Source organism: Kogia breviceps, chromosome 19, assembly GCF_026419965.1.
Source record: "Kogia breviceps isolate mKogBre1 chromosome 19, mKogBre1 haplotype 1, whole genome shotgun sequence".
Taxonomy (NCBI): domain Eukaryota; kingdom Metazoa; phylum Chordata; class Mammalia; order Artiodactyla; family Physeteridae; genus Kogia; species Kogia breviceps.
Window position 1 is genome coordinate 56,573,983 of NC_081328.1, and position 1,066,674 is coordinate 57,640,656.

Here is a 1,066,674-nt window from a genome sequence, read left to right on the forward strand (position 1 = left end):
ATTGATCTATGGATTCAACTCAGTCCCAATCAAAATCCCAGAGCCTCTGGTCAGAAATTGACAAGCTGATTATAAAATGTGTACAGAAATGTAAAGGACCTAAACTAGTCAAAAATATTTGAGGGCTTCCCTGGTGGCGCAGTGGTTGAGAGTCCACCTGCCGATGCAGGAGACACGGGTTCGTGCCCCGGTCCGGGAGGATCCCACTTGCCGCGGAGCGGCTGGGCCCGTGAGCCGTGGCCGCTGAGCCTGCGCGTCCGGAGCCTGTGCTCCGAGACGGGAGAGGCCACGACAGTGAGAGGCCCGCGTACCGGAAAAAAAAAAACAACAACAAACAAAGACCCTGAACACTACCTTGAAATGCTTTTCTGTTGTTCTCATGCACCAGGTCACTAAAAACGCATGGTTCTAAGCGTAAAGTACCCTGAGCAATCTCTTAGGACTGAAGATACCCCTCCTATCCTACAAAACGGAACCTACGTTTCCTAACTAGGATTTGAGGAGGGTGAAACCAGGAGGGGGGCAAGAACAAAGACGTCTGTGCTCGATCGATCGCGTTGTGATATTCGATGATTACACACACACATAGATGCGGATACGGACACACACACACATCCATTTCCACAAATGCCGTGTGCGTGGTGCCCGACAGCAGGAAAATATGTAATGTGTTAATAGCCTTCGCTGCAACCCCACTTTCTTTATGCTTTGATCTCTCCACCCATGGATGTTTTCATAAAGCCAAAAGACGCTTTAACCTTTTGGTGAGGGTGCAGGCTTTGGGAATGCAGGCGGGTGAGGAGAAAGCAGTTCTATGAGGATCATCTCAGAAACGATCATTTTGGAGCCCTTTTCCGTGGTGTCCTGGGACCAGCTCACACAGGCCTGTGAAAGCTGACCTCAGGTTTCAGTCTCAAAGCAACCGTGGTGGGAGCGTTTACACCATGGAAACTGGCAGATGCCACCAACCAGGGTTTACTCTCTGGAGAGCTGGTTGTTACATGTCTGCCGGCGCCACTGCCTCTGCCTCACAAAGAAATGAAACTCATCCCAGAAAGAGGGCGCCCGTGGGGTGTGAACATGGACATCGCGGTCTGGACGTTTTTGCCTCTTAGGTCATAAAGACAGTTGCAACCGCGCTGAAGATCCATCTTCCTGTGAGGCAGAGGGCGGGAGTGGGAGGGAGGGAGGAGCCGGGACCACATGCCACGCAGGCGTCGAAGTGACAATTGTACTTTTGGTAGCATGAGGGCTTCTGGTTAGGCAGAACACCGTGTTTATTTTAAAAACCTGGTCTTTGTATTGCACTGAAGCTGGATGCGGCGGAGTTGGGTGGGATCTCGGCCGCGACCTCGACGCGAGGGCACAGAAGCCCTCATGTAGGGAGGGTCCCATCACAGCCTCTGCTCACTGTGCTTTCCGGCCGTTCGCGATCCTGCAATGAGCCCAAGGAGACAGGACTGCTCGAGGGGCCACGCGGCGAGCCCCAGGCAGAGCTGAGGCGTCCTGCGGGGCTTCCGGGGCCTGACCCACTCACTGTCCGCTTTTCCACGCCAGTAAGGCCAGGAAGGAGAGAGCATCCCCAGGGAGCAGCTTCTGGAGACTGTGGCTTTGCCCCGTGCTGCCTCTGGCTTTCTGGGTGCCAGCCTGGCCCACGCGGAGAAGTTCACTTCTTCCTGGTGCGTGCGGGGAGTAGCGAGATGACCAGATGAGATCCCAAGTCCGTGCCGTCAGCAGCAGCAGAACGGAGGCCTTGGGGGCAGGACCCATGCAGTCCTGTGGCTTGAGGGCCCTCCTAGCATGTATTTAAATCACCTTGAAAACGTGACCTCTCTTTTTTTCCCATCAAGGAGCAGTTTGGGGTCCCGGCAAGATACTGGCCCACGTCCCTGGGCTTGGAAATCAGACCCGGTAAGCTGAAGACCTTCCCGCCCTTCTGGGGGCAGATGCCAGTGCCAGGTCCCTTCCCTCACGCTGGGACACAAGGAGGAGTGGAGGGGGGCAGAGACGCCCACCACCAGCGGCCCTGTTGGGCCACCAGAGCTGGGCACAGAGTCTAGGCTGCCCCCCTGGCCTCCTAAAGGACCCTCGGCTACTTGGGCTCCCGTGGGACCTGGGGTGGGGGGTGGGGAGTCTTCGGCTCCGTCTCCACCCTCCCAGCAGAACAGGACGGCAGGGCAACCTGCTCTCCAGGGTGAAACTGTGGGAGGAGACCCCCAACCTCTCTGCCGCTGTCTCCCTCTGATAGCGGGATTTTAAAAACTTGATAAAAAAAAAAAAAGCAAGCAAGCAAGCATAAAGGATTGCAGGGGGGCAAGGGAGGCGGTTTGAGGAGTGGGGAGACCCTAGGTAGAAATCAATGCAGCCTTGAAATCTTCTGCACCGAGAAAGGCCGCACTTCTCTGTTGTCTTTGGGAAGCCGCGGATGGCTGGGAAACTGTTTTTAATAAACAAGAGTTCAAACGCTGAGGCTCCGTCACCAACAGTCACGTCTTAAACTCTAAACTTTACATGAAACTCTCCCAGTCCCTTTGAACTGGCCTCCCCTCTCCGGCGGCGAGCATTCCAGTGTTTATGCATGTTTCGAGATTGCTGGCAGGACGGTGGGGCTTGGAGTACTTTCTCTCTCTTTAGCAATCGCCTGCTTTCACAACCCATTAAGGCTCCTCTCAGCAACATCAAGGTATTGCTTTGAAGTCCCTTCTGGCTACAGGCCTCTCACACGCTGGTTACTGGGCAATCAGATAATTAAATGGATTCTCGGGGAAAAAAAAAAATCATTCTTTTCCTTGGTAATTAAACACTCTGGGCTGGCCGGGAGTGCCGGCTTGCCAAGGAAGTGAGGCTCTATAAAGCCTCGGAGCCCTGCAGTCTTTTCTCGCGGTCCCCGGGGAGAAAAGTAATCACAAGCACTCAGCTCGGTTCTCACTTCCCTGCTGCACAAGCAGCTTCCCTGGGCTCCGGGCTCTCGGTCTCAGGACCTCCCTTCCAGGGTTGGGGGCGAGGGGATCCCCCGCCGGGAGGGTCCCTTTGGGTGTGGGGGAGGGCCGGGGTTGTGGGAGGGGCCTCTCGAGGCCAAAATGGGCCTGTGAGAGATGGTAGGTGCAGGAGGGCAGGGACGGGGGCTGCCCGGACCCCACTGTGAGTACTGGGAGGGGGAGACAGAAAGAGGAAGGGGAGGGGGAGGGGAGAGGAGGGAGGAGAAAGAAGGGGAAAACGAAAGATGAGGAGGAGCTCAAAAGAGGGGAGGGAAGACGGAAGGGGGAGGGGGAAGGGAGGGGCGAGAAGGGGGAGGGGAAGCGGGGCACGGGGTCAGAAGGAAGCTGATGCCACCGGTTCCGTGTCTCCATCTTCCGTGCCTTCCAGCCTCCACCAGGGTTAGCTTCTCCCAGAACCGTCGACCCCCCACCTTTGATGGGGGTAGAGCCCCAACCCCGAAGACCCCAAGCTCCGCTTCATCACCCGCTCCACCTCTAGACCCTCCATTCTCACTTCTGTCCCACCTTCTGGCCCTGGCCAAGGTGGGGTCCCCTCTCCCATGACCACCCTCCCACTCTCTCCCGGGTCAATTCCTAGACCCCAGGAAGTCTCAGCCCCGAGGTGACCTTCCTCTGGGGAGGCCAAGCCGAGGTGCCCTCCTCGGCGTCTCCAGACAAGCTTCGTTCAGGCGACCCCTCACCCTGAATTACATCAGAACCAGCCCCTGCTCTAGGGCAGGGACCATGTCTTCACTGTCTGGGTTCCCCCACCCCAGTACAGGCACGGAGTGGTTCTCCTTAGGTGCTGGTAATGCTGGCGATGAGGAGGTCCAGCAGAGAAGAGCCAGCGTGGGCTTAGGTCCCAAGAGTCACTTTAAAAAAAGGCCATTACATACCCTAAGCCTCTGGTTGCTATAGCATCTAAACGCGGCATCCTCTAGACCTTGAACTTGAGACATCTCTTCATCACTCCATCCTGTTTCTCAAAGTGGCAAGTGTCCCCCCCTCCAACCTCTCTCTCCCCATTTCGGACCATGTGGTGTGTGTTCTTGGTCTGGAGAACACATCCGCCCACTCCAGGGACAGGAGCTGTACTATCAGTCAGAAGTCTTCTGGTTGAGTAAAACAAAACCCAAGTCAAATTGAGTTAAGACAGAAAAGGGAAGACAGGATTTATTGGCTCACAAGGCCAAGTTCTGGGGCCGTTGAATCTGAGGATCCAAGTGATGTCATGGAAGCTGCTCCGTCTGTCTCTCTGCCCCCCACCCCTTCCTCTGCGGCTCTGAGTTCTTCTTTGTTGGTTTCAACCCTGGGGGTGGGGCTGGGGGTGGGTCACCCTGCACACTGCGGTCTCCAGGAGCTCAAGGGTTCTGCGCCCTTTGCAGAAGCCCCAGCAGAAGGAGAGCATTCTCTGAATTCCTGGCACGAGCCCCGTGTCTGACTCTCGCCGGATCCACATTAGTCACGTGTCCGGCCTCGAACCCGTCATGATAGCTAGACGGAATGTAGTACTGGGCCAGATCCTGTGCTGTCGGTATAGCTGAGGGGTGTTCCCCAAAGGACAGCCAAGGTGCTATTATCAGAAGACAAAAACATGCACGCAGAGCCAGCTACAATAACGGCGGGGACAAATGCAAGAAAAACATCTCACCGGCGTCATTTATGGAGATTCTCCCAAGGAGTGGGGCCCAAAGGGTGGAAGTCAACCGGGATCAGAAACAAGACGTCATCAGATGTGGTACAAAGTGGGAGACGCAGAGCAGCGGAGCCAGGCAAGCAGCTGACGGATCAAGCAGGTGTGATCCAGAAGAAGGACCTCCCGACGGGTAAGGGGTGAGGCGAGGCAGGCAGGAACCGCCAGCCATCCCTGCCCCGTCCAAAAGTGAATTCCACAATTCCTGGGGAGTCAGGGGCCTCTGCTGGGCTTAGCCTGCCGCCTGCCCCCAAGCAGGAGAGGCTGTGCGATGGGCTCTCGTTGGAAGAGGAGGTACAGGTTGGTCTTCACAGGGACCAGGGCGCTCTGCAGAATGGCCACAAAGTTTGCTTGTAACAATACAAGCCTGCACACGTGAAGGGATTTATCCTCAAAGACTGGGAGACGCTCGGAATAATACTGAGCAGGAGAGCGCCACGTATTGGAAGGAAATGCACCCAAATGTTATCAATTGGCATCTATGTGTAGTGGAATTACAGACGGATTTGGAGGGTCTTTTTTTGTCATTCTACGTATTTTTCAAAATTTCTACCATGACTATTTATTTCTGTGGTTAGCAAAAAAAAAAAAAAAATGAAAGGAAAAATCTCTAAGTAACTCATATCAAATGTTCTCTAAGCCAGACTTTGACTATCCTAATCCACTCTCCCATTTAATTCATTTTCTCACCATCTCTCTGTCCCCTGCCCTGGGCCCGGCTATCCCTCAGTCTGGATCATTGGCCTCTGGCTGACAGGGAAGCAGGTGGTCCAAGCAGCCCTGCCCCCTGAAGCAAGGCTGGCAGGCGGCTCTGCTCCTCCGGGTGGCCGGGCGCTGCCGAGGGGCCAGGGCTCAGATGCGCAGCAGCTGCGCCCCTCCCCCAGCTCGCGCCCCTGCCCGTTCCCTCGCCCCCTGGGCGTTTTTGGGCACGGGCAGTGGGCAGCTAAGGCCCGCGGCCGTCTCATGTCTGCCAAGCACTGGGTGTCATCTGGCGGCCCTTCCGCCCAGACCTTTTATGTTGACAAGCCGTGTCCATCAGAGGACTAATCGCGCCTTGCCGTCTCCGGCCCGGCCAAGCGCTCCACAGTGACTCACGAACCATCTACACGACTGACGATCGCAAAAGACTTCGCCTCCGTGGAAACGGACGCCCGAGCACCCACTGCCTGGTTGAGGGTGGGAGCTGAGGCTCGTTTTACCGATGCAGGTCCCCCTGCCGGGACAGAAACCTTCCCCTAGAAGTCAGTAAGACTCTCCTGCCACCGGCTCTTGCTACCCCCTCCCAGCTGCCCCCCCCAAACAGGGAGCCCACCGTTTCCCTTGGGAAAAATACAGTCACCCAGGCCCGTGCCCGACTCAGAATCCCAGGGAGGAAGAGACTTGGAAGCCCATCTAGTCTAGGGCACAGCCTTCGGGCCTAAAGGTGACCATCGGCTTGGTCCTCTGGCAAAAATCTGTGGAGACAGAAATTCCGTCATTTCTCCCAAGGGTTTTATATCCTGGTAGCCAAGATGGTTTTCTGGAAAGATGGTGGCATATCCGGCTTTTCGTCCTGTTGTGCCTTCCAGGAGAACCGAGGGAAAACGCCCAGATCCTGGCTTCATTTTCAGATGGTCAAAGATCCAGACAACCTGGATTTTCCAGCTTGGCCCAGGCTGAGTGGAGATGCAAATCGGGCGGGGGTGGTGGTGGTGGAGGTCTTTCACGTGGTCAGAGGAAGTTCCCCCTTAAGAGGATGCTTCAGGTTTTTCTCTTTGAAAGATTTGGTGCTTTTCTTTTTCTGTTATAGGACAAAATGGTCGGTGTCCCCGTTCTGTCGGTCGGGAGGCAGCCGTCACTCTAGGTGTTTGTTATGGGTTGAAGCGCGTCCCCCTACAAAAGTTACGGGGAGGTCCTAACACACGGTACCTCAGGATGGCATCTCATTTGGAAATAGGGTCTTTGCAAATGCAGCCAGGTTAAGCTGCGGTAACTTACGAAGGTGGGCCCCAACCTAAAATGACGGGTGTCCTTATAAAAAGGGGACAGTTGGGCTTAGTCACAGACAAGGACGGAGGAAGGGCTGTGTGAAAAGACACAGGGAGATCGCCACGTGCAGACGGGTCACGCGGCCACCGGTCCGGAGCGCCTGGGGCCACCAGAAGCCGGGACAGGCAAGGAAGTCCACCGCCCTCCAGGTTTCAAAGGGGTCCGGCGCTGCTGCCACCTTGATGTGGGACTTCCAGCCTCCAGAACTGGGACAGGATACACTCTGTTGTTCTCGACTACCCAGTTTGTGGCATTCTGTTACCGCGCCCCAGACCAATGGAGCGTTTTAACATAAGGTAAACTGGTACAGGGTAGGAGGTGCTTAGAAATTTGGTGAAGATGTGTCAGCCACAGGCCAGGCTGAGCCTCTGGTCACGAGTTCCAACACTCCGCAGAGCTCAGCTGCCCGGGCAGCGTTCCTGGGTCCACTGCCACGATCCTACACGTCCTACATGTACCGCACACCCGTGAGCTGGTGGCCGGAGCCACCAAGGGGAGTCGGGCATCTCTCCCAGCTCCAAGCCCCTCGGGGACCAGGGAGCCGAGAACGGGCGCCCACGAGGCTGCAACAAGCCCTGTGTCTCCACTGCGTCGTGGTCAGCCGACGAGCCAGAGGGAAGACACGTCTGCCTCCTACCGAGAGAGACAAAGTGGTGAAGCCCACGTCACGTCCAGACACAGAGGGGCTGGCAGGATGCGGCGCTCAGCTTTCCAGCCTCTGCCACACAAGAGAGCACGTCAGCGGCAAAACGGGAGGAAGGCCAGGTGGGAAATTCACAGCACCCGTCACGGCTGGCCTTGCCAGGTTAAAACGCCCGACGCCCCGTTTAAGCATATCCCGACTATTGTGTGAGCTATACTTACACCAAAAAGTTATTCACTGTTTCTCTGAGATTTAACTGGCGTCCTCTACTTTTATTTGCTAAATCCGGCAACCCCGAACACAGCACCGTCGGGAGCTGTCCCCCGGCTTCCTCTTGGTGGTGAGGTCACTTGGAGAGGGCGGGAAAGAAAGCCAACCCTCAGCTTCCTGACCGTCGGAGTGTCCTCTGATCCTCTCCGTGCGCGCACCACGTCTGACACGTCTGGGCCTCCCGATGACATAATTTGGGCCAGAGCCGAGTTTGGGAAAATGGAGCGAAGTCCGATATGGGGTTCAGGAGGGTGGTGTGGTCGTGGGATGTCTGGATGAACTTGACCTCGCACTTTCTCCATCACTCCGGGTGACCTTCTATGTGTAAAGTTCTTCCACGTTGAGGTCTGAGCCACAGGCCTTGCTCTCCAAGTGGCTTATAGCTCAGGGGAGGAAAAAGAAAACAACAGCCGACGTGAGCACAGGCTGAGCGAGTTCTGGGGTTCTGAGAGGGAAGGCTGGGGAAGGGGGGAGCGACGGCAGGGGGACAGGGCCTCATGACAGGGAAGAGGAAGAAGGAAGAGGGCTGAGCAGAGTCAGGCCTGAACCCAGGCGGCAGGGGACAACAGCGGCTGACGTGTATGAGACCCTTATCGTGGACCAGACTCTCTCCTGAACGCCGTGCACACCTTAGCAACTGTCATCGGCACCCGAAGGACGTTCGTGACTCTCGTTTCACCAAGAGGCAAAGCCAAGCAGAGGGAAATTCATTGCTCAAGACTCTACCCAGCTCGCAAGCGGAAATCGCAGCAGAGGGACAGGCCGGGCTCAGATTAAGGCGAGCCTCGACTATCCAGGCTCGAGAGGGAAATGGAAGCCACAAACCCGGCTTGGGGGCCACCCGTGAACCAGTCACTGGGGAGTCACAGTCAGGGATGCACAGACAGGATGAGGCCAAAGCCTGAAAAACGACTTTCCTTCGAGTGATCCTCCATGAAAAACCTTCATCCTAATCACTGAAGACTGTTTAGCCCAGACTGCTAATCTACTGTGAAGATTTCATTACAATGTGGCTTCTAATTGCATCACTTGGAAACTAGATAAATGTCCAACCATAAGTGATGAGTTAAATAAGGTATAGTTCAGCCATACATTTATGTCACGTTGTAGAAGAATAGAGAAAAATATTTATTGATATGGATATATGCCAAAGACGTTATTGAGTGAAAAATGCAGATTACAAACTTGTATGTACTAGAATGTCCTATGCGTGTGTGTGTGTGTGTGTGTGTGTGTGTGTGTGTATTCTAACCTGGAAGGACAGTGCAAAGTGTAATAGCGGTTATATCTGAATCTTAGGTAGTCCTACTATAGATAATTTTTATTTTCTCCTTCTCCTTCGTTGCCTCAAATATTGAGGGCCCGCTAGGTGCCAAGCTCTATGCTGGGGTGATTCTGGTAACAGCCAGCATTGACCTAAACGCATTTTTTGTTTGTTCTGGTTCTGGTGGTGGTGGTGGGTGTGTATGTATGTGTTGTAACCATATCACTACTGCTACCCACTTCCTGGGACAAATACAGCAGAGGCTCTCACTCGCATGTCAGATTTTTAGAAAATCCGGTTGATAAAGTGAGACAATTGCTAAGAAAGATGTAAACCACTTTTTTGAAGCTTCTATGCAATTTCGGCAGTTTCTGTACAACCAAATTATTTATTAAAGGTAAAAAAAGAGGAACTTTTTTTTTTTTCCACAAAAGAAAGAAACCAAACAAACCAACAACCGCAAAAAACCCAGTCTCACTTGGTTATCCAGATACACTGCACTGCTTTCCTTGGGGGTGATTTCCAATTTCCTTCCTTTTGACAAGACGAGCACAGTCCCTGAGGTTGGGGGAGAAGAAGACAGGATCCTTTTCCCCAAACCCCACATCTCCACATGAACCGTCCCCCTAGGTGAGGGTCCACACAGATTTTCCAGGTACCGTGTAAGGTCAGACTTGATAAAGAAAAATTCAAAGATGCGCTGGGGCCGCAGCAAGGCTCAGGCTGAAAAGTCTCAGTTTCCAACTCCAGCAGCCTGCCAGTGCCTTGGCCCCCACTTCTAGGTTCTGTGCCAGGGCAGGAGAAGCTGGACGCCCGAGGGGGAGGGCTGGAGTTTCCACTCGAGGAGAACGATCACCGGGGGAGCGAGGACGGAGCTGTCAATGCCCCAACAGGCGCAAGCCCAGAGTGCACTCAGCCCCGTGGTCTGTGCCGCCCCTCTGACGAGCTGGGCCGCAATTCATCAGGAAAATGAGGCCCGAGCGCCTAGGAAATGAAGATGAGGTTGGTGAGCCCGATTTACAGCTGGGGGATCGAGAGGGAAGGTGGAAGAGGACCGGAGCAGTGAGGCTGCATCGCGGCCAGGCCTCCCCGGGGCGTGGAGGGGGCTGGGGGCGGGTCTGGGAGTGGGGGCGACTGCGTCTCACCAGCTCCCCGCTGAGACCCGAGGGCCTGGAGGAGGGATGGCTTGCGTTTTAGCTTTTTCTTTCGAATAGTCTAGTAAAGCCATGGACCCTCTCGTCAGAGGAAGGCACAGGTGATTCTGCAGACAATGTCAAGCGTTCAGGGACCCCAGAAGCCCGTCCCCGCCAGGTGAGGAGCCCCAGGCGGTGCGAACGAGCAGCAGAGATACGGGCCCCCCGCGAAGAGGTACAAGCACGGGTGGTCACCTCATCTGGCTTCTGTCCCACAGATGCTGCTGGGAAGGGGCCCACGGTCCCCCAGGAGGTGGTGGCACCCGCGTTAGACCTCGTTATTCTCATGGGATGAACCCAAAGGCCTGAAGACGGAAAGCCCTAACCCCCCACGCCCCCCAGGCACAACGGCTTGAGCCTCTCCACCCTTCCGGATTGGAAGGAGCCTTACGATTCTGGGAGTGGGTCTGGGCTACCCCGCTATGAGACCCCATTCCAGCAGGAGGGGAAGGGTGCAGCCGCCTGCATCCTGAGGAGCAAGAACCCTGCAGCCCGGACTCCCTCGGACTCTCGCCAGCCACGCGGGGGCTGCACAGTGCAAGCCGGCCCCGCCCGCATCCCCGCGCGGCCCCCCCCCCTTCCTCGGCCTCGTCGGCCCTGAACCAGATTACGGAGAAACAAAACGTCAACCGGATCCGCCGCAGACCCCGCTCCTGAGAAGTCAGGTCCAACTGCCGTCACAGACACTTCTTCCTAAATTTTATTGTAGTTGATTTTCAATGTTGTGTTAATTTCTGCTGTACAGCAAAGTGATTCAGTTGTACACATATCTACATTCTTTTAATATAGTCTTTTCCACTGTGGTTTAGCAGAGGATACTGAATATAGTTCCCTGTGCTCTACTGTAGGAGCTTGTTGTTTCTCCATCCTGTATATAACAGTTTGCACCTGTCGACCCCAAACCTCCCACTCCGTCCCTCCCCCACCCCCTCCCCCTTGGCAACTGCAAGTCTGTCCTCTGTCTGTGAGTCTGTTTCTGTGAGTTCATCGTGTCGTATTTTAGATTCCACATATAAGTGATATCATATGGTATTTGCCTTTCTGAGTTACTTCACTTAGTATGACAATCTCTAGGCCCATCCATGTTGCTGCAAATGGCATTCTTTCATTCTTTTTTATGGCTGAGTAGTATTCCATCGTATAGATCTATACCACATCTTCTTTGTCCATTCATCTGTCGACGGACGTTTAGGTTGTTTCCATGTCTTGGCTATTGTGAACAGTGCTGCTATGAACATAGGGGTGCATGTATCTTTTTTTTTTTTTTTCATGTATCTTTTTGAATTAGAGTTTTGTTCAGGTATATGCCCAGGAGTGGCATTGCTGGATCATATGGCAACTCTATTCTTAAGTTTTCTGAGGAACCTCCATACTGTTCTGCATAATGGTTGCACCAATTTACATTCCCACCAACAGTGCAGGAGGGTTCCCTTTTCTCCACACCCTCTCCAGCATTTATTATTTGTAGACTTTTTAAAATTAAAGAGCAAAAATTTTTTTTATTTTGAAGTATAGTTGATTTACAGTGTTGCATTTCAGATGTACAGCAAAGTGACTGTCATATATCCTTTTTCAGATTCTTTCACATTACAGGTTATTACAAGACATTGAGCAGGGCTCCCCTGTGCCATACAGTAGGTCCTTTTTGTTGTTTATCTATCTTATATATAGTCGTGTGTATCTGCTAACCCCAAACTCCTCATTTATCCCTCCCTCCCCCACCTTTTCCTCTTTGGACATTTATTTCAAAAGGGGTTCAACGGGCTTCCCTGGTGGCGCAGTGGTTGAGAGTCCGCCTGCCGATGCAGGGGACACGGGTTCGTGCCCCGGTCCGGGAAGATCCCACATGCCGCGGAGCGGCTGGGCCCGTGAGCCATGGCCGCTGAGCCTGCGCATCCGGAGCCTGCGCTCCGCAGCGGGAGAGGCCACAACAGTGAGAGGCCCGCGTACCGCAAAAAAAAAAAAAAAAAAAGGGGGTTCATCACAGGACTCCTTTACAGGGCCTTGCTCTCCGGGATCTGAAATGCAGCCCAGTGCTGAGTGCTCTGCGCACGGGGACAGGACGTGTGTTTGTTCATGAACGATGGCCACACGAAGCAAACTGTCGGTGAACAGTGCACCCTTCTCACTGAACCATCTGGTCGACCCCAGCCATTGGGAGGATGGCTGAGTAGCGCCGAGATCAAGGTTCACTGACCCCACTGCGCATTCACGACCTGCACACCACTTTCAGTGGCTTTTCAGCCCCGAGACACCTAATAAAACACAAGTAGTCCTGGGAGGACCCCATCCCAGCTCCTCATCACCTGTACCTACCTGGCCAGAGGGCGGGCATCTGCCTGGGAGGAAGAGGCTGAATCCAGGTGGTAGACGTGGGGGGGGGGGGGACATCAGAGGAAACGCTGTCCACACCTGCTCCACGACAAGAAAATCCTCAGCCGCTCAGCAGCCAGGTGATTTTGAAGAAATCGTTTTTCGAAACACCAGTAGGGTAAGAAGAGGTCCAGGTCAGAGAGAAATGGGCTCGAGCAAAGTGGGAAAAATCAAGTGAGGAACGTTCACATACAAAAGGGTGCCTCTAACCCACTTCCACCCCCGGGGGACTCAAAGACGAGGCCGATATTTTGAAAAATATAAAATTTTAATAAAGGCTACATCTCTTAATTACAATAATTATTGTACCAAGTAATTTTCCTTAAATGAACTCTTTATAATGCATAATTTACAGTATAGGTAGAACAAAATGCCATGGCAAAAGTCATTGAGTACAAGACTTGTAATAAAAAGGCATAAAATCTATTTATACATAAACCCCTTTCAAAAAGCAAGGGAAAGCTGGAGCCCTCAATATAGGGCAACACACGGTGTGGACGCCGTGCAGGTACAGGTACTGTACTGATTCAAGGTCAAGCACTAGAGATAGTGGAGTAATACTCTCTTCCGTACAATATACACAGACACATGGTACAAGGAACGATGGCAGACAGGATGCACAGATTAAGTTAATGTAAAAACCCGAACGTCACGATGAAGGTGTCTGGAGGAAAAAGGTGCTGCTAGGTCTTCCCACAACTGTCTGCTTCTTTGCCGGGCGGGGCGCAAGGGGAAGGGGGTAGTTTCCGGAATGGCTGGGGTCCAAAGACTAATTTTAAAAGACTCCTAAGGAGTTGTCATCTCACGAAAAGCACAAGTCGAACCACATGGGTCCAGAAGGCCTCAGCCGTCGGGTGCTGGGCCCTGGTGGGGAGCTCCAGGAAGTCACAGGGTGGCCCTGGGGCCCCGGGGAGGATCCCCCTCCTCCACAATGAACCATCCTGTCCGACAGGAGCGCCCCCAGATCAAACCTCAAGACCCTTATGACAAAAGAGAGCAGCGCTGGGGAAAAAAAGATGCACCAATTTCTGCGTGTGTCGACGGTAGGACACCGTTTCTTAAGAAGTCTGTGTTCACCTGGAGGAACGCACGGCACAGCTTCAATCCTCTTTCAGTGAAACGGAACCACGAAAACGTCCTCTCTCCCCCTTCCGTGTTTAAAGCAGCATATCCACAAACTGGGGGCGGGGGAGGCGACTGTCCAATAAATAGCAGGAAGGATTCCTGTCCAGGGGAGCTACAGTTTCTCCTGGCTGATGGACTTGGCCCCAGCAAGGAAGTCATCGGTTATGCGCGGCGGTCTCTCCAGTCCCGTCAGCGGCTGCAAGAGCCAAGGGGCGTCCTGGCCGCGGCCGCAGCCGCCGAGGCTCAGTCGATCCTCTCCACCTTCCCCAGGATCCGGCCCTCGTACGTGGGCAGCACCACGTCGTCGTCCCAGACCTCCTCAAACACGGCTCCGCACGCGAACTCGTTGCTCGCTTTTTTGAAGTAATACCTTAAAAGGAAAACCCGACACGCGGCTCGGTCAAGCTGCATTTTCTCCTCGGCTTGAGAGGAGAGAGTGTCAGCGCTGGGGGCCAAGGGGTGTGAGATACCGCGGGCCGCACGCGAGTCTCCGCCCGGGGCCGCTTCGTGCGGCTGGCTGGGGGGCAAAGCCGGGCAGGGACCCCGGAGGCAGCGGCCGGGCACCCCCGGCTGCCGGCAACGCTGCGGCCCAGCACTGCCACCCGACACACACGGCGAGGGGCACCCTTTGCAGAGGACGGCTGCTCCTTTCTCCCCGCTTTATTTTTTGGGGGGAGGGGCGGGTCCCTCAAAAGAGACCCCCGACTCAGCCCCCGACCCGGGAGGAGTCCGCGGAAGGCTGGCGCCTCTCAGGCTCCCCGCCCTCCAGCGCCCAAGGGCCAGTCCTCCCGGCTGCTGTCGGGCACAGCTTGGGCCGGGGGGGCCGGGACAGGCTGCTTCCCCTGCGCTCAGCCCGCCGCTTGCCGGGGTTGCAGCCACCGGGACCCCCCGCTACTCTCCCCTCTGCCCGCACCCCTTCCCTGCCCTCCTCCCGGGCAACCGCTAAAGGCCCCTATTCTGTCCGCTGACTTAAAAAGCTCCTTCCGTCCCACCCCGGCTTCTCGCTTGAAGCCCGTTTAGCTGTAAGGACGCAAACGACCAGCCTGTCCCAGGAGAGTCATGTCTGAAAACTGCTGTCCCGCCCGGCCGGGCCCACCCGAGCCCACCCGAGCCCCTTCCCAGGACACGAAGCCAAGGCCTATCTCTCCCCGTCCCAGGCCAGGGTGACCCCTCAGACGCTTTAAACTCGCCCCTGCAAGCTGCCGTCTTCAGCCAATAAAGGCCACGCGTGGAGGGAGGGTCACGGTCCCCTGGGGGGAGGGTAACAGCTTCTCACACACACACACACACACACACACAAAGTAATTGCATCTCAGGGTTACAGTGGTTTTGTTTTTGTCTTTTCTCTTTAAAAAGTTTTTTAAAATTCCCCTTGGTTAGAGCTAAATTTCTTTCCTCTTTAATGAAGGCCAGCCAAGTACTTTCATAGGAGATAAGGCTAAACCCAGCGAAACAGCTGCATTTAGTCAAGGGTCTGGGTTTCTGGCGTTCCTGGCCGCGCTAAGGCATCGAGGTGACCGCCCAGCTCGAGGGGGTCAGCGGCGAGGACGCTCTGGCGCGAGGGGGGCAGAGTCCCCGGGGGCCCGATGAGAGCTGGGGGAGGGGCGCTGTGCACAGGAGACCCCGGGCAGCGGGGGGAGTTCTTTTCAAGTGAGAGGCTCCAATGCCTACACCACCCCGGCAGGCCTCGGGTCCGGCACGGGGGCTCTCCTGGCCCCTCCGAGCAGAGACACGCAGCGAGTGACCTTGGCCCTGACTGAGACCTCGTCCCCGGCCCGCCCCCCCGGCCCGCCCCAGGCCTCAAAGGCACTGCGCTGCCCTCAGCTTCTCCTCCACTGCGACCTGCTTTGTGTGGCAAAGTCTGCTTCCTTCTGCCATGTGGCACGTCTGCAGGGGCTGCTCTGAAGCTCTGCCATGTTGAGATTGCTCAGCGCAGCCCAGGGCCCCGCTCCCCGCCCCGTCCTCGCTGGGCTTCGGATGGCGGGCGGCGGTGAGGGGTGCGAGGCAAGTGTTGCAGTGCCACCCCGCCGGCCGGGAGGACGAGGCGCGGCGCCCAGTGCCCCCCCGCCCCCGACCCAGCGGGCAGAGGGTCCAGCTCCGGCCCGGGGAGCGGGTGGGGCCGCATAAGGCGGCTGGGAAGGGCCGCGGCCTGATCCAATCAGCAAAGAATCTGCGAGTCGCCCGTTTGTGCGAGTCTGTGTGCATTAAAGGGGAGGCCGGGGCTTCAAAGCCAGGCTTGCTGAGTGTGCCTTAGAAAAATCTCCGGGCCACACGGGGCTCGGGGGGCTGCGTGTGGAGCCGTCCCTGCAGCCTCTGCTCAGCGCCCCCTCGGCCCTGCTCCCCTGAAGGTCACCTGCGGTTCCACTCAAAGTCCGGGCGAGCCAAAGCTGAGATCAAAATGAGTCCCTGGAGGGGCACACTTGTGTAATTAGTTTCACCTTGTGTCTGTTCAAGATTAAAAAAAGAAGAAGAAGAAGAAGCCAGGCCCGTTCCCCAGTCCTCTGGTTCGTTTCCAGAACTGTCTCTGCCCAGGTGTAAAAGGGAAAGATCTCAACCCAGCTCCAGGCCCCGCCGTCGGTCACCTGCAGGGTCCCGGCCCTGAGCCTCGTCCCTGCCCTGCAAACAGAGTCACTCTGGGCCGCTGCCCAAATCAGCGCCCCCCCCCGCCCCACCAGCCCCGGTGGAAGTGGCTGCTCTGGAAGGGCTGGGGTCACGGGCCCCAGGGATGGGCTTGCCGGGGCTCCAGCGCAGCGTGCGTCCAGCAGGTGGCGAAGTGTGTTACAGCTCTCCTCGCCATCCCTGCTCAGGGCAGCAGCAGGGGGGCACCTTCCGGGCCTGGGCTGTGTCCTCTCTAACCTCCCACCTCTCCTGTCCCGGCCCTGCACACGGCACCCGGGACACAGCGGGATGGAACCCACGGGTTCCCTTGGGACGACAGCCGCCGAGAACGGGCAGGCAGGACTCTGGTCATCACCTGCCCCACGTTGAGGGGAAAGTGACCGAGAGATGCCCAGGGCCAGGCGCCGGCTCTCGAATCCCCTCCAGGCTCCGGCAGGCCAGGGTGAGCATCTGGACCGTGTAGAGGGGAGAGGACGCCCGGAGGGAGGGTGGGTTCCCGTCCCGAGGCCCCAGCAGGAGGAGCGGCCAGCCCTGACCCTGCCCGCCCCGTGCCCGCCCACAGGTCCTGCCCTTCCTCTGCCACAGGCAACCCTGTCCCACATGACCTGGGACACGGAGGCTGGGGGAAGAGGACAGCCACAGCGCAGGGAGTGGTCTCTGCCCGCCCCTGAGCCTTCGGTGAGGACGGCCTCTCCCAGACATGCCAGGAGGGCAGCCTTTCAGCCTCCCCGTCAGGCAGTCTCTCCGTCCGTCTATTCTCTCCCTAGCTTTCCCCCGCATCCCTCGCCCCTTTCAGGCAGAGCCTCCATGAGATGGCCCCAGCCCAGCTCTCCTTCCGGCAAAGCCAGCCGACCCCCTGCTCCTAGCCCTAACCCTGAGCCTCGTCCACCTGGCAAAAAAAGAGCCCGCCCAGGTGCCCACGGGGCCGTCCCTGCCGCCACTGCTGCCGTGTCGTCTCGGGGCGGGGTGCGGGGGCAGCGTCAGTGAGACGGAGTGAAGCATCGCGCAGCCCCTCCAGTGGCCCCTCCAGGTCTGGCCCGGCCAGGAAGTGACCCTGGTTCTTGGTTCTGAGCAAACCAAGTCTGGAGCAGAAAGAAGCCATGGGACGCTTACCTATAATTTCCCTTTTTGCTGAGCTGCTCTTTAAAGTGGCCCAGGGTCAGGCTCTGGGCCTTCAGCATCCTCCGGTACGGGATCTCTTCCCCGCAGAAAAAGTAGGTGACCACCAGCTCGCTGGCCTGGAGAGCGTGCACCCCTGCCAGCTTCTTTGGCTCTCTGTGACTGAAAACAAGATGGAAAAGCAACAAGTCCCCCATCTGAAGGCAGCAAGCACGTGGGCACATACGTGCACATACACGCCCAGGGGTGCCGTCTTTGGAGACAGAGTCGGGCCGCAGCTGCACGCCACGAGGGGGCGGCTCCCGTATCGCACAGGCAGCCACCTCCGGTGGACACACGGTCCTCCCTCGGGTCACCTGTGTGGGGCAGCCGGGAAGGGACCATCTCCTTCCACCCGCTGGGAGGACAGAGTAGTGCCCTTCGGGGGGCACCAATGGGGTGCTTGCCAAGGAAGATGAGAAAGAAGAAGCCCACCCGGGGCCACAGGGACACTCGCTCCGAGCAGCGTCTGCTGGAGGGACAAACCCAGGAGTGTCATGAGCCTGGAAAGCCAGAGCCCACTGGTGGGGGGTGGGGTCAGCCCTCAGTCGTCTCAACTTCTGAGTTTCAGTGGAGTGGCTTAAAAAAAAAAAAAAAGGCTGCAGAGGCCCGGACAGCTGGTCAACTTAAGGTCCGCCAATTGTTAACAGGGTGGAGGTCTTCTCACTTCGAACACTGTTCATTGCTCACAAGGAAGAAGCTAACAAAAAAAACTTTAATGCTTTAGGCTACTTTAGATGTCCGCAACCTAACGCTTTTCCAACGCACCACCCTGGAATGAAACGAAGCCTGGCTTCCCCGCCCAGTTTACCCAGTGTCGGTTTAGGACAGGAATCATGGGACCCGCGGGGAAGATGTGCTGCCCGCCCCCCCCACCGGCAAAACAGCACAGATGGTCCCCTCTCCGTCTCTGCAGTGGTGGAGACGCAACCTCCTGCTCAGCGTGACACAAAGATGGTCTTCCAACTCGCTAACCTTCTGGGCTAATGGGGACAACTTTTCCATCTGGGTTTGGGGTCCCTCTCTAGCCATCAGCTAAAGCCTTCCCGCCTGAGCTTGAGTCCAGGAGCCCTGAGCCATCCACCGCTTCAGGAAGGAACGCTTGTGTACAGTCGCGATGCGTTTCTTGGTACAGGTGGGGTTTTTCGAGATCCTAATTTATGGCAACATCTGGGCTTACTGTTCCTTGCTGCTAATATAAACACGAAGGTGATTTTATAGACTAAAAAATTTTTTTCACAAACCACAGCCCCCGATAGAGGACACCCTGAAGACGTAAAGCCTCTGGGTGGATGTCAGCAACACCAGGTAAAGACACTCACTCTTCCAAAGCCAGGCTTGGGCTGGAGGCGGGCATGGCTCCTGGCTGACCAGTGGCCGAGTGGTGTCTGTCCCTCTGCTGACTGGCCGTGCAGCACCTGAGGACACCAAGGTCTTAGACGGAAGCCTGCCGTCCCCGGGGCCAACGGGAAGCGGTCGGAGAAGCGCTCTCCCGGGCCTCCGACTTCCATGCCCGCGGAGACCCAGCGGAGGCCTTGTGTTGACAGCGGCCCCTGGAGACCTGGCAGAGCTGTGCTAAGCCCCCCAGGAGCCCAGCACTGGACGCTGCAGCCCAGGCAGGGGGCTGAAGGCTCTAGAAGCCCCGTCGGTCACGGCTCCTCGTGAGCTCACCTCACCGGCCTTAACCCGTCGGGACCTTCCCAGGGGAAGGGGAGCCGTGAGGGCTTCCTCCTCCCGTGCCTCGCCAGGCCCCCGTCAGCCCTTCGGAACGACTGGCGCTCAGGGGAGGCGTCCCTCGAGGCCGGCGAGGGGACCCGCCGCCGGCCGCCCCGTCCACTCACCGCTGCTTCGGGGGCTTGGACGCCTCCGCCAGCCGGCGGCAGGCCTCCTCCAGCTGCGCCAGGGTGTCGGGTGGGCTCAGGGGAGGCACCGCAGGGTCCTGGGTGGACGGGTGGGCGCGGGGGGCGGCGCGGGGGTGCCCGCTGCTGCCCGCCCACAGGTGGTGACGGCCGGCTGGGGGCGCTCGGGCACACTCCACGGGGTAGGCCCGCTTGGTGCTTTGGGCACTGAACGGGCAAGGGCGAGAGAGAGCCGTGGGGGAGAAACGGGATTAGGGGCCGGAAAGCGCCACTTCAGAGAAATCAGAGGCAAGGGGAGAAGGGAAAACGCGCCGGTGACGCGGCCGGGTGCGGCCCTGCTCACCTGTACGGCTGGGGCTTGCCCGGCCGCTCGCTCGCTCTCCAGCACCCCCCCGCCCCGGGCGGCGAGCCGGCCCTGCTCTCACCTGTCCGCCCTGCTCACCTGCGCGGCTTGCCCGGCCGCTCGCTCTCCAGCACCCACTGCCACACGTCCTGCGCCCGGTCTCCCTCCTCGCCGGGCGGCTGCAGCGGCCCCGCTCCGCCGGGGGCCCCTCCTTCCCGGGCTGGCCCGGCCGGGCCCGGCTCCGGGCCTCGTCCGCTCCGTCGGGGTGGGACGGCGCCTCGGCCGCGGCCGCTGCGGGGAACGGGGAGCGCATCCATGCCAGGGACCCTGGCCGCCTCCGCCCCCCACTCCGGGGCCCCTCCGAGCCGGCGGGCAAGGGGCCCCTGCGGCCCAGCGCCCACGACCCCCGACCCTCCGACCGCGAGACACCTACCCAGCCTGCGCGGCCGCCGCGGGCTCCGGCACCCCGGGGTGGCTCTTGCACTTGGCGCAGCAGGGGTAGTCGGCGCCCCCGGGGACGGGGACGGGGCAGGGGCAGGGGCAGCGCGCGCGCGGGGCGGCCTCGGCCTCCACCTCCTCCCGGGTCCGGGGGCCGGCGTGGTGGTGGATGTAGTGGTGGTGGACGTGCTTCGTCGTCTGCCTGCTCACGAAGCCCCGGGCCCCGAGGAGGGGGCAGCCGGCCGGGGCGGCGGCGGGGCCTCCGGGGGGCGGGGGCGCGCGGTGCTGCAGGAGGTGGTGGCGGCGATGCTGGTCCGGGGAGCGCGCGCGGGGGCTGTAGCGGCCCACGCCCGGGGACTGGCAGCCGGGGGTCTTGAGGACCCTGGACAGGTGGTCGTCCAGGATGGTCTGCGGGTCCTCCTCGTAGCTGCCCGATGGCAGGAGGGAGAGGGGGTGCTGGGCGGGCCCCGCTTCGCGGGCGCCCAGCGCCAGCTCGGAGCCCTCCTTCTCCTCATCCTGGAAGGCAAGGCAGGGTCAGGGGGCGCCGGGGTCAGCAGGAGGGCCCCCCGCCACCCCGGGCGGGGGGCGGGGCGGCGCCCACCTCTCGGATCTGCTGCAGGCGCTCCTCTAGGCTGTGCCGCGTCTCCAGCTCCAGCTTCAGCTTCTCCAGCCGGGAGATGAGCTCGGCCGCGAAGGCGGCGGGCTCCACGGGGGTCATCTCCTTGGGCAGGCGGTGGGTTCTCTGCGGGGCGCGGGGAGCACACGGGGCGGACGCAGTCAGGGGGCTGCCCGGGCCTGGGCACGGGCACCGCGGCGCGTCCACGGCCGCGCAGAGAGCGGGCGGCGCGGGGCCCGGGCTGCTCGGGCGCTTTATGTGCCGGGGCCGCGGCCTCTCGGAGAGTCATGGTCCCGGCAGCGCGCGCCGCGGCCGGAGCAGGTGGTGGCCGTGCGAGGGGCCCCGCTTGCTCTGCCTCTGGAGTACAACCAGCCCATCGACGCTACTCTGAACTAGAAAATCTTCAAAGGCTGTTGTCAAACATCAAAAACAAAGGCAGTTCTCTGAGATGCGGAGGGGAGAGAGCCCACCTCAAGGAATAAAAAGTAGAGCCTAAACAGAAAGGGAGCTGGAAATGTAAAAAATAAGACTGCAAGGGAGGTGGGCGGGGGGGAGGAAAAAGGGAAAAAAGGGGGAGGGGGGAAAAGAGGAGTCACAGGGCCCAGATGAGACGCAGCGGTAACGTCGCTCCTGGCCGCACACTGTGCGCCTTTGAGGCGGCGTCGTCTACCGCGGCCCCGACCCCCTCGTGCTCCCCGCCCTCCTCCCGCCTCTTTGTACAGAAAATGAAGCAAGCCGCTGCCGCCTAATAGCAGAACGCTGCTGCGCTCAGCTGCCTGAAGCGGATCCACCGAGGGAAAAGGGCACATCTCCAAACCGGGTATGGAACATAAACAGGCACGAGCACGCCGGCCCACGCAGCCCACAGAGGGGACCCCCGGGGCCGTCGTCTGGTGCCCGCAGCCCCAGACCCTCATGGTTCTGTCTCCTACCCCTCGTTTGCCTCCTGCTTCGGCCCTTTTCTTTGGGAGGGGGCGGGATGGGGGCAGCAGAGAGCCAACCTGCAGAGGCCAGCATCTCCCCACCCGAGCCGCAGATGAGAAAACGATTGCACACCCCAGGACAGAATCACCTAATTCACAATCCTGGGGGGCCGTACAGCTTTCCTTAAACACACATACTTCCTCCCAGTGCCCCCACCAAGTGAGATATATATATATATACATATTATACACACACACACACACACATATTATAGGTATACATCATCGATACTGCTGTACGGGTGGGGGGGATGTTATTGAGGAAGGGATGCTGGAGGCCCCCAGAAGAGCAAACTTGGTAGCCTAATTTTACAAATTTAAGTCTGCCCCGGACTGTCCGAGGGGCTTCGGAGAGAAGTCGCAACAGTCTGCATACTAACGCAGGGTGGGATTAGCAACTCGGTGTGTCCACTTCCGACGTGTGACGTCACCGACGGACAAATCGGATTCTCTGAAGCTGACAGGAAGGACTCTAAGCAGAGACGCTGCTCTAAGCTGGGCGCTCTCTTCCCCTCCCTAAGAAGCAGCTGGACCTCCGGGTACCGCAAGAAGCACAGCTCCGGAGACGCAGACGGGGCAGCTCTCTGTGTGTGCGGGGGCCACGGGCTGGCTGCCCCCCGGGACCTGGAAACCGTAGGGGAGGAGCCGGAGAAGCCCTCCAGGCCACGCTGGCCTCTCATCTCAGTCGCAGGAACGTGCTGCTCGTGGGGCGCTCAGACCCTGGGAGCAGATTCAACGAGCAGGCGCTGCGCCACGTGCTGGGCTTGGAAACAGACAGAGGGACAGCCGACCCCCGGGGCTTCGGAGGAGGAGCGGCCGGGCACACGGTGACCGAAACGACACCGCCGCGCGGGCGGCACAAGGAGAACATCCCGGGACGCGACCCTCAGGAGGCAGGTCCCTCCAGCCTCATCCTCTCTTCCCTTCATTCAGTCGACCAGCACGTGTTCAGCGGGCACCCACGACGTGCCACAGTGCCCCCGTGGTGGGACGGACTTGACGGGATAGCCCAACGCAGAGCGCCGTTCCCTCCCACCCTCCCACCCTCCGCTGCTTCACTTCTTTCTCATGGAGTTTCCTTTTTTGAATCGAGGACACGGAAAAGGCCGATGAGGGCATCGTGGCGTCCCTGCTCTGGGTTACACCCCGGTGAACCGCAGATCGCCCCTTGCGTGGCCCTCCCCTGCCCTCCCTCCCTCCCCCCAGGTCCCAGGCGCGCCGGCCCCCAAACCCCCACTCTTCCTCCCAGAAAAGAGCTGCCGACCGACGTACTCACCGGGAAATGAGGTAGGCACACCTGGCCATTGGCCTTCACGCTGCGATGCATTTCTCTCTGGAGCTGTTTCTTACTCCCCCCGAGGTAAGGAGGGATCCCATCTCTAAGGGAAAGGAAAGGGCAGAACCCACCGGCTCACGAGGAGGCCTTAGCGCAGGGGCCGACCCACGCGCGCCCGCCTGAGACCCCGCCAACAGACGGGGCCGCGCACCTCCTGGAGCTGGGAGTGCCCCCCAGTGCCCGGGCGCTGCGGCCGTCCTTGCAGGGAAAGTCAAACCAAGGCCCGACCGCCACAGGTCCTGCCCCTCAAGCCTCTCTGGAAACGGCCCCCGCTCGGATGCAGGAGTATCAGCTTGGGAAGAGCTCGTGTCTCGGCTCTTGTCTTAGAACTGGGCCCACCGCAGAGTGAAGGCCCCCCTACTTTACAGGTGCCCCAAGCAGGAGACTAAGACCCCTTTGGTCCCTGCGACGGTCCGTTGCCAGGGCAATCAGGGACCCGACCCACAGAAGACTGAGCCAGGCACCGGCGGAGGTGTGTGCTACCCTCCAACAGTCACGCTCTCCCCGCCGTTCCCAAACGTCTCCTTTTTATCAGGGTCACCAGCAGGCATCTTTGGGCTCCTTCCTTCCCTCGGCTCCAAACCCTACTACCCCCCCCAACCAGTGGATTCTCAGATCCGTGACCAGGCGGGCATAAAGAGAAAGCCCCTACTCCGCGGTATTCTGTGCAATTCATCCAAATATTTGAGTACCTACTATGTGCCAGACCTTGTTCTAGGCTCCGGGCAAGAGAGCAGAGAAGGAAGGGGATAAAAATGCAGACGGCTGCCCCGAGGAAGCTTGTGTTCTAACGGAGCGGAGCACGTAACACGCAAAAACTAAAAAGCAAGATCTGTGGTAAGTCAGAAGGTGGTAAAAGCACCGTGATGAAACACGCTGCAGGAAATGGGGAGAGAGGACGGCTGGGGCGTGGAGCGGCATTCCCAAAGGGAGGTGGCGGTCACTGAAGTCCTCTCCGTGAAGGTGATTCCTGAGCAAAGACCAGAGGGCAGAAGGGCCCCTTATGTCTTGTTCATCACTATATTTTTAAAAAGCAAATGGAAGAAGTTTAAAAACAACTCTACCACTACCACCTCCACTCCAGCTAGTCTGCACTAAAAACAGGACCTGGAGTTGCTATGATTTTTTTTTTTTAAACTTTTGTTCTTGAAAGCAGTCGGACGGTCAAGGTGTGATTATTTTCCCATTGCTGTTCCTTCCAGAAGCCACTTATTTACAAAAGCCTCAGGGTTCAAACATTTCCATACTGAATCATCCTTCGAGGCTATAAAAGTTGAAGTTAGCTGTTTGGCCGTTTCCCTTTCCCTGGTGTTTCGTTCATCAACGGGTGGGTGACAATCAACTGTGCCTAAAAAAGCCAGGAGCAGCCTGGGCCAACTGGTCGACCTCCAGCTCCTCTGTATGTCCGCGGATTCCGGAAGGCTGCCGACCTGGGCAGGAGAAAAGGGCTGCCGCCTCAGGGATGCAGTACAGATACAGATGACCTGACCTGTGAGCCAAACCTCGGAAGAGAAGCACATAAAGTCCGGTCGTACTGAGGGTGCAGGCGGAGAGGACAGATCAACATAGAGCAAGGACTTACTCACGCGCGTGAGTCCTGTCCCAGGGAAAGGCTGAGGGGGTCAGACAGCAAGCACTGTGGAAATGGTCAGCCCGTTGACCAGCGAGGTCAAGTCTCCTAGGCAGCCTCCTACTCACTAAGGCCTGGGACGGAACTGGGCCCGTGAAGGTCAAGTAGGAGAAAAGGTTCTAAGTCCAGAAACTTCCTGAACCACACCTGGAGCTTCGTTACAGCTTTTCACCCCAGGATCATTCACAAGACGTGGGCCGGTCGCAAGCAGGCCTGCTTGACCAGCAGCTAAGGGCCATGTCCGCCGACTCCACCCCAAGGCTGCCGGCCCCCCATGGACTGAGTGATGTGTAATCCAACCGCACCCTCACAAAGCCCCGAAAGCACCACATTTTATGGATGACCAGAGATGCTCCAAAGCTCTCCTGGAATCAGTCACTAGGTCAGATCCAGGCTTCTAATCCAAGCCACTGGTGGACTCCAGAACAGGCATCCTTAACTCAAACACGTACAGCCCAGGCCCAGCCGGAGGAGACAAGCCTCCCAGTGGTCTGAATGCGGGGGGCACCATCTCCTATGCCCCACGGGGTCACCTGACATTCTGAAGGGTTGAATGGGGGGTTTGGGGAACATCCTGGAAAGTCCTCCTGACCACTGAGTGCTTGCTGGCTATGGGGCATGCGGGCCCCCCATCTCCCACCTAAAGTCCCTTGTGGGGTGTGGGTCACGGCAGGGGACCAACAGACTGGATCTCACGATGGTCTGAGCAACAGCTTCTGCTGCCCCGGGGCTGCAAGACAAGGTCCATGTCCCAACCAGCAACGCTTCCGGGGCCGTAATAAGAGGATGGCTCTCTGCTCCAGGCCTCTTCCAGAGGCAATCCCGGGGGTGGGAGTCAAGCACCCCGTGGATCCCACCGTGACACACGCGGGGCTGCACGAGTCCCAGGAGGCCCCCGCCCGTCCCCTCCAAGACTCTGACCTTGAGTGTCCCCCAGAAGCCTTTGCTCCTCCCCCTTGCCTCCCAAGACGAAACGAGCGGTAAGGCTTTCACCGCCCCCACCCCCCCACCCCGTATAAAGCAGGAGAAAGAAAAGCGAACTGGGAGAGGAAAAGAGGGAGCAGGTCCCTGGCCACCTGAAGGCAAGAGGAACAAATGCGTTTTTAAACCACTCCTCCAACCAAGAACATGCCCAGCACAGCCAGGGCAGGTGCAGGGTCCAGCTGCCAGCTGTAGGCAAGGGAACGCGAGAGAGCACAGAAAAGGGAGACCGACTCGCAAACGCTCAGAGGCTCAACAGGCGCCTTCAAGGAAATGTGCCTTTAATTCCCCCCCAACCCCGAACCCCCAGCCAAGACTCTTCTTCCAAAACAGCCCCTTGTTCCAGAATGGGGCCTCTCTTCCTTTTATCCAGGCTCTGAAAGCCTGTGATCAGTTTCCTGGCTTCTCAGGACCATGGGCTCAGCCGTGCCTGCGTCTCGGTCCCTGGACGGCCTCCTTTAACTATAAACATTTTGGCTAACGCGCCCGCGGCCGGGCCCAGCTGTTTTTTGGGGGGGTGCTGGTTTCGAAGTGTGGACTCCGCCTAGTTGCCATTTAAGCCGAGCCAGTCAGTTTAGCCTTTGGACTCGGCCGTGCCCGTCCTAACCCGAACGCCACTTTCCGGTGGCTTGGGAATAGCGGGGCTCACGTACACACGCGTCCACTCGCATTTTCGTTGGGCCACCACTCCGAAGGCGGCCTCTGATCACAGCCAACATCGAAAGGCCGGTTTGTAAGATAAGGCACGATTTGAAGTTCACTCAGATGCTTTCCCCGGGGTCCAAAGTAAACCCACAAATAAGATATAAGGAAGTAAAAATAAATATTATAAAATAACCTGGGCCACCCTCTGTGTGAAAGGCGACAAGAAGGTCTCGGCCTGATTCTGTGACACCCTCCGGATGGAGCGGACGCTGATTTCAGGAGCAGCTCTGCGCAGGGAGCCACCTCCATGCTGTCCTCCTAGCTTTCACTTCCTAACAGAGGCCACACCTGGGCTCCAGGAACCTGCTGCTTCTGATGTTTCTAGCGTGCCCCCCACCCCACCCCGCCACTGCAATCCTCCTACAGCCCCCGCAGTCCTGCCCAAGGGCTGGGGCTGAGGGCTTGGCTGGGAGTCTAACTTTCCAAAAACAACAACAAAAAAACCTAAAAAAGCCATTTTTTCTGAGAATGTAGGTTTCAGAGCAACGGGCTCGTAAGACGGCCTCCTCAGAGGCCTTGTACGAAGACTCAACTCCCCAGCCATCTTAGACGGGGCTTTCTGCGTCGCGGGGAACCAGAAGTCGGCAGCGGAGCCCCGGACTCGCCAAGGACAAGGCCCCCTGCCCAGCTTCTCCAGGGCCTCGTGCAAAGGCCCTGGGACTTAACTGCTTCCCTAGCAAATGAGACGACTGCTTGTGTCGGATGAACTCCAACCTTCTGGAGTCTACTGAAGGCGGCCCGTGAGCCCTGCGCCTCCCGCCCCCCGCCCAGCTGTGCCCCTTCCCCAGCCCCTAGCAGGGCAGCCAGCCCCGCCCCCACGGCCTCTGTGCCCACGAGAAACGGCCAGGGCTCCTTTCATGCCTTACGGGAGGCGGGGGGGGGGGGGGCGCTCCTACTCACCAGCACGAGGAGGTTTCAAAGGGGCCTGCTGCCCTCTCACCCCGCTGAGCTTCCCCGACGGACAGGGCGCCGAAAGCGACTCGGTTCAGCTTCGCGCCCCCCTTGCACTCCATCGCTCGCTGGGGCTCTGCTCTGCGCTGGGCCCCAGACCGGCCGAGCCGAAGGGGGCTCTAATCCCGGCCCAGGATCCCGGGGACCTGCCCGATGGGCCAGCCAGCCAGGAAGCGCCTCGCCCGGCCCGGGCGTTCAGTGCCTGCCAAGCCTGCGGGCCCGCCTGCACCCCATCGGCGTGGCTCTCGTGCCGAGACCCCTTTCCCACGCTGACGGGAAACGCCGGGCCCGGCGGCACCAACGTGCCCACGTGGGGTCTGGCTGCGCCAGCTGCACCCAATAAACTGCCCTAGAGGTTGGGAGGAGGACCAGAGGCCCCCCCGGCGCTGACGTCAGAAGACGGGCTCCAGCACACCAGCCCCAGGCCCCCAGGGACCCTCCCCCACCCCTCGGGGTCCTGGTTTACTCATCCCCAGCCCGAGGCAGCCGCGCCGAGGGAAGGGCTGGCCGAGCCCTGAGGTTCTGCCACCTGGGACCCAGGGGTACCCGCTGTGCCCCGGAGAGAAAGCTGCCGAATGAGGGGTTTGCCCTCTGTCTCGATTACCAACACGGGCCCTCCTGGCCCACACGCTGACCCTCGCCGCCTAGGACAGCTGACTTCTCTGATCCCGGAACGCGGCTTCCCCGTGCGGTGAGGGCCTGAAGCCCACGAACGCTCTAGCTCAAGGCAGGAAGGGCGGGCGAGGGCTTTAAAGTCCTCGCTCGACAGAACTGAGGGTTTTTCCTCCGGGCATAAAAGGGGGTAAAAAAAGAGGGGAGAAGTCAGAACTTGCTCCTCCCTCCCCCTCCCCACGAAAAAAGAAAGCTGTGCGGTCACTCAGTAATAAATAAAAATAAAAGAGACTCAAGGTAGCTCGAAGGTCTCGTTATCAACTACGGGGCCTCGCAGTCACGCGGGGCCGGTGGGAGAGCAGGCCAAGGGCAGGGGCCTGTCTGGCCCGGATCTGAGTTCTGTCTCTGACGGGAGTAGTGACGGGAGAGCCACGGGCATTCCTCCCTCGTCTGTAAAAGTCACATGCGTCGGCCAACCTTTCTGACTGGGTCCTGTGGGGCTCAGCCGGGTCTGGGGACTACACCCAAGTTCTCTCATCCCGAACCCAGAATCACACGTCCGTGACGGGGGGCGCGAGGCCGGCCAAAAATAACCTCGGAGAAAACTAAACAGAAGCCTCCCAGCCTACAGGAAACGGCATCTGGCTGAGGAGAGTCGCTTGATGCCCTCGTTCGAGTCCAGCTCACTCTTATTTTACACATAACGCTGACTACCACGCCGCCCAGACACTAGTGAAACGCTAGAGGAATGCTGCTGCTGGAAACAAGTGCGCACGAGCAAAACAACGACACAGGCACAATGACGGAGAGAAGAAAGAAACACGATCTATCTTAAAAACGGGGGTGAGGCACCAATGTCTCTAGGGGCGGAAAGCCTTGTACAATTCTGCATTCTGTCAGAGGATATTACAAGGTAGAATGAAAACAGACCTTGGGATTAACTATTTGAATCAAGAAGCAAATTATGCCTTGCCTAATACTACTGAATAAAGACAGAGCAAAAAGACATTGTTTTAAGGAATACGTCCACCGAAGGATAATATTTTTCAAGTACAGTAACTTAAAGAGTTCAGTCGATGTGGAAAACTTACCTCTGTGGAAGCCCTCATTTCTTCGCTTTGGATGAAAGACGCGTTCCCTCCCTCCATTTTCACTCATGCCAAAGTGCTATTCTTTTTATTAAACTGGAACTTTTCACCTTAAACATCTCCCTCCCTTTACTAACAGGGGAATCTGAGGTAACACAATAAAAGCCACCAGGAAAATCAACAGTCGAGTCCCAAACCAACCCGTCAACTTTCCTTTCAACTGGTTCCACACCGCAGGCCAAGCAACAGATCACTGGCCAATGGAAACCAGATCATTTCAAACAAACTGGAAGAAGAGCCGGTCCCGTTTTGGGAAGCAAGCTAGAAGGAACAAACTCGACGTAAGTGTGCCAGAACTTACAATGGTTCCACGGACCTGCCTTGCAAAACGGTTCCCTCAGCAGAAGACCCTCCTCCAAAATGTTTGTAGAAAAGCCTCCAAAGACCACTTTTAAAACGGTGGTTCCCAGCTGGGTGCCGGGAGACGGGCCCCTGGGGGGTCTCGCCCAAGCCCAGGCCCCGCCCCCGCCGGGCCTCCCGAATCAGAATCTCCAAAGTTGGCGGGAGACGGGGACGCCTGGTCCACCGCCCACCCCACTCCCACCCACCTGAGGCTCACAGAGGATCACTGTTCTCCATCCACAGAGGTCACCACTGCATGACCTCACATGACCTTCAACTCAAAGCATGACCCTGCCCCATGGCCTGCTGACCGCATCAGACCACCCCGATGGCTTGGATCGCATCCAGAAATACCCGCAGTCCATCTGCAAAAGAGCTGAGGTCAGAAACTGCTCTGGAGAAAACCCCCAGTTAGGGGCAGAGCCCCGGCTGCTGAGGGAAGACGGCCCCCGACACCTGACGAGCTGAGCGACGGCCGCTTGAGCACATCCGAGAGGGAGCCTGGCACGCGGTGTCCTCTGAGCCCACTTTCACCGAGCCCCCAGACACATACCCTTCCCAGGCCACCCCACCTCCCCACCTGCTGGTTCTGCAGAGGGACACCTGGATTCAAGACCCTCTTCTGCCCGCCGGGAAGGCAGGTGAAATGATAAGCAGAAGAGGGGCTTTTAAACTCAGGGAATCTGTGCATATTCCCCTTAACCTCCTACCTCAGTTCGGCTTTCTTCTGTGCAGGTACCGTTCAACCCCCTTCCAAGGCTCTAAGCCTCACTCCACCCGGGGAGCCTCCTGAGCCAGACCAGGCCCACCCCTGGCGCCTACTCCCCCCCCACCCGACAAACGTCCACGCGGACACAGGCGGGACTGGCAAAGCCGGGTGAGGACGCTGCCCACGGCCCGCGGGCCACGCCGCCAGCCGCGTACGCGGTGGGGCAACGGCGAGAACGGAGACGAGAACACACACTCACACGCTGCCGTCCGTCACGGACACGGAGTCATCGGTCAGCGCGTCGCTGGATACCTCGCTGTCGTTGGCGCTGGCGGCCGGTGCGAAGACGCAGCCGGAACCCACGTGGTACGGATTCACCGGATCGCTCCTCCTGAAAGACAGCAGCACTACGTCACCGACTCTCACTCCAAACCCGGGGAACTGGGGGCCCCAGGGCAATCCCACAACGCTGCGCGGGGCTGGGTGTTCCTCTGGGCAGAGAGCAGGGGCCACAGCTCTGCCAGGGGACAGGGGACCCCAGGGGATCTTGCAGAGCCCTCAAGAGACACCTGGAGGGGGACCTGCTCTTGGAGGGGAGGCTGGGGAACGGCCGATGGGATGGGGTGTCCTCCCCCGCTGCGCCCCCCCAGGCCTGTACGGGGAAGAAGACAAGAGGACAGCGAAACGTTCACACTCCCCCCTGCCCCGGGCTCTGTTAGTGGAGATCTGAGAGGCAAACAACTAGCGGCTGGGCCTGGCGAGAGGACAGACGGACAGACAGGAGAGTCCAGGACGAGGTCTGGGGCTTCCGTCGTGCCCACAGCCAGGCCGCCCCCTCCCAGGGCCGCCGCGGGCCTCCGGAGGGAGGGGGGCAGCACAGCTGTTCCCAAGGAAGGTCCAGGCCCTGCCCCGGTGCCTCTTCTGCCCCCGTCCTGCCCCCACCCACCCCCCGCCAACCTCCAGTGTGCCCGCCCAGCTGGGCTGTGTTCCTCTTGTGTCACCTGCTGTGTCACCGCGAGGGCCTCAGTGCGGGAGGGAAGGGAGGGGGGACCCGCCGTGGTCGGTGGGCTGCAGGAAGGGCCCTCGTCTGCAAAGACCCAGGCCCACCCTGCTGGGGCCACCGAGTCCAGGCACGGGAACTTACTCCGTCAGGCCGCAGCCGCCAGTCTGTAAAGACGGCCTTGGGGTTGGCAGATGAAAGGGGCCTTGAAAGGTGCCGGCACCTCCTGCCCGTGCTCACCGAGCCCCAACCCTTTCGTGAGGTGCCCAGCCCCGGTCTCTGGTCTCCTGGCACCCATGGCTTGGCAGGCGGGTCCCCGTAAGGGGGCTGGGCGGGGGTACCAGGAGGAAGGCAGACCGGAGCACAGGCCCACGAGGAGGCACCCCGTACACACGTCGTCTCACCCGGTCCTCACAGCCCCCTGGGGGAGGAGTGCGCGCGCCCATTTGACAGACGTGCCCCGCGAGGGCGGCAGCCCTGGCTGTCAGAGCTGGAAGCCGCGGGTGTGGGACGGATTCGTGCGGCGCCCATTCAGCCTCGCTCTCTGCCTCTGTTCAGAGACCAACCTCGACGTTCCAAAAAGCTCTCGCGTGAGAGGCAGGATGAGCGCCCTGGAAGGGGAAGTCCTGGTCCTGGCCCCGCAGCGCCGGAGGGGACGGGCCGGGGGGACGGGTGGCTCCCCGGGACAGGTGGGAGCAGACGTGAGGAGCAGGGATAGGAGAAGCGGTGGACAGTCCTCCCCGGCCTGGGGCAGGAGGGCGTCAAGCTGGCTGGGTGAGGGGGGTCCTGAGGCTTCCCCAGCAGCACAAGGGGCCCGGGGGGGCCACCAGGCTGCACTGGAGTGGCCGTGGGGTGGGCTGGGAGCCACTGCGCAGTTTGGCGGGAGGGAGGGCAGCGGCGCTGGAAAAGGTGGGAGAACGGCTTGCTCACTGTCCTCGGGGGGCCTGCCCTCTAGGTGCAGTGACAAAGCAGACGAGAGGGACACTCAGAGGTGGAGCCCAACCCTGCAGCTCCCTGCTGCTCCCTCCCCCGCCCACGGCGGGGGCTCGAGGACTGTCTGCCGCCCGATGGTCTTCACGACCCCCCAGGGAGGTTAACGGGCCCCAAGCGGGGGCCAAAAGCCTTGTCGGAGGCCACCACTGGAGGCCCGGCCGCACGGAACCCGCCTCCGGTCGCCTGGAGGAGGCGACGGCAGCACGGACCCCGGCTCTGTTGGTCTGAGCCAGGCCGGACGTCCGGCCAGATCCCAGGAATGTGGCGCGGGGGAGAAGTGACCGGGAAGCGCAAACGAGGAGCAGGGCGCTTGAACCCAGCGACCTTGACCTGTCACCTGGACACTCTGGCCATTGAGTACCACGGGCCAGCGACCTTGACCTTGTCACCTGGACACTCTGGCCATCGAGTACCACGGGCCAGCGACCTTGACCTTGTCACCTGGACACTCTGGCCATTGAATGCCACGGCCCGGCGACCTTGACCTGTCACCTGGACACTCTGGCCATTGAATGCCACGGGCCAGAGACCTTGACCTGTCACCTGGACACTCTGGCCATTGAGTACCACGGGCCAGCGACCTTGACCTGTCACCCGGACACTCTGGCCATTGAGTACCACGGGCCAGCGACCTTGACCTGTCACCCGGACACTCTGGCCATTGAGTACCACAGGCCAACGACCTTGACCTTGTCACCTGGACACTCTGGCCATTGAATGCCACGGCCCGGCGACCTTGACCTGTCACCTGGACACTCTGGCCATTGAGTACCACGGGCCAGCGACCTTGACCTTGTCACCTGGACACTCTGGCCACTGAATGCCATGGCCCAGCGACCTTGACCTTGTCACCTGGACACTCTGGCCCCCCTGCTCCGCCCCCAGGATTTTCTACGATGACACAGTGAGGCTGGTGAGATCTTCCATGACGTAGAACTGGTCCCCACGTCCTCAGTGTGGGATTTCCAGACACCAGGGCAAGAGAGAGAGGAGGGTGGTGAGAACCGAGGAGAGGCAGTTGGCTTTTCTGGAGGAGAGACGAGATAAGGGCTGATTTAGTGAAAACAGTCTCCTAGCTGATAGGAGGAGGGTGGCTCTGGGGGTATTGCCACTGAAGGTGGAGCAAGAGGAAACGGCTTACAAGCCAGAAAGAAGAATCACTTCTCCATGGCCAGGGCAGACCCAAGGAGCGGGTGAGGGCAGGACACGGGGTCGCCCAAGGCTTTAAAATGGCCCAAAGCCCCCAGCTGCCTAAACGGGCCGCTGCCTCAAAGCAGGATGGAGAAGTTGATGGGACTTCAGGAATCAAGTAACACAGAAATCAAGAGGCTGAGGGCTGGTGCCGGCTTGGCTCCCGGCCAGCTGGGTAACCGCAGGTGTCACAGCCTCCGTGGACCCAGGGCTCCACTAAAACAACACGCAGTTCAAACATGGCCACCTGCACAGGGTCCGTATGTCCTCCGAAAGGCCCAACGAGGGCACTGTTTACAGGGGTGGCATAGGAACGCTCCCCAAAACCACCCGCCAACAAAAACAAGACTTCTTGGGCGGCACTGATCGTGACAATTACGTATCGTCAGTGCGTTTCCACGAGGGCAGGGACAGGTCTGTCTTCCTCATCTGGGTCTCCCCAGCTGCAGGTAGCGTGGGGCTCGTGGCAGAAGCTCAAAGCTTTGTCCACTCTCCTTCTTTAAGGACCTAGGACCAAGCGGGTTGCTGAGGGGTGTTTTCGCCTAAGAGGTGTAGCACGGAGATCAAAAGAGCCCAAATGGCCTTAAATAGCCTTCACACACTCTTTCCATCCCTTCAGTGTTGCTATCTTCGTGGTATTAACACATTAACGGTGCCCCAAGTGTGAGCGCTGTAACTCAGCCTCTACAGGGAGAAAATGACTCAACAGAAACCCCTCCCTCCCCAACAGAAAAGGGCACCTCGCTCAAATCCCGCGTGGACAGAGTTCTGTGCGCCCGGTCAGACACACGGGTCCCAAAATAAACTCGTCTCCCTCCCTTCCAAAATAGAGGGCTACTGTGTGACCGGCAATTAAAAATGGAATATATTGCTCTTAGCTCAGTTGCCTGCAATAAAGTATTGGGATTTTCCGACCATCACAACAAGACAAGGCAGAGGAATGTGGCTGGCCTGTGGGGAGAGACAGAGACTCAATTTTTTAAGAACTCAGAACTTTGTCAAAATCATCACGTAATTTCAAGAAAATGAATTAGAGCTGCTTTCTTGTGACCGCTTTAAAAAAAAAAAAGAAGGAAAGAAACTCAACCACACTCTACAGTAATTGTACCCAGATGCTTTGAGTATTTCTTCAGGACTGTGGTGCTCCCAGATGCTGCAAGGGCTTTAAATTCCTCTGGAGAGTAAAGGCCTATGTACAGATTTTGCACTGGGCATCCACCCACAGACCTGGTTTGCAATTTCAATACGCAAAGGGCTTTCAGCTGTCAGGTAGCACAGGCTCCTGGGACCTTAGGGAAGGGAAATGTGGGCTCCTCCTCTCCCCCCCACCACCATCCTTCTCTCGTATCTCAATGAGATGCTGCAGGCACCTCCCTGCTCTCCAGACACCAGGGCAAAGCCCATACAGAGAGCACAATAGACGTGACCTTTGGGACCCCTTTCTGGGTCCCCTCTCACAACAATGCAACTTAAAAAGTATTGGCTTCTAAGGCTGTGTGCTCTTCTTTTCAAAAGCCCTCTGACAATTTACTCATGAAGTCACTGCCCCGAAGGCAATGCTCCCTCCCACAAGCGGCTTCTAAGGTGCGACTGGGGGTCTGGAGGAGAGAGGCCAGAGAGGCCATGCAGCAGGTGGCATCAGGCCACACCCTTTGGAGAGCAAAGGGCCTCCTCAGAGCCTGCATCCGCGTCATTTTCTTTGATGATGGAGGCCAAGCTCCATTCCAGTGGCTTCGCATAAACCTGCCCCATCAGCGAGCGCTCTGGGGGGGGACAGGAACGGCTGGGAGCTGGCACAGGGCCACCTGCTGGGGCCCCGACTTTACGGGAGGCCAGAGCAGAGGGTCCAATGAGAGACAGGTGAGACAGCCCAGGGCAGAGCAAGGAGAGCATCCTGACCCTGGCTCCGAACTCCGCAGCCCCTCTGCACGCACCTCCATGCTCCAGGTGTGGTGCGTGTCTGTGTGTGTGTGTGTGTCAGTGTAGTCTGTGTCTGTGTAATTTGTGTGTCTGTGTAATTTGTGTGTCTGTAGTTTCTGTGTGTGTGTGTGTGTGTGTAAAACCTGTGTCTGTGTGTCTGTTGTCTGTGTGTAGAGTCTGCATGCAGTCTGTGTGTGTGTGTAGCCTGTGTCTGTGAGTAGTCTGTGTCCCTGTGTGGCCCGTGTGTGTGTGTAGCCTGTGTGTGTGTCTGGGTGTAGTCTGGGTGTGTCCATGTGTAGCCCGTGTGTGCGTCTCTCTGTGTGTAGTCTGTGTGTAGACTCTGCATGTAGTCTGTGTGTGTCCGTGTGTAGCCTCTGTGTGTGTCTGTAGTCCCTGTGTGTGTGTGTGTGTGTGTGTGTGTGTGTGTGTGTGTGTGTGTGTCTGTGCGTCTCGCCCCGCTCTGGGTTATATGTACAGGGACCGTCCAAAGCCCAGGCCTCCTACTGGACCACTGGACAACCAGAGCCCCTCCCTCTGAGGACCACGCCCCCTGCTCTTTCGCTCTAACTCTTTACATGAAACCTGACACCGTCAGTCAGGACACAAACAAGTCATTAAAAATGAGGCTCCTCTAAGCCTCAAGGAAATCAAAGGCCTTAAAGACCAGCCACGCCCTTGGCATCCAGCTGCTGCGAATGCTCCTCAACAGCTGGTGAAAGGGACCAACCCGTAGGCGGGGCTCAGGTTTCCTGGTTCATTCACTGGACTGACTTATCTGGCCACCCACAGGCCGGGCACCTGGCCTGACACCTGGCGGGGAGGCAGACTTGACTTAGGGACGATGCCACACCCCAGAAGTTCCGCAAGCAGAGGAAGTTGACGCGTGGGGAGGGGACGTGCTGAAACTTCACAGTGAGCACGTGCTAGACCCCAAGGCTCACTCTCTGAAAGTGGCCCCGAGCCTGGCTGGCCCTCCTCACGCAGCCGGTGACAAGCACTGTAAAGTCAAGCCAACTCCAAGGCTTTACGTCTGTTCAGACATTTCCCTTCACAACAGGCTCTCCTGTTTAATATTTTGGTCCTAATATTATAGCAAAACCTGTGACACAGGCTGGAGGGAGGGTTGTCCACTCACTTTACAGAGGGCACACGGGCTTCAGAAAGACTTCAACCCAGGTGGTAAGAGGCGGTCCGGGCTGCAACTCAGGCCTCTGAATAACTCGGGGTAGCTCCTAATAACACACTTCAGGCACCCCTGAATACCTCGCATGTTAAAAAAAATATCGGGCTGTGCCTCGATTTCTCTCTGATGATGCCCAGGTGAGACACGTAAGTCCAGGTAAGATACGTCACCTCATCCCAACAGTGGGGGAAAACACACACACGAATCTAGTATGGAAACCCCAGAGGCCAACGAAAGGTGGCATTTGTCCATGAACACTCACGGCTCCCAACCCAAAGGCAAGCACGGACACACAAAGCATCCTAGGCCCTGCATCCAGGGTCTCCAGCGCTCCCGAGTCATCCCCAGGACGCTGAACCCTCAGTAACATCCCAGCTGGGGGCTGTGGAAGGGGGAGGGGCACGCCAAGGCTGGCTCCTACTCCGCCCACCCACGAAAGGGAGGGGTCCCAGCAGGGGCCACACAGGGTGCAGTTTACAAAGGTGGTGCTCTGGGCCCTGATACTGGGGGACACAGAAGCCCCACTGTCTGAAGGCTCCCGGAGAAGCTGCCTGACCACAGGCCTTAAGCAGCCTTGGCGACCGCTGCCAACCTGGAGGGCACGGAGGCCAGCGGGGTTTACCCAAACGTCCACCTAACAGAACAGGGCAGGTGGCCCGTGACTGCCAGCCACAGAAGCCAGAGCCGGTATCTTCCTCCGAAACAGCCTGAAGCCATAAGCTTCAAGATGCCGAAACAACTCCGTTCACGTGATCCTCGGCTCCCTGGCAAAAGCCAATCCGTTCCCACTTAAGGTGTAGACCAGATGTCTGGGCGCAGACGACCGGCTCCCGAGGCAGCAGGCGCGCCCCCTGGTGGCCCCAATACGATCCTTCCCTCCCTGCAGGGCCACCCCGAGACCACAGGCTTCCAGGCTCAGAGCCCGCTCCTCTGCCCTCCTCCTGCCTCGGACCCTACAGAGGGAGGGTAACCTCCAGAGAGACAGCCAGCCACCAGATTGCGTCTGCCTTTCCGAAGCCGCGGAGCCGGACACAATGGACAGCGAGATCAGCTGCTCCCAGCCAGCCTCTCCCCTGCATGCTGTCCCAACAGCCTGGGATTGAGAGGCTCATTCTCTTTTTGGATATTTGGAAGGGGAGAACGAGAAAAGAGACAGAAAAACTCATTCGAACAGGAGGTCTGAAGTTGCCTCCAAAGGTCAAGAATCTTGAGACTTGGCCCTTCTATAAAGAGCTATTTGTCTTTGAAGCCTCGAAAGAGAAGGTACTCTTCTCTTCTCCAGTCTTCTCCGGCCAAGACCTCTTCTCCATCAGCACCAAGCAACGCGATACTCAACTGGGGTCGGATCCTCGGGCCGCAAGCATTGCAAACCCAGAATAACGTATCAGCAGACTCCAAAGCTCTGGGTCCTGCATTCGGGAAAGTCACCGGGCCTCCCCTCCTTAGGAGGGTTTCTTGCAGGGTTGATATCTCATTCCACAAAGAGCACCGCAAGCTCAGCTGTTAAGCCAATTGCTGGCTCTTATCTGAACTTAAAGCCCAATAGATGCCCCTTATCCCCACGGTCAGCGGGCACACACGTTATTTCCTGGGGCTCCGCCACAACGCAGGTGCCTCCCTGGCCACGTTCATCCTACTCCCTATCGCTTAGCTGTGAACAACCCCTTCCCGAACCGCCTGGCAGCCGGTGAGTCATCGGCACCCAAAGCTGCTGTCCTCTCTCCACCACCCACCCCAAGACTGGCCCAGGAGGGTAAGTAACCCGCGTTAACGCACACCGCCGGCCCCTGTGCAAAGCCAGCACTGGAAGACTACAGGTATCTAGCTGTGTGTGCATCGCTTTCCCGCCCCTTCCAACAGCAGAACGCAAGATCGAAGGGTTCACGGCCAGCGGCCCGAGCTCAGGACAGGCCTCTGTCAGCCTCAGCAGCACAGGCATCCGTCCGTGCACCCTACTTAACTCAAAACATCTGCAAAGGCCATCTCATCCTCCAAGCTCCTCCAGCCCCTCGCCCTCCACCAAAGGCTCACCTGTATCCATTCTCGACAGTTTCTGTGGACCTCACACCGACTGTGGCCCTCAGAGTTTTGCTGGACAAGCCAACCACAGCGGGGGAGAGTTTGCACTTGAAGTCGGCGCAAGTCCACTCCTCTTCCTCGTTCAGCGTGGGCAGGTAGCCACACACGAGCTTCAGGCTCCCCAGCCCCCCGCTGCTCACGCAGGCTGGGTTTTCAGCCCCACTCCTCACGTATTCGAGGTATATATCAGAAGTCAGAAACATCTGGTAGGCGTTGTCCTCCATCACCGCCTGGATCTCAGTCTGCGCCTGGTCAAACATGACAGAATCGATCTGCTGCTTCTTGATGCCATCTCTGATGTAGGTCTTGGTGGCAGGTTTCAGCTGCTTGGAGACAATGCTGTTGTTCTCGATGTACCTCTTGTAGATCGCTTTGGCTACTCGTAAAGTTTTGGCATCCTTCAGGTTCATCTGCCTGAATCCATTGCAGGCAAACCAGAAGTCTAAGGTATCCACGCATTTCTCCCTCTCCAGGAAAGTCCGGAAGAGATAAGCACCGTCTTGGTCACCCAGCAAGGAGTGCAGGGACTTGGTCCACCTGGTCAGAGGGGAATCCGGAGACGCCCGCCCCTCCGGCTCCCCCAACCCGTCCTCATTCCGCCTGGCATTGGAGGAGACAGGCAGGAGTTTGGCGACCGGGCCCTTTCCCACCCCGGGCTGGCACGGTGGGGTCTCCCCTTCTTCGCCCGGCACTGGGGGCCGCGGGGCATCCTCGCGGAAGCTGCTGCTGGGGTCTGGGAGGCGAGGCACCAACACAGCGCTGCTCATGGCGAGTGAGTTCTTCTCGCTGAGTTGAGGAATTTTTTTTTTCTCCTTCCAGTTCCTCTCAGCAATCAGCGTGGTCTCTCTTTCTCTCTCAAGTCAGCAGGGACTCATCTGAGCCTCCTTTCTGGGAAGAAAAGGAAGGGGGGGGGGTAGAGGGAGAGAAAAGGGTATTGATATAATCAAAACCAGATCTACCCAACATCAAAGCAAGAAAGTAAACAGGCTTTTCAACTCCTCAAATTCAAATCAAGCAACCCAGCTATCTGCGAGGTGCTCATCTAAAGTATCAGACGCTGCTTTTTCAAAGGCGAAATCTGAGCTCCCTGCACGCTTGGGGGGGAGGGGGGAGGGGGAAGGGGGCGGGGAAGGGGCGCGGGGAGGAGGGGAGGGGGGGCGGAGGGCTCGGGAGGTGGAAGACACCAGCTTCCAAAAACCCACCGGCCCGGGCGCACGCAGGGCGGCCCTCCCCTCCCCTGCCCTCCCCTCGCCCCGACCCTCCCCTCGCCCCGACAGCATCCACTCCAAAGACGCGCACCCCGCGCCGCTGGGCTGTGTGCAGGTGAAACCAATTTCGGTAAATTTCCCAACTCGGCTCTCGGCACAGATAACTCGAGCTCCAAACGCGCCCGTCCCCGGCATCTGGTTCCCATTCCCCCCCACACCCCTTCCCCCTGCGCCCCCCCCCTTCCCACTCCTTAAAAATTCAGAAGAGCCTCGACGAAGGAGGAAAGCCCGCCCAGCACAGGGCGGAACGGGCGCCCGGACTCCCGGCTGCAGCCCCCGCCCCGCAACCCAGATGGAAGCGTTCGCTGCGCCCCCGCCTCCCGCCAAGAATCCGGCTCAGTCTACACCTCGGTCTTCCGGGCTCCCCCAAACCAGAAATCCACTCACTCAGACAAGGCTTTGATCTTCCAACTTTGCCAGGGAGCAGAGAAGCCTCACGACCCGTCGCCCCCGCGCCCCCCGCCTCCTGGAGCCGCAAACCCTACAAAACCGGATCAGAAACCGTCTCACGCTACCACTGCCTGTGCCAGGAATCCCAGACTCGGCTGACCTCAAGCCTCTTTTTCCCAAAAGCAAAAAGTCTTATCTAACCAGTAAACCAGCCGCTTTCCCCAGCAAGGGGAGGATCAAACTCGGGAGAGGGCAGGGGCGGGGCGGGGGGCGCGACCCCGAACCTGGGGCGGGAACCCTGGGCTCCGGGTGGGCGCGCGTGGCCCCCGTGCGGGGCCTCAGGCCGCCGGTAGCGCCGCGTTCCCCGGGCGGAGGGGAGGTGGGGTGGCCCCGTTACCTGGAAGACCAAGGCGGCCCGAGGCCCGGCTCTCATCTCCGCCGAGCCCCCCCGTCCCGCCCCCCGGCCCCAATCCACCCCGACGCGTCCAGGCGGTCGCAGCCCCCGAGCCCGGGTCGGAGGCGCCCGCAGGAGAAGCGCGGAAAGCGGCAGCCGGTCCAGCAATGGCGACGCGCAGAGGCTCGGCCTCTCCGCACGAGGGGCCGGGGCGGCCGGGGGCGCGGGGCCGGGCGGCAGGAGAGACGCGGGGGACGCGGGCGCCCCGGGCTCGGGCCGCTCGGGCGCGCAGACTGAGCCTCGGCCGGCGCTCGGGGCCCCTCTGCGCGGACCGGGGCTGGGAGGGGAGGACGCGAGGGGAGGAGAGAGAGGCGGGAGGGGGCGGGGGGAGGGGAGGGGAGGGGAGGGGGCGGGGGGCGCCGCCACCCTTTCATCCCACCTCCCAAAGGCACTCCGGCGCACACTCGCACCCAGACTCCCATCCAGCACCGCCCCGGCGCGGCGCCCCCGGGGGAGGGGGATCTGCCCCCGCTCCGCCCCCGCCGCGGCCGCCACTCGCACAAGTCTCTCCGCCGTGCCCCCGCCACCCCGGCCGAGCCCCCCGGAGCGCCGGGCGCCGCGCCCGCCGCCCCTCTCAGCGCCCGCCCGGAGCGCGCCCCGAAATAGCCGGCCTGCCCACTTCAAAGGGCCGCCCGGCACATCAAAGCGCGCGGGCCGCCCGCCGCCTCGGCCTCGCACTCACCAGGGGTCCGCGCGCGCGCTCCGCGCCCAGACCTCGCGGGCGCCCCGGGCAGGGCCTCGGCCCCGGCCCCCGGATCGGCTTGCCGCCGCGGCCCCGGGCCCCCCCGGGCCGGTCCCGGCGTCGGGGAACATGGGGGAGTCGCGCAGCCGGGGAGGGAGTGCGGGGAACCCGGCGGCGAGGGAGGGGGCAGAGGCGCGCCCCGCCGCCCCTCTTTCTGCGGAAGATCCGAATGGGCCTCGCCCCCGCCGCGGCCGCCCTCGGCCCCTCCGGCCCCCGCCCGGCCCGGCTTTCGACACGGGCCCCGTTTCCAGCAGCCACTCCGGGCACCCAACGTCCTCCGGGCGCTTCCAACAAAAACTGCGCCGTGGATTTCACTGTGCACTTCAAAGGCGCGAGCCGGCGCACGGTCCTGAAAGGGAGGTACGCGCCCGCCGCGCTCCGGGCCGCCGCTGGTGCCCCCGCCGCCCCTCTCCGGGGCCGTCCGTCTCGCGGCCGCCCTCCCGGCCGCCTCTCGGCCGGGCCGGACCCTCTCCCGCGCCCTGCGCCCGCGACGCGGCTGGGCGCGACCTAGCCCCCGGCCCGGGGGGGTCCCGGCTCGGAAGCTGCTCGGCCGGGGCCGCGCCTCCGCCCCCACCTTTTACAGCACAGCTTTCGCCGGGGGAGACGGGCGCCTCGGACGCCCGGCGGCCCGGCGATCCATGACTGCGAGGGGTTATTTTTATTTCCCGGCGCTCGGGTGGTTACCGAGTTGCCAGGACCTTATCAAAGCGCAGCCGGCTCCAGCCGACTCCCCCGGGCCGGGCCCGGGCCGCCAGTGATCCCGCCGCGCCAATCACTGCCGCGCTCGGCCGGCCCGCGCCTCCCGCCTTAAAGGGACAGCGCCCCGCGCCCGCCCCGGCCCGGCCCAGCCCGCCCCCGCCCCCCGCCAGGCCCCCGAGGCCACCGGGGGCTCCCGGCCCGAGTTCTGATTCCGCCTTTCAAGTGCTCTGGCCTTTTTGCTCTGGCTTCCTCCCCCGGCCTGCTCCGTCCTCCCCAGCTCGGGAAAGCAACAGTTTATTGTGGCATCCCGGCCATCGCAAGAACTGCAAGCAGACAGTATTTTTTGTTTGTTTTTTTGTTTTGTTTTTTTTCTATCATCGAACACTTTTCTACCTCTGTTCAAGTTTCCCTGGGAATTTGGGCTTGGAGGAGCTTGTCAAAGGAGTGGCTAGTACCGGGATGGGATGGCGAAGTGTCACAGGAGGGACTCGACCTGGACGCAGAAGGCATGGGCGTGCTTGTGCGCTCCTGCCTCCGAGTGTGAGTTAGTGTGAGTTACGGTCAAGGTGCGTAGTTTGTGGATGTGTGAAGATGGGGGTGTGACTCTGCCAGCAGAGGCCTGAGTGCTGGAGAGGGGCCCTGACACCTCGCTGGGAAGCAAGCCTCAATATCCTGAAGATTTAACCCCAAATTCCCAACCTGGCCATCAGGACTCTCCCAGTATGTACATCGACCATCTTTCTGTAGCAGCTGCATAGGCAACACTCTCTTGGAAGCATCCCCCCATCATCCCATACGTTACATATTAAACAGACATGGGATGTCTTTTTTCCCCATCAACTCTCAGTTTTAATGTATTGAAAACTCCTCACCCCACTGTCACCTTTGAATCCTTTGCAACATCCATCCAATAACATTTAGGAGGTACAACCTTCTCACTTAAAGTAATAAGAAAACATACCACAAACCCAGAACATTATTTACTCGTCTGTTGCTATAGAGCTAATAATTGATTTTTCCTCCTCTTAAAAAACATAAAGGTGAAGCCCAAATTTGTCCCAGAGGTGAGATGAAGAGCTTGGCATCCTCAGAGCTGTGGCTTTCAACTCTACTCACTTTTTCTTTATTTACTTCCTTAGTGCACTGAATGGACGGCAAACCCTTTTCAATGCAGAGGTGCCTCGAACCTTCATTAGGCCTTTAGGACTTTAAAACATGCAAGAAGTGTGTTTCTCTGTCTGTTTAGGTTTCCATAGGAAAAGCAGAAGAGGATGCACCACCCCATGACCTGCTGGAACATGACAGGCAGCAGGGAAGATGCTCTCCCGGCTGTGACACGGGACCAGAGCTCTGGAAAGCCACGGTGCCAGACTTGTCAGCTCTTGGGCACCGTGGTGGTGGGGGGGGGCATCTCCCTCCCTAAGACCTGCCTCTCTGTGTCCGTGCTCTGCTCCTTGGGCTCACCTTCCCAGGAGGCCAGGCTGGCATAAAGCCAGCGGTCCAGGCTATGAAACACATGGCCACCTTGGGACAAACCAGGAAGGCCAGTGAGTGGGTGTGGCCAGATGACTCCGCCCTGCCTTGGGACAGCTGCTGGGTGCAAGGAAACTGGAAGCCAGTCCACTTGAGGTCAGCTCCCTCCAGCAGCCCGGCCTTCCAGAGTGCTGCACACCCACCCCCTTGGGTGACCCGGGAGAGCCAGGAGCAAAGCTGTCCCTGTGGTTCTCAGGAGTCTTTCGGCCACAGAGGGTGTGATCCTAGGGCCAAAAGTGTATACAGAGGGGATGAATTGCCATAAAAGCGTCTGCAATATAAACAACAACAGCATGTGAGTGTGTGCGCACCCGCGCATGCGCGCGCGCACGCACACACACACACACACACACACGCGCGCGTGTGCGCACACGCAATGTGAGGGAGGGAAGGTTGCAAACTCCAAACATCCAAAATCAAAGTAAACAATGATCAGAAAGAGGAGGCTTTCAAAGAGGAAGTGGAAAGCTGGTCTTCACGGGTGGTTTTCCTCCCCTCCACTGCCACCCCCACCAGCCCTAACCGTCACAGGCTCGGCTTTAACCCAAGGGCTCCGTTCCTGCTCCCTCGTTAGCCCAGGGCTGTAGCGACAAGAAGGGTGGATGGAGATAGCGCCCCAGGAGCAAGGCTGAGCTCAGTTTGGTCCTCTCAGTAATAACCCTTCGGAGTGCTTGGTTTCCAGAACAGGTGCTCGGTCACCTTGGGCCAGTGACTCCCCTCCCCCCAGTTTACCCCTCGCCTGTGTCCCCTGGTGGTACATTTCCCACCCATCAGTGGGGCTGGGCTGGGGACCCAGAAGCCGGGAGCCCTCTCAAGCCTCCAGGTCTCCGACTACTTGTTGATAACAGTTCTGGAGGAGAATCCAGAGTCCTTTGCTGATACCCGGCCCCTTTCTCAAGATAGCACAGTTTTCCATTTTCCCCTTCTTCCTGGCAGCCGCCAGGTCACGTGACTTGTTGTAATCCTGCGCGGTTGCCTGGAAACTGGAAAGCAAGGTGATGGATTTCTGCACATGCTTGCTCCCCCCTCCTTTAAAGACAAACCCTACCGAGGATCAACAGCCCACTTGGCCTAAGTGCAGACAAGTTTAATAAAGCAGAGAGTAATTCTTTTCTGCAATTATGTACTGGGCTGAAATCCTAGAATCCCAGAAAACTCAGGGCTCCCTGAGAGGCATCTGGCCAGATCTCCAATCTTTAGTCAGCCTGACAAAAACCCCTCTGGAGGGGAAGTCACACCAGCTGCGACTTCAGAGGAGCTCGGACCCAGGACATGACTCTTTAAGACTCCATGGCTTTGTCTTTAATTTCTTTGGAAAAGTGGCACCTTAGACAATGTAGCTTTGTTTGGGGAGGGGGGGTGGGGTGGAGAGACACTCGGGTAACCTTTCTAGAGACTGCAAGTCACCTAACCGCTCTGAGGCCCTGCCCCGCGTGTTTAACTGTGAAGTGCAGGGAACACCCCTCAAAAGGCTGCCGTGAGGTGAACATCCAGCACCATGCTTAACACATCGCAGGTGCTCAGAACATGGCAGTGATTTCTGTGCAGTCACCCATTTCCTCAATAGCCTGTCAGCTGTGCTGGGAAGAAACTCCCATCTCCGCAGCCAAGATGCCCTCCAGTTAGGAGCCACACTCTGGGCTGGAGACCCGCAAGCTGAGCAGGGAGGTCCTGGAGAGGTGACACCCCCTACCCCACCCCACCCCACCCCACCCCCCCGCTGACTTCCCAGCGGAGAGGAGCAGGGCTGGGTGACACAGGGGGCTGTGCTGTCTGCCGGCTCTCGAAGGCATCCTATCCAGTACTCCCCCCAAATATCAGCATCTTCTAGCCAGGGGAGCCCTTAAAATGTCATCTAACCCAACCCATCATTTAAGAGATGAGGAAAATTAAGCAAAGAGGAGGTGAGGAGATTTTCCCAGCATTTCTTGGCCCATTTGAGCTAGAACCTCCGAGGGTTCTGACTCCTACTCCATCCTCTTCCCCCCCATACTATGGTGAGGAGACCCAAGGCAGGGCTGTCTAAGAGGGGGTCCTGAGCATCTTGAGTCTTTGGCTTCCATGGTAGCGCTGATCAATAGAATTTAGCTAATACAACATGGTAAATCAACTATACTCCAATAAAATTTTAAAAAATAAATCACCAAGTTAAATGATAACAAAAAAAGGCGAAACAAGTCATCAGCCATCTTAATTATTACAATTATGAAGGTAGTCAAATAGTCTCAAGTGAGTTAAATAAAGGAAGGTTGCTACTTTAAAGAATAATAATAATAATTTGGGATGCTTTCCTTTCATCACAGGGCTTGAGCTGGAAATTCCGCAGAAGCCTATGTCATTCAGCTCCTACCAATGAACAGCCTCAACCCCCAGAAGTGGACTCCCTTCAGCCCCCGCTCCTGGGGCGTTCCACCAAGTCTTTAATGGTGACAGATGCTTCCACGTGCATCTCAGTGGGGCTGGTGCACCTAAGGGAGAATGGGCTTTTACAGAGTCTGGGAGGAGGAAAAGAACAGGAAAAGATGGGTTCAGCTTCCTGCCACCCTCTCCCTACTTCCTCCCATTTGGAGAGGGGTGGGGGAGGAGTGGGGATGTCAAGGTGGAGATTTTGAAGCCACAATCGAAAAAGTGAGGTTTCCTTAGGAAATCCCATCCCTAGCAGCATTGGTGGGGGAAGCATATTTTTAATAAAAATGATCGCCTTCGGTCTGTTCCGTTTAAAACACAGTTAAGCAAAACGATAACTTAAAACTTCCTAATCTGTTGTACCTTCAAGTGCTTTTAATATTTATTATAAATGGAGCTACAAACTGCTGTCATCGTTGTGGTCCCACCAGGAATCACTGTGGAGTTCGACTTCCAGGAGGTGGTCTGCACACGGAACAAGAAGAGACCACCAATACCCAAACAAATCCAGAAAGAGGCTCTGATTTTTGAACTTATCTTCTCCAAAGTGTCAAGCAGATGCACACACACACAAAGGTTATTTTCAGAAAAGGAAGTAAAAGACAGATAGGAAAAAAGGAAAAGAAATCCCTGAAGTCACACTCCAACCGGCAACGTGTGAAACTTTGCAGATAAACAGGTCTGTGTTCCTGAGCTCTCTCCATAGACGTTGCTGTTTTCTGCTCCTGAGGTTTCGCCCTGCCCCTTTTAAACAACTTCTGGAAAGTGAAGCTGCGCCAGGCTTGAAATCGGTTCCTTTATTCTCTCACGTCAGTGCTTCTTGACTTGCTCTCAGCGTCTCTGCCAGCTACGGAGTGCCTCCCCGGCTCAAAGGATGGGCCACGGCGGCCCAGGACGCCTGGCGAGGGTCTGGACTTCGCTGCCTGTGGAATCCTCCCTCCGTCCCGTCTGCACCGATGCTCTAGCGAGGTCCGCACCCGCTGCCCCCCTGGCATTAAAGCACTGGTAGTAGGAGGTGGGCTGACAGACATCTTTCAGGAGGCGTCTACACTCGCGTCTACACCTCCTCCACCCGCGAAAGCCCCTGGCAGCCGGGGAAAAGGCGTCCCGCGTGAAGTCACAGGGGCCCATCCGGACCCGTGTGTATGGCTTGGCTTACCTGCAGCTCCCCTACTTCTCAAGGCCCTCTCGCTTCTCGGGCAGGACTTTCCATCAAGGACCGACTCCCTCTCCTGCCTCTCTGGGTCCCGCCACCTAAGGCGTTTTCGGGGCCAGTCTGCTGTCCCCATCCGCGGCTCCAAGCCCCGCTCTCCCGAGACGCGCACCTCCCAGCCCTCCGGCCCCACCTCTTTCATGAGCCTCCTTTGTCCTGCCCACCGTGGACTGCCCGCCACAGGCTCTCGAACCCAAGGCTCTGGAAACCAACGGAACTTCCTCTGCGCCTCGTGGAAGCCAGGCGACCTCCGTCCGGCAGGGCCCCAGCATCCGGGCCGCCCCAGCGAGCAGCCCGGGCTGCGTCCGGACGCCTTCCCCCTCATGCACCCCCACTCAGCGCCCAGCCCCGATCATTCTGCCTCCTGACAACCGCCCGAAAGCGCCACCCTCTCCCCATACCTGCAACCAGCACTTGGCTCCGACCCTTCTCATCTCTCGTCGGGAAGAGCGCAACGTTCTCAGCGTCCTCCCGGCCTGCGGTTTACAGCCCCCGGCCCCGGCACCGCCTCGCGGCGTGATGCTATATCACAGAGAGCGCCCTGTACTCCCAAGTCGACCGCGGCCTTCCTGCCTTCAGATCCGCTCCTGGCTGCACGTGACCTTCAGGATGAGGCCCAGAGCTCTGAGCACGGCGCTCGGGGGGCCGGCCGGGCCGGCCTCCCGCTCGGTCTCCTGCGGCCCCCACGTCCACCAAGAGCACCCCACACGGAGCATCCGTCTTCCTTCCTCTGCGCCTCTACGCTCAGGAGTCCCCTGGCCACCCGGCCACCCTCTTTGACCTCTTCACTCCTCGCCCGACTCCTCCTGCCCAGACCTGGAGCGTCTACGCCTGCGCAGACCGGGAGCGTCTACGCCTGCCCAGACCGGGAGCGTCTACGCCTGCGCAGACCGGGAGCGTCTACGCCTGCGCAGACCGGGAGCACCTACGCCTGCTCCCACGGTACTCGGGCTGCACCTCTCAGCAGGACACTCAGGGTGTGTCCTGCTCTGGGCCCGCCACTCAACCGTGAGCTCCGGGATGAAGGCGCCGTGTCGTATGATACTTGCACCCCAGCCCCTGGCACAAGGTCGGGGCTTAATAAACGCTTGAACTGCACTGTGGACAGAGGTGACCTGTGAAATAGTGAACAACGGGTGAAACACGTGCGCAGGCCGAGCGGCGCGGACGCCAGCCTGGGCGCTGGAGCCGGGTCTCGGAAGCGCCCCCGTCAGAGTCAAGCCTTTAGTCGCTGCGTCAAGAACAGCCGTGGTCGGCGGCCTGTAAGGTGGCCCCCGATGACCCTTGCGTCTTGGCCTTCATGCCCCGTGTAATTCCTTCCCTCCGAGTCCTTCAAGGGGACTTACTGACTCACGTCCAACAACTAGAATATGGCAGACGTGACAGGATGTCCCTACTGAGATGAGGTTACGAAAAGACTAGGACTTCTGTCTCGGGTACTGTTTTAGGATTATCAGGCAGCCCTGTGGAGTGGAGAGGCCCACGTGGAGAGAGACGAGGCCTGCTACCTACCAACCTAGTGATCTTGGAAGAGGATTCCTATCCAGCCAAGCCTGGAGATGCCTGGAGGCCCAACTGGTAGCTGGCCCGTGACTCCGTGGGACACCTTGAGCCAGAGGCAGCCAGACGAGCCATGCCCGGATTCTGGACCCACAGACTGAGAGATGCGTCCTTTGCGAAGGGGCATGGCAAAAACAGACCCGCTGATAAGACTTTTGCCCTGTCAGTCAACATTGCTGACGCTAAGGACCAAGTTGCAATACACACAGGTGACAGGAATCTTTTTTGCACCTCATTACATGACAGCACATGGATGGGGGCCGTGACCAGCATGAACTGGCCACAATTAAAACTTGTTTGAAGTTCTTCAAAGGTCCCTGGAAGTTTCTATAAGAAATATATCAAATTTCTCCAAGCAGTTTATGAAATGAACACCAAAATCGTTTTGAGATTTTAGTGGGTTATGGGATAGTGACATTTGATCACACTCAGAAACATTTACTTTGCTGTCACATTTTCCCAAGAATGTTCTCCCCTAAATGGAGACACAGAACTTATTGGTCTAGAAGGTAAATATGAGCGTTACTGGTTAGTTATCACATTTGAATTTAGAAGAGGGAAACGAATGTTCCCTCTGGATGGGAGCCTCGAAGAGACATGCTAATGAGACTGTCTTTGGGATTAGAAACGGTGCCACAAGGAGCAGGGACTTGGGGCTAATTCTCTGAATGATGACGACATTCCTGTCGATGAACTTAGATGGGGGTGAGGGGCAATTCCTGAATGGCCTGGCCCAGAGCTGCTCTGGAGAAGTCTTGTTTTTTGTTCTTTGATGACCATCTTAATGAAGGGGTACCGTGAAGAGTAGGTCCCCTGAACGGACAAGGAGGAATCATCGGCGTGTTAGATACGGCTTCTTAGCAGAAACACTAGTATCCCAAACATAAATCAAAAAGTGGGAATTGAGCTTCACTCCTGTTACTGATGTTCTCTTGATATAACCACTTTCCCCAATAACTTGAGCACAGAGCAAGACACAGTAACGACTGAGACTGGGCAATCCTCTTGACAATCTCGAGGAGTCACCCCAACACTTAGGAAATGTTAGGGAAAAATTAAGTGGAATATTTGATCCTCTTGAAAAAAAAAATTCAGTTCTGCAAAAAAGAAATACTCAGTCCAGGGGGAGGGAAATAGATATAAAATCAGCTACAAGATTGGCCTCCGGTCTCCAGTCTTCTGTTGAAGTTGGTGGAATCTTGCTCCCAATCTTCCTTGTCTGAAGAGTTGGGCCAGAACTGAATTTGTTTTTTCAAGAAGATCAAAACTTTTCACGGGAATCCATTAATTCACAAATCAGAGAATGATCAAGACCTCTTACAGAAGAGTCAATTTTAAAATGATCATTTGTAAGACCAAAATGTAAATTAAAAGTTTCGAAAATCTAAAACAACAAGAAAGAAAACGATCAAGACCTGGTGGCTTGATTTGGGGGCCAGAAAACATGGTCCCCAATAGGGAGTGAGTGAGGGGCTCCGTCCCCTCCCCCCATCTCCAGACCAAGCTCAGAGAAGACCTGAGGACCGAGGGCCAGGTGTTGGGGCAGGTGTGAGACGGCTGCCTGCTGAGTGGAGATGGCGGGGACGGGAGGGGGGTGTCAGGGTCTTCCTGGTGGATGCTCGGCCCCGGGGGAGCCCCCAGCTTCAGGAAGGCTTCCAGAGGCCAAGACCCTGAAACTGGCGAGGGCGAGCTCTGCCACCAGGGCGGGCAGGGCGAGGGGTGGCCGCGAGGACTCTGTCCACTTGGGCTTTTCCTAGGCAGCCAGCGGCTTCACCCAAACTTGGCTTTTCTGCGACCGACCCGGCCCTCCCCAGCCCCCCACCCTGAGCTCTGACCTTTGCGGGGGCCCGACCTGGGCCATGCCCCTCCCCCCTCCCCCCACTCCAGCCCCAGGGCGTCCGGACTCTGGATTTCCCTGTGAAAAGGTGTCAACCTTAAACTCTACAAGACAATGGAGGTCCTGCGTGCCCTTGGGCTGCCCCAGAAGCCGGGCCTGCTCTCAGGATCCAGGACGGGAAGAGAGAGGAAGGCGGGCGTCCACCCCTGGGCACCGAGGCCCCAGAGTGGAAGGGAGGCCGTGGTGCCCGCCCTGCCCTGGGCGGCCTGTCTGGGGACGTTAGTGAGCAGGAGGGAGACTTCGTAACTCAACAGCTGTGTCGGTATTTTTTGTGCAGGTGCCAGGCAGGAGAAGCCGGGGGCACAAGATGGGGCTCTGATTGCCTTGGGATGCAAAGCCGGGAGGGGGGGGAGAGCCTGGACCCCAGACTCTTCCCCGGAGTCGGTGAACTGCAGCCCAGGGGTGGCTGGAACTGGGGCAGCTGGAGCGGGACCCGCACAGGCCCCAGGCAGGAGGATGCGGCCCTTTTCCGGAAACCAGTAGAAAAAGCAAGAGCAGGGTGGGCAGGCTGGCCTCGTGGGCTCGGGGGGCTGGGGGGGGGAGTTTCTCTAATCCTGAAGTGTCACTGTGAGCCAGGAGAGTGTGGCGCGGAGGTCAACACGGAGGCTCTGAAGTCCTCAGCTCCCCGCCACTGGAGAGCCGTCGCTTGCCCGTGCCTCGGTTTCCCCAAGCATGGAAAGAGAGGAACAGACGTCCCCGTCAGGAGGATTGGTGAGGTGACACAGTGAAGTGGTGAGAACCGCGGTCGGGGACACTGAGCCCTGGCTGAGAATTTGTGCCGTGGGGGGGGGGGGGGGGGGGCGCGGCTGGGCCGGGCCCGGCTCCCCGTCGAGGACAGCCTACGGGTCTTTGGGGCTGTTGGAGACTCTCTTCCCTTAACTCTAAGATGGGAGTAAAATCCTGGCACAGTTACGGCGGCGTTGGCGCGGACACACTCTAGCTGGTACGCGGAGCTTCTGAAAGGTGTACGCGCTCTGCTTCCTGGCGCGACGGTTTCCCAAGGCGGACACATCTCACCTTCCCGAGGACGCGGCTCGGGGCTGCAGCCGGCCGACTTCTTACCGTGTGACTTGCGGGCGCCTGAAAACGCTCCGTCGTTCTTTGTGCAGCCTTGCTGGGCATCAGTGCCCTCCGCTCTGCTGTGTGTCCACGTGTTACATGATTCTTCCTGCTCCTCCCACCGGCAGGAAGATGGGCCCCACGGGGGGAGGTCAGGGAGCCCGGGGGCCATCTTCAGACGGCGCCTTCCACGGAGCTTCGCATAATCGGCAGCAGAGACCCACCTCAGCCTGCTGGTTCCCTTCGCTTTCACAATTTTTTAACGATCGAGGTTAAACTCCTGCGGGACGCGGGATGCTGTGTGTCACGGAACCTTTTCGGTGGAGACTCCAGCCTCCTTCATTTTCTGCGCTGGAGAAAAGGCCTGTCTCACGAGAATCCTCGGGTGAGCGTCTCGGTGGCCACCGACGTGTCACGTCTTCCTGCCGGGGTGCACGTCCTGCCTGCCGCTGGTGCAGCCGGTGGGATGCGGGCGGGTCTCACCCACAGAAGGCCTCGAGTGCCTCTGGGGCTCCTCTCCGGCCCTCTGTGCTCTCCTCCTGCTACAGGAGCCTGGTCTACCGGTCCTGGCCCTTGGCTTCCCAGAGGCCTCTGGGCAGAGCCTTGTCCACAGACACCAAAGGGGGTACGCAAGCCCACCTGCATCTCCCGCCGTCTTTGAAGCCAGCCCAGTGCCCTGCATGGCGGGCGTTTACTGCTGCCCCCTGAGGGAAGGGAGGTTGGAGGGAGGCCCTGAAGGGATGTCTGGCTGCCCTGCGGTGACCGCCGGCCAGCCGTTGTCAGATTTCAGTTCCCGCTCTAGGGAGAGGGGCTGGGCGACCTCACCGGGTGCAGTGGGCCCAGCGCGGGGATTCCCTGTTTTCCTGACTCTGGAGGGACGTGCAGGGGTGGGGGAGGGCAAGGGGGACAGTTTTGGGTTTTCCATGCGTGGCCTCGCCCACTTCTGTGAACAGAGCTCAAAGGCTTCGGGGCGGAGGCGCTGGGGGGTCTCCTCGCTGACCACGTCTTCCAGCCGCCCTTGTGGACACAGGCGAGGGTTCTGTCCTCTGCTGGTCAGTGGGGGGCTGCGTCCTGGCCGCACGCCCTGCGGGGGCGCGTGTTTGCCTTGCTTATTCCTCTAGTTTCCACGTGGGGGGCCCTGGTCCCAGAGGACGATGGGGCTCTCCAGCTCTGCCCCTCCCTCTTCGGGGTTGACCCGCAGAGTCACCCCGTTCTCCCTTGCACAGGCCCGACGGGAAGGTTCGAGGTTGTCTCTGCAGCCCAGTGTCAAGCGGCGAGCGTGCCTGATGGGGACCCCTGTCGCTGGTCCCCGCCGGGCACTCGCTGACGCTTCACCTCCATCCGCCCGGCCCTTGCGTCTGCTTTCCCTCCGCTGTGCCCTGGGGCCGGGGAAAGGGGTGCTATTTCTTAGCCCCCCCTAACATTCCAACACCCAGGTTAGAAGGTGTTTCCCCTATAAACATACTCTTTGAGGTGGGCCTCACCCAGGGGCCCCCAAGGCCGGGAAGAGACGGGGACAAAGGGGGCCACACGGAGGCAAGAAGCCACGGTCGCCCCGTCACAGAAGCATTTTTTCCCGCACTTCACCACACGGCCTGTGCTGGGCTGTTGTCTCACGTATACCAAGTGCTAGATCTGTGCAGGGGCACTTGTCAGGACAGCCTGACCGACCCAGAGCTCCCAAAGCAGCCAGGACCCAGCGTTCCGTTTCTCCCGAGCCCAGCGCGGTGGCGTGAAGGCAGGGCCAGGGGAATTAGCGAACAGCACATTTTGGACTCAGGAGTCAGGAAGATAAATCAAGTTTCAAATCCTGACCCCACCACCATTGAGGTGTGACCTTGAATAAGCCCCATCTACCTGTCATCTAACATCTATCTATCTATCATCTATGTATCTATCATCTCTATCTATCTATCTATCTATCTATCATCTATCATCTAACATCTGTCTGTCTATCATCTATGTATCTATCATCTATATCTATCTATCTATCTATCTATCATCTATCTACCATCTATCTATCTATCTGTTATCTATCTATCTATCTGTTATCTATCTATCTATCTATCTATCTACCTACCTACCTATTTATATATCTTTTTGAGGCCTTCATTTTCCCATCCATAAAATGGAGCTAAGGACAAATAACTACTTGGTAAGGGTCGTGCATGACCTAATTTCCAAGCTGTCCTTTTTGGTTCCTTTGCCACTTTTCAGTGCTGGCACCTGATAGACCCAGGATCTTATGAGGACCAAGAGAATATGCCACAGTCGCGGGCGCGGAGACAGCAGAGTGACGCTATAGCGCTGGGATGTTACTTTCCTGCTCGGGGGGCACGTGAGGCCCAGGAAGCCGGCCCTGGAGACGTGGGCAGGGTGGCCGCCCTCAGTCCAGCAAGTGCTGCCTCGACAGGCGTCGCCACAGCCAGAGCCTGCCCGGCCCCAGGGAATCCAGGGCCGCCCCTGTCCCTGTCCCCTGAGGGAAGGAGGGGAGGCTCCCTCCTTGGCGCCATCTTCCCCCACAAGGAGCGGCGCCGTCTGAACCCTTGGGGCTGGGGCAGTAAAAGGGCCATAACGTAACGAGAGCCAGCGGCCATAAACCCGAGACTGAGTCGCCAGTAGTTTCCTTTCTGATAAGCCTTCAAGGGCTCCGGAGACGCTGCGAGTGCCACGTCTGGGTTCCTGCGCCCTAGATATTTGAACCCTTGGTTCGGAGTCCAGGAGATAGAGGAGATCAAGGAGGGACACCCTCCGAGGGCACTGGAAAGGTCGGGAGGGAGCCTCCTGCCCAGGGCACGCGGCAGGCGACACCAGCAAAAGGTGGCAGAGGTGAAGCGGCACCCCTGGCGGCCAGGCCCCCCGCGAGCGAGCGGCTCGCCTCCCTCAGCCCTCACCCGACCCCACTTATCAGCCTATTTCACAGACGAGTATATGCGGCGGAACCTGCCGCAGTGAAAAACACAACTTCAGTCCCCGCGCAGCCCTTACGAGGAAGGTCGAGCTGTGGCCACAGCAGACGGCAACCCCAGCGGGGCCCTCCCATCACGGGGCCGCGTGGCTGCCCGGGTCAGACCGAGAAGCCGTCCCGTCCGGGGGGTTCCAGAGCCCTCGTGAAGGTCCCCCGTTCCGTGGTGAGCAGCCAGGGCTGGGCGGGAAAGAGCAGCCTCCGCGCCAGGCTCTCCACGCCCCCCAGCCGTTCCTCAAGGGGCACAGGCCGCCAGCCCGGCAAGGCTGCAAGCTCAGAGGGGCTGAGTCGACAGTTCAAGGTCGCCCAGCCCCCTGCTGATGAGGCAGGGACTTTGGCGGAGGCGGGGGTGGGGGGGCGCGGCCTGGGAAGATGCAGCCCCACGTGTCTAGGTGCCCTCCTGGGGCAGCTGCTGCGAGAGCCGCCCTCCAGGCCGGTGCGTGGGCCTGCAGGCCGTGGCCGGCTCCCTTTAGCAGAGGGGCATTTTTGTAAAAGCCCTGGTCCAGCGTCAGCTTCCCGTCCCCTGAGTGGAAGGAGCCAGGCCTCACGGGCCTAAATATCCGAAGGCATCTACCCTGCGCTGCCGTTTTAAGGATGGGATCCAGCAAACTGAGAGGACTTTTATTCCTTGTCCAGTTGGCTACGCGTTCTCACCCACTGAACGTATGATGGGGGGGTGAGGGAATTCCCTGGCGCCCACCACTAACCCGCCTTAACTCTCTTTCTTTCATCTTTTTGGCCGTGCCGCGTGGCTTGCGGGATCTTAGTTCCCCGACCGGGGATCGAACCCACGCGCCCTGCAGTGGAAGCGCGGAGCCCTAACCGCTGGACCGCCAGGGAAGTCCCGACCCTGCCATTTTGAAATGCCTTTTTCTAACCCGGACAATATTTTAAATAAGCTTGGTCTTGGCCCGTTTTTCCAGGGTTGCAGAAGAGCTGCAGTTCAAGGCCATCTGGAGGCCCGAGCACCCCAGGATGTGCATCTGTTGGGGACAACCTGACAGGCCAACAGGCCGTCTCAGGAACGCCAGCTTTGAAGGACGGCTCAGCGTCCTCTGCCGCATGCTGCTCGCGCCCTCCGACCGCACGCGGGTCTCTGTACCGCCCGATGCAGACGCCCACGCCCACACACACACGCAGACCAGAAAACGAACGGCTTGGAAATACCAGATGAGAAAACGGAGGAAAGAAAGTACGTCATTAGTTTTATAGAATTCGCAGCCCATTTCCTCGGCGAGGGGACTTGCGTTGGTGAATCTGAACAGGTAAGAGTGCTGTGTTTCCCGGCCCCTCAGCACCTCTATTCGCCACACAGCCTTCTGCCGTGAAAGTTTTGTGCTCCGCACTTCCTGCCATCTCAGACTCGTGGCCAGGCCTGCAGACTTGAAGGGGCCCCAGGGTGGCCGCAAACGTCCTCTCCCCCGGATAGGATGCCTCCAACCGCACTCGCCTACCTGTTAGCTTCGGTGAACTGGCTTCCTGCCCGGTTGAAACGCAGATCGGCCGGGCAGAAAGGGCCCAGGGTGGGCGAAGTGGGGGAAGAGGAGGAGGGAGGGGGCCACGGGCCCTTCCAGGGCGACCAGGCGGGCTGAATGGTATCGCACCCACACCTGCACCGAAGGCTGCTGGGAAGAGGACGGGGGTGACGCAGCCAGAGGGAGGCTGCAGCCTGGGCTCAGGCCCCAAATGCACCGCCGAAAAGCTGTGTGAGCTTTGGGCACAGACTGTGCCCTTTCTGGTCCTCCATTTTCTCAACTGTGAAGTGGGACTAAACCACCCCAGTACAGAGAGGGTGAAACAGGAGGGTGGACGTGGAAGTCCGTGCATACAGTAGGGGCCCTGTAGATGTTCACCTCCGTCTTAGAGAACCCGGCTGTGCCGCGGCCCCCCGCCCCGGCCTCCCCGCGAGAAAATGTCTAAGACGCTCTGGTGAGCCTGGTGCAGCTGGGCCTGCCGAGCTCGGGGCAGCCTCCCGGGCCAGGTGGGCGGCCCCCTTCCAGGCTCTTCCACGAGCTGACTCGCTCCCTTTGCAGACTGCGTGTCAACAGGCGATGCCGCCCCAGCCCGGGGAAGGTTGAGTGGCTGCAACGAGGTTTGGAAACATGTGTCAAACCCAATTCCAACCAGATGAGGCTGGCCTGCTTCCAACGGCGCCTGCCATCCGAGGCCACGCCAGGGGGAGGCCCGTCCAGCTGCCATGCCCAGGCAGCCAGGCCTGTTTGTTCCCCGGAGTCCTTGGGTCCAGACGGACACGCTCACCTCTCTGTTCCGGCGGCTCTGTTCGGGGGGGTCTAAGCCATGAGTCAAGGAGCTCAAGGACGCAGGCACCTCGGGGAGAACCCACCTGCCCATGCCCTAGCTGCATAGGCAGGGGAGGGAGCTGGGCCGAAGAAGAGGCCGGGAGATGCCGGGCAACCACCACGACGAGGGGGTGGATGCACCCTGGCCTCCCCACACCCGCCCAAGTGAAGCATCCCCTAAGTAACAGATGGTCCCGAGGCAACGGGCCAGGCAGCCACTCTTTGCTGGTTTAAAAATGGTGGCCGAAAAAAGCCCAGGCCACCACCACCCAAAAAACCAACCCGGCAGAGAATGCGGCATTCCAGCAAGAGTCAAGAAGGAAAGGAAATCCAAATGTTTCGAGTTTAGCTATTAAGCATAGTTTCCAGCGAGTGTACTCATGTCTTGAAACGAAACAGATGAAAGCAACATGTGTCAATGGTTGTAGGAAGACAATAATGTCATCAACAGGAAATAAAGAAATTGAACACTGAAGCCTCAGCCCAGAACTTAACTCTTCCCCTGCCCTCCTCCCCAAAGCTTTCTGCGGGGAAGGCTGAAGATGTTTCCACACGGCTGGGGCTGGGTTTCTGCCCCTGTGGGCCCTGGCGGAGCGCCCTGCAAGGATCTTGAGCACCGGAGAAGGACTTGCTTTGTTTCTTAAAGGCTGATGGCCTTGGGTTGGGGGGAGGCCCACGGGCCCTGGATCAGCTGAAGGGGAAGCTACACGGCCTCGCTCTCCATGAGGGGCTACAAAGCCTTGGCTGTGGGATCACCCTTACGAGTTCCTGGCAAGGGCAGTGACCGCCGCTGGCAGCAAAGCCCCGGCCAACGTGCTGGCGCTGCAGGAGGGGGGCGCCCCCCTGGAGTCCCGTAGGCCAGGAGGCAAGGGCTGCCCGGTGGCCAGGGGTGCAGATGGAGCAGGCGGGGTCTGGGAGACCCCTTCTCACCCAATTCCCCCACTCAAGACAGTAAGAAAGTGCACACCACCCGTCTGGCTGGCCCGCAGAGAACTGTTTAAAAAAGGTGACTTTGAGCCTAGGGAGGTGAAGCTCATGTCCACGCACCCCGAGAGTGGTCAGAGTGCATCCTCCTCCAGGCTGGCCTCCCTGCCTTCATCTCTGATGGATCCACACCGTTTGGCTTTGGGGATACCTGCCTTCCTGCTGACCTCGTATCTCACATGCAAATAATACAAAAAATTTAAAAGTAGAACAGGAAAGGGGGGTAAAATAGATAAGGTGGGATCATGGAGTGAGAGCATTTGGAGAGTCCGGCCTTAGACCTGCCTTAGTTCCCTGACCCGGTGGTGCCAGACAGAGCTGCCGGCTGCACCTGTCACCATGTCAGAATTCTGCACGGGGGCCCAGAGCTCTGCTCTGGAGACTCAGGAGGCCAGGTTTTGGGCTTGGTGAGCTAGTCCACTGATTTTCAGACAAGCCTGGACCAAGATACCCCAAAACGAATGGGCGGTAGCATTGTCATCATATGCAGATAAAATGAACGGACGGAGATGCCTTTATTTTTTCTATCGTTTTTTAAAAAAAAAATTCTAGCAGGTCTTAATGCTGGATTCCAGTGCAGGTGCTTTCCTACTCACTCAGAAATGTCTATATTTGGGTTGACTCTGCCGGGGGCGTTAGTCCGCTCTGGTTGTCGTAACAAAATTCCATAGACTGAGTGGCTTAAACAACAGGTATTTATTTTCTCACAGGTCTGGAGCCTAGAAGTCCAAGATCAAGGTGCCAGCCAGCTTGGTTCTTGGTGAGAGCTTTCTTACTTGGCTTACGGATGACCAACTTCTCACTGTATCCTCACATGGCAGAAGGAGAGGGAGTTCTGTCCTCTTCCTCTTCTTATAGGGGCGCTAATCCCATTATGGGGTCCCACCCTCACACCCTCATTTAACCCTCATCGCCTCCCAAAGGCCCCGCCTCCAAACTCCACCACGTTGGGGGTTAGGGGTTGAACGTATGAACTTCAGAGGAGACACGATTCAGTTCAGAGCACCGAGTTTCAAAAGGCGTCGCCAGGTCAGCCCGACCCACATCTGCAGGTGACCGCCACGGGCCACGCACGTCCGAGGCTCAGGGACGGTGTCGGCGACGGTCAGACACAGGCTCTGTCCTCCTGGAGCCCTCGGTGTGTGAGAGACGAACCCAGAAGCGGACGGCGTGACAACAGCAGGGTAAGGGCCACAGTGGAGATGCCCGTGGGATGGGGGGTGGGGGTGAGAGAGGGCGCTGAGCCCACCCAGGATGAGATGACATGGGGGCAGCCCTGGAAGGCGGGCCAGCGGCATCAAAGGCTTGGAAGCGAGACACAGCCTCTGGGGAGGGGCTGGCTCCCCGAGGGATCTTACCGTAGGAGCTCAGAGCGCGAGAGGGATGCGGGTATCCAGAGGGGAGCTGGCGTGGCTGGATTGCGCGGAAACCTGACCCTCTGGCCTTGACTTCACAGAGAAGCGCATCATCAGCCGGTGGGGAAGCTGTGTAATTGAGCCGCGTTTTAGGAAGTGCCTTCTGTGGACCGTCAGGGGCCGGATTCCATGAGGAGTGAGACCCCGACGGGAGAGCGTTACAGTGTAAGAGGTTGTCCTCGGTTAGATACCCACATTGGGCTTCAGCAACCGTCTTAGGTCGGGCTGACCCAGAAGCAGACCCTGAGATGGGAGTTCATGTGAATTATCAGGAAACAGTCTCAGGGAAAACCCGTAGGGGAGCCGGGAGGCGGCCCGTGATGTCCAGCGGTGTCTCATGGAGGGGAACTTGGGTTCGGCCCACAGGCCGGTCTGGAGGCCGGCCCTCGCCGTCATCCTGGCTTGGGGAGGAGGGAGCTGGGCTATTTACGCCCCAGCATGTGCTGGTCACTGGTTAAGGGCTGGGGTCGGGGGTAGGACAGGGGACACAGACATGCTCTCCACGCTTGTGGGCAAAGTGGCTTCAAGCAGCTTCCACCAGAGATGCAGGCCGGAAAGCTGAGGGTGAAAGCGGGAAGAAGCCAGTGCCCGAGGGAGGGGAGGCCTCAGAGAGCGGACACTGGGTGACAGTCACCTGCTCCAGTTAGGACACTGCCCAAGGACTCCCCGTGCAAACCATGGGCACCAGGCTCAGTCAGGCCCAGCCGGGAACTCGCGCTTGGGAGGAACTTATGGGGTTCAAATCAAGGAGGTCAAGGATAGTGCAAAATCCATCTCCAGGATTACGGGGAACTGTGCCTGTAAAAGAGTCCTGCCAGCTGCGAAAGGGCAGAGGCCGTGGTGGAGAAAAGAACGCTGGACCCACGCCGAGCTCAGAGCTAACAGTGAACCACATCGGTGGCTACCACGGGCTTCACAGCGAGAATCGGAGCTGAGCTTCCGCAGCCAGGAGCCCGTCCACGGGCTGCGCTGACTGCTTGTCTGAATGTGGGGCAAAGGTGGGTCCCCCTCCATCGGTGACTCAGTGCCATTTAGCCCCATAACCAGGGTGGCCCTACCTGCCCTGCCTATCTGTAAGACTGTTATAGAGATAAAAACGGGAATCCAGTCTGGGAAAGTTCTCCAGGAATGTTCAAGCATATTCCACTTCCGAAATGGTGAGTAATGTCAGACTCAGGCTGGCAGGGAGGAAAGTGACATTTACTGAGCAGCCCCTCCAGGCCCCCAGCGGCCTCTGCAGCCTTCATACAAATGATGAGAAGGTGAGCGGGGTAGAACTTTGACCCTCAGGCGGGATACTGACAGAGACCTTGGTCTGTCCCTACAAGCCGCTGATATCGAGAATGCACGTGATCTCCACCCAGATGCAATTAATCAGTGAGCATATGAGTTACCTCTTCTGGCTGGAAGATAAGAGATCAAAGTCGGCCAGTCAATAAGACTTTGATAAGCCTTTAACCAGGCCCCAAGCCAGCTCCTCACCCTTCCTCCCAGCCAGCCAGACACACGCTGCCCCGGACCCCGCCCCAGGGCCGGGCCAGCCTTCCACAGGGCTCTAGAGCCGTTCGGCCCGGGGAAGCCACTGCCCCTCTCTTGGAAACACAGCACTGGGGCCATGCGCTTAGGGGGGCCCTTTCTCCCCCTGCCCCTTAGCAGACCATCTGCGCTCTCTCCCTGGCAGACTCACAGGCAGAAAGACTCCCTCTAAAGCATCAAAATCCGCGCTCCAGGCCCATTTACTACTTGTCTTGGACTCTTACGGTTGCAAGAAAAAAAGTCAAAACAGATTGTAACATCTGAACCGCCAGGCGCACCCGTGGAGCCTCGGAGAACCTCTCCCTCCGGCAGAGTTCGTGCCCCATCTCGCTGTGGGTTCTTCAGCGGGGCCGGGCCCCCCTGGGACCCCTGTGTCTACCTACATCCAAGGCCCGTCCCACTGGGCGGTAAGGGGGCCTCTCCCCGGACATCTGGGCCCTAAGCTCTTTAAGGGCAAGGACAAGCTTCAGTCACTTTTATCTGCCCAGAGCTGCACACAGGGCCGGTGCCTGCCTCACAGGGGATTGGAGGAGGGATGGAGGACCCAAGGGCTACAGGACCTGCCACGCCGGGCAGTAAATGGCCGAGTCTGGGCCTGGACAACACGTCTGTCTGCCTAACAAGTCTGGGTTCATAAAACACACGTGTGTCTAAACGGAGACGTGTGGGCACGTGTGTCCAAACGGAGACATGTGGGCACGTGTGTCCAAACGGAGACGTGTGGGTTCCAACGTCACAAAAATCACGCGTTGGCGTTACATTCCCAGCATCCCGTTCCACGCGTGGACTCGTTCCGTCTCAGGGCCAAGGCCTGTGACCGTGACCCCCACGCACATCTCTGCTGACCAGGGGTTCTGGGTGAGAGAATGCGGAGCTGTGCACGCAGCTCCTGGGGCGGGAAGGTGGGGCTCCACGGAGGATGCTCCTCTTTTCCACGGGGGCACGTAGGCTGTAGTGTATCATATCTAAATGAGCAGACGATTTTTTAAAAGAAATGTTGGATTGGATTCTGGAAGAAATAATATATATGATTTTGCACTAGCAGGCCACACTGAGAGTTCATCACAATTTCCCAAGAACCGACCAAACGCAAAGAACGGGTGAGCACCCCCACTGGCGTGATTCAGAGGGTGTGTGACCGAGGAGACGCTACTGGGGACCAGGGGAGGAGAGGTCACAGGTGTTCAAAGATGCTACCCCCAAGGGGCCACAGCTGGCTCCCGTCCCTCCTCCCACGCGCACGTGCCGCCCCATCTCCCGAGGCGGGCGTTCTGCGAGGGGCGGGCAGCTGCCGGCACACGGCCCCCGGCTCGCGTCAGCTCCCGCCCCCGATTCTCCCACCCGAGGCCCGAGGATGCAGTTCCGCTGCAGGACTTTGGGCCGCAGCTTGAGATGCTGCCGAGGTCCCTTTTGCTAGGGTAGCAGTCGCGTACACTTCTTGAGAGAAGGCTTTTGCGAGGACTGGAGTGAGGGCTGCGGCTGGACAGGCTGTGGTCGGTGGTCCTTTCGGGCCGACCGGGGAGCAGGGAAGGTGTTCTAGTAGCCGTCCCCCAGCCCCCAGCCTCCGCCCGAGGAATGCAGTTCAGAGCCCTGCCCCGGGGTCAGCAGAGAGAGGCTATCACGGCTGCCCGGGCAGCTGTGCAAGTGTCGATCCATTTCAAAGGCCTTTTGTTAAACTTCTAACGGCCAAGGGGACAGCCTGAAGCCACGCAATTCCAGTGACCTGGAAGGTTATCAAGGCCCCTCCAACCCTGGGGTTAGGGGTGGGAGCTGGGTGATCAGCCTAATGAACCAGGGCCGGCCACAGTGACCGCAAAGAGGCCCCCCTCCCCTTTGGGGTTTACAGAAGGGGCGGCGGGGCAGCTGCAGGGCTGGAGGGCGGCCTGGAGGCTCCAGAGTCGCACTAGCAAGGCAGGCTCCAAGGGCCCAGGCGAAACGTCAGGTGTCCCTTGGGCAGTTTCCTAGTTTACTTTCCCCGGTCTGGTCTGCGCCCTTTGCTGAGTGGGTCGGAGCTCTGCCGTCGGGCCGGAGATTGCGGGGCAGAGGTCACCTCCCTTCTCAAAACGCCATCTTCTCATGTGCCGAAATAGATGGTGCCTGACTCTATTAGATGGCTAACAGACGGACGGGCCTGGCCCTCTCCGTGGGCGCGGGATGGGGGTGGGTATCTCACAGTTGGCAAGGAGTCGAGGCGGGAGGCCGCTGGGGTGAAGGCAGCTCTGCCCGCAACCACCGCCTGCTCCCGGGAAAGTGGGATCCCCGGCCTCGGCAGGACCCGCCCCAGAGCTTCGGACGCGGGTTCCCATCCCTTGGACAGCCCGTGTGCTTTTTTGTGTCTTCGTGTGACTTGGACTCTCGAGTTTGCCATCCTGGTGGGGGGGTGCGGGATCTTTGATGTCCTCTCGCCTCCCCCCGACCCGGCCCCGGGGGCGCTGGGGGTGCGGTTTGGCTAAGAAGCTTGGGGTTGGCGGCCATCGCCGCCGTCCAGTGAGCGGCCCCGGCCCCGACGGATGTCAGGTTCCTGGCCGGCCGGCCCGCCGGGCGGGGTGTTACCTGGAGCTTTGAAGCTCGGAATGGCTCCAGACCGTCTTCTCCAGTCCGCGGCTACAAATGTTAATAAAATTAAAGCCACCTGAGAGTTCAGCTTGGCGATCCTTTGAAAGCAAGTCTGTGACGGGTTATTACCCTCAATTATCTCGTTGCCCACTCTCTTAGCTTGGGGTTAAACTCTTAACTCTTCCCTTTGAAGTCATTATCCTTTTATCTATGACTGGACCAAGGAATTTCAGGACAATAATCAATGGAAACTTCATGAGAATGGAGAAGCCGGGAGGGGAAAGGTGTGAATATCCCTTTAACTGTGGGCCTGCTGGGGGGGAGGGGAGGGGAGGGGACCGAGTCCCCAGCTTGCAGAAGAAAGAGGAAAGGAGGGGAAAAGCCCCATAACAACATCCCAGGGAGTGATTTTCAGATCCTCTGAAAAATAAAGAAAAAGGGATAATTTGGGGGCGATCAGAGAGGTGCAGCCCTCATCAAAGGGGAAGAGAAAGTAATGAAGCAAAAAGACACAATTAAAGAATGGGTTTAATTAGGGCTTTGATGTCTGTCGTGGTGCGTGACACTGGGGGAGAGGGGCCCGAGGATTCGTGCGCTGGGAAGCGTCCCTCCAGGAGGCCGTAGGAAGGCGGACTTTCCTCCCAGCTTCTCCCACCAAAGAGGAAGGTCAGGCTCACCCAGACCCTCACCGTCAGGAGGGAAAAAAAATCACAACTCTTTTTCTTTTCTTTTCTTTTTTTTTGTGCAAAAGTCTTCCTGGGCTTTCTGGGCAGCTCTGTCAGGATCATTATGTGCCCCGTGTATCCCTGTTTAGAGAGGAAGGGGGGAGAGAAAGAGAGAGAGAAGGAGAGAGAGAGAGAGGGAGAGAGAAAGAGAGAGAGAGAGAGAGAGAGAGAGAGAGAGGGAGAGAGAAAGAGAGAGGGACGAGACGGAGAGAGAGGGAGAGAGATACAGAGAGAGAGATGCAGAGAGAGAGAGAGATGCAGAGAGAAAAGAAAAAAGAAAGAAGAAAACGGGGGTGGGTGCTAACACTGGCAATGTTTCCTTTCTCTTTTTCACTGAATCCCATTTGGAAGGCTTGTCTACCCAGAAAGGATGAAAACACACAGGGGAAGAGGCCGTTTCTGCAGATTCCCAATTGCTCTGGACCAAGGAGACGCCTCGTGCAAGGAGAAGCAGCTCTGCCCTGTCTCTGATGCGACATTTCCAGAGTGGCCCCTCCGCCGGGCAGCCTGGCGCACACACGCGCACACACGCGCGCACGTACACACACGCCCCGCCAACGGAGCACTTGAAAGCTCACATTTTGCCCCTGTTATGACGCCCCCTCTCCTCATTAGAAAAGAAATAATAAAATGAAAACCCGCCCTGCTGTGTTCAGCGTCTGGAAAGCTCCCTTCTCCCTGGGCCGGGCCCTGACTGTGATCTCAGCATCAGAGCCAAGCCCGGCCCTGGAAAGTGTCCCCGGGCTGGGGGCGGGCGGCCCGGGGGGCTCAGACACACAGGCCTGCCCTTGGCCTGCCCGGCGTCAGGCCTCTCAGCACCCAGGGCCAGAGCTGGGGCCACGGTGCTCGAGTTTCAGGGAGGCGGTTGGTGGCCCCCGAGTGAGACTCGGGGAGCCAAGGCTGCACTCCTGTCCCCGGCCAGAGCTCGAGTCGGGCCCTGCTGCCAGGGCCGGGGTGGGGGGCCACCACACTGCGGTGAGACCCCGACATTTATGCTTATGATTCCATGCGAAATGAACCTGTCTGGGGTTTTCATTTCTTCCGTCTTATTTATACACAGATTCAGCGAGCACTCCGGGGGGAAAAAAAGCAGCAGGTTTGGAAAAGTAGAGTGGTTTATGTGAAAAGATCAAAATGTTTCTCATACTTTCTCCAAAGGCCTAGGGCTCTTCTCTCCCAGGGACTGAACTTTTTCTCTGAGAGAGTAAATCCTTTAAAGCTTCAGCCCTCATTTCTTTTAGGTCACTCTTCCATTTCTTGGATTTAAAGGAACCAGAGGGGTCACAAATGTGGGCACGTCACTCAGGAGGCAAGGGCCTCGGGCCACCCTGCTTTGGGGGAGGAGGGTGGGGAGTGTGCGTACAGGCGGCCCAGGTGAGGGGGGCAGATCCCCCGGGCCCAGCCAGTGAGAAGGCACAGAAAGTCGGGGTCGATTAGGGGGCGGCAGATGTCCCCGGCCGCGATCATCTCTGATGCGCTACGCCTATGTCAACCCGTACACGTACTTCTCCGCCAGCAGAGCGGTGCTGCGCGGCCTGGGATGCGGCGGTACAGCTGCTCCCAATTAGCATGGATGCTAACGTTAGCTTAACCGAAAACAAACTCCTTCAAATCAAGTGTAATTATTCTAGATACATAAAAGCTGCTTTCTAATATGATTTGTACAGACCCTGGAGGAACTTCTACTTGAATTGGAGGGTTTCATTTGCATTTCTGCCAGAACTACAACTGCTCAGACATTTCTACTGTGAAGAAATAAAAGGCGGAAAAGCCTGGAAGCCCCCACTGGCCCATGTTAGGGATCATCGCAATCGCCCCTCCTCACGGCAGGATTTTCCATTTCCTAGTGGTTTTCTAATCTTTGCACATTGGAAAGTAAAGATGCTTGGGGTTGTTTATATAATAAGAGGGGGAAAAAAATGTATAGCAGGCATGGATTTTTTTTTTTAAAGCTTTTAAATGCCCTGGGTTGTTCTAAAATACTTTTGAAAACATTTCTTTCAGTGTTCTCTTCTCACAAAAGGAAGATTTCATAGGAAGTTTATTTTTAATTATTGGTTTTGAGAAAGCCTAATCCTGGTGTCTGATATGTAAATCTGCGGGGCGGGGCTGGGCAGCAAGGGGTTTGGGGCGGTGGCCGTGGGTGGGCACAGAGGTCCTGGGAGTCCAGCCTGGTGAGTGGATGCTCTGGGGGCTCTGGAGTCGTGGCTCGGCTGGATTCTTCAGCATCCTTCATCCATCTTTCCCTTTGGGATACGCCAATATTCCCCCTTTGTACCTTGCTATATATATATATATATATATATATATATATTTTTTTTTTTTTTTTAATGTGACAAACATTTTCTCTGCAGTAGGAGAAAAATGGATGTTCATTACCAAGGGAAGCTAACCCTGAATTCACCCAGAGGGTTCTCCAAAAGATGCTGCAGGCCCCAGAGGTGGTGTTACTTTAGGAACCGAGTAAAAGGCCTTCCTTTCAAGTGACTTTCAGAGATGATGGCTGAGCGTGTGATGAGAGGACGTGTCAGGAACAGGCCCTATTAAAGGTGGCTTTGCTGGAGGCATGAGAGGGCCCAGAGCCAGGGACATTCTTTTTAATAAGCTTCCACCCGGCTCTGGCCTGAAAGCGGGAACGGGCCTCAGGTCAGCCCTCAAAGGAGGCACAGCCTCCCTTCCCCGGCCCAGCTGCCCACCGGAGGGGGCAGCGTGTGTGCGCCTTTCACTTCGCTGGAAGTAAGGATGCCCTTGAGATCCGCGGGCCTCACCGGAAGTCACACCCGCGGCCCCGTGTCGCCCACCGTTTAGCCTGAGTCTGCAGCTCGCGCTGCCTCGTACCGGCCGGCCGAGGCCCACTTCCGCAACCGCTCGGTGCCTCGACTTCCTCGTCTGCGAGGTGGGCAGCGCGGGGCGGGACCCTGTCTCAGAGCCGCTGCGACCCTCAGGGGCGGTGCAGTGTCTTTGGCTCATTGCCGCGGGCACTCGGTAATCAGGGTTCCTCCAGGCGTTGTCGTTCTGTGCGCACAGACCCAGGAAAGATGGGTGCGTTTCGTGGAGCTTCTTGAGAGTGGGGACTGCGTCTCCCTCTCTGCACCCCCAGGCCCTGGCACGCTGCCTGGAACAGACGGGCAGCACCGAGGGGTCGTGGCTGCCACTCGGACCGCTGCAGACTCGCTTGGTCGGGAGAGGCGGCAGGACGAGGACAGCCACAGTGGCCCTTTTGCTTTACACAAGCTCCGTCTCGCAGGACTGCCCAGGCCGGATGTGCACTGGGTTTACTCAAGGACGGGGCAAACTTCCAGCCCCGGGGTGAAGCCCATCACGTGTTAAACAGGGACACCTACTGGTCAAGCCTGGAAGCGCAACCCGATTCTATTAGACACTGTGGGCAATCGGCCCGAGGACTAGGAGAAGGGGGTTCTGCGTCAGGGATCCTTGGCCCTTGAGCAGCGGACCCCAGCCTTTCTGGCACCAGGGACCGGTTTCGTGGAAGACAATTTTTCCACGGACGGGGGCGGGGGGCTGGTTTCGGGATGATTCGAGGGCGCTGCATTTACTGTGCACTTTATTTCTATTATTATTACATTGTAACACATAATGAAATAATGACACCACTCACCATAACGCAGACAGGAGGCGGAGCTCAGGCGGTAATGCGAGCGACGGGGGCGGCTGTAAATACAGACAAAGCTCCGCTCACTCACCCACCGCTCACCTCCTGCTCTGCGGCCCGGGTCCGCACAGGCCACGGACCGGTACCGCCGCCCGGGGGTCGGGACCCCGGACCCAGAAGCTACAGAAGAGGAGACGAAGGTGAAGGAGACATTCTTAACTCGGGGAGAGCCGGACGCTACCAAGTTCTCAAACTGCTGGCGACAGGCCGCAGCACCCGTCCCCGGCGGACTGTGTCCCTGCGAGTGGCTCTGCTCGCCCAGCACCGTGACGACCCCGTGTCCATCCACCCTCGTTATCCTGTCTGGGCTCCGCGGCCCATCACAAACGTACGACTGACCAGGGCCAGATCGCTAATGCCGGCACGAGGAAAACAGGGCAGGGCTAGAGGAGATCAAAGCCACGGCCTTGATATCCGATCAGTCAGAGAGGTTCCCATCCCCACCGGGACAAGAGCAGAAGTCAACGGGAAAACAGGACTCAGTTTACGGTGATCTTTGCCGGAACCCACTGTTTCAGGCCCCTGGCTCGACCGCTGCTCTCGGAAGGGGTCATGCACAGGTGACCTAATGAGGCTGTGCATGTACGCGTTTCTCCGACCGCTCGCTGAGCACCGACTGTGTGCGATGGGTACTGTGCCGAGACTGAAGTCCGACTAGAGGAGAGCCCTTCGGTGCCAGTGGGGGCTGGGATCCAGGACCCCGTGCGCACACCAACGTCCCAGGGCGCTCAAATCCCGCACACTTAATGGCAGAGTACCGGCGGGCCTCCGTATTCGCGGGTTCCGTATTCGCGGGTTCCGTATTCGCGGGTTCCGTATTCGCGGGTCCCGAGCCTCAGTCGGCTGACTCCGTGGATGTAGAACCTGAGAATCCCGAGGCCCGCCTGCGCTGGCATCTATTCTAGTGCTCACCTTGCGTCAGGGCCGTCTGAGCAGCCCAGTCATAACTCATCACTGGTGAGCCCTGTGGCTAACCGGTGACCAAGCCACTGAAATTCTTAGTTTCTTCTTCCGTAAGGTGAGGGGTTGGACTAGATCCTCTCCAAGGTCTCTCTCGGCAAAAACGTTGTGAGCATCACGCTCCACGTGGAAAAGAACAGGTACCTGCCATCACTCTGGATGAGCAGTGTTGCTCCAGAGCAGTCACAGGTGTCCTCGCTGTCTGTCCCGATCACGTCCTGCCAGGTCACCTGCCTTTTTTCACACACAGAGGTTCCCCCACCCCGTTATCAAAAGCCCGCTCCCCACTTCCGAGAGCTTCGCCGGGCTGGTGCCGCCCGTTTCTGGCAGGCTCCGCGTCAGAACTGCCTGGATGCCATGCCTGTCCCGGACGCCAAGGAGACAAGTCGGGGACATGACAGCACTTCCTCTCTGCTCTGAGTAGCCCCCAGAGGGCAGGAGGAAGGCGGAAGAATAAAGAGAGGCAGAGTGCTTTTTCTAGAACAGTCGTTGATGGCATGGTGGCAACTCCTCCCCGAAGTTCCCATAAGTCACCCTTATGCCGGCTTCACATCTGGGGAGATTTGTGGGCCCAGCAGAACCGCAGCCGTTTCCAGATCTTTTGAGAAGATGATCAGACATGAGCCTTAGTGTCTTAACATTTTTGTAATTATTATTTCTCCATTGAAACGGAAATGTCTTTCCTCCTACCCCGATTTACTGGTAGGTCTTCTGTTGTTTAAAAAACAAAAAAACAGAAAAACAGGAGAGAGACTGTTTGGAACAGTTTGAAATATCTTTAAAGGCAGACTCATATCACCCATTCAACTAAATAGGAGTCAACTCCCCTACAAATAACTTATAAAAACTTCTTCGGAGTATGACATTTTCAAAGCAAAATTCTTTTCTTTTTTCAAAAATACCACAAGCAATGCATTGAGTTCAGGGAATACTGCCTGCCAAACTGCAATTTTTAGATTTAACCTTTCTTCTTCTTTTTTAACAGCTTGCAAAAACATGCTTGAAACTCTTCAAAAACCTTTTCGGCTTGAAAGTTTGGGAAAGAGTCTTCACTGATGAAACCCTCAGTTCTTAGCTTCCCTGTGTCTTCCCTTCCCCCTTGCCTGACTCAGGAGCGAAAAGAGCACTGCCTGTTCACCGAACAAGGTTAATTCTAACCAGGCTGGGAAGGGCCAGGCACCTGGCGCTGGCTGCCCCCTTAACAGTGACCGCACTACCTAAGTGACTGTAATTAACGCACAGGTTCTTGGGCCATTAAAAGTGAGAACCCCTCAAATTGTGCTTATGTAGAAAGATGATATCAAATGTACCCCCTTACCCTTGCCTCAGGGCAAATCAGCATTGTATAGTCAATTCTGCCAAAGAAATTGAAAATATATCTATAAAGTGGAACTAGTGGCTCATCAGTATGAGAACTGAACTTTTGAAAAGGTGTTGATAAAATACTTGTTAGAACAGGAAAATTGGATTAGTGGTGGTGTTCTGGGCATGATGTCCTTTGGGCCGGAAAAAAAAAAAAACACAACAATCATCTTGTTCTGTTTTTTCCCGGAGCCCAGAAAAGCACTCTCAGCCCAAACATCAGCCCTTAATCTTATTTTCTTTTTCGCTAGCATGTATTTTATTAACCCATTTTCTCATTTACCCACTTTGAATAGCTCAGTGGGTAGCATCCTTCTTAGAAAGTGAAAGCCTCCTTGGAGATGCGGGAGCAGAAATGCACACCCACTCCCAGGCCCGGTGCAGGGAAGAAAAGCCCCTCTGTAATCCTGTCTGGTGAATCCACACAGTGAATTCCAGCCTGCCAGGAGCGCTCGGGCCTTATTAAAACACGCGCCGTCAAGGAATGCAGCTGGAAACGGGCTGGCAGTCTGCGGCGTGATTCACGTCCAGGTGGGTACGAGAAGCAAGTCTTTCCAATCCCCGGCCGAGGAGAGGCAGCTGCCCCCTGGCCAAGGGCTACCGTCCCCAGCACAGCAGCGACAGAGTGCGTGGCGTCTTGGGGGCATCAGATGCGGCTTTGCCGTAGGCTCTGTGTCTCAGGAGACCAGCCTGGGGTTTAGGTTCAGCCAGGTGACCTGAGTTCTCACCTTAGCCGTGCTACTGTCTTGAGATGATGAACTTGGACACCACTTTCCTTCTCATGGCTGACTTACGGGGCTAGTCCTGAGTGATCTCACTGTGCAGGGAAGTCGTGAAGGATCGTAGGACAACGCCCAATTCTAGGTCCCTTGGAAGAGAGATGCAGACACACCTTCCTTATTTTAAAGGCAGAGCCTTAAGGCAGGGGATACTTTTCTTTCTCCCCAATTTCCCATTCTGACTCCTGAAAAAGTCTGCTCCACGGTCTCTCTGTGAAGCTGCGACAGGGTGGAGGTTGGTGAGGAGCTGCCCCAGTTCAATCCAGCCGGCACGAGGACCCGCTCTACGCCTCAGTCCGCGCTCAGTGCTGGGGTGACGAACAGGTACAGCATATGATCACGCACCAGATGCGAGTTATCAGCGAAGCCACAAGCGCTAACACCACACAGCCCCCAGAACGGCTTAAATGCCAAAGACTGACAATACGTGCGTTTGCAGGCCCAGGAAGCACCGAGAACTCCTGTACATTTTGCTAGGAGTGTAAACTCGTCCAACCGTCCTGGAAAATCATTTAGCAAATGTCTACTGAAGCTAAGCCTACGTCTGTCCTATGTCCCAGTAATCCGACTTCCGGTCCACGTCCAGGGAAAACGGTTGCACACGTCCACCAAAAGGCGTGCACGATAATGTTCATCCTAGTTACATTCATAATCGCTCCAAACTGGAACCCAAATAGCCATCAAAAGGTGAAAGGATAAATAAATTGGGGGGTATTTATACAATGGAATACTACACAGCAATAAAAAGGAATTAAGTACTAGTACAAACAGTAACATAGCTAAAACTCACAGATGTTTTGTTGAATAGCAGAACCCAGGCACAAGAGGGCATGCTATATTCCATTTATATGAAGTATAAAACAGGCAAATTAACTTTGGTGATAGACGTCAGACTAGCGATTACCTCTGCTGCTGGGTACTGACTGGGAAGGGGCATGAGCGTACCTTCCGAGGTGATGGATTTGTTTTATAGCTTCATCTGGGTGATGATTACATGTATAACAATTAATCTAGCCGTACACTTAAAGTTTGTGTTCTTTACTGTATGCAAATTATACCACAATAAAAACCTAAATAAAACCAACCAAAACCATTCCCTAAACATATATTTTAATTTTTCTTATATGTTTCCTTGGTCTTCTTAATCAGACTATAAATATCTGTTAGGAAAAAAAAAAACCCAACAAAATGAAACAAAATAGACACAGATGTGACAACATTGCATAGAACTAACCACACACATCCAGTGCTCCCAAGCCATGCTGTGGAAGTGGCCAGGCAGATAGGGAGGGGCGATCTGAAAGGATGCTCACATTTTTTCTTTTCAGCACTTCAGAGATGATCCCTTGTCTTCTGGCCCCCAGAGTTTCTGATGAGAAGCTGGCTTTCATTCATAACATCATTTCCCGGTTATAATGTCTTTTTTCTTCAGTGGCTTTCAAGATTTTTTCTTTATATCTGGTTTTCAATAGTCTATGATGTACCTAGGTATGGTTTCTTTGTACTGTTTATTCTGTTTGGGATTTGCTGAATTTCTCTGATCTGTAACTTAATGGTTTTCACCACAGTTACCAAGTTTTCAGCCATTATTTCTTCGATATTTTTTCTTCCTTATTCTCTCTCTCCTGTGCTTCTAATTACACATATCTTCTAACCCACATTATTGTTCCAGAAATCACAGAAGCTTTATGCATTTTTTGCAATATACTTTTTGTTTTCTTCAAATTACATGCTATTGATCTAATTTTAAGTTTATTGACCTTTCTTCACTCTCTCCAAATCTGTCATCAAGCTCATCTAGTACAATTTTCATTTCAGATACACTTTTCAGTTCTAGAATTTCTGATTAAAAAAATTTTTTTTTCTATTTCTCCTCTCAGATTCTCCATTTTAAAATTCATTGTGACTATCTTTTCCTTTAAGTCCTTGAACAAGATTATAAAAGTTGTGTTAAAGTCGTTGTTTACTAATCCCAACATCTGAGCCATTTTGGGGTCATTGGCTTTTGACTGTTTTTTCTTTTGACTAAGATAATATTTTCTGTTTCTTTTCACGTCCTGAAATTTTTAAATTGGATACTAGACATTGTGCTTTTAACACTATAGAGCTTGGATCTTATCTTCCTTTGATGATCACAGATTTTTTTTTTTAAGCAGGCAGCTAACTTGATGGGACTCAAACCGTAACCTGTATCACTCCTGTGGTAGCTGTGCTGAGACACTTGCTGCGCACTTGCATTTTCCAGCAGTTGCTTTCTGTGCTCCTTGGGGTCTCTCCACACATTGACAGTTGAGGGATCAGTCAAGAATTGGAAATAAGTTCAATTTCAGATTTTGAGGTTCCCCATCTGTGGCTCCCTCTTTTCCTAGATTTCTCCTCAATTTCTGGCCACCGTGGCAGCCCCACCTGTGTCTTCTGATACCTCAAAGAAATAAGAGTGTGGGCTTTTGCTTGAGTTCTTGTCTCCCCAGGTCCTGTAGACTGGAGATTGCCCTCAGGGGGAAACAACAAAACTGTGGCTCCCATGCTGCTTCCTTCTTTCAGAGGTTGACTACCTCCAGATTATTCCTGATTTTGGCCACTCTCCAGTCTCTCCAAATATTATAGGTTTTTTTGTTTGTTTGTTTGTTTTGGCTGTGCTGTGTGGCTTGCAGGATCTTAGTTCCCTGACTAGGGATCAAACTCGGGGCCTCAGCAGTGACAGCGCAGGGTCCTAACCACTGGGCCTCCAGGGAATTCCAAAAATAGTTGTTGTTTTCTTTTTTTAATGATTTTGTCAAGAGTTTTTCATTGATCTCTTCCAGAGAGTTAGTTCAATACAAGCTGCTCCACCATTACGAGAACTGGAACACAACACACTTTTTATGCTTTTTATCCCCTAATCTTTATACAATGAACATCCTCCTTTGTCCAAAGGAATAAGAAAAACTGTGGTGTAAAGAAGACTCTGACGTGTAGGAGCACCTAGGGTATGTGTACGTTTCTGTGTGGGGAGTCCAGAGGAGCCCAGGAGGATGGCATCTAGGCAGATGGCCAGGTCCACTCCTGTTTGGAACTTTCCTAAGCATCTGTAGGGGCAGGGAATTGAGGTACACACCAGGGACCCTTCAGGACAGAGACCACATCGTCCATACTTCTGTGAGGCACCAGGGCCCACAAAGCACCTTGCACAAAATCAGAGGTCAACAGACGTTGACCTGAACTGAATTCCTGCTCTCAAAGAACTTAACGTGCCCATAAAACAACAATAAAAAACCCCTTTTCACCCAGAAACACAGCAACCTATGGAAAACGATCCATCCCCATTTGAAAGTAGCTGTGTGGAAGAGAGTAGATTAAAAACTTTACATCTAATCTTATGTCTATCTCTAACAGGCTGTGTGATATTGGGTAAGTTCCTCCCACAATTTGGTCTCGGTTTCCTTATCTTCAAATACATAAGGGCCCTGCCATGGGACACAGCTCCCTTTCTGTGGTCATGAGCTCCAGCTCTGGGAGGAACGTTTCTGAATTAAAAAAATTTTTTTTAAAAAAATTTTTGGCTGCATTGGGTCCTTGTTGCTGTGCACGGGCTTTCTCTAGTTGTGGCGAGCAGGGGCTACTCTTCATTGTGGAGCGCGGGCTCTAGAGCACAGGCTCAGTAGTTGTGGCTCTTGGGCTTAGTTGCTCCGCAGCATGTGGGATCTTCCCGGACCAGGGCTCGAACCCGTGTCCCCTGTGTTCTCCCATCTCATGTAAGGGCAACTGCGTGCTTCTCGCTGTTCAGGCCAAACATTCTGGAGCCATCCTGCATTTTCTCCCTTATACCTGACACCTTCTCCATCAAGAAATCCCTGCCCATCTGAGCTGGTCTCCAGGGCCTGTGCCTGGTCTGCACTTCCAGGGCCTAAGTCGGCCTTCTATGACAATAGCGGTTTGGTAATTTCCTTTTTTTAAAAAAAATATTTTATTTATTTATTTATTTATTTTTGGCTGCTTCGGGTCTTAGTTTCACGCGGGCTTCTCTCTAGTTGTGGCAGCGGGTTTTCTCTCTCCAGTTGTGGTGTGCGGGCTCCAGGGCGCGTGGGCTCTGTAGTTGCGGCACACGGGCTCTCTCGTTGAGGCACGTGAGCTCAGTAGTCACGGCGTGCAGGCTTCCTTGCTCCACGGCACGTGGGACCTTAGTTCCCCGACCAGGGATCGAACCCGTGTTCCCCGCACTGGAAGGCGGATTCTTTACCACTGGACCGCCAGGGAAGTCCCAATTTCCCTTTGATGTTTTAACAAATGAAAGGAAAAGGCACTTCAGCTGCCACTAATTCAAGTGACCAGATGAATCCCCAAGGCCACGGCTTCAGGTCAGACCAGGTCCAGCTCTGCAATTTTCTGGTTTGGTGAACTTGGGCAAATTCCTCCGTCACAAAGTCCAACATGGCAGCCCTACCCAATCCGTGCCACCTGGCTTAGGCCTGAGGATCTCCCAAGATGCCTCCAGCCCTGCGTCTCCTGTCTGCAAATCTCCGCTTCCCCACAGATCCCTGTCCTCTGCTTCCCCACAGAAACACAAGGGCCTGGGATGCTTGTCATTTTGGGGTCCCTTGGAATGGAATTCCTTGAACTCTGCGTCCACGGGGCCCGTGGGCAGTGTCTCTTCATTCCCCGAGGAACAAGACAGAGGGGCTTAAGTCTCACGTAAGTGGCCTGGAGGGTCAGCCTCTCCTCTCTGCCGCCGCGCCGGCCAGCTCCGTGAAGACGAGGGCCGCTTACTGTCACAGGGAAGCCACCACGACTCTCGGGTCATCCAGGAGAGATGATGACTCTGAATCGTCCACATATGTTGCAGGTTTAATGCAACATTTGCTGCTTTTTCAAAACAGAACTTTGACATGAAGTTTAAAAAGTCCAGTGGATGTTCAACTGGAGAAGGTTTATCTCGACCTCTTGTCTCTCTGGTCATTAGGAAGACGCAGTGAATCAGCGCGGTATAATGGGGTCCTTATTTGAGTGAACTGGCTTATAAAACGCTCCGGGATCTGGAAACAGCTGGTGATGGACCCTAAAGCGCTTTACATTTGGACAGCGAATGTGCACTGGAGTGGCGGCGAGGGCAAGCTGAGGTTGGGGGGGATGCTCTGAGGGACAGGAAGGGGGGGCTCTGCCTGCAGGACCCGAGGTGAGGGGTCCTGACAGGAGGCTTCACCGACCTGCCTGCCGCAGCTTTCGGCTCAGCCCGGGGCTCGCGACTTCAGTGTCTCACCTGGGTCGGGGCACCGCGTCGCCTCAGAGGGGTGACACATCGGGGCGATGGGGTGGGGCTGCGCTCGGCACCGCCCTGTACCAGGCCGGCGCCCTGGCCCCGTGTCGCGGGAGACTGGGTGAAACCCACGCACCCAAGTCGGCTCTCGAGGTGGCCGGGCGGGGAGAGGCAGGACCGGGACCCGAGGCTTCCTCCCCTTCCTCGCGCTCTGCCCGGGCCAGGTGGGCTGTTAGGACGGGCAGGCCCCCCGGCCCCCGCTGTCCCCTGCCTGGGAACGAGCCAACCTAGATGAGCTGTGCGTGAAGGGGGTGAGATCAGGAAGAGTCTGGCTGCAGGATATGCCCTCGACGGGAAGCGGGCAGGCCCCTCTCCGTGCTCTCAGCGCTCTTGCATGTTTGCCTGGGAAACGGCACCCAGACTCTGTGCTGGACAAGGGCCCAGGACACCGGGAAAGTGAATGCCTCCTCCTCCCCCTCGTCACCGGTCCTTCCATCGCCGTTTAGGGGGTGCAAGGCCCCAGATGGGCTCCGTATTTGTGCTCCTGCCTTTAACCCTACAGCTGGCCTGAGGCAGGTTTCCACACCTGACCCCTAGCCCTAAGCCAAGCCTAAGTGAGGCTCTGCGGCGGAGCGAGCAGGGACCCCGAGGGCAGTGCCTTTGCCGCCCTGCTGGCACCGGGGCTGGCGGAGGCGCCGCACGGGGCCTGGTGATGGGGGGGCCTCTGGGGAAGCCGCAGGCTGCAAGCAGCGGACCCGTGGGCACGTGAGATTCGTTCCCAGCGCGAGAGGGCTCACGGGTGACGTAAAGGCACCTGCGGGGAGGACGACAGCCCGCAGGACCCCCGGGTCGGCGCTGGCTCCGAAGTCGAAGCCGCGAGCAGGCGGCTGGCCGGGCGGCTCGCAGGCCCCGCCTCCACGCGCGGGTTCCCCACGAGCGGCGCTGGGACCGCGGTGCGCCCCTCCGCGTTCACCGGGAACCTCGCCCCATTTTCGACCCACAGACGGCGCTTCAAAGCCCAACAGAACCCTCCCCGGGCGCTCCGCCCTGACACGCGGCGGGGGGGGGCCCTCCTCCCAGCGGGTCCTCGTCTCTTTCAGGTCTGGGATTGGGAGGCCCTCCAGCAGTGGCTCGTGTGTTAGAATAATCCAGGCCAGTCTTCCTGCTTTTTCGTGCGCAGCCTCCAGCCCCGGCCCGAGCGTTGTGTCTAGTTGGTCTGGGTGGGCAACGGGCCCGGGTGTGTCTTAAAAGCTTCTCCGACGATCCTAATGTGAGGACCACTGACCAGTCTCTCCAGGTTAGAGGAAAGGTCCTCACCAGACAGGCCTGGGCTGGAGTCCCCGCTCCACCACCAGGATCGTCTCTTCTTGGCAAACAGCCTGGCAGCCTCATTTCTCCATCTGTGAAGAAGAGCCGGTGACGTCTCAGCTCACAGAAGGGTTGTGAGCATTCAGGGAGAAACGCCTGTCGAGGTGGCTTTGCCCTCAGAACACAGGTGATTGATTTCCCGTTAGCGCTGATCCATCCGTACATGAACATTTTCAGCTCAAAGCTGGCATGTTTTAGGTTGGCTCAGAGTAAACACAGCCAGCGCTCTCGAGCCCCCTTTTTCCAACCTATGTGCAAACTACGGAAGAGATGAGGGCTTCTGGCTTATTCTGAAGTAACCCTGCCTCCTGATGAGTCCTGAGGGGTCCGGAAGCTGCTGGCCCCTGAGATATGATTTGCATATGATGCTACCTTGGAGCACTTTGTTTCAAGCAAAAAGTGAGATGTGACATTTGGAATCCATCTTCAGTGACAGGGAGACCCAACTTGGAAACCAGGGGGCTCTGCTTCTTTCCTTCTCGGGGGGTCTCTCGGCTGCCCTGGAACCGGCAACACTCCATATACAGCCCTCAGCTGCGAGTCCATCCCCTCCCGATGGAGACCCAGAGACTCCAGCAATGGGAAAGCCAGACCCTTAGGCGTCAGAGTCTTTCTGAAGGCATCCAGGTTTCATCCCGTCCCCACGGGAGGCACCCTGGCTGGACATCAAGGGTCTGTCTGGTCGCTTCCCACTTTCCCCCCCTCTTGCCCAAGTATAGCTGCTTACCTGCATCCTGAGATTTCGTCACAGCATCTTGCAGTTACAAAGACCCGCGAGATACCAACCGCAGGCTTGCACCATGCAAACTCTCATTCTCCCTCCTGCTTCCCTGACACCACTGCTCGAAGCCTTGCAGGAATGAGGACCCGCTAGCTCCACAGGGATGGGAAGGCCAAGCTCAGACGGCTCCCCTAACCGTGCAAATGACGGGAAGGAAATGAAATTCCAGAGAGAAAGGATTTCCTCATTTGATTTTGGCAACAGCCGAGGTTGGAAGGCAGCAGCTTCCTCAGGGACCCGTCGCCCACCGCCCAGGAGACCGTCTCCCTAGAGAAGAGAGAGGAGACCGAGGGCCCCGGTATGGACGGCGGCAGCTTGAGACCAGGGGGCATCTGCAGCAATGCCGGAGTCCCCTCCCCCAGCTCCCTCGCCATTTTTCACGCTCCTGTACGCAACGCTCTTGGGCGAGCGTGGTTCTCCTATAAAGTGTCTTATCAGATGGTTTAGGAAATGAAGCTCTGACGCCTTAGAGCACATTTTTAAACAGACACTGTTCCCAGGACGAATAAGGGCTAGACTTTTTAGCCTTTCTAGCTCACGAGACACACAAAGCACTGAAGAAACTAGTAAATGGACATTGGCCAGGCGCAACCATTGTGAAAAAGAAAAAGGCTTGTTTCATCTCAGCACGAAGTTAAATGCGTGTTTCTAATGCTCCCAGGGCGCTGTGGATGGCAGGGGGTAGAACAAGCAAGAGGGGGCAAAGGGTGGGCTTTGAAACCAGAACTTGGGTTCTGGACCTAACCTGGTCACTTGGTAGCTGATTTTGGTCTCAGAACAATCACTTTTGATCTCAGAAAAAATCAATCAAATTGAACACTAGATCATAAATGTTCCTTTTTGAAGGCTTTTCTTTAAAGGAAATTTTTTAAAAAATTTAATTAGTTAATTAATTTGTTCTTGGCCGCGTTGGGTCTTCGTTGCTGCGCGCGGGCTTTCTCTAGTTGCGGCGAGCGGGGGCCGCTCTTCGCTGCGGTGCGCGGGCTTCTCGTTGCGGTGGCTTCTCTTGTTGCAGAGCACGGGCTCTAGGCGCGTGGGCTTCAGTAGTTGTGGCACGTGGGCTCAGTAGTTGTGGCTCGCAGGCTCTACAGCGCAGGCTCAGTAGTCGTGGCACACGGGCTTAGCTGCTCCGCGGCACGTGGGATCTTCCCGGACCAGGGCTCGAACCCGTGTCCCCTGCATCGGCAGGCGGACTCTCCACCACTGCGCCACCAGGGAAGCCCCGAAGGCTTTTCTTCATGGGCGGAGTTGGATGAGTCTTCTTAAAATATGAGTCCAGTGATGTTGGACAGAAAAAAGGCATCTTTGTGTCAACATCTTTCATTGCTCCAAGGGCCTTGGAACTGTGTTCAAAATTTGGGTCATCTCTAGAGAATAGTAACTGTGGGTATAAAATCCATTAATGGGTAACCGCTGAGGGAGAGCAGATTCTGTTGCTCCCTTTCATGAACTTCTCTGTGTAATTCTTTGACGCTTCTGGATAGGTTCTTAAAGCGTTCTCCTGTACTTTGACATCGAACCAACAAGTTCATTTCCAGAAGTGATGAACCCTGCCTTGGTGGTGCTGAAAAGGCCTTCCTAATCTTATGTGTTTAGGAGGGAAGTGGTTCTTTTACCCAAATTACTGCTTGATTCGGAGGCATGTGGATGCATTCCCTCTGATTAGGTCATCACATTTCTTCCCGCTTTATAAATGAGCCTATCACATTCTTTTATAACTGAGGAATTGGCTCTATACATAACTGAGATATTTTTCGAGTTCTTCAAGTTGTGCTTACGATTAAATAGGATATCTTCCTTTTGCCGAAATGCTTTATTTCTAAAACTATGGCCTTTCTTTCCTTTTGTCCATTCCAGAATCCACCCATCACATCACATTTGCTTTTCTTAGAAACACTTGAAGCATGGAAACATTTTAGTACCTGAGGAATTTTTTTAAAATGAAGTCTTGCAAAAATGCTCTATTTTTTCTAAGTTGCAAATGGAGTCAGAGGAATCACTAGCCACCTTGGCCCTGAATGGGTAGAGACGGTACGTCCAGCTGAGTCAGGCTGCGGTTTGAAGGTCAGTGGTCTCAACCGGGTTAAGAGAAGATGATAAAAAGCAGGGCCAGTGCCCAGACAGGCTGTTGAACGTGAAGGGTTGTTTACAGCAGCCGCAGGTGGCGTTTCTCTTTCAAGATGGCCTAAGCGGTTTCTGTGTTGTGACTTCTATTATATATCTTAATTGCACCACTAATCTGATATCCCTATAGTCATTTTTTCTTGTCTATTTATCTTGATGGTGAACGTAAGGCCCAAAGTGTTTAAGTGGCCACAGCCTAGAGGCCATTTTAATCGGCATTAGAAACTGAATTTGTCTATCAATACGAGCTCTTATAAAGTATTGTGAATGATAGGTGCAGCAATAAAATCGTTAATAACTGGTCTGAAGACACAGTCGAATTCTACTTTCTCTTCTCTGTGGTCAGAAGGTGTAATATAAAATTCAACTACCCTTAGAGGCATAATCACAGGTGAAACCATTACCACCAAGTAGGCATTAGAGTATAAAATCTAACTGCAGAAAATGGAATTATTTAGATGGTATTACAGTGAAGCTCATCTGAAATCAGAGTCTACTTATTTTTGGTCCAAAGACTCCTTTCAGAGGAAGATAAATGCTGCTCCCAGTTTTACACACATTTCTGGGAACAAGGCGCATCCTATCCAGCAGGAGAATGATAAGTATTTGAAAATCAGGCTCCTGGTAAGTCGCGGCATTTGTCAGTTTGCTTTTAGCCGGTGCCACCTGGCAGAAGGGTGGCGTCACCCCTAAGATACTAGCGGCAGGAAAACGCTGAGTCGCCGTCTACAAACCTCCCTCTCACTGTCTACACAGCTGGTCTCTGCAACGGACAAGCCAAACACTGACACGCTTCAAAGTTGTGACGGTCCCAGCAGCTGGGAGGGGCATATTCTATTACTGAAAGAGACCCGGAGCTGGATTGGCGGAGGCGCGTTTACGTACGTAGGCATCTCCAGACGTTCCCAGTGGGGGACCCCGACCTCTGCACATGGGAGGGGGGACCGCAGCCTGGCCAGCTTGAGTCGACTGAATTCTCCCAACAGCTCGAGGGCACTGGGCAGAGTTGGGTTCCCTTTGTCACTTCTGGGGAGGACAGTCAGCAAATCTAAAGCATTTACACCCTCCAAGACCCCCTAGAAATTATAAAGTGACCAAATGTCCTGTTCTCCATTTTCCTTAGTAGAAAAAAGCCCCTGCCCTCCTTCCCTCTAAGACGGGACCATAGTCTATTTTGACAGAATTATAGTGTCTTGCCTCTTTCTAAGTCCCTATTTATAATTTTCGGTGTTGGCATGAAGGAAATTTTGGTGCCAACCTACAAAAAAAGGAAAGGAAGGCATTTATGGTTTCTACATATTGCTCTAAACAAATTTACAAAATTTATTAAAGAAATTTTAAGAAGTTTAAAACAACTTTCTAAAAAGTTGTTTCATCTCCTGGGGTTCAGTACCAAAGCCTGTACATTGTCCTTACTTCGCTCTGTTTTTAATGCAGCCTCCTTTACCCTCTGCTGCCAATGTGTTCATAATCATTCGCCTGGTTTTCTTAACTATTGTTTGTCTTGGGTGGGGTGGCTGGATATTAAAAAATGTAATGTTGTGATCGAGTATACCAGTCAAGGTTAAGTTCTGCCTAAGTCTCAAGTTCAAGTTGCGTTTTCGTTGGTTGTTCTCGTAAAAATAAAAATGCCTAAAAACCAACGGTAATTCATACAAGGATCAGAAACAAAACTGTTTGAAAGTAGAGGAATGTTCCTTGAGGATGATCAATTTTATTATTATGATTTATCTTGAGGGTTAGTTTGCAAAAGGCTAACTTCATTTACTGACTGCAAAATTTACGAATTGGTGCAGGTTGTAGAATGAGAGAAGAGCTGAACTTTCGCAAACGTCACTCTAAACTTTCATAGATAATCCAGGCGCCTATCTGCACGGCCACGCCTGCACCTGCGCAGTGCTTTCGTGGGGTGCGGGTCCGGTGGAACCACTGCCGACTGCAAACTCACCTAGAATCTGGAAAGGAAAGGGTGCTTCCAACGCTGAGCTCTCAGAGCTCCGTCCCTGGGGCTCCGCCGCTTGTCTCCTGTTGCTTTGGACCCTCAAGGCATTTAGGTCGGTGCACTGCTTCATGGCACCTCCCGACTTCTTCCTCAGGAGCAACTCGGTGGGTTTTCTTAGTCCCCCCAGCAGCCCCCTCACTGTGCAACCAGCCCTCTCCTTCCTCCTATGTCTCTTTTAGGAACCTTTTCTTCAGCCTCCAGAATGGTGCCCCCGCCGTCTCTCCCGCGCTCCTTGCCGTTTCTCCAGCCTTTCCCCAGCAGCTCTCTCAGCCTCGACTCTCACCCACGTGTCGCTGCTGGACAGGTCTCTGGGCGCCGAGCCGCGCTTCCGGTTACCCGGGGAAGCTCCGTCTGTCTAAACCCAAGGCCGTCATTCTTCCTCCCCATCCCGAAGCTGTGCCCCGCGTCTTCTGGGGCTGGGAACCCTGGCCCCGTTTTTGCTTCTTTCTCTTTCACAATCATCTCACTCATTCAGGTGCCGCGGTAGCTACTGACTCTTTGACTTACTTTCCAGTCACGGAGAGAAGCTTCTCTCGCTGGGGACGCCGTGCAGCGGGCGGTCTGCGTTCACCTCCGGACTTCTCTCTGCTTCCAGCCTCGTCTGCCCTCAATTACCCTCCTCACGCTGTCGCTGGACAAATGCACACCCAGCAGTCACTGCCGGCGCCACCCCCTGCTCGTGACGCTCTCACTGCTGCCAAACCTCGCCTCCGCCCGCGGAGGAGACGCAACACCGTACAAGAGGCCAAATAAAAGTGGAAGAAGCTACAACGAGCGAGCCAGAGAGCCACGCGTCCCAGTGCTGCTCTCATAGCACGCTAGAAACGTGGCCTGGGGCAAACTTCCAAACCTCCCTTTCCTTCAGTTTCCTCAAGTATAGATGATACTTAGCTCATGAAATTATGGAGGACTCTCAGAAAATAAGAATAGCCTTCATTTATGGAACGTCTATTGCACGCTAGACTTTTTGTTTTTAAATTAATTAATTAATTAATTTGTGGCCGTGTTGGGTCTTCGTTGCAGTGTGCGGGCTTCTCACCGTGGTGGCTTCTCTCGTTGCGGAGCACGGGCTCTAGGCGCGCAGGCTTCAGTAGTTGTGGCACGCGGGCTGAGTAGTTGTGGCGCACGGCCTTAGTGGCTCCGCAACACGTGGCACCTTCCCGGACCAGGGCTCGAACCCGTGTCCTCTGCACTGGCAGGCGGGTTCTTAAGCACTGGCCACCAGGGAAGCCCCCATGTTAGACTTTTAAAATGCATTATCTCCTTTAATTTTCACAACCACGTTCCACCATGTCCTCCATTTTTTGGGCCTCGCCATGCGGCACGCGGAACGTCCCCACCCGGGGATGGAACCCACGCCCCCTGCACTGAGAGGGCGCGGCCCGAACCGCTGCACCAGCAGAGAAGTCCTCCTCCGTTTTTTAAGATAAAGAAACAGACTCAGAGCGGCTAAGCAACTTGCCCAGTTCCAGATCCTCTGACTCCGAAGCCCTTAGGCCTGTGTGCCGAGGCCTGGCCAGCGCTGGGGGTGGTCAGCTCCCTCTGTGACATCTGGAATCTGATTCCAACACACCTGTTAAACCATCTCTCACAGTACTTTCCTCCCAGGTCGCTGGGAGCTAGATCATCCGAGGGGCTCCAGCTGGACCACCCTCTCCCCACGTCTCTACCGACTGAAATCCGACTCTTATTCCAACGTCCAGCTTAAATGTCACCTTCTCCTATGGGACTGGATTTCAAAATGTTACTACCTCCTTGGGATTCCCATAATATTTGGCACTTCCCTTATACCAAGATCATGTTCTCTTTTGTATTATCTTCTTGTTTCTACACATGTCTTATCATCCCTTGTGGATGACAAGCTCGTCAGAGGCCAGGGGCAGGTCCCGTTCGTCTTTGTACGTTGCGGAGTCCCGGCTCAGCCCCCGAGACAGAGGGGGGCCTCGGCAAGGGATCTGCAGGAGATTTAAGTTCGGAGCAAATGGGAGAGCTGAGCTCACTTTACAGTTTACACGGAAGTAAGCGCTTAAGGGAACCCGGACTGGAGCAGAGCTGACACAAAGCCAGAAGAGCAACCTCGGGACCAGCGCTGAGCAAACGCCGGCCCCAGCCAGCCTGCGTGAAGCCAAGCTGGGGACGCAGGCTGGCTTTCGAGACATCTCAGTTGATGTCAAGGTATTTCCGCAAAAGATGCAAGATTCTCAGGACCCTCTGCTAGCCTGTTAGGAAAATACTTCCTCTTCCCAAAGAAACGATGTTTCTTTTCTGTTTTCCTTTTCCGCCTTAAAGTTGCAGGCCCTGCTTGCGGAACAGAGCCAAACGCCATTCAGACCAACCGTCTAGGTTCTTTTCAGAACGCATGCTGGTCACAAGGGTGGCCGGACTGTCCAGAGGCCTGCGGCAGTCGGTGAGATTCGGAGCGTCAGACGGCAGGACGGCGGCCTCGCCCTCGTCCTTGGGCGCTAGGCTGCGCTCCCATGCTCACGGCCCCTCACTCAGGTGCAGGCTGGGAACAGCGAGGCAAGGGAGGGAGAATGGGTGGAGGGTGAGTAGAGATCACTTAGCAGGGCTGAGAAGGCTAACGGCAGCTAGGAGGCGGATTCACGTGTTCATCGGACGCTTCTGCTCTGCTTGGAGGGGCAGTTTGTCAGTGTCCTGTGGCTCAGGAAATGTTCCTTCTCCGCCTCATCCAGTCCACATCCTTCCAAATTTCCACGAAAGAAGGAAAAAGCAGGCTAAGCACAGGGTATGTGTTTCGGTGGAGCTGTATAATCACACGCTAGCCGAGATAATTACAAAAGACCAGGCGCACCAAGCCTCAAACAGAGAAGAATGGGAAGAATTGCTCAAGTCTGGTTACCACCATCTTCCTAAAGGGTCACAGAGGAAGATGTGGCCCCCCGAATTCTCCTGTAACCCAAGCAGCGTTTCCAAATCCCTCATTTAACCTGCGGTTGTACAGATACAACACTGATCGACAGCAGTTTTGAACAGGAAGGAACTTTTAAGCCATCCCCTAGATCTGGACTCTTCTAATCAATATCTCACGGAACTTCAGACAACAAAATAGGAGGACCTCAGGGAAACGATTCCATGGATCAAATCATTTTAGGAGATTCCAGAGGAAAGAAGTAGATAGGTCTCTTTAAGAAAGACATGGTCACAGAATCTCTGATATAGCTGGGGTCTCTGTCTTCTACCCTTGGCTCCAGGGGGCCTCTGTCTTTGACAGAATTCAGCAGAGGCGAAGCTGGGCCGTCTCTGGGCCCAGGCCTCACGTGGCTGGTGGCTGCTACGGCCGGTCTCCTGGTGAGCTTGCTCTCGAGGACTCCTCACAGCTGCTACGTGGGTGAACCCTCGCGGACCTGGGCCGCCCACACCCGACTGCCACCTGCGTGAGGCCCACGTGAGAACAGCCTACTTGAGCCTGGTCAACCCACAGCCACCAGAGAGACGATGATACATCACTGTTCTCCGCCGCTGGGCCCGGCACGCAGCAGAGGCATCGGTAGCTGTTTATTAAGTGGACGGGTGAATGGCCGGGCCTGCGGTGTGTGCAGGTGAACCCCGCAGAGGGGGTCTCTGGCGGCGTGACGTTTCCTGAACGTGACCATCGGAACGCCTGCAGACGCGTCACACACAGAACAGGGCTTGATGGAATGCTAGTTTGAGAAGCACTGAATTAGAGGCCTGCAATGGCACAGGTTAGGAAGTGCTGGTCTAGCCGTGCCCTTGGCGTTACCGATTAGAGCAGAGAGGCTCAGGTCGCTGAAGAGAACTGCCTCAGGAAGCGAGGCTGATCTGCAGACTCCGCCTGGGAGCCAGGTTCCCTTTCTAGCTGAAGTGAAGGAGTGCAGACAAAATGGTTCCACTCACGCGAGCCCGTTTTAGCTATAACGGCATCTACCAGGCTTCTCACTTGGTAGCGCGCCCGTTTCGCTCCGTGACAAAGTCTCTGCGCGCAACTAGCTGTTCTGCGTAAGACCTCTCTCAGACGGGGGGCTCCCAAAGGGGATATAAGAGTATTTATCAGCCTCAGGTCTAGACTAAGCTCAGTTCTAAAAACAGCAGAGTCCATAGGAACACCTTGGGCCTTTGGTTTTAAACCATTTGCCTGGTGGAAATGCTTGCTTGAAAACTGAAATAACTGCAATGTCTAGAAGCACGGATCTTCAGCTGCCTCAGATACTGGTGAGGGATCCAGATTTTAAAATTCCTTCAATCTTACGTTTCAAGTCGCACTTTTCTTCCCCCATTGAGAGGTAAATAACATGATCTGAGGTTTGGTTCGGCTCTTAAAACTATAGAGAAGAATGTTAATACAGGTCAAACCGGGCCCTTCAGTTTTCACTTTCCAAGTACGGCCTATGCCACCACTCCCTAAGCAAGTCTCCAAATCCAAGAAGCACTTCAATAGCTGAAAAAAAAGTTTTATCTAATTATCTTCTTCTCCTACTTTGAATTCACCAACCATGTGTCTCTTCCTGGTTTTATCAAAGGGGCAAAAGCACATCCAATTCTAAGTTAAGCTTTAGTGAGCAGACTTAAAATCGATCACGCATTTTAGTTTCAGTAACTTGCAATTTCTACACCCTTTGATAATCCACTTTAAAGAGCAAACCGTCTCTAATGACAAGGCTTAAAAGAGACGACCTTTCTGAACAAAATATGAAAGCTGAGAAGAGACAGTTTTTTTAAAGGAAACTATGAATTAAAATGACCTTGTGTTCTGAAACTTTCCTCCCACCATTTTTGATGTTTTACCTTTCCTTTTTACTCTTAGAAAGAAAGCTGAGACACCCCTGCCTTCCGCAGACGGGCAGCCACTTCAGTAAGAAAGCTGTTAATTGTTCATTCAAACTCCCAGTTTCTTCTTTCTGCACTTTCTCTGCCGACGCCTTTAATGAGGTTGCTCGGCCTGCCTAGAGCCACGCGCCTGTTTCCCAGGAAGTCCCTGCGCGTCTGCGACACTACAGGATGAGGCTCGAATCCGAGCGATTTCCCTTGAGCCTCAGTCAACTCTTTTGTACGAACTAGGAAGCAAGTCCTCCCCTTCTCCTCCCCTCCCTCTCTGTCCTCTTTTTTCTCCATCGTGCCCCTGGGTGGCTGCCCTCGGAGGAGAGCTGACGGTTGAGCGGGGACGTGGCCAAACCGGAGGTCAGACCCCTGAAATGGCTCACCGTTGGGGGACGCAGAAACGGCGGATCGAACGAAACCCCGACACGTGCCGATGGCTGGTGCCAGCGTCCCTGTGAGCCGCGCTCCTCCTGACCCCTCACCGGGCAGACGTGCGCACCGCGGGCGCCGTGACCCCACAACTTTCCTCCCGATCGGCTCTGCCGGCCACCGCCTGTCGACCGTGGCATGTTGAGATGTAAAAAGCACAGGCGCTTGACTCAGCTGTAGTGCCCATAACTGCTGGCAATGTTACTGAGTTGGGTACTTGTGATGGGCAATTGATCTTCCACCAGATAAAAGAGAGGATGACATCTTAGATGATTTTATAATAAGGCACACTGTTTATGATTTATTCCTAAGCACTTGCTTTCTCTCCCGGTAGCCACTTTTAAACCGAGTACTCAACTCAGTAAGGAATTTTCAACAGGCCAAGTGCAAGCTTTCTTTCTCTTCCTTATCGAGAGCGTTTACAAAAACACAGCCACCTAACCCCTCCCACACACAACCCAACTGACCTGTACGACACGCCTCAGAAGGGAAACTGGATCTGGGTGATGCGCGAGGTCCACCCACGTTTGTAATTTCATAACCCTTGAAATAAGGAAAAGAGAGACTAGCAGCCAACCTTCCAAAACACCTACTTACCCACGGAGAACAAACGTTCCCGAGGGGGAGCCCAATGGCAGCGCACGACGCGACTCACAAGGTATTTTCACTTCCAGCCGCTAAACCACCTCCCTAATGAAATCTGCTGACCGTCAACCCGTTTGCCATGGTCTGTACAGAAGGACTTAGAATTAATCACGGTGTCGCAATCTTTCCCTACCGAGTGCTAAATCACAGTCTGAGTACCAACTGTCTTTCCTTGTTAGGTAGTTTTAATAGCCTCTGATACCATTTTGCTTTTTCTCCAAACAGTCTTTAAGCCGGTGCTGTCATTTATTTCACATGCGAGAACCACCCGATCTTTCCGAGGACAGAGACTTACATTCCTGGAGGAGGTGTCGGGTGAACCTGAGCAGGCAGCGTGGTGACCGGGCCGAGATGATCCCGTGCAAGAATCTGGGGCCTCTCACTGAGGAGCAGGCGTTCTTGCTGACCCTGGCCTGGCCGTGGAAGTGGCTGCAAGACCTGCTACTTCCTTATCACCCCATATGCCTCAGTTACAGCACAAAAAAGGGTAATTAATCCTCGGGCAGCAAACAACAAAGATGGGCGTGGGAAAGGGAAAAGAATTTGAAAAACGAAATCAACGTTCTGCCCTGTCCTTTCACGGCAAACCGGATGATTACAGCCCCGCGCCCGCTCCAGATCTTCCAAGAGCCGCCAAAGGGCCCGCGGCACGCACCACAGCACAGCCAAGAGAACACGACCATCCGGGCGGTTCAAAGTTCCCCGGGCAAATCAGCGTTGACCAACCAGCACACAACTGCCTACTGGCGTTCGGGTGGGGACTTAAAACACCCAGCCTCGGGAGCCAACACCGAATTCTCTCCACAAGGAGAACAGGGCCGAGCAAAGCTCATTCTGTCATCACTTGCTGGTGTGCTGAGCGTCCTCCCAACACATCTTGACATTTTCAGGCTTCCTTAAGGAGCGTCAATTGATATTATAATTAAACCACAACCATAAAATCAGAGATCAAGCAAGTAACAATAAAACCAGAGCTGCTACATAAAATTCGTACCCGATCCTGCCTCTGGTCCCAGATGAGACTGACAGCCAACGTGACAAATACTTGGACTGATGTCAGATGACTCAGTGACTTTTATTCTAAATAAATGCACTGCTTATGGATTTGATTTCTGACATGACATGGGTATTTTTTCCCGTAGCACAATTTGAGATGGTCAGTATATTCTAGGGAAAAAACTGCCATGTCATATTTATTTTAGCAAACGAGGTGCAATTAAAAAGTAGAAGTAAAACTGATAAGTACAAAGTAATATTTTAATAATATATGAACACGAACATGAAAACAATGTAAACGTTAAAAATGTTGATATGATACTACAAACGTGATTTTGATCAGCCGCAACTGGTAAAATTCTATGTAAAGGCATTAACAAGGCATCGCAAGAAATCCTTTCTTTTCCCAGTATAAGCAGTTCTCAGTACACACTCAAACGCACATAGATATGGAAATCAGAAATAAAGGAATGTTAAAAAAAAATAACATAGGCGGACACAAATAAAACCACCCCGTGAGTGTATGAGTGATGCATGTTTTTATGATCTTAATTACACTGAAGTATTAAAAAATGCCATTGATCTCACAGTTCACTTTACAACATCCAAATCTGCAAACCTGTGGGAAGAAATCCAAAGCTCTGTCCAGATGGTTAGATCCAGCCCACTCTCCTGGGTTACTCAGGTATGTCATCACGTGGTTACCTGAGGATCAAAAACCCCGAAGTTACAACTTTCTCTAGGTTTAACGGGCACGTCCATAATAAAATATGTTCTAACTCAGGGGGAGCTGGAGAGAGGCTAAAAAGTATATTTGATATCAAAATTTCATCATTTACACCCATAAGGGATCAAATCCTATCCATACCAAGAATCTTTTGAAAAGGGAATGAGCCACAAAGTTTTTACTCTTTTAAAGCTGAAGCAGAGCTGATTTTCAACAACACTGTGTTAGTTTCAGGTGTACAGCAGAGTGATTCAAATATACCTACGTACATATTTTTTCGATTCTTTTCCACTGTAGATTATTACAAGATATTGAATACAGTCCCCTGGGGCCCTCGTTGTTTATTCTATACATGGTAGTGTGTGTCCAAACTTTTTACTTTTAATTCAGTGCCAACTAAATGGTTCAGCCTTTCACTGTGCTAAGAGGAGCAGGTAAAGGCGATCTATGTCAGCGACGTCTCTGGGAGCCTTTGACTGGAACGGTCCCCTGCGTCCCCGAGACGTGCGCTCTGGGGGCACAGGGTTTGGACACCACGGAGCCATTCATCTATTGCTATTTGGGGCTGGTAAACGTCTGCTACAGAGCCAAGCGTCCGGGGATGTGGGCTCTGGAGATGCGGGCGGCCGCACTGAGGACCGCGCCATCTCACTCTCTTAAGAGGAAGACAGCGCCTCCTCAACCCTGCGACTGGGCTTCAAGACAACGTTCTGTCGTGACTCTGCAGGCGCGCCCGGCCTTGTCAGGCACTGGCTGACCCTCATCTCGTTTGGATGGTCCTGTCGAAGCACAGTGAAGACAAGGAGGGGAACTTCTCCAAGACAGGCTCTTTACGGAAAGTAAGTCTTTTTTTTTTCAAAACTGATATGTTTACGCATTTTTAAAACATTTATTTATTTATTTTTGGCCGCGTCGGGTCTCCGTTTCTGCGCGAGGGCTTTCTCTAGTTGCAGCAAGCGGGGGCCACGCTTCATCGCGGTGCGTGGGCCTCTCACTATCGTGGCCTCTCACGTTGCGGAGCACAGGCTCCGGACGTGCAGGCTCGGTAGTTGTGGCTCACGGGCCCAGCCGCTCCGCGGCACGTGGGATCTTCCCGGACCAGGGCTCGAACCCGTGTCCCCTGCATCGGCAGGCAGGCAGGCTCTCAACCACTGCGCCACCAGGGAAGCCCCAATGCATTTTTAATGAAGATTTTAACACCCAACCAGGAGACCCACAGGTGCAGACCGTACAAACTACTCGGGAGACATTCTGGCCACGACTGTACCTTCTGCACTGGTAGGCCATCAGCTCCTCTTGAAGGATGGATGCCCTCTTTTGCAGAAAGTTAACCTAGAAAAGAGACCTCGTGTGAGAAGAGGTGAAGGTGGCTTACAGGGCGACACTGTGCAGATACCCAGTGTCTGGTCGGATTTTATTTAAATTCAGACAACTCTCTAGATAAAATGCAGAGGATCGGTTGGATGCTAATGCTGTGGTTTTGTCTTTGATCCCATCCCATCCCCACTGGCACTCCATCAGAGGCTGCAGAACCGAGTTCAAACCCCGCACCGCAGGGCTGTGTGGACCTGGCCCTGGCCCACCTGGGCGCTTCACCTCCTCTCTCCCACCATCACCACCTTCCAGCTCGCATCCTTCCTACTCTGCGGCCCTGTGACACAGGCCACCTGCCATCGTCTGCTCGGGAATGCTTGGCTAGCTACCTCCTATTCACCGTCCACTGTTGGGTTCAAGGTCACCTCTGCTCCTGAATTCTCCTGCCAGCCCTGCCCCTCACCACCCCCTGCCCCAGGCGGCCAGCGGACCCCTCCTCTGTATCCTCCTGTTCCGTTATGAGCACTTTTCCAACCGCCCCCGGTGGTCTGTCTTCACGTCTCTCCCTCACACCTGAGAGCTCTCCTGGGCCAGGGATAATGTTGGAGCGACTCCGTAACCCCAGTTTCTGTTTCAGGGTTGGACAGGGAGCTGGCACCCCCTGGCCGTTTCAGGAATGAATGAGTGAGTGGAAACAAAATTACTGCCTACTAGAAACCTTAATCTACCCTGGGGACTCCCTGAGGTTGGAGAGGCAGTATTTTGTCGTGGAAAGAGCCTGCCCTTCGTCTGGAGTTAGGCCAACTCGCGCTCGGCTCCTGACTTGGCCTCCATAGCGCTAGGAAAGCTCCTTGTTCTCTTGATGCCTTATCTGTGCGATGGGGTGAACGACGGCCGGTTCCCAAGGTCATGAGGATGACGGGAAATGAGTAACAGGAACTGCCTAGTCCAGAGATCCTGGGGGGTGCCACCGTGTGGTCCCTGCCCCTGAGGGGCTAGGGGTGGGGGGACCGAGCTGTCGAGTATAGTCTCTTCAGTGAGACCTTCACAGCATGGTCGGATTATGCTGAAGCATAAATTTCTATACTATTAAAGAGGCCTGTATCAGGCATAAATCCAACAGCGCTTCACACAACCCACTGGAAGTGGTTTCCGGATAACTTACACTATGGCTTCACACGATCAGGAGTCAGTGGCATTTGATCACTTTGGAGCTTTACTCTTGTCTCTTTGGTCTGAACTGAAACCATGGCAACGGTGGATTCTGAAACATGGTTATGCAAGACAGGACAGCTGGCAGAGTAGAGACTGTGCTTGGAGAGAGGGAGCGCGGCTTTTTTTTTTTTTTAAACATCTTTATCGGAGTCTAATTGCTTTACGGTGTCGTGTTAGTTGCTGCTGTATAACGAAGTGAATCGGCTCTACGTATCCATACATCCCCACAGCCCCTCCGTCTCGCGTCCCCCTCCACCCTCCCCATCCCACCCCTCTAGGAGGTCAAAGAGCTCCGAGCTGACCTCCCCGGGCACGGCTTTTCTAAACGGGTACATATCAAAGCGGCCCCACTGCACTTCTGACTCGTCACATCACCCGGGTCTGAATTTTATCCCATTAATCCAGCGGCCCACAGGACCAGTGACAACGCTCACAGATGCAAGGACCGCGCTGACCCCACTTCCCCGCCTCCACCGCGTTTGCCGCTGGAATTCCAACAATTTCCCCAAACACAGGCACCTGTGCTCTCACACTAAATCCGCTCGCTCTGTGGTCCGCACCTCCTCCGCACAGCTGCCGATTCTGAGGCCTCACGCAGCTGGCGGCGCTCTCTTTCTGGGTCAACATCCAGTTTTAGGAGGCCGAGTGGCTTTCATTACAGTGAAATGATATGAATGGTAACGGAAGCCCTGCAGGTGGATATCAGATTTCTCTTTCTTTTCTTTCTTTTTTTCTCAAAAATACCTCCTCTGAAGGTGCTGGGTCCTACACAGGTGACCCGAACGAAGCCCTCCTACAAGGTGAACGTGGGTAAAAAAGCCACATCTCGAGGAGAGCCTTCCGCGCCAATAAAGACGCCCTAACCCTTTGTAAGTTAACACCCTCCCGTCATACTTATTTTTATAGGGAGCAGTGAGCACAGCCAAACTTCTTAGCCTACAGAAGCGATAGCTAACAGTAGCGTAAGGGTTGATTGTGATGAACTCTTCATTTTCAGATAAGAGATTTTTGCCGAGGGGAACAGAAGAGGCACAGCTAACATCTCCACGTATCTGTCCTACACATTATAAATAGCTAACGTGAATTTCATTAAACTACAGCATTTGTTTCATTCGCAAATAAATTTATTGAGCACCTACTCTGTGAAAGGCACGGTTCTTGGCACAGAGAGAAAAGAAATCTTTCCCTTGCAGAGCTTTTCCAGGAAAAAAGTAGGTTTTAAATTTCTAAGTGTAATAGAAATGGGAATATGTGAACTTCTTCTCATGTTGAGTTGAAACATTCGTTTTTTTAAAAAAACAGGAATCTGGGCTTCCCTGGTGGCGCAGTGGTTGAGAGTCCGCCTGCCGATGCGGGGGGCGCGGGTTCGTGCCCCGGTCCGGGAGGATCCCACGTGCTGCACAGCGGCTGGGCCCGTGAGCCATGGCCCCTGGGCCTGCACGTCCGGAGCCTGTGCTCCGCAACGGGAGAGGCCACAGCAGTGAGAGGCCCGCGTACCGCAAACCAAAAAAAAAAAAATAAATAAAACAAAACAAAAACCAGGAATCTATAAAACTAATGCTGTATAAAATATTTACAGCAATATATAAAACTTGTTTTAGAGAAAACTTATGTAGGAAGTTTTTAATTAATATCTAAATTGAAGTCAATTTTATCTCTCATAAACTACTGTACCAAGAACTACACATTTCAGCAGAAATATCAATATTTAACTGAATTGTTTGAATACCATGTCATTATCCTGCCTCGATCCTAAAATACATCTTATTATCTCTGACAATCATATAAAATACACCAGAATAAAAATGCTTCTAATTTAGCCATGTTTTTTATTTTTCTGCACTTTCACATGATAAGGAGTTAGCAATGTGCTAACTGATGGCATTTTGGGCCTGGAACCAAGAATAAAAGGGTGAGTCTGTGTTGGAATGCAGACTGTAAATAAAAGTAACCATAACTGAGCTTTTCAATTTCAAGGATGCTTTTAAGAAAATCTTATCGAGACAAAGAGTTCTTAAGCTAGTAAGAAAAAATTCTAAAAAACCCCACAAAACAAAAAACAATTCATCCTGGGCACTCAGTTATTATGTGACATCACACGGATTTCTGGCATCAGTTCAGAAACAAACATTAAATAAGATATGCACAGCATCCAAACCAGGGGTCCCCGGCCTCCCGGACCATGGACTGGTACTGGTCCACTGCCTGTTAGGAACCTGGCCACACAGCTGGAGGCGAGCAGCCAGCAAGCGAGCGAAGCTGCATCCCCCGCTCCCCCCTCTCTCCCATCATTCACATTATCACCTGAACCATCCCGCCCCCCGGCCGTGCAAAAACTGTCTCCCATGAAACCAGTCCCTGGTGCCAAAAAGGTTGGGGACGGCTGATCTAAACCCTTGGAAAATTCCTTGATTCTAGAAATTACCTGTGACCTTAGGGAGGAGATAGTGTCTTCAAGTTCTTGTCTTAGAGATGCTGGCATCAACCCTTTAAATTTTGTTTCATATTCTTGTCGTATGTAAGTTATCTAAAGAGAAAAAAAAAAAGCGTATCTTTTTTACCACAGAAATGATTGTTTTGAATTTAAGAAATCCCAGAATAATGTCCATTCATTACAAAGGTAAGTTTGTTACCTGTGGTCAGAAGCCAGACAACTGAGATGAAATAAGGGGAAACACAAACTGAAAAAGGTATATTCTGTCCTTGTCAATCTGGGAGAGAGAGTCCCTGTGACGGCACTTTATTTCTTTAAAACCCTCGTTGACACAGTTTTTGGCATTGGATAAGGAAAATACCTGTCCTCTCTTCTCCACTCACGATGCACACATGATGCTAATCGTACATCCTCTCCTTGATCAGGGTGTGGATTGTGATGATACTAAGCTGCGTGTGAGGACAATTCATGGTATATCATCTGTCTGGCTAAGACACTCCCCCTAACTGTCTAGGTACCTGGGTGCTTGATGTCATCATGTGATCACGAAGATGCGAGTGAAGGAAAATCTGCACAGCTGTGTCTCCAGGCCTCCCCATACAGGTAACCAGAGGGCCCCTGTCATCACGAGCATCTCTGATTCATGAGTTTCCCTCTGCCTCTGGAATGCAGCCAGGTCTTGCTCAACTAACTGATGGCCACTGGGCTGGTCACGGAAAAGTTGGTGGCTCATCAAACTACAAACAGGTAAGGAAGGTGGAAGAAAAGTCTTTGGAAGAATATGCTTCAGCAGGGTGAGGAGGTGTGTTTGAGGGTGAGCGTGAATGTGAGCGTGTCTGTCTTGGTGCCTTTCTCCAGCTCTGTTTCTTTATTTCTCTTTCTCCTAATCTGAGATGCTATGGAATTCAGACCTGTGTTGCATGTGCTGTGTGGGACTTAACTAAATATTAAAGCTGAACTGCAGTGTATCCCACAAATGATTCATTGGACACACCTGGAAATAAGGTAATAGACTATGAAAATATGTGCAGCTGAGTTCAGTTAGACAAGTCTATGGATTTAATGAGGATAATTTAAAATTACTAGCCTTTAATTCCCAAATTTTCTTATACTAAACTAAATTAAGGGAGAAATGTGCTCTAATAGTTTATTTTATTACCTACTAAAATCCCATGGCAAATGTTCTAGAATAGAACACAATTTTTAAATTTTTGGCAAAGTATTTTTTGAGGTATGTTACAAACTTGTGATTTATACCTAAAGGGTAAACAAAAATGATGAAAAGTGACCTCTCCCACTGATGAAATATTTGATTTTTCCCATTTTATCTTCTTGGACGTAAGTCCAATAGTAACATCTGTCAGTTGACTCAAATGAAAGGCAAACACAAAGTAAAACACATGATTTATAAATCAGACTTTAGGGTCAACCTTCATCAAGGGCTCACAGGCTACTATATATTGACTATTTTTTTTCTATCAGTCATCACTGGCTCTGAAATTCTGAGCTACTACTCTTAAAAAGGACTCATGTTTGCTCCATTTTTTGTATCCCTGTTTATTTAGAATGTCTGCCCTCTGCCTGTCCATTTGAAATATAACTTGTCTGGGTATAAAAATGTTTCTGTCCCACATTCTTTCTCTCAGAACTTTGGAGATGTTTTCTCAATGTCTTTTGGCATTGCTATAGTGAAGTCTGAAGTTAGGCTAATTATTTTTCCATGTTGAATGTGACTTTCTTTCTCTGCTTGGCTGTCCATATGATTTTATTTTTCCCTGGATTAGGTAACTTCACTGGGATATGTTTTGGTATTAATGATTCTATATCAATTTTACTGAGACAATGTGTGTGCTCTTTCTATCTTTTTAAAAAAATATTTATTTATTTATTTGGTTGTGGTGGGTCTTAGTTGCGGCAGGGAGGGCTCCTTAGTTGTGGCAGGTGGGCTCCTTAGTTGCGGCATGCATGTGGGATCTAGCTCCCTGACAAGGGATCGAACCCAGGCCCCCTGCATTGGGAGCATGGAATCTTAACCACTGTGCCACGAGGGAAGTCCCTCTTTCTATCTTTATATTCAATTCTTTGAAGAAAAGCTTCTTCTGTTAGAGTTGTTTTCTATTATATCAATAGTTACATATATTCATGTGATATATGATTTTTTTTCTATTTGTTCTCTTCTTCAGGAACAGAGATTTTGCATGTGTTGGCTCTTCTTTGACAATCTTCCATATTTACAATTTTCTCTATTATTTTACTTTCTTATCGATTTATATCTGTTTTATGTTTTCATTTTATTTTGTGTGATCACCATATTTCCTTTAATGTTTTCAGTTATGATTTTCCCATTTTTTGTTTCTTCTAATATGGTTTCCATCTCTGTAATCCCGTGATTTTGACTACCTTTTTTCCTAAACTCTGAGAAATCACTTCTCATCTTTGTTGAATTATATCATCTTTAAACACGTCTCTTTTCTTCTTCTTCTCTCTTTCCCCACCTTTTTCCTTGACAGAGAGATATGTCAATGTGTTTTGTAAATGCTTTGACATTATGAAGAACTGTTTTGGTTTCAAAGAACTGTAATTTGTCTGAACCTTCTCCTTACTTCTTGGGTAATTTCCCATTTGATCTATGTTCTAATTTGCTTTTTGCTTCCACTCCTTCTTTCTCTCTCTCTTAATCTAGCAAGGCTCTTAACCTAGTTCCTTTTTCTTAAAAAAAATTAAAATTTCATTTTTGAATGGAACCAGCAATGTTCTGAATGCTGAGGTAGGGAGTGAGCTGGGGCAGAGGCCACAGCTATGGTTCAGTTTTGTTGTCATCAACACCCTTTGACCAAACCTATGATTTCGTTTGTTCTTGGGGCCCACCTGCTCTTAGTTTTCAGCTACTTTGGAGGTCAGGGCCAAGTACTGAAGTCCTTTAGTTAATGCTCAGAGCTGCTCTGGACTCTCTTTTTTTCCCACTTCACTTTCCACACCTGATGGTCTCCCTCTACTGGAGGCAAGTCGTAGACAGCAGAAAATTGTGCGTGAGCAAGGTCATTCATTGATCACCACTGATCCCTTCCACCACTTTTAAAATTCAGTACGCTATATTCCCCAACTTTTATTGAGGATCTTGCCATTTCTACTTTCTGTCTATCCCTTTCTTCTTTGTTTTTATGGTTTTGGTGAATCTGAGTGAACTTAAAAATGGGCCCTTGGGAAATCCGACATTACCTCCCCTGTGGGTGAGACTATCACCCAGGAAAATATTACTACCCTGAATCCTTAAACCCAAATCCTGAATTCAGTCATCATTATACCAACCAGACGCCTATGACTTTGATAAAGTCATGGAAAACTTTAACCAATCCGTTTTACTCTACTTATGAGGTTAATGACGTTACTACCAGCAAACGTTTATTGAGTACTTTCTATGTGCCGGTTACAATCCTGAGTAGTTTAAGAAGTGTTTAATCCCTCTGACAACCCAACGAGGTAAGCACAAACTTGAACTCAAGCAGTCTGACCCCCCAGCACATATTCTTGGCCACCGTGCTCTGCAGTCTCTCGCACAGTCTTCCCACATGCTGACGGGTCTCCTTCACAGACACCGCCAGCTAGAGCGGTCTCACCCACTGCACAGGTGTGCTCTCCCTAGCGCGACAGGAGCCAGGGGACATCCTTCCAGACACCCAGCTGGTCTTTGCTCTAGCTTTTTTGTTTTTTTGTTTTTTTTAATGACAACAATAACAACAGTGCCAACAACAATTGGTTCCAATATGGTATGGTTTCCCTATACTTTCCCATTGGTTAAAGATTTTAATTTACCAAGCATTTATGATAAGACTGATTTTTAAACACCTGTACAAATGCAGTACACATACTGACCTAAAACAAGAGTTCCGCAAATTCCCCACATAAGCACACATTTTAAAGTCTGACCAGTGAAGGATATATCTAAGTTTGTTCCACAGCAAAAGGAGAAAGAGGAAGCAAAGAATTAGCTTATAGTCCTGTATATCACTTTTGACTCCTGCTACTATCTTTCTGTCCCCACCTCCGTCCCAGGATGTGTTTGAGGGGAAATAACGAGGGGATGATGACATTTGTCTACAGACTAAGTGCAGACTATGAACTGCAAACTGCTCACCGTGCTCCTCTCCCTCCTCCCTGCCTTCCCCCTTCTTGCCGTTAACCTGGCAAGAAACGAGGGGAAGTTGAATTGATCTAAGCAAAGGGTTTGATGGGCATACAAACTAAGGGAGGTCAAAATTGTTTACATGTAAATCTATTTTACTATTAGATTTGAATATTAACTCTTATTCACATACAGTGTCCAATTGTATTAGTGAATGATGTTTATGAAATGCGGAAGAACTCAAAGATCGCTCTCGCCTGAGTACTCCTCGGAAGGAATTTCCATCCCACCTCACCCTTCCCACCACTCTTCCTCATCCCTCCAGCATCCCACCCAATAGACACAGCTTCCCTCTCTCCACAATGGTTACTTCTCTCTCCATTTCCATCTTCTTTCCTTTAGGAAAGGAAGATTAGGAAACTCAGGACATCATGACAAACAGTGACGCTCCTGTAACGTAAGCCGAGTGGAAACGGTGTACGTATAGCCTGCATCAAAATGGAGTAAAGCTCACATCCTGTATAATCAGACAAATACTCATACGCATAAAGAAGAGTGTATGAAGTGGAGTTGAGCCAAGAGGGTGTCTGCAGAGAAAAATTCAAAGTGATGTTGAGAAAAAGATTGAACCTTGGAACTCTATAATTTCATTAAAAATATGGAAGGGAGAAGTAACACATGTCTGGTGGCACTAGACCAATCAGTCACGTCAGGACGTCCAAACTACAGCAGATACGTCAACCTCCTATCGTAAAAACAACGAGACGGAAGTGAGTGGCTTTGTACAAACAACGTAGGGACGGGGTCTCAAACGCACGCTATTTTATCACAGGTGCCAACGCAGCCAATACCAGACTCACTTTCCAAGAGCTGAGCCGCGGGGAGGCCAGTTGCTGAGTCGCCACTGGGACATCCTGCGGGTTTTCCCGCGTCTCGGCAGGGTCAGCACAGTGACTGTGCCCAGCGTTACTTTACAAGGCGCGTTCCGACCGAGCCCCGCGGGGTCAGGTCGGCAGAGCGCCACGGTACTGCAAGAGCTCTTCGAGTTGGTGTCGCCTCCCAGCTGCCTCTCCACTGGCCCGTCCCCGTCCACAGCGCCTCCGTCTGCCTCCAACTACTGCAATGCCCGGGTGTTGGTTTTGCTTTTCGAGTCAAATTTGCTCAATCTTTAAAGTGAACATCAAAATCCTTTACGTGGCCAACAAGGTCCCGCCCAGTTGGCCCTTCAACGTCTCTCACCCCGCGGTCTCCCGCAGAGAGTCCTCCCCACGTCTGCAACAGCAGACAGCTTAGCCTGCTTCGCGGTTATTCACCAAGTGCCCGGATGCCTGTGCTCGCCGGGCCCTTTCTCATGCTCCTCGGACTGTTCCTTCCTGTCCCATGGGGGGGCGTGCCACCGCCTCCACCTGGGTCCAGGCACCCAGCCGGGGCAGCTTCCCAAGACCGCGAGGTGGCTATGTCTGGGCCGCTGCCTTCCAGCCTTGGAGAAGCCATGGCCCTGGTTACGGGCAGGCAACGGAAGTCCAGTCTCCACACCAGCCTGGCTTTCCAGCTGCGACCCAGTCTCTCGTCACTCGCCCAGCAAGAGCCCTTTCTGCATCTCCGTCCCTGGGCCTTTCCTCCCAGCTGCCTCTGCCCGCCGTCGGGCTTGGGAGCCCGTCCTTGAGGCTTCAGCTTCACCCACCGCTCTGGGGTCCGAGCCGCCTCTATAGCCGCACCGACGCTCATCATGCTTTTGACACCAAATACACCTTTTACTTTATTTGTATTTTACCGATCACCGCTGAGAGTCTGAAGCACAGGGGTGCCCCATAACATGACCCAGTAGAGCCTTCCTGTACAAGGGCAGACCGGTGGCAACCTGCCTTTAACTCAGTGCAGTAAAGCATAGGGGTTAAGAGCCCAGCCTCTGGAAGAGAAACGTCGGGGGCTGAATCTGGGCTGTGCCTCTAAACTGTGTGCCCTGGGCAGGTTAACTTCTCTGTGCTGCTTCTGTTTCCTTGTCAGGAAAATGGGAATTAAAACTTCTCAAGGCTATCATCAGGACTAGATGATTTAATACATGTATAATTTTTACAAGAATGGCACTTAGTCAATGTTCAATAAACATTACTACAGCATATAACGGAGATTATACATATGTAACGTATTTCATTATATTATTATGTATATATGTCGTGAATTAAATTTAAGTATATATTTCATTTAGCCAATCTTTTAGACTTTTTGCTAATTATTTGCATGTATTCGTGATTAGCCTGAGGATTCCATTTAAACCTCTTTTTATATTTTCTAGTATCTGCTGCCTGAGAAAGGACATCACGACAAAAAGCTTCGATAAATTCAGCATCGATTGCAAATGAATCTTCACTGTATAATCGAAATAATCGACATACATTTGGAAACACTACTGATCTGCTTTTGAGCCATATTATTCAGCCAAGCCACCAACAACGACTGGGGCGTCCACGGGTTTTCTCAGACCCTCGCCGCAGGTATGGGACCGGTGCTCCCGGATCAATGATCTCAGGGAGGGGTCCCAGCTCAAGACCACCCACCCAGCCTGGATCCCTCCCAAGCAGAAATCTGTGGGAGGGTTAAGGGACATCACCAGATGCCCCTCTTCACTGTGGGTTAGTTAATTCAGAACCCCGTCCTTCTATGGCTGAGTTGAAGGCCAGAAAGAACACGGAGTTTGACTGGTGGGGAGGGCGACATAACAAGAGAGAATTTTGGAGCCCAGTCCACACTCTGAGGGAGGGTGCGCGGGGGTCAGTAGAGAGCATCACAAGACGCTGGGCTTCGGAAGGGTCGGAACGCCCGGGAGGAGGTGGGCGGAGGCGGGGTCTAGGGAGGGCGGCGCTGGGGGTACGGAACGCAGTGCCAACAGTGCCTTGCATTCCCCGCTGGACTTCACGGGCGGATGTCACTCGGGTGTGACAAGCCATCTTGCTGCCCGGGAGCTAGAGGTGACAGAGTGGAGCCAGCCCAGAGGAGGAAGAGCTGAGACCGGGAGAGACTGAAACCGGCCCTTGATCAGGAGTCAGCCTATCCTTGGACTTTTCTGCCTTTTCTGTCACCTGCAACCAAAACATTCCTATTGAAACAAGGCAGGACACGCAAAATATTAACCTGCATTTATGTGTTGCATCTGTTCAACCAGGGGTCAGCAAATTTTGGACTGCAGACCAGATCTGGCCCACCACCTATTTTTGGTGAATGAAGTTTTACTGGAACGCAGCCATGCACGTTTGTTTGCGTATTATCGATGGCTACTTTGCCATGACCTCGCTGAGGGCTCTTCACAGAGACCCTATGGCCCACAGAGCCTGAAACCTTTTCTGCCTAGCTTTTTATAGAAAGCAGGCCGACCCCTGCCCTAGACTGTGACGCTGCAGGTCGGGGACGGTGTCCGTCTGGCTGACTTCTCCAGCTCGGGCGTTCAGCTCACTGCCTGGCCTATGGCAGCGCCTCCTTAATATCTGCTGAGTGAATGAATGAATCAAAACCTCCGCGCACACAACTGTGGGTGTTAAGTCAGTCTCTGTCTTAAGATGACAGGACCTTCAGAAGGTCCAGAGCACCTACAGGGCTGCCAGGATCAAAAGTGACCTCAGAGATTCAGCCGAAGGAGGGGAGCCCGTTTCGGCCGCGCCCCGGCTCTCCTCTCCGTCTCTTCCCCTCACTTGCTATCAGTTGTTTTACTGGGTTGGGACGTGAAATGACTTATGCTTCTCTCCTTTTTTTTTTTTTTCCCCTGAAATTAAATGGCAGCTCCTCTCTCACTAGAATGTACCTTTTGGTTTCTACGTCTAATGTTTTCCTTCCTAACATTTTTCTTAACTTCACTTGGGTTGATATAGACCGTGAACACTCCCTGACTTCCGAGAAAGGCGAATGACTGGAAGACTTAAAGGGTAATGATCTGAGCAGGTGTCCTCCAGGCAGGGGGGGAGCAGGGCTGACGGGGCAGTCCACGCGGCACGCGGCGAGGCGCGTGGGCACGTGGAGGGCCACTCGCGCGTCAGAGGACGGCCACCTGTCGGCTTCCCGTCAAAAGGCACGTCCCTGAAAGGGTCTGGAGAAAACGCCCGCGGGAAGACACGCGCGTTTCCCTTTTGTTTACCGTCTGGATTTCCTCCCAGTGGGAGAGTCGATCGGCCCTTCCCGGAAAGGGGTGTCCATTGACGGAGGGGCAAAACCCCAGCCCAGGGCGGGGGGAAGACACCGCCTTTGGGAATAAAAGGCCAGGAAGACCTATGGAGCGAGACTGGTATTCAGTAAGGCGGACGCGGGTCTGGGGCCCGCTGGATGTTTCCTCTTTGTACCTTGAAGCGAGGTTGGAACGCTTGGTACAGGGTATATGTGCTCAGTAATACTGTCCGGACAAAGATACGTTCGAATAGGGGGGCGGGACCTTGAAATCACGGTGCGCGGTCAAAGTCAGGCTGTCAAGTTTAGATTTAAGGGCGTCGACAATACAGAAGGTACAAGGGAAACCGCCACCTATGAACGTCCGACAGGCGGCAGGCACTGTACTGAGAGGGTCTCAGAGGCCGCCTCCCGCACATCGTGAAGGTGTGTTTAACCCTTACGTAGACTCAGGAGAGAGGTACTAGCCTACCCGCCTCATAGATGCGGACACAGGCTCACAGCGAGAAGCAGGATGGAAACTGCCATCTCCTCGTTCCTGGGAGGACGAATTATCTGGAAATACTGTAAGGAAACTCAGTAGGGGAGGTGGCCTGGGACTCAGGGGACAGCAGTGGTGGAGAGATCAGGAGAAGTTCTTGTTCTAGGGTGACGGCTATGGGAACCTCATATCACAGAAGCTGACAACTGAGTGGCTTGTGAAAAATAAAAGCAAGAGGTGAGTCGAATGAGAATTTACGTCTCCGTCGTGTGCCGAGAAGAGTGAGGTCACTGTAGAGACAGAATGGGGCGAGAGAAGGCCTGGTTTGGGTTGGCATGTACTGGGTTTCAGGTGCCCGGGAGGTAGGCACAAGCATAGCTGATGAGGAAGCCGGGCCTGGACACCCGAGGACCACGAGCCAGAGGAGGACGCAGAAGCCGGGGAAAGGGGGCTCCGTGCAGGGGGAGAGAGACCAGCAATCTGCCAGGAGCCAAGACTTATGCACAGGAGGCGCCAACATGTAGGATCAGGATGGCCAGAGAGGTGGGTGCAAGTGAGGCGGGGGGGCAGCCAGCTGTCAGATGCTGCCGGGAGGCCAAGGCCACCTGTCACCTGCCTGGCATGCCGTCACCTCGCACAAAACAGGGCCGTCCAGCTAGCCTGTCAGTCATCAGAGATGTTGGTGAGCAGCAATGCTACAAACAGAGTTCAAGAGGCAATTGGTGCTAAACACGTTGTTTCCTATTTTTAAAGCAAAAATTACACTAGAAGTGCCCAGCTCTAACCTTCAGTTATAGGTATCGTGCAAAACACCTGATTTACTCAGAGGTTTTTGAAGTGGTTTGAGGGCATCTTTCAAAATAGGCAAAGCCATGGCTGCTCTTTCTTCTCTGCACTTTTAAACTCTTGACAATTATAAATAAATTAAATCTCTCCCTCAAAGCACCAAGGACCTGCTCCGTTTAAGGAGGCCTGTCCTGCCGGATACGGCGTTCTGCGCGAAACACAAAGCAGAACACAGAGGCGGTCACCGGCCCACGGAGCGCCCGGGACGCGCGCAGGCGGCTCCGGAGAGCAGGACGCGCGGCTTTTGTGCACGAGTCCCCGCGCCTCCCCGCTGATGGGGCCGGGACCCCAGAGCCCCGGAGCAGAAAGCTTCCGAACACCGAGTGTTCGCCTGTACGCGGCGGACGTACGAGGAGCCGTCGTTCAATGAAAAGTGAGGGCACGTGGAGTCATCGAGATGCCGCGTGGGCTTTCCGAGCAGTGGCGTCAGGGTCTGTGTGCAGCCAGCGTGACGGCTGGAGACCCGGTGCGGCTCGGCGCGGGGAGCGCGGGGACCGGGAGGCGGACAGGAGCGGGGAGGCTGGTCACCTCGAAGCGGGGACGGGAGTCTCGGCAGAGGTGATGTTATCCGAGCCGGATGCCTTCCAGGCGGACGAAAGGGACACAGGAGCTGCTGGCGGAGGGGGCGTGGGAAGCCGAGGTGGCGCTGTCTGCTGCGGGTGGAGGGCGTGGGGTCCGGGCCCGGCCGGTGGGTGATGGGGAAGCTCCAGCTCTCTGACCGGAGGCCGCTGCACCTTGACCGCTACTGCAGGACGGGGCCCTCCCGCGGCCGCCCTGCTTCCGGGTGGCCCATTTCCCGGAGCGGCGGGCCCGCCCGCCCAGCCCTCCCTCCCCTTCACAGAAGTACTTCCCGGATTTTTTTAGCTGTAGCCGAAGGACAACGTCCCCAGCACGGCTCATCCAAGGACCTTCTCAAGCTGACCTGAGCCTGACTTCCCAGGACGTCTGTCCCCAGAAGCCCACGCGCTTTGCGCCGCGTGCCTCCCTTTGCACGCGCTGTCCTGTGCCCCTTCCGCGCCCCGACGCGCTCACAGGACCTGCTCTGGGACCCCGTCCTCAGCCCTGCGGTCACGGTAAGCACTCCCCCCTCTAAGATGCCTCAAACCCATGCGTCTAACAGCTGTGACTGTCACCGTCACCGTCAACGACTGACCTTCGCCAAGTGTGTCCTCCGTATCAGGTGCCACCTCGTGCTCTTCTGCGTAGGGCATCGTATTCTATTTAATCTCCCTACCAGTCAGCTCCACGTGGTCCATTTATGGCTTCTTATGTCTATGGAGAAACAGGCCTAGAGGGGCTTCTGTTCTACCTACAGCTAATTGATTAGCAGCCGGGCCGATACCCACGGCGAGGTCTTCCGTACCCCAGCGCCTCTTTTACTTCATCGTCACATAAATTGCAATTATTGATTGCAATAATAATAATAATAATCCCTGAGGGTAGGTGCTATGTTTTACTGGAGATTATAAAAATAAGATTACATTATTTATCTGAAGTTTGAAAGTATTATATGGATTTTTTTTTTTTTTGCCAACACAAAGGCATCTTTGCGAGCCTCTCATGCAGGCTGGAGTTCACAGGAAGCAGAACATACCCGAAGACATATGTCTGGGCTCACATGACCAGAACCACACCTGTGCTAGGTGAGATGGGGAAATGGCGGGCCGGAGAGCGGTCCACTTTCAGGCTTTCAAGAGAGGCTGGCGTTTCAGGGACTTCCCTGGAGGTCCAGTGGTTAGGACTCAGCTCTTTCACTGTCGAGGGCACGGGTTCAATTCTTGCTTGGGGAACTAAGATCCCGCATGCCATGCCGTGTGGCCAAAAGCAGAAAAAGAGGCTGGGGTTTCTATTTTTACAAATCAGATAAATCAGTGATGAATATGAACTTGGCTTGGTTCACTTGGACAGATGTGAAAGTAAAATTTCTGTTAGAAAGAGTCCCATTAAATTAAAGTATCTTTAAAAAACTTCAGGGGCTTCCCTGGTGGCGCGGCGGTGGAGAGTCCGCCTGCCGATGCAGGGGACGCGGGTTCGTGCCCCGGTCCGGGAAGATCCCACGTGCCGCGGAGCGGCTGGGCCCGTGAGCCGTGGCCGCTGAGCCTGCGCGTCCGGAGCCTGTGCTCCGCGACGGGAGAGGCCACGACAGTGAGAGGCCCGCATACCGCAAAAACAAAAAAAACCAAACAAACAAAGAAAGAAACAACTTCAGTGCGTTGCTCCTGACTCAGACAAAACCACCGCGGCCTGAAGAGACTGGGTGGGGAGGGCAACAGTGCGTCAGGCTGAGCAAGAGGCTTCCTCGCCTAGTCTTTTTTCATCATTACTTTCAGTGCGCTTTTCCAGGAATGTCTCTGTGCGTTCTTTGTAAAACTGTTGCCCAGATCTTTTTTAAAACACATCAAACCAACAAAGGTCAAATCAAGAGCAGGAAGATTTTGTTCTTTCAGTCAGAAGACATTGCTTTCATATTAAAAACGTACTGAAATCTAGAAACATAGTCTGATGATGGCTGAGAAGAATCCATGGCAGAGAGAAAAAGGACAAAGAAGAAAGCTCTCCGCCGTCCCCGGTGGCAGAGGGCTGTGCGATCCTCTGTGCGACAGCTTTTTACTTGACTTCAGTGACAGGGAGAAATCACTCTCTAAAATTAGAAAGACCCTGAACATTGTGTTCTGATGTTACAACTACTGATGACTCACGCTGTCCTTCTTTGTGTTTGTCGGCCCTCAAGGTAAAACGTACTATGGTGAAAATTTTAACTACCTTATTTATACGTGAAAACAAACAGAAAGGGTCTTTTCTTACTCGGATAGAATTCTCGAAGGCTTGTGCTTGCTTTACTTCCAACCGTTGGAGGCTCTGCTATCAGAAGGATCTGTCTGTGCACCTTGAGTCTCGAGTGGTAACTGAGGGCTCCGCAGCAATTCCATCCCCTCTCTTTATCTCCCACGTGGATTTAAAGCCGACCTTGGCAGCTGCAAGTCTAAGATTTGGGTTAAGGATACTATTTTATCTTGCATTATGTGAACGATTTTTTTTTTTTTTTTGCAACTTTGAGAAAATCTTTTCCTCAAAGATTTTCTTGGGGAAAATTAATCTTGCTTCCTCTGGCCTGACGAAGATTTTAAATACTCAGACAGATGAGCCCAAGTCCCTGTCCTAACAGTGGCCTTGTGAGACCTTGGTCCAGTGATCTTGGAAATAGAAGGGTTGTTTGTGAATTTAGGCTAATATGTGCTTTAAACGTCCCTTGAGGCAATTAAATGTTTGATGGAATGGGAACTTTTGGAAGATTTATCTGGAATTTTAAATTTAATCTATTCATGGTGTAGCTCGACTGTGTTTCTGGATCACAGGTGGGGACCGTCCCTAAGAAGCTGGGAGAGGCCAGCGGTCCGCTGTCTAGGGACCGGGAACAGGATATCAAAGGGTGGCTGGCGGTAGAGGCACGGAGGCCATGGGTCTGCCATCTCAGGGTCCCCGGAGCAATCTACTCTTAGTGTAAAGGGTTCCAGGCCAGCGGGATGGCACAGCCTGGTGGGCGGTTAGGTGGGAGCCGCCTAGGATGGGTGGGGCTGCTTTGAGGAAGACCAGCCTATGGTGCCCAGGACTGGACACGCCCCTTGCTCCAGTGGGTCCCTCTTTACCTATCCTGTCCTGTCCGGTGTTGAGCGCCTAGCAGGTCACCAGCGCTAGTCTGTGCTCTGTGTATGTGGTGGGGGGATAAGGAAGAATTAAACACTGTCTTCAGAGAGTTTACCATTTCCTTGGAAACAAAATTAGCCCACAAACAGCTATGGGCAAACTAAGTAAAACAGAAATCGGGGTCAAGAAGAAGCTCTTTGCGGCACGGCACTGTTTGGGAAGGACCGAGGGAGAAGGTGAGCACCCAAAGGTGAACTGCAGTTGGACGGGCAAAAGTTCGGTGAAAGGACATTCCAGGCGAAAGGGAAAGAAAGCACGAGCCAAGGGAAAAACGAGTGCGGCAGGTGTGGACGCCCAGAGCCCACCCAGCCGAGGGACCGACTGGAGATGTCAAGGAATGCTTAGAAGAAACATTAGACAGTCAATTAACCCAGACTACAGAGACCTTCAGACGTCTGGCAGAGAAGTCCGCTCAGCGAGTGGGAGCCAGGCATATATTTTCAAGCAGGGAAAGCACGATGACAGCAGCATGTAAGGAAATTACTCAGAGGGGAGAGGCAGGGAGGCCAAGGAGGGAAAGGCAGTTTCACCTGAACACAAGGTGATCAGGGCTCCAACAAAGGTGACAGTGCAGAGGACAGAGACGTGAGGCGGATGGAAAAGACGCACGGAACCGAGGCGACTTTTGGGAGGTGAAATAACACGACTTGTGAAGAAATGGTTATAAAGTGTGACTGATGGAGAGTTCCAGCAGAGCCTTCCTCTTTGCCCCGCTGATGCTGTCAGGGCTCAGCGCCCACACACAGGAGCCGTCCTGATACCTTTGGCTTCTTGGTTCCCACCCGTCTTAGCTCAGGCTGTTGCAACAAAATCCTCGAGACTGGGCGGCTTAAACAAAGGGCCTTTCCTTCTCACAGCTCTGGAGGCCGGAAAGTCTGAGACCAGGGCGCCAGCAGGGTCGGGTTCTGCGAGGGCTGTCCCCATGACCCACAGACGGCCACCTTCTTGCCGGTCCTCACAAGGCGGAGAGAGAAGGCCATTTCTCCCACCTCTTCTTCCAAGGGCACTAATCCCATCCAGAGGGCTCCACCCACGACCTAATCACCTCCCAACGTCTCCATCTCCAGGTCCTATCACACTGGGGCTTAGGGCTTCAATATATGAATTCTGGGCGGATATGATAACCAGCCCACGATACCACCTCGATTTTAACGGCTTCTGTTTCCACACTAGAGGTGTTTCCGCCCCCACCTGCTGTGTCACTCGGCCTTTTATTCCCTGGCAAGCCCAGACCTCGCAAGCTGCTCAGACAACGCAGGTAAGGACAGGAGGCTCCTTAGTGGCCAAGGCCCAGCACCTGGAAGCGGCTGGATTTCTCTTACTGTGCAGCCCCAGGACTAGGGTCCTCGGGCACCAGGCGATGCTTGGCTTCATTAACCCAGTTCCCAGGTATGAGCTGCCTTTCTCCTGCCACCTGCGCCAGGTCCCTACCAGGACTGGAGTTCAGGCCAGTGACAAGGGAGCTGCTGTGAAAAGAACTTTCTCTTCTGCGATTTGAGCCTGGACCAGGAACTAGCAGTCCTCTCGCAACCACGAGGAAGAAAACTTGCGGAGGCTGGAGCCGACGACAAGGAAACGCAGCTTGAAAACGGAGTGAGAGCAAGCGGCTTCTGGTCACATAACTTGAGTAACTGGGTTAAGCCTCCACTGCTTCTCAGTTACATGAAGCAAAACGTTCTTATTGTTTAAACCAGTGTGAGTTCCCACCAGCTATTTCTTTCTTTCTTTCTTTCTTTTTTAAGCAGAGGTCTCCTTAGAAGCCCACATGATTTAAATTTATTTATTTATTTCTGGCTGTGCTGGGTCTTCATTGCCGTGCGAGGGCTTTCTCTAGTTGCGGCGAGCGGGGGCTACGCTTCATCGCGGTACGTGGGCCTCTCACTGTCGTGGCCTCTCCCGTTGCGGAGCACAGGCTCCGGACGCGCAGTCTCAGTGGCCACGGCTCACGGGCCCAGCCGCTCCGCGGCACGTGGGATCCTCCCGGACCGGGGCACGAACCCGCGTCCCCCGCATCGGCAGGCGGACTCTCGACCACCGCGCCACCAGGGAAGCCCCCACCAGCTGTTTCTAACGGAGTTCTTGGCCGGAGCCGAGATCCTCTGCCAGGGCCCTTGACTCTGCACTTGACAACGGGCCGGGCTGACCAGGCAGCGAGGTCGCGGGGCCAGGGGGAGACGCCACGCCGGCCGCGAGCTGGACGGTCCGCATCTCCAGCCAGCTCACCTCCTGCTCGCCCTGCCACGATTCTGCCTGCCCCCCAGTTAACCGGTCAGCTCTCTCCTGAACTCTCCTGCTCACCTAACCTAGACCTGAGACGCCGACGTCTGGTACCGCCGGGTCCTCTGGGCCAAGTCCCAGCTCTGGGGGCTCCCTGACACCTGCTTTCTTCATCCTGGGGCCGCAGAGAGTAAGCAACAACGATAACACAAGCACACTGTCTTGACAGGGTCGGCTGTAAATTCACGCTGTCTAACCTCGGTGGCCCGTCTCTGCTGCCGGCCTCTGTGTTACGTCGCATGGGCCATTCCCACACAACTGCTATCTGACAAGAGACCTACATACCTCGCAGCCGACGCGGCCGATGATCTGCCAGCGACTCTGGCCCCGGAATTCAGGGTCCGTTGGCACCTGTGCCCGGTAAAGCTTTGGGCAGTATGTCGGGAGCGCCACAGAAAATAACTTTATTCAAAGTCAAGAGTTTAGTTCTCTGCTGTGTCTTTAATTGATACAGCCCATCGAAGCAGGCACTGCGGCAAGGTGTAAATCAATAACACAAGTAAATGGAAGTGATTAAAGGACAGAGCCACTTGAGAGCAAGTGTTGCCCAATCTCCAAAAAAACATAACCAAGTGGCTTTGCGAGAGAAGTTACAGTGGTCTGCCTTTGCTTTTACTAAAAAGCACTAATAACAAACACTGGGAAATTCAACTGATAATTAAAGAAAAAGAACACTTCACTTCTGAGCTTTCATAAGTGAGGCAATGCTCTTTTCAAATGATTACAGTCTGGCAAAGCAGAGTCAAGGTACTTTGGTTTCTTTGTACTTTTCTCCCCTTTATTTCAGATTTTATACGAATGAAACACGATGAGTAATTCCTTGTCTTTGGATCCTTCAGGATATTATTTAAACACTGGCATCTGGTCTAAGGGAAATTTAATGCTAAGTCAGAGGAGTATTTGAAAAATAGTTTACATCTGCTTTTGTACCACCCACCCCTGAAGTACACAGGCTAGTGGACAAAACGAGCCCACGGCTGGTTCTCGGGGTCCTGGTGCTGGCGGGGCTGGTGCCTTTGGTGTAGCGCACACCCCGGTATTCCCTTTCATAAAGAGAGGGATTGGAGCCACCTTCTTTGTAGTGAAGTCGTGACCTCTATAATACTTCTTAAACTGAGGACAATGATGGTCTCGCTGAGACTTAACACGTGATTTCAATCTGATCTGACAGTACTTAAACCCAGAAGTCCAGGAGGCGAACGGTTGAGCAAGCTTGGGAAAATGTCCAGGGAACCCAGTGGAGGAGCCCGGTGAATTACGGAGAGTAACCACGACTTCAGGGCAATGGGGTCCGGGAATAAAATGATACTTTCTAGGTTGGTATCTGTTATCGGATTGACTAAAACCGTGGGCCCACTCAGATGTACTAGAAAGCGAAAACCAAGACCAAAAAACCAAACCAAACCACCCCCCCCAAAACAGAAACCCCCAACCAAACAACTAGAACCACAAAATACCCCCAATAAACCCTTTACACTCCCCAATCCTATATTCTTTTCTTTTGTCCCTCTGTAATTTATTATATTACGGATATGCATTTTCAAAGCATTCCTACACACACACACACACACACACACACACACACATAAGCGCCTTTTGAAAAGGACCCAAGAGTGGCAAAAAATTAGCAGAGTGGGAATTAGGGTTGTAATTAATTTTAGGAACAAGTATATTTTAAATTTCATACATCTAGACACAATGGGAAAAGGATGACAATCAGCCTGTACTATTTGTATACTGAGCATCAACTTGCAGAACCTCGAGGTACGAAATGCACGAGAATGCAGCGGTCAGAGGAGAGCCATGACAGGCGAGAGCAGTCACTTTCTTCCAGGGCCTCCCACTGCCTGGGAAGGTCTGTGCCAGCCTCTACCCCTGCCCTTCAGACTGGGGCCCGGTGCCTGGGACACTTCTGAGGGAGGTCACCGCATTTTGCTAAACTAAAATTTGGTGATGAGGCCATTTAAGAAGAATTTTATTTCTGGTTTGTGAACAATTCACACATCAAAACCACGTAGGCTTTGTTCTTTGACACATCCCCGGGGCCCTGCAGGTACGCTGAGCTGTTCAGTATACACCGTAAGCCTTCGGCTCTGAGTCAAGAACTTTCTACCCACATCCAAGAGACCTTATTATCCCAGTGACTTGTATTTCAGCATTTTTCTTTCCATAACTCCGACCCCCCACCTGGAAAATCCTCTGTTTGTAGTTAAGCACTAAAAGTCTATATAATTCATAACCACAAGGGCAGAGAAACCCTAAAACCACCCGACTGCACACGGCTTTGGGGGAGCAGCGTTCCTGGGATTGCAGGCTGAAGAGGAATCAAAGCGCCTTCTGACAACAACACACAGTCAGACCTACGTCTCCTCCTTTCCTGGGATGGAACAGAAGAGCTTCCTTTCTGCTCTAGTTTTGTTAAAATTTCAGTGGTTTCTCTTCTCCCGGCTACTGATTCACGGTAAGAGCTGGTGCCACCATCTCAGCCGAGGACAGGCTTGCGCCACACAGAACCCTCGAGGGACACTTCCCCCTGGTCTCTCCTTTCTCCAACCTTCCCCACCACGCGAAATCCTGCCTCCCCACCCCACCCCGCCCCCACCGTTCCGGTGCCCAGTACTGTCTCGTGTTCTCACCACTCTCCCAGCACAGCTGTCCTTGGGTAAAGATGCTCTGATGGGTGACCACTTTGAGTCTCTAGTGGAAAAATATAGTTCTGGTCCCTGATACCTGAAATCCTGCCCCAGTGATTTCAGGTTTCAGTGAGTGAGCAGGGGAGACATTCTGGGAGAGAGGCAACTGACCCTTCTCTCTTCACTGAAATCACACCACCAGTTTGACTTTGCCTGGTACTAAGACTAACTGTATTATCATTGCCTATTATGATGGACTCATCTCTCTTTCCTTTCCAAGACGTTATGACATTGAGCCCCATCTGTTGGATCCACTGTAAAACCTAGATTTAGCATCAGGGAGTGTTTTTTCTCAAGACTTTGTTTTTAGATTTGAGAGGCTATCGTGCCACATGGAGATGCACGTGTCACCACAAAGATATAAAGGCAGGACCTGAGTTTGAGAAAGAGGTGCGCCCTCGGAATAGAAATTTGGAAATCACCGCAGAAATGACTGCGGAGGCCCTTGGGGATATAGATGGTATCACTGAAGAAAAGAGAAAGTATAGCTGGAAAAGCGAGAAATAGAGACCAAAAGACAGCTTACCTGTGATACGAGGAAAGGCCAAAGCCCGGGAGTCAACAGAAGAGATTGGAAAGGGGGGTCTAAAATGGAGCAGAAAAATAGGATAATGCAGATCAACAAGCTAATGAAAGTTAACTTTAAGAATCTCTGCTACCTGGATCTGAGCTCCTCCGGGGAAAGATTCTCTCACTCATGCTATGCTCCAGGGCCAATGGTGCCTGGCACACAGTAGGTGCTCTATACATGTTGGCTCAATGAATAAGAGCCTTCTCCTATGAAAAAAGAACTTGTTTCTGAGGAATTATTTACAGTTGCCAAGATATGGAAGCAAACTACGTGTCTGTCAACAGAGGAACGGATGAAGCAGATGTGGTTCCTATACTCGGCCATAGAAAAGAAGACGAATTTGCCATTCGCAGGAACGTGAATGGACTGGGGACTTGGAGGGCATCAGGCGCTGAGTGAAGTAAGTCAGACAGAGAAAGACAAATACTGTGTGATCTCACTTATATGTGGAATATAGAAAATACAACAAACTAGTGAAAATAACAAAAAAGAAGCAGACTCACAGATGCAGAGAACAAACTAGGGGGTACCAGTGGGGAGACGGAAGGGGGAGGGCCAAGGTAGGGGGAGGGCATTAATATAGCCAAGGTTTTATAATAACTATAAATGGACTATAACCTTTAAAAATTGTACAAAATTCTTTTTAAATTAAGAAAAATAACTTGTTTCTCTCTTCAGTGAGGCATGTCTTCTTTGAGGTTTATTGATTTTTGAAATATACTCTAACCACACTCTAATATGGTTGTGTACGTATCCTAGCTAGACTTTCCTCCTGGGCGGGTCAACCCACCGTTCGGGTCCCTTCACTTTCTGTATATTGCTATAACTCAGTCGGAATTAAAAAAACCTCGTAATTTAAAATCTCACGACGTTTTTTGTTTGCTGGCAACACTTTGTACCCACAAATGCAAACGCTTTTATCATTCTTTGTCACATGTACCAAAAAGCAAATACCAACAAGTGCCACCTTTAAAACACATCATGCATTCTGCAAGCTTCCACCCGACCTCGCCTCCCCCAAGACTTAGACGCTCCTAAATGCCACGGATCACAAACAAGTGGAACGGGCAGCGATTCAGTAACATGATTTCTGCATGCGCTACAATCAATTTTGGCAAGATTCGCTGAAAAGGTCAGTGTATGCATAAGCAGAAAATCTAGCAGTTTTAAAGATTAATGAAAACGAAGTAGACATCAGTTCAGAATAACAAATCTGACTGTTAACCAACTTAATCCACAAACGAATGGACCGTACAGCTCACGTATTCACTGACGAAGCAGCTAGTGCCCACCCTGCGTGAAGCAGCGTGTGGATGCTCGGGCCGGGGCCACGGGGCTGGAGGCACCAGGATTCAGCCTCGTGGAAATGACTGAGGAAGCAACTCACGTTACCGTCCTCGAGAGAAGAACTCACTCTTATAAAGAAACACGGCAGCGACTTCCCTGGCGGCCCAGTGGGTGAGACTCCGCAATCCTACCGCAGGGGGCCTGGCTTCGATCCCTCGCTGGGGAACCAGGTCCCGCGCACGCGCCGGGACTAAGAAGTCTGCGTGCCGCAGCTGAAGATGCCGTGTGCCTCGGCTAAGACCCAGCACAGTCAAGATAAATAGATAAATATTTAAATAAATAAGCAAATGATTTTAGAAAAGGAATAAAGAATACACGCATAATAGATATAACAGATTAACGTGTAAGTACATAAAGCCTTGTTTACTACTATTTCCAAAGGAAAATGCATTTCTCAGATGCCTTTTGAGGTCGCTTGGCTGTGCAGAGTGCGGGTAAAAGGAACAGCATGCAGCTGGGCGAAAAGGGACATTTTCTAAGCAGGTTGCCAAAGGGACAGCGGTGGTCAGTGAGCCAGGAATCTGAAGGTCAGGCCACGGGGTGACATCACAGCAAAGAGGCCCCCTGACGGTGGCTGAAGAGCTCCAGGAGGGGAAACTGGGAGGGAGGGAGAGTGTGCAGGAAGGGGAGAAGCCCCATCTGACCCCTAACGAGGGGGTTTTTTACCTTGGAGACAAGGATCCTACTCTGTGTCTAAGAGACCCTGTGATGGGGTCATAAGGGTGGGCCAAGAAGTCACTCCACGACGGGTGAAGGGACATGTGGGAAGGGAGCGACGCTTCCATTTCACACGTGTTGAGAGGCTCTCTGGGTGTCACACACACACAACATACGTGCGTGTGTGTGTACACATCTATAGGTACACGGACACGTGCGTGTGTGTGTGTATTCCTACTACAATATACCCTCCGCCCTCAAAGGTGTCTTAGTCTAGTAGGAATGACAAAATGTATACACAAGTAATTATAATGAAGGTGTGTGTCTAAATCCAACCAAGAGGAGCTAGCAGAAACCTCAGAAACCAGAAAGGGAAACTCCTACACTTGTCGGTGGGAATGTAAATTGTGCAGCCACTGTGGAGACCAGTGTGGAGGTCCCTCAAAAAACTACAAATAGAGCTGCCATATGACCCGGCAATCCCACTCCTGGGCATATGCTCAGACAAAACCGTAATTCAAAAAGCCACATGCACCCCAGTGTTCACAGCAGCACTGTTTATAATAGCCAGGACATGGAAGCAACCTGAATGTCCATCAACAGATGAATGGATAAAGAAGAGGTGGTACGTGTATACAATGGAATACCACTCAGCCATTAAAAAGAACAAACTAACGCCATTTGCACCAACATGGATGGACCTAGAGATTACCCTACTAAGCGAAGCAAGTCAGAAAGAGAGAGACAAATGTCATATAATATCTCTTATATGTGGAATCTAAAATACGATACAAATGAACTTATCTACAAAACAGAAACAGACTCACAGGCATAGAGAACAGAGCTGTAGCTGCCAAGGGGGGAAGGGGGGTGGGGGAGGGATGGACTGGGAGTTTGGGATTAGCAGATGCAAACTATTATATACAGGAGGGGTAAACAGCAAGGTCCTACACTAGGGCACAGGGAAGTGTATTCAATATCCTGTGATAAACCATAATGGAAAAGACTATGAAAAAGAATATATGCATGTGCACCCGAATCACTGTGCTGTCCAGCAGAAATTAACACAGCGTTGTAAAATCAACCGTACTTCAATAAAATTTAAAGAAACCAAATGCTTGAGCAGGACCTGAGACGCGTTCCCACTGGAAATGAGTGAGAGGCAGGGACGCGTTCTGTCGTGACTCCCAGCGCTGAGTAGGGACCCGGCCTGTGCGCCGACCAAAACACAGGGGGGTGAAAGCTGACACAGAAGTTGGCTCCGTTAACGAATTATGTAATTACCTACATAGATAAATTTAAGAAATCAACAGAAAATTTACTTAGAAAACTTAAGAATTATCAACTGAAAAATCATCAGAATTAATATTGACAATAGCTCTGGTTGGCTGGACACATCCAAACAAATGTGAGTCTGTCCCTAAACAACAGCAACAACTGTTGAGAGAATATAAGGGGAAAATCCACAAAAGGAAAAAAATGCCATAATATATTTTGAAATAAATCTAAAAAGAAATGCACACCATCCATAAAAGGATACATTTCAATTGTACTGAAGATACAAAAGAAGACCTAATGAAATTCAAAGAGATGCAAAGATGTTAATTCTTCCCAGACTAATTCGTGAAGGTGTAATAAGACCACTTCTAACCAATCAATCATTCAGATTTTAAAACATGAAAGTTATTCTAAGATTCACGTGAAAGTACAGATGCTTAAGAGTAACTAGGACAATTTGGAAACAAGTGACGAGGGAAGACTTTCCCATATAGATAATAGGTTTGCTGTGTGCTAGTGCCCTTCTACAGGTGTTCCTTGTGATAACTGACAAGCCTCACGACTATTTTATGAGGTGGGCATTATTATTAACCCATTTTCAAGACAGAGAAACTGAAGCGAACAAAGGAGACTAATTTGTGTGGCGTTCTGCAGCAGGTAAGCGGAAGTGGCATATTGGGGTGTGAGCCCAGGCACTGGGGCTCCCGAGTCTGTCTCTTCAAGCGCCATCATCTGTGGCTCATGCAGTCATAACACAGGGCACAGGAAGTGGATGGTCAGGAAAGGATACGAAGTCCCAAACAGACCCGCGCACCCGTGGAAAATGCGATTTTTGACAAAGCAGCATTTCACATAAGTGGCAGAAGCCTATCTCAGTTAGTAAGTGGTACCAATAGCTGGGTATATGTTTAGAAATAAAATTAGGTAAGATCCCTGTATAAGCTTCTATTGTTGCTGTAACCAATTACCGTAAATGTTGCGGTTTGAAACGACACAAATCCATCACCTCCCGGTTGTGTGAGAAGTCTGAGCGGGCTGCAGGCTGTGGGCTCCGCTGTTTCCCTGCTCTGGTCTCACAGGCCCAAGTCCAGGAGTGGCCCAGCCCAGACTCTGACCTGGAGGCCCCGGGGGAGCATCTGTTTCCAAGCTCCTTGGGGCTGTGGGCAGAGTTCAGCTGCCTGCCGCTGCAGAGCCCATGTCCCCCACTGCCTTGCTGGGTGCCGGCTGGGAGCCTCTCTCACCCCTGAAGCCCCCCTGCAATCCTCCTCATGTGCCCCCCACCCTGGGGCACTGGGCCCTTCTCACACCAAGAAGCTCTCTGGCCTCCCCTTCGGCTACCTGTCTTCTGCCTTCAACCAGAGAAAGTTCTCTGCCCTTAAAGCAGCCGTGTGTTTAGACTGGGCTCACCACTTGCATAATCTGGGATAACGTCCCCGTTTTAAGGTCACTGATTCTAACTTCAGTTACATCTGCAAAGTCTCCTTTGCCACATAATGTAGATATGCACGAATTCCAGGGACAAGAGAATGAACCTCCTTGGGGAACATTTCTGTTGCAATCCTTATACCACACAGTATATAGCAATAAATTTGAGGTGGATTAAAGAGTTAAATGTACAAAAAAAAACTCTTAAAGAGTAATGGAAGAAAATAAAAGAGAACATATTTTATAATCTTGGGTAGGGAGGACCTTCCTAAGCAAGCTTAGAAATCATAGAGAAAAACATGGAAGATAATGTTCTCAAAAATTAAAACACTGAATAAAAAGATTAAAGATAAGCAACTGGGAGAAAGTATTTGCAACTTATTTAACAAATCATTAATATACAGAATTTGTAAGAAAATGAATTTCTATAGATCCAATTAGAAAAACAAATCAATAGAAGAGATTAGCAACGAATGTGATCAAGTATTTCACAGAAATGTAAATACAGATGGTCCCTGACTTATGATTTTTTGATTTTATGATGGCGTGAAAGTGATACACATTCAGTGGAAACCGTATTTTGAATTTTGATCTTTTCCTGGGCTAACGATACAATCTTCTCTCGCGATGCAGGGCAGGGGCTCCCAGTCATGTGATCACGAGGGTAAACGACCAACATCCTTACAACCATTGTGTCCCCAGACAAACCATTCTGAAAAAAATTTCACTTTCAGGACAGTATTCAATAAACTGCATGAGATATTCAACACTGTTATAACATAGGCTTTGTGTTAGGTGATTTTTCCCAACTGTAGGCTAACATAAGTGTTCTGAGCACATTTAAGGGGGGCTGGGCTAAGCTCTGATGTTGGGTGGGTGAGAGGTGTATTAAATGAATTTACAACTTACAGTACTGTCAACTTAGGATGGGTTTCTCAGGATGTAACCCCATCGTAAGTCAAGGGAGATCTGTAGTGGATTTCTACTTCTAGTAACGGAAGCCTACATAATTCCCTCCCAAGTCTGCTTCAGGGTATTAGGGAACTAAGAAGGCAGGGAAGAATTATGGGGCCAATCCTGGAGATGGGAGAAATCAAGAGAACTTGTAAGTCTGGCATTTGGGGACATTTTAGCACAGTGGCCTTTGCCACTTCTAGATCGGTTGGCTAGAGAGGTTGAGAAGCTGAACAGATCTTTTAACAGCCTCACAAAAGAAGTCAGGGGGACACAAACTGCAGTCCAGGAGTTCCTGGTAAAATCCCATGCTTTTGGGTGGAGCCCAAAGGGCTACACCCTAGGAGTAGGAGTGAATTGGAAACAGACCAGCCCTCTCCAAAACTGAAATCTAGCTTCAGACAATCTCAGTCCCTGAAAATGGATTAAGGTTATTCAAGATGGCAAGTGCCGCTACCTGCTTACCTAGAAGCAAATGTAAATTCTCTCTGGAGACAATTATCATCATCCCAGGTCCCAAATTATTTCTATGAAGTTCTATATAAAATATCTGGCACACAATCAAAAATAGCCAGGCTCACAAGAAAGCAAGACTATATGACCAAAAGCCAAGAGAAACAAATACAATGAAATGAGGACCATGTGAATACCAGATAATGGTTATCAGACCTAGACTTTACAAGAACCAAGATAAATATTCAACCACATAAGAAAAATAGTTGTGAACTTCAGCTTAGAACAGGAAACTAAAAAAAGAACTAAGTAGAAATTCTCTCTCTGGAAAACACAGTAACCAAAATTAAGAATGAATGTAACAGCAGGTTAGACACAGCTGAGGAGAGACTCAGTGAAACAGAAGCGACATTAAAACATATCCAGAATCAATACAAAACATAGGAAATATAGTTAGAAGATCAGATATATGTATATATACATATATAATCCACTTCTCAAAAAGAAGAGAGAATTAGGCAGAAGTTAAAATAGGAAATCTGATACTATAACCACTAAAGAAAGTATATCCATAATTAACTGAAAATATTCCAACAAAGAAAACTTCAGCCCAGATGGCTTAATCTACCACACATTTTAAGGAGGAAATAATTATCAACATTGTACAAACTCTTCCAGAAAATAAAGACGGAACACTCCATTTTGTTTTATGAGACCATCAAATTTTGATACCAATATCTAGTAATATCATCACAATAAAAGAAAGTAGTAGGCTAATCTCATTAATAAGCATAAATGTAAAAATTCTAAACAAAATATTAGTGAACCAAAATCCAGCAAAAGGTAAAAAGGGATAAGTCACCATGATCAAGTGGGGCTTATACTAGAAATGCAACCTTGATTTAACATTAGAAAATCAGTCTATGAAGATCACTGCATTAGCAGAATAAAGGACAAAATTCATATAATTATCTCAAAAGATGGAATAAAGGCATGTAAGAAACATCCATTTACGATTTTAAAAAGAAAAAAAGACTCTTGGTAAGAAGAGAAAGAAACTTCCTAAATGTGATAGAGGGAATCTATACAAAAGTCAATTGTATTTCTAAGTACTGCAACAAACTGTGAGAAAATGAAATTTAAAAAATAATGTTATTTAAAACAGCACCATAATTATCAAATACACAGGAATAAATCTAACATAAAATGTGCAAGCTATCTTTACATAAAATGATAAAAATATTACAAAAAAATTAAAGAATGCTTAAATAAAGCAGAGAGATAGTCTATGTTCATGGACTGGAAGATTTACTAGAACTTGACAAGTCCAGTCTAAAATTTATACAGAAATGCAAAAGGCTATGAAGAACCTATCGTTAAAATGTAAGCTTCACAAGAACAAGGATTTTTGTTTGGTTGGTTCACCCATGTATATCAGGGCCAGTAAAGGGCATGATCTATTACAGGGGCTCAGTAAATATTCGTTGAATTGAATTGAAATGTTGAAAGTATGTATCACTTGGGAGTTTAGAAAAAGAATCCACTCTGAGCTGTCAGTTAGTTACCATGGCACACACTGATTTACCATCTCTTTTACCTTCCTCTGTCTATCAAGTCAAGCAAAACCTCAAAATCTTATGTGCTGAATGAAGCATTTGGGATCATTCAGTCCAGTTTTCCAATCTTCTCCCATTCTTTCTGCAGGGGCATTCATTCACGTAAAATCTGAAAGCTGAAGCGCAGAAATATAAGAGAGACAGAGGCTCTGGTTCCGCAGGGGGTGCCCGGCCTGACACACCACCCTTCAGACCACGGCCATCTTTCTGCTGCTACCCCTGTGAGACCCAGCACAGCGTCCGAGCCTGGCGCCTGTGCCCTCTCTTGCCCAAGCTGGGCTACCTACCGAGCAGGCAAGAGCCCCCCGCGAGTTTGTCAGGGCCCACGGCAGCGGGCTGCGAATTCCCCTCTTGCTTCTTAATCAAAAAAGAGACAAAATCTCCTGTCAGGGTCTCCCCACTGCTTCCCCTCATCCCTTCTGAATAAACCTGAGTGTAAATCTCACATACGAAACCAAGAATGGATCTTTAAACAATGCTTTCTTTTATTATAATAATAGAAGCTCCCAGAAGACACCAAGTTTTCCATGTAGATTCAGTACGCTGAGAGCTGAGTAGGTAGGTACTAGGTTGTCTGATTCACAATCGGCCTTTGATTTCACAAAACTTTAATAATGCCAGTGACGCTATATTCTTCACTAGTTCTACATTTTCCACTTGATTCAATAAATCATTCTTTTCCTTGAAGGTTTGAGAATACTCTCTTTCAAACTGGAACTATGTCCTTTAATTCTCTGTAGAAATCCAAAAGGTGATTTACACGGAACGTATATTCAAATGGCCTTTTAAACTTGTGAATTTTCCTCTGTATTAAAAAACAAACCACCTTGCTTTCCTTATTTCTAATTCAAATTGATATACATCTGATGCATCTAAAATGCCCCTGCTCTGTCATTTGTTTGACAATAAACGATTTCAATTGCTTCTACCGCAAAACAGCCCTCCCTCAACAGGAAAAGGAGGTCTTTTCTGGCTGGACTACGGTAGAAAAGGAACTGCATGTAAGTGGCACGTAGACTACCTGATACGCTTTCCCGAACGTGACAAGCCCAGTAAATAGTCATCGGACATCTCTCCGTCTAACCGTGCTGACTCTCCCACCCTCTTTACCATCTCTGTGTTTATCTCTTCTTTTACTTCCTCTTTCCAGCTGTTCACTCAATTCTATGAATTCAGTGCTGAGTAGCTGCCAGAAAAGTGAGCCCTAAAGACACGGCTCAGGGATGCAGTCTCCCTTTTTATCTTCCTGGGAGAGGATATCTGATTACCCAGGTTAATCCCTTTTAATTTTCCTTGTCCTCCAATCTTAAACAGTGGGGTAGGACCCAACTTGGTTTTAAGCTTTTGTTCCTGCTTTTTCTTTAAGGGCCTCCATAATTTACTGATTTGGAGTAAATCATTTGGATTAAATCATTTTTGGATTTTAAAAATGAATTTTAAAAAAGGCTAAACTTAAAGCCAAAACTACCTCAAAAAAAGGAACAAACCGAAAGACGTGAGAATGCATGAGCTCCTCACTTCACCCTGGGCAGGCAGAGCCCGGCTCTGAACCTGGCAGCCCCAGGTCAGAGGTCAGGTCCCAGCACAGCCGGCCCGGCAGCCTCCACCCCTGCTTCAGCGTCCGCCCCCCCCACCCGTGTTCACTAACGTGCATGGACCAGGAGCCACGCAGAAAATGCTTTCTGGAAAAACAGCTGCAATGATGCAGTGGGTGCTTTGTTGACACTTGGCTTTGATACGTCAGCAAAGCACAGGATTAAAACCACGTGGCACGCGCCTCAAGGACCCGCCTGCTCTCTCCTCCAGCGAAGTTCAGAACAAAGGGAATCTCAAGAAAGCAACGATGGAACACAGAACCCATTCACCCCACAGGAGCTGCTGCAAGTTACTCATTAAAAATGGCTCTGTGGGGCTTCCCTGGTGGCGCAGTGGTTGAGAATCCGCCTGCCGATGCAGGGGACACGGGTTCGTGCCCCGGTCCGGGAAGATCCCACATGCCGCGGAGCAACTAAGCCCGTGAGCCATGGCCGCTGAGCCTGTGCGTCCGGAGCCTGTGCTCCGCAACGGGAGAGGCCACAACAGTGAGAGGCCCGCAAAAAAAAAAAAAAAAAGTAAAAATGGCTCTGTGATCATCACGTATAGTTTTTAGCGTTGGTTTGGGGTACAAGTGTTTGACTTGCTTTGCCACTAAAATCTACCAGAATAACTGATTTACAAGGAATGGTTTGATGAGATGTATGCTTCAAGTGTTTTTCAGAAAACAGGGGCAAGTATTCAAACTCTCATTGAGAATAAGATGTGGCCAAAATTGAATGTGGTTCTATCCCTCATAACAACTCAAGTTTTAGAATGATGCATTCATACCAGCTGTCTGGGAACAAAAGAATTAGTCTGAATTTGTAAATAAACCGTGGTTATAAAAATTACTTGAGACAAGCCAGAATAATAACCATTAAACATGAAAAGTCAGTAAAAGTCTTTGAATTATATTTCTGTTGCAATTATTATTATTTCTGTTTTCATAATGTGCTTAGGGATAAAACATAGTTTTGAGCTATTAGTGCTTTTAAGTAAATTTCACTGCAGATGAGTTAGCCCACAGCAACTAAGACTGTGAAGTTTTAAAACCCATCATGGAGGGCTTCCCTGGTGGCGCAGCGGTTGAGAGTCCGCCTGCAGGTGCAGGGGACGTGGGTTCGTGCCCTGGTCCGGGGGGATCCCACATGCCGCGGAGCGGCTGGGCCGGTGAGCCGTGGCCGCTGAGCCTGTGCGTCCGGAGCCTGTGTTCCGCGACGGGAGAAGCTGCAAGAGCGAGAGGCCCGCGTACCACACACACACACACACACACACACACACAAAATCCATTATGGAAAGTGGAAATTAGAGGCTTGGAAATCTGTAAAAGGCAAATTCTTCCTTTTAACAATTGTCATGATTGTCGCTTAACTGCTTTTCTGTCTGCATTGCACCCTCCTCCGTAAGCCTGCCTGTGACTGTAGATTTGTTGGTTACCCTCGATGCTGACCGAGGTGTTTTAAAGGTAAGCGCTGCTGCCCAATGAAAGCTTTACATATATCGCTGTCGGGTCTCCTGATGTTCATCTTTCTCCCTGACAGATCACTGCGCTTGGTGGGAGGCCACTACATTCTTTTCGAATACAAGTGCTAATGTTGTAACAGTACAGCAAGCGGAGGAGCTGAGATGTTAACATTATCCCAAGGCTACTGATACCAAAGGAACCTGGGAAGGAAGCAGCAGAAAGCCAAATTTCTCAGTAGAGAGAATCAAGGGCTCCGTTCGCATTCATCCTGCTTTGGCCTTGTGCAGGCACCCCGTGGAAGAGGCCCGCGAGGAAGTTCTGCTGTGTTTCAGGGAAGAATAGAACGCCGGCACTTGTGACCGCATGGATGGACCTGGGGCCATTATGCTAAGAGAAATAAACCAGACACAGAAAGAAGAGCTCATTCATCTATGGAATGAAAAGGAAAAAAAAAAAAAAAGAAAAAAGTTGAATTCACAGAAACAGAGAAGAATGGTGATTGCCAGGGGCTGGAAGGTGGGGGAAGCTTCTGGTCAAAGGGTGCAAACCTCCAGACGTCAGATAGTTCTGGGGTCTAAATGCACAGCCTGGTGACTATAGTTAAAGATACCTTATTGGGTACCGGAAATTGGCTAAGAGAGGACACTTTTTTTTTTTTTCAGCATATTATGCTTTATTATTTCAAGAAAGGTAAAAATGCAACTGAAATGCAAAAAAAAGATTTGTGCAGTGTTTCATGATTCAGTCTTGCTAGGCTGTATGTCTAGAAATTTCTCTGTTTCTTCTAGATTGTCCAGTTTTTTCATTTATAATTGCTCATAATAATATATTATAATCTTTTTTATTTGTGAGAATAATTGTAATATCTTCTCTTTCGTTTTTTTCCCCAAAGGATTACATATCCTTTCAGTATAAGTGATAAGCTAAGAGAGGACACTTTAAATGCTCTCACCACACACAGAAGTAACCGTGGGGGGCGATGGATGAGCTTCACTGGGGCAATCACTTCACAAGGCATCACCAAGCCATCACGCTGTGCACTTTAAATACGTGCAGTTTTATTTATCAGTTATACCTCAGTAAGGCCGGAAAAACAAAGGCTGAGGACCCAAAGAGGACCCACATGGCCCATGTGGCAGAGGGTGCTGGCACCCTGCTCCGTCTTGGTTTTCCCTGGACCACGGACCCTTTGGTGCCCGAGGCCTGGGGAAGAGCTGAGGGCCACAGATGAGCCAGGAGAGGTCTCGATAATGCTACTCACCCCAGACGAAAATGATGGAAAAAATCTGTAATCTTTATTACAACAAATGTCTAGACAAGAATATGTGTAGAGAAAGTTCATCTAGACCGCGTGCAGGATGCGCGTTACAAAGCCTCTGCCATCCCCGTTCAGGCGTGGCGGCCTTTGAACTCTCCACCCCGAAACTCCCTGCACCATGGGATGCTGCTATCCCTCCCTCCATTCCTCCTCCATTTCTTCCTTTCTTGCATGGATTCACTGAGCACCACGTGGGCCAGGCGCTGGGCTAAATGCTGAGTGTAAGGAAGAGGAGGACACGGGCCCGGCTCAGGGACCCTCCCTCGAAGAGCACAGTCTCCCGAGGAAGTCTGATGGGAAAACCTTTAATGGAGCTTCACAGAAGGTATGACCAGAGCACAGAGCAAAGGCGGACAGGGCAAGGCTGTCCTGAGGATGAGTCTCAGAAGAGCAGAGGCTCCACAAGCAACTCCGTTCAACAACAAGGGCTGGGGATGCTGTGAAGATGACAGTTGGGTCCTTACCCTCGAGGGGCTTAATGTTTAGCAGGAAACGGTCTCTGGTTTCCACGACATTAAATTCCTCTGGCTCTGCTCTCAGCTTTCTCACCACTCATCCCCTTTGGATCTTCCCCTCCTGCCTCTGGTCCCCGGGGCGCGGTCCAGCCCAGGGGTTCTGCCCACGGCCCTCTTTCCCTCTCTGCACTTCCTGGTCAATATCATCCGTCAAGATAATTCAGAAACGTTCACACTTCTTTCTTAAGTTCTAGGTCCAGATTTTTCAACATGGGCTCTTCCTTACATTCTAGATTCAGACTTTCTTTCTGGGGTTCTAGTTCAGATTTTTAGCTACATGTCTCCAAAGAAATGTTCGGCTGCCAGCATCTCAGACTCTGCCTCTAGAAAATGATGCTGTTGTCCACTTGGTATTATTTTTGACATATTCCTTTCTTTTGCTCTCTAAGTCTGCGTTCTATGAATTTTAAGTGAGTCTGCACATCTACTCTTTTCCTCTTCTACTACCTTTGACAATATCCAATTCAAGCCCTTTTGATTTCTCTTGTGACTAGTGATGTGAATTTAGTGTGATAACGTATGAATTCATCTCTTTTTCATTTTATCTTCTGCTGCTGGATTAATCTTTCTAAAGTAAAGACGCAATCATCTAACGTTACCCAGTTAAAGAAAAAAATCCTCAGTGGCTGAAAACTGCTTTCTGACCAATGACCGAAGTCCCTGGCATTGTATCCAAGCTCCTTGGGCGCACAGTACAGGGTAAGGAGTAGACAATAACAAAGATTTGATGCTATCACTAATTTTTTTTTTTTTTTTTTTTTTTTTGCGGTACGCGGGCCTCTCACCGTTGCGGCGTCTCCCGTTGCGGAGCACAGGCTCCGGATGCAGGCCCAGCGGCCACGGCTCACGGGCCCAGCCGCTCCGCGGCACGTGGGAATTTCCCGGACCGGGGCACGAACCCGCGTCCCCCTGCATCGGCAGGCGGACTCTCCACCACTGCGCCACCAGGGAAGCCCGCTATCACTATTTTTAATGGATGAAACGAAGGTAGCTAACTCCCTGGGTCTTTGCCCCCCTCACTGACGCCCCCTCTGGCCAGGACGTCCCCAAGCCTGCTCCACCTCCTAAGCCCTCGTCCTAGCCCAGTGTCCCCTCTCTGCTGGTGACCAGCTCACGGGGCCTTGTCCTCTGTGAAGAATTATCGCGACACACATTGCACCCGCGTTATGTTCTCTAGTTTCTGAAGTGTTTCACGTGCATCTTGTTTTGACGTTCATGTGAACCCCGTGGGAAGTGTTATTACTGACATTTTAGGAGCCTGATATCTGGACCGGTTATGTGACTTGCCCAAGACCACACGACCGGTGGTGGCAGAGGTGGACTTCTACCTGCGGTGCTTCCCTGCTGGGTCCTACTCATCCTTGAACCCTCTCCTGTTTCCTCTCCCTGTGTCTCGCTAGGGGTCTCAGGACAACCTCTGTTCCCTCCCCAAACACACAGAATTACCAGATTCACCTCTGCTGAAGCATCTGCTGCGTCTAGGCCTTAACTGGATACAAAGTGCCTGCTGCAAGGCTGTGACTGGAACATATTTTAAGACACTTTAGGGTGACCTGTGCCTGCACAGCCCAGACCTGAGTGCCTGGACACTGCAGATGAGAACTAAACCAGCCGGTGGCTGAAACACGCCGGCCAGGAAACCCGAGAGGCCTCGGCCGCAGGGGCTGGAAACGCTGCCTGCCTGTCAGCAAGCACCAGGCCCTGCCTTGGGTGGTGGACCCTTTCCCGCAGGGTCGGGAAGACGGCGGGCAGTACCAGTGCTGCGTTCTTCCCGCATCTTGTGAGCTGAGCCTCTAAGCCTTTGGAAGGAGAGTAACGTCTTGTAAATGCCACGAGTGCAGTCTACACTTCACACCCACCTCTGCTCTACTAGACTGTAAACCCCTTGCGGGCTGGAAGGAGAACTCATCCGTGCTTCTCCTCAGTACCTGCCGTGGGCCAGCACAACACGCCTGTCAAAGGCACGCAGTGTGGCGTGACGGTACGACGCTGCTGTGAAATGCACGGCGTTGCATTCTATTTATCAGCTCTCAAAGAACGGGTTCTTCTCACTAATTTATGTAAAAGAATCTTCTGGGAAACTGAGTGATCCATATAATCAAAGCTATTCATACGTTCGAAACGGAAAAACCCCAGTTCAAAGCAGGGGTTTTGTTACACGTATATTAATATTTATATTAGGTATTATATTAGGCTCAAGTCTGACATTGTTTAGCGCCTTTTCCTGCTAAATATATGCTCGCTTTGCACAGTGCTTACTTGCACAGAGCGCCAAGTAAAATGTTTGACTGTTTCTTTTCTTCCCTCTCTTTTCTATAATTTATCAGACCGAATTATTTTGGCAAGGGCTAGCAAATCACCTAGTCTCCCTGTAAATAATGAAACTGTTTGTTCCCAAATAGGAGATTGATTTTTACCCACAACCTGAACCCGAGTGATACACGCCATAGACGCATTTCACACTGTGGTCAATACGATGGAAAATCATATCCCGGGGCGGGCGGTCTGCTTCCCCCGCCCCGCCCCAGTTCTGTCATTGCCATGGCAGGGGAGTCGTGGCCTTTTCCAATGACTCAGTTTCCTTACATAACAAGGAAGTCTGATCAGAGCTCTGATCTCCCCTCCTTTGCTGCAACTACGGGATTCTTGCTCGGATCTTATCGGGAATTAGAAATTATTAACTCCTGGTATGGAGAAAAGGAATGATAGCTTTTAATTACTTTCCAATTTATGGATTTCAGGAAAGGTATGTTTCTATAAGGATGGCTTAAAAGGAAGTTGGTCTTTTCTAATTTTATTGGTGTTCTCTAGACGCTTCACAAGGGGCAAATTAACCCTTTGTAACCACGGGTGAACCAGCCTTCCCTGGGCAACCTGGTGACAGACCTGCCGAGGGTGTGGAGTTAGAGGAGAGGTTGAGGCCACTGAGGCCGGTGGTGGGCAGCTAGGGTGCCACCCATCAAGACCTGATGAGAAGCAGCTTTTTGTGTTTAATTAAAAACACAACTTTTAGAATGCCTCATTCATTTTTTTGTTTTTATAAAATCAAAACACGGGAATTTTTCTTAAATGAAAAACAGAGACGGTTTCAACTTTTTTTTTTTTTTTTTAAGCAAGCAAGTAAAAAAAAGAAGCCAAGGAAATTGTCCTTTGTAATTCTGCCAGTTTCAATTTTGATTCTTTATGCAACTAGTATCAGGATAATAATATTTGGTTGAAACGAAAGAGAAGAAAAGTTCCAAGAAGCTGTCCTGCACACATTTTGGTTGTTTGATTGGCTGATGTCAGGCTAGCTACTGTTATTTTGCAATTGCTTTGACAGACGTAAAAAAGAAAATAACAATTTCAACATTTTAAAAACCCTCAGTAAGCATATATGTAATCAGACCTTAAAAATTGTACATGACGATACTTCTATACTTCTAATTATTTTTGACTACCTCTATTAGTGTCACAAACAGAAAGGTCAGATTTAGATAAAAGTTAAATCAAATTAAATATAGATGAATAGTGTTTATGAAGTGCCCATGATTTGTTCTTCAGCTTTACTGAAACAATTGGCATTTTTGCTTAGCTACACCCTAGGATCTCGTGGAAAGAACCCAACATTTCATGGTTGCAAAGATTATGAAATATTCAGCTTTACCCAGGGGTATTTCCTGACATTTCTTTGGTGAACTGGAGGCTAATAGAAGATATCAGGAATTCGTGTAAGAAATAGTCTAGAAAGCTATTGTCACTACAAAGATGAAAGCAACTTTGATGATCAAAAAGAAGTCAATAAAATAAGACTGAAGTGGTTCCTGAACCCTTCCCTATTGTTCATTTGGGATTTCTTAATTTCCCTACTCTCAATCTATTATGGAATTTTCTGTGTGAAGTTCTGCCACGAATTAGAGTGATGTCAACAAAGTTTTACCTGAAGTCATATTTTATCACAAACTGGAGAAGGCCCAGTCCTCCAGGGAGACCTGTTTCCTGCTTTTAAGAAGCTTGTCTTCTTTTAGTTCCAGGCATCCCAGCCAGCTGGGGGGTTGCAGGGAGGCTCAGCTGACCTCAGTGACATGTGAGCCTGTGCTGGTCCCACCTGAAGGCCACACAGCCACCCAGGGAGGTATTGTCACCTGTGGCCAGATCGGCTCTGCTTCCGTCTGCTTTGCTCTTTGCTGCTCTCTGCCCACGGAGAGTTAATGGCGTTGCCCGCCGTACCAGGTGTCTGGGGTGGTATTTTTTTCCCTGCCATCCTTAATAAACTCACCTTCCCTATCACTGCTAGGCAGCTTTTTAAACTAGAGATGCTGTAACTTAAAAACTGTCATGAAAGGAGCAAAGGTTTGGAATTCAGCTAAACCAGGGTGTGAATCCACCTGCGCTGTTTAGCAGCTGTGTGGTCTTGGATGTGTCACTTAACCTCTCTGGGTTTTAGTGCCAACTGGGAAACGGGAGGGTGATGCTGGCCTTACATGGTTATTACCAGGATAAATGAACTAACATGTGTAATGTTTCTTGTACAGTGTCTCTCATCTTGTGGGCCTTCAATAAATATAGTTATTATTAGTTTTTCATTCTAGAATTTCCTGTTTTGTGATCCTATCGTGGACTGTCCGACACAGACCCTATACAAGACGTATCGTATATAGACATGATATATACGTACATGACACAAACATGACATGTGTATGATGCAGGGCATACATTAGACAGTAGGAAGGAATTATAGGAGGTCAAGTCCATTCGGTAAGTATTCTTACTTGGCATCTCTGTCAGACGCTTACAGCTGCCATTTTGTGCAATCCCTACCTTGGGGTGTTGTTCGTAAACGACTCCAGAGATGAAAAAAGCTCCTCTATTCGCCTTACTTCAGGGCTTACTCTTCTGACAAGGTCAAGATGACCTAACCCAATATTCCTGTACTGACTTGACTACAAGAACACAGAAGTATAAGCGTCTGCCAGCACCTACCGTGGGTTCTGCCCATAAAGATTTGTGGCACTTAGAAGAGTTTGAGAAATGCTGTACACGGTAGCCGAGGACAGTGTGTTTACGAAAGGTTTCATTAAGACTCATGAAGTTTAGGAATACACTGTTGACTTTTCAGTTTAAATTTAGTTAAATTTACTTTAAATGTAAAAGAACTGGATGAAAATGATCCTGTGGTTTGAAAATGAAATAGGTCATTAGCTATTGTCAAAGCCAGATGATTCTGGTTATACTAGATTTGTTTCGTTAACACACTGGAAAGAAGGAGGAGAAAATTAAAATTCAAAAGAAAACATGATCTATGTCTCTAAGTGCAGCGATGTCCCTGTGTTCTGATAAGAGGGCGTGGCAGACACATCTCCGACACATTTCCCCTCTCCCTTGCCTGGGCTGTCCTTCCTCTTATGACTCCCTCACCGGCGGGCAGACCCCAAGTGGTCCAGCCGAGTTTGGCACCCTCCGTCCTCCCGCCAGGGACCGCACCTGGGACCGGCTCTGGCCTATGAGATGAGAAGAGAGCTGCGTATGGGGGTGCTTCTGGGAAAGGTCTCCTGACTTTTCGGAAGGGCACCCCAGAAACCTAAGTCCCTTTTTGCCTCTGGATACTGCTAGATCTGCGCGGGATGCCTGGAGCTGCTGTGAGCACGGTGGAGCTGGCTTTGGGACGGGCCCTACACAGGACGTAGAGCTGCGGGAGCGAGAGAGACAGGCGGAGCCAGCGACCCAGGGCTCCCTGCCCAGAGCCCGCCCTACCTACAGGCTTCGGGGGACAGAGGTTAACAGGTTGCGAGGCAACAGATCCCTCTGTTGTTTACGCGCAGCAAGGGGCCGGGGATTCTGTTACTCGTGGCCAAAGCACCCGGTGGAAAAGGGACACACGTGAGCTCCGGGACCTGGAGAAAGTGAGCGAGCAAACCAGCCGAGCGGGCAGTACCTGCTCCTGTGATTCCAGTTCCTTGTGCTGCAGTTTTTTCTCCAAACATCGTGCTTGATTCGAGCGCTTTTCTAGCTCGTCTTGTAGAGCCTGAAACGGTATAAGATAAATACAAAAACATTAAAAATTAGCAGCCTTGGCAAAAAGTTTTACCACCTGAACTGGTATCAAATAGGCCTCAGATCTCTGGTCTATTACTGCTGCTCCAAAACCAGCCTTTCAGTATCAGGCCCAGATGTTTTCTACTTTAGGAATAACTAGCATCAAAAACTCCAAACTCACAAACCAGACACATTAGCAGGTGTCAATTCATCTTATAAAATCATCTCCTATTCCCAGCATAGACACACAAGCACGCAATAAAGTGTAGAACTATTGCTAATTAAAGTAGCTCTATCGGGACACCTGCGAGGTACACCTACACCCTGAAAAGTGTCCTGACAGCTAGGAATCGTAACACTGGACCGACATGACATTTTTCAAAATTATACTCTGGTAATTTGAGTATGTTATGGTAACCTTAAAGGCATTTTTTATTAAGCCATTGAGGATGGCATGGAATTGGAGGAAACTGTAAGAAATAAGACAGAGATGAACACTTTCAGTTGCCAAGTAGCTGCTGGAAAAATCAAATTCAGGTTCATCTGGGGGAAGCCGGGAAGGGGAAGATCAGTAAATATCATTGTATCAATTACTATTTTAAGTAAAGAGGCGAACTAGGAAAGAAACAGGATCCATTCAAACAATCTGACGTAATTACAGATATAGCACAAACAGAACGCACTCGCAAAGATGCTAAATGAATTCTCAAAATAAAATTCATTCCATTAAGACTCCTGAGTTCCTGCTCTAGGTGAAGGACTGTGATAGGTATTCCAAATAAAGCAGTGAAAGAAAACAGACAAAACAAATGCCCTGCTCTCACGGAGCTTCCGCTGTACTGGGGCAGACAATAAGCAAAGAGTGAGCATAATATACGTTCAGCGCTAAGTGTGGAGGGAAAGTAATGCAGGGAAGGAGGCGATTCTGGAGCGCGGTGGGGAGGGGGTGCTGCAATTTCAAACACACGGCCCAAGGCAGCCTAACTGAGCCACAGCCTGAAGGAGAAGAGCAAGCAGGTCACAGAGACGCGCGCGGGAAGAGCCTTCCAGACAGGGACCCCTGCACATGACGGGGGTCAAGTCACGTCAGGTCCCGTGAAGCCTCAGAGGGCAGTTGAGGACTTCAGGCTTTATTCGAGGTAGACGGGGGCTCCTGGGGGGCTGTGGGCAGGGCTGCTTTGGTTGCCGTCAAGAACAGATTGAAGAGGGACACGGGCAGAGCCAGAGAGGCAGGGTCGAGGCCGTGAAAACACACTGGGAAAGGGTGGTGGAGAACTGGAGCAGCCGGGGGTGAGGCAGTGGCAGATTCCCAATCCATCTGAAGATAAGAGAGCGCAGCCCCAGGGAAAGGATGCAGAGCATGAAAAGTAAAAAAAGCGAAGAGGACTCCGGGATTTTGGCTTGAGCAGGTACAAGACTGCAGTTGGGGAGGTTCGGGAGGGACAGGCGTAGGGGGAGAAGGTCTGGAGCTCAGCCTGGGGTATGTCGAGTGTGGGCTGCCTGTTCCACATCCAAGCCGAGATGCTGGGTAGCGGCCGGGGGGGGAGAGTCTCAGTTTGTATCCACTAAAAATTCTCTCAATGCGATTCCAGTCTTTTCTGCATGTAGACGGAGACCGTGGTTCTTAACCCTCTTCTGGTGTCCTAGCTCCACCGGAGCACCTGGCAAATGCTGTGTGGTCACACCCCACGTGGAAAATGGTGCTTATTATTTTGCCTGTGATTTCAGGGAGCCCAGTTGCCTGAAGCCTGTCCATGGATGGACCCCAGGCTGAGAACCTCTATCTAAAAGAGTATAATCGTTTGAGAATGAGGGCAAAGGCTTTAGGGGCTTTTCGATATTCTACCTGATTATAAAGTCCATAATTCAACCAAATCTGACAATGAGCTTAAAACCCTATTTTTGTTTAAAATTCTGTTATTGTGGTCCATTTCCAAAGGATGAATGCAGTTGTTCCTATGCTTTTTGACCAGGTAAGCACTTTCTTTCCTTTTGACAATCTTGTAACAATAAGTAGCATCCTGTCGGCTTCTCTTATGGCATAACCTGGGAGAGGAGTGAACACGGCTTGGGAAGCACGTTTGGACGTGTTTTTCGTCTCCCACCCTTTTCCGCTCTCCATCCTCATGCTGCGGCCAGAGCGATCTTAGACGGAACTATCACGTCAGCCCCCCGCTGGGATGCGTAGGCGCCGCCGCCGCACCCCCGAGACGCGGCTGAGACTCCCCAGCGAGCGTGGGATTCGGGGACCTTCGTCTCCCGGCTCTGGCCACGCTGATGTCGTCGCTACGATCAAGAACAACAGGGGCTGCCATCAACTGGGTGGACTTTATTTTTAACCCTCTTTGCAATCTTGCGCAGCAGGTAGTCTTTCATCCACATTAGGGAGGACAGAATGGAGGCTCAGGGAGGTTGAAGAGCTTGCTCAGGTCCGTGTGGCCAGAAAAAAGGCACCAGGCTGGAACTTCAACACACTGACCAGGCTCAGCACGTGCGCTCCGCCACGCTGCCTCTCTCCCTCTGCACCTGTCTCCTTGGCCTTGAAGCTGTCCCATCGCGCTGCTTGCCGGTGTAAGCGGCTGGCCTATCCCGAGAGCAAAGCGTGCACGCCTCTGGGCTTTTACCCACCCAGAGTTGAGGGGACTCAGTCTCTGTGTCCGCGAGAGGCTGGGGCCCCGGAAGCTCCGGGCTCCCACCTCCGCACGTCTGCCCGCCTGGCGCCCGGTGCGCGCTGGACACTGAGTCCATGCCTGGGAAGGAACTAGCGCACGTCTGCACTACTTCTCCGGGGAGAGTTCCCTCAGTCATCGGGGCTTCCAACAGTCCCCAATGTGGCACGCTCAACTAAAGGGTATTACGTTTCTCAAGATACAGAAAACACAAATATATCTTCCAAAGGTCTCTATCTGTACACGCATGTCATATGTGCATATACCTATGATGTTATCATCTGCAATATAGTGTTGTCTGGCTTCTGCCACAATAGAAAACAACACCCTCTCGTTTCTTCGTTTTAGTTGTTAGTTTTATTTCACAGAGAAGAATACAGGGGACAGGAATCTCCTTTGTCTTTTAAACAGAAATGTGCCCTCGCTCCGCCTGGCCGGCATCCTTCGCTTCACCTCCTGGGAGCGGCCCCGCTTGGGGGTCCCCGTCCTCCCCCAGCCTCTCAGCCCCCATCATCCTGCCCCCCCAGGGGTGACAAGGGGGTGTCAGAGAAGTGGAGGCAGCGTCGTCCTTGACAAGCGGAGGTTAAGGCGCCGGTGGGGTCTCCGAGGGGACCCGTCACGCCGGGAGGGGGGTCTCGACAGTGGAGACGGGCTTGGGCCGAGGTGCAGATGGGGACGCGTCCTCGGGGCAGCCAGTGAGAGGAGGAGAGCAAAGGAGAGGTCAGAAGCCTGACCCTTGACCCTCGCGGCATGCCCGCACTGAGAGGAGGCGGCGCGCGGGGAGGCGGGGGGCCCGGGGAGGGCGCAGAGGCGCGGGAGGGCGACCGAGGGGGTCAGTCCAGTGAGGGCCTGGCCAGGGTCGCTAAGAGGACAGGGAGCAGGGTTAGGCCTGGCCCCTTCTCCACCCTTCACGCGGCGAAGTCCTACTGAGAGTCCTCCGAATCCACCACACTTCGCCAACACGGTCAAAACAGAAGTGGAGTCACCTGTGCTTTCCAGAAAGGTACCACTTTTCAGATGTGCTCCTAGTTTAAAGAGGTAAACCAGAGAAAGCAGTGTGTCTAGAAATTAGTTTTATTATCTGTTAAAACTCAGTTGGAACTAATATATATTGTATGTCAATTATACTTCAATAAAGGAAAGAACACATCTTTAGAAAGAGAAAAATATAGGTGACTAATGAGAACCTGCTGTATAGCACAGGGAACTCTACTCCGTGCTCTGCGGTGACCTGAATGAGAGGGAAATCTAAGTAAGAGAGGATGTATGTATACGTATGGCTGATTCACTGTGCTGTACAGCAGAAACGAACACACCATTGTAAAGGAACTCTACTCCAATAAAAACAAGCAAAAAAACTAAGAGAAAAATCAGTTTAAAAAAATGGAGAGTAACCAAGTCATATCCCACTTTCCAAAAAGTTAAAATGTATCAGACTAAAGGAAAAGGACAGCTGTTCCTGGTCTCATATTCTAAAAAGTTATTAGGTCGTGAGATGTTCATCCTCAGTTCGCCAGAGGCCTATACGAACACGGCCACAGCTACCGAGAGAACACAAGAAGGACCTTTCTTTTAAGTTGTGGCTTCTGTATTCAATAAACCTTCCAATCCGACGTCTGACACGCCCACAACACACAACTTTTACTTTGTTCCTGAGAAAAGCCCGAGATCATTAAAGAGAGGGATGCCCGACACTGGGTCAAAAATCTGAAACAAAATCCAACGTGAGCAGCTACGCTGTGTGTTCTGCAAAAGCAGGTCCCGCCCCAGCTCTGCTGTGTGAACTTGCGTCACTGCTGAAAGACAGTTTTCTCCTCTCAGTTAAACCTGCCTTTGAATGCCACACGAGCAGGCTTGCTGGGGTGGCCGCCCTCAGCTGGCTCTCAGAGCACTTCGTGGGGACTGTGAACAAAGAATGACATTTTCCAGAAGAAAAACGCACATGACATAAGCGGCTCGACAAGAACAACGAGGGCAGGCCACACTCTTTAAACGGGAGCCGGTTACAGGATAATTTGATTTGTTTATTTAAAATATGAAAGTAGTGAGAGCACATTAAAGTGTAAAAGATTTGACAGTTTCATGGACTCTCCAGGGTGAGGAGAAGCCAGGGTAGCTAATGTGCCCTGAGGGGCGCCTGCGATGGTCCCAGAGCTCTGCTGTTCGACGGAGAAAGAGTATTATAGTCGACGCTATTTCCATAAAACTTAGAAACGTGGTTCGAGGCCAGCTGCTCAACTTGTAAAGCCACGCATTAAGGACTTCTGTGGTCTTACTGAAAACCAAAGTATCGGGGTTTCCCTGGTGGCGCAGTGGTTAAGAATCCGCCTGCCAATGCAGGGGACGCGGGTTTGAGCCCCGGTCCGGGAAGATCCCACAAGCCGTGGAGCAACTAAGCCCGTGAGCCACAACTACTGAGCCCGCATGCTGCAACTACTGAAACCTGTGCACCACAACTACTGAGCCTGCGTTCTAGAGCCCGCGAGCCACAACTACTGAGTCCACGTGCCTAGAGTCCGTGCTCCACAAGAGAAGCCACCGCAATGGGAAGCCCGCGCACCGCAACGAAGAGTAGCCCCTGCTCGCCTCAACTAGAGAAAGCCTGCGTGCAGCAACGAAGACCCAAGGCAGCCCCCCCCCTCCAAAAAAAACAAAAAAACCCACCAAAGTATCTCTCATAGGTCTGAGTCAATTAAACAAACATGAAATGATGACAGATACATGCCTTTTCATAGTGGACACATGAAATGCAAGTTCGTTTGAATTTTAAGTGGTTAAAAAGTTACTTAATAAAGGAAAACTTCATTGGAAAGGAGAAATACTGGGCTGTAATGATACAAAAGATATAGTCGGAGTGTTCCTAGTGTACAAGGCATGACAGAGGCTTTCAGGCTTAGGATTTATCACAAGTTTTTCTAGAGATTTCTGACCTTGTCTTTGGCCAAACTCTCAGCCAGGTCCTCCCCTCATCTGAGGGTGGGACTGGGGGGTGGGCGTCCACCTGGCTGGCCGAGCAAACTTGTCTCATAACCCGGGACACCCGCACCGCAGGCTCTCACCGGACGGCATGATCTCAAACTCCCCACTCTCCCATCTTTACCAAAAACCTCAGCTGTGAGAAATGTGGAAAAATCCACTTGCAGATCGAAACGGAATCGCTAGTATAGAAGTCACCTTTCTCCTGAATCACACATTCTACAGGACTGCGCCCTCCACTTTTTAGGAGTTTTGCAACCGGCTCTCACGGACTGGAGATTCGGTGTGTCTTCCGTGCATCCTGCCTCATTCTGTGCTGCAAGGTCGTGGCTCACGCTCGTGTCTGGCTTTGTCGCAAGTCACCACGAGGTCGACGGTACATCTTGCGGGCCCGCCGTACGTTGAGGGCTGAGGCGTAAACGGCTCCTGCCCTGAGTTCTGGCCCATAGAACATGTTCTCCCGGAAGTGGGACCTTGAATGGTACCGTGTTCTTTTATTTAAAGGGACTGGATTAAAGCAAATGTAAGCAAAAAAGATTGCGGATGCAGTTTTGCCCCATATAATATTAAAAAATATATATATATAAATATAATGTAAAACTGGGGTTCTCAAAGTCGTTGATTTTGCATTGAGCCTGTGGTCAGGAATCAAGGAAGCCCGTGAGCCTCTGCTGGGAGAGACGCAGACGGGGCCTCGCCACAGCAACTCCGCATCGCCCAGGAGATGAGCAAGGCAGAGCAGCAGAGCGTCTGTGCGAAAGATAAGTGCCAAGAAGAAGTCAGTCCCGCAAACCGTTAAAAACGGGTGAAGCCGGGTGGTGGGTAGATGGGGATTCCGCATGTTAGTCTCCCTACTTTGGCGTATGTTTGACAGTTTCCATAATAAAGAAAAAAAGAATTTTTAAAGCTTTTTCTGCTTAAAAAACATGAAGTCACCATATCCTTCCTTTCATGAGGTTTGAATTTAGTGTTTCACTTCAGAAAAAAAACAGATGATTCATTCGTCCTTCAGTGAATAGGCGGGATGTGTAAGGATTTCCCCACGTATATTTTGGAAGCAGGGAGTGGGGTGTTTATTTTGACCTAAGGAGGAGATAACAGGAAAGGGAAGGCTTACTTATATTTTTATTGAGATACAATTTACTTATGGTAAAACTCTAAAATTTCTTTAAAAAATGGTGATGGTCTGTTTTCCATTTAAAACATGTAACATGATTTAAAAGTTTGTGTCATAAAATATCTGTTCAGATAATAAAATCTTGCTATAAACCATCTTCCACTGATGGGTTTATCCATCAAACAGAAATGACACCTGACCTGTGACCACAGTGAAGAGACACAAATTATAACAGGGAAGAGTAAGGAGAGCCTCGCTGAAACCGTAACTGCCTTTTTAACAACGCCCAAGATTACAAGTGGTGCTGACAACATTTCTGATCAGTAGGTTTTCTTTGACAGGTAAATTGACACAGAAACAGCAAATGTTTTTCTTTCTACTCCTGCTAACGAAAGGTAAGGGAAAATTAAATGAAACAATAAAATCTCATCACTTTTGTGTCAGCTCTATGGACTTACTTTTTTTTTTTTTTTTTGCGGGCCTCTCACTGTCGTGGCCTCTCCCGTTGCGGAGCACAGGCTCCGGACGCGCAGGCTCAGCGGCCATGGCTGACGGGCCCAGCCGCTCCGCGGCATGTGGGATCCTCCCGGACCGGGGCACGAACCCGCGTCCCCTGCATCGGCAGGCGGACTCTCAACCACTGCGCCACCAGGGAAGCCCCTTACTTTTTTTAAAAAAAGTCACATCTTAAACAATTGGGATCCAGCAAAAAGCCCCAGCCCTGTGCCCCGGCTGAGGAGATACAAATCTGGGGTTAGGGGAGATGACACAAGAGCAGAGAGTGACGTTTTGACTGGGTGGCCTTGCTGGCTGTTTACACAGGCCCCTGTGGCTCCTTTTTTAAACTTTATTTTAGTTTTAAGTAGGCTAAACCTACTAACAAAAGCAACAAGTCTTCTTCAGCTGAAATGCCAGTCAAGATTTCTTTTAAAGTGGTTTCTTCAGACCTACCCAGAATGAATAATAAACCGTAAAAAAAAGTTTTATTAGTGATTCTGTAGAACCGAGAACAGGTTTGTACTCTAGATGTAAAGTTACTGAACTAGAACCACAGTTACTGCCGAGGCCACTAACATATTCAAAACATAATAGTATAATTTTTTTCCTTTAAGGCTTCCATTCAGGCTTTTAATTTTTTCACACTCCATGCAAGTACCTTTTTTTTTCTTTTTTTAACCCTTATAAGTCAGCCTCTTGTGGTACTGGTATGAAGAAAAGGGGTTTTCATACATATGATACTCTTCACATGAGGCAAAATTCCTTTCCGGTGAAAACTTTTCAGTTGTTGCAACAAACCGTAGGAATGAGAAATTGCACTTTGATAGGAGCTATTGTTATAGTATTTATTAGGCTACTGATTCAACAGAAAAGGCAAAAGTATTGCAGCCAATATAAAAAACAAAAGTAGCGCTTTCACCAAAGAATACGAAAGTTTTCACTTTCCCTCTCTTTTCTTCTCTCTCTCTCTCACCTACTTTCAGGCCTTTAAAATTTCCTAAAAACTTTCCTTTAAAAGTCTTAAAACTGCACTTTTTAAAAAGTTGGTGTTTCCCAGTCTTCACAGAGGTTCCAGGAAAAGAAATCAAGTTATTCCAAAACGTGGATGATCTAAGGAAGCTGGAAGCTCCTAACACACCTCGTTAATGTTCCCCAGTCACAGAGAGACCGTCGTGACATCACCCACGTCTCCGCTGGGAGGGGCCAGGACATCTGTATTCAGGAAATTCAAAGCACATTTGCCCTACTGCGTCCCTCCAGACAGCTTGACTTGAGAACACATTCTTATCTCGGGTGGTAGGAATCTAGGATCAAGTTCAAGAAGCCCGGCTACGATGTTTCAGGATCTCAGCGGAATTTCCTAACTCAGCCTGTGTGATAGCCACTTGCACTGCAGCCAGTCTCTGCAGAACAGAGGCCCCCCCTCCTCTGCGTGAGCCCGGGGACGAGGAGCACTCATAAGTCATCTGTCTACATTGTTACTTACTCACATGGCTAATCGTTCAAACGTGCGAGCCCTGGAGCCTGCGGCACCACTCCACCCCCTGCCCACAAACGTGAATTTCTACCCTGTTACACCTGAGGTCGTATTTCTCACGAAGTCCGTCTGTCCCCTGTATGATAACGTATTTATGAATTGTGAATTCATCTGACTTTCCCCCCGCATCTTAGACCATGAGCTTCACAAGGGTAACACTCCTGCCCATATTTTTAAAGTAATCTCTGGGGCTTCCCCGGTGGCGCAGTGGCGGAGAGTCCGCCTGCCGATGCAGGGGACGCGGGTTCGTGCCCCGGTCCGGGAGGATCCCACGTGCCGCGGAGCGGCCGGGCCCGTGAGCCGTGGCCGCCGAGCCTGCGCGTCCGGAGCCTGTGCTCCGCAACGGGAGAGGCCACGACAGTGAGAGGCCCGCGTACCGCAATAAATAAATAAAGTAATAAAGGAATCTCTGAAATGCTTAGTAAAGCGTTGGCACTACGGTAATAGAGGTTACTGGTGACGTGAACCAGTTACATAAAGAACAAGCTGCTTTTCATTGAAAATAATTGGGGAGTTCCTGCTAAAATTTCTCCAGGTTTCATCCCCACCTCAAATTACGTAACTACCTTTGCTTACTGCGTCCCTAGAGTAACAGGTCTGAGGTTGACCCCGTCTGCTCCCTCAGCCGTCCAAAGGGGTTGTCCCTTCGTGTTTCCTCAAGAGGGTGCATCCATCAGTGCCCTCATTTCTCTTTTCAAATTCTAAGGGGTTGGTCACAACTAGTGGACATTTAGTCCTGTCCAAAATGGCCATCGAGACATTGGTCCAGGCCAAAAGGTCCTTGGTGTTTGCTCCTATCAAAACGTCCACTGGATTCAAACAGCCCATTACATTTCTGTATACTTTGGTTTGTAGAATAAATGTATTAAAGATACTATCATGTTTTATTGGTCCAATAATTGTGCTGTGGCTGCAACGGCCAACGATAACCCCTCCTGCCTCGGTGGCCGGGCACAGCCATAGGTAGACGGGCTGGGGTCCAACTCCTACAGAATCGTGGGGTTCGTATTAAGTATGTGCGCCAAGAGGAGACCTAAAGTTAGAGAAACGCGCAGAGGCCGGCAAGTCGGGGCTGGGATCTCGCGGCCCGTGGTGTGTTGATACGTCACCGGGCGTCTGGTCGTCCAGTAAGGGTGGCGCTTGAAGGAGGAGCCTGGCTCAGCCTCCATGTAACACGGGCAGTGACAGAGCACCGGCTCTGGAGGAGCGAGGACGGGCGCGCTCTCCTAACACACGGCGGGCCCGTGCGACGGCCACCATGAGGGGACACCAGGCATCTAATTAACCCTCCCACCACTGCCCCATCGCCAGGGGTTAATGGGAGAGGCTCTCTTGAGTCAGTGTCCTGTAGATGTGCCGTCCTGGTGGACCACAAGAAGCATCTGCTGCTCTTTGGAGGGGTTTCAGTGGGTGTGACCCCATACGTACCTGCCAGTCAGCACGGGCCACCGTGCCCTCAGCTGATGCCCGTCTACTGGCTGGCCCAGCCCAGCCAAACGGGCTGTGGAATCCCTCAGATATTCGTAAGGTTCCCCTACCAGTAAACCAGAGATCACTGGTCAGATGGCTACCAAAGAAAAAATATAGCCCTCCTTCTGTTGCTTGGCAATCTAACACCTTTATCTGAAAGTTCTCAGTGGAATATGGCGGCAATCGTATACTCACAAAAAGAAAAGCCAGTGCTACATGATGCGGGTTTTTGTTACCATTTCCACTCTGAACAGGAAGAGGAGTAAAAGGCACTGACGCCACACAGAGAGGGGCTCTGCAGTGCCTGATGGATGACTCGTCGGGACCCGGATAACATGACAACCGTTCCAGACAGGACCAGAGAGCATCCGCGCGAGGTCGATGCTGAAGGGGAGATAAGGAAACCCGACAGGTTAAAACGACATGCAGAGAAGAATCAAACGCAAAGCCGTGGAAGAACTCTCTCCGTGATATTCGTCATGAAGGAGTCCTGATAATGCTGCCAGAAAGAACTCATTGAAGAGGCAAGTCAACCCAATTTCAGTGCATGGAATTGAAATTCCAGATGAGTATAAAGAGACCAGATGCAGAAGACCATTTCCTGGGCACGATTCAGGTGCTCAAGACAATGAAAGAATTTTTATTTGCACAGCTTGTGACACTATTCGCTATTTAGGTGCCAGGCACACTATTCAGTGACAGCACCTCCAAGCGGCACCGACACAGGTCACGCAGGTTTGGACTGTGCGAGCTGCTATGTGACGCTACACTGTGCCTCTGATGGACCCTTTAACCGCGAATAGGCAAAAGTACACCGACGAAAACATACATGAGAACACACTGGCACGCGCACAGGGAAGAAGTCTCAGCGTTAACCCTTCACTGTGCAGACGGGTTTCAAGATTGCAACTATGACTGCAGTTCAACTACTCAACCCAACGCAGTTGTAAGAGGATGCCTGTTTCGCTTTTCACTATCACTGTGGCGAAAAGTACCTTCCTTGGCTCTAACACGGGGGTGTACGACAACGGAAAGTAACATCTGTACGCCTGTTAAGTGTGCACGCGTGCTGTTCAGACTTCCGTTTGTGCCTTTGGAAGATGAAAATGACACTTTGGAGCACGCCGTGGAGAAGGCGGGAGAATAATCAGATGACCGAGCAGACCGTGTTGGGGGTGTACGTCCGCGGACGGACTGGCAGGGGCAGAAGGCCAGACGCCCCACGCGTGCAGCAGAAACCTGGAATGTTCACACATCGGTACTGAACGGGGATCACGGCACAGACCGCCCAGCAGAAGCTGGCACAGCACATTTCAGAAGCTGGTGCTAGCGCGTCACCCTTCCCCGTGGGCATTTACTGAAGCGCTAGCAGACAAGGGGCAAAGCCGCGAACAAGTGGTCACGCAGGTCCCTGGCGGCCGCACTCAAGCACGGCTCCAGCTTCACAACAACACTGACAAGATCGAATTCACACAACCGAAACTGTGCGCAGATATTATCCAACACGTCAATGCCAAAAGTCGGGTCCATACGTACTTGAGAGTAACTGCTCCCCGGCAGTTATCAGCAATCCTGCTGACTTCGTGATGAGGAAGAACAAGAATAAATGTAAAATCCCCAACTCACCGTGGATGACAACAAAAATAAGGTCAATAAAATGTTAACTCGGTGAAACGCTTGTTATTACTGAGTGAACCGTGGACGCACTGGCCGTTCTGCACAGGACCACGTGCCCGGCGAGGCCCGGTCACACCGCCGGCCCCTCCCTTTCTGCTGAGCCTCTCTCAGCATCTTGTCCTTCCCCGCTGCCCGCCGGAAACCGGTCCCCTTGCGCGCGCTGTTCAGGAGCACGGACGCCAGCTCTGGGGAGACCCTCTTCCCGGCCCCTTTAATCCCGATGGTCTTTGGTCCCACGACGGCCACGTTTCTCAAGCGTTTTACTCCACGACCCACACTCTCCCCCATCAGCTACCATTTTCCTCTCCTGGAGCCTGCCTTTGCTCTCCACACCCTGTTAAGCTTGCTCGCTGCAAGGTCAGCAATGAAGCTTTCCTGGCCAACGCAAGGGCCTTTCTCGCGTCTCTACGTGCCTCGACCCCTCTGCTGCCCCGGCCGCTGTGAGAACCTCTCCTTCCAGAGCGCTTCTCCCCTGACACCACGAAACGCTGGGGATCTTCCTCTCTCTTCCAGCTTGTGGCTCCTCGCCCCGTTCTCCCCTTTAAATTGCGGATCTTTCCCAGGCCAGGTTCTCGTCGCCCCGTTTTTCTCTCTCAACAGCCTTCTTCAGACAATCCATTGCATACATTAAGAGAAGTACGTCTATAATCTGAACGTACGCCCGGCCCTGTGGCAGACGTTACCCTGGAAAAGCACCGGCTCCTATATGTATAAGACAAACTTATAAAGGAAGAGTGACATCAGGTGAGCAGCACTACAGGGAAGTCCTGGCAAAAGCGGGCGGAAGGCAGCGCGCGGGGAGGAGGCCCGCGGGGCGGTGGGGCGTGACTGCGCGGGAGCCGGAGGGGTCCGCCCAGATTCACTGCAGAGGCCGAGGCGAGGCCACACGCACGGCAGGCTGCTGGCGGCTCACGGAGCCTGGCGTGCGGACGCGGGGCCTGGAACCGACTAGCAGAGGCGGCCTGGGCTCCCGTGACGGGCCTCGGGGTCCGAGGGGACTATGGAGTCTATCCTGCAGGAAAGGGAACCACCAAAGGGCCCAGGGTGACCAGCTGGACAGACCGGGAAGAACATCCAGGCGACAGCGTGGCAAGTGGTGGCAACGAGGCCCCCTGGAAGTGCTTTCAGAGCCTCGGCCAGACCCACGTGCGAATCCACGGGGACCAGCCGCGGAAAGAGCGTGTCTCCGCTCTGCCTGTCGGCGTGGTAGAAAACCGTGCTCGAAGCCTCACCACCGTCTGTGCCAAGGCTGGGCACACAGGGATTTTGCCCAGGGTGCGGCATACAGAGTGAGGCAAGTTTCAGGTCAGTGAGAGATGCTGCGGAAACCCGAAAAAATTAAAAAGAAATTTAAAAAGCACGATTTTACAGACTGTCTAGTCTAAAACATGCAGAGCCGGGAGAGCATCAGGAGGCCACCTCGATCCCACGGGGGGCGCGGGGCCGGCTAGGGTAAGAGCTGCGGAGAAGGGATGGGCCTGGGGCGGGGGGCTGGGAGAAGAGCCGGAGACAGAACCTCGGGGCTCGGTAAGAGCGCGCCCGGCGCGGCTATGAGAGAGGAGGTTAAAGCGGGACCCCAGCGTCGGTGGCGAGCAGCCGCCACCCACCCAGGCGGGGAACGCGGTAGACAAAAAATATACGGACAAGAAGAGAGAGAGGTAAGTTCCTCGGCGACACACGTTCATTAGCAACAAGGCGGCAGGGGCTTGAGTGTGAGAACGCGGGCCGAGGAGACAGCGCTCGGGGGCGGGGCCTGCTCGGGGGGGGCGGGGCCTGCTCGGGGGCGGGGCCTGCTCGGGGGCGGGGCGCGCCCGCGCGCACACCTGCCCGGTAACAGCGGGCCTGCTGGGGGCCTGCTGGGGCCCTGCTGCCGCGCTCCGCAAGCTCAGCCGCGCTCCCACCGCCCCACGAGTCCTCCCCGCACCTGCTTCTCACCCGCGCACACGGCTGTCGGCAGCGCCACGCCAAACCCCCCAAGCTCAGGACGCAGCTCAGGCCACCCCAGCGGCTCGCCCGGCTGTCCTCTGGTCGGCGACGCAGCCGCCTCCCCGCGCCCCGGCTTCGCGCGCACGGTCCGCGGCCAGTCCTCCCCTCGCGCCCGCCACCCGCTGGGGGCCCAGCCCCGCACCGCCCCGGGCCCGGGCGCTTCTCACCGCCTCGCCTGCGACGCCCTTCTTCTCCCCGGACGCCCTGCTACCTCCCTTCGGAAGCCTCCAGTGACCTGAAATGACTCGGTTCCGTTGCACTATGTTTAGACTTTAATGTGATCATTAAAATGTAGGAAAAGCAGGAAGAAAAAGTTCCTAAGTCACACATTCAACAGTAACAATGATGCCAATGGTTTGCCTCTTAGAGTGTGATGTCAAAAAAGAAATTATGGGTTGAATTACGTCCCTGCCAAAAGATATGTTTAAGTCCTAACCCACAGAACCTCAAAATGTGACCTTGTTTGGACAGAGGCTTGCTGCAGACGTGATTAGTCAAGATGAAGCCACACTGGAACAGGTGGGCCCTTCATACAATCTGACAGGTGTTCTTATAAGAAGAGGAGAAACACCCAGGAAGAGGTGGGCCAAGTGACAATGGACGTAGAGACTGGGGAGTGAGCCACCTACAAGCTAAGGAACCCCAAAGATCGCGGAGGGCCCGGGAAGGGAACAGAGGCAAGGCAGGATTCTTCCCGGAGCTTCACAGGGAGCCTGGCCCAGCTTGAGCCCAGACTTCTAGCCTCCAGAACACTGTGAGACAACTTTCTGTTTTAAGCACCCCCCCTCTTTGGTTCTTTGTTATGGCAGCCCCAGGAAACCAATATACATGGCAAGAAAATCCCCTTGCTTTACATATTTTCTCTCTGAAACTCCAGCCTGCTTCCACTCCTTTTGTACTACCCAGTTCTACAGCTCATTTCATCCATGTAGGGGCCAAGAGTATTCTCATTATGAGACCCTCTGGAAAACTGCATTAGGAGAGTATTACTGCTATTATATGTACTCACTTGTTTTCCTGTAATTTTGTGTACACAGTCCTATCAGGTTAGGAAGGAGCCCATTCCAGTATCACGTTGGCACATTCCTACACATGATGGAGAAAATCCCTACGGCGTGAAGTAGAGGTTCTCAGGGGATGGAAATTATATATATGCCAGGTAAAGTGTTTTTCTTCCCTTTTTCTGTTTCACCCTTAGGATACTGCAATATCTGGAGCCAGTACTTATGAAGGAGGAAGTTTAAAACCTTCCGTTTAAACCACTTAGAATGAGAGGGTTTGCAAAGACCCTGCTTAATGTTCAGCGGACACACTGTCAGAAACGTTTATCGTGCAGCCTTCTGAAGTTTCTTCCACTTCCTTTTGGTTACTGAGGCTTGGACTGCAGTAAGTTATCAGCGACAACGCATACACATGATAGTGTTTTTACAGTCATCCTTTCGGTTTGATTTCTGAACTCCTAAGCAAAATTCAATTCTCTGATCAGAAAAACGATTCGGGACCTAGTTTCATGCTGCATATGCACAACACAGCTGATTTCTGAGGTCACTTTTATATGGATCTGGAGACAGTGTAAGGGGCTTAGAGATGTCACTTAAGTGCTTAGCATCTTCGGATATAAAAATGTGCCACTTTACTTGAGGCTCTAATTCTTTCGGTGCAAATTAGGAAACAGCGACTTACATTATTGAGATTTCTCTGGCAGCTTAATTCCTAATATAAATATCTTGGCATTGACTATACCTCCAGCTCACATTTGTGCAAGAGGAAGCAAAACTCTTTCTAGATAATTCAACTGAATGATATTTTAAAAACTACATGTAATGTGTTAGACATCACGTAGGAAGCAAAATGTGGAATAAGCCACGGTCTCACCTTTTAAGGCGCTTACACTCTCTTAGAAGGTATGTGATAAGGACAAAAAGCAGGCGAGTTCTGTAAGTGTCTTAAGTGTCCAACTGAGAGAACAAAAGGAAAAGGGAAGGACACAGGAAGAAGTTCCACGACACCACAAAGAAGCAAGCAGATCAATGCGGAAGGCGGCACATTCTGCAGGCCAGCTGACCGGGCTTCTGCAGGAAGTCACCGGCATGGAACAGAAAGAAAGGAGGGGTCTGCTTTAGAATGAAAAAGACACGGGATACGCAACAACCAGACATAATGTTCGGATTTTGTTTGGATCTTGATTCAGACAAATAAACTTAATTTAAATGGCACTTTTGAGGAAAATTGGGGATATCTAATTATGAAGCAGGTATTAGATGATACTAAAAGATAATTGTTAATTTTCTTAGGTATGACACTGGCACCATGGCTGAGTGACATAGGGTCCACGTTTTCCTAGAGGCATCCTGAAATATGTAGGATAAAGTGACGGGATGTCTGGAATTTGCTTTAAAATATTTTCGCCAAGAAAAAAAGGAGAAAGTGTAAAACAAATAGGGCCCAATCTTGATCGTTGTTGAGGCTGCATGATGGATACCTTGGAGTTCATACTAGTAAACTCTCTACTTTTGGGTATGTTTGCGAACATTTATAATAAAACTTAAAAAAAAAACCCCACATACAATTAAATGAGCTGGGGGAAAAGCACAAGGTGATCAGGAAAGTCTTCCGGTGGGAAGCGGCATTTGGGAAAAACCTTGCATAACAGCAACAACTCTGACAGGCAGAGGTGGGGAAGGGGGGAAATTGTCGGCTAAAGAAACAGCATCTGCAAAGGTAAATCAGAGGAAATAAACCCACCCGTATATGGTCAATTAATCTCTGATGATAAGGAGGCAAGAATATATGATGGAGGAAAACTAGTCTCTTCAATAAATGGTGCTGGGGAAACCGGACGGCGACAAGCACAAGAATGAAAGCAGAGCGCTGTCTTACACCACATACAAAAACCAATTCAAAATGGATGAAAGACATCCTTGAATGTAAGACCCGGAGCCGTAAACCTCCTAGAAGAAAACAGAGGCAGTAAGCTCTTTGGTAGTGGTCTCAGCAATATCTTTCTGGACCCGTCTCCTCAGGCAAGGGCAACAACAGCAAAGATAAACAAATGGGACTGCCTCAGACTAAAAAGCTTCTGCACAAGAAAGGAAACCATCAATAAAGTGAAAAGGCAACCATCAACAGAATGAATGGGAGAAGATATTTGAAACTCCTATAACCAATAAGAGGTTAATATCCAAAATATGTAAAGAACTTACACAATTTAACATTAAGAAAACTCAAACAACCCGATTAAAGAATGGACGGAAGACCTGGACAGACCATTCCCCCAAAGAAGACATACGGGTGGCCAACACACATGAACAGATGCTCAGCACCGCCGATCAATACAGAAATGCACATCAAAACCACAATGAGATGTCACCTCACACCGGTCAGAACGGCGATTATCAAAAAGACAAAAAATAACAAATGTTGGCGAGGATGTAGTGAAAAGGGAGCCCCATGTGCTGCTGATGGGAATGTCAATTGGTGCAGCCGCTGTGGAAAACAGTATAAAGATGCCTCAAAGAATTAAAACTAGAACTACCATACAATTCAGTAATTCCACTTCTGGGTACGTATCTGAATGAAACGAAACAGTAACTCAAAAAGACATGCACCCCAGTGTTCACTGAAACATTATTTACAGTAGCCAAGACATGGAAGCAATCTATGTGCCCATGGATAGATGAATGGATAAAGAAGAATGGAATACTACTCAGCATGAAAAGGAGTGAAATCATGCCATTTGCAGCTACATGGATGGACCTAGAGATTATCGTACTCAGTGAAGTAGTCAGACGGAGAAAGACAAGTGCCATATGATATCACTTATATGTGAAATCTAAAAAACATGATACAAATGAACTTATATACAAAACATAAATAGACCCACCCAGACACAGAAAAAAATTTTATGGTTACCAAAGGGGAAAGTGGGGGGCGGGCAGGGATAAGTTAGGAGTTTGGGATTAGCAGATACACACTACTATATTTAAAATAGATAAACAACAAGGACCTACGGTATAGCACAGGGAACTATATTCATTATCTTGTAATAGCCTGTAAGGGAAAAGAATCTGCAGAAGAATATATTTATGTATATACGTATAACTGACTCACTTTGCTGCCCACTTGAAACTAACACAACATTGTAAATCAACTCGACTCCAATAAAAAAATGTTTTAAAAAAGAGAACATGAAGGATTAAAACGTTCTGTGAGTTACTGAATCAGCAGTAACTGTTTCCAGGGGTGTAAGTGTTATCCCGCTAATCGCTAGGAGTAGTACGTGATAAATACAAAGAAAAGCCCTTAATAATGTTTTAACACCTTTCACACTAACTTGAGCAAAAGACAATAATGCGTGAGCCTTCATGAACTGTACAAGAACTAGCTTGACTCAAAAGACCCGGCACACTTAATGCGGGGATGCAAATCGTCAAAAAAATATTTTTAAGCAAAAACCAAAGCTGTTTCTTGGTAGCATGAAGCCAAAGTATATTTGTTCAACCTTAACTTCATCAAAGCGTTGCTTTTACTAATGAATTATGCCTGTAACTAAAACCGTAAGGCTAGCACAGGTTTTTGGAAATGAATTGCCACAAACCAAACACCTACCTACAGCTTAAGATAAGCGTTGTGTCTCGTCAAAATTGGTAAAACTCATTTTAGTGCATTGCAAGATGCGGCCTAGGAAATCTGACTTTTTGAATAAATTTTTTTAAATTCTATTTCCTCATTGATTCACTGCTAGCATGGCTTGTTGGCCCAACTTCAGAATAGCTAAGGCCTCTCCATCTCCCACTAGTAGATCAATCTCTGTTCTAGGACCTAACATCAATTTTAAAAATTTATGTTTTACTTCTTTTTATGTTTTTATGTTTTACTTCTGATTGTAAAATAATACATGCAAGTTGAAGAAAAACAGAAAAGCATAAAGAGGAAAATAAAATCGCCATACTCCCTGCACCCAGGTACAGCTCTCTGAGCCTGGCGTCTTTTCCCGTCTTCTCCCCAGCCGCACGAGAGCAGCCTGGCTCACGGGGGGTGTAATCATAAAGCCTCTACCCCGCTGTCTCCCGCTGTTCTTTCAATCGTGCTTCACGCACGCAGCTCCTCCACCCCTCGGTGTAAACTCAGAAAGGGGCCTGGCGTTTCCAGGTCCCTCTAGTCCTACGGCCACTTTAAGTTGCACACGTGGTCTTCTTGGTCCACTTGGATCCTTCTCAACACATTCCATTTGTTCCTAATTCAGTTTAATCTAAGGCAAGACACATTCAAGGGACTCCAGGACATCAGCCCACGATTTGTTATCAAGGCACTTCGACTTCCTGTTTATCTTTGAACAGGGACCTGAGTCAGCGGGGTGGTCCTGGGGGCCCCCCCCCGCACCCCAGCATCGCTGATGATGGCTGAGACGGGAGTGGATGTGGGGTGTCTCCTGGGCTCCCCACGCTAGTTCTTCTAGGTTATGCTCCTCTGCGGACACCCCTCCACGTCTGCCTTCCTCCTGCGCCCTTGTGTGCTGCTCTCAGCCAGCTGGGTGCGGGGGTCATGTTCCTTCCCCATCCCCACATTCTGCAGAGCGCGGCACGTGAGGAAGAGAAATCTCACTTTCGCCCGGTGCTCACGCAACGGATTTGTATCCAAAGCCCACCGTCCTCAACAGAACAACTCCCGAGACGCTGCACGTGAGGGAAATTGGGGTGAGGGGTGAATGGCTCTTGCCCTCGTGGGGTAATTTTGATGTTTTTTTCCCATAACTCACGGATAAGACACACAGAAGATGAATAACAGGACAAAAAATAAACACCTCTTTATCCACTTCTTCTGGGTCTCCGAGGAGACTATTCTGTACTCATACGGCAGGTGGAAAGTAGTCTGGAGAAAACGATGTCTCACGTTGCTTGTATGCCACGCAGGAATAGTTCCAAAGGCTTTGGAAAATGGCGTAGTAAACTGCTTGCGGCACTGACACGAAGCCGGGCAGGGTTACTCGCGGCCCCGTCCTCCATGTGTAGTGACGGCCCTCTTCCATCTGACCAGCGAAGCCCAGACCAACATATAATTTCTGCTGTGCCATGGGGCTTCAGAAGGGTTTTGAGCAACAAAAAAAGCCTTCTGCTTTCTCCCCAGCAAATGTAAATAGTGACCAAAATAGTACTAGAAAGTAAGCGGGGTTAGAGCTGTCTGGGCCCTGCTCTACTTTTCACTTTTGATGAGAAGATGTGAGTGAGTCTGTCCTCTGCGTGGGCAGGCGCATGCGTGACACTCAGAAGCAAGGACTAGGTGGGACTCGGGGCTGTGCACCACGGAACTGAAACGAAACTCCGTTTATGCCCAGAGTCACCTGTGCCAGGCTGAACTGGTTAATGCTGGGTCGGGAACGAGGTGAAAACTGGGCATAAAAACTACGAAAGGCAGACTCAAGGCACAAAACACATGGGAAGGGGCTTCCCTGGTGGCGCAGTGTATAAGAATCCGCCTGCCGATGCAGGGGACACGGGTTCGAGCCCCGGTCCGGGAAGATCCCACATGCCACGGAGCAACTGAGCCCGTGCGCCACAACTACCGAGCCTGAGCTCTAGAGCCCGAGAGCCACAACTACTGAGCTTGTGTGCCGTAACTACTGAAGCCCTTGCGCCTACAGCCCGTGCTCCGAAACGAGAAGCCACTGCAATGAGAAGCCCGCACACCGCAACGAAGAATAGCCCCTGCTCACCACAACTAGAGAAAGCCCGCGTACAGCAACAAAGACCCAATGCAGCCAAAAAAAATACAAATAAAAATCGTTAAAAAAATTTTTTAAAAAACACAAACGCATGGGAAACACGTTTGAAGCATTCGCAGCCTAGTACACTGACAACCCAAACCCCACTGCAATCTCCAAACATCAATCATTCTCACTTTTCCTGTGTTTTTTCTGGTTTCTGAACTTTATAGTAAGGTAGGTAGATGACATATGGCTCCCGAGTATTCTGGTAGCTTACGGAAACGCACAATGTAAGGTGGGAGCAGAGGATGGCTTTTCTAGCAGATAGTAGTGGTCTAGGGTGTTACCAGGTATGCAGACAATTAGAACCTGCTGATATAATTGAAATTATTACATAGCCTTCTGAAATTGCTGTCTTTACTTTGGGGAACCTCAAGTCCAAATCTGCAAAGGATACAAATTATATTAACTTTAGAAACAAAAACCTAAGAAAATCTAAATATAGCCATTTAAGGAAAACCTATACTGTCTAAACAACAATGTAGAAGTTATTTTAAGAGCCACGCCAAATTGTGCTGCACGTCGGCTCCTAACCAAACAAGCCCAGGTGACGGCAGAAGGCACATACCCCATGAATACAGTCCATTTCTACCCCTCGAATCCTTTGAGAGCTAAGATTTGCTGCAGGCCAAGTCCACTTACTCTCCTTCTTCCGTAGGCTCCCCTCCAAGGAGCTGAAGGACATGACATGCAAACCGCCTCTTCTAATTCCGGCCACTCTTCATATGCGCACACGGGCTCACCAGCCACACTTGTAAAGGAGTCTGAACATCAGTTCTTCAGACCGTGAATATATCTTCACCTAAGTTATGCGAGCATCTTCTACCTTCTCCTCTCCGAAAAGGATGTGATTCTTCCCAAGACAGTATGTCCCTTTGAACTTCAGTTTTCAAAAGTGAAAATTAGAGCAGGGCCCAGACAGCTCCAACCCAGCTCTAACACCCTCCCAGCCCCCGCCCACGTCTCTCTGTGTCCCACACGTTCACGTGCAAACGTATGTACATATATAGAGACATAAAAATATATATTTTCATTTCCCTCCCACAGTGTAAATATGTGACATCTTCAGGTAATTCTGTTTGTCACATCTAATTTTCTTTGGGTCGTGATAACCCAACTGATCAAAGTGTCAAAGAGCCAACAAAGCAGATATGTTACAATATTTTTTTGGGGGGGGGGTCTATGTAGTGTCCAAATTTTCACCGCTGACTTGGCAGTTACTGGCCCCCGATGGGAAGATGAACACACACTACCGGACAGAACACGCTTCTGTCAGCTGACTCTTCTCCCTTCACCTCGGGCTCAGAGCGTGAGCGAGCAGCCCCGGCCGTCCCCCTCCGCGAATCCCGCGCTAATCGGCCGCCTGTGTCCCTGGGCGTGCCCGGAGCCCCGCCACTCCGTCTCCTCTGAAAGCCTTAACCTCGCCTCCACTTGGTTACATTAAGCAGGCCCATGTTCCGACCTGGTGAAAGAGACAACATCATTCAAGACCTGTATACACGGAAACAGCGGGTGTATTTAGGCAATAAAAATAGTCCCCTCTGGAAGCTTCTGAGTAGGGGAGGGACGTGATTCGGTCTGTCTAGACATGGGGCTGATTCATCTGCTCTAGGGACACACGGAAGAGCTGGACGGCACGGAGCAGGGAGACTAGGGGAGAGTCGGGAGAGAGAGGCAACGGACGTAAGCCGGGTAGAAAGCAAAGGGTGAATGCACGGCGCAGAAACAGCAGACTGCAGGAGTCGGGGAAGGGACACGGCAGCCAGGGAGCCAAGCGTAGCTGGGGCCACGCGCGGTGCGGGCGGGGAGAAAACACACCGAGCTCTTGGTTCTGAGAGCTCATCCCACAGGGGTGTCAACTCAGGGGAAACGAGGGTCAAAGTTGGGATTCTTCTGCAAAGCGATTCGGGGTGAGTTTACTGAGGGAAAAAAGCGAGAAAAAAAATCATAGTGCATTGGTGCAGAATTTATCTCTAGGGCTCCCGAAGAGAAGAGCAGAGCCAGTGAATACAACCACAGAGGACGTTCTAAGGGGGGTGAGGAGCAGGTGGCTAGCAGAGTCCGCGGCTTCACCGCCATCCATCCCGTCACCAGCAACGTGACCTCGGCCACAGTGACCACCGCCACCCCAATACCACAGCTAATACGGAAAACGAGTGCGTGGAAGGCGGTCATTTTTAAGAGTGTGGTTTTATTAGCCGGTAGATGTAAATGCCAAATTCATTTCTTCCTTCAACATACATTGAACGAGTGCCCACTGTTTGCCATATCCTGAACTGGACGCTGGGAATCCAGCAAAGAACCGGGAAGGAACGCACTGGGAGAAGGCAGAGAACAGCACAGCCCTGCTCTCCCGAGGGTATAAGAGGTCGAGAGGGGAAAGTGGTCCGGGTGGCGGGTGGGAGGAGGGTTCTCAGGGTCAAGTCCAAGTTTGTATCTGGGGGAAGAGCTGAACCTGAAAAAGATTATTTAACCTGTATGTGTATGAAATATTATATTGTACCATTGTGAGACCCAGTATCCACCATTTATTACAATGTTTCTGTTGGGAAACACGTTTCCATTTGGGATGCAAGGGAGACATCTTCCTACAACAGCCTTGGTGGTGTGCGTAATCGATTCAAAATTTGGGGGGTAAAGGTGGGAATGAAGAGTCGGGATCATGACACTATGAGGAGAAAAACAATTAGAGAATACGAGGCCCCAAACGGGCATTTCAGGGGATGATGTGATTCTGAGGGCCTTGCTGGGAACCTGATGGGGCAAGAAGGTTACGGCAAATGGCAGACTGGGAGTCATGCTGCAATCCCAGCTCTGCATTCTGGAAATCATTAATATTGCCATAACGTTTCAGTTAAAAATTGCATTTATACCTACAGAAGCCAGTCTCTAAACAATGGTGCAAATAATTCAAGCCTGAAGACATTCTCATCTGCAATGAAATTTATATTTACATGTTCCATTTTATTTAATTCCTAGAAAAATGCTAACCTTTATGACTGGGCTCTCATTGGGAAATATAATTTGCTCAGCTAAATAAACGTGTATTATTGTAGGGCTTCTGACTACACCACACTTAAAAGTCTTTACTATGAATTTTAAACGTTCCCCAGAAATAGCCTTTGAAAGGACGTCATGTACCTCAGGCAGGTGGCCAGGTGGGCAGCACACAGCTCACTCTCTCTAAACTGTAACGATCTCACAGAGAGGAAGGCAGGTTAGTCCCAGAAGACAGAGAAAAACTACAAAAAGACACTAGGAATAGAACAAAAATAGGTTTTGAAACTGATCTGATGATTTTCAGAAATGCCATACTATGGTCACTGTACATAATTTTTATCTATTCTTTTGATTAGCGCTTTTTCCTCTCTGGCCTTTGAATCCTGGCTCTTCCTCCTGGCTCCAGGCTTAACCTAAAGGCAGACATTTGGAAGTACATAGTCTCATGCAGTATCCCCCAGCGCAAGAGCTAGACTTTATAGATGCCATATGATAAATACAAAGCACTGTTTTAAAAACATTTTTGGGGGGGTCAAATCTCTTTTTCCAGACTCTCCCAGCTTTCAAGGTTTAATTTTCCTGCACACCATTTCTTGGAAAACTAGTAGCTAGAGAACTAGTAGCCCGATGAGGCATGGGTGGCTGAAGGTGAAAATGTTTCAAAGGGTCCCTGACTTCTTGGCCAGGAAGAAAATACGGGAAATACAAGTAGAGAAGCTGATTGCTCTGTCTTGCTCACTGATGGGCACTTGGCAGGGAGACCTCAGAAGCATCTGAAGCAATCTTCACTCTAAAAACTAAAGGGAACGATAAAACTTTTTTTGCCTGTAGATATTTTTTTCTGACAACTTTTCTCTATTAATGTAAAATGTATCTATCTCAACTCTCTATACTTGACTAAGTGAATGTCCTGGAATGTTAAGGCGATATTTTGCTATATCTTAACTGGAAGTTGCGTTTACCATTTTAATTTCGATCAAATATTTACTATTTTTCTCTAGAATATAATCAATGATTAAATTTCTGCAGAGCGCCTCCTTCAACTCATCCCGTTAGGAAGACAGCCTCTTTTCATGGACCCCTTAATTTTAATGTCTATTTCATTAGCAGTTAAAGATGTATTTGTATTAAATTCTATTGATTTCATTTTGGGAGGATTTAGCTGAACTTTTTGGGGGGGACATATTTCTTTATGTTTATTGATAAAACATTAACAAATGTCATGAAACAATCCAGCCTGAACATGCTGAAACAAAAAGTGGGATAAATATCCTAAGGAGAAAGGAGGGGAAATCTAGCTTTTCAGAACTTCTAGATGGTCTAGGGGTTGATAACCCAAAGAGCATAGACCAGAAAATGTTCTTATCTTGGGGTAAAACCTGTAAGTATGATTGTTTTTTCAGCCCTAAAGTTTTGTCAAGTGTTGCTGCATGAAAAATTCAGAGAGATGCTATGAATGATTTGCCCCAGAGAGATGTACAGAAAACAGGAAAGAGGAGGGACTGGGCGGGGGTGTGCGGCTGAGTCTGAGGGCGTGCCCCAGACGCGTGGTGGAGAATATAAGGGTTCAGGGGTGCTTCGGAAATTAAATCGCTTGCTTTCTCTGCATGCGTGTTGCCAGAACTTTAAAACATTGATATAAATGAACTTATTTACAAAACAGAAACAGACTCACAGATTCTGAAAACAGATTTACGGTTCCCAGAGGGGGGAAACGTCAGGGGTGGGGAGGGATAAATTAGGAGTTTGGGATTAATATATACACACTGCTATGTATGAAATAGATAATCAACAAGGGCCTACTGTACAGCACAGGGGACTCTACTCAGTGTTCTGTAATGACCTGTATGGGAAAAGAATCTGAAAAACAAACTTGCACATATAGAACTGAATCACTATGCTGTACACCTAAAACCAGCACAACGTTGTAAGTCAACTATACCCCAATAAAATTTTTTAAAAAACTGTTTTTGAAGAAAGGAAAGTGCTTCCTGAGAGGCACTCTGTCTTTACCGATCCATACGGGCCACACTCGAGCGGACACTCGGCCTTTATCCGCCAGCGACCATCCGGCGGGCCGACGCGCGAGCGCTGAGCGACCACGAGGGCTCGGCACCAGGCTGGGCTCGGGGCTGCGGTGAGAGGCCCTCGTCCTGCTGGAGCCGAGCGCCCAGCGCAGGGGTGGCGGCCGTCCCCACGCCCGTGTGCCCACGGCCGGGAGAGAGTCCGAGCCCCCAAGGGCGCCGAAAGGGTGGAGCGGACGCCGGGCCTGGGCGGCGGCCCCCCGTGGCAGAGGCGCCCGACACGAGCCCGCGGCGCAGGCGGGGCGGGGCGGGGCTGAACGCGAGCCGTCCGGTCGCAGGGGCGGCGCCGGAGCGAGGCCGGGGTGCCCGCGGCCGGAGGCACGAGCTCGCCGAGGCGGCAGTGGGTCGCGGAGCCTCGCACGCCTGCGCGAGCCCGGGGAGCCGGCGGGGCAAAGCCAGCGCTGGGCGCGCGCGAGAAGCGGCGCGAGGGCGAGGCTGCGGGCGGCGCCCGCTCGGCATCGGGACACAGAGGCGCCCCCTGCACGACGGGAGGGGCCGAGCCACGCGGACGGGAGGCCGGACGACAGGCCGCCTGCGGCGACGAGCGAGGAGCGGGAAGGAGGCCAGGGCCGCTACCGGCGTCCGGGCACGCCTCGCAGCGCGGACGCGACGAGTTTCAGGTTCCTGCAGGCTACGCCGAGGTTTGTGTGGAAGCCCAAGACGCTTCCAGAAAGGTCTGGAATGCAGTGAGACCGGGGACGTGGGGTAGGGACAGAACGCTGCTGGCTGTCCCCGTCCAGGCGGCAGTGGGGGAGGCGGCCGCGTGCGTCCCCCGGCCGAAGCAGAAGAGGGGCCAGCACAGTCCCCGAGGATCCACGGGGTTCGAGGGCAAGAGGGACACAGAGGGCCGAGCGGGGGCCGCCTTCACTGCGTCGGTGCTGCGGGGGCCGCGGAGTGAGGGCAGGGCTCCGGGGGCTGAGCAACGAGGACGCCGCCAGCCACACACGGAGCGGTGCCCGTGAGGCACGGGCCGAAGGCAGCCTGTGAAGCGAGAGGGCAGGCGCGGGCGCGGAGCACAGACAGTGGCTCGAGGGCACGGGGTCGAGAGGGGTTTATTCGGTAGGGCTCCATCCGAGCAGCCCCCAGCTCTTACTGGATCGGGTCTTGAAACTCATGGTTGAACAACCGGTTACCTATAGGTGGGACTTCGTGAGTGGAAGCACTGTGTTCTAAATGGTGTTCAAGCAGGAATCCATTTAATTCTCACAGCAATTCCTGCACATCTTCTGTACCTTCCATTTTTTTTTTTTTTTGAAATGAGGAAACTGGGGCACAGAGAGCCCAGAGAGTAACTTGTCTGAGGTCCTACAGTTCTGAACGGCAGAGCGGGATTTGAACCCAGGCAGTCTTGGCTCCAGAATCCACGTTCTTAAGCCCTGGACGTCTCTTGAAATGCAACACAGGCAAGCACATCTAAGAGGATGCTTTGAGCCTCAGAAAAATGAAACAGTGGTAACAAAAAGATGGGGTTTCGGGTAACACTTCACGGTTTGGCAAAGGTTGAAAAAATTACTCCAAGAGACCCCAGAGCCTGGCATTTTCAGTGCACTCTTAGTGTCCTTCCAAAAATAAAGAAGGCTGCTGTACTCACTCCTTTTGTTCATTCACTGATCATTGGACATCGTAGAAATAAAGCCCTCTGAACGACGTGGATTCTCAAAATGATCGGTTTCCTCTTGGAAAACGACTTCTTCGGTCTTCTCACAAACCAATCGTGGTGTGTCTGCCGAAGCTCCCCGTCTATGAGGCTGCGAGAGACCGTCATTCACCAACATTTCCCTCCTTTGAAACGCTCTTTCAATTAGGTAACGTGCTTAGAACGTTGCTTTTCAAATCATGACCTCTATTCTAACTCGGACTTAAACATGTTGATTCCAAGGACAACTAGTGATAATTGTACAAAATCACAGCAAGCAACAAAGCCAACTACAGAAGGAAACATTTCTTCAACGGTCCAAATAAGCAAAGACTTCGCTGAGCCCCAGGCTAAAAGCCAAAGGGAGGTTCTACTTGAGTCACGAGGAGCCGCCTAAGATTGTGAGGAAGATGCTTCATCCATTTTGGCGGCTCACGTATATTTTAAAGTACAATACATCTTACTTTATTTCCATTTTCATGTGTGTTTGACTACATGGAGCACGAGGGCAAGACCAGAGACGTGGAAGCCTCGGGTTCGAGGCCTGAGGCTGCCCACAGCTGCGTGAAAAGGCCCACGCACGTCCCCTCAGACGGGCTCAGGATTTTTATCTGTGAGATGGGCTGAGGATGGGAGACCAGGAGGTTAGGGAGCCAGTTCTCTAAGAGGCTTTCCAACGTCAAGATACTATTCATCCATGAGATACAGTGGGACTGCGATTTTTAGCTGATATAAAACGCAAGCTTCACAGGAATCCACTATATTCAACACTCTGCTCGTCAAGCTTCGTTACGAATAAAGGGAGGATGGATGGGGACGGGAAGGTGGAGAACTCAGGTGGAAAACTGCCATCAGAAGAAAAGAAATCGGAATAAAGCCTCAGCTAGAGAAAAGGCGACTCAGGATCTGAGAGACAAGACTGTTATCTGAAATGACCAGCGCTCAGGGTCAGTGTTAATGAAAAAGCATCGGGCCAAGAAGGGAAGGTGGACTTGTCAGCAAGGCAGAGACGGGGCCGCGGCCAATGTGCTCCGGTGGAGGAAGACGCGCTCTCTAGGCTGGGAGGGGCTGCGGCTCAAGGGCGCGCCTCTGGCCTCTGCAGTTCAGCGTAGCTACCTCATAATTCATCTTGGCTGCACGTTGTGTTCAAGGAAGAAGACGCGCCTGCTCAGATGTAGAACCCGAACCATCGTGTGCAGTTCATCCTGAACCTGCTCCGCATTCTAACCGGAGTCCAAACCGTTTCTGCATCCTTCCCCTGGGAGACGTGGACTTACAACAGGTAAGTGCTCTTGATTGAGTAAACCAAAGAAAAAATCAGGTCAGACTCAGACTCTGTAAACAAGGATCTGCAGATACGATTTAAAGATAAAAGGAGGGACTTCCCTGATGGCTCAGTGGTTGGGAGTCCGCCTGCCAATGCAGGGGACACGGGTTCGAGCCCTGGTCCGGGAAGATCCCACGTACCACAGAGCAACTAAGCCCGTGCGCCACAACTACTGAGCCTGCCCGCCTAGATCCCGTGCTCCGCAACAGGAGAGGCCACCGCAATGAGAAGCCCGCGCACCGCAAAGAAGAGTAGCCCCTGCTCGCCCCAACTAGAGAAAGCCCGCGCGCAGCAATGAAGACGCAACGCAGCCAAAAAATAAATAAATAAAAAATAATAATTTAAAAAAAGGCAACTAGATAGCCAGCTTGGAAGATAGTAAAGTAAGTAAATATATCTCTCTGAGGAATACCGATATTCCTAACCAATATTCCAAATATCGCTAACATTTGAAATAGTTGGCTTTTTAAGCAACAATGAAATACTACTGACAAAAATGATTCACTGCAGGAGAGCCAGCAGTCCAACTGAGGTCTGGCCTGAGCTTGACGGGAAGACAAGTTCACTGGGAAGAACTTGAGAAGGACCCGGTTCCCTGGATGAGGAAATGCAGGCTAGCATCGTTTTTGAACTTGGAATGAATCTGCCCCAAGGAATGGCAAGAATATAAGATGGAAAAAGGGCAAATGGGAAGAAAAGAAAAAGTAATCCTTGTTTCTAAGAATGCTGCTGCTTTGTTTTATGAACTAGTCTATTTGTTTTGGCTTCAACGAAACTCAAGAATGTTCTCTGCATATTTTACAGTGTAGTTTATACACTTCAAAGGAACAATCTCTCCTTTCATCATTATTTACACATAAAAATAATGCAATTTGTGGTGCATGTAAGATGTTACTTCTTAAAAACCTCTCGAGTCTAATTTATTAATTGCTTGAGATTTAAAGTTAAACAAGGGTGAGATGCAAATCACATGTTACTCTGAAATATTTTACCACCAAATCTTGGTTTATTAATGAGATGTTGAGCAGCCATATGAATATTTATTTAGGTGGTTAGAGGGCTTTCTGAAGGATCCTGGAGCAAGTGACAGAAACATAAAAGCAAAAGGGTCCTGCCTCTCAAAAAACATAGGGGCTGTGTCTTTGTTTTTAATTCTACTCTTTCCTCTGTGTGCTTCCAACATTAAAGCATTCCTGTAACCCACCAACCAACCCAGATCTCTTTGCTCCAAACCTCTAGTTTCAGCTGCTACTACTGCTGCTATGATAGCAAAAGACTCCTATTGACATCCCTGGAAATGACATTTTGGTCTTTTTTGATGGCATGACAGCATCACATGAATTTTCTCCAATTATATGCATTTGGAAAATATAATCTATGTATAAAAACTATCTTCATTAATTTATTGATTTGATTTAGTTCCTTACAAAGTCTGTGTAAAGCTATAAGTTAACTGTCTCTATGTTTTATTTCTTTAATGCAACAAATCCCCTAAAAATAACACTATATAAATGTAAAGCAAAATAAGCAAGGCCTGTCTTAAAATTTTCCCATGATTTACAAGGCATATTTATGCAGAATCAGTTATGATAATACAACTGTGTATTCATAGCTTCACTTTTTTCTAAGAATGTATAACTGTTGGAAAATATACGTATATGTAGCTATGCACGTATACGCATTCTATCTTTTCTTGAAAAGTATATACACACACACATACACAAATACACACACACATATATATGCACACATTCCATTTCCGTTTTTTAAAGGGTACCTGTGTCTCAGCCTGTACGTGTCAGTGTAGGATCATGTAAACCACAGTCACAAATACATATGAATCTCTCTCCCTCTTCCACGGTGGCCCAACCTTGAAGCTGCTGGTCCCACCCCTGAAGACACCACCAGCTCTATTCCTCAGGCCCCTAAATTACCATCTATGTCCCCCCTCCCCACTTGCTGCTCTAGATGCTAAGTCCTTCCTGGTCCTTCAAGTGAGATGAGCTCATCTAATTATTGGGAAGAAAGTCTGTGATGAAACAATTTCACATTAGAGTGTGAACTTCTTCAAGTGGTTGAATGTGTTAACACATCAAGGATCTCTGCATCTTCAGAGAAGAGTTTGCTAACCCAAAGCCTTAGGTATTTGATTGCAGACTCTGTGTGTGTGTGTGTGTGTGTGTGTGTGTGTGTGTGTGTGTGTGTGTATCCCTACTTCTTTTAACTGCAGGGTTGGTGCTGATGTGCTTAAAGCTGCCTTAAAATACAATAATAGACATAAAATTTAGCATATAATAATTCGAGATTATATTCTTTAAGTCAACTAAGTCTTTATTTTGGGGTGCCTAGTACTGTGGGTGCTATGCAGAAACCAGAATCAAGAAGTGGATCGCTAAGCATTAATGACAGAACCTCATGAAAGTATAAGGTTCCCCAGGGACCGGGGCCGTCAGAAAACCTTCCCAGAGGCGGCAGGGAGGCCCCCGAGATGGCCCTTGGTGGCCTCAACAAGGCTGAGGACAGAGGAAGAGGCTGCAGTGAGCATGAGTGAAGGCAGGGCGCGGCGCCGCCGTGAAGGTGAGGACAGCGAGAAGCCGGCTTGGCTAGAACGGAATGCACGTGCTGCGGGATGCTGAGAGACCTGGAGGGGCTTTGAAAGCCGGCACAAGACATTGACCTTGTCCTTAAAAGAGATCCTTTAAATGCAGTTTAGTAATACGGCATTGTAAGAAATGAAAACATCATCAAAAGACATAAAATGAAAAACAGAAAGTCCTACTTCTCCAAAATAACCAGTTACCCATTTCTGAGATGCATTCAGGCAACTTTAAATGTACATAATAGCATTCTGCATTCTTTTCACTTACTAATGTCGGCAATCTCGTCTCACTTTCACAGAGAGGTCTACTTGATTCTTTTAAAATGGCCTCATACTATTTCATTGCTTGCATGTACCATAATTTATTTTTCCCTAGCTTTTTGCTCAAATGGTGCTACAAAGATATTGTAGAGCCTGGCAACTATATCCACGGGACACATTCCCATGAGTGGAACCAAAGGTTCAAAGCTTATGTGCACTTGAAATGGCAGTACATTCCCCCACACTGACCTCCAAAGAGGCTGCACTGATTTAAACTTCCAGTAACGCTGCTGCATCACTGGCTATTTTTTTCAGGTTCAAAATTTATGCCCATCAAGTGGCAGCCAGGCCCTTCAAAACTCTGCAGTTTCGATTTACATTTTTAAATGAGGAATGAGAATAAGCACATTTTCCCATATTTACTGGATATTACTTTTTGTCTGTGAGTTCTGTGTTCATATCCTTTGCTCTTTTGGTCCACTGGCTGGTTAGTGTTCTCGTATTGATTTCTAAGCACTCTTTGTAAGGCCAGGAAATCGGTGATTTCAGATTTCTCTGGCAGAGTTCTTCATGCTGGACCGGAGCTGAGAGCTTTTGGCAGGGACATCAGCTGAGGGAGACTGTTTTAAATCAATCGCAAGTTGAGAAGGGCTCTGAACAGGGTCCTATCAGAGGAATAAGAAAGACATTTTAGGACTCTGGTGATACACTTGAGATAAATGGGGATGAAGGAAAGAAAGGACAAAGACGAACCCAAAGTTTGCAACAGGAAACAGAAAGACTGGGGGGTAACCCTGATAGACTGGGAAGAAGAGTCAATTTGGAAGGGAAGATGCTAATTGCATGTTGCAATTACTGAGTGTGAAACAGTGGTGCCTTCTCCAAAAGAAGTCGATTTACAGGCGGGAGATACGCGGCCCAACCACGAATCAGGCAAGGGTTCTGGGAAGCATCTCTATAGAAGTGACAGCTCAAGTCACAGGGGAGATGAGCTCACTGTGCAGGGAAAAGGACAAGCAAAGCCCAGGACACGGACTTGAGGACACCCATGAGGAGGGAGAGAGACCAGCAGAGGAGACAAGCCAAGAGAAGAGTGAGTTCCTACAGCAGGGGTGAGGAAACAGTGGCCAGTGGGCCATATCTGCCACCTGGCCTGTCTTCCTAAATAAAGTTTTATTGGAACATAGCCTCGCCCACTTGTTGACCAACTGTCTAAGGCTGCTTTCAAGCCACAACAGCGAAAGAGCTGGGTAATTGTGACAGAGACCTTATGGCCCCCAAACCTAGAATATTTACTATCCAGCCCTTTCACAGAAAAAGTTTTCCAAGCCTTGCTCTAGAAGGAAAGTTGTTGGTCAGTTCGGTCAAATGCTGCATGGAGCTGGAGGATGATTAGAAGTGGGAAAACACCACCCAATTTAGACAAGAGCTAGCAGGTTACTTCGAAGACTGTGGCGCTGGGATTAGAAAAGGGTCTTTAAGGGAACGTTTGGTAGGGTTGACTCATACGCATCAGAAAAAGCAGAGCACGAGGTTGGCGGGTAGCTAGAAAGCGTACCAAGGAGGGTGGTGAAACGCAGTCCATCCACCCATCTGTCCTTACAGCCCTTGTACTGGGAAGGCAGACGGTCCTCATGACCAGGCGGACCAGAGCCGGAAGGGAGCTTCATCAGGAAAGCGGGCGGAGGGGACCACGGGCAGCTGAAGGCTGGTGAAAGTTCCATAGCGCCGGGAAAAGCTGGCTCTCAAGAAGCATTTGCAGCAGTGCGCCCCGACTTCCACGGTGCCCTGCTCCAGCTGGCAGCACTCCTGACAACGTACCCACAGGCCCCTTCAAGCCAGCACGCCAACTGGGTGATGCTGTCAGCAGCGCTGAGGCTGGGGGATGGAGCCTAGGAAGACATGAGCGGGGTGTGGAAGCCTTTCCCAGGAAATCCTGGGAAGCAAGAGGTAATGCCATGGTAGCTGGGAGGAGAGGGCACGAACTTCAATACTGGGAAGTGGTGAGAGACAGGCTGGCTGAGTCACCAGGCACTGAACAGAAGCTCAGCGTCTGCCAGAGTGAAACAGCCATTTGTGGTGGGTGAGACATTGCCAAATTTTTAAAATAAAAATTAGCTTAATATATTAAAGCCATTGTCAAGTCTTCTAATAATTAGGATCCTATATAACCCAGCGCTTCTGAATATACACATGTATGTAAGTATGTACAATTACCTGTATAAACACATATGTATACATGGTAATCATTCAGTCATTTTAGTTGTTGGCTGCCTACATAATGATGAAATTATATATTTCAGTCCATCATACTGACACTGAAATAGCTTCTGATACAGTTCGGAATTACTAAAGATGAGAATATTTCCAAATGGTTATTTGTTAATTTTTTATACAGTAAAAAACCTGACTGATACATCTGTATTCCAATGTCTGGTTAGCCAAAGCAATTCGTATTTTGGACGGGGCAGTAACTAAATGAACCGTGTCGAGTCGCTTCATGACTCTACTCTTGCAGAGGGTGCCGTCCGCGCCGCCGCGGCGGGAAGGGCCTGTCTCACCTGCGCTCCTTCAGCCCCCCCCCCCACGCCCCCCACTCAGTCACGCGCTCAGCCATCCGGCCCTACTCGATTCCGTAGTATACACGGGCAAGGTCCCAGGGGCTAAAAACATTTTTCATAGTGCTTGAAGGTTTTCTTCCACTGAACAAATAATCTTCAATTAGTCTTTAAATAAAACAAAAATCTGCCAGAGAGCAGACCTGGAGGAAAGGCGGGGGTGGAGCACTTGCGGGCACCGTGCATTTCTCCTCTGCTCACGCACTGCCACTGCGCTTCCCTGCTCCTGCAGCAGGGTCATAGTTCACTGCCTCACTGTCTCCAAGCTCGTCTTCGGCAGCACCCTTCCTGGACAGTGGCACTCATGCTTTATGCTGCTGCGACTGAATGGCTGTCTTCCTTTCTGCGCGAGCAGGCAAGCCTTCTTGGGTGGGACGGAAAATACACCTCTCTGCTTAGCGTTATTCACTCCGATTCCGCGCCCTCCACGCCCTTAGGACGTGCGGCACGGGAGACGACAAGTCAATCGCGAGCGCGCGGGTCCCAGACAAAGCCACGTGGTGCCAGCCACTGAGCTCGCTCTGTCTCCCACGCTCCTGAAACCCCACAACGAGCTCTGTTCTTTTATTCTTTGAGAAATGGATTCCTGTAAGCTTTTAGCACAGTGAGAATTGCCCAATCTTGTGAAATGTTCTTTTTTCCCTCCCTCAAGCCCTTCGGGTAACACAGACCAGATTTCTAGATGTCCTACTGGCAGCCGACCTTTTCTCGTGAACTCTAGTCAGTGGCCAAGGGAGAGGAGCGTCCGTGCTTTAGAATCTCTTTTCTGGGCCTGCAAGCAAAAATTTGATGACATTTCTCCTTGATATGAAATCTCTGCTCGGACATCTGGCTTCACAGTGAGGAACTTTCAATACACCAGCTTCAAAGAAAGGGCTTAGCCGTGGTGGGGCATATGATGCCAGAGGAATGTTCCCCGGTCTTTCCGTACAACGATGTCTATCAGTTCCCCCCCCACGAGCTTCTGGGAGTTCAGCGGAGAGCACTCACTGCCGAGCAGATGACTTGGCTTTGGGGTACAGCCTGGTGGGACCTCCCCCTGGAGTGCTGGAGTACAGAAATTATGTGTAAACAAGGTGTAGGGTATTTTATTAGAATCTGCCTATTGGGCAAAATATATTACTGTTACCACAAATCTAGTTATTTTTGCATATCTGCTATAGCATCACAAGATATTTACAAGCTTGCTGCCATCAATTAAATGAGAATAAAGTGACATGATTAGTTTCCAGAGCCTTGATTTATGTGGTAACATCATTCAGTTACTCAGTATATTTCTAAAACTTCCACTAAGCCATGAACTTCAATAAGTGGTTGCTCTCAAGAGGCTTAGAGTCTCTACCTGGCGATAAAGAGAAGGAATCAAATGCACGTCACAATCTCCTCCTTGCAGCCCCCAAATCCTCTTCAAATCGTGACTTGCTTTTGAAAGGCTGCAGTTAACTCATGAAGCAAGAAAGCCTGGCTGACGCTGTGAGGGTGTCCGGAATTCCCATCTGTCCCGTTTGGGGGGGTTCACATGCATCTCTCTGCACATGAGTCTGGGTGCAGCGTGTCGTCCCAGGCCCACCTGGAGATAAAGACAAGCACTGCACCACCTCCCCAGACCTGCAGGTGCTGATCTGCAAAACACATTCTAGGTTTTGGATAAGGGGTTGGGGACCACCATTACAGCGCAGCGAAAGCTTCAGTAGAGGAAAGGAGCAAAGCTGGCACGGGCTTCTCACTCAGACACCTCACAGAAAGATGACACTGAAATCTTAAGGGAAAGGACTCTACACGGAGCTCGTGTGATCACACAGAGCATGAAGGTTGAGGGCTGGCTGTTGATACAGTGGAGAGAAGGGCCACATCTAGACAAGTGGTTCTCAAAGTTTTGGGTCTCTGGACCCCTTTACACTCTTAAAAAAAAATCAAGAACCCCGAAGAGGTTTTGTTTATGTGGGTTATATCTACTGATATTCACTATTTTAGAAATTAAAATTAACAACTATTAAAACATTTATTTATTAATTCATTTTAAAATACCAGTAATAAACCCATTATGTATGAACCTAAACATATATTCTTAAAATAAAAGTAACTATTTTTCCAAAGCAAGAAAAAATTGGTGAGGAGTGTGGCTGTGTCTCATACTTCTGCAAATCTTTTGTGTTTTTTTTTTATTTGTTTTGTTTTTGCGGTACACGGGCCTCTCACTGTTGCGGCCTCTCCCGTCGCGGAGCACAGGCTCCGTGGGATCCTCCCGGACCGGGGCACGAACCCGCGTCCCCTGCATCGGCAGGCGGACTCTCAACCACTGCGCCACCAGGGAAGCCCTCTAAGCCCTCTGCAAATCCTTTTAACGCCTGGCTTAGTAGAAGGAGCTAGCTTCTCATCTCTGCTTCTGCACTCGGTCTCTGACGAGATGTTGCTTTGGCTGAAGTACAGGAAGACGATCTAGTCTCACACGGGTAAGCAGTTGAAAAGGGAGGAGTACTTTAGTAAGCTTTCAGATGATTGTGGATATTCCTTGTGACTACATCAAAAATTGACAAGTGGTAGTTTCTTAAAAATGTTAGCTGCCATGCGGAATCTGAAACTCTATCAGTAAACTTTGTGTACTGTTAACATTAAAATCCACTGGTCCACTTTGTTTTCTGAGTTGGTCTTTCACCTATGCGTGATTTTGTAAAACAGTGATTTGGAAAACACTGGTTCAGAGAGTTATAAAAATCTTCCAAATGTTGATACACTTCACTAATTCTTCCCTGTTTCTTCCCGTGCACATCATTAGTAATACCACTGATCTCATCGGAAAAGTCTTCATGTACTGGGAAGCTGTCAAGCTTGCAGTGATGGTAAAAGTTTTCCAAATTCCTAATTTTTGCTTGAAAGCTCACAGTTTATCATTAGCAACAACACAGTCAGTTGCTGTCCTTGAAGTGTCAGTCTCACTTCCTTCATTGTCAAGAAAACCTCTGCCAGGCAGTCAGAACAGAATATGCGTAGTTTGCCTGTCAATCGTTCTTTCCAAGTGACGAGAGTTCAGCTCACGCTCAAACAAATACAGAACTGCTTCTACTCAAGACAACCATCCTACCTCAGTATGCAGCAGGAGTGCTTTATGTGTACTTCCCATTAATATTAGAAGATGTGGTCTCAGGGATTGAGATTTGATAAAATTAATACTATTTATTTCAGTTTTTTTTTTAAAGCACAAGTATGTGGTAGTGAAGAAAATGACATACAGTTCAGTGTCAATGCCATGTCTCATGATAAAACACTGGCAGTTTTATCCTCCACTGCTTCTATACCATCAGTGCAAATGTGAACACAGTGAAAAAGGCATCTGATGTCTTTGTCCTATTATGAAAGTAGTTTTGACCTTGTGGAGTCCCTGAAAAGATCTCAGGGGCCCACAGGGGTCAGGGGTCTGAGGACAACACCCTGAGAACCACTGGTTTAGGTGGTGAAGTGTTTCACATGCCATGCTACAAGGGTAGACTTCATCCTGTAGGCAATGGAAAGCCACCGACGGATTTTAAGAAGCAAACCACATACTCATATATATGTTTTAGAAAGCTCCCTTTATGGGATTCCAGTGGGAAGGAATCCATCTTCCAACGCAGGGGACATGGGTTAGATCCCCGGCCAGGGAACTAAGATCCCACATGCCGTGGGGCAGCTAAGCCCGTGTGCCACAACTACTGAGGTCATGCGCCTCAACAAGAGAGCCTGCATGCTGCAAACTACAGAGCCCACACGCCCTGGAGCCCACGCACCACAACTAGAGAGAAGCTTGCACGCCACAACTAGAGAGAAGCCCACGCGCCACGACTAAGAGCCCGCGTGCCGAAACTAAGAGTCCACGTGCCCCAGCTAGGACCTGATGCAGCAAAAACAAAAATAAAAAAAAAGAAAGGTCACTTTATCAACAGTTTGAGGGACAGATTTGAGAGGGGCAAGCTGTTGGCGGTGATTCTACAAAAAAGGGATTGTAACCGGCAAAGTCAAAGATACGAAGGTCTAAGAAGGTAGGAGCTAGTGATTGGGGGATGGGGTGTGCGTTTGGAAATATGCAGACATTATTCTAGGAAGTGACCCTGGGAAGGGAAGGGAGGCAAAGAATTCATCCAAGGGGGCTTCCAGAATCTGACTTGAGTGACTGAGTGGATGATGGTGGCCCTTTAACTCGTATCATCAGCACACGAAGAACAGGTTGGGGTGAGAGAAGAGAGGGAGGAAGATAAAGTCAGTGTATCCAGTTTGAACAGCCTGAGGGTCATCCAAGTGAGACTGGGCGACAGCACTTAAAAATGTGGACTGACCACCTGCCAGTGCAGGGGACACAGCTTCCCTGGCCCAGCAAGATCCCACAGGCCGCGGAGCAACTAAGCCCATGCGCTACAACTACTGAGCCTGCGCTCTAGAGCCCGCGAGCCACAACTACTGAGCCCATGAGCCACAACTACCGAAGCCCGTGTGCCTAGAGCCCGTGCTCCGCAACAGGAGAAGCCACTGCAGTGAGAAACCCAGGCACCACAACGAAGAGTAGCCCCCGCTCGCCGCAACTAGAGAAAGCCCGATGCAGCGGTGAAGACCCAATGCGGCCATAAATAAATAAATTAAAATAAAATAAAATTTCCATCCTGTTTAAGAAAATGTGGAGTGAGAGCTCAGAAGAAGTCTGGGGGGAGGTGGAGATTCAAAATTCATTTGCGTGAAAGTTTACATGAGGGGCTGGGATTGTCTAGGGACAGCACATACAAAGAAAACAGAAGAGACTTTGTGCTTAACACCAATATTTGAGTGTCAAAAAGGGGAAGAGGAGACGGGGGATGGGAGAAAGGGATTCAGGATGGTTGAGGAACTGGGAAAGCGCTGCCATGGAGCTAAGGCAGTTGTTAGAGCCTGTTTACGTGGCAGATTAAATCACTGTTCATAGATGCTCATGGTCTCAGACTAGAGATGGTATATGATTTCCCTGCCCCACTGATGTGGATGGAAATGAAGCTGAGGCTGCAGGGACTTTTTTCCTGCTCATTTTTTGCCCTCCTGTAATCCACCATGAGGAGGACACCCAGGCAGCTACTAGTCTAAGGAGATTGTACAGACAAGTAGAGCAGGCCTGAGCCCAATCTAAAGCCTGGAGTCAAAGCACACTAATGGTCCATAGATATGTTTTATGAAAAACAAATGTTTGTTATGACAAGTCACTGAACATGGGGGATTGTTTGTTACACAGCATTGTGGCAACTGCTGACTAACACAGGTTCCTTGTTAAAGAGTTGAACAGGCTTCTAAGATCACACAGGAGACTGAATTTCCCTCTCCCAACACAAATGAAGTGAGTAAATACGAATGAAAAGGAGCAGAAAAGCACTAAGGCACTGAGATTGGGTAGTAAGGTGGACATAATAGGAAAAAACCCTCAGGGGCTTGTGGTGAAGGAAATAAACATGACTCTGGAGACACTACAGCGATTCAGTGACTTGACTTCAGAATCTGCCCATGTCCCCAAATTGTTACTTTGTTAGGGTTAACAAAGCCCCAGGACTTCCCACTAATACCACCAACTTTGAAGAAGAGGACACTGTGTGGGTAGCCTCAGCTTTCTCCTCTTCCGGCTGTGGGATGGGTGGGAAAACAGGTAGAAGTCAGAGCTGTGTACAGCTGAGGAAAGTGAAGGCGTCCAGCCTTCAGGAAGACACACCAAGTTGGGATAATTCAACCCCTAATGGATTCTATGATGTCCCCCCACCCCCCATTAAGGTAGTGCGAACTCAGCACCTGAACAGTCAGGCCAACCAGACTGCAGGCACGTCTCTACTCCAGCTCGTCCTCCCTTCCCTCGGGTTCCAGAAAACGCAGAGACGCTACAAGTAAGTGTTACTGGTGCAGGGGAGATGCGCTGTGTTTGAGAAACATTTGATATGGGACGTTGGACGTTTAGAGGGATCCTGGTTAACTGCTGAATGTATCCTGGTTAATCTATTAAACTTAGCAGATAAAGAAAGACTGCTCCAGGAATCCCCCAGAAAATGCAAATCATTGATGTGGGGGAAAGCGCAAACCTTGTCCAGCCTTCTCCATAGCAGTGTTAACTGCTAGATGAGCAATGTCTAAGTTCTCAGGGGAAAAAACGAAAATAAGTATACTGTGCCATCTAACGTGTCATTCAAACATAAAGGTCATTGGCAGACATTCTTAAACATGGAAAAACTCGGGGAAGGTAGCACCGTGAATCTTGAGGGAACTGCTTGACCATGAAATCCAGCCAATTAAGAACCACATCAAAGTAAAAACTTCGGGAATGGGAGTGCAAAAGGCTGGGGTATAAAAGGCCTAGTGGTTAGCGCCATGTCCTCTAAAGATAGCATGTGCGTTAAACTAAGGGTTCCGGTTAGAGACAAACTGTGAATATCGTAAACCCAGGCGCTGCGAAGATACAACACAACCCCAGGCAGGAGGTAATGGGAACAACGGTGAGTATTCTGATCTACTCAGCTTTCAGCCCCAAATCAAATTCTGCCCAAGAGTTTAACAACTCCTCCTGTTTTAGTCTAGCTTCTTTCATCAGCCGAATGTAAGTAAAATTAACTTGAGATTTTTCTAAAACTAAAAATATACCGAATCTAGAGTGTTAACCCATTCTGTACGTCTCTCTGGCTTTCCTTCTCTTTTCTCCTTATATGTAGTCGGATATCTGAAATGATGTTCATCTTGATGCCAGGATGGCTATTTCTGGGTGATGAAATCTGTGGTGACTTTAAATAGTTTTACCCTTCTGGCTCCCTGCATCCTGAATTATTTACGAGCATATGCCATCATCCATTTTTTACAAAAGTAGAGTAGATTTTCTTTAAACATATGCCCGGATGTTAATGTTGACCGATGACCACTGTTGATTCCGGGCGGTAGGAATATAGACACCGGTTCCCCCGCACTATTCTGTGCAGGCGAGGGGTGAGAGGCGACGGGGCCGGACGCCGGGCACACCCCGCTGCTGGGGGTCTACGTGGCCGCCCAAGCTCTTCCCCCCTCCCCGTTCCGAGAGGCGGCGACCATCTCCCCTCCCCCTGCTTCGGGGCTGGCCCCGGGGCCTGGCCTGACCCATCGAATGCGGCGGAAGTGCCCCCGCGAGTCTCCCACGGTAGCCGTAAGGGAAGCGCAGGTCTGCCTTCACCTCCTTGAAGCCCCCTCTTAGCCAGCAGCTTCCGCTACAAGGTCTGACTGCCTGGAGAACGAGGCGCCATGGGGGGGGGGGCCCGGGCCCACCCTGGACGCCGCAGCCCCAGCCACGCTTCCTGGAGAACGTATGCTGACGAGGCCCGCAGCCCCCCCCCCACCCCGTGGCTACACATCGAGCAGAAGACCCACCCAGCCCAACCCCGCCCACGTCTCTGACCCAGAGAATCGTGGGCGTGTGACAGAGCTGTGGCTTTCAACGGCCAAGTTCTGGGGTGGTTTGTTCTACAGTAGACACAACAGCTCTTTTTAGAAGCTTGACCCTGAAGGCGAGGAGTGGACTAAAGCGGTAAGAAAGTGATGCATATGTTTTGCTCCCGAGACGGGGTGCACTACATACAGCATGAAAGATCTGCCGGTGCGGCCGCGCTTCTACCACGCTACGTCCCGCACTCCAGGAGTTCCGGCCCGTGAGAGGCCTCGCTTCTTAGCCACAGGCCCGTGCCCTGCTGTGAGTCTCGGCTGCGCGATTCCCTTATGAACACTGGGCTCCTCTGGGCCAAGGCTCTTCCTTTGTTACCAAACACTTTTTATTGTCTCTTATTGTAAAATCGTTGTGATAACTAAAAGTATAGAGCTCAAAGAAGAAAATTACCACAAATTCCACCACACAGAGATAACCACTAGTAAAATTTCGATATGCAATTCCAGTCTTGTTTTCTCTTTACATGTACTCTTTTGGGGCAAAGATGACCTCATATGTACCTACTGTTTTGTAAACTGCATTTTCATTGACAACTATCTTGCGAACATCTTCAAGATCCTTAAATATCCTTCTCCAACATCGCTTTCAATATTGCGTGGTTTCCAGCTGATGCGCTACGGTGGAAAAGAAGGTATAGCAAGGAAACCAAAAATGCCTTTCACGTGACGGGAGATCCACGAACAGTTATGAGATAAATGAGCGAGTGCAAGGATGAACATCTTTCTGGCTAGCTAAAGCTCAGCGCAAGTTTTTAACTGCCACGCAGGGCAAATTCTGGAAATGGGTCAAAGCCCAGGCACGTCTCTCGGGAAATGTAATAATGGTAGGTATTGCCAAATTATTCTCCCGAAATGTTTCATCGTGTTACACTACCCCAGACCGGTGGCCCTTTAAGGGGATTTCGGCGGCCTGCTCGATACCTCCGTTTCCTCTAGAAGACGGACTTTCATGAAAGGCCTCCTTGCCCACGGGAACACTCGGAGGCCGCGGCCGAGTGAGCGCTGGGCCTTCTGGGCACTCTGTCCTCCACCCAGAAAGCGGGGGGAGGCGCACCTCATAATGAGCACGCACACTGTTCTTCTAGCGAATATTTAAACTCAGTAAGACCTAATACTACAGAGTATTAGGTCCCTACGAGCTTACTTGAATGTACATGCAGGCAAATGTACTTGGTCTCAGAAAACCAAATACAAGCCTCGTGGTGACTCTGTCTCTCTGAGTATCTCTATCCCTCCGTGTATCTGCGTGTACAATACACTCAAAGACAATTAGAATGTCCAGATCAAACAACTGTTGCAAAAGTGCTGTCATCGTTCAGGCAGACAGGGAATCAGAGCGACGACACCCTGACCTGGTTACAGACTTAGTCACTGATTCACTTTCACAGACAATGTAGATGCAAGGGTCTGGTGTAACACTTAATAGCTGAGGCTGTCAGGTCAGAAGACCGTGACTTGAACCTGGCTCTGACAGTTATCTGGCCATCTGACTTCTGGCTGGTTCCTTCACCCCAGAGCCTCAGTTTTCCCATCTGTAAGATGGGGATGATAGAAATGCTCTTCCTCGTAAAGATTACTCATAAAGCTTAAATGAGACAATGGAACGTGAGGTAAATGAAAATGTTTGGTAGAGAGCCTGGTACATACTACTTGTTGAAGAAATATCAGCTATTTTTCCTATTATTTTTTTGTGACATAGCCTAAAAAAAATCGTGCAAGGCAACAAGTGCTAATACATTAAATATCTGATATAGGTTAGTAAAAGAAAAAGTCATTCACTTTATCCATAATCTACATGAGTGAATCAAAACTCAACTATCTCTTATCTACATTGTGATTTTAATTATTTTCAGGTACCTATGTTTTGGCCATTATATGTCATAAATATAATATAAATATATATATATATACTGCCATCTTTTAGCTTCAACTTCAGTCTTTATGATTTGACAGTCTGTTGGAAATTAGGGTCAGAATGTTTTTCCCTTTTAACAGGTGAATGGATTAAAACTGCAAAAAAATTAATTAAAAATAGGCAGTTATACTAATTACATTTCTTTCAAGATGTTTTCACCTTTAAGAAACAGTACTGGAAACTCTGTTGTTATGAAGTAAATGAATGCTCCCCTTTTGCATATATTGGGATTCAATTACTTATTTAAAATGTGGAAATTACCTACCACTCGGTATCTGGGTATCAAGTGGAAAAGAAACTCACTTAAAACGAAATTTTTATATAGCAAAAGAATTTAAATAAAGTTGTCAACTCAGCTCACGCAAAGCAAAACAGTTCTACAGATCAAGGAGTACTTCCTCTGCATCTATAAATAAAGAGTTTCGCAGCTTTGTTAAAATTACCAGAATATGAAAAAGAAACATCTTTTCTTTGGTCTCATCACATGTAGGGGGAGAAAACGCCCACAGATGGAAAAATACAGGGAAAATCTCATTAACGACAAAACAAGTCCTCAGCTCTAACGTGAGAAGGCTGGATATACTCGCCTCTAAGGCTTGGTCCACGTCTTAAGGTTTTTCTTCTATTCAGCGCTGTCCAGGCTTAAAGGGTATATACAACAAAGCAACTGACATGAACACTGACTTCTCCCTAAGTTACTCAGATTGCCTACAAGAGGCTAGAGAAAAGAAAGATGGAGGGATTCGGCAGAAAAAGGCAGTCACCCAAATGTCTCTTTTATTTTTCTTTGCTTTGTATGATTACATACTTCAAGCATTGTTATAACAAAGTAAAATCACTGAAAAATAATCTTTTGCTGGGAATTCTTTGAAAAATGTTTTGCTCTCTTTTAAATCTTATTTATAAAGGTTTCCAGATGCTTATCCTCACAGATTAAACACAGCATGATGTAGACACTTACAAAAATATTCACTGCTATGAAGCCAAGAAGAAACTACTTTGAGATCTAACTGCCTATCACCTCAAGAATCAGGGTCCAGGGGATTTTCTGTTGCTATGAAAGGTGTGACCCTCTGAAGCCATTTGGAAACAACCTAGGTTCTCAGCAGCAGCACAGTAGGGCGGCAGAGCACCTCAGATGCTTGGCATTCCAAACCTCAAACAGGTTCTTTCTCATTATGCGAGTCCATAATGAAAGGATGTGGGTAGAGAATAGAATGTAAACTGGAAGCTGACTTCTGAATTTATTAGCCAGCAGTACTGGGCTAAAACAGTCATTCTAACTTCAAGAGACAGCTCCAAAGTGGTTCTCAAGAGAAAGGACAGGGTATTTTTCAAATATTTGTTCAGTGTGAATGGACTGGGCTTGCCCAAAATGACTTTTTCCGCTGGCATGTGATCTTTTAGAGGGAAGGCAGCCTGAGTCACTGGCTACATCAAAGGTAGAGTCCAGTGAATGGATTACTGCAGGCTGTGTGAGCAAAAGCCAGATACCTGCATTCATCCACCCGCTGCTGGGGTTTCAGCCCTCCTTTTAATTACATTAAAGCAGCTGGTACCACTGGTTACTGGGGTCTCCAGATTACCTTGATTGCTCGGTCATTATCTCTAATCAGCTGCTTCTTCTCATCTTCGAACTTCTGTACAGCGTCCTGGAGCTGCCTTTCTGCAGCGAGCCGCTGCTGGCTGCTCTCCTCTTTCAGAGAGGAGATGGTCGTCTGAAGCTCTGCTATGATCTAAAATGAAAACAGCATGCTGTAGCTTCAAATTCTTCAGTGAGAGGCCTCTATTTTATATGTATTTATGCTTCACGAAAGAATGGATTTGGCAAAACTCTAGTCCACAAACTAAATATTTTCAATTAATGTATCACATACACTAACGCATGAAATTCCACACAATAAAAGACTATAATAAAACTGTGAATGGTGAACAACTGCTGAACCAAATATACTTGGAAGCCGTTCCCACTATAACATTCCACAATGTTTACTCATCAGAGGAAAGAACATCTGTGATCTCAAAAATATGAAATGTGTCAGAATTTTTTTACTGAGAAATCATACTTGTTAGAGTGAAAAAAAGCTATTTTGCCTTTCATAATACTTTGAACTCTAATAACCAAAGAAAATCATGAACAGAGTTCACGGTTCATAGTTACCTAATTCTACACAATGATTTTTGAGTGTTTACTAACGCTTGTGTACTGTGCTAACCACTTCGGTTCCTGTGTCAGTTACTACTGTGTGACAAGCACCGTCATTGCCCTTCTTTTATAAATGGAGAGCTCAGGCAGAGCAAGGGCTCAACCTGTGACACTGCTGAAGATGCCATGCGACCAGGAGACAGGCAGGATTTGAACCCTGCAGACAGGCCGACTGCTGTACTAGTTGGTTCCTCTTAACTAGCTACTACTTTGTCTTCCTTTTAAACAAGGTTTTGGTATTGAAGAGAGGTTTATTATGATATAGTTGCAAATAGATTGCTTTCTTCCTGATATATATATCCATGAAAGTTTATTTTTGGTTCAAATGACTCATTTCAGAGGCTCCCGTAGTATTCTCTACATTTGAGAATCGGGTCTCTCCATGACTTGGTTCCCTCCATGGTCTCAAAGTAAATAGGATGAGGGACCTTTTCTTTAATAGGTTTACTGAGAGCAATGCTCTTCCTTTGGTTTGGATGTATCCATTTCCTTTCAAATTCAATAGTGATGACCTTTCAAAAGCAGGAAATGGTTGTTTCTTCTAATAAAAGAAGCAACCTTCGGCCTGGGTTAGAACTGTACTACGCTGTTGGGTCTATAGGAGAAGGGCTGGCTGGTGAGAAACACTGGACCAGTTAGTACTATATTTTCCTTGAAGCTCAGTTTTTCAACTATGATTTGATGACAAAACTAGATTACAGTATCATAAGGCAGCAAATAGAAAGTATCTGGAGTCTTCCAGATGCCAAGTGCTATAGAAACATTAGTTGTCACTACTGACATAAGTAGCATATTTACCCAAAAAAGGAACATTTAAGCTTTGAGAAGTGAGCAAACTCACTGTAACAAAGGTTAACACTTAGAATTTGTAAATAATCAAATATAAAACAAGTGTGAAATAAATGACAAAATATATTAATATTTTAAAATGCAAACTTGAACCTTCTGCAATGAGAAGAGGGGTTCATTTACTGAGGATGAAGACGGTTTCATCCATTTTCTGAATTGTGATTAAGTGTTTCCACTCTGGCCGCAATTCAGTTAATTCTCATAGCACTTCTATGAAACAGGGAAGGTTAAATTCTTAGAGTAAATGTCAAAAACTGAGGCGCAGAATAATCAGCTCACTCACAGTCACAGAGCAAAAGAGGAGCTGGAGATAAGAAACAGCCAGATTTCCTTGGTCCAGCATCAAACTTAAGAGTGATGTTTTATAAGAACATGGGGCCAAATAGTAAAAATAACTCTTTCAATGACTATTGCAGTGTTTCAAGTGGAGTAAACTGAAACGTGGTAGAAGTGTTGAGTTTAATTCTGTAATGTGTTCAGTGTGTGTGTGTGTGTGTGTGTGTGTGTGCGCTCGCGTGTGTTTAGTTCCGTCACGCAATTTTATCACGTGTAGGTTCGTATACCACCACCACGATTACACAGTGCATTTTTACGGTACAAAGTAATTTCGCGTCTTTAAAAATTAGTAAGATTTAGATTCGCTTCTAACTGACCAAGACTGAAGGTAAAAAAATATTTGGGGGCTCTTCAATTGACCACCAGGACATAAGACATGGATCTCTTCTTTTCAGAAGATTTATGACAGCGTACATCAAAAATAAATAAATGCAGGTTTTGGAAGGAATGATGGGTGAAGACCAGGATGTTCTGAGGAGAACATGCTTGCTTTTGTGTAGAAAATGAAACCTTAACATTCTTTGCGGGAATAGTGAAATTCCTTTGGGGAAATAATGAGATTATCTTTGGCAAGTTATATTTTAAAACTTACGAAGATGATATAGGGAGTGTCAAAACACTTCAGGTGAAATACATCATATAGATAAATGAATTGATAGGCTGATAGACATGATGGATTGAGAGAGGTGGCTGAAATATGGATAATTTTGGACGCAGATTTGAGGTTTACTTTAAGATTGAGAAATAATCACACTAACTAGATGAATTAGGTCTCGGCTGTAGACCTAGAATATAAGACAACAGACTATTCTCTCCTTAGCTCAGGGCACACAACTGGAACTCGACAGATATTTCAGTATTGGAACTATAATCATAGTAAATAAGAAAAAACAATTCCCTGGCAAATTATATTGAGATAATTTAGTCTTTTCATAGAGTAATAATGTAAAAAGTTTCTGAGAAAAAGAAAAACTGACCTGTACAATCATAATCAAACACCACCGGTTTGACTGAATCATATGAAAAATCATAAGACAAAATGCTACCACTCAACTAAATGTCTATCCTGTATTAGCTTCAGAGAAAGAAGTGGATAAGAACATTTCCATATGGATATTAAAAATTAATATTTGGGGAAGCAAAAGGAAAGTTATTTGGGGCTAATACCATAAGCAACCTAACCAATGAAAGCTGTAATATTTCATCATATTGTTAAGCAATTTCTACTTTGCATAAATGTCAGCGATCTTATTAGGTCTTAAAAATAACAGGATTCTAAATAGAGGTTAAGATTTCATTTTTAACTCTCTTGTTTTTTAGATCATAGTAGCGTTTGAGATTTTCATAAAACTCTTCTTTAAAATACACCGGACAAGGCACACGTGGCAAGGTTTGGCAAACGTCGGAGATGCCTGGAAAATAAGTGGAAGAGGGCCCCCGTGAAGAGTGTCAGGGAGGGGGGCATATGGGCACAGGGCAGGGGCCCAGGCTCTAATCTGCGCCGGTGGGAACCTGGGGGCCACGCGGGGGGACATGGGTCCCTCGGCGATAGGCAGGCTCTGCTAGCATTTCTCCGCAGCTACCTACATTCCTGCAAAAATGGCAATAGTTTTCTTTGAAAAATGGCCACGAGGTAAGTCAGATGAGAGGGGAAAACCACATGAAAGATGAAAAGGCAAGGTTAACATGTACTATTAAGATAAAAAAGAACAAATATGCGATTCTGATGGAAATTATACTTGGGAGTGTTCTCAGAGATGGTGCCACCGTCGCCATCAGGGTGAACACTGAGCGTCCCAGGAGGGGTGCCGTCCTGGGCCTGTGAGCATTCAGAGTGCATGGTCTACTAGGTCCTAGAGCTTGATAAAATCTTAAAGGTTAAGTGACTTCCTTTCAGGGAGTAAAATATTTTCCAAATTTAACCTGATGCTTCCCTAGGTACCAGTGTATTCGTTACTACTGCATTCATCTTATTACTTTTTTCGAGAGAGGGATTTAAAAAAATCTGATCAACAGTTAAGCAGCTTTGCTTCTGGCACTCTCCTCAGCTGAGATATGAGTTAGAGATTCCGGCAGAGACTATCACTGGAAAACAGCAAAAGTCCATCCACAGTTCTGTTGTACAATGTTTATTTTCAAATAATCTGTTTCTCTGAACTGACTTTATTATAGACAAGTGTTTCTCCAATGCCAGTTCACAGATATAAACATATACACATATTTATATGCATATAAATATTTATATTATTTAGAGGTGGGCAAACAAAACGTAACGTACAGTCATCCCACCTCTTAGGAGAAGGATGGGCTATCTTTTATTATGTCATTCTATCTTCTCCACGATTTTCCTTTTTGGTGCCCTTTCATTTATGAGTGACGGCCACAGCATGCGACAGTCGTCACCAGCTGATGTCTGCTCCCTGCCTCCTGCACGTCCTTTACACGGGGAAATAGCCATCAACCCCTTGCCGCTCCAAATTTTGGAGGGAGATTCGATCAGTCCTTGAACACCCAGAAATAAATTTAAAATACATAACTTCTTGCTCCTTCCATACATTTTTCATTCTTCGCCGCCCCTTTCCTTTCTCCACTGAGATTTCATAGGCTCCTGTAAGAACTAACAGCTGTTAAATGCTTTGCCGTGCCCTAGGCCCTGTACTAAGCACTTTTCTGGCATTGTGTTTACTTAATACTTAAAACTGTCCTATGAGGTAAGTATACTACTCCCCCATTTTACATGTGAGGAAACTGGACTCCAGAGAGAGCAGGTAACTCGCTCAAGGTCACGTAAGTGGTGGGGCTGGTATTCGGAATCAGGTCTGTGGACTCCAAAGCTTAGGCTTTCTTCCCCACAACTTACACTTCACTTGCTTTAATATGGACTAATCAGGCTTCTTCACACCTTCCTTTAGGTAAAACTTAAATCCTCTCAGTGTTTAAGCATTTCTGTCAGCTATTTTGTATCTCACTTTTGGTCTACCTCCGCCATTTAACATAAAGCAAAATAAGCAGGATGTTAAGGGTATGCCAGCTGGGGTTTTTTCACGTTTTAGTTTAGCTTTTGGAGTAATAAGATTTTTTTTTGATTATAAGAATCTTTCTCGGGCTTCCCTGGTGGCGCAGTGGTTGCGAGTCCGCCTGCCGATGCAGGGGACGCGGGTTCGTGCCCCGGTCCGGGAGGATCCCACGTGCCGCGGAGCGGCTGGGCCCGTGAGCCGTGGCCGCTGCGCCTGCGCGTCCGGAGCCTGTGCTCCGCAACGGGAGAGGCCGCGACAGTGAGAGGCCCGTGTACCGCAAAAAAAAAAAAAAAAAAATTATCTTTCTCAGTGGATTAAAAAGGATATTTCCCCATGTTATTTCCTGGAATAATGGCCATCGAGACATCACCGTCATCTTTTACATAAACACGTTCGTCATCACTTAGACAAAGACTTTTTGCTTTCCTAATGGGATGTGAATTATATAATATATGCACATTTTAGACATAACTGTAGAATCTAAGAAATTTCATAATTATCGGCAGAGTTTTGCCATATTAAAAACGTGAGGGGTTGGGCCAGACTGGTGGAGTCAGGTTAAGACCTTCGAAGACAGGTGGGGTCCTGGCTTAGTCACTTGCTAACCTGCATGACCTCACCTCTCTGCGTCTCAGTTTTCTCAAACGGAAAAATGGGGCCAGTAATAGTTTCTAATCCCAGAGTTCCTGTGAATGAAGACTGAACGAATCAATACGATTAGTGCCCCATAAAATTCTTAATTTCATTATCGTTTTGTTGTAGCGTTGCCAGCACTGCCGCTGAGTACATACATTTCCGCTGACTGCCACATCTCACTATACATGGCAAAAATACTAAGAAAAGTTGATTTAAAAATCATCAGATATGATGTCCACAAAGTGAAATGGCTTAATCTATCCATCTGTAAGACGAAAATCAGCATTTTATTTATTCCACAATGACTCACACAACTAAGGACCGTTTGGAATTCCCTAGCTGATGCCAGAGGACATCATTATAACAACTTGTGCAGAAGAAGGGCCCCAAGCACCGTAAGTCAAGTCGAGACAAGTGTTCAGTACTTGGCCTCCGCTACAGCTACTATAGCAACAACATCCGGCAAGATGTGAATGTGGCGCCTTGTAATTCGTCTTTTTCCCAAAAGGAGTCAACAGTTGAGCTGCTAATTTAACCCAGTATATTTGCCATTTTGAATCTTGCTGTTAAGCAGTCTTTAGATGTGGCAAAATGGAATACTGCAAAAAAAGCACAGATGGTATCAAACCGCTTACATCACAAACGTAGGTGTGTATCTGCAGCCCTTGTGAAATATATTTCAGCCTGGACTTGTTCAAGTACACAGGCTGGCTTTACAATATCTGAGTGTGTGTGTGCGTGTGTGTGTGTGTATCGGTTCAAATGGTTCAATATGCCTGATTTTAAAAAGTTAAGACTGAAATATTAATAGCATCCGCATACTCATCAAAAATACGATACTAATCCATAAAAAACTGAAAAGAATCACATTTAGCCCTGAAGTACAAATGCTTTTATGGTAGGTTTCTTTCTTGTTTGTTTTGGTTTTGCTCTTTTTTTCTTTAAAGCTCTTACCTGTGAGGATTTGGCAAGCTTCTGAGTGTATTCTTTCTCAATCTGCTTCAGCCTGCTGTTGGCCTGCAAGACACATGCAATGAACACACACACAGTGAGCTGTGAGGCTGGTATCTCTCGCACACGCCTATCACCAGGCAGCTGGGACGGCTGCCAGCTGCACCGCCCTTCTGGGGCAGCCAGAAAACCACAGGGCCTGCCTTTGATCTAACGCCAAACTATTCATCACTTAAAAAGCAAAAAGCAAAAGAGAAAAAAAAAAAGATCTCTCCTGCCAATTATTAGACAAACACAGACTTCTGTGGAAAGAGAAAGGGAGAAGGAGAGACAGAAATAGACCCAGCAAACGTGTGTGAAGTCGGGGAAGAGAGGAAACAGAGGAGAAGGAAGAGGAAACGAGGGGAGATGGAATCGGAGGTGGGGGGGAAGACGGTAAATTTAACACCCTTTCCCTTAGTTTAAAGGGAAGAGAGCTAGACGCTCCTGGTGGAGGCTGATAGGAGATTTTAGACTCACCGAGCCGAGGTCTGAGCCCTACTCTGCCTGACACACAAGAGCTCTTTTTTTGAAGTGACAGATACATCTAAATCAAACAATTTCTATGCCCTGGAAGTAGGGTGGCCTTCCCAGAAGAAGTCCACATTACTTAGAACTCCATGATCTCCTTTGCCACCCGAGTTCCCGTCCTTTGTGTGTGACCTGCTTTCCCTCTCCCTGGAAGTCTCAGGACCTTCACTTCACCCTCGGTGTTCGGAAATGTCACGGTGACCTGCCCCAGCTGGGCCTTTTTTCTCATCCATTGTGCAGGCACTGAGCAGGCCCTTTCAGTCTGCGCTCGTGTCCTGCGTTTCTAGCAAAGGCTCTGGTCATTTCTCTCTTAATTTCCTCTCTTTTTCGCCCTGGTCTCTTTCTCTCTCGTCTCTCTGTCTGCCTGTCTCTGCAGCTCTGAGTACTGGACCTCACAGGTTTAGCATCTTTTTCTTATTGTTTCTATTTTCCATTACTTGGTCTTTTTGATCTGTTGCAGCAATTCTTGACTTTAAATGTTAAACTTTGTATTGGATTTTAAAGACCCCGGCGGTCCTGTTGGTGGTTTCCAAGAGTTTCGTTGTTGTCCTCTGAGCACACCGTCGCCCCTCATTTTTAACAGAGGAGGAAGCTGTGCCACAGGAGGTCAAGAGAGTTGCTCAGCGTCGCACCGACCAAGTGGCGGAGCCGGGACCCGACCCCCCACGTCACAGCACAAGCGCTTCACCGGCTACAACACACGGCACGCGGTGCCCCGGGGATCCCAGTTCTCCTGAGGCCATCGGCTTCATACACACCTATACAACGTCTACACCTACACACACACATTTAAGTTCTCTTTCTGTTCTGTAGAGTGTCTGTATTTTTCTTAGTGCCTTTTATTTCTTTGCTGTACCAGCCTGTTTTGGTCTCTGTTTTTCACTTTAGAAACTGTCCTCAATTTTTGGTGATCTTTGGTGTTCTTTCTTGTTTAAAGTGTGGCCCTCTAAAGCAGGCAGGCTTGGGGACAGATGGAGTCATCACAGGGCATCGCTAAGGCTCCTGGACCCTCTCACACCCGGTATCTGGCTGATCAGCCTCCTTGGACCGTTTTGCCCGGAGCTGTGCCCCCCGGTTTGCCGCCTGGAGGCATACATCGGGCTGCCAGGGTGTTCAGAAGGGCGCCTACATGTTCAGGATACCCCTTCTTGTACAACCCCGTTTTTATTTTAACCCTGAGCTATACCTGGGTCCCCTCTCTCATTCCGTCTCTCCAGGGAGCAAACCAGGGGTGGACATGGAATAAATTCAAAGGCTGAAGCCCTAATACCAATGTGATGGTATTTGGGGTGAGGCTTCAGGAGGTGACGAGGTTGAGGGGGGTGGAGCCCTCATGAATGGGATTAGGGCCTTTATAAGAAGAGGACAGGGCTTCCCTGGTGGCGCAGTGGTTGAGAATCCGCCTGCCGATGCAGGGGACGCGGGTTCGAGCCCCGGTCCGGGAGGATCCCACGTGCCGCGGAGCGGCTGGGCCCGTGAGCCGTGGCCGCTGCGCCTGTGCGTCCGGAGCCTGTGCTCCGCGACGGGAGAGGCCACGACGGTGAGAGGCCCGCGTACCACAAATAAAAAAAGGTAAGAAGAGGACAGTGAGCTAGTTCTTTCTGCCGTTTGAGGCTACAGTGAGAGGATGGCCATGTGCAGCCTGGCAGAGGGCTCTTACTAGAACTGGACCACAGCAGCACCCTGGCCTCCGACTTCCAGCTTCCAGAACGATTGGAAATACATTTCTGTTCCTGATAAGCCACCCAGTTTGTGGTGTTCTGCAATAGAACCCAGGCTAAGACAACAGCCGTGTGATTTATGAACTTAAGTGCACAAGCAGCTCTCTAGAGTTCATCCCATAAATCTCTTTGCATCTGTAATGGCGCTGAATACACAGGGTAGTTTTGTTTTTCCCCGACTACAGAGGGCTTGTGACTCTTGCTGTTTTCTCTAGTAAGTCACCAGGCTCCATTCTAGCTCTATGACTAATAGAGCCACTCTCTCTGCTGCAGAAGGGAGGCCACACTGGGCCCCGTGAGGGTTATTTGTCTTGCTTCACATCCTGCCAATACTTTTTAATCAAAAAATGCTGTTGACAAAGTACTTGTTGCTTATTTAATAAATACTTGTAGAGCTCTTCCCCGGTGGCATACACTATTCTAAAGGCTTTACAAATACTTACTAGAAAATATGAAAATTATAGTGTCATAAAGGTTGTTTCTTTTCCCCAACAACATTGCAGTCAGAGAGGCTGGTTAGTGTACGACGTCCTGTGACGCAGATGCAGCTACTCCTCAAGAGTCTGAGGCTACTCGGCCCCAGAACCCCACGCCCTCAGATAGAGTCTTTTACAATTAACCACCCAGTTCATGTATCCATTCCAGGTAACCAGGACTAGAGCAGCAGACAAAACAGACAAAACTCTCTCCCTACCTTTATGGAACTTCTAACCTAGAGAGCTAACATGTAACTTATGAAAGTGATAATATTTTAGATGGTGCAAATGCTATGAAGAAGGATAAAGCAAGAAAGTGAGATGAGAAGTGAGGAATGGTGGGGGTAGTTTACAAGTTAAAACACATATTAGTTAGGGAAAGCCTCAGCGAGAGGGTGGTACATGAGCAGAGACCTGCAGGAGACGAGGGAGCCATGGTGGACGCGAGAGAAGAGCGGTCCAGGCAGAGGGAGAGCCAGTGCAAAGGCCCCGAGGCAGAGGCATATGCACAGCGTGTTCAAGGCACAGGGAGGATCCGTGAGCAGCATCTCCCTTGGGCGAGATGCGAGAGAACGAGGGGCCAGATCCTTCACGGTGTCATGAGCAGCTGTAAGGAACGTGCGTTTTAATATGAGAGAAGTGGAGAGTCAAGGAGGCGTTTTCAGTACAGGAGTGACATGGTTTCACGTGAGTATTCATACGATCACTCTAGCTCTTGTTTCGGGCAAGAATCAGGCAGAAAAGCCAGTTGGGAATCTACTGCAAATAATGCAGACTGTGACAGAAAAGGTGGTGAGAAGTGCTCAGATTCTGAGAAAGATTTCAAAGTAGAACCAACTGGAAATGCTGCAAGATAAAGAGATGAATCAAGGATGACTTTAAGATTTTTGTCCTAAGCAACTAGAAGAATGGGGTTGTCATTAACTTACATCAAAAAAAAACTACACGTGGAACAGATTTGGGGGAAAGATCAAGAGATTGGTTTTGGACACACGGAGTTTGGAGATGCCTACTGGACACCTCGTGTTGAGGTGAACGTTTGAATATGTTCAAATGTTCTGGAGTCCAGAGGAGAGGTCGAGGTTAGAAGTATAAATTCAAGTGTCACTAGTACATAAACAGCAGGTAGAACTATGCTAGTGGATGAGATCTCAAGGCACTGAGTGTGTATCCAAAACAGAAGTCTAAGAATCCTGAGCCCTGGGCCTGCCGATGTCAGGAGGCTGGAGATGGGGAGGAAAGTAAACGGAAGTAATGGCCAGAGAGAGAAGGAATCAGGAGAGTAGGGGATCCTGAAGCCAAGGGAAGAGAGTGTTTCCAGGACTAGTCAACTGTGTCGGGGTCTGCGGGGAGTCATGAGACACGAGCGTGTGGAGGACGGTGGTGGCCTGGACGTGAGCGACTCCGGTACTGCGCCGAGGAGGAAAGCTGGGTCGGAGGGAGCTCAGGGCAGGAGGGGGAGCCGGGGAAGGCGAGGCAAGTCGTCCACAGTTTTGTTACCAAGAAAAAGGAGAGAAATGGGCTGGAAGGTGCAGGGGGAGTGAGTAAAGAAAGGGCTGATGCCTGTTTTCTTTTTTACAAGACGAGAGAGCAGCATGTGTGTAAGATGATGGGAAAGATCTGGCTGTAGAGAAGGAAAAACCAAACGATGCCAGAGATCTACCGGCGGCATGTCCTGGAGTGAAGGAGAAGGGGTGAGCTCTAGGGCACAAGGGGACAGGGTGGCCTCTGCTGGGAGTGCAGGTCAATCATCCCTGGTACAGTGGTGGGAACTTGTGATCACTTCCAACTTCTCCGTGGAGTAGGAGGAAAGATTCCTCAGCGAAGCATGAGGATGGCAGAAGAGGTTGTTGGGAGATTTGAGGTGTGAGGAGAGGGTGTGAATAGCCATGTAAGGAGTGGGAAAGGGAAGAGGCTGAGGAATCCAGTATGAGCCCCAGGACTCCAGGAGGTATTAGGGCCCACCTGACATTACCAATGTGAGTTTAAAGTGAGGCCAATGGGTGAGATCTGAACACCTCTAGAACTCGCCATAGCAACATGGAGCAGAATCACCACTTTGGAGAATGAGAATAAGTGAAGAAATAAAATTAACTTATCAACCTTCAAGGTTTTTACTATTTACGTGAACCTAAATCACAGTTCTCTGGATTTCTGAACTCCTCTTAGGTGAATCTAAAAAGCTCCAGTTTAGCATGGTTGAAACTGTATCGCTCAGTTATCGTGCAAACTGTCTCTAAAACGGTTTGGAATCATTTTATTCTCGGGGTGGCACTCACTGTCCATTTTATTTCCATACAGAAAATTAGGTTAGGCTTATAGCTCTTCTCATCCAAATCTTATTTTTACAGCTATCATGACTACTTAGAAATACAACTTTCAAACAATCATCTGTAGCATGACCTGAACAGATGAGAGGAAAATCATCATCTTGAAATGAGAAAGTGGTTTTGTCTTCTTATCTCCGCTCTTTCTCTCTGCCCGGACTTGGGCTTGGCCTGCCCTCCCCTCCCCCAAGCGCTCAGTCCCCTCTGCTGTCCTCGGGTCACTCTTCTCTGCTAAGGAGCTCAGTGTGTTTGTTTCTCTATGTAATTGCCATCAAAATCTTGGCTTTAAAAACCCTATGGGAAAGGAGCAAACCAAACAATTTTCACAAAGGTGTCGATGGTTGTTAATCATCTTAATTGCTACTGTTTCTCTGCAGATCTTAATTCAAAAAAAGTCTCTCCTTCCTTTTTTTTTCTTTTTTTTTTCCTATCGTTAATGGTGAAACTTCAGGCATTCATGATTTCAAGGAAGGTGATTTGGAGAGAAGAAAATTAGGAGGCTCCTCTAGAATACTTATACTTAAGGCAGGCCCAGATCTTATAAAGAGAAATTTCTTTAAAATATAATAGCATACATTTCTGAATTAAATATTTGTTTTTAGGATTAAAAAGAAAGATGCTTCCCAGATTCTTGAAACATAGCATAAAGCTCAGTGCACTGTGCAGTATTTCCTGTTCAAAAGCTTTGCAGGCATTCATCTGAAGCTTCTTCAAACACTGTAAATACAGTTATGGCCAGCTGGTGCCAGATTTTAATATATAACTGTATACTACCCTGTCAACAAAAATATTCAGAGAATTCATAACAAATATTTATATTTAATTTAATATATTTACAGAACTTTCAAACTTGAAGATCACTGTATTTTACCTTAAAATAAAAGTATAAATTTAGAATCATAAACAAAATTCATGATTTCCATTTGGGCCATGATAGAGTAACTGGGACCATACTTAATCTGCTGTAGTAAACAGCCAGAAAACTGGACAAGACACAGGAAACGCAGCTTTAGGATGCTGGGAAACAAGAAGCACAGGATTGTGACCCTGTGAAGGGAAGGGAAACAAATGCGACAAGCCCTACAATCACCCCTGCTTCCGTCGCAGGGCACATTCTGGGCCTGAACACAGGGAAAGGGAATCGAAGCACAGCATTAGCAGTATTGTGAGTAGAGGAAACACAGACTGGAGTTTGGGAATCTGAGGAAGCTGGAATTTGTGGGTACCCAGTACTGGACAGGAGGAAACTATGTAGAGAAGGAGCTTCAGAATCTACCTGGTTTCCTCTTGAGTCTGTTGCTGATACTTTGGGTACGTAAAGGGTTAAGTTCTATAAGGCCAAGTAAAAAGTGACTGGTGAGCTTTAAGATGAACAATTCCCAAAGCTCACACAAATCTGGGAGATAATTTGAGTTCCAACCAGCCAGAATGAAGAGTCATCACAAAACATCCAGAAAGGTCACACTTTAGTCATGGGGTTAAACTAGCCTTAGAGTAAAGACAACCTCAAGTCAGTTCTAACAAAGTTCAAAAACAAGCTTCAGATGGGTTGAACTGGTCATCTGCAAGTACTTAATTGCTTCCTAAACAAAGTCTAATATTTTTTAAAAGAAGTCAAGAAAACCCAGCTTCCAGCAATATACATTTTACAGTGTTGATCATCCAATAAAAGACAACTAAACATGAGAAGAAGCAGGAACATGTAAGCCATAAGCAGGAGAAAAATCAGTCAACAGAATTAGACCTTGAAATGATAGAGATGGTGGAATTAGTGGACAAAGATCTTAAACTACCTATTAAAAACAGACCCAAATATTTAAACAAAAAAATTGAACACAGTGAAGAGAGAAATCGAAGTACAAAAAAGAACTAAATAACCTAGAGCATAGTAATACACTATCTGAAAGGAAAATTTCACTCTTAGGATAAACAACAGATTTGGCATTATAGAAGAAAAGATCAGTGAATATGAAGAAAAAGCATTTTAAATATCCAAATGATTGTCAGAGAGACAAAAGACTGGATTTAATGAATCCCTGAGACTATATCACATCATCTAACATATGTGAAATTATATACCAGGAGAAGTTTTGGGAAAATATGTGAAGACATAATGGCTGAAAATTTTTCAATATGAAGAAAACTATAAAACCACAAGTTGAAGATCAATGAACAACAACAAAACATAAACACAAAGGAAATCACATCAGAAACATCATAATCAAATTGCAAGAACAGAAATAAAGTCTTAAAAGCAGCCAGGAAAAAAAAGATACATTAAAAAGATTAGAATAAGGATATTTCATCTGAAACTATGCTAGTCAGAAGATAACATAATGAATCTTTAAAGTGCTGAAAGCAAAAAAATCTGTCAATCTAGAATTGCATAATTAGTGAAAACATCCTTCAAAACTGAAGATGAAATACAGATATCTTCAAACAAAAATCTGAGAGAATTTGCTATTAGCAGACATGCACTATATAAAAGGTTAAAGGCAGTTGCTCAGGCAGATGGAAAATGATGCTAAATGTAAACCTGGATCAACACAAAGGGATAAAGAGCACTGGACATAGAAAATATGTGTGTCAATATAAATTATCTTTTTTCTCATTTAAAATTTCTTTTTAAGAAAATTTACTGTTAAAGCAAAAATAATAAAAGTATATTGTGGAGCTTACGATATAGGTAGAAACAGGTATAGGGAAATGGAAGTATAATGTTACTAAGATACTTACATTTTATGTAAACTGGTAAAATAGTATGTGAAGGCAGATGTAACAAAGTACATATAAAAAATGAAGAGGTATAGCTAATATGCCAATAGTAGAAATACAAATGGCAAAATAATAGATTGAAACCCAACAACATCAATAATCACATTAACTACTATAAATGGTTTAAAAACTCCATCTAAATGACAGAGATTGTCGGACTAGATTTAAAAGAAGGTGTAACTACATGGTAATTTCAAGATAAACACTTTAAATATTTTAAAATGTTAAAATTAAAAGGATGAAGAAAGATGTACCACACAAACAGCAATTACAAGAAAAGTAGAGTAGCATAGCTAATATCAAAGTAGATTTGAGAACAAAGGAGCTTAGCAGAAAATAAGAAGGATATTTCATAATGATAGAAGTTTTAATTCATAAATATAATATAAAAATCCTAATTGTTTGTACCTAATATCAAGAGCTTCAAAATACATAAGGCTAAGACTGACAGAACTGAAAGGAGAAATAGGCAAATCTACAAATTACAATTGAGGGTATTTCAACCCTCTTCTCTCAGGAACTGATAGAAAAAGTAGATAGAAAATTGGTGAGGATATAAATGATCTGAAAAAGACTGTCAAACAACTTGACATTAATTGAGAAAGACCATATTCTAGACCATACAACAAATTTCAATAATTTTATAAGGACTGAAATCATACAGGGTATATTCTCTGACCACAATGAAACTAAATTATAAATCCATAACAGAAATGTATCTGATGTCCCTAAAATGTTTGGAATAGAAACAATGTAATCTAATTTTTATGAGTCAAAGGAGAAATCACAAGGGAACTTAGAAAATATTTTGAAATTAATGAAAATGGAAGCATAGTATTTGTGGAATGGTAGTCAGTGCCTAGTGGAAACGTTTAGCTTTGAATTATTTTATTAGCAAATAAAGAAATTCTCAAATGAGTGATTAAAGCTTCCCCTGTTGAAGCTTGAAAAAGAATAGCAAATTAAAGAGAAAGTAAGCAGAAGAAAGAAAATACTAAAAATAAGAGTAAAAATTAAATAGAAAATAGAAAAACAAAAGAGAAAATCAATGAAACCAAAAGCTGGTTCTTTGAGAAGACATCAATAAAATCAATAAACCTCTAGACAGACTGATCAGAAACAGAAGAAAGAAGGTATAAATTACCAATATCAGGAATGAGAGAAAGGGGACATCACTTATCAGATCCTACAGACATTAACAGAGCAATAAGGAAATATTGTAAACATATCGTCAAGTTTTCTTCTAATTTAGACAAAAATGCATAAATCTCTTAAATGATACAAATCACCAAAAGTAACTCAAGAAGAAATAGAAAATTCAAAGGGTCCTATATCCCTATATGTGTTAAAACACACACACACACACACACACAAAACCCTACTTACCTATATTCAGGCCCACCTGGCTTTACTAGTGAACTCTATTAAACACCTAAGGAATAAATAATATCAACTCCACATAAACTCTTCCAGAAAATAGAAGGCATAAATTACACCATGACAACTGGTTAAAGGAGCAATGTTCCTTCACCAAAACATGGATTCTACCTCTTACCACAATCAAAAGACTTACACCAACAGTTCTCCCCAGTCTCCCTTCTTCTCACATCACCAATATTTTCTCCTACATCGACTTACCATGTGATTATAAATAGGCTAGTTTTTCACACACAAGCATCCACACCCCACAGTCCTCCCCCAATCCTGGTATATCCCTGTGATGGTTTCACATTTACTTGAAACACCTCCTCTGTGTTGGGCACAGGATGCTCACCATGTGACCCAGCAATTCCACTTCTGGGTGTACACCCGAAAAATCCAAAAACACTGATTCAAAAAGATACATGCACCTCAGTGTTCACAGCAGCACTTTACAATAGCCAAGATATGGCAGTAACCTAAGTGTCCATCGACAGATGAATTTGGATAAAAAAGATGTGGTACATATAGACAATGGAATATTACTCCGCCATAAAAATGAATAAAATAATGCCTTTTGAAGCAACATGGATGGACTTGGAGGGCATTATGCTAAGTGAAATAAGTCAGACAGAGAAAGACAAATACTGTAATGCTATCACTCATATGTGGAATATAAAAATACAACAAACTAGTGAATATAACAAAAAAGAAGCAGACTCACAGATGTAGAGAACAAACTAGTGGTTACCAGTGGGAAGGGGGCAAAGTAGGGGTAGGGGGTTAAGAGGTACAAACTATTATGTATAAAATAAGCTATAATGATATATTGTACAACACTGGGAATATAGTCAATATTTTATAATAACTATAAATGGAGTATAACCTTTAAAAATTGTGAACCACTAGTGTACAACCACTATTGTACACCTGTAACTCATAAAATATTGCACATCAACTATACTTCAATTAAAAAATAAAAAGATTTAATGAAGTTGGGGAGGAGACAGATATGTGAGTAAATAAAATACAGCATAAGCATCATGAGAGAGCTATGCACAGGGTGTTAAGAGGGAAAAACTACCTGAGATACCTCATATCAGAGAAGGCTTTTGTAAGGAGACAAATATTAAAGGATGATGATGGTGAAGACAATGATGATGGTGATGGTGATGTTGATGGTGATGATGATGGTGATGTTGATGATGGTGATGATGGTGATGATGACGTTGACGATGATGACGATGGTGATGATGATGGTGATGATGATGGTGATGGTGGTGGTGATGATGGTGATGGTGATGGTGATGGTGGTGATGATGATGGTGGTGGTGGTGATGGTGATGATGGTGATGATGATGGTGATGGTGGTGGTGATGATGATGGTGATGGTGATGGTGGTGATGGTGATGGTGGTGATGATGGTGGTGATGGTGGTGATGATGATGGTGATGGTAGTGATGATGATGGTGATGGTGGTGATGATGATGGTGATGATGGTGATGGTGATGATGATGGTGATGATGATGGTGATGGTGGTGATGGTGGTGGTGATGGTGATGATGATATGGTGATGGTGGTGATGATGGTGATGGTGGTGATGGTGATGGTGATGATGGTGATGGTGGTGGTGATGGTGGTGGTGATGATGATAGCAACAAGAAGATAACTAGTATTGATTTTGCTCCTATTCTACTGTTAAATGCCTTACCCAACAGATCTAACCCCTCAAAACCTCTGTGAGGTAAGCACGATTATTATCCTCATTTATAGACAAAGAAACTGAGATGAAAGGGTAAGAAAAACTTGCTCAAGGTTATCAGCTGGGAATGAATAGGAATCAACTAATTGAAAAAGAAAGAGAAGAAAATTGCAGGTGAAAGTGGTAACACGTAACGGGTAACACGTAAACGGGTCTCCAACAGGGTATATTTGAGGCACCATGCTTTCTTTTCTTCCTACTCAGCCATATTTCCTGAGAAGATAATCTCTACCCTCTGCCTCCATTTTCATTTAATCATTAATTAAGGAGTATATACTTGCTTAAAGTAGAAAAACAGACAGATATATATTTCCTATAATCTATCATCCAAAGTAACAATGTTGACATTTTAATGGTTTTTATGTGCTATATATTTGCATGTACCAGGATATTTCTGAAGTCTTCTTTCCCCCTACAATTTTCTTGCCATAATATCCAGCTCATCTTTATTAGGGAGTGGTCGATGATAAATCTTAACATAAGATGATGTTTTTTGTAAGGTTTTAACCTGAAGATTTTTTTTTTTTTGGTTTTAAAAAAATTTTAACTTTATATTGGAGTACAGTTGATTGCCAATGTTGTGTTAGTTTCAGGTGTACAGCAAAGTGATTCAGTTATACATATACACGTATCTATTCTTTTTCAGATTCTTTTCCCATATAGGTTATTACGGAATATTGAGTAGAGTTCCCTGTACTATATATCTTGTGCTACCATGCAGCACAAGATGATTTTCCTTTTTTAAATTGAAATACAGTTGACATACAATGCTTTGTTAGTTTCCGGTGCACCAAAGAATGATCTGACATCTGCATGCGTTAGGAAATGACCAGCATGATACGTCTAATAACCATCTGTCTCCATAGAGAGCTACTACACTATTATCGCTCCTTATGCCGTGTATACACTCCTGCAACTTATCTATCTGAGCCTTAAACTTGGTCTTCCTTCTCCTCCTCAGTCCTTCCCAGCTTGGCACTCGACTCTTCGTACCTCAGAGAAAGGCTGGCACAGCAGAGGCACAGAGAAAGCAAAGGGGGTGGCTTTCAGCTCTGGACGCTCCATCATCTGGGCCCGTGGGGCTCAGGGCATAAAAGTCTATCCGCCAGGGTGGGTTTCCCTCTGCCCGCTTCCCCCACCGCCTCTCCACCCCCAGACGACGAATGAAGCTCCAGGTTAGGAGAATGGTCTGAAGTGAAGGGGAAAACATCTATCCGAGTGTGTGTTCCCGCGCGGATGGGAGATGACCAGGATCGCAGGGCCCAGGCCTCACCGCACACGCCAGGCCTGACGGAGCCCGGGCTTGCACGCCTGCCTGGGTGAGCGGGAGAGATGACGCCTCAGTGACTGAGGACAAGCGTCCGTTTTCGCCGCACAGCCAAGTGGGGACTCAGAACAGACATTAAGATTATATCATAAAATATGGGCACACCTGGATTTATGGCCTCAGATTGGTCCCTTTTCAGGGACGCCTCCATTCAGGGTCGGGGTAGGACTCTGGTGGGCCCTGGCTCAGAGGCTGGCCTGCCACCCTGTCTTCTCTCCAGGGAGGGGATGCTTTTGCCGAGGCCGGGCCGCAGTCAGGCAGGTGAGGCTGGGTCTGCGCCCCCGCCGCCCATGCGGTGGGCGGGCCGGAGCCGAGGCCGTGTGTCCAAGCCTCACAAGGTCCGGACGCCCTCCGTCCCCCGAGGACCTGAAGGCACAGCCAGCTGGCTGGGGCCGAAGGAGGGACGGCCGGGCCTCCCCCGAGCGGACTGCAGCCCCGGCCCGCACGGCATGGCCGAGGGAACCGAGGGGGGCCGAGCCAGGCAAGCGCGACGCCGGGAGGCTGCCCCCCAGCAAAGCCGGCCACAGGGTCAGGGCAGCTCCGTTCGCCGCGCACGGGGCCAAGAGCTCTGGGCCGGCTTTGCCTCTGCTTTACAGGGCAAACGCTTTCCCATGTAAGTAATATTTCAAAACATACGTTCTAAAAGCTTAACGCTTGATTGTCTGAGTTGAGACTCAAAAACGTTGCCACAAGTGTAGGAAAGGACGTTCTGTCGCCGCGTCGCACGGAGTCGTCCGAACCGGTTTTAAACCTGTCATCTCACTTCGGCGAACGCAGTTTTGCAGCCACAGCCAAGGGGTGCCCACCCCTCACTCCTGACGGCCGGTCAGTCGCCGACCCACCCCGACAAACACAGCCGCGAGGCTCGGCCACGCAAGTCACCGCGACGTCAAGGCAGCGCCCTGCAAGCCCCCACGCCAGCCCGGAGCTCTCCCCGCGAGCCTCCTGGCAGCTCGGCGGTCTGCTGTGCTCAGAGACCGTGCCCGACCGGCAAAGCCGTCCCGTAAGATAATAAGCAATAAATTCAGCTTTCTCTTTTTATTTCAGACACCGAAAGGATACAGCGTGATTTATCGAACCATTCATTCCTCTATTACTGGATATTTAGATTGTTTCTCATTATAAGTAACACTTCCACCTAAGGTGTCCCCCTGGCAACATCAAAATCCAACATCTCTGCAATTCTGTACACTTTGGGGGTAGGAGCTGTGCTACCGTCGTTTATCCGCCCCCCTCCAAGGCCAAAGTCAAGTGCCTTTTAAAGAGCAGATGCTCAGTAACGGTTTGGTGATTGAAATTCTCCTCCTCATAGAGATTCTTAATCCACAGTCTGTGGACAGGCTTTACGGGTCCATGGACACCCCTAATATTTTATGCAAAGTTTTAGGTTTACTGTATTCTTCTGGAAGAGGATCTAAATATTTCAACAGGTTTTCAAAGGAGTACGTGACCCAGAGAAGACTGAACGCCTCTGTCCCTGCGGGCTCATTACCATGGAACCAATTCTGCCTCTCCGTGGGTTTAAACCACTGCTTTTCCTCTAGTTGGTTGCTCTCTGGCGTCTCCTCTGCTTTACCCAGTCCAGTTCTTTCCCAGTCTCACGCCGACAATGTTTTCCTGACGCGCCTCGCTGCCTCTGCTTCTAACCTACTCTGAACCCCTGCGGAAGAATCCTGCTACCGAAGTCTGACCCCGTGGCCCGGTCCTCAAGGCCCTCAGTGATGTGGGTCCTACGTCTATTTCCTGCTTCAACACCCCACGCACTAACTTTACCCTATTAGGGTAGCTTCTCAAAGACAGGAATCTTTGTCTGTTCTATTAACTGACATATCCCAAGACCGACACATAATACGACCCGTAACTGTTGAATGAGTGAATAAACATTTTCTAATATGGACAAATTGGGTTTTCCAGACTATTTTGCTGCTTTGTAGACTCCATCCCTCAACAAGCATAGCGTTCTTCTCTAATCCTACCAGTGTACACACACAGACCAATTCAGATGCTGACGCTGTCTTTGCTCACATCCTCTAGAATTGATTTGGTTTCCTTCCTTCCTGGTAATCTGCACGACTGGACTATAGTCTTTTGAAAATATGTCTTATCTTTCCTAATGGATTATGAACAGGGTTTGTGGCTCTGGCATTATTGCTATGCCCTTAGTAGTTTCCTGGAAAATATTGTTTAATGAGTTAATGAAAAAAAGAGTGTGTATGGTTTGAACTGGCAAACTTTTTGATAATTTTTGAAGAAAAAGATGGCTTTCTATTTCTTCATCTCCACTCAGCATGTGAAAGGTAAGGTAGAGGAGAGGCAAAGTGAGACGTTTCATGGGTATTTTTCAAATGTGGTTTTTACCACACGTTATTATCTCTTCTAAGAGGAGAGAAAAGACATCTTGGAGCAGAATGGAAACTGAGCATAAGTGTTTATGAGAGAAAGCATCCATACTATTTCTTGTCTTCATGAATGTAACTTATTTTACATGCCACAAACGTTTTAAGACATTTTAAGATAATTCAAATATTACAAGAAAGTTGATTATAAAAATAACTTTATAAAGATATAATTTAATATCAGTTCAAAGTATTACTTTTCTAACATTGCAGTTATAGTGATAACTTTTTCCAAACATCATATTAAATGACACAATTTTACTTAGTTAAAAACATGAAAGCTAAGTGAGAGATAATATGTAATTATGTCTTGCAGACTATTATGCTTGTTCAAACAGAATATCCATGTTTTTAAGGAACTATCTTCACTTTCACTTCTACAACCTTCAATTTTCAGACTGGACTAAAAACATCAATGTAGTTAATTTAAATTAATTAATTCAAATTACATTAAAAATAATATATTTAATTAAAAATTAATGTAATGTAAATTTTCTATTTGTTGTTCATTTAATGAAATCCTCACATTGCTTTGCCATTCATTGGACACAATGTTTATTGAACTGAATGTTGAAAAAGGTTTAATCCATCCATGAACGTGATCACACTATTTCTCCCAATCGTATGACAATCTCCAAGGTCAACTACTTAATTGAGGCTTAGTGGGGAGATGGTCATTTACAAGACTTCTGATGATCACATTTCTAATTCCAAAGTCCCTTTTTGAAACAACCAACTGAGACAGGAAATGAATGAACATTTGTCAAATCCATACTATGTGCCAGGTGAGAACACCCATATGAATAAGAGAAAGTCCCTGCTGTTGCATCCTAGAACATCTGATTCTTACTTTGAGTCAAAGTTAAGGTCTCAGTTTGATACAATCATTACAAGAAGGGGTACTGTAATTAAAGACTCCTTTTTCTTTTCCATCATTACGTACAAATCCTAACTAGAGAAAATGGTGAACCAGTCTAAATTGCAAAACATTCACCAATGTCGTATTCAGTGATTCTTCAATTTTAAGTCACTTCTAGAAAATTTATTGAGTCATTTTATATGGTTGCTTTACCCAGAACGATAATCTAATAAATAGGAACCTCAAGCGTTTTGGTTTTTGTCACTGCCTATTTTTTTGTAAGAATCCCATGGAGAAGCTACATCCGCTATTATAGAAGGAAGAAACTGGACAGTTTTGGAAAAGGGCTGTGATATCATTATCAATATCACTATTGATTATCTGCTCTGTAACTATTGGTGGATCCATTCTCAGAAAAAATGCCCATATTCCTGAATTTGGCCTTATTTCTGAATATGCCAAATTAGTATTGGTTACGTCTCTGTACAGACTTAGTAACTGTAGTCAGTACTGTGAACTAAAATAATGTGCATTTAATGACAGCTAAACCTAAAGAATATCATGGAGCAGCTGGTTTTCTGCCCTCGCTGTAACTCACGGGGGCCAATTTTCTCACCACTGCAACATATATCCTTACGTGGCCTTAACACCCATAAATGATCACGTAAGATTTACAAGAACTTCCTTCCCACTACTGAATAAGAAAGCAAACTGTGAAATAAGCTTATGGAAATAGTTAAAGAATTAAGATCTAATCATATTTCAAAAGCTCACCCTTAGAGAAGCTCTCTGAAGCAGAGGCCACAGAAACTGAAACTCATTTATTACTTGGGCAGAAATACAAACTTTAGGAGAATGAAGGAGAAAAAAAAAACACCTTACTTTGCTCTAGGGAAGAAGCAACTATTCTCTGATGTGCAAAAAAGAATTTATCATCAAAGACCAAATGTAAATGGGGCCAATTAACTTTTTTAAGATTTTCTACCTCCTATAATATTTTTATGTCTTTGCTACTGTTATGCTTTATACCAAAATCTAATGTTGCATGATTTTACAAATGTTAAAGGAAAATGACTACTGTATTTAACAAATTTCAACATACATAATTCATATTTTAAATATGCTCAATATATTTATATATGAGTGGCACATTTTTTGGTACAGTATTTTTGGGAAGCAGATAGAGGATGTATTTCAAACACGTGACTTCAGACAACAGAAAATGCTGGCGCTGTCCAATGATCAAATGATGTCAATTGAATTACTGGTCAAGTAACAAATTATTTCAAATAAGCTTTGAATCTAGGAGTTAAATGTCCTGATTTGGCATACTCATAAATCCCATTAATATTTTACTTATTTTGGAAATTTTTCTACTTTTTGGCTCACTTGTATACAAAGAAATGTAATGAATATTAATTGGGACGTTTATAAAATAATGTATTTATAGGAAGTTGCTATGTTAGGTTTGTTGGCAGTTCGATATAAAGCAGTAATCTCAATACTTAACAAAAGCTTTAGTTCCTTTCCTGGATAATTTGGATGTTCAAGAAGGTGCTGAAAGGACATTCTTGAGATTTAGTCATTAGACCTTCCTTATTAAAAAAGGCCTAGAGCTTATGTAGTTTTCTAGGGCCATCTATACTGAGAGGATTACCACACCAATTAATGGAAAAATAACATCCGAAACATTTGACAAGTATGATGCCCTGTCCCCCATTCCGTCTGCACACAGAAGCTCTTCAGCTAGTTTTGTTGCTGTGCAGGTGAATTTCCCATCAGCCAGACCCTCAGAGCTGCTGCAACCATATGTTCCATCAACCCAAGATGCTCGGATTGACTAGTCCAACAACTGTTGCCAAATGGCAAGTGGTGGAGCACGGTGGTTAAGAGCGCGAGGTTTGAAGTTAAACCAACCCGGGTGGGGCGACAACAGGCAAATTATCTGACTTTCTTGGGCATTATTTTATAATGTGCAGATAAGGTGGACAATAAAGATTAAACTGGACTGAGGTTTAGCCATGTAGAAACGGTGGACGTTCAAGACGGCAAGGGATCAGAGAGCGGTGAGTAAGCACTGGAAGGAGGATAACAGCCGTTCTCTGTGCAGGAGGGAGCGGGAAGAATAAAGGGCGAGGCAAGAGCCATCAGAAGGACAGCTTGACAGACGGAGATCCTGAAGACGAACTAGCTGAGTGGGGTTCGGGTCTAAGGCGCGGCTGCATGGTTTGATGGATAAAGTGGAAGCAAGACAGCACTTACTGGACTGAAGCTGAGCTTACGAAACCGTAAGGCCAGGCACTAGAAAAGTCAGCTATCAAAATCAGTCTTTTGTAGTCAATTGTCGTTACTCTTTCTTTCTCATTCTCCCACTTGAAGTCCATAAAAATAACAATTTGCTTTATTGAGGAAGCAATTTTCTTCCTGACATGTCCCCAAGACTGGGGTGCTCGGCTGCTTTTGCCACTGCTAGTAATACTTATTTGCCAATGTTTATAATAATTGACACATACAGGACATATGTTTGCTTATGAAACACGATAAAGAACCCTCTTAAAATGACCATACAGCTTAATATCCAGCATTGCAAGGCCGGTGCTTCCTTCCCAATGCATCCCCTGACTCTCCTGAGAATTAGCCACTCTCTTGAATATTATTTATTGCCTGGCTTAAAAAATAGTACACGTGTAAGTGCCTCTAACGTATTACTTGGTTTTACGATTTTCAGCTTCAGAAATTCATGTAATTGTGCTCCATGTAATTTCCTGAAATGTGTGGTTTCTCACACAGCATTGTTTCTAAGACTTATTCACGATGTTTCATTTGAAGCTGTGTTTCATCCATTTTCACGCCTTTAGTATATCCCACTGTGTGAACAGACAAATATCATGCATTCATCTGTTAATGGGCATTTGAACTTTGCAGGTTTCTTCCTCCATGAGCTAGGCTGCTACGGACATTCCAGTACACATCTTCTGGTGTGTATTTGTGAATTTCTAGGGTGTATGCTAGTGAGTTGAACTGACGGTTGATAAATCGAATGTTCAGCTTTACAGGATAATGCCACCAACATTTTGTATTGTCACCACAGTATATGCATTCTTTTTGTTCCACACTTTCAACCACACTTCGCATTGTCAATTTCCTATTTTTAACAACAGCTTTAATAAGGTATAATTCGCATTTCATAAAGTTCACACTTTAATCTGCACAAGTCACTGTTTTCTAGTATATTCACAGAGCTATATATCTATCACCGCTACCAAATTCCAGGACACTTTTATCACCTCAGAAAGAAACCCCACACCCACTCGTGGTCACATCCCATTTTCTCCTCCCCCAAAGCCACTGGCAACCACTAATTTTCTTTCTGTCTCTATGGATTTTCCTATTCTGGACATTTCACATAAACAGAGTCATATAACATAGGCCTTTTGTGTCTGACTTCTTTCCCTTAGCATGTTTCCATCAGTACTTCATTCCTTTCCACTGTCAAATAATATTCCCTTGTATGGATATACCACACTTGCTTATCTATTTGTCAGTTGATGAACATTTGAGTTGTTTCTATTTTTTGGCTATTATAAAATGACACTGCTGTAAAAATTCTTTTTTTTTTTTTTTTTTTGTGGTACGTGGGCCTCTCACTGTTGTGGCCTCTCCCGTTGCGGAGCACAGGCTCCGGACGCGCAGGCTCAGTGGCCATGGCTCATGGGCCCAGCCGCTCCGCGGCACGTGGGATCTTCCCAGACCGGGGCACGAACCCGTGTCCCCTGCATCGGCAGGCGGATTCTCAACCACTGCGCCACCAGGGAAGCCCAAAAATTCTTGTAAAAGTTTTGTTTGGGAAATATGTTTTCAGTTTTCATGGATAAATACCTAGGAGTGGGATTACTAGGTCATATGGTAACTCTATAGTAAACTTTCTGAGGAATTGCTAAACTATTTTCCAAAGCGGCTGCACCATTTTTCACTCTCACCAGCAAAGTATGAGGGTTCTAATTTCTTCACATCTTTGTTAAAATTTGTTATTTTTCATCTTTTTGATTATAGCCATCCTAGTGGTATGATGTGGTATATCACTGCATTTTTAAATTTTCATTTCCATAACGACTAATGATACTGAGCAACTTTCCATGGGCTTGTTGGCCATCTGTATATCTTCTTTGGAGAAATGTGTATTCAAATCTTTTGCCCATTTAAAAAATTGGGTTATTTATTTTTTTTATTGTTGAGTTCTAGAGGTATTTATATAGAATGGATACTAGACTCTTATCCAGATATATGATTTACAATTACTTCCTTCTATTCTTTGAGCTGTTTTTATACTTTTTTGATAGTGCCCTTTAGAGCACAAAAGTTTTATATTTTGGTAAAGTCCAATTTATCTTTCTTTGTCATTTGTCCTTTTGTTGTCATATCTAAAAATCCTTTGCCTAATCCAATGTCATGAAGATTTACTCACATATTTTCTTCTGAGTTGTATAGCATTTTCCTCTTTTATTGTTTCCTTCTAAGAATGTTACAGTTTTAGCTCTTATATTTAGGTCTATGATTCATTTTGAGTTAATTTTTTGTGTATGTTGTGAGGCAGGGGTGCAACTTCATTCTTTTGCATGTGGATATCCAGTTGTACCAGGTTTTTTGTTGAATTTCCATGTGAATTTTAGGATCAGCTTGCCAATTTATACAAGAAAGGCAACTGGGATTTTGACAGGGATTGTGCTGAATCTGAGCACAAATCAATTTGGGTAGTACTGCCATCTTAACAAAATTAAGTCTACCAATCCATGAATGTGGACGTCTTTCCATTTATTATGTATTCATTAAATTTTTCAGTGAAGTTTTCTAGTTCTTAATGTACAATTTTCCACTTCTTTGGTTAAACTTTACTCCTAAGTAATTAATTTCTGCTACTTTAAATGGATTTTTCTTAATTTCATTACCAGATTGTTCACTGCTAGTTTATGAAAATACAATTGAGTTTTGTATAATGATTTGTATTCTGCAACCTTGAATTCATTTATTTTTCAAGTAGCTTTTTCTTTGTTTTGATGTGGCTGCCTTAGAATTTCTCTGTATGTAAGATCTTGTCATCTGCAAATAGGAGTAGTTTTACTTTTTCCTTTCCAATCTGGATGCCTTTTATTTCTTTTCTTGTCAATCTATTATGTATAAAATGATATCTCATTAGGGTATTTGTTTTCATTTTCTTGATTATTGATGATATGAGCAGTTCTTCACGTCTTTACTGGCTACTTATGTTCTCACTTCTGTGAAACACAATCACATCTTTAGCCCATTCTTTTATGGGTCATTTCTGACAAAAATATCAGATTTGCTTCTCTATTTCTAATTCTCATCCAGTTTCTTTCTTTTTCTTGTGTTGTGATTAATGGCATCTCTGTTACAATGTTGAACAGCAGGAGTGATAGTGGATATCCTTCTCTTTTCCTGATTTTAAAAGGAATCCTTCTAATATTTCACCGTAACAGTGATGTTTGCGCTAAGTTTTGATTGCTATTCTTTATCAGGTTAAGGGATGTTCCCTCCTATTCCTAGCTCATTAAGATTATTTATCACAGATGGGGGTGGAATTTCACCAAATGCTTTTTCTTCACCTGAGACGATCATATGGATTCTCTCCTTTCATCTGGCAATGCAATGGATTATAGTAATGGGTTTGTAACCTTAATTCACCCTTGAATTACTGCATTATATCCAAATGACTGTCACAACCATTTTTATATGCTGCTAGATTCTGTTTCTAACTTTTTGTTAGAAATTTTACACTTAAGATTAAATGTGAGACTGGTAGGTAATTTTATTTTTACTGTCTTTGGCTGATTTTCGTATCAAGATTATACTGGCCTTGAATGGACTGGGGAATATTTCCTCTTTTTCTTTCTTCTGAAAGGCTTTGTATATTATTGGAATTATCTGTTCCTTGAAAGTTTGATAAGAACTTGAGTATAGAATTATTTGGGCCTGTTGTTTTCTTTGATGAACACTTAAAACTAAATACTCTATTTAATAGCTTATGGAACTATTAAGAGTTTTCTATTTCTTCTTCATTCAATCACATTTTCTAGAAATTTCTCCATTTTGTCCAGATCTTCAATTTTTTTGGCATAAAGTTATTCACTATACTCTTATCGTTTCTATCCTTCCTGGATAAGGAGTCTTTGTTCTCATTTCCTCTCTTGTGTATTTGTGCATTCTCCCTATTTTTCTGATTAGTCTTCCAGAAAGTCTGTAGTTTACTAGTCTTTCAAAGGATCACATTTTGATTTTACTGTATGACTTATTCACTTTTTATTAAAACTTCCTACTTGCCTTGGCATCCATGACATTATTTCCGTTTGATTCTCCAGGCACCCCTCTGATAATTGCTTATTGGTCTCAGCTGATTTTTTTTAAACATCTTTATTGGAGTATAATTGCTTTACAATGGTGTTAGTTTCTGCTTGATAACAAAGTGAATCAGTTATACATATACACGTTCCCATATCTCTTCCCTCTTGCGTCTCCCTCCCTCCCACCCTCCCTATCCCACCCCTCCAGATGGTCACAGAGCACAGAGCTGATCTCCCTGTGCCATGCGGCTGCTTCCCACTAGCTATCTATTCTATGTTTGGTAGTGTATATATGTCCATGTCACTCTCTCACTTTATCACAGACTACCCTTCCCCCTCCCCACATCCTCAAGTCCATTCTCTAGTAGGTCTGCGACTCCATTCCTGTCTTATCCCTAGGTTCTTCATGATCTTTTTTTTCTCCCTTAGATTCTATATATATGTGTTAGTATACGGATTTCTTTTTCTCTTTCTGACTTACTTCACTCTGTATGACAGACTCCAGGTCCATCCACCTCACTACAAATAACTCAATTTTGCTCCTTTTTATGGCTAATATTTCATTGTATATCTGTGCCACATCTTCTTTATCCATTCATCCAATGATGGACACTTAGGTTGCTTCCATGTCCTGGCTATTGTAAATAGAGCTGCAATGAACATTTTGGTAAATGAGTCTTTTTGAATTATGGTTTTCTCAGGGTATATGCCCAATAGTGGCATTGCTGGGTCATACGGTAGTTCTATTTGTAGTTTTTTAAGGGACCTCCATACTGTTCTCCATAGTGGCTGTATCAATTTACATTCCTACCAGCAGCGCAGGAGGGTTCCCTTTTCTCCACACCCTCTCCAGCATTTATTGTTTCTAGATTTTTTTGATGATGGCCATTCTGACCGGTGTGAGATGATATCTCATTGTAGTTTTGATTTGCATTTCTCTAATGATTAATGATGTTGAGCATTCTTTCATGTGTTTGTTGGCAATCTGTATATCTTCTTTGGAGAAATGTCTATTTAGATCTTCTGCCCATTTTTGGATTGGGTTGTTTGTTTTTTTGTTATTGAGCTGCATGAGCTGCTTGCAAATTTTGGAGATTAATCCTTTGTCAGTTGCTTCATTTGCAAATAATTTCTCCCATCCCGAGGGCTGTCTTTTGGTATTGTTTATGGTTTCCTTTGCTGTGCAAAAGCTTTAAAGTGTCATAGGTCCCATTTGTTTATTTTTTTTATTTCCATTTCTCTAGGAGGTGGGTCAAAAAGGATCTTGCTGTGATTTATGTCATAGAGTGTTCTGCCTATGTTTTCCTCTAAGAGTTTGATAGTTTCTGGCCTTACATTTAGGTCTTTAACCCATTTTGAGCTCATTTTTGTGTATGCTGTTAGGGAATGTTCTAATCCCATACTTTTACATGTACCTGTCCAGTTTTCCCAGCACCACTTATTGAAGAGGGTGTCTTTTCTCCACTGTATATTCTTGCCTCCTTTATCAAAGATAAGGGGACCATATGTGCATGGGTTTATCTCTGGGCTTTCTATCCTGTTCCATTGATCTATATTTCTGTTTTTGTGTCAGTACCATACTGTCTTGATTACTGTAGCTTTCTAGTATAGTCTGAAGTCAGAGAGCCTGATTCCTCCAGTTCCATTTTTCATTCTCAAGATTGCTTTGGCTATTCGGGGTCTTTTGTGTTTCCATACAAATTGTGAAATTTTTTGTTCTAGTTCTGTGAAAAATGCCAGTGGTAGTTTGATAGGGATTGCATTGAATCTGTAGATTGCTTTGGGTAGTATAGTCATTTTCACAATGTTGATTCTTCCAATCCAAGAACATGGTATATCTCTCCATCTATTTGTATTATCTTTAATTGCTTTCATCAATGTCTTATAATTTTCTGCATACAGGTCTTTTGTCTCCTTAGGTAGGTTTATTCCTAGATATTTTATTCTTTTTGTTGCAATGGTAAATGGGAGTGTTTTCTTAATTTCACTCTCAGATTTTTTATCATTAGTGTATAGGAATGCCAGAGATTTCTGTGCATTAATTTTGTATCCTGCTACTTTACCAAATCCATTGATTAGCTCTAGTAGTTTTCTGGTAGCATCCTTAGGATTCTCTATGTATAGTATCATGTCATCTGCAAACAGTGACAGCTTTACTTCTTCTTTTCCTATTTGGATTCCTTTTATTTCTTTTTCTTCTCTGATTGCTGTGGCTAAAACGTCCAAAACTATGTTGAATAAGAGTGGTGAGAGTGGGCAGCCTTGTCTTGTTCCTGATTTTAGTATAAATGGTTTAAGTTTTTCACCATTGAGGACAATGTTGGCTGTGGGTTTGTCATATGGCCTTTATTATGTTGAGGAAAGTTCCCTCTATGCCTACTTTCTGCAGTGTTTTTATCATAAACGGGTGTTGAATTTTGTTGAAAGCTTTCTCTGCATCTATTGAGATGATCATATGGTTTTTCTCCTTCAGTTTGTTAATATGGTGTATCACGTTGATTGATTTGCATATACTGAAGAATCCTTGAATTCCTGAAATAAACCCCAATTAATCATGGTGTACAATCCTTTTAATGTTCTGTTGGAATGTTTGCTAGTATTTTCTTGAGGATTTTTGCATCTATGTTCATCAGTGATATTGGCCTGTAGTTTTCTTTCTTTGTGACATCTTTGTCTGGCTTTGGTATCAGGGTGATGGTGGCCTTGTAGAATGAGTTTGGGAGTGTTCCCTCCTCTGATATACTTTGGAAGAGTTTGAGAAGGATAGGTGTTAGCTCTTCTCTAAATGTTTGATAGAATTAGCCTGTGAAGCCATCTGGTCCTGGGTTTTTCTTTGTTGGAAGATTTTTAATCACAGTATCAATTTCAGTGCTTGTGATTGGTCTGTTCATATTTTCTATTTCTTCCTGGCTCAGTCTTGGCAGGTTGTTCATTTCTAAGAATTTGTCCATTTCTTCCAGGTTTTCCATTTTATTGCCATAGAGTTGCTTGTAGTAATCTCTCATGATCTTTTGTATTTCTGCAGCGTCAGTTGTTACTTCTCCCTTTTCATTTCTAATTCTATTGATTTGAGTCTTCTCCCTTTTTTTCTTGATGAGTCTGGCTAATGATTTATCAATTTTGTTTATTTTCTTAAAGATAGAATCTCCATGATCTTCTGTGGAAGGGTTTTCCCCACCTCCCCAACCCCCATTACAGAGGTTGAGTTCTTCAGACTGTTCCGTTTCCTCCAACTAGGCCTTTGCAGAATCACTGCCAAGCCTTCCATCTTAGGCTAACACCCCCCCTTGGGAATACACCTGACGCACTCACTCACCAACTGGCCTTTTACTTCCTTTCAGACCAAAATCAGCACTGCAGGCCATCATATCTATATCCCAACTACATGTTATTCTGATCCCATTTGGAATGGGGAAGTCTTAATCCTCATATCAGTTTTGGGGGTGATTTGTTTATATCTAATGTCAGACTGATTTATTATAGTATTAGTGTAAGTCTGATTTCACTAGAGAAAAAGGAATCAATAAAAGTATGACAAGAGGAAACAAAATAAAACAAGGAAACAAAATCTTGAGAAATAATTTGCAAAGCTTAAATGTCTGTTAATAGTCTATAGCATTGACACGTATTTCCCCAAACAGGATTACAATGAAGGAGGAAATTAGGAGAAATGATATCAGTGTGAAAGAAGAAAAATGTCGTTTGAGACTCTAAACTTACTAAATCAGAATCACTAGGATCTCACAATCCAGGAATTTGTATTAAAAGCTCTCCTGTTACTTCTGATAATCAGCCCATTTGCAGAACCACTGTTCTAGTTAATTGAGGATATGACTGAGGGCACTTTCTTAAACAAAAGCATTAGGACAGGGACTTCCCTGGTGGTCCAGTGGTTAAGACTCTGAGCTCCCAATACAGGGGGCCTGGGTTCGATCTCTGGTTGGGGAACTAGATCCCACATGCCGCAACTAAAGATCCCGCATGCTGCAACAAAGAGCCTGCCTGCCACAACTAAAGATCCCACATGCTGCAACTAAGACCCGGCACAGCCAAATAAATATATTTTTTTAAAAAGCATTAGGACAATAATTTATATAAAGCACATAATTTCAGCTTACCATTCTGCTATCTCATTTCTACTGTGATTTATTTTTTTCGTAAAAAGAGCCCAGTAAGTTGAGATTGGTTGTTTTAAATGAATGAATGTCATCAACTTCGATAACCCTGAAAGGGTTTCTATGGCAACAAAGAACAAAGATAATAACCACCAAGATCTAAATAATCAAGGTTGCTCAGTGACCTTAGGCTGGCTTAGTTTTATTGGTTTTAAATGCAGTAAAAAGCAAACAGTTCCAAGGAGCCAGACACTATTGCTACCAGAGTATTTGACTAATTATGCGCTCCCCCCAAACCCCAAACAAAAATAGACTGGAATATACTGTTTACTCATGAAAGCAATTAAAATACATAAATACAATTTTCACCAAGTCCACCATTCTCAGCATGTAGTTATTTATCTAATTCAAATCATGCAGCTAGGAGTTAGAATTAACGTCTCTGAGCTAAATACAAATATGGAAAGTCATTTTGGGGTTTGATCCTCATTCATTTTCAACCAAATATCCAAATTCATTTCGAATTCACACAAGAACTGCAACAGCTTCACCTAAATCAGTTTTCTACAAGTTAAACATCCCTCCTATACGCAGATGTGATTGTGGAACTACTTTGATCTTTATTCCCAAATTTATTGCTCTGTGTAATCCATGACAAAAATATAATGTGATTTACTATATCTCTATATGACAGCCCAGCAGCTGACAGAACTTAATAATTTAGCATAAGAAAAAAACCTTCTGGCACCAAAATATACAGATCATAATGGGGGCTCTTTAGTATCAGTTGACAATGAAGCCTATACAAGCCGCTCATAAGAACTTCAAAACAATTCTCTTTTTCTCATGCATTTAATGAAGGAGATTTTTATTCCTTAAACGTGCTTTGTAGCTGCAAGCAAAAACTTTTGGAACATTTTGCTTTTGTTCTCATTAAAACAATGCAGGACTAGTCGCATACTACTGTTCTTTTCTCAAAGGAAAGGACTAAATTTCTCCATTTAATTTGAAATAAGTGAATGAACACAAACGTGGGAATCTTAGGAGACTCTGAAAGAAAAGGAAATTTATGTTTGGTTATGATATAGAAAAAGGATAGGTTAGATAGTTAGGCACTCCGTATGATGAAATCAAGACCTGTCTTTGGAATTGCTAGAACTGAAGTTTCCCTGAAATTCCCTCTCTCTGAACACGCGTCTGCATTCAGGGCAGGAAACGTCAGGCCAGATGGTGCTGAGGTCTCCTGTGAGACCACTTCCCAGGGGGTCATGGTGGCTCTGGTGCTGGGTGGCGACGGGCCTGAGGGTCTCGCGCTCCTGACCGAGGTGGCAGAGCGGGGCCGCCCCCAGCTCCCTCGTCCGGAAGCCCTGCAGAGGACCAAGCCTCGGCCACGCGGTCTCTGGAGCCTCACTGGTTTCCTAGCGCTGAGATTCTCAGCAGAATCTCAGAGCCCAGACCCCTGCCCCTTGGATCCTTAGGTATTTGTCAGCCTATGAGCCAGTCAGTGAGAAGTCACCTCCTGTCGCCTCTCCAGGATATTTGGTTATAAAAGACAAATTAGATATTCATCACTTCAATTCAAAAATTTGAGACAACGTCTCCTTACAGGTGTTTGAATGAAAGATTCTCACCTAGGTGAGCATATCGCTGGGACTTCCAAGACCCCATCCATGTGTTGCATGTATCTTCCTGAGCCCACCGCGGGCCACAATCCGACCCCCTGCTTTGCAGGTCCACCCACTCAGTGTTGCCAGCGCCCCTGGCTGGGTCATTTGACTCGTACAGACTGAAGCCATAGCAGATCCAGGTTCTAGAGGGTGTTTTCTGTTATCCCGTCTCCTATCCTTTCTTAAATCTCCTTCAGATTTGCACAGAACCTTGCTCACATTCTAAAGCAGCTTCTTGACACGCTTCATACCTATCATGTGTCAGAAACACTCATCTCTAGTACTGTAATCTCAGAACAGAACTTGGAAAAATTCGAAGAATTTTTACTGCCTCTTGTTTGGAAAGGTTATAGTTAACTGCTTCAGAATGCAAAGCCACTAAAATCCTTGAAGTGCTTTTCTGATGAACTGTATGACTGCTTTTGAATTCATCCCAAATAAAAGAACAAATAAAACTCTATATGCAAATGTACCACAAGCCAGGCTTTGTTCCAGAGTGCTCTGGTGGACTCTCAATCTTTCAAAATGGTCACAAGCCTTCTGAATATTTAAATACAAAAAAACCGAAAGACATGAACTAAATAATTTACTAGCCAAACAGGCAGAAACTAAATTTTAAAATTGTCTTGACTGGTCAAAGGTATAATACAAATGTTTCAACCCAAAATATAGTCAAAAGCTGCTCCCCTCCATTTGGTTTACAAAGTTCAAATATAAAAATGTAGTACTTAATTCTCTGGTGTTGTTTCCCTTTTATTTTGAGGTGAAATAATGAGAATGTTTTCTATGCACAATCTCCCAAAGTGTTATTTTTTCCCCCACATTTGAAGTAAAATCGGTGGCCGCCAACAGAAGATCCTTAGGAATATCTACCAGTACGAAACCCTGCATCCTTCACAGCTTAGACGGAAGGCTCCTGATGCTCTCCCAATACACTCATCTCTCCGCTTCACCCAGACATACCGCATTATTGGTTAGATCCACTCTCTTGTTTTTGTCTCCTACTCAACTCTGCTTCAGAGCCAAAAATTCAGGGTTTTCGCCAAATCAAGGAGTCTCAGGCCAAGGAATCTGGATGTTACTCTGGATGCAGTGGGTGCATCAGAGGTTTGTGAGCTGGGAGCGAGATGAGCTATCACGGGGAAGACGCGTCCCCCAGGGCTAAGGAGAAGGAACCCGGAGAGCAGAGCAGAAAACGGTGGCGACAGTCGGAGAACTGTTGCTTTTGATTCAAGTCCTAACACAGCTACAATAATTGAGGAGACAAATGACGTGAAATGGGGCTATCCCAGCCTTGTGCCTCTTTCTCAAGGAGAAAGTTACATTAGGGGAAATCGGAAAATTAAACCAAGGCAAACAACGGCATTTTGAACTCTTTACATGTTATCTACCTTTCTACCATCTATCTTACAGAAACACGTGGGCACCCAAATGCTGACACGCTCACAAATGGATTTTCCTATAGTAATTCTTCGTTTAAAGATGTTTAATTTTGGTATATTTTTCAGAGTGCAACTGGGATAAATGGAAGATGTATCGAGAGCTCTAACTTTGGGTGAATCACAAACAATCCCTTAGAAACTGAGGCTGAGAACCTTGTCTTTGTGTGGATGTGCAGTCATCTCTCATAGCTGTTCCCACCTCTCGATACACTCTTCCCAGTATTACTGATGGGCCTTCGCTTCCATAACCCATTTTCTTTTTTAAAATTGAGATATAATTTATTTACCATCTTATTCACCCTTTCCAAGTGTACAGTCCAGCAATTTTTAGTGTATTCACAAAGCTGTGCAATTATCATATTTGTCTAATTCCAGAGTATTTTCATCACCTGAAGGAGATCCTGTACCATTAGCTGTCATTCTCCATCCCTGCCTCCCCTCAGGCCCAGGGAACCCCTAATCTACCTTCGGTCTCGATGAATTTGTCTATTCTGAACGTTTCATACACATGGAATAATATAATATGTGGCTTTTTGTGTCTGGCTCTTTTCACTTGCACAATATTTTCAAGGTTTATCCTTGTTGTAGCATGTATCAGGGATACATGCTACAACATGACTGAATAACAACATCCCACTGGATGGACAGACCACATTTTGTCTACTTGTCATCACTAGACGGGAACTGGGTTGTTGCTACTTTCCGAATACTGTAAATAATGCTGCTATGAACACGTGTGTACAAGTTTTTGCATATGAACATGTTTTGAATTCTCTTGGGAAACACTCGGGAGTGGAACTGAGGAGCCCTACAGTAATTCCATATTTAACTTTCTGAGAAACTGCCAAATGGTTTACCAAAGTGGCTGCACCTTATGTTCTAATTTGCCCTCATCTCTGACACTTCTTCTTGTCTGTCTTCTTGATTACAGCCATTCTAGTGGGTGTGATGCAGCAGTGCATTGGGATTTTGATTTGCATTTCTGTAATGACAAATGATGCTGAGAATCCTTTCATGTGCTTACTGGCCATTTGTATACCTACTTTGGAGAAATGTCTATTCAAATTGTTTGCTCATTTTAAAATTGGATTATCTGTCTTTTTATTGTTAAGTTATGAGGGTTCTTCATATGGGTTTCTAGACCCTTAACAGATAGATGATTTGCCAATATTTTCTCCCATTCTGTGGGTTATCTTTTCACATTTTTGCTGGCTATATTCTTGGAAGCACAAAAGTTTTTACTTTTGATAGAGTCCAATTTGTCTATGTCCTCTTTCGTTGCTTCTGCTTTTGTGGTCATACCTAAGAAACCATTGCCTAATCCAAGCTCCCCCAAATTTACTGGTATATTTTCTTTTAAGAGGTTTTATAACTTTAACTCTTACATTTAGGCCTAGCAGGGCTGCTATCAACAAATCTCTTAGTCTTCGTTTATCCATGAATCTTTCATTTCTCCTTCATTTTTGAGGAATGATTTTACCGCATGTAGAATTCTTGGTCAGTAGTCTTTTCTTTCAGGACTTTGAATATTTCATTCCACTGCCTTCTGACCTTCATGGTTTCTGATCAGAAAACAGCTGTTAGTGTTTCCATTCGTTCTTTAGATGTAGTTTCTTTAGTTCTTCAAGCATATCTAAAAAAGAGCTGATTTAAAGACTCTATCTAGTAAGTTCAACGTGGGCTTCCTCAGGAACAGCTTCTACTGGTTTTGTTTTTACCTGCCCCCAGGCCATGCGTTCTTGTTCCTTTGCATGTCTCATAATTCTTTTGCTAAAAGCCGGGCATTCTGAACGCCACAGCACGGCAGTTACGGAAATCAGATTCTCTCCTTTTTCCCCAGGGTTTGCTGTCGTTGCCAGGGTTGTTTTGTTTGTTTTCCGGTGACTCCTCTGAGCAAATGCTATAAAGTGTGTCCCTTCTGTCACACGCGGTCACGGAAGTCTCTGCTCGGTTAGTGATCTGCTAATGACCGGGCAGAGGTTTCCTTAAATGCCTAGGACCCACAGGTGTTCCAGATTTCAGCAAGGGCTCCGTGTGCGTGTGAGCGCGCACCTTCCACACTCGAGCGGCAGATTACAACCCTGCCTGCTCCTCCCGCTCGTGCAGAGGCCCAAGGTCGGCCAGAGGTGAGAACTGGAACCTCCTCAGATCTCTGCTGAGCACGCACACAGCCCTACGCACGTACACGGCACGCCGGATTCCAAGGAAGGGACTGGATGGAGGTCACCAAAGCCCCCGTGGACAGCTCGCTCCCAGCTTACACCTTAAACTTTTGAGTTAGGCTACTGTTTGCCCCGACTGTCACGCACCACCTCAGGCAGCTGCGACCCTAAGCAGTGATCTCTAGCTGTTTTTGACAAATGCTCCTCCGGTAAAAGGGTTCTTACACGGAGTGAGCTCCAAGTCAGGACAAATAAAGACAGCCTTGGGGGCGGGGTCTTCCTGGGACCCGTCAGACAGGTGGGTCAGACAGTAATCAAATGATAGTTTTCAGGGAAAGGGGCTTTGAAGGAGCTGCCCCGTTCTGCACCTCTGGTGGCTTCTGGGCTGCTGATTTTCTCCTTGATGGTTGGCTGTTGCTTTTCGACACTCATGCGGAGCTGGGAAGAAAGTATGGAAACTGGGAACGTTGAAAAGTCACAAAGCTGGCTGTTCCTACCAAGGTCCAGATTTTATTTTTGTTTTGTTTTTGAATGAATGCTCCTTGGATTGCTGTAAGCTTCTGGTTAATTTCCATAGTTCTGAAAAGGTTATGATCATTTTTGCCTATTTCTCATTGCTTTTATGGAGGACAGTTTTTGGAGGTGCTTATTTTGCCATTTTCCCTGGCATTCTCCCCAGCACACTCATTAAGTGTTGTTTTCCACAGGGTTATATCCTTTCCTGTTTTCTCTTCTTACTCCACAGACTTTCCTTGGGAAATATTATCCCTGTCTAGGTCTTCAAATTCTACCCAAAAGTCATTGACTCTCAAATCTACATCTGCTACACTAACATTGCCCCTTGGAAGATTTCCTGGTGACCAACGGCCACGTCCGTGTGGGTATATTTCACAGGTGTGTCTCCAGCCCAGCACGTCTGAAACCACTCATCCACCTGGCTCCCATACTAGGAAGCTGAGGGGCATCCTAGATTATTCTCTTTTTAAAAAAATTTCAAGTCTTCACTAAAACGCCTCCTCTGTCAAATATCCCAACATCTCACCTCCCACAAAGTGAGTCATTCTCTTATCTTCATACACTTCTCCCCTTGTGTAACATTTGTTTACATAATGATCCTCTCCCTAGACTATCAGCATCGTGAGCAAGGACTGACTCATGTTCTCCTCCCCAGGACCCATCACAGGACCCAGCACATTAGAGTCAGTCATACGTTTTATCCGTGTAGCAAACTGTTTTCCAAAGGTGGCCACACCAATATATACACCTTCCCACATGTTCTTCTCACAACACAGTGTCAACGTTCCTCCATCAAGAGACGGGGTCTCTGTTCCCTCCTCTTGAGCCTGGGCAGAACTTTGTAACTGCCTCCACCAAAAGGATGAGGTGGAAATGACAGTGCTTGATCTCTAAGGGTAGGTCAAAAAGGTGATATGGATTCCACCCGGTTCTCTGTCTCAGGACACGTGGGTTGGGAGTCCCGAGCCAACATGTGAGAAGTCTAGCTACCCTGAAGCTGCCGCGTGAAGAGACCACGTGGAGATGGGGAGCCGTTAGACAGCCGTCCCTGTACGAACCAGAAATGGAAGTGAAGAAGCCCTCCGACGGCCTCAGCCTCAGCTACGTCCAACTGCAGCCACAGGAGGAATCGAAGCCAGAAACACTCAGCTAAACAGCTCCCCAACTCCTGACCCACAGAAACAGTCAAGAGATAATAAATGTTGTTTCTGAAGCCACTACATTTGGTGGTGATTTGTTTTATAGCATTAGATAACTGAAAAAGTAATAAATGCAGAAATGAAGATGATGACAGAGAAGTGTCTTGGTGCTTACACAATATTCATCTTTGTCTTCTCTCCCATGCATCATTTTTAAATGGAAAAAAGGTGGTAAATATGTGATTAAAAGAAAAGTATCTCACACCTGCATCAAACAGTGTCAAAATGTAATTAATGTGCAAAATGAACTTGCATCCAGCAAGGAAGTCTTTTCCCAGAATACTTAGGGGTTGCATTATTTTACCAAAATATAGTTTTTCAAATAATAATTTGCTTATTTAACCAAGTACTATATGGTACCCCAGAAGGCAAAAACCTTATTCTCCGTTCCCTCCAAATAGAGAATTTCATAAATATAACTTCTGGATCATAAAGATAACTTCTGGATCATTGATGTTACAATGCTTGACTGTTCTTGGTAAATTTTTCCTACATTAAATGTCTTAACATGTTTTTGTAGTGTTCTAATCGAGAGGGTCCTTTGATAAATCATTGAGCACTTCTGTTAATTCTGAATTTTCACACATTAGTGATACTTAATGAATTTAAAATAGTTTATATTTATGAATTATTTAAGATAGCCTAGATGTAAAGAAATCCACAATGACAGAAATAATGATTCTGTTTTTAACACATATTTAACCTCAAGCTAATAGCTGTGAATATCTTGAGATTATATTTCTTTAGAACAGATGCTTACTTAACACAGATAAAAGAAATTAAACATTAAACAAAGCCTCATCCAGAAGAATTTGCCACTTTTCAATAACCTTTTAACGTGTTTTAAAAGAATTGGGATTAATTACCTATAGTTTCTAAAAATGTGTATTGTCTGGTTTATCTAAGCCAAAAGGAATAGCAATTTAAGTAAAAACAAGAAAAGCTTTGACTCACAAATATAAAAGAAAGTTTCTTTGTATCATTAAAATTAAATGTGCAATCTACGCTCCTGACGCTGTTTTGTATTCTAAGTCTATAAAGCTTTTTTTTAAAAAAAAAATTTTAGATATTTTTCCGTTTCAAAGGTTGGTGAAGAAATCTAATTATTCACTCAACACATATGTTGGGAGCACCATATAAACTGCCAAAATTTCCCTTAGAAGAGATACATAGTTTACAGTTAAATATCAGGAAAACTGTCCTCAATTCACATTTGTCTTTTCGTTTAGTACATTGAGCATAATTTTACATAAAGTATATTTCTGATGTCATCATTTTAAAAAATCCCTCATTTGAATTTTATTTGCCAATTTCAGGCAGCTACATTCTGGGCTGAAGGAAAAAAATTAATAGTGCTTTGTGAATTATTTAAAATACCATACGCATATGGGTGAATGTATAATTTATTGTCAGAATTCGGTAACTTTTGAGAGTGAATGGAGTGTTAAGAATCACAGCGAGAAAACAGGCATTGAAACAGGAACCTGAGGTCACCCCAGGTATGACTTCCATCTCCGCTACACTGTGAACAGAACAAGATTAAACACCACCAGGCGAGGTCAGCTCCGCGGTCCCTCTGGCCAAGTCCATTATGTACCCATAATCGTCACAGTAACAGTTAGAGTCATAAAGGTCTTCGTCCACACCACCATCAATATATGTTACGTTATCTTATTATTATTTCTGCTACCACCACAATACTCGCTTTTGCCCGGAGGTCAGCGTTCCGGTGACGATCATGTATATTGTTTAGGAGCCGCCCCGCGGCCCCTGCCCGTGCTCTCGGGTGTAGAAAATCAGTCAACAAATTGAAAGCAGCTGCCACCAGGATAAAGTGACAACGGAAAGAAGAGGGAGGGGTGGGAAGAACCACGAAAGGCAGAGAGAACCGGAATGACGGCGCGGGGCACATTTACTGCAGGGAGTGTCCGCGGGGCACCGAACGCTCGCAGTGACGACTGAGCGGTCAGGAAGGGGCGTTGATGGTTGCGGCGTTTTTTCTCTAAAAGAGCAGAGCGATATGTTAGAGAAAAGCCCTCAGAATGAACGTCTGGGCACATACATGGTGATTACCTTTCAGTTACTTGGAAACTGACATGTGGCACGATTGATTCCTAAGCAATATCTGACAAATGAGGCATTCCTGTACTTCCTTTCATTTGTCTTGAAACTATCTCTATCAAGTTCTTCTAAACACTGTTGAAAAAACAAATCAGCGTTAATTAACCCACTCATGGTATGAGAAGGTTAGAGAACGTGATCATAGAACCTCTCGATCTTCTGCCTAAAATGGAAACGTACGTCTTTGTGTCCAAGTTGCTTCATTCCCTTTATCACTTTAGTTATTCTGTTTCAAAGGTTCACTAGTTCTGTGTTATTTTCATAATTTTAAGCTTCATTAAGTTCACTCAAGTCGTATTTGGTACAAAAGCAGAAAAAAATGTTTTGCTCTATTCCGTTTCCAGAGGTCAAAAAGTATCTGTGTCAGTTTCACTGGTGGGTGAAACCACGGCCCAAGAATTATCCTTTACGAAATCTTTTCAGTCTCATTGGGGAGCTAGAGTTGAAAAAACAATAAAGATCACCCGTCCACCAGTCCATCCGTCCATCTGTCCATCTAGCCAACACCCTTTTATTGGCTGCCCACTCTGTGCCCGTCACTGCTCCAGACGCAGGAGAAACAACAGTGAAAAATCAAGCAACAAAAACAATAAATCCTAGGAAGTGCAAAGTAACGTGGAGGAAAAAGGCCCAGTCCGAGCACAGAAAGTGAGAGGGGGCGCTAACATTTAGGCAGGAACCAGCTGGGCACTGGATGGTCTGAGATCTGGAGGAGAAATCCAGAACAATCTCGGCCAATTTGCAAACGGCGAGAAAGCCCCCTGCTGGATCTGGGTGGCCAGGGGGAGGAGCAGGAGGTAAGTCGGAAAGGTGAGGGGCCAGATCCCACTGCACCTTGATGGACGTGCTTTGAAGACAAAATCGGGGGGCTTCCTGATAGGAAGGATGTGGCTGTGAAAGAACGAAGTGTGTCAGGGACGCCAGCGAGTCTTATTTCCTGACTCGGAGAAGACTGGAGGGGAATCGAGAGCTCTGTTGCAGAAATGGTAAGTGTGGGGTCCCAGCATCCCAGCAGAATGTCAGGGCCGACATCTAGGAAGACGCTGGATATACAAGCCCGGGGCTCAGGACAGAGACGAGGACAAGAGGTACAGACTGGGAGCCCCCAGCGTGCGGATGGCGCGGACGCTGTGGGGCAAGGCAGGGTCAGCTCGGATGAGAAAAGGCGCACGAAGGGGCATGAGGACAAGGGGGGGCCACGATCGCAGCAGCTGTCCAACCAGGAGAAAGCCCCGGGGGCTGTGACACCACCTGTTAACGTGACTGAAGTCTGTCAAAGAGACAGTGACCGGTGGTGTCAGAACTGCCGAAAGGTCGACTGAGATACAGACTAAGGATGAACACGGCGTTGAGGGCCGAGGCCACTTGCTGCTCCGACACACGTTCCGGTTACTGGAGGGGCCAGAGCCCCAGTGACACGGGTGGAAGGAGAGCGCGTTGCGGGCCGAGGCCGCGTGGAGCGCGTGGAGCAGGTAGGCAGCCAACCCTTGCTGGGGAGTCTGGCTACGACGAAAAGCAGGCGAATGCTGGCTGAAGGGGGGGTGCGTCATTGCCGCAGACCATTTACTGCTCGTCGAGTACCAGTGCCCTTCCCCACACCCCAGCCCCCGTTTCCAGCCCCTGCAGGTAAGTGGGCCTTTGTCTAGTGATATTTGAAATAGTGGAGTCTCCGTGGACTTCAAAAACAGACTTACGGGCACCAAAGGGGAAACGCGGCGGGGCAGGGGGTGGGGGAAGAAGCTCCCATGGGGAGCTCGGGATAAACAGACGCGCACTGTACCTGAACTCCCTAACCAACGAGGGCCTACTGTGCAGTGCAGGGAACTCTGCTCAACACCCTGTAACAGCCTGAATGGGAAAAGCATCTGAAAAAGAAGAGATACGTGTATATGTGTAACTAAAGCACTTTGTCATACACCTGAAACTAACTAACACAACATTATTAATCAAATACACTCCACTATTAAGAAAAGAAATATAATTTGAGCCACATATGCAATTTTAAATCTTCTAGGGGTCACATTAAAAAGTTAAAAGAAACAGATAGAATTTTTTAAAAATTTAAAAGTTTAAAGACCTTTGTACTATAAAAATACTTTCCTATGTTTCTGCTTGTACTCTTTAAAAAATATTTTAATATTAAATCTTTAATAGTAAATAATAAATATTTTAATATTTATTAAATTATTTTATTTTATTTTAATTAATTTATTTATTAAATTAATAAATTTATTGATTCATTTAATGAATATTTAATATTTATTAAATATTAAATATTAAATCTATACAGAATAAAAAATATTTTCAAAAGATAGTGAAGTCTCTTTGTCAAATGATACTGGACTTATGATCCAGGAAAGTATTAATCACATGAAATTTATTGGTAATTAACCAGTTTAGACCTACAAAAACAGCGCTTCCTTATGACTTAACAGTAAACCTTTGTTAAGCCACTGAAATCTTGGGGTCAGTTTGCTACCACAGTATAACATGGCATAATCTGGTATAAGTGGTCAAAGAATTCTTTAATATATTATAGAATATTTTTATGATTTGGGAAATAATACTGTAGAGAGAAAAATGTTGCTACAAGAGAAGAGACGAATGATTAAAGGAAAAAGTCCTTCGGTAGAGGTGAGGCGTGCAGTGCACCAGCGAAGTCCTTAGACAGAGCACACGCTTCCTTAAGTAAGGCGCCCATGTGTGTTCTAAGCGGGGAGGGGTGGATGCAGCTGGAGGGGGATGTGGGATGGGCTGACGAGGTGATTCTCTTCTGTTGCTTCTACTCTTCCAGCAAAACAACAGTCGACAATGAGAGGAAGAAAGTAAAAGGAACTGTTGGAGGTTTGAGAAGAAAAGAGAGGTATGAAATTTTCCTAGAGAGCAGGAAAACGAATTAACCAGGAAGTGCTGAGGGCCCACTCGAGCTTTTTGGCCTTAAGTTTAAGCGGGACCAGTTAACCTAAGTGTGTCTTCTCTTGAACTGTGTTCAACTGTTTAGATACAAGAGTAGGGTCCATGAGAATTTGGTTTAAGCAGGCTTGGGGATGTGTAAGCAAGGGAGGGCGGAGGAAGTTGAGGGCAGTCCAAGGCGGGTGGTGAGGGCACTGATGGGATATGAAATCTAAGCTGGGGAATGAAGGCGCAAGGCAGCTGATGGAATGTGAAACATGGCGACGTTCGTGGATTAGAAGTCCCCACGGGGCAAAGGTCTCAGTGAGGATGCTAAGCTGAGTTAGAAAGGGGGTGGGCTCGGGACAGGTAGAGAGAGAGAGGAATGCCTGAAGCCAAGATTTTGAAGACGGTCCAGGCATTAGAAAGGGCAAGGACTCTAGGTCATAACCATGGGCAGAGAGTTGAGGAGAGTGATGGGCTAAAGGAACCGAGAGGCCAGTGGGATGGAATGCTTCTCATCAGTGGGTCCGTCCATCCCACGCCATCTCGGCTGTGGACAATTATGACTCGTGTCAGGACATGCCTTGTACCTTCTGTACTGGCTTAATCACATACAAGTTACAGCCACGGAAGTCAAGCCTTGTGAATAAGATAGTGTTTGAAACAATATCTAAATTTCATTTAAAAAGTGTGATTTAATTAAATAAAAGTTTTTAAAATTTTGCTCTTCATTAATCTATCAATAACTTAAAGCTAAAGGACAAGCCATGCATTTCTACAATCACAGAATGCCTTACTTTTGTCTACAACTCTAAATTGAAGTGGCACTTTACTACTAAAATATATGTAAAAACCATTCTTAATTTCTCTCCATGAATACCTATTTTTTCATTGCTGTTTTCCAATCATACTCATATGTACTGAAAGCACCTCTATCTTACTGAAAAGTATCTAACTCGTCTGTGGTTTTCATTTTCTTGCTTTGAAGGATATTTATATGGAAAAATGGCTTCTTCCTCTTGTCGATGGTTCATGTTTTAGAAAGGAATAGAATTCCTGCTCCGACACAGACCTAAAGAGCCCAGGGAAGATTCTTCCCTGTCTATCAAACGCAGCGGTCTAATGCGGCTGACAAGGACACCTAAAGGCAACAAATGACAGTCAGCCATTTATAATGGAAGGTTTTTCATTGAACTATTTTGGGTTCCTATTATAAATTATCTCCAGATAGAAACCAACCAGGTTAAAATGAAACATTACAATGGAACAACAAAACTTCAGTTTTATTTAGACATAAAGCAACCTTCCAAACAAGCATCCCTAATCTCTCAAAGACAATGATAAGGCAATCTGGCAGCTTTCAAAAGTCAAAGTGACTTTCAAGCACGGCTATTTAAATGGACAGAAATTTCTGCAGTTGTCAATGCAAAATTTAAAAAGAGAACTAACACTTTTAAAAATGAATGTATAAAACTTTAGAATTTATATGAGATAAAATCTTGTCTTCAACATTTTTAAGGTTGAAAAAAAGCAGACACTGCTTTTCTAAAGCCATTACTGGACAAAAAAGTTCAGAACAAAGAGTACATGGATGGACCTAGAGAATATTATGATTTTGGTGAAAAAGTCAGAGAAAGACAAATATCACTTATACGTGGAATCTAAAAATTACACAAATGAATCAACATACAAAACAGAAGCAGACTCACAGACATAGAAAACAAACTTACAGTTACCAAAGGGGAAAGGGAGAGACAAATTAGGAATATGGGATTAACAGAAACACACTACTCTACATAAAATCAGCAGCAAAGATTTACTGTATAGCACAGGGAATTGTATTCAATATCTTATAATCACCTATAATGGAGTATAATCTGCAAAGAAATAGCTGAATCACTATGCTGTACACCTGAAACTAACAATATTGTAAATCAACGATACTTCAATTTTAAAAAAAGGAACGCATCAGTGAGCATTTCCTCTGATACCACGGGACCCAGGTGACCTGCAGGACACTACGGGAAGATTACACGTCTGGTCATCCTATACAAAAACACCAGGAAAAGGTCTGGTTGTTGTCCTGGGATCTGGACCAATAATTCTGCTTGAAAAGGTACATTAAGAGGATTCCATTGTCAAATGGATCTCAGATAGAGTTCAAAGTGATCAAATAAAAGCTAAAGATCAGTCGGGTACCAAACAGTCAAGAAGACCTATCAAGGTAGAAATAAGGAACATGGGTAACGGGCAGTTAGGAATCCAAATCAGAGTCTGGCTGGGAGCGAGGAACGTGGAGTAGGCATGAATTGGTTCACTCCCTGCTGGTCCAGTGGCTAAGACTCCGTGTTCCCAAGCAGGGGGTCGGGGTTTGATCCCTGGTCAGGGAACCAGATCCCACATGCTGCAACGAAAGATCCCGCGTGCCACCACTAAGACCTGGCACGGCCAAATAATAAATAAATACTAAAAAAAAAAAAAAAGAAAAACATTAGACAACAACAACAACAACAACGGTCTTGTGAAGCAGGACCTCCTTCTATCTTAACGCTCATGGCGACTCGTCTGAGCCAAGGGACAGCTGGGTTAGCTGGGTAACGGCGTGAGAAGCAGACGATTCCCAGAGTACGTTCTGGAGACAGATACGCTGGCGTTAGCATGCTGGTTCTTCACCTGCAGCTGTGCAACTCGGAGCCAGCTGCTCCACTCCTCTGACCCGTAGTATCGCCAACTAGTCTACGGGGATGATAACTTCAAGGTGTTGTGAGAGTTAAACAGTGTATGTGAAAGTGCCTGGCACATGGCGGGCGCACATCAACACCTCCCTCCGTCGGGCCAGTACATACTCTACATGCTTACCCGTTGTTTAAATCACATCGATTATTTTCAGGAATTTGAGCACAAGGAAATGCAAATCAGAGGATCTGTGTTGTGTGACCTTAAGAAAATACAGAGATGATCATTTGTTTCATGACACTGGCATTGTCAACTTTTATTAGAACAACTATTTAAAAAATCTTGTGTTTCCTCATCAAATTGTTGGCGTGGAAATGAGAAGGGAATAGAAGATAGTAAACAAACTTATTATGTGCAAACATAAACTCAGATAATAAATATCTTTATCCCCTAAAGGTGCCTATTTCTTGATAAGCATGAAAAGCTGAAGCTTGAAAAGACAGTAGCCGCGTGAGTGAAGGACAGAAGCTTGTTCGGGGAGGTCTCACTGGTCTACACTGCCCACCCAGGTATTGACAAAGGCCTGGTTAGAACCCACTTGTCTCCCTGCATGTGTGTCTAGCATCCACTCTCACCAAAGAAGAAGTTAAACCTTGTTTCCTGGGGAGAGGCCCGCGTGGCCCCACTGCTAAGCTGTCCGCTCTGGCGCGTATAGTGTCACAACTCCTCGTGTCTCCCCTCGTTGCAAAGTCACCGTATGGTTCGCTCCCACGCGTGTGACGGTAGTGAAGGGCATAGGTTCTGGAGTCCGGCTGGGTTTGAATCTCTTCTCTGCAAATTACGGAACCTACCTAAGCCTCCACGAAGAATAACAGTACTTACTTTGCAGTGAGGAGAGACAGTGAGATGAGCCTTTACAAGTGTGCTTGACACTGATGCAATACATGTGGGCCATTTCTATTACTAGTCAGCAAGGGCAACTAGGGCAAAGAGTGTTTAATACCAGATGTCAACACACTCGCGGTGTGGAGCTCTCCCCAAAATACTATAGGATGTGTCCCTTGTCCGACACCTAGTACAAATGAAAACCCCTGAAATTCATAAACGTTGAAAGTAGTTGTGATTATGGTTTAAAAATATAGGTAGTCCTTGCTGTGCACCATTTTGATTTGCGTGCATTTCAGTTTTCATGGGGGGGTTAGATAAACCCAGTGCCTCAACAACATAATAGTTAAATTTTCAATTATTACATCTTCTATGGTGAAGAGTCTATTAAATGATTTTCTGATTTTTGAAAAGTGCATTGCCTTATTACTTTTATAAGACTTCTTAATATGTACTAGATAAAAATCTTTTATATAAGGTACATATTTTGCAAATATTTTCTTCCAGTCCATGGCTTGCCTTTTTATTTTATGAAAGTGTCTTTTGAAGAGCAAAAGTTTTGATTTGGATTAGGTCCAAGTTATCAGTTTTTTTCTCTCATGGCTCATGCTTTTTTATGCCAATCAAGGAAAAATTTTGCCTGAACCAACATTGCTAAGATCTTCTCCTAGGGTTTCATACTTTCAGCATTCACGTTTAGGTCCAGGATTTATTGCACGTTTCTTTGCTAACAGTGTGAGGCGAAAGTAGAGGTTCTTTTTTTCCCCTTATGGACAGTCAATCGTTCCACAGCCACTGATACTTGTGAAAAGACTATCCTCTCCCCATTCATTATAGCACATTTTTTGGTCAAAAAACGATTCATTGTAAACGTGTAGGTTTTAAAATCTAAGATTTCCTCAAGATTTGCCTATCAAAAATTGTGCTATTTCCAGCTTCTGAATAGTAAAGATTAGGTTGATAACCTTCAACAACTTTGACTTGGTTCTGTTCCCGAGTCTCAAACAGTATTTAAAAAACAAATCTCAATCGTCACATCTGGATTTTTTATTAAAATGCTGTCTAATTCCTTGGCCATATGAGGTACATTTTAGAAAGGTGGTACAGAGCAGTTAAAAGCCGTGCCAAAGCACCACTCTGACTGGACACTTTTATAGTATTTCATTTTCAGCGTATAACCTAACAAATGCAGATAACATGGAAATTCTATGAGCCCTGCCAAACGTAGTCCACTTACCCGGGCTTATCTTTTTCCCTAATTTGAGCTGATACCATGTTGGGGCTATTTTATTCCCAGCTACATTTTATGGGAAATAAACTGATTTGTAATTTTTTTAAAAAAAATCTGTGTTAAAATATTTTTTAATCTTTCATGTTTGATCAATAATGATAAATTTTCTTCTTTGTATCTTTGGTCTTTAACACATTCCCAAGCTCACATTTTAGGTACTCAACAAATGCTTAACTGGAATATGAAGCTCAACCAAATTAAACTGCTGATGTGGCGATTTGCAAAATAATCCAGTGATCCAGACCCTAATGGGACATACAATGAAAAAAGTAATTATGCATTTAGCGTTCCTTTACTCAGAGTTGTTCTAAATGTACAAATACACTTTGCATGTCTCAGGTAGGCAGCCATTCATATAAATATTGTGAAAGGGGTTTTTAAAGTTTTTCTGTTAAAAATAGCAAAGCCTTTATTGCAGATCAAAAGTCACATATTTTAAGATAATGTCAAAATCTTAAATACTTCTAGCTCTTTGGAGATAGAAACACAGTGAGAGATAACCTAGGCAGCGTATGAGCGCCTTTTCTCTGCTTCCCACTTCTCTTAACACCCTTTCTCAGGGTTCTGTGCCGGTGGGTAAGATTATGGTCAGAAGCAAAACCTGACGCTAATGCGGCAAGATACATGCACCCAACGTTCACAGCAGCACTACTGACGACAGCCAAGACATGGAAGCAGCTCAAGCACTGTCAACAGGCAAATGGATAAGGAAGATGTGGTTACATATAAACAATGGACTATTACTCAGCCATAAAAAGAATGAAATTCCGTTATTTGTAGCAACGTGGACGGACCTAGAAAATATTATGCTTAGTGAAATTAGTCAGACAGAGAAAGACAAATGCTGTATGATATCACCTATATGTGGAATCTAAAAAAGATATAAATGAATATATATATATATATATATATATATATAGGCAAAGCAGAAACAGACTCACAGATATAGAAAACAAACTAGTGGTTACCAGAGGGGAGAGGAAAGTGGGAGGGGCAAGTTAGGGGTATGAGATTAAGCGATACAAACTACTATGTATAAAACAGATACGCAACCAGGATTCATTGTACAGCACAGGGAATTACAGCCTTTATCTTAGAACAACATTTAATGGAGTATAAGCTGTAAAACACTAAATCACTGTGCTGTACACCTGAAACTAATATTGTAAATCAACTATATGTCAATTAAGAAAAAAAAGCAAAACCAGAAGGAAAAAGTCAAGAATTACAACAAATAAGGCGAATGCTTGACAAATGTCAATTTTGTTAATTTTCTCTTCAAGGTTAATATTGTGGTACTATTTTATGAAAAGGTCATTTGGGGACATCTCTATTTGAGATGGTTTGAGACTAAATGATTTCTACTCCAGAGAAAGTACTATCATGAGAAGATTTTGGTTACTTAGTACTGTAGCATTTGAACAGCAGAAATTGAATTTTTGTTAAAGTGAAAACTATCTGGTCAGTAATTTGATCCCCAAATAATTTCACAAACCTTAGAACAGTTTGTGAGTTCTAAGGGCCTCTGGAGTTGAGATCGACTTCTAATCCATTACATCACTTTAATAATCACTCTTTTAGAAAAGGTAAAGGCAAAATAATACCTACTATACCTCCATTTTAAGAAAATATCCTATAAAAAGGTCACGTTCCATGAGAATGTTTTGAGGATATTAACCACATTACATACTGTCTTCTTCATTGAGAACCCCTAGTAAATTTTTCTCTGAAGATTTCAATTCCAGGAATTTGAACGAATGACTTTTAAAATTATATTGCGTTGAATTTTTTTTTTTTTTTGCACTGAATCTTGTTCTAATTGTGATTCTCTCTCTACATTTGTTCCTGAAAAATGCAGAGTCAAATTCATGTCCCTCTCAAGGAGGTATACAAACCCTCTTAGCATTCATTGTTCTTTCATAAACCTTACCTCTAGCTTCATGGTTTTTATTTCCCTCTAGATTTGATTCCTTACTCTAAAAAAACTTGCATTTAAAAAGTCATCTTTGAGTTCTAATATTTTCTCCCCTAAAGATATGGAAAAGTAAAAATGAAAACAAAAAACCAAAACCACCCTTAGCATAAGTTAAAGCCAGAAAATGCCAGAACTGCAAAAGAGCTCTTGAGTAAAAAAAAAAAAAAAAAAAAAAAAAAAAACGCAGGCAAGATTCACCAATGGATGATAAAAGTAGTAGCTGAAAGTCTGAGGAGTTACAGGACACTTAACTAGTCTCAGAATATCTCCTGAAGATATCTTACATATTAGAAAGGGGAAACATAACTTTACAACAAAGAGACCTGGCAGACACCACCTAGCCACACGATCGATGGTAATGTCGCCACTAACACAACATCTCGATGTCATGCACCCCTCGATTATGCCCTTGAGATGGGCACAGCACCACTTCCATAGGATTCTCGCCAAAAATGCTGGACCTCAATCTAATCATGAAAAACATGACATGAATGCAAAGTGAGAAACACTGTACAAACTAACTAGTACTCTTCAAAAGCGTCAGGGTCTTGAAAAATAAGGAAAAACTGAGGAAGTGTCACAGACTGGAGGAGCCTAAGAAGGTATGACAACTAAACACACCGTCAGACCCTCGACCGGGCCCCGTGGCAACAACAAAAGAGTGTCGGTGGGAACCCGGTGAGCTGCAGAGGAGGTCTGCGGTTGTTCACCGGTGTAAAGGTCAAGTTCTTTCACCAGTGTTACCCGCCTGGTTTCAGTGACCACACTGACGGGTAAGTAAGGTGCTGCGAGGGGGGCAGCGGCGGGAAGGGTGTGTGAGAGTTCTCTGCACTATGTTTGCAGCTTCTCAGGAGGTGTAAATAAAAAGTTTAAAAAGCTTTACAGGGCTTCCCCGGTGGCGCAGTGGTGGAGAGTCCGCCTGCCGATGCAGGGGACGCGGGTTCGAGCCCCGGTCCGGGAGGATCCCACGTGCCGCGGAGCGGCCGGGCCTGTGAGCCATGGCCGCTGAGCCTGCGCGTCCGGAGCCTGTGCTCCGCAACGGGAGAGGCCACGGCAGTGAGAGACCCGCGCACCGCAAAAAAGTTTTACAAAGTCATCTTCTATCTTTTTATAAGTAGAGTTTTCATAATTACCGTGTCCTAAGCTCTGAGCTTGCCATTTTTTTTATCCCATTGGACTGCCTCAGAAAATTGTATCTCGTGTCAGTTCAAATATTGTATTTCAAAGACCATGTTCTCCACAAAACAGCCTCTGATCGCCCAGGCCTCAGGCCTCCAGCTCTGCACCCTAGTCTAGAATTTCCCTATGTGCACCGTTGTTATGTAGCTTTTAAGTTCTCCTATGCTTGTATTTCTCACTGCCAGCACTCTAAGAGAAGTCTCCAGAGAGCAGGGACACGCTTACATTCCTTTTGCTGATCAGCACTAAGTATACGGTAAATGCTTGTTAAATATATGTTGACTCATTCACCCACAAACTAAGGAAAGTAAAGACTTGGAAGTTCACATCACCCATTTATTCCCTCTTTGTGTTATTAGACACCAAATACAGGACGAAACGGGCCATTAGTTATGAGCTAAGGATGGCAATTCTAATACTTTCTTGTTCACAGGAAGTCTCTAAAATGTACAATACTTCCTTCAATTTAATAAGTTAATCTGGGTTGAATAAATACCATAATCCATGCTAGAATTGCAATAATTAGTAGAAGTATGGGCCTAAATTATAAATCTTTAAAATCTCATTTAAAAATCTGTTAAAATTCCTCATCCAATAATAATATGAAACGTGTAACAGTAAAAGCAGCTGTCACAAGTAAGATTCAAAGATACTGATGTTTGAAGAGATGTTTTCCATGACCAGGGCTGCTTCCTTAGAGTATTCCTAGGATGTCTACTGAGCTGCTAAATTCATGCAGTGGGAACAAATGTCTGTTTTCTTTGCCAAGAAAATACCATAGCTGAATATTAAAAACAGTTCTGTTAGCCAAAATTCACATCTGCACACACTTAAAAGTGTAGCTTTTCTTTTTTTCCAATAATAATTTGTAATACATTGTGAACATTTTAAAAAATGGCATAGAATACTCTACACCTGGCTGGCTAGCTAGTGTTTTGGCCATAAGTGCAGTGATACAGCCTATACTATTACTGAAAGTGATTAGCGTACTCTGTGGATATGTGCACGCATATGTGTGTATCTGTCAGTAACTTTTATGGACATATATCTCAGCGCGCTCTCTCTGCCTCTCTCTCCATATGTATATATTCAGAATACAAAATTCAAAACATACCCTAATGTTGTAATCAATTTTTAAAAAGAAAACATTTTTATGGGTATTATGATTTTCAGACACAGGAGTCAGATTTTTCTACATAATTGGGGGATTCCAACATTTAAAAAAAGACAACTTCTCAACTATCAAAGTGATATTGTTTTTTTTTTTTTTCGGTATGCGGGCCTCTCACTGTTGTGGCCTCTCCCATTGCGGAACACAGGCTCCGGACGCGCAGGCCTAGCGGCCATGGCTCACGGGCTTAGTTGCTCCGCGGCATGTGGGATCTTCCCGGACCAGGGCACGAACCCGTGTCCCCTGCATCGGCAGGCGGATTCTCAACCACTGCGCCACCAGGGAAGCCCGATATTGTTTTTTTAAAAGGACATTCTTTCACTGAGAGTGACATATTACAGGCAATGGTGGGGTTTATTTTCCACCAGTTTTTCATGTGTAGGATAAATATATTTTGGGCCTGATTTCAATATTGTTTTTGCAAAAATTTCATAGTTATTTAAGTAGCAGAGGTTCTCAATCTAATGCAATATTTAGAATATGTACATAAACTATTATCTTAAATCATTTGGATGTTTAAAAAGAATGATTAATATGGAGAGTCAAGACCAAGAATAACTTGTATCTTAAAAAGAGGCACTTAAAATATCTGTGTATTACTGTTATTTAAGAAATCACATGTGGGCTTCCCTGGTGGCGCAGTGGTTGAGAGTCCGCCTGCCGATGCAGGGGACACGGGTTCGTGCCCTGGTCCGGGAGGATCCCACGTGCCGCGGAGCGGCTGAGCCCGTGAGCCATGGCCGCTGGGCCTGTGCGACCGGAGCCTGTGCTCCGCGGCGGGAGAGGCCACGACAGTGAGAGGCCCGCATACCGCAAAAAAAAAAAAAAAAAAAAAAAAAAAAAAAAAAAAAAAAAAGAAATCACATGTGTGTCCTAGGACACACTCAAATAAACCAGGACCTCCGTGTCTCATAAGCATTTTCTCTGGTTAGTGTGACCTCTCACTTGACTCTTCATACGTTAGGCTTGTTTTGAGAAGTCATTTTCTAAAATTCATCAGCCTAGTGATAAAATATGCTAGTGTGAGAAATAAAATACATTGACATATGTTGTTTCATTACTTTAAAATTAATTCCCCCACAGGGAAAACTATCAAATACCAGATACTTATCTGATTATGTAGAAATTCCAAAGAATCTATTAAAAAAAAGTGACTGGAACTAATAAGTGAGTTTAGAAAGGTCACAGGATAAATAATCACTATAACAAACTCTATTGTATTTCTGCATATTAGTAATGAACAATTGGGAATTAAAGTTAAAAACATGAAATGATAGGCATAAATCTAACAAAATAAATGCAACATCTATATGCTAAGAGTTATAAACACTGATGAAAGATATTAAAGAAAACTAAATAAATGAGAAGACAGTCTAAGTTCATGGACTGGAATACTCAATATCATTAAGATTTCAATTTTTTCCAAACTGAGAAATAGATTTAACACAATTTTAAAAAAAATCCCAGCAGGATTTTGTGCAGAATTCATTATGCTGATTCTAAAAGCAAAGGAACTACCATAGGCAAAACAATTTTGAAAAAGAACAAAGTTGTACAACTCACATTACCAGTCTCCAAGACTGACTATAAAAGCTGCAATAACTACGATGGTGTGGTACTGGAAAAGCAAAGACATATATGTCAACAGAACAAAATTAGGGAGTCCAGTAATGCTGCACACATGGACAGTATATTGATTTTCAACAAAGCTGCAAAGGCGATTCAATACAGAAAAGATAGTCTTTTCAACAAACAGTGCTAGTACAATTGAATCTTAATCTATATCTTGCACCAGTCCCAAAAATTGACTCAAAATGGAACATAAATATAAAACTTAAAACTACAAAACTTGTAAAAGGAGACAGGAGAAAACCCCTGTGACGTTAAGTTAGGCAAAACTTTTTGAGATGTGACACCAAAAGCACTATCTATAAAAGAACAAAATGATAAACTAGACTTGATAAATATTAAGAACCTCTGGTCTTTGAAAGATATAGTTAAAGGAATGAAAAGAAGCCACTGACTATGAAAAGCGTTTTCAAATCACATATCTTATAAAGGACTTGTATCTAAAATACATAAAGAACTCTCAAAATTCAGTAATAAGAAAGTAAACAACTGAATACAAAATTAGAAGAACACTTCAATAAACACTTTACCAAGGAAGATATTCAGATGACCACCGCACCCAGGAAAAGATGCTCAGCGTTATTCGTTATCAGGGAAATACACGTGCAACGAGAGACACCTATTGGGACGGCTAAAGTCACATCACAAACTCAAGAATGTCAAGCGCTGGTGAGGATGCGGAGGAACTAGAACTATTTCACGTTGCTGATGGGAATGCAAAATGGTATGGCCACCGTGGAAAGACTGTCTGGCAGTTTCTAATACAGTTAAAAAATGTATTCACCATATAACTCAGCAATCCCACTCCTTGCTATTTACCCAAATGAAATAAAACATTTCTATTCACACAAAATCTTTACATGAATGCTTAACAGTCCCCAAATTTCTCAACAAACCGGTACGTCCATGCAATACTATTATTTAAAAAACAAAAACGAGCTACTGTGACACACACATGAATGAATCTCAAACGCTAAAGGAAAGAATCAGACTCAACAGGCTCCACATCGATGATCCGTTTATATGACACTCCGGAAAAGGCGAATCTACAGCTGCAGAAAACAGATGAGCGGGAACCGGGAGCTGGGGCTAGGGGAAGGAACGGGGGCGACGCCCAAGATCCGGAGGGGTATTTGAGCTGAGGGAACAGTTCTCTTGATTGTGGCGATGGTCTGTCAAAATCTGTGGAATTATACATAATCTGTATGTAAGTTACATCTTGATTAAAAAATACTTTAAAAAGAGCAATCAATGAAGAATTACAGGAGTATCGGAAAGAGCGTGATTTCTTAGCAGCTGGCGTAGGAAGGAGGAGACGGACAGGCCACGTGTCTGAACGAGGAGGGTGAGTTTGGCAGGTCCTCCGGGCAGAGCGAACTGCCCGCGTGGAGCCGGGAAGGGAGGGTGTCTACAGCCTGCTTGTCTTACAGAATGAGTTGTCTGGCCTGGGCACAGCACAGATGTGTCTGTGGTGGGGGAGTCAGTTAAAGGTAGAAGAAGACACCACTGCACACTCATGTTGATGGCTACCATAAAAGCAAAAGAAACACAGCGAAAACAACACGTGTTGGCAATGATGTGGAGAAAGTGGAACCCTTGTGCGCCGCGGGGCCGCTGGCGGGGGTGTAAAATGGTGCAGCAGCCACGGCAGATTTCTCAAGAAAGTAACAACAGAATTATCGTATGATCCAGCAATTCCATTATTCAACATATACCCCAAAGAACTGAAAGCAGCAACTCAGACATCTGTACACCCATGTTCATAGCGGCATTATTCACAATGGCCAAAAGGTGGAAGCAACCCAGGTATCCACTGATGGGATGAATGGGTAAACAACACGTGGTCTATACACACATACAATGGAACATTATTCAGCCTTGAAAAAAAAGAAATCCTGACACTCGCTACAAGGTGGATAGACCTGGAAGACAATATGCTAAGTGAAATCTGCCAGCCACAAAAAGACAAATTGTTTGATTCCGCTCATGTGGGGTACCTAGAACTGTCCGATGCATAGAGACGGAAGATGAAATGGTGGTCTCCGGAAGCTGCGGGATGGGTAAACAGGGAGTTAGTGTTTAATGGGCATCATGTAGGTTTTGCAAGAAGACAGAAGTTCTGGAGATGGATGGTAAAATAATTTAAATGTGCTCAATGCCACTGAACTGTACACTAAAAAATTAAGGTAATTAAAATTAATAAGAAGGAGAAAAAGGAGAAAACAGAAGAGGAGAAATGAGGGCATATAAGTCCTTGGTCAGAAAACTGAGGTGCTGTGGTACCTCACTTGGCCGTGGGCAGAGGTGCCCGGAAGGGTTTCAGCACAAGTGGGAAACGCCACTCGCTCACCGTCTACCTCGGCCTGAAGGCTCTGCCTGACGCGGTTCCTTGGTGCTTCTCAGGGCAGCTGTCCCACAGACCTCGACAGAGGGTCTGATTTCAGTCAGATGGAATCAGAGTTTCACTCCTTCCATTGTCCTCGCCTCATGCAAATCACTCTCTCTGAGGCGAGAGGCCGTTTTGACGTGGCCAGGGCCTGACCCAACCCAGCACGGAGATCTGTCTTCTAGGAAGACCCCTGCCCTGTGTCTCGGTCTGACCTTCTTCTCTTCGAGGCACGCTGGCTGCCCTGCTGCTCCTTGGCCACGCCGGCCATATGCTCCTGCTGCCACGTCCTCACGCTGGCTGTTCACCCTGCCATAAATCTCTCCCTCCAAACACCCACAAGGCCGACTCAGCCCCTTCACTGACCTTATCAGTGAGGCCAACGCTGACCACACTATTTAAATGGTCCCAGCTCTGGAACTCCAGAGCCTCCCTTAACCTTCTCTATCATTTTATTCAATAGCACTTAGACACTTTAAAAAATTCTAGGCTTCCCGGGTGGCGCAGTGGTTGAGAGTCCGCCTGCCGATGCAGGGGACACGGGTTCGGGCCCCGGTCCAGGAAGATCCCACGTGCCGCGGAGCGACTGGGCCCGTGAGCCGTGGCCACTGAGCCTGCGCGTCCGGAGCCTGTGCTCCGCGACGGGAGAGGCCACAGCAGTGAGAGGCCCGCGTAACGCAAACAACAACAACAAAAACAAAAACCACCACAACAAAATTCTACGTATGCTGCTTACACAGCACGTTCTCGGCTTAAGGTCTGTCTCTCCTGCTGGAATGTGAGCTCTGAAAAGGCAGGAATATCTGGCTCTTTCTTCATTGCTGTAGCAAGCGTCTAGGACCACTCTACACAGAACAGGTATCAAATGCTAAAAGCATTACAAACGTGCCATTGCCTGCTAATTCCCCTTAGCATCAGTTCTTTTTTAAAAAATAATAGTCCCCCCAACTTGTACTGTGCACATGCTAACAAGTCCCTGCTTCTGCAGACGCAGCCCTAGGACTAAGATTTCTCCAGTGGAACGTGAGTGGGGATGACATATGTGATTGCCGTGGCACCTCCTGAAAAGTACATTACTTGCCCTCATCTTCCTTCCTCCCTTCCTGCTGGTTGAGAAACGGTGACAACTGGAACCGTTTAAGGCAGAGGTGGAAGCTCCACATTGAAAATGACAGAGCCATTCCACCAGCCAGCCTGGGTTCCTAAATGACCTGGTGGGACAGAACAATTTGTTCCCACCCCTGAACCAGACTCTGATGAGAGAGTGAAATAAACTCCCAATCTCACTTGTCCACGGTTTTGGGGTTCTTTTTTTACAGCAGCTTAGGCTCACTGTGAAGAATATGGAGAAGACTATATACAATTTTTCACTTTTGATTTATCAATATAGTGAATTATACTAATAGCATTCCTAATATCAAGCCATCTTTGCATTCCTGGAATAAAACCCATGTGATCATGGTATATGATGTTTTAAATGCACTATTAGATTCTATTGCCTTAACATTTTATTTCATTTTTTAATAATATTCAGAGTGAGATTAATTTCTGTTTAGAGGGATATCTTTCTGGGGTTTCAGTATCAATATTATGCTAACCAGGAAAGATTACTAAGTCAAAAGAGATAGATATTTTTAAAGTTAATAACTTAGGTTACTGAAGGCTTTCAGGAAGGTTGTACCAATTTATACTCACACTAACAGCGTTTTAGAGTACTTATTCACTGCACGCTTGGTATTTGGTATTATTAATTTAAAACAATACTCGGCATTATTAAAATAATGTGTTTATTCAATATATGCGAAGTAGCATCTTGTCTCAATTAGTGTTTCCTTGATTACTTGTGAAGATGCAGAAGTTTATTTAAGCCAACTGCACTTTTCCTAGTCAAGTACATCATTTTTTTTCTGTATCCTATAATGTATTCAATTCAACTCAGTTAGTTGACCACTTATAATCATTATGTAATCATCACAATATTGAATCAGGAAACCCTGCCTCACATAGCATGATTGCTTCCCTTCCATTATGAACAGTGGTTAGAACAAGACGTGACTCTCAGCCCAGAGCTCTTCCACTGCACACTACGCTCTGACACTCAACACCCAACACCTGACGTCCATCAGCTCGCCATCTGCCCTCCCCTCACAGAGACTCTCTAAGCAAAACAAGGCAAGAGTGTGGATAGGGAGGCTCTGTCTCTTTACTCCAACTTCCTTGAGTCTCCTAATAAACTTTTGAGCCAAGTGCATTGAATGCTACTAAAATGTTAGTCTGGTGTGGAAAAAAATATCAGCAAAGGCTAGTTGGGGTATTAAAATAACTAGAGTCTAGTTATCTAAACCTAAGTTCAGTATTACTGCCAAAAAGGCACTCATTTAGAATATATGTATTCAGCATTATAATGTTTAATAATTAAGTCATAGGATATATAAAAAGAAAAGATGCCTCCTTTACATAAAAAGTACCTTCATTGTTAGGGTAATCATATAACTTAGCACGCAAGCTGGGACATGTTTAAGAGTGAAGGAGGCTGGGGAAACGTTAACTCATACAGGATACTGGGACAACAGGTGTAAACAGGGACTTTCCTGGGCAAATTGGGATGTGTATTGGCTCACTATTTATGGTAAACTATCAAGATAGTGCCATAAATTATTATTTGTTGTTATTTGTAATCATGTCATCATTGAAGAACATACTAATGAAACATATTTTTTCATTTTATTTTCTTCAGTGTTATGAAAAGAAGATGCCCTGTCCAATAAGACTCCTATAAGTTTGGCCATGAAACTGAAAGAATCAAAAAGGATTGTACCATTATCATTACTAATCTGTTTCATCGGTTGCCAGGGGGGAGTGGAGTTTGAGGGGTGAGATGAACTGGGTGAAGGGGATTAAGAAGTACAAACTTCCAGCCATAAAATAAGTAATAAGTTAAATAAAATAAACAATGGGGATGTAATGTATAGTATGGGGAATATAGTCAATAATACTGTATTAACTTTGTATGATGACAGATGGTAACGAAACGTATTGTGGTGATCATTTTGTAATGCAGAGAAATGTAGAATCACTATGTTGTACACATGAAACTGATATAATATTGTACGTCAAGTATACTTCAAATAAATAAATAAATAACACTGCTGTAGGTCTGGCCACGAAGCCAAAAGGATCAAAAGAACTGTACAGTTATCAATACTAACCTTAAACACACACACACACACACACACACACACACACACACACACAAAAGGCTTTGGGCACAAATACCTGCTCGTTTACTTGCTCCCGACTCTCTTAGTTTGAGTATCAGTCTCTGAAGACGGCAAGTAAACTGCTCTACTTTCAATAACTTACCGATTAGTATTACTTGCTGCACTGACCTAAGAGCTTTTTCCTTTATTCTAGGTAAAAATTTTCCCCTTAAGAACGTCCAAAAAGGATAAAACCAACAACAACTAGTGAGTGGCAGAAGTCCCATTTATGCTGGTGCGATTAGAGTATCGGAAAGTTAGGCTACAGATGACGGGGGTCAGTCCTGGAAACTTTAAATGTTTACTTTAAAAATAAACAATGATTCATTTAAAATTCTAGATTTTATTTTCAAATAATCCCTAACATAAAATACTCTGTCTTTTAATTTCCTCCTAGTAAAACTTAGCTCTCTAGTCTAGGAAAGCTAGCCTTTGAAGTGAAGCTACTGTTTTGCTCTCCCAGATCTGCTGAAAAACAGAAGTCCTCTGCTACAGGAAGCAGCAGAGGTAGAGGGGGTGCAAGAGGTTACAGGCCAATATCACTAATGAACATAGATGCAAAAATCCTCAACAAAATACTAGCATACAGAATCCAACAGCACATTAAAAGGATAATACACCATGATCAAGTGGGGTTTATTCCAGGAATGCAAGGATTCTTCAATATATGCAAATCAATCAACGTGATACACCATATCAACAAACTGAAGGAGAAAAACCATATGATCATCTCAATAGATGCAGAGAAAGCTTTTGACAAAATTCAACACCCATTTATGATCAAAACTGTGCAGAAAGTAGGCCAAGAGGAAACTTTCCTCAACATAATAAAGGCCATATATGACAAACCCACAGTCAACATCATACTCAATGGTGAAAAACTGAAACCATTTACACTAAGATCAGGAACAAGACAAGGCTGCCCACTCTCACCACTCTTATTCAACATAGTTTTGGAAGTTCTAGCCACAGCAATCAGAGAAGAAAAAGAAATAAAAGGAATCCAAATCGGAAAAGAAGAAGTAAAGCTGTTACTGTTTGCAGGTGACATGATACTATACATAGAGAATCCTAAGGATGCTACTAGAAAGCTACTAGAGCTAATCAATGAATTTGGTAAAGTAGCAGGATACAAAATTAATGCACAGAAATCTCTGGCATTCTTATACAAAATGATGAAAAATCTGAGAGTGAAATTAAGAAAACACTCCCATTTACCATTGCAACAAAAAGAATAAAATATCTAGGAGTAAACCTACCTAAGGAGACAAAAGACCTGTATGCAGAAAATTATAAGACACTGATGATAGAAATTAAAGATGATACAAATAGATGGAGAGATATACCATGTTCTTGGATTGGAAGAATCAACGTTGTGAAAATGACTCTACTACCCAAAGCAATCTACAGATTCAATGCAATCCCTATCAAACTACCACTGGCATTTTTCACAAAACTAGAACAAAAAATTTCACAATTTGTATGGAAACACAAAAGACCCCGAATAGCCAAAACAATCTTGAGAATGAAAAATGGAGCTGGAAGAATCAGAATCCCTGACATCAGACTATACTACAAAGCTACAGTAATCAAGACACAAAAACAGAAATATAGATCAATGGAACAGGATAGAAAGACCAGAGATAAACCCACACACATATGGTCACCTTATCTTTGATAAAGGAGGCAAGAATATACAGTGGAGAAAAGACACCCTCTTCAGTAAGTGGTGCTGGGAAAACTAGACAGCTACCTATAAAGTATGAAATTAGAACACTCCCTAACACCATACACAAAAATAAACTCAAAATGGGTTAAAGACCTAAATGTAAGGCCAGACACTATCAAACTCTTAGAGGAAAACATAGGCAGAACACTCTATGACATAAATCACAGCAAGATCCTTTTTGACCCACCTCCTAGAGAAATGGAAATAAAAACAAAAATAAACAAAAGGGACCTAATGAAACTGAAAAGCTTTTGCACAGCAAAGGATACCATAAACAAGACCAAAAGACAACCCTCAGAATGGGAGAAAATAGTTGCAAATGAAGCAACTGACAAAAGATTAATCTCCAAAATTTATAAGCAGCTCATGCAGCTCAATAACAAAAAAACAAACAACGCAATCCAAAAATGGGCAGAAGATATAAATAGACATTTCTCCAAAGAAGATATACAGATTGCCAACAAACACATGAAAGAATGCTCAACATCATTAATCATTAGAGAAATGCAAATCAAAACTACAATGAGATATCATCTCACACCGGTCAGAATGGCCATCATCAAAAAAATCTAGAAACAATAAATGCTGGAGGGGATGTGGAGAAAAGGGAACCCTCTTGCACTGCTGGTGGGAATGTAAATTGATACAGCCACTATGGAGAACGGTATGGAGGTCCCTTAAAAAACTACAAACAGAACTACCATACGACACAGCAATGCCACTACTGGGCATATACCCTGAGAAAACCATAATTCAAAAAGACTCATGTACCAAAATGTTCATTGCAGCTCTATTTACAATAGCCAGGACATGGAAGCAACCTAAGTGTCCATCAACAGATGAATGGATAAAGAATATGTGGCACATATATCCAATGGAATATTACTCAGCCATAAAAAGAAACGAAATTGAGTTATTTGTAGTGAGGTGGATGGACCTGGAGTCTGTCATACAGAGTGAAGTAAGTCAGAAGGAGAAAAACAAATACCGTATGCTAACACATATATATGGAATCTAAGAAAAAAATATGTCATGAAGAGCCTAGGGGTAGGACGGGAATAAAACACAGACCTACTAGAGCATGGACTTGAGGATATGGGGAGGGGGAAGGGTAAGCTGTGACGAGGTGAGAGAGTGGCATGGACATAGATACACGACCAAACGTAAATTAGATAGCTAGTGGGAAGCAGCCGCATAGCACAGGGAGATCAGCTCGGTGCTCTGTGACCACCTAGAGGGGTGGGATAGGGAGGGTGGGAGGGAGGGAGACGCAAGAGGGAAGAGATATGGGAACATATGTATATGTAGAGCTGATTCACTTTGCTGTAAAGCAGAAACTAACACACCACTGTAAAGCACTTATGCTCCAATAAAGATGTTTAAAAAAAAAAAAGCGGTTCTCAGGGAAACGGAGCTGTGCATCAGGCAGCAGCGCTTCTCCACCTCATCCGCCCACGACTCTGCAGCCCACGCAGGAGAGGGCGGTAAATCCTTGGCAACGTTAACTAGTCAAGCATGAATGATGACAGATCCTCTGCTACTTCTGCTGAATAAGCAGACACCCCAGATACGATTCCAGTATTTAGTGGAATCACTGTGAAACAGGTGCCTCGTATCAGAATCACAAGAAGTGGGAGAAAGCTGGAAATTGATGTGAAACTGAGTCTCAAAGGAACACACAGTTCCTCTTGTTACACAGAGATACATTAACTGATTGAACTAAAATATTTGGTTTGGACTGATTTGTATATATTGTCAAAATGACAAAAAAGTCTTAGCCTTTGTATAAGACATAGCCCCTTTCACCATTCAAAGAAGGTTTACGATTGAGGCCATTTGAAGATACTTTAAAATTCTAAACTTTAATATAAATGAACACCAATCCATCATATTCAAATTACGAACACACCCAAAGTTTTCCAAGTTTCCATCTGTGCAAGTTTTTTCTTTTCCAGATTAATTTATTGTTACTTTTAGGGGTATCATTAGAGTCTATTATACCAAGCTGTGGCTTAAAAACCCAGAAGAAAACACCGACTTGAAGTTCATCAACATTTGTGGAATACTGTAAAAATCAAATGGGATGTTGTTTTGTCAATCAATTTTTATAAATCTGAACTGTTTGAGAATCAGATTTAAAAATTTAAGGATACAAACTTCATATTTTTAGCAAAGGAAAAACTCAGGGAAAAGATCAAAGTAAAAAGAACAGAATTGAGATTAGAAATCCATTTTAAGCCAAAACGACGTCTTCATAAGTTAATATTAATCCCTTAATTATAAATTTCAAAGGTTTAAGTAGTTTCTATGACCTTAGCTTTGAATAATTGTACCATATGGAGCTTTTCTTAAATTTGAAAAAGATGCTGAATTGTTGCTCAAAGCCTTTTAATGACTTCAGGCTGGCAGAATTCCAGTATAATCCTTCAGATACCATTAAAATTACAGACCAGGAGCCCAAGCGGGTAAGTACTATGTCAATTTCATAAGAGCATTTTACTTAGTACAGTGTGGAAAATGCTTGATGTGTTCATATATTTTAAAATATCAAATCGTGAAGCTTAAAACAACTACTTATACTGGAGACTTCACAAAGGAATTGATAGATTACACTAAATACAAATAAGAATTTTGTGTATCATAAAATTAAATGACAAAATTAAAAGGCAAATACCAGAAGTACCTGCCACAAAGAGCTTCACCATACTAAACATAGACAAGTTTATATAAGGTGATGAGGATAACACCTGGACTTTAACAGAAGAGAAACTGACAAAGGAGGTGAACAAGCACTTCTCAGAAAATGAAACACGAATAACAAATCTATTATATATGTTCAGTCTCACTCTTAAAAATGCAAATTAGAAACAATTAATGTTTTTCACCACCCTGCTCCCCAAATCAAAGAAGAGGTTTGATACTAAGGACTGTCTAGATAAAACAGATATTCTGTTGGGGAAAATACAAATTAGTACAACCGTTTTGAAAAGCAATTTGACCCTGTAATTCTACTGGGATCTTAAACTAAGGGGGAAAAAAATGGAAATGTTGACAAAATTTGATGTATGAAGATGTTAATTTTTGCATCCATTTACATAAAAATGTTTAAAGCTAAATGTCTAAAAATAAAGGAATTTCACAATAAATCATGCTACATCCATAAGACACAGTATTATGAAAAAATGAAAACTACATTTTCAAAGAATTCCAAATGACATTGGAAAATTATTAGCATAGCTCTTAACAAAGCAAAAGGCATAGCTGTTTATTTAGTATGATCTCAGTCAGCTAAGTTAATATAGCTATTTCATATACATATTAAATTACTACTATTGGTTATCTCTGGGTGGCGATAGTAACAAGGAATTTTACACCTCTCTATTTCCCATATTTTCTAAAATATCTTCTATTTCAAGAAAGGCTATTTTTTAAATAGCTGAACAGATTTCTGAAAGGATGGTAAATTTTAAATACCAAAGTTTTGATCAAACATCTGAGAGTTACCCACTACCATCATTTAGTAATACTGTTCTTTAATTTTTCAAAGGTTCAGATTTTATGGACTTTGTTTCAATTTGGTTTGAAAAGATGTTAAAAGGCTGGAAAAGCAGCTTTCACTTTGCAAATGTCAATCATTTATTCTCTTGGATTCTCTATTTCAAGTATTTTGACCTTGTGGAGGTATTTCATGTTTTTCTTAACTCAGAGCCATTGAAGATATCACTGGGGTCTAAATCGCTGCTGACAGAAACTCAGGGAGGATCTGGACTTAGGAATTCTTTTATAACCTTAACATTGTAAGTGCTACTGAAACAACCCAGACCCACAGGGAAGGTTACATTTAGATTATTTATTATTGTGGGGTTATTCTCTCCTCTTTGAACCTCAACTTTATACTTAATGAGAGAAAATCAATTTCTGAATCCCTCAATTCTCACTGGATTTTAAAACACTAGCAAATATTTTAACTTTCAGATTTATTTAAAAATGATAGAACATTAAACCTTTTATAAGACATAGTGAGAAGAATTCAAGTAACATGTGCGATGACACAGCAGGCTAGCAAGAGAATTATCTATCAATTCATTAGAGCTAATTCAAATTTTTATAGTGAGAACTCAAATATCTATTAATTTTTAAAACTATCTTTAAAAAATGTTATGCTTTGCATTTAACTTACTAATATGAAGGGAATTACAACAATAAAAAATGAATATTTGAATATAAAGGTGTATCTTGTCCTACCCAAAGTACATATAATGGGTTGAAACCGAATTTGGATGAGTCAATAGCGATTTTTAATTTATTCATATTACCATTCACAGTAGCAGAAACTGTAGAACTGAATTTCTAAGCTCATCACTGTTCTTTTATCCACTTAACATCTATGAATGCCTACTCGGTACGAGGCGCCATGCACGATCCTGAAGCTTTGGAAGCGAGTATCTTTTCACAAGGACTGTTTCAGGGGACTCACATCTCTGTTCCTCACTGGGTGGGGAACTCCTTCAACGAGTTAAGGAAAAATACTCATCAGTGGGAAATGCAAATTACTCTTCGCATCAAGAGCAGAGCCCTTGTATCTTATGGTACGGACTTCGGAGCTCATGGCACTAACATGGCAACTTAAGGCCCTCCTCCTGTCCCCCGGACCCTCCCGATGCCACCAAGTGCCTGCATTCTAATTCATCATCCACGTCAGGTAGAATCACTGCACCGAAACCCCGCTTCTGTCTTCCTGCATTGCTTGCGTTCGCAGCTCAGTTCAGGGCATTGCATTCTTCCAGACTCGCCCCGCCACGCTCGGCTCTCTCCCTGCAGGGCCCCAATCCGACCCGCGCACGTTCCCCGCACCCCTTCCCTGGGCTGCATCGAGCCGTCTGCTCAGCCCCGCAGCCTGGGGCTCGCACTCGTCCTGACGTCCTGAGATCGCTCGCCCCGCACGGACTGTGGGGACGCCTTACTGAGGACCCAGATGACGTCAGGCAGAAGCAGCTCTGTATCCTTCCCACTTCTCTCCCTCCTTCCCCCACCTCCCTGCAACGTCAGGCTCTCCCTCACCTCCTGCCCCCGCTCCTCCCCGCCTGACCCCTGCAGCCGTGCTCCGTCCAAGGCCATCGACGACTCTCAGTTTCAAATCCTGGGGCCCTGCTTTCACCCTCATCCTTCCGGGCTTTGGGCCACATTCTCGTCAAGCCTCCTTTCCCAAGGCTCTCTCCCTTCCTTCCCATGAAAATGCCTTCTCTCCACCCCTCTCACCCTCATGGGCCCCCTAGGACGGCCGCTCCGACTTCGCCGACGAAGCCCTCCCCAGCTGCTGCTTTCCTGTCCGGACTCGCCCTGCGCGGGCCCCATCCTGGAGCGACTCCTCCGGTCCCGCTCTTCCCGGGAGTATCTACAAACGTCCCTTCGATCGCCAGGGAACGCCACAGCTGGGTTCAAATGCACCTGACGTTCATCACCGACTTCACCCTCTTCCCCAGACCACAAACCGTGACACTCCCCGTTCCCCCAGGGCGGGGTTTACGCCTCACAAGTCGAACCGGTGCCCTGGCTGGGCTGACTCCCAAACACACCTCCTCTGGCCTGTGCTCACCACTAGGCCCCCGCCACACCCCCGAACCTCTGAGGTGCCCTCGGGGACCTGTCACCCGGATTAATCCAGTCCTGCCAACTACCTCTACTCCATGGCCTCTTGGAAAAGACTCTCCTAAAAACCACTTGAATCTTGACACTTCAGGCTTAAAAACCTTCAGGAGGTCCTCGGTGTCACCCCACGAAGCCTCATACCCACCACGGCCTTCGAGGCCTTCGGCGGCCCCCAGCCATCTCAGGCTCGTCACCCACCACCCTCCCTTGTTAACCGCTATGCCACGCACACGGGGCTGCTGACTCTTGCTCTTGTTACGCCTGTGGCTTAGAACCTACTAGCAGAATCCTACACATCACCCATGTCCAGTTCAAGTGACATCCATCTCTTCCAGGTAATTTCCCCTGATTTCCTTAATAGAAAATCATTTCCCCCCAGTTCACACTCTACCTTGCATTACAGTTATCTGTGTATGTGTGTGTGTCCTGCAGCGACTACTGTTTTATAATCTCCCTAAGGACAGTGCCTTTTTCCCCCTTTTTCTGTGTAGCCCCAAAGTGCCTGGGATAGTAATGCCTTTGAGATATAGAAAATATTCAAGAAATACTTGCCAAAGAAATTACCGGTGGCTTCTAATACTGGTTTCTTTTATTATCTGTAACCTGTCAATTCGTTAGTAACACATGTAAACCTATAACCTGAAAAATTCATCTCCTATTAAAAAGAAACCTTTAGGGCTTCCCTGGTGGTGCAGCGGCTGAGAGCCCGCCTGCCGATGCAGGGGACGCGGGTTCGTGCCCGGGTCCGGGAGGATCCCACGTGCCGCGGAGCAGCTGGGCCCGTGAGCCGTGGCCGCTGGGCCTGCGCGTCCGGAGCCTGTGCTCCGCAACGGGAGAGGCCACAACAGTGAGAGGCCCGCGTACCACACACACACAAAAAAAAGTGTGTAAACATTATATTGACATATATTTCAAAAATGTGAAATTCTAAAGAAAGTTCTTTATTTGAACTATCTGGGAAAATATGTCATCATCTATGGGACACATAAAAAACTGTAAAATCTAGAAATGACCATTAGACAACATAAGAAAGATCTGAAACCTAGTCTTACCTTAGGAAAACTCAAGGTTGCAGCCCAAATACTCCTAATCAGTGTAATATTTGATAATATTATAAAACTTTTCTCACAGTGTATATTTAATAACTATGGAAGGGATGTTCCATACAATCCCTTCCACAAAAGTCAAGGGAAAAGTCAGGAAACTCCCTGAGACATAAAGCAAGACACTTAGATTGCTAATTTGAATGGTTTATAAACTGGAGAGTAATTCTAAGTCCACCACCTCTTCGGGATTCAATATAACGGTGGCATCAGTGGATTTCAAACCCGGGTCTCGACCGTCTATAAAACACCCAGGTGGGCGTCTTACCTTTTCCAGCGTCATCTCTGTCTCAGCGGCATGGGTCTTTTTCAGCTCTATTTTCATCCTTTCTGACTCAGCCTTCAGTTTGTTAACAGCAGCCTCATGGTCCCGAGCAGCCCTTTGCTTCTCCTCTTCACGAAGAAGACCGAGCTCCACCAGCTGCTGTTTCCGCTGGGAGTTCACGCTGATCAGCTCTTCTCTCAACTTGCGGACTTGTGCTTCCATGTCAGCAATAACCTTGTTTTTAAAAATGGGAAAATGGTCAGAAGATATGACTAGGTGAGCTGTAAAAGAAGAACTGCAAAAGGCTACCAAACAAAGGAAGTGCACTGCTTCCTTCCTCTGGCTTCCCTCCTTCTCCAATCCCATGCCACCCCTTCTAGCTCAGACAGAGATCCTCCCTAAAATCGTTTACCGTATACATCACATTTAGTTTTATTTGTTTCAAATACCTATGTAAATGGAATACTACATGTATTCTTCTGCACCTTGCTTCTTCAAATAGGCGACATTATGTTTCTAAGATTCGTCTAGTACTTGCTACTGTATTTTTTGTTTTTATTTCATTGATTTCTGCTCTTATGTTTGTTATGTCCCTCATTCTACATTCTTGGGTTTTTTATTCTTCTAACGTCTTATCTTGGATATTTAACTCATTTATTTTTATCCTTTCTTCTTTCCTGATTTATAAACTTAAGACTATAAATACCGCTCTACTATTGCTTAAGTTTAATCTCTTAGGTTTAGATACACGACATTTTCATTACCATTTAATTCAAAACATTTTGAACTTCCATTTTTATTTTTTTTGTTGACTTATGATCTGCTTGGAGGTATGTTTCTTAATTCCCAAACATATGGGGTATGCTAGTTTCCTAGAGCTGTCCCAACAAAGTACAAAAAGTTGGGTGGCTTAAGACAACGTTTATTCTCTCAGAGTTCTAGAGGCTACAAGCCTGAGAGCAAGGTGCTGGCAGGGCTGGCTCCTTCTGCAGGCTCTGCCCCCATCGCCTTGTGGCTGTGCTTGTCTGTCTGTATCTCTGGGTCCAAATTTCCCTCTTCTTATAGGGACAATGGTCACCTTGGACTTAGGGCTCCTCCTAATCGAGCATGACCTCACTTAACTTGATTACATCTGCAAAGACCCTATTTCCAAATAAGGTCACACTCCCAGCTTCTGGGTGGATATGAAATTTTAGGGGGACAACAACCAATTTAGGATGTGAAGTTTAACAACTGTCTTTTTGTTATTCACATCTAAGTGCATTGTGGCCAGAGAATGTACTCTATACTACGTTACTTCTTTGAAAATTTTTGAGATTGCCTGATGGCCAGTTGTACAATTTTTAAAGCTTCATGAATGATTGCTATGAAATATATATTGTATACATTCAGCAGTTGTTGGGTGCCGTGTTCCACACAAATCCATTAGCTCAAACTTGTTTATTATGTTGTTGAAATCTTCTATAGCTTACTGATTTTTGTCTCTACTTGAGCTATTGATTATTTAAGGCTGTGCGCTACGGGGAGGGGGAAGGGTGAGCTGGGGCGAAGTGAGAGAGTGGCATGGACATACATACACGACCAAATGTAAAACAGATAGTTTTACAGATGGAGTGGCTGGGCCCATGAGCCATGGCCGCTGATCCTGTGTGTCCAGAGCCTGTGCTCCACAACGGGAGAGGCCACAGCAGTGAGAGGCCCGTGTACCACAAAAAAAAAAAAAAAAAAATCTGCAAACAATAAATGCTGGAGAGGGTGTAGAGAAAAGGGAACCCTCTTGTACCGTGATACAGCCACTATGGAGAACAGTATGGAGGTTCCTTACAAAACTAAAAATAGAAGAACTACCATCCAACCCAGCAATCCCACTACTGGGCATACACCCTGAGAAAACCATAATTCAAAATGAGTCATGTACCACAATGTTCATTGCAGCTCTATTTACAACAGCCAGACGTGGAAGCAACCTAGGTGTCCATCAACAGATGAATGGATAAAGAAGATGTGACACATATATACAATGGAATATTACTCAGCCATAAAAAGAAATGAAATTGAGTTATCTGTAGTGAGCTGGATGGACCTAGGGTCTGTCATAGGGAGTGAAGTAAGTCAGAAAGAGAAAAACAAATACCGTATGCTAACACATATATATGGAAATCTAAGAGAAAAAAAATGTCATGAAGAGCCTAGGGGTAGGACGGAAATAAAACACAGTCCTACTAGAGCATGGACTTGAGGATATGCGGAGGGGGAAGGGTAAGCTGTGACGAAGTGAGAGAGTGGCATGGACATATATACACTACCAAACGTAGGGTGGATAGCTAGTGGGAAGCAGCCGCATAGCACAGGGAGATCAGCTCCGTGCTTTGTGACCACCTAGAGGGGTGGGATAGGGAGGGTGGGAGGGAGGGAGACGCAAGAGGGAAGAGATATAGGAACATATGTATATGTATAACTGATTCACTTTGTTGTAAAGCAGAAACTAACACACCATTGTAAAGCAATTATACTCCAATAAGGATGTTTAAATAAATAAATAAAATTTAACAACACTTATTTTAATATAGTCTTTCTATTTATTATAAAAAATTTTAAAATCCTACTATTTTTCCTTTTGTTGGGGCTATTTCATAGGGAACCCTCAATTTCAATCATGTCTTCAAATACCACATTGTTTCCTTATTCTTTACTTTTATCATGAAAAAAAGTTAATTTAAAATATTATCTTTTCTTTAGAACAACATGTTAATAGTTCTAGAATATATTTTAATACGTTATGGTTAATATTAAGGCCACTAAACATTATTTTAAGTCATACAAAATTGATCAAAAATAATTTCTCTATTTTTATTATGCTGGACACAATAAATATATCTTTGGATTTAAGCCTACAGATTAAAGAAGACACATTATTTTAACGTATGGTCTTTTAACCTTCTAAGATTATTTTATAAATACCGTATGCAATAGAATGTTCTCTTTTTGTTGTAAACAACTCTCAGAGGAACTTTAGCATAAAAGACAGTTTAACCTTGTAAGGAAACATTGCTCTTGTCTCCCAAAGAAAAAAGTATCAAAAATAATGAGAGATGAGTAGTGTGTTTCTAACAAATTAAATACAATAATTAAACACCAATCAGCTCTGTTTTGAACCAGGACAAGCGGTGTGTGATGAACCGCATGGTTCAGGCAGCCGTAGATCAAACAATATGGATTAGGGAGGATTAAAGGGAAACAAACAAAATGGTAAGAAGTCCGGAGCAGGAGGTTGGAAACTAGTATGACCTGAAGCAGAGGTGCTCACAGAAGGGTAAGCATCTCTAGAGGACTCTTGCGCTGACTTAGGTCTCAGGTCTTTCGAGACGTTTGATCCTCAGGTAGTTCAGAGCTCTCTGGTCAGCTGTGTCAGTCACTGGTTTTGTCTGTCCATCTATGAGCCCATCCATCTCAACGGCCATTAGCTCATCACACCCTATTTTAAGGAGCTGCGTTGTCTATGTCTATTAATGAGCCTGAGTGTCCATTTCTGAAGAGCTGCGTTCTCATTCCTGCACAGCGTTTATCAAGGAAGCGGAGTCCTCAGAGGGGCTGCATTTCCGGAGAGCGGCCCACGCTCCTCTGTGCCTACCCACTGGAGGTGTCCTGCCACAATCAAGGGTGAGGAACCTAAGAACAGGGCCCGGGCACCATCCTCCTGCCTTCCATACACGTTCCTTGTCTGGCCACAGACGTTAGAATTAGGACAGAGAACAGTATGGAAGTGCTCTTTTGCTTTAGAGTCTATTAATAAGTAGGAGTTCATTATATAACTTAGCTTTATTTATTAATATATTTCCTGTTTTAAATGTGCTTTAGGTAAACATTTGAAATTTGTCCTCAGTTAGATGTCTCTAAAACCTCACTGAGCTCTTTGTCAACAGAAAGTACTGGAAGGGAACTTTCAGTGTTGGCAGCTGCCAGCTTACGAAGGAAAAGGGAAAAACTTAACCCATGGATGTTTTTTAAAATAATTTTGTGGGGAAAACGACCTGATGACTAGTAAGATTTTTGTTAGTTATGATATATAATCTAAATATACAATGTACTTGCTATAAATTTATATTATTATATATTTTATTATTAAATATTGTATTTAAAAAATTAAAATACAGATAATAGATTCTCTCTGTTACACTCGATTATTGATCACTCCTTATGTCAGTTATTTTTGAAGCAACTTCAGACTCTTGTTCTTCTAGAACTTTAATTTTACTCCAAATGTCTCATTTTATTTTTGAATAAAAGGAATACCTTGAATGAAACGTGAATTTGGGGCATTTGATTAACCATATAGAATTGAATGTGAAAGTAGATATTCAGACTTCAAGGAAGGATAGCATCTATATTAAAAAGTCAATACAGCAGAAACTAACACAACACTGTAAAGCAATTATACTCCAATAAAGATGTTTAAAAAAAAAGTCAAGAGTGGGATATATTAGAAAAATGCAGTTGGATCAACAAAAAATAATATTTTGGAAATATCTATATCTATTTTACAGACATTAATTTTATACCAAGCATAAAACTATATCTTACATGAGATCCAATGTTGATTATCTAAATAGTTAAAATAAAAGCCTATTTTACTGTATAATTATATCCTACAACATTCAATATATCTTTTAACGTATTTTGGAAATTAATGATTTCAAATTAAGCCAAGTATTATAAAATTACTTTACATGTGAGTTAATGTTTTTTCCTGAGTTTTAGAATAAGATTTTTTATTTTTTAGTGTTTTTACAGGGCAAAAAGCTTTTAAAGTGTGTTCCCATAAGCCATAGGAAAGACAGGTAGTTGATAAAGGCAGAAAAGAGAAACATTAAGAGATGCAGGGAAAGTCACATAAAAGTCTGGGTAAGAAACCAGGTCTTCAGATTCCTAGGGCAGCATATTTCCTATTTATAACCTGCTGCATCTAGGCTGCAAATAGAACTTTCTTGACTCATAATGCCTATGTTCTGTCAAATGGAAAACATTTTAAAAATCCCTTCAATGACTCAGAGATATTTAGAAAGAAGAGTCAGGAGATTTACCTTATGGTTATTCAAAAATTTCTCTAAGATCCAATATGCATGTTTAGGATATTTAAAGTACACTTGGGTTTCTAGACTCTTGTTCTACAGTTATTAGACCCAGTAATTTAAAATATAATCATTTGCCCACCTTGCAGTTCAGGAAAAATATTACCTCTGCAACTTGTAGAGATGAGAAAGGAGTTTAAACTGCCCCATATTCCAAATGAATAGCTTAGCTCTGGAAGGAATTCTATACACAAAATTAAAATGTGGTATCGTTGATCACAATGACACTAGTAAATTACATGATGAAGGAGAGGATAGAGCCTAACATACAGGAAAGGCAAGAAAAACTTTAATTTGATTAAAACTTTTTAGAACAATTAATACTCAGTTTTGGAACATACTACAAAGGGCTTACATCAAGAAATAAAATATATTTTTTACTTGCAAAAGAAGAGAGCACTCTAGGTGGAGAATAAAAAAGAAAAAAAGAGGGCTTCCCTGGTGGCGCAGCGGTTGAGAGTCCGCCTGCCGATGCAGGAGACACGGGTTCGTGCCCCGGTCCGGGAAGATCCCACGTGCCGCGGAGCAGCTGGGCCCGTGAGCCATGGCCGCTAGGCCTGCGCGTCCGGAGCCTGTGCTCCGCAACGGGAGAGGCCACAACAGTGAGAGGCCCGCATACCGCAAAAAAAAAAAAAAAAAAAAAGAAAAGAAATAGGGTGAAAGTACAAAAGAAAAGCACTCATTAATTTACACGCCTATCTGGAGAAAAAAACTTCAAAAGGAGAAGCAGAACATATAATGAGTCACATGAACTGGCAAATACTACGTCTGCATTTGTTTTTTGTGAATAATGATGATATTACTAAAAATTCAAAACTGATATTGAAATTTATAGTTTTATTCTAAAAGAACCACCCAAATCATCTAATTGAAAATAGGTCTTGAGGAAAGTGAGTGAAAAACAACAGCAATTTGCTTTTAGGTTAAGTTACAATTAATAGGGAAAAAAGGAAGTTCACATGGCATTGGCCTATTTTGGAAACTTGCAAATGAAATGTCTACTACACTTAAAATGACTGTGCATGAGCATTTATTTTATAGTTTAAAGATATTAATAATGAACAGAAGCACAAAATATAAATATGTATATATTTTCTAGACTCACATGGAAGTATAAAAGTGGGAATAGTCCCCTTGAGAATTAGGACACTACAAAGACACTGTCTTCAAACAGCACTTTTAATAATCTCATCTTGAGAATGCAAAATAAAGTATTAAAGAGCAAACTCGGACGTATTATCCACAACTCACTCTGGTACAATATCAGGGCTAACGAACAGGAGGACCACATGTCAGGAACATGTTATTTGCAGCATCTAGAAACACTTAAAGCTATTCCTTTGACAGAGTGTTTCCAGGAGCGACAGGTAACCTATTTGGCCTTGGAAGAAAAATAAAATTCAGGCTAGGTTCTTCTTCACTAGAAAACTTCTATAAAGAGTGACATTCAAGTGCTCGGAAAGCAGATTTTCAGCATCCTCTCCACTTACTATACTTCCCTTTTCCAGGAAAGCGAAGAACCAGTTTTCTGCTGCTTCTCTATTAGCCTCTCTATCCAAACATTCTACACGCGTTAAGGTCACAAGCGCCCAAATGTTATACTAGTGCCATTAAGGAAACACTAATTACTGTGCTAATAACCAGGTGACTTGACTAAAGCAGGCTATTCAGCAGTTTTGGCTGCTTAATTAAATATGAGAAAATCTAGAACACTCTGAGCTTTAAACAATGAGCCAACGGAAGGGAGGGCCGCCTGCCTCCAGTGAAAGGCCACGCTGCCTGCAGGTCTGCCACTGTCAGAATGGACACGGTGCGTGCTCTCTTATTCTTATTGTTTCTAACAGCATTTCCTCCCAGTCATGTGTACTTTTGTGCATTATGTGCACTACGTACAACCAATTCTTCAAATCTATGCAGAAACTAAAGCAGAAAAATCACATGATAGGTTTTAAGTCAGTGCCATGTAAACACCAGGATTTCTAGCTTAATATTCCTGTCCTCTCACTCACTGCAGAAAACAGCGTAATTCTTGGTAGATCTACTTCTAGGAATTTTGAAAGAAGCTCAAAGTAAGTATTCTTTTAAAGCCATGAAGGCATCGGTAGTGAATATATCCACACAGTAGCACAGTATCCTCTTACGTCAACTTGACCTTAAAAGACAGCTTTGAGATGGAAGTACAGTTACTGCCAGAGGCCCTTCCCAAGATCTCTTAGGTGTTAGAATACCTTGTATCAGGTGTAGGGTAGAGGGTCAGAAGAGAGAGGGAGATTACCTCACTCTTAATCCATCCCACTCAGGAAAGCATCCTGGATGATTCTGATGTCCATACAGCAACCCCAAGAAATGGTGAAAAATAACTTAATTTACTATAATAATTTGTACTTTTGTGCATGATCTACTAGTTGCTGCTTTTACTTCTCTACTCATAAATGAAATCACTTAATATAAAAGGAAATTGTATGGGTAAAGCCAATGCAAATAACTAGGGAAAAATGCACTAACTAAATCCAAGGTGGTATTCTTTGCCTCTACTTATAAACATAAGCAGAAGCAAAGAATATCATTGTTAATTTTTTCATAATTTAGGCTTTTCAGTTTAAAATTACTTTCAAACATTTTTGTAGGTTTTTTTTTTTAGCTGAGACTCAATAAAAGTAATAAAAAGGTTGTTCTTAAATATATTCAAGTGTTGTTCAAAAGGTATACATAGTTCTATCGTAACTGGCATACCGACATTAGAAACAGGATTCATAACAATGATATAACACAAAAATAAAGGCTTTCAATGAATTTGTAGATAGATCTTACTATCTTACTAAATATAATGTTAAACTCTTTTGAACATTATATTCTTGCATCTGGTAAAACTAGACACTTTTGAGATCTCAGTAACAAACATCTTAGACATACAAACACAGCCTTAGGCACACTGTTCCTAATTATAACACTTTTAAAAACAAACTGAGGAACAAAGGCTACCTAGGGTCAAGATCATGGATACCAATAGTTTTTCAAAACCCAAAGGAAAAAGTGCTATGAGTAAATTTAGAGATGAACATCAACAAAAAAGAAACGTTTCAATTCGCTTGACATTTTTTTTGATAATCATGTGAATTGAGTTTTTTCCAGTAAATACTAATCAACATCCAATGGATTTAAAAACTGATGGGTAGATGGGTAGATTTTCGTTAAGAAAGCTGTTCTACTCCATTTGCTGCAGAGCTCTTCCCAAACCACTGGGTCACGAAAACGTCCATGTAAAGCGTCTGTACCTGCCACTCATTAGTACCCGAGCTCCCGAGGCCTGTGGAACTCTCGGTAGCTGACTATGTACTCAGCGCAGAGAACAAAGTCACCTAACAGCTTATGAGACAGATGATTTACGAGACTATTTTCCTTTTTGTTCACCTAAAAGGTTCAGCAAACCCTCCTACCTTGTCTCCCAGATCCCAGCTCAGGCACGAGCTCGCACGCGCCCCGTCCACTCACCTGCTGGTCCCCGTTACGCAAGCGCTCACCTACAGGACACGTGCCAGAACACAGCTCGCCTCCAAGGCAGGCTGGCAGCCACGGACCTTGGTTGTGGCCGGTCAGGCTCAGCTGCCTGGCTAATCCTTTACCCTCGATCTCGGCTACTCATTCGCTTCCTAATCTGAGATTTGGCTTCCTGATCTCATGCATGTTTCAAAATTAAGGTTACTACTCACTCCCCAAACCTGTTGTCACGATTAGATTCTTGACTTTATGTGATTACACCCTTTTTATCTCTTGCTTTAACTACCTGGACTTTTCAAGACCTTTTCCTGACCTCTTGATCTGACTTCACTCTCCTAAAACTGATCTACTCGAGTTTCTGACCCTCCTAATAATTTAACGGTCCACGTTAATACCTAGCTACCTAGGTTTCTGGTCTCCTTCCCCCGTGTCTTGTAGAATACTGAAAATACTAGATTTATTCTCAGGCCATTTATTGAGACACTTATCCCCAAAGAAACCAGCAATCCCTAAGAAACTGTTAGGATGAAAAGAAATACCTGCAAAGTGTTGAAACAGAAATATATGTTGCTATGGATACAGAACTCTATTTATGACCTTAGTTTTATTCTATGCGGTTCCAAAGCAAAGCATCCAATAAGGAGGCAGAAACTTAACTAAAAAAATGTGATCAAAGAAATCAGAAAGTACATTATTTTTATTAGCAGGAAATTAAATAAAGTGGTTTTTGTTTGTTTTAATTGTCTGTTCAGTACGAGATGACTTGAATGTCGGTATATGCCATATACTAATTTCACAAGTCAGAAGGAAAAAAAATTTCCCAGTTCTGTATGATTACGATTGAATGTATGTAATAAAGTGGATGCTGTTAATTAAAATGTTATACATAAGGCAAACCACTTGCATTTCAATTCTACATTTTAGAAAACAATTGTGTGCGTACTTGTGTGTCTATGTGTGTGTATTCTATATGTTTCAAAATTTTACGGGCAGTTTCACAGATTTATTTGGAATTCTTTTTTTTTTTTAATTTTAATTTTTATTATTATTATTTTTGTGGTACGCGGGCCTCTCACTGTTGTGGCCTCTCCCGTTGCGGAGCACAGGCTCCGGACACGCAGGCTCAGCGGCCATGGCTCACGGGCCCAGCTGCTCCGCAGCACGTGGGATCCTCCCGAACCGGGGCTCGAACCCACGTCCCCTGCATCGGCAGGCGGACTCTCAATCACTGCGCCACCAGGGAAGTCCTGGAATTCTTATAATAAATACATAGGCATTATCATTTCCATAAAAATGATTAAATGGGCGCTCTAAAAGTTTGGGTTAAGGTATCTGTTTTAGGTCCACAAACCTTGCAAGCAGCGATCAGGACTGGCTCCTAGGCACCTAACTGTCCTCATCTGCTCCATCAGACATCTTAGTGAACACTTCCTGCTCTAGAACTCATAGAAATTCTGCACAGAGGCTTAGACTCAATTGACTGAGGCACTTAAATGTGTAATTAAATGACCATTGTTTATTTTATTTTACTTTTCAAACAGTGGCCTCCTGGATCCATAAAAATGATTCAACTAACATGTCAATGCTAAAGAAATCTAAAATAACATTAGTGGGGAAAAGCATATGTTAGAGTCTCCCCCATGGAGTGATTTCCCATGCATTGCTGAATTACCCATCTGAAATACTACTATTTTACTACAGCCTGATATTTGGCTTCTCACCTCAGATTTTATTGCATCATGAAATTACATTTCAACACGATATTCAAGATTTATTAAGAAAGGCTTGCCTCAATCAGTCTGCTATTTATTTCTACTAATATTTCAGTTTTTCATGCAGTTTCTATTTCTCAGAGCATTCTTATAATCCTTATACTTAGATTTCATATCTTCAACTCACTACAACACTGTATCATGGGGCCTGTCTAATGCACTTTCTTTTTTAACTTTTTATCTTATATTGGAGTGGAGTTGATTAACAATATGCTGTGCTCGTTTCAGGGGTACAGCAGAGTGATTCAGTTACACATAAACACGTATCTATTCCTTTTCTAATTCTTTTCCCATTTGGGTTATTACAGAATACTGAGCCGAGTTCCCTGTGCTCTACAGCAGCAGGTCCTTGTTGGTTATCTATTTTAAATATATTATAGCAGTGTGTACATGTCAATCCCAAACTCCCAATCTATCCCTCCCCCACCCTGGGCGCTTTCCCCCTGCTAACCATACTTCCGTTCTCTAAGTCTGTGAGTGTTTCTGTTTTGTACATAAGTTCAGTTGTATCATTTTTTTTTAGATTCCGCATGTAAGTGATATCATACGGTATTTGTCTTTCTCTGTCTGACTTACTTCACTTAGTGTGGTAATCTCCAGGTCCATCCATGTTGCTGCAAATGGTAATGCACCTTCTATGCTGATGAAACTATGACTGTATTCTGTTTTTCAGCTTGGCGTCACTTATTTGAAGCACCTATGACCACCGCTATGGAGCACGGATAAGGTTTCCCTACGCAACCTTAAGTTACCCATCCCAATTATTACTCCAACTGATGAGTATCCTTGTCTTCTTAATTCTAAAATGTATAAAACTTCGTTGCACCAATGATAGAAATACTTTACTGACCATTCTTATAAGAACATAGTATGATGTTACCATGAGATGTTTCTACAGGATGCAAGATAAATGCACTCCACAACATCAGCAACAAATTGCAAATGTCTTCTGACCATCTCCAAACTTCTCTTAAAAAGCTCATCATGAATTAACTATTTAGGAATCTGCCCAAACCTTTTGTGAATCTGTTTTAATGGAACACCTCAGAAAACAAAGATTAAACGAAAATAGAAAAAGAAAAATTAGGCCACTGCATTGGCAAAAGTGTTCTTATGAAATTTTTCACTCAAATGCTTCTTTAAAATTTTAAAATACACATAATCAAACAAACCAAATGGTATAGAACGGCTCTTAATGAACACAGTACTTTACTGCTTTTGACTTCCCATCTCCAATCCCCCCCTCCCCCTGCCACCAGGAGGTAGACACATTTAACTCTTTCAGGTATGTTTTTAACTCTTCCAATAATGACCTTCATATCTTTATATCTTTCATGAATTACTACTTATTCACTACCTATTTACTTCCTGCTATGAAAGATAAAGATTTAGCTTCCTCAAGCCATCCACCATCACTCCTTCCCGTCTCTGAAACATGGTTGCTTTTTTTAGTTCCTTTATGGTTTACCTTTATAGCTTTTCTCCAGTTTCATTCAGATATAACTGACATATAACACTGTATAAGTTTAAAGTATACAACATAATGATTTGATACATGTATATATTGTGAAATGATTATCACAATAATTTCAGTTAACACCATCACCTCCACAGTTACAATTTCTTTTCCTGTGATGAGAACTTGTAGGATCTATTCTCTTTGCAATTTTCAAATCTAGAATACAGTATTGTCAACTCTAGTCAGGCTGTATATCACACCCCCAGAACTTATTTATCCTATAACTAGAGGTTTGTAGCTTTTGACCATCTTCACCCAGTTCCCCCAGGTCTCGCCCTTTGGCAAACACCAATCTGTTCTCTGCTTCTATGACTTTGTTTTTTTAAGGTTCCGCATATAAGTGAGATCATATGGTATTTGTCTTTTTCTGTCTGACTTAATTCACTTAGCATAATGCTCTCAAGGCCCATCCATGTTGTAGTAAATAATAGGACTTCCTTCTTTTTTACGACCAATAGTATTCCATTGTGTGTCTGTATATATTTTCTTCATTCATTCATCCATTTATGGACACTTAGGTCTTTTCCTTGTCCTGGTTATTGTAAACACTGCTGTAATGAACATGGTGTGCCAATATCTCTTCAGGATAGTGATTTCATTTCCTTCAGATATATATCCAGAAGTGGAACTGCTGGATCATACTGTAGTTCTATTTTAAATTTTTTGATGTGGAGAAAAGGAAACCATTGTGCACTGTTGGTGGGGATGTAAGTTGGTGCAGCCACGATGAAAAACAGTATGGAGGTTCCACCAAAAATTAAAAATACAACTTTGATAAAATAATTAAACCTTCCTTTTCCAGCAATTATGGGTGGTGTCTTTTAATTCCCCACTTAATTTGATGAGTACATTAGTACTGCCTAATATTCACCTAATCATGCTCATAACCTTGATTATCTGAGTTTTTACTTCTATTATCTGTATTTTTTTTTTTTTTTTTTTTTTTTTTTTTTTTTTTTTTTTTTTTGCGGTACACGGGCCTCTCACTGCTGTGGCCTCTCCAGTTGTGGAGCACAGGCTCCGGGCGCGCAGGCCCAGCGGCCATGGTTCACGGGCCCGGCCGCTCCGGACGCGCAGGCTCAGCGGCCACGGCTCACGGGCCCAGCCGCTCCGCGGCACGTGGGATCCTCCCGGACCGGGGCACGAACCCGTGTCCCCTGCATCGGCAGGCGTACTCTCAACCATTGCACCACCAGGGAAGCCCATAAAATCAAATTTTTATACTCATATTTTCGTCTCTGCTTTTTGTTCCTGCTTGTGGGAGACTTGTTCAACATTAGTTTTGGCAAACATTTTAAACAGTTTTTAATTTTCAGACCCGTTTTTATTCCTTTGATTGTTACATTTTCATAGTAACCTGCTCTTCTTTTATAAATATAATACCGTCTTTGGTATTTCAGTCTTGCTCTCCTTAAATTTACTTTTTGTTCCCGAAAGTACCTTGTTTTCCCTGCAGTCATCTGCTTGTTTTGTCCTCTTCTCTTTCATGCCTGAAATGTCAGATGATCCGGGGTTGTCTGTTCATACTCAAGACTGAAGAGGTAAAATGCAGAGTGGAAGCTCCATGTGTGTCGGGAGCCCGAGTCTGTATTTTACAGGGCTCACTGCGCTTGAGGGCGAACAAGAGGAGAGGAGGCTGTTACAGTACAGACCCCCAGCACGTGCCGGGGCAGCTTGGCCCCGAGCCGTCACTTCCCACACAGGCTTCCCCGCACTCTCCGCAGTCGCTCCATTCACTTCCCGCAGCCTCGGAATAAACGCTGTCCATCCTGGGATTGCGGTCGAGATAAGTCGCCTATTCTGTATGCTGACTTTCAGCTAATCCTGTTTTTCACCTCACATCTCTTCTGCTACCCTTCCTTCGCGGCATCTCTCAGTCCTGGTCCTCTCCTGGGTTTTATGAGGGAGACAGGCTCTCTCTGAGGCTGTAATTGTCTTCACATGTAGCTAGAAGCTGGCCATCTCAGCACTGCTTCCAGAAGTGTGCGTAAGTCTCTTGTCTGCTGATGGCCACCCTCGTGTTTTCTTTGTTGTGGTAGATTCATACCTTGGTTATTCCATTACTGTCATTTTAAAGGGGCTGGTGAGGGACAGGAAGCAAACTCATGTAGTCTGATTACTTGGGGCTTCTTTGGTATGTTTTAAATAAACGTAATTCAAATCTTTGAAAGTTGTTTTAATGCAGTTATGTAGGGAAGACTCTACTGTGTAAAAAAAAGATGCATCTCTATTTCTGACCTACTTTCACTGTTTCCATTAAATTCTAGATGCTTCTGGTGTCCTGGGCCACATCTTTTTGACCCAACTGATTGCAGCCCAGCTAAGGCAGGCAACTCATACCTGATTCCAGGTATGAGCTGTGGTACAGCTCAGTTTTCCACCCCGAGCTTTCTTCAAAGCCAGGCAAGGCCACTCAGTCCAGGTTCAGGTGAAGCTAGAAAGATAGGAGCAGGAAGCTCAGAAGCAGGAAGCTCAGAAGCAGGAAGCTCAGGAGCAGGAAGTGCAGGAGCAGGAAGGAAGTGCAGGAGCAGGAAGCAGAGCAGCAGGAAGCGCAGGAGCAGGAAGGAAGCACAGGAGCAGGAAGCGCAGGAGCAGGAAGGAAGTGCAGGAGCAGGAAGCGCAGGAGCAGGAAGGAAGTGCAGGAGCACAAAGGAAGCAGAGGAGCAGGAAGGAAGTGCAGGAGCAGGAAGCACAGGAGCAGGAAGGAAGAGCAGGAGCAGGAAGCACAGGAGCAGGAAGGAAGCGCAGGAGCAGGAAGTACAGGAGCAGGAAGCAGAGCAGCAGGAAGCGCAGGAGCAGGAAGGAAGCACAGGAGCAGGAAGCGCAGGAGCAGGAAGGAAGTGCAGGAGCACAAAGGAAGCAGAGGAGCAGGAAGGAACTGCAGGAGCAGGAAGGAAGTGCAGGAGCACAAAGGAAGCAGAGGAGCAGGAAGGAAGCACAGGAGCAGGAAGCGCAGGAGCAGGAAGGAAGTGCAGGAGCACAAAGGAAGCAGAGGAGCAGGAAGGAAGTGCGGAGCAGGAAGGCAGCACAGGAGCAGGAAGTGCAGGAGCAGGAAGGCAGCGCAGGAGCAGGAAGTGCAGGAGCAGGAAGTGCAGGAGCAGGAAGTGCAGGAGCAGATGCCCTCTGGAAGCACCCTCAATCACAAGGAGCCAGAATTCCAGGGATAAATGCGCCAGACTCACATTCTTTGGCGGGACAATTCCGTGGTGTCTTCTGAAAGATCACCCCGGGTCCTCAGTGGGATGGAGACCCCCTTGCTCTTAGTAGTAATTGATCAATTGGCTTTTCCCTCCCCTGTTTCATTGTCCCCATTCCCTCACCTCAGAGTCCTGGAACTCCCTCCACAATTAATGACCTGTATGCTAATTCTTGTATTGGGCTCCGTTTCCAGAACAACCCAAACCTCAACAATAGCACAGTTAAGCTCCTAATGATGTGCTCTGTGACTGCATTACTTTATAATGTGAAATTCTGAAGGCAGCGGCAGCTGCATGACTATTACGGTGCCTAGTTACCCTTCCTTCCAGTCAATTTCAAAGGCCATTAGTTTAAGAAGTAATACGTATCAAATTATTTTGTTATCAGATACAAACAGTAAAAAGTTTTAACCAGTATTCATTCCTTGAATGCACTATTTTCATCATTGTATCACAAATATTTTTACATCTCTAAGTGAATATTGTGATATGTTAAGAATCCTGCTTTTAGTGACCTTTAACCCATTTAGTGAACTGCTAAGAAGCAACCTTGAGTAAAGGAAAAGCTGTAGCTGTACAAACAAAATCACTACAGACATGTTTGGGAGACATTCACCAATCAGGAACTTTCGGTGCATCTGCAGGTTAGAAAGTAGTTAAGAGAATATTGAGGTGTCGGAGGATAGAATGAGCTGTGAAAGCAGAGCCAATGGGGAAGCTTCAGCCGAGCCAGGCCTCCACCCACCCGGGGCCCTCTGGGTTCTGGGCTCGTGTGCTGCAAAGATGGTAAATACACCAGCGAGAGGTGAAAATAGAAACAAGCTCCTGAGGTTCTGTGTACAGGGGAGGGGGGGCCGCACCCCAGTCTGTAGATTGCAGGCAATCTGGGTGAGAAACAGGAGGCTCTTACCTAAAAAAATATTGAATGAACAATCCAGGGAAACCTAAGGCTTCTAGTGTGGATTCTACAAACCCAGAATAAAGCCCTCCTCAGTCTAGCACTTAAGGGACCCGGATGCTAACACATCTTTCAGTCTAAATGTCACCCCTACCCAAGAACTCACTCTGATTTCCCACTCAGGGAGAGACATATTAGGAGGTGGGGCAGGAAAGAAACTCTGTTTATACAACAAAACAGCTCTCCTGCCACCCCGTCTGTGGCAGGTTGAATAATGGCCCCTCTACTCAAAGATGTCCACGTCATAACCCTCAGAACCCGTGACTGTGTCACCCCACATGGTAAAAGGGGCATCTTTGTGTAGAGATGTGACCAGGGACCCTGGCGTATTGACGATGGAAGCACAAGAGGGAGCCCGACGTGGGGCAGGCCCGCGCCAGAAAGGCGGTGGCTTCTAGAAGCTGAAGAGGCAAGGAAGCAGGCTCTTCCCTGGAGCCTCCAGAAGGGACCACCCGGGCGCACGACTTGATTTTAGTTTTGTGAGACCAATTTTGGATTCGACACCTTCAGAACCGTAAGATTATAAATTTCTGTTTTAAGCGACAAAGTCTGCAGTAATTTGTTACAACAGCAACAGGCAACTAATACAATATTCATCTTCTGTAAATATGAATAGAAAGCAAAAGCCATCAAGCACAAAAGAAGAGCCAAGAGAAATAAATACAAAAGAGAAATTAAAAGATAAACAGGAAACAACCCTGAAGGAAAGCGATGATTCGGGGAACAGTGCTAAAAATTCTAATTCATAAACGTGGGAAGAGGAAATTTTATTACATCTATAAAATGAAAACAAGAGGCTCTGAAAATAAATAGGAAAAGTACAACAAGATTTTTTAGAGCTTGAAACTATCATTCTTGAGCAGAAAGGGAAAGAAATCTGACTTCCCAAAGACACTGACTGAGAAGTGCAAATGAAAAGTTTGAGAAAAAACTAAGAGCCAGGAAGACCTTCTGAGGGCTTTGATTTAGAGTTAACCACCTTGTGACCGTGGGGTGTAAAGGACACACCCCTGAGGGTGAGGCTGTCGCCCCTGGGACCACAGGACAAGGGTGGGGTCAGCGCTCAGCGCCAGGTATCTGTCTCAACGCTTCTTATTCCAGCGATAAAATCTCTTGACGGTTCAACCTCCAGAGTTGCCTAATAGAGGAACAAAATGTAATAATTCCACACTCTTCATCTCAGAGGAGAAAGTTTATGATTATGGTAAAAACAAAACAGAGAGATAGGAAGTCAAAGGCCCTCTGGAGCATAAAGCAATGCTACTTCATTATGACTGATGTGTTTTTTTCCCTTGTGTCATTTTTATGAGAACAGATGCAGCCAACTTCACACATGAACTTCAGAGGCAAAGCAGAAGGCTGTGTGTGTGTGTGTGTGTGTGTGTGCATGTGCGTGTGTGCACGCGCACACTTCATGTGTGTTATGTTTTCCCCTTGGCCATCAGACATAGCTTCAAACAGCCGTCTCATTATTCTACCCCCTTAAAAGTTAATTTATTGCCTGGAAAAGAGCTAGAGAAGTTCCTGAAGATGATCTCAGACTATGTTCCCTTTGCCAGCTAACTACCCTTAATTATAACATCATACCCATTGGACATGGATCAAAAGAACAAGCGATGTCTCTATGGTACCACAGGACCCCATGACACAGATACACATTTGTCCTCAGAGTAGCAACCCTCAGTGATAGGAAAGTAGGATTTCTACACACTGAATGCAGTTCATGTACCAGAGAAACACTCAGAAGGCCTCTAAGACTTATCTTAGACAACAGTAGACAACAAAATTAAAGACATTCTCCCACCCCTTGGAAGATTTTAATATAAATTATGGAGAGGAAGACTAAAATATGTAGGAATATTGTTCTAACACCACGGAATCAGTAGTGTAATTCACTCCTCAGTTGGTTGTGATGGCTTTCAGCAAAGAACTAAAAAGGGAACTTTTATAGATTATTATGCACCTTCGTGGTCACGGCAGCCTCTGCACGGAGACACCATACAGAGATAAGACAGTTTCGTACTTACTAAAAAAGTTAAAGAAATAATAAAGGAGGAAAGTTACACTCTTTTCAGTTGGGAGAAAAGAGCACATGAGCAGTGCCCAAGGCACATGCACGCTGGTAGAGACGAGACTACCGCCCTGCCCGAGGACCCCATCTGCGATGGCTGACGTCTCCTTCCATCTTCACAGCTCACAAAGTCCCGTTAGGCCTCTAACGCTCTGCTTACATTTATGTTTCTTGTCTTTTCCCCCTAATGATGAAGTGTGTGCTATTCATTTTTTACACCTTCAGCAGCTAGCAATGTGTCCGAAACTAAGGAGGGCCTTGGCATATGTTGGATAAATAGTCTATAATTTTAATATTACCCAGTGGCAACCAATTCTCTGAAGTCAATACGATTTGGAGATTTAATAAAGAAGTTGGCTGCATATTTTAGAAATCTGAAGGTTAAAAAATATGGGAACAAGCAAAGTCCAGACCTAGACCAATCCCTGCAAAAGAGTTAAATTTATTGATTTGTGTTCATTCACTCACTGATTGGGCCAGGCCCTCCGGCAGGATCTTTGGATGCAAAGACATAAGGTGTAGTCCCACCTCTGGAGGACACAAACATGGAAACAATAATGACGTTACGGTGATCATGGGCTGAGCCTACCCACGTATTTTTGTCATTGTAGATTAGAAATTTTGTGAGAGCTCAGAGATGGGAATGACAATATACTGATGGTACCATCCCCCCAAAGAACAAACACACACCACCAGAACACGCTAACGAGCTGGCGGCTTGCTGAGGGCCTGGCGACCGCCGCCTCTACCCCTGTGACCTAACGCAACTCTGAAGCCACTGCCGGCTCCTCAGAGGGAGCCCAGCTCCGCTTTCCCGCGGCCCCTATTGCTCAGTGACTCTGCCTTTGTTGACACAGATGCTCATACATGTTTGCCGAGGCCCCGGTCTGCACCAAGAATCTTTTCAGTAGAGGGTATACAGAAGTGAGGAAAGTGCAGAAGGTCCGTTTTCTCAGTCCATTGGGGGAATAGACAAAAAAATTAATACATATGTAATATAAATTGGGAAGAGTGCTATGAAGTTCACAAACAAGGTGCTTGACAGAGGAAGCCCTATTTATGTATTTATTTATTTTTATTATCTATCTATTTATATTGAAGTATAAATGATTCACAATATTGTGCTAGGTGTACAGCAAAGTGATTCAGTTATATACATATATATTTCTTCAGATTACTTTCCAATATAGGTTATTGCGAGATATTGAATACTGTTCCCTGTGTTATACAGTAAATTCTTGGTGCTTATCCATTTTGTGTACAAACTACTGTTTGCATCTGTTAATCTCATCCTCCAGATTTATCCCTCCTCCCCTCCCTTCCCCTTTGGTAATCATAAGTTTGTTTTCTATGTTTGTGAGTCTGTTCTTGTTTTGTATATAGATTCATTTGTATTATTTTTTGTACTCCACACATAAGCGTATCTGTGGGGAGGAAGGTGATCTCCGCGTCTTACTCTCCCACCATCTTCTCTCCGATCTTCCCTCCACACATAAGTGATAACATATAACACTCATCTTTCTCTGACTTACTTCACTAAGTATGATAATCTCTAGGTCCCTCCACGTTGCTGCAAATGGCAATATTGCATTCTTTTTCATGCTGAGTAGTATTCCATTGTATATATGTACCACGTCTTCTTTATCTATTCATCTGTTGATGGGCATTTGGGTTTTTTCCATGTCTTGGCTATTGTAAATAATGCTATGAACACTGGGGTGCATGTATCATTTCAAATTAGAGTTTTCATCTTTCCCAGATATATGTCCAGGAGTGGGATTGCTGGGTCATATGGTAATTCTATTTTTAGTTTTTAAAGGAACCTCCATACTGTTCTCCATAGTGGCTGTATCAATTTACATTCCCACCAGCAGTGCAAGAGGGTTCCCTTTTCTCCACACCCTCTCCAGCATTTGTTATTTGTAGACTTTTTGATGATGCCCATTCTGACCAGTGTGAGGTGATACCTCATTGTAGTTTTTATTTGCGTTTCTCTAATAATTAGCGATGTTAAGCACCTTTTCATGTGCCTCTTGGCCATCTTTATATCTTCTCTGGAGAAATGCCTATTTAGGTCTTCTGGCCATTTTTTTATTGGTTTTTTTTTTTGATATTGAGTTGTATGAGCTGTTGGTCTATTTTGGAAACTAAGCCCTTGATAGTCGCATCATTGGGAATATTTTCTCCCAGTCTGTAGGTTGTCTTTTCATTTTATATATGGTTTCCTTTGCTGTGCAGAAGCTTGATTGGATCCCATTTATGTATTCTTGCTTTTATTTCTTTTGCCTTGGGAGACTGACCTAAGAAAATATTGCTATGATTTATGTCTGAGAATTTTTTGCCTATGCTCTCTTCTAGTTTTATGGTGTCATGTCTTATATTTAGATATTAACATTTCAAGTTAATTTTTGTATATGGTGTAGGGAGTGTTCTAATTTCACTGATTCACATGAAGGTATCCAGCTTTCCCAACACCACTTATTGAAGAGACTATCTTTTCTCCATTGTATATTCTTGCCTCCTTTGTTGTAGATTAATTGACCATAGGTGCGCCAGTTTTTCTGGGCTCCGTATTCTGTTCCGTTGATCCATATGTCTGTTTTTGTGCCAACACCATGCTGTTTTGAGTACTGTAGCTTTGTAGTATTGTCTGAAGTCTGGGAGGGTTATATCTCCAGCTTTGTTCCTTTTCCTCAGGATTGCTTTGGCAATTCTGGGTCTTTTGTGGTTCCATATAAATTTTAGGATTATTTGTTCTAGTTCTGTGAAAAATGTCATGGGTAATTTGATAGGGGTCACATTAAATCTGCAGATTGCTTTGGGTAGTATGGCCATTTTAATAACATTAATTCTTCTAATCCGAGGGCATGGGATAGCTTTTAATTCTTTGAATCATCTTCAATTTCCTTTATCAATGTTTTATAGTTCTCAGCGTATAGGTCTTTCACTTCCTTGGTTAAGGTTATTCGGAGGTTATTTTTTTTGGATGCATTTCAAACAGGGTTGTTTTATTTTCTCTTTCTGATATTTCATTATTAGTGTAAAGAAATGCAACTGATTTCTGTATATTAATCTTGTAGCCTGCTACCTTGCTGAATTCATTTATTATTTCTAGCCGTTTCTGTGTGGAGTCCTTAGGGTTTTGTATATACAGTATCATGTCATCTGCATATAATGACAATTTTACCTTTTCCCTTCCAGTTTGGATACCTTTTATTTCTTTTTCTTGTCTGGTTGCTGTGGCTAGGACTTTCAATGCCAAGTTGAATAGAAGTGGTGAGAGTGGGCATCCTTGTCTTGTTCCAGGATTTAGCAGAAAGGCTTTCAGATTTTCACCATTGATTATTATGCTGGCTGTAGACTTGTCAAAAAAGGCTTTTATTATGTTGAGATATGTTCCCTCTATGCCCACCTTGGTAGAGTTTTTATCATGAATGGATGTTGAATTTTATCAAATGTTTTTTCTGCATCTATTGAGATGATCGTGTGGCTTTTGTCTTTTCTTTTATTGATGTGGTTTATCACTGATTGATTTGCATATGTTGAATCATCCTAGTGACCCTGGAATGAATCCAACTTGATCATGGTGTTTGATCCTCTTTATGTATTGTTAGATTTGGTTTGCTAATATTTTGTTCAGGATTTTTGTGTCTATATTCATCAAAGATATTAGCCTGTAATTTTCTTTTTTTTGGTAGTATCTTTGTTTAGTTTTGTATCAGGGTGACGGTAGCTTCATGGAATGACTTTGGGAGTGTTCCCTCCTCTTCAATCTTTTGGGAGAGACTGAGAAGGAAAGGTATAAGTTATTCTTTGTATGTCTGGTGGAATTTCCCAGTGAAGTCATCCAGGCCTGGACTTCTGTTTGCAGGGAGTTTTTTAAATTACAGATTCTATTTCACTTCTAGTGATCGGTCTGTTCAGTTTGTCTGTTTCTTCTTGACTCAGTTTGGCAGGCTGTAGTTTTTGTATTTCTGTAGTGTCAATTATTATTTCTCCTCTTTTACTTCTTATTTTGTTTGTTTGGGTCCTCTGTTTTCTTCTTGGTGATCCTGGTTTGAGGTTTGTTGATTTTGCTTATCCTCTCAAAAATTCAGCTCTTGGTTTTATTGATCCTTTCTTTCTTTCTTTTTTTTTTTTTTTGATCTCTATTTTATTTATTTTCTCTCTGATCTTTATTATTTCTTTCCTTCTGCTGACTTTGGGTTTTGTTTGTTCTTCTTTTTCTAATTCTTTTAGGTGATAGGTTATGTTGTTTATCTGAGATTTTTCTAGTTTCTTGAGGAAGGGCTGCATCGCTGAAAGGAAGCTCTTTTTAGGGAAAGCCCATTTAAGAAGTTAACAATTAGGCTAAGACTTAAAGAATGAGAAGAAGCTGCTCATACCAAGGGCCAGAGCAAAAGCTTTCCAGTTCCAATAAACAGCATGGGCCAAAGTATGAAGGTTAGAAAGAGTCTGGTATATTTCAGCAATGAAAAAGAAGCTGGTGTCGCTCAAGCACAGTTAGCAAGGGGAGAAGAGTGGGAGAAAGTGTTGGGAAGGTAACAATAGGGCCAGTTCATGCAAGGTTCTGTAGGCCATGCTAAGAAGCTTGGAGTTTATTCTAAATACAAGCTATTGAAGGATTTTAAGCAGGGAGGTTTTGTAATCCAACATATATTTTGAAAATGATCATTATGGTTGCTGAGAAGAACAAGAAGGAAAGCAAGACTATCAGTTAGGGGACTACTGTGGAGGCCTGGGTGAAAGACGGTGGTGTCCTGGACTAGGGAGTGGCTGGAAGGGAAGGAAATGAATGGACTCGAGATTCTGGGGGGCTGAACCTATGGTATTTACTGACGGATTAAGAGAAAGGTAAGCCATTCAAGAATGACACCCAAGTTGTGGCTTGAGCACTGAGCTCATAGTCACAGAGAAGACGGAGGTGGAGGTTTCAGTTCTGGACATGTGACATCTGAGGCATCTGTGAGCTAAAAGAAGGGGCCAGGAAGCAGCTGGATATCTGCGCCCAGCTCTCACATGAGGGACGGGAGCTTTGAGTCATTAGCACATAGATGTTATTTAAGGCCACTGACATGCAGACGGCTGCTTAACAGAAGAATTAAGGGAAAAAGGGGGCGGGGAGACCACAATATTTAGTGTAAGGTCATGGAGCTGGTAGAGAAATAAGAAATTCAGATGGAGAAGTGGGAGAAGCAAGGGAAAACTAGGACTCACTGGGAAGACACAGACCTAATTCAGTAGGATAGAGCAAAAGGGATGTATATAGGGATGAAAACTTAACTACATGGTGAAAAGCAGTGAAAGATTGGCTCTCCATTGCATCATAAAAACGGGGTAAGCTAAAATAGGATTCCAGAGTGAAAAGCAAGGATGATTATACTGAGAGAAATCCAACTTCTTCCAAGTAACTCAGTAAAACTTATAAATCTACAAAAATATGTTAGGGCTAGGCAAAATGTACTTCCTGGTAAATCCTATGTCAAAGTGCATTATCCCATGTTTTCTTCTAAAGAGAAGGGAGGAAAAAGAAACATTCTAGACTATGAGGTAGACCATAGATTGTAGTAAGAGAATTAAAGTACTGCTCCTCTAACTGACATCCGTTTTGCCAGATTAAAACTATGCATGTTCAGAATTTCTTCAAATACGGTTTGGATACTAATTTGTAGTGTAAAATAGAAATTCTATTTGAAGAGAATGAAAAATAATTGGTGCAGAATGATCAAATCTGTACAAGTAAACGGTACCAAACCTTCCAAGTAAATGGAAGAACCGTTTCTTTACTCTGAAAAAATAGCACATTTCTAATGTAAAACAGGTGCACATGATCTTAAGAAAATTTCTAATGGGTTAAAAGTACAATTTACCCTGAATTATTGTTAGAAAAAAATTTTTTAAAATCACTTTTTACTTTAAAGTAGACTTAGATCTATGTTCTAGGTTTGCAATTATCCTAAACGACTTGTCTAGTCACTGAACGGTCTGGCTCAAAATAACGTTTATCATTCAGTAGTTTACTAAGCAAAGGCAATGTTGAAGTCTACTTTCAGAAAGGATTTTTTTTTTCATATCAATAATTGGATAAGGGGAAATACCTGAAGGCAAAATAAGTCATTGTTTTTCAGTTACATTGTTTTCCTTTTCTAAAAAAGTGGTCTGAGTTAACTGACTACACTTCATTCCCCTGCAGTGCACTTGTGCACATTACCACTGCAAGAAGCATATGAAATAAAAGAGAGGGTGCATCTTCAATCCTTCTGGTCAAATTTTAAGAGATACCAATCAACCAAACACCTCGCTAATAGTCTTGAGACTGTTGTCTTAATTAGCTGGTGATATTTTTGACTAAGAATCTCAGATGATGAAACTGTTCTCCCCTGTGTTGAACCAGCTTGGCCCAGACTAGCCTGTCCCGCAGTGACATGTAGATTGAATACAAATCAGACAGCACAGCTTTAAATCTGTGTTGCAGCTCTCATTTCCAATTCGAGAACTGTACTATAATCATAAGCTTCTGGTGGATGAAAGGAAATCAGCTCTCTGAATATTAGCTAATGCCACATTTGCAAGTCCTGAAGAGATCTGTGCTGTTAAAAAAAAAATAGATCATTTCGCGTGAACCTATATATATGAATTGCTTTGTTCTGCTCAACTGATAGACGCAGTGCCTGTGCTGGGATTAAACCCTTTTCATCATAAAACCTCATCTGGTTCGGAGTCCAAGTCCATCAAACCTTTTTCCTTTAAAGTCCCGCCTTTGATTCTACATCAATTTATTCAAACCGCAGCTGGGTGGCTGAAAACGAAAGGACAGCATCATTTAAACCAACCATGTTCTCAACTTGAAAGAAGGGCTATAATTAAAAAAATGGGCATAAAAGAATGGAAATGGGATAATATTTTTTAATGGTAGTTCAAAGGCCGACAGATGTCAGAGTCTTTGAAGATGTCAGTACACTGAGCAAGGAGTTGCCATGAAAGAGCCTGCCTGAGAGGTGAAGCAGCTTTTTAATGGCTGAAAAAACCCTTGCAGACACATCCTTGTGTTTTTAATTTGTCAGAGTTTCTGCAGTATTTTCTGATTAATGACACACGATTATAACTGCATAGCAGACATATTTTTATCCTCGGTTAAACGAATCGTTTACTCCACATTCTTTTGGAACTAGATAAGAATAGGGACACTTTCCTAGGAAGTCCCAAACTGTTCCGATCGCTTCACATATTTATGCTAATTTTGCAGGACTTGGCCAAATCCAGAGTCACTGTATGTTGCCAGCTTTTGTTCTCTTAATAGTCTGTTGCTGGTAACATTACGATGCACATGTGGGAGTCGGAACGCGACTCGCTACAGCTCCATTCTTTTCATGTACGTGGAACAATATGTGCTGGAATAATTAATTTGTGCAACCAGTCATGTCAAACCAAATTAATATTTTAAAACATTCCTGAGCTCCATCTAAACAACCATGGGCTGCCATTGGGTTTCAGAAGAGAAAGAGGTGCTGGGGGGGAAAAACTGCAGCCGTAACTGCCGTGTGACGTCGATGCAAGGGCCCGAGTACAGCACGTCAGGCCCTGCGGGGCTGCGCCGGGTGGGGAGGGGCTCGAGGCCGTCTGACTCGTCGATCTGACTTGCTCTGCGAAGCGGCCTCACGGTATTCCCGGGCAGCAACCGCAAGCCACCAGTGAACAGTAGCAGAAAAGGCGTTCCCACCAAGGGCTGGCCTGTAACCGACAGCACGGCGAAGTGCAGGGGAAGCGCTCACAGCTCTGCGGGCACACTTGACGTGCGGTCAAGTCCCAGCCCCTCGCTCAAGCGCCGCCCGGCCGGGTCGGCCCGCCTCCTGTCGGAACCGAGCTCACACCTGCCCCCTCCCAGAAAGCCGGTGCGGGTGTCCAGCACGCGCGCCCTGCTCCACTCTCCTTCTCAGAGTGAGCGAGACTCGGGGACAAACAGCAGCAGGCCATCTCTAGCTAGGAACGTTCCCCTCCTGCGGGGCTACTCCTATTTCCGCGGCTCGGGCCCGGGCCCCGCCCTCCGCCGTCACGGCCCCACCCTCCGCCGTCACGGCCACGCAGAAGCGTGCGGCCACGACGGGTTGGGCGCTGAGCACACAGCTGTCCGCTTCCGAGAGCTGACCTCCGCTAGGCCCGCAAGGGCCACCCCGGAGGCGGCCCGGCAGGCGGGGACCAGGGCCGGGGCTGGGGTGCAGGCGAGGGGCGCCACGCCAGGCGGCGGGAGCCCCCGCGGCCCTAGGGGACAGGGGCTCCCGGGGGCAACCCTCCTCAGGGAGGGGCCGCGGCCTCTGCCGCGTCTCTAGGCGCCTCTCGGGGTTACCGCTAACCCTGGGCCAACCCTGGGCCTGACTTCGAGGCAGCTGAAGGCCCCGCCTCGTCGTCTGCACCTCCTGCCCCTCCCTCCACCGCCCGACGCCCGAGCCTCCAGACCACAGACAGCTTCCACCCGCGATGGCGTCCCACCAGGGCAATATTCCTCTTCCGGCTCCTTTTCCACTCTTTCCAGCCATCAAAACTCCCGCCTCTCCGGTGTGACGGATTTCACCTTTTTAAAATTTAATTTTTAATAAAGATATAATTGACATATAGCATTGTATTAGCTTTAGATGTACACAACGATTTTTAAATTGAGGTACGATTGACATACAACGTTGTCTTAGTTCAGAAGTGCAACATAATAATTTGATGTTTGCATATGGTGTGAAATTATCACCACAGTTAAGTCTAGTTAACATCCTTCTCCTCACAGAGTTACAATCTGGTGTGTGTGGATGGGATGAGAACTTTTCTTTTGGAAAAGCCTTATGTTTTTATCGTTATTTTTTGAATAAATAGGTTTTTCCGGGTTTTTTCTTTTATACAGCAGGCTCTTATCCGTCATCAGTTTCACACACACCGGTGCACACGCGTCAGTCCGAATTTCACGTCGATGAGCGCCATTTAACGAAACAACTGCGCGACACGGCCGCGCGACGCTCGCCCGCCTCTCCGCCTCCGCGCTGCTCAGCCCTTCCCGCCTCCGGGCCCGCGCAGCCTCCTGAGCGGGAAGGCGGGGCACGTGGGAAGGCGGGGCACGTACGCAGGCGGGGGCGGGTCTCTCGCCCGCGGCGGCGCTCCGCGGCCTGGCTAACCTGCCCGGCGGCGCGGGCGCCCCTCCAGCGAGGGCTGAGGCTCACTCGGTTTGTGCCCCTGCTCTCGGCGCCTGCGGGCGCCGCCCCGTCAGTGAGGAGCGGGCCAAGAGGTGCGTGACGGAGCCCCGGGAGACACAGCTCCAACTTCCGAGAAATCACTTGTTCCTTTTCCCTCTATTCATTTAAGGTGTAAAAGCGTTCACGAGCTACCGACTCCAGAGTCGCCTTGCCGTGCAATATTTATCAGTTTTGAACACTGAAACGCACGCACGAGCGAGGCCGTGAAGGAAGAGGGCGGCGCAGAGAGGCCCCCCGTGGCGCTTTCCAGCAGCCTCGCCGCCGGGCCCCGGGCTCGGCAGGCGCGCCGTCGGGGCATCTCAGGGCTGCGGGCAGCCGGCGGGCTCCGACCTCCCGTGCCTCGACCTCGGAGGCTCAGACGCTGAGCTCCCGTGCGCGCCGGAACACGCCCTGCTCCTTCTCCAGGGCGGCTGCGACACCCTCCTCTGTGCCCAGCCCGGCGGCTCTCCGTGGACGCCAGCCTTCTATTTCCAGGTGCCTGAGTGACATCAACCCCTGATGCCCTCTGTGCACACGGACCACAGCTGCGGCCTCCTCTCCCTCCCTCTCTGCCACATCAGCTTTCCCGTCGCCAAGGCCTTGGCTAAGTCCCTCATCACCGGTCACTAGGATGACTCCCAACGAGCCACCCAGCCTCCAACCTCACTGCCTTACGACTCATATAATCCTCTGCTTCGATTCTCCAGTGACTTCCGATTGTGGACAGTTATGATCTCTCCACTTTGTACTGGACACGCCTACCATAAAAAACTGGAGCATGCAACCCAGCATGTATATGTGTAAATCTGTAACACTACCATATTAATACATTCTGCACATTACAAAAACTTACACAAAATCGATGAAATACAAATACACATAAATGGAAGTTCTTTTCTTTCTTCCTGTATCCTAATGGACCCTACTTGGGCGAACACTGTTCTAAATAATTACCAGAAGGGGTAACAAGTGTTGCAGGTAGGACACTGAGGTAAGGAAGTGGAGGACAGAGAAATGGCAGCACAGATAGACAGTGTAAACCCCAAACTGGAGACCAGTGTTCAGGGAGAGCTGGTCCTGACTCCCCAACATGGTGTAAAGTATTTTGCAGGTCCTGATCATGCTACTCCTGTTTAGAAGGCTTTTCCTATTCTAATTTGCATAGCAAACTTCTGTTCACTAAAAAGCACTCAATGCATATGGGATCAACCTTTTCTGATCACCTCCCCAGACCCTATCTCCGCACACTCCATCTCCTCTTTACCTGGGATCAAGGTACCTTCCCCACTGCATTGCACTTTGCTATACACACGTGTGTAGCTCTGGAAGGCCTAAAGGCTGGGTCTGCTAGAGGAGGCTCCGAGAGATAACTGTCCATTTCCACGCTGGTACTGTTACTAGTTCCTTGCACACAAGGTGGGCAAGGCAGGCATGCAGGCAAAGCTTCCAGAGAGTAGAAAGCAGCCAGGAGGGTACCGACCTCCTTCCACCCCAAAGAAAGGGGAGCTAAGCATCCCAAGGGGCCCGATTAAATCATCACACGGATCAGGTGGCACCGTCAGCAAAAGGGTGCCCCCATGGGGACCTGTGGGCCAGGGCGGGTTGTGCTTCTGACCAGGGGTGTCACTGTGTCTCTGCTCCGTGCGGCCTGGATGCGTCCTAAGACGGACGCTCCGTCGATGTGAAAGGAAGGTATTCTTTGCCCCCACCTGTTGGAAGGAAATGTAACTGCCCTCCTATCATGACAGATGCACAAATGCCTGCTTCTCCGTAGACTATATGAGCTGGAGGGCAGGCATCACTCCGTTTTGAATACCCCAAGGTTGACTACGGTGCCTGACACGTAAGCTCAGCAGAGGACACCGCTGAACGAATGACTGAATTATCACAGATGTGGAAAACAATGATCAGAGATGTGAAGTTGGTTACCAGGTTTATAAAGCCAGTAAGTGGTCGAGACTGGTCATGAACCAGCACCTTTGTTTTCATATTGAAAAGAAACTGAGCACTGCATCTAGGCCCACACGTTATTTATCACCTGTATGCCAGTGATGTCCAAATTCGTATTTCTGGAGTCTCAACCTGCATTTCCAACTCCCTGTCTGACGCACCTCCATCTGGATATTTAACGTGCAGCTCGAACTTAACTTGGCAACAACAGAACTCTTGTTTTTATTCCCTCATTGTCCTCATAGTTGGCACCATCATCTAACTAGCTACTCAAACCCTAACTCTAAAGAAGTCCTCTTTCCCTCACTCCCCATAGCTTACCCATCAGCAAGTCCTGCTGACAAATGCACACATCATACAGACACCCAGGACTGTCCGCAAAGCCTCAGCGGCCTTTTAGAAGCGTGAGTCAGATCACGTCACCTTCCTGCTCAGAAGCCTCTCCTTGTCTTCCAATCACATGCAGAGTCAGAGCCAGCTGCTCAGAGGCCCTGCCCTTCCTGCACCTGCTCTGCTCCTGACACACAGGCTTCCTCTTCTCTTCCGTCAGCTTAGACAGCTCCCCCTGGAGCAGCCTCGCTGACGGCCAGCGAGCAGTCACCAGTCAGGGTACCACAGCTCTGCACCCAACAGTGACTGTCATGCAAGGCTCTCCTTGTTAGTTTGCGATTTGTGTTATCATCTGTCTTCCCCCACTCATCTGTAAGTTCCTTTAGAGCAGAGGACTGATCTATCTTGTTCTTTGCTGTAACCCTGAAAGGAACCCTCTTAGGGCCAGAGAGGCCATTCGCTACACAGCGTGGGGCAAGTCTCATGTGAAAGCCACCTCCTGAAGGTGTGCACACCCTCATCCCCAGGGCCTGGCGCGGAACTGCACTCAAAATATCTTTATTGAGTAAATGAATCAAGCTGAAGGAAGGCTGTGTCATAAGCAAATTCCATATACATAATTCTGCCTAATTTTGACAGATAGCAAAACGTACGTGGAAATAAATTTGATTTATACATTATCCAAAGAGTCACAATTATAAAAATGTTCAAGTCACAGAGTTCCATTTTGTCAATATCGATATGGAACAATGAGACTTCAAAGAGCGATCAGAACCGTCAACAATAATTATGATTTTTCTGAGATTTACTCTGCTATTCCTATTTCTGAATTGAATTGTTTTAAGAAACACCGACTTTATGGCAACAGATTGTGATGTTTGCTGTATGTCGTACACCTCCATGGCTCTCAAAACCTGGACCAGCACAGTCACACAGGCCTTTACAGGGGCCGGGGTCACACAGCACCTCTTGAACTCAGGGCTTTTGTCTAACAACAGCCTTGGAAGCAATTTTTGAATAAATGAAGAACCAAAAGTTTTCCACCCTCACACTCTTACTTCTCCTGTTGCACATGCCACCATCATTTTATCTGGAGCTATTGTAAAATTCGCCCAACAAGTGTGGATAACATTTACATTACAAAAATTAGCTTTTCAGGAAACATTTGATAAACACCTGCATTTTGTACGTTAAATGACATCTTTGCAAATAACTAAATAAATAAGGTCCCACTTGATCCTAGCGACCTGGGGTTTGTTTCATTAATAAAGACTGACTTAAGGAGTAAACTTAAGATGAATGAATCAGCAGTTTAATCTTAACCTTTTTAAAGACCTACAACTTTCAAGTCCTTACTGGAAAATTCCCCCGTTTTAAGATGCTAGGCCTGGCTGGACCATTGCTGAATGTTCACCGAAAGCTCCTCTGTCCCACAGAGCGATCATGTCACTGGGACACAAACACACCCGTGCGTGCGCAAGCGCACATACACACACAACACAGACACCCCCCCCCCCGAGAGCACTGCTGCATTGCAACTGCCCCCACTAACAAGGACAGAGACCCCAAACCCAGGTCACAAACTTCAGCAAACTTCATTCTCTGAGGATACCATTAGCTCATTCTCAAATATTACTACTACTTTCAGGCTTGGACTTCATATCCGAGCAAAACAAATCCAAGTGAACAGGAAAAATCACACACATTTTCAAACACTGCGCGTCTAATTGTGTATTGTTTCTTTATGATGTCTTGTGATCTTTCCCCAACCTCTCAGTATACAAGTACCCAAAAGTACTTGAGAGGTCAGGTAACAATCTGAAGTAATTGTTAAAACAAGTGAAGAAAAAGAACTTTCCCTAAAGTTTAATATTTGTTTCAATGGAAAAATTATCTCAAGTTCCACACTGAGCCACCAATTAGGTCTCAATGAGGCCACTTTTTATTATCCCAAAGTTTCCTTCTAGCAACAATACTTTCAAAGGTTTTCTCTACACAAATAGGAAAGTAATTTGAAAATAGACAATTATTTTCATGTAATGCCTTGCTCTCCTCCTCAAACAGGAGTTTTCAAGGTCTCCCCAACAGAAATTTCTGTGGCTTTGCTCATGGAACACGCTCAGGTGTTAAATACCTTTCGTATCACATGCAACTAGGCATGGTTCCAATTAGTCCTGAACCAAAGACAAAATGACAGTTTAATGAGCTTCAACTGGCCAGCTCTTCCAACATGTGATGATAACATCATTTTGCCAGTCATTTCTTGCACTCTGTCTTCAACCTCTCGGTCCCCCCAAATATACAAATGAAGACATCAGGGATGTCTCTTAGGCAACTGAGTCAGCAACCCAAAAATGACTTCTCCAAGACATCAAGGGAGAAGAGTTATTCGTCCCATATTTCCTCCCAGATAACTTCTGCCGACTTCCTCAGTAATTTCATTTGGGCAGAGGTGAGGAGAAGGAAGGGCAAAACGCTAAGGGCAAAGGGCTAAACAAAGGCATTTTTCCGTATGTCAACGGGAATCACATCCCTCATGTGGAACAGTGATTTATCGCTGGAGTATTTTATGTAAAAGAAAACTCTTCTGAAAGTTTTTCATTTTGGCCTAAATTACTCTGGAACTCAGCTCAAACTGCATCAATATAATTTGTTTTTCTAATTGTTCTTTGTATTTCTATGAAGAAAGTCTCCAGGTTTGAGCTTACTCAACCACCTCGACCTCATTTCTAGGAGGTTTTGACCAGCTGTTGCCATGTGATAGGATTCTTACAAGGATCCCTTTAGGGAAAAAAATGCCAACATTGAAGTCTTTGAGCTTTAAAAAGTCACTCCATTAAAAGGAATGGATCATAGGTAATATTCCAAATTAGTGTGTGAATATAACAGACATTCATCTATAGTAAACCATTCACAACAAACCATATTTCGCCAATACTAAAGGCAAATTCCTAAGCAACATTTTATAAAGATTGGTAGGTACCTAAAAGCTTACTGGATTCTTACTCTGGACATATCTCCTTATTTCAGTAATAATGTGAAAAACAAAAGTGAACGCATTTCAAAAGCACATTCATTTTTCCATTCTACAAATTCTAAAATTTGTGGGAAGGAATTCTATTCCAAATAAAACACTAAGAAATGAAGATCTCTTGAGTTTAGTTGGTTTCAGAATAGAGACATAGCCATGGCTGTCACTTTGGAGAAAGACTGAAACTACTGGCTAAGACCTGAGTTGGATTTACGTAGCCTGAGTTATGGGTATCAGTGTTTAAATCTAGCAATGTATTAAGAATCCAAAACTGAAAATGGAATGGAATTTATGCAGAATAAATGAAATTCAGAGACAATGAGCTCCTCCATAAGCAGGCGAATGGGCAGGGGAAGTGGTCACGAGCGCAGCTACACTACTAGTTATGTCACCTTGGGCAACTTACTGCACTTTCAGAATCTTTCCTCATTGATAAAATGGAAATACATACAAGTCATCTTCTGACCCAGGCAAGAAGGTCAAAACTGTTTCCAAACAGGAAACGTAATCCTTATGGGGGACTGGAAGGGCTGGATGAGGTAATGCGATGGAAGGGAGTGGGCAGAGAAATTCGGTACCGTTCCAGAAGGCACTGCGGGCTCTAACCGGACTCGAGCAGCCCAGTTCAGTTAGACTGGCAGCACCACGGGGTACAGCAACCCACCGAAAGAAGTGCAAATCGCGGTGAGAATCTCAGCATGGGGACAAAGGTCGCAGGGTCTGTCTCCCATGCTCCGCAGAGAGAGTCACACAACCCTCTTCCTTTTTGGCCACGTCCAAGTCTTTCCAAAAATGTAAAACCTTTCTTGGAAGAGGCTGTGAGATAAAGAGCACTGAGTTAAGATTAAGAAGCCCTGGTTTGCTAGTTCTGTGACCTCGGGCAAGAGAATGACCCTGGAACCACAGGTTCTTTGTGTGTCAAATGAAAATAATTGGACGCGGTCACCTCTGGTGACGCCTTAATCTGACAACATTATTGCTGGACACTCGGACACTCGACGTGACGAACGGCTTCTCATCCGTCGGGACGCGCTGCGCGCACAGACGGGCGCTCCCTCGCGGCCTCCCGGTTCTCACCGCTGCAGAGTGCTCACAATATACCCTCCACTGTAAACACCCTCAGCACTGAACCACTAAGAGTGACTTAATGCTCTTCAAAAACAATGTAAATATTTCTTTAAAAACCCACTAAGTCTAAGGAGAACACAGGACAGATTTGTAAAGCAATCACTATTGATTGATATGAAGTTGTTATTGCAAATGAAATACTTTATATGTTATTATTTGGAAGGCTTGTCTTGAAAAGGAATATTCTTTATCTAAAAGTAGACCACATGCCATAGAATGTGGTTTCCATGGTAACTGCCACATTTTAAAAATATGCACAGGACTAAAGATACATTGTATAATACTTCGATAAATGGATCATTCTTAAAGAAATCAATTTCCTTGTCTCAGCCTGTTTTTGTTTATTAAATTTAATATAATTTTTTCCACAATGAGGACCAAGTTGAATTATTTATAATAGTTTAATTATAGGTAGATATATGTTACTTTTGTGCTTTTAAGATGAAAATAATTACAGAATTTCAGAATTATTATGGAAAAAGAAAGCTGGTGACCTACCAAAAATGGAGACTTTACTTGAAAGGGCATCTTTCTCTATTTTCTCCTAATTAAGTACCTAAGAAATGGTATTCTTCTACACAGTAATATATACAATAATATATTAATGCAAATATGTTATTAGTTCATATGTAATTCTATTAGACACATCACCACTGGATACTAATAAAGTGAGATCTTTGCATCAACGCATCTATTCAGAATATAAGAAGGATTTTTGTCCTATTTGGAAAATTCTGAATAACCTATGTTTTTCACGTCAGAAAAAGAATATTTCCCCCATAGTCTTTTAAAAATGGCTTAGATGGGAAAAATCTCTATTTGTATTTTAAACAAACACCGTAAGTTCTTGGGTTATCTTTTTTTTTTTTAACATCTTTATTGGAGTATAACTGCTTTACATTGTTGTGTACGTTTCTGATGCATAACAAAGTGAATCAGCTATACATATACATATATCCCCCTATCCCCTCCCTCTTGCATCTCCCTCCTGCATCTCCCTCCCACCCTCCCTATCCCACTCCTATAGGTGGTCACAAAGCACCGAGCTGATCTCCCTGTGCTATCAGGCCGCTTCCCACTAAGCTATCTACTTTACATTCGGTCGTGTATATATGTCCATGCCACTCTTTCACTTCATCCCAGCTTACCGTTCCCGCTCCCCATGTCCTCAAGTCCATTCTCTACGTCTGCGTCTTTATTCCCGTCCTGCCCCTAGGTTCTTCAGAACATTTTTTTTTTTTTTAGATTCCATATATGTGTGTTAGCATACGGTATTTGTTTCTCTCTTTCTGACTTACTTCACTCTCTAGGACAGACCCTAGGTCCATCCAGCTCACTACAGATAACTCAATTTTGTTTCTTTTTATGGCTGAGTAATCCATTGTGTATATGTGCCACATCTTCTTTATCCATTCATCTGTCGATGGACACTTAGGTTGCTTCCATGACCTGGCTATTGTAAATAGTGCTGCAATGAACATTGTGGTACACGTCTCTTTTTGAATCATGGTTTTCTCAGGGTGTATGCCCAGTATTGGGAGTGCTGGGTCATATGGTAATTCTATTTTTAGTTTCGTAAGGAACCTCCATACTGTTCTCCATGGTGGCTGTATCAATTTACATTCCCACCAGCAGTGCAAGAGGGTTTAGGGCGTTAACTTTTAAAGCACTTCCGATCTAAAGATGTTTTGTAAGGGTTTCTGGAAGAGTCATATAGTGATAATACAGAAATGTAGGCTTATGACTTAAAATATGCTTTATTTTGATTCATAATATCCACTAAATTGGATCTCCCAAAGCAACTGCGTTTTTTGATGCTGAGGATAATGGCATTAGCCATAAATTAAAATGAAAATTTGGCACATTAAATAAACGTGCTAATTACATTTTGTGAAAGTACTTAAAGAATCTTAGGTTTTCCCACTGGATTTTATTCCCAAATGTTTTAACATATAGAGAACGTCATCAATTATACTGGTCAGCGCCTTTTACATTAAGCCCCATGTCATACATTTCTCTCAGAATTGAGCGTTAGAAAAAAAATGAACTGGTATGATTTCTTACATCAGATATTTAGAATTACACAGTTCATCATGTTTCACTCTTCACTGTGGCTTCTAGGCAAGCTCAGAGCTGAAACTTGTACTTAACTGGAGCATTTTCTTTGAAAGTATGGATTTTCTGATGCGGTTAATATCACTGATTGCTTGATTAGTATTTTCAGTTATATTGCATCTTATGTGTTTATCATAAAATGCTGCCTCAAATCCTTTTTGAAAGTGCTTGGCATATAAAGAAATTAAAATCAAACGTTTTCAACAGAAAAAGTACTAGCCCCCCCAAAGCCCAAAGACCATGTATAGGTTCAACAATAGTGTTCAGAACATACATATTGTTAAATTCACCCTTCGAGTAATCTTTGAAGAATAATAACCCATACTTAATCCACTGCACACCTGTACACACCCAGTTTATAAATGGACATTTTATCTTGTTCCCAGATTTCCAAATTCATGGAAAATAAAGTAATGTTATCAAGATATAATTTATAAAATTGTCCTATCATAAATAACTGTTCTGGAAAACTTTTTTTAAGTGGAAGAGAGAAAGAAGAGGGGCTCTAAACATCCCACATTTTAGAATCGGCGATCGATGTAGCCTCTTACAGTGAGTCAGTACGGCAAAATCCAGATGATCTGTCTTTATCGTGCAAAACTGTTCACATTAGAATCATGATTCTCAGTTTAGGGAATCAAGACAGACATCAAGATGCCAGCGTTCGGCAAGACCCGCCTCCCTAGGTGCCAATGCCCAGGTCAGAGTATTTTCAGATGTGTCACGATAACCCTGCTCCACTCTACAGCTGGCGGCTCACGGTGGCTGCGGTGGCTCCTCTCACTACTCAATGCATCTGAACCTCAACAGCTCAGAGAGACAGCTGCCCCAACACGGGGACGCCACCTCTGAGGCGTGCCACGAAGGTCCTCTGGAACAGTCTCTACAGGGCTCATACACACCATTCACTTCGGCAGCAAACATCAAAGAGCAAAGCAATCTCTGAGCGGCTCAGGGTCCTAAAAGCACAACCAAGGGATCAAGGAATCTATGTTCTGTTTTTCTTCAAGTTCGAGGGGATAAACTGCAGAAATTCTTTCACTACATTGCAGTTCAAGAGCAAAACAAGAATTACGTGAGGACTACCATGTTAGAAGCAGCTTTCCTGAGATGATCACAACCAAACTATACATGTCCTTTATGTTAAAAAACACGATGGAATCAAGCAAATCATTCTCCAAAATAACTTCAATAAGAGGGATCTGGCAAATGAGAAATATTTGAAAATGAGGTTGCGAATTTCCATATGTCTTGAAATCTACTGATCTGGATGCTTTTCCTTAAACGTTATGACCTCAGGTACATACCAGACTGAAACATCTTATATGAAGGTAGGAAAATTTAATGTGCATTTTAGCAAATGTAAGTATCACAACATAAACTCTCCCATTGTTGAAAATCAAGGAATTATGGCAAAAATATAATGTATGCATAGAATAATTAGCTAAATGCACCAAATAAAAAGAGAGAAATGGTTAACTGTCCTTAGTTGTATTACTGTATCTTATCATTTTTCTATAAAACAGAAATTACTTGAATAACAATGCACCTGTAATAATTATATAGCATATTCACCAAAAGGGAGCTCCAGTGGATATGATTCACCTTAAGGTAGGTGACTATACTTTATAACAATGGTTTTATTAGTATACAACATATTACATACTTGAAAGAAGCCAAAAGTAGATTTTTAGTATATTGCTTGCAATCAAGAATCTGACAGAAGAAAAGCAGCAAACAAAGCCACAGTGCCCGGAACAGATTATCTCACTGGTCCTCTTTTGCTTAAATACTCCAACTAGTCCTTTTTACAAAATGGCCTCCATTGCTAAATGGGAGCAGCCGGGCATGAACTGAAATCAAATGTCTCCCTGGAACTCAAATAAAACATTACACAATCCAGTATTTAAGATACTTGTGTTTGTTCTGCATCAAACCACAAAACAGTGATTTTTAAAAAGGCTCTTCTATTTAAAAAAAAATATGTCACTTTGTTTTTCTTGAAATTTGTGAATGGAATTCAGAACCTAAAAGGTATTATGCATTAGATTATTTAGACCACAATCATGAAAAGATATATTTGGAAAATTTAGGACTTACCTGAGGAAACTGTGAATTAATAGCCCCAATAAATAGCCAAAAATAAATATAAGTTGTCAGCATTTTGGTATACACGATAAGATTTTTTAAAATATAACTTATTGGTAAGAGTTTTTTTAAAACTATGTTCTCTAAAAACAACTTAGTATAGCTTCTGCAGAAAATCATTTTCATTTTGATCAAGAATGCATTTAGCCTAAGTTTCCATTGCTTACTAGCATTCCCGGGACAGCAATTCCAATTGTTCCAAGAAAGATAGAAAAGCTCAGAAATATAATCGTATGCTACAGCATTTGAAGAGGTCAGATTAATACTTCAATTAGAAGAAATTCAATTAATAACTTCATTATACTCTCCCTGTGGCTTAATTATATGTAATAATTCTAAAATTTCCCTTTTGTTATCATTGGATGAACCGCACCCTATATATGGCAGATACGACATATGCAAAGTCACAAAGATTTCCTCTAAATTTGGCCTCTGTTTGTGTCAGCTTTCTACAACACCACGAAAATAGTTTGAAGTTGTATAAATTAATGTATTTAACTGTATCGATTATTCATTTCTACCATGCAAACAGATCCTACACTGATTCAGAACCCAAATATCTTCTCAAAGAAGACAATGGTAAGGCTTAACATCATCTGCAAAGGAGAATGTAAGTTTGAAAATATTCTTAACAAACTGTATGACTAACAATTAAAAGATCAGAGTATATTTTATAAAGGCTCTAATGAGGTTGGTGGCAAAAATATAACACACTGATTTCACAGGAACCACCTGACTATTCTGGTACTAGGGCTACTACGGTGACTACCTCTTTAATTAACAAACCCCCATAAAACCAATTTAAATAATTTTCCTAGAAATGCAGGTGACTGACAAAAAAAGCCTGTGCCTCCATATTTATCCGAAGGTAAAACACAACCCAAGGTCAAATGAAGATGGCCAACAGCCTTATTCTTTGCCTTTTACCGTCTCCCGCCTTCCACTCAAGACATAACATCTATTTAATCAGCAGTACTTTCATGTTTAGATAATTACGAAATTGCTTAAAACACATATTATAACAAACAGAAGGTCTATTTCGCTGTTTAAAAACTATGCTATTTGGGGAGGAAGGGAGGGTAGCCAGGAAGAAGCTCATGTGTGGTGTGGATAATACGGCTAGATTTCAATGGGAGAGAGGTATTTAGACCTAGTAGATGGTATGGTTTTATTAGAAAAGAAAATTATCTTTTTATTGTTATCAATTGCTCTTCAATTTTTCTTTAATAAAATTTCACAGCAACCTCCTCAAGAGGATACACTAAAGGCCTTTGATTATATATACCGTAAAGAATGTATTGTACCACAAAGAAACACGCCCGATAAGGCTTTTTTCCATCTGAAATTTATAAAGGTAATTTTCCATGCTGACAGTGCACATTCCATCCCTAAGTTTGAAGAGTCAAATGCTGCCACAGCTGGGGGTTATTCTGCAAATGGCCTCCAGCGGGGACTGCAGGGGTGAGGCAGGAGGCGTGGCGTGCTCATGGGGGTAGCCCTTCTCTTTATCAGTTATCATCTCAGTAACCTAATCAAATATAGAGTCCAAAGAGAAAAAGCAACACTAGGAAGGAAAAGCAAATATTAAAACAGCTGCTTGATTACCTACAGAGATTAAAACAAAAAGCAAGGAGTGAGGCTGATATATTTCCTAGGGATTTGCTAAGGCTGAGGGGAGGGGTAAGGAGCAGATACCTTAAAAAAAATCCATCATGAAAGGAACTGAGACAAGATTATAAAAAAGGGCCAAGTTATAGCGCGCCATGGGATTTTTAATCTGGCTACCTGTGGTTTCTGTAGTTAAAGCTTTATTCATCCCCCAAAAGGGGGGGAGGTGGGGAGAAAACAAAAAAAATCACATTTATTTGTCAGTTTTGCAAATGATCAAACAGCGTGCATCAACGAGAATAATAAGAAAACATGAAACGCTGATGACTTTAAAAATAGATCCCCGTTTTATCAAATATCATGGATAATTACCTGTGAATCTCGTTTCTTGAACTCTTGGATTTGATTTTCGTGCTCCATATTGGCAGTGTGAAGCTGTTTCTCCAGGTCTCCAATTTCCCGTTCATGGTCTCGGACTAGGCTACCCTTCTCTGCGTTGTGCTGCTGTAATAGGTGCGTCTTCTCCTGTTCATGCTCCAGCTTCAGCTCTACTATCTGATTGGACAATGAGGACAGTTCATCAACAGAACATCCTTGTCGTCATGACAACTCATGGCCAGCTTAATTTTTCTCTAATTTGCCCAAGTTGAAAATTTTATTTTTTACGTCATTATTACCTCACTCTTAAAATACTCTCATTTTTTTTTGGGGGGGGGTGGATTTTATCTAAACCTCCTAATATTCAAGACGGTTGGGCATATGCAGTAAATCCTTCTGCAATCTGTTGACACAAACGCCTGAAACATTGAAAACAATTATGTCGAATGCTAGGTATTTCCTCCCCAAGAATTTGGGTATTACTGACCAGCAATGGTTATAAATGGTTAATAGTCAGTACGCTTTGCTTTTTGCTGAAATATATACAACGTAAAAAGCAGCAATTAAATCGGTCGGTTTTCTTTATGGTTTTCAAATAAAAGATCGAAGCTAAATACGCATCTAGATTATTGTATATACAGTTGTCTTTCTAAAAATAAAATGATAAATTTCAAAGCTCTATTATCTCGTTGTCAGCTACGGTATACCAACATAAACAGATGTTATGTGTTCCAGAGGGGCACCTGCTGTGCTGCAGGCTTGCGCCATGATTTCATAAAAAGCATTCTATTCTCAGGACCCTTTCCCAGTCCACTCCACACTGGAGACTGTGACCTTGGCCAGTCTTAGCCTCTCCCTGCTAGACTGAATGGCAGCCCGAGACCGAGGGCCTGGTTGCCGCAGCTTTGATACTAATCCTCCCAGGCTGCGCACAATGGCACCCTACCTGGCCTGCACACTATAGCCAGCCAGGCTGTCTTTGAAGCAGGTGATGAATAGGGACTGCAGGAAGCCAGCTTCCCCAGTGAACTCCAGGCCACACAGCTGCTAAGAACAGTCACTTGGATTTTTCTTCAGTTTTGGTGGATTTCAGGGGGAAAAACTGCTGTTATCTAGAATACGTTGTGTTATTTTCGGCGTGAGAATCCATCTTCAAAAAAGCTAACAGTAGGAGCCTGCTCCAAATCGATCTTGTTTCGTGCAATGAATCACCAGACTACCTTATCTTAAAGCTATAGCATTCATTTCTCCAGGCATGCATGCTGCACCACATTTCAGAAGTTATTTTCCCTGGAGATTTAAAACTCTCATCCTTTAATTGCAAATTAAGAATCAGAACACAGATTAAAATTGCTTTAAAATGTAGGGTTTCAAAAAGTTTTCTTATTGTGATTTTTCTTTGAGGGTGGGCAAATCAACAATAAACTCCTGACTACTCATAAATGTACTATACTATTTAGAAGAAAGAAAAGTATACTAACTCTGGAATACACACACTTATCGGATCAAGATAGTATAGAAAATAACATGGAAAATTGTATTTTGCATCTGAGAACAAAGATGCATTCTAGTGAATTTATGTCTGTTTAAAATTTAGGGATCTTCCTTGCATATTATTCTACTATAGGCAACATACAGAAAAAATGCATATAAATTTTCTCTTTATATACTATGCCAAGTAGAAAAGTTTTCTATGTTTATTTAAAATAAAATGAAATAAAATAAATGTGCATGGTTTTCTCTGTGATTCACACAACTACAGTGTTAATCCCAACAAAAAAGAGAATTTAAAATTTTATTGATATTACTGCATCATTTTCAGGCAGCCAAGTATATGAATTACTGAGTTAGGATATTTTTAGAACAGTCTTGGACACATTATTATTTCTACTCAGTGTTATACTATCAAGCATTATAATAATGAAATTATAAATTTTAGTAAAACATTTAAACATGTAGCACACTGAAAGGAAATAGAAAGAGGTAAAAAGTTCTATTGAGATCTGATTCTCAAAAGCCTCAAAAAAACTGGGAGAATGGTGTGATTTAAAATTGACAGAAAGCAAAATATTTTACAATACTCTAAGGAAAAGTAGCCAATTGACCTATAATTAAGGCAGAAGAATTACAGAAGTTTTCCCCCAAGAAAAGACACAAGACCAGGACTGGCTGTGAGATCGTTAGTAACAGCGCTGCCTTGGTCTAGGCTCCAGAACCAACACCCTTCCATAGAAACTCTGAGTTGTCTGAGGAGTTCTGACACTTGGACCAGTGACCCTGCTTTCCGTTCATTCATTTTAAAAAGTCAGGAACAAACGAAATAGAGATAGTGGCATTTGAAGCCTAAAGATAGATGTTTATAAATTAACCTATTAAAACAGTTTGCTATTTTGTCAGGGTCTGTTGCTCTGTGATGCCGGTTAGTGAACAAATCTCAAGGTTGCCAGAGCCTTTTCAAACGAAATTGCTCAGCCCTGTCTGCTCCATCTAATGCTGTTTGGCCAACTTCTGGAGGTTACAAGCCCTTTCTCGTCTTTGCCTAGGCTTCCTCACTGTCAGCAATTTCAGGCAGGGGTGTCCTCCCCAGATTAATGGTAGAGAGTCCAGGAGAAAAACCCTCATGCTCTGGGCACATCTTCATGATGATATATTCATAACCATATTCAATGTCATCGTCAAGGTGGATCTGTGTTAAAATTCAACCTAGCCCCTTCCAGGTAGATAAATGTCCTTTACATGTGGGTGCTTCTCAACAGCAAACATCAAGTAGCGTATCCTCTTTACCTTGAGCTACTAGATACTTTTAGTGGACCACGATAATGTGCAGTGGAGCCAGTGGTTACCAGGAGGTGGTACGTCCTGGAGAGTGTGGGGGATGGGAAGGCAGACAGCATCCGCAAGGGTGAATGATGAAGCGGTCGGTGGGGTCTCTAAGTCAAGGTGGTCCAGAGCCCATAATCTAGGCTCCAGGGGGAAGAGGAGGCCCCATCGCAAGGAATTCTTACGTAAGAGGCCAGGTAAAGAGCTCCCTGTAATGCAGGAGGCAAGGCTTTAAGCTCCCTAATCCAAAAGCATGGAGCTGTGGGCCAGGTAACTATGCTTGTAATGCCACTCAACGGGTGTGAAAGCAGACTGGCATGTCTCCCAGGACAAGGGGAGTGATTAGGCCTCATGCGCAAGCGCCTGGAGCACCTGACAGCCTTTGTGACGCTGGACTTGATAGCCTGCTGGTTGGGGCCTGCGTGAGAAAATGGCTTTATTGCCTAGAAGCTACTAGGTTGACTCACACGAAATCATCCAACAGGAGATGAATAAGGGCCCTGCCCCACCCGCTATGCCACCCCAACACACTCTGACCTTGAAGTTCTGAGATCCCTGAAGGCACAGCCCTCTTCCCAGACAGGATCCTGCCGCATATGTCAATGGCCTCCTCCCTCCGCCTGAAGCTCCACGCATGTGTCCTGGGGTAGGAGCACACCCAGGCCCTGAGACGACAAGATGCAGGTGCTAGACAGCCAAGTCCCTGAGGGCCTTGGAATACACACGCTAAGTTCTTCTAACTGTTTTACAGCAGAATTAGTGCTAGCAAATATGGCCTGAACACGCTTTGATAATCTTATTTTTTGAAGTCATTACTTCTCCGTGCACGGTATATAGAAGATCAACGCATCCCAGTAATACTCAGAAATACTCAGAAATTCCAAAACCAGAAGAGTAAATTACAGACATAATAGAATGCACCCAACACATTAAAAAGGAGGAAGTGCAGCACAAAAATATTAACTGAAATAACCTCAAATGTAACCAGATGACAAAATCTATATTCTGTGAGCCCCATCATTCTGGAGGGGAGGAAAACATACCTTAAAAATCAGAAACAACTAGAGTGATAGGAGAAGTTAGTAAGAACATGAGTGCAATGAAAGAAGAACTCAAAGACAAGAAGATAAAACAACAGAATTAACTAAAGATCAAATAACTGCATCACAAAATAAATTCTAAATTAGAAACGAGTTGAATAAACAGGGCCTAAAATTGGAACCACTGATATAGACGAAAGACTGGAGATAATCATAGTAAAGGTCCATGAAGGACACAAAGAAAAGATAATACAGAGAGAAAGTGGAAAAAGAAAATCCATGCGTGGGAAATTCCCTGATGGTCCAGCGGTTAAGATTCTGCGCTTCCAACGCAGGGGATGCGGGTTCGACCCCTCATCAGGGAACTAAGACCCCACATACCACGCAGTGCAGCCAAAAAAAAAAAAAAAAAAGAAAGAAAGAAAATCCATGTGTACACAGGTACGTTATCATAAGACTTCCCTGAAATGAATGAAGAGTTAAATGCCTATATCAAAAAAGCAAACTGTATACCAAAAAAAACTGATTTAGACTGAGGAAAAAAATGGCTCAAGAATATTATAACTGAACTCAAACATGGAAAAACTCAAAGATTATAGAACCTAAACCACTCTTGGAAAAAAAATACTTGAGGACGAAATTTAGGCAACCAAGAGATAACTGACAAAGCTGTGTTAAGAGCAACCTTTGTGCCAAAAGGCAGTGGGTCAGTGTGTGCAAGCCTCAGGGAAAGAAAGGAGGAGCAGAGACTTTCATGCCCAGCCAAACTATCCTTCAAAATAAGGGAACAAATGGTGACTCTCAACCAGGCAGAAACACAACAGCTACATGCCCTTCTGGGAAAAACGACTTGATGAAATCTCAGCAGTCAACAGATGAATCAAAATAAAGGACTCAGATATGAAAAAAAGTTCTGGTGGTGTACACATAATCAATTTAAACTTAAAAAGCTAACTATATGACTGTGAGAAGCATGGTTATGGAACAGAACATAAATGTTACAAAAATCAACAATGTATAAATAATACTATAACTGACAGAAGAAAGGTAGGGGTGGGTGGAAGGAAGTGGAAGCATGTTACTTTTATCTTTTCATAACGGAGTAAAAACTGAACCATAAAATTCAAACATGCCTCTAATCTCAATGTATTTGTAATCTTTACTTCTTAACTTTCTAAGAAATCATTTCTTGTATGGTAAAGAAACAATTTTCTAAACTTCAGAAATTCCTTCAGTTTCCCCTGCTTCTTTACTTTAACTGATTTCACATAAAATTAAATATTTTAGTAAAAGTGACAAATATAGCATGGTCCCATTTTTTAAAAACTGCTTTTGTCTATATACCTATCTATCCTTCTACTATCTCACAGAAGTGTCTGGGACGATAACCATCTAAGATGAACAATAGTCATTTCTGGAAGATAAGATTTTGCTAGAATTTTTGCTTCCTTCGTCGTATGCATTTACCATGTCAAATGGCTACAGCTCCCTTTGTGGGGAATATTAACTTGTCGCGTTGCAAGAGCCTTTATCAAGAGTCATGGTCTCCCTTCAAGCACATGGATTCTGGGTCTGTGAACTGTGAACTTAAATCTGGAAACTTGAACCATGATTTTCCATTGAAGTGGAGAACTGTCTAAAGTTCACTTGCCAGCTCTCGACTTTCTTTCTTGATACTGTACAAGTATCACTCGCGTCGGTCTCTGTCTTATCCCTCAGAACTCCGTGCTTTATTCACTATCACCACAGACCCCTGCAGGGCAAGACACCTTGGTGGCCACTCCCGCCATGCTGCCCGCTGCAGGGGTCACTCCTACCATCCATGTGATGTTTAGGGCCCCACTGGCAGACCCCCAGAAGCCCACTGAAAGCTGGCCGCCCGGCTCCAGCGCAGCAGTGCCTACGGTGGGCCTGGCACACGGTGGGGGCCAGACCGGAGCCGCTCAGTGGAAACAAGGGCCCATCACCACGCCTTCTTCAGCACCTCCTAGGCCCTCCCCGGGTGGAGAGTGTCTGGCCTAAAGTAACAAATTACTCTAATATTCTCATTCTCCTGAGAATTCGACCTCGTCCTCAGCACTATGCCAAGGCAGTTCTGGCACCTCCACCTCGGATCAACGTGGCTGGGGTAGCAGAGAGGACCACTACCTAGTAAAATCACAAGCTCCGTTAACATGCTACATACTTCAAAACAGCGATGAATGTCACCTCAAAATCGGCAATAATTATATACGTTAGACTAATAACAGTTCAAAAGGCACTTTGATATAAAGTGCTAGCCATTGACAGTCGAGGCTTTTCTGTAGGGCTTGCCAGGTGACACTCCCACATCATCCCACATCCTACTCAAGGGATCCCTGTGAGAATTTCTGCTTCTTCGTTGTGAAATGCAGTACTACTTTTGTGCCGTTGATAAAACTCAATAAGATCCTCACTAAAAGACAAGTGTATCACACCCTGTGTTTTTCCATTTAATGAGATAGAGGACTTAACATCATCAGGCTATGTCTCTGAGCAATTTTCCATTTGCATTTGCAAAACAGCACATTTGAAATGTCAAAATAAGTTTCCAAGTTCTCTAGAGCTCCAGAAATCTAGGTCCAGTGAGGCAGAGTCTACCGCAAAGACAGCACCGTTTCACTACACTGATTCTTTACTAAAAGATGTTCAAATCTTTTCTTTTTAAATTGCAGTTATGATATAAAATGCGCTATTGGACGTTACATTTCATGACCGATAAAGACTCCAAGCCTTTGGAGTCAGAGGAAAAAAACATTTTAGCACAGAATATACTACAATATGGTCTGACTTTCTGAACAGGTTAATAGAAACAGGCACCAAAAGAAACAGTAAAAAGTCAGCAGTGTGTCAAGAACAGAAATAGAATTTGTCGCCCGTGGAGAGCCTTGTGGCTCCAGGATCAGGTATTTGCTCCAATGAAATGAGCCATCCACGAAATCTGTCAATCAGCAATTCAGCTTAGCACACAAATTCTCTTTATCTGGAAGCTTCATAGGACTGTGCTAATCACTAGGAGAGATACGGCGAGGCTCTGCCGGCCTGTACTGCCTCTTCACTCCTTTTCCTCCAGAGTCAACCCGTACAGCCGGGGACAAACGCCCGCCGGAGCCCCGAGCTTGGGATGCGCTGAGGGCTGAGGGCTGGAGGCCCAGCGGAGATCATGAAGGAGGAAGGCCCAGCAGAGATCAGCCCATCCGTGCTGCCCGGGCACGAAGCAAGTCCTGCTCTCAGCAGTTTTCTTTCCCAGTTAACACTCCAAAATACTTACCCCCCCACCTGTAGGTGACAAGTGACAATAACCACCTGGAGCGTTTAAAACTTTTTGAAAAATCAGCTACTATTTTCTGTGTTTGTATCTGGCAGACCCCAACTGAAACCCAGGAAGGAGCCAGAGAGTCGAATGTTTCAAGAAGATTTTTCTTCGTGGTTTAATGATCGTTGACTCAAGCCACTAAAATTGAGATAACTAAGAATGTACCCTCTTAGGCAGAGTTCAAGACTTTTGAAAAACACATGTCTTAACTGTGTATTTTAATTTTAATTTATTTTACCTTATGTCTGTTTATCTGAAACACATTCAGTTCGTCTTAATCTAGCAGATCCCTGCTGTTGAATACGAAAAATAAAAACCATCAGTTTCCCAGCTAGTATAAAATTTAGAAGGACAAGCAGATCGATCAGGTTATAAATTCCTCCAACATTACGAACGAAGGCTTTATTGTCTTCCTACTGTCCTCACACCGCCTACGATGCAGCGTAATCATTCAACATTTTGCGTGGAATAAGTGGCATTCGGGAGCAAAACTCAAAAACTAGAAGGTGAGCCGGCCCTCCGCAGATTCAACCAACCGAGGACCGAAGAAAAGATTCCAGGAGGTTCCAAGAAGCAAACCTTGAGTTTGCAGCGTTTCGGCAAGTACTGACGTAGCACTTACACGGCATTAGGTATTATTATAAGTCACCTGCAGAGGATGGAAAGCGCACGGCAGGACGTGCGCAGGCGGTGCGCAGACAACACGCCGTTTTACATGCGGGGCTTGGGCATCGATCCCCCGTGGAGACCGAGGGCCTCCTGCGGTCAGAAGGGAGCGGCTTCGTCGTCCGTGCCGCCAAGCTGCCTTGTCCCCCGCACAGTCTCCGCGCTCCTCCGGCTCGAACGCCGGGTGGCCTCGCGGCCCAGGGCGCCCTTCCTTCTGGGCGCGGGACGGCCCGCTCCCGCCGAATGGAGCGCGCCCGCCTCACGGGGGCGCCGGCGCTCTCTGACGCGTCCGCATTGCCTCCTCCGCTGGGTCGCGCACATCAACGCGGATGTTCGCACCGCGTCCTGCCCCGACCCTGCATAACCCGCCAGAGGCCGCCCCGCTTCTCCAATCCCCTTTCTCTCGGAGTCCCCCCGCGGGCCGCCCACACCCTGCCCTCTCCCCGCCCACGTCACTCGGGTTTGTCCCCACACTCTTCTCAAACTGGACTTGTCAAGGCGGCAAAGAGCTTCCTGCCAAACCTAGTGGTCGCCTGTCAGCCTCCACCCAACTCCCCAGCTCGGCGACGCCTACACAACAGGTCGCTCGCGTCCCCCTCCCGAGACACCAGCGCACGTGGCGCACGGGAGATGTCACCTCCTTGGTTTTCCTCCTACCGACCAGCGGCGCTCCTCAGGCCTTTCTGCTATTTCCTCCATCTCGTCCCCGCGTCCAGTCGTCACTGCGTCCCTGGGCTCAGTCCTGGCACTTCCTTTCTGTTCTCTCTTGCGTGTCAGCGTCTGTCCCCACCACGCACCTGGTGGCTCAGCGGGGAAGCTGGAGTCATATCTGAGTCCCCTCTTTTCTTCACGCTCCATTTCCCTTTCACCCACAAGTCCTGCCTGCAGGGCACAGCCCAAGGCTGAGCCCCCGCCCCAGTCCAGCCGCGATGACCTCTCGCCAGCCTCTATCAGACTCCAGCGGCCTCCCAACCACCCTCCCTGCGTCCTCGGCCACCTCCTGCACAATCGGCGCTCCACAGAGCCGCGAGAGGCATCTTTCTGAACACAAACCAGATCTTGCTCAAACGCTCCAGTGGCTTCCCGCCACTTGCAGAGCAAAATCCAAGCTCCCACCACAGCCGACAGGACTTGATGGGATCTGCCCCGCCCCCGCTCACCCCAGGCCAGCCACGTTCCCTGCCCCTTTCCCTCTACCTGAGATCTCCTTTCCTCATCTCAGGTCTGTAAGGTTCCTCCTTCACTTCATCCAGGTTTTAATTCAAATATCACTTCTTTAGAGTCCTTCACCGACGACCTTCTCTAAAATAACGTCTTAGATGAAATGACACCCTTCTATAAAATAGCCCTTCTCTCACAGACACCTTGTCCCGCGTGACTTCACAGCAGTGACCATGACCTTACGGAACAGTATATCCTAAGGCTGGGGGACTGTTGTCTCCTCCACCGTAAGTACAGACTCTCCTGTGTTCACCCACATCCTAAGCACCCAGAACAGTGTTCAGCACAAAGTAGTTGCTCAGTAAACATGAATTAAGTGATGAATGATGGCAAAGACGTGATTTGACCTTAGATTTTTAAGGGACCTGGAGAGTGGGATCGTCGTTCAGCCATATCACTGCCTAGGAAACATTTTTTAAAATGAAGTATCCCCAAAACAAATCGTCTATGCTTCATATTACAGTCACTGAAGAAAACTATGTTCATCTTTGCCCTTTTCATTCCCACTCTAGGTAAAGGTACCATTTGTTTGAACCTTGATGAGGAAAGATTCAAGCCAAGAAAAAGAAAAAAGAAAAAGGAAGAAAAGGCCCTGCCTTAAGTACTTCTCACCAAGTATCACTGCACATCCTATGAACTCAGGCTCCCAAAACTTGGCCTGGACTACGGGCCCGGGCTCTTGAGCTTCACAGTCTGGATCTCTCATTCTGGACCCTAAGACACCAGGAACCTGGCTCTGCCTGCTGCCTGTAAGACTCATCTGTGCCCCGTAGCACGGCCGCACGCCCTGGATCAGGCAGTTATGGAAAGGAAGAATTTGAAAGACATAGTGCATCCTTGGATCAGGGATTGAATTTGTCTTGATCACCACCAAGGAGTCCAGTGACTGTAGTTGAGGCTCAAAAATGATTACAAACTGAAAAAGGAAAGCCAAGCAAAAAAGACTTTTAAAAAGAGTGTGATAAGGTGAGCAAGAAGAGTAAGACAAAGAGAACAACAGAGGTGTACTAGATGCAGAGGTTAATAAAACATGTGAAAATCCATTTTGAAGAAATTTTAGGGAGACTCACAGAGTCACGGTCACCAACCTCAACCTCATCTGGGACCTCAATACCAAAAAGAAAGTTTACCAAGTCGTTCTAGTCTGATCAGTCACACCGTCACCAAAATAATTTCAAACAATCCCCACTTCCGTCAGCTCTCCTGTCCACGGAATTCCTTCAGTGTCAGCAAATGCTCTTCCCCCTCTTGTTTCACAGAGAAAAACCTCAGCAATAAGAACGTCCTCGTTTTCCCACCGCAGATCGACAGACTTCTTTGCCATGTCCACCCCTCCCCTTACAGCTGAGGCCTCGGCCTGTCCTCCCAGGCCAGCCACCACGCCTGCGCTGGGAGCTGGCACCGTCTCCTCTCTCTTGCTTTCTGCTGTGTCCTTTCCCAGTGTAGACTGAATGGTCTAATTTGAAAGAGGTCCATGTCTTCAGGCTGTATTACCTAAAAATTCTAGAGAACTAAAAACTAAAATACTTACAGAGAAAAAAACTGGGAATTGCATGCTATCTGCTTTTTAAATATCTCAACTGCTCTTAAAATTTCCCAGTTGCTTATCTTGTATCATTTCTGACTTGTCTTTGTTAGTAAAATACTTTGTTTCAAATAATGGCAATGTGTAAGGACTTAGCCCTTCAGTGTTTTTTATCATCATCAACAATAAGTATTTATTCTTTCTGGAGAATTTGACCACTTGTTTATCTGTTGAATTACATTTCCCTTTAAAGGCTTTGTAGTGAAAAGAGAAGATATAAAATATAAGATTAAAGAACGATATGATGGGATTGCCAAAAAAAATCTCCATAGTTCAGGAAATCCTAGCATGCCTGCTTTGTTGTTTGTTTCCAACTTGAATGAGGTTTGTGAAAAGACAATTAGAATTGTCTTTTTGTTCCAACGGGTTATACAGGAAAGAAACAGGAAATCTTGATGAAAGCTTGGGCTTTACAGGATATTTGCGTGAGTGTTTATCCCATGTGTTTGATGTTTTTCTCTCCACATCTGCACGCTTTATGCCTGCATTTTGGCTAAAATATTTTAAAATACCACTTCGCTTTTTTCACGTCATTACAGCTCCTGGCATGATGCTTTCTAAATGGGAGTGGCTCACAAATTGCACTGAAGAAGGAAATTGAGGCCCAGAAGGCACAAGTCATTCATTTCCTCTGGATGTGAAGCTCCCTCAGTATAAAATGTGAGGACTGGACCGGATAAGTGCGTCTAAAACTTTTCCACCAAAGCACCCCTCACAGCAGTGAGAATGAATAATATCCCCCTGGGGGATCTGAGGGCACAGCCTGAAGCAGCCTCTGCAAACTGGAAGTTTCTTTGAAATGTCCTATTTTATCTTAAAAATTCATGAGAATTTTGCATTTTACAAAACAGGAAAAGTCTATGTTTGTTTTAATATGAATGTTACCTCAATAGTAAAACCACTTTGCTTTCCCACAAAGTAATCAAGTAAATCCAACACTCCAGGAAACAGGCATCAGGCCCCTGCACCCCTGCGCGCTCACGGGCTGCCCCAGGGGCCGCCTACCCCAGTTTGAGAAGCACGGCCCTGGTGAACGGCATGTAAACCCCCTTCCAGGGTGAAACGCCATACCCGTGGCATTTAAGATTTGTAGATCCCTAAGCAAAGACAAGACAATAGAAAAGCTGTCACCCTTGCACTTGAGTGGCAGGTATGGACAGGTGTGTAAGTAAGTTAGAGACGCCTACGGCTGTCAAGAGGCACACGGGGCCGGGCGGGAGGCTGGGGGCGAATCAACGAAGGTGCGCAAGTCACAGAACGTCGGATCTGGGAGGGACGTCCACCCGCAGCCCTCGGGCAGTCGCCTCAACACGCTCAGGAGGACCACTTACTTTGTCACGAGATGAACCACTGCACATTTCAGTAATTCTTTAGGAAAGAACCACCTCGAAATGACCCCAAATGTTCCACACCCAGAGGCTCAATTTCTGCCCCCTGGAGCCCCCGGGGGTCCGTTAGAGTAAAGTTAAGAGCATGGCTCACGTTCACGTCGGATCTCATCACCTATTAACTGTGCGGCACCTTCGGCCAGTGACTTAACTGGAGGTGCTCAGTTTCTACAACTGGAGATGGAATAAGAAGCAATGGCACTGCCTCGCAAGATGACTGTGAGGACAGGAAGTGGCTGAAGTCACCTCAAGCAGGTGGAAACGGTACCCGGCTCAGAGTACGACCTCCTGACTGTTGGCTACTACGACTGTCATTACACAAACCAATCATAAAGTTTCCTCTATTCCAGACCTTGGAGTTAAAGATAGATATGCAACCCTCCTCAGCCTCGTCTTCTCTTGGCCAACACCCTTATTCCTTGATATATTCCCTCTGACCTAGACCCAAACGTTCCCGTATTCTGGAAACTCTGCTTTGAACATGTTTGAGTTTGTCAGCGTCCTACTTAAAATGTGGTGACCAGAACTGACTTCCTCCTCATACGACCCGATGGGAAAACAATACAAGGAGAGGCCGTATCTTTTACCCTCCAGGATCCATTGCCACAGGGGGTTCTTCCTGACTTGCTTGTCACCCACCCACCCACCCCAGCCCCCCCACCCCCGCCTAGACAACCTTACATCTCCCTCACTGCATACTTTCTGCGGATGATTTTCTGAGCCAAAGCATGGAATTTTTTAATAATTCAATCCCAGTAAACTTCATCTTCTTAATTTCATGTTTAAAGCTTCAGAAAACTGATTTTCATATCCCACATGTTAACTACTCCTCTGAACTCTAAGGAAGCAGGAAACTAACCTCTTATAACATTACCCAGTGTGACACATAGAAATCTCACTTAGGGTGACAATCGTCATTCAGGGATGGCCCTTCGAACTATCCCTTAACCCCGTAAATGAACCAATGGCTAAACCATATTTCCTATTTGGCCTGGAAGAAGGACTTTGTCAGACGGCTCAGTGAAGTCCAAATCTATCACATCTATTCCTCTTTCCTTATCTACCAGCCTGGCCGGTCTGCCCAAAGAAGGGAATAAGCACAGTTTAATCGGCTTCCCTTTCAGTGAACTCGCTCGAGCTGGCTCACAGGGACCTGCTGCCACATGCCTATCTTTTCTCACGATAAGCTTCACAATAAAAACCTCAACAATTTGGAGTGGCCAGCGCAATGCTGTTCCAGTTAATAGAATCTTCTGCTTAAAAAAAAAAAAAGGTTTTTAAAAGTTTGTATATTATCACATCAAAAAATATTCTCCTAAAACCTACTAGCTCATGTTCCTGCTTTTATCTTTCCTTTACAAGTTACTGCCTGGGATCTTCACTCACAGCATGGATTCTAGTGAACAGGCCTACAGACGCAGGAAGAATAAAAGCAGGTGAAATCTGCACTGACCTCAGAGATCTTTGTGTGGTTTTTTAAAATTTCCTATTATATACTTGTATAACATTTATATCATTTCTCTCTTTTTCATGAAAATGAAATACAGAAAAATTGATGCAGTAGTGTATGGTTTCTATTAATAGTATGAATTCTTTAAAGAATTAATCAATTTTCCTTATTAATTATTTTTGATCAAGACATAAAAGACAAAAATTTGGGGCTTCCCTGGTGGCGCAGCGGTTGAGAGTCCGCCTGCCGATGCAGGGGACACGGGTTCGTGCCCCGGTCCGGGAGGATCCCACGTGCCGCGGAGCGTCTGGGCCCGTGAACCGTGGCCGCTGCGCCTGCGCGTCCGGAGTCTGTGCTCTGCAGCGGGAGAGGCCGCGACAGCGAGAGGCCCGCGTGCCGCAAAAAAAAAAAAAAAAAAAAAAAAAAAATTTGGTAAAGTTTTAAATCTATCACCCAGAGAAATGCCTATGAAGCTTAACTTTCCTTCAAACGAGTTTATATAAATTTACTTTTACACTAAAAAAGTGACTGTCGTGTTAAAAAGATACTATCACATTGTGGAAAGTCGAGCACGTGAGAAAAGAATCAACCATGATTCCACCATCTGAAAAATAATTAACATCACTGTTTGAATATTTCTGTCTGATTTTCAAGGTTAAGGATAATTGGCCAGAAGAGGTAAACAAATGTTATGACTCTTGGTAGATACTGCCGAAGTCCTTTGGGCTACATTAATTTATAACACCAGTAGCAATATATGAAAGTACCACCAGTTTTACTAAACTTTGGCCAGCTTTAGATGGTACATCACTATTCTAATTTGCATTTTTCTTAATACCAAGGCTGAAGATGTTTCTACATGGTCGTTTACTCAATTTATTTCATATATGTTTCTTTTCCTTTGCCAGGTCATTTATTGGAGCATTAATGATTTTGTTAAAATGTATGGTAATTACTTTATATGCTAATTATTTTTATTGGTTATACATTTATTAATTTGACAAAGGGAGTCACTCTTTGTCTATGCTATTTGTGGCAAATATTATTTCTTTAACTTAAAATCATTTATATTTAGTCAAATGTTCATTTTCCTCAGTGGTTTTACTTGTTACATCCAACTTTAAAAAGTCAGAGCTGTGCCAAAATGATCACAGAATAAATGCAAATCAGGCCCTGAAGTGACCTGGCCACACGTGGCTTATAAATTTGTCACCCACATGGTCATCATCAAAGTGGAAACACAATTTTAGAAACACTCAGAGAACCTTTCAACCCCTTACACACACTCACCCTGCCATATACAGTAGCTTCTGATGAGCACAGGTGTCCTAGAAGGAGTTTGAAACTTGGTTTTCTTCTCTCCCCTGTTCCTTCACCAGTTTACATGAAGAAACTGACATTTTTCTTGTTTTTATTAGTGCTTCTATACAGCTTTTAATCCAAAAGTCGCCTCAGTTATACACTATATCTTGTTAACAGCCCCCGTTAAATATTATTTATATTTGATGAATTATTCCCTCGGTTTCCGTCTGACCCCCACCTCTTCCTCCTTGTGGGCTCCACTTCTTATGTAAGTTTCTAAAGCTAGTTTCCCAAGCAACCTCCACTCCAGCACTAAAGGTCCAGAAAACGTCTTCCACGACTATTTCGAGAAAGTGTATGTCAGTGGAAATACACGTTTTTAAGTTGGTGTGTGTCAGAATGACTTTCACTGCCATCATCTATTAATCAGAAATTACATACTTCATTCTCACACCATTGTTTAAAGAAGACTCTGAGAAAATCATTCTATTGCACTGGGTTTTGGAGTTAGAAAATCTGAAGTTACCCATACTTTTGGTACTTTTGAAATAATTTGCTAGTGCTTTCTTCTATGTCTTTTCTTAACTTTTAGGATTTTCGTCTCTTATGTAATTTTATGTATATACAATTTTATGTGTAATTGCTTGAATTGATTTTGTATTGCATTAATCCAAATCTATTACCCACTTAAAATACTACAGATATAAATGTTCTATATTTATTCTATTGTTTCTTTACATTCATAACTTTCATATTTTAACTATGCAAGTAATGCATGACATATGCTCTCTGTGAAATTTTAAGTAAAATGTTTATTTAAAGCATACAGTGAAAGTGCCAATTTATCATAATCTAACCTATTATTTCCTGTCCATTCTATAGACGTGTAATCTTCTAGAATTTTAAAGCTAAACTAACATATCTAGCTATATGATACAGACACATATATTTTAATCTTACATAAATAGGCTCATAATACATCAATTGTTCTGTGATGTGCTTTATTTCCCCCTTAACACTGTGTGTTAGAAATTTGGGTCCTACAAATTTATATCAATCTTTTCAATAAGTACGTAGCATTCCATAGTATAGATTTAAAATAATTTAATCATTGGCTTTATTTATAACTTTTTTTCATTAGTTCAAATAATCTTCCATGAGCATATATCATCTTGCACATGTGAAAATATTTCTATAGCAATTGCAGATGAAGGACCCATTTAATAAGGGATTAAAAATAAAATAAAGAAAGAAAAAGTTATTCAGGTTTCCAGAACAAAAAGGTTCAAATACTGTCTAGGAAACAATTTTAACTGAGTGACTAAGCTAATCAATATTTTACTAGATATGAGGGAAACAAGGCAAGCAAATTAGACAAACAAGTAAAAATTAACAGCTGCCTTGACTATGCCGAGAGCCTGCAGGGATATATTTTTAAAAAGATAAAAATAAAGCCTTTTTTATTAATAAGCAAGAGGCAGGGTACTGAGCACAGAATTAAACTCCTTTTGCTGCCCCGCCTCCCGGTCCCAGCCGGACCCTTCCCCTCGGTGCTCCGGCCAATCCAGCCCGAGTGTCGTTCGCTCCCCGAGCAGCCCCCGCCGGCTGCCACCTCAGCATCGTGGAACCTGCCACCCCCCAGACTGGGCCCCTCTGCCTCCAGAGCCTCCTCGCGGCCCCTCCCGTCGCCAGGACTCTCAGCACCAGCCCCTGCCCACGTGTCTGCGGCGGCCAGGCCCTTCCACCCGCTGCCCGGCGAGGTCTATGCACACTCCCTCTTTTCCTCTTCCCGACTCACTCTTTGAAATGATCTCATTTTTAACTGATGGACTGGCTGCCCATCGAAGTCCAAGCTCTGTGAAGAAAGAACCCTGCTGGCCCTGCTTACCGCTCTGCCCGGGGTCGCGGACAGCGCCTGGGCCACAGCAGGTGCCCCAAACTATTTCCTGAATAAATAAGTCAAACTTGTGCTCTGACAGGAGGAGAATTCAAGAACCACAATAAATGTTTCAATTAAATGTTCCGTTTAGCCAAGTAAAGTCAGAATAGACTTCAGCGGAGAGTTAAAGTTCTCTGTTTCTAGATTCTAGTGAAACAACCATTATTTTAAATATTTCAAATATATTGGTAATAATGTTCTTATAAATATTTTCACTGTGCAGAGATTTTGTGACATAAAGAGATGTTTAGAAGAGAGAGTATATGCACGTGAGAGAATCAAAGGCGGCCGTCAGAGGAAGGACCGACCTGCTGCTCGTATCTTTGCTTGACATCCTCCAGCTGCCACAGGAACTCCTTCGACTGTTTCTCACGAAGAGACTTGGATCTAGTTAGATCGGCTTCCACTCTTCCCATCTATAAAATTTAAAAATCAAATATTAAATTTTTAAATGACAACTTGTATTCCATATTTTTGTCACTTGTCCATCATTAAATTGACAGATTTTCAACACCTCACCAATCATAATGCTGTATTTAAAGGTGATAAAATAAGGAAGGATATGTCCATTTATTTTGACAGGTTTTAATAGTTTTAAGTCAGGGAAATTATAATTGGTATACAATTGACTAAACTCTAAAGCTACAATGACACTGTGATGGAAATATAATTTTGAACACCCAAATACTTATTCAACAAGATTTTATTAAGGCCTTGTTATGTGCTGAACAGGAGAAAATATTTGCAAACCATCTCTCTGAAAAGGGACTTGCATCTAGAATATGTAAAGAACCCTTACAACTCCATAATAAACGGGCAATTAAACCTGATTTTATATTGGACAAAGGAACTGGAAAGACATGTCTCCAAAGAAGATACACAAATGGCCACCAGCATATGAAAAGATGCTCAACACCACAGTCATCAGGCAATTTCAGATTAAAACCGCGACACACCACTTCCCACCCACTAAGATGGCTATAATCAAGAATACAGATAATAGCAAGCGTTGCTGAAGATGTGGAGAAATGAGAACCCTTGTACACTGCTGGTGGGAATGTAAAGTGAGGTAGCCACTTTGGAAGACAGTCTGACAGCTCCTCAAAAGATTAAACTTAGAGATGAACCACATGAACCCATATGAATTCCATATGATCCAGGAATTCCACTCCGAGGTGAAAAATGAAAACATACATCCGTACTAAAAAAACATATACAAATATTCATAGCAGCATTATTCATAATTGCCAAAAAGAGGAAACAGCCCAAATGTCCATCAACTGATGAATAAACAAGATGTGGCCTATTCATACAATGAACTATTTTTCAGCCATAAAAAGGGATGAAGTACTAATACACGTTTCAACATGGATGAACCTTGAAAACAGTATTCAAAGTGAAAGAAGGCAGTCAGAAAAGACCATGTATTGTGTTATCCCATTTGTATTAAATTTTCAGAAGAGTCAAATCCATAGAAACAGAAAGTGGACTAGGGATTGCCTAGGGTGAAAGGGGTTGGGGAGGGTATGGGGCTTCTTGTGGGATGATGGAAACCTTCTAAAATTGATCATGATGATGGTTGCACGATTCTGTGAGTATATTTAAAAACCACTGAATTGTACACTGACAACGAGTGAACTGTTGGTATGTAAATTATACCTCAATAAAGCCGTTACTTAAAACAAAAGTCAAGTCAAAGAGGGGACCACAGTCTCCGATCCAATCCCGGTACCTCTCTCGGCTCATCTCTAGGGCTCTGGGCCTCTCCTGTTAGCACCACACACCAGCCCACCAGCCTCCTTGCTAGGCCTGAAACGTGCCAGCAAAGCTCTCATCTTGGGGTCTAGAAGCCCCCCACCAACATTCATGTAGCTTGTTTTTCAAAGGCTTCAAGTTCTGCTTAAATGTTACCTTTGTACTGAGGCTTCCCTGACCACCCTATTTTAATGTGCAGCCTCCCAGCTGCCCTTTCCTTGTTTTTTTTTTAACCACAGGAGATAGCACCGTTAGGTACACTAAAGATAATATATATAATTTACTTATTCATTAGGCTTGTTTGCAACGTCTGTCTCCCCCACATTCACTCATGTATCCCAACCATTCAGCACACTGCCTGGAGCATATGGGGACTCAATAAATACCAATCAAATGAAAAAAGACCAAAAAGACACAGTGCACCAAACTTGGTTTGAAATTTGCTGAATGAACAATTTTCAAAAAAAAAAAAAAAAGACAATTTTCAACATTTAACAGGGCCAAATTCTTTATAACACATATAAAATAAATAAAAGTGTTGAATCTAATGTCTTCTGTCACTTAGAAAATGAGATAGACGATATATTCTTTTCCTTGCTCTTTTCCATGTGACAGGAAAGAGAGGTCCTTACGTAATGAGAAAGCTACTCAGCTAGGTGACATGAAAATGGCACCTTTCATTCAAAGTGGTGCGAGATTTAATTTGTCTTTCTACCCCAGTTTAATTTGGAAAAATATTTTTTTCTGAAGAACCTGTCAGTTCATGTGACAACCATTCTATCACTGGCTACTTTGTATCACTTTTTGCTCTGCTCTGCTGATACGCTGAGATAGTTCTTCTTTTCAACTGGCACACAATGTCCTCTTTCAGGCTACCTTTTGGTAGGTGCTAACATTAGATAAAACATGAGGAAATAAACCATGAAAAGGCTCCCTTCAGTTTTTCATGTTAGATTTTGGGGAAAAAGGAAAACCATTCAAATACATTTATTCAGACACAGTTAAACTTTAAGGTTTGAGGACAGAGCTGTTCAGTGAGAAGCAGCCAGTTTCACTGGACGAGAACAAAAGGCACATTCCCACCCACGAATTTGCTATTTAACACCAACCTTTCCATTTCTGGTTCTTACACGGAAGTCTGGAGCTCTAGATTCTGGCATGATACTTGGTACCTAAGTATCTCTTTGTAAGTGCCGAAGACTGCAACCTTCATAATACCAAGTCGTCAGCTTCCAGATTCAGTGACCTGAGTTCTAAGATGACCAACGCGTAGGCCATCAGCCTCGTGGTCAAACCTGCTAAGGAATTTCTAAAGGAAGCACAGTCGCGCGCACGTTGTTTTCTTCCGTTTCTACCTCAAGACATGGATTTCAAGGCTCTCTCTCCTTCAGTGCTTTTCACATTAGACCTCCAGCCGAAGGCCCCTTAATCTGTCCCCTGCCAGCTCGGCCCCCACACACGCCGATTCTCTTGGCTAGTCTGGATTCGCCTTCGCTCCTCACACCATCTGAAAACCCCTCCGTATTTTTCCTCGTCCAACAACCCATCTTCAAGGTTGACTCAAGCCTCCTCTCCTCTCCGTGCTGTTCTCTGATCCACCAACTGGCATCAACATCTCCCTTCTCTCTGTGCTCTAGGACCTAACATCTTCATTGTCCTGGCACACTGTCTGTTTCTCTAGAGTATGGGAGTGTTTCAAATATGTGAGCTTTGTTTATTCATCTAGATCGTGAGCTCCCAGATAAAAGAAACTACAACGTAAATTCTTTTGTATCTTAATTATTAACTAATTGCCATGGTATGCAGAATAAACATGTATTAAATTCTTAAGGATGAATGGAGGGTAGGCAAAAGCAAAAGAGAAAGAAAACAAGATAAGGTAAATCAAGGAGGGAAGACCTGGTTTATTCAGTACTTTTAAGACAGATCTTCATATGAAATTGACTTTTGGTTCTTATTCCACTTCAGCACAGATTGAATATTAAAAATAAATAATAACTATTAAAATATTTTTAATGTAATTAAGAGCTTTGTGTACTCAACATTCGTAAAAAGTAGGATATCTTCCTTCAAAAAAACTGAATTATCTTCTATAATCAAAATAGAAAACAATTTAAAACACATGAAAGACCTTTTACACCTAAACATTAAGAAAAATTCAAAGTAAATAATAACTGCTATAAGAAAATGTTATTTTATACTGACCGAAAATGCAAGACCCCACTCCATCCTCCTTCCACAATTTAACCAAAAAAATATAAAAACAAGTCTTGTAAAATACTTGAAGTCTGTGTAGAAACGCAGTGTTCTCAGTTGCCATAGATACAAAAGATTCTGCTTGATCACTCATCATTCCATATTCCATTTAACTTCAAGGGTAAGGAAAAGAAAAAAAAAACCCATTCCTTCAGTGTGTAACTCCGGCTTCCAATAAATCCAAGAGTGGAACTTGATGATCAAATTAGGAGCAGAAAAGGGCTTGGGGTGTATTTCTGTGAATGTCTAATGTTTACAGGTAATACAGAGAGGTAAACAAGGGTGTTGGCTTTTCCTTAGATGGTGCCTCAAGCATTACTTGAGCTACACGTAAGAAAACACCTAAGTATCCAGAGCTTAAGCAACATAGGCCCTTTATGTTTTCCTTGGGCAACAAAACATTCAGAAATAGGCTGCGACATCGGCAGTTCAAAGATGTCAGGGTGAAGGTCTCTGCGATTCAACTTCCAGAATGGTTGCAGGATGGCTTCTGCAGCTCTGAACACCTGGGAGAGGAAGAGCAAAGGGTGACGGGACAAGGGCACAGGGTCCATGTTCGCTGAGTGGAAACCCTTTTAAGGGGCCTTCCTGCAAGTTCCTGTCAAAAGCAAATTAATTATGCTGTTTGCATCGCATTCACTAGAACTACATTAAAAGCCAAACTCCACCTGCAAGGTAAGAGATTGCAGTTTTAAAACTGTGTCTAATGTTGCCTTAAATAAAATCAGGGCTGTACTGTATTACTAAGAAAGTGGGAATGGGCACTGGGCCACGATCTGGCAGACTCTGTCAAATGTGGTCTCAATAAGTCACTGGTCTTTCTGTAGTAAAGTACTCTTGGACTATGTTCTGAGTTATTTGACAGTATAATTCATATGAGACAATTATACAATTCTATAGAAATATACAATTCAAAGTGTATTCTGCTGTATTTAATACATACTTAGCTAAACTATAAGAAATTGTCCTTCAGATATTTTCATATATATATATATATATATATATATATATATATATATATATATAGAGAGAGAGAGAGAGAGAGAGAGAGAGAGAGAGACAGAGACAGAGACAGAGACAGATAGACAGACATAAATGGCAGAAAGAGATAAATAATTATTTCTGTGCTTGGCTAAAGACTCAGTAGAAACTAATACTCTTAACAGAGAAAATTAATTAACACATGTGTGGTGCCTATCCTTTTCTTATTGATTAGTAGGAGTTCTTTATCAATTCTGGATATGAATTTTCTTGTTCAATATCTGAACTGCAAACATCTTTTCCCACTCTGAGTTCACTCTTATATTATCTACTGGTCTCTTTTAATTAACAGAAGTTTTTAAATTTAACAACATTGTTTTTTATCACTTTTTGTTTCCTATTCAGAAAACCTTTTAGTTGTTGTTGTTGTTTTGTTTTGCACTACGCGGGCCTCTCACTGCTGTGGCCTCTCCGGCTGCAGAGCACAGGCTCCGGACGCGCAGGCTCAGCTGCCATGGCTCACGGGCCCAGCCGCTCCGCGGCACGTGGGATCCTCCCGGACCGGGGCACGAACCCGCGTCCCCTGCATCGGCAGGCGGACTCTCAACCACTGAGCTACCAGGGAAGCCCAAGAAAATCTTTACCAAGCTCCTACATTTTCTTCTGAAAGTTTTGTTTTACCTATCACTTGTGTATCTACAATCCTGGGATTAATTTTGTGATGGGATATAATAAGGGGCAGGATTCTTTTTCCATACGGCTATCCAGCTGACACAGCAGCATTTACTGAAATGATCCTTCTTTCCCTGCTGTACTGCAATACTTCCTTTGACATGAATCAGATTGATCATATATGTGTGAGTCCACTTTTTGGTCTCTTTCCTGTAAAACACTGGTCATCCTTGTGCCAAAACCACACTGTATTAATTGCTATAGCTTAATATTAGTCTCAATATCTGGTGGTATAAGGTTGCCATAGCTATTCTGAGCCCTCTGTATTTTCATATCCATTTTAGAATCAGCTCGCAAGTTTCCCTCACTCCTCCCCCCAAAAAGCACTGCAACATTTTGATTTTTAGAATTGTGTTGATTCTATAGATTAATTTGCGGAGAACTGACATTTTTATAACATTGAGTCTTTGAATCCATACACGTGATATACCCCTCAACTTGTTCAGGTCTTCTTTGGTTCCTCTCAGTAATGTTTCCTAGTCTTCAAAACAGGGGCCTTGCATTTCTTTTGTTGCATTTATTCTTAGGTAAGAGAAGCTTTCTGGTACCACGATATCTTTTTCAAAGTTTATTTTCTATTTGTTGGTTGCTAGTATATAGAAATAAAATTGAATTGTATATCTGACCTCATATTTAGAAGCCTTGCTAAAATCACTACCAATTACATTTGAGAAACATTTGAGAAATTCATTGTTACACAAAGATGCCACAATTGCAGATCAGCGCATGATCTACTGGGCTACCTTAGATATGCCTCCTCTGAGTTCTCCTAATGACCTATTAACTCCACTAGTTACGCCACCAATTACAATCACACAGCTACGCATCAGTCTATCGCACAGGCCACAAACATGGCTTAATAGTCTCTGAATTCCCAGAATCTACAACAATGGCTGATATAGAGCAAGTATTCATAAATTTTTTATAAATGAATGAAAGAAGAAATCAGGTCTGTTAAATCCTTGGCCAATAAGTCAATAAAACAGTTTGAAATATTAAAAAATAATAATGCTACTGTTTTCACAATCACTAACCCTTCCTATCAGCCAATTATAAAAAGAATGACATATTTCCTGGTCCAATGTTCTCAGTAGATTTGTTTTGGCTTATTTTTCTTCTGCAAAAGAGATTTGACGAATATTATTAGGAAAAGTTTCACTTACTACTCTATTAAGCACTTAAGGATGAGAGTTAAAGATTCTTTTAATTATTTGTTTGATTTTTTGTTTAATTTTGTTTTTCAAAGCCGAATATTTATACATAGTCTTTGGATGTTGTCATTTGGAATTGATTCATTAGCACAATAGGCTCTATTGAAATATTTAAATATAGTTCTAGAATTTTACCTCTGCTACCTAATCTCATTTAAAGACAAAATTTCAAATGTTAAAAGGATAGACAGATTTTTCCACTATCATCAAAAAGTAACTGAGAGAGGGGACTTCCCTGGTGGTCCAGCAGTAAAGAATCCACCTTCCAATGCAAGGGACATGGGTTCGATCCCTGGTAGGGGAACTAAGATCCCACATGCCGTGGGGCAACTAAGCCCATGCACCACAACTACTGAGCCCGCACGCCTCAACTAGAGAGCCTGCATGCCACAAACTACAGAGCCCAAGTGCTCTGGATCCGACACGCCACAACTAGAGAAGCCCGGGCACCACAAAGTAAGAGCCTGCATGCCGCAACTAAGACACGACACAACCAAAAATAAATAAATAATTAATTAATTTAAAAAAAAAAAACGGAGAGAAAATGCTTCTATTTATATTGGATCTTTACCTTAAAACTGGTCTAAAAAAGACTCATTTAACATTACATGAGCCTGGGTTTCCCTGGTGGTGCAGTGGTTAAGAATCCGCCTGCCAGTGCAGGGGACATGGGTTCGATCCCCGGCCCGGAAGATCCCACATGCTGCGGAGCAACTAGGCCTGTGCACCACAACTTGCTGCGCCTGCGCTCTAGAGCCCGCGAGCCACAACTACTGAAGCCCACGCGCCTAGAGGCCGTGCTCCACAACAAGAGAAGCCACCGCAATGAGAAGCCCGTGCACCGCAACGAAGAGTAGCCCCCGCTCGCCGCAACTAGAGAAAGCCCGCGCACAGCATCAAAGACCCAACACAGCCAAAAATAAAACATAAAACAAATAAATTAATTAAAAAAAAAAACATTACATGAGCCAGCATGACCCTTAAAGGACAAGAGGACGAAGTTACAAGTCACGATGAGTGGTCTGTATGATGGGTCTTTCTCTAAGTCTGTTTGTTATCCATCTACACTTATAGAGGCATAAATATATTCAGATGGCATTCTTCCTTCCTTGTACCTTGAGAATTTTTTAATTAATTCAACAGCAATAATGAGATGATGAGCTAAACGTACAATCCCTAAGAATGTTAGAAACTGCTAATCAGTTTCAAATGTACCAGCAACCAGAAGCAACCTCACTAGCAAACAGCAGTGTTTCTGAATTTTGTTTTCAAGGCAAACCACTGGGTTTTCCAAGTATAAAGCTAATATCATGTAGCTGATGGCTGCAAAGAAAAAGGAACAGAATTTAAAGCCAGATATTAGCAGCAAATACCAGTTAATGAGGATGAATTTTCAAGAGGAGAAAAATTAACTAGAAAAGTCAAGTGGTTAGTGGAAGCCCAGGAGGAAGTAGTTATCTGACATTCATTCAGTCGGTTTTCAAGATGAAAAAGTTTCACTTTATAATTGCTGCCAATACTTCAAAAAACAGAGCTGTCTTTTTCAGTCATTTATTTGTTTCACAGAGAACAGGTAAATATAGAACACTATTTCTTTAAAAAATACAACTATATACATATATACAGAAATAATTCTAACAGAGTAATACACTTTCACAATTAAAATATGTATATTTTACACAACTAATTGCTGACAGCTAACACATATAATGGATTTCACCATTGGAGTAAAAATTAGGTTATTTAAGCAAACTTAAATGAGATAAAAAGTTCTTCAAAGTGAAAGAAACAGTGTGAAGCAATTTTTTAAAAAAGTTTAAGTCTGTTTCATTTTCTCTCATGGGCCTCATTTTTCAAACAGCAATTCACTTTCAAAAACAAACTCAAAGCTTTTATTTTTTTAATTCAAATTCCTGTTGTCTTCTATCTGCAGCTGTTTCCAAATGGAAAAAGATGCCCTAAGCTCTGCTGGCTTTTACACAAAAGATTTCAGTGAGAAGAGAAAAGAGCAGTTCAAAACAACAATAAAAAAGGAAAATATGGACTATGGAAAAATCTGAAAACATTATGATTCTCCAAATACTAAATCTGCTGATTGATTTTCTTTTAGAATTTGAGCTATATCAGATTCACACTTTTTAATCAACTGACAATCTGGAATAGAAGATATCTAATTTATCATGTTTTGACATATATTTTATTTAATGTCTGTTCAAATTTTCCATGTGAGAATTATTCAATTTGCAAATGAGCCTGGCTATAAGAATTCCATTATAAATGGGGTTCCTTATTATTATACTCACACCACAGTTACTTTATTTCAGAAACTCAGCTTCACTTGGCAAAACTATGCCTGAAACCACAGAAGAACTTTTCTCCAACAGAAAGCAATCAAAACATTTCCTGCTTGTCATTTGCCATCACGATCAGTTTTCACTGAGTCTGAGTCTAGCACCACTGGACAGATCAGTGAGGACTGCTGACAGAGACAGGACACAGGTGTGGGGTGTGTTGGGGGTGCAGGGGACCCTAGAGGCACCAAAGAGGGTCGCCCGTCGGATCATCTAACCAGTCCACAGCGATGTGACACCTCCATGGTAGGAACACATGGACTCTTTTAAGGTCAAGAAATGGGAGAGTCAAATGGGTGGGCAGAGCTGGTGAAGGAAGACAGACAGACTATGACCCTGCACAGAGCAGAGCAGTCAGATGTGAGGGTGGACCGACTGGAAGGGTGGTTCCAGAATCAACTGCACAAATACTGTCTCTTCCCTGGCTTGCCTCATTTTACGGCAGTCTCACTTTACGGCAGTCTCACTTTACGGCTGGGTAGGGCTCTTACTTTAATGGTTCCCAAGACCCCATTCTCTCCAGGGCTTTCCGTTCTGCCACACAACTCTGAGACTTCATTTTTTATCTTTAAAAAAAAGATTATCAGTTTTTACATTCTTTCTAACTTTTTTAACGAATAGTTTCTAATTTTTTACCATTAATAAATAACATCACAATAAACATCCTTGAACACACATCTTGCAAACCTTGGAGTCCTGAAAAATGAAGTCCTAGAAGTAGAACAGGTAAATCATAAGCACAATGTTAAACCAATCCTCCAGAAAGGTTACATATCTTTACTCTTCCTCCTGAAATGTGTGTCCCTGCCCGGGGTCCACAGGCCTTCATGGATTTCTACCTATGTGTTAGTTGGAAAATAGCTCAGTGCTATTTTAACTTACTTTTAACAAATTTACTAGTGAAAATAAACATTTCTTATTGCCAATTTTTACCCAAAAAATGTATTGAGATTTTTTACAGTAATTACATTGAATTTATACATCAATTTGTGGAGAACTTTCATCTTGACAATACTGAGTTTTACAACCTATGAACACAGAATAGCTCTCTTTAGATCGTTTAAAATTTCTCTCAGCCATCTTTTATAGTTTTCAATGTGTAAGTCTTCACGTTGTTTCATTAGCTTATTTGTAAATATTTTATTCTTTTGGATGCTTTTGTAAATTAAATTGTTTTCTTAATTTCATTTTCAGGTATTTCATTACTAGTATATTGAAGCATGACTGAATTTTGTATGTTGATCTCGTACCCTGCAAACTTGTTTAAATCATTTATTAGTTCTAGTTATTTCTTTCATGGATTTTGACCGTACAGAATCATGTCTAAAGACATCGGTAGTTCTTCCTTTCCAATCTGTATGTCTTTGGGGGTTTTTTGTTTGTTTGTTTGTGTTTTTGTTTTGTTTTGTTTTTTCCCCTGTTAGAGACTGGCTAGAGTCTCCAGTACAATGTTAAATAGAAGTCACAAAAGCAAACATCTTTTCCCTGTTCTTAGGAGGAAGAGCATTAAGTCTTTCAACATTAAGCATATTTGCTTAGGGTTCTCATAGATGTACCTTATTAGGGTGAGTACATTTGCTTCTACTCCTAACTTGCCAAGAATTTTCTAAAAATTATAAATGATGTTGAACTTTTTCAAATGTTTTTTCTGCCTTTGTTGGGACGATCGTGTGGTTTTGTCTTTTATTCCCTTAATATGCTGTACGATATTGATTTTTGAATGTTAAAAGAACCTTGGATTCCTGGGATAAATCCTACTTGGTACTGGTGAATAATTATTTTTATAAGTTTCCAGATTCAGTTTACTAAAATACCATTAAGGGTTTTTGTGTCTACAGTGATGACAGATACTACTCTAGTTTTGCAGCATCTTTGGCTTTGATATTAAGTCTTACTGGCCTTAGAGAATGAACTGATTAAATGTGCCTTCCTCCTCAATTTTCTGAAAGAGTTTTCAAAGAACTAAAGTTTTTTTTTTTCTTTAATATTTGATGGAATTCACCAGTGAAGCCATCTGGTCCTGGGCTTTTCCTTGTGAAAAGATTTCTAATTGCTAATTAAATACCATTATCTATTATAAGACAATTTGGACTTTCTATCTCTTCTTGGTTTTCTCTATTTTAATGTTTTCTTTGCTTTCTGCATGTATATAAAATTATCTATTATTTCCTTTCTTCCGCTTCCTTGAGCAGAAGCTTGCTTTTCTTTTTCTGGTTTCTTAAGATGAAGTTTAGGTTACTGATTTGAGAACTTTCCTTTTGGAGATAGATGTTTAAAGTTACAAACTTTTCTCTAGGTACTGCATTAGCTGCATTCCATAAATTTTAATACACCATATTTTTGTTTTAATTCAGTTCAAACTATTTTCTTATTTTCCTTGTAATATCTTCTTTGATCCATGAGTTATTCATGTGTGTTACTTAATTTCCAAATATGTGGGGATTTCCCAGATTTCTTATTATTGTTTATTTCTAATTTATTACCACTGGGGTCAAAGAACACATTTTGTATGATTCTAGTCCTTTTAAAATTTGTTGAGAATTGTTTTGTGGCCAAACATATGGTCTACCCTGGGGAGTGTTCCATGAGTGCCTGGGGTTATTGGGTGGAGTGATTTAAATCACCACCCAAGTCCAGACTCACTCCTGAGTGGCACAATACAAACAGACCCAACCCTGCAGAGCAAAGGCTTGGACACTTAACTGAAACTGGAACCCACCCATAGAAAATGAGACCGGCCTTTTGCTCTGAAACAAACTGGGTTGATAATCCACTGAAACAAACAACTTGACATTTATCTAGGGAATTCTAACATCACTCAGAGAGTACACAACATTCAGTCATGTACTCTTTTGTTTTTAGCTCCTTTCATTCAGCAGGACTTTGAGACACATCCTTTGTTGAGGGTATCAGTAGTTCGTTCCTATTTATTCCTGAGTAGTATTCCATCGTCTATACTGCATTTTGATTGTCCTTTCAACTTTTGAGGAACATTCAGGTTGTTCAAGTTTTAGGCTTTTGTGAATAAAGCTGCTGGCATCTTTTGTGTACAAGGCTTTGTCTGGATCTGGCTTCATTTCTCTTGGTTAAACACACAGGAATGGAACGGCTGGCATATGGCAATGGATGTTTTAGCGGTTAAGCACTCGGCAGTTTTCCCACCAGCAGTGGAGGAGAGCCCCATGCGGCCACACCCTGGCCGTGCACCGACATTTGGCACTGCCAACGAGTCTTCACAGTTCTAGCCATTCCAGTGAGCATGCAATGGCATTTCATTTTGGTTTCAATCTGCATTTCCCTGACGAATGATGAGATCGAACATCTTTTTATGTGCTTATTAGTCTTCTGCGAGGTGTCCAAATATTTCGCCTATTTTTAGCTGGGTTGTTTGTCTTCTTATTATTGAGTTGTAGGATTTCTTTTATATTTTAGATACAAGTTCTTGGAAATATTTGTGAATCTTTTCTCCCATTCTCTGGCTTGCCTTACTTCCTTTTGTTGTTTTTTAATGGGGTCTTTCAAAGAACAAAAGGTTTTAATTTTGGTGAAGTCCAATGCAGCAATTTTAATTGAAATTTAATTTCTGATTTTACTAAGCATTGTGGTAAAAAATACGTGCTCTCTGTCATGTCAAGTTTCAGATATATATTGAGTGTTTCTTTATGGTCTACTGAGTTTGTAACTGCTCCATGGGAGTAGGAATTTAATATGTCATACTTAAAGCGTAGAAAGTAGAAATATAGCTGTTTTATAAACTGCTATTTAGATCTCCTATTTGTTTAGGTTTTGCCCCCCTGAGCAGTCAAATATGGAGAAAAATTTACTAAAGCACCCCATGACTATTTATGTAAATTTTTTTCATATATTCCTAACGCCCTTTTCATAAGGACTCTTGGCTTTCTCATGCAAAAATATACTCCTTTGTCCAGTTTACTGACTTGCATTGATGTTAATTTATATGATAGTATTACATTCTTTCTTTTATCCTGAATACAAGTTATAAAATATATTTTCCACATATAACTTCTTTTACTTGTGTCTTTGTTATAAATAGCATATACACAGATTTATGTCAGCTAATCAATACCTTTTTTTTAACCTGTTAAAATGTATTACTACAATTATATACTCTGTCTTATTTTGGACATTTTGTTCTGTTTCCACTTCTGTTCCTTTGGCAATATCTTGAGTTTTGCTTTTATCTTCTCAAGATTTTGATGAGAATGTAAAATCTTGTTAATTTTATTAATGCTTATGTTTATGCATTTTAAAAGTATTTTAACCTACATTTCCCTAATTTTAAGAATCCTTTGAATCTCACCTTTTCGTGGCAGAGTGTTAGTTACTATACTTCCCTCTCTCCCTATCCATCTGCTTCTTGAACTTTATTAACATAACCTTAACCTAAGGATTTAGATTTAAGTTGTTGTTATCACATTTGTATTTTCTATATTCTGTACCTTCTGCTTCAGGAATCGGTAAGCATTCTATCTTATAACTAGATTTGTAGCAATTAGTTCAATTTGTTTTTATTTTGTTGGATTCCATTGTTCTCTCCGCATCCTTCAGTATGATATTTCCCTCACGTGTGGGATGTGTTCCGCTTCATCTCTGAATTGATATAATTTTACCAGAAAAGGAATAATCAGTATACATTATGTGAGCTCTTAGTAAGAAAATGTTTTTCTGTTTATTTGCAAGTGAAAGACTCCGTGGTTGTGCATGCAATTAGGTCACTGCCTTTCTCCTTCAGAACTCAGAAGCATTACTCCATTATTTCTCTAATTTCTTTGCCAGTTGCATCCTACCTAGAAACTTGGTGGATTTTCATTTTATTCTTGAGGTTCAACACTTTTTCCAGAATGTATCCAGGTTTAATTGCATTAATTTTACTTAATGTATGCGGCCTCTTTCATACAGATCATGTCTTCTTATTAAAGGTACTACTTTTCTGAGTTTTTTTTCCTGAAGTTTACAGTAAACTGTTTTCAGAAATATGGTTTTATTCTGTGACTGCTGAATACAAACGCCTTTTTCGTGTTCTACAAAATGTTTTCACAAGTCCCATGTTGTTTGCTTGTTCTTCTCCTTACCCATGAATTCTGGATAATCTGTTAATATTACATCACCAGCCCCCAAAGGTGCATTTATTGAGCCAAAGGTGCCTGTCATAGTCTCAGCTTTCGTCAGAAAGTTGTACTGTTAGCCTGAGCGCTTTCCAGAGCCCCTTTTTCGCCTTCTTCGCTGTATACTTGAAACTTCTTGCCAGGGCCCCTCCTTCAATATTTTCTGTATTCCTTTAAACGTTAAGCTGATCAAAGAGTTTCCTGTGCAGCTCCACTGCACATTTGGACCATATATACTTTCTTGGATCTGAGCTCTGATCATAGCAGGGAGCTGGGAAGAGATGCACATTCATGTAGCAGGGACTGAAAGTCCCCACCTTCCAACCCAAAAACTCTCAGCAGGAACCTAGCTTTTGCCCAAGGCACTGAGTGGGAAAACAGACAGAAGGGGGGTGTCTCAGACCCTCCTCTCAGGACCCAGATCCGCACAATCTGAATCAAGAAAATAACAAGAAAGCACAGTTTCAAACTCGTAAACCCCACGGGGCTCTGCCATAAAACCTTCTATAGAGATGTTTCTATCACCAGTGTGTGCTCAGGACTCCTGAGGAGGAAAACCCCAGCTGAAAGTGAAATCACAAGCAAGTATTGCAACACTCTTTATAATCAAGAAAACCTGAAAATAAACTGAACACCCTTGAATAGGGGAGCGATGAATAAAATAGGGTATATTCATGCGATAAAATACATTCAGTGTTAAAAGGATTGCACTAAATCAACACAGATAGGGCCCAGATATATAAAATTCAATGTAAAAGAGCAAACAAGACTAACACACAAAATCTGTAGTTCTTATCTCTTTTTAAATGGAAGCATAAAAACTATATATATACATGTATATGTAAAATATATGCATATATAATACATGCATATAATACATATGGACATTACATATGCATATGAAAGTATGCAATAATACACACTACATTAATTATAGTGGTTTTTCTTAGGAGAGGAGAGAGTAATGTGATTAGACATGAACAGCAAAGCAAACTAAAACTACATCTGTAACATTTTAGTTTAAATAAACAGTGTTGACAATTGTTGATTCTTCCTGATGGGTACCTCGGTGTTTGTTCCCTGTATTCTTTTATAAATTTTTAAATTTTTCTCAAAACTATAAAACATACCACTTGTATAAGAACTGGAGACAGCCTCTGTCCTCCTGAACTGCCACTTGAAAACAAGTTGCTTTAAGTGATCAGTACAACACGGGCTATGGCACATGAACAAACAGACACGGATAACTTGAAGCCTTGCTGTGGGGAAAACGACTGCTCGTGGGATTCTGCGGGTCAACTGACCCATATGCTTCCGAAGCCTGACACATTCTGGCCATGACCACACTTGTCGACAGGACTTTGAAATGGCCATTCTGGCACCGCTCTGAGGGTGAATCGAGGCAATCCTGAAGGAGGAAGGAGGACCCCTCTCCCGGTCCACCCCGCTCTCTCCACTCATTGTCACCAAGGAGCTGCCGACCAGAGCCCACCCAGCGACCCAGGAGGGGCACAGAGTCAGCCCTGCCCTTCACATGCCCTGCAGGGAGCAGAGGGTCTGTGGGCTGAGCCCTCTCCCCCCCGGGCTCTTGTTCTTGGCCGCAAGGAGCTTCCCCTTCCTTCGAGGCCCCGGCGGTGGTGCATGTCCTCCCGCACCAGGCCTAGGACCTCTTTCTCACCTGAATCCCTGATCCAGCTGTTGGGCTGATTCTGAACAAGTAAACATGTTGCTGTCACATGTGAGATCAGAATATACCTTCCCCCGAGAGAAGGGCTCTCTACAAGGATGGCGCGGAGGCCTCTCACCTGCTCTTTCATTTCCGCGTAGACCTTCTCCGAGTTCAGCTCTACCTGCCGCTTGAACTCCTCCAGTGCAGCATCTGCCTGCTGTGCCTGCAGCCTCTGAACCTCAGTCACACGGGTGAGCTGCTCCTCTTTTTCCCTAGAAAAGTTCAGACAAGCTGCAGAGTTAAAATATAAAATAAAAGAACTTGGCTTGGATCAAAGGACAAAATTTAACCCTCTCTAAAATAAAATTCAGATTTCCATTTTTTGATCCAAATTATAAAACTTCCCTTTAAAAAACTGGCAATAACATGATTTGCCTCAGGAAAAAAAGGATATAAACCCATAATATGTGTTCTGATGAGGACACAACTACTTCTGACGATTTCCCTAAGAACGAAACTGTTTACAACCAGGTACCTCCATCACCCAATGAATGGATAAGCAAAACGTGCCCATCCACGCAATGGAATATCATTCAGCCTCAAAAAAGGAGTGAGGCTCTGATGCACCCTACAACACGGACAAACCTCGAAAACAGTGTGCAGAGGGAAAAGGGCGGCCACAAGGTCACATATTGTATGATTCTATTTAGGAGAAATATCCAGAATAGGTAAACCCATAGAGACAGAAGAAGCAGATTCGTGGCCGCCTGGGCCGATGGGACAGAGGCGATGGGGAGTGATCGCTCGTGCATAGGGGGTTTGGGGAGGGGGTTGGTGATGAAAATGTTCTGGAATTAGGTAGTAGTGATGGTTGCACATCTTCATGGATATACTGAAATCTGCTAAACTGTACACTTTGAAAGGATGAATTGAATAGTATGTGAATTATAGCTCAATTTTTAAAAAATGTGCCGTAAGAATACCTCTAACATGCACCTCTGGCAGAAGCTAACATGCAGGGCAACAGCTGCAACAGAGCGGTGTGACCGCCTGAAATCATTCTGCTGCTCTCTGGTAAGTAGACTTGCCTAAAAGAACTGATAACCATCTTGTTTCTTTATACCTTGAACTAAAATTAAATAGTCAAAGGGTCCAATAAAAGAAGAGAAATCTCTGCATGTTGCTAGAAGAAACAAATGAAGGCTTTAGATTATAAGTACACGAAAGTTACTACTGACTTCTGTTGAGTTCTACCTAGGTACTAGGCACTGTGCAAACTCGTTTAATAAGTCTTCTCTCCTTCATTCTCACAGTCAACTTGTGTAAGACTGTTTTTATGTCCCTAGTTTTACAGAACAGGAAACTGGGGCTTAGAGAATATTCCCAAGGCTACACATCACTAATAGTCACGGCAGGACCTGAGTCCCGGCCGTCTGCTTCCAGAGCTCCTGCTGTTGACTACTCTGCTATGCTGCTCTCCTGACCCCCAGAGGCCGTGCGTGCTGTGGTCTCCCCCAAATGAGATTAGTGCCCTTATAAAGGTACCGCGTGGGGTGCCACCGCCTAGATATAGGTTGGCAAACGCGATGGAGAGCCGTTACAAATGTTTGAGGGACATCTCTTCTGACCGATGGAGCCAACTGACCGGAAGAAGCTGCCTAGAATGCTCTATTCAAAGGACCGTGAGGCTGGAGAAGAGGCAAAGGCCGCCGCGGTCGATGAGAATGTCCCCACGAGGGGTTGAGGTTAGGAGGCGCAAGAGCTACTTCTCTGCCACACACTCCATGGCTAGTTCATCCCATGTTGCTCTTTAATTTCTGAGGCCCTCTTAAACACACTTGGGAAGACAATTCCACATTTAGGATTACAAGTTTTCAAAGGTTTACCTTTGCTTGCTCAGTCTCTATAAATAGAAAAGAAAGTACATTGGACAATATTTGAAAACTTTAAAAATTTATAAATCGTATAATTTAAAATTACGTATCATTAATTAGCCAGGAGAAAAGTCTGCTACCACAATTTATAAAAATATATGACGTATGGCTGAAATATCAAGTTTTTCTATAAATGCTGAAAGTCAGTTGTTTTACATTGTTTGTCCAGTAATTCACCTGAGCTACTTAGTTACTGTAAATACTTTCAATTTAATAGGACAAATATTTTCTCTATATTACCTCATTCTTACCTACCAAGTTTAGTTCATTTACTTTATAATTTGATTTATGACTACATAATCAAAGTCGTAAGCTTTATCCATGATCAGCTATATACTGAGACCATATTAAAAATACCGTTTGTTAAAATATAACCTAGTGCAATGAGGCACATTGCTTTTGACTGATCATTTCTAGCCTGATTTACAAATAGCAAATATTGTTTTATATTAAATAGCAGACACAAGGAAATGACCAAAACCTTCCAATTCATTTTCAGTCCCACCACACCTACAAAGCTAATTTAGTGGTAAAGCTAAATACCAAAGAGTGGTGAAGGCACCACCCTATGTATCAATGTTTCTGTTCAGTTAAACTGTGAAAATACATTGAGCTCCACTAACATTTAGAAATCTTCTGTCTTAATATAAATAAGACATGTCTTATTTTAAGTAAAGAGATGATATTCATTTTAATGAGGGATCCATTTTAATTTCTATTAAAGTAATGAAATAGAGTGGAAATTTTCAGCCCTTGAAAAAGAGAAGGGTCTGCTCCTCACTAATGTAAGAACAGTACTTCCTTTCACCATGATTACAAATAACGTGTCCTGTAAGAAGCAAAAAAAAAAGTGACTGTGAAGATTATTTTTTTCCATGGAACTAGTTGTGGGGCCGAGTATACATGTATCACTGAAAGGCCTTAAAGCTGGGCCTCCATGAGGATAAAAAGGTGGGAAGAAAATCTGCTTTTTAACTCTGATTTATTTATAAAATGCAGTAAATTTTCCTCGTCTGAGTATATAAAGCATAAAGAACAAAAGAAGCTGCATTCTTATAAACCACAAGCCAGTTCAGATTAAAGGATGTTCTGAAGTACATGATTATTCCAAACACGCAATAAAATGCAGGAGACTAATGGACTACAATTTAGTATTTCTTGAGCTTGAAAAGCTAACATTTATATGTACAGGCCAACCTTAATTTGAAAATCTTCCCTTTGCACATTTCTGCACCAGCACTTTTGATAATGATGGCAGGGATCCAACACATATTTACAAGGCTTCACGTTACAGTAGACTTCATTTGCTGCCAGCTTGGCATCTCCACTGGAAACTCCAAGAAAAACAAAACAAAACAAAAAACTTCAAACACGTCTGAAAAACAGCTAGAAGAGTCTCCACTCCCTTTCCAGCTGGGCTGGAAGACAAGACTTTCAAGCAGCTATATCATCTATATTCATGGCTGCTCTTGGTACTTAAGTTAATTAAAGTGAGTCAGTCAAAAACATTAAGATACAACTATGACTTTAAAGGCACTAAAAATAATACCTTCACTAAGCATGATAAATAAATAGACTTCTTTTGCCTCTTCTTCACGTGACTGCTAAGACTAATGGTCTCTGCTAAATTCTTCTTAAAAACGGTAAACACTGTGGACACATCTAAACATTGAGATACTTCAAGAGCTAGAAAGGAATACCAGTAAAATTCGAAATTAACAGTGGTCTTAATATCGAAAAAATGACAATATTCCTCAAATTGATGAACAGATTCAACACAATCTCCGTCAAAATCCCAGACGGCATTTTGCTGAAATTGACAAGTTGATCCTAAAATTCATATGGAAATGCAAAGTACCCAGAATACGCAAACCAATCTTGAAAAAAAACCAAGTTGAAGGACTCACATTTCTTGATTTCAAAACTTACTACAAAGTTAGGGTAATCAAAACAGTGTGCTACCGGCATAAAGATGGACATATATAGAATAGGATTAAGATTCCAGAGATAAACCCTTACATTGATAATCAGTAGATTTTCAGCAAGGATGCCAAGACGATTTAATGGGGGAATAAAATAGTCTTTACAACAAATGGTGCTGGGACAACTGGACAACCACAGGCAAAAGAGAGACGCTGAATTCCTTCATTACACAACACACAAAATGAACTCAAGATGGGTCACAGACCTCAATGTAAGAGTTAAAAACACAAAACTCTTAGAAAGAAAATATAGGAGTAAGTCTTTGTGACCTTGACCTAAGCAAAGCCTTCTTAGATATAACACCAAAAGCATAAACAAGAAAATGAAATATAGATAAATAGGCTTCAGCAAGTTAAAAAACTTGCCCTGCTAGGGATATTATCAAAAAGAAAACCCACAAAATGAAAGAAAATATTTGCAAATCATATATCTGAAAAGAGACTTGTATCAAGAATATATAAAGAGCTCTCATAAATCGATAATAAAAAGATAAAGAACACAATTTAAAAACAGGTGGAATCAATATTGTTAAAATAGCCATACTACTGAAAGCAATCTACAGGTTTAGTGTGATCCCTATCATATTACCCATAACATTTTGCACAGAACTAGAACAAACAATCCTAAAATTTATATGGAACCACAAAAGACCCAGAATTGCCAAAGCAATACTGAAGAGAAAGAACAAAGCTGGGGGCATAACCCTCCCAGACTTCAGGCAATACTACAAAGCTACAGTAATCAAAACAGCATGGTACTGGCACAAAAACAGACATATGGATCAATGGAACAGAATAGAGAGCCCGGGAATAAACCCACATACTTACAGTCAATTAATCTATGACAAAGGAGGCAAAAATATATAATAGAGAAAAGACAGTCTCTTCAGGAAGTGGTGCTGGGAAAGCTGGACAGTTGCATGCAAATCAATGAAGTTAGAACACACCCTCACACCATACACAAAAATAGTCAAAATGGCTTAAAGACTTAAATGTAAGACATAATACCATGAAACTCCTAGAAGAGAATATAGGCAAAACATTCTCTGACATAAATTGTATCAGTATTTTCTTAGGTTAATCTCCCAAGGCAACAGAAATAAAAGCAAAAATAAACAAATGGTACCTAATCAAACTTATAAGCTTTTGCACAGCAAAGAAAACCATAAACAAAATGAAAAGACAACCTACATACTGGGAGAAAATATTTGCAAACTATACAACTGACTGACAAGGGCTTAATTTCCAAAATATGCAAACAGCTCATGTAACTCAATAACAAAAAGCAAACAACCCAATAAAAAGATGAGCAGAAGACCTAAATAGACATTTCTCCAAAGAAGACGTACAGATGGTCAATAAGCACATGAAAAGATGCTCAACATCGCTAATTACTAGAGAAATGTAAATCAAAACTGCAGTGAGGTACCACATCACACTGGTCAGAATGGCCATCATCAAAAAATCTACAAAAAATAAATGCTGGAGAGGGTGTGGAGAAAAGGGAACCCTCCTACACTGTTGGTGGGAATGTAAGTTGGTGCAGCCATTATGGAAAACCATGTGGACATTCCTTTAAAAACTAAAAATAGAGGGGACTTCTCTGGTGGCACAGTGCTTAGGAGTCCGCCTGCCAATGCAAGGGACATGGGTTTGAGCCCTGGTCTGGGAGGATCCCACATGCCACGGAGCAACTAAGCCCATGTGCCACAACTACTGAAGCCTGCGTGCCTAGAGCCCACGCTCCACAACAAGGAAGGCCACCACAATGGGAAGGTCACGCACCGCGGCGAAGGGTGGCCCCCACTTGCCGCAACTAGAGAAAGCCCACACACAGTGACGAAGACCCAAAGCAGCCTAAATAAATAAATAAATAAATAAATAAATTTATATAAAAAACTAAAAATAGAGCTACCATATCATCCAGCAATCCCACTCCCAGGCATGTATTAGAAGAAAACTAATTCGAAAAGATACATGCACCCCAATGTTCATAGCAGCACTATTCACAACAGCCAAGACAATGAAGCAACCTAAGTGTCCATCGACAAATGGACAAAGAAGATGTGATATATATATATATATATGCACAATGGAATATTACTCAGCCATAAAAGGAAGGAAATAATGCCATTTGCAACAACATGGATGAACCTGGAGTTTTTCATACTAAGTGAAGTCAGACAGAGAAAGACAAATATCATATGACATTGCTTACATGTAGAGTCCGGAAAAAAAATACAAATGAAGTTATTTACAAAACAGACACAGACTCACAGACTTAGAAAACAAATTTATGGTTACCATATTACAAAGGGGAAAAGGGGTGGGGTCAGGGGAATAAATTAGGAGTTTTGAGATTAGCAGATATGAACTACCATATCTAAAATAGATAAACAACCAGGTCCTACTGTATAACACAGGGAACTATACTCAATATCCTGTAGTAAACCATAATGGAAAAAAATATGAAAAAGAGTATATACATATACACACACACACACACACACACACACATATATATATATATCTGAGTCACTTTGCTGTACACCAGAAACTAACACAACATACTTCAATTAAAAATAATAATAAAAAGATAAATAAAAATAGGTGAAGAATCCAAATAGACACTTCTCCAAAGAAGATATACAATTAGCCAATAGGCACATGTGAAGGACACTCAATGTCACTGTTAAGAAAATGCAAATCAAAATCACAATGAGGTACCATTAAACAACCTCTAAGATGGCTATAATCAAAAGACAGATAATAACAAGTGTTATTGTTTTGTTTTGGTTTCCATTAACCCTGCATGGGATTTATTGAGCTTCTTAAATTAGCATAATTTTGTATTTCATGAAAACTGGAAAATTTGGGGCCGTTATTCGAATATTTTTCTGCTCAATTACTCTCTTCCCTCTGCTTCTGTGACTCAAATTAAATATATTTCATACATTGTCATTGTCCTGCAAGTCTCTGCAGCTCATATTTCTTCTAGTACATTTTTTCGTTGTCCCCAGATGGACTAATTTCTATTCATTTATCTTCATGTTCTTCTTGTAATCTCCATTCTGTTGTTATATTCAGTCTACATTTTAAATTTCAAATGTATTTTCCACTGTTTTTCTATTGAGATTTCCTAGCTTTTCATTCATTACTACCAATTTTTCTTAAAGTTCTTTAAATAATTATAATAGCTACTTTAAATTTTTATCCACTAATTCTAGTATCTAATTTATCCTGGGGTGGTCTCCATTGATTGGCTGCATTTTCTCTTGAGAATAAAAAGGCCATGTTATCCTAATTGAAAATAAGTTGGTCATGTGTTATCCTGATTCTTCATATGTCAAGTAATTTTCACTTATATCTTTATGAATGATACATAGTAAAGAGTCTGGATTCTGTTTTTTTCCTCTGAATAGTATTGATTGGTAATTTTAATTATTTGTTTATATCAGGCAGTTAACTTGGCTGAATTCAAACTATAAAATTCTGTCTCCCCAGAAGCTCACATATGAATTCAGCTCTTTTAGCTTACTTGGGCTATTTGGAGTTTCAGGGGTCAGTTACAAATATACATCAAGATCACATGAAGAATTTGGGCTCCCTTCTCTGGCTCTCTTATTTCCTGGGTGTCTCTCCATCTTAGTTTGCCAGTGGTTATAACTGTCCATCCTTTCGTCAGGTTCTTCAAGCACTAAGAGGACAAGTTATCTACCCAAACTCTAGCTGTCCCACACGGCATCAAATGCGGACAGATAAATGCTACAAAAATGGGAAGCTCACCTTTACTTCTCCCAAGTGTACTGCCTTCCACTATCTCTTTGTGCCTATTCATTCTCCAGGGTCTTCAGGTAGTGGTATTTTATACCTCGTACAGAGTTTATGTTTGTGAGAGGATCAGTCTGATTGGAGCTTTCTCGGCCACCATATGAACTGGAAGCTCCCTTCTTGCTTGTTTTGATGGGCAGGTTACTATTTATTCTTCAGGGGCTCAAATGTCAGCTCTTCAGATAGAGTTGCTAGCTGCTTCCTTCATCCTTGTCATTTTGCCGTTTATATGCTACTACTGTAGCACTTTATATACACTGTCACAGCCGTTAATTTATACATTTATCTTTTTCAGGATAATCAGATCTCTTTGGGACCAGGGGAATGGAGAGCGTGAGGACAGAGCAGTGTCTTCCCCTTATTTATATCACACACCTTTAGCGTATCACTTATACGGAATTATTCAATATTTGTTTGATAATTTTACATCATCTAGATCAGGGATCCCCACCCCCCGGGCCACAGACTGGTGCTGGTCCATGGCCTACTGGGAACCGGGCCGCACAGCAGGAGGTGAGCAGCCGGCAAGCGAGCGAAGCTGCGTCCGCCGCTCCCGTCGCTCCCCATCGCGTGCATTACCACCTGAACCACCCCCCGCCGTCCGCGGAAAAAATGTCTTCCATGCAGCCGGTCCCCGGTGCCAAAAAGGTTGGGGACCGCTGACCTAGATGGAACCAGAACAAAACCGTGGAACAGAACAAAAATGTTGACATTACAGGCCAGATAATTCTTTGCTGTGGGGACATGTCCTGTGCACTGTGATATGCTTAGCAACATCTCTGGCCACTCCTCTCTAGATACCAGTGACAATATCCCTTCCCCAATTCTGACAACCCCAAAATGCCTACGGACATGTCAAATGTCCCCTGGAGTAGCAAAATCATGCCTGATTGAGAACCACTGGGCCAGAAAGTATGGCCCCAGGGTCAAACTCCAGTCTTGAAGAGCCATATTTGGTTAAAGCACGATAGTTATGAATAAGAATGAGGAACCTTCTTCAACTAAAAGCAAAAATCGCTTAAGAAGATACGAACTTCAGCTACGAGGTCCATAATCCTTTGAAGTCACCTGGATTTGAATCATGATTCGAAAGGACTGATCCTGGCATCAACCTCCTAGCCAACATTCTCAGCCAACTTAGTCATGTTCCAGGAGCTGAGGCAAGGGCCCTGGCAGCAAATTCTAAGAGCTACTCAGTGAAATACTGCAGAAAACTTAAGCAAAGTGTAAGAATGGTTCTTATATTGGAGAAACTACAATCTGACGAGGGAAAGAGAAAAATGCAAGACAAAATCAAATGGTAGGGTAATACTGTGGATATTTTGTGACAAATTGTAAATACTATAGGAATACAAAAAAGGGAAAGGGGCAGTGAGAGTCTATATAAGAAAACCAATGTCAGAAGATCAGAAGATGTGTGTGTAAAGTGAAAAGTAAAGCAATGTAGGTAAATGTAATGAAATATTTAAATAGCTTAAAGTTTTACATATGAATTTTGTGCTAAACTAAGGTCTGCCTATAATATGGGTCTATTAATAAGTTAAAAGAACTCTACCTCAGCAAATAAAAAAGTGATTCAAATTTTTATGGTGAAATAAGAAAACCCTGAGACAATGATCCTTAAAGACAAAATGGCTTCAGTGTACAGAGAAGAAAAATTCCTTTAAACACTTTAAACTTCAATATAAATCCCAAATCTAATGTTGTTTCCTTTTATGTTTCCTATAGTTTAAAAAGTACTGATTAAAAGTTCCATATATAAATTATACATCATACTGGCAAAGCTACATATGAACCCACCAATTCACCCTACTTTACAGGCAGTAATATATCAGTAAATAATAAGGAAATACATGTGCATCCTAAGAAATGACAAGGCCTAAATATTTTGAAATAGGTGCAGACCACTTCTTGTTACTATGGAGAGGAAAAAGGCAGTGTGAAGTCATTCAAGCAGAATGATAAGTAAACCAAAGCCAGATCAAAGGAATAAAGAAGAAAGGCTGAAATGTGAAGCTGAAATATTTATTTCCTTCAAAACATCATTCATGCCTTGTCCCTGGGCAGTTCAATATTTCAAAGTAGCTGGAAAATATTCTCACATTCATCACTGTGCACAAGTAGATCAAATTTTAAGTAGGCAATTTTTGTCTTTATTTACCAAATATAAATGTAATATTTATCACTGAGAGAAGTTTTTCTGCTTTTCATAAATGATTTCTAAATTATGTGAAATATATTTTAAAGTCACAATAGATATTTTCTAGTACTTTTACTGAATGATGCTGCTACAAACTGTGATGTTTATAGTGTAACCATAATTTTTAATGTCCTTGCAAATGGTGAAAAAGAGTAAACACTGAATGATTTGTATGCTTATTACAGTTTAAAGCAGTTCATATATTATTTCATTTCATTATTATAACTATAAAAATGATTTTTTTCCACAAATGAAAACAATGAAATCTAGAAGAGCTAAGTGATTTACCCAGGTTTATGTAGTAAATGACAGAATGAGAAGTTAATCCAGCCCATCTGACTTCAGAGTCAAAATTGTTTTATTTCTTTAAATCTGTATGTACATACATATATATATAATATATATATTTAACACAATCACTGATTTAGTTAATTAACTTAAGTTACAACTAGGTCCTTACTATAATTTATTCCTACATAACATTAATATTTGCACATCAAATCACTTTTAGAACATTTGAAAGCTAAAATGTTCATCAAGCACTTACTTAACACCTGTATGCCAGGATCTGAGTTTGGTGCTAGAAATACAAAAATAATCAAGACATTGTCCCTGCTTTCAATATGGAAGGAAGATAGATTCTATACTGTTTTCAATGTGATAAAAACTACACAATGATATGAATACAAAACTATGAACAAGACCAGAGGAATTCATTGTGGTATAGAATAAAAAGCTTCATAGAGGGCATGTCATTTTGGTAAGATCATCACTAAGAATGTTTAAAAGATATTTTATATATATGTATATATAATATGTTAACTATATGTATATGAAATGTGTATGTATTTGTAAAATACATATTTGTATTTAATATTTTTAAATTATCTTTTATTTTCCTCCTTACCATCATACTTTCCATGACAAAAGCAAATCTCCATCAGAAGATTTTTCTTTCAAGAGGAAGATGACTATGGTAGGGGCAAAAAATTTCTAAAGATAGGATTAAAGTTTTCTTTGAGATATAATAAAATACAGAACAGTTTTTATTGATTATAAAACACTCAATTGGTAAGTACATAAAAGTATGTTACCTGGATTTATGTTGGTTTTAAGATACCAATGTATTTATAAACATATATCCATACTTCACTGACCATTTATTTCTTCCCACCTCAATCTAAACCCTTCCAAAGACTCCAGTGATGATCTTACATTTGTGTAATAATAAATTCAGTCATCTGATAATCTGCTACCATGTGGTATTCATTAATTCATTTACCATTAATGTGTTAAGTACCCACTATGTGCCAGGCACCTTCTAGAGGTTGAGAAAATACCACTGGACTAATCACAACCAGTTCCTATGCTAAGGAAGCTTTCAGTCTAGCAGGGGAAAAGACCATGAATTAATACATCACTATTAATGAATATTCAATTCAATGAACAAAGGAGAAATATAGGGTATTAAGGGTTCGTATAACAGGGAGAAAAAAAAAAAAACCTTACTTAGGAGTTAGGATATAAGAAAGTGATGTTCCAGTTAACTGAAGGATGAGAAGGACTGGGTAAAAGAAAATACAGGATAAGAGCATTCCAGCATAAAGGATAATAAACAGAGAAGCTGTGAAAGGGAAAGACTGTTGTTAATTCAAGGAAGAGAACAGGAGCCAACAGGACAAAAATACAGAAAACAGAGATAAGGGCTTGTGATGATGCTGAGAATTACCTTCTCATACTGAAATTCTAGAGAGAATTTTTGTAGTTTTACAGAAAAACTGCAATGTTTGAAAAATATAATGGATGAGACTAAAGACAGATTATACATTGCTAAAGAAAAGATTAGTGAACTTGGAGACACAGGAATGGAAACTAACCAAAACAAAACACAGAAAGGAAAACAGAATAATAAAAAAGAAACAAAGCATCAGTAACACCTTTCAGCCACCTAACATATGTGTACTTAGAGTTCCTAAAGGAAAAGAGAGAGATGGGAACAGAAAAATATTTGAAGAAATAATGGCCAAAAGCTTTTCAAATTTAGCTAAAATTATAAATTTACAGATCCAAGAACTCAAAGAACTCCAAGCACAAGAAAAATAAAGAAAACTACATCAAAGGCACACCATAATCAAATTGCCCCAAAACCAGTGACAAAGAAAAAAAGAATCTTGAGAGCAGCTAGAAAAAATTAGAGGAACAAAAATAAGAATGGCAGCAGACTTCCTGGCAGAAACAATGTAGTCAAGAAGACAGTGAAGCAACATTCTTAAATTACTGAAAGAAAAATCTTAAAATTCCATACCCAGTGAAAATATTTTTCGAAAAAAAGGTGAAATACTTCCCAGACATACAAATAAATGATGGAAGAATTTGTAACAGGATACCTATAGTAATATAATAATAATAATAAAGGGAGTCCTGAAGCTGAAGGATAATCACATGAAACAGAAATATGGATATACACAAAGGTATGCATATGACATTTTTTATATTATTTCAATATCTGTAAAAAATAATTCACTGAATAAAAATAATACATGTAGTGTGTGGTTTATGACATGTAAGAGTAAAATGTATGACAAGAATAACACAAAGTCACAGGAGAGAAATGGCAGTAAACAATTGTAAGATTCTTACATGTGAACTAGTATAATATGACTTGTGGGTAGACTGTGACAACTTTAAAATGCATACACTAAATTCTAAAGCAGCCACTAAAATAACAAAGCTATTAGTTATAGCTAAAAAGCCAATAAAAGAAATGAAAGGATTCATTTAAAATATGCAACAATCCAAAAGAATGCAGAAAACAATAAAAAGGGAAACTAATGGACATACAGGAAAAACAAATAGTAATATTCTAGATTTAAAATTCACCATATCATTAGTCACATTAAATGTAAATGGTCAAAATATCTTGAATAAAAGGCAGTGATTGTCATACTGGTTGAAAAAGCAAGCGCAAACTACATGCTGCCAATAAAAAACACACTTAAAAATAAAGAGGCCAATAAACTAAAAGTATTAAAAGAATATACCACACCAACACTAATCCAAAGAAATTTGGAATGGCTATATTATTATCAGCCCAAGCAGATTTCAGAGCAAAGAATACTGCCAACAATAAAAAAGTCATTTCATAATAATTACTCAATAGACCAACAGGATACAAATCTTCTAAATACAAAAAATAAAAACTTATGGAACTGCAAGGATGAATAAAGACATGCAAAATTGTAATTAAAGATCTCAATATTGCTCTCTATCACTAATTGATAGGAAAAGCAGGCAGATAAGGATAAACAGGATTTGAACAACACTATCAACCAACATGATCTAACTGAATTCCACCCAGCCACAGCAGAATACATATTAATTTCAAGAGTGGAACACTTACCAAAATAGACTATATTCTGGAACATAAAAACAATTCTCAAAAAATTTTAAAGGATTCAAGTCATGCAGTGCATACTCTGATCACAGTGGAATTAAATTTAAAAGCTATATAAGAAAGATTTCTAGGAAACCCTCAAATAACTGAAAACTCTTCTGTCAAACCTATGAGTCAAAAAAAGAAATAAAACAAGAAGTTAGAAAATATTTTGAACTTAATGAAAATGAACATAAAACATATCAAAATTAAAGAGATGCTGCTAAAGCTGTACTTGAGGGAAATTTTATAGAATTGAATACCTATATAGAAAAAATTTTAAATATACAGATTTCAAATCAATGGCATCAGCTTTCACGTTAACAAGTTAGAAAAAGAATAGAAAATTAAACACAAAATAAGTAGAAGAAAGTAAAGAACAATAATAATCAGAACAGAAGTCAATAAAATAGGGGCAGAAAACATTAGAAAAAAATCAGTGTAACCAAAAGTTGGTTCTTTGCGAAGACTAATAAAATTTATAAAACTGTAGCCAGACGGATTTGGAGAAAGAGACAATACAAATTAACAATATTATGAATGAGAGCACTACGTCACTACAGATTCTATACTCTTGTATTAAAAGGACAAGAAGGGGGCTTCCCTGGTGGCGCAGTGGTTGAGAATCCGCCTGCCAATGCAGGAGACACGGGTTCGTGCCCTGGTCCGGGAAGATCCCACATGCCGCGGAGCGGGCCCGTGAGCCATGGCCACTGAGCCTGCGCGTCCGGAGCCTGTGCTTCGCAACGGGAGAGGCCACAACAGTGAGAGGCCCGCATATCACAAAAAAAAAAAAAAAAAAAAAAAAAAAGGACAAGAAGGCAATGTCATGAAATAAACAGAAAAAAATTTCAATTCATACTTCCCAACATATACAAAATTAACTTAATAAACAAGTCATATTCCTAAATGTAAAACCTAAAACTATAAAATTTGCAAAAGAAAAAAGGAGAAAACCTTTGTGACCTGAAGTTAGGAAAAGAGTTCTTAGCTATGACACTAAAAGCACAATCCATAAAAGAACAAATAAATAAACTGGATTTCATCAAAATTGAAAACACCTGCTCTTTGAAAGAAACTATTAAAAGAATGAAAAGAAAAGTCACACACTGGGAGAAAATATTTGCAAATCTATCTGTTAAAGGACTTGTATCCAATATGTACAAAGAATTCTCAAAACTCAATAATAAGAAAATAATCAACTCAGTTAAAAAATAGACTAAAAATTTGAACACTCACCAAAGTAGATATACTTATGGCGAAAAAGGACATGAAAAGTTTTTTCAACATTAGTCATTAGGGAAATGCAAATTAAAACCACAAAGAGATACTTGTACATACCTGTTGGAACTGTGAAAATAAAAACACTGATCATATGGAGTTTTGGCAAGGATGTGGAGGAACTAGAGCTCTTATACACGCTGGGGAGGATGTAAAATAGAGAACAGTTTGGCAGTTTCTTAAAGAGTTAAACACCCACCTCCCACATGACCTAGACATTTGACTTTTAGGTTTTTATACAAGAGAACAAAAAGCAATGTCCACACAAAGACTTGATACTGATGTTCAGAGCTTTACCTGTGATAGCCCCTAAAGTGAAAACAGTGTGAAGGTCCATCAGCAGATACATGGATCAACAAATTATGGTAAATCCATACAATGGAATATTACTCAAAAATAAAAAAGAATGAACTACTGATATACAGTACAACATGGATGCATCTCATAATCACTAAGCCAAGGGAAACAAGTGAGACCAAAAAGTATACAAACAATATGCTTCCATTTACTTAAAATTCTAGAAATTAAAATATAGTGACGGGAGATTAGCGGTTGCCTGCATATGCAGAAGGAAGAAGGGTGGGCAGGAGAGATTACACAGGGGCAAGAGGAAACTTTGGGGAATAATTAATGCTCACATAGACATATTTTTTGTGTTGATAGTTTCACAAGTGTATACATATGTCAAAACATGAATGTACTGTATTTCAATTATAACTCAATAAAGCTGTTAAAATGGCCCTTAAATATATGAAAATATGTTTACTCTCGCTTATTGTAAGAGAAATGCAAATTAAAACTATACTGAGAAACTATTTATCATCAATCAGATTTTCAAAAAATTTAAAATACAACCACACATTCTACTTGGGAGGCTGTGGGTCAAAAGTCAGCCTAATATGGAGCCGGGAGAGAGTCAATCAATGCAACCTTCATGAAGGGGTCTTTGGCAATACATGGCAAAACTACGTCTATGTTTGTCTTTTCACCCAGCATGCTCATTCCTAAAAAGTTACCCCGAATATATATTTCAAGCAAAAATATATATCTCCTAGGTTATTCATTACAGCACAACCTGCCACTGAGAATACTGGATACAATCTCTATGCCCATAGGCAGGACCGCAGTTGTATAAACTCTGATTCATCCACATATTAGCGTACCATGCTGATGAAAGAAGAGTGACTGACTTCCACTTTACAACTAATGAAAAAGCAAAGCGTAAGAATGAGGAGAAAATCACGAGAGATATAGGTACCTGCTCATCCGTGCAAAAACAAACACAGAGAAGGTCAGCCTGAGACCGTTGAGATCACCAACCCACAGGGGAGGCCGGGGACAGAGAGGACAGGACAGAAGGGGTGGAGGTGGGAGACGCTTCTCTGAATGCACATAGTTCTGATCTGATTTTTAAAACCATGTTAACGTTCCACTTACTAAAAAGTAAAAAATAAAATAAACAAGGACAGAGGAGGGAAATTCTAAGATGAAACAACAACAATAATAAAAACATCCAGTGGCACTTCAAAAGATTAATAACATAATCATGCTGAAGCAGGAGAAGGGGGAAGAATTACCAAGTTAACTTTTGAACACAACGCTTGGCTCGAAGGCTCAAAGGCTCAGGACAAAAAGAACTCAAAGAAGAATTAAACTACAGCTTCAGGTGTCTTTTTTCACATAGTATGCTTTATCAATTCAAAAACCACTTCCTGGCATTCAAGGTTTGGGCAAAAACAACTTTACAGATATTGGAAGTCAGACCTCTCGTTGTCAGAGAAGGGAATAACAAATAAGGAAAAGGAAAAAACAACCCTGTGGTATCTCCCTGGAACTGGAATTAGTGTGAATTCATGATTTTTATACATTTAGCTAGATATAGAAAGAGGCAGATATGTGTATTATTGTATGTATATGAATAAGAACACACATGTGTGTATATATATATGTTTATATATGTACACACATATACGCATGTCGATGTATACATTCATCTGTTTCCTATCTCTGCCTGCTGAGAGGGGATAAAGGTCATTCCTCAGGAAAGCAGAAAACACACCATTAGGTAATTTCTAACTGTCTAAACAAGAAATCATACTGAAGATCAATGAACCACAAGGAAAAAACGACACATAAAAATTGGAAGGATCCAACTTCAGCATTTCTTAAAACAATTTAGAGCTTTAAATGCACAAGTTAGAAAAAGAAAAGCAATTGAAATCTGGTTTGGAATTATGCTGTTCTACGTTAAAGTGCAGATAGTGGGAGTCGTAATTTGGGACTAATTTGTGATTTCGGTTGTGCGATTCATACGTGTCCTGGTCTGTGTGGGAAACTGCTCAGTTACAACTATCAAAAGTCCACTTGCATAAGGGATAGACAATTCTCCTTGAAGAGAATTCATCCTAATGAAAATCAGGTATCTTTTCAAGGAAGTAAACAGCCTTTAAAAGACATGGTAAAAGCATAAAGTAGGAACAAGAAAGGCGTGATTACCTCTGGAGAAGGAAAGAGAGAAAACCCATACCGATGACATTTTTCCCGTTAATTACAAGGTGCACCCTTTGTTAAATGTGCACCTGCGGGCTACGTGTGTGATGCTCTCCTCCGACCACATGCCCCCCCCCAACTTGGCCCATAAAGTAAGCACTTCAGTCAGCTCTTCCCCAACAAGAAGAGGACCTCGGCCCCTTCCCACCCCACCCTCTCCCCAGCATGCCACAGTCCTTGGCCTTGGGAGGGGCACACGCCCCTGAAAGCCCTGCTCAGCCCGTCCTCTCTCCCCAGGAACCCGTGCACAGGCTCCTGCTGGCGGCGCTGGCCGCGGCCAGGTGAGCACACTCAACGCGGTGTGGGAGGATTGTTTATTATTTATTTAGTGGTCTCCAATCTCCCTCAAATAAAAAATGTTGCAAATTTTTCAGATTTTATACACTTTAACATTAAGAATTTATTTCTACTGAATAAACCCTAGATGTTGCTAAAAGTAGTATCATTAATTTCATTTTTTATGAATAATCTTCCTTAATATTCCTAAGGAATCTACAAAAGCATGCCATACCATAACTAATTCAGACTTTGTTAGCACGCATTTGTGATCATTCTGACAGGGGACATTTAAGTTTGCCTTTATCTATTCTAAGATAAATGTATTTTTTAAATGTATACATGTTGTATATAGGCCACATTTTGTCTATTTTTTAAAATAAACATAACTATTTAAATAAATTTTTAAAATACCTTCCAACTCACACCACCTAAAATAAAACAGCCGTACACTGCAAAGACGCAGGATCGCGGCGAAGTGTCTCTCCTGAGAAGGAACGGGAAGAGACAAAGCTCTTCTACACATGGGCTGCATTTCTTCAGGCGTCTGGCCTCTCTCTCTGTGCATCTGGCTCCATTTTCCTATTGGCATCAACTAACTTTTCAAACTTCAGCTCGCATATGGCCCATCGCAGCTGCCCAGCCAACCTTCCTCAGAGTAACTTGGAATGATTTTAGCTTCTGCACTGAGTTAGTCTCTTGATTTTCCAGCTCCAAATTCCCAAGATCAGGGAGAAGGGGCAGAGCAATATAGCAACATAGCTAAGATCAGGGATAGAGTCAAACACACACAATTTCAAACCCTGGCACCTCCATCTACCAGCTGTTTGACCGGAGCTCTGTGTACCTCTGAGTAAAATGAATTTGCTGCCTTTGGACCAGGTGTCCACACTAGACCCAGTGAGCATGGCAGAGAAAGGGAGGTGGCCCTATGCACAGAACACGGTGGGCAGTTGTCAGAAGCTGTGGGCAGGGCATGTTCTCCCATTTGGGAATTAAGCCAAGAATAAGTAATGGCATAGTATATGTTGTCATTGCTTGGAACAAGTCATTTAAAAAGCACAAAAGGAAATCTACTGAGTGACACCAAAGGTAAAAGCGTTCTAGCACTGAATCAGGGATCTAAGGCCGTGGTGCAAGTCCCAGCTCAGCCACACCCTAGCTAAGCTACACTGGTTAAACTGCTTCACCTCTTTGAACCTCAGTTTCTCCCTTTAAAATGCAGATAATAATAAACAACCACATAAAACTCTTCTGAGGATTAATTAAGAGGGTATCTATTAAAATCATTTTGGTAACTATAAAACATTAAATAAAGAATTGATACATTTTATCAGTTTATCAACTCCCACTGGATTATATTTTTTCACCACATCTCATTGCCAAAGTCAATTTTGATTGTAGTAAAACTCAAGAAGCTAAAAAATATGAGTTTTGCAAACTTAATTTCTAAAGAAAGCATCCAATAAACCTAAAAAATCTCATGTTCCAAATTAAACCTATTGTGTAAAATGGTGTCACAACTGTCTGTGTCAATAAGAGGCCTCCTGACTGTCATATTATACAGACCCTCATTTAAAGCAGTGAGAAGAAACGCAGAGCTCTGTGAAGACATGCCCACAAAGAAGGACTTCATAGAATAGAAATTTCCTTTTCAACTTGAAACAAGGTCACCGCAGATTTCTGTCCTCCCTTCGAGCTTTCCATCGTGCTTCTTAGAGGCAGGGTTATGTCAGCATGCTCACTGGGGCTCAGGAATGCTTACAATAAACTGGAAGCTTTGCTCTCCATCTAAAATGGTTTCAGATGCTCAAGCAGAGTGCAGAAAAGAGAACAGATGGGTCCACACCACCACCACCAGTGATACTTAAGAAAGCTATTTTTGAGAAGAATATTTATATTCAGAGTTTTTAGGAACATTTTTCCCAAAGCATAGGGATAACTTCACTCAAGACGACACAAATGTTGGTATCAATGCAAAGCCGAATCCTTTTTAAGACACCTAACAAAAAAGAATGTATAATTTTCATAATGCCTTCTACTTATTTATCCATAATTTCCAACTTCAAATACGATGGTACCACCTTCAAGAAAAGCAAACTATTATATTCCCATTAATTACTTAGAAAATCATTACAATGAAACATCTTAAGTATATAATAAAGGTATGTTCACATCACAGCCACAAGCTGCAAAATGAATGACTTCCCATTAGCTGTGTGTGATAAAACTCTCATGACGAATTGGAACTTTCTCTACTGCACAAGGTGAATCTCCTTAGCAATAATTTCAAATGCCACTACCATTCAAAACTACATGATTAGTCATAGCAGAGCAAGTTAAGGCGCAATTAACTTCCCAGGTAAAGAACGTGAAATGTTTCTAATTATAATCACACAGTACCCCTTTAAAAAGAAAAAGCCAAATCAAAGAATCAGACATCAAAAAGCCATTAGGTCTTTCAGTATAGACCATTTCCAGACCTGGTTTACTCCATATTAAACCTCCTTTGGGGTGTTTTCATTCTTCACTAAGAATACAGATATATGGTTCAAGTCACTTAAAGTTTCTTCAAAGTTCCTTGACATTTGTGTATTCCACACCTAACATGAGTAAATTTTATATCAAATAATAAAAAACTAGAGGATCTGAATTTTAACAAAGCCACCATTTTTAAAATTCTCTTGTTAAATTTCATGACATCAACCTTCAGGGACTGTGATTTAGGGAAAGAATAAAGGAAATTCAGTAAGGAAATAAAAGCATGTTTTTCTTAAGGATGGAAATGTTTGACATTTACTTATCTATTGTTTATCATATGCTGACAGAATCTTTCTTCCAGAAAATGAGGTCTGTCAGACACAAAAGGTCACACATTGTGTGATTCCACTTGTACGAAATATCCAGAATAGGTAAATCCACAGAGACAGGAAGCGGACTGCTGGTTGCCAGGATCTGGGGGAGAACTGTAATAGGGACTAGCCTGTTCAGTGAGGACCGAGTTTTATTTGGGGGATGAAAACGTTCTGGAACTGGGCATGAGTTGTGGTTGCAAGACATTGTTAATGCACTAAACGTACTAAACTGTTCACTTTAAAACTGTTAATTTTGTGTTATGTGAATTTCACCTCAATTTAAAAAGAAAAAAAAAGCAGTAACAGTGGAGCAGGGGTCCAAATCAAAATGTCTACAGGGTCCAGGTAACAAAAATGAGAAAAGTGACTTGAAAACAACTTGTTCTGCATGTAGTTATGTTCCCAGATTGGGGTTTTTTTTTTCCCTAGAAGTTGTTTAATTTTTTCCTTTTAGTCTTTTGTCTTCTTTTCTTAGCCAGTCTAATAGAGACCTGTATAATTTATTAACCTCTTTTCAAAGTGGTTTTGGTAATATTCTGCATTCTGTTTCCAATTTCATTGATTTCTGCCCTTGGCTTTATTTCTTGTGTTTTCTTCATATTTACTTTTTTTGTGTTTATCTAGCTTCTTGAGGTGAAGGCTTAGCTCATTTCAGTACAGATACTGGATTAGAGATACTTTATAACATTTGATGAGTAATACTTTCATTATCTTCCGTTTTAAGTATTTGGAAAATTTTATGATGATTTCCTTTTTAAACCTAATTTACTTAAAAGTACAATTTTAAGTTTCCAAATATGAGGGTTTAAAAAGAAAACTGTTTATTGTTACTAATTTAATTGCACCAAGAACAGAAAATGTGGTCTTGATAACAATGATTCCTTGAAAACTATCCAAGACTATCCAATCAACTCCAGCCATGTGTTGCCATGAAAAAAGATGGCTGACTGTCGCCAGAGATCACCATTTTCAAGAGAAATCAGAACTCCAAATTTCATGTGAAATCTCGTGATCTTATAATATTCACAATTAATTTTAAAATTTTCAAAATGTTGTGCAGGCCAAACTGAACACATATGTAGAATGACTGAACCTGCAGCCCAGGAATTTGTAACAGCTGCTGGAAAGCGTGAACTCAAACAGGGGAGCAACAAAATGGACAAAAGCACAGAAGCAGGATAGAGAAGAGCAGCACGTAAGAGAAAAATTGAAGGGAAAGAAATGGCTTATACGACATCCTGGAACTCTGTAGAAAATGAATTTAAAAGTGGAATTTTAAAAGCGAGAAATAAATAAAAATATTAAAATACCATCTAGTAAGAGTGCTATAAAGAAAATAAAGGACGTAAGTGGTCTGAAACTACGATATACATTTGTAAATCATTGCCATAAGGACGGTATAGAATAATGGTCTCTAACGCCATGGTCCTGCATTGGATTGTCTCAGGACAGAATCTAGAGTGAGTAGAGAGTAGAATGGACACGCACTGGAGAGAGCAAAAGGAAGAAAACCAGGAGAAAATGTGTCACAGAAGCTGAAGAAGAGAATGCTTTAAGGAAGGGAGACTGAACGAAATCCAGATTTTGGAGGTCACTGAAATCTTGGAAGAAGTTTTGTTGCCACTTGGGAAGAAGCCAGACTGGACTGGGCTGCAGAACAGAAGTGGAAGATGAGAAAACAGAGGCAACAAGTAAAGCAACTCTAAAGAGAACTGACTATGAAAGCAAAGAGGGAAAAGGGATCACAGATGAAGGAACAGGAGTTGAGGCTGAGAAAGGAGGTTTTGAGATGGATACCTTCTCTTGTCTACACGTTAAAAGGACCAGTGCAGCTGAGACCTGCTGGGGTCCTGAGTTAGATGGCACATTGGGAACATGCAGGAAATTGTGAGGGGGGCAAAGAACTGGGGGGAGGATGGCTGCCAGGGACACACCTTGTAGCTTAACAGAATCAAGAAAGTAAGGGTTGAAAACAAGGACGTGGATGAAATTGGAAAGAGTATTTGAGACTGGAGTTGGCAGAATAGAAACAGACCAATTTTACATGTCTTAGTGACAGGAGACTGGGGAGGTGGCACAGGTGACGGCAAGTGAGGACAAAGGCTTCCCTACACGCTCCACGAACAAACAGTGTCGGGAATTTTTAAAATAAGGATAAAAGCTCAGAAGGAGTTGACTGGGTTCTATTATATATAATAAAGCATATAGCACTGGTGTGAAAAATCAAAGAACACTCATGACAACAAAGAATATGATGATTTTCTGGAGTTAAAAAAAACCATTTGGGAGATCCGAGTCAGCCTTTGATTCACTTACTAATTCTGCAGAAAGCTAACAGTGTTACACAGCTCAGGAGGTCATACAGCTCCACATGGCTCACTGTCCTCTTGAAAAAGAGGCAAAAGACCACAAACCAAGCTGAGATCAAGGGCTTTTTAAAAAATCAAGTTTCAAGGTCATGAGAAGGTCACTGTGTGTTTAGATTTTAGTCACACAAACTAATCTATAATTCAATCTACAGAAAATCACAGTAATTGATTCCAAAAATGATGATGCCAATTTACCAGAAATTGTTTTCATTATGAAGGATAAAATGGATGGGAGTGTATATATTACATTTCAAAAAGAATTCTATCAAAAAATAAGTTAAGAATAGTTCTAGTCTTCATACACAAAATGACATCTGGCTACCATCTCCTGAATAGCCTCTCTCAAATATGCACTAAAATACCTAGAAAGAGAAAGAGGGAAAAAAATCTCAATAACAAGAACTGAGATGAACAAACAACAAAAAACCCAATGAAAGAACTTGGGAGGAATCTCGAATAAAGAAAAAGCAAATGGAAGTGGATTAATAAAAAAATATCTATATAGGTCCACCTGAGAGCAAATGTAAATTGGTCTCAGGAAACAGAAGCTCAGAAAAATGAGGTAGGAAGAAACCATCTTCCTCTCTCAGGTCAAAGATTCTGTGTCTAAAAAAATCAAAAATTTTGGTAGCTGGGATTCTTCCATGAAGAGAAGACAACACAGTAATTTCTAATGACATTTTACATATATCCATTCAGAGCCAGGAAATCCCAGAAAATATCTGGATTGGGAGGAAAGGACAAATGGTGATGTCCTGTATGCAGAAAACTGTTAATTTCCACAGATAAAGTCATATAGATGGACACAAGAAGAAGAAACCTGAGTTCAACATATACTGAGAACTACAGCATTCACATCTGTTCAGAAAAGCAGATACTCATCATATAGGTTATGAAAAAGTATCTCATCAATAAAGCCAAATTTCTATAGGTGATATTTTCCTAGAAATTTGGAACTTCACTGGCAGCTGACAAATATTTTTTTTCTACCCAGCTGCATATCTTCAAGAGAACATGAAAATTATGCAAGTCAACATGGAGCAGAGACAATTCAGACCCAACATGCACAGCACACTAATGTCAGAGGGTATTTACAAAAGTGCACACACAGTAGAAATTCAGTGTTTGCTAAATAATAAAACATCAAGACCAAACAAAATTTACCTTGTTCAAAGTTGAGTAACAATGTACACAAATATCAATTAGAGTCTGAAACCTACAGCAGAACCTAGGAATAGAAGCAAGGGAAAGAAAAAACTACCATCCAAATGATCTAATAGAATATCCAGAAGAAAATATCAGAAAAACTGTGATGTACCTGAATGACAGAGAAAGTCTCAATGAAATAGGGGGTAAAGCCTTAAGCATTATCTAAGATTTTAAAAATTCAATAATAATAAAAATGTGGAATGATTAAGATAAAGAAGGGATAAAAAAAGAAAGAAAAATTTATAGCAGAATAAAAATTAATAATAGAAGTAGAAAAGAGCAGAAATTTAGGCACAGAAAATAAAATCATAATTGTATAAACCATCTTAAACATGTACTCAGAGGAGAAAAAAAAGATGAAGATACAGTAAATAAAATTATAAATATGAAGGAATGATGAAAGATTAAAAATGGATGTGGAAAGAAGATGCTAAAAAATACAAAATAACTCAATAAAGATGTTGAATAAAACAGTTTGGAGTATAACAGACAGGTCTGAGCCAGAGATAAAGATGTGACATTTACTAAATACATGGTACTTGAAGCTAGGGAGCTTGATGAGATCACTTAAGAAGTGGGTGTAGACAGAGAAGAAGAGATGGTCAAGGACTGAACCTAGAGAACTCTGAAACACAGCATCGCAACAGAAAAGGAGGACTCAGTTCAAAAAAGAGATTGAAAAAGAGCACCCAATGAGTTAGGGAGAAATCCATCATATGCTTCTGGTACCATGGAAGCACAGAGAGGAAAGAGTTCCAGGAAGAGGAAAAAGAACTTCAAATGAGAGGATGTCAACCAAGATGATAACACAGGAGGCCTCCTTCCACAGACACACTGACTGCACAGCTACACATGGAGTAATTAACTCTAAAAGAAACCCAGAAACTATCTGAGAAACTCCGACACACTGCCTGCCTCTGACAGTCATCAGGGCTTGCATTTACGAGTCCCACAGGGCTGCAGCAAACAAAGAAGCAGTCCTGAATGGGCACAGGGACAGCCCTGGCTATATATACCTCACAGACCTCACAGGCGAGGAGACATACTCTTGCCACCATGCAGTGACACATAACAGGGAGGAAACTCTCAACTCCCAGCTTCTCCCTGAGGAGCAAAGGGTGTGGACTCCACAGATGCACACACTTTTTAAAAAGAAGGAGTGGGGGCTTCCCTGGTGGCGCAGTGGTTGAGAGTCTGCCTGCCAATGCAGGGGACACGGGTTCGGGCCCCAGTCCGGGAGGATCCCACGTGCCATGGAGTGGCTGGGCCCGTGAGCCACAACTACTGAGCCTGCGCATCTGGAGCTTGTGCTCCACAACAAGAGAGGCCACGACAGCGAGAGGCCCATGCACCATGATGAAGAGTGGTCCCCGCTCGCTGCAGCTAGAGAAAGCCCTTGCACAGCAACGAAGACCCAAAACGGCCAAAAATAAATAAATAAATTTTTTTAAAAGAAAATAAACTTTTTTTTAAAAAAAAAAAAAAAAGGAGGGGGGGAACTTTAAGGTGGCAGGGGAGTAAGACGTGGAGGTCACCTTCCTCCCCACAAATACATCAGAAATACATCTACATGTGGAACACTCCTACAGAACACCCACCGAACGCTGGCAGAAGATCTCAGACCTCCCAAAAGGCAAGAAATTCCCCACGTACCTGGGCAGGGCAAAAGGGAAAAGGAAAAACAGAGACAAAAGAACACGGATGGGACCTGCCCTTTGGGGAGGGAGCTGTGAAGGAGGAAAAGTTTCCACACACTAGGAAGCCCCTTCATGGGCGGAGACAGGGGGTGGGTGACAGGGGGAAGCTTTGGAGCCGCGGAGGAGAGCGCAGCCACAGGGTGCGGAAGGCAGAGTGGAGAGATTCCTGCAGAGGATCGGTGCCGACCAGCACTCACCAGCCCGAGAGGCTCGTCTGCTCACCCACCGGAGCGGGCGGGGGACCGGGAGCTGAGGCTCGGCTTCGGGCTTCGGTCGGACCACAGGGAGAGGACTGGGGTTGGCGGCGTGAACACAGCCTGAGGGGAGCTAGTGCGCCACCACTGGCCGGGAGGGGGTCCGGGAAGTGTCTGGAACTGCCTAAGGGAAAAGAGACAATTGTGTCGGGGAGCGGGAGGAAAGGGGATTCAGCCTAAATGAGCTCCAGAGACGGCCACGAGCTGCAGCTACCAGCGCGGACCCCAGAGACGGGCATGAGTCGCTAAGGCTGCTGCTGCCGCCACCAAGAAGCCTGTGTGTGAGCACAGGTCACTGTCCACACCTCCCCTCCCGGGAGCCCGTGCAGCCCGCCACCGCCGGGATCCCGGGATCCAGGGACAACTTCCCCGGGAGAACGCCCGGCGCGCCTCGGGCCGGTACAGCGTCACGCCGGCCTCTGACATCACAGGCTCGCCCCACATCTGTACCCTCCCTCCCCCCGGGCCTGAGTGAGCCAGAGACCACGATTCAGCTGCTCCTTTAACCCCGTCCTGTCTGAGCAAAGAACAGATGCCCTCAGGCAACCTACATGCTGAGGAGGGGCTGATACAAAGCTGAACCCCAGGAGCTGTGCGAACAAAGAAGAGAAAGGAAATCTCTCCCAGCAGCCTCAGGAGCAGCGGATTAAATCTCCACAATCAACTTGATGTACCTGCATCTGTGGAATACCTGAATAGACAACGAATCATCCCAAATTGAGGAGGTGGACTTTGGGAGCAACTGTAGACTTGGGGTTTGCTTTCTGCATCAAATTCTTTTCTGTTTTTATGTTTATATTAGTTTAGTATTTAGAGCTTATTATCATTGGTAGATATGTTTATTGATTTGGTTGCTCTCATCCTTTATTAAATATATATACATGTTTTTTCCTTTTTCTCTTTTGGTGAGTGTGTATGTGTATACTTCTTTGTGTGACTCTGTCTGTATAGCTTTGACTTCACCATTTCTCTTAGGATTCAGTCTGTCCGTTTTTTGTTGTGGTTTGCTTTTTGGATAGTTTTTAGCGCTTGTTATGATTGGTGGATTTGCTTTTTGGTTCGCTCTCCTTTCTTTCTTTCTTTCTTATTACTTTAAAAAAATTTTTAATAATATATCTTTTTATTTTAATAACTTTATTTTTTCTTTCTTTCTTTTTCTCCCTTTGCTTCTGAGCCAAGTGGCTGACAGGGTCTTGGTGCTCTGGACGGGTGTCAGGCCTGAGCCTCTGAGGTGGGAGAGCCGAGTTCAGGATATTGGTCCACAAGAGACCTCCCAGCTCCACCTAATATCAGTCAGTGAGAGCTCTCCCAGAGATCTCCATCTCAACGCCAAGACCCAGCTCCACTCAATGACCACCAAGCCACAGGGCTGGACACCCTATGCCAAACAACTAGCAAGACAGGAACACAGTCCCACCCATTAGTAGAGAGGCTCCCTAAAATCATAATAAGGTCACAGACAACCCATAACACACCACCGGACGTGGTCCTGCCCACCGGAAAGACAAGATCCAGCCTCATCCACCAGAACACAGGCACCAGTCCCCTCTACCGGGAAGCCTACACAACCCACTGAACCAACCTTAGCCACTGGGGGCAGACACCAAAAACAACGGTAACTACAAACCTGCAGCCTGTGAAAAGGAGACCCTGAACACAGTAAGTTACGCAAAATGAGAAAACAGAGAAACACACAACAGATGAAGAACCAAGGTAAAAACCCACCAGACCAAACAAATGAAGAGGAAATAGGCAGTCTATCTGAAAAAGAATTCAGAGTAATGATAGCCAAGATGATCCCAAATCTTGGAACCAGAATGGAGAAAATACAAGCAACGTTTACAAGGACCTAGAAGAACTAAAGAGCAAACAAACAATGATGAATGACACAATAAATAAAATTAAAAATTCTCTAGAAGGAATCAATAGCAAAATAACGGAAGCAAAAGAACACATACATGACCTGGAAGATAAAATAGTGGAAATAACTACTGCAGAGAAGAATAAAGAAAAAAGAATGAAAAGAACTGAGGACAGTCTCAGAGACCTCTGGGACAACGTTAAACACACCAACATTCAAATTATAGGGGTCCCAGAAGAAGAAGAGAAAAAGAAAGGGACTGAGAAAATATTTGAAGAGATTATAGTTGAAAACTTCCCTATTATGAGAAAGGAAATAGTCAATCAAGTCCAGGAAGCACAGAGAGTCCCATACAGGATAAATCCAAGGAGAAACACTCCAAGACACATATTAATCAAGGTGTCAAAAATTAAATACAAAGAAAACATATTAAAAGCAGCAAGGGGCTTCCCTGGTGGCGCAGTGGTTGAGAATCCGCCTGCCGATGCAGGAAACACGGGTTCGTGCCCTGGTCCGGGAAGATCCCACATGCCGCGGCTGGGCCCGTGAGCCGTGGCCGCTGGGCCTGCGCGTCCAGAGCCTGTGCTCCGCAATGGGAGAGGCCACAACAGTGAGAGGCCCACATACCGCAAAAAAAAAAAAAAAAAAAAAAAAAAGCAGCAAGGGAAAAACAACAAATAACACACAAGGGAATCCCCATAAGGTTAACAGCTGATCTTTCAGCAGAAACTCTGCAAGCCAGAAGGGAGTGGCAGGACATATTTAAAGTGATGAAAGGGAAAAACCTACAACCAAGATTACTCTACCAGCAAGGATCTCATACAGATTCAACAGAGAAATTATAACCTTTACAGACAAGCAAAAGCTAAGAGAATTCAGCACCACCAAACCAGCTTTACAACAAATGCTAAAGGAACTTCTCTAGGCAAGAAACACAAGAGAAGGAAAAGACCTACAAGAACAAACCCCAAACAATTAAGAATATGGTAATAGGAACATACATATCAATAACTACCTTAAATCCAAATGGATTAAATGCTCCAACCAAAAGACACAGACTGGCTGAATGGATACAAAAACAAGACCTGTATATATGCTGTCTACAAGAGACCCACTTCAGACCTAGGGACACATACAGACTGAAAGTGAGGGGATGGAAAGAGATATTCCATGCAAATGGAAATCAAAAGAAAGCTGGAGTAGCAATTCTCATATCAGACAAAATAGACTTTAAAATAAAGACTGTTACAAGAGACAAAGAAGGACACTACATAATGATCAAGGGGTCGATCCAAGAAGAAGATATAACAATTGTAAATATTTATGCACCCAACATAGGAGGACCTCAACACATAAGGCAAATACTAACAGCCATAAAAGGGGAAATTGACAGTAACACATTCATAGTAGGGGACTTTAACACCTCACTTTCACCAATGGACAGATCATCCAAAATGAAAAAAAATAAGGAAATACAAGCTTTAAATACTTTAAACAAGATGGACTTAATTGATATTTATAGGACATTCCATCCAAAAACAACAGAATACACTTTCTTCTCAAGTGCTCAAATCAAGGCTCAAATCAAGCCTTGGTAAATTTAAGAAAATTGAAATCGTATCAAGTATCTTTTCTGACCACACGCTATGAGACTAGATATCAATTACAGGAAAAAAAAATCTGGAAAGAATACAAATACATGGAGGCTAAACAAACAATACACTACTAAATAACCAAGAGATCACTGAAGAAATCAAAGAGGAAATCAAAAAATACCTAGAAACAAATGACAATGAAAACACGACAACCCAAAACCTATGGGATGCAGCAAAGGCAGTTCTAAGAGGGAAGTTTATAGCAATACAATCCTACCTCAAGAAACAAGAAAACTCTCAAATAAACAACCTAACCTTACACCTAAAGCAATTAGAGAAAGAAGAACCAAAAACCCCCAAAGTTAGCAGAAGCAAAGAAACCATAAAGATCAGACCAGAAATAACTGAAAAGGAAATGAAGGAAATGGTAACAGAGATCAATAAAACTAAAAGCTGGTTCGTTGAGAGGATAAACAAAATTGATAAACCATTAGCCAGACTCACCAAGAAAAACAGGGAGAAGATTCAAATCAATAGAATTAGAAATGAAAAGGGAGAAGTAACAACTGACACTGCAGAAATACAAAGGATCATGAGAGATCACTACAAGCAACTATATGCCAATAAAATGGACAACCTGGAAGAAATGGACAAGTTCTTAGAAAAGCACAACCTTCTGAGACTGAACCAGGAAGAAACAGAAAATAGAAACAGACCAATCACAAGCAGTGAAAATGAAACTGTGATTAAAAATCTTCCAACAGGGCTTCCCTGGTGGCAGTGGTTGAGAATCCGCCTGCCGATGCAGGGGACATGGGTTCGTGTACCGGTCCGGGAAGATCCCACATGCCGCGGAACGGCTGGGCCTGTAAGCCATGGCCACTGAGCCTGTGCGTCCAGAGCCTGTGCTCCGCAATGGGAAAGGCCACAGCAGTGAGAGGCCCGTGTAACACACACACACACACACACAAAAACTACCAATGGCATTTTTCACAGAACTAGAACAAAAATTTTCACAATTTGTATGGAAACACAAAAGACCCCAAATAGCCAACATAATCTTCAAAAAGAAAAATGGAGCTGGAGGAATCAGGCTCCCTGACTTCAGACTATACTACAAAGCTACAATAATCAAGACAGTGTGGTACTGGCACAAAAATATAGATCAATGGAACTGGATAGAAAGCCCATAGATAAACCCACATATATATGGTCACCTTATCTTTCATAAAGGAGGCAAGAAAATACAATGGAGAAAAGACAGGCTCTTCAATAAGTGGTGCTGGGAAAACTGGACAGCTATGTGTAAAAGAATGAAATTAGAGCACTCCCTAACACCATACTCAAAAATAAACTCAAAATGGATTAAAACCTAAATGTAAGGCCAGACACTATAAAACTCTTAGAGGAAAACATAGGAAGAACACTCTTTGACATAAACCACAGCAAGATCCTTTTTGACCCACCTCCTAGAGAAAAGGAAATAAAAACAAAAATAAACAAATGGGACCTAATGAAACTTAAAAGCTTTTGCACAGCAAAGGAAACCATAAACAAGACCAAAAGACAACCCTCCAAATGGGAGAAAATATTTGCAAACAAAGCAACTGCAAAAGATTAATCACCAAAATATATAAGCAGTTCATGCAACTCAATATCAAAAAAACAAGCAACCTAATCCAAAAATGGGCAGAAGACCTAAACAGACATTTCTCCAGAGAAGATATACAGATTGTCAACAAACACATGAAAGGATGCTCAACATCACTAATCATTAGAGAAATGCAAATCAAAACTACAATGAGGTATCACCTCACACCAGTCAGAATGGCCATCATCAAAAAATCTACAAACAATAAATGCTGGAGAGGGTGTGGAGGAAAGGGAACCCTCTTGCACTGTTGGTGGGAATTTAAATTGATACAGCCACTATGGAGAAGAGTATGGAGGTTCCTTAGAAAACTAAAAATAGAACTACCATAGGACCCAGCAATCCCACTACTGGGCATATACCCTGAGAAAACCGTAATTCAAAAAGAGTCATGTACCACAATGTTCACTGCAGCACTATTTACAATAGCCAGGACAAGGAAACAACCTAAGTGTCCATCGACAGACGAATGGATAAAGAATATGTGGCACATATATCCAATGGAATATTACTCAGCCATAAAAGGAAACAAAATTGAGTTATTTGCAGTGAGGTGGATGGACCTGGTGACTGTCATACAGAGGGAAGTAAGTCATAAAGAGAAAAACAAATACCATATGCTAACATATATATATGGAATCTAAAATTTTTAAAAATGGTTCTGAAGAACCTAGGGGCAGGACAGGAATAAAGACGCAGATGTAGAGAATGGACTTGAGGACATGTGGAGGGGGAACGATAAGCTGGGATGAAGTGAGAGAGTGGCATGGACATATATACACTACCAAATGTAAAATAGGTAGCTAGTGGGAAGCAGCCACATAGCACAGAGAGATCAGCTTGGTGCTTTGTGACGACCTAGTTGGGTGGGATAGGGAGGGTGGGAAGGAGACGCAAGAGGGAGGAGATATGGGGATATATGTTTACATATAGCTGATTCACTTTGTTATACAGCAGAAACTATCACACCACTGTAAAGTAATTATACTCCAATTAAGATGTTAAAAAATAAAAAAATAATAATAATAAAGTAAAAAGAAGGAAATCTTGTCATTTGCTACAGCATTGATGAACCTACAAGACATTATATCCAAAGTGAAATAAGCCGAGCAGAGAAAGACAAATATTTCATGGCATCACTTATATGTGAAATCTTAAAAAAAAAAAAAAAAAAAAAGTGACCTTCTGTACAGCACAGGGAACTATATGCAATATCCTGTGATACACCATCATGGAAAGAATATTTAAAAGAATGTACACATAAACATAACTGAGTCACTTTGCTGTACAGCAGATATTAACACAACATTGTAAATCAACTACACTTCAATTTTTTAAAAAACTGAACACAAAGGAACAGAGAGGAGAAAAATGGTTGCCAGGAGCTGGGAGGTGGGGGAAATAGGGAGAGACTGGTTTATAAAAGAGCACAAACTTTCACTTAAAGATAAATAAGGTCTGAGGATACAATGATAACTAGAGTTGATAACACTATCATATAATTAAAATTTGCTAGGAAAGTAGAACAAACTTTTTTAAAGATTTTTTTAAGTTATATGATCATCTCAATAAAAACAAAAACTTTTTGATACACTGTAACATCCATTCATAATTTTTTAAAATATAAAGAATTCTTAGGAATGAAAGGGAATTTCCTTAACCTGATACAAGGTGCCTATCAAAAGCCTTCAACCAAAAATTACACATTTAAGTTAAAGTATTCCCTATACATAATGATGCCCACACTCACCACAATATTCAACATTTTACTGGGAATTCTAGCCAGTTCAGAAAGGTAAGGATGATGATAGAGAAAACATAAAAATTGAAAAAGAAAGAAAAGTCATTTACTAATTATTTAATTGTCATTATCTGCACAACAAATCCAAGATAACTTGCAAACCCTGAAAATAAATTCAGCAAAGTTGCTAGATGAAGGACTTCAGTATTAAAAATATATATTTTTGTTCAGCTACATCCATTACTTAGATAAAAAGATAAAATACAAAATGGTAGCATGAACTATAAAGTACTAAAGAATCAATCTAACAAAAATATGTAAAACATATATGGAGAAAATTGTAAACATTTATTAAAAGACATTAAAATAGATAAATTAATGGAGAAAAATACTATTTATGGAAGACAGAAACCAATACAGTAAAAATTTAAATTCTGCTTAATCTATAAAAATAATGAAAATATAATAAAAATCCCAACAAAATTTTAGTAAAACCTGATTCTAAAATTGAAATAGAAGACCAAATGGCTAAGAATAGTTTGTTTGGAGATAAAGAGGGAATAGGGAAGGAAAAAAGAATCTGGAAAAGGATATTCTCATTCTCTGAGAGCTCAAGATTTAATCCGTATTAAAAGTAATTAAAATGGCATAACAGATTCCACATATAAGTGAAATAATACAATAGTTGTCTTTCTCTGTATGACTTATTCCACTTAGCATAATGCCCTCCAAGTCCATCCATGCTGTCAACAATGGCAAGATTTCATTCTTCTTTATGGCTGAGTAATATTCCACTGTGTGTAGGTACCACATCTTCTTCGTCCATTCATCTGTCAATGGACACTTAGGTTGCTTCCATATCTTGGCTTCTGTAAACAGTGCTGCTATGAACACTGAGGCGCACACATCTTTTCAAATTAGTGTTTTCACTTTCTTCCAATAAACACCCGGAAGTGGAACTGCTAGATCATATCATAGTTCCCTTTTTAATTTTTGAGGAACTTCCATGCTGTTTTTCCATAGTGGCTGCACCGATTTACATTCCCACCAACACTACAGGAGGGCTCCCTTTCCTCCACATCCTCACCAACACTTGCTATTTTTTGTCTTTTTGATAATAGGCATCACAACAGGTGTAGGGTGATATTTCATTGTGGTCTTCTAAAAAAAAACAAACAAACCAACCAACAAACATAACAAAACAGAAACAGATTTCATAGATACAGAGAACAAAGTAGTAGTTGCCAGAGGAGAGGGGAGTAAGGGGATGGGTGAAACAGGTGAAGGAGATTAAGAGGGACAAACTTCCAGTTATAAAATAAGTAAGGCATGGGAACGGAATGTACAGCTTAGGGAACACCGTCAATAATATTGCAATAACTTTGTATGGTGACAGGTGGCACTAGACTTAATATGGTGATCATTTTGTAATGTATAAAAATATCAAATCATTACGTGGCACACCTGAAACTAATAACTATGTAAGTGAACTATACTTCAATAAAAAATAATAAACGAAAAGAGCAAAACAGTAGACAGCTCCTACTGAAGGTGATCATAAGCTATTTTGATTTTATTTGTGCTCTTCTGTAATTTTACAATGCTCTACAGCAAGCATGTACTAGTTTTGTGATGCAAATAAAAGGAAAGAATAGATACTTTGAAAAGTTTTCTCATTGCACAATGTCAGCATCCTCACCATCCAAGGGCCTTAGATAGGTTCATTTTAACATGAGCCCTGTATTATGATGGTAGAAAAAAGTCATTTCTCTTTTGGATTAGCCCAGAACTTAAGAGGCAGTGACATATAATAAACTTTTAAAATAACTCAACTATAAAATAGTTTATCAATTTCTGGTTCCATTTAATCCTGTTTTGATATAATTAATCTAATTCTAGCTACATAAAATCTAAAATGATTTCACACAGGTCAAATATCTTCCTGCCATCCCAACCCTACACAGTACCAAGGTTTTTAGTCGTAGCGTGAAAGGCAGATATGAAAATCTGATATATTTTAATTGAATAATGTGTTATAAATTGCATCTGTTCTTAATTTTAGTCACAATAATAATAGAAAAAATACTGAAAATATACAAAGTTAATCAATTAGTCTTTAAATTTATATATTCTTGGCTAAAACCGACACCACGTCTTCTTTAATAAGTACCATAAGCTACAGGCTATTTTTATATTGTAGTGGAACCCATTTTTACTAACTCTTCCAAGAAAACTTTATAAAGTAAAAATGTGTTTTCTACACAGAATAAAATTTCTTTTCAAGGTGACCCTGTAAAGATGTTTTCATTCACTTCTTAGGCACAGAAATCTTTAGACTGAGTATTCAAGTTTGCAGGCTTCCTTTAGCTTCTTTCTAGGTGGCCCCTTGATTCCATTTTTTTCTATTTTAAAGAATATGTAACTATTAATTCCTTGAGGTATTTTTCACCAACCTTACAAACAAAATGACCAAGCTACAGTTCCTCAATTTGCCAGTATATAAAATGAAATCTGGAATTACACTATTTAGCTGCACTTTAAAATCCCTACACAAGACTGATTTAGCCTAGCTCTCCCTTTCTACCAAAATTCAAAATTCAAGCCCCTGGGCAAACTGCAAGGTTATCTGCTTTTAATGCATCTTCATCCAAGTTTCTGCAGTGAGCAATGTTCCACTGATAAACAAACCTCAGCAGCATGTAGTCCACTCCCTCTTTGAATAATCACAAGATTGTTTAGTATTCCACTTAAATCTTCTTTTAAGATTAGTTTCTAGCAAATAAAAAGTACAAAACACACTGTCATTATAACTTTGCAGTTTCACTATCTTTACTCCAAGGCATTCTTATTTGAAGATTAATCCCTGTTCCTAGTAATATTATAAATGTTGATTTATAACAACAAACAAGCAACCAAAGATAAATGGAGATTTAAAAGAACCTTATACGAAAGCTTTTCCATCTGTGTTTAAAAATAAAACTTCTTTAAAATTATAATTGTAGGGGTAAATAATGTATTTTCCACTGTAATGGGAGATTATACATTCTATGTATATTGAGCAAGAAAAAACTGTGTTTTTTAAAAGCTATATCTCAGTTTGTTGGAAAAATAACACCCCAAAAGTATTTCATAAATTTCCTCATTTTAGACAAAACTGTAGATAAAGCCAGGCCAAAGAAGAGGTGCTGCTAATTTTTTTATAAATAAATAATTTTATAGAATGACTTTCAATAAACCAGATGGTGAACATTTGCTGAATATCACTATTATTGAGAGTTGGCTTCAAAACAGGTCAAATAAAAACATAATTCCAGAACATCGTGAATCACTTTAGAAAACATCAGGCGTTTTTTCGAACAATCTATGTGCAAGTGAAATTGTACTTGTAAATGCAATGGTGTATGAAAATAAAATTACACATTTTCTAAAAAAGCCGGCTACCAATAACAGAAATCTTTATGGGAGGGAGGAATATTTGTAAAAATCAAGAATATGGTAAAAATAAGCCCTTAAGAAATAGTCACGTTCTCTCCTGGCTCATAATGCTTGCTCAGTTAGCCTATAATCACCCCTTCACCAACTAGCAGTCCATGAATCAGATCACTTGTGTCTTAGATCCTCCTAAACAAATAAAGTTGATATAATGACTGTGTCCTCAGAATCAGAGGTTCAAAACTACACCAAAGTACAATAACAGTGAGGAAAGGCCTCCAATAACTTACCTTTGGCCCCAAACCACGCCTATAACCCCCACTAAGTTCAGCTGGCTCTGCGATGGCGCCACTGCACAGGCTACAGGCGCATCCGCCCCAGGCTGGTGCTGCACTTGGCGCAGCATAAAAACTGGGTGGACACATGTATACCTAATAATAAGAACGTTCACAGCAGCGCTGTTTATTGACAAGAGCCGAGACACAGAAACAACCCAAGTGCCCCCACCAACAGATGGATGGATAAAGAAGATGTGGCCATGGAATATTACTCAGCCATAAAAAAATAATGAAACTCTGCCATTTACAGCAACAAGGATGGACCTAGAGAATATTATGCTTAGTGAAATAAGTCAGAGAAAGACAAATGCTACATGATATCACTTATATGTGTACTCTAAAAAAACCCAAATGAATATATATATATATATATATATATATATATACACACAAAAAAAAAAAACAGAAACAGACTCACAGGCATAGAAAACAAACTGGTGGTTACCAAAGGGAAGAAGTAGTGGGGAGGGTATGGGATTAACAGACACAAACTATTATGTATAAAATATAGAAGCAACAAGGCTATATTGTATAGCACAGAAAATCACAGCCTGTATCTTATAATAACTTATGATGAAGAATAATCTGCAAAAATACTGAATCACTGTGCTGTACTACTGAAACTAATATAATATTGTAGATCATCTATACTTCGATTAAAACAATAGAGGCTAAAAAAAATGAGAATGAATGAACTACAATGATGTTAACAATATAACTCTCAAACCTGAAAGAAGCCCACTTCTCTGTCACCCCATCCAGAGCACTGAACCAAGACCTGTATGATGAGGGGCAGGATGAGGCTAGGAGGATGGCAGACAAGACCCCTGGAGAGCACTGAAGGATGCAGATCCTACCAGCTACGTCCTGGGCCCCATCAAGAAGCTTGCCACAGGCCGCTAGGCACACCTGACGCAACAGGCCCCCACACAGACAAAGGCCCACACCCAGCATTGGGTGCACCTCACCCACACACCCCCAAGCCTGAGTCCATCTCCCCGTGTGTGCTCCCAACGGGGCGGCCGAGCAAGCTTCAGCAGATGGCTAGTGAGAACACATACAAAGCCACCCCAAGTCTGAGAGTCAGGAAGAGAGCACAAACTTGAACTTTGGCACCACTGTTGTAAAGACAAAAGAGAAACTGTCAGCACTTGGCCTGATACATTGCAGGATCAAAAAAAGGCAAACACACCTAAGAATTCTGCCACAAGAGGGAGGAAGAAGCAGGGAGCAGGTGCCCCAGAAGGTCTGAGAAAGCCTCAGAATAACCAGCAGAGCTGAAGAGAGGTCCTTTTCTCTTCAAAGTCACCCTCGTAGGTGACTGCTACTTCAAATGTGAGGACAGCAATGCAAAACTTCAAAGAACGTGAAAAATCAAGGGAACGTGACACCACCAAAGGATTACAATCTTCTAGTAACTGGCCCCAAGGACATGGAGATCTGTGATTTACCCAATAAAGAATATAGAATAGCTATTTGAAGGAAATTCAATGAGATACAAGAAAGACACAGAAAGACAATTCAATGAAATCAGGAAAACAATACACAAGCAAAACAAGTCTAACAAATAGACAGAAATCATTAAAAAAAAAAAAAAAGATTCTAGAGTTAAAGGATACAGTGAATAAAATGAAAAATGCAATATAGAGCATCAACAGCAGAATGAATCAAGCAGAAGAATCTGTGAGACAGAAGACAGGAACTCTGAAACTACCCAGTCAGAGGAGAGAAGAACAAAGGAAAAAGAGTGAGGAAAGCCTACATGGGCTATGAAATACCATCAGAAGAACCCATTTGTGTATGGACACCAAGGGGGAAAAACCGCGGGGGGTTGATGGTGGTGGTGTGATGAATTGGGTGATTGGGATTGACATGTATACACTGATGTGTATAAAATTGATGACTAATAAGAACCTGCAGTATAAACAAACAACAACAAAAAAAACAACTAATACTAAACTTTCTTTGGGTTATTTGTATGGAAATATGTTAATATAAATGTTTCAGACATTACATGAAATTTCTAAAAATCTTATATGTCCTGGTAAAATGTTATAAGTCATAATTCCAGTTATTACTTTAAAATGTGTATCTCAGAAATAACTAACTTTCCTTGTCAATTGATTATGAACTTTCATCAAATCTTCAACCGTGGTCATTTTTAAGTCTTTTGTCATTTACAGACAGTTCTGGGTGTACTCTGATGGTTTTGCAAATATGTTCCTATAAAAGGGTTTCATCTTCAAGCAATTCATGGAAAAGACTCTGACAAGTACAAGTTTCTGGTAACTGACTGCACTGCTGAACTGAATGAATAAGCATTTTCAGAACTCTAATGGAAAACTGATGAATTCATAAAAGTGCTAACAGAAGACCAAGATGAAGAAAAAAATCAATTACATGGGACTGAGTGAACTGATGAGGATGATTATAATTTTTGTGACTTTCTGTTTGAGTAAAAAAAAAAAAAAAATCCCACAAGGACTCAGAGGCAAAAAATATACTAGGGCTTCCCTGGTGGCGCAGTGGTTGAGAATCCGCCTGCCGATGCAGGAGACACGGGTTCGTGCCCTGGTCCGGGAAGATCCCACATGCCGCGGAGCGACTGAGCCCGTGAGCCATGGCCGCTGGGCCTGTGCGTCCGGAGCCTGTGCTCCGCAACGGGAGAGGCCACAACAGTGAGAGGCCCGTGTACCGCAAAAAAAAAAAAAAAAAAAAAAAAAAAATATATATATATATATATATATATATATACTAATCAATTTTCACTGCAAAGTAAAGGAGCTGTTACAGTGGAGGATTATAGGACTGAATGTGAATATTATGACATAGTATGTTTCGTGTTTGGTAATTGCAATCATTGTTGCTTTTGATTGTAGTCATCCATTTACAATGCATGGTGTCAGTCTATTTATCTCTTGTAAAAATAAAATACTGTGTGTGTGTGTGTGTGTGTGTGTGTGTGTGAAAAAAAAAAGAGAAGAAATCAATGAAATTGAAAACAAAAAATTAACAGAGAATGATCAATGAAACCAAAATCTGACTCTCTGAAAATATCAATAAAGTTGACAAACCTCTGGCCAGACTGGCAGAGAGCAAAAAAGATACAAACTACAAATAGTAGTAATGAAAGAAGAGATATCACTATAATCCCTAAAGACATTAAAAGGATAATAAGCAAATATTATCAACAATATTTGCCCATAAATTCTACATTTTGGATGAAACAAATTACCCCCAAAGCACAAACTATCAAAAATCACTCAAGTTGCCATGGACTTATATATACCACCAAATGTAAAATAGCTAGCTAGTGGGAAGCAGCCGCATAGCACAGGGCGATCAGCTCGGTGCTTTGTGACCACCTAGAGGGGTGGGATAGGGAGGGTGGGAGGGAGGGAGATGCAAGAGGGAGGAAATATGGGGTTATATGTATATGTATAACTGATTCACTTTGTTATAAAGCAGAAACTAACACACAATTGTAAAGCAATTATACTCCAATAAAGACGTTAAAAAAAAAAAAGAACCCATTTGTGAATTATTGGAGTTTCAGAAGGAGAAGATTGGGAGAAGGGAGTAGAAAGCATATTTAAAGAAATAACAGCTGAATTATGGGAAAACGGTATGAAGGATTCTGAAAAAAATTTAAAAATAGAATCATACGATCCAGCAATTCTACTTCTAGAAATATGTGCAAATGAAACAAAAACCCTAACTCAAAATGGTATCTGCATTCCCATGTTCACTGCAGCATATTTAATTATATTTAATAATAAGTTAGACATTTTTAAATTTGTATCATCTGAAATCATGAAACAGTATTTAAAAATTCAGTATTAATACTTCATGTTTCCTTTTACTCAACAATCTTAAGTTACTTCCACATGGAATAAAAATATAAAACAGTGTGTGTAGCTTTTCCATCAGTATATACCCTGGAAATTACTTGTGAAAGTTGATTCTGACTCTGAATGAAATAAAGGTGCTGAGATGAGACAGTGCTTCCAGAGAGGCTGTTTTCCTGGAGGCTGCAATTACTCTCTTCATCACTGACTTGCCACCTTCACAGGGTCTGCTGTCTCTTACATGAACTATTACTGTAGCCTCATCTTCCTTATTTTCCTGCTTCCTATTTCTTGTTACTCAAGCTGATGATATCCTCACTCCTGCCAGGATAATCTCTCTAAAGAACAGCTCAGGCACCTTGAAATCCTAGGATACCTTGGGGTCAAGCAAGGCAGTCTCTTGCATGCAGTCCTCCAAAGCCACTCAGCCATGTAAGGATGGGCCTTGGGCCGGAAGGCTTCCTTACCGAGAGATAAAGAGCCCACAAAGCCTGTGCTGGGCTGATCACCTCGTGTGCGAATATCCTTCCCTTCAGCTCAAAGAATGCTCTTTTGTCTTGGCTTGAAGTGTGTGCATCGCAGGGCACCTGTCCAACCCCACTGTTTTCTGCCCTCCCAAGGAGGGGACGGAGTCTCTCTAGGGAGCACAGGAGGGGCAGGCCAGCTGCCCTGTGTCTTGTGTCAGCGGACAAGAGAGACCCAGTGCCCCGGGGACGGACGCCCACCACAGAAGCTGATCTTCTCTGCCTCTTTCTGTGTAAGTGAAGCTTATTCCATTCAGTGCTTGACTGCAGTGTATTCTTGGTGACTCCAATACTAAGATGCAGTTGGCAGAAATGTTTGGGCTTCTATTCCTGGTGCCTGGCACTGTGATGATCTTTGCTTTCCTCCAGGTAGTGATGCTGAAAACTTGGCCTCTTGCACCGGTGTTGAATCAAACCTCGGAGATAGAGTTTTGGGTGAAGTAGGAAAGAATAGCTTTATTCCTTTGCCAGGCAAAGGGGGGACACAGCGGGCTCGTGCCCTGAAGAACTGTGTGTCCCAACCCAGAGGGGTTGGTGAGGAGTTTTATAGCAATGGTTCAAGGGTGGGGTTTCTGATAAGGGTCAGGATGTATGCAGGGCCTGCACTCCTTTAATCTGGCCTCAGATGGTCTCCTGATGAGCTTCAAGGTGATCAAACTGTGACCTTCTCTCTGGAAGATCTTCCATTTGGTTGGGGTTTTAGTTATGCAGAAGAGCTTAAAGATACTGTTATATGTATCCCTTGAGGGGGAACCAGCACCCTGCCCCAAGGCTGCACCATTGTTTCTTGGCTGCCCCTCCCTTGTCTCTGCATCCCCTCCCTTCCCTGATAAGCAACTCTTCGAATCTGCCCTTTGGGACTAGGGAAGGTCTTGGAGGCTGGAGTCTATTCCCTACAAGCAACAAACAGGGGACAGAAAGGCTTCTGTGCCCAGGAGCCTCACAGGGTCCTGTGCGGTTTCAAGAGTTGGGGTCCTCCCCAGGAATCGGTAACCAGTGCGCAGTAACCTGCTCTGACATTAGGAATCAGCATATATGTGCTAAAATCAGATTCAAGTTTACAAAAACAGACTGATAAATTAAACGTGGAAAACGAATCTATGAATTTCATGTGAATTTCCACAGTAAGAAAACATAAAGCACACTTTAAATGTAATATAACCTTTCATGAAAAATACCTTGTATTTTCATTTAAAATATCCTAATTTTACACTTACTAGAAAGCTGTATTTTGTAGTCTGTATTCTACTGACCTCCTAATACCCTCTCCTAAAACGCTGTGGCAGGGTGTCCTTCCATTCTAGGTGAGAAAAATTCTCACCTGTTAAAAAAAAAAGAACGGAATATCAACCTTATCACCTATCCATTTATTATAAGAAATACATAAAAGGTTTTTCTGGTCAAAACCCCAAAATAATTAGAGCTCAGGTATTTCCAGAAACTGTCTGAGCTCACAGCCTGCCCCACCCAGTGTTGAGTGATTTGAGACAAGCTGAAACTCCTCCAGACTCTGAGGGGTTGCTGGGCTCAGTCACTGTAGAATATGTGAAATGTAGAGAAATTTTTTAAAATCCCATATGCTCACCATTAAAGATAAACATCATCAATGTCTGTAACTCTTCCTTTGAAAATCTTCATTGGTTTCTTTGTCTTTACTATTGTTTTAAGATACAAAAGTAACACACAATATTCTTATTGGAGAAGATTCAAACTATACCGAAATATAAAGAGGAAAACATGGACATCACCCCAACACTTTGGCATATATGTATTTCCAGGCCCCTTTCAGCACATTTATACACACACACGTGCGTGTGCACGCACACACAGAATCTGTTTTCAAATTCATCCTTGTATCAAAGTTAAAACATCAGACAGTCAACCTGGAAACAACATATCAGGGCTACATTAGCTCAGGTCTCCACAAAATGCCAAAACACATCTTAATATTATGATTTCAGCTTTCACTGAGGGTCGGAATGAGAAGTGGCCAGTTAGCATTTTCTGCAAAATAACTATTGAAGATCCTGTCCCTTATTACTTATTCCTTTTGGTCAGAAAAAAATCAATCATGATCATTTCCTTCTAAAATTTGGTACCATGAGGGATCGTTTTGGGACGATGGACATGTTCTAAAATTGAACTATGGTGATCATCGCACAACTCTAAATTTACTAAAAATCAGTGAGCTGCATGCTTAAACTGAGTAAATTCTATGGGGTGATAATTAAATCTCAATAAAGCTGTTAAAAAAAAATGTGCCAGGAAAAGATTACTTCTTCTGACAAACTTGTTTGTATCCTTTATAAGATAATGAGAAATAAAATAATAAGTGCTAATATACATATACAACAAACACTGTTAGAAGTGCTTTGTATTAAACATTCTAAGCCTCCTAACAATCTCAGGAGGAAGATATTATTATTATCCTCATGTTACAGTTGTAAATACGAATCACACAGATTGAGTACCATGCCCAAGGTCACACAGCTAGTGATCTGAGCTGGAATTTGGACCCGTGATAACTGGATCCAGAGTCCATGCTCTTAACGTACACTAAACTCAAATGTATCCCCAAACCACCTGAAAGAGTTCAGGTCAAGGGAAATTTAGAATTTAAATACAGAAATAATTTTAGTTCTGGTACAATAATATCCGCCCTTCTTTACATGCTTATGATAGATTTTAATTTCAATTACATGTTAACATTTGCTTATACTGTAAACCATTTCAGTCTGTTTTAGAAATAAAGACAGATATTTTATGTTGTTTCTTGTAATAAGTTCACTATATCTATGTATTGGAAGTACAGGAACTATTTACTTGCTGAAATAAACTCTAACAAAAATTACTGTTATTGACGTAGAGAATGGACTTGAGGACACGGGGAGGGGGAAGGGTAAGCTGGGACAAAGTGAGAGTGGCATGGACATATACACACTACCAAGTGTAAACTAGACAGCTAGTGGGAAGCAGCCGCATAGCACAGGGAGATCAGCTCGGTGCTTTGTGACCACCGAGAGGGGTGGGATAGGGAGGGCGGGAGGGAGACGCAAGAGGGAGGAGATATGGGGACACATGTATGCATATGGCTGATTCCATGTGTTATACAGCAGAAACTAACACACCACTGTAAAGCAGTTATACTCCAATAAAGATGTTAAAGAAAAAACACATTAAAGCAACATTAAAGCCCGTAAAGGGTGTCGAGCAGCAGGGCCACTCATGCATCACCAACGGGAAATACAACAGCACAGCAACCAAAAACCGTGTGGCAGTTTCTTATAAAACTAAACATGCAGTTTCTATACAATTCAGCAATTCCGCTCCTGGGCATTTATCCCAGAGAAATGAAAACACATGTTCACAATCTTCATAGTAGCTTTATTCATAATAGAAAATACTAAAAACATCCAATATTCTTCAGTGGTTTACTGGTAAAAACTAAACAAAACAGAAACAAAACATACAAACAAAAAACTGCTGTATCCATACAACTGCTCATTAGGCAATAAAAAGATGTAAACAACTGAGACACACAATGACTTCCATGAATCTCAGGAGAACGACGCTGAGTGATAAAAGTCAATCCCAAGGGTTTACACACTATGTGATTCCCTACATATGATTCTTTTGCATTTTTTTAATTGAAGAAAATAGAGATTGAGAACAAATTACTATTAGTCAGTGAATCTCGAGACAGGAAGGTCAAGATGGGGAGAGGGTAGGAAGGATACGGTTATGTTTATAAAAGGGCAATACAAGGGTTCTTCATTGTGACAGAACTGTGATGTTGGATATACCAGTCTACAACTCTGATAAACTGCATAGAACTAAGCACACACACACACACACATGTGCACACACGTGCACACAAGCACATAGATGAGTACATGTAAAACCAATGAAATCTGAGCAAGATGGGTTAATTATGTCAATGTCACTTTCCTAGTTATGATATTGTACTACAGATTTTCAAGTTGTTACCAATGGGGAAACTGGATAAAGTGTACACAAGATCTCTTTGTATTATTTCTTATAATTGCATGTTAACCTAAAATTATTTCAAAATAAAAAGTTCTTAAAAAACTACTGTTATTTACTTTTCCTGTATTCACCCATTATTTAAATGATATGATCCTGGAAGCATTTAAAACTCACAGTGCTATTTGGAATCAGAACTATAAAAAATCAGTAGCATTCTAAAAAATTCTGGATAGAAATTCCATGATGAAAATAAGACTTTGTATTTAAATCCCTAAGATTTTTTTTCTCCAAAAGGAAAAGCTGAGTAGCCTTAAAGTTATTCTATTAGGTCAGCCTCCGGAAGAAAAAAACACTGATTTTCATCCTGCCTTCAGGAACAGAGAAAAAAATTACTCAGAGGAGGAACACGGTGCACTTTGAACATCTGAGTCGATGGTAAGCAGCTGGGGGAGAGCCAGGTGAGCCGTAAGATGAGGAGGAGGCCCTTAGGCGACTGAGTTTTAAAAAGGACGCTACGGACAGAGAAGGTTAAGCAGACTGCTTCTGGACTTCCTATAAATTACTATCATAACTCCTGAAAGAGTGACTGGAACACTTCATTTTTTTTCCACATTACAAAATGTCTACTTTTACAAACAATGCAGGAATCCCAACAAGGCATCGTTCAATAGGAGGCAAAATACTTACTTTACACTAAGTAAATAAAATAAAATCAAGAATATCTCATGTTACCAAGTGAAGCAGGGAAAACACACCACCCGTCACCCAGGGTCTCTGTGGAGGTGCCCTGCGCTCTGTGGGAACTAACACCCAGTGTCCTGCACTAACGCACTGAACCGGTGGGGTATTCAACGGGAAAGCTGTGCAGCCACGTACTGTGGCCACAGCAGAGGCCTTGCCTGCTTTCCTAGGCACTTTATACTCAGTACCAACAAAGTTCCTAGAACGAAATAGACGTTGGGAGGAATTAATAAATGAGTTTGATTAAAATGACATATTAAGGCATTAAATGGCTACAGAAGCATAAACAAAACAAGTGATACCTGCAAGGGTTTTACATTCTTCATTCAAAAGTAAACGGTATGGGGCTTCCCTGGTGGCGCAGTGGTGGAGAGTCCGCCGGCCGATGCAGGGGACGCGGGTTTGTGCCCCGGTCCGGGAGGATCCCACGTGCCGCGGAGCGGCCGGGCCCGTGAGCCGTGGCCGCTGAGCCTGTGCGTCGGGAGCCTGTGCTCCGCAACGGGAGAGGCCACAGCGGTGAGAGGCCCGCGTACCAAAGAAAAAAAAAAGTAAACGGTATGTCCAAAAGTACAGAGAGTTTAAAATCCACATCCCAAACTGTATGAAACTTCAAACCCAGAATATACAACTCCCTATGTATTTTAAGCTTCACAACACATACCCTAATAGACAGTCAAAATACACACTTCATAGAAAAGAACCAACTTGTGATAGTTAAGTAACAACTTCCTTGCAAACTGTCTGTTTCAAAAACAGGATCCAGCTGTAGAGTGGCACAGAGGCAGAGCTGAACAAAGGGAGGCAAATCATGTTGTGTGTGGAGAGATTCAACATTAAAAGATGTCAGTTCTTCCTTTGTTGAACTGCATCTGTTCGGCAACACTAACAAAAAGACTAACGGTTTTTCTTTTTTAACTAGACAAGCTAATTATAAATCTCCAATGGAAAAATACAAACAAGAAAAAAAGGGAGATTCTGAAAAAGCACAGGGTAACAGGATAAGAAGTCTGACTAGACACTAAACATTACCTTTAAGCGGCAGAAGTCAGCAGAGTACAGGACTGGCAGGAGCATATTCAGATCTCTCAAACAGAACCAAAAGTCTAGACTCCAGTCCCAAGATAAAGGTTCTGTAGCAGAACTCTGATGAGGGAAAGGCTAGATCATTAAATTAATGATGTTGAAATGACTGGGTAACCATTGGACAAAAAGCAAAACAACAGGATCCATCTCTCACAACCTACGGTGGATACACTCCAAATGGGTCACAGATTTAAATGTCAAAATCAAACCATATATGTACTGGGAGAAAAATGGAAACATTTTCATCATGTGTTCATTAATGAAGAAGTAGTGAAATAAAGTACACCAAATACATAAAACGGAATGGGGAAGCTCCTCGTGTCCTCACATGAAATAACCTCCGAGATACGTTAAGTGGAAAAGAATCAGGATATTAGGTAGCACACAAGGGGAAGAGATAGCGGGGAAAGCGTAGAGATGCTTCCACATGGAAGGGTACACAGGGAACTGGTCACGCTGCTCCTTCCAGGAGGAAACACGTATAGCGAGAGGGCTCCTATGGAAGGGCATCCTCCCTGTGGCTCCTTTTTCCTATCTTTCACATTTCAAACTGTGGAACTCTATTACCTAGCTTTAAAAAGTTATTTTTAAAAACTGTAAGGCTACAATAAGCCACTGCTTCACTTTTCCTTATATTTACTGACAGCGAAGTCTAAATGAGAACAAACTTCACAGACATTTCTAAATATTTATATAATCAAATATCTCATATATCTACATTTTGTGTATTATATAAATTGGCGAAAAGTCAGCTAGACATAGGTTTCAGGGTTATAAAGTAATTGTGACAAAAATTCAAGATAATGATTTAAAAGGGGACTCATGAACTATCAGTTTTCATGAGACACCTCCTATTACCAAAATTGCATGTTTGTTTGTTTTAGTAACATCAAAGCATCTGGCCTGAGAGGTTAGGGCCCAGATTTAAATTTGCCTCACCTCTCTGTACTTTTTTAAACCCAGTAGAGTTTTATTTGCGATGGATACACTCAGACACAGTCATGTATACATGTACGTGTATATGTTAGCAACTACAACAGAAAGAATGTGTTTTAGTTGAACAAGGGCTTGCTTCCTGTAGGGTCATTCATAACCATATCATCTAAAGACCGATTTTGTAACATGTTCTAGTGAAATTACCACTACTCACTTTCAGTGCTAACTGAAAAACAGAAAGCTTATATATATTAGTGTCAGAGTAGAAATAGTTATGATGTTTACGATTGACAATACAAAAAAGTTAAAATGGATCAGAATAAATGTTTCAAGACAGTTTTGTATTCTACTGCCAGAGAGGAGTTTGAAAAAGGTATCAGTCAAAAAGATGGGGCTTCCCTCGTGGTGCAGTGCTTAAGGATCCACCTGCCAATGCAGGGGACATGGGTTTGAGCTCTGATCCAGGAAGATCCCACATGCCGCAGAGCAATTAAGCCCGTGCGCCGCAACTACTGAGCCTGCGCTCTAGAGTCCGCGAGCCACAACTACTGAAGCCCATGAGCCACAATTACTGAAGTCCACGTGCCTAGAGCCCGTGCTCCACAACAAGAGAAACCACAGCAATGAGAAGCCCGCGCATCACAAGCAAGAGTAGCCCCCGCTCGCCACTAGAGAAAGCCTGCGCGCAGCAACGAAGACCCAACGCAGCCAAAAATAAATAAAATAAAAATAAATAAATTTTTTACAAAAAGATGACTTTGGAATGTCTCACTGAATGCTTTAAAATAGTCAATTTATACAATATCTCAGAACAATGCTTTATTAGTTTTATAGCACCAAAAACTTAGAAATCAAATTTGGTTAACATATAAATATCAAAAAAAGGGATAAACCAAATCTATACTCTACATCTGTTGTTCATAGGTTTTAACTCCTCCAAAAAAATAATATACTCTTTCAGTGTTAGTCCTTCAAAGAGTTACACCAAGTTATTTTATTACCTATGGTAATTTTCCATTCAGTACTACATTTCCCATTTACTTTAATTACCTATCTTTGAAAAATGAACACATAAAATTCATACCATTTACAGTTATAGTTTCAGATAATTTTCAGTTACTGGAGGTTATTAAAATATTTTCTGCAACAAAAATGAAATAGGAAGCAAAAAACTGTTTAGGATATGTGTAGAATAAAAATTGTAAGTAGTAGGACAGTAATATTAAATTGGTTTTTTTTCTGAAAAACAGTAACAAGTAGGCAAATTAGCTTTAGGAGTTACATTTACAGTGAATGCTAACTTCAAATCAGTGTCCCTCTTAAATAACAATAGGGTCTGAAGTATCAACTTGAGCTCTAAACCAAAGATTGAGTTGAATGCACTTATCCTGTATTTATATGTACATTAATTCACATGTTAATTCCAACTCTCTGACACCCTCCACTATACACTCAACAACCCTACTGAGAAAAAGAATGAATGAATAAGTGAATGAACCCCCACACTCTAAAAGTGAGATTTTTTCACCTTTGTGTATATTTTTATTACAGAAAAAAACTGCTAATAATCATGGCAAATTTCCATATCATATACCTGTCTTTTAGAAAAATGGAATTGTCTCTGAACCAACTGGGTCTAACACTATTCTTAGATTGAAAAGCAGCAGCAGTTGCCCCAGAATATTTTCCTCTGGGAAAACAGCCAGGTTGTACTGTTTACTTTGAAGTTCAGACCACACAATAACTTATGCCGCTATTTTCAGACCAGATTGCTCCTGCTATACCAGGTGCTATATTGTTAAGGTCATACCAACATTTAGTGTAAATGAAGACATCATCTACACAAGGAATGGAAGAAAGAGATCCACAGGGGAATGTTATTCACAACCTAAACTAGCTTTATTTAACTCCAAGTAAAATTTGGTATTTTGGTAAAGACCTCTAAAGACTTAGATTATGTTGCATATAGCAACTATAGAGGCTTCAGGGTTTTTTCACCGTCCCCTGGTGAATATTAAAAGACCATGCTAAAAATAGAGCTACCATACAACCCAGCAATCCCACTACTGGGCATATACCCTGAGAAAACCATAATTCAAAAAGAGTCATGTACCACAATGTTCACTGCAGCTCTATTTACGATAGCCAGGACATGGAAGCAACCTAAGTGTCCATCAACAGATGAATGGATAAAGAAGATGTGGCACATATATACGATGGAATATTACTCAGCCATAAAAAGAAATGAAACTGAGCTATTTGTAGTGAGGTGGGTGGACCTAGAGTCTGTCCTACAGAGTGAAGTAAGTCAGAAGGAGAAAAACAAATACCATATGCTAACACATATATATGGAATCTAAAAAAAAAAAAATGTCATGAAGAGCCTAGGGGTAGGACGGGAATAAAACACAGACCTACTAGAGCATGGACTTGAGGACACGGGGAGGGGGAAGGGTAAGCTGTGACAAAGTGAGAGAGTGGCATGGACATATATACACTACCAAACGTAGGGTGGATAGCTAGTGGGAAGCAGCCGCATAGCACAGGGAGATCAGGTCAGTGGTTTGTGACCACCTAGAGGGGTGGGATAGGCAGGGTGGGAGGGTGATGCAAGCGGAAGAGATATGGGAACATATGTATATGTATAACTGATTCACTTTGTTGTAAAGCAGAAACTAACACACCATTGTAAGGCAATTATACTCCAATAAAGATGTTAAAAAAAAAAAAGAAGAAGAAATTGACAACTGAATATGGGGCTGATGGTGGTAAATATTTCATCAAATAGCATGTGCAAACACGGAAAACAAAAATAATACACACTGACTCCCAATTCCCCAACTGCAAACAGTCTTTCTTATTCCAATTGCACTTATGTCAACAACTTGATACCTAACACTCCAGGGACTTCAAATGCCTACCCTGGACTATAAAATTGTTAAGAACAGGGTTATGTCTTGAGCTATAGTTTCTAAACCTTCGATTTCCTTTCATATGATAATACAGTATATAGACGTTGTAGGTACTAAAGAAATATTTGTTGATTTCCTGTTATCTGAAGGAATTACCTCTTCCTTTATGGTTATAAATTACACATCAACAAGCTAATGGAAAAAGTATAAAGAAATTACAAAAAAAGAGACAAGGTAGAACAAAGAAGACACAAAAGTGCGGTAAGTTGAATATATGCAGAAAGTTGTGAATCAACATTTTAAGGAGGAAAAAAAATGAATTAATGAGGGATAAAGGGAGGGCATCCCATCCATAAAGCAAGAATGCCCTAGTTGTGTCACTGTTCAAGCTGGGGTATAAAATACGGTTATCTGGCTTAATGTTTAATGGACATTACAGTTCTCCTCTAATTTCACCTAATTCGTATGTGGTGATGTGAACAAATAAGCACCAATCCTGGTATAGATAAGAAACTGATACCCTGTGATGTCACAGCACATAGGTTGTTTTAAGATGTCCTGTCCAGCAGCCCATTCAGGACATTTTGCTAGTAAGCAGAGTGGAAGGAGAGGGAACGGCTATGCAATCTCTTCCCAGGAGGAATTTGATCCTAGGTTTCTTTGATCCTAGATATTCTTTTTGGCCTTTGTCTAAATTATTCCTCTTTGGAGGTTTGGAAAAGCACAAAAAATGGAATTTGCTGATTCACTGGGAGTTAGCTAGATACACTGTGCCCAAGTAAGCTTCCCTTCCTAAATCACTTTCCTGGGGCAGGTACCCTATTGACCTTCATCCTGTGAGAGTTCTCATCACTCCGGGCTGTAACTGCCAAAGTGTATGAGTATCTCTTCCCAACTGGACTATAGTACAGGTCCTCCAGGAAGGAATTAGACATTGCCCGAAACATGGTGAGAATGCAACAGGTATTGAATAAATCAATGTTCTCCAGCTAAAAACTGCAGGAGAATACCTAGTGATAAGTAGGGCCTAATCAACTTAGTAAATGAATGGAAAAGACAAATAAAATACAACATTTTAATGTGTATGTTTACGTACCATAAGGCAAAACCTTGGCTGAACAATGCCTGTATAGTAGTCCATTTGTAAATATAACAACTGAAACATTTCATTACCCAAATTCCTCCCAAAAAAGCTACAGAGGAATTTCTAAATGTTCTAGATCTAAATCTTATTGTTGTTGTTTTTAAATCTGTTTTCATTTAAGAGGAAGGAAGCATCTGAAACCACTAAGTTGTCTTTCTTACCTTCCTATCGTTTAAAAACAGCTGAACTGATATTTTTCCTTTACTGGCTAGTAATAAAATTCTGAAAATAGAGATTGATGACAGAAAACTGATTCAAGCTAAACCACAACACGGTTATGATACAAATATTATAATGTTTGGGTTTTAGTTACTTAATTTGGCTCACAGTTTAGAATAAGAGTATCTCTTTTAATTAACTGTATTACAGTTTTACTCACTTCAAAGCCTCCTCAAATTTATGGATTTTCTTTTGAGCATCTTCTTTTTCTTTATCAAGTTCAGTCTGCAAGTCATGAACCTGCCGTGACAAAGATGTAAAATTTACTAAAAGTCAAGTTTACTCAAAGGAGAAATACAAGGAAACAGTAATCTTAAATCTATTTTTAACATAAAATTAGATTTAGATTTTTCAAGATAGAGGCTTGGTTAACCATAATCATTTACCATAGAATTATTTTAATAGTATTCTTACAATAATAATTTTCTGATCAAAGTTAATCATTGTTTAAATGTACCTGCATGTGGATTCCCTGTAAAATAAACTGATATGTAAGAAATTCAAAAAGGGAGGAATCACTTTTGAATCTTTTTAACATTACATATTAACCAAAGGAAAGTAATCCAACAAGACACAGGAGAATACAATAAATGTGTCTATATTCCCCCAAAACATACAGGTTATGATGAAACAGTCTTCCACTTCTGGGAATGATCTATATAACCATCTACTGAGTTTGGGGGGAAGTCGCCCCACCCTGAGAATCGCTTTACTAAATGTGGCATCCTCTGAGCAGGTGAGATGGCAGCAAGAATAATGAGGGTCAAGTGAATATTTCTCTTCAGAGAAAGCTCCTCGTATGCAAATGCAGATACGCTACCCAACATGGACCCATTATAGGGATCTAAAAATAGGAAAAGGAAACTGCTACAGCTGGAGGGGAGAGTAAAACAGCAGCTATGGTCCCACAGAGGAGACAACTGAAGGTGCAGAGCCCAGCTGGAAGGTAAGGGAGCTCAAGTCACTTAGCGGGTGGGGGTCCCGGGCACAACCTGCCGGCAATCCAGGTGAGGCGGACAGCGCGCCTGGTGGGCACAGGAGACGGGAGAGGAGTGAGAAGAACGAAGTCAGCGAAACGCACACACACAGTCACCAACCCTTTCAAACACTGAATCGGTGCTCCTCAAAAATACCTCTGTTTAGTTAGCTCTTTATTCGTTTGGACAGAGAACTATTTCGCTCAAAAATGCTATGTTCTTTGGCCCTTTCCTATTATAATTCTCTTATATTTTTTTCCTTTGGTGTTTTAGTAAAATAAGTAAATAAATAAAATCAACTGCCTAAAGTGAAAGAGTGAGGACAGAGAGGCGCTTTTCCATGACAGTATTGGATCAAAAATGGCTACTGGCTGCTGTGATGGTGGTCACCAAGGTGTAAATTATCTCCATTTCCACCTTGGCCTTTTCTTTCCTTAGGATACCTGTTTCTCCTTCATGGACATCATGTCTTCTGGGATTCTACTGATGAATTTCTTAATGTTTTCTTTTGAAGAAACTCCTTTTTTCTCTGAGTCGCCTGTATCACGCTCTCCTCCCTTTGCTCCACAATATTTCTTCCACAGGCCCCATTTTGGCTTCTTCCTCTCTCTCCTTTTTTTTTTTTTTGCGGTACGCGGGCCTCTCACTGCTGTGGCCTCTCCCGTTGCGGAGCACAGGCTCCGGACGCACAGGCTCAGCGGCCACGGCTCACGGGCCCGGCCGCTCCGCGGCATGTGGGATCTTCCCGGACCGGGGCACGAACCCGCGTCCCCTGCCTCGGCAGGCGGACTCTCAACCACTGCGCCACCGGGGAAGCCCAGGGGCTACTCTTCATTGCGGTGTGCAGGCTTCTCATTGAGGTGGCTTCTCTTGTTGCGGAGCATGGACTGTAGGTGCATGGGCTTCAGTAGTTGTGGCACACAGGCTCAGTAGTTGTGGCTCACGGGCCCAGCCGCTCCATGGCACGTGGGATCCTCCCGGACCGGGGCACGAACCCGTGTCCCCTGCAGCGGCAGGCAGACTCTCAACCACTGCGCCACCAGGGAAGCCCCCTCTTACTCATTCTTAAACAGAGTATTGTCTGTTCAGATTTGGTGCTTGACAAAAAAAAAATACGGGGGGCATAACCCTGCTCCCGTCCCACGCCCCCTAGTGGGGTCTCCTCAGAGCTGCAGGGAAAATCCAGTTCCCAGGAAATCCCCAGGAGGGTTTCGGGAGGTTTTCCCTCATCCCACAGACTAGGTCTCGGGTTCTGCGAAACCACACGTTACATGGAAACCTCACAGGAGCCGCGATCAGTCACTGGCAAGTCAACAGCACCTGACACACTGGCCTCCATCTGGCCGCACTAGCAGGGTTTCCCCTCGATTTCCTGCTCGGTTTTCTCCCGGGACTCAGGACTCTCTGCACACTAGCATAATTGAGATTTACCCCCTTTGGTGAAAATCTCAAAAACTGAACCAACTTTGAGAAAAATCTATAAGGTTACACGGCGATTACGATCGCAAGCTCTGGAGCCAGACTGCACAGGTTTCACCGCTTCGCAAGCTACTCGACACTCTGTGCCTCACTCGCCTCTTTGGAAAATGAGGACGGAAATCAGGATGAGCATGCTTTTCAAAAATTGTGACGAGTTAATAAGTGACTCCAGGTGAAGCTCTTGGAACAATATTGGGAACATGATAAATGCTCAGCAATGTTAATTATCATCACCTCCTCAGGCTGCATATTCTATACACAAACATTTTCTTGAAAATTCGAGGTCATTATGAACACCCAAAGCCACAATACAGCGCATGCCACATAATGGAATTCCCTGTGGACTATTTGCCCTTTCAGAAAACGGCCCATGAATTGCTAAGAATTTTGAGTGCTCGTAAGCACTTTTTACCACTCACGATTCAATCTTAACCTTGGTCAAGTTCTAGCTGCCACTTCCTGATTGGCTTGTGCTACCCAAGCACCTTGATCTAATTTATCGCTTCTAAACTATTAGGACCATTTCTAAAGCAGGAATGAGACTATCTGGGTGGGAGAATGAGAGCCTTCCCTCTGAGTGAAACATGCATGTGTCAACAACGCACAGGCTTCTGAGCTGGTGGCTCCTCAAAGCGAAAAGCTGCTTCTCACTTACTTTTATACCCTCGGCACTCAGCACAACACTTGGCCTGCACTAGCACAGTCAACAAACGCTGTTCTGGGTTTGCTTGTTGCTTATTTGTTCTTAGTTGAATACACTTGTATTGAATGCTCAAGGGACTCTTGGGGTTATACTTCTAGTTTTTACCTATATTCCAGAGAGCTGGGGGTGACGGCAATAATGCTACTGCCAACCTTTGCTTCTGAATGTATTAATGGCAGCGGGAAATAAGCCCTAAATTGGCTTGCTTGCAATCCTTTCCCTACTACATAGTTAGCATCAAACATGAATTTTAATAATTTAAATAATGAAAACACAAACCAGATAGACAAAGATACAGCATATATTCTCCAACATGGGCGTCTGCTGGAAATGAGTGAGTCAGGTAGCCAGAAGCACATTTATCGAACATTTAGTAAATGTAGATTTCATTCCCTTGCACCCTAAGAAGTTAAGTTATCAAGAAAGGTGTGCTTGTGTAAAGAAGAAAGAGGTTTGCTATGTGCAGGGAAACAGGTGGCGGCAGACAGCGCAGCGTAAAGCAGACCGTGGAACCGCGGCGGACGCACGCGCGGACCAGCCGACGCCCCACTGCGTCTCGCAACCACACACTGCCCGCCCTGCTTCTCACCGTGACAAATACGGTGCGTTGCGCGCCATCAATTCTATAAGTCATTTCACTGCGCAATTTCATTTTTTAAAGCTTCACTCAAGACACCTGTCCTCTTAAAGAAAATTAGGCCGGTACTAGTTGGAAAACACCATGCAATACACACAGAACTGTGTAAATTTTAAATTTTTTTAACCTAATTAAAAGAATTATATATAAATACTAAAGACTGGAATAACTATGCCTAATAATTTTGAACTCCATCAGACTTTAGATCTCAACTGTGACACAGTTACATCAGAATTATTATAAGTAGATACTTCAATTCCAGCACATTTTAGGATATACATGCTTAACATCTGTCTCATGAGCTTCTTTCGGTAAACGCACCATCTTTTAACTCTCTGGTGCCTGTTTGGAAAACAGGCAACAGGTTATTTGTAGGAGGCAGGTGTTTCCTTGCTAGTAAAATCATTTAGCCTAACCGTTTCCTGATTTAGCAGATTAGGACACTTCATCAAACAATGAAATTTAGTTTTACTACCTATTATTTGTTTGATGTTCGAAGATCTTAGGAGCAGGCAATAGCCACCAGAGATCAATAAAGACCATTAGATAATGTGTGTGTGCTCAAATCCGGGACAGCATCTGATGCTGTTTCTCTTACCTCAAAGACAAGTTAGACTCTGATGCTGCTTTCTTGTTGGCATGAGGAAATAATGTCATTCAGATGGCATTTCCTCCTCCTGACCAGATATTCAGAACTTAGTTTTATACCAAAAGTTACTGAACGCACACACCTGTAACGCTGTCTAAGACACAAACAAAAGCGCTATCCATCCCACTTGGCTATCCGGTTACACAGTCTGGCGCTAGGTAAGATTTATGTCAGCTCTCTGAGCAGTCAAAGAGGATATTCCCTGAGGGGGGTACAGGACATCAAATCTTCAAGGGCTGAGATCACAGCAGGTTTAATAAAGAAAGAAGAACAGATGTCAATTTAAAAGGGGGAGATTATGGAATTAATTGTAAAACAAAACGTGGCATGCTGAGCGCCATTTTCTTCCAATACAAGTAACGTCAGAACATATGCAATGTGTACAGCTGCACTGATTTTTCTTTACAGATGGCTGCTATTTTAAACACATCTTATTTACACTGAAGACGATTAACACTCCTTAACTAGTTATGTTATTTAAAAGCGAGACCACTTGATAGCTCACGGAAAGGGAAAAGCTGTAGCTATGATGCCTTATTGAAAGGATTTAGGTCTGCTCCCTGAAGTGAACCAGAATAGGATGGGGGAAGGTGGCTGGCTAGGGATGAACTGAGCTTCAACGTTCTGTTTCTTGTGTCTGTCCATCAGGCAGAGGGGCTGGTGCAGAAACCTGAGTTTACTCAGTGGCCGAACAGCCAAGAAAAGACCGTGGTAGGAGAGACTGCCTCTCCAGCCCCAACTCTGTATGCTGGGGGACTCAACTCTGGGGTAGGGATACAATCTTGCAATATTAGTCAGTGCGCGCCTTCCTCCCGGTACCAAACCCCCTGGGGCTCACAGGTAAGCAGATACATATCATCACTCAGGAGGAGGGCTGACCACGGAGTGTAAGAGAGCGGGAGGCCAGGAAGGTGTCCCTGATGGATGGGGAGCCAGCCGTCTGCCCAAAGAAAGAACCAAGGACGAACAGGTACACCCAGAGGGTGTGGATGCCTCAGGCAGTGGGGAGCAAGGCTTATGACAGTGCACATGGTCTGCTCTGGGTAAGTCAGATTATTAAGCAGTTGCACGGCTCAACAGTAGAAACCAAAAAAATTCCTTATTTCAGTGAAAGCAGTATTTCTCCCTCCTGTTCAGATATCATTTTGTGGGCATGAAATATATTTATGAAATATATTTAATACAGCTCATTAAACTGTATTAAAACTGCATTAAAACTGCAGGGGAAAAAAACTTTAACAATAAGAAAATTAATTATAATTTTAAGGAGCACATATTTAGGTCAATGCACATCAGAAGAAATACTCACTTTTCCAAAGGACAGAAACCTTCTTCTTCCCAGACATTAAGCTGCCGGAGAGCAGTGTCTATGGCTAGTTCACCCTCAACCCCTCCCCTGCATACAGTGCCTGATGTGATGCCTCGCCCCGTGAGAGCATTTAATGCATGTCTGCTGTGACGATATGCAAAGGTAAGATGTGGTATTACAACATCTATTAAGAATTGTGTGCTATAAAATCTGTCTAATTTTAATTTGTATGTATTTTAATGAGTTGAAGAGGTAACTTTTTTCTCATTTTCCATTATGTGGGTATTTTACAAGAGGATTAATTTGGTGGATGTTAGAACTGTAAATAATTACAAAAGCAGCAACAAAATCTTTGCTATTTCAATTACAGTTATACAGCAAACAACAAATTCAAAACTCAAGTTGGAAAGTCACAGACATATAGAATTCTACACTTTATCACCGAAGGTGTCAACAGTGTGGCAGTGACCCTAGTTGTTACCGGTAACAAGGACACCAGCATATGCACTGGGAGAAACAGTCACTGCAGTCACTGCTCTGAATCACGGGAGACAATGACTAACCCACTTCTTACTAATCGACCGTAGTAGACAGTGCTTTTCACTGTTTCATGTTCGTTGGTTCATTTCTTAGAGTTCTGGTTACACATATGATACAACAGAAAAAAAGAACACCCAACAGTCTCATTACATTTTTACTGGCAGAAAGAAAATTTAGTTTCAACAGGTTATTACGAAAGGTGAGCGTCACAATACTCTTCACTCAAATATAACATAGAAGTGGTGTTTTAATGTTGACATAATTAAAAATCAAACGGAAGAAGCTGTTTATAAACATGAAAAAGAAGAAACATTTGATTACTGGCCAACTGAAATGAACTCAGAAGTAAGGGCTGGAATGCACGGCTGTATAAAAATCAACCTTCATTCTTAACTGCCTCATGTGCTATTTTAAATGTCATAGCTTCCCATGAAACATATTACCTTTTTCTCATAGGTGCGTTTTAAGTGACATTTCTCCATTTGAAACTTATTTTCTTGATCCTGTGAATAATAAATACTTATCTTTATTATACTTAAATTGCTTCTAGGGTCAATAAAATTGGTAATCTAATGAAACAAATCAATCTCTCTGATGACAAACCTTATTTGAGTTTTGCATATTATTAACAGAGCCCTACCTGTCCAGTTTTCTAAACTACAACGAGAAACATGCATAGCTTTATGTTGGAGGCCATAAAACCTTAGTTAACTGAAGATGTTATTACAACTCCCAAAAGTACATACTTTACAGTGAAAGAGAAACTTTCTGACCCTTAGAATTAGGAGATCACTTAAAAATGACCAAATGAATCAACATGAAAATAATAAGTTTGAAGTTATATCATATAGAAGTGCTTGGTATTTTCTGACCATGAGAGAAAAGGCAAGATCTAAAAGGTGTGAAAGAGGGAGTTCCCTGGCGGTCCAATGGTTGGGACGCTGCACTTCCACCACAGGGGGCATGGGTTCAATCGCTGGTCGAGGAACTAGGATCCCACATGCCGAGCGGTGCAGCCAAAAAAATAAATAAACAAATAAAAGGTGTGAAAGAGAAAAAGAGAGAGAGAAATTATAAAGAATGGCAGATAATAATTTAAAGAGAGAAAATAATTCTAAAATAATAATATATTTAAATAAGGTTTATTCTTTTAACTAATCTCAAAAAAAGCAGATTGTTCAAATTAAAATTACTGTTCTTTTTTACTCTATATCCCATTAGCATCTACTTTTGTTCAAGTAAATAAGATGAAAAATGATACAGTGCAATAAAAGAATCAGAAATGGCTACCTGCATTTCTGAGTTTTTTTCATCGACTCTCATTTATACGTATACACCAAGAAAAGGAAAGGTGAGTTTTAGCCATTATTCTGTATAAAAATACAGGATTCACCTTTAATTGTTGCTTTCTTTGAAGTTCTGATTCCTGTAACTGCTGTTTTAATTGACGGATGTTCTGTTCTAAATCTTTAATCATACCAGATGCCTAAAAAGATTTTAAGAAAATAATTTAAAAATGAAACTTTGATTTTTCTACCATCCTACAGACTTCCAGTTGAATAAATTTAACTTTTTCCCCCCCTGAAGCTTCAGTTAGAATTAAAATTATCTATAAATCTGAATTTTTTTAAATTTTTAAGTTAAAAAATCTTTTAAAGTAAAAAGATAAATTAAGTACTGCATGGCATTTAAAGTTACGAAAATATAATACTGATGTAAAAAGAATAGGTATACAGAAAACTTTTTAAATTTTAATTTTAAATTTTAATTTTAAAACCAAATCCATTGGAATATCTAATTCATGAAATATCAAGTAATTGACTATTTTAGTATTGAGGCTATAGGATTTTCCTTGCAGAAAGTTTCAATTATCTGACACAGAAGTGTGTGGGTGCCCCTGAGGGTGTCTGTGGGCTCATATAAGCGTATGTGATGGCAGGAAAACTAAAGCATAACCAAGATTTCAAAATAATAATAATAATGTATAGACTTACTCCAAATTATGTATTATTAATACAACTGAACATTTCTTCTCGGATTTTTATGTTTCCTCCTTTAAAAACTTTGGTAATTAAAAGGGTTAATTTATAGCAGATTTTAGTTTATTAAATATTTGTGTTATGCTATATATTAGACACTTAGCATTAAACTAAGCAAAGGAGAGACTAATTTAAATGCCAGACAGTAGTTAGCTTCTACTACCTTTGGCTATATGCTGAGTAAAGGAAATAAGTACTTTGTATGGCTACGTCTACCAGCATCTATAATACCTTAGAAGTTGAAAGAGCATGTTCCTTTTTCAGAAGGTTTATATCAGCATCATATTTGGTTTGTAACAGTTTCATGTTTTGCTCATAATCATTTACAAGATGATCCTTCTCTTTATGCAGTGTGTTGCACCTAAAAGCAATCAGAGAATAAAACATATTTCCAATATATTTATAATCAATCTCTAAAATGGAATTTTTTAGTCAACCAAATCCAAATGCATTATCTTTCAATATATCAAATAAGTATCCACATTTTTATCAACTGTTTTTAAACAGTATGCTTCTTATATTAAATGGTACTTTAAAAAATTTAACAAAGGGCAGCATTTAGATTGGAAACCTCCCAAGTTAATTGCACAAGTGTGATTAATCTTAGCAGATAATTTAATAGACTTAATATCAGTACTTTATAGCCACACCTGAGAGATATCTGAGTTCGGACAATACCTTGCCTTTACTTCTTGTAATTCATTACATGTTATCTGGTAACATCTCTCAAGTTCCAATTTTTCCTGAATTAATTTCTGCTTCTGTAAATTACTGTTCTCTGCTTCTCCAGTCAGCTGCTGGACACGGGACTCCAGTTCTTTGATCATCTGGTTCTAAAATAACAGGTCATTGTTAAGAAAGCCTCTAACTTTATAACAATTCTTTTTTTTTTTTTTTGCAGTACGCGGGCCTCTCACTGTTGTGGCCTCTCCCGTTGCAGAGCACAGGCTCCGGACGTGCAGGCTCAGCGGCCACGGCTCACGGGCCCAGCCGCTCCATGGCACGTGGGATCCTCCCGGACCAGGGCATGAACCCATGTCCCCTGCATCAGCAGGCGGACTCTCAACCACTGCGCCACCAGGGAAGCCCTTTATAACAATTCTGTATCATTAAATAGTCTGAAGAAAAAATACAACGTATGAGAGATAAGAATATGAAAAAACAAATGTATCATAAACCATACTAATAAAAACTAAACCAACCTCTAAATTAACCAAGTCTTTTTTTTAAAAAAAAGGAGTGCTTTCTACCATAAAAGTAAGGCTAATGTGTTTATATGCTTTTAGCCATTCATTCATTCACTGAACAAATATTTAGTGAACCTGGCACTATTCTGATCTAGGGACATAGTAAATAGAAGAGGTGAAGTCCTTAGCCCCCGGAAGGTTATATTCTCCTTATGAAACTTAATAAATCTGTATTTGTTACGTGAGTACTCAGCAGTTATTTGCTCTTCATTTCAAGTTTTAGAAAGTTTTTAAATTATAAAAGCAATGTAATAATATGTTTAAAAAAGAAATTCATAACCCAAATATTTTAATACAGAGGTTATAAGTGACACATGTAGCATCATATGTGTACAGGAACATCTTATTACATAGCTGCAGTGTTTGTGCACAAATTTTTCATTCATTTTTTTATTTACTTACCATTTTATCAAAAGCACTGCATTTTTCCACAGTCGTCAAAATTATCACATAATTAAATCATTTCCTTATTATCTGACATTTAAATTGTTATGAATTTTTTATCTTTATGGAACTAGATAAAGGTGTTTATAACTAGGTACTTTATCTAAAATTAGGGTAAGCAAGCATTAGCTAAAAGGATAATCAATTTTCATTTTAATGATTACACTTCCAGTAATGAGAAAAGGTTAGGATGATGTTCCAAATAGTATCCTTTTATACTCATTCTAAGATAAACATTTAAAATAAAATTTAAGCATTAAATAATATTACAGCCCCAACATCCTGTATTCATGTCATTCTTTTTTTAATGTTTATTTATTTTCTTATTAGTCATCCATTTGATACATATTCGTGTATACATGTCAATCCCAATCTCCCAATTCATCACACCACCACCACCACCTGCCGCTTTCCCCCCTTGGTGTCCATACGTTTGTTCTCTACATCTGTGTCTCTATTTCTGCCCTGCAAATTGCTTCATCTGTACCATTTTTCTAGGATCCACATATGTGCGCTAATATACAATATTTGTTTTTCTCTTTCTGACTTACTTCACTCTGTATGACGGTCTCTAGATCCATCCACGTCTCTACAAATGACCCAACTGCATTCCTTTTTATGGCTGAGTAATATTCCATTGTATTTATGTACCACATCTTCTTCATCCATTTGTCTGTCTATGGACATTTAGGTTGCTTCCATGACCTGGCTATTGTGAACAGTGCTGCAGTGAACATAGGGGTGCATGACTCTTTTTGAATTATGGTTTTCTCACGGTATATGCCCAGTACTGGGATTGCTGGGTCATATGGTAACTCTATTTTTAGTTCTTTAAGGAACCTCCGTACCGCTCTCCATAGTGGCTGTATCCATTTACATTCCCACCAACAGTGCAAGAGGGTTCCCTTTTCTCCACACCCTCTCCAGAATTTGCTGTTTGTAGACTTTCTGATGATGCCCATTCTAACTGGTGTGAGGTGATATCTCATTGTAGTTTTGATTTGCATTTCTCTAATAATTAGTGATGTTGAGCAGGTTTTCATGTGTTTCTTGGCCATCTGTATGACTTCTTTGGAGAAATGTCTATAGGTCTTCTGCCCATTTTTGGATTGGCTTGTTTGTTTTTTTAATATTGAGCTGCATGAGCTGTTTATATATTTTGGAGATTAACCCTTTGTCTGTTGATTCGTTTGCAAGTATTTTCTCCCATTCTGAGGGTTATCTTTTTGTCTTGTTTGTAGTTTCCTTTGCTGTTCAAAAGCTTTTAAGTTTCATTAGGTCCCACTTTTAAATTTTTGTTTTTATTTCCATTACCCTACCAGGTGGATCAAAAAAGATCTTGCTGTGATTTATGTCAAAGAGTGTTCTTCCTATGTTTTCCTCTAAGAGTTTTATAGTATCTGGTCTTACATTTAGGTCTTGACTCCATTTTGAGTTTATTTTTGTGTATGGTGTTAGGGAGTGCTCTTATTTCATTCTTTTGTATGTAGCTGTCCAGTTTTCCCAGCACCACTTATTGAAGAGACTGTCTTTTCTCCATTAAATAATATTACAGCCCCAACATCCTGTATTCTTTTCATTCTTTCTTCACTACAGTATGAATTAGGTATATAATTTAAATTTTGGTGCCATAACTTCCAAATCTGAGCAATGGAAATAATTATGTCTAATGTAAAAATATGGTATGTAGATTAACTTTTAAAAGTATGTACAATTTCTAGCTCAAAGCCTGACACATTCAGATGCTCAGATTTCTTCTCTATACACCCGATTCACTTTGCCTCTTTGTTAGTGATGCCTCTGCTTTAGGAGTTTCTTTCAGAAGATAGTTTCAATTTTTCAATATATATCCTAAACACTCCCTGTTTCCTAAATGTTCATTTACTGGAAGAAATAAAGAAAAGAATATTTCTTTTGTCTTCCAGTTTTAAATCGTGGAAAAAAGATGATTTGTTTTCCTTCTCTTGGAAATTACCAAAGAGAGACAAGATATACTAGAAACATAAATGAAACTCCATCTTAATGGAGAGCAGAGGAACTTATATTTCTGACTATGAAGAAGTAGCTTGCAACACGTCATGCTCCCACTGAGAACAACTGAAAACCCAAAAAGATACAAAAGAAATCTATCTATTTGAAGGCACTGGAGAACTTCCAAGGCAGCTAGGACTTAGGGGACCAGAGGAAGAAACACCAGAGAAGTGAGCCCACATTGTGCAAGCTGCTTTTACCTTTGAGGCATTTTCCAATCTTGAAGGATGAGAATGGGGCAAGGAAAGCAGAGCAGAGCAGAGGGTGGCCAAGCAGCCAGAGCTGAGGAACCAAAATCCCTGAGAGAAAGGAGCTCCACACAAGCAGCTTCTCCTCAAGGCATTTGGCAAATTCTAAACATCTGCAGGGCAGGAAGCCAAGAAACCAAGATAAAATAAATACTCTGAAAAGCAGACTAGAGTTTTCAGCAGTGTCACTGTACTCAGGAGTAAGAAATTGTAGATTATTCAAGGAGGGCCCTTAATAACATCACAGGCTTTCATTTGGGACCTGTGTTGATGGCTACAATTAGGACTGGAAATGAATCAGCAGAAGACCAAAGATTACAAAGACTTCAACCCAGCCTTGAGTCAGCTCAGTCCATGAATGGATCAAGGTGAGTTATCTCCATACCAGCTGCATCTCAGAGTTTAGGGTGGAGCCTCTCTGGAGGAAGACAACATCATCCAGAGCATTTATTATTTTTCATACACAATGCCTGGCATTCAATCAGAAAATACCAGGATTCCAAGAAAAAGAATCCAGAGGAAAAAAATAGAAATAGACATGCATATGGTCCAGATATTGAAATTATAAAACCTATGAGGAATCTGTTATCCTAACTCAAAATATATGAGGATGGCCAGCAAAATTAAATGATCAAATAGAAACGCAGGAATACTCCAGGAGAGAATGACCTATGGCTGGAGATCTTAGGAAATATCATCAGAACACAGTTATCCAAACTAAGCGGCATGCAAATAATCTCTTCCTTGGTTCAGTGATAACATATGCACAGGTTGTGGCTGGAAACTCTGAACCCAATCTGGCATGAAAAAGAAGAAAGAAAGGCTGGACTGAATGAAAACTCAAACAAGCCATATTTTCTGGAAACAATCTATGCCTAGGGCAATTAAGGGAAAGAAACGACATTATGAGAAGCATTACTGCAGCTATTGAGCATAAATGCTCAAAGAATTCTCTCACATACATCCCTGCACAGTAAGAAATTCATGCTATGATGGAACATGGCCCTAGTCCTATATAACCAGGAACTGTCTTCAAATAACTGGCTAAGGAAGAAATCTGTATATTGAAAGATGAGTAATAATCAAAAATGGGCCAGGATTCAATCTATATAAATATATGGTAAGGAAATGAGAGGAAAGGCAGAAAAAACAAAAGACAAATGAAGAATATTCACTAAATAAAATCACTTACATGTGACAGATTAAAATCAATGCCAAATGTATCACAAGGAACGTCTTTTACAATGTGCAAAAAAATCACATATCCATAAAAACTTAGTAAACCTCACCTCTATAAAAAAATAAGTCAGAGAAAAACTGTAAGATCTCAGGTAGTTCTATTGAGAGACAGGAAGTAATGAAACATGAACACACAGATCTTAGGAAAAGGAAAACTAAAATGAAAATAGCTCCCCAAAAAAAGAATGGTTGGAGGGAGATACAGTTAAAAAAAAATGAAGGAAAAGCTTGTGGAAAGCAAGCAAACCAGAATGGACAAAAATTAAACACAAGAGCAAACAACAGATGTAGAAAACAGAAAAATGATAGTTCAAATTTACATCATTGGTGTACCTAAAGAAAATTAAAAACATACTATAAGAAAACTGTACAAAGGGCACACCATAAAACTGACACAGATGAAAAATGCCACAGTTATGGTAAAGTTACTGAACCTCAAGGAAATGATCTTTTCAGAATATTAATCAAATATTACTCTCCTGCTCAAAACCACCCAATGACTTCCCTTCTACTCAGAAAAAGAAGGGATTATTATGGCTTCTCTGTTCTCATCTCCTATCACTCTCCTTTCTCTTTTATTAACCTTCACTTTTCTTTTTAGTACCTGTCACAAACTTATATATTTATTGTTTTTTTATTGTTGTTTATCTTCATCAGTAAAATGTAAGCTCAAGACACTGCTTTGTTCACTATAAATCTCGTTTCTAGATAAGTGTTTGGCTTGTAGTAAGCACTCAGTACAAATTTGTAGACTATCAATATTTTTTTAATTAAAATAGGAAAATTGTTAAATTTTCAAAATCTCCATCCTACACATCTGTTCTTCATAGGATATACCAAAAAGTTTTTTGCGTGTGTTATAAAAGGTAAAGATAGAACACAAGAAATTCAAAATAGGGACTTCCCCGCTGGCTCAGTGGTTGGGAATCCGCCTGCCAATGCAGGGAACACGGGTTCAGGCCCTGGTCCGGGAGGATCCCACATGCCGCGGAGCAACTGGGCCCGTGTGCCACAACTGCTGAGCCTGCGCTCTGGAGCCTGTGAGCCGCAACTACTGAAGCCCACGTGCCTAGAGCCCGTGCTCCACAGCAGGAGGGGACATCACAGTGAGAGGTCCGTGCACCCCAACGAAGAGTGGCCCCCGCTCGCTGCAACTAGAGAAAGCCTGCGTACAGCAACGAAGACCCAACGCAGCTAAAAATAATAAACAAATAAAATAAAATTTAAAAAAAAGAAATTCAAAATAGGGATAAAGACACTCCCCTTATATTCAAACTATTTTTGAAAATCCGTTTTTTCTTTTTCTTAATGCAAAAAGAAACATGTGATCCTTATAAAATATTAGAAATTGTTAAAGAAACCAAGGTACAGAGTATTGAATTGATACAAATAAGTAATTCTCCAGAATTTGCTAAGGAAAAAGGGTTCTATTAGCCAGAAAAGCAGTCAGCCATCTTTCTACAATATGAATATTGAATACAGTGGACATGAGAGAAAAGAATAAAAGTACTAGTTATGTGAGAAAGAAAAAAATAGGTGAGAGGAAAACATACCCAACAAATCAGAGAAGAAAGTCCAGGATGTTGAAGCAATATTTTGATCTCAGTTGTCTGTATATCATTGTACAGAGTAACAGTAATTAAAATATATATTTTATATATATATATAAAATATATATGATAAAATAGAAATAAAATACAGATTGTACACATACCTATACAATCTGCCTCTGTAATAGTCAGTGGCAATGCAACTGGGTATCATATGATTACCTTCTGACTCTTGCATTCCAAACTGCCCTGAACAACTCTAACCTTTTCCTTACTTTGCTCTTTACACCCATACCAGCAGTATAATGGTGAGTAATGATCAAATCATCTCATTCAATAATATGTACATGTAGTCTTTTTCCCATTTGAACTAATTAAACTGTCCATCCTGAATTTTATGATGGAAGACTTTTCTAACTCAACAAGATTATGCTTCACTTTTTATAACAACAACTCCTACTCTAGCACCATACAAGTATGAAGAGTGCACTCCCAATTACTTCATCAGTAATAGAAATAAAGAGAGTAACTCTCACCCAGGTATGCAAAGCTGTTTCAACATTTGAAAATCAATTAATGTAATCCATCTCATCAATGGCTAAAGAAGAAAAATCACATGATCATATCAATAGATGCAGAAAAAGCATTTGACAAAATCCAACACTGATTCATGATTTAAAAAAAAAAAAACCTCTCAGTAAAATGGGAATAAAGGGGAATTTCCTCAATTTGAGGACAACAATCTCTACAAAAAATCTACAGATAACGGTTAGAAGCTAGAAGCTTTCCAACTAAGACCAGGAAAAAGAAAAGGATGCTCTCTCTCTCACAACTCCTTTTCAGCATGATACTCGAAATCCTAGCTAATGCAATATATAAAAAAGGAAATAAAAGATATACTGATCGGGAAGAAAGACATACAACTGTCTTTGTTCACAAAAAGATGATCATCTATGTAGAAAATCTAAAAGTATACATCAAAAAACTCTTGAAAATAATAAGACATTAAGAAATAATAAGATACTAGAGAATATTATACTTAGTAAAGTCAGAGAAAGACAAATATTACATGATATCAATCATATGTGGAATCTAAAAAATAATACAAATGAAGAGATGATCTACATACAAAACAGAAACAGACTCACAGACATAGAAAACAAACTTATGGCTACCAAAGGGGAAAGATGGGGAAGGAAAAAAAACCCTTGGAAATAATAAGACACTATAGCTAGGTTGCAGGATACAAGGTTAATATACAAAAGTCAATCACTTTTCCTAGTAATAAACAAGGGGAATTTAACATTAAAAACACAATACTATTTAAATTAGCACCCCCCAAAAATGAAATACATACAAATATAACAAAATATGTACAAGATCTACATGAGGTAAACTACAAATCTCTGATGAAAGAATGAGAAAAATCAAAGAACTAAATAAATGGAGAGATAGTCCATGTTCGTGGATAGGAAGATTCAATACTGTCAATGTCAGTTATTCCCAAATTGATCTACAGATTTAATGCAATACCAATCAAAATGCTAGCAAGTTATTTTATGGATATGGACAAACTGCTCTTAAAGTTTATATTGAGAGACAAAAGACACAAAACAGCCAATACAAAATTGAAAAAGAACAAAGTTGGAGGACTGACACTGCCTACTTCAAGACTTACTATAAGGCTACAGTAATCAAAACACTGTGGTACTGTCAAAAGAAAAGACAGATATATCAATGGAACAGAACAGAGAGGCCAGAAAGAGACCCCCATAAATACAGTCTGCTGATCTTTGGCAAAGGAGCAAAGGCAATACAATGGAGCAAAGATAGTCTTTTCAACAAATGGTGCTAGAACAGATGGACAACCGTGTGCAAAAAAAAAGAATCTAGACACATCTTACAGACTATCTCAAAACAGATCACAGACCTAAATGCAAAATGCAAAACTACAGAAATCCTAGAAGATAACATATGTAAAAAGAACCTAGATTATCTAAAGTTTGGCAATGACTTTTTAGACACAACGTCCATGGCACAATGCATGAAAAAAATAATTGATAAATTGGACTTCATTAAAATTAAATTTTTCTATTCCATAAAAGATAATATGTATTAAGAGGATCAGAACATAAGCCACAGACTGAGAAAAATATTTGCAAAAGACACATCTGATGAAGGACTGTTATCCAAAATATACAAAGAACTCTTAAAATTTAACAATAATAAAATAAAAAACTAATTAAAAATGGGTCAGAGGGCTTCCCTGGTGGCGCAGTGGTTGGGAGTCCGCCTGCCGATGCGGGGGACATGGGTTCGTGCCCTGGTCTGGGAGGATCCCACATTCCACGGAGCGGCTGGGCCCGTGAGCCATGGCCGCTGAGCCTGTGCGTCCCGAGCCTGCACTCTGCAAAGGGAGAGGCCACAACAGTGAGAGGCCCGTGTACCACAAAAAAAAAAAAAAAAGAAAAAAAGAAAAAAAAAAAGGGTCAGAGACTTAGACACCTCACCAGAGAAGATATACAGATGAGAACTAAGCATATGAAAGGATGTCATATCACATGTCATCATATATCATGGAAATGCACATTAAAACAATGAGATACCACTACACACCCATTAGAATGGCCAAAATCCAGAACACAGACAACAAATGCTGACAAGTATGTGGAACAGCAGGGACTCTCATTCATCACTGGCAGGAACGCAAAGTAGTACAGCCATCTTAGAAGGCAGTTTGGCAGTTTCTTATGAAACATACTCTTACCATACAACCCAGGAATCATGCTCTTTGGTATTTACCCAAATGAGTTAAAGACTTGTGTCCATACAAAAATATGCACACAGATGTTTTGTCTTGTTTTAATTTATTTATTTATTGGGCTGCGCTGGGTCTTAGTTGGGGCACACAGGACCTTCATTGCCTCATGCGGGATCTTTAGCTGAATGTGGAATCTTTTTTTAGTTGCAGCATGCGGGATCTAGTTCCCTGACCAGGGATCGAACCAGGGCCCCCTGCATCGGGAGCGTGGCGTCTTAACCCCTGGACCACCGGGGAAGTCCCTGCACACAAATGTTTATAGCAGCTTTGTATTCATAACTGCCAAAACTTGGAAGCAGCTAAGATGCCCTTCAGTAGGTGAGTGTATAACTGCTACATCCAGAGGATGGAACATTGTTCAGCACTAAAAAGAAACGAGCCATCAAGCCATGAAAGGGCATAGAGGAAATTTAAATGCATATTAATAAGTAAAAGAAACCGATCTGGGACTTCCCTGCTGGCTCAGTGCTTAAGAATCTGCCTGCCAGTGCCGGGGACACGGGTTCGAGCCCTGGTCCGGGAAGATCCCACATGCCACGTAGCAACTAAACCTGTGCGCCACAACTACTGAGCCTGCGCTCTGGAGCCCCCAAGCCACAACTACTGAGCTCGCGTGCCACAACTATGGAAGCCCGCATGCCTAGAGCCTGTGCTCCACAACAAGAGAAGCCACTGCAATGAGAAGCCTACACACCACAACGAAGAGTAGACCCCGCTTGCTGCAACTAGAGAAAGCCCGCACATAGCAATGAAGACCCAATGCAGCCAAAAATAAATAAATTATTTTTTTTTAAAAAAGCAACAAATCTGAAAAGTCTACATACTGTATGACTCCAACTATACGACATTCTGGAAAAGACAAAAACTATGAAGACGGTTGCCAGGGTTGCGGGAAGGGAAGGATGAACAGGTAGAGCACCGGGGATTTTTAGGGCAGTGGAAATACTGTGTGTAAGACTGTGATTTTAGATCAGTTTATGTTATACATTTGCCCAAGCCCACAGACTATCTAATAGCAAGAGGGAACTCTAATGGAAGCTATGGACCTTGGGTGATGATGCAGCAACGTAGGTTCATAACCTGTGACTCTGCTGTAGCATCTGGTAGGAGATGTCCATGGAAGGAGGCTCTGCATGCCAGTAGTAGGGACAGGGGTACATGGGAAATCTCTCTACCTTCCTCCTCCTCAATTTCGCTGTGAATAAAACAGCTCAAAAAAATTAAGTCTAAGAAAGATAGGTCCCCAAACCATTTCCTTTTCCACAATATCCCAACCCACACATATCCTCAGGCTCATGCTGTGTCTGGCAATGGACTGTACGCATGATGTCCAGGCTAATTCCAGCAAAACACAGACCGAACTGGCAAAGCCTTGCTTCTCCTGAGAGTCACTTACCAATTAATGCAGATAGCTCACCTGTGTAGCACAAGGGGTACATAATAGACAGAGAGCCCATGAAACGGGCCAAAACCGCCTAGCTGGTGCCGCCTGTGAAGACTGGCACGAGGTTGGGAAGTCCCAGCACTAGGCCCAACAGAACAGCCACCAAAGGGAAGACCCAGAGTGGAAGTTAGGAAAAGCGTTCAGGAGTAGAAAAGCAGGACAGCAGCCAATCCAACCAGAAAGACAAGGCCCAAGAGGGGTGAGCGTGGTAGCAGAAGAAACAGAGTGAGGCGTGAGCAGGCTTACAACAAAGATACCAAGCCTCAACCACTGGGCACCTGTGTTTAACACCTGCATTGCTGGAAGCTGGCACAGTTTCCGGTGCAAGGATACTGTTAAATGTGGCCTTACTGGGCAGTCAAGTACTGCATGAACTGAAAATGTGGCTTCTGCACTAAAGTCTATATTTATTGAACAGATACTTGTATATGTACTGGTACAAACTTTCTGAAGCAAAATGTATGATGACAGTTATTCACTTTATTATTTATTTTATTTACTATTTTATATTTATTTTTAAAAGTATTTTCTTAACACACTGTGTCTTAGACAAAATAAAGTAAGCATAAAGTAAATGAAAGAAATTTAAAACCTATAATGGGACTTCCCTGGTGGCACAGTGGTTAAGAATACACCTGCCAATGCAGGGGACACGGGTTCGAGCCCTGGTCTGGGAAGATCCCACATGCCGCGGAGCAACTAAGCCCGTGCGCCACAACTACTGAGCCTGCGCTCCAGAGCCCGTGAGCCACAACTCCTGAAGCCCGGGCGCCTAAAGCCTGTGCTCTTCAACAAGAGAAGCCACCACAACAAGAAGCCCACGCACCGCAACGAAGAGCAGCCCCTGCTCACCGCAACTAGAGAAAGCCCACGCGCAGCAACGAAGACCCAATGCAGCCAAAAATAAATAAATAACTTTTTTAAAAAAACTTATAATGTCAGGGGAAACCCACAGACATATATGAAATACCTAAATAACATCTGGTCAAAATAATCTTTAAAAAATGAATACAAAGAACAGAGGGGACACAAAATAGTGAAGGCCTCAAAATAGGGCAAAAAGTTTTTCAGATAAAAAGATGCTGATGTAGAATCATAAAAAGATGCTGATGTAGAATCACATTTTTCAGGCTGTAACAAACAGTGTGGGAGGGGAATTCCAGAGTTTATAACTGCAGGATCAGAGAAGGAACAAACAGATCACCTTGGGTACAAAGAATATCTTCCCACGTTGTGAACTCAGAGGTGGCACTCGGAAGACGAGGTTGGAGTTCTTGAAAGGACATGGCTTGTAGACAGAAGCTATAATAGGCATTAGATTAGTAATTCAAGGTCTCGGTCATGGGAAAATGGGACAAACTGCACTTGTGGGATTTGGAACAAGAGGAGATGGGAGAGCAAGTGGCTCCTGGGAGATCCTGGAATGAGGCAACAATGGCCTGCATTCAAGTGGTAGCTGTGGAAACAGAAGGGGAGAGAGCAGGTCCGGGACAATTCTCAGAGAAGTAAAGAGTATGATTGAGTAAAATACTAAATGCAGGAGATGAGAAGTGGAAAAATCATACATCTTCCAGGTTCAAAATCTAATACGCCAAGAGAACAGGCACATTCTTCCCCGGAAGAAAGGCAGGCTGTGAAAAAAGAATCCAGTTCTATTACAAATAATACATAAAAGAATCTAGTTCTATTACAAATACATAAAAACCTCATTGAAGGGGTAGCGGGAAAGATGATGACCTACGCAGTGTTGAAATGAGTGGCATCCGTGAGACCGAAGGCAAAAGGCACTGAACGTAAGCACTGTTCCCCAGCTGACAAAGTTGGTTGCCATGGGGATATGGATCGACAACTCTGATTATATCCATTCTGTACACTGAAATTGAACAATTAGAAGATGATGGTGGAGGCCAAGTTTCCAATGTTGGATTGAGAACTCACAGAGGGGAGGAGAAGTCTAGAATAATCCATGTGGTAGTGGTTTAGAATTACAGACATCATGAAGAGATTATGTTTAGCTTAATACAGATACAGACGGTTACATATACTAATGTTTATAGATATACATATATATATACAGGTTTATATATACACAAATACTCTGTCTGGTGAGAGGACATAAAAGAAATGACACCCCAGCAGTAATAAGTACACCCAGCAAACAGATCCTGGTTTCTAATACCAGTCTCCATATAATCCACATTGATGGGGTGGGTCAAAGGGGCAGAAGGGCCTACTGTAGGATCTCCCAACAGCTGAAGCAGGAACAATTTAAGCAACAAAATAAAGGAATATTGGATTATAGCCCAGAGCATAAGATAAATATCTATGAGTTCATACTGATAAAAATAAATGATTCAATAAATTAATAAATGAGGGAGAAGAGACTAATCTCCCACGCAGAAAAACTCCAAATAATTTACATAAACACTCCACCCTCAAGTATGGAGAGTATAACTCCCCACTTCTTATGCACAGGCTGCACATAGGTACTTCCTTCCAAAGAGGACAGTATGGAAAGGCAGGGAAGGGATGCCTTCACAGTGGAAAACCTAACAAACACTACCTCAGCCAGATGATCAAGGTTAATATCCACAGTAAGTCATTAGTAGCATATATCCTTGAGGTGGTTTGCTGAGAACAGCACTTTACCTCCGTGATCTTACTGCCTCCACCCGTAACTCCCGTCTAATCATGAGACAAATTCCAATACAGGGCATTATACAATATTCCTGACCAGTCCTCCTCAAAACCGTCAAGGCTGCAAAAACCAGGGAAGTCTGAGAAACTGTCACAGCCCAAAGGAACCTAAGCAGAAAACACAATGTGGTATCTGGATGAGATCCTGGGAAAGAAAAAGGACGTTAGGTAAAAATTAAGGAAAACTGAGCACACTATGGACTTCAGTTTATTAATGTATCCTGTTGATTCACTGATTGTAACAAGTGTACCAAAATAACGGTAAGCTGTTACAAAGAGGGGACGTTGGGTGTGGGGTACATAGCGACTCTCTGTACCATCTTCTCAGGTTTTCTGTAAATCCAAAACTGTCCTAAAAAATAAAATCCATTTTTCTAAATGGTCATCTTGTTCAAAATGATGAACTGGTGCTATTTGGGAGTTTTTTCTTTAAAATTGTGAGGCTGGGAGAAAAATTCTGGTGGCAACTATAAAATGACAAACCCTGGCCATCTCAGAGAGTGACAAGCTGCTGTATGAATCACCACACGCCACTAACAATAATAGTTAATAATCGTTAACACAATACTTCACCTGTCTAGGCCCTTCTGATACTCTTTAAACTTGATTCTGGTCCATGAATAGAATTCAGAGTGTCAGGGACTTTGAATGGAAAAAAATAGCTCCTCTTTATTTTCAGTCCCCTAACTAACTGACCTTCAGCATTTCCCTTTAACTATGAACACAGTCAACAACCAAGTTAATATTAGCAATACCTATGAATAACAGAAGCATAGATATTTCCACAGACCATACAGTGCTGGATAATCACTAATATTATTTATCCTCCTCATTATTCATAAATTACAATAGTTTAGGCCCACTGCTAAATCTTGATATTTACTGCATTAGTTTAGAAGCATATGTATTACTTTATCATGACTTTGATTTATTAATATTTTGATGACTGTAACTCAATATAATTTCTTTGCAATCTCATGTATTTTATTAAATTTTCAAATATCATTCTGAGAAGGAGTGTATAAACTTCACAAGATTACCAGTGGCATCCATTGTACAGAAATAGGTAAAGAATTCCACTAATAAAGCCTAAAATCTCAATAAAACAACTCACAGACTTTGTGTGTCTAAACCCTAGTATGAATAGAGCCCTGTATTTTACAGCTATCACCTCCCCAAGCATCTAAGAATTTTGCTATCATTTTCATATTTAGAAGTTCTAATATATTGTTTTAAAAACCCAGTGTTTAAGGGACTCTTACACTAAATAATGAAGAATTATATATCTTATTTCAAAAGAACTTGGAATATTTCCAAGTAAAAGAGCAATGTAACATGCTACTCCTCACTGATTTAGTTATAAAAATGTCACTTTTCTATCACCATCATTTTGTGTTCTGTTTATCTAAATAAATTTAATACAGTTCAAAACTAAAAAAAGAAATCCAGTGTTTACATGTTTAATTATTAGTTTCACACAAGAAAATCCCTGCCAATACCAAAAGACATGAGTCTAATCATCTATACAATTGTCTGCTTACGATAAATGGCACGGAAACAGAATAAGACCCAACAAAAAAAGAAAAAATCCTGAAAGAACAAAACACAGGAACTAATTCTCAGTGACAGTCTCGTCTTTCATCTTAAGCCATGCCTTGAACTCTATCTTGTTTAATTGTTAAATCAGGAGCGGCTCAGCAAGATCTGTCTAGTTTTGATGATTCTTAAATTCAATGCTGCTGACAGACTCTGTCCATTTTTCTCTATACTTACTGTTATCTAATGACAAGGTCTGAATGCTAATTTTTAAATTCAACTTTCATTAAAAATATAATGAAGTTTCTCTAACAGTAACCTCTTGGCCCCAAAGTATCACTTTACTTTACATCCCAAATTGATAAAAATTAAAATTCCACTGTGAAAGCTGTTACTCTCTTAATGATATTTAACTAATGAAACATAACAATGCAGTAGGCATTTTAGACAATCAATATGTTTCATAAATTTCAACCCTAAAATTACTTAATATATGTATTCACTTTTGTGAAAACTTAGGATGTTGAGATGACGAAAATGTATTTCAGATATAAATGTGGTTTTTGTTCATGGCTCTGAATATCATCACTATGCTGACTATCCAGAAATAAACCCTTGTCTTTCCCCTAGTAAACCTGATCCACTTTCAGCCTTCTCCATCCCAGGGAACAGTAGCAGCACTTGGCAGTTCTCACCTCTTGACTGACACCCAAGGCCAAGCTGCCCACCTCTCCCGCCTGGACCTACGACACCAGCGTCCTGAACAGTCTCCCGGCTCCCATGCTCGGCCACCCAGAGTTTGTTCTCCGCACAGAGCAAGACAGATGCTTTAAAAATAATAGTCAGATGGAACCACTTTCATGCGCTCAATCGAATACAAATTGAATACAAATATACCAGAGATTCATTGAACTGTACCAAGGATTGTTAACAATAATCCAATACAGGATTTTCCCTGATTTGCCCACTGCCGTATTTTCCTGCTGCGCTCCTGTCTGCTCACAGGGCCCCATCCACGCCGTCCCTTGCTCTCCTGTGAACTTCCCGGACGGTCCCAGCATTCGGATCTTTGCACTGGCCATTCCATCTGCCCAAAACGCTTTTCCCAGAGGACTGCACGGCCCCCATAATTCTCAAAGGCGCCGTGTAAGCACCCACTCCAGAAGACAGGCCCCCCAGCACCCGTCCGCAGCAGCGCTCGCCTCTGCTTTACTCCTCATACCGGTGTTACTCAACCTTTTTAAAACATGATTGCCATTAGTTAATTAACTAAGAAGCCAGTTTAGATATTTTTCTTCTAATCATCCCCTACTAAGAAATTTTAATACCACTGTCTTGTTATTTATAAACTATGCCCGCTGGAGGGTCACAATCCATTATAATATCTAAGTTTTTTAACCCTACGAACCAATTTCCACCTCCTTGAGGATGAAATCACCCCACTGATTTTTCTTTGTAATTTTTTTAAATTTATTTTTTATACAGCAGGTTATTAGTTATCTATTTTATACATATCAGTGTACACGTATCAGTCCCAATCTCCCAGTTCATCCCACCAACACCACCACCCACCCCCACTGCTTTCCCGAAACCCTTGGTGTCCATACGTTTGTCCTCTACATCAGTGTCTCTATTTCTGCCCTGCAAATTGCTTCATCTGTACCATTTTTCTAGGATCCACATATGTGCGCTAATATACAATATTTGTTTTTCTCTTTCTGACTTACTTCACTCTGAATGACGGTCTCTAGATCCATCCACGTCTCTACAAATGACCCAACTACATTCCTTTTTATGGCTGAGTAATATTCCATTGTATTTATGTACCACATCTTCTTCATCCATTTGTCTGTCTATGGACATTTAGGTTGCTTCCATGACCTGGCTATTGTGAACAGTGCTGCAGTGAACATAGGGGTGCATGACTCTTTTTGAATTATGGTTTTCTCACGGTATATGCCCAGTACTGGGATTGCTGGGTCATATGGTAACTCTATTTTTAGTTCTTTAAGGAACCTCCGTACCGCTCTCCATAGTGGCTGTATCCATTTACATTCCCACCAACAGTGCAAGAGGGTTCCCTTTTCTCCACACCCTCTCCAGAATTTGCTGTTTGTAGACTTTCTGATGATGCCCATTCTAACTGGTGTGAGGTGATATCTCATTGTAGTTTTGATTTGCATTTCTCTAATAATTAGTGATGTTGAGCAGGTTTTCATGTGTTTCTTGGCCATCTGCATATCTTCTTTGGAGAAATGTCTATTTAGATCTTCTGCCTATTTTTGGATTGGCTTGTTTGTTTTTTTAACATTGAGCTGCATGAGCTGTTTATATATTTTGGACATTAATCCTTTGTCTGTTGATTCATTTGCAAATATTTTCTCCCATTCTGAGGGTTATCTTTTTGTCTTGTTTGTAGTTTCATTTGCTTTGCAAAAGCTTTTAAGGTTCATTAGGTCCCATTTGTTTATTTTTGTTTTTATTTCCATTACTCTAGGAGGTGGATCAAAAAAGATCTTGCTGTGATTTATGTCAAAGAGTGTTCTTCCCATGTTTTCCTCTAAGAGTTTTATAGTGTCCGGTCTTACATTTAGGTCTTGAATCCATTTTGAGTTTATTTTTGTGTATGGTGTTAGGGAGTGTTCTTATTTCATTCTTTTGCATGTAGCTGTCCAGTTTTCCCAGCACCACTTATTGAAGAGACTGTCTTTTCATTGTATACCCTTGCCTCCTTTGTCATAGATTAGTTGACCATAGGTGCGTGGTTTACCTCTGGGTTTTCTATCCTGTTCCATTGATCTATATTTTTGTTTTTGTGCCAGTACCATATTGTCTTGATTACTGTAGCTTTGTAGTATAGTCTGAAGTCAGGGAGCCTGATTCCTCCAGCTCCGTTTTTCTTTCTCAAGACTGCTTTGGCTATTTGGAGTCTTTTGTGTTTCCATACAAATTGTGAAATTTTTTGTTCTAGTTCTGTGAAAATTGCCATTGGTAGTTTGATAGGGATTGCATTGAATCTGTAGATTGCTTTGGATAGTACAGTCATTTTCACAATGCTGATTCTTCCAATCCAAGAACATGGTATATCTCTCCATCTGTTTGTTTCATCCTTAATTTCTTTCATCAGTGTCTTATAGTTTTCTGAGTACAGGTCTTTTACCTCCTTAGGTAGGTTTATTCCTAGATACTTTACTCTTTTTGTTGAAATGGTGAATGGGATTGTTTACTTAATTTCTCTTTCTGATCTTTCATTGTTAGTGTATAGGAATGCAAGAGATTTCTGTGCATTAATTTTGTATCCTGCAACTTTACCAAATTCATTGATTAGCTCTAGTAGTTTTCTGGTGGCATGTTTAGGATTCTCTATGTATAGTATCATGTCATCTGCAAACAGTGAGTTTTAGTTCTTCTTTCCCAATTTGGATTCCTTTTATTTCTTTTTCTTCTGTGATTGCCATGACTAGGACTTCCAAAACTATGTTGAATAATAGTGGCTAAAGGAGACATCCTTGTCTTCTTCCTGATCTTAGAGGAAATGCTTTCAGTTTTTCACCATTGAGAATGATGTTGGCTGTGGGTTTGTCGTATACGGCCAATACTATGTTGAGGGAGGTTCCCTCTGTACCCACTTTCTGGAGAGTTTTTATCACAAATGGGTGTTGAATTTTGTCAAAAGCTTTTTCTGCATCTGTTGAGATGATCATATGGTTTTTCTTCTTCTATTCGTTAATATGGTGTATCACATTGATTGATTTGCATATATTGAAGAATCCCTGCAACCCTGGGATAAATCCCACTGGATTATGGTGTATGATCTTTCTAATGTGCTGTTGCATGCTGTTTGCTAGTATTTTGTTGAGGATTTCTGCATCTATATTCATCGGTGATATTGCTCTGTAATTTTCTTTTTTTGTAGTTTCTCTGTCTGGTTTTGGTATCAGCGTGATGGTGGCCTCGTAGAATGAGTTTGGGAGTGTTCCTTCCTCTGCAATTTTTTAGAAGAGTTTGAGAAGGATGAGTGTTAGCTCTTCTCTAAATGTTTGATAGAATTCCCCTTGAAGCCACCTGGTCCTGGACTTTTGTTTGTTGGAAGATTTTTAATCACAGTTTCAATTTCATTCCTTGTGATTGGTTTGTTCATATTTTCTATTTCTTCCTGGTTCAGTCTTGGAAGGTTATACCTTTCTAAGCATTTGTCCATTTCTTCAGGTTGTCCATTTTATTGGAATAGAGTTGCTTGTAGTAGTCTCTTGGGATGCTTTGTATTTCTGCGGTGTCCATTGTAACTTCTCCTTTTTCATTTCTAATTTTATTGATTTGAGTCCTCTCCCTCTTTCTCTTCATAACTCTGGCTAAAGGTGTATCAATTTTGTTTATCTTCTCAAAGAACCAGCTTTTAGTTTTATTGATTTTGCTATTGTTTTCTTTGTTTCTATTTCGTTTATTTCTGCCCTGATCTTCATGATTTCTTTCCTTCTACTAACTTTGGGTTTTGTTTGTTCTTCTTTTCTAGTTCCTTTAGGTGTAAGGTTAGTTTGTTTATTTGAGGTTTTTCTTGTTTCTTGAGGTGGGCTTGTATTGCTATATACTTACCTCTTAGAACTGCTTTTGCTGCATCCCATAGGTTTTCAATCATCGTGTTTTCACTGTCATTTGTCTCTAGGTATTTTTTGATTTCCTCTTTGATTTCTTCAGTGATCTCTTGCTTATTTAGTAACGTATTGTTTAGCCTCCATGTGTTTGTGTTTTTCACGTTTTCTTCCCTGTAATTGATTTCTAATCTCATAGCATTGTGGTCAGAAAAGATGCTTGATATGATTTCAATTTTCTTAAATTTACTGAGGCTTGATTTGTGACTCAAGATGTGATCTATCCTGGAGAATGTTCCATGTGCACTTGAGAAGAAAGTGTAATCTGCTGTTTTTGGATGGAATGTCCTATAAATATCAATTAAATCTATCTGGTCTATTGTGTCATTCAAAGCTTGCGCTTCCTTATTAATTTTCTGTCTGGATGATCTGTCCATTGGTGTAAGTGAGATGTTAAAGTCCCCCACTATTATTGTGTTACTCTCAATTTCCTCTTTTATAGCTGTTAGCAGTTACCTTATGTATTGAGGTGTTCCTCTGTTGGGTGCATATATATTTATAATTGTTATATCTTCTTCTTGGATTGATCCCTTGATCATTATGTAGTGTCCTTCCTTGTCTCTTGTAACATTCTTTATTTTAAAGTCTATTTTATCTGATATGAGTATTGCTACTCCAGCTTTCTTTTGATTTCCATTTGCATGGAATATCATTTCCATCCCCTCACTTTCAGTCTGTATGTGTCCCTAGGTCTGAAGTGGATCTCTAGTGGATCTCTATGCTGTCTAGCATATATATGGGTCTTGTTTTTGTGTCCATTCTGCAAGCCTGTGTCTTTTGGTTGGAGCATTTAATCCATTCACGTTTAAGGTAATTATCGATATTTATGTTCCTATTACCATTTTCTTAATTGTTTTTGTAGGTCCTTTTCTTCTCTTGTGTTTCCCACTTAGAGAAGTTCCTTTAGCATTTGTTGTAGAACTGATTTGGTGGTGCTGAATTCTCTTAGCTTTTGCTTGTCTGTAAAGCTTTTGATTTCTCCATCAAATCTAAATGAGATCCTTGCCAGGTGGAGTAATCTTGGTTGTAGGTTCTTCCCTTTCATCACTTTAAATATATCATGTCACTCCCTTCCGGCTTGTAGAGTTTCTGCTGAGAAATCAGCTGTTAATGTTATGGGAGTTCCCTTGTATGTTGCCATTTTTCCCTTGTTGCTTTCAATAATTTTTCTTTGTCTTTAATTTTTGCCAGTTTGATTACTATGTGTCTCAGCATGTTTCTCCTTGGGTTTATCCTGCCTGGGACTCTCTGTGCTTCCTGGACTCTCTTTCTCCTTCTGGGACCCCTATAATGCGAATGCTGTTGTGTTTAATGTTGTCCCAAAGGTCTCTTAGGCTGTCTTCATTTCTTTTTATTCTTTTTTCCTTATTCTGTTCCATGGCAGTGAATTCTACCATTCTGTCTTCCAGGTCACTTATCCATTCTTCCGCCTCAGTTATTTTGCTATTGATTCCTTCTAGTATATTTTTCATTTCAGTTATTGTATCGTTCATCTCTGTTTGTTTGTTCTTTAATTCTTCTAGCTGTTTGTTCTTTAATTCCTCTAGGTCTTTATTAAACGTTTCTTGCATCTTCTCAATCTTTGCCTGCATTCTTTTTCTGAGGTACTGGATCATCTTCACTATCATTAGTCTGAATTCTTTTTCTGGAAGGTTGCCTTTCTCCACTTCATTTAGTTGTTTTTCTGGGGTTTTATCTTGTTCCTTCTTCTGGTACATAGTCCTCTGCCTTTTCATTTTGTCTGTCTTTCTGTGAATGTGGTTTTTGCAGGCTGCATGATTGTAGTTCTTCTTGCTTCTGCTGTCTGCCCTCTGGTGCATGAGGCTATCTAAGAGGCTTGTGCAAGCTTCCTGATGGGAGGGACTGGTGGTGGGTAGAGCTGGCTGTTGCTCCGGTGGGCAGAACTCAGTAAAACTTTAATCCACTTGTCTGTTGATGGGTGGGGCTGGGTTCCCTCCCTGTTGGTTGTTTGGCCTGAGGCGACCCAACACTGGAGCCTACCTGGCTCTTTGGTGGGGCTAATGGCGGAATCTGGGAGGGCTCATAACAAGGAGTACTTCCCAGAACTTCTGCTGCCAGTGTCCTTGTCCTCATGGTGAGACACAGCCACCCCCTGCCTCTGCAGGAGACCCTACAACCCTATCAGGTGGTTCTGGTTCGGTCTCCTACGGATCACTGCTCCTTCCCCTGGGTCCCGATACGCACAGTGCTTTGTGTGTGTCCTCCAAGAGTGGAGTCTCTCTTTCCCCCAGTCCTGTTGAAGTCTTGCAATCAAATCCCGCTAGTCTTCAAAGTCTGATTCTCTAGGAATTCCTCCTCCCATTGTCAGACCCCCAGGTTGGGAAGCCTGACGTGGGGCTCAGAACCTTCACTCCAGTGGGTGGACTTCTGTGGTATAAATGTTCTCCAATTTGTGACTCACCCACCCAGCAGTTATGGGATTTCATTTGATTGAGCCCCTCCTACCATCTCACTGCAGCTTCTCCTTTGTCTTTGGATGCAGGCTATCTTTTTTGGTGAGTTCCAGTGTTTTCCTGTTGATGATTGTTCAGCAGTTAGTTGTGACTCCAGTGCTCTCGAAAGAGGGAGTGCTGAAATCACCCCATTTAAATGCATGTCTTACAGTGGCTTCTTTTTCATCACACCACTTATCACTACTGGACACCTGTAGCTGTTCACTGGCTGTCGCCCCATGGAAACATGAACACTGTGGAAGGGACTTCTTGTTTACTACTTTGTCCCCAGGGTCCACTGCAATGCTTGGTCATGTTAGGTGCCTGGTAAATTTAACCTCATGATCCAAAAACTTAGGCTTTTTCACTTTTATACTGCATGCTACATTTGTTGTTAACTTATACAATAGTTATGGGCTGAAATGTCTTCCTCCAAATTCATACACTGAAGTCCTAATTCCTTAGCACCTCAAAATGTGACTGTATTTGGACAGTCTTTAAATAAGTAACTAAAAAAAATCATATATCTGATAAGGTATTGACACCCAGAATATACAAAAAACTCCTACAACTCAACAACAAGGAGGGCTTCCCTGGTGGTGCAGTGGTTGAGAATCCACCTGCCGATGCAGGGGACGCGGGTTCGTGCCCCGGTCCGGGAGGATCCCACATGCCGCGGAGCGGCTGGGCCCATGAGCCATGGCCACTGAGCCTGCGCGTCCGGAGCCTGTGCTCCGCAACAGGAGAGGCCACAGCAGTGAGAGGTCCACGTACCACAAAAAAAAAAAAAAAAAAAAAAAAAAAACAAGGAAAAACCAAACAACACCATCATAAAAAGAGCAAAGAACTTGAATAGACATTTCTCAAAAGTTAATATACAATGGCCAATAAGTACATGAAAAGATGCTACACATCACTAATCATTAGGGAAATGAAAATCAAAACCAACCACTATGAGATACCACTTTGTACCCATTAGGAAGACTATTATCAAAAAAACAAAAACAGGGCTTCCCTGGTGGCGCAGTGGTTGGGAGTCTGCCTGCCGATGCAGGAGACACGGGTTCGTGCCCCGGTCCGGGAAGATCCCACATGCCGCGGAGCGGCTGGGCCCGTGAGCCATGGCCGCTGGGCCTGCGTGTCCGGAGCCTGTGCTCCGCAACGGGAGAGGCCACAGCAGTGAGAGGCCCGCGTAACACACACACAAAAAAAGACAACCAGACAGGAAGAGGCAAGGAAAGATCTTCCTCTGGAGATTTCAGGGAGGGCAGGGCCCTGTGGACACCTTGAGTTCAGACTTCTAGCCTCCAGAACTGTGAGACAATAAATTTCTCTTGTTCTGAGATACCAGGTGTGTGGTCATTTCTTACATCAGTCTAGGAAACTAAGACGCCTATCAAATTGGTAATGTTTTGGTTTTTCTGTCTGTTTGTTTTTAATTAAAACACCCATTGTTGGGCCCAAAACGTACAAGAATGGGCACTCTCACACACTTCCAACCGGGCCCCTCACGGGACGGTGCAGAGACCGTCCACTGTCACATAGAAACCCGTGTCGAGTGGGAAGGTGAGATGTTATCTTTTAATTGTGTAACATACTTATTTATGCAGTGCACACATCCTGGAAGCAGGGAGACATGGAGATGAAGAGGACAGTTTATAAACACGACAAGAAAAGAAAAAAAAAAGACTTACTGTGGACTGTGTTTGTGCCATGTATTCACCCTCCATTTTGTTCAGACGTATGTTTGTGTCCTCAAGCAGTTCTTGAATATTTTCCGTGTGCCGCTTTTGAAGTTCAAACTTTTCCTTTTCCATTTCTGCTACAGCATTGTGGAGCTACACGGTGAAATCAAAAACTGACTCTTTCACTACTATTTTAGAATAGACTATTTTGCAATTCAGAAAAAAATGTTTTCCTATATTTCTCTATTTATTTATATGGTGACCTGAACAACAAAAGATAAAACTCATAAATAAACATTCAAAGTAAAGATATCACATAAAGAGCATGATTAAGAAACAATTTTTTGGTTACTTTCCTGAATTGAAAATTTTAATGGATAAACAAATATTAAAGGGAATTATCCACCTCAGGTAAAAACAGTAAATAAATCAGACAGATAATACAATGTGTCAGCTAAACCACACTAGTATTAGCCTGAAATCAGAAAACAGAAATATTTATAATATTGTTATTGTTTAGGAATATTATCTCACTGTCTGTATTTTCATCTTATGTGCATATGCAATTTTGCACAGGAGTAATGCCAAAAATGCTTTATCCTTCACCCTAACCCCCAATGAGAAACTATTTTTATCCATCCCATAACCTATACAAAAGTGGACCCAAAGATGGTATTTATACATCAAAGAGAGTTCTCTAGGGAGAACTCTATGTCCTCATGCATACTGGTCTTTTTTTATGAAGGTTATGTATACATATTTAAACGGATGAAGCTCTAAAATATCGATGTAACTGAGGTAAGGAAACCAAAGTTCAAAGGACAAGTTCCAAAGGGAGTTGAACACCTGTGCTCCCAGACTTGTGGGGGTTTGTTCACTTACTTTCATGGGAGGGGAATTCAGAATCTAATTCCTCTCCCCTGCATCCAATCCCAGACTCATTCAAGGTTGGGTGGGGGTCCGGAGCCCAAAATAGTCTAAAAGATACATTTTACTTCCCATTCATGAGTAGGCGAGACAGACAAGGGTATGACACATGCACAGAGATCTTATTTGACTAGGAAGATATTGGAGGGACAGGGAAAACCCTGAAAGATGGTGGAAACGAGAGGAGAAGACAGGCCATAACTACGCCTGTTAGTGGGAAGGGTCCCAGGAGCTTTCCTTCTAGTTTCTGGCTGAACAGGAAGAGCAAGGATGGCTCAGTAATAGCCGTACAGAAGATCCTGGGGTTTCACAAATTTAACAAATGCAATCTTGCCTATTTGTAAGTGGTGTCCTGAATCATTGATATGGTACATTTCTTTGCCAAGGTATGCATTTTAAACCGGTGTCATGTCTGGTATCCAGAAGTCAGTCACTGGTCTGGCATGTGAACGCAGCCAAGCCCGTAGCGCCCGCAGCTCAGAGCTGCTTCGCAGCTGCTGACTGACGTGCACAGCAACACTGATAAAGGGTGTGAAGGAGTCACTTGGAAGGTCGCGGTGGTTTCTTCACACGTGTGGTCCCCCGAACGTCCCACGCCACACGCCACCTGAACGTCAAACCCCTGCTGTACGCAGGGGCCCGTGAGAGCAGCGCCTTCTCGGGGGCACCGCTGTCGCTTTCTCAGGCCGGTGCCTGCTGCCCATGGGGCGTGTGTGCAGTCAGCCTGAGCCCTTAAAGCTCACCCGGGGGTTTAGAGCAGAGCCCACAGGGTGAGCGCAGCCAGAGCACAAGCGTGCTAGAACTTGCCTAGCAGTTTGAGGAGGGGACAGGTGCGCCTGGCCTAGCGCTCTGACTGGAGACCAGTCGTGCGCTCCGTCGGCCCTGGGCAACCAGCGGGTGTCTGCTCCGGACCATCCGCGGCGCTCAGACCCCAACATAAACGGTGTCATCCAAAGAACACGGTCGGCCCTCCGCACCCGCAGGCCTTACATCCACGGACTTAGCCAACCAATTGCAGAGCGAATTTTGACTGCATCCGTCCAACACGTTTTATTAGCATCTACCATGGATCAAGCAAATGCGTCACCGAGAGCTTACCCCAGCCTAGCAATGAACTGGAGTCCAGGTCACTCGGCCCAGGAGCCTTTAGAGGGCAAACATTCCCCTGAGGCATAAACCGCTTAAGCAGCAAATATTATTAGGCATGTTCTAAAGTACAAACCTTGCTAAGCCACAGGATGCCATCGTGGCCCTGACAATAAGGGGATCTATAAAGCCACAAGGAGATATTTTAGCCAGGGTTTGGCAACAGGTTGAGGGGATGCAAAGGCCCTCTCAGTATCCTACAGATTGGTCTATAGCCTGGACATTTGACCACGTACTTGCCTCACGCCAGAGGAGGCCCAGAGGAACCAGGAATCTGTCCAAATAGAAGAAAAAGTATCGTAAAAGCCAACAGGCTAATGGTGTAGCCACTCTGGAAAACAGTATGGGAATTTCTTGAAATGTTAAACACAGAATTAGCACATAACCCAGAAATTCCACTCTTAATTATATACCTGTGATATAACAGATATATATATATTGGTCTCTGCCCCCAATTCCTGGCTCTGAGGTCCTATATCCCTTGGGATTTCCTGGGTGACAGGAGTGTCTTTGGTTCCAAGGAGGCGACTCCGGGTGGGCTCCTGGGGAGCTCCAGGATGGGGGCTGGTCACCCAAAGACCAAGCCATCCATGATCAGAAGCCGGGAACTTTCAGCACACCCCCATCTTCCAGGAAGGGGAGAGGGGCTGAAGATTACATTTATGGTCAATCATCCCCACATAATAAAGCCTCCATAAAAATCCCCAAAGTACAGTGTTTGGAGAGCCTCCAGGTGGGTGAACAGCTGGTGCCGGGAGAGCAGTGTGCCAGCAGGGCACAGGGAAGCTCTGCGCTCCTTCCCACATACCTGGGCCTGTGCGTCTCTTCATCTGGCTGCTCACCTGCATCTCTTATTATATCCCTTACAATAAAATGGTTAAACGGTAGACTGTCAGTGAGCGCTTCCCTACGTTCTGTGAGCCATTCCCGCAAATCATGGAATCCAGGGAGGAAGTGGTGAGAACTCCTATTTATAGCCGCTTGATCAGACGTACAGGCAGCAACCTGGGACTTTCGACTGACGCTGAAGTGGGCGCAGTCTTGTGGGACTGAGCCCTGAACTTGTGGGATGTGATACTGATTCTAGGTAAATAGTGTAAAATTTAATTGAATTATAGGACCACCAGCCGGCGTCAGAGGGAATTGCTGGATGTGTGCAAAGCCCGCACGCTCGGCATCACAAGTGCCGTGAGGGGCAAAGGAAAGGAAAGTGCAGGCAGTGCTTCTCCCTCTCCAACAGCCAAGACAAATGAAAACACAGGTCCACACAAAAACTTGTACACAAATTTTCATAAAAGCATTATTATCCAAAAAGTGGAATCAAACGTCCACCAACTGGTGACACATGGTACATCAACACAATGGAATATTATTTGACCACAATACGGATTGAACTACTGATTCATGCTACAACATGGAGGAAGCTTAAAAACATGACGATAAGTAAAAGAAGCCAGTAACAAAATGCCATGTATTGCATGATTTTATAGGCCAAAGCGTGGAGACAGAAAATGGGTGACTGGTTGCAGAGGGGAGAGGAGGGGAACCCGGGAAGAGAGTGACAGCAGACACCAGGTATCTTGTGGGCTGACAGGAGTGCCCTGAAAACCATACAGTGGTGGTGGTCGCAGGACCTCACGAACAGACTGCAAACCACTGAACTGTACCCTCTAAGAGGGTAGATTTTACGGCATATGAGTCGTAACTCAATTTTTTAAAAGGCCCATAGATTAAAAACAGCATGGTGGAGTCGGGTAACTGGCAAAGTTTTGTGCAGCTAGTAGAAAAGTGTAAGAAAGGGAGCAGGACTGTGACAAAGGAGGAGGCTTCAACGGTGACCAGCGTCCCAATCACAAAGAGCCTCGTAAACCTAAGGGCCGCTGGGAACCACTGGGGTGATTCACAGTGACGCGGAACACCAGACCCGTGTGTCAGAAAGACCGTCCACACGGCTGTGTCACGGGGCACAGACTGAGGAGGTGCCAAGGGTCCAGTTACGGCGACGGGGGCCAGAGACACGGTCTCCAGACCTCGGGGAGGGACAATGTGAATCAATCACAGCGAACAGAACAGAAGTGCGAGTGATTAGGTGTGAGAGGTGAGGCAAAAGAAGGGTGTGCGGCAGCCGAGCAGATGCCACCACCAAGGGGAACAGGGAGAAGGGGAACCTTAGGAGGAGGCTGCTTCAGCAACAAAGGAGGAAGATGGAGTTTGGGGAGAATGATGGAATTTAGATCAAGGAGAGATCCATTTTTTTTCCGCAGCTTTATTCACGTACCACACAGAGCACCCACTTAAATCAGACAGTTCAGGGGTTTTGTATATACGCAGACTTACGCAACCTTCACCAAAATCAATTTCATCACCCCAAAAGAACACCTGTGCACTTCAGCTATCATGGCCCTCGTCTCTCCGTCTCTATAGATTTGCCTATTCTGGACAATTGAATACAAACTGAGTCATAGAATTGGTCTTTTGTAATTGGCTTTTTTCACTGGGCATGATGTTTTCAAGGTTCACCCATGTTGTAGCGTGTACCAGTCCTTCATACCTTTCCACTGCCCAGCAATATGCCATTGTATTAATATACTACATTTTATTTATCCACTCAGCAGTTGATTTCTACTTTTTGGTTTTCATATGAATAATACTGCTATGAACATTCATGTATAACTTTTTGTGCAGATACATGTTTTCATTTCTCTTGGGTATGTAGGTAGGAAAGGCATTGCTGCATCAATCATAAGATAACTCTAAAAATGCTAAAAAGGAGAGATCTTAACTAGGTAGTTGGATACCTGGGCCTTAAAGTGAGAAACATAGGATGGAGAATTCTACAAGGGAGTACACACACACACACACACATCACCTCACCTCACCTTGGCGGTACAGACACTTCACACTTTCTGAATGGATGACCGCATAAATCACAACGTACATCTATCCTCTGCTTACTCATTTTTGGCACCTACCCTGCTTGCACCAGGCATTCATCTCTGCCCAGATTTACATGCAACTGTACTTCACAAAAAAGACCTTTCACCACATTTGCGGTGTTTCACATCCACTAATCACTGTGTAACTGTAAGAAAGAGCTGCTGGTCCAGCTGAAAGCATAAAACGTACCCTTGCGCATGGCAGGAGACAGAGACTCTTCTCTGCAAACACCAGACAACTTAAAGTGGGGAAGAAGGAACTAGGGGAAAGGGAGTCAGGGGCTACTATGAACACAATGGACCTGATACAAGCAGAAAAATATGCCAAATTTATACAAAATAAAACCACTCAAACGAAAATGCAACTAGAAAAGAGCTAAGTCTGCCCCTCTGAACACGGGCCCTTCCCAGGCTGGCACTGAAGCTGCCACAGCCAGGACAGATCAGACCTGTGTCTGCCTGGGGCGGCGTCAGAGCCCTCAGGAAGACAGGCTGAACCCAGGTTAATGGGGGACTCGCAGGAGGGGAGCTAAGTGCAGATCTTTATCACAGAGCCCCTCAACAGAAGTGGCCTACTTCTCTCCTCTTGCATGCATACTGTGATGCCAACTAATGGCCAGGGGCTCCTAATGAAAGTCCTACACATGACTGTGTAAGACCCGTTCATAATGAGCATTTCTTACATTACTCTTGGCGCTGCTGAATTTTATGAAAATATTTTTCGGAATCAAATGCTCCTCCAAGAATAAGCCATCCACCACTGATTTCGTTTACATCAAAAACAAATTTATGCTACAAATATTGTGTTACCTGAGATTTCAGAAAAGAAATGATCCAGGGCCTACATCCAAAGTTTAAACAGTTTAACTTCCAAAAACTACCTGCCGTTACATCCCTGCTAATTTCGCTTAAAATCTATTGGCTCTGACAAAAAATTCAGAACCTTAATTAAATTCAAGAATTCTTAAAAGTAACTTTTCTAAATGAAAACTAGTTTGCAAACCATTAAAATTCCAGAAAAAATATACCAAAACACGAACAGCTATTTCTAGTTAGTCTAGAATATTGTTATTCTTATTTTTTCAAACATTTCTGTATATTTTGTGAACACCCATGATTTTTATAATTAAATTTGTTCCATTAAAGTATAACCCTTTATATTTTTCCATAATTATTTTATTTTATGTAGCTTACCTTTTTTTCCCAATCATTATTCAGAGATTCTGTACTTTGTTCACATATCTTTTTTAACTCTGCAATCTGGTTATCTTTGGTCTCTCTGATAACTTGACATTCACGTATGAGGGTCTGAACTGTCAAAAATGATGAAAACATAGTTAAACCAATTCTAGCTACCACGTTAAGAGTCCGATGATAATAAAAACATAGTGCACCAGTTAACAGATCATTCCATTTCCCTCCAAGTCTTCTCCGTTCTCTCCCCTAAGACCTCTCTCACTCTTCCCTCTCCTCTTCTCACTTCCACCACCACAGCCTTGGCTGAATCCCCCGTTACTCACTCCCTCGACAACGTGGACAGTGTGCTGGCCTCGGTATCATTCCCCTCCAGGGGATCCTCCGCTGCTGTGAAGAGGTCTTTCTACAGAGCAGATCCCGTGACGCCACCTCCAGACTTAAAATCACACTGCAGCTCCCCTCCCCTGCAAGACGACGGCCAAAACCTCTGACGTGGAGGACAGCTCCTCGCGATCTGACTGCTTTCTGGCCACGTCTTTTGCCACTTCCATATGTTTAAACTCATGAACGTACCAGCCTATCTGCAGATGCCTGAGGCCATGTCCGCCCCTGCGTCGCTGCCCAAATGTGGTCGCTGATCTACCTGGCACGTGCCCCAGCCTCCCTTGCTTGCAACACCGCGCATCTTTAGTCTCAGCCCCGGCCGCGCCTCTTTATGGACCGTTCACCAGCCAGGCTCCTCCTCTTGCAGGGGCAGAAAGAAGCTCCTCCTTATTCCCAGTGAACCTCATAGATTTCTCCTCTAAGTCACTTCCTACATTATGTGTTATAGGGATTTACTTGCTTATTTCCTGAGGAGAAAGACATTTCAACTTTTTATCCACAGAGCGAAAGAGTGGCACAGAGGCGAGTACTCCCAACTATGTGTGCCGAGTGCCTAGACGAAGGGCCGTCATTACAACATGCTGCTGCTGGACACACTAAAATCGTTGCCAAAGTTTGTGTGACTAAAACAAAATACGCTTTAAATTATATAAAAGACTTCCCTTATAAATCATTTAAATTTCTATCTTCTTTTTAAAAATGCTTTAAACTGTCATTGATTCAAGTGAAAATGCGTTTAATATATTCATGTCATCTGGATGGCAAAATAAATTCAGCTGTGTATCTGCTTGAATGCAATATTTTCTTAGCTTACTGAATATGTTTTTATTCACTTACTTCAAGATAGCAAAATTTTCATAAACATTTACATAGAAATTTTTTTCACTCATATCTCAACTGTGCAACAAATAAGGTGAGGAGGAAAAGAATCCAAGTCAACCTAATATTAGTCTAGCATCTACAACCTTTTACTGCACAATTCTAAAATTAAAACTAAGCCCTGTTTGCAAGTCAAAAAGCCTTAGGAAATAATATTTTTAAACCTTAGGCATGTTTAAACTGCCTGGTTTGAATCAGGGTAAAAAACAAAAACCTAGAAATAAATTTTAAATATTTTTGTAGCCACTGGAATTTGGAGCGGCTCAAGGAGAACCTCTCCACTTTCACTCTTACTCATCACCTACCTCTTATCATTCACCAGACCCTTCAAAATTTCTTCTTCTGTCCCATTCTCACTACTCCCACTGCTGCCCTCATTCATATATTCTGGGTCCTCATCATCTTACACACAAAACTCAAGAAGCATGGAAGCATAACGTCCTTGAGTTGAAGGGACTTCATATATATTACTTATCTAATGGCGCCATTTTATAACAAGTAAGCCAAGGCGCAGAGACATGCGGATGTGACACAGCAGACGCTGAAGAGCAGGTCTGGGATTAGAGACCAAGTTTCCCAGTAAGTGGGGTGCTCGCCTCTCTCTCCCTCTCTCTGTCTCTCTCTCACTCCATTCTGCCTCTGACTATTGTAACAGACTGGGAATTGGCCTCACCATGTTTCACACGCCCACTGTTACCAGACTACTCCACCCAAAATATGAGGTCCTAAAACTCACCTCTCAAAAATCTTCTGTGACTCCCCAGCATCTAAGGGATAAACTTGAAACTTCTAAATCTGAAATTCAAGGTCATGCTTAGGTCACGCCAAGTCACCTATCTTAACCTTTTTCAGCCTGTCTCTTAATGTATAGGATCTCCACTCTAGATACATGGTTTTGCAGCATCCCTTCCACAACTTACCAATATCACATTCCTATCCCAGTACCTGGAACTCTTCTCTCAACTAATCCAATCTTACAAAATATTTTCAGCACTCTCCCTAATGACTGTCTGTTGCATTTCAATGTTTCAACCTACAGTCACAGTCAATTTAACAATTGATTACATGCTTTCTTTTCCTTCATGATGAAAGTGTAAATGGGGAATGCTTTTTAAATGTTTGTTCTGTCGATCACAATACTAGCATATACTATAAGGCATAAAAATACTTAATGGAATGAATTTTATTAGACCAAAAGGAGTAATTTCTCTAGACTTCCTTGTGAAAGCCAGTAAGTTCTAATTCTATGACTGACCTATGGCAGCTCCAGCCCAGTGAAGAGGGAGAGATTTAAGAAGGAGTAAGTTACAGACTCTTCCAAATCTTTAACCAAACCAACCACCATTGCTACCACACACACACACACACACACACACACACACACACACACACACACACACAGAGTTTTTCTTAAGTCCTGTAGAAGCTCACATCAACAGATCAACTGATGGAAACCAACATAAACAATCCTTTCTCATACTACAAAAGGTCAGAAATAAAATTTTACTTTATACAATCACTAAAATAAAATGGAAGTGTTATTAAAAGGTTTATATAACAATACAACATCACCTTTCTTTTCAAGTTTTCTAATAGTCTCCTCCGTTTCATTTTGTTTCTTTTTGTATAAAGTTTTCATTTCTTCTATTTCATTATTCTTTCTTTCTAAAATCTGCAAACGAATTTAAGGTATTTTAGTATATGATATTATTTTATGTACGGAACACATAATTTTTTTTTAAATAGCACAATATCTTTGCAAGTCTATCTCAGCTAATCCCATAAATGGCTTCCCAAAAAAGATGAAAAAATTATACTTTAGTGCATTGACAAAATATTAACTACACTAGAATAATTGATTACCAAAAGAAATGTTATCTGCTTTGAATTTTCATGTACCAATTCTTAAGGAGACTGTAAATGATAAATTAGGTGATTCTCTAAAATATACTTCAGAGATTAAGCCATCACAAACTAGCAGAGTGAAGCCATCAGAAACTTGATATGTTGATACAGTACAACTCACCTCCCCACCACACTGGGATGGAACATCTGCAGACACGCACATCCCTGAACCCTCCCACTAGTGTCCTTCTATCACTTTCATGCACAATGACAAGAATTCCCAGACACATGGGAACATGCGTTGCAATAGGCTTCTTTTATACTTAGTTCTGCTACTGGGAATCAAAAAAGTCAGCTCAAAATATGTCAAAAATTGCATGGATATTTTACATCCTTAATTTACATTGTGTCAGAAGTTTTTAAATGAACCACTTAATAAAATTAATTATGATTATATGCTTCTAAGCACATCTACACACACACAAAAAAAAAAAAAAACTAGAGAATAACCAAAGAGTAAGAAAGTTTGCAAGCAGAAAAAAAAAAAATGTGCTAACCAAAGGGAAAAAAAGAAAACCAAATTGAGGCAGAAGTATGAATATCCACTTTTCTTGTGGTTGAGGTATATTTCCTATATACCCAAATTCAGTTTTTTAAAAAAGGTTATTCACCAATGTCTAACCAACTTTTTCTTAGTGCTTTTATTACCAGCATTTTACTTTACCTTTCATTGTTTTAGTCCCACCTCTAAGAATGATTGGTAAATAAGAAAAGGAGATAGTTTGAGCCCAATGTTCATAAAGAAGCAAAAAAGGAAAAGAATGTATGGCAATAGATAAAACACTCTCAATTTTATTCCTTCCCAATTCCTAACACTTAGAAAATGGCATACATGCAACAAACTGATGAATATACTTTCCAAATCTAGCACGAGGTCAAGGATTTTATTTATATTTTACCTGGCATTTCAAACTAGTTGCACTGCTTTCTTTTTTCATGCAGAATTTATTTTAAAAGAGAAATTCCTGGAAAGGATTCTATTATTAAATGTTTTTCTTAGAATAGAGCTTTGTAACAGACATACCAAGAAGCCTATTTCAAATTCTATTACCATGATTTTCCCAAATATATTTCTATATTTATTTATCTTATACATCAATAGGTTCTATTTCATTTGGACATATACATATGCTATATTGAAATTATATTACTGAATCTCTAATATATCCATGAAAGAGAACTGTTTTTCTTGAACCATTTAAAGTAAAGTAAAATACTAGTAAGAGCAGAAAGTAATATTTGCCTTTAAAATTTGAATGGAAAAGAGGAAAGGAGAAGGCAAAGGATTCAATATTTTTTCTCTTTCTAATTTTCAGCCAGTGGTTTCCGTCTTGTTGCTCTGAAAGAAGGTGAGCCAAACACGCACCTGACTAAATACTAGCATGTTCTCAGCTCTATGGAAGCACGGGCATGTGATGCTGTGGCCTCAGCTCCCTGTTTCCACCTTTGTCACTTAACTCTGTGAAGCAGGGTCACAGGCTTAGTTCCAAAACAGACAACACCAGGTTTCCATCTGGATCAATTTTCATGAGTTACAAATTCATACATCATATATTAAAAGTATACATTATATATCATCACATTTTTAAAATCAATACTATAGTTATAAATTCAAATTCAATGTACAATAATTATAAATTGATGACTTTTGCTGTGCTCATTAAGAAGAAAAATTATATTTCAAAGTACAAATTGAAATACTGTAAGGCATAAATCCCAACGAGCTACTGAAAAAAAAAAGGCCTACATTGGCAGTGCTAGCATTACAATGCATGCAGTCTATACCAAAGAGAACTAAATACAAGGGTTTCTTTTTAAATTAAAGGGGAAATTTTAGGGACTTCTCTGGTGGTCCAGTGGTTACGACTCCGCACTTCCAATGCAGGGGGCGTGGGTTCGACCCCTGGTCTGGGAACTAAGATCCCACATGCCGCAAGGTGCGGCCATAAATAAAAAGAAAGGAATTTTTAATTGCCAGAAAACTGAAAGAATCTTAGACCAAAACAAACTCTAGTATTTATAGTGGATGTCTTATTTCAGCCTTTATGAAAGGTAATGATAGAATGTAAAGGACTATAAGAAGAGCAGCCTTCCAACAATAGATAAAGAAGAATTAAAAGGTCATGTAAACTATAAGGATTTACATAAATACATCTGTTTAGCAAATGAAGTTTAAAGATCAACTTTTGCTAGGATATTAATTTAGCAAATCCCATTTATAAGACAGACTCCCATAAGTACATAAATAAGTGGGTGGATGGATGGATGGATGGATGGTCACAAGACCTAGAATATTTCGAATATTCAATATCAATAAAATAATAAACTGTATATACCCTACCTTCTGAACATCAGCATCATGTTTCTGTTGCAGCTTAAGTTTCTCTTCATGATAGTTAGCTTCCATCATTTTTGTTTTCATGTCCAACTTCAAGGAAAATATTTCAAAGGTGTGATTAATTTACTTTTCCCTTTGGCAAAAATACACAAATTAAAATAACCACCTATATGAAAGAGAGTATCATTTCCCACCTTTACCTTATAGCCACTAGTCCAGCAATCATACTACATACACCAATATGTTGCTTACATTCTTTGATTACTTCCAAGCTAATTAGAAGTCTTTTGAATGAATCTCACTTGACAGGCAAAAGTGAAAACACTGAGCTCAGATGCGTCAGTGACCCCCAGTCCACTCCACCGCCAAAAAGCAGTCATTTTAAAGTGATATTTTGCTAAATCCACTTGGTATTTTAGCCTTCGTTTATTATTTTTCAACTGAGTAACTCTCTATTCAACTTTTACTTTTTTCTTTTCTCATATCTACGTACTCATTTCTAAATGCTCTGATTTACCTATATACTTAAACATAACAATTTGTGAATGAATGTCCGTATAGGCATATCACTGATCATGCACAGATTTTCCAGTTCTCCCTCCTGGAATTACAGACTCCGACTACCTCAGGGCAGTGACTTCATCTCCCTCCAGCGGCCGTCAACAGCTCCTAGCCTCCTCAGACTGACACCGGACCCACCAGTGTACTGAGCAAAGCCAGCAAGATGTAACCAACGCTCGTTAATAATAATGAGCGCATCTTAGGCTTAAAAGAATAATAGTGACAGGTTTTAAGAAGAACAACAGAAAATTGATTATCTTAAATGTGAGGGCTTCCCTGGTGGCGCAGTGGTTGAGAGTCCGCCTGCCGATGCAGGGGACGCGGGTTCGTGTCCCGGTCCGGGAGGATCCCACGTGCCGCGGAGCAACTAAGCCCGTGAGCCGTGGCCGCTGCGCCTGCGCGTCCGGAGCCTGGGCTCCACAACGGGAGAGGCCACAACAGTGAGAGGCCCCCGTACCGCAAAAAAAAAAAAAAAATGTGAAAGTATCTGACTTGACTCCTTACTATTGAAAAGCGAATGTACATTGGAGTCTGACAGGCCTCATTTTTAACTCTAATTCTAATCCCACTAGACATTAACTGTGGTGACCTTGGTCAAGTCACCATTCTGAGATTCTGTTTCCTCTTCTAATAGTTAAGGATAATTATCTTACCTCAGTGAGTTGTGAAAATTATATTCAATGACATCCTTTAAGTAACCATAGTCAGTACAATGATTGGTACAAAGTAGGTATGCAAAAAAAATTAGTCTACAACATTCAGGAAATTTTGCTTTTAAAATATTAGAAACGTACTGTCAAAATATTTTTTCTTGAAAATTTTTGAAATATACTTCATACTTTTCAATTACTGTTTTAAATAAATAAATGAATCTAAACTGATAAATGTACATAATCAAATAAATATATCAAAATGAAATTTTAAAATTTTACAAACAAAAGCTAACATAACATAAATCCATGGCATCTGCGACAGCATGGATGGACCCAGAGGGCATCACGCTAAGTGAAGTAAGTCAGACAGAGAGAGACACACACCCTACGATCTCACTTATATGTGGAATCTGAAAAACAAAACAAACGAACAAACATGACAAAACAGAGTCATGTATACAGAGAACAAACAGGCCGCTGCCAGAGGGGAGGGGGTCCAGGGAGCAGAGAAGTAAGTGCGGGAGATTAAGAGGTACAAGCTCTCAGTTACAAATAAATGACTCAAGGGCATGAAAGGTATGATGTGGGGACAAGGCTGACAGATGGTAACTAGACGGGGTTAGGGACAGACGCCTGGCGCCTGCCTCAGGGCCCACCAGCCAGAGAAGGATCATTCAGATTCTCGCTCTCAGCCAGTCAGCTGCATCGGGGAACAAACCCAGTTCTCGAGGGGCAGCAACCAAGAGAAAGCAGATGAATCCAGGAAACAGAAGCAAGCAAAGCAACTCCACGAAACAGCCAAGACCAGAGGCCACACAGCATCTGACGTAGGAAGGAAGCGGCTTCAACGCTCTCCGTGAGATGAGCCTTACTGAATTCAAAAGCATTTCTGTATTCCTGTTTACTTTAGGTAGCTTCATGAATGCCAAAGAGATCTATGTAAAGGCCACTTTCCTGGCCTAACGTTTTACTCTGGTCCAATTACTAAACTTACAGAAAAGCGGCGATAAGAGCGCAAAGGAGGAGCAGCCGTATACTCTTCCCCGACTGTTTACATTTCGCTCCATGTGCTTTACCGCCGTGCACCTGTGCCGCCATATATATGACACAAATTATCTCCTGAACCATTGGTGAGGAAGCCAGAGACGTCATCCCTAAAGACTTCAGTGCATGTTTCCTTAAAACAAAGACTGTCTTCTATAACCACAGCAGTCATCAAAATCAGGAAATGTAACATTAACACAATAATACTATCTGATGTACAGTCTATAGTCGAGGTTTATCAGTTATCACAATAATGTCACTTATATCTATTTTCTTCACAATCCAGGATCCAATCCAGGATGACACGTTGCCACTAGGTGTCACATCAACGTATCTCCATTAACTGGGAAAAGCCTTTCTTTGTACTTCTTGACCTTGACATTTCTGGAGAGTACAGCCACAGTTATTGAGTGTCCCTCAGTTTGGATTTGTCTGATGTCTCCTCATGATTAGACTTATCAGATTTGGGCAAGAATGACACGAAAGTGATGCTGCGTCCTTTTTCATTCCATCTTATTAGGAGGTCAGTCTGTCCCAATATTGCCAACGTAAGGTTTAATAACTTGGTTAAGAGAGTGAACACCAAATTATCACAAGGCGGTATGATAGAGAAAGATTCTCTACCAACATTCCTTAAAGAAAATTTTTTTTTCTTAAAAAGAGTATCTCTTCCCTTGACCTCGACACCACAGAATAGCTCTACCTTTCTGCCCTATACTCTACGGCATGATTCATGATAAATCATCAGGATTACAACATGGAAACAATCTAACTAGTACGGTATATAAAGGCGATACAGGATATAGCTGTAACTATAAACGTAGATGGCTATACATATGTGTGCATCTTTCTACACATACCCACAGGGGTATGGAAAAGACATTAAACAGCCTTGCTTAGTTTAGTTTAACACAAAAGACAAATTGAAAGACTTACTATAACACTTCTAATTTGTTTGACCTCCAAGTAACTCTGATTACAAACAACATTTAAGTTTTCCTTATTGAGCTCAAAATATATGCTATCAATTTCAAACTTAAGAAGAAGGGACGGGCTTCCCTGGTGGCGCAGTGGTTGAGAGTCCGCCTGCCGATGCAGGGGACGCGGGTTCGTGCCCCGGTCCGGGAGGATCCCACGTGCCGCGGAGCGACCGGGCCCGTGAGCCGTGGCCGCTGAGCCTGCGCGTCCAGAGCCTGTGCTCCGCAACGGGAGAGGCCACGACAGTGAGAGGCCCGCATACAGGAAAAAAAATAAAAAAGAATAACTCTACAACTTGACAAGTTTTAAATGATGTATAAAATGTAGCCATTGTAATATCACTGAAATATTTTGTGTGCCTTAAATTGTAAGGCACAAAAGGTCAAAGCATGACTGAAGTCAACCATCTCTACTTCCTAAGTATTATCAGCAACACAACCCAATGATGTGTTTGCTCAGTCACACTTTCTTTCTACATCTCAACAATCATCACAGCAAATTACAGAAGAAGTGATTTATAAAATAATCATCACTCTACTTACTCAGATACCTAATTGTTATAATCATCTTTTTAAAGAATTCTATTAGTTACTAGTCAGAGGAAATTATGGTGTCCGTGTTTAAGATTCTTCCTGATTAAAATCTCCAGTGTATCCTACTCTCAAAATGTTCATTTGTAATATTGCATAATGCCAATTGCTATTCAGTGTGCTTATTTACAAGCAGAGCACAAATAACAATGTGTCGTCTTCTCTTGTTGTCTTACCACTGGGGCTTAGAGACGTATGAAATCTTCCTAAACAGTACTTTCTAATCTCCTCGGAACTCATCACATTAAGGGAAGAAGTGATATTTAAACATACAGAGTGTATGCTGGTATTTTCTTTTTTCTAATTTTTAAAATTTTGTTCATACATCATACATGAACACAATTTACATAAAAACATAGAGATAATCATATTACACACTGAGTTTTTGTTTATTTTGTTTAGCTCCTCTGTACTCCTTGGTATTCCTTTCTTTTTTTTATTTGATTCTCTCCCTCTCCTCCATCAACACCCGCATGGGGTATGGAATACGGACATTAACAACGGAGTATATTTTCGTAACTTCTGCCATGCTCACAGAATCATATAAAAATATGAAGGGGCAAAATGCATGCCCCAGTATGGGGGTTTGTGGCACAGACTAGGCGGATCCCCAGACATTTATTTTCCTCTTCTTCCTCTGGGGCCTCACTAGCACCACCAAACTTGGGCTGGGCCGAAGGCTGCTCCGTATGTAAGTACGGCCAAGGGGGATGATGGGACAGAAACGATGCAGGCAACTTGGAGGGACATATTTTTTTAGAAGTGGCTTTCTCTCCATCCCCTTTCTTTCTGAAGGATCACGCTTAAAAGATAAGGCATTGATGAGCAACCGAGACCTCAGATGCAGAGACTGAAGCTGTGTGCTGAGGATGGAGAGGTTCCCCACCAGCCTGGGTCCCTGATGACATCATAGAGCAGCACACTCCCCACATGCCCTGCACTGTTGTTTGAGAGCTAAGTAAATTTTCTTCTTTAAACTGCTAAACCCTTAGCAAGATATAATTTTTTTATTATGAATGTTCCACACACAAAAATACATGTTTTCTACACCTTGCTTTTCTCTCTGAACGATATCTCATGGAAATCACTAAAAACACCTGCTACAGTTTTTTTTCATTCTTTTAAACAGCTGCCAACTATTCCTTAATGAGGAGAAAACAAAATTTGTTCAACCATTCTCCTTAATGCATATTTACTTTATTTTCAGTCTTTTTCCACTTCAAACAACACTGCAAAACATTCTCATATATCAGTCCAACACACTTGAACTTTGACTTCTACAGGGTGGATTCTCAAAAGACATGCCAACGATTCAATGGTGGCTATATCTTAATAGGTTTTGCCCTCTTTTATAGGCAAATTCACATTTCCACCAAGAGTAGATATCTCACTACAACTCTAAGTTGCATTTCCCTGAAAACTACTGTGTGTTAGCCCCTTTTCACGTTCTGGGGCCTTATGAATCTGGTCTTCTATGAAATGCCTTTCACAGTTTTAATCCACGCTTCTGTCTGTCAATCAGTAAAACCTGGTATGCTGTATACATTAAGACACAGTCTGCCTCAAATATTTTCCACAAATCGATTATTTTTCTATCGATCTTTTTTTGTGTTTTTTTACCTTACAAAGTCTTTATTTCACTTGAGTCAAATATTTCTATCATTTCTTTTATACGTTCTGAGTTTGGAAAGGTTTTTGGGTTAGAAAGATCTTCTGATGTCAAGATTTTTGTTGTTTTGAAACTTTTTTTTTGGTCTGGGCCTCTATAGGTTAAAAGTACAAGCAGAATTTGTTTTTGGTTTTTTTTGTTTTTAGAGGAGAGGACCCAATTTTATTTTCTTCCAAGTAAATGAAAGGTTGTACCAGGATCATTTACTAAATAAAAGTCTGTTCTCAATGTATTGACAATGAACTTTGTTACTACATTTCTATTTTTACGGGGACTTGATTTTTTTCTTGGAATGTTCTTTTTGGTTTTAACCATGTCGGGACTGCCTAATAAGAGCAGTTGAGAAGCAGTCCCTCCTCCTCCACAATCTCAAAGAACCTGTGTAATACTGGAATATAGTTCTTCCTTAAATGTTTCCTTACAGAAATACGTAGTTGTAAAGTGGAGTATTTTAATACGCTTTCTGAATAATTGTAGATATTCTTTTTAAGTAAACCAACACTCATAAGTGCTAGGTTTATAAAGTTACTTGCATTGTAGAATATGAAACTCCTCACACCGTCACAGTAAGTTCTGTTGGTCTATCTTGAACTTGGAATGGCTCTTCTACCGATGCGTGATTTTACAACATCATCCATTACTCATTTGGGAAACATCAGTTCAATGAGTTATAGAGATTTCCAAATATTGAAAATTTCATTACATAATATAAAAACTTCACACTGTTTCATATCACCACCACCAATCTCATTGGAAAGGTCTTAGTATTGGAAAGTTCTCGAGCTCACAGTGACTGATACAAGGTTGCCAAAATTCTAATTTGTATTAAAAGGTCAAATTTTATCACCAGCAGCAAATATGGTCAGTTGTTTTGCTTAAAGTGACAGGCTCAATTTGTTCATTTTTGAGAAAATGTCTGACAATATCCAAGTCCAAATAACCATATTTTGTCCCTCAGTCATTCTTTCAAATAAAAATGATATTCCACAAGAACAGCAGCTATTGCAATTCATAACTGAAAAAAAGCACAGAAGGGTTTTGCCTCTAGCACATTGATATGTACTTGGATATGAACCACAAGTTCTTTATACATGGTTCCATTTCATCACTCAGATATCCAGAAGATGCATGTTTGAGGTACAAGATTTAATAAAATTAATAATTTTCTACTTGCTTCATCGAGGATATTCTTAAATAAGATTGGTAATTTTTTCCCTGTGAGCATGTGACAGTGAAGAATACGCCTACCAGTACAATTTGGTGCCACTGCCTTGATGTGGGTTAGGATACAGTTTTACCCAGCACTGTGTTTGCAACATCAATGCAAGTGTCAACACAGTAAAAAAATAAATAACATTTTTAAATTATTACAAAAATAATTTTGACCTCATAGACCTCATGAAAGAGTCTTGGGGACCACAGGGTTCACAGCCCACACTCTGAGAACCACTGCCCTAGAGAAACTCTTGTACATGTGTGTCAGGAAACATGTACAAGATTGTTCATAGGGTTATTGTCTGCTCAAGTCAAAAATTGGAATAGATTCATTGACAATGGCAAGAAACCGCGGAAGAGTCATTGACAAGAAAGTAATGCAAACGAAGCCAACTATAGCTAAATGGCGCAACAAGGATGAACGTCACCCACATACTATTGAGCAAAAAAATCTGTGAAGTTTAGTTTTATTTAAATGAAGGTCAAAATCCACTAAAACAAATATTTTCAAGAATGCAGGCATTGGTGGTAAAGTCGAGTTTAAAAACAAAGGAGGGAAATGACCAGAGAAGTCAGGATAGCAGCTACTGCTGGGGGACATGGATGAGGTGAGATGGCGAAGAGTGTTCAGACAGCAGAGGCTGCCGACGCCTGGGCAATGACCTCATCCTCGCCTGCATGCACTTCCCAGTGGTTCTCCTCGGTATAATTATTTATTACAGTTTGTAAGACTGCGTGTATCTGAATGCTATACTCCTAAGAAATGTTTTAAAATATAAATTCCCTCAATGACTGTAGATTACATCATCATGGATTTATTTAAATTCTACATTTAACTAGCAGATTTGCAAAAGGAAAAAATGCCTAATTGGCATTCTGTGTAAGAAGGAAGCAATATCCCTTTTTAGGCAATGGGTGGGAACATTCAATGTGGGTGGAGGTGAAGTTCAAAGGAAATACTCTATTTTATTTCACAAAAAGAGCAGTTTCTACTGTCTGTTCTCTGAAAACTGATGGTTGTTCTGAAAATTGATCTCCCCTTGTGTTGTCTCTTCTTTCATTTTCAGTGACAACAGTTTTCCAAATGTCTTAATCTATGTCAGAAATCTTTTTTAAGAATACTAAAAAACAAAGAACCCCACTGTTTGATGGTGCTCAAGGTCACACAATTCTGTGATGTGGATATCACAGGAAATGTGTTAGCAATTACAAAGGCAAACAAGTCCAAGTATGTTTGTGAATGACAGACTAAGGTTAAAATAAAGGATCATGGTCACCGAACGTCTTCCCATAATGCCAAATAAATTGAAAAAAACTTCTAATCTTAAAATATTTTATAGGTGTGTTTTTACCAATCAAAAGAAAACTACTACAGTTCTTCAACTAATAAAATATTGCAAATAGTACTCATTTAACATCTAAGGTATTTTCCACACAGTTATAAACTTAAAATGGAAGTTGTGTTTTATAAAATTTGATTTCCAAAGGCTAATTTAATATTTTAGGACTCTCTAAAGCATCAAAAGAATTAAATCATTTATTAAACACAGGCAAACTCTGTAATCTGTATAGAATTTCATGTCACTCAATTCTCTCCATACTTACTGCATTCTTAAACTTAAGCATTTCAACTTCCTAAATTTTGATTTTATAACATTAAGAATTGACTAACCTAGATTATCATCACTACTCCTAGTAAAACCCTGTGAAATGGATCTGAGATTTAAATACAAAAATAAGATTTAAAAAGAGACAAAAATATGAATTTTCTTCATAATCTTGGAATAAGAAAGTCTTTTCTGCAAAATACAAAAACCAGAAGCCATAGATAAAAGACTGATAGATCCAACTACTGAAAATAAAACTTCTATACATTAAAAAAAATAGAAATAAATCAAAAGACATACAGAGAAAAATACTTGTAAGATACATGACAAAGACCTGAATTCCTTAACATATAAATTGTTCTCAGGAATCACAATGAAGACAAACAATTTAACAAAAATATGGAAAGGTATAAAAAAAGACAGCTCACAAAAGTGAAATTAAAAAGACAATAAACAGAAAAAATATGTTCATTCTCACTTACAATAAGAGCAATGGGGGCTTCCCTGGTGGCGCAGTGGTTGAGAATCCGCCTGCCAAGGCAGGGGACACGGGTTCGTGCCCCGGTCCGGGAAGATCCCACATGCCGCAGAGCGGCTGGGCCCGTGAGCCATGGCCACTGAGCCTGTGCTTCCGGAGCCTGTGCTCCGCAACGGGAGAGGCCACCAACAGTGTGAGGCCCGCATACCGGAAAAAAAAAAAAAAAAAAAAAAAAAAAAGAGCAATGGAAATATCAAAGCAACAAGATGCTATTTTTCATCTCACAGATAATCAAAAATGTTTATAATTCAGTGTTGATGATGAAATGAGAAAATAGACATTCTCATACACTACTGGTACAAGTACAAATAGACCTAACCTTTTTTAATAGTTTATTAAGATATATATAATTCACACACTGTAACATTCACCCACTTAAAATATACAATTCAATGTCTTTTGATATATCAGAGAATTATGCAACATCACCAGCCTAATTTAGGACATTTTCATCACTCCAAAAAGGAACTGTCACACCCACTGGCGGTCGGTCACTCCCTGCTCTCACCCAAGCCTGCAGCCTGAGGCAGACATAACCTCATTTTAAGGGCAATCTGTCAATGTCAATCAAAAATTTAAACCTGCAACCCTGTTACTGGGCAATTCAATTTCACAGAATTTATTGTATAAGAAGAAATATGCAATACATAAAAATATACACAGGGATATTCTTGAAACACTATTTGTTGTAGCAAAATACTCTACATAACCTCTATCTCTCAATAGGAATCTATATTAATAAAATGTGGTCCATCAGTAAAATAAAATACAATGCAACTATTTTAAAAGATGATGCCATACTACTGATATAAAAAAATCATCAGAATATATGTTAGCATTTAAAAAGCAAAATGAAACAGTATATAGAGTATGTGCTAGGATCTTAATTGTATTTTTAAAATGAGATATTCCTGGAAACTTTTTTTTTTTTTTTTTTTTTTTTTTGCGGTACGCGGGCCTCTCTGTGTTGTGGTCTCTCCCGTTGCGGAGCAAAGGCTCCGGACGCGCAGGCTCAAAGGCCATGGCTCACGGGCCTAGCCGCTCCGCGGCATGTGGGATCTTCCCGGACCAGGGCATGAACCCGTGTCCCCTGCATCAGCAGGTGGATTCTCAACCACTGCGCCACCAGGGAAGCCCATTCCTGGAAACTTTTAAAGAGAATACACATTAAATTTTCTGCAATGATTAATTACCTTGAAGAGAAAAGATCAGGTATTGAGGAAATGAAGATTACTATTTAATTTAATATTTAATATTTAATTTTAAAATAAACTTAACTCACTTGAAACAATGCTATTTTTAATTTTTAAAATGCCACCCAGCAACAACAAAAACATTTGTAGATGAGAACATGTACAAGACACATCAGGGTTGTCTGATGTGAACATGCAAGAGCCTGCTGAATTTCAAAACAGAAAAGCATTTATCCTCATGCCCATAAGTATATGTCTAACAAAAGTGACTTAATCAAGTAGACATAAGATCATCCTTCTAAAGGATAACTACACACATCACAATGTAACTATGCATTTAAGTTTAGGGGAAAATCCAAGTTAGAAAACTATCTCTTGAAAACAGACAAAAATATTAAAGCGGTATGGTTGGTATTTTCTTTTTTGTTAATTCTTTTTCTTTGCAAACGGACTTTTCTATTTATCCATCTATTCATGCTCCATTCTAGAAAGAATTTGAGACAGTTATACAAATATTGATATACACAAATATAATAAGATTAAAGTATATAGACAAAAAATTGAAAAGACTATGAAATAGAAAGAGACCACTAAGGACAAAGATTTAGGACAGCACACAAAAGTACATGTCATAGGGCTTCCCTGGTGGCGTAGTGGTTGGGAGTCCGCCTGCCGATGCAGGGGACGCGGGTTCGTGCCCCGGTCTGGGAGGATCCCACGTGCCGCGGAGCGGCTGGGCCCGTGAGCCATGGCCGCTGGGCCTGCGCGTCTGGAATCTGCGCTCCACAACGGGAGAGGCCACAACAGTGAGAGGCACACGTATAGCAAAAAAAAAAAAAAAAAAAAAAGTACACGTCATAAAATATTACAGTTGCTGAAAATACGCTGTGGAAGCTCTGATCTTTCTAGTGACCAGAACAGGGGAAACAGCGTGATCTCTAACAGTTATATTATGTTTAGCATAGAGATACACATGTAATTCAGGAAAATCAATGTTTTTCCTGAAGTCTGAACGTCTTTCTTTTAATGATTAGTATTCTCTATTTCAAAAATGAAAATATTAAAAAACTATCTCCTGAAACTGAAAAAAACTTTTAAAAAAATACATGTTCCAGGGCTTCCCTGGTGGCGCAGTGGTTGAGAGTCCGCCTGCCGATGCAGGGGACACGGGTTCGTGCCCCTGTCCGGGAGGATCCCACGTGCCGCGGAGCGGCTGGGCCCGTGAGCCATGGCCACTGAGCCTGCGCGTCCGGAGCCTGTGCTCCACAACGGGAGAGGCCACAACAGTGAGAGGCCCGCATACCGCAAAAAAAAAAAAAAAAAAAAAAAAAAAAAATACATGTTCTGTATTAAAAATATAATTAGTCTTTTTATATTTACAAAGGCAATCAAAACTGCTACCTTCCTCTACCTTCAAATGACTCCTAATTATCTTTGCCTTTTTATATTCATTCTCATTTTTGCATATAATACATCCTTTACTTGTACCTTATAATCACATACAATTGTTCATGACACTTCCAAGCATTAATTTTTATTTTAGAGGTTAAATTGTTTATGATACTAAACTTACAAAAATCCATTATTTCAATTTACCACGTAAGACATAATTCATTACCCCATAGAAATATTTAGAATGCATATAAAGACAGACAGAGGGCTTCCCTGGTGGCGCAGTGGTTGAGAGTCCACCTGCCGATGCAGGGGACATGGGGTTCATGTCCCGGTCCAGGACGATCCCACATGCCACGGAGCAGCTGGGCCCGTGAGCCGTGGCCGCTGAGCCTGCGCGTCCGGAGCCTGTGCTCCGCAACGGGAGAGGCCACAACAGTGAGAGGCCCGCATACAGAAAAAAAAAAAAAAAAAGTCAGACTTGAGGACACAGGGAGTGGGAAGGGTAAGCTGGGACGAAGTGAGAGAGTGACATAGACATATATACACTACCAACTGTAAATAGATAGCTAGTGGGAAGCAGCCGCATAGCACAGGGGGATCACCTCGGTGCTTTATTACCACCTAGAGGGGTGGGATAGCGAGGGTGGGAGGCAGACGCAAGAGGCAGGAGATATGGGGACGTATGTATATGTATAGCTGATTCACTTTGTTATAAAGCAGAAACTAACACACCATTTTAAAGCAATTATACTCTAATAAAGGAGTTTTTAAAAAAAGTCAGAAATAACTATGTAGCTACACAAAGAGTTATTTTAGCCAAAATATACACTGGATATATTTTAAGATATGGTGTAAGTTGATGTTTACATGCAAACTTCTCAATGATGCCACAAATATTTTTACAGAATGCCAAAAAGAAAAACAAAAACATAAGGGTGTGGAAATAAATAAAGCCACACACATTTAAAATTATGAATCTCATATGCAATACACAATAGCTTTAAGTGTCTTCTCTTTCAACACGTATGTGGGGAGCTTTGGTATGTTTACCCCTGACCCAAGATGTCATCATAAAGAATAAGGACATTATTTCACTAAACACCAAAAAAAAATTCAAAAAGACACCAGGTCCTTTCAATTATTTTAAATATTCTATTGTAAGCAGTCTCAACAGTAAAAGGAAAAGAAAAAATAGTTGGTAATGACTTAGACTGACTGTAAAAACAATTAATGACAATTTTTTTAAAAGGAAAGAATTTCAAAACAAGAGTTCCAAAGAAGGTGCATCTGAATGTAAGTATTACCCTCAAAAATGCTTTTTAGAGTGTAATTTCTTTTTATTTCAACAGGTTCTTCAAAAACACTAGCAGTGCACTACGAAACAAAACCCTGCATGCCTTAAATTGGAGCTATAAAATGACAGAATATTACTGAGATCAGCAGCATTCACTCCACCAGATTGAAATTTAAAAGGGGGGGTGGTGGGATGAATTGGGAGCTTGGGATTGATACATATACTCTACTATATATAAACTAGATAACTGATGAGAACCTACCCTATAGCACAGGGAACTCTACTCGGTGCTCTGTGGTGACCTGAATGGGAAGGAACTCTAAACAAGAGGGTATATGCGTGGGCTTCCCTGGTGGCGCAGTGGTTGAGAATCCGCCTGCCGATGCAGGAGACACGGGTTCCTGCCCTGGTCCGGGAAGATCCCACATGCCGTGGAGCAACTAAGCCCGTGAGCCATGGCCGCTGGGCCTGCGCGTCCGGAGCCTGTGCTCCGCAACGGGAGAGGCCACAACAGGGAGAGGCCCGCATACCGCAAAAAAAAAAAAAAAAAAAAGAGGGTATATGCGTATACATACAGCTGATTCACTGTGCTGTACAGAACAAACTAACACAACATTGTAAAGCAACTATACTCCAATATCAATTAATTAAAATAAATACTTTTTTAAAAAAAGGAATTTAAAAGAAAAAAATAGCGCTTCCTCCTCTGTTATGAAAAAAATAAACTTATACGCTCATGATATTGTATGGAATATCTAAGAGAAATATCATTGTCTTCTGTGATATTTTATAAATGGGATGGTAAGAAAACTCTATCATGTTGAAAATACCCAAATTGAAATTAAATTTCAGAAATTCTTAGACGCCTCCCATTAAAATGAAAGAAAAAATAAAGATAAAATTATTGAAATAAATTAATTAGAACCATTAATCTAAGTCCAATAATATTTTTCACCATTTGCCCATTTAAATAGTACATTACCATTTACAAGCTACATACATATTCACTGTGTTCTCATTTGCCTTCATAACAACCCTGTTTAAGCAAAAATTAAACGAATACCCTTGACGTCCGTGGGTCATATACAACTAGAAAATGGTTAAGGCAGGTTAAGAACATAATTTTTCAGGTTCCTAATCTAATTGTCTTTCATCGTACCACACAGATGACCGGTGTTTCATTGATGTCATAAGCAAAAATAAAATAATAATGATGACTTTTTAATTTTCCAGAATAATTTTAAAAGAAAATAATAAAGCAAATTAATGACTACTATCATACATGTGGAGTACACAGGTACCCAAAGGCTACAAAATCTTCCTACTAGTCCTGTAAAGCAGACACCTCCCAAGCAAGCTGAAGAAACTGAGACTCAGGGAGGATAGGTATCCGCCCATTTTCACATAGCTGGTAAGGAGGAGTTATATCCACATATTCTTGACTCCATAGCCTTTGTTCTTAACCAATAAACACCACTGCCTCTTTAATAACTCTATTTTCAAATGATCAAAGAAAGATAGTACATTGTGTCCTATAGCAGCTCTAGCATAGCTGATTTTAGCAGATCAATTTAAAATAGTAGAATCAGTAAAAATAGTGAAATTTGAAAGATACATTATGAGGAAGCTGAGATAAAGAGAGGATGAAGGGATTCACTGAGGTCAAAGATACTGCTTCTAGGGCTTCCCTGGTGGCGCAGTGGTTGAGAGTCCGCCTGCCGATGCAGGGGACACGGGTTCGTGCCCCGGTCCGGGAGGATCCCACATGCCGCGGAGCGGCTGGGCCCGTGAGCCGTGACCGCTGAGCCTGCACGTCCGGAGCCTGTGCTCCGCAACAGGAGAGGCCACAGCAGTGAGAGGCCCGCGTACCTCAAAAAAAAAAAAAAAAAAAAAGATACTGCTTCTAAAACCTGCCATCCCCCCAGGCTCTGACAGTCAGGAATTGATAGGCCCTGATAATCATCAGGAACTGATGGTCAGGAGAGAGCCCCTCAGCGTAATCTGTCCAGCAGGCCTGGAGCCAGGACACACAAAATGGAAGACGGGCATCGCCAAGCGGAAGAGAACCCTGCCTTAGCTGCCTCAGCGCATTTCACATCCGTGCCGATGACCCCCTCTTCCCGCCGCGCAACCTTATTCTAACCGGCAAATTCACATTACACAAAACACAAAAATTGTTTAATAAATTAGATACATCAGAAATATCTCGATCCTACCTCCTTCTCACGCATTCGAGACAGTAACTGATCATCCTGGAGACTGCTGCATTTTCTCAGGCTGAATTTGGGAGTCATCTGTTGAACGAGGAAGAGTCATTCAATACTTTTTCAGGCCTGGTTTATCAAAAAGCAAACTCTAAATTGGCTGAAGTTCTTGCCAAAATAATACCAATATTGGAGAAAAATAGTGATTTATTCACGTCCAAGCAATAGGATCAATAGGACTATTATGTTTCATAATGTGGACTTGCATTATTTTCTCTAAATAACTTGAGGATTATCTTCTTTCAAAATATCTGACCGTAGGAAAAGTTCAATGCGTTTCTCACCTACCAAAGTAACCGGGATAGGCTTCTGCCTCAGGTACCGAGGATTTTCTATCTGAAAAGTTTAAAATAAAATAAAGACATTAATATTTGAGTTTTAATTAAACTATAATGAAAATGTTTTCCATATGTCTTAATATTTAGTATGTTTCTCAGAATGGGTATTGCATAATATATTTTTAGTGCCCCATGAACAAATAAAATATAAAGCATAAACCCCTTTGTGCCATAAATGCACCTGCTTGACTCTCTCACAGCCTAACCACCCAGCCTCATCCCCACCTCTCCTCACCTCACATTCATCCCCCAGGACCCTGAATGACCTACAGCACCAGAATACAGTAGGTCCTCCTGTGCCTCTCTACCTCTGTCTACCCCTCTAACCCCTATACGTACCCTCCTATCATCCTTCAAGTCCCAATTTAATCGCTACACTCCCAGGCAGATTTGATGTATGAATCCTTAACTTTACCTCCATAATAAAAACTGGAATACAAAATTCCTTTGGGATTCCTCCTATACCTACCTTTCTATCCCCCAATATACCCTATGTTCCAAGGACACCAAACAACTTGCTTTACCTTGAAAGCACTATACTCTCTCCCATATCTGAGTCTTTGCAATCTGTGAAATCATTCTCCCAACTTCTTCATGTGGTTAACTTATTCCAGACTCTCAGTTCAGGAATGTCTCCACCAGGAAATTTAGTTAACTTCCTACTACTGCAGCAGTACCCTGGTGGTTCATCTTCTTTTTCTGATCTAACATCTATCTTCTGCAAAAGATTGTGGACTCTGAAAACAGACTATGCCTGTCTTGTAACACACCTATCCAGACATCCACCACAGGACCCAGTAGGTAGTGGGTGTCCCACAAATATTCAGTAAGAAGGAATAAAGGAAGGGAGGAAGGAAGGAAGGAAGAGAAGAAAGAAGGAGAGAAGAAAGAAAAGAAGGAAGGAAGGGGCAAACTGCACCTGATCCCACCCTCTTATCATCTCCTGAAGTACGCTGTGTGTCTCTCATGGCTCTTCTGTTATATTTCCGTGTTTATCAGTAGGTCTCCACATCTGTCTTTAAGCTCAGTGAGTGCAAGGATGATGACTTCTCAATTTTGTATTCCTGGAACCTAGCATAATACTCAGCATGTAGCAGGCTTTCAATGAAATATTTATTGAATTAATGTATTATATGATCAATTAGAAACACTGATTGTTATCTCAACTATTTGATCCACAAATGAAGTGATAATTAAAAATCATTATCATGGAATTCCAGTCTCTTAACATCATAAACTCACAATTAGCTACATGGATAACCTCAAAATGTACAAGAATATAAATGTAACACTAATTATGACTTCAACCTAGGAGAGTGGTTTTTACCCTGAAGTAAACCATTAGCATCAACTGACAAACTTTTTCAAATATATATTACTGGGTTCCACTCCTACAAAATCCCATTGTGCTTTCAAAAAGCTTCTCAAATGGTGTATTATAATTAATAATCATGGAAGATGAACAATCCATACCCAATTTGACAATAAAGTTCAGGGTAAAGAATCAATTACTCCAAGAATATAGCGGCAATGAAATTAAAAATAGAACTTAATCAAAAAACTTTTAATATAGGATGGATAAACAACAGGGTCCTACTGTATAGCACAAGGAACTATATTCAGTACCCTTTAATAAACCACAATGGAAAAGAATATGAAAAAGAATATATATGTATAACTGAGTCACTTTTCTGTATAGCAGAAATTAACACAACGTTGTAAATCAACTATACTTCAATGAAACTCAAAAAAAAATTTTAAGCCTCTATAGCGACAGATAGGATCTGAAGAATAACTATATTTCTGCACCTAAATTAGAAGAAATTTACAAAATAATTTCTTTCACCTGGAGGCTGGTTCCCATAAAGTAATGGCAACTGCCTGAATTTAAATTTCTCTCCCCATCCTCCAAAAATCCATACAGATGAACAAAGAGAGCATTTATTTTTATTAAAACCCATCACCCATGTCTACATCACAACAAGGAGAAAGAGATTACAAAAAATTCAAATAACATATAAGTGGCCAAAGAAAGATAAATCAGCAGAATTAGATCCAAACCTGAGTGATAAGATGGAAAAAAAGCAAGTCCTGAGGGTCCTACTAGTTGTGGGACATAAATGTCATCAAATATTGACCTGTAGAAGGAAAGTGGCTTAAGTGGGTGAGACAAAAAGGCTGAGAGATGAGAGGGATGGAGACAGAGGAGTCAAAGAGGGTCACGGGGTGTGGGCCAGAGAAGGCGATCTTAGGAAGCGAGCACTTCTGCAGTAGAGGGAGGGCCCTGGAAGGAAGGCTGTCCATGAGGAAAAAAGAAAAAGGGGCTACAGAAAAGGTCCCTATGGAAACAAGAAGAAATCAAGGAATCTGAAGACAGGCCAAAATGACAGCCACAGAAGGCACCATCTACTAAAGATATTGCAGTTCAGTGGAGCAGGAGAAGGGAGCCTTCCTGAACTAAGAAATAAAGTAAGCTGCCCAAGCCACCACTCTCATATGCTCACTGGCTATTGCTTGTTCAGAAGAACCTAATAGAAATAATCATGAACAGAAAAAAGAATCTGATGTCCACAAAAGCTTACTATAAAAAAAAATAGAACATCAAAATCAAAACCTGTCAGCGGAAGGAATCACTTTTTTAAAAATCCATGAAACAGAAGAAAACTGTCACACAGCCCCCCTTTTGACTCCCCTGTCTGCAGTGCTCTGATTCATCAGGCTTTTTTGGACAGCCCACTTAAGGCAGGCCACTCTCCTGCGGGTCAATATTTGATGATATTTACATTCCACGACCACTAGAACAATATATATTCAAGTACAACTTTTAAATAATTTCAGGAAGTTCATAATGAACACAACAAATAAAGACAAAAAATAGAAAGATGTTAAGTAGAGGCTGACCAAATAAGAGCTTGGCAAAGTTGCCAGATGCCAATATGTAAAAGTCAGCTGCATTTCTATAAATTAGCAAAAATCATCTAGGAAAAAAGATGATTTTACAGACATCATTTATAATCATAAAACAGTATGTAACTGCTAAAATTAAATCTAAGAAACCATTCATAAACTCTTTATGGAGAATATAATTAAGCTTTTTCTGAAAGACATTAAGACTGAAATAAAAGGAGTGTGAAACCATGTTTTTGGATAGCCTCAATATTGTACAAATGTCAATTCCCCTTAACTAGATCTAGTGACTAAATTTATCCAAACCAAAATCTCAATAAGGTTTTTGGAAAATTTAATAAGCTCATTATAAAATGTATATAAATAAATAAAGGGACAAGGATAGCCAAGACATGCCTGAAGAAAAAAAAGCAAGGTGGGTTGCCTTACAAGACATAATAAAACTATAGTAATGAAAATAACTCAAAGGAACTAACTGGAAAGTACCAGAAACTCAAATATATATAAGACTACGATTCATGAAAGATATAACACTGCAAATTATTGAGAAAATAAGGATGTGTTTCAATAAGAGGAAGAAAATAAGAGCAGATCCCTTCCTCACACCATGTATAATAAATTCCCAAAGGATTAAATACTTATAATTAAAAGCAGAACTATAAAAACTTTCAGAAGACAACTGAGAAGAATGACTTCATGACCTTGGAGTAGAGAAAATTTCTTTAAACAACAAATAAAAAAAGCATAAACAAAAAAGAAATAATAAATTTAATCACTTTAAGTAAGAACGTCTCTCTTAAAAATATATCATAAATAAATTGAAAAGGCAAGCCATAAACTGGATGGAGATATTTGCACAAATAATTAGTCTACACAATGTGTAAAGAAGTTCTTTTAAAATAAAAGAAAGAACAACAGCCCATTTGAAAAAAAAAAAAATGGGAAAAACTTGAGACACATTTTACTGATGAGGAAATCTGAATAACATAAACATGAAAATATGCTCAATCTGTTTAGAAACATGAAAAATGTAAAGTAATACCACAAAGAGATGGTATTTTACAGCCACTAGATTGGCATACATTAAAAATTTGACAATAAAAGTGTTCCAGATGTGGAGCACTACTGTTGGGCGTATGAATTAGTGCATTTACCTTGGAAAACATTTATTAAGTAAAGATAATAATAAAATCTACTTAAATATCGTACCAAAGAAAGAGGCACAGTCTTTAGTAAATAACACTGTACTATATACACACAGCTTTTTGAAAACTAGAGGCAGCAAATTTCCAGCAGGCAGCAAAGTATACTCAATAAATATTTATTGTCTGAAGGTATATATATGAAAAGTGAGTAACCATTTCCTATTTTTGGAATGGAGAAAACCAGCACAGAAAGTAAGTCCTTCAAAGACACATGCATATAAAACCCTAATTCATGAAGCAGAATTAAATACAAGGGGGAAAATAAAGGAAGAGGGAAACAGAGAATTCCCAAAGATGCTCAAGCTCTAATTAAGCTTAAAATTTAAAACCAAAAGCCAAGAAAACCATCTGTGACTTATTTTTACCCGGCTCTACATTTATAAGCAGGGTACAAAATATTGGTTTAGCTAATTACAATGTAGCCTCTCAACTGTGCAAAAATAACTCCTATTTCATCCTCTTCATCTTTAAAAGCCATTAAATACAGAAATTAAGGACTCATCCTGTTATCATAAATTTCCCCTCTCAAGTTGACCAAAAAAAGAGTCTATTCTTGGGCTTCCCTGGTGGCGCAGTGGTTGGGAATCTGCCTACCAATGCAGGGGACACGGGTTCGAGCCCTGGTCTGGGAAGATCCCACAGGCCACGGAGCAACTAAGCCCGTGAGCCACAACTACTGAGCCTGTGTGTCCGGAGCCTGTGCTCCACAACAAGAGAGGCCACGATAGTGAGAGGCCCGCGCACCGTGATGAAGGGTGGCCTCTGCTCACCGCAACTGGAGAAAGCCCTTACACAGCAACGAAGACCCAACACAGCCAAAAATTAATTAATTAATTTTTTAAAGACTATTCTAATATTTAAAAGCAAGAATGAACACTGTAAACAAGTATAAATCTCCTGTTGTTGTTATTCATTTACAATACATTGAGTTTGTCTCATACCCACTTTTAAAATGTAATGAGAACTATTCATAGTAGAGCATGTTCTTTAGTCTATTTGAGGGAAATAAGCAATCTATTTTCTGATTTTATAACAGCAGCCACACGTGCTTTGAAGTTAAATGTTCCCACTTTGTAATCCACAAGTAACATGGACTTGTAGCAATCTGTAAAGTCTTAACATTTACTTTCTTCATGCTCTTTTAGAAGACTTCTTGTTCTCTCATAATACCTCAAGAAAGAATACCACAATAAGGAATGTCCAAAATGGAAGATAAAAAGAATTTATGTGAAACATTAAAGTCTAACAAAATATTATACAGAAAGCAAAGCCCAAAATAATTTAGTTCCAATAGCATGAATAAATCATGTGACAGAACATTTCTTGTTTGAAAAAGTCACAATAATAAAATAAATAATAATTTAAATTAGACATAAATACAGATATCTGAATGCTCTCTAATGAAAACTGTCTTTTAACATTTTACTTTGTTAAGTTTTTTAGCAGAATTGTTCGCTTACAAAGAGTTCTGTCAGTTTGTTTCTTCAGATTATTCAGGACTTGGTCACACTGACCTCCTTACAGACTAACTAATGTTGATCAAATAGAGATGCTCCAAGGTTCCAGAAAAATAGAAAGACACTTTATCTGATATTTTAACTGTCTTAGAGGAAAGGACATTCTCGCGCAATATATTACTAGCAGCACAACCAGAATCAGCGTTTTTAAGTCACAGCATCCGTCAGAAGAACTGCCAAAACTCTTTCTATAGCATAAAATACATTCAGTCATCAATGTCAAATCAATTATGCTCCAAAATAATGTTTTTAAGTCAATATTTTAGAACTTGAAAAATGTTTTCCGCAGAAAAAAATACTACAAATGAAGTTTCATTCGTTGGTTTACTCACATTTCAACAAACATTTAATGAGCACAAATGAAATACAGATATAGACATCAATCACTACCACAAGGAGAAGCAAATAAGCCAAAGGAACAGAATGGAAACACACATGTACTGTCACCTGATCGATGAGACAAGTAACACTGCAGCACAGCAGGAAAAGAATAGTCTTTGCAATAAATGGGAGTGTCACCTGGATACTTATAAGGGACAAAAACAAATCTTAACTTCCTATCTTACAACATATACTACAATTGGCCCCAGATGGCATGTAGATCTAAACAGAAAAAGTGAAACAAAAGAGTTGTTAGAAGAAAACATAGGAGAACATCGTCAGGAACTCAAGATAGTCAAAGACTTTAAACAGGACAGAAAAAGCATTTTTTTCATGAGATGAAAATGTGAAAATGAACAGCATTAAAATTTTAAATTTCTGTTCATCAAAGACACCAGTAAGAGAATGAAGGAAAGCAACAAAGTGGAAGAAAATATTTACAATACTATATTCCAAAGGTAGTCAACCAGAACAGATACAAAGCTCTTACATATTCAGAAGAAAAAGGCAGACAATCCAACAGGAAAACTGGCAAAGTCTTCAGTAAGCGCTTAACTCTGAGAGGCTCCCCAAACTGTCAGTCAACATATTAAAAGGCATCTAACTCTATCAGTCATCAGGAAAATACATATTAAAAGCACACTTCGCAATGTCACTAAGCACTGTCAAGATGGCTAAGTTGTATAATTAAAAGAAAAACTAACTGACACCACCAAGTATGGAAGAGAAAGTCGAGGGGCAGGAACTGTACACACCGCATCCCGACGAGGGTGCAGACTGGCACAATCACTTCAGAAAACCGTTTGGCAGCATCTACCGTATCCATCAGTTTTGAGCTCCTTGGCTTCCAACTAGTCCACTTTATCCAGGTCTCCGAGGCTCGCCCACGTGTCCGCCCAGCCAGGGGGACAGCTGTGCCCAGTGACTGAGCGCAGTTCTGGACAGGCCCCGGTAGGGCGACCACAGGGAAGACAGCCAGGGGTCCCTCACTCCTTACAGGGGGGGTTCGGGGGCGTCCCCAGCTGCCGAGGGCTTGCAGGTGGCCCCCAGCCCTGGACAGGAAGTTCTCCCCCATGGGCTCTACCCTCAGTGGGGCCCCCGGACGAGGGTAGGGGCGCTGTCCCCCCTCGGAGCTCCCCGCGGGATCGGGGGCCTCACTCCCGCCGACCTGCCCTGCTCCATCCTCCGCCGGGTCCCATTTCCTCCACCGCCCACCCTGGGAGATCTCCCTCACAAATTCTGAAGAGACCTGACCTAAGGGGGTCACCTAAAGCATCCCCACTATTTGTTCGCTCCTAATGGGAGCGAGGCTCTCAGTCAGCACCTCGGCCCCAGATGGGAACGGGTGGGTGGGCTGGTGACCCGATGGAAGGCCTGGGAGAGCCCTCCCCCTCCAGGTCCCCCAGCTGTGCTCAGGAAAAAAGAAAAACATTTTACATAAAGACAGAGTCATGCATGAAATATGTGTTAACAAAGCAAGAAAGCTTCCCAAAAGCTAAAGGTTAAAAAGGTTAAAGAGTAATTAAAAAAATAACACAGGAGGAATTGTATTATTTAATTGCTAGCTTTACCAAGTAAATTTCTACTTGAATTATGCATTCCTAGGGAAAATATTAACACACTCCTAGGAAAAGAAAGAATATAATTGGGGGAGAAATGTATTTTTTCAACAATAACTAGAAAATTAAAAATCTAGAACATCTAATGAATCAGAAAGTAGGTGCTGACAGGCATGCCAGCAGTATAAAACATGTGCCCTTAGTACAGAGCACAAAATTAACTAGCTATAAACTGATCATTCAGAGGAAGAAAGAAACAAAAGTGCATTGCACATTCTCATACAAAACTAAAAGCAAAATCGAAGCTTTTGAATACACTGGGTATTTAAATTATTCTACTGTGATCAAGAGATACAGTTCAACCTGATTAATGCATATGCGTTATAAAAATATAAAAATGCAAGACTTTCATATTTTACACTGTTAGTGCATTCTTTGAACAATAAAAATGTGAAACAAAACCCCAGGCAGTCCTAATTTTAGGGCATTACCTCAAAATATTTTAGATGTTTTATCTTAATTTTACTATATGAATGAAAATTTTAATCCTCTTAACAGTTAAATAATTGTGAAAAGTACTCTGTGCTAAGAAATGTACATCAGAAGTTTCAAATGGTTAAGGGCAAAGCCAAGTTTAAAAGGATAGCCCAGAATTTTATTTTTCACTTTGATACTGCTTTCTGGCAAACAGAATGGGTCTTCCTGAGGGATTTCCTGGGTTCTTCTCCCACACCAGTAACTCAGCACTCCCCTCCAGTGGCAGCTTCCCCTACCCCTTCCAATGTGAAAAGGGTCTTCTTTTGACCTCTTATTGCCCTCTCTTTATCAATTCTTTCTTCTCTTTCATTAGCACACTCCCCAGATGCCTGGGAGATTCACACTGCTTTAAATCCTTCCGGGTCCCCGCTAACTGGGTCCCCTCCCCACTAACCAGGTCCCCACCCTGCTAACTGTGGCCACCGCGCAGCCAGCTCCCTCACTCTGAAGTCTCTGAAGACTAGAGCTGTCCCAGGCCCTGGATACAGCCACCACCTACAGCAGTGTGGCTGCAAAACAAGACGCCAGCCCTGGAGACTCACTCGTGGAGCTGAAAACCTTGAACTCCCCAATTAATCTTACCGCCTCTCTTAACCCTACCAGTCTAGAATAACACGTTGAAACCCCTGAAATGCTTCCCCCATCGGACAATCAATTAACTGACAGAGAGACAACCTTCCCATTTTCCTGGAACCAAACCTTCAGGTGCCCTCCTATTCAGCCCACCAATCAGCCACTAAGCATTCTTTATTCTCTTTGAAATGTGTTTCTTTCCTATCCTTTTCATCTTCACAGATTCACAGAAATCACACCACTGTGGAGTCCACCACAGACACCTAAAGGAGGGTTGTCTCCCTTTCTCCGTGTCTATGTACACCCACTGTGACCTTCTTAATACCACCTAGTCACATGTCCTGAAGCACTGCTTTCATTAAAGATCGGTATTAGTATGGGGTTTCCCTGGTGGTGCAGGGGTTAAGAATCCGCCTGCTAATGCAGGGGACATGGGTTCGGGCCCTGATCTGGGAAGATCCCACATGCCGCAGAGCAACTAAGCCCGTATGCCACAACTACTGAGCCTGTGCTCTACAGCCCGCGAGCCACAACTACTGAGCCCACCTGCCACAACTACTGAAGCCCGTGAGCCACAACTACTGAGCTCACGTGCCACAACTACTGAAGCTCGTGCACCTAGAGCCTGTGCTCCCAACAAGAGAAGCCATCACAATGAGAAGCCCGCACACTGCAATGAAGAGGAGCCTCCGCTCACTGCAACTAGAGAAAGCTCGCACGCAGCAACAAAAACCCAACACAGCCCAAAATAAATAAATAAATTCATTTTTAAAAAAGAACATTATTAGTAGGAAGGGTTTTAGGTTTCTTTAAAAACAAATAACAACCCCTGATGTCAGTGAAGAAGTAAGAAATAGACAGTCCTATATACTTCTGGTTGGAGAACAAACTGGTATATACCTTCTGGAGGGCAATGTACCAAGATCTAACATAACCTAAGAAAGCAACTAAATAGGTAAAAAAGGACTCTTTTATGGAATTTTATTGCAGTATTATTTATATTAGCAATAAACTGGGAGCAACCTACATGTCCAAAAATGTCAGAATGTTTAAATAGGTTATGAACTATCTACCCAAAAGAAAAATTAGTGTTACCATTAATATTCATGCTAATAAAACTATTATAAACTTATACCAAATTTAAAACAGCACATAATAAAATAGTAATTATAATATGACCCCAATTTTGTTTAAATCTTAATTTTATCAATACACACAGAAAAAAATGAGGGAAAGATATATTTAACAACATGTTAATACAAATTTTATTCATCTGACTTTATGTGTTTTTCAAATTTTTCAAGTTACAAATTATTTTGATAATAATAAAGTGGGATTTAAAAAATTGACCAAACCCCTTTCACTTCCTGAAAGCATTTAAACAGCATATATGTAAAGTGGAATGTGGAGGGGAAAAAAAATTAATCTCACTACTGCCTAAAATTTAAAAGCTAAACTTCTCAGTTTAGTATTCAAAGCTCCAATACAACCCAGCCTGATGGCACTGCCCTCTAACCCCACCTGAGTCCCAGTCACGGCCACATCTTTCTTCACGCCTCTTTCTGCCTCTAGTTCCTGCCCCCTCCTCCCTATCCACCCAGAAACAGTCACAGCCGGCCTCTGAACATGAAAACCGCTGTCCACGATGGCGGCTCATCCTGAGGTCTCCTGGAGAATTTTTTTAACCCAACTGACCTTGCTTCTCCAAGTCCTCCTCCTCTCTCCTCCACCTCAGGATTCTACTTTCTATATAACTCATTTTGGTTATATAGTTTGATCATACACTATCTTAAAGTTTATTTAACTGTTTCATGTGTATATCTCGTATTTCACCAGCAAGAAAGTCAGCTAGCTTGTCGAGGGCAGGGACCACTCATGCTTCTTTGGAATGTTATTTCTCCTTCCTGTTCCCCAAGTCCTTCCCAGTGTTCACACAGTACTAAATGTCTCACAGCCAGTAATAGTCATTGTTTAGAATTAAATCAGTGCAGATGCTTTCCAGATACAACATGATTCTGCCACATCAACATACATACATGAAACAAATACTTTTTTACCCCAAGATTCCAACTATTAAGGCGAGCTTCGATGTCACTGTCATCCAAAGAAAGAGCAGATTTCTTCGAATGAATTTCCTGAAATACAAAAGAGAAAAAGAAAAACAGGATAAAAAAAAAAGACAGGATGGAGGGAAGAAACAAAAGAGGAAAGGAAGGAGGGAAAGAAGGGAGTGAGAGAAGGAAGGAAGGAAGGGCAGACGGGAGGGAGAGAGAAAACAGGACAAAATATATGTCATTCAGAGTAATGAGAGTTTTGTGTGCCTTTTTTAGTAATGCTATACTACTCTCAGAGGAAAGGATTATGTTACAACTGAGTTAGTTCTCAGTTCTAAGTAATGACTGTTTATTACAGCTGCTTAAGGCTATGAGATGCCTTCACAATATATTCACACAGCAACTAGATTTCAAAAAAAAATCAAAAGAATATTTCAAAAAATAATCCAGACTCTTCTCTTTAAGTTATTTCGCAAAAAGTTTTAATTGTGGTATACCACAGTAGCTTTAAAGGGGGGTAGGGGAACACTTGAAAACATGAATTATTTACTCTCGTTAAAATTAGTTAACAGGGAAGTTTGTATTGTTATCCAAGAAGTTCTTTGTTCTTAAATTAATTCTCATTCATACACTGTACATAAAGACAAATAAGCTTTGGATTCACATCATGAAAACTTAATTATTTATTATGAAAAAGTAATTCTTTACTTCTTAAAAAAATTAAGGGACTTCCCTGGTGGCGCAGTGGTTAAGAATCTGCCTGCCAATGCAGGGGACATGGGTTTGAGCCCTGGTCCGGGAAGATCCCACATGTCGTGGAGCAACTAAGTCCGCGTGCCACAACTACTGAGTCTGTGCTCTAGAGCCTGCGAGCCACAACTACTGAGCCTGCGCACCTAGAGGCCGTGCTCCACAACAAGAGAAGCCACCGCAATGAGAAGCCTGAGCATTGCAACGAAGAGCAGCCCCCGCTCGCCGCAACTAGGGAAAGCCCACGCGCAGCAACGAAGACATAACACACAAAAATAAAAAAGTAAAAATAAATAAATTTATTAAAAAAATAAAATAAAATCCCATGCTCTTTTCCCTCCCATATAATGTATTATATTACAAACTTATCAAACCAGATTAAAATTAAAATTAACTGAGGACAGCCAAAGATCTGTACCCAGAAATGGACAATGATCTGAAAGCCCTAAAAACTTAGAAAGGTAAGTCTGTGTAAAATAATAATGTATATCCTACAGTACAGCCAAAATATTTTATTTTATTTAAATTTAAATTTAATTTGTTGGTATAGCATTTTCATGCTTTTAGAAAACCTCACTACTAACAAATAAATCTATCTATGGTCAGTTAAATTATCTGAAGTGATGAAAAATATATTAAAATGTTCTTCAGACACAGATGTAGAGAACAAACGTATGGACACCAAGGGGGGAAAGCTGCAGCGGGGTGGGGATGGTGGTATGCTGAATTGGGCAATTGGGACTGACATGTATACACTTATGTGTATAAAACTGACGACTAATAAGAACCTGCTGTATAAAAATATAAATAAAAATTCAAAATTTAAAAGAAAAAAAAATGTTCTTCATATTTTACTGAATCTCCAGATTTCTACTGAACAAAATGTTGGGTTTATTATATACACTATATTAAAATTCATTATTGCCTCTACTGTTGGTCCCTTGCTTTTTGAATGTTTTTGTGTGTGTGTGTGTGTGTGTGTGTGTGTGTGTGTGAATGAGAATGTCTTTTAAAATGTACCTCCCTTATTTATTTTGAGTAAATATAATGATTGATAATAAATTCACAAATATCTAAAATGTGCTGCTCTTTATATAAAGATATTTATGAAAGTTCTAAACTGGAACTCTCCATCACTGGAGAAAATGGAAGGAGTTATGTTCAGAGCAAATGTGCTAAAACAGTCATGCATCACATACGACTTGCTTGTAACTAAAAGTCTCATCACCCAAGACAAGCAGAGTTATGTTGTAGGAAGCAGGCAGAGTCCTTCTCTTTATCAAGCTGACTGGAATGCTCATTAGCTCCATGGTCAAACCAAATCTATGTTAAGTAGTTAAATGCAAGACAAGTATTCATATTTCAAGATAGGAACAGTTCACCTTTATCAGGAAGGCAGTGTTCCCTACTTCACTACAAACTAATCCCAATTTCTTAAGTTTATGACCACTGTGTGTCTAATCATTTTTAGACATATACTGAGTAAAAGGGGAAAAGTAACTAAAAAACAAATCTTTTCAAAGTTATTCTTCAATGCACAGGAAAAATGATAGATTAACACGATGCCTCAGAATCTTTGAGAAAACAGAAGGAATGCTATGGAATATACCAAATACACCACTTTCTTGGAAACCAGGATATTCACCAAAACCTTCAGACTTTATTGCTTGTAAGTATGGAATTTAACAATATGAAACTAAAAACATGTGGAGATATTTTAAAACAAGAAGCAGACAAACAAAAAAACAAAAGTAGAATCTGATCTTACACAACTCTTTGAGGTAATAATCTGTCCATCTTCTCTGTAGGTTGGACTCATAGACTGTGATGTGGTTTGGAGCTTTGCAATGCATTGTTCCCTATTAAGAGAACAAAACAGTCACAATCAGAATTGGGGTAATTCAGAGGACATAGGGGTATTCAAATCTAGGATTACAATATTTTCTTTCTTTTGGAAATGAGATGACTGTTTATATTAACAATGACGTTTCAATAGCAAAGAAAAAAGAAATACGAATAATAACCACTTGTATTTATTAAACTATAAATAAAATGTCACCTAAATGCCACATGCTTGCTTACAAACAAACGTTATTGTTAAGTGAGACTATAATAAACCACATGTATTTCCCCTTTTCCTAAGTGTAGGAAGAGAAAAATTGAAGCATACATTCTCAGAGAAGATAATTGTTTTAAAAGGTTAGCAAGTTTTGTTGGATTCATGTTTCACATCACGATGAAGTCTTAAAATATATAAAATAACAAAACTTTCACATAGCTGAAAGTCTGAATTAATTTGAAGCCATCTCAGAAACCACAGATAAATCAAAGTCCTAAATTTAAAAATATGCCATGTTAATTTAGGTAAAACATAAGTAGAGCACAAATAGGAAAATAGTTTAAGCTTCCAGATGAATTAGAACAAAAAGATTTTTCTCCAATATAAAATATAGTACAAAAACTGCCATTGTCGGGCTTCCCTGGTGGCACAGTGGTTGGGAGTCCGCCTGCCGACGCAGGGGACACGGGTTCGTGCCCCGGTCCGGGAAGATCCCACGTGCCGCGGAGCGGCTGGGCCCGTGAGCTGTGGACGCTGAGCGTGCGTGTCCGGAGCCTGTGCTCCGCAACGGGAGAGGCCACAACAGTGAGAGGCCCGCGTACCGCAAAAAAAAAAAAAAAAAAAAAAAAAAAAAAAAAGCCATTCTCAATATTCTACTTTAGCCTAGAGTCTTCCATATATTTTTTTCTTTTTTAAAAAATAGCTCTATTGAGGTATAATTGACATACAAAGAACTGAACATATTAAATGTGTGCAATTTGATGAGTTTGAATGTACGCAAACACCTGTGATACCATCACCACAATCAAGGTAAAAGACATACCCAATACTTCCCAGAGTTTCCCTGTGACCTTTGTTTTTGTTTTGTTGTAAGAACACTTAATATGAGGTCTATCCTTTAAACAAATTTTGAAGAGCACAATACTACATTGTTAACTAGGCACTATGCTGAAGATATGGAAACAACCCAAGTATCCATCAACAGAGGAATGGATAGAGCAAAAGTGGTATACATATACAATGTGATATTGTTAACTCTTTAACTGGATTATGTGGATGGCACTTGGTGCAATCATCTTCCTGTACTGCCATATTTTTATATTACCAGGGATAATGGATAAATTACTTTATCCATTATCCTAGGGAATCTAGTTTCCTAAGAAAATATTTGACTTCCCTTCATGTCCACTTCTCTCCCATATATTTCTATTCGAGCTACTTCAATGAAAGTTCCATGATTACAAATATCTGTTCTCTGAATGGTTACTTCAAGAGACACAAAATGAAAACTAACCATTATTTAATGAATTAAAGCCACTGACTTTCAACCACTAGCCATATCAGGATTTCCTTCACAAGCTGTGGGTCATACTAAGTATTCTCAAAAGATAGAACAGTAGTTCAAAAAGACAAGATTAAAATTAATGTGTTTTTTGGTAGTTAACACTGACAGAATAACATTCCTTAGACTAGTTACTAAGTAATTTAGAATGTCTGAAAAAGTTGTTTTAAAGAGAGCTGTGGATTTTTTATACCCCTACTCAGTAGTCCCGATATCCAAATACTTAAAAATAAATGAGAAAAGGAGATAAAGTAATATTTTGAGAATAATATCATCAGCCAGTGTGCTTGAGCTGATATAAAGCATTTAAAACTTAGTATGTAGGAAGAGACACCCTGATATATCATACTAAGTAGTGGCCTGTTCTTCTTTAAGAATAGATTAAACAATCATAAAAAGAGCGATACTTAAAAATTGAAAAATGCTTAAATATTAAAAGCAATTCTTCTCATAGAAAATATTAATAAAAAAGAGAACTGAAACATTTATCTATTTATTACACAGGGTGCATACATAAAACAACACATCCTTTTAAGTCACATGTAGCTGTCTTCTGTACCGACCCTACCTCTTTCCCTTCTTAGTAAATTTTCAAAATAAGTTATTGAATCTATGTCCTATCCTGCCACGTCCTTTCCAATCAACTACAATCTGACTTCCACTCATCCTGAAAGTGCTGTAAGTAAAGTCAGCATTGATCTCCTAGGTGCTCAAGCAAATGAGCCGTGATCTGTTCTTACCCTGGCTGCTCTCACTAAAACATCAGGGGTGGTGCTTTGAAGATGCCACATTTACTGGCTCCATAGAACCATTCTTTCCCGGTTCCTATCCGGTCCTTTAGAAATCTCCTTCACAGCTTTCTCACTAGCTTTTCTTTCTCTGCCCATCTCATACATGCTATAATCCCTGGGGTTCTGTGTCTAACCATATTTATTTTCCTTTTATGTGCTTTCCCTGGTCAATGCAATATACTATTAGTTTTTCAAATAATAAGGAGAAGCTCTGATTACCAATCTACATCTCCAGCCCAAACTGCTCTCTTGCCTCCAACCCCATTGCAAATACAAACTGAATAGCCCTACCTCCAATTCAACATGCCCAAAACTAAATTCATTCTATTTCCCCTGAAACATGCTCCAGTGTAGGCCAAGTAAAGCAGAGGCATTGCCGAAGTCAGCTTCTTGTGCAGGCAGTTGAGCCAACTAAAGAAGGAGGTCAGGATCATTGCTAAAATCCAGCTGGCACAAGAAGCATAGGGCATTAAGCACAGAAGTTTTATCTCTTGCCACTGATAATGACTCCAGCCGGAAACACAATTAACTGGAACTCTAAGGAGGTACAATGACAGCTCAAATTCACAGTGATGGGGCTGGAGGTCAGGGTGAACAGGGAGACAGAAGGTAGGGGGCAAAGCTTAACCCTGTGTTATCCTTTAGGAAGAACAGCAGGTGCTGCCTGCCACGGAGAATAAATAGCAAGTCATGGTGCTTCTAAAGACAGCCTACAGTTGGTACGGGGGACACGGTTACAGTGAGGTCAGGATTACGGAGCTGGTGCCGATGAGGAGGAGGGACTGTGGCTCATGCACGTGGGGTGCCAAGCTCGCCCAGAAAGCAGCGTCTCCGTGTATGAATAAGATTCCCTGACGTGCAAGTGCCTCCTTCCTCCTCTTGAGGAGTAAAACTAGAGGAAATGTAAGTTTTTCCCTTTCACTTTTTCCTAATGCTAAAATATTTCAACGACAATCCAGAAACATTCTCCCAGCATCTTTGCTGATTCCAAATACTACAGAAACATAGACTTGTCACTATAAAAATAAAGAGATAAGTAATGAGACATATAATAAGCTTTAAAAGCCTAAAACAAGACTGACTGAATTTCTTCCTGCAAAAGAAACTTATACATATGGAAAATTTCTAAAATGTCTTTTTAATTTGTGTCCTCAATGTGATTCAAGTAGACATTTCAGATATAAAAAGGAAATAAACAATCTGTGATCATAAAAATGTGCTTAAAAATGAAAAACATGATTACCAACTTTTAAAACCACAATGTAAGAAGAGAATGGCAGATAAAATATAGCATAAAATCAAATCAGCGAATTAGAAAACTACTTCAAGAAATATTCTGAGAACGCACAAAAAAATTAAGGGATGAATATAATAAATAAAAATGCAACAGATAAGGAAGATAAATTCAAAATCTCTCACATCAAAATAATATGAATTCCAGAAGACATAAATAAAACAGAAACTGGGAAAATAATAATTAAAGAAATAGCAGTGACAATGCCAGTCAAGACTGCATTGGAGAAAAAACTAAAGGAATAACCTAGAACACCTCTTTTAGCTCGCACAAAAATGCAATGCCCAAAAAAAAAACCCCAAAAATGTAATGCTATGCTATTGTCAAAAAGACCACAAATAAATGTTGGTGAGGATGTGGAAAAAAGGAAAACCTAGCACCCTCTTAGTGGGTATGTAAATTGGTGGAGCCACTGTGGAAAACAGTAAGGATGGTCCTCAAAAAACTAAAAATAGAACTACCATATGATCCAGCAATTCCACTCCTGGGTATATATGCAAAGAAAATGAAAACACTAATTCAAAAAGATACATGCATCCCAATGTTCACAGCAGCACTATTTACAGTAGCCAAGACATGGAAACAACCTGAAGTGTCCATCAACAGATGAATGGATGAAGGTGTGGTACATATATACAATGGAATACTACTCAGCCATAAAAAAGAATAAAATTTTGCCCTTTGCAACAACATGGATGGACCTAAAATGTATTATGCTAAATGAAATAAGTCAGACAGAGAAAGGCAAACACTGAATGTTATCATTTATATGTGAAATCAAAAACATAAAGCAAACAAATATAACAAAACAGAAACAGACTCACAAGCTAATTGTTACCAGTAGCAAGGGGGGTGGGGGGAGTGACAAGGTAGGAGGAGGGGACTAAGAGGTATAAACTACTATGTATAAAATAAATAAGATACAAGGATATACTGTACAGCACAGGGAATACAGCAAATATTTTATAATAACTTTAAATGGAATATAATCTATAAAAATACCAAATCACTAGTTGTATGCCTAAAAGTAATATAATATCATAAATCAACTATACTTTAATTTTTTTAAATGTAATGTCATAAAAAGGATAGGAACTGAAGGTCTGCCAGGCTCTGGTTTCAGAGACAGCTAGAAAGAGCAGGGAGTATGACTCTGGACAAGTAGGAGAGAATCAAAGTTCCTCTAATAGATGGACAAAGTCAAACTCATCAAGAAACCAGAAGCAGGGATGGAGTTCCTTGTTCTTGAGAAGAAGCTGAAAATCAGTGCTGGTGACCACTTCGGAAAGCTCTGGCTTATAAGAAGCTTTGTGCCTGGGAAAGGCAAGGAACATGGACATGGCCTCAAAGCCAAGGAACTAGACTCGTCGTATGAAAGGACAGAGTTCAAAGTGAAAAGAGGGGGACTTCCCTTGTGGCGCAGTGGTTAAGAATCCGCCTGCCAATGCAGGGGACACGGGTTTGACCCCTGGTCCAGGAAGATCCCACATGCCGCGGAGCCACTAAGCCTGTGTGCCCCAACTACTGAGCCCGTGAGCTACAACTACTGAAGCCCGCAAGCCCCAGAGCCCGTGCTCCGCAACAAGAGAAGCCACTGCAATGAGAAGCCCGTGCACCGCGATGAAGAGTAGCCCCCTCTCGCCGCAACTAGAGAAAGCCCGCACACAGCAATGAAGACTCAATGCAACCAAAAATAATTTTTTAAAAGTAAATTTTTAAAAGAAGTGAAAAGAGGCATTTGGTTCCCCAAATTCCTATAAACAGGAGGCAGGCTGAGAAAACTACTCAGCTTAAAACAAATCATTGCTTCTGTTAATAAGAAAAAAAAAAGATAATTCAGAAGGAAAAGTCAAGAACCCAAAAGACAGAGCAGAGAACCACGAAAAACACTTCCAGGAAGCAGCACTAAGCCCTAATCAAGAAACTGGCAACCAACACCTGCTAGATTTCAGAATTTCTATAGAACTTGGTTTGTGTCTCCCATTTTCCCTGTTTTTAAATGGGAATTCTCCAGTCCCTCTCTCACCACTAGGGCGGGGAGTGGGGGGGGGAATGTTAGGCGCAGTGGTCGGGGGAGGTAACTTACGACTTTAGTTCACAGGTGTTTACAATGGAAGAAGCCACACCAGGAAAGTCTCACCTACACCTAGATATGATTTTTATTAGGTTTATTGAGGTATAATTTATGTATCGTAAAGCCATACCCATTTAAAATGTAGAGTTTTGACAAATGTATATACCTGTGTAACCAGTACAATGAAGATACAGCTTCTTTCCATCACACCCAGAAGTTCTCTTGGCCTCCTAGGCAATCAATCTACTCCCTCCCACAAACCCAGGCGACCTGCATTTTGCAGAATCTCTTACATATGGAATCAAACAGAATGCACTTTTTATGTCTGGCTCCTCTCACTAAGGAAGAGAGATTTAGCCATGTCGTTGCATGTATCCAAGTTCATTTCTTTTTATTGATTAGAAGTATCCCATTATGTGCATGAACCTTAATTTCCTTTTTGATTCATGTACTGATGGACACTTGTCTCCACATGGCTATTATGAATAAAGCTGTTATGGACATTCAAGAATTTATGTGGACATACATTTTCATTTCTCTTGACATGTAGGAATAGAATTTTGAGGTCATAAGGTAAATTATCTAAAACTTTGTAAGAAATTGGTAAACTGTTTTCCAAAGTGGTGGTGCCAGTTTATATTCCCATTAACGTTGTATGAGACTTCCAGTTTCATCTCATTGTCACCATACTTGGTTTTCTGTCTTTATCATGTTAACCATTCTAATGAGTGTATAGTGGTATCACATTGTGCTTTATAATCTTCATTTCCTGATAAAGGATGATGTTGTCCATCCTTTCATGTGTGTACATTAGCCATTTAGTTATATATACATTTTGTGAAGTGTCTGTAAAATCTTTTGCACATTGTGTTGTTGTCTACTTTTCTTTGAGTTGCACATACTCTAGACAAAGTCATTTATCAGATACATGTATTTAGAATATTTTCTCTATATGTGGGGAGCACCATCTATTCATGATATAATTCCCTTTGTTTATTTTCTGGATACAATATGCTAATTAAGAATTTTAAAATATTCATGCAGGAATATTGGTATGTAGTTTTACATTCTGGTAATATCTGTCTTCTTTTGAAAACAAAGTAATACAGACTTAACAAAGTGAGCTGGGAAGCATTCCCTCTTTCTCTATTTCCTGAAAAAAATTCATGTAAAATGATATCATTTCTTCTATAAAAGCCTGACAGAATTCACGAAGGAAGCCATCTGAGCTTACAGATTTCTTTATAGGAAGGTAGTTAATTATAAAATAAATTTCTTTGGTTAACTATAGGGATACTCATTTCTTCTTGTCTTTTTTTTTTTTTTTTTTTTTTTTTTGTGGTATGCGGGCCTCTCACTGTTGTGGCCTCTCCCGTTGCGGGGCACAGGCTCCGGATGCGCAGGCTCAGCGGCCATGGCTCACGGGCCCAGCCGCTCCGCGGCATGTGGGATCTTCCCGGACCGGGGCACGAACCCGTATCCCCTGCATCGGCAGGCGGATTCTCAACCACTGCGCCACCAGGGAAGCCCTCTTCTTGTCTTTTAAGGAATTCTTCTATTTCATCCAAATTTTCACTGATACAAAGTTGTTTATAATAGTCTCATTATATTCTTTTTTTTTTTTTTTTTGGCCATGCCACGTGGCTTGCAGGATCTTACTTCCCTGACCAGGGATTGAACTCAGGCTCCTAGCAGTGAAAAGTGAGGAGTCCTAACCACTGGACCACGAGGGAATTCCCACCTCATCATATTCTGAATGCCTGTAGGATCTGTGTGGAGCCTCCTCTTTCATTCATTCCTGACATTGCTAATTTGTGTTTTCTCTCCCATTTTTAAATTTTTAACTGTGGCAAAATACATGGAACATAAAATTTACCATCTTAACCACTTTTTAAGTGTTCAGTTCAGTGGTTGGAAGTACAATCACAGTGTTGTGCAACCACCATCACCATCCATCTCTAGAGTTTTTCCATCTTCCCAAGACTGAAACACTCTACCTATTGAACAATAACTTCCCTTTCTCCTCCCCCCTCAGCCCCTGGCAAACACCATTCTACTTTCTGCCTCTATGAATTTATACTTCATGTAAGTGGAATCATACAGTATTTTTCATTTTGTGACTGGCTTATCTGCCTTAGCATAATATCTTCAAGGTTCACCCATGTTGTAACATGTGTCAGAATTTCCTTCCTTTTTAAGGCTCAATAATATTCCAGTGTATTATATGCAACATTTTTATGCATTCATCCACTGATGGACACTTGGGATGCTTCCATCTTTTGGCTACTGAAAATAATGATGCTATGTACAAGGCTATACAAATATCTGTTCGGGTCCCTGTTTTCAATTATTTTGGATATATACATGGAAGTGGGATTTCTGTATGATATGGTAATTTTATTTTTAATATTTTGATGAGCTGCTGACGGCATTCAACCACAGCTACACTATTTTACATTCCCGCCGACAGTACTCACGGCTCCAACTTCTCCACATGCTTGACAAACACTTGTTTTGTTTGCTTGTTTGTTTGTTTTATAGTAGCCATCCTAATAGATGGTATCTCATTATGGTTTTGACTTGCATTTCCAGAATGATTACTGATAATTTTTTTGGAGAAATGTCTATTCAAGTCCTTTGCCCACTTTTTAATCAGGTTGTTTGTTTTTGCTGTTGTTGAATTGTGGGGTTCTTCACATACTCTGGATATTAACCCTTTTTCAGGTAGGTGATTTGCAAATATTTTATCCCATTCCATGGGTTACCTTTTCACTCTGCTGATTGCATCCTTTGATGCACAAAAGTTTTTAATTTTGACATGGTCCAATTTATCTACAGCTTTTTTGGATGTTGCTTGTGCTTTTGGTATCATATCCAATAAATCAATGCCAAATCCATCGTCATGAAGCTTTCCCCCAATATTTAAGAGTTCTGTAGTTATAGCTTTTACCTTTAGGTATTTGATCCATTTTGCATTAATTTTTATATATAGGAAAAAGTAAGAGTCCAACTTCATTCTTTTGCATGAGACTATCCAGTTTTGCCACACCATTTGTTGAAAAGACTGTCCTTTCCCTATTGAATGGTCTTGGCACCCTTGTCAAAAATCATTTGACCATATATGCAAGGGCTTATTTCTGGGCTCTCTATTTTAATCTATTAGTCTATATGTCTGTCTTTATGCCAGTACCAGACTTTTTTATTAATTTATCCAATCATTAATTTGTTCATTCATTCATATTCATTTAACAAATAACTGAGCTATTAACTGTGCTCCATGGTACAGTGACAGGCCTTAGGAATATAATTGTGAGCAAGACAGAGTCTCTCTTGTGGCGAGCATTGCCCTCTGAGGAAGGCGCCATTAAGACCCTCATAAGCCTCAGGGCCCGATTGTACTCTCCTTGGTCTGCATCCTGGACTTTATGGTATGAACGTAAAAAAGGAGATGGCCTTTGGCCAAATCGCTCCAGGGACCTGCTCAGTTACTGGGAGTCCCTGGTTGTTCCCTAAAGCTAGGAAAAGCAACCCTGGAGGGGAAATTGGTGCCTTTGAGGGAGAAGCCGAGAAGCCAATCAACCAGCTGATGCCAATAAGGCATGACTAAGCAAATTCCCTGCTTTAGGGGTATATATATGGCTATGCTTTGTCATTAAACTTGCCTTACAACCATCAGTTGCTTGTGCCCTTCTGATCCCATACCTTGGTGCGTTCAGTTCCCTACCCCCTCTCGTCGATTGTTGCTGCACTTTGAGGACCCGCCGCGGCTGGCGGCAAGTGGCGCCCGAACAGGGACCTGACAAGAGGGACATCTGAATCTCGGTAGGTGAATCCCCGGAGTGAAGAGTGAAAGTGTGGCCACATAGTAAAGTTGATAGTAACTCGGGGCAATAGTCAGAAGTAAAAAACTATGGGACAAGAAGTATCCAAGAAGCGACCAGAGATCACTGATCAAGAGAAGGAGTTGTCCACCAGTGCTTTCCAGGCTTTTACAGCTGGAAATTATGATGTCTGTCTGCAACATCTTGCCTGCCTACAAGATATAAACAAAGACGATTATAAAATAATTTTGAATACGGCAGTAGCTGAGTTTTTCAAAAGTAACCAGATAACAACAGATAGTTTAAGACAGACACTTAACCAGTTGAAGAATCAGGTGCACTCGGCTGTTGAAGAAATGGATGTACTAGATGATCTTGAAAACAGTATGTTGTATTGCAATCAAGCAGTCATCCTGTATCATGTCCGACAGTATACAGAAGCCATATCCGTTGGTGAAAAACTTTATCAGTTCATAGAACCTTTTGAAGAAAAATTTGCCCAAGCAGTGTGTTTTTTGTTCGTAGACCTGTATATATTAACCTACCAAGCTGAGAAAGCTTTACATCTTCTTGCTGTTCTAGAAAAAATGATTTCACAGGGCAACAATAACAAAAATGGAAAGAATGAGACTGGTAATTACAGCAACAAAGATGGGTCTAATCATAAAGCTGAAAGTGGAGCTCTAATAGAAGCTGCAAAGTCAAAGATACTATTTTTGTGTTGAAGTATATGTAGGAGGACAAGGGACTTTACTGGCCGGCCATAGTTTAAAGGTAGTTAAAGCTGTTACAAGTTTGACATTTCCCTCCTTTTTTCCTTCTGATTTTCCCCAATCTGATTTTGAATTCTCAAATCTGGTGCACCTTAAATTATAATAATGGTACCATTTTAATTTCTTCAGTTTCTGTTACTAATAATAGTTTGGTTTTTTATAAGCATTGGGATTTTGGGAAGTTTGCATTGTCTTATTCTTATCAACCGGTTATTACTTGTGTTACACCTTCATATGCCTTGCTAATAGGAGATTTACAGATTGAATTTACTTCTGGTTCCTTAGGATATAATATAACTTGTCAGAATTGTATTTTTAGTACTTGCATTCTGCCTATGAAAGGAACTTTTTCTGTTATGATGTTAAAACAACCTTCCTATGTAATGCTGCCTGTAAATATTTCTGAACCATGGTATCATAGTACTAGCATGCAAGCTTGGCTAGGATTATCTGAAGCTTTAAAAAGACCTAAACGATTCATTGGAATATTAATATGTAGCATATTAGCCTTAGCCGCTTTAACAGCCACAGCCACTACTGCCAGTTTAGCATTAAGTAAAACTGTACAACAAGCACATTATGTTAATCAATTGTCTAAAAATACCAGTATTGCATTAGCATTACAAAGTCATATTGATACTCAACTAAAAACTGAGGTTGATGAGTTAAAAAATGCTCTCATAGGTTTAGGAGACCAAATTATGGCTTTAAAATTGAAAATGCGTTTGATTTGCCATGCTAAATATACTTGGATTTGTGTGACTCAACACCCTTATAATGAAACTGACTGGGATTGGAACAAAGTAAAAATGCACTTTTTAAGTGTATGGACTGATGGACACATTAGTTTGAACATACAAAAACTTAATACGGAAATACAAGCAATTCAAGAAGCTCATCTACAAGAAGACGGGCCGCAACAATTAATTCAAGGACTCTTGGATCAGCTTCAATGGTTAAACCCAATGCATTGGTTTCAAAATGGACTCACAGGATTGCTTACCGTGGGGTCATGTGTATTGTTGATGTTAATTGCCTTACCTTGTTTATTACGCTTTGTTGTTGGCCGTCTCGCTGCTCTTCGTCAGGAGGTGTATGGGTTGAAATTGCATTATCAAGCTTTAAAAAATAAAAGAGGGGGAAATGTGGCGAGCATTGCCCTCTGAGGAAGGCGCCATTAAGACCCTCATAAGCCTCAGGGCCCGACTGTACTCTCCTTGGTCTGCATCCTGGACTTTATGGTATGAACGTAAAAAAGGAGATGGCCTTTGGCCAAATCGCTCCAGGGACCTGCTCAGTTACTGGGAGTCCCTGGTTGTTCCCTAAAAGCTAGGAAAAGCAACCCTGGAGGGGAAATTGGTGCCTTTGAGGGAAAAGCCGAGAAGCCAATCAACCAGCTGATGCCGATAAGGCGTGACTAAGCCGAGAAGCCAATCAACCAGCTGATGCCAATAAGGCATGACTAAGCAAATTCCCTGCTTTAGGGGTATATATATGGCTATGCTTTGTTATTAAACTTGCCTTGCAACCATCAGTTGCTTGTGCCCTTCTGATCCCATACCTTGGTGCGTTCAGTTCCCTACCCCCTCTCGTCGATTGTTGCTGCACTTTGAGAACCCGCCGCGGCTGGCGGGTTTTAACCTCCTCAAAGGGCTTTGTGAAGAGGAACCACAGACTGACATCAGAGCAGACTACATCCTTTCTATAGTTTGTTAAAGATCATTCCCAAAAGTCTTTGCATCATCGTCATAAAACATGAAGTCCTAAAGGAAAAAAAACGCTTTATTGATTGCTACATAGAGGTACCTAAGTACCGTGGCCTCTATGTCATTATTACTAACAAATTGTGGTGCCTCCCTTACCAAATTTGGTGAGTGTATTATGTGTTAACGGGCACACTCACATTTACAGTGGTGTCTGTCCTGTGTATAGAGGTTGGTTTGGGTACATTTCCTCTTTGCTTCAACAAATACTGAGTACAAAGAACATCTAGAATCTCCAAAGGTGTGTGGACTTATATATATTTTTGGTGCTCTTTCCAGGTGTTTTTAGCATCTCAGCATAGCCAAACAAGAAAATTATTTAATTCAAAAGCTGCTAGTTATTTTTTATTTAAAATGCAAAAATAAATATGTTCTTTCATTACAAAAGGTAAATAAAACTGGCAACAGATCTAGCTTCCCACGTTTCCCAGCACAAACACCAAACGTGAAAGTGAACTGTAGGGTTGTGTACAGTTCTCTCTTCCCTTCATGTATCTTAGACTAGCATCAGCATTGATTGTCCTGCAAAACAGCCTTGTTTCCCAGAAACAGGAAGACTACTACACCTGGGCTGGGAAATCTATCCTTGCTAGATCCAAAATAATAATGATAGAAAAGTAGATTAAAAATATTTACATGGTTGTAACACTTCTGATGTGGTTTTTTTGTAGTTGTAGCTTTTACCTTTAGGTATCTGCTAAAGGTATTTGCTAAAACTGTAGCAGTTTTATAGCCACTTTTTACCTCTTCCTCTTTCCACACCTCTTTAATCTCTATTATGAGGTGCTAGCTACTAGAAGGGAGGTAAGGTTAAAACTGCACACTGGTGCAGAAAGCTCACTCTATCCTTTGAGGATAGCACGACACTGTTTAGATTACTGTGGCACTGCAGGAAGTTTTGAAATTAGAAAATGTTAGAATTCCAGTTTTGCTTTTCTTTTCCAAGACTGTTTTAGCTATTCAGTGTCACTTGAGATTCCATAAGACTTTTAGGAAGTATTTTTCCTTTTCTGAAAAGAAAAAAAAGCCACTGGAATTCTGATAGGGATTGTATTGGGTTGGCCAAAACGTTCATTCAGGTTTCCCATGTTACCCAACCCAACACTATTCAATATATCACTTTGGGTTGTATTATACATCTTAACAATATTAAGTCTTCCAATCCATGAACACATGTCTTGCCATTTACTGGTGTCTTTTTAAATTCCTCTCAACAATATTTTGTAGTGTTTTTAGTGTACAAGTCCTTGGTTAAGTTTATTCCTAAGTATTTTATTCTTTTTGACACTTGTAAATGGAACTGTCTTAATTTCCTTTTCAGATTGTTCACTGTTAGTGTATAAAACTGTGACTGATTTTTATTTGTTGGTTTTGTATCCTGCTACTTTGTTGAATTTGTTTGTTAGTTCTAATAGGTTTTTGTGGAATATTTAGTTTTCTGTATATAAGATCATATCATTTGTGAACAGAGATCATTTTTCTTCTTTCTTTTCAATTTCGATGACTTTTCTTTTTCTTGCCTCATTGCTCTGGTTAGGACTTCCAGTACTATGTTGAATAGAAATGATGAGAGTGGGCATTCCTGTCTTATTACTGCTCTTAAAGGTAAAACTTTTGCTTTCACTCTTAAGTATGCTGTTAGCTGTGGGCTTTTCATATACGGCCTTTATTATTTTGAGGTAGTTTCCTTCTATTCTTAGTTTGTCAAGTATTTTTTATCATGAAAGGGTGTTAAATTTTGTCACATGCTTTTTCTGCATCAATTGAGATGATCACGTGTTTCTTTTCCATCATTCTGTTAATGTGGTGTACTATAATGATTGTTTCATTTGTCAAATTTTCCTTGCATTCCAGGAATATATCCCACCTTGTCATGGTGTATAATCCTTTTAATGTGCTGTTGAATTGTTTGCTAGTATTTTTTTCAGGGTTTTTTCATCAATATTCATCAGGAATATTGGTTTGTAGTTTTCTTTTCTTGTAGTGTCTTTGTCTGGCTTTGGTATCACGGTAATGCTGGCCTCATACCATGAATCTGGAAGTATTCCCTCCTCTTCAATTTTGGAAGAGTTTAAGGAGGATTGAGGTTAACTATTCTTTAAATGTTTGATAGAATTCACCAGTGAAGCTATCTGGTCCTAGGCTTTTCTTTGTTGGAAGGTCTTTGAATACTGCTTCAATCTCCTTACTAGTTATAGGTCTGTTCTAGAAATAGAAATAGATTTTCTATTTCTTCATGATTCAGTCTTGGTAGACTGTGTTTCTAGGAAATTATCCACTTCATCTAGGTTACCCAATGTGTTGGTTTACAACTGCTCATTGTACTCACTTATAATGCTTTTTATTTCTGTAAAATCAGTTGTAATGTCTCTTCTTTCATGTCTGATTTCAGTTGTCTTTTTTTTCTAGTGGTTTCCATGATTTTCTCTAATGTTTTCCCATTTTCTATTTCCTTTCTTCTGCTAGCTTCAGAGTCTGTTCTTTTCCTAGTTCCTTAAGATGTAAATTTAGGGTGTTGATGTCAGACTCTTCTTTTTTAATGTAAGATTTTACAACTATAAATTCCCCTCATAGCACTGCTTTCACTGCATCCCATAAGTTTTGGTATGTTGTGTTTTCATTTTCATTTGTCTCAAGGTATTTTCTGATTTCTCTTTTTCTTTTTTGACTTCTTGACTATGAATGTGTTATTTAATTTCCACATATTTATGAATTTTCCAGTTTTACTATTGATTCCTAGTTTCCCTACATTTTGATCAGAAAAGATACTCTGTATGATTTCAATCTTTTAAAATATATTTAAACTGGTTTGTGGACTATCAAATGGTTTTATCCTGGAGAATATTCCATGTGGACTTAAGAAAAATGTATTCTACTGCTGTTGGATGGCATGTTCTCTATATATCATTTTGGTCAATTGGTCTGCAGTGTTGTTCAAGTCCTCTGTTTCTTTATGATCTGATTGTTCTAACCATCACTGAATGTGTGGTACTGAAGTTTTCTTACCACTATTGTAGAGCTATTTCTCCCTCCATTCCGTTGATGTTTGACTCATATATTTAAGACTTCTGATGTTTGGTGCATGTATAACTGTTATATCTTCCTGGTTCATTGACCCTTTTATCATTATATAAGTTCATTCTTTGTCTCTTGCAACAGGTTATTACTTAATCTATTTCTTATAATACAAATCCACTCCTGCCCTCTTTTGGTTACTATTTGCATGGAATATCTTTTCCATCCTTCCACTTCCAACTTGGATGTGTCCTTAGATCTAAAGTGAGTCCCTTGTAGGTAGCATACAGTTGGATATCATTTTATTCAACTGCCTTTGTAATCCTATAAAAAAAATTTTAAAAAAATAAGTAAATAAAAATAAAAAATAAAAAGTGGAGTTGTAAACCAGTATTACCATTCTACAGGTTTTTATATTTACCAATGTATTTCTCTTTTTATTTCATGAGTCTAACTAGAATTTATCAATTTTATTTAACTTTAAAAAAAGAAAACCAATATTTCCCTCCACTGACTTTGTTTTCCTGTTGCATTGATTTCCACTCTTATCTATTTTATTTCCTTCATTCTGCTTACATTGGATTCACTCAGCTCTTATTCTTCCATCTTCCAAAGGGAGAAGCTGTGACTACTGATTTTTGATTTTTCTTCTTTTCTGACACAAGCATTAAAAACTCTAAATTTCCCTCTAAACTGCATCTCATAAATTTTGATATGCTGTATTTTCTTTATCATTTGGTTTAAAATTTTTATAAACCCTTGTGATTTCTTTTGTGACAAACAGGTTATTTAGAAGTGAGTTTTTTAAATTTATAAACGTTTGATGGCTTTTCTGGATGTACTACAATTCTTTCTTATTAAATTCCGATGAGATCAGAAAACATGCTCTGTGTGACATCCATCCTTTGAGACCAATTGAATTTCTTTTATGACCCAGACATGACTTATCCAGATGAAGATACCATGTGCACTTGAAGAATGTGTAATCTGCACTTATTGGATGGGGTATTTCTTAGATGTCAACTAGGTTGAGGTAGCTCAGAGTATTGTTCAAATCTTCTATATCCTTGTTGATTCTTTGGTCATGTTGCTCCATACTTCCTAAGAAAGGGATGTTAAAATCTGCAACAGTGGCTGTAGATTTGTCTATTTCTCTCTTTAGCTCTTGTTACTTTTTGCTACATGTATTTTATTTTAAAACAGATTTTTATTGGAGTATAATTGCTTCACAATACTGTGTTAGTTTCTGTTGTACAACAAAGTGAATCAGCCATATGCATACATATATCCCCATATCTCTCCCTCTTGCATCTCCCTCCCACCCTCCCTATCCCACCCCTCCAGGTCATCGCAAAGCACCAAGCTGATCTCCCAGTGCTATGCTGCTGCTTCCCACTAGCTAATTATTTTACATTCGGTAGCGTATATATGTCAATGCTGCTCTTATTTCACCCCAGCTTCCCCCTCCCCCCACCATGTCCTCATGTTCATTCTCTATATCTATGTCTTTATTCCTGCCCTGCCACTAAGTTCATCAGTACCATTTTTTTTTTTTAGATTCCATATATATGTGTTAGCATATGGTATTTGTTGTCTCTTTCTGACTTACTTCACCCTGTATGACAGATTCTAGGTCCATCCACTTCACTACAAATAACTCAATTTCGTTTCCTTTTATGGCTGAGTAATATTCCATTATATATATGTGCCACATCATCTTTATCCATTCATCTCTCAATGGACATTTAGGTTGCTTCCATGTCCTGGCTATTGTAAATAGTGCTGCAATGAACACTGTGGTACATGTCTCTTTGAATTATGGTTTTCTCAAGATATATGCCCAGTAGTGGGATTGCTGGGTCATATGATAGTTCTATTTTTAGCAGAGCTGGAGGAATCAGGCTCCCCAACTTCAGACTGTACTACAAAGCTACAGTAATCAAGACCACATGGTACTAGCACAAAAACAGAAATATAGATCAATGGAACAGGATAGAAAGCCCAGAGATAAACCCACTCACATATGGGCACCTAATTTACGACAAAGGAGGAAAGAACATACAATGGAGAAAAGACAGTGTCTTCAGTAAGTGGTGCTGGGAAAACTGCACAGCTACATGTAAAAGAATGAAATTAGGACAGTACCTAACACCATACACAAAAATAAACTCAAAATGGATTAAAGACCTAAATATAAGGCCAGATACTATAAAACTCTTAGAGGAAAATAAAGGAAAAGCATTCTTTGACATAAACCACAGCAAGATCTTTTTGACCCACCTCCTAGAGTAATGGAAATAAAAATAAACAAATGGAACCTAATAAAACTTCAAACCTTTTGCACAGCAAAGGAAACCATAAACAAGACAAAAAGACAACCCTCAGAATGGGAGAAAATATTTGCAAATGAAACAACGGACAAAAGATTAATCTCCAAAATATACAAACAGCTCATGGAGCTCAATATCAAAAAAACAAACAATCCAGTTAAAAAATGGGCAGAAGACCTAAAAAGACACTTCACCAAGGAAGACATACAGATGGCCAAAAGGCACAGGAAAAGATGCTCAACATCACTAATTATTAGAGAAATGCAAATCAAAACTACAATGAGATATCACCTCACACTGGTCAGAATGACCATCATCAAAAAATCTAGAAACAATAAATTCTGTAAAGGGTGTGGTGAAGAGGGAACCCTCCTGTACTGTTGGTAGGAATGTAAATTGATACAACCACTATGCAGGTTCCTTTGCTACATGTATTTTTGAAGCTCTATTATTTGATGCATACACACTTATAACTGTTATGTCATGCTTATGAATTGACCCCTATATCATTACAAAATGATTCTATTCATCCCTGGTAATTCTCCTTGCCTTAAAGTCTATCTTATCTGATATTTAATACGGCCATTCCAGCTTCCTTATGTTTGTTGTTCCCATTATACATCTCTTTACATCCTTTTAGTTTTAATTTACTTGTCCTTGTATGTAATGTACGTCTCTTACAGACAACGTAGTTTGTTCGCGCTTTTTTATCCAATCTAACAACTGCTACCTTTAGGTCAGAGTGTTGAGTCCATTTACATTTAATGTAATCACTGATATGGTTCTATTCAGTCTGCCATTTTGCTATTGGTTTTACATTTGTCCCATCTTTCTTTGTTTCTGTTCTTTCTCCCCTACCTCCTTTGACTGTTCATTGACTATTTCACTGTATTCCATTTTAATCCCTTTAGTTGTATTTCTTTCTAGCTGTATGCCTTTCTATTATATTTTTAGTACTTGTTCAAGGTATGTGCTAGGCTAGCAGTCCCCAACCTTCTTGGCACCAGGGACCAGTTTTGTGGAGGGCAATTTTTCCACGGACAGGGGGGTGGGAGGGTAATGGTTCAGGTGATAATGTGATCGATAGGGAGCAGCAGATGCAGCTTCGCTCGCTTGCCCACCGCTCACCTCCTGCTGTGCGGCCCAGTTCCTAACAGGCTGCGGACTGTTACCGGTCCATAGCCTGGGGGTTGGGGACCCCTGTGCTAGGCAATATCTAATATTCCTCCCAGTTATCCCCACACCCCTTGTGTAATGCCCTTTTCTCGAGTGTGAACTGAACCTACTGACTTACTTCTAATAACCAGAATCTGGCAAAAGTAATGGATTATCACTTCGAAAACTACCTTACGGAAAGACTCTGGCTTCCATCTTGCTTACTTCCTCTGATGGAAGCCAGCTGCCTTATTGTGGGCTGTCCTACAGAGAAGTCCAGAAGCAAGTAAGTAACTGGATGAGGCCTCTGGATGACACCCATAGAAGACTGAGGGCCCCAAACCAAGAGCCCACATATAACTGAATCCTATTAAACACATAAGTGAGAACAAAAATGGATTATCCCCTCAGTTAAACCTTCAACTGAGACCACAGTCTCAGCCAATACTTTGATTTCAGCTTTATAAGAGAACCTGAGCCAGAAAACTCAGCTATGATCATGAAATACATGTTTGTTGTTTTAAACTGCTAAGATTTGGAATAATTTGTTACACAGCAATAGATAACTGATAATGATTTGGGTACATGGAAGTGAGGTGCTGCCTAAACATTTGGAAGTGTCTTTTGAACCAGGTAGTGGTCAGAGTCTAGAAGGATTTTCAGTAGTGCGCCAGAGAAGCACAAAATTGACTGGAACAGGCTGTTAGCAGAAATCTGGAATTTGAGGACATTGCTAGTAAGGGCTCAAAACGAAGTGAGAAATCCTTTTTATACAGTGATAGAAAGCCACACCATCATCTTCAGTAACATGAAAAATAGAAAACGTGCCTAATGAATTGGATGAGTGCTATAGCTAAGTAGATTTCCAAGCAAAGTATGTCTTGCTGCTTACAGTAAAATGGAAGAGGAGAGTAATAAGTTAAGTGAAGGACAATTAAAGAAAAAGGAACTGGGGCTTCATGGTTTTAAAAATTCTTAGTCTCTCCAGAAGGCAAAATATGAGCAATTAAGAAATGGCACTCAAGCTAAGTTTGCGCACTGCCTAGAGATTAAGCCAACAGTATAAATCAAAAACCTTTTGTTAAGATCAAAAAGATCAGGGCTTCCCTGGTGGCACAGTGGTTAAGAATCAGCCTGCCGGGCTTCCCTGGTGGCGCAGTGGTTGAGAGTCCACCTGCCGATGCAGGGCACATGGGTTCGTGTCCCGGTCCAGGAGGATCTCACATGCCACAGAGCGACTGGGCCCGTGAGCCAGGGCCGCTGGGCCTGCGCATCCGGAGCCTGTGCTCCACAACAGGAGAGGCCACAACAGTGAGAGGCCCATGTACCACAGAAAAAAAAAAAAAATCAGCCTGCCAATGAAGGGGACATGGGTTCGAACCCTGGTCCAGGAAGATCCCACACGCCGCGGAGCAACTAAGCCCATGCACCATAACTACTGAGCCTGCACTTTACAGCTTGCGAGCCACAACTACTGAAGCCTGTGCACCTAGATCCCGTGCTCCACAACAAGAGAAGCCACCGCAACGAGAAGCCCGTGCATTGCAACGAAGAGTAGCCCTGGCTCGCGGCAACTAGAGAAAGCCTTCACGCAGCAACGAGGACCCAATGCAGCCAAAAGTAAAATAAATAAATTTATTTTTTTAAAAAAAAGATAAAAAAGATCAAAGGTGGCATATCAGAGTACATTCACACATAAAGACCTTTAAAAAGATTAAGGGTGTGCATCTCAAACAACAGGCCTTCTGAAAAACTTAAGGACACTGTCCTTCAATCTTCTGAGAAGTAACCCAACCTAAAAAGAGATTAGTATATGTGGCTTTTGTCTAATGGAGTGAACACACACAGGATTCACAGGAGGTCTACAAAGGTATTGAGAAAATTATATCAGCAAAATCACTGCCCTTGGACTGAAAGGGACAGAGTACAAAATGAAAAGGGACCATTGGACCCCCAAAATTCTTCTGGAAGGAAGCAGACTAAGAAAACTACTCACCTGCAAACACAAACTACCCAACCGCAAACACATACTATTTTTCATGAAAAAGAAAGGATAACTCAGAAGATGGAATTAAAAACCTAGTGGGAAAAGCCAAGAGACATGGAGTATTATACCCAGAACTTGAGCCCTAATTAAGGAACTTCCAACATTTGCCCAACTGGATTTCAGAATTGCTATGGACTTCTTTGTATCTCCTATTATTCTCCTTTTTAGAAATGTCTATAGTAATTATTGTATGTTGGGCGTGTGGGGAGCAGTTTACTATTGGAATAGACATTTCTCCAGAGACACAGATGGCCAGTGAGCATGTGAAAAGATGCTCAGCATCATTAGTCATTAGGAAAAATGCGAGTTAAAACCACAATAAGATACCAGTAACATGCTCATTACAATGGCCAAAATCTAAAACACAGAAAATACCAAGAGTTGAAGATGTGAGGACACTGGAACACTCATATTGCTAATGCGGATGTCAAATGGTAGTATTTTGGAAAATGGTTTGATTCCCTAAAAAAGTTAAAAATACACTTACCACACAACCCACTGCTAGATATCTACACAAAAGAAATGGAAAACACATGTCCAAACAAACATATGTATATGAATGTCCACAGCAGCTTTATTCAGAATAATTAAAAACTGGTAACAATCCAAATATCTATTAACTAGTCAGCGGATAAACAAATATAATGTACTCATCAATGAAATACCACTCAGGAATAAAAAGGAATGAATTACTGATACATGCCACATGAACTTCAAAAACAATAACCAGATGCATAAGACTACATAATTCATGATTCCACTCATATGAAACTTCTAGAAAAGGCAAAACTATAGTGACAGAGAGCAGAGCATTGCTGGCCTGGGGTTTTGGAGTAATTCCATATTATAAAGATATTAATTCTTCCCAAATTGATCTACAGACTCAACACATTCTCAATCAAAATCTCAACAGGGGCATGTGTGTGTGTTATTAAAACTGGCAAGATAATTCTAGAATTTATATGGGAATGCAAAGGACCAAAAAGAGTCAAGGCAGTCTTAAAGAAGAAGAAACCTGGAATGCATGCACTACACTACCAAAAATCAAGACTTATTTTAAAGCCACAGTAACTAAGGCAGTGTAGTATTAGTACACAGACAAAGAGACCATCGGAGGAGACAAGGCTCCAGAAACCCACACAAGTAAGATTGTCTGGTTTACAATAATGGTGTCAACTGTAACAGTGGGGAAAAATAGCTTTTTTAAATGATACTGGGTCAAATGGCTATCATTTATCCACAGGAGGGGTCACTTCATACATAAGAATCAACTCCAGATATAGCACATATCCAAATGAAAGGTAAAATAGGGAAGCTTCTAGAAGGTATCCCCACGATCTTGAGACAGGCAAGGTAAGAAATCTTACACAGGACACAAGCAAAAAAGAATATCAGAGATGACTGACTAAAAATAATTATAATTAAATATTGTTCAACAGAACATACCAGTGAACATGGGAGAAGACATTTACCATACATGTATCAAAGAATTTGGTTCCAGAATATATAAAGAGTTGCAACAAATCAATGGAGAAAAGACTGACGAACCATTTTTATTAAAATGGGAACAAACAGGAACTTCACAAAAGAAGATACCCAAATGGTCAACAAGCATAGAAAAGTGTGCTCAATATCATTAGTCATGAGAGAAAATGCAAATTAAAACTCACATGCACCAGACTAGAATTGCTAAAGCTAAAAGAAACTGACCAACCAAGTACTGGTAAAGATGAGGAGCCACAGACTTTGAAAGCCTAACTGGTGGAAATGTAAAGTGCTATAACCATTTTGGAAAACTCTTTGGCAGTATCTACCGTAATTACACTTCCAAGTCAACATAGTATACATATGTGCACTAGAAGACGTGTGAAAGAATGTTCACAGGATTATTTGTGATAGCTAAAAGCTGGGAAAACCCCAAACATCCAACAATGGCAGAATGGACATAAAAATGTGATATATTCACACAGTAATAAAATAAAAAGAACAGTCCACTGCTAAATGCAACAACATGGATCAATCTCACTACACAATGTTGAACAAAAGAAGCTAGAAAAAAGTGAAAATACTTTATGGACCAAAAACTAAATCTATGTTGATATAATGCAGAATAGTGGTCACCTTTTGCGGGGACAATAAATGACTGGGAGGGAGCGAGAGAGAGGTTTCTGGAGAGCTGGTCATGTTCTCTATCTTGATCTAAGCAAAGAAATGATCAACACAAAATACAGAGCGCTGGCCTTTCAGGACAAGGGGGAAGAGGCACGGCCGAAGGTCTCCTGGATAGTGATGTGCTATTTCTCGGCTGAGTTAGCAGCACAAGGATGTTTATTTTCTAACTGCTCTTTAAACTGTACCCGTCATTTTCATACACTTTTTACATGTATGCTATGTTCCACGGAGGTAAAACTTTTTAAGAGTAATACAACTACTGCCTTATAAATCAGAAAACTAAAATGAGAACTAACTTTAGATTTCACATCTTTGCATTCATCTGAGCAGCAAGTAATACTGTTACATACCATCTGCAGAATAGTTTACTTACAGTATTGCTAAATATCAATGAAACATAAAAATAATTAGCAACAATTAATACCGCAGTAAAGTATCAAATAACACTGAAAATAAGAAAATGAAAATAACTTCCAGGGATCCACAACATATTTATTTTAATATCTCAAAGGGAACTTTATTAGGAATAAAAAGAAAAACAAAACTAAATTTTAAGTAAATGAGAAGCTTGACAAAACCAAAAAATGACCAGAGATTCATAAACATTTTAAGACTTCGTATTTTTCCCCATTTCCTACTTTAAAATAACACATTTGATTTTAAAATTAAAAACCAGCTTTAAAAGTCACTCATTTAAATCAACGTTTATTAATATATCTCTGGTTTAATAGTATCAACACTCAAGAGAGTATTTTAATTCCCTTTAAGTTTTACAACACATATAAGCTTACTGTCATCCTTTTCTGTTTAAAAGAACAATCAGAACTAAACTGTTCAATATTATGATCTCACAAAAAGAAACTTGCTTGTGAAACAAAGAGATACTTACTACAAAGCCCCACTCGTCGTTAAAAAATTTTAAAAAGAAGTGACTACATTTGTCAAAAATCTGACTCAATAGAAAAAAAAAAGCCTAAAAGAAATGCCAGGTCATTATTTTCAAAGCTATTCCATCTCAGTTACAAATTGTTGTCACTTGGCCTTGCCTTGGTAAATACCTAAGAATGATATTTAATTAGCACATCACTGTTGAAAATTAATGAGCAGCTAAGTGGTCCCACGAGTGTGTGAAACATACTGTTCTATTGAGGAGCCTAAGAAAGTTTCCATCCCTTGTTTATGAAGCAGTCTTACCCCTAGAGCTCAAGGTTAAACGTCTACCTAACAAGTGTCCATTCTGGCAAAAAGACCAAGTTAATCATATTTGTTCCTCACTAAACGTTCTCTCCAAACACAATGATGAAAAAGATTGACTTTTCTTTCATTAATTTAAGAAAAATGATTAATTTTTCTTTCTTCCAAAAACACTTGTTGGGGAGAGGTCCTCTTAAACCGTAGACTGACCAACAGGAAGCCACTAGATACTGATCACAGGCAATCCTCACCAAAGAAGGGAGATACCCACGAAGTGCAGTAAGCACACAGCACAGGTCTCTCCCGGGGGGCAGAGGCCGTTTAGACGCACCAACACCCACCTAGACAGCAGCTCTCCACCTGGCAGGAAGACCCAGGTCTAGAACTCCAAGCCCCACTTGGTAGCCCCTGATCACATATGGCTACTTGAACTAATTAAAACCCAAAATTCAATTCCTCAGCCACAGCAGCCACACTGCAAGTGCTCAGCAGTCACATGTGAATAGTAGCTGCGATACTGGACAGCACAGCTGCAGAACATCCCCACCACTGCGGGATGTTCTATTATACCGCTGCAGAATATATGTAGTATACGTATGGAATGAAGATATGTAATGTTCTACTTCAGAATGTATCTTTGCCCAATCAACAGGGCAATTCTTAAATAAAATGAATGTACTTTTTGTGAATAATATTTAAGGATGCTTTACTACGTGTAACCCTAACCATAATTATTTGTGCCAAAGGACATAAAGAAACCCTAGGAAGGAAAGGTAATGATAAGCTCCCCCATAAATTCATCCAACAATTCAGAAGCAGGGACTATTTATAGGTCAGTGCCATTTACACATAGAAATGGAGTTTAACAAATTTTAAGATTCTATCTACTATAGTTGTTTGAGTATACAGACTAAAAATTAAATCAATATTTTTAAAGTGAAAAATGTTTTTTCACACAGATCAACATACTCAACCATGAGTACATTTTTTTCATTATACTTGGTCACCATCTGCTGGCGATGTCCTTAAACTGCACCAGCACATGAAACGCTGGCTGTACTGGGAGATATTTTTAAAGGACACAGTCTCAGCTCTTCGCCACAATGCATTCCTGGAAAACCACATCATAAAGAGGCTCATTGTAAAGCAAATCATATTTTCCATAAGGGCAGGACTATAATTAGATTCTTCATTCCAATCTAAAATCTGGCATCAAATAACCCATGGAAAGATCTCATTAAAGAAAGATGCAGAAATTATAGTCCTCTATACTCATTTAAAATAGGATAATTATTCTCCAAGTCCATTCTTAAAGGTATGAACATATTTGTTATTTGAAGGACACAACATAAATCAATAGATAAAACTTTAATTTATATAAAGTTAACCTAAATCTAATATGGTAAAAGTAATATATAATAAATAATAATTCTGCTTGCATGGTCCTAGAATTCTTAAGCAATCTGGATGATGACTCTTTATAAAGTGGCATCTGAGGAAATGTAAACAACTGCTGCCTTCTTTTTCAGCTCCTCCACCGTGAAGCAGTGTTTAAAGGTCGGCATTGGGGCTTCCCTGGTGGCGCAGTGATTGAGAGTCCGCCTGCCGATGCAGGGGATACGGGTTCGTGCCCCGGTCCGGGAGGATCCCACATGCCGCGGAGCGGCTGGGCCCGTGAGCCATGGCCGCTGGGCCTGCGCGTCCGGAGCCTGTGCCCCGCAACGGGAGAGGCCACAACAGTGAGAGGCCCGCGTACCGCAAAAAAAAAAAAAAAAAAAAAAAGGTCGGCATTGATTCCACATCTCTCTTCTTTGCTTTATCCTAACTCATAACTCTTAACCAAAGTTCCCAGTAGAAATAATAAGAGGTATTACATCATTCTTTTTCATCTTCCCCTATCCCAGAACCTAACTACTCTCTGGTGATAAGCTACCAGACCACATCATACTTGACTGAAAAGTTATAAAAATAATTACAAGCCACTAAAAAGAAGCTTCAAAACATTTTTCACAGAACAGGAGGACAAGAATAAAACCTATTATCTTTGTGTCTGTCTTTGGGATAATGCACAGAAAAAAGCACATAGAGACGACAAGAACTGAAGTCTAATGTCACTTAGGCAGCTTCTAATACACGCTGTGATAAAATGTTTAAAAACAGGGCCAGCCACACTGTGTTCCCTCTATCCTGGAAAAGGGGGCTTGCTGAGTTATCTAAATAAAAACTGATTCAAAGCCTCTTTTATTTATTTTTTTATTTCTTTGGCCTCGCTGCGTGGCTTTCAAGATCTCAGTTTCCTGACCAGGGATTGAACCCAGGTCTCCGGCAGTGGACGCACTGCATCCTAACCACTGGACCACCAAGGAACTCCCAAAAGCCTCTTCTAAAATAGCATCACCTCTCTTTATTCTGAGAGTGTGCAGGATTCATACTTACAATCAGAACTTTTCTGTATAACCATTGATTTCTTTCTCTCAGGAACACAGAATGACGTTTAGGAACTGAAAATAATTAATGACCAGTGGATCTTAAGACAATACCCTTTGGGAAGATTAGATAATGAGAGAAGCAAAAGAGCAGTCACTCTAACAAGCAAGCCCCTGTGTGGCCTGTTAAAGTAACCATCCCCGCACCATTGTTGATGGCGTTAGCAACAGCCAACACTTTCACAGGTCCCCGTGTCAGAGGCTCAACGTGCGGTATTCACTTCACCCACACGACGCTGACGTTAGTACTACCCCCATCTCCAACTTACAGGTGACGAAACTGGGGTTTAGAGAAAGTAAGTAACTTGCCTGAGGACACACGGTTGCCAAGTGTCAGAAGTGATATTTGAGCAAAGGCAAACTGCCTCATTTCAGCTCAACCTAGAAATAACCAGGAACAAAGGTACAGCCGCCCAAGATTGCTAACACAGCTCAAGTGCAGAAAAAATGGATTATAGCGAAGTTTCCATATTTGCTGCATAAAGTACTCATGCCTACATGGAACACCAGAAAGAATATGGGGTCTGGAATCACAAAGACCTAGATTCCAATACTGAATCCATCACTGGGAAAGTTTATTGACCTTAACGAAGCTGTTACCTCATCAATAAATACAAAGGGCAATTTTGTCAACCTCACAGAATTACAGAGAGGATGAAATCAGATAACTTACAAAAGATTTCTAGAAGAGTATTTAGCATACAGTAGGTGCTCCATAAATGTACAACTTGCCTCACTTGGTTCCTATTTTAACCAACTAGAAATACAAGTGAAATCCAAAAACACTGAGATTGTTCACTGGGAAAATTTCATTATGTTTAAATCTGTATATCTGCTATATTATGGTTAGATTTATTAACATGCATCACTACTGTAAATAGTGTGTATGCCCAAGCATTTTAATAAGATAGTATTTTGGAAGGCAACTTGACACTATCTATCAAAAAAATGTGTGATTCTTAAAAATAACATAGACATGTGTACAAAAAATTTTTGAACTTTTCACACCAATTACTCCCACTCCCTAAAGGTAAAACAGTTTCGTACGTAGCACCCAGAAATATTCCATGCACGTGTACCCATACGTATCCATATATCCTCTTTAAAATACACACACACACACAAATGGAAGCTTTCTACACTTTTATGTTCTTCTTTTGAACTTTATATATCTTGAGATCATTCCATACTAGCCCATATATTTTTGTTACCATTGCACAAGATGTCGAACCAACTAATAATCCCACCAACAGCTCACCCATTGAACGTTTTACTGTGCCCAGCTACAGCATCAGTAATAGCCCAAACACACACAGGCGTGTGATGATATATGTACCAGGATGTTAACTAAGGCGTCCTTTATAACACTAAAGAATCAAAAGCAACGAGACAGGTAAGTTACAGTAAATCTACGCTATGAATTATTACATGTGATGAAAAAGATGACACAGGTTACATGACACAGGATTAAGACACAGTTAAGTGACAAAAGAACACTACATGTAGTACAAGCCAACTTATAATTTTTAATTACATACGTGTGGGTATGTGTGTACTGTGGAATGATACACACCAAATCGTTGATGCCACCTCTCTCTCGTGAGGGAAGTGAAGTAAGAACACGGAGAGAAGGACTCTTTTTACTCTTCATAGTTCTACATTGAGAGTTTTACAAAGAGCATGTATCATATATAGACTGTATAACTTTCTAAAATGAGGATAAACACTGTATCAGTCATCTGTTGCTGCATAACCAATCACCACAGACATAACAGCTTTAAACAACACATACATTGTCTCATAGTCTCTGCGGGTCAGAAGTGCAGGTGCAGCCGAGCTGCGTCCTCTGCTTAAGGCCACACAAGGCTGCGGTCAGGCTCTGCCCGGAGCTGGGTTCTCGTTTCTCGTCCGGAGACTCAGTGAGGGAAGAGTCTGCCTCCCCGTTGTCACGGGTGTCGGCAGCTTCCGTCCCTTCTGGACACGGGATTCACGGCAGCCGGCTTCTTCAAGCCAGCAAGGAAAAGACGGCCAGCCTCCAGAGCCAGTCTGCCAGCAGGGCAGAGGTCTTAGGTACCGTAATGTATTCATGGAGGTGACAGCCCATCACCACTGCCATATTCTGTTGGTCAGAAGCCACCCACAGGTCCTGCCCACACTCAAGGAGGGGGGACTGTACAAGGCTGTCAACACCGAGAGCAGGGTCTCGGGGCCACCTGAAACTCTGTGTACCACAAAGACAATTAGGATCTTTACCATCGCTCAGTGGTAAGCACCTGAAAGATGACTGGGAAGGAATTTATATGGACGTATCTCGTGGTTGTCTAAATGAAATTAACCAAACTCTACAGGGAGGAGATCTATGTCTATAGTCTCATTAGTAACATTTTGTAAAACCATGCTCCAACTTCAAATATAATTCAAGTATTTCATTGTCAAGAAAAGAAGCAGCTATTTGACATTAAATACAATAAAAGATCTCTAATAAAATGGCAAGGCAATTTGGAAAGTGGTTTTTCTAAAATAAACCATGGGTAATAACATAAGCTTACACCAAGAACTATTAAAAAAGGAAAGCAAAGGATAAAACCAGGACAGGACTAGTTATGTGTTGAAACTGTCTGAAGTGAAATGCTAAGTTTACTAGTGTGCAATGTGTATTTGGTGGAAAAAAGCATGATAATAAGCCTGATAGAATATGACCTCGTAATACTTCTAATGTGTCTAGAATGAGGCTACATGCCATACCCTACGGGAAGAATAAAGGTAAAGGAAAGGTGCCATCTCTATTGAATAGGGAGTCCTAACAAAGAGGCTTCAAAAGGACTGTGCATCTTTAATAATATAAAAAGGCTAGGACACAAACAGCATAATCTAAAATGCCATTAGAAATACTTCACATACAAAAAGGTCTAAGTAAAGCAGGATTTTATAAAGTGATCGAAAAAGGAACACTAAGGGGGAAAATCTTTTAAGATTAAAGAGGACGTTCAAAGGACAAGTTGAAGTGGTTGTAACATTTATGAGGCAGCATTAAACTTCAGTTCTAAGTAACAATAAATTATTCACTACAAAAACATACATGTGTCAAATATTATAAGCCTCTTAAACTTTTTAAACAATTTCTTGCAGAACAGAGGAGATGTATTATTAGGTCGACACAAGCAGATTCTAACTTTTTCAGCAGCACAGTATGACCACTCAGAGCAAAGGAACAACTTCAGAAAAAAATATGAAGCCAGACCATCAATAGATTCCACCTCCACTACTGATCTGATCTCACACATTTTGTATTTGGTCTTAAATCAATTGTATTGCCTTTAGATGAAGTAAATGTTAGTTTTATTTTTAAGTGCCTTCATGTACGTAAAATTACAAATATCTATTAATATACATGCAAATTAAAATTTTTAAATAGGTCAAGTTAAATTAAGAGAAGACTGTAAGTAAAGATACCCCTGAGAAGTTTTGTTTTTGCAGCCCTACTTGGCCTTGGCCTTGGTGAAATTCTAACACTTGACTAGAAAGAGACTTGCCTTTTCCAGTTCCTTCATTGCCTTCACTAATTGCATTGTTAAAAATATAAAAAGGTTAGGACACAAACAGGGCATCTCTGTAGCCTATAACCATATATCTCTTAACTTCTTCTAAAATTTATCCTTCCCTCAACTTTTTCTAACAGTACTTTTTGCAAATCCTTGTGAGCCACTCTCTCTGCCACAATATGCCTCTCTCAAAGGAGCTGTGTCCAGAATAAAGTCAATGTGTGGCAGTGCCTAACAGCCCATTCACGGACTCGTGTACGCACTCACCAAAGACTCAGACTCATGCCGCTCGTCACAGGTGCCCGCCCGGGGCCAGGCACTGGAAATACCGTGCAGACAGGAAGAACACTGTCCCTGACTCAGTCTCTGTAACAAGACCACAATCTCCTTACACCCCCACTTACTGCTACACAGCTAACAAAAATTCCACGGTCACACCTCTTCTGCTTCTAAATCTCCTAGGAAGACAAAAATTAGTATTTAACACCACTTGCTATGGACTCATCTATTCATTCCTTTTCACTCTTGCGAAACATGTCCTTAATTATATCACCTCTTCCTGTTCCATATTAATTTGTTTCCCCTTTCTAATAAAAAAATTTCATATGGACTGGATCTCTTGCTTTCTGTTCACCTGTTCTTTTCCACCATAATACCTGAGGTCTGAAAAACATAACCAGACTATATCAACTATGAAGACATTTCAAATTAATAATAAGATTTCTGTATCTTTTAAGGAATAAACCAAAAAAAATTATAGCAGAAAAGATTACATTGTTAACCTAATCAAATTCCAAAAATTAAAATTACCAAGAGAATGGTGAAGAGTGATGTATGAATTGACACTGTCCAATATTTTAACATTTCAGGAAACAGTGCCAAAGGTAAAACTCAAAATCTGATAAAAGTCCAATTTAAATCTATCCGTCCTAAAGGCCAAAAGTTATACTACAACAATTGTTTTATTGTGTACTTAAAAAACTTAGAAGTTCACTTTTATTTGTACTAAAAATCCTATTTAAGTTTAGTACTCTAGTAAGAAAGCACAGTTTAATAGGGTTTATGTTTGCATTCATTATTTTATTGAATCAAAACGAATACTGTTCAATGAGAGGGAAAGGAAAGAAATTCAAGCATAAGCTTCAAGATAGATATGGAGGATGTTATATTTGGTTGAAGTCAGTGACATGTTCTTAATTCATGCTTGTCATAAAGGAAAACAGAGAATTGTGTCATTTAAAGATTTTCAAGCACCACTTTCCAAGCAGTGGAATAGATAGAAATATTTAACATATACCCAAAAAGCAGCTAAAAACATAATATAATCTTAAGTATACAATACATGGAAAAGCAAAACTGTTATTTTACCTATACAACATTCCTTCATAACCCTCAACTTCATAGCAAAAATATGAAGTAAACCAACTACTTACCATAAAAAAAAAAAACATGGAAAAATGGAATGTATTAACCAGTTCCAAAGACGGGCTAAATAATGAAACACACTTGAAACCCCAAGTACATGGCGTACCTGTGGACATGGGTCGGCGACTGTACCAAAGCGCCATCTTCTCCGGAAGAAAGCGTCCATGACTCGCTGAATCTGTGCTCACCGTTCCCCAGCTCGCCCATCACCCACTCTGGTAATCCTTCTGGGCTGGACAATCCTTTGGCTTGTGCTGGATTTGGTTCATCAAAATAGATGGACTGATTTTTAAAAATTAGAAAAATTATTCTTTCAAAATGTACTATATGAGATAATCGGTTAAGATATCCATCAAGTTTAGTGACAACCTTTCAAATACTCAAATTCAATTATATAAAAATATATAAAAATGTATCATTCAATGAAATATTAAAATACATAAAATGGATAACTTATTTACATTTTAGTTATGTTGTGCTATATAAGAAATCTAATAAATGATAAAATTACATGACAGATACATTTGATAGTAATGATTTATATTACAAAAGGAATATTAACTGTATGAAAAGATGAGTGAAAAGTTCTTTTTAAATCATGTGCTCTCCTATTTCTTTCTGTGATCATTAACTACTCTGCACACACACACACACACACACACACACACACACACACACACATCAGTAGGCAGAGAAACCAAAATCAATAAAAATTAGGAATCTCTTCATCTAGGAATAACAGACTTGAAGACTTAGAATTTAGTTGTCACAAGCTAGCTGAAAAATCCAAGACAGGTCTCTAGGCCTTTACATTATTAACATTTGTAAAATAAAGCCCTTTCCTACCATTCCATAAAATGAGTGTGAAAGGGAAAGCATGATACAATACACTCATATTTCAACATCTGAATGTGTTTCAGAAAATGTTCTACCTTCGGTCATTAAGAATAGATGGACCTGGGGCTTCCCTGGTGGAGAAATGGTTGAGAGTCCACCTGCTGATGCAGGGGGCGCGGGTTCGTGCCCTGGTCCAGGAATATCCCACATGCCACGGAGCGGCTGGGCCCATGAGCCATGGCCGCTGAGCCTGCACCACGTCGGAGCCTGTGCTCCACAACGGGAGAGGCCACACCAGTGGGAGAGGCCACACAACAGTGAGAGGCCCGCGTACTGCAAAAAAAAAAAAGAATAGATGGACCAAGCCGACTTCCCTGGTGGAGCAGTGGTTGAGAATCCACCTGCCAACGCAGGGAACACGGGTTCGAGCCCTGGCCCGGGAAGATCTCACATGCCGTGGAGCAACTAAGCCCGTGTACCACAACTACTGAGTCTGCGTGCTGCAACTACTGAAGCCCACGAGCCTAGAGCCCTGGCTCTGCAACAAGAGAAGCCACCGCAGTGAGAAGCCCGCACACCACAAAGGAAAGCAGCCCCTGCTCGCTGCAACCAGAGAAAGCCCACGTACTGCAATGAAGACCCAACGCAGCCAAAAATAAAATAAATACATAAATTAAAAAAAAAAAAAAAGAATAGATGGACTGGGACCTCCCTGGTGGCTAAGAATCCTCCTGCCAATACAGGGGACATGGGTTGGAGCCCTGGTCCAGGAAGATCCCACATGCCACGAAGCAACTAAGCCCGTGCACCACAACTACAGAGCCTGTGCTCTACAGCCCGCGAGCCACAACTACTGAGCCCACGTGCCACAACTACTGAAGCCCGTGCGCCTAGAGCCCATGCTCTGCAAGAAGAGAAGCCACCGCAATGAGAAGCCCACGCACCGCAACGAAGAGTAGTCCCTGCTCGCCTCAACAAGAGAAAGCCCACGTGCAGCAACAAAGACCCAACAAAGCCAAAAAATAATAAAAACAACAAAACAAGAATCCGCCTGCCAATGCAGGGGACACGATGGTCTGGGAAGACCAGCAGAGAAACTAAGCCCATGCGCCACAACTACTGAGCCCACGTGCCACAACTACTGAAGCCCGTGCGCCTAGAGCCCATGCTCTGCAACAAAAGAAGCCATCACGATGAGAAGCCCACGCACCGCAACAAAGAGTAGCCCCTGCTCGCTGCAACTAGAGAAAGCCCACGCACAGCAACGAAGACCCAACACAGCCAAAAATAAATAAATATATATATTTTTAAAAACTTTAAAAAGTCATTCAATCCAACCTCTCATTACACTAAATAATACATATAGAAGAGCTTAATAAACTAGAATTTACTGACATCCATAAATTATTACATAAACCAGTGAAAATTAGTGGGAAATTAAGGCTCAATATTTAAAAATTCATTTTAATGTTTTTAGAAATATTGTAGAATACTACAGTATGACTAAATCAATTAAGTATGGTTCCATTAGAGCTCAATATCTGATTTCCTTTCAAGGTGGAAAAAAACTGAATCAGGGAGCAAAAAAATAGTTTTAGCTAACATTTTATCTAGGACTTGTAACTTAATAATATGACCATTCCCAAATGGGATGATAAACTGACACTTTTAGAAAAACGAACTAATGCATCTTTTGGTCAAAGACACCTACCATGTATGAAGGTAAAGTTTTCAGCGTCCCTGGCTCAGGGCGGTGGGTGAAGGGGCCCTCGAGAGCCCCTCGCCTGAGCATGTGTAGTAAGAGCTTTGCGTACAGATTCCGATTCCTTCTGCCTGTGACTCCTGCTCCTGTTCCTGAAGGCTCACACAGTTTTCTAATCCAAAGTGCACACCTCTGCCGCTCTAGAAATACACAGGAGCTGTTAGAGAGACTTTGAGTTTTCAGAAAATGAAACATTACATTAAAGACCCATAAACCATCTGCTCTAGTCTGCAGCAGGGGTTGGCAGACAGCGAATATTTTAGGTTTTGCAGCCATATGATATCTACCCAACTCTGCCGCTGTAGCATGAAAGCAGCCACACACCATTCACACCACACATCACCAAATGGTTATGGCTGTTTTCTAATAAAACTTTACAAAAAAGGCAGCAGCCTAGATGTGGCCCAGGGGCTACAGTTTGCCAACCCACCCTAGTCTAGAGTTTAACATTATCAATTAACTAGTAATAAGATCTCAGGATTGCTACCAAATAAATCTCTGAGACAAAAATGTTGCTGTGAAACCATCTCTAAAATAATTTCAGTTGTGTTGAAAAATCTTTCTGTAATTCTCATTACACAAACCAAGAGAGAGAGAGAATGCAATCTTATTTATTAGCATTTTAAACCTAATCTAAAATAGAATCTCAAATGTTTTATTTATTAAACTCGTAATCTTCAGGGATTTGTGGATGATTTATTTAGGAATTTCTTTTAACCTCTCTAAAAACAATTGAGGGTTACATACTTACCTGTAATTTTGAAAAATAATTATCCCTTTAAAAGCTACCTTAAAAATGTAGCACAGTTTAATCCACATATAATGACCTACTGACTATCTTATCTTACCACGACACAGAATTGTTTTTAGGTCTCAGGAAAACCATTTTGACATTAATCTTTCATCAGTCTAACTCAATTTGAGGATTATACATCTAACACAAATCATAAATCTCCTTCAATCTCTTAAGTTTCTAAAGGTCATATTCATTTATTGTCTTACCTACAAAATTCCCTGGGGCAGATTTACCACTTTGCTCATACTGGATTTATCACTACAGGTATGAAAGGTAGTCTCTAAATAACTTTTGTATTTTTAGCTTTGAAAATTATATAATCACAAAACAAACTTCTTGGAATATCGGGCGTCCTTTGTGCAAAAAGAAAATACAAACTAAAACTGATAAACTTAAGCAAACAGTTTTTCAAACTATGTATTTTTATATGCCCTGCAGCAAACTGAAATCCATATAATAGTCGATGAATAGAACTTAGCACAACAATTTGGCTAGTGAAAAAAATTAATTCCTCTATTTAAAATAATGGGGAAAAACATTATCAAAAGTAGAATTTAACTATAATGAAATTTAAGTTATTATGAATGTTCAGGTTCTTGACTGGGATGTGAGTTTCTGAGCACTCCTTATGAATTAACTACATAAAAGAGGGTCAGGGATGTACTAATACATACTGACTATGAGTCATGAACCAAAGATTACAATTAATCCAATTCTATGTACCCCAAATCCCTTTTTAAAAGAAGATGAGGGACTTCCCTGGTGGCGCAGTAGTTAAGAATCCACCTGCCAATGCAGGGGACACGGGTTCGAGCCCTCGTCCAGGAAGATCCCACATGCCGCGGAGCAACTAAGCCCGTGCGCCACAACTACTGAGCCTGAGCTCTAGAGCCCACAAGTCACAACTACTGAAGCCCGCACACCTAGCGCCCGTGCTCCGCAACAAGAGAAGCCACCGCAATGAGAAGTCACCCCAGGAAGCCCACACGCCACAAGGAAGAGTAGCTCCCACTCGCCCCAACTAGAGAAAGCCCACATGCAGCAACAAAGACCCAATGCAGCCAAAAATTAATTAATTAATTAATTTCTAAAAAGTGATACTGCATCTTTAAAAAAAAAGAAGATGAAATATGAGGATAGTCTGAAGTGCATTTATAATGAGAGATTTTAATATACATTACGCTAATCAGCAGATCGAAGACAAGAAGGAAAAAAAGGCAGTGAGTATCAGTAGAGGACACAGTATAGAAATACCATTAAATACTAATTCAACGAATCGTCAATGAGCCACGGGACAGGGAATATTCATTTTAAGAAAAGCAGAGCAAGAAAGAAGAGGTTAACATCCAACAAGGCAAGAGAAGCAGGCAGAGGAAGAGGCGTGAAGGGAAGGCCACGCCAAGCCACGCTGGACTCGGACAGGCTGCAGGCCCTGCCTGGTACGATGTGCCTGATACGATGGGCGACCGCAGAGTGCGCAGCCCATACACCAACGCAGCTCCCTGGAATAAAGACCTAACGTTGAGTCGGCTCCTCACGCTGAATGTGAAGTTGACTCAGACACTCACAGAGACAGGGAAGCTGGACAACGCTGGCGTAAAAGCTGGCCTCCTGGTCCCACTCCGAACCCGCCTCACAAAAGCTCCCAAATCAGATTTACCTTTACGGCCGGCCTTTCGCCTACTATGACTCAGAGGACCTTCCTTGCTCCTCAAACTCTCTTCAACTGCTCTCTGATAACCCTTAAATTACCTGAAAACTTTTTACTTGAGACAAAGACTCACAGAGGAGAACAGGTTATAGGAAATGCAGACAAGATGGCAACAAAAACTCATTCACACTTGATTTTATTCAGTCAACCAATGAGCATGTAAGACTAACAGATTCTTTTCTGCTTTGATAAACAAAAGGGTCAGAGACAGGTGGACAGTAGGCTCCTGAAAGAGGAACCATCTTCATGGTAAGAGGAAGAAGACGCAGGAAAAAACAGTTACAGCTAACTTTAAAGACCCAAGCAATTTAAGCTCATGACCTGTGAGAAGTGGTCCACAGTAATAATACCTTTCCACAGCTCAGTAGGACACCATGACTAAATTTCTGTTTACCCTCCAACAGCTCAAGGTAAACAATCCTTTATCAGCTTAAGATGAAAACTGTTATTAAATGAATCCACTTTTCATTTTGAAAGTTCTGGGTTTAACTAAATAATACAAAGAAAAAAATTAATTTTAAGAATGTAATTTTCAAACATAATCTTACCTGACCTATGGGGTAATTTTAGAACAAAGGGCTTCATATCTACCACAAAGTGATCAAATTCCGCATCCAGCTTCTCCCATTTTTCTTCTTCGCTTCCCATTTCCATAATTCAGCCTGTAAAAGATTTAAAATTAAACTATTAAGATCTGTATGCTGAAAAGTACAAAACTCATGAAAGAGATCAAAGGAAACTCATTAGTATTAAATACCCCCAATTGATCTATAGATTTAATGCAATTCCAAATCAAAATCCCAGCAGTATTCTTTGTAGATATACACAAGCTGTTTCTAAAATTTACGTGGAAAGTTAAAGGAATTAGAATAGCAGAAACAATTCTGAAAAAGAAGAACAAGTTTGGAAGACTCACACTACCTGATTTAAGATGCACTATAAAACTACAGTAGTCAAGACAATATGGTATTGGTGAAAGGATAAGACACATAGACCAATGGAACAAACTAGAGAGTCCAGAAATTGACCAACACAAATGTGGACAACTGACACTCGACAAAGGTACAATTCATGGAGAAATGATAGTTTTTACAACAAATGATGCTGTAACAATTGGGGATCCATATGCATAAATAAATTTAAACAAATAACCTCACTCTGTATACAAAAATTAACTCAAAATAAATAACAGACCTAAGTGTAAAATGTAAGACTATAAAACTCTTAGAAGAAAACATAGACGAAAATCTTCATGACTTGGGGTTAGTCAAGGATTTCCTAGATGTAACACTATAAGCAATACCTGTAAAAGAGAAAATTGTCAAAATGAAAAATTTCTGTTCTGCAAAGAACTCTTTCCAGGAGTTGAAAAGAGAAGCTACAGCCTGGGAGAAAATACTGCAAATCATTTATCTCAGAAAGGACCTATTATCAAGAATACATAAAGAACTTTTAAAACTAAACCATAAGAAAACAAACAACCCAATAAAAGTAATCAGCACAAAAAATTAGTTCCTTTACCGAAGAAGATATACAGTTGAGAAGTAAGCGCGTGAAAAAGATGCTTAACATCATTAATCATTAGAGAAATGAAAATTAAAACCACAATGAGATATCACTACCTGCCTACTAGGACAACTAAAATTAAAAAGGCAAACGACACCAAAGCTGCTGAGGGCACAGAGCGAGAGGCCTTCTCACGCACCGCTGGGAGGAACACAGAGCGATGCAGCCACTCCGGAAGACAGGTTAGCCACTGTCCACCCACCCAGTTAAACACACCCTTGGCGAAGGAGCCAGAAATCCCCTCTTGGGCATTTATTCAGGAGAAGCAAAATCTCTATTCGCAAAGAAACCCGGATGTAATGTTTCTAGCAGCTTTCTTCTTCTGTAGCCACCAAACCCTGGAAACACCCACGTGTCCCTCCCCCGGGAAATGGATAAACCGCCGTGGCCTCGCCACACGGCGAAACAGCGCTCGGGCAGAGAGGAAGGAAGCACCCACAGGCCCCGCCACACGGGTGCGCGTCCCTGCGCGAGGACGCGACGCGCAAGGCGCCGTTCCCCGAGGGCCGCGCGCTGTACGACGACACCCGCTCGTACGGCGTCCCCGAAACGGCAAAAGCTCCAGGCACACGGAACAGCTCGGTGGCGCACTGGGTTAGCTCTGGGGCGCAAGCAGAGCACACGGGGCGCTGCGACTGTCCCGCGCGCCTTCTGCGCCCGAGGTCATAAAAACCCATTCTGAGTCTGTGTAAAAATTCATGACACTGCACACCAGGAAAAAGATTTTAACCGTACGTAAATGTAAAATGTTTAACTTCCATCAAAAAACGTAAAATACTGGTTGGTCCTCGTACTTCTTCCTAATCAGTTAGAAAACCACTGAAAATGAAGGGGGTGGACCCCCAAACTCAGACACAGGGCTTCTGACAAAATTTCTTAGTTAAAAATGTACCCAACAGTCCACACGTTCCTCTCAGGTTCGAAATACCTTGCTAAGGATGCGCACCATCTCCACGCTGTGCACGGTCCCCAATTTGCCATTTGTCCGGTTTACAAACCACGCGTTTGGGAAAAGGCCCACCTCGACACCAGCAGCCCCTCCCCGTCCGGCCGCCGGCCATCCCTCGCAGCCCGCGGCGGTGGGCCGGCGGCTCCCTCGGGGGCCAGCGCGCCCTGCCGGGGTCTCCCCCCGCTCCGGCAGGCAGCCGTGCCGGGAAGGGAAGCCGTCTCTGACGTCCACGCTAGCACTCCCACAGCCACGGCTCTCGCAAGCCCGCCCGCAACGCCCCCCTCATGAGGCCCCCACCAGCGGACCGGACCCAGCGCTCCCCCCGCATCGCTGCCGCCCACCGAAATCCCCTCCGGCCGATCGGCCTCTTTTCCTCCCTACTCCGCACGACAGCGACCGCTCGACACCGTCCTTCGCTCCTCAGCTGAGGGTCGGCTGGAGAAAACGGGCACTGCCCTGAGGTCCCACCGGAATCCTCCGTTTTCTCCCATTTCGCCCTCCGCAAGGCAGCCCTGAAACTTTTACCAGCCCTCTCCAAGCCCCTGAGCCGTTCCAGCTCCCCTGACTCTCCACGTGGGAAGCTCACCTCCTCCTGGGAGGAAAAAGGCACGCCCCTCCCTCCACCGCCCGGCTCGCCTCCTCGGGAGCACCTCCTCACGTGCTCGCCCCCGCCCCCCGCGTCGGAAGCGCTGGCCGTCCTCCCTGCCGAGGACGCCGAGACCTCCGTCACTGTCAGGGGCCTCCGCGCTGTTTCACACTGACTCCTTCCCCTCCGCCGTCCCCACTAGCTAAGCCCCGTGAGCCAACACAGCAACAAACGCTCAGAAAGGTCTCGAAACCTGCCTGTGTGCCTATTCTCGCCGCCGCGCTCTCAGAGCAAGGCCTCCCCACCGCCGACTCACCCTAACTCTCCCCCTGCCTCAGTCCTCACGGGCACCAGAGATGTCCCAAGTACAAAGCTCCGCACATCACTTCCTGTCTCCACCGCCCACTGCCACGGGACAGGATCCAAGCCCAAAGTGAGGCCGGCCTGCCAGGGCCTTTGCCTTCTGAGCTCCCTACACGCACGCACACACACACGCACACACACACACACACACACGCACACGCACACGCGCGCGCACAGATGACCATGCCCCACCAGTGAACTCCCTGCCATTCTGCAAACACTCCAAGCCCTTAGGAAATGCAACTCAAACATCACTTCAGAGTAGAGCTTGCCCCACACATCCCAGACTCATCTCTCCATCTTAGTGTGTACTGCTCACATCTGTGCAGCGGCATTCATCACGCTGTTACCTTTTTTTTACATATCTGTGTACTATTTACAGGTCTGCCACCATCTGTGAGATGCTCCTGAAAGGCAGGGACCGTGACGGACACATCTTAGTAGGTACCTATCACATTACATGGCACATAATAGAAGATGAAGAATCGACTGGTAAATAAAAGCTAACTAAAGGGATTAATGTCCTACTTTTACATGACTAATACAGGCAAACCTCAGAAATATTGCAGGTTCAGTTCCAGACCACAGCAATGAAGCAAATATCACAATAAAGCGAGTCACACGAATACTGTGCTTTCCCGGTGCACATAAAAGGTATGTTTATGCTATACTAGTCTATTAAGTGTTCAATAGCATTATGCTAAAAAAATGTACATACCTATCTTAATTAAAAATTACTTTACTACTAAAAAAAAAAGCTATCCATCATCTGAGTCTTCAGCAATTCGTAATCTTTTGGGGGGTGGAGGGTTTGAAATATTGCAAGAATTACCAAAATGTGACCGAGAGACACAAAATGAGCAAACGCTGTTGGAAAATGGCACTGGTAAACTTGCTCAAGGCAGGGCTGCCACAAACCTTCAACTTGTAAAAAACGCAAAAGCGTAATAAAGCAAAGCGCAATAAAACAAGGTATGCCTGTGGTTTTTTTTTTTTTTTAAATTCTGTTCTGAGTACCAAATAGGTCCCCTAGAATAGAAATACTATTGCCCTTAATTCTATTTAGCAAAACTGGTCGTTGTACCTTCTGCATTACAGTAGAAGAAACGTATTTCAAATTCAAGACTTGGTTAAGATAAACTTTATTTAAGTGCATTTTCTGATTGGTTAGTTGGCTTGGCATTATTTGGTTGCTTGGTTTTGTTTTGCATTCCTACAATAACTAGCTGCATTCATACATAACTCCATCAGTTATGTACCTGGTAACAGAAGGCTATGATACCACTGCTGGATGTTAGATCATAAAGCTGAAAAGCAACTAATTCAAGTTGATGAACAAACAAATGGAACCTCATAAACCCAAAATTGTAAGTACAGCTTTGACCTGGAAGTGTACTTCCAGGCTTAAACAGGTCATCCTGCCCACATACTGTAACATATGCCTGAGAGCACCCGTAGCTAGGGCTAAAACAAAAAGATTCCTAATAATCACTAATTCTCAACAAAGCTTTGACACAGCAGGAGATGTTAGTGTTTAGAGGACATGAAAACTCAGTAAAAAGACCCAAATTCGTGAAACATAAAGCTCAGACTAAAATTCTGAAACCGTTAGCTCTCAGATCCATCATATCTGAGCTCTTGGCCATTTAAATATGAATCAGCAATATCTCCAACTAATAAAGAAGTTGGAGAAAAGTAGAAAGACAATCATAATTGCTATAATAACATGCGATACTGGAGTACACATTTTTTTAAAAGCACACTAAAGAATCAGTGTGATACTTGCTAAAAGCTAAAACTCAGCTTTCCTATCCCTTATTTATTCTCCAACAAAATGAAAAAAATTAAGTTATCGTTCCAAACTTTCAAGGAATTCTTGCTACACAAATTACATCTTATAAGTAGGTTATATCTACTTAGTCCCAGCTAATCAAAAAGTTTTATTATGATTTATTAGAATTGCAGATTTAAATTATTAAAATTAAAAAATAAGGAAAGCTGTATCTTTGACTTAGGTGTGCCTGCCAGTCACATTAATTAGTGCAAACGCAAAAAAAGAAGTAAACTGGGTGAGTCTTGCTTATAGCTATAATATAGTTGGATCATGTCTTTTATTTAACTCACCGTCACTGTCTTTTTTTAAACCTTTGTCTATGTGGACAGCTACAAAACGGGATAAGACCTTCTCAAAGTGCTTAGCTGTCATAGGGGTCAGCAAAGCATAAGGGGGCCACAAACATTAAAGGTCCTGTGGAAAAGCAGCCACACCGCTAAACAAGGAACAGACCTCACATACATCAGGCCCCAAATAAACACACTCCTCAAAGTTGCATAAAGTCAATTTTGTTCAATCAAACCATACTTTAAATAGATGGCAGGCCATTACACAAAACTTGAAAACCGTCCTCCGGTACATGAAGCCGGTTTACAGGTGCCTGTTTCACCCGGCTCGTCCTTCTGGGTGTTTGGACAGTTACCGGGCGCTGACCGCGCCCCGGCATCACCTTGGAGACGGGGGAGCACGCCGAGGCCTGGGGGGGCCAGTGACGGCCCGGGGGCCCCAGAAACGGGCGGCTAGGCCGCAGCCTGAGCCCTGCGGGGCGGCTCGTGCCCCCGCACCGGCCTTTTCTATCCCGTGTCCACGTCCCTGTAAACAGAGAGGGCGCACGACCCTCAGCACACAAGCCGTTCGCATGGACGTCCCTCGTCCCTCAGACACTCGGACCCGAGACACTGAGTCGTGCCCAGCGGGCCGGCGGCGGCCCGGGCCTCTCAGGGGCCGCCCGCCCGCCCGCCCGAGGGCCCAGGACGCCGTCCGGCTCCGGGGGGAAGTGCTCCCGCCGGCCTGGGACCCGGGCCGACCCGGGTGGGGCGGGGCGGCGGGGGGTGAGCGGGGACCCGGGCCGAGGCCCCGCCGCGTCCGCGCGCGGACGTCTCACGGGCGCGACGCCGTCAGGTGCCCGGACCCCGACATGCTGACCCGCCCCAACTTTCTCCGAACCTCCCCGCCCTGCGCGGCCCGGACTCCAGTCCGCCCGCGAAGCAGCAGCCGCCCGCACCCAGAGGCCCCCGCGGCGCGCGCCCCACAGGCCTGGAGAGAGGCCCGGGCCCGCCCACGGGGCGACCGCTCCCCGCGCAAAATTCCACCCGAAACCCGCGTGTGGGGACCCCAGAGGAGAAATCGAAAAAACGAGAACCTGGCGCCCCTACGTGCAAGCTTTCCGAGCGGCCGCCGCCTTCTCCACCGCCGCCACAAAAAGGTTTCAAATCCGTGCGGGCGCAGCGGTCGCAGACTCGCAGCAGGCCCGGGAGGTAGGAGGAGCCGACTGGGCGGCGGGACGGGGGGAGGTGCCCAGCTCGCAGGCCCCGCCCCCTTACCCACGCATCCGGCCGCGGCCGCGCGCGGCGCCGTTGCCTTGTCGAAGCTCCGGGCCTCGGCTGCCCCGCCCAGCAGGCCGGGGGCGGGGACTTCCGCACTCGCGTTTCCCCGCCCCCCAGGCCGCGCGGCGCCGTTGCCCTGGCGACGCTACGGGCCTCTGCTGCCCCGCCAAGCAGGTCGGGAGCCGGCACTTCCGCGCTCGCGTTTCCCCGCCCCCCTGCGCTGGGCGGCGTTGTCACGGCGACGTCCGGGCCCTCAGCGCAGCCTCCGGCTCGTTTTCCAGCCTGCGGCCCCTAGACCAATCCCAGGCCGAGACTCCTAGGATGACCAGACCACGCACTGGACACTGCTGCCTTCAGGCATCCCGCTTGTGACACTTTAGAGCCTTAGAGAAAGAACGGGTAAAGAGCAAAGAACCTGGGGTTGCAGCAGGATATTCACAGAGGGTGGACAAACGACACTGAAAGGATCTAAAGAACTGAGAACTTACTGCCTGGTATCTCACAACCCAGAGGTGAATACCGTTGAATTAAAGGAGAAAATGAACACTGCTTTTTTTTTTTTTTTTTGCATTCATAACTATCCAAGATCTGAAAAAACTTACCCCAAATTCCGAAGATGTTGAAATAATATGAAAAGGCTTTGTGTTTACCAATTCTGGATACAATAACAAGATCAAGAGGAAAATGTATTTTTGCTGCTCCCAGGAAGTCTCATCCACCTCGGGATGGTCTCCATGTCTGCATTGCTATGTTGTGGTTTTCTCTGGTCTTCTGTTACATTTCTGGAAAGGCTCTGAACTATATATATTTTTTAAAATACCGAACAGAAACAAAATTTAAATTGTAAAAACAGTAACTTAAATGAAATTCAGTTTACCACTGTTTTTCATGTAATTTCACACAGGATTCCTTCTGCAGTATCTACAATACACACAGTGTGATGCCAAATCTAACATAAACACAGCTTGAAGCATCTTTTCAATTTTCCATAAAGAAAATAGAAGATTCATTCATTTGAAACTAGTTACTTTCAAGCTTCCAGAGGGAAGTCACATTCTTTCCAAGGTGCTTTTTCAAACCCTCCAACTGGAAGTAACAGTTTTTCCCACCAACGGTTTTTCATGGTTTCAGTGACAAATTATTAAAGCTAAGGAAAAGAAGAGGTATGAAATACTTTTAGGAATGTTTAGTTTCTCAAAAGCATAGTTGAACATGTTTATAGCTAAAGAATGGTGGGTAATTTAGTCATTTGCACAGAGAATCTGGGATGCAAAACCCACACGTGCAATTGCAGGAATTTGACCACCCAATGAAGAGGTTCAAAACCATGCTGCTGGAAAAACATGAAATGAATTTGACAAATGATCTCTAAATGAAGACTAGCAGAAAAGTAGAAGAAGAAAAAAGGATTAGAGGGCTTCCCTGGTGGCACAGTGGTTGAGAGTCCGCCTGCCGATGCAGGGCACACGGGTTCGTGCCCCGGTCCGGGAAGATCCCACATGCCACAGAGTGTCTGGGCCCGTGAGCCATGGCCGCTGAGCCTGCGCGTCCGGAGCCTGTGCTCCGCAATGGGAGAGGCCGCGACAGTGAGAGGCCCGCGTACCGCAAAAAAATTTAAAAATTAAAAAATAAAGGGGACTGAGGGGAAAAATGCAACAAAGTCAAGTTCATCTAAGAAAAAATTGCAGCAGAAAATAAAATACATGACTTAAAAGGTTAAAAAAATTAAGAAGCTAAGTTTCTTAAAATAATTTCTATATTTAGGTGAAAGTAAGAAGAGAAAATCTCCTTTTACATTTTCAAGAACTAGGAGATTGTCACTATATATATATATACACACACATATATATATTTTAAAAATTAAGATATGTACATAGGATTTTTATAGTTATTTATGTAATACATATGTAGCTGGGATGCCAACTGGAACCTGAGCTGTGTTGACCTTTGGATTCAAGCTTATGTGTCATGTTTAGAGAACAGGTACACGATGTCCATTGGAAATCTCCTTCCATGACAACCAAGGAAACTTCTAGAAAGTAACTCACCCGAGAGGCTACTTATGGGACTAAATGGACCATATAATCACTAAATAGAGGGGCTGCAATTGGGCTGTTTCTTCTGATGGGCTCCTCTAATCCAAATTGCCTCTTCAGAATGAAAAAGAACAGATTTTTCTTTCTGTGAAAATATCATTAGAGGAATCAGTACTAATGGCCTAAGTTCTAAAGTCTGCTCTGATTAATTTTCAAGGACCCAAGCCTATCCAGTGGCCTGAAATGCCTTCAAAGAAAAAAATGATGCAAAAAGCCATCCTCAACAAACTTGCCATATTCTAGGAGTTTTTTATGGAATAGTCTATTAAAAGTTCAATCTGGAGATTCCTTATAAAAAGTTCCAGCAAAACAGATTTGAATACAGCAGCAACTAACACAGCAATGTAAAGCAGTTATACTCCAATAAGGATCTTTAAAAAAAAAAAAAGACGGGGAATTGTTTTAAAAAAAAAACAGATGTGAAAGAACATATATGGTCAGATAAATATTCAGGAGTGAAATTTCTGGGTCATTTGGTAGTTCCATTTTTAGTCTTTTTTTTGCCACACCACACAACATGTGGGATCTTAGTTCCCCAACCAGGGATCGAACCCACGCCCCCTGCACTAGAAGTGCAGAGTCTTAACCACTGGACCGCCAGGGAAGTCCCTACTTTGAGTTTTTTGAGAAACCCCCACGCCATTTTCCACAGTGGCTGCCCCCATTTACATTCCCACCAACAGTGTAGGAGAGTTCCTTTTTCTCCCCATCCCCGCCAACATTTGTTATTTGTGGTCTTTTTGCTGATGGCCATTCTGACAGGTGTGAGGTGATATCTTATTGTGGTTTTGATTTGCATTTCTCTGATAATTAATGACGTTGAGCATCTTTTCAGGTGCCTGTTGGCCATCTGTATGTCTTCTTTAGAATAATGTCTATTCAGGTCTTCTGCGCATTTTTTAATCGGGCTCTTTGTTTTTTTGATGTTGAGTTGTATGAACTGTTCATATATTTTGGCTATTAAACCCTTATCAGTCATATAATTTGCAAATATTTTCTCCTATTCAGTAGGTCTTCTTTTTGATTTGTTGATGGTTTCCTTTGCTGTGCAAAAACGTTTAAGTTTAATTACTTCCCATTTGTTTATTTTTATTTCCTTTACTTTAGGAGAAAGATTCAAAAAAATATTGCTATAATTTATGTCAAAGAGTGTTCTACCTATGTTTTCTTCATTAATTGGAAAAGATACATGCAGCCCAGTGTTCATAGCAGCACTAACAATAGCCAAGACATGGAAGCAACCTAAGTGTCCATCAACAGATGAATGGATTAAGAAGATGTAGTGTGTATATATATATATATATGTATGTGTGTATATACACACACACAAACACACAATTGTATACAATAATCAGCCATAAAAAAGAATAAAATTTTGCAATTCGCAACAACATGGGTGGACCTGGAGAGCATTATGCTGAGTATAATATCACTTAGATGTGGAAAATCTAAAAAATGAAACGAATGAATGAATATAACAAAGCAGAAACAGATTTAACAGATACAGAGAACAAAGTAATGAACGCCAGTGGGGAGAGGGAAGGAGGGAAGGGCGAGGTAGGACTAGGGGACTGAGAGGTACAAACTACTATGTATAAAATAAATAAGCTAAAAGGATATATTGTACAGCACAGGGAATATAGCCAATATTTTGCAATATCTTTTTAAATGGAGTATAATCTATAAAAATATTGAATCACTTTATTGTACACCTGAAACTAATACAATACTATAAGTCAAGTATACTTCAATTAAAAAAAAAAAACTTCAGGGCTTCCCTGGTGGCGCAGTGGTTGAGAGTCCGCCTGCCGTTGCAGGAGACACGGGTTCGTGCCCTGGTCCGGGAAGATCCCACATGCCGCGGAGCAACTGGGCCCGTGAGCCATGGCCGCTGGGCCTGCGCGTCCGGAGCCTGTGCTCCGCAATGGGAGAGGCCACGACAGTGAGAGGCCCGCATACCGCAAAAAAAAAAAAAAAAAAAAAAAAAAAAAAAAAAAAAAAACTTCACTTACAGTTTTAAAAGTCTATATATTTTAAATTTTTGAAACAATAAATTTAATTAGGAAAGTATGTGCAACAAAAGGGAGGATAATAGAACAATATATTCTCTCCTTTTCAGGAGCAAACCCAGCGATCCAGTCTGGGGCAAGGGAAAGGCTCTAAAATTTTTACTGCTTTCTTTCCATTCCTAGAGCTGTGAGGTAAGATGAGGAGGAGGTGCATTTTTAAATGAGTAGGTGACAAGTTAAAGAAAACAGTGGTTCTAAAACTTAGTGCTAAAAGAGGAAATGCAGGGTGGATGGTTTTTTGTTCAGCAAAATGCCTAAATAGGGCTTTTTGGTTTAGAAAGGGGAGTCACCGCCCACTCTCAAAGTTGACCCTCAATACACGACGTGGAGAAAGACAAGGGCGGGGGAAGCGGAAGGAGGGGGAGAAGGAGAAGAGAAGGGGAAGGAGGGGCAGGGACGGAGAGGAAGCGAGAGAGGTTGAGGCAGAGGAAGAGGGAAGGATATCGAAGGAAAGGGTTGAGAAAGAAAAAGTAAAGCTGGTTTTTAAGGTTAAGTAATGGGCGTTTGGAGCTTTTGAATGACATCCAGGGAAGTGGGGGGCACACTGATTTCTGTAAAGGGAGGAGGGGCCGAAACGCATCTTGGAGAGATCGGACCATAGCACGTGAGAAAGGTGAGTCCTGAGGAAGACGCATCGGGAGGGCATCCCTCTGCGGAGCAGTACAGAGCAGAGGTGGCGAAGTAAACAGCTCTTTCTGGGACTTTTATAAAAAGGGATTCAGAGATGGAGTAGTAGCTAGAAAAAGATGTGAGGTAACAGTAAGGTTCTCTTTTGAAAACAATGCTGATGTTATTGCATATTTATATGCCGATAGAAATGCTCCAATAGAAAGGGGAAAAAATAAACACGGAAGATCATTCGTCAGAGGAGCAAAATCCTTAAGTAGGAGACAGAAGACGGGATCCCGGATATGAGCTTTGCCCTTAGCTGGGATCTCAGAGAAACGAGACGGAGGCCAGAGACCCCGGTACAGACACGGCTGAGATGGTAGACTTGGTCATGGGAAGATTGCAAAGGGTCTCTTCTATTTTCTCTGCGAGACAACGAGCAAGGTCACCCGCTGAGAGTGAGGACAGGGACGATGGCTTGAGAAGGGCTGAGAAGAGAAACAGCCACGCCGCGGAGTTGGGGGGAGAACAAACTAGTGAAATGCGGTAGGATTGCCAGGCACGGTTGAGAGCGTACGTGAGGCCCGTGTTCATGAATCAAAGAGGGACCTATTAGCATAATTGTGAGGTTTTCCTTTTTTCCAGCAACGTTCAGCTGCTCTGGTGCAGGCACAGGAAAGGCAGCTAGAGCCTGGGGGTGGGGGGTGGGGCTTGCCAGCACGCACTACAGAAGGAGAAAAGGCCAAGGAAGTTAAACATAAACAAAGGAGCAATGTCAGTGATGGGTCATGGAATTCTGGTGGGTAAGGAAAGCTATTTAGGCATCACGTAAACCAAACTTTAAGGGTTCAGATCCATTTCTATTGGCCTGAAAGTCGATGCATTCCTTTATGGTGATGCTTCCCAAACTTAAGAATGCAAAGAATTATCTGGGGACTTTGTTATAAATGCAGATTTGGGGGCCATCCTCGGAAATTCCGGGACACAGCATTTTTTCCTTTGTAATAATTACCAGGCGATACTGATGCCTGTGGACCATTCTAAGAAAACTGTTGCATCGCAGTTGTTTTAGGTGAAAGCGTTCAGGAGTAGAATTAGGGAGAGGGTAACTGGGTTACCTAGGTAATTGTTTACACTTTCCATTTCACAGCCATGCAAGGATAATGTTCCAAATATTTGGGTTTCTTAACCAGATAATTAAAAGTAAGTTACCATGGAGTAACACTGCAAACTCAGTCACTTTATTTTTCCATTTCCATTAGGTTCCTTGGACAAACACGTAAAAGTACGACATTTAATTTTGAACCAGAAAACCAGCTTAGCATGGTTTTACGTCAGATGCTTCTGTTTTCCAGAAAGCGAAAGAACTGTGCTCTGTTTGGGGAGAAAAAAAATAAACATTTTAAGAGAAACAGTCATCTCTGAAATCTGTTAAATAGCCAAGTCAAATCAAATACATTTTATAAATGTGTAGAATAAATCTAATTATGTGAATGAAAGCATTCAGTGTGAGGTTTAAGTGTCGAGAAAAATCAGGGAAATGATAAGGCACTCGTTTCCAAGAGAGAAAATAAAAGGTTATGTATAATTCTGACAGTCAAGATTAAAAGAAAAAAAGCTGTATCTGTGCTTTATTTATTCGCCAGGGCACCAATCGCGCTGCGTCTGTCTGAAGACTGTAAAAGAGAACAGCCTGAAGAAGAGCATTAACAAAGCTCTGTTGGGTTTTTTAAAATTATCTTCTGCTAATATTTTTTCTGCTGATCTGTGCTAGGATTACTGTACTTTGTCAACTTTAGTATTTAATGTCTCGCTAGGGCTCTGCTATGTTTTGAACAATAACAATTTATCCAGTGCATTTCTAACTACTTGTAATTATAGTGATAATAACCATCATTATTATCATTGTGTACTTACTCCATGTCACGTATAATATTTCTAATCATCAAACCTATGAGGTGGGTATTATTTGCTAGTTATCATTTCCTTCTCTCTCTCTAGCTGGCCACTTCTCAGACCCCTCTCTCCTCTAATCTGCTCCCAACTCTCTCCTCTACCAGCTGATACAGGGCTGTCAACATTCTTGAAGCATTTCTAAACCTAGAGGCAATAATAGCTTCAGCCTCTGGCTGGTTCCTGCTTTGTACAAACAAAGATATGTAGACCTTAAACCTGAAACTAATGCTCTGTGATGACCTAGAGGGGTAGCATGTGGGGGGAGGGTGTTAAGGAGGCTTAAGAGGGAGGGGACGTATGTATACGTACAGCTGATTCACTTTGTTCTACAGCAAAAACTAACCCAACATTGTAAAACAATTATACTCCACTAAAAAAAAGTTACTGTAGGCAATGTTAAAAGTAAATCACATTCTTGGAGAAGATATTTTCATAGCTTGTAATTTAAAAAAAAAAAAAGTTTTGTATCCAGAAGTTATTTTTAAAAATAAATTTTAAATTTAAAAAAAACCCCTGAAACTAATGGCTTAAATGCTGGCCATTATACACTTCTTTATCACCCACAAACACAATATCATCTTCCTTAAAATGTTTTGCTCTAACGAATACTTTGCTCTAATGGGTACTTTTCAAACTCTAGGAATTGCCGAAGGAACGAAAGAAATGTTAGAAGATCTATAAACCGATGACCAATGACACGAGTTACTTTGTAGTTTGGGGTGAGTTCTTTATCATTTGGGACCAAGAGGTGGTCAATATTATTATTCAATATTCCATTCAATGTTAGTATTCAAGCATAATCTGGAATTATACACGATGGCATAATTCAACACTCATCAAATAAAACCACAACCCTGAGTTTTAAGGAAAAGAAAAGGAAAGGAAAATGTGGGGAAACTAAATGCAGCTTACTGCTTCATCTTGCTATTTCCTCCTGCCGCACTCTCTTTTAAAAAATCCAGTGGCCACATTAACATGGCTTCTTTTAGTCATCGGGTAATAAAAGTACCGATTATGGCGAGGGGCAAGCGGAAGTGCTAGCTAAACGTTCCAGCGTTGAACTCACCCTTGAAGCATTTGGGGATTTCAATGACGCCGTCTACGCACTGGGCATCCTCTGTGTAGCTACACTTCTTCTCCTTATTTTTGCAGAAGAAAGAAATTTTTTGGCCATGCAGCATTCCATTCTTAAATTTGTCTTGGATATTTACTCTCTCTCCTTCATATATCACGGTAGCTCTTTTAACAGATAATTTACAAGACGCTGAAAGAGACAGTATTTGTAGTCAAGACAGGACTTCATTTACTCTTTCTTAAAGAAAATGTAGCATTTGAACCAGTAGATGTTCAGACCTGAAACAAAGTGCTCAAGACGAGAAGGTTCTAAGATAGTAACACATCAGTATCATCGCTACCTGTTGTTCCTTTTGTCAATAGAACCTTTAATCATGGCTTCCAAGATCGCCTTTTCTTCCCCTGGAGCAGCCACTTAAGAAGGTCAGAGCAGAAGCCTCAGATACTAGGCTCCTGCGCCAAAGCACCTCTAGCAGATGCTGCCATTTCAGGTAGGCGTCCCCGCCCCACTCGGCTCCCATTTGTTGAGCTGCTGCACCACCCACCAGCCACTGTGAGTGTTGGCTCATAACAGCTCATAAATGCTCCTTTCTCTGAAAAATGGCCTTCAGCCACAAGAGAGCCACCTCTGCAAGGAGAGTATGCACATCGGTCCCCAAGCCCAGGGTCAGGGACGGGGGCAGCCCGCAGCCTATGACAGGCTGACAAGGGGATCAAGAAAAGCAGGTCCCCTTTTGCCTCTCGATAGGATCGACCCCATGGTCCAGAGCTCCCAGGGATTAAGCTGAAATTAGGCTCTAGCTGAGGCCACATCCTCATTCAAAACGTGGTCCCTGGATCGGCAGCTTCCGCGTCCCCTGGGAACCTGGCAGAAATGCTAGTTCTCAGGTCCTAGTGCAGATCCGGCAAATCAGAGGCTCTGTTTAAACAAACCCCCTAGGAGATTCTGAGGCACCATGAGGTTTGAGAACCAGTGTCCGGCTCCATCCTACCTGCCTCACATTCTTTTTTCCTGAGACTCACTTAATAAACCAACTGCATTTGAAGCCCTGTCTCAGGCTCTGCTTCTAGGGGACCCCAACCTAGTCATATGTCATTTTGCCTGTTGTGCCTAATTGCCTTTTCTATTTAAACTGTCCAACTCGGACTTCCCTGGTGGTGCAGTGGTTAAGAATCCACCTGCCAATGCAGGGGACACAGGTTCGCATCCTGGGCCGGGAAGATCCCACATGTGGCGGAGCAACTAAGTCCGTGTGCCACCACTACTGAGCCTGCGCTCTAGAGCCCACGTGCCACAACTACTGAAGCCCACGTGCCACAACTACTGAAGCCCACGTGCCACAACTACTGAAGCCCACGTGCCACAACTACTGAAGCCCACATGCCTAGAGCCCATGCTCTAGGCATGTCCGCAACAAGAGAAGCCACGGCAGTGAGAAGCCCACGCACCATAACAAAGAGTAACCCCCACTCACGCAACTGGAGAAAGCCTGCGTGCAGCAACAAAGACCCAACACAGCCAAAAATAAAATAAATTATTTTTAAAAAACAAAACTGTCCAGCCCACAGCAACTTGAGCAGAAATACAGTACAAAGTTGGTGTTCTTTGCATAAGCATGACACGGACCAGATCAAGGATAGACGCCTAACTCAAAAGCAGCCAGCATCTCACGGAAAAGATGCCAGTGAGTGATGAATCCTTTAGTTGAGAGGTCCTGCTCTAGAATCAAGCCAAGTTCAAGGTGAGTAAGCAGAGAAACAGAGATATGAGAGAGACCGTGAGGCCAATGAGATATGGAAAGAGTAGCAATAGTTCCTGACTTTCAGTTGCCGTCCTCAAGAGAACCACTTGTGCTTCATTTCCTGATATTCAATGTCTGTACGATTGCCTGTTGCCTGTTTATAATTCGTCACCATTTCCTGGAACTAGCTGGAATGTGTGGTTGGGTTTTGCCACAATGAGAAGGGTCTTGACTAGAATAAAGCAAAAAAGGATGTTCGGGGCCAAGACTTAAAAGCAATTATAGGAAAAGCCCACACAATCTTCCACCATATTATCAAGGCTTACAACAGATATGTTTGTTTCATGCAGTTTAATCTCAAACAGGATTGCTAGGGCTGAAGTTTCCCCATATGCCCATATAAATCCCAGTAGCTGTGAATCAAGTCTGAGAAACAAAGTGGAAAATGACTGGAACAAGCAAATGGCAAGGAAAGGTGATCCACCCGATGAACTGGGCGGCGGTTTCAGACCTTACACATGTTTCTTACCTTTACAACTTGGCTGCGCAGACCATTGTCCAAACCGGCCACATTCTGCTTCTTCTGGTCCATCCAAGGCATATGTATCGTGGCAGCCATATGTGGCTTTGTCCTTGTAATAAAGTACTTGCTTTGCAGGATAGTTCACAAATCCATTGTCTGGTCTTGATGGGAAAGGGCATTTTACTTCTAAAAAGTTTAAGCAGTGAGGCGTATTAGTATAAATAGCGTGGGGTCCAGGGGTTACAGAATAGCCACACGCTTGTCTCTCTTATACCGCTGAATCACTGGGTGTTCCTGTGACTAGAACACAATTTCTGGGGACCCTGGTGCTTAATTCTGTCCCCTTTATCTTATCCTTGTGAGACTCTGGATATTAAAATAGAAACAACAACACTTTGAAAGTAAATTAATGAGTTACCAAGTGCTTTGGACTTTCACATAATCACAAGGTAGTATTTATTGCAAACTTCATCTGCACACAGTCTAAGATGGTGGGTTTGAAAGACAGAAAAAGTCTGTCTCTTTTAACCAACAGACCATGAAATTAAAACACAGAGATTCCCTCTATGTACACTAGAACAGCATTATTTGGATTTTAAATGTTAAATCTAATTCTTATGACTGTCTTCAGACTATACAAGAAGCCAGCATGAAACGTGAAGGAGAAAAATGGACGCTTCCCGGCCTTCTTGAGACCCTCAGCAGTAGAGCCCCGAACCCATATCCCTATTTACCCCAGTAAAGAAAGCCAAGCTGGAGGGAGGAGCACAGAGCTCTTGGGAGGAAGTCTGATGAGATGGTTCAAGAGTACCAAATCCAGTGTTGGACTCTGCTTGGGTCAGTTCTGGCTCTTCCACAAATTGAGTGCAAAAGAATCTATGAGTCTATAATAACGCTAAAAATAAATAGTTCATGGAGGAAAAACTCTTCCCTGTAGAAGAGTTCCAGCTAATAAACATAGAAGGAAAGATAAACTTAGAAACCCACCATTTTGTAACCACCAATGTCTCAGCGGACTGAGTTCAAGGATTATCAGTGGATGCTAAAATGACTGCTAGAGAATGAACATTCTCACCGTCTCAAACTGTTACCCACAGGTTGCTTACTAATTCAACGAGAAAGAGATGCCTTTACCAAGAAAAGCGGGGCATACCCCACCTGACCAAGGGATCAAATGAAGCATGACAGTGATTGACTGACACCACGTGTGCCTTCTGATGTGATGGAGTGTATCCCTAAAAAACAGTATTTAACTCAAATCCAATCACGAGTAAATAATCGACCAAATTCACATTGTGGAAACTTCTACCAGACAACTAGCATGTACTCTTCAAAAATGTCCATGACAGACAACCGAAAAGGCAGGGGATAATTCTTAACTAAAGGAGACCAAAGAGCTGCGACAACTAGATAGAATATGTGATTCATGATTAGATTTCACACAGAACAAAACATGTGTATAAAGGACACTCCTGGATTGGCTGGGGTAATTTGCATATGAAATAAATATTGTTAATTGTATATAATATAATTGTTTAAATTATTATTGTTAATAATTCCAAATATGTTAAATGTCTTGGGTACAGTGATAACATATGACAATGTTGTTCTTAGGACATTCATGCTGCTGAAGTATTCACGGGTAAGTGTCCCGATGTGTCCAACTTATTTTCACGATTCAGGGGGAAAGATGTATGTCTATAGAGAGAAAGAGAGAGGATGTCACAACATGCTGACGGCTGATATATCTATGTAAATGGCTGAAAAAAAGAAAAAAAACAGAACCCACTGCTTAGGACTTGGGAGAATTAAATGAGATGACACATATATAGGAGGAGACCAGTGCCTGGCCCAGAGTTTAGTCCCCCAAAATGTGCTAGGTGTTAGTAGTAGTGGTAGTTTCCCTATGCTAAAAAGCACTTATGTTTGAATCATTCAGTAGATATCTGTAACACCCACTGCGGGAGAAGGTAACAGTCCTTAGTATAACTCCTGGTGTGCATAAATTCTACTTGTTATGCAGTGGACAAATTCAAAGATAGTAAAGATGAGTCAAATTAAAGGAGAAAGAATTTTCATATATATTTTTAAATCAAGTATTCTTGTGATTCTTAAATTGAGGTAAAGACCACCAACGCTTGTATCAATCTGACTGCAACCCAGATTTTTGCCTCAGTCTCTTAGGACTCCCCAGTTTAATCCAGCCTCACAGTACTACTCAGCTGTCCGTGCATACACCCTGTTCCTTCACACACCCCTGGCTTTCCCCATCCTGCGCCCTTGTGTGGTATGCCTCTGCCGTTCCACCATTCTCCGCTCCTCCCCCAAGCCCTTCCTCTGGAAGCTTTCCCAAGCAGCTGCAGACAGTCCATTGCATCATAGCTCATCTTCCTGAGCTCAGAAGTCAGGTCTCATTCATCTGGTATCCTGGGTGCCTGGCAGGTGGCAGATGCCGATAAACAATTGTTACACAAGGTCATTTGAAACGCTCCATGACAGAGAAATTTTCAATCCTCTTCAAAAAAGAGAGTCTACGCGCCCATGATTATTCTGTCTTATCGTTGCACTCACCCTTACATTCTGGTAATTCTGTCCAGTTTCCATGTTCTGTGCAGGTGACGGTGTCGTTTCCGAACATCGCGTGCTGTGGCAAGCATTCAAAGACTGCCTTGCCTCCATACAGGGAGTGGTTCCCAGACAATGGCTGATAAACACTAAGTTTTGCAAACTTAGGTATGGGTGGTGGAGGGCAGGTTGTAGCTGAAAAAAGAAGGAACGATCATTTTAATGAAAATAGTTGGGTCTTTTAAAAGTACTCTTTACAGAACAACAACAACAAAAAATCCAGAGATTAACTTAGGAAAATGCAAACTTTGATCAAATGCCAGGGTAAACAGTCAACTGGAGAAGCCAAATAAGAAAATATGATCTGGAAATCAGGTGTCTGAACCAGTCAAAAAACTAAAAGACGGAGGAAATTTAAGTCTTGCCCCCACTGGTTTGCGTGTTAGGAGGCCACGTTGCTCATGACGCCGTACGTCTCGGGCCCAAACGCCACCGTGGAAGGCGTTCCTGGCAGTCAGAATCGGCGAAGGACTTTGCCGAGGGAGCCTCCTGCAATAGTTGCTGTGACATCTGAGTGACATCTGGGTCCTAGTTCAGGTTTGTTTGCTCCTGTTGAATACCTCTTGGTTTTGTACTCGGTCTGTATGGAGCTTTTACACAAGGAGCTTCACCCAGAGACTCAGGAGTGGGTTGCCATCCTGACCTAACTAATCTGGAGTTTCAGTGTTAGAGTCAGGGTCAGGGTCAGAGTTTGTCATTCCAAAGAGGTTGTTTCATCTTCCAGAGTAAAGATATCAGGATGAACAGTCCTCAGAAAGGTGACCGACCATCTCATGGAGCTGGGACTGAGGGGTTTCCAGGGTGTGGATTTTACACTGGTAAAACCAGGAAAGTCCCAGGCAAATCAGCTGGTCACCCTCCCTATAACTGGGACCCACAAACTCACGAGCACAGACAGGAAGTCCCGGACTCCATTCTCCCTCCTTAGTGCATTGAGCAGAATTAGCTCCTTTCAGATGAAACCTGCAAAGGGAAAATGTAATCCACTAAATTATAAAATAATCCACCCATGGCATCTCAAAGGTCTTTTCTGTTAAGCATTGCTGCAGATTAATACTATTGGCTTCTCGGGACTTCCCTGGTGGTGCAGTGGTTGAGAATCCGCCTGCCAATGCAGGGGTCACGGGTTCGAGCCCTGGTCTGGGAAGATCCCACATGCTGCGGAGCAACTAAGCCCGTGCGCCACGACAACTGAGCCTGTGCTCTAGAGCCCGCGAGCCACAACTACTGAGCCCACGAGCCGCAACGACTGAAGCCCACACGCCTAGAGCCCGTGCTCCGCAACGAGAGAAGCCACCGCAGTGAGAAGCCCGCGCACCGCAACGAAGACCCAACAAAAAAAAATACTATTGACTTCTTTTCCATCTTATAATACTGTTTTCCTGAGAGGCTTAACATTCCTCTAAGGCTCATCAAGTCTCCCAGCCTCAGGCTGCAGGGAACTGCTGAAGAATGGGAAGGTTCCATCGCTAGTGGGTATGGAAGCCAAGCCTACCCAGTGCCCAAACCCCTTGTCTCCAACCAGCTGGTCAGGTTAACTGCTTAGAAGCAAAGAACCACCTCTTTTTCAGGATCACAAAAAAAAAAAAAAAAAAAAAAGGTGAATCAAACCGAATAATCTCTAATATTCCTTTTCTGAGAGGCTGCTGACCCAAATATTTAAAAGCCGTCTATTTCCATGGCTAATGTACCATTGTCCCTGAAGCCAGTTTGTTCAAGGTCATTCATCATGAAGCCCACCATTCAGTTGGTGTTTCAGATGAAAGGACTGCCTCTTTCACACACAGTATTTCTTAATCTCTAATCACAAACAAGCCTCCTCAGTGACATTTTGCCCTGCTCTACAGCCGATGAGCTATCGCCAGTGTCACTGATGGTGTCTTTGCTCATAAGGCAGATGAGTCATATGACCAACGACAAGTGCTTTCTTCTGGGGGTGCTGTGAGGAGGGAGATTATGTTCTACCTCATCACACTCAGCCTTCTCCATAGCAGTCTCTTGCACGAGGTCACAGTCGATGAAATTAGCCTCATAACTAAAGCCCAAGTCCGATTACTAAAATATCTTAACCCTCATGCCAAGATCTGGCCCAGAGATCATAAAGAATTATCACCCAGTTTCAATAATTTCAATGTACTCCTCAAATAAGTAACTAATCAGGAGCAGAAAAATTAGAACGTTGACTTCCTATTTCACCAGCTGTTGTATTCTCCACCCCTTACCCCCCCCCTCAACACCACTGTGGGTTTGTATTCAGTGATTTGTACTCAGCAAGTCCAGCCTAAAGACTAGAAACAGACCAGCCTTGATGATTAGCTTCAGGGCGCAGGAATGGGCTGCATCTGTGAGCCAGAAGTCCTTACCCGGTATTGCAAGAAAAACTGATCGTGTTGGGATATTCAAAAGTTGTATAGCGTACAGTTCCGTTTTCTAAGATTCCAGCAAAAGGACATACTCTGGCTGTGATTTAAAGATATAAAGGTCAATTTCCATTTATAGAATTTACTATTAAAATAAAGATGTATAAACTCATTTCTATCCTTTGATCCAGTAACTCTACTGGTAACTATTCTAAGAAGATAACTCAAAATAAGTCAAGTGATATATGCACTAAGGCACCCATTGTATCGTTTGCCACGTGGCACGCGGGATCTTAGCTCCCCAACCAGGGATCGAACCCTCGCCCCCTGCAGTGGAAGCGCGGAGTCTTAACCGCTGGTCCACCAGGGAAGTCCCTGTATTGTTACTTCTAATGACAAAAACCAAACAGTCTAAATGTTCACTATCGTGGTATTATTTTAATTAATGGTAATTAAAGGGTAAATCCACCTGAACTATGATATGGCCAATAAAATATGGATTATGAAGACTACAGAGATATAGTCCATGTTTCTGATATTCTAGTGAAAATAGAAAAACACAAAATGGTATCAACTCACTGCAATGAGGAAAATATACACACAGAAAATAACTTGAAAAAGAAAGTTGTTAGTGTTCCAAAGTTATGGCTGATTTCCGGAAAAATTTTCCCTAATGATGTTACAGTGGTTTTGCATTAACAATTACGTTTTGTCTTTTTTAATCAAAAAGCATATTAAAATCACTGTACGAACATGTATAGTTTTCACAAATGGTATCACCCATACGACCAAAATAACCAGAGCTCGGATAGGTGCATATAGTTATTTTTACTGCTTGACTTCTACATAAAATTGCCAGAAATTCTCTCAGGTGGGTTGCTCAATAGTCGACTGTGAAAAAATAATGCCAGCATATGATATCACAGAACCACGTTCTGAGGAATAAATAAAAGCAACCATCGGGAATTCCCTGGCGGTCCAGTGGTTAGGACTCTGCGCTTTCACTGTTGAGGCTGAGGGTTCAATCCCTAGTCGGGGAACTAAGATCCCACAAGCTGAGCCACGTGGCCAAGAAATAAAAAAGCAACCATCTACCATGAAGTCACATATCTGTGAACGTGTATATACATATATAATTGTTATATTACATATGATATATTATTACATATAATATTCCTGTACATGATTAATTTAATATATTTATATTTTATTATAAATATAATTTGTAATGTAATCTCCACTTCTCTTTTCACATCGGCAGTGTTTTCCTCCCCTTTTATCATACCGAGTCTCTTTTTAAAATCTCCCCTAGTCCCAGGCTGTGCTGCAAATATCACTTGCTGTCCTTAGCCTCTTCTCCTGTGGAGCTCCCCACAGAGCCTCCTGTCTCTCCACAGCCCTCCACTCCACAGTGCCGCTGGCTTTCTGTGCCGTGAGCATGACAAGGCAGGTCATCTCCCCGAAATTCACGTCCAGAACGTGAAATGAGGTGGAGGCTGACTTACGTGTACATCTCAGGGTGTTGATGGGCCAAAGTCCTGTGAGCGGGCAGGTGAACCGCCGGATCGCTCCCCGGGACACGTAGCCTGGCTGGCAGGAGTACACTATCTCCTCCCCGGGGGCATAGGATGTTTTTAATGGAACAACTTTGGCAAATGGTAAGTCATCTGGCTTGGGACAGGCTGAAATAGAGCACAAAGCAGTTGGCTGAGAAATCTGTATTTGCGTTTTTAAGTTCAACTAGCACACACAAATGAAAAATATTTCATGCTACCAATAATTTGCATGCTGAGTTCCATACCAAATACTTGACTTATGCAACACCTCATCTAATCTCCTCACCAACTTTTGAAGGGTGCTATTGTCATCTCCATATCACAGGTCCGTATACTGAGGCTTAAACAAGGTAAATATCTCATGCAGGAACTTTAAGCATGGCTATATCAAAGAACAAGCACCAATCCACTCTCTCAAGCATCCGCCCTAAAGAGAATTTAACTAATCATTATGGATCCCTGGCATATACAAGGGGGATGGATGTATGAATTATTTTTTTCAAAAGCAAAGAGTACTTACTTCGTCCTGCAATAGCAACATGGCAGAGAAAACTTGAGAACAAGATGAGCACGGGAGGAATCATTGTGGATGGTTCACACTGGAGATACCAAAGTGGCTTTCCTCTACTAAAAAGAGAGCTGTAAATATTAAAGTGCTTAAATATTAACCATTTGGGGGTGTACTTTTATCTCTGTAAATAGAAGATAAAGGATCACGGTTTGAAAGGAGCTCCAAGAGCTACATTCTTTAATCATTTACTTTTCACTTCGGCGGGTCTGTTGTGAAATCTTCGGCAGATGGTCTCTGTCTTCACGACATTTATGTTAAATGGCACACAACAGCGCGGCCTTGCCTCTGATACAGTCCTGGTTGTTCCGGATTGCCCGGCCGCTGGTCCAGACCTCTTGCTCTCCATCCTTGGTTTGTGTAGTGGTGGATGGAAAACGCAAAGGCTGAACTACCTGTTCCACCCCCAGCCTTGGCATGCAAACTGAGGACCATCACTGATTTTCAGGTCTCTTCACCTCTAACATGATGTTCCAGGTTCCAGATATATGAGCAAAGAACATCTTCACAGCAGCATCTAACTAAGATCCTAAAAAACTGAGGTCACCATCTTCTCTCACAAACTGACTGCTTCCTCTCTTACCTGCAGTGAGTAACACGACCCTCCTGGTAGCCCGTTTCCAGCCTTGGCACTATCCTCGCATCCTCAAGCTCCTCCCGCGCCGAATCAGCACAAAGTCCTGCTCATCCGCTCTGAACACTTCTTAGGTCTGTCGAGCCGGATTCTAGATCTCTTTGAGGGATTGGGAAGTCGACGTGAAATTACGAGTTAGGACACTAAGACGTACAGAAGTCGAGTAGGAGAGGATGGGCCAGTGCTGCTGATGCTGTTTGAAAGGGCTCAGAGCAGGCCATCCAGGACCCCGTAGTTCTGCTACGTATCATTTGCTCTGAGGGGCTGAGTATACACATGGACAATGGCTAGACAATGTATAAAAACAGAACTCTGACCCACAATCTCTAGCGATTGGCCAAACTTAGAACCAACCAGAGAAAACCAAGTGTGTTCCTCTAATCAATCCCGTAGGATGCCCGGCTTCCAGTTAGAGTCCACATCCAGCTTCCCCAAACCAACACCCTCCCATCAGGGCATACTTGAGGCTTTCCCTCTTCATCTGCAGTAAAGCTTTCCCATCCTTTAACTGATTGGGGGCGTCTGCCAAACACAAATGATGATGGCTAACTGCCTTCCGATAGCAATAAGCTCTGAATAAATAGCCTTTGCTTGTTCTCATTTGGGTGATGGTGTTTTGTATCCACAGGTCTAAAGTTCGTGAGACACATCAGTTTGAGAAATGTTCCTGTCGGACAGCGATTCTTAATGATGCAGCTGATGAGCAAGATGTTCCGTGAGAGGGAGAACAGTGCACTGGCACTGACATAAGAGAAGGGTCCTTCCCCTTTGTGATTAAATCGCAGTCTTCACACACACACACACACACACACACACACACCACCTTCCTTTTCTAAGGGGAAGGATTTATGTTTGATTGCTCGCAAGCTCTGCGTTATTGTGGAGAATTCCCTTGATGGGTAGAAAAGAGAGAAAACGAATGAAAAGGGACCGAGGTGTCCTATATAATAAAGATGTGAGATAGGTGGAGGAATAGAGAGAAAGCCACAGGCCGCACAGCAGGAAAAGGAAATCTGGAGAAGTTTGAAATTGAGAAGAGAAGAGTTTGGGCAGGAGCTGCAGACTGAACGGTAGACATTGGGGGGACCAGTGATGGGGGGGGTTTTTAATGAAGCCTGCTGATGGGTGTGCTTCCTCGCACGGGGGAACTTGCAAGAGAGGGTGGAAACAGTCTATATTTTATCTTAGGTGGTTGCTACCTGGGTACATGAAACGATCAGAACTCTTCCACTAAACATTTAAGAACTGTGCATCTCGTTATATATTAATCATACCTCAGTTTAAAAACAATGCACCGACTTCCCTGGTGGCGCAGCGGTTGAGAGTCCGCCTGCCGATGCAGGAGACACGGGTTCGAGCCCCGGTCCGGGAGGATCCCGCATGCCGCGGAGCAACCAAGTCCGTGCGCCACAACTACTGAGCCTGCGTCTGGAGCCCTCGAGCCACAACTACTGAAGCCCGCACGCGTAGAGCCCGTGCTCCGCAACGAAGAGCAGCCCCTGCTCGTGGCAACTAGAGAAAGCTCGCGCGGCAGCAAAAGACCCAACGCAGCCAAAAAAATTTAAAAATATATATATATATATTTTAAAAATGCATGTCTCTCTTCCTCCCTCGCTCCTCTCCTTTTATTCTTCCTCCCTTCCTCCCTTCCTTCTTTCCTAATTCCATTCCAAGTTCATGGGGTGGACCTGAGCGGAACATTCAGGGTGACCCTTGTGAGAACGGCAGGCCAGCGTGGTCACAGGTGTGGCACATACAATGGATTGAGCAAACAAGCACATATCTTGAGGCTGATGGGAGTCAGTTTCCTTACTGACGAAAAGAACTAGCAATAAGGAAAGAACGGAAGCCCAAATAAACCCTGTGGTGGTGTATCGCAAGTGGATATACCAGTACAAACTTTACTTACGTAGAGACAGATCCAGAAATAAATATAGATAAGAAGGTGCGTGCATGTGTGTATGTATGTACATCTGTATACATGTAATTCCTAGTTCTGTCGACAAAGATAGCCTGCGAATGGCCGTATACCCGGTAGCAATGAGCACACCTAGCGCCTAGATCTTGGTTTCTAAATACAACTCTCCACTGAAAGGTTGCAGGGCTCCTTGGAAAATTGGCTGATTCTAGGAATGGGGCAGGGTAAGTGCAAGATATGCCTGGAACACCATGGGGCGAAGAACAACTCGGGTGAGGCTCAGAGAATGGCAGGGACCTGTTAGAAGGACCTCCGAAGTCATTTGAAGGGACTCTCATTAATCAAATATGGGACAATTTGAGTGTAAAATAAATAATCATGGTAACAAATTAAATCCATTGACCAAAACAGGAATCAACAAGTCTACACGGATAGCAATAAACACATTAATAGATGGGAAGATAAGAAAGTTCTTCCTGACAGTAGAATGTCAACTAATTAACATAGTAGGAATATGGAATTAGAAAATCACAATCTGGAATTCATCATAGAAATATTTAATTCTGGCAAAAAAAAATCAATGGATGTTAAAACTAGGGGTGTTAGTAGGATGTGAAATGAGATGCTCGTATAGTCTTAAAAGTGTCACCATGTAAATTAAAAATTCATTACAAAGAGAGGAGAAAGGAATAAACGTATAGTGGAGGAACCTGGCAGGTACCACTTGGATCAGGTAATCAAAATTAACACCACCACTGATGGGACAAATTGGCACCGTGCGCCCGCCCCGCTCCCCACAACAGGATGCAGTGAGAGAGCACGGCATCTCCTCTGAGCTATTCCTGCCCCAAACCTGATACACCCAGGTTGTGTCATGAGAAACTGGAAGGACACCACGCAAAACAACTGCCCTGTAATCTTCAAGAAGGCAAAGGCCATGAAAGGAAAGAAAGACTGCGGGAGCCTGGGAGTCAGGAGAAGTGGCTGGACCACATGATGCTCTTGCTATGAGAGCCTGAGGGGACATTTGGTGAAATGCGAAGGGGATCTCTGGGTTAAGAGGATATGGGTTTTTGTTCTATTCTTGGAAATTCTCTGTATGCTTGAAATTGTTTAAAAATATAACTAAAAACAGGAAAGAATGCATGTCCCTTTGGTGGTTTCCTTGAGAGTACTTTTAAAAAGATACTGGTCTTAACTGGACCATATGAGGCCTCAACTTTTATTTGTATCACTGCCTAAAAATCAATGCAGTGGATAGAACTTTCTCAGTTTTAGGTTTATGTATATATTCTATTAATAGAAAATATATACTATATATATTAGAATATAATATATGAGATTATTATATAAACATTTTTTTTGAATCATCAACAACCAGCCCCTATTTGCCAACTACAGAACTTTGGAAAATGATACAAAAAATAGTAGTAGCAGGAAAATGGAGAAACAATTAAATCAAACAGTTTGACAGCTTTAAGGGAGAGTCAAGTGTCTGTGGTTTTTAAAATTTTTTGGCTAGTAAAATTTTCCTTTCTTTGTAAAATTAAATGCAAACATAATGGATGGTAATCTGCACAATTTATAAATTATAATTATTATTAGTCCTGAGTGCTTTGCCACTTGAACCTGTCTGAGAATTACAAAATGTTCCCAGAACACTCACAAACACACACATGGGTCTAATGAAAAACCTTTGTGATGGGCCTTAAGATGAGATACAATCATTCCTCCTCCAGATTGTGATGTATTTTCACCTATAACTTCAGCACCAACTAGTGGATGTGTAGTCTGGTCTATCTTCCTCCCCACATGGTGCAACTCACACCCCAGTAACAATAATATAATAACCAAAGAGCTGGCTGATAATCAATGTTAAATGACATTGTAAAGGCACATTTAAACTTGCCATTTAAGTTTAATTTGGCAGAGCAAATGGAAAAACCATTAAGATAAAAATCCAAGGAATTTTGACGAATCAAGTGCCTGTTTTGTATTGTTGGGGTTTATAATCATCACTAAAGAGTAGCCAACCCTTGGATTTAATGTCGCACTTAGGATATTATGTTTTATTAACCATGAACAAAGATACGGAACCACAGACACTTAGGTTGAAGAATACATGAGAATATTTGTTTCACAAGAGACATAGGACCTTGTACTTAAAATTCTTAATGACTGGGGAGAGGGGTAAAATAGGTGAAGGGGATTAAGAGGTACAAACCTCCACTTATAAAACAAACAATCCATGGGGATACGGCGTAAGGAATATGGTCAACTATATTGTGATGACTTTTGTACGAGGACAGACGGCTACTAGACTTACTGTGGTGATCAGTTCACAGTGTGTGCAAATATCAAATCACGTGATACACCTGAAACTAGCATACTATCATACATCAACTATATTACAATGTTTTAAGATGGGGAAAAATTCTTACTGACTTTATACCCTTTCCTACTCTACTTTGAAAATTCACGAGAGAGACCTAGACTCAGAGTCCAAGGTTCTGTGGTCCTGAAATCCCATTGCATCACATGTTCAAAAACTTTCTTATTTACTTCACAAGCAGAGACTTTGACCATAACATTAAACATTTAGCAACGGTTTAGATTTAAAATTTTAAAAAACCACTTTGAATGTTGTCTCTTTCTGGATTGGGATTCTAGCTAATATCCACCAGCAAGCTCTCAGTGGAAAGATGCAAATGCCTTTGCTCCTATGACAGCAAAGTCTCTCAGGAGCTATGAACACATTTGCAGAGGGGACGAAGGCACGTGTCACAGGGCTTAATGGGCGTGATTATCTACGTCTAGAAATGCATAGTCAGCCTAAGTCTGCACTGAGACATCTTTGTGCAAATTCCGGGATCCCCACTTGCAAATAGCTTTCACCTGGTAGAAACGGATACGTTTATATACTGCAATTTCTATTTTTATCTAGAGCAGTTATTCTTAACTTTGGATGCACAGTATAATCTCTCAGACTGTTTTTTTAAAAAAAATAGAAAAATTCAACGGCATCTCTGAGGTAAGACTCCAGGCGTTGGGCTTCTTTAGAGCCCCCAGGTAATTATAATGCAGCGGGGGGTTAAGACCCATTGCTTCAGCATGTCAGTATTTACCTCAGTTCAACTGATAAGGTTCCACCACAGAATTCTCTCTCTTGCCAACGTGAGATTACTTTTCACACTTCCTATAGCGTGTGATTCCTTGATCTCTTGTGAATTACTTCCCGGGTTCCACATATTCATTCATTCTTTTGCAAACATTTCCTAAGTCCTTGTTAAGCTGTACTTGGTGGCTGACATGGGAATTTCAGAAATACACAAGACTTGACTGTGGCCTGTGAGGAGTTCACCGTTTACTAGGACTGAGATACAGTGCTACACGTGAAAAAAGGGAAGTCCAAAGGTTCTTAATTTCCTTAGAAGCATCTGCCAACATTTCGCAGAGGATATTTCACTCGGATTATGTCTTAAAGAGCCCTGAGGTTAGCGGTTCGGAGGGCACGAGGTGGCGCGGGTGGGATGATAAGGATGTAGGCGTTGCAGGCAGCTGTCAAAGCAAGAAGGTGGAAGACGGCAGGATGTACCCCCAGCAGCAGCAACACAGCTGAACGCTGCTGGAGCAGAACATTTCAGGCGAGGAATAGTGGGAAGTGAGGCTGCGAGGGGGTAGGATCTGGATGACAAAAGCTCTTTATATGCCATGCTTAAGGGTTTGCAGTGAAAGGCAGGACCAAAGTCAAGTGTGTATTTCAGAAAGAATATTAACAGCAGCATATACGACAGATGTGGGTAAGTGGGCAGAGTGGGAGAGAAAGGGATTGCAAAAAGAAAACCCTTGGTATGTCTCACACTGGTCCTATCTTCCATTCTCGCTTTCCAAACCAACCTCGCGAGACGGCTTAAAGATGGCGGAAAAGTAAGACGCGGAGATCTCCTTCCTCCTCACAGAGACATCAGAACTACATCTACACGTGGAACAGCTCCTACAGAACACCCACCGAACGCTGGCAGAAGACCTCAGACCTCCCAAAAGGCAAGAAACTCCCCACGTACCTGGGTAGGGCAAAAGAAAAGAGAATAAACAGAGACAAAGAATAGGGACGGGACCTACGCCAGTGGGAGGGAGCCGTGAAGGAGGAAAGGTTTCCACACACTAGAAGCCCCTTCACGGGCGGAGACTGCGGGTGGCGGAGGGGGAAGCTCCGGAGCCGCGGAGGACAGCTCGGCCACAGGGTGCGGAGGGCAAAGCAGAGAGATTCCCACAGAGGATCTGTACCGACCGGCACTCACCAGCCCGAGAGGCTTGTCTGCTCGCCCGCCGGAGCGGGCGGGGCCGGGAGCTGAGGCTCGGGCTTCAGTCGGATCCCAGGGAAAGGTCTGGAGTTGGCGGCGTGAACACAGCCTGAGGGGTTAGTGCGCCACGGCTGGCCGGGAGGGAGTCCGGGAGAGTCTGGAGCTGCCGAAGAGGCAAGAGACCTTTTCTTCCCTCTTTGCTTCCTGGGCGCGAGGAGAGGGGATTAAGCGCGCCGCTTGGGGGAGCCCCAGAAACGGGCGCGGAGCTGCTGAAGAGACAAGAGACTTTTTCTTGCCTCTTTGCTTCCTCAGGCGCGAGGAGAGGGGATTACGAGCACCGCGTAAAGGGGCTCCAGAGACGGGCGCGAGCCGCGGCTGTCGGCACGGACAGTAGAGACGGGTGTGGGACGCTGGGGTTGCTGCTGCCACCACCAGGGGGCCTGTGTGTGAGCACAGGTCACTCTCTGCACCGGCCCTCCCGGGAGCCCGTGCAGCCCGCCACTGCCGGGGTCCCGGGATCCAGACCAGCTTCCCCGGGAGAACGCGCGGCGCGCCTCGGGCCCATGCAGCGTCACGCCGGCCTCTGACGTCGCGGACTCGCCCCGCCTCCGTGCCCCTCCCTCCTCCCGGCCTGAGTGAGCCGGAGCCCCTCAATCAGCTGCTCCTTTAACCCCGTCCTGTCAGAGCAAAGGGCAGAGGCCCTCAGACGACCTACACGCAGAGGCGGGACCAAGTCCAAAGCTGAACCCCAGGAGCTGTGCGAACAGAGAGGAGAGGGGGAGGTCTCTCCCAGCAGCCTCAGAAGCGGCGGATTAAAGCTCCACAATTAACTTGAAGTGCCGTGCATTTGTGGAAAACCTGAATAGACAACTAATCATCCCAAGTTGAGGAGGTGGACTTTGGGAGCAAGATATACTATTATTTTCCCCTTTTTTTCTTTTTGTGAGTGTGTATGTGTGTGCTGCTGTATGAGATTTTGTCTGTATAGCTTTGCTTTCACCATTTGTCCTAGGGTTAGACCGACCCGTTTTTCTGTTTTTTTTTTTTTTTTAATAAATTTTTCTTCTTAATAATTATTTTTTATTTTAATAACTACACTTTATTCTACTTTGTCTTCTCCCTTTCTTTCTTCCTTTCTTCCTTCCTTTCTTCCCTCCTTCCCTCCCTTCTTCCTTCCTTCCCCCCTTCTTTCCTCCCTTCCTTCCTCCCCTCCTCTCTTCCTTCCTCCCTTTCCTCCTCTCCACCTTCCTTCCTTCCTTTCTTGCTTTCTTCCTTCCTTCATTACTTCCTTCCTTTCTTCTTTCCTTCCCTCCCTCCCTCCTTCCTTCCTTTTCTTTCCTTTCTATTTTTTCTCCCTTTTATTTTTATTTTTATTTTATTTTTCTCCCTTTTATTTTGAGCCGTGTGGATTAAAGGCTCTTGGCGCCCCAGCCAGGCAACAGGCCTGTGTCTCTGAGGTGGGAGAACCAACCTCAAGACACTAGTCCACAAGAGACCTCCCAGCTCCATGTAATATTGGACGGCGAAAATCTCCCAGAGATCTCCATCTCAACACCAAGATCCAGCTTCACTCAAGGACCAGCAACGAACAGTGCTGGACACCCTATTCCCAACAAAGAGCAAGACAGGTCTACAGCCCCATCCATTAGCAGAGAGGCTGCGTAAAATCATAATAAGGCTACCAACATGCCCAAACACACCACCAGACGTGGACCTGCCCACCAGAAAGACAAGATCCACCCTCATCCACCAGAACAGAGGCACTGGACCCCCAACCAGGGAACCTACTCAACCCACTGAACCAACCTTAGCCACTGGGGGCAGACACCAAAAACAACGGTAACTACGAACCTGCAGCCTGTGAAAAGGAGACCCTGAACACAGTAAGTTACGCAAAATGAGAAAACAGAGAAACACACAACAGATGAAGAACCAAAGTAAAAACCCACCAGACCAAACAAATGAAGAGGAAATAGGCAGTCTATCTAAAAAAGAATTCAGAGTAATGATAGTAAAGATGATTCAAAATCTTGGAAATAGAATAGACAAATTGCAAGGAACAGTTAACTAGGACCTAGAAGAAATAAAGAGGAAGCAACCAACAATGAGCAACACAATAAATGAAATGAAAAATACTCTAGATGGGATCAATAGCAGAATAACTGAGGCAGAAGGACAGATAAGTGACCTGGAAGATAAAATAGTGGAAATAACTAATGCAGAGCAGAAGAAAGAAAAAAGAATGAAAAGAACTGAGGACAGTCTCAGAGACCTCTGGGACAACATTAAATGCACCAACATTCGAATTATAGGGGTCCCAGAAGAAGAAGAGAAAAGAAAGGGACTGAGAAAATATTCGAAGAGATTATAGTTGAAAACTTCCCTAATATAGGAAAGGAAATAGTCAATCAAGTCCAGGAAGCACAGAGAGTCCCATACAGGATAAACCCAAAGAGAAACACGCCAAGACACATAATAATCAAACTGTCAAAAATTAAATACAAAGAAAACATATTAAAAGCAGCAAGGGAAAAACAACAAATAACACACAAGGGAATCCCCATAAGGTTAACAGCTGATCTTTCAGCAGAAACTCTACAAGCCAGAAGGGAGTGGCAGGACATATTTAAAGTGATGAAGGAAAAATACCTACAACCAAGATTACTCTACCCAGCAAGGATCTCATTCAGATTTGATGGAGAAATTAAAACCTTTACAGACAAGCAAAAGCTGAGAGACTTCAGCACCACCAAACCAGCTCTACAACAAATCCTAAAGGAACTTCTCTAGGCAAGAAACACAAGAGAAGGAAAAGACCTACAAGAACAACCCGAAACAATTAAGTAAATGGTAATAGGAACATACATATCGATAATTACCTTAAATGTAAATGGATTAAATGCTCCCACCAAAAGACACAGACTGGCTGAATGGATACAAAAACAAGACCCATATATATGCTGTCTACAAGAGACCCACTTCAAACCTAGGGACACATACAGACTGAAAGTAAGGGGATGGAAAAGATATTCCATGCAAATGGAAATCAGAAGAAAGCTGGAGTAGCAATTCTCATATCAGACAAAATAGACTTTAAAATAAAGACTATTATAAGAGACAAAGAAGGACACTACATAATGATCAAGGGATCAATCCAAGAAGAAGATATAACAATTGTAAATATTTATGCACCCAACATAGGAGCACCTCAATACATAAGGCAAATACTAACAGCCTTAAAAGGGGAAATGGACAGTAACACAATTATAGTAGGGGACTTTAACACCCCACTTTCACCAATGGACAGATCATACAAAATGAAAATAAATAAGGAAACACAAGCTTTAAATGATACATTACACAAGATGGACTTAATTGATATTTATAGGACATTCCATCCAAAAACAACAGAATACACATTTTTCTCAAGTGCTCATGGAACATTCTCCAGGATCGATCATATATTGGGTCACAAATCTAGCCTTGGCAAATTTAAGAAAATTGAAATCGTATCAAGTATCTTTTCCGACCACAATGCTATGAGACTAGATATCAATTACAGGAAAAGATCTGTAAAAAATACAAACGCATGGAGGCTAAACAATACACTACTTAATAACGAAGTGATCACTGAAGAAATCAAAGAGGAAATCAAAAAATACTTAGAAACAAATGACAATGGAGACACGACGACCCAAAACCTATGGGATACAGCAAAAGCAGTTCTAAGAGGGAAGTTTATAGCAATACAATCATACCTTAAAAAACAGGAAACATCTCGAATAAACAACCTAACTTTGCACTTAAAGCAATTAGAGAAAGAAGAACAAAAAAACCCCAAATTTAGCAGAAGGAAAGAAATCATAAAAATCAGATCAGAAATAAATGAAAAAGAATTGAAGGAAACAATAGCAAAGATCAATAAAACTAAAAGCTGGTTCTTTGAGAAGATAAATAAAATTGATAAACCATTAGCCAGACTCATCAAGAATAAAAGGGAGAAGACTCAAATCAATAGAATTAGAAATGAAAAAGGAGAAGTAACAACTGACACTGCAGAAATACAAAAGATTATTAGAGATTACTACAAGCAACTGTATGGCAATAAAATGGACAACCTGGAAGAAATGGATAAATTCTTAGAAATGCACAACCTGCCGAGACTGAACCAGGAAGAAAGAGAAAATATGAACAGACCAATCACAAGCACTGAAATTGAAACTGTGATTAAAAATCTTCCAACAAACAAAAGCCCAGGACCAGTTGGCTTCACAGGCGAATTCTATCAAACATTTAGAGAAGAGCTAACACCTATCCTTCTCAAACTCTTCCAAAAGATGGCAGAGGGAGGAACACTCCCAAACTCATTCTATGAGGCCACCATAACCCTGATACCAAAACCAGACAAAGACGTCACAAAGAAAGAAAACTACAGGCCAATATCACTGATGAACATAGATGCAAAAATCCTCAACAAAATATTAGCAAACAGAATCCAACAGCACATTAAAAGGATCATACACCATGATCAAGTGGGGTTTATCCCAGGAATGCAAGGATTCTTCAATATACACAAATCAATCAACGTGATACACCATATCAACAAACTGAAAGAGAAAAACCATATGATCATCTCAATAGATGCAGAGAAAGCTTTTGACAAAATTCAACACTCATTTATGATAAAAAAAACCCTGCAGAAAGTAGGCATACAGGGAACTTTCCTCAACATAATAAAGGCCATATATGACAAACCCACAGCTAGCATCGTTCTCAATGGTGAAAAACTGAAACCATTTCCACTAAGATCAGGAACAAGACAAGGTTGCCCACTCTCACCACTCTTTTTTGTGTGTGTGTGTGTGTGTGTGTGTGTGTGTGTTATGCGGGCCTCTCACTGTTGTGGCCTCTCCCATCGCGGGGCACAGGCTCCGGACGCGCAGGCCCAGCGGCCATGGCTCACGGGCCCAGCCGCTCCGCGGCACGCGGGATCCTCCCAGACCGGGGCACGAACCCGCGTCCCCTGCATCGGCAGGCGGACTCTCAACCACTGCGCCACCAGGGAAGCCCTCTCACCACTCTTATTCAACATAGTTTTGGAAGTTCTAGCCACAGCAATCAGAGAAGAAAAAGAAATTAAAGGAATCCAAATAGGAAAAGAAGAAGTAAAGCTGTCACTGTTTGCAGATGACATGATACTATACATAGAGAATCCTAAGGATGCTACCAGAAAACTACTAGAGCTAACCAATGAATTTGGTAACGTTGCAGGATACAAAATTAATGCACAGAAATCTCTGGCATTCTTATACACTAATGATGAAAAATCTGAGAGTGAAATTAAGAAAACACTCCCATTTACCATTGCAACAAAAAGAATAAAATATCTAGGAATAAACCTACCTAAGGAGACAAAAGACTTGTATGCAGAAAACTATAAGACACTGATGAAAGAAATTAAAGATGATACAAATAGGTGGAGAAATATACCATGTTCTTGGATTGGAAGAATCAACATTGTGAAAATGACTCTACTACCCAAAGCAATCTACAGATTCAATGCTATCCCTATCAAATTACCACTGGTATTTTTTACAGAACTAGAACAAAACATTTCACAATTTGTATGGAAACACAAAAGACCCCGAATAGCCAAAGCAATCTTGAGAACGAAAAATGGAGCTGGAGGAATTAGGCTCCCTGACTTCAGACCCTACTAGAAGGCTACAGTAATCAAGACAGTATGGTCCTGGCACAAAAACAGAAATATAGATCAATGGAACAGGATAGAAAGCCCAGAGATAAACCCACACACATATGGTCACCTTATCTTTGATAAAGGAGGGAAGGATATACAGTGGAGAAAAGACAGCCTCTTCAATAAGTGGTGCTGGGAAAACTGGACAGCTACATGTAAAAGTATGAAATTAGAACAATCCCTAACACCACACACAAAAATAAACTCAAAATGGATTAAAGACCTAAATGTAAGGCCAGACACTATCAAACTCTTAGAGGAAAACATAGGCAGAACACTCTACGACATAAATGACAGCAAGATCCTTTTTAACCCATCTCCTAGAGAAATGGAAATCAAAACAAAAATAAACAAATGGGACCTAATAAAACTTAAAAGCTTTTGCACAGCAAAAGATACTATAAACAAGACCAAAAGACAACCCTCAGAATGGGAGAAAATAGTTGCAAATGAAGCAACTGACAAAGGATTAATATCCAAAATTTATAAGCAACTCATGCAGCTCAATAACAAAAAAACAAACAACCCAATCCAAAAATGGGCAGAAGAACTAAATAGACATTTCTCCAAAGAAGATATACAGATTGCTAACAAACACATGAAAGAATGCTCAACATCATTAATCATTAGAGAAATGCAAATCAAAACTACAATGAGATATCATCTCACACCGGTCAGATTGGCCATCATCAAAAACTCTAGAAACAATAAATGCTGGAGAGGGTGTGGAGAAAAGGGAACCCTCTTGCACTGCTGGTGGCAATGTAAGTTGATACAGCCACTATGGAGAACAGTATGGAGGTTCCTTAAAAAACTACAAATAGAACTACCATACGACCCAGCAATCCCACTACTGGGCATATACCCTGAGAAAACCATAATTCAAAAAGACTCATGTACCAAAATGTTCATTGCAGCTCTATTTACAATAGCCAGGACATGGAAGCAACCTAAGTGTCCATCAACAGATGAATGGATAAAGAAGATGTGGCACATATATACAATGGAATATTACTCAGCCATAAAAAGAAATGAAACTGAGTTATTTATAATGAGGTGGATGGACCTGGAGTCTGTCATACAGAGTGAAGTAAGTCAGAAGGAGAAAAACAAATACCGTATGCTAACACATATATATGGACTCTAAGGGAAAAAAATGTCATGAAGAGATTAGTGGTAGGACAGGAGTAAAACACAGACTTACTAGAGCATGGACTTGAGGATATGGGGAGGGGGAAGGGTGGGCTGTGATGGAGTGGGAGAGTGGCAGGGACATATATACACTACCAAATGTAAATTAGATAGCTAGTGGGAAGCTGCCACATAGCACAGGGAGATCACCCCTGTGCTTTGTGACCACCTAGAGGGGTGGGATAGGGAGGGTGGGAGAGAGGGTGATGCAAGAGGGAAGAGATATGGGAACATATGTATATGTATAACTGATTCACTTTGTTGTAAAGGAAAAACTAACACACTATTGTAAAACAGTTATACTCCAATAAAGATGTTAAAAAAAAAAAAAAAACCCAACCTCGCACAATGTTGCATGTTAGTGAGCGAGGGACATTTTTATGCAATTGCCCACGTGTACACCTGGCCGTGATGACACAGGAGATGTGCTGCTCTCCTGGCGTGTGCTTCAGAGAGAAGGCTTTTATTTCCCAAATCATGGCCCGAGATGCCAGAAGAGCGGAATGCTGGTGAAGGACTGAGGAGATTTACTCAGAAACTGGAGGGGATTTTGCTGGGAGGAGTCATCAACCAGATGTTCAGGTTTTAGGCTGGGTATGAAAAGTGCCTATAGCTGGGATACGGAGTCTGTGGAGGAGAATGAGAAACAAACAGAGAAAAGGAGCACATTATTTGGTTCTCCACAGGGTGACTCCATCAGGGAAAGAGGACAAGCCCACCACCTTGGAGGAAGTGTGATATCCTGGTTGGGGCCAGAGGCGTTAATCAGGCAACACCCGAGTTTGAGTCATGACTCCGCCTCTTACTAGCTATGGCCTCATGGGCAAGTCACATTCTACAGTCAAGTTCTCTTCTCTAACGTGGGGGTGAAAGTAAAACCTACTTCACATGCTTGTGGTCAGGATTAAATTAGAACGCATGCAGAGTACTTACAAAGTGTCTGGCTTAAACTGAGTGCTTGATGAAATTTAGCTGTCATTAACATTCCTCTTAGCATTAATATCAATGCCTCAGAGGTCTTATACCAAAGTCCTGGAAATTCCTGCACAAAAGCATACGTTTTTGTGCACAAAGTCACCAAAAAACTAATAGATTTCAATGAGACTCCATGAACTGGTACCCATTACTAGAAACCATAAAGAACAAAAGATAAAAAGAAAGAGCTACATTCCGTACCCTGCTGCAAAGCGTGAGTAGCAGTTATCTCTAGGCAGTGGAATACGGGCATTTACTTTCTTCCTTTTTTTTAATATGTCAGATTTTTGTTTTATTTTGTTTTCACTGATTTTTAAAATCTTATCAATAGATAAGACAGAAAATCTATTTCCACATTTGGGGAAAAAATAAGATATGTCTGTATCAGGAATTCCCTGGTGGTCCAGTGGTTAGGACTCAGTGCTTTCACTACCAGGCCCGGGTTCAATCCCTGGTCAGGGAACTAAGATCCCACAAGCCGCGCAGCACGGCAAAAAAAATAAAAATAAAAATAAAATAAGGTATGAAAATCCACAAACACAAAAGTAGGGATGTAATTCCAATATGTTAAATGAGCATTCCTGGGAGCTATTTACCAGATCATCAGACTCCCCTGCTTCAGGAACTCATATTTGTATAGAAAATACTACAAATGTTTTCCCCCGAGATTCAGTAGAGTCAAATTTTCACCCAGGTAACGTCTAGTGGTCATTACAAACCCTGGCCAGGCCCTCCAGAGCTCAGTCTCCTCAGCCCTCTGTCCAGCCCTGACGTGTGGGGTGAGGGAAAGTTCCCAGCTCCCTCTCTATTCCTGCTTCACTCGAAGTCCCAAGTTAGGACAAAAGGCCATTACACTTTGGGACACAAAGACTAGAACCCTGGGGCCCTACACACAAGTGTCACACACTCTGTAGAAAAACATATTGTAAGAAATCCAAAGGCAAGATCAGTATGATCTCTTCACTAGAGATTCTAGAAGGGAATGAGGGTTAGCAGATGAGGGCCTGAGAATAAAATGCTGAGAATGCATTCGCTAATGAACTGACGAAGAAGAAAATGAAAAGGCAGCCCAAAAACTAATACGACTTCCAAGAAGTTCTCTGATGAGCTCAGATATAAAAAGACCATGTTAAAAAATAAAAATGAAAAAGGATGGAAGAAGGGAAATATTACTCAGAATGAATCCACGTGCAGCATAGACCAAGTCTGCAAAATGTCAGGACCTCAGCTGACTTAACTAAGTGCGGATGAGATAAGTTTGTCAACGCTGCAAAGTCAACCAAGTCAAAATCAGTATCATATTCAGAATACAATTTGCGTTTTACTTTCATATCATAAGTGCTTTCCTAGATCATTATTTTATGCTTTAAAGACATGCTTTTTTAAAAGTAACTACATAATCTTCCATCATCTATACTTTAACCATCTCCCTGCTTTTGGACATTTAGGTGGCATCTTTCACCATTATGAATAACACCACAGTTAAGTTCTTTTGCAAAATCTTTGAATCAGTTATTTCCTTAGGATCTTATTTCTAGAGGTGGAATTACTTGGACAAAGGGCAAAACATTTTTAAGGATCTTGATACTTATATGGCTTGACTGCCTTCCAGAAAGGTCAGCCCAATTTATGTTCCAACTTGACAATGTTTGAAGGTTCTAAACACAGTGTAATGTTAACTGGCAAAGAGGGAACTGAATTATTTAATTTTTGGTTTTCTTCTGGCTTATCCAGCAAAGAAAATTATACTCACCCCGAAAAAAGTAAAATGGACATCATGAAGAAGGAATTGAAGCTTTGCTAGAAAGTAATACAAGTAACCAGCCGTCCCAAATGCATTTCGGGGCTATAAACCCAGGAAAATATATTCCAGGTTGCATGAACTTGTAATTGTGACCTCAGTGTCACTGTCGTCAATCTTTACATTATAGGACGTCAAGGAAGCCCATCTAGTACCGCGGACATTTAATTTTAAAACATATATGTACAACATTATGATTTGTGTAAAGGGAATATATAGAAAAATGCTGGAAGTCAATGCACCAGAATATAGAGAGTAATTCGTTTAGGAAGAGATATTTTTCTTGTTTTCTCTATCTACAAATTTTATGTAGTGTGTTTGTATCACTTCATGGTGGAAGAAAAAGGAATTTTTTTAAATGATAGACAAGAGAGATGCCTGAAGACACAGGAGGAAAACCAATAGACTGTGAAGACCAAGCTTCAGTAAGTTTAACATAAATCCACAGCCTGGTGGGAATTGTTAAGCAAGATGGTCCATGTGCACTTTGATGAATGGGAAATGGTCGCTAAAAAACAACGCGTGATCTCTTCCAACAGGTTACAACAAATTAAGTCTAATTCTAGTTCTGAGTTCGTTTTAGGTTAGTAAAGAAGGGGAAATGCTTTAGCGATAACGTGTCTCCATTTTAGCAAAGCATTTGAAGACTTATGTCTTGATGGTACCCTTGGGAGTGAGATACTGAAATGTGAATTGGGATACAGTATTATTAGTTGGCTTAACAGCTGCTTATACAAACTATATGTGGAAAGTTCTGGCTGCGCACGGGCTTTCTCTAGTTGTGGCGAGCGTGGGCTACTCTTCCTTGCGATGCACGGGCTTCTCATTGCGGTGGCTTCTCTTGTTGCAGAGCACGGGCTCTAGGTGCACAGGCTTCAGTAGTTGTAGCTCGCAGGCTCAGTAGTTGTGGCGCACGGGCTTAGTTGCTCCACGGCATGTGGGATCTTCCCAGACCAGGGTTCGAACCCCTGTCCCCTGCATTGGCAGGTGGATTCTTAACCACTGCACCACCAGGGATTGCTGTTTATTTTAAATTTAAATCTTCAAACTTAAAGTGAGTGTGGACACTCAACAATGTTGATTTAGATGGACCCCTTGAGAAGATCATGGATTTTTAAGAAACATTCTTTAAGCATCTCATTATATGAATATATACAAATACATCAAGCACCTTTAGGGAAGATTTCTCTGGTCTCTTAGGTAACAATAAATCCAACTGGTTAATTAACCTGTCAACAGTATTTGTGATTTCCCTTTGTTTCTACGTGTGCTCATGTTAGTTTCTTCAGCATAGAATGCATCCCTTCGTATATTTGCGCTGCTCCAAAATCTTTCATTTATCTACCAAAACCCTAGAGCCGAGGGTCCTTGCACTACACACATAACAATACACTCTTCTGTCCTCTCGGGTCATTTTATGAAAAGCTGGTAATTTAGAGAAACTTTCCAGAAGAAAACTATAGAATTTTGTCCCCAGTCCTGTTCTATTCAATACTCTCACCAAATTGGATGATTAAGACTTTTAAGATTTCGTGAATTGTTCGTTGTCGCTCAGAGGAGAGAGTGTGGACAGTTGATCTCAAGAAGAGCTCAACCCCTCGGCCAGAAAGCGCAGGATAAATTTCACAAGATCTCTGTAAACCTCAGCTTGTAGGTTGATTAAGTAAGGGAAAGAGCCGTTCCAGCTTGAAGACATTCCAGATGCTTCCACAGAGAAAGAAGTAGAACCGAAATTCAAGCCCAGCGAGCCTTGGGCAGCCCAGCGAGGACTCTGCAGCAGGCGTCGCCGGCCCTAAAACGGCGGGGCCTGTGCGTCCTCTTCTTGGCCATCACAGGCTGCAGGCTGCCCAGACAGGGTGTGAGCTCGGGTCAGGCAGTCTGCGGTGAGGCAGCCCCAGGGGAGCTGACGGCGGAGACCCTGGGCTGGCCACCCTCCCCTCAGGTGGGCAACTAGTCCTTCTCTGAAGGAGGGTTTTGGGGGTGCATCTCTGTGCATGCAGAGACTGCTAGAGTTTCTCCCCTATTCATTTTAGCCTAAGAACACCCCCAATTTTAATCAGAGCTCTGGCTGGCCCGCTGGATGCTACGTTTCTCAGACTCCCTTACAGCTAGGCTTGACCATGTGACCACGTTCTGACCAATGGGATGTGAGTAGAGGGATACAGTCAACTTCAAGGCTGCTTCCTTCCAAAGGAAGGGGCCCTTTTCCTACACACTCAGTCTCTCTCTCACTTTTTTCCCTCCTTGTCTGTGGACTGGAATAGGAGTGGTAGTAAGCCTGCTTCAACCATGAAGAAAAGAACAATACCTAAAGGAATACCAGAGACACACGACTGAAAGAATCTGGTTCTCTGATGATCTCACAACATAGAGCCTTCTACCTCTTGGCTGGAGAGAAAACGACTGCTATCTTATTGGAAGGACCATCTTTTTAGTTCAGCATCTGAGCCAGGATGATATTTTTGTTACTGTGCCTCAGCCAACACCCTAACAACTGCTGAGGCGATTGCAATAATGCATCTTTGCACCAAGGTGGTAGTAATGGAAGTGATATGCGGTGATCAGATTCAGTTCCATTAGAAAGAAACAGTCATTGTTGTTTGCTGATGGATGTGATGTGAGATTCCATAAAAAGAGTCAAGAATGACCCCAATTTTAGGCTTCAGCAATTGAAGAAATAAAGATGCCATTTATTGAGATGGGGAGACCCGAAAAGGGCTGACTTCGAGGTTGGTTTTTACCTGATAAACTTGGGTACCTACAAGAGCCAAGGTGGGTAGAAGAATCTGGAGTTGAAGAGACACATGTAGGCTGGAGAGATGAATCTGGGAGTAGATACACAGTCGTGTTTCTTTCTCTGAAACTTTCTTTTTTATGGCTAATATTCCATTGTATGCATGTGCCACATCTTCTTTATCCATTCATCTGTGGATGGACATTTAGGTTGCTTCCATGTCTTGGCTACTCTGTGAATAATGCTGCTACTGCACATAGGGGTGCACGTATATTTTCCAATTATGTTTTTTCTCCAGATATATGTCCAGGAGTGAGATTGCTGGATCACATGGTAGCTCTACTTTTAGTTATCTAAGGAACCTCCATACTGTTTTCCAGAGTGGCTGCACCAATTTACATTTCCACCAGCAGTGTACGAGGGTTAGCCTTATTTTTCAAACAGCTACATGCTCGACCTATTGTGTGGGCATATCATTATTTATTTAACTAGTACCCTAGGGATGGACATTTAGCTTGTTTCCTGTTTCCTGCTATTACATTCAGTGCTGCTGAGACACCTTTATACCCATTTCCTTGTGCACATGTATAAACATATTGATAAGAAGAATTCCTAAAAGTGGAATCACCAGACTTAGGGTGTGTGCATTTTAAATTTTAATAGATGTTCTCAAACAGCCTTCTACCGGAACTTGGCAGAGAGGATGGAATTGCCTTTCACTGAGATCGTAACAATTTCACAGCCACCCATAATGTGCGAAACGCTGGCAGTTGAACTCGGTTCGCTGAACGTTTTCTTGCACGAACACCAGGTGGCGCAACAGACTCTGATGTGTCTCTGCCGCAGGTGTGACTCGCGGATCAGCTGCAAAGACTTGAAGTCTCATTTGGGTTCTGTAGATTCAGTAGATGAATTCGGAGAACCAGTTGTACATTATTGAATCTGTCGATAGAGATGTTTCAGTTCATCAGTAAGAGCAGATGGGAGCCTGTGCTTTTTTTCCCTTTACTTGAAAGCACCCTGAAAAGATCCTCATCTTTTGCTCCATAATTCTTCCCCATTACCCAGACACTACCTTTTCTCCAGCCGAATGGAAAATGTGTGAATGGTACAGAGAACACAAGTTAGCGATCCTAACTCTTGGAGTTGTATTGATGTGTGAAAGTGACTTATTTAGTTCATGTTGCTGCAACAAGGGAGTGTAGGAACATATGTATGTTACATAAGAATATTTCTTCAAGCAAATAGAAATGAATAATTAAAGTTGATGTATTTACTACGATAAGGCTTCCATTTGGCAGGACACCAGCAAACCAATTTCACAGCAGAAAAACTTTTTTTTTTTTTTTCCTGGAGAGTGTGTCATTTGAACAGAATAAATCCAGTTGGAGTTGTACCTGCTTGGCCACTGATGAGTGCACTTTAAGATGGGAGTTTAGATAACAGTCCCCAACCTACAGCCCACCGCACACATATATCCAGCGGAAAAAGTACTCATTGATGTGTATGTACCCACCTGCAAAACATTTTCTAGTCTGCAGGGGGAAGTATTTTGTAATCAATCCATCATTCCCCTAAAAGGTCAACAGGTGGAAAACTGATCTCCTGAGCTACCTCGACAGGACCCATATTTACTACTTATTACAGAGTCGATTTTTGCTCCTCCTGAGAGAATGACAGAGATCTTTAAGATGAGATGTACATAATTTTAGGGACAAAATCGTCTAGTTGTGGTTGTTCCTCGGGACACTGAAGTCCTTAAGCTGAACAGGAAGGGGTCCTGCCTCAAAGAAGGAAAAATTAAGATTGATGAAGACCTATTACATGCTAGGTATCTATCTCAAACCTATGAAGGGCTAGGAAGTCATGGCCCAGAGAAGAAAAATGACTTGTTCCAATGCACATAACTACCGAGTGGCCAAACAGAATTTGGACCAAAGTCTGCTGATCTCCTGGACCAGCTCTAGGTTCTCAGTGTGTGCCCCCTGTGCCCTCCCCGCCCCAGACTAGCCATATCAGCATCACCAGCGTACTAGAAATTTCTTCAGAATGCAAGTTCTTGAGCCCCAACCTCTTCTGATGGAATCAGAAACTCTGGGGCTGGGGCCCAGCAACCGGTATTTTCATAAGCCCTGTAGGGGATTCTGGTGCAAGTTCAAGTTTGAGAACCTCGGTCCTAGAGGCACTCTCCTTCCACAGCATCGTGATGCCTGGGAGTGATGCCTGGAAGGGGGGACCCAGTGTTCATCAAGGCACCATCGTGAGCCAAACACTCTGACACGTACGTGGCGTCTTAGTTCTTGTAACCCTCACGATAGGCATGGAAGTTAGGCGTTATTATTTGTATTTACACTGAGGAAACTGAAGCGGAGGATGATGAGGTCATTTGTTGACGCTCCCAATATACCAGTAAGAGTCAGAGAGGCAAATTTTTTTTTTTTTTTTCTGGTACGCGGGCCTCTCACTGCTGCGGCCTCTCCCGTTGCGGAGCACAGGTTCCGGACGCGCAGGCGCAGCGGCCACGGCTCACGGGCCCAGCCGCTCCGGACGCGCAGGCGCAGCGGCCGCGGCTCACGGGCCCAGCCGCTCCGCGGCACGTGGGATCTTCCCGGACCGGGGCACGAAACCGCGTCCCCAGCATCGGCAGGCGGAATCGCAACCACCGCGCCACCGGGGAAGCCCCACCACAGAATTTTTCATATGGAGAGGTATCACTGCCAAAGAAGAACAATGTTCTGATGTAAGGTAGGAAAAACCCAAAGTAGCAGCACCGCCAAAATACGACAAACACAGACGTCCGCAGCCCGGTGATCCCAGGATGGCGGTGCATAGAGCGCCAGTGGGCTCTGCACGCCCTTTCCTGGTTACTCCCCACGACAGCGCCCAGAGGCGGGTGCAGTCAGAGAGGCCGGGGACGCGCCGGGGCCGCCCAGCAGGTGGAGGAGGCCGGACAGGCAGCCGGGGTTGTCCGGTCGGTCCGGGAGGCTGGCCTCTTCCCCTCCCCCAGCCGTTCCTCCCTGCTCCTCCTGGCCAAGCCCTGATTCCCTAATTGCACCCAAGTGAGAGTGTCTCTTTGGCTCCAAGCCCCCTGCGGATGAAGCCACGGCTGCTTCTCTTCCAGCCCTGTGGACTTCCCATCCCTGGGAAGCGGCCGGCTCTCCTTTTCCCTGGATAGAATATAATGTCCACGTGCTTTTCAGCGGTTTTACTGATTGAACGCGGTTCCAGACTTTTTCATCCTTGACACATCAGCGCCAACATGGTCCTACAGGACAGGGGGCATCTTTGTTAAAGAGGACAGTCCTCTTGACAGTCCACATGAGCCTTTCTCATGTGAGGAGCTGCTTTAGCTTATTCCTTGGTTAAAACGGAGCGTGTGCCTCAGAGACAAACACTAAAAAACCAGCCACACCTGCCGTTTCTGGCTGCTCCACGGGCTGGAAGTGATAAAGCCTTCAACTTAGGGACTTGGCAGTGAATCAGCCACCTCATTAAAGATGTATGGCAACAGGGGAAAACCTGCCCTCCTATTAGGTTGTAATAACAACAAAAAATGAGGTCAGCCGTGTCGGTTGTAAGAACACGAGCTTTGGGGTCAGAAGACAGGCGTTGGGGTCCGGGCTCCGCCACTGGCCGGCTGCGTGGGTCTGACAGGATTACCGAAGCTCCCCCAACCTCAGGGCCTTCATCTGCAAAACGAGGTTTGGGTGAAGATCAAGTGAACGTATACTCGCGAAAGTTTTGCACACATATTAGCTTTGGTACTATTACGCCTAGAAAGACCATACTATGTACAGCTACTTTCTTGCAAACCAGGATGATATCAGAAGGATGGAGCAATTATTAATAGTATGTGTGCCAGAAGCCGATTCACCAGTCTAAGCCTAGTGTTACAGACTCCCATCGCATGAGCAGGAGGAAGAAAAGGCACTGGTGAAAACCACGTTTATAAACCTCCAGAAGAGCCCACGAGCTTTCCGGCGGGGGGGTCCTCGAAGTGCGACCCCCCAAAAGCAGTAGAAGCATCACCTGGGAATTTGTTCAAAATGCAAATTCTCAGGCCCCACCTGGCCCGATTCAGTGAGAAACTCTGGAGGTAGGGCCCTGTCGTCTGTATTTTAACAATATTAAAAGATTATTTTTAATTTAAAACATTTTTTAATTTAATAAAAATTTAACAAGATGAACGCCCTACAGAGGGATGAAGTCTGAGATCTGCTACTTTACATACATGACCTCCGTTAGTCGTCGCAACAAAGCTGCTTTATTATTCCCACCTTAGAGCTGAGGAAACTGAGGCTCAAAAGAGAAATAGAACTCGCCCCAGTTCTCGGGAATTCACCCAGCTCCTGCATTACTCCCCTGCTCTGCTGCGGATTATCTGGTAGAGGTGTTGAGATAGCCTTTCCTGTGGATGATTAAACAGCCGGTGCAAACTTCCAGGTCGGCCAGTGGAGCGACCACATCAGGAAGCTGTTGTCACCGAGAAAAGGCAGCCGGCAAGGGCTGTGCACAAGACCGCAGTGACTCACGGAAGCCCGGATGGCCTGCTCTGGTGATGAGGGTTCCCCAGTGACCCTTGCACAGCTCACTGAGTCTTTCCTACTTGGCTCCCGTACACGCAGCACGCCCATCGCCACGCCGCCTCCCACGCCGTCCAGCCCCGCTGATGGAGCCAGCAACCCGGCCCCGGCGGAGCTTTCAGTCTGGCTGGCCTCCCCACCCTCCCAGCCTTCCTCAGACTCTCCAGGTAAGGGCAGGAGCCTGGGCGTGTCCATCCCGTCTCAGCGGAGAGGTGCCCCCTTCCAGCCGGACCTCTGCTGCTGCTGAGGGTGGGGTGCTTCTACGTCTGGCTCCCCCTCCCCTGCTCCTGGCAGCTCTGGATATGTCACCCACCACCAGGAAGGACACCAAGAGTCACTCCCAAGGCTTCACCCAGAAACCTTCTTCTCCCAAAAGGAGTCCATTTCCCTCGTCAGGTGCCCCCGGAGTGGAGCTACACCCTCACCCACACACTCACGTTACTCGCTCCGCACGTGGCCTAGGGACGAAGGAGAATTTCATCAGGGCTGGAGTCATGTACATCCTAGGAAAATGCTTCCTTAATGACCTCAGGTCCCCCAAGGTTGGGTGGAAAAGGAGGCTACAGTCAGGGTTCAAGGCTACCAGAAGACTTGGCCGGTGACCTTCCAGGCTGCCCGTCCCTGTGCATCACCTTGCAGACGCCTCACCGGACGCCTTTAGCAGCTGAGGAGGCTGGGGTGTGCTCCCTCCGCTGGGCGCGTCGCCTCCAGAATAGGATGGCAAGGCGGAAGAGGCAAGTGGAGCTGGGTGGACTCCCGTATCCTCAGAAACTTAGGAGTGTACTTAGTTGCAGGAATAGCCACGCCGGGACCACTCGGGGACTAAGAAAATGCTGTACGATTTCGCCACCAGGAGGTCACTAATGAGCTCTGAAGGGGCGAGCTCGGCGGCGCACTGGACTGGGAGTGGAGTGTGATCGAAGACAGGTGACAAGGGTTAAACAGTGAGCGGGCAGTGGGGGAGGTGGCGATGCAGGACCCAGACTTCCCTACAGAGCCCTCTGAGTAAAGAGAAATGAGAGAGAGAGAGACAGAGACAGAGAGGGGCGAAATGTACACTCCGTTCCCAGCCTTCATTTTGACTGTGTCTTTTCTTCTCCCGGCTCCGTGTTGACAAGACTTAATAACTGTAAAATGGACGGATCCGAGCTTCGGTCTCTCTCTCTTCTTCTTCCTGGGGAAAGTGCTAATGAGGAACGGAATGGCCAAAGGCTGAACCTCAGGAGGGATGAGCAGGTCCTGAGAAATACGTACCAGCTGAGCGCTGAGCGTTTGCTCCATGACAAAAAGCTGTTGAGTTCTTACTCTTCCTCCTTCCTGTCTTTTTATTCTTCCTTTATGATCCTTTCTTTCTTCCATTCCCAATATATGCGTCTTAAGTAGGGAACTTCTATTTCTTGACCACCTACTTATGTGCCAGGTACTGGACTTGGGGTCTCAACTACATTATCTCAGTTCTCCCAGCAGCCTTTGTAGGGATGTACATTATTACACTCATTTTCCAGAAGAGGAAATTGAGGCTCACAGAGTTTAAACAATCTGTCAAGGTCACACAGCTAAGTGAACCGCCACTGGGAATTACTACTAGATGTGTTGAATTCCAAAGCACTTTTTCCTCTCTCTTATTTTCTGGAGGTTTTGTGAAGTGCTATCAAGGGGCTAAAGAAACGTCAATTACTCACTTGAGTCCAAGGTCACAAAAGAGACATGGAATTCCTGTTTGCTTTTTATAAAGTCCAGATCTGTCTTTCTATCAAGTACCACTGATCTGCTAGTAGAAATCCTCACAAGGAAGAGCTTGAGGAAGCCAGTGCTTTGCTGTCTGTCTCGGTTTTCCGGGGGCTCAGCCAGCCCCCCGCCGGCCAGGGGCGTTCAGCCTGCAGTGACGGGGACCAGAGCAACAAGCTCCATTTATAGAATCTCTCAGATGCGGCCGATAAATGAGTAGCAACTTTCAGAGCGACTCGACCTGGGCGGAGTTTTTAATGGACATAGGCATTTTCTGCTGCTGTTGCTTCAATCTGTTTCATAAGAAGTAAAAGAGGGTTTTGGCCCCTACTTGGATTATTAGCAGTGATGAAACAGTAATAAATTCTGGAATGAATCCACTGGCGGCCTTTCCAAGAACAAGTCTCAGCTTCTCTGTCTCTCTCTTCCTCTCTCTCCCTCTCTCTGGACCACTTACATTTCTGATCATGTAGTGAGATTCTTTCACTTGTGGAAACCTACTCCAGAACATATTTTATGTGGTAAAAGAAGCCAAGAGTGATGGCTATATGCTTATTTATTATTTTCTCATTAAATGGCTCTTTAGTGAACCAAAAATAATGTATCTGATCAACAAACACATATTGATCTCTCCCAAGGCTGAGTAAATGTGAAAAGACATGATCTGATGCAGTTAGAAAAAGGTATCCTAAGCTGCGATACTGGTTAATCTTTTCTTCCAGATGTCTGGTGGAACCAATGGCTGATATTTTCAAAAAGAGAAGAGCGTGGGGGTATAGCAGTGGTGGCAGCTCCTCGGAAGCATTTGTCTTTCACTTTTTAAAAACCTGGATCCAGACATTGGGTTGTGCAACACGAATATTTTTCTTTAAAAGGCAAGTACATACAGAGGTTACCCGTGGGGAACAGGAAGGGAGGGGGCGGCGGGGAGAAAATACTTCTCTACTATTTGTCTTTGACCATGTATCTAACCAAGCCTTCTTTTAAAAAACAGAAACTAGTTCAATAAAAGCAAAAAACACCCCCCGCAAAAGAGCGGGCAAGAGCAGAGAGTGTTTTTGAAACACTCACCCTCTTGGCCCAGATTCACCAGAAACATATCGTTGCTGTTTCGCTCAAGCTGATGCACCTGTTGTGAATATGCCCAAAGCCCTTTTGTCATCCAGAGCACCAAGTGCAGATGCGGATGGCAGGCTTTCGGGGGTGGGTCCTCACTTCTGAGTTGCTCTGTTTGGTTCTGGCTGTCACAGGCACCGAGCAAGCGTGAAGGGGAAAGGTGAGACATTGTTCCTGTAAATTTGAGGGGAAACAATTTTGGTTGTAATTAGCTGGGTGCCCCAGGAGAAATCATACCGACTCTACTTCGTGCTGTTTGAGAACCTCTGGCCCCAGCATCCCTACCTGTCAGTGGAGATTTTCCAGCTCAGAGACTGGTTCATTCGGAGCCCCTGCCTGGTTCTGCGTGGATCGGTAAGTGCCCCAGCACCTCGGAGGCTGCAGCTGGAGCCCAGGTGGAATCTGTCCCGATGACTAGGAATATGTTTTGCATGTCCCTCCAGGCAATCTGGCTGCAGCACGAAGAGAGAATAACAAGAGATGCTCTCTCCATCTCCTGCACGCCCTTCCTGAAAATACAGTTGACCCTTGAACAATGTGGGCAGTGCGGAACCCACCTCCCACACAGTCAAAAGTCTGCAGGCCACTATCTCTTCCGCAAGAGCAAAGGCATTGATGACTCACCAGGGGCGGGAAGCCAGAACGCTTTGGGTAGAGTCAGGACTCAAACCCCAGTTCTTTTGATTAGGCATCCTGGGATCCCTAATTGAACACAAACTTTTCCCCACACTTAGTTCATTTAAAGATCTGTAAAGTGGATATATAGGTACTATATTTATTGGAAAAGAATCTGAGAAAGAATATACACACACACACACACACACACACACACACACACATACACACACATATATACATATAATACATATATATATGAATCACTTTGTTGTACACCTGAAAATAATACAGCATTGTAAATCAACTATTCTTCAATAAAAGGATTTTTAAAAATCTATGTGTAAGGGCTTCCTTGCTGGTACAGTGGTTAAGAATCCGCCTGCCAACGCAGGGTACACGGGTTTGAGCCCTGGTCCGGGAAGATGCCACATACCACGGAGCAACTAAACTCCTGAGCCACAACTACTGAGCCCACGTGCCTAGAGCCCGTGCTCCGCAACAAGAGAAGCCCCCACTTGCCGCAACTAGAGAAAACCTGCGTGCAGCAACGAAGACCCAGTACAGCCAAAAATAAATAAATAAAATCATTAAAAAAAGAAAACAAAGTCTATGTGTAAGTGGACCTGTGCAGCTCAAGCCTGTATTGTTCAAGGGTCAACTGTACATATATTTATTTATTTCTCATATGAAGTGACACGAGGCAAACTGGTGATTGTTAAGCTATTTTCTATCACCAAAGGGCTCTTTTAGAAAAGTGGTTGGTGTTTGATAGTTTAACCCACTAATCCAATGTTTTCTAGATACTGGAGTAGGTAGAAATGGATATAGTTATACTTTTTATTTTTATTTGCTTTTTTTTTTTTTTGGCCGCACCGTGCAGCTTGTGGGATCCAACCAGGGATCAAACCCGGGGACTGGCGATGAAGGCGCCAAGTCCTAACCACTGCACCGTCAGGGAATTCCCTAGTTATACTTTTTAAAGAGACCCTATATCTGAAAATTCAATTTCATAAAAGGATAAATTAGAAACATTAAAAATGTTGTGAATGGTTTTTACTAAATCCTTTTTTTAATTTCATAAAGAATTTCTTTAGGTAATGGCTCTTCAAGTTCACCTTAGCATTTGTTTAAAGATGATTAATGGGTTGAATTTGGGAATCATAAGAACTTAAAACTCAAGTGTAGAAGACCATTTATGGGGAATCAGTCAGAAGTTAAGTTAGAGCATCTTCGAAAGATCACGAATCATTGGACAAAAACAAGTCGACCCTGAGCTCCTTGAAGACGGGAACCTTGGCTTCCATCTCTGATTCCAAAGACCTGGTCAGACGTCCACATAGAATCAGGACCCTGAGCCGTGGACTCCAGCCACGATGCTTGAGGTGATGTGGCACAAAGGAGCCTTCCCTGGGGGCTATTGGGGCACATTTGGGGTCTCAGGGACATGGGGGCGGGAAGGCAGCAGAATGGGGGATGGGCAGAGCAGGTTCTAGAGTCTGCGACCTTGAGCACGGAAAGGGAGAGGCTGCACAGCATCCCTCAGGAACCAGTGCTACCTGAGAACCAGCCTCCCGGAAGAGGCAGGAACAAGGAAGTGGGGGGAAGAAGAGAGAGGCTGACTGACCGTCCCCCCCCCTCTCCCCGACAATCTCCCATTTCACAGGCCCCCAAAGTGGGACTTACTTCCACGGCCCTCATCAAAACTGAAATGATGCCAGGGGCAAGCAGACCTCCTGTCCTCCAGAATCTTCTCCCCCTTTCCTGCTCAGGTAGGTTTCTCTAAAAAGCCAGAAAGGGGCTTCCCTGGTGGCGCAGTGGTTGAGAGTCTGCCTGATAGTGCAGGGGACACGGGTTCGAGCCCTGGTCTGGGAGGATCCGCTGTATCCCCAGTGCCTGTGCATGGTGGGACATCCAGGGGCACTTATTGGCTGTGGAATGAACAAAGCTGCAATGTGCCAGGTGCTAGGCTACAAAGCAGGAAGTTTCCAAGAAAGGATTTTACGAAGCTTGCGGTTGGTGAGGCTAAATATGAAAAGGTGACTCCCCAGAGTATATGGAAGCAAAAGGAAAAGTTAGGGCTCAGGACAACAGGAAGTACTTGATAGCTAAGGGGAGAGTCGGCCACTACTGATTTGGAAAAGAGGAAAATGGAGACAAACTTGGCCATGCCAGCGGTCTACCCAAGGCCTGCCCGGTTATCTTCATCCAGACGAAGCCCGACAGAAACTGTTGCAGAGGAATTTTTGTCTTAATGGTCAGACATCTAACTCCTTAGAAGGAGTAACAGCAGATTTCATTTGCAACATGGTACATCTATGGTAGAAAACTAGGTGTATCTGGCTCAAGTCTTTCTACAGTCTCATGAATAGTACTTCAGATTCTAATTGTTGAGTTTAAGACTTACGGGGCTCTACTGCATTTGCTAGTCTGTGTTTAAGAAATGGCAGAGGAAAAGCAATTAAAAACCATAAAGCAAACTTGCCGTTTGTTGCTAACTTTGTCAGAGTCCATAACATCACCTTTCTTTACCATGTTCTGTCCATAAGTTAAACTATTGCAAATAAGAGAAGCACCCTCCAGGGTCCATGTTAGAAAGCACAGAAAATGACGCAACACAGGATAGTTCCCAGTCACAAAACTTATGCATGTCTCTGTTCTTAACTTGCACAGAAGAAATGATGATCCTTGGTTAAAATGGATACTGCTGTGGAATTACAAAGTATCCAGCACGGGAGTTTGTGGAATTACGAAGTATCCAGCACGGGAGTTTGTGGAATTACAAAGTATCCAGCACGGGAGTTTGTGTCCTTTACACCATCTCCCTGTGGTCCAAGTGCTCTGAGCTAAATTACGCACTCTATCAAAGAAAAAAAAATGTAGCAGATAGATGGTGACTCAGCTGCCTTGAAGCCTTTGTTTTGCTTGTCTATTCCTTCTCTGAGCTGCATGAGGGAGCTCCGTGTTTAGTCACCAAAAGTGGTTCCTGCACCACTAGACGAAAGACTGGCTTCTCTCTGACTCTTTCAATATTTACATTGTCGGCAGCAGCATTCGTTCCTCACCCAGAAGATCTCCTAAACTGGAAAAAAACAAAAAAATCCCACTCTACAGTTGAGAGGACCAAGCTGGGAGGATTCCTCTTCTGTAGCCCTAAGAGTTGACATGAAAGACGATGATGGCGCTGGCCATGGACCGCAGGCCATTTAGTGGGTGGGTGTAGGGCATGGGCTGCTGGTCGGGCAGCCAGGGTTCACACCTCAACTCTGCCGGTTGCTACCTGAGCAACAGTAGGTACATAGCCTCACCTCCTCTCGGCTCAGCACCCGTTTGTCCCTCATGGATTGAATGGGGATAATACCCCTCAAAAGATGTGGAGATTGAAGGAGTTGACACTTGCCTGTAAAGAGCTTAAAATAATTCCTGGGACGTCGTCAGGCCCTTGGTAAACGTTAAATGCTTTTTTATTGTCGTTTCTCTCTTTTTAAACTTTATGAGTTATTAAATCATTTTAGGTCAGCTATAGAGAGCTAAATTATCTTACTGTCAACGAGAGGTATTTATTAGAGACAATGTTTATAAATTTCAAATTTATATTTCATTGGTCCAAATGAGCCAGGAAATACTGTCATCTGACTTTACCTCAGCAGACCTCCTCTGGAGCTGTCTCCGGGACAGACCAGCTCTCATCAAACAGTGTGGTTTCTGCATTCATGGCTTTGAAACTCCACTAGAAAATTTTTTTCTAAGGCTATGGAGCAATTGGTAAGCCAGTTTTATCAATATTGAACCTTCATTTCTCTCTCTCTATATATATATATATGAATGGTTTGAGCTAAATATATGTATTTATATTAATATATTTATATTTGCAATACATCTAATAGATATTTAAATAATATATTTATATTAAGTATATTATTTATATTAATAATATATTGATATAGTTAATATATTTAAATAATATATATTGATACTAAATATATATATTTATTTAGCTCAAACCATTTTTCAATCACTGACACCTAGACCGTAAGAGAAGCACCCAGTTTCAAAGGTAATAAATCAAGATTTGACAACTTTAGTCCAATTCACTCTGAACATGTGTTTGATACTTTTAAGAAAGCAATTCAAGTGCTCTTAGAAATGTATGTGCACACAGTACCCCAACTATGAAACTTGGGTTTCCTGTTGGTTCCAAGACCTTTGTTAAAAGGACAGAAAAAAATCCCTATATAAATGTGGGTATAAGATAAAATTATACAGAAAAGATAAAATTAACACAGAAAGCTGTTACTGTGAGTTTTTATGACACTGAGGGTCACTTTTATCATTCTTTTGTCCAGAAGAACATTCAGAAGGATATATGTTTAACATTCATATTTAGTTAACTGAAGTTAGGTTTAAAAATATAGTTCTTCCTTAAACTTTTAAGTTTACAAATGGTACTCTTTTATTACTAATCACTTCTTTTAAAAAATATTTATTTATTTATTTGGTTGCACTGGGTCTTAGTTGCAGCAGGTGGGCTCCTTAATTGTGGCTCGTGGGCTCCTTAGTTGCAGCTCTAGGGCTCCTAAGCTGCAGCATGTGGGCTTCTTAGTTGCAGCATGCAAACTCCTTAGTTGGGGCAGGCATGTGGGCTCTAGTTCCCTGACCAGGGATCAAACCCAGGCTCCTTGCATGGGGAGCGTGGAGTTTTATCCACTGTGCCACCAGGTAAGTCTCTACAAATCACTTTAGGGATGCTTTGAGGAAAAGGATAATAAACAATAATAAATAGTCAATTCTCTGGCAAACAAAGGTCCCCTTATTAAGACTTAAAACTTAATTAAGTCTTATAAATCTAGGGAATTCAAATTATAAAAATGGTGCTAAATGAGATGATGGATGTTCCCTGAACTTACTGTGGTCATCATTTCATGATGTGTGAGTCAAATCATTATGCTGCACACCTGACACGCATACAGTGCTGTGTGTCAATTATATCTCAATAAAACTGGAAAGAAAAAAACCTGGTGAATCTTAAAATTCTCTTAAGTGTTTTCATGCTGCTTACAAAGTCTGTGAGATTTCAACTTAAAATCACAGCCCACATCCCTTACTCAGTTACACATTTTAAATTAGAATCTGTTAAATCCTCTAATATGCCAAATTTTCTTGAAAACAAGTATACACAGTTTCTAAACTTAACTCAAAAATACAAATACTGCAGGTTTAATTTATCATTGATAGAGCTAATTCTAGATCTCTCTGAAGTGAAGGACATTTACCCACTGAAGAGAAGACATTGAAACTGACCTACAATTTGAGGTGACCATTTCACTTAGCCAAGGTCATTGCTAGACATTTCAAAAGAGAAGAAATCTGGAACTATGACGCCAAGAATGACTTTCCTCCTGAATGCCCGTGGAGTTGGGCTGTTTTTAATAGATGCGCTGCCACAGACTCCAAAATATAGAACACACCGCTGTGACATTAAAATTATTTTGAGCTGAAGTCATTTGAGAATCACAGATGCAGGAAGAGGCTTTTTCTCTGAACTTCCTTATCTACCTAAAAGCAGATCCTTGCAAAAGGACTCAACTATCATAAATCCCCTCCCTGGGAGTTTCACAACTTTTATCACTGGAGGTGGAATCAGTGGCGTAAGAGATCACTTAAACAGACCTTGTCACAAAAATACCGTATTTCCCATCTATTTTCCTAAGGGCCCATTTATCTTTGACTTTACATAAGTGCCCTTTGGTCCCCTTCTCTTCTCCTATTAAGATGGAATATGAGCCTCAAATTCTAACCACCCCTTTGAGTAACGTTTTTCTCTTTGCTTCTGTGCATGTGGGAAAAAAAATGGCCTTTTCTCCTCTTAATTTCTTTTGTCAGTTGAATTCACATGCCCCCATCACCCAACCTAAGAGGGTAGAGGAAAAGATTTTTTTCCCCAATACCTATCAACCGTATTTAGTCAACATAATTATTTGACATACCTGTTTACTATTCCCTCTCCAGGGTCATTCCCATGATCATAAAAACATGAGGTTATCTTCCTATAAAAAATGTAGTTAGATTTCAGTGACCACCCTCCACTTTTTAAAAACTTTTGCTTGCAACAGTACCCTTTAATCTCTGACCTCAGTTTCTTCACCCCCCCCCCGCCCTCCACTTTTTTTTTTTTTTGGCGGGATCTTAGTTCCCCCACCAGGGATCAAACCCGCACCCCCTGCAGTCTTAACCAATTAAGCACAGAGTCTTAACCACTGGACCACCAGGGAAGTCCCCTCCCCTCTTTAAAGGCCCTCCAAGCAACCTTTGACACACTCGCACCTCTCCACTGAAACTGTCGTTCTGTTCACTGTTTATCCCCAATATCCTATAACAGTGCCTGAGCATAAGTGCTCAATGCATATTTATTAAATAGTGTTTCTGAATGCTTTTTCTATTCTTCTTTCTTGTTAGAGTTATATCTTGTACAGTAATTTGAATGACATTTGAAAGGATTCCGAGGCTTTGGGAGGTATCACCGTTCTAGTTCTAAGGCCACGCCAACTACAGAAACAGTTGCAGGTTGTATAGTTTGCGGGAAAAATTAAGTCTGCATTCAGAAGAACCAGGCTGTCATTGCTGCACTGACTCTTGTGAAACAGCTCCTCCCCAGGGGGCGCTGGTGTGCCACGTTACCTACTGATTTACCTGTAGATAAACCTTGTGGGGCATAATACCTTCTGAGCAGCTTCTCCAGGCCTTCCTGGGGTCTTTGCCCCATGTCGATTGGTGGGAGATGTGCTATTTTTACTCCGTGACTGTGTACAGCAGGAAACGTCCAGACTAAAACAAGATCAAAGTTTTGAAGGCAGTCGTGCCTGTGCGTTAAATGAGAGCTATCATCAAAATAGAAGTGAGAGTGGATGAGTTAAATTTTCCTGCGTGGGAGCGTCCGCAAACCTCCTGCTCCCACTCAGATCACCAAAGAGGATGTAAGTGACACAAAGGCAGATCTATAGCTGTATATATATATATATAGATAGATAGATAGAGAGAGAGAGAGAGAGAGAGAGAGAGAGAGAGAGAGAGAGAGAGAGAGAGGAGAGTAAATGCAAGATACTAACATTCCAGGACCCAGCATTCATTGCTAAACAAAGGCGTTGAACCTAGTAATTGCCAGCACTCTTCCTCTGCTCAGCCACCCTGATGCTCACGTCTACCCCAAACTACCCTTTTTAAAACCGGCGGTTCCTAGACTTTCTCTGATGCAGAATCATAGAAGGAGGATGGAAGGCCTTACCCCGAAGGGAAAGATGGAGGTTTTGTTGAAAGTGATATATAATAAAGAGTACCAAAAAAATAGTAAAGGAGAGGAGGAGTAAAAGTCCCTCTAGTGGGGCTTCCCCGGTGGCGCAGTGGTTGAGAGTCCGCCTGCCGATGCAGGGGACGCGGGTTCGTGCCCCGGTCCGGGAAGATCCCACGTGCCACGGAGCGGCTGGGCCCGTGAGCCGTGGCCGCTGAGCCTGCGCGTCCGGAGCCTGTGCTCCGCAGCGGGAGAGGCCACAACGGTGAGAGGCCCGCGTACCGCGAAAAAAAAAAAAAAATGCCCCTCTGGCTGGAGGCAGAGGAGGGGATATCTTTGGGGGCGGGTGGTTTCTGAGAGCCTACTGAGAATGTGGAGGGTTCCGAGTGAATGTGGTGGGCGGGGCACAGAAGAAAAAAGAGGGCTTGAACATCTGGTCAGAAGCACCCACCACACACACGGAGCCCCTGAGTGCTTTGGGGTGGGAGCCAAACTTGACTGTCACACCTACTGGACAGAGCAGGCTTGCCTTCGCCTCCGGGGAAAGGCAGCTGCAAGCCGGCTGGGAGGCCCACGGGCTCTTCCCCTTGCCTTCCAGTTCACCTGTTTATTTGGACTAGTGGACTTGGCTATTTAGCTTTAAACATGTTTACAGTTTTGTTGAGCACAGGATTGATGTAAGTTAACTGTACGCATATTTATTTATTTTATGTTTTGACCGAGTGCCGCACGGCTTGCGGGATCTTAGTTCCCCGACTAGGGAACGAACCCGTGCCCCCTGCAGTAGAAGTGTGGCGTCCTAACCCCTGGGCCGCCAGGGAAGTCCCTGTATGCATATTTAAAGTCTACAGTTGGGTGAATTTTGATATGTGACTATCTGTGAAACCAACAAATAATGAACATAACTACACCCCCCCACACAAAGTCTCCTCCTGGAGTTGATATTTTGGCATGTTTTGCCTTGTTTTAAGGTTTTATTGATATTATCTAGAGATCGAGAGATAAGGTAGGGGACAGTTGAAACAGGATTCATCATGAATTGATAATTGTTGGAACTGAGGACAGGTACATGGGATTCGTAGTTTTGTCACTTCCATGGGCTGATACATGCCCCAGGCAGGCTCAGGGAAGCAACTAAGTACCTGCTCCCATTCCCGTTAAATTCTAGGTGAATGGAAGACCATGAGAGTTGCTTGGGTCTTCCTGCAACTAGTGTCTTCAAAGAATCCAGGCCTTTCATAAAAAGCACTTGAAGGGTGAGGGTGGCGGGAAATGCAGTGGGTTTAAAACATGAACGCCAGCCTACATTTTTGGTACTCCTTCCACGGGTCATCTCTTGCTTCCTAAGTCACAGCGACCGGGAGTGGAGGGAACAGCATCTGTCACTTCTGGAGGAATAAGGGGCCCCGAAGAGGGGGGGCGGTCCTCACCATTCACTCTCTCCGAAACGCGTGCTCGGTAAAGCTGAGACCCACCGTCCGACCTTGCATTTGTAGGAGACTTTAGGATTTACTACCCACCATCTGGTTTTATTTATATTTATATACATTTATATATGTGTGTCATCGGGTTAAATGCTTAAGAAAATCCTAGGGTAGCTCTCAATATCTCCATTTTTAGCTGGAGAGAGAGAGAGACTTGAGAAGTTAACTTATCCAAATTACAGAAGTCGGTTAGTGCTGAAGCTCAGACTCGAACCCAGGTTTTCTGGGTCCTCCATCTGGTTTGTGCCACGGCTACTGGAGAAAACCTGGGAGAAAGTAGAGGAAAAACACTTTGTGGAGGAAGCAGAAACCTTGGACCCCTAGAAGCTTCCTTGGGCAGTCCACTCGGGAATTTAACTTCTAGCTGTGGATTGGGGCTAAGGAGGAGGTGAGGGTCAGCAGCTGAAAACGCTTCCCCGAGCATTTCACATGCAAATTAGTACCATCTCTACTCCATGCAACAACAGTGAATTTCTGGCAATAAAACCTTTTGTGTTAAAAATAACAAATACCTCCTTTTGGTGACAACATTAAAAATTATGGTTTCCAATGCCCTTTCAAAATGTGAGCCCTAGGCCAAGGGCTTCTCTTCCTGCACAGAAAAGCGTTTATATTCTCACCATCCAGAGATAGTCACTTAAATGAACATTTTGCCATATATACCTTTGTATACACCTGTGTGTACACTCACAAGCATCTTTACATCATATAGATGTGGGTGTACATACATTTTTTAAAATGGCATCTCTGAATGTTGTTTTACATCTTGCTTTCCCTTACCAGGGAATTATGGGCTTCTTATAATACAGTATGTCTAATTAGGGGTCGATGGTATTTTGCTTTGAGGTTTTCCAAAAGTCTGGTCCAGGCAGCACCTCTGCAAAGAGTGTTGGACTTCCCCTCAAAGTCAGGGCTCACAGAGGAGGGCTCTCACAGTGTGTTCAGTCTACCATATCTGCTCTCCTGCACTTTCCCCAGGAAACAGCAGACTCTAAAATCGTTGCTAACGTCCATGTCTGACTGACCACTCCACCTCCCCAGGGGTTCCCCTTTCTGGAATCCACTCCATTTTAGTGCTACCATGGAGATCCTTCTCAGGTGGGCTGCCGGGGCTGAAGCTGAATCTGGCCTCTGTACTCGGACGCCAAATTAAATCTCGGAGACAGGGTTTTGGGTGAAATAGAAAAGGATAGTTTTATTTTGCCAGGCAAAGGGGGACACAGCGGTCTCATGCCCTCACAACTGTGTATCCCGACCTGGAGGGGGTCGTGAGGAGTTTTCTAGTCATGGCTCAAGGAGCCGTGGTCAGCTCGTGGACCTTCTTCTGGCTGGCCGGTGGGGAGGCCATCGGGGGTCAGCACCATCAGCCTTCCGGGTCCACCGGGTCTGGGGTCTACGTGCTTGTGGGCAGCGCACAGTTAACTTCTCCCGCCTGGAGCGGGTTACAGTATCTGCAAAACAGCTCAAAGATATTATGTGTGTATACTCTGAGGGGGGGGATGGACACCCTGCCTCAAGGCTGCACTATTGTTCTTGACTGTTCCTCCCTTGTCTCTGCATCCCCTCCCTTCCCTGATTAGTAACTGCTTGAACTTGCCCTTTGGAACTCAGAGAAGGTCCTGGAGGCTGAATGAAGCCTACTTCCTGTAATTGAGAAGTGGGGGACACAGAAAGGCTTTTGTGCCCAGGAGCGCCCAGGGTCTGGCTCCGCTTCAGGGCCACTTGTGGCCCACACTCTCGTCTGTCCTTGCCGGGGGGTGGTGTTCCACTGCCCGAGGATTCCCCGCCCCAGGTGTAACCCCACGCCCTGCACCACAAGTGAGCTCACCTGTAGGCAATAGAGCACTCACGATCAGCCCAGCCATCAATCAGCAAACTTCCAGTGAGTTCTCGCCCTGCCCAAAAGGAACGACACTGAGGCAAGAGAGCAAAGCCACAACCAGAAAGAAAAGAGATAGTATCTCACTCTGGTGTCCCCACTGCTGAGATCAGTGGCTCCACTCGCACGCGGGTGATGGCCCGGCTGCTGCCGAGGGGTCCACTTGATTCTTAGCTCACCTTGCCTGTCACTGTGCTCAGAGATCACCCCATCTGCAACTCCTCCTTCCAGCTCTCCCATACTTTTCTCCTGTCCTTGTATCAAGGTTTCAGGGAAACAGAAGGAAGCTTGTCTTCAGAAAAGGTGTGAGGACCTTGGTCTTAGATGCAGAGACGGCTGTGAGGCAAGAATCTGTGTTTCTTTCGACCATGTTCCATGTGATTTACAAGTATTAAGCCATCAACAACCATGGTGTGAGACGCTTACGGTGTTTTGTGGAGAATTTGCTCAATATTCCCGACATCCCCTGCTTTTCATTCCTTTTTTTTTTTTTTGCCCCCTTGGACTGGAGGGGGCCACCACGACTGGCAAAATTTATGACCAGAATAGCAAGCAGGTGCAATCTCTTTAAGCTCCAAGTACATTGGCTGGAGAGATTGCAAGTGAGCCGGCAAAGTGCATGCCCCATAAAGGGCGGGTCAATAACTTACACGTATCAAAACATAAAAGACATTCCTATCATCATGTGTTCAACTGGGCAATCTTAAAAAATGGTAGCCCTATTTGGTCTATGTGATATGCTCTAAGATAGTATAGATCTTAGGAAAGCTTTCTTGCTTTTTTAAACCTCTCGAAGGATTAAACATGTTCCCTTTCTCGCTGTCTTCAGTAGATGAAGTTGTTTTGTGAATTTAGTGAATCTGACGATGAAATTAAACCATAATGAAACGTTGTTTCCCTCATGTATTTTAGTATCCTCCAGGCAGAACTAATGAATATTCAGCAAGTGATTAGTTGGTACAACCCCACGTGCTTCCTCGAAGACCCATGCCAGCCACCCTTTCACAAGCAGTTTTACTTGGTAATTTACAAATGTACTGGCTGAGCTCTGCATCTGCCAGTAGGGCAGTTGTTAGCCTAGGATGCAAAACGATTTCTAAATTAAGGTTCTGGACTTGTAAAATCAAGAAAGCCTTATCATCCACGATTTAACTGTGGTACCTAATGAGTAACGGGATAAACATCCAGGACGAGTCCTTTAACGGTCCTAACATCCAAATTAGACGTCTATACAAGACGCAGGTGAAGACAGTTCAATTGGAGGCATGTGAAAGGGCCCGTGTTCCCTGATTAAAAGTAGCTCCTTTTCTCCTGCCGTGTATAATAAACAGCGTGGTGGCCCGGGGGGGGCGGGGGTTGGATATTGGAGCCAGGTGAAACCTCAAATTGATGCAAGCTTATGAAAGCTGGGCTCTCGTCCCAGAAACACGGTGGGTCCTGGAAGTGGGAGAGGTAAGTGAGCGTCTGAGCGCGGCGAGCGGAGGCTGCGAGGAGCCGCGTCCCAGGACGCGGGGCTGCGCTGAGGAGGAGGACGACGACGAGCTGGACGGCGGGAGCGGTGGACGGGGAGGAGCGGAGCGGGCGGCCCAGGGGGAGGAAGGCTGGGAGAAGGAGGAGGCGGTGGCGGCGGAGAACGCGCCCGCCTCCGCGGCGTCCTCTAGTTCCCAGGCCCGGGCGCCCCCTCTGCTTCCCGGGCGGCGCGGAAAACGCGGGGGCGCCGACTCCTCTAGCGCCGGCGCGCCCCCGCCCCCGCCCGCCCGGGCCGCGCTCGGAGCATGCGCGGTGGGCGGGCCGCCTCCGCCGCCCGAGTCGGAAGCGCGAGCGCCGGCGCCGCTGTCAGTGCGCGAGGGGCCAGCAGCGCGCCCGCGGCTCCGCTCCGGCGCGGCTCCGCTCCGGCCCGACTCCTGCCGCGCCTCGGCCGCCGCCCGCGCCCCCTGCTCCCGGTGGAGGCAGCAGGCGGTGGGGGGACCATGGCTGACGTCTTCCCGGCCAACGACTCGGCGGCGCCTCAGGACGTGGCCAACCGCTTCGCCCGCAAAGGGGCGCTGAGGCAGAAGAACGTACACGAGGTGAAGGACCACCGCTTCATCGCCCGCTTCTTCAAGCAGCCCACCTTCTGCAGCCACTGCACCGACTTTATCTGGTGGGTGCGCGCGCGGGGGGGTGCGGGACCGGTCCTCCCCAGTCTTGGCCGCCTCTCCCCGGGGAAACTTGGGGAGCTGCTGGGAGTCCCAACTCGCCCGGGACGGCACGCGCGCGGGACGCCCGGGAGTTGCCGCCTGGCCGGCCAGCCACCCCCCGCCGCGCCAGGGGGCTACATGGAGGCCTCCCACCCCTCCTCGGCGTCCCGGGAACAGACCGGGAGCCTCCGCGAGTCAGGGCCGAACGCCGCGGAGAGTCGGAGGGCGGGTCCCCGGGCAAGAGCCTGAGAGGCGGCAGGCGGCGGCTGCGTGGCGCGGCCCGGGCGGGGGGCGAGCCGGGCCGGGCGCCTAGCGGGTGTGGACGCGGCCTTTCCCTTCTGCCTCAGGTTCAGCCGCAGCTTTGGGTTCTGCTCGCTGCAACCTGCTGGGCACGGAGTGACGCCGGCTTCCCTGCTTGAGCCCGGGGAGAGCGGACAGGCGACCAACTGTTGAGAGCGTGCGGGGGAGGGGGAGCGAAAGGGAGCGGCTAAAGGGCTGAAGGGTGGATGCAGTCCTTTAAAATAAATCGCGTCAACACGGGCTTAGGCTGGTCAAAACTCAGCGCGTGAGGACAGAGCCCTTATTGAAGAAAAACGCTGGCAGGGCTGAGGGTGTCAGAGTTCTGGGAACTTTCAATGAACGCAGATGTTAACTTGGGGGTTCCCGGAGGTTTACGGGGAATAGGTAGGTGGTGGGTTTCGGGGTGTGTGTGTGTGTGTGTGTCTGAATCCTGTGAAACTAGAGGAAATCGTGTATGTGCTTTCTTCCCGTGAGTAGAATTTAGGCTTTTATTAGCTGACTTTTTCAAAAGGTCGGTGATCTCCTGTCAATTTTTATTTTTTTAAAAAAGCTGAAATTAAAGGCAGTCCAAATGCTCCAGTGGAAGGAGCAGTAGTTTCTCTTCGGTTAGGTTGTTAGCCACCCTGCTTCTTCTATTTCTTGTTCCTGGATGTAGGACGCCCTCCCCGAGTCAGACATGTCTAGGGCTCCTTAACTCCTACCCGCCCCCCCCCCCCGCCCCGGCTGGGGGATGGCACCAGGTTGACAGCACAGAGTGCCCTGCCACCAGTCAGCTGGCATATATATCTTGTTGGGGGCCCTCTGGAGAACGCTACCTGGATGCATCACATCTGGGGAAAATCCTTTCTAAGGGCAAGTCCCACGAACATGGTGCTAGTTAACAGGTGTTTAACTTTTTCTTTATGGCTTTATTTGAATCTATCACACCTGGGAAAATCATCTCTAAGGGAAGGCCTACAGACATGGTGCTAATTAATAGCTGTTTAACTTCTCCTTTATGTGTGGCTGTATCTGAATCCATCACACCTGGGAAACTCATCCCCAAGGGAGAGCCCCACCAATGTGGTGCTAATGTGCTTAATTTTCTTCTAGAAATCAGCTTAAAAGTACACTTACGAAAAGCACAGTCCCCTCCGTGAATGGGTTTCCAATGTGTAGTCAGCGTATGAAGCAATTGTGCTCCAAGGAGCACATAGGTAATTGGAGATAAGACTGTTCAAGTTCTTGGAGCATCAGGGCAGAGAGGAGATTGCATTTAGTCAAGGGGAGGTCTTCAGCCTCATGTATCAGCTGTGAAATTCCATTAAAAGGGAACGGCTAGACTGATTACTTTTGCAGGAAGTAGGTAAGGTAGAAAAGGGACTTGCAACATATATATCCAGGCTAGCTGAAGACTTTCCACTATCAATTGCTAGCCCCTGGTGAACGGATGTGGCATGTCAGGTCACCAGGTGTAACGTGAGTGGAAAATAAAGATCTCCCCGTCCTCTTTCTCCTGGAGTAATCCCTGAAACGGTTCTCTGCTTAGCTGTAAAGCAACCCCTTGGAAGTTCCAGGAGAATATTCCCCAGCTTTGTCTAGCAGTGGTTTTAATTTTTCAGTTTTCTTCTCTGGGTCCTTGATTTACAAGTCATTTAAATATCAAAGCACTGATATTTTAAAACTAAGTGCGTTTAAGTATTTTCTGGGTGGGGATGACTAAGTTAATTATAAAGATATGTGAAGTGCTTTGTAAACTGAAAATGTGAAGCAAGAGATTATGACTCATAATCTTAGAATTTTAATGTAGTTCATCCTAGTTGGTATGGTGTTTGCAGTTTAACGTCCACATCAGGATTTTCTGCTTAGAAAGTAAATTCTCTAAAGTAATTTACAAGCTAAATTTACAGTTTAGCTTCTGAATGTGCTTTGAATGCTATTGGCTCTCAGTAAAATTAGATCATAATCTCACAGGCGAAAAATAGGTATGGTACTTTGTGAAATGTGGCTCCTTTAAGCCAAAGTTTGATGTTAAGAGTGGTGCTGCTTGGGAATCTCTGGACAAATACTTAAATTCACAACAAATGATGAAGCTGCTTTTTAGTTGTCTTTAGGGAGAAACAATTTTCAGTTGGTCTTTAGGGACCGAATTCAGCTTTTTTTTTTTTTTTTTTTTTTTTTTTACCGTAAGGTCAGGTCCTTCTTATTACCTGAATATTGTAGCAAACAACTTTATAGTCATGTTCTTGTCTTGAAATTTAAGTATTGATAATGGCGTTTAAAAAAAAAAAAAAAACAACCCCTGAACACGTTGAAACAGCTTAGTGAGCTTTTGGAGGCCAGATCTTTTCAGAGTTGCATTGACCCTGTGCTCTGAGCTATTTAGGCATGTTTTCCTGTCACATCATTGGGTTCCATGTACAAACCTTTAGCTCTAGAAAGCTTTGTTACATAACTGGCTTAAGGTGTGGTATCCAACACGTATGTTAAGAAATCTTCTTGTTTGTTTTTCAGGGGGTTTGGGAAACAAGGCTTCCAGTGCCAAGGTAAGCTGCCACGTTGGATTTTATTTTCAAGTATAGCATGAAATAAGCATTCCAGACAGGAACAGTGTTTCCAGTTATCTTTTCTTTGATTCCCCCAAAAAAGTTTAGATGTTCTCAAAATACAAGGGCTGTAAATTTAGGCCTTAAAAAAAAATTGTTTGGTATTGCCTACTAATCTGCAAATAGAGCTGCCTTTTTCTTCAAGGGAAAAACCTTCCTGTAACTTATTTTTTGCCAAGAACAGTCTTGTCAGAAACTGCTGTCTTTGTGTGGGTGTTCAGAAAAAAATGAAATCACTGTGTGTGGCTTTTCTTCCTGTTTTTGTTCATCTCTTACCTAGGCGTTGGGTTGGACTTCTAATTTGGGGCCATACAGCACCCTAGTAAGTTGTTTCTGGTTTTTGAGGGCTGCTTGTTATCCAGAACAAAGTTTGCACGTTTTAAGGCGGCTGCAGCATGAGGCACGCTGTTTCGTCTGATACTGTCCATTGCATCCACAAAGAAACCCCTTTCCTCCTCTGATCTGTAGTTGCATTTTACACGCTCCAGATATCTAACTTTTCATATCCTTCCATTTGTTGAAACATTGTTTTAGAATGCCTTATTTCTTGTGAAGGCATCCCGGTTCGCTAGCTCACCTTCTGGCTCTCCTCATTGTCTATATTATGTTTACTTCGTTCTGGTTACATTTCCCATCTGGGCTTCAGTTTATTAGGGCAAGTGGAAAGTACATTCTAGCCTGGAAAATATTATCCTAACACTGTTCAGTATTAAGTGCGTTAGAGACACGTGGGGGGCATTTCCTGTAACTTTAAAATTGTGCTCATTAGTTGGTTACCATTTAAAACCTGCACGCTTGTGAACTTGTTTCTTATATGCCTTTTCTAAACATTTTTAGATGCAGGTATTTAACGTATAATCTATCAGTATTCTACTTTCCTTCACGTTGTGCTTAACACCCTTATTGAATAAATTTCTCTGGGGAGTCACGTTGAGAAATCAAGTTGAGAGAGTCCTTTGAAAAAGAATGAAAGGCGTGTTGCCATTCTGAGATGAAAGGAAGATGTGACTCCTTCTACTTCTCAAAGTTGTGGACCTGAACTTTCATAGGCAACGTTTGAAGTCTTTGAACATGATTTTAGGAAATATAAAGATGTAACCTTGTGGTTCTGGGCTAATGTGACCCCTATCTCCTGTCATTTTTGGTAATGTGTTTGGGTGGAGACCTAAGGAAACTCGTAAGAAAAACATTTACTAAATGTTCTAGATAATGCACAAGGGAAGGGTGTGTGATGTAGAAAACGAGTTTTTTTAAATACAAAGGACCCCAGGATAAGGTTTGTCCCTTTGAGACCTGCAGGTTTGGTTGGTGAAATCGGAGAGTGGCCATACTAGGCTACAGCAGGACCTGAATGGTTTTCTCATCATCTATTGAACTTTCAGTGGATTAGCAGGTTAATAATCTCACATCCGTTCACTCTCTTTTACCTTAATTATAAAAGTGCTATTCATAAATTGCACAAATACTGTATATAAAAATGAAATCTTGTTTCCTTTCCCACCCTCAGGAATAACTTCTATTTAAGACATCCATTCATTCACTTATTTACACATTTTTAAAAAATCAAAATTTTCAGTCATTCTGCAACTTTTTTTTTTTTTTTTAGCAGTAAGTGGTAGGTATCCTTCCATATCAACACATCAGTTCTTCCTTATTTGCATGTGTGGAAATAGCAAATTGATTCACCTCTCTGTTGAGACATTTTAAATGTTTCTAAGTTCTCTGTACTGTTGTAGTACAAATACAGCCGTCAACATCCTTGGACTCTAGGTATTTCTGCAATAGATACATAGAAGTGTGTGGATACATTTTAAACTGCAATGAGCACAGCTTAAATTGCTCTGCAAAAAGGTTCCAATTTGTATTTTCAGTATCAATGTGAGAATACATCCCTTTCTCTTCACTCTTCAAATACCATTTCCTGTTTAAGGTTGAGCACTTCTTCCAACATGTTTTAGCCCCTTGTATCTGTCCTGTGAATATTTGAAATTCAGGGTTTACATACCAAATTACAGCAGTGAATGTGTGCTCTATGCAGTATTCTGCACTTTGAAGAATTAAACCTGATCCCTTGAAAGAGTTCCCCTATTGCACTTACAGATTTTTAACTCCCAGAAACCATTTCGAGTTCTAAGTCTGTTTGTGGGGAGCTGCTTGTTAAGTTGTGTAGTTACGTGTCACCTGTAGTTTCTGACTTCCGAGCAGGCCTGTGCTAACCCGTTATCTTATTGTTGGTTGTAACTTAGATGATGTTAGCTCAGGGTGATGCTCTTAATCACATGATGGTTACCCAGTGTTTCCTATTTTGGTACTTGCCTCAGCCTTAAATATTTTCTTAAATGGTCAGATGTTAAGTTTTCTCTTGATCCCTCACTGAACTTTTCCTGTTGGTTTGGTTTGCTAGGCTCATTCTTAGAAGAGTGACTCGTCCTCCTGTGTGCCCTTTGCAGCCCATCCTCTAGGGATGACAGCTGGAGGCTGAGGCTGCTTTTAGTACCCGTTACCCGTACTTGTCACCTGATGGAGGGGGTGTAGTGTTCCAGCTCTTAGTATGTAGTGTGTTGCTTTGGTCAGAAGACAAGATACCTGCAGCTGAGTTTACTTCCGCTCAAGAGGGGCAGGTGCTCCGAACGAGTCACATATACACGGACTTGTTTAGCTTTAAACCTAAAATATTCACCATCATTTTATGTAGTGTTAAGTCAGAATTGGAAGATTCAAGAAATTAGCGAGTTTTAGTCCTTAAAACTGGGTTTATAATCTGTACCATCTAGAAAGCATATTTTATAAGGGTGTTTCCGTAAGAAACATGTGATTTCCCACTTGTTCCCTTCCCCCAAGATATAACATAAATGGATGCAGGAAGCTTTTCTGAAGAGATCTGTTGGGTCATTCCCACTTTACCTGATGGACTCTTCCGTCCTTACAGCACACGTGGTACCAGGGGTACAACCCTGAAAATGTGTTACCAGGGCAAGTAACACAGGCTGAGCCTGTGGTGAGAATTTGCTGCCTGACATGGTTGGAACCAAGGGCCTTAAACGTTGGGGAGGAGGGAGGAGGACAGGGTAGATCTTGAAGCCGTGGAGCCTTCTTCAGGTTCTTGGAGATGAAGACAGGCGTCTCCCTTTGTAGATCCGAAATGACAGGACTCGAATTTGCCTTTTTTTTTTTTTTGCTTGGCTTATTCTGTGGGTTGGCTTGATCTGTTCCGTGCTCACCTCATCTCCGTGAGGCTGTTGGAAGCTTGGCCTTGCCTACTGAAAGAGTAGGAGCAAGTTTGTCTGGCCCTGGGCATTGAGGAAGTTGAGACTTGAACCCAGGAGGTCTGGGTCCAGCTGGGGTCTCTGTCCTGTTCAGGCTGCTCCCGCCAGAAGCTGTCCGAGCGCGCCGGCCTCCTCAGATGCGCTTCCTCGGGGGCCCTGGCGCCCCAAACGGCCGTATCTCCTGCTTTCGCTACTGGGAAAGGCAATGAGCCAGCTCTTTTTTTTCCCCCTCAGTTAGCAAGACCCATGCCCTTCTCTACTTACAGCGATAGAAACAGCCTCTCAAAAAGTGACCTGCTTACTTGACGGGCCAAGTAGTTTGTTACATCTGGCTAACCTGCTGCTTCTGTTGTCCCTGCTTTTTCTATTCCTTCCTTCGTGGTGAATATCACAAGTTAAAGCGTACTGTCACCCAGGCTCTCTGAATACACGCTGGCGACAGCATCAGTATGAATTCCCATGGATGACCGGGATCTGTTCCTGCGGCTGTTTGTCCTGGGTGGTCCGCCTGGCCACGTGCGAGCCGTCCGCAGGGAATTAATTCGCGTTCAGGAGCTTGCACGGTGCTGCCGAGCCAGGTGCGAATCTTGAGCCGTTTCCCTGCTGAGTACACATCACATGCTGTACGTAACCTGTGAGGCTAACTGAAGCTCTGCGTTTTTCCATCGTTGAGGGTGAAAAAAGTCAGCTTTCCCTACCCCTTTCCTGGTGACATTCCATCATGAAGGCCTGTTTCGGGGTCGCTATTTCAGTTTACCCAAGTAGGACGGCGCTTGATGTTCCTTCTCTGAGAATGAAAGTTGATGTTTGAGTGAAGAAAAAAGAAGGGTTTCTCCCCTTTTGCTGTAGGAGCTGAGGAATCCCAGAAAACCAGGCCCATCTGAGGGAGGAGTGACCTTTAACAGGGCATCGAGTTGTCAGCTTGGCCTCAGGGTTCTGAGAGCCAGGCAGAGTGGGCAGTAAGTGCCAGGGGAGGGTTGGGGGCTGGGACCCGGGTGGGGCTCCGTGGTGAAGCTGGCCACCTTTGACAAAGTACCTGTCTTTCCGTGGACTGGATTGGCCACACCTAGATTCTCGGGTGGCCCATTGATTTCCAAAGTTGATGCCAGGATTTTCCATCTTCAAAACAGGTCAGCATTTCAGGACCCTGCTGCTCACGTGGTTACCCTCCCCCTAGATTAGAAGCCGTGTGAACCATAGATGAGCATCTGGTTACCTGTACGTTCCAAAAAGGCAGGTCCAAGTAAGAGTGAGTATAATTCGAAACTCTAGAGGTTTTGCACTGAGGTCAGCCTAAAGGGTTATTTCAACTTCGAAGATGAAATTGTCTGTAATCCCTAAAAGGCAGGAAAGTGTGATTGAGATGGGCAGTTAGAACTTTCTTTTCCTCTTAGTAGTAGAGACACATGAAGGAAACAGTATAGGGGATTCCCATTTGGTGCAAACTGTTATGAAATGATTTGATTAACGGCTTTCTGAATTTGCTGCTCTTTCACTCAATACATTAAGTGAAAGTGCTTTTATTGACATACATACCCCCCACCCCCCAAAGTTGATGCTGGTAGAAATCTCAAATATTTATTTTTGCAGATAAATCTGACATGCAAATTTCCTTTAATTTTACCATGTTTTTTAGTGTCCTGAGTGCTTCACTCTCCTGGATGATATTCAGTTTGAAGTTTTTAGTCACATTAACCCTTAACATGCTAATTTGTTTCCTTCACGGTGGTTTTCAGAGTGCCATTAACTGCCTGCAGAGCTTCCCTGTATGCATGGAGTCCGGCTCCTTGCCAGGACATTGAGTCTCTCCAGTCCCGCCGCCTTGCTTTGTCTGACTCATCTTAAGGCTGCTCTCCTCCTTCCCATCCTCCTGTCTCTTGAAGTAAGCTGTACTTTTCCAGAAAGTGTGTTCTCTCCTTTCTCCAACCTTTTTTTTGCCCAGAGAGTACACTTCGAGTCTAGCCTAAGGTTTGGCCTGGAGGTTTTCCATCCTCCCTGCCATTCTGGAAGCGCTCCCCCTCCTAGGACCCTCCCCCCGCGGTATTTCCTGGCTGTTTCCTCTACCAGCCTCGGGAGCAAGGACTGAGGCTTATTTTTCTGTCTTTCATGTCTAATGCAGTGCCTGGTGCTCTGTTGACACTATGTAAATATTTGCTGGGTGTGAGATTGTATAAATATTAGAGGTATGGTATGAATGTTCCTAGCTGGAAGGATCACAGTGACTTCTGCCTGCCTACTGTTTTTTTTTTTTGTTTGTTTGTTTGTTTTTGACATAAATTTATTTTTGGCTGCGACGGGTCTTCGTCGCTGTGCGTGGGCTTTCTTTAGCTGCAGCGAGCGGGGGCTACTCTTTATTGTGGTGTGCGGGCTTCTCATTGCGGTGGCTTCTCGTGGAACACAGGCTCTAGGCGCATGGGCTTCAGTAGTTGTGCTTCGTGGGTTCTAGAGCGCAGGCTCAGTAGTTGTGGCGCACGGACTTAGTTGCTCTGTGGCATGTGGGATCTTCCCGGCCCAGGGCACGAACCCGTGTCCCCCGCATTGGCAGGCAGATTCTTAACCACTGTGCCACGAGGGAAGCCTCTGCCTATTTTGAAGTCTAGTTTGTAATCCAAAGTTATGTCAACGAGGGGTAGATCTTGAGATGGCATAAGAAAAAGTGATTGCTGAAGCTAAGCATACTGAGTCAAAATATAGAACAGAAAATTCCAATTTGTATGTAATAAGTTGTATGTCATGTGAAGCTTAATGAATTAGTACGATAGGAATAAACCACTTGGTGTGCTTGCCTTCTAACTTCAGAGAAGTACCTGGACATCAGAAATGAATCTTTCTGCCACAGATAAAACAAGCGCATGGTATGGGCCACAGCAGGAGGGGTGATGCCTTGGGTGTACGGGGGTGAAAAGTTAAAACCAGTGCTAGGATGTGTTTGGTACAGTCATTTAAATGGTCCTTTGCTTGGAGATTGCTAATGGCTGAAACCAGATTGTGATGCTCCAGAGGGAGTAGTAGCTCGATTTGATTCTGGTGTTTTTAAACTTCTTGTTCCTGAAAGGTTTCTGCACCTTCACATGAGGAGTGGAGGACAGCACTGGGGGCGCAGGGGTGGAACGGTTGTCAGCCAGTTGCAATCCCTTGACAGGCTTCAGTCAATTGAAAGAAACTCGTGTTAAATGCTGCCTCAAGCCAGACATCCAGGAGCTTTCTCATTGTGTATACTTCTTTGCAAAAGCACCCCATTAAGCACAGGATATGATCATTTTTAAAGAAGTGAGTGCTGAAGGCATCTGCCAGGCTGGGGGGTGGAGCTTGTGGGGTGGAGCTCGGGTTCAGATTCTAATCGTTCTGCAGAAAGCACTTTCAGAGCCAAATGGAAACTTTTTTGGTACTTACAGAGCCTGAATTTATATTAAGGGAGGAAAGAATGATGCCATTGAGGGAAACACTGAAACATGTTTTGGTGACATAGAATGAAGGCCTTGCTGTCCTTATCGGTCTGTCGGAATTTCCACAGCAAAGCCTTTATTTCCGGTCTCTCCCATCAAACTGAAAACTCATGTTAGACTTCATCCTGAGACATGAACATTTATTTCAGGATTGGCATGGTTTTAGCAGTCAAATCTAGTTGAAATTACTACAGCTACGTGAAAAGAAACCCTCTGTTAAATTATACAAAGGGGAAATGGGTTCTGGAAATAGATTTCAATCAAGAATGGAATAGAGGGGAATGATTTGATTAATTGTCAGTACAAGATAAGAATTAAGAGTAAGTTCACAAAGTAAGATTAGCATGAGGGCAGTTAATCTTTGCCTTCATTTGCTGTGTTTTCCCCTAATATCTATACACCTCTAGTTTGGGCATTTGGGGAAGTACAAGATCATTTATTAACTGGGGTGACTTCAGTAGGTAAGAAATAAGAGTTGGAAGCCCAGGACCTGACGGTGTGTACTATAAACAAACTTAGATCCAACTTGGACAGACTTGTATGAGAAATGGGCTAAGAGCATGATCCAATCAACAGCTGAATTCTGAGCAAAATTCTATTAGGTGATCTAACTTCTAAGTGCCAGTGATCCTGGTGGTGAAACCATGATGCTTGGAGTGATGAGTCTGGTACCTCACGCGCTGTAGTCCACGACGGAGAGATTTTCCTGTATTTGAAACACAGTAACAAGCGCCCGTGTCGTGCTTACTCTTAAATCCTGTTCTGAGCACTTTTCATTCCCCATTTGATCCTCATGACACTTCTGAAAAGGTCCGCAGTGTTACCTGCACTTTACAGCTAGGGAAACTGAGGCACAGAAGTTTGGCAGCTCGCCCGGTGTCGCATGGTTGGGAAATGGTGGAGCTGGGGCCCGCGCCAGGCAGTGTGGGTCCAGACTCCGTGCTGTTACCCCAGGTGCCCCTCCACACGGTTCCTCTTGCTTTGTCAGACGTGAGCCCCTCACGGGATGGCGGAGGCATGCAGGGATGGCGTTGTTCAACGCGGTAACGCTTCTGTGCTTGCTGCCTGTGGTGGGAGATCCTGCTGCTGGACACTGTAGGGCAGAAAGCCTGGCAGTGCAGGTGGAGACGGTTCGCCGTGATAAGTCCGAACCAAGTAGGAGTCGACCGACATGAGGATGAAGATGTTGTTTGGGCCTCTGAAGAGGTGTCTTTCGATTTGGGCTTTGTCGGATGCATGGGATTTCCTTCGTTTGGGGAGCTGGGGGGAAATGCTCTAATGTGAGGAAATAAGGGGGCAAAAGATCCTGAAAGTGACTTGGGGGTCCAGGGAGGCTGTGGTGCTGGCGGTGTTCCAGCCCTGACCCCCAGACAGGGCAGATGGAGAAATGTACGAGGGTCTACCCCCTGCCTGTCCCCACAGGTGGGCTCTTCTCTGCTAATCCGTGACTTCCCCTTGTAGTTTGTAACTGTCATGATCACTTTTCAGCAAGATGTTGCAGTTACAGGAGAGAACAGTATTATATCCAATGTCAGATACATTGTATTAATTTTTTGGAAAATGTGTTTTAGTAAGGGTGCTGCTCTGACGCTATTCCGAGGGTCTTTGTTCTGAAGCTGGTACTGTTGGTGGCAGCTGGAAGTGCAGGGTGTTTTCCAGCCTGGAGATTAGGACTGGAGGTGATAACAAATGCTGAGTTCCAATAGGCTCATACACATCAATAAGGGAAATAATAAGAAAGAAATAAAACATTCACATATTTAAAACTGGCAGCACATTGTTCTTTAGAAACTGCACACTGATTTATTCTGCCAGAATTTCTGGTTCATTATCGGTAGTTATTTCTTCTTTCTCCATGGGGCTAAACTCTGGGAAGGTGTTATAACCCTAATCAGAATCATTGGAAGGTAAAGGGATGCTGCAGAGCATCTCAGGTGGGAACATAAGATGGGCTTTCATCTGGATTTCAGCTTTGCAAAATCGGAACTCACGGAAGACTGCTGCTGCGCTGGCATGTGCTCGGCATATGCCCCTCCCCTCGGGGAGCTGGCGTTCCCGTCCCCTCTCTGCAGGGATGGGTGCCGGGGCAGAGGCTAAGCGCTTGCCCACTGTCCTGCGGCCTTGAGACTGGGGTGATGGAGTATGTTGCATTGCAGTAGTTTCCTGTTGGTGTCTGAAGTTGTACTGAGGAGTAGCCAATCCCTTTTCCTCGCCTTTTCACTTGTTGTTCCTTCTGTCAGGTTTTCTAATAAAGTATGATTTGTGGTGCTGTTTGTAATTGGAATAAAACATTGATTCAAGAAAGCTATGCTCATGCTTTAAAGGTTTGCGTTAGTTTCCCTTCGGATTTGTTTTGAAGTTCACTGGCAGTAAATGAGCTTAAATTATTTTCCTCCTTTTGAATTAATGCATACAACTATACATAACTATCTTAAAATGTGAAAATGGGAGATGGCTCTCTTTTAAAACTTTGGAAATTGCAACTTGATTCTTAACTGTTTTACAGTGTAGGGAGTAGTTTAAACCATACTTTTTTCTTTTATTCTAAAAGGTGCTTAATGCAGTTGTAATCATGAAAAGTTGTGTAAGTTAACATTAATAGGTGGATTACAGAATGATCCTGTTGTGTTTCTTCAATCTGAGTGACTCATTAACATGGAAAACTTGATTATTCTTCTGTCTTTTTTTTTTTTTGTGGTACGCGGGCCTCTCACTGTTGTGGCGCCTCCCGTTGCGGAGCACAGGCTCAGCGGCCGTGGCTCACGGGCCCAGCCACTCTGTGGCCTGTGGGATCTTCCTGGACAGGGGCATGAACCCGTGTCCACTGCATCGGCAGGCGGGCTCTCAACCACTGTGCCACCAGGGAAGGCCCCATTCTTTTTTAATTTCAGTTTCTAACAGTTCGGAAACATGCAGGACTGATTCTTATTTAGTCTTTAGGTTCAGAATCAAGTTTGGGTTAGGGGTTGAGACACATTGTCTTACTTTCCCTTTCTTGCTTCATGAGAACCATCAAGTACCACAGCACCTGCTGGTTGAGCTGAGTCTGATCATGTGATGCAAATTAACTTGCAAAATCACAATTTATTAAAGATTAGTTGTTGGGTGGGAGCTGGAACAGTTTATGCTTGAGATGTGCCGTGGTGGTGCTCTAAAACGAATCTAATGTGCTGCTGTAGAATAATTAACATAAGTGGTAAAGGTATTGGAGATCAGCTGATAACTCATTGGGTGAGGCTCTGGGCTTTGATTCTTCAGTTAATATGACGGTGAGAGGTGTAATACGGATGTTTTCATGATTAAAGCATAAACTTGGGGAGAATACAGCAGTCATGCCGTTAACTTGATAGGCTCGTTCGTGAACAAGGTGCCTGGCTAACTTGCCTGTCGGTGGAGAATTAATGACGTTTTCTCCCAAAGTTCTGAGAGTACGTTGTCAGCTTCTGGCTCTTGTTTGCATTTCATGTGTCCCTTTTATGTCAAATTTTATTTGATCTGTGTATTTTGTCCGAGCAGCCTGAAACTATGTGGAGATTTAGGATTAAAAAAAAAATCGAACTAGTAGAATATATTCACGTCAGATGGGCGAGATTTTAGTCACTAAGAAGCTGAATAGCTCTCTTGACCATTAGATTTAATACATCTGTAGGTAATTAAAAACATGCTTCTATTTAAATGTAGGTTAATCATCTGAATTCATGTCCGTTAAGTACTGACCTTGACTCTCTTTGGTGAAGTCTGTAGTCACAGGATCAAGAAGAGCCGTGGTCTTGGAATTTAAAGCAGGAAGGGATCGTGGAGACTGTATAACTGAGGTCCTGAGTTTACAGCCTTGGAACTGGCCACAAGGGTTCCATGATGTGTTGTAACCCCAACCGCAAAACTGATGATCTTCATTACACAACTCCTGTAAAGTGATACTGTGCCCACCGCCTCTTCCTGCTAGCTCATAAACCTTGGTGCTTACGTGTACCCTGCGGTCTTAAATCTTAAATTCTGTTGGCAGTGAGTCTAGGTGCTCATCCCATAATCTCTGTATTAAAGCCTGAGGAAATATGCAAACAGAGAAGGCACTGGATTCCTTTTATTGCTTTTGAAAAATGGCAGTGCCTTTTAGAGACAAATGTGCACCTTGCTCTAAAGCCTAGGAGGTTTACTGAGTAAGGATTGTATGTTCATCTTTCATAATGTGGGTTACCAGTCTGGTAATAACAAAGATCTTGTTTAAAATATTAAAGATGTGTAAGACTTTGGATGAGAATTCACGGGCAAGGAAAATGGCTGTGCTTGAAGTTACATGTACTTTGACTTTTGTCTAATTTTAGCTCCTCATGATTCTTTGGGAGCAAGCTACATCCCTGAGCTGCTTAGTCTATTAATCTTACACTAAGATATTACAACAGAGCTCATTTTGCATTTTATATGTTAACTAAAATACATATGTCCAAACCCACTAGTATTAATCTACAGATGTACATATCTTTGGGAGGCCCCAAGCAAGATTTGAAGGGTGACTAAATATAACCATAAAGTTTATGTGGCTTTGCCTTCTGTAGTACAGTGACCTGTTCTTAGAATTGAAATTATTTCTGAACAGTGGTACAGCCAAATACAGACGTCAAACCTTAGTTTCAATGTTGACTTGAGGTTCTGATCTTAGAAATACACAAATACAGAAAATATACAAAATGATGGAACTGAAGTTAAACATGGACACTTATGCATACCTTTTTCAGTATTTTCTGTTTAAATCCAAACACAACATAAGTCTTGTAAGTGTTACTTGGAGAATTTTCTTTCCTGTCCTAGATTTTCTAAGTTGCTTTAAAAATGAGCCAAAAGTGATGGTTTGTATTTTCCTTGGTGAGTTTCCCTCCCATACTCTTGGACATCTTTATTGCTCCAAGAGACTTTGAACCAGATTCAAAGTTAGGAAACTCAAGGTAAATTATTACTGCTGATTTGATATATATGAATAATTTAGAAGATTTGATAGGACTTGTGTTAAGAGTGGGAAGTTTTTTCTTTTTAAAAACTTTTTAATTGAATTGTAATACAACTGTATATTGTGTTATAATTACAATATATATACAGAAACATGCATTGATCATAAGTGTATAGCTTGATACATTTTACACCAGGGCCTCCTCTGAAACCAGCAAGGAGTGGGAAGGTTCTAGGCCACTTTTTTTTTTTTTTTTTTTTTTTTTTGCTCCTTTGCACCTGCTGCTGTATGGGAGTCATTACTTGCTTTGAATAGCCTTTTCAAAGTCAGCTCACTTTCCTGGGAAAATCTTTGATTCTGGGGTGAGGCAGTGAGTGTGGACTTTCAGTTCTATGAACTGAAACTCACACCAACCTCATTTCATCCTCAAGTGATTGAACCATCCTTGGCTCTAACTGGAGTTTCTTTCTCATCCAGCTCCTTAAATCTTTGGAAGAAAGTTTTCCTTCACACTTTTATTTTCAACTAATTCTGGTTCACTGGAAAGTTGAAAAATAATACAAGGAATTTCTGTTACACCCAGCTTCCCCCAATATTAACATCTCTCATAACTGTAGTATAATTAGGAAGAATAGGAAATTAGCATTGGTACAGTATTAACTAAACTATAGATCTCATTTGAATTTGCACCACTTTTTCCAATAATGTCCTTTTTCTGTTGTGGAGTCCTGTATAGGATCCCAGAGTGCATCTAATTTTTTTAGTCTTGGAGGTAAGTGATTTTTTGTTGTATCGGTATGGAATATCTAATCATGCATTGGTGCAATCGGATGTCTTCCTTGATTTAAAAAAAAAAAAGACCACTCCTGTGTGTGTTTTGTTTGTTTTTTTGTGGTATGCGGGCCTCACTGTCGTGGTCTCCCGTTGCGGAGCACAGGCTCAGCGGCCACGGCTGACGGGCCCATCTGCTCTGTGGCACGTGGGATCCTCCCGGACCGGGGCGTGAACCCGCGTCCCCTGCATCGGCAGGCAGACTCTCGACCACTGTGCCCCCAGGGAAGCCCTGCTCCTGTTTTTTATTATTGTTAGTCGCACTGGGGTAATGCCAGTCTGGGTGGGGTCTGCCCGTGGTCACCGTGGTTGCTGGGTGGTTGCCAATGAGTTTACATTGCTTGTCACTGCCAGGAATCTTATTTATAAGCAGAATAATAGGAAAGGAAGCCACTGAAGGTTAAGGATCTCATGCATCTGCCAGGTTTTTTCTGGAGAGATGAACAAGAAGTTCAGAGCTTGATCTGGAAAGCCAGCTTGTTCTCTGGACTATTGTTGTCCAATAGAATTTTGTGTGATGCCGGGAATGCTCCATGATCTGCACTGTCTTGTAGGGTAGCTACTGGTGCCGTCTGGCTATTAAACCCTTGAAATGTAGAACTGAATTTTTTGTTGCACTTATCTTTAAAGTTAAATAGCTACATGCAGCGGGTGGCTATCTGGTATTGGAGAGTTCAGCTTTAGGGCATCCTTAGGGAGGAAAATTGGATCATACCTTTTAAACCTTTCATTGTAAAATAAAATGCAAATGTATAAAACCCCACAGAAAATGTATGGTGTAATGAATTACCATAAAGCCTCCATTGCTTGTAACTGCCACCAGGTCAGGTAGTAGAGCTTGGCTAGTCCTCATTTGCTTCGTTTCTTCCCCCAAAGTAACTGCTTCCGTGACTTTTAGATCTGTCACTTCTGTGTGTATCGTTTAGTTTTATCATGTGGTTATCCCCAGATACTGTAGTTTAATCTTGCACATTGAAAAATAATTGGAAATGTCCTTAAGTCTCTTTATAACTTCCCCATTTCCTTATAATTTACCTGAAGGCGTCCCTGGGTTTTTGGACCTGTAGTTTCCCACAGTCAATCTTGGTAACTGGATGCTCATAGTACATCATTTTCCCCTGTATTTTCTGCAAATTGGCAGCTGGATCCAGAGGTTTGATTGGATTTGAGTTTAATTTGGGTTATATAGTTTAAGATGCCTTTATAAGGTCACATGCATGTTAGTTACATGTATATTAATGTGGAAAGACCATGAATGGGGGTTTTTCTATCAAAGTATCAAAAACTGAGAAGTGAATATAGATCAGTTGAACTAGTTAAGTTTTACAGAGTATGGTATGCAACCTGGGAACATCTACTGCATGCTACTTGTGGGAAGACTTGGTGGTCAGAGGTTTTTCTAAGTGTGCAGTGTTTATTACACCTCTATGCAAATTTTACTTCTACCCAGTACTTCTGTGGGCAAGAAGTGTGTGTGTGTGTGGATGTGTATTTTCTGCGGTTGGTGGAAATAATTACTAATTGAATTTATATAGCCATTTGCTTGTCTAAGCCTCACCCACATGACTGTCTATATGGTCTTGTTCCTGGTCTTGACATCCAACCTGAGATCAAAATTGGGTTTTATAGTTATTTTTCTACACTGGGACATGTGGGTGTAAAGAATAAGCGTGTGAGGCGAATTCGGTGTCTTCCTCTTTGGGGAAGAAGATTGTCACCTCCTGGATCTGCTGTGGACAGAACCATGTACTAGCTATTGATATGGAGGAGGGTTTTCATAAAAGTGAACAGACTGAGTCTTATCAGGGAGTTTAAAATATAACTGGGAAAGGATGACTTAGACACATAGAGCACTAAAAAGTACTTAAAACATGTACAAGTTATAGTGTAAAAGTTAAGAGACCTTCCAGTGATAAACAAGCACTAGACTGGAAGATAGGTAATCTTGGTTTAAATCCAGTTTAGGCCTCTTCCCTCGTTGCAGTGGGGGAGTTGGGTTCTATTTGGGGTAGCAAGTATGTAACATTCTTTTGCCAGCTGCTGTGGCAGGTAACATTGGTCTCTTTCATAGTCCTCTTTCGACTTCAGCATCATCCTCAGGTCGGGGCTCCAAGCAGCTGTTACCTAGCAGTTGATGGCCATTGACGTGGGAGACCAAACCTCGTTCCTGGGCTGCCTGCTTTCCAAGCCTCCTGTCAGCTGTTGATCTTCTGAGGCTAGAGATAGGAAGCGCTGCCTCACCTTGCTACTGGGTGTTTGTATATCCCCCTTCTCTTAATTATTCCATTGAAGCACAGTATCTCAGAAAAATAATCTATGGTACTGAATTTTTTTCTAAAAATATTACCAGTGAAATGCTGAAAATTTCATGTAAAACAAACCCCTGATTGCTGGGAATTGGCCTTCAGCCAGGAATTGAGTTAGTTTTGGATGAAAAAAAAATCCCTTGATCCTCCCTGGATGTTTTTCTTTATTGGCAGCATGTAAAATGTTAAAATTTTCTGACTTCTGTTGGGTCCAAGCCAATTTTTTTTTTTTTTTTTTTACTGTCTAACTTATGTGAACTCCTTACAGTTGAAATCTGGTATTTGTGGCCTTTTACAGAGGTCTGTGACCCAAATAATCACTCTGGAGCCCCTTTCTAATCTGGAGGGGAAATAAACACTGGGAGTACAACTTTGTGTTTTACCTTGTAGGAACCTTAAGGCTGAAATAATGGTACCCTGACCCCAGTGATGCTTTATGATAGTGGGATTCAGACATACATAGGAGAGAAAATCATGGTGGACGCAAATCAGGATGCTGTGTTCCTAAAACTGTTTGAGAACAGTTAAGGGAGAGGAGAAAAGCCCTAAAGGGTGGGTAGTTGTGATTTTTGGGGGGACAGCTTGCTTACAATCCTTTGAGCTAGATAGAGCACTAGGATTACTGTTGAGTTTATAGGACCGCATGCTTTTGCATGCACAAATCCTATTTGTGCAAATTTGACGTTTTAAAGTTTCCATTACTGTCCCCATTCTGTCCCCCCATCCCCTTAAAAAAGCTGACCTTTGAAGTTTTAGGTTTTATGGCTGATAAGGCTCTGAGACCTACATCTGTGGCTGGCTACCATCCACCTACTCATCTAATCATGTAGTCAGTGCGTATTCTCTATCAGGCACTGAGCTATTGCTGGGAATCATAGTACCTAACGTTTATTGAACATGGCCTTCGTGTGGCCCAGTGCTAAGCACTTTATCCGTAACTTTTACTATTTAACCTTCGTAACCACCGAGGGCAGGTGGTTTTTATCAGGTTAAGTATTGCCTGAATCTTACAACTAAGTAACTGGGGTTAGGTTTATATTGGAATATAGATCTTGATCAGTGATTCACTTTATTCTTCTCTCACATGGGTTTTTCTGAAATTTCATCCAGAAAGTTTTTGAAAGTTAATTTCTTCATGGATTTGTATATTAAAAAAAAACCAAATCCCCCATTTTTACAACTTGGATCCAGATGTTGTTTTCCCTCCCCACTACCCTCCCACCCCAATCCTTCATAATAAAACGTAGAAAAATCTGTAAGAACATGCTCTTTAATTTCCCGTCTTATATCCTGGTGGTGTATGATGATGCTATAAAACAAATGCAGTCAAACCTAGCAAACATTCAACTGAGGGGGTTTTAAAGGTACATGGAATAGATTTATATTTAAAAGAGTAATCCAGTCATTTTACTTCCTAGGAGCGTCCTTTTCTCTGTCCTAACCTGAGGTCGGGAGACCAGTTTGTCATCGTTTGCTGTTCTGCCTGTCTGTCCGTCCTTCCGCGCTGCTGGGTCAATTCTGTTGAACTTCCCCAGAGTCGGGCGGTGTCTGCCCAGCACAAACTCGGCTTCTCATAGAATTGGCGGTGTGTCCTTGTATCTGTTCACCAGACTCGAATTTTGGGTTTCTATTTTGGTGGGCCTCTAATTTCAGTATTTGTAGATTCTTGATAAAGTTTGAAGGGGAGATCCGCTGAAAGTGATATCGGATGGTACCTTTGTTTTACCTTTGATAATCAGTTTATTGGAAAATACTCCTCTAGTAGTGTGTCATCTCCTTCCAAATACTTGAAATCAGCTCTGTAAACTTGTGTGTCCTCCACCCATGTGTCTTAATCTCTATTTTAGTTCCTCTCCGCTCTATCCTTACGCCTTCTCTCACTTCGTGTTTTTAAAATGTGAAGTCATCAGATAGTTATTTGAACATTAGTATGACAAGTTTGGGGGAGAATGCTCTTAAAATGAGGTCCAAAAATTTAGGTGACCGTTTACTCCGCGGATACCTCTGCCAGGAGCTGTCTTTAACGCTGGAGGTATAAACGAGCCAGACCGAGACTCTGCTCTAAGCCCTCTAGCGATGGCCCCAGCCGTCATGCAGACGCTTATGGAAAGACCATGGGGCTCTGGCTGTGGATGACAGAGGGTGGGGACTGAGTCTGGGGTCAGGAAAATCTCCCCTGAGGAAACATTTGAGCTCTAATGGGTGTGAAGAGCTATCTAGGTGAAGAATAAAGGGAAAGCCTTCTGGGTGAAGCAGCCGGGCCTGTACAGAGGCCCTAAGGGGAGGGAGCCATGTGTGCTCTAGGAACCGGAAGCAGCTCTTGGTTACTGGAGTGTTTGAACTCTGAGTGAGAAGGCTGGAGAGGGAGGTGGGGCCACCTTGCTGGTCTCAGACCAAGTTAAAGACTGCAGTCATTGAGCCTAAGCCATGGTGGGAATCCATCACAGGGCTCTCAGGAGGAGGTGGCCTGGTCCGAGTTGCCTTGGAGAAAGGATCATGCTTGCTGTTAGCTGGAGAACTAATTCGAAGTGGGCAAGACTGGATGGGGCAGCCTGTGGGGAGGCCCCTCCTCACCCTGGTGAGCGATCGGGTTCCTGCCACTGGAGAGGCGGTGGAGAGAGGTTTGCAAGCCCAGGGTCTGTTTAGGAGGTGATGGATTGGGTGTAGCACGGAGGAGCAGTCCTCAAGGGCAGTGGTGACACTTGCTGTTGTGTGACGAGCCGGGAGACCAGGCTTCAGGGAATAGCATGGGGCTGTGAACCTGTTGACTGAGTAGCTCCTTCGAGGCTTTTGGAGGGGAGAAAGGAGAGGATGGCAGCCGGGTCCCGGTGCAGGGACCGAGGGTCAGCCAGAGCAGGGAGCGGGTGCCAGTCACCTCCTCACAGGTGGAGCTGGGTGGACGCAGGAGGAGGGCCAGCGGCCAGCAGAGGGGAGCTCTGCCCATCGTGGGCTGCGCAGGTGAGAGCAGCCCTGCGAGGGGAGGGGGTCGGGGCCAGGGACCTCGGGGGTTAGGGTGAGGCTTACAGGCGGGGGCTGGGTTAATGGGTTGCTGGGGTTGGAGCGTTTATGGTCCTGGGGCAGAGGACAGAGGAGAGGGAGACTAGCGATCGGAGCAGCGGCCCCTGGGCAGTTCCCGAGGGTCGTTCGGTGCAATGCTTCCCGTTGGTCTTCCCGTGCCTTGTCGTTGAGGTTATGGCTCCCTAGAAATGTTGTTCAACCAGTCAGGGTTTTAAAAAAAAACAATGATGCATTGAGTGACCCCGCTTTCAGTCTTTAGAAAGACAAGGGTGAAATTGGGTTTTTTAACTCTTAAATTTGTACTCATGCAACACCCAGTCTTCACTGAGCTAGGTCTTATCTGACCCCTTCTCTCCATCTCACGGGTGTTCCTGCAGAAGGGAACATCTGGGAAGATGAGCTGTTTTCAGAGATGATAACCAGCTTGTGCATGACTTGGGGAGGCTGCACCCCAGCTGCCACCCCTCTGCCTTTATTTACTCAGGATGTTTGTATTTATCAGTAAAAGGGTTTTGTGATTTTTTAAGTCATCCAGCTATAATATCTACTCATCCTATCAAAGAGATAAAACGGATCAGGAGGCAAGCGAGCATTTGGTGTTTGAGAGAGATTTTTATTAAGCTAGAATATTCTATTAGAGACTGAACTCCATTTCCATGTATTTGGTTAAATGGGTATCAACATGATGGCAGGAAAAAGGGTATTTGGAGGGTCACGTGCTCTGGCATTGACTAGATTATGGAATTTCATAAATACGTTAAGATGGACTTTAAAACAACAACAGGAAAAACGATTTTGGGCTCATCTGTGTGTGTGGGTGAGAGTCGAGTGGGGATTAAGGGCTTCTGACTTGGGGGGGTGTGTGTGCTCCCGGTCAGAATGAAGGAGGCACACCCTGCTTGTGCTTCACTCTTTCTGCTCTCGGGCCGTCGATTGCTGTTCTCTGCCTAAGAAATCTGTGTTAGTAACTGCTTCCTATTTTGTATCCCTGGAGCAGCAGCTCCATACATTACCAAGGGGGCCTGCCTACGGTGCTGTGGGTGCAGATGGCCCTGAAGATAAGTTGTGACTGAGTGCTTTGGGTTGGTAGAGAGGTCAGAGTAGTGTGCGGTCGGAGCTCACTGCTTCGTGGGCCTGGGTCGTCAGGGAGGAGTTTGGGTGTGTGACTCTCTTAGCTGTATCTTGATAACTGAGTCTTGGTGGTTTTGGCTGTCCCATGCTTCCTGTCCTCCTAGCCTCTCCCTTGGCCTTGATTCATTCTTCTGAGCTTTCAGTTTCACTCGGACCCCTTTGCGTCTCCCCTGAAGACTCCCACGTACCTTTATTTTGCTCTCCCACGTGGGTGGTGCCACATCCTATACTCAATCATCGTGTTGGTCAGGAGAGGCAAGGTTTTCTGCCACGGCAACACGTTCATCCCCATCCCTGTGGCTTGATGGAGGTTTGCATCTCCTTCACTGCACCTTGATGGAGGTGGAGGGGCTTCTCTCCTGTCTTGTAGGATCTTGCCATCTAGAACCCAAGGCCACCTCCTTTGCAAGGAAGAGACGGCATCACACGAGGACTGACCTTACAGTGCGTCAGCTCAGAAAGGACTCCTGCCCACTGCTCATTGGCCAGAGCAAGTCGTGTGACCTTCTAGTAGGGATGGGGAGATGGCCACACACAGGGAAGAATGGGAACGTTCGGGTGTTTCTGCCACATCTGTGTTGTCAGATTTCCTCACAGAAATAAAAACTGTTCCGATGGAACCTCTCAGGTGGGAGATGTGCTGCTTACAGCCTGTCCTTCATGGAAGCTGTCTTAAAGGCAATAGGTACACACGATCAGGTTTGTTAAAGCACTTATTTTTATAGATTTTTCCTTTTATTTGAGCAGTCTTTTCCTTTTGAATCCAATGTAGCAAACCAGTTAACTTTTATTCAGAGTATTACTAGAACAAGGGAACTTTTGCTCCATTTATGGGAGGATGTATAAATCTGATTCATCTTGGACTAGACCATCAGGATTCTGGTGATACCCAGGGCATCTGAATAGTTTCATAGCCTCTGCTGTAGGGCTTGGCAGGGGATGTGGGGAAACTGGGGGAAGGGGCGACATTAGCATCGAACACTGACACCCGGGCTGGATCTCTTCCATTTTCTATGAGGTCTAAAATAGGTGCCTGGCATTTTTTAACAGATCTTTCTGATTTAAGAGCCTGGTCCTTTTAAGGAGACTTCTGTCTTAGTTTAGGTAAAATAAAAACTACGTTTTCCTCCTCCATACCTACTCGACCAGTACTTCTGTCCCATGTGCCCTGCATGGAAATAGCTCTCCCAAGAGAAACCAGTGTGGAGGAAGGAGGTCTGCATTACAAATAACTAAATGTACTAGGTTTGCCTAATAGCGAATCTAACAAACTATGACAAATGATTTTTAAATGGAGATGGATTCCCCTGAATGCTGGAAGTTTTGTAGCCCTCAAAGCACCCAGTCTTTACTCCTGTTGTAGGATGGATTGTCCAGCTGTCTTCTGATGAATGGTCAAGGATGAGATGGTCTAGGCGGACTAGTGGGCCTGGATAGAGCATTTATGCTATAACATGATTTGGGGCACAGAGAGGTGAGATCAGTTGTCTTTTATATAATGATGTTCTCTTGTCAGTTAGGTTCACCTTGTCTGAACTAGTTTTTAAGGTCTGTGAGGAGAGGGAACATTTCTTATTCCCCAGGGCCCTGTACTTGTTCGTGGGCTGAGAGGAAAGGAGTCTGGACTCCGGAAATGGAGGGAATGAAGGGGATTAAGGCCTGGCCACTGCAGGCATTTCTGTGGTCAGTATCCCCCAGAGGATGCATGGCCCCTTGAGGGCATCTGTTCCACACCCCGAGGGGACAGGTAGAAGTAGGTTGTCTTTCGTCCTCCTGGAGGCTGACTTCAGAAACTCTGTAGGATGACGCTCTTAACTAAGACCACGGCTTTGTGTTTAGGTTCAGGTTTCTAAAGCTGTTAATATCCTTCTCCCTGCAGTGGAGGATGGAGTCGGTGTACAAGCCTGCGTCTGTACTGGGGCCATCGTGCAGTCCATTCCTGTTGGGCCGTGTGCTGGAGCCTGGCTGCTCGGCTCTGATGGCTTTCTCTGCTGCCCCTCTTCCTCAGGCTCTGACCCATGCTTACTGTGTCCTTATCCCGGGAAAGTGCGAGATCCCTTGGATCCCAGTTGGATCCTTCTATGGAGCCAGAGATCTGGGCATTTATTGCCCTTCTTCCTAAGTCTGATTCTGATGGGTAGGTCTCCTTTCTTCTTCTTCTTCTTTTTTTTTTTTTTTTTTTTTTTTTTTTTGTGGCTGCACTGCTTGGCTTGCCGGATCTTAGTTCCCCGACCAGGGAATGAACCCGGGCCGCCCTGTGGGTGGAAGCGCCAAGTCCTAACCATTGGATCGCCAGGGAAGTCCCTCCTTTAGTGTCTGTAAGCATCTGTTAAATTAGAATGGATCATCATTTTCACTTCCTCTGCAGAGTCAAGCTCACAAATCCAGGGAGGAGGGGTAGCAGACTGGGGACAGGAGGCTATAAGGGGACCCCAAGGTATTTGCGGGCTTGGAAAGGGTGTGGGCTGAGGGGTGGAGAAATGAATATAAACCATTGCTGTCCCCGAAGACCAAGCACCCTCTCCTATAACCTCAAAACTCAGTCAGTCTTAAGATTTTTGCCCACTTTACAAACGAGGAGGCCACTTCTTGAAGAGATCGGTAGCTTGTCCAAGCTCAAAGAGCAACTGTGAATGGTGAACCAAAGGTTTACACCTGGTTGTTTAAACTCTTACTGCTGCAGTGTGTAAATACCATAGATAGTTGTTGGTGTTTTTCTAACCTGGAAGTCTTTTTCCCTTAAAGTCCCAACTGTGACAGGTGATTGATCTGTTCTTGGGGAGGCTGTCTAACCCTGTGAATTCCTCCAAACTGACTCCCTATAAGGCACTTGGAAGACGCTCTGGGGTACCGTTTTTAATCTGGCTAATGCTGCATCTCCTGTTCAGGGAGGGTTTTGGACTTGTATCACGCCTGGGCTGCCAGGTCTTGGTTGCGGTCACCAGAAACACTGGCTTTCTTTGGTCACTGACTAAACTGGTCACCCTTCATTTCTGCCTGCCTCTCAACTGGAGACTGCTTGACTAACTGTGCAAAATCCCGCTTTGGCTGTGAACCATGCTCTGTGCGTCAGCATAAGCGCCTGACGTTGTGTCACTAGGTGGTCACCCTCCAGAGAGGGTGAGCCAGAGGCCCTGGGAGCAACGGCCAGGCTGTGTATTTTCCTTGTATTGGTTTCCCGACTTCTAGGATTAGTCTCATGATGCAGCTCTTCAGTAAACAAACTTGGTCTGCTAAGGATCTACCACTTCCCCCCCAACTCATTTTAACCAGATGGGGTTTGGAGTTGTGCAGAGCTGTCCTCTAGACTAAATTTAAAATATACACGAACAGGAATTTTTTAGCTGCGTCTGGGCTTTGACAGGGCTCTGAGGACGCTGTAGTGGGAAGAAGGGAAAAACATTTAGGAGAATGGACCGTAACCAACAAATAAGGTGTTCTTATAATTTTTAAAAGTAACTTATTTGGCTGTGTTGGGTCTTCGTTGCTACGCGCGGGCTTTCTCTAGTTGCAGCGACCGGGGTCTACTTTTCATTGCGGTGCGCGGACTTCTCATTGCGGTGGCTTATCTTGTTGCGGAGCACGGGCTGTAGGCACGCAGCCTTCAGTAGTTGTGGCTCGCGGGCTCTAGAGTGCAGGCCCAGTAGTTGTGGTGCATGGGCTTAGTTGCTCCGAGGCATGTGGGATCCTCCCGGACCAGGGCTCAAACTCGTGTCCCCTGCATCGGCAGGCGGGTTCTTAACCACCGCGCCACCAGGGAAGCCCCGTTCTTGTAATTTTAATCGGCTCTTCCTGGCAGAGGTTTCTTATAGCTGTTTCTCAGATACAACTATTTATGGGAAGTAGTAGTTGTAGATAGCAGTAGAATGCACCAGGCCATTGTGTCACTGCCTTTGGAAATGTGTGTTTCCTGATCTAAAGGTAATAGAAGGAAATGAAAAAGACATACTTGCGGCCACCATCCTAAGCCCACTTGTCTAGCCACGTTTTAGTCCTCACTTTCTGGAATGTTAATTGTTGCTGCAGTGCTAGATCAGGCTTGAATCTATCTTTCTGGCATTCCTTAGACATTTAGTGAAGAGTTTTTGCCCGAGTGTTGGAAAGAAAGTAGATAGGTTCGGGGGCGGGTAGATGATCCTTTTGGTTCTGATAACTCTTCTGCTAAAAGGAGTGGAATAGGTACAGAACTTCAAATGGTTATAGTATCAGCTGAGAGAGAGGGGATGGCTGCAGTTTTGGAAGCTGGTTTTGCAACACTTGTATGGGTAGCCCTAACCTTCCAGAGTGTTACAAAGTCTCTGTGCTGACTTTCCTACACCACTGCCTCAATGAGCTAGCACTGTGGTCCTGCTGTTTATTTGCCCTAGTATTTAATTCATCTTTTAAAATTGGGCCTTCTGAAAACAGTGGCTGAAAAGGAAAATGGATTCTTTGAAAAGCCCAAATTTCTTTTCTGGGCCTCTCACTGTCATGGTCTCTCCCGTTGTGGAGCACAGGCTCCGGATGTGCAGGCTCAGCGGCCATGGCTCACGGGCCCAGCCGCTCTGCAGCATGTGGGATCCTCCCAGACCGGGGCACGAACCCGTGTCCCCTGCATCGGCAGGCGGACTCTCAACCACTGCGCCACCAGGGAAGCCCCCAAATTTCTTAAGTTCCCACTTGAACTAAGACCCTTTCATTAATTCAAGTATTTTTTTCTCTTTGCAAACCACTTTGAAGCTAACTTAAACTCTAGCTTATGCTTAATTTTTTTTTCTTAGGTGTTTTCCTAGAGTTATTGGAAAAACATCCCTGTAAAAGGAAGTTTAGTTTCTATTCTGTTGGTTCAGAAACCTAATATTGTTTTGTCATTAGTACTTGAGGGGAGCTCAGAAAGAAATATAACAGCTGCTTGGAGTACATTTAAAGAACTGTATTCCAGAATCTTGTTTTTCCTTGACTCCTTTCTCTTCCCCCAAAGACCTTTAAATAGAAGCTGTTTCCTTTTGCTGCCTTAAAACACCAAGCCCTATCTATCAGATTTCTTCTGGTTGCCGAGTAAGGAGTGGCAGCTTGCCTTTGAAGGCTACCAAAAAGGACAAAAATACTTCATGGAAATAGCCTGATGTTAGCTTAGGTCCTCAAACTTAGAAAATTCCCCCCAAGCAACAAAATAACTCCAAATTAAGAGTCCATCTTGACACCTGCCCATTACTCTATGAATGCATGCTTAGATTTTCAAATGCTTTCATAAAATTGTATAATAGGTGAAAGTAAGAGGTCTGAATTTATAACTTCATTGTATGAGCTAAAAGTGTAAGCCTTAACATTTGTGCACTTCGTTTTAATTCTAGGCTTAACAGGAAGGACTATTTTGGGGTAAAAATGGTGTGGATTAGTTCTGTGCTAAACATACATACTTTCCTCTTGTTTATGAATTGCATTAAACTCTTTGGGGGAATGGAAAAAGGACATTTAAGCCTTACAAACAAGCTGTGCACCGTGATTTGTTTGTATCAGGCAAAAGCTGCAGACTTTTGCTTAAAGATAATCTCAGTAATGGAAAACAATCACCAGGGCCTCGGGGAACTAGAGTTGGGTGGGTGATTTGGCCTTTGGCTGGGGGAGTCCTGGTCTCAGCGGTGGCAGATAGTTGGTCAGAATGAGGCCCCAGTTTGGTTTAGGTTGTTAGGTTGTGAACGTTCCAGAAGCTCTTGTAGCAGATGGGTCAGCAGAGACTTGCTGCTTCTGCTGCACAGTTTGTCCAAAAGATGAATTTGGCCTAAGTATAACCAGCTTCTTAGTTTCTTTAGGATGGGAGCACATAAACTACCTTCGGGGGGAGAAAAATGATAGCATAAGTATTAGTATCAGACTATTTAAAATGTCCAGTGGAGGGCAAAGAAAATGTCCCAGGCGTTGCCTGCTGTGAATAGACTGTGAGTTTGGGTGCCTCAGAAATCCTTCATTTAGAAGCCATTAGTGTTTATCACTGAGAAAGCCACTGTGTGCCGTTGGGCCAGAGGCCATAATTATGGTAAAATTATCTGGCAATTAAGGTATGGGAGCCAGTCCTCATCCTGAGGGTACAGGAGGAGCTTGACAGTTCCTGTTACAAGGTCCAGCACCCAGAGTCAGGGAAGCCCAAGGCGGGTTCTGTGAGAGTCCGAGGAGGGAGGGAGGGCAGGGAAGTCAGCCTGCAGAAAGGATGGATACATGATTGATCTGAAAAAGCACTGGCATGGATGGTTGTAGTTCTTTTTTTCTTTTTCTTTTCTTTTTTTTCTGGAGAGGCACAAACTACAAACCTCACAGCACCTTTCTGCATTTTATTTATTATATTTATTTTTTTGCCAATGGTCCCAGCTCTCTGTCCAGAAGGCTACTCGCTTCCTGCTCTTTGACAAAGAAGTTTTGGGATCTGGCAGGGCCTCAGTTTCTTCACGTTACTGCTGCTTGCTGGCGGCAGACAGATGTTAAGCAAGCTCTTCAAATTCGATGTCAGTTTATCGGATCCGTCACATTTTCTTCTGCATTTACTATCGAAGGTGCAAACCTGATGGGTGTTAAGCAACTTTTAAGAACTTAACAACATCTGTTTCATGTGAATTGTCCTTTTAGAGGTGCAAAATTGAGTGAGGCATATTTTGAAATATGTGCTTTGTGTGATTCTTGCAAGGTGGAGAGGTGTGCTTCGTGTTAAGTGCTTAATTCTGAATCTCTCTCTTTTTTTTTGGTACGCGGGCCTCTCACTGTTGTGGCGCCTCCCGTTGTGGGGCGCAGGCTCAGCAGCCATGGCTCACAGGCCCAGCCGCTCCGCGGCACGTGGGATCCTCCCGGACCGGGGCACGAACCTGTGTCCCCTGCATTGGCAGGCGGACTCTCAACCATTGCGCCACCAGGGAAGCCCTGAATCTCTCTCTTTGAGAGAAGTTTGCTGAAGGATAAAAATCTAAACGATTTAAAGTTATGGATTTTTTAAAAGTACTCAGAAGGAAGGAACTATTTTGGTGAGATGAGTTAACGGTAATCAGTCATAAATAATTAACTAGATACTTGACCGTGCCAGAATGATCCTAGCACAGTGTGATAGTAGCTTGGAATTTGAAATTGAACTTGACCTGGTTCTCTGAGTATTAGTTTGTGTGAATGAACACCTTTTTTTGCATGTTGCCGGGGACATTTATATAGCTTTAAAAAGCCACCTTGCATGTTACTGCAGTTTATTAAATGTCTCAAACAGGAAGGCAGCTCATAAAACTGCGATAGATTTCTAGTGAATTACTTTTTTTCAACTCTTGTACAAGGAATTCAAGATCTTGGATTATCTTATATGGGCCACAGATACAATATATGTGGTTTAATAGGCTGTAAGCTATTGTCACTGTTTTGCAGTCATAAATTCCATCCAATGAATGTTATCTGGACCACTTGTTATGTGCAGGATCCTATGCGTGAAGCACTGAAACAGAAGTGGCCCTACTTTTATTTATTTTTTTATATATTAAAAAAAATTAATTTGGCTGAGTTGGGTCATTGTTGCTGCACGTGGGCTTTCTCTAGTTGCGGCACAGGCTCAGTAGCTGTGGCACCCGGGCTTAGCTGCTCTGTGGAATGTGGGATCTTCCCGGACCAGGGCTTAAACCTGTGTCCCTTGCATTGGCAGGTGGACTCTTAACCACTGCACCACCAGGGAAGCCCCAGCTACTTTTTTTAAAATTTTCGGCTGCACCACATGGCTTTCAGCATCTTAGTTCCCCGACCAAGATCGAACCCCAGCCCCCTGCACTGGAAGCGTGGAGTTCTAATCACTGGACCACCAGGGAGTTCCCAGATGTGGCCCTACTTTTCAGGAAGTGCTGAAATCTGTCCAATTAAAAGCTGAATGAAAACAAATTCAGAGATGGAGATGCTAGGGGAGGTGGTTGAGTATCTGAGCCCGTTTACGTGTAGGTAGAACTAGTGCTGAGCAATTAAGAGTTATGAGAGCAGGACAGACTGGAAGTTACAAACCTAGATACCATAAAAATGATGTAAGTAAATGGAAATCTGGAGGTGCAGATAAAAAAGAGCAAGTACTAGCATGCTGGCATCCACATCTTTCAAAGTAGAGTCAAACAATTCTGCCCCAAACCGAAGCACATCCTTAAACTGAATTTTTTTTTTAAACAGGCTTCACCAATTCAAAATCACAATTTTGTTTTGCTATCGGCAAGCAAATTTAAGTTTAATAAGAATGAATTAGCATGTCAACTACCTCATCTTCATAAAGTTCATCTCTGTCTATATACACAGGAAGATACCTAGAATGTTTTTTTTGCCTAATGTTAAGGATATATCTGGTATTTGATTTATTTTTGCATTTGTCCATTTCTGTATTGCATACATTCTTAACATTTTGGTGTTTTTTTAAATAAAATATTTAAAAGTAGATAGCTTTGGATGTTGGGGATATGAAAACTTTTTTGTAGTTTTAATTTCCGAAATTGGTGTGGGTAGAGAGGTGATACTGTCTGCCGTACTGAGCATTACTTGTGTGTCACGTTATACACACAGACAAGTTTCCTAAGTAACTGAAAACATACGTTGGGGCTGTTGATACTGTCAGTGCTTAATCCATCCCTTCCCTGCCATGATTTACGTTTTTTCTACTGACTTTCTTTTTCCCCCTAGCCGTTCTGGGGCCACACAACTCTTTGTTATCCATCACAGAGTGCTGTAGCTTCCTTTCTGTGAAGAGGCTTTCCCTCTTTTTTTGTTTTCATGGAAAGCTGTTGAAGCGAGAGCAGTGGGTGTGTGATGGGGAAGATGGTGTTAAGGTCAGTTTTAGGAGTTTACTCGGCCTGCTGTGCGGAGGTGAGGCTGGAGGGAGACCAGTTACAAGGCTCCTGAGGTGCTCCTGCCAAAGGGTGATGGTCACTTGGATAGAGGAGGTGGCGGTAGGGGTAGGAATAAGAGGCCACGCTTGAAAAATGGACGAGACTTAGTGGAGGATTAGACAGGGAGGGAGAGAGGGGGCGGGGCATGTCCAGGGCGCCTGCCAGGCTCTGTGCTTGCACAGAGGATGCTGGTGGTGCCCCTCCCCAGGACGAGGCTTGTGGGGACAGCAGCTGGACTGTGCATCTGATTCCTGAGGCTGGCCCAGGCGACCTGAGGCTTCATTTCAGAATCGGTAACCTCAGAATGTCTGGCACTGTATGTCCAGCTAGGGCCTGTGAATGCACTTTGCGGGGGGGGGGGGCCTCGTCCCTCCTGAGCTTAAACAATTGTCAGCATTTTCTGGGGAGAGATTCCTTGTGTATCTTAGACTCTCAGGGGAGGACCATGACTCAGAAAGGTCAGGAACTACTGACTGTGTTTCATTATGATGACTGTTCAATAGGTATGTGTCATGGACTCATGAAGCACAAGAATCATATCAATGAATGGAAATTTCCTGCTCAGCTTTGGAGCAGGGAATTTGAACTGCTCCTAAGAGCCATTGTTTCGGGACATCTTCCCTGATGTGTGTCTAAGAAAAAAAAAGTGTTTTTTTTTTTTTTTTTTTTAAGCACACTGCTTAGTCTTCAGTAGTCACACCTCGTAATCATTAGCATTTCCCTGTGCTAGGGGACAAGGTAATTGCCCCTGTGAGAGTGGTATTAGTGCTCCCATTTTACAGATGGGGAAACTGAGGTTTAGAAAATGTAAATTAATAGTAGATAGGAAGTGGCAGAACTGGGGTTTGAATTGTCTGACTCCGGTCGCTGCTTTCCACTGTATTTCCTGTTGGTTGACAGAAGTGTGGCACCTGTTCTTTGTATCTTAGTGCTTTGTCCTCAGGTCTTTACTGAAAGAAGCAGTAAGCATACTGCAGTCTGATCGGGTCTCTTTTACGTAATGCCCCTGCAAAGGCCCAGAGTAAGATTACCCCTTTTATTTTTCTAATTTGTTTTCTGTCTTTAAACTAAATGCCTTTTATCCTGTACAGCTGGACTTGGTTAGGAACTCTCATACCTTGTTGTCTTGCTTTGAAAACGGCAGAATACTCAGATTCACAGAATTATGGTACCCACGTCAGATTTGCTATTTGCATGGCCATCCTCGTCTCCCTCACCCATATTTCTAGCCAGTTCTTAGGTTTGTGGTGGTACTGTTGGTTTTTTTAGGTTGTGATTGAATTAAACTTTGTTAGGATGTTGACTTTGAAGTGGTCATTTATGTTCAGCTGGTGTGACTGATGGACAGCTATCTTTCAGTTTCCTCTGGAATCTTTACTGACTTCGAGAGTAGTATTTGTTTATGCCATCACTTGCCTGATTAGCTTTAGGAGGAAACCCATGCAGTCTCGGATCATCTGCCAACGGGAGCCTCTGCTTCCCTTAGTGCAGACGGGTGGTTTCTACATCCCCCTTCTAATACTAGAGGCGGGCTTTCGCAGAGCTCCTGGGAGTGGGGGGGACCACTCCTCTACCATGGAAAAGAGGAGAAGGTGTCAGGGGTGTCTGAGTGTACCGTAATCCTTCTGATATAGTCAACAGATCTCTTCCACTTAAGACATTTTTATCATGAAATCGTGGCCAGGAAAAATGAATATAACAATAGCCTTCAGATTTAAGATGAAGAAATCTCTCAACTCCAGATTTGGAAATGAGCAAAAATTGAACATTAGAAAAGAATTCATAGTCCTCATAAAAAAAAATGCAACTGAGGGACTTCCCTCGTGGTCCAGTGGTTAAGACTCTGCACTCCCACTGCAGGGGGCATGGGTTGTTCGATCCCTGGTCGGGGAACTAAGATCCTGCATTCTGTGGCCAAAAAAAAAAAAAAAAGTCAATATTGTGATTTTGAGAAGGCCAAGTATAGTGCTTGGCATATAACAGATGTTTAATTGTATTGAATGAATGCGTAAGGAGACAGGTGGATGAATGCCACCAGAATGTGAGCTCCTGGCGGCAGAGGTGCCATATTTCTAGCATCATCTAGAAAGGACTCAATAACTATCAATACATTGTGAATGAATACCTAAAGGAATGCCAGTAAAAGACAAGTGTTGGACTGATTTTAATACAAAAACTACAGACCCTAAGAGAAGAGCAAAGTATATATTAAAAAGTCAAGCTTTCAAGAAATATCACCTTTGTCTTATGATACCAGAAACGCATTTTTATTTGGAAATATTAAATAAGCTAACATTTTGAGTTTAAATATAAATTATATTGGGCTTTCCTGGTGGCGCAGTGGTTGAGAGTCCGCCTGCCGATGCAGGGGACGCGGGTTCGTGCCCCGGTCCGGGAAGATCCCACGTGCCGCGGAGCGGCTGGGCCCGTGAGCCACGGCTGCTGAGCCTGCGCGTCCGGAGCCCGTGCTCTGCAACGGGAGAGGCCACAACAGTGAGAGGCCCGCGTAAAAAAAAAAAAAAAAAAAGAAAATTAAATATAAATTATATTACGGTCATAGTTCTTAAACTCTTAGGTCTCAGAACCCCTTTATACTAAAAAAATTATTGGGGACTCGAGGGCTTTTGTTTATGTGGATTTTATCTACCAATATTCACCTATATTAGAAATTAAAGAGAAAATTTTAATTTGAGAAAATAAACCCTTTACATGCTACCATAAATTACATAATTTTATGAAAAGATTTTTCAAAACAATTTAGAAGAGTGTTACATACTGGAAATCTGTCTGACTTAATGAAACAACATTTAGACTCCCAGCTCCTTTTGCCTTTAATCTGTTACATCGTGTTGGAAGTATAAGTCGAACATACATGTAATTGTGAAAAGGAAGAGTATTAGCCTTCTCAGGTAATTGGAGTTCTTCCTTGATTGTGACAGTTGGCAGGTGAGTTTCTCAGGTTGGTTGCCTTATGGAATATGAAACCATATCTGCATCCATTGGTCTCAGGTGTTGAATGGCTCTTTTAAATGCTCGTGACCTCCTCCTTTGGTTTGGAAAACACTACTTAGTCCTGTGGGTCTTTTAAGTGATACATTTCATTATAAAAAATCAATTATAGTCAACATCACCATCCATCTCATCAAAAAAAAACCTTTAGGTCTTAGGAAGCTGTCAAGCTCGTGGCAGATGCAGGTCTGAAAATTCTTTCACTTGAAAGCCTGACTTATCACTGGTGATAAATATCGTCAGTTATTTTCCATAAAGTGACAGGCTCACATCATTCATTTTCAAGAAAGTATCTGCCAGATCTCCAAGTCCGAATAATCATAGTTTGGTAGTTCTTTCAAGTAAGCATGGCGTTCCATGGGAGCAGTGGATGTGACAACCATCATATATGATGAGTGCAGCTGAAGCGCTTTATGCATCACATAGAATATGCACATGGAATTTTTAATGTGTCATCAAGACATTCTTAAATATGAAACTGGTGTTAGACACTGGGAGTTGGGACGGGTGTCACGCCTCTTGGCAGTGATTCATCGTAAGGCTCTGGCAGTCTTACTACCGCAGATGCTCTTGCACTGTTGGGGCAGGTGTCAACACAGGAAAGAAGGCACCTGATGACTTCATTATTATCAGGAAAATAGTTTGGTTCATGTGGACCCTTGGATGTCTGTGGCTCACACTTTGCAGCCAACTTTAAGGGTTTGGAAAGCCACATTCAAATTCCTACTTAAACAGACATTGTACCAGTGGTCCAAGACGATCCGTGACTCAGGATTCATATTTCTCTTAGAAATGCACGCAGGGCCTACAGATCACCACCTTACTTTGTTTCTGGTGTGTTAACCCTGGTCTGTAGACTTGAGCCTATAACAGCAGACGGCTGACAGCTCATCGGAGCAGATCGGACAGCAGAGGGGGTGGGCGGCCTGAATTTAGGATAATCTAAGGAGTGAATCACCCACTGTGGATAATGGGGTGGTAAAATGACTCTCCGCTTTAGTCAGCGGCTTAGTTGAAAAGCCAAACTGCAGAGTTAAAAATTACAGGTCTCTAAAATAGATACTTTGTGCAGACTTTTAATGTAGCATCTAGCTGAGAATGTGTCTGGGGTTGGGTTGAGAATTTTCATAAACTTTGTGTTTTGGAATGTAACGTCGTTAAGAGCATCAGTAACTTCTCGCTGCAAGTGTCGAAAGTGCACCAGGCTCTTAAAAACCTTGGAGAGCTGAGGTTGCTTCTCTAAGGAGCATCCTTCAAGTGGAGGACAGTTTCTCCTCTTCCTGTGTGTGATTCCAGAGTCCCTTTTAACTCCTCGTGGATGGTCTAATAAGTGGCCTCCTACCCGTGGCAGCAGGTGTTTTACTGGTGCCTCCCGTTTAAAGTTTGACGATAGGTTTTCTCATGAGGCCTTTATTTTAGAGAAAGGAGAAAATATTCCCGCAGATGCTGGTTCTGCTGCCCTCCCTCGGGGTTGACTACCGTCCGTGTCTGGCAGGGTTATGGGCTCCCAGGGAGAGGGCTGGGAAACCAGTAGCTGGTGTGGATCCCCGCGGCGTGGGCCTGTCTTAGTGCAGCGCCACGCAGAGGTTTGCAGACATGCTGTCACGTCCTTTGTTCCCTCGGCCCTGCTTTTCCTTTTCCCCTGGCCTGGTGGCTGGGAGGAATGAGTCGCCCTCTACCCACAGCTGGGCTGTGGAGCGTCTGCCCGCGTGGACTCCGGCAGCCCAGGGAGGGTTTCCGGGCCTCGTGGTCGTCCAGCTGCTGTGTTCTGCACCTTCTCCAGGCCGCTGGCCGTGCACAGGTACTAAACTCGCTCCCCCGGGAGGAGCGCGCTTGGCCCGATGCCCAAAACCTGCCCGACATCCTCACTCGCAGCTTTGATTGGTGTTGGGTGTCCCTTTGGCGGCCTCCAGCCCTCTTATTTTTAGGGCCTTGGTTAACGTCTTCTGTGTGTGAAACATGAAAGGTGAGCCACAGCCGCTAGAATTGGAAACTCAGGGTTTTTAGGCCACTCTTCTCTTGTCACACGGTCCTGTCGGGTTCTTCAGTTACAGAGGTTACAAAAAAATCCACCCTGGGAGCCGGTGGGTGGGGGAAGGAGAGGATGGGCGGTGAAAAGAGATATTGTAACTAAAGCTCGGGCCGGCGTCCTAGGAGCCGTGGCCTCTCAGGTGCTGGCAGGGGTCTGCTTACAGCTCAGCCCAGTCACAAGTCGGTGGGGGGGGGACACTTGGTGATAATGGGACTTCTCTTTCTGTGGGGAACTGGCTTTTCACATGTTGACGTGGTCCGGGGGGGAAATGTGTGTGCCCTGTAGGCGATGTGTGTGTCTGATTCGAGAGGGAGGGAGGGCTCAGGAGGGGTAGGTGTGGGTGCTGGAGTTGGGGGTCCAGCCAGCCCAGGGCACCCCAGACAGGGAGCTGGGTTCCCGCTCAGGTGAGTGTCAGGGGACCTTCTTAAGAGACAGGGGAGGGTGGTTACAGGGGAGATGGTTTCCTCCTCTTCCTGAAATAAATAGAAAAAAGAGCCGAGGTGAAGATGGTTAAAATTGTTTTCCACCTTTGAAGGCCAAGCGTTCCTGTTGGGGCTGGGTGGTCACGACAGTGCCGTGGGCAGCACAAGTAAGTTCAGAGTCCTGAGGCTGGTTTGTCCTGGTCCCTCCCTCCCTCCGTCCCAGTGTGCTGACGGCTCGCTCTCTGCAGTCCGACAATAGACCCTGCTTCTCTTCTTACCTCATCGTATACTGCAGTACCTTGTGGTTGTGGATCGGCTCTCTCACTAAAGTGTAAATGTTTGATGGAAGAAACCGCGTGGGCGGCGTCTGTGCTAAGGGCCCTGTTCTCCCCACCACGCGGTACCCAGCCCGGGAGGAGGTGGGGCTATAGTCACCGCATTAGCTGTGGAGTGGCGCGTAGGTGTGGGCGGCTCACCGTGCAGGGGCCGTGAGGACTACAGGACTCCCGCCCTGAGTCGAGGATGAGCTTTCTCGCCGCCGTCTCCGTTCCTTGCTCTGTGCTTTAAGCCTGTGAGACTTCCTGAAGACTTCCAAGTAAAGACTTTCACCCAAGGCTTTTAGATTTTCACAGCTCATCACTTAGGGCAGGGACAGTGACTCTCTTGATACTAATTTAAACGTCCTCCTATGCATGCGGCCACATTTTAGAAAGGACTGGGGAACTACAAAATTTTTTTGAAGTTGGAAACAAACATATTCTAGTACATGCTGCTAGAGTCTTCTCAGCTCTTTTGGGGGTTATAAATCATTAGATGCTGGCTTTTAAATGGTTAAACATGACTACGTCATATTAATTTCAAGAAGCATAATGCCTACTCAAACCATAAAGGTAGTTGAAGCCATAAAGGTAGAATTTTTATATAAGGGTACACAGGGCACTCTTTGGGGGCAAGGGTAGGAGACATCGGCAGGCTCGGAGGGATCTTGGAACCAGGACCTGGTTGCCTCGGGAGCCGAGCCTGAGGTTCCTGGGGGCTCACAGCCCCTCCCCTCCCTGAATTGGCTCATTCTTTGTGGTAGCGATCGGGTCTTGTGCACTGCCAGCCCCCAAGTTCAAATGCTAGTAGACAGCCTCAGCTTAAATTCCTAGCAGAGAGGACCTGGTGTGCCCAGCCCGATGCAGGGCGTCCCACCCCAGGGCAGGAGTCTGGGGGATGAATAGCTTAGGGGGCTGACCTGAGAGCCCAGAATCTGGGAGCTGCCTCCAGATTCTAGAAATGGTCTACTAAGGCTGCCAAACCCAGAGGAAGCCATCGGGTCTGATACCACCTTGGTTCCTCATCTGCAAATTGTTTTCCACTACTTCCTGTTGGGGGGGTACCCCTCACGTCTTCCTGAGGCCTGGAGACCCATCCTTGTGCACGAGATGGGATTTTCAGAGCAGGGCACAGGTTATGTAGACAGTCCAGACCCGTGTCTGCCACGGGCTTGTTGAAATAGTAACTTGGTCCAGGTAGTAGAGTGTCTGGACAGCTCTAGAGCACACGAAAGGAAAAAGAATGTTTTGAGTTGGGTCTCTGAGTTGCGCAGCTGTCGGCTGTGGGGGAGGATGGAGGTGGTAGTGGAGAATCTGTGAGGGATGCTCTTCTGTTTTCTTAGAGGAAATCGTTTTATCCATCCACGTCATATTCCAGAAACATTTCTTAGGACCCTTCAGTAATCTGGTTTTAATGCCAGGTTAGACGTTTTCCTCTGTCAGAGATTATGGTTTGCTGTCAACCAGCTTTACCTGGCCGCGCTGAAGACAGTTCGTTTTCTTCGTGCTGTGCTCTCCCAGAGACCTAGTTCATAGCTGGGTGCCTGTGATTGCATTAAACTGATAAAGTCCCCTGGTTAAAAGGGTATGTCCTAGATCTAACATCTGAAATCCTCTCCATTAAGTATAGTGCAAGCAGATCTTCGCGTTTAGGTGGAGCTTCACCATTTTTGGTGGCTCACTTTGATCCTAATCTCTAATTTTTATAATTGCTCTTGGCAAACCACCTCTCTGGGCTGCCGGCTGAATTTTATGACTGGTGTCTATTTCTTTACACGACGAATATAATCGGCTCATTTGGTTCAGAAAGGGAGTTTGCTTTCCCTTCTGATTTGTGTTATGAAAGCACTGAGGAATTCCCCAGTAGAAACAGTGTGGAAAATAATTTGGAAATGAAGAACTTAAAGTGGTGTCAGATTATGTGGCTGGCTGAGTAGTTGTGGCCCCGGTGGACTGTTTCCAGAACCTCAAAGCAAATGCTAGGATCTCGCTTCAGGCCCTTCCTCCTCTGTCGCTGGGAACTATTTTATCAACAGGACTTGGCTTGTCTTTGTCCTGAGTTACAATGCCCAGCAGAGAGAGGCCCCTTCTCACTTTGCCATCGAATGTGGCACGTGGTCCGTCTGGAAAACTTGTGTTTTGGGCATCAGGTTCTTTAAAATTTGTCTGCTTTGTGGAAAGAGCTTGTGGCTGGGGTTACAGACATGAACATGGCCTCTTTCTGGATTGTTAGTTAATATACATCTCTGGACTCCGGAGGGTTTTTGTGGAATGAAAGAGTCCACAGTCACCTGTAAGATAACTTCCAACCCAAGGCATCAGGATCCAAGTTTGAGAAACTCAATTTTGTCATTTAGGGTTCTTCATAGGTAGAATGAGTTGCATTAACTCTGCTCCCTGCAATGCAGGCTCTGGGTCCTGAGTCACTCCGTAACACAATGCCTAAAATGGTAGTTGCATGATAAATACTGTCGAATAAGATAAATGAATTAGATGCATGGTGACCGTTCTGAAACTCTTGTAAGATAAAATTGCGTGTTGAGGCGGCCGGGGTCTGACCTGTCACTTTGGGGTCTGTTTTGCAAATGGAGGCTTAAAACCCCTCTTAGGTTAACTGTAAATCTAAAGTCCCAGACCACCCTTGGATCACTCTGGTTTCTTACTCCGCAGGGCATTTAGCTGCAGAAGACTGGGCTGTTTGTTTTTCCTGCTTGCTTGTCTCAGCGCTGCCTACTTGACTAATCAGTTTATGCTGTCCCTCTTAGGCCACTGATCCTATTTTTCAGCAGGGTAATAGCAATGTGTCCCATGGCTATTAAGAGATATTGCCTTGCACATAAAGTACTTATTTTTTCTCTGCAAAAGGATGATTAAGCAGAAATTTAATTTTCATTTATGCATTTGCCTTTTTTGTGATTTTTTTTAATCTTCTAGTGTAGTCAGGGGAGAAACATAATTTTTATCGTCATTGCTGATTACGTAATTTTCAGCATCTTAGGGCGCTTTCTTGGTCCTACGTGCTTGCACTTCGCCAACCCATTATGAACTCCAGTTGCCGGGGGCGGTGGGGAGAAGACACGGAAAATTGAAACGATCCTTGGCATGTGGTATTTTCTGAAAGATTGATTTGAAATAAGCACATTTTATGGTATTTGCTAACAATATTCTCAGTTCCTACAGGTCAAACTTTCTCATTGAATACTTTCTTCCCCCCCAGTTCATATATGCAGAGAAAGCTTCATTAAAACTGAGACCATCCTAATTCAGTCTTAGGCAGGCAGCCTTCCCAGATCCTTAAAGATCCCCTGCTGTGAATGTGCTAATGAAAACCAAGAAAAGTGCCAGTGGAAAGGGAGGTGGTGAGATACCTCTCGTTGCCTGTAGTTTTAACCAGTAAATTTCTAGGATTTTGGAGTGAAGTATTGTAACTGCTGGTCCAGTGGTGATGGAGTTTCTGATACATTACTACTTTTGCTGCTGGGTCTTGAATTCCTGCAACTAAACTTCAGTCTGATGGGTGCATAGATGTTATATCAATTCTCTGAACTTTAATGTCTAGAATATCTCACCACCATTATCATGGCCATCTTCATTTTGAGTCATTCGATCCTCTGGTTCAGCTTCTGAAAATCATTCTTTAGGAAGTAATCTTAAATATGGAAGATTTTTGCACAGAAAGCTTGCCCATTGCTGGTTTACTTAAAATAGCAAAAACTTGGAAGCATCCTTTATGTCCAGTTTTTTTAAAATTTATTTTTGGCTGCACTGGGTCTTCGTTGCTGTGCACGGGCTTTCTCTAGTTGTGGCGAGCGGGGGCTACTCTTGGTGCCGAGCTTCTTGGGTGGCTTCTCTCGTTGCGGAGCACAGGCTCTAGGTGCGTGGGCTTCAGTAGTTGTGGCACGTGGGCTCAGTAGTTTTGCTGCGCAGGCTCAGTATTTGTGGCGCACGGGCTTAGTTGCTCTGTGGCATGTGGGATCTACCCGGACCAGGGCTCAAACCCATGTCCCCTGCATTGGCAGGTGGATTCTTAACTACTGTGTCACTAGGGAAGTCCCTGTCCCCAGTTTTAAGGGAGATGATGTAGTGATGATCGGTACTATATGTACATTCAAGAGGACTAAATTTCTTTCAAATTGCTGTTTTGGATGAATAGGAAAAATGCTCACGGAAATAGACCCTGCCACTTACAAGAAATTAAATTATATTCAGAATGATTAATCACAGAATGATTAGTGATTAAACAAATCTCCAGGTAAAACCTGAATTGTGATAACTGATCAGATGATAATTGACTTTTCATCATTTTCTGTTTTTTCTCCCCTGTATTTTTAGTTTTTTAAAAGGAACCACATTTGTATAAAGAAACACCATGTAGATACTTTAAAGAGAACAAGACATAGGTAGAAATGGATGCTTTGGTAATAAAAGTAACTTTTTTTTTTTTTTTGGGCGGTACGTGGGCCTCTCACTGCTGTGGCCTCTCCCGTCGCAGAGCACAGGCTCCAGATGTGCAGGCTCAGCGGCCATGGCTCACGGGCCCAGCCGCTCCACGGCATATGAGATCTTCCTGGACCGGGACACAAACCCATGTCCCCTGCATCGGCAGGCGGACTCTCAACCATTGCGCCACCGGGGAAGCCCTAAAATGAATCCTCTTGGGTGCAGCAGTCTCTTCTGTATGTTTGGGGGCAGGGCTGCCAGGAGGTGAAAGAGGTCCTGGTTAACGGCCCCAGTTGTGTCATAGCTCCTGAGTAAAGGAATTGGTGGAAAGAGAGGCGGGGGAGGGTGTTCGAACAGGTAGGAGGGCACCAAAGGCACCTGTGGTCTCAGTCTTGGACCAGTGCTCTTGCATTTAGTTTTGTTTTTATTACTACAGTATTTTTTAATGCTGTGAGCTGTGGATGCAGTCAGCCTTGATTAGAATAGTAAGGTCTGTCCTGATAGTAAAGGCAGCAGAGGCAAAACCAAATCCCAATAAATAATAACAAATACAGATTTAGAATGCATTACGGCCTTTCTAGAAAATGTGTATTCCTTATTAATATTTGATTAAGGAAGGTGGAATGGCTACAGGGCTTTGGAGCCAGAGTAAGGCTGAACACTGGTCTTGCTTGTCCGTTTTCTCATCTCTAAAATGGGAATAAGACCTTTCGCATAGGATTTTGTGCATATTAAAAGAGAGAATGTACTCGCAAGCTCACTGCAGTGAGTCCATGGTGTGTAGTTGGTAGGTGATTACCATGAACTAATGAAGTAGGTGGTGGTGGTTAAAAACCCGCCGGATGCTGGGTTGCGGAGAATAGTCTGATACACTAGCTTGGAGTAGAAACTTGGTCTGGGTTCTGAATGGTTCCTTGGAAGTGCAAGTGAGCCAGTAGCATGATTGCAGGTAAGTTTCTTTGGTGGAGAAGTTGTTTTTCTGGTGAGCTTGAAGCGGAGAAAAGGGTAACAGATTAGAGTGTAATGATATTATTTTGAATTAATATGACAATTAGAACCTAATTACCTTGTTTTGCTCTCCATTTCATATTTTACAATCTGATCTCTTGAGCATTTTGAAAAGAAGAAATTTGGTAAAATGTACTTGTTTCAGTGGAGTTCTTATATTTAAGGACTGAACTTAAGAGTTCCTCTGCCTCCCTGGCAATAACATTTAACTGTAATTGGACAATCCATGTCATCCTGGGTGCTAGCGGGACTGAATGGTTGCTTTGTGTCACTGGCTGCAGAATGTGTAAGCTGCTTGGAGCGAGAGACCAGAGTCGTTCACCTTCACCCTTCTAATACCTAGAATGTTCTTTGCCATGTAGTAATGAGTTAGATGGTAGGTGACTTATCTGCCCAATTTCTTAGAGTCATAGTCTAAGAGGCTTCCCTGGTGGCGCAGTGGTTGAGAATCCGCCGCCGATGCAGCGGATGCAGGTTCGTGCCCCGGTCCGGGAAGATCCCACATGCCGCGGAGCGGCTGGGCCCGTGAGCCATGGCCACTGGGCCTGCGCGTCTGGAGCCTGTGCTCTGCAACAGGAGAGGCCACAAAAGCGAGAGGCCCGCGTACCGCAAAAAAAAAAAAAAAAAAAAAAATCATAGCCTAAAGCTACCCTGATGATAAAAGAAACATAACTACTTTGCTTTTCACAATGTGACAGATTTAATAATTTGTGGGAATGAGTAATGCTCTTCACCCACCGGCAAACAAAACATGCAGCAGCACCTCCTTGTTCTTAAACTTTTTTTCCCCTCTCGCGGGGATGGCACATTTGCTCTGCTTAAAAAGTCAGCATCTCCTGGCTGGCTCACTTGGTGAATGTAGTCTAAACGGCCCCACTCACACAGAGAAAAGCCTCCTGTTTTCATACCAGCAGTCATGTTCTTCTGCTTGATTTCCATAGTTGCGTATGTTATTAGTCTGGGGAGTCGCAAAGAAATTGAACAGGGGATTGGGATGAGAGTACCTCAAAAATTCTGCTAAGGAAATGTTCCACCTTGAATAGTGAGCCTAAAACTGGCCATGAGTTGCTGGCTTTCAGCACAGTCTCTGTCCTCATATTTCATTGGTTGATTGCCTTTTGTCCCAGCTGCTCACCTTAAAACCGAAAGTTGTTTGGAAATTTAGTATAAAAATTTCTTCAAAATTTGCCATTCCCAAAATGCATCTGGGAAGAGCCAAGCCCATTTCAAAATGAGAATTTACATGTTATGAAACTGAACGTGGCCCCCCTGATAAAGAGAACGTCCCAGATGGTCGAGTGGCACCAACACTCATCACCGACAGCCACGGAGGGGCCTCACTTGGATTCTTTGAAAACCTGCACTCATCGGAAACGATAAACTTGTGAGTGATTTTTTGAACGTGCCCCACAGGTCTCTAAAAAAAAATTATGGTTTCTTATGGAACTGGATTTGATCCACAGAAAACTGGCCTCCTTTGGAATCTGTCACCCCATGTAATGACATAAACCTCTCAGCTGTAGCAGTGACAGGATTAAGGCCTCATCTCACTTAGAGAAGAAGCCATCCCTGGCCCTGTGGGTCTGGAGGTCTGGAGGGCCTTCCTTCTTGGGCTCATTGTCATCTGATGAAGACTTGGTTTTATTTAGCAGAACACTTGGGGGTGTGGGTGGGGCTGTGGGCACGCAGTGCTCAAGGGAGGAGCTGAAGGGCGATGGATGACGGGACGGCTCAGTGAATTGTGTCCCAAGTACTAATGACAATTCATTCTAGGCCAACACCAAAAATACTTCGGATTTTTTAGGCTTCTCTCAGGGAGTTGGGAACAGAATAGGATTATAGAAATATTTATAGTAGGCATAAACTTGCACATAAACTCAAAGTACTTTAAGCAAGCATGTTGCAATTATTCTTTTAGAGAAACTGGAATAAGTACTTCTTGTAGCCTCTGACTTTAACTCCTACTAAACCATGCACATTGTCTAAATGTCTCAACTCTGTTTCTTCACCCCTTAAATTTAATGTTCCCTAGACCAAAATTCTAGCAGTCACGGCCCAGACATCTCTGGAGACAATTCAATTTTGAGAGGACAATTCATATTTCTTTGTAGAATTGGGACTATTTCATTATTACTGTGGCAGTGGTCGGAACAGCCCCAAAGCCCTTCTTTCAAAATAACTTCTCCAGGGACTTCCCTGGTGGTCCAGTGGTTAAGACTCTGTACTTCCAATGCCTTGGGGTGGGGGAAGGGCGGATTTGATTCCTGACTGGGGAACTAAGATCCCACATGCTGCCAAAAAAACCCCAAAACTTGCTGGGCATGGTTACCAAGACCCTAAATGTATTTTGCTGCTTTATAATATTTGAGGTTGGAGGGGAAAAAGCTTTTTACTTTCTCAAACTTTGAGAGCCTGTCACATGGGCTGAAGGTGAGTCTTAGGAGGGGGGTGGATCCAGTGAGGCCCCCTTAGGTTGAGTGGGAGCCTCTTTCAGTACTTGGGGTGCAGAGACTGGAAAGCATGATTCCTCCTTCTGAGTTGTAGTTGCTAACGAGAAATGCCCGCTGGTTCCTTGCAAGCCTTGCCAGAATATTCTGTGTGTGTTTCTGGCAGGCATGGCCTGGTCTGGGTCCTTTTCCTCAGCTCTGCTCGGAAGTTGGAAGCTGGGACACGGGCTGGAAGAAACCTGAAGGTGGGTGAGGAGCAATTAAACATTAGCCTGTGGCGGCAGGGAGCACGGGAGGTGATGGAGGACCAACGCTGACACGGGTGGTGCAGGAGCCCACAGGCAGGTCAGACCGAGGGGTAAATGGGGCATGTTTCGCAGCGTCTTCCCTCTGTGCTGCCTCATGGGAAGTCTCAAAGCCACAGTCCGTCATCTGAACTGGATGATGCAGTCTCTGGACTCTCTGTGCTGAGTTGAGTCCAGGGCTCGAACAGCTGCGCTGGCGGATGGTCAGTTCCAGGGTGGCACCTGCGAGAGTCTAGATGAAGTGCTGAAGGAGAAGAGGGACTGAGTTTGGAGTACTCCTTTTCTGGTCCGAGTGAACTTGTCCTTGTGTACGTTGGTGACTTCATTCCGGGGCCCAGCAAGTAACATTTAGCATGAAGCATCCGTTTTGGATCTTGAGGCTTCAGAGGCCAGAACACAATCTCTCCCTTTCTCTTGTAGTTCTTTCTAGAGAGATGCACGTTGATTTTCTTCCTTTTTTGGCCGAACGGCATGGAATCTGCCTAGTCTTCCTTGTTCTGCTTTGTAGACAGTTGTATTTTATTAAAGGTGCTCCCTGCTTCTTCAGCGCTCAGCCGTGTAGACTGACCTTAGCTTGCCCTTACGAACTGGAGTCAGTCAGCTGTCCCTGGTGAACACGGTGATCTGGAGAGCGGGGCGCTTGGCAGCTCTCTGCGTCAGGCGCTGAGCCCTCGCCGCAGCCCGTGGAATCTGGCTCACAGCGCGGAGTGAGACGCGTCCTCACGGTCTTGCTGTGGGGGCTTCATCTCCTGATGGCTCCCCCCCCCCCCCGCCGAGCCCACTGGCGTGCTCCAGGAGTCGGGCGCCCTCGCCCCTTTGCCCACCGCTTCTGCACGCGGGCCCCTCTCCCCGTGGGCCTGGCTGACGCCTCTTGGGTCTCGGGTGTTTTCTTCTGTCCTCTGCCTAGTTGGCCCATGACCTTCAGTGTGTCAGCTGTGCCTCTGTGTTACAGTTGTCCCGTGTTTGCCTCCACTGGACCCTTGTGCGCTCCTTCGGGCAGAGAGTCAGTCTTTGTGTCTCGTGAGCCTGGCAAAGTCTGCCGCCAGGCTGATGGGGAGATATATCTTTCTGGCCCCGGCCACTAGCACATGGTGCCTTACAGGCTTGCAGGGTCCTCAAGCAGGTTGTCTTGTTTTGTAGCGGTAGCACCCTAGAACCCTGCTCTCTGGGGACGGTCCAGATGTACCCAGCAGTTGTGCGTTCTTTGCCACACTGAGACTCACCTCTGCAGATGTGTACATTTAGATGAAAAGACATTGCAAAAGTGAGCACCGGCCAGCCCAAGGTGCGAGGTAAACGTTGCATGACTACTGTCGTGTGTGGTGTTGTTGCTCGACCCTGGTATTTTACCAATTGTCATTACATAGGGCAGTCTTTTCCTATTGCAATTGCATGGAACAAGTCTTAGAAATGGTGAATAATAATGGTGTGAAAACAGAAAAATGAAGCAACAGCTTGCCCTTTAAAAAAAAATTGTGTGTGTGTGTTGGGTCTTCAGTTGCTGTGCACGGACTTTCTCTAGTTGTGGTGAGCGGCGGTGTGCGGGCTTCTCATTGTGGTGGCTTCTCTTGTGGCTCACAAGCTGTAGGTGCACGGGCTTTAGTTGTTGTGGCACACAGGCTCAGTAGTTGTGGTGCACGGGCTTAGTTGCTCCGCGGCGTGTGGGATCTTCCCGGACCGGGGCTTGAACCCGTGTCCCCTGCGTTGGCAGGTGGATTCTCAACCGCTGCGCCACCAGGGAAGCCCCGGCTTGCCCTTTATACTTAGTTTAAAGAAAAACAAACTAGCTGTCTGAATGTGAAAGACATCTTCCTACATTCCATAAGTAATAACTCATGACTTAATGAGGCAAACTGTCTATAACTTAGTGAATTTGTAGTGTGTTACAAGTAAATTCATTAAGAAGGAGCACTGTTCGAATGAAGCCGATTCAGTTTCATAAACAGCTAAGGGGTATCTTCCATGGGCTCTGTACTGTGCCAGGCACAGGGAGTGACACCGCTGTGGCCAAGCCAGGGATGGGCTTTAAAAAGCTGGGTTTCCCGGGAGGAGCAAGCAAGGGAACGGCCTACAGCCAAACAGGGGAAGCTTGATAAAGGCCAGTGGAGAGCTGACACCAAAGGGGCTTGGAGCCAAAGGACAGGAGCTGAGGCGGTGTTATTTGCATTTGGTCTTAAAGAACGGGAGCACTTGAACAAGCAGGCCTGTAAGGAGAGGGGTGTTGTGACGTGATGGGGGCAGGGGTGGTTTCTCCCTGATTTGAGGAGTTTCTGCTTCTCCTTCACTGCTGGTCGGTCCTCACGCACACGTTAACGTACTCAGCCAGTGCTTCCTGTGTTCTTTTATTTCTGCTTTTCCATCCATCGTGGTCTTCTGCAGACCTTGTCTTATTTTAGACCAATTGATGTGTTCGCTTGCAGATTATTTCAGAACTGAGGAAGAGAAAATCTGATCGCAGCACGTGTTTTAAAAGCGGTAGTTTCCATTGTGTGTGTGTGTTCATGACTCTGAAGGTCTGTGTAAAGCTTGTGTCAGAAACAAATACATCCCAACACTAGGCGAAGAGGGGGCTCAGCGTTTTATATAAAAGCAGTATTTATCTTTGCATCTGGATGTTCGCAGAATAGGTTCTTGCCTTCATAGAGCAGTTTTCCGGAGGCTTTGTTGGGGAGAAAGTCCCGACATTCAGCATTCTGTTGGATTTGAGGTATCTGTTGAGTGAGACATCCGGGCTTACAGGTCGTGGCATTAAATAGCCCCGAGAGGGGAGAAAGGGGGAGGAGGGCTTATGAGCCTTGCCGTCTTCTTAAAGCCTAACAGGAACGGGTGGTGTAGGTGACCTGGCCCTGGACTAAGCGCTTTACTTACATGATCTCATTTAATCCTGTTTCACCAGAGAGACTGTGTGGATGTATTTGACTCGAGAGTTTATGCTCTTAACCACACAAAATGCTTCCATTTGCTGACTTTGCTCTGCACTTATGGTTACTGCTCCTTGCTTTCCCCAATGGATTAGCTCTTTGTATACTTCATGGTGCCTAGAATAAGTCTCCTGTAATCCTAGATGTTCAATAAATTCTAAAATGAAGACGATGCTCCTTGACAGAAAATCGGTTTTACTCAGTGTATGTCCACAGAACAGTTATGAGTGGTTAATACGCCCCGATTATCTTACACCGATTTAAGCAGAAGTATAAAACTCGTGCCAAAGGCCCGCATGAATGATCGATGACGCACTGTTTAACATTATCTGAGCCATGGCTTTTCTTTGCGACGTGAGCATTGACAGGAATGCAGCATCCGTGTCACTTCTGTTTATATGCAGAATGCATTTGAAACCGGTAACTTCTCTTTCCTGAGTGGCCAGAGAAATATGGAGACATTCGTGAGATGTCTCCATGTCATGACTGGGATACTTTGTGCTTTCTAAGCTGGCTTTTTTTTTTTTCTTCCCCCGGTACGCGGGCCTCTCACTGTTGTGGCTTCTCCCGTTGTGGAGCACAGGCTCAGCGGCCATGGCTCACGGGCCCAGCCGCTCCGCGGCACGTGGGATCCTCCCGGACCGGGGCACGAACCCGCGTCCCCTGCATCGGCAGGTGGACTCGCAACCACTGCACCACCAGGGAAGCCCTCTAAGCTGGCTTTATAGTTAAGATGTGGTAGCTGTTAATTTGCCACTGAAATGACCTCCACAGATGGTCATAATCTTCCCACCTACAAAGAGCTCTGTTTCTGCATTTCTTGATGTACAGTATTAAAGGCAACTATCGTAAAGATCACCTTTTAGATGTTAACCCAGAGGATCTTTTTTGTTCTTGATGCAACTATAGTACTTTAAACAGTCCTTCTGAAGCCAGGAGTTTTGTAACGTCTTCAATACCTGAAACGTGGATTGCTCTTGGTAGAAAATGTACTTTAAAGCAGAACTTAATGACTCTACCTTCTGAGTAACCTTCCCAGCTAGGCTTTCCATAGTGACATGCACCTGACTAGCTTATTAAAAATAAATTGCCTTTGTGTTCTCATTTTCAGGGCCTGGGACTAAGGTTAGAAGCTGATTGGGCAATTTTCTTTTCTCCAGGGATAATACCAATAGTGACTATGGAAGAGACACTAATTGACCCATTATAACTGCCTTGAGAATATGAATTAGTTGTAGGGAGTTTGTCAGAGTTAAATAACGGCTATGAATTTGAAGAGGTGTGAAATAGCAGGACCAGAAGAGAAAGGAAGAAGATGAATGAGAAAACGCACTCCACTCCCAGTGCTGGCCGGCTCTGCTGGCCCATTTCCTTGAAAGGAGGGGACCCTCTTTACTCCAGCACATCTCCGTGTGCATCTCTTGTAGATCCGAGAAACTGCTGTTGACTCGGCGATTGAAGAGCAAAGCCAAAGACAAAACAGCAAAAGCCGGTCTTGAAAAAGCCCTTCACAGCGAACCTGTTAACCCTTTATTGAAGAAGCACGCGTGTTGGCCTTTGTAGAGTGGTAATTGTCATGCCAAAGTGATCTGTTCAGGTTGACCCCTGCTCCTCCCCTGGCTTCAGAATTATTTTTTCAGGGCAAAACCAAAGTCTTTTGAAAACGTTGCTTTCAGGGGTACCAAAAGTTAAAGCTTGTTTAACGGGACTCAATTTGCAGACAATTGGGAAGTTTTTCATTTTTTACAGGACCATACTGAGTTCACGGCGTCTGATTTCTTTAAAGGAAACGAAAAGGGTCCCAGTGTTCTTTGTGGCAGTCGGTGTTAGGGGAACAGAAAGAAAGAAACCCACTGTTCACAGGTGCCCGGGCCCTTGGCCAGGAATTCCCCAGCCTGGAACGTGAGCCAAGAAAAAGCTGCTGGTCACACTGGCGGATAAAAGACTTCATGAAGGCCTGGAGCACAGGTGGAAAAGGAGTCTGGAAGCCAGAGGCCGTTAAATAGAAATAGGGGTCTCGAAGGTGTCCATACCTAAAACAGTAGTGAAAAATGAATTCAGTGTTTGAGGGCTTAGAACTCGGGGCTTTGCTATTTTGATCCCTTTCTGCTCTCAGTCCTTCAAAAGCGGATAAGCTGTTGTCATTCTGAAAGTCTTGAGAGGGAGTTAGGGTGAAGTGGTCTTGCGAGGTGTTTCTCTCTCCTGGTGAAGTGACTTGCTCGGGTTAAGTGAAAGCTGTCGGAGTGGTCAGCATGACTAGGTCTTGGTTCCTTCAGACCGACTGGGGCCTGAGCCGCGTCCTTGCGGGTCTCACGGTGCTTGGCAGGTTTTCAGGGCTCGGCCCCGTCCTGTTGCCTCGTCTACCAAATGGAGGCGGCGCCGATTTGTAACACGATAGTCCCTCAGTCACGAGACAGTGAGTTGAAATGAGGTGGGAAAGGTCCTTGTGCAGAACAGGCGCTTAAAGTTTCATTGCCTGCTCACCCTGCATGAGCACCTAAGAGCTACGCTCACAGGGGTCCCTGTTTACAGAAGGCCCTACTGGGAGTTTCCCCATGTTGGGGGGGAAACCTGGAATTAGGGTGCTGCACTGACGTGCTTGGCAAGTTGGCCTGACTGGTCATTGTGAACTCTGAACTCCAGCCACGATTCCTGAACTGTCCATTCCGTGGTGTTTCTGCCAGTGTGTGTTTAAGGTAGTGAAGCTCGTTTTGGTGATTCTCACCTTGTACTGAATTCCATGACTTGATTTAAATTATTGTAGGTGATGGGGCACTTTGAAAATCTAGGTTCAGTTTTTGACTGTTCCAGGGACTTTTGGCCTGAAGCAAGTCCCTTGGCATGTTTCATATTCATAATAAAAGGGGAGGGAAAGGGTGCTTCTTTAAGGGGAGACAAGTGAACAGAGCTCTTTAAAATAGCAGGTTCCATACACACACAAAACACTGTGATCGTATTGAGCTTCTGGGCGCTTTAGTTGGGTTTAGAGTAAGGGCGCGGGTGGGGGGCTGGGTCCTGCTCCCTGGCCTGGCCCGGCCCAAACCATCTAACCCAGGGAAAGTCTCAGCTGTCTCTACGTTGAGTTGCCTCGTCTGTCGGTTGAGGGGATTTGGGGCAGCTTGACTCCGGGCCCTTTGTTCTCAGACACCCCGTTCTGGCCCCTCCCATTAATCACTGACTGGCACCTTCTCCCTGAGAGGCCGTGAAAGGGTGGCTGGTAGGCCTTGGGTCAGAGCTGTATTTTATCTTAATTCAGAATATAGTTTAACTCAGCTTTCATTGATCAGAGTGCCTAAGTGAAGGCTGAGGTAAACGTGTGAAGTGCTGGGGTTTCACCCCAGACTTGCTCTCGCGGAGACTCTAAGATTTTGCCTCTTAAAGAGCTGCTGCGACTAGACCCGTCTAACAAGGTCCAGGATGTCCTTGTACTTTACGGAGAGGAAGTCCATGTGGGGATCATCCTCAGGTCCCAAGATTCCCTCATGAAACAGTGTTTGTGGGAGGTGGGGGGACCCGCGAGGGGAACTGAAACCGTGCAGGCGGCTCGTTTTCCCCTTGGTAAACGTCCCCGAGGCCGACTGCAGTGGATGGCGATCAGATGAGAGCCACGTACGCTGAGACGAACGATTAATAAGCTGGGACATAACTTGGGGGCCTTGAAGTACTCAATCCGAGTGTTTTCCACCTCCCCCCAGATAGTCCAATAAAATTTAATGGACTCATTCAGCGATAAACAACCACCTGCACTTTTTTCGCGAACGTGGTACAGTCCACGCTTCTGGGAGAACAGGAGCGAGAGGGGGGCGACAGCTCAGCAAGCGTGGTCGTCCTCGCCGTCCCGCCGAGCTGGCTGCCTCCCTGCCCTGAGCACCTCCGTCTCACCTGGAGGCCCGCAGCCGCCTGGCGCCCTGCCTGCTGCCCGTCCCCCAGGAGCCCAAGCAGCTTGGTGGCCTTGCTGCTGTGAGGCGTGCTAAGCACTGCCAGGTTTTCTTTTTTGCTTTTATCACTAGTGTGCATGTGTAATTTATCATCCAAACCAAGATACTTGTGACAGGGAAGGGGAAGCACCATTAATAATTAAGCTAGCACAACAGGCGTGAACCGGGACTCTCCAGACAGACCAGGACACGCGGTTGCCCTGCTTGTCACCTGTACTTGATCGAAGCCACCTGGATGGCAAGGAAGTCTACCGCGTCCTCAACCTACACAGGCGTAATCAGTTTCTGAAACAATGGGATACATGTGGGGCAGGGGTGGTAAATAACTAGGGTGATTAACCGTAACTGGGCACTTCCCAGGTGTCAGCTGTGAGGTCGGCGCTTCAGAGGCTCATTTAATCCTCGTGATAATTCTGGGTACCCTTTTCTGTTCTGTACGGGAGTATATGGCTGCATAGAGAAGTTAAGTATTTGCCTGAAAGCAGTAAGGTGGGGTTCAAACCCAGAGTTGAAGCTCACAGCCACTGTTACACAGTTAATACAGATGCGGGGGGAGAATAATAGTATAAAGAGTGCAGATCGTAATATGTTATGTTTTTTTTTTTTTTTTCTTTGTGGTACACGGGCCTCTCACTGTTGTGGCCTCTCCCGTTGCGGGGCACAGCCTCCGGACGCGCAGGCCCAGCGGCCACGGCTCACGGGCCCAGCCGCTGTGCGGCATGTGGCATCTTCCCGGACCGGGGCACGAACCCGCGTCCCCTGCATCGGCAGGCGAACTCTCAACCACTGCGCCACCAGGGAAGCCCTGTAATGTGTTATCTTAAACATTTCCCTAAATCTCAGAATCTCAAAGATTTTCTGTTTATCTCCAACAGCTGAGTACAAATTTGATGATAGGATTACAGAATACAAGTAGCAAATAAAAAGTATAATTATGCATTTATTTTTATTCTCTCCGAGTTCCCCCATCTTTGGGGAAAGTAGTCACATTTTAAACCCCTAAAGAGTTGATCTGGCTCTATTCTCATCTACTGATCAAACTCCGTGCCCTGCCCTGCAGTCACTAATGAGGTGAGGCGTTGATGCTCTTGAAGTTCAGATCCACGTGAGATCATTTTTGAAAGCAGTCTTCCTCTGTGCAGACTGGTGGTGGGCTTTGAACCTTAGAGAAACAGACTAGCCTGGTGGCGAAGGGTGCCGCCCTGAGCCCAGACAGCCTTGGTTCGAGTTCGAGCTCTCCCACTTCTAACTTTGATCTCCGGTAAGGCCCGTACCTTCCTCCTCTTTTGTTTCTTTGTAAAGTGCAGGTAACACCACAGACCATGTTGGGATCGTCAGAGGAATCAGCATGTGATGTTGTTAGAACAGCGCCTGGCAATGGAGCAGCAGTCTGACCGTTTTATCTCTAATTTGTGTGTTGCCTTTTAAGTAAAAGGCCGCAGGTAACACAGTAGCACAGAGTTACTATCTAGTGGCCCGTGTCTTTGGGACATAAGGCAGTATTGCCTAGAAACCAGATGATGGATTTTCTCCTTAAAAGTGCTTCCTGGGGCACGAGGCAGTCTCTTGAAAGTGCCTGCCCAAGGCCTGGCACATAATAGGCATCTAATACTTTCTGTTAAATTCAACTGAATTTTAAAATGCCTGGTGTCTAAACAAATGTAGGAGAGAAAGAAGTGTGGTACTCAGAGGCTGAAGTTGGAAAGATGAGAATGTGGATAGAGGCTGGGGGGTGTGCGTATCTGGAATTGCTCATGCATCATTCGAAGGTAGCACCTGCTGTGCTTTACTGTGTATAAGAATCTTCCGGAGCCTCATTTAAAAATGCATCCCTAGCCCGAGATTCTGACTTGGCAGGTCTGGGTGGGACTTGGGAATCTACTTCTGTGGACCAGACATGGAAAAATGCTGTTTTAAGTCCACCTATGTACATGTGCCCTTATAGACCCTTGACAACTGCAAAAGAGAAAACGCAAAACCACCTGAAAGATATGCATGCGGTACGTACACATACAAATGGAGAGGCCCTCCGAGTCTGCTGATTGAGGGAACATTTTGGAGCCACATTCATAGGTGTTTGAGTGGCACTGGTGAATTCTCTAAAACATAAGCAGTGATGATAAATTTATAAACCCCTTGTCAAGAGGTGGTAATTTCAGTTACGCAGAACTTAAGAAACTTTTAGCTGAATCTTCGACTCTGTCTAAATAATGTATCTAACAAAACATTCTGAAATCATTAAATTTTACTCTGAAAAAGTCAAAGTCCACGTAGCTATGTAAATATATTCCTTTTCAGCAGTTATCTGGAGAGTTTCCCTAAGAAATGAATTGGGTGGATGAGCAGTAAGGATGCTTCTGTCATGTATCAGAGACAAGCTAGCAACCATTGAGAAAGGGCAGCAAAGGGAGGTGGATCAGTTTTGGTCCCCACGTCGAGTAGATATGCAAAGCTATTAACTCTGAAATGAAGCAACAGAAGTCTGTTTGCTGTCATGGGAAGGATAATCTATGGGTGGGTAAAGAAGGCAGCGGAAGGAACATTGCTGTAAACACGATCCAGCTAATATTTACTGAGTACTTACTGCGTGGCGGACACTTCAAATGGATTGTTTCCTTACACCCTTCCACTAAACCTATGAGTTTGCGGTGTTATCCCTGTTTGCTGATGAAGGATATGTGGCCCAGAGAGGGAACTTGACTTACCAAGGTCACACAGCCTCTAAGCGGCCGCCGCAGCTCTTGTGCTTTAACTGGCATGTGATTCTGACCCTACATCGATATAAAGGCCTATGAGGATATACACCAAAATGTCCACGATACCTGTTTGAGTGGCGAGAATATGGTGATTTTACTTTTTCTGCTTTTTATCTTTTCATTTTTTTTTTTTTGGCTGTGCTTCGAGGCTTGTGGGATCTCGGTTCCCCGACCAGGGATCGAACCCTTGCCCTCGGCAGTGGAAGTACAGAGTCCTAACCACTGGACTGCTAGGGAATTCCTTTTCTGCCTCTCTTAATTCTCTCATTTTCCCCCCCAGCCACTAGTGTAATAATACCGAAGTAAACGGACAAAACCCTAGTGGCTTCTAAGTGTGTGAAGTTGGTGATTGGTATTGCGTTTCCCATTCGGGGATCTACCTGGCGACCATCACAGAAGCTAATCCAGTTGCTGTAGAGAAGGTGCCATTGAACTCTTTCCTCCTGTGTTCACGATCCGTTTCCATCCTCTGATGGGGGTGGATTATCTCTTGGTTTGTAGCGTCAAGTACTCAAGGCTTGAATGTAGGTAAGAAGCCGGGTTAAACCGCCCTCAGGGTTTTAGCATCTGATCAGTAAAGCCTAGGCCTTGAGCAGCCCTCAGTCAAGGAGAGCAGTGTGTCCCTGGTTCGCGGCTGCCAGAGCTGAAGCGTGGGAGCCGGGCTCCTGCACTGCCAGCCTTTTTCCTGCCCCCCTCCTGCGTTGGGTGAGGGCTCTGGATCGCCACGGGGGTGGTGCTGTCCTGGCCGGTGCTGCCAGGTCTGTCTCTGGGGATGGGGTATGGGCAGCTGGGGGCATCCCTGCATGCTCTGCTTTGTCCGGGGGCTTTCCCACCCCCCAGCCCCTCCAGCTCTCACCGCTGGACCCAGCTGCCTCGTCCAGCGGGTCTGCCTGGTCGCCTGTTCTCTGCTGAGTGACAGTGCGAAGTGTGGCCTCAGCATCCTGTCTGGAGGAGCTCTGAAGGGTTGGTCCTCCTACGACTGAAGGCCCACTTCTCTCCGGGTTTGCTCTCAAGGGCCTGCAGACGTGGCCGCATCTCCTCCACTGTTTCCATGGTACCAGTGCAGCCTGGAGGGTCCCCCACTTATCTAATTTCCTCTTCCTCCTCCAGCCCCTCTGCGCCTCAGCCCCCCGAATTAATCCAGCAAACAAACGAGTCTTGGTTGGCCTTGTCAGAGCTGGACTCCGGGGCCTGTGGGGATTCCTGTAATGACGTCGTGACAGCTGCCGTCTTACTGAGTGTCTGAGTGCCCGGCACCCATGAGTTTTATTCTGTGTGTTGAACCTTCCTTCCTCGTGTGGGTACGGCCCCCCCAGGTGGGTAATGGCTTCGTGGGGGAGCAGTCACCATCGGATGGAGGGGTTGATCATCTCCCCCGTGTGCTGTCCCGGGGGAGGGGGGCGTCTCTGGGCTGCGGTCCTGGGAGGGTTGGGCATGGAGGGAAAGAGATGGAGCAGAGTTGAAGTGAAATTCGTTGTAGGTAATAAGCATATGAGGAAAAGAAAGGACCCGAGTCTGGTCGATGAGTATTACCTGTCACCTGGAGACGCCCGAGTCCTCAGACTTGCAGGACGCGGGCTGCGTTTCCACTAGACTTGCTGGCTGAAGGGCTGCTGATTCAGAGGCCACACAGGCCTGGGTGGTTTGTGCCCCACCGCCGCCCTGTTTGCTTCTTCACAAACGGAGCCAGTGGCACTTCTGAGCTGGCTCCGTACCTCCTTACTGGATTTTGTGCTGTGAGCCGATGACTCCTTGGCGAAGCTGGTTTGAGTCTTTGGGAAAAACATCCCATGCATGCAGTATTCTAAAGCTTCTGTGTAAGCCATACATGTTTCTTTAGCATGTTGTGTGCTATTAAAGCCTCTGGTGTGGGGCGGTCAGTTCCTGAGGTTGTGTGTCTTTTCTATCGTATTTAAAATAGATTGGTTTCCTCTGGGCTTATTTTACCCTTCAGGTCAGCTACCAGGGAAGTGCTAAATCGGGGAAAAACAGATGCAGTGGAGAGATGCATAACGATGCGGAGGCTCAGGGTAGCTCCTGTGGAAACCTCCCCATCCCTGGCTTTTCAGGCTAGCCCTGCCCGTCAGAGCCACACAGATGTGGTGCATTGCTTAATCCTAAGCCTGGGTTGCTCAGACAGCTTTGAAGGGCGGGATATCATTCACCTGCCTTGCTCATGTGTTGTGAAGGTCAGCTGAGGTCATGGATGATGAAGTGGGGAGACGTTAAACATGATATAGACAACAGACCATCTGCCTAGGCCATCTGTGTATTCATTGACTTCCTACATGCTGGGCACAGGGCAGTATGCTAGCTCTCGGGGCGCAGTCCTAGGACACGCAGCCTCAGCCTGATGGAAATGCCCGTTCCCGGGCCCCACCGGAACTTACTGAATCAGAATCTCCAGGCTGGGGCCCAGGAATCTGTTTTAGCGAAGCCTCCTGATAACACAGTCACGTTTAAAGCCCTGGCACAGTTAGGAGGGAAACAGACAAACGAGGAGCTGAACCTCGTGGGCAAAGCCGGCAGAGGTTGGTGGTAGAGGGGGTGGGTGGGTCTGTGGATGCGATGCTCCAGCCTAAAACACATGAGTCTGGTGGGAGGAGGCCTCTTGTAGAGTCTCATCCCGGGCGCAACTCCTACAAGCTCCTCGCTGTGGGGCGGAGGGAAGGGCACAGGAGGCAAAGAGGCCTTCCGTGACTGAGACAGAAGGTGCTGGAAACGTGTCAAGCCAGTTTGGTGCTTGAGTTCAACCTCCTGTAAAGGGCGGCTGTTTTTCCCTAAACACTGAATTTTTTAAGAGCAGTTCTAGGCTCACGCGAATCGGGAGGAACAGATCCGCCATGTCTTCCTGCCCCACCTGAGTGGTCCATTTCTTCATATTGAACCTACATTGACATACAGTCCCCCCAAAGTCTGTAGTTTACGTTATGGTTCACTCTTGGTGTTGTGTAGTCTATGGGTTTGGATGAATGTATATAGTGATGTGTGTCCGTGATTATAACAGTATTTTCTCTGCCCTAAAACTCATCTTTGCCCTTTCATCCCTACCCTCTCCGCCCACTGAAAACCACTGAGCTAAGTGTCTCCATAGCTTTGCCGTTTCCAGGAGGTTGTAGAATTGAAATCGTACAGTAGGGCAGCCTCTTCGGACTGGCTTCTCTTCCTTTGTAATCTGCACTTAAGGTTCCTCTGTGTCTCCATGGCTTGGTGGCTCACTTTAAGTTCTAGATAATTTCCGTCCTCTGGACGTACCACAGTTTATCACTCACCTCCTGCAGGGCATCTTGGTTGCTTCCAGGTTTGAGCAGCTGTGAATCCTGTGGAAGGTCTTTCTTGACTTCTGCCCCAGAGCCTTGGTTTCAGCTCTGTCAGTCCTCTTTTGCTCTCTCGGACTCTCAGGGAACTGAGACTGAGGCACAGGCATTGTCCCCGGTGCACAGTGTGTGAGCTGGTGTGTGGTGTAGAGCCCAGGGACCCAGGTTCTTAGTTCTGTGGTTGCTGATCGCCACTGTTCAGTGTGAATGGGTAAAAGGGGAAGTTAAGAATCGTTGATGGACTTGCTGAGTTTTAGCCAACATGCTTGAATGTGGAAGTTCTGATTTTTTTTGCTCTGCCACACATGGCTTTGTTAAATAACAGATTTACTGGGATATAATTTGTATGCCATAGAATTCACCCCTTTAAAGTATACAGTTTACTGGTTCTTAGTATACTCACAGAAGTGTGCAACTATCCACACGTAATCTTAGAACATTTTCATCATTCCCGAAAGAAACTCTATAGCCCGTACCAGTTCCTTCCCTCTCCCCGCTCCCTCCAGTCCCCGGTAACCAGGAATCGTCTTTCTCTTTGGATCTGCCTATTCTGGACACTTGATATAAACGGAACTGTGTAATATGTGACCTTTTGTGTCCGGCACCTTTCGCTGAGCATAATGTTTTCAAGGGCCGTCCTCTTACTGGTAACACACGTCAGCCCTTCATTCCTCTTCACAGCTCCGTAATATTCCGCTCTGTGAAGTGTACCATTTTGTTCACCGTTCGTCAGCTGGTAGACTTTTGATGGTTTCCACTTTGAGTGGCGCTGCTCAGAACATTGTGTACAAGTCTGTGGTAGATGTGTTTTTCGTTTCTCCTGGGGATTTGCCTATGGCTGAATTTGCTGAGTGATGTTACTTCTATGGTTACCATTTCAAGAAACTGCCAAAATAGCTTCTTAAGACGCTTGCCCCATTTTACAATGCTACCAGCATGGCAGAAGGGCTCCACGTCCTTGCAAACACTTGTTATTGTTTGTCTCGAGTCATCCTGGTAGCTGTGAAGTAGTGTCTCATTATGGCTCTGACTTTAACTTTCCTAATGACTAATCATGTTGAGCATCTTTTCATGTGTTTATTGGCTATATCTTTGGAGAAATGTCTCTTCAAATTCTCAGGTTATTTGTCCTTTGACTTGGAAGAGTTCTTATATAATCTAGATAAAAGTCCTTTATTAGATATGACTTGCAAATACTTATGGGTTGTCTTTTCCCTTTCTTAGTGGTGTCCTTCGAAGCACAAACATTTATCATTTTTGAAGTCTAGTTTATGCATTTTTTCCTTGATGCTTATGCTTTTTGGTGTTATAGCTAAGCAACCATTGCCAAATTTAAGGTCAGGAAGATTTATTCCTATGTTTTATTCTAAGAATTTTATAGTATTAGCTATATTTAGGCCTTAGGCTTCATTTGAGTTAAGTTTTGAGGCTTTTAAAATTTTTGTTATTTAAAGTAATCTTTGGTTAGGGTTATTGAGATCTTATAATAGATTAAAAACCTTTTTATCTAAAAAGGATCGATGCTCAGCTGTCCTGTTTTTGAAATTACAAGTCACAGAAAATCAAAATTATAGGTTTAGTGTTTTGAAGGAATAAATGCCTCAGTCTCAAATCAGTTTTTCCTAAAATTGAGCTGACTGCTAGGACAAGGTCCGCTTTAGGAAGTGTTTTGACGTTGACCCCAGTGAGCAATTCAAGAAGCGCATACGACAGAAATAAGGTTATAAGCACTCACGTGGGCTGCTTCCTAGGGAATTGAAGAGAATTGTACTTTATGGGGAAAAACTTGAAAGCATGTGACCTGGTGGTTTGCCCGTAGTTATGTACATTGAGGAATGTAAGTGGACTATAGTTTTAATTGGGGAGGAAGTAACATCTACTCGGGTTCTTCATAATTGCCTATTTTTAAATGAGGAAATTAATAGTACATACCTCATGGCATGGTTGTGAGGATTAGGGGAGTTGATATATTAAAAGGCTTAGAACAGAGCCTGATGGTTAGTAAAGGCTCATTAAGTGCTTCTTAAATATTCCATTTATTTTTAATATTTTCAGTATAGTTGGGTCACCAATATAACCTGTACTTCTCACTTGAATGTTAAATACTATAACATCTTTGATTTATTGTGTAAATATATGTTAATCTTGCCCAGAGTAAAGGAATAATAAACAGTATTTATGAATAACTTAATGAGGAGACCTAATGTTTCCATTGTTTTACAACCTATTTTTCACTTAGTTATAATCTAGATTCAGAACAGCAGTTGTAGAACCAGGTGGCAGGATTGATGGATGTCAAATCCCTTGTCCTTATGTCAGTGTAAGGGATGCTAGGCTACTCAGTGCTTGTGAAGCCGCCCCCATAGATGGTAAAACAAACAAACAAACTAAAAATGGAACCAAACAGGAGACAACGTCTCTGTTGTGGAGTTTGTTTGTTCTGTAATTTAAACAAAACACAAAGCACTCGGGAAAGAATTCTGTACCGACGTGTTTTTTCTGCCAGCCCAGTCGTGAGAAGTTGGGCCTGTTTTAGAAGAAATGTAGGGCCTCTGGAGACGGCTTTAGGCCGTTATAGGGCAGCACGTGCAGCTTGGGCTCCATCTCCGTCCTCAAGGAGTCTGTGCTCTAGCAGGAGCAGGCGGGTGGGCTTGGGTGGGCGCCCAGTGGAGGGAGTGTGTTCTTCTGGTGGAGGCTTGTAGGTGAAGAGCAGGCCTCTTCTCGCCAGGAGAGAAACACCACCAGGAAGCTGCCTGACGAGGGTCGTGAAGTTTAAATTGGGGCTGGGAGGGTCTGGGGTGGTGGAGAGGATTGGGGAGTGACTTGGCGAAAGAAACCTGAGGCCAGTTTGGACTCTGTCGTACAAGCCATCAAAGGGGTTCACCATTAGATGTAATTAGTGCGGATCAGCAAGATAGATACGGATTTGCTAATATATGAAGTGAAAAGAAAATGCCATAGACTGTCTCCACTGTCTTAGTTTTGAAATTTTACTGCTTGGCTTGCTGGATTCTGAGATGGTTTAACTTGTTTTGCCCTCATTTTTAAGGAAGTCTGATTTCTTTGACTTGTTGACTTGAAAGCAACAGCTTGTGGCCAAAAATACTGGGTTGGCCAAAAAGTTCATTTGTCTTTACCCGGACCCAATACTATTTCCTTCTCTTTGGTCAAGCTCTGGTCATTAGGAAGAATTTGAAGCTCCTTTTGAAATGCGGGCTGGGGATGTGGTTATGAGTTCCGTGCTTTCTCAGTACAGAATAAGGTTCTCCAGGAAAGTGGATGCAAAACACTGAATGTTGAGAGAGAGGCGGGGCATTAATCTCCATTACAGAGGACTTGTGGATGTGGGTTTTTTTGTAAGAGGCACGTGCGAAGCAAGAAGGGCTGTGCTGGGAGAGCTTTGCTGGAGAAAAAGCTGGAATGAGTCACTAAATACTGCTTTCTACTATTACCATTCCTACTTTAAAAGATCAGTTTATATATATATATATATATATATATATATATATATATATATATTTATATGTAAAATAGAAAAGTTAGAAAGTATAGAAAGAAGTAGCTTAAACACAATGGTTCTCAATCAGGGGTGATTTTGCCCCCCAGGGGATATTTGGCAAAGTCCCGAGACAGTTCTGATTGTCATAACTAGGGGTGGGGCCGCTACTGGTGTCTAAGGGGAGAAGCCGGGGTGCTGCTCAGCATCCTACAGGCACCGGACAGGATGACCCAGCCTCAAATGCCAGCAGTGCTGAGGTGAAGAAATTCTGCAATAATCCCGCTCATACACAATAATCCACCTCTAATTGCGTCATCTTGGTGTATTTCCTTTCATTGTTCGATGTGCGCATTATACGTAATTGGGTGCAGTTGATGCTTTTTGAACAAATCGGGTTTGAACTTTGTGGGTCCACTCCTACATGGACTTGTTCAGTAGTAACTACTACAGTCCGCACAATATGCGACTGGTTAAATCCTTGGATACGAAGGAACCTCGTGTGGAGGGCTATGTCGGGTGTGGATTTTTGACTTCAGAGGGGGTTGCTGCTTCTCCCCCTCCCCCGCCAAGGGTCAGCTGTACATAGTTTTTGGTATGGTCTTCAAGCATTGTATCCTGATTAGAATGGTCACCTTAGTCTTCCGAATTTTGCATCCTGGGTTTCTGTCTATACTGTAGTTATTCTAATTTACTGCTCTTGTGAATCACCTGTAATGAACAGCTTTGTGCATTTGCCTTTTTCTGATCTAATCATTTCTTAAGGGTAGGATTTACAAGTGTTCATGTTTTTTTTTTTTCTAGGGAGGGATTTTTTAATGGTTGTTGGCAAACATTTCCAAATTGCTTTTCAAAGGCACGGTACTAATTTCAGCGCCATCAGCAATAAATGGCTTCCTGTTGGCCTGGGCTCTTGCCAGCATGAAGTGTTAATGTTATGGAAAAAAAAACTTTATTTTTTTCCTAATTCTATAGGCCAAAAAGTGGAATTTCTCTGAGAAGTCCCTCACAGTGTGCTGTTCTGGGGGGGAAACTGTTTCTCCCGAACCTCGTGGGAGAGACACATCCTTAGAATCGTCATCACTAGCATTAGAAGTTGTTGTACGACCATCGATGTCTACTCAACACGATTATTGTGAAATTAATTTTAGATCAGTGGAACACGATGCCCGGGCTGACAACAAGGAAATTTACTAAGAAAATAAATTGCAGTAGTTCCAGCTTTCTTGGAAGACTTTTAAAAGAACCAGAGTCATTTGAAGCATTATGGCAAATCCTGTTGAATTCTAAGAAAGAAAAATTATTTTTGATGAAATGATTATAGTTAAACTATTTAGATATAAGTAGGGTTCTATTACTTCCCTATTTTTGAGTTTTGTGTGCTTTATGGGACACTTAGCACTCTTTAGCATTTCATAGGGTATGTTTGCTTGGCACATAGAAGACTCAACTATGAATTAAATACGAGTGAATAAATTTATGCCCACACTATAGGGCTTGGAGTATAATTTTCTACTGTAATTATTACAGAGGGTTGTAGCTGAGTGTTACCTTTTGACGGGCTGTTGGTCTTGGTTTTGATTTACAGTATTTGATTTTAAAATAGTAATTAGTAAAACCCCCAATTGAATTACTTTTCCAGTAGTAAACCTGTCGTATGACATAGTAATTTGTCTTAGAACAGAGGTTCAAAAACTGTCGAAAGCAAGGATGTTCTCGTCTGTTTTCTAACAGCTATACAAAAAAATCTGGTTTCTGTTTTATTCCTTTTTTGAATAAAACATCTGTCATACTTTTATATAATGTGTCCTAAGCTTTGGTTCTTTAGGGGAACATTCCAGATTTTAAAAGTATTTTAAATAGTTGGAAATGACTTTCTCTCTTCAGTTCTTCCAACATCTTAAATTGTTTTAGGGCTGGTATGTGTAAATGCCTGACCTGGGGTTTTGAGAACTGCCTTCCGCTTTGACTTTTAAAACTTATTTCTTGTCCAATATCTTTCTGAATTACGTAGCAGTTTTGCTTCGTTCGGGACTGTGTGGGCTCGCCTAGGATGAAGGCTGTGTGGTGATGTCCGGGTGGGACGCAGGTGTGGACCAGCACTGTCCCCAGCGACGGTGGCTCATTCCCTTCTGTCCTTTGGTGCTGTTCCCTGACTGTTCGGCTGCTCTGTCCTCGGCCCATCAGCCTGGAGTTTAACGCAGTAGGGATTTAAATTGCTCTGATTCATTTCATGTTTGCCATAGGAGACATTTGAAGGCAGTGTTTTTTGCCGTTTTTGTGGGAATCAGCTGCGCAGCTTCATCTTGAATCTGGGGTCGGCTGGTTCTGTATCAGACGCACATACGCGTGGGATTTGGTCGTGGTGTTTTATGAGGCTTTGCCTTTTTCCTCTGCTCAGAATAGTTGTAACACGAAGCCCAAAGCGGTGTTCTTCCCTCCCTGATCGTTGACAAGTTTCCAATTCTTTTGGTAAAAACAGTTCTAAAAATTAAAATGCATACGTACTCTTGATTTAAAAAAACAAAACACAAAACAGATGGAAGGGCACGTGTTAAAATTCCCTTTCCCATGACCCAGGCCTGTTTCACAGGTGGAACCACCGTTGAGTTCTCTGGTTTTTCCTTTCAGAACTTCACTTTTGACATCTGTATCTTACTCTCCCCTTTTTGTTTAACCCACGCTGTTCTGTAGCTGTCCTACAGTTTGCTCTTTTCACCAACAGTGTAGATCCTAGACCTCTTTTCCTCTTCAGCATGTAGACATAACTAACTTTTTTTTTTTTTTTTTTTTTTTTTTTTGCGGTGCGCGGGCCTCTCACCGTTGTGGCCTCTCCCGTTGCGGAGCACAGGCTCAGCGGCCACGGCTCACGGGCCCAGCCGCTCCGCGGCACGTGGGATCCTCCCGGACCGGGGCACGAACCCGGGTCCCCTGCATCGGCAGGGGAACTCTCCACCACTGCGCCGCCAGGGAAGCCCCATAACTAACTTTCGTAATAGTTGCGTAGTGTTCTGTTCTATGGATGTGCCGTAATTTACTTAGTTTCCTATGAATGAGCTTGTAAGCTATACACTGTGTGTTGCCTTTTTAAACAGAGCTTCAGCAACCTCAGACTGTCTGTCTGTGCATCCTGCCCCACCGGTTGCTGGCTCTTTGAACACGTTGCTTTGCCTCTTTGTCCTTGGGTTCCCCTCTGTAAAACGGGGGTGGTAGCGGTACTGCCTCGTGAGAGGGTGCGGAGTGAAATAGCTGTTGCCTGTGAGGCCCTTAGCACAGCGCCTGGGACCTGGCGGGTGCCCCCGAGTAGCCATTGCTCTGGCTGGGGCTGTGTGTGTCTGTACATAGGAGAGGGTCGGTGGAGTAGATTCCTCAAAGCAGACTTGCTGGGTTGCGAGTCACAGAAGCGTGCGGCTCAGAGCCTGAGGGTCCCCGGTTGTCTGTACAAACGCTGTGCCCAGTTACTCTTCCACCTGCTAGCGCTTCGCCTTCTGCTCTTTGAGAGGCAGTGTTTTTTTTTTTAAACGTAAGGTTTGAGAGCAAGTAAGTTCCTTTGTTAATTCCTTTTACTTATCTCTCGTTTTGATTACATGATGATGTGTCTTACGAAATGCTGGTGTGATAATAAGTGCATTGTGTGCAGCTCTCCCGTGGAAGAGTTGACGATGATGTGAAGAATCTCAGTGGTCTTTGGACTTGGGGTTAACATTTTCTCCTCCGTTTCAGTACAAGGTGCTTGCCCGGGAGAGTGAAGGTTCCTTCCTGCGGGTTTAATGTTCCTGGACATTTGTGTGTGAGTGGGTCTGTCCTGCTTGACGCACGGTGTGGAGGCCCACCTGCAACATTGACATCCACTCGTGGTGAAAGAGGAAAACAGCCCTGGTTCAATTGTCCTTCTCACTGGGCAGGTTACAGGGCAGATGCGAGTGAGATGCCAGGCTGCAGTTAGAGGCCTTGACGGATAAGAGCTTAGCAGCCGTGTGGGCAGAGAAATGGAGGTTTCTGCGTGCAGCACCTGGGCCGGGGCCTCGTTAGCTGTCAAGGGGCAGGGCAGGGCTGGTAGCTGGCCATCCCCGCTGCAGGGGGAGAGAGAGGGGTAGCGAGGAGCTCTTGGCAAAGCCTGGGAAGCACCCGGCTCCTATCTCCTCGAGCGGGTGATACCCCATCACCCCTTCTTCTTTTTAAGCGACTTCCGACGGTCCAGGCAGAGGGGCCCTTCACTTTGACCTTCCTGCAGGGCTAAGGGGGTGGTGGGGTCACTGGGCAAGTGGCTTCTAGCAGAGAGCAGCGGAGGTCACAGGCTGGACCTGCACTGGCTTTGCTGCTGCTTACTTTGTAATCACCTGCAGGCACATTGCCAGCTCTGTGTGCGTGGCCTCTACCTCTGTCTCCGCCTGCAGGAGGGCACCTTCGTAGGGTTATTGTAAGGACTGGAGAGAGTGTATGTGAAGAAGCCAGGGCAGTGTCTGGGTCCTAGTGGGTGCTCAGGAGAAAGGTGGCCAGCATCATGTTTTACCGTCACCACTGCTGATGTCATTGTCATCCTGAGCAGCGATGGTTAGCTGAGTGTGTCCGGCACCCCCCCCCCCCCTCCGTGGGCTTTGCAACTCTCTGGTCCTGTTTGAAACATGACCACTTTGTAGATCCTGGCCCAGGAGCAAAGGTGGTACAGCACCTGACCTTCTGTGATCAGGCTGATTCGCCGGAAGGTGGCCCTCTATTTGACACTAGTTGACCCCCAGATTTCATTTCTGTATGCAGTCTTGAAGTCGGAGATGTAAGGATTTGACTCCTGTGAAATGCACACGAACCATGCCTGATCCATTTGTAAATAATCCAAGATCTGCACCAGATAAACCAGATCTGCACGGCGCAGGGGGCACTCTGCAATGTCTGGGTGCTTCAGAGAGAAAATCAGACCCTCCTGAGGACCTCTGGCGGAATCTGTGCCCTGGGGGAGAGGGGTATTTCTCCCTTGGCAGATCAGGTGGGCCCATCTCCCGCCAGCCTTTCAGCAGAAAATGAAAAGTGGTGGTGGGGGCCTTCAGGCACGTCCGAACGTCTCCACCCCACGGGCTGGTAACCTGGGCTGCTCCTGGCTCTGCATCAGTCTCCTGAGCAGCAGGGTCCCGGGACAGGGCTTTCAGGGCAGCCGGTGGGAGGAGAGTGTCCTCTGTCCCTTTGGCTTTGCCGTGGCCTCACTCTGTCAGAATGGCTCACCCATCCCCACACGTGGACAAGTTCTGCTGGGTGCTTCAAGACACGGTTCCACTTCCTGCAGCTTTGTGGTCCATTCCCTGGTTTGTTCCGTAAATACTGATGGGTTGTGACGTCCCTTCAGTGCCCCTGGCTCCCTCCTCCCCCGAGGTGGTCCTGGGGTCGGGCACGGGCTGGTTCATGGTTCAGTCCCCTGCATGTGCCGTGGTGCCTGCTGGCGCGAGCTTCGACGCTTACTGGATGAAAAATTCCCAGAGTCCTCCTGGCTCGATTACCAAGTGGTCATTTAGTCATTACAAAACACCACAGTTCTTTATTCAGCAATGACTGAGCTGTTGTTACTTCACTTTAAATTTTAAATTTTATTTTGGAAACTCTTAGCGAACTTGAGAGAACAGTGAACATTTTTGTTAGTCAGGGTCTACTCACTTGCTGTGCTCGCTGTATCCAACACACACATACTTCAGCCATAGCACCTACAACCAGCCTGCAGACCCAGAGGCACCCGACCCAGCCCTACACATTGCAGTCTTAGGAAAGGAACCAGAGGCTGTTAGAAAGTACCTTACCAAGAGGAACGCTGCACTTTGGGAGTACAGAGCAGGGAAATGACTGGTTAAATTGGAACAATTAGACTTGGTTTCATTGAAAAGATAACACCTGATCTGAACTGCGTGCAGAGATACAAGTTCAGGCATCTGTGTCTAAAATTATAACAGGGAAAAAGTTCAATCTATCAAAAAGCTTACTATCTTGGAAAACCTTCAACTTTACCATATTTGGAGCTTTTGCGATTCCTCCGAGGTTCTGTAATAACCACACTTATTTCCTTAGCTTCTCAGGGGCTGTCATTGAAGAAGTGCCTTGAATTTCGCTTGCCTTTCCTAGTAGGTGTGTCAGCTTGCAGAGGGGGCTGTGTTGACCCGCGAGGTGTCTGGTCTGCTGGGACCTCCTTGCTGTGCGAGATGCTTCTCAGAGCTTGGTGACTTCTAGCAATGAACACTTTCATAATAGCCATGGCTTAATTTTGCAATTATGCGTAACAGTTCTATACATCTGTAAAAAGGAGATGTAGGCCATTCCTAGAAGTCAGAACTTCAGCTATTTCTACCTTGTAATAGAGGGTTTCACTAAATCTAAGTGTGTCCTTGAAGCTGAAAGGCTGCCTCTGGAGCATTTTGGGGGGATGTGACCCTTTGTAAGATCTAGAGGTGCGTGTGATGTGGGCAGGTAGCTCACCCCCAGACCAGCGAGAGAGAGGATCTTCAGTCCTCTTAGGCGTCTTGTTGGCTACATAGAAGGAAGTTATGGAAGGCGAATATTCAGTACTGGTTTGGAGTAGAAACGACGACAGCCTGTGTGAAGTGGAGAAGTGCAGGCACAGAGCAGTGGTCTAGGACACGGGCAGCGTGAGAGGCACTGGCCGCCCTCGGCAGGCTGGGGTGTTAAGCCCCTTCTCCCTAAAGTAAGATGACCTGCTGTTCGGTTTTCTCCCGCATCCTCACGGGTGGCTCTTCACTGAGAGAAGGTACGTGGCAGGCCTGAAGACTTGGGAGAATGTGGGCTGATGGCAGAGGGCGTCTGAGTACAACCCTTGCTTCTGGTTCTCATTCCATCAGGGTGTCCGGGCCCCTCTAGGTCTCGGGCACCATCAGTGCTTCATTGCTGTGTCTCTCCCAGACACACACTCTCCGTTATCATCCAAATCCCATTCGTGATCCTCTCAACTTAGTAGAGGGTCAAAAAAAAAGTGAACCCCCCTGCTCCACCCCACTTACAAGACAGGAGCTCTGACGGGCAGGAAGGGGCCACCGTCTCCTGACCCCGGCTTGAGCCGGAGGCCCGGGGCCTGGGCTCATGCAGGGCGCGGGCAGAGGGCGGGTCAGAGTTGGGGGCCTGCTGTCCTCCACGGCCCTGGGCGGGTGATCTGGGGCAGGTGTGCAGCCCTTCAAGGTCAGCTGGTGAAGGTGCCCCGGGGACCCTCCCTGGAGGGGGAGTTGGGCCTGATTTTGTATGTCACCGGTTTCTAGGGCCGGGCAGCCCAGGAAGATGTGTGAGCAGGGCTTTGCGGTGCCGGGCGTGCGGCCCCTGGAGGGTGAGGTTGTTGAGCACCGTGGGAGGCGGAGGGTCTCGGTTGCACGTTTTACTGTGAGCGACAGCGTCTTTGTTCCCCTGGAAGCCGTGAGCCGACTAAGCTCGGAAATCCTGGGTCAGGGATGGAGCCGAGCACCCGGCCCCCACGCAGCCCAGCCTTGGACCTGGGGGTGCGGTGGGCAGGGGAGAGTGGGTGAGCCTTCGAGGAGGACTGGCAGCCGCAGTGCCGGGAGAGGGCAGGCCTGCCGCGGGTGAGCCTGATGAGCCGCGGTCTAGGTCCCTGACTCGCATCCTCTCGTGATTCGTTCCTGCTTGTGGTGTGGGGCTCACCCACCGGGTTCTGGGTGCTGAGGAATTAGCAGACAGGCTAGGGAGCCCTGTTCTCGTGGGGCTTCTGTCTTACGGGGGCCTGTGACGAATGAGCACATCCCGTCGGCGAGCAGGGCCAGGTGGGATGGTGCTGCTGCGCTCTGAGGGAAGCAAACAACCGGCTGGCGAGAGCAGTGCTGCTGCATAGAAACGCCGCAGATTCCAGCGTCCTGGTGGCCACGCGGGAGCAGGGAAGAGTCGCCTTGCTGTGCAGCGGAGATTGGAGCAACATTGTAAATCAACTACCCTTGGAGAAACTGGGAAAGAGAAAGAGGGAGGAGAAATAAGTGACACTGATTTCAGTGTTTAATCCAGTCTATCTACGTTGTCGTTATGACATACGATCAACATGAACAGACTTTGCATCGTCTTAGGTCTGGTCTGTATGTCACACGTGGAGCACGTCTCTGGACTGGGACCCATGTCAAGTGTTCGTTCAGCACCTGGGTTCGCGGCGTGGACAGGGCAGGTGCGGCACGCCGGGGGCTGTGGCACGGGCCCACTTGAGGTTGGGTGGGCACCTTTTAAACAGCATCCCATCCGCTGAGGGGGAGGAATGGTTCCTACAGTGGATGTAACCCACACCTCGTGGTAGATTGTTTATCTCGCTTCCGGTGGTTCAGACACAGCTTCGTTTGTTCAGGCGGTCCTGTCCTAGGCACGGGGATATGCCCTGAGGACGGGCGGTGAGAGATCCCTGTGTGTTCTGGGGGAGACGGTGGAGAAGAGAGCACAGCCGTCTCGTGAGAAAGCTTGTGGGTCCTGTGTTTTCCGCTGCTTTCCTTAATGAGAAGGGATTCCACCAACGTTCACGTCTAACCTGAAAAAGTCTCCCACTGGGACAAGTCACTGGCGCTGGCAGCGTGGCTGTTTTTAGCATCATTTCGGTACAGGTTTAAACTGTTACTTTATTGAATATTGCAGCTATTAATTTCAAACTTAAGCAAGGACATGATTGCTAAGTATAGTTTTCGTGCCACCTACTCAGCCTTTTGGCTGGATGAAATCCTACTTGTTGAATGGAATTAAAATAATTTCCATCTGAGTTTTTTCTGGTTCATCTGCGAATCAAGGCATCGGTTTAGAGTGGGTTTATGAGGGAGGTCTTGGAAGTCGGTGGGAGGAGCTGTGAGAACTTGGTGGAGGGGTGGAGAGAGTGGTAGGAACTGCTTGCAAATGCAAGGCACACCGTCTTTGCGGGTTACCTCCCCGCCTTTGTGTATAAAAATAATCTTTGGAGCTAATTTGAAAAAAGACAGAACAATAAATAATTGGTAATCCCCTATCTTTTCTCTCTACCTCTCGTCGTCTATTCTGCCGTGTTATTTTATGTGTTCTTTTTTATACTTAGCGTGTATTTTCTCATTCTGAAATATTTGTCAGGAGTGTGTGATGACTGTAATCTACCTTACAGCTCCTCTGTCATCAATTTAACTTCAAATGACCGATGTGCCACTTTTCGTTATAAGTAGTGCTGGGATGAACATCTCTCTACATATTTATATGAAAATCTAAATATTACAGCGTAAGTTGCTAAAAGTGAAACTATTAAGTGAAACAATATAGGCATTTTTAGTGCCTTTTAGGGCTGCCAGATTATCTTCCAGAAACACGGCACAAGTTCACATTCTTACCTACAGTGTGTGTGCCTTTCCCTCCTCAATCCAACCCGTGCTGGGATTTCTACTTTCCAAGGAGTTTATTAAGTTGACGGTAGGCATGCCATTTTGATGCAAATTTTTAAAGAAAGGAAGAAAAAATACATTTAAAGACACGTTTTCTATTTTTTCCTTAGCCTCTCTTTGGAGCCCTTGTCCTTGACCGATGAGGGCAGATGTTGTTCCGAGGTGTAGCCGAGGGGTGCTGCCGCGTGGGTCGCGGATGCTTGTCCTCAAGGTCGGCTCAGCACGGGCAGCTTCGCGATAAACTCTTACACCGAGGACTCGGTGCGTCAGGGTGCCCCAGGGCTTTGTGATGATGTTCACACGCGTCATTGGTAATACGTCATAGGGTCATGCCGGGACCCCCCCTTGGGGGATTGTTCCTGATGCGAAGTTGAAGGCTGCATCCCGAAGACACCACTGTGGTCCAGCTCCTGGGTTTTGTGACGTTTCCCATGGTCTCTGCAGGATGTAGGCACTTGGACAATGTCACAGCATTTTCCTGAACTCCAAAGGATTGTAGCCAGTGTATTTCCTTTCCCAGAGGATCTGGTCCCTATCGCATCTTTTTCCAGTTACTCTGTACCAGGCCGTGAACCCCAGCACTTTATTTCCGTGATTCAGCCTTACGACAGCATACACGGCAAGTACTACCTTCTTCAGCTTATCGATGACACAGTGGAAGCTCGAAGTGGTCAGGTGCCTCCGTTGGAATCGCACAGCTATGAATGGGGATTGAATTGACCCCAAAGCCCAAGCTGCAGAGTCCAGGCCCCGCGTCCTTAAACTGGGAGGGAATGAAGCAGAGAGAAAACCAGGGTGACACCCAAAGCCACCGGGACACCAGCTCAGACGATCTCTAACTGCCACCTGCAGGCAGTCTGTACCCACTGAGGACCCACGGCAGCTGGTCCCGCGGCGGTATTGTGACCCAGTTGTATTTGTCAGGTAAACAGGGGCTCGGGGTGCCTTTGAGGTGTCTTGGGAGGAATATCAGAGTTGTTGTTGGGCTAATTTGGAAGATGAAGTGAAAATAAGTGGGTAGGAAGTAAGAGCTGGATGGAGTGAGGAAGGCACTTGAGTGTGGAGAGACCTCAGATGGGGAGGGGAAGTGCCATGAGGAACTGCAGGAACCGCTGGGGACTAGAGGGTTAGAAGTGTTTAATCTTGCAATTAGGATTCAAGACGGGGAACAGTCTACCATTTGGAGGATGCGTCTGAGTGTTCGGGGAAACCAGAAAGGAAGAATCGCAAGTGTCTGTAATTAACGAACAGGAAAGGCAGATGGATGGTGTGGAGGTGGGTGGCTTTACGCTGCTCATGTTTTTTTTGTTTGTTTTTTTGCGGTACGCGGGCCTCTCGCTGTTGCGGCCTCTCCCGTTGCGGAGCACAGGCTCCGGATGCGCAGGCGCAGCGGCCACGGCTCACGGGCCCAGCCGCTCCGCGGCACGTGGGATCCTCCCGGACCGGGGCACGAACCCGCGTCCCCTGCATCGGCAGGCGGACTCTCAGCCACTGCGCCACCAGGGAAGCACTAGTATGTTTTTTTAACCTGTAAAACTATAGCGTAATTTCTTCCGCTTGTATAGAACAGGCTTATGTCTTGCTGCTGTTAAAAGCATCCAGAGATTTCAGTGCACGAGGCAGACAGTTGTTATGTCTACTTTAAAAATCAAACTTGTGCTCTTTCCAAAGACTTAATTTTATTTGCTCAATTTTTGTGTGTACTGGTTCTGCATTTTCTCATGTAGATTCAGATCCAGTTTAGAAATGAAATACACAGGCGGCTTGGCTGTGGGAAGCACAGAGGACCGATGCTGTGGGCATGAGCTTCTGGTCGGGCAGCGTTTTCATACGGTCAAGTGGAATTTTCTTATGGCTTTTGAAAGAAACTGATAGTTTTTATCACAGATCCAGAAAGACGCCTATCATTTCTTTAAAGCTGTAAATGAGATTTTGGGGTATTCCCTTTGAATTGGTCACATTTTCAATCTGTAGTTCCTTTTTTATGATAACATAAAAATGGTTAAGATGGTAAATTTTATGTTAAGTGTACCATTCAGTAGTGCTAAGTCTATTCACATTCACATCCACCCCAGCCCCAGGAAACCCCCGTTCTATGTTGTTTCTATGAATATGACTGCTGTAGATACTCATAAGTGGAGTCAGTATTTTCTTTTTCCAGTTGGCGTATTTCATTTAGGATAATGTCAAGGCTTATCCGTGTTAGATATATCACAACTTCTTTAAGGTCGAGCGCTGTCCCTTTGCATGTATACACCGCATCTGTGGATGGACAGCTGGGTTACTTTCATGCCTTGGCTATTGCGGACAGTGTTACTGTGAACAGAGGTGTGCAAATATTTCTTTGAGGCTCTGCTTTCAGTTCTTTGGGATATATACCCAGTAGTGGGACTGCTGGATGATTATGGTAGTTCTATTTTCAACTTGATGAGTAACCTTTGTACAGCTTTCCAGAGCAGTCACACCGCTTTACAGTCCCACCACTAGTGCACAAGGGTTGCAGTTTCTCTATATCCTAACACTGCTGGTTGTGGTTGTGGTTTTTCTGTTTTGTTGGTTTTCTTGATAGCCATCCTAATGGCTGCGAGGTCAATCTATGGTTTCTCATCTATTACACGAAACTTTTCCGCATAGTTATGAACAAATCTTCAAGTATCACTTGCGGTTTATCTGCGTTTGCTGCTGTGCTGCTCGGAAGGAGAATGTTGAAGACCTCTGTGTGTCTGTACGTCTGAGTGCGATTGCCCAAGGGTATTCCGGACATCGCTCCCCTTCAGGTATTATAACTAAATGGAGCCCTATTTTTTTTTTTTTTTTTTTTTTTTTTTTTTTTTTTTTTTTACTTATTTGGTGCAGATATTCAGTCCTGTGAATACTGAGTTCTGCCGAGTGCCAGTTGAGAACCCAAAGGTGAGCAGGACGCAGACCCTCAAGGGGCTGATGGTGTGGGAAGGACGAACAAAGTGACACTTTGAGGGAGGAGCCCAGGTGAGGAGGGGAAAGAGACACTAACTAGGGCAGTTTGTGACGGGAAGGTAAAGCCGGAGCTGAACTTTTTTTTTTTTTTTAAGTGGTTCCCTTGCTAGCGGGGGTGTGCGTGGAGTCCGTGCATCCAGGCCCACGTGAGCGGAGGGCAGCTCCCACCTGGTGCAGGGTGGTTGGTGGGAGGGGAGGTGAAGCTGGCCTGATGTGTGTCTGGAGCTTGGCTTTGACCCGATCAGAGGTGGAGCCGGCGAAGTTTCGTGGTCAGGTGAGCGGACCTCTCTGCTGGTCACGAGGAGATGAGGTCACTGGTGTTTGTGAAGTTTCAGGTGAGACCAGGGCTGGACTAGGGCCGTGGTCGTAGGGATGTGGAAAAACGAGGGGGCTTACAGAGTACTTCACACGGTCAGCAGCCGTTTGCCGATTTCTTGTGGCTGCTGAGGCAGAGACTTGAAAACCGTGCCCAGGTTTCTGGCTGTTGGGCCATGGCCTGAAATCAGGACTGTGGGAGAGGAGCTGGGGGCAGACACCACCGATTCCGTCTTGGATGTGTTGAGGTCGGTGTGTCTATAGGACAAACACGTGGTGATGCCCGAGGCTCACTTAGCAGAGGCCAGGCATGGAGATGCGCTCCTAGGGCTCATTAGATGCAGACGGTGCTGAAAACCGTGAACGTGGGCGAGGTAGCCTCCAAATGGGACGTAAGGCAGAACAGTGGGCCTTGGGCCACACTGTTGAAGGAGCTGGAGGATGAGCCCTCAGAGCTAAGGGCAGACCATGAGGAGGGAGTATAGGGTCACAGGGGTGAAGAAAGTAGGCAGGCATCTCCCAGGAGGAGCGGTCAGTTACTTCAGATGCAGCAGAAGAGGCCTCGAAAGGCAGCTGAGGGGCTTCCCTGGTGGCGCAGTGGCTGAGAGTCCGCCTGCCGATGCAGGAGACACGGGTTCGTGCCCCGGTCCGGGAAGATCCCACATGTCGCGGAGCGGCTGGGCCCGTGAGCCATGGCCGCCAGGCCTGCGCGTCCAGAGCCTGTGCTCCGCAACGGGAGAGGCCACGATAGTGAGAGGCCCGCATACCGAAAAAAAAAAAAAAAAAAAAAAAAAAAAACCGAAATGCAGCTGAGTCGTCTGGATTTGGTTTTCCTGGCTGCTGGTTGTAGAAAGTCACTTAAGTTAAATGGTTAGTGAGGAAGGAACGTAAAGTATTCTTTGCAGAAGTTCAGATAGAAAGAGAAGCGGGAAAAGTGGGAAAGAGGAGGTCAGGGGAGGCTTTTTTAAAAGGATGGAGAGACTTGAGCGTATTGTAGTGGAAAGGAAGAGGTCAGTTATCATTAAAATAGTTCACGTGACAGAGGGCTTGCTCTGTGTCGGCCGTGTCCTGTAGCTGTACGTGAATGAACTTGCCCAGTCCCTACTGCAACCCTAGGAGATGGAGAGACAGTCATTATTCCCCGTTTTACAGATGAGAAAACTGAGGCACAAGATTAAGTGGCTCCAGGTGGCAAAGGCAGTAAGAAAGCCCCATCTTATCTGTGTACGTCTCACTCTTGACCACAGCACTATAAGAATGCCTCCTGGTTTGGGGGAGAAGTTGAAGATGTAGGGCAAAGAAGGAGTAATTAATAATAGAGCTGGGATATAGAAGACCCTGGAGAGGGTGGACTGCCATCTTTGTGGAATCGGTATTTTTTTCTTTTTGAAGAGAGAAATGAAAGATGAAAAGTTTAATCATATGGGAAAGACATTTAGGGAAAATGTACAAAATCAGAGGAGAGCTCCTAGATATAGATGGACTTGGTGCTACAGGAGGATGCTTGAAGGGTGATCTTTGTGATGAGTTTCTGGCATGACTTGCCTGTTCATCATCAGCGATGCCCCTGGCCCTGCACCGACCTGAAGCCAGCTTTCTGCCCGTCGTGGTCCTGCTCCCCGTAGGAACAGTGGCTTCGCTCTCTCCTGCTGTGTGTAGTGGTCCTTTGTCTTACAGTCATGGATGGATTGGCTCCTTCACTCGGGATTTGATCTGCCATCGAGGACGTGGCACTGTTATTTTTAACTTTATTTTATATTGGGGCAGAGTTGGTTAACAATGTTGTGTTAGTTTCAGGTGTACAGCCAAGTGTGGCACTTATTTTAAACGGTTGTGTCAAGAAGAACCTACTGGGGTTTTCTGGAGTCTAGTGACCCTTGCTGAGAAGTCTTATGTTGGGAGTACATTGAATTCATTGTGACACAGTTTAGTATCACACATTTTAAATACTAAGACTTGTACCCTCTGAGACACGTGTGCGTTCCAGTCGAGCCTGCGGAGGTGTTATTCCTGACCTTGGTTTGGTGGGGAAGAGGAGGAGGAGATGCCTGTTTATGACTTGCTGTGCCCCCCACACCTGCCCAGCTGGACCAAGGGGTGCTTGCTGTCGGAGTGTGTCCGTAATGGGCCAATAGAAATCTCAATTCCATATTGCGTGAACGCTCCCGAGTAAGATACTAGGACTATTTATTTATGAGTTTACCCTGTGAACTGTAATTCACATCCTTGGCCAATCAAATGGCAAAATGAATCACTGCGAGTAGTGTTTTACTTAGAACCCATTAAAGCAATTTAAGTGAAAGTTTTCCAGGTATGAACACCCAGCTCTGCAGGAGGGCAAATGCAGATGTCAGAATATCTTTATGAATGCTCTTGGTGAGCGAATGCATACAATAAGAACTCAGCAGCAGCCGCCGTAAATCCATTTATGAACCATTCAGATAATAGAAGTTTGCAGCATAATGCTAGGTTCCCATAATGATGTTATTTTTCTTTTTTTAAAAATCAGGTTTAAATGGAATGCAGGGAGAAAGGGGGCTGTGTAAATTCAAATAAGTACTAATTTTCAGTGGACTCAGATTCCCTTATTTATTGTGGAAGTTGTTGAATTTCGATTACTCAAATAGAAAGTGAGGCGTAGTCCAGAGAAAAGTCCTTTGCTTATGATCTGTGGTTTAAGGATTGCTGTGGCTTTTCTGAGGCTACGTGCACAGTGCAGGAGGAATTGTAAAAGTCAGCTGGCTGTGCTTGTATTTTAAGAAGCAAGGCTGCAGGCAAGCCACCACACTTGCTGTTCACCCGGAATGCTGACTCTTCGCCGCTGTCTGCTCTGCGCGCTCACGTGCTGGAGGCCTGGAGGGAAAGCGATGGCTATTAACTTAGTTACAATGCCCGGCATAGGACTCTGTACCGAGATGCCCAGGACCTGTTTGGTGGTGGTTTTCACTTCGTCCTGCTAGAAAAGCCTCTGGCCTGTACAACATCATCTTTCAAGTAATCCCGGCAAGGTAGCTGCTTCCTACTCTTGGCTTCTCCAGAAAAGACAAAAATCTAAAAGAACTTCTCAGGGCTTCCCTGGTGGTGCAGTGGTTGAGAATCCGCCTGCCAGTGCAGGTGACACAGGTTCAAGCCCTGGTCAGGGAAGATCCCACATGCTGCGGAGCAACTGAGCCGTGCACCACAACTACTGAGCCTGCGCTCTAGAGCCCGTGAACCACAACTACTGAGCCCGGGTGCTGCAACTACTGAAGCCCACGTGCCTAGAGCCCGTGCTCCGCAACGAGAGAAGCCACCACAGTGAGAAGCCTGGTCACCGCAACCAAGAGTAGCCCCTGCTCGCCGCAACCAGAGAAGCCCCGCGCACGGCAGTGAAGACCCAATGCAGCCAAAAATAAATACATTTATAAGAAAACAAAAACTTCCTTTGGGTTGCAGCACTGCACTGCCGACGGTGCCGGGGCGATTGTGTAATCGTCTTCGTGTCTGTCTGCATCTTCCAGTTCTTGTTTGTCTTTTACTTATGTATTTTTGGCAGGCCGCAGTTCCCAGGCTGCTGGAGGTTAGCTGCAGTTTTGTCCTCCACCGCAGTAACGCTGGAGAAGTGCCAAGACCTCTTCGCCTTGTTATCACTGCCTCTGTATCACAGGAGCTGGCAGGCCTCCTTCGGGCAATTGAAACCCATCTTCCTGGAATTTCAGCTCATCCATTTCTCTACCATCAGGCAGGAGGGAAGATGGAGAACAGCAATCATTCCTATGTTGGTCTTTGGTTACTTGTGAAGAGGAATTCGATGCACACTTCTCAGAGATTTGTATGAGGCCAGTGTGAGGATGCAGCGCCACGCAGGGTTTCACGGCTGGCAACCCCAAGGCCCCTAAGGTGTCGTTACCGAAGTCCCTGGTCTTGCTGCTCCCTTCCCGTTTTCCTGAAATGGCCCACAGATGTGGTGATGAGCACTGGTACTGTCGTCCTTGGATTTTACGCATGCACCCTCCTCTGTTGTGATGCTTTCTGGACCAGGTCCAGCTGTCGTTTCACATGGGAAACATCTGCCTGTATTTAGTGTCACCACTAGGTCTTCCAGTGTCAGTGTTCTGTTACTGCATATTCATTTATAATGGGGGGGAGAAAACACACAGCCCTCTGTAATTGCTATTTGAATTTCACAGAGTAGACATTAAAGACTTAGTTAGCTTTAAAATGTAAATTTAGAAGTTCCTGGTAGGCGGAGCATATTTCTCTAAGGATTTGTAATCTAATAATTCAACCCCTACTCCTTTGAATGTAAAATTAATCCTTCCCAATAGGTACTAATGCCTGAATTGGAGAAGGTTGAACATTCTTGGCGGAGGGCTCTTCATTAGCATTTTTTTTTTTTTTTTTTTTTTTTTTTTTTACTTGAAAAAGTTGAGTATTTTGGTGGGAGAAAATATGCATTGCTGGGCTGTGCCAGGTCTTCTGTGGCCGTGTTCCTATTACTGGGTTTCAGGGCTTCCTGCGGACAGTATTACGGTTGGTACGGAGGAAGACTGGCATATATTATTCTCACCTCTCTACTAAAAAAAAAAAAAAAAAAAAAATGTGGCTTTCTTTCCTTCTCTCCAGCCAGCTGTCAGATTTGCATGGCAGCCCTAGTTTGCTCTGTCAGACGCTGAGTTAGGGGGTGGGCGAGAGCCGACAGAAGCCCGTTAGCAGTCACCAATCACCAGCACTCCCAGAAAACCCTCGCTGCTGATGTCTAAGAAAACTGGGATAACAGATTTGCCTCTGGGTTTCAGTACACTGATTGTTTTCTGCTCAGTTTGACTACAGATCTCCCATTAAGAAAGAAAAGCAACATTGAATTAAAAATGATTTGTTTATGGGATATAGTCTCTTAACTAGTATGACTTGCTCAGAAGAACTCGTTACTTTCAGATACTTTGTATCAGTAAAAATGGCAGCATCTGTACAATGGGGATGACACCGCACGGAAGACTCGTCTGGGTCACTTCAGGGTATGGCTGGAATCCCAAGTGCAACTGGCTCCCGGGTGGCTAATTACCACTTTCTCGATCACACCTGGAAGATATGCAGGTTCTCTTGCCAGGAGTCCTGGCCGAGGCTGAGGACGCTGAAACTTTGTAGAGCTTTTCTGGGTTTTTCAGTGTCATAGAAAAGATGTTGGTGGATCCGAATCTGTTGTGCTGAAGTTGGGCATGAATCTGGCAGTTAAAATGTCAAATTGGAAAAACACGTTTGATTCTTTGGACGGATTTCTGTCCTTGGTTGGAGCCTGATACCAAAGGGGTCAAAGTAAAGATCCTCCGCCTTCACCCTGGTCCCCTCGTTTCGCATCCCCTGCGTTGTCCGCCAAATGAGAGGGGGCAGAGCTCAATGAGGGTTTTCATCCTATGTCTGCTTCTGACTGTGAATTCTTGGCAGCTTCATCTGTGGTAGACAGTTTATTTCCAGGAAATCTAATTTCAAGACCGAAAGCCTTTCCCAGGTGACCTCTAGACAGCCTTCCTGGCTTTGAAAATGAAAGCCTGGGTGTTAACATTTACACCGTTGTGTAGACTCAGTGACACTCATCTTGTACATGTCCAGTGGGCATCCTATTGAAGTCTTGAGTTGAATGTGTGACTTGTGGCCTTACATTATCTCTGTTCATTTGTTTTATCCCCCTACCTATTCATTTGGACCCAAACATGTCCCAGCAATGGTTAGACTTCAAATCAATGCAGTTTGCATATACACATTTGAAGGTGGTATGATTCTCCTACTGAGAATAGTTTGCATTTCTTGTTTTTTAAAAAAAAGTTCTTCCTTACAGTTAAATGAGCATGTTAACAAAAGTGTTGCATTTTACGATACATTAACAGAATTTTACTGTTAATATGCCAAGGATTATGGTGTTCCTCCTTGAACGTTGCAAGCAGCGTTTGAAGTCTGTCTTGAACACAGGTGTACACATGCGTGTGTATCTTAGGAATAGGCAGTGGGTAAGCAGCTCAAAATCGTTGTTTTAAAAGCTTAAATTCATTTTGAAGTGGGCTGGATAAGGGTTTAAGCATCTATCTCATTTGCTGTTAGAACGACCCATGACACTAAGAAGGGTTATGCTCAATTATGTATTATGAAAATTGGCACTGACATTAATTCACTTTCTGTACCTCTTTTGTGGTAGATGGATAATATACAGAATAAGAAAGACTTACTGGGAAACGTGCTGTAATCAAAATAGACTGTCAAAAGCAACTATAGGTTGATGACATGTTATTTGCAGGTAAGCTTGAAATTATGCAAGAAGAAAAATATTGGGAACGAAAAGAATTTCAGCCTGATTATTCAGTGTTTTTTTTTTTTTTTTTTTTTTTTTTTGTGGTAGGCGGGCCTCTCACTGTTGTGGCCTCTCCCGTTGCAGAGCACAGGCTCCGGACGCGCAGGCGCAGCGGCCACGGCTCACGGACCTAGCCGCTCTGTGGCATGTGGGATCTTCCCGGACCGGGGCACGAACCCGCGTCCCCTGCATCGGCAGGCGGATTCTCAACCACTGCGCCACCAGGGAAGCCCTATTCAGTGTTTAGAAGACCTAGCTACGAGATTGTGTTGACTACATTCCATTGTTTGTTTGTTAATTAGTACCTATATAATGGTATGATTTATTCACATGTTTAAGGCAGCATTTTACACGGATGGTCGTCAAACGCTTTAATATAAGTTGAGCTTTGAAAATTAGCTTTTGTCAAAATGAGAGAACACATGTGTTCCCTGCCAGCTCATCATCTGGATCAGCGATTTGAAATGCAGCTTGTGGGGGGCTTCCCTGGTGGTCGAGCGGTTAAGAATCTGCCTTCCAATGCAGGGGACGGGGGATCAGTCCGTGGTCGGGGAACTATGATCCCACATGCCGCGGGGCACCTCAGCCCACGCGCTCCTAGAGCCCGTGCACCGCTAGAGAAACCTGGGTGCTGCAACCAAGACCCAATGCAGCCAAATAACTGTTTTTAAAAAAATGCAGCTTGGGCGTTTCATACCATATATGTGTTTGAATGTGCCCACCCAAATGAGAACATCCTGACCCATAGCTTGTTAACAGGATTAGGCGTTTGTTGGTTTATCTGGTTTTTAAAAAGTTGGTTTTAGACTTACTACATCCGTTCTTGGTGAAAACATTCATTTTACCTTCATCAGTGATGAGGGCTGGAGAAAGAGAAGGTCAAATACAAATCAGTTCATTTGCTTCTCGTTAGTTGGTTTGATGTGGGGGAAGTCTAGCACTTTTCATTGAGGTGTGGTGTATGACAGTTATCAGAAAACCTTGTTTTTTGCTAAGTTTTTGACTTACCACTTAAGTTATGGCTGGAGCAAGTTTAGAAAGCATTTTGAGGTCCACTTGTGAAATATGAACTCTCAAGAAATATGGGAGGGGGGGAGATGGGGTAAGAAAGGCTCAAGGGTTTGTTTTTTCCCGTTCTCCTCTGCTTCATTGGTCGAAAATCTAGGATGCCTCTCTAAATCTCAGGGGGTACCATACCATACTGGTCTTCTGCTTTCTGTGTTGCATTCAGGCAGGTAACACCTTCATCTTGATATCCTATTGATTCTATTGATGAATGAAAATTTTTAATACAGATTATTCCTTTTTCTAGGGAAGGGGAAACTTAGGAAATGTCTCATGCCTGCTTTAGTATATCCAATAGCCCTAGACAGTGTATTCTCTTTTTCTCAGGTGTATTTGGGACTATAAGAAATTATTTGCATCTCAGAAAGTTAAATATTTGAGAATAAGTTTGTATTTAGATGTTTGCTCTACAGTTTTTTTTTCCTTTTTCTTTAAAATTTTTATATTGGAGTATAGTTGAATAACAGTGTTCTACTAGTTTCAGGTGTACAGCCAAGTGGTTCAGTTATACATACACATGTATCTGTTATTTTTCAGATTCCTTTTCCATTTAGGTTATTGCAGAATATTGAACAGAAGAACCCTGACCCTAACGAGATGAAATCCGAAGTCCTTAGTCTTCTGAGAGTTCCAGATGGAAATTGGATTCAGTTGGCAGATCCTGCCAGTCAGTCTACCATCCTCTGTGTTCGTTCCTTTGTTTTTTTTAATTCCTTCCTTCAACTCTGGGGTACCATCCGGGTGCCTTCCTTGGTGCCGTCAACCTGGAGGGGTGTGAGGGCTGCTCAGCGTCCCCTAGTCTCCGCCACAAAGGTTCCTAGTGTACGTATGAGTGTATTTCTGCTTTGCGAGTCTTAGTTTTGTAGGAGGTATCAAGAAGGAGTTCTTTAAAAATCACTGAATCACATCCATTATCGGAGGATTTCTCTTTATATGAGGATTATTTTTATATTATGTATGTTGTGAGCATTGTCAAAAGACCTCCCAGTATAACTTAACAACTTCTAAGTAAATTCACAAATGGAGACTCGGAGGTGGCTAGTCTGTAACTTGGTCACCGAAAACTGTACTAAGTTTTTCATTTTCCTGGTTTGAAGGACAGTTTATAATTGCTAAGACTGAAGTACCCTAGTACAAGGACACAGTATCTTGACCTTTTAAAGAAGTTGATATGTTGCTATTCTTGGTTTCTGAGAGCAGTTGTATAAATTTCGTTCCAATTCATCAACATTCTTGAGTTGTTGAACTCTTGAACTTGAGCAGAAAATGACTTCCTCAGATGTGTTCTCCTCTGGACTTGGCGTTTTCTTGGCTTAGAGATGCTTCTACCTCTTACTGAGGCTGAGTGAGCTGGTCTATGTATATAGTGTTAGTATTTTCTGTGTTGGATTATTGGTCGTTCAAGAATCCTGAAATCCTTAAAAATGAGCAAGCTTGTTCTCTTTAGATACAATTAGACATTTAAAGATTATTTATGTCCTTAGTGTAAAAACAGAGTGAAAAACCGTCGGGAAGTTCATTTAGTTTTCTTGCCTCCTGCAGCGGTGGTGCTCCAAGCATGGCCTGTGGACCCCTGGGGGTCAGTAAGAATTTTTCCGACGTCTTCAAGGTCAAGCTTATTTTCTTGGTAAAACTAAGGTGGTTTTTTGTCTGTTTTGTTTGTTTAGTGGCATTGGTATTTGTCCTGATGGTGCACAAGCAGTGGTGGCCAGACTGCCGCTGCTTTGGTGGGAGGCTGCCATGGGCCAGCACTGGAGCGAACTCCACCTCCCTGTGCTCGTGGGGATTACAAAAAGCAGCTCCGCTCGGGTGAAGCAGTAGACGTTAACTCCATTAACCTCTAGCTCTTTTCTTACTGTGACAAAATGGGCAGTGCGTGGAAAGCACCTCTGCTGCGTGCCGTCGGGGGGGGGGGTGGCTTTAAGAAAAAGCGTGCGGTTTGTCGGTATCAGCTTAACTAGCAGCTTTTCTCATGGGACATCACCCTGTACTTAAAAGTGACAGATCAGTTATTCACACTTGGGCGTTTGTCACTTGTTTTCCCTAAAATGAAGTTAGGCTGTCACTTCAAGAAGTAACTGATCAGACTTACCCCGAGCCCAGGAGGTTTGAGAACTGCTGCTCTAGGGGGGTTGGGGACCCCCACCAGGAGCTCGACGGCTCCCTGACCGGCTGCAGGTGCCCTGGTCTGAGCCACGCGCTCTCTGCCTCCTGGTGCCCTTACTGTGTGAACTGGCTGAGCACACCTTATTTTTTTATTTTATTTTATTTTATTTTTTTGCTGTATGCGGGCCTCCCACTGCTGTGGCCTCTCCCGTTGCGGAGCACAGGCTCCGGACGCGCAGGCCCAGCGGCCATGGCTCACGGGCGTAGTTGCTCCGCGGCATGTGGGATCTTCCCGGACCAGGGCACGAACCCGTGACCCCTGCATCGGCAGGCGGATTTTCAACCACTGCGCCACCAGGGAAGCCCAGCACACCTTATTTTAGTGGCAAGATGATGGGTGATTTTGTGTTTGGGTTAATTTATGAAAATGCCACACCCCTACCTTTCCCTGGCCACACACGTACATAACCAGGGAAGTGTGTTTGCTAACTTACTAAGTAATTACTAAGTAATGTGACCAGCTTGGCAGTGATTCTAGTCTTCCAGAGCCTTTGCTACCAATTCTGTTTGTTCTGTTGATGGGTGACAGTGTGATTCAAGCAGACGTTACAGTTCGTGGACACCAGGCATCGTACTAACAAATAGGACACGTAGGGAGCTGATTTAATACATTATGACAGTATGAAGCCACTGAAAATTGTTTTTAAAGACGAGTTAGTGACATAGTTAATAAGAAAATGGCAGGGTACAAACGTCCATATAAATAGACCACAAAGGAAGTATATTTACCTATACCCAGGAAGAAGACCGGGAGGAGGAAACGTACCAATATGCTAGCACCTCTCTCTGGGTGCTAGCCTTACACGTTCTGAATTCTCTAAAATGAGATTGGATTACTTTTATAATCAGCAGTGTAAATAAACTGTTTTAAAGACCAACTTGTCTGTATCTTGTAGTGAGGTCCATATAATTTCTGCTGACTTTAAATTCAGCAATATTTGTATTTAACCATGACTGAGAAAAGATGCTGTCACTTAAATTTCGGTGATTTTCATTTAGAAAAGAGCAAGGTGGAAAAGCACCTCCTGTGGATTTTCCTCCTCAAAGAGCAGTGTGTCAAATTAGTGCAAGGCTGATTCTGGGTTAGCTCAGTGTGAAGGGAGGATGACGCCCTTTGAAATTTTCTGTGACCCGTTCGAGATTAGCAGCTTGCAGTAAAGTGGTAGTTTACCTCCACTTGCTCAGCTGTAAATTATTAACTTTTGGCCCAGAGGTATCCCTGAGAGTCCTAAGTTATTCATTCAGGAATACCTTTGTCAGGTTTTAAAACCAAACCACCGGATTTCTTTTTTTTTTTTTTTTCTTTTTTAATTTTTTTTTTTTGTTTTTGCCAAGCCGCAAGGCATGTGGGATCTTATTAGTTCCCTGATCAGGGATCGAACCCGTGCCACTTGCATTGGAAGTACGGAGTCGTAACCACTGGACCGCTGGGTAAGTCCCCCACCAGATTTCTAAGAGCACCCGTAAAGCATCCTCTTTGGTTTCCGTAAAGGTCAAACGTTTTCTTAAACTTTCTGCAGGGCTTCCCTGGTGGCCCAGTGGTTAAGAATCCTCCTGCCAATGCAGGGGACACGGGTTCGAGCCCTGGTCCGGGAAGATCCCACATGTCGCGGAGCAACTAAGCCCGTGCGCCACAACTACTGAGCCTGCGCTCTAGAGCCTGTGCTCCGCAACAAGAGAAGCCACTGCAAGGCAGAGTAGCCCCCGCTCGTTGCAACTAGAGAAAGCCCCGTGTGCAGCAACAAAGACCCAACATGGCCAGAAAGACTTTCTGCAGCGTCAGTTTATCTTCAAAGGGGGAAAAAAAAGCTCCCTGGCCCCGCCTCCACCTGCCCCAAGGGTCCGGCGGCTTCTGTGTAGATGGGGTGACGGGGACTTTGCCTGGCCGCTGTAAGTGACAGGCCGCCAGCACTGTCAGATTGTGTGTGCTCCCCCGTCCTGGGTGACTCCTTGGGGCCTGGTACACGGTGGGCCTTCCCTAAATGAGTGGGTGGGTGGCTGCGGAGACTACTCCCTGGCTGTGGCTTTTTCTCGAGCATCTGTGAATATTCGCAAAGTCTACTTCATGACGGAGCCTGCACCCTTGGCACTTGCCCTTACGGAGGTGGTGGACTGAGGCTGGAGGCCTCGGGTGACCGCTGCTTGGGCGGCGTCACCCTCAACCCCTGCAGGGTGGGCGGCCACTGTCCAGACCAGCTGGGAGTGGACACCAAAGAAAGAGGAGGGAGGTGGGCTGTGCAGAAAGTGGGACAGGACGGCGTCGCAGCAACCCCGTGTGTGTTCCTGCTGGTCTGGCAGGAGGAACGGGGTGCGTGGCGGGGAGTCGAGGCTGGCAGAGGCAGCTGGGGGGTGGAGGCAGCCGGGGGCTGCGGCTGTAAGCCGTGGGCAGATGTGCAGAGCCAGGTGTGCCGGCCTGTCACGCCGCAGCGTGGCCTTTGAGCCTCTTTATGGACTGAGCAGGATTATAACAACAGCTCATGAGTGCTTATGTGCCAGGCGTTGTGCAGAGGTTAATCCGTTCGGTCCAGCTGACAGTTCTGAGCAGGCACTGTTGTCACGCTCGTTGCACAGAGGAGGAAGCAGGTGACAACACAGTTAAACAAGCCACGTTACTACTGGGAATGGAAAGCGCCAGCCTCGATCCTTGGCTGGCTGAGTCTCTGAAGTCCGCTCGACCGTCCTTCCTTCCGCTTTGCAGGGTCCCCGGTTCCCCTGTCCTGCCGCTTCAGGTGTTGGAATCTTTGCTGTGGTTTGTTCGCTTGGGGTCACCTTTGTCCACCTGTCACAGCACCTGAACACTGGCCCTTTTTTTTTTTTATTAAACTGAGTAAAGATTATTTGAGAATCTTTAAATCTATATTGGAATTTTTAGCATCATCACATGTAAGCGTACCTGAACTCACAGCTGCCACCTGTGCCACGAAGCAGTCTGGCTAACCCTCCCCAGAGTTCCCTACCTGGTGAAACCCCTGGCCGGTGCAGAGGGTTTGTCGTTGCCTTTGGTGGCTCCTGTTCTGCGTTGCCCAGGGCCTGCCTTTGTGGTGCATCCTCTCGTCAGCTGCGAGACTGCTTCCGGCCACCCTCGCTTGGGGAGTCTTGGAGGTGTCTCTCATTGCTCCGAGCTCAGGTTTGAAGTCTAATGAGCACTCAAGCAGCTGGCTTGCAGAGAGCACCCCCGGCTCTCTTCCTGACTGCATGCCAGCCCAGGGGAGGAGGGTCCCCCCTCCTCTAGCGCTGCTGCAGAATGACAGCCACCTGTGTCCTCAGTACGCAGGCGTGTGTTTGGTCTTTTGTTTGGCTGCTTCTTGGGTAGAAGAAGGTGCAAAACATGACTTGTTCTGATAGAAATATATATTCCTTAATTGAATTCCCATTAAAAAATATTTCTCTCTTCATGGCAAAAAAAAAGACGAGGGTTGAAGCCTGGGCTATTCTTTGTCTTAGGCCCCAGATTGTAAGCGGCTGGGATTTTTTTTTGTTTTTAAAACAACCAACTTAACTGTTGTTTCCGTTGTAATGATTAGGCTAGAACACAAACCACGTTGACCTGCAGACACTGCACACGCTTGCTGTTCCCCAAATCAGCCGCGTTTGAGTGTGGTCCCCTTCACAGGTGGTGCAGACAGCGCCGCACACGTCTGGGGGTTTCAGTAAGATCGAGTTTTACCGTCTTCTGTGGAGCCACACAGCCCTCCATTTGGAAGGAAGAGCCGGAGTGAAGGAAGGGCGTGGCTTGTTGGAGAAGATGGGGGTTGGCTGGCAGGTTTCTGTGGGTTAAGTTCTAAAAGTTCTGAGAACTTCCTACTTGCAAATGAGCCTAGTTTAATCATAGTGGGAGATGGTGGGAAAGTCTTCAAGGCACGTACCCACCCATCCACCCCTTGTTCCCAGCACTTACTGAGCTAGCGAGGCTTGTAGTAAATGTACCACGTCTCCAGTATTCGTTGAACGAGTAAAACTGCCCCTGTGTCCAGGGACTCTGTTCCTAAAGACTGTGGAGCATCTATCTGCTTTGTCTCAGCTTTGGGGAGAGTGAGAACTAGTTACAATAAGGGAAGGGGAGGCATTTGGAGGATTCTTGACGGGCCGTTTTGACAAAGTCTTTAAAATTTGAGACCAGCTTTTTGACCAGGAAGATAGGTAGGCGGTCCTGCTTGGCTCGAAGTTCTGGAATTCATTGCTTTCCTCGTGCCCTGCCTTCCTCCCTTTCCTGGAGTTTCAGAATCTTTTTTACAGGAGAAGTTAGCCCTGAAAGAAGGATGGATCGGAATGTCTACTGGCTTTTACTGATATAACACGTTGATTTTGTACCAAAATGGAAATATTCTTGGGTTCTAAGCTAGATGAACATCTGATAGTCAAAACATAACACAGTGAATTCTGCCACAGGATCCAGAAGAGCTTGTTATACTCGATTTTTCTGCCCTCGGTCCACAGGCAGACCACCTCCTGCTTTTACCTAGAAGAGAAGCGAAACCGAAAGGATCTGGTTGAGTAATGGAGAGAGGGAAAGAAAATGGAATGGAACTTTGGCATCTGGGGGAATTTGTCACCAGTTCACAGGCTTTTGTAACGAAGCACTTTGGGGGCCAATGTCAGGTTTCATCCCTCTGGAAGGAACAGTCTCTTTTCTCTGAGCACTTGCCTCTATTGTCAGTTCGTATACATGTGTCAGAATTCAGCCTGTGGGCAAATTTTTGGTAGATCTGTTGAGTGTTTTTCAGCCTTAGAAGGATGCGTGTTACTAAAATTCCTTTTTCTTCCCTCTTCCGCTTTTTACTCTCCTCACTTCTGCGTCTTGAAGCTGTAGTTCTGGATTCCTGATGTTGGACTCTGTTTCTGAAGGTTCAGTTTATGGTGGTTTGATGTGTTGTGAATTAGAATGTACACAGCACGAGGCGGGTTTTGTCTGTTTTATTCATACGTGGACGTCCCCGTCCCTGAGAGCATGGAGTAAACCCTCGGGCGCTGCAGGTTGCTGGACGCATGCATGTCAGACGTGTAAGAAAGTTACAGGCGTGCCACAAAGGCATGTTAGTTTCAAGTTCATAAAAAAATAACTGAAAGGCAGTGATGATTTAATCCTAAAGTGGAGAGACAGCAGACAGGTTTCTCCCAGCCAGTCTTAACTTCACGACATCATCACGAAGTACAGGACATACTGGAGATTTAGTGTCAAGTCACTTCTGTGTACTGTGATACGATACTATATTCTTAAAGTAGTGGCTGGATTATTTATAACCATCTTAAAATTCAACAAACACAGGTCAGATAATGCTCTGACCTCACTGGATTGATGTGATATTGCAGAGAAAGAGGCAGTGTTAGAACTCTGGACCCTGTTAGCAGTGGCGTTGGGGCTTTATCGTGGAATTCCCTCGTACCCGTCACGAGGTAATGGTGCTCAGACACCGAGGATGCTGGCCTTGCGCTTATCAAGCTGGTATTTTTTCCCCCCAGATTCCTGCCTGATGCAGCCTTTTATGCACCGTAGTCAGTAGCTGTGCCTGACATGGTTGGGGTTCCACGTTTGGAAATCTTTGATTACTTGACATTTACGGGTTTGAAATTTTGATTACTTTTAGTCTAATTCCTGTGAATTATCTATAAACAAGAGATTGACTGATCAAATTAAGAATATGGAATGATGGTTAAAAAGAGACCTGGATTTCTTCCAGGTATCTTTAGAAGCATCATTTACATTCCGTAATTGCTAACCCAACTCAAGATGGTCCCCTAGGGGCCACTGCCTGCCAGTCCTGGTCACCCCGTGTTCTCTCAAGTAGGCTGTTAGGGAGGACTTCGACGCATCCTGGTTTTCTTCCCAGGTAACCTGCAATAATAATTATGGCTCGATTGAATGGCCTGCCCCCAGTTGAGCAACACAAGCATATTATGCAGTAAAAAAAAAAAAAACACTTAGAGTTCCAGAATCTTACACAGATAGCTCTAATTAGGCTGGGAGTGCTCCTCTGGAGTGGAATGTGTTTAAGAATTCAATCCTTTAAGTGCTGGTGATGTCAGTTTTTCAAACACAGCACGCTGTTCTCTTCCTCTGTGAATCCTCCTCTAGCTGCAGTACACTTGCCTTAAAGCGAATCAGGTGCTCGTGTTCAAGTGTTTTAAGAGCATTAAAAACCCTGTTTATGAAAACAATTCTCTTCGGCACTTTGTGGTATTATGATAATGCAGGAGTAAAGGAGGGCTGGGACCTCCTGTGGGGAGACCCCGGAGGATCCTTCTCCCCACTGCGTGTTTTTGGGAGGAGAAACATCGTTTCTTAGCCCGGGGCTGTCTCTCCGCTCGCCCCGCACACTTTCAGCGTCTCTCGGGTAAGAAGGAACAGCAGATGTCCTGAATGTTGGCCATGATTTTGTGCTTATGTAATAGAAACTCTCACTCTTCTAGAAATTCATTGGTTTCTGATATATTATTTGGCATAAGAGTTGGTGATGGGAAAACCAATTTATGGAAGATCCATAATGTCTGAATTTGTCTCATTCTTCCTGTGTACACTGCCAAGGCTTTAGCCATGTTTCTGTGCTCTTTCTGTTAGTCTAGTAAAATGCCGTTCACATATGAACGTCCAAGTGGTGCTTGTAGGTCCCCTTGTTGGGAAAGCCATGTAAGTCGTGTGGTTTTTGAGTTGATGTCAGTCACGGCTTGCTGATCGCGGAGTCCTGCTGGGTCTTTCTTTCCTCCCCTGACAAAGAGGTGGCTTCTCTGAGACGCTTCCTCCTGCATCAAAGCCGTGACCACTAAGCCCTCTCACTGTGTTACCGTGCCACACAGGCTGGTCGTGCTCGCTTTCTTCCGAGTGTGGTTTTGCTTTCTGTGCGCTGCCCACCCAGGCCAGCATCTCCCACAGTGCTGGGACAGGGGAATTGCCATTTGCTGCTCATTGTGTGAAGGAATTTTGTTGGTTCCCTATCTGCCTGTTACTTGAGGACTTTTGTTTTCATTGTCAGAGGTGTCAGTGATGGTACTGTGGCGGTCTCACTGCAAAATCCCTTGAAGGGGATGTTCCCGGCACCTTCTGGGATGAGAATAAAGCGCGGTGTTTCTGTCTGGCTGCTTGATCCTGAAACGCTATTGCATGGAAAGTGATTGCCTGGATGGAGCTCAGAGAAACAGGGTTTTGTAGTTTGCAAACCCAGTGATTCCGAGTAGCACATTATGGATTTGTTTGCATGTCGCGTGTGTTTTGAAAGGCCTAAGGTTAACCCCCGTGTAAACAGCGTTAGTTTGTGGAGGCGGCGGGAACGGTCCCAGAAGGACTCTGAGAGGCGGTGTGATTCAGGAGGGGGCTGTCGGTGCCAGGCCTGGCGTCACCGACGCAGAGTTCGTCCTCCCGGTGCGACTGAAGGGCCCGTCGTGGCTGAGGCGTCTCAGTGTGGCCAGGTCACTGCCACAGCGGCAGGGGCTGAGCGGGTGGGCGTCCAACCCCGACCGCGCAGCCTGCGTCTGCCAGCTCTGCCCGTGTGCACAAGAGGGCAGCCGGCTGAGGAGAGCGGCAAGGACGGAGGTGTGGAGGGAGGGAGCGGTCAGAGCCAGGAGGTGCCGCCGAGTCCCGCTGGGGCGAGGCTGGGGGGAGGTCAGGCCCGAGCGCAGGGGAGGAAGTGGCTTCCTCGGCCTCTGAGGGCCTTGGTGGGCTCTGGGGAGGGACCCTAGGCCGGCTTCGAGCGGCGTTCTGTCATCAAGGTCGGTCCAGGCGTGCGGTGCCAAGTGAACAGGTCAGGAGCCCCTTGTCAGGTGGCATCCGTGGGCCAGGTGTGCGGTGAAGGGCCAGACCTGGGAGGCGGCAGAGCAAAGAGAAGTGACTGGAAAGTGGAAGGTCGGGGTGTTTACAAGGGCGAGGTGGACCGAGAGGGGCTGGCCTGGGGAGGAGGCTTAGTGTAGGCACCGTGTGTGGTGGTTCTCTGTGCCGGCAGAGCCCGGTTCCCGCGGGGCTGGGGTGTGTTGGGGGGGCCTTACTTGTGTGACTTTGTGTGAAGTCTTGATTAATCTAAGACAGTTAGGGGAATTCCATGCGGGTGGGGAGGATGTGAGCCCCGTCCGTGAGACAGGGGGCTTCTGGTAAAGGTTTCCTACCCTAAGAAGGGACACAAGGAAGAAGCCATCTCTGTTTCTGCTGGATGTTGCCTTGTGGGGAGCTGTGGCAGCTGTCTTGCGACCATGAGGACAGCTAACCTTGTCAGATGGCAGAGGGTAAAAGGAAATAGGACCTTAGCACATGGGTTCGGTTGGCTAAGCCAATCAACCCTGGGATTTTCCTGCCTCAGGCGTTCCTTGTTTTGTTAGATAAATATGCTTTATTGTTTAAGGCAGGGGTTGGCAAACTGTGGCCCACGGGCCACACCACCTGTTCTCCCTAAAGTTTTATAGGAACACGGCAATGCCCTTATCGTTCCCCTGTTGTCTGTGGCTGCTTTTGTCTTGTAACAGCTGAGCCGAGTAGCCGTGAAAGAGGCTTTCTGAGCCACATGTTCTAAAATATTTACTCTCTGGCCCTTCAGAGGAAAAGCTTGCCGACTCCTGGTTTAAGACGTTTTGAGTTAGGTTCTCTCTCTGTGCCTCTGCTGTGGAGACACCGCCCTTGTTTTATAGCTGTTGGCTGGAGATCACTGCGTAGGAGAGGGCTTTGTAGGACAAACATGGAGTCTAGACTGAAGATATGCTTTTGGGGGTCAGGAGCATGGAAACCGAGCAGCAAAGTTTCCAAGGATTGGGCAGCCAGTCATGTCAAGTTCAGGTGGGTTGCAGCCTCAATATGGTGGTGAAGAGCAGGAGCCTGATGGCAGCTGCTTAGAAAGAGGAAACGAATAGGAAGAAAAAGCCGAGGTGGGGGAGACTAGTTTATTGTCTCAAGTTAAAAGACCCGGACTTTGCAGCTGTGAATGTGACATGCATCTTGATGGCCTCAGATATGAAGATTCATGTTTAATCTGATGGTCCCAGACAAAGAGAAGGTTGAGTAAAATTATTCTGTAGCTTCTGTGATACCTGCTCCTGGGGCACCGGGCACAGAGCGAAGGGATACCTGAGACCCTCAGCTTATGACCGACTGACCCTTTGCTTTGGTAAAGAAGACCATCTCTTCTCTCCACGGTAATGGCCAAACTCGTGTTCTTGGCTTCAGTCCCACTGTCTGGCGGACACTGCTTGGAGCCTGTGGCTCTGATGCCCTGAGTAAACAGGGATTAAGGAAGCTGGTAAGATGGATTTGATGGCGAGGATGTATGATCAGAAGGTGAACCTGTGGGCCTTGCCGTGAAGCAAAGATTGTAGCAAAGGCGTAGAGCTGTCTTCAAAATACTAATGAACAGGTGAGCTGTGTCAAAGGAAGACAGCCTGGGCCAAGGATGATTTATTCGAGCAATTCTGGGGAAAAAATGGGTGGCGTCACACCAGCCAGCATTTGGGGGAAACTGCACAAGACATGTCAGAAAAGCTTGAAAGGTATTCCAGAAAAGTTAAGCTGAAAACTTTGAAGAGGAGGGCTACTCCTCACAACAGGGATTTAATTTTTAGAGTTTTTTTTGTTTTGTTTTGGCCGCACGGCATGAGGGATCTTAGTTCCCCGACCGGGGATCGAACCCGTGCCTCCCACGCTGGGTCTTAACCACTGGCCGTCCCAACAGGTATTTAATTTTGATGAAACAGAGGGAATAAGGGATTCTTGAAGTGATAGTAAAGTTAGACTTCTGTTAAAGCTTGGCTCACCTGAAGACTTTGCAAGCCATCCGTATGCATCCATGTTGAATCAGCATTCATGCACAGTGAGAGAAATTGTCTTATTTTAAAATGTAGTTTGAAAGTCTGTTGAGGGTGATAAAGAATACCTTTTTGTTACCGGGGATTAATTTGTGTGATGGCTTTTCTGGCTTTTCTACCAGGTCCAAGCTCCTTGAGAGTAGGGACCGTGATTTTGGTCAGCTAACATCTGGCATAGCTCTTGGTATACACTAGGTGCTCCATAAATAGTATAGAATTAAATGTGTTTTACTCCTGATTTTACAGGAGTTGTATTTTGAGATGCCCAGTCAGTCTAGCTCTGTGTGGGTAGTAACATCCTCCAAAATGAAAATGGATAGCCTCGTTTTGTTGCTGTTGGTTTCATGAACCTAATAAACGTGTGTAATTGTATCTGTTGGGCTGTACTGTCTTCATTTCTGGACCAGTTTTGATATATTTAATATATGAAATGGATTTCCAGGGTCAGAACCCCAGTTTATATCATTATGGTTTCTAGGGAATAAGGATTCTTTCTACTTTACTATGGTTTGATTCGTGATTATCATCTAAGAGCCAGTTAGAGGTGGCGTGTGTGTTACATAGGGTGTCTAGGGCTTGGGAAGAGCTCTTGCTGATGGTTGCATCATTCTGTTTATCCTCCAGAGGAGGAAACCAGTGTGACCTTCCTTACCCAGGTCCTACCCCTGACGATTTTGAGGGCAGGAAGATCCCCTGACTCTGGGCCCTGCTCTCCTCACTGGAACCGTGTACCTGTCTCCTTGGCCCTGCCCGTCCCTCCCTGCAGAATTTCATAAGAATAGACATTAGAGATCAGAATTAACGCGTCATGGATGGGGAAGAACTATTATAGACATGTTGGGGGGTGGGTTCTATGTGGTTTTCTCCTTTAAGATCTTTTTCTAAAGTGAAACTTTTATTCTGGGCCGATTGGGGGGCTGTGGATATATATACTTATGTTTGTGGGCAGCATGTCTTTGGTCTGTAGGACAGAATACCTACGCTTTTCTCTGCATCCTTCAAGGACCCCCGAGCTACACACCCTTCATTTTATTTATTTTAAAATATTTATTTTTTGGCCGTGACGCATGACATGCGGGATCTTAGTTCCCCAATCACGGATCGAACCTGCACCCCCTGCAGTGGAAGTGCAGAGCCTTAACCACTGCAGCGCCAGGGAAGTCCCCTCTTTATCTTTTTTATTTTTTAGTTAAAAAAATTTATTTATTTTTGGCTGCGTTGGGTCTTCGTTGCTGCGCGTGGGCTTTCTCTAGTTGCGGCGAGCGGGGGCTACTCTTCGTTGCGGTGCGCGGGCTTCTCACTGCGGTGCCTTCTCTTGTCGAGGAGCACGGGCTCTAGACGCAAGGGCTTCAGTAGTTGTGGCGCGCAGGCTCAGTACCTGTGGCTCGCGGGCTCTAGAGCTCAGGCTCAGTAGTTGTGGCGCACGGGCTTAGTTTCTTCGCGGCACGTGGGATCTTCCCGGACCAAGGCTCAAACCCGTGTCCCCTGCGTCGGCAGGCGGATTCTTAACCACTGTGCTCCCAGGGAAGCCCTTTATTTTATATAAAGATATAGACACCTGTATCTGTGTTTTGGGCCATGCCCTTTTGTCCCCCAGCAGGGCCCCTGATGAGTGCTGCTCTGTGGCGGCAAGCCAGCCCTCCCCCTCCTCCTGCCGTCATGGTCGGAAGCTTTGGGGTGAAGTTCGTGCAGGGAGAATCCTCCTGCCTGCCTTCACGACAAGTGCCCTGACCTTCTAGGCTTTGGGGCAGCACAAGTACGAGGGCCTCAGCCTCCCAGCAGGCTACAGAGGCCCCCGCGGCGTGCCTCAGGCCCTGGGGCTTTGGCTGCAGAAAAGCCAGCCGTCTTCCGGGTGTGGTCAGAAGCTGGGCTGGTGGCGAGCTGCCACGTCCCTCCTTGGTCCTTTAGGAAATGGCTTCTGTCTGAGGGGTGCAACCTGCGGCTGGGGCAGAGCGGGTCTGAGGCGTTTGGGCGCCCCGAGAGGCGCTCCGGGTGGGAACCGCTTCCCGATCCACCTCCAGCAGAGCTGGGTTTTCATTCATGGGGTAGAGAGCTTGCAGGGGCACAGTCACCTTCCACCTCTCCACCGTTGCTCTTCTACCTTGGTCCGCACAGGTGCGAGGTGAGCTGGGCTCAGGAGACCTGGGGCCGCAAGGAGGTGGCCAAGCGCTCGGGCGTAGAGTTGAAGGTGGCTGTTTTAGATGACTGCTGATGGCTTGGGTGCTTTTCCACGAATCCTTCACCCACCGAGCAGAGAGAAAACGTCCAGCTTGCCACCTGGCACAGGGCTTTTCAGGGAAAATCGCAGGACCTGGGGAGAAGTGGGGTTTTAATTTGCTTCTCAGGGTGAAGCTGCTTTGTGGAGTGGTGTCTGGGCCTCGGGGCTGTAATACAGTCACAGCGGCCGTGGGTGTTCAGGCTGCAAAATGTATTCCTGTTTGTGTACCACTAACGACCAGCTTCCAGAAGGCTGGGCTTTCTTGTAATGGTCCCTAATGTATTGTCTTCTGATGGGAGGGAGAAACAACAGTGGATCTGTGAAGTCAACACTGCTCCTTGAGCAACTGGGTTTATTTTCTGTACTTTCAGATATTTCAAACAGGGACCTTTTACATGCTTTATGGGGTGCGATATTCATACTTACTAGGGCCATCTAATAGCAAATGTAAATGAGTTACATGCAGCTGTGCTGGACAGTAGTCACGGAAATGAATTCATTCTGCTGCCTTTTCCCCCCCTTTTCCTTCGATACTTCTGATCTCTTCATATTTTTCGTGCTGGAACAGACCACGTTCTTTAGGAAACGCGCCCCCGTGTTTTCCTTTGCCTGCGGGGAAACTGGCTTTCGTTGCTTTCTGGGGTCCTTGACCCAAGCTGGTCGGAAGAAAAATTGATGACACCAGAAATATTTTGCCTAAGTTTCATCTCAGCCACCGAGAGGCCCACGGAGAAAGCTTTGCTCTGGGTCGCTGAGGTTTACCCCTCAGAGCACCTACACCGTGGCGTCTTCCTTCGTGGACCCCCTGCCCCTCCCTCCTGTATTACACTGAAATTCCTCCTGAAACTGAGCAGTGGGGACTAAATGGGGAGGGGTCCTGAGCTGGACTGGTGGGGCTGCAGCTCTGTTCCCCGGCGGCCGGCTTCCCCAGCTCTGCCCCACGTCGTTGGCAGCTGTGAATCGTCTGAAGCTCTGAAGCCGGTAGTTAAGCGTATTAGAATTCAAGACCTAGAGGGGTGGGATAAGAGAGGGTGGGAGAGAGGGAGACGCAAGAGGGAAGAGACATGGGAACATACGAATATGTATAACTGATTCACTTTGTTGTAAAGCAGAAACTAACACACCATTGTAAAGCAGTTATACTCCAATAAAGATGTTAAAAAAAAAAAAAAAAAAAAAGACTTAGGAGACATACCAACCAAGAAGTATAGACCCAGTTTTGATATTTATTTTTTAAGAAAGAAATGTATAAAATCATCAGGGAAATAGGAACATTGGATATTTTATGATATTAAAGATTCAGTTTTAACTTTAAAAAATAGAATTCAAGCCCAGCCGAGGCCGCGTCGGCCCTGGGAGGACCCAGGGACGGTGCTGTGGAAACTGGTAACAGCTTCCCCTGCACTCTCCTCCTCTCTCCATTTGTGGGGCGGTTCAGCTTTTCCAGGGCACTCAAGTCCATTTCTTGTTCCTCCTTGGACGCAGATGTAGCCTGGAAGGTAGATGGGAGCCTTCCTGCGATTCCTGATCCAGGGAGAGACCACCCACAGCGTCGGAGGACCAGGGGGTTCGATCCCCGCTCACAGGTGGAAGGGGCGGAACTCTGCTTCGGAGACAGTTTTCTCGGAGCCGTGCTGGGAAGCCGACCCTCTGAAGACTGGGGTGCAGGGCTGGGCAGGCTTCAGGAGGCAGTGGGGCCGAGCAGGCGGTCACTGTTGAGGTCATGCGGGGGAGCCTTCTGGGGGCGGCAGGCACGTGTGTCCTGGTGCTGAGCTGTCATCCATCAGTTCCGTGGATGGTTTCCTGTTACCATGACTACAGATCAGCTCCTCCCCCAGGTGCTTCCTGAGAGGAAGCTGCAGGAGAGCCCCACCCCCAGGGGAGAGTCTTTCCTACGTTAGTTGTTCTCCTTCCTGGTTGTGGTTTTCCTTGCACTAAATTCTTGTGGAAACTAAGGCTTCAGGAGGTCATGTAGCTTTTCCAGGTTCCCACGACTGTCCTTGTGAGGGCCTGACCCTTCTTGGTTCTCTGGACCCTGAAGCGTCTTGCTGCTATAGGCGCTGTGCCTGCCTTCTGTGGGTCTGTGTGGTCCTTCTCACACAGACGGTGTGCAGTCGATGTTTGTTGATTGAATGACATGAGGCTGCCGGTGCAGCTGAGGAGGTCAGGTTTTCTCCCCGGAAGCCTGGGACCAGTCACTGTGGATGCAGTCTTCCAAGCTCTCCACCTTTCCAGTCAGTGTAGGACGTGCCTTCGGTAGGTGGCGGGGGCAGCCTGGCAACCCGGGCAGGTTGTGAGATGCTGAGGCTCCCATTTGTGTGATGAGCCTGCAGAAGTGGGTAGCCCAGGAAACGGGGGGGCTGGGGGGCGGGGGACTGAGCAGAATTAATAAAGAATTCCTTCTAATTTGGATACATCGTTACTGCCCCCTTTTTCTTTGAAGCAGAGAACTCTGGAGGTAAAGTGTTCCAATAACTGGGATGTTTCGGGGAGGCTGTTCCCAGAAGCATGTGCCCAGAGCTGCCCTCAGCCTCGCCCGGACCCTCAGGATATCTTGAGATGTAATTACCTCCATGGAAGTTTCCTATAAACACATTCGAGAGCAGCTTCTCTCCCTGCTGAGTTAGTTCCAGCCTCTGCCTCTTCTTTTTCTGGTCTGTTCTGTGAAACACTGCGTGACTTATTCAGAGCACAGGAGCTGGAGGAGAGGCACGGGCTTGGGCTTCCCGGGCCAGAGGTTCCCCCAGGGTTCACATCCAAGACGCCCAGGGACTCAGAGCCTCCTGCAGCGAGGCCTGGGCACTGGGTTGTCCTTGTGCAATTCACCCCTCACGAATAGGCTCTGGTCTAGTCGGGCTCCCTCGATTTGGGGTGTGGGGGGGAGGCAGGACGCACGAGGCGGGGCTGTGCGGGAGCGGCAGGGCCGGGTTGGAGCCTGGCTTCGGGGATCCCTGGGTGCCGCTCTTCCTCGCCTCACCAGGCTCTTCTGGGGCTCTCGTTAGCAGCCTGCGGAGCTGGCTCCTGTTTGTGCTCGAGCCTTGCAGCCTGGGAGACGAGGCAGGAGGCTGATCCTCAATCTGCACGATGGCTCTGCTTTCCCCGTGGACGGTGGCTGTGCTGTCCCTTCTCATCCCTTGAGCCTGTTAAGGGGTGGGCTGGGAGCGGGAACCAGCCCCCCTGTACGAGGCTTGGTAATGGGCTTACTGACCGCGGTCCGTGGGGGCCTCACAGTGCAAGGGGACCCGAATAAGAGGAAATCGATGGCTCGAAACGATGATTTTAGAAGGCAGAGGAGGCACTGAGCTGGTCTTGCGGGGCCCGTCCAGCCACTGTTGCTGGAGACCCCTTTCTGTGGGCTGCTCTGGCATTCGGTGGTTCCCCCTTTGCTTGGCTGATTGGGAAGTGCAGAACCAGGTGTGTGGTTGCCCCTTTGTTCGTAGGGAGCCCCCTGCCCGTGGCCTTGGAGTCAGGATGTCCGTTTCAGACTTTGGCTTTGTGTGGCCTTGGACGGGTTGCCTCGGTTAAGTTTATGGCAGCTGCTCGTCATAAAACAGCCCCTCAGTTTCAGGAATACTGTCTACCTCCGGGTTAAGTTTATTAAAGTACAGTCATTGGAGCCTCCTGGTCCTTAGGGCCTCCCTAGAACACAGTGCATGCTCAATTAACGTTAGCGAAGCCACTGCCACCAAGAAATCCTAGCTTCAGTAGCTCTGTTACTTGTCTCGCAAACTTGACTTTTGGGTTAGATCCATATTTTTCTTAATGCTCATTTTCAAATTGATTTGTACTTTGCTGCTTGTATCCTTGTGGGTGAACCTTGATCAAGGCTGAAGGGAAGCAAAAGATATTTACATTCAGGCGCCAGGCTTCAGCCGTGGGGTCTGATGCGCTTGAAGCCCGTGAGGAGGACGACTTTGCTGAACGTGGGGCCGAGCCGGGCCAGCCCTGCAGCCCGCGTGCCGTGTCCTGACCGCCTTACCGCCGCTGGACCTTCTCCGCGCTGGCCCTTCCTTCCCAGGCCCGCTCAGGGGCCCGGCACCGTACCTGCTGGGTAGACTTCCTGACGTGAACCGAGACTCTCCCTCTCTTCCTCTGACTTCTGTTTAAAGTGCGGCCTGTGTTGTCTCAGGAAAGCGCCACATGTTTTGCCACATTAGGGCTCGGTGCTCTTTACAGCTGGCGGTTTGTCAGGTGGGCCCAAGGGTGCACGTGTGCTGCGTTCTCGTGGGCGTTGTAGGTGTGCTCACGGGCAGAGGGTCACAGACCCCACCTGCGAGGGGAAACTGTTCCATTAAAAACAACTAGACCGGGCTTCCCTGGTGGCGCAGTGGTTGAGAATCCGCCTGCCGATGCAGGGGACATGGGTTCGTGGCCCGGTCCGGGAGGATCCCACGTGCCGCGGAGCGGCCGGGCCCGTGAGCCGTGGCCGCTGCGCCTGCGCGTCCGGAGCCTGTGCTCCGCGACGGGAGAGGCCACAACTATGAGAGGCCCGCGTACCGAAAAAAAACAAAAAACTAGACCGTTAGCACTGGATGAGGGTCCTGGAGAGGGGAGGTGGAGGCGTACCAAAGAGCGGTCAGCACCCTCTGAAATAGGGGAAATATAAAGTCACAGAAAAAAGACTAGAAAAAGCCGTATTTAAAACAAGATGCGTTAAGCACAAAGCCTAGGTAGTGGTTCTCTCGAGGTAACGTGGAGGACTTTGTAGGAGTCGGTGACTCTGAGCTGGACCCTAAAGAAGGAATGACGAGAACTTCTCAGACAGAATGGCTGGCGTCGCGTCAATACGGCGTACAGAGGTGAGAACGGAGAAGGCGCACGTTGGACACGGCCACCCTGAGGACCCGTCCTGTGCTGAACGCAGTGGGAAGTTAGGATTGGAGCTGCTGAGTTGAGATGAGGGAGTAGGTTCGTCGTCGTGGGTCAGGGACAACGGTCCCGGCTCTGGTTGGAACAGAGGCATCATGCGCAGCAGACGTTCCGTCCGGTGGGAACCAGCAAGCAGCACCTGGTGACGCAGGAGGAGACTGACGGCCAGTCCGGGGCGCCAGCAGCGAAAGGTGAGGTCACATTTCCAGGCAACGTGCGGGGAGCCATCAGGATTTGTTCAAAACTTGTAAAGAAAGAGGGAAGGAAAACAGCTCCAGGTCTGCGAAGCTTGAGGGCTTGGAGGATGGATGGCACCGGTGTTGGGTGGAGATCATGTGACAGTCAGAAACCAGTCCCTTAGGAACGCCTCAGCTCTCCTCAAAAGAGTGGAGGGAGATACGTGTCCCCGGGTTCAACCCCAGTTCCACCTGTGGTCCGCCGTGCACTCGTGGCTGACTCTACCTCTGTCTTAGTTTCCCCATTTATAAGGTGGGGCTGATGTAGCACCTGCCTCATCAGGCGGTTCTGAGGACTAAACGAGATAACACATGTAAAAGGCTAGAACAGCGTCTGGTGTGTAGTAAGCGCTCGGTAAACGTTGGCGCCGTTTCACTCTCGGTGTTCATCATACTGGAAATCAGGTGTGTGTAGGGCATCAGATACCAGGATGAGGGTGAGTAGTCTAGATTTGGGGGTTGCAGGTGGTGGCACTGAGAATAAAGGCTCTTGCCGATGGATGCACTCGGAGGTTGCTAAACGGGGGATTGTCACGTGGGGCTGGACGCGGTGCTGTGGGGACACCCCTGGATCAGCGAGCAGATGACGAGGAATCCAAGAGACACACAGTGAATAAGTGGGGAATTAGGAGGCAAGTCGAGAGAGTGTTGTCATGGAAACCAAGGAAGGAGTAGGTTTTTTTTTTAATGTAAAAAAATGTCATGCAAGTCAGAGTCCTTTGAGAGTTGGCTGAAAATTGAGAAAAATAAAACGCTGGTTAGGCCTGGTTATTGTTAAAGATGCTAGAGCAGTTCTGTAGCGGGATAATTTATTATAGAAGCCGAGATCAGGGATACAGGAACTGTGGATGAAGAGGATGAGGCTGCAGAGCAAATGAAACCCCTACTTCCCTAGGGGAGGCCTCAGTGTCTTAAAAGACGTGCGAAAAGCAACCAACAGAGGGCAAGACAGTAGAAATAGGAGTGCAGGAGGGATTTCTGTGGGATGCAGAGGGGGTGCATCGTGCGCCCAGAGGAGGAGAGGAAGGGGAGGGCCCTCCCGCCCAGGTCGAGGCGGTGCAGGTGGAGGACTGGGGCCGGGGCCCACACTTGGGGAGCGGCGTTCTCCACGGCGGGAAAGACCTGCTTTTGAAGTGTGTGTGTGTTGGTGCTTCTCAAACCTTCAACTGCAGTTTTCCCGTTTGCAAATGATAGGTTTCTTATTCATCAGCCTTCTAAGTGTTGGGAAAGAAGTAGCTCAGAGAGCTGTACAAGCTTTTATTTTCAAGCTGTCATTTCCCCTAGAAAACATGAGTTTAGAGATGGTTCACGGAGGGATTTGCTCGTTCCCATCAGAGACGCCGAGTCTGTGGCTGGAGCAGCGCTGTTTACCTGCAGCCCCCCGAGCAGGTGGGATTCAGGAGGAGGAGACCCCAGGGCAGCTTGGGTCAGGATGCTGTGAATCTGAGAAGTAGGTGGACAGTTCTCTAAGTTTCTCTTCTGTTAACTTTTAACAGCTTAGCCAAGAGCAGGATGTTTCCTTAGCGAGTCCAAACCCACGTAGGCGAACTGGTCTCCCACCCTGATCTTCCTTAGTTTTCTGAAAATCCTTCATCTGTTGGTTCTTTCTAAGAACTGACTCAGCGTCTATAAATATCTCTTAACAGGCGCTCTTCCTATTTAGACACCATGAATAAATAAATCGGGTGATTTTACAACCGTACAGCGGGCTTCTGGTTGGGATGCCTAGGTGCTATTCAGATGGGCTTGGAGGTGAGGGGCATGGGAAACAAATTCCCAAACCTTCAAAGACGACAGGCAGCCAAGGGCCCCCTTCTCTCCGGGTTGAGAAGAGCCCCAGGTGTGGAGGATCGGGTGGCCTCCGGCTCCTGGTCTCCCAAGGCCGAGATCCTGATCTCTTCCATTTCTCCATCAGCAAAGCCAGCTCTACGGACAAAGGGCGAATCCAGGCGTTTCAGTGCCTCTGGCCGTTGCCTGGACACCGGTCCATGTGAGATCAGGAGCCCACGTCTGCCACTGTCCAACTGGGCTCTTTTCTGGCCACAAAAAGTTCAAAAAAGGGAGCATTTTAGAGAGGAAACAGGCTGTCTGGAGAACTTTGTCAGGCCAACTTCCATCACCTGTGGGAAGTCATTCTGTTAGAACCAGTTAACTTAATTTAAACCAGACCAAGAAGAGGATCGAAGGGGATTACAGAGAACCAAACATCCCCTCTTGATAGTGGTAATAATAGTTGTCATTATTGGCAGCAGTAAGTGCCAATAATAAGTCCTCCTTAGGGAAGACCTCAGTGCACGAAGAATTATGCTCATAAGCACTTACAGGTTGTGTCTCAGCGGATTTCCATTCAGTCCTCCCAACACCGTGTAATAAACTAGATGCTACTATTACCCACGCTTCGTGGGTGAGGAAACTTCCTCCCTCTGGACAGATGGCCCTGCTGGCCTGTGCTGTCCGTTCTGGAGCGCATTCCCTTAGGTAGCCAAATAGTTCTCACAGGGTCTTTTGTTGTCCTTGTGTTAGTACCCAGTGGTTTGAGATCCTTCATGTCTGAGGCTGGTGGATGCTAGAAGTTGGAAACAGAGCACAAGGGGTCTCTGCTTCTCTGCATCTTTGCCCAAGGCTGTGAGAAGCCTTTGGGGCACACGATTGTTTGCTGATGCCCTTTTTCGGGGAGAAGCATCATTTTTCATCACTCGAGGAGAAAACCTTTCCTGCATTTGACCTGAAGGACCCCTGATTGGCATAGGCAGAAGAAGGGAATCAGTTTCTCCATGCTTTAAAAAAAAAAAATAAAGCTTTAAAAATTTTTTTCTTTGTCATCCCTGCCACGCACCCTGGAAATCGTGTAATTAGTGCAGCAGCCTCTTGTGCTGCTGCTGGATTTCCTAAATCGCTCCCAGAAAGACCTCAGGTGACAATATGTGCCCGCCTTTTTAAAAGAGGGTGTTGGTTCCTCCCTTACCTCACAAAATGTACTTTTCCTATCAAATACCAGGAACACTGACTCCTAAAATATCAGGTCATTGGCTTCTAAAGTGATGGTGCTTGGCTCCACTGAGTGGATGGGCTCAAGTTTTTGAAGAGGAGAATAAAAACAGGAGCTAAAAGTAAGTCTGGGACGTACCGTTGTAAGTTTCTTCCCCCAAAGCTGCAGGATGGAAAAGACTCCCGGTTGTCTATAGCCATAGTTAGTTCTCATTTCTTAATTTTTAGAGGTTGTCACCTTGGTTACTTTTGACTAATTTGGCCGTTTAAGAAGCCAACAAATGCTTATCAGACTCCGTTCTCTTAAGCCCCTGGTGGATGTGGAAAACGGAGGAGGGCCTCTGCCCCACGGAAGGCAGAGGCTGGCAGGGAGCTGGGCCTTCACCCGTAAACCTCCAGTACTTCGGGAACCCTGCTGGTGGTGAGTGACGGGAGGCAGCACCGGGCTCTGAAAGTGCTTCCGGCCCCACTGGGGCTGGTGGTCGAGGGGGGCCGGGGTGGGGGGAGGTGGCAGTGAGAGCCGGCGGGGATGAGCGGTGCACCCACGCTCTCCAGGCCCACGCGTTCCTCTCGGCTGCAGCCACCCCCTCTTTCCAGTGCAGGGAGACGACTGTTACCTAGCTGTGGCCCTGGCTTCCTCTTTCTCTTCCAAAGTCTGTTTCTGTAGCTAAAAAGGACCTGAAACCCCAGCTGTCTGCTGATGATTTTTTCTCTTGAAAATGCTTATTTTTATATAGCTTCACGTGACTTGTCTCTCATCCGGTGAGGATGCTTCTCTGGTTCAGGTGGGTTTCAAGGTCATCTGGGGACCTGTCTGCGTCCCCCTGGAAAGTGGAGGTGAGCGTCCGGGAGCAGCTTCCAGAGGAGGGGCAGGGTCACGGCTTCTGGGTGGTTCTTTCGCACGGAGCCCGTTTTCTTCTTTCTGTTCTCGGCACGATGGGTGTAATTCCTGCGAAGGTGGAACGCTGAAGTCACACGGAAGTGATCCGTTCCCTGGCCCTGGTGACTGAGGGGGAGGTGCATGTTTATACCGTAACAGCTGCCAGTGATGTAACCTCTGGGTGACGGTTTTCTTAGAAGGAATCTGGGCCGACGGTAAGCTTCTTGGGGTTTATTTTATACCGCACGCCTCACCGCACACTCCGAGCGCCGTAGCATTCGGTCAGTATGCTGAGTAGATGGATGGACGGAAGCGTCCCCCAGGGTTGTACACCCAGGTTCCAACCAGTTCACCTTTACGGCCCCAGCTTTGCCAAGGGTGTGACGGCACACGTGTCACCCTGTGGCTCCTGGTCTCGCCCTCCAGCCTCTCAGCCCGTCTTCCTGACTCCGCCCCAGGCTCTTTCCACTGCGTGATGTTTGGAACACCCAGCTTCAGTCCACACCTGCAGCCATCGAGAGGCGTCCCACTGCTTTCGGGACAGAGCCCCCAGTTCTCTAAATGGGCTGTGGGGCTCGGTGTCGTCTGCCGCGCCCGCGCTCTCTCTGAGCCCTTTTCTTATCCTCCGGGTGCCGTGAGCGTGCCCTGCCCCGCCCCCTGCCCCAGGTCTTCCCCCGGGCTGGTCCGCGGGCCTCGATAAGGGCTCCTCTTCTCGTGGCTTCCAGCCGAGACGTTGTTGCTCTCTGTAAGGCTTTTCCTTGGACCCCAGACCGTCTCAGGCTCCCCTGATTTGCTCTCATTTCCCCCCACTTTCTTCATAGTGTTCATCCTAGGTATGATGTGTTTAGGGCTGTAATTACTCATATTTGTCCTGTCTGTAAGCTTGGTGAGGCCAGAGGCCATCCTTTTATGTGCCCTTGAACCCCAACAGTTAGCACGTAACCACTCAGTAATATTCCTTTTAGTATATGACTTGACGACTTCTCACGTAGACACATGCTTGCTTTTCTCTCTTTCGGGATAACTCTTCTGGACCCGGGTGGTTACAGGCAGGTCCTGGATCCCCGTTTGTCTAAGAGCCAGTAACTGTCCTCACACCTGGGGACGGAGGCCATTGGAGTCGCTGGCTTGAACACAAGAGCATCCCTGCCAGTGACCTGCCCCCGTCTCTTGTGGGTGTTGCCACCTAACCGTGTGCTGCTCTCCCAGGGCCGTTCTACAGTGTCTCCTTAGAGCTCACGGGACGCCCGTTGGTTGTGAGAAACTTTTATTTTATCACACCAAGAGCTGAATCTGAGGTCACTGACTCCCCCCTTGGTTGCAGGTGGTGCATGAGGTGTAGCACTGAGCTTTCCTGCTCGCAGCTGGATGCTGGGGCCGCCCTGTCTGAACTGTGTCCGTGCACGTCTGCCGGACGATAAAAGGATGCTCGGGTCAGTCCCTCGCCAGCCGCCCTCTGGCTTGAGGCTCGAACATCATGGATGAGAAGTAACTTAGGGACAGTTGTGGTGAGGCGGTGGGCTTCCGTTAGTCCTGCAAGGAAGTCTGGCCTTGGTCTGGGAGACTGAAAGAGTCGGACGTCTTTGATGTCGTGGTATAGGAAACGGGGTTATGTGGACTCATCTGGAGGCAGTGCGTTTCGGGGAAGATTTTCCCCTTGTTGCCTGTGTGGCGTTTAATTTTAGCGCTCAAGGGGTGCACGTTACTTGTTGAAAGGTACTCCCACCTCTGAAGCCCTTGTTTGCACCTGGTGGAGAGAATACCGCTTTTGAGAGCAAAACATAATTTCCTTCCCAACTTGTTTCTTTCCTTAGCATTTTGGAAAATCCCACTCAGTTTCTGGCGTCCTTGAGCGCCTTCCCCGCGGCTTGGCGCTCACGGTGCGCACGGCACACCTTGCCCGGCCCAACGAGGCCTCAACGGGCACTGAGGCTTCGGTGACACCAAGCTGCCCCTGAGTCTGCCGCCTGGACCGTGACGTTGCCCGGGGTGGGTGGGGACGCTGAATAAAGCCCTGTGCCTTCCGGTTCCCTGCAGAGGGTGCTTCTGTGTGGCCAAGTTCCCACCTGTCCGGGTGCTCCCAGGCCACACCCCGGGGGTCCGGGCACGAAGAGGCGGAGGGAACACGGAGCCCTTTTCCCGCAGAAGCGCGTCAGACACGGATGCCTCCAGCCCGGGGGCGGCGACTCCGGAGCCCGAGCGTTGGACGCCGGAGGCCACGCAGAACGGTGACCACGCGGGGGAAGGCATCTGGTGGCCCGAGGAGGAGGACGGCCTCTGCACCCCACCTACGGCGCAGGCCTGGTTGGAGCCATCCTGACGTCGGGTTGCTAACGTAGAGTGACACCTCAGAGGACTTGCTCGGTCCTACCTAGAAATACTCACTTTGTGGCCTTGCACATGGCCGGGGGCCTGAGACGGCGCGCTGGCACATCTGCTGCACCCGTGCCGAGCGCCGAGCTGTCAGAAGTGCACGTGCGCCCAGCCTGGCCCTGTGCCTGGGGTAGGGGATGCTGAGGGGCTGGCCTTCTGGCGTGGGGGGTGGTGATTTTAATTGACGCCGTCAGGGCTGGGCTCACCTGTCCCGGAGGAGTTAGGGTGGACTTTAAAAAATAATAATAAATTTATTTATTTTTGGCTGCATTGGGTCTTGGTCGCCGTGCGTAGGCTCTCTGTAGTTGTGGCGAGGGGGCTTTTCATTGCGGTGGCTTCTCTTGTTGTGGAGCACGGGCTCTAGGTACGTGGACTCAGTAGTTGTGGCTCACAGGCTCAGTAGTTGTGGCTCGTGGGCTCTAGAGCGCAGGCTCGGTAGTTGTGGCTCCCAGGCTCGGTAGTTGCGGCTCCCAGGCTCGGTAGTTGCGCACAGGCTTAGCTGCTCTGCGGCGTGTGGGATCTTCCCGGACCAGGGCTTGAACCCGTGTCTCCTTCATTGGCAGGTGGATTCTTAGCCACTGCGCCACCAGGGGAGCCCCCAGGGCTGACTTTGGGGCCCTTGGGTTTCCTGTGACTCCGGCAACCTTGGCTCTGACGAAGGCACTGCTTCCTGGTTGTGCTCCTCCCCCCGGCGGTGCCCCCGGCCCCTTCGTGAGCCCGGGGTGGGTGTGGGTTCCCAGCCCCCTCACTGGTCCCCCTCCTGATGCCCCTTCTCCAAGGTGGAAGTGGTTTCCATGCCTGTCGCTCTGACTCGACAATGATGCTGGACGTCTCCAGCATCTCTTGACTGGACCCTGATAGGGACACAGTCTAATTCTGCTTTAAAAAAATACGGATTGGGCTTCAAAGGTTTTCCCGAGCAGCTGTGCTTTTGATGTGACTGTGGTCCGACACGCTGCCGTCTGCACTCGGGCACAGGCTGGTGTAGGGAGGGCTGACTCCCCCGGGCGCTGGGGGCTGCAGTTTTGGTGTTGGGTGGAAGCCAGGAGTGTAGGGGCCACACACGAGGCCCCCAGAGGCAGCGGCACTGGGGTCAGCCTCCTGTGAATCATCCCCGGAAGCCCAGAACTGGGACTCTTGGAGGCTGAGGTGCTCTCCCGGGGCCGTGGGGAAGGGACACACTGGGGTTCTGGTCCCCCAGGTCCGCAGAACAGAGGAAGCGTAGATGGTTGAGGACTTGGTCAGGGTGTGTGCGCGTGTGTGTCAGGGAGAGTCTCTTCCGGCACTGAACTCGGAGTAGAGGAACTCCTGGCTTGTGTTGCTTTATCACACAGCTATTTCTGAAGACACACAAACCCTTTTTAACCATTGAAGAAATCCTCTCTTGGCTCCCTTTTATTTCTTGCTGAAACAGGCTTTTAATAATATATATGATCCATGTGTGGAATTCTTGATCGGTGTTTTCATTAAGTTGGCACCTAGCTCATTGCTCTTTCCAGAAAGAACCAAGCAGGCGTTGGCTAGAGCAAGTTACAGAGGTGGCAAGGCCGTCCCTGTGGGCAGTGGGAGACATATGGGTAGACGTAGGTTCTCTAGGCTCTTGAGTTTGTACCTAGGAGTGGAATTGCTGCATCACACGGTGGCTCTGTTTAAACTGTGGAACTTCTGGAAGTTGTTTTCCAAAGCACCACACATGGCTCGACGGTCCACACGGCGAGAGTCCCAGCCCCTTCACATCCTGGCCAACGCTTGCTGTGTCGTTACGATGATCGCCATCCTCTTGTCTGTGAAGTGCTATCTCACTGTGGTCTGAATTTGCATTTCCCTAACGGCTAATGATATTAAGCATCTTTTCATAAATTTATCGGCCATTTGTATATTGTCTTTGAAGAAAATGTCTATTCAAATCCTTTACCCATTTAAAAAATATATATTTATTTGGCTGTGCCGGGTCTTAGTTGTGGCACGTGGGATCTTTGTTGCCGCCTGTAGGATCTTTGTTGTGGCATGTGGGATCTAGTCCGCCGACCAGGGATCGAACCCAGGCCCCATGCATTGGGAGCTGGAGTCTTAACCACTGGTCTACCAGGGAAGTCCCCTTTACTTATTTTTAAATTGGGTTCTTTTTTATTGAGTTGTAAGTCTTTTTAATATATTCTGAATATAAGTCCCTTATTTGATAATATTATTTGCAAGTTTTTATTTTTCATTTTGTGGGTTGTCTTTTCACTTTATTGATGTTCTTTGAAGGATAAAAGTTTAACTTTTGATGTCCTATTCATTTTTTTCTTTTGTCACTTTGTGTTCTATCTAAGAAAACCTTGCCTAACCTAAGGCCATGCAGGTTTAATGCTTTCTTCTAAGAGTTTTATAGTTTTATCTCTGACGTTCAGCCAGGCAGGTGATCCATTTTGAGAGTATTTTTATATATGGTGTGAGATAGGGGGTTCAACTACATTCTTTTTGCATGTGGCTCTCCAGATGTCCAACACTATTTGTTGAAAAGACTGCTTTTATTTACTCAACTTATTTAAACAAACAAAAAATTCACCCATTTCTCCCACCCACCATCTTCCACTCTGGCAACCACCAATCTGTTGTTTGTATCTATGAACTTGGTTTTTCGTATGGATTCCACAGAGAATATGGTACTTACTCCGTAAGAGAGTATACGGTACTTATTTCTTTGTCGACTTATTTCACTTAAACGACTCCCTTTTAATTTATAAGTTTACATAGTCTTATGTCCCAGTAGTTTACCATAGACTTAAGTTCCAGAATTGCTTCAATATCAAGCCATCAAAAGACAGGCTAATAAATCATTAAGAAGGTAAGTGCCGTATTTGGAGGACTAGCTCCCTGAGAAAGTTCTGGCAGGAGCCTGAAGATGTTAGTAATGTGTAAAGGGTAAGGGAAGTGCCACACCCTCGAGATGTATGTGGAATGGTGACAGAGCTGAGACAGGTGACAGGGATAACTAGAGAGAGAGTTTTGGAAAAAGGGAGCCATTACTGTGTCTCCTTTTCAAGTCCCATATGCTTTCCTGCATCAGTTCTGCCCTCAGCCTCCTGAATGCAGCTTTGGCTAGTTGTCTGTGTGTGGCCAGGTGAGTTCTGAGTAGGAGATTTTCAGCCCTTTGCTCAGTTCCCTTAGGCAGCTGACGTTGTCTAAAGGCCTCAGCAGAGGTGATCACTTCTCTGCCTACTTTCCAAAGCACTGTGTCTATGCACCTTACATTGTGTGGGTATCTGGTTATTTTTCTGCCTCTGCTGGGTGGTGAGCATCTAAAAGGTGAGGCTGTCTTAGTCACTGGTGTCTGTAGTTTTGCTGTATATACAGCTCGGAGAAGATGCTCAATAAAAGTTAATGGATCAAAAATAAAAAAAGGTTAATGGATCAAAAGTAATTAAATCCTTGAATTAACACTATAAAATTTAGGTTCTTCAGAATGAAATCTTTCTTGGTGGAAGATGGCCTTTGTGTTCTGTTGCATTTTATGCCTTTTTTAAAAAAGTAAGTTGATGTCACGCTGCTACTTTGTTTTGTTGGTACCAGAGTGCATACCTAGTACCTCTTAACTTTAGGATACGTGGATTATTAGTCGTTTTTGGAATATTGCAATAAATGTGGTGTTGCAAAAGCAAGAGCTGGTTAAAGGGGCTGGTGAATTTTGCCGCCTTGGAGCTCCATGAAAGCCGAAAGTTGGTTTTGAAAATCAGCATGCTGTTTCCAGCTGCATTATGTTCTTTGAGGCCCGTTAGGCTCAGGGCCATTCAACTGCTCTGTGTAATGCGGGTGGCAACTTGGGAAGGAGCTCCTGTCCTCGTAGATGCTTTTATCTTTAGAAACACCGTGTATCTGTCCCGACCCTTTATTTTGAAAACTAGTTGCACAAAAATCTGAATTTAATGGTCAAACATATTAGGAGTGGGTAATCAGGTTGTAATAAAATCTGTGCTTAGAGAACTTGCTGTGGGTTTCCCTGGTCCTTTGATTTGCTGAAATGAAACCAAGTAATGCCCTTCCCCCCATCACAAATCCCTTTAAGCAGTCAATGAAAATCCTCATACAACTGTACCCCCAAACTGTGCTTTTGAAAAGTGAGGTGGATGTAACGTCATCTAATACCTCTGTGGGCAGGTAGAACAGAGATTCTGGCCAACAAACCAGATCCAGTAGTGTTTTAAATTTATGGAATCTGTCGATTTTGCTTTTTTTTTTTCTGCATTGTTTATAGTGTTTTGAAAGAGAGGTTAGCCCAGCTTTTGGGAAACACCACACATAAACAAAAACCAAAACTGTGTTGTATGAGCTTTAGAGGATGGATAGGTGGAGAAACTGAGGTAGTATTACCTTTGAAAAAATAACATACATGTAAAGTACAAACAGACCCAGCCCTGACCTTGTTCACAGTCTCTGAATCCAGTAGGCCCCACCCCTTTTTCTCCCCCAGAACTCACCCTCTGTGTCCCTAACACTGGGCTGAAGTTTGTCCATTGTTCAGGTTCAGTTTGGTCCAGAGAAAAGGCACGTGGACACAAAGCTGTGACCTTTGTAAGCGGGATGTCAGGTGCCACGTGAGAGGCTCGGAATAGAAATAGGCCAGGATGGGGGCTTGTGGGTTTGGGGTGGTTGCTCTTACTGGTTTAGGGCATGTTCCTACAGCACGCTGTGTCGGTGGAGGTGGCAGGAGAGGAGGGAAGACTCCACCCCCCGCCATGATGCTCCCTGGTCATCCTCGGATGTGGGCGGGGAATACACTTTCATTTCCCAGGAGCTTCACTTTGGAAGCATGTGTTGTACTTGTGTACTGATGACTTTTAAGAAGTGATTTCTCACTGTTGTTTGGTTTCGTTTTCAAGGAGGTGTCCTTTGGAGAGGTTTTTTTTTTCCTTAAAAGCATCATTTACAGCCTCGATGGGATTTCACTGAAAACCTGGGAAGACTAGGGACTTTGGAATTGCGTTTTTGTCCCTTGTATACTGGTGACCTTTGACAAGAGTTAATTATTGTACTGGGTGGGGTGCTTGTTATTTGCTGGGTACCATGCTGTGCCCTCAGAGACCTCGTGTTGCAGAGGGATAGTGGAGGGACAGTTAAGGGAAGTTCACAGGACTGACTTCAGGCAGGATGCCCCACCCACTCTAGCTTTTGGAAGAAGAGGACACACCCCTCCTGGTCTCAGTTTCCTCTGAAGCCGGTATTAGTTAGTCCCAGGCACTGAATAGAGTAAGTCAGGTGAGCAGCCCGCTGCCAGGGTGGGCCGCACCCCATCTGCCTGTCCTGCCTCACCTCTGGGACGGGTTGTGAAGCCTGAGACCCCCCACCTCCGTTGTCCCCACGTGCACCCTTCTCTCCGAGGAGTCCTTTGTGCCCTCTGCATGTTGCTGACTAGTTGTGTTGGGAGAGCCTTGGAGCATCTGTAACTATGATGGGCTCACATAAAGACTTGACTTTGATTGAGGGACTATGGATTTGCTACACATGAAGTGGGAGTTAAAAAAAAAAAAAAAAAACGAAGACTCTAATGAACTGTAAAGCCTTAATGATTTGTATTGTGTATAATGAACTAAACCTTTTTTTTTAAACATCTTTATTAGGGTATAATTGCTTTACAGTGATGTGTTAGTTTCTGCTTTATGAATCAGCTATACGTATACACATATCCCCATATCCCCTCCCTCTTGCGTCTCCCTCCCTCCCAGCCTCCCTATCCCACCCCTCTAGGTGGTCACAAAGCACCGAGCTGATATCCCTGTGCTACGTGGCTGCTTCCCACTAGCTGTCTATTTTATGTTTGGTCATGTATATATGTCCATGCCACTCTCTCACTTCCTCTCATCTTCCCCTTCCCCCTCCCCTCAAGTCCATTCTCTACGTCTGCGTCTTTATTCTGTCCTGCCCCTAGGTTCTTCAGAACCTTTTTTTTTTTTTTTAGATTCCATATATATGTGTTAGCATACGGAATTTGTTTTTCTCTTTCTGACTTCACTCTGTATGACAGACTCCAGGTGCATCTACCTCACTACAAATAACTCCATTTCTTTTTATGGCTGAGTAATATTCCATTGTATATATGTGCCAGCATCTCTTTATCCATTCATCTGTCGATGGACACTTATGAACCTCTGTAATTTTGTGCCATATGTGCCTTTCCATCATATGACCAGCAGCCTCTAAATAAAACCAGATGATTTCCTGCCTTAAAAAAAAAAAAAAAAAAAACAAAGATGCCCACTGCCCAGTCTGCCTCATGAGTGCTGCTTCCCGTCCACTGGCCCCGGGGAGGGCCCGGGTCCGATGGGGGCTGGAAGGAGGGTGCCAAGTCTACGAGAAGGTTCCAGGGTGGAGGTGAACAGACAGATCCCAGGAAGAGGAGGCACTGAAGGGAACAGAGAGCTTGGCGTTAGAGAAAGGCCCCAGGCAGGTGGCCAAGATAACTTTCAACCACTCCCTCCCTGCCCTGCAGGTTCTCGGGGGTGGCAGGGGGGAGGCACCTGCTTTCGCACACACAGTGATGGGGGGCCAGGCGGGTGCGGGGCCGGCATCCGGGTTGCCCAGCGATGGGCTCCTGCCCTGAAGTGTGTGTGTCTTCAATAACTTGTGCTGCGCTATTTGTGAAAACCTACTAGCAACTAGCAAACTCATGCAACTAGCAAAACATTTTGTTTTTTTCCATTTGAACTTTTGAAGAAAATGGTATGGTTTGGAACTGAGGCGAGCAGCTTTCCTGCCGAGTAAGATCTTAGAGAACACGTCCGGTGACGGGGAAGGAAGAGGAGACGTTTCAGTTCATTCAGAAGAAACCACAAAGTGAATGTCATCATCGTCTTTCTTTGTTTCTTCAATTCACTAACCAAGTGGTGTATTGACTTAAAATGATGAAGTTTAGAAAATCAGACATCGGTATTCATCTTTAGAAGGAAATGATAGGGGTACATGCCAGGCTGGTTAAGCTACATATTACATCTGAATGTTTAAGCTCTGAATATTGTTTTTTTCTAGATTTGGTCTATCAATGAAGAGTCTGATAGAACATAATAGAAGTTAATATCAAGGAGTGATCTTTAATTTCAAAAAATTTTGAAGTACAGAATTAGATTCTTTTTCCCTGGGGCAGTTTCAGTGAAAGGTGCTTTTGTTTTGGCTTGTGTGTTAACATGCAGATCCATATACACTTTAAATTTTGTTATTTCATAGAATAACATAATGCACTTTTTTTTCCTGATTAGAATATGTCCACAGAAGATGATTTTAATGGACGTTCTAGCAGCATTAGAGGGTCAAACAGGTATTTGGGAGGAGTTGTACTTGGTTTATATTCGTATTTGCGTTTCTGTTCCCATTGGAGCCTGGGCGGGGCTGGCGTTGGGGATGGTGAGGAGGGTGTGGGGGGGGTGGGGCCGGCAAGGTTGGGCCAGCCCCCCTCAGCGCACTGCCTGCCAGCCCCGCCCCCCGGGCAGGGCCTGCCAGCCCCAGTTCCTGCATCTCGTATCCCTCCGCCACCTCGAGGGTGATCTGACAGAAGCCAGGGGACAGAAATCTTGTTCTGTTGCTCCTGGCAGGTACCTTTTTGATTCTGCCTCTATTTAACTGTGCAGGACATTGGATGGAGAGCAGGACATTGCTGGGAAGCAAGCCTGATTAGTTTGTACCTTGCTTGCTTCCTACCTTGCTTGTATGAAGTCCTTTACGGCCCCTCAGAGAGGCAGAGATACTCCCCAGACCGACCGAGGGAACCGAGGCATCGGGCGACCTTTCCAGTCCCCGGGCCTGGATGGTCCGATTTGCTGAAGACCAGGTCCGGTTCGCTTGAAGTGTCTCTGCCGCCTGCCTTCTTGCGGGGGTACCTCCCAGCACCTGGTGGGAGCGTCACCCTGTCCTCATAGCCCAGGAGATGGACCCCGGCCCGGGGGGGGGGGGGGAACGTCGGTCCGGGCGCAGCAGCGTTTCCAGAGGTGGGCCTCTTGTTGGGGCGCCTCGGGAAAGGATGCTGTGTCCTTGTGAGGGTCCCCGGGGAGGTGGCAATGGTGGCCATCTGGCGAAGAGGGAGCGCTGCTGTGGATGGACGGTAGGAGGAGGAAGGGCCCCTGAACTGTTCGTCTCCTCCTGAGACGGGGTACCTTCCAGGAGCCTCAGTGCTTCCCTTGCCACGTGGGCCCACCCTGTGTGTTCCCGCGGTGCCGAAACCTTCAGGAATGGGGCCCGGGCACCCCGGCTGAAAGGATGTCCCTGAAACCCCTGGTGGGCTCCAAACTTCATTTCTGCTGTCACTGAACCACACACACAGGTGTCCCTCAGAAGTGATTGGACTTGCCACGGCTGGGTTCCCAAAGCATGGGACCCGCGTCAGCCCTGCTGCCCCTGCAGTGCCGAGTCATGCTCCTCACCACATTCAACCACGCTTGCATGGGGGGGGGGCGTTGGGGGGTCCCCCGGGGGGCCAAGGACAGTTTTCCCATCGAGGCCCAGGAAACGGACTAGGAAGCTCTCCGTCCTCTTGCTCCCTGTTGGCTGGAGTGTGGGGGAGGTGGAGGTGCCCCAAGTGGGAAGAGCCGATGGGTCCCGTGGCTTGGGGCAGGGGTTCTGGGGTCGGCGGGGATCGGGGACTTCAGGGGCCCCGAGAAGAGACTGGGGACCCGCCCCCACTCACCGTCACGATCCTACACCAGCTCCCCTGTTCTCTGCTCACCATCCGTTCAGACCTGGTTGGGTCCCCCCTTCCCACGGCAGCCACCTGTTTCGAGATGAACTGGACTGAGAGCAGGACGTCGCTGGGAAGAAAATCCGATTACGCTTCCTCCCACGCTCGTGGGTTTTTTCTGTTCCGACCTCACACTGCTCTCACGTGTTTTCGAGGTTTTCAGTACGACCCCTTTAGCTTCGGTGGAGCCGGAACACCTTCTCCCCATCTCCCCCACTGTCCCAGATCCCACAGCAGGGGCATCAGGGTTTTTTTTTAAATCGTGGGACATGATCTCTATGTATTTGAGCTAAGTTAATTTTTTATCAATAACCCCAGTTATGCTTAGTCCTCGGTATTGGATATGAACCCAGTACTTAGACACTTTCATTTCTTTCTGAAACCAGCTCTCCCCCATGTCCTAGTTTCATGATGTGCTTTTAGCAGAGCTAATCTGCGAGGACTCAAAATTATGCAGTTAATTGCATTCAGCTTCAAGTTGGCTTGCGCTAGCCGAGCCAGGCCCAGGGTTGGGGGCAGCTACCGCAGGTGCTAACTCCGGCCCCCCTGGGGAAAGCGCTTATGGGGGTGACAGCCTCAGATGGGCGGTGCCTCAGCGGCGAGTGCCAGGCGATGGTGAGGACCCGGAGGTGGGTGCGTGGACTTCGGGGTGAACGACTGAACACTCTTCTCCCTCTTTTTTTTTTTTTTTTTTTTTTTTTTTTTTTTTGCGGTACACGGGCCTCTCACGGTTGTGGCCTCTCCCGTTGCGGAGCACAGGCTCCAGACGCACAGGCTCAGCGGCCATGGCTCACGGGCCCAGCTGTTCCGCGGCATGTGGGATCTTCCCGGACCGGGGCACGAACCCGCGTCCCCTGCATTGGCAGGCGAACTCTCAACCACTGCACCACCAGGGAAGCCCTCTCTCTCTTTTTAAAGTTAACCAGCTTCAGGTATTTGGGGTTGGGGGACGTGGTGTCCGGGCGGGGCAGGCTTAAGGTTTGCGAGGTAGCCGGGCCCCGAGGCACAGAGGAGCTCCTCCTGGTGGGTGGGGTGCATTCCTTTCCCTCCCTCGTCACTGCCAGTGGTGCTGCCATTTATGCTGGGCTGGCCAGGTCCAGGAGAGGTGCCTGGTGGGGATAGAAGGGGGGCGACGGTGGGCCCGGCAGCAGTGGGGTTTGCAGAGGGAGGAGGGAGTTGGGGGGGCAGGTGGCAGAGGATGCTGAGAGGTAACTGGAGGGGGCGTGTCTATGGTGGGCTCAGCTGCGGGCGTGGACTTATTTTTCTCAGATGAGGAATATCTTCAGCATGAAAAATTTAGGGGCCGCCTGTGTTCAGCTTCTCCTTTGGAATGTTCTTATTTTCTTCTTCACAAACTGACTTCATTCACACTGTCTATTTGACAACACGAGACTAATTTTGGAGCCTAGTTCTTTTTGGCAGGAAAAGTTCATTACTTTTAGGCGGCTCTCCACACATTGCACAAATGTGCTTGAAGAAGTAAAGTACCTCTCGTTGCCACACAGACACCATGAAATTGCCGGGAGCAATGAGTTTTCCAAGAGAGGTTTTGTTGATGCCACGAGGAGAGAGTCCCCCAGAGCATTTTGACTTAGAGCTTCCAGAAAAATGTACGATGCCAAAGCACCTGTGGGGCCGTGGACTTGATCGTTCCCAGATTCCCGCAGATGATCCTAATTTCCTAGGTTCTGTGAATGCCCGTCAGGTTTTCAAAGTGACGGAAGTCTGGCTGTGCCAGACTTAACGAGGCATCATCTCAGCGCCCTTGGAGGAGAAGCCCTGCTGTGGTGCTGTGATGGACTGGGCTCTGGCCTGCGTGGGATTTTCCTCCCACTGGACCCGTGAAGTCAGCCGCGGGCAGAGGTGAAAAGGCCTGCTTTCCCTTTGCTTCCCTGCCCTGTAAGTGCGTGTCTGGGTAGGGCAGGGGGAGTCTGCGTGAGCCGCCCCTGTTGCAGGCCCCGCACACGCTGGTCTCCACCCCTTTGCTGCTTCGTCCCCGTGCTGGCTTTGGACGGTGTCCCCTCCCAATTCGTATCCACTGGGGATCTCACAAGGTGACCTTATTTGGAAAAATGGGGTCTTTGCAAAACGGGATTTAGGATGAGGTCATGCTGGGTTGGAGCGGGCCCTGGAGCCGGTGGCTGTTGTCCTTATGCGGCTGCGTGACAGCGAGTGGAGGGGATCCGAGCGGCACCAGGGTTGCTGGGGACACGAGGGGACAGGCCTGGAGCGTGCTCCTGCAGCCTCCCCGGGGACCAGCCCTGCCAACACCCTGATTTCAGACTTTGGGCCTCTAGGATCCTGAGACTGAGCTCCTGTCGTGTCAGGCCGCTCGGCTCGTGTTGTTTTGTTAACGCAGCCCCAGGAAACTCACCCGCCCGCCGTTGTACATCTGCGTCTTCTCTGTCCACTTCATACAGGCTGCAGGCTGCTGTTCATACTGGGTTTCCTCTTGTCGTGCCTGATTTGGGAGCTGCTAATGGCCTCCGCTCGGGAAGGGAACTTCCTGTCCGAGGCTCTGTAGGAGGCCTGTGGCCCCAGACCCAGAGTGTGGGGTCGTCGGAGCCCCTGCCCGGCTGTGATGCCTTGTCTTCCCCGCAGTGGACTGGGGTGGATATTGGCCGTCTAGCGTTCACATTGTCGGCCGTTCAGCCAGCTTCTGGTCACAGCTTCCGTGCTTGCTTCAAGCTCCCGTCTCTGCTGTTTGAGAAGAGTTGTCAGAGAAGAAGACGAGCCAAGAAACCCCTCTCCTCCTCCCCCAAGCCCTGGCTTCCACGATGAGGGCAGGAGGCAGCTTGAGCCTGGGCAGAACCGGACCCCCCCCCCCCCGCCCCGCCCGGCTCTCCCTGTAGCTGTTCTGCTGAGGGGCAAGCGCTAGCCTTGGAGGAGCAGCCTCTGTGCTTAGGAGGAGGGCACGGGGTGGGGAGGTAGCAGCTGGGGGAGTTCAGGGCCTCAGGCTGGCTTAGTGACCCCAGGGTGCCCTGGGGAGCGGGGGGCTCGCAGGACTGAGATGGAAAGCGTCTTGGTCTGGAGTGATGAGGGCGGAATGCCGTAGTATTTCACCAAGAATTTGAGTTACCTTGGACGACTCTTCCCGACTTGCAACCTTACCCCTTGTTTCAGGTGCCCGTCCAAGAGAAGAGTTCTTAGCCGTGTGTTTTGGGCCTGTGTGGACCACATGGTCCCTGTTTGTGCCTCTCCTGAGGGTAGGGGCTTTGTTTTGGGGGACAGGGTCTGGGGTTTTCTTGGTTGGGGGCATTGTGACAGCACCCCTGTGGAAATCCAGGCGACCCAAATGGCTCATGTTTTCTTCTGCCTCATCGAGTCTTGGAGTGGCCTTCTCTAAATGGTGGCGATGGTGCCACCTCCAGGGGCTGGCGATGCCACCTCCAGGGGCTGGCGATGTGCGCTGAGCCCCAGCGCAGCACTGAGCTCACCCCGAGTGCTCAGGGAAGGTGAGCTGTCATCGCTAGCTGGCTGAGTCACCTGCTCGGCCCTTCTAGACCTCAGTCTCTTTACGGAGTGAAAGGACCGAGGCCTGGTGCCTTCGTGGGTTCCTGCTGAATGTATGGGAGTCTCTGTCATCTCTCGTCCATCGAGTTGGCTTGGAGAAGCGGCCTGACATAAATATTACAACCTTTACAAGGTCACATCCTGAAGGCACTGATTCCCCAAGTGAGGTAGATGAGATGAGCACTCCAAGCTGTTTAGTCTCTGGCGGTATACTGATGCTAGTTTTTAAAATTTGAGATGTTTTTGAACCATGAAACAGAACCTGTCTTGCACAATCACACAGCGATGTTTCTTTTGTTAGGATATTTGTGTGAATTAATCTCCTTTCCATTTAGGCCACTGGAATAAAGTTATATCTAAAACATTGACTTAAGGCTCAAAGAAAGCTGAAACTTCCTGGAACAGAGCCTAGACCCTGGAATTAAACTGAGTACCAGAAACAGCTGCCACGAAAACCCCTAATGGAACATTCTCACGCTGCTCGGGTCCCTTTTACGGACCCTTTCAGGATCTTCTGAAAATCCATTGTAATTTTTCTTACAGGTTTGGCTACTGACTTTCCCAGTTTACATCAGATTAGAGAAAACAAGGGGAGAAGGAGGGAAGGAACCTTTATGAAAAGCCTGCTATGTGCTGGGTACCTGGCATGGGCTTTATTTTCCCCATTTTACAGATGGGGAAACGTAGAGGGTCAGAGAGGCAAGGTAATTTGTTGAAGTTTACCCAGCTATGAAGTAGTGGAATTAGGATTCGAAGCTGTGTTTGCTTGTCTGCAAAGCTTTCCCACTCTTGGGTGTGGACACCTACCTGCATGGTGACAAAAGGCAGTCTGACTTCAGAGGGTGCACTAAAAAGCTCATTCGAACCTGGAAGCTAAGACCATATAGGATACTCGCCGGAAGATCGATCGAACTGTGTCCCGTGCCTCCCGTTTGAGAAGGCGAGAAAGTACAGCCCCTCAGTATTTGCGGGGATTGGTCCCAGGACCCCCGTCGGATACCAGAGTTCACGGCTGCTCACGTCTGCACACTAAGCCCTCTGTGTCTGCGGGTCCGTGTCTGCGGATTGTCAACCGCACATAAGGAGTGCCAACTGTATATGCTGCAACACTTTAGAAATGGTGGTGCTTCCAAGTTATTTTGTACGTTTTGGTAGTTGTGGGGTGTTTCTATTATCTGGAAAATTCGCCTGGTGGAGCCCCGTGCCTTCTTCTGGTGCTGGGTGAACGGGGTTTGGCTGTGTTTCATTTCAGCTCTTCCCTGGTGACATTACTAGGCTAGGAGAGGGGCGTGGCCGTGGGCTGGGCTGTTTCTGCTCATTTTATGGTGCATGTTGACCTCCTTCTCTTGGGAGTGCTTTTGAGCACATCAGCATTTGGGCCATTGCTGCTGCTGTTTTCTTTGGGTGAGTGAGCATCGCTCTCTGCCCGTTCCCTGACTTTCTCTTTTTGCGGTGCTACCGAGTGAAAGCACGCGGCCTGCCGGGCGGTGGCTGGCAGGGCGGCCGGGTACCTGCGCGGGAGGCTCCCGTCCACCGGCTTGGAGTAATCCATCCGCAGTCTCTGTGGATGAATCATTCATGAAAGCGGTTCTCCATCCTGCTCACCGGATGCATGCTTTTCTTGCAAAGTTGATTAAAAAAAAAAAATTAACCTTTGCTTTCTGCCTGTTTGCCACTGTTTCGTATGAATTCCGGTGTTGTCTTTTTTTTTTTTGTAAATTCAAAGGAATAGGCATCCCTAGCTTGAATCATCATGTGCTGTGATGAGTTCTGTAAATGAAATCCATGAAGATCATTGATTGTGGACTTGGAAATGTCTAGCAGGCTTGAACGTGGTATGTGGGTTGGGTGGGTGTGTCTATTCATGCTGCATATAGTTGAAGTCCTGGTTCTGACTGCTACGTAGGTTTTAAACAATTAGCTCCCTTGAGATTTTATCCAATGGAAACATTCAAAGTATGTTACAGTGTTTGTGTTTGAGAGGAGAAAATATATGTGTGTAACATTCAGGGTTGGTAAGCTAAGGCATGCTGTCCTTTCCAAGCCCACCTGTTTGATCCTGTTTGACCCCCATCTCTTGAACAACTTTTTGGGGAGTGTTTTGTGCTTTTCTATTGTTTCTAAATTTTAGCCACGCAGAAAGGGAGAAGTACTAAAATCATGCTAGATCTGGCCCATGGTGCTTCTTGAGGTTTAGTGGAATGAAATTTTGTCTTGTCCTTCCAGTGACCCATTCTGCTAAGGCTTTGGAGACCTATCTGAGTTGTACCTCTGGATGTAATCGTGGGGTTCTGTGCTCTCATACTGGCTGGTGGGGCAAATTGTCAGGCTCCCCTTGTTTCCTTTGCTGTGGGAACAGAAAAGCTTCCCAGGATTTGACGCTGGGGAGATGCTGCAGGTTATTGAAGCAGCAGCTAAAGGCTTCACATGTCCCAGCCCTGCCCTGGGGTTCATCCCAGTGACGGGTTTATGAACTAGAAATACGGATACATAGCCTTCTCCGAGATTGCCTTGATATGTCTGTCTGTTTAGAAAAGCACATCCAAATACTTTTGAAGGTCATGTACCAAATTAAAAACTCAACTGCTAAAATTTCATCTGTGTATAAAAAATATTTCCGACCAGATTTCCTCCAGACTTGTTTTGATCAGTCTCAACGGGCCTCTATAATCTTGCACATGAAGTATAAGTAGATAACCATATAGTAACAGTAAAGTGTCCTAACAGGGCAACACCAGTGTAGCATGAGCTGTGATGAACAGTTTCAGAAAGCCTTCATTTTCTGATACTCAAAGTGAGAGCGTGGACTCATATTCCAGTACAGCAGTTGCCCTAATGGTTTTCTGTGCCCATTTCATCATGCAGGAATTGAGGTTCAGAGAGCTCATGTGCTAGACAGCTAGTGAGTGGCTGAAATGATGTAAAATTTTCTGGGGAAAAATATATCCAGAGATTAACCAGTGTGCACTGAGCACCTAGGGTTATATTAACGATAGTAGGTGCTGAAGCATATTGACCCAAGAACCTGTTTGCTTGATGTAGAAGCGTTTTGTGGGCCTTGTGGGAGCTCTTGAATTAATTGGCAGCCAGAGTGTTAAGAATTGACTCCTGCTTCATCTCCAAACAGCTCATCCAGCTCAACAACCAAAAAAAACAAAACCCAATCGAAAAATGGGCAGAAGACCTTAATAGACAGTTCTCTAAAGAAGACATACAGATGGCCAGCAGGCCCATGAAAAGATGCTCCACATCATTAATTAGTAGAGAAACGTAAATCAAAACTACAGTGAATAAAGAAAGAAAGAAAAAAAAAACTACAGTGAAAGGTACCACATCATGCTGGTCAGAGTGGCCATCATTAACAAGTCTACAAATAACACATGCCGGAGGGGGTGTGGAGACAAGGGAACCCTACGCTGTGGGGGGGATGTTAAGTTGGTGCAGCCACTGTGGAGAACAGTGTGGAGGTTCCTCAAACTAAAAATCGAGCTACCGTATGACCCAGCAATCCCACTTGTGCGCATGTACCTGGACAAAACTAATTCAGAAAGCTACATGCAGCCCTGTGTTCATAGCAGCACTATCCACAATAGCCAAGACGTGGAAACAACCTAAATGTCCATAGACAGACGAATGGATAAAGATGTGGTACGTGTACACAATGGAAAACTACTCAGCCATAAAAAAGAGAGTGAAATAATGCCATCTGCAGCAACATGGATGCAACTAGAGATTGTCATACTAAGTAAGTCAAATACCATATGCTATCATGTATGGAATCTAAAATATGGCACAAGTGAACTAATGTACAAAACAGACGTGGAGAACAGGCTTGTGGTTACCAAGGGTGGGGGAGGGATGGAGTGGGAGTTTGGGGTTAGTAGATGCAGACTGTTATATTTCAGCTGGATAAACAAGGTCCTACTGTTTAACAGAGGGAACTATATCCAATCTCCTGGAATAAACCATAATGGAAAAACATGAAAAAAATTGTATATACATATAAAACAGTCACTTGGGGCTTCCCTGGTGGCGCAGTGGTTGAGAGGCCGCCTGCCGATGCAGGGGACACGGGTTCGTGCCCCAGTCTGGGAGGATCCCACGTGCCGCGGAGCGGCTGGGCCCATGAGCCATGGCCGCTGAGCCTGCGCGTCCGGAGCCTGTGCTCCGCAACGGGAGAGGCCGCGACAGTGAGAGGCCCGCGCACCGCAAGGAAAAAAAAAAAAAGTCACTTTGTTGTACAGGGATTGGCACAGCATTGTAAATCAACTAAACTTCATTAAAAAAAAAAGTTGGCACCTGGAGAGAACGGGCATGTGAAGAGGATTCCTGATGACTGAGGGTGTTTTGCGGGATTTCATTGAGGTGTTTCAGTTGTCATGAACAGTTTTTGGTGTTTTTCAAATCTTCTAACTTCATCAATTTTAAAAATGAACCTTTGGTTGTGGCCCAGGGGTGTGTTATGGGCTCTGTGGCGCTCGCGTGCAGGTCTCTCTGCTCTGGACTCGGGTAGGTGGGCAGGCGCTTCCCGCGATGGAGGCTGAGTGGTGCTTTGCAGCTTCTGAGGCGAGAGCACCCGACCCGACCAAGCCTGGCTTGTCCGTGTTCTTCGTCTTCTTATGAAACAGCTTCTCTCTAAAAGGACACAGTGGAGGAAGTGGGAGGCTGGAAGGCAGCATAAGGTTCTTCATTCCAAGCAGCAGCCAGTGGGCCCCCGGATGCTGCTTACTGAGCGGAGAGAGAAGGCAGGCCATCCGGTAGCCGGTGACCACCCTCAGGTGATGACTCGCCTCGGTGTAGAGACTCTATCTGCCCAATATTTGAATATCTTGTTTTTATTTAAAAATATTAAATGGATTTTATTTGCAATCTTTTGTTATAAGTAGATGAGGGATTGATTTATTTTGTTATACAATAAACCAAGGTGTCTTATTTTTTAGTCTGACTTGTATCTATAAATATCTTCATTATATCAAGTCTCTGTGAATAAGACATCAACTCTTAATTTATTAAAGCATTTAAACAGTTTTTGTCTTTTTTTTAAACATCTTTATTGGAGTATGTTTTTGTGTCCTTTTAAGGAAAATTCTTTTCTAAGCCAAGATGTAGGTCTTCATTACTAATGATGGCAGCTCTCTTAGAGTCAGTTTACAAAAACACAAACACCCCTGCATACCACCTCCAGTTTCTGCTTTCTGTACAAATATTGTTTCATAGCTTAGGGGAATAAAATGTCATTTTTAAGAAAAAAAATTCTTTCTAAAAGAGCATAGATTGATTGCTGGTACAACCTAGGAAATGTTAAGTGTAGGTGTGAAGGGAGAACCGCACATACATTCCTACACATACGTGTACCTGTGTCTACGCACGCATAGATATTCATTTTTCAGTGAGTCACTGGCACTTGTGAGACATTATTTCCACAAAGTCGGCTTTAACCTGCGAACTTGAGCGGGGCTGCCCGCGTGGCCTGGAGCACAGGGGGCGTGGAGGTCAGGCTGGTCACCGTTGCCCTGGCTCCCGGGGCCCTCGGGTCCTGCTTCCGTGTGGCGCCCGCCGTGTCCCCGTGACAGGTGAGAAGCAACGTGACCGTCACTTGGGTTAAGGTCTCCCAACTCCTAAGCAAGAGAGAGACTTGCCGGAGTCTTTGAGGGAAAAGCAGCCCCAGGATCTGTGAGTCTCCGTGAACTCGGGGACCTGTGAAGAAAGTGTGGTCGCAGCTTTCTATCAGGAAGGTCGAAGACGACTTGCAAAGGTCCTGCTCCTGAGCCCACGGCACGGCCCGCTGGTGCAGCTGCGTACGGTCACTGTTTTGGGGATGGGCTCTTTGGGCGGGGGGACGGGGAGAAAATTACAAGGTTTGGCTGCACAGCCCAGGAGGAAGCACTTGCCCAGAAGGAAATCCCCCAACACGCGTCGGGAGCTGAACCCCTTTGCCTGCTTTGTTCAGGGCAGAGCCAGCTGTGGTCAGAGCGCCCGGGCCAGGTGGCTTTGGGGCCCTGGGCTCTGCAGACACGGGGATCCCCCGTGTGTCTCACAATGCAGGCCGAGAGCCCCTCTCGTCAGTACCAAGAATTGCCCTTTGGGAAATGGCCTTGAAGGACTTGTCATACGAGGAGCAGAGCAAAGGCAGTCGGTGAGCGAGACTCAGACCGACGTGAACGACTTGAGTGAGAGAGGAAACGGGGAGGGTCAGACATGGAGAACACCCCGCGGTCTGTCCCCTCCTGGGCCGAGGAGGCCCCTCGCGCCTCTCAGTGTGCGTTCAGTTAGCCCCGTAGGCTCTATTTCCAGTGAGACAGGAAACACAAGCTTTTCTAAACAAACACTTAGGTTTGGCCTATATTTGGTTACCCGGTTTTTTGGTTTCTTTTGTTTGTGTAACGTGTTGCCTGAGTTCTAGACTGTGAGGATATGTTAAATAAATAACCTTATTTTGGACATCGCCTCTAATTTCTGCAACTTGCAGTCTCGCTTTGCGGTTGCTGACCTAATATTTATTTCATTTCCCTGATCTTTTTGTCCCATGAGCAGCATTCATCAGAGCGGAGTTTATTTTATGTCGGCGGCATCCGGAAGCGATGCCTCACGGAGGAGGAGTGGATGCCCTGCTGCATCAAGTAGGTTTTGCACTCTGTCCTCGGGCCGCTTGTCTGTCTCTGAGAGTGTGTTTCACCGCTGACAGTGTGTTGTCTCTGTGCAGGTGAGCTCGCGTGTCCTGGCTTATTCATCCTACCCAGGGCCCGTGTCTGGCACATAAGTACCCAGCAACGGGATACTGAATGGAGTTGGGTTGCAGCGATGTGCCACGGACGAGACATTCGCAGGAAAATACCATCATCACAGAGCAGAACTGGGCTTTTCAGCCCTCCAGGATTTTAGGGGAGAACAAATAGAAAACATTTTCAGACTGGTGAATCTAAATGAATTTAAAACATTGAGTGGACTGTTTTCTAAGCTTTATGCGTCTGCAACACAGAATAGTGAAAGTTATTTTTTTAAATGCGGTGAGGACCTGGAAATTGGATTTCCTACATCCCCAGAGGGAACTGTGTCCGGCTGCATTCTCCTCTCATCCCATCCCTACGTGCTTCCGTTAAAAGGTCTGGCAAAGTCAGCCTGACCTTTGGGGAGAAAGGGGCTTACCTGAGGGGTCACCGAGCAGCTTGTGGGTGTGGGTGGGGCAAACTCAGATTCAGTGACTCGGGGGGGTTTAGAGAAGAAAGATGAGGACTCAGAGGAAGCAGAATTGCTTCAGTCAGGTGGATCAGTAAAGCTCAGGGGGCTTCCCTGGTGGCGCGGTGGTTGAGAATCCTCCTGCCAGTGCAGGGGACACGGGTTCGAGCCCTGGTCCGGGAAGATCCCACATGCCACGGAGCAGCTAAGCCCGTGTGCCACAACTACTGAGCCTGTGCTCTAGAGCCCTCGAGCCACAACTACTGAAGCCCATGAGCCTAGAGCTCGTGCTCTGCAACGAAGACCCAACGCAGCCAAAAATAAAATTAAATCTTTAAATAAAAGAAAGCAAGCTTCAAGTTTGTTAACAACCGCGGAGGCAGCCTCCTCAGAGCCCAAGCTGGGCGGGTAGCCTCTGGCAGCCTGAGCCCCTCCCGCCAACCTCGGGCAGACGTCCGTGCGTTTGCGCGTTTGCTCGCTGCGGGTAACAGGTGGAAGCCGTCCGAGTCTGACTTACGGCCCAGGAGTCCTGTTAGTATTTCTCCAACTTGCTCTTGTTTCTCAAGGGAACAGAAACGCATCATCAGGTGTCTCCACAAAATTGACTTCATAGTTCGTTCCCGGGTTTACTGCTCGGTTGCCAGAAAGTAGGGAAGAGTCGCAGAGGTTAGGGCGAGGCGCTGGGAGGGAGTGTCTTCAGACGAACGAAATACCAGGTCGCATCAGCGCCTGCAGACGCTACCTCCCACCAGGGTCCTTCGTGCAAAGGAGGTTTCGGGAAAAGAGGCGCAGCTCCCTTGGGATCCTCTGGATCCCAGATGTAAAGTCGCTGGAGAATCGCAGCCTCCGCCTGCAATGACGAGAGGTCGTTTTTCAATTTCCAGAGAAACCGGCTCCCTTTGAAGAGGCAGCAGCTGCTTCTGCCACCACCTGAAGCCCCTGAGCCCAGACGTGCCCGATGAGCGGGTTGGACGAGGCGCCCTCTGTCCGCGGCCAGGCTGAGGTCCGCGCCCGGAAAGCACGCTTTGACGGCTCTTTCTCACCGGGGAGACCGTCGGCGTCTCGTCCCCTGCCCTGCGTTCTGCCCCAGCCTCAGATGCCCCTGACTGCGCAGGTGGGCCGCGGCCCCTGCAACCGGTCCGTAGACCTAGACGTGGGTGGGGTCGGCGCGGCTGTGGTGCCCGCACCTGCTGGGTCTGCCCGGGGCCGGGATTCCCGCTCTGACCGGCCTCCGGCCTCAGCGTCCTTGCCCCCGGGCCTGCACCATCACACCTGTGCGCGTCGCAGGGCTCGTCCCGCTCTGCTCACCTGGAGCCCTGCTGCCCATGTGCTCCTCAGCCGGAGCTGCTCGGCCCGGTTCAGGCCCGTCTTCACACCTGGGCCCCGGGGGGCTGACCAGCCCCGAGGCTGGTGTCCTGGTAAAGCTCCAGCCCTCAAACAAACCTGCGGGGTTGGAACGCAGCCTCCCAGGGGTTAACTGACTGCGACTTCCTCCTCTCTGCCCTGCTGTTTGCGCATCCGTAATAAAATCACCGAGCGAGAGTGTCTGGAGACAGTTACTGTTCCTTCTCTCACGTGACCGATCCCGCTCACGTGAGAGCGCGGTGCCCCCTGACGGAGGGGGGGATCCTTCTGCAGCCGCCGCCCCAGGTTAGGAAAGAATAGCGCCCGCCGTGCGAGTGACGTCATCAAAACCTCCGATGACGTCGTCTCTCTCTCTCTCCCCCTCCCCCTCCCTCCTCTCTCTCGTGCGTGTGTGTGTGTGTGTGTGTGTGTGTGTGTGTGTGTGTGTGCGCTTGCGCACGCATGCGTGAGGCGGACCCTGGACCGCTGGCCGCGTGGCTCTCCTGCCGGCTCCCTGGGAGCTCCGTGTCAGCGCCGTGGTCGGTGGAAGTTGATGTGGAATCTGTGTCACGTGGAGTATGGGGTGCCTTCCCCAGGATTTACGCTCACCGGTTTTCCAGGCTCCGCCTAAACAGCCGGTTCTGGTGACCACTCGGTTTTCCCTTCAGCCGCTTCCACTCCAGCAGCCCTTACATCATCTTCTCCTGCAGGTGGCTGACATCTGATACCCTGTATCTTCCACGCTTTGGTCCTATAGGGTTTCCGACCTCTCAGGACAAACAGGGCTAGCTTAATTCCCCCTGCAAAGACCAGACGTTCAAGTATTTGCAGACAGCTCCCTGGAGGCTGAGCCTGCCCTTTCGGGCGGATGCCTGGTCCCCTGAGGCTGTGGTTCTGAGTCTCACCATCTTCCTAGCCTGGAGACAACCTAAACCATGGAGTGGCTGCAGCGACGCAGGGCCTCGGGAGGAATAAACACTTGTGTGGCACTCACATCTCCTCCATCCTGGATTGGCTACCTCTGTTAATGCAGCCCCTCCTCCTAGTAGCTCTTGGGGCAGCCCCACCTCATTGTTAATTGTCCTCATTAAATACCTTCTTCTTCTCATCTGTGGTGCTTCTCTGCACTCCTGTAGTTTTGAGGTCAGGTGTGGGAATTTGATTTATCCTTATTGCTTGATGGCATCTTGATAGTATCTAGCTTGTGAACCACCCTGGTCTAGCTTTGGATTTGGGGGGATTTGTTTGGCCAGCCAGGACATGTACTGTCTTTCCCAGTTTCCCATTTTCTGCCCATTTTCCCACCTGGGAAGCTTGCCTGATGTGGGTTCACCAAGGTCTACAAGGTAAAGCCCTTTGTCTGTCTCTGCCTCTCACGAGCTGGTCTTCCTCATGGCTCTCATCAGGGGATACATTTTCCCTCTCTTGCTTCTCAGAAGGTCTCTGTACAGATACAGGTATTTGCTAATTATAGGTATTGATTAAGGTCCATGGAATTGAGCACCATCACATGTAATCGTGGAACAAGAGATTTTGATGGCTATTGATGAAAAGTTAAAGGAAATGCACGTAGCTGCCCGTGGTGGGCTTAATTTTATCGACTTGTCCGCCAGCCCTGGATGGAGCGGCCGTGGTTTCTGAGCCCCCTCCATGGCGGTTGACCCGTTTTGAGACCAACATGGTCACACTTTGGGGGTTTTGGGGGTTGAGAAGGGGGGCAGGCTGAAGCTCTGTCCGCTTGTCCCTGGGGGCCTGTGCCTCTCTGCCCTCCTGTCCTGCCGGGTCAAGAAGCCTTTGTTCTGGATGCACGCTCATCAGAAACCACCCGAGAACATATTTCAAATATCCACGAAGAGAGCCATTTCCAAGAAAATTCAGGAAAAAAAAATCCAGAAAATCTAGGGGAAAACACATCTCAAAAGAATAAAAGAGTCATGTACCACAATGCTCACTGCAGCTCTATTTACGATAGCCAGGACATGGAAGCAACCTAAGTGTCCATCAACAGATGAATGGATAAAGAAGATGTGGCACATATACACAATGGAATATTACTCAGCCATAAAAAGAAATGAAACTGAGTTATTTATAATGAGGTGGATGGATCTGGAGTCTGTCATACAGAGTGAAGTAAGTCAGAAGGAGAAAAACAAATACCGTATGCTAACACATATATATGGACTCTAAGGGAAAAAAAATGTCATGAAGAGATTAGTGGTAGGACGGGAACAAAACAGACCTACTAGAGCATGGACTTGAGGATATGGGGAGGGGGAGACAAAGTGAGAGAGTGGCATGGACATATACACACGACCAAATGTAAATTAGATAGCTAGTGGGAAGCTGCCAGGGAGATCAGCTCTGTGCTTTGTGACCACCTAGAGGGGTGGGATAGGGAGGGTGGGAGGGAGGGAGATGCAAGAGATATGGGAACATATGTATATGTATAACTGATTCACTTTGTTGTAAAGGAAAAACTAACACACTATTGTAAAACAGTTATACTCCAATAAAGATGTTTTAAAAAAAAAGAATAAAAACATTTTAATGTTAAGAAAATTATTTTAAATTTGGAAATAAGGCATAATGGGAAAGGCACGGCCTTTCAGTGTTGTTCAGAGACTCTGCGGAACGAGGCCAGCCGAGGACTGTTTATTTCGGGTGCTATACTTGTTTTTGTTCGATTTTAGCTTTTTTAAAATAGCAAAGTTCTCATCCCCTGGAAAAGTTTTTTCGTGTCTGTGTGAAGTGGTGGGTGTTAGCCTCATTGTGGTCAGCATGTCACAGTGTCAGTCGTTAGGTCGCGTACCTTAAACTTACGCGATGTTTTTTAAAGTAGTATGTATAAGTGTAGATTAAAAATCACTCTGGTGTCAAAATTCTGGATAACAATTTACCTTTTCTGGGGGGCTGCGCTGGGTGGCTCATGCGGCCTTAGTACCCGACCAGGGATTAAACCCGGGCCCATGGCAGTGAAAGCACCGTGTCCTAACCACTTGACTGCCAGGGAATTCACAATTTACCGTATTTCTAAACTTATTTTGCCTTATATTTTCTGGCATGCGATTTGTAAATGTAATACTCATTTTTTAAAGTTGACTTTTACAAAAGGTTTTCCTTGCTTCTCTGCTGCTGTGTGCCCAGTGTCCTTACTTGTATGAAAACGTTCCCGGTTCTTTTGTCTCGAGTCTTTCCTCAGCCCTCACCATGTACCTGTGGGCATATGGAACCCCTTGGACACCTTCAGATTTCCTTTCTGGAAACTTCTGGCCTCATTGCTTTGTAATTATGTTATGTTCCACATCCGTGATGCTTTATTAGTTCCCAACATACCTGATAAAAGAGAGGTAATTAGTGTATTATGGCTTCTTGTGAACTGCCGTCCAAGATCAGCAGAGGGGAATACTTGATGGGTAAAGATTTACATAATAATGTGGACTGATTTTGGGGGGGTTTTTGGGTCACGTAAGCTCCATGTAATCTAAAGAAAGTGAAAGTGTTTTATTTAGGGAAACTTTCTGCCGGTATTTATCTCTAAGAATTAAAAACGGCCACTGGCTTGTGGCCGCCCTCTAATTTCAGAAGTACCATTGTACCGTTATGTCGTGCGGCTTCTAACTAAACTCTAATATCCTCCTTTCGTTCGGAGACAGTTCTCACCCCCATTCCAACATTGATTGAAATCAAAGCCAAACCAGACATTAAATATGAAACACTTTTTCCCTGACTTTACCCACAGGAGCTTTGTAATCACGCTATGGCTAAAACAAACAGGTGAACGTGCTGGATTCTGAAATGAGAGTGTTTACTAAAGGATTTGGAGCAACTTCATAGCTTCCTCCTGTGAACCGTGACCAAGAGTAGTGTTTTCTTGGTTGATGTGAATCACGTTCCTTTCCATCAGTGCTCGAGTTTTCCTCTGCCCGCTACCCGCCCCATAGCGTACACGAAATGGCCGAAGGCTGTTTTCATAATTTCATGTAGCTTTAACTGTAGACTCCGTCACTCGCCTGGGGGGCAGTGTCCCTTGACCTTTTGTCTTTTTTCCAGCCTCCACAACAGTATGATTTCTACCACGAGTCTTCTGTGCACTTGAGGCCTGGATCAGAGCCTACAGATCAAAGCCTACAGGGAAGCCTGTAGGCTTCCCACACTGGGAAGGCTTGACTTTACCTACTTCCCGATCTTGAAATCGCCTATTTGTGACTCTGTTTTCCAAGCTCGACTCAAAGCTCTTGGAGAGACCTGAGCCTTATTGATCTTTCCCATCATCAGGGCCCAGTGCCCCACGTGGGATGTAGCTTTTGCCCAATAAATCTTTGTTGACCAAAAGTCAGCTAAACTGAATGCTCCTTGTCCACTGCCTCTGTTTCTTTACTGCCTGCTTTCCTGCTACCCACTATATTTTATTTTTAAATTTTAGTTTAAAAAATTTTTATTGAAGTATAGCTCATTTACAATGTTGTGTTAGTTTCTGGTATACAGCAAGGTGATTCAGTTATAAATATATATATATGTAATACTCTTTTTCATATTTTTCATTAAGGCTTCTCACAGGATACTGGACGTAGTTCCCTGGGCTCTACAGTAGGACCTTGTTGTTTATCCATTCTCTGTACAATGGTTTGCATCTGTGAACCCCAAACTCCCAATCCACCCCTCCTCCCCCACCCTTGGCAACCACAAGTCTGTCCTCTATGTGACTGTTTCTGTTTTGTAAATAAGTTCATTTGTGTCATACTTTAGATTTCACATATGAGTGATATCATATTAACCCCTATATTTGATATCTCTTTTTACCACCACCCAAACCAGGATCTGTGTGTGACAATGACCCCCCCAGTCCCTGATCTGATAGACTCACCTCAGCCAGCGTCTTCCTGATTCTTTGTCAGAGTGACGCTGTTGAAGGCTTCCTTTTGGGAACACTCCCACCTTACAGATTTCAGGGCTTCGGGCTCTGTTTGCTGGTTCTTCTTCTTGCCACTCAAGCACACAGCCTTTCTTGAAATTGCTTTCAGGATTTTCACCATCTCTTCTCAGGTGGTTTCCAGCATCTCTTGTAGGCAGATGTCTGCAAAGAATTGTGCTTGATTAAACCCCAAGCCCTTGGGCTTCCCTGGTGGCGCAGTGGTTGAGAATCCGCCTGCCGATGCAGGGGACACGGGTTCGTGCCCCGGTCCGGGAAGATCCCACGTGCCGCGGAGCGGCTGGGCCCGTGAGCCGTGGCCACTGAGCCTGCGCGTCCGGAGCCTGTGCTCCGCAACGGGAGACGCCACAACAGGGAGAGGCCCGCGTACCACAAAAAAAAACAACAAACAAACAAACAAAAAAACCCCAAGTCCTTCCATGCCTTCCTGGCTGTTTACTGGCCGCTTCACGGGTATTTGTGGAAAGAGTGGCCAAATGGACAGACATGCAGCTTTATTTTGAAAGATTGATATAGATTATGAAATTTACGAACACCAGAGAGATAGACACGGTTCTTGGCTTTAACCCGACCTTCAGCTCATAACCAAGTGGCTTGTTTACTGAGCAAATATGTGCTGAAGATGTTGACTCCTGTGAGGCTGCTAGGATATCAGAGTTTTCACTTCAGCATGAAATTGTAGCCTAGGATTAAACAAGAGGAGAATCGAGGTGGGGAGACTCATGACCTCATTACCCACCTGCCCAACCTCCCACCCCGCCCAGAAAAAAAGCTTCCAGAGGGCACAGTTTTGAAGCTACTGCAGTAGAGTCTTTCTGAACTCTCCTCTGATCCTGTTATTCTCAGATACTCAGTGATGTTTTCTGCCTTTTAAGAAGGTGAATGCTAAAGTTTACTTCCCTGCGCTCTTCGACCCTTGAGGATGGCAAGTGTTTGTTTTCTGGGTGGTTTAATACTTGTGTGGGAACGTGTGTTCTATCACCACTAAAGACTGAGAAAGTACTTTACATAATCAGCAAGTGTTCTACAAATAGGATCGTTGTTACAGTTTTGATTACAAATACTAGCTAATGTATAAAGCAGGACATAGAAAAAAAAAGCCGATGATTTTAATTTGGGACTTCCGATTACACTTCTGTATTAAACCCTTTAAGAGTTCTGACTTTATTAAATTCACGAGCAAATGAGTCTGAACAAGTGCCCCCAATATTTTTGAATTGCACCATTTCCATTTCACCAGCAATTTAGGTTTGAAATAACTTTTTTTTTTTTAACCGACAGTCACCCATAATCTTTGTGGGCCCTTATTTTTCCCTGTGGAAGCGTGAAGAGAACCCTAACTCATGAGTTTGTTAATTGCTCACTTGCTGCTTTGGACTTAGAGCTGCCCTCAGTGTTCACCGGTGACGCAGGTGTATTTTACAGACACAAATGTGCTGTCCCACGGAGCTGTTACAGCCTGCTCTTGTTCATCTCCCTTAGGTGAAATCTGAAGTTGATTTTTTTTTTAATACATAAAGGCATACGCTTATTTATTTATTTATTATTTTTGGCTGCGTTGGGTCTTCGCTGCTGCGCGCGGGCTTTCTCTAGTTGCGGCGAGCGGGGGCTACACTTTATTGTGGTGCGCGGGCTTCTCTTGTTATGGAGCGCGGGCTCTAGGCAGGTGGGCTTCAGTAGCTGTGGCTCGTGGGCTCTAGAGCGCAGGCTCAGTAGCTGTGGCGCACGGGCTTAGTTGCTCCGTGGAGTGTGGGGTCTTCCCGGACCAGGGATCGAACATGTGTCCCCTGCGTTGGCGGGTAGATCGTTAACCACTGTGCCACCAGGGAAGCCCCCGAAGTTGATTTTTGTGCGAAGCTTTAGCTGGACACTGTAGACTTACCTTCTCTTAGTGACCTGGGTTCCATTTGAGAAGCACAGCGTGGCTGTTTTCTTAAGCACACACGCACCCGTCTGAGTACCATTTTCATTTATTGAATTATGTACTTTCTAGATACTGCCTCGGTTTATATGTGTGTATATATAAGTTTTCTAGGGCTGCCATAACAAAGTACCACCAACTGAGTGGCCTAAACAGAAGTTCTGGAGGCTGGAAGTCCAAGATCAAGGCGTCAGCAGGGTTGATTCCCTCTGCGGCCGAGAGGGAGAATCTATTCCATGACCCTCCCCTGGCCTGAGGGTTTGCTGGCAGTCAGGCACTTCCTGGCTCGTGGAAGCATCGCCTGACTTCTGCCTTCATCCTCCCAGGACATCCTTCCTGGGTGCCCGAATTTCCCCTTTCTATAAGGACACCAGTCATACTGGGTTGGGGCTCACCCTACGTCAGTATGATCTTAACTAACTATATCTGCAACAGCCCTATTTCCAAATAATTTCATGTTCTAAAGTACTGGGGATTGGGGCTTCAGCGTGAATTGTGGGGTATAGGAGGACACAGCTCACGCCATGACAGTATGGCTAATGCCTGAAACTATGAGGTAACAGACTGTATCATTTGGCGATTCTGGATAAGAGACATGGGTAGAAATGACAATAAATTCCAGTGAGTGTGCTTCAGAGACTTGGAAGACAACTGTTGCAAGATCATAAATTCTATCCTATGGAATTGCCTGATTATCCTTGACATAGTAGGTATAAAAGAAACATTTTACATGTCTCTGCTCCGGTTTTTCTGATTAACTCTTCGTCAATATAGTGACATAATTTCTTTAGGGCCTTTGACCAATGGAGGGAGAAAAAGACCTTGACCACATTTAACTTATTTTTTAGCCTTTTATTATGTATGTTTCCAAATATCTGCAAAAGTAGAGGGAATGAGACCACCGTATACCCATCTCACAGCTTGGGTAATTGTTGGCTTTTGCCAATCTTGTTTCATTTATCCTTTTATTTTTTTCTTGCTGGAGTCTGTTAAATTGAAGACATCCTTTTTTTTTTTTTTGTGGTACACGGGCCTCTCACTGCTGTGGCCTCTCCCTTCGCAGAGCGCAGGCTCCGGACGCACAGGCTCAGCGGCCATGGCTCACGGGCCCAGCCGCTCTGCAGCATGTGGGATCCTCCCAGACCGGGGCACGAACCCGTGTCCCCTGCATCGGCAGGCGGACTCTCAACCACTGCGCCACCAGGGAAGCCCATCCTATTTTTTAAAGATAAATGAAGGAGGTTACAATTTGTGACTATTAAAATTAAGAAAGAGAAAGGTAATAAAACTGCTCCATAATATAAAACATACCCTGGTTTCTGCATTATAACTGAAGGAGAAAAAAAGTGGGAGATACAGGGAGGAGGAGCGGACAGAGAAGATGTGAGAGACACCTCTTCCTTTACATGTCGTTTCTCTTAACTAGACCCTGTGCTCCTTAAGGGCAGACACCGTCCTTGAACCTTCACGCCTGGGGAGTGGGGCTGGACGGTAGGTGCTTGATAAACATGTGCTGAGTAACTGAATAAGAGTGAAGTTCCCCCAAAGCCTTGCACAGACCCACTGAGAAGAACACATGTCTGGCTATAGAGCCAGAGAAGAGGAGAGATTCCCCCAGTTACGTTCCCGGACGCTCAGCCCCAGTGCAGCATTTTCACAGCCCGAGGGAGAGGCGGGTTTCTCCCCGCTGCCTCCTCGTGCCCCAGGCGAGATGGGACCAGTTAGAGGCTAGAGGTTTCGTCCGCACGGTGGGAGATCATTCTTCATTTGCATTGAGAATTGAAGCATGGTTCCTAAGTGTGTTTACCACCTTCCATCCTCCCAGGATTCTGGAGCTGCAGCTTCTTTTGCCCACCCTCCTTGGAAAGGTTCGGAGTGCTCTTAAAACAAGTGGCACGCACTTCGCTGAAAGAGTGCGGCCTCGGCTGTCCTCAGGGCAGGCAGACCTGTGCTCTTGGCAGTGCGTTACCTCGGTGCAGAGGGGACAAGGGCTGTTCTGCTAAAATAAGGGGGTTCTAGACTGGAAGGGGAGAGAGAAGGCAAAGTCTGTGGTTCTGGAGCCCAGTTCAACCTCACCTCCTTGTGAGTCCCTCACAAAGCCCAGTTGAAGTCATTCCAGACTGAGAAATAAAAGACTTAAAAATACTGCAGTAAGAGTGAACCCCAGTGCTAACTATGGACTTCGGGTGGTGATGTGTCAATGTAGGGTCGTCCGCTGTAACGCATGCCCCATTCTGGTGGAGGGCGTCGACAGCAGAGAGCCGTATGTGTGGGGACAGGGGGTCTGCATGGGAAAACGCTGTTCCTTCCACTCAATTTTGCTATGAACCTAAAACTCTTTAAAAAATTGTTAAAAACTGTTGTAGAGAGAAGTCTGGTATCACGGGCTTGATAAACCCTTGTGTAGAACGTGTGCAGTGTTTAAGCATCAAAACAAGGAAATCTGAAAGGCGTCCTGGGTTGTGGGTGTTCAAATAGGGGCTCTTGTTGCCAGGGTAGGAAGGCTTTATGCCCTTAAGAAGTTACAAGGAAAGTTGGGTTTTTAGACGATGTTGAACTCGGCACAAAAGCACTGCAGATTTGAGCTTAACCGTCGATCCTTAGGGTCTCCCTTCAAACACGGTTGCATGATTTGTCCTGTACTTCAAGGGAGGCTTTTGGTTCCATGACGCAGATCAGCCTTGATAGGACAGTTAAGGTCGTCAGATTTGATGACTGTATATTGGTAGTTGGCATCAGAAAAGACCATTCCATTTCAGCTCTGAGTTGGATACGGGAAGAGGTTGAAATAAGTAAAAGGAGGAGGACTGGCTGTCAGCCACCTGTCGGCGTGCGCGTGGCTGTCACCTACCTTCTTCCGTGACGCCGGGGCCACGACGGGCCGAGAGTCATCAAAGCTCAGCTTTAGTCTGTGGCTGCAGAGGGGGAGCTTCTATTCGGGAGACGCCTGTGTAAAATCCTCTCTTCCTTCAGCCCCGCCAGGCCCCCCGCACTCTCTCCTCTCATACCGCTGCCTCCTTTCCGCGTCACCTGCACAGGTGGGCGTCCACAGGAGCCCCCCTCCCGGGATCCTCACTCACCGCCTTGCCTTTGGCCGTCAGCCAAGCGGTGCCTCCCAGGCTGTCGTCTGCGGTCGCCAGCTGACCTTTGACCCCCAGCTCTGAAGCCCGCTCGCTGCCTGACACTGTATCTTGGTGACCCCCCCGGGACGTCACGCGCCACTTGTTGAAGCCCGAGGCCCCCGTTTAAACAACGGTGCGGGGGAAGGTCTCTCTTCCTGCAGCTGGTGTCACTCCCGTGAACAGCTGGCCGGGCTGCGGGTCCCCACGCCCAGGTGGATTCTTTCTCGCCTCCTGGTCTCCTCCGTCCATTTCCAACCACCTGCCAGCTCTCCCTCTGTCGTTCAGGCTCCTTCAGCAGCAGGCGCAGGACAGCTCGGGTCCAGCTGGCGTTAACCGTAAAAAGTGTACGACACGCGCTTCTGTATTCAGGTGCAGTAAATTAGACGGGATGCATGAAGGTACAGGCGCATATGAAAGAAATGAAAAATTTAAGGGGCGTTCGAGGGATCACGGACCTGGAGGGCGAGTGCCACGCCGACACCGAGATCCGGTCTCTGTGTGTCTGTCTCTCCCCCCTTGGTCTTCTCTGCTCTTCTCACCTCTGGGCTCTCCTCTGGGCTGTAGCGTGGCAACACTGTTGGCCTGATCCTCTGGCTAAGAGTGTGGGGACCACCTCTGGCTCCCCTTCCTTCACACCTTGGGTTCAGTTCCTCGGCTCTTTCTTCAAAATACATCTCGGGGGCTTCCCCGGTGGCGCAGCGGTCGGGAGTCCGCCTGCCGATGCAGGGGACGCGGGTTCGCGCCCCGGTCCGGGAGGATCCCACGTGCCGCGGAGCGGCTGGGCCCGTGAGCCGTGGCCGCTGAGCCTGCGCGTCCGTCGGAGCCTGTGCTCCGCAACAGGAGAGGCCACAGCGGTGAGAGACCCGCGCACCGCAAAAAAAAAAAAAAAAAAAACCACAACCCCAACATCTCAGTTCCAGCCAGGGAGGAACGCAAACGAGGAGGCATCCGTGGGACTTGGTGACTTTAGAGAGACAGTTGAGAGGACGGTAAAGGTGATTCTTCTGGTCAGGGGGAGAAGGGGGCTGCCTGGTCAGAAATAGGAATATTAGGGGTTTTGACAGGGTCTGTTTGGGAGAATGTGCTCAGAAGCATAGGGGCAGAACCAGTGTGCCCGCTGGAGAATGGCATTCCTTATACCATGTGATAAAGCACATTGATTTGATTTGTTTTTTTTTTTTTTTTTTTTTTGATTTGATTTGTTTTTATACAACTTTAATGTGTCTCACATGAGAAGACTGTTTTCATTGTTACAAATCTGAAACCAATAATTTTCTTTTAACGTGGAAATATAATATAAGCTCAGTTTTTCGTTACTTTCCCTACAAAGCTGAAAGCAACTTGCTCGCCTTAGAGATTTTCATTTCACTGCGTTCCGGCGTGACGTTACCTTCCATTAATCCCTTCCAGCTAAGCAAAATTTAATTAAAACCATCTCACATGATGACAGCCATTTATGTATTTAAAAAAAGGAACTCGCAGAAGCTCAGCTACGCATCTTCTGCTCTAAATGAAGTCAAACTATTAAATTTAGTAGGTTCCTTTTTTGAATTCAGGTTTCGTTACATAATGGCTTTTACCCCATTAATTTTGGACAACAAGGTTTTTATGCATATGTTCCATGTTACATGACTGTGAACTGAATTAAATGATATGGTCTTAAGACTTGAAGGTGAAAGGGAATTATTGTTGAAAAAGAAATGGAAAATGACACATAAGTATGTATTTCTTCCCCACAATGAGCATGGCGTTCTTTGTGAAGTGTGAACAGGGATGATCCCATTTTGCGTGTAACGAAGTGACAAAGGTTCTCAAGGATTTGGTAGGAAAGCCGGGCTCACAGGGTGAAGGTCCTTGTTTCCATCGCTGGTACTGATGCTGGCTCTTCGCATGGGAGATGTGAGAGTCAAAGGAGCCCATCTCTAATCCTACACGATCGTGGGAGTCCTTGGCTCTGAAACTCAATTTTCCCCATGTCCCCACTCCGATCTGGCATGGACTTTGTGTAGAATCTTATGAAATGGAAGGAAGTACTTCCTTGGTTTTGGAGCTGTAACTCCACTGTGAACACAAGAAAATCATAAATTCACATAAGCAAGACTCTACAGCTGTGCCCCTTGTTTATAACTTCATAAATGTCAGTAACTCTAGTTTGACGCATTACTTAAATTACATCGTGGTGAACTATACATGACATAAAATTTACCATTTTAACCATTTTTGTGTGTGTACAGTGCAGTGGCATTTAGTATATGCACCAGGGTGTACGATCATCGCCCCTTAGCATTTCCACAATCCTTTATCTTTCCAAACAAACTCTGTACCCGCCCACACCCTGCATAACCTCCGTTGTGCTTTACACCCCTGCGAATTCTAGGCGTCTCACGTGAGTGGAATCATACGGCATTTGTTCTTTTGCGGCTGGCCTGCTGCGCCCTGCGTAACGCTCTCCGGGTTCACCCACGCTCTAGCGGGTGCGTCAGGATTTCCTTTTTAAGGCTGAACGATGTTACATTGTATGCATAGAGCACATTTTGTTGATCCATCCGCCCGTCTCTTGATGGACATCAAGGCTGTTTCCACATTTCGCTACTGCAATAAGTCTGTTATGAACACCAGGGCACACATCTCTGCTGGAGATCTGCTTCCAGTTCTTTGGGTTTTATACCCAAAAGTGGAATTGTTGGGTGCTAGGGTAGCTCTGTGTTTAATTTCTTGAGAAACAGCTGTACTGTCGTCCACAGGGACTGTGACCATTTTGCATTCTTACCGGCTGTGGACAAAGGTTCCAGTGTCATCTCACCCTCACCGTCACCTGGTGCTTTGTTTTCTTCTTCCTTTTAAGAACAGCCTTCCTCGTAGGTATGAAGTAGTGACTAATCACCTTTTTTGTGTGTGATCGCGTTGGTGGCATTTTTAAGGAGGAATTTGCACTGATGAGCAAGAAGCACTGAACTGCAGCTGATTCCTTGTTATGTGGCATCCGTTCACCATGCTTTTCTTCTTTTTAAGTAAAGCTCTGTGCGTGAATGGAGGATGGAAGGTGTTTCTGGGCTTCCCATTTGCCCACGGTCACGCTAGGAAACATGGTCCGGTATCTCGCCGTCTCTGTGACGGTGACGTCTGACACAGAGACAAGGCACTCAGGTCCACCCGGTGTGTGTGATGGGCCAAGACTCGTCAGAGCTGAGCCGCTCTTATCCAATTCGTGGGTGGGGGGACAGAGTCAGAAGTGGGTGTTGTTTCTCTTTGTGGATTGCAGCCCACCCTTCGCTGGTGTTTGTTCTCTTGAAACTAACAAGCGTGATTGAGAACCCGCTGTGAACATCAACAGGTCAGCGTCACCACACACCCCTCTATTTTTTTGGGGGGGTACTTTTTACGAATTCTTGAGCCAAACATAGGTGACTTATTTGTTCTGTACCTGAAACATACTTTTGACAGACAGCAAAAACTCGCCGTAATCTCCATTCATTTTACTTCCATGAGTAAGACCGGCGTGCAGCGTGGATCAGGGGAGGGACTCTTCCCAGTTCCAGAGCCACAGGTAACGTTGGGACTCGCTGTCTGTCCAGGCCTACCAGGCATCAGGAGTGCATCACGGGGGATTAGAGGAAAGCCATTTTGTGCTTAGAAGATAATTGAATGAAGATTTACTTTGTGGCTTCAAGCTGCAGGATAGCCTCGTATTTTCAGACCTCTCATTTGGTTATATAAGCAGCGGTGACCCAACGTCTTTGAGAATGAAACCCCATCCAGAGTCGTATGGGCTGGCCTGGGCTTGCTTCCGCAAAGGATCCTTGAGGGGCCAGGGGTCCAGCTCCAGGACACAAGCCATGGGGTAGGAAGAAGCCGCCAGGCCCTGTGTCTCTACTTCTTCCTCCTTGCCTGCCAAGGTCAAGCAAGTACGTGACCTGTGTTGCCTGTGTGACCCCCCTGACCCTCCAGGTTCCCCATTCCCTGCCCCACAGAGCTGGTGAGATGCAGACTCTCAGAATTCCGAATAATAAAGGATAGAAACAATAGCACCGAATTGTTGAGCTGGTGAACCGGGGCATTCTCTTGTTTTATTCAGTCCTTTCCTCATTCTTCAGCTGCACTAGCAAGACTTCTCAAATGGTGGTGTTTTATTGTCTTAGGAAGTGAGAATTACCCGACTTAGTTTGGAACCTGACACCAGAGGTCAAGGCCAGCTGTCAGGGATTTTGGAGTGCCTGGCCCTTGCTTAGTTTCCTGGGCAGCCTTTCCCAGGCAGCGCTGCTTCCGCCTGGAGCCAAGTCGAGCCCGGCCCCCCTCCCTGGCTGCCCAGCCTCCCCTCAGCTGGGGCTGGGAGTGATCGAGAGCGTCTCTGGTGTTTCCTCTCCTCCAACGGCCCCCATCTCTGGCGTGGGTGCTGGCGTGTCCTTCGTCATTAGGTCTGAATCTTGAGTCTCTGAGCCGGCCTCGCAGGGTCTTTGTCCCCTGATAACTCTTCTGGGGGAGCAGCTCTCTGGACCTTTCTCCCACCTCTCCCGTTGCGGGGCTGAGTGCAGGCACTTTGGATGTAAGGTGGGGCGAGAGGAGCTGCTGGGGCAGCTTGGGAAGAAGTGATTTGGGGGTGGGTGGGGTTTTTGCTGCCCTTTTGGATTGTATTGTGCAGTGAGGGTGTGGCTCTTTTCAGGATAAAATTGGACGTGCGATTTCAGGCGTACAGTCAATACACGGCCAGCTGGAGAGATGTCATTGCACGGACAGGTAAATGGGGATAGAAAGGACAGGTGCAAACACCGAACTAGCCAAAGGGATCTGATAAATACGGACTTTCTTAAGTGTCCACCTGAATGAGACGGACAAAAGAGAGATGAAAGGCTCAAATGTTTGAATGATTAAGTAGGGAATCAGAATGTTCTTTTCCCTTCAAAACACCGTATCCATAATGACCTGCGATGAGGAAGTAGGGCTCCCGTGGCCTCTCCCTTGAGTGACTTGCCGTCCTCAGCCCGGTGGGCGAAAGCTGACTCCGTCTGGGGGCAGCAGAGGCTGGCGGGATTGACCCGAGCCGTCGGCGCTGCTGTGTTACCGTCCTTAGCGAGCGTCGCGGCGGCGATGCTTCGGCGGCCCCGGGAAAGGCCGCCGCTCTGAGGCTGTGAGCAGTGAGGCGCTGCCCCTCGCGGTGTCTGGGCCCCGCCCGGCGGCCGGGCGCTCTTTGCTGCCCCGCGGGCCCCGCTCCGGCCCCAGAGGTGCCCAGCGGGCGGCGGCCCGAGAGCCCCTCCCTCAGGCCACGTCGGCTTCTGAAAGGAGACCTGGCGTGCCCACCCCTCCTGTGGGGGGTCCCTCACCTGCCCGGTTCCGCCTGCTCCTGCCGAGCCTGAAGCGTTTTTGTAAAAGATGCACTTTTACGGTGACCTTGTATTATGACCATCTTAAAATAAAACTGTTTAAAACGGAAACAGCCATCCTTTATCCTGCTTCCCGGGCGTGGTTTGCCCCCATCTTCGCCCTCCGGGTTTCACATGTATACACCCGCAGAGACACACGCACACATACACATATTTATGTGTATGTGTTTATTAAATATACGTAACATTATGTTTTCATGTACCCATTGTCCTGGCACCCACGTGCAGAATCTTGGCATCACCTTCAGCATCTTTTGCTCTCCTGCCCACCCGTGTGACGTGGTAGGGAAAGGGCTGTAGGGTCCAGCAAGCCTTAGTTGGGTCCTCGCTCCGCTGCATGGAGGAGGGAGACTGTACCTTTTCTGTCTGCCCGGTTCACCTCTCCGTCCGTCTGACCTCTCCCACCATCTCTTCTGTCCTCAAGCACTGTGCCCTTGTCACATGCTAGACGGCAGCGATCAGTACGGTGTTTTCCCTTCCATAAGATGTAGACGTCGGAGCACATTAAGTAGCGTTACGAGGATTCGGTGAGATCTTGCGGGTGAGATGACCCATCAGAGTGACGCAGAACAGGAGGCTCGGCAGATGGTGTCTGTGGTCAGCTGGCAGGCCCCATCCGATCTTCAATTTCCCGGGCGTCTCTAACCTCCGTCTCTTGCAGGCTGAATAGTGACGGGTGATCTCGCTTTCATCCCCAGGCTGGACACTGGGCTTCCACTGGCCCTTCCGGCCTGGTCTGTTCCAGGGTGTTTTTCCCATCACCGCCTCTGGCCCTTCAAAAGCACTGCCGTTGTCTGTGTTACCTCCGGTTCACACCTTTCGGGGCTGATCGCAAACATCCTGAATGTCTTACTGGCCCCTAAATGCTCCCTTCGTTTTAGGGTCTTGGCTCGGGGCAAGCCTGCCGGCCTCTCCCACCTTCTCCTGGGCCTGACCCTCTTCAGTTGGCTTTATCTACTGACACGTGTGCAGGAAGGTGTACTGATAGTATCACTTGTGGGAGTAGACAAGAGCTAGGAACCTGGGAATTTCTAGCCTGCCTTCTGCACTAAAGACGAAGGACTCACCCAGTATTTCTGAGTGAATATTGTTTTTTAGCGTGCTGTTCGGCAAAGAACAACAGAGTAGTGCGTTATGCCCTTTGGAGCTGAACCGGAAGCTTTTAAGGAAGGGTGACCTCGGTCATTTATTTTTTTTGTATCCTCCATGTTACACTTTGCATAAAAATCTTAGGTTACTTATTAATTTCTGTAACTAGTGATTCAGTTACTGATTCATCTTCGGGAATACTTACCAAACCACGCCGAGTTTGGACAACGCTCTGTGCCGAGGATTTGGTAGATTTGCGGGTCCCCTCCTAGCTAGTGCCGAGCAGGCACGTACAGGAGGGCTGAGAGGCTGCACCCTGCCTTTCTTCACTTCCGAGGGCTGTTTGCTGTAGGTGGGGTTTGTGTCTGCAGGAGTTCTTGTCGTTCAGAATTCTTCTAAGGAAGTTCTGCACCCACAGTTGGGGATGTACACGTATTATTTATCATAAATTATTCTCTTACTAATGGGTCTAGTGTTTATCAACGTTTACACACCTCTGTGTTGGTGGAGGAGAGTGTGCAGTACTGTACGTTTTGCTTCCTGGTTTATACCTTGGCAGGACCGTCTTAAAATCCCTAGCCCTTCCCCTCAACTTTACAGAAGAGGAACTAAGGTTTGGGTCTCCCGGGGCCCTGTCTGTGCTGGCATTTTGTGGTTCTGTTATGTAGGAGTCCAGTCGGTGCCAAATGTGGGGACTTCCCTGGTGGCGCAGTGGTTGAGAATCCGCCTGCCAATGCAGGGGACACGGGTTCGAGCCCTGGTCCGGGAAGATCCCACGTGCCGCGGAGCAACTAAGCCTGCGAGCCACAACCACTGAAGCCCGCGTGCCACAACTGCTGAGCCTGCGAGCCACAACTGCTGAAGCCCACACGCCTGGAGCCCATGCTCCACAATGAGAAGTCCATGCACCACAACGAAGAGTAGCCCCTGCTCGCTGCAACTAGAGAAAGCCCGCGTGCAGCAACGAAGACCCAACGCGGCCAAAAATAAATAATAAATAAATTTATTTTAAAAACCCAAAAACCAAATGTGGCTGAGTCTCGAATGCAATGCCTTCTGATTGCTGTTTATAAGATTCTTTCTGTAGTGAAATTAAATTGGCTTCTGACAGCATGTAGCCCTGTGTGGAACACAAAGCTTTGTATATTCAATGTAGACTTTACTAATTTTAGTTTTCTTTTCTCTCCACCAGTTTGCTGTTTTGTGGTTCACAAGAGGTGCCATGAATTTGTTACTTTTTCTTGTCCGGGTGCGGATAAAGGACCTGACACTGATGTAAGTAGCCTGGAAACTATTATTTTACGTGGATGAGTGTTTCCGAGTTTAATTTTTTAAATGCCTGAACCACTGTTGTTCTGGCACATACTGTTAATGGGAAGACTTACCAGTTCATTTCATGTAACTTTGGCTTTTACCAATGAATAGATTTATAGTCCTTTTGAACCCTGGAAGGACTTTCCCAGGCTCAGAGGAGAGTTTCCTGTTATCTTGTTTGTCCTCTTCAGCTCTGGGTGGCACGTAGGCTAAATCTACCGAATTTATAGTGGTAGCTTTCACAAACACAAGGCAGTTTATTTTGGAAAATGTTGACACATTTTACAATGAACGTAAATCGCTCTTCAGTTTGGTCGATTAACTAGTAGGGCCCTCACTGCTTTTGGCCGATGTAACAAACTGTCCCCAGTTTGTTTCACGGGATCCTTGCCGCCTTTCATTAGGTATTATAAATGCTCCTGTTGACTTGAATAATTCAGCGTCTGTTTCGCTGAACAAATGATCTCTGAAACTGCCCACGTGTGAATACCTCATCTCTCTGATTTGTGACCTAACTCTGCCTGTCTCTGCTGAGTCTCTCCGTTGCATCCCTTGTTGGCTGAAAAGCGGGGTCGGCAGAGCAGAGTGGGAGTTTGGGGGCGGGGGAAGCACCAGTGCCTAAAATGCATCCAGTGGAGGGGAACTTCAGCTGTTACATGGAAAGTCATGCTTTTAACTGAAAAAAAAAATTGCAGGGTAGGCCCAGGAGAGTAGGCATTTCTGGACGGCGTGTGCTGGACCTCTTTGGCCACTAATACTTAAATGATTTGCTCCAAGTGATTCCTACCTTTGGCGCTTGTTCTGATTGTTCTGGTTGGGGGGTTTTTTTGGTTTTTTGGTTTTTGTTTTTTTAAGGCATTCCGAGTAGATCATCTTGCCTGAGGGAGATTACAGAGGTCGAAGAAAAGAAGGTAGAGGCCAGGAGAGAGCTCTGAGGAGCCCCATCCTGCAGACCGGATGGGAGAGGAAGGCAGGGAAGGGGACCAGGAGGAGACCAGGAGGGTGCGAGGCCAAGTTCACGATTCCCTAAAGGGCCTGCGGCCCAACTCTGATCACATCTGTGATCTTGTTCTGAATCCTCTGTTGGCTGCTAATATTCCACGTAGATGGTAACACACATCCGGGTTTGCATAGGACAGACTAGCTTACCTAGGGAAGCCTTGGTTGATGCTTGTTTATGCCTGTTAATTATCTTCAGCAGCTCCTTTCCCGCCCAGAATTTTATCCTGTTTTGGCTGATGGCTGTGTCCATCCTCCTCGCAGCCTGGGGCCAGGTGCAGAGTGTTAGCAAAGAGCTTCTTGCTGGGAAGCCTAACAGGAGGCACCCCTGTGACCTGCAGTCGCTCATCTTTGTGGGTGTTGACTTGCCTCACATTTTAATATATTCAAAATTTAAGTTATGAGATGAGCGTTGTTTGAATCTGAGAGAAAAAGAAGTGGGTGAGCTATTAAAAAGGTACAGATAGAGAAATGGAAATAAAAACAAAAATAAACAAATGGGACCTGATGAAACTTAAAAGCTTTTGCACAGCAAAGGAAACCATAAACAAGACGAAAAGACAACCCTCAGAATGGGAGAAAATAGTTGCAAATGAAGCAACTGACAAAGGATTAATCTCCAAAATATACAAGCAGCTCATGCAGCTCAATAACAAAAAAACAAACAACCCAATCCAAAAATGGGCAGAAGACCTAAATAGACATTTCTCTAAAGAAGATATACAGATTGCCAACAAACACATGAAAGAATGCTCAACATCATTAATCGTTAGAGAAATGCAAATCAAAACTACAATGAGATATCATCTCACACCGGTCAGATTGGCCATCATCAAAAAATCTAGAAACAATAAATGCTGGAGAGAGTGTGGAGAAAAGGGGACACTCTTGCACTGCTGGTGGGGATGTAAATAGGTGCAGCCACTGTGGAGAACAGTATGGAGGTTCCTTAAAAAACTAAAAAGAGAGTTGCCATATGACCCAGCAATCCCACTCCTGGGCATATACCCAGAGAAAACCATAATTCAAAAAGAGTCATGTACCAAAATGTTCATTGCAGCTCTATCTATGATAACCAGGACATGGAAGCAACCTAAGTGTCCATAGACAGATGAATGGGTAAAGAAGATGTGGCACATATATACAACGGAATATTACTCAGCCATAAAAGGAAACGAAATTGAGTTATTTGTAGTGAGGTGGATGGACCTAGAGTCTGTCATACAGAGTGAAGTAAGTCAGAAGGAGAAAAACAAATACCATATGCTAACACATATATATGGAATCTTAAAAAAATGGTTCTGATGAAACTAGGGACAGGACAGGAATAAAGACGCAGACACAGAGAATGGACTTGAGGACACAGGGAGTGGGAAGGGTAAGCCGTGACAAAGTGAGAGAGTGGCATGGACATATATACACTACCAAACGTAGGGTGGATAGCTAGTGGGAAGCAGCCACATAGCACAGGGCGATCAGCTCGGTGCTTTGTGACCACCTAGAGGGGTGGGATAGGGAGGGAGACGCAAGAGGGAAGAGATATGGGAACATATGTATATGTATAACTGACTCACCCTGTTGTAAAGCAGAAACTAACACACCATTGTAAAGCAATTATACTCCAATAAGGATGTTAAAAAAAAAAAAAAAGGTACAGAATAATCGGCCAGTCCTGCCTGTCTGATCAAAAAGGATTGTGCATTCTTTTCCAAGGGGAGCTTTTGCCGTTTGGTCCTTGGCATCCAGAGACTGTGATAGCGGCTTTCTGGAGCCGTGGCGTGAGATGTGACTTCCATCTGTGTGCAGGACGAATTTATTTATTGAACAAATCTGCAAGCTCCCTGGACGGAACTCACTAGGGAAGTAGTTGGAAGAGCATGAAGGTATCAGGACATGAAGCTGAGCTGAGGGTGGGGAGTACATTTTAAAATCATGGGCTTATAGAGCTGGAAGGGGCATTAGAGGTTTTTCTAGGTTAACTCTATTTTTTAGATGTGGAGACTGAGGCATATTAAAGAAAGAAAATTAAACGAGCTGGGCAGCATCCTGCCGCCCTGGAATACCTGGTAGGTTTGTGGCTGATTCTTTCCAGGGTGTTGGTTGTGAAGGGAGAGAGAGAGGGGTCCCTGGCCTGGTCCTGTGGTCAGTGGAGCACGTGGACAGCCTGCTACCTGGTTTCATCTTTGAAAGTTCTGTTCAAATGTTTAGAAGAGCGCTGATGGGGATGAGAAAGACCAGGTCAAAGGATGGAAGGATCGGGAACAGGGAAATCTAATTTAAAACGACCCCAAGCATTTGTTCCCTGAAAATTAAAAAAATTAAAGTTTTCTTCATACCACAGCGAGCACTTAAGATGCCCAGTGTCTGCTCTCCGTAATAACGTCTTCGTTGAGCTCAGCAGACCCAGAGGGGGCGAAAGAGGCCACACATCTCGTGAAGTTCCCAGAGACTGTACCTGCTCTGCCACCTTCAAGAGGAAAGGCACAGAAAATACTGAAAAATAACCTAGTGGTACCCAGATTACAGGAACCAGATGCGAAGGGAGTTAAACATTCTTTTGAGCAGACATAATCTTCACGTCTCAAGGAGCAGTCTGGTGGAAGGCATGCATGCAGAAGTGAAGGGACCCTTGAGGAGAAGAGGCTTCTGGGTTCAGTGGAAGGACCCTCCCCGCCCTCCAAAAACAACCCCTCAGGCCAGTCTCCCAGCCTCCCCACCCCCTCTGGACGAGCCGCGTTCTCTGGCCAGAGATGCCCTCCCAGCATACCTACACCTAAAAGCCATGGTGTTGGAGACTTCGAGTGCAAGCCCGTGCGCCCGAGGAGGGCACAAGAGGGAAGACTGTCGAAGACCCTGGTGTGAGGCGCTGGTCGCTCACCGGTGCTGCGGGTCCTCAGAGCCCGGCCTCACGGCTGCCGCGGGGGTGTGGGGCCGCGGGCCGGGGCCCAGAGCACGCAGCGCGCTCCTCACCTCACGTTGCAAAAGGGCGTTTTGAGTTGGCGCAGAGTTGGGGTTTGCAGGTGTGCCCCCTCAGAATGCAGCTCGGGGCCCTGCCCAGCACCCCGGCCCTGCGTCCAGGACTCTGTAAGAGGGTCCGTGTTTAGAAATAGCTCTTCTCCCCCTCCCCGCCCCCAAATGAAGACTGGAGCCAGGCCGTGGCAGGTGGAGGGGGTGGTGTCACCTCGTTTGGCTTGGGGGGAGCGAGTGCTGTGACTTTGTTCTTCTTTCTTCGGCTGCCACTGGCCACCTGCCTTGGAGGCGGTGCCGTCCCTGCCCTGCCCGGGCTGCGGTGAGGCCCGCCAGGCAGGGCCCGGCCAGGCTGGGTTTGAGGCGGCCGGCTCCTCCTCAGGCCGCTGTCCTGCACTTGTAAAATTTTCAGTCCGAAGCCTTTGTCCTTCAGTCTGGAGCTCCCCCCTGTCTGTCCTCAGGACAACCTCTGTCCCTCGAGAATTGTGCCTCCTTGTGCCTCCCCGCCCGCCAGAGGGAACAGGAGGTACCTGGGTTTGCAGGGTGTGTGCACGGGCTTCTGTGCGTGCGCGTGCGTGTGCGTGTATGTTAGCACGTCAAACCCTTGTTTTCCATACTTTGTTTCCTCTGCGCCTTCAGTGAGAAAAGCCACGAAGCGTCGCTTTTAGAGAGACTCACACCAGGCTCAGTCCTGCTGTGAAAGAGCATGTCCGGACTCACCCCCTTCAATCTGTGAAAGTGTAGGGAGGGAAGAGTCTTCTTATGCGATGTGTTTAAGATGACACAAATGCTCAACAGCTCTTGAAACGTAATCCTTGGGAGGTTTGCCCTGTGTGCTGGGTATGTGGACATTGGAGAAGGTGGAGGGGGGTCTGTGGAAAGGCCTCAAGCCCTGGAGGTCGTCGGCTTCCCGGGGTTTGGTCTGCATTGTGCAGCCTCCCTGCCTTTATTCGCCTGACGCATCCTCACCGGCCGGTGCCCCTGGCCTGTCCGGGGAGAAACGATTCCTGAAGGGCTTTGCGCTTCTTATATCTGAGCCGTCCAATTGAGTCAAATTCAGGGGATTTGAAAATAACCTCCGGGGTCATTACTGAAGCCACCTCCGTCGGGAGGTGGCTGCAGCCGCCTGCATGTTTGCAAGAGCACAAGTGAGGAGATGAACCAGCTTGTTACAAGGCGGGGAAGCTTGCTTCTGATCTGGGTGCCACTTCAAGTCTGTGAAGCCCGTAAAAGCGAGCCATCTGAAGAAGCTGAGAGCATCGACCGTAAATGACTGACTCACAGCCAAACATGGGACCCAGTGCACAACTTGCTGCAAAGCAGGAGCAGCGTCCGGAGGGAGCCGGACCCTGCGGGCAGCCGAGTGTCCAAAGAACGGAGCTGCCTGCTTTGCCTTTTGACAGCCTGCGAATTCTCTTGTTCTCAAGTTCTTCTCGGTGTCTTAGAAACTGAGCAAAGGAAAAAAGACTGCTAAGTTGTTTAAATTTCAAAGCTGCACTTATAGCAAAACTAGAAACATGTAAAATAAATCTAGAAATAAATTTAATTAGCAGATCTTCTATTTTCTCAAAGTGTGCTTTTACATGTAATAGGGAAACAAGACCATTGTGTGAGAAAAACCCTGTTATACCCCAAACATTTTTTACATTCCTGAACCAACAAAGTGTGATTTGTAAAAGGTGCAGGCGCTAAAAAGTGGCATTTAAAATTCAGCAGATGTACTTCCCGGGTGGCGCAGTGGTTAAGAATCTGCCTGCCAATGCAGGGGACACGGGTTCGAGCCCTGGTCCAGAAAGATCCCACATGCTGCGGAGCAGCTAAGCCCATGCACCACAACTACTGAGCCTGCGCTCTAGAGCCTGTGAGCCACAACTCCTGAGCCTGTGTGCTCTAGGGCCTGTGAGCCACAACTACCGAGCCCACATACCACAATTACTGAAGCCTGTGTGCTCCAGGGCCCGTGTTCCGCAACAAGAGAAGCCACTGCAGAGAAGAGCAGCCCCCACTCGCTGCAACTAGAGAAAGCCCCATGCGCAGCAACGGAGACCCAAGACGACCAAAAATTTAAAAAAAAAAAAAAAAAAAAGAAGAAGAAGAAGAAGAAGAAGAAAAGAAAAAAGAAAATAAGGAGAAAGATTTCCCTCCCCTTCAAAAAAAATAAAATTCAGCAGAGTGAGGTAAAGAGAGTCTCAGGGCAGAGGAACCGGGAGAGCCTTGCCTGCCAAGTCACTGAAACCCTTTCTAGATTGTGGTTTTCATTTTCATCAATCGGGAGATGGAACTTGGTGATCTTTACAGTTGTTTTCAGCTGTAGATAATATTTTGTCACCTAAATGTTTATCGAGGGCTTCAGGCTGTGACGATAAAAAGGTGATGGACAGATGGGTCCTGCCCTCCCAGTGCATCCTCTCTGATGAAAAGGATGCAGATCCTCACGCTGTAAGGCTGCATGTGACGGCTGCCATCGGTGGGGGAAGAGAGAAGCTGTTGTTGAGTTGGAGTGGAGGGGAGAGTGTGTGTCATGGAAGAATGAGGGAAGGCTTCCTGGAGGTGGTGACATTTTTAAGATTTATTTCAATTTTTTTTTTTCAAAATGTTCTTTTAAAAACAAGTAGACCAGTATTTTCCTGTTTCTCCTGCTGGCTTGAGGGAGTTCATCCCTCACCAAATGCTGCTACCCAGTGGTGTGTAAACTCAGGTGACACATCCTTGCAAGAGGACCCATTAAAAGAGCGCAGGCCAGAGAGGCCCGCCATGTTCTGCAGATCCTGGTGAGATCCCCCAGGTGAAGCTCTGAGTGGAAGCCTTGCTGGTCCTGAAACCCCGCTCTGCACCCCTCACGTGCCATGCTGCCACGGGAAACCTGGAAAAGAAGTTATTTCGGGAAACAAACCCAACCCAAAGCTCCCGTGCTAATTCTGTTCTTCAGTGGGTGGATTATTTTATGTACCAGATTCACAGTAACAGAAGTATTTCCTACAAGGGAAGGGACTCCTGCTACTTTTGCACCAAATTAATTTAGCTGAGAATTAAAAATAACCTCCCACACTTGCATCCCCATCTGCAGTTCTGATGCGCTACAAGGGGCCGTGGAGGGTGGGACATCCGTCCCCTGGATGCGCCAGTGAGAAGAGGGGGTGTGTGTGGTGTGAAAATAGAGAAGGTGCCCTGCGCGGGGACCAGGGGGCCAGGAGGCCTGTTCTTGAGAGGGTCACCCCGGGGGCTTTTCAGCTTCATCCAATGGCTGAAGTTGCCACCGTGAGAATGTCTCTGGAGCTGTACGCTCAGAATGGCACCTATAGCCAGCAACTCATTCTTGTCAAAACCTCTCCTCTTGCCCCCCGTCAGCCTTGGAGAGTGTGGTGTGATTGTTTGGGGGAAGCAGCCGAAAGCCCAGTGGAGCCGGATCTGAAAAAGGGGCGTGATTAAGGTGGGTGGTACCATGTTTGGTCAGAAAGGGGGTAAGATGATAAGGTAGACAGTGATTTTCTTAGGAAAATGATAAACTGTCTCTGACATCAGATTTGAAAGCGACTTTTGTGCCTGAAGCATGGGAAGCACGTAGGAATCGTGGCGTAGCTCCTCACGGACACTTTTAGTTAACGCCCATTCTAGAAAATGCTTGTCTTCCTTGACGGTCATGCGTACACCATGAGTTCCTCATGGGGCTGTCCTCTGTCGTTTCCCTTTGGAAACCAGCAGCCCGGTGCAGAGCCTGGCACAGAACGGGTGCACAGAGAGTAGTTGTTGAACCAGAGAATGAGTGGGTGAAGGTCTGATAACCTAATTTGATCACCAGTTGTACTTACAGGAACTTGAATTACTTGGCTAATTTTAGCTACGCGTGAGATTGTTACTGAACTTGCCCAGAACTTAGGAATGGATGTTTCATCAGCATTACTGTGTCACCTCGCAGGGTGGAAGCCACACTGATGGGCTTTCCTTCTTCTCTTTACGGCAGTCATTTCAAACCGTGGTCTCAGCTGTTTGGAGTTTAGCTTAAAAAATGGCGGATTTGGACAATAGCTTTTGACTGATTGGGGTCAATAATTGGTATGCAGGCTTCCTTATTTTTTCTGACCCCATACCAGGTGACTTAGTAATATCAGACAGTTCATGATGTACAAACAGCCAAATTAACCTGTGCCTGAGAACTGGAGTCTGGGGCCACTTGTGGGAGCTCAGGGCTAGAAGTTCTGCTTCACAAGTCATGACATCTTTGTGATGGTACCTGATGTGTACTTAGCATCTCTACGTCTGGTGCTTTTTCTGCTATTATTTGTAATTGTTAAAAGTTTCTTGAGCATTTATTTCATGCCAGGTGCTATGAGATGCAAAGGTTAAAAAAATAACCATGGTCTTTGTCTTCAAATAGCTTATCCTTAGTGGGAATTCATACATATGAATCAACATGATTATTTATTCAGATGATTACTTCTGTGGGTAACCCACATAAACGCACATGTTCTTATCCTCGTTGTACAGATGTGAAAATGGAGGCTTGGGGGTGGTTAAGCGACCTGCCAGAGTCCAGCAGTCAGTGGTGAGCTTTGACCCAGGTCTCTCTGCTTCCAACGCTGTCCTTTCCTTGGTGCCGCATGGTTGGTCAGTAAAAGCCAACTTCAGGGGCGGGCTTTCTGTTGGAGAAGGTTCTGTTTGGGGGGTCGGAGTCTGGGGTCAGTGTGTCTGTGAGAAACCTCAAAACAGTAAGAAACTTGAGATGACAAAGTCCCACGGTGTTAACAGTAGAAGAAGCATTCACCAGGAGGACTGACAGTGCCCAGTAGTGAAGAGGACCGCATGTGTGACGGGACCAGGCGAGAGCCGGGAGCCGTTTGGAGACTTGGTTCTGGTTCTCCTCAGGAAAGTGGGAAGGTAGGGCTTCCCAGGACCCTGGGTTTCTGAAAAGATTCATTGCAAGTGGGTTCACCCTAAGCTGAGAGCCAGCCCAGAGAGCTCTTTGGCTTATGCCAGAGCTTGTTCCTGGATTTTAATGAGTCACTCTTTGTTAAACTGAAGTAGGAGTCCCATTCAACTAGCTAATACCTTCCTCACCTTGGCTCTGTTTTTGCTGTTTCATAAATTGCCAGTGGGAGCCTCAGGAAAAGTCTATGGACAAAAAGAAGTGCATTTCCTAGGGGATAGGAGAGGAAGGAAGATTGAGGGTTTTCTAGTTAGCATTATTGCTGTGACATTTCTTTATTTACGGTGAGAGCAAGGGTCCAAAACAATGACAACAGTCAATGAACCTGCTTAGTAGGAATTCTGTCTAGACCTTCGACAGTGGCCGAGAGAGATGAAACCAGTGGGAGAGTCGCTTTGATGACAGCTGTGTGTACTCATGGCAGCGGAAGCTGTGAGCAAACGCCCCCAGTCATAGTCTGTTAGGAGCAGGAGGTGAGACGGACAGGGGAAGGTCAATTGCTCTAGTCATTTTGTTTCATTCCACATTTCTGTTTATTTTTATAATCCAGCCTGTTCCCCAAACGCATTTATCTTGAGACTGACGGTCCAAGGGTGGAAAGCCAGGTTCTAAGAAGAATGTCATTGCCGTGACACAACTGTGCCACTCTCCTGCTTCACATTTTCCCAGCGCTTCTACGGGGTCACACACGATGACTCCGCTGGCTGTTTGCCGTGGCTGTTGGTTGCTTCTCCTCCACCTTGACCTTCCCAGAGGAGGGTAGCACAGGTTTCTTACGTAGTGGGGGCAGTTTTCCAAGAGGGCAGGCCTTCGCGCACTTACACATTATGTGTCCTAATGTCTTCACGACCAAAGCAAGTCACATGGCCAAGCTCAGGGCCCCTGCGGAGGTAGATTAGTTTGGGGTTCTCCAGAGAAGCAGAACTGATAGGCTGTGTGTGTGTGTGTGTGTGTGTGTGTGTGTGTGTGTGTGTATTTGTGTGCACAGGTGTTTGTGTGTGTACAGGTGTGGGTCTGCGCACACAGGTGTGTGTGTGTTGCCCACAAAGAGATTTCTTACACAGAACTAGGTCATGAGACGGTGGAGGCTGGCAGGCATTTAAAGGTTAATCTCATCCAAAAACACCCTCCCAGAAACACCCAGGATAATGTTTGACCAGATACCTGGGCGCCCCATGGCCCAGTGAAGTGAACGCACAGCATTAGCCATCGCGGAGGGACAGGGCACAGGTGTGGGCCTTGGGAGGGCTGGGCCACTCGGGCCATTAATTTAACAGGTTACCACAGGATGACTATTGTGGTTGTGTTGTGATGTTTTCTTTCCCCCGAGCCTCACCCATCTCTGTATTCCCAGCGTCTCGCGTGATTTCTGACTCACAGGCGATCGTGAACGTGTGTTGTGAGAGGGAATGGAAGAAAAAATGAAGTCTCTGATCCCAAAATACAATAAATACCTGTAAAATGTTTCATGAGATTCTCTCAGATCAATACCAGCCGTTTCCTGATTTCACCTTAGTCTTTAGGAAGTGAATTTCCTTTAGGAAGTTTTTTTCTTCCTGTGTCGAGAGAATCTTCCATGTTTGAGGAACTTATGCAGGGTGCCCATTGCATTGTGCTTTGCTAAATGTATGACCAGGGTTTGTAACTCGGTGAACGTTTTTCAGGTTAAATGTTGGTGGGGAAAGAACCTATTAAAAGAAAATGCTTGTTTTGTCAACTGCACGTTTTGGATTTATATTCCTTGAAGTCTCTGCTAATTGTACAGTTAATCTGGAGAGGTTTATAACAAATTACAGTTCAAGAGGAAGAGAAACGATAAAGCTGAGGAGTCAGGAGTCTGATTTCTTTCCAGTTTGAAATCAGAGGTGCGTGTCTAGACACGCCTCATTGTGCCAGGATAAATAATCCATGCAGAAGTCATAGAGGTTGCTATTCATGCTCATGGGAAATTTGTATCGTTATGAGATTACTGTATGAAAGAATATTTTGAAATGCACAGCCTACACACTGTTTAACAATGCTTGAGGGTTTTTTTTTCTCTTCATGTCATAAACATCCCTAAGACAAATACCTTTCAGAAGGCAGCGTGCACATTGCTTGCTGTCTGTAACCTCAAGTCCCTAGCCTGTCCCTCCCCACCTCTTTTTCAAGGCAGGAAGCTTTGGAGAGAGTTAACATGGGGTAGAAATTTCATACCTGAAAATGATATTTTCTATGCAGGAGGGTGATTTTAGGTTTCTAAGATATGAAGCTGTATCATGACTCATTTGTTCTTAAGCAGGTCGTTCTCCCGTTACTAAAATTAATCACAAAAGACCAAGGAAGCTTGAACAAGGGGAGTTCACACAGCAGGTCTTAAAATTAGAAAGGGAGGCCGTTTTTCTTTTGCATTTACGAAGTCTGAATTATGCACCAAGGTTTTAGGTAATTCATGTTAATCAGGTTTTTTTTTTTTTTTTTTTTTCATTACAAGTCAGTAATTTAGAGTAACTGAAGGTACAGAGCTGTAAGTGAGGAAGAAAAGTGACAAGTAGAAAATTTAGAAAGGAATCAGGTGCGTGTGTGAAGCAGACCTTCCTGCAAGCCCACGTGCCCACCATCCGCTTGGAGCTGCGTGCTTTGGTTTGGTCATATTCTCACTTACCAAACGCCTGGTCACCCAGGAGCCCGAGGATGGGAGAGTCTGATGCAATGACCTCTGGACAAGCGTGCACTTTGCCCGAGAGCACCTTGCTGTGTCTGCTCGGCTCTGCTCCCGCCCCTCCGGTTTCTCCCCCAGGCAGCGTCTCCGGTGGCGTTCTGCCTGTACCAGGCAGATCACACCGTTGCCTTGCTCTGTCCACACCCTGCAGTGGCCTTCCTTGACCGCTACAGTGAGATGCAAACGCCTCACTCGGGTCAGCAAGGCCTATGGTGAGCGGGATCTGGTTCCTGTCCACCTCACAGACAGGACAGCTTAATCCGCTAATTTGCATCCGAGGGCATTAGCGCTGCGGGATTCTTGTGCCCGGATCGTCACGACGCTCGTTGATGCCATTCCGGTCTCTGCCCAGGTGACTCCACAGAGATGCCTCCTCGGCTCCCACCCTCCCCTCTCCATTGTCCATTAGCGTGTCCTCCCTGTGTGCCTTTGATGGTCCTTGTCAGCCTGGAGACCGAGCTGTTTATTTGTCGCTGCTCGCCGTGTGTCTCTTCCACCGGCGTGAAGCACCGTGCGAGCCGGGCCGTTGTCTCGCTCACTCTTCTGTTTGACTCAGAACTGTGTCTGCCACGTACTAAGTGCTCACTTAGTATTTGTTGCCCAGTTGAATGTATGTGACTTTCACAAGAGAGATGAAAAAATCTTACAGGGTTTTGTTTGTTTCCTTCCGATAGGGTAACTAAAAGGAACTGTCCTGGGATCGGCGGAGACGTTTCCTTTTCTGTGACCGTAACGCCATATGCCATACGATAGTCAGCTGGCCGTGCCGGTTGAGCCCAAGGCCTACTGTGCGATGGGACGTATCTCCCCGACAACCAAAAAAGCATGTTCTTCATAATCTTAACGTTAGCACTCTATGGTCTGTAAAATTCACTAGAAAATAAAAGGTAAATGATCAGTCTTACTGAGGCAGAATATACCCAATTGCCCACCAGATTCTGAGTGTCAGCCATTCTAGATATCAACTACCGTAAACCTGAAATTTGAAACCTTGGGAATAATTTATATCTAGTAGGATCTTCACATTGAAGATTATGGTATGGCTACGTATTGGCTTGAGTGCAGTGTCCTCTTAGCTTTCCCTCTGCAGTTACCAGTTGCTTTTACTAACAGTCTCGTGGGCGGTAGGGAGTCGTTAAGTCACCTGTGAGACATGCGTGCGGTAGCATAGGTGCAGCCATTACGAAGGATGACTGTAAAGGCACAGAAAGCGCTTGTATGGCGCTCCGTGCAAGAGCTGGACGTAAAGGTATTACTGTGATTAGGTCTGTGACCGAATCTGTGTACGGAGGGGCAGGGACTAGGAGGGACCCTAGGAAGCTGAAATCACGATCATTTGATTTTTAAGATGATCTGACAGAGATTATTTTTCTGGACTTAATCTTGTTGGAATAGGACAATTTTTGAAAAGCTCTAATTGGCATATTTGCCCCCTCTCGAATCTCAAAGTGCTGTGGTCTCCCAGGACGTCGTCTGAGTGGAGCAGACCCACCCACCTGAGAATAATTCTTTGCCCAGCAGTGTGCTGGCCTAGCTGTTTGCTGCAGACGTCTGGGCTGCCACAGGCTAAGTGTATCCATTTGCAACACAGGTAATAGAAAACCTGGCCAAGCAATGGTTTGAACTAAATAGGGGTTTTGTTCGCATGTAACAAAACGTCTGGACTGGGAAGTCTGGGGCTCATGTGGCATCTCCAGGATTCCATAAGGACCCAGCCTTTCAGCTCAGCCTTCCTATCGTGTGGCTTTCGTCCTTTCCTCCTCATCTTTGTTGTCCTGCTTGTAAGAGGGCTGCTCCATCACCATCCCTTCCAGGCTCCATGAGGGAGGAAAGGGAAGGGTGAAGGTCACAGCACAGATGCCTGTTGCGTTTACTCTCTTCTCAAGGGTTCCCCGTGAAACCCTATCTGACAACCTCATTTACATCCTGTTGGCCAGAACTGTATCACACAGCCACTGCTACTTGGCAAACGTTTTATTTTGTTTTGTTTGAAGCTGGGTGTGTTTCTGCCTAGAGCCAAGGTCAAGATAGTTCAGTAACAAAGAAGAGGAGAGTGAACATCGGATAGGCAGGTAACAGTGAATTCTGTGTTGAAGTTGCCGAGGGTACATTGCCTTCTGGATGTAACTGCCTTCACCACGCGGGGTGCGACGTGCCCTTTTCTGTACCACTGTTGCTATGACTTCATCTCGGTGGTACAGGAAGGCTTCTGTTATTGACGTGGTGTCGTGAGGGGTTTTCAGATACAGTCGAATTAACTGAGTTTCTTGGTCTGTTGATGATAGGAAAAGGAGACAGGAATGAGGAAGTCTTGTGATAAGTTCTTCGTTTAGCAAGACTTTTCTGAAAAACAAAACAAAACTTGTTCTTTCTGTTGGTGACAGTACTTCTAAGTTACCTTGCGAGGAGCATTTTTTGTTTTAATAATGAAATATTTTGAGATTGCATAATTGTGCTTATTCAGTCATGATATCCTTATTGCGTAGTAGTTTCTGAGAGTGAATAATAAGGGTGGATCGAAGCAAAGAGGGTACGCCAGTCGCTCACTCTTTGTTGAAGCAGCTGTGGTCATTCATCGCAGCAGCAGCATCCTCCATAGGTACCAGGCGTCGTTTGGATCACGCAGTGCAGGATGGACAGCAGGTATTAGGGAAGGTGCTGAGAAACTGGTAGGATCAGGAAACCGCAGGACACAGACCCGAAAACCAGTCAGGAATGTTCAGCGTGAAGAAAGGGGTAAGTTGTAGGCGTTGATGAGCACTGGCTTCTGGCCTGGAAAGGAGGGTGGGCTTATCTCTGGAGATCCAAGGGACAGAGCCGCCCCGATGACGGGCCGTTGTGAGGCAGAGTGGAGTGTAAACCCCAAGAGGAACTTCCAAGGAGCGGGCGCTACCAACCACAGGAGCGGGGCCTCCGGGCGGAGAGCGCCCAGAAGGGTGACCAAGGGCTGCTTGTCATGCTCTTCCAAAGGAGCGGTGACGGCTCCCACGCACGCCCTGGAGTTTGCGATGAGGCTCGGAAGGACGCCGGGTTTTCTCCCCGGAATGCCTCCCCCCGTGGCACCCGGCCAGTCCTTAGTCTTCCTGTGAGGGCCACGCCGGGCGTCTCTGCCCTCAGAAGCTTTCCCCGCCCATCCCTCCTGTCTCCGTGCGCTCGCCCCCGGCCCCCCGCCCCCGGCCCCTGGCCCCCGGCCCCCCGGCCCCCCGAGTGAGATTCTGCCCGAGTTAGCCTTGACCTCATAGAGAATTTCTGTTGCGGCTTGATTGACACCGGTGCTGTTCTCACAGGCGGTGGCTGAGCGAGGTAGCATCACGGGTGGTTACCGAGGATGGCGAGTGACGCACGGTTCTTTGTGCAAAGTGCCACCTCGCTTAGATGTCTGCCCCCCGAGCTGGCGGTGAGGTTGAGAGCTGCCCACAGGCCGTGTCCTCGAAGTGCTCTGTGCACTCGGGCTCACGGGTGCGGGTTCCGCCCTGCGTCTCTGTTGATGGTCAGAGGGGCGGGCGCTCGGGGTGAGAACGAGAGGCCGCCGGGTCCCCTCTGTGTGTTGAAATAGAATAACCAGAGAAGAACAAGGCGCGTTTCTAAAATCACTTGGTGCCCATGTAGGTGAAACAACCTTACCTCCCAGTGTCTGAGAAAAAAATAGGTCCCACTTCTAGCTCTTCTTCCGGGATGTTTTTGGAATGAGAGGGGCTCTTTCTTCTTTGATCAACGAAGGAAAAATCATGGTAGAAAAAAATTAGGTGGGGAGAAGTCTGCTCAAGCTGTTTTGTTTTATTTCCACCTCGTCCGTGAAAGAAAAGCAGACATGAGCAGAGACTGATGACAAGCACAACAGAAGAGGACAGCGTAATGTTGTCTTCTCTCACATTCGTTTATAATATGATTGAGTTATAATACGCACCACTGTGAGTTGTTTTCAGTGTGTGGCTTGGTAAATTATCTGAAGGGCCTGCTAAACCTCTTGTTTCATAAGGTACTTCCCAGTTTAATTTTATCTGGGGGAAATTATGGGTTTTTGGAATTTGCTTTTAGCTTTTAAATGAATGTGATTTATTTGCCATAGCATTTGAATTATGAGCATTTCCCTGTTATTACTCCCTGAAAGGTTTGTTCTGTTTCTACTAGAATCTTCTAAGGGAGATTGATGAACCTAGTAACCTAATTTTAGACCTCCTGAAATTTGGCAGATGGATGGTATTTATAGTGTTCTGAATACCTTCCTATTGGACGTTTAAAAATAGTCACGTCATTAGAGAATGAATATGTTCAAGAAAAAAATATTTTAGCCCCAAATCGAATGCCCAGATCATTGTTTTTAGTCTCTTAAACTGGGTATGCATTTTGGTGGCAATTTCTGAAGAGCCTTCTGTACTCTCTTCCTTTTCTTTCCTGTGCGGTGCTGCTGTTGTCATGGAGACAGATCTTGGAGTTGCTTTGTTACACAGTGTAAGGGACTCCCTGATATGGAGAGTTACTGCAGGTCATATCAACACAGAGCCTTTATTAAATGTTGTGCTACAGTGCATATTGTATAAAACATGGAGCTCTGTGTTCTTCGGAGCTTACACTAAGGAAGACGTAACTCTGACACCCATAAAACACAAAACAAACATCAGAGTCCTAAACCTCAGGAGCCTTGAAAAAGTACAAGCAACAGGCACACGTCATTTCTATTGTAGGTGATGTGTTATGTCCGTGGTCAGGACAGGTCATTACTGGACGTCCAGTTAGGGTTAGCTTGTCGGGAAAAGAGGCTTGGGAGGTTTGGGTGGTCCAGGAAAGGAGCAAGCCAGAAGTTAAAAGGATTGTTGGAAATTCCCCACAAGCGTTTAGAGGTAGAAATTGGATCCTGAGATGAGAATCAGCTGCGCCTAATAGTTGGATTGCTTGGATGCCTCCAGGTTGTAAGTAGCCCAGTCAGGTATCCCGAGAGGGTGTTTTTACGACGTTTGTGGTTGTGTTGATTGGGGTCAAGGGGAGTGAAGTGGTTGAAGGAGCGGTGGCCTCCCATGGCCCTGGGTGTTTGTCTCTTGCCTTCTCGCTTCCGGCAAATACCGTCACCTCCCTGGGCCTCAGGTCCCTCGATCACCTTTCCGTGGGCCACGCTCCCATCGGTTGTAATGAGGTTGAACTGGGGGGCTTATGGCAAAGGCCCTTGGCCCTTGTGCTTAGTTCCTTCTAAACTTCAGGTGTCCCGATTCATTATTTTTAAATATACTTCTTGCTTGGGCTACAGAAACAGTTAACCACACTCTAACGCTAGTACCCTGCATTCTTATTCCTAAGTGACTGCTGATTTCCCAAGAGATTTGCCCCCAGACTTAACAGGAAAAATATAATGATCCCAGTAACACTTGCAACTGCTATTTTAGACACACTGAAATTCTCCTGGGTCTGTCATGACCAATTTTGCCGCTTTAAAAAAAACCTGCTATGGAGTATTTTTTTAAAACTGCAGTGATTTAAAAGTCTCACACCAGGGCATCCCTGGTACAGTAGGAGACCGGGGCCTTCATGCATGAGATGTTTCAGATACTGGGTGACACGCAGCAGAGTCAGGGCTCTTGGGGGAACCTGCCCCCCCGATACAAACCAGATTGTAGCTTCAGCTAATTTTGATTTGGAAATTGCCCCCTTAAAAAGAAAAGTCCTAAAAATGTTTGACATTTACAGGATTTCTGCAGCAGTTGGCAGTTTCTCTAGCAAGTGTATTCACAGACCTTGAAAGAATTTGGCAGTTGCTAACTCATGTTTTTATATAGTGTAAGAGTACAAATATAGTCCTGATGGTACATTGTAGTGTTGGGTATAGAGAGTATAATGGCTATCAAAGTCAGAATTCTTATTTTTTTAGTCTATAAACATGTTTTCAGCTTCCAGATATAAACTCATCTATAAGGATAATAGTAGTGCGTGACCACAGAATTTTTTCTCTAATTTCTCAGTTGCTTTTCACTTACTTTTTCTTAATAAGTACTGTCTCTGGGATCTCAAAATATGGTATAAATTGACAAGATGAGGTTCAACTTTTTTTCCTCTGGAAAATTGAAATGTGATTTTTACCCCCCTATTTTGGTTAATTAGGGCAGGTAAAAGTAAACATCCAGTTACGCAGTGATGAATCTAGTCTGGCCCAGCCTGTATTCTTTAAGAAGTCCTAAGTTACAAGGATGTGTTGGAAAGAAGGCCAGTCTAAGACAAATTTAGATTTCATGTAAAGAACGAACTCCTCTCAACTTTATGGATTGATACTATGTGTGTGAGAAAAGAAACAGGGTCAAGAATTCTTTCATCCCTTTACTGTGAAAGGCGAGAAAGGAAATGGGGAGACCTGGTTTCTACTTTTAGATCAGTCGTCAAAATACTGAATGTTCTTTGACATAAAATATTCAAGTGAAGAAAGAATTGAGGAACTCAAATTTAGCTCTGAGAGAACCCTGCTTGCAACTCATGGCCCCTTTAGCTACGTTCAGCCTCTCATTCCGCCCGTGGCCGTATCTCAGCTCCCATCATGCGTGACTGGGACACGGGGGCCTTCTCGTGGTCTGGACCAGAAAGTCCCTCCAGGTGTCCAGCAGGGAGCTGCCGGGGTCCCGGGGTGGGCGTCCTCGCGGTGCTGGCAGACGGGGAGCCCGAGGAGTTGCACAGGTGCCGCGCTGGGGGGGCGATGACGGGCGTCCCGGGACAGCGGGTGCCCTGGGACCGAGCCAGTGAAGCCGGCCGTGGCCGGACAGAACACCTACGCTTGATAAGCCCCCCCCCGCTCCTGTTTTTCGGCTGCTTTTTGCAACTTCTGTGCTGACTTCCTTTTAGTGCCACTGAGTGATGTCCGTGAGGCTGTCCCAGCTCTGCTCGGCAGAAAAGAGCTCCTGCCGTGAGCGGAGCCCAAAGGAAAGAACAGCACGGCTGGAGGCGGAGAGCAGGGGTAGCTGAAGCAGGAGAGAGGCCCCGAGCAGCGTGAAGCCGGGGCCGGTTGGGAGCTCGTGCTTGTGACCTCCTGGGGAGGCTCAGTCCTTACTAGGTGTTATGCGTTTTGATCACAGAGGGGCTGGGTTAGTCCCTTACAGGTGGTTTGCGCTGAACCCCACGGGGCCCTTTGTAGACGGAGGAGGGACCAACTGCTCAAAGCGATCTAGAAGGACGCCGCGGGTGTTTCACGACGCCCCGTCTACTGGGCGTAGTGGTGAAAACCGTAGCGTCTCTTCGGAACTTGGGCGCCGTGGTCTGAGCCTGAGTAGGTGGGTCTGTCGTGGGCTGACGTGTGTGGGTGACTCACTGCAGAAACGAGTCAGGCCCCCAGAGAAGGCCGAGCACGTGTTTCATTCGTCGGACCCGCTGTGAACTGAGAGGGGCCTTGAGCTCTGCCCCCGGCCCAGGCTGTGGTGTCAGTACCCTTGGCACCGCTTCCCCGTGAGTTCTGTCACCGCTCCTGGAAGAGCGATCTGCTCCGGCTCCCATGAGTATCCAGAAGTGGGGGTGGAGGCTTCCGGGGGCAGGATTGAGAACAGGAGAAAGGGCAGCGCTCCCGCCCCCTGTGGTGTGGGCGACCCGAGGCACCTCAGCAGAGGCGGCCAGGGGGGTTGGGCTCGGGTTCTAGGCTCACCCTCAGTCCGGTCTCAGTCCGTCAGTGTGGGGAGGTGACCCCAAGCCTGGCTGCACATCTGGATCGCCTGGGGTGCTTTCCAAAATGCATGTCCTGGACCCCCTCCAAACTCAGGCAGGTCTCAGTTGGGAAGGACCAGGTCTTAGGAAGCATAAACTTTAGAGGCAAATAGTCCCGATGTTGAACCTCTGCTCCAGACACACCCTTACCGGTTGTGTGACCTTGAGCAGGTCACACAAACCACCGTTCCTTTATCTGTGTGCGGAGGGTAGGTAATCGTACTCGACCTATAGAGTTTGGGGCTGAATTCAGTGAAATAAGGCTTGTGAAAAGCTTGTTGGCTCATGGCCCATCGCTTGGGAACGATTCCGTGAACATTAGCAGTTACTGTGCTTCGCCAAAATGTGCACCTGCTGCTGGGTACCGTGGGAATGTGTACAGGAGCTAGGGAGAACCCTCCCTCCTCTGGCGAATATTCGATGCAGGTAGATGAGACAAGCCACCTCACGTGCGTGTTGGGCGAGCCTTGGGAGAAGGGAGTACTTTGTGATGAAGTTCAGATTGCTGGAAGATGCCGGAAGGAGAGAGTCTGGGCCTGGGCATGGGGATGGGGGTCCGGGGTGGTGCCCGTGGAAGCGGAGAAGCCAGGGACTCTGGAGACGGTTCAGAGTGAGCGTCCGGGGGGCCTGTTACCAACAGAACTGCCTTCTGGTGACGGCACTGTTTCTAATTCAAGACTCTGACTAATTGCTATTTTTAGTTGCTTGTATTCAAAAGCTTGTTTATACCTCTGAAAACTGTCAGCTGGGTGCAGTGCAAGGAGCTTCAAGCTCAGTCCAAACTCCTGAATTCTTGTCCCCTTTCTGCCCCTGACTAGCTTCTGAGGCCTCGGCTTCCTCGTTGTGGGGACGGGCGCCTGTCAGGGGTCTTGGGGGTCCAGCGCGAGCCGTCATTCAGCAAATACATCTACCGCACTTCCCTTCCGAGGCATTTATTGCACATCCTTGCTTTTTGGTTCCTGGTGCTACGGACCGGCCACTTTTCGGCGGAAGACTCGCGTGTTTCCCTCGTTTGATGCTCGAGGTTCACATCCCTTTAATGTCCACAGAGATGGGCATGTCCTCTTCGAAGAGCGTTTTTGTTCAGGTTGGATTATATAGAAAGTGCACGTCGTCATGCGTCTGCTTGGTGTCGAGTCTCAACAAGCTGTGCCTGTCCTTTGGAAGAGACACGTGGGAGCATATGTCCTAGCGCGCCATTCCTCTGCTCCGGCTCTAAGCCGCGGCGGCCCCTGACTTCTAAGCAGTCGACCCCGCCGACCCGTGTTCGTAAGTCAGTGTTTTCCTGGGCGTCAGGCTCCAGTCCTGCTCAGCCCCCACTGCGGACCTGACCAGTGATGCTCGCCTCACGGCCCCCGGGGGGCGCTCGCTCTGCCTTCGCGGCTCTTCCTGTTTGTCTGCTGTGGACCAGGCACCCCCCCCCCCCCCCCGTATGCACAGAGGACCCGTCGGTGAACTAAAGAGACAAACTTCCCGGCGCCTGTGGAGTGTCTCTTCCAATGCTGTGAGCCTGGAAGTGTAGCTGCCCTGTTGTCCCTGGCGGGGGTGACCTGTGACACGCACCCATATCCTTCCTCCTTCATCCAAGATTCCTTCGCCCCCAGTTCTCCAGAACCTCCTCGTGACTTTGCAGGGGGACTGAGCCGTGGGGACGGCAGTGCACTTGGGTGTGGAAACCGCGGGCACCTGTGGCGGGCTGTGAAACACGGCCACGGACCCTCCCACGCTTCTCTCGAGCTTCCTCATAGCGCGGCTGTGCAGACCTCAGGTCGGCAGGCAGAGCCCGGCTCCCCACTCGGACGGGTGCAGACTGGCCCCGCGGCTCCCTGCGCCCGGTGGACGTGGCGCACGGGCCGCACCGCGGGCAGCCGTGAGCCGAGGCGCCGGGCCTTCGCCGCTCCGCTCGCGCTTGCTCCTCGGGACGCCTGCCGTCGGGGAGAGCCCTCCCCGCCGCCTTGAGGGGGGCGGGCCGCGCCGAGCGGAGGGAGGCTTCTGGCTGCGGACCCCAGCCCCCCAGCCCCCCAGCCCCAGACGGACGCGCCTGCGCGAGCGGCCCCCGGCCTGCAGCCTCCGGGCGTGCGTGTTGTGAGCGCAGAGACGACCGCTGTGAGCGTGGCGGTGCGGGCGCGGACGGGAGGGGGTTGCTGGGCGCGCGGCCTGCTCCGCGTGGCCGCAGGTGGAGAGGCGGGCGTCTGAGAGGACCCTGGCCAGAGTTTGCACAAATGTGATTTCAGTGAGCTGAGACCCGTCTCTTTGCCGGAAGTGCCGGTGAAAGTGCTGACCTGGTAACATCAGCCCAAAGTGGAAGATGGGCGTCCGCCTCCGTCATCTAAACAGAACCATGGCAGGGCCACTCCACACGCTTTTCCCCCGTTTCCAAAAGTTGTATTTTCTGCTTTGTTTTCCCGTTCAGTTCAGAAGAACGTCTGGAATAGTTTGTTTATAATTGCTTTATGAATGCCATTTTATTTAATGCCCTTGCTAATCATACTTCCTGTGTATAAACAGTCGAAGTCAGCGTGCTTCCATATTGCCTTAATAACGATGACAAGCCGTATGTTTTGCGAAGTGGTCTGAACGTGATGTACCACTGGGACTGAAAAATTTTGCAAATTGCCTGTGTTAACTGTGCATCTGTTCTGATCCGTAGATAAAAGCAGCTATACACTACTATAAGGAAATATTGAGAACATTTATTAGTAATGTAGTCAAACAAGTTTTCACGTAAACGTATCTGAGATATATAAATATATAGCTGGACTGTAGATGTCACTATATATCAATCAGCCTGTTGTTCCAAGGCTTTCTACAGAGAAGATTTCTGGGGATATAATTGGCTGGCTTTGAAATAAAGAGGTAGTTTGCTTTATGATCGGTATACCAGCCGTTATCAATTTGCTGGGTCACCTAACAAACCGCCCCAGAAGTCGGGGGCTGTAAAACAACCCCGGTGTTATCATTTACATAATTTGCAGGTCCCGGGAGGCCTGGCTGATGTCACTTGGGCTCAGCTGGGCACCCCGCCTTCTCATGGTGGGGCTGGGGGTCCAGTCTGCACTACACCCCTCTCATTCTCCTTTGACCTGGGTGTGTCCTCCCAGGGCTGGCAGAAGCCCAAGAGGGTAATAAGCAAACCCCAAGTTTGCTTCCTTTAGGGTTGGAACTGGCACATTGGCATTTGTGCCTCTTTCTGTTGGACCAAGCAAGCCACTTGGCTGAGCCCGAAGTCAGGGGAGGCAAGGAAGTATATTTGATCTTTATGGGAGGAATTCCAAAGTCCTGTGAAAAAGGGTGGAGGAGGGAGGAGAGAGGGAGGAGAGAGGAGTTGGGGCCAGTAAGGAGATACACCACCTTATCTGACTCTCAAAAACAGTCATGGGCTTCCCTGGTGGCGCACTGGTTGAGAGTCCGCCTGCCGATGCAGGGGACGCGGGTTCGTGCCCCAGTCCGGGAGGATCCCACGTGCCGCGGAGAGGCTGGGCCCGCGAGCCGTGGCCGCTGAGCCTGCGCGTCCGGAGCCTGTGCTCCGCAACGGGAGAGGCCATGGCAGTGAGAGGCCTGCGTACCACACAAAAAAAAAACCAAACAGCCAAGACTTGCTAAAGATGAGCAAAATGGTAGATTAGATTAGCAGTGGTAAAGAAAGAGTTTGGGGATACTTTCGTCTTTGAAAGTCTCCCCAAACCGTCCTCCTTCGATACTAGAGGTTGTAAGCGACAGCTGGTGGGTCAAATCCCATGCGAGGCTTGTTCTGTAAATGTTTCCCTGGAACACAGCCATGCCCGTGCATTGACGTGTGAGTTGTGTATGGCTGCCCTGGCCCGATGGCGAGAGTCGAGTGAGTGCTTGTGACAGACTGATTGGCCCGCGAAGCTGAAAGATGTTACTCTTTGGCCCGTTACAGAAAAGGTTTGCTGACCCCTGTTTTATATTATGTGCCTGTGAAGCAAATTCAGTTGTAATCTCCGTCTCCCTCGGCCCCCTACCACCCCGGCCCTGCAGCTCCTTTTAGGGTTTTTCCGGTTTGCGTGGCATTCTGATTCTTGTGTGTTTCTGTAAAATAGGGAGATAAGGTAATTCTGGCTCTGGATTCCAATACAGTTTACATCCACAAGCTCTAATCCTTCAGCCAAAGTTTAGGAGCTGACAAATTAGACTAGAGCACCTACAAATGAGCGAGCTGTGGCTACTCCGTTGGTCATTCATGAGGTTAGACAATAGGGTGATTGTGTCTGTTCTGCTGAAAGACAATCTGATTGTCTTTTGTGTAGAATAAAGTACAGACCCGAGCACCCTCCTCCCAGGAGAAATACTGCAGACCTCCGTGTGCTCGGACCTCCTCCTGGCGGCCTCTCTGTTGCCCTGTGAGCTGCGAGCCTCTGGTCAGCATATCCTCATGCTGCTTTTCATTTTCCTCACTCCTTTTTTTTTTTTTTTTTTAAATTAATAAAATTATTTTTTTGGCAAAATACTACAAAGAAAATTTAAAAGGAAAAAACTATTCATTCTATTATACCTATCGCCCCCTTAGTATATATTTATAATGGGTTTTCTCAACCGGATGGGACTTTATGGTTTAAAAACCATCTTGATGACTGTACGGAAATATGGGAAATGTTTGTAATACAGTGTTTCATAGAAAAGATACGAAATTGCTGCAGGTACGCTGTTGGAACCGTGTAATAAGTACGTATCTATATGTAGCAGACAGAGGCCCTTGTCCTAATACCCAGAACCTGTGAATGATGCCTTACATGGCAAAAAGTTCCCTGCAGAAGTGATGGATCTCGAGATGGAGAGATGGCCCTGCCGTTGTCTAGGTGGCCCTTCGTAGTCACAGGGGTCCTTACGAGGGTGAAGGGAGTCAAAGTCAGAAAAGGATAAGGAAGCAGAGTGTTTTGCTTTGAGGTTGAGGAAGGGGCCGTGAGCCACGGAGCCTAGCTGGCCTCTAACGGCTGGGAAAGGCAAGGAAACAGATGCCCCCGGAAGGAACACAGCCCTGCCTTGTAAGACTCGCTCTGGACCGCTGACCTCCGGACCTATAAGATAACAGATTTGTGTTTCAGCCACCAAGTCTGTGGTGCTGTTATAGCAGCAATAGAAAACGAATCCAGCACGTACAACTGAAGAGAAGGTGCTTCAGGAAGTTACGAAGAGGCTGTATTTTACTTGGCTAGTGCATTTTGATCCAGCCTTGGTGAGTTTATCTTGGTTGAGTGGTTAACACTACGAGGCAGCCAGTGACTTTTAAATGTCAGAGGAGAAGGAAAGTGGTTGAGTCTGAAGTTCCAAATCAAATGATAGCAAACCCAGGAAGCTGTCACCTGGTTTGGGTTTTGTTACGTCAGGGTGGCAGATGACTCCAGCCTTAGAAGGGAAGCCAGTCTCTCTCTCTCTTTTTTTTTTTAAGCCTCTTTGGGCTGAAATGTTACCTTTCATAACTGGGTATTCTTGTAATTAAGATCTTTGCACAAGGTTAAGTGCAAGCATTAAGCTACAAACATGTTTACAGACTCTTATCGTATTCTGTAAGGTGACACTAGCCTTCTGGGGCATAGATGTGTGTGCTGCACCAGGCTTGCTCTCCAGCCCTGCTCTGTCCTGAGAAGCTGTCGTGATAGGGCTTTTGCCGCTTGTTCCCCCCTACCCCCGCCCCCGGCAGCTTGACCTTGTGGGCCTTTGAATCGAGTGACTCATTTCCTCGTCCTGCCCCCTCTGTCCCGCGGTCCTGTGACCTTGCAGAGCCTGGTTCTTCACTGGTGACAGGAGCCCCTGCCATGCCTAGTGGAGCCTGATAAGGGTCTGTGCACCTGCAGGTGGAGCCACCAGCGCCTGACCAGCCCCGCCTCCTGGGCGGTGGCACGGCCCACAGGGGAAATTCCAGAACCTCAGAGTCTTTGCATTTCTCTCCACGGTAAAATGAGGGTTTTGACTTTTTTCAATTCTTTTTATTTGTCCCAAGGCTGCTTTTACATGTTTTGAGCCACTAGATGACGATCATTATGGAAATGTCCTCACGGGGCCCCCTGGGCGGTGACTTGGTGAGGTGTCTCGGTGATGCTGTTACCGAGTCCAAGCCCGTACTACTCACTGCACGACAGGCCAGTAATCGAGAGACGAGTGGTTGGGGCCGAGGAATAGCAACTTCATCCAGAAAGCCAGCTGACCAAGGAGGTGGTGGGCTCATGCCCCAGCGAACCCTCTTGCCTGAGTTAGAATGCGGGCTCCTTTTCTACTAAAAGGGGAGGGAGTAAGGTCAAGCATTTCCTGGTTCCGGTCAGACTCAGGATGGGTTGTGTTAATTTCTTCCTTCCTGCAGCCATTCACAGGTGGGCCTGGGCAGGATTGTTTCCTGTGAGCGGAACAGAGGTATTTTAGCTTCCCGCCGATTACCTGGGAGGCAGGGTTTATGTAGAATGTAAGCTTCTAGGCAACATCCCTTCAGTGGTAAACTTGTAATAGCGCACCAAGGTTCCTCCCTGTACAACGCTGCGGCCCACGGCTTAGCGGGTTCTCTAGGGTCAGCTCTTCTGAGGCGTCCACAGCAGCCGCTGAGGGTGCTGCCGGTGGCGTGCAGGCCGAGCAGGTGGCCGTGGCCTCTCAGCCGACTGGCTCCAGGCCCGTCCGCGCTCCCGGTCTGCCCGCCCGGTCTGCAGGGGGCAAAGGCAGCCGGCGTCGGGGAGAGGAGGGAGCTGCAGTCGCCGTGAACCACGTCAGGAAGCCTGCGCTTTGGGCTTTGATCCGCCCATCTAATGCGCCCTTTACAAGTTCTTCGAGAGTAAACGATGTGCAATTTGGCCCCTGGCCCCCTGAGTTCACTCCGCTCTGACCTGCCTCTCCCTAGTATATCTGACCCTGATTGTCGTGAAGGTGATCAACTATTCTGAACTCTGAGTGGAGGTGTAAGCTGAGTACATTTATTCCCAATGAGACCATCTTTTGATTGGAGAGATGGAAGGAGGGGTAAACACATCAAAATGTTTAATTAAGCCAAAGACAACGACACGAAGTCTTACTGACGCACATGCAGACGTGTGCGCCCGGCGGTGTGAACTTCCCCGTCCTTTCACCAGGGCTCCCCCGCAAACAGCCATACGGCTTGAAACACCAATGTTGCTTCTTGGCCTTTCTGAGGGGTTAATACAGGTGGTTCCCTGTATCTGCGATTCAACCAACGACTTTTCCGTTTTGTGTAAGGCACTTGAGCACCTGTGGATTTTGGTATCCGAGGGGGTTCCTGGAACCAGTCGCCCATGACTACCGAGGGACAGTCGTGCTGGGGCGGGCGGTGGAGACGTAGAAAAATCATCCCTGTGTCCCCCTCCTCGCCCTGGCCAGGCCCCTCACCTCTGCCTCTTTCTCCCTCCCTCCCCTGGGCCTTTCAGGTCCTCCTGACACCACCTCCAAGTGCTTAACTGATTACCTGGATTTTTGATAATTAGGATCTTTTCAGTAACATCCGTCGTCCCAGCAGGTGCCTGGCTGGCTGCTGTGCACTCAGCGGACACCTCAGTGCGGAGCTCCAGGAAAACCCGCGATGGGGGCAGCCAGGGGACCCTGCGGCGCGAGGGCAGAGCCCGTGCCCAGCAGAGTGGCAGCCGGCCGGCTGGAAGGCGGGGGTGCTGCGTCAGCATCCAGATCTGCAGGCCGGAGGCAGTTCCCGCCCGGGGCTCTGTGGACAGTGCCACTTGGCTTGAGCTACACCTGAGAATCGCCCAAGGAGCTTTTCCAGGGAGGCACAGAGAGGCCTGGGTGTTCTCCGGATCAGTTAGGTCCGAGTCCCAAGGGGGGAGTGGGTGGCCTCCGTGCGTTGGCAGCGCTGCCCGGGTGGTCCCATGGGGGCCCAGGGCTGAGAGGCTCTGCTTCACCCGATGGCTTAGGAGAGTAGATTCCTCTGTGCCTGTGGTCAGGAGACAGAAATGCCGGCTGGGTGCCCTGTGTTTGTGATGTGAGTGTTCCGGGTGAGGCGACCCAGCCCACGCTTTCACAAGTCACCCTGCGGCGGCCTCCCGTCCTTGCCGTCTCCCCTCGGCGTGAGCCCTCCTGCCCGTCCGCAGGCGCCGAGGCTCAGACTTCTCTCCTGACCACCTGTTTTCACACCCACTTCCTCATCAGCTGGTCTCGACCTCTAGCGCAGCAAATGGACCCGCCGGGTACCACACATCACGGACGTCTGTGCGTCCCAGTTAGCGGCCGGGACACAGAGAGGACGGACTTTCTTCTGAACTTGATTTTCTGAATGCTTAGCTCATGGTCTGGAACCCGCGTTTCCAGCGGGGGAGTTTGATTTCCCCAGAGAGGAGCTGCGTTCCGGCTCCAGGGACCAGGCGTCCATGCGTTCCCAGCCCCCGCACCACCTCCCCGGCACATGCAGCCCTGTATCCCCCGAGCCCTCCCTGGCTTTGCTCCCATGCCTTTTGGTGCCTTCTCCCCTGGAGCGCTGTGTTCCGCTTCTAAGCAGATCAGGGTGCCTTTCCCAGAGGGAACACTGCAGATGGCGTTGCCCGTGGGGACGGGTTTTCTCCCCCAAGTGACTCACTCCTGCTGAAGACCAGGCTCTGGCTCGAGTACGTCACGCCCACCTCTGTGCAGAAGGAATTAGAGCCAGCAGAGGACTTTGAAGAAGTGACGTGGTAACTCCTTCTTTTTGATGGCTGCTTTTCACCAAACGGTCTCAGTTCTTTGAAAATGTTTGTTTGTTTGTCGTTTTGTATCGTTGATGCTTATATTTTTCATAAGCGTCTCTTTGTCCTTTTAATGTAATGGTACGCCCGTTGCCCTCCCCTGATCGGGGTAAGAGTGTACGCTAAGGACCGGCTTGGACCCACTTTCTCACCCACGGGAGACGTGTCTGCGGACAAGCCCCCCACTGCCCCGCCCGACAGTCGGTGAAAGGACGCTCTCCTCTGAGGCTGCACGGGGCTCCGTTCACCCCCGGCATCTGACCTGCTGCATGGGTGGGTCTGGCTGGCGCACACAGCCTGCGGAGGGGGGGTCGGGGGGGGGGGCGAGTGGGACGGCGCTTTCTTAGTGCAAGACGGACACGTCTGCTTTCCTGCCTGCAGTGCCGGGAAATCCACGGCTGGAAAATACTTGAACCTTAGGCAGTCAGCAACACTAGCCCTTTGAAAATGAATCTGAAGGCAAAAGAGACGTCAAACATTAGAGCTTTTTGTGACTGCCTCTTAGATACAACCTTCCCTTTCCTACACTTCCTCTCCCCTTACCAGCTGGTACTTAGAGGGACGTCCAAAAAGGTGCAGAAGAGTGATAGAGCTCTGTTTTTCGTGTCAGGAAATGAGCTGTTTTTCTCCCCCAGCACCTTCTCATAAGCAGCGCAGCTGCCTTTGCTTTGCCTGAGAGAGCAAGCACTCCTTCCGCTCCTTTGTTTGCCTTTGCCTCAGTTAAGCCGTGCCTCTCTACCCTCTGCAAGGTGGCGCGCGCGTCCCTCCTTTTCCGGGGCTCAGAGTTTACCTGTCCCGATGGCCACTGGCGCGCTTCCTGCTATTAGGCCGTGGGTCTTGAAGCACGTAAGCGTCCAAGGCTGGGAGTTTGCACGCCAACCACCGGGTTTACGCTGAGTTGTTAATCTGGCTACGCGGAGGAGGGCTGTTTTGAGGGTCAGCCCTCTGCTTCTTCCTCTTGCACTGCAGACCAGTCTCACCCATCAGGTTTCTCCAATGGGACACCTAGTGGGTGGGTCAGAAGCAGCCGGGGAAAGATCCAGAGAAGACTCTTAACGCTGCCCTCCTACGCTGGCCTGGGAGAACCGTCTCCTCTTCTAAGGCCCGTCCTGAAAGAGAGGCCGCTGTCGGCTGTGGAGGGCTGCGTCCGACGGCCCGGGCTTACTTCTGCCGCTGCAGAGGAATCTGTCCCCGGCGGCGGCTGCTGCTCGGACATCGGAGCAAATGGTCTGAAGGTCGTCAGGCTCCGGGGGCTTGACGTGGGGTCAGGCCTTTCCTTCCTTCTTTGTAGCACCGAAGTATTTACTGAGCACTTCCTCCGGGCGGCGGGGAGGGAGCTGGAGCGTTCAACTTGCGGTCTGTTTCTCTGTCCTTTGAGGCGAACCAGGACGACGACGACGACGTGAGGATCCTTTGCTGTTCCCCGCCCCCCGCCGCAGCCAGTCTGAACACGATTAGTTTTAATCGCGTCAACCTTGACTGTGTGAGTGGCGCTGGCCATGATTGCGTGTCAGAGCCAAAGACTCACGTTCACGCGTTCCCCTCGGATGGGGGCTGTGCAGTGGCTCAGTCTCCGGAGCAGGAGGGAAATTCTGTGGTCTTCTGTGGGTTCCCCATAAATCTGATGACAGTTGCATTTTCTCCCTAGACGTCCGACTTCCTCTTGAGTTTTGTATTCTCAGCATTCAGAGTCACAAGTTGATCTCTTTGAACTTGGGGGCCAAATGTGTTTGAATAACAAACTTCCAGCATGAGGGACATGGTCAGATAAACGTCAGGACTTAGAGTTTGGCCCATACCTCTATTGTCGTGAGTGACAACGAAATGAACGGGGATCCCTTGGGGGCAGACTTGGGCTATAGCTGTGCCGATTTCATTGATCCAAGTGATGATGATTTGAATGTGCTTCAATTTTAGTGAGACCAGGCTCTAACTAGTGCTTTACTGTCATTGTGGACCTGTAGCAGCACCGTCGTAAGTAGCAGTGGTTAGCGTCAGCTGCATACACGCTGAGTACCAGGTACCACCCTCAGTGTTTTCCGTGAATTCATTTCTCGAATCGCCCCAGACTCTGAGGTTACACTATCATCCTCTTGGCTTTCCAGCAGAAAGAAGCTGTGGCTTAGAAAAGTTCAGGAGCTCATCCAAGGTTTACTAAATGTGACAGCCAGGACCTGGACACCTGCAGCCTGATCTGCGACTTCACACGCGACCACTCTTCACCGCCCGTCTCTCTGGCCTCTTACGCAGCACTCACATGTTGCCAGATGGAGAGAACTCACCAAGGATGAGGCCTACTGAAAACATGCTTGAGAATAGATAGGCATCTGTGGACCTCCGTGCCCATCAAGCAGCCCATGGCGGGAAAAGAAACACATCTGCCGTCTTGAGGGGCAGCTGGTGAAACACGCACAGGCAGGTTGGCTGCTTCAACCTGCCCCACTGTGGACCCAGGGCCCCCGCCGCCCTGCTGGTGGACGTTCCTCGCTGCTCAGGGCTGGCCCCTGACCAGGGCAGACAGCACGGCTCTTTTCTTTTTTCTTTTCTTGCGGTGCGCGGGCCTCTCACTGCCGTGGCCCCTCCCACCGCGGAGCACAGGCTCCGGACGCGCAGGCGCAGCGGCCACGGCTCACGGGCCCGGCCGCTCCACGGCACGTGGGATCCTCCCGGACCGGGGCGCGAATCCGCGTCCCCCGCATCGGCAGGCGGACTCTCCACCACCGCGCCGCCAGGGAAGCCCGACAGCGCGGCTCTTAAGGGGCTTCTGCAAGTGCCTCTGTGGCTGCTGCCCGGCCGGCTTGCCCTGTCCCTCCCGTCTCCGCTCCTGTGGGCCCCTCGCTGCTTCGTTGCCGTCACCGGCCTCTCGCTCCCTCAGCAAAAACAACAGCAAACAGAGCCCAGGGATCCCAGGGTGCTGTGAGGCCACAGGGTCCTCTGGTCCTCTCCCCTCATTTTAACGAGGGGCCACACAGCAGGCCAGTCATGTCACCCGGGCCAGATCTCCGGTTTCCTGACTCTCCTTTATACTAACACGCCTACATTTGAAATCGAAGTGACGGCTGGGGCCCAGAAGGGCGTCACGCCTCGCACGCATCGGGTGGTCGGCATTTGTTTTCTCTCCCTCCCCTTGCCCGTGCTCGCTCATTTGCCCGGTTCTTGGATAGCTGCTGGCTTCTGCCCTCTGGTATCCATATACTCACGGTTTCCGTTTCTTACCTGGGCTTGACTCGTTGCCTTTTAGAGACATCTCTCTTTAAAATTCTTATTTTTAAATTATTGCACGTGTCCCACTTTCCTAATCCTGACGTCTATTTCTTGCAGTCCCCTCAGGCTGTCACCCGTCACAGCCCTGGGCGGCAGTGCCGCGTCGTGGTGTTGAGACGCCCTGACGGGACAGTGGTGTCTGAGAAGCGCGGGCTGTTCCTCCGGTGGCTGCGCCCTTCTCGGTGTGCTCTGGCGAATCCGGTCCGTCTGAATTCCGTTGTATGTGGACGGATCCTCCATGAGTCACGGAAGACTCATTCACAGAAGAGTCATGGAGAGACAGACACACAGATGGGAAGAGAAGACTCCCGAGGAAATGCTTTGTGAGGTTACAGTGTGTATTAGATTATACAGTCTGGGAAGAGGAGGGTAACACGCAGGTTAAAATATCTGGGATGCCATTAGGACAGCGTTGAACGTGGTTAACTTCGGAGTCGGAAGACCTGGGTTGCGGTGGCTTCTCCGCTTCCTGGTTCTGTGGCCTCGAGCTACCTGCTTAACCCTTGTGGGCCGTGGGGTGGCAGATGCAAACACCGTCACCCGCACCAAGGGGAGCCCTCGGGCTGCTGAGAACACGTCCGGTGCGTTCAGAGGCTTGTCGTGGGGCCGAAAAGGGCAGACGCGTGTGCGTGTGCCCTGAGCGGGGCTTGCTCACAGCAGGCCTTGGACTCAGCTCTCCTTTCTCTCATCGCCTCCCTTTATCCTTTTAAGTGGTTGTCACTTTCAGAGCCCTTGGTAACAGGAAGGGCTGACAGGCAGGCTCTCGCTGCTCCCGGAGAGCATGTGGCCGTCCAGCCCCCAGGTGGGTCCTCCAGCCTCCTGGACCCATGAGACTGAGTGAGAGCCTTGGGGGCCGCGCCCTGGGCTGGGTGCTGGACAGACAGAGGTGAACAACTGGGACCCGCCTTCCAGGAGCCCATCTCTAGAATCCCTCCTCCACAGCTAACGCATGAACCGAGGCGTTCTGTCTGGTCAGAACAGGTCACCCTACTATGTTATCAGCGTCTCTGTTTTAAGGGTTTCAGTAATTCATTCTCTGGCTCCAGCTCTTCCTTGTGAGTTTTACTCTTGGGGAGGCTCCACCGTGCGCCTAAAACTTTTTATGCATAGCAGTTTAGCACGCATCCAGGCGTTGAAAAGTCTGGCTGGCCCTAGATCAGAGGGGGCAGAAAGCTACAATATTCCAATTTTATTTTTCTTTTTGACAACAGTAGTTCACCAAAGCTCCCTCAACCAGAGTAAATTATTATCGTAACTTACGACGAAAATTATTAGAGGCCACAGGTAGCATGGTCTTGCAGGTAGGAATCATTGAGAAAAGGAAACAAAATTTTGAAACAGACCCTAAACTTGCGTGGCTCTGTTGCTCCAAAGACGAGTTGTAGGAGGTGGTGCTGAGAATCACAGCTAAATCCTTAAGGTCTAAGTGCATTTGATGGGGTCTGTAGTTGAGGTTTTTTGTATTGCATATGTGGGCACCACTTAAAAATGAACGTTCGTGGGAAGGTTTTGTACTGACAGGTTTTCCCTGTGATGAAGCAACTTTTGGTCTTCATGTCACACTGGAAAAGTCACGAGGCACGGTTCTGATAGAACTCTCCTCACTGTGCATAAGACTCTTATATTCTTATCTCATCTCTGCTGTAGAAAAGTTGCCCTGAACAGAAGCGCAGTATTCTCTATTTCCCCATTTCTGGCATCGTCAAACGCTCATCTTTCTGCTGATTGAGGGATTGCCTTCTCATCCGGAGGCCTCTCCACGGCGGCGGCGCTGTTCCTGATGTTACTGAAGACTCCTTTGGGAGCAGAGAGGCCCCGGAGCTGATGCCTTCTGGAGATGTGTGAACAGGGTGAAAGAAGAGCGTGGCTTTGGGATCCCGGCTCTGTCGTCTACAGCTCTGCGTCTTTGAGAGCCACTTAACCTTCCTGAGCTTTAGTTTCCCGTTTCTACAAAATGGAAGAAATCACACATCCCCTGGGCTGGCCTTGTGAGGGTTAAGCAACAGATAGACCCAGAGCATCTGGTGGAGAGCCCAGCTCGTGGTCGCTGTCATGTTTGTTTTTCAGCCTCATCCATTGTTGGCTGTACTGTTCTGGTCCAAGAACGGACACCGGTGGCATTTGGGACTTGAGTGTGACCTCTCATAGGCTGGAATGGAAACCACAGCAAAAGAACTCTCCACTTAGCCGGGAAGCATTCAAGTTGGCCAGTTCCCGGGCAGGGCGGTGCGCCCAGGGGACCCCAGGAGCGCCGTTCCCGAGAGACGCCGCGCAGCCGTTCCTGCCCAAGGTGTTCTCCTTCTTGGGCCCCGAGTCCGAGGCCTGGTTCCAGGCGCAGCCCCCTCGGCGATTAGACTTTGTCCTTTATCATCCAAGTGCCCCCAAGAGTCCACCCCCTCTTGACCTCTTGAACTCTCAGCTGATTGACGCACAGGTAAACGTGGTGAAATAATTTTTATTGGAGGCAGTTTCGTGTTTTGCTGTCACAGTATCTCTGTGTCGCATCCTCAGATTTTCACCGTTGGCTTTTTTGGTTTTTTCCCCTTGACTGTCTCTGCCTTCTTTGAAAAAGCTGCTTTGCACTCTTCAAAGCATCAGGCTGGGTGTGGGTGCGGGGTGTAGGCGTACATAAGTAAGTGTTTTAGGTGGAGAGTATCTTTCTGTCGTGTGGCCAACAGTTAAATGGCGCAGCAAGAAAGAACGCATATTTGATTTGCAAATTATTCCCACATTTCCCCTTCTCGAGCCTGACAGTTCTGTTCTTGAATTTAAGCTTTCAATCTCAGTAAGAATGGCTGGGTTTACGTGAGACTTTTACATCAGGAAAAAACCACGTTGTGCCCGTGGATGGGTTTTTAATTCAGATTTGAAAGCATGGACTCACCAGCTCCCTCAGACGCACCAAATGGATGTAACCCGTAGTCTTAGGCGGCGCCAGTTAGAGGAGAGTGAAGAACGTAAAGCAGCTGTAGAAGAGGTCGCCGCGCTTAGAAATAGGAGTCCAGCGTTGCTTGTGTAACCTGAGGGATTGGAAAGTAATTTTTTAAATTCAGTTTAGACGTGTCAGCCACTGGCCGTGTCTTGGAGAAGCGCAGCTGCTGTCTCTTGGTGTCAGGAGAGCTGCTACCTCTGATTCCGGGGAGGCCAAGTTTCCCCCACTGGCTGCCCCAGGCCAGCAAACTTCTGGACGCGTCTGTGGCAGCTTGAATGCTGCAATTTCAGGGCTGATGAAGAGGCGGCTTTGGAGAATATCTCAAAACTAAATACTCTGATTCATCAATGTTGTTCAGGCCTTCCGGCCTTCACAGCCGGCCGGGCTTCGGAGACAAAGGGTGACATTCAGCCCAAGTCAGCAGCCCCCACGTGGTGAGGGGGTGGGAGGAGCCGGGAGAGGCCGCCGGGAGGACAGCGTGTGCTGCTTCGGCTTCCTGCGGGGAGGGATGAGTAATCTATGGACTGAAGATGCAGCCCGCCTGGGGGGGCCTGGCTCAGAAAGAGCCCGGTTGGTGGGTCCAGAGGGGCTGCGGCGGCCCCCTGAGGGGCCGGTTCCTGCAGGCCCGGGGGGCTCCAGCGCGTTGCTAGGGCCGCAGCGGGGCGGGCGTGGAAAGCCAGCTGGGCTAGAGCGTCTGGACTCCTGCGGAGGGAGGGTTTCTAGTCACAGAGAGGGCTGTGGCCGTGGAGCCTGTTACACCTCCTGTCACATCAGCAGCTGTCACATCAACTGTCACGTCATTTCCGCCCCCGTCACTCTGACTTCCTTGCTTGCCTGCATCTTCTGTCCGTTTGGGAAGGAGGGAGGCTAGCCTCCCTATTGGAGAAGGAAGACGAGGCCATGGGACCAGTGCGTGGTCAAGGGTAGCCGTCAGTGCATTGTTGGATGCTCACGGGTGTGTATCCCTGTGCATCTCACCCCAGACCCTCTGACCCTCTGCGCTCCCCTCCTGCCACCCCTGCAGAGAATAAGCAGATAAGACAGGGTGTGTGTGCGCATTTAGTAAAACTCCACAGAGGTAGGAAGTGGCTGTTTCTCGTTGAGCCTCGTGTTTGTATGTCCTCGGGCTGCTGGCCGGTGACTCCTTGCCACAAGGGAAGGCAAAGGTCTTAACTGGCTCTCACAGGGGTTCGACTTGTTCTTTGCAATAGCTCTGATAAGAACGTTTGATGACCAAAGATGTGAAAGTGAGGGTTTTTTTCTTTTTTTTAACTAGATTTTAATCTGTCGTGTGCTGTCTTTGCAGAGATAAGCAAGAGTCAGCTGAAGATTACCGTTCACTGAGACGGTCTAGTGGAAAGTGCCTCTGCCAGCACCCTCCAGCGGGGCTCCTGTCTCTCCTGTTCTTAAAAGGGACTGATGGAGTTCTCCCTGGGGGTCCAGTGGGTAAGACTTGGCCTTCCAGTGCAGGGGGTGCAGGTGCGATCCCTGGTCCGGGAGCTAAGATCCCACGTGCCTCGCAACCAGAAAGCCAGCACATAAAACAGAAGCAATATTGTAACAAATTCAATAAGGACTTTAAAAATGGTCCACATCCCCAAAAAAAAAAATCTTAAAAAAACAAAAGGGGACTGATGACCCTTTGCAGAGCCAAGGGGAACCAAAAGATTTTGGAGGCTTAGCTCCCTCATAAGTTATTACTTTTCCCTCTGTGGCTTAAATTAATTTCTGCAACAGGTGAAGCGCATTTACCCGGGAATCAAAGTGAGTTTACCCTCCCGGACTTGGATGTGGGAGGAGAACTAATTCCACTCTCCAGACAGAGGCCGGTGCAGAGGCAGCGCGTGACAGCCGTGCTCCCGAGGGCAGGAATTACACGTGCAAAGTGGAGCTGCCTTCCAGCCCCTGCTCAGGGCCCCTCGGCCACGCAGGGGACTCCGAGTGCCTGTGACACACGAGAGCCGCACAAGGAGGGGACCACCGAGCCTGAAAATTAAGTAGCAGTATCACCTCTTTATACCACATTTACTATTTGGGAGGTTACAGAAAAACATGTGCCCTGTCGACATGTATAATTACGTGGCTTATGATTCTTGGGGGTGTGTTAAGATTTTTCCATCTGTGTATGCTTCCCGGTTAACAATTAACTGTCAAAGTCCTGAGCTTGTATGAGCCGCTAAAACATTTTGGGGCCCCACAGAAGATTTTTACAGGTGGTTCAACCACATCTGTTCTTTGTGAGGCCGATAGCCCACCGTGTGGGGTCCCGTAGTAATACAGTTTGCAATTAACTTACTGAGGTCACGTTTCTCAGCATCATTATGTGAGGGAGTTTTGTGCCAGTTTCTCTGGGCATCTAGTGGTGGTCCTTGGGTGTGGATGAGAAACAGGCATCCACGGTTTACTGGTAAACTGCCCGCGGTTTACCAGCGTTTAAAGCCCTGGTAAACCACGGGCAGGCTGGTAAATAAAGCTGGAGCATGGTCGTGCCGAATGAGAAGCACTGAGCACGTGCAGGACAGAGCAGGGAGGGATTATTTGTGCCCAAAGGAGGCTTCTGGGGAAGATGCCACAATCAGACTTGGGTGCCCAGCGGGCAGAGCACAGCATTAGAAAGTTCGGAGGCTATTCAGAAACTGCGAGCTGGGCAGGATTCCCCGGAAGAGGCCCGTGGTAGGACATGAAGCCTGGAGAAATAAGTGGGAGCAGATTGGAGAGACCTGCCCATCACCTGCCATTGTGTGTCACGTGTTGTCTTTGTTTCCCTTGAAAAAATTATCATCATGCTATTAAATGGCAGAGTACAGATTAATGCATATTTTTGTTTTACCAAATTAGAATTACATTATACCTGACAGGCCTTTTTATTCTAGTGTGTGCATGTACTTTTCTCAGGATGGGGGTAGTAGCATTTTAAAGGTGGAATCTGATGAGCCATTGAGGCCTTTTCAAATAAAATTCTGTACTTGGAAAAAGTGATCATTATAAAATACCTTGGAATCACAGCTAAAGAGTCAATTATTGTTTCAATTATTGTTTCATGTCCAGGAATCCAATTAAAGTTGAGTTAGGCTGTTATCTTCATACAATTTCCAGAGCTACACACTTCCGTAATTCTTACTCTTGAGTATAGTCAGTAAAATATTTAATACTGTGTGCTTGAGTTAGCACCTGAACTATTACAAATGGCCTCATAAACGGTCATCTGCTTGTTTCCTTTCTGTGACGGCAGATGTCTTTGAAGTGAATGAAGCTGAAGATGTTTACGTAAAATATAATTTGGGGGGCATTTCCTTACTAACAGAATCTTCAGAAGAATGCCAACGTTTCTCGTCTGCTTGGCAGTCTTTAAATACCATGCTTCTCTTCTTTCTCTTCTCACCAAAGCCCTACTCCATTTCTTATTTATATAATGAGAAACTGTAAGACAGTAAAACATATAAGTGACCGTGAGATAAAGCTTTTGATGATATCAGCTACTCTTTTTTTTTTTTTGAAACTGACTGAAGGAAATCTATGAGTTCCAGCTTGTCTGCTGGTTCATATGAAGCAACAGAGTGCAAAGTAGAAGTAGGTCTGGGGCAAGATGATACCCTTTGCAGTCTTAGGAGCCGGACCCGACACTGCAGAAATGGCCACACCCAAAGTCCGTTTCCTAAAACAAGCCTCTCCTCTGGCTTCCTGTGTCCAATGTCAAAAGCAGAAAATGGGAGGACAGGGAGATAGTAGACTCATTGAGAGCAGGACTAAATTTCAGCAGGTCCATTAATTATACAGAAGAAGTGGTCAAGGCCTCTTAGTGTAGGAACAGAGGCCCCATAGAGCCTGGGAACCCCGTGAGGTGGACCAGAGTAATATAAACACTGATTTAGGCTCATCGTTGGGAAGATGTTCAATTATATTGATTTATTCTGGTTAAGAAAGCAGAGTACTGGACAGTACATTTTAGAAATATTTATACACACACTGGCTTTTAAAAAAAACAAACTAGGGCTTCCCTGGTGGCGCAGTGGTTGAGAGTCCGCCTGCCGATGCAGGGGACACGGGTTCGTGCCCCGGTCCGGGAAGATCCCACATGCCGCTGAGCGGCTGGGCCCGTGAGCCATGGCCGCTGAGCCTGCGCGTCCGGAGCCTGTGCTCCACAACGGGAGAGGCCACAACAGAGAGAGGCCCGCAAAAAAAAAAAAAAAAAAAAAAAAAAAAAAACTAAAAACAAGACTCGGTACATAAAAAGAGAACATATAATTATCTAGGAAATGTGGGCATGCTCTTACAACCAGAGTTACATGAAGCCTTGTCATAGTATTTTGGGTCTTTATTCAAAGATAAATTCCGATATAATTTTTAAAAAGTAAATTCTCACAACTGCCCTGGGTGGATTACTATTTTCTCCATTTTACAGATGAGGAAATGGTAATTCACTTGCCCAGGATTACATGATTTGAGTCGATCAACAAATACTTATGGATCGCCAGACATTTGTTTAGGCTTAAGCAAACATTAGAAGATTTCCCTCTTTGAGCTTTCAAAGATGTTATTTCTACTTGTCATTGCTCCAAGAGTTAGGGAGTTTATCTTCACACTATATGTCTTTAAGTTTAAGAAAAAAAAAATTTATTTCCTTATATTAAGAGTGTTATTTTTTTAAACTCCTACATCACGTCGTGCGTTTCTTAGTACAAGCTACTAGTGATTTGCATCTCTAGTTAGACCGCCAGAGCTAAAATAAAGAAAATTAATGAGAAAAAATGGTTTAACCATCTCGGGTTCTGTCAGTGGCAGTTGACTTTTTGTTCAAGGAAGAAAGTGAAGCACAACTTTTTAATGACAAACAGAAGAGGAGAATGTTTTAGAATCTGATCATTCTAGGAACCACATTCAGTATGGAACGTGTCCTAAAAATCCTAAAAGTTAACAAATGCTGGTGGAAAGCATGAAATGAATAATGTGTAATGTCATCAGAAAATACAATAGTATACTGCATTTACCTTTACCTGAAAAAAAAAGTGAAGTGGATTTTGTGTAATAATACCTTATTCAGATGTGTTAATTTTGCTCTGAAATCTATTTTGGTGTTAATATAGCCGGTCTAGCTGTCTTTTGATGAATGTTAACGTGGTTTATTGTTTTCCGCCCTTTTACTTTTAACACTTCAGTGTCTTTAAAGTGGGTTTCGTGTAGACAACATGCAGCTTGGTCTTACGTTTTTACCCAGTGTGACAATCGTTGCCTTTTAATTGGAGTCTTTGCGCTGTTTACATGTAATGGGATTGTCCTTCCTTTACATGGGATTGTATTCACATTTCATGATCACTACCATCTTTCTATGGTAGTGCATTCAGTTTGTTTTCCTTCCTTCCTGTATTTTTTTGGGGGGGATAATTGAGTATTTTAATCGATTTTATCTTCATCATTGGCTTATTAGCTCTATTAGTTTCCTAGGGCTGCCAAAACTAATTACCACAAACTGGGTGTCTTAAAGCAAATTCATTCTCTCATAGTTCTGAGACCTAAAAGCCCCAGGCTCAGGTGCTGGCAGGGCCCTGCTCCCTCTGAAGACTTTAGGGCCCTTCCTCGCCTCTTCCAGCTTCTGTTAGTTGCTGGTGGTCCTTGGTGTTCTTGGCTCATAGCTGCGTTGCTCCCGTTCCTGCCTGTCTTCACACGGCCATCCTTCCTCTGTGGGCCCGTCTCCAAATCTCCCTCTCTGTGGAGAGACACCCGTCCTTGGACTCAGGGCTCATGCTAACTCAGTAGGACCTCATCTTAACTTGATTCCATCTTCAAGGTCACATTCACAGGTACTTGGGGTTGGAGACATCGTCCTGGGGGACACAGTTCAACCCACAACTTTAGCTGCACCTCGTTTGGGTTTGTTTGTTAGTGATTGCTCTGGGGTTTCTGATATAATCACAGTCTGCCGTCCAATAATATAATGTCACATCACATATGGAATAGGTCCCTTACAATAGTTTACTTCCGTTTCCCCTCATTTCTGTCAGGTGCTGTGCCTTTGGCCCCTATAACATCTCCCGTATCTGTCCCTTCTCTACTGACTAAGGTAAGCCCCTAATTTCCTGCCCTGTGTCTTCAGGAGTCTCAACTTGCACTGTTGACCGTGGCATTCAAGGTCCTCTGTGATCTCGCCCCCGCCTACCTCTCTACCTTCATTTTTCTCATGTGGCTATTTCTCTACTTCTGCAGCTCAGAATAAGCAAGGGTGTGTCGCATCTGTACTTTGGCTCATGCTAAGCCATGAGCCACGCCCTCCTGCCACCTCATCTACCTGTCAGGCCGTTATTTCCCTTTCAAAACCTACACAAACCGCTCCTCTTTTGTGTCATCCGGTGGTGCCAGCTGTGCCTCGCGTACCTGCTGTGAGGGACGCCCCCCACTCCCGGCTCCTGCCTCTTTTCACTGTACAGAGTCTGTCGCGCCCCCTCCCAGGAGGGCGTGGGCCCCGGAGTCACGTCCGTCTCTGAACATCTTGGACAGCACCGGACTTACAATCACCGAGCGATCAGTGTACGCCGAGTAAAACTGTGACGGAATCGTTGAGTGCCGGCTGCCCCCATCCTTACTGCTTAGACTCGTTTACAGGCCGCACGTTCCCATTGTAGGTGCTGCGGTGAATTCTGTCCGCCTGGGCTGAGCTCTTTGTCCGTTCACTGTTCCTTCACAGAAAGTCACTTGAGAGTTGAGTCATTTTGATCGTTTCAAACAGTGACGGAACACGTGGATATATATCTTCCAGGCGCCTAAAAAAATATGGTGATTTTCCACATCGTTGTCGGAAATAATGAACCGTTGCTACCACGGGTTTGATTTGCATATTTGCCTTGGCAGGTGATTTTTTTTGCAAGCAGAAAAACCATCTTAGGGGACTTTATCCCCATGCGTCAGAGCACTTAAGATTCTGTAAACATCTGTGAGATGATCACGACTGGTAACATTCAGAGACGTGGATGACATATCGTGGCCACTTGGAAGTTTGTGAAACGTGTGGCTTTGCTCTTTTTCTCTTAGGCCTCCGCACAAACCCCAGGTCGGACTTGAAACATCGGAACGTGCAAAGGCTTTTGTTTTCCTAATTAGAGAAGCCAAACCAACTCTAGCTGTCGCCGTGGCCCGAGCAAGCAGAGGCGGGAGTGGGTCCTCTCCGGAGCCTCCGGGGGGCGCAGCCCTGCCGGCACCTCGGTTTTGGCCCGGTGATGCCGCCTTTGGACTTCTGGTCTTTAGAACTGTAAGGGAGCCCATTTCTGCTGTTGAAAGCTACCAGGCTTGGGGTAGTTGGTTACAACAGTGTTAGGAAGTTCGTGCAGGTGCCATTATCGCCCCGTTTTACAGAGGTGGAGACCGAGGCTTACAGAGCTGGATCAAGTGCCCTAAGTCAGCAAGTTGAGCCCAGGTAGAGCTGGGATCTGCGCCCGTTCCTCCGGCTGGAGGAAGGGATGCTCATCTGCTTCTGTGGCCTATGCTGACGGGTGGGTGGGGACCAGCCAGGGTCTCAGGCGGTGCTGCAGACCCTTCCCTTCTGCTTTGGAATAAGGCTCACTCGAGGTCCAGACCCCTCCCAAGAGACTGCGTTCTTGGACGGGAGAGAGTGATCCCTCTGGAGACCACAGGAGGCCACAAGCAACAGTGTTATTTGACTGTGTTCATCCACTTTTTTTTTTTAAGATATTTTTTTTTGACGTGGACCATTTTTAAAGTCTTTATTGAATTTGTTACAACACTGCTTCTGTTTTATGATTTGGTTTTTTTCGGCCACGAGGCATGTGGGATCTTAGCTCCCCGACCAGGGACCAAAACCCTCACCCCCTGCATCGGAAGGCGAAGTCTTAACCTACTGGACCAGCAGGAAAGTCCCTGTTCCTCCACTTTTAATCAGCGCCAGAAAGGGAGCAGAAACAACAGATTTCATACAAATTGGTATGTAGCATTTGTATGGGCTCCTCTGGTGGTGCTTCTGACCCCAATTATTTCAAGTATGTGGTAGGAATGCAGACCACTTGCCAGTGAGAGGAAGGCTGATTTTCCATTCTGAAGTTTCATTTCTGAATTACAAGAAAGGAATCCTGAATTGTCTGCTGTGTTGCCGTTTCTCCCACCTCCCTTTATTGGCAATGGCGTGAACGGGGTCTGCTCCTTTATGGTGATGGTACAGAGAGAATCCATTCTGAGCACAAACAAAAAGTGAAAGAGGCTTATGAAATCCAGAAAGAAAGAGGTTTGGCAGCAAAAGCCAGCTCTCGCCACGCACCGCACCCCCTCCCCCGATTAAATTCCTCTGAAATTCCCTACATATTTCTCTTTAGAGAGACTCTTCAGATCTCTGTGTACTTGCGTCTCCACTTGAACAGCTTCAAAGACTATCCTGGCCTCTCGTAGTCTGTGTATTTTTCAGTGTCTCGTGTATAAACAGACATGCATTTCTGACCTGTGCTGGGTTTCTTTCTTTCTTTCTTTCTTCTTGGGTGTAGTAGTAGCCAAGAGGGGGGACGGAGACCGTGGGACTAAAACTGATGGTGTGAGACCATCATCTGGACCTGAATCACGATTCTCTCTTGGAGCCTGATGTCCCTGGTCGTGGGTCCTTGGGGAACACGTGCTGAGTTTCTGCACAAACCATCGATCCTCCTGACAGTTGAAAGTTCCCTCGCGGCCTCAGGGAGGCTCTTGGAACAGAAGATGGGAGAGATTTGTGCAGGGGGGGCGGGGGCGCCTCAGCCCTCATGGGAGCCTTGTGCGGGGGGTGGGGGCGGGGGGGCGCCTCCGGCCGACCTCAGCCGCCTCCACGGTGCAGGCAAAGAGAGACAGGCCATCAGCCCTTCTCACAAAGAGCAGACTGCTTTTTCTTTTCGTGTGTGTGTGTGTGTGTGTGTGTGTGTGTGTGTGTGTGTGTGTTTTATGAAAATATCTTTTGTCACCAAGCACAGCTCTTGTTAAGCGGCACCTTCTGTTTTGATACATGTAAATTATGAGTTATGTGGGCAGTTATATTAATTACATGTCGGCGTATAACACATTACCCCCCAAACATAAGTGGCTTAAAACACTGAATGTTTATTGTCTCACAGTTTCTTTGGGTCGGGGTCCGGACCCAGCCGAGCTGAGTATTGGACGCAGGCTGCGGTCACGGCGAGGCTGGCCGTTACTGGGGTTCTGTCCCCTGCAAGCTGTTGTCTGAGCCCCACCCCCCCACCTCCGCCCAGTTCCGTGGCACACGGACCTCCCGGCTTCCAGAACACAGCTCACAGCTTCTGTCAGAGTGAGCAGGAGAGGGCCAGCAAGCCAAAACCCAAAGTCCGTTTATAACCTGACCTCAGAAGTGACCACAGCGATCCCATCACTTTTGCTGCATTCTTTACGTTTGAAGTGAGTCTCTGGGTCCAGTCCATACTCGCGGAGAAGACAGTCCAGGAACACGTGGACACCAGAAGGCGGGGGCCGCCGTGGAGGCTGTCTTTCCTGTGGGAGGAGGAGAGTGAGTTTCCCTTTACGCAAGCCCATTCGGTGAAAACCCCCGTTTATGCATGAGAAGAGAGATGAGAAGAGAATTTTTGTCCTCCTTTCCTTTATCGAAGTGTATCTTCCATGTTATTAAATGCATAGACCTTAAGTGTAAAGTGTGATGAGTTCTGAAATATATATAGGATTTAAATTTTCGAATAGCCTGGACTGTGAGGCTTTTTAAATGCCCAGTGCCGTGGATTTATATTAATGCTGAATGTATCAGTCATCTCTTGCTGCATAACAAGTCATCCCAAGGCTTAGTGGCTTAAAGCAAGAGTGTTTATGGTCTCATGGTTTCATGGGCCAGGAATCCAAGCACCATGTAGCTGGGTGGGTGCCTGGACTCAGGGTCTCTCAAAGTCTGTGATTCAGGACTTGGCTGGGGTCTCCTCGTCTCAGGCCTCGGCCAGGAGAGGGTCTGATTCCAGGCTTATGCGACTGTTGGCAGGGTCGTTTCTCACGGCCTTAGTTCCCCGCCTCACGGGTTTCTTGCTTTGCCTCCTAAAATTGTGCAGCATCGAGAGAGAAATGCCAACAAGAGGAAGAAATGGGAGCAAGATTTCGGTCGGTCTTCTGTGACCCAGTCACAGAGATGACAGCTCAACACGTTGCCCTGTTCCATTAGTCAGAAGCCGGTCCCTAGGTCCGTACCACCCTCGAGGAGGGGAGACCCCACAGGGCGTGGACACCAGGAGGGGGCTCACTGGGAGCCTGTCACAAGCCGCCCACCACGGTGCCGAATAAAACGTGCCTCTCGGGGCTTCCCTGGTGGCGCAGTGGTTGAGAATCCGCCTGCCGATGCAGGAGACACGGGTTCGTGCCCTGGTCCGGGAAGATCCCACATGCCGCGGAGCAACTAAGCCCGTGAGCCATGGCCGCTAGGCCTGCGCGTCCGGAGCCTGTGCTCCGCAACGGGAGAGGCCACAACAGTGAGAGGCCCGCATACCGGAAAAAAAAAAAAAAAAAAAAAAAAAAAAAAAAAAAAAAAAAAAAAAAAAAAAAAAAAAAAAAAAACGTGCCTCTCGGTTCTCTGATCCCGGGTGTGTCTTTTCAGTGGGACATCTGAATATAGAGAGCTGTAGGAAAAAACCTAAATTCCATAAAAATATCTGATGAGTGATTTTAGTTTGTATTTTTGTTTTTAAAAAATATTTATCTATTTATTTACTTTGGCTGCCCCGGGTCTTAGCTGCGGCGGGCGGGATCTAGTTCCCCGACCAGATATCGAACCCGGGCCTCCTTCTCTGGGAGCTCCGAGTCTCACCCACTGAACCACCTGGGAGGTCCCTGATGAGTGATTTTAAATTGTGGCTCCTTTGTCCTCAGATGTGGTTAGGTCAAAGAATTGTTGTCCCCAGAAAATGAATGACATAACGACGCAGATATGAAGGCAGGTTGGTCAAGTCATTTGTCACCTCCTGGTTCCCCCTTTTCCCCTGCATGTCTTCTGGGCTCCCCTACTGTGATTCTGAAATATTTTCATAAATTCTTTTAGATCCCTCCCATCAAGAGGTGGAGCTTAACACCCACCCCCTTAAGTGCAAACTGAACTTGGTGATTTGCTTTCAATAAGTGGAGGACGGTGGCAGTGAGAGTGTGTGGCTTCTGAGGCTAGATGTAAAAGGCACGGTGGCCTCCTCCTTGTCCTTCTGGAATCTCTCGCCTGGGGAGGCAAAGGGCCCTGCTGTGGGGACACTCAGGCAGCCCTCGGGGGTCTCCTGGTGGGAAGCTGAGTGCCTTGGGCAGGAGGCAGCCTGGAGGCGAACCCTGTCATTTATCAGGTACCGAGTCAGCGCTGGAGGTGAGACCAGCAAGTAGAGGATACAGTCCTTCTGAGGTTGCTTGAGAACTAGTTGAAGAATGCACGCGGGAGAGCTTGTGCTGCCTTGTGATTCGGAAGCTGAGGTGTGCGACGGTGACCGGAACGGCTTCCTGCACGTAACAGGGTTGATGGGCTTTGGGCCTGGGATGGAGTTGAGACAGGCCGACGGGGAGCCAGGGGGTCCACAGGCTGGGGTGGGGCCTGCGGTGACGAAAGTGCCGAAGGTGAGAGGCGGCAGGCCTGGAAGTAGATGCACCAGCGTCGGGATGGGGCCGAGGAAGAGGAGGCTGGCCGTGCGCCGAGGGGGGCTCGGAGAACGCCTGCCGGGGCAGGGCCAAGACTCTTCTCAGAAAGCAGCTTTGAACTTGTTCCGATTTGGAGCAAGCGTGATTGTGGGGTCCTGGAGCCCCAGGTTGTCAGAAAGAAAGCCTGCACAAGGCATCCTTGACCCGGAAGATCCTCAGGGCTTCCGTCAGCAGCCGTGCTAGGGCCCAGGTTTCAAGCTTTGGGCTGGAAGAAACCATTTCCTGCCCCCTGGACGCCCCCTTTCTGATACCAACGGACCCACCTCTACCTTTCAACATCCGACCCCTTCTCCAGAGGCAAGACCATCTTAAATTTTAAAGGACTTTTTTTTTTCTTTCTTTTCTTTGCCACTAGCAAAAAAAGTTCAGTACGTGGATGTGAAGGTAGTTTGGTTGTGACACCTGCTGCCCTGGTAACAGCCTTCTCCTCCCTCGTGGGCCCCCAGGCTGGATTTTTATCCAAGGGGAGGCCTCTCCTTGCTACAGGGGGGGCCAGCCCGCCGGGACTCTCCGTTGCTGCTGAACACTGACGGCTCTGTGTGGATTCTGTCCCATGATACTTCGGATCACACGGTTGTCTCCTTGGTGGATGGCCGGCTCGTTGGCAGGAGGGGTTGTGTTTTGCCGAGCAGCCAGCATGACGGGTGCTCAGGAAGGGCCGTCTGCCTCTTGGAGGGTGGAGGGAGCTGGGTCCAGCGTTGCCACTTTTTGTTTTGCACAGCCAGCCTTTCTCGGCTGCAGGGCACGCGCGGCCTCCTTTGTGGAAATGGCCGCGGGCAGATCCCTCGCCACCGAGCCACCGAGGACGTGCTTTTCTGCCGTGTTCCAGAATCTCGTGGAGGGATGCACCCTCCCCCATGTCACCTGGGCGTCTTTGAGCAGAGAAGCAAGATTGCTGCTTCCTCACGGAATGTGGCAGAAACTCTTCACAAGTGGCTAATGAAAGGCCTCTTCTTTCAAGTTCAGGGACAAGAAGCCTCAGGATGCTGGTGCTGATTATCATTATTACTGGCACTTATGAACGACCACAGTGGACAAGCTTAGTTTCTGTAGTAATTTTAGGCTGTCCTTAGGGGAAGGGTTCCCCCCCCCCCCCCCCCCCCCGCCAGATGCTACTTAAGATTAGAGATGCGTGGAATCCAAGAAGAATTCATGAGGTATTTCGTTTGTCAGACCTTGGCAGTGAATGCTGCTAATTATTTTTTTGTTCCCGTCGTGAAATACAGAGCCTTCCCGTTGGTTTTGCCAAATGAATTTTCAGTTCTCTACCACTTTTTCTTGAGAGAAAACGTTCAGTGCAAAGGCAGGCGTTCATCCAGCTCCGCAGGGGCGAGCGGTCCAGGGCGCCGCCTCTCTGAGGCCGAGGCCCGGCGGCTCTGGGGCTCAGCTGCAGCTCTGAGGACACCTTCGGGCATCGAGTTTCTGTTTACAGCCTGGAAGCTTTCCGTTTTGAACACATTTGGGTCTTTCACTGAAAGGCCCTTTAAAAATTCAAGGTTTACTTTTTATCACCAGAAAGCATCTATTAAATATGCATCTGCACCCGGAGCCACATACCAATGAGTTAATGCCTATGCTCCGAGGTCTGAGGAGGACCCTTTTTTTTTTTTTTTTTAAAGTCCAGACAATAGTTTTCATGGGCATTGGGTGGCAAAAGCTATCCAATGCCATTTTAGTCCATAATACATTATTTAAAGAGAAGATTGAAGAGAAGATTGGAGCTGCGGAAATGGGGATATTTAAGCAAAGGGAGAGGGTGTGAAGATCTCAAAGCTGTCTTTAGACCTTTGAAAGGCCCTTGGGTGTGGTGGCAGCAGGGCTGTTCTGATGCCCCCTAGGGACGGACCAGGTGGCACCAGGGCGGGGAACACGGAGGCCAGCCTGAGTGACTGCAGGAGCAGACCTGCCAGCAGGCCGGAAGCTGGACTCAGTCCTTCACAAGGTTGTAACCCTCTGGTCTCCAGAGACACTCAGAGACTGGGTGACTTCCTTCCGCCTCTGCTGCAGGGGGATTTGTCGACGGGTGGGACTCCTTTAAGGGGTAGCATATTGTCTACAGTATCTCTGATTTGGTTTTCTTTAAAGAGACTTGGGTGAGGACGTAATGAATTATTCAGAGGCTCCTCTCCGTGAAGCAAGTTGCACAAAGACAGACAAGTTGGTACAAATTCCGATTCTAAAATTGTTAGTAGTATATTTTATTCATGCACTCTACTTACAAGAGCAGATTACCTGCTTGACACCTCTTAGCTCACTGATGGGCCCACAGTTACTCTTTGAATGGGTACAAAATCTGATGCAAAAAAAAAAGAAAAGATGTCTATGGTCTAATGGACATTCAAGTCTTAAAAATTGGGGGAAATGCATTAGGATCTTCAAATGCATGTTTTCGGTGTAACTGTTGGTGTGCAAGGTCTTTCGTGTAACAGGTACTGAAATATGGCTTATGTTTCCTATGGGGGGGGCTTTTCCGAACCGTTTTAGCGAAGGGCCGGTTGTCTCTTTTTAGGTGCGTTGTGGCAGAACCCACAGCGTGCTTCAGCAGACACAATGGTTTTTCTCCCCAGACTTTCAGAATGTGGAGAGTTCTTTTCCAGCGTTTTCCCACAACTTTCCCTAATGAACGGCGAGGGACCCACCTCGGTAGACTTTCTGAAGCCTGTGATGGGGGTGGGCCAGAGAACAGTGTTTGAGCTCATATGCACAACAGATGCTATAAGGTGACGGTCTGGATGCTGGTATATATGCCTATAATATGCCAGATAATTGCACGAATGTATTTCACTCCACAGTTCTTAACGAGTTCACCCACCTACGTTTTGTAGGTGTTTTTCACCTGCAGTCAGTGTGTGGGCCTCTGAACGAAGCCCACAGCTGCCAGACTCTGGAATATTTAAGGACTTCACAGCCCGAGCCGGCGTGGGAACAGCGGTGCATTCAGGAACTCTCCGGGGACGCGGCAGGGCCCCCAACTGCTAGGTTCGAAGCCCAGGCTGATGATTAGTGGTTTGATTGGTGGTTCGTTCACGCACCAGATATTTACTTAACAGCAACTGCGTGTCAGGCATCCGGTAGACACTGAAGAGCATAAACAGACATTTCCCCTCCTGGGGCCGACGGTCTAGGTGACAAGACGACAGTGAACATGTATGCAAACAGTACATTATTTAAAGTCGCGCCAGGTGCCACAGGGGCACAGAAGCCGTGGTGCGCGTGGGAAACAACAGGAGGGTTTTCTTCCTTCGGGTGGTGGGCGCGGCTTTGCCGGGATCGGACCTTTACGCTGAGCCTGCTGGGAGGCGTAGACTGGCTCTGGGGCAGCGCGGGGCAGCGGAGAGCGCTCCGGGGAGGGAGGGGCTGGGCCGCGGGCAGAGGTGCAGGCTGAGGCGGGGGTGGGGGAGGGAGGGGGCAGAGGCAGAAAGTGCCGGCCCCTCGGCTGTGGTCGGGGGACTCGTTCTAGCTGAGCTGCGGAGGCAGGAGCAGCTGCAGAGCTCTAGGCCAGGAGCGGGGTGATGAGGAGATGGCCCTGACCACTGCTGGAAAGAGAGAGAGGGCGGTGGGGGAAGGGAGAGAAGAGCAGCGGGCGGCTGCAGTGCCTCGGCGAGAGGATGACAAAGGCCCCCCCGGGGGGGGCAGCGAGGGGGGCAGGAGTCGCAGAGCTGCCAGGTGGTACCTTGCGGGTCGTGATGGGGGTGCCTCAGGACGGCTGGAGTTTTCAGCTAGTGTCTGAAGCGTCTTGCTAGAGGCAGGTGGACGGGCCCAGCGCAGGTAGGGCGGGAGCAGCGCTGGGAAGCCGCGAGCGCCAGGGCGGACTCAGGGCCGGAGGGGCTCTCTCTCCCGCGTAACTCGACAGCTGGACAAGCGCGCGGTGTCCCTCTGGGCTCCGGGGGACCGGCCCTGTTACGGCTCTTGCATCGGAAGGCCTGGGCAAAGGAGCCTGTGAGTCCGACGGCTCGGGGCCAGGGGCGCGAGGCTCAGCGGCCTTGCCTTAGAGTGGAGGGGACCGCGGCTCAGAGAGGCTGCGCGTTACTCATCCGAAGACCCGCGACCAGTTAGCGGCAGAGCCGCAGAGAAGCTCCCCGTCAGAAGCAGCGTTTCCTTCTTTGACTGAGAATTTTGAGTGGCGCTTTCGGAAATCTTCGTTAAATCCTTCTAACGTCTAATTTTTTTTAAACCTCTTTATTGGAGTCTAATTGCTTTACAGTGGTGTGTTAGTTTCTGCTTTATAGCAAAGTGAATCAGCTCTACATATACCTATATCCCCGTATCTCTTCCCACCCCGCCTCCGCCTCCATATCCCAGCCCTCTAGGTGGTCACAGAGCTCCGAGCTGATCTCCCTGTGCTCTGCGGCTGCTTCCCACTCGCTAGCTATCGATTTTACTTTTCTCACGTCTAATCTTTAAAAATCCTTTCACAGTTAATTTATTTAAGGATTAAGCCTGTCAGAACCCCAGGACTGTTTCAAGTAACAGCTTAAAGGGGAATCTTGGTGTTACCAGGATCATTTCCTCTGTGTGTGGATTGCAGGATTTGGGCTCCAGTCTCTCTCTGAGAAGCCGAATAGCTTCAGATCTAATGAGTCCTGGCCGCTGGGGCAGATAGATTTTGGAATTCACTGTTGATGGCGTTTTTAAGTGTCACTTTCCCCCTTTTCTTTTAATAAGCCCTGAGCTAGCTGTAAGATGGCCCACAGAGCTTTGGAACGTCGAGATGGGGGCTCTGAAGGATTGCGGTGGGGGTGTCGGGTTGGGAGGTGAAGGTTTAGTTTAGGGTGTCGGCTAGTCTTCGAAGAGGAGGATGTGCTCTCCCAAACACACGGCGCATCAATAATTTACAAGTTGTTGGGCTTCCCTGGTGGCGCAGCGGTCGAGAGTCCGCCTGCCGATGCAGGGGACGTGGGTTCGTGCCCCGGTCCGGGAGGATCCCACATGCCGCGGAGCGACTGGGCCCGTGAGCCGTGGCCGCTGCGCCTGCGCGTCTGGAGCCTGTGCTCCGCAACGGGAGAGGCCGCAACTGTGAGAGGCCCGCGTACCACAAAAAAAAAAACACGATAATAATAATAATAATTTACAAGTTGTAGGGCTTCCCTGGTGGCGCAGCGATTGGAAGTCCGCCTGCCGATGCAGGGGACGCGGGTTCGTGCCCCGGTTGGGGAGGATCCCACGTGCCGCGGAGCGGCTGGGCCCGTGAGCCGTGGCCGCTGAGCCTGCGCGTCCGGAGCCTGTGCTCCGCAACGGGAGAGGCCACGGCAGCGAGAGGCCCGCGTACCGCAAAAAAAAAAAATGATAAGAATAATTTACAAGTTGTAGAGCTGAGAGGGTGGGTGTGCGTGGCAGAGGCTGATTCTTCCTCCAAAGATTTGCAGAAGGCAGTGGCATTTTGAATGCCCAGCAAAGGTGTGTAATGATTAAATCCAGGGTATAAAGAAATGGTCAGGAGGGCTTTGGCTGGGCCCAAAGGAAATCAAGAAAATGAGCAAATGAGAAGGCAGTTTAAAATGTAAAATACAAACGGAGATGGATGCCATTTCTGTGAAAAATTAGGAACATCCCATGAGTACTGCTAGTGAGGCGTGAGGCTCAGGAAACTATGAGAGGTTGTCTGGGTGTTTTAGAGGGGGATTTGGTTCCTTTGGGAGGTTTTCGCAAGCTGTGAAGCAGCACGCGATGTCGTGGGGAGAAGGAGAGCGCGGGGCTGGGCCTCGGCGGCCCCGAGCGCCCCCTGTGGGACCCTGAGCACATCATCCGGCCTCTCAGCGTCTGTTTCCCCGTCCGTAAAATAGCAATAATGGCACGAGTCCGTCTAGCCGCGTGGGATTGTTGAGAATCCGCTGAGATAATGTACAGAAAAGCAGTCTGTAGGCTATGTAACGCCATCGAGATGAAGTCTGAATCTCCTCCCATGCTCTGCTTTTCAAATCCAGGCTGTACACTCAGACCACTCTGGAGAACTTAAAACTGTGACCAGCCCCACTTCCGGTGTTTTTCTTCCACTGGGTCTGGGTTGGTGCCAGGCCTTGGAAGTTCTCAAAGCGCTTAGGTAATTCTGCTGGACAGGCTTGGCTGAGAACCTCAGGCCTGACAGGTAGGAGGTGGGTCTGAGGGCCCATCCTGGCCTCGGCCTTCGTGGGGGCGCGGGGTCGGGGGGGGTCGGTCATAGGTCAGAGGAGACTGTCAGCTGTCTCCTCACAGCAACTCTGCTTTCCCCTCTGCGTGCTGTCAGCCTTCTCAGGGCTTCCTTGGAAGTTTTCTCCTGCAAATGTCTATTCAGCCAAAGCCTGCTGGGTTTTGAAGTGCTAATGAGACAACTGCCTGAGAAGGTGGGCCTGTGGAGAACAAGAGCTATGACTTTTCTCAAAACCTATCATTTTAAATGATTTCGAAGCCTGTTAAATTAGACTGGTGAGATTAATCTCACAAAGCAGTAGCGGGGTAGATGTGCAGAAAGGATCGTTTTCACATGTTTTTTAATTCAGTCAAGATCAAGAAAAGATCTTGTGTTTACCAGCAGAGCTGGAGTTTCAATTTTTGAGTACAGAATTCATTAGCCTGTTTCAATGAAGAAACCCAGCTTCCTTGTCAGTGTGTCAGCTGAAGTAGAGTGTACAGCTCGGTGCTGCTTTGAGTTATAAACATCAGGAGCCAAGAGGCGGAGGAAAGTCACACTTTACCTTTGAGGCGGGGTTGTGGCGCCACGCTTTGATCAAGCCGCCGAGAATGTATGTTCCGTCATCAGAAGAGAGTGCCTCCTTGACTTGATGTTGTCATTCGGTGTGTGTCATTTCCACGCCCAGGGACGATTCCTCTCTCAAAAGTAAGGCGTATGACCCAGCAATTCCATTTCTGGGTATCATACCCGAAAGACGAGAGCCAGAGCCGCGAAGAGACGTTTGCACACTCGTGTTCAAAGCAGCATGAGTCACAACAGGCAAGAGGCGGAAGCAGCCCGAGCGCCCGTCGGCGGATGGAGGAGAAGCACGGTGGGGTCCGTCCTTGGGGCGGAGTGTTATTTGGCCTTAAAAAGGGAGCAAATTCTGGGACTTCCCTGGCGGTCCAGTGGTTCAGACTCCACGCCTCCACTGCAGGGGTCACGTGTTTGATCCCCGGTCAGGGAACTCAGACCCCGCGTGCAGCACGTCGTGGCCAGAAGAGAGACAAGGGAAGCGAATTCCGACGCGTGCCATAACGTGGACAGCCGCCGGAGACGGCACGCTGAGTGAAAAGCCGGTCACAAAAGGACACGAGTACTGTATGAAACCCACTTACTGGAGGCCCTTGGAGGCGTCAGAGTCATAGACACAAAGTGGAACGGTGACGGCCAGGGGCTGGGGGTTACGAGGGGTGAGTGTGAGGTTGATAGCAGAGTTTCCGTTGGGAAGGTGACAAAGTTCTGGAAGCGGGTGGTGGTGACGGTCGCACGACATGGTCAGTGCCCTTAAGGCCACTGGACTGAACACGTAGAAATGGTAAAGTTTGTTATATGTTTTACCACCAAAAAAAAAAAAATCGCAAGGAGAACAACAGTGAAAAAAAATAGGTGCATCAGCAGGCCTTCTGTACCCTGGTTCAGGAGGGTGCGACCCTGGAGATGTTGGCGAACTCTTCAGTGTTTTTGCCAGCCTGGCAGCCACAGTGCTTCTCCTTCTTGCTTAAAGCTGTGCAAGGGAAGTAGCCGTTACCGAGATACACTTAGGGCAGCCTGCGAGGGAGACCTTGAAGGAGCCCGGCACGTGATGGAGACCGACGGAAGGGAAGCCTTGACTGGTCCGTGGCGTCCCTCACCAGCGAGGCGCCTGCTGTGTCTCTAGGGCCCTTTTGTGTCCATCAGCTGCTGTTCTCAGATACTCCAGTGTGTGTGACAGTATTTTTATACAACTTACTATATGTCCAGTCCTCTGAGAAATGCTTTAAATTGAACAACCCCAGAAGGTTTCTTAACATTCCCATTTTAGAGATGACCGAAGTGAGGACGGAGAGAAGAGCTGTCCAGGGCCCTTGGCTGGCGACAGGCCTCAGAGGCAGGATTTAACCGGGATCCGGCCGCCTGGGATCGGTGTGGGAGATGCTGTGTGTCCCCTCGTGCAGAGGGTCTCTGTGGGTAGAATGAGTGACCGTGAATCAGCATGGGAAATTTTTGTACAGAATGATTGTCTTTTCTTCAGTTCAGAGCGGAATGATGATTTCTCCCCCATGATTTCTGGTGAAAGCACCAACAACTATAGTAGGTATTTCATACAGTACGCTATTTTTTAAAAAAATTTTTATTTATTTTTGGCTGCGTTGGGTCTTCGTTACTGCGCGCGGGCTTTCTCTAGTTGCGGCGAGCGGGGGCTGCTCTTCGTTGCAGTGCGCGGGCTTCTCATTGCGGTGGCTTTTCTTGTTGCAGAGCACGGGCTCTAGGCGCGCGGGCTTCAGTTGTTGTGGCTCGTGGGCCCAGTAGTTGTGGCTCGCGGGCTCTAGAGCGCAGGCTCAGTAGTTGTGGCGCACGGGCTTAGTTGCTCCGTGGCATGTGGGATCTTCCCGGACCAGGGCTCGAACCTGCGTCCCCTGCATCGGCAGGCGGATCCTTAACCACTGCGCCACCAGGGAAGTGCCCATACTGTACACTTAAAAAAAAATTAATAGTCTATTTTAGGAACAGCGTTTTCAGTTTTATAGAAAAATTGAGTGGGAAGTAGTTTCCATATTACCATCCCCCTCACAGAGTTTTCTCCATTCTTAACATTTTGCATAGTATGGTGCATCTGTTATAATTGAACCAATATTGATACATTGTTATGAACTAAAGTTCAGAGTTTGCATTAGGGGTTCATACTGTGTGTTGTATCGTTCTGTGGGTTGTGACAGATGTACAGTAACATGTATCCATCACTGAGTGTTTTCACTGCCCTGAAACTCCTCTGTGCTCCTCTCCACCCCTTAACCCCTGGAAGCTTCTGATCTTGTTATTGTTTCTATCATGTTGCCTTTCCTGGAAAGTCATAGAGTTGGAATCATAGCCGGGAGCCTTTTCAGTTTGCCTTCTTTCACTCAGTGACATGCCTTTAAGGTTCCTCCTTGTCTTTTCATGGCTTGATAGCTCATTTCTTTTTATCCCTGAATAACAATCCATTGTCTGGGTGGGCCACAGATTATCCGTTCACCTGTTGAAGGACAGTTTGGTTGCTTCCAAGTCCTGTAGGCTTTTAAAAATTTTCGACTTCCTACAGATTTTACCCTTGAAGTCCTGAGATGAGAAGGGCCATGAAAAATATTCTTTTTGCCCTATTGTCTTAGGGTCTGAATAATCCAGACTCTAGGGCTGTGCCAGCCCCTCCGGGAGCTGCAGACCCACGAGGCTGGGGGCACTCGAGGTGTGGCTGGTCTGCATGGAGATGTGTGTGCTGTCTGTGAAAAATACGCATCAGATTCCAAAGACTTCACGTAGACAAGAATGTGGAGTATCATTGGTAGGTTAACGTTGATTATGTATGGAAATGATAGTATTTTAGATATACTGGATTAAAGTACATTAACATTGTACCAGTTTCTTTTTATTTTTGAAGTGTGGCTGCTAGAAAAATCTAAATTTTCTGTGTGGCTCACATTATGTTTTTCGTTATGTTTCTGTTGAGCAGGTCTGCTAGAAAAATAACGCTTGGCCTCGGCCTCCCATGCCCCTTTAAGAGCGTCATTCAGCTGGTGTTGTTTGGGCGCCTACGCATGCCAGGCACTGTCAAAGCTGTTTCTCTCCCGTTAGGCTTCAGCTTCCTGTCTGTAAAATGGGAGGAAGTCGTTCCCCTCTGGTAGTGGGAACTCAGTAAGTCGTCCTTCCTCAGCTTTGGTCCCAGGGCGAGCTCGGCAGCTGGGAGGTCCCAGCCCACCCCCTAGCCCAGCTTGCGGGCAGCTTTGCAGCCTTGAGGGCACTGGGGAGGGGGGGCGGCTGCGGGGGGGGGGGGGCGTTGCTTTAAGGTTCCACGCACGCTGTCTTCTCATTTCTTGACCTTTCCCTTTCTCAGCCAGCAGTCCCCGGGGAGGCTCGTTTTCTGAGGCGCCCACCTGTCCTCTCCCTGAGTTTTAATCCCAAGCTCCCGCTGAAAGCCTTAAAGCAAAATCTGAATTGTGGTCGCAGAATTATAACGCGGGACTCTCTGTACAAAGTGAAGGCCAACGCAGTTGCTCTAGCAGAAAGCTGGAGCCGCAAGTGAGTCGTGGTTTCATGATCTGCAGCCTCATTTTTGTAGCAAGAGGTCCCTGTTTCTGCCCCGGGGGTGGTGTTTCTCTCAGCGGTCTTCCCAGTACCTTGAGAGACAAGATAGCAGTACCTAGAAACCTCTGGAGCCTGTTTACTGTTTCCGACTAAGGCCTTGACTGTAACCCACCGATGTGCATTTTAAGGCGTTTTTGGAGACCGTGGACTCCGGGAATGTAGATCTGGCAGTCACAGTCCTGGTTGCCAGGTGGTTTACGGTCAAAGAGGTTATGGGGTCACACTAGGGGGTGATAAGATGCAGGGGCTGGTAAGGGGGCCCTGGGAAGGGTCACGGGCCCACCGGCTGTCGCCGATGTCACCCTGACGATGTCTGGGAGGCGCTACGGTCAGATTTCAATCTGAGATGAATTCCTGCAGCGGGAGAGGCGGAGGAGGGGCAGCCGGCGGTGGGGGTGAAGTGTTTGCATCCTGCCCGGCCTGGCGCATCGTCTCTGCCCTTGGGCTGAGATGCACCCTGGCCACCTCTCCTTTGTGGCTCCTCTTAGATCTATGGATGGTCCTTGGAGGCCTTCCTTCCCAGAAGGACCAGCACAGGCCCAGCAAAGGGGCAGGTGGGGCCTGTGGCTCACGCCGAGGTGCCCTCGCTCGGTTCTCTGTTGAGGTTTGGTAGGTGCGTAAGGGGCCGTGGGCACTGTTTGTTTCAGGACGTTTTGTTGTTGTTGTTTTTGGTTGTTTTGTTTTCTTTTGTTCTGGCTGCACCACACGGCTCGCGGGGCCTCAGTTCCCGGACCAGTGATTGGAGCTGCGTGCCCTGCAGCGAAAGCGCAGAGTTTAACCGCCGGACCAGCGGGGAGGTCCCTAGGAATGTTTTGTATTTTAGGGAGAAGGAAGCAGAGAACATACTTCCGGGTGAAACTTCATTATTTGAGCAAAACAGACCACTTGTTGGAAGGAAAGCATCGTGAAGGCAAGAAGAGCTGGTTTTTAGGGACAGCCTTTCCCACTTGGGTAGCGAGAACTTTTTCCCCCGAATGTTATATTTGATGGGCCTTAGGTTAGGGGGTAAACTGTTTAGAGGAAAAGGTAATCTACCTTACCAACGGGAACTGTGGTCATTTATTTGACGAAAGTTATTTGCTAATTCAGCAACGTGTCCTGAATGAGAACCACCCCAAAAGTGAAGTACAGATAGCTTCTTCAGTCTTCTCGTCTGACACCAGGCTTTCTTTGCTGGCGTCCGTCTGGGCACCCGTGCTGCTCAGTATTGGGGGCCCAGCTTCACAGTGAGGCCGGGAAACCCAGGTGTGCGGCGTCTCAGCCTCGCCAGCCTGCCAGGGACTCGGAGGGGTTACGTTTGGGGGAAGATGCTTAATGAAAAGGTGTTTTGTGATTTAGAAAGAAAGTTCCCACATAGATAATTGAAGCCTAAATGGAAATATTAAAAAACATAATCGTCATGTTATATAATTTTTTTTTTTCTGGTTCGCGGGCGTCTCACTGTCGCGGCCTCTCCCGTCGCGGAGCACAGGCTCCGGACGCGCAGGCGCAGCGGCCACGGCTCACGGGCCCAGCCGCTCCGCCGCACGTGGGATCCTCCCGGACCGGGGCACGAACCCGCGTCCCCTGCATCGGCAGGCGGACTCTCAACCACCGCGCCACCAGGAAAGCCCCCGTCACGTTATATAATGTTTAAACGTCTTCCATTGTGAGTGGGGGGTCCATCCTGTAGCTGGTGTGTGAAACGTGGAAAAGCAAGCCTTTCTGCTGTCACTGGTGAATGTCAAGGCGAAAGGAGGCCGCATATGCGACACTGAGCTTGTCATTCGGTCAGTTCAGTACAAAAAATTCAGGATGAATGTAAGCAACTAATTTCTCTGAGTATCAAGGTTCAGTACTGAGCAAATCGGAAAAGGTGGGCCGGACACGGTACGGCGTCACGGGCAACTTCCCGGAAGGTCGAGAGCGTGACTGTGGCCGGAGAGGCCGCCTGGCTGTGGCGGCGCGTGAGCCTGCCCCCTGCTCGTGAGCGGCTACCAGATTGTGGATGTGAAGGAAGCAGGGTGTTGGCCACTAAGGGGTCAAAGAGCCTACCAGGCCACCTGCAGGTCTGTCCCCGAGGCCGAGCCTTAAAGCAGCTCTCAACGCCGCTGCCGGAATTCCACGTGGGAAGGGAAATGGACCTGGCGGTTGATAGGTTTTCGGTTTCGACCATCCATCGTTCCTGCCCTTTCCCAAACCAGGACTTCACTGCTTCCTCTCGCCGCCCTGCCCTCTGTTACCTCAAGGTTTCACGGAAATGAAAGGTGGCTCCTCCATAACAGCACATAAATGTTGGAATTCCAGTTTACCTCGGAATTAGACACTTGACAAATTGATGCCAAGGTATGCCGTGTTTTGGAAAACTTCAGTGTGATGTTCATCTCAGAAATATTTGGAACTCTTCATATCTTAGAAACGACAGTCAGATGGGAAGAAGTCCAGAAACTTGAGTTCACGCCCTGACTGTGATACCAGCAGAGTCTTCGTGAGCCGGTGGACAGGGAAGGTGACGGTGGTGACGTCGCAGAGGACTGTCGTTTATGTGTTGCTTGGAAAAAGTTACTGATAGAACATAAAAGGCGCTAAATGCAAAGGAAAAGATGAACATATTGGACTGCATTAAGAAATAGAAAATCAGAGTCCCCTTTTTCTGTAGAGTTTAGCGTTTCCCCCACTGGGCTCTCGAGCTTATTCTAGGCGGTGCCATTGGGTGCTGCAGGTGAGAGAGGAGCCCACGGTTTAAGGAATGTGAATCTGGCTCTCACCCAGAGATGCCGTTTACGTGAGGGTATCAGAGACCAAGAAGGCTTGCCCTGCAGTAGCCATTATCTTTAACTCAGCCAGCCAACTGCTGTTGCCCAGGAGGGCGCTTTGGAATCGCTTTTGGGGAGTTGATGAAGTAGGGATGTTTTCCAAATGAAATTTAAGAAATAGGCTTTGAGATACATAGGAATTCCTTGTGGTACAAAACAACATTATAATCTCTTCATTTCGAGAAGATTTAAAAATCATTTCCCTGTGTTCTGTTATCTAAAGCTTACCAGTCAGGAAAAAGAATAACTTTGTATAAAGTGGCAGAATTGAGAACAAAGGCTTTCTTTCATCTTTGGGCTTCTGCTTCTATATTCCTACAGGGATTGGGCAGGGATATTTTAGGGGAACACTTGGGGTCTTCGGGACTTTTTTCTGTGTATGTTTAAGGTCAACATTTTATGTCAAAACTATGTCTTCAACTGCTGGGGGCGGGGGATGGTCTTCTTGATAAATGAGGCTGGGCCAGCAGGACAACATCCGTATTAAATAACATCTCGCCCTCTGTTCCCACCTCCTGCCAGGTCCCACCCCCCAGAAAACCCACTTCCAGGTAGATGGTAGATCTCATTGTAATTGTAAAACAGTAAAGGTTCTAGAAAATGAAATGACAGAGGAGAATGTGTGTTTAAGCGGAAAGTAAACAGCACCAGCCAGAAAAAGGAAACGATTAACATATTGGACCACAGTAAAATGAAGAGTTTCTGTTAATTAAAACATTGAGAGCGCTTCCCTGGTGGCGCAGTGGTTGAGAATCCACCTGCCGATGCAGGGGACGCAGGTTCGAGCCCCGGTCCGGGAAGATCCCACGTGCCGCGGAGCAACAAAGCCTGTGCGCCACAGCTACTGAGCCTGCGCTCTAGAGCCCGCGAGCCACAACTACTGAAGCCCACGCGCCTAGAGCCCGTGCTCCGCAACAAGACAAGCCACTGCAATGAGAAGCCCGCGCACCGCAACGAAGAGTAGCCCCCGCTCGCCGCAGCTAGAAAAAGCCCATGTGCAGCAACAAAGACCCAACGCAGCCAAAAATTAAATAAATAAAATAAAATACATTTTTTTAAAAAACAATTGAAATAATTGTTTTAAAAAAAAAAAAAAAAACATTGAGAGAATGAAAGGCAAGGTGGGAATCGGGGAAGATGTCGCTACCCCTGTAACTACTGAAGGACTTGTGTCCAGAATAAAAACTCCTGCAGATCAACAACAAAAAGAGACAATTCACTTACTGCCTGTTTAGGCAATAAATCTGCACACTTGGTGAAAGAAGGTACAAATGCACAATAAGCCTATGAAAAAGTACTCGATCTTTTGCTCACCAGGGGAATGCAATTTGAAACCATAACAAGGTACCTGCACCTCTCCTAAGAAAGAACAAGATGAAAAGGCCTGTAGTACTGAGTTGGTGCAGCCGCTTTGGAGAGCTGGCCAGCAGCCACTCCATGACACAGCAGTCCTGCTCCTAGGCGTCTACCCAGAAGAAATGCATACGTACGTGTCCGAGAAGTCAGGTACAGAGTGTTCATGGCAGTGCTGTCCATAATTCCCTGAACCTGGAAACAACCCAGGTGCTCCTTGCAGGTAGAACGGAGTTTATTGTGCGTGTCACCCTACAGTGGAACAGCGTGTGACGTCGAATGAAAGACCCGTTAACATGCTACAAAAATGTGATTCTCTCAGACATCGTGTTGGGCTAAAGAATCCAGGCCCCAAGTTAGGTGTTTGTTATGACCCCGTGTATACAAAGTGGAAAAAGTGGCAAAGCTCATCAGTACTGCTTGCGGGGGAGGATGGCTGACTGGAAGAGGCCCTTGGGGTTCCGGACTATCAGTTGGGCTGTGGCTGTACCCAGAGAGGAGGGGGTTCATGGGATAATGCGTCAGGCTGTGCGTTACAACGCGTGCGCGTGGAAACTTTGTTATACGTGATGAAAAGGAAGCTTGTTTCAGAGATGCCCTCACACACCCAGGGGACCGTGCGGTTTGCGACGGTGTCTGTGCAGTGCCCGCGAAGCACGGAGAAGAGAAGGAGAGGTGCCTAGGAGCCGAGAGCGAGATCGCGACGTTGCCAAGTCACTCGTGGCCGGAAAGACTCTGCTTAGCTCTTGTTCTGGGCGCCCCCTCCATCCTTTACTACTTTTGGCAGTTTTCCTATTAAAATTCCATGTCGCGTCTTGATATAGCCACGCTTGTCTGGAGCTGGGTGCTTAGTTTAGACACTTCAACCCGAATGGTAAGGGTTAAATTTTCAGTGCAGACTGACAGCAGAATCCAGTGGGATAGACTCTGGGCTGGAAACTGGGCTCTGGTTTCAGCCTCCAGTCCTGGCCAGGGACGGGTCATCTGGCTGTTCTCTCTAGGTGTCCACTCCCCCAAGTTAGCGACAGCAAAGCCACGTGAATAAGTCATGCCCCATCTCTGAGGTTGCTAGGAAGATAAAGCGATGTAATATCTGTGCACACAATTTGCAAATTGTGACAGTGGAGTAATAAATCTGCTCGCATAATTCACACATCCAGGGAGCTGCTAATCACATCTGCATGTTTCTTAAATTTCCTTATTAAAGTCTGTAGACACATGAGGTGTGAAAACCAAACCACAGTTGAAAACAGTCAGCAGGAGGGAGGAATTTTGAAGAAATCTTCACGTGTAGAATTTTCTTGTTCCTAATCCCTGTCGTATTGCAGAGCTGCATGCACTTATTTCTATGTTCTCATGTTATTAGTGGACCACAGTGGATGGCTGGATGTACAGGAGAGGAGCTGGTTCAGGAAATGATTGGGGTTTTTAACCTATATTTCTAGAGTAATTTTTGTCAGTATATACAGATATGTTTAAACTTAATTATTTGCCTATTAACAAATCATATGCCACATTAGGAATAAAGTTTCTCACCATGTAATCATTTTAACTCTTATCACCGATACTTGAAATGTTCTCCTTGATGGCAGAAAAAGCTAATTTGGAACCTTAAGTCAAATTTTTAAAAAAAGATTTATTTACTTTTGGCTGTGTCGGGTCTTAGTTGTGGCCTGTGGGCTTCTCTCTAGCCGTGGCGCGCGGGTTTTCTCTCTCTAGTTGTGGCGCGTGGGCTCTGTAGTTTGCGGCATGGTGGCTCTAGTTGAGGCGGGTGAACTCAGTAGTTGTGGCGCACGGGCTTAGTTGCCCCGCGGCACACGGGATCTTAGTTCCCTGACCAGGGAGCAAATCCGCGTCCCCTGCGTTGTAAGGCGGATTCTTTACCACTGGACCACCGGGGAAGTCCCTAGTCAAATAAATTGATCAGGAGAGATATATCTGACTGAGGAGAAGAAAACCCGTGGATTAATCAACTTCATTTTAATTGAACGACCTTCCTAGGTGAGTTCTTTGGAAATTGTTGTTCTCAGAAAATAGACTATTGATCTAGGCCAGTGGTTTTTAAATTGTTGTTTAGCAGCAGATGTACAGTCCTGCAAGTAAAACCCTCCACTGAACCTCAGTATATAGGACGGATGAACGGGAGGTCGCTCTGGGTGAAGGAGCACGTGGGGCGGATAGGCCCCTGTTGGGATGCGCGGCAAACTGGGGAAACTGTGAGTCGGCGTCAGGGCGCGAGGAGCGCGCCGCCCGTGCGCTGTGGCGCGACATCCACGTCACCGGGGAGCTGTCTGGCCGGCAAACGGAGGACGGGGAAAACTGATGGGATTCGGCGACGGCTCCGGCCGTCCTGTGATCCTGGACAAAATTGGTTAAACTCCGAATACCTCTAGGTGCTGAAAGATTAAACCTCCAGTTGAATTTATACAGTTTCCAGAACAAATACTGTGCTTTGAGCAGCTTCGAAAAAAATTAATAACGACTTCAGGAAAATATCCAGCATGAACCAGCTTTCTTGAAATTCTAACCCAAAGTGTAACATCTCCTCCCCACCACGTTGGAAAAGCTTTTGAGAACTGCTGGCGTGGGAGCTTTAAAAAGTACCTGTTTGTTTTTATGAGTTGGGAAAAAAATTGTGTTCTGTCTGCAGAGGAACTTTTCCATGAATCTCTCAAGACATTTTATATAGGAGCACTCATTCATGGGTTGAACCAACAAGCATAACTGGGAAATGAGAAAATTGTTAAAACGCACACGTACAAACAGTATGTCTTCCTCCAGGGTGAGTTCACCAGTTGTTGGTGATGTAAGAACCCTGCCCTCAGGTTAGCCCACGCTTCTGAAATGCCCTTACATTATAAACATGAAAGGTAAAGGAATTTTGCACCAGTAAACAGAGAACAACCTTAAAACTTCAGACTGTATGTATTATACCCCCAAGAACTCCTGGTCTGTTCTCATTCAGCTAACATCAGGGATACTTAGGTCATTAATCTATTCAAACAGAAAGCAAAGAGCATTACCTGTAATAAATACAACCATCTTTTTTCCTGTTTGAAAAGTGTCTGTGTTTTTAATTGTGCTCATTACAGAAAATTCTAACAATGTCAAACATGAAGAATAAATAAAAAGTAACCCCAGGGTGACAAAAGAGGGAAGAGTTATGGGAACATATGTATATGTATAACTGATTCACTTTGTTGTAAAGGAGAAACTAACACACTATTGTAAAACAGTTATACTCAAATAAAGATGTTTAAAAAAAAAAAAAAAGTAACCCCAAATTCAGAGGATGGATTGTTAGAAAAATGTGTACAAGCATTCATAACAAAACATAACACCCCTCTTTGACTTTGTGCTTTGCTGAGTAATATCTAGCCTCCTAAGTAGTAGTTTCCATTACGGAGGGCCATGTCCACCCACCAGAATATATACCCAGCTCATAAAGGTACTCCACATTCTCAGAAGATGAAATACCACTGGTAAATAAACATCTAGAAAAATGCACTCGAGGGTGAGAAAACAATGTGAAACAAGACCCTACTTGTTAATGAAATCATAGCGCCCTGGGTTGGTAAGGGAGATGAAATACACATCTCATCTTTGTCTGTGGCCTGTGAGCTCGTAGGGTCTTTTTGGAAATGAATGTGGCAAGATGTGTCTATAAGCTTTACTACTTACAACCTTGACCTAGTGACTCCCTGTCGACTGGCCTGAAGAAGGACCCGAATTTTAAAGCTACCGTATGAAGCGCTCTGCCCGGTTGAGCGGCGCTGCAGCTGGTTCTCCTTATCCGAGGGCGCGGAACTCGGGGACCCTGCGGGCCCTGAGCGTCTGTGGGTTCTGGCGTCTGCGGGGGCTCCTGGCACAGCCCCCGTGGGTACCAGGGGACGACCGTCACGCCATCCAGAGGGCGGCCGCACATCACTAGACTTGCGTCCGCACGGCTGTCCGCGTGCTCCGCGCCTCGGCAGCTTCCTGAACCCCTCAGCCTCTGGGTCTGTGAATGGGAGCGACACTAACCCCTCCCTCTGAGTGTTTTCGTGAGGATTAAAGTGACAATTTAACGTGCAGAGCACTTAGAACCTTGTCCAGCACGTAGAAAACACGCAGTAAACAGGGACCGTTACCACCTTATGTATGGTTGTGAGTGTGACATGAAGTAACGCTGAGGACAGTGTCTGGCTGGAGCGAACAGGCCCTCGGTGTCAGGGTTAGTGTTCGCATGAGTCCACAAAGTTAGACCCGCCTCGTCATCCGGTAACTGGAGGGGAAGCAAAGTAATTACGGTGGTTCCAAATGGGGGCTTGCAAGACTCGCACAACGCAGAGAATCGGTTACAGCCCCGTGTTAAGCTCCGGGTACCAGTTGTGTGTGCACCGTTGTTGTACCTAAATGAAGGACATATGCGTGAGAAGATGAACTAGAATTCATTTCCCAGTTACAGTGCCAGCTTCTGTGGTGGTTGACAAGCCATGAAGCAGCTTGGATTCTGGCCTTATGAAGTTAATTTAAAGCATGAGAGGGGCTTAACCCCCTACTTACAGATATCATTATGGTGAAGGAAGAGCTTGAATCATCCCGGACCAGTCTGTAATTTGAAATAAATGCCTCTTGACGTGCCAAAGCCCATGGCTCTTTACTTCGGCATGTACCTTGGATTTTTGCAAGATGCTTGAGGACTTTTTTCGTGCTGAAAATTCATTTCTGCTGCTCACAGGACAAGAGAAATGTGATCTCCATGTACAACCTGGCCAGGCTTGAAATCTCGTTTTATTTGACTGCTGAGCTCATGTGTTAAATGAGCAGATCGGGGCGTCAAGAGGGAAGGCAGGAGGGCAGCGCTTGGCTCCCGGGCCTGGAGCCCCCTTATGAAGGATGTAGAAGGCTTCGGGGGCTCTCATTCCTCCCTTCGGAAACCCAGGAGTTGTTCCTCTGTGGAAGAGCAGTGCTCTTCTGATCTTAACGGTCTGTGGTCAGAGGGTTTAAAAGATGGTGAAGTCAGCAGACCCCTGGGTCCGGAGCGCTTGGCCGTCAGAGCCCCAGAGACGGCGATCACTTCTGCATCGTCAGAGCAGTCCTTGGGGCCTTTGTTTCTGCTTCTGAGCGGCCCTCCTGGGTTTGGCCTCAGAAGTGAAGCTCCTTTTCCAGAGGAGAGTAAAAGCAGGACCCGGCCCGGGCAGGGGGCTCTCTGGGCGGCGGGGGGGTGGGGGGGCTCGTCGCACCCAGATGCCAGCCTCCCCCTCGCTTCCCCCACCCTCAGCCTCCGTCTGCAGGAGCTGGGGCCGCCCATCCTGGGTCCGCTTCAGACCGGAGCCCGGCAGGCCTGCGGCTCCAGTTCCCGTACGGCTTTGAGTTCTTTAACATTTCTCACCCACAGAGATGTTTATTTTCTAGGGGCGTAGACTGTACCTTTTCAAATGGCCTCTTTTCCCCTGTGTTTCTTTTCATGTGTGTGTCCGTGTATTCGGAGCTGCAGGAGGAGGGGTGGTGGGTGCAGAGGCAGGCGGCAGGGGGTGGGAGCTGCTCCTGGCGGGTCCCCTGGTGCCGCGCGGGTCATCATTCCTGATCCTGAGAGCTCACCTCTCAGCCCGCCGTGCCACCACCCCTCGCGAGCCGCCGGCTCCCTGCAACCCCTGGTCCGAGGTGTCGCCCAGCTCCGAATGCAGGGCTGGTGTCCTGTGCCCCCAGCCCGGCTAGCTCTTCCTTTAACCGTTCCCCTCCACTTCCCTTTGTTACCTGGGAAGTGCCAGGCTCCAAAGCTGCTCTTCTTTGCATCTGTGAGGGAGAGGAAGGGACCGAATTTTTTAAAAAGTAAACAACAATCCAACATTCATTGTCTCCCTTTGGTATTTGCCGTTCATCTTACCCCAGAGTCAGGGTACCCCGCCCCCCAGGTCGGCACTCCTGGAAGCCTCCCCACCTCTGGTAGGTGGCGCCCTACGGACCAGCTGGGGCTCCCGCCTGCCAGGTCCACGGCCGGTGGGGTGTCAGATCCTTGGAGAAGGACAGAGTGGAAGAGAGGGATTTAGCATGGACGGGTCTGTGTCCGTTTATCATCTTAAAATGATGGCGATCCAGGAAACGCACCTCCTGGGTAAGGTGGGCTCAGCAAGCCGTTCAGCCACCTGGTCAACCGAACAAAACGTCTGTGAGGCCACACACACGGGGGTTGGGTTGGTTTGCACAGACCGTCCCTTCCTCCGAGTGGTGTATAGCTGCGAGGAAGAAAATGCACGAAATTGATTTCCTTCGACAGAAGTGGCCCCATCCGTGAGTCACCAAGTGCCAGGCCTTGTACATCTTTTACTTTAAATCCGGCCCCCCTCTGCATCCGAGGGGTCGGCTCGTGTGCTCGTCCAGATCGGTGAGGGTCTCCCCCGGCCCCCAGGGAGTCATGCCGGCACTTCCGGAGGGGCCTGACTGAGGTTGCGTGCTTAAGGGGCCGGTTTACTTGCTTGGTAGGCAGAGGGTTGAAGGGGAGGCAAGGAGAACTCACATGCTGTTGATCCCTAGTTGAGGTAAAAAGGAGGGTTGGGTTTCCCTCCTCCCTTGCGGCTGGTCCCTTCACACCTGCCCGACACGGACCAGCGCAGGTCACTCCCTTTATGTGGATCTCCATCCTCAAAGCTGGAGCTCCTTGGTGACCCCGGGGAGACCAGCACCTCTCAGGGTGCCTCGCCCAGCGGGCACTCAGTGAACAGGTGAGAGGAATAGAGGGGAAACGCATTTACAAAGCTAGGAAGGCCGGTCTCTTGAGAAACCCAACTGTGTAGTTGGGTTTCTCAAGTTAATCTTAGAAACTCTGATGTGACTTCCGCGCTGTAACGTCCTGTGGCTTTGACGAAGGTTCTCTCCTTGGCCAAAGTTTGGTCGTCCTCTGAGCTCTCTCCTCAGCGTGGCCCTGACTCGTGGGCTCCTGGCTTCGTCTCTGCATTGTCAGGTCTTAGCAAGAATCCTGCTGAGTCAACTTAGCTGGAAGCGCCCGCCCCCACCCCGCCCCAATCTGATCCCCTCGAGGGCTGATGGAGGCCCCCCCACCCCCACCCCTGGTGACATCTGGTCGCCCCGCCCCACCTTCAGCAAGAATCCTGTTTGGTTGGTTTAGCCAGAATCCCCCCCCCTCATCCTTGATGTTTCTTCCTGGTCGTTTTCCATCCAAGGTCCCCCTTTGCCTTGTTGTCCAGAGTTGAGCCCAGTCTCCCCCCCCACCCCCGCCCGCACCTCCTTCCATAGCCCCCGGGAATAGTCGGCCGTACCAGCCGTACCAGTTCTTCAGCAGCAGCATGAATAACTCTAAGCTGATACCCAAAGTAAAGTCAGTTCCTTGTCGGGTACCCAGGCTCTGTCCTTAAAAGCTAAAATTTCCGTTCCCTTAACGGGCGAGTGGAGGATCCGTCTGCACCGGCCTGCTGGCGTCCCCGCGTGCCCGCTGAGATCGCCAGCCCCGGGCCGGGCCGTGCTGCGCTCCGCCGCCAGGGTTTGGCCCCGGGGTGGGGAGGGACCAGGCGGGGTCGGAAGAGGCTTGCCCTCCCGGCTCTCCCGGTGGGCCTTGGCGCCCCTGCTGCCCGGCGGGAGACCGCGGGGCAGTGTTCGGGCTCAGACCCCCAGGGCTCCCTGCATCCTTGGCCCTTCAGAGGCTAAGAACAAGCATGTCAGCTTCTGCAGAGCCAAGTGTAAGAGGCCACCCACTTAAGCCTTTATGATATTCAAGCCCGTGCATTTCGTATAAAGTGCAATTTCAGCATGCAGCTCGGTGGGTTTTTAGCCCTGAGCCCGCCCGTGTAACCTGCACCCAGGACACCCCAGCGCCCGGCACCCCTCCCTCCACGCTCTTCCCCCGCAGGGAGGTGACGGCTCTCCTTGCCTCACAGCCTGGATTGGCTTTGCCTGTGTTTGCGCCGTGTACCACGGACTCATACAGCGTGTAGGAGGACGCACGGCTCAGATGAAATTGGTGGGTTTAAGGGTTTTTTTCTCTAATCCTCAATTTGTCACGTGTTCCTAGAAATAATAGAAGCGAGTGGAAAGTCCGTCTCATTCGAGGATTGAACACGCTTGGTACAAAGCCGCCCGTTAGAACTCAGAGAATTTAGAGATGATAATGACTGTGCTGCTTGCAGATTGTTTTATTATCCTTTACTGCCTCGTTTATTCTATCACCAGAGAGAGCACTTCCCTGAAATAAACTGTCTGGATCGGCGGCCGGGGCACTTCCTCCGCAGAGGGCCGGACCGTAAACATTCTCGGCTCTGCAGGCCAGATGGTCTCTGCCGCCGCTGAGGCAGAAGCGGCCACGGACGAGGCTCGCGCGCGTGGCTCTTCTCCAAGCAGCCTGATCTGTGGGCCCTGAAACGTGAAGTTCACATGGTGTTCGCTTGTCACAAAACGTCATCCCGCCTTTTGTGTTTCCTTAACCGTGTTTGAGAGGGGGTCGCTCTGCAACTTTTAAACGTTTATCTACCTCTTCTCGGAGCAAGCTGATGGCATCCTCGTAGTCAGCTTGGGCAATGCGGCGCAGCAGCCAGGCCCGTCTGCTTACCGTGTCTCCCTGGATGAGTTACTTCTCCGGTGTGTCTCCTCTTCTGTGGCGTGGGGACGGTAGTCAGGGAGGACGTCCAGCTGGTCACGCCGGCTGTGCCAGGTACTCAGGGGCAGAATTAAAGATAACCGACGTTCAGGGATGTATGACTGCTGCGTCAGTTACATATGAGATGGCAGGTTAGGAGACAGATTGGGGAAATATCTCATGAGCGTTGCTTTATGATTTGATGATTTCCCAGCCTATCTCAGTGTTTTATTTATCTATAATTTTGTTGGAGTGCAGTTGATTTACAATGTTGTGTTAGTTTCAGGTGTACAGCAAAGTGAATCACTTATACATATATATACATATATACCTATTCATCTTTTTCAGATTCTTTTCCCATATAGGTTATTGCAGGGTACTGGGTAGAGTTCCCTGTGCTGGACAGTAGGGCCTTGTTGGTTATTTTATATCTAGTAGTGTGTGTATGTGAATCCCAAACTCTTAATTTATCCCCCTCGGCCACGTTTCCCCTTTGGTAACCATAAGTTTGTTTTTGAAAATCTGTGAGTGTGCTTCTGTTTTGTAAACGAGTTCATTTATATCATTTTTTAAAATTAGATTCCACATATGAGTGATGTTGTTTTCTTTTTAATAGCTCCAGGCAATCTAATCCTGAACTGATCTTTTTCTGTTTGGGGAGTCATAAACATACCAAAATGCAAGGGTTAAGAATGGGTGATAAAGTTTTAAGTACTGTGCAGAATGAATGTACTCCTATGAGACTTGAAGTGGCATCCTGAAGGAAGTCACAGTTAATGGTTAGTTTCCTTTGGGGAAACATTCTTAAAGAATTATAGTCCTGGTTTTGCATATCCTTGATGGAAATCAAACAGCTCCTGGGTTAATGTTTAGTTAAATGAGCCAAAAAAAAAAAAAAAAATCACTTTCCCTGGTTAGGAGCAGAGGAAAATTATTTTAATTGAGAGATATTTTTTTTAAATGAGAAATAATTCTGTTAAGGTGGTAAGATTATGGGTGATGAATATTTTTCTTTTTTTTTTAAAGATGGATTTGCCTTTTGAAAAGAGAAGGGGAAAAAAAGCCCAAAGCTATTATAGTCTGTCTCCAAAATAAATTATCTTTATTGCAACACTAGGATTGCAGAGGTGTGTGTCATAGACCCACAGCCTAAAGCCTCAAGAATATTCTAAGAAGCTGGTGATACATATTCTAAGAGGGCTGGCATTTCACGCTGTTAATTTCTCTGGTTGATCTTGGTTTGAGTTCAAAGCCGAAGTCTGTCGGGTGGGCAGAAAGGGAAAAAGCATCACGTTTGGGCACAGGTTCCGCATCCCTCAACTCCCGTCTCCTCCCCTCTGCGTCTTCCTGTCCCCGCCTGCTTCTGGCTTTGGCGTCAGGCAGATCTGCGAGGTGAGTTGGGGACCGGTGTCCTAGGCTGTGGCTGTAACAAATGACCGCAAACTGGGTAGCTCACAAAAGAACGGACATTCACCCTTTTACAGCTCTGGAGGCCGGAAGCCCAAAACCACGGGGTCAGCAGGGCGGGGCTCCCTGCAGAGGCTCCGGTGGGGCTTCCTTCCCCCTGGTAACTCTTGGTGTTTCGAGGCTTGTGGAGCGTCTCTGCCTCTGTCCCCACAAGACCTTCTCTCCTGTGTCTCTGTCAGATCTTCCTCTTCTTTCTGAGAACGCCCATCATTAGAGTTAGGGCCACTGAGAGATCCTTAATGACGTCTGCAAAGACCTTATTTCCAAAGAAGGTCACGGTCCTGGATGCTGGAGGTGAGGATTCAGACTGATCTTTGAAAAAGTTTGAGAGCCAGTTTCCCCGTTCACCAGCCTTGAGGGCTTAACATCTCCCAGCCTTGGCTCTTTTCTCGTGGAAAATGGAGATGGTGGTATTTACCCTGCTGGGTCCTGAGCAGCACATGGGAGCGTGTGAAAACGGGGCGCACAGCACGGAACTTACGGCAGGAACTCAGCGAATGTGCTGGAATCTGGACTCGGGCGCTCCTTGGCCTCATGAGCTTTCTTGTCCTCAAGCGGATTATGTTTGACACCTAATCTGCTGGGTGAATCCAGACAAGTGGGGGAGTCTACCTCTCTAGATGACGCAGGTTGTTAAGATTCGGTGAATTTAGGCAAAGAGTTTACACCGATAGCTGGCCCTGTACTTGTGGCTTGCTGCTGTGGCACCGTGACCATGTTGATCTGAATCAGCAGAGGAGGCTTCCAGGAGCCCCTGGAGATCGACCCTAAACCCACCGCAGGGTCCACAGTGCAAGTGGCTCCCACTGGCCTGTCCTAGCTCTGGGGTTCCTTTAGCCCAGGACTCAGCATCTACTTGGCCTCAAAAAATGCTCTTGGTTTAAAACAAATTTTTTTTCACTCCAGGTGTTCGGGTGATGAGCGGGCTTATAGCACCGCCTGCCCGATCACATGCTTAGCGGATGCGAGGCGAGGCGCGTCCCAGCACTGGGCCCTGCAGAAGGCACAGGGGGGCACGCGGGGTTCATCGGCCCTTGTATCAGAAGAAGGGGCTCCTCTGCCCGTTCCACCCTGGACCAGTAACCGGTCCCTTTAGGACTTCGTTTAAAAGAAGCCCATCCAGCTTTGCGGCCTGAGGTTGTGCCCGTGCCGGAGAGTGTCGCTGCTGTGCGATGCTGGTGTCAGGATGCGGCTCTCAGCTTGGAAGGGTCTTTACTAAGTTCCCCTGGTGGCCCGCTCCCCAGTGACTCCGTGTTTGGGTGCGTCTGGAGCTGCGCGTGCCTGGTGACAGTTAACGCTCATCAGCTGAGGCTTAGTACCCAGGGCGCAGTGACATGTGAAGGAGACCCTGTCCCGCCTGCAGCCGTGGGCCTGGAGCCATTGGAACCCCAGGTGGCCACACAGTCCCGGCTGAGGGTGTAGACTCAGCAGAGGTGACAGCAAAGGGCCTTTGTGGCCTCCCCGCCGCCACGTTGTTCAGACGTTGTCCTCGTGAGTGGTCTCTGCAGGTCTGCTCAGCAGTTAGGGTCCGCTCAGAAACCCGCAGGTTTCCATCCTCCTGGGATAGGAAAGGAGCGAAATCCTGGACTGGAATCGTGGAAGTTGAACGTGACAGGACATTTCCTGAGGGTCACTGCGGCCGCCTCTCTCCCCGCGTTTCCAGTTCTGTGGGAGTATCTGTCTCGGGGAGTTTTCTTGTGTCCGATTTTGTGTCCTTGCCCCTCCTCCCTTTTCCTTCCTCCTTCCTCCCGGGGTGGGGTCACTGCTCGTCACATTGTCAACACGTGCGTAAACGTCTGTCGAGCTGATTGTCTAACAGCGTCGTCGTGTGTTGTAAATGTTGCATCTGTTGTTTGGCAGGCTACACCGGCCCTTTATAACGTGTGTTCTCTTTGTTCCAAAGTTACAGATTTAAGGTTCATCCCCATCGTCTCACGGGAGATCTAGTCCCTCCACTTCCCTTGTTACATAGCGGCAACAATTTATCTGTTGCCCTGCCCGGATTCAGCTGGGTTGCTTCTGCCTTCCTGCTCTTTCATTTTTTAAAATTAATTAATTAATTAATTAATTAGGCTGCGCCGGGTCTTAGTTGCAGCCTGCGGGGTCTAGTTCCCGGAGCAGGGATCAAACCCGGGCCCCCCGCGTTGGGAGCGCGGAGCCTTAACCACTGGGCCACCAGGGACACCCCCTTTTCTGCTCTTTTAAACAGAGCTGCAGTGTGCGCTCAGCTTGCACACACATGTGAGAATTCCCCAGGTCTGGGCTCACTTAGAGGGGAACCGCTGGTCCGAAGGTGGACTTGTCTTGTTCTGGGTTTGGCAACTTGCTTTCAAAAATGCCTGAACCAGGGCTTCCCTGGTGGCGCAGTGGTTGGGAGTCCGCCTGCCGATGCAGGGGACACGGGTTCGTGCCCCGGTCTGGGAGGATCCCACATGCCGCGGAGCGGCTGGTCCCGTGAGCCGTGGCCGCTGAGCCTGAGCGTCCGGAGCCTGTGCTCCACAACGGGAGAGGCCACAACAGTGAGGCCCGCGTACGGCAAAAAAAAAAAAAAATGCCTGAACCAATTTGCATTTCTCCAGAGGTGTTGGAGGGCTCTGTTGCCTCAGGTCCCTACCAGTGAGTGCTTTTATCAGATTGAACGAACAGTTTCAACCTGACAGGTGTGAAGTGGCAGGCATTTGCCTCTCTGTGATCGCTGGAAAGCTTAAGTACTTTTTCATATGTTTGTTATATGAAGTATAATATCCTTGACATATTTTTTTCTCTGACTCATAGGGATGTGGGAGAGAGGTGGCTCTTTTCTCATTGATTGTTAGAAACTCTACATGTTTTAGATACTCATTTCTTGTTACGAGTCACAAGTATCTTCTCCTGGTCTGTGACCTTTTAGCTAAAATATTTTTATGAAAGAAAAAGAAGAAATGGGCAAGAGCAATAACACCTTTAAGAGAAGCATCTGTAAAAGGGTCTGTTTATTCTACTTGAGACTACAGTTGACCCTTGAACACCACAAGTTTGAACTGTGTGGGTCCGCTTAAACGCGAATTTTTTTTTTTTATTGCGTTGTGGTACGCAGGCCTCTCACTGTCGCGGCTTCTCCCGTCGCGGAGCGCAGGCTCCGGACGCACAGGCTCAGCGGCCACGGCTCACGGGCCCAGCCGCTCCGCGGCACGTGGGATCCTCCCGGACCAGGGCACGAACCCGCGTCCCCTGCATCGGCAGGCGGACTCCCAACCACTCGCCACCAGGGAAGCCCGACCTCATCTTAATTTAACTAATGACGTCTGCAAAGACCCTATTTCCAAATAAGATCTCATTATGAGGTTCTGGGTAGAATTTTAGGGGGGAACGGAACACCATTCCACCGAGAACACAAACCTAGCCACTTCATTTTTCAGGTATGACTTTTTAAATTAAATGATTGTAGGTTTCCATGTATGTTACCTCCCCCACAAAATAATCTGATAAGACATATCTTAGAAATGTGGGGGGCAGGTATGTATTTGTGTGTTTCAGGAAGGGCTTTTTAAAAATCCAAATGGGAACAGGTATTTCTGGAGTATCTACTGCATGGTAGGCATCTTTACGTGTATTATCTCATTTAATTAGGTCAAGGTACCTTCTTTTTATTCTAGCTTCTCTCGTAATTGCAATTTACTAAATTAGTTGGCAAGATCTTAAAAACGTTACCATTTCCTACCTGTTACCATATCTATGTCTATCTCATGCCAAATATGTAACTCTTACTTGGGTATTTAACAGCTGGTTTGGGACAGATTCTTGAGCTACTTGAACCTCAGTCTCCTCATCTGTAAAAGGGGGGCAGTAAGTCACAGTACCTTGTCCGACATTGTGATGGTAACAAGTACTGTTTGTCAAATATGACGTGTCCCACAATGTCAGTTCCCACTATTACGCTTTTTTTCATGGCGTTTTTGGAGGTATGTGCATGTTCTTTTTGTCATTACTGCCAGAGAAGGTTTGGGGATAGATGTATAGCAGACATCCCATTTTCCCATAAAGACATTGTTATTCATGGGTGTACCAGTTAAGAATTGCGTGCAGCTGTAGGCATTAGAAAAATCTCAAATAATAGCAGTTTAAATAAGAGCTTTTGTTTTTTTCCCACGTGAACAGAATACAGAAGGGAGTCGGCAGGGCTTATGGGGCAGCTCCACCACCATCAGGAACAAGGTCTCCCTGCTACACCATCTGAGCCCATGGCTTCCATGCACAGTCCCCTCTGCCCCAGAATGGCTGCTGAAACTCCAGCCCTCATATTTGTGTTGCCTACCACCCAAAGGGCAGAAAAGGCACCTCCTTTAAGCAGCTTTTCAGGAAGTCCACGTAACCCTTCACTTGTGTCTCATTTATCACATGACCACGCTTAGGTGCTAGAGAAATGTTTTCTTTCACTGTAGATCTCAGTGTGTCCAGCTAAAATGGGGATTTTGTGACCAAGGAGAGAGGAAGTGGGTGTTGGGGTAGGTAACCAGCATTCTCTGGTTTTTGTAGTGGTTGGATTATGGCCTGCAGGGCTCTGAAGATAGCACTTGGGGATTGAGGGTCTGATCTGGAAGTGAGCCATGTATGGAGCCCTGTTTCTGGGGTAAAAACATCCTGCTTTAGAACAGCAGCCTTGCAAATGATTTTTCGAACAACCCATTGATAAGCGGAGAACTGTCTATGCTCCAAGCCTGAGAGAAAATGAATAATTTACGTCTCTGTCTTGTTCATCTCCCGCTATAGCTGTTGGTCCTTCCAGGCCTGCATATGCTCTGGGAGAAGGAAGCAAAGCTTAGTGAGAGCTGCCTTGAGTTTAAAGGGAATCTGCAAACTGTAACTCTCAAAACCAGAGCATCACAGAGCATGACAAGAGCACCGTCAGAGTCATGACCCTGGGCCTGTCTGGGGTTGACGTGAGGCCCCCTCCCTTGTGTCACTCTGGCCTCCCTGCACTTGGGACAGGAGTGGAGCTCCAGGGTCCCTTTAAACTGCTTGGACTTGAACATTCAGTGTTTTACTTACTTACAGATCCAGAACTAAGAAAAATTGCCCAATGCCTTTGCTCAGCCATTTTGCTGAGTGAGACTTTAGGCTGTAAGACATTCAGCACTGCTCTGAATCTAAGTTTCAGATGGGGAGAAAAATATACCTATCTTTTTATAATTCACAGTTTCCTGAGGGCCCAATCAGGAAATCTGGCTGAGCCCTAGCCAACCCTTACTTGCTAATTGTCCGTGAATGTTAGTTTAAGAAAATAAGTAGAAATTCACCTAGTGCGTGGACTTCATTTAGCACATTGAAGTGGCCGTGTGGGTGCTGCGCCCCCGTAACGATGATAGGAAGAACGCTGCACAGTCGACCATCAGGCTTGGACTGTAGCTCAGCACCAACACCAGCAGCTGAGTGTCTGGGTCAAGTCCCCCCTCAGATGTGCAGTGAGTGATGCAGCGCCTTGCAGCACTGAGATTGCAGCACCGAGATTTATCGCCTTGTTTGTGTATTCAGTTCATTGCCCAGACGTCTTCTGAGCATCTGCTGTGCGTGGGCCCTGGGGGCACACGCGTGAACGAGGCACGGTGGCCGGTTCCGGTCCCTCCGTGACTCCTGGCCGGCCCGGGCTGGGAGCTGTGTGCACCTGTCCCCAGCCACCAAAGCCCGTTCCCAAGAAGATGGGAGCCACTGGGTGGAGTCTGCACTTTAATGAGAGAGATTTGCTTTGAACCATCGTCACACAATTAATTAATTAGTTACAACCGTGGTAAGTGCCATACGCTTATATTCCAGAGAGTCCATCTGGGAGGAAAAGAGCAGAGTGGCTGGAAGGTGAGGCAGGAGCGAGGGGCCTGGGGGTCATGAAGAAGCTCGAGGGGCCGTGGGAAGCTAGCAGAGGGCTTTACACGGTAGGACCACAGTCAGCTTCTTGACAGGAGCAGGAATTCTAGCTTCCCCACGGCTGGATGTTGAGTAAGACAGGGACGCAGGCCTGAACAGCTCACAAAATTAAACAAATTTTTGAAATTAAGCTCTTCATTTATAATTCTGATTAACACGGAACATTTATAAACTACAGCCTCTGGCAAAGTGACACAAAATGCGTTACAGCATGTCATTCTCAGCCTCTTCCCGATGAAATACACGAGGAGCCCAAGGTCAAAGGACACAGATGTTCTGGAGCCGTTTCATCTCCGGGCCTGATGGGGACAGGATGAGGGACCGGGTTTGTAACGCGGAATATCGGGTCCCTTTCGTATGTCTCTCAAGCTACCTGGGTTTGGGCTGTGTTTCTTCATGTCTGTAACCTGGTTCTTGGGTGTTTCCCCTCCCGGCTCACCGGCTGGGTTGAGGCCCATCTTTGTTCTCAGAAGGGCCCTGGTCCATCTGCCTCCAGAAACCTTATGTCATTATGTGACTTACCCCGGTGTCACTGATACCAAAGGGGGAGGGTTACAGGGCCTCGGAGATCAAAACAGAGAGCAAATTTGGTGATAAACCAGGGGAAGTAGGCCAAGGTTTGTCCCGGATGGGGCTGTTCCATCCGTTTGGGTGAATTATGCATGAACTGGCCTGGAGCTGCCAGCACAGGCCGTCTCCCTCCAATTACCAAATCTGGCTACAAATAGGGAAGAAATCTCCAGGCGGCTTCCTGACCGTGGCCACAGATGGGCATGTCCTTAACCCTCATTTTTTAAAAACCATATGGAAACTGGGTCAGCACTCCACAGTCTGTAATGAAGAACGTTAAGGACTTCTGGAAATCAAGCACCTTTATGACCCTCTAGTATAGCAGGAAGCTCTTACATGGCAATGAGAGAGAAACTCTGCTTTGAACCGTTATTGAGATTTTATCAGGCCAAGAGGCAGCAGGCTAATTTCTCAAGTCCGTTCTGGTGCCAGAAACATATTGTGTCGTGAACATTTAGCTGGTCCAACATGGTCCCCTGGGATCAGTAGAAATGCTGCGTTAATTTTAAAGTCAAGGTACGACGTTGAAGGAGTCTTGTCCTAGAGATGCTGAGATTGCCTCCTTTAAACTTATTTCAAGTATTTCACTTATAAAACAGAAAATTGACTATATTTGGACCGACTATGACTTTTAAAAAAATCTTGACTAAGGGGGAAAAAAAAAACCTTAGATTAATTCCAGGTACAATTTTGAGAAAGTTCTGAGCATTCAACAATTCGATGGCTCTCAAAGATAAGTCACAGACGTCATGTAACGGGGGATTGCAGTATCTGAGACTTGAATTTTTATAGAGGAATCTGTGACTCAAGCGATTTCACACTCCGGGAAATGCTCGCATTCTGTCCCGCGTGTCTGCCTTCCCCGGGGACATGGGCTGGGCTGGGGACAGAGCCTCTGCTGAACAGCTGGAGTCATAGCTAGAGAGCCCGGGCCCCACTGCTGCAGGTGTAAACCCTTCCCGCCTCTTCCCTGCTCCCCTTCCTTCCGTCCGTCCGCCATCTTAGTTCCCTCTTATTTCTAGAACCTTCAGATTCCCCCTAGGAAATGGGTAAGGAAGGATGGGGAACCCATATGAGTGAAGCCGATCCCGTTGAGCAAATCAGCCCTGAACATCACGTACCCTTCCCTCGGGAGCCGAGAAAGGAAGGCTTTATGGGCTTGCAAAGGCTTCCAGTGCTGGCGGTTTTCTAGGGCGTGTATTCTGAGCCGGTTGGAGGACCGAGCGTGGGGTGAATAACTTAGCAAAGTGGCAAAAGTCGTGGTTTCTCACCGAGGTGGCTGCAGCTGAGTGTCTCAAACAGCTGGATTATGGAAGTCAGAACGGGTGGGAAAAGGAAACAAATGGGCCTCTCTCCTTCACCGGCTCTTTCCTGCCGTCTGGGTAGACTATTCACAACTGGATTGCTACTCTGGCAGGTGTCAGCCCTCCCAGGGCCGGAGGTCTGAGGAAGCCAACTGTGTAGGCAGAAGCGTTAAAGCTTTTAACAGTGCAAGCGGTAGCTGGCTCCGTCTAAGCAGGACTGTTGGGGTTTTTTTCCTCTTTTTCCCTGGAAGGAAGTGACAGTTGAATGCCCCGGCACTTTCACATGGCCTATTTTCCCTGTGGGAAATTTTTTAAAATATCCATTAAGTCTGGTTTGTATATGCAACACAAGGGAGTACCCCTCAAACAAATATCATTATCTTCATCCACGAGGTAGAAGCCTTCTGGAGATGGTGGCTCTGTGCCAGTTCCTCCAAGCCACAGGTTTGGGCAAAGCTCAGCCGTGTTGAAACCCATCCTTCTCCTCCCCCACTCGGCGTCTCAAGGCAAAACCTCACTAATCAGATGTCTTAAGAAGTGTATTAGAGTCCCTTTCAAACCTCTGAAAGGGAAGTAAGGAAAGAAGGAAAGCGGGAGTGAAGCTGCCTGTATAATGTCCAGAAGACTAGGGCTTTTTGTAACCCTTCCTTTGCTTTCTTAATCCCATTCTGAGGTTATAAAGTAAGGGAGGGGGCTCGATTGAGATGTGGGTAGTTGTTAGGGACAGCCCAAAACATCGAAGAAAACAGGCATTTTGGAGTAATTAAAAAAAAATTCAAGTCAGCCAGACTGTCACAGGTCCCCTTCAGTGGCCACAGTGGTGGCTGAGAACACAGACCCATAAACATGCGTCTTCCAGAGCAGCTCGTGCTGCTTTCGGAGCCTCCGAGGAGAGGCGTGTCACCCTGTCACATGACCAGCAGCGTGCGAAAGACGCAGAAGCAACCAGCCCTGCTTCTCCCCAGCTGGGCGAAACCTTGATGAAATGGCTAAAAGCCACAGAACTGCTCAGCCGCTCCATGGACGGCCTCTCTTCGCTGCTGCCTGGCCTCCTGATCCCATGAAAAACCCAGCTCCCTTTCAGGAGCGTCTCCAGAAGCCTCCACCTTCAGAGAGGGAAGGGCACTGCGTCTGGTTGTAAAATAAGCGTCCCAGCTCCAGGCAGAAAGACAACAAACGAGAGGCGGCACCCAGACAGCAACGCCCACCTTCCTGGGAGCGACGGCGGATGGACTCGCTTTCCCGGCGCCGTGTGCGGGGCTGGGGCTCTGTCCCACCGCTGCCCCTGTAGCTGCAAGAGAGGCCGGCAAGGCTATTCTGTTACTCAGCAGTGTGTCATTCCAACAAACCCAGAGACCTGTTGGTAAGGGGAAGAAGGAAGAATAGACTTCGGCCAGGAACCTGGAGCCTCTCCGGCTGGGAGGGAAATCAGGCCCCCGGCCGTGGGAGCTGAGTGGTTCTGCAGGCAGTGAGCAGGCTGTCAGCAGCCCGCTGGCACGGAGACGGGCTCGTGTCCAGGCACCCAGCCGTCAGCCGCCCACAGGGAGCGTGCCCGCATTTACTGCACCTCGAGAGCCACAGCTTCGACCCAGCTGCTCTCCTCATTATTCTGTGCCTGTTCTGTACGGGGAACTGGACCTATCTGGCAGCTAACAAAAGAGCCTGAGGCTTGGAATCCATTTGATCCTGGAGCATCTGGAAGGAGCTCGGCTGTGTAGTTCCTTGACGAAGGTGTCCCCTGGCAGTGGAGGTGGATTAAGTCTGTCTGGTCGCCAGCACGAGTTTAGCTCGGCCCTTTCAGTGACTATGCTCAGCTCACGCATCTGCTGCTAACAAATATTAACCCTTAGTTAACCTAATGAACCCCTGTCTGCAGGGGAACTGAAAGCTCCATAGGGAAAACTCAGGTTGATCCTGCTGTCCAAGTAAGGTGGCCCCTCTTTCCCAAAATTCTGGGTGGGCTGAGCTGTCCAGTCAATGAAATTGTGGGCCTGCAGGCTTCAGAAACACGCCATAGCCGACCCAGGAGACGCCTGAGTGTTCGAGGTCCATGAGCTGACGGTTTCTTTTTTTAACATCTTTATTGGGGTCTAATTGCTTTACAATGAATGGTGTGTTCGTTTCTGCTGTACAACAGAGTGAATCAGCTATACATATACATATATCCCCATATCCCCTCCCTCTTGCGTCTCCCTCCCTCCCACCCTCCCTATCCCACCGGTCTAGGTGGTCACAAAGCACCGAGCCGATCTCCCTGTGCTATGTGGCTGCTTCCCACGAGCTATCTGTTTTACATTTGGTAGTGTGTATACGTCCATGCCACGCTCTTACTTCATCGAGCTGGCGTTTTCTTGATAATGGTTTCGCAGTTCAGGTGTGTCTTTAAATATTTCTGTTAGAAACTCATCAGAATCGTGACCTTATTCATCGAGGCGTTTAAAAATGTGATCATTTCTTCTCCAAGGACCTACCAACCCTATTCTCCTCCTGTGTGCTTAAAGACCTACTTTGCTCTAAATTTACTCTTGTAAAACTTGCTCTGATCAACTAAATTATACCACCTGTTTTGACCACCTGGAAGTCAGCTGGGAGGTTCATTTGTTCCACTTGGGAAATAGAAATCTTTTCACATCTGCATTAGAACCAGATTTCTTTACAAAGACTGTGGTTCTTGGGGTGAGAGTTAAGTGAAAACATTAAAAATGTATGCTTTATCGATGGACTCGGCAGCACCTGTCAGGAGGACAGATATTTGTAGCTGATCTGGTGTTTGTGTTGATGTGTTTCCTTAGAAAATGTCGCAGAAGCCTCAGAGCATGGCAAGTAAGGGTACAAACGAATACCCCCTCTGGCTGCACGTAGGTTCCAGACATGTTCAGGGAAATCGCATTCAAAGCAGCGCTTCGTTGTGTCAGAATAACTTCTGATCCTCACGCGTGTTCACTGCATTAAAACTGGGCAGGGATTTGAAACTAAATTCAGAGTCCATATTAAGAAAAAGTTCCCTAGAAAGAGACTTAATAACAATCATAACAATACATTGGCAGCCCGTATGAATACTGAGTTTGTTCATAGTTACTTGCATGCAAACAATGCCCATCTCCATCTGTAATCTGAGAAACAAGGTTAGTAATAACAGAGGAAAGCTGATTACAAACAGGTATGTTTACAACCAAAATTTTAGCCCAGCAGAGCAGATCCTGTGGCCCAGAGGATGGCTCACTTCTTATAATCAGTGCTCAAGAGCAAAATAACAGTATAACCAAATAATTTTAAAGTGAGTCGTGATGAGACTTGACTTATGGTCTTTCCTTAGGACTGTGGTTCTCATTTTAATGTGCGAAACCGACATCCCTAGAAAATAAAATGTCAGAGGAACATTTGTCAGGTGATTAGCTCCATAAACTGGAAGGCACTGACCTTTCCCAGGAAACTGTTGGTTTGCCAGGAGCTTTAATGCCGAGACTCTGCTGCATGTTCGGCCGTCTCTTCCCATTTCCCGAAGGACAGGCGGTAAAACGGGTTTTTTCCCCCCGTCTTGTCCTGGTGCCACATCTCGTTTCTTTGGTAAAAGAAATTGAAATGCTCCCTCTTTCCCACCAAAGAAACCTGCGTCCTCACTCCCAGTGGTATAAACTCACAAGTGCAATCAGCTGTAAGTTCTAGAATTTTCCTAAACCGGTAGCAATGTAACTGGTATTTAATTTTCCATCCTTAAACGTATGACCTTCGCTGGATCTTTTTGCTTAAACTTGAGGTTGGCTTTTTAAGAGAGAGAAATATATCACAAGGTGCTGTGTCTGTGTAGAGACCCTGGAAGGTTCATTTGCAAAGCGCCTTCATTTAAAGGTGTGTCACCTGTGAAAGAGTGGGTTGGAGGCTGTAGCGGGGGTTCAGTGTCACTCTTGTCATGACCTTCAGCAAACACGTACTGAGGTCCCAGAAGGTGTAAGATATGGTCTCTGATCTCTAAGAGTTTTCCATCCATAGGGAGGGATCCAGGATTCATTCCCATTCGACAGATGCTGGTAGAGAGTCTGCTTTATGGCGGGCCCTGTTTTGGGTACTAGTGGTTCAGCCATGAAGAAGACGGCAGGGAGGTCTTCCCTAATCATGGAATTTACATTTTGAAGGCAAAGAAAGAAGAGTTTAGAAACAAGTAAAAACTAAATATAGGAAAATAATTTCTGATCAAGTGACGAGAAGAAATAAGCTACTAGAACACGGAGTCTCTGGGGGACTCCTGGAGATGGGAGGGGGGCTGAGCCCGAGGAAGGGGCGTCCACGTGGAGCCCTAGTGTCCAGTCTGGGCAGAGGCACGGCAAGTGCAAAGGCCCTGAGATGGGGACAGAGCGGCAGAGGTCCTTCGAGAGCAGGAAAGGGTGGACGGGCTGGTGGGCGCATCTGGAGGTGCAGCCGGCGCCCGCGGACCCCGGGCTTCTCCCCGAGGGGGGGAGGCAGGCGTGAGGGCAAGCAGCGGCCCAGGGAGGGGTGGGGCCGGTGGGGCGCCGCCGCACCGCTAGGCCGGGGAGCCGCTGGGACGTTCTGAGCCGAGGAACGTGTGCCAGGCGGTGGATCACGACAAGTAATATGGTGGGGGGGGGGACGGTGGATGGGGCGGGAGCCCCCAGAGAGCAGATGAGTGCCGCCGGCGTCGGGTGGCAGCCTTGGGGGAGCGTGAAGGGCCCGTCCAAGCGTGAGGCGCAGCCCCAGTCACAGGCCAGCTCCGGCGGCTCCCCGCAGAGCCCGAAAGCCCCTCCCCGTGTCTCTGCTGTCTGGGGCACTTGAGGAGGAACAGGAAGAAGATGGTTGGCTTGAACGCGGTGTCCCTGGAGAGGCTGATCTCGGGCTGCTGGCCACCTGTGGCTGTTTAAATTTAAACGGATGACAAGTAAAGGACAAGTGAAAATTCGCAGGTCCTCAGTAGAAGGCACCACGTCTCAAGTGCTCAGCGCGCAGCTGGCAGTCGGTGCAGTGGACACTGCAGCGGGTCCGCTGGGCCGCGCCGGGCCGCGCCATTGATTTGCCTGATGAACAAGCCCTCCGTCTTCCTACACATCGTGGGAAAGTCTCCCGGTGCTGCACTTAACAAACCACCTTCCCTGTAGAAATTTCTGTTTGTACTTCCGGATACCAATTAGATTCTTTGTGAAGTGACATCGGTTTGGCTGTCAAATGCTGTGGGCTTGATCAAGAATTAGAAAAATTGGCCTTCCCTGGTGGCGCAGTGGTTGAGGGTCCGCCCGCCGATGCAGGGGACGCGGGTTCGCGCCCCGGTCCGGGAGGATCCCACGTGCCGCGGAGCGGCTGGGCCCGTGAGCCGTGGCCGCTGAGCCTGCGCGTCCGGAGCCTGTGCTCCGCAACGGGAGAGGCCGCAACGGTGAGAGGCTCGCATACCGGGAAAAAAAAAAAAAAAAAAAGAAGTAGAAAAACTGTGTTCGGGAACGAACAGAATGTTCAAATTGCACGTATCGTAGAGGCTGAATACAATTTCAGCCGGATTTAACTTCTCTGGAGTTGCCGTTCATGAGACGAGGGCCACACACGGGCTCTGAAACGTGGGTGCGTCGGCGCTGCGAGGGCAGCAGGATTCCTCTCTGCTCCCAGGGCGACAGTCCTTACAAGTCATCTGACTTCCCGTCCCTGATGTCATGCTGTTCCCCTCTAGTGGAATCCGAGGGTATCTGTCTTTCTACTCCAGCCTGGACGTATTTGCGATAGCAGAGGAGATGTTAGTCCAGAGATATCTGGGAATCATAGTAATCTGGGAATCTAGACATATTAAAGATGGAAGATGCCATTGTCATTTATTTCTGCTTTATGATAGGCGGCTGCTTTACATTTTATCCTTTTTCCTGTTCTCGCGGGAAAATAGCCTTCTGCCCTGGGCCCATTTGTGTTACTTGGGGGAAAGAAAAGTTTGAGCATCTGTACGGTGCGTCAGATTTATCCTGATTCCAGAAGGAGCCTTCTTGCCCTTATTTCTCTGTCTGCTGCTGGTTCAGCATCCAGCCCAGAGTCAGACCCATTACCTGAGTCAAAGGCCTGCGTTGAAATCCTGAATTTTACCACTTTTACCAGCCATGGATCTCGCTGAACCTTTCCCATGCCTCAGTTTCTTCATCTCTGACTGTCCTCCTTTGACCCTTCCTGGCTGTTTCACAAGATAAAGGAAATAATAAGCTGGATTCTGAGTGTTTATCTGAGCTCTCCCCCCCGCCCCCGCTCTGTTTCTGGCAGTATCCTGTTAGAAAGGATGGATAAACAGGTGCACTGGAAATGCGTTTCAGAGCCCTGCGTGTACAGGTAGAGCAAGGGGTGGGGCGGTCGGGGGCTGCCTTTAACTTGGTTGCAGCGGACCACAGGCTGCCATCTGGTTTGGTTATATGTCCCCTTTTCTTTTAAATGTTGACTTTTTCTAAAGTCAAGCCAGTGAACGGGGGGAAAAAATCATTTTTAGAATACTAGCAATCACAGTATTTCTGTATTCTCAATACAGAGACCATCACTGAGAGACATTTGCACAGATGTCTTTAGATAGCACCCCTCCCCCTTCTGTTTGCGCCCTCTCTACCTCGGAGCCTCCGGGGTGGGGCTGGGCGGTGGGGCCGTGGAAAGAGGAAGCACTGAAGGTTAGACGTTGGGATACACAGCAAGGTCCTACTGTGGAGCACAATATCCTATGATAAACCATAGTGGAAAAGAATATTTTAAAAAAGAATGTATATATGTATGTGTATAATTGAATCACTTTGCTGTATAGCAGAAATTAACACAACATGGTAAATCAACTATATTTCTATTAAAAAATCATCCAGTGTCTTAACCAAAAAAAACCACAAAGACTAAATGTTCGTCAGGGCAAACATGCTGATTTCTGCTTTAATTGTAACGCTTACAATGGTTTGCTGGGAGTAGAAATATTTGCATGTTCTCAGTGATAGTTTTGCTAGGTATGTTTCACTTAAATAACAACAAAAAAGGTATTCAAATACCTTTCAAATACCTATTCAAATTCAAATACCTATTCAAATTCAAATGCCTATTCAAATTCAAAGGTTTCTGCCACACTAAGGGCAAACTTCATATGTGCCAGGGGTTTAAGATGTGGGATTGAAGAAGTGAACAAGTGCTATTTTTGTCATTACCCTTAGGGCTGAGCTCTGGGAGGAGTTGCTTGGGGTGCATTTAAAATCACAGGGGGCGGAAAGTGCATTAGTGTTGCCTCCTGTTGTTTAAAAAAAAGACAGAAAGGACGGGGTACATCTGCTTGAGGCAGTGCGTGCTCGAGAGCCAGCAGCAGACAGCAGCCGAAGGCAGAGACGCTCGGACAGGAATGAGGAGGGACTGTGCAGTTCGCTGCTGCAGGAGCACACAGCGGTGCCTGTGACAGAGCTGCTCATGGGCGAAGGTCAAGGCAGAAGAGTCACACGGTCACATCTGGAAAACTGCACCCAGAGCATCAGTGTAAAGCTAAGTGCCAGAGACTTTGTAGCAGGCTAGAAATCGAGATTTTTTTTTTCTTTTTTAATTTGTAAGGTGTTCTCCTGCTTCATGGCTTTAGACCAGCCATGCTTAACTGACAAATGGCTGGAGATTTACTATCCCCCAAAGGACTGAACCTTCACTGCTTCTCAATTCCCAGTTTTAGAAAAGGAACAAAAACATATCAATAGAGAGAACAGTAAATCCTTGAGGAGATGAGCTGCAACGGGAGGTAAGAAAATGTCAACCAGCATTTTGTGGCGGCTCAGCCGTCAGTGAGCAGATGGGGGGATGCTAACTCAAGGACAAATGCCTGCCCGTTACAGAAACCAAGCGGAAGCCGAGAGTTACATATCACTCTTTTTTTCACCAAGATGTGAAACTGGTTACTTGCAAGCTTATCCAGGAGGCTCAGCAACCGGCCAGCCCAGCCAGAATGTCTTGATCAAAAACAGACCCCTGGGGCTTCCCTGGCGGCGCAGCGGTTGGGAATCCGCCTGCCGACGCAGCGGATGCGGGTTCGAGCCCCGGTCCTGGGAAGATCCCATGTGCCGCGGAGCGGCTGTGCACCTGGAGCCCGTGCTTCACAACAAGAGAAGCCACCGCGATGAGAAGCCCGCGCGCAGCAGCGGAGACCCAGCGCGGTCAAAGATAGATAAGATAGATAGATAGAGAAACTTATTTTTAAAAAAGATTAAAAAAAAAAAAACCAGACCCCTGGCTTATAATGGATGCGTAGCTTTTCATTTTACTATTTCATGTTCATCCCTTTGGCCCAAGATTTCCACTTCTGGCTTTTTTCCTGAGGAGCTGATAAGACGCCTGCACCCTGTGTGCTCACAGACACCTGTTGGTAGTGTTGTTTGTAACAGTGAAATTGGAAGTAACCTCAATGTCCAGGAACTGGGGACTGGTTCAGTCAAATATGGTCTGGCCATATGATAAAATATCACACCGTATAATGAGATACTGCTGATATTTAATGACATGGAAAGATGTTTGAGATGAACTGTTTAAAAAAAGTAAAAAAATCACAGACCAACCTATTTAGTATGATTCCTAAGAAAACGCACACCTCCACACTCTCATATCTTTCTTGAATGAAGCATAGCCAAAGTATAAGATTTTCCTTTCTACTTTGTATTTTCTGGTCTTATTACGACAAATATGATCTCACCTACACAACTGAGCCCGTGAGTAAACAACTGAGCCTTAATAATGGGTGATGAATGTTTACCGCAAGGTTATAACCAAAAAGATCGCTGGGCGTCAGGAAGTAAATATCTAACGTAGCTCGGAGAGGATTGCTACTTTGGAAATATTTATTGGGAGTAATAAGCAATCTGGGGACGGAATCAGGCTTCCAGAGAAAGGAGGGGTCCTGCCCACTCCGGGCTGTGCAGTCAGGAAAGAGATAGGAACACAGCCCCTGCCTGGCCTGTTTTGTTTAAGCAGTTGAGCAAATACTAGCTGCTTGGGAGTTCCAACATGATAGGGAGGCATGAAAGTCAGCCTTTCTGCAAATAATGTTACGAGTTCGTGAAAAAAATCGGGGCAGCATCCCTGGCGTATCGACCCACCAAATCTTAGGTAGATCTGTCCCATCCCATCTCAGAGTGTTAGCCAGGGTTCCTCACACAAACTACAACCCAATTAATTCTGTCTTTTTTACTCAGTGAAACAAAGATGATGGAATCTAGGAGATGCTTGAATAAATACATCTCCATCTATCTCTGATTTGTTCTCAGAGAGTCATATAAACTTGGCCATGAGTTTTTTGGGGGGAGACAAATAACTGTTGAGGGCTGGTGAGGGTTCACATAATTAGGACGCTTCTTGGGTTCCTGTTTTGTTTTCCCTTCAGACTGGGGCATTGGAGCTAACGAAATCTCTAAGTAGCACTTCAAATATTATTTGGTGCTTTCAAAGATGCTATAAAAGTTTATCTAATAGAGAAGCAGATGGGTGGTTGCCAGCGGTGGTGGATGGGGGAGGGTATGGCTCTAGAGGGGCGGATAGTACAGGGGGCTTCTTTGTGGGGCTGGAGTTCTTCTGTACCATGACCATGAATGTGATCAGTCTTGTAGGAACTACACACACACACACACACACACACACAATGAATGCATGTAAAAACCAGTGAAATCCATATAATAGCATTGTACCGACAGCCATTCCTGGATTTTGACTGTGTTACTACCGTTTTGTAAGAAACCATCCGTGGAGGGAAGCTGAGTGAAGGGTTCCATGGGAACTCTCTGCAGCGTTATAGCTTGCGAGTCTAAAAGTAATTCAAAACGAAAGCTTAAAACGGAAAAAAAGTAACGTTCTTTTAAATGTGAGGTTTTCCCGAGAAGATTGTCATTTGCAAGATTTATCATAAATCTAGTTAATTAACTCACCTGATTAAACGGACAAAGAAACATAATATTTGAATGATTTTTTTTTTCCCCCTCAGAGGAGTCAGGTTGACTTTAGGGAAAGGAAAAATGATGATATATCCTCGACACAGAAACTTTCATGAACTCCTGGGTGTAAAGTATAAAGAGGTAAAGGAACAGGTGTGGAAGATTGTGTTATTTCCCCCACCGTTGGCTCCGTCACCTGCGAGAGGATGATGGAGCCACCCATCGCCACCCATCGCCACACGGCCGGCAGCTCCCCGCAGAGGACAGGCGTCTCCCCCAGGGTCAGGCTGCCCTGTGCTCGGGCCAGGGGTAGCCAGGGCCTGAGAAGTAGGCCTCTTGCAGGAACAGATTTCGTCATGCGGTTCCTCCCTCTTGCTTTTCTTCCCCCGATACTGGGGTGTCCCCGGGAGTGGTGGCCTCTTACTCCCTTAGTCCCAGAATGAGCGCTGCTGCCCTGCAGCACCTGACATAGAACATGGGCAGATGGTTTATTTGACATCACCAACCTGAAACTGTCTTCAGTTGACCTTTAGCCTACAAGATTTCACAGCCGGAAGTTCTTCGTCAGATAATATAAAATGGCAAAAGGCTTTGAGCTCTCCGTGGGTCTTCGTAGATTCTTTTATTATTCAGTTCACTGCCCCTTCCTGGGGAGGATTTTACAGCCTCGCCCTGTCGACTTCGGCTTGGCCGTGTGTCTTGCCTTGGCCAGTGAAGTGTGGGCAGAAATGATGGCACCATTTTCAGGTGGGAGATTTAAGAGCCATTCAGTGGTGCTGCCATTTCTCTTTGTCCTTTGCCGTGAGGCTGGCAATGTCCCAGGGCGGGGCTGCTTGCTTGAGTCCCAGGGTGAAGAGTGAGAAATAAATGTGTATTGCGGTGGAGCCATCGAAAGTTAGGAGCTTGTTAACACAGTATAGCGCAGCCTCTCCCGCGTGAAACAGGACCTGAGCCAGACCTGGAGCCTTCACTGCTATGGACGCACCACCTGGCACACAGTAGGTGTACAGTAGATAATTTTTGACATATAATGAAGAAATCGATAGCTACCTAGGAAATACCTTTTTAAAAAAAAAAAAAAAAAGTCTATTCAGCTCTTGTACACATTAAGAAAATATAGATTTATTTATTTGGCTGCGCCAGGCCTTAGTTTGCAGCCTGTGGGATCTAGTTCCCTGACCAAGGATCGAGCCCAGGCCCCTGCATTGGGAGCGTGGAGTCTTATCCACTGGACCACCAGGGAAGGCCCGGAAATGCCTTTTTTTTTTTTTTTTTTTTTTTGATGAATAATAGTTAAGCTTTGTGGTTTGAATACTTGCATATTTCAAGCATCTTATTTTAATATCAGAATTTCATACCAAATCATCAAAGATTCTTTTGGAATTTGAAAGCTGTAATTGATGAGATGTGTATATATGTCAAGTTTTCCTGAGATGTTAACATATAAAATGTATTACAAAGTAAGGAGGTGCTGGTTATATTATAGCTTTTAATTAAGATTTCAGTTTTATTGATGGCTGGTGGGACCAGATATCTGCACAGTGGTCTCATGTAGACACCCTCTCAACAGCTTGCTGGGGAAGCTACAGACAAAGCCGTTTACCACCAGATACAACAGTTGTGCCCCGAATTCCTTCACCGTGTGTAGGCGCTCCCTCTAAATGGTCTCGTGAACGGGGTGAAATAGAACCAAATTCAGCTGTGATTCCTGGTAACTGGATTACGTAGATGATGTGTATGAATTCATTTTTTTTTTTTACTTAAATCGTTTCGATAGTGTTTAGATCCTCCTCTCACTGTTACCTCTGAAACTAGTTGGAGGCATATTTTACTTATATATACTTATAAGGTATTTTACTTATATATCTATCTAGAGAAAAGCTGTTTTATTGTTCTCTATCCGAGGGTTATTTTTTATTCTGTTTTTTATGTAAATGTCATTATATTTTATGTTTCCCTTTGTAGCTTGCTGTTTTCATTAGACAGTATATCTTGGAGATCTGTCCATGTAGTTGCAGAAAGATCTAGCTCATTTGATTTAACTGCTACAGAGTATTCCAAAATTTCAGTAAATTATGGTTTATTTGGCCTTGCTGGTAGCGATTTATATAGAATTTTTTTAAAAGAGTCTCTCGCTTCTCATTTAATGATTACAGCATCTTACATAGCAGGGCAAAGAACCCATAAGGATCTTTCTGCTAGCAAAGCCGGGTTTGACAAAGTAGCCCAACTGTAAAGGTAAATGTTACTCCTCAGAATAAAGTGGGGTCACATGAAGATCAAAAATTACCTGTCACCAGCCATGGGAGCTCCTTAGTTCTGTTTTAGAGCAGGCCGCACTCAGCGAGACCGGTGTTATCGAAGGCGGAGCCCACTTGAGCGGGCTGGTTCCTCGGCCTGAGGGCCTGAGGCCTGTCGGAGCCTCGCCTGCTCAACACGCAGTGTCCGCTGCTATGATTAGAATCGTATCCAGGTCACATGAAGTCGTCCTCATCAGATGATCCGGTTTGGGTCATACTTGATGTTAACAAAGAGTTTTAAGTACGAATTTTTTAAATCATAGACTTTAAAAAAACAAAACAAAACTTGTTCCCAAGAAATTTAAGATCACAGAAATAATGCCAGATTCGCCCTCGGAGCAACGTTTTTGGTGTTGCTTGTGTAGTCAGCACGTGGGTGACATTTAGACCCAAGATTGGCTTACAAGTGTGCTTCATGGGGACCCATCAGATGGTGAAACAGGGACCTTTCCTGGTACGTGGAGGGAGCAGCTTGAAGGAGCCCCGCTGCTCCTGGGCGGCTGAGGAAATCGCACGCCGGGCTTCAGTGAAAGGCAGTCTTTTCCAGAAACTCCTAAGGCCTGAACCCCAGCCCTTAGTGACAGCTGTTCCCGTCCTCCCTCTATGGGAAAGGTGTAGGGCATTTCAGAGACATTCACGTTCAGGTGGAAAATTCAAGCCCGGATGACCTCTAGCCAGAAGCCTGCCATTTTTTTTCACTCATCCAATTAAAAGGGCACTTGAAGGGATGTCTATTCAAATATAAACATCCTCGTCAAAGAGCATCATTGATCGCGTGCCTCCTGGGGTTTGAGGGTTGGAACTCCCCTAGAGGTTTCACATCGCATGTTGCTGGATGCGTCTCCATCATGGAAGCCTGCAATTTAAACCTCATCTAGAAGACGCCTTCTAGATGCTTACAGACAATACAAGAAGATGTCTAGGAAATGCAAGGCCCATCAGCATCAGAATATTGCACCCTGCAGACCCGTGGGTTTATTACTCTGAACGTATTACAAAATGATGGAGATGATGGTGAAAGACTTTGAAAAGTCCTGGTAGAAATGCTGAGATATGTTCCAATTAAGTTGCTGTATTATAAAATTAAGATAGGAAAAGCGGGCTAGCAGATGCTTCCAGTAGAACCTGAAATGTTCACGTGTTATTTTTTTCCTAAGCAGTCTAGCTTTAAATTTGTGGGTTAGACTTCACTTGTGCCTATGAAAATTGGTTTAGTCAAAAACTTTTTTTTCTCCCCCAAACGTGTAGACGACAGAAACGTCTGAGCTGAGTGTTTCCCACTTTCGTTATAGCATAATGTCAGGCTTGTGACATATGACAGCAGGTTTCGTACTCCTCTTAATGAGAGGTTGCCAATGCCTAGAGAAGTAACAAGTGAGATTTGCACGTATTGCACCAAGTGCGAAAATGTTACCATCTTGGTAGTAAGTGCAGATTTGGTGTGTAGACCAGCCATGTCACTGTGGCACCAGGTGCAGCCGGACTTACCCTAACTTATTGGTGGGATACCTACCGTGGATCCCCAGGTGAACAGGGATGGAAGTGTGGAGGTCCCCTTCACACCTGTGTATGTGTATTTTGTCTCACATGTGTGAGACAAAATGCCTTTAGATGACGCTAAGGCAGGTTTCTGCATCCAGGTGGCTTTGCGGTCCCAGAGGAACCTAATATCATGTTCGTTTCTTTTCCCTCCTTGCTTTGGTTTCCAGGAAGCCCAGAGATAACGTGAAAACTTACTTGCCAGCCTTGGTTCTGGTCCAGCTGCAAATTCAGCAGTGTGCTTTAGGAAATCTCTTTAAAGCCCTCAGCGTCTGTCCTCCGGCGGGGGCTGGGGGGGTCGGTGATAAATGGTGAGAAGGTGGAGGGGGAGGAAGGTCGAGGAATAACTGTCTGCATGAGTGGCAGGTGAAAGAAAGAAAACACTCTGGAAGGCCGGAGGACAGAAGGAAGGCGAGCCTGGTCCCGGCATCTGGGGCAGCTTCCCGGCAGGACGAAGCGGCCTTCGCTGTGGCTTTTTTAGGAGTTTCAGCAGATGCGGTGTTAGCAGAAGATGGTTAGGCCAGGAGTAGGGAACACCCAAAACAAGGTGAGAGGGGCCGGGGTGCTACCTGGGGCTTCCCCAGGGGAAGGGTTGGACGTCGAGGTTTATAGATGTCAGAAAGAGCCCTCGGGTCCCGTCCATCAAACGCTGCTTCTCGCTACGCAAGGGCGAGTGGCCCTCGGGCACCTAAGGCTCACCTCCTCTGCGCATACCTCCCTGGCCACACGGAGCCTCCTGGGGACGCCACGGCAGGCACTGTCTGTGTGATCCCCTCAGCGGCTGGCAGGAAGCCCATCTTGGGGCCCACAGGGCACAGCTCCTGCCTTGGGGTCCTGTCTTTCCATCCGGGTTACCAGCGTCACCTGGAAGCCGTGGCTGACACGCCTTTCACTGTCCCAGGCCCCGTGGCTGGTCCTGCACTTCGGGGCATCCCTCAGTCGGCCTGTGCCTCGAAATGCTTTTGTTTTGAAAAACTGATCAGAACGTTTTAGAAACAGCACATGCTTCCTACGCTTAGAGAAGAGCGATCTGATTCTACTTTTCAGATCAGTCTTGAGACTCATTCTCCCAGGACCCCATCCCATGAGATCCAGTGAGTTGCATGTTTGATGAACCAACGACAGATGCGCCTTTGACTTGATGTGTCCTGTTTGACTTAATGGTATTTACCCAGCAAATATTACTGTATTCCCTATTCAGTGAACAGAGTATTTAATTCGTAAGTTGTACAATAAAAGTACATGCATTGGAATTATGCACGTAAGACCTGGTGAAACTCTCAAGCCTGTCGTTTAGTTCATGTCTCTGCAGCAGTGTCCATGTCCCGGTTTTGCTGACGTACCGCGGTCGCTCGCGTAAGATGTTTTCAGTGGGGGAAGCAGGGTGAGGAGTGCATGGGGACGGTCTGTACTTTTCTTGCAAATTCTTGTGAGTCTTCGATTGTTTCAAAATACAAAGTGAAAAGTTGGTTGTTTTCTTTTTAAAAGCAAGACAGGATCAAAGAGATCATCTAGTCCAGTTGTTTTCCAATTTTTCTTTTAGCAGCAGCCTCCCTCTCCCATCCTCATCCCACGGGACCTCCCGACACCTCTGTCGGGCTCCCCCAAATCCCCCAGGAAAGGTCCCGATCCAGCCCACGCCCTCGGGGTCCAGGTGAGGAAGTTGGGGCCCAAAGAAGTGACTGTGGCTGGCTATTGATGGAAAACCAGAGGTCCGGGAAGCTTGATTGTTAGAGCAGGTGCTCTCTGCAAATCTCCACTAAGCCCCAGCCCTCCAGCTAACAGTGGTTTCTCCTGTCAGACGAGGTGAGGTCGGACCAGGAAGAGCACCCGTGCTCCTGAGTTCATTTCTGCGCTGCAGGAGGCGGTCGCGGCCACTCGCCGTGATGCCCGGGCATCGCGGACGGGCATCACGGACGGACGGGCAGGTTGCCTCACAGGCGCTGCCCTGCAGGGCGAGTCCGGGGCAGAGGGGAAGGACTCAGGGCCACAGACAGAGTCCTGTGCCTTCTTGCCAATGTGCCCCCCCACCAGCCGCCTGTGGGCACCGGAACCTGTTAGCTTTCTCCTTCCCCCGCTTGGGAGCCCAGGTCCCTGAAGGTTTTGCTGGGGAACCTTTGACGCCTCAGAGTTTATGACGATGATGTTCTCGTTGGAAGTAAATCTTCTCCTGCCTGATCCCGGGGTTTTTCAGGTTGCAAAGCCCCTTCTCCCATGTCCCCCCACCCCCGCCGCCCCCGGCTAGGACGTTGGCAGGCTGGGTTTATTTCTGCTTTGTAAATAAACTGCGTGACTTCCCCGAGGCTGCTGAGTTTGTCTCAAGGCGGAGTCAGAGCGCAGGTCTCCAGAATCCCGGTGAGGGCCCTCTTCACAGGGGAGGTGTTGGTTTTCATAAAGCTCCCGCACACGGGGTGTCCACAAGCACGTGGTGTGTTTGTGCTGTTATTGTCCTCGTTATCGTAGGCACCATCCTTGGCACAGTTTTAGGTGTAAAGACGCCGAGAACCTGGTCCCTCTCCAGCTGCATCCAGGAGGGGCAGCTCTCTTCCTGCACCTCCAAAGGTGGGAGCCTGGAGATGCCGCACGGGCCCGGGCGAGTAAGCCTTATAGGTCCTCCAGAAAAGTGAAGCACGTTCCCCGTGCTCCACGTCAGCAGAGACCCACGTGACCGCCAACTGGCAGGACCGCTGCCCGGGGACCGCCCGGTGCGCCCAGGCTCCGGGGGCCGCGTGGGAGCTGCCACGCTGGATTTACTTCACGCCGATGGTTGATGCTGTCCTTCTGCGGGGAAAACAGGCTGTCCTTCCCCCTGGCCTCCTCTTTGCCCTCCAGGTGCTGGGACACAGCCTTTACTATCCGCCTTGGGGACTTTTAATTGGTACTGACACCAGCCTGTGCCCTTGACATTTTGCCCAGCCTCCTGGGATATTGGGGAAATTGGTGGAAGGCGAAGCCTGCACTTCAGGCCACGTTCACAGCTGCTACTGGCTGGAAGAGTCACCTCCCAAGGAAGGTGTGGATTTTGCTCACCCCAGGAGACATTTCCAGAGTAAACCAGTGACCTGAGTCCATCATTTACGCACATAGGCACCTGGCACCCATTAAGCACTTACTAAATATTTGTGGAGGAACCTTCTAAAGCGGTGGTTCTCCGCCTTCGTGTACCTGCTGGCGTTAGGCTCACCTGCAGGGCGTGTTGAGGCCTCCTCCACAGAGTTTGATTCAGTCGGTCTGGGGAAGGGCTAGATGATTTCATTTCTAACGAGTTTCAGGTTATGCTGGTGCCGTGTAGGGACGGTACTTGGGAAACCGCGGTCCTAGAGCAGAGGTTGGCAGACTTTTTCTGTAAAAGGCCAGTCGGTACTTTAGCCTTTGTGGGCCACATGCAGCTTCTGTCACTCCATTCTGCCATTGTAGCCACAGGAAATACGTAAAGGAGTGAGCGCGGCAGTGTTCCCTAAAACGTTATCTACAAGAAACAGGTGGTGTTCTCATTTCAAAAAAAAATTGTGTTGCAAATATAAAAAAAATTTTTTAAAGGTGTTAGGAGCCAGAGCCTCATTGTGGGTGGATTTCTGAAAGCTCTCGGATGGAAACCAGTGTCAGAGTCTCAGCTACTGGTCAGGTCCCATCTCTGATGTGCACTGGCCACAAGACTTCAAAGGGCACTGGCATCTCTGTAGAATGAGGAGGATGATAATAATAGTACAAATCGCAGGAAATGCTAACATTTGTCAGGTTTACATGAGCATCTGACTTACTATTCTTTGTACCATTTTAATCTGCAGGATTAAAATATTCCAGAATTTTAAAATTTCTATCTTTAAAAAGTAGTCAAAATAATTCATTGGTCAACACGTGTCTTAGATTTTAGGTTCCAGTGTCAACCAAAAGGTCAGTTACCTTATGAAGTCAAGACCACCTTTGGAACTCCCTCAGATCACCAGCACCCAGGCTCTTAGAAAGTCAGAAGCCAAGAATATCTTTCTTTGAGTGTCTTTGCATCGGAGACGCCCCAAACTAAAGGACACATCAAGGACACCCCAGGCCTCCCTCGCCTGTAGTGGAGCTCGTGGTCTCTCCTCCCCGTAACCCCGCTCCCCTGGCATCTTCGTTCGTTCAGACAGTGGCACCCGCTCCGGCCGCAGAGAAAGGTTTGGGAGGAGGAGTTGAATGAGGAAGGGTTCTGATGTGGCCTGTTGAGGGTGAAGTTGTTTTGTAGCTCAACTAGGACGTGTTGATCTTTTAGCTCAGTGCTCTGCTTTACGTATCAATAGACAGAGGTGCACGGAGCAGGGGGGGGGGCTGCTGCTTTCGTGGGTTTCCCTTCTCAGCACCTCACTAAGACTGACTTGTTTTGTCTTTATATCAACCACGTGAGACAAGTGCTGTGAATCCCCTGGTGTGCGGCTGGGGCAGGAAGGACGGACGAGCAGTCTGCCGAGGTCAAAGGCCACGCCTCTGGGAAGGGACGGAGCTGGGCTTTGAGCACAGGCATTGTGACCCCAGAGTCCGTGCCCTGTCCTTACTACTGTGTGCTAGATGCGATTTTTGCTTCCTTGTCTATAATCTGTCTGTAGGTTGAGGAGCAAAACGCTACTTGGAAAAGGGCTGCCTAGTTGTCCCTTCAGTAACTGCGTGGTGCTAGAGATGAGTCGCCACGGGGGCTGGGGGAGGGGCTTCCAGGCATCTCCAGCGTTCATCTGATTACACCGAAGTTTCCCTCTGCAAATGCATGCGATGCTTCAGGAATGGTCCAGAAGCAGGAAGACGTCCCTGTAGGTCTGGGTGCACATCTGGCCTTAGAGTCTCTGTTCCTGGAAACCTCGCCCAAAGTCTGCTCCACGGCTCCAGGGCCACTCAGCTCAGCTTCACAGATACACCCCGATTTTGTGCCTGCTACAGCGCACGCTGGGCCCCGGGGATACGGCCAGGCCGCGGTGTCCGAGCCGCCCTGCTTGCCCGCAGGCACCTTGACGGCTCTGGGTCCAGAAGCGGTAGCTTTGGGAGAAACCCCGCCGTGTGCAGATCACACCCCGGAAAGAGAGGGAACGTGGGCATCCAGTGCCCAGCCCGCAACGGGCAGCCTCTTAACGCTCGGTGGTGCGGCAAAGGTGCCCCCGCCCGTCGCGTGACCTCAGGCCACGGTGCCCGCACGGTCTGGCGCCTGGAGCCTTGCTGTGGAGACGGGCGGGGCAGGCCTGAGCCGGGCCTCGTCCCCAGGCGTGGCCTCCCCGTGACTGATGGGCGGTGTGCTGCTTCTCCCCTCAGGACCCCAGGAGCAAGCACAAGTTCAAGATCCACACGTACGGAAGCCCGACCTTCTGCGATCACTGTGGGTCACTGCTGTACGGGCTCATCCACCAAGGGATGAAGTGTGACAGTAAGTAGGTCTTCTTTTCTCGGCGGGCGGCGAGGCTCTGCGGCGCGCGTCCGGGCTGACAGGGCCCTTCGGGGTTTAGCGACTTTTCAGCTCATCGGCAGCATCCGTTCAGATACGGACTCTGCTGAAAAAGTAGAGAATCTCTCCGCTGTCCAAGTTCTGGTTTATCAAACTGCTTAACTGCCTCATTATGCACCCTCACCCCCAAAGCACCCGCTGTAATGAAGTTGGTGCTGCCGCGTCTTCCGCGGTCGCGATCTTCAGTCGCTGCCGCACGCAGGTCGGTCAGACCCCACGGCGAATGCCACGTGTCCCCGCCTCCAGATCCCACATTCGGTTCGGCTTCAGGATGAGCTGAGCAGTCGTACTCATTATCCTCCTGGGTCTCTAATTAGCGGGCGGGCTGTGGAAACCTCCAGTCGGCTCTCCTTAGCGCTGAAACCACCGCAAAACTAAAAACGGGGAGGGCATCTTACTTTTGAAGTTCACTTGCCCTGTGTGTTTCTGGACAGATCAGACTCCTAGCAGGCCAGTCAGAGGTGAAATCCCGGAAGACATCCGTCCTCTCCCCTCCCCCTTTCGGCTCTGTGTGTATCTCCACCAAACACCAGGAGGAAAGAGAGACATCTCTTTCTTTCTGTGGAAATGCTTTGCCTTGATTATTATCACGGAATGAGATTCCCCAGGCTATTTATTTGTTTCGATAAAATTTTATTCTTAGGACATGAGAAGGTACTTACTGAGCCTGTTTTTTCTAGTAGAAGGGGAAGGATTATGGGAATATAAGATGTGTCATTCGTTAATGACGGCTGTTGGGGCCCAGAGCCTCACCTGTGTGTCCCGGCACGGAGCAAAGACATACGTATGTCGTGTCCCTCGGTATCCGAGGGGGCTCGGTTCCAGGACCCTCCACGGACACTCAGCGCCCACAGTCAGTGGATACCGGGGTGCGGATTGGGGGGAGCAGCTGTGGAATTGTTGGAAAGAAATCGTGTCTGAGCGGACCCGTGCAGTTCAAACCCGTGTCGCTCAGGGGCCAACTGCACATAAACGTCAAGCTCTGTGAACTTTATGGAGTAGACGGATAGCTTCTCAGAACGCAGGGCTGCTTCACCTTCCCAGGCTGTAGAATCTGAGAGCTTCATGGAAGCTTCGCGATTGGCAAGGCCGGTGGCTTCCTGCGTTTCGGGAAACGCTAGGATTCCAAAGACGCTGTTTTCAGAGGCTCTGCAAGTGTGAATTCTAAGTGCGCTTGTAAATACGCTTTTAGTTATTTTAACACTTGGAGCAAAAGTGAGTCCTCAGCTGTGTTAGGCGCTCAGCCTTGACACGTTGCAGGGGCCCTTGCAGACGGGTGTTCCCAGCGTCCCTCAGCGGGCAGAAGGGGCCCGCCCATCCCTCCTGCTACGTCCACCGCGGCGCCAGCCGGGATCGCCAAGGGTGCCCTTAAAGAAGGGCACCAGCTGCCCGTCCTCTGCTGGGTGAACCAGGATTGGGGGATGCTGTCCAGCTTCAACACAAGACAGAGATAAACGCATCGCTGAGGCTGAACTGAGTCTTCACCTATAGCATCCCTAACGGCTGGGTGAAAAGTTTTGTTTGCACCAGAGGCCTTTCTTGGTTATCCAGGGGTGTCTTTATAGTAAATAAACGGTATAGATTTGAATTTATTAACTAAGTATATGCTAATGAAATAACACTCATCTGGTTTGTAGATTAGGATCTTGCTTATTACCATTTTGGTTGTAAACTGGGATCTGTTAGTAAAAGTTTTGAAAACCACTGACCTGCTCTTTGCCTTGGAGCCCTAGGGTCTCTGGGGCCGCGGCCTGCGGTCCTTCCTGGGGGTGCAGGAGCATAAGCAGATGGTGCCAGGGCCCAGAGCCCCCCCCCCCCCCCCCCCAGCCAGAGCCGCTTCTGCAGGGAAGAGCCCTCTTCCTCTGCCCTTACACACGGCAGCTTATGGTGCTGTAGCCGTTTCTGCTCGGCGGAAAGAAAGTCAGCAGCCACTTGTGCAGGCCTCTTAGTTTGGGGCGTAGGAAAGGGAGCTGGAAAGCAAATGAGCTTCCCAGGATGTACGATACAAGCCAAAGATACAGCCCGGGGCCCTTTCACCTGCCACGCCCTCCCCCAGGCCCACGTCCTTTCCAGAGGCTCTGGCTTTTATTCCCTTAAGTTGCACGTTCTGCCCACGTACTCGAACGCGTGATTTGGTCAATGCGGGTCATAGCGCAGCTTTTCAAGAGGCTCTGTATTGGCCGAATCACGGTACGTGATCTTGAATGGTTCCCTTTGGGAATGGATCCACCTTCATTGTTCTTCCCTCGTTGTGTCCCTTTTCCTGCTTTCGGTGTTTCACAGTCGTAGCTGAGGTCCGTTGTTCATGCTGCATTTGTTTCACCACGTTAAAATTAACCACTGAAAGTGAGAGGGGCCTGAAGGCTCAGAAGAGCCTTGGAGCAGAGCCCCTGGAGGGTTCACAGGCGCTCCAGGGGCCGCCCCTCCCTCTGGGGACCCGGAGGCGCAGGGCCAGTGGGGCTGAGGCACCTACACAGAGTCCTCCGTCCGTGCCCGGCGCGCCGCCGCACTCTCTCCAGGGCTTCTTTAGTCCGTTGCAGTGAGACTGATCTTCTTTCAATCCTCGGCCCGCCTCGCCCACGTAACGGCAGCTGGTGAGAAGTGGCTTATGCCAGGCGTGTATTTGTTTTCCTCAGAATGATATTTAAATATCTGAAGACAGGTTTAAAATATCAAGCACAGGTTCTTTTAAAAACAACAACAACAAACAAAAGCAATGCACTTAAGCCTCCTTGGAGATACAGAGTTTACTGAGGAAAGGGACATTTTCTGAATTTCCTTTACTCAACCCTGCAAATTCTCAGAAAGGCATAAGAAATTCTTCGGCAGAAAGAATCCTCTGTTTAAAATGTGCATGTTATTTGCCTCTGTGTGCATAAAATAGTAATTAGTCTGCGCTATGCACGCCTTTACCTAGGTGAATTTTGTATGCTGCTGTGTATCAGGAGCATTCACAGGAGACGGGGAGGGGGGGGGGTCTTGCTTCAGTCAAGACTGGACAAATATGGATCGAGTATCTTAAGGGTATCGTCACTCACACGAAGCCTGTGCTGTAAGGGACATCTGCTAACAGTGCTTTATGTCACCGAGAGCATTACAGCAGAGTATCGAGTTAGAGGGTGGCTCATTTTCACTTCTGTTCATGCAGCCAAAACTCCGAGGGAGGGGTGCTTCCAGGCCGCACGCCCAGCCTCACCCTTTGCTTTCTTGACTCACAGCCTGTGACATGAACGTGCACAAGCAGTGCGTGATAAACGTCCCCAGCCTCTGCGGGATGGACCACACGGAGAAGAGGGGCCGGATCTACCTGAAGGCCGAGGTCACCGAGGAAAAGCTCCACGTCACGGGTAAGGCAGTCAGTCTTGGGTGGGCGTGTGCGTGGACTTCGGGTCGAGGGCGGGCCGAGACCCAGGCTGCTTGGGCGCAGAGCCACGGGGTCTCACGAACATGCCTCCCGAATCCCCAAATGCTCAGCGTCAGTCAGGGTCACCACAGGGCCAGCGGGTCGCCCCCCTGGTGATGGGTACACCGGAAACCACTAGGCAGGCAAGACGCCGCGGGTGGAGGCGGCAGCCGGCGAGGGCAGGCGATGGGTGATCCCGGGGCTCAAGGGCGCCGGGCCGTGATGAGCTGACGGGCCCGCCACGATGGTAGCCGCGGCTGCCTCGAGAACTTACGCCTCCTCTGGGTTGGGTGCGCTGCTGGGAAACCCACACGGGTTAATTTATCTGCTTCTCACAACCACTCGACCGTTAGCCTCATTTTCCAGAAGAGGAAACTGAGGCGCAGAGAGGTGGGAACCCTGCAGTGCCACAGAGTAAGTGAGGACCCCAGACCCCGTGCTTCTAACCGTCACAGCACCTGCACCTCACAGGCACGACGGCTGAGGCACCAGAGTCCCATGTCCCCAGGCCGGGCGGCCCTCCTCGGGGCCACGTCGGACACGCGCCGCCACGGCACAGCTCTCCCTTTGGTTTCCCACCAGGTCCACACCCGGCCGGGGGGCCTCGAGGCGACGCCCTCTGTGCTGAGTGTGGTTGAAGTCTCAGGCGGCAGCCTCGTCTCCTTGCTCTGGAGGCCTCGCGGCAGCGCCCGCGCTGTACGCTCCCTTCTCCTGGACCAGGACATTTATTCTCATCAGATCAGCAAACGTACTGTGTTCCCATTTGTATTTGAAATTGGAAAAACTGACTTAATTTTATGGTAAATGACAGAAGATATGATAGGAAGAAAAGACTTGGAGGTTCTGTTTAAGGAAAAAGCTGGGGTGGGGTGGGGGGAGGAGTCCCAGAGAAAGTTCACTTTGGGGAACATCCTCACATTTTTTTTCTCTGGAAAACAACCCAGTTTTCTACCCAGTGCTGTCCTGTCAGGTAAGAATTCAGGGAACATCAAACAGGGTTTTGGGGTGTTGCAAGGAGAGGGTCCACACGCTTTGCGGCTGGGTAACCTGATGAAATGGACCGCACTCGGCTAACGGTCAGAATGGGGTCGTGCGTAAAATCCCCGTCACAGACACGGGGCCCCTGGTGCCTTTGTGTTTCGGAGAAGTTCCTTGATTTTTCTCCAAACCGTCCTGCCTGCCCCCTCGCGCTTGGGGCTGCGGCGCTCGCCTGCTCTCCCTTTGATTGACGGGCGCTGCAGCGAGGCCACAAGCGGGTCTGCACTGTCAGCCCCGCGCTCATCTCTCTCTGTTCTGCGAAGGCTCCCTCGTTGTCAAAGTCCCGTCCTGGGGGCAGCGAGCGTGCAGACTCAGAGAAAACTACCGTAGAACAGAGACTGAGCAAGTGGCGAGGGGTCGCAGCAGAGTGCCTGTTGGCTGGGCAGAGCCGTGCTTCTCCCTGCCTTTGCAGCGGCCCACGGCCATGGCGGTGTGCGGACACACGGGGGAGAGCCGGAGCTCAGCCGGGAGGGCCACAGCTCCCTGAGGGCTGGACCGCCTGGCAGGGATTTCAGCGTTCAGCTCTCACTCCCTGTGCTTCTGAGTGCAAAACAGACTGCGTGCTAGACCGGCCCGTGCCTTCTCCATGTGGCGCTGCCTGAGTGTTCCAGGCTCTTCTGTGAGCCTCAAGAGCCTTGCAGGTGTGAAACTGCACAGAGGGGCACGGATGCGCTGTCTGGGGCGGCACACGGTACGAGGGAAAGACCCTCGTATGGGGGACAGCCAGGCGTATCCTCCTGGGACTCCTATGCTAATCACTCCAACATTGCCAAGAGTTGAACTTGACTCACAACTGTGGAATCATCTTAGGGGAAGACACCCTCCCTGAGTTTGAGACTTTCCATGCGTGAAAGCCAACAAAAAGAGGTCACAAAAGTAGCACAGGGTAACCTATGGCTGCAGTCTAGGTCACGTCTCTTGAGAACGAGTCGACACGTTTGTGCCGAGACGTAGCTCTGCTCTGGGACTATGAATTCAGCAGTACCTTTTCATAACAGCAGCAACGGCAGGCAGCTCACAGTGACTGAGCACTTCCCACAAAAGGACCACCTTCGAAGCACTTTACGTAATTAACTGATTTAAACCCGTGCGGAAATTTATTATCCTTATAGATGAAGAAACCAAGGCACAAAGAAATTAAATAACTTGACCAAAGTCACACAGATGCTCACTTTAATGGTTACCTATTCAACTGATAGAAGTAGAGATATTTTAATGACAGTACCAGTAGGAACTGGAATCTCATCTTAGTTCAGGCTGCTATAACAAATACCGTGGACTGAATTTCTCTTGGTTCTGGAGGCGGGGAAGTTCAAGATCAAGGTGCCACCAGTTTGGTTTCTGGAGAGAAATCTCCTCCTGGCTTTTGCAGGGGCTGCCTGAGAGAGAGATGGAGAGGAGGGGGGGGAGGGAGAGAGAGAGAGAGGAAGGGAAAGAGGGAGGGAGGGAGAGAGACGGAGAGAGATGGAGAGAGGGAAAGAGAGAGGGGGGGGAAGGGAGGGAGAGAGAGAGGGAGGGAGAGGGGGGAAGGGAGGGAGAGAGAGAGGGAGGGAGAGAAACAGACAGAGAGAGGGAGAGGGAGAGAGACGGAGAGACAGAGAGAGGGAGAGAGACAGAGAGAGGTGGGGGGGGGGAGGGAGATAGATGCTGGGAGTGGGAAGAGGGAGGAAGGAAGCAAACTCAGTGTGTCTCCTAAGGGCACTGATCCCATCCTGAGGGCGTCACCCTCATGACCTCATCCCCTCCCAAGGCCCCACCTCCTGTACCGTCACCGTAGGAGGTTAGGGCTTCCACGTACAAACTTGGGGGCACAAACATTGAGTCCACAGCAAATCTAACTTAAAAATACAGTAGTTATTTGTGTGCAGGAAATTCAGTCCTAAATATAGACATCCAAACTAAAGGAAATAACCCGTTAGTAATCATTTCCTTAAGACTTTTAGAGTACTTTTAGATCTTCAGAATCAGAATTAGCCTGGCTTCAAGGAGAACAGAAATATAAACAATAAACCATAACGAGTAGAGCTTATGGTACAAAAGAGGTCACAAAAGTAGCACAGAGGTCGCTACACCTTTCACCCAGCAGCCCCTGAGGGTCACGTCCTTACATAACCATTCTTTAGGCATCAACGCAGTCACATTTTTCAATGGTATCTGATAAATTTGTGAACAACAGGTACCTCTGTTAGTCATTAGAAATTGTTTTAAAGAGTCAAAGAGAAGAGCTCAGGCTTCCTTATTCGAGTATAAAAGGCCAGCGAGGAGCACTGGGTGGGGCCACTCCCTAGCCGTACCTGCCACCCTCCTGCATCACTGCCTGTACCCCTCCTCACCCAGTGGATCTGGCACTGCGGGTGTGTGTCTGGACGGACGGCCTCCGTAACAATAGCTGCCGTGGGCCGAGCCCTTCCCGAGTACGTGCTACTGTCCACAGGACGAGACCTTTCCCCATGCAGAGTTCTTTCGTAGTCCTTGTCTCACTGACCCCTCAGAAATTATACCACAGCCTACTGTCCTTGCCCTCATTTTCAAGACGAGCAAAGGAGCTAAGGGGGTGGGGAGAGGAAATTGCTCCGAGTTGCGAGGCAGAAAGTGAAGGGAGGCGGCCTGAGCCCAAGTCTGACCCCTGCACCCAAATGCTGTTAGTCTCCCGGGTCCCTCTTACCAATTAAAGAGTCTCCTCTGGATAAACAGCAAACCCATAAATAGTTTCTAAACCCACACTCAACCCCCCACAGCTTCTATGCGGTGACAGAAGGTCTAAACGTGGACTTAGGACCAGGGGAGGAGAGTGTAACATGTGGAGGAATTACAGGACAAGCCAAGTCCACGTATAATTAAGCGCTCAGTTATGTGGGTGCCAGACAGTCACATAACTGTCACTGGCAAGTTCTGGGCCGTACGGGGAGGGCAGGGAACGAGTCCGCGGAGCAAGAGGCTGACAGACTGTAGGCGTTTGAGAGGCCGGAGGGAAGAGACCTGCGGCTGGTGGCTGGCATGGGGTAGAGGAATTAGCCGGCCTTAACGGGAATACAGATATAAACAATACACCATAACGAGCAGAGCTTATGATCCAATGCAAGTGATTTCTTGGAAAATGCACTTAAACCCTAAGTACCTGTGTTAATTGTTAGATTATCTCCATTTCCATTTGACCTGTGCAGAATCGCTCAAATTGAAAATAATTCCCAAAGTAAAATAGAAATTCCCAACGGACTTCTGGGATGGAAATCACCCTTTTGAAATCAGAGATCAGTTTCCTTTCGAGATTGGTACAGTATTTCTGGGAAAGGCCTCTGCTTTCGTGGTGTATTTTTATTTTTTGCCTTTGGGCAGTGATGCTGATGTTATCTGAGCAGTGTCATTTTTTTGGTTGTTCAGTATGCGATTTTAATAGGTTTCCTACATTCTTGTGTACTTTTTATCTGGTTTGGAGGAGTGGTAAAGAAAAATAATCCCTCGTGGGAAAGAATTTTCAATTTAATGTTGTAAGTAAATGGGGAAAATATCGTACGCTTTCAACACATCTCTTCCCTAAATAGATTGTTCTGCAGAAGAGTCTGATTCTCCCAGAGACTTTGGGTTGTCAAGCTATGGAGATGGAGTTCTAGATCGAGTTCCGGGGTTGGGGGGCACTTCCTGCAGGTCCTCTGTCTCTCTTCTAGCTCTGCGTGGGGACTTTGCCCTCCAGCTGTTGTTGGTTTAAAGAAGTCCCCTCCCTCTGTGTGTCCTTCCACCTTTTACTAGCGTCACTGGGACGGAGTCCAGGCAGTGAGACTCAGCTTTGCATGATAATCGTCCCTTCTTTGCTCCGGCTGTTTGTTATCCGTGTATGAGCTGTGTGTCAGGCTCTCTGCGAGGCCCCGGGGAGCTAAGATAAGGAAGCCATCGCGGGGGGTGTGCTTGCGATGTGGAAAAGAATGACGGCGCCAGCGTCAGCGTCAGCACGGAGGGCGCCTGGGGGCAGTGCCTCATCTGTGCCGAGGAAGCTGCAGGTGGCAGTGACCGTAGAGCCAGGAGCACAGGTGAGGAGAGGACACTTCAAGGAAAGATGCTGGGCGGCGGAAGTGCTTGGTGTGTTCAGGAAGCTCGACCCAGTCCAGGATTTCAGGGGTTTTAAGTGCGCCGTGGGGAAAGCTGGGGGGAAACTTCTCTCCGTTTTCAAGGGGTTAGGGCTGCAGTCGTCACAGTTTACGGATTGCACGGGTCCTAGGAGTCACGGGGTAATAGCTCCCAGTTAAATACTTCTTTCTCAAGCGGGAGCATTTACAGTTCTGGGTGGCTGTGTTTTCAACAAGGACAGAGCATCGCCCTCCCGCCCTGAGCTCCGGGCATGACCCCGAGGTTCACTGTGGCCCTCGGCTCTCTTTGTCGATTCTGGGAAAGGAGGCTGGCAGGCAGCCCACTGGTCGCCTGAAAGCTTTGTTCGGAGGCTCTCCCCGCTGGCAGGAGGGGCTGTGGAGGACTGTAACGCGTCTGGGGCTGCCAGCAAGGGGCAGTTGCACCAGGCCGCTTGCAGGACGGGAAAGGCATTAGTTGGAGGTCGTTTCTAGGAAATAAAAGCTTGGCTGTGGGAATCAGACCCCGCTCAGCAGCACTAAAGGGGAGGCGGCTGCTGTGGCTGGTCCTTTGCTTTGGGACGGAGAGGGGTCCTCGGGCAGCTGCTTCCCCTCAAGTGTATCCACATTGTCCACTATCGGTGATGCTACCTTTGATTACCTGGTTCAGGTATTTTCATCAGATCCCTCCACTGCAAAGGTACCTTCTTTAAATTTATAATTAATGAGGGGTCTGCGTGTCGTACTTGGAGACCAGCAACTTTTTGTCCGACGGTTTTGGCAGCCGTGGACGAGGCTTAATCACTTATTATACTGACTGGTTGCAAAATGGTGATTTTCTAGTTCTGTAATTGCTTCAACGTTCAGTAGCTGGCATTCATCTGAAAGAAAAGCTTTCCCTTTATGTCCCCCTACAATTTTTTTTAAGTAGCAATTTGAGCTCACAATTTCTTAGTGTCTTTTTAAAATGTTCCAAAATATGGCCAGCGGGAGCCCCTTCATGCTGGCTCTGCGTCCCCTTGACGTGACCCATCCGTTTTTCCAGTACTTCCTTTCTTTCTGGAGCTTCGTTTCTCTGAGGAACACTGGAGTTTTTTTTTTTAATGGGAATGATAATAAGAATCCGAAGTCGGGGTTCTGGGGGTGCTTGGGGCTCCCGAGGCGCTATGCCTCTAAGCTCTTCCAGTAGACAGAGGCGGGGGTTTTTTATGCCCTCCCACTGCTGCCTCTGGCTCCGACCCTGGAGCAGAGTTCTCCACCGTTCCCAGTCCTCACTGATTCTCCATCCTCCCTCAGTAAGACCCCTGGTCCCCGATGATGCCTACATGCCCATCTGTCTCCTCTACCGCGCGTTACAGGCAGCAGTTTTGGAATCAGTACCAGCACCTCTGCCAAGAACGGGCCTGCTCCCTAAAGCTCAAGAATTTATTGCCATTTTAAATAAAGCCTCAGGCGATGCCTCGTCGAGGGTATGTAGTCAGAATGCTGTTACCTGGACTCAGTGTTTTCCTGCGCAGGCGTGTTGCCCATCTGATACGTGGCACCTTCCCGATCATACTCGGCCTCCTCCATAACGTGGCAAAACCGAAAGGATGCTGCTCCCGATGGGATGTAATAGAAGGGACACACGCCTATCCAGTATTGGAGCCAAAACTGTATTACCCGAATCTAATGAGGGGAAAAAATCTAGACGAATCCAGATATTGGGACATTGTGCTTGGTAACCGACTGGGACTTTTCAAAAATGTTAGTATTGTGAAAAACAAAAACCGTCAAGGGGACTGTTCTTGACAGACTAGAGGGACCGGATAATCGAGTGCAATGTGTGGCCCAAGAAAATAACAGTTCTAAAGGACGTCTGGGGAGCAGGGCAGAGATCCGAATACGGACTCTGCCCTTTAGATAAGTGGTTTTGGATCCGCACGACATTTCTGGGCGCTCATGGCAACGTGGCTGCGGGGGAGATGCTGAAATAGTTCAGGGGCGATTTTCCCTGACGTCTGAAACTTACTGCCAAATGGTTCAGCAAAAACAAAACGCAAAACGCTGAAAGTACGTGTGAAACACACACGCGCACGCGAAGCCTGTGCGGCGAATGTTAATCATTAGTGGAAATTTTCAAATCAACCAAACCTCCAAAAAGTTGAGCTCTGTTAGGTTGGAGCTTCCTGTTCTAGTGGGTACAGCCCTCAAGTGCTCTCTGTAGAAATCCATGTGCGCTGGAAGGAAGCCCCGCGTGAACCAAGCTCCGAGCTCCCGACGGGGATGCCGGTAGCCCGCTGGTCAGGACACGGGGAGCAGCTGCGGGCGCGGGGGCCGCGGTGCACACCACGGGGGCCACGGGAGTTGCCGGAGGGCCTGGGTCCTGTGAGAGGAGAGGTCAACGCTTGTGAAGCCGCTTCCGCATCCCGAGCCCTGGCTGGATGCTCTCCCGTCTGTTATCACGACGACCCTTCCGGAAGAGCGCTCTCATCCTTGTCGCCATTGTGCCCCACAGACAGAGGCTTCGAGAGCCTGTGTGACCTGCCCAGGTCACCCGGCTGCCGAACGGAGGCCGTCCTGACCCCGGGGCCCAGGCCCACGCCTCCCACCCCCCGACCCTGCCGGCTCCTGGCTCTGGCCAAGGGGAGGTGTGTGCCCGTGACAACCCCCCCCCTTAACTACAGATGGGCCCACGCCGTGCGGCTACAGTGCTGGCCGTTTCATGTTTCCATCCTCCAGTGCACAGCTGAGGCTACCCTGAGCTGGCCCTCGGCACTGCCGTCATGACCCCCAGAACCCCCATTTTCCAGGGTTTAGATAACGGCTAGCGATAAAAATGGCGGCAGGGAACCCAGCCGAACTCCTCCCTGCCTCAGAGTGGAGACCTGAAACGGGCAGGAAGGATGGAAACGAACACCCGTGAAGACGTGTGCCGACCGGCCGTGCAGGAACGGGCCGGGCGTGACGGCCGTGCCCTTTCTCGGCCTGCCTCGCCGTCGCAGCCGCGCCCTCGCTCTCGAATTCTCAGTCTTGGAAGAACCCATCTCCAGCTTGGCCGGGGCTTAGCATCCAGGCACAGCCTTTGCAAAAGAAAACAGGAACTGCCTTGGAGCTAGAAACACCTAGCAGCGCGCGTGTCCCAGAGGAGAGCTTGCACACCGCCACGTTCAGATGCACGGGCTTCCAGCTGACCACTGGCGTGTTTCCCGTGGATTTATCTACTCTGTCTTCTTCCTTGGTCGGCCATTCCCAAATACCAGGTGCCGTACGTCTGTGTGACCCCTTCAGCAGCCGGTACCTTGCCTGCCTCTGCAGTCTGGTGCCTTCCGCCGCCCGCCCCCACCCCCACCCCGCCGCCACCTTGGCACTCCGCATTCGCATCGTGAAGAAGAGCTGTGTGCCGTTTCCCCAGGGGCCAGGCTGGTTCCCACCTGCTCACCTTTGCTTGTGCTGTTTACCCTGCTCCATCGGGAGTATTGTCTAACCCTCAGCCCCAGTTCCCTTCATGAGGCCCCTCCTACCATTTTGTGCGCCGCCTAAAATGGAGCACTTTCTCCCCACGCCCTTCCTAACGTTTACTATGTGGTGGCGCGTTTATCTGCGTGCTGATCTCTTGCTACCAGACCACTAGCCCTTTGAGGTCCCAGACGGCGTCTTATCTCCTGTACCCAGTGCCTTGAATTTGTGTCTAAGAGATGGGCGTTGAGTGGATGATGATGTTAGAAGAGCCCAGCGAGCCCAGCGTGGAAAAGACGCAGCTTTATACTGTGCTGCTGCCTCCCAAGTCCAAAGCAACTCTTGCCATTTTAGCCCTGTATCTGGATCACATGGAAATGGTCCTGTTTTAGCGGGACTCATAAAGCCCCATGGCTCTTGGGCTCCTCCGCCAAGAAAGAGGTTGCACGTTCTCCAAGAGGTTGCACGTGTCCTCATTGACAGCCTGACTGTGGTGCCTCACCCTGACCTATCTGTGGCAGAGCTGGCAGAGGTGCGTTAACTAGCAGTGTGTCTTCCTGAGGGCCGGCCCTCCTGCGGGGCTCTCTGTGCAGTGATCTGAGCGTACTTTCTGTGCTGAGCGCCCCGGGTGCTTGTGGGAAAGCAGCAAGAGCAGGGTGAGGGCAAGGGGCCGCCAGAGTCATTTCCTTAAGGCTAGAGCACGCTGGTCTCCAAGCTCAGAGGGGCGCGGCTTCTTCCTCCTGCTTGTAAACTGTGGTGGTTTAGCTGCGGACGGCAAGTCCCCTCCCCGCTGCATCCTGGCCAGGGCGCTTAGATCTCAAATGCCCACCTCCTAAAACCTCGCGGGGAACGGAAGCTTCACCCCGCGCACGGTCTCTGGCCCGAGGGTCCTGCCACACTGTACGTCTGCCCATTGGATCTCTCTCCACCTGGCAGTTCTGTCGAGTCGGTGGTGGCTCAGTGGCGTACGAACAGCTTGCTTATTTCACCAGATTAAAAGTTTTACATCCAAGATACTTGGCCCCCAGCCTTGCCTCTTTCAGCATTAGTTTAGTCTCACGTTAGGTTCCATGCACGTGGTCGCCTTGGGAAGGTCTAAAGTGCTGACAGATGGGCTCCGCCGGAGAAAGACCCCAGAGGTCATGAGAGCAGCCAGGTGCTCTTAGAACTGTGGCTGAGGCGATGAGAGGCCTTGTCAGGTGGAAATCTCTTAGCCCCGACACGGGAAGTGTAATTAATGTTTATCTTCAGCTTCGTATTCTCAGATTCAAGACTGTGGTAGAACAACAGATAGAGGGCCGAGGGGCACTGGCTTGTTGTTAGGTTGTCTTTCTCTCTGAGGACTGTCGTCTTCCAGAAGCAACTACTAATACCAGTCCGCTGCTGGCCCGAGGCCTCCAGTAGCCCCCGACGAGTGCGCCCCTAAGAGAACCAGCTCTGAGCCCATGTCTGGTGGCCAGGAGTGTAGGGGAGAGTTGTCGGTCTGGGGCCGTTGAAGCCTTTCCTGCCGACACAGGTGCAGGGCCGTGGCCGGCTGAGCGGGCGCCACGCGATGCTCCTCCATCGCACTCCCGGTGGGGAGGCCTCGCAAAGGGCCCCCGAAGGTGGGGCCGCCTCGGCGGAGCCAGCAAGAGCACAGCCTGCTCGTAACCGCACGTAAAGGTGATGGACAGAAGGTTGGTTTCTTTGGGCCTTGTCTCTTGAGGGTTTGGCTACTTCAGGGTGGGGGAAAAAAAAGAGAGAGAAAGAGAGCCAGCAAACATGTTTGTCTTTGTCTGCCACGCTGATGCGAATGCTTATGATTTCATTAGCAGCTGCCTGGGAGCCAGGCCTGATGTGATGTAATTTAATCTCCTCGGTTATTTTCAGTTCAGCTCAGTCTGTTTTCAGCACGGATGAGGGGGAGTCGTCAGGGGGAGGGGGGCGGCCGAGGAGGTACCTCCCACTCCCCCCAGTTACTCAAGTTCCCCCTCTAGTTACTCAAGCTTAAGCCTCCCTTTGTGGAGACGGGTCCCCAGACCAAGTTCTGGTTCCCACCAAGTTCCTCTTGGGTCTCATCACCTTGTTCCTCTGAGTAAAGAAACGTTCTGCCAGCCCGGGGAGAGGCGCGGCACAGAGGAGATGGTAACTGTGCAGCCAGAAATGCACCCGGGACAGTCCTCTCTCGTGCCAGCAGGGAGCCGAGGAATGACACTGGCCCCTCTGTCCTTCTAGCCGCCTGCGCCTACCGATGCGTTGCTGTAGCTCTTTCTCTTCGCGGTACTTTGATGCTCTGGGGTTGGAAATTTGGGAGGCGGGATGCCAGGGTTCCCCCAGTTTGATGGGTTTCGTCTCAGCCCCTGTGTGAGACAGCAGCTCCCTCCTCCACGCCAGTTGCGCAAAGCCGCTCGGTACGCAACCCACCACAGCCACCCCAGACGCCAGCGTCCGGTTCCCTAAGAGCGGAGCCTGCACGCGGCTTGGGAGTGATCTCTCCAGGGTGACCCTCACGCACGGTAACGCTGGAGAACTGCGGTCCTGGGTGCTTCTAGTCTCGGAGTAGATTCCATTTCCTTATAACAAAGCAGGGGCTGGGGGTGGGATGAACCTGGAGATCGGGATTCACATAGATACACCGATACGTATAAAATAGATATAACTAATGAGAACCTGCCATACAGCACGGGAACACCACTTCGCTGTACAGCAGAAACCAACACAACAGGGTAAAACAACTCTACCCCAATAAAAAAAATGTTTTAAGTGCAATGTTGAGACGGTAAAGCACAACTTAAGAAAACGTCCGTTGATCTGTCCGACTGCTCTGTTTCTAGATCCTGAGACATTTTAATTATTACTTTTCAGTAGAGAAAAGTTTATCTGTCAAACTGAACAGCTGAAGTTTTGAAAGGGGCAGAGAAAGGCTTTTCTCTGGTTTCCAGTGCAGAGTCAGCAGCACGAGAGGTTGAAATGGTCAGTTGGCAAAATATACACACCCAGGGAGGTGTATTGCAAAATCAGGAAGATAAAATAACGGGGGGTGGGGGGCTTCCCTGGTGGCGCAGTGGTTGAGAGTCCGCCTGCCGAGGCAGGGGACGCGGGTTCGTGCCCCGGTCCGGGAGGATCCCACGTGCCGCGGAGCGACTGGGCCCGTGAGCCGTGGCCGCTGAGCCTGCGCGTCCGGAGCCTGTGCTCCGCGACAGGAGAGGCCGCAGCGGTGAGAGGCCCGCGTACTGCAAAATATATATATATATATATATATATATATATATATATATTTAAAAGTAACGGGGAAAATAAAAAATAAGTAAATAAACCAACAAAACAAAAAACGATGCCTGTATGTTTGGGATGGGGTTGGGGGGCAGGGAGTTACTCGAATCAGAGCCCTCCATTCCCCAAAACAGACGCACATGTGGAAACGCAGCAGGGTCTAAAGGCAGCAGCGGGTGTTGGGAGGGGGGTAGAAGCGGCAGCTGCTGATTCTGGCCTTCCGTCCTAAGGCTCCACGGCTCACCCAGAGGCGGCCCCGCCCCAGCCCCGGGAGACCAATTCCAGGGTAGTCCTGACTGAGTGATACACCAGGATGCCAGTTAATTCACAGAGAAAGAAAACTGTCCATGTGTCTGTCGGCTTGATCAGGGCAATCGCTCCAGTGTAGTCAAGATACCCAGAGGGCAACTCGCAATGAACCCGTTTTATTGATTCGCCGTGTGAAACACTGTCCCGTAGACTGTGAAGAGCAGAAACCCCCCTGGGGAGGTGCCTTCTTTCCCAGCAGACAGACGCCAGGGGGCTCGGGACACGGCCAAGTGAACGCGGAGGTGTAACAAGGGAACTGGGTAAATTTTCATGGCATCAGGCTGAGATTTAACATTTATCTCGGGACAGAGGCAGCTGTACTTCTGGGGCCAGAGGCCCTTGAGGTTAAATAGACGCTTCTCTGTGGGCCTTTTCAAAAGCAGGCATCGCTGGTGTTTGCCTCAGCACCTCGGCTTTCTCTGTCTTATTTGAACGTATTCATGCTGGACAACGGCTGGTCTTACACGTCTGGGAACCTTCTGTCTTCTCGGGGGGCTTTGCAAAGCTCTCCTCTGATCCAGTATTGAAAGAGCCTGGAGTTTGTTGATTCCCAAAGATGACTTGTGCTTCCCTCAGCTCTTTGTTTCTGAGGGACAAGAAATCACTTCGCTTTAGCTCCGAAATTCTAGAAGTCCCTTTCTCCTAATTCTTCGCAGAATTATCTCCCCCCAGTCTGATTCTGTCTTTGCAGATGATCCGTGTGAAGTACCTCAGAGTAGCAGAGGAGGAGTGTTGAGCTCGACTTCAGACCTGTGGCCGCACCTGCAGCCTCACTGCCAGCCCTTCCCCCCCGCAGCTCTCGGGGGTCAGGGGAGCCTCCCAAACTATGTGCAGAATTTTGTATCTGCGTTCTGGGAGGGAGAGCGGCCACAGGTGTCAGCTTCTCCATGGTGTCCTGTGACCCCCCCTCCCATATTTAGGAATGATTTCCAGGATGAAGGACAATGAGAAAGAAGCATCACCTAAAGAGTTTGGAGAAACAAAGTTTTCCCCCCAAGTTTCTCACCCAGCCAAACTGCCGTTGGCAGCACATATTCTCATCTATGCGAGAGGGCTCAGAAGATACGGCACCCACATGCCTCCCTTGAAAACAAGTTATTTGAAGCCCAGCTAAAGAGGACTGCAAGATGAGGGGGAAGCAAAATTTAAGGTTCCGGAATATGGGAAGGTCACAATACACAAGGATAAGCAGTAGCATGAAAGTCGGCTGGACATCGTGATGTGAAAAATATGAAAACCTCTAAATCATATAAAATCATAACAATGATTAGGAATCCCCAAATCCAGATACTTTCATGGTAACGAAGATGGAAGAGGGGTTGGGTGGTGATGCGTGAAGGATGAGGCACTAGAGCGTAGACGCACAAGTCTTCAAACACGGGAGGAACGCGGGCAGGAGATCCTGTTTTACTCTTTGACGGTCAGAGAAACGTCGACTTTTTTTTAATGGGGCTGAATCTTTAAGACGGTCATCAGTGGAATTGAAGCAAGATTTATAGTTTCTAAAATTTCTGGAAAAGATTAAGGCAAATGAAGCGCCGTATACCAGAGGACCGAAAACAGCAAATAAGGAGGCGAAAGAGTGATGGATAACACAAGTGGGCAGAGGCCGTTCAGAACCGAGGTTAAGAATGTGCCGGAACCCCTCTGGCTGGTAGCCCGTGCCAGGTACCCCTGGATCCCTCTCAGCCTCAGCCTCCCCGTCTACAAACTGTGGATTCCAAGTAGGGTTATCATGGGGGTTTTAATATGTCCAAAGTTCTGAACGTTTCGTCAGGCACAGACTTGTGCTTAAAATACAGTTTTAAACTTGCCGTAGTTTTCAGATAAAAAAAAAAATTCAGCTATACATGTTTCTATAAATGGAATTTGAACCTTGAAGGAGAGGAGAAAAATCTTTCTCTTTGTACCCTTCCGGGTTCTCGGCTGGGGCTCTGTAACGAAAGACAAATTAACAAGAGAAAAACAAACCCATTTCTTTAACGTAAATGTTACATGACACAGGGCAATAAAGACCATAAAGGCAATAAAGACCCAAAGAAACTGTTAAACCGGAGTGTTTTTGTACCGGGTTTAATGAAAAGTGGAAAGTTGTGGAAAAATAAAGGACGGAGGGGCTGATCTCAGAGCAGTGAACTGGGGGTGGGGGTGGGTGCTTCGTGAGGCCTGTCTGTCCGCATCCCTCCCAGTCGTCCACCGTGCGGTGATAAGGGTGCCCCCCGCTCCAGGTTTGGGGAAGGCACTTCTCACGTGAGGGTCTGCTTCACGGGAGAGGGGAAAGGGCAGCATCCCCTTCGGCACCTGCCGTTTCCCAGATTCCTTCAGCTGAAAGTGTGCAGTCTGCCAGCGTGTCCTCTTTTGGGGGTGGGGTGTCCTGAACCCCATCAGCATAAAGCAAAATGACCCATGAACACTAAGAGTAAAGAATGGACAGAAATTTATCAGGCGAACAGAAAAAGGGCAGCTGAGGTGGAATTGCCCTGAGTCAGGACACGAGGCACCTGGATGCAAAAGGCCGTATTTCAAAGCATGTTGGAAATCTCGAGCAATTTAAAGTGCAGGCTTGTTGCAGGAATTACCAGAAAGTAGAATATGACAAAAGAGACGGCCTAATACCAACAAGCAGAAGCCACTTGATCCGATGGAGAAGGGACGGCTCATTTCACGAATGTCGCTGGGAAAGTTGTCTAAACATTTGGAAGAAAGAAGTAAATTAGATCTTGCCTTGTACTGTACACCAAAATAAATTTCCAATGGATTTCAAAGTTGAATATTAAAATAATAATAATAAAAGAAAATGTAAGTTAATATTTGGCTAACCTCAGAAAAGGCAAGGATTTTCCGAATGTGAAAGAAATGGAAGAAATAAGAAAGGAAATTTTTGACAGATTTAACTGTATAAAAACTTAAGCTGCTGTGTTTCTAGAAGCATGAAATCTAAATGAAGTTTGCAGCAAACATGACAAAGGGCTGTTACCATTCCTTCATGTCTGAAGAACTCTTCTGACCTGGTAGGAAAATTCTTTAACACCCTGTAGGAAACTTGAACAAGGAGGAAGTCAAAGAAAAAGAAACACTAATGGCCAAATAACCGTATCGGGGAGGGGGGAGTTAAACTTCAAAAATAAAGAAGCCACAATTACAGGGTTTTTGTTAATTTTTATCCCCCCACCCTTCGTAAGACCTTGGTATGACTTTGGGGCAGTGATGTGGCAATACGTGTCAGAGTCTCAAATGACTTTATTCCCTTTGATCCGCTTCTGATAATAATAATGTAGCCTGAGGAAGAAACCAAATTCAGATGGATATTTATGCATGAAGATGATCTGTTGCCATGTTATTTATACAAAGGTGAAGAATTTTAGCTGTATAGATGGCCTGAAACAGGGAATTGATCAAATAAATTATGATATAGCTGGAAAATGGGGTGTCAGGCATTTAAAATGCTTTCAAAACAGGCCTTGTTATGTTATAAAGGCAGTGTCTAAAACTGTGTTCCTCGATAGGAATTCTCTGGAAATGAATATTTCAGTATAGATACACGCGGAGCAAAGAGCCCGGCAGTAAATAGGCCAACAGCGGTGTTCTTTTACAGTGGAAGTACAGGTGATGTTAATTTTCTTCTTTACACTTTTATGTATTTCAGGTTTTGAATGATGAGTATATCCATTCTTCTCATAATAAGGAAATAAGTGTTTCTTAAAACCTTCTGACATTGTTTATACAGAATCATTTGGGGCTCTCATAACCTAGAAAATATAATTTCTCTCACAAGCAGATTCCATCTCCTTTGGGAACATCGGGGTTATAGAACTTTAGTAGCAATTATTTTCCACTAACCGGAAGAGGAAAAGTAGTGAAATACTTGGGATTCTTTTCCAAGGACAAAAAGTTGCTTTTTCTCTTCTCACACCCAACTCCTCTAGGTTCCCTTTCATAAGTTTCATGGGATTTTGGTTGAAGAGTTGCTGACTCGAGTTTTCTGGTATTGATGCCGCCACTGGATCTCCTGGGACAGAAATTACATTCTTAACACCAAGTAGTGAGTCTCACCAGTGGACCAGAACTTTCAGTGTGAATGGGTCCTGAAGTGGGAGATAGTGAGGGTCGCAGAATCCGGATGTATGTACCGCAGGGGGGGGGGGCGGGGGCGGCGAGCAGCTGTATTTCTAGTGTAGCTCATTTTTCTCGCCTTTGTCTTTGGCCATAATGGAAGCAAATAGGACAAAACGTATGGGTCACATTTTCTTAACACGGACGAGATCGGATCCGGAATTCTGCGGGTTTTGACGCAGACGGTGTCAGCAGACTAGACGCGTTGTGATCAGCTGGGGCGCAAAGCAGACAGCGCCAGGAGCCCAGTGTGTCCACAGAGTCACAGGTTTGACTGTTACCCAGTCAAAAATGGCTCGTTGTGGCTGGTGACACCTTTGCATTTTATTCCTGAAATCCAGAGAAGTTCTGCATGACAATGGCCCTTTGCCGAGTGTAAGTGGTCCTTTCCGGTAAGTTTCCCTCTGAAACCTGGGGCCACGTCACGCCCTTTAGCCTTGTGGCTCAGTGACCCTTTCTTCAGAGCAGTTAACGTTTTCCTGAGAAGTGCCTGCCTCCTTTTGGCCCGGCTTTATTCTCCATTGAAAAGACCTGTGAGGCTTTTCCTTGTCCGAGAGTCCCTCCAGATGGACGCGTTATGAACTGCAGCCCAGAGACGCGGCGTTTGCCAGCGTTCCAGTCTGCTGTAGCGTCTCAGCCCAACGAGGACCCCCGGGCCTCTCGCGGGTTTGTGCTGACCAGGGGAGGGGGGCACCCAGGTGCTCTGGAGTTGCTACGGGGTCTGTGGAGATGAAGCTGCGGCGGGCCGGGCGGGCGGGGGAGGGGAGGTCCGAGGAGATGGGGGTGGTGCCCAGGTCAGGGCTGTAGCCCTGGGAGGGATGGGCGGAGTGTGGACCGCGGGTGGCCCAGGAGCACGGGACCGGGGTGGCGTGGAGATCCGACGATTTGGGAAGCAGTTAGGTACTGAGCGTGTGTCGCTGAGCCCCTCTAGGCAGCAGGGCTTCAGAGTCATTAGGAGCAAAGTGACGGGCCCCCTCGGCGTGGCGGGAGTATCGGTAGGCGTGGCGGGTTGGGTGCGGTGAGCTGTTTAACAGACTCAACCACCCGCCCGTCAGGACCGGGGCCACAGCTCCAGTCTTGCCACCGTCACCAGGGGACTGTGGAACCGGGTGTGGAGTGTCCCTAAAACTGAGATAGAAATGTTAAAGTAAGTAACAGAGAACGGAGGCTGTGGGGAGCCTCGAAACTACCATGTCACTCAAGCTGGGACTGAAAGTCTCTCCGTCCCGATTCGTTCGCGAGGGAGTGAGGTGGCTTTTGTGTGTCCTCGCTGAAGCGCCCTAGCGACCAGCCCCACGAGTCCCCATCCTTCACTGCTGGAGGAGTGACCTTCTTCCACCAGATCACGCTCGGCCACTAGGGGCACCCGTGAGTTCATGGAGACCGCGCCAGCCCGCGGGCAGCCCTCCCCCCAGGGCCTCCCTCCTGTGCAGGAGCGTCCCAGCCTGTCCTCACTGCCCGTCGCGAGGGCTGCTCCGGACCCCTGCCCGCCCCCGGCAAAATAGGAGTCCCCCCAGGGGGACACTCCCTCTCCCTTAGACGCAGGTCCTGAAGGGGGTGGAGAAAGGAAGGGTCCCTCTGTCCTTGGGGCACTGGCTCTGAAGGCATCCAGCAAGGGTCCCCAACCCAGGGCCCATGGGTGCCCGAAAATTGTCATAAGGCTGTAATCCTGTGTTCAGGGAGCTTGTGGCTTAAAGAGAAGGAAGACTGGCCCAGGGTGCTGTCAGGTGGCCTTGTCACCCGGCACTGTGGACACCCGTGTGCGCCAGGGAGGACTCGGGCGCTTTTGCCCTCTGCGCCCGCCCCTCGTGCCAGCCGAGCCTGCCCTCGCCCTGCCTCCGCGGTGACCTCCTGGACCACCCGACGGCCTGTGGCCTGGCGGGTCCTGGCCCTTCCCGGGACCTGCCCGCACTGGCCGGGGCTCATCCCCCTGACGGCTCAAGAAGCTCAGATCCCGGCCGGGCACCGTGCCTGCTGCTAGACAGCTTGGCCGCCCCCGAAACATCTCGTGCGAAGGACGTTCGGTACATCCTGTTCCGGAAGCAATCTGTCACCCACCAGTCTCCCCAGCAGAATTTGCCGCGAGTTCTGGCTTCTGGTGCAGAACTGACAGACTCTGAGACTCGGCTTCTCCTCCTGCAGCATCGTCAGCCGAGGCCCGAAGGAGAGGCAAAAACAAGCCTTGAGAACAGGGTGTCCTTCCTATAGTTCCGTGACCCGGGAAGGAGTCCTCTGGCGGAGCTGCTCGGCCTGGGGGGAGGGCTTTTCCCCTTTTCCTGTCTGATGCGGCCCATCCGTGCTTGAGACGCTCCTGAACGGGGCCCCCTGGGCTGCCGGGAGGGAGACTTTCTCAGCAGCAAGCCCTTAGCTCTGAGACTCAGCCCGATGGAGTGGGAAGCCCGGGGGCCTGTCCGTGCTGGTCGCTCCTCCGGTGGATCCGCTGGTTTGCATCCAGGGCTGATGAGCACACGTTCCTTTAAAATTCCCACTTCCAGAGAAGCTGTTGCCTGATTCTGGAATGGCCCCACTGATGCCTTATCACGCTCACTGTTTGCACCCGGGTGTGTGACCGGGCTGGGGGGAGGGGTTGGCAAATTGCGGCAGGTCAGGGCCCCGAGGAGGCTGCAAATCTGGTTTGTCTAGGACAGCAGACTCCCGTGCAGACCTAACAGCCTCCTGCAGCCTGGGCGGGGAGGAAGCAGGCATGAGTACACGTGCGAGGTGTCGGCCCCCAAGGTTCTAAGACTGGCCGTGAGGAACAGAGGACAGAGGTGAACTCTGGTTCCTGTTAGGGGACACGCTGTCTCTGCTCAGCCCCAGCCCGGGACCCTCCCAAGCTTTAGGACGAGGTCGGAGGTCACAGGGCTCAGGAGGAGCCAGAAGGGACCAGAGGCTCCTCTCCCGGGTCAGTCTCTCATCAGACATTCACTGTGTTGGGGGGGGGGGGGGGCGGGGGGGCTTGGCTCTGTGTCAGGGATCCATGAACTGTGGCTTGAGGGCCGGATATGGCCCACAGCCTGCTTCTTTTAAATAAAGCTTTATTGGCACACAGCATCGTTCCTGCGTGTGGGTGGGCAGAGCTTCCCCTCTGGCCTCCTCAGCGTCATGAGCGCTGCATGCTTTCGGGCCCCAAGTCTTGGGGACATGGTAGTCTTACCTGGTCCAGGAGCTGGCCTGTCAGTTCTTAGGCTGATGTCAGCCTGTCCCAGAGGCCCAGCTGTAGAGACCACTTAGTAACCGGCACACCCCAGCGTACTAAGTGAATTTAGAATTATACCCTAGAAACCGCTGCACTCACATCTTTTCATCAGGTGCCACAGCCGCCTTAGCCAAGGTCAAGGCGCCAAAGCAGAAACGGAGTCGTACAGCTTTACTCTCCTTCCCACCAGCCCCTCTGGGCCACGTCCACAGCTGGACCCTAAGTGTGTTCACTTAAGCCTCCCCGCTCGGCCGCCCCCCTCCTTCCAGCGGAGGCCTGTGTGGTCTGTGTGCTTTCTCCCCATCCTCCTGGGAGAAGCCGAGGCCCATTTTACCGCCTCTCCCCTGGGACTTTGTCTGGACCGCGTCAGTTTTAGCCAATAACAAGGGAAAGCTGGCTTTTACGCAGTCGCGAGCCATCCCCGCTTGGCCGCCTGTCGGCTTTGTGTAGCAAGCAGGTTGTGACACCCCTCTCTGCCTCTGAGTCCCCGTCTACGCACGGGCTTGCGGGAGCGCGAAGAGCTCCCACCAGCGCCTGCCGCGCGGTGGTCCCCCCAGGAACGCGGTCCCTTCCCGTCACCGCCATGTCCACTAGCTTCCTGGGAAGCAGGGAGTCAGGGGCCAGCTACGTCCTGCATGCCACGTGGTCAAGGCCGGCCGTTCTCAATGGAGAAATGGCAGACCGCTCACACCCGCAGACCCACATCCGCCTTCTCGCCAAAGGCAAATCTCTTAGGAATGAAATAACCCGTCAGATTTCTGGGTCGTTAAACTTACATTCACGTGCGATCATACTTTTATAAGAAAGTAACGCACAGGTCTAGAGCTCTCTGGAAGAAGGTGCTGTGGCTGTCGAATCATTATCAAAATTAACGCTCTGGGTTTGAGGACGTGGTTCACGGAGCTGGGAGCCTCCATCACCCTGCTGCCTGGTGGCAGGTGACGCCAGGTTCACGTGTCCACAGACGCTGGCCCTTCGCCTGTGTTCTGCCCTCGCCTGTCCCCCTGGCCTGTCTGCACGCACGTCTCTTTTGCTCTTGGTAACTTTAGGCGAAGAAGACTTTGTGGGGGGTTTCTGGTCGTGTCGGAAAACATAACTTTTGCTTTTACGTGCTGCGGGGTGGGATTATAGAACTTTGTTTACTCTTGCCTTTGGTGTGGAGCGAGGCTGGAGGTGGAGGGGCTCATGGCGTCCGCACACCCTGACCAAGCCTGACGTTCACAGCAAGTCCCTGTTCTGAACCTTTGTCCTTGTTGTTGGCTTTTTAAACAGATGCCATGAACAAGCGTGCTCTTAAGAGGGAGGAAAGAAGGCGCTAAAACCAGAGAATTATTTTCTAAAGCAAAACAGATCATTTGAAGGGCTGCGTGGCCCTTGACTCTGAAGGCCCCTCTTTGTGCATGACCAGTGTCCCCGCCCAGATACGAACTCTGTGATGGACAAGGTCACTGCGCCAGTGACGTCCAGCCCAGTCCGCGGGCGCAGGGGATGCGGCTGTGTCCTCGACAGAGCTTTCGCTTTATAAGCCTTCAGAGCCTCCCCTTGCCCCGTGCCCGGCCGGAGTGCCCTAAGGTGACCTCCGCGTGAGCTTAAAACCCCCCGGGGAGGCAGGCAGGTGGGACGGGGGGGCTCTAGGTGGGTTCAGGGGTGTTGGCTTTTATGTTAGGTGATGAGCTCGTGGGTGTCTGTTGTATTATCCCACTTGATAATTTACACTGCGTATATTCTTGGGATCAAGAGACCGTCGGGGCCATTCTCTGAATGGATCAAGGATCGCACTGAATTGGCGTTTTGTTTTAATCCCAAGCTATTTCGGAACAACTAAGAGCTGACTATTGAACTTTGGCCTGACCCTGAGGTCTGGAAACTCCACGCTCTGTGAACTGTCCTTTTAGTAAGCTTGGTCCTTTACCCTGAGGAGACAGCCCTGCTTCCTGGACTGGACAGGAGGGCCGGGGGGGCCGCGGTGGTGGGGACGCTGTTGGTAAAGGTAGCAAACACTGTTTAACACGAGCAGCGATGGCCAGCGCTTAGGCCACAGCTCACACGCTCCGGGCCCTCTTCTCTACACTTTACGTGTGTTAACGCCCTTAATCTTCACAGCAACCCTAGGAGACAGACACTATTACGGTTCCTGTTTTGCAGATGAACAAACTGAGAAGTGGGGTGACTTGTCCCGAGTCGCTCAGCTGATCAGCACTAGAGCAGGGGTTTGGGCCCCGCTGCCCACGCTCCTGGCCCCTGGGCGGCCGGCCACCGTCTGCAGCCTCTGTCCCAGCACGGCGAGCCCGACGTCCCTGTGCCTCCTTGGAGGCGCCTCCCACAGCCCCCGGCTGCAAGTCTTGGTGGGCATGGCTTCCCTCTGAGAAAGCCTGGCCGTCGCCCCACCTGCCCGCTGTCCTGCATCCTCACCTCTGCTCTCCCACCAGGCAGGCGCTTGGCGAAACCCCTGGCTCCCTTCCTAAGTGCTGGCTGTTCCGTCTACGCTGGGACACCTCCGACGTAGACTCCCCGGTCTGGCGAGGGCCGTCCGGTCCAGAGCTCATGGTGAGACCCCCCACCCATACGCCTGGACACTTAATCCAAAACTCACATGTCCTGGGCTCGCCTGGCCGCCTGTGTCAGGCATCTCTGGGGCACCGTGGAGGTATTTCTCAATCTCCACCATCTTATTCGGATGGATTTTGTCCAGAAGTGATCTCTTACATTATCAGGAAATCATGTAATCTTTCAACCCCAGGCTGCTTTTTCTCAAGGGCTGGGCTTGACATCCAGTCCTTTCAAAATAGGCACCTCAAGCCAAAAGATGGTCATATAATTATATTCTATATTTCTATTAAAGTTCTAGAATGACAACAGACTTTCATTCTGAAACAGCGAATGCCGGGGCATCGCACGGTTCTTTTTTTTTTTTTTAACGTCTTTATTGGAGTATAACTGTTTTACAATAGTGTGTTAGTTTTTCCTTTGCAACAAAGTGAATCGGTTTGGGCTTCCCTGGTGGCGCAGTGGTTGAGAGTCCGCCTGCCGATGCAGGGGACACGGGTTCGTGCCCTGGTCCGGGAGGATCCCGCGTGCCGCGGAGCGGCTGGGCCCGTGAGCCGTGGCCGCTGGGCCTGCGCGTCCGGAGCCTGTGCTCCGCAACGGGAGAGGCCGCAACAGTGAGAGGCCCGCATACCGCAAAAAAAAAAAAAAAAAAAAAAAAAAAAAAAAAAAAAAAGTGAATCGGTTATACAGATACGTATGTTCCCGTATCTCTTCCCTCTTGCGTCTCCCTCCCTCCCACCCTCCTTCACAGCATTCGCCTGCCAGCTCGTAAGCTCTCAGGCCACTTTCTGAACGTCTAAACGTTTGGGGCTGTGTCCTCTGCCAGGAACTTTCATCAACAACAAGGATACAAATCGTTACTGGCTTCTTACTGTGTGCCTGTCGCTGTTGCAAGCACTGTGTATGCGGGAACGTGTATAATCCTCATAATTTTCCAGGTGAGGAGACCGCGGCACGGGAGGGTTCAATCCATCGCCAGGGTCACGCAGCCGCAAAGCAGCAGAGCCAGCACCCAGACACAGGCAGCCTGGTCCCCGAGCCCACATTCCAAGCAGCTGGGACCCCGAGCCGGTGGCTCCCAATCCCGATCCAGGTGTCCGGGCAGGTGGGCTGTTCTCTGCTGCGCTAAGAAATGGAAATTTGGACCCACCGTCTACTTTGGTGACAGTCGGAATTGATGACTCTGTTTTCAGCTTAAACGGTAGCGTTTCCGTGGGAAGCTCACAGCTCTAATCCCATCAAGACTTTAGCTCGTCGCCGTTCAGCAGGCAGAGGCCGTAGATGACTGTGTGTGTGCCGGACGTCAGGACTCTCACTTTGGGATGGAAAAGCCGGGGCCCGCGCCCCTTCTGCAACTGGCAGGATTCTTGGCAGCCTTGGCGGTTCCTCGTTAGTTCATCTGGGGCGTAGCCTCCGTGTTAGACGTTCCGGAGCTTTGTCCTGCCTTTTAAAGCGTCTGAGTTAGCGTCGGATCGGAGAGAACCTTTGGGCCCTTCCCATTCTCTGTGGGAGAACTTCCTTTTTATGCTCAACTCTGTCATCTTTTGTGATCCTCGGGTTGCTGTCGTATTCTGCGACGCGGTAAAACCTCCGGCGCTTGGAGGAATTCTCAGGTGGCCAGGGCCCCTGGGGACCGCCTACCTCACTGAAGGCTTTGAAATTGGGGGCAGAGGGGATGAGGCCGCGACGCTGCGTTGTACGCAGTCGCGGGGCGTCGTACGCGCTCACGTCGTGCAGTCTTTTTTTCCTCCACCATTTTCCAAGTTGCCAGCAGTATAAGGCATCTTATATCCGTTATTTCTTTCTCCCAGCAATCCTGTACCACTGGAAATATGCCCCTGTTCGCTTTCCTAGATGAAGAAACAGAGGCCCATGAACTTAAGTCTCCAGTACTTGGGGTTACAGGATGGAGGTAGGATTTGGAGGCAGGTCGGCTGAGCTACAGACCCCGGGGTGCGTACTAGCTTCTGTTCTGCCCCCTGCCGGCTGGGTGCGGTTAGGTCCTGTCTCACGGGGAAAAGTCCTTGGAGGGCGTAAGTGGCGTGGCGTACGAGGAACACACGGCCGGACCCCCTGCGTGTGGCTTGTCACCCTGCGGCAGCTCACTGCCCCTCAGGCCGTTAGAATGCGGCCCCACCCGTCACCTTCCTGTGCTAAGGCTTCCAGGCGAGGGAGGTGACAGTGCTCAGCGTGTCCCCAGGCGTTCGGGCAACGCTCGGCTGTGACCTCTGCCCGGAGACCCAGTGTCTGTAGCACCATCCACCCCCCTCTATCCCTGCCCACTGCCAGCGCTAGCACCTTCTTCGGAAATTCCCCCAACCCCCCACCCCCTTAACAATCAAACCAAGCTGACCATCTCTGCCGACGGGCTGGAGCACTGACTCGCCCGCTTTCCCACAGAATCACCCGGAGGCTTGGAAAACACAGGCCCCCCGACCGCACCCCCTGCCCAAGTTCTGACCCAGCCGGTGGTGCGGACACTGCTGGTCCAGGAGCTGCGCAAGTTGCTGGCCTAGAGGTCCTGGTCCCGGGTGGGTGTGTCCCCATGGCATCCGGCTCATCATGGGCCCCGATGATGGGAGATTCCAGCCACGTTGGGGAAGAGGGTGAGGAAGACGTCGGTGTGCGGGCTCCGGCCTCTGTCCCTTCTTACCGGAGTGATGGATGATTGACAGGCAGGGGCTTCAGCCCTCCCACTGTCACGAGCCTCCGCTGGGCCGCATCTCTGAGCCTGCCTTCCTCTGCGGGTAAAGCAGCCTTTCCTCCTCGTTATTTTGCATTTGCACATGAGTGCTTCTCAACTAGGATGTACGTAGGGGTCACCTGGCATCTTAGGAAACGCTTCAGAGTCTGAAATTCTGGAGTGGGGCCCGTGAGTCTGTGTGTCTCCTCGGTGCCCAGGTGCCGCCCCAGGAGCTGCTGGAAGGTGGGCCTGCCCCTGGTGTCAGGCTGTAGCCCCTGGGAGGCGCCTCCTGCGTTACTGCCTGTGCACTGGTAGCTCGAGCCCCTGCTGCACGAGGGTTCACCTGGAGAGCGTCTAAAATCTCGCCCCCCCCCCACTAGAGAGTCTAAGTTAGTTGTGAGCGTTGGAATTTTCAAACCCCCTCCCACGCGATTCTAACATACAGCCGGTTTAGAAACCACCAGCCTTTACCCAGGAAAGAGATGACCTCTAGGAGTTCCAGTGCCGGCGGGCCGTGGACTAGTCTGCCGGACGCTTGGGCGGGGAGGTGGGACAGTCCCCCCAGAGGGGGGCTGCCAGTGACCCCTGGGGACCTCATTACTGTGCAGATTCTGCCTCACCAGGGTTGGGGTGTGACCCAGGTGTCACAGGTGCTGCTGGGCCAGGCTGATGCTGAGTCTCGGGGCTTGACCGCAGGGGCCTCCCCAGCGCCCGTTACCCCTGGCAGGGCGGCAGGGGGCAGCTCCTCTCGTGCTGAGGGTCAGAGGCTCTCGATCCAAACCGCCTCTCCTTTCAACGCCATCTTGACGTCTCTCGATCAGCTGGGTCCTGACGCAGGACACCCGGCAACCAGGGTCTGTTCTCCTTTTGTAACATTGGATCTTTCTTCCTTCTCTCTTCACAGTACGAGATGCAAAAAATCTCATCCCTATGGATCCAAATGGGCTTTCAGATCCTTATGTGAAGCTGAAGCTTATTCCTGACCCCAAGAACGAAAGCAAACAAAAAACCAAAACCATCCGTTCCACGCTGAACCCCCAGTGGAATGAGTCCTTTACGTTGTAAGTTGAATCCTCTCTTCCTGATGGCTTTCCTCCCTCACATTGTTAGCAGCGATGAGCTGGGCTTTATAAACGTCTTTCAACATTGCTTCATCCCTAAGCCCTTCTCCTGTGGCTGCTAGAGAGGTGGCTGTGGTCACCCCTGTCTGATGGATAGAAACTCGGTTTACCAAGACTTACATGATGCAGGCCCCAAATTACCATCAGTAACTTCTGTACAAAAATATTCTTTTACATTACAGATGATATAAAAATGTATAGTGTGTCCCACCTCTTGATGGACTAAGGTTTTTTTTAAGGGTAAGAAGAGGGTGTAGGTAAGAGTTTAAATAATAATTTTAAAAACATGGAGTCAGTGAGTACCATAGAAGCTGCTGTTGCCACTGAAATGGGAAGATTAGCCTTATGTCCAAGCAGGGAAGACTTCCTGGAGAAGGTGCCATTTAAAGTGGATGTGAAAGGAACGTGAGGATTTCAGAGGCAGAGATGGGAGGAGGGGGTGGGAGGAGTGGGTGGCATAAGCAAGTCAGGAGCAAGAAAGCACTGAGTGCAGCTGAGCACAAGAGATCTTCTTTGCAGAGGAGAACACGGGAAGCACTTGTGCACGGCCAGAGGCTGTCCAGCTTTGCTCTGTGAAGGGCTGGATGGTACATAGTTTAGACCTTATGGGTCCTACAGTCTCTGTTGCAGGTACACAGCTATGCTGTTCTAGGTTCAGAGCAGCCATAGACAATATGTGTCTCAGCAAACGGCCATGACTGTATTCCAATAAAACTTTATTTACAAAAGCAAGCAGTGGGCCTGATTTGGCCCTTGGCTCAGAGTTTGCTAACCCCTAGTCTAGGGCCTCGTTTGCCAAGGGGCTGGTACTTTGTTGATGGTGGAGAACCACAGGAAGAGAATTGAATACAATATTTTTTTAAATCTCGGGCTTAGATCATGAGCATGCGATATCTCCCCCAAAATCACAATCAAGATAACCGTGTGTGTGTGTGTGTGTGTGTGTGTGTGTGTGTGTGTGTGTGTGTGTTCTTTCGTAGCAAATTAAAACCTTCAGATAAAGACCGACGGCTGTCCGTAGAGATCTGGGACTGGGATCGGACAACCAGGAACGACTTCATGGGGTCCCTTTCCTTCGGCGTCTCGGAGCTGATGAAGATGCCGGCCAGTGGATGGTGAGGAAGCCCGAGTGTGTCTGTGTGAGCCAAGAGTTAATCGTCTGAAAATACTAGCGCGCCTAGAGATTCAGGAAACGGGCCGGTTCAAGTCCCGAGGGAGTTACCTGGGTACCGTCTCCCCGGGGGTGCCTTTCAGAGAGCCTTGGGGCGCGGGGTGAAGCCAGGCGGCGCCGGTGCGGGGCTCACCCCCTCCTCTCCCCTGTCTCCGGAAGGTACAAGCTGCTGAACCAGGAGGAGGGTGAGTACTACAACGTGCCCATCCCAGAAGGCGACGAAGACGGCAACACGGAGCTCCGGCAGAAATTCGAGGTGAGGACGCACCACAGTGACCCCACCACCTTTCCGTTTAGAAAGCTTCGCGCCAGGAAGGGCCACATTTTTGTGATCACTTGTCTGGAAGGCCGACAGTCATTTAAATGTTCATCTTGCTCTTCATGTAAAGGCATACATGTTGCGTAATCACCTTCTTCTGCAAGCTGTTGACTTTCTGTGGCTTTTACCCTTTAGAGAAAGGAGATTGGAAACAGCCAGAAGTGAGCGTGGTGGGTTCCAGTTTAAGGGATCGGTTTGGCATCGGCGGGGAGACGCCCCCGCTCTAGCCTCCTCCAGGTGGGCAGGAAGTCACCTGGGCCTTAACCTGGGAGGCTGTTCAGGTGTCATTATCAGGCCAGAAGCTTAATTTTCGCTGCAGATCATTGGGAAAGGCAGCTTTTTCTCATCCTCCCCCTGGCTGTGTGTCTGCCTTCTGTCCCGGCTTTGTCACCTGCCACCCCTGACTTCCCTCTTTCTCCTCCTGTCAATCCCTGCTTCTGACTACTTAGCAGACGTCTCGGCCTTTCACGAACATGCTTTCCTCCAAGCACCCGCCTTACGTTCCAAGTCACAGCTTTTCCTCTTTCCCTGTTTCTCTGATCACCTGTGCGCTGGCTGTTTGAGGGATTCATTCTAGCAGCCCACGGAGTCTCTGTATCTGGCCCCTCCCTTGGGAAGCTTTCCCTTCCTCGGGCTCATCAGGATGCCCTGCAGTTCCCCCACCCTGAAGAAATGCACGCGTGCACACATGCGAGTACACAGAGACCCGCGCCGCCGGCACTGACGGGGTGATGCTCTCGTGTGCCCCCTCTTCTTGCTGCGGCTTTCTTCTTCCAAATAAAATTCCGTCCCAGAGACGCATGCAGGTCATATCCAGAGAGACTGAGTTCCGAAGTACGTAAAACACAAAAATGTTCAAAGTGCTTTGTCACCGATATCTGGTTAAAGAGGCTGTTGATGGCAAACACTTAAGGGCAGGGGCTGCGAGCCTGGGTGCCCTTGGGAGCGTAAAGGGGTGAAATGGGTCCCCGAGAATATAATTAAACGGCGGTGACGGCAGGCCTCTGGGCAGGTGGGACAGTGGGGTGCGGCGCGTGCGCAGACGTCACCCCCACCCCGGGCCCCAGCCGACGGGTCATGTGCTGCCGGATCTTCCGGTTCTTCCAGGGAAGCCACACGGCCAGGTTTTCACGTGGCGTGTTCTGATTTGGTTTCGTATCAGCAGCCAATTAAAGCTTGAACTTTGTGTGAGTCAAACGTGTATCCATTGCCTTAGGCAGGGAGGATCCAGCCGGTGAGAACCAGCTTGTGATCTCGGCTCTCAGGAAACAGCGATGGAGTTCTTTGCGAGGAGGCTTACAATAGCTAGAAGCATTCAAGTTCAAGGCTGCCTGCTAGGGCCTGGGGGCGCTTCAGGGGCCTCTGCGAGGCGTGGCTCTTGTCTGCTTGCTTCTTCCTTCGCTCACCGTCCGCCCCGCTCCCGCCACAGGAGCACAGGCGCCTGGGACGCTGCCAGGAGGGCTGCTTCCCTGACCCCGACCCCGTGCCCCCCGCCCCCTGAGAAGGGAGCCCTTCTAGAGAGAGTGTCGGGACGGAGGGGAACCCAGGGGCTCAGGAGACCCCGCCCGCGTCGGCGTGGGGCGCAGGTGCGGGTCACCGGCCGTGGGGGATCAGGGCCACGGGAGGTGCGGGGCGCACCTGCGGGAGGCGGGTGTGGGGGCCTCGCGGTGGCGCCGCTCGTGGTGACGTCTGAGGCTTCTCTTCGCTGCTGGAAAAACACTGCCGCACGTCTAGGCTTCATTTCCGTGGCTTCCCGCTGAGTGACCTTCCTGGTTTCCTGGGCGGTGAGTTTAGCTGTTTACAAAGGTCAGCGTTCCAAACTCACAACAAAAACAGAACAACCGGGGCCAGAGGGCTAGAGGCCGGAGGGGCAGCGTGTCTCTCCGGGGGTGGGTTAGGGGGCCGCGCGCGCCGAGCCTGGAGCTGCTCGCCGTCCTCGGCTCCGGGCGCGTCGCGGGCTTTGCTGAAGGGCCGCCCCCGTCCAGCTCAGTGAGCGCCGTGCCCGGGCCGCCTGGTGGACGTCGCTCCAGCCCTTCCTCCCGGCGCCCTCCGGCTGTGTCCCTGGGCTTTGCCAGTCTCCGCGGCTGGCTTGGAGCATTTGTAAAGCGCTCTGCAAGAGGCTGCGTGGGAAGGCCGCTTGACGGCGTCACTGAGGTGCTGAGGGTTTGGGGACACCTCTCGTGCGGCCGTTCAGAGTGGGCAGATCAGATTCTAGGCAGGGCCTCGATCATCCAGTGGTGGGGTCTGGAAATGGGGGAGGTTGCAGGGTTCCCCCGGCACCAGACTGCTGTGAGCCAGGCTGTGAAGGCCAGGTCCGCGCTGGGGCAGCCCCGGGTGACAGCCAGCCTGCCCGAACGGGCCCCAGTGACACCAGGCTGTGAGTTAGGACGCCGCCTCTGGGCCCCCCCGTTGCGTCCCTCCCAGCCCCCAGCCGCAGCGTCACCACCTCCCAGCGTCTGCAGAAGCCCCCCAGTTCCCTTCCCTCCATATAACACACGCCGGCGGACTTGCCTTCCGTCCTGCTGCCCCCTCCCCCACACCCACTCTTTCACAGGTGCTTTCCCAGTTCGATTCAGCTGAGCACAATTTTCTTTAAAATTTCAAGTTCCGTGGTGAATCGGGATTGGCTGAAGCCCACACGACAGTTAGTCGCGTTAGGAACAAGCCTTCCTCAGTGGGATCCTAGAACCTCTGGTCTATAGGGTCCTTCTTTCCGTGTCCAGCGCTGTTTTCTAGGAAGAGTTAGCTCAACTCTGGTTTTCGAATCCTTCCCCGGAAATCAAAAGTCATTGTCTTATGAAAGAAAAATCAAAACAAATGAGCGTTTACAACTCAGCCACTGCACTCGTATTTATCTGGTCATAATATGGGAAAGGATTTCAAATTTACTGTTGATCCTAGAATCTTGGCAGACAGAATGATCAGTGGGTGAAGCTCTTAGGAGCCCAGGAGAATCCCAGGGTGGTTGGAAATGACCCTTTACTCTGTAGCGTGCTGTCCCACTGGAGTTCGTCTGCCTCACAGCCGGAGCCAGAGCCCTGACGGTGACATTCACGGGCAGCGCGTCCACGGGCCTTTAACCCGTGCCGTGTTTGTCTTCAAATAAAGTACACGTGGACCCCGACTCGCAAACATAAATTATACATTTGTTCATTTGTTCAGTAATAAGATTTCCAGCAATGACTAAAGCAGACCGGCCCCCCATCTCTGGAGGTTAGGTTCTGTACCTGTGAGCCTTGCTTCAGATCTTTTTGGGAACAGGAGGCGTATTGGGAAGTAAACGTGACCCCCTGTACTGGTCAGGGACCCCCTGGACCTCCCGTCGCTGTTGCGGACATCCAGGTCTCCTGTTCCTTCCTCCCGCTTCTGGGCCCCACTCCCCGTGGTGAGGCTCGCGGTCGAGGCCAGGAAGGGGGTCTGCTTTCCCTCAGAGGCGATCCAGTGGTGGCGTAGCCGTGCTCCGCAGACTTTCCGTACAGGGTCCCGTGATAAATGTTTCCAGCTTCGCGCAGCACGGGGTCTCTGGCACAGCGACTCAGCTCTGCCTTCGCAGCATGAAAGCAGAGCCCCAGACACGACGTCAACAAACGGGTTTGGTTGCGTTCTCACAAAACGTTATTTACAAGAACAGGCGCCGGGCCAGCTCCAGCCCGTGGGTCACCGGCCCCTGGCTCAGCCCGTGGACCCGAGAATCAGACCTGGTTCTGCCACTTATTAACCATGTGACCTTCCTGTGCGTGTCCTTCACCGTAAACGGGAATAATAGCTGTATTTACTTCACAGAATTGTTTCGAAGATTAGTCAGTGGGAAAGTTCTAAAAGCGCACTTATACAAGTGTTAGCTCTTAACTTCCTCCTCCTCTGTATGTTTCATTGCAAAAACTAGGCTGTTGAGGGCACTTTTTTTTTTAAACTTTAGGAGCTTCCCTTAAAAAAATTAATTTTCATGTTGCGATCATGCCGTAAATAATGGGCACGTTCTAAGTTCTGTAGACCAGCCATATGATGGAACTTTATCGCCATTTAATAACATTGTTTTTATGGAGAGATCTGTCCTCACTTACATTGACGTGGATTTCTGGAACGTAATGTGCATAAATTGGGAACTTCGTGTAACTGGCAATGGATCAGATAATCCCTGGACACAACAGGGTTTCAGCAGTTTTCAGGGGGCAGAATTCTCACGCTGAGGAGTCAGTCTGCAGGGGCTTGGTTTAGGGTCCTGGTTAAACACTCCAGGCGAGCACATCTGGGAGATGCTGGCTGTAAACCTCCGGGAATGAAGGCAGGATAGTTAACCGCCAGGAGAGTGGCCGCTGATGACTCATTAAGTCAACCACAGGAAGGGCACGTCCTCCACTCTCATGAAAGCCCGGCATCTCTGTGGGGGCCGTGTTGCCTTTTTGACCTCTTACAAAATCCGGGGTCTGAACCTTTCGCATCTTGAGGTATATGCCTGGGGACTTCTACACGACATTCAGCTTTTACCCATTGGAAGAAAGGGTATCTTCTGACCACGCCTGTTCCTCGTCTAAAAACGTTTCCAGGGGACCTGCCGGCATTTGTCCATGTCCCCGGTTATCAGTGAGCTGATAACGGCTCCTCCCCAGAGCCGTCTGGGCCACGTCTACCTGCAGAGTTGGGTTCGTCCCCGAATCAAGAAAATGGGAGGAGGAAAGGGGAGGCAAGGAGGAGGACCACCTCCCTCCTTAGGGTCTGACGCAGAGCCTTCCCCTAAGGCCTGGCCCGGCATCCCTGGGCAAGGCGTTCTAACCAAGACCAGCCCTGCTCCCCGGGGAGAGACTGAGCCAGAAGAGCTGAGAACCTTCGTCAGGTTTTAACCCAGTATCACTGCCACTACCTCTAACTTGTATTCTGATGACTCTCAGGTACAGACGGGCTTTACAGGAACTCATTTCTACCTGTGGGGTAGCTTGTCTCCCACACATGTCGTTACAGTTATAGGAGAGTCTGAGGTTTAAAAAAAAAGTCAAGCAGCTTTCCTCGAAGGAGGCCTCACCCTTCCCTTCTGCCTGCTTGTCATGGATTCATCACTTTCATCATTTGTTTTAAGATAATTTAAAAAACCACATAATAGGAAGCCAAAAGCACCTTCGTCTCTTTCTCTTCTTGCTACCCACCTTGCTCCGCTCCAGCATAAGTGAAAATCTAATATTAAAAAAAAAGTTAAGAAGCAAAACAGACGCATCCATCGCGGAATTAAGACAGCTCAGAGGCCACGCGCTTTGGGCTTTGTCTGCGTCGGAATATTTCTCTTGTCAGAAAATACTGGAAAGTAGTGCCCCGGGAGCAAGCTGACAGATGATATTTCGTAGATAACTCCGTGGAGTTTAAGGATTCAGGAAAACAAGATGACTTTATTTACACTGCAGCGTGTGAGCTCCCTGAGGGGAAATAGTTTTAAAGTTCTACAGAAAAGAGAGAAAGTGATGACCATGCGTGAAACGCGGCAGCTGCTCGTGGGCTGTGGTCGTGGCCACCATCTCCCGTCCTGTCCCTTCGGGGAGCAGGAGATAATGGCTAAGCTCCGGGCCGTTTCTGGGTTGAGCACGGGTACCACTGTCCCATGAGAAGTGCTACCGCCTCGTGTGGCTGAGAGCCCCGCCCTGGAGCCCTCCTGCCGCGGGGCTCACATCCTGCTCATCTCCGTCCCACTTGTCCGAGCTTGGATAGGTTGCTCAGGGCAGGGTACTCTAGGAAGAATATACAACTTGGAATCGTTCTCCACGGCTTCACATCCAGGCTCTTTCACTTACTAGCTTCTGGTGACGTCGGGTGAGATTCTTAAACTCTCTGATCTTTATAGTTTCCTTGTTCATGAAACGGGGATGATAATAGTACTACCTACTGAATTGCTCCGAGGATGACAGCAGTTCATTTATGTAAGTTGCTTAGCCTGGTCCCTGACACAGAGTGAGTGCTCAGTAAATGTGAGCTAGGACTCCTTTTTGCTTTTATCAAAGCTGATTATATGAAAAAGACATTACCTATTCAAACTGAATTTTGACTTAACGTTTATAAAAACGTATAAACTCCGAGACTATATTTATGTGTGCAGAAGAGGTGCTACCAGAAGGCAAGAGCGTTCCAGATGCCTGTTGGAGTATTAGAAACGCTGTCACGGCCTCGCTCCTTAGAGCAGACCGGTGTTCACAGCTCTCCGGAGCCCGAGGCTGAACGCTCCTTCTCCCGTCCTGATGATGTTTCCAGAGGACGGGCTTCCCAGGCCGTCTCTTCTTCGGCTGTTTCCTGTGGCACGTGGCACGCCGCTGCATTTCCCCTCACCCTGAAAATCCTCTAGGGCTGCACTGCCCGTTTCAGCAGCCACTGGCCACATGAGTCTATGGAGCATTTAAAATGTGGTCCGTCTGAGCTGAGGTGTGCGCGCTGTCAGTATGAAACGCACACCGGATTTCAAAGGCTCAATAAAAAGAAGAGAACGTAAAATAGCTCATTAATAATAATTTTTATGTTGATTATGTATTGAAATAATATTTTGGACCTCTTGGGTTAAATATACATTTAATAAGTCTATTCTACTTTGTGTTCTATGCTTTTATATGTTAGTATTAAATATGATATTATTGGAACGAATTTCACCTGTTCATCTTTTTAATGGGGTTACTAGAAAATGTAAAATGACGTCTGTAAGTCACATCTGGACAGGGCTAGTCTAAGACATTCCTCCCAATGAAGAAAAACAGTTTCTTGCAAGATGAGGACTGAAATGCAAAACCCATGACTTTCTGATGTACAGTATTTTTCCCGGGCTTAAGAAATCAGTTGTTTCCAAGAGACTTGGATTTCAGAAAATAGATTCCCTCAAGATTCTGAGCCCATTATTAGGTGCAGATAAGTCTAATTTGTTTTGCATGGCCCGGTAACTATATTAGAGACAGGGATATAACATTATCTACTAATTTAATAATACATGTTGCTAGTAATAATCTCAAAAGTCACAGTGAAATGTACTGAGATTTTCTGGTTAGTTGGAAAGCCGTGAACAGAGGTCAGGCGCCCAGGGAAGTGAAGGGGCCGAGGGCACCTCTGGCCTCTCTTCTGAACACGACGGCTCGTGTTGTAGGAAACATGTGACCGAAGACTGGGATCCCGGAGCTATGTTGATTTTAACAGGTATCTTGGAAACAGGTGACACTAGCTTTTTGTGGCTGAAATATTTTATTTGGAAGACTTGTTTGAAAGATTCTACAGAACGTCCACTGGTCAGAATCTAAAGCTGGATTAGCAATGGCTTCTGTCAAAATAATGTATGAGGTCGTGTCTTCACAGCTTTTTGTATTTGTGACCATTTGGTCTAAACCCAAAAGAAGCCAAGATAAAATCGATTCCCCGCGGTGCACGAGAATGCTTTGCAGGATTTGTGGTAGAGCTCCAGACACTACCAGCCGGATCACCCTGGAAACTCTGCAGATGCCTCAAGATCACATATGTATCTGTTCTTATTTATTCTGGGGAAACGTTTTGAGATTATCCTTGTTACTGATTAACAAAACGTGATCCGATTATGATTAGAGTTAAGGTATTTTAAAATCACTGCACATGAGACTCAATTGCTAGGTTATACGTGAAAAGAGCAAGCAAGCATTCTTCTGTTTACTGTTGTTGAAATTGAATTTTCCAAAAGCCTCCATTGTCTTTGAAGACTTTAGCTAATTCAGGATATTCTTCGGATGGGAAAAAAAATAGTTCATTGGAGACCCTCAGGTAAATTTTAGCTGTTTGTTGATTTGATCTGGCCTGCCACCGTTACTATGGAAACCTGAGTACTTTCAGATGACCTTTTGGACACAGAACAGAAAATCTAAGTGCCCTGATAGGGATTCTGCTTCCCCCCCCCCAAATGGCTTACATAATTGCTTTCTGAACTGTGTGATGTTAAGAGGGGGGGAAAAATCTATAAAATGTACATCAGTTAAGAGAGATTTTATTTTAATCTTTGTGCTTCTGTTCTGTCTTAGGAGCAAAATCTTAAAGTAAAATGGGACGAGACTTGGTGTTGGGAACCATTCTCACCCCTCCACTAGATCATCATGGTGGGGTGTTAGCCCCGCCCCTCAGCAGAGCAAACTCCCAGGAAGCCTCTGAAAGCAGCTGCACAGAATCTTTTATTAGTCTGTGAGGGAGGGTGAATGCATTTGTATTACAGCATGGCAACATGTTTTCAGTATAATTTATCTTATGGAAGCGATTTTGTTGGGAAACCAAAAGAAGACAGTACACCCCCGTCGTCTGTTCCATCCTCATGAATTCCCGAAATGACAGAAAAGCTTTGTGTCTGTGGCCGTGGAGGTGGCCTTGTGGCTGGGTGTTGCTGGTTGAAGAAACAGGGCAAACCTAGTACTAGTAAGTGTTAGCAGCAGTTATCACGTGTCCCAGGCCCTGGTCCCCACAGGGGACTCGCGGCTACCAGGATGCTTCCCCCTGTTGACAGGGGTGGGAAGGAGGGAGGAGAGAGCCAGCGTCCCTCGACGGGACGTAGACACGATGCACGTCTTTATCGTGCAGTCTCGAGCACCTGAGGGGTGCAGGGCCCCTAGAAGAGAAAAGCTGGGATAAGGGTAACAGCACGCGCGATGGTGTTTGCTGTCTTTCCCCAGGAACGTAGCCTACAGAGAATTAGGGTTGGGGGTCCCTAGAGAGGCGATCCAAGCTCTCTGAAGGGAGAGGTGACGCCCTGGTGCTCTGGACCCCGGCAGCTCCACGTCTGCTCCGTGGACCAGCAGCGTCTGGGGGCTTGAATGTCAGACACGTAAACGTGCGGGGTCTAGGCGGCTGCCGGGGGTGAAGAGCACGGTTCTGGGTCAGGGCGTCCGGGTTCGGCACTGCACAATCTCTGACCCTGTCCTGCACTGGTACCGGGTCCGAATCTGCATTTTAACCACGTCCCCAGGTGATTCGCGTGGCCGTCGCAGCTTGAGACATGCCAGTGGGGGAGACGTGACCTGCTGACTAACAAGTAAACAGGTTGCGATTCCAGGCTGTTTGTAGTGAGGGCAGACTCCGTCACCCCAGTATCCATAGCGAGCAGCGCGGGGTCACAGCCAACCATGTGTCCACTTCTTGTTTTTAATAGCTCATTTTATTTTATTTCATTTTCAATTTTATGGAAGTTAAGTTGATTTTCAATGTGTTAATTTCTGCTGTACAGCAAAGTGATTCAGTTATATATGTATATATATATATGAATATGTATGACCTTTCTGTTTATCCAACCTGTCCACTTTTAAATGGTTGGGGGAGAAAATCAAAGAACAGTGATATTTGTGATGCTTGAAAATTAGGTGAAATTCAAATTTCAGGGCCCACAGAGTGTTAGCGACACAACCACGTCCATTCATTCCCTTGCTGCCTGTAGCTGCTTTCAGGCTACGACAGCAGCGTTGAGACATGTGACAGAGACTAAGACCCATGAAGCCTAAAATACCTGTTGTCTGGTCCCTTCCAGAAAAAGTTTACTGGCCCCTGGAAAGATGGAATAACGGAACTGGGAGGGGTGTTGAAATCATCTTTGTTGATGGGAAAAGCAAAGCACGGAGGGATTCAGTTGAGCTCGCGAGTGGCAGGGCCCAGCTCCCGTCTGGCGTAAGGCTTCTCTCCCCTGTCCTGGTCCTGCCCCCGCACCCTCGACACCCCCCCCCCCCCAGGTGTACGCCACGTTCTTTCCTGCATCCCAGAACCTGCTCTGTTCCCTTGGAAGGACCCTCCCTCCTCCACTTCCCTGTCTCGGGCTCGTCAGATCCTACCCCAGCCTGCACGCAATCCTCCAGCCTTTCAAACTGGCCCGGCGTTTCCTGGTGCAAAGCTAAAGGCCGCTCCCCTGCTGGACACACCTGTGAGATGTGTCACCTTCATGCGGCCAGAGTAAGAACCTCGGGGCCTGCTCTGAACGTTCGGAAATCTAAACGTCAGGCCCGCGAGGAGTCCACCTTTCCCTGGCCTTTGTGGACGTGGCAGGGAGGACGTGTGAGCTCAGGCGTGTGTCTGGGAAGAGGAGGGAAGCCGGCCGGGGCCGAGGCCGCTCCGCGGCCCACAGTCTCCCTCTGCTTTTACACCCCAAGTCCCTCGAGCACGGGGCAAACCCACACGAGCGATGAACGGGGTCGCCCTTGGGGATGGACCCGCGCCCTTCCCACCCTGCCGGCGGGCCCAGAAGTGGGCGATTCTGGGGGTTAATCCAGCCGGCGGGCCCCAGAAGTGGGCGATTCTGGGGGTTAATCCAGCCGGCGGGCCCCAGAAGTGGGCGATTCTGGGGGTTAATCCAGCCGGCGGGCCCCAGAAGTGGGCGATTCTGGGGGTTAATCCAGCCGGCGGGCCCCAGAAGTGGGTGATTCTGGGGGTTAATCCAGCTGGTGGGCCCTGCCTGTCCTCGGGGCTAGAGAGCTAAGACATGGGCCTTGTTGCTCTGGACGCTGCTGAGGAGTAACAGGATGTGAGAGCTTTTACCGCGTCTCCACGCTGTGGGTAACAGTCCTGGCCCTCTCTCCTTAGCCCACACCCGGCAGCTAAGCGAGATGAGCAGGTGCCGACTCAGGCCACAGGTCGGTCCTTTGTCCAGCTCGCGAGATGCTGATGCAGCCTCACCGCTGAAAAGGTGGCGACCGGCTTGGTGTCACGTGGCAGGAACGCGGAGGCTTCAGAGGGCTCACGGCGGCGGCTCCCCGAACGAGGCCCCGGAGCCTGTGGCCGGGGTGCTCTCGGGAGTTTTGTTGGGGTTTTGCTGCTGGTTCTCTTGCCGTGGAGGCGGTCGCCTTGCCTTTCAAGACCTTGGCCTTGGTTGTTCCCCTTCCCTGGCGTGAAACCGGCAGACAGGTGGGGTCTCGGAGCCGCGTCGCTCAGGCGCTGAGCGAATTCCTTCAGCGCCTCTCTGAAGACCAGGTGGTTAACGTTCAGGCCGTAACTGCAGCCGGCAGTGACCTCGTCCGCTGTGAGCGGGCGCTTTGCCTCCTCCCCGCCCAGCCTGACGTCCAGGCGTGCAGTCCGGGCCGGCTCCCCCGGGGCTCCTGCGGACTGTCTGGCCGATTCGCTGCATAAGCCTTTCCTTTGATTTTTTTTAAAGAGAGATTTGGGTTGGTTTGTTATAGCCAAGCTTGAAACAGCTTAGAGTTCTTCCTGGGTCCATTTAAGTCTAAGAATAACCGCCCGGTGGCGGCCGGAAGGCTGCAGGCTGCCCGGCACTGGCACAGAAGTGTCCCTGCTTGGGGATTTTGTCTGCTGTCACAGACGGAAGTTGGAGGTGTGACCCCCTAAAGCTGTGTCACGGATGTCCCAAGGCATCTCGGCCAATCTGGAGACCTCGCTACCTCGAGGTATTCAGGCAGAGGTTGGGCAACTCTAACAGAAGCTACAGGAGGGAAAGGCAAGCTTAAACTTCATCCGCAGCTCTTTCCAACACCAGGATTCCAGTGAGGATGTTTTTGTTTCTCTTGTTGTTCCTTTTCATCTTGATGGGGATTAAGGTCTCTAGCCTAAAATAGAGCTTTGGGGATTGGAATAACATGCCCTATTTTGAGAATAATTATAAACAGATTTGTGATTACAGATTTAAAGGGCCGTAATTATAAGATGTAATAGAAGCTCATCGATCCAGACCTGCTGAAAACAGATGTGAAATTCACAAGCTGCCCAGTGCCCTGTCTTTGTGGCAAAGCCTTCCGAGCACAAAATATCATCCACTTGTCTCTGCTCAGGATCAGGGCTGTCGTGACCCTTTCAGGCTGTGGAATTTGGGTTCAGAAAATCAGCCTCCCTCACATTTTCTCCCAGCAGCTGACCCACACGCTGTATGAACTTGGAGAATGAATCCCATGACTGCTTGTGTAGAATTCTCTGTTAAGATGGTCTCAGCTTGCTTTTCTCACATTAGGACTTGAGAAAAGTAAAGTTTTCCAGTCATGATGGGTTATTTTAGGAGTTGAAAGGTGAACGGATGTCAAACCTGGTGGATACCTGGCATTTGGTCAACCAGAACTCGGCTAACGAGTTGCTCGACGCTTGTACGTTTCGCCAGTAACCTTGGGCCTTCTGAATCATCAAGAAAAAGTACATGTTGTTACATATAGTTTTAGTGGCAAGTGGGTTTGGTTTTATTCTCATTTATGGAGTAACAGCGGTCTGTGTATAAAGCGACCTGATAACTGGCTGTTAGCACCGCAAACGCGTGACTAACCAGCACCCCTGTACCCCATCACCCCGTCCCGCGGATTGGCCGAGAGCAAAGGAAACACGTGAACATCGTGGAGCTGTTGCCATGATGCCACGTCTGGCCGCACAGACGCCACGAGGAAGAAGAGAGAAGGGTCACGGCCCCTGTGGTTTGTCACGGTTCACTGGGCAAGGGTTAGTTCCCGGCCCTGCAGGGGCCACGCAGACCTGCAGCCGCCAGCGCCGAGCGCCCCCCACCTTCCTTCCCGCCGTCTCCCCCCCTGCTCTTCGTCTGCATCGTCAGTGGGGCCTACGGTGCCTGGTACTCACCTTGCTGTCCTCCTGTGTAGCTAGCACTTGCCCTGCTGACCTCGCAGTCTTTCTCCCTCTCCTACCTTTCCCAGGGTGTCACATCCGCCTCTTAGAGGTAGTGCTTCCACCACCCCGTCCTCTCCCGCCTTCCCTCCCACAAAAACGTTTGCCCGGGTTCTTTGGCCGCGCCGCCTGCGCCCCCAGCCGTGCGCCCCACCCTTAAGGATGCACTGTGTGTCCTGGTAGCTAGAAACTCGTGCCCACTGTGTCCTGTCCAGACGGCCACGGCACCCCAGCAAGGAAAACGCTTGTGGTGTCGACCACCCAGAGGATATTCCGGTCCTCCCCCATCTTCAGACTAGGTGCCTTTAAAGATTTGCCAGGGAAGTAGTGAAATCTCCTATGAGTGATTCATGAGAAGTTCAAGCCAATTTGGAAAGCAGCACATGAACGGAAAGAGTGCATCTGTAAACTGACAACACATTTTCCTTTCTTTCTGGTAATACATATTTCTAATCACATATCAAGACCCATTTCCAGTCTGCTTTAGGCATACGCCTACATTAGCATGCAGTCAGCGCTACGTAATTGCACTACCTGTGTGTGCTGATCTGCAAGATTAGTGTAAATATATCATGGGCTGAAATCATCAAATTGTTCTGATGTTCCGCATGCCTGGCTTCATACTGCTACCTCTATTTCATTTTTTTCTCATTTCTTCCCAACTCATTTAATTGTTGTAACCTAATCAACCATTCCGTCCCCAAAGGATCCAATGGAATTTTGCAACTTGCATGTAAATTATTTAAAAAATCTGCTCTGTTGTCATTTCTGACAGCACCGCTGTCTTTTGGGGAGCTGGTCAGGGCCACACACCAGCTGTGTTCTCAGTGTACTGCTTTTGTTAATAATTTAAATTAGCCCGAGATTGTTACAGCATATTCACATTGGAAGCGAGTGGAAACTTTAAACACTCGAACACTTGGGCACAAAATTTGCAAGAAGAAATCCCACCCCTACCCTAAGCTAGAGGCAACGTTAATAGTCTTTCCAAAACCCGGTACTAAAGAAAACATCTAATAAATCCTGCTTTTGGAGTTTCTCACCTCCAGAGCTTGTGCCTGACACCACAGGTGTGTCTCCGGAAGGGGCCATAAGAGATTAGTGACCCAGGTGACTGGAAATGGGGAGGAAAACAATATCCTTTGAGGTTTCACAAGTCTTTGCAGAGTGTGGTAGCTGTTGTGTCGCTGCCCCCCACCCCGTCGCGTGTGTTTTAAAACCTTGTCACACGATGTGGCGTGTCCGCTTTCGAGGAACGTCGCCAGGAGTCGGCCACTCCTCTGGATCATGCTGGGCGCGGGGTCAGCTCCTGCTTCCAGACAGACAGATCGCCTGCCGTCTGGCCCCCGTCATTTCAAGTGAGGGCCCCTCTCCCTCCTCTGATGAGCTGGACTCACACTTGGTCCTCGGATCCTAATCGAGACCCAGAGGCCTTCTGCGTGTCATGACGTATGCCTGCGCAGCGGGGTTCCGTCTCTGTTTCTGCGCCGGAAGCTTCGTGACTCCACGGAGAGGTAATACACATGCTACAGGGCTGTGTTTCCCAACGGACAGGAGAAGCTGGTGCAAAACTCAGATGTGGCTGGAAAGGGAAATAGAGAGAAGGGAGAAGAAAGGACTAGAGTGAGGGCTTCAGCTCCCTGGGCCCCTCCTGGCCGGTGACCGTGACCCCTCCAGCTCCGGGGAGGGGCGGCCCCTCCAGAAGGACTGTCCTCCCCCCGCCTGCCGGCAGCACTGCTCTCACCCGACCTTGCGGAGCCCCAGGCCTCCCGGGTTCAAACCCAGCCCCACCAGCCCAAGCCACGTGGCCGTCCTACTCCCCTCAGCGTGTCCAGGTCTAAAATGGGGACGATTCAAGTAGCACCTCCTAGGGTCGGGCAGAGGCTTAAACGGGTGAGTGTCACAAGCGCTCAGAGCAAGGCGCACCGAGATGTGGCCGCCGCCGCTGTTCGCGGCATCCTCCCTGCGTCCCGCCCCGGGCTCAGGGCTGAGGGCTGCAGCCCTAGTGGACGTGCCCCTGAGCGTCGCTGTTTCCTGAGAAGCTGTCACCGAGCGAAAGGAACCTTCCTTTGTTGGGCTTTCTCAGCAGCTCGGGGGCCCGAGCCGGGGCCCCGGGTGCATCCGGCACACGGAGCCCTTCCCGGGGGAGCGGTTTCGGCCCCCGCCTGCAGCTGAGCAGGGAGACCCTCCTGCCCGGAGGTCACCTAAAAACGGGGGCAGGAGGTGCCGGCCGCAAAGCCTCTTGGCCAGCTCGCTTTGTGCTGGGTGTGTGTTTTTTGTTTCCTGCAGCTTTTGTTATGGGGTCGTAGGACAAGAAACCCAGATGACTCCCCCTGAGACGGGAAACGTCAGCTGGATGTGGGGAGGTCGCCCTGACCCGGCGGTGGCAGTGGGGTCCCGTCACTCGTTCACATCTCTTTCCGTGGCAGCACCCTCGCTGGCTCGTGAGCCAGTCTTTTCCTCGTGGCTTTTTCTGAAGGTAGACCTGTCGGCAGTCAGTCCACGGCTGGCACCCGGGACCAGTGCTCTCGGTTGACGTCTGGAGAGGAGCGTGTGGCCAGTGGCCCCGGAGAGGGGGCGGGTGTGGGGGGGCGACCCAGCCGTGGTCTCGGTCCTCACCAGGGCTGGTCCTTTCTCGAGCCACCTTTCCCCGGGTCCCGGCAGCCGGTGGGGACCCGTGGGGTCACAGTAACTGAATCCACTTACATTTTACTGGCTCTCCCCCAGCCTGTTGACACCAGACTCCCGTCTGCTTCCGGGGCAGAGACATCCTCTCCCCCGAAGCTCGTCCTCAAGGGCCTCCTCCGGGCCTGGAAACGAGACCCTCGGAGGAGACGCCCTGGACTATGACTGGACTGCCGGCCGCGTCTCCCGAGGGGGCTGGGAGTTCCCGGTCACTGGGCAGGGCTCCTCCTCGCCCCCTCGCGTCCTCTCTGCTCCTCTCCGCTGCGGCCTCGGGGTGGAAGCCTCCTCCTGGTACTGCAGCTCCTTCGGCGGCAGCTCCTGAGTAGACGGGGCGGGGTCCCTACACAGGAGGAGGTGGGGAATTTGAGCCCGTTTTACAGATGAAGGAGCCGAGGCCCCGGAGAGGTCAGCAGTCCCATCCATGTGGCCCCCCGGGCCCCCTGTCAGCCGATGGCCGTGCGGGGCAGCGGCGCGAGGGGACAGCCGGAGCAGCCTTGGAAGCAGGTGTCCCGTTGAGCTATCGTTAGGTCCCTCCTTTTCAAAGACGGGTGCAGTTTAAAAACGCTCAGCGAAGATAGGATGAAATCAACGACTATGGAAATGGTGTGCTAAATTTAATTGCAGTCGGCCCCGCTTTCAGAATCCTTGCCGCTGTCAATTAGAGGCGGCTTAGAAAAAAATTAAGTTGAGTAATTGAGCAAACGTATTCAGCGTTTCAGGGAAAGGATCTTTTTTTTTCTGTCTTGACCTCCACGGGGATTAAGTTTCCAACGTCTTTTGCTAGGTGCCCGCTCCTTCCCACCTTGCCTGCAGCAGCTGAGGCGATGAAATGTCTGGAACTTTACCCAAGGATCTGGGCTTTATCGCCAGTTACGGTTTGGGTTTTGGGGGGCTGACGTCCTGTGATCGCTTAACTCCCCAGGGGTGGCCATTTCACGGAATTCTGCCCTCCTGGGACTCGCCTCATTTCTTTATTTCTCAGCTTATTCTGTGCTTCTGCCTGTAAGACAGACACAACGGGTCTCAGGGGACCACACCAGCCAGCCCCCTCGACCCTCACAGCCTCCCTGTCACCACGTTTTGCATCTGTGGTTTGCAGAGTCTGGGCCCAGTCAGAGGTTTGGCAAGAGATTCGGGACAGAGAGACGTCTGACAGTGGTTGGTCCTTGTTGTTTTCTAGAAATCACGTACATGGCAATTCTGAAACATACTCGGGCATCACGCAAAGGCCTGGTTCTCACATGAGAGATCTGAGCCGCCCTCTCTAAAGGTAGAGCTGGGACGGTAGAATTTGCAGCTTATCTGTGCCATTTGGCAGCATTTAAGGGAACGTTAACCTCTGGGGGCCAGACTAGTCGACTTGGGCGTATTTCTGCTAAGAGCCCAGTCAAAATGCAATCGGTCCGGAAAATAAATACCACGAGAGGGCAGTAAAGATTTGCAAATAAAAGAGTCCACAAAAACCTGCACCCAGAAGACAGCAGTGAACTTTACTGCACCTCTTTATTTTTCGGTGGGCGTGAAGATGAGGCTCTCGCTTTGGGCTCCCGGCTGTTCCTTGCTTTTAGGGAACCATCACGGTCCTGCAAAGGGGGGGCGGCCAGGGTTCCTCGAGGCCCCAGTGGCTCCTGCAGTCTCCTCTTGCCGAGTCCAGCCCACTTCATATCTACTCTGCTTTCTTAGCACAGAGGAGGCGCCCCCACTTCTAAGCAATATCACCGGCAGTCTGGAAAATCATTTACTTTGATGGCATCGTGAGTTCATTCGGCTCTGACCCTGCCCCAGCCGACTTACAAAGCCAGCGCCGTGTTGACCCCAGAGGGGGGCGTTTTTAGCAGGAGAAGGATGCAGGTTTAGAAGCGCCCCAGATCCTTTACCAGTAACGGGCTGTGGCTGTGAGCGCTCCCGTCAGGCTTTCCTCTAAGGTTGGCATTAGGCGGGTGTGTGCCCTCGGCTCCCTGGTCAGAGAAAGACGGTCTTTTTCCAGATGGAACAACTTAGAAAAGATAAAGTTTTTGGTTCCGGCTCCTCACATAAGGCTGGGTCCTCCGCCACTGGGGAGAAGAGCTAAGGTCGGCAGCCTTTCCAGGACCTCTGTAGCAGGTGAGACCGGCCGCACTATTACAACCTGACGGTCGTGGATGAGCCTGCCTGAGGCGTGTGTCCGCAGTCGAGGGGCAAATCTGGGAGACGGGGGCGAAACTAGGTTGCCTGCGGAGAAGCAACACCGCCGGACGCCAGAGGGGGGTGTGTAACGCTCGGCTCCCGATGAACCGGACGCTTTGTATCTTCCACGGTGGGCAAAGTGCTGATGTGTCACCGGCCCCGAGAGTGTGGCTCGGTTGCCATGACAGCAGAGGCCTGCCGGCTGCCTGCGAGTCCAGCAGCAGCAACAGCCTAGCTGGATGTGTCCGTGAAAATACTTCTCACCCAGAAAATGACTTAATGTGGTTTCCCCAGAAATTTTTGCTCTACCGAACAAGCGCTCCGCTCACTATGCTGTTTGGCTGCAAAACAGCTTTTTTTTCCTGCGCTGGTCGTGGAAGAGGCTGAGTATTAATTAATTCAGGTGCATTTGAGGTTCTTAATCGTGGCCGTTCTGCTGGCTTAGCAAGGAGAGAGACACTGTGTTTAAATCTAACTGCAAATGAGGATGAACGATTTGGCAACCTGCGTGGCTGGGGGCAAGAGCAGGCAAAGTACAGCCCACAGGCCAGACTCTGGCTGCTGCCTGTTTTTGTAAATAAGGTTTCACTGGAACAGAGCCACGCTCATTCACCCGTTCATTCGCTGCAAGGGCAGGGCTGAGTAGTTACGACGGAAACGGTGGTCAGCTTGCAGAGAAAATACTTACTCTCTGTCCCCTTGTGGAAAACGTTTGCCTACCCTAGATATCGGAGGATGAGCACTGAATTCGAAGATCAGAGTTCTGGATTCAGAAGCCAGGGAGGAACATTGACTGAGACACGTCCACTAGGCCCCCTGGGCCTCAGCCTCCGCATGTGTATTGCAGTTGGCCTTGATGAGCTTATTTCCAACTTGCTTTCAAATACTAAAAGCTCCCTCAGTCTTAGCACCGGGGAATGACCCTCTGTGGGCTGACCCAGGGCCCTGTCTCGAGGACTGAGATGTAGAGGAGGGCGGCGTTCTTCTCTCCGCCTGCCCGGTGCGGTCATGACCCAGCTCCGAGGCCCTAGGGAGCGGAGCTAGCTTTCTGGACAGGAGCTTCTTCACCTGGACCGTAGGCAGGTCCGACCTGTTCAAGGACTTTCTGTGGCCGCAGGGCTCCGGTCCCGAGGCCCCTTCCCGCAGCTAAATGGCACACACCTCTGATTCGCTGTCTCCCCGTGATTCCCAAACCCAGGGGAGAACTCCAGTGGCAGGTGTCCACACCGGTGTGTAGGAGGACACAGGTTGTAGGGAGGTGGCAGTTGCAGTTGGGAGTGTACTGCCGTGACGAGGAGGTGGGGTGACTTGAGGGGTTCGCTTACCTAAGAACCACCGTTAAACTCTCTGAACCAATTAACTTATCTCCCAAGACTGCTCTCCATGTTATCTGGGGGTGAAGATGTGCTTCTATCTTGGCGGCTGACGTAAAGCACGTAGACCAAAAGCCAGATCTGGACAGGAAGTGCTCTTAGGGATTCCAACCGCGGAATTAGACACGGGACCTAAAAGAAACCGAGATCCTGCCTTCAGGGGTGAGTCTGCCCTGAGGCTTTGGGTTCGCCCCCTTTCTCTCTGACTTTCCGCGGCCAGATTTGACTGTCCGGCCTTGTGTACGTACCAGCCTTTGCAATACCAGGACCCCTTGCCGCGGCAGTTCCGCAGCAGGAACCTACCCTGGGGAGATAGGGTTGTGTGCACAGAGATTTGGATCACAAAGTTGTTCATCTGCACGTTCATGACAGTGAAAATTGGAAACAACCGAGGTGTCCAACAGTCAGACTAGATCAAGCACAGGAGAGCCACACGGTGATGCGGGGGGCATCATACGGTCCCTACAGCCACGCGGTAGAGGAGTGCCTGTAGCCTAAGAAGATCACATCATACACAGGGGAAAGACAGGTTACAAACAATCAATTTGTGTGCAGGTCAAATAAGAAAACATGAGGAGAGAGGATTAGAAGCATGTCTCACAAAATGTTCACAGCGATTATCTCGTGATAAAATAATGGATATTTTAAATTGTCTTTTTTTTAACTTATCCATGCCTATTAAATTTTCTAAACTGAACACATATTACTTTTATAACAAGAAGCAGCATTCTTATAGAAATTATTTAAAAGCAATAACTCTGCCTTTCATAAAGTTTCATATTAGAAGGAATTGCCTTCCACAATCCTTCCATTCAGTCCAGAAGTATTTGAGGATCACTCCACCCTGGGCTGTCTCCTGGGCACTGGAGACACATCAGTGAACAGAACAGATGAGGTTCCCGCCCTCCTTCTGACAAAGGGAGAAAGAGAAATATATAAATAGGTAGTGAGAAGAGCTTGAGGGACGACAGGGTGCCATGTTGAAGCCTTGAGGTTAAAGCATCACCTGAGCAGAGATGGGGAAATGCCCTGCCCGTGTGGGCAGAGAGGGAGAAAGTGCAGAGACCCTCGGGCAGCGTGCATGCCTGGCATGTTCCAGAGGATGAAAAATGATTTAGCCAGAGAAGAGCAGGCGTTTTATTTACTCTTGACTGTGCTACCCAGAAGCTATAATGCCCGTTAAGCAGCATATCATCTTAACCCGTTGCCCACTTCCTGAGTCGAGGTAATAGGTGTGACTTGTGGCTTATGAGAAATACACAGGACATACTCCATTAACAGTGTCATGGAAAATGCTTTCCTTTGTGGTTTTCTTCTCCTGAAACTTCTTGATTTCTCTTTTAAAAGAAAAAAACATATGCTTTATTAAGCTGTAGTTGATTTACAATGTTATGTCAGTTACTGCTGTACAGCAAAGTGATTCGGTTATACATACGTTTGTTCTTTTTTTTATATTCTTCTCCGGGCGGTTGATCCTAGGATATTGAATATAGTTCCCTGTGCTTATACAGTAGGACCTTGTTGTTCATCCGTCCTCTATACACTAGTTTGCACCTGCTCACCCCAAACTCCCAGTCCCTCCCTCCCCGACCCCGTTGCCCTCAGCAACCACCAGTCTGTTCTCTGTGTCTGTGAGTCTGTTTCTGTTTCGTAGATAAGTTCATTTGTGTCGTACTTTAGGTTCCACACGTAAGTGGTAGGTAACTAACGTTGCTCTGGTTGCAGGTGAACAGGTCACCTTAGAGGTGAGATGCTGTGCGGGCCCGTGGTTAGACGTGGCCCGGCTCTTTCTGTTACCCACGCCCTGGCTGATGGAACAGCACCAAAGCACCATCAGTCTTACATTGCCAGGGTCGTTCAGATGTGCAGATACAGACACAGAGCATTTTTATAGCAGAAAAAACAATTGTAGAAGAAATTTACGATTATTCTTCTGGCCCTGCACCTGGTCATTGTTGGCCTGTCTGCCTTCGGAATCTTAGAATAGGAAGAACCTTCTATCGTCAGGTTCCTCTCTCTACACTTTACAAACGTCTGTGATAAATATATTCATCAAAGCCATATTTTCTACTATGCTAGCAAATACTGTGTGTGTCATCGAAGACACTTTTACCGAATAGGAACGACTAGAACGTAGTTGAACGTGAAAGCAAACTTCAGAGGGTTCCCCAAAGGCTGTGTGATTGCAGGATAGACCTACTGGGGTCCTCTACAGTGTTCCGACTCACTCCGTGTGACTTGTAGAAACGCCACACTAGGAGTCCTTTAAATTGTGAACGCCTCCAATGATGGCAAACGGTCATGACTTGACAAGAATGTATCTGTCGTGTAAAATGAGACACGTGTCGGCTATTAGTAAAATTTTCCATTGGGGAAACAGTACTGCCTGTTCTCGAGTCCTGGTAGTCCAGTTAGCACCATGATGCCAGCCTGGGCCTCACGCTGATACGCCATCTTTCAAGGAGCCTAAGGACCCTGGGTTCTCAGTTGTTTAATCATAGCCAGTAAACCATGCTGTGTTTCAGTCTAATTGGAAAAAAAAAAAAAAAAGGCACGCTAAAGCTTCAGCATTTAAAGTCACTATTCTATTCTGCAACACTATACATAGTTTCCATTTTTATTTCCTCTTTTAAAACTTTCTGTGCCATTTTACTAAGTTGAGGTCTTTTCCTGCACCTGGTCCTAGCCCAGCCTCTTCGGGGGCTACATAAGATTCTTCAGAAGTCGGGGTGAGCATTCGGAGCTGAGACCCATTTCCTGTCCTGCCCACCAGGAGGGCACGGAAGCCCCCGGGGACACGCCTCGACCTCCCCACAGGTCCGAGCCCCTGGGGAGTCTGTCCGCAGCCCCGACACATACCCTCGGGGCACAGGGTTTCCGGTCCACGCACCAGGCTGGCAGAACGCTGAGCTCACCGAGGCCTTGGACCCGCCGTCAGGGAGCAGGTGTGCGCCGGGCGCCTGGGGTAGAGGCACCGGCGGTGTCTGCGTCCTGGGGCAGAGGGAGGGAGACCACGGTGAAGGGTGCGCCGCGAGGAGCTGCAGTGGCGGCTCTTGAAAAGGGTTCCTCGTTTCGTCTGCAGTGCCGCCCAGGGAGGTAGAGGTCGTATCACCCCCGTATTAAACGTGAGGGACCCAAGCCCCAGAGAGGCCATGTAACCTGCTGAGGCTCACACGGCAAATATGGATGAGGCCAAGATTTGATCCAAGCTCTTTAGAGTCCAAGTGAGGGGCCCTTTCCAGAGCTGCCTTTGATTTCTATGATAATTGAAGGTGTTTAGAGGTGAAAACAGTCTTGGGATCATTGAATCTGCGGGAGAAACATTTCGATTGTCTTAGGTCAGCACATCTCAAGCTTTAAATGTGTGCAGGAATCACCTGAGGGTCTTGTTGAAAAAGTATGTTCTGATCTGGTAGATCTGGGGTGGGGCGGAGAGGCTGCATTTCTGACAAGCACCTGGTGACGCTGATGCAGCTGGTCCACGGACCACAGGACCTTTGCACTGCAAGTTCTTCAGAGGAGAGGCTACTTATTGATCTGGTTTCCTCAGCACCTCGCCCCCATGTCTGAGGCATGACGGACTCACAGATATTTGTGGAATACACGCTACTGTGTTCTGAAGTCACACACGAGGACCCAGCGGTTCTGAAGACCCACTGTGTGCTGAGCAGACTCTGTGCTGGGGCTCCAGTAGGCCCTCTTGGGAAAACGGAGGTGACTAGGAAGAAGGATGAGAGGTGCCACACATCGAGCCCTTGCTGGGTACCAGTTCCCGTGCCAGACGTCCTGGCATCTGCTCCCCGCAAGGGCCCGGCAAGAGGACGGCCAGCAGGACCATCCCGTCTTACAGAGGGCGGACCAGAGGCTCCGAGGGGCTCGGGGGCTTGTGCCCGGCCACGCGCTGTGTGTGCTGAGCTGGGACTCAGGCTGCGAACTCCGGGCTGCTGCTTGCTGGAGAAATTAACACGGGACGTCAGGGCTGAGAGGCGTCCCACCTGCGGGGGTGGAGGCCGGGGCCTGACTGCAGCTCCATGCCATTGGCTGCGGCTCAGAGCCCGGCCCTCCATCAACTTTCTTCACTCACCATCGGAGCTTTCTCAGCACGGAGCATCAGCAGCCCTGGTGGTGTTCTCTGTCCTCTGCATCTCAGCCCTCAGGAGGCACCCGGCTTTCCGGTCTCCGTGGCTTGGATTCCCATCTGCTCACGGACCCCGCAGGGCATCAGACTGGGCCGGGTCGTGTTTACGTTGCTGGGAGCGAGAGGTGTCAGCACGATTATCGTGATGCCTCATGGGTTTGCCCACAGCTCTGCCGTGAGACCCTCTACCCCTGGACCTGTGTTGATTTTGTTGGCACTCCTGGTGGAGTCTGAAGCACGCCCCTGACACCCGGAGTTCTGTGAACAGTGTGCGAGCCGGGGAGGGCAGGCCTCTCTGTCCTGCTCAGAGGCCTGTCGGGCTCCGCAGGTCAGCGCCGTTCTTCAGTGCAGGACCCCGGCGGGCCCTCTCTCCGGAGGCGCGTCCCTGCAGAGAAGCTCTACCGAGGGCCCGCCGGCCAGGCTGGCGTGGCCTCCGGGGACGGTCACCACGTGGTCACCCTCCCTGGAGGCGGGGACGCCCTCGCGGGCCCTCCCTGTGGCCGCCCCAGCTCGACCAGTGACGGCGTGAGGGAAGGAACCGTGGACACGTACGAACGTCCAGATGCACAGCGTCAGGGGCAGCTCTCGGAAGCGACTGCCTGGTAACTGCTGCCTTTCTGTGTTAACGGTTGTCATCTCCCCCACGCGCCCCAGCTGCAGGCTGACCGTACAGTGCGTGGTTTGGCCTCGTCCGGCGCTGTCAGTCCCCGTGCGGCCCATGAATTCATGTGTCTGAGTGAGTGAATGAGATACTCAGTGAGTGGATAATCACGGGCCCCACGACTGCTGGGCCTGAAGATACAGAGAGGAATAAGATGGCCCCCGTCTTCCAGGACCTCACAGTCTAGTGAGGAAGACAGATCAGCAAATCCAAGAAGAAGGTACAAGTGTGTGTTGAGGTTCTCCCGGAAGCCGACTCTGGCACAAGGTTTTGAGGACAAGAATTCAATGGGAATGGGGCTCAACCCTTCTGGGGAAACGTGACATGACATGACACCCGTGACAGCAGCTGTGGGCCAGTCCAGGCAAGCACGGGGCGCAGAGCTGGAGGTTCAGGGCACGTGGACCGGTCACAGACCGTGTCGGCCCCAGGATGGAGAGACATCAGGAAGACAGAGGGGTGCCGCTTGAGCTGGATCTGGGGACAAGCCAGACAGCAAGGCCCCTGTGGGAAGGGCAACCAAAGACCCGAGGCCGGACAGACAGACGGCCAGAGGGGTGGCAGTTAAGGTCCGAGGTAGGCCAGCCGGGTCTCCTCATCCGCTGGGAGGGCTCGGCCTTTCTCTCCGCCAGACGGGACGTCGGGGACCAGGACAGGACCCCCTGGAACAGGGTCCCTGCAGGCAGCGGACGGGGGGTGGAAGCGGGGAGACCAGCGAATGGCGAGGGCGGGTGGTGACCGGACTGGCCAGAGAGGTCGGTCGAGAAGGAGGCCCTGGGGAGAGGGCGGATTCTGGACGAGTCTGAAGGCGGATCTGGCATGACAGGTTCGCTGTCGAGTGAGACGTCAGTCACCTAAAGACGCAGGAAATAAACACTCGCCAGCTGCCCTGGGAGCTGTTAGGAGGAGACCAGGGCGCCGTGACACGTGGCTGGACCCTGGGTGGGGGGGGCATAGGCCGGGGCGGAGCCGCACGCAGACAGCTTGGGGGGAAGGATGAGAAGGCCCAGCCAGTGCCCACGCCCCTCCTGGGGTCCTCTGCCCTCCGGCCCCCAGGCCTCGCTGCCGCCCCCAGACACGCGGCTCCCAAGGGGCCCACAGGGTCTCCGCCAGCCCCGTCTCGGGCCCGCCCGGAAGAATGAGATTCTGAGCTCGTGGGGTTTCCCGCCGTGCGGAGAGCTGCTCCGAAAGCTCGGAGCTGCGGGGGCCGCAGGGCCTGGGCGGGGGGCAGCCCGGGCGGCGGGCTGAGGCCGAGGGGGTCTGTGGGGCGAGCTGCCCTCGGGGGCAGGGCCGCCGCCTGAGGGCCCCCGGCGGCTTCTTCCTCCGGCCGCCTGGGGCTGGGGGCCTCCGCGCGCTGGGGGCCGACCGTGGCGCGGGCTCATGGCCGGCCGTCCCTCCCAGAGCCTACACACCGATTTCAGAGCAGCGTCCGGGCTTCAGAGGTCCCCGAGCTCCTGGCCGCGGGGGTATCCTGTCCCTGGAATGAGACCAAGGCCGCGGACCTGGTACAGGCGGCGGACGCGGGGAGGCCTCGCTGCATCAGCCCGTGTCCCCTCTTGCACTGCGGTAGAAGCGCCAGGGGAGGGAGGCGCGGGGACGGTGGGCCGGGGCTGCCGGGGCGCCCGCTCAGGGCCTCAGCTGCGCTCGGCGGCAGCGGGCATGTTTCCTGCCGCCCCCTCAGGCGTCCCAGCACCTCAAAGCGTGAGGCCGCTGCATCCGCGCCTTTGCAGACGCCATCGTGAAGTTCCCGATGAAATTAGTCTCTGCGCCTCTTTCCGACCCCTTTTCTCTTTGTACCCGTCGGAAGAGCGGAACAGAGGAGCACAGTCGGAACCGCCGTGAACTCCCTGATTTTCCTTCTAAATGCAGGCACAAACCCGAAGGCTTATCAGGTTGGAATCATTCTTGGGCCGATGTTAGGAGGGCAGGGCTGGTCCGCAGCTGAGGGGGGTGAATGTAAGCCGCGTGGTTACGTCCTGGCTCCTTCTCACAGGTCTGTCTGAAAATTCCTTCCACCCTTTGTCAACGGGGAGGCCTGCTGAGGTCTCCTTCAGCTTTTGTTTCTGTGGCGCATCCGTGTTTCCAGTGGTCCCGGGTTCACACGTCTTTCCCGCCACCTCTCACATGTGCTGTCACTAGGGCCCTAGGACAACTGCCTTAAATACCTCCAGCCTTAGAGCAAAAGAGTTGGGCCATCTTTCCTCCATGTTTTAGTGCCTCTGCTTAGATGGGTTCACTCAGTTCACCAGAGCTGGCACTGAAGCCCCAGGGTTTGAGCTCTCTACGAATGGGTTATTGTGATCAGAGAAAAGCGTCACCTAACAGCCCAGCATGTGATGAACACGATCAGGCTTCATTTCTTCCTTCCTTCTACCGTAACGCTGAGTGCACAGCTCGTGCCGAGTGCAGGACCAGGCCTGGGGCTCCGGGGGCGGCGGACGGGCTCCTTCTGCAAACGCAGACCCTCCCCAGCAGAGCGGCTGCAGGCAGCTCGCTCAGTAACTGTGGGCGAAGGGCCCCTGCGCAGGCGGGGGGGGGGGGGGCGGGCGATGCCTCGAGAGCCTTCTCTACCTCCTGCCATCTTCTTGGGAGCCAAAGCTGCCCTTGCTCAGGTCTGCTGGACCCCTCATTAAGAACAGGTCCAGAGCAAGGGTCTTTGCCATTTGGCTCCGGGCTGCCTTTCCAGCTGCTGACCGGCAACCGGCCCCTCCCTGGCAGGTGGATTTCCGCCTGTGGGGAAGCCCGCACCTGCTCCAGTTCCTCCACGGGCCCCTCCACTGACTCAGACGGCCCCGTGTGATCCCCTGGCCTTGCCTCCTCTGCACCTTTCACCTCTGACCTGAGACTCTAACTCCCCGTGAGAGTAACGAGGGGTGGTCTTTACACAGCGTGAGTCTAGTGGACGAGAACTCCTTTGGGTGACTCACAGGTCACGAACCAGGGTTCTTCAGGTGCAGAGAGCGCTGTGGGCTTCGTGGGAAGCCAGATGCTCTCACGTGTCACCCTTCTTCACGAGTCCAACTCTTTACCTAAAAAAAGCCAAACACCAACCCACCCTCTGTTCTTCTTACTGTGCCTTTTAAAGTAGCAATAAATCATCCCCATGGCCTGCCGTGTAAGCAGTTTTTCTCCAGAGGACACACTCTCCCTTTTTGCGTGGGTTTCTGCAGATTAATCTTAAGTTGGAAAATCTGCAAATAAGCAAAGCATCATTACACAGTTTGCTTTCTTTATTACATTAACTGTCACAAAGCCCTGTTTTCCCCAAGAAGTTAACCTTTCCATCCCTGGATGAGAATTAACCCTCCCTTGCCAGAGTCCTATGACTTGATTCTCAGTTAAAGACATAAAGAGTCGGGCTTCCCTGGTGGCGCAGTGGTTTAAGAATCCCCCTGCCAATGCAGGGGACACGGGTTCGAGCCCTGGACCGGGAAGATCCCACATGTTGTGGAGCAACTAAGCCCATGCACCACAACTGCTGAAGCCTGCGCTCTAGAGCCCTTGCGCCTAGAGCCCGTGCTCCGCAACAAGAGAAGTCACCGCGATGAGAAGCCCGTGCACCGCAGTGAAGGGTCGCCCCCGCTCGCCGCGACTGGAGAAAGCCCGCGCGCAGCAACAAAGACCCAACGCGGCCAATTAATTAATTAATTAATTTTTAAAATAAAAGGACATAGAGAGTCGTCTTGTGATGGGTACGGGCAACTCTTTGGTCCTTTGAAAATGTTGCCCTGAGGATGAGTTATAGCCACGGAGGTAGGAAGAGATGCTTCATCACCCTGGTTCCCTTTCTCACCCCATCCCACCCCCACACAGTATCCAGCTCAGCCACAGAGTTTACTGTCACTTTTTTCCCTGGGAGAACGACTGACGGTTTTCACGTGTGTGCTTGTTGTTTAGAAAGCCAAGCTCGGCCCTGCTGGCAACAAACTCATTAGTCCTGGGGACAGGAGACAGCCTTCCAACAACCTGGACAGAGTGAAACTCACCGACTTCAACTTCCTCATGGTGCTGGGCAAGGGCAGCTTCGGGAAGGTGAGAGAACCGGGCCCACGGCGGGCCGGGCTTCGGCAGAGAACGCTGGGGTCAGTCCTGTTCTCCCCGAGGATTCCAGAGCAGCCCTTTAGATTCCCTGTTCTCTGCGCAGGTTTCTCAGTGGTTTCCCACTTCCATTTCATTAAAAACAACTGTATCCAAAAAGCCACACGAGGCTCCCGGTGCGTCTCCGCTTCTGGGTGCATGAAGGAGGGGGCGCTCCAAGGCGTTGGCTGAGTACTTTTCACAACTGAAAATTACATGCTGACTCATAGTGAGCAAGCGCTGAACTGGGTTTCTTCAGCGGTCGCCCTGTGTACCTACGTTGGCTTCTCTGCTCCCGTATCTCATGATAGACCCAGGAACTGATTTTGATCCTGCCCCCTTTTTTCTGGACTTGGCTCCTGCCTTGTGAGACGTGTACCGAGGTCAGTCACAGTTCTGGTCTGAGGAGGCCCCCGTAATACGTGCGCGAGGCAAGACTCCCGCAGGGAGCGTTGAGTGTCCCTTTCAGCGGCCGCCGTGGCGCCCTCGTGTGGCAGCGGCCCGCACGGAGTATAAACCCTGGCAGCTTAGCAACCAGGCAGCCTGAGGAATTCCGTGCGCGGCGACGACGTGCAGGATTTCAAAACCGGCACGGGAGGTGGAGCTTTATTAATATTGACGAGTCTGCACGGCTCCCCGCCCCCGTGCCGGCCGTGGGCCTGGAGTGTTCAGCTTGCCCTCGGCCTGCCCGCAGGTGATGCTTGCGGACAGGAAGGGGACCGAGGAGCTGTACGCCATCAAGATCCTGAAGAAGGACGTGGTGATCCAGGATGACGATGTGGAGTGCACCATGGTGGAGAAGCGGGTGCTGGCCCTGCTGGACAAGCCCCCGTTCCTGACGCAGCTGCACTCCTGCTTCCAGACGGTGGTAAGGACCCTCGAGGGCTGCCCCCAACCACCCAGGGTCCTCGGAGTCCGAGCCGGCCTCCCGCCTGGGAAGAGGCTGGGAAAAGACGACACGTGGGGACCTCTCGGCCCCACGTCCTCCTCTGCCGAGCAGCCTGGCCGCCGCTGGCAGATTCGGGGCGTCCCCCCCTCTGTGAGCGCCCTACTCAGAGACTTAGCGTTAATTCCGTTTCGTTCCGTGAACGCTGAGAGCAAAGGTGTCCTTAACACACACCAGGCAATATGTTCAGACCTAGAGAGACAAAACAGCCCACAGTCGCGGCTTGTTAAGGCCCCGGTCCAGCTGTCAGAGCGTCAGGAGACCCACTGTCGTGACAGAGTATGTTCTCGAATGCGCACAGCAGGGGGTGGCAGCCTGGCCTGTTTTGTATGGCCTGTGAGCTCTGAGAAAGGTTTAGACAAAGTACTGTTTTGTGACGTGCGAGCATTAGATGAAATTCTGATTTCAAGGTCCATAAATAGTTTTCTTGGGACACAGCCCTGCCCCTTGACTTACCCAGCATCTACCGCTTTCGTGCTACAAAGGCAGAGCTGAGTAGTTACAAGACACACACAGAGCCTAAAACATTCACTGTCTGGCCCTTTACAGAACACGTTTGCTGAGCCCCGCCATGTAGGTTCACTAAAGAGAGGACAAAATAATTTCCAAAGCGCCAGTCCGCCGATTATGGGGCCCTGGCGTGGTGCTTGCGAGTAACGTACAAGAAGTATAAACGTTTAGATGGCACCACAGTGAGGCCATTCCCAAGGACGGGCTCTGCACGCCTCCGCGGCTGTCCTCCGGCAGACGTGGCTCGGTGCTCAGTAGCCGTCTTGGCTCCTAGCAGAGCAGCACCCTGGAGCCCCGGCCACTGCGGGTCAGCCTACTGCCGGCGGCCGGGCGGCCCCCTGCTCCCAGCAGCGGCTCCTAGGCAGCGCCAAGGAGGGAAGTGAGCAACATGCAAAGAAGAGAGAGGAACCCAGCCCAGATCCCGTAACCCTGGTTACAGTGATTAAGCCCTGGAAAGCTACAAAGCAGAGAAATAAAATTGAAATTAAAGTTTGTAGCAGGAAAGCGAGAGACTGAAGCTCCCAGAGCCGTTTCCCTGGCTGTTAGCAGCGGCTCCATCATTTTTCTTTCTTCCTGTGCACGACTTGAATGTGTAGTAACCCCTGTGAAATGGTGGTGTTTTCTGGAAGAGAGCAGAGGTCAGCTTTTACCTTGTGCTGTGCTGTTCCCTCCTCGTACACCCGCTCGGTCTCCCCGTCTGTGCCAGCGTATTGTCCTCTTAAATACGCAGATTTACGTAGTTCTATGATGTATGCGCTTCGTGGGGCCAACACTTAGCATATCAGTGACAGAGAAAATAAAAAACATTTGGGCATAAAGAGAGCCCCATCCCTCACAGTAAACATCATTGAGCGTCTGTAATTTACAAGCCCAGCCTCACCCACGAGGTTTGCTCTCAGGAGCATCCAGGTATAAACACGTTACCGTGCATTACTGCGGCATGCCTCCTAGACATCGCAAACCAGAGCCCTGGCTAAACTGAAATAACCGGCCCGTATGGGTTCTTCACGCCGTCCCTACCTTAGAAGAGTGTGTTCTGTGTGTAGGAGGAGGGGGAGGAAGGTTCGAGGCCACCCCTGTGATCGGGAGCAGGGAGCACACAGGTTGACGTAGCGCGTCGCTTCAGGGTTACGTCGTGACTCTGTACGTGCCAAGGCCCTCACGCACTAGGGCTTATTCCTTATTCTTTACCTGGGGGAGAAAACCGTGACCAGCTCTACTGGGCAGACCCGCCAGTGTGGCTCGCGTTTTACTAATGAGACAGCAGAACACGGTTGGAGAGTGGGGGCCGCCCCCCTGCTGCTGTCAGCCTGCTCACCTGTCAACCTTGGTCCTCAGGATCGGCTGTACTTCGTCATGGAATACGTCAACGGCGGGGACCTCATGTACCACATCCAGCAGGTCGGCAAATTTAAGGAGCCGCAGGCAGTGTGAGTAGTTTGTGAAGTCCCGGGGACCCCTGCTGGGGGGAGCTGGGAGCGGGGCTCTGCCCGCTTTGGGGTGAAGCACTGTCACCTTCCCGGGGGCAGGTTATTTGACAGGGTCCACCTACACGTCTCCCCCGGGGCAGGCTGTCCTACCTGCAGCGAGCTGGGGCTGCAGGTATCCCGGTAGGGGCCCTGCCACCCCGTTCCACCCTTGTCGGTTGAGCCACTCACTCACTCATGGAACAGATAAAGGGGCTCTGGGCGACGGGCCGAGCAGAGGGCCAGGCGGGGGAGCAAGAGAGCCTGGAAGGGGCCTCCGGGGGGCCGGACAGCATCAGGTGAAGTGTCCACGGGGCCGTGGCCAAGAAGAGATGGAAGGATGGCCGGCGGAGGCGGGGCAGGTGGCGGTCTGTGTGGAGGGCAAAGGCTGGAGCCTAAGACTAGCCAGTGTGCGGAGAGACTTTCTGGAGGAGGAAAGCCAGAACCGGGTGCCTGGGGGTGAGGAGAGAGGAGCCTCGCCAGCTGCGGCCCCTTTGCAGACCGGGGAGGGGCCGCCATCCAGGAGGAGGAGGTTGCAGGGGGTCACTTAGAAGGTCTCAGTGGGATGCAGGAATCGGCAGCCCCGGAGAGAGACGTGGGCTCCGGGAAAGACAGGGAGTCATTCACCTAGAGGGCGGGGCTTTGAGACCTGAAGAATCACCCCATTTTCCAGGGGCCCGGAAGTCACGGGAAACTCACAGAAGCAAATCTCAACACTCAGCTCTTTTGTCCCCGGAGTGAGGACGCCCGGTGCGCAGGTGCCCTGGTGACTCGAGGGGGCCAGCGTTAATCGGGCTCCGGCTGACGTTCAGTCTGAGAGATAAACCTGGAGCGCTTGGGGCCCGTGGGGGGTGAGCTGGTCTGGGGGAGACTCAACTGGAGACAGGACAGGGCATTCTCGGGCGGGCGCTCAAAGCCGGAGGGCCGGGTGGCCCTGTCTCTCGTGTTGTTAGTCACAAAGCGTTAAAATGCACAGGTTACAGAATGAAGCTTGACAACACAGAGCTGTAAAGGGCCGAGGGCACAGGAGCCACCTTCCGTCACGGACTAACAGGCCATCCCTTTTAGTACCGTTCTCTTGTATTTGTGTTGCTGGAAAGTGTTTCACTTTAAAAATACAGGAAATCATGAGAAAATCGTGTGAAGGTCGCCTGTGACCCCTTCTCTTCTCTCGCCTCCGCCCCTCCCGCTCCCGCCGGCCCTCCGCCCCCCGAGGTGCCCCCACCCCGTTGAGAGTTTGGGGTTGCTTCTCTGCTCGTGTAAACGCGTGTGCTGCTTTGAAGCCTCCCGGGCGTGACGTTTACACAGGCAGCACCTTGTGTCTTCTTAGACGTCAAGGACTCCTAAACGCTGTGCAAATTTTAAAACCTCCTTCAGCACTTGTTCGGAGTTTCAGATATCGACCCATGAACAATTTTGAAGCGAAGGCAGTAACTGCTTTTTATTATGAATTATATAAAAGGGTTCCTCAGGGGGCTTCCCTGGCGGACCAGCGGTTAAGACTGTGCGCTTCCACTGCAGGGGGCGCGGGTTCGATCCCCGGTCGGGGAACTAAGATCCCACGTGCCTCGCGGCCAATAGATAAATACATAAATAAATTTTAAAAAATTGTAAGAATATTGTAAAAATAACAAAATAAAAGGGTGCATCAGGTCTGAATCCTGGCGTGGGTCCCATTTCTCCCAGCACTTGGGGTAGGGGGTCGGGGGCTGAGTAAACCACCTGCAGAGATCATCACACACCGTCCTTTGTCTTCCAGGGCATAAGTGTATTTTCAAAGACGAATGTATTCTGCCCTTGAATAAGGAAAATGGAAATTTGCTCCAATCTACCATAGCCCTGACATAGAACAACTTAGCAGGCAGCCACTCTTCAAAATCGTATTCAAAATGTCTTTTAAGCAGTAATTACCGGTCTACCTGCCCCAGACAAGAAGCGCTTATTTGGGGACAGGTAATAAGCCTGCTTCATTGATTTTACTAGCTGTATCACTCCTCGGGGAAGTTTGGAGTCCTAGAACGGCAGAGGGTTGGCGACACAGGCAGGGCTGATCTCTGCTCATCCAGGGTCTCCCATTCTTTTGCCATTTCGATGCCCGATCTTGAGGGTAAAAAGTATCCAGGAGGCCAAAGAAAGCGAGCCACACACCTGACAGGTGTTTTCTTTTGCAGGTTCTACGCAGCAGAGATTTCCATCGGGTTGTTCTTTCTTCATAAAAGAGGAATCATTTATAGGTGTGTATCGAAGCCCTGCTCGCCGCAGCACTGTGGCGGTTTTGCTGGATCTCTGGGCTCTGTGGGTGTGAGTTCTGTGATGGGGACTTAGAACATGGAGCGGACCCCCCACCACCACCACCACGCCCCGGGTCACGGAGACCTGCGGGGACCACCATTCTCTCCGCAGCCTCCGGGCAAATCCGAACCACCTTCTGGTTTCCGGACCTCAGAAGATCGTTTATCTCATTTCTGCTTCCGCAAGAAAACGTGCTTTTCTTTTCCCTGCCAGCTCCTTCCTCTGCCTTTGATTTGGCACAGAGCTGAGGGGCCAGTGAGAGCTGCATTTCTGCTGGCCAGGCTCAGCAGAGGAACGCGGGGAGCTGGGCGGGGAAGGGGACAGCTGTTGGATTCGGTTCCTCCCGTCGTTGTAACCAACGACGGGAGAATGTTCTCCAGTGTTAGGCGGAGAATAATTAGAAGACCATGTGGCACGGGGCAGGACGGAAGGGACGCGGGGGACCAGCGAGGTGGCTCTGAGCCCGTGACTTGCACACCTGGCTGTGTGTCTGCGCCCTCCGGGTGGGACGCTAATAAACCGGCGACCGGGGTCTCCTCAGAGCTGCTCCTTTGGGATCGCTGGTGACCCACCCGCACAGCCAGGGTCGGGAGTCACTAGGCCAGGCGTTCAGTCTGCATTTATTCGGTGCCTGCTGCATGCCAGGCGCTGCCCTGGGCTCTAGAGATGGAAAAATAAATAAGTCGTAATTCCCGGGCCCAGCACTCCCGCGACTGTAGTTGGTGTGCCACTGGGACGCGGCCACTCGCGTGCGCTTCTGTCTCACGAGCAGCAGAGCAAAGCACGCGACGTTATGGGAAGGTCGCTGATGCCACCGCTTCTTTGCAGAGACCTGAAGTTAGATAACGTCATGCTGGACTCGGAAGGACACATCAAGATCGCGGACTTTGGGATGTGTAAGGAGCACATGATGGACGGGGTCACGACCAGGACCTTCTGTGGGACCCCGGATTACATCGCCCCGGAGGTAGGACCCCGATTGGCCTGGAGGTTTAGACCAGGGCTTTCCAGCTACAGACGCAGCCCCCTCGTGGGATGTAGAGCCATCCCTGAATCACCAAGTCGATGCGTGGGGAATAAATAATACAGGAAAAGAAACCACGAGAGCTCCCCGCACAGAGTAAGGATACGCCTTGGTTCACGGAACTTTTGTTTTTGTTACACGTACGTGTGAGATGGGTGCGTGGTAGAACGTATGTCTAACGTGGTCACCAGCAAACCGGCTTAAGAAACACTGTGGGGCAAAGAAGGGAGGATCTTGCCTGAGAGAGGATTCTGCGTGGAAACACTGGCTCAGAGGTGGCTCCGATGATGTCTCTTCAGCAAAATCACAGTGATTTATTTTTTGTTTTGTTATGGCTTGTTCATTTTTTTATTGAAGTATAGTTTATTTATAATGCGTTAGTTTCAGGTGTACAACAAAGTGATTCCGTTATATAAATGTGTATATATCGATACAGATATAGATATATATACATATTTATATATATATATTCAGATTCGTTCTCAGATTTCCTTTCCATTATGTGTTATTACAGGATACTGAACATAGTTCCCTGTGCTATACAGTAGGTCCTTGTTGTTTATCTCTCTTATATACCGTAGTGTGTATACATTAATCCCAATCTCCTAATTTATCCCCACTTCCCCTCTGGTGACCATAAGTTTGGCTTCTGTGTCAGAAAATCAGCGATCCGTGCTCTCAGCGGCACGCTGCAGGGGATCATGGGAAGAGCACAGCCTCGTGGTTCTAAGCAAAGTGGCTCCGCGATCTGTGTGTTGACCGCAGTGGCCATGCTGCGTGTCTTTGTCGTAACACATGTTGAGCAGCTTTCTTCCTATTTTACGAAGCTTCCTACATGCCAGTGATTGGGTGGGTTAGAACCCTGGGTCGCTGTGTAGCCACCTTTCTGTCCACGCCCCACCCTGTGGATGGCACCGTCCCTTCCCCACTGAGCTCCAGCAGGGAGGGGGTGATGGATTCCACGTTCGGCCAACCTTCAGCTCTTTGCAGAGCTCCCGTGTTAGCTGTCGGGTGGCCTTGTGGTATTTATTCGGCATAGCGCCTCATGCGTTTATCTCCGAGGCAGTAGCAATAGTCAGAAAGACGCGTCTGGAAATCCGACCAGAGTGAGCTACACTCCTGACTTTGTTATTTACAGGCTGTGGGAACTCGGGCAACTTTCGCAAACTCTCTGAGCCTCCGTTTCTACAGTGGCAAGTCAGGGATAATACTGTCTGCCCTGTGGAGTTGCTCTGAGGACTAAGGTGCCTAGTACAGTCTTGGCACCTGGCAACCCTCGTTATACCCATTATTCCGAAAGGGAAGCTAATCCTTGTCCCTTTGATAAGGCTTTTTTGCCTGTTGTATTCCTAGACAGTGTAGGAACGTAGGCTTAGAACATTGACGTAGAAGCTTAAATTCTGAATTACGTGGGCAAACATGGGATGTTCTCTTGATACATAACCTACATAACCTCTTTCCCTGCAAACAACTCACACCTTAGTATCTCCATGCCTATAATGAGCTTAAATATCTTTCAAACGTGAAGGATAGAGAGATGGTACAGAAAAAAATACACCCTCCTGATGCAGTGTTCATTCTGAAGCCTTCTCCCGGCTGACATGTATGGAACAGGCTGTGATTACTAGCTGTGCCCACTCTGCGTAACACCCACCGGTTGCTGTCGAAGCTTGGCGACACGGAATGGCAGCAGCTTGAGGAGTGAAGGTGGCTTTGAACTTCATCAAGGCCAGGTCCCTGCTGATCAGACAAACAGCTTCCTGCGTTCGGTGACACCTCAGCCATCTGACATCTCCAGGGGTGATGGCGCTCCACGTAGATGAAATTGTCCAAATAATTGAAGTCTGTTGCCTTTTTTCCAAGGCTCCTCGCGGTGCTCATCTCGTGTGGCTGCTATAACAACCGCCAGCTTAGTGGATTGAAAGAGTGCAAATTTATTATCTTTTTTTTTTTTTTTTTTTGCGGTACGCGGGCCTCTCACTGTTGCGGCCTCTCCCGTCGCGGAGCACAGGCTCCGGACGCGCAGGCGCAGCGGCCACGGCTCACGGGCCCAGCCGCTCCGCGGAACGTCGGATCTTCCCGGACCGGGGCCCAAACCCGCGTCCCCTGCATCAGCAGGCGGACTCTCAACCACTGTGCCACCAGGGAAGCCCCAAATTTATTATCTTACGGTTCTGGAGGTCAGAAGCCCAGAGCAGTCTCACTGGGCTAGCGCCAAACTGCCGGCGGGGCTGCCACCCCCCAGCGGCTCTGGGGAGAATCTGTGCCTCGTCCAGCCTCTGGGGCTTGTCTGCAGCCCTCGGCCCACGGGTCTTCCTCCATCTTCCGTGCCGGAAGCGTAGCATCTTGTAATCTCTCTCCCTCTCTTTTCTAGCCCCGGCCCTCCAGCCTCCCTCTCCTAAGGACCTTTGGGATTACATGGGGCTCAGCCAGGTAATCCAGGGTCATCTCCCCATCTCAAGGGGACGTGCCTTGTCGGTCGCAAGGCAAGTTGGTCCTTCGTTCACTTGACTCACTTGCCACGTTGGATTCTGAGCTTCTTGCAGAGTCTTCCAGAAGCCTGTCCTAGAAGACCCTGGCCATTGCTGTCTTCCTGGTCACTTTTTTGGGGCCAACAGAGACTAGGTTGGCCTGGAAAAGACCCTCTGAACTGAGAAGTTGTTTGCCATTTAGGAGATCGCACCTGTATGGGGCTGGCCATGTCATGCTAAGAACCTGAGGACGTGACATCAGAGAGAGGGATGCCGGGAACAGGCCGTCAAAGAGGGCTTTATGGAAAACGAGCTTTGGGCCTCTTACTACACACTGGATCACATGTTCTGGCTCTGTATACCCTCAGGTTCTGTAAGCCTTCATTCCTCTCCTTATGCCCACTGTGCAAGCAGTCAGGGAGCACCTGCCATTTACTGAGGGTCCACTGTGTGCTGGGCACCTTCTGTCCTTTCCCTCATCCCAAACCCTGTAGAGGAAAGGCCAGCAGGCCTGGCTTTCACAGGAGTGTCTGAGACAGTCAGTAACAGCCTGGGGCCACGTTGGCTAAAAATGCTGGAATCCAGCGGCCTCCCCACGCTCGGGCTGCCTGCAGACCTTTGCACCGCCCGCCACGCTGAGCCACTCAAACCCGGGGCGGTTTGTGCGTCCAGAGAGCATCCTGCCCGCTTGCTGTACCAAGCGTGGCATCGTGGGGACGCAGAAGGAGAGCACACGGGGCCTTGCCCTGGAAGTGCTTCCCGTCTAGAGGAGGTGGCGCAAACAGGAACCAAAATCTATACCTAGATGCCGGTTGACTTTCTTTTTTTTTTTTTTTTTTTTTTTTGCGGTACGCGGGCCTCTCACTGTCGTGGCCTCTCCCTTTGCGGAGCACAGGCTCCGGACGCGCAGGCTCAGCGGCCATGGCTCACGGGCCCAGCCGCTCTGCGGCACGTGGGATCCTCCCGGACCGGGACACGAACCCGCTTCCCCTGTGTCGGCAGGCTGACTCTCAACCACTGCGCCACCAGGGAGGCCCCTACCAGTTGACTTTCAATGAACAATAATCTGCGCTCCTTTGGGAGCTCCGTCAGGAATAACTTCAGGTTGTTTCGCCTTTTGCTAGCATTTTCTTCATAAGGGTCCAGGAATTTGGCATATTTCACCCAAGGAATCATTGCAGGGTAGAGAAAAGACCATCTAGGTTCCAAGTTTCTGAATTTGCTCAGAGGTGAAAATAATCCTGTCCTCTGTGTAAATCTTTCTGTCAGGCAAAGGCAAAATAATTATCTTAGGTGGCATTTTCCTAAATAGGCAAAGCGGAGGCTTAAATATTTATGGCTGTTCGTTAAAAGCCTTGAAATGGGTCGATACCGTAGCATCTCCTTAGCCGGTAAAGCTGAGCAAAGGCCGAAAATGTCACTAACACGCCAAGTGTAGTGCTGAGATGGACGCTGGGAAAGGGACACCCGTCAGGAACTGATCCCCGAGGCCAACGTGAAGGGGCCTCTTTGCTTCGACATGGAGAGGACGCTTTGAGGCCAGCGAGAGAGCCCTTGAGGCTTCACCTGGGGTTCATCCGCCATCGGAAAGTCAGCTACTCCGGGTGAGCGAGATCCAGTCGCAAGGCAGGCATCTGCCACAGCCGAGCAGCCGCCTGGACGCTAGCGTGGCCCGCCCTCTCCTGGGAGAGCGAGGCTCTCCGAAAGCTCTCCAGGCTTCTGGGAAGTGCGCCACGTGGAACCCTCGCCCTCGGCCTGGTCGTGCCCGGGGCGCGTAGCGCACACGCAGAGGGCGCCACCCAGTGTGGGCAGTGCCTCTTCCAGACCGGGCCCTCGGAACGCAGCTTCTGCTTGGTCACGCCTGCTCCGCGGGCAGAGGTTGTGCCACTTGGTAGGAGGAGACGCAGGTGGGATTTGCGGCCGAGGCGTTCCGACCCCAAAGCCCGTGAGTCCTGTGCACGTATCCCAGCACCTCCAGGGAGATGAGAAGACTCCCCGAGGGAAAGAGCAGTGAGAAACGAGCACTGAGGTGTTAGAGACCACTTCTTCTTTAACGTCCGAGGGGTCTGAGTCCTGACCACACCTTTCCGCCTCTGGGGCAGCTGCCCGTCCCGGGCAGACCTCTCAGAAGCCGGGCTGAGCCAGCAGCTCTGAGCCGCTCCCCCTCGGGTGCCCAGCGAGGGTCCACCAAGTGCCCCCTACCTTAGCCCCACGCAGACGTGATGTTTCCGAGAAGGAAAGACTTCGTGCTTGATTTCGGGTGGCTTGTTGTTTAGCGTCGTGTAGTCAGCTCCGGCTGTAGTTCTGGTCTTTTAAGAACTTGGGGTGACGTCTGTGAAACGGGGATGCGACTTTTGAGGAAGAAGCCTTGCCCATGAGAAGCCTGGCCGCCTCCGCTGAAGGGCTGCATACACTGGCGTCTGTTATCTGACACTTGTTTCAACTTGCTGCTGCCGTGTAACCACCCAAGACTTCACGGCTCAAAACCAGAGCCACGTTATCGCTGGGGTTCTGCCCGGCAGGTGCCGGCCGCCGTGGCCCTGCTGGGCCCTGGAGGGTGGCCCACGGGGGCCCCGGGCTGCTGGCTGTTGGCCGAGACCCACGGGTCCTCCTCTCCGTGTTCTGTCCTCCGTGAGATTTCTCCTCATTCAGTAGTTTATCCAGAGCGTCTCGCCACGGTGACTCCCAAGAGGGTACAACACTGAGCCCCCCCCAAAAGTGGAAGCCCCTTAAGCTTCACCTAGCACTTGATTACTGTGTCATTCCCACCACCTTCTCCAGGTCGGAGCAAGTCCACAGCCAGCCCGGCGTCTAGGGGAGGTGATGTAAGTACGAAATCCTGGTGGGCGGCGTGGTGCCGTCGCGCTGCAGGGGCCATACAGCATGGGAGCGAGGGGTACCGTGGCCGTCTTTGGGGACAGTCCCCTGCAGAGCTGGCTCTGAGCTCTGTGTGGGCCAGCGGAGAAGCCTCAGCACGGCGCCCCGCAGGGGCGGGTCTCCAAAGCGCCGAGGACCCAGGCGAGAGAGGCCCCTGCCCTGGGTTGCAGAGCCGGGGTCAGCAAGCTTTTTCTGCTGAGGGCTAGAGAGTAAGTGCTTTAGCCTTTGCCTTCATCTAAATTTTAGATTTCTCCCGTTTGAGCAGCTGGTCCTGCCAGAAGGCTCCAAAGACTGATAGTCTCTGTTACATTTTTTTTTTTTTTTTCTTTTTTTTTTTTTTTTTGCGGTATGCGGGCTTCTCACTGTTGTGGCCTCTCCTGTTGCGGAGCACAGGCTCCGGACGCACAGGCTCAGCGGCCATGGCTCACGGGCCCAGCCGCTCCGCGGCATGTGGGATCCTCCCGGACCAGGGCACGAACCCGTGTCCCCTGCATCGGCAGGCGGACTCTCAACCACTGCGCCACCAGGGAAGCCCCTCTGTTACATTTTTGTTTTCGCATTCAGGAAACTGAAAACCATACTTAGCTCCCAGGCTGTACCCGTCGGGCCTCCCCAGCCTGAGCGCTCCTCACAGGCTTGGGGTCTGTAGGGTCAGAGGGCCGTGCCCACCCGGGGTCTGAGAAGCCCCTCCCAGGACCTGCGCAGCCTCTCCCCCGAGCCGTAGTCCCGCGGGGAGCCGCCCTGCCGGCGCAGAGACGCCTGCGTCCGGTGGGCAGGTGGGACAGAGCTGGGACGTGCGGGGGGCTCGTCGTGGCTGTGGGGGAGGGTCGGCAAGAGCAGTCAAGCGGGCCACGTCTCCGCGTCCGGAGGGCCGTCTCGGGGGCCCCTGAATTCTCCAGTCGAACCTGGCCTTCCGGGTTGCTGGGAGGAATTACAGGTGGAATCCTGTTCCCCCAAAATTGGTGTGTTGCAGGTGACGCCAGTGTGACTGTCTGTAGGGGCAGGGCTTTCCAGGAGGTGACCACAGCCAGATGAGGTCATTAGGCTGGGACCCCTCGGAGAGCACTGAGGTTTTCATAAGAGAACCAGGAGGGCAGCTCACGGGGGACAGGCCGGTGGGAGCACCGTGAGGGGGCTGCTGCCCTGCCGGCGCCTTGACCTTGCGCTTCGACTCCCCAGAACCGTGAGCGGCGGACGTCTGTTGCCGAAGCCGCGCTGTCGCAGCAGCCCAAGCAGAGCGCTAGGCGAAGTCCGCGCGCCAGGCGGTAGGAGAGAACGGCCAGTTCACATTGCGAGCTCAGTTTGTAGCGTCAGCATCTGGGCAGACGGTCGGTGGCCTCTGCTCCTCTGGCCCCAGCGCCCCAGGCCCGTGCGAGTCCTGGCTCTCGGCCACAGGTGGATGGCGCCGTAAACCAGGATGCCTTTTACCTCCCCGCAATCAGCAGCAGCATCGCTCACCAAGCAGAACAGGAAGGAGGGGGGCGGGTAAAGGTCCCAGGGGTCGGCGCAGTTCCGCAGATGTCCTCACCCCACTCCTGTCCTGCTCACACAGAGCGCGCACCGTGACAGAGGGTGGAGTCCTGGCTCTGCCCCGCCCACCCCCCCCGCGGTGTCACTGCCCGCACGCTGGCCAGGCCTCGGCCACCCCCGTGGGAGACGGGCACCGTGCCCAGTGCAGCGTGGCTTAGGCGGGCTCAAAACTTGGCCCCTGTTACTGTGGGTGTCATATTCTTAGTGTATCTCGCTCTTAAGGAGGTTCTTGAAAATATCAGATTGGCAGAAGAGAATCCAAAGAGGTGTTTAGTTTTTTGTTGTTGATGTAACAAGAAATTATGGCAGTCAGTTCGGCCTTGGGCTGAAGAGGTTGGGTGACCCAGGTCAAGTGGGATGGTGTTTTCCCAGCCCTGGATGTTTCGTGGTCACCTTCCTGACTTATTCCCTGACAAGCAAATGTTACCGAGGAGCTAGAGGGAGATTAGCCCGAGTGAGAGACTAGAGCTTTTGCACAAAGCCTTGGAATGGGAGTGCTCTCTCCCTGTGTAACTCCATGTTGCCGATGTCTCATCTGAGGACCACACACGTCTTGCTAGCACATGTCCCAGTCTCAGACAAACACCAGGGGCGGGGCGCATCTTTCTGCCTGATCAGAAGTCTGGCAGGCGATTCAGAATTTTACTCATGGCTCTTTCAGAATTATGAGCACAGCCACCGTGGAAGACAGTGTGGCAGCGTCTTACGAAGCTAAACATGGTCTTTACCGAACGATCCAACGGTGGTCCTCCTGAGTATTTACCCAAATGAACTGAAAACTTATGTCCACACAGAAACCTGCACAAGTGTTTGTAGCAGCTTTAGTCATAATTGCCAAATCTTGGAAGCCACCAAGATGTCCTTCAGTAGCTGAGTGAACACATAAACTGCGACACGTCTAGACGATGGGCTGTTATTCAGCACCAGGAAGAAGTGAGCTCTCAAGCCGTGGAGGAGAGCTCGGTGTGCACGACTAAGTGAGAGAAGCCAGTCTGAAAACACCGCACGCTGTAAGAGCCCGACTGGTGACATATTCTGGAAGAGGCAAAACTAGGAAGACGATAAGACAGCTGGGTAATTGCCAGGGCTGGGGGAGGGCCGTGTAGGCAGAGGGCAGAGCGTTTTGAGGGCGGTGAAACTATTATGTCCTATAACAGTACAGTGGTGGCTACATGTCATGATACTTTTTCAGAACCCATAGAACGTACAGCACCAGGAGTGAACCCTGATGTAAACCCTGGGCTTTGGGTGATAACGATGTATCCTTGCAGGTTCAGCGACTGTAACTAAGATACCGCCTCGGTGTGTTGAACTTGGCGGCGGGCGGGGTATATGGGAACTCCGCAGATTCCTCTCAATTTTGCTCTGAGCCTAAAACTTCTCTTTAAAGCAGTTTATGAATACAAAAAAAAAGAAGAAGAAGAAGAAATGCAGCCTGGGTGGCCTTTCCCTTCCAAACAAAGGTCCAGGATACAACTGGGACTGGGGACTGTAATCACCAGGCTTTGAGAGCTCTGCTTTTGCCATCCCCTCCTCCCTCGCTCTCGTTTTCCTTCCTCGCTTCCTTCCTTTTCCTCTTCTGTGTTAATTGCTGTTTGAAGCCAGGGTCAGTAGTTGCGAACCCTCTTTGTGCCCCGTGACCCCTTCAGGCCCTCGGAGCAGCACGCATGCTGTCCCGCTGTTTGCCTTCCGTCCCGGGTGTCACGGAGGCAGAGGGGTGCTTACTGTGACTGGACCCTAAAGCACTTGTGTTGCCTTTAGAGACGTCGTTTTCTGTTCGCCCCGGTTCTGGCCACCGTGTTTACCTAAACGGGAAATATGTAGTGCAGACTCCAGACTTCCCGTTCTCATCTGTGCCAGAATTCCTGTATACTTACATTACGCATTTTGTCCGGAGCTTTCAAATGTTGCAGGTGTTTCTACATGTGACGCACTAAGGTCCTCGATGTGTAGGGTATCACGTTTCAGGGTATTTATCCGTTTTCGTGTCGTAATCCCGGTGCCGCGTGGGGTACCCGGCCCCAAGAAACGCGCGATTCGCCCCAACAGTGGCAGTGAGGGAAGGGGCAGGGGAGGGTGTGTCAATACCACAGAGAAGAGGAACCGGAAGTTTTGCTGCTCTGGTTAAAATTAATTCAGTTGCATGAGAGGGGGACATTTTAATCCGTTTTATTCACTTCTGTGCCCCGTGCCTGGAACAGCGTCCGGCACGTAGGCAGATGATATCTGCTGAAAGAATGAACAGAAGGTTCATCGTTCACAGAATTCCCAGGTGCTGACAATCATTTCAGAGTATTTAATACATGTTATTTATCCAGCCCCTCGTCCAGAATGTTTCCTTGGTCTTCCTGTGAGCCCGGGTTAGCTCGTTGCCTTGAGTCCCTTTCACCTGCGTGCCGTGCCCGGGGCCCTTCCTGCTCCTGACGTGAGACCCTGTGGAGTTAACGCATATTCCACTCACCTGCAGTAAGCACGCGTTTCTGTACATACCGCGTACTTGCCGGTGTGGGGGGTGCTGGGGTTCCAGTAGCACAGATGAGGAAACGGAAGCTCAGAGAGGCTAAGCGCCTTGCCCGAGGTCACACAGCTCCCGCGCGGCCAAGCTGGGCTCCGGCAGAGTCAGGTTCGGAGCTTGCTTGCCACACCCTGCTTCCTGCGGTGCTCTGGGCTGCGAGGCACTGCTCCAGAGTGGTTTGACGGGGAGCGTCGTGGCTGAGAGTTGGGGATGCCTCGTCCATACCCGCCCGCGGTGTGCTTCCTGTTCACCGCGCTCCGGTCCAAGCCCGGCGCTGCAGGCGGGGGACACAGCTGGGAGACCTCGCCGCCCACCCAGCGACCTCCCAGCGAGCCTCTCAGCTTCCTCCCCAGAGCCCTGAGGATGCTTTTCCAAACCGTCTCAAAGGCCCCCGCGCGGCCTTAGCCGTCCAGCCGTCCGGCGAGCACTCTGCGTCTCGCACTCAAGACGTCAGTGGCGTCCGCGGAGCAGGTTTGCGCCGGATCCGCTGGCTTCTCTGGCCCGGCCTTAGGGAGAGTCTCTGCCGTGTGGGGTGCTTGGGAGGGTGGCCCGGCCCCTGCGGGGAGAGCCTGGGGTCGGCAGGGGGCAGATGAGCAGCCGCAGCGTAACTAACGTGGCAGAGCCTCCGGGATCTGCGTGGCCCTGGGCTGTGGGCCCCGGAGCAGGGAGCTGGGGAGACGCTGAGTGAGCTCAGGGCCCTGCAGCCGTCAGAGCAGAACACCCAGAAAACCCCCAGGCACGTCGTCCTTCCTCCCAGATGGTACTGTTTCAACAAGTCAGCATTTCCACCGGGTCCGTGAAGAAGGCCTCCAGTGTCCCATGTTCTAGCCTGGGGGTTTTATGATGTTTTTCTAAACAACCGTAAGTTTCCCACTAAAATATTTTTATCGTTGATAAAAGGAAGAAATAATAGGTTTTGTTTCCCTGAGGCAGTCAGAGGACTTGAGCGTGTTTTATGAGTGAAGGCCAGCGTTCTGTTGTGCTGCAGCCTGGCAGGGGCGGTCGGCCGTCGGGCCGTTCACTCTCGCGTGGGCGCTGGGGCGCAGCCCGGACACACGGCGGGACGGTGAACGGGGTCCGGGGAAGCGCGGCCAAGGGCGGGAGCGCGGGTCCCCGGAACCCTTGGAGACAAGCCTCCAAGACCACTTGCCGATTCACGTGGGCATCTTAGCTGTTTAGACCCTGTTAAGCATTGGAGCCCTTTTTCGGCAGGAGTCACCCTGACTGGGCCAGTTCCCGCCCTAGTGTCTAGGGAGCCACACTGCCTCAAGAGCGGATGGACCTTCAGTTTAGAAAAAGGGTCCGGATCGTGGAGGCCGAGGCCAGGCGTCCAGGGTTCAAATGCCAGCTTTGCCACCTCTGGCTGTGGAGACTTGGGCAGGTACCTAAGCGCCCTGTACTCCCTTTCCTCATCTCTGAAATCGGACGCTCCCACCGCCAGGGTCTCGTGAGCGCTCCAGGAGCTACAAGGAGAAAGACCCTGGCGCCTGGTGGAGGTCCGGACGCTGTCGTGGGCTCCAGTTGCTGTTGCCGTAGTCAGTAGCGTCTGAAGCCTCAGCGTGCTGCCCTCCGAGTTCTCCAGAAAAGCTTCCGAAGCCCCGTCCGCTTCGGGAGGCCTTGGAGTGTGTAGCCCGGCAGAGGGTGGAAGGGTGGGTGGCCCTGGAGCGACGTCCCCTTGCAGCCGCTGTGGGCCTTGGGCCTCGTAAGAGGCGAGAAGCTGCCCCCCCTCCCCCGCCCAGGCCCTGTACCCAGGCTGGAAGGAGGCCACTCACGCCCCGCTGTGCAAGACAGACAGCCACTTGCAGCACCCTGACAGCCCGCAGGCAGCTGGCTCAGGGAATTACACCCGTGACGCGCGTAGTGAAACTGGGTGACGGTGGCCCCCCGGGCATTCTCTGGCTTCCCCGCGCCACAGGGAAGGTTGCCAGCCCCAGCCCCTCCTGCCGAGCCTGTCTCTCCTTTTCTGAGTTTTTCTGAGGTGGGAACCATGTCACCGGGGCAGCCCCTCACCGGGGGGCTGTAGGGGGACAGGCATCGCTCGAGCTTGGCTGCCAGCTTCCAAGTGCCAGAGACACCTGCCCCCGCGTCCGTCGGGGACGGACCCAAGACGGCCTCCCGTCCATTCTGTGGTCCCTGAGCTGCGTCCTCAGCCCAAAGCTGGCCTCCTAGGCCAACAGGAGCCGGGGAACTGGAGCAGGTAGTAGGAGCCGGTAGAACTCAGTCTGGACCAGCCCTGAACAGTAGAAATAAAATGCAAGCCCCCAACTACATTTAAGCAGCCACTTTTTAAAAAAAGCTTTAAAAAGAAACAGTGAAATTAACTTTAATATCTGATTTAACCCAGTATATCCAAAATGAAAAAATTAGCCATGAGATATTCTGCATTTTGGGTACTAAGTCCTCAGAATCAGATGTGTATTTTACACCCAAAGCATTTCGTGCCCGTTTGCGCTGGCCGCGTGTCAGAGGCTCACAACTGCGCGTGGCTCCCGCATGGGACAGTGCAGGTCTACACGGCTCACACGGGACAGCGTCACCAGCACCCTAAATCCTGTGCTTCTCAATGTTCAGATCTTCAGTGGGGCTCTCTCTTCAACACTGCCTCCCCTTTGCAGAGAGGTTTGGGGTAATTGGGAGGCGTTTGTTACTGGCCGCGGGTCGTCGAGGGGAAGCACGCCTCGTGCTGAACGTGCGTTTGCGGTGCGCTGGGGTTGCCTCCACCTCTCGTAGCTTAGGTCTCTGCACCGTCTCATCTCATCCAGGGCGTGAGCCAGGGGTGACAGACCGTGGACGTCTCCAGGAGAAAATGCTCCAGCTCAATCCTAACCCCCGTCCTATCATTAACAATGAAAGGCGAAACCGTGTAAGCTCAGTGCAGGGTGAGCTGGCCGGCTCCGGGGGCTGACCGACACCATCACCCAGAAAACAAGCCATTGGCGCTCGGCCTCCTGCTGTCCTAAGCCTTGGAGCAAACGTCAGGTGTTATCAGCACAAGTCAGAAGAGCTTAATGGACCCTGAGAAGGAAGTTGGACCAAAGCTGACAAAGAGTCAAAACAAACGAACAAATGAAAACTTCCCCTGGGCCTGGCTTTCAGGGTTTGTGAACCATTCCGACCAGAATCGGGGTTTCCACACCCTTGACTTCCGACAGTTCTGCAAGTGGGTGGCGCCTTCCAGCACCCAAGCAGAGGGGTCTGGCTGCTGAGACCGCTCACGTGCGTGTAGAGGCAGAGCCTGGGATAAAGCGTGGTCCCCCCCATCCAGCCCCCGCTGTCCTTCTGCCTCCTCGTGATTCGCACAGCGGCGCGAGGCCTCAGCTCAGCCTGTGTTCAGAGCAAGCGGAGACTAAGATAGGTGAACGACAGAGTTTTACTGTAGAGCAGAGACCTATATTCAATATCTTGTAATAAGCTGTAATGGAAGATAATTTTTTTAAAAAGAATATAGATACATACATGTATATATGTATTAACCCAATCACTGCGCTGCACACCTGAAACTAACACAACACTGTAAATCAACTCGGCTCCCATAAAAAAACTTTAAAAAAACCAACACTAAAACACTGGTTAATGAGAACAGAATGCAGGGCCTGGTTTTAATATAGTTACAAGAACAAATTTTACTCCAGTGCTTTTGAAATATAGTTACGACAACTGAAGTGATGATTTCAAATCTCGTTAAACTAATTCTCAGAGCCCTTTGATTCATATTTTATTAATGCCAGTGCGGGTGATTCCAGGTATTTGAAAGCCATAAACTGTAGTTTTAAAACATGCCTGTCGGTTCTCAGAGCAGCACTTATTTATTACCTGCTTGGCTTCGGGCGAGTTCCATAAGCTTCCTGCATCTCCATTCTGTCCCCTGAAAAATGAGAAGAATACTTTCTGGCTCACTGGGTTACACACTGTGTGCAGCTATCTGATGCACAGTAGGTGCTTGGTGGGTGTGTCTTTCCCCTCCCAGAGAGGATTTCTGTTGTTCTTCTGCTTGCTCAAGTCAGCCTTTGATGCACTCATTTCCCGTCTGGGGACTGCTGTGGCCACCACCATTTCATGTCATTAGGGAATAGATTAGACGCTCATTTTGGTGGGGTTTTTTGTGCTGTTTATGTTTTCAGAAAAGAACAAATGTAGTCTTCAAAAGAAACGAAGGCCTCTGTCTAGGTTCCTTTGGTTATCATTTTCCTGTCAAGGAAACGAGCTGTAAAGCTGCCAGATTCAAACGTGCGCCCCCTCGTTCCTGCCCACACCGGGCTAAGTCAGAGGAGCGCGCGTTGCTCACGCCACGGGAGAGATGCTAGGGCCGTGTTAAAGGAATGGGGGTGGGCGGACGCCCGGGAGGTTAGCTGATGTCCCAGGACGTTTAATGAGACATAGGGGCCGTTTGGAAGATACCCTAGAACACCGCCAAAGCCCAGTTTTTCTGTAGAACGGCAGGCGGCTGTGCCGAGTACCTGTTAGTTATGTCCTCGCCTCGAATCCCGGGGCACATCCACGGGCCTGGAAGGGCTGTGCCTTTGGCACACGGCCTACCCGGGATGCAGCCGCCGTGTTGTGATAAGTCATGCCTCTCTCAGAAATCGGCGTCACTATTGCCCCCTTCCACGGGGGGCGGGGGGGAGGTGTAGAGCCGCCGTAGCACGTCTGAGAGTCTCAAAGGGGCAAGGTCCCTGGGCCCTTCCCCAGCCGCAGACAACTTGTTTCATCGATTCCTCCCCCCGCCCCGATGTTACTGACGCATCTAAACCAAATCTAAGCATGTCACTGCACCCCTAACTACTTCATCTCTCATGCCCGTCCCCCCTGCACGCACTCCCCTCTAGCTGAAAAGGCCACTTGGTAACTACTTATCGGACCGTTTGTCCCACGTGATGATATTAGCAACAATTCCCGCAACAGTCATCTAATTCAAGACCGTATGTTAATTTTCCCAGTTTCTTTCTACGTTTGGGTGGTTTGAATCAAGATTCAGACGAGGTCCAAATCTTACACTTGATTACCACATTTTTTTGTCTCTTTCAAAAACATTTCGAAACGTCGGTCCTTCAGCAGATGCCCTTGGGCCTGTTGTGCAGCACAAGGAAACTAGAATTTTTCCTTTACTCGTTCCTCCTCCTCCTCCTCATCCTTCAGCAAAATTCTGTAACATAGTCTGGTCGTCTTATTTATCAGACCTTTGCTCTGAATGACCTCTGGCTTTTTCCACAAGTGAAATCCACCTCAGTGCCCAAATCTTTTTCACCCAAGAAGACAGTTAAATCTACCTTCCAACAGCGCCGTCGCATCTCCTGGCGGGCTCAGAAGAGGAATTCCAACACCACGGGGCGAGAGTTCTCTGTGCGTCTGATTCGAGGGGCCCCCTTCAAAGCCCAGCGACACACGTTGCCGTCGCCTCGTCTGCATGAACGGGGCTTGTGAACGCCTGCGCGCTTGACTGCCCCGCTCCAACACAGGCTCTCTGATTGGCCACTAAATGCAGCCCATGTGTTTGTTTTCACACAGATAATCGCTTATCAGCCGTATGGGAAATCCGTGGACTGGTGGGCCTACGGCGTCCTGTTATATGAAATGCTGGCCGGGCAGGTAATGTTTCCCTGTGCTTTCATGCTCGTGTGTTGCCACATTACATGAAGGCTTCAGCTCTGTGGGGGCCCCGATAGCAGGGCCTGGCCGTGCGGAATGGCTGATGCTGGTCTGGCTCCCCTGATCCTGGTGAGAGAGGGAGAAATTGTCCAGAAATTATCCTCTAGCCCTAAAAACCCGAATTGAAAGCTACACCCTAGAGTGTAGACGATACAGCTTTGCATCACCCGCAAAAGGTCCCCGCACGTTGAGGACGATGGTGGTCTTTTGTTGTCGGTGCCTCGGCCCTGGGGTGCGATTGGGCTTCACCGCACGTTTCTCTGCAGAAATCACCCCGGCCGCTCCCGTGTGTAGAGCCGGTATTATTGTAAAGGAAGAAGTTAGTTAAACTGGAAGGAGTGTTCTGATAGCCCCTCCCATCTGCCCTTATCTCTCCCTGGGCAATTCACTGTAATTTTCTCGAAAGCCCAGCGAGGCTGAACTCGCAGTTAAGAGAAGGCTGATGAGGTTTCCCTTGGCTGTGGGACACGCGTCAGGTAAGCAAGGGCATCGCTGCCTAACGTGGCGCTTTCTGAGGCCGTGGCCTTGGCGTCCGTATTACTGGGGAAAGTCACACTTGCTGCTGTTGACAAACAGCTCCCACCCCCACGTCTCAGTGGGTTAAGAATGACAGCGGTGCGCTCCACACATTTCGGACCTCTGCCATGGTACCTACTAAGGACTCTGTCGTGGGCAGCGTTCATTAACTCTCAGCCCTCACGTGTGCCAGGCAGCGCGGCCCTCCCTAGCCAAGGGCCTTTGTGAGAGAGAATGGAAAGAAACACCCGCGTCCAGTAGCAGAGCTGCCCCCGGAGAAATCTTTGAATCTTTGTTCCTGGGGAGAAGTCACCCTTTCTGACACGTTACACCCATCGACTCATTTATTACTGCTTCAGCGCGTACTGACTGAGCGTGCGAGGGGACGGCTGTTAGCGACACAGACAGAGACCCTTCCCTTCAGTAAGATTACAGTCCAGGGCAAGACGGTAGACAGGCAGATAAGGAAATGATGCGCGGGCCCCTCCTCGGCATCCTTGGGCACTGGTTCCAGGACGCCCACGGGTAAACCGGAGTCCTCGGAGGCTCAAGTCCCTTGTGTAAATGGTGTGGTAATTGCGTATAACCCCGACGCATCCTCCCGTACGCTTTACATCATCTCTGCTCTTACTCAGTAGACCTAACACAATATAAATGCTATGTACCTAGTCGTAGCTGCAATATAAATGTTATTTAAGTATTTGTTGGTCTGTGGCAAACTCACGTTTTGCTTTTTATTTATTCATTTTATATTTATTTTGGGCCACACCGCACGGCTTGTGGGATCTTAGTTCCCCAACCGGGGATCGATCCTGGGCCCTTGGCAGTGAAAGCGTGGAGTCCTAACCACTGGACCGCCAGGGAATTCCCAAGTTTTGCTTTTTAAAACGTTTGGGACTTTTATTTCATGTTTGATCTGCAGTTGGCGGACTGTAATAGTGAGAAGCTAAGAAGAAAAGTAACGAAGCAGAAGAACATAGAGTGTTGGGGGAGGGTTGAAATCTTCGCTTGGATCGCCAGGGAGGGCCCCGCACAGAAGACAAACTTAAGACCCGAAGGAAGTGAGAGGATGTCCACGTGTGCATCCGGGGGGAGGAGCATTCCAGACAGAGGGAACAGCCAGTGCAAAAGCCCTGGGGTGGGAGCGTGCAGCTTTACACGTAAGGAACGGAGAGGAAGCCACCCGTGTGGCTGGAGTGGAGTGAGCTAGAGACGGGGTAGGAGGCTGAGGTCAGAGAGGAAGAGAGGGCACCAGGCCCCGGGCCGTGGAACCCATCCCGAGACCACTGGCTTTCTTTCCCTCTGGGCTGGGAGACCCCCGTGGTCTCTCCTTTCTCTCTTTCCTCGTGTCTTACATCATATAGATACTAAAGTTGTCTTTTAAGTATTAAAAGATGAGGTTCCACCTGTATGTGGTCTTTATTTCTCAATGATGTTGAGACTTGATATCTAAAAAGTGGCTTGTGTGTTAGTTATTTAGGTTTCTTCCCCCAAGGAACCATTCTTCTTAAGGCTATGTACCTCCATGTGCAAACACAGAAAAGCCAGTTCCGTAGAACCGCTGTCAGCGAGACAGCCACGGGCAGAGCACACATCGCCTGCGCCTTAAGTTAATTTCCCCTCCTTTCGGCATTTTGACAGTGAAATTCGACTGAATCGTTTGCCCCTGTGGGAGCTATCTGTTCGCAAAGGCGCAGAAAGCCGAGCTCCCCTCGAGACCCCACTCAAACGTTCTGACTCTGGAGTCCAGGGAACAAGCCCTGCTTTCATCCAGAGTCACATTTGCATAGGCCCACAAAGGCAGTTGGTGGGTGGAGACAGTCCGGATCCACTTCCAGGTCCGGCGCACGTCGCAGGACAGGAGAGGCGCTGACTCTTTCTTGGCCAGGGGAGACTAGGATTTCTGAACACGGACCTGCAGCGAGCTCCGCCCCTCCGTCCTCCCTCCCCAGGCCTCTGGGGACCTCCTTCCTGGGAGAGCTTGGGAAACAGCGCCCTCCTGCAGGGACGTCCCCTTTGGGGTGCACGTTGAATTCCTGCCTCATTGGCAGACTGTCCCTGAGGCCTTGGACTTGAAGATCCCCACACCCGGTGGCTCCGAAACGTTCGGCACGTTTTCGTTATTTCCCCACCGGCCTCTCAGAGTCCCCGAGCCTGCCTGGTGTGGCCCCTTAAGTTGCCACCATCTCTGTTGGAAATGGTGACCCTCCTTAAATACGGCATTTGAAAAGCACCCCACATTCGGATGCCGTGCCGGGTCCAGCCGCTGTTCCTCTAACTCTCCACCGTGCCTGCCACAAGCGCGGGGTTTTCATTTCAGAGCCCCTTCTTAGTCCTGCTGACTCCTCAATGCAAATGTAAACATGTTCCTGGGCCGTGACTCAGCCCAGAAAGGATAATGAAGGCTCTGCTCAGATCACCGCCCCCCCAAGCTACAGGGAACGGATGTCATTGTTGAAAAGGGAGATTAATTATCCACTTGTTGATGGGGTTGAGGTCTAAATTTATCCTCTTTAATCATAGAAGGCTGAAGATGAGCAGGGAAAAGAAGATAGTTTGTTGCAGTTTTCTTCTCATTTGGTTTATTTATTGTCAGCAGGCAGGGGGACAGTTGAGCATCAAACAGCCTGAGTCTTTCTGCAGTTCCTGGATTGCTTGACAAATATGATTACTTTCGAGCATAAATAGTATTTACCCGGCCCTCTAATGAGCATCTTTTGCTGCTCAGAGCGTCCCGGGCACTGATCACGAAGCGCCCAGCCCTCTCCTCTTGATGTGCCTTCCCGCCAGGGTCATTATGCTTGGCCTTCATTCCTGGTGGCTCGGTAATGAGCCCTTTATCCCAAACTTCAGCCGGAATTGTCCCTGGGTGCTGCCCCCCTACCCCGCATCAGTGATCTGTACGTGACCGTGGCAGGGCCCCCGTGACCACTGACTAGTAAGTGATTCCGGAATCGTTCTGGGAAGCGTGAACCATCACCCCTCACCTGCCTATTTAAAATCCACAAATTACACATCACCGAGGCGAGCACTCCGCGTTCAGAAATTTTTTACACCAAGCCAGGTCTTTAGTTAACAGGTAGCTTAGCTTGAAACAGTGAGTCCAGATCTGTAGAAATCTAAAAGTGATCGCAAGGATGGGGGCAAAGAGGGAAGAAGGGAAGCCATCCAGAATGGGCCTGTACGCGAGGACCGCGTCGCACGCCACCCCCGGCCCCCGGCTCGGTCGCTGGGGAGGAAGACGCGTGTGGCTGACTCGCCGCCATTGACCTGCCTGCAGCCCCAGGGCCTGCGAGCGAGCGGTGACCTGTGAGAACGCTCCGGGGGCGACCTGGGGAGACTGAACGGGAACCGCCAGGACGTTCACGTCGTCGACCCCTGGGAGTTATTCTTAGGAAGTCAGAGAGGAGACAGTGATGTGCACAGAGATGTCGCAGTTGTTAGAAGACAACGCTGGAAGCAGGGGTGTACGTGCCCGGGACACACGAGTCCGTCTCTGACGATGTGTCACCTCAGCGGCCTTATAGCCTTCCTGGCGCACCGGTAGCTACAGAGAAAATGGGGCGGGGGGGGCAACAGTCAGTGGAAAACAAGGAACTCCTCATTACACGTCGTAATTTGAAAGTAACTGCCTGTTTTGCAGGTGTCACAGAACGGGCGCTCGGGGAGGCTGATGATGTCAGGCAGAGAAGGGGTGGGTTGGGCACGGAGGCCGGCCCCCGCGGTGGCCCTCGGCCAGTACCGGCACCAGCGCCCCGCCCCCTTCACTGGGCACTTACTGGGCGCAAGACAAAACTCTCAGACGCTTTAGGCCCACCAGGGAGCCCTGTTTTACAAATTGGAAAACTGCAACCGAACGAGGTCCATGGACACGCCGCTGGGAGGCGGCAGGGCCTGCGTTCTGGCCCAGAGCCACCGGGCTTTAAAGCCATGCGCCCCCCACCGTGCTGCCGGGCCCCTCACTGTCCGGGCGGGGACTGTAAACGCAGTACAAGAGGACGGAGAGGTGCCCAGGGGACGCTGAGCCCCCGCCCCCGCCACCGCCACCCCGCCGGCGGCAGAGGGCCTGGGTGTGCACCCCTGGGCCTGGGGAGAGCCCTCTTTGCCCGCGTTCTGTGTCCCCTTCGCCCCAGGTTCAGAACCCAAAGGCATCCGCCTTCTCCGCCCCGCCGCACCTTCTGAACGCAAGGCTATCTGTAACCTCACTTGATCGTAGTGAGATTTTTTTAACACATAATTACAAGATTAATGGGTTAACGTGTAATTTATTTGCACATCCTTAAAAACGTTACTCAAAAACATCATCCCTGAAGATTGTTTGGGGTTGCCCAGTGCAAGGCAAGGGACAGAGGAGAAAATGAAAACCACACCCGACCGCCAACCTCATTAAAGACGGCCCGCGAGGTAATCGAGCTGAGTCTGCAGCCTGCCACGCGCACGTGGGAGAAGCCCGCTCTGTTTCCCCGTGCTGAGCTGGGTGTGCAGGTGCCATGGTGAGGTGAGGAATCTCTCAGCCTAGACAACCCCATCTCCCTCTTTTCCGGAACAGCCTCCGTTTGACGGCGAGGATGAGGATGAACTGTTTCAGTCCATCATGGAGCACAACGTCTCGTACCCGAAGTCCTTGTCCAAGGAGGCCGTTTCCATCTGCAAAGGGGTAGGTAGACTTGGGTTCCTCTGATGACCGTGGCCCAAGAGGGTCCATTGGGGAGACGCCATCCAGAGGCTTCTAAGAGACATGGTGGGGGGACCATGCCCACGCCACTGGGTTTGCAGTTAACTCGTCACCTTTCCTGGGACAGCACTGGTTTTTCCGAACCATGAGTCTTTGAGAGTGTATCTTGGTCCGGGCAGTAAATAGGCGTGTGCTGCTTGTTATACAGCATCCTATGTGATACTGGCCTGTGATACTCCTGGCACACACAGTTTTTAGTGATTGCGTGCCTTTGTATGTATGTGTTCTTAACGCACGTACGGAATGGCAGCTCCTAAAATGGTATATAAAGACGGCTATTTAAATTCTTCTTGTGCTTGGCTGTGGGTCCAGATCGCTCCCCGTCTCCTTATCACAAACATCGCAGTAGAAAGGCCCCCGCGTGTCCCCGTTGTGTGAGTCGGGGTCACTCAGAGCATCCGGAGACGTGGTCCAGGCATCCCTGCCCTCAGGGCTGGGGGCGCAGCAGCAAGAGGCCAGGCGCTGGACCTGGCATTCCCTTTCTCCCCTGGCTTTTGAGGGCGTCTTTCTGTTTCTCTTTCTTTTTTTCCAGCTTTACTGAGGTGTAATTGACAAGTAAAACGGCAATATATGTAAAGCACACACTGTGATGATTTGATGTATGTGTCCGGTGTGAAAGGACTCCCACAGCTGAGTTAGGACGTCCGGCACCTCACATCACCTCTGTTTTTGGGGGGAGAGCGCCTGTGTCCTGCGGCCAGCGGACTCAGTCGCGCGATCCAGGGCCGTCGGCCGCCGTCACCAGGTCACCGTGCGCCACGTGCGAGCTCTCTCTCTCTCTCCCACCCTCTAGCTGATGACCAAACACCCCGGCAAGCGGCTGGGCTGCGGGCCCGAGGGAGAGCGGGACGTGCGGGAACACACCTTCTTCCGGAGGATCGACTGGGAGAAGCTGGAGAACAGGGAGATCCAGCCGCCCTTCAAGCCCAAAGTGGTGAGTCGGGGCCGCGGCCGTTGGCTCAGCCCCGTTTCCCCAGATCCCGGGGGGTTTGCCGGCGCCGGCCTCTGCAGGCCCCAGCCTGGCCCTCGCTCGCCAGGTCTGAGCTGACCTTGAGCGTCCGGGGAGCCTGCGGCACCGCGCCCCACGGGAGGCAGCAGAGCCCCCGGACGACGCGGGGACCGGGGCAGCTCAGCTCCGGGGCCCGGGCCTCGTGTGCCGTCCGTGCGCTGAGTCCGCGGCAGGACCCCCGGCCGCCGCAGCTCCCCTGGCTTGGCCTCGCCCGACGGGGGCCCGGCAGCGTAAGCGGGTCTCAGCTGGGCCCCCGGCTGCCCGGGCACGGTTCCCACGCCGGCCAGCCCTGCCGCCAGGGCTGTGTGCCCGCTGTCGTCGCCGGCACTGCTGCCTTTGTTCGGACGCATCCTGTCGGACTCCCTGGAGACTCCCATTTGTTTGGGTCTGGGGGGTGGTTTTTGCGTTTATTCGGCAAACACTACACCCCAGGCCCTCCCTGCTCTCGTGCTTTACAAATTCGTTCATTTAGCCCTCACGGCGACCCTGTGAGGTGGCTACAGTTGTCCCCAGTTTACCGTTGAGAGCCCTGCGGCACAGAGAGGCTGAGTCACTTGCTGGAGGACACACAGCCGGTGGGCGGTGGGGCCAGGGTGCAGACTTCGGTGTTGTGGCCCGGGGTCCCTTCTCCATTGCACAGTGGCTCGTCTTCGCGTTTATGCCTCTGGAGATAAACCGAGAGTCTGTAACATCTGCCCCCTCGCTCACCCCACCTGCGGCCCTGCCGTGCCTCCCAGGAAGTCCCGCTTTGCCCCGCACCCGTTTCTGAGGGCCGGGTGGATCCATGCCTTCCGGCTCCGCCCCGTCTCGGCCAGGGTGGGCTGGGCTCCCGAGAGCACCGGGTGGCAGCTTTGCACCACAGTCGGCTTCAGAAGCATCCCTGGTGGTGACGCGGCCCAAATCTGTCCGTCTGACAGGTGCCCCGTGAGCTGGCCAAGGGTTCCCTCCCGGGGCAGTAGGGTACCGGCTGGGCGGCTCAGGGCTTTTTATTCTTAGAGCAGCAACTTTCTCATCCGATATGCGTATGTGGCCTCTCCTCCAAGAATAAACCTGCTGGTGGCGAGCCCACGGATTTTATTTTTCCAAGATACTTTTAGCACAAACTGAAGAAAACCTAAAATTAATCGGGTCAGTTGACTTCCTCCTGAGTTGGCGTTTCAAGGAGGGCCCGTATGTCTCTGCTGCACCGTCCTCTCTGCAGCCAGGCCTGGGCACCGAGTCGGGAGGCTCTCCTAGGAGAGGTTGCCGGCGCTCCAGGTTACAAAACCTCCTTTTAAGAGGCAGGAAGATGAAGACGGTGATAAATGGCGCTGCCAGAATATTGTTAGGGATTCTCTTTCTTCCCTTTCATGTCCCTTTAGCCTTCTTAAGTATGAAAGGTATACAGTAGCAGCCTACAATACACACAGCTTAGTTTCTGTATGGGAACGACGTAGAGACGCACGCTGACCCTGTCCTGCCTGTCGAGCAAAGCGCAGTGGCTTGTCAGTCGCGTTCCAGAAGGAGACTCCGTGCAGAGATGTCACCCACGACGTGTCCATCTTCCTTTTCTGTTTATTCCCACCTCACCAGCAGAAGAAGTTGTGTCTTCGCATAGCTTCCCACCTGTGGCTACGGTGGCCCTGGACTCAGATGGGGGGAAGCCAGAGAGAGGGTCCTTGGCTCTGACAGCCAAGAATGCACTGTTCCCCGTGGGCCACGGGACGCACTGGACGCGTGGCCACAGCCCGTGGCAGGCAGTTGAGCCGGGAGCCGGGGCGGAGGCAGGCAGTGTATTTATTTATTCCTGGAACGCTGCTGCTGTCTGGTCATTGTTTAACCGAGTGCTGGTTAAAGTTTTTTAAAAAAAGAATTAACTGCCTCTGGCTGTGAAGAAACAGCCCCCGGACTCACAAACAGACGTGGAACTCATGGACCAAAAAGGCCCTAAAACGGACGGATTCGTGTGACGGGCCCGGCTGGTGAGAGCTCACGTGCTTGCGGTGAGACGGCCCAGGCAGAAACCCACGTTGTGCTGGGGAGTCTGGACACAGAAAAGGAGGAAGCTGGGAGAAAATGCAGAAGGACGGGATGGGAGAGGCGGGAGGCGGAAACCACGGCGGGTGCGAGCGACCGCGGGAGCAGGCAGCAGACTGTTTGTCCCAAAGCGGAAGAGCGTCAAGGGCATGGGGACAGGTTGGAGGGTTCCGGTCCCTGGAGAGCTCGTCCCCACGGCGAGCCCCCTGCACGGCCGCAGAGTGAGGCCCTTCTCTCGGGAAGGGGCGTCCCAGCGGTCTCCCGGGACACTGTGCCGGGGCCGGAGAGCACGTGCCAGGAGCAGGGGTGGCCGTTTCCACCTGCAGGAAGCAGCGTAAGGCCCGCGCGGCGGGGCTTGACATAGCGGCAGCAGAGGACACCCGACGGCCTCTGAGTTACTCCAAGAGGGGGGTTCCTGGCTTTCTCCGGGAAAAGTGTAGTTCCCTCACCCAGAGCCAATCACAAAGTCAAAAGAGTTTCTAGATAAAACACGGAGCTGCGTACTCTGACGGGTAGTGTTGTTTAGAGAGAGATGCAGCAGTGCCAGCCTGGCTTTCGCTGCTGAGAAAACCATCGGGCAAATATTTCTGCCAGAGGCTCTTCCTTAACGTGTGCGGTGAACCCGATTCTGAGAGCAGCTCTCCTCCTCTGAGCGGTGTTTATAGCCCTGGCTGGCTAACGTGTCTGTCGTGGTGAAGTCTGCTCGATGGCGTTTGTAGCAGTTGCTGGAGAATCAGTTTCCCTGAGATTCATCGTATTAAGGACTGTTGGCCCCTGGCTCCCGTGAAATCAAGGCCTTGGTTATTGTAAATACCAGCAGTAGGCGCCCGCAGTTATCCGGAGATCAGCTTGCCTTGTAAGCTTGGGAGTCTCATGTTTGTTTTAGTTTTTGCTTTCGTTTTGGACCCTCTGATGAAAGCTTGCTGTCCCTGACTTGAAGTCCCTGACTTCCCTCGGAGAGCCGAGCTACAGAACCAGTGGGCAGCCAGCGCTTCCCTGGAGGGTCGGGGCTCCCACGGCGCCCTGGCTTTGCTCACCTTCCTGTCTCCCTGAAGCTGCACCAAAGTGCCTGGAAAATGAGGGGTTCCACCATCCCAGCACACGGCGCGACGCACTGGGTCCACGAAGAGGCTCCGGCAGACCGTTCCATCCACGGCAACATTAAGGGCAGGTCTGCAGTGCAGCGGCGGCCTGGGTTCTGTTCAAGGCCACACGTGAAGGGGGGCGGGGAGAGGGGTGACGGTGTCAGGTGGGAGGGACTGTGGCCGTCCCCTCGAGGGGGGCGAGCCTGGAGGCTCGGGGGTGCACCAGCTCCAAGAGGGAGTCGGGAGCCTGCCCTGTGGCCCCCCACGGTGGGAGAATCCGTGTCCCGTGTGCGACTGTGAAGGTGAAGATGATTTGCTAGAAAGTGGGCCCGTCCTCGCGTGCTGGTTTCTTAGGAAAAACCGAAGCCAGAGCAACCCCAGACAGCTGTGCTGTGACGCTCTCCTGGAGAGTGTTAGCAGCTACGCAGCTTCCCTTCCTCCCTGTGGGAAAAAAGCACAAAGCGAGCTGGTTTCAGTCTTCTCTTTACTTGCCTCTCTGTAAAGGAGGAAGTACCGTGAAAGGGCGATGCCCCAGCATCCTGAGCGCATTCCGAAAGCTCCCTCTGTTTGCTTTTCCTGAAGCCGTAAAAGGCCTGCATCTTAGTCCCTGCAGGCCGCCCACAGAGGCACCCACGAGCCCCAGATCCTGAGCCAGTGTCACTTTGAATTTTGTAGGCGTTTATCCTGATTTATTATTCATGTGAATAAAATGCCCAAGAACAGCCTTCACATCTCCATTCAGCCTACCCACGAGAAATAAGTCTGCACAAATATGGGAAGCAGAGAGTTAACTGGTGCTTCTCTTTTTGCTTTCTGTCCACTGGCACCAAGGAGCAGAGCTAGTTCACAGGCCGGCCAGAAGCGTCCACTGTACTGAAACGGTTATTAGAAATTAATCTACAAAGTGAACACGGAGAAGTATATCCAGCATTGATGGGTGAGCAGAGCACTTTAGAAATAGGCCTGTCTATCTCAGGTAGGCTTTCTTGGGAAATTGCTGTCGTTATTTTATCAAAAAGAGACAAAAAAAGGAAGAGAAGGGCCTTGCTCGGGTCTGCGGTGAGATGCACAGTCAGGTTCGCTTTCCCGATGGCCTCAAAGTCCTTTATCTCACAGGGTCATTAGTTTGTTGAGATAGTTTGCTGATGGTTTGATTGTCAAAGTTAATGCAGTATTCTTCTTAATATTTTTTATTTATTTTGAAGTAATGATTAATGTCAGACTTGCGGGAGAGTTGCAGAGGCGGTGTAGAGAGCTGCTGCACCTGCTTCACCCACATTCCCTCCGCGCTGACGTTTCATCGCACTCCCCGTTTCAGTCTCCCTCTGCGCTCTGTGAGGGCGTGTAGGCACGGACACACACACGTACATATTTTCTTTTCTGAACCATTTGAAAGTAAGTTGCAGACTTACACCTAAATAATGCCTCTTTACACCTAAATAATTCCACGTGTATTTCCTAGAACTAAGGACATCCCATGGCACTGTATTCTTTTGATAATTGCTCTGAGAAGTTATTTACACGGGGTAGCAGCTCTCCAGGTAACAGGAGAAGACGACCCCGGAGTGGACAGCAGCCTCGGGCCGCATCTAATCAGTTCTCCCAGGTGGCAGGTGGGGTTCATCCTCTTGACCTTTCTGTGGAACGAGCAGCAGTGATGCTAATTAAAATCAAGATTCTCAAGGCTCAGGGAGCTTCTCTGACAACATACGGACACTAACCAGCCTTGGGAGACTAGAACCTGCCATACTGTGATGTGCTAAGGTGGGATTAAAGCCTTGGAACCCGCCTAAGACAGCACCTTCTCCTTGGTTAATTAGAGGCAGGATGTCTTCCTCTTCCTTGGTAATTATGCTCCCAGATGCTCTTCTGCTTGAAAGAGAACTGGAAGAAGTGAGACTTTTAAATAATTATCTATATGAATAAGTAACACCCTCGCAAGGCTCAGCGAGCTGCGGGCGGGGAGTCACGGGGATGCAGACCCTGAGGGTCTCAGGCCGACGGAATGGACCAGCCCGGTGCCCGTGGTCCGGAGTGAAGGCCCGTGATGCCGGACCTGACGACAGCCGCTCTTGGAAAAGCGGCCTTGAACGCCCTGAAGCCGGCCGTGCGTGTACAGAAAGACCAGGTGGTGGGCGCGTTCTCATCCCAGAGGACACAAGCCACGGCAAGCCAGACCCTTTGCCCTCAAACACACGGGGCTCTCACCTGCTGGAACCTAATCGTTTAGTGCGTCTGTCTTCAAAGCCGCCTCCAGGCCAGAAGTGGCCTTTCCTGAGAGGCGCGCTGAGGCGGCAGGTGAGGGGAGCCCTGTTTTGTTTTTTTTTTTGGTGGTACGCGGGGCTCTCACTGTCGCGGCCTCTCCCATTGCGGAGCACAGGCTCCGGCCGCGCCGGCTCAGCGGCCACGGCTCACGGGCCCAGCCGCTCCGCGGCACGTGGGATCCTCCCGGACCGGGGCACGAACCCACGTCCCCTGCATCGGCAGGCGGGCTCGCAGCCACTGCGCCACCAGGGAAGGCCCCTTGTTTAATTTTGTCTGAGAAAATAGGGCCTGTCTCCAGGGAACGCTGGCAGGAGGTGAAAGAGGCCCCAGTCCCCTTTTTAAAAATTACTGTTAAAATACAGTCTCCTTGCGGTGAAAGAGTCGGTTAAGCAGTAGAGAAGGATGTAAAATGAAAAAGCCGGTCTCCCTCTCCCCGAACACCACTCCCCGCTGCCCACTTGACGTTTCCGTAACCTTCCAGAAAGCTGTGCGCGTGCACGAATCTATACACTTTGTCCCTACGTTGCTCATGTGGGCGTGCGGCCTCCTTTGCACGGGGGCCGCTCCTTTCGTCCCCAGGCCAGGCCCTGACCGTTTTCCAAATCCTCTCCTCTGCCCGTTCTCCTTCTCCAGACTTTCTGCACCAAAATGCACTGGCTTCAGTGGGCGTCCAGGCCTTCGGTGAGCACATCTCCAGAACCTTGGGTGACGCAATGCGCAAACTAACCTCACTTCTTCCTAACCCTTGGCGTGTGCTCTTGCTCGTGTCGGCCGTGCACGGGGGCCCCCCGCCCAGCATGCTGATCTTAGGAAGGGCTGCCGCCCGGCGGCCCAGCCCACTCGCTGGACGGTTCCCTGGCGTGGCCGTGACCTCCCAGGAGGCGCCCGCTCCTTTCTGCCGCTGCTTTAACTACGTGAAGAGTCAGGGAGCCGAGCCCATGGCTGGCCGCGTCCTCACCACCCCTCCCCGGGGACCACGGCGCGGGGCTGAGGTCGGGACGCGGGGGCGGCTCCCCTAAGACGGGCCTGCTGCGCCTGGTCCTCGGCACCGACGGCCCCACCCTGAGAACTTTCCTCTCTCCTTCGCTGCTCACCTTTACCCTGGCTTCGTCCTGCACCCTTCGTGCTCTCCCGGGTTCGGCTTGGAGTTTTGCTCTGTAACGGCAGCGTGTTCGAGCTACTCACTCACCCTAAGTCCCGCGCCGGTGACCGTGAGGTCAATTTCTACGTCACCGAGACACCCAGGTGTAAGGGACAGGCTTGAGACCAGCACGTGTGTGGTGCGTTCTCAGTGGCCTCTGCCAGGTCAGAGTCACAGCCGAGAGGCCCACGGCCCGCTCAGGCTCCGTCCCTTCCCCACGGCCCCCTGCAAAGATGCGGAGGCTGTGAGCCGCCCAGCCGTGCGCCACGCGGGGCTCTGGGTGGGGAGCACTGCACCCCAGATCCCACCCGGGGCTTGGCCACACGTCTGCCATCCCGATTTCTCCTGGATTCATTTTACTCAGCGATGATTTTACCAAATGGGTGGCAGCGTCCAAAGAACAGAGGAGTGAAGTCCTGAATCCAGAGCTAAGGCAGGAGACAGGCTGTTAATAGTGTTCCCCTCGGCCTTCACCTGTAACCAGTGGCCACCTCCACGCCGGGCACGTGCGCTGCGTGTGGCCTCGTAGGTCTGTATCAGGCCTGCTCTTCTAGAAAGGGTCGCACACGTGCCGTCCCTCTGACCTCGCAGCAGCCGTGGGAGGTGGGGGTTCGCATCCGCGTCTGTCTTTACAGAGAGGCACGTGCGCCGCCCAAGCCGACACGGGCTCCTGGCCTCTGGTTGGGCGCTTCACCCCCGCCGCAGCCCGCGTCTTCTTCCCCCGGTGTCAAGTGCGGCACCGCGAACACAGGGCCCGTCCGGTCTCGGGGACGGCCGGAAGAGCCGTGCTTGGGCCACTTCCTCCGCCCTCCCCCCCGACCTCTGTCCCCCCGGTCGTGGGGACCTCACATCCCGCGGGCATCTCGGCAAAAGGGGTGGGCGGCCTGCGGAGCTGGGGCAGTGCTCACCCAGCCGTGCGGTTCTGCTCACAGCTAGCGAGTGCCGCCTTCACCTGCTGTGTCCTCGGGTGGCCGAGAGCCCCGAGGCCGTGGACACCCCGGCCTGCCTGTTGTCCCCCGCGCCCCCCATTCAGTCCCCGGGCCTCTCCTGGCTGCCTCTCAGATCCAAGATGGCACCCGAGGCCCATTGCCCGCCAAGCTGGTGGCCCTGGTGGAACTGGCTCACAGGTGGCCGGAAGATTCTTCTCTACCATAAAAGACAATAGCTGGTTAAAGCCATTGTTTGTCTTTTCCCCAGGGATCCAAAGGGCCCTGAGTTTCACTGTCCCGTTGGGGGGGGGGGTGGCGCGGGTGGTGGTATGAGGACAGTTACATTTTTTGCACAAACGTCCTGGAAGACAAGTAGTTCAAGATCTTCTCCAACTTGACCTAAAGGAGGCTGTCTATTTCTGGCCTGATTTCGCTGAGCTGTGGAGCGCTCATTTTTAAAGCACCGAGAGACCCTCTGTGGTGGAAAAATAAGTGCTAATTCTCATCGAGCCAAACCGGTGGTGAAACCAGCGAGCTCCCCCCGCCCCTCGGGGAAGTGTCTTCTGTCCGGTGCGATCTCCCTCGGGGTAAAATATCCTTCTGAGCCTTGGATCTCAGCTCATCCTCGGACCCCGCCTTCAGCTCTTCCGGACCCTCCCCCCACGGCTTGCCGAGACCCACCCGCAGTCACAGAGCTTCCGTCCTGCGCCTCCGCCTGCCCGCTCGGGGTCGGGTTGACCTGGTCTCCGCCATCCCCCTTGGCCCCCGCCAGCAGCATGGCCACGGCACGCAGCTCACACGCCGAGGGTTTCCGCCCGTGCGTCGCCATCCCGGGCTCCGCAAGCTGCACAGCCCTTTAGGAGGGGCCTCCTCCGGACGCGGCTTTGGAACTGCGCGTCCTCAAGCATCATCCCCACCCCCAGGCTCCTCCGGGTGGGTGGCCACGTGGTCCCCTTCTGAGACCTTGGGATCTCTGTGTTTACTGTGCTTTTTACTTTTCTTTGGCGGCAAAGCCCTGGCTTTGAGAAATGCCCGTTGGAAGGTGCTCTGTGAGTACCTGCAGAAGGCGCTCAGGGGAAAGTGTCAGTCTTTCCTCTGAGCCCTGTGGCTGCGCAGAGGCTGCGTGATCCGTTCACAGGACCGGTGGGCGGACCTGGAGCTGGAAGGATGGGTCTCCGGCTAGCGGAGAGAGATTTCACCACGGCTCGCCTTCCTCTTCCTCTTAGGGACTTCACCCCCTTTTATTTTTTTTTTCCCAGAAACTCCTTCTCGCTCACCCTTGCATAGTTCGTGAATATCAGGAATCAGTGAAGGAAGTAACCTCTATTTAAGGAAGCACACGTCCCAGCTGCTGGGAGCAGCCGCAGTAGATTTGCCTGAAACCTTCCAGGCAGTGGGTGTTGATTAGTCAGGGTCCCGAAGGATGTTCTCCTCAAAGCCAAGTCCACCGAGGCTGTAACACTTGCGTCCGAGACCTTTGCCTTGAGCTTCTGCAGCTTCTCCATTCTCTGCTCTCAAATCTGGCTGTTTTGCCTGGTTCCCTTGTTTGGCCTCCACCTTTGCCCTCACACTCACCCTGACCTTGGGACCCCCTGAGCCTTGCTTCGCAGTTGGAATATCCCCGGTTCCTCAGCCGCAGCCCTGTGGACCTCGGGGCCAACACCTCTTGGTGGTTACCCACCCCAATCGCGACAACCACAAAGGAGTTCAGACGCTGCAAGGGGTCCGCGGGGCGGGGGGAGGCCTTCCCTGGCCGAGAACCACCGGTGTCTCCGAAGCAGGGCTCTTTCTTTCGCTCTTGTCACCGTCACAGCGGGGTCTGAACGTGGCGCTCCGTGGACGTTGGTTGCTGCTGGTTGGTTTCACTGATGTATCGAGTGCGGACCCTTGGTCAATGCTTGGGGAGAAACGCCGTGCCGTTTCTTCCTCGAAGAGCCCTTCGACTGGTTCACGGTGGCCCGTGCCCGGGGGGGTCGGGGGGGGTGCCGGCCGCGGGCCCTGCTTCTGCTGACCTTGGCCCTAAAGGCGCCCTGCGCTCCCTGGACAGGCGGGGCGTGAAGGGAAAGCCCCACCGCCCCACGCGCAGGTGGCAGGACCTGCAGCATGGCCCCTGCAGAGTGACTGGGGGCCCCAAACAATCGCCCCACTCGTTCGCCCACGTGCCCACCCAGCAGACACTGGTCTGAACTCTCCTCCAGTCAAAAAGCAGGTGGTCGCTTACGAAAATTAAAGCCACCGCAGAAAGGAAAGGCATCGGTTGGGAAGACCTTACCTTGAATTTATGGTGTGCTTTCCAAACCTGAGACATGTTAGCTGATAAGAGGATGGGGAAAGTATAACGAAGCTAGATTCTCGAGGAGAGCTTCTAGAAGATGGAGAAGAGATGTGACGGAGGAGGGGAGAAAGTGCGGCCCGAGTCTCAGCTGCCATCGCGGAAGCAGCAGCAGGTGTCGTGCGTTCCCGCTCGCGCTGGGCTCTGTGTGAAACACTGTACGTTCAACCTTCGTGGCAGCCCAGGAGGGGCCCAGCTATTCTCCCCATTTTACAGATGAGGAGAAGGGGTGGACCCTGCTTCACAGCCTGCCTAGAGCCGCGTTCTGTTAAAGGTGCAAGGACGCCCTCGGCTAGCTCGGTCAATTCACGCCGCCCCGCGGTGCAGGCCGGGGATGGGAGAGGAGATGGGTCACTCGTCACCAGAACACTCCCAGCACTCTGTCTCAGAGCCACCTGGGACCCCGGGACCCCAGCGTGCCACAGCCTTCCGGTGGCTGGGAAAGCGAACGGGACCCCCCTTCCTCATTCGGGGTCAGGCTGCCGAAGCAGCGCTGCTTAAGCGGCTGGGTTTCCAGACCGGCCCCCCCGCCTCCGCCAGGGCAGCTCTGCCCGCAGCCCATCTTCACGAAGTGCCCTGCGGGGCCCGGGGGGAGAGGAATGAGCGTCCAGGGCGGAGATTTTGCCTTCTCGGGGCACCAGCACAAACAAGCCACGGCGACGCGTGCCACGGCGACCTGTCCGCTGGTCGACCGGACGCGCCTAGACCGCCGAGCCCAGGGAAGAACAGCCCAGCCTTGCCACCACGCGGACCCCTTCCTGGCGGAAGATTCATTTCGGTGCTGAGATCTTCTAGAACCTCCCAGTTGGAAGACAAGAATAACACAGCTTTTGCCGTATTACAGATACGCTTGCGAAGAACCAGACTTGAGACGGTGTCCCAGCCTCTCGGTTCAGGGGCCACTGCCCGCATTTCCACCCACATGCCAGCCGTTGAGTGCGGACGTGTGCCCGCCGGCCCCGCGCGTGCGGCCCCGTGCCCGCGGCTCTGCGATGGGACGAGAAATCCAAGAGGCCGTCGCCTCGCTGCCGCCTCCCCGGCCACACGGCCCTCCCGCCTGGGATGTCCGTGCCGAGGCTGCTGGATGGTTTACAGCGAGGGCCTCTCTGTGACCGTCCGCTCTGCCTGGCTTTCGAGTCCCGTTGGCCTGCGAACCCTCCGGAACTCCTCCCGCCTGGCCAGCCCCGATGCCCCCGGCCACGCCCCTCCCCGCAGAGGCCCAGAGAGCCGCTGCCTGGGGCCTGTGATTCCTGCTGACCTCTCCTTCTTTTTCTGTTCTCTCCACAGTGTGGCAAAGGAGCAGAGAACTTTGACAAGTTCTTCACGCGAGGGCAGCCTGTCTTAACGCCACCCGATCAGCTGGTCATCGCTAACATCGACCAGTCTGACTTTGAAGGGTTCTCCTATGTCAACCCCCAGTTCGTGCACCCCATCCTGCAGAGCACAGTATGAAACTCAGCACCGAGAACAGGCGCCTCCCCAGCCCCTGCCCCCTGCCCCCCGCCGCGGGAGATGGTCCTCAGCCCTAACGTTGGAAGGCCACCGCCTTGTTTCCAGGTGGCGGCCTGAAAACGGTAGGGTTATTAGTCCAAGCGTGGTCGCCTGTTCGGGGTCTCTCACAACCACGAGCGTCGTCTCGGCGGCAGATGATGTCACGCACAGCATCCAGTTTAACTGTGTAGAGGTCACGTCTGGCGGTAGGTTAACCCTTCCTGGAAGGCAAACAGACTCTGCCCCTCTTGGTGTTTTGGTACAACTTGACACGTTTTCCAGACCCTCTGTTGATTCTTACCATCCGGACCCCCCAGCCAGACATGTTCAAAGGCACCCGCCCCAGTCCAGGGAGCCGGGGGCATCTCCACCCAAGACATCTTTGGAATCAGAGAACGGGGAGCCCAGAGAGCGAGCAGGGCGGGGCCCGGGGGAGGTGGGCCCGGGGCGTCAGGAGACCCGCTGCTCGTGTTCTCTGCCTCGATGCAAACGGTCCCTAGAGCCCGGGAGGCCGGGAGGAGGCCGGTCCCACCTGCAAAAGCTCACTGTTCCCAGATGTTGACAGTCGTAACCCACTCACAGTTACGGTCCAGCAGTTACCAGTTTAGAAAAAGAGGGGAAGAAAACCTCAGATGAGTGTCGGGGGCACCTGTCATCTTGTACCCTACTTGGCCGATAACTGTCTCGGTACTTGCATTTCTTTTTAAGAGGCCAAATCTTCTAAGGACTCCGCTAAAGGAGCGCGTGAAATCCTTTGAGGTCAAGGGTAGGTCAGTGCGCGTGTGATGTTCCTTTTAATCTCTGGATCCAGGTGCCATCAGCGATCATATGCCACGACTCACAAGTGTTGTTAGCCAAGCCCCCCCCACCGCCCACTTCCTAAGAAGCCGGAGCGTACGCCTCCCCCCCCTTTTGTACTTATTTATTTAATAGGCTGCAGTGTTGATATGGGGGTACGATGTACAGTAAGTTAATCCAAGTGTGGACTCTACCTTCAGCCCCTAGAACCGATTGCCTCACGTCTCCAGCCCCGCACATCCTCTTGGCATGAACAGCACGGTTTTGGTCCCCCGTTTCCGGTTCACGTGGAATGACACGCCCGAAGCTGTAGGACAGGAAACCTGGATGCCTATCAGCTCAGAGAGGTTAGAGGATTTTCGTATGTTTTGCAAAGGCATCATGCAATGAATTTTGCATGTTTAGAATAAACCTCACTGACAAGTGAATCTATGTTATCGATATAATCGTATCAAGTACGGAGAGTATTCTAATAACCTGACAAGACACAACTGTGCTGTATCCGTGAGGCTCCGGCTTCTCGTCGGCTTTTGTGACTCGGCGTTAGCTCCCTTCTGTGCCGCTTGCTTCCTCTTCCCCGCCCCGACTCTGTGCGTCCCCCGCGTTGGCGCTGCGTCGGGCGTACTGATTTTTTACTGCAGTAGATCTGACTTCGAAGGTGAATGGCTACTTTGCATGATCAATTAGGCTTACGAACACATACACATAAAAATATTTGATCCTACCTGCCGACGAAAGTTTCGTCGGGGCGGCGGGGGGGTGACTGTCGAGGCGAGACTCCCTCTTAGCCTCTGAGCCCAGCCGCCTTGGTCACGCTTCCTCCTCCGGTGGCAGGAGGCGTACGTCCGTGCAGATGGGGCGTCGTCACGGCCCGCGGGCTGCACTCTGTTCGTTTAGTCCTTCCCTTCAGCCTTGTTGCCGCTGGAGACTCGGCGTAGGAGGGACGGGAGGATATGCCCTTCCTGGCACGGGTGTGCGGATGCCCCGGCAGCGGGCTGTCCGCCCCGCCGTCCCCGGCGCGCCCGGCCGTCTGCCGGCGCACGTGCACACCTGGTGAGGCGCAGCCAGGCCCCAGAGCTGGCAGCAGACGCTCTCCCCGACGTTGCTAGAAGCGGCCTTCCCTGTCTTGTAAGGAGCACTTCCGTGGGACACAGCATCACAGCGCGGGGTCCTCAGGGGCGCCGGTCGGCGGCGGCAGAAAGAACGTTTACGAGGGACAGGGTTCTCAGTCCTTACGGGGGCTGCTGTCGCCCCCCTCGTTCCCCAAAAGCGTGTCCCAGCGAGGCGTCCTCTCATTTTTACTCTCGGGCTATCGGCCTGATTTTCAGCTGCCACACGACCGCTGGGGGGTCTTAGGGATGAGAGGCCTCGGCCATCCTGGGAACCGTTGACTGGAGGAAGAGATGCGCTAGGGAACAGGTTAGACCAGAAAAGAGCAAATTCTTCCGCCACCTTTTACGGACCGTAGGCTCAAGGGCTCCGGAGGGGCCCCGGCTGCGGAGCTGCGGCCCCATGTGGGTCCGTGCGCGTCCGGGGGCCGCATCTTCCCCAGGTGCACCTCGTTTGGTCCGATAGAAAAGGGACCCAAGTATAGAAAGAGCCTAAGAGGCAGGAGAGGCGGTCACCCTGCCCCAGAATGGAGCAGCAGATCCGCAGCTGAGCCCCAGAGGTGAGGAAAGTCCCAGAAAGGAGCCCACGGGGTCGGACCATGTGTTCCCGAGCCCCTCGCTGCCGGCTCGGGCGAAGCCCCGGGCAGGTCACGCTGGCCTTCACGCAGCGACACGTTTCCACATTATCCATCTTTCTCTAGGAAACACCCCAGCTGGTTTTTCTGCTTTCTGAGTGTGTGGCAAAGCTTTGAAGGCAATGCCGTGCCTGGGGGGCCGCGTACTCTGCCTGAGGGCCGGCCGGCCGGAGGGCAAGCCCGCGGGGAAACAGTGAAGCCCCGGCGCCAGCGAAGTGTTGCCACGTTGCCGTGTCCCGCATGTAGGCCGAAGCTAATGCTTTTAAAAAATCTGAGCGACCCAAGACAGCCCTGCTGGAAGCACGCGGCATGTTGGAAACGGTCAGCAGAATGGATTGGTGAAGGTCTGTGGCTTCACCCCCGCTTCACGGAGTCACGTAAAGTAGAGCCACGGGGAAGGGGCTGCCGTTGCCAAGGGGCCGGGGGGGTAACAAGAGGCCCTGAAAGGCCCAGCCCACCAGGGCCCCGGGAAGGGCCAGCCCCGGGCACGGCCTGCGTCGCCGGGGGCCCGCGGAGGGCCAGGCCCGCAGGGGGATCCAGCTCGAGCTGGGCCCCCGCCAGACACTGTGGCGTGACAGGCCGTGCAGAAGGTCCGTGAGCGTCCCCGGGGGGGCGGCTGCTCAGAGGCGGGACTCCCCCCGGGGCCGCGGCCCTCCTCAGGCGTCGCGTTCAGACCCGCGAGGGGCTTGGGTTGAGGGCAGAGTACGGGGTGTGCAGGCCGCAGAGGCCAGCGGGAGGTTCGCTCGAGGCTGGGACGATTCAGAGGGTCCGTAGGAGACCCCAGGACCCGAGCGGTGGCTCTTCATCTCGTCTGCTCCGGCCTTGTTCACGCTCGCGCGGAACGTCCGCCTGCTCACGGCTTCAGACACGGTTAGGCTTTCCTGTTGGGGTTTTGGGAGAGAGCCAGGGGGTTAGGAGATGTCCGGAAGCGTGGGCTGAGGTGGTCAGCTGGGAGAGCGTGAGGGCGCGGATCACGGCGATTCAGAGAACGACTGTCCAGCCCCCCTGAGCCGTGGCCCTTAGCCGTGGTCGGCGAGGAGTTTAGGGGAGAGTGGCTGTGAGTGCGGAGGAAGCCAGGAGGGAGGGGAGGCGAGGGCGTGCGGGGGGGCGGGGGGAGCGCAGTTCGCCGTCGTCGGGGACGGTGTCGGATGCGTCTGCTGGGCCTCCTCCACGAGCATCTCCCAAACGCCAGCAGCATCTGCTCCGGTTCCCTGGGCGGGGCCGAAGCGTCCAGCAGGTGGGCTCGCACCCGCTTTTCCCCTGTGGCTTCCTGTAGCGGGGGGTCGGAGGTGGGGAGCGGGGACAGAGCAAAAACAACTAACACTGCAGGCCCCCCCCCCACCTCCCCGATTCCACGTAGCAGGAGGACTTTGAGTGTTTTGCTGGAGTTTGTTTTCTCAGTGCTGAAGGGGAGGACAAAGTGAGGGTCTTATGTTTTTAAGAGCCTCAGAAAGGAAACACCATTGACAGTCATTTCCTCACCTTGGTCTTACGAAGTCGCCTATCTCTTGTACCATCTCCTGCGTCTCGAAGGCCGGCGGGGGCAGCACTGAAGAGTCAGGAACCATCGTGAACCTGACGCGGGGCAGGGGGCAGGGACCCAAGGCGAAGACTCAAAGGGTCCCGGGAACAGCGAAGGCCTTCTGGCTGTCAGTGGCCACACCCTAATTTGACAGGGAGTGCTGGGAAATATTTTTAAAACCTTTTCCTTGAGTTCCTTGGGTTACTTTCTATGAAATGTACCGACTGTCAACATTTCTGTCATTTCCCGTTTGGGCTGATACAGCAAACCTAGGGAATGCTGTATACTTCTGTCGTTAGAAAGGTTACCTGAGTTACACGTGGGTGAAGGCAGCCGTGTAGAAATGGTGTTGACCACAATTCTGTTAACCCGATAATGTCAGGGGCTCGTCAGGAGGGTTGAGAGCGGGACGCCTAGGATCCCAGGGCCTCTGATCTGTGTGATCGGCTGTCAGTTAATAACTGTAGGTCCAACTCAGTCATCCAACAGCCTTAAAATGACCCACACTAAGGCCCACACGTTCCAAAGACTTTTTTGAAACTTTATGGAAGAAATTAATGTGTTAATTCCAACAGAACATCTGAATATACTGGGCTATTTGTACTTTTTTATAGAGAACTTTAGTAACTCAATTCTTCCTTAGAAATGAGTTTTTAAAATAAAACCACTGACAGTTTCGTAAGATTCCAATCACACGGAGCCTGTGGGAGGGCTCCGCTGGGGCCGGCTAGAGCGCCCCTGTCCTGCAGCCCCACTGCAGGATTTTCCCATCCAGCGGGGTAAGGCATCCTCATCTCAATGACTGGGAGTCCCGGTGGCACGTGTTAGCAGAATGATGCCCTCCGTGTTTTTAATGAGACTCTGGGGACGGCTGTCTAAAGTCTAGGAACTTTTGGACACGGGAAAGATGGCTTTATTGTCCCCTTTCCAGATGCAGCTCTAGCATAGCTTTCCCATTTCCTTGCCCTGCGAGGCTCTGCGACCACCTTTTGGCGTGGGGATGGGGGGGCGCCTCCTCAGCTCTGCCTCCCGTCCCCACGGGCCCCCAGGTCTCGCATATATGGTGAAAGCTCAGTGACAGCCTGCGAGAACTTGGTCCCTGGGCGACTCAGAACTACCCCGACATCCCCAAGAAAGAAGCGGCAAGTGTACCCGTTGGCATCGTCTCTAGGGAGTAGACGGGACCCTACTTGTCAATGCTACTTTATAAGAACCTTTTTTTCTAAACTAAGACAAAAGGTGGCTTTGCATTTTCTGATTAAACAGCTCTGTCTTTGTTCCCTCTGCTTCACTTTAGGAGTATTTATTCCTGTGATTGTTGGTAGATTCTTGTTGATACTCTTCCTGGAAAAGTGTGATTCTTTTCTTGAGGGGGTTAGTGGACTATTCAAAATCGTCCATGAAGGCTGTTATCCTTTTGAGTCTAAAAATTCACCTCCTATCTCTTCTGTTAGGGTCTTTTCGAACGTCTTTTGTAGATGGTCAGAAACATTTGGAATCACTGCTTTGCTACATGAACGTGGGGGAGAGTGGGGCTGAAGGACAAGCCGTGCTTAAAGCATTCTTGAAAAGGATCCTATATCAGACCCCAAAGTTGTATGGAGGAGGAGGAGGAGGAGGAGGAGGAGGAGGAGGAGATGGAGGTTGCAGTTTTCCCTTCTGTCAAACACCTGCTGGCAAAACGTAGAGGCCATTCAGCTGTCAGATCACATTTGGTTTATCGCAGGTGAAATGGATGTACAAATTACTGCATTGCTCTAATTCATATAACCTCTAATCTTTGTTTGCATGATACGCTTTGTTAGATACATTAACTGTAGTTTGCAATCAAGTGTGTATGAATAAAGACAATGATCATTGCTTCGTGTCCTCGGTCTCATTTGCACCCCTCTGTGGCGTCACAATTATTTTTCATCGTGTTCACCTGGCAAGTGTAGCTTTTGAGTCTGGGTGCACCCCGTGGACGCTGCTGTCTTTTCATCTGTGTCGTGTGTGCCTCTCCATTTAGGGTCACTGTCTTTATTTCCTAAAACACTTCCTGCTTTGAATTGAAACCCAGACAGTTACGGGGATAAAAATGGTGGCAGGTCACTTAGCCTTTCCTTTACAGAGGCCAGGGCTGTGCCAGCTATTGGGGACAGCGCGGACGGGAAGGTTGGCGTGGCCCCCGCCTGCCAGGTCCCCACACCCCGAAACTACACGGGACACGCAGCAGCTGGTGAGGATGTCGTCCCAAGGCAGAGACCCACCCTGGAAGAAGGGCTCCGGAAGGAATTCAAGTCTTGGGAGTTTTTCTCCAGGAACAGCCATTTGCCACGCAGCCTCTCGGCTGCGCTGTGCGTTCAGCGTCAGCAGCCTTCACCCCGTGCTTACTCACGGGTGAAAAACCGGGGGAAATGTTCACATGGGAAACAGGGAGCCTTCCAGAATACCCAGTGTCTTACAGCTCTACACTCTTGAGCAGATTGGCCTCAAAAAGAATTAAAGACCGAGAGAACGAAACGAAACGAGCAGATCACTCTACTTCCGGAAAAGCCGCGGCAGAACGAAAGGAAACGAAACGAGCCAATCTCACTACTTCCGGAAAAGCCGCGGCGGTCTTGGCTCGGGCGCTCACCTCCTTTTGGGGGGCTGCTCCCCACTCACGCTCTCGGGGTCACCGATCCCGCCCCCTCGCCACCTGCCCTGCCCCGCGGTCCCTGCCTCGGGATCCTGCCCCAGCCCGCTCGCTGCATGAGCCAAGGGCCGGTGCCCACGGGGCTGACGGACGTCCCGTCCCCCGAAGCTGCCGGAGGCCCCCTGCGTCCGCCGCGAGGTCCGGACCTTCCCGCGGCCGGTTTAGATGACGAGCGGCAAGGAGCGCGGTGAGGGGGCGGCCGGTGGTCGCGGGCTCCTGGGCCGGCCCTGAGCTTCCCCCGGGGCTGGTTGCCCGCAACCCTGCTGCCTGGCAAAGCGGCCACGTGCAGGGCGGCGTAAAGTGGCCTTTCAGCCTCCGCCCTCGCTCCCGCCAGGTGCTGTTTGACTTTCCGTGGTTGCGTCAGGCTCAGCCCCGTGTGCGCTCTCTTTCCCTTTGACTGCGACGCGGGAGGGGGCGCGCGCACCCGGCACCGAGCAGAGCAGCATCGTCGGAGCAGCTGGGCCACAGGGGGGGCCTAGCTCGGCCCCCGCGATTCAGCCCGCGGGGCAACCCCAAGGCCCAGCGAGATCAGGTGGGCAGGGCCTCCTGGCGCCACGGAGGCCTAGGGGGTGGCCTGAACACCAGGAGGTCAGGACTTGATGCATCATTAAGCTCGAGATCGCGGCTCCCGGCTGCCCGGGAAGCCTGTCCCCGGCCCTCCAGACACACACCCCTGGTACCTACGACCCAGGTGGGGGTCTGGCTGGGCTGGCAGCTCACGGCTGAGCCAACTCAGAGGGTGGCCCCCGTGGCTCCTCCCCGTCCCCCTCGTGCCCCATCCTCTCGTGGGCCTGGTGCCCGTGGCCACCTCCTCCGGTGCATCCACGCCCGTGAGCTTCTCCCCGCTTCACCCTGCACCTCCCACCCCCGGAGAGGCAGCCCAGGGGACGGTTGAGAGCGAAGCTCTGCAGCCATCCCGCGGGCCTCGCCCTGGTGGTAGCCGCCCGACCGGGGCCGAGTTGTTTGTGTCCCCCGGGGCCTCAGTTTCCTCGCGAGCAAAAGGCGCTGCTTATGACGGTGCGGCCCCAGGGCCTGGGGTCTGTGTGGAGCGTCTCCCGTCAGCTCTCACGACCCGGCGGGAGCCCCGGCGCGAGGCCCCCAAGGCCAAGCCGGGCCAGGGCTGCAGCAAGAGCACGGCTTCGGCTTCTCTCCTTCAGTCCTTCTTGAGAAACGGGGCCGCCGTGCCAGCCGATCGGGGGGTCCCCGGTGGGAAGGTCGACACTGAGCCGGCCTCGGCCTCCAGGAGCAGGGCTGCTGGGGGCGTGTGCCCAGCGTGAGGGGTTCGGTAAACAGGGCTCGGGTCCTCGCGAGAAGGGGCGGCTGAGTGGCGAGGGAGGGAGACGGAAGGCCACTGACGAGCCTGGAGGCGCCCCGGGCTCAGCCGCCCCGCCCCCCGTGCCGCTCTGCGCGGGAGGGTGGGGGGAGCGGGCGGAGGGTGCCCACGCCGCGCTGAGCAGCGAACCGCTGTTGAAAGAGGCAGAGAGAAAGCGTAACACGGGGGAACCTGAGCCCGTGTCGCTCTGGCTTCAGAGGCTCCCCGCCCCGCTGTCCCTGCCCCGAAACGGTGGGCAGCGCACCTTGCGGTGGCAGCGGCTTCTCTGATTGTCCTGCGTCCAGCGCCAGCCTGTGTCTAGCTCAGCCCACTTACATCCAGCCCACCGGCAAGACCTGCTGGGTCTACCCGAAAGCCGTGCTTCGCTGCCGGGGGCAGTTTTGCCCCCGGGCAGACGTCTGGCGATGTCTTGAGACGTTTTTGGCTGCCACAGCCGGAGAGAGGGGCTACTGGCGTCTAGTAGGTAAAAGCCAAAGGCCAGGGATGGTACTAAACATTCTACAACACGCGGGGCGGCCCTCACAGCAAAGGCTGATCCAGCCCCAAATGGCAGCAGTGCTGCTGCTGAGAACCGTGCTCTGAAAGGGGCCCCCAGGCCACCCACTTCCACCCATGTCCACCGGTCTCCCCGCCTCGCTCCTGAGGCCGCCCCTGACCCCCGCCCCACGGCCCTCTGTGCATCAGCCAGCGTGACCTTGTCGGAGCAGGTCCTTGCCCTGCTTAAAGCCCTCCCGTGGCTTCCCGCGACCCTCGGGGTAAACGCAAACTTTCCCCCCTACCCTCCAGCCTCATACAATCTGGCTCGTGGCACATGAATTCAATGGGCAGGAGGTGAGCTCAGAAAAGTGCTGGCTTGATTATTCACTCCTCTGTGCGTGTGCGTGTGTGTGTGTGCGTGTGTGTGTGCATGTGCGTGCGTGTGCCCTTTCCCATCAGAATATAAGCTCTACAAGAAAACCGAGCTGGTCCATCCCATTCGCTGCTGGATCCCAGCACCTAGAATAGTACTTCACACGTAGTAGGGGCCACGGGGGAGGGGGAGGAGCCACGGGAGGAGGGGAGGAGCCACGAAAAAACGTTAGTTGCATGAATAAATGAGTGAATGGATGCCAAGACTACTCTGAGCCTGGCAAGCTGTGACCCAAAGCATAACCGTGTCACGGCCTGTGCACTCGAGGTGTTCGCAGGCTGATTCAGGAGACAAGACGTGCACACGAGGATTAATTCAGGATCAGCTCTCAGTGCCCTTCACGGGCCGAGGAAACCCAAACTGTCAATCTGTGCCATCAGCCAGCACCTCGAGGCACCGGCTGCTGCGGTTACACTTGGGCGATTGACAGCCCTGAGCTTCCTCTCCTCCAGCCTGTCGCGTGCTCTGGGGTGAGATCCTGGTTCAACTGAAATGCTAACACACACAGGCAAAGGCAACAGCCCACATCATGGGCGGGGAGCAGAGCGGAGCCTGCGGGGAGGGCGCAAGCAGTGCTTTGGCTCTAAGAAAGCAGAACAGGATGTCTCCCTGAGATGCTTTTTTTAAAAAGCCAATTCAATAAATACATTGCAGAGAGGCCTATTCTAGGCAGGAGAGGGGTAAATACAATTTGGTTCTAAAGAACAGGAAGAGCTAGTGGTGGACTCAACAGATGGAGGGAAAAGGCAGAAAAATAAAAGTACAATGCAGATCACACACACACACACACACACACACACAGTACCAAAAGCATGCCAGGCACTCCTCTGGTTACCTTAAGTGAATCTTTAAAGCCCACAGTGACTCCTTGAGGTGGCGCCTATCTACTGTGCCCATCTTACAGAAGAGGAAAGCGAAGTCCAGAGAGATTAAAGAACAATTCCCAGGCGAGCAACACCAGGCAGACCTAGCCAAATGGAAGAGCACAGATGTGAGCCACGCTGGGGGCCTTCCTGGAGGAGGAGGCGGGAGGCTGTGGTCTGATGGAGGAAAGGATGGGTGGGAGGGGTCAAAACCACACGGAAATCAGTAAACAGGTGGGAGGGGAAGGACTGACTTGTATCCAGTGCTCGCTGCATAATTCCCACGTAATCATCTCCTTTAGTCCCCATGGCACGTCTGCAAAATAGAAGCCGTTGTTCACACCTTACAGATGGGGAAACTGACACCCAGGTTAATTAACTGGTTTCCGGTTCTGTAACTCCTAAGCATCACAGCGAGGTTTCTCTGTCCTTTCTGACCTTGAACCCTTAGGGCACCAAAGAGGCAGCCTGGCTGGGGTGTGCGGGACCTTCCCGGGGGCCCTCCCCCCTTACGGCTTCCTGCAAAGCCCACCCTATCACCAAGGGAAGTTTCCTGTTCTCATCTGACTCTGATGCCTATGAGACCAGAGGTCCTTGTGTAACTGTTTCTGGAAGCCTCTCTCCCACCTTCATCTGATTTTTTTTTGAGCTCTCTGGGTGTGGGTAGAGAGAGAAAAATAGCACTGCTGTTCTCAAAACCCAGCAGGTCCCTTTGCAGCCGCCCCACCTGGCTGGCTGTCGCCTGGAGAAGCCCAGAGGAAGGAGCCAGCTGGCAGGCAGCGGGGGCTGGCTCTGGGGTCGCCCTCCCCCCACAGGACAGCCCTGGTATTGAGACCTCCCAGAGGTCAAAAACAAATGGAAGTAGTGAGTGCAGGTGACCCGCAGGGCACGGGGGAGGGAGAGTCAAGGCTGGCTGCGCGGGGGCAGCATCAGCTAGTGGCCAGAGACCTTGTCAACTGGGAAAAGCTGATTTCTTTGGCAAAGGGCAGCCCAGGGAGGAAAGGTTGGACTTGGGGGGGGGGAGCAGAATACTCTGGGGGTGTTTGTACTTTTCAGAAAATTTACCAAAATAACACCTGATTCCTGTAGCTAATACAGATAGGAGAAAGAAAACCTCCCCATCCCAAGATAACCACTGTCATACTTAAAATGCTTCATACGGGCTTCCCTGGTGGCGCAGTGGTTAAGAATCCGCCTGCCAATGCAGGGGACACGGGTTCGAGCCCCGGTCCGGGAAGATCCCACACGCCACGGAGCAGCTAAGCCTGTGCGCCACAACTACTGAGCCCACATGCCACAACTACTGAAGCCCGCGTGCCTACAGCCTATGCTCTGCAACAAGAGAAGCCGAGGTTATTTGAAGAAAAGCAAAATATTCACAAAGCAACCTGAATGCAAAGTCCTTCTTGATGTTTGCAATATTTTCTAGTCTTTTGTAGTAGCCTTGCCCACAACTAGCTCTAGAGCCGTTTTAAAAAACTCATCTTTATTATCCTTCTTAAACATTCTATTGTGTCTTCATTAAAACAATTCTGTTCTTTGCACTCGTATATCTTCAGTTTCTGAGGCATTTGCTTAAATTATTTAACTAAAAAACAATATAGCCGCATCAAATGTTTGGGGAATAAGTTGGCTGATTTGTGCTAAGTCACAGTGAGAACACAATTCCACAGAGAAAAGAAGATGTTCAGCATGTCATGGGCATTATTTAGTGTTTTGCAGAGAAAAAAACAAGTCCGTTAATCCATTCAGTCATTCAGTTATGTCATTCAGGGGACATCAACTAAGAAAGATTCCACTACAAAATATAGATCTTTCCACATAACTGTCTTGTTTTTAAGAGCTGTATAATATTCCATTTTGTACATATGCATTATAATGACTCCTAACCCATCACTTACTTTCAGCCTCATGTCCTAACAATTAGGAGGTTCTCAACTTTTTCTATCATAAACAACACTGTGATGAATGTTCTAATCTTTATATCTTTACACACTTAACCAGTATTTCATTCATTCTTTCTTTCATTCAAAAAATATTTATTGAGCCCCTAGTATGGACCAGGTACTATTCTGGATCTTGGGGATACAGCAATAAACCAAACCAACAAAATCCCTGCTCTTGGAATTATATTCTTGTGGGAAGATTCCACGTCCTTAGGATAAATTTCAAAAAGTTGGAATCTTTTTTTTTTTATTTTGGCTGCATGGGGTCTTAGTTGCGGCATGTGGGATCTTCATTGCGGCACGCAGGCTCTTCGTTGCAGCATGCAGGCTCTTCATTACGGCACGCGGGATCTAGTTCCCTGACCAGGGATAGAACCCGGGCCTCCTGCATTGGGAGCGCAGAGTCTTACCCACTGGACCACCAGGGAAGTCCCCCCAAAGTTGGAATCTTTGGTCAGTGGCTATGAGCCTTTTCAGGGCTTTTGATACATATTGTCAAAATGCAGTAAGAAGTAAAGGAAACCACGAATTCGAATTTTTACCCAACTGAATCATTTCAAATTTTCATACGTACTCATACACCCTACACACCTGCGTGTAGAGCTAACAGTTACCATGTGTATTAGTTATCTACTGCTGCATAACAAATTACTCCAAAAATTAGCAACTTAAAACAACAAACATTTATTATCTCACAGTTTCAGTGGGTCAGGAATTTGGTAGCGACCTAGCTGGGTGGACTGGCTCAGGGTCTCTCATGAGGTTGTGGTCCAGGTGTTACTCAGGGCTGCCGTTATCTGAAGGCTTGGCTGGGGCTGAAGTGTCAGCTTCCAAGAAGGCTCAGTCTCATGACCATTGACATGAGGCCTCAGCTTCTCACCCCTCGGGTCTCCATAGCGCTGCTCGAATGTCTGACAACAGGGCAGCTGGCTTCCCCCAAAGCGAATGATCCAAGACTCAGCAAGAAAGAAGCGATGCCTTTGACCATCAATCTTGGATGATACACATCCTCACTTCCACCATGTGCTATTTCTTAGCAGCAAGTCACTCCGTCTAGCCCATACTCAAGGGAAGAGGGCAAGAGCCACCTTGGATTTGGGGACATATTTACAACACCACGTCATAGGCAGGTGAGCCTTCCAGGGCAGTGACCACTGTCAGGAACAGAAGCAAGAAACCACTTTAGTTGCGCTTTGATGGAATGAGACTCTTGTCCCAAAAGGCATTTCAGTAAGTCTTGCTATTGCTTTGTGTCTTTTTTATTTTTATTTTTTTGTAGTACGCGGGCCTCTCACTCTTGCGGCCTCTCCCGTTGCGGAGCACAGGCTCCGGATGCGCAGGCTCAGTAGTGGTGGCTCACGGGCCCAGCCGCCCCGCGGCACGTGGGATCCTCCCGGACCGGGTCACGAACCCGTGTCCCCCGCATCGGCAGGCGGACTCTCAACTGCTGTGCCACCAGGGAAGCCCTTTTTTTCTATTTTTAATCAAGCCTTTTATTATAAGATACATGCTCGTTATTGGAAATTTGGAAAATATAGAAAAGCCAAGATAAAATAATAAAATTTACCCCTCATCACACCGCCTAGAGATAACCACTGATCACAGCGTAGTTAACTTCCTCCCTTCTGTGTGCGTTGTCTTACATTGTGGGAACGTGATGAGGATACAATTCCGTATCCTGCTTTTTCATGTAATACTGCATACATTTTTTTCCTTCAAGTCATTAGAACTCTTTGTACTGAGTATTTTAAATGGCTACTACCTTAGTTTTCTTACTAATTCCCCTATTACTGGACTTTAGGTTGTTTCCAGTTTTTTAATTATTTTGAACAACTCAGCAATGAACATCTTTGTTCCTAAAATTTTGAATACATTTTGGATCATTTCCTCAGTTGGGTTCCCAGAAATAGAATGACTGAACATTTTTGAGACTCTTGGTACTTTTTTCCTTCTGTTTTGCTTCTTGAAGTTCTACTTTCCCTGGTAACATTTTCTTGCTCTTGGCTCAGCTGGTAACTTGCATTTCTATTCAATCAATGTCAATGCTGTTGTTGGTTTGTTGTCAAGTTCCTTCCTTAATTCATCCAACGAATATTTACGTGAGCAGTATATCAGATGCCAGGTCTGGGCTATGTATTCAGGTGGCGATGAGTATCGGAGCTGAGAGTCCAGAGAAGTGTGGGCTTTTGCCTCTGTCCACGGGGTTTGAAATGGCTTACAAGTAAAACACTCCAAGTGAATAATAAAATAAAATCAGAAGGTCGGGACCAAAGACAATAAAAACATAAATATATTTCCCATAAGAGTTAACAAAATTGCTGTTTGACCCTCATACTTGGCTTTGTATTTCCTAGCAGCCAAAAAAATTGGGAACCATGTTCAGCTATAGCATTCTCACAACTGGAAAAGAGGAAGCATATATATTCCTCTAGGAGAGAAAGCCTCTCCTAGCACTGAATCCCAGAGGAAATTCTTGGGGGTGATTTTATGACATGGAAGACAGAGTGAGCGATATAAGAAGTGATGTCCTCTACAATATTGGGGGATTAAAAAAAAATAAATGCAGTAGCAAATTTCACATGGCCTTTCTTTAGTGACCTTTATCAAGTTAGGGGCTTAACCTTGAAATGCAGCTTCATGAAGGTGACCGATAAATAAATTAAAAAATAAATAAACCCAAATCTCCGGGTAAGTAGCCAATTATGTGGTCCAACCTGGTTCAAGAATTTAGAATTCCTGGAGGAAAACAAACCATGAGATACCAAGTTTTATCTATCAACTAGGCAAAGATTAAGCCTTCTTTGAGGATTAAAACCCAATTTTGGCAAGACTTGGGGAAGCCAGCCCTCTCGTGCGCTGCGGGTGGCATATAAATCGGCGCGGTTCTTCTGGAGGGCGATTCGGCACCAGGTAACAAGACTCTTAAGAATGTGCCTGCACACAGCAATTCTGCTGTGGGGATTCGTTTCCTAAGGAAATAAAATAAAATAAAAAACCGCACGTCAAGACTTATGTGCCGGGAGTGTGTGTGTGCGCGCGTGATATACCGCGTGTATAGAGTCACGTAACCACCACCATGTTCGAGATCAAGAGCTGTTTCTTCCAGAAAGAAACTCCCTTTTGCTACTTTATACTCACCTCTTCGCGGCCACCGCCCTACAACCACAGGTCTTTGCCCGCTGCTGTAATTTTGCCATCTCGAGAGAGGTGCACACACGGAGGCGCCGGCATGCAACCTTCTCCATGTGCTCCGGCCCCTCTACTCGTCTCTCTTCTCAAAGTTCCAACCAACCACGCTGGCCTGGGGCCCTTTTGGGTCAGGCCGTGCCGTTGGTCCCCAGCAAGCCCGTGGACTGACTGCTGGGGGTCGGGCTCCCACCTGTGGCCCAGTCACCCACGGCCGAGGAGGGAAGCCAGGTGACACCAAGCTCCCCAGCCGTCGTCAACGAGAGGGGCAAAGGAAGCTCGCCTCTGGGGGGGCCGGCCGGGCAGGCGCTTCCCGCGGTCCAGCGGCCGCGCAGCTCCCCGGGGACGCCCGGCACGCCCGCGGCCCACGTGGCCGCCACGGCGGGCTCCTCCCGCTGGCAGAGCGGCATCCGGGGCCGACGTGGGGTAACCATGGGCCCTCTAGTGCCCCAGGGGATGCGTGCTCTGTTCGTGGTGTAAGCCGAGCCCGGGGGCTCGAGCCGCCTTGCCGCCGGCTGGTTTAAGCGAGAGCCCGGGCGGGGCGCGCCGAGTCCCGGCTGGGGCCCCTCCTGCGGGCTGCCTCGGGCAACCTTCCGCGGCGTGCGGGGCCCGCGAGGGGGCGGTCGGCGGACACGAGCTCGACATCGAAGAGGCTTCCTCCGCTCTGAGAGAGAGAGCGCGTCTCGCCGCCGGACCCGCCGCAGGAGCCCGTGCCCCGGGCTCAGCAGCAAACCCCACCGCCGCAGCCGCGAGGATTTGCAGCAAAGCAACGCAGCGCGGGAGACAGTAAGCCGGCTCTGGAGGAAAGGTGAAAGGCCAGAGAGGAGGTGCTGGGAACTTTTATTAGGCCGAAGACACACGGCGGAATCCTCTGCGGAGGCAGCAGGATCGTTCGGCCCCACGGGCCCTGAGTGATTTCGGGGCCTCGCCGAGGCTCCGCGCCCTCCCCGGGCCGGGCCGTGACTCAGAACGGGCGGAGCCCGTCCCGCCGGCCGGGGCTTTCGCCTCAGGTGGCCCTGGTTCGCCCCTGACGACAAGAAGCCACGTAACTGACGGGCCAACGCAGGCAGCGGCTGAAGAGAAGCAGAGGCCTGTCCGTTCCGCCGGCGCGGGAAGCGGGCCCCGGGCCCCGGGCCGGGGGGGTCGCCCGCAAGCTGCGCGCCTCGGGCAGAGCCGCCGCCCGCGCCCCGCCCTCGGGGGGCGCGCCCGCGGGCCCGCTCGTTTCCTGATCTCAGGATCGCTCCGCCCGACCGGTGCCTCACCGCTCATCGTTCTCTGCGGTGGCGGCTGCCGCGCCCCGGCCTCCTCCCACTAGCACCCCCTCCCCGGTCGTGGCCGCGGGAAACGTCTGCAGACACGGACAAACGCCCGCGGGCTCGGGGGCAAAGCCACCCCGGCCGAGAACCGTGGATCTGGCCCCAGCCTCTCACTGTTCCGGAGAAGGACCGCAGCCGGTTTGCTTAGGGGTTGACGCTTTCTCGACAGTTAACAGGCTTGTCATCTCGGGGCCGAAAGGCAGGGGCCTCCGACGGGGCTGGGCACAGGGGGCACGTGGAGGACACGCCACGGAGGAGGGGGAGATGGGCACCTCTCCGCCCGCTGTCGTGCCGGAAGCTCTGCTGTGACCCACAGGCGCCGGCGCCGTCCCCGCGCCTCTGCAGAGCCAGCCTGGGGCACCGGCCGGCCGTCGGCGCCCAGCTGCGGGCCCGCGAGGGCTCCTGGCCCATCCCGCTTGCTTGGCACCAGGTGCGCGCCGGGCGCCCCGAGAGCTCGCCCTCCCGTCCCCTGCCGGCCTCTCCCGTGCTCTCCGGGACGCGCCTGGCGCTTTCGAAGATGAACAGCCTAGAAGCACACCCTCCCCATAGGAATCTATAACTGGACATGTCATAAATAATAATAATACAACTTGCTCCTTTTAGCCAGACCCCGTGCTGAACCCTTGGAATGCATTGTCTCCTTTATTCTCCCCACAAACCCTCAAGGTGGGTGTTCTGGGCAATCAGTGCGGTTTTCAAATGATGAAACCAGAGCTTAGAGGGATCAAGCAATTTGCCCAAGTCGCTTCCTGGCCGACACGTGGAACGGGGTCTCCGACGCATCTCGCTCCAGAGCCCAGGAGTGCACTCCGCTGGGGGTCACCGAGTTACGGACAGACGGGTGTGCGGAGGTGCGGCTTGCTGGAGCGGCCAGAGTCCCCGAGCTGGTCGAGCAGCCCTGACCTTTCACCCCAGCGGGCCATCCATCATTATCACTGTCCTGAAAAGGGGCAGGAAACACAGCCTGACCTAGTTTCTCCCACAGATGGACAGCAGATCTGCCAAGAAATTTTAGACATTTGCCAGTACACGGTAATGAGTGATGGAAGGAGATTTTTTTTCTCTCCCCGTGCATGAGTAGAATCTATGATCTTTACAAGTGATGGCTGAGGGATATGTCATTCCCCATCACGGTTTCCAGAAGCTTCCAGATAACCTGAAGCAGGTCCTTTTTTTTTTTTTTGAGAGGCCAATTCGTCACACCCAGAAGGAGTCCCACTTCCTAGAACCAAGCCCAGGTGAATCCTACAGACCTTCGCTTACTCTGAACGGACAGCCAGAGCTGCTGGACAAGCATCATCGCTAGGGTTTCTGGGACCAGCTCTGCCCGTTCCAGACTCTGATTCTCACCTTTGCTACCCACATCCTCAGACTCCTTATCCTGGAAATCAGTGCCACGCTTCTCACCCACTAGGAGGGCTATGGTACAATGATAATTAATAATAATAATTTTTTAAAGGAAAATAGCAAGGATGTGGAGAATTTGGAACCTTTGTCCATTGCTGATGGGAATGTAAAACAGTTTCGCCGCTGTGGAAAATTCTGTCGGTTCCTCACAAAGTCACACATAGAATTATCCTATGATATGGCAGTTCAACTCCTAGGTATGTACCCGATAGAATTGAAAACAGGTGTCCAAACAAATACATGTACACGCATGTTCATAATCGCACTACTCCCAGTAGCCAAAAGGTGGAGCAACTCAAATATCCATCAGCAGGTAAATGCATAAACAAATTGTGATACAACAGAATGTTCGCGTAAAAAGGAATGAAGTATTGACACGTGCTACAGTGTGGATGAGGCTTGAGAACATTACACTAAGTTTAAGAAGCCAGACACAAAGGGCTGTACATTGTAAGATTCCATGTGTATGAAATATCCAGAATAGGTAACTCTGTAGAAACAGAAAGCAGTTGGCGGTAGCCAGGGGTGGGGGGCAGGGGGAGTGAGAGCTAACTGCTTAGTGGGTCCAGGGTTTCCTTGTCGGGTAATGAAAGTGCTTTGGAACTAGATAGAGGTGGCGATTTTACAACAGTGTGAATGTACTACCTACATGCACTGAACCGTTCACTTTAAAAATGGCTTATTTTATGTCATGTGAATTTCATCTCCAGAAAAAAACTTCTCAACTGAGAAAGATCAGTGTCACAGTTATAGCAGCCTCGGCAGGGGGCCGGGCTGGTGCACTGACGAGAGGATGTCTCCCTAACCTCTGTGTGGTGAGCATCTGCTGATTCGGTGAAAAACATCCGTGCCTTCTTCCGGGATCTGTTCCCAGGTCTTCCTCTGAGGGCCTGTCCCCACCATCCTCTCTAAGCCCAGATGCCGGCTACATAAGTCAGTAAATTCCCTGTCCTGGTTTTCTGTCGCTTGCAACCAAAACACTCCTGATGATACAGTCAGTTTCAATGTTTCTGTGGAGCAGAGACCCTAGTTTCTGCTTGAGTCAGTTTCGGGAAATTTGAAAATTCTAGCTTCCAGCCCTCTCCTTCAATCTGTACAGAAAACTTCAAGTTAAAAATGTTATTTTTTTTGGATGGTGATGGTTGCCCAGCAACATAAATGTACCGAATGCCAATGAACTGTACATTCAAAAATGGTTAAAATGGTACATCTTATGTATATTTTACCTTCATTTAAAATAATGATGAATGTTATTTTTTCTGATTATAGTATTAAGATACATATATTCATAGTAAGAAATTTTTTAAAAATATAGAAAAGAATGAAGAATATAATTATCACCCATAATCTTTCCCCAGGGGCTGACAACTGTGCACTTTGGGATATTTCCCTGCAGACCTTTTCAGTTTTCACTTGTATATACATGTGTAATTTTATTTTCTCACAAAGTGGATCCTATCACATAAATATTCTTGTGTCCTGATTTTTACTTAGCTATCTAATAAATATATATGTATATATAATAAAAGTAATACTGAGATACTATGAGCATTTTCTGTATCCTTAAATTAAAAACTTGCTTTTTAATGGCTATATAATACTCTGTTCTTTGGATGTGCAGCATATGCCCCTCCTCATGGCTTTCTGAACAGGAGGTGCGGAGGGCGTTTCCTGTTCACGTCCGTCCTGAACAAGGCTGTGATGGATGCTGATCACGGGGGTCAGAGAACAGGAACTACGAGGCTAGAGGCTGCTGACCATTTCAAGGCTTTTGATATCTGCAGCCAGATCACTCCACCGAAAGCGGTCCCTTTCTCGAGCTTTAATCGCTGCCTGAGGGAGGGGCCTGACCATCAGGCCGGGACGGGAGCCGCCCCGGGGCTGCAGGCCGCGGTCACTCGCGGCTGCAGGGGGAGTGGGTCGGGGGGGGGTGGCCATCAGCACGCCCCCCCCCACACACACCGGCTGGCTCCTCTGTGCTTCCTTCCCAGACGCTGCCTGCTTCGAAAACCACCCTCACGCCTACCTTTCCAAGTTTTTCCATCACCCTCAAAGCTGGGAAGTAGCTATACAAAACGCTGCCTTCTGCCCTCTCGGGAGCCTGGTCCTGACCTCTGTCTGAAGTCCACGGACACGCTCTCCTTTCCCGGCCCCCTTCTCCCCGCCACCCCTTCCACCCTCGGGGTTCTTGCCCTTTGTTTCGGGGTTCCTCGCCCACCCTGCAGCTGCCCGGCTAGCTGAGCTGCGCCCTGCCCTTGGGGCGCTGACCAGCTCGCTGAGCTCACAACCACGGTCGGTCGTCGCTCTTCTTATGGAGGGAACGTCGGACAGACTCTCAGGAACTGGGCCTCTGCCACCTGTGGCCTGTCTGCCACCTTCACCTTAGCCCACGTGTGTCCGCACTGATGTCGGCGCGGAGGAACTTTTCACATAGGATCGGTGTCTCTCCCTGAGGCCCAGGAGCGTGAGTCACCAGGCAGAGAGTTTCCCGGGATCCGCAGAGAACAAGGACAAGTCTCGGACCACCCGGCTGCAGCCGTCACCTTTCGCAAGGACCTCCTCCAACCACCTGCTTCCTGAGCCCCGCGGGGAGCCGTCCCCACGAGGCCCTCTTGGCACCTTCAGACCTTTCCTGCCAAGGCCTCCCCCGCGCCTGTCTTCCCGCCCCGCCCTAGGCAGCCACGCCCAGGGCCCTCATTCCGGTGCCGCTTCCTCGAGCACCGCACCTTTGTCGGCGGTCGGAACGGAGAGGAGTCTTCATTTGGCCGATGGACTGCCCTGCCCTTGGAACTGTTTTAGAAGCAATCGTCCAGTTGCCAAGGGGACAAAGTATGAGAGCAGAGGCTGAACAGCTGGTCCTGGGGGACGGGGAGGGCAGCTTGGAGAACGGCCAGCGGGCGGACGCAGTGGCTGCTCGGTCACCCGGCAAGGACAGGTTCCACGCCCTGCGGCCTCCAGAGGCGGAGAGAACGCGTCCCGCTACGAAGAGGACTCCGCTCTTGGCCGGCCCCGTTGGGAAACCTGCCGCTTAGCGGGCTGCGGGCAGGAGGGCGAGGGCCGTGAAAGCGGCAGAGACGGAGCGGGAGGGGCGACCTCAAGAGAGGGGCAGGTGAGGTCCGGAGGCATGAGGGACAGGGAGGTGGACCCGCGGTCCCCGTCTACGCCCCCCGGCAAAGTCAAGTCCAGGAGGAAAGCAGGGAAACTCACAGGCCTGAACCCACGGGCGAAAAAGAGCAGGTGAGTCAGCAACGGCACCTGGGGGGCCGGCACACCCGCAAGCCCAGCCCCCCTTGGGCCCCGGCGACCAGCTCGCCAGGGAGCATCGCTGGGTGACCCGGCACCCTCCCTGAGGCAGAGCAGAGGCTCGGTCTCCTGCTTCTCGAGGCCCAGCGTCTCTTGGGCCCTGAATACTCTTGCGGCCCGTGGCCCTGTGGCCCGAGGCTTCCCTGTTTGCCCGGTCAACCCGAACACGTGGCTCCCAAAGAGCTCCCCGCTGAGAGCAGATGCCGCGCGCCCGGGCCCCGACGGTCAGCCTGAGGACGCAGCGTGCTGTACCCACCCACGGCGTGGGTGATGCCGTGGGTGTGCTGCGTGAACGTGCCGTGCTCCCTCCAGCACTGTCGTCTCGCCATTTCTGGGGCAAATTGCTCCTTTAAGCCTCCGCCTCCTCGTCTGGAACGGAGGGCACTGACGTCCCCGCTCAGAGGGTCGTCGTGAGAACCCGAAGTGCCAGCGCGTGGAAGCACCACCCCCTTGAGCTCAGGGCTCCTGCCACACCCACAGCCACCCCCTCGAGGCCCTCTGCTCTCTTCCCTGGGCCCCCCACTCCCTCCCTCTGATACACACACATATACAGAAGCCCCCCAGGCCCTGAGGTCATGCCCATTTCCAACTTGACCTGGATCTGCTGGGAAACTCTGATCTCCATCCCGACGCCTTCGAAGGTGCCCTCCTCTGTCTGTTACCGTCCTCCCGCATCAGCGCGGGGCAGCCACGGGCACCTGGCGCGCAGGGTTTCCCCAGCCCACCTGCTCTCACTGCGCGCAGCGTGCAGCCCACGCACTGCTAAACGAACGAGCGGTGGGCGCTAGGAGGTGCAAGAAAGGGCCGGCGGGCAGGGGAGCCGAATCGGGCCAGACCAGGCTCTGCACCGCGGCGAGCTACCCTTCCACCCAAGCGGCTTCACAAGGAAGCTTTTTTCTCGCTCGGGCTGCGTGTCTATCAGAGGTCGGCAGGGAGCTCTACTCCTCAGTCACTTGGAGATTCGGAGCGACAGAAGCTCCTTCCTGACTAGCGTCTCCACAATCCCAAAGGCCGGGAAAATGGAACGGCAAAGCACTCGGTGGCCCCTAAAGCCTCCACCTGGAAGTGACACATGTCACTTCTCCTCCTATTCCATCAGCCAGAGTAGGTCCCCTGAACAGGCCTGACTTCGAAGGGCGCTGAGCATCACGACACAGAGTCCCCTACCCTGGGCGGGCGCACCTTCCGCCGGCCTTCCCAGCCCTGCCCCCACCGGGGCAGCTAGCCTCCCCTCCCCCTCCAGCGTGCCTGGCCCGACCTTCACGCCTCCTCCGGAGGCAATGGGGCGTTTTCCTTGATAGGAGCGCAGCCCATGGGCTGAGTGCGCTCCCGCGGCGCTATGTTTCTAATTAAGACCTCAGGCATATGCAGGCGTCGGATTTGCCCAGCTTGGCCTCGGATTCAGAAAAAGCTGAGGTTTTATGCAACGCTTCAACCACGGAAACGCATTAATTGTTGAAAAGCGAGAAAGAGGCCCAGAGTGGAACGGCTGCTCTATTATTCATCAGGCCCAGAGTCCCCAGGTCCCCAAGCGCCGGGCTTAACAAACACCTACAGAATTTGCCCATCCAGTCGACAGCGAGCCCGCGGGCAGCTCCACCGCCTGCCTCATCAGCTCAACCCTGAGCAGCCTTCCTCCTGGGACGCCCCTCACAGGCCCCCAGGCCCGAGCCCCGAGCTCCTTAAAGGAACCAGAAGGCCTTTCACTCTGTCCCCACCGCGTGTCCTGAGGTTAATCTCCTGCAGCCCTCCACCCCGCCTGCCCCAGCCCGCCTGCCTTTCCCTCAACGCACTGGTGTCCTCCTACCTTCGCCGAGGCCGGTCTTTCTGCCTGAAACTGCCTTCCTGTCCCTCTGTCCACCCGGCGACCTCCTCCTCTTCAAGCCCAGATCAGAGGAAGGAAACTAACTTCTGTTGCGAGCCGGGTGTTAGATGTCTGTGCAAACATCAGCCCAATGAAGCGTGTGTCGGGGGGTGTCATTGCCAGCTCCATAACTTGTGGGGTCCGGTGCAAAATGAAAATGCGGTCCCTTGTTCAAAGTGATGTAAAATTTCAAGACCGCCGAAGCAGATCATTAGACCAACCAAGCCTAAGAGCAGGTTCTGGGTGAGTGCACAAGTCCTATACCCATGAAATCGGCCCTGGTTACAGGGCGGTAAAGCGACACTCAGAGAGGTCAAGTAACCTGTGCCAGTCACACAGCTCGTTAGGGGCAGAACCAGGTTGCAGACCCCCCTCCATCTGATCCGAGTCCCCTTCCTCCCAACCACCCACCTGGGGAGGCCTCCCCACGTGCCTCAGGCACAGTGACTGAGGAAGGGGCTGTGAACACCCCCAGAGACCGACCGTCCTTCTGCAGGATGCCTTCGGTGGGCAATGGGTCTCTTCCTTCACCCTGTAGACCAGCGTCATCAGGTGAAGGAGGGGCCCAGTCTGGGGAGCAAGTGGGCATTCTAGCAACCCTCAATCGGCCCATGAAGGAGGACGCCCCACGCCCCAGCCACCCCTTCCTTCGTACCCACCTTCAGGCAGCCTGCTCACCCCCAACCCTCATACACACTCTTCTGTTGCCTGAAGACATTGCTGCTGTCCAGCAGAGCTGACCCTGTAGGACACAGATCCCAGGGCAGCATCTCTGGCCTTTGCTGGGAACATTAAATGCAGCCCTTGAGAGAGGCACAGCTGCAGGCTGCTCTGCCCATTTTCCATCTTTTCATATCACTGATCCAGTTCAGTTGCTCTGGCGGGTGCTTTTCCCCTGGACTTGACAAACCTCAGTCTTGGGGAAATGCATCCTACTTAGATTCAGTCATCCAACAGTGCGTTAACTGTGCACCTACTAGGCGCAAGACCCCTGCCTTCAAGGAGCTCACAAGCATAGCAGGGGAAACTGACAATAAACTCACCATTGCTAAATGGGAAAGAGCTAGTCAAGAGGCTCCTGGGCCCAGATGAGGGAAGGAAGAAATTATGCACTGGGTCAGAGGGAGCAAATAGAGTCACATTTTGAAGGATCTATAGGAGTTTTCCATGAGGCAAAGAGTTTTCTCCGGCTCTCTCCGGAGCCCAGAGAATAAAGGAGACATATAAACGGAAGAAAGAAGAAATAAAAAATATTGGCTGCTATCATTATTGCACATGTATTTCCACTCTGTACTTCCGAGGGGCAAACAGTGTGCTTAAGGCCACACAGAAAGAAAGCACAGATCCGGGAGCCAGGCATACTGAGCTGTGTGAGATGTGCCCGAGGACACCGCGTGTCCTCGGGCACATCGCTTCAGGACTCCGGGCCTCAGTTTTCTCATCCGTACAATGGGGTTGTTGGGAGGAAGGATTTCATGGGAGCAAAGCGCTTTGAACCCTGCCTAGTGCACGGGGAGTGATCAGTACAGACTAGCTGGTGGTGGAGTTGTGTTGTTTCGATGATGACAGCGACGATGCTGGTTAAACAGCAGCAGCAGCAGCTGAAATCTGAAGGTAAATCTGACTCAAGTCTGGGAGGGCTCGGCCAGGCTTTACGTAGCCCCCGAACTCCTGTCCTGGAGACCCCAGCCCGCGACTCGCCGCCTGCAAAGCCCGCGAGGTGCTTCCCCAGACGTGCGCACCTCCCGGGTGGACCCAGTGTCCTCAGGGTCCCCAAGCCCGCCGAAGCCGTCGGCTCGCAGTGGGGCGTGAGGCCCCGCCCCGGCCCCGCCCCCGCCACGCCGCGCTCGTGCGGCGGCCGCGGCCGCTGGCGCCGGGCGGGGCGTGCGGGCGGACGGGGCGGGCGTCCCGGAGTCTCGCGCGGTACCTCCTGCCCGGCGCGGAGCCTGCGAGGGACGCTCCACCGGGCCCGGGACCTGCTGCCGCTCCGGCGAGGTAGGAGCCGGGGAGACCGGGGGAGGCCGGCTGTCCCCGCGTGGGCCCCGCAGGGGACGAGCCCCCGCCGAGCCCGAGCCGCCGCCGCGCCGGCCGCCCCCCGAGCGCGGGGCGGGGGCCACAGTGCCCGCGTGCGCGCGTGCCGGCGGGCGCGGAGAGGAAGGGGCGGGTGGGGGAGTGCGTGTGCGCGTCGGTCTGTCTCCAGGAGGTGAGGGGGGTGGTGACGCCCCCTCTCTGCGGACGCTGCTGCGCTGCCCTCCCCGAGGCTGAGGGCGGACCCCCACAGCAAACTCGAAGAGCGCCGGCCGCCATTATCCGGCTAGTGCGGGCGGGAAGCCCACCCCCACCTGTTGGGCTGGGCCGTCCGTCTACGCGGGTCGGGTTCCCCGCTTACCGCAGCCTGCCGGGCGGCCCCCTCCCCCAGTGGTCAGACAGCCCCGCGGGTCCGCCTGCCCCGGGACGGCCCCCGCCTGGCCGCGGGGGTGGTGGGGCTGCCGGGGATGCTTGGTGGGGCTGGGAGGCCACCCCGGAGGCCACGGGGGCGGCGGGGGGAGACGCGGGGAGGCGCTGGGGAGCCTGCAGGCAGACGCAGAGTGTGAGACGGCAGCCCCCCCCCCCCCCCCCGGCACACACCAGGATATTTCCCCAGTCGCGCCAGAGCCTCCTCCCTATTTTAACTACTTCACCTGTCTCTTTGCCCTCATCCTAATTTGGCAATTGATGAAGATGCAGTGTGCTAAAAATTGTGAAATGAAGTCAGGCTGCCTCTTCCGAGGACTGAAGAGATGATTCCCTGGGACCTGGCTTGGGGGGGAGGCTCACATTCTGAGCCCCTCCAGTGCTGACCGGGGTGCCTGTGAGCGGGCTGGGGCCACAGGCTCTCATCTGCCCCCTGGGGCCTGCCAGGCACATGGGTGTCCCTTTTCGTGGTTGAGGACTTTCGTTAAGGAAAGGATTCCCCCACTTTGCACTGAATTATCAGTGACTGGACGAGAGCAGGACCCAGGAGAGGGTGCTCAAGGCGGGTGGGGGGGCTGTCTTAGTTTGACAGAAGTCGCGCTCCAGCTGTCACCAGTGCTGGCCGCTGCCCCACAGGGATCACAAGGTGGGACCTGCCTCCCGGCCAGCTCAGGCTCACTCCCTCATCTCCACATCCCCAGGAGCTGATGAATTGACAGCCTGGACTGCCCTGGAGGGGGGCACTGGGGGACTTGGGCTCGGATCTGATGTCCTGGCTCCAGGGCACCCCAGGACCATGGGCATCGGGGTTGGCAGCAGCCTCTGCTGACCCCATAGCCAGGGCTCCCTCCGGAGCCCCCGCCCGCCTGAGAAGCACTAGCTCTGCCTCACTTCTCCGCTGACTTGGCAACTTGAGGTAGCTGTGGGGACATCCCGTCACAGGGCCAGGTCCCCAGGGCGCTTAGAAAGGGTGGAAATTGTAGCTGTGCCTGAGACACCCCCCGACACACTTCAGCCTCCCCGTCACATGTGGAACTCGGTGGGTGCCCCCGGGGGCGGAGTGGAGCCAGGGCTGCCCTGTGCGCAGGCATCCGGGCTGTGAGATGCCTGGCCTCCTGGTGGGCTGCGCGCACCCACCCCCCCAGCTGGCAGCAGGCTTTGAGACCCTGGCCATTCTCAGGCTGTGAGTTGGGGTTCCGTGACTCGGGTTGGGGGAGGAGATACAGGGGGAGGTTGCCTGAATTGTTCACACTTGACCTGAGGAGGTGACCGTAGGTCATCGTGGAAAACGCGGGCTCCAGCCGCAGCCGGCTCGCTGACCTCTGGACCTTGGCTGAGTCCTGGAGGCTCAGCGTCCCCCTCTGTACAACGGGGCCAGGGGCGTGTGCAATGCAAGGACATAGGTGTCAGTGTTGGGCTCGTAGCAGATGACCAGGGCCGGTCGTCTCTGCTTCCTGCAGCCCCGGCCTGATTCTTGGACGTTGTATTGAAAGGGCCCTGTGCCGCCAAGACGCCTCATGCCATCCTAGAGCTGGGGCAGGGGTGGGAGTCTTTGACCAGGTAGCTCACAGATTGCGCTCGGGTGCCCAGAAGGCAGCTGGGAGAGTTGGAATCCAGTCTCCACCAAGCCCTACCTTCTAGCCCTTGGTGCACTGGGCCTGCCCTGCACGGCATCCTGGCCCATTCTGGGTGGTCACTGGGCACACACCTGCTCCTTCAGTCCATCGTGGGTTTGGGGTCAGCCTTCCTCCGTGGCAGAATCGGGGCCAGCTACACGTGACCTCAGGGACACCAGGAAAACCCCTGCTCACCAAATATCCTGTTCCCCCAAACCGAGCAGTCTGCTGCCTGACGCTCCACCATTAGAGACTCATCCCTTTGTCTATGGCCTTGTACCCAGTTAAGTCAGCTACTAAACCTTAGCATCGGTGACTTGTTTAAAAGCTTTGAGGACCTGCAAGGGGAGAGAGAGGGGGGAGGAAAGAGAAAGTGAGGAGAGTGGGAGAGGAAGGTGATGTGCCAGCCTCTGGGTTCTGCAGAGAAAGGCCCAGCAGTGAGCCCAGGGAGGCCCCTCAGGAGGAGGAAGGGCTTGGGGAGATGGGGTGGGGGCGGGCGGCAGGCAGGGAAAGTTGTGAACCTCAGTGGGACTTCTCAGCGGGACTGTGGGCTGGGCGGCCTGCTTAGGGAGCCGATAGAAGCCTCCAGTCCCGTGGCTCCTTCCTTTTCACACTACCCTCCCTTCCCCGTGAGAGCACGGCCACATGGTGTGTGATGTGTTCTGTGTTCTAGGTGGTGCTCTCTGCATTGGGAGAACCTGGGAGAGCCACACTGGCCAATTAAAACTGTCAGGGGTAATTTGTCAAGTAGGCAAGAGGCTGGGCCGAGCTGGGCCAGGGAAGGTCTAACACCTGTGGCCCCTCACACATCCCCACACCCTCCTATGGCCTTATCTCAAAAAGAGCAAAACAGCATAATTCACTCAGAAGGCCTGGGGGTGCAGGGTTTGGCTGGGGTCACCTAAAAGGCTCGTGGAGGCGGTCCCTGGCCCGGCTGGGCACGCGACCCTAAGCCTCCCGGCGTGGGGGCCAGTGTTGGCGGGCGTGGGCTTGAGGGGCGCCAGCAGGCCCGCTGTGGAAAGGGCAGGCCAGCGTCGCGTGGGCCCTCAGGGGGCCTGAGCCATGGACTGGTCCTGCCTGATGATGGCCCAGCAGTGACCAGTTTGCAGCCCGTTCCGGGTGCTGCTGAGGGCAGAGCTCAAGCCAGAGCCAAGAAGTTATGGCTCCCCGGGATGACCTGATGGCCATTCTTTTTTTTAAAATAAATTTATTTATTTATAAATTTATTTATTTTTGGCTGTGTTGGGTCTTCGTTGCTGCGCGCGGGCTTTCTCTAGTTGTGGCGAGCGGGGGCTGCCCTTCGTTGCAGTGCGCGGGCTTCTCACTGTGGTGGCTTCTCTTGCTGCGGAGCACGGGCTCTAGGCATGCGGGCTCAGTAGTTGTGGCGCGTGGGCTTCAGTAGTTGTGGCTTGTGGGCTCTGGAGCGCTGGCTCAGTAGTTGTGGTGTCCGGGCTTAGTTGCTCCGCGGCATGTGGGATCTTCCCGGACCAGGGCTCGAACCCGAGTCCTCTGCACTGGCAGGCGGATTCTTAACCACTGCGCCACCAGGGAAGCCCCCTGATGGCCATTCTTAAAGATTATTCTCAACCTGTTATTATTCTCAATTCTGTTCTTAGATAATAGCAGTGGCGGCGACAAGGGTGATAGTAGCTCTTCACTCTTCATCAGTTATTCATTGAGCACCTGCTGTGTGCGGGCTGGCCACAGTTGCCAGTAATGGGGGTACAACTGTGGCACTATTGGCGTTTGGGGCCAGAGTAGTCTTTTGGGGGGATGAGGGTTCCTGTGCAGCGTAGAGTGTTTAGAAGCATGCCCGGCCTCTACCCACTAAATAACCACGAGCACCCTCCTCCCTTTGTGACATCCAAAACTGTCCCCCGGGAGCCAGCGTCACCCACTGCTGACGACCGCTGGGGCTACAGCTACAAACAGAATAGGGACAGAATCCCATCCTGTTCCCTTAGAAGCGAACGTTCTAAAGAGGGAGGCGAACTCCGTGTGTGCTAGAGGAGGAGCACGTCCAGCAGGCTGCGTGGTGCAAACGATAGAGAGGAAGGCGAGCGAGGGTGGGCTGAGAGCGTGCCGGGGTGAGGGGGCCATGCCGTCTTCCAGGGGCCGGCGGACAGGGCCTCGCTGGTGAGGGGGCCCTGGGGCAGAGGCCGGAGGGGCGGAAGGGCCTTCCAGGCAGCAGGAAGAGAAAGTGCAGGGACAGGAGGAGACGGTGTGGGGAGGTGGGGAGCAGTTGGATTGGCTCCCGTGGGCCGCGAGGCTGCCGCAAGGCCATCGGCTTTGTCTCTGAGTGTACAGGGACCCCAGAGGCTACTCAGTGCCCTCTGCGTGCAGACACCAGCCCAAGCGGTTTCCACGCGTGTCCCCAGCCGTCCTCTAAGGTGAGCATCGTTTCCGTACCTCGCGTTTCAAAGCCCCGAAGGATCAGGCGGTGCGGGGCTAGCCCGGGGCCTGAACTTGAGCGGTCCGCGCTCTGCTGTCTGACACTAAAACGGGGACTTTGGAGCCACACAGAAGTGGGTTCATCCCAGCTCAGTCACTTACTAGCTGTATGTGGCCTTGGACTAGTCCCGGAAGCTCGCTGAGCCTCGGCTTCCCTGGGGAGGGGCGCTGTGGGGAGGCGTGTGTCCTCCTTTGTCCCCTCGCGCCCCCTCCCTGTCCGAGCACTCCTGCGCCCAGGAAGCCAGGGGGCGGGCAGCGGCCTCCCGGCTCTCCCAGCCCCAGGCTCTCGTTCTGGGTCCGTGCGTCCGCTCACTGAGCTGCAGCGATGCCATCTGGTGAGGTCAAAGCCCAGATCTCCGGAGGGAGGTCGAGGGACGCTAAACGCTCCCCCTCCCTCGCCCTCCCCAAGAACTGAGAGAGAGGGCCCAACCCTCTGAGTCCTCACCTCCCTGGGCCTCCGGGGCCAGGCTCTGCCGCGCTCCTGCGAGGACGCCGGCCTGGCTCTCCTCGGGCGCTAAGCGGGCCTGAAGCTCCAGACCCGCCCTGTGGCGGGGCAGGGCCTGGCGCTGTCCCCACAGGCCGCGTTCGCTGAGACTCTATGACTGCTAGGCCCCCAAAGTCTACATTAGAGACTCTCAATCAATCGCTTTTCGAGCGACTCATGTCAGAAATAGGTTGCTACCTGGAAAGGTGGGTTTAAAACTTACCCCAGAGTGTTGAGAGGCGAGAAAACAGGAGCTCTGATGGCACGGGCAGGCGCCCTCCCCGGCAGGGCCGCCCTCAGTCCCCTTCACCCCCGCCCCCCCCACGCCCAGGGGTGTCTTTCCTGGGCTGGCGTGCGGTGAGGGCAGAGGCCCCACGAAGGGCGTTTCCGGAGCGTGGGGCACAGGGGGGTGTCGGCGTGTGCCCGGGAGGGAGGGAGGCGCCCCTTGGGAGGTGAGTGTATGTACCCTGTGGGGCGTGCTGTGGCTTTGTGAGTCTTCCCCATCGGTTCCTGGGCAGGTGGCCGTCAGAGGTGGCTCCGTGGTCCCCGCGGGCCGCGGTCTCTGGGCGTGATGGGGTGTCCCGGGCCCTCCGCCTTTCCCGGCAGGCCGCAGCGCTCACCGGTGGGGTCTTCGGTTCACTTGAAGAAGGTGCCCGGTGGGTGGATGGCCCTTTCCGCCTCCGCCAGAGACACGTCCTGCTCAGCTGTGCCTCTGCTGCCCGGCTGAGCCTCCTGGGCCTGTGGCAGGGTCGCCCTGGCCTGGGGATGGGCCGATCCCAGTTCCTCTTACTGGGTGGCCTCAGGCAAGGCCCTGCTCCGCTGTGGGTCTCTTTCCTGTCTGCTAAAGGTTGGGGTGGGACGGCTCCGGGGCCCTATTGCGCACTGAGGGGCACAGGGCGCTTGGGGGACGATCACAGCCCCCCCCTCGTAGAGCTCCTGCCACCGCCCCCGAAGGCCTCCCAGCTCTGGAGCACAGTGGGGCCTGGAGTCCCAGAAGGAGTCTGCACACAGGGCTCCGATGAGCTGCAGGGGGTGTGGACGGGGGAGGCCGCCTTGCGCGCAGGAAGCACGAGCCGGGAGAGGGTGCGGCTCCCTGGTGAGCCTTAGGGGCGCCCCAGCTCCTCTGGTCCTCCCGAGCCCCCAGCGGCCTGCCGCGTCCAGATGGGTTTAGCGGGGGGTCTACAGAGGGCATCCTTAAAACATCAAAGTGATGGGGTGGGGGGTGGCTTCCCACCGGAGCCCGGCGGGGAGTGAGTGGCTGAGTGTGGCCTTGGCGGGTTCCCACCTGCCCTCCACCGCTCACCGCCCAGGAACCTTGAGCAGACGGCTTGCTGGCCTCTCGGGCTGGCCTCTCGGGCTTCCCCGCTGGTTAAACAAGGGCGCTAACGACAGCATTGTGGAAGCTATTAGGAGTGAGTGGGGTTTTCTTTTTCATTGCTTTTGGTTGCAAACAAACTTAACGGCTGAGAAGCCTGAGGCTCGGAGAGGCGGAGCCTCCACCCCTGTCACGCAGTTACTAAACTTCAGGCAGAGGTCTGAACCCGGGTCTCTGAGGGGCCAGAGCCTAGGGGCCCTCCTGCCCGGAGCAGCCCCAGCGGGAGCGAGAGCTGGTTATGGAGGCCTCGGGCGTGTCCTGGAGCCCGAGTGGGGCTTGTCCTCTGACTTCCTAATCAGAGAACCCGGGCTCTCGTAGCCATTCCGTCCTCAGGGGTGGCCCCCTGGCCGTGTGTGCTGCACATGACGGGCCATGGGACCCCGGAAGCTGGTTTGACCTGAAGGAGAGCAATGGCCTCCAGTCGGCTGTGTGTGACGATCGGGCACCCCTGGGGCAGAGGGGGCGGGGCTTGGAGGGAGGTTGGGGGCTGTGGGCAGCCAGGCCAGGGCCCAGGAGCAGGGGCTGTAAGTTGCTCTCAGTCCCACATGTCAGGCAAATGGAAAGACGCTGAGGTTGGACATTTCCAGAAGACAGTGGCTAGCGGCAGTTTCCACCACTTCTGTGGCATCTGACTGTACCTGCTGCTTTGTCACAGCATTTAATTAAATCCACCACCACCACCGCCCCCCATCCCAGCAGTCTTGGGCAATGGGCTTTATTATCCCCACTTTACAGATGAGGAAACAGAGGCTCGGACACGTAGAGTAACTCGCCTAAAACCACGTGGCTGATGGTGGCAAAGCAGGGGTGAAGCTAGGTCTCTGCAGTGCCCGAGGGGGCCAGCTGCCACCACCACCCCCAAGCCAGCACCCAAGGACAGGCAGGAGTTGAGCAGAGAGAGGAAAGGCTTGGAGGGGAGGGGGGACAGGACGTTTCAAGAGCTGCGTTTAGAAGGAGGGGCGCTTCGGTTGTAATGACCCTCGTTGTTTATTGTTTCGATTTCTCGCTACTGAGGTAGTTCCTTTTCGTGGCGGAACACTTGGGAAATGAGGCGCACCGTGTGTAATTCCAGGGAGCAGACTCTGAGTTGGCAGGGGCAGCCCTGGTGTTGTCTTGGGCAAACTTAGCCCCTTGGAGCTGTCGCCCGATGTTGGGGGCGTCCCCGCGTCCCCAGAGTCCAAGCCCAGGCTGCCCGGACCCCAGCCCAGCAGGGGTGCTGCAGAAGGCCTTCCTGCTCCAGAGTCGGGACTTCCATGAGCCCTTCTCGGAGAAGACAGCACAGCGCGCCAGGGACCCGACGGGTGCCCGAGCGCGGACACCGGGGCCCCAGGGGCAGAGGTCGCCGGGAGGGGCTGCTCTCGCCTGGACAGGAGCCCGCAGCCAGCCTGGCCCTGGGTAGTGGGGAAGCCGGGACCCCTGGAGTAAGCCAGCGTGGGAATCGCTTGCCCAGCGGGGTTCCCAGCAGAGCCGCAGCGGCTGCTCCGGGCCCCCTCCTCTCTGCGGCTCGGCGGGGCCGGGCCAGCTGGGCGGGAGGGAAGATCCTGACCCGCGAGAGAGCCGGGGTCTGGGAGGGGCACCCGCACCCTCTGGGGTCCTGAGAGGGTGAGCCGGGCAGCGAGACAGGCCCCTCGGGAGCGCAGGTCCCTGGGCTCTTCCCGCTAAGAGGAGCCGCCCCCTCGTGGCAGGTAATGATGGAACTGACGTCGACTGGGTGCGCATCAGCGCGAGGTCTCGCGTGAGCTTCGCGCCGCCTGATCCTTGCGAGGTGCGCCGTGCGGTCGCGTCTGTTTAGCAGACCGGGCGTCGGGCTGGGCCGGTCAGCGCTGGCGGGGGCTGCGACCCCAGGCTCTTCACCACCTCCTCCCCCAGAGTGGGCAGAGGGGGGTGGGAGCCTGACCGCCCCGGTAGCCTTGGGCAAGTTATCTTGCTTCTTGGAGCCCAGCTTCCTTAGTTCTAACGCGAAGGGGAGAGCAGTTCCACATCGGGTGGCGCGGTGATAAAATTAAAAGGAGACGACGGGCATCGTGCAGACGTCGACCAGCACCACCCAGTGCTCAGCATGTGGCGGTCGCCGGCTCTGTCTTCCTGGCCCTGTGGACTCGGGGCCCATCACCCTCTCGGTGGCGCCTGAAAGAGGTTCTGCTGAAGTCTGTGGCTGGGAAAGAAGGAAGCCGGTGGGTCCTTGTAGGCGACCTTGTCGGTGACCCTGACCCCAAAGTCATGGTCAAGCGTAAAGGGAGTGGGTACGTGATAGTAGCTCTTACGGGTGTGTCCGTCCGACCCTGGCTCTCCCGGGCTGCGGGCACCACCAGCCTTATCTGTCAAGCAACTCGGTGAGGTTATGGTCATTAACCTATTTTATAGGTGAAGAAGCTGAGGCACAGAGAGGTCAGGTAACTTGCCCAAAGTCACAGAGCGCATAAATGGTGGAGCAGGATTTGAACCCAAGGAGCCTGACATGCTTTTTCAGACCCTTGGAATTTGTACGGGGAAAATGTGAACAGGTCGCTGGGCTCAGGGTCTGACTCTTCCAAAATTCCCTTCTTCCCGTCATTTAAAACCAAAACTCTTCTCCAGATGGGAACCAGGTGATGTAATGGACTCAGCTCGGGCGTCCCCTCCCCCCAGACGTCCCCCAGTTACAGGCCCAGTTTGTGCCTCGGCAGCTTCTCCTCCGTCAGCCGACTTGCCCCCGGCACCGCCAGCATCTACTGCTTTTCACCTGCCCCGTAAACCGGGGGCTCCCCGGGGTGCATCCTACCTGCTGTTGGACGGCGTTCGCTCCCACTGGTCTCTGCAGTCAGTGTGCAGGGTTCCCTCTGTGCCCTCTTCACAGGTCTGCCTTGCCCCACGGAGCCTGTTTTGCTGGCGCTGATCACGGCCCCTCTCGGGGTCAGTTACCAGACATAAAGGCAGGTCCTGGAGTTCTGTCCCTGGGGTCTCCTCTGATCCCCGCCCCCCCGCCCCCCGCAGTTGCTCACACGCACACACTTCTGGTACGCTCCTTACGTCGTGGTGAATCATCGTCTTCGATATAAATAGATGCAATCTGTAGGGGGTTTTAGTGTGGTAAAATACACATAACAAAAAAATCTACCCTTTTAACCATCTTAAAACACAGACTTCAGTGGCGTTTCGTGCATCCAAATGTTGAGCGAGCATCACCACTATCTAGTTCCAGAGCGTCGCCCCTCAAAAGGAAACCCACCCAGTACGTCACTCCCACCCTCTCCTCCCTAAGGCCCTGGCAACCACTTACCTGCTTTCTGTTTCTGTGTGTTTACCTATTTGGGACATTTCATATAAATGGATTCCCACACTGTGTGGTCTGTTGTGTCTGGCTTCTTTCACTTAGCAATTATATTTTTAAGGTTCATCCATGTCATAGCATGGATCAGGGCCTGTTTCCTTTTTATGGTTGAATAATATCCCATCGTGTGCACATACCGCATTTTGTTTATCCATTCATCAGTTGATGGACATTTGTGTCATTTCCACCTTTTGGCTGCTATGAATAATGCTGCTATGAACATTCATGTACAAGTATATGTTTTCAGTTCTTTGAGGTGTATCCCTAGGAACAGAACTGCTGGGTCATATGGTAATTTTGTGTTTCACTTATCGAGGTATTACCAAACTGTTTTCCACAGCGGCTGCACCATTTTACATTCCCACCAGCAACGTATGAGGGTTCAGGTTTCCCCACATTTTCTCCAAAACTTATTTTCCCAAAACCTTTCGAACTATGGCTACCCATATTTTATGATCACACAGGGGCTCAGACAGCGAAGCAACTTGTCCGAGGCCACACAGCTGCTGGGTGACAGAACCAGAACTTGAGCTCAGGGACTCCGCACTCCTGACCGCCAACCTCTTCTCTTCCAGTGCTCACGTGGGCCAGGGTCAGGGGCTTCAGGCTTCCGGGAGCTTCACTGTGTTTCTGGGTCCTGACTCTGTACCCGGCTCAGCACGGCTTTCCTTCCGAACAGAGGCCCCACTGAGCATGGTGCTGGGAGCAGCATCCTGGAACTCACGGGCAGTACGTGCTGGCGTGCTTTCCGGCAGTGCCTTCCCTGGGGGAAATTTATCCACACACCCCCAAGCCATTGCCCTGGGAGGCAGGTGACTTCTGGGGTGACTGTCACTTGGCCTCAGGATAGGTGGTTGCTCCCTGATGGGTGACCTTCGCTTCACCTCTTCATCCCAGAGGCCCAAGATGCCTCACCTTGCCCTGCAGGAGAGTGGCACGTGCTCTGGGGCTGGCGGATCTGATGGAGCCCAGGGGATGGGCTGTGAGCGATGTGGTCAGGAGGCCCCCACCTGTTTCCTGGAGGAAGTAGAGGAGGAGAAGTTGACGGCTCTGTGCAGGGAAAAGGTCTTTTTCTTTGACCTTGTGCATCAGGACAGCCTAATGGCTCTCCCCACCCACCCTGAACTCCAGCTCCACCCTGAGACCACCTCTGGCCTTGCAGTGCCCTGTAGCAGTGATCTTGACCTTTCTTCTAGATCTTTTTTGGGCGGGATCTTAGTTCCCTGACCAGGGATCGAACGTGTGCCTGCGGTGGAAGCGCAGAGTCGTAACCACTGGACCGGGCCACCAGGGAGGTCCCTCTCCTAGATCTTAACCCTGACAACCTGGACCCCACGGCCTGACCCCCCCCCCCGCCCCGGACACGACTCCTGTCTGGGCGGTAATATGGGGCCACCAGCAGCTTTGTGACCTCAGAAGCCGGGCACAGAGGCCACCCCCACTGGTCACTGTCTGTGTGACCTCAGGCCGGTTCTGTGTCCTCTCTGAGCCTCAGTTCCCACACCTGTGAGTGGGGAACATGAGGGTGGTGCTCACAGAACCATCGGGGGACTAAGGTTGTTGTGTCGAGAAACACCTGGAACACTGCTGGTCAAGGCAGAGATGCACAAACACTAGCTCCTTTCCTGCCATCCCTCCTTGCCTTGGTCACCTGCTCTGGCTGGTCAAAGGGACCTGCTGATTTGGGGCAGGAGGGGTCCTGGCACCCAACCCCACTCGCCTTCCTTCCTCACCTGCCAGGTCTGCTGGTTGTCCAACCCCAGGTCAAGATCCGGGGCCCTTGTTTCAAGCGAAGCCCTTGCAGCCATAGGAGTTAAGGGGGCGGCTGGAGCCCCTTTTTTGGCTTCAACAGTCTAGAGCATTTGTGGCAGGAATCCTGTTCACCTTCAGATGCAAAAATCTGCAGAAGGAATTCTTGTGCCACCCCCTCAATCCCCCCACAGCCCCACACAGGTGTGTGTTGGTTGAACCGTGATGTAATGGAGGTTCCTTTAAAAACTAAAAATAAAAAAAAAAATAAAAAAAAAATAAAAAAAATAAAATAAAAAAAAAAACTAAAAATAGAGCTACCATATAATCCAGCAATCCCACTCCTGGGCATATATCCAGAGAAAACCATAATTCAAAAAGATACGTGCACCCCAATGTTCATAGCAGCACTATTCACAATAGCCAAGACATGGAAGCAACCTGAATGTCCATCAACAGAGGAACGGGTAAAGAAGATGTGGTCTATATATATGCAACGGAGTACTACTCAGCCATGAAAAAGAACAAAATAAGGCCACTTGCAGCTGCGTGGATGGAGCTAGAGATTGTCATACTGAGTGAAGTAAATCAGACAGAGAAAGACTAATATCCTATGATATCGCTTATATGTGGAATCTATAGAACAGAATTAGTCACAGATGTAGAAAACAAACTTACGGTTTCCAGGGGGTAAGCGGGGGAGGGGTAAATTGGGAGATCGGGATTGACATACACACACGACTATACATAAAATAGATCACTGGTAAGAACCTGCTGTGCAGCACAGGGGACTCTACTCAGTACTCTGCGATGGCCTATAGGGAAAAGAATACAAAAAAGAGAGGCTGTATGTGTATGTGTAACTGACTCACTGTGCCGTACGCCTGAAACTAACACAACATTGTAAACCAACTCTACCCCAATAAAAATAAAAAAAAAAAAAAGAAGAACCACGATGTAATCATAATGGGAGCAAACCCAGCTGGAGGGGCTCCTGGGTGCTGGGCACAGTGCTAGGTGAGTGACTACACCTTCCGCAGCCCTCACACAGCTCCGTGAAGAGGGTCCCATTTTTATCCTCCCTTTAGAGATGCGGAAACTAAGGTCCCGAGAGGTGAAGTGACTTGCCCAAGGTCACAGAGCTGTTGGTGACAGAGCTGGGATTTGGACCCAGAGCAAATGTGAGTGAGGAATGCTTGGCTTGTGTAACTTCTTGGGACAAAGCTCGGGCTGTGAACTTGCAGCAGGAAGGTCCTTCCACCCCTCCTGACTCCTTAGACCCTGTGACTCTCCCCATTGAGGACAGGGCTCTACCGATTCAGACTAAAGTGTTACTGGCTGACACTGCTATTCGTACCACTTGGATTTCAGCTCAGCTTTGAAGGTGTTTGAGCCCAAGGCAGGCATTTCTATGTCTGCAGGCGAGATGGGTTTGGGAGACCCCGCTTTGGGTTTTTCGGCCCCTTCCCTGATGAGCCTGGTCAGCCGGTGACTTGGGTCAGACCTGCTGAGCAGCCCCCGTGCTGTGAGCAGAGAGAAGGCCAGGATGTCCAACTCAGGTGTGCGGGTCGCCCGTGCGTGTTGACTGAGAACCCATTTCAGCCCAAGCGCCAGCCGGCGACGGCCGGCCACTAAGGGAGCACCCCCGGCTCACCCCACGTCAAGATCAGTCAGTCTCAAGCCGCCGCCGATGTCTTGTTCGCGCCCTGCCTTTGCCGAGGGAGGTAACGCGTGGGAGGCACAATACAGAGACATCATTCTTGGTTACTGATTTCCTCCCCTTCCTCTCCCTCCCCTCTGGATCGGAACATCTGTCTCCCTCCTGATGAATGTGTTGTGGTGGGAAGGGTGAGGGCCGCTCGGCATCTGAGGGCCCCAGGACAGCACACTGGGCGCGGGCAGGGCCGCGGAGGCGGGTGAAGCCGGTCCAGGGCGGGGGGCAGCAGGAGAGCAGCCTCAGGCCCCCCGCCTCCCGACTGGGCCGCGCCCACCCCAGGCAGGAGCTGACCCCACCTGGATCCGCTCGGTGTGCCCCCGACCCCGCATCCTGGGGCTCTGTCCTGGGTGTGCCTGGGAAGAGCATCTGGCCTCTTTGTGGGGAGAACAGGGTGAGCACACAGAGGCCTGTAGCCCAGGAGACACAAGTTCATGTCCTGACCCAGCCTCCCTGGGCAGGACACCTCTCGCAGCCTGTCTTCTCACTTGCAGAATGGATCACGCCGTCCGTAATAGCGTCGTCCTCCGCTTGACGGAGGGAGCTAACGAGGTCCCAGCCTCGCATGAAAGCATTTAGTAAAGCGTCTTCAATGCCGGAGGTCAACGTCACAGCCCGTTGCGTTCCAGGCTCCCGAGGGTGTAGCCGTTGTGGGGTTGGATGGTTAGAAGATACTGCTGAGATCACCAGAAAGGTCTAGCAGTTAAATAGTTAAGAAAGGAGATGAGGAAGAAGAGTTCAACCCCCTAGTCCTCCAGAACGTGGCTCTCAGCGCGGCTCGCAGCCGGTCGGGCCGGGAGCTGGGCTGCGCATTGTAAGCCAGCCAGGAGGGGTGCGAGAGCAACATGCTGGCCGGCCGGCCTCCAGCCCCGCAAGCCACGCAGCTCCTGAAGGCAAGCTGCAGGCGGACACGCTGCATGCCCACGCGTCCGCACGCGCTGTCCCCAGCACTGCCCCCTCCCTGGCATGTGCCACCTGCGTCTCCCCTCCTGGGTCTCCCCGGGGCAGCCCCAGCCCTCTCCGTGGGCTTCAGCCTTGGACTAAGATCGACCCTGGGAAGATGCCCCAGAGCCCCGTTGATGGCCTGCCGTGCTCAGTATGACTTGGGCGTTTGCAGGCGGAGGTCAGCTGACCATGAAGCTGTGGAACCGAGCACTCCACTTAGGCGTGTATTTGGGACACAGTTAAATAATGAAAACAAAAATAGAACATCGCAAAAGCCTGAGGCAGGCTGGATTATGCCCCAGGAAGGAGCAGGGACGGCCGTCTTGGGGGATGGGGGTGGGGAAGTCACTGCCAGCCCCCCTCTGCCAGGAAGTTGCTCTGGTTTAAAATGTATTTTTTCTTTATATATAGGTCATCCTTTGCTAACTTTTAAATGAAAGTTTACACACACATTCCTATTGGAAAAATAATTTGTGCTTGTTACAGCACATTGGGAGATCCAGAAAAGTAGAAAGAAACAGCCTTCCCTCCTCCCCTTGGCTTCATAATGCTGGGTGGACATGTTAGAACTCTTCGGTAACCGCCCCCCCCCCACCCCCAGGAGAGCGGAGAGGGATGAAAAGCAGGTACCGAATTAGAGACTTCCTGTTTGGGCAACCGAGCTGGCTCAGCCATAACACATACCCATCCGATGACCAGTGCTTAGGAAGATTTTTTTTTTTTTTTTTTTTTTTGCGGTACATGGACCTCTCACTGTTGTGGCCTCTCCCATTGCGGAGCACAGGCTCCGGACACGCAGGTGCAGCGGCCACGGCTCACGGGCCCAGCCGCTCCGCGGCACATGGGATCTTCCCTGACCGGGGCTCGAACCCGCGTCCCCTGCATCGGCAGGCGGACTCTCAACCAGTGCGCCACCAGGGAAGCCCTAGGAAGATTTTTAAATACATAATTGACTCATAAGAAAGACAGAAGTCTTCAAGGAACTCACACTCAGAGTCTTGAGCGTGTAAACTGACACCGAGGAGGACTGGGGATATTGGACCCAGATATGGTCATAGTAACTCAAGTCTAGAATCTGAACTCCCACCCAGGGACAGGGAGATGTGACATTGGGCCCTGACAAGGCCAGAGGTTGTCCCCGGGACCTCTCCATGGACAGGCTGCTAACCTCCAGCACGAGAAAGCTGCCAGGACATTAACTCTGTTCAGATGCTCTAGGTAGGGGGGAAAATGTTTCCTTCAAGAAACCTAAGGGCAAAGACTGAGCTACCTATAGGTACAAAGTCTAAATTTACAACACCCCCAAAGGGGAGAAGTCCTGAACTAAAATTTAATGTAAAAATAGGTCCTGGACTGATAGAACCCCTAACTCGCCCAGCGGAATCAAATTCAAAACTGCTTTCCGGGCTTCCCTGGTGGCGCGGTGGTTGAGAGTCCGCCTGCCGATGCAGGGGACACGGGTTCGTGTCCTGGTCTGGGAAGATCCCACGTGCCGCGGAGCAGCTGGGCCCATGAGCCATGGCCGCTGAGCCTGCGCGTCCAGAGCCTGTGCACCGCAACAGGAGAGGCCACAACAGTGAGGCCCGCGTACCACAAAAAACAAACAAACAAACAAACTGCTTTCCAGGGCTTGCCCTGGACCCAGAGTGCATAGGATTCCCACAGGGAAACATGCCCTGCCGAAGATGAGCTCACAATAGAAACTACGAACCACTCGAGGACGTGGGTTACCTTGAGGCGAGTTAGCACAGACAGCAAATGGGGACATCAGCATCTCAACTGTAGAACTTGAACTTGATCGTAGCACCATGTGAAAAAGTCTGTAAAGCAAGTCCAGTGTGTAAAATAACCAAGGAGCTACCATCACCGATCTCCTTTCTGTTCCTATAGTTTTACCTTTTCTACAATTTCATGTAAAGGGAATCATACGATACGTAGTGTTTTGTGTCTGGACTCCTTTGCATATAATGCATTTTGAGATTCGTCCGTGTCATGTGTATCAGTAAGTTATTCCTTTTTATTGCTATTGTATGGATATACCTTGGTTTGTTCATCCATTCACCAGTTATGGACAGTGGGTTGGTTCTAGTTTGGGGCTCTTATGAATAAGTCTTCTATGAATATTCAAATGAAAGCCTTTACATGACCATAGTTTTCATTTCTCTGGTCGTCCCACCTAGGAATGGAATTGCTGGGTTGTGTGGTAAAGACACGTTTAACTTTATAAGAACTTCTAAAGTAATGGCGCCATTTTGCATTCCTGCCAGTAACGCATGAGAGCTCCAGTTGCTCCAGATCTTTGTCAACACTTAGTATTGTCTCTCTTTTTGATTTCAGCCATTCTAGCATCTGTGTAATGGTTTCTCATTGTATTTCTAATATAACCTTGATGACAAAACTAAACAGGACTTTGGGGGAAAATTATAGGTCAATTTCATTTATGAATATACATACAAATGTTATAAATATAATGTTAAACTATATTATATATAAATGTGTTATACACACATGTATATATATATATACATATATATAACACAAAAAGCAAGATTTACGCTAATAATGCAAGAATAGTTTAACGTTAGGAAATCTATTCATGTAATTTGTCTCATTAACAGATTAAAGGAGGAAAATAAACATGTCAAAAATGTAGAAAAGATAATAAAAGTCAGTATGATTGTAAAAAATAAAATAAAATAAAATAAAACCAAACAACCTTGCAGAAAACTAGCAACAGAAGAGGACTTCTTTATCCTAAGCTATACTGTCAACAGTATCTGACTTGACGGTAGAATGTTAGAATCAGGTCTCTACCATCCCTTCTATGTCCTAGAGTTACTTGACACCAAGATAAGAAAAAGGAGTGGGAACTATAAGAATTGGAATGAAAAACTACAAAACTGTTAATATTCACAAACTATATGATCATTCATTTTATAGAAAATCCAGGAGAATTTTTGTTCAGCTCCGCTGCTAAATACAAGATCATCATACAAAAATGGATAATAGTGCGTTTGAATATATTTAAGGATCTCTCAGAAGATACCATAAAGAAAATGAAAAGAAAAGCTTCAGACTGTGAGAAAATGTCTTAGCATATAAATATGACAAAGGATCAATATCCAGACTCTTTCAAGAGCTCCTATAAATTAATAAGGAAAAAGATGAAGAACTCATTAGAAAAATAAATGGGAAAAAGACAGGAACAGACATTTCGTAGAAGTGGGAACAGGGCTGTGAGTAGACAGGAAAAGCTACTGCATATCGTTAGTCATCGTGGAAACGTAAGTTAATTTGACAATGAGATACCATTTTATTCCCACTGGGACTGACAAAAATTAAGAAATCTGACAATACCAAATGTTGCTGAGAACACGAAGCTATGAGAGCGCTTACACACTGCAGGTGGGAGTGAAACTTGGAACAACTGCCTTGGAAAAGAATTCGGCACATTATGGAGTCAAATAAATCCCATCGCCCAGTCGCTGTGCGCTCCTGCACCATGTCATTTCTCAGTCACCCCACTTAAAAGCATCATACTGTTGTCGCCATTTCATATCTTTACTGAATGAGGCTGAGAAAGCTTAAGTATCTTGCCGGAGTTCACACAAGCTATGACGTCTCAGACTCTTCTTTCTCTCCTCTTAACAGGCCATGATTCTCGGAGAGGCTTTGAGGCAGGAATGGGGCCCTAAATCTGCCCATAAGTGGTCGTCTGTCCCAGCTGTGTTTCCACTTCTCAGTGCTGCAGGATGCAGCGCACGGTCAGCCGGCAGCCACCCGCCTCCTTCCCTGGTGGGGCAATTGTCCCTTAGTGGCAGGAAGACAGCTAATTTAAAAAGGGAAAAGACCATTCTGTCATTTAAGGGAAAATGTGGTGCTGTTAATTCAACAAAATCAGGGAAGAGGGACAATAAAGTAGAAAGAAAGGCAAATTTGGGCTTCCCTGGTGGTACAGTGGTTAAGAATCCACCTGCCAATGCAGGGGACACAGGTTCAAGCCCTGGTCCTGGAAGATCCCAGATGCCACGGAGCAAATAAGCCTGTGCGCCACAACTCCTGAGCCTGCGCTCTAGAGCCCGCGAGCCATAACTACTGAGCTCGCGCGCCACAACTACAGAAGCCCGCGTGCCTAGAGCCCGTGCTCCGCAACAAGAGAAGCCACCGCAGTGAGAAGCCCGCGCACCGCAACGAAGAGTAGCCCCCGCTCGCCGCAACCAGAGAAAGCCAGTGCGCAGCAATGAAGACCCAACGCAGCCAAAAATAAAAATAAATAAATTTTTTTAAAAAGACAAATTCACCCATAATCCTGTGATCAAAACAGCCACTACATATGTTTTTGCTTTCATCATCCCACATTAACAGATTTTTTTTTTTTTTTTTTTTTTTTACAAATCGGCAAACCAGTGATATTTTATGTCTCATTTTTTTTCATTTAACATTTTGCAACAATGACTACGTAAGGGTAGATTGAGTGGATAAACCATAGTTCATATAAATAACACCTTCCTTTCAGAAAACCATTTTGGTGGGTTTTAGCATTTTGCTATTACAGACAACATCTTTGTGTATTTTTTTTTTTTTTTTTTGCGGTACGCGGGCCTCTCACTGCCGTGGCCTCTCCCATTGCGGAGCACAGGCTCCGGATGCGCAGGCTCAGCGGCCACGGCTCACGGGCCCAGCCGCTCCGCGGCACGTGGGATCTTCCCGGACTGGGGCACGAACCCGCGTCCCCTGCATCGGCAGGCGGACTCTCAACCACTGCGCCACCAGGGAAGCCCTTTGTGTATTTTTGTCTGTTTCCTTAGCGGCAACTCCCAGAAGTAGACTTGTTGGGACCAAGAGAAGTGAAATGCTTAATGCTCAGTGCATGTTGCCAAATTGCTTTCCAGAAGGATAAACCAGTTAGTACTCTCACACAGAGTATGAAAGATACTGTTTCAGAGGTGAGATTGTTTTTTTTCTAATTCAACTTGTATTTTTTAGATAAGTTGTAGATTCACGTGCAGTCGTAAGAAGTCACACAGAGAGCGCCCATGTACCCTTTACCCAGTTTCCCCCAATAGCAACATGTTGCAAAATTATAGCACAGGCAGGGTATTGACAGGGATGCGGTCAAGATGCAGGACATTCCACGCCGCAGCGTTCCTGCGTGTTGCTCTTCCTTTGCTTTATTTTTGTCATTTCAAGAATATTACATAAATGGAACCATGAGGTACGGTTTAAGGAAAATTATGATGAAAAAGCAGAGGTAACAAAGTTCCAAACAGAACTATAGAAAATGCATTTGGAATTAGGTAGTCTCTAGACACGCACTGTCCAATAGAAATATAATGTGAGCCACATAATGTAATTTAAAATTCTCTAAGGAAACTTAAAAATGTATAAAGACATAGGTAAAACTAATGTATTTTTTAGCACAGTATACCCTTTCGCCAAGTAACCAATGTTTTTACAAACCATTAAATGAGATATTTTACGTTCTTTCCTCATGCTAAGTCTTAGAAATCCAGTGTGTGTTTGTACTAACCGCACATCTCGACTTGGACCTGCCACGCACGTTTCAGGTGCTCGAGACACACACGTGGCTAGTGGCTGCCGCCTTGGAGGCTCGGCCCTGGTCCAGAGCGAATGAGTCAAACCCTGAGTGTGGGGTCTGCACCTCCAGGCTCGGGAGGGTCCCCGAGGTAGCGAGTGGCTCTCAACCTTGGTTACGCCTGAGAATCGCTTGGGATTTTTTAAACATACTGATGCCTCATTGCCCCCCACCCCCGACTCAAAACTTAAACTTAAAAAGTGACCCTGGGGTCACTTTTTAAACAGCAGGGAATGAACTGGGGACCAGCACCGTGGAAAGCAGGCAAGTCACAGGACCTCTGAGGGCTGCCCTCTGGTCACCAGTGAGTCCTGCTGGGACTGGCCAGGCTGGTGCTGAGTCACTAGAGCAGCTCCCGGGAGCAGCTGGGAAGCCCCGACAAGAACCCCTCGCCCCCAAAGCCTGCATTCGTCCTCACCGGGTTTCCTCTGGGCTGCTAGGAAAGGGGGATCAGGGTGTCTGCAGTGGACTGTCCTTCCGCTCTCTCCCCGCTTTCCTCTGACCCCACCCTGTCCGTCCTCTGCAGCGGCTCCCTGGCCAGCCTCACTCACGCCTGTAACCTCGCCTGTGTCCTACATCTGAGCGCTTCACCGCGTGTCCTTTTATTACTGGCTTGGGCAGGGAAATGTACCGTTAGTGCTTTAACCTCCACGAAACATTTCCTCCCTAATTGCTGGTCGTGGATCATAATTAGCGACTGTTGATTCCGATAATTAACAAGCTAATGCTTAAAGGTAATGGTCCCCGGGTAATCATCTTAAACGACTCAAAGCTTCCGTGCTTTCTAAGCCCCAAGCTCCAAAGGATGACTTGCATCTCAGCATCTCTCGACTGCGAGTTTGAGGGCCCCTGCGTATTCTTTACGAGGGCAGTGATTGGAGAATTGTCGAGTCTGGTCTTTAACCTGGTTTTCTTCTCTGGATGTAGAAATAATACATGTTCTTTTAGAAGCTTTGTCAAGCCCAGAAAAGTAGAGAGAAAATCAAATATACATAACCTTATTACTTGGAAATATCCACTGTCAACATTTTGGTTTATTTCTTCCCAGTCTTTGAATTTCTTTTCACCGTTGAGTTCATGTTAAACACGTGCTTTCACATCCAACTTTCTTCTTCTTTTTCTTCCCTTGTGGTGGCAACTTATTAAAAAGGGCCTCCCTACCCTCCAGCAGAAAAATCAAAGGAATGTTGGAGAGGACGGATGCGCTCCATGGGAAAAGGAGAAACAGTGTGAAAGCAAAGACTTGGCCTGGGGCCCCCGATTAGGTGGGAACTAGGAACTCATTCTGGGCCGGAGGGTCTCCAAGGGGACTCCTGTTCCCGCCCTCGCCACCCGAAGATTGGGTAGGAAAGTATGTGCACGCGTGTGTGCCGTTACCTAGGAGGGAAGGCTGGAAGGCAGCGAGCTCAGGTGTTAGTGATGGTGTTGCTTTCCGAGTGGGGACATTATACACCCTGCTTTATAATTTCCCGTGCAGTACACAGGAGGAAGCTGTGGTTCCGCATAAAGATGTCCACTCCGCAGCCCTGCCCCTCCGCGGCGCTGCCTGGTGACCTCAGGTCAGTCTCCCCGCTGGACCCCGGGCTCCTTGTCTGTGCCCAGACTCAGAAATGCCGAGTCAGTGCATCTCCGTGAACAGATTCGCTCAGGTGGCTCCCAGTAGTAACCCCAATAGGATCAAGAAACAGCCCTGACGTAGCCCTTGGTTACGTACAAAGACGGTCTCCCAAAATTGTGTGCCACCCCTTTCCAGATTCCCTAGCGACTACTTTGCACGTCCCTCTCCCCCAGCACTTCTTGAACCTGTTTATTTCTTCAGTAGGAGGCAGTATTGCTGCAGTGGAGACTTTGGAGTGAGACCTGGGCTTAAATCCAGAGTCGGCCACAGGCCTGTGACATCCTGGAGGCTACTTAGCATCTCTAACCCTCAGCTTCCCTGGCCATGAAATGGGGCCGATGCCACTGACGGGTTTGTCCTGAGGTCCTAGTGACGTACTGTATGATAAAGGGCTGATCAGTACTCAAGTCGGTGAGATCATTTATTGGTAAATAAAGGTGATTTCACAATAGAAGCATCCGTTCAACTGTGTAATGAAAGAGATTGTTATTTTTCACTCCGTGCAGAGTAGGTAAACGTGTTATCCACTCTGAAAAGGGGGCTTTCCCGTTTTCCCAAGCTCGCCCCGGGCCTCGAGCTCTGCCCTTGTAGAGATTGGCCGTTTGGGTCAACTTGGGCCTCTTCTCTCATTTCTTGCTTTTATAGATTCAGATCCAATCTTCTCTCCATTTTCATCTTTCCACATCTCCAGGACCTGAATCTTTTCTGTCTGCCAAGCTTGCCTTCAAAATTGGCTGTTGTGCTCTGAGCGGTCACTAGCTGCTGCCTTCAGAAAGCCCTGATCGTCTGCTCTGCAAAAGCAGGGGCTTTGCCCGTTGTCGCTTGATAATAATGCCTCACACCAGCATGCAGCGTGAGCTTGTTCCAAGCACTGTCACACCTGCTGTGGCGTTGAACCCCCCAGCAGTTTTGTCTTGTTATTCTTCGCGTGGGCGGCAGCATTGCCCCAAAGTGGATTTCACAGAACAGAACTGCCATTGTGTGGCCAAAACAGTCTGGAAAAGAGTGGGGCGGGTGGAGCTAAGCGGACTCTGCAGGCTTTTAGCCTGTGCATGTGCGGTGCGACTCGAGACCTAGATGTAGTGCCTCCCAAGTTTTTCTTCACCAGAGCATTTTTTGCTAGAATATTCCATGGAAGTTTTACTCCGTGGAACTCAGCTTAGAAAGGTCTTGAGAATGAGGCAGGATAAATTCAAATATAGGTCACTCGCTAGCTGAGTGACCTTGGGCAAGTTTCTTAACCTCTCTGATTCTCAGTTTGCCTACCTGTAAAATGGGGACAGTAATATGGTTGTAAAGGTTAAAACAATTAAAATAATGTGCTCAGCAGAGTGCCTGACGAAGATAAATACTCAGCGTACTTCAACTTGTATTGTCATCCTCTCCCTCTGTGCTCCCTGGGAGAGGAAGCGGCCTCAGCAAGGTGCATTTCCCAACGTTCCGCGTCTACACTCAGAGACAGGCTGCGCGTGAAGCCCAGGCCCCTGCCTCGCAGCTCAAGGCTCTCTGCATCGCACAGGGCTGGCTTCCTCACTCATTCCTCTCTTCTCCCCTTTTACCCCCATTCACCATCCTTGGGGTTCCAGTTCCGTTCCCTCTGGCAGATATCGGGGTTTTATGAGCCTCAAGCGTAAGTGAAAGTACTTGTCGAACTGCTGCAAAAATCTTCGTGACTGCGACCCGTCCACCAACCCGAGCAGCCATGCCCCAGGTGCCTGCAGGCAGCCTGCCCTGCCGCCCCTCCCGTCCCCCTCGGGACCCCGGGTTCCACCAGCTAGAACACTGCCCACCCTCGTGTCGCCGTTGTTTTGCCGTCGTTTCCCATTCTTCCGTCTTGGGAGCTCCGACAGAGCCTCTGATTCCTTTGCCTCTGCTGTGGCCGCGAGCATGGGGCCCACATGCGGCAGGTGCTTTGTGAGGGACTTGTCACCAGATCGGGGCCGAGCTGCCCGCTCCGCCTCCCAGCCCACTGCCCGCGGAATGGCCGGCTTTGCGGGCAGTGGGGGGGGAGGGCTGGCTGTCCTGTCCTGCGTTTCATTTGTTCCTTCTCTGTCGAAGCCGGCACAGCAGGGGTTGGCGTCCGTGAAGCCCGTGTGCTCTCCAGCCGGGCGGGCGGGAGCCTCGGCTCCAAGTGTTCCCGGGCCTCCAGGAAGCCGGCGTAGGGCTCAGTCTGCAGATCAGTCAAGCCTCCCGGGGTCAGAGCAGGCTTCCTGCTGTGGAATCCAGGCCAGGATGTCCCTCCTTCTTGCAGAGAGCACCCGTTTTCCTCCGCTTCCCCCCTCTCCCCTCCTACAGCAAGTTCAGACTCCACGGAGGAATCAAGCCTCCAGGCTTGAGTGTGGCTTCCGTCCCCTTTCGGCAGCTGAGCCAGGATCCCCCAGTGCCTCGGCTGAGGTCTGACACCAGGCCTTGGGGGAGGCTTCCAGGCCACCACGGGGGCCCTGAGCTGGCGGGGCGACGGGGGGGGGGCAGCTGACTCACTCCTGAACGTTAACCTCCTGTTTCAAAATTTCTGACTTTGCATCATCGCGAGGGGCCCGTGAAAGACGCCGGCAGCCTGGCAACGTGGCAAACATGACTGGCTTAGATGAGACACACGGTTGAGTTGCCCCAGACGCCACCCTCTTCTAGAAGTAGCTCTGCCCACCTCCAGCAGCCCCCCTGGGTGACCCTCTCCTGGGCTCTCATCACATCCTGGGCTTTCCCTGCCACAGCCATTCCTGCGCTGGACCGTAGTCACCTGTCTGCTTGGCAGACTTTAGCAGGTATACGGCTCACGTGAATCTTGTTAAAAGGCAGATGCTGATTTAGAAAGTTGGAGGGGCCCGAGACTCTGCATTTCTAACGAGTTCCCAGGTGATGCCACGGGTGACGCTCTGAGTAGCAAAGAGCAGAGTCGCTCTCAACTCGGGCCGCGATTAGCCTCGCAGGGGGCACAGCGGTACCACGGCCCCTGTGTGAGCCCAGTGGCACCAGAATCTCTCGGGGTGGCACCTGGGCACTCGGGACTTGTAGGTGCTCCTGGGTGGCTCTAGGTTCCAGGCAGAGCTCAGAAGCCCTGAGCCGGGCTGTGGGCTCCTTGGGGCGGCCTCTTACCCCTCACGTATTCCGAGCTCCGTCTCCGGGCCCGGGGCCGGCCGGGCAGGTGTGCTCGTGGCTCACCTCGTGGAGGCGCTCTGCCTCACTCTGGCTGGCTCAGAGCCGGCTCCGGCCAATACCGTGTGCCGGGCGGACAACCGCCAGACAGCTCCTGATGAGGCGGGCTCAGGAGGCCCGTTGAGCTTGGGCTGTGGCGTGGCTTCTTTACCGGGGTGGACCCAGATCCACAACCGATTGCAACCCTTGCAGAAGACACCTTCCCAAGAACCCTCTGTGCCCCCTGTGCGTGCCCTCTGGGCCCTGCTGCTCCCTGCCAGGTGTCCTTCTCGACACGGAGAAGCCCACCCGGCCGACTCAGGCCTCCGTCCCTCCTCCCGGCTCCCACACCCTTGGGCAGGTCTCTCCCACAGACCCGTCAAGCTGCACTTTCATCGCTTTGGGGGTGGGGGGCACTTTGTCTTCCAGAGGGAACTCTTGAAGGGCAAGGATGGGGTCACATTCATCCTTTTGTCTCCACGTTGGGTACAGTGGGTTGCTGAATGAATGAATGAATGAATGAATGAAGGGCGTTACCCAGCAAGGGGGACTCCCAGCGGGGACAAGGGGGCCCCTCGCAGTGGCCTGTCAAGAAAGCTGTGTGCTCCTGATGGGGAGAGGAAGGCGGCATGTCTGTCCCCCGTGGCCTGACTTCATTCATCCATTCAGCCCGGCTGGGAACCGCCTTTAGTTGCCGCCCGGGGCCCCTCCTCGGAGCCGTGGCCACTACTGCCGGCCCACCCGCTGTCCTGCCGCCAGAGCCCGCTCCCTGCTGGTGGCGTTGCGGCCGCAGCCCCCGCCGGATTGTCCAGGAAGATGGGCGCCTGCCGGAGAAAGGCCCTGACCCTGCTGAGCAGCGTCTTTGCCGTGTGCGGCCTGGGCCTGCTGGGCACCGCGGTCAGCACGGACCACTGGCTGTACCTGGAGGAGGGCGTGGTCCTGCCCCAGAACCAGAGCACCGAGACCAAGATGGCCCTGCACTCAGGCCTGTGGAGGGTCTGCTTCCTCGCAGGTAAGGGCGCCCAGGGCTGGGGACAGCCCTCCCCCAAGAGAGGAGCAGCCGCCAGCTCACACCCCCCGGGGAAGCGATGTCCCTGCTGGAAGGAGGCTGGTCACCGTGGACGGTGCTCATGAGCTCTGGGCCTGCTCCCTCCAGTGGCCAGGACCCACTCCAAAGTGAAGGCCTGGGTCTCCCTGTCCACTTGGGCAAGTGCTCTCACCCCCGGGACCCGGGTCTTCCCACCTGGAAGATGCCCGTGGCCCCGCTGTCGCCACACCACCCACTCCCGGCTGAGAGAGGCGGCCTCAGCTCCCTGAGCCCTCCGTCTCAGCGCCTCCCCCTTGACTCTGCAAGGCAGGCCCTGTTATCACGTCCGCCTCACAAATGAGGGCAGGAAGATGCAGGGAGGTGAGGCGCCGGCAAGGTCACATTCTGGTGAGGGCCCTCTTCCCGCCTTCTCCCTGTGTCCTCAGAGGGCGGCGGGGGAGAGGGAGCTCCGTGGGGGTCTCTTTTAGAAGGGCACTAGTCCCATTCATGAGGGCCCCACCCTTGTGACCTGAGCATGAGGATGGGAAATTCTTAGCACTTTCTCTGTTCCTACGTCTGTGAGATGGCAGGGAGAAAACGCAGGTGCAGGTCTTTGTAACTCTGCAAGATGGTGCAGGCTTTGATCCTGCCCATCAGGGCCTCCTGCCTACTTGCTAGGGCTTCTCTGGAACCCCTGAGTTGCTACTCCAAGGGCTCTGTCCTTTATCCCTTCATCATGACCTGGAAGCAGGCTGCACGAGAAGAGCCTTTCTGTGCCCTGCGAGGCTGGTCGGAAACACCACAGTGGAGTCATGGAGGCTTTCTTGGAGGGCTCTGTAACCCATGTGTGCACGGGGCACAGGGAACACCTGGTCCTCCCAGCCTCACGGTAGGGCCTTGGTGGTTGGCGCCCACCTGCATTTAGCAGGGAGGATCCTGGAGGCCTGGCCTCCTGGTGACGTGTTGAGTCCACTTTGGGAATGGCACCCAACACTGACCTCACCTCCCAGTGCCGAGACTGTGTGGCGTCCGTCTCTGCTTAAATCTGAAGCAGAGTTTGAAGTCACCAGGGTCTGGTTGCCAAAGTGCTCGACAAGGCTTTGGGGGTTCTGCTCCACGACACCCACGTTGGGGCACCTAAGCCAGCCACACGCCATCCTTGGTGGGGTCTGTCCCAAAGCCACAAGACGGCCACCAGACATCTGACTCTACCTTGAGTCTGCAGTGACGGCTTTTCATGCAGCTCTCGGTGCTTCTCTGGGAAAGGTGTGCTGTGGGCCACCAGCTGGGGACGGACAGGGCCCCCTAGGATTTGAATCCAGCCCAGGTGCAAATACACAGAGGGTGAAACATCCTAGAAGCACCTGGGAACACTACTGGAATATGTTAACCTCAAATCCGTGTTCAGAAGGACCCAGAGTATATGTAAGTGGCTCTTGTCTCCGTAGGTGAGGAGCGGGGACACTGCTTCACCATAGAGTATGTGATGCCCGTGAGCACCCAGCTCACCTCCGAGTCCACGGTCAACGTGCTAAGTAGGTGCCTCTGACTTTCCAGCCTGGGCCACGGGCTGGACAGGGCAGGGCAGGGCAGGGGGAAGAGGCAGGGTGACTGCTTGTGTCTCAGGAGCCGATGCCCCGAGACTCAGAGGCTTGTGCTGGCTGAGCTCACAGAGCTCACTCTGCCAGTTATTTATCCGGGGTGGTGACAGCTTGCTGGAGTCTCCCATTGCCGTGACCCTGGCAAGTGAGCGCGCATCCATACCCAGTGACTTCCTCTGTTTGGGATGCTCTAACAAAATAGCACAGACAAGGCAACTTAGAAGCCACAGAAATTTATTTCTCTCAGCTCTGGAGATGAGAAGTCCAAGATCAAGGCACCAGCACGGTCATGTTCTGGTGAGGGCCCTCCTCCTGCCTTCTCACTGTGTCCTCACACGGTGGCAGGGGCGAGGGAGCTCAGGGAGGGGGGCGGTATCTTTCATAAGGGCACTAATCCCTTTCATGAGGGCCCCACCCTTGTGACCTAAGCACCTCCCAAAGGCCCCACCTCCTATACCATCACCTTGAGCGTTAGGTTTAGCAAGTGAATTTTGGTGCGGGGGGGGGGGGGGGCAGAGACGTTCACACCATAGTACCCAGGGAACTGAACCAGGCTCTCCGGCCCCCAGCAAGACTGACATCATGGCCTTGGCCTCACCAGAGCTGGTTCAGACCCATGTGAACCTGCAGTACGGTTCTGAGTTAGCATAGGCCCTGCAGGCTAAGGGCAAGGAACGAAAGCCCCACCAAGGAGGGGACGGAGCCCAGGCCGCTCAGGCAGGGCGGTCTCTCGGGGACCAGCTGGTGTACACTGCCAGGAACACCTGATTCGGGGGGGCGGGCACTGAGTGAGGCTACTGGAGGCTGACGGCATCCTTCCATCCCCTCGGTCAGAAATGATTCGCTCGGCCACGCCGTTCCCCCTGGTCAGCCTCTTCTTCATGTTCATCGGCTTCATCCTGAGCAACATTGGGCATGTCCGTCCCCACAGGACAATCCTGGCCTTTGTCTCCGGCATCTTCTTTATCCTCTCCGGTAAGTGGCGCCGTTTCCGCTGGTGCACTCTGCACTTCTGACATTCGATTCCTAAACCACTGCTCTGGGAAGCTCTGGTCCCAGCTGCGGGCCAGCCCCTGCGCAGGACCCGCCGTGCCCGTGGCTCAAGCACACTGAGTCCGAGCTGGAGGAGGGTTCCAGGGACCCGGGCCCGTCCGTCCCCTCTGGAGGAGCAGTGACCTGACGGCTCCCCCTGGGCAAGGCTGGGATGCGAACCCAGGGCCCTCCCCGTGCCGTGCCATCCCTGCCGTGTTCCTCTAGTTCCCACTGGTAATGAGTATTCCTGTTTCTTCTAAGGGCTACGTCTGTGTTTTTACACGAAAGAAATACAGTCTGCCTTTGGAATGATGGCCTCTTCATCTCCCATCCCTCAGCCATCCTCTAGAGACCCCCTACCCCCTAGCCTGGGCTACCCAGGCCCCTTCAGCATGGATCTGTCCTCCTGGACCGACCCCAGACCGTACTCCATCATTCACTCTTTCTTTCATTTATTCATGTGCTGACTCATCCGTTCATGTATCTCCCAGGCCTTATCACTGGGAGCTGGGATCTCTACCTACAGAAAGGGCAGTGTGTTAGGGGATAGAAACAAGTGGGAGGGAGATGTGGGCCCTGCCTGACAAGGGCTCTGCCAGCGTCAGCAAGGACTGTTATGGGGGCCAAGGGCAGCGGCGGAAACTCAGGCCGGGAGCTGGTCGGGGACGGCCACCAGGAGCGGGCGGGGTGGGGAGTGCGTGGAGATTAGGGAAGGAGTGTGAGGTTGGGCGGAAGGGAGCACGGAGGGAAGAGAGAGCATGAAGGCCAGGGGAGACTAAGCTCGGTCGTGACTCGTGGTGACAGGAACGTCAGGAGGATGTGGTGAGAGGTGGAGGGCGGCAGCTGAGGTCGCCTTGTTGGGGACTTTGTGAGAAGCCTCGCGAGGATCTGAAGCCGAGGAAGGACGTGACCAGATTTGGATTTTAGAATATAATCCTTCTGGAGAGTGAGGGGAGGAAAGAAGCAAGACACGGGGCAGGGAGAGCAGGCGAGAGGCTACTTCAGTTGTGCAGGAGGGAGGGGTGGGGAGGGCCTGACCGCGGGGAAGAGAGAAGGGAGAGGCTCGTGGACACCTGGGAGGTAAGCTCGGTAGGACGAGGGCTGGGCTTCAGGGCAGGGCAAGGGCTAGCGTGAGCTCTGGGTGGGCGGTGCACTGCCTCCCTCATCCAGGGTCACAGGAGAAGCTGCAGATTTGGAGCCAAGATCACGAACGTAGAGTGGGAAATGCAGAGTTCGAGGTGCCGATGTGACAGCTGGAAGCAGCGCCCAGAAGGCTGCTAGGGCTCAGGGTTTGGGGTTCCTGGGAGTAGAGACACCAAAGGTGGAGACAGAGCCGTTGGCCTAGGGACTAGGGGAGGGAATCAGACGTGGAGGAGATGACTGCAGGAGGTGCGGACGGTGAGCCCGGAAGAAAAGGTGGTAAATGAAGGTCGGCTCTTTCTCCCCTTCAGGGCGTCCTCTGCGTTTTCATGAGCACCCTTTCTTAATGCGTCGAACCGAAGGTGCGGCTCTCAGGGCGTAGGTTGTAGATGCCCTGGAGCCCTGGATTGGTTGGTAAGAGGGGATACAGATGGAAGATGGGTAGGTGGACGGCTTGAATAATGGATGGATGGAAGGATGGAAAGAAAAGATAAACAGCTGCCAGCGCCAGGCCTTCTGGTTGCCACCCAACTTCCAAGCCACTTTAGGTCCCTTTTCCCGACATTGTCTTGTCAATATAGCCTGGGAGCCAGGTGCTGGTCAGGACACTAGATGCCCAGGAGCTTTTCTTTCTTTCTCCTTCCTTCCATCCATCCATCCATCCAACAAATGTTCATTGAGCACCTGCAGTGTCCTCAGCCCACCCTCTGCACCATGATGTTTCCACCTAGTCCAGGAGATACAGACCCAGGTTAAAAGCTCTTTCTTTATCTATAAACTTCACAACAGTCGAGGCCACACAGCAGCTTCAAAGCACCTGAGGTTTTTCAGCGGCAGGCAGCAGGACTAGAGATCTCAGACTGAGCTTGGCCACGTGAAGTGGGTTTTTTGTTTTGTTTTGTTTTTTTTGTTTGTTTTTTTTTTTTTTTTTTGGTTTTTTTTTTTTGGTTGTTTCTTTTTTGGGTTTTTTTTGGGGTTGGTTTTTTTTTTTTGGTTGTTTCTTTTTTGGGTTTTTTTTGGGGTTGTTTTTTTTTTTGGTTTTTTTTTTTTTTTTTGGTTTTTTTGTGTGTGGTGTTTTTTTTTGGTTTTTTTTTTTTTGGTTTTTTTTTTTGTGTGTGGTTTTTTTGTTTGTTTTTTTTAGTGGTACAAGGGCCTCTCACTGTCGTGGCCTCTCCCGTTGCGGAGCACAGGCTCCGGACGCGCAGGCTCAGCGGCCATGGCTCACGGGCCCAGCTGCTCCATGGCACGTGGGATCTTCCCGGACCGGGTCACGAACCCGCGTCCCCTGCATTGGCAGGCGGACTCTCAACCACTGTGCCACCAGGGAAGCCCCACACATGAAGTGTTTTAATGATGGCAATAGACAGGGTTCCCTTGGGCCGGCTTCATTCCAGTGTGAGTTAAGTGCCAAGGAAGGCCTGAATCATGCTTGTTTTCCTGTGATAATGCCTGCCAGAGCCTGGACGATCTCTCTTTGCCTCTCCTGCCTAACGATCTCAGCAACTGGCCGCACCCGGGGGCAGGTGGGCCGCACAGAGCCACAGTTACGCGACCATCTATCTAGCCAGGCTCTGGAGGCCCCGGCTATCTCTGCCAGGGGAGCCTGTGGTATCCCTCAGTTCAGCAGAAGCCACGTGCTAAAGTCAGCGGCTCGCGCCCTGCGTTCACATGAGCCTGGCCTGGCGAGCACCTCGGACAGCGCGGTGCCGGGCGCCAGCCCAGGCCACGTGACTCAGACGGTCGGGGATGGGGCTCATGGGACGCACATCTAACAGGTGGTTCTGGTGGGGGGCGGGCAGTGAGAACCCTCCGGCTCACCGTGGCTCGGGAGGTGGCTGGACAGGCGCTTTCTTACCTGCAGCCGTGCGCTTTCTAGAAGGTAATGGTTTCTAAACAGGGCCTTCAGGAGGAGGGCTCCTGTCCTCCTTGAACTCCAGAGCGGGGTCATGGTCGCCCAAGGCCGAGGCCTTCTCCCTGAACCCCGAGGGGAGGCGGCGCCCCATCGGCAGCTCCCCGGCTTCCTTGCCGAGCGCCCCTGCCCCCCTGCAGGCCTCTCGCTGGTGGTGGGCCTGGTGCTGTACATCTCCAGCATCAACGATGAGATGCTCAACGGGACCAAGGATGCGGAGACCTACTTCACCTACAAGTACGGATGGTCGTTTGCCTTCGCCGCCATCTCCTTCCTCTTAACGGAGGTAAACCCTGCCCCGCAGGCAGGGCGCGCGGGCGGGGCGGGGCGCTGCCCCGGGAGGCGAAGGGGGGGGGGAGGCTGCTCGCGCACCCGGGACCCACCCCTCTCCCGCCCTTCACTCCCGGGCCCCGCCCTTCCCCGCCTCACCCCGCCCTTCCCCGCCTCTGCCCTCCTCGTGCTGAGCTCGGGCGGCTGCGTCTGAGGCCAGGCCCCGAGCGCGAGCTCTCCTTGCCTGCAGAGTGCGGGCGTGATGGCCGTGTACCTGTTCATGAAGAGGTGCACCGCCGAGGACGCGTACAGGCCTCACCCCGGCTTCTACCGCCCACGTCTGAGCAACTGCTCGGATCACTCGGGCCAGTTCCTGCACCCGGACGCCTGGGCGCGCGGCCGCAGCCCGTCCGACATCTCCAGCGACGTCTCCCTGCAGATGAACAGCAGCTACCCCGCCCTGCTCAAGTGCCCCGACTACCGCCAGACGTCTTCCTCCCCCTGCTGAGCCCCCGCCCCGGACTGCCATGCCCAGACAGCCTTCCCTGCCCCCGCTGCCCTTGGTCTACAGCCCGGCTGTCCCGGTGCTTAGCTGCTTTCACCTGACCCGTGTCCCCTCCCTGCTCGCGCAGAGGAGCTCCTGCAGCCCAGGGTGGGTGTCGGGAGTCGAGCCAGCGAGCAGGATGGAGGTTGAGAGCTGGGGTCAGGCCCCCTCTTGAGTGCCCATCACTGGGCGCTCGCCTTCCCTGGGAGAGGTGGGCCTTCCAGCTCCCCCCCCCCCACCCCCCACGTCGTGGACCCAGGCCAAGGCCAGCTCTGCGATGCCAGGTTCCTTCCGGAGACCCAGCTGGACTTGCGTGCATGCCAACCGACCAGGCTCTCGCGTCGTGATCCGGGCTGTGGGGCCGAGGGGCGGCTCTGACATGGGGCTCTGGTGGCTTTGGGGTCGCGTCCAGCGCCGGCCTTGTGAAGTCACTCCCGCGCGTGCTCTGTCCTCCTCACCCTGCCCCGCGGCCTGTGGGTCTTCTTCCTCTTCTCCCGCCAGGACTCAGCTGCCCCAGCTTTGGTCCCCAAGGGGCTGAGAGGGGTCTGAGGCCACTGTGATGAAGTCACAAAGAGGTATTAATGGCTGATGATGTCGTAATACGCATGGCCAGTAATAACATATTTAACAAGGGCCTTTAATGCCTTAACCCAAAGCAGTGACTCTGACAATGAGAGCTGTAGAAGGTGGCTGGTCCGGTTAATACTACCAAAAGCACTGTTTCAGGCCCCGGAGAATAGCGTCCCCACTCAACGTGGGTAATATTTCTGGTCCAGGTCCCTAAAAATCTACTCATGTAGATGGACATCTATACCACCAAAGTAGAAAGAAGGCAGCTTTCAAAGAGGCTGCCTGGGATTTGGAGCTGGATTTGCTGCCACCTGAGTCTAAACAAGCCAGACTCAGAATGAACCTGCTGCTCTCCTGAGGACGCCTGCCAGCATCGGGGGTTGCAGTTTAATCCTAATACAGGGCAGCATCTGCTCCCTGGACATGGGGTGTATGTAGGCAGATAGACGCCTCCAGAAGACGAGGTGGCGTGATGCCTGTTTTCCGGCTAGGAAACCTGAAGCCCCTTCCGTGAAGTTCACAGAGGGAAACGGGAAAGGCCCAGTGCCGGACGGGACCCCCTCGGGTCTCCACGCGTCTTCTCACGTGCCCAGTTTGGGATTTGAGGTTTTGAGTAGCAAGACAACGCCAGGCGCTCTGCTGTGTATTTTTGCCACACCAGCTGCTCACTCTTTCTCTTGCTCTTTTTTAAAGATAGCATTCAGTTCTGGGTGCAAAAAGCCACCGTGGGCAACACGTGGGCTCTGGCAGGAAATACAGAAAACTGCACTTGTGGGCGGGGTGGCCTTCAGAAGGGGAACACATTTGTTTGCTGGGGCTGCCACGGGCTGCGTGGCTTAAACAACAGACAGTTACGTCCTCGGAGTTCTGGAGGCCAGAAGTCCCAAGATCTAGGTGTCAGCAGATTTGGATTCTCTCGAGGCTGTTTTCCTTGGCTTGCAGATGACCGTCTTCTCCATGTGTCCTCGCAGGGTCTTTCTCCTGCTCGCCTGCACGCCCGCCTGGCGCCAGACTGGATAGGAGCTCATCCTAAGAGCCTCATTTTAACTTAAATCACCTCGTTAAAGGCCCTGTCTCCAAATACAGCCATATTCTAAGTCGTGGAGGGGAGGGGAGGGTTTGAATATAAGGATATGGGGTTTGGGGGAGGGGGAGGGGGACAGTCCACCCATAAGAGGCAGATTGCCTCGCAGCTGGATTGTTCCCTTGTTCCACAGGATAATAGAGGAGAAACGAGGGAAGCCGACTGTGGTCCAGTCCTGCCACTGTCCCCGCGTGGGTCCTGAGGAACCCCCTTCTGCTCCTAAACTATTTCCAAGCCCTCCTCCCACCGCCACCGCCAACTCTAATGATCCAGCCTCGTGTAGAAGGCTCCAGAGAGCCCTCCTGTGTGACTGTTCACGCCTCGCCTGTACACTGATGGCAGCCGGAAAGCCCGCCTTCCACTCCACGGGCACCTGCCGTGACTTGGGTCCTTGGCAACCACTTACAGCTTATCAAGGAAAGCAGTGCTCCCCGCAGCAAAGGACTTGTTTAGTGTACTTGGAGACCATTCGGTGGCATTTCCAAACTGGACAGTTGTTTAGATGTGCTTACTCCAGTCGTCGTCAATGCGATTAGCTCCTCAGATGCACTTTTCTCTCCCTGAAGTACTCTCTCTGTCCGTGTGCCAGGCTTGTTTTCGTGCACATGGAACAAACAGAATCCACTCCTGAACACAAGCTGACGGCCGACTGTGAGTGACATCGTTAGGATGGGCCTTTATCGGCCCAGACGCTGGGCTGCTAAGTCAGGCAGCTCTGACCCTGCGAATGTGCAATTCACACCTGTCTCCGGGCCACGTGCTGGGTCCGTGTCTCCCCTCCCGGGTGACGGGTCAATGTATGAATGAATTACTGTGCAACCACGACAGTTTCTTTTCCGTCTATAAATTAATCTCAGAACTGGGACCTTGGCAACCTCTCCACAATCAAAAGATTTTTCACAAACATTAAAGTATATACACTCAACTCCTAAACCATAAATTAGGGGCCCCTTCCCCAATACACTTTCTGACCTTTTGTTTCCTCAGGCACTTAAAAAAAAAAAAGACGAGGGCTTCCCTGGTGGCACAGTGGTTGAGAGTCCGCCTGCCAATGCAGGGGACACGGGTTTGTGCCCCGGTCCAGGAGGATCCCAGGTGCCACGGAGCGGCTGGGCCCGTGAGCCGTGGCCGCCGAGCCTGTGCGTCCGGAGCCTGTGCTCCGCAACGGGAGAGGCCACAACAGTGAGAGGCCTGTGTATTTTATTTTTTCATCCTCAAAATATGGGATGACTATACATAGAGAATACTAAAGATGCTACCAGAAAACTACTAGAGCTAATCAATGAATTTGGTAAAGTAGCAGGATACAAAATTAATGCACAGAAATCTCTTGCATTATTATACACTAACGATGAAAAATCCGAGAGGGAAATTAAGAAAACACTCCCATTTACCATTGCAACAAAAAGAATAAAATATCTAGGAATAAACCTACCTAAGGAGACAAAAGACTTGTATGCAGAAAACTATAAGACACTGATGAAAGAAATTAAAGATGATACAAATAGGTGGAGAAATATACCATGTTCTTGGATTGGAAGAATCAACATTGTGAAAATGAATCTATTACCCAAAGCAATCTACAGATTCAGTGCAATCCCTATCAAGTTACCACTGGCATTTTTTCCAGAACTAGAACAAAACATTTCACAATTTGTATGGAAACACAAAAGACCCCGAATAGCCAAAGCAATCTTGAGAATGAAAAATGGAGCTGGAGGAATTAGGCTCCCTGACTTCAGACCCTACTACAAGGCTACAGTAATCAAGACAGTATGGTACTGGCACAAAAACAGAAATATAGATCAATGGAACAGGATAGAAAGCCCAGAGATAAACCCACACACATAAGGTCACCTTATCTTTGATAAAGGATGGAAGGATATACAGTGGAGAAAAGACAACCTCTTCAATAAGTGGTGCTGGGAAAACTGGACAGCTACATGTAAAAGTATGAAATTAGAACAATCCCTAACACCACACACAAAAATAAACTCAAAATGGGTTAAAGACCTAAACGTAAGGCCAGACACTATCAAACTCTTAGAGGAAAACATAGGCAGAGCACTTTATGACATAAACCACAGCAAGATCCTTTTTGACCCATCTCCTAGAGAAATGGAAATCAAAACAAAAATAAACAAATGGGACCTAATGAAACTTAAAAGCTTTTGCACAGCAAAGGATACCATAAACAAGACCAAAAGACAACCCTCAGAATGGGAGAAAATAGTTGCAAATGAAGCAACTGACAAAGGATTAATATCCAAAATTTATAAGCAACTCATGCAGCTCAATAACAAAAAAACAAACAACCCAATCCAAAAATGGGCAGAAGAACTAAATAGACATTTCTCTAAAGAAGATATACAGATTGCCAACAAACACATGAAAGAATGCTCAACATCATTAATCATTAGAGAAATGCAAATCAAAACTACAATGAGATATCATCTCACACCGGTCAGATTGGCCATCATCAAAAACTCTAGAAACAATAAATGCTGGAGAGGGTGTGGAGAAAAGGGAACCCTCTTGCACTGCTGGTGGGAATGTAAATTGATACAGCCACTATGGAGAACAGTGTGGAGGTTCCTTAAAAAACTACAAATAGGACTACCATACGACCCCACAACCCCACTACTAGGCATATACCCTGAGAAAACCAGAATTCAAAAAGAGTCATGTACCAAAATGTTCGCTGCAGCTCTATTTACGAGAGCCAGGACATGGAAGCAACCTAAGTGTCCATCAACAGATGAATGGATAAGGAAGATGTGGCACATATATACAATGGAATATTACTCAGCCATAAAAAGAAATGAAACTGAGTTATTTGTAATGAGGTGGATAGACCTGGAGTCTGTCATACAGAGTGAAGTAAGTCAGAAGGAGAAAAACAAATACCGTACGCTAACACATATCTATGGAATCTAAGAAAAAAAATGTCATGAAGAGATTAGTGGTAGGACGGGAATAAAACACAGACCGACTAGAGCATGGACTTGAGGATATGGGGAGGGGGAAGGGTAAGCTGTGACGATGTGAGAGAGTGGCAGGGACATATACACACGACCAAATGTAAATTAGATAGCTAGTGGGAAGCAGCCGCAGAGCACAGGGAGATCAGCTCTGTGCTTTGTGACCACCTAGAGGGGTGGGATAGGGAGGGTGGGAGGGAGGGAGACGCAAGAGGGAAGAGATATGGGAACATATGTATATGTGTAACTGATTCACTTTGTTGTAAAGCAGAAACTAACACACTATTGTAAAGCAGTTATACTCCAATAAAGATGTTTAAAAAAATAAATAAATAAAAATAAAATTTAAAAAAACATATGGGATGGAGAGACGAATACAGTAATACACTGATGCATTACAGAATAAAGCTCCTCGGGGTTACCAGCCAGGGGTGGGGGACAACTCTGACTTTTGTTCCCTCTCACCTGGAACTCGCCAGCCGCCTCCTTCCTCCAGGGGTTGGTCAGTGCTGTCGCCTCACCGCCGGAGATGACCTTCAAAGACATGGTCGTTATCAGGGCTGCACGGGGCTGAGTGGAGCCGACGGGGGCGAGTCCACACCAGCTTTTCAGTGATGAACCCGAGGGGTACATGTCAGGGGGCCCCTCCTTAATGTTTGGGTAACTCTCCTTCCTCCCTCTGTCCTTCCTCCCTAAATAAAAGTGGTGTATTGGGGTTCTCCAGAGAAACAGGACCAAGAAGACACATATATAATGTTAAAGAATTGGCTCCCATGATGGTGGAGGCTCGGCAAGTCCAGTCTGATGGGGGAGGCCAGCAGGCTGGGGGCGCGGGGAAGAGTTGTGGTTTGAGCGGGCAGGCTGCCTACTGGCAGTTTCCCCTCGTGCTTGTGGGAGGTCAGCCTTTGCTCTACTTAGGCCTCCGACCAACTGGATGGGACCCGGAGGGCGACCTGTTTCACTCAGCACCCACTGCTTTAAGTGTTCATCACATCGAAAAGCAGCCTCACGGAGACAGCCAGAGTAAGGTCTGGGCAGCACGGCCCCGCCAAAGCGACACATGTAATTAACCCACGCAGGTGGATAGAGGGCAGGGGAAACAGCATGCCGCCTTAAGAACTGCAGAGAGGGTGGCAGGTGTGTGGATGGCGGAGTCAGCACGGCCGCGCCAGGGGCACAACTCCTTCACGGGCGGCCCCTCTAGCTGAGCCCCTCTGCCTGATGAGTGCGTGGAACCCGCCTGCAGTTCCCCCGGCCTTGGCTTTTACCCCACACGCGTCGAATGCACTCTCACATGCCAATGTGACGCTTGGGAAGTTAATTAGCCTTTGCGACACAAACTCTCCACGTCGAGGGCGGGTACGGAAGGGGATGAATGAGTGGATTCTGCTGAATGCACCTGAGCGCAGGTGCAGACAGGCCAGGACCCAGGGCGCGTGAGCTCAGCCACGGTGGGGGGCTCAGCGGCCCCCACCTGCAGCCCCAGCACTCCCTGCTGGGTAGAGGGTGGTGAGCTGTACCCGGCCAGAGCCCCTCCCCTCCTGGCCTAGGTACTGCAACAGATAGGACATCTCACCAGCAGGTAACAGTTGACTCAAACTGTGTTAGACAATAAAAGCATTGATTTCCTTCACATCAGGAAGGCAGGAGTCAGTGTGGATTTAAGGACTTGCTGATCCAGTGGCTCAGGGATTCCATCAAAGACCCAAGTTCCTTCCATCCCCTGGTTGTGCTATCCTCGGGGTTGGCTGTATCCTCAGGGCGGCAGCAAGATGGCAGTAGCAATTCCAAGGGTCACATCAAGATGCAACAGCATCGGGAGGAAGAGACAGGCTGTGTCTTCTTCTATGTCCTTCTTAGAAGCAAAGGCAACTTTCTTATAAGCAACCCAGCCATAAGGCTCTACCTCATGTCTTATTGACCAAAACTGGGTCACATGCCCATTTTCAAACCACTGTCTGGCAAGGGGAGGGGTGAGTGGGCGCCAGCTACCTATCGATACATAACACATTATCCCAAAATTCCGGCGCTCAAGACAATCACAACTGCATCAGGATCATTTCCGACAGTTTTAGGGGTTGGCTGGGCTCAGCAAAGGTGGTTTTCACTCAGGGTATCTCAGGCAGTGGCAGTGACCGTCCTCTCCAAGGCTTCCTTGCTCATTTGTCCAGCAGTTGGACCTCAGTTACGGTCAGTGGCTAGAGACCCATGCACAGTCTCTTCAGAAGGCCTGGGCTCCTTCAGAACATGGCAGCTGGGTCTTAAGAAGGAGCTTCCCAAGAGACAGACAGAAGCTGTATTGCCTTTCTTTAAAGTCAACTGGGAAGCCACCTGGTGTCATTTCCATCATAATCGCCAGACCACCCAGACTTAAGGGGAGGGAACATAGATCCTGCTGGTTCAGGGTGTGAGGAGGGTTCCCACTGGGAGGAAAGAAGGAGAGATGGCATCTGTAATGGTAACCATCCTTGGAAAACAGGATCTGCTACACCATGACTGGCTGGCCCCAAGATTCTGGCTTTGTTCAGAGGTGCAGCCCGAGAGTCTGTTTCTCTGACAAGCTTCCAGGTAAGGTCAGGCTGTGCGGTGCTCCAGGCTCCAGGGACTGTGCTCCAGAGAGTTGAATGTTTTTTAAAGCTCCCAAGGTAGTAATAACACAGAACAGCGTTGAGAGCCACTGGCTGAGATCTGCCTTGGACTGGGGAATAAAGCCTCTTCTCCGGAGTCTCCTCAGGGAGCAGTGGCTTCCCAAACGAAACGCGGGAAAGGGAGGGGAAAGGGTACGGGGCTTTCTCCTTGCCCCCTCCCGGCCCCCCAGGCTCCGCCTCCTCAGACAAGGCTGTGCGTCCGGCAAGATGTTAAGTCCATGGGCTCAGGCGCAGCGTTTCCGTTCCTGGACCCCCTCCCTGATGAGCGGGTGTTCACCGGGCTGCAGCAAGAGCCTGCCTTTGAGAGAGAGCACGGCGGCGCCCAGCATTCTGGAGCAACGTGCTCTCCATACCACTGTCGGGGCCCAGGGTGGGCCTCTGGCCCCGAGTACATCTCAGAGCTCCGAGTGCAGAGTTTAAACTGACCTTCACCACTGGTCTTTGAATAATTCATTCCATACTCAGCACTTGTAAGAACAAGGACTGAGGGCTTTGGAGGTTTCTGATCAGGCAACAAGGAGGCCATGTAACACAGTCTTCTCAGCAGATTGCACTTGGGTCAATTTTTATCTTAAATCCTCTCACATTCACACATCAACCCCCTACTCCATTTCAGATACAAGAGAATCTGCAGGAAAATGCTATGAAGTCTATTTTTTTTAATGTAAATGGTAAAGTCCTCCTCGGATTAAGTTATTTTTATAACAAAATGGTACAAAGACTAAATTAAAGTCTAACCCCCGCAAGAGGCTCCAAGTGAGTACCACATGTTAAATCCGAAGCAATTCTCGGTGCCCTAAGTGATTAAGGATCGATAGATGGCTGTCCTACAAGGTCAGTGATAGGTTTGGGGAAAATGGATTTGCCATCGTGAATCCGGACACGGTTTTTCGCAAAGTTTCGTCTTATTGTCAGTTTAAACACTGTGACTGCAGCTTCAGCCCCAGCAGACGGGCCTCACCAGACGGCGGCCTTGTCGACAGGCATGTAGAGCCCTTTTGAGCGTGCTAGGCACAGAGTAGGTGCTTTGCAAGCATCATCTCATTGAACACTCCCAATTCTGCACACAGGACGACACTGAGACCTAGAGGGGGGTAGGGACTGGCCCACGATCACACAGATAGTGTAACATTTGCAGTTCTCTGCAAGTCCTGTTTCACATGGTTGGCGTCTGCAGTGCTAAACGCCCACCATGGCCAAAGCACCCACTTCCATCATCAGAGAAAGCGTCCAGCTTCCATCCAAAGATAGAGAAGGAAAGCTCTCATGAAGTGGGAAAGAAAAGCGAGGTTTGTTTCCCCGAAAGCTGCCTGGTAATCCTGAGTCTTTGTCTCCCCTCTGCTTCTTCCTTTACCCACACACGACACTTCCGACACCAGCTGTGTGGGGTTTTCCTAACACCAAACAACTCTCAGTGACACCAGCTCAGTGCCCTACGATTCAGCCCATCCCTGACACTCTCCAGAGTCAGCACAGACGCCACCGGCTGGGGGCTCAGTCCCACGAGGCTGCCCTCCCACTTCAGGCGCCAATCACAAGACATAGGTCCCCAGGTGACCCACAACTTCTGTCCGACTTGGCCACAGATTAGAAGCTCCCATGACTCTCTTCCTTGGATCTCATCACTTGCTAGAACTCAAGGAAACACTAACTTACACTTACCCGTTTATTACATAATAACGGATACAAAAACCGATTTAGATGAATAGCCAGATGAAGAGATACAAGGGGTGAGATCTGGAAGGGTCCTGTGCACAGGGAGGGCTGTCTCTGTGCAGCTGGCATGCATCACCCTCCCAGCACGCAGGCATGTTCGCCAACCTGGAAGCCCTCCAAAGCCCGTACTTTAGGGTTTTTACGGAGGCTGCATCACTTAGGCGTGACGGATCGTTAACTCAGTCTCCAGCCCCCTCCCCTTCTCAGAGGGTGGAGGGTGGAGCGGCTGAAAGTTCGCGGCTTCTGATCATGGATGGCTTGGCCTTTCAGGGAACCAGCCCCCATCCTGAAGCTGCCCAGGAGCCCACCCAGAGTCTCCTCATTAGAACAAAAGACCCTCCGGTCACCCAGGAAATTACCAGGGTTTTAGAGGAGCTCTGTGCCCGGAACTGGGGTCAAAGACCAAATATTAGAACACAGGACGCTCCTAGTGTTCTTAGGACAGGAAATGACAAGGGATTTAGGAGTTCTGTGCCAGGAACGGGGGGCGGAGACCAGTATATGTATTTCCCACTATGTCACACCACCAGTGTTGGAAGTGGCCGCAGAACACGTGCTGATCTTGTTGACTGAGGTGCAGTCAGCGGTGGGCCCTCACCGCACGCACTCTTTTTGCTTGTTAGCACGCGGAGGAGGACGCACAGCCCACGTACGTACGGACTGACCAGTGGGTTCCTGAGGCCCAGGAACAATGCAAATGGATTATGATGAACACGGCCCTAAAGCCACACCTCTGTGTGGAAGAAGGTGTTATAATAGAAGGCTGTCGCCCAATTAGCATTATTAAACCGATGTGCAAAAACCGCAGCCGACACTACTCCCAGACAGCCGCTCAATCTGGAGCTTTCAGCGCCGTTTTGTGCCCTAAACACAGGTCTGTCTCTGCCCCTGCTCCTCTGCTCCTTCCCGAAAGAGGCCCTAAGCAAGCTCCCAGAACCTCTTTGTTTCCTCGGGAAAGAAGGAAACGACGGGAAGTAAGATTTGTTCGGCACCTTCTATGTGCCAGGCCCTTTACACGTGGAACTCCACTGAATCCTCAGAATACTCTAATGAAGGAAGCGTTGTTATTCCCATTGGACAGATTAGCAAACTGAGTCTAGGAGAGGTCGTGGAACTTGGCTTTCGCTCACTGGGCTTGTAGATATGAAAGCCTGGCTTTGACCAACCCCCAAACCCATACCCTTTGCCCTTTGCCGTTTGCTGCTCCAAGTGTTCCTGGAACAATATCTCCCCAGCCTCCCCTCCCCCTCTCTACAGACACCGCACATCAAGGTACCTGCCCGGGGCGATGGCTTTCAGAGTTGGCTCTGTCCCAGGCAGGCTCTGTGTGTCTCTGCTCATGGCTTATCCACTGCTTCAGCTCAGCCCCAAGGCCAAGATCTCTCCCAGGAGACAGACAGGGGGGGATGGAGGGAGGAGGGAGCTCGAGCAGAGGCTGGCCTCCTGGCAAGTTGGCTAGAGGACACCAGGTCCTGGCAGGGACGTAGAGGCTCAGGAAGGGGTGGCCCCAGCACAGATCTGCCTGGTCACCAGGCTGGCCTGCCTGGCGACGGTGGCCCGTGATGGCCGGAACAGGTGCACTGTCCTCCCCCTGACCAGCAGGTGCCTTCACCTCTCTCAGCCTCCACCTCACCCATCAGATGGAGGTCAGACGCCCGCCTCTAGGTTACGTTAGAAACGTGCCACGGACTGTGCCAAGGATGTGTGTATATGAGGTTGTCGTGGGTCTGGTGGGCAGGGCCACTGAGGGCCGTCCCAAGAGCAAGCTGTGGGCTGGAGCTGGGGCTGCGGACGGCGGCGGCGAAGCCCAGATCTGGTCCCTTTGTTCTCAAGACGTTCACAGCTGAGCAGAGCGCATGAGCACGTGATGCAGACGGCGCCGCGGCTATTATTACCAAGCGGTGGACCCTGTGAGCCGCGCCAGGGCCCCCTTCAGTGAAGGACCTTCCCCGCCGCTGGGCGTCCCGTGACCAGACACCCAGGCGCCCCGCCCCGCTTCCTCTGGGAACTGCCCCACCCGCTGCCACACCCTTCCCGGGCGGCCCGCACCCCTGACAGCGCATTTTGGGGGGATATAAAGGCTTGGCTCTGCGGGGCTGCTCGGCTCCCGTGTTGGGGGGCGGGGGCGTGTCTGCCTGCCCCCAGCGCCCCCGGCGGTCGGGTCCCAAAGCCCAGCCCTGGGCCCACGGCTGCACCCCGAGTCCCGGGCTCCCCGGGCACCTCACCTGCGGCGCGCAGCGCGGTAATTATACAGCTGCCGCTAAAAGCTCCCGCGCGGCGCCTTCCGCGGAGCCTGGCCGACCGGATTCTCAGGCAGCGGCGGGAACGAGCCCTCGGAGTGGGTCAGGGGCCCAGGCTGGGGCGCCCCCTGCCGCCCCCGGGGGCAGCGCAACCTGTACCGACTTCCGGCGCCGGGGGAAAGCCTCCCTGGGCCGGCGTCTCGGGACCCCCGGCGTCATGCTGACGCCCCGCCCCCCGCAGAGGGGGCCCTGGAGTCACCTCTGGAGTAGCCGATGCTCCCTGCTCCACACACTTCAAGCCCAGGTCTCTGCAGTCCGCCGGCTCTGCGCCGCCCTTGGGGGACCGCGCCAAAGAAAGCCTGCTTCGCGGCGCTGCAGCTGGGACAGTCGTCACTCCCCACGGACTGGTCGCCTCTTCTCCGGGTGAACCACGTCCCGGTCCCCTTGCGAATCCGCGGGCGCTGTGACTCTGGACACTGCCCTCTGTAGACCCTGTAAGATTGCAATGTCTTTTTTTCCTGGAAGAACGTTCTGTATTACCAGGCATTACATGACAGGGAAAAGGGAAGGGGGCCCGCAGTCAAATAAATATAAGGAATACCGGTTAAACCAAATCTACAAGTCAAAGTTTGTCCAGGTAGCTAGAGACCATCCTACTCTAAGATCTTCCTGGAGGGCCCTACAAGGGAACCACTAAACCACGTGTTCTTAGGAGAGGATTCCATATGGCTTTAAAGGTGCAAGGGGTTAAACTATTTTTGATAGATGAAGGTGAAAGTGGGGACATTTTTTGACACTCCCTTTTAAACGCTTTACACCTGTGGTACACCAAGGGAAGGGGTTCTTAATTGACTCTAAACTCCAGCACCGGTTGCTGGAGACCATCACTGCCCTCCGTGTGGGCCTTGTGCATGTGTCTGTTTGGTTTGTCAAGAAGATGACATAAACCTGTAACCTAAGGTGATTTCCCAGCCTTAAGCCGATCTTTAGCAGCCTGTACCTGGAGTATTGGTTTTGGGAGTTGAAAGTCTGTACTTGGCATTTACCCCCTGCCTTTATCAAATTATTCACTTGTCCATTCAACCTAGAACTTGCACCCACAAAGAAGCATTTTCTTTTTCAAATTTCGACTGCTTCTCCAATTTTATAAGGAAAAAAAGCTAACAACTCTGCCCTCTTGTGGCCAATTTAGTGATTTCCTTCTCTTTAATACATTGCCTTGGGATAGAAAGGAACACGCTTATTCCCCTTGTGACTTTGACATTGCCTCATGGGCATTTGCTTCCCAATAACACACATTGGCTTGCAGAAGTGCAGAGGAACCTGTGAACATTTGGGCTGATTCCAACAGAAACATCTAGAAACACTTTGCCAGGCCTCCTCTATTTTCATTTTCCTATCTTTGATCTTATCTTCGTTTTCAAGACCTGTGTCGAGCAGTGAGTATCAATGTTGTTACACTTTCTGGTCCCTGTGCTTTCCCTCTGCTCCAAGGACATTAAACAAACATATCACAAGCTACCTCTCAGAAGCCTTCCCTGGCTAAATGGCTCAAGAACGGTCACTTCTTTGCCAGCTTTGGAGAGGCCCAGAGCAAAGCTGGCAGGCCGTTTCCAGGGAGGTAGAGTAGCAGTGGTCTGATGGATGCTGCCGTGTCTCCCTTAGATTTTAAAATATCCTGTGTCGCCTCTGGGAGTTCACTGCAGCGCTCTGGGGCACCGCAGTACAGTCTGGGAACTGTGGTCCTAGGGCAGTGCGTTGGTGATTTGATGCCCCATCACCCTTGAACTCTTATCGTGCATTTCCTGCAGAGGTGGACATTGCCCTACACAGCCCGGTGCATTCATCACCGTAGGGAGTTAACAGTGACACATGGCTACGGTTAAAGGACCACAGTGGACTAGAGGGGGAGGGACCAGGAGGGCTAGTGGGCTCTTCGGTAAGGGGAGGGGGGAATGGGAGTGCCCTAGGAGGAGGGGCTTTCCAGCCACAGCAGGCGGACTAGGGAGCTTTGTGCATCTGGGAAGCGTGAGTTCACCGGGGCACAGAGACTAGAGACATAGGTGGGGGCCAGAAACCAAACAACTCTGAACTCCAGACTAAGGATTTTGGATGTCCTTTTGGAGGCAGTGGGGAGCCAGAGAGGTTTCAGGCCGGACTCATGTTTTTTTCATTGGGGTATAACTGACATAACCTTATCATAGTTTCAGGTGTGCCCTGTAATGACTCGATATTTGTATACACTGCAAAATGATCACCACACTAAGTCCAGTTAACATCCATCACCACACACGGTTATACATTTCTTTTTCTTATAATGAGAACATTCAAGATCCGCTCTCCCGGCTACGTTCAAATATGCAGTACAGTGTTGCTAACTAGAGTTGCCATATGCCGCACGTTACATCCCCAGGACGTATTCATTTTATACCTGGAAACTTGTACCTTTTGACCCTCTTTATTCATTTTATCCACCTCGGTCCACCCCCCAATCTGTTCTCCATATCCATGAACTCAGTTTTTTGTTTGTTTGTTGTCTTTTTTGGTTTTTGTTTTGTTATTGTTGTTTTAGATTCCATATGTGAAATCATACAGCATTTCTCTTTTTCTGTCTGCCTTATTTCACTTGGCGTGAGGCCCTCAAGGTCCAGCCATACTGTCACAAATGGCAGGATTTCACTGTTTGCTATGGCTGAGTAATAGTCCATTGTATGTATATATATATATATATATATATATATATATATATACACACACCACATTTTCTTTATTCATTCATCCATCTAGGTTGTTTCAATGTCTTGGCCGTTGTAAATAATGCTGCAATAAACGTGGGGATATATATATCTCTTTTCAAATTAGTGTTTTCATTTTCTTCTGATAAATACCCAGAACTAAAATCGAATTACTGAATCTTATGGTAGTTCTATTTTTAATTTTTTGAGGAACCTCCATACTGTGTTCCATAGTGGCTGCACCAATTTACATTCCCACAAATGCGTACTAAGGTTCCCTTTTCTCCACATCATTGCCAACACTTGTTATTTTTTGGGTTTTTGATAATCGCCGTTCTGACAGGCGTGAGGTGACATCTCACTGTGGTTTTGATTTGCCTTTTTCTGATGATCAGCGACGTGGAGCAGCTTTTCATGTGCTTGGCCATCTCTATGTTTTCTTTGGAAAAATGTCTATTCAGATCCTTTGCCTATTTTTTTGATTTTTTTCTTTTTTTTGCTATAAGTTGTATGACATTTTTGACAATGGTCCCCGAGGCCACAGCCCAGATGAGGGGAGGAACAGGGAGAGAGGCTGGGCTATGAGACGAGTGGGAGGCTGTTCACCTGCCCAGGTGGAGCCGACGGGAGGCCCAGCGGGGATGGGTGAGTGATCGCCCCCCAGAGAGCCGTGTCCTGGTGACTCCTTATCCCACCCAGGCCCGCGAGGATGGAGGCCAGTCCTCTGTTTCATCTCACGAACTGCACAGCTCACCTCACGGCAGGAGATGCTCCACACACATGTACTTAATGATCTCAAAGCAGCCTGTCCAGGGCTTCGCTGGTGGCGCAGTGGTTGAGAATCCGCCTGCCGATGCAGGGGACACGGGTTCGTGCACCGGTCCGGGAGGATCCCACATGCTGCCGAGCGGCTAGGCCTGTGAGCCATGGCTGCTGAGCCTGTGCGTCCGGAGCCTGTGTTCTGCAAAGGGAGAGGCCACAACAGTGAGAAGCCCGCGTACAGCAAAAAAAAAAAAAAAAAAAAAAAAAAAAAAACCAACCAACCAAACAAAAAAAACATCAAAGCAGCCTGTCCAAATGCAGATTTGAGAACCTAAACGAAGCAGCATCGAAGAGTTCAGCTCTCGGGATGCATAACATCACGGTTAATTCGGGAAGGTCTGAAGCCAGACGGCTTGTGTTTGTTACCAGGCGCCATCATGCTCTCCCTTCCTCACCCACCAGAAGATAGTAAGAATCACTCTCTGGGTTGTCATGGGGATTAAATGAAGACACTGGTGTAGGGTTCTTAGCCAGCACCTGGCGCAGAGTAACAGTAAAATAAATGTTAGCTAATGTCACACCTCTTGAAAGATCTGTGTCCTGATGAAGGGGTCACTTTCATCAGAGGCAGTATAAGGACCAGCAGCTTGTTTAATCAGTAAATTCTTAAGAAATAGGATGTTGAGCTGGGCTCCAGGAGCTTGGATGGAGACGGGCAAGGGGCAGGATGGGGAGCTAAGGAGCGGGAAGATTCCAGAAGGGAGGCTGGCATCCAGAAGCCAGCAGAGTGGCCAACAGATGCTTTGACTCGAGGGGATGGGCTGAGGGGCAGAGACTAAGGAGAGGCCATGGTGGACCGGGATGGAGCAGACCGCACGGACGGTGCGGGCTGAGTCAGGACGGGCCGGCAGGCGTGAAGGGGGGAGGAGGGGACAGCGTGAGACAGAGTCACGGGTCTGCCATTCACTCCGAGCACAGAAGACCTTCCCGCTGATCCCCGGGGTCCTCAGGACTCAAGCCTGGGGTTCAGGCTCAGGGTGGACCCACCCCGGGAACCTGGGGAGAGGAGAAAACAGCCCCGGCGCCATCTCAACTCCCAGGGAGTCTGCTGGTGTGCTCGACGCGGACGGGAAGCTAGACGCTAGACAGAAAGGAAGCCGCGCCTTCGGCGTTTCCTGCCTGCCGTCATCGGCACACGCTCCCTACAGGAGGAAGGGCTTTCCTCCGGGACAGCAGTCCAAAGATGATCAAATTCATTTCTTTAAAAGAAGCACCGAAAGCCCACCATAGTTCATAGTTCAAACGCATTTACCTGAACAGAGCAGGAAGAAAGAAGATAGCTCTCACGCACGCGCACGCACACGCACACGTGCACGCACACGTACGCACACGCCAAGCTTCCAAAGGCAGAGCAGGTGTGTCCCTCTGGGAGAACGGTGCAATCAAGAGGCTGATAATTAAGCTGCAGATATATATGGAGACAATTCTTTAGCCAGAGAACACTGCAGATTGCTCTGAAATCCCATCATCTCTAGCTAGAAAGAGGAAAAATGTGGAGAACCTCGCAATGCCCTCTGAAAGCTTACCCGGTGATGGATGGAGGGAAAGGGGGTGGGGAGGACAGGCCCTGGGCACCAGGTCTGAGCCGGTGTGTGCGGCAGCAGGAGAGGAGGCTGGGGGCGGCGGGTGGGGGGGGGCAGTGCTGCAGGCTCTCGCATTTGGGGCTCACAACCTCGGATACGGGCAAGCACCCGTCCCCCCCCTGCAGTCTTTCTGTCTTTGAGAATGAACTTCTCAACAGCAGAGACCCAGCTCTGTGAATTCACAAACCATGACTTCCCAGGAAGTTCCCTGCCTTAAAGAGGCACATCTGTAATTAACTCGGGGGGGTCCGTTTAGAGAAACAAATGCCCGCAGCAGGGCCCAGCCGGTTGCCATGGAAACGCCCAGCGCACAGATGTGGGTTCTGGCGCATTCTGGGCTGGAACGTAACTGCCCTGCTCTTCTGATGCGGCCATCTTGGTGCTGTGGACACTCTGACTGCCGCTGAGAACCAACCGCTTCAACTTTCAGATACTGTCCACTGGCAAGTGAGGGTCAGCAGGGGATGGGAGAGCTATACATGATGTAAACACAAATTTAAAGGGCTGAGCCTAACGGGGCAGCTGAGCTAGTGGGGCCAGTGATGAGGGAAGGCTTTCCCAAGGAAGTGGCATCTGAAACCCAGGCCCAACAAGTAAGAGTTCCTGGGGAAAGGTCTCAGGCAGATGCTTCCAGGCTGGCACTGGCCCGTGCAAAGGCTCTGAGATGTGTTTGAGAACTTGAAGGAGGCCCAGGTCAGCGAGCAGGAGGGCGGAGGGCCTAAGAGATGGCGTTAGGGACAGGGTAAGGATGCAGGTTATAACTATTGGGCACACTGCTTGGTATTTTTTTGGAGAGGAAAAAAAAAGCACTTTACAGAACCACTTCCCACAAAAATGGTCAAGTCAAAACTGCCCAGACCAGACACACTAGTTCACAAGGGCCTGTTTCAGTCCTTCTCTACCGGGTGTTCTGAGTTAATTGTCTATTTCTGAACACTCTGCAAGAGAACTCGGCAGAGGACAATGCTGTCTCGTTTTTAGTGTGAATTTTGTGTTTATTCTGAATTATTGCCCCAGAAAAAGGTGGAGAATCACTGACACGTGTTACGTGTCAGCCACCTGCCAGGTGCTGGAGGGGCCACTTCAGGCGTGTGGTCTCCAACCTTCTCTTCAGAATGACCCGATGGAATAGTGACTCTTTTTTCCACTGCATTCACGAGAAGTTGGAGTTTTGGAGAAAACAAGTAACTTGCCCCAAACCACCCAGCCTGCAGGTGGAGGAGCCCTGACTGCTGTCACGCTCCCAGGATCACCTGCCACCCTCAACTAAGCTTTAACCTAGTTGAAAGTTACCTGCTGAGCGCACACTGCGCGCCAGAGGCCGTTTGGGCGAGAGCCCCCGCCCCCCAGGAATGGACCTTCCAGTGGGCAGGGCTGGGGATGGAACCTGGTAACACACACCTGAGGTAGGTGCAGGTGTGATGAGGGCCATAAAATAGGACCAGGGCTAAGAGAGCGGGGGCGGCCTCTCTGAGGGGGTGACATTTGGGTTGAGCCGTGTACGGTAGGGGACATTTGTGGAATCTGTTAGAAATAAAGGTTTGGATTAAGTTCAGAAAATGGTGGCATAACTCTCGGGGCGGAGCCGTTGTCTAGGCTACCTGCTCGGACACAAGGGGAGAGCGCCATCTAGCGGCCGGGTCCCGCAACTGCATGGATGGCGCCTGCAGGCTCGGTGCGTTTAACATCCACACGCGCGAGACCCAACCCTTTATAAGTCCCCTGCAATTCAGAGACGGTACGGTGGGTGTTCTCAACTCCGAAACAACCAAGTAAGTACAACGAACAAACAAGCCAATAAATGAATGAATGAATGAATAAACGAATAAATAAATCTCCAAGCCTCGTGTGTAACTGTATGTGTGCGCACATATTTTTTCGGCCTCATCTAGGTGCCACTTTTTTCTGTATACGAACTGACTTGTTTATTGAAATGCATTTCATTTAAAAGAAAAATCTTTGTCAACCTCATGCAGTACATGGAAATCCAATATCATACACAAAAGAAGTAGAAAGTTATGATCAAGGCCAATCCACGGAACATGGAATCTCATGGTTGACTTCTGGCCAGGTACAGCCACCTCCTGAGAGTTCTGGACGCCAGACCTCGCTCTGTTAAAGGGGGAAGGCCGGCAAGTACGGCTGGGGTGTCAGAGCCAGAGGAGCAGAGCCAAGCAGAACCCTTACGGAAGGGACGGAAGGCACGAAGAGGAGAAAAACTTTCTCACGCGGAGATGGGATACTATTTAAGGTCAGGCCCCTGCTCCACCTAACGTTCAGGGGTGCACTGCCCCGGGGGCTCCGAAAACACATGAGTGCGTGTGTATGCTTCTCTGGCCATGGAATCTTCATGACAATCGCTGGAAATGGCCCTGGTGACCATACACCACACCCCACTCTCACCCCACCCTGGCCCCAGGAGGTTGAATGCCGCGAACGTGAACCAGAAACGAGGTCTCTTTTTCTGCACTGGGGATGTGAGTGTCATCCATTAAGGGGGACAAAATCCTCCTTGAATACAACTCATTCATTCATCGAAAGCAGTTTTAAAACGTATCCAAATGGTGTGTATGATTCTTTGGGTACTTTTTATTAAATCTGTGCATTATGATTTTGTGGTCAAGGGGAAAATAAAGGAGAAATTATGATCCCATTAGAATTCTTTTGCATTTTTAAATTTTCCTTTTTTTAATTAATAGGCTATATTTTTGGAGCAGTTTTAGGTTGACAAATAAATTTCAAAGTAAAAATTTCAGAAAAGTTGTCGAGAGCAATTGTTCTTTCATTTCACGACCTCATTCCTGATCAGCCTGTAGAAATAGGTATCTTTCTGATGCACTTGGGGACTTGGGACAGTGTAGCTGGGTGAGGCTGCCCGGGCAGCAGTCTGGAGCAGGATGGGACTTCACTGAAGGCAGCTCTCATTTACCGACACACTGCCGGGGTCAGATGTCATGCTAACCAGTCACTAGCCAGTTCCCATTTCCTGGCCCAGCTGCTCCATTTCCAGAAGCAAAGGATCTGCTTAAAAAAATCTGATTGGGAATAAGAACAGAAAAAGCCAACAGCCTACAAGCTCAGGAAGCTAAAGATGAGATTCTGAAGGCTGAATGAGATAAGGTTGTACATCTGCCACAGGGTTACTTTTCTGAGCGGGGGGTGCCGTCCAGACCAAGACGGGCTCTTTCCCACCATCTCTGGGTGTTCTCCAAGGGAGAGAGTAGAACTCCTCGATCTGGCAGCCGGAAGACGAGATCTCCACATCACCCGGCTGTCTGCCCAGCTCTGCTCTGAAAACACAGAATCTGAAAGGACGACCTTGATGTCCTGGTGGAGGAAGAGGGCAGGAGAGGCCTGTGAAGACCTCACATTTCTACAGCTTTTGGACGAGCAGCCTCTCGGATTTGGAAGGCGCCTTGTTTTTTCAGAGCACGCATGCTGGTGGTTGCCACTTAGTGCACGCTGACTGAGAACGCAGAGTCCACCGGAAGTGACTACGAATCCCGTCGTGCGTTGGAACATACATGTGGTTGATTCATCCCAGCGGCATCTACACAATTTCAAAAAACACTAATCTGTACCCACGCAGGCCTTGTTTTATTGCACTTCACTTTATTGTGCTTCACACATATTGCTTTTTTTTTTTTTTTAACAAACTGAAGGTTTGTGGCAACCCTTTTCCCACCAGCATTTGCTCACTTCACATCTCTGTGTCACATTTCGGTAGTTCTTGTCGTATTTCAAACTTTTCGTTATTCCTACTGTACTTGTCACGGTGATCAGTGATTGGTGGTCTCTGATGTCACCACCGCAAAAAGATTACAACTCACTGAAGGCTCAGACGATGCTTAGCATTTTTTAGCAATAAAGTATTTTCAAATTAAGGTATGCACATCTTTTTTAAGACATAAAGCTATTGCACACTCAGCAGACTGCAGTATAATGTAAACATAACTTTTATATGTATTGGGAAACCAAAAACTTTGTCTGACTTGCTTTATTGTGATATTCGCTTTGTCTCGCTGGTCTGGAACTGAACCCGCAGTCTCTCTGAGCCCTTCCTGTGCGTGCGAGACACGGCATTTACTGTGTCTGTGGGCAGAGCTGCTTCTCCAAGTCGACTTTGAGACCCAGACAGTCAGTCACTGTCCCTTCGGGGTCTGTGGCCCATCATTTGGGAACCTCTGCTTTCAACCATTCATGAAAACAGTACCCACATTTCAAGGCGGCCTGGGGACAGGGGGTCCCCACCCCACCTTCAGGACTTGTTTATTTTTTAGTGTGATAGTCTCTCTTTTTAAAAGTTTTATTGAAGTATAGTTGGTTCACAATGCTGTGTTAATTTTTGCCGTCCAGCAAAGTGACTCAGTTATACGTCTATGTATTCTGCATGTTCTTTTCCATTCTGGTTTGTCACAGGGTATTGAGTATAGCGCCCCGTGGTCTACAATAGGACCTTGTTGTTTCTCCATCCTGTTTATAATAGTTTGCATCTGTGAACCCCAAACTCCCAGTCCTTCCCTCCCCCTCCCCCTCGGCAACCACAAGTCTGTTTTCTACGCCTGTGAGTCTATTTCATAGATACGTTCATTTGTGTCATATTTTAGATTCCACATACAAGTGGTATCATATGGTATTTGTCTTTCTCTTTCTGAAGTCTTTTTTAAACTCAGGGTTCGTGGTTCCAGATTTTCAGACCCAGCAACTGCTTTGGATTCAGGGGATTAAAGAGCGTCCCTCCTCAAAGCGTGTCCTTCACTTGGCCTCTAGGACACCACCCTTTCCTGGTCACTCAGTGTCCAGCTCCTCTGTTGCTTCCTTCTCCTTTCCAGAGCTCGAAATGCCAAGGGTGTCCCAGGGCTCAGTTCTTAGACCTTTGCTCTTTGTACTAGCTCCTTGGGGACCCCATCCGGTCTCACGGACTTACATGCCATGTACATACGTGCACTGGCACCTCCCAACTGAGTATCTCCCCCAGGACCTCCCCCGTGAGCTCTGAACCCCGAGTGCTGGTGACACCTCCACTGGGAGTGCGAATGCACGTCACTCATGGGACTGTCCCAAAGCGAACTTCTGCCCCCCCCCCCCCCAGCCTTCTCCTCCTGGTCTTTCCCATCTTGCTGATGTGAGCACCATCCTTGGAGTCATTTTTAGCTCTTCTCTCTCCCCCCATCCTCCCCCGATCCAGTCTTCTTCGCTCTATCTTCAAAATACATCCAGAAGCTGTCCACCAACTGACGGACAGTGAACAAGATGTGGTTTATCCACGCACTGGAATATTATTCAGACTTGAAAAAAGAAGGAAATGTGACACATGCCACAATGCGTACGAACCTTGAGGACCGCGCGCAGCGCTGGTTCCACTTATATGAGGTCCCGAGACTAGTCACCTCCCTGCAGACAGAAGGCAGGGGGTGGGGGAGGGGAACGGGGAGATAGTGTTTAGTGGGTAGCCTTTCCGTTTTGCGCGACGAAAAGAGTGCTGTGGATGGAGGTGGTGACGGCTGCCCAACAGATGAACTTAATCCTACCGACTTGTACACTTAGAAATGGTGGCGATGGTCAATTTTATGTTACGTGTATTTTAGCGCAGTTAAAATTTTAAAAAACGACACCCAGAGTCCGAGCACTTCTTACCCATTTCACAGCTACCACCCTGGTCCCAGCCGCTGACATGTCTTGCCTGAATGGTTGCCGGGGCTCCTTTCAGACCCCAATCCACCCAGCAGCTGGGGCCTCCGGGTGAAGCCGGGTCTCCTCATCCCTCCCATCGCACTCTGGGTCCTGGTGGTCTTATGACGCCGGGGCTCGGCTCCCGGGCTGTCCGCAGGCGCACAGGCCCAGGGTCTGGGCGGGACACAGCGGCAAAGAGGGGAGCCAGTCCCGTCTGCACCTGTGCCTGGTGATTTCCTAGACCTCGTGCGCTCCCCCCTCCCCCCTCCCGTGAGTCCTCCCAGGCGCCCGGCCCGCAGCCTTCTAGCAAACGGCACGCTCTGCTCCCTAACTCTCTGCGTTGAGTGTCCCCCTCACTAGAAGACACGGCCACTCCATAACCCTCAGCGGATGAGTGAGTGAAACCAGGGGCAGGTGACCCGGCCACTGTGCTTCCCGTAGGCCGCCGGGTACAGTGCTTCCCAGACCTTAGCAAGAGTCAGAATCACCCCGAGGTGATCACTCCGGACAGGCTGGACAGACCGCTGGCCCCCAGCCCGGAGACTGGGACTCAGGAGGCCCGGGAGGAGGGCAGCCGCCGCGCGCCTAGGAAGCCCCCAGGTGCGGCTGCTCCGGTATTTCACTACCTCTCGGCGCTGGCTGGGCGGACGCGAGGGCGGCACCTGGAAGGGCGTTCCCAGGGCCTCGGAACCGGGGTGAGGCCCCCGGCACGGCCAGGAGGCGGAGGCTGCAGCACAAGGCCCTCTGCGCCGCCGCCCCGGCCCGGGACACGGAGCCTCTCGGCGGCGCTAAGCCCGTGGGGGGACGGGAGTAGCGGGACAGCGGCGGCGAGAACGCCGGACGGAGGGAGGGGCGGGCCGCTCCACCTCGCCGGGCGGCTTCCGGCCGGACGCAGGGCAGAAGTGCCCTTCGTGCACCAGCAGCGCGACCCCGGGGACCGACGAATTCACCTCCCCAATACGGAGACGCCCTCCACTCACACAAGACCCGCAAAGCCTGGCGGTTCTCGTTCTCGCGTTAACAAAGGTCATAGAGGTCCTACACAGACGGCGCATCTCACAGGCTCTGCACCTCACGGGCGTTCTCCCTGCTGCTTTCTCATCTCCCCTCCTCCCTTCCCCCTCCTCCCCTCTTCCCCCTCCTCCTCTTCCCTCCCCCTCCCCATCCCTCTCTTCCCCCCTCTGCCCCCACAGTCATCCGTCCCCACCCTTCTCCCTCGCACACACAAAGGGCACACACCCCTCCTCACTCCCAGAAGCCCTGCACTCCGCCCACGCCCACTCCTAAGGCCCTCGGGCCCAACACGGAGAACAAAGACCAGCCTTCAGGACAGGGTCCTGGAGCAGTTAGGGGTGGCCTTCTAGGATTAATCACAATCATTTCTGCTGGTGCTCGAGAATTGGTGTCCCGCCAGCAGGCGGCGGCACTTGCGGTGTGCCAGGCGCTGTGCTGCACCCAGGGCGGCCAGAAGTAGGGAGCTGCAGGCCCTGCCCTCAAGGGCCCAGCGTCCAGTGGGGACGGGGGGGAGCAGCTCCGGGGGGTGGAGGCTCTGACACAGTTACTGGGCACCATGGGCGCCCACAAGTGGGCTGTCAGAGGTACCTGGGCAGGTCACAGAGGAGTGGATGCTTGGGCTGGCCCGAAGACGATAGGCAGCCCTTTGGCCAGGCAGGCAAAGAGGCTAAGACATCCAGGGGACAGCCCGGGGCGGGGGGGCGGCTTGTGCTGAAACCCGGTTCCCAGCCCTTACCCAAATATCCTGTGTTCCTTGTATCCTTCCAACAGGTTTTCTTCAGTTAAGTGGGCCAGGGCGGTTTTTGTTGTCTCCTCCCCTCAAAGTATCTTCCTTTCAACTGTGAACTTAAAAGTCTCTCTAGGGCTTCCCTGGTGGCGCAGTGGTTGAGAATCCGCCTGCCGACAGGGAACGCGGGTTCGGGCCCCGGTCCGGGAGGATCCCACGTGCCGCGGGGAGGCTGGGCCCGTGAGCCATGGCCGCTGAGCCTGCGCGTTCGGAGCCTGCGCGTTCGGAGCCGGAGCCTGCGCGTTCGGAGCCGGAGCCTGCGCGTTCGGAGCCTGCGCGTTCGGAGCCTGCACTCCGCAATGGGAGAGGCCACAACAGTAAGAGGCCCGCATACCGCAAAAAAAAAAAAAAAAAAAAAAAAAATACTCTCTCTAAAAAAAATACAGTCTTTAAAAACAAAACATCTCTTGTCCACCGACTACTCCCTGTCCGTAGACATACAGTTATGAACAAGATGAGACACCAAGAGTGCCTTCTGTCTTTCTCCATCCCTTGAGATGACCAGTGCAAGGAGTAAGACGGGTTCCACAGCCCGATTTGTGTGGAGAGGGAGGGAGGGGAGGACGTTCACGTGGTCAAGGTAATGGATGCCACTACCATCTAAAGCCAGTCTGTTGCTCTTTTCTTCTTCCCTAGTCACAGAGCCCCTGATGTCTGGCTGGACACGTGGCTGCCATGAATAAAGATGACATTTCCTAGCCTCTCTTTGCAGCAATGGCGTCTGTTTCCTTTTCGCCTTCCCTTCTTCCTCCTAACTGGAATGTAGATGTGAGGCCTGGCGCTCAAGCAGCCATCTTGGATCACGAGATGACTATGTGAGTGGAAACCATTTATGGAGGAACAACAAGATAGAAGGAGTCTGGGGCCCTGACACCAAGAAAAACACACTAGCCGTACCTCCAGCTTTCTTGACTGTGAAAGAGAAGTATAATTCTACCTTGTTAAACTATTATTTTGGCTTTTTTTCTTTGTTCCTTGCAGCCAAATCTGATCCTATGGTATATCCATGGGTGCGTCTGGGCCTTTCTGTCTCTAGTTTTGTTCCCATTTAGTCCCTCCTTCCTGTCTCCATCAGTGTGACCCGTTCACAACACAAATCTGATGACTTCCAATGGCTCTCCTTTGCCCATAGGATACGAAATAAACTGCTTGACCACTTGTGGTCTTGCCTTGCAGAAAACCAGTTTAATTCCTCCTCCTTGCCTGATGCCCTGCTATGACATTTAAAAGAGATATTGGTGAAGATGGCAGTGCTGGGCACAGAGCCTGGGGGCTGGTCAGGGGGAATGAAGATGTAAGATGAGTGCTGGTGTGATTGGGGAGGAAGGGAAGCCACATGGGTGACCCACAGAACCTTGGTCCTGACAGGTGATATAGTGGAGAGAGAACCCAGCCCATCATTGGGGAATCGGCTGGGACCTGCATACTTGGGCTCCTTAATTGGGGTGAAGCTAATAGCTTGTTAGAGTACTAAGAAAGGAAATCACGTGACCCGTTCAGTCCCCACATCCTTTACTCTGGCATCTTAATTGGGTATTTGTGTGTCTGGAATGAATACTTAGGCAATTGCAGCCACGACCCCAAGGGAAGGATTTTCTGTTCTCATCCCTCATTCAGGGTGTTGGTTCTTGGCCCGCCTGATGAAAGTGCCCCATGGACCACTGGTCGTCCTTTGGGTTCTTGGTGGTCGCCGGCACAGAACGTGAGCCGTGTTTCCAAAGGCTACTTGACCAGTCTGTCTGGGGCAGAGATCCAATTTTATTTACTGTCCCAGAAGCCATGGTGGAACCAATAAACATCTGATTAATAAGTACTGTTATTTACAGGTAAAGATAGCAGTGTGGAGAGGGAAGAAACGTTTTCCACTAGTTTGCACCAGAGCTGCTCTGAGGGAAGGAGGGGCAGCCTTTGATTGGGGAAACGCCGGGATTGAGCACTTTGGGGTGGAGCGGAAGCCCGGAGGGTGATTAGAGAGAGAGGACAAACGCCAAAGAGGGTCAGAAGTCTAGAGGTGGGTGTGCGTGGGGAACGGGGCGTGGAGGACCGGCAGGAAGTGCAGCCCAGGTTAGTGGAAACAACCACGGGGCCATTTAAAATAGCAAAGTCAACTTGCAGTGATCTTTCTGGTGGTGCTGAGATGTGCCTTCCTTTTGCCACACCCTCAATACCCCGCAAAAGTCTATGTCAGTGGAAGTTTGAGAAGGACTCCAGGTAAAAAGGTGATCCTCCACGTCGGGGTCAAACTCAGGTGGAGCTAGAGGCCATCCTGCCAGACAACAGGCTCAGACCAGGAGCCCGATGAGACCTGCAAAAGGCTCAGGGAAGTGAGGCAGGGATGCAAGCGGGTCTCATCTTAATCTTAAGGGGCAGCACGAGCCCAGGTGGTATCTGGTCGTCTGTGGGACTGGGTGTCTCTCAAGAGAGCAGGCGCTCCAAATTAGTTCTCCAGGAGAAGGAAGAGGCGAGGCTGGCTGAGCCGGGCCGGCGTGAGACAGCACGGCGCCCGCGAGGTGGGATAAGCCACCGAGACTCACGCGCCTGGTCCTTTCGGGATCAGCTGCTGGGGAGGGGCACGTGCTTCTTGGGGCGGACAGGAGGGAGCTCAGCAAGAGCCCGGAAAGGCTCATGGGCGGGGCGAGCCCTCCTCTCGCGGGATGCGGTCGGGGCCACGTGGTCTGCGAGCCCCCTCCCGGGAACTGCCCTGTGTGTCCTACCCAATGGCACACTCTGCAGTCGGGCACGATGCAGGGGCCCCCAGGGAAGGCCACGGCTGCTCCCCGGGCATCTTTTGGGGCCTGGGAGGCCTGGCCCCTCAGGGGACGGGCACGATCTCTCAACCGTGGTGGCAGGGGACCCGCGTGGGGGGCAGTGGACAGCTGCGTTCCCTGACTTCTCACCTTTAGAAAAGTGGGGACCGCACGGGACCCAGAGGAGCAGGAAAGGCAGGAGGGCAGGAGGGCAGGAACAGACAAGTCTGACATCAGCCTGTTGACCACGGATTCGATGAAGACCTGTGATGAGACCCTGTGCAGGACCCAGGAGCCCTGGGAAGCCACGACAGCAAGACAGCAGAGACCCCAGATGCAGACGCTGGCTCTGCCACTTCTCAGCGGTGGGGAGAGTTGCTGGCACCTTTGTGCTACGGCTCCTGTCCCTAGAATACACAGGCTCGCCCCGTATTGGGTTACTGGGCTGTCAGGATGCTTAGGGAAAGCGCTGACTCAGAGAGAGCACTCAGGCCGCTGGCCGTTCCGTCCATCAATCTGTTCAGCTGTAGGATAAAACGGTTGGGCCAGATGCTCTCTGAGTCGCCCTCGGTAACCCTGCGTACATCAGTTAGGTTATTCTGGCTACACGCAGCAGACTTGCAACTCCGGCGAAGCTCTGCAGAAGGGGATGGGGGAAGGGGGTGCTCACAGAGCTGGAGGGCAAGAGCCAGCGGGGGTCTGAAAGCAGGGCGGTGGACCCCACTGACACCCTCTCCAGGGAACCAGCGCCAGCAGGGGGTCCGGGCCCTTGCCTCACCCTCAGGAGGCCCCGTCCCTTGGCCAGCAGAGAGCAGGGTACCCAGATCAGCCGCACCCCAAGGCTGCACTCAGGGGAGACCAGGTCCTCCAGGGGAGGTGGGGTGCTGTGGCCCACAGAGAGGGGAACGAGAGCCCTGTGGGCAGACCCAGCAGCCGCCCACCCTCCGGGTGTTGAGACTGAGTCTGGAAGCTCTGGCTTCTGGTTCTGCTCAAGACGATGAACAACCTGAGAAAACTAGGCCGGTTGCGGTTGAGGCTTCGAGAGGCTGTCTCTCCCCGTGGTCACTTCCCGTGGGTGGGTTTTCCCTCATCGCCAAAAAGCTCTGTCTTAGGGGATCCCACTTGCTGGGGATTCCGGGCGGTCAGCTCCGACACAGTGCCCAGCACACACAGGTCCTTGATGGAAGCCAACCGATGGAGACAGTCAAGGAATCCCCGCGCAGATGAAACTTCCAGACTGACGAAGGGGGGGCGGCATCCGTGAGGGACGGGTGATGGGGTCTCCAGACTGATGGGGTCTCACTTCCCTGATGATTTCTGTGCTGACTTCTGAGCCCGGGTGTTCAGCTCTGGTGACTGACTCGCTTTTCTGACCCTCAGCTTCTTCACCTGGAAAATGGAAATGATTATAACACCTCCTTCATCAGGGCTGCTGTGAGGTTTGATGAGTTAATCGTTCATTCCACAAATATTTGTTGAGCATCTCATATGTGTTGGTCACAGTACCGGGTGCTTGAGATACATCAGTGATCAAAATAGGCAGAGACAGCTGCACTCACGCAGCTTACATTTTAGTGGATACAAAGAGAGCCATGACCACCAGGTAGGTGTTCTACTTCTTACTAAAGTGTGAGTGACTTTCAGCACGATTGGCTGCCAGCTCCAGGGCACCTCTGTTGGTATTGCATTCATCACGACTGCTCACAAAGATTCCACATCTTTTTCCGGGCACACAGGACTTGCTTTGACCACAGCAACACGAGCAGAAGTAACGGGGTCTTAATAAATACATAGATACATAAAAAAATAAATATTAAACCCAATGTAGCCATAAATAAATCAATAAATAGTTTTTTAAATTTTAGGGCTTTCCTGGTGGCGCAGTGGTTGAGAGTCTGCCTGCCAGTGCAGGGGACACGGGTTCGAGCCCCAGTCTGGGAGGATCCCACATGCTGCGGAGCAACTGGGCCCGTGAGCCACAACTACTTAGCCTGCGCCTCCGGAGCCTGTGCTCCGCAACGAGAGAGGCCGCGACAGTGAGAGGCCCGCGCACCGCGATGAAGAGTGGCCCCCACTTGCCGCAACTAGAGAAAGCCCTCGCACGGAAACGAAGACCCAATGCAGCCAAAAAAAATAAATAAATAAACAAAATTTTTTTTAAAAAAGAAATAAGTGATGGGGTCCTGGGTGGAAGCTTTATGAACCAGTGCACAGCGCTGGGTCTCATGGATGCTGTGACCAGGCAGGTCCCTGGTGACAGGAGCAGCACCCGTGTGGGGACTTCTCAACTGCCCTCCCTGCCGCCCTTTCAAGCGGGCTGGTAGCGTGAGAGAGACATCGGGTTTCTGTGGCATTAAACCACTGATGTAATCCGGGACTTGAGGGCTGCCTATGATGGCAGTGTGACCGAGCTGCACTGAGGGGTAAATGGCCCCCCCCCGGGGCATTGCAGAGATTCCCACGGTCTCCTCTCTGTAGCTGCGTCTCAGCAGGTCCACAGGAAGCAGAAACTTAAGAAGGTAGGTCCCCAGGCAGAGAACGCCAACGCAGAAATCCTGCCTTGCTCCCTTGCCCTATCCATCCAGGCAGCCTGGACGGCTGCCATGTCTCAGATTCACTCTGTGTGTAAACAGTGGCTGCAGCTCCACGAGCTCCAGGAGGGTCAAAAGGCTGCAGATTCCAGCACAGCCTGGAAGCGGCTGGACCTGCACCCGGCACTCACCCCCTGCCCCCAGCCCAGCCATGTCTCCAACCGTGGGTCCCTCCTGAGGGGCCTCTCATCCGTCACCCCCAGGACATCTTCCCTCTCCCCCTTTCCTCTGACCCAGCCCTATCTGCTGCTCTCTTTCTACCTCTATTTACTGGGGCCATTATTTCAGGAAAGAAACTCGGACACACAACCCTCCTCTCACCACCACTGATCCTCTGCCTGTTCAAAGACAGGCGGCTCAGATAGGGTCCAACCTGGAAAACGTAAACCATTCTGAATAGTTAAAATAGAGACAATTGAATCCAGGGAATTGGTTCTACAGGAGGTAAAGTCACTGGGAACTCAACTGTGATAGTCAGGGTGACCGAGGCCAGCAGAGCCGAGAGCCGCCCTCACCTCTGGGCAGAAGGGATGGAGAACAGGGCCTGGGGTCAAGCGGGGAAACCTGGGACCAGAGCGAGGAGATGCAGGCCCTGGAGACAGAGAAGAAGGGGGAGGGAGACCCCTACTTCTCCCTTCCCCCTTGCCCTCCAGGCCCCTCCGGTGCATCCCATTGGCGGAATGAGCTAGGAAACACCGCCTCAGAGACAGGGGAAGGGCAAGCTGCAGGTAGAAGGCACTGAGGCTGGAAATCAACGCACCCCCCATCCAGCACCCACGTCTCCATAACCTTCTTGAGTAGAGGCTGCTTTTTCTCTGCAACCCACTCACCCCAGGGCATGGGGCTCTGCCGCTTTTTCCTCTGAACCTTTCCATCTTGGTTGCTGACTCAATACCCATTCCCAAGCCCTTTCTTCCTACTTGCCTCCACTATTGGTGATGGAAATTTAAAAACTCACTTTCCCAGCCTTCTTGCAGCTGAGGATGGCCATTGACCTATAGGCAGAATCTTCTAGAAACTTTGTTTTTCTTGATTAAAGGGAACAGACATGGCTGTGACCACCTCTTTCCCCTTCGTCTGGTCTTGAGTGCCGTGAAAACGTCTGGAGCTACAGCAGCCATCTTGCAACCATGAGGTTAAAGCGCCAATACATTGAGGATGGGGGAGCAGAAAGAAAGACCCTAGATCTTTAATGACACTATCAAGATGTTAAACCAGCCCTAGATGGCTCACCACCAGACTTCCTGGTGTATGGGATAATTAAATGCTTTTATTGCTTAAGCCACTGTTAGGTTTCTATGTCTTGCCACCAAAAGCGTTCCTGAAACAGACAGGGGCAATCTTACCTGTACAGCTCCCCAAGCCGGGATCCCAGGAATAAAAGCCACCCCCTCCTTCCTCACCCTCCACGTCTCATAGGTCCCCTGGAGATCTCACCTCCTTAGTGTCTTACCTCCTCTCTCCTGACTACGCTCACTGCTCACATCAAAGGTCAGGTTCTCATGCTGCCTGTCTCCCTCTCTTAAGCCTCACCCCACTGCAGCCAGAGGGATTGTTCTAAAATGCATACATTGCACACTGAGGAGTGTCCCCTTTTGGCTTCAAAACTTGTATAGGCTCCCCACTGCCTCCAGAATAAAACCTAAATTGCTTAGCAAAGCAGACACAGCCCTCAAGACCTGGCTCGTGAACCTCAGCCATTCCTCTCCTTGAACTTCTAACGGCTCCCTGAAGTCGCCACCTGGCCACGCACCCCAAGCCTTGGCATACTCTGTCCCCCCAGCCCCGGCGCAGAGGCTGGCCCAGATCCAGGCGGGATCTGGACCCGCTTCTTTCACTGTTCACGCCACGCTCTATCGCTCTTTTACTGGCCTGCTTTTTCCTTCCTCCTTTACCAGAAAGCCAGTTCCTTGACAACAGGACCGCCTGCGTTATTCATCTCTGTACCCCAGTGCCTGACACACTGCAGGGACTTGATAAACTGTGTGGAGTAGGGAGTGAATGAGTGAGTGAATGAATGGGGCCGTGCATTCAGGAGCCTGGGAAGTCAGCTGCTGGGAGGAGCTGACGTTTCGTGTTTTTGCAGAGAGGAGAGAACGGCAATGACCTCAGCCTTTGAAAACCTGCTTAATAACCCGGCTTCCTGGAGCTTTGCCCAGCAGCTCTGGGGAGCAGAGCACCCTGGCCACGTGCAGACAGAGCTGAGTCCGTTCTCCTGAAATAAACTCTGTCTCAAGCCACCTGCCGTCAGGGAACCATCTTGAAGCATGATTTCCCCAGCCATGTTACCATTTGTCTTGGAATGCCTGAGGGGAGGTGATGGCGAGCTGGGATTCATCTCTGAGTTTCCTTTGAGGCAACGCTGTTCCCTTTCTTCCTTCTCAGAGGGGAAGATGCCTCGGGGAGCTCTGAGATTGACACACCTGTCTCTCGTGAGAGAGGAGTGATGGGGTGAGAGCCGGGGATCCTCTTAACGATACAAAGCACCGTTTGTCCCGCTGGTGAATAAATGATTATCATGTGGATTACACAGCTCTCCTGTGATGCAGCCACAAGGCCCCAAAGCCTCCCGAGTCGTAAAAGAAGGCTTAATAAAGAATTCTGGGACTGGTAAAACGAAAAGTGGCATCAGTTCGCTCCCTTCAGATGAGAGCTGCTCACGGAACATTCGTTGTCTTAGCCCCGCCACGCACGTGTGTGCGTGTGTGTGCGCGCGTGTGTGTGTGCGTGCGTGCGTGCTTTGGGGGCGGGGGGGGGCCTGTTTTCTGAAAAGTGGCCATCGTCACCCTCTAAAGAGTCTCCCACACAGCTCACTGTCTGTTCCTCCCCTTGGGGAAGTGCAGGCGACACCAGCTCAAGGGCACGGTGATAAACTCCAGCGACAGTCCCAGCAAGCCCACCTCTGTTGCGGCATTTGGATGGTTGAAGCCCTTCTCAGCCGCAGCTGCAGTGTCAATAAGATTTTAGGTTTCACTGAGGACACGGCAGTTCCTTAGCTGATGTATTCAATCAATTAGACGCCAGTGGCCACAGAGGCCACGGCAGCTTCCCAAGCGCCCGTCACAGAGACCATGAATCACACAGTATCAGGATGGCGTTGTTCACTCAATGCCGAGTGACGCGTCCTGAGACCTGGTGCCGGGCACGAAAAGAAACACGGCGTGTGTCCCGGGACCAGAAGGGATCGGGAAACGGTCTGGGATGTAAATGGCGGCTGTCCCTCTGCTGTTTCCTTCTCGGTCCGGTTTTATGGAAACCTCTCTGTCTGAGACAAACTCCCAGGGCCGCCCCCCACCCCGTCCAAGCTCAAGTCTCTCCCCCTCTCCATCCCACCCTGCCCCTGCCCAGCCCAAGCCAGCGCCTTCACCTGCCCAGATGCCCACAGCCTCCAGCTCAGGGTCTCCTTCTAGAACCCTCTGCTCTCTGCTCCACGCTGATGCTAGTTTCAGCTCTCCGAAAGGTTTGCCCATGTCGCTCAGTTTCTTGCTTCTAAACTCCTTCGATGACATCCCACCCTTTCAAGAAAAGATGCAAAAGCCTTTGCGACCCAACTCTTGAGTCCGTGCCAGCCTCAGCCCTCTGGCCTCCTGCCAGCCTGTCCCCACCACCCCCGCTTCCCCAAACGCCCCTCCCTCCCTTGAGCGGACCTGTGCGGAGCACCTGGCCTGGAAGCCCCCACTGTGCTCTGCTCTGCGCCGGGGGGGCGCCTAGCTGCCTCCTCCCTCCCCACACCTGCACCCGGCTGGACTCAGCCCCGGCCTTGCCCCTCACAGCACTTGGATGTAGAGTTTGTTGTCACCTGTGTGCCTCCCCTCCTGGCTGGGAGCTTTCTGAAGGCAACTCCAGCCTTCGACTGGCACCTGTAGCTCAGTCTAATCGCCGTCTGTGATGGGGCTTCTGGCGAAGGAAAATGTGTGTCTTCTGGGCCTGGTGCTGGAGGGTGCCGGTAAGCGACGCTGTGAGCCAGATGGAAACAGGAGAGGAGGACAGGGCAAGAGAGGGCCCCCAAACCAGGAGCAGGGCCAGGCCTGTCACCTGCATTGGGCTGTTCAGTCTGGCGAGCATGCGATCACTCGGAAGCAGGTCTGGCTGGGAGGCAACCAGCCCTGAAGGCGGCCGCAAAACGCCGCTCCTGACAGCGGCTGCTTCCGGAAGCGGCCGCCCCAAACCCCTTAGAAATCTCTCCTCTCGGTAGAGCAAGCCCACCCCAGGACGGGTCTAAGAAGGGCTCCTGGGGACAGAGGGGAGACGCTGGCTCAGCAGGAGCTGGGGAGCCGGGTTTGACGCGTCACCTCTGCCCCTCACAACGTGTACGCGGAAAACTGCCGAACCCTTCGAGGGTGCGTACAGAGCACCTGCTACCATAGTGCCTGGGGTCGTGGTGGGGCTTGAATCCCACGGTGGTGTCACCACGGCGACCCAGGGAGCCGAACACACTGGAGAAGGAGTGACAAGGCAGGACCCAACTAGCAGAGCCGCGGAGGGCAGTGGGGACTTGCTCCAAAGGACTGAGGGGCCCCGAGCTCAGTCACAGCAGTGAATTCGGGCTCCTCCTCAAGGCCCACCTGTGGGCCCCGAGGCTCCGGCTGAGGACAAGAAGCTCAGCTGAGCGTCTGCACTTGACCTCAACCTTCCAGAGCCCAGACTGCGGTTCTCCACCGACCTCCCGCTTGCCCAGAGCCCTTCTGGCTGCCACGCAAACCCGGCCACGAAGCCGGAGCCCGAGCCCAGCCCAGGGCCCCGAGCATCACCAGGGCAGCAACCCGCTGTTCCTTCCCCGGCTCGGCCCCCCAGGCCTGGGCCCGCCAAGGACAGGCTCCGCCCGAGCAGCCCCCAGGCCTGGGAGAGCCAGCTGCAGCCCCGAGTGGCCCGAGGCCGCCCCCTCCCCGGGGATTGCTTTGTCAGCAGGCTCGAGAAATGCATTAAATGCCTGTCTCCATTCCGGCTGGTGATCCATTTCCTGCTTTTTCTATATTAGAAAATAATGGCAATTATGCCTTAAATACTCAAGTTTTACAGTTCACGCTTAATTTATGAAGGGACGGCAGGCCCAGCACCCGGCCTGTGACGAGACGGCTTCTTTTGTCCACTGCCTGTTTTCCTCAGGGCCCCTTGAGGAGAGGAAAGCGTGTGCTGGGGTGCAGGCCGGTCCCGGGGGCTCTAGGACTCATTTGAAGCGCGTCAGGCAACTCTAGGCGTCCAGACTCAGCTGGGATGAGCGGAGGGGAGGGCGACCCTGCTCGGCCCAGGGCCCCGACGAGCTTTGATTTTGATCCACTTGGCTCTGTTTTGGACTTGCTTGGCTTCTGCCTGATTCCTCTGGTCTGGTTCATCAAAACATGTCAGTTTCCTGCTCAAAACCTTCCGATGCCCCCCTGCAGCTCTCAGAGAAAATTCAAGCCGCTCAGGTGAGTTCAGCAGGCCTGCTGCAGGCTCAGCGCTACGTGTCTCTGCGGCCTCCCCAGTCCTCGACCCCTGCTGGCTCCCTGGTCCGGGCTGTCCTCCCCCTGCACCCCTCCCACTGGCCAGTCCTTCCATCCGCCCCCAAGAGGCCCGGCTGCCCCTTCTCTGGGCTGTAACCCCGGGGTGGGGATGTGGGTAGCACGCCTCCCTGGCACTTGGAGTGTCCTAGGGCTGCTGTAACAAATCACCACACATCTACTGGCTTAAACCAGCACGGCTTTCTCATCTTACAGTTGTGTGGGTCTCCCTGGGCTGAGGTCAAGGTGTCGGCAGGGCCGTGCTCCTTTCCGGAGGCTCTGCGGAAGCATCGTTTCCGTCCGTTCCAGCTTCCAGGGGCCGCCTGCCTTCCGTGGCTCAGCCCTTCCTCCGTCTTAAGAGTCAGCAGCGGGTTCAGCTCTTTCAACACGACGTCACTCTGACACTCTCCTGCCTTCAGGGACCCGTGTGGTTACGCTGGGCTCTCACCCACCCGCTGCGCGCCCGTCACCTGATTAGCAACCTGAGTTCCACCTGCAGCCTTGACCCCTCATCTCGCAACATGTACGTATATTCACAGGTTCCAGAGATTAGGGCGTGGGCTTCTTTGTGGAGCCGTGATTCTGCTTCCCACAGAGGGGGTTCGGTAAATGCACACTGAACACGGACGAAGGGTGAAGTGAACCTACAAACGTCACGGACCACCACCCCCAACCGCCTTCATCACGGACATGCTCTGTGCCTCTTTGTCACTTAAAAGTGCTTCTGTGGAACCACACGCTCTGCAGATAATCTGCTCGGGGAAAACCAGCCGAGGCTGGGCTGTCCCCTCACAAGGACCCCTGCATCTCACCGCCAACGTGGCCGCGCCAGGGCGCCTGACCCCACCCTCCCATCGCTGCCCTCCTCCCGTAAGCAGGCCGCCGTTCCCCACGAACCCCAAACACACCGTTGAGAATCACCTCTGAGACTTCACTCCCCCGTCTGAAACTTTGGGTGAACTCTCCCAGCGCAGGTGGGTGGATGCCACCCTGGGAAACCATATATCGATAAAAATCTGAATTTACCAGGAGAGGCTTCCAGAAGTTGATTGCTCATTACCAAAGGACCTGGCACAGAGGAGCGTTTTAACACGGGAGCTGTATTAAAGTGTACCACTTTGAGAGGGTCGGAAAGCCGTGTCAGGCGGGCATCAAACATTCTGCCACCCGTAGGTAGGAGCCAGGGAAGCAATGGAAACGACAGATCAGGCTGGGGAAGACAGCCCAGCAGCCAGACCGATGCAAACATGCAAGCGTCAATTTTATGCTGGTGATGTGAAACGTTTCACAATATTGTCGCTGATTCCATTTGGACAGCTCCTTCTCTCAAGCCTAGACCAAAGTTGGCTGACTCTTTTTTATTTTTTCCCTTTCGTCTTTCTATGTTTTCCTTGTGAGGGAGAACCAGGACCAGTTGCTATAGCAACCAATTTATTTCTGCAAGTGCGTTTTAACTTTCATCCAAAGTTCTATTGGACAGGAAGCTGCTTCTGGGGGCTGGCTTCCGCAGTCCTCCGCACCTGGCTCTGCACGGGCACACCCTTCTCCTGCTGCTGCCTTAAGGGTTAATGCACATATTTACTCCCCAGGGGGAAAAACAAACTTTAAAAAAAAGGCTTCTGGAGGAGAGAGAAAAACAAAGTAATTACATTTCCAAGCCTGCTGTCATGAGACAATAAGCTTGTAGGATCTCGGGAGAAGTTTGCCACCTAAGTGCGGGCTCTTTTTTCTCCTCTCCTCCCCCATATGGTTCAAGGAAGCTATTCATTTACCTTTTCACTCGGCAGATATTTATGGAGCATTTCTCTCTTCCAGGTCCTACGTTCGGTGGTGGAGAATCAGAACTGAATAAAACAGAGACGGCCGCTGCCCTCTTGGGGTTTTGCTGTGTGTGTGTGTGTGTGTGTGTGTGTGTGTGTGTGTGTGTGTGTAAAAGACAGGCATGAAACGTCTCCCCCCCAATCACTAAGTGATGGTGGCGATCACAGCCGAGAAGAAAAGTACATGAGGAAGAAGAAAGAGGTGCTCAACCCCGGCCAGACGGTCTGGAAAGGCCTCTCTGAGAAGGTGACACTGAAGTCGTTACCAAGAGTCGAGACCCACAAGGAGAAGAGAGAACTTGCTAGATAGAGAGCAAGCCAGGTGTGTGACGGCCTTGAGCTGGGAAAGAGCTTGCAGGCTGAGAAGGGAAGGTGAGCTTCGGCCAGCTGTGCAGGGAGAGGGCAGCAGGGCTGGGAGGGCCAGGTTGGGCCTCAGTGTTTGACTCGCCGGGCTGGGAGATCTGGGACTTGGCGTCCAGCAGGAGCGAAGTCACTAGCATTTGTCCAGAGCCCTGTGGAGGCCGAGGCTGAGTGACTGCAGAGGACTCAGGGCGAGGGCGCCCAGGGGAGGCGAGTCAGCCAGAGCGGGCGGTGCCGTTCAGGTGAAGAAGCGGCTCTGGAAGAAGACAGACTCTGTGGTGCCAGCGGCCCAGGCACAGCGTCCCCTGCGGGTCCGTCGCTGCTCCGAAGCAGAGGTCTGCGAGGGCCGGGCCCCGCAGTTCCGACTGGGTAGCCCAGTGCCTCCTGCCTGCGGGCCTCACAGGTGCGCTGCGTTAGTTTCCTGGGCTGCAAATTGCCACCAGCTGGGTGGCTTAAACGTCGCACGTGTCTTTTCTTGCATTCTGGAGGCTAGAAGTCCAAAGTCAGGGTGTCAGCGGGGCTGGCTCCTTCTGGACACCCTGAGGGAGAGCCCGTCCCATGCCTCTCCTCCAGCTTTTGTAGCTGCTGGAAACCTTGGCCGTCTTGGACTTGCAGCGGCCCCCCGCCGTCCTCTGCCCCTCTGTCCTCCCCCCCACGTTCTCTTGCAGGGACACTTGTCCCTGGACCTAGGGCCTGCCCCTCGTCTGGGGTGGTCTCGTCTCAAGGTCCTTGATGACACCCGCAAAGATCCTTTTTCCTCATAAGGTCACCTTCACGGGTTCTGGGGGTGAGGACACGGATGTATCTTTTGGGGGTGCCACCATGCAACCCACAACATGTGTCACCCGGGTCAGTCACTAAGTGCATCACATTCGCTCTGCTTAATCACTCATCAAAGAGGACGCGACCGGCCCAGGGCCAGACGCCAGGAGGGACCTGTGGGACGAGGTCAGCTGAGTGAAGAACCAGGCGTGAGTCAGGTGCTCCCTCCGAGAGCCAAGCTAGGTCTTACCGCGTAGCACAGAGAGCTGTCTTCAATATCCTGTGATAAACCGTAATGGAAAAGACTATTTTTTTAAAAAAGAATGCGTGTATATATATATATTACTGAATCGCTTTGCTGTACAGCAGATAGTCACGCAACATTGTAAATCAACTATATTTCAATAAAAAATATATATATAAATGATGTATTACTACAAAGAAAAAAAAAGGAAAGAAAGCAAATCCTTTGCTTCTCAACCAGCCCTATTTTCAGGGTGTTTTTAACTCATCATCAGTTTCTCTAAGTCGATCTTTTAGAATTGTGTCCAGAACCCAGCATTTCTGTCTGGTAGAACTGACCCACTGTCAATACACAGACAGAACTTAACGCAGAAAGACACACTTCATGTCCAACCAGTGGACACGGACCCAGCCTGTGGTTGAAGCCCTCTTCCTGCCGAGACGGACAGAGAAACGAGGGCCAGCTCGAAGGTTCTGCACCCTTCTGGAAGCAGTTAATAGTTGCAACCCTAACCTGCACTTTGAGGAGAGACAGGCTGTGATGGTTAATTCTCTGCATCCTCTTAGCCAGGCTGAGGGATGCCCAGTCAGCTGGTTAACGATGGTTTCTGGGTGCCTGTGAGGGTGTTTCCCGAAGAGAAAAGCACTTGTCGGGGCTTCCCTGCTGGCGCAGTGGTTGAGAATCCGCCTGCCGATGCAGGGGACACGGGTTCGAGCCCCGGTCCGGGAAGATCCCACACGCCGCGGAGCGACTAAGCCCGTGCGCCACAACTACTGAGCCTGCGCTCTGGAGCCCACGAGCCACAACTACTGAGCCTGAGTGCCACAACTACTGAAGCCCGCATGCCTAGAGCCCCTGCTTCACAACAAGAGAAGCCACTGCAATGAGAAGCCCGCGCACCGCAACAAAGAGTAGCCCCCGCTCGCCGCAGAGAAAGCCCGCGCGCGGCAACGAAGACCCAACGCAGCCACAAATAAATAAAATAAATTAATTTTAAAAAAAGAACACTTGTCAGGAGACCAAGAAGAGCCGCCCTCATCAGCGCAGGTGGGATCATCCAATCTGTGAGGGTCTGAAGAGAACAAAAAGGCAGAGGAAAGGCGAATTCTCTTTCTCTTCCTGAGCTGGGACATCAAGTCTTCTGCTGCCCTCAGACATCAGAGCTCCTGGTTCGTGTACCTTTGGACTCAGACTGGTTTTCACCACCAGCTTTCCTGGTTCTCCAGCTTCCAGATCGTGGCACATCGTGGCACTTCTCAGCCTCTATACTTGTGAGTCAATTCCCACAGCAAATCTCCTCTTATACGCATACAGGTATGTGTTCCATTGATCTGCGCCTCTGCAGGACCCTGACTGATACACAGGTAACAGGAAACGCTCCTCCAAATATCTCGGTCAAGGTCCCCGGGACCTCCATGCCACGCTGGGGAAGAGACATCTCGCCACGCCCGCCATCGTTCCTGCGCAGCCTCCTCCTCCCAGCCCCCGGCCCCGACTGCAGAGGCGCGGAAGGCCCTCTCCTGGTGCGACGGCGCCAGCCACGGAGACTAAAGAACCGCAGCCGCGACGGACTGCGAGGCAGTGTGTGCGCCCACCTCCCGGGCAAGGGTGCCCCGAGCACGTCTGCCTTCGCGGCTTAACCACGGGCGCCGACACGCAGGTTTGGGGACCTCGCTCCTCCCAAGGAAGTTCTCCCCAGCGTTTGTCTTCTGGAGCCCCTGCCCAGCCCGGTGGCTGCGCGGCGGACAGTCCCCTCCTCTGGTACGACGAGTCTGCCTCCTGTGGCCCAGGACGGGCGGGAATCAGGCCCTCGAGTCGGGCAGGTGGCCCTGCAGGAGGGCAGGCGGGAGGGCGTGCTAGGAGTCCGAAGGCCTCGTGGAGCGGGGGGGCAGCGGCTCCTCTTTCCAGGGACGCACGGGCTGCCGTGTCCGCAACTGGGAGTGGCGGGCTGAGGCGAAGGTGGTCTGCAGGCCTGGGAGGCCCTGGGACTGCTGACGACACTGACAGGCCTTAAAACGCCCTGTCTCTCCTCAGCCGAGTCCCCTGGGAGGTGGAGGCCCCGTCTCAGGTTCTCTCCTCCGGGCACGGGCGCCAGCTCTACCCTGTTAGCGCCTCGGCCCCCGGGGCCTCTTTACTCTTCTCCAGGGGCTCCCCGAAAAGCCTCTGCAGCCTGTGCTCCACTTGTAATAAAGCCCCAAGGCAGCTGGGTTTAAAGACACAATCACGCGTATCATGAATAAAGGGCAGCCGGCATCTGAGCGCGCTTCACGGCTCCTGTTGGTGCCCCAGGCAGGCCCGTCCTGTCCCCGGAGCCGCGGGCGAGCCACGGGCCCCTCGGTGCTGGTAGCCCGAAGCAGACACGGCCCCCGGCTGCTCTTGCGGGGACCCTCCTGCAAAGTGACGAACGCTAGCGACCTGCTTCCCCCAGCTGTGAGGGCCACATCCCCAAAGGTTAGTTCATTTGTTCTCCTCCTCTTGGCTTTTTCCCAAATATTTATGAAGAGGTTTTCCATTTATCCTGACACATCTTCTCCACCGTGGGTGTCAGCTGGGAGGGCTCAGACAACAAACTCCAGAAGGTATTTTCCCCAAAGCAGCATCTGGCTCCGTTGGCAAGTGCAGCGGGCAGCTTGCTGGCAGCGGCCGAGACACAGGGAGGAGGAAGCCAGGGCGGGCAGCCCCCCAGCCCCCCAGCCCCCAGCCCCCAGCCCCCCAGCCCCCAGCCCGGGCTCCCGGCTCTGGGAGGCCCTGGCGCGTGGGGCCCGGGCATCGCGAGAGAGCAGGGTGCGTCCGCCGTGTGATGTCCCACAGCCCCGAGCCCCCGTGGGAGTCCAGGCACAGGACCCTCAGAGCAACCCCACCCGCTTCTCGCCCTTCAAGCCCTCTGATCTGACGCCGGGGTTCCTCCGCTCTCCCAGGTAAACCACGCGGGTGGGAACCGGCTCCCGCGTTACCTGGGGGGCGGGGTGCTGGAAGGGAGGGGCTGGCTCGGTCCCCAGGTCCCCGGGCCCTCCCATCCCAGGAGGTGGCCTGGAGGTAGAGCCACAGACCCCCTTGTCCTCACCAGGGAGCACTTCCCACCCGCTGCGCGGAAAGGCAGACAAAGGGCCAGACAGCGTGACCCACCCCAGGGAGGAGGGGGAGCCTCGTAGAATCTCCCAGATCACACCCGATTGATAGCTGCCTCCCCCAGTGATCCGAGGGCACAGCCAGCCCAGCCGATGCCAGGACCACCACACACACACCCTCCCGCCATTCCGTTAGTTACCACGGAGACTGAGCCAGGCTGCAGGTGCCAGCGATGAATTCAGCTGAGAATCAAACACTTTCCAGGAGAACTTGGGTCCAAACCCATGCTGGCCCTGTGCCCCGATTCTTTCCCAGGCTGTACATTAGGAATTCCTCGGTAGCTTTAAAAAATACTGATGCCCCGAGTGTGTCCAGAGTGGTGAGAATCTCTGGGAGTGGGGCGTACATTTCTAGGGTAGGCCATTGTCAAGGGTATCCAGGGTTGAAAACTATTGCACTGTGGGAAGAATATGTTCCACGGAGACAGCCAGTTCTGGACTGGAACACGAGCTCTTCTATCGACTGGCTTTGACCTTGAATAAGTTTCTCGGAGCCTCAGTTTTATGATCTATAAAATGGGGATGACAACATCTTTCTGGCTATAAAGTGCCTGGCATATTAACTGCTCAGTAAATTAGCACTTCTGTTAGTCATATCCCATCATGAACCCATCTTGTGGGACAGAGGCTGTCGAAGCCGGACACGCAGAGGAGCCCAGCAAGGACGCAGGTCCGGGAGCTGAGGTGCACAGGGCCATTCCCCGGGTGGAGGCTGAGAGCAGGCAATGCAGGCCCCTGGCAGTGCCATCGCACAGGTGACAGCACTCTCTACAGATACCACGCCAGCCCAGAGAAGCCTTCTCCTTGAAATTTTAAAAGATCTAGAGCATTTGAAATAGCTCCTCTAGGAAGTCAATTCATCATCCATCCTCTGTTTATGGGGAAACGGTCTGTGATCAGATCCAGCCGAGTATGGAGCCAGATGCAAGCATCTGCAAATTCACTCGGCCTGGTGCTGGCACTTGTGCCAGGGCGGGTGGAGGAGGCCTGAGAGGAGCACGGCCCTCGTGCCAGGAAACAGGTACTGTGGGCAGAGACGCCCAGGAGGACACCAGTGATTTTTCGGCCTGCTTCAAGAGGGCCCCAGAGCCTCGCTGCCTTGTTCTTCTGCACAGTAAATGTGACTTCTCAGTTCATGTTACGTGCATCTAGCAGGGACATCAGATTTGAAGGAGATGGGTGAGGGGTGTGGTCGGGGTCAGCTGTGACCACACTTCTCAGAGATCATCTCCTTCCATTCTGCCAGCAGCTCTACAAGGAGGTGGTCACGGAGGAGCGCCGCGTGACACGCCCCAGAGCTGTTTCCTACCCCACTGTCTGCCACCGGCCCAGCTCTCTGGCCACAACAAGATCTCGAAGAGGGTTTTGGCAAAGGACGGCAACGATTTTAATAATGTCTTTGTCACGCAGAAGCTCCACGGTCATAGGTTCCTGTGGGGACAGAACGATACCACTTATTTAGTAAAGTCAAAATTATAAGTGTGGCTTCTGGAAGCCGAGTGCCGAGGTGTAGAGTCGGGCTCCCTCCTGCACAGCCCTGGGAGAAGGAATCACCTTCTCTGAGCCTTCATCACGTCCTCGGTTAAATGAGACCAATCACAGCACCCATCTCAAAGGGTTCCGGAGAAATCAGATGCGTTCGTGCACGGCAGGCATTTAGGATGGAGACATGCTCACGAAGCGCTGAGGAAACCGTAGCTCTCAGAAGCCTCGGGTCAGCGCCTTGCCTGGGCTTCTTGGATCTGTGCAGCAGCCCCACGATGAGGCAGGTGCTTCGTTCCCCACTTCACCGGGGCCCAGAGAGGTGTGGCCAGCAGCCCAAGGCCACACAGCTGCCAGGGGCAGAGCAGGACTGGAAAGCTTCAGTGACCCGACTCCAGTGACCTTCCCTTTCCTCTTCATGAGAAACGGCCTCCTCGGAGAGGAAAGCAGCAAAGAGCCAGCAGCTCTTCCGTAACAAAGGGAGTGGGAATCACCAAAAGAAGAAGCAGAGTGCCGATATTCGGTCGATTGCCATGATCCAGAAAGGTGTCTGCAGAATAAAGCAAGCTCTCCCACCCAGTGGCAGGCGCAGCCCCAAGGGGGCCGAGAGCAGCCTCAGCCCCTTCCCGGAGCCTCGGGAAGCCGGAGATGAAAAGCAAGGTGGTGTCGGAAGTCGCCAGACCTGCCCTGATCCAAAGCTTTCATTCCACGGCGGGGTGCTTGGCAGCAAAGTTCTGCTGGAGAGGCTGCCTTTTCTTCGAGCTCCTGCGCAGGGCGGTTATATTTTAGGAATGAAAAGCTCCGCTTTGGTAAGAGCACAAATGACCCACGTTCGCCGCGGAACAAGCGGTCACTGACCATCTTCCCCAGCCCCGTCCTCAAACGTTTCCACCTCCGGCACCGCCGACACCTTCCCTGGACTCGGCTCAGTTTCAGAGGCTGGCTGTGGACAAAGGAACCTCTCAGCCTGTTTGTCGTGTCAACTGTTTTGAAAAGAACGTTCTCAGAATAACCGGCTAACCGTCAGCGTGCGGGGCCGGAAGCTTCGGCCAAGTCAGGTCGTTAATACCAATACACTCATCAGCGGGGCTGGTTCCCGAACAAACTCTAGCGGGGGGAGACCGCCCAGTACGGTGACCCGAGCGAGCGCAGGCCTAACGGGATCCGGCTTGAAAACACGCGGCTTTGAATAAGGCCGCGGGTCCAGGAGGGCAGCGGTCCGAGGCCAACGCTGTCCCGAAGAAGCCGCTGCTCCTGAACCGGGGGTGGCCCCTGTCCTCCACTCTGGCCAGCCAGGATGGGCGATGCGGGGAGCAGCTGGGGGGGTGGGGGGCTCCTGAGGCTGATGGCTTCCGTCACCTGCCGTGGGCCCAGCTCACCTCCACCTTCCCGGGGAGTCTGCTTCGTCCCACCTGGGTTGCAGGGTGCAGGCCTTTCCTCACCTCTCCAGCTCCCTGTGACTCCGAACTCGACGTCATCTGGATAAATACAAGGCCCCTGAGTCTCTGCCACCCCTGGGGGCTGGGGTGCAGCATGTGGCTGGCAGGGCCCGGTGGTGCTGGGCTCGGAGGGCTACCCTCTGCTCAGCTGCAGGTTCTTCTTCTACGAACGGGCGGGGGAGAGCACCCACCTGCCACAGCTGCTGCCGTGAGAAATGAACCGACGTGCACGCAGAGGGCGCTCGTGGAAGGCGGGCGGCTTCCCCTCCTTCCAGGGGCAGGCCCGGCGTGGAGACCGGGCCCGCCGCCGCCTCACTGCCGCAGAGCCCGAAGAGAACGTATCTGGCTCCAATTACCTTGCCTGAGACCGAAGTGCTACGGAAACGAAATGCAATAAACTCGACTACATAAAGCCGAGTTCCGCTTTCTGACCTGCGCTCCCCCTCAAAGGATCCCGCCGAAGTACTGAAGAAGAAGGAAAAGGTCATCCTCGTGGCGTGCTTAATCTGATGGAGAGAGGCCGTCAGCACCGGGATCGGGGGGCGTTCTTCTCGGATTCTGAGCAGACTGGCAGGTTGCAGATAAGCCTCCGCGTTGAGCCAGGCCCCGGAACCTTCTAAGACTCATCCCCAGCCCTTTGCTACAGAAACTCAAAATCACTCTTTATGTCTGTTCACCTGACACACCTCCCAGGCTCCCCCAGCCCCCCTATTAAGCCTTGTGAGATCAGCCAAACCACCCGCTTGGGGCACGCAAAGGAGATACGACAAAACGTTGTCACACAAGGTCATTATTTCCGGAGGACGAAGGGGGAAAACCAAGCTTTTGATCAAGGCTTTCGGGGCCGCTGCTGAACGACGACCGAGCGCCCCAAACCAGCCAAGGGCGTCTCCCTTCCTGCTCCCCTTCCTCGGCCTGTGACCGAGAGGGCGGCCGCCCCACGGCTGTATTCCCCTCCCGCAGCCCCTGCCCGCCGCGCCAGCCTGCAGTTGGGAGTGTCGGACGGTTCTGAGCTCATTGAAGCTTTGTCTTCACAGCCAAAGTACAAAGCCAAGAATTGTGGGAACTACACAAGTGATTTGCTGAGGGGGAAGGAAACCACTTTATTTTGAAAAAGACAGCTTTGGAGGGCGGGTCCAAATACCTCCACCTTCTCAGCTGTCCAGAGAGGTAATAATGTGTATGATGCTTTGTCCCCTCCCCACAAGAGGAAAACGTATCCTGAGGGGCCCCCTGGGGGAAGATGCCAAGCATCCAGCCTCTCCAGAACAAGGGCGGCCCAGAGTCTCCTCCAGAGAGAGCCAAGGCCACATCCCCCCTCAGCTCTGGAAAGGTCACCCGGGAGAAACTCCGGGGACCTCGGGTGAGAGTTACGTACTGCCACTTAGAGCTAACCCGGCTGAGCAGAAACCCCGATTTAAACCGTGCTCTTCGCCCAGGCGTGATGGATGGTCTCAGATGGTACTGAGTTTGCTCTAAGTCCCCTCGCTGGCGGCCAAGGGCTCTGTGACTCCGCACCCTCACTGTCTCGGCGCGAGGCATGCTTGCCGGCTGGGGGTCCACGGGTAGAAAAGCAAACCACCAAGCTCCCGCCGGAGTCCCCTCCCCTCTAGTGAATTAACAGGTAAAAATGGCAGGGTCAAGCGACACTCAACAAGCACAAAGGGGCTGTTCAGTGTCCTTGGAAAACTCTGGCCTTAAGGCCATCGGGGTCTGAGCTGGGATCTTTCAAGGTGTGAGACCTTGAGGAAGTTCCCCTCTAGGGGATGTATTTTACATGTTCTGTTATTCTCACTCTCACCCCCCTTACAACACCTCAGGAATCCGAGGCACAGAGAAGTCATTTGCTTGGTGGTCTCCAAAGAAAAAGGTAGAAAAGGGAACGTCTACTGCTCATTGCATGAAGGGTTGCTAAGTGGATGCGGTGTGCAAGGCTACTTTATTTGACCCTTAAAACAACTCTGGAAGGGGGCCTGGAGACCTGTCTTTCTCCCCAGCGGTGCTGGCTTGTCCAAGATCACCTCGCTAGTTAGTCGTGGAACCAGCACGACATGGCGACTGTCTTGGCTCCTAGTTGGGCGCTTTTTCAACTCTCCCACACCCTCCTCTGAGAACGGCGGGGTGGGAGCTGGCCTAACAGTGCTCCGATGAACAGAGTTCTGCCTCCGTGGGACTCACCCAAAGGTCGCTGGTTTGGAGGCGGACCCCATCATCCAGATGTCACCTCTCCGACCTCAGAGGAGATCGAGGGAAATTACTCGCCCCACGCACCCGCTCCCACAGATCAGATCAGTTGCTCTCGAAGTCCCCGAGGAAGGCTGCAAGCGGAACAGAAGGGAGGGCTCGTCCCGTCCCTGAGTGACTCAGGGGCTGACTTAGGGTGTCAGTTTTCACACCATGTTTCATGGAAGCCTAGGTTCACAGGGGTCCTTTGGGGGCTGCAGGGGATGGTGTGGGGGTGGGTACAGGTACCTTGGGTCCCCCATTCAACCAGAGCAATGCCAGCTATCGCCCACAGGGCTACCTGGTGGGAGACCTGGCTCGTTTACAGTGGGCTTCTGTTTAAGATGTAATTTGAAGCAAAGATTTGCTGCTTTTTTTAAAAAAAAAAAAGAAGAGAAAGAAGAAGAAGAAAAGAGAAGCTTGAGATCCACCTTTCTGGGAGCTTCTGAGAACAGAACCCAGAATTTATCCTCGTGGATATTAGGGGCAGAGGCAGGCAGCCCTGTTCTGGGCCAGAGCGAGGGGTCTCCCACCTGGTGCACAGCTTCAGACACAGGCTGGGTATCTGCTGTGTGCAGAACCAGGGACCAGGTGGTGGGTGGGTGACAGTGAAATACACATGACGGCTCTTGTCCTTTGAGACTTGGAAGAAGCAGAACAAACACCCCAAAGGCAGGAGAAGGGGCCAAGTGCTAATTAATGCTGCTGTGTTATCTTGGAATTTCCCCCCTCTTATTTACAGGCTCTATTTTCCCCAGCCAGAGTACCATTTTCCAGGGGGCCAAGAAACTGCTCGCTCAGCAAATGTTTCTGAAACGCCTCCCATATATGTCAGGGATGGGAAAGGCTCACAATCTCATGGAAGAGAGACCAGTAATTCCAGCATGGGGTAATTAACTTTCTTTGGGTAGTAGGGGCCACGGAAAGTGCCCAAAGGAGGTGAAATTTGCATCTTGCAAGAAGAAAGCAGCTCTCCATAGGCCTCCTTTCTTGGGGTCCAGGGCTGCATCCCGCAAGACACCCGTCGGTGATGCCAACGATGTGAGCTTTGGGAGGGGGAGAAGTAAAGGCGCGCTGGACATCCAGGTGCTGGTCTCTGAGAGCCTCCTGGAGGGAAGAGTTTGGAGCCGAGTCTTAAAGGAGGAGGAACCGGGTTGGCTCTGGCGAAGGGAGCGCGTGCAGGCTGGGATCGTGCCAGCAGCAGAGACCATGAAGTGAAGCCAGCAGGGCCTGAGGCAGAGTCTGGCAATAAAGGGAGGAGGGGAGGGAAAGCCAGTTCAGCTCGAGTAGAGCGAGAGGGGAAAAGAAATAAAGGTATTGAAGAGGGGGCTGGGAGAGAGAGGGAACCAGCTGGGGGTGGAGACGCTTGAATCCAGTACAAGTGGGGTGTTCCTGGGCTGGCAGACGTACCATCAGAAATGTACGGGGGGAGGGGCGTCGCAGCTTCCACCACAGTTTCCCCGTCTGTCCATAAAACAGGGATCAGGTGTTCTTCCCAAAGGGCCGCCGGCTGACACCTCCCTTCTGCCTCAACTGTAAAGCCTGGGTCCTCCAGCCCCTGCCGGCGGAAACGCAGGAGCTGGTGGCCCGGAGCCACCTAGGTGGGGGGAGGGAAGTGGCCGGGGCCTGGCCTGTCTCCCAGCTGTGACCCACATCTGGGGCTTCTGGAAATCTGACCTGCACACCCCCACTCCCACACTCACGCCTACGCATTCGTCACCAGGTAAAGGCGCGGAGAGCGCACGGGAAGGAGGGACACACGCACGCACACCACATGTTAAAGAGCCCCCAGGGCCACGTAAGGAAGGCGGGGTGTCCCGGGCTGCGAAAGCGGGGAGGCTGGCCACGCCGTCTCCACTCGAGCCTCCTGGGGAACGCTGCCCCGGCTCCCTCCGCTCTGATAATGTGAACGGACCGGAGCGGAGAGCGGAGCGCGCGCGAGCGCGGCCAGCGGACGGGCGCGGAGGGAGAGAAAACCCGGGCCGGGCGAGAGGGCCGAGCGGCGAGCGCACGGCAGCGGGGGCCGAGGCTCGAGGGGCGGCGCCGAGAGCGGCGGCGGCGGCGACGCGGAGGGCGCGGGGCGGAGGCGCGGGCCGAGCGGGGAGGGCGGGCCGAGAGGGAGGAGCCCCGGCCGCCGCCGCCCGCCCGGCGGCCGGCGCAGCCCGCACTCGCCGCCGCGCCTCGGAGTTTGAGCCCCGGCGCGGCGCCGCCCCCCGGCCCTCGGCCCCCCCCGGCCCCGGCGCCCCCGGAGCGGCGCGCGGAGGGAGGAGGGCGGGCGGGCGCGGCGGGCCGGGCCGGCGGGCGGCGGAGTATGAGGCGCCCACCATGGTGCGATGCGACCGCGGGCTGCAGATGCTGCTGACCACGGCCGGAGCCTTCGCCGCCTTCTCGCTCATGGCCATCGCCATCGGCACCGACTACTGGCTGTACTCCAGCGCGTACATCTGCAACGGCACCAACCTGACCATGGACGACGGGCCCCCGCCCCGCCGCACCCGCGGCGACCTCACCCACTCGGGGCTGTGGCGGGTGTGCTGCATCGAAGGTACGGCCGGCCCCGGCACCCCCCCGCCACGCGCGCGCGCGCCTGGGCGCACGCACACACACACACGCACACGCACACACACGCACACACACGCACACACCCTGCTCGGGGCGCTGGCCAGGAAGGGGTGGGCGCGGCCCTGGCTCCGCGCGAGACACAAAGGAGCCGGAGCGAGCGGGCGGGTCCCCTCGCGGCCAGCTGTGCAGCACCTCGCGGTCGCTCCCGACAGGGGACGCCCACCCAACACACCGGCCCTACAAACTCTCCGCTGGCACACGCACACCCCCTCGCACACAGACACAATGAAACACACCGAAACTCACGCGCGCGCGCGCAGCCCGAGACCGGAGCGATCCCGAGGGGCCGCGCCAGCGCCCCCGGGGGAGGCGGAGGCTGGCGAGGGGGCGGGAGGAAGCTAGGGTTGGGGGGAGCGGACGGCCGAGGAGGGAGGGAGCAGGGGGAGAGGTTGCTTGGCAACCGGTGTCTGCGCGATTGCTATGGGAACTGGCTATCCTGGGGCGGGGCCGGCCGGGGGCGGGGAGCGCCGGGGCCGCTCCGCGCTCTCTCGAGGCCTGACCGAGGGGTGGGAGGGGGGCTGGGCTCCGAGCGGGTCTGGGGACCACGGTCGCCCGAGCCTGATGGCTGCCGAGACCTTGCTCCGCCACGTACTCCTCCAGGGGCCCCGCTCGGTGGGGAGGGGAGGGAAGCGTCACCAAGCCTCCCCCCAACCCGACGAGGGCAGCGAGCCCGCCGCCGTCGTCCCAAGGCTGGGAATCTGCAGTAGAACTGGGGCGCGCAGGGGCGACCCGCGGACCGCGAACTGCCTGGGAGGGGCGTGGCCGCCGGGTCCCGGCAGGAGGGACGCGGCGCTGAGCCCTCCAGGTGCGCGGCCGGGCCCTGCAGTAGGTGTTGTACAGATGGAACGCCTCTGGGGGCGGGACTGGGTGTCCCCGGACTGCGGGGACCGCTCCCTCCGGGGGAGGGACCCGGACTCCTCCAGTGGCGACGTGCGCCAGACTTCAGCGCCTCCCGCCCGCCCCGCTGCGGAACTTTGAACTAACAGGTGGCTTTGTCCGGGCGGTCTCTTCCCATCCAGGTTGTGCACGGGCCTCGCCGCTTGGTCTTGGCTTTCAGCCCGGAAAAGGGGTGGGGGACGTTGGTGGAGGGCTCCGCTCGAAAATCCTTGGACAGAGTTTCCTCCTCCTTTTTCTGTAACCTTTCCGCGTGTGTCAACTCCGCCTTCCGTGGTCGGGGAGGTTCTCCCGCACCCCCAGCCTTCCTTCCCGCAGTCCCAGCCCCTGCGAAGAGTTCGGCGGGGCGGCGTCTTCCCGGAGGTTGGTAGGGAGCTCTGGGAGAGATGGCCCTTCTTCTGGCCGTTTTTGGGGTCAGGTAAAAGGAGGCTTGGTAAAGCAGGGTCGCCACGTGAGGTGGCACTTGCTCCCTTTCTCCCTCACCCCCGTGACGCCCGTTCTCGGCCAGAATCCTGCCCACCTCTGCCCCCCACTTTCTCTCCCAAACGAAGCTGCTCTGACCTTTGGATTTGGAGCTTATTGCTCGGGCTGCGTGGAGTCTTCCGGGAGCAGGAATGGGCAATCAATAGTTTGGGAAACACAGCCACACAAAGGGCCCGCGGGCCCACCATCACACCCTCCTCTTTTCTTTTGAAAAACATCCTTTTTGGTGTGCAGCTGCTCAGATCACGAACACCTACTCCTCTCCTCTGGAGGACGTGCCCACACGTCGCTGCCTGCCACGGCACCTGAGTTATAGACGCAGAACAAGGGCGGCTGGGCCCCCGTGTTCTACCTCGCAGGCCCCACTGGGTGCTGTGTACGTGGTCCAGTCAGTCGAGCCGCCGTCACCACCCGAGCCCACGCATGGGGGCCCCAGGCCTTCCAGGTTCCCGGTCGAAACTGGAATTCGCTCGTCCGTGCCGGCGAGCCTGGCCTCTGCCGAGTGGCTCGAATGCCTCCTTTATTAATTTCTCATCCTCATTAGGACTGATGCCGCGCTTAGCATCTCGCCAGCTGCCTTGAGCCATTTGCACTCGATGTTCATCAAGAGAGCCCCAAGCTGATCTGGGCGGCAGGCTCTGCTGGCAGAGAGGGAGGGTGGGGAGTTCACCCAAAGAACTGGGCTGCCTCTGTCATCCCCCGGGAGCTCAGGGGTTCTGGGGGCCAAACCAGGCCACCTCCAAGGGCCAGGACATCCTTGGACCAAGCCAGGGCTCAGAGAGCTGGGGCTCAGGATCCCTCGGGGGGCGCCGGAACCATCCTGGCAGCCCTTCAGCCGGGCTGGAAACTGCCAGCTTATCTCACAAAAGCACATCGCAGAGGCTGACGGCCGTCTGCCATCTATGACGTCTCCACCCGCCAGCGAGCGTGCGTCCAGGCCGAGACCCGGACGACACATTAACCCCAGGCCACTCCCTGGGGACATGGTCACCTCGGTATTGGCTTCTGTGTGTACCATGCATTATTTCCACCTGCTCTCTAGCGAAGTACCCCCAAAGCATTTCATGGGAAAAAACGAAAAGCTCAAACCTCTGAGCTGAAACTGAAGAAATACTGCAGCGGGCAGCCAATAAAACACCAGTGGTGACAGCGGGACTCTGAAGGGTTTGCTGGCATCTCACAAACAGCAGGTTCAGTTCCCTGGCAGTTTCACAGGAATGATGTTGTGAGGCGAAGAGAGCCCGGCCCTCCGTGCACTTAAGGTGTCCGTGCAGGCTGGCAGGGCTGCGTGCAGAAGACTGCTGCCCCCAGGCTCACCACGGCTGACACCACCACCCTTGTCCGTCCCCAAAGCCGGGTCTCCCCGCTGCCCCTCTAGGACAAGCGTCAAAATCCTCCAGCTCACGGAACCTTGTGCACGTTAGCGCACGGCGCGTTCACAGCAGCCCTGAGAGGGTGCCCTCTTCCCCTCCACCTGCGGCGTGGGGAACAGAGGCTCAGAGAGGGCAAGGCGCTTGCCCACAGGCACCCAGGTAGGAGGCTGCGGGGCCCGCATCGAGCCTTTGTCTCACTACAAAGCTCTCCCCACCGTCTAGTGCTGCCCTTTCCCAGACGTCTTCTGGGTTACCATTAAAAATAGAACCAAGTAGTTGACTCTCCAGTGGAGGAGCCCAGCTCTGAGGCTGGCTTGCGGCAGTACGAAGGCATTTGGAAGTGAGAATGTACAACTGATACACAAATAGCATAACACACGCTCTCTTCTCGCTTCTCTCTGTCTCTGCCTCTGTGTGTCTGTCTCTCTCTCTCTTTTCCTACCACGTTCTGGGCTCGCCTGTGTTCCCACCACAAACAGCCGTGCGCCCCCTCCGTCCCCTAGACCCCCGCCTCCTTCTTTCCTTGCATCTTTGGTGACAGTCAGCCCAAGGCTGGGGACACAGGAAACGAGTCACAAATCTTTGTGGACTTCTCCACCAAAGCTACCACCCACCAACATTTGTTCAGCCTCTAACGCATTCTGGAATCGGGCAAGGTGTGGAAGGTAAACAGGCATTGCGGAGCATGCACTGTGTGCCAGGGACTGGAGACCTTGCGTAGCCACGGGAAGGGGAGGGGAGACTCTGGGCCCCGAGAGCAGCAGCTTATGCGGCAAAGCCTCCGTGCCCACTGGGGGCTCGAGATGTTCTCGGGGGCTGCCAGACACCAGGGTCCCCGAGCGAGCCGGTCACTGTGCTGTCATCGGGAGGGCTCTGGGCCCAGGATACAGGGTCCTGGTAAAGTTCAGCCTCAGCAGCACCCAGATCCCCCATAGACGGAGCTGCCGTCGGCACACTCGCAGCTCGGTCGGGGCCTTGAGATGGCAATCTCAGTGCCAGGGGTGGCCCCGGGCCTGCTGCGTTGTGTCAGCTCTGTCCGGGACACCTACCGGGGAGCTGGTAGGGAGACCGTGGCCCCTGCGCGGGAGAGGCTCCTTCGCCCTATCAGGCCCACGGCCACCCCCGCACCCCGCGGGCAGCACCTCTCACCAGTGAGTGTACCCAGACTTCATTCACACCGCGGCCCCCAGAGGAAGAGGAGGTATTTGCACTGCACCCCGGGGGCGGGGGAGGAGAGGACAGCCATCGGTGACTGCCCCCGGGGCACCAGCCACCCCAGGCCCTGCCCAGTTCCTGGGGGGCACACTTTTGGGGCACATCTGGAACCCTTTTACGGCCAGTCAGCTGGGAAGCTCTGCCTTATCCCACACTCCGGACACAGGCCCGTTCAGGGAGGTTTGGATCCGAATACCGTCCTTTCCCCTCCTGCCCCAGGCCAGGCACTGGGCTGGGCGCTCTTCCTGTCTTTCATTTTCTCTTGCAGTAATTCACAGGCAGCCTGTCCAGTCAGGCCCAGGGGGGTGCAAGCAGAGAGCATGCTCCCTTCCCGCAGCACCCAGCCCATCAGCTGATCCCCTCGTCCACAGGCCCTCCTTTGCCCTCCAGGATCGCTCATAACAGCCATCACATCCACCTCCGTGCAGGACTTAACATTAGTTAGTATAATTGCCAGCAACTCTGCAAGGTAAATCTTAATTATCTGCCTTTTACAGGTGGAGAAAATGAGGCTTACAAGATAGCCTCGTAAGGGCACTAATCCCATCATGAGGCCCCCACCCTCATGACCTCATCTCTCTAGTCACTTCCCAAAGCCCCACCTCTGAATACCATCAGGGGTTAGAGCTTCAACGTGCGGATTTGGGGAGAACGCAAACATTCGGTCTGTGACGGAGCTGCTCTTCCTTCTGTCCCTGCTCTGTAGCTGGTGCCCAGTCTCTCATCGTTCAGGAAGGGGCCCTGGCAGTCCCTTCTCACGTCTACCTTGCCTTAAAGTCCTGCTCTGTCTCTTCACCCTCCTCTGTTCTTCACTCTTTTCTCTCTTCTCACAAGAAAAACCCAGCTGGAGCCAGCTGACTTAGTGAAGAGCAGCCAGGGATCTTGGTGGACCCCAGCCTGACTTAATGGTCTCGCAGCAGAGCCGGCTTTGGAGGAGCCCCGTGTCAGGGGCTTCAGAAAGGCTCAGGAGGAAACCAGCAGCTCTTTAAAGTAAATCTCCTGGCGTCAGTCTGCTCCGACGACCGAGACTCTGGGGATACCTAGGACGTAGTAACAGACGCAGAGAGTAGGAAGGGCCCTCGGGTCATCAGATCCAGGGTGTCAGAGGGCCCGGTGGGCCTCTGTCTCCTCATCTGAAAGTGGGGCCTGGCTGATCTGGAACATTCCTCCCACCTTTGTCTTTCAGCCACACAAGCCCCAGAGAGCCCTGCCCACAGCATCCAGGTAGAACCAGGTTCAGTGTGGCCTTGATGTGGCCCACAGGAAGCCGGGTTCTCCAGCTGGAAGAGCCTTTGAGATTAGTTCAGTGGCTCTCAACCTTCTTTCTGCTAAGGCACACGTGTACAGGATATGTCACCTGCCTGCTGGGCATGCCCCGTCCGTCCGTCCCTCCATTGATTCATGCTCACGGAGCACTGCCCTGTGTCAGACGCGTGGCGCTCTGAGTCTCGCGTGGGCAGGACGCACGTGGCCCCTGCTCTCTTGGAGCCGAAGTTCTAAGGGGGTAGCTGATGCTTCCAGGTACTGATGAGTGTTTTGACGAAAACAGAGCCGGGCCGGGGGCGGGGCACTGGGAGAGGCTGGGGAGGGTGGCCTTCGTTGGTCAGAGGGCCGGGAAGGAGCTGCCAGAGAAGGACGGGAGGGAGCGCTTCCAGGAAGAGGAAGAGGCAGACGAAAGAACCTGGTGCAGGTGGCGGAGCGCGAGCAGGGGGGCCGGGGCTCCGTCCCTGCGGAGGGGCAGGGAGAGGCTTCGCGGTCAGGGTCAGCACCCTGCTTTATCTGCTTTTTATGACAAGGGATCTGTGCTTGGGGTGGGGAGGGCATGGCGTTGAGATCTGATTGATGTTTTCAGAAAGTCCGCCGGCTACCTGTGGAGAACGGAGATTCTAGGAGGCAGGGAGGCCGGCAGGAGGCCAGTGTGGGCGTTGCTGCAGGTGCCTGGACTGGAAGCCCGGGGCCACGTGGCAGCAGGGGAGATGGGGAGACGCGGGGGGGGGGAGGCTGGGCGGGGGCAGGAACCGAGCATCAGCGCCTGGACCCGGGGCTCGGTAGGTGGCGAGACGGCGGTGCCCTGTCCACGTGCGGAAGACGGAAGAAGGGGCGGGGTTGGGAGGGGAGGTCAAGTGTGAGCCCGTGGGCTCCCAGGTTTTCACACAACTGCCCAGCCCCCCACAGCCAAAAGCGTGCCGGAAAGTTCCGCAGAGCACAGCTCAGGGGAGCCACGCTAGCTCGTACCGTCCAGGTGTTGTGGGTTCACCACCGCCGCCCTCACGACAGGGCTGGATTTCTCACCCTCGGTACCTGGTACCTGGGAAATTTTGAACGGGATCCTTTTTTTCTGTGGGGCTGCCCTGTGTGTTGGGGAAGGTTCGCAGCGACTCTGGCCCCTACCGACTAGAAGCCAGCTACAGCCCCGCCCCCCCAAGCTGTGAGAACCACAGACGTCTCCAGACTCTGACAAAAGTCTCCTGGATGGGGGCGGGGCCCAGGCAAGATTGCCCCCCCCGTGGAGAACCGCTGCTCTAAGGGAAGTGTCATTTCCGTTGAGGGCAAGGGCTGATCTGATTCCCGGCAACTCCAAGGAACTCCACTTCTTTCTCTTTCCTTCGAGAAAACACACGGACCCTCGGGGGGAAGGGGGTGTCGGGGAGCATCTCTATTAAGGGGATGACCTGGCATCTGCTTTAGGCGGCCGCAGAGGTAACTGGTACCCGGCTCCATTCCTTTCTTGAGAGTCGTGAACTGCAGGCGACCCAGCTCGCCCTGCCTGTGGCGCCCCAGCAGGTGTCCACACGGGCGGGCGGGCCCTGCAAGGTGTGGCCGGACCCTTCCAGTCTGCAAGCAGAGGAAACCAAGGCTGGAGAGGCAGCAGGACTTACTCAAGGTCACACAGCTGGTTAGTGACAGAGCCGGGAGCAGCAGGAGGTCTGGGGCTGCCTGGTTAGGGCTCCGTCCACCCACCTGCCTGTGGGCTGGCACCTGGCAACCACCGTAGCACGAGGTGAGCAGCAAGAAATACAGAAGGACGAAGGGACTCCCTCCCCGTGGGCCCTTCTCTGCCGTCCTGGCCCCATGGCATCTCGAGGGCTCCCTGAGCATCGGGACGGGGCTGGGGTCCAGACAACCCTCCAAATGAAGCTCCAGGGTCTCTGCAAAGCAGACGGTACCTCGCCTCAGAGACCCCCGGCTCCCAGCTGGCCCGAGGGTGCGGGGTGTGACCTCACACTTAGCCATGCCTGGCCTTGGCATCAGGCCTCCTCCTCCGCCCCTCCCCGTTCCCCGGAGCCAGGATGGAGGCAGGGGAGCCGCCCCGTTGGGATGCTGGGACCAGAGATGTGCTTGGGTCAGAAGAACTCTCTGACTGTTTCGGCTCCCCCAGACATCCGGACCTCTCCATCACCGCCACGCCTACCCGCCCCAAACCTCTCTCTGTCCTTCAAGTCAGCGTCCTCAGTAAAGTTAACCCCAGCTCTGGCTTCGGGCTCCTTGCCCAGGGGCTTGAAAGGGCTTCCAACTGGAGCTGCTCTCGCCCCTCCCCCACGCGTCACTCCCCTCCCCCACCTCGGCGATCGCAGACCTGGAGCAAGGTCCCCGCCGCCACAGCCTGCAACCCTCTGTGCCTCGTACCTCACCAAGCCCCCGGAGGCAGAGGTGCCCGGCAAGTGCCGTTTATGTGTCCTCCCCCCACCCCGCTACAACCCCCTGCCCCGCCATCGCCCCATTTACAAAAGAGAGTGTGCAGAGGCCCAGGGGAGTTCTGGACTCGAGCCCAGCTCCAGAGCCTGGAAGGAAAACAAATTATTAAAAATTGTGAGCCTCCCTAGCTCACCCGCCGTCAGCCTGTCACCTCCTGGCCCTGGGGAGACAGACGGGCTGTGCGCTGGTCTCAGCTCACTTTCTCCAGCTCTGTTACTCCACGTGGCAGTGGCCGTGTCGGGTGGCTGGCACCGAAGTCCCACGGACCTGGCTTTGAGTCCAGGCTCTGCCATTACTCAACTGTGTGTCTTCAGATATATTAGCTAACCTCTCGGAACTATGGTCCCTTCGCTGTAAAATAGAGGCATCATTGAATCAACCCTGGGGGTTGTCGTAAAGGTTTTATGAGAAAACGCATGCAGAATAACCCTCCTTGGTGCCTGGCGTCTTGTAGATATTCAAGGTGTGATTGCCTTCCCCTTATTTCCATGTTTCCTGAAACTTGGAAGTTTTCCCAGAAAACATAAGGCACCCAACCTTTGCAGCTGAGCTGAGTGGGGGCCGCAGGTCAGCTCACTGGCCTCCAGGGTCTGGGAATGGAGGAGGCTGAGTGGCCCCGGGGGGGTTCAGGCCACTGTAGAACATGGTGTTCTTTCGTCACCTCTCAGAGGCAGAACCACGCTGGATGGCTTCTGTGAGCCATCAAATCAGAACCCGAGGGCTCTCAATTAGGAGTCGAAATAGGGTCTAGCAGCAAGGCGGCGCCCAGAGCGCTGATGGCGGCCCCCCAGACTGCGCTCCCCCACCAACCCGTCCCACTTCTGGCAGGCACCGCGGCTACAGCTGCGACCTCCAGTGTCGCGGGATCAGGGCTGTGATGAAGGAGGAGAGGGTTCCGGGTGTGGAAACACTGGGGCAGGAGTCAGGAGACCTGTGCCTGGTTCTGGCTCTGTGACTGACATGCGGACAGTCTTCCGGGTAACCCTTAACCTCCTAGAGCCTCTGATTGCTTGGCTGTCAAATGGGCAAATGGCACCCGTCTTTCCCTCTCTCTGTCCTCCTCTCTCCTTGCATCTTGTTCCCCCCCCTGCCCCCCCTCCTCCTGTGCCCTCCCAGGGTTGTACTAATACCCACTGAGAGGGGACTTGGGAAAGTGCTGTGAGAAGCACGGGGGCTGTGCTGCCACAGAGGCGCTGCAGAGGGGCAGAGGGTACAGGATTTCGGGCTCACTTTCTCGGAAACACTTGGCTTGGCCTCTTTTCTCCCTGACACCTCAGCGAGGACAGCCTCACCGTCGGATGCACTGCTGCCGGCTTGTTCTCACCTCCAGCGACGCAGCCGGTGCCCTCCCCCACCCGCGTGATCATTCGTGCTCAGGACGCGCTGGTGACCTGCCTCGCGCTCACCCCAGAACTGGCTGCCGCAGAGATGAGAAAAAGCCCCTTTCCTGCGACATCCCCTTGGGGTTCCTCACAGGCTGCCCAGACCCACCCGCAGCTTTCCCTCCACCTGGCTCCCGGCCGCCATGTCTTGCCTGGGTGCCCCAAGGAGTGGCCTGAGCCGTCTTCCTGCCCCCACGCAGCCTTTCTTCACACACAGCCAGAGAGACCTTGGAAAAATGGAAATCCGATCACGCCGTTCCCTAGCTCGATGGCCGTCAGTGGGGCCGCATCGCGCTTGGGATAAAGTCAGCCTCCTTCCCTGACCTGCGGAGCTCCGCAGATCTCGCCCCCCACACCTCCGACGCCTCCCACTGGGGGCTCCACTGTGCAGAAGAGTCAGGTCAGGTGATCTCTGAACCAAGTCTGCATGATGGTTAATGGGACAGGGGCTCAAGGAGACCTGCGTGTGAATCCCGCTCTGCCCTGTGTCAGCTCTGTGGCCTTGGGCAGCTTTCTTGGCTCCTCTGAGCCTCTGTTTTCTCATCTGTAAAACGGGGATACAGCGGTCGACGCCCCCAGCCCGCGGAGCCCCTCCCCAGGACACAACCAAAGCGGAGTGCCCTGAGATGGCGGAACAGGAGAGCCCCCGGCTTCAGATGGGCCGAGTGCACAAGGCTGAGGGCCCCCCCTCTGCAGGGTGGGGGCGGGGCTGGCCCGGACAGTCAGGTTCACGGCAGTCACCTGCTTGATGGATGGAAGCAGCTCCCCTTGTGATGAGGTGTCAGGTCGTGACCGTTGGCCCCAGTGTCTCGGTTCCCTGATGGGACCAATGGCACTGGGGCATTTGTATTGTCTGAACCAAAGTTCTAGACAAAAGAGCAGAGGCAGCTTCTCTCATGTTGTTGTATATGATGGAGGAAGTGTTACTGAGATCCTGAAATGTTGGCATTCTTAGATTTGGTGGGGAGATGGTGGAGTAGAAGGGAGAACGATCCAGAAAATTTTAAATCAAGACTGCCCTAGAAAAACCCAGACCCTAGGACAGGAATAAAGACGCAGATGTAGGGAATGGACTTGAGGACACAGGGAGGGGGAAGGCTAAGCTGGGAGGAAGTGAGAGTGGCAGGGACATATATACACGACCAAACATAAAATAGAGAGCTAGTGGGAAGCAGCCGCATAGCACAGGGAGATCAGCTCGGCGCTTTGTGACCACCTAGAGGGGTGGGATAGGGAGGGTGGGAGGGAGACGCAAGAGGGAGGGGATAGGGGGATATACGTATATGTATAGCTGATTCACTTTGTCATAAAGCAGAAACTAACACACCATTGTAAAGCAATTACACTCCAATAAAGATGTTTAAAAACAAACCAAAAAACCCAGACCCTAATAAGGGGTCACGTGCAAAGGATATAGAATGATTGGTGTCACCTGGGCTGTATTCACGCACCTTTGCGTCATTTCACGCTCTGCTGTCGCCATCTTGAAATCCTTAATGATTTTTGAACGAGAGGACCCCCCCAGAATTCCGTAGCCAGGCCTGGGTGTCCTGTTCTGTCCCAGAGAAGACTTTGATTGGAGGAAGGGTGGGAGGAAGCTGGGGCTGGAGGGGGTGATGCTGGGGCGTCCTGAGTTTGCACAGAAGTTGGCGGCTGCGGTGGGGGGCAGGGGGGTGTTACTGGAACCACCTCTCTCCTGTTTCCTCCGAGGGCCTCCGCAAACAGGGCGCAGGGCCGGGGCTGCGCCTTGTTAGCGTTCATGGGGCACCTGCTGAGTGCCTGGCTTCGCTCTGGACGCCGTGGGTACAGAAAGGCCTTGCGGAGCTTACTGCCCGGTGCTGGGAAGCCAGGGGAGAAGAGGTGGCAGAGTGCGGACCGAGCCTCAGAACGCGTCCGGACGCCAGCGCCTGCCCCGGGGCTTCCGCGAGGCCTGTGTCTTAGGGTCGCCCGGAGGAGCAAGTGGAAAGCCACTCACGGCGCCCCGCGTACGCCGGCTTCGCCGTGGGCGCGAAATGCACAGCAGCGCTTCTGAGTGGCGTCTTGGAGGACGTCTGGCGGGCGCGGGGCGGAGGGCCCGGAGCCCGGGGGCGGCGGGCTTTGAGTCCAGGCTCTACCGCCCAATGGCCTCCGACCGGCCGACGCACCGTCTCCGAGCCTCAGTTGCTTTCTCGGCAAAATGGATACGTTAGCAACACCTCCTGTGCGGATTTGCCGCGGGGCACCGAGGTGAGCTGTTGGTGCTCGGCCTGGGGCTGGAACACGAGCCCGACGCCTGCGGCTGCGGGAGGGCCCCCCGCGAGGGTGGGTTTGGAGGGGCGCGTCGGGCTTATGCGCGGCCCCCAGACCCCACCGCGAGCCGGGAGGGGAACGGGACTCCCCGAGGACATCTCAGGACACCCAGGCTTCCTTCCAGGGGCCGGACATCCAGCCAAGGCCGTGTCACCGGCTCGTCTGGCCGCGCAGTGGGGGGAGGGTGCCCCAGGCTTGCTTCCGCCGCCGATAACAAGCGCACATTGACGCGGGCTCCCCGGGGCCAGCGTGCCGTGCCCGGCTCGCATCTGAGCCCTCGCCCGAGACATTTGCTCGCTTCAGCAGTTTGGCGTATCACACAAAGGGGCTCTGATTTCCCCTGATGTCCAACTCCTCCTGCATGAAAAATAGCTTTTGTTATCTTTCTGCCCACGGATTCCTGCGTGCAGTCAAGGCCAGACGCCTCGGGGGGTGGAGAGGCCGCCCCGGCTTAAGCACTGGGAGGGGCTTCCTTCTCCTGCCGCGGCCGCCCCTGTGGCCCGCGGCCCCGACGGCCCGGCTCTCGGGGCGTTCCCTGCGGGCCCCTGGCCTGTCCCCCGCCTTCGCGCTGCTCAGCCCCTCTTCCCAGAGAGAGGCGGCTTGAGACGTGCGCCCAGGGGCCTTGTTCGGGTCGCCTCCGCCCCCAGTGTCCCCGCCGTCGCCCCCTCCTCCGAAACCCGGGCCCTTTGTTCCCGCCCATCCCCCCGTTCTCCCCGCCCCGCCTTCGCTTTCTCTCTTCCTAACTTGCGTTTCTGATTATTTCTTCCCCTTTTCCCTTCTAGTCTGCCATATTTAAAGCACAGAAGCCTTCTCCTCCTTCCTGTTCAAGGCAGTTTTTTGAAAGTTCTTGAGACATTTACGAGATTAAAATGTATTCTTTTAACTCTGCGATTATTAGGAGGGTTATTAAACATGAGGAGAATCCATTAAATAGCAAATTGAGTGAGTCAGAAACCCACAGATGTGAAACCTCTAAAGGTTATCTGGTACAAAATAGATGTGAATATGGCTATGGCTGTTCTCCGAGGCCTGAAAAAAATATTGGGAAAAAATTCACCAAAATGGTTTTTCTTTTTTCTTTTTTTTTTTGCGGTACGCGGGCCTCTCACCGCTGTGGCCTCTCCCGTTGCGGAGCACAGGCTCCGGACGCGCAGGCGCAGCGGCCACGGCTCACGGGCCCAGCCGCTCCGGACGCGCAGGCGCAGCGGCCACGGCTCACTGGCCCAGCCGCTCCGGACGCGCAGGCGCAGCGGCCACGGCTCACGGGCCCAGCCGCTCCGGACGCGCAGGCGCAGCGGCCACGGCTCACGGGCCCAGCCGCTCCGGACGCGCAGGCGCAGCGGCCACGGCTCACGGGCCCAGCCGCTCCGCGGCACGTGGGATCTTCCCGGACCGGGGCACGAACCCGCGTCCCCTGCATCGGCAGGCGGACTCTCCACCACTGCGCCACCAGGGAAGCCCCAAAATGTTTTTTCTTAATGATGGCCATGGGAACTCAGTGAGTTATCTTATCTCCTTCTTTCTTTTTCTAATTTTCTACCCCGTTTGGTGGGGGGGTGGGGGGATACATGAGCCTGATATTTAATTTTACAAAGAAGCAGCAGGGCCAGTCTCCAGCCCGCAGACTGGCGAATGGCTCAGGATGTTCATTCGCCATCCACCTGGTCTGCTCTCTCTCTCCTTAACCGCATCCAGGAACGTGCCCCAGGCATCACGCCCAGTCACCTTTTGTCAGCGTTTTATTTCCGGTCGCCCCTGACTTACAACCAAATTGATTGCTGGATGAAAGCCTTTTCGAGCCATCCACCGTCAGACCTTTATTTCCTGTAAGCACAAATTACACATTGGGTTTCCATTCTTACACATCCATCTCACATAATAAAAGTGCCCAAAGTGACCGCAACAGTAAGTGAAAAGCAAATAAAACGCAGATATATGCTCTCACAAACTTTTATCACATATGTAAAACCGAGTACTTAATATAAAAGCTTGGCCATGAAATCTTCCTTTGGGGGAATTTTTCTGCCTGAGCCAGACGGGCCAAGGTTTCTTAAAATATGAATCCAATGAAGTTTGAACAGAAGATGCTTGCTTTTCTATTTTTCCCTGAAAAATCACCCTGTGGCAAGTTTAAGCTCCGTTGCACCAAAAAATCCTCAAATGCTTTAAAATAAAGGATTCTTCCGTCTCAGAATTTTTCCATTGCCAATTCCATTTGTGTAAATTCTTGAGAAAAATCTTTGCCTGGTGGATATTGGAGGAAAGGCAGTTTCCACTGTGACCTGTAACCACACCCTGCTCTTTGTACCAGTGAGTCAGGTGACAGGTCAAATGCCAGTGGATGCTGCGGTATCAGCTTCCAGGAGTGTTCATTGCCAGGCAAATGGTCCTTGTGTCTCACGAATGCTGCTTTTAGCCATTAGCGGCAGTTGTGGTTCAGATAAAGCACCAGCGAGGTCCACATCTGGCGTCTGTGGCTGAGATGGCCAATACCTGAACCAGAAAGTTGTTTCTCGAATCTCATCAGAGTCTCTGTGCCTGTAGTGGTGATGTCCGTTCCTTCGTGTTCAATCTTGCCTGGAGCTGAAAACAAAGCAATCATCTTCAGCCTTGAAAGCCCTTCGTCTTCTCGGAAGTGGTGCTTACTTATGCCTGCCTTTGGTCTCCGCGTCTCCCGAGGATCGGGAAGGAAATCTACCTGTTTTTCTTGCTTTTTGCTTTTAAACCTGGGTGCTTTCTCTAGCTCATTTCTGGCTTTCAGTCAACAAGCCTTTGGGGCGTGCCTGCCGGTGCAGAGGGCTCTGGGAGGGGCTGGGGTCCAGAGACCCAGAGGAGACCCTCTCCTTATCAGAGGTGGGACGTCGAGTTGCCCACTAGCAGAAGGTGGCCGGGCCAGCCCTGCTCAGCCCTCACAGCGCTCTGTTCCCCCGACCCGGTTACCTGTTTATCCATCCCACACCCTCCCGCCCACTTCTCCGTGTAGGACCCAAAGCATGAAGGGTTATCTGGTGAGCACTCATCGTGTACCACGCGTGACATGTATTATCTCAGGAACTTTCCACGTGTCATGGCATCCTTATAACAGCCAGCCATGGTTTAATACTATTTAATTATTTGTTGAACTATTCGTTATAGTTTGAGCTGTTACCTACACGGCCTTTACTACGTGCCAGGAGCTGTCCCAGGCACCAGGTAGCTAGATAGATGGCTAGATAGCTAGATGGACTGACTTAGTTAATCCTCAGCACCCCATGAGTGAGGTGCTATCACTACTTCCATTGTGTACATGGGGAAACAGAGGCACGGAGAGGTTATGCAACCTGCCCGAGGCCCCGAGCCCGCACGTGTTGAGATCAGGATTCAGACCCACACAGTCTAGCTCCAGGTTCACCCTCCTCGTCCCTGGGCTGTAACAGCGGCAGCTGTGACATCTGAATATCTCTTACGTGCAGGCGCTTTGCACAGTTTGTTTCATCCGTGCACCGTAGCGAGGGTAACACTTCCTGTGTGGGCAGTGGCGAGACTGGGGCAGGCTTACCCGCCTGGGACACAGCCAGCAGCTGAGCCCCGGTCTCTGACTCCAAAACCCACCCCAGCGTTTTCTGCAGCCCGCTGCTGACACCTCCCGTGCCCGCTGCACGCTGGGGAGAGGCTGTGGGGGTAGCGCAGGGGCCGGAACGCAGGGGCCGCCCGGACGCTGGGGGCAGAGGGCTGGGTGTGAAGACAGAACAATACCCACCCCACGGGCGCAGCGCAGGGGTTGCCAGACGCTGGCTGTGGGCCGGGCTGGCACGGCAGCCTTCTCGGAAGAGGTGGGCACAGCATCGTGACCAGAGCAGAGCACGATGCCAGACCCTGGGGCTGACTCATGCAGCCTGGAAAGGAAAGATTCAGCTGTCAGACCGAGGGCGGCTCTTAAGATGGGGTGCTCTCAGCAAAGAAGGTGAAAATTGTTCTGCTCAAGACAGCTCCTTTACGGAGGCAGTCAGTGTGCACTTCAAGCCCCCAGAACCCACGTCTTGCAGGGGACGCCACCTGTCAGCAGGCTTTCACACCCAGACTGCGATTGCTGGCGTTCACGTGGTGACTCCCGGCTCACAAAAGGCAGAGAGAAAAGCAGAGTCTGATCCTACTGTATGCTCCCATTCATATCAAGTTCAGATGCAGGCAGAACTAATCTAGGATGATGGAGGTCAGCCGTGTGGCTCCCTGTGTGAGGTTGGCTGCCGGGGCGTGGGGCGAGGGGGAACCTCCCGGAGGGCGGACACGGTGTCCGTACCTTGATCTGGGTGGTAGCTACACGGATGTGGACATACGACCATCAAGCCGCACCCTTAGTATTCCTCCCTGTATATTAGCCTCAGTAAAAACTGAAAATAGACAAATACGGGTCTGGGGTGACAAAGAACCCTCAGGTGACCTGCCAGCAGCCCTCACCTGCCCCCGTGGCTCCTCACCTACTGGCCTGTGTCTTCTTCAGTTCTTGTCAAGCCAGCAAATACTTGTTGGGAATGTGTGTGCTTACCTGTGCTAAGTTCCGAGGACTCAAGGATTCATTCATTCATTCATTCATTCAGCTACTATTTTGGTGCCGGGCCTCTTGGAAATGCTGCTTGACCTGCTAAAGGAAGAAGTCTTCCTGTTTCAGCGAGTTCCGTGGTTCAGAGCTGCTCAGGATGACAAGACCTCCCACTTGGACCTGTCATGCATGATCTATAGCCTCTCCGGGAACCTTCAAGACCCCTAGGGAGACCTTCTCTCTTGGCCCAGCCGCTGTGATTTTGAGAGACTGTTTGGTGCCCTGCCCTGGGGGTCTCGGCCGCCAGCCCTCGTCCTGCCCCATCGGCCCCCAGAGCCCCGCCAGTATATGTTTTAAGTTTCTATTCAAATCCAGCAAATATTCATTGGGAATTTAAAAACCAGACCCCAGACTGAGTCACGGGCACCCAAAGATTCATTCATTTATTCATTCAACAAACATTTATTGAGTGCCTGCTGCTTACCAGGCAGCCTTTCAGGTGGTGGGGAAATTTTCTTTCACAGCAGTAAATAAATAAAAGAGACAACAGGGCTTCCCTGGTGGCGCAGTGGTTGAGAGTCCGCCTGCTGATGCAGGGGACACGGGTTTGTGCCCCGGTCCGGGAGGATCCCACGTGCCACGGAGCGGCTGGGCCCGTGAGCCGTGGCCGCTGAGCCTGTGCGTCCGGAGCCTGTGCTCCGCGACGGGAGAGGCCACGGCAGTGAGAGGCCCGCATACCGCAAAAAAAAAAAAAAAAAAAAAAAAAAAAAAAAAAAAAAAAAAGGAGACAACGGGAATTTGGGAGGAAAGGGACACAGTCCAACCCTCAACACTCACATATCGTCTTTTTCCTTTTATACAGAATGTCGGACGTATTCGTAGAAACAGGAAGCAGATTAGTGGTTGCCAGGGGCTGGGAGGAGAGGGGTGTGGCAGTAACTGTTCAATGGGTGCGGGGTTTCTATTTGGGGTGATGGACACGGTCTGGAACTAGGAAACGGGCTTGGAAAGATTAGGTAGCTTTGCCTGCAGACAGACAGCTGCTAAGTGGGTAAGATGAGATTTGCCCCGTGGCGCGTGTTCTTTCCACTACAACTGGGTTCAAGCGGCCGTTTCTTTCGGGCAAAGCTGTTTAACTCCTCCGAGCCTCATCTTCCTCGTCTGCAAAATGGAGTCCAGATATCAACCCCAGCCTCTATCCACCCACGTGCCAATGCAAGGACGCAGTGCCCGTAAGAGCCGCTGGTACCGCCTAAGTGCTTCGCCGTTTTCATTCTTCTTTCAGTCGAGCTCCATCCAGGACGGCAGGAGCCACTCTGTGTGTTTAGACAGAGGAAATGCAACGGGAGGGAGAGACGGCCCAGGTGATGCGGGAGCTGAGAAGCGGACGCGGGAACCGAGGGGCGCCCGGACGTGAGTCCCTCCTACGGGCGGCCCTGCCGGCCGGACAGTGGAGAGACGGCAGGAGGAGGTGCCTTCGCCAGAGGCCAGGCCCTTCAGCAGCGTCTGGGTCTTGGGGGAAGCAGGGCCCACGGAGGGAGGGACTTCCCGGGAGGGGCTGGACGCCCAGAAGTGGTGCAGCGGCTGCCACAGACCCTGTCCGAGGCAGTGGGGAGGGCCGCGCCGACCCCTCACTTCCTTCCCTCACGTCCCGGGCCCCCGGGCCCCCCCGCCGCCCGCCCAGCCCGGGCAGAGCCGCCCGGAGTCACAGGGCGAGGGGCCCGGGCGCGCGGGTCCCAGAGGCGCGGGCCTGGTGAGCGCGCGCGCGGCTGGGGCGCGCCGTCGGAGGAGGCGGCTGGGCCGCGAGCACCGGGGCGCGGGGCAGCCCTGCCCCCGGGCCCCGCGACGCCGCCGGGCTGCTCAGCTGAGCAGCGGACGGACGGTGCGTCTTCCCGCTGTAACCCCGCGCGCGCGCGCGCGCACGAGGAACGGGCCGCCAGACTCCGCGGCGCTCGCTCTCCTCTGAAGAGAGGAAACAGCTTTCCTGTTGCCCTCAGAGATCCAGCTGCACCCCTGGAGATTTTGCCGCATCTGCCTGTCGACTTTGCAGCTCGGCCGGGCCCCGCGGGGCCTGCCACCCGGCACCTGGGCCCCCGTCTCCCGTCGCCTCCGGTCGCGATCCGTTTGGCCCATATGCGCTGTCTGGCAGCGGCCGACAGCTCACGGTCTCCACTGCTCCTCAGAGGGTCCCCAGCGATACGGGACCTCGGGGGGGGGTTCCTCACGGCTCCAGGACAGAGTCCCACAAAGGCCTGGGTGGAGGCTCCAAGTTCTGGGTCTGTCCCGTGAAAGGCACTGAAGAGGCAGGAGATGAAAGAGAAAAGGAGGGTGCTGAGGGACTTTTACTCCCAGCATCTTTAGCACTGGGGTGCCCTATGAGTTGAATTGTGTCCCCCGGAAAGATAGATTGGAGTCCTAACCCTGGTAGCTGTAAATGAGACCTTATTTGGAAACAGGATGTGATCAGGTTAAGATGAGGTCATAACCAGGATGGGCTATAGTGCCATAGACTGGATGCTTAGAGGAAGAGGAGGGACGCACAGAGCGAGGAGGCCGAGAAGACAGAGGCAGAGACGGGAGTGACGCAGCTTACGAGCCAAGGGGCACCGAAGATGGCTGGCAAACGCCGGAAGCTAGGGAAGGGCCTGGAGCAGATTCTTCCCTGGGCCTTTCAGAGAGGGCAGGGCCCCGCCGACACTTTGATTTTGGACTTCTAGCCTGGGAAGGTAAGAGAATACGTTTCTGTCGTTTCAGTCCCGGTTTGTGGTGCTTTGTTACGCCGCCCTAGGAAGCGAATACAGGGAAGTTAGTTCAGCCCTGCGAATGGCTACCCAATTAACCAGCCTCCGGAAGTGTTGCCCAGGTCACCCTCCGGGGTGGGGAACCTTGAACAAAAGAAATGCAGTTTTGTGAGCAAGGGCGTGTTGAGAAGTCGCCGTGCCGTGCGGGTCGTCTCGTTGAACCTCCCCAGCAGCCCTGCGGTGTGGGCACCAGTCTTATCCCTGTTGGCGACTGAGGAAACTGAGTCTCAGGAGGACGAAATACTTCTCCCCAGACGACACGTCTATTTTTATTCCTTTCTGGCTCTGTGGCTATTCTGAAGGCTGGACTGGGCAAAATGGACTTGTTTGGACGAGAGAGATGTTTGTTTCCTATGCCTCTTAACAGATTACCTCGAGCTTCGTGGCTTAAAACAACAGGTGGATTGTCTCACAGTGTCCACGGACCGCGAGTGTCCACGGCTTGGCTGGACCCTCTGTCGGGTCCGCCAAGGTTGCCAGCAAGGTATCCGCGGGCTGCGTCCCTCCCTGGGCCAGGCTCCTCTCCCCAGATCACTGGTTGCTGGCAGAACTCATTTTCTGTGGCTGCACGGCGGAGGCCCCGTTCTCTGCTAGCCGTCACCCGGGGGCCTCCCGGCTCCTAACGGTGCCCAGAGCTCAGTGTCACACGGCCCCCTGGCAGCTCACAGCCCGACAGTCTGCTTTCTTCCAGGCCACCAGGAGTGCCCCCCTGACGTCCTCTCCCCCCCAGCCTGCCCGAGTGGAGCCTTACGTAACACAGCCCAATCACCGTGTTCACCGAGGCCGCCCACGCTCGAGGGGAGCACACCAAGGGCTGGGGTTCTGGGAACTATGTTAGGATTCTGTCTACCAAGCTCAGATGAACTTTACTTGGAGACCAAGACGAACTTGAGCCCTGGCTCTGTCCCTGACTTGGGGTGTGACCTTGGAGAATTTTCCCCCGCACCCTTTAAGTCCCACTCTCCTTGTTTACAACAGCGGGATGACAATACCAGACTCCACGGGGTGTCATGAGGATGAGATCAGTGAAACCATCAAGCACTGGAAGTTGCTAGGAGCTCGGTAAATGGCAGCTCCCTCCCCTCCCTTGGCAAGGGCGTCTCCTTCACAAAGGAAAGCGTGGGCTGGGCAGAGCACGTGGACGGCACCTGGCCCTGGAGCCGGAAGGCCCGGCGGGGCTCCAGCGGGATCTCAGGTCCGAGTGTTCCTCAGTTCATGCTGCCGCTTCCCGCACACAGTAGGAATCACTGCAGCGTTGTCTGGAAAAGTGAGGCTGAAACGAGGTCCCCAAACAGAACAGACACTTTGGAGCGGCTCTCCTCCCCGCGCAGTGTGAAGGCCGGTTCCCCTCTTCCCAGAGGCCTGGTCCCACAGGGGGAGGGGCGCTGGCCCCTGCAGGCGCCGAGCCAGGCAGTGGCAGCGGGGAGGTGGTGGCAGGTGTCCTTCCTCCTGCACGATCGATCGCTTGTTGCACATTCGGCCCCTTCAGTCCGTTCTCTGTCGCGACCCTCGGGAGAGTCTTGTAGGACCAGAGATTTCCCACCTGGACAGGGCATGGACCTCCCTGGGCAGCCCCCAGGCATTAGCCCCGGAGAGGACCTGACAGCTCCTGACCTCGTGTTCATTGATGATTCTTGGGCATGCGGACAACCAGCAGGGCGTCTGGCCATCTGAGGGCCAGAAACCTTCTATGCTTAGGGCGTGATGTGGCCCTGAGGTTCTGAAGCGAACAGAAACCAGGGGCACCAAGGCACAGTCTGCAGGCCGAGGTTTCTGCGTCACCTCAGAGGGGAGGTCCAGGCCGAGGCTCCTCTGTCTGCTCTCGCCTCTAGCCTCGCCTCCCTCCACACCTGCTGGAACACCGCGGGGCCCTCGCCAGGGGGCTGCCTGCCCGCCCAGCTCGGTCTGGCCTCAGGACTCACCTCGAGGCGGCCTTCCCCACGAAGCCTTAACCACATGCACCCATGCATGCGTGCATTCGACCCAGCACCGATCCCCCAAGCACAGGGCCTGTATCTAATAAGAAAGTCCTCCCAGCTGCACGAAACGGACCCAGCCCCGCCACCGTGCCCAGCTTTCTCAGACCGAGGGGTCTGTGTTCAGAAGCCAGCTAAAAGCAGCCCTGCCGTGGGTGGGTTGGGAGAGGGTCAGGCAGGAACCGCCTGTGTGCGCCCCTCTGAGGCCTCCCAAGGCTCCCAGAGCCTGACGTAGAGACCACCGGTCTAGTGGGGGCTTCCTGAACAGCTGACAGCTGGGAGGGGGCTGTGGTGTTTGCATTGCCTTCTCTCGACAAGGTCAGCACGAAGTGGGCTTACCCTGAGGCTTCAGGTCCTCCCTTGCAGGGGCCCTTTCCAGTCCCAGATTCTAACTGTGTATTTGTAATCGTGTGTTCTTTTTCTTTAAGAGGGCCTGTCTGATTACACAAACTTCAGGGCCCAACGAAATCTGGTTCTGTCGCAGTTGGGCCGTAGGTGGAAACGTGACCCACGCAGGACCCTCCGGAAGATGGGGTCCTTGTCTGTGGCGACACCAGGAGGCCCTTTATGAGAGGAGGTTCAGGGGCCCAGAAAGTACATGTGCCCCTCTGGGGGGAGCCCGCTGTCCCCCAGAAGGTCTTCCTAAATCCAGTTATATGGGGCCAGGGCTGGGGGCTTCTGGCACTGAAACAGGGCCGGGCTCTCTGGATGGAATCGGCGGTGCCTCCTGGCCGAAGCCAGCCCGCTGGCCCTGTAACCTCACTGCCCCAGACCCCAGGCCAGGTAGGGTCTCCCAACAAGGACTGTGGGTCTCCCCTCTCCTTTCTCTGGTCTCCGCTTCCCCAGACATCTGGAAAACACGCTGGCTGACCTTCCCGACTGCAGCCGCAGTCCTGGTCCCCGTCAGCAAACGGAGCCCTTGGAACCTGGCTGCCTCTGACTTCCGCAGGGGGGCACCCGAGGGGACGCCCACCCCCGCGTCCGGCAGCCCCACGCGTCCGCAGCTGGCCCGGGGTTGCCGGCCCGGGCGTGGGCTGGTCGAGAGGGATCTCGCGCCGGCCTCGCAGCGCCGAGGCTGCCCGGCGGGGCTCATGGGGGCCGCGCTGCGCCGCTTCCGGGCCCGGCGTTTGCTGAGCGGTTTCCCGTCACTTATTAATGAGCTTCGGCAGCAACCCGTGGCTTAGTGTTCGTGGGAGTCGCGGCTCTGACGGGCTGGGCGGCCCAGGCCGCCTGCTCCCGGGGCCTTGTCGTCTGCCCTGTCTCTCCTGCCTGCAGGCCACACCCGGAGCGCCTGTCCGCGCAGAGCAAAGTGCATGCACTTGGGGGGGAAGGCAGCTTCTCACCCCCGCCGGGGCCGGGCCGGGCCCCGGGCGTGTGCAGGCCTGTCCATCCACCCACCCCCCGCCATGGTCGTCCAGCTGGAGCTTCCGGGCACCCACTCACCCACACACCTGTCCACACCCAGGCAGCTGGGCGCGTCCTGTGCATCGAGGACAAAAGGCTTCTGAGGTCGGGGCTGACGTCACAGAGTGTTTCCCTCTCAGGGCAGGCGCACGTGGAGAGGCCACACCCGGCCCTGCGCCGAGGCCCTCCCTGCTTCGCCTCATCCTCACCCGCGGGGGTGGGGCCTGGGATTATCCAGGTCGTTTGGAGCAGGAAAACAAGGCACAGAGGAGTTAAGCCACTTGCTGAGCACCGACAGTAATCGACGCAGCGACGGCCAAATTGGCTCCCCCAGTGGCCGGGGCCTGGTGAGCCCTGAGCTGGGTCTCATGTCAGTAGAAAGCACGCACCCTGGAACCAGATATTTGAGTTGAAGTCCTGGCTCTCTCCACTTGCTCTTCGTAGCACTTCCTGGAGCCTCAGTTTCCTCCTCTGTAAAATGGGGACAGGCAATAAGTAGAACAGCAGCGTGTCCAGGGCCGCACGCCCAGCTCTCGGCTTTTCTCCCTTCTCGGAGGCCTACAGGGAGCAGGGGGTGAGTGAAGAAGTGATATTTCCAGGAGGGGGGGTGGTGAGGAATGGGGGAGTGAGGGCATCGATATGAGGAGGGCGGGAATAGTACCCCCCCCAAGATCATCCAGAGATTCATGGCCTCGTGAGCGCCGGTGGCAAGAGCCACTTTGCAAAGTGTACCTTAGGCTCCATCTAACATCTTTATTTCTCTTTAACAAATTTCCCCTGAGGCCGATTTCAAATCAAGTTTATCCTGGCATCTAAAGGTATAAAGCCCATAACTCAGAGGCATTAGATCTAAAATATTCAGGCCTCCATGGCTGCGCTGCCCTGGGTCGAGGCACCCGAACGAGCTTCATTTTCCGGCTGTTACCTGAAGCCTGGAAGTGGGTGTCGCGGGCTTCTGTCCACAGACGGGAGCTGTCCTGCCAGGCGCCAAGGCACGTGCCGTTCCTGTTTCTGGATCCGGGTGTCAACGGGGTGGGGCTAATGATAATCTGTATGTGCAGCCTCCCCCCAGCGCCAGCGTCACCGCCTCAGCTCCTCGTCAGGTCGCCCGGCATCAGGTTCTCACAAGGAGCGCGCAGCCCGGATCCCTCGCGCGCGCAGTTCACGGTAGGGTTCTCGCTCCCGTGAGAATCTTGCCGCCGCCCCTGGTCCGACAGGAGGCGGAGCTCAGGCGGTAACGCGAGCGATGGGGAGCAGCTGCAAATGCAGGTGAAGCTCCGCTCGCTGGCCTGCCGCCCGCCTCCTGCTGTGCGGCCCGGATCCTCGCAGGCCACGGACCGGTACTGGGCGGTTGGGGACCCCGATACAGAGTGTGTGTGGATGACGGTCGGGCTGAGTGGCTTCAGGATTTGAGGGATGGCTGCCTGCATCCTAATGTCAGCTCTGGGCGGCCCTGGGCCAGTCGCTTAAACTCTCGGGGCCTCAGTTTTTCCATCTGTAAAATGGAGTCGATGATCATCGCTGCCCCCACAGGAGAGGGTTGTAGCGAGGACTAAGCCACCGGGGACGGCGGTGGTTGTCTCAGTAACAGGGGTGGTTAGCATGGGAGCAGCTGCCTGACCCCCGAGGGCCCCCCCTGCAGACTTCCGTCCCGTGTCCCTTGTGCGTCGGCTGAGAAACCAGAGCACCTGCAAACTGTTAGGCTGGGGGAGGCTCCAGGTTCAGGCTGTCTGATAGGGCGCCCTCTGGGGACCAGGGCTTTCCCTAGATGGTGTAAGGGGAGGGCCGCCCCCGCCTCCCGACTTTCAGTGGGCCTGGGACTGCGCAGTGAGTAATAGGCTAAGAATCCTCCGGAGGTGACAGAAAATTGAGTTACGTCCGAACATTGACTGCCTCCTGTTGAGGTGTGGCTGGGACCCCTCCCCAACCTGACCCCGGCTCCCTCGGAGCAGAATCCCGCCACATTCCCAGCCTCTTCTCCTGTTCTTTGTGTGTCTCCACAGCATTTCTCTTGCTTAACGGTGAGGAGCTGCGCTATGGCTTCCCGGCTTCCCGTTAACTTGTATCCTCCCCGTAAATGGACTGCTTGACTCATGCAGTTGTTCCGCCCTGTTTCCGGGGGTTTCTCTGTCATCCTCTCGCTCCCAGCCAGCCTGTACCTGCTGTGTCCTGGCCCACCAACGCCCCACGCCAGCCCTGCTGGGCCCTGGCGGGAGAGAAGCTGGCTTTTACATTTTGTTGACTTTCATGCAAGCAAAAGCCCCAGGCCTCAGCTCCAAGCCTCCTGGAGGAATGGGAGGGAAGGTGAGCCCTGCCTGGGGATGAAAGGGCCTGGGGCCGGGGCAGGGCACCTGCCCTGGAATCCGAGCCAGCAACAGAGCCAGGCGTGCGGGCGTGGCCTCTGGGACCCGCTGGGAGGGGCACAGGACAAGGGAGGGCTGGTGGCCAAGTCCTCCAGGCCCTGAGTCTGGGCACAGCCAGGAGGAAGGGGGCACAGCAGCCTGGGAAGGCCACTGCGAGAGGGCGCCAGTGTCCCTGAGCCAAGGCTGCTTTCCCCGGGGGGCGGGGTGGGGTGACTCTGAAGATGGGCGGGGCATCCCCCCTGTCTGCCCCAGACCAGCGGGCCGTAACCTTGAGTGAGACTTTGTCCCAGAGCCTGGATTCCAGCTGCCTCCCCATCCCCCTCCCTGGGGAGGGACCGACCTTCCGGGGATCCCACCTGATGGCTGGCCTGACGCTCTCCAAGGCTCTCCCTCTGACCCCAGGACCCGCCGCCTCCGGACACTGCTTGGCCTCCTCTCACGTCCACAGACGCCCCCCGACGACCTCCTGACCTCTCGCCTCTGGGCCTCGGCAGTGCCGTTCCGTCTGCCTGGAGCGTCCACGCCGCCTTGGCGGTGCCAACTCCTGCTCATCCTTCAGGGCTCAGCTCGAGTGCCAGCTCCTTGGGCAGCTTTCCTGACCCCGTTACAGGCTCCCCCGCACGCTGGCGCCAAGTCAGAGATTCTGGCCGACGCCCCACTGTAGCCCAGCGCCGCCGGGTGCCTGGCACGTGCAGGCCCCACAGCGTGGGTGCAGAGTTGAATTGAGGGAGGCTGGGGGGCTGGGCGTCCACAGCTGCCCTGCCAGCATCGGGGGTCCTCGTGGGGGTGGGGGCGGGAATGGGGTGGACACGCTCTCTCTGGCTCCAAAGAGAACGGAAGGAAGGGGGTCCAAAATCGTGATGCCTTCCCTAGAAAGTCACCGACAGTGGACTGGGCACAGGCCGGACGTTGGGCGCTCTGGGGGTTGGCGACAAAGGGACGGGCGCTGGGTGTGGCTCATTAGCCCAGGTGCTCCGGGTCCGGTCTAAGCCCACGACTCGGTGTCTCCTGACCGAGTGCCCTGGCAGCCCCAGTTCCAGCAGGTGAGGGAGGGTTTGAACCTGGCACTCTGGACTGCAGGTGCCGGTCTTGAAAACTGGGTTTGGACCCAGCCTCTGGCTGCCCGGGAGGAGCTGTTCGCAACCTGGGGAGACTCAGGAAGCAGATATGCACCCCCTGCAGCGCCCAGCCCCGCCCAGACTGTCAGAAAATGCTGGTGGTCGGCAGGTGTGTGCCTTCAGGACACCGGCGCCGGAGTCCCGGGGCAGGTGAGAATCCGGCTCAGCTGCTTGGGGCTGTGCTACCTTGGGGAACTTACCTGCCCTCTCAGAGCCTCGGCTTCCTTGTGTGTAAAATAGGTTCTTAGCAGCTCCTACTTCATAGGTTATTTTGAGGCGTAAATGAGAAAATGGAAAGAGCTTAGCACGGGGCTTCGCAGGGAGCCGGTGCCCAGGGGAAGCCAGCCCTCGTCTGTCAGTCCATCGGCCATGGGCCTTAGGGGGCAGCAGTCATCTTGCTGGGCCTTCTAAGGGTCGGGGGGCTTTGCCCATTCTGAGCTGCAACGTCACGGGCACATGAGGACAAGGAAGAGTCCGTGTCAGCCCTGCAGGGCACAGAACTGGCCTGCTCCCCTGTGATAGGAGCAGCTGCCCCTTTGTCATTAGAGCGGGGCCAATTATCATAATAACAGCTTACACGTTGTCCCAGGCACGGTGACGTTTGCAGGCTGCAGTAACTTGTTTAATCTGCCAAACAGCCCTCTGAAGTGTTTCCCATTTCACAGATGGGGAGAATGAGGCACAGAGAGATTAATTAGGACCCAAGATTACGCAGCTAGTAGGTGACGTCAGAGCCAGAGCCAGGACTCAACCCAGCTGAGTGACTTCGGAAGCTACCATCTCCATGGTGTCCAGCCTTGGGATGATCGAAAGGTATCGTCTCGACTCGTGGCCCCTGCGTGGAGCACAGCAGTGAGAAGACTTTAGACGGTGATGAAGGAGAAGACTACTGTTACGGATTAGCAGTGTCTGCCGTGGGCTTGGGAAGGGCGGGTTCAGCTCTGTGCCGGCCACTTGCACGTCATGAGCCACAGCACTCCTGACGTTGTCGGCAGCTTCGTTCCTCGCTGGCTGGGGGTGGCCGTCCTGTGTGCTCTGTGGGCTGTTCAGCAGCAGCCCTGGCCTCCACCCACTGGTTGCCGGTTGCCCCAATCCTCCCTCCCCGCCCAGTTCTGACAATCAAAAGTGTCTCCAGACATTGTCTCCTGAAAGGCAAAGTCTTCCCTGGTTGTGAACCCTTGCACCAGAGCAGGCGCTGGGGGCAGTGGGCCAAACAGCATTGAACTCGGAGTCCAGAGACCAGGGTTCTAGGCTTGACTCTGGCACCAACCAGCCTCCTGTCGCCATAGAAATGGCCCTTCGTCTCTCCAGGCATCAGGTTCTTTATGTGTAAAGTGAACAAGATGAAGTAGGTGGTTCCAAGGGTTCCTTCTAGAAGGTTTATAATATTCCACACTATGATTCTCCTTCCCTCACCCAAGCCCTTCGGTTAAAACTCTCAGGTTATTGGAACATAACTTTCCAGAGATCCACAGAGCCAAACCAGCAGAAAAGCCTGCAGTCTGCAGCGAGCTACTCTGCCCCTTGGAGCTTCATATTTGCTCATTAAAGGGAAGAAACAAGAAGAAAAAACCCTGAACCTTGGTATTGAGATTTCATCCAAGCAGGGCAGTTATCAAGCAGATTCAAGTAGAAAAATCACAGAGACAATAAGCACACACCCACTTCCCTGTGTTAGGAGAGAGAACGAGCTCTCGGGGAAATCTCCCCGGCTCCGTTCAATTATGAATCTCGGCAGGAAGCCTGGAAAATCCTGGCAGCCCCGGAGTGAAGGGTTGAAGGAGGCGTGAGGCTGGAGAGTGAGACAAGGGACACAGATGGTGAGAGAGGGAGGCCGGGGTCCCGCCTGCGGCCAAGCACCAGGGAGCTGGGCTGTGAGCTGAGGCTCTGGGGTCCTCACAGCAGGCGTTCCTTGAAACAGCAGCACGTATACGGGAGGAGACTTGGGTCGAGGGCTTGGCCCGCGGGCCACCGGCAGGCAGGAAGGCTCTGTTTTATGGAGATGGAGGAGAAGCCACCACCGATGGGAACGCTGTCCGTTCTGGTCACACATTCTCCCCTTATTCCTCAAGGCGACAGCGCCAGGTCTGTGGGGATCCCACGTTATAGACGGGGAGAAAGGAAACGACCAACTGACCAGCCCAGTGAGCGGTTTCCCAGGTGACGGTGATCTCAAGAGGCTGAAATTCACAGGCCACGTGCTTCCACGTGGGAACCTGGCGGCTGACGCTTGGCATTGCGTCCCCCGGTATCTTGCACCCTCTCTCGCTGGGGTTCCGTGGTCACCCAGAAACCTGCAGTCATCTTCACGTCTCGTAAAAGCATCACAGACCTGCCCTGAGGAATGAAGTATATAACCTGGGCCCTCGAGAACTGGGTTGGAATCTCTGACGAAGGTGTGGCTTGTTGCGGGTCAAGCTCTCCTGCAGGCAAAAAACCAACTTCTTCTGACTTAATCCCAAAGGAAGACTTTCCTGGGAGTGTGTGGAAGGTCCCAAGAGATTAAACGAGATTAACAGCCAAGACTGAAAAGGGGAGACTTCCATAGCTGACCTCGTGGACCACCAAGAACTCCCCATTCATGAGCACCCCGAAGTCCCTTGCCCTTGGGTCTCCTCCGCTTTTGATCCAAACTCCAAAGCCCTGAGGGTACATGCGTTGGTCCAGCTCGGGCTGGATGTGTGCCCAGGATCCCTGGCTGGTGCAGGGCCATGCAATGCAGCCGCTGGGAAGTGCGGGCGGTACTCTGTGAGAGACCCGTTCCCAGGGCATAGCCAGGGGTCCATCAGAGCCTCAGGATGGGCTGAGCAGTAGGCCGTGGCCCGCCCTTCTCTCCCCATCTCCTGCCCCAGCCCACCTGTCTCAGCACAAGATCCTTAGACTCTAGGACCTCGAGAGATGCCTCCGTTTACCAGACTGTGATCTCTAGGTTCCAGGTTTAAAGAGACAGAGTTTGGGGACAGAAGTCGTCTCTCTGTGAATCCCACTGCCTGGGGGCAGGAGCTTGCACCACAGACCCCAGTCCCCTGGCGGACACTGAACCGGAGACCAGCCCCGTTGAAACGGGTGCCATCTTGCTCCCGTTGCGATGACAAGGGAGACTTCTTTCCCAAACCCTCCACCAGCCCCACTCCGACCGTCCCGTCGGGGGGAGCGCCCTTTGGACCTAGCGGCTCCCCTAGAGTGTTGGGGAAGCGAAGAAGGATCTCGGAGAGGGAACCGCTGTGTGCCACCTGCTTACAGACCGCAGCCGAGGGTGGGTCCAGGTGTCTGCGGAATCCATTCTCCCCTGCTGGGTCTGACGCGATGCAAGTTGAGACGGTCTCTCCTCGTGACTGACGGTGAGCGAGGGGTGAGGCGGGCTGACCCGAGGTCCCCACGCAAGCCCATGCTCCGGCCCGCGCGGGCCCTGAGGCTGCCACGGTCTGTCTGGCAGCTGCAGGAAGCTGCCGGCTCTGAGCCAAAGTCTAAATGTGTCCCTCCTCCCAGGCACGGCAACGCGAGGGGGCCGATGAAGGGAGCGCTTGTTAATCCCGGGGGAGCTGAGCCTGCGTCTCCCAGGCAGCCTGGCTCCTCTGGGACTAAAATAAGACGCCCAAGGGGCCCCAGGATGGGGCCCTCCAATGTAACAGGTCGCATTTCCACCAGGTTGGGCTGGGAATAGAATCAGAGACGTGCCAGGCTGTGAGGGACAAGAGGTCCCTGCGTTAGTCACGGGGACACGGTTCCAGCTTCGGGAAAGGCACGGCGACACCTCGGAGCCTATGGCGTTGAATCCAGGACCCTCGCTGGCGATCCAGGCCACCCCGCGACTGCTGCCCACCTGCTCCTCCAGCCTCAGCCCACCCACCCTGCGCCCACGCCCTCTTCCGGAAGCTCACCCCCCAGACACGCCTCTGGGCTCCCCGCTTGCTGCCGCCCCCAGCTGCCACGCTCACTTCTCAGCTCTGTGTGAGCGCAGCCCGTCCCCCAAGCTGCCCAGACACCCGTCCAGCACCAACCCTCGTTCCTGAAGCTCCTGAACCTGCGGCTTCCCCCGTAGCACGTGTCAGTAGCTCGCTGTGCTGAGGTGGTGCGGACACTTCACCTCCCCAACCAGGCGACGCGTTCTTGCTGGCCGGACCCGTGCGTCTGGGCCCCCGCAGGGCCTGGCATCAGTAGATGGATACTGAATTAAAGGAAAGAGTGGGCAAAGGGTTGAATGGATAAACGAGGTCTACAGGGGCCTCCCTGGTGGCGCAGTGGTTACGAATCCGCCTGCCAACGCAGGGGACCCGGGTTCGAGCCCTGGTCCGGGAAGATCCCACATGCCGCGGAGCAACTAAGCCCATGCGCCACAACTACTGAGCCTGCGAACCACAACTACCGAGCCCACGCGCCACAACTACTGAAGCCCGCGCGCCTAGAGCCCGTGCTCCGCAACGAGAGAAGCCACTGCAGTGAGAAGCCCGCGCACCGCAACGACGAATAGCCCCCGCTCGCTGCAACTAGAGAAAGTCCCTGTGCAGCAACGAAGACCCAACGCAGCCAAAAATAAATAAATAAATATATTTTTAAAAACAAACGAACAAACGAGGTCTACAGCCAAACAAAGACCCCAAACAACTCCTGCAGGACAGCGAGGCCCTTCAGTGACCCACGAGCTCATTTTAGAAAGGAGAAAAGAGCACGAGGGAAACCCGTCCCGGGCGCTGGGGCTCAAAGCAACTGCGCAGGCTGTGAGCCCCAAGCACTTGTCCATGGAGAGGACATGGGGGCTTCTCCCCCAAACTCCACAGTCTCTGCAGGCAGCTCCGAGAAACGAGAAGTTTAAAACTATAGACTTACCCTCCACATCATCACGATGGATCTTCTGAAAGTGCTCTGACCAGCATGGGCCAGGGTCAGGGTTAGGCCCCGCTGCCGCTCTGAAAGGTGGTAAAGACATTTCCCATCTTCCCGACGAGGAGAAGCTCTCCTGACCTCTCCTCTGCAGCCGCGGATGGCGTGCTCTCTGAAACTCTGGCCTCCTCCTTCAGACCCCGTCCTCAGGCGTCCCTGGATGACTGGGTACCTGGAAAGCTCCAGGACGGCAGAGACCACGCCTGTCTTGTCTCTTCTTCTCGATTATCAGTGAAAGAGAAACATGCCAAAACGTAGAATGTCTGAGACGAAATCGAAGTGGACTTACTGCCCTTGATGCAAGGTGGGTCGTCCTCTTTAGGGATGGCTCTCCTCCACAAAGGGTTCAGGGCCCCAGGCTGGGCCCGTCTTGTGGCTCCACCACCCCCTGGGCTGGCGGGGGAGGCCGTGGAGAGGGAGAGGTGCCCCCACCTGTCCAGGAAGGACGCCTGTCACTCCCGCCCACTTCTCATTGGCCAGCTGGCTCCCGTGGCCCATTTACCCGCAAAGGACGCTGAGAGAGCCGGTGTAGCCCTGAGCCCCGGAAGGAAGGAGGACCGTGGTCAGATCCTCTGCCACACTGGAGTCCCCAGCATCTAGCACGCAGCGGGTGCTCAAAGGTGTAAGTTGCACGAAGGAACTTCATAATGCATAAGGCCGTAATGCTTAACGGGGTCTCACAGGGTCACTTACAAGCCAGGGAGCTAAGGCTCCCCCAGGAAAGTCCAGCCCAGCCCTCGCTGCACTCCAAGCCTGGCAGTTCTCTGCAGGAGCCCTGGGGAGAGGCTTCCCACAGCCTGCCGCCTTACAGCTGGAGAGAGGCAGCCCTCAGGAGAACACCAGCATGTGCCAGCGGGGAAATCACAGTTCTTAGGAGGTGCTTTGGAGATAAGCATGGGAGCGGAGAGACGGTGAGGGGGCGTTCGCGTGCGCAGGGGGAATTACAGGGAGCCGGAGATGGGGCGGGGCCGGGGAGGCATGGAGCCGGGCTTTGTGGCGGCAGCAGGGAGCACGGACGCCTGGCCAGTCGCGGCTGCCCCTGACCCGGTGTCACGGGCTGAGTCGCGTCCCTCCAGATTCCCCTGTGGCAGTCCTAACTAAGCCCAGTACCTCGGGGTGTGACTGTGGTTGGAAATAGGGTCTTCAGAGAGGCTAATCAAGTTAAAATGAGGTCGTGAGCATGGGCCCTGGTCATATAGGGGTGGTGTCCCTGTGCGAAGGGGACTTTGGCGACAGACAGGCGTACGGGGAGAACACTGTGTGAAGGTGAACGCGGACATCGAGGTGATGCTTCTCAAGCCCAGGGGTGCCCGCGGCAGACAGCGAACCACTGGGAGCCGGGGACGGGGGCGGTGCGGAGGATGCCCCAGAGAGCCCTGGGAAGGGGCCGCCTCTGCCCGCGCCTCCTTCTAGGACTTCTGGCCTCCAGAACCGCGAGGCCGTGGGTGCGTCTGTGGTGCTCTGTAACGGCAGCCACCCTGCCTCTCCGCACTGGAACGGTTGAGGTCGCTTCCATCCGGGGCTCCGGCCCCTCGTCTGCAGACACGTCTAAGACCGGGAGCCAGGGTCTCCCCCAAACAGGCGCACTGGTCCCGGGCTGCCCCTTCCTTTCGCACCTGCCCGCCGCCCTCACGCAGGCAGCTCCCTCCAGGAGAGGCTGCCCCTCAAGCCTTCCCACGCCGTCGCCCTCCCGGCGGCTGTGCGCCTAGGCCCCGTCTCCTCAGCCTCGCTGCGGGCCTCCACCGCGTCCCGGCCTCTCCCGCCGTCGCATCCCCGTGGCCCCTCTCCCCCCAGGCCAGGCCAGCCGGGGTTCCGGAACACGGGGCCGGCCTGCCTGTCCACTTCTGCCCTTTGGCGTATACGGACCCCTGCAGCGCCCCTCTGTACGCATCAGCACCTCTGGAAAACCCTAAGCTGCCACCGTAGCCAAGCTGTGCCCTCGCGCCCTCCCCCACCTCTCCCCGACCTCTCCGTGCTGACTGACTGGAGGGGGCCCACTCTCGAAAACCGCCACTTCCAGTGCGAGGTTAACGCAGCCTCGAACCTGAGCCAGTGCCCTTAGCCCAGGACTCTGGGAGAACAGGTTTCCCACCAATAGAGAATGTCGAGGGCCCATGTTTTCCCGACACGCTGCAGCCAATCAGAACCACCCGCAGCCCTGAGGCCACGCCACGCCCTTCCGCCTCCCGAGTATGGGAGGGTTAGGGCCCGGACTCTGGAGCTGGGCGGCCCCGGTTCGAATCCCGGCTCGGGCACTTGGTAGCAAATGGTGTCAGTAATCGTCTCTGCGTCACAGGGTTAGCGTGGAGACGAAGTGAGTTAACGGATGTCAGGTGCTTAAATAGTGCCTGGACACACAGGTGCTAAGTGAGCCCTTGACGTTATTCCCATCCTGAGGATGACACCGTCCTGCCCCCTCCTCACGGGTCAGTCCAGCCCTGTACCCCTCAGCCCCCCACCTCCTCCACAAAGCCCTGGGTCCTTTCTGGCAAGGCCTGTACCCTCCTGGAAACATACAGGCCTCCAGGCCTGCCCGGCTGTTCCCGTGCTTCCCAGGGGGGGTTAGGGTCGGGGGCCGGGCAGCTTTGGGGAAATGCGGGAGGGGCGGAGGCCCAGGCCCAGGCAGGCTCTGAGCTCCTCCCTGCCCACCTGAGACACGGGCTTGGTCCATCTGGCCCTTGGACCAGGGCTGCGGCTGGTACGGACAGCCTGACTCAGGTCCAGTGAGACCTCCCTGACCTGGGCTAGGTAGGACACGGTCACCTCGAATTATTATCAAGTCCAAGTTGATAGCTACTTAGATCACTCCATGTCGTTTGATTATTTTCCCACACATAAGATGATTCAAACAAGGCTGCTGGAGTGTTTGGTCCCCATGGGGCCCTCACCCTCACCTCCTTCTCCGGTCTGGGTGGCCTTCACCAGCAGCCGGGCCTCGTCTGGGCTCTCCCATTCCTCTGTTGACCGGGGGTGTTCTGAAGTCACGAGTCTGAGCACCGCCCCGCCCACCCCGCCCACCCCACGCTGCAGAAGCACCTGTTCCCAGACGCGGGCCTCACACCGGAGCCCCGACCTCGGCTTTGAGCTCGGCCTCAACTCGGGGACAAGAGCCCAGGAACCAAAACACCTCACAACCCTCCCCTGCCGCCCGACCGTATCTCCCCCTGAAACGGCACAGCTGGAAACCCATACAGAGGGCCAACTCGACTCACGTCCACCCGTCCTGGAGCCCAAAGGGGCCTTGCCCACAGGGCCTCCACCGGCCCTGCCGCCCAGAGCTGCCTCTTCCAGGGTCTGGGCACGCCCGCTGGCCTCCTGCTTCACTGTCAGGAAAGCTAAGCCTGCGCTCGCGGCTGTTACCTGGCTTCACCCCCTGATGTGTTTTGGGGGGGACCCACGCTGCATCCGAGCCCTTCCCGCGAGGACTCCTGGAAGGGCGTGGGCATCGGGCGCTTGGGGAGAACACGTGCTGAGACGTCACGAGCTGGGTTCCAGCGGCTGCTCTGCCCTGGGCGCCCCGAGCCCCCTCTTCTCTAAAACGAGGCAGAGACGTTCTTTCCTTTACGGCCTAAGGTAGGGCCTAGTTCTCAGAGCTGGGCCTCTACCCTGGAGCTTGGGAAAGCGGGGCTTGTGACATCTCTACGCCTCTTTCTTGCATCTTCAAAGGTGTGTTTTGACAAAGGTGAGATGGGCTGATGGGCCAGCTTTCCCCTAAGCCCAAGGCAGGGCCTGTGTGCAGGCGGGGTGTCCGGGTGGCCGTCCTGGGGAGCGGGCCTGGGGGAGGGTAGGAGAGGGAACCCGGCTAGAGGGAAAGGCGGTGCGAGGCGCGGCCCTGAGGGACCCGCCCCCAGAAGCAGGTAGAAAGGGTGGAGGGCGGGAGCGCCTCTCCACCGGCTACCATCCTCCGGCCCCAAGGTCACCCCGGGGCCGGGGGGCCCTCGCCCCCAAACCTCCAGCTCCACGAGCGAGTGAGTGTGTGTGCAGATCCCCCCCGGCGAGCTACCCAGTGCCGCGGGCAATAAAGCGAAGAAGCAGCTGGGGCGGCTGAAGGGGGGCTTCGGCGGGCGAGAGCCCAGGGAGCTGGTCGCCGCTCTGAGTGGCCGGGGTGAAGGCGGGCAGAGACGTGAGAGGTGGGCCCCAGGGTGCCCGCGCATGCTCAGCCGGGGCCGACGCTACGTCGGTGCCCGTGAGGTCGTGCCTGTGGAGACGCCCCGCGGGCCGCTGTAAGGGATTACGCGACGACCGCCATTATTGTCAAGTCACCGTCTGACATCCTTTCCTCCAGCGTTCCGCTAATGGCGACCGACCTCTGAGGTGGCCTGTTAGGCAGGCTTACGTCACGCCCGGAAGTGACTCTCAGGGTTACTAACTCGGCCCGGTTTGCCTGCGACTTTCCTGGGTTTCGCACTGAAAGTCCTACGTGCCCGTGGCCGCCTGAGTCCTGGGGGTCGGTCACCCTCGGGGTCTATCCGGGCGTAACCCCAGGGCACGACCGTCACCGCCCAGAGGCAAGCAGTGGCGATATTCACCCACGGGGGCCAAAGGTCACCCACACACGTGTCCCCCCGACGGGTCACCCGCCACTCACCAGCCCCCACATCGGGGCGGCCCTGCGGTCACTTCAGACACAGCCCCACGTTTTCTCTGGAGTCAAAGATCCGGTTTCTTTTCTTTCTTTCAATAAACCTCATTGGTTCATTTTCAGGCACTGTGGAAAATTTAGAAAACACAGAGAAAATGTAAAGAGGAAAATCTGAATTCACCGAGAAATGAAACAGTGGACACCTTTTAGGTTATTTCTTTCCAGACGTTTCCTAGGCTTAGAGGAATACCTCTAGTATGATGTAGGTAGATGAATGGATACGTTAACGTCTGCACACAAAATAGTCCTAGAATCTTAGAGCAGGAGGGACTCCTTTGGGCCGAGTTCCCAAGCTGTAACAGATGAGGAAGTAACTCGTCTGGGGCCACGTGTCTCAAGAAGTCCCTTCACACAGTGGTTCCCTGAGCCGCAAAAGGAGAGGACCGCCGTGTCCCTGAGAGCACAGGCCACGAGCCCGGGAGCGCTACGGCATTGCTGCCGTGTGGTCTGTCCGGGATCTCAAAATGAGCCTCCCCGCTCATCACTTAGCAGATAACGCAGCAAACGGCCCGATTACCGAGAGAGCACGTGTGAAATGGATGGGAAATGGCGTTCTCTCTTACTGCTCACATCAGCCATTAATTTTCTCCCCTATTAAATGCCTTGAGGCCGACACTCACAAAATTAAATTTGACAGGGATAGATGTGAAGTCCTTCAGACTAAAACACTCCGCTCGAGAAACACAGGTTGGGGGAGGTGAGGTCGTTCTCATGAAGAAATCCTGGGAGGCTGAGTCCAGGGAGAGCAGGTCCCGAGGGCAGAAGCACAGGAGCCCAAGAAGAGGAGAGGCAGGGCTGAGCCCCTGGGCTGAGCCAGAGCAGGGGCCCGGGCTGGACACGGGTCTTGGAAGCATCAATAAAGAAACGGCTGAAGTACATGGGGATGGGTGACCTCGAGAGGACGCTTGTTTAGGGAAAATACCCACGTTCTCTACTCGAGGTGCCCTCCTCCCCCCCAGACCCTGCTTCTTTAGACTGGGGCCGGGGGACGCGTCTGGTCCCAACTCTTGGCACTTTGCCAGCCTGCTCTCGTCCTCGACGTTGGGCCTCACTTTTTGTGCAAACCCTGTACGGCTGGGAGATGAGCTGTCCTTCATCCCGTTGGATACGATTCCTCTCTTCGGTGGCTTGAAGGGGTGACGCACGATGGAGGATGGGTTCTTTCATTCCCAGGGATTATACGTAACACCCGTGGGTAGGGTTTTGTGGAGGCAGACAACCTCTCAGGAACTTGAAGTTAAAGCTGTTTGGAAACAGAAATGCCTTGGGAGGTGGCGAGGCACCTGTCGCTAGCTGGAGGGCACAGGGAGAGGGTTTGAGTCCCTGGTGGGGAGCCTGCTCCAGGGGCTTTGGGAGCGTGAGCCTGAGAGGCTGCATGAGTCTCGTTGCAACAGGAAGATGCTTCTGCGGATGCAGTACACGCGGTTTCCTCAGCATTGCGTGTGGGCCCTGCTGCTGCCGGAGGAGCGGGAAGGGCCAACACGTCTGCTTGCCTTCCTGCAAGGCTGGTCCCCAGTGAGCGAACGAGGCGTTGCATCGCCTCTCACCCAGCAGTACTCCTGTGTTAGTGTCCTGGGGCTGCTGGGACAGACCATCACAAACCAGGAGGTTTGGAACAACAGAACAGTTCTGGAGGCCCGAAGTCCAAAATCCGGGTGCCAGCAGGGCCCTGCCCTCTCTGAGACGCCGGGTACGTTCCTTCCTTGCCTCTTCCTGGCTTTGGCTGGTTGCCCGCGATCACTTCCACCCCCCGGCGCGTAGACGCATCACTCCAACCTCTGCCTCTGTCTTCACACAGCCTTTCCCCTTGGGTCCAGGTTTCCCTCTTCCTGTAGGGACACCAGTCATTGGATTTAGGGCCACCCTAAGTTAGTGTGGCCTCAACTTGATTCCATCTTCAAGATCCTGTTTCCAAATAAGGTCCCATTCACAGGGACCAGGGGTTAGGACTCCAACATGAGTTTTCCGGGGGCCATGGGGTGCAGGGTGTGTGTGCGGGGGGGACACAGTTTAACCCAAGGCAATGCTCGTTCCTTCAGTCTGCGCACAAGAGCTTGGTGTGGGAGGAGGAGTGGAGAGAAGTTAGGAAAGGAGAGGGGGGCGGGGGGGACATGGGAGAGTGTGCTGTCAGCACGCTCCGAGCAGACCCCCCTGCGGTGGGATCCGCGGTGTGTACACGCGGCCCCAAGAAAGGGGAATGTCTCTTCCTATCGTATAGTTGGATTGATGAACCGTAGCTACGCATGATTATGCAGCCACTAAAAAGAATGTGTCAGAAAATCTGTTCACATGTTGGGCCGTGTGATCCCTATTTACAGTTTCTATCAAATAGAAAACATCACCCTAAATGCAGAGTGGAAGTTCGCAAAATACATTGGAAGGGCATTTGGAACTATCGTGTCTACATGCAAGCTAGTTTCAAAACCTGCTTTGTTTTCCGATCGAATATGTAAATACGCGGTTTCCTGGCGAAGCGTAGTTTTAGCGCGATCAGTGGTGGAGCAAAAGCGTTACCTCCCTCATCCCTGTGCTCTTTCCTTCTAAGATTGTCAGCAACTTTGGGATTAGTATCAACTTATTACTTTTTTATTAAAAACAGATTTTTTAAATCTATAGGTATTGACCTCGAGAATTGTGTATACATTATTACATGAAAAAAGTAGGTTACAGAGTAAAGTGTATTGTATTATTCCTTTTTCAAAATAAGGGATATAACCATCCTGGAGAAACCAGCTTGGCTGTCCCTTATAACAAACACGCAGCTGTCATGTCACCCAGCAATTACTCTCCTGGGCATTTAGCCCAGAGAAATGAAGAGTTAGGTTCATCCCAAAACCTGTTCATAGCAGCGTTATTGGAAATAGCTGGAAACCGCAGGTGTAATAGCTGGACACAATCCAGGTGTCATGAACTGTAGTACATCCATGCCGTGGAATATTGCTCAGCAGTCAAAAGGAGCAAACTAGTGATACTTAGCACAGCTTGGTGAATCTCGAGAGAATTATGCTGAGTGAAAGAGACAGGCCCAACAGGTTACATGCTGTAAGATTCCACTTATAGAACCTTCTTGAAAGGATGAAACTCTGCAAAGGAGCTCATCTTAGTGGTTGCCCTGGGTCAGGGTCAGAGGCTGGGGAGTGGCAAGAGGTGGGTGTGGCTATAAAAGGGCAACACGAGGGATCCTCCAGGTGGTAGAACGTTCCTGACTGTCGCAACGTCAGGATCCTGGTGGGGATGTTCTCACTGGGGAAACCGGGTGAAAGGTGCATGGGATCTCCCTGCACTGTTTCTCACAGCTGCTTGTGAATCTACAGTGATCTCCAAGTAAAAAGATTAATTTTTAAAAAACGGGGAGGGCTTCCCTGGTGGCGCAGCGGTGGAGAGTCCGCCTGCCGACGCAGGGGACGTGGGTTCGTGCCCCGGTCCGGGAGGATCCCACGTGCCGCGGAGCGGCTGGGCCCGTGAGCCGTAGCCGCTGGGCCTGTGCGTCCGGAGCCTGTGCTCCGCAACGGGAGAGGCCGTGACGGTGAGAGGCCCGCGTACCGCAAAAAAAAAAAAAAAAAAGTTACCTGTGAGGGCTTCCCTGGTGGCGCAGTGGTTGAGGGTCCGCCTGCCGATGCAGGAGACGCGGGTTCGTGACCCGGTCCGGGAGGATCCCACGTGCCGCGGAGCGGCTGGGCCCATGAGCCGTGGCCGCTGGGCCTGCGCGTCCGGAGCCTGTGCTCTGCAACGGGAGAGGCCGTGACGGTGAGAGGCCCGCGTACTGCAGGAAAAAAAAAATTTTTTTTTAATAAAAATAAAAAACGGGGAGCCTCACACATGTGCACATGTGGGAAGACACACAGCCGACTGTTGACCCCTGAAGATCAACTCTGAAGAGAGATTATTTACTTCTTTTTCAGCCTCTTAATGTTTGACTGTTCCCATGGGGGGGGGGACTTGGTGATTTTGTTTAGACCCATAAAGTAGCCCCACAAGTGTGCAGGCGGGGAGGGAAGAAGGTCGGAGGCCACTGCCTCGCCCCCCCACGCCTGGAAGACGCTGCCCGGCATCTGCGCGAACGTCCTGAATCTGGGGAGCGGCCCGCTCTGGCCACCCCGACGCCTGCCTGCCCTGGGGCTCCTTCCTCTTGCTCACAGGTACTCGTGGCTCAACACCAAAGAGTAAGAGCCACGGAGCGGAGGGTGGGTGATGTCTGGGTCCCAAAGCAGCAAATCTCCCCCGAGCCATCAGTGCGGGCCGAGACTCGTTGAAGTGCCTTTCACTTCACGTCTCACGTGACTCTCCCGAGACCCGTAGATGAGGCCTGCGGTTGTCCCCGTTCTCTGGAGCCGGAGACCGAGGCAGGTAGCTAAAACGCTCACGCTCGACCCGGCTCAGACGACACCGTGGAAGTGCACCCCACTCAAGGCGCCACCTGACACCCTCAGACTGTGCCCAGCAGTGGCCTGGAGACCAGCCCCCGAGCTCTCTGAAGGCAGCAGCTCATGGGCCCAGCTGACGGGAGGCTGGGGGGCAGCTGACTGGAAAACGGGGGGTGCTGCAGGTGCCCCCAGCTCATCGAGGCCCTTCTCCGTGGGAAGGACGGGGACGGAGGTGGGCCTGGCGCGGGCCCTGCTCCCTGCAGCGCGCGCCCGACTGGGAGGTCCGGCCGGGACGTGGGAGGGTCAGCGAGACGCTCAGCAGCAGCTGCAGCACGTGAACGGCCTCCAGCTGAAAGCAGGCGGGCCCGTGCGGGGGTCAGGACGAGCTCCTTGTAGGGCCGGGGGGCCGGTCTGGGCCTGAGGGGTGGGCTGGCGGGACAGAGCCTGGCACCCTGTGCCCCCCGACCCGTGTCCGCTTCTGCACCGGGCACTCCCACGCTGCAGGGGAGCAGGCGCTGGGAGAGCTGGCGGAAGATTCCAGAAGGGAGGACTGGGCGGTCCTCCTGCCGTCACTAAACTACTCAGGGTGTCCTTCAAAGGCTACTTCTCCGAGCGAGGCGGGAAACCAGGCAGGAGAGGGTCTGGGCCTTTCCAGGAGTTTCTCTCCCTTCCGTCACACCGGGTGAGGGTGAGGGGACTACAGTCACGTTGCAGATTCGGCCTGTAACTTAGGAGGGATTCGCCGCCGTAGCTGTGTGCTCGAGGGAGGGGGAAGACAGACAGACAGACACTGCCGTGGGGAGGTGGGCGGCAGATCTCATCCTGGCCCACAGCCCCTCTCCCTGCACGGGTCCTTCTCACCTCTGGCCGCGCTGGACTTCCCACCCTCCCCAGATGCACCGGCGGCCCCGCCTCTGCCTGGCTGGCCCCTCCCGCATCCCGCTGGGAAGGTCTTTGTCACTTCTCAAGCCTTGGCTCCGAAGTCCCCTTGGGTCCTGCTGGCCCAGGATGTTCTGCTTGAGGCCTCTTGTCCCTGTGTCCTGGTGGCCCTCACTCTCGCGGGTGTCCGGACGTGGACCGCGGTGACATGGTGAGCGTGGGGCGCGTCCCCCGCCGAGCGGTCTTTCTCTGTGCCCTCCAGGCCCAGAGCCAGGCACACCCGGCCAGCGAGTCTGGGGTGCGAGGACGTGGAGCCCACGGAACGCTTACACCGTTCTTTCCCTCGCTCCCTGCAGGGGTCTATAAAGGGCACTGCTTCCGCATCAACCACTTCCCGGAGGACAACGATTACGACCACGACAGCTCGGAGTATCTCCTGCGTGAGTGCCGAGGGCCCTTCGCTTCCTCTGTGGGTGGAGCGGGGCCGGTGGTGGGTCACCGGCTGGAGGGGAGGAAGATGGGCCCCATGGGGGTGGAGTGGGCTGGTCCCCGGGGGCTCCCCTCGCTCCCTTTCTGATTCCGAGTTGTTAGTTCAGAGGAGGGAGTGCTGTTCAAGGCTGCCGTGGTGCTGGGTGTCCCGGTGGAGTTACTTGGCTGATTAGGACCACGCCTGGCTGCGGGCCGGGAAGGTGCAGTGAGGGTGGGGGAATCCCTGCTCGCCGGGGCCGCTGTCTTCAGAGGAACTGATTGCTGCGGCCGGTCCAGGGGTCAGGACGTAGGCTTGCCCGGCCCGGCATCCTGGGGGCTGCGACACCCCAAGCGCATGGCCCGGCCGGCCCCGGACCTGCCCACCCCTCCCCGTCCCCACCCAGCATTCTAGTCTTGAAAAATCAGATTAAGTCACCGCCGAAACAGCCATTGGGTGCCAGGCAGCCTGTGGGAGAAAGCGAGGAAGGTGGCCGGACCAGCCTCGGTGACGTGGCCCTGAGTGTCTCCGGCACAGACTGGTGGAGCCCGCGAGCTGCCCGGCCCGGGTCCTGCAGCGGGGCTGGCCCCCAGACTGGAACCGGAACCCAAAGGACAAACCCCGCCCCGCCCCCTAAATCCAGATCTCGCCCCGTGGGCACCTCCCTGGGAGAAAGGATGGAGCCTCAGCCTGGGGAGGAACCTGGAAATGGAAAAAACGGCACCGTTTTGAAGTCACTTTCCCCTTTTGCATTAGCCGAGACGCACGCAGAGCTGCTCCCAGCAGCTCCCCCCGGGGCTCAGGCCGGCTTCATTTATGGAGAATCGATACCAGTGTCCTCAGGGGGAGCACGGTTCGCTCTGCACCTGCTAATGGCTCCTTCTTTTCTAAGAGAGAGGATTTTGGTTCTGAGTCACCTAGTGAGACAGAACCGCGCGTGGTTCCCCTGGAGCCTGGGGCCGCGCCAGGCTGCTCTGGCCAGGCCCAGCCCTGAAACAATTTAGCCAGATCTGCCTCCCATTCCTCCTGCCTCCCCTTCTCCTCCTCCTCACGCCTGTACTCTCTTCCTGCTCTCTGCGGGCCACCGCTGAACCCAGCAAATGATATTCCACAGGGCCGCCACAGAGGCCTGTGCAGGTTGCACACTGCACAACTCAAGGGATGTCACGTGCTTAGACCAGCGTATACACTACACTCTGTGAGTTGCAGGGTGCGTGGCCTGCACAGCCATCTGGGGTGGCTGCTGGTGAAAGCCAGCCCTGACGCGGGACCTCCCCTTGTCTGCCGGCCAAGGGCAGTCAGATGGTCCCCGAGGCTCTGAGGGCAGATTTGCTAACCCGGCCACCTTGGGACCGCGCGCGCAAGCAGCTCCTGGAGAGACGCGCGCCATTCCCTCCCCGCTTCCCACGTGAACTTGCCTGAGGTTAGTCGGCGCGGGCTCTGCCTCTTTACTCCCCTTCACGGTCCTCAGAGTGCTGGGATCTCTTTCTGGATGGGCCTCATGGCACGTCAGCCCAGAGGTCAGACGATGTGGCTTCCTGGGGTCCCGGCAGGAAGCAGAGGGGATGCTCTGATGGGATGAAGGAAGGGCATTTAGTGAAGGACTAATTACAGAGGTGTGGGCGGGGCTAAGGGACACTTACAAAGGACGGTGAACACACCGGGGCTATAGCAGCAACAGAAGGACCCCTCACAGCCCTCGGCCTGAACAGGTGGGAGAGGCAGGTACGGACGCTTGCGCCAGGGGAGCTCTAAGGGCAGGCCGCCTGGCAGGGGCTGTGGCCTTTATGACAGAGTGCAGCCCCCTTATCCTCGTCCTCATCTGCAGGAAGGAAGCCAGGGGAATAACCGTCTCCCCTGCGCTCTCCTCCCAAAGCCGGAGTCGAGGGACCCCGGTGATCCGGTCCCCGGCACCAGCCTCCCAGGGCCCAGAGCAGGATGGAGAGAGGTGGTCCGAGGACCGGGAGGGGCACACCCAGCTTGTGCTGCAGACTCATCAATCCAGCTTCGGGCTCCTGCGGTCCTCAAACCCCAGCAGCGGTGCCCCGGGGCAGGGCGTGAGGGCTGGGAGGGCCCCAGCAACCATTTTCCCAAATAAAATGATGGCAAGTGCACAGCAGCGATCCAGGCTCATTTGGCAAGGAAATGTTTCCTCAGCTGTGCGCCGTGGGGAGCCAGCGGGGTTCATTTAGGAGCCCGAGGAAGAGAAGGGGTGATGGCTTTGGGGCCTGTGATCTTGGCTGCTGGTGGAAGCGGTGGGGAGGGCAGAGCTGACTCTCCATCGGGGAAGTGGCTTTGCACTCAGGGGCTGCAGAAACAGCGAGAATTGGCCCTGAAGTCGAGCCCCAGAGTGCAGGTGCCTGTGAGCTTGGAGCCAGAGGGAGCGGGCAACGTGCCAGGACAGAACAAGGTCGCGGTCACTGCGGCCATCCGGCCTGGGTTTCCCTGACTCCCTGCCGTTTCTCTCTGGTGAGCCTGCTGGCCTCAAGAGGTTCCCGTCCCTCTTGCCCTGGGCCTGGTCCCCCTTCTCCAGGCTCCGCAGTTCGGGTTGGGTGCGTGGTTCCTGTGCTAAGTCCGGAGTGCTGGTGTCAGGGCTGCTGGAAGCCCACGGCGAGCCTGAGGGCGAGCGAGGAGGAGACGCCCACCCTCTGGGCAAACACAGATCCTTGCCAGGGCCTGATGTAGCCGCAGGGCCGCGGGTTGGACATCGGCCCCCTGGCTCTGTGCAGACCCAGCCTGCACCGCGGTCGGTGCCTGCACGTCTAGAGCTCCGGGTGAGCCCACGTGGCAAAGGATGGTGCTCACGTGACTCACGCGGGCAGGATGGACGGCTCTGGGCCAGGCCCGACCTCGGAGATGTTAGAGGCTCCAGGCTTCCCTCCCTGCAACCCCTCTGACCCACCTGCAGGATGAGGGCATCGAGGGGGACCGGTGCCCCTTTGCCGGCCCGCACGCATCAGAGGCGCATTTCAAAAGCCCACAGGAAACCTCCTCCCCAAACCTGCGGCTGTGAGAAGGCAGAGGGTGGAGGAGGGGGAGGCGGAGAGAAGAGCTTCATTTAATGCCCCAGACAAGCCCCTCTCTGTGCAGCAGGGCACACACTGGTGGGCTTACAGACAGGGAGACAAACGCTGCCTTCAGAGGCTGGAAGGCCGCAACGAGCTCAGCTGGCTCAGGAGGGGGGGCCTGCCGGTGCCCCCAGCTCACTGCCCCCTGCCGGCCGCCAGGGTCCACGGAGCCGGATTTCTCCCGGGCTGGGAGGCTGAGCTCGGGTTCAGCTCACGGGCCCCTTCCCTTCCTCCTGCCTCCTCTCCCAGCCAGATGCTCAGGAAGGGGGCCCGCATCCCCTAGGGCCCTACTAAGCACCTGATGTACCTTATTCCGTCAGATTCTCATCACAACACTTGCAGGTAGTGTGTTCTTTTCCTAAGGCGGCTGTAATGAATTACCACAAACTGGGGGGCCCAGAACAACAGAAATTCACCCTCACACAGAGTGGAGGCCAGACGTCTTCACTCAGGCGTTGCCAGGGCTGTGCTCCCTCCAAAGCCTCTAGGGGAGAATCTTTTCCGCCTTTTCCAGCTCTGGCAGCCGCGGCATCCTTGTCTTGAGCTGTATCATTCTTTCCTCTGCCTCCGTCCTCACCTGGCTTCTCCCCATGGGCTCTTCTGCTGTGTCGCTTCGTCTTCATATTAGGGCGGTTGTCACTAGACTTAGGGCCCGCCGTAATCTAGGACGGTGTCATCTCAAGATCTTTAACTTACTCACAGCTGCAAAGAGTTTTCTCCAAATCTGGTCACACTCATAGGTGCCAGCAGTTAGAATGTGGGCGTAGATTTTGGGGGGCCACAGTTCAACCCCTACAGGTCGGTATTACTACTCTCCCCAGGTTATAAAAGAGGGGAGCGAAGTGGCCTGAAGCTAGCTGCCCCGGTTGCCCCGCGGGGCAGTGCACAGCTGCAGATCTAGCTCTGTGGGCCCCCGCGGTCCGTGGGCATGCTCCTCTGTCCAGCCACCTCCTCCTCGGTGACCTCACGAGGTCCGGAGCTTCCTGGGGTGATGGCGCTCGTGTTGAGGCCGAGGGGAGATCAAGGCCGTCACTTAAGGAGTGTGTGCTATGGGCAGGGGCCTTTGCTAAATAAGCCTGTTAGATGTACAGAACCCACCCTAGACGTAGGCCTGTTATCAACTGCATTCCACTACTAGGGAAACCCAGTGTCAGGGAGGCCCCACCTTGGCCAAGGCCACCCAGCCAGCGTGTCACAAAGCAGGGTACCCAGGCCCACCGAAGGCAAAGCCCGTGCTCTCGGCCGCCCATCCGAGCTGCCTCTCTCGGATCCACCCCCCAGCATCCCGGAGGCTTCACGGAGACGGGGTCCACGAGCTGTGACGGGCCGTCTGACGGTGTTTTCGTGCCTGTTACTGTGGCCTCCCTGGTGGCGCTGTGGGGGGGGTCTCCCCCTGTCTGGCTGGCAGAAGTGGGGCCCACATCCAGGGAGAGCCCGAGACGTGGGCAGATGTGATTCCAGGCCATGTGGCGCCCAGGGGGAGTGACCAGCAGGCCAGGGCCATCACTTGGTGGTCCACCCTGCCCCACCGCAGCTCCCTACCTGCCTCGGGTCTCCAGGGCGGGATGGGAATCTTCAAAGTCAGGGGAAGGGCCTTGAGAGCCTCGGGGCCCACGCCCACGGCCAGGCCAGGAGGACGGCCAGCCCCACGGCCCTCTCTCTGTGTCTCCTGCTGGCCAGGCCTCGTGCGCGCCTCCAGCGTCTTCCCCATCCTCAGCACCATCCTTCTCCTGCTCGGTGGGCTCTGCATCGGCGCCGGGAGACTCCACAGCCGCAAGAACAACATCGTCCTCAGCGCCGGCATCCTCTTCGTGGCCGCAGGTGAGCCGTCCGCTCTGGTCCCCGCTGCACTGAGCGCTCGTCTGCGGCGTGCGGTGGGGATGGCGGGGGCAGATGGTAACATCGCCGTGGGTGACGCGGGTCAAAAGTCCAGGGCGTCGGGCAGGGAGTGGGGTGGGGCTGCTTAACAGGTATGGGGTCTCCTTCTGGGTGATGAAAATGTTCTGGAACAAGCAGAGGTGGTGGTTGCACAAGACTGGGAATGAAATAAATGCCACTAAGTTGTGCACTTTAAAGGGTTAATTTTACGTTACGGGACTTGCACCTCAATGAAAAATAAGCATAACTAGTCCAGGTGCGCAGAAGGCCACGGAGGGGCGGCGCTGGTGCCTTACAAGCCCCTGTCGGGGAGCCGGGTTGAGTTGGGGGGCGGGGCGGCCTCAGAGGGTTGCTCAGGGGCCAGGGCCCGGAGGAGGTGACCGGGTAAAGGCGAGGGGGGGCGCAGGGCCGGCGAGCGCGCAGGAGCCCAGTGTGCCTGGGGCACAGTCAGCGAGGGGGGCGGGGGGCCCAGCTGCCCTCCCTGACCGCCCGAGTCTCCTGGCTCCGAGACGGGCCACGGCAGCTCTGCGCCCCCCACCCCGAGCTGTGGTGAGACCGACCCACCCCCTGCCCGGTGGGTCCGCAGAGAGCGCGCTGCAGGCGGAGGCGGGTCAGTGCTCACGCCTGGCCCCGGGGAGGGCCCAGCGGCCTGAGTCGCTGGGGCTGGGGGCGTGGAGGGCCGTCTGAGGGGCACGGCTCGTCCAGTGGCGTCCTCAAAACTCCGGGCAGCCCGGCGGGCTGAAGACGACGGCGCAACGGGGCTGGCTGCGCGCGCAGAGGAGCTGGCTGCGCGCGCGCGCGGCAGGCGCAGCTGACTTCCTAGGCCTCGTTCCAGGAAATCAGCGTGAGAAATGTCACAAGGCTCCGCCTGCAGCTCTTTCCTGAAGGGCGTTCTCGCTTTCAAAGAGCCTTTCTCTCACGCCGGACCCGTGAGGCGGAGCGGAGCGAGGGTCCCTGTGCCTGGTCTCTGAGCCCTAAATCAGCCCAGTGGCACCCGTGAGGGTGACAGTGAGACCCCAGTCACCGGGCCGGGCTCCCTTCACTGGCCCGGGACGGGGCCCGCGAGGTGCGCGGCCCACGGAAGTCCCCAGAGGTCATCTCACCCCCATCTCATGTCACGGCTTCTCTTGGAGAAGGAAGGTGACTGCCGCTTGCATCGCGGGACTGCGGGCCGCAGCTCCTCAGGGACGGGCTCAGAATCTGTGGGCCAGGGCTCCTGGCTGCCATTCTCGGGCTTTTTCTCCCGCCCCACTTCAGTCTTTGTCTCCTTCCAGGGCAGTAAATTTATGTGTGTGTGCATCTGCGGGGGATGTATGTGAGTGAGGAGAGAGAGAGAGTGAGAGAGCGAGCATGTGTGTGTGTGTGTGTGTGTGTATGTGCGTGTGTGTGTGTGCGCGTGCGTGTGCGTGCGTGTGTGTGCGCGCGTGCGTGCGTGCGCGTGCGTGTGTTGGAAGGAGGATCTCCTTAGGAAGAAGCAGGACGCTCCTTCCTGGCCAGGTCCCTGTCCTGTGCGTTCTCCTCACTTTAGCCCAGAACGGGGGCAAAGGCAGGAAGGCAGGGACACACCCCATTCTCTCTCCTCCTCCAAGCAGGCAGATTGCTCAAGGTGTGGACTTGAATCCTGCTATGGCGTTTGAATCCTGTCCCCTTTCCTTCACCGAGGAAGGAAAGAGGACTTCCACTAACACCAGTGCCAGTGCTGCACGAGTGCACCCCCATCGCCCCAGCTCCTGAGGAGGTGGTCACGAGGCCCAGGCGGTTTTCCTGAAGTCACCCGGCGGCAACGACAGGCTGAGCCCAGGCCTGACGGCCTCTAAAGCGCACTGTGCCCCCTGCACTGCCTGCTCCCCCTGGAGGGACCTTCTCAAAGGCATCTCCAGATGCCGTGGGTCTCCAGAGGGGCTGTGGAGCCCGGGGCGCAGAGACGCTCAGCTGACAGCACAGGTCTAGCCACAGGAGGGGAGGACGTGGCAGCGAGGAAACACAAGGGCCACGCAGGCAAGCAAGGGGCTGTTCGTTGGTTCCAGTTTATTCCCTGGATCAAGGAGCCCTGATCGTGGGCCAAGGCAGCGCAGACCCAGAGTCACGCACAGGGCCCGGCAGTGAGGTGAGACAGGCCGTGAATACTTCTAGGTGGAAAATGATTAGAGCCTCAGGAGAAGTATGGTCTAAAGGCTGGGAGAGTCAGAAGAGGACGCCGGTAACTTCTTTGGGAACATGGAACCAGTTGGGATGTGATTTACAGAGCATTCTTATGACTTGTGCAGAATAGGGGAAGGAGAGACAAAGCCAGCAGGCAGGGAGAGGAGGGACGGAAGGAAGCAAACCGTGATTGTGAAAACCGGTGTCAGTGGGGGCTCTTCTGGAGCACAGCGGAAGGGGCGAGGAGTCCAGACCTACAGCTGGATCGCTGAGCCCTTAGCAGGGAATATACTCTAACCCATCCTTGCTGGGATTGGGGCAGTAGGAGGATGGACAGAGGACCTGGGCGGGGCCAGGATGATGCAACACATTAAGATAGAACACAATAGGCTGTAATAGAGCTCAAAGCATGCTCTCTGTGTGCTGGGTGTGGTGCTTTGTATGCATTAGCTCATTGAATCCACACACCCACCCATTGTAGCGCGTGCCACTGGCATTCCCACTTTGCACGCGAGGACCCTGAGAGGTAAGTAATTTGCACCAAGTTCCAGAGATGAGAGTTGGTAGAACCAGGATTCAAACCCAGGCAGCTCAGCTCTGCTCCACCTCACTTATAATGAGAGAAAATCACATAAACACACTACTGAGTTTCACCTCCCAGACTGGCAAAGATCCAGAAGTTTGATACTATGAACTATAGGCTGATGAAACATTTTGTGCCGCTATGGAGGGTGCTTGAGCTGGGACTCTGAATTCAAACACAACTCAAGATCGTGGGACAGAAAAAGGACATTAGTGGAGACCCCAATGAGATCCGAGGAAAGTCTGGAAGGTAAATGGATAGTAGCACACCAGGTGGGCTTCCTGGTTGTAACAAGTGTACACGGTAACGTAGGAAGTTAATGGGGGAAAACGGAGCGAGGAGTTGCAAAGGGGCTTTCTCTACTGACTTCACACCTTTTCAATAAATCTAAAATTATCCCCAAATAAAAGTTTGTTGTTAAATGCACACACCCAGTGAGGCAGCAGTTTCACTTCAAGGAATTCATCACATTTTTACTCAACGTGTGTGTGGAATGGTATAGACATAAGGCTGTCTCGTAGCCGAGGGCTGGAAGCCACCTGCACGTCCAGAGCCGAGGCCTGGGTGGAGGCCCCTGCGGCGGGGTTGGAGCCACGAGCAGTTAGAACGACAGAGACAGCTCTTCCTGTCCTGATAGGGAACTGTCTCTCGCGCGGAGACAGTTGAGTGAAAAGGCAAGGGGCCAAAGAGTATTGTGCAAAGAAAAAAATGGAAGAGAGAGAGAGAGAGATGGAGGGAGGGAGAGAGACTGGGTATGGATATGAGAAGGATATACGAGAGAAGGTAACAGTAGCTGCCTTAGGAGGGGAACTGGTTAGTAAGAGCCTGTGTTTTGTTATATACTCACCCAAACTCTGTACTTCATTACCCATTCAAAATCAACTACTTTTACTTAAAATTAGCAGCCAGAACAAAGACATACCCACCAAAAAGGGGGGTGGCCACCAGCCCCTGCTCCGCGCATCTGCCCTCTGCTGCACCAACTGCCTTCTACTCCGCCCACCTGCCCCTGCCCCGCCCACCAGCCCCTGCTCCACCAACTGCCTTCTACTCCGCCCACCTGCCCCTGCCCCGCCCACCAGCCCCTGCTCCACCAACTGCCTTCTACTCCGCCCATCTGCCCCCTCCTGCCCACCAGCCCCTGCTCCACCAACTGCCTTCTACTCCGCCCACCTGCCCCTGCCCCGCCCACCAGCCCCTGCTCCACCAACTGCCTTCTACTCCGCCCACCTGCCCCTGCCCCGCCCATCAGCCCCTGCTCCACCAACTGCCTTCTACTCCGCCCATCTGCCCCCCTACTCAGCAGCCTCTGCTCCGCCCACCAGCCCCTGCCCCGCCCACCTTCCGCTGCCCAGCTGTGGGTCTAACCTCTCTCTGCCTTTGTTCCGCCCGCCCCTGCTTCCCTTTCAGGACTCAGTAACATCATTGGCATCATCGTCTACATTTCCAGCAACACGGGAGACCCCAGCGACAAGCGCGACGAAGACAAAAAAAACCATTACAACTACGGCTGGTCTTTTTACTTCGGAGCCCTGTCTTTCATTGTGGCTGAGACCGTGGGCGTCCTGGCCGTAAACATTTACATTGAGAAAAACAAAGAGTTGAGGTTTAAGACCAGACGGGAGTTCCGTAAGGCTCCCTCCTCCTCACCCTACGCCAGGATGCCGAGCTACCGGCACCGGCGACGGCATTCGCGGTCCAGCTCCAGGTCCACCGAGGCCTCCCCGTCCAGGGACGCGTCTCCGGTGGGGCTGAAGATCGCCGGGGCCATTCCCATGGGCGAGCTGTCCATGTACACGCTGTCCAGGGAGCCCCTCAAGGTGACCACGGCCGCCAGCTACAGCCCCGAGCAGGAGGCCGGCTTCCTGCAGGTGCACGACTTCTTCCAGCAGGACCTGAAGGGAGGCGTGCACATCAGCATGCTCAACCGGCGGACCACCCCGGTGTGAGCTGCCCCGTCCTCTCGGCACCGGCCTCTCCCCAGATGGGCGGCTCGGACCCCACAGGGGGCATCTGACCCTTAGGACGGACCAACAACAGACTGAGGCCAAACCCCACTCTCCCGGGTCTCCAGAATGGGTCGCGGGCTGGCTTGGAGCGAAGCCCCGGAGACGGGAATCAGAAGCAAGAAGGCTGATTTTATCCCCCAAGAGGGTGTTTTGATGCCCCAGGGTTGCGAAGTCTCCCAGGAGGCCCCAGGGCTCTCCTGAGGCTGCACAGCCTTGCCCGACCCGGGAAAACAAAATCGAGCCATCATCTCCTCTTGGAAACAAATCTTCTGCCGGAAGAACAGGCTTTCGGGGCCTTCCCTCCCTGCCCAGGCTTCACCAGGCCTGCAGGGGTCTTTGGATGCTGGTCAGCTGCTTTGAACCCAAGGTTCTGGCGTCTGTGAGCCGCAGGCGAGGAAGCCGAAGCTTGCCCCCTTTCGCTCTGTCTGTCTGTCTCTGGCAGCGGCCGCTTGTTGAGATAACACTGATGCTGAGGAGAGAGCCTGTGACCACCTGGTGCTCTGGCCTTTGTGCTGTCCGGGGCCACTTCCGTCAGCCTGGGGACATCGAGGCCTGCGGAGGAGTCCGTGGGGTTTGGGGACATCTTCGCTGGCCTAGGCGCGAGGTAAAGGCTCTCCTGTCTGCTTCTGGAAGGTTCTGCCTCACAAGGAAAGGGCAGAACTCACTGACTGTACTTGAGTGTCAGGAAGATTCCACGGGTCAGAGGAAGGGTGGCCTCTTGCTTTGTCCCCCCACCTCTGCCCACTGGCCTCAGGAGCAGCTCTGCCCCTCCTGGGGGGTCATAGGGACAGACCTTCCCGCCAGGTGTTTGGCAACAAGAGCCTGAACATGTGCGAGAAAGGGAGACCTGAGGGTGAACGGAGACCCAAAGATCAGAACAAAGCCCCGTTTCCGGGGTGGCCACTCCTCCTGATTTCCTGCAGAAACGCCAGGAGAGCAGTCGCATTCATTCCCTCTTAAAAAGCGGCAGCAGCCCCTGCCTCAAGCCCTGTTACTGTCACTTCTTCTCCCGCCCCACCCGCCCCGAAAGCACTCAGCGAGGAAGTTCGGATGAAAGGGCCGAGCACCTGGGAAGGGAGGCGGCAGGTTACACGCTTGACGTTTTTCCAACCGTTTCTCCCCTCCGGGGGCAGGCAGAGAATGTGGAAGCGTGTCCGGGCTCAGGGGGAAAGCTTTCTGGAACACGGAGCTGAGCCTCTTTTATATAAACACATGCTTTCTGAAGACAGATCCTTTCTTACTTTTTGAGACCTGGTAACCCCCTGAAGCAGTCCTCTGCGATCCCGGTATAGCTGTCGTACTTAGAAGCGACAAAGCTAATTCTTACCTCAGCCACCTGCTCGTGGACCCCCCGGGCGGACTCGGCCCCAGGAGTTCAGACCCGGGTCAAGGTCGTCGCCAACCTCCGCCGCCCCCAGAGGGGACCTCCACCCATCCGCCCCCAGTGACCGCGTGCCGGGGCCCCTCCGCGCTTGCTCGAAACCCTTCCCCACCCCCCCCACCCCCGTCGAGGTTGGCTTTGTGTGGCTCGTCCAAGCATGTACAGCAGTGAGTGCTGGAGTGTCCGGGCTGGTGGCCTGCCCCTGCCCGCCCTCCCCCTCCCCAGGCCATGACACCATCGCAGCAGGCTAGAAGGATGGCGGCAAAATCCGGGGACTCCTCCCCCAGCGAGGTCACTTCCCAAAGCAGGCAGCCTTGTCCTTTCTTCCGCGTAAGCCACCTTCCCACCCGCTGCCCTGGAAGTTTCCATCATTTCGTGGAGAAAGCTGTGTTCCGATGAATCCTACCTCTTGCCCAGTCCCAGGAAGAGAAGGCAGGGCCCGCTTTCGGGACCAAGAAAGTAGAAAGAAGCGACAGGCGGGACAGAAGAGCAGGAAGCAGAGCCCCCTCAGCGCCTGTGGTCTTCACAGCTTTCTCCCACCGTCGCCCCAGGTTCTGGCCGCCCCTCCTCCTCGCCTGCCCTCACCCTGAGACCTGCGCCCACGGGGCACCGGGTGCCCTGTGGCCCTCACCCCCCCCGGACCCCACGCCCTCTCCATCCCGCCCCTGTGCGTCTCGCCAGTTAAGCCCCTGTGAATCCCGTACCTACTACCGGTCTGGGGCTGTTGGTTGTCTTTTTTTTAATTAAATAAAAACATTTGTAAAACGTTCTCTTCTCGATGGGGGAGGGGGGAGGTCCCCGCAAGGCTTGACGTGAGTTTTGGCGTTGACATCCAGCGGGCAGATGGCGAAGGGGGACGGCACGTGGTCTTGTGGGTAGAGGGTGTTGTGAGAGGTTTTAACGGACCAGGAAGTTGTGACATCCCCTTCTGCGCACATGCCGCTGGCCAGAGCTCAGTCACGTGGTCCCACCTGAGAGCCGGGAGACGGGCTGTGTAGTCTAGCCGGGGACGGAAGGAATACAATTGGGGGCAGAGCTGGTCCGTCTCAGCTCCTGGTCTGGGTCTTTGGGCATCTCCCTCTTTTGCCTCCCCTCCCCGATCTTTCTGGGAGTGCCTACTTGAAACTGACCCCTTTGCCTGGGACTGCATCAGCCTCTGTGTGTCCAGAGCCCCTCCTCCAGCTCCAGAGTTGAAGTCGGGCCTCTCCTCTGCTCTGGATGCCCCATCTGTAAAATGGGTCCACGCTACCTTCTTCCCAGGTTGGAGGAGCAGGCTTGAGCTCCAGCCTCGACGTAAACGGGAATGTCAGGCTCACCGGGCGTCAAGAGCAGCAGGGGTGGCAGGTGTCGCAGGAATCATCTCATTCAATGTGCTCATCATAGAAGAGGAATCAAGTCCAAAGAAGGAGGTGAGGGAGACGGAAGGGAGACCGAAAGGAAGGAAGGAAAACTTTTTGAGCATCTTCATAACAAACTCAAAAGGGAGACACCACTAGCCCAGCGGTTCTCAAGTCGGGGGTGATTTTACTCCCAGGGGACATTTGCCGATGTCTGGAGACATTTCTGGTTGTCACAGCTGGGGAGGGGGTGCTACTGGCGTCGCGTGGGCAGAGGCCGAGAATGCTCAACACCGTGCAGCGCACAGGACAGCCCTCCCCCACCCCCACCCCCAGGAATAATCTGGTCCCAAATGCCAATAATTCCCAGCTGGTTTTACAATGAGGGGAACCGAGGCCCAGAAAGGGTGAGGATCACACAGCACGTTTTCAGTACTTGCATCTAGGCTGTGGACACATTAGGAAAACTCACGTATTTATTCTCAGTCTTTCCTTTCCCTTCAACACACTTCGATTTCCGCCTTTCTCCTCTTCACTTCTGAGCCACCAGTTTTGAAAACAGAAGTCGGGGGTTGAGGAAGGAAATGGGAAAAAGGCAACCTTTCCCTGGGTGCGGGTAACGTGTACCTTGACCCAGGGTTTGGGGACAAAATGCTGATGGAATTGAACCAAAGGGCAGTGGTGGAACAAGCCCAGAATCCTGGGCCAGCTGGACACTGGGCCTCACTGCCCACCGCCGGCAGCTGCAGCGGCGTCGCCGAGAGCCAGGAAGACAGAGACCAAGTCCTCCAGCCACCCTTGGGCAGCAGCGGCCAGTAACCCGAGCTCGCTCAGAACCCCAGTTCCCTCCCGGGTCCGACGAGGAGGGTAGTGCTTCCCTCCCAGGGCCGCTGGGAGGATGAGTTCGAGTTTAACTGAAGCAAAAACATTCATACATGCGCCACCTTGGGGGCTGGCCTTAGGGTGAGCTTTCAGGAGCGTCTGCCGACTAACAACACTCAAGGAATTTCCCCAAAAGAATTATTCTAGAACAGCCCTGGGAGGAGGTGCTCTGAGAGCCGGGCCGCAGGGTGTCTGTGCCGGCAGCAACTTGCTGGGGGACAAACCCGTCATTCAGCCGATCCAGGCTCTGTGTGGCGCCCCCGGGTGGAGGCTCCCGTCCCAGCGGTGTCTCTGGCTGCAGCCCATTCATTTCTGCCCTCAGTGGTCCCCAGGCTGTGCGGGGAGAGGTCCTGTTTTAGGTCCCTAGCGTGCAGTTGGCAAGAGGAGAGAGAGGCCTGGCAGCAAGGAGAAGATGGGGGCAGGCCTCCCTGCAGGGAGCTCAGAGCCAGCCATGTGACCTCGGCTCCCGGGCTGGTTCCTAATATAGCACCCCCTGGCCGCCCAGCCCTAGCGTTGGGCGGGGGAGGGGAGGCCCCGAGGGGAGGGACCGAGGGGACCTTAGAATCCAGAGTGGCAGCCGGGGCAGATACACCTGATACTGATATTTTTAAACTTGCAGCTTCCAATAAAACTGCTGGTGCAACCTCAGGAACAGAAGTCTGCGATCAAAGAGGGTGACAACCCCCCCACCTCGTGCCTACAGCTTCAGGAAAGGGGGCTTGGAGGGACCTACGTCCTGACCTCTGTCCCTTGATAAGGGTTCTAGGAGATACGTTAACCCCTGGGAGATCTCCAGAGCCCACAAATTAAATTGCAAATAAGTAGGTGCTCTTTAAAACAAATAATTCTCATGTTTTTCTCATTCTAAGAGTATTACATTTTACCTTTAAAAAAAATCTGCAAAATACAGAAAAGTTAAAGAAGAAAACAATACCAGCCCAAATCCCACCACCTAAGACGTAAGCACAGTTAAGGTTTCACTGCACCCAAATGTACATGGGGTTAATCCCCTGCCTCCTGCTAAATGCTGTCCATCCTCCCACGGGGCTTCCCTGCCAGGGTCCTAGTGTAACACTCAAGCTGCCCAGCCCCCCCCCTCAGTCCCAGGAGGTGGGGCTGCAAAGGGAAAAGGGAGATCTGAGGGACCTTAGGATCCAGAGGAAGCTGGGGGGCAGATACACCTGATTCAGACACTTTTAAACTTGCAGCTCCCACCCAAACTGCCGATGCAACCTCAGGAACAGAAGTCTGCCATCAGGGGAGGTTATGAACTCATGTCCTTGGACTTCTAATTGCAGGAGAGGAGAGAGGGGGGATGCTGACACCTCCAAACCCTCGCTGCTCCACCCTCCCGGGGAAGAGCCTTCTCAGAGGGCCTGGGTAGACCACCGCGAACCCTTTCCCACCTGTCATCTCCTGAACGCCCTCCTGGCTGCTCCTTCACCTCATCAGAGGCTTCACCTCTGCCGCGAAGCCGTCCTCCGCACCCCAAGTCCTGCCACGTCAACGTGCACGGGGCCAACACTCCGAGTCCTGGCCCCTCAGCTCTCGGGCCTGCTCGCCTCCGGGGACCACCTGACCTTCCCGTGTCCACTCACCTTCATCCCCAGCCTGGACCTCACCATCTCCCCTGACTGTCCCCCCGCCGGATCATCGGGGCCCCATCCTCCTCTGACCACAGCTTCCAATGCGCCCCGTTCCTTTGCCCATCCCCCCACTATACCTGCTTTGCAACCTCATCAAGGCCTTCAGGGTCTTGACCTCTCCATTTTCTCCCAACACGGTGACATTTCCGGGTCGCGCTACCCATGACCTAACCAATCCTAACCAGACCTGACAAGTCATCCTTTAAACCCACCCTTGCCCTCAGTTCCCTCGGCCTCTTCCTTCTCGCTTTTCCCCCTGGAAGAGCCGCAGCCCTCCTTCAGCGTCACCTCCCACCTTCTCCATCCCTGCACCTGAGCTGCGAGGCGCTGCCAGAAAAAATCAAGGAAATCATAAGTCAGTGCGTGTGGCGCACAGAATAGTGCGGACATCCCAAAGATGTCCGAGTCCTAATCCCCGGAACTTGCGCCTATGCCACCTTACATGGCAAAAGGGACTCTGCAGATGTGACTGAATTAGGGATCTTGGGACAGGTAGATTGTCCTGGATTATCCGGGTGGACCCCACGTGATCACAAGGGTCCATTTAAGGGAAAGAGGGAGATGCAGGAGAGTCAGAGAAGGGGGTGTGATGATGGAAGCAGAGGTCGTGCGATGGGATCTCTGGGCTTGCAGACGGGAGAAGTCCGGGCCCCTGGACAGAGGCAGAGACCGCCCTTGGCTCACAGCTTAGAACTGGGGGCGGCAGGCCTGAGGCGACAGAAGGTCCACGCCGAACCTCGCAGGGAGGGAGACGGAGCTGCGAAAAGAGGTTGGGATGACAGGTTGGCGCCTTGTGGTAGAGCCTTTTAAGACATATGCGCCCAAGGCCACCTCTCAGCCTAACGAAGCCAGAGCTCAAAATCAGATCAGCACGTTTCTGAAGAGGCTTCCCCCACCCAGGTGTGCCCTGGCCCCGGCTCCAAACGAGGCCCACTTCTGGGAGGCCCACTTTTCCTTCCCTCAATTATGTCTGGCCCTTCTTGGAAAAAGAGCAGAGTCTTTTGGGGCAAAGGGAAGCCGGTTCCTCTGGACGAGTGAAGTGCGGACAACTCCCGATGCGCTGAGTCCGGCATCGCTATTCTACAGACCGTCTGGAGAAAAGGTCGGCTCTTCCTCGCGTGCTTGATCACAGAGCAGCCACGGCGCCCTCCTGGGCTGCCCCGCGGCACCTGGAAGCACGGTAGCCTCCGGCCCAGCTGTCCCGGGTTAAGCCGAGCTGCCACCTCTTACGGCCCTGCGGCCGGGGCTCATCGGGTGGGGTCAGTTACCCGAGCTTCTGCTCCTTCCTTCAGTCCATCCATCCATCCGTCATTCAACAAACCTTTATGAAGATCCGACCCTGGGCTCAGATCCAGGGGGTTCTCCGAGGTAACCCAGAAGGAGCACATAATACAGTCTCCAGAAGCTTGCGGCCCATCAGGGAAAGCGGATCCATCTGCAGTCTGTAAGCAACAATCATAGCAAAGACCAAGCTGGACGGACTGCCTGATGCCTCAGCCGGCTCAGGCTGCCGCGACAGAACGCCACGGGCTGGGTGCCTTAAAGAACAAAATGTGTTTCTCACAGCTCTGGAGGCCGGAAGCCCTAGGTCATGGTGCCAGCACGGTTGGGTTCTGGTAAGAGCCCCCTTCTGGGCTTTTCTGGCCTTCTTGCTAAGTCCTCCCGTGGCTGACGAGAAGAAAGAGCAAAGTCTTTGGCGTCCGTCGTCCTTATCATCCATCATGAGCGCCCCTCCCTCGTGACCTCATCGAAACCTAAACACCTCCCAAAGGTCCCGCCTCCCAGTACCATCAGGTTGGGGTTTGGGCTTCAACGTACGCATTCGAGGGGGACCTAAGTCAGTGCATAGCATCTGAGCTGGTGACGTGCAGCATCTCGAGTCCTAGAGGAACAGCCGTTTAGAGGTTAACTGGCTGACAGCCACGCAGCTGGAGGCTGGCAGGGCAGGGCTCCCACCGCGCAGCTGGCTGGTTCCTGCACCGCCGGGCCAGCCCCCGGGGAAGGGGAGAGCCTTAGTGGAGGATGCTGGCGTGGCCCAGCTCCGGCCTCCACGGAGCCCCCCGCCCCGGCCCGGCGGGGCCTGGGGAGCAGAGCGGACAGCCTGGCGGCGCCCGGAACCCCTGGGGCTGCCGACATCGAGCTAGGCTGACGCAAAGGCTACTCCAGAGGGAGAGGGCAGCCATCTTCCGTGCTCGTGCTGCCGGGCTGAGGGTCAGGACCCCTGCGTGTGGCACAGACCCGCCCCGCACCGACGCCCCGCGCAGCCTGGCTTCGCGGAGGGGCCCGCGGTGCTGCTGTGGCCAAGGCTGGGCGCGCTGCGGGCCAGTCCCCCTGAGGGCGCGCTCACAGACCCCGGGGGGCTCCTGGCGCCGGAAAGCTTAGGGTGCCACCCCCACCACACCAGCAAACGCGCTTCTTCCTAGATGGCCAGTCCTAAAACGCCAGCCTCTACACCTGCTGCTCGGCTGGGGTGCCTGACACACCGCGGGGCCGCATCCGGCTACCCAGCGCCCCCTGAGACCCCGGCCGCCTGGGCCCCGAAGCCGGGCCCACCGGGGCGACGCGAGGGGCCTGAGGGTGCGTGTCACACCCCGGCTGCCAGGAGTTCTCTCGGGGGGCCACCGCTGCCTGAAGACACACACGCGCGCGCTCTGAGCCGAAGCAAGCCGTGACAGGTGTCGGCAAGTCACCGGGTTGTGATGGGTTGGGGGCAGGCGGACGGGGACAGGAGGGGGGCAGAGGTGAGGCAGGTTCAGAGAGACGCCGTCGGGAGATTGTAACTTGGATGAGGGCTGGTGTGTGATGCGGAGGTTCAGGCCAGTCTGTGGCTGGAGCCCTGAGGTCTCCGCCCTGTGCTTGTTCACGGGGGTCCTGGTTTGTGACGTCCTGCCTCTAGGCCACAGGCTCCTTAATCAGTCACAGCGGGGTTCAGGACACGCTGCCTCAAGATACGGCACCTCGCCAGACTGCACATTTAACCTGAAGGGATCTGAGAAAGGGCAGGCACAGGAAGGCCGCTCTGACCCCCCCCACCATTTATTTACTTATTTATTTATGGCTGTGTTGGCTCTTAGTTGCGGTGTGTGGGCTTCTCTCTAGTTGTGGTGCACGGGCGCGTGGGCTCTGTAGTTGTGGCGTGCGGGCTTAGCTGCCCCGTGGCATGTGGGATCTTCATTCCCCGACCAGGGATCGAACCCTCATGCGAAGGCTTTTTTTTTACCGCTGGACCGCCAGGGATGACCTGTACCCACTCTTCATCACACACAGCACACATTAACACGCTCAGGTTTAAACTGTGAACGGCGTTTCTCACTGGATGAGGAAAGGGGTATTACAGACAAGGAATACAAAAAAAACAAGTATCACTTTTCTTCTCCATATACATGTATGTGGTTGCATTTTTATAATGAACATGTTTTCATTCAGGGAAAAAATTAAACGATTACAATAAATACACTACTCAAAAACAAAGGCTCAAGTTTAACAGTTTCTTTAGGTCTTCATGTTTTAGAAAGAGTCCTTTGCCACATAAAACTTACATTAGGACTTCCCTGGGGCCACAGGGGTTAAGAATCCGCCTGCCAATGCAGGGGACACAGGTTCGAGCCCTGGTCCGGGAAGATCCCACATGCCGCGGAGCGGCTGGGCCCATGCGCCACAACTACTGAGCCTGCACTCCAGAGCCCGCAAGCCACAACTACTGAGCCCACGAGCCACAACAACTGAAGCCCGTGCGCCTAGAGCCCGTGCTCTGCTACAAGAGAAGCCACCGCAGTGAGAAGCCCGCGCACCACAACGAAGAGTAGCCCCCGCTCACCGCAACTAGAGAAAGCCCGCGTGCAGCAACGAAGACCCAACACAGCCAAAAATAAATACATTAATTTAATAATTAATTTTTAAAAACCCCATTAATTTGCATGCTCTTCTCTTGTCAATTTGTCTTTCGTTAGGGTAGAGGACAAAGATATTTTTCCTCCCCTACAGTCAGAATAGATCTCTAAAGTTCCTCCCAGCTCCAACCACTGGTTAAGAGTTTGGGCTCTGGGTTCTGAAACCTGGCTTCACCATTTACCTGCTGTGTGACCTTGGACAAGTTACTTCACGTCTCTGAGCGTCTGGGTCCTTATCTGTAAAATGGGAGTGATAGTTGTCTTCCCCTCATGGACTGGTGTGAAGATTAACTGCAGTGCTATGGAAAGGCTGAGCAGAGTGCCTGGTAGGTAGTAAGCGCTCACTGACGCTGAGCTCTCACCATGATCAGCGTTGTTATTAACAGTCTGTGACCTCGCGGCTGGACCCCTGAATGTTCCTCCTCACACAGGCAGTCTTTCTGTAAGCTGTGTCAACCAGAGGCCAGGATTTTAGAGGTCAAAAACCCCTTTCCAGCTCAGGGGTGTCTTCCTAGCCATGCATCAGCTTCTTGGATACACCCCAAAAGAGGCCCCTGGTGACTTGAGAAAGGAGATGCAAAAGCCCGGGAGGGGGTGTAGGGGCTCCAGCCTGGACTGCCGGCTGGGGTGGAGGGGGTGTGGGTAGGAGGTCCCCAAACTCCACGTGTCCTCTGTGGCAGCCACACGCCCCTTAGCCTCTTCATAGTCACCTGTAGATCGACCTACTCCTGCTCTTCCTGCTTAAGTATGCTTATTTTGTAAATGACAGTGTAACTGGAAAACCTTGATTACCTGCCGTTAATAGGAGGTAAAACTGAAAGGGTGCAGTGACAACAGCACCACGGTCAAATCCAGCTGGCTTTTCTGTCCTCTCTAGGCTAGTCTTGGATTTGCAAGCATCAGAAAGGTGTTAAAGACGTACTAACCCCAGACAGAGCTTTTCTTCTAGACCTCACCGCGGGGATGGAAAGGGAATCCATAAGGAAATAGTGCGGGACGATGCGAGGCTCAGGAACCACCGGAGATCCTCCTGCCTGCCCTTTGCGGTATGCTGGGGCTCAGGGCTGGAGCGCTCGCCTGGGCGGTGGGCGCCAGAGGCCCTGGGCAGGGCATCCCCGACGTGTCCCTCGGCAGGCTGTCCCCAGACCCCCGGGACGGGGACCCGCTCAGCCCCCGCCCCGCGGTGACCGGCCCGCGCGGTGCGAGGACGGACGGAGGCGCCGCCGTCTGCGTGCCCCGGGCTCCTTCCAGCCCCAGAAGGAAGATGCTCGCACAGCCGGCCCGGCCGCCGGCCCCTCGCCCCTCCCAGCCCGGGTCCCCCGAGGAGAGCGTCTGCGCTCCCAGCCCCGCCCCCGCCCCCCACCCCGAGCGGCCTCTGGCTCCCGGAGCGAGGCCGGCCCTGAAACCCGAGGCGCGGCAGTCCTCGGCGAGGCGCCGGGGTGGCATTAATAGACGCGCCCGCGGGCCGCTGACACGTCTGCGCAGCTGCTCGGCCCCGCTGCCCCGGCGCCGCCGCTCCGTGACCGCCATGTCCCGGGCCCCGGCCCCGAAGGTCCGCCTGGCCCTCCTCTGCGTCCTGGCGGGCGTCGCGCTGGCGCTGGTGGCCGTGGTGACCGACCACTGGGCCGTGCTGAGCCCCCGCGCGGAGCCGCGCCGCAACGCCAGCTGCCAGGCGGCGCACTTCGGCCTCTGGCGGATCTGCACCAAGCGGATCTTCCCGGGCGACGGCAGCGACAGGAGCTGCGGACCCATCACCCTGCCTGGGGGTAACGTACCCTCCCCAGCGCCCCCCCCCCCCCCGTGCCCTTCCCGGTCCCTCCGGGGAAAGCCGCCCGCGCACGGGCCCGGGGGCGCGGGCGTGCGTCTGCGGCTGGTTGCGTGCGTCCGGCGGGGCGCGGGGCGCGGGGCGCGGGGCCCGGAGCGCAGGTCTGGATGGGCGGACAGAGGCTCAGGGAAGAAGCCAGACGAGGGCTCCAGGGCTCGGGTGCGCCGGCCCCACCCTCCCCCTGCAAACACAGGCCCCTGTCTTCCCGTGAACGGGCCGCCGGCGCGGGGCACGGGGGCGGCTCAGGCCCCGGCCTCCAGGCTGCAGTGTAGACAGGGTGGGCCTCAGAGCTTCCGGGGCCCAGTGCGGAAAGAAAATGCAGGCCTCCTTGTCATGATTATTAAGAATTTCAAGACGGCAAGAGCAGAGCACGAAGCCAAGCGGGAGTCCCTCCCGCACACGGCCGTCAGCAGCGGCCCAGCTCGCGTGCTTGCGAGGCGGGGCCCGGCCGCGGGGCAGCCAGCCACCTGCCTTTTCGCCAGTTCCGGGGGTCCTTCCGCAATCCTCCCTGACCGGGGACCCGTTCAGAATGAGCAAGCGTTTCCTTCCCCTGTGATTTAAATGCCGTCCTCGATTTCCCACCATGCGAGCGCAGCGCACATTGAAGCAGAGCTCTTCGTCCCGGACACCTGGTCTGAGGGTGGCTCGTGTGTTCTGCAGACGCGGAGCCCTCCCCGTTCATAGCAAATAGAGCGCGTGCTGAGGAAGGGGGCCTGTGCCGGGAATCAGCGGCCACGACCCCCAGAGGACTATGGGGGTTGGCAAAGCCCATCGCGGCCTCTGCTTCTTCCTGTGAAATACGGGCCTTGGGCTCAGCCACATAAAGTCCCTTCCGGTGCTTGCAGCTGTCACTCCAAGGTGACAGCGGACCAGGGGGAGTGCAGCGTCCCACCTGGCTTTTAGAATTATTCCCTCTGTTGCCAGACGGGCTGTTCCTTGAGCCCTTACCTTCAAGAAAGTCACTGCTAAAGTCCCCGAAGATCTCGCGGTCCACGTGGGGAGGAAGGTGCCCAAACCCCTTTCCGCCACTTCGCTCCCTTCCCTTCCTTCCCCTCCTGCTGGCTCCTACTGGACACCCGGAGGACTCATAAACACCCAGCTCTCTTGGAAACACCAAGTGCCAGGCCTGAGGGCTTTAACAGGCACGGACATGTGCTTGAAGGGTATCATATAGCCTGGATGCCCACGCCCATCAGCCACTGCTGAGCACACCCATGAACAGGGGCCTCATCCAGCCAACCCCCCTGTGCAGGGCAGGGCAGGGCAGGGCAGAGTCTCCAGGGACCATGCATGGGAACACACTGTTAAGGCCTAGTCCGCCTGTCCTTGGCACCAGCCTTTTAAAGCCTGGTGAGTTTACAGAGCAAAAGAAGAGAGAGGTGAGGTGAGTCTATACAAGGAGAGACGGGCGGCAGGGAGGCGAGTGGACCAGCCACAGGGGACAAGCCGGCACGGTTTGGCCTTGAGCCTGAGCAGAGTCTGTCTCCAGGCTGTCTTATCCTGGTCCAGAGAGAATCATACCTTCCATACTTGTGAGTGCTGCCTTACCCCCAACAAGCTTCCAAAGTGTATTCCTGCCTTCTTCCCTCCTTTCTCTGCAAGTGGACATCTTTTTCCTTCCCCACCCATCCTTCCTGTGCTCTGTTGGATCACTCTTTTCCAGAGGGAGGAACAGAGTTCATTTGTGTTCTCTCATTTATTAACAACAACATCAACAACTGCTAATACTAACATAGCACAGTCTGCCAAACATTTTTTTTCTAAATATTTTATTTATTTGTTTATGTGTTGTCAGCGTTGGGACTTCGTTGCAGCACATGGGATCTTCGTTGTGGCAAGCAGTCTCTCTAGTTGTGGCCTGCAGGCTCCAGAGCACGTGGGCTCTGTAGTTTGCGGCACACGGGCTCTCCACTTGAGGCGCGAGGGCTCAGTAGTTGCAGCATGTGGGCTTAGTTGCCCCACGGCATGTGGGTTCTTAGTTCCCCGACCAGGGATCCAACCTGTGTCCCCTGCATTGGAAGGCAGATTCTCAACCACTGGACCACCAGGGAAGTCCCCCAAACATTGTTTTTTTAAGTGCCTTACATATATTAACTTTGGATGACATCAGAAAAAATGACAGAGTAAGAACCTCCAAAGATCCTCTTCTCCATAAAAACAATGAGAACATTAGCCAAAATGGTCAGAATAAACTTTTTCAGAACTCTAGAAATTAACCAGTCTTGCAGCAATCCAGCAAGTGCTTATTCAAGACAAACTGGTGAATCTCAGTGGGAACAATGAGTTTTGTGGTGTCTTAACGTGCACTATTCCTGTTCTCCCCTCCCCGACTCTGTCATAGCCTTGAAAACCAACAGCTGTGTGAGAAAAGAAAGAAAGAGAGGGAGGGAGGGAGGAAGGAAGGAGGAAAGGAAGGAAGGAAGGAAGGAAGGGAAGGGAGGGAGGCAGGGAGGGAGGGAAAGAAAAAAACGATGAAGGCAGAAATGTAGGCTATTTAGCTGAGTGCTTGGTCCTCTGCTTAGCACAAAGCCCCTCAGTAAATACTGGGAGATGTGTTGGTTCCAAGCATCTTCAGAAGAGCCTCTGTGAGCTGACCGCCAAACTAACTGAGCAGAGTTCTCAGTGGCCGTACGTGAATACAGACTTCACAAAATTAATTCAGAAATATCACTTAACAAGCAACAGTAAGCAACAGCCACAGGAGCAAACCCTGGGGAAGGGTGGACATCTAATTTCCAGCGTTGCTACATTATATTGTTTAAAATGTTGAGTTTTAAATTTTAAATTTAGAAAGTTACACGGCAGGGGCTTCCCTGGTGGTGCAGTCATTGAGAGTCTGCCTGCCTATGCGGGGGCCGGGGGGGGCGCGGGTTCGCTCCCGGGTCTGGGAGGATCCCACGTGCCGTGGAGAGGCTGGGCCCGTGGGCCATGGCCTCTGGGCCTGCCCGTCCGGAGCCTGTGCCCCGCGGCGGGAGAGGCCACGGCAGTGAGAGGCCCGCATACCACAAAAAAAAAAAAAAAGTTACAAGGCATGCAAAGAACTAAAAAAGCATGACGTACATGGGCTGGGGGTCGGGATGGGGGATGCAGCTGATAGATCCTTAAGAAGGCCCAGATATTGGACTTACTAGATAAAGATTTAAAATCAGCTATTTTAGATACAAAGAACTGAAAGAAACCATGTTTAAAGAACTAAAATGAAGATGAGAATGATATCTCATGAAATAGAGAATATCAATAAAGAGATATAAACGATTTTTAAAAGACCCAAGAGAAATTCCAGAGTTTTGAAGTACAACAGCTGAAATGAAAAATTCACTAGAGGGGTTATATAGCAGATAGAAGAAAAGAACCAGTGAACCTGAAGATAGGTCAACTGAGATTAGCTAGTCTAAGGAACAGACAGGAAAGAAAAATGAAGAAAAATGAACAGAGCCTCAGAGACCTGTGGGACAGTATCAAATGTATTAACATATGCAAAATAGCAGTCTCAGAAGAAGAGGAGAGAGGGAGAGAGGTGGGGGTGGGGGAAGAACAGGAAGGTTACGTGAAAAATAATGGCTGAAAATTTCCCAAATTTGATGAAAAACATTAATCTACAAATTCATGAAGCTTAATGAACTCCAAGCAGGATAAATTCATAATCAAACCATTGAAAGATAAAGACACAGAATTTTGTAAGGAACAAGAGGAAGCAACTCATCACATACAAGAAATTCTTAGTGAGATTAAACAGCTTATTCTTCCTAGAAACCATGGAGGCCAGAAGACAGTGGGATGACAGGTGATGATAGACAGACAGACAGATAGAATCAGGAGCATCAGATCCTCACAGAATCCTTTACGAGGTCCATACTCTTATCATCATCCAATCTTACAGATAAAGAAAACAAGGGACTAAGAAGTTGAGTAACTTGACCAAGGTCACACAATTACCATGGGAGAGCAGCCAGGACTCATACACCTAAAATTCACCTTAGTTGCCACATTATACTACTTACTACAACCACCTGGTGAGGAGGCTTGGATTCTACAGGGGGTCCTTATTCTACGTGTGAGAAAACTGAGGCTCAGAGGGGTCTTCCCGAGGCTAAAGTCTCAAATCCAGAGTTTCTTTGCTCTCCAGTCCCTCCCCACACCCTCCACTGCACATACAAACACCATTCCCAAAAGCTGCAGACCCAAGCAAACACATTAGAGACCAACTTTGACATGACATGATTTAGAGGAAGCTGCATCGAGAGCTGGCGAAATAGAGGAAGCTTTTCAAGGTCCCACTCAGCCATAGAAAGCTGGAGGCTCCGAGGACACAAGTTGTCTACTTTGGGGTTTCCACTGACCACGAGTCCTAGAAGGACTGCCACGCGCAGCAGCAGCGTCTGAGGTCAATTCCGGTGTCTCCGGAGTGAGAGCAGGGGCTTCCCAGCTGTCAGAAGAGGCTGCCTGTCTGAAAGCCCAAAGACCCCTCGGACGGGTCATCCCTCACCCTTGGGCGGGCTGCGATGCTGTTTCTTTTCAGACTCTGCCTCTTGAGCACAAGGCAGCAGCAGTGCCCAGTTTCTCTAGTGGCCCATCTTCTCTTCTAGTACGTGGGGCAGGACTGGAGCCAAATGAAAGAACATGACTCCACTGACCCCAAGAATCTCAGAGGCCCCCTTTCCCATCCGCAGGAGCCCATGCTGGAGACGGGCCGTAACTAGACTTCTCCGGCACACGGCAGCAGTGCTCTGAAGCTCTGGGGTCAGGGCTCGAGGATTTCTCCACCCCCTTTCGATCAGAGGGAGGGGGGAACGCAGAGCGCAGAGAAGCCACGCTCAGGAGGGTCAAGAACTTCTTCGACAGAAGGGGTGAAGGCAACCCTGGCATCGACACCAGTAGCAAGTGGGCGAGACGTTCCTTCTGAGCCTCACAGCGCTCCTCCCCTCGGTTTTATGCAAATCAACGAGGTGCTTTGTGTTGTTTTTTAATATAGTAAAGTGTGCGCCATCCAGCCCCGGGTTGATACATTCTAGCTGCCATATCAACCCCAGTTCAGCTTGGCGTCAAATGTGCCGTCTGTTCTAGTCCTTTGAAATTGGCACAGATATGGTTCTGCATAGATAGTCCCTCCCTTAATCAGAATCTTTGGTGAGCCGAATATTCCAACCCCGATAACTGATTTACGACATTTTTTAAGGAATAATCCACTTAAAGTTTTTAGAGCACCGAGTCTTATGACCGTTCATGGTAGACATTTCTGAAACACAGAAAAAAAAGAAATCCAAATAGTAAAATCACCGTGAGCCATTTGCAGAGACAAGGAGGTTGGAGGAGCCTCGGAACCCCCAATTACAGTCCCAGGTCGCCGGCCCGTCACTGGCACCTCCGCCAGCCCGGTCCAAAGCACTTGCCCCTTCTGCCCGGCGTAGGGGCTGGAGCCCACAAGGCAAAGCCGCAGGCGCCGGGCAGGCGGGATGTAGACCGGGGGCGGGGGGTAGAGGGGCGTCCGGGAGGCAGAGGTCAGAAGGCTCGCCGCCTGCACCCGCTCCCTCCCACCCGCCACCCACGCAGGGCCCGTCTCAAATGTCCCTCCTCTGCAAGTGGCCCCTGATGCGGGTCACCCAGCCAGCACCCGGGCTAAGGGGCGGGGCAGGCAGTTCTGGAGTGACACTGGCAGGTGCCCGAGCCGATTTATCCCCAACGGGACCGCAGAGGGGCCGTGGTCTCCAACGGGCAGCCACGGGGCCCCACAGCGGACGCTCCTCCTGGCTCGGCGCCGAGGCCGCTGGCCTTCCTCGTGGGCCAAGTCCAGGAGAGCAGACGGGGTGGGCGCTCCCATCCTCAAGCCCGAGGACCGGCCACGTCGGGGAGAAGCTGAGGCTTCCAGGTGCCCTGCGTGGGTGCCCCCCAGCGCCCAGTGTGTGTCTGGCGGGGGCGCCGACACCCCGAACACTCCCTGTGCAAGAGGGGCCTCGGCGACGCGGACCCGCCGGACAGCCGGGCCTCGGCCGGGCTCCCGACGGGCCTTTATCTCCGGGCCTTTCGTGCCCGACGAACGCTTTTAACTTGGCTTGTGCGTCGTCAGGGAGAGAACCGACCGTGAAACACACTTGAATTCAGTCAGTTCTTTTCAGAGGGTTTTCAATGACGACCGAGATTGGCCCTTAAAGAAAGAAACAGAAGTTTTCCTCTGTCCAGAGGGAGACACGAGGAGACCTGTGAGTCCGCACGAGCCATTTTGAAGCAGCGATTCAAGAGAATCTATAGCTAATAATCTAACAAATATAAGAGGGTTCCATTGTGCTTTAAAATAGCACCAGAAGCTGCGAGAGAGAAAAGCACAGCATCAATCCTGGATCACCAGCAGCAGCCACACACCCCAGGTAACTCAGCTCAAAAGGAAAGTGATTTAAATATAGCAGCTCAAAGAAAAGGCTGTTTACCTCATGGAACATTTACTGCTGCTAAACCAGGCTCCATCTCCCGGGGTCACTCTCTTCCTGGACTTAGGGGAGCGGCCGTAACCCTGACATTGGGGGAGGGGAAATGGAGGCCACAGGCTTCAGTGGAACAAGATTATACAGGTCAGGCAGATGGAAGCCTGGACCCCAATGAAAGCTATGACTTCGCGAAACTCAGGTTTGTTTCCAAAGGAAACTGGGCATCAAACGCCTGGTGGTCATTTGAATGTAGGTAAAGAAATGGATGCACAAACTAGATGCCATCTAAACTAGGAGCAGAGATGTTTTTCTTTTGGGGTTCAAGGATCCACAGGAAAAAGAATTCAATGAAGGGCCTCACAGAAATAAAAAGCAACTGAATTCAGTTTTTTTTAAAAAAAGAAACAAAATAGTATAAAATAACCCATTCATCTACTTCCTAAATCAAGAGTATAGAATATTAAACTGTATTCAATAAGCGATAAGACTATCCTTTGATTTTCCAGTATATCTAGTTACAAGAGGGATTAAAGGAGAGGAATGGAGGAGAAATTATATTGAAAATCAGTGTGAACTTCTTTGTTCTGAGTCCTTCCTCTGCGCCCCATCAAATCCAGATTTTGGGTCCTGCTGCCAGCACAGATCTTCTGTGGCTTTTCTGACACTGATCAGGTGGGCCAAGCAGCTCACCTGGGGCGGCCTTATCTGGGCTGTTTCTGTGGCCACAGGCATTGAGGGCCTAAAGAAACGAGCTTTTGATCACGTTTGGCCCTCAGTTAGTTAGAGGTTCTCTGCCCTTCACCCAAGTCCATATAGGAAAAAAAAAGCCCTTTGAAGGGCATTTTAAGGGGCCGGGAGCCAGGCTTCTAAACCTGGCTGAACATCAGAATCTCCTGGAAAGTTCTTGGAAAACACCTTGCTTCCCAGGTCACACCCAGTGCCTCAGGGTGGGCCTGGATGCAGATAAGAAGCCCAGCCCTAGACTGGATGTGAACTAGTGTTTCTCAGCCTCACCACTACTGGCATTTGGGGGCCTGTAATTCTATGCTGCAGGGGGCTGTCCTGTACATGGTAGGATGTTCAGCAGATCCCGGGCCTCTACCCACTAGATGCCGGTAGCAGCCCCGCCCAGTTGTGACATAAAAATGTCTCCAGACACCGCCCAGTGTCCTCTAGGGGCAGAATCAGTCCTGGCTGAGAACCTCTGTCTGGCCCTTGCTTGACCACGGGTCCTGTGTCCCCAACAGATGACTTGCGCTCTGGGCCTCAGTTTTCCTGCCTGCGTAAGGGGCTCAGTACCCCAGGGCTCTCTGCCCCCTGGACTCGATCAGCCTCAGCTCCCTGATGATCTCCCAGCCTCTTATGCAACCCCCTTTCCTACCAACGTTTTGGTCTAAGGGTTGGTGAAAGATGTGGGTTTCAGCCCGGGGTCAGGGTTAAGGGAGCAGAAACCCCCTAGGGGACGGCACCTGCCCTCTCTCAGCTGAGCCCCTGCCCCGGCTGCAGCCCTTTCTCTCAACTCATAGGCCGTCTCCCTCCTTTGCAGAGAAAAACTGCTCCTACTTCAGGCATTTTAACCCAGGAGAGAGCTCGGAGATCTTCGAACTTACCACTCAGAAAGGTGAGCCCGTGTGGAGAGCGGGGAGGGGAGGAAAGGTGGCTCCCGTCACGCTGCTGAACTGGAAAATCACAGGCGCAAATGCCCCGACTTCTGGATCTTGATGACGAGCAGCCCCTCCCGTGCATCTGAGCACAGCCGCCAGGTCACCCTCTGCGACCCCGAGACAGCATCATCCATCTCCAGGCATCCTGAGCGTCCCTGCGTCAGGGCTCGGGAGCGTTTGTAAAAGAGACTCTTGCCTGGTAGCTCCCAAGGGCAGCCGGGGCCCCTTTTCCCACTGAGCCCGAGGGACGCCGCTGTCACAGGAGCTCTGACAATGGAGCAAGGACTCAAGATCCCTGTGGTGGCCCGCAGGGCTGGCGGCTCAGAGTGTGCGGGGAGTCTGTCTGAGTCCCTCCCTCGCCTATACTCACTCCCCGAGAAGCGGGGGGGGGGGGGACTGGGGCAGATGCGTGAGGGCCCCTGAGGCACACGTGCCCTGGGGGGCCTTGTGGGAACCACCGAGCTCGGAGGCACCCCCTGGACTGGGTAGAGACCCGCATGTGCATGTGTACAGAAGACTGCACGCGGCACGGGTATGCACACACACGCACGCGCACGCACGCGCACGCACGCACACGGACGCACGCACTGTGACGCACACACACGCAGATCCTCTTGGGCACCGAGCTCTGTAACAAGCCACACTCCGTCATCCTTCCAGAGGCTGCCTGTCAGTCCCAGGACAGACCACGCCAGCCTGAGTGCCACCTTCTGCCCTGACACTCGGAGGAAGGTCTCTGTTGCAGAAAGGTCTCCCGCCGCAAATCTCACGCTTCCTTCCGGGGCCTCTGCCCCTGGAGGGAGGCACTTCAGTTTGGTGCCTGACCTGGGAGAAGGAACTAGGTCGTGTGCACATCCTGGTCCCTCCCCTTAGCCACGGTGCGACTCTGAAGGAGTGACTTAATCTCTCGGACCTGGGTTTTCTCACCTGGGGAAAGGGAGTAGTCGAACGTGGTACTGTCACGAACCTGGCGGCAGGCGCCACCAGTGGTGACAAAAGGTGCAGGGGACGAGGCCCCTCTGAGGTCCCGCGTCCGCGCCCTCTTGTGTGCCACAGAGTACAGCATCTCGGCCGCAGCCATTGCCATCTTCAGCCTGGGCTTCGTCATCGCGGGGACCATCTGCGTGCTCCTGTCCTTCGGGAAGACGCGGGATTACCTGCTGAGGCCAGCGTCCATGTTCTACGCCTTTGCGGGTAGGATGGCGGCTCCTGTCCGGGTGCCGGGTCCGGGTGGATGCTTCGACCCCATTCTCACGCCTCCCTGGGGCCTCGGTGTGGACAGATTCCCAGGCTCCACCCAGGGGCAAGCTTGCCCAGGGCTTCAGCCAGGGCCGGTGGGCCAGGAGGGGCCAGATCTCGGAACGAAAGGCCGTTAAAGGCAAAGGGCGCACTTTTGCAGCTTCCTGATTGGGACCTCAGTCTCGGGGCCCTTTCACGAGCCCCCCCCCGCCCCTCCCCCGGCGGGGTCTCCACCTTGAAGCCCACGCGGAAGCCCCGGGGGTTCGATTGCAACACTGGATTTTTGTTGCAATGAGCATCAGGAAGCGGGGCTTAGACGCGGAGCGGGGGGCGCCCGGGGCCCTGAGTCCAGCCCTGCCCCCAGGTCTCTGCATCTTCGTCTCGGTGGAGGTCACGCGGCAGTCGGTGAAGCGCATGATCGACAGCGAGGACACCGTCTGGATCAAGTACCATTACTCCTGGTCCTTCGCCTGCGCCTGCGCGGGCTTCGTCCTCCTCTTCCTCGGCGGCCTTGCCCTCCTGCTCTTCTCCCTGCCGCGGATGCCCCAGAACCCCTGGGAGTCCTGCATGGATGCCGAGCCCGAGCACTAGCTATCCTGGGCCCTGGCCCTCGGGGCTGTAGTCCCCCAAGGAGGTAGAGGCTGAGCCCAGCCCGGAACATTCTAGAAGGAGGCGGTCCCCCCTGCCCCTCCCCCCCGCAGCACAGCTGCTCGCCCTGGCTGAGCGCTCCTCTGGGCGGTGAACCAGCAAGTGGAGGTGGTCCAGACCTGCCCCGTGCAGGAGGAAGGCAGCCGCATAGGCGCTTGGAGAGGCCCGACCTCCCGCTGGAGCCCCGCTGGTCCTTGAGGAGCCCACCGACCGTCCTCTGTGGCTCGTTTGCCTATTCTGGGTGTTCAGCTGTGTGAGTGGCCAGACCCTCCTTCCTGGTGACCCGAACAGCCCCTCCGTGGCTTCTGGGAGACCCAACAAGCAGTTTTTAACTGGTTAGACTCTGACTGACTGTGGTTTGAAATAAAACCTCTTCAAAAACTTGCTTTTTCCTTGGCCTTGCGTAGAAATTTTTGGGTTCCTGACCACAGCCCAGGGGCCCCGTGACCCAGCGGGGAAACGAAGGCGGAGCCCCCGGGGATGTTGAGGACTTCTGTGGGGATGAGAGGCACAGAGGGTCTGCTTACCAACCAGACCTAGAGGCTCGGAATGCCAGCTTGTCACTCTGGGCCCCGGGGTTTTGTTTGGGAGAAACCAGAGGGGGTCTGACTAGCCAAGGGCGTTAAAAATAAAGAGGGCTATTTCCAGAGCTCCTGGCCTGCTAGGCGCCCCAGTGCTAACGCAGCACTCCAGCCGCGAGCTGCAAGGGTCTGATTTCAGACACTGGATCTTTGTTGCAATGAACATCAGGAAGCAGGGCTTAGCAGCTAGACATGTAGGGCCACCTGGAGTTTCATAATTTACACCTTTGCACCTTCCAACCTCACCGCACTCGGCCAGCCCTCAGAGGCGGTAAGTCAGACACGGTGTTTGCCTTCATCGTGCGCCAGAGGTCCGTGTCAAGACCTTTCTTGCAGAGAAGGGTCAGCAAACCACTGGCTGTGGGTCAGCCTGGGGCCCGTTGGCTGCTAAGAATGGTTTCTATAGTTTTGAATAGTTAAGAAAAATCGAAAGAAGAAAAACATTTCCTGATGTGAAAATTTCATGAAATGCAAATGTCAGTGTCCATAAGCAAAGTTCTCTCAGAGCTGCCAAAGATAAACAAGGCCACAATTAAGGTGGTCAGGACAGATTTTAATCAGTAAGGCACTGTTGCAACAGGAAGAGTCTGGGATGAATTGAACTCAGCTGTGTGCACAGAGGTGGCCGGGAGTTTTAAAGGGCGAGTGAGGGGGGGTGAGGGCGGGTGAGGGGGGGGTGAGGGGGGGTGAGGGAGGGTGAGGGGGGTTAAGGGGGGGTGAGGAGGGCTCCCTAGCATCAGAGAAGCCAAAGACCGCAAAGGGCTGGAAGGGGCTGGGCGAGCTGGAGATGATCAAAGTTAGGCACCCACCCTCTCACAGGGGCGGGGAGGCAAGGGCCGCGTCCTCAGGCGTTGGCTGCAACAAATAGCAAACTCCTTAGGCAGCCTTGAATTTTCTCAGGCAGACCCTTTAAGCAGGGCTGGGGTCATCCTAGGGGTGCGGCCTTGAGCTGTTAGAAACTATGTTAGTGTCTGTTCGCATCGTTCTAGGCCAAGGTGGCGGGAGCGGAGGGCTGGGAGGGGCCTGGCTGCAATCTGATCCAGGAGCGAATCTGCCAAGACACAGCTGCGTCCCTCCGACGGCTAATTCCTGCTTCCAGGCTGGGTTAAGACTGGCCGGCAACGTCAGAAATACTTACCGTCTGGTCCTGTTCTGAAGTAACTACTCCCATCAGCCAGCTTATTAACCCCTAGCTGTTCGCATCTGTAAAGTGAGAGGAAAGCAACTCGACGGTTCTGCTGAGAACAATTTAAAAGGGAGGGGCAGGAGTTGGGGCGTCTGGGTAGCGGCCAGGCTGGGGCTGGTGAAGATCGCCCTCTGACACCTCAGGGCTCCGGGCTGCGCTTGGCGGGGCGGACAGAGCCCAGCCCAGCCTGCTTTTGAGTCAGGGAACGTGCACGTGCCCGGCGCGTGGCTGTGAAGCCGAAAGGGTCAAGGAGAGCAGGGGTGACATCAGAGGGTGGGCGCTGCCGAGAAGGGCGGGGGGCAGGCGAGACCCAGAGGAGGCCGCTCAGCCCCCGCGGTCCTGCAGCCAAGGGCGGGGCGCGGCCCGAGGACGCAGAGCCCGAGGGCCACTTGCTCCGGGTGAGACACTAGGAGACCAGAGTCCGCGCCCGCCTGGGAGTTGGGGCCCCGCTTTGCGAGTCAGAAGGGTGCTGTCGTTCCGCAGACTCCATTTCGGACTCCAGTAGTATTGTTTTTATTATTATTATTACTTTCAGGGGAGTTAGACTGGTGTGCGTTTCGTATTTCCACCTAGATAGCTGTATTTTTAGTGGCCAAAACCACTCGGAATGGAATATCCACTGAATACTGCACTCCACCGCAGAATACATCGGTTTCCCGGCGTTTAGCTCTTTCGAGAGACGCGTAAGCGGGCCTGGAACTGCTCTGCAGACGGGGTCGGCCGCCTCCAGCCAGGCAGCACACAGCCTCGTCTGCTGCAGCTTCTGCTGTGGGAAGAAGACAGCTCGACAGGGCAAAACAGAGCCCAGTGCTGAAAAACAGAGATCAACGAAACCGGCGAGGGAAGCCGCCTTTCTGTCCCCAGTCGGCTCGCCGATGCTCTCCGGGAAGGACGTTGTGATGGCTGAGGCTCAGGATTCGGGGCGCCCCCGGGCTCCGCCGCAGCGCTCGGCCGGGGGGTGGCCGCCGGGCCCGCAGCCGGACACCGCGCCACTGGCTCTGAGGCGGGCAGTTAGCAGCCGAGCGGAAAAATCATCAAAGCCTGAGGTTCCATAACGCTTTCACTTTCGCGGCTTTTTAAGTCATCAGATCCCATGAGGTAAGGGAGCCAGGACGAGCAACTCAGTCAAGATAAAGAATATTTAGGTGTGAGACGTTTTAGGAAATGTGGTAAAACAGACGCGGCATAAGATCTACCGTCTGAATTAGTTTGAAGTGCCCGGCGGCCCAGTCATGCTTCGCGTCATCGTGTGGCCCTCCATCCCCCGAACAGCAGCCCTGTCCCCTCTAACAGCACCCCGCGCATCCCAGACACCGGCGGCCCTCTGCTTCTCTGAGCCTGACGACTCTGGGGCCTCATACGAGTGGAATCCTACACGATTTGTTCTTTCGTGTCTGTCGTATTCCACCCAGCATCGTGTCCCCAAGGTTCGTGCATGCTGTAGCCTGAGTCAGAATTCCATTCCTCTCTAAGCCCGAATAATGCAGGGGTACCGCACGTTCGCTCAGGCGTTCGCGCGTCAGTGGGCGCTTGCTTCTTCCCCATCTCGGCTACTGTGAACAATGCTGCTGCTGTGGACACGGCTGTACGCATATATGTCTTTGGGAGCTTGCTTTACGTTCTTTTGGATGGGTGATGTGCGATATTTTTAAATCAAAATTATTGCAAAGTATCCAGGATGAAGACAGCGTCGACGTTTTAAAGAGAGACTGGATCCGTATTACTGACTCTTCCTCTTCAGTCCTCTCCTGGGACCGCTGTGCAGAGGGAAAGACGGAAGGCCTGAGAAGGACTTGCTTCCCAAGATCTGGTGCCGGAACGGGAATGAGAACAAGACGGATGGTTTCCCACCTGGGGAACCGGGGTCCTGCCCGGCCCCCACTCGGCCTCTGCCCAGGTAACTAGGGGGACCGAGAGACAGGGCACCCCCCCCTCGGCTAACGCATAACGGGGTTCGGCCCTGGTGGTTTGGTCCTTATGAATCCCTCCTTGGGACTGAACATTTCAATTCTGTTACCTCTATTCTTGCTGGCTGCCCCAATCAGGAGGGGTTTTAATCACATCCTACTGCAGCATTTCCCCTGCTGGTGTGACCTGGTCCATTTTGATCCAATATTTTATTTACCAATTCATTTCTAATGTACACCCTGCCTGCTTTCAGGAAAGATCTGGCGTGGAGACAGGTGTGAAGGGATCCACGATGTGGAACCGATGAAGCCGCGGGGCCGCCGCGGCCGTGGCCCCCCGCAGCCCGCGCCTCACAGCCTCGCCCGCAGCAGCCACCGAGGCCGCACGTGGCGGGCCGCCGGCCGTCGCCCCCGCCCGGCCGGGAAGAAAGCGCACTCAGGCCGCCCCACTACGCGCGGCGGCACTTTGTCTGCCTCTGCCTTTGCTCCTGACCAGTTTCTGGCCTGACGTGAAAGCCCTGACCGCCTGGAAACGCTCGTTGACGTGGCTTTAGAGCCGCCTCTCGCTTGGCCCGCGAACGGCCCCGGGAGCCCCAGGGAAGAAGGGAGTTGCGGGGATTGGGCTGCAAAAGCGCCGTCCGCGCGCGCTCAGCCCTGGGTTAGCCGAGCTCTAAGCAAATACCCAAGTCGCTGGCCTGAACGGCTAACGCCCTTCCCGCCCGGGCCCGCCAGGCGGAGGCAGTCGGAAGCCAAGCTGCCCTGCGCTTTGAACACAGGGGCTCAGGGTGACCCGCGCGTGCTTCAAGCACCAAATGAAGCCACAAAATAGGGGCACCGTCTACCGAGAAACGACCAAGGGGCACGGCGGCGGCAGCATATGAGCCTCTCCATTTAAGGTGCAGCAAAGTGAGGAAAGGGAACCAACGGCCAAGTCGGCGGACGGAAGCTTCTCTCCCCCGCGCTTTCTTCAAGTCCTGAGAAGGCGTCTCACGGCCAGAAACGGCGGCCTGTGAAGCGCACCGAGACGCGCTCAGGACGGCACAGGCCCCGCTTCACAGCCGCCAGCCTCGTCATTCCCTCACTCGGGCTCTGCTCGCCGCACAGGGCGGAGGACGCCCCCACTGCCGACCCCGGGCGCGGAGCGCAC

At 48.6% G+C, this 1,066,674-nt stretch overlaps 7 protein-coding genes and 6 long non-coding RNA genes across 49 annotated transcripts; 6 read left to right on the top strand and 7 right to left on the bottom strand.

Annotated features, from left to right (window-relative positions):
• Positions 1-12,691: 12,691 nt before the first annotated feature.
• On the bottom strand, positions 12,692-39,144 carry AXIN2 (axin 2). Of its 3 annotated transcripts, XM_059047274.2 has the most exons (10): positions 38,316-39,144; positions 30,257-30,388; positions 22,860-22,962; positions 20,586-20,726; positions 19,980-20,500; positions 19,646-19,837; positions 19,186-19,410; positions 18,667-18,762; positions 17,300-17,467; positions 12,696-13,937 (listed from the first exon to the last, which is right to left on the bottom strand). In XM_059047274.2, exons 1-10 carry the CDS (start codon positions 39,128-39,130, stop codon positions 13,811-13,813), a joined length of 2,520 nt encoding a protein of 839 aa, XP_058903257.1. In that variant the 5' UTR covers positions 39,131-39,144; the 3' UTR covers positions 12,696-13,810. The 3 variants fall into 3 exon arrangements, with proteins under 3 accessions (XP_066876603.1, XP_058903257.1, XP_066876604.1); XM_067020502.1 differs by lacking the exons at positions 19,186-19,410; positions 19,646-19,837 and having other exon boundaries at positions 12,692-13,937; XM_067020503.1 differs by lacking the exons at positions 12,696-13,937; positions 19,186-19,410; positions 19,646-19,837 and adding an exon at positions 15,349-16,012.
• A 68-nt stretch (positions 39,145-39,212) lies between these two features.
• Positions 39,213-488,081, bottom strand: CEP112 (centrosomal protein 112). 13 transcript variants are annotated; one of them, XR_010838020.1, is made up of 28 exons: positions 487,950-488,081; positions 481,837-481,950; positions 478,731-478,921; positions 476,289-476,464; positions 444,668-444,758; positions 442,153-442,230; positions 431,367-431,414; positions 431,031-431,108; positions 416,081-416,167; positions 413,407-413,506; positions 410,569-410,687; positions 404,375-404,518; positions 381,000-381,154; positions 380,553-380,682; positions 379,676-379,768; positions 378,726-378,785; positions 372,149-372,228; positions 320,242-320,377; positions 304,333-304,440; positions 287,274-287,456; positions 247,239-247,469; positions 183,936-183,998; positions 177,524-177,673; positions 132,270-132,359; positions 94,896-94,997; positions 91,209-91,273; positions 89,834-89,919; positions 39,213-39,247 (listed from the first exon to the last, which is right to left on the bottom strand). XR_010838020.1 is itself a non-coding variant. In XM_067020489.1 (27 exons), exons 2-27 carry the CDS (start codon positions 481,940-481,942, stop codon positions 89,916-89,918), a joined length of 2,868 nt encoding a protein of 955 aa, XP_066876590.1. In that variant the 5' UTR covers positions 481,943-481,950; positions 487,950-488,081; the 3' UTR covers positions 89,731-89,915. The 13 variants fall into 13 exon arrangements, 12 of the variants coding, with proteins under 12 accessions (XP_066876590.1, XP_066876592.1, XP_066876599.1 ...); XM_067020489.1 differs by lacking the exon at positions 39,213-39,247 and having other exon boundaries at positions 89,731-89,919; XM_067020491.1 differs by lacking the exon at positions 39,213-39,247 and having other exon boundaries at positions 89,731-89,919; positions 487,963-488,079.
• A 4,624-nt stretch (positions 488,082-492,705) lies between these two features.
• LOC136793149 (uncharacterized) lies at positions 492,706-496,396 on the top strand. Its single transcript, XR_010838029.1, has 3 exons — positions 492,706-492,911; positions 495,504-495,582; positions 496,301-496,396. It is a non-coding gene; the product is annotated as an uncharacterized lncRNA (long non-coding RNA).
• APOH (apolipoprotein H) lies at positions 494,128-505,352 on the bottom strand. Its single transcript, XM_059048535.2, has 8 exons — positions 505,264-505,352; positions 504,693-504,869; positions 503,191-503,287; positions 501,714-501,790; positions 500,774-500,962; positions 498,209-498,388; positions 495,930-496,127; positions 494,128-494,281 (listed from the first exon to the last, which is right to left on the bottom strand). Exons 1-8 carry the CDS (start codon positions 505,325-505,327, stop codon positions 494,226-494,228), a joined length of 1,038 nt encoding a protein of 345 aa, XP_058904518.1. The 5' UTR covers positions 505,328-505,352; the 3' UTR covers positions 494,128-494,225.
• Positions 505,353-545,120: 39,768 nt separating this feature from the next.
• Positions 545,121-900,239, top strand: PRKCA (protein kinase C alpha). Of its 11 annotated transcripts, none has more exons than XM_067021355.1 (19): positions 545,124-545,459; positions 548,290-548,321; positions 690,504-690,586; positions 721,890-722,160; positions 787,613-787,724; positions 791,021-791,149; positions 816,747-816,903; positions 817,944-818,078; positions 818,294-818,390; positions 845,932-846,066; positions 846,806-846,979; positions 848,906-848,997; positions 851,205-851,267; positions 852,154-852,292; positions 867,248-867,328; positions 872,454-872,561; positions 873,433-873,573; positions 879,648-879,695; positions 891,082-900,239. In XM_067021355.1, the coding sequence occupies exons 4-19, from the start codon at positions 722,071-722,073 to the stop codon at positions 891,352-891,354; spliced, it is 1,974 nt and encodes a 657-aa protein (XP_066877456.1). In that variant the 5' UTR covers positions 545,124-545,459; positions 548,290-548,321; positions 690,504-690,586; positions 721,890-722,070; the 3' UTR covers positions 891,355-900,239. The 11 variants fall into 11 exon arrangements, with proteins under 11 accessions (XP_066877453.1, XP_058904510.1, XP_058904511.1 ...); XM_067021349.1 differs by lacking the exon at positions 721,890-722,160 and adding an exon at positions 569,204-569,461 and having other exon boundaries at positions 545,155-545,459; XM_067021353.1 differs by lacking the exon at positions 721,890-722,160 and adding an exon at positions 667,479-668,096 and having other exon boundaries at positions 545,155-545,459.
• Positions 645,501-652,404, top strand: LOC136793217 (uncharacterized). Of its 2 annotated transcripts, XR_010838201.1 has the most exons (6): positions 645,501-645,848; positions 647,178-647,343; positions 648,892-649,003; positions 649,190-649,302; positions 649,619-649,666; positions 651,576-652,404. It is a non-coding gene; the product is annotated as an uncharacterized lncRNA (long non-coding RNA). The 2 variants fall into 2 exon arrangements; XR_010838202.1 differs by lacking the exon at positions 647,178-647,343 and having other exon boundaries at positions 645,771-645,848.
• A 9,396-nt stretch (positions 900,240-909,635) lies between the features above and the next one.
• Positions 909,636-944,222, top strand: CACNG5 (calcium voltage-gated channel auxiliary subunit gamma 5). Of its 5 annotated transcripts, none has more exons than XM_067021358.1 (6): positions 909,636-909,771; positions 934,893-935,235; positions 936,699-936,785; positions 937,686-937,826; positions 941,073-941,218; positions 941,453-944,222. In XM_067021358.1, the coding sequence occupies exons 2-6, from the start codon at positions 935,040-935,042 to the stop codon at positions 941,708-941,710; spliced, it is 828 nt and encodes a 275-aa protein (XP_066877459.1). In that variant the 5' UTR covers positions 909,636-909,771; positions 934,893-935,039; the 3' UTR covers positions 941,711-944,222. The 5 variants fall into 5 exon arrangements, with proteins under 5 accessions (XP_066877459.1, XP_066877460.1, XP_058904517.1 ...); XM_067021359.1 differs by having other exon boundaries at positions 909,643-909,771; positions 934,716-935,235; XM_059048534.2 differs by having other exon boundaries at positions 909,657-909,771; positions 934,983-935,235.
• LOC136793218 (uncharacterized) lies at positions 937,071-953,241 on the bottom strand. Its single transcript, XR_010838203.1, has 6 exons — positions 952,971-953,241; positions 946,847-946,915; positions 942,076-942,300; positions 941,477-941,635; positions 940,879-941,163; positions 937,071-939,476 (listed from the first exon to the last, which is right to left on the bottom strand). It is a non-coding gene; the product is annotated as an uncharacterized lncRNA (long non-coding RNA).
• Positions 953,242-990,144: 36,903 nt separating this feature from the next.
• CACNG4 (calcium voltage-gated channel auxiliary subunit gamma 4) lies at positions 990,145-1,043,068 on the top strand. Its single transcript, XM_059048533.2, has 4 exons — positions 990,145-990,420; positions 1,031,133-1,031,216; positions 1,035,991-1,036,131; positions 1,040,324-1,043,068. Exons 1-4 carry the CDS (start codon positions 990,201-990,203, stop codon positions 1,040,860-1,040,862), a joined length of 984 nt encoding a protein of 327 aa, XP_058904516.1. The 5' UTR covers positions 990,145-990,200; the 3' UTR covers positions 1,040,863-1,043,068.
• On the bottom strand, positions 1,012,513-1,019,145 carry LOC136793268 (uncharacterized). 2 transcript variants are annotated; one of them, XR_010838323.1, is made up of 3 exons: positions 1,015,249-1,019,145; positions 1,013,455-1,014,735; positions 1,012,513-1,013,000 (listed from the first exon to the last, which is right to left on the bottom strand). It is a non-coding gene; the product is annotated as an uncharacterized lncRNA (long non-coding RNA). The 2 variants fall into 2 exon arrangements; XR_010838324.1 differs by having other exon boundaries at positions 1,012,513-1,013,087.
• Positions 1,020,002-1,029,252, bottom strand: LOC136793269 (uncharacterized). Its single transcript, XR_010838325.1, has 5 exons — positions 1,029,103-1,029,252; positions 1,025,480-1,025,599; positions 1,024,252-1,024,665; positions 1,020,838-1,021,108; positions 1,020,002-1,020,178 (listed from the first exon to the last, which is right to left on the bottom strand). It is a non-coding gene; the product is annotated as an uncharacterized lncRNA (long non-coding RNA).
• Positions 1,043,026-1,053,029, bottom strand: LOC136793267 (uncharacterized). 7 transcript variants are annotated; one of them, XR_010838322.1, is made up of 6 exons: positions 1,052,832-1,053,029; positions 1,050,241-1,050,295; positions 1,047,733-1,049,480; positions 1,047,490-1,047,610; positions 1,045,929-1,046,925; positions 1,043,026-1,044,855 (listed from the first exon to the last, which is right to left on the bottom strand). It is a non-coding gene; the product is annotated as an uncharacterized lncRNA (long non-coding RNA). The 7 variants fall into 7 exon arrangements; XR_010838317.1 differs by having other exon boundaries at positions 1,043,026-1,043,676; positions 1,044,113-1,046,925; XR_010838321.1 differs by having other exon boundaries at positions 1,043,026-1,043,274; positions 1,043,434-1,046,925.
• CACNG1 (calcium voltage-gated channel auxiliary subunit gamma 1) lies at positions 1,051,308-1,062,234 on the top strand. Its single transcript, XM_059047387.2, has 4 exons — positions 1,051,308-1,051,824; positions 1,059,849-1,059,923; positions 1,061,023-1,061,160; positions 1,061,570-1,062,234. Exons 1-4 carry the CDS (start codon positions 1,051,323-1,051,325, stop codon positions 1,061,794-1,061,796), a joined length of 942 nt encoding a protein of 313 aa, XP_058903370.2. The 5' UTR covers positions 1,051,308-1,051,322; the 3' UTR covers positions 1,061,797-1,062,234.
• The last annotated feature ends 4,440 nt before the right edge of the window (positions 1,062,235-1,066,674 follow it).

Excerpts from the sequence above, each read along its gene's own strand:
- CACNG1 (XM_059047387.2), top strand. The coding sequence starts at position 1,051,323 with ATGCTCGCACAGCCGGCCCGGCCGCCGGCCCCTCGCCCCTCCCAGCCC. Across the intron at positions 1,059,924-1,061,022 it reads CGAACTTACCACTCAGAAAG|AGTACAGCATCTCGGCCGCA; the intron begins GTGAGCCCGTGT and ends TGTGTGCCACAG. Across the intron at positions 1,061,161-1,061,569 it reads CATGTTCTACGCCTTTGCGG|GTCTCTGCATCTTCGTCTCG; the intron begins GTAGGATGGCGG and ends CCCTGCCCCCAG.
- CACNG4 (XM_059048533.2), top strand. The coding sequence starts at position 990,201 with ATGGTGCGATGCGACCGCGGGCTGCAGATGCTGCTGACCACGGCCGGA. Across the intron at positions 1,031,217-1,035,990 it reads CAGCTCGGAGTATCTCCTGC|GCCTCGTGCGCGCCTCCAGC; the intron begins GTGAGTGCCGAG and ends CCTGCTGGCCAG. Across the intron at positions 1,036,132-1,040,323 it reads CATCCTCTTCGTGGCCGCAG|GACTCAGTAACATCATTGGC; the intron begins GTGAGCCGTCCG and ends CTTCCCTTTCAG.
- CEP112 (XM_067020489.1), bottom strand. The coding sequence starts at position 481,942 with ATGGAAATGGGAAGCGAAGAAGAAAAATGGGAGAAGCTGGATGCGGAA. Across the intron at positions 381,155-404,374 it reads TGGCACAAACACAGTCCACA|AACCAGATGATCAAAGAACT; the intron begins GTAAGTCTTTTT and ends CTGTTATTTTAG. Across the intron at positions 132,360-177,523 it reads ATAATGACCGAGCAATCAAG|GCTCTACAAGACGAGCTAGA; the intron begins GTAATCTGGAGA and ends ATACCGTTTCAG.
- AXIN2 (XM_059047274.2), bottom strand. The coding sequence starts at position 39,130 with ATGAGCAGCGCTGTGTTGGTGCCTCGCCTCCCAGACCCCAGCAGCAGC. Across the intron at positions 30,389-38,315 it reads ACTGTCGAGAATGGATACAG|GAGGAGCGATCCGGTGAATC; the intron begins GTGAGCCTTTGG and ends GCTGTCTTTCAG. Across the intron at positions 22,963-30,256 it reads TCCGTGACGGACGGCAGCGT|AGATGGGATCCCTCCTTACC; the intron begins GTGAGTGTGTGT and ends CCTTTCCCTTAG.
- APOH (XM_059048535.2), bottom strand. The coding sequence starts at position 505,327 with ATGATTCCTCCCGTGCTCATCTTGTTCTCAAGTTTTCTCTGCCATGTT. Across the intron at positions 504,870-505,263 it reads TGTTGCTATTGCAGGACGAA|CCTGTCCCAAGCCAGATGAC; the intron begins GTAAGTACTCTT and ends GCTCTATTTCAG. Across the intron at positions 498,389-500,773 it reads AGAATTACCAGAATGTAAGG|AAGTAAAATGCCCTTTCCCA; the intron begins GTGAGTGCAACG and ends TAAACTTTTTAG.
- CACNG5 (XM_067021358.1), top strand. The coding sequence starts at position 935,040 with ATGGGCGCCTGCCGGAGAAAGGCCCTGACCCTGCTGAGCAGCGTCTTT. Across the intron at positions 935,236-936,698 it reads GAGGGTCTGCTTCCTCGCAG|GTGAGGAGCGGGGACACTGC; the intron begins GTAAGGGCGCCC and ends TTGTCTCCGTAG. Across the intron at positions 937,827-941,072 it reads CATCTTCTTTATCCTCTCCG|GCCTCTCGCTGGTGGTGGGC; the intron begins GTAAGTGGCGCC and ends GCCCCCCTGCAG.
- PRKCA (XM_067021349.1), top strand. The coding sequence starts at position 545,287 with ATGGCTGACGTCTTCCCGGCCAACGACTCGGCGGCGCCTCAGGACGTG. Across the intron at positions 851,268-852,153 it reads AAAAGAGGAATCATTTATAG|AGACCTGAAGTTAGATAACG; the intron begins GTGTGTATCGAA and ends GCTTCTTTGCAG. Across the intron at positions 852,293-867,247 it reads CGGATTACATCGCCCCGGAG|ATAATCGCTTATCAGCCGTA; the intron begins GTAGGACCCCGA and ends GTTTTCACACAG.